This window comes from Ambystoma mexicanum, chromosome 7p, assembly GCF_040938575.1.
Source record: "Ambystoma mexicanum isolate Mex_15411 chromosome 7p, UKY_AmexF1_1, whole genome shotgun sequence".
Lineage (NCBI taxonomy): Eukaryota > Metazoa > Chordata > Amphibia > Caudata > Ambystomatidae > Ambystoma > Ambystoma mexicanum.
Window position 1 is genome coordinate 545,229,303 of NC_090939.1, and position 1,153,433 is coordinate 546,382,735.

Below are 1,153,433 nucleotides of genomic sequence, written 5' to 3' on the forward strand. Positions count from 1 at the left end.
CTTTTTGGAAAAAGGTCTTGCGTCTTCCGAACTGCACACCGCTCCCAATACTACGGTTTGAATTGGGTTTGAACTCTCTCTATAGTAAAGTTAAATGGAGAATGTGTGCCTTTTTCCGTAAAAGCCTTCTCGGCTTGACCAATAATAATATCCTGGGTACGGTTGCTCTTCACCTAATAGGGTCTACAGCTGTTTTTCCGCTAAAATGGAGAAATATTGTTTTGGACACTTTAGTTGGAGCAAATATCTCTTTACAAGTTCTGATTGATCACCCCGCACGAGCAAAAAGAAAGTTTTTCTATTGGGATTGGATCACAAACTATGATCTTTGTGTAAAATATAGAGATTTTGATGCTAGTCTCTTTGGTACTAAATGTCTAGGCCAAGCGGAAGGTTATCTCATGAAATGTCCATCTGCAAATATACGCAATAAATTCCTGCGGACAAGGTTACATTTATGGCCGACGAGAGAAATTTTGGCTAGACGTAAACTTATTCAAGCGGACCTCAGCTTCTGCCGATTTTGTGAGAAACAAAATGTAAGGGAAACCCTCCAACACATAATTGTGTCTTGTCCAAACCTAATAGCCATTCGTGATAAACATTGTAATAAGTTATTGAGTTTGTATATGGAGAAGAATGACAATGAGATATGGAGTATTCTATTTAAGAATGTTAGATTTTCAGCAATGAAGGCCATTGTCCACTTTTTAGAGGCAGTTTTACCTGACGAAATAGTGATTTAATTAGTCTACCTTAGAGTATCTTATTTATATACTCGTGAATTATCATTATAATTATCACTATTAATATGGCTCTCATTATATATAGATTTAATCGGACTATTTTATTGAACTTAAATCTTAATTTATAGCCCGACTTTCTAACTCTGTCTCTTTTGTTTACTCTTCTCCATTATGTTGGTTGTTGATATTGTATGTAATTCTATATGATTTCCATCAATTTTAAATTGTAATGATATTCTTTTATAATTGTTATTGATTTTGAAAAGTTGATGTCTTCAGCTATATCAAAATAATAAAAAAAAAAAAAAAAAAAAAATGGACCAATTTCATTGGCAGTTTTCAGATCACATCAGATATGATAATGGTCCTTGGTGAACTTCAATATTTTTAAATTTCTATTAAATGTCCTGATCCTCATACATGACCCTATGTGTAGTAAACATATTTCAAAGATTCAATCTTCTTTTAAAATCAATTTATAACATGAAGAACATCCTTTAAAAAAATATAACAGACAAATTCATATATGTGTATCCTTCAAAAGTGCTTTGCATACTTTCCTCCTTCTCTGAGTCCCTGGGCACTAAACATTACAAATTATACACTCCGGAGAAATCAAAGGGTCGATAAAGTGTGGAGGGAGGATGAAGTTGTGTAACATTGTTGCTTATGGGAAATTGATGGTTCTGAAAACACGAGTAAAGTCTCATTCCCCTCACAAAGCCACTAAATTCCGACCTAAAATTGAAGGAGGTGTGCCCTTTGGAAATAACAAATTCGAGGTCCTTATTGAAGACGATCTCCTCTTCTTTCTAAAACACATAATCTGATCAATTAACTACCATTTGTGCCTGCTCCTCCTTATATGTGGACGCCTGCTAATGTTGCTGTTGTTTTCCCCATTTGGTAACCATTCCTCTTCTCCTGCTAAAATACCTTGTCATCTTTCCGGTCATCTCCTAAAGTTGGCTCCTCTTCAACGCTGATGCTGATTTTTTATATTGCACCAGAGGAGTACTGGCTCTTGATTCTTCCCAGCTATCATCTTCCATGTTTTAACTTTTGCTGAAGGAATTACTTCTGCACTTGAAGAATGATGAAATGTTATGGCAGGCTTATTAATAAAATATTCAGTATCAAAATATATATCTGGCAGGCTGTGGCTACCTGGTATTCTGGGGAACAAATACGAATCCCAATCAATGAATATGTGAATGTGATGAGTATGACGGTATTGTCTTGGATCACATATGTGTACAATAGTTTGATTCACAGGAATAGTAATGGCTTAGATATCAATGACTTTCGGGTTTTCCATTGACAAGAGGTATTGCTCAGTGATGTATTTATCATAGATGGATACACCACTTTTCAAAAAAGGCTATATCTGGGTTGCTTACAGGTGCCTCAGATAAGGAATAGACAATAGCCCCTCAAGTTAACTCTGGGCTCGGGCTCCTCCACAGAGGGTTATTAAAGATATAGGCAGAGCATTTGCCAGTATCAACAAACGTACGGTTGGCTTTTTCTGGCTTTTCTGGCTTTTTCTGTCATACATGGCCCTTCTAGTGCATGGATGTCAGTTCAGTGCACCTGTTTAATTGTATTGGTCCTTAATAGTAATATGTATTCTATTCCTGCTGGACCCCAACACAGGAAGGCACAAGTAGCCACTAGTTGAAGTGAAAATACAAAATTGAAGTGCTTCTCAGACCAGTAATTATAGGGTGGTTATTAGACCTGACAATCCAAGCTATACAGCAGTGTGTAATAAATATATGATCATGTGTGTATGGAATTTGTATGGAATTTGAATTTCAGGTAAAGTTATTATGTTGTTGTTTGATTCAGATATTCCCTTGTATAATCTCCCTTAATATATAGGATGGAATGAGTCATGCAATCTGTGAAAGAACTAGCAACTTATTTCATATTGGGACAAGAGTGAACAAACTAGCAACTAACATCGTGATTTTGAAACATTAATACAGTATTTAGAGAGCATAATTTGTTTTGCTTCAATTTCTTTACCACATGTGAGGAGAGTTGTTAGGCCCACTAAGCGACATTAGATTGAGAGTCATACATGTGTGCGGTTCACATCTGTGAATTTGTAGTGTTACAGTTTTAGTAAAGGCTATTATTCATGTCAACAAATTATTTTAATGGAAGATTGCATCTTTGAAATATATGTGTTACACATGGGGTCATGTATGAACATCAGGGCACATAAAAGTAATTTGTGTTAATTCCAGAGTATGCTCTAAGTACTGATCAAGAAAATACTTTAGCAGTTTCTGGCTTCCACATTATATAGCAGGTACGACTACAATATCTGATTAGATTCACCCTCTAATAGGCACTCCAGTACTTTGTCCAATCGCTGCGATTCTTTGTAGCTAAACATTTACACATGTGACCACAACCATTTCGTGGGTTCACATCATACATGATAAACTGTCTTCCTTGCCTGTTCAACTGTCTAATTTGGAGACAACTCCTTTTCGTTGGTCCGATTATCATCTGTCGAAACCTGGCTTCCTAAAAGTCTGAAATCACAATCCATTCCACTAGCTGATTTGGGATCCATTTCAGTTAGACTTAGACCCATACTGCTTGTTCTCGGAAGTCTTTGATTGCTTTAATGTTTCCTCTGGTCATGCTGAATTCATCCGACCGGCCTGTCATAAGAACTCATTAGAAATCAACCTCTGGTTTTACTTCGAAGTAAAGTTAAAGGAAAGCAGCTGAACAGAGTCGGTGTAAGAATAAGGACTGAAATGACAAATAAACCTGGCTACTATTCCACATGGGAAATGCTCCGCAGCCATCTTGCATAAGAAGAAGTCTCTCCTTCACAACTGCATCACCTAGTCTCCTAATCCCTCTGCTGAACTTTTCAGAATCAATCAATCAATCAATTAATACATGTATTTGGCCACAAGGCCATGAAAGTACAACAGAAATGCACAACATATACACAATTACAAATCTCTAAATTGCTAACAAAGTTTCCTGGGAGTTTATTGGAACGTTGTCTGCGGCCCCAGGACCTTAATTACTATCAGCGCCCTCTGCATCAGTTAGTTCTGGTCAGATAGCCCGCAACCATAGACAGTACCCCAGACTCTTTTCCCTAATGGGATTGTATTAGATCCGGAAAGCATTGGATATTGTGGCATGGTTCCCGAGGTATGGGCATCGTTATAGTAAGGTGAGGCACTCATAACAATCTTGCTGCCGGTTGGTAGACACCTTTTCCCAATTGCCAAGATGCCATTAGCCACTCTACTTTCTCTTAAATTGATGTGTATGGTGCCAAATACAATCTATAATATATTCCCGTATTAGCAATACACAGCCATATACCATTCCAAACCAGTGTGTGCACTTGTTAATTAGTCATTCCCGTGATTCCGGGAGGGCGTTATCTGTTTTAGGTGCTCTGTGTAGAAAAACCAAGCCCCCATTGAGCAGGGGAGTTGCTAGGTCTGGAAAAGACCCGGGGCTAAGCTGATGCCGGAACGGTTGGGGTTGGGGGCAAGCTAGTCTTTTGGCTGTAGCTCCTGAGATTCTATCCGGGGCTACAACCAAAAGATCAGGGGCTATAGCCCCCTTAGCCCCCCCCAGCAACGCCCCTGCCATTGAGAGACCCTTTGATGTTGCAAAGGTGTTTCCTGCAGCCATGGTGCTGACTAGACCCCCAGTTGTTGGATTCACGAAGGGCAAGTTTAGGTTCGACATGGGCTACCCCTTTGCTTCGCTTGTCATCCGGTTGAAGAGTCTTGCCCCCCTGGTCTGCCTGCACACACACTGTCAGCGCTAGTGGCAGGATATTTTTGCTCCAGGGTCGTGAAGCTTGCGTGCACGTGCCTAAATTCGCTTGTAACAAGGCCCCCATCTCAGGCTGGGTGTTTCTAGAACCAGCGTTTGCACTTGTTTTGTTAGCCAGTTTGGGATGGTACGTCAAGCTACTATAGGCTTCCTCCACTAACTTGTTGGTTCCTTATGTGCCCCCCCATATTGAATGCACCCTCCCCCAGGGATTCATCATTTCTTTGACCTTCCAGAATGAGTAGGAACAGCTTCTTTAGAGCTGTCGATTCTACAAGGACTACATTACATTTGCATTCCGTCGTAGAATCCTAGCGTCTACCATCAGAGGTGGTATCAATAGGCATTTTAGTAGAGGAACTGGTACAGGGAAAGGTGGGACACAGTTGTAACTCAATTTCTGAATGCGTGTCCACCCCTCATCTCTGGTAGCTATTGGTAATAGAGGGATGTTAATCCTGGGTATCGGCAACCCCTTCCCTTGCCCCTCCTGCCCCCCTGTTGACGGGGGCGCAGTTGCTGCATTCTGGATCTCAGGTTCAGTGGCTTTGATCACGACGGCCCCACGGGCCGCGACAAAACTTAATATGGTCGGGTTTCCGCCTACATCTATGTCGCTGTCTGAGCCGTCAATACATGTTTTCAGGGTATCACTACCAATGGGATTCTCGGGGGTTACAGGGACTACATCAATGGGGGCACAAAGCATCGACTTGTCCACTTCTAGATTTTCCATGTTGTGAGTGGGCATGATCCGGGAGCTGCGGCCAGGACAGTTCTTTAGCCCTGTATTAACATGACTAGCTCTCTGGGCTATGGACAGACGCTCTGCTGCAGACTGCGGTTTCAATGCTGTCTTTATTGGGTGGGGCATCTCCTGCTTTATTTAAGGCTTTATCCGCCATTATAGACAAGCCACCCTCCAGGAACTGGTTTATCTCCTTAATTAGTTTGTAGGCTTCATCAATAAGTTTAATGGGGTTGTAGAACCGTATTTTAGCACTGCCAGAGTTGTTGGAAATATTACATATTTCTGGTACTGGTATTGGGTGCATTTTGCGTTTGACTGTCAATATTTTGCACTTAGGCTACCCGGATGCCAGGAAGTTGCGTAGTAAATCATGTTGAGAACTGGAAGGCAACCCAATCTCTGCCACAAAGGCCGGTGGTGCTGCCATGCCAAATCCCTGCCAATCAATATGAAGTAGGAGTGGGACGCACTGAAGGATCAGGGCGATCTCGAAAATACCGTGGATGGATGGCAATTTTGGTGACAATTCAATTAAATTCAGTGCAGTAGCTGTTCAGTTCAGTTCAGTGGCAGGTCAGTTCTATTCGGTCCTGTTCAATCCAATTCAGGTAGACAGTACAGGTCCCCCCTCCTCCTTTGTAGCTCTCTCTCCTCACCTTAGGCGGGCATTTCCCAGCCACTTCATGCTATGCCCACTGCAAAAACAACAGCGGCGTCAGAGTGAACGAAAACGGACGTACAGCAAACGGAGCCCCAGTCCCACTGGAAGGAAGGAAGGCCGTCCAATACAGTACACAAGCCCAGCAGGAAACAGGCAGCAGGTACGGGAAGCGGGCAGAAACCACTCCAGTACCCGCGCCAAGAGCAGGTTGCAGGTCGCACTGCATACGAGCGTGCCACCAGGCCTCAATGTGTGCGCACACACTGCAGCTGATTCGGCATCATCCCTACAGATGTACAGACTCTACAACAAACTCCTCTGGCCCACATAATGTTCATTCCCATGCCACATAGCCTCTCAGGCCCTTGTGGATTCTCAGTCCTACTTTTTCAGTGAAAAACCTTAACCCGTAACCTGGGCTCCATCATGATAAGATCAGTAGCTCAGTCAGTGCCTGACTTTAAAACGACTGCCTAAAGTGTCATTTATCAAGAACATGAAAGCTAATTCAGAGCAGGTTGACCCCTGATCTAGCAAAACCATTAAATACAATGGGCTCTATCATAACATTGGTGGTATCCCAGTGGTAATACCACCGGGATACTGCCAACGCAAATAGCATTACGGCTACTCAGTCTGGCACAATTTGCCCCAGACTACGAGTAGTGGTAAGGCTGTAATTCCCCATTTATTTAGAGTCCATAGGACTCTGTGGGGATTTTCAGCGCTATTACAGTACTAGTGCCAAAAATAGTTGAAAATGGGCAGAAAGCTAGATTTTTACCTCCAACAACTCAAGATTGGGCGGACCCCTAAATGCAGCGCTGATAGCAGTACAGCCACATCTAAGGCCCATAAATTATCAGCCGCCAGGCTTCTCCACTTTGACTAACAGCTCCCTTGGGTCTGGAACCTTTCCACTCTCCCAGAAGAAAGAATACATCTCTCCTCAAGAAGGCTACTGATGACCCCACTATCCTTGCAAACTATCACCCAATATCCAACACTCCTTTCATGGGGACGATCATTGAAAAAGTTGCCATCCAGCAACTCTCAGATCACAGTGAGTTGCACAACCTTTTGCAAGAACATCGGTTAGACTTCAGAAATGCCAGAGGTATAGAATACACTCTTTTTAAATCAGAGATGGAATCCTTGGGTCATTTGATGCCAACATTCCTTCCATCCCCATCATCCTGGATTTCTGGGGACCTCCAACACTGTTAATCAGGCAACTCTTCTTATCCAGTTTAAGACTTCAGTTGGATTATCTGGTTGTGCTCCTAAAGTCATTTCTTCCTTCTTCTCAAATAGGAAGACTCAGGTCTGGGCTGGTGCTTTTTTCGCTCCAAATCCAGCAATCTGCATTGTAGAGTTCCACAAGGCTCCTTTATTTCGTTGTGGATCCGTAATGCCTATTTAAGGTCTCTGGCTGACATCACCACCCACCACACTGTCATCTTCTAGGCTTATGCCAATGATACGCAGATTGACTTCAGAATCCGAAGGCCAGATGAACTTCAGCAGATTCATGGCTTTCTTCTCCAGATCAAAGGCTGGATGATGAATAATTGCTGCTGCCTCATTGCAATGGAAATGAGATGACCTTCTGTTTACCACTATTCCCCCTGCACTTCCTTTTACTGAACCTCCAGTCCAGGGAAACCCTCCAACCCCTACTATATTAGTTATACACTTCTGTCTTTCTTCTCTCACATCCAAGATCTCACAAACAAATCACACTTCCAACTACGGGACCTCGGATGCATCCTTTCCCTCCTAAGCATGTCTCAGAGATTCCAAGTTATGTGTGCAGGCTGTCTCGTCTCAACAACTACAAAAGACTAATGCTTGTCTCCCCAATTGTGACAAAATGACTTCTGCCTTGCATGAGTACAAAGAATACTAGTTGCAAAACTGCCTTCTCAGCCCTCACACTTCCACAAAACAATAGTGTGCCCAATCCTAAATGTGAAACAGGCACAGTCAAGGGATTTGCATGCTTTGCCTTTTGTGGTAATGTGGGCCGGGGGCCGGCTATACTCTTAAGAAGTGTGTGAATGTGAAACAGTAGCAATCAAACAGCAATGTACAACAGTCCAAAATAAAGGAATGTCTAATCAAGATTATATAAAAATATACTTTAAACACTGCATATACAATAATATATAAATAGAAAAACACTACAAAACACTCTCGTGGAAAGAACACAGAATACACAAAGATAGAAAGTTGGGTAGTGAAACAGGGTTGAAACGCAATCAAAAATCACAATGTACATAAAAGGATATGTGATCAAGCACTTGAACCATCTATTGTGCTAGATGGAACTACCAATAAAGATCTCTGACCAAATAAACGGGCAGACTCAAAGAATATGGCACAGCACTACCTTACTCTCAATTTAATAAAGCAGGATCAACTGAAAGACATCGGACTGATGCTTGCACACTCACACACAAACTTGATTAAACAGTGGTCTTATACCCCAATATGCATCATCTATGACATCATCCTACTTGGCAAACTGTAGAACGTATTAGCGGGACGGATTGGTTAGGGGAACATATCTACTTATAGAATACATAGTGGTTAATACACTATTGGCTGTCTCTTATTTGTGAGGGACGCCTCGAACTACCTCTAAATACGTGTAATACTGATTATAGCGAACAAAATGGTGCCGGATTGGTTGCCCCATAGACCCAGTGATTGGTTGGCATTCTCACCCAACATTGAATTTTTGGCTCAGCTAGCAGCACTTAAGCAAAACGAAATCCAGGTGCTTGAATCATGTCCGACTACTCCCCATTTTCCCAATTTGTCCATCATCTCTTATCAGTCCGGTCATGAGACAAAGTTTCCTGTGTGTAGTTGACCTTGTAGCCTGCTCTCTGTTCTGGGACATTCAAGGGAGTGTAGGCACATCACTATCTTCATCCAAGGTTTAACGAATAGTCCTTGTTTTCCACTTCTGAGTCACATGTCAGGAGACCTCAATTGTGTCCATTTCGACCTCTTACTGCTATTTGATTTAATTATACTGAGTGTCATTGCTCTTCTTGGCCTCTGGAGACTTGCTCACCCTACCTTGTTTAGACTTTATAAACCTTTAATTGTCCAATACTTGGCTCTTGCAGATGTTTTCTTCTTCTTTAACCTAAGAGAAGAATATCTCATCCATGGCTTATCCCCCTAGCTCCCTTCGTGCTTTGCAGCTATTCCTTAAAAATAGCATCCTTGATCCGTTCTTCCAGCGTCTCCTGACTCTTAAACCCTGATATGTATCTGAGGTAGCTGAATTTAATCTTGACACAAGCCGGCGACCATTTTCCAATTGTGGCTGTCGTAGCCACGTTATACATTCCTCTATAGTAAGCTTCTATATGTCTTTTCTACCTTGCGTTACTGCGTATTTACACTTATTGATCCGAAAGTTACTTTGTCTTCTTTTGCATTCATGATTACTTTACCATTTCATACATGTTTCTCTTGTCACTTCAGTTATATCTTCTCTCTTAAGGATTTTCATATTGTTTCAGTATGGCTTTGCATATTTGCTTTCTGACATCACTCAGCCCTCATCAAGTTTCACTCAGAGCTCCATGATGCCCAATGGTGCGTGCTGACAACCTTCGATATGGCAGCTTTTCACACTTTCAGTGCGAGGGTACATTTGGTATGGCTGTCTCTCATACACTCGATGCAGTATAGGAATAACACATGTGGTCCCATACGGAGCCCTTCTCCTGCTGTTCCAGTATTACAGCGGTTAGGGATAATGCGTCAAACCACACCTCTACAGATATGTCTTTTGTGATCAAAAGCAATCAAAAGTGACTTAACCAGTCTCCAGGGCCCAAATTCAGACCAGGGGTGGGCACTTAGGCATCAACAATAACTTCTTGCTATTCTTGCCAATTGTACAGCAGCAAACCAAGCATTTTGGCAATGTGCCAGCGGTGCAAAGGTCCGGAAAGTGCAAATAGCTTCACCAGAGGGTTCTGGTTTCTCGAATGGGTCAAATGGTTCTTGAAACTTGGCTCAAAGATGTTCTATCATGAAAATGCAGGAATCGTGACTGATATGACTCTCAGGTTGCGGTGAGTCCCAATCTGGGGGCTCAGGGACAAGATAGGTCCTTGTTCTCCCAGACATGGGGGAGGCTTGAACACAACTGCAGGAGTCCTTCCCCTCCAGTGAGATCCTGAGTACCAGTGCAGCTGGCAGAGAGGCAAGACTCGCACCAGCATCAGGTCATTCCCAACATGCCCCGGGGATGGTGAGGGAGCAGAGCTTGCCTCTGCCTTGGAAAATGAGGATACACCTTACAATTGGAGGACTTTGGAAAGGACTTCTCTCCCAACAAGGACAAAACAAATTCTTCCTAAAGTGATGAAGTCCGGAGATTAATCAGAGAAGGAGCGGGAGACCTCCTTGTTTATAAGCAAACGTCCTCAGGTGATTAGAAAAAAATCAAGCCTGCTTTAAGGAGTCCAGTCGCTGTCCTTGAGACAAGTTTTCTTTGCCTTCTGACATAATACCCAAAGTGCTTTAAGCTAAAGGAAGTGGAGGAAACAGGAAGGAAAGAGAGTTACAGAGAGAAGCAAGATGGTGGAACCCTTTCCCACTTGTGCTGAGCTCTCTTTGTCTGGACCAAACCTCCTTCTCCTGCCCACAGCATCAAATGCCCCTTGTTATGCAACATCCTGGTGTCAGGCTAGTCCTTTTGGGCAGGTTGTACCATTTGTTTCATGTTTCCCAGGCAGCTCCTGCTGAGGGGCTGTCTTGCTGAACAAAGGTATTATCCGACCTCAAAAAGGATCAAACAGAGGCAGCCTCTAAGGCTGCAGTCCTGATAGGTGAAGCAGAGACAGCCAGTCTTGGAGGAATACATGCAGCCTGCCATTTAAATGCAGCCCTTGCACTGCAGTGACTTGGCTGTCAGAGGAGCTATCAAAGAAGGCCCCTGTGGCTTCCGAACCTGTTTGGGCCGCTGGAGGGCAGGAGCTGCAGATCAGGATACTGATGCAGCAGCACAGGTGTATGCTATGATTTTGCCATAGGGCTTATGAAAGGGGGGGTCTGTTTGGCAGGCCACCCTTTCTGAGTTGGAATTACCACCATCATTTTATTAATTACTTAATATCAAAAGGCCGGGGCTTCCACAACCTTGCCAGATGGAAATTCCTTACACTAATGATGTCAGCCTGCAGCTTCAGGTCATACACTGAAACACTTGTGTATAGTCGCGTTATAAATGCCATATCATATCATCCATGAGAAGGCTGAAGACTAATGCTAGGTCATACACCTCGGACCATGTTACACCAGACCTTCTCTCCTTGCAATGGCTATGTATCAGCTTCAAGTTCCGTGGCTTCATTCAAAGCACATGCTGGGTTAATGGTCCTGTTAAGTTTAGGGACAAGGTCAGAAATACCTCCCATCTAGGCTCTTGAGATTTGCTGGTTCCTTGATGTCTGTGACAGCACCCTTTAGAACAAAGATGGCAGTGGCAGAATGCTGGACAGTTCTGGTGCCTCCCTCTGGTGCAATCTCTGTGTCACCATCAAATTGGGTCTTAACCCACTTCAGTTGCAGAAAAAACGTAAAATATCGTTCTTCAGGAAATCATTCGACCTTGATCTCTAATTCCTCATATGGATTCCTGTATTGCTCCCGCACGATTGAATTGTTAATGTTAAAGTTAAAGGTATTTATATAGCGCACCGTAACCAACAAAGTTCGTCTCCAGGCGCTCAATTGTTTACTCAAGAGTTGTTTTTGTTCTGCACCACACTTGCTTTTTCCACTATCACTTTGCAACCTGGGATATATCTTTCTTTCCATGCCCCTTGTGTTGAGTTATCTTTGCATGGCCCATCTGTGTGTTTGCGCTCGCTTGCTATAACTTACTGTGTTCTATGCAACTATTTAGTTTGCTCTTCTCCCATGCGGTTTGAGTCTTCCTCACTCCACCTTTCCTTAAGCTTTGGGGGTGCTACGAAATGACTCTGTTCATGGGTGGAAACTTATAGGACTCCGGTAAATAAACAAAATGAAATAGATTTTTCTGAACTGTAAAGGATATGCCTATTATGCTCCACTTGATACCATCACACAACAATATTGACCATTTGTACCGTGAATTGTTTCTTATCTCACTCGTAGCAGTGACAATTGTGAACCATGATTCTCTGCTCACAGATCAGAGAAAATACATGAAATTGAAACGTTTGCGGGACAGGGAGGGTTTGGAGGGTGGATATTTCTGGGTAGGAGGCCTGAAAGGGTGTGATCATGACTTCGAGAAACATCCTGCAACTGACAGGCGTTTCAGAGGCAGATTTGAAGGCGGAGCAATCATTGTAAGAGGCGATTGAGTGGATAACAAATTGCCAGTACCTCACTCGTTGAACTCTTCTTGTTATTTGAGTGCACATCTTGGGAAATCCCAGAATCCCTCCGCAATACTATGCCCCTGTCCACATATCTTCCATGTTTTCAGTATCATTTTCTTTCGGTCCTGTTTGTTCTAATACTGTGCTTGATAAATACGTTGTATTCCGATTCACATGGTTGCTGATTCTGATCTTGCTGGTTAAGAAACCTGTGTAATAGTGTCTCTGGTTTCCACCCCTTCCCTCTCCGTGACCCCACACACTTCAAGCCTTTTCTTCCTTGGGCTGATGTTATGCGTGCTTCCATCATGTTTCCCTCTGGCACCTGCATTTTCGTGTCTTTTTTGTTGCTTAAACGCTCAGAGGGACAGGCTCAACCACCGCCTTCCCCTATAATTGAAGCCTGCCAGCTTCTTGATAAGGGTTGTTAGCTCACAGATTAGGAAATACTTGGAAAAACACTCTTATTTTCCTGATACCTCCAGTGAGTTCTAGGCCTCTAATCTTTCTATCAATGTGTTGTATCGTCTTTTCTCTTTCATGTTATCCGGGCAGAATGCGTATGAAATACTGCTGAACAGCCATAACAGCCTGGCCCTGTCCGTGTGTTCCACAAGCTATCTGAGCCAAAACAAGTCTTCTGGGTGGGCGAGGAAGGGTATTCCCAACTTGGAGTAAGCTGTCAGTGGTCTGTTTGTGCACCTTTGATCTCACGCTCGCGATTTACGACTTCAAACAGGCCCCTTCTTTAAAATAGAGCTTCCCGTTCACTTGCTTTGATTCCTGTCAGCTGCCTCCCGAGTGGTTTTTCCATCACAGGCTAGCCTTTTCAACCCCTTGGCCAGTGAAACTTTCACTGGACAGACAGGAGCTGCAGAACCAAGGCAGTGGAAACCACAGATCGCTCCTGTCAATCACGGAAACAGTCCATATTACAGGCACTTCCGTTCAACTAAATGTTTTAGGCATTTAAGCCCAGCTTGGAGAAAGCGAAATCGATTACGATCGACTAAAAAAATAGCACTGAAATGCGGGCAAAAAAGTACCCTTTTGGCCATTTAATAATAGGGAGCAGCACAGTAGTTTGTAGAAAACCAGGGGTCGACTGGGAACCAAAAAAGGTCCTCGAATTTTTTTTCAAAGTGGCCCCATATTATAAATTTTCAGCAAAGCCCAACTCTGTTCCAATGAGAAAATGTGAAAATAAAATAGTTCACCACCCAAGGTGCACAGGCCTAACGGGAAATCTCCAGAGTTCCCTATAGGAGAGTTCACCCATGTATGTACATGACGCTGTACCCGAGATAGCTCAGCAGCAACGTGCTTGCCTTGGAAACAAGATGACACAGGTTTGATCACCGGGTCCGTTTTTATAAAACTCTGGGTATTAAGAGCATTATAAATACGCAATATTCCGCTAACAGAAACCTCGGGCTGTGAGAGTGCTTTAAAAATGCAAATGAAATAAAAGTGATGAAGGTGAGGTTTGCTTGAGACCAGAATCAGGCTTTGGAACGAACTTCCTCCCTCCCTAACAGCTGAAATGTCCCTCACTGCCTTCCACAAAACTCTGAAAATCACCCTCTTCAAGTAACCTCCGTTATGTACACATTGTAATGTATGTTATTGTCCTGTTACCAAGTATATGTACCCATGTCATTACCTGTAACCAAGTTTGTATCCAATTGTAACCAGTAAATACGCCTTCATGTAACAGCGCCACGATGCCCACAAGCTGTTGTGCGCTCTATAAATTTAAATAAATAAATAAAATGTGACGAGGCGGTGGCTGTAATTCCAGGGCTCTAGATACCACAGATAGCCCCTGTAAATTACAGAGCCCTTGATTGACAGGAAGTATTTTTGGGGTCTACTCAACAAAAAGTAACTTCTCCCGAGCACACAAAGAGTGCTCTGGAGTTGCAAATCTATGGCGCCCACTTGCTGCTCTCAGAGCAAAAGTGAAGACCAAAACCAACCTCACATTAGGGCATGTCGGGGCGCAATGCAATCTGTAACCCCACTGCACAGGGGATGCAGAGGGCTGATAGAGTATTCCTTGGACCTTTCTGTCCGGGTGCAACATGTATGCAGTGTCTGTGCTCCACCTCCCTGATAGAGATGCATACGGAGGGCTTGGTTTACAAAAGCATTTTAAACTGTCACAACCCCATTGAAAAATGCTTTGTAATTTAGGCCCATAGTCTGATATTCCGCGCGCATGGTTTGTTGCTACAAACCACATGCGCCCACAATGAGTTCCCTTCATTTTGATTGGGTCCCTGCGATTTGGCACCTCTCTATTCAAATAAGGGAAGCCTCCCCCTGGAATGTGCAGCTGATTAGGTAGCAGGCACATGCTCACAATTACAGGAGATGCTTTGTGGCCCCTACTTTAATACCAAAGAGCACCCCCCTGTCCCCCAACAGAGAAAATGTTATTTGGCTTTTATACTGCGCAATTCACCACTGTGGTGGTCAACCTTGTCTCTATTGACAAACTGTGACTCCACCCAGGGAGTAAACCAGACCGTGGTCCGTGATGTGAAAAGGAAAAGGGGAAAAGGTATGGGGAAAATGACAAAGAGGGAGAGAGTTGGAGGACAAAACAATCAGACATAAGTCTCAACAATAAGGGAACAATAACATAAGGTTGAGTGATAGTGATTGCTGGCTAGTATGGGCTTAGACCAAAAAAGGTCATGCTTAGAATCAACAACTGTCCAAATTGGGCAATTCAATTATTTTCTCAGCTAGCAGGGCAATTTGTTGTTGGTATTATTTAAAATCCAATTATGGCATTCCAAGATGGCCGTGACTCAGGAAAAGATGTGCTGATTGCAGCTCGTCGCCGGCCTGCGATTAACGGGGGTAACAGCAGCAGGAAAAATTAAATAGCTCTACCCCGGTTATGGATGTGCATATTAGGAGTGTGGGCATACAAGCCGAGGCGCACATAATGAAGGTGAGCAAGGACGAGTCCTCGGAGATGGCTCTGGGTGTGCCGGAGAGAAAGCCGATGAGTAGCAGGCATGAGGCGTACTGGTGTGCGGCCCGCCCCCAGAACATCTGGGCTGGGCCCCGCTGCCCGTGCTGTGACAAAAGGAGGTGCAGGCCATGGGTCAGCAGAGGCCCCGGCGAGCTCTCTGCGAGGTGGAGGACAGCTTTGAAGCGGAGGAACATCAGGGGAGCTGATTCCAATGGTGGCACCAGCAAGATCCGCAGGTTCAGTGTGCAGCGGGTAGGGATTTCCCTGCAAACTCGGTGCCCAGAGGGAGTAGAGGCCTCCGATGGGAGTTTGAGCCCAGTCCCGGCTCGGTAAGAGAGGGGAGGAGGAGGCAGGCCCCCCCACCAGCATCAAGAGGCAATGAGCAACCCGAGGGGTTTGCTGAAGACCCCAGTCCAATGGGGACACAGCCACTAGGTGAGAAGTGGATGTAGCCCTACAGCAGTTAAAACACTGACAGGCGACACAGAAGGGGTGGACCCCCCCTAGACATCAGCCCGAAGCCACTAAGTGGACTGTCTCCAACAGCAAGAGAGAAGACCCAAGCATTGAAAGGGTCCCGGAGGAGGGCAGGATGAGGGCCCTCAGAATAGGAGAGCCCCCCCGGGCCAAGTGCTTTTGGCCTACACTACAGGGACATTGAGAATTGTATCCCTGATTGGAAGAGAGTGGGGACCCAAATAGCAGGACATCAAGCCTGTCGAAGTCCAACGTCATTGACCAGGGCTCAGAGGATTTCCGTAACCGCTGGAGGCCAGTTGCATCGTGTTGCCCAGTAGCAGGGACAGCTTGACGCCATGTTGCTCGACGACCGGAGTTGCAACACTCCACCTTTGCCTACGAACATTGAAAGAAAGGCTCCCTTGCCATCAATGTCAACCACTTTGTCCCGCCGGAGAAAGTCAAGGTCGTCAATGGGTGAGGCAAATCCGTTGGTGGGTTTGCCACCCGAAGTCCACAAAGACGCTGACAAGTGAAGATCCGAAATCCAGCCATGGTCGATTCCCGATCATCAATGCCAATGCTGACAACCGTTGTCCGTTCTTCACTTAGTCTTCTTTGTGGCACTGAACATTTTACATTGAGGTCCCCGCACATCTTGTCTGCGCAGGACGTCCACGATCGATCATCGACGAGCACCGCAAAGGTCGAAGCTGCTGTCTAAATAACAGTGTTCACATTTCTTCGAGGAATCTTGATGCCCCGTCGCTCCTGCTTTAAAGGGAGTTGACTCACGAGGGATCCGTCGATGAACCGTCGAAGAAGCTCTTCTAACTCAGGTACATTGCGGTAGTTGAACATTTTGACCAGGAAACAAGATTATTTTTATTTTTATTTTTATTGATTTAGTTGTTGAAACAACTTTTCAATATAATTCATATTAAAACAATATACAAAATACAGAATACAGAATCTTATAATATAAAACAAATCATAAAACCTAATGTAATCTAAAATTAATCCATCATTAACACAGTATTAAATGAAATCATAAAACATTTACAAATTAGATCATTATACTTTCATATGACACACATAACTTATTCTACAATTCTTCCAATTTAAGGACTAAAAGATAGTTCACTATTGCTAATCTCACTGGTGTTCTCTGTGCATTATATAAGGCTTTCCATAAAATTTCTGGTGTTAGCAGTCGATAGCCACAGAAAATGTTTTCAAAGTATTTCTTCCTTAACACATTCAGTTGAGGGCAGCCAACGATCAAGTGAATAAGAGTTTCTGGTTCTATCGCGTTCTTACAGAAACCAAAACCTCTTTTGAGTGCCAGATCTTTAATCTGAATCTAATAAATAAATCACGATATTTCGCAGATGGAAATTTAGTGACGTATGAATCCGGCATTTGAGGCTTTTTGTCTAGTGATGTATAAACCTTAAGATGTTTTCACTCTAGAATTTCAGTTTGAGTGTTAATCCAATCCGATTCCAGATTTTTTTCTTCGCCTTATTTGGATTATGCAAATGTATGTCATCAGAAACATCAGCTGCAATCAGAAACTCTTGCACTTTAGACCACCATGCGCTCATATGTCTGTGGGCTGTTTTTTTCTTATATTTCGACAGTATATCAAGCAATGAATGATTTTTGCAGTTCATTATACATTTTCTATAAAGACAACACAGTTTCCTCATGTACATGGCATATAAAGATATTAGACCCAATTCAAACCTTAAAATACACATGGAAACACTTTTTGGTCATTTTAACAATTGTTTCCAAAAGGAGCCTTTCCATAATGGTCCAGTACACATGCCCATGCCAGTTGCGAGTTTCAGCACCATAGATTCTCGATGGTACTGCTTTTTGTCTGTAAAATGTCAGTACTGGCAGTAAAGAAAACCTACCATATCTCGGATTTATCATAGATACCTGAGCTGACGCAGTTTTCATTTTTTTTAGAGATCTCTGAGTAATAAGGAACCTCTGAAAGCTGGTCATTAACAATAAACCCCAGATATTTATACTGCCGGACCAATTCCAGGGCATTTTGTTGTAAAGTCCACATAAAGGTGTTTTGTTTGATTTTATTGTTAGTGCCGAAGAAGATAATCTTAGATTTTGTAAGATTAATAATTAATCAATTTCTTCGCACATAGTGGTCCAGTTCATTCAAAAGAGCGTGCAATCCCTGTGGTGTCTTCGCCAGCAAAACTAAATCGTCGGCATAGAAGAGCCAGGGGATTGCATGCTGAGTCAGACGAGGAGAATCTGAGGTGACACTAAGAAAACCTTTGCTAATATCCGAAGACTATTTTAACATTAATGGTCTGGGCTTGTTAATACTCTTTATTACAGGTTGCCCAAGTGGGGGGATTCTCACCCCGAAATGCCACTAAGTAGAGGGGGTCAGCATTCTGCCATTGTTTAACCCAGCCTGTCTTCCCTCCTATGATCTAGGCTCATACACATTGTTATATGATTTAATTGCCATTATAACTGTCAGTAGTGGATGCATTTTAAAGGAGTGAATAGCTAAGTGTGGTACCACATAGACATTGTATATGTTTGCCATATTAGAATTTCCAGAGTACAACATGTGTTATTAATTGATGTATATATCTTGAACCTTATTTATATATAAAGAACTGTGTTTGCACATAACATAGTGTCTGGACATTCCTTTGTGGGGGGCTTGGCCACTGCACTGTACTTAAGAACCAACCTGCATCACCTCCTGAGAGCTTAAGCCTTGGTTGCTCGTCCATAGCTACCATATAGAGAACCTTCGCTGGGGTGATCTGTGCTTCTACTCTACCATATAGAGGGCAGGAGTACAGATAACCCCCCTGCAGTCTTTACACCCCACTCTTCACAATTGGTTGCTTAAACTATGTCACATCTTAGCAATGGAGTGGGCCACATACAACATTCAGGGGGACTACACAAAATCCCGGGAGGATTTGGGGTTGGTGTTGACATACCTGTGGGAGGACTACCGGCTTCAAATGTGCCCGCAAAACATACACATATTGGACATTATATGATGTTGCCACCATGGACAGGATGCTGGGGATTAAGCTCAGCTATATGTGTGCTAGTGGGTAATAGCTCCGGGTGGGGGGGTGAGGGGAGGGGGCAAGACAGGTGAGGGGAGGGGAGAAGTATGTTTGTTATTTGGTTGTCATTTATTGAAAAAATGCTAATAAACAAACAGTTAAAACAATCGAGTTATGGATGTGTGATGCCTTGAGATGGGCTCAAGAGTGCCTCTGAGCTGTGGGGCTTAAAAAAGCCAAGTGTTCGTAATGAGTTCCCTTATCAGGACATTTCAAGTAACCTGGTAATGCTGAGCCTGCTGAGTTGTATAGTGACATCTTCACTAGGAGCGCTTGTTAGCTAATCTGGCTCCTGTATGCGATGACGTAAAAACATATCATATGGACGGTACATAGTACAGTTGGTTTTACAGCTTTATATTGTTTCCACCAGTAGACATCTCCTTCTCCATCTAAAGCTTCTCTTTAACAGGGCCTGCATACCTTCCATTTGCACCTATCATATTTAGATCATGTGATCTGCAAACAATGTTTTCAAAGACAAGCCATAGCAAGAATTTCATACAGCGCTGCCAACATTAAAGGCCTTACTGCAAGCATTGCAGAAGTCCTGCGAATAAACCACATTGTAACAAAGCATCTGGCAGAGCAGTGGTTAACAGTTTACGTTGCTGCACAATCAATAACTTCATGTACCAAATGGCTAAGAATGTTAGCATCAGCAATGCTCACAATTTCACCCTCTTTGAGGTGATGTTGAATCTTAATTAATCTTTTATTTATTCAATTTATTTATTTATTTTGATATTTGTAGAGCGCACTCAGCCCTCAGGCATCTGGGATTTATTACAAGCTAAATACCGGAACCAGTTTCTAAGTGCAGAACTGGGATTAGAACATGTGTTGCTCTGCGTTGTCTTGCTTCTGCTTTGTATCTGGACAAGTGCGTGGTAGCTGAACTATCCTCACACCCCTGGACTCTTTTTAGCTTGCTGATTCCTTTACCTATGAGACAATAGGTTTTGTAATGTAAGTAGGCCAAAAAAAAACTCAATCATGTTTTGGGTAGGGATACAATTAGGAGAATATGTCTTTGATTATTTGTAGGCATCATTATAGCCATTAAACGTGCAATGTTATGTTTTTTTTTTTAACTAAACTTCTAAAGCGCAGCGTACACCTGAAGGCATCTTGGCCCAATCCAGAACAGACAGACAGAAAGGGCTGATCCTAAAACAAATTGGTCTTTAGTAAGCAATGAAAGGATAGATGACTTGTCACAGCCCACAGTGCAAAGGGGAGGGAGTTCCAGGCTTTCACAGCAGGCTCAGGAAAGGCTTGTCCCCCAACATGAGAGCGCTTTACAGAAGGGATCTGGATTGTCAGAGAAGATTGGGAGCGCAATACTATAGTAGGAAGATAAGGCCAAAATTTGGCCTGAATATATTCAGCTGCAGCTTTGTAGAACGCTCTGTGCACAATACATAGAGACTTGATTAGAAATATTTTCTCTACCGGGAGCCAGTGTAACGGGTGTAAGAGTGGAGTTATGCGAGAGCCAAAAGGAGGATGCAGAATCACCCTGGCTGCCATGTTTTGTAACAACTGAAGACGGCAAAGCAGATGAGCTGTCTGTGCCAGGTAGAGGGAGTTGCAATAGTCAATGCTACTAAGAAGCAAACAAGAAGCCACTGGGCATGGAAGCGAGAGGGGACAAAAGAAAGAACCTTATGAAGAGTCTGCAGCTTTAAGTGACCAGATGGACAAACAGTGGTGACCTGGTCCTTTATCGACAAAAAGGCTGAGGTTTTTACACCAAAATCTTTCACCACTACAACTGGAGAAGGGCAAGGCCCAAGGGTGGAAGGCCACAAATCAGGGTTCCAGTAGAGAGAAGGATCAGAGCAACCTGCAACCAGCACCTCTGTTTTTTTCAGCATTAAGCTTCAGCCAATTGTCAGCCATCCATCCTCTCTTAGCATTACTAACTTTTCATATTCTGTATTTCAAAGCATGATGCATGAGGTTAATACCTAACTACTCATAATGAGTGTATGTGGTCAGAATCGATGGTGTTTCAATGACCCTCTGCTTTATCCAATACCTTGTTACTCATAGTGTGCCCCCAAGAGTCCACCTCATATTGCCCAACTACTGTAATCCATATGACTTTTCACTATCATTCTATATGTTGTGTCTGTGACAGGGACATTAGTCTCTAAACTTAATAATCAATTATTTATATTGCTTTTGAGTCTAAAGAAAATGAAAAATGTGCTAAATTGTTAAGGGCAGTGTTGTACATAGCGGTAGTATATTGTCCCCAGGTAACATTTTCTAATGGTCATGCATGTTTCTCTATGTTGTTTCTTTTTTAAAAGTCGTAGTTGGTTGTGCACATATTAACCACACATTTGTAAAATAAAAGTAAAAAGGAATAACATGTCTACTGGTAAAAACGACATTTCCCGTTGCGTCATGTGCAATTTAGTATACATGGATAACAATAACACATACATGCAACATTGTTCATTTACAGCACTCAATGGTGACACTGCAAACACGCAGAGAAGGAAACAAACTCAAAAATGTAAGAATGGCTTTACCAGTATTAACAAGAACATAAGTATAATTCTCTGTTTCATATGGGATTCCTCACGCTACTAACAGCTGCAATACATTTCATAATAATTCTTCAATTTAATGTTACTTAATGTATTGCCCTCAGAAGGTTGACGAGCTGAGTTGGCTTTGCCCAGATTTAATCCTGTGCCCTGCAGGAAGACCACAGATGTCTGTAGAAAGCATTTAACTTGCTGACCTATATTAATGGAATTTACAAAATACAAAGAGCAAAAAAATAGGAAAATATATGGAAATATTTTGATCCAATCTACTGGAAAATCTTAGCCAACTCTTCCAGGTTTCAAAATATCCCCTATTCTGCATATTTTACAATTCCTTTGATTGAAAGGTTCTATAAATCATTGATTGCCCAGGGTATTCCCAGACGTGGGTCCCGAGTCTGCCGGGCCTAGAGACCCAAGCTACTCCTCACTGATGACGCCCAACAAGGCTGAAACATGTCTGGGGATGCTTGTGGTCTCGTGCAGAAGGGATGTGACCTAGCAGTTCGGGCTGCACTGCCCCTTTTGGGGTAGGACCAAGCCTGATTTGCATATGGTTTTTCCCCTTCTGTAATGGCTTGGCAGGCTGAATAACGATGGTCTGGAGGGTTGCCCAGAGCTTTGCCCGTGGTTATGATTCATTCAAAACCTTCCAGCCATCGCCTTTCTGTTTTGCTCTATAAATCATTGACACATCTTTTTTCCTGAATGGCAACTTTGCTGAATTATTTTCCATTGATTTTGCTGAATTTGTTTGCCGCAAACAGGGAGGTGGGTACCTCCCCCATTTATACCTTACCCGAACTTACCATTTACCTGTTTGTGGTGAAATAAAACAGCAAATAAAATGAGGCATATCCGAATGTGTCAAAGTTGCCAATCGGGAAAAGTTAGCTAGACCAATTAAAACACCCAAATCTTAATTTCTGCCTCTCATTCGTTGCCTCCCTTCAGGCACTCCTATGTGATTGCCCATCGGCCATCTTTTAGGGGCAGACCAGATACTGCCTATGCTTTACCCACCTAAGAGTAAGATCACCTATTTCTTGGGGCTCAGTGCAACGGCAAAATGTGATTGTCCATCACTTCAATAGCAATATGCGACCAATACCCTAAGTTAACCTCTGCAGCACCTGCCCACACCTCACCGTTCACGTAGGCCACATTTTTGTGATGAGTAACACATCACGCATCAGTACTCCTGCCATAATGTCTTCTTGATTCTTGAGCCTTCCTACTGCTAATCGTCAAAAAGTCTCAGAGCCTGTATAATGTTCACAGAAGCACCTCCACCACATCAGTAGATAACAAGTAGGCTTGTTCACAGTGCAAGTAATCAGGCTGGCTCACTGTGCAAGTAATCATTTGAAAATCCATCAATGGCCTCACACCCTTGCTCCTGTTTTAAACATAACATTCCTTCTGTATCCCTACGATCTCTCCATGTTTGAAAACACAACTCTGACCTAAAACTCCTCCCCTGTCTGGTGGTAGGTCAATGGTTGTCCTGTTACTCCTCAATAAAAAGAAATCCCGCATCCTGTGCCAAAAATCTCCCACCATATAGACCCCCTTAAAAATTACCCTGAAAAAAATACCCTCTTTCAATTTAGGGGTTTCCCATTAACCTGTGCACCACCCATTCATAAAGAATGCCCTGAGGTATTGTCTTGTATTGTCTCAATGTTTACCACCACCTGGCATCCTGTTTTTTGTTACCAAGATACTGAAACAATCCCATCCGTTGCCGATAATGTACTTGAAGTAACTCCTTTACCAAATTACCATTTGAGAAGTTAAACAAATAACTAATACAAATGAAAATATCCAGAATTATGACTACAAGATGTAAATTAGGGTATTTGGGTGATATTCGCATTTTGTTTTTTGCCAGTCATCACACATATTTTGACATATTGAAATCAATGTCTGGCTAGATCATTGCAGTAGTGCATTACTGTGTGAGAGAGAAATGCACATTTGAAACCTTTCTGACTTAAACACTGTAAGAGGATTCAATTCAACACTACAGCTAAGTCAATGCCTAGTCTGGGATACTGAATGGAAACCCTTATTGAAATATCTTTATGTCCAGTTCATGCGTTCTGGATGACTACCCCTATATAACACCCCTCTCTTGGAATCCTCCTGACCCCACTGAGCCAAGAAGTAGTTCTGTTTTGCACGTTTAAAGGTTTATTTGATAATTTAAACAATATATATATATATATATCACGCTTTATAATAAATTAATAATTGAATATCACACTGAATCTGAGCAGTAATCAATAATGGATAGTCTGGCACTAGCACACTTGTGAATAGGAACAGAAGAATAAGGTGGTAGAGAATGCTTTATATAAGTTCAGATGGATGTAATGTTGAATGAAAATGCAATACAGAAAATACTCAATATGATTTCAACAAAACAATGTAATCACTTTTCTCTGGCAATCCCCTCCCCCCTTTATGCAATGCAAGGAAATGGAAGGAAAGCACACAGTTCTCAGAAATGCAATCAACTGTAATTCAGTTCACCCCAGCAAGCTTAGACTACAGAAGTTTACAACACAGGCCCAAAATGCTTTTATATGTGCTGGCAATGCAGTGAAAAATATGCTAAAATGCTTTTAATTCCCTCTAGAGGTTCAGGGTGAGTGAAATATACTTGGGATGAGTTCAGGCTCACTTTAGCAAGGATCTAGGAGTAACTAGCAGGTTAAACGAATTTTTGGCAACTGAAAGCAAGAAAACTACTGTTTCCACACATAGAGAAATTTGCAAATCGTGGCAAAATTCGCGAATGCGTTTTTCGCGATTACAGAGGAACTACAAGGACTAGCACTATCGTTTTGGGGTCCTAGGACAGCCTAGGATCTCAGCTCCCAGATGAAAGTTACTGCAAGTCTCTAGCACAAACGGGCACGGGGTTATGAACGATTTTGTGAAGGTCGTTTTTCAGATTTGAAATTTTAAAGTTCAAAAAGACAAGTGACAGCTAGCAGCTAGAAAATGACAGGTGATAGCTTTTAGGCAGTTCTACTTAGATTAAAATAGATTGAGTTATATTATTTTAACTAAGAGATTGGTTCTGCACAGTCTGCTAGGTACTCACAATATATTTTTGAAATAAATGGGCCTCGCCACGGATCTGGTCAGGTTTTAGACTGGACTCTGGTCTGGTCTCTGCACTTCACAGTGATCTGGGTCAGCTCTCTCTCTCTGGTCTAGCCTCTCTGGATTCTGGAGATTGATGGATTTGAAGTCTGGATCTCTGGATGTGGTATGGTCCAGCAGAGCGCGTTGCAGCAAATGGAATTGAAGGTCCCTATCTGTCCTGACTGTCTGCTTTTATGTGTTTTGAAACTGGGTGTGTGTGCAGCATCACTAAGCTCTACCCCTCTCCACTTGTCATTGGCCACTTCCTCCGCTTCCCCTTGATTGGGGGAATGAAATGAAGTGTCATCATGATGAGGTCTGTTTATGGTGCAGAGAACCCACCCCTGTCAAATTACACACAATCTATATTTTGACCCAAAAGACATATTTGCACAGGTACACATTTGTTTAAAATTACATGCACCCATCACATATCACAGGAGGTATACCCGGTCCAAATCGGCTCTTCCTGGGGGCTTGGGTTCAAAAATGGCACATATTTCACTTTTTAACTGGTTTCGCAATATCGGACATTACCCCAAATTTATACACATGTGCGCAAGGAGTATGGACATTACTTGATGAAGTGTCAGACTTTTAACATGCATACATTTTAAGTAATACCCTCTTAACTGCTAGCTTGCCCCCAGATCATGCCACCGGTTCTAAAAACCTCTTAAAATGTGGGCAGAAAAATCACAAGATTTATGGTATCATTTAAATAATTTTCACAAGTCCGCTCTATGAGTTATTCATCTTTTTCTAAAACCATATTCTGGCTACAGGGGTGTGGTTTCCCCCCAGCACAAGGTTGAATTTCTGGTTTTCCCAGTTCTGCCAAGCCAGCTTGCTCTCACAGGCAGTGCTCCTCCCCTTTGCTTCAGGAGGAATCCACTTTTTACGGCCCCATAATAAAACATTTGCCTGAGTCAGGACAGGGCTTTGTTCAGTTTCCTGCAGAGCCCAGGTAGTTCAATTAGGGAAGTGTCATATCCCTTTTGGTGGGAGCAGCAAAAGGACAGCTAGGCTTGGGAACACAGCTGTTGTGCAAGTCTCATCTCCTGTCGGGGGTAGCTGGTGGGCAGAATTCAGTTCCTTAAGCCAGGCTTCAGATAAAATGTCACTTTTTGTTACCCAGTTTTCTGCATTCAAATAAACTAACCATTTCTTACATATGCAGCTAAAATGCTGATTCTAAGTTTAAAACTATGACATTTAAACAATTGCAACCTATGTGACTCTCAAAAGTAGGTCACTCATTTCTTTTAAACATTTAGGTTTTTTGGTAGTTTTAAATCCAGTCCAAATTTACTTAAACTGCTGAAATCCACAGCTCAGCCAGTCTTGTTATAAACCTTCAAGTCACTTCAGAATATAACTTTAGATTGTATCCACCTCTCAGTAAGTCTTTCTTTGGCTTGCCTTGGGTTCATTTATTCAGTTTTAAACAAAATCTGGTGGTTTTAAAGCGCCGGCTTTCTGATAGTGGTGAGTACTGGTACTGCACCCCTTTTTGGGATTTAAGAAAATGAATTCCCCACAATTCAAGGTTGCTTTTGGCAATCAGCATTGCCATTCCCAAAGGTTTCAGACTACTGTGTGGGTAGTCCAATGGTGGTTTTAGGCAGTGCCCTTCTGTGCCCATAACATCGGCAAAATGGGTGGCAGCCTATTCTTCATGCACTTCCCTGTGCATTTTCTGGGAAGCTCTGGCCATCATGATGTTTTCAATGCCAGTACTGCACAGTTTTTGAGGTAGGGCTCGGATGCATGGGTAAAAACATCCCACAACACCATTGGGTACCCTTCAATCAGCATTTGAGGGGTTCATTTTTTTCTAATCTTCTTAATATCACATTCCTGTATGAGAAAATACAATGAACACAATTCAAGACCTTACATTTTATGAAATTAAGATTCGATTAGAATAAGCTAAAACCAGCTCCTGCGTGTCAGGCATTATTTTGAAGACAGGAGCTACCGCAGGGGAGCCAGGGGATGCTACTTTAACAGTTTGCCACTATGTATGATCTATTGTGTTTAAATGCATATTATAAGTGTTCAAATTCTTCTTTATTAACATTCTCAAATGCTCAAGGTTAATGTCAAATATACATGTTTTAAGGACCCAGTTGGCCTGAGGAGCTAAAGGGAGCTGCTGGCAGTTGTATGTTTGAAGTGGCCAGGCTCTCCTGGGCTAGGAGCAGGAGCTAAATAGCACCCAGCTCCCATCAATGTCGAACCTTGTGTTAGCAATGCTAATTTATTACTGAGTCTTTTACTTTCATTCATCCTTTCCCTCAATCCCCTCAATCCCCTCTCAGATACACCCCCCTCCTTAGTCAGCTTCCAGGTCTTCCTTCTTTCCATGTTATTTCCTCTCAAAAAAACCTTTCGTACTCTTTCCTTTCTGAACCCCAACCTGAAAAGACTCCTTATTGTAGTCAGAATCCTCCACAAGCTCTCCCTTTTTAGAACTTTCTATTGGATTCCATCTGTCAATGTCAATGTAAATATTTAAGGAGGGTCTACTGTCAGAGGAGCTGAAGTCACTCCCAGTTCATGAATGATTTATTAAAGGATTCTAGTTTGCTTCTTCTCCATGCTGTATCCTTTTTGTAAAATAGTACATGAGCGAGGATGTCTAAAGACCAGTTTCTTGGTGTCTCTAAAACTCTCTCCAATTAAGTAGTATTATTTACAAATACATGCATTTTATGCAGATATTGTATCCTTTGAGTAAGATCTGTTAGTATTATTTTATTACAAGCAGTTTGGCTCCAGGAGGATCCAATTTTAGATGGTTAATATGTTTACAGAAAGCAGAAAGCTCATAAAGGCTCTAGATGTAATCCCTTTGAAGGGCTACTTATGTCTATGGGCAATACATTGAATCTCTAATCGGACACATTGAAAAAGTCTGTATTTGCTCTAGCGTTTGTCCTCTTTTTAAAAAATAAAAATGGTTGCCATGAATGTGCAAAATAGACTATTTAGAAGTGTATTTCCCTTCTTTTTGTAATCATGCTTTTGATCCCATTGTTCCAGAAAAAATGCCACATCTGCGTCAGAACCCAAGAGTTTTACTGAGGAATAAGTCTTTATCTTCAGACAATTATTGGGAAACTGGATAATCTCTTGTAGACACATTATTGGCCATTTATGATAGCTAATGTAGACTGGATGTTTTAGCATGAAACGTTCATCTAGTGGTTGGAATCTTTTGAATCATGCTATGGATAGTGAACTACTTGTCCAGCTCAATCCGATTGTGGAGCATGCTTGGGTCCAGAATTTTTCTGAGCTTTATGCCCTTCCGAAAAAAGCATGAATACTGTGGGGTGGGAGGGTTTGGAAAATGTGTGGATTTCTTTTGACAGTAGCGATATTGTTAACTTAATCTAAAGTATAGAGAAATTGAGAGCAGATGGCCCTGTTGGAGTGTTTAATTTGAAACTAAAGGGCAAGCTAGAGGCTTGGGACCACATTTCTTACATTTTATGTTAACAGGTTATTTGGTCTTCACAGCTTCCGTTATCATGACAAACTTCCTACATCGTGCCGATTTCTACAAAATGATGACAGGTAAAACTCCTTAAATGATCATCCTATTGCCTTACGTGATGTAATTAGTGGAATATTTGCATCCCTATTTCTACAACACCTTCAGAAATTCGGGGCCTGGACAGTGCTCAGTAAAAGACAACACAAACAAACATAAAGAAACACACATACATAGAATAATGGGCGCTCGTTGGCTCCGAGTGATGAAAATAAAATGCAGTCAGGTAGACATAAAGCCCAAGAGGGCTTACCTGGTCAATGGGAGTGAGGTGGGTGCCTCTGTTGTTCCTGGCACCACTTGGTTCTTGTTGGGCACTGGCTGATTGCTGTTAAAATGTTGTAGCCAGCCCCACGGTGCGAGCACGGGTGTAGAAGGAAGAGTGAAGAATGTAGGAGATGTCCCCCTGGTTACAAATGACAAGTGCAATGTCAAAATAAATATTCCAGACCTGAAGAAAAGAACAGCAGCAGTGATGGATATGTACTGAGTTTGTGGCCAGCAGGCGTTCCTGCACCTCCCGCCATCACACAGGGGTATATGCTCACTGGCCATGCTGCACTCGGCTCTCCTCGTAGTCCCTGAAGCACACCTAACTATGAGACAGGGGAGCTTGGGTACCCCCATACCCCTTCCAGATCTTGCCAGGGAAAAGGAAAACATACCTGTAAAAGATGTCTATCTGTCGAAAAGAGAAGAGACATTTTTTGCTTCTTCGTTAGTGCCAGGGATACAAACAGCAGCCAACACTAAATGGCTACAAATAGTTAGAAGGGAACTGATACATCTGGCAAACGATACTGAAAAAGGATTCAACGCAATTAAGTTTGAACTGAGAGCCATCTTGTTAATGACGTTACAGAACCGGTATGTGTTCGATCTTCTCACGGCCATGGGATGGGACTTCTGTAAAGAAATAGGAGAACCGTGCTGCACTTACGTACCCCCAAATGATGCAGTGAATGGGTCTGTCACACAAATAATAGAGGCCATACATACCCTCAGAAAACATGTGCAGATAGAAGCCAGGATTCATAAGAGTGATTGGTTGAAGGATGTCTTCTCATGGGCACCGTCGTGGATGGAAGTAGTTGTGAAGATACTAGTGCCATTGGTGGTGTTCGTGCTGGTGATTTTCTGCACTTGTCAGTTGGGACTTTGATGCTGTGCTAAAGTGATCCGTAATAGTGCAATGATGATGGTCTCAATTGGGGTAAGCAGTGCAACTCATGCTACAAAAGATGGGCAGGTACAAACAGATGACCCATATATGCTCTGTATGGTGGGAATAGAGCAAAGATTTGACTTCACCTGCAACAGTTACAATGGCACCACCTGATCTGGAAAACTATGAGGAGCACTGGGTTAACTTTGAAGGAGATGGGAACTGTATGTATCTTACTCGCACCCTGGAGCACTATGCTCAGGTGGGAGAAAGTTTGCATTTATTATGTAGGGTGTGGGTGCCCAAGAAAGGAACATGCATGTATGAGGAGGCTGAGATGATGGCAAGGCAGAATGTTGATAAAGAATTAACGAAAGGGGAGGAAGTTGGGGTGGGGGCAGAGGTCCCAGGCCCCTCAGGGATTTATGACAAGGCGATTGTAGAAGAAGATGTTGTAGGGGAGCTGGGAGAATGGAGAGGGAAAGGGGGTCACCCATAGAAGATGATTAGTAGGGGAAATATACTGAATTCTGGTACTAATATTACATGTAGAATGAGACTCAATTTTAGAAGTCAGACATCATCTTGAAACTGAGGCCTACTGTTATAGCTGTGTCAGTATGTCTAATCCCATCCTGAGGGTCAGAGGGGTATGCACACATGTTTTGCTCGCAGCCCTAGCAGCCCTACAGAAGGTTAATTCACTAAAGACACACAGTTCTCCATAGTGTCTTATCATTAGTGCATGCAACCCATAAGAAATGCACCCTGCAATTCCAAGAGGGGGCCCAGAATTGATCTTTGGAGAGCTATCCCACGAGAATCGGGGTGGAAGCTTTAGGCCTTCGCCGAGGGAAGGCCCCAAGCATTTGAGTGCAATGACCAGACCAAGACCCAAGCGATAAAACTGTAAATTGCCCAATCGATAAGGAAGATCAGAGAGCAGTGACGGGCTACCCCCACCATCAGTTCATGTGATTTGTGCTGCGAAGTGCCAGGGGAGAAGGTAACAAATTTAGGCTGTGGGTGGGATAATTGTGGAGGCGCCGTTTTATCTGGGATGAAGTAGGGGTTCAGGTAGTTCTGAGAAGTTAACACAACCTCGAACGTATCCACCTCGCTCAAGTCCTTGGTACCAGGTGCACTGTAGAGCTATGAAATAATGCATTGTGTAACTAAATTGCCAATTAGAGCCTTTGTAACCGATGATGGAAGAAAAATGTCCCCATGTAGAAAGAGATGGACAAAAGATGCTGGGACCAATCGCCTAGCATCCCGTATGGAGCAGGCTATGTGTGTATAGGGTTGCACCAACCAGCTACACAGATTTGTAACCTATGTAAAGTATGTCACTTGTGATGCTGTGTATCGTTAAAACCCATTGCGTATGCTGTTTTTGTCAGAGCGGTCCATGGCAGCAGAGTTATTTTCCTGGCACCTAGTTGTATTTTTGTGAGATTAAACCTTGTTCTACGAGCAAGAGGTATGCTGGGCCTTTTTCCCTAGTGGGTTGTATTTTTTCTGGTGTGTCCGATGAAGGGTTACTCTACACAGTTTATTTGTTCCAAAGCTATAATATGAAGAACTGCTTTATCATTGCAATCTCATGTTCCATTTGCTGTTATTCATTAGGATTGTGGATTGTTGTCATTTAAAGCAATAGCTATTTGGTGGTCATTGATAATTTATTACAAAATTCTGGGTTCTCCACGGACATCTTCATGCTTGGATTTGCAATGTATTGTGACCTATTGAACCTCCAATGCAGCTGTGACTTTTGCTAAGTACCGAAAAAATATATTATTGTTTTCAATCAGGGGATTCCTTTTTCGCCAAGTCCTCAATTGGTTCAAAGTAAGCTATGGAATTACGACTGGTGCTTGACAAAAGAACAGCTTTCCAGATATACGTCTTACCAGGAGCTTGCTCAGTATGAAAAAAAGCTGGGGGTCTTGCCAAATTATTTACGCACCTTCCGGTGTGGAAGAACCCAACATGTATTCATGAGAATTTGTTTAAATTTGCTAGCAACCACTGAGGTCGTGGGCTCCAGGTGCAATATAGAGTCTAATAAGCATATGCCAATTATGGCAGACTGGTGGTAAATTACAAACACTTAAACATCTAGTCTTTCACTGTACACATTTGAAATTTTTAGGGAAGCATGTTTTCATTGATTTGTTCACAATTGTTTGACGTTACCTTTGGACAGCCACTGGTATGACTTGCAATCATGGGTTCTGGTCTACTTGCTTTTGGCTGACATTAAGTTTGTTCATTGTCTATTTCAGAAGCTTGGGGATCTATTATTGTGATCTTGTTAACCTCTAGATGAATTAGAGTCTCAATGAAATCTTGTGATGAAGTAATCAGACTGATTATCACATTTTGGAAGATAGCATAATTTTGAATGAGGATAGAATTTGGTGAATATGTTTAAATATTGTATTGTCTTTATGTAATATGATCATATGCATTTTATGTTTCTCTGTATTTTGTCAAAGGTTTGTTGAAAACCATAAACACAATGTATTTTATTGTGTAAGGTCTGCTTGAAACCATAAACACAATAAATAAACAATCTTTAACTACATTGAGCAGGATCTGGTAAGGCCTTTCATTATGTATGTCTTATTTATATGCCCATTCCGATTGTTCCATAAATAGAACTCTCTCCCAATCAGATGTGAGCCTAGACGTCAGGACTTCAGGCAGTGTTTAGGTAGAAAACACCAACAAAGTTATGGTGGGTTTAAAAAGGCTTTGCTGGTGTTTGATACACATAGCTCAATGCTTCATTAATCAGGTTGTGAAACTACACTACACAGATGATCCCTAATAAGAGTGAAATTGGTATGCAGTTGTCTGCAGGCTTTAGAAATGTCTGTATTAGTTTGAAGAAGCTAAGTATAAAATAGCACTGCCCTGTAAAGCAAAGAAATGGTTTACCTAGCTAATTTGCATATCCACTATGCATTGGCCATCTTGCTCTGAACTGGAGGTGAACTTCTAGTAATGGCTACTGGGCGCTGCTGTGGTATGTGTGGCTTGCCTCAAATGGTATTATCACATTTCAGGTGTAAGGGTTTTTTCAAGCCTTTTTAAACCCTCCATAACTTTGCTGGTGTTTGCTACACATCCTTCAATTCTCCAACCACATATCTCTATGAGAGATATTTTGATGGAGGTTGGAGGAGACAAATAAAATAAGAAGAACCAGCTAATACTGTGATATGTGCCAGAGACAGAAAAGTGGGGAAACCTGTAACTGGCTGACAGAGTTAACAATAGTGGGTGCTAAACCTACAGCTAATCCCCTTATTGTTTCTAACTTTCGTCCTATATCTCGCTTACCTTTTCTGTCAAAGCTTTTTGAGCGCCTTGTTAATTCACAAATTTCAACGTTTGTGTCTGGTCTAGCTCTCCTTCCGCCGACTCAATCTGGCTTTCATCCCCGCCATTCCACTGAAACAGCCCTGACTTGCGTGCTTAACTCTCTTCTAACAGCTTGTCATTCCAAACACTCTTCTGTTCTTATTCTTCTTGATCTGTCTGCTGCTTTTGACACTGTGGATCACTCTTTGCTTCTGGATTATCTCTCCTCCTTTGGTTTTTGTGGGTTTGTTCTATCGTGGTTTTCATCTTACAAATCTAACCATACTTATGCTGTCTCCTGGGGGTGGCAACACCTCTCCATCTTTTTGCCTCGATCATGGTGTTCCTCAAGGGTCAGTCCTTGGTCCTTTTCTATTCTCCTTATATACTTCTTTTCTTGCCCCGATTATTTCATCTTTTGGAGTATCACACCACTTCTATGCTGATGATACTCAGCTCTTTCTTTCCTTCTCATCCTTCACGCCTGATATTCATCACACTCTCTCATCCTGCCTCTCTGCTATCAAATCCTTGATGACCTCTCATTTCCTCACTTTAAATGCCAGAAAGATTGAAGTCTTATTCTTTCCTGCCAGCACACTCTTGTCACAGTCCCCTCCCACTTCTACTTCTTTTCCTCCCTCCAGTCTCTCTATTTCCCCCACTGTCCGCAATATTGGTCGCTATTTCGATTCTAATCTTTCCTTTGCCCATCATATCTCCCTTACATCGCGCGCCTGTCGATTTGATCTCTACAATATTCGCAAAGTCCGCCCTTTTCTTACTTTTCACGCCACAAACATCTTGTCTCTTCACTGGTCTTCTCCCGAGTATTCTATTGTTCTGTCCTTTTCTTTGGTCTTCCCTGCTCACGTCTTGCTCCTCTTAAATCAATCTATCATTCCTGTATTCACTCACTCTGCCTTGTCTCTTATTGGGACTCAATCTCTTCCTCTCTTTCCTCATTCAGATGGCTGTCTTTCTACTCTCAGCTTAAATATAACTTTCTTTGTCTAGTTTTTAAATCTCTTTACGGACTCGGCCCTGACTACCTTGCATCTCTCCTTTCATTTTATTCTCCTCCTCGCTCCCTACACTCTGCTGGTCTTTTTAGACTTAATGTTCCCCGTCCCCCCTGTGCTCAATCCCACTTTTGTTCTTTTCAGCTCCTAGCCCCTCTTCACTGGAACCTGCTCCCTCTGTCTCTTCGCTCCATTACTTCTTATCCTATGTTCCGTTCCTCTCTAAAAACTCACCTGCTTTAGTCCTCTGACACTAAATCAAGCACAATAAAAATACAAATACAAATACAAATACAAATTGTCAATTTAATGAAGACACTCACACAGAAATAAACCTATGAAGAAGAAGAATGGATGTCAGTCTATACCACATTGATAATCCCTTATAAGCAGAAAACCAGCAGTTGTCTGTAGCCTTGAGAATGGTCTGTCTTGGGTTGAAGATGCTGTTTATAAAATAGCACTGCTCTGTAAGACAAAGGCAATTTTCTGGAGCTACATTTGTGCTAATTTGCATATCCACAATGCTTTGCTCATGTTGCTCTGAAGTGGAGGCGAACTTCCAGTGATGCTTACTGGGTGGCATAGTGGCAGGTGTGACTTAGCTAAGGTGGCTTATTCTTCATATATAGGTTTATGGCTAGTTGCGATTTAGGTTTCCGGATGCCTTATTGCTTCAGAAGGAGTGTCTGGGGCGATCAGTGGTATGGAGTGTCTATTTGTCTAGGTAGTTAGCAGACTGATTTTGCCTCAATACAGATCTATTGGTGTGTGTGGCTATGATTTGTATAATGTGGTAATAGGGCCATTATGCATAGTGGCGAGGAGATATTGTGATGCAGTGGCCATTCATAAGTCATTAGTAGCATCCGGTGGTAACACCAGATCTCTCCAATGTAATAATTGGAACTAAAATGATGATGCAAGAAGCAGTCCATATAATGTTAGTAGGACGACTCTCTGTTTATGGGCAGTGCTTGAACGCAGACACTTATGAATTCCTCTATAGGAAGACTGGTGTAGGGTAAGGATCTGAGAAATACCTTGGATGCTGTCATCAGAAAGTTTTCAAGAAGTGTAGGGGCCTGCCATGAAATCGCTAGATCCACGTTTTATTTCATAGAGACAGTGGTGAAGTTCCCATTTGGTGAGAGACTGCTACAGCATTGGTGTTGAGTAACGGGACGCTTGTTTTTTGTTGTGGGAAACGGGTGAGATTCTGTGTAAGTGTTGGAATTCAGGTTGTTGGCACTATTCCTTTTAGTATGAGGGCTTTATTTTTCTTTGTTTCAATATTAGCTTGTACACACTTTTTGTAAGTGTACTATGTTGGTATATCCCAGTTTATTATAATGTTGGCATGTATATATGGCCATTTGGTATGAAGGATTCACTTAAAGATGTTCTGAGTTGTTTCTAGAATTAGATAGCTTTAATTGTTTTAGAAACTATAGTAATCCCAATATCATTATTCTTAAATTCTGTAACTGGGAAATTTCATGCATAGCTTATTATTGTAAGGATCATTATAGTATTTTCACACTCCCCTGTGGAAGATATTGCCTTCCAAGGGGAATACAGTAGATTAGCCATAGGTAGCTTCTGCAATCATGTTCCTTGGTCAGGTCAAGCATGCAGGCGAGGAGAAGGAGGCATTGTCCTCACTCTGGGCTTCACGCAAGCCAGGTTGGCTCCTTTACCTCATTGTGTTGAAATGACACAGAGCACCAACGCCACAAATGCTTTGCGTTCCCTCCTAGGGGTGGGAGGTACCCATTTGTTTCTTTCTTTAGACTTCATCCAGCGAGCAGTGCATGGATACATTTTCTCTATGGCAGTTGACATTACCCAAGAAACCTCTGAGGTAGTTATATATAATTGCACCAAATCCTTCAATCCCAAGTTTAGAAGGAGCATGGTGGAACCTCTCTCAGACCTTGGTAGGCTGGAGGATAGTACATGGTGCACCCTAACCTCAGCCAGCATCTGTTTTCATGTTGTCGCGTTTCCTGGAAATGTGGGCAATTGGACCAGCAAATTATGATCTTTCTACAATAACGTTAAGATGGACGGCCTGGGAGGTCTTGCAAAGGCGTAACGCCTTCAGTGCTCATGTAACCGTGGGTCAGGGTAGTACGCATCACTAGCGCCTGATGCACTCAAGCGTAGAGGAGGAAGATGGTTTCGATATTTTTGGCTTGATGATAATCTGTACGAGTGCATGCGGGTTCGCAGAAGTTTACAGTAGTGGAAATGTACAAAGAGGAAACAGATATAACTGCTTCGGGCCAACTCTTTGTTGCATGCAGTTTGCTGTTTTGTGAGCTCATTGTCAATAAGAGCTGATTTTTTTTCTCCATATGCAAACAACAGGCCCTGCCTGATTGACTGGGCCATGGCAACAGCATATTGTTTGGGTTTTTCCAGTCAATGGCCAGCAAGTGGATGCATACAACTTAAGTAAACATCGGCACATCTTAGTCATAACAGCTTGTCTCTTATCACCCTGCCTTTCACTCACACACCAGTGCCTGCAAACTAATACACATTCTATCATACACTGCATTCTTTGTGACAGTGTGTTATCTTGTACGGAAATCAGCCAGGCCAACAGAAAAGAGGCTGCTTCGCATACTTGCCAACAATGAAATTGCTGTTTACATTTCATATGCAGTTTAAACAAGGCTGGGTCGCAAGTAGGACAAGCGTGAAATAGAAAAATTATATAATCGTGAATTATCTTGAAGTGGATGTAATGACAGCGTGCGGCTGGTCACTTTTTAGGAGGAGTAACCATACGTCAGATGCCATGTTAAAATCCCTTAGTGACAGCAATGATGCAAATGCCAACATGCTGCCGAAGCCAGCCTTTCCTTTTTCATGCTAGGAGTCAGCTTGTATATCTCCTTGAAGAAATTTGAACGGGATAAATGCAAACGTCCTTAATGGCTTCTCAGGCCATTCTAAATGATTTCCAGGTGTGGTGGGGTCGGGCAGGTGATTGCGCTATAAGATTGTCAACAGAAAATGCTAAACGTTTCAAACGGCCAATTGTGAAAATGTTGTTATTAGAGTGCGAATCTTGTGTTGTGGTAAAGGTTTGTTGCATGTACCTTCTACGGCACACCAGCATCGACTGACCAATACTTGGCCATCAACAGTGTTGAAAAGGACCCTTTCACGTAGACGAGAGGTTCTCAACCGGTGTGGTCAGAATCACGGCGCGTCCTTTTACTGTTGTTCCAAGGAAAAAAAAAACAGCAATATGTACGCCAAGCGTCACATCACAGCTGGTAGATTAACAATAAAACAAGAGAAATGTCGCAAAAACAATAGGTACTACAAAATGTAACAAAGACATTTCCCCTTTTCTGAATTTGAAGAAAGTGTTCTTTTATATTTTTGAGCCATGCTTAAGCAAACTGGGAAGCATTGCCCTTGAGAGGTCAAGGTTATATTTGCTGTAAAGTGCCACATGCTGCCAGTTTGGGTTCAAAACTTTAAAGTAGGAAAAAAGGGGGCTCAAATATTCGAAGCTTACAAATGATCAGGGCATAGATGTAACTTTTGAACTTTTATAACTAAGGGACACTGTTCTTTGTGAAGAGTGGACATTGAGGATTTCCCCCCATTCATTTTTCCAAAAGTATGCACTTTGAATACAGTTGAATATGTTTACATTTGCATTTGTCACTTTTAGCACAATAAAAAGCACATTGCACTTCAAGACATGGATAACTTGTTTTTGGTCCATCTTGCGCTGAACAAATACAGAATCGATCTAAGTAGCTTGAATGGCAGCCTATGCAAGAGGGTGCCATACATTCTTTGTTTTCTTATTTTTCAACCCACCTGTTGACGCAGACGGTGACGTAGAAAAGTGTAAATGAAATACATACAAGTGCAGGAGGGATACCTCTGTCACCTGCCAAACGCAGTATTAACGCCTTGTAAACTGCAGTACTGATGAGAGATGTGAAATGCACTGTGATGACACACCCTGGGGTTGAGGTAACCGGTGGTTGTGCAATGTGCATATGCAATGGAAGCACACGTCTAAATTGTATCGTGTATTCCTAAAAATGTGTTTAAACTGAAGGAGGCTTTGGAAGTGATTGGCTTACACACATTGGCACATATTGTGGGCAGCATCCTGCATTGTAGCATTTGAAAGTAGGCACATTCAGAAAGTGCAAGACTAAGATGTGATAGCATTAAGAGAAGAGGCAGGAGAAGGAATCGGAGGGTGGATATATGACGCAGAGGCTTGGAATGCGTAATTATTGTGGTCAACCACAGGTAGGAATAGCATTGGATGCTAGTTGGACAGAGAGTCGTGCCCAATGAGGGGTCTTGACAACAGGAAGCAAATGGTCACAGAAAGAGAGGAAGATTCCAAAAAATTCTTTGAAACCTTTTGTAGGTTTGTTTATAGTGAAAAATGAGCCTAGAGAAAGAGTGGGGCTAAAAAAAAAACGCTTTCCTGATGTGATGATCATACGAACAGGAGCGATGATACCTGACTTCCTATCCTGCCCGAACACCACTCATTGAATGGATGGGTCAAGACATGAGCACCTCACTTCCTGTTATGAAGTGTGAGTCGGAGCAGAGTGGCGAGGGGACATGTGGCAACCTTGAAGAAAGCAAGTTGCTTAAAGTAAGTGCGACTGGTTTTCACTCCTCAGGTGGTGGCTGCTCTTCACCGCCCAGAGTTCCGGCATCACTTTTCCCTCCATAGCTCCCGCCTTCCCATGGCTTCCATAAAACAACAACACTGTCCCTCCCCCTCCCAGAGCGCGACCACTTGCTTTGCTCTCCCCAAAACCCCTCTCACCTCCAACAGTATGCAAAAAAATCACTGGCACTGGTATTTCGTTTTATGTGGCCATTGTCCTGCATTGACTAGCTCGGCCCTGAGTGTGTCATAAGTGTGATTACCTGGCTCCCTAGCTCTATAAGAGTCAGATTTGTCGAGAAGGTACAGAACAAGGATGAGAGCATGGTAATTTTGAATCCGTTTAGCAGATCACAAAATCTGTTAGGAATGCCTTTTGCATGATAGAGTCAGTTGCCCCCATTTTGGGAATTCATGAAAGGTCCAGGTCCAGGAGGGGAACTGTACACGTTAGTAGTATTTATTGCAAGGACAGCCCAGCCTGTTAGCATGGAGAATTCCTGGGAAAATTAGCTAATGGCAGGAGTTTTGACAGCCACTAAACATCTTCTACATGAATCGTTAGATACAACAAAGGGCCACTAGGCCACTTTGCTTGGTGCATGGATCCATATCTGGAGCTTGTTTATTTATTTATTGGATATTTGTACGGCGCATATACAACACATGGTATTTCAAGGCGCCACAAGACATAAAAGGTGGGGACAACGGAGAAAGATAACAATAACTCTCCTACTACGCCTTGTGACATTCGGATCGTGCAAGTGTAGTAAAAAGAAGTGCCAGTCTGCGCTAATGCAAAGTGCTAGGGTGGGAAGGGAAGTGCAGGGTAAAGAGGAGACAGTGCAAGTGAAAGGGGTTGAATGAGGGGGTCAGGGGGCTGGTGCCCTGCAGTACTCAGAGGGAACCTGCAGCAGACCGGGGTGTTAGCAAGGGAGGGGGCGAGGGAAGGAAGAAGTGAAAAGGAGGAGATCTACCCCCCACTCTCTGCTTACTGAAGGATCTGATCTGCAGAGAGTTGGTGCTAGAAGACCAAAGGTCTCTATCATGGAGGTATTTAGGGAAAGAGAGTTGGATGTAGCGGGGTCCCAGGCCCCAGAAGCCTTGTGATTGATGCAGAGGGGCACCGGGAGTTGGCAGAGGGATTTTAGGGCTGGCTAAATGTGGTCCCTGGGCTTGAGGCCAAGGATAAGTCGTGCAGTGCAATTCTGGATTAGTTGAAGGGGGCGAACGGAGGATAAAGGAAGATTGAGGAAGAGGTTGTTGCCGTAGTCCAGCCTGGAGAGGACCAGAACTCTGGAGACATGGAGTTTCTGGGAGAAAGTGGGGAAAGGGGGAATGCCTCTGAGGAGGTGCAGCTGATAGTGGGCCTTCTTGGCAAGGTCTGCAATGCGAGGAAAGGAGGAGAGGGGGAGAGGAGGAGAGAGAGGAGTCAAATATGACACCACATTTCTTTGCTTCACAAGCGGGTGAGGGGAGGGCACCCATAGAGGGTGGCCAGAGGGTAGGGAGGAAGGAGGGAGCAGGGATCCCAATGAGGAAGATCTCAGCCTTACTGGCATTAAGGCAGAGATCATTGGCAGCACACCATGCCTCCATTGCAGTCAGACAGTCAGGGATGAGAGGGGAAGAGTAGGCAGCAGAGGGAAGCTTGAAGGAGAGCTGTGTGTCGTCTGCATAATGCTGGAAGTGATGGGGGAAGGAGGAAATTAGATGGGCCAGAGGGGCGATGTAGATATTGAAGAGGCACAGCGAGAGGATAGAGCCTTGAGGGACGCTTCAGGTGGAGAGTGTCAAAGGGGAGAGAAAATGGCCCAGTTGAACATGGGAAGCACAGACAGAGATGAATGAAGTGAACGAGTCCTTGAATACCAAAAAATACTGAATTTCTTTTTTAATTTGGGAAACTCAACACTCCCCCCTATTTCTTTCGGTTTATAACCCCACCACAACCCCCTACTCACCCATGTTATTCCTTTACCCAACCCCCATGCATATTTTTTACTAAACATTTTGTATTTTTTGGTATTTATGGTCCGATTAAAATGTATTTTGTTATTTTCAATTTGTTATTATCGCTGGATACCAAGGGTAGCTAGGTGAAACTAGGTGAAGCTAGTTGCCACCTTTTACGGTCTTCCGAGGAGGGGTACAGGGATGTGGTACACCCGTCAGTGATGGGGAAGGGGCAAGGGGGTGGCAGACAGAGGAGAGGCAGGAGAAAGGAGGAAATTGATGAGGGATGGAAGACATCTATCAAGAAGGAGGAGTTTCGGCTGAGAGCCCTGGACCATGACAGTGCCATTCCGATAGACATTAGTGATGCACCTAGAGGATGAGAAGCATACCAAGAGTACTTACTGTTGGGATAAACTCTTGGAAGGCCCAGCACCATCCCTAAAGGAACGTAAGACTCAGTCAAGCAGCAAGTTCAAACTGAAATTTATTACATCTAAACCAACAGGGATCAGTACAAGGACAGAAGACATCTGTGGATGTCTCACAATCTCCGGGTTCGCAGGCCAGTTTTGACCTAAAACTGCATCACAGTGACGTCACAACCTGGGCCCCTCTCCAAAAAACCTATCAGACTACTGGATTGGTCGTCAAGTGCCTAATAACCTATATGATCCCCTAAACATGTTATTCTACTGGCTCGCCCATGTCAGGTGGCTGACCTGGTCCATCCCCAAGTCTCTATCTATAAGAAAGTTGCAGTGTGAGGGTCTTATCTTTGGTTCTTGCCCATTGCTACCCACTCCTAGGATACTGATCTGTGGTTGGCTAGAGCTGATGTCCCCAAGCCTGGGATCTGTAAAGGTTCTCAGCTCTTGGTGTACCTTCTCATAGTAAAAAGAATGACCCTGTGTCTGCATTGTAACTTGTGTGTACCACCTTAGACTAGGAGAGTGTTTGTTCATCTCGTGCAACACTTGTCTCACATCGTAACATCTTTGTTGCAAGCTTCTGTCTGGCGGCGTGAGATTGGCTCCCTTTCCCAGCGCTGGTTGCTCTCCATTGTCTGAGTCGGTCAGGTCACGTGTTCGGAGACCATGATTTGGAGCTGTGCAGCTCTGAATTATGAATAATTATTTACATTTACTGCAGCTGGTGTTATTGTCTTTCAGGGAATGGAATGGCATCAGTATCTGGTGGCCTGGGCAGCAGGTCCTGTCTCACAAGTTTGCTCTTGTCCAGCCTGAATTCAACTCAGCTCAGCTCTTGCTGAGAGGGTTGTTGCCTGCTGTAATTTTCCTAAACCATAACGCGGTTCCTAAAATGTTTGTGCTGTGTTATATTCCCCATAGGTTAGTCACACTAGGCTCTGTCAGGTCCCTTAGGTGCTCCTACAGTTCCATAAGGTTATTTGCATATAAACATTTGCAAGCTTTACTCAGGATCTCTTGCTTCTTGCAGTTTCTGCATTGCTGCGTTTAGCCAATGGCAAAATAATGAAAGCAATGACAGTATGTATATGTATCTGTCCTCTAACTATGTAACTGTACGCTTGTGTTCTTCATGTATTCAAGTGTGTGTTTGTGTCCCAAAAGTGCAGATGGCACATGTGCTTCATGTCTAACGCTGCTAAGTCGGGGTGTCTCTATTGATGTCAGCAACATGGCTTCTCTGCACTTTAATCAATACTGTCAATTGAGGTCTCTTAAGCTGCAGCCCGTGGCTCCTCGACCACTCTGTGGTAGACTTGTACCACACCTGGCCTGTAGGACTGGCTGAGTGTGTACCTCTCGACATACTTATCAATCATTGGAGCACTGGGAATTGGTCTGAAATAGTATGGGAGATCTTGGTATCTCCTGGCCTTCTACCGCGTGATGTATCTTATAGGAGGGGAGGAGGGGGCAAACTTCCCCATCCCTCTTCAGAGGATGCGAAGTATAGCAAGAGTACTTACCATCTTGTGCCACCATTAATGGGCGATGAACAGAAAGGAGAGAGGACAGAGAGCATGTGGGGAGACCTTAGGTCTGGAGAGGTGGTGGCAGAGAGAATTGTTAAGGATTTCAATCAGGCAACGCACACCTTAGTCTCAGCCCAGTATGCAGTGCGCAATTGAAATGTGTATGTGTGATAGATTAGATTCTATATTGAGATGGTACACCACTCATATCACACCCCCTTTTCAAATACCCTGGGTCACAATGGACCTCGAACCAGGTTGGTTGATAAAATATAATATTTATTTATTTTAAAATAAAAAAAATCATACCATTTTTAATATGGGGCAGCAATCACCAATGGGGTGATAATAACAATAGAAATGTAAACATTGCACTTGGTTTAACCTTCTATTGACACAACTACAAAACACCAGGGAATAGGAACACTTTTTGATTTTAGGTTAGATATCACTGGAGTTAGAATTTACCCCTGCAATAATCTCTCAACCCACAAATAATACATTTTAAGTGGATAAACAGAATCAGCAGGTAATCAGGAATGACAAATAAGAAACAGAATTGCAATCTGACTTTCCCTCCCCAAACAAGAGAGATAAACAGATTTAAACCCTGGCAATGCTAAAAATGACACTTGGAAATGGATGAATAAATGAATGAATGTGTATGACTATTGAAACTACAACAATTCTTTACTGGAGCAACACTGGAAAGATACTAGTAGTCACAAGCAATGGATTGAGCAAAAGCATACAATTTGAAATTGAATGGAAGAATGAAAACAGTTTATAATCAAAATGACACGTTATAAATGTAACACACTTTTGCAAATACCACCTGAATTTACCAAAACAGTTTTCAATAAAAACAGGTGAAATAATCTTGGGTTGGGGGTAGCTAAGGATCCTAGGCACAGGATGGAATTGAAATGAGGTCTGTAGCTGGTAAATTGACTGAGTTATGCAAGATATAGTGAGGTGCATTTTTGAGAAAATGAAGGTGCAAAAAGGAACAGAAATCAATTTTGACAAGGATAGGTTTACTCTACACTAGGGCATTCAGGCTAGGCTACCAGATTGATACACAGTAAGCTCCGGGGTTGATCTGCAGAATCCACCCTAGCACCTCCGCGCCTGCCCTGGCGGACCCAGTCCGATCACCCGAGGGAGGACGAAGGGCTTAGGATTTCACAAGACACAATTATTAAAGATGTTGGCTCTAGCACAAGGAATCAAAGCAGGGTAGTAAGAATGATTGTGACAATATTACAATATTACAATTATCAGGATAAGGTTAGGATGACTTAGAGATTGGGATAGAACAAAGCAAGGCAAGGTTTTCTATGTTTCTATGGTTCCTATTGATACTCACAATCCAATTTTAGTTTGTTTTTTGGACAGTCAGCAGTTCTGGTCGCCACACAGGTCTGGTCTAACACAGGGCAGCCGGAAAAGCTCAGCAGGACAGGGTCAGCTGGGCAGGGGCTGGATATCAAAGGATAGTTCTTCTGGACTGGCAATTCTGGTTACTGGATACTATAGGGCATCAGGAGAGCAGGATGGCAGCAGCATGCAGTGAGTGGCAGCAAGCCAGGTTAATTTTCAAAGGTCGTTTTTCAAAGAAATGAGCTGGGGTTAGATCTCTGTCTTCGGCTGGGGCCTCCCTCTGGAACAGCCTCCCTGCCACTCTTAAACTTGAGGAGAACCACCTCTGGTTCAGGAAGCACCGCAAGACCTTCCTCTTTTTTTCTGCCTTCACTCCCCCTCTCCCCTGCTGATCTGTTCTCTCTTGGCACCATGCACCTGGCCACCCTCTGTCCTTCGGGCCCAGGTACCTGCTCAAACTGCCACCCTCCCCCACTGCCTCCGGTCCACCCCTTGCACTGGGGTCTGTATCTGTGCCCATACAGCCCTCCCTTTTTCTTCCTGCACTTATCAGACCTACCTTGTCTGCTGCCTTAAACCTAGCACTTGCAAATTGCTGGCTGCACTACCACTGTTTGTTGCCTTTATTATTTATTTATTGCTATTTATTCTCCTCTGCTTCGCACTTTACACTTCTCCCCCCTTCCATGCACTTTTCCCCTCCCCCTCTCCCATGCACTTGCGCGTTCTCAATGTCACTGGGCCTGGTAAGATCACTGTTGTGTTCTCCCCTGTTCCCCTCCCTTGCCTTGTCGCGCTCTGAAACACTTGTGTACGAGCGCGATAGAAATAAAATATCAATCAATCAATCAATTCAGGATGCTTCCCAAAACAGCACAGCGATTCCCTTGGTTATGAGGATTATTTTAGAATTGAGGCCTAGCTGAAGCAGGATCAGCAATTGCTTGGCGTTGTGGTTGGGATCTGGAGTTTAGATGGATAAATGCAAGATGAAGACAGGTACAGACAGGAAGAGGACGTGTAGGAATCAGGAATCAGAGTGTCTAGTGTGTTGTGAGGGGCTCTTATTTATAATGCAAGATGACATCATGACAGTATATGACAGGGGCAGGCTTTACTACACATGCCCCTAACAGTAGGATTGGGCAAGGGTAGTAATCTCTGCCTTGCTCTCTGCTGTTTGGATTTCTAAGGGAATGATGTCAGGTTTATGAGGTGATGTTTACAATGTCCAGAAACTCCCACATTTACTTTACTGAAAATCAGATTTTGCCAAAAACATACAGTTATACACTTGCAATCTCTTGGCAAATTATACCCAAAGGTTACATATGAAGTGCAGCACAGATTAGTCCAAACCTCCCATCTGTGCGACCTTGTTTTGCCTTTCTGACACATTTTGGTAATTTTACACCTTAAAGATCTGGCCTAAAATTCCACAATTTTATACACAAATGCGAATTGTCCCCAGGGGTGTATGTACAAACTCTTATATTTGCCACATTAACACTTTACTTGGAATTGGTCATATTTCGTAACTTCTGTTCCCCTTGCGGCAATGAGTTCTACCAAGTTTTAAAAGATGTCCCACAAAATTAGGTTTAACATTGCCAACATTTAAATTTCTGCTACTTCCTGCTACAGAAATAAGAGTCTTTAAAGTTCCTTTGTAACATAGTCTCTGGCACCAAAAGGCAGTCCCTTTGTTACTTGATCCTGTTTATTTTTTCCTTCCTTCAACTGCAAGCAGTTTTCAATTTCTTCCAGGCAAGGGTGTTTCCAGTCTTAATTGAAGGTTTTATTGCAATTTCAAACTTGACAGGTGAGTGTCCCAGGACTGCTATTGTCCCAGCCTGGAGCACAGATGAATGTCTGATGAACATGTGGACTCTCATTGTCCTAACCCATTCAAAGTTTTTCAAGCTGGCACTTCACACCTATGTGTCCTGGATTTAGGGTGTATCTCCCTTCCTAGGAGGGGTTTCATAGCTGGCAAATGGAATAACAGGTTTATGAGAGCTTGCAACTCCAGCCTATGTGTTTTAAACGGTTTCATTTCTTACTTTGGGTCTTGAATTAAACTAACCTATGACAGAAGATATCCTATGTGTCTATTGTCACCACTAACATAACTCCTTTACATGGCTAAGTAAGCAGCCTTTCATTAACAATTGAGTTTTAAACAGGTCATGTTTTTCTCTTCAGTCAGCACAGCACATTTTTCCACATGTGTCAAAAACTTCTATCATTTCTTTCTTTAATTCGGTTTGCAGCTCCTTAGATTGCCACTGTCTTGGTAGCTGTAGTCATTTTCCTTGGAGCAGGACTCTTATCTAAAGTATAGATACAATTCTCCTTGACCTGGATCAGAGAGTAAAAAGTCTCTTTGAACTGCTGCGTCTGGATACATTTTGTCAAGAAATAAACGTGTGTTTCCCGTGCGAGTGAAAAATGAAGTTACTTTGGATTTCTCTCAGAGTTGGTTTAACTGGGCCTTTTTACTCACAGTGGTTTCAGAATGACAGATGAAATTGGCATCAAAGCAGCATTTTGAAAGGGTGAAAAAGGTTTCATTTGGAAGGGGATTTTGGCTTTTGCAGCAATGGAAGGCTTTCCTTTTCCCTTGATTCCAGATATGTTTCAGAACACACTGGCATATTTTTCAGTGTGTCCCCTTGTTCCATGTTGCCCAAAGTGTGTGAGGCAAGATGGTGCAGCCATTTTTCTGTTGTTGCTGCCAATAGCAGTTTTGAGGTCATGGTGCGCACAGGAGGCAGCGCAGCCATGTTACTGTTTCTTACGCAAAGGTAGCTCAGTGATGTAAGGCAATGCCGTTGAGTGGGTCAATATATCCCACCGGATGTCTGTGACAGTCTGCCTGGAAGAAGCGTTGACATAGGTGTCAGAGATTGGCCGGCCTGGGTTAGAGACCAGGAGATCTTCCTTGAACGTTTTCCTTCCAGACTTCGAAAGAGAGGTAGGATAGGTGATACAGTAAGAGTTAGAGTAAAAAGGGGAAATGGGGAGCACCATGAAGCACTATGGAGCGAGATACATGGAGATGGCAGGGGGAGAGAGAGAGAAGGATAATGCACAAAACATGATGAACTCACCAGGTGGCCTTGCAGCAAGACAGGCGCAGACGAACCAGGTGTGCAACATCATCCAAGTCGCCGAGCTGGGTATTGCACAGCTGCAGCAACAGAGGAGGAAGACGACAGCTGCAGGAACAGGCGGCTTATCAGCAAGGCAAGAGCAGACGTGTCAGGAGCACGAGAGGGAAGTCATCCCAGTGGAGAGAGTCCAGCGGCAGGTTTTGGAAGCAAGCTGACAGGCACTATAGGACCCAGAGAAGGAGTTGCAGGAGTCTGAGGTGAGTGTGTGAGTGTGTGAGTGACTGTGTGTGTGTATGCGTGTGTGCCTGTGCATGTAGAAAATATGTTTGTGAAGGGGGAGGTGCAGGGGGTAAATGTAACTAGGTGCGTGTTTGCGTGTGTGTGTGTGATTGTGGTCGGGGATTGAGTGAGTATGCTTGGGCAAGAGGAGGCAGTGGGTGGAGCAAGGAGGAAAGGGGGCTCAGGCGGTGAAAATCCCTGAATTCATGGTATTTCTGCTTTTTGAGGGTCACACAAAATCAACCGAAATAAATCAGTCTTTTTTTTATGTGCGGCCTTCAAAAAGCGGAAATTTCACATAGAACCCATCTGACAGCTGACCAATAATTATGTTAAATGGATTTACAAGTATTTAAAGAGCACAATCCATTTAAATGTACATATGCCGTCGTGCTTAGACTCATGTTGGCCTTTGTGATGTCATAAAGCTATTTAGATTTGCATGTATACGTCTCATAACACCATACGTTTCATTTGTTACTCATATCAAGGACGTTAGGTAATGTATATAGGCACATCACAGATTTGTCAGCGATATTCTTTTTCAATATATGGCCACTATATTGTTTATAGGACCAGTGTTCCAGTGTCGCTAAGATGGATGCACAGTATAGCCAATAATGCCATGCAACATGCGTAATCATATATTCTGAGGTCATTGCATATCATATTTTTTGTGAATCTCTTGGTAACATCAGAAATGCAGTCAATGACATTGGTGTCGTGCAGTGCTTCAAAGCTTGCAATGACCAACTCAGTGCTGTAAAAAAAATGAATGCAACAAATAAACAAGAGAAAGATCCTCTCAGAGTAACCAAAGGTTGACTGTGGATCCAGGTAAGAGGCTGCCTGAATACTGCGGTTTTGTACTTATTTGTTTTTGTTCTATTGGGAGAGATATCACTAACTAACTCCAGCAGGGAGTTCCTTGATTATATTCCTGGGGCCAGATTACAGAAACATTGCACCGGTGCAAGTGCAAAGTTGCACAGTATTAGCACTAGGGCAAGGTTTGCCGTATGTCTACAAAAAATTAGAACATAGAAGAAAACTGTTTCACTGTGACAAGTGCAAAGTTTGCCTTAGTGCTAATAAGGAACGGTATTTCCCACATCGAAAATGTATCTTTTTTGCAATATGCCAATGTTTGCCCTGGTGCTTATACCATGCTATACTGCACTTGTCACAGTGAAACAGTTTTCTTGTATGTCCCAGTGTTTTAAGAGGTAGGACAAACCTTGCCGTAGTGCTAATACTGTGCAACTTTGCACTTGCACAGGTGCAAAGTTTCTGTAATCTGGCCCCAGTTGCCTATATTCATCTACCGCCCATGATCCAATTCTAAGGAATATTTGGGAGATCTGACCCTGTGCAATTAAATATCTGCCTTGGCACTCTCCCAATTAAGTAACATCAGGCAAAGGCTTGTGCTAATCAAATCTCATGCAAAAAATCTCCCATCTAATTGGTTGGTGTTAGCTTATATTGTACCTGCAGCGAATGACCTGTAAATGTTTGCTTTTTCACTTTATTTTCCATATATCAATTATTCACCCCCTTTGTCGTATTTTGCCCTCTGTTGTCCATGATGAAAAAACACAGAATTGGTTAGATACCCAATTATTTAATACTGAAACTCCAGATATGACACATAATGATGCTTAAGTGCTGCTACAACAATGGAAAGCATGAATACTGTTTCAAGACTCATGTACTTAAAATGTGTGAATATTAAAAATACGTACTAACATCTCTTCATGACCGTCCACTTGCAAAGGTTACAAAGTTCAATTTTTATCATACACATGTTTTCCTGAGGTCATATACATTTCTGCATAACAAAGTTATTCATGAAGACAGGATTTAGTATTGCACATTGCTATTGCCACTGCCATGGACCTCTGTGGATACAGAACGCTTCGGGAAAACACATTATTTTATTGTATGCTTATGGCATAGCCTCCACTCCCACTAATAATAATACCACATCGTGCCATGCTCAGGACATGCACTGTCCAGCTTTGTAGGGAATCTGAATTGGCAAGCTGGTGTATGTATGAGGTCATCACGTGGTCACTGTGTACATGTTGGGAAGCTGGTTTGCTACTACCGACGGTTGAGGGAGAAACAGTAGCCAGCCTGGGTGGTGAACACTAGTGTCATAGCTCTTACTTATATCTGGGCACAACTGGCAACGTGGAGCAATCAAGAAGGCTGACCATCACATCAGTACGTGTCGCTTTGTCAGCGTGGTTCTCTATCGTGTCTGGACTGTAAGGATACGCTGTGAAGCCCCTTGGTAGACTACAACAGTTTGGCAACGAGGACCGGAAGGACCACTTTGCAGTGCCGGCTGTTGGGTGAGGGGGGGTGAGGAACCTGACTACTGCCCCCTGAGGAGACGGACTCCCCATCCAGGGCTTGGCAGTTGCTGCAGTCGTTGTGGCGCTGGTGTAAAGATCGGCTGGAAGTTGCCACTCTACTGGAGGACTGCAGTGGAGTTGGCTGTGTCTGACCTCTAGTGTAAAAGAAAATAAGAAGAAAGTGCTTAGAAATAATGTGTTACTTTCGGTGGAACGTGCTGGGCTGTGGAATGTTTGGGTGGAATATTGGGCCTTTTTGAGTGATGGTGTTTTGATGGACAGTTAGAGTGAGCTGGGCTGGTGTGTGGATGGGCCAGTGTTTTTCCTGTGCTACACTAGGACATGTAGCACAAATAAACATATCGACTTACCTGTTTTCCTGTTTGGTGTCCGGAAGAAGAACCCCCACCTTGGTTACTTCACTGGTGATGAGTTTGATTGCTGCTGCAGAGGAGCACAGGCACTGCCCCTGAAGAATTCACCATCCACGTAAACACCAAAGCCTCCGGTGCCTTGCATGCCGGGTGGTGCAAGGATAGCAGTTGCGGTTCAGCAGCTGTAGCCGGCGATGCCCCAGAAGTTGGTTTGGGGCCAGCAGAGATGCAGTCAGGAGAGCTGTACGGAGCAGTTGGAGTGAGATGGCCTGTTCCTGCAGTCCGGGCGGACTAGGGAGGGTTTTTGCTGTGAAAGATTTCCCATCCCTAGAGACGAGTTGTGAAGTCCTGTGGCTGAGCGGCTCAGAAAGTCTCCTCTCTGCGGACACAGGGCATGCTGGAGAAGTGGCGGGTGCTGCTGTAGGAGGTGCCAGTGAACTGTTCCCTGGGCAGGGGGCTGCAAAGAGCTGTGGGCCGGGTGGTGCAGTGGTGGTCCGCAGGAGTGGCATAAGTTGTACGATGGCTGCAGTTAGCATGCCTTTGGGTGGAGACCCTACGAAGGGTGCAGACCTTTTCCTGTCCGATGCTGCAGGAGAAATGATGACGTCACCAGCATTGGAAGCACATTGGAGTCATGTCGGGTGGAACACGGGGTCACTGTGGAACGCAGTGTGCGCTCCAAAGTAAAGTTGGCTCCTGCTACCAGTGAACTAATAAGCAGCAAGCAGTGCATAGCATGGCCTGCTGTCGCAATGGAGGATGATGAGAAGAGGAGGGACATGAAGAGGCAGCAATGCACTGTCATGGTAAAGTCATTTGTGGAGTGTGGCCCTAAAAGAGACCGAAAGAGGTCCTTGCCTCTGGTGTACGGTGGGTGAGCCGTGGTGTGAGGAGTTTTGTAAAACGTGTAGCAGCTTCATTAACAATTTAAAAGAACTGCATCCAGATCACTGGGGGTTTTATGTTGAGCTTAAAGCCCTCGCCTTATCCGAAGATTGAAGTAGTTTAGGTGTCTGCGGGTGGCCATTAACCTTTGTGTTGTGGTGTTTGGTGTTGTGGCCTCTGGGGTTGGCCATGAGTTAATGTTTGTCAGGGGCCTGAGAGGTCACATTTTGTGTGGATGTTTATGTTGTGGACCATGGTTTCACTGATAGGTTGGGCATTATTTTCCACATGTTTAACTGTGTTTTTCTTTTCATGTCTATGGTTTGGACATCTGGGTGCAGGGATATACCTGGTTTTGTGGGATAGGACTGTGTTTTCCTCTTTGGGGGCGATTTTGGACTTATGGGTGCTGGGTGTGCTCTCATTTTGGTATTGTAGACAAAACTATGCTGACATGAGGGTGGTGCAGGTGATTTTTACAGGACATGTGTTTATAATCTAATAATTGTTCTCACAATGTGCATTTAAAAATGTTCTTGCAGCTATGTGTAAGTTCATTTTCGTTTGTTTGAGTGTGTATTGGTGTTGTTTTGTTTGTGTAGTCGGTGATGAGTGGAAGAGTTTGGAATTGTGGTGTGACCGCTGTTTACAGTCTTGGCTGTGTCTGGTGCATGGCAGTGTTGGCGCGTAGAGGAGCAGAGCATTGGCTGGTGGTTACAGTCGTGGCCATGTGAGGTGGGGCCTGGCGATGTTGTGAATTTGGTGAGTAGTGGAGTCCTGACTGTTGGTTAGAGCCGTGGCCATGTGAGGTTCATGGCAGTGTTGTGAAGTTGGTGCGTAGACTGCTGGTTACGGCCATGGTCATATGAGGTGCATGGCGGTGTTGTGGAGTTGATGTGTAGAGGAGTAGAGCATTGACTTTTGGTTACAGTAGTGCCGTGTGAGGTGCATGGTGGTGTTGTGAAGTTTGGTTAGTAGGGGAGTACAGAGGAGTTTTAACTGTTGGTTACACTCGTGGCCGTGTGAGGTTCATGGCAGTGTTGTGGAGTTTGGTGAGTACAGGAGGCTAGAGGAGTTTCGACTGTTGGTTACAGTCATGGCCAAGTCAGGTGCATGGCGGTGTTGTGGTGGAGTTTTTGGCCGATGTTTGGTGTTTGGGTTTGACTTTTGTTTTAGTTATGTTGGCAGTGTCCAACAGGCTTGTGGTATGGTGTAGATCAACTGCAAACAGTATGGCATGGTACAGCTGTTGTGAGGCGTGGTTCAGCTGTTGTGTATTGGTCAGCTTTGTCCAGTATAGTGAGGTGTCGTGTTTTAAGGCGCATTCCCGTTGGGCAGGCATTTTGTTATCTTCCATGTCCGGTGGATGGTATGGGTTGTCTTGTGCATGCACCACATTCCAATTAGTTGTATTCCAACATCTTGGTTTGAAATAAAACCCATGGTAGGTGGTCTGTGCTGATTACGGTGGGTGTTGATCAAACGTCTGGTTTGGGCCAGGCATAGTTCTGGTTATGGCGTGACAGGATGTTATCATCTGTTTCTAATCTTGCCGTGCTTTTTGCTGGCAGGTTTGGTTGGTTTGTACGTGGCAATTGTGGTTTGATGAACAGAAGGGGTGGATAGGTGCTTATTGTGTGCTCATTGGGATTTTTGAAGTTGGGAGCTTATTGGCATTCTGAGCATCTGTGGTTTAGTGGTTTGGGCAGTTTGTCCTGCCTCTACATTATTCTTGGGTGCCTACATTATGCCATGCTTAATGTACCACTTTTTCGTGTGTTGTGGTGAACGAATGGGGGAGAAGTGTAGTAACGTGTGACTGTCGGTGGAACGTGCTGGGCTGTGGAATGTTTGGGTGGAATATTGGTGCTGTTTTAGTGGTGCTGTTCTGAGGGACAGTTAGAGTGAGCTGGCCTGGTGTGTGGATGGGCCACTGTTTTTCCTGTGCTACACTAGGACTTATGGTATACAGTTGAGCACAAATAAACTTATCGACTTACCTGTTTTCCTGTTTGGTGTCTGGAAGAAGAACTCCCACCTTTGTTACTTCAGGCTCCCACACTTAACTTGGTGAATGCAGGCAATGTGAGGCTTGTTATGTGTCTTGATGGACTTTGGGATTGTGCTCTGAGCCGAATTCCTGTCGTCTTGGTGATCTAGAAGCCAATGATGACATTGAGATATGTGCCACCAATGGGGAATGACGCTGATGGTCCTAAATTTCCATTGGAGGGAGAAGTACGTATTGTGTTGCATATGGCAATGGAAAGAGAGCTGTAAGTGGAGAAAGTCTGCTGATCAAAATGGCAAGGTGAAGTGGCCCAGTGAACAAACACTGTTGGAAGGATGCGGAAGACAGCATTAGAGTTATGGGATCTAGAAAATCTGGTCATGCCCCCTCATCACGATCACAACCCATAGCTTCATATGCGTCCTCACAGCGATGAAAATAAGCATGGGGAATTCACTTTCAGTCCCGTTTTCCTTTTTATTCTTGCTATAATCAGAATGATATACAAATAGCATTTAAAGGACAACATTAGCAGTCCAGGATGAGGGTGCTTGTGTTTTTACATAGGCATTGACAGCTTTTCATCAATAGCATCCACAAGAAATGTATACTGGCCATAGTATAATTGCAGAACACAGATTGCATGGAAAAGGTGCACATAATCCAGAATAGACAGAGGACTCAGATTTGCTCCCTCACAGAGGGCAACAGTGTTCAAGCATGGATACAGGAGACCAATTGGAAGAAAGGAGAAATCTACAATTAGCACAGCATAGATAGTGGATGAAGATTAGGAACTACCAGCAAGGTGTCTGTATCTGGATGGACTGAGATTAAAAGAAGGACATGGCTTATAAGTAGTCTAATCATTTGAGAGCAAAAGAACAAGTGGCTGTGGTGTGCAATATATCAATGCTAACTATGATTATAGGTAAAGCAACACTATAGCCAGTGGCACTATGAGTGAGGCATTTTGAAGATCATACCCTGACAACAAATTCACTCTCAAGGGATGACAATGTTGAAAGGTTTCAGAACTGTCAATTTGGAGAGGTTAGGCAATATGCCCAGAATTATATAGGTAGTTTACTGCACAGCCTTTTCTGCTGAATTTGATTTTGCTGCTTTTTTACATAGGATTTTACCGCATATGACACTGTTGGGGTGATTATCCCGAGGCCGGCAGAGCCGTCCATGGACCTCCGGGCTGGGAGGCCCAACTCCTCCCGTGTTTCCCAAAAGGAGTATGAGACACACACAAGGAGCAAGATGGTTCTGCTGTTTATTATAACAACGGCAGGGATGGGTCTCGGACCGTACGCGTCCATCCAGATTCTCACTCTTAGTGGGGCTCGCAGGCCCTTTTTACAACAGTATGATGTGCTATCTGCGTCACCTGGGAAAGTTAGCAAAAAACCTATTGCCACTCAGGATTGGTTCCCCGAGTGGTAGGGTTAGTATAGGATATATATGGAGACGGATGTTACTGCTTAAGGATGAGTCAGGTGGTATACTTGGGCCGTCCCTACTATTAGATACTTGAAAATTGCTACAAGAGGACCCCTGGTGATTGGCTAATACTACTGCCGTCAGTGATGAGCCCCCCTGTGTTCTGATTGGTTCTCCCGTGAGCCCCCAAGCCTGGGACCATCGTCGTTCCCAGCTCGCGGTGTACCTGTCATTAGCAACAATGTGCAACTATGTGTTTGTGCAGGCAACATACAGGTCTGCTCATAGGCCTGTGAGCGGGTCGTTCCCATTGCCGTAGGTGTCCATCTTGCCGCTTGACTTGATGCTGACTCTGATGGCACCAATACGCCATTATTTATCAGGGCTCTTATGGTTTCGTATATGTCCTCATCTGCCTCTTTTGATCGTGGGTATTGCTTCACTCTAGGTAATATTGCACCCTTTTTCAACTTTATTTTTACTCCCCCAATGCTCTTTATACAGCACACGTCATAGGGACTGGTGGTCCACAGTGATGCTGGAACTTTAGCCATGTCTTCCTCGTAAAATGGTACTGGGGTAGATGCAGGTGCCTCAAGTGCCATTGCCATTTTCAGTGCTACTTGCTTGTATGTCACTCTTAACCAGATGTCGAAACTCATCATAAATACCATCTCTCCTTTTCCTTTGTTCTCTGAAAAGAGCTCTTCGTCAGACACCTGCGTGAGCCTGCATCCCTCAGCCAGTGCTATTACTGCTCTCCATGCTCTCCCTTCCCTGTCTTGGGCATGTACTGCGATGTAATCTGCAGTTGCTATAATGCTCTCGATGCTCACCGAAAACACCTTTCCCTCTGGTTCACTAGCTGGTGTCTCAGGCCTGAACAAATAAATGCTGCTGGCCTCCTCCAAATCTTGCTTTCTATTCCTGGCATCCATGTAAATGCCATGCCTGTTCCATATTGGAACAGTTCGCCATCCACAGGCTCAGCTCGAGCTACTGTCTGGCCACAGTAAGCTTGCAGCATTTGTCGTGCAGTAAGCATGTTTATTCCTGGTGTGGAGCAAATTATGCCGTTCTCCATGAAGGAGATTGTCATATTTAATCTGCTCATTATGTCCCTTCCAAGTATGTTCACTGGCGACTCCTTTGAATGCAGGAGTGGGACAGACATGTCATAATCTCCTATAGATAAGGAGATGTTATCAGTAAAGGGAACCAACCCTCTAGCCCCAGAGAATCCTTGAGTGTGCATGGCCTCGCCTGACATTTTAAATTTACCCTCCCTTATGCAAGACCTAGTTGCCCCAGTGTCAACAAGGAAGGAACATTTTTTGTCACCTATCGCTACCTGAATGCGTGGTTCCTCCACGCTATTAGGTGTTATCGACAGGATGGGACACACCAAGGACGTCTGTGGGCTGTCCTATTGTGGGTACAGTGACTGACCGCTTCCTGTGTAAGGGTTGTGACCCAAGGCAGTCACCCTCCCCAACTGTGTTTGTTGTAGCAGTGTATCAGTGGGTGTCAATTTATGGTCCTGTATTTGAGTGAGCTGTTGTACTGGTTGCACTTGGTGTTGTTGTGTTATTGCCACCTGTTGCTGCGGTGGTGCGTATGTCTGTAACTGTTGTTGTGGTGCAGTGTAGTGGTGCATCTGTTGCTGTGTGTTGCTCTGTTGCATTGCCTGCTGTTGCTGGTAAACCTGCTGCTCCCTCATAGGCCCTTGTGGTCCCTGTTCCCCCAAGGCTGGTGGGGTGGGTCTCATTCTACATGTTCGTGACATGTGTCCCAACATTCCACAAACCCAACATACAGGTGGTTTCCTGGCCTGCCATGGGAAACTCCCTGCATTGTCTTGGTACCCTTGTTGCCCATTGGGGTAGTAACTTCGAAATCCTCCCCCTTGCTGTGGTGCATGTTGGCCATACCCTCTCCCTCTCATCATTCCGCCCCTTCCCCGGGGGTTGTTATAATATCCATTTCCCGGTGGCATGTACCCTCCTCTTGTAGGAGCCGCGTATGGCGGGGGTGGTGGCATCTGTTGTGTTATAAGTTGTGGTGGTTGTGGTAATGGTACTATTTGTTGTTGTATGGAATCTTGTGCAGCCACTACTTGCGTGGGGTTTGGTGCCATTATTGCCGGTGTAGATATTAGTGCTCCTTCCATGGTATACTGTATACTATAGTTTTTTCTGCACTAATTTTGCCTCTTCTGCTTTCCTATATTCTTCCTTTTGTTTAATCTTTTCTTGCCACATCCTACAGTGGTGTACTATTGTTAGTTGTATTTCCGGCTAGGCCTTAGCTTCCATTCCCACTATCTTCTTCAGTTGTCTTTGTACTGCCTCTGGGAGCCCTTGTACTAGTATGTGGTAAAAAATGGCTGGTGTCTTGTCCCATTGCTCCCTAGTTTCCAAGCGCCACTTCCCCTGAATCTCCTGGATATAATCATCAGGATCTTCATTCTCACGCATCTTGCATGACGTAATTGTTCCTATATCTGATGTGTCTGGGTACTGGACCCTCAGTGCCTGCCACAATGCATGCCTGCAGTTGGCAAATGGCGCCCCGTCATGTGATGTGTTTGTTATTGTAACTCCGGGGAAGCCTGCCCTCTTCCAAATGTCATCTGCCGCGTCCCCTAATATTGATATTAATAGCCCCTTCATGTCTCCCACTGCTAGTTTCTGACCCGCGGTGTGTTTTTCCATCTCGTATATCCATTTCCCCGCTCCTCCGCTTAGTGATGGGAGCCTGCACTTTATATTCTCCTTATCAGCATGCTTCCAAGGGACATATTGTGGTCTAGGCCCTCCCCTCTCCAATACTGGCATTACATTTTACCCCATCTGTCCCCCCCGTTGTCGCGGGGTGGAATCTGTGTACTCCTCCTCTTCCTCTGGGTCAAGTAAATCTGCTGCCATATCTATATTACCGCTGCTTGTCGTATCTTCTCCTTCATTTCTCCTCCCTCTACTATTACTCTCTTGGTTTACTGCAGGTGTGAGTGGCCGTTTTTCCTCCCTGCATCCTGGGAGGTCTCTGAGCCTGCCGATGTATGGTGTGTGTTCAGACGCGGGTGTGGGTGGGCGTGTTGGGTGTGATGATGTGGATGTAACTGCGCGTGTTGTTCCTCCTGCCACTTCTCCTACCTGCTCCTCACTTCTCTTCTCTTCTCTTCTTCCTTCTTCTTGCATGCCCATGGTGATTCCCCGTTAGCGCGTGTGATGTACAATTTATCTAAGCTCTCCCTACCGCCGCTTCTTCCTTCTCTTCCCACACCCTCGTCTTCTTCGCTGCAGAATTCATCCAGGAGCGACAACCCCCAATCTGTCCTTTTCCCCCTTTCTGTCACCATTTTTAAGTCTATTAAATCCGTTCCTTTCTGTTCTCCTCTACTAGTTACTCCCCCTTGTGCTGATGTTGTAGCCACTTCCGCATCCCGACGCGCATATGTTCTTACCTCATGCTCCGGTTTCCTCTCTCTTCTCTCCTCTTCCTTCTTTTCCACTATTTCACCACCTATTTCCTCTTTCTTCTTTTTCAATTCCTCCATCACCTCGCTACTTACCTTCGCTAATATCCTTTCTTCCTCTCTCCTCCTTTCCCATTTCTCTTTTTCCCTTTCTAATATGCTTTCTATTACTTTACCTTCTTTGTATTTCCTGGTGCTTTCAGAGAGTATTTTCTTCTTCCATAGTTTCATTTCCTTTTCCTTCTCTTCATGTCACGCTGTGCCGCTTGGGATACCCTTTCCGCTATTGCCTTCATCCTCTCCGCTTCCCTCTTCCTCTCTTCTGTACGCTCCTTCATCCTTTCTAGCTCAACCCTACTTTCCTTCCTCTCCTTCCTCCTTCCTCGTGCCTATTGCTCGAGCTGCTTAATCAGTGCACTCCGCTCATCCCTCAATTCAGCTAATCGTTCCTCCAACAACTCCTCCTCTTCCTGTGACAGCTCTCCTTCCCTTGTCTTACTCTCCTCAGCCCCTAGTCCAGTACTACCTGTGTCGTCCTTATTCATTCTCCTCACCACATCTTTTTCTTCTCCTGTTAATGTCCCTCGCAGCTTTAAGAGCACCTGCGCTGCCATCCATTCGTCTTGTCCTATGTTCGAACTGTGCTCCTCGCTGTTCTTCCCTCCCTTTGTGTGCGCCTGTGTGCAACTCGAACCCACCGTGCTCGTCACCTCCTCCCCCTTCTGGTAGCTACCTGTAGTGGTATATGGTGGAGGGCTGTATGCGGGGTTTGAGTACCCCTCAGCTGCTGTCAGTTGTTGCCTTGCTGCTTCTCGTAACTCTGTCACAGGACACAACCCACCTTTCTCTTTCTTCACTACCTTCTCTAGGGGCATGTCTTCTGTCCCTTCCCTCTTTACTTCTACTTCATGCCCATTATCAGACCTTTCATCCCCCTTCATCTCTCTTTCGTGCACTGTGCGTTACTGGTCGCCGTTTCCCCGTTCCCTTCTTCCTCCTTAATCTCCTTCCCCTCCTTTGTTTCTTCGCTCCCCTTCTCTTCTGCCGTCCCTTCCATGGTGAAGATTCCAGTTGGTATTGGACTGGATCCCTGGAACATCCTCCACAACTTAAACAGCTCCACGTGATGCGCCAACTTCTTCCCTTTGTACGTGTTGTGTATGTGTGTCAGCAGTGAGTGTTGGACGTACGGTTCAAAACTGCCATTAGGCGGCCACGATGTCGTCATTTTGTTGTCTGTTCCTTGTGTCCATTCTATGCTATATTTGATAAGTTTTTCCCTGGACCAATCAGTGTCTACGGGCAACCGCACGTGGTGCCTTCTGGCTCCACCCACCCTGCTTCGGTGACGTGGTAGAGGACGGCCCTCGTGCCTGTCCCGTTACCGCTCACTCGTCTGTCAACACTTATTAATCAAATCTTCGCAACACACTGTAATAACACCTCCCGCCGCCCTTATTACAACTCCTCCCCCCTCCCTCACAATGTCACATTGGTCGTTGGGTGTGCCATACTCACCAAGTTCTCTTGATGCGGGGCCACTCGACTGCGTGCACCCCTCCAAACGGCTCGCCACCTCCCCTCGTCTGGACCACGTCTGGACACTTGCCAACCGTGGGTGGGATACTTCTCAACCGGATCCCGAGGGCCAATATCCGAATTGCGCTGTCCGGTCTTCTCGCAGTTCCGCGATGGTCCTGTAGTCCTCTAGAGGCCTTGGAAAAAGAAAAAAAACTCAAAAGCGTAGACCTTAAAGAGATCTCAGCAGTGCCTCCAACTTGTCGGGGTGATTATTCCGGGGCTGGCAGAGCCATCCACGGACCTCCGGGCTGGGAGGCCCCAACTCCTCCCGTGTTTCCCAAAAGGAGTATGAGACACACACAAGGAGCAAGGTGGTTCTGCTGTTTATTATAACAATGGCAGGGATGGGTCTCGGATCGTACGCGTCCTTCCAGACTCTCACTCTTAGTGGGGCTCGCAGGCCCTTTTTACAGCAGTATGACCCGCTATCTGCGTCACCTGGGAAAGTTAGAAAAAAACCTATTGCCACTCCGGATTGGTTCCCTGACTGGTAGGGTTAGTATAGGATACATATGGAGAAGGATGTTAGTGCTTAAGGATGAGTCAGGTGGTATACTTGGGCCGTCCCTACTATTAGATACTTGAAAATTGCTACAAGGGGACCCCTGGTGATTGGCTAATACTACTGGCGTCAGTGATGAGCCCCCCTGTGTTCTGATTGGTTCTCCCGTGAGCCCCCAAGCCTGGGACCATTGTCGTTCCCAGCTCGCGGTGTACCTGTCATTAGCAACAATGTGCAACTATGTGTTTGTGCAGGCAACATACAGGTCTGCTCATAGGCTTGTGAGCGAGTCGTTCCCATTGCCGTAGGTGTCCATCTTGCCGCTTCGCTGTTGCAACCTGTGTCCCAGACGTGGGACCTAGACGACTTTCTGTCTTGTGGGCCTGGCACCTTGTCAGATCGGCTTGGTCACGTGTGGAAAGACCGTAGCTGGAGCAGAATTCTGCACATTAGATTTGTATTTCGTTTCTGTGGGCCTGGCTTTTTTACAGGTGTAACCTTGGCGCCAGGCTGGTAGCATGCGAGTTGCAACATCGTGGCCTTGGCTATGAGCTCTCGCTGGGGCTCGTTCTGCATGATCAGCACTTGTACTCTTGCTCTGAGAGGATTTTCCTGGTGAGGCTCTTGCTTGCGGCCTACTCGGGCCTAGTTCATGGGTGGCGATGCATAATCCATTGTATGGAGATCGCGGGTTGACACGGCGTCACAAGCAGTGTTAGGTATACATGATGATGTCGTCACAGGGCGAGTGGTGGGAGAAGCGTCAGCAAGCGTATACACAAGCTCTTCAGGCGTCTTGCGTTTCTGCATTACTATATAAAAAACCTATGTAAAAAATAACAATGATGCACGTCAGTGGGTGTGTCAGTCACCGACGTCATAGCACTGAATATGTTCTTCGTGTAGGTTGGTGTGTGAGTGACCAGTGTGCATGGTGGCACGTGTGTTCTTGGCAGTTGGCTAGGTCGTTATGGCATCTCTAACGATGTGGATACTTGTGTCTGTTGTTTGAGTCGAGTTCATCCATGCCGCAGGTGTCGGCTTGAGTCGGACAGGCTGGTGGGCATACCCTTATGTTCCTGAACCAGGGTATTTTGTCATCTGGTAGATAGACAAATTCGTCCTGTGGGGGGTGCCTGGGCCGTGATCCTCTAGGCCATGGTCTTGATGATATTGGGGGGAGCTTTTTCCCCATTCTCCCACTTCAACACGGCCACGGTAGTGGCTGTGTAGTTATGGTTAAGTTGCTAATATATATATATATATGTGGGCGGGCAGTTAGGGTAGTAATAAATGTGGGGGGATATTTGCTCGGCTGTGAGGGATTGATCAAATCGGGTTTGGCAAAATACATTTGATAAAATCACATAGATCCCCCAGAACCACACATTGTTTAAGAGGTGAAGCTGGGACTGATACCTACACTGAGGTTCCTGCACTTTACCATTTTATTTTACCAGTTCTTACTATGAACTAAAATAATCCCATTTTATAGAACTGATTTGGAAAGTACACAGATCATATGACCTAATATAACATTTCTTTTAAAAAAAAAAACATTTTAGAAGCATATTCTGCACAATGGGAATTATTCTAGCTACATTGTCTCCATCATCAAGAGACGTATATAAGTACCAGCATACGAATTGATGGACCTTAAAATATTTCATCTGGATTTCTATTTTGCATTTTAAACCTTTGAATTCACCTAAAACGCAGGCATGTGAAATTGTTATTTAAAAATGTGTGGAAAAATCTTTGACGTGTACAAAAAAAATGATACATTTTTTGTGTCAAATAATCAGACCTTAATATATGTTTGCCAGAGGCCTGCAATATCTGGTCCGCTCTCCTCTGTCCAGAGCACCTTCCACTCACATGGCCTACATAAAAAGAAAGATCAGGTAACAGGCTAAACAATGCTATCAGCATGTGAGAAGGCAAACCTTTTCACAGATGAGAGAGAGATAGTAATGTAAATGATATAATATGATTTTACCAGGATCACTGTATCGTCTGCTAGTAAAGCCTGGATACAATCACGAATGCTTTGGTACCACAGTCTTGAACTGGGATATCTAATCACCTCTTGGACTTACACTTTATGCTCATCATTGGAGGTGATTACCTAGGTAATACCAAGTATTAGACCTTCCCCATGTTGATGCTATGTTCGTTTTTATTGTAACCACTGTCTAGTGCAGGTAAATTGCTAATAATATTGCCTGTTGTGCTACAAAACAAAGTACATATACATGCAGGTTTAACCATTTCAGAGATAGGAAAGGCTGAGTCAGCCTTGCTGGAATTTGGAAATGTAATCTTGCTTATGAACACAGATCTCTGCAATGAGTACTTAATCCACTGAGCTAACTTCTGAACCATCATGGAAGGCACTTACACGTATCTATATGTGTTTCAACTTTGGCTGTTGCACATAGTTAATATAATCCCCACAGAAAGGTGAGAATGTAACAGGAGGTGTGCCATAGTGAACGCATAGACTATGTATACCACAGTGAACACAGAAAGCATTAGAGGATGAATTGATCAGAGCAACAACAGACAGGTAGCACCTCAGCCACACACCATAAAATATCCTGACGTGAGCTATTTAAGTTTGGTGACCAATGGGAACTGAGTTCTTTTGATCAGAAAGCCTTCTGGGGCTCCCTCCAAGGTGTGGGCCCTGGGCAAGTGATCCTTTTGCCCTCCTATAAATATGTCTCTGGGCCGTGAGAGAGATGGATCTCTTCCAACAAGGAAAGTGCTGACTGCTGGGAAGAGCAGTGAAAGTTTATGTGAAGGCTGCATTGCGGTTTTTCGATGTTCTGAAGAGCAGGGGAAACTTCCAGCTGCACTCGGATTTTGTTTGACTTGTGGCGAATGACTCAAAGTGAATGGAAATGACTATTTAGTGGCACCTAAAGAGTTTGATGCTGATTTGCTGAATTTGTTGACAGAAATGTAAATGGGGAATAGAAATGAGGACTGGGGAGTATGGTTAGGAATGTCTTTTAATTAAGAGTTAGATTTTAGATTACTACAGTAATTAAGATTTTTTTGTTAACATGTGAATATTAATATGTCTGAGGTACACGTTGTACTGTGGATACCGCGTGATAGCAATATGATAGAAATCCGGGGTGTTTCTAGATCTGGAAAAGATCTGGTGCTACGCTAATGTCGGGACTGTTGGGATTCGGGGCTAGCTAGCCTTTTGGTTGTAGCCCCTGAGCTTCTATCCGGGACTAAAACCCAAAGACCTTGGGTTATAGTCCACCCAGACACCCCTGGCGACGCCTCTGATAGAAATGCTGTTTTTATTAACAACACTTTGTTATTATATATTGTAGAAGAGTAATGGTCTCGTTGGTGAATATGAGGGAATGCATATCTTTTGTGTGGACTGGAAAAAGTGTGTAGCGTCAAGACATTGGAGATCTGACTTTCCCCATCCTATATGTATTAGTTATTTATAGAGATCCTAGCCAATGTTGTGTAACTAGGCTGTTTTGTGCATTATGTTGTCCATGAGTTTTCATATTAGGTGTGATCTTTGGGTTCTTTTTCCCTCATGTGACATGTGGTTTTAATTTCATCGAGTTCATAACATGCCACATGTGTGTTGTTATAGATGATTGATTAGTTCTGTGTATGTGCGCTTATGCCAGTTAGCCAAAGGTGTTTTGATGCATACGTGCATAGGTGTGTAGAATGACCAAGGGGGCTTTGTGATTTTAAAGTGTTTGAACCTTGTGGTTTACGTTTAATTGTGCTCAATTAGCCAAGGGGGTTTTAGTGCTCATACCTAGATTACCCAAGCAGTTTTTAGTGTACGTACATAAAATAACCAAGGGTCTTTGTGATTTTCAAGTGTTTATCGCAATGTTTAATTGCACTCAGCAAAGGGGTTTAAGTGCATATATGCTAGCCAAGGGGGCTTCATGATAATATAGTGTTGATGACTTGTGTGAGCACATTCAAATGCGCTTTTGAGGTGTGTGACTGGTAGCAGCATGCATGTAAAAATGACCATACGGGCTTAACGTGTTTTGAATAGCATAATGTCCTGACTAGACCATATCGCTGATGGGGCCATATGTTTATGTGTCTTTGTTTCAGATTATTGCTGTGGTATGGAACATGGTGCCCCGGGCCTCATTATGACTTTGTCGGTGCAGAATTAACGTGCCAGTATTTCCGTAAACGAGCACGTTTCCACACCGGCAAAGTACAAGTTTGCCAGTGGGGCACCTGATTTTCCACCAGCGAAGAGCTTGATATAATATAAATCACAATTACAATCTACAAAACTGATACAATCCGACATCCCATCAGCAAGACCCAGGGAACCATCACCCCAGTTCATACCCTGCAACATCTTCGGATGTTCTAAGTTTAAATATATTGCCGGCAGGGAACTAAATATGATTCTGGACACCCTCAAAACTACCTTTCTCAAATTAAGACACCCCCCTCATGAAAGCACTCAATGATAAAACTACCACAGCTCTCCTCAATATTATCAATGCTTCATTCACCCAGACAACCTAATGCACTCAAGAAACCCATATTGAACACTGATGACTTCACCAACTGAAGGCCCATCTGCTCTTCGTAGGAAAGATCAATGAGAAAACTGTTCCCATAGAACTAAATGGACGGTTCAATGAACATGACCTCCAACATGATGACCAATGTGGTTTTAGAGCATGATGCAGCACTGAGACAACCATTATCTAAGTTATCAATGACATCCTCTACATCATAGAGAAGGAACATTCATGCCTGCTAGTATTCCTCGATCTGTCAGCAGCATTGAACACCAAGATGCTGAAAAGTATTCTACATTCATGCATGGGTTTCAATCTTTCAATCATACCATCTTGAAAGAAGTTCAAGTTATACCTGACTCTTCTCCACAGGTCATCCAGATGGACACCAGCAAATCACAACTTCAACATTTGGCATGTGCAGCATAGGCAGCTCATCAGTAGTGGGCAAAATGGCACTATATCATGATATGATATGATCGTTTATTTACATAGCGCCTATACACAATGTGTTTCAAAGTGCTTCAAGGCAAGGGAGGGAACAAGGGAGAATACAACCACATTCTTACAGGCCATGAACAGTAAGGATGTGAAATTAACTATCGTACTCGGCCTGACGACATTTCAAATAGTGCAAGAGCTAAGACATAGATAAGGAAGGGAGAGGGAGAGTGGGAAGGAAATGGAAACAGACAAGCGACTACCGTACTAGGCCTGACGACATTTCTGGTAGAGCCGGAGAAAAACAAAAGGTGAGGGAGAGGGGTGCAGAAAGGGAGGGGATGAACAAAACAAGCGACTATCATACTAGGCCTGACGACATTTCAGATAGTGCTGGAGGGGTGGTGGGGAGGAAAAAAACAGCAATCGGAGGGTGGAGGAAACAGACGAGATTGCTATCATATTAGGTCCAGGGATAATTCTGATAGACTAAGTGCATAGAAGAAGGTAAGGGGAGGAGATAAGAAAAGGGAGAAGGGAAAGGAGGAGAGAAAAGAGAGTAAGCAGTCAAAAATAGAAGAAGCAAGAGTGGAGAGCGAATACAATTGCAGAAGTCAGTAGTAACACATAATGTTGCAAGCCAGGATACAAGATGAAGATGGGAACAGCATGATTCAGGGCCACCAGGAGTACAAGATGCAAAGGAAGTCCAGCATGAGAGTTGAGAAAGAGTGACGCACCGTGAATGAAGGAAGTCCATAAAGTCAAATACAACATTGGCCACAAGACATTGATGGTGAAGGAAGGCACCAGGCGGCTCCTTAAGTAGGGAAACAGAGCGGCAAGCAGGAAGGCACCAGGTGGGCTTGGCTTGCTAAGTGGTGAAAAAGAGCGGGAAGCAGGAAGGCAACAGGTGGGCGGGGCTTGCTAAGTAGTGAAAAAGAGCGGTAAGCAGGAAGGCACCAGTTGGGCGGGGCTTGCTAAGTGGTGGAAAAGAGCGGCAAGCAGGAAGGCACCAGGTGGGCGGGTCTTGCTAAGTGGTGAAAAAGAGCGGCAGGCAGGAAGGCACTAGGTGTGCGGGGCTTAGTCCAGGTGACCTAGATCCACTTGCACCTGCTCCCCATCTGCAAAGGAAAAGAGGCTGGAGGGCTCCTTAGGTAGGGAAACAGAGCGGCAAGCAGGAAGGCACCAGGTGGGCGGGCCTTGCTAAGTGGTGAAAAAGAGCAGCAAGCAGGAAGGCACCAGGTGGGTGGGGCTTGCTAAGTGGTGGAAAAGAGCGGCAAGCAGGAAGGCACCAGGTGGGCGGGTCTTGCTAAGTGGTGAAAAAGAGCGGCAGGCAGGAAGGCACCAGGTGTGCGGGGCTTAGTCCAGGTGACCTAGATCCACTTGCACCTGCTCCCCATCTGCAAATGAAAAGAAGCTGGAGGGCTCCTTAAGTAGGGAAACAGAGCGGCAAGCAGGAAGGCACCATGTGGGCGTGGCTTACTAAGTGGTTAAAAAGAGCAGGAAGGCACCAGGTGGGCGGGGCTTGCTAAGTGGTGAAAAAGAGCGGCAAGCAGGAAGGCACCAGTTGGGCGGGGTTAGCTAAGTGGTGAAAAAGAGCGACAGGCAGGAAGGCACCAGGTGGGCGGGGCTTAGGCCAGGTGACATAGATCCACTTGCACCTGCTCCCCATCCCCATCTTAACATTGGAAAATGCTCATTTTGATGACCTGGCATCTTTTGGATTATTTAATTATTGGCATCTTTTGGACCCTTTAAAACCAATCGTACATTGTTTTACCCTTTACCATTTTTACAATTATTTCCACATAAAGTGTGCTCTAAAATGCCCTATATTGAGATGATAATTAAAAAATCATTCTTATGGGGTGGGTGACCTTAACCTCCTTGATTTGGTTGGGACACCCTCGCTGCGCATGGTTGCTCAAGAAGATTTGTGGGAAATCGGCATTCCACTCCAGTGGAAAAAAAACCCAGCCACTACTGATGTGGTTTCCCTCAAGGTTCTACCCTCTTACCCATCACCTTTATTTTTTATTTTATTTGATCTAATTGAAAATTTGGAAGGTGCCTATACAATAAATGGTGTTTCAAGGCACCGTAAAACAGAAAAGGGGGGGACGGGACAAGGGAGAATGATAACAATAACAGTCCTAGTAGGCCTTGTGACATTTGGATCCTGCAAGTGCAGCAACAAGATGTGTGAGGGGGAGGAGGTAAGTGAAGGTCGATGCAAATGCGAAGTGCTCAGGTGGAAAGCAAAGAGCAGGGAAAGAAAATCGAGTACAAGTGAAGGGATGAAGGAGGGGGCAAGAGGGCAAAGGGGCTAGGTGAGTGCTAATGGGGGGGGGGGCATGAAAGCAAGTGCCAAGGAATTACAAGGGATGCAGGGGTGAGGGTCCCAGTGCTGAGTGCGAGGAGAGGGGTGGACTGGTGGGGGGGCTGGAGCTCTGTAGAACTCATAGGGAACCAGACAGTCAGTCAACTGCGGCAGACAGGGGTGCTAGCCGGGTGGAGGGGGATAAGGAAGGAAGAAGAGAAAATTAGGGACTTGAGGAGCTTCCAGAATTTAAGGAGATCCGGCTCAAGTCTGAGAGGGGCAGGGAGACCATTCCAGAGGCAGGCCCCAGCAGAGGAGAAACGTCTACCCCCATTCTCTGTTTAGAGAGGCATCTGATTCGCACAGAGTTGTAGCTAGATGACCAAAGGGCTCTAGCAGGGAGGTATTTAGGGAGAGAGAGTTGAATGTAGCGGGGTACCAGGCCCCAGAAAGCCTTGTGGATGATGCATAGGGCCTTAAACTTGATCCTAGCAGCAACCGGGAGCCAGTGGGGAGATTTTAGGCTTGCAGCCCTATCCTGGATTAGTTGGATTAGTTGAAGGGAGGATAAAGGAAGATTGAGGAAGAGGCTGTTGCAGCAGCCCAGCCTAGAGCGGACCAGACCTCTGGAGACATTGAGTTTCTGGAGGAAGGTGAGGAAAGAGAGAATGCCTCTGAGGAGATGCAGCTGGTAGTGGGCCTTCTTGGCAAGGTCCATAATGTGAGGAGAGAAGGAGAGGGAGGAATCAAAGATGACACCAAGCTTTTTTGCCTCACAAGAGGGTGGGGAGAGGGGACCCATGGAGGGCAGCCAGAGGGTAGGAGAAAAGGAGGGAGCTGGAGTTCCAATGAGAAGGATCTCAGTCTTACTGGCATTAAGGCAGATATTATTGGAAGTACTGCATGCCTGAATAGCAGTCAGACAGTCAAGGACGAGAGAGGAGGAAGAGGTGGAAGTACATGGAAGCTTGATAAGGCCCTCCATGTAGTCTGCATAGCACTGGATGTGAGGAGAGAAGGAGGAGGTCAGGTGGGCCAGAGGGGCAAGGTAGGTGTTGAAGAGCCATGGTGAGAGAATAGAGCCTTGAGGTATGCCAGAGGTGGAGAGTGAGATAGGGGAGAGAAAAGAGCCCAGTTGAACCTGGGAAGGTCAGTGAAAGAGGAATGAGGTCAGCCAGTCAAGTGCCAGGCCTTTATGCCAAGGGTGTCACTGAGACGATTTGTCAGGGTGACATGATTGACCAATGTCAAAGGTGGAGACAGATCCAGAGGTATAAGAACAGAAGGAGAGTTGGAATCGAGATTTGGGAGCAGGTCATCACGGGTGTTCAGTATAACAGTTTCCGTACCACTAGCTGCTCTGAATCCAGACCGGTGGTTGGGAAGACAACCAACAGATTCAGTGTGTCGGATCAGTTGGGGATGACCAGCTTCTCCAGGAGTTATTCTAGGAAGCGGGTCTTGGAGATAGGCCGTAGTTAGCCGGGCAGGAGTGGTCGGCAGAGGGCTTTTTGAGGAGAGAATGTACAAGGGAGTGTTTGAAAGGAAGCATGAGGGAGCCAGTGGCAAAGGAGTAATTACAAAAATTGGCCAAGGCTGGCACAAGAGAGGCAATGTTGTCCTTGATGGCTCTGGAGGAGCAGGGGAGCACCTGTTTGGAGGACACCTCCATCGAGAGGACTTGTCTAGAGACCTCATGCGGTGCTATGGGCAAGAAAGAGGAGAGTAGGAGGGAGGGTGAGAGGGGGCCAAGGGAAGCCTAAGAACTGGGGAGGGAGGAGGAAAGGGGGTAGAGGGGAGTGAGGACAGGATGTCCTGAGTTTTGGTTGAGAAGTGGGAGGACAGTGAGGTACAGAGTCTCAGGGATGGCAGGGGAGAAGTGGACACCGCAGTAGGATTGAAGAGTTCCTTGCAGATTTTAAACAGTGTGCTGTGTTGTTAGTGGTTCCAGAGATGCAGTCTTGGATATGGGCTCTCTTCCTCGAGTGGATATAGAGTCTGTATTGCCTTTGGAGCAAGCAGCAGGCCAGTCTGTCAGAGGATGTTCCTGATGTCCACCACTTCTGCTCAGCAACTCTGCACTTGTGTTTCAGAGAGGCTAGGTTGGAGTCATACCAGGTGTTGTGCTTGGAGGCAGGCAGATTACTCATGACAGGGGTGAGGATATCCAGGGTGTTGGTGATCGAGAGGTGAAGATTAGCAAGGGCCGAGTCAGTGTGGGAGACCGAGGCAGGAGTGGGAGTGGGAATGAAAGTGACACCAAAAGCAGCAACTGACACTCACCTTCATTGATCGAATAATGGAGAAGGAGGCTGGCAGGGCCGGCAGAATCTTAGCCGGGGGTCCTAAGAGGTCCAGGAGACAGGACAGGAGATCATGGCCAGACCAGGAGAGAGATGTAGTGAGAGGGTTGGAGATGGGGAGATCTGCTGAGATAAGAGCATCCAAGGTATGTCCAGTAGAGTGCGTCAGACCAGAGGGATGAATGTTAAAGGAAAGAGAGTTTCAGATGCTGCGGAAGAGTCCAGTGGGCAAATCAAGAGAGTCAAGGTGATTATTGAAGTCTCAGAGGAAGAGAAGCTTGGAGGTGGAGCAAGAAGAGAAGAGGTGAGGTCAAACTATTTAGAGAAGAAAAGGGAGACCACACCAGGAATCCTGTAGACGGTGGTGAGAGTCAAAGAGAGGGTTTAAGAGACACCAATCTGCAGACAACGCATTTGATGGAAGAGTAGGTCTGAGTGGGAATGATAGCAGCAGGGACACAATCAAGGAAGATCAAGGCCACTCCGCCTCCAGAACGGTTAGGTCTGGGCTTATAGAAGATCTTGTAGCCCTCATGGAGGAGTGTGTAAAAAGCAGTGACAGAGCTGGAAGTGAACCATGTCTCAGTGAGAGCGAGAACACCAACGTCACGGTCTTCAAGAAGAGGCTATCGGAGAAGTGTTTAACAGCAGAGCGAGAGTTGAGGGTAGCTAGGTGAAGCTGGTTGTCACCTTTGAAGGGCTTCTCAGGCAGGGAACAGGGAAGTCGTACATCCATCGTGGTGGAGAAGGGGCAAGAGGAGTGGCAGACAGAGGGGTGGCAGGAAAAGGGAGGAAGTTGATGAGAGACGGAAGACACTTGTCAAGAAGGAGGAGGTTGGGCTGAGAACCCTGGGCTATGACATTGCCAATCAGATAGACATAAATGATGCACATAGAAGATGAGAAGCATGCCAAGAGTAGTTCCCATCTGGTGCCACCATTAATGGTTGAGGAAGAGAAAGAGGAGAGGACATCGACCATGTGGGGGGTCCGTATGTCCAGATAGGGAGTGACAAAGAGGATGTCAGTGACAGTCTGCCTGGAAGAATCATTGGCATACGTGTCAGAGATGGGTAGGCCTGGATTGGAGACCAGAAGATCATTTTTGAACTTTTTCCTGCCAGGCCTTGAGAGAGATGTAGGGTGGGTGATAGAGTAGCAGTTAGAATATATAAGGGCGATGCAGAGAACCATGGAGGGAGAGGGCGGCAAGATAGTAGGAGAGAGGAGATGGAGAAACTGCGCACTGCACGATGAACTAACCAGGCGGCCGAGCAGCAGGACGGGCAAAGATGTATCAAGTGCACAACATCACACAGGTCTCCGAACAGGTGTTGCACTGCTCCAGCAGTAAAGGAGGAAAGGAAGGAAGGTGACTCGGGAGGGATGGACACTTCTCCAAAATACAATGAAAGAGCATTAAGCACACCAAGCACAAGGCACTACATGTGAGAATCCTGGTGGCCTGGCAGCAAGACATATGCAGACAAAACAGGTGAAGGGAGAGGAAGTCCAGAACAGAGAAGAGAGTACACAAGTTGGCAGAGTCATAGACCTGGTGGCAGGTAGGGATCTCCTGGGCCCGAAGAGTGTGGGCTACATGAACTGCAGTGGGACATCTGGACATAGCAGGCAAGCAGCATTGGGAGCCTGAAACAGATGATACGATAATGCTGGTTGGGGCTGATACACCCCATCCAGGAATCTGAGGTGTGTCATGCAGTCCTAAGAAGGCTTAGGAGTCACTGGGACCAGGAGATCAAATTAGGAGTTCATCAGAGAACTTTCTTATTCATACACAGCTCTCTCCAAATATATTGTTGACTCCTTTGCTTTCAGGGTGCTTAGTGAGATGCAGAGATTGCCTTAATCACTAAGAAATATTTGCATTGCACAACACCATTCGGCTCTTTTAACTTAAATGTAGAAAAGTCCCCTTTCACACAGGCTTAATGAAGGGCATGTTCAAAATGGCCACCAACAAAAAAACAGTGCCGCTAGGGCAACAGAGACATAATAGTCAGTATTAAATTATTGATGCTTTTGGTGGAACCTACTTTCCAATGTGTTCTGCAACATTGGTATGTGCTCCTCGTTGAGCGCCGGCTTGACTGCTGACCAATTTCAGGATGCTCTGCCCTAAATCTCACCCCGCCAGTGTCTTCAAGCTTCACTGCACTTCTGTAATGCATGCAATGTCTCTCGGGTGGTGCAGTACAATCAGGACTCCACCATTCAAAATGTACCTGAGGGAAAGCCATGCAAGGGCCGACCTTCAATGCTGCTCTGGGACTGCATTCAACCAACGCATGAGTGAAACCATGATCCAGATCCCACAGAGCTGCCTGTACTAGCTGCACCTCCCAACCTCTGCTCGCAAGCCAGCAGAAACAGCTATGAATGACATTGGTACCCGTGCGGCTTCTCCTCACCGTTCGCAACTCACATGGTGCACACAGTCCGCAGATCAACTCTGCAGTGATGTGACAAAGACCATGCTGCATGTCCTCCCCGGACAGCATGTACCTTTTCCCGACACCACTCCAGTAAGCAGTCCGCTACGTGCACTCTTCAGCATGAGAGAGCGGCTGCTACTCTGATGCCGACAAGGCTAGCCTGTCACAGACACCATTTTGGAAACGGCATTGGCTTCGGATCCTCATCCCGTCCCATCCTTCAGTAGTGCCAATCCTCCAAGTTACGTCCTGGGATGGCCCCGGGCAAGGTCTCATTGTCAGTGGTGACAAAAGGCAGCTTCCAGAAAAGCAGTTTCATTAGGGATGAGAACGGGCGTAAATCCCAAACGATTTCCATGGTGCTACGTCAAACACGTCCACTCAAATCACTCAAAATCAGTCAAAAATACTCTTCAATCTTTACATTGAGATACTTGTGTGAATTCCTTGCAATCCAAGATATCAAGATCCATACATGCGCTGATGACACCAAACTTTATTTAAAGATCACATTAGCCTCTGGCATACATTGACACAGACACGTCTTTGCCCTATCCAATATTGGATGTCTCAAGTATACCAGAAACTCAACCAAACAAAGACAGAATTGATCCTCCTAAGCAATAACATGAAACAATCAAAGAACTCAGAATCCTCTGCCCCAACTTCACAAACCAACCCAAATCAATAGGACCCCTACCTTAAAAGTGATACCTTCTTCAAGATTCACCTGAACATGAAGAGTAAAACTGCATGGCACCAAATCTCCTTCAAGAAATCAAGATCAACCTTCCTCAAGTGGAATTCAGTAGTACCGTTGAAGGCCGAGTCATCTCTCAGCTGGATGAGAGCAACACCATCCACACTGATGCCTCTGACACTAAACTGAACCCCCTGAACCTGCATACATCAAATGTCTCATTACGGGACTGAAGAAGTATGGCCCTATCACTCTATCCCTGTAGTAGCTACTCTGTCTGCCCCTCTAGACACTTATTATTTTGAAGACAGACTTCATCACCTACAATGCACTAACGACCAATGCCCCTGCATACTACTTTCCTACAAACTTAACATCTCCAGAGGAAATGGCAGAAGCCATACCACAGCTAGTTTTCAATACCAGGAAGCAAGTCTTCTCCAATTTAGCATCATGAATATGAAAGAACATAAGACTGGTCCCTTCTATCTTGCAAATCAGAAAAGGGCTGAGGCGCATCTGTTGAAAGAACATCTCCGAGAAAGATAACCTGCTGAACCCTCCCCATCCAGACTGAGTCCATCAACCTCCTATGTATCTGTCTTTTGTGGTTTGACTTCTCCTGGTTCCCCATCCTGTTATGTACTTGTAATGTGTGCCATTTTGTAAAATGTTGTGATTTTATATTCATTGATTCTGTATCTAACGTAATTAATGCAACTGGGTCTTATGCAGTTTGACTGTGAGTTTTACAGCCGCTTGGCTGTCACGCATGTGTGTCTGAGTGTGTGAACGTGTGTGTGATGTGTGTGCAATGTTTTGTGTATGAACCCGACTATGGTCTGCGTGTGTGGTTAGTAAGCACGCTCGTGTTCATGTCTTCGTGGGTTTTTAAGGCAAACCTTCAGTGGACTGCACCAAATGTCCACCTACACAGCACCATGCACAGCAGTGGGTGGGTTGACAGAATATTATGCATTTTCCGTACATTGCAGTCCTTGTACCAGTTCTCCATCTCATTGTAACACAATCCAATCTGCTGTATAACATACCTTCCAACGCCGAAATGTGTTATTTTGTTCTGAATTTCAAACATAGCTTAATAGAGGCACAGCATGCCCGAGAGGAATTCCACACATTCAAGCAGAAAATGAATTTCTTTAATTATTCTGTGGGAGCATATCTTATCTATAGTTACTTTGTTCTAAATGTGTATCATACAGTTATCTCAAAAGAGAAGTTAAAATGAAGATAAAAATAAAAAGTTCCAAAGTGGCTATCAGTGCCATTCATAAATATGAATCACTTACATTACTTGCACAGTCACAAAATATACTTTATATTGCATAATTGTGAACCCAGATTGCATTAGTTACAATATTCCAGCACATTGCTAGCAGCAGGGGCTTATCCACCATTTTGCAGCACACACGCAGTTGGCTCTCCACTGCCTCACTCAAGCCCCTAGCCGCTCACAGATCCATCCCTATCAATCTGGGGTCCATTAAAACATCGTTTTACCTGTTTAAGAGCAATGTTATACGATATTACCACTAGGTAGATTATTTCAGTGCATTTATGTACCCGGGCAATGCTTGTCTTTATGCTAACAGTATTATTTCTAGGGCAATTTCCTCTGTAGTGCTAACATGGTCCGGTGCAAAGTTTCTGTAATAAGGTTCCTGATGGGAAATTGCCCAGGAAGACGCTCCTTAGCCATGTCATTACCCCTGCGTCTTACCGTCCTTGTAGTCCGATATTCTCAAAGCCACCACACCTCTTCCTGTTCTTTTTTCAGTGTTGCAGGAAAAGGGTACTAGAGGGATGAGATACAACTAACAGGCCAAAGAGGGGCAAGGCAGGTCGGAGCACGGGGGTAGCTATTAGGTATGGCATGCCCCGGTCCGGCAGCGGAGTGGAATGAGTGGCGCCTTCACCTAGGGTCGGTTAATATTAGAGGGATCCAGCTAGGGGGCATGAATAGAGCTATTGGGGCAGTGGCACAGATGAAAGACAAAAGGCCAAACTCGTTTAAGTAAACACAAAGTTTACCAAGCTGTTTGCGTGTATTAAAAAGGTGACATTATAGAAGTTCAGGCTCCTCAATAAAACAACTAAAGGCATTTGGCCTTACAAATGATCTACTGTTTTTCATTGAACACAATTTATCATCATGTACTGTTGTAGCTTTACATCAGCTAATGAAAACATAGAGGCCAAAGGAAAATTTCGAGGCTGAGTAGCACAAAACGAAATACACCAAATGCAGGTTTACAAAGATACACAGATTTTTATTCTACAACTGAACAGTTTTCAAAGAAACAAAGCAACAGATAGCTATCAGGCCCTCAGTACATCACAGCGAATACCAGCCCTTTCAGTGTGAGGGGTGAGTGGGACTGTACATCAGAACATTCACTCTTTTATAATTTTGTAACATGATGTCCAGCCCACCCATAGGTTAACCATTTCTCGGGCTAGGGGTTCATGCCGAGTTCACTTCTAATTTATTCATCTATAGGCATATGGATTATTCCTAGTATATTCACAAATAGGTCACAATGGCAACAGTGCGTTCTCTGTATTAACATTAATCCTTAGTACATGTTTTATACAATATAGTAAAACAAGTGTTCACATTCAGTATTTAAACAACATTGTGCTTAACATATGCTCATGGATTAGTATCGTTGGCACAGGTAATCCACGATCTACAGGTCAATGAAGGACAAGGTCTCCTTACATGACCCTAACATTTGGCCTATGGGCAGTTTAAGCATTAACTTGCATGCAGAGGTCAAGACGGCCATGTTACAAACAGAAGAACACTGTCCACCATTTTAGAACACAGGGTGACTTTGGAGTGAGAATCAAAATGGCGGATGAACCTAAAATGGCGGTTTAATCGATCTAAGGTTAGAACCTTGCAACGCGGATTTCTTCGCAGAGCGACTGGGCTTAGGCCAATATATACAATAAAGGAGGCACGATATGATATCCCGTTTAACAAACCCTCCTTTCGGCCTAAGCCAAGCGCTAAACTACATCTAGTCACTTTACGAGTAACTCCACGTCTCAATGTGCATACATCCTGAATCACTATCAGAGATATAAATTGCCATAAGATCAGCTACTAGTATTTCTTTCAGCACATATTCGTTGGAGATCTTCTCAGAGGCGTATACTTTGTGTCCTAATGTACCCATCGCTTGTGCGCAACATCCCCCTAGCATTGAACACATACCAGGAAGACATTGTATACAACAGCAAAGAAACAACAGAATAACTAAAATAATCAACAAGACCGAAAGTAATTTTCATCCCCAAGATCGAAAGAAGTCCCAAAACCAAGCTCTAAGATCCCAGTTTCCCTCGGGAACATGCACTTCTGAGCTTAGGACATGCAGATTTTGTATTGCCTTGAAGATAGTTGGGGAGGAATCTGGCACGAAAACACAGCAAGCGGACCCCACTAATTTACATACCCCACCACGTTCAGCCAGGATGACATCTAATGCCATCCAGTTCTGAAGTGCTACTAACCTTATTGCTTTCTGTTCGAGAGTCATATTATAGAGTATGTAAGTGGTCCAGTTGATGGTCCTCCCCAGTACTCTTGCAAGTCTCCTGATATCTTCAGAGTTCATTACTTGTCCCCAAAATGGCACAAAGGATTTAGCTACATCACCCAGAACTTGTGCTGAAGTGTCACCATTCTCGTCCTGCCGTGGACGAGCCTTTGAAATCTCTACAGTACTAGAAATGAATACTGCGGGTAACAGAATCCCTAAATAACAAGTTCCCTGCCAATCCCTGGCAAACCATGGAAATGCTACATTACCGCAAACAAAGTAGACAGGTTCACCTACGTACAAAGGTCTGTCCTCGCTAGTCAAATTCGCAACGTTTGCGCAACCTTTAAAATCACCCATTAACTGAGTACCATTCCTTTGTATGCAGAAAGAAACTGAATTGGGGCTATGGTTAACAGTGTAGGAAGGAGGCGTGGCAACCTTATTACCTATAGGAGCCATCTTGAAAGAGATCAAAGTTTGAAAAGGACAAGACAGTCTATCAGAAGGCCTAATAGAAGCAACATTAAGCTTACTCCTAGTTGCAAAGAGCGAGCATTCCAAGGGCGTCAGAACACTTTTTTCAGATTTGTTCAAATTAGTCCCATCAAAGTTCCCCGAGATGCTATTGTTCCATCGGCCAAAGAATAGTGCTCTAAGAGAAGCATAGCATGCAGTTGTCAAAGGTAAAGGATGGATATACCAACCTAGCCCCTTATCCCCATGTTGCAGTAAATGTGAACAGACCCAACAATTGGATTTGTTAAAAATGGCATGTGTAGCATTCATGATGAGTAGTAGTGTGCTGTTGTGATAATTCTGTCTGTGCTGAGAGTCTCTAGGAGATAGAGTGTGCAGATCCACAAAAGGAGTAGAAACAGTAGGTACATTTTCAGTATGCAACAAATTCTCAAACGGATGTACTTCTTCTAGATACCAGAAACCTAAAACAATGATTATTATGAAACCAATTAACATTATTACAAGACAGCAATACGTTTTTGGGGCCCACATATTAGATTGTCAATTTTCGCAGCTGGTCACACGTTCTCTTATCAGTTCTGTGCGAGCGGAAGCGGTTGCATGCATTGTAGTCTTCAAATGAAAGCCCCAATGTTATTTGCTGGTGACCTGCTGGCCGAGCATTTTCTTAGTCCTTCCACAAACCCTAGCCAACAGAATCCTATTCTGTACAAATGATCGGGCCAAAAAGACAAGCCCTTTGATGATTTCCCTCAAAGGCACAGCTGAACCGTGCAGTAAGTCTATTTCCTCGGACACAGATCGTACCTTGTGATTCCTGGTACTGAGTGATCTGTGAACAACGTGTCGTCACTTCCCACTGGAAGTGGCGAATGAGCGGAAGCACGATCAAAGACAGGATTAGGAACGACTTCTGGTAACAAAACTGTTGGAGAGTGGAGATGAAATGGCTGTTTCCCCAGACCTCACAGGCTCAGGGAGAGTTTCCAATACACTCTCGATGCTGATTGCTGCTTCGTGATCGTTGGTTACAGCATTGCTGAGGGGTTCTGTATCTTCTGTATCATATGGCACTGGGTGTGGAATCCTCTTGGTGTGCGTCGCATGTATCCAATTCTTCCATCCTGCTTCCCACACCGCAGTCTGTGTGACCAGCAAAAATTGGAAGGGGCCCCACCAACGAGGTGTGAGGCAAGAAGATCGCTGAAACGATTTGGTGAGGATCCACTCCCCCAGTCGTATGCTGTGACTGGGACCCTCGTACCGTACAGGTAAAGCCTCTCGCACCTGGTGATAAATCAAATACAGGTTTTTAGTTAACTGGCTGCAGTAATCAGAGAGAAGTACATTTTCGACGTCTCGTAAAGAACGAGACTTCGGAACATTCCAAATATTAGCGGGTCTCCCCATAACCACCTCAAAGGGAGATCCAGCACTCTGAGCGTGTCTAGCCGAATGGAACCGTTTATCGATCTGTAATCCTGTGCATATCTGCAGTATTACAGCAGCGATAAAATGTGGACCATTATTCGACCAGATGACTCTCGGTAACCCAAAATCTCGGAAAATATTCCTTTAACATAGTCTTTGCCGTGGTCATAGCTGTGGCATCTTTGACGGGGAAAGCCTCAACCCACTTGCTAAAAGCACAGATGATGACTAATACATACTTGAAATTGTTGCAACACTCCATCTCAATAAAATAAAATAAAATAAAATAAAAATTAATAACCTCAAAGGGGACAGAAGGTGGACCAAAACTACCCCTAGGAGTTGATGTGCCCTTTCCCACATTCTGCTGCAAACAAATCATGCATCCCTAACCAAAGCGTACAGCTATTTTAGGGATTTTGTCATTTACCCATACTTTTGCAACATTTCAGTAATTTTACGAGCACATATGTGGGTGGGACCATAAGCCACAACAACCATAATCATAATGTATGCGTCAGGCAGTAGCCATTTCCCTTTCTCCACCCAACACCCATCATAATCCAATTTCCCCAAGCCCTCAGCCCATGTCTGAGACTCTTCTAACATGGCATCGGCTTGGATATCCCTTATGGAATCAATACCCTCATCCAAAGTACAGACATTTGTGGCTTCCCTTGAAGTATACATTTCTGAAGAGAGATCGGTGGCAGTCTGTTTGGCTATCTGGTCAGCGAAAGTGTTCCCTTTTCCTACATCGTCTACAATCTTCTGATGCGCTGCGCATTTTATGATAGCTAGCTGAGTAGGGAGTGCAAGTGCTAAAAGTAACCGTACTATCAAGGAGCCATGTTGGATTTTTGTACCATGTGAAGTCAAGAAACCTCTTTCGGCCCAAAGTCTGCCTAAGTTGTGAACCACCCCAAAGGCATACTGACTGTCAGTATATATGTTTACTGTAAGCCCTTTGCAAAGTTCACAAGCTCGGGTCAATGCTATAATCGCTGCGGCCTGCACGGAGTTATGCGTGATTCTCTTGATTTCCACGACCGTTCTCAGTGTGGTGATTGCATAAGCAGCTGTGGATGTACCATCTGGAAGTTTGAAGCAGGAGCCATCGCAAAACAGCTCCCCTTGTGGATTGTTCAAAGGAGTATATTTCAAATCGATTCTACCCTTTGTCTCTTGCTCGGTAGTGTAAAGGCAGTCATGTGACTCTTCGTCACTGCAAGCAGTACCTTGCGGGAAAGGTAAAAGTTCATCCGGATTAAGAACACAACACCTCTTAATTTGTATGTGCGATGCAAACAAGATCAATTCATATCTCGTTAATCGTGCGGAGGTGAGGTGTTGCGTTTGTGTTCTGTTTAATAGAACATCTACAGTGTGAGGTACCATCAGGGTTCAAGGATGGCCTAGGACCATTCCCTCGCTCTGTTTTACAGACGCAGCAGCAGCAGCGGCAGCTCGCAAACATCTTGGCAAAGCGCATGCTACAGGATCAAGGGCAGAAGAAAAGTAGCCGAACGGCCTATTCTTCCCTCCATGTTCCTGCGTTAATACAGCCAAAGCACATCCATCACATTCATGCACATACAACACAAAGGCCTTTTCATAGTTTGGTGTGCCCAAAACTGGTGCAAAACACAATGCAGTCTTGAGCAGATCAAATGCATGCTGGTGTACCAAGTTTCACGGCAATGGCGAACAAATGCCCTTCTTCGTCAAAGCCAACCTTGGTTTAATCACTAGTGAGAAATTGGGAATCCACTGCCTACTGTAAGAAGCCATTCCTATCAAGGCTCTAACTTCCTTCTGCGCATTTGGGACAGACCTGCTAGAAATGAGTTTTATCCGTTCAGGCATCAACCGTCTTCCCTCCTTTGACAGGAGATAGCCTAAATAGGTGACCTCCTAACAACAATATTGAAATTTTTTAAGCAAAGCTTTGTGTCCATGTTTAGCCAAGTGAATAAGCAACAACACAGTGCCCTCTTTACAAGAGCTATCTGAGTCAGCAGCTAAAAGCAAGTTGTCAACATATTGAAGTTGTGTACAAGTACCACTATAGATGCTAGGACTTGTGGTGCACGGGTGAAGGTAAACGAACGTCCCCCTAAGGTGAACGCGAACAGGTATCTACTGTCTTTGTGTATAGGAATACTAAAGAAAGCGTTCTTTAGATCCACAACACTAAAATGTGTAGCTGAAGCTGGGATCATAGTTAATATTTTCGTCACATCAGGCACAATTGGAAATCGTGGAGCAACGATTTTATTGATGCCACGTAGATCAATTATGAAACGAAAAGGAATTGCATTATCACCTTTTTTGTACACGGGCAAAATCGGACTATTGCACAAACTACCTGCAATTTCCTCAATCCCCCTCGATGCGCAAAATCGGAGACTATGCATTTCAAAGCTTGCTCACTATCAACCGAAATCTTCTACTGTGGATTACGTGGCAGCTTCACTCCATGTTTCAAGACAATTTTAACAGGTTCAATTTGTAAAACACCAACATCATTATCATCAATAGCCCACAAACACTCCGGAACATCACTGAATTCCGGCGGTAAAGGTCTAGTCAAGAATTGAGAGACAGAAAGTTGCTGTGGTGAAATCGTCAAACGCACTCCATCAGAAGAACAATGAATTACTGCATTTAATTCCTTCAACAGATTCAACCCCAACAAATTCTCTCTACAATTCGTAGTCAAAAGGAATGGACGATGGTCCATAAAGGGACCCAAAGAAATAGGTACCAGAGAAGAAACCGGACAGACAACTGGTGTGCCTGAAAACCCTACAGAAACATTGGTCTGCCCTGACAGTGGAATGTTTGGAACCCGTAAATGATCAATGGAACACTTCTCTGCCCCTGTATCTATCAAGAATAGATGTTTCCTATTTCCCACTAACATCTCAACGTAGGGCCCTTTCTGATTAACGGGAATAGGCGTTGGTTCCAAACCCTGCTTCAGGCAATCCTAACCAAACAGAATGTCATCAAAAGGAAGTTCTTCAGAGAGGTAAGCAGCAGAAGGATGATCAAACATTTTTCTATTATCAGCACTAGGGGTCTGATTGTCCTGAGAAAAAGGTTGCTGTGAATCCTGCGAAAACTGACCTCTACCAGGACCCCCTACACCTGGGCGACCTCTGGATCATCTACCCATATTTCCAAATGTGTTATTTGACCTCTGTTGGAGGATCGGGCTGTGTGCGCGCCAATGACCCTCTTGTCTGCAAGAAGCACACTGGTTAATGTTTACTGGACCCAAGGGCGCATTACCCTGTGGCACGTACTGACCTCTAAACTGTGTACTACCCCCTCTAGGGCCTTTAACAATTTGCTGCAATAGTACTTTTGTCTTTAAGTCACCTTTTCTCTTTTCAACTCTTTCCTTTTCATTATTGACACGATTCTCGTAATATTGAGCCATGTGCAATACTTTTGATTGAGATTTTGTTTGTCAAGCACTCTCGGAGGACATCATTTGTGACTGGATGTCAGGCAGCAATCCACGCACAAATTTGTCCACGAATAATCTTTTCCCAGACTCTGTGCCTAAATCTTATCCACTGAAATCTGAAAATACCTGTTCGAACCGATTAAAGAACTCGGTAGCACCCTCAGACTTCCTTTGGAACAGGCAGTAAGCTTGTCCCAAATAATTCTCTTCTCAGGAATTATAGTTTTCAATTTTGTAACTATTCTGTCAGGTAAAGTTAGTATTACCTGAGGCGGTCTATCACCAGCTGGCCTTTCTCCATCGAGTCTAGCCCTGTTAGTCCATGTATCTCCTAGCCCTGGTACAACATCTACAGTTCTACTCTGTTTCCACAAATCAACAGGTAGGAGTACAGGAAATAACAAATCAATATCACTTAGAGTGAATACCGAGGATTTCAAAGCAGACTCTATTTCTTTGTAGAACCCTGTCGGATTCTTCCTAATGTCGGGAATAGATTACTTGATGGAGTTCACTTCCTGTCTCGAGAACGGGACGTGAACGAACTGCGACACATAATGTGCAGGGATATCCTGGGCAGGTGTACCCGCTGCAGCATTAGCGGGAATCTCTACTTTTGGGACAAATGTCGGAGGAACCTCTCTCATAGGCAACTGAGAAGTAGGCAACTCCGAACGCTTACTAAGCAACAGAGCCAAATCGAGCACTAAAGCAGCAGAAGAAGTGTCAAACAAAAAAGCTCTCTTATAAATAGTCAATAACTCTGCGGGACAACACATCTTCTTTTTTACACACTCTTCCTGTAGGTACTCTACCATTACCTGTATCACTTTCGTCTGCATTTCTGGCGTATACTGACTATACGTGTCATATACTTCAACGGGAGTTATCGACGTGTCTGAGATCCATCTAATCGCATCTTTCGTGCAAATTCGTGTTTCCTCAGTTATCGGTTTACGACAAGGAAGAAACCATTTCTGTACAAACATAACGTCCAAACTATCACCATCTTCATCTTCATCCCGTAACCTTTCCAGCTCCCTTCTGTACTCAAGAACCCTCTCAACGTGCTCCTGCACTTTCTCCGCAGTGTCTCTAGAAAACGTTAAAGTGTTCAGATCCCTCAATCCTTGTGGGAGAACTGCATTATTTAGCCTGTTCCATATTACACATAAATGAATTCCTAATCCCTCAAATAACGTCTTTCTCAGGAAAATTCTCTATATTAGAAAGTGTGGCAAAAACATTAGTTTGTTCATCCTTCTCCATGCAATGCTTAGCCCACGCAGTTAACTCACGTTTTTTCTCTGGAGACACAGTATTACGAGTAACAACCCTCGATCCCACTCCCCGATCTACTACAAGCGGTGTAGAACCACTTGGAAGAGGGAGAGTAGGCAAGTTCTGAACATCAGGAAACAGAGGTGCTATTACTGGTAAAGCAGGCAAAAGTGGAGGAACAGGTGAAGGAGCAACGACAAAAGGAGGAACAACGACTGGAGGAAGAGGAACAGCAGGAGGAACAATAGGAGGAGGAATAACACAGGAAGAGGGAAAGCAGCAGGAAGAGGAGCATACGGAGGTGGCGCAGTGGCACCAGGCCTTCGTTCATTTAACAGTTTATCGATAAGTTCATCAGAAACGTGAACGTCTTTAGAAGGGTAGATCTTCTGAATACCAAGTGAGAAAGCCCTATCCATATTCCTTACTGACTCAGATTGTTTATTCTGGTCATACAACAACGCTTTTTCGGCGTTTGTCATGTAACGGCGCGCATGCTTTTCTCTACTCCTAAGCTGTTGCAAAGCTTCTTTCTTCCAATTTTGTAATACATCGAATGCTGCAGGTCTAGCCTTTTTCTTCAATAATATAGATTCTAAGTATTCAATACGAGGGATTTCAAAACTACCATTGATTGGCCACTGAAGTTCAGAAGCATGTCTGGTTTGTCTGTGCCAAATATCATTAAATACTATACTACCAATGCCGTGCTTACAGTACATAGTACACGCCGGTGACCCTCCATTGGTGCCGGTCGGCCAAATTCCAAAGATTGTCTGTCCTTGCGGAATAATGCCCTCAGACAGGCAGACAATTTCCCAGGCATATCAAATTCCAGGTGTTACCTGGTCAATAATTGTACTTGCAAGAACAATACGCCAAAACAAATTATCAGGATACTTAAGAATCGGGTCACGACTCACCTGATCAAATCCTAAGGAGGTCCGATCGGATACAAAGTTTTCTAACAAAGATTTCCTCGTGTTTGGTGATTCGGCAAATCTGCCTGCCTCAATATATGGACCCTCGTCAAGATGCCGGCTCGGACCGCGTGCTCACTGTCCAGGGATCGGGTCATGCAGCGCTGCTAAGGTGTCGCGTCTCATCCAAGAAAGGGGCCCCCTTTACACCATCCGATCCCAGTCCAATAGCCACGTCAACCTTCAACGAGCTGGCATCAATCTTGAGGGTCCCTATTCGGGCGCCATCTGTAAAAGCAAAAGGAAATATTGTGGCTGAGTACCACAAAAGGAAATACACCAAATGTGGGTTTACAAAGATACACAGATCTTTATTCTACAACTGAACACTTTTCAAAGAAACAAAACAACAGATAGCTATCAGGCCCTCAGTACATCACAGCGAATACCAGCCCTTTCGGTGTGAGGAGTGAGTGGGACTGTACATCAGAACAATCACTCTTTTATACAATTTTGTAACATGATGTCCAGCCCACCATTTCTCGGGCTAGGGGTTCATGCCGAGTTTGCTTCTAATTTATTCATCTATAGGCATATGGATTATGCCTAGTATATTCACAAATAGGTCACAATGGCAACAGTGTGTTCTCTGGATTAACATTAAGCCTCAGTACATGTTTTGTACAATATAGTCAAACAAGTGTTCACATTCAGTATTTAAACAACATTGTGCTTAACATATGCTTGCGGATTAGTATCGTTGGCACAGGTAATCCTCGATCTACAGGTCAACGAAGGACAAGGTCTCCTTACATGACTCTAACATTTGGCCTATGGGCAGTTTAAGCATTAACTTGCATGCAGAGGTCAAGACGGCCATGTTACAAACAGAAGAACACTGTCCACCATTTTAGAACACAGGGTAACTTTGGAGTGAGAATCAAAATGGTGGATGAACCTAAAATGGGCGCTTAATCGATCAAAGGTCAGAACCTTGCAACGCGGATTTCTTCGCAGAGCGACTGGGTTTAGGCCAATATATATAATAAAGGAGGCATGATATGATATCCAGTTTAACAATATAACAACATATAGTAACAGTCTGCAAGCACCCACTGTCCTCTCCTTCATCAGATAACTTAAAGGTCCAACTCACACAACCTGAATTGCGCCATAGCCACATTTTCATAATGCAACTCCAACTTGACAGTTCAACAGTGTTCCTTAAAGTGCCCACCGAGTGCTTTAAACAGATAGAGCATAACAAAGTTCCATCGAATCCTTCTCCATCATTTCAAGTTTAGCAATAATTATATCACGTTTTGATCTGGCACCTTATGGCTGGAACCTCCACCACCTAAGTGCTGTAATAAGTGATATTGCTATACAATGTTATTGTACTGTAGTGATCTTGTACAGTGAATCTCTGACATTTGCAGTGGCCTTGTAGTGTGTGGTTCTAGCAGCCAAAGAAAGGCAGGTGATTGTAAGGGAAAGGCAGATGAGTGTGACCGGAAGTACCAGAGTCCAAAGTGCCTATGTGGGTTCTATGTGGTGTGTGACATTTGCACTTAGGCATGTCTTCCATCCAGAGAGAAAATCTCAATATCCATCACCCATTCCACAGAAACCACTCTTCTCTAAGTGTGTAATTCTTTACTTTCTGCTCGCAACATTAGTCACTCATCTCAGTACTTCTTGATCTGTCAGTAGCGTTCAACACTGTTAACCACTTTTTTCTGCTTTCCTCTCTTGGCTTCTCTGGTTCTGTCCTTAAATGCTTTAAATCTTATCTATCCAATCGCACTTATTCTGTGTCCTGGGCTGGTAATACCTCTCCTACTCTGCCACTTCACTACGGTATGCCTCTGTGATCTGTCCTCAGACCCCTACTCTTTTCTCTCTACACCTGTCCCGTTGCTCCTGTTATCTCTTCTTTTCAGGATTTCACACCATTTCTATAAGGATGACAGCCAACCCTTTTCTGTTTTTTTCCTCTTTCTCGCCTGTGAGCCACGACAAAATATTATCTTGCCTATTGGCCATCCATGGATGGCTGATCACTTTCTAGTTGTAAACTCTTCTAAAACTGATTTTATTGCCTTTCCTGCTTCTTCGGTTCGTCCCCCGCTTCCACCCACTTCTATTTCTTTTCCTCCCTCTACTTTATCTATTTCTCTTACGTCTCAAGAATCTTGCAGTCTATCTGCATTCACTTACCTTTGCACGTCACATCTCTCCTATATCCTGTTCCTGTTTTGCACATCTTTATAACATTCATAAAGGTCAGCATTGTCTTTCTTTTCACATCTCTAAAATGCTTGTATCCTCACTAATGTTTTTTTCCGTGTTTTTTTACTGCTCTTTTCTCCTCTTTGTGATAATGAGTTTATTGTTTTAATAGCACTTTACATAGAATATTTGCATACAACTATCACCCAACCGAAGTTGGTACTCATTATTGGCCTTGAAAGGATGAAAGGCTGGGTTTGCTTTGCCAGGATTCGAAACAGCAACCTGTAGAAACTACCCAATATTTGTGTTGAAAAGAAGGTTTTGGCCTCATTACAAGTTTTGTGGTATTGCCATTTTAATACCACCAAACTGAGTGATTTTACTTCAGGGAGTCATGGTAATTCACTGCTGAATTCAGGGTTGTTGGTGTCCCATAGGACTCCATCGGGGATAGATAGAATTACCACATGCTTTTCATAGAGGTATTACATCCATGTCAAGAATGTGTTTTTATTTGTAGGAATAACTAACCTCACTGATGATGTAGAATAGTGAAACAGTCAGTATTCCAAAATATTACCTGTTTTACTGTTATCCATTCAAACTTCAAGACCAGCATATCAAGACCTTCTCAGTGAGTGACTACATCCAGTCTCATCTCCCTGTAGTCCTAGCCCACTTGCATCCATTTTGCTCTCTTTCCGCCCTTTCCAGCCCAGTCCCTCCCAGACCCTGCATCCACTATCCCTGCCCACCTCTGTCTTCCTGTGATTGATGCCTGACCTAAGTCACGTGACCCGAAATACCAGACAGCGTCTGGAGAGTCTTATCTCCTCCTGCAGCCTCTTTCCTGGCCCTTTCAAACTTCAAGGCCAGCAGAGCAAGTCCTTCTCATGAGTGCCTGCAGCCAGCCTCACCTCGCTGCAGTCCAAGCACACTTGCATCAATTCTGATCTCTTTCTCCTCTTTCTCCATTGCCACCCTTTTCCAGCCCAGTCCCTCCCAGACTCGACTCTCCACTCCCCCGGCCTGCATCGGTCTTTCCGCGATTGGTCTCTGACATGAGTCACCACCTCTTCACAGGCCCTCCCAGGGCAGTCTTGCGTGGGCATCCAGCTAAGGGTCAAAGTCAAAGGACAGCTCCCTAGGGCAGCTCCCTTACCTTTTTGCCCTGTTCTCCCTGGGTGTCCCAGCCAAGTCCTAAAACTGTGTGCAGCAACCTTCAGGTAAGAGACAGCAGCATTTGTTTAATATATTTAATGTTAATTACATAGCTGACGTTAGGTGTTTGAAGTTCAGTGTGTGTTAGCGTATACTCACTGTTTTGAAGTCAGGTGCAACTCTAGGGGATAGTCATTGTTCTGAACCTAGGCACACATCCACTCCATTGCCACTGTTGGAATTTAGGTGCATATTTATAGCATAGCCACTATTTTTGCTGCACTAAATAGCTAGCCAATGTATTGCATCTAGATGAACTTTGACGGTAGTCAATGTATTGTAATTAGATGAATTTTGTGGGTAGCCAATGTATTGCATTTATTTTGTGGTTTATTAGTTTACAAGGAAACCTTTGCACCGCCTAAACACGTATAAAATTCAACAGTAACAATAGCAAAATAACAGACATTACATTAATAAATTCATTAAAATCTGCCTTAAAAAAAAACGTATATCTCATTGCGATATTAAGAGGAAACTGACAGTTAACGCGCAAAATTGAGTTGTTAAGAGGTCCAAACTCAACCTAGAGGCCTAGCAGCACTCAATGTGTGTAAATAAGTTTAAAAGTGCATAGGTGCGTACATATGTACATAAAATAAATCAAATGCATATTTCCATGGGGAGAATCCTTCATTTCCTTTTCCATGATACATTTATCACAATGTTACCAGTTCAATTGCAGATAGGAGTTGGGGGACGGCAAGAGACAAGCGCAATGTGCAGCCTGCCAACACTGTTTTTGACAAAAATGCTCTGTATTTAGCCAACTGGTGTCTTCCACAAATTTGCCAAAATATTGTAGCAGAAGGGATTGCAATTGCAGACATATATTTGTAAGATGATGTTGATTTTCCACAATACCCATAACATTACAATGTGAACATTTCTGTACTTCACCGACCATCCTGTTTCCAACCCCTATATTCTCACCAGCCAGCAACAAATTCTGCCTAAACCTTAAAAACTGAAGGCGCCACTTATAATTTGGAATGGTAATTAGGTATCGTATGGACAAATGTCCAATTTTTGTTTGTTGAATAATTGATATGCCAGAGTGGTCACTGTTCCCAATCCAATCTATATTATAGAGTTTGTGTTTAGCAAGCGCTGGATTTTCAATCAACAAATTAGTGGATATGCTACAATCATCCCTTACCTTTTCCACTCTATCATTAAAATGACACATTGCACATGTCCCAAGTTCCCTATCAATTAGTATCTTTAAAACACAGTATAAAGAATCTTGAATCAGTACTAAAATCTTTCGATAAAATTGCAACATGCGCCACCAATTCCCTGCTTTTTGCAAGATTAACCCCAACTAATAGCGCAGAACTGTATTTGGGATACAACTAGGGAGGTTAATAATTCACTTCCGTACTCTTCCCTTCTAATTTACCCATCTCTTCTTTTTCATAGTATTTCGTTAATTTCTGCACCATATAAGATAGATGGGACAATTTTCCCCTCATTCTAATTAATGAGAGGACTTATTCTAAACCTACAATACTTATATTACATTATTTTCAACTGGGACGTGAATTTTTTTGATCTTCACACTAAAGTCCTCCACTACTCCGGCAATCATCAGGTGAGAAACCCAAATGGAAACCTAGATATGTTATACCAGTCATGTCTTCCAGCCTCTTGTCACCTGCACACCAATCAAATTCAAATCTCCTGCATTTGGTATTGCCAAATTGTACTATTTTTGAATTTGTGGCATTCAAAGTTGCTTTAAATTGCGTACACAGAAAAGACATTTAGAAGTCACTGTAACCCAATGAGGGTATGATCCAACAGCAATAAATCATCTGTGTAGGTGAGCCAGCTCATCTTCACTGTCCCAACATGAGGAGAGACTACAGCCACTCTAAGTACCACTCCCATATCACTAACATATGTATTAAACAGGCATGGGGACAGCACAAATCCCTGCCTTAAACCATTATCTGAATCAACCTCATCTCTGATGACCCCCTGCATATGAAGCCTAATATTCAATGTATTTCCAATATGCAAATAAATTAGGATATTTAGAAGACTAGATGGCAAACCCCAGGCTTTTTACTTCTTCCATCTTTCATAGAAGATGCTGTATCAAAGGCAATCGACATATTCATGGTCGCGATGTAGCGTGATCTACCATTAATAATTACAGAGGGAGCCAATGCATAGATCGAAAACCTATTAAAGCTAGTGCTGTTCATCCTTCTAAAACCATTTTGCAATTTTGGGAGGCTATTTGTTTTTTATACCCAATCTTCAAGTTCTGCGAACACCAATGATGTAAATAGTTTACTGTCCGCGCCCAGCAGGACTATCGGAAAGTGATTGGTTGGGCTTTCTTTGTCCCCCTTTTTGTGAATAGGGATTATATAAGAGAGTTTCCATGTATCTGAAGTTTGCTTTTTTATATAATGATATCGGAGAATTCAATGTGCAAAATGGTTGCCCACAACACTGTATCCGACTTGAAAACAATGTTACTAAGGCCATTCAGGCCTGGGGACCTGGACGATGACGCTTTGCTAATTAGATGCTGAATTGTATGCACAGGGAACTTTAAATTCCACATCTCTTCATCTACCTCCATGCTTTCTGTTATGTTTGTTGCTTTATAAATATTGGAGTAATAAGACTCCAAATTCCTGCTGGTATCTGGTTTTCCTGCATACGTTTTTGCACCTTCTCCATATTCCTTATGAAATCCCCAAAATTACAATTGTTTTTCTTAAGTATTGTTCCAAGCGTATCAGCACTGCCTTGTTGTATTTATGTTAATCTATATCCCTTCACCCAGTTATTATATTGCTGTTTTCATTTTTTCATTTTGATATTTTTTAGTTTTAAATATAGTTGTTATATAATTTCTCCTAGACTTTCAGTGCTTTTTCCTTTCAACCACCACCGCATCATTTAAATGGGAAGAATTTTGAGGGTAGTCAATGTATTGCATTTAGACACATTTTAAGGCTAGCTAATGTCTTTCACTTTGAATATTTGTTTGGGTAGCCAAAGCATTGCACTTGGAAGAATTTTGAGGATAGCCAATGTGTGGCACTTAGAACATTTTTTGAGAGTACCCAACGCTATCTGTGTTGCACTTAGCAGAATCCTTAGGGCAGCCTATGCATTGCACTTAGATGAATTTGATGGTAGCCAATGTATTTCGTTTAGCTGAATTCTGAAGTATAGACACTGTATTGATTAGGGTACTGCTACCCTCTCAATCCTGCCTCTGTGTTGAAAGTGTACTACACTCTGAAGCTTGCCACTCTGGCTCTTCTCCTGCATATCTCCCAAATACCACACACGCTCTAAAGGGCCAGCAACAGTACACACGAAACACAAACACCATACATCCACCAAAACAAACATCCGCAAACAACAAACAATCCCAGACACTGGACCTTACCCCTCTGGACACAACAAGCCAGTGCACACAATCAAAGCGCACTTAGCAAGCAGACACGCACAGACACCAGTTTCTCCTGGTTCTGCAATTATCAACAGATGATCAAACTCTATCCTATCCCTCGTCCCTCACTAACCCACTCCACCCTCCTTTTTACAGAGCAGCCTATTCAATGCTGTAACAATTGCAGGACTGCTCCTGTAGAGTGGATCAGGTAAATGGTGTGAGAGACAGACATGGGGCCTGATGAAAGTTTGTGGGGATAGGCATAGTTTTGACATATGTTTTAAAGTAAGTTGCATTTTTGGTTTCAATTTCCACAATGTTGTTCCCATGACTGAACCTTTCACTTGCACCAATAGCACGTGGAAAAGTTTCACTATAAAATTGACGGGGGTCATTGTGCAATAAATGCAAATTGCATGGAAGGGTGCACCAACATTTAAACGTATGTGCCGCTGGGACCCCTGCACGCAATTTTAAACATTTGCAACGTGGAGCGTAAAAGCAAAGCCGGGGGGAATGGGCATAACTCTTGCCTTTATGATCTGCCATGTAGAAAAGTAGATGTCTCCTACAAATTATGCTTCATAGGCAAGTTCCATAACGTTAGCACTTACGTGCTGTGCGGTCCCTGGCCTGCACGTTTAAACCTTTAAGGAACTTGATTTTACTCGTTCATGTTCCCCTCTGTCTGACGAAAAAGTAAACACTGCTGGCCAGGTGCAGAACCAAGGCAGATTCCGTAGCACTCCATTTGTTTTACGCTTGCATGAAATTCTCATCCAGACGTACAATAAAATGCACTGAGGAGACAGGAGGAATGTATGTCAGAGATCTAAGCTCCATTCTGTGTCCCTCTTCCGCCTCCTCACTGCTTGAAAATGGGCTGCAGCGTTAGATTCAACTATTAATTAAAATGGTTCTTGGAGATTCAAATGCCATTCTTACCAATTGACTATGTTTCTCTGACAGGGACTTTTTACACTGCGTATGTGAAAGCCTCTGTTAACGCCACATGATGTGCACATCATTAATGGTTACATGTGATTTTAACAAATAAAAAAAAACGAATGAACTAATACCCAAAAAATAAAATAAAGATTTTTTTTTAAAATGGGGCGTGGGAGGCTCCTCGAATCCTCCCACACCCCATTCTTTTAACACCACCCCAAACCACCCCCCGCACTTGTTAACCCCTTACCCACACCCCCTATATATTGAATTTTTGGTATTTTTTGGGTATCATTTCATTCAATATTTGTTTCTGGTATAATCCCTGCATACCATTAATAACACCCGATTTTGAAGTGTTTACACTTCATGCAGTGTGATATGGCAGAACATTAGTTCTGATTTGTCATATCGTGTAAGCATAGCGATGCGTCACACCCGATTCCAGGCCTGCCTCACAACAAGTGAAGCCCTGAGCGAGGACACCAATGCTGGACTGCCCGAAGCACCATTGCCACATGCAAGCCCCCAAGCTCCCTAATTTATCCCCACCCAATAGACATAAAAAAAGAAACATTATCCTACCTGGCGTCCCCCCAACCCAACTTTGCTGCTGCCTGCTCACTGCCTTGGCCTCTCTGACAGTCCTTAACTAACCCTTTGCAATCTGTGACTGTTTTTCCTGCCCCCTTGGTCCTGTGTCCCTACTTAACTGCTATCCCCCCCGTATCCCCAGTGATACCCCCTGTTCCTGGCACCTCCATCTACCTCCGATGCCTCCAAACTTCCAGCATTGCCCCTGAGTTGCCTCCACCTCACAACCCCAGTACAACTGTAGTTTCCTGTTGTCCTCTGTGACCCAATCCCCACCAGACCAGCTTGCCTCCCTCAGAGCCCTACTACACTAGACAGCCACCATGACCATGGCACAGCCTTAGCGCCCCAAGTTCATAGATCAGTAGGTGAAAGTCCTGGTGGATGGTGTCGTGAGGGATGTTGCATGCCTTACAAGTCCTGACCATGAGAAGAAGTCTGACCGCTGGCACAACAGGATCTGGGAACCCACCCTCAACTTGGCTGTCGCACCCACCCAATAAGCTTTGTCCCCAGTACAGAAGACTTGGCAGAATATACCAAGGTGTGTGTGTAAGCCGGTTGTAAACCACTGGAAGGAGTGCCTTACCACAGAGGCATTAAAGAATGAATGACCTGAGGTGGAGCAGGTGTTATGGACTTCTGTAGTCTAGAGGGAATCAGAGGAGTTGAGAGTGGGGTTGAACGTGAGTACATCAAATAAATGAAGTACAAAAGCTGTGAAGTGTCCTGCAAACTTTGTGACAGATACAGCAATGTTGGCAGTGGCACAACTTAAAATAAGATCTCCACACAGCCACATATCAAATGGCACAGCAATTACCTCTTCCACTAGTCACCCTGCCAACCTCCCACACCACCATTAATATTCCCATAAATTCCTATGAGCCAACCAGCAGGCATCCATAACTTCCAGATAGGCCAGCCCAGGGCCTTGCACCCAGTCAAGCTACAGTCCAATAACCCTACATCAATAAGACTTCCTGTGCTTCTGGCCGGCTATGCTATGTAACGTACATGCCAGTGTGTGGCCATTCATGACTACACGAGTGTGTGAGCTCCTATAAGTACCCGGCGAGGGCGCAATCAGAATGAAAGAGCCATTCTGATTGGCCCTCGCCGAGTCGTTACCAGGCCGGGAATCCCGCTGTCGGGATTCCACGGCCTTTGTCCCTGGCAGGGGGCGTGGCAGCCCCTCAGCCAATGAGGAGGCTTGAAGCGGGTCATCCCCGCTCCGAGCCTCCCCGGCTGAGAGGCTGCCTTCGCCCCCCGCCGGGGACTCAGATAAGTCTTTTTTTTTTCTTTTTTTTTTATTCCCTTCCCTCCCTCCCACCCGCCCCCCCAATTTACCTTCTTGTTCCTGCGACCCCGGCGGGGGACGAGGGAAGCCTCCAGCCGTGTGGAGACTTGGAGCGGGGCCATCCCCGCTCTGCGCCTCCACACGGCTGGAGGCTTCCCTCGTCCCTCGCCGGGGATGCAGGTACGTTTATTATTTTTTTTTCTTCCCCCATCCCACTCCCGCCTTCCCAACCCCACTTGCCTTCTTTTTGATCATTTTTCAGCAGCGGACGCGCTGGGACCACTTCCCTTTCCATGGCGGCGGCCATTTTCTTTTTCACGCCGCAGTGGCCTTGTCCTTGCCACGGGGGGCATGGCAGCCCCTGAGCCAATGAGGAGGCTCGAAGCGGGGCCATCCCCGCGCCGAGCCTCTCCACGGCTGAGAGGCTGCCTTCGCCCCCCGCTGTGGACTCAGGTAAGCTTTTTTTTCCCTCCCTTCTCCCTACCCCACCCCACTTACCTTCTTGCTCTTGCGTCCCTGGTGGGGCAGCCTCCAGTAGTGTGGAGACTCCACGCCTCCACACAGCTGGAGGTTTCCATCGTCGCCCTGCCGGGGACGCAGGTATGTTTTTTTTTTTCTCTACCCCTTTCCCCTCCTTCCCGCCCTCCCAACCCCACTTACCTTCTTCTTCTTTTTTATCGGGAGAGGACGCGCTGGGAACACTTGTGTTCCCAGCGCGTCCGCTCCCGAAGGCCGCGGCTTTTCAGGACAGAAAAAAATGCTTTTAGTGCCCCGGTCACGCATATATTGCGGGTCGGTGTACTAATAGCTATATGACCCTCGTGGTGGGGGCATTACCGGCTTCACTCGGGGCCTATACCTATGGGCCCTGGGGCATTACCTGAGTCGGTAATGCCCCCGCCGCTCGGATCATATTGCTTAATTATTTTGGTCATCACTAAATGCACCTGGGTAGTGCTTGTAGGTCCAATTCCTGTGCCAAAGGTGTCACACAGCCTCTGCATACATACCTCATGATGTACTGCAGCTCTGCTAGCCCTCCTAGAGTGTTGTTCCAATGTGAGGGTCTCCTGTGAACCAGGTACCCTACCAGACTTTATTTCACAACTGTACCTTTAATGTCATTCTCTTCTACTGCATTTCAGTGGTTCATAGAACAATTCACTGCATACAAGGGCAACACTTGTTCCCCACCCCCCCGCCACCACCAGTACCATTACCCGCCCCTGACACCTCTAGCACCAGCCTTGGATTTGTCAGAATACACTCCATCCACCAGCAGGAGGATATATCAGGTACTCATCCACTTAGTAGCCCCCACAACTCCTAGAAACTCTAGGGCCCTCCCTAAGGCCACCATGCACTAACAACATGGATTGATACCATGCCACCACCATACCACTAATGACCTGCATGACAATCATACAGGTCAATAGTGAAGTTGAATATAAGTGAATATGTTAAAAACACTGACAACTGTATATACACCCCAGTGGCAAACATCACTGTACATCATGTTGTGGGTGAAGTCATGTCATTGTTTTCTCCATGACCTTTACCCACTAGTACCCTTTCCTGCTCTCATTGGCAGCTTTTCATTTTGACCCCACAGACCACAGTCTCGGAGCCAGCTTGGGTGGGGTGACAATTCAACTCTTCATGGGCAAGTATTGGTGCTTGAAGACAAAATGCGGCAGGTATGTGCCCATTTTAAAAGGATTAAGAACATAATATAGCATTACCATAGAATATTGCTACATGGTGCCTTCGAATAAATGTACATGCCAATTGTCACACACCCTTAAACAATCCTCAGTTGTGCCTGAATGTAATGTGTGGTGAGAAGCCAGCCTTAGAATGGGCATAACATAGTGCCCATGAACATACGTTCAGTGACCGCTTGAAAACCACCCCCACCCCATGTTTGCTTTAATTACGACTTGTATTAACCGTCTATTGAGTCTCCATTGGCCAACCAGCAACACGTGTGCAGAGAAGACATCCAATACTTCTCAACACTATCGTCTCAACTTCCTGAACAAACAGGCCCATGCCACAGTGCTGATGGGTAAGGGGAGTGGGAAATTGAAAAGTGGCCTTTCCGCCTCCTAGAGCCATGCCTGCACAAGCAGGTAGGACAATAGTAAGATGACGCCAATTGCATCAACAACCATCGTGTTCTTGCCTCACATTTGCATGATGCAACATGTGCAGAAACCAACATTAAATATCAAGCAAAAGTCCACATCTCCCACGAAAAATGCTCGACCTCACCCCATGCATGAACACCCTGGTGACATGCACAGAAACAATACCAAACTAGGGATCAGTGGGGGTGGCCTGTATGTGATGTATTCCCCATCAAAATGTGTGTGTCTAACTGCTGGAGAAATATTATTCACAGGTGTTACTCACAAATCCCATGTCCAATGTATATTCTGTAATCGTAACATGGGCGTTCGTTCCTCTGTCGTCTCACGTATGCATTCCACCCTTTATCAGCATACCAACATCGTATGCATAGCATGATTTTACCGTGTATACTCGTAATCCATTAACTGGAAAGCAGGTCAATCCACTTAACAGATGATTACACATTCCAAACTGTGGATAAATGTCACACGAACAACGCTACATGAAGTAGGAGATAAACATAACAAGCTGATCCCAAAAGAGAGACTTGCTATATATATCTGCAATATGGAAAGTGTTGCAAGGAATCTGGTCACTGGTTTTCTATTTCCACCCCAGGGGTCCTGGAGGACATTTCTGAGAAGGGATGTAATGAGGATTGATAAAGCAACAATTGTGGTGAACACAAGGAGGGTGCAAGCAGTTCTGCACCTGACTTTGGTGAAGAGACATTGCCATTGAGGCATGAAGAACAGTATCTCTGCAGCCAAGATAATGAAGAGACCTCATCCAAATCAACAGGCCTTGTCACTGTGGCTGAATGCCAGACACAGCAGTGGAGGTCTAGGGACATCTTGGTGGTGGTGAAGGACACAATCCCTCAAATGCAGCACTCTCTTCCCCAGGCAGGAAGGGAGCTTGCAGCACCTGTTCCAGAGACATTGGTATTGGTTCTCCACCAGGTGTAGGCTTTGACTAACCCCCTCCGTTCTCATCCACCTGCTGCTTGAGTCACATCAGGCATCATTGAATGAGTATCAGCCATGGTGGCTGCCGCCCAAGCACGGGTTGAGGAGAATGCAAGGACCTGGTGGATAGATGTTGCTCTTGGGACCAATTATGTCAATGGGTGACCTGACCCTGGAGAAGGTGCTGCCAGAGTTAGAGGCTGCCAACAGGCTCTGGGTAGAATTGCTAGCGGAGGTGCAGGAAGGAAGGTAACAAGCTGGTGAGGGTGCCCATAATGCCTGTGAACACGCTGTATCTGCAGCAGCACGGGCCTGTGCTTAGGCAAAGGAGAAAGCCAGATTGGCTGGAGAACAGACCACTTCTGGTAAAAGAGCAGCCTATGCTCAAGCTATAGGGAGCATGCTCACTTGGCCCTACAACAGGCTTCCAGGCACAGCCAATCACTTGGCATTATGGCCATACCTCCTCTGCTGCAGTCCGTCAATTGGCCCGCAGCAATGCAACCAAATAATGCTGGATGGTGGAGACAGGGCATTGCAATGGCCGTCGCAGATAGCATTGACTGGGCTGCTTAAATACTAGGATAAGTCCCTTGCCCACATGAAGGTATTTGTGGGGAGGGACTGAACCTGCACCTCTACTTCAACCATTCCTTCCTTGGCTCCTACATTGGACAGCAGTCCCCTGTTCATCACAGGGAACACAGCTGCCTCCGCTGTGTACATCAACCAAATAGGGGATAGGAGCCTTTTTTGTTACTTGTTGTTGTCGTTTCCTTCATGGTACTGATGCAGAGGAAGGGGGGTTTGAGGAGTAGGGTCATGTTAATGTTCACATTAATGCACTCACCTCTAACCAAACATCCTTCACCTATTTTACTAACAAGGAGTTTGCAGCCTGCCCCCTTGTGCCAAAATGCACCAGCCACGGTGGCGCACTACCAGTTACATTATGATATGCATTACAGTGGCCAAGGTAACTTTTGGTGCCGAGAGGGAACTGTACATTCTTTAAGGCTAGTGGTAGCATGGGGATCATTTTAGTTTGGGAGTTATTAACATCACCCATGAATCAGTGTGAGTGACCAAGTGTAGTGTGGGTGTCCTCAGTAATGTAGGGAAGTTCGTGGGTTTAGCGTGTGGTTCTGTACCTGACAATTGTTTTAAATAATGTGTTGGAAGCGTGCCTTTGACAGGACACTTTTAGAAAATAATTGGGCATGAACCCATACAAATTACAACTTCCCTCTACTAGGCTCCTTGAAGCATATTGCACAATTCTGACCATGTGTGTTGAATTGCTACTGTCTGGTTTAATCTCCTATTTAATTAGGTGGAACTATTGAGGACACGTTTCATGTTTTGAAACTCTCCTAACTTTGGAAGATTTTCAGTGTCCTCTTTGAAAGTGTTCATTATAATAACTCCATGAACTGACATGAATTGATTAGCCTCCAAATGACAAATATCTTCTTTTGCAGATTGTTGGACAAATTATCGATATGTGAATTGAGCTCAGCTAATGAAACAGTATTAAAACAACCTACAAATATATTAATAACTTTCACACAACAGAATGTCTCATGATCTCTTCGTTGCAGGTCCACCTTGAACCCTGTATTTTACCAACACATCCAATTCCATCTGCTATACCTTGGATAAGATCCTATGCCAGACTGGTTTGGTGACTTTAAAGGAATTGAATTATTGATTATAATTGAAGTAGCCAAGGAAGGATGCAGTACCCACAAAAGGCAACATCTCCATGGTGCCTCTTGGAAATAAATGAAGGCTATTATGGCTGCCCAATGCACAAACAGGTACACTGCAAGTGCCACTCAGATAAATCAATGAAAAAGCAAATGAGGTGCGTGTGCTCCCACTAAAGCATTTCTCAGAATGTGCCATATGATCATATATAAATCTTGTTGTTGTCAAAAAAGGTCCTCTTCGGAAAATAATAGTTTTCTTCAATTTATTGTCATAGAACAGTTTAAGATGCTGACATGTGTTTCAACCGGAAGTCTTTTCCAAGCAATTAGTTCGGAATCGTTACGCTATTTCAGTGTCTTAAGAAAAAGTAAAAGTTGAACCATAATGTAAATACATCAACAAATATACCAGGCGGTACATAAACAAAAGGAAATACAATAAAAGGAAATACAATAAAAGGAAAGACAATTATAATATTCAACAATATTCATCCATGACAAAAAAATCAAATCAAATATTATTATGATTGATAATATGTCACAGCCATGAATGAAGTGTAGAGAGGAGAAAAAAAAAGAGAAAAGACAACATTTTTTAATGAGTGCTGATTTATAGTTGTCCTGTGTTAGCGTGGTTGTGAGTTCAAGAAAAAAAAACACGCGATAATCATATAAACATATGTTCTGAATCTTGCAAACATTCTACTATCAGCATTTCACAAAACTGACGTGCCTCTACTGTCCTCTAAGACCTATTTTGACAACAAATATTTACACAGAATCATATGGCAAATTCTGAGAAATGCTTTAATTGTATGGACCTCTCTTGGGAATATAGTTCCTTGTAAAGTCCTCTTCCATAGAGGTAAAGACGGACAGCATCTGAGGTAGGGGAACACTGTAGCCTCTAACCTACCCCATGAAACAATGGGGGCGGCTGCTGCTGGACTGAGGCCTCTCTCTGCTGGCGCACTGGAACTAGGCTCCTGTTTACTGGAGGTGAAAGGTCCCTTGCAGTTGATCGCTTAGCTCCCTGGTGGGAGTCCAGAACAGAATGTGCCATCTCATCCCGAAGACTCCAGATTGGGCCTCCCAACAATCCAAAAGTCAAGGAACAGCTCTGGGCTGTGATTTCCACATTGAACCGCTTGTGAGCTAGTCAGACCTGCACATGCCTGCCTGTCCGGAGCTTCTTCGTACAACATGTTGTTGCTGCTTTGACTGCAATGCGTGTTGGACCCCGTCGACCAACTCATTAACCTGACTCCATGTCAGCACCTCAGGAAGCTCCTTAAAGTCTGGCTTGATGCTGTCAAGCCCACAAATGTAAGAATAAGGTAATGTGAAGAGGCGCTGCGCTCCTGGTCCACATTTGGGACCATAGTGACGTTTAAGTCCCCCTTTTCCGTCTAAGAATTTTGAACAAGGACAATGTGCCAGTTAAGTGCCACAGCACACCTGTTCATCTGACCGGAGAGCGATTCTACAACAGCCTGCATTGTATGTCTTGTCTGTACTGTGGTGGAGTTTTGCAAGTGCTTTTAGTTGGTCGCATTCTATTGTTTGAATAAAAGTGCATGTTTTTTATAGAAACTTCTTTGGGCATTCTTTTATTTTGAAACCATTATGCGTATGTTGTTGGGTTGCTGCTGTCAACAGCTCACACCTCTCTTGGGGCAAATTCTGCCCTCGGCCTATGCTACTTCACAAGTCGAAGGAGGTATAGCTTTTGGGCTGTGCCTGTTTCACCTTTATCATTAGAATCACTACAGGTTTAGTAGTAGTGTGAGGCTGAGTATGTGGTTTAGCCACTACTGATCCATGTACTTCTGCAGTGCCGTAATCGTTTCATCACAGTAGGCTACTGATTGTTGTGTGTCTGTTTTCCAAGAATCATTCACGCAGGCCAAAGAGGCGATGAGTGTAAAAAAATAACAATTTGAAGTATCCATTAGGCACGGCGGTACCATAGTGTAAAATAAGTTGCATCTTCTTGTACTCGTAGCCATGCAGCATCTGATAGTATGGGCCACCCCCTCTGTTCTGTCCCACGATTGGCTACAAACAGATACCCTCTTTGACAAGCAGTAGAACAAGGCAAACAGTGGGAGAGTCTGGCTGCTCAGGAAGAATAACATTGGCTTGGTCCATGATGCTTCTCTCCTCACCTACTGCCAGCCTCCCAGTTCTTAAATCACGGGTGCAGTGATTAGTGATGGCCAGGTTTATGTACTGCTTGCAGGCAGTAACACCTCCCTGAGCTGACTGTGACTACTAGCTTTAAACACGCTTTGCTTTTGGCAGTAGGATGGCCGAGTCAGCTTTGTTTTACAGTGATGTAATGTTCTCATTATGAGTACGGTGATCAGTGGTAAAATTGGAGGTCACTGAGTTACCTCCAATTTTACCACTACGCCAAATAATGAGTTTTGGCTTTGAGTGGAAGATTGACCTCCAGCTAAACCCTGGAGGTAAAGCTTGCCATTCAATGCTCAAAAATCTGCAGAATTCACAGAATTACCAAAGTGGTATTTCCGCTGCGGTACTTCTGCAAAAAAAGCCCCATTGGGCCCAGTGGCCCCAAAATAAATGGGGACTTACACCGCTACCACCACTTGTAATCAGGCAGAAATTCTGCCTTACCAAGTGGCGGTAACGGTAAATCGGTTTTCTTGGTATTTCAGAGAATTTTCCTTTGAAATACCTCCAAACTCGTAATAAGAAGTAAGGTGAAAAAGATAAGCTCATTCCGGATATTAGCACTGCATTGGTCACAACCTGTATTAGTTTACAGGGTTTAGATTCAGCAGATCTCAGAGACCCCACGCCTGGACATTTATCCCATAGTGTACTGCAAAATAACACTCTGAGCAGTAAGCGGAAAGGAGCAGCGGTTGCAGGCACCAAACGCCAATCCCGAGGCTGCAAAGAGAAAGATCTGACAGATATTACAGGCAACATCCTACATTGCCAATATATTGTCATGTGGATTGACATGTACCTGGGTGTGCTGTGCGAGGGGAACGTCAAGTGAAGTCAATAAACAGAATGCTGAGGGAAATAGGCAGTCTTTTTGGAAGAGAAATACAAGCGTCTCCCAGCAATCAAATCCAAGCTAAGAAGTAGAAAAAACACAGAGCTTAACATCTGTGTTCAAATGGAAAACAGACAAAACTATTGAAAAAGCATATAGTATTCTGCACATCTAAAGGTTCAATCCAAGCAGTGCTAAACTATGCTAGAGGCCACCAAGGTTAGGGGGCCACAACACCACAGTGATAGCAAGGGCCGCCTTCCCTGGTCTTTCTGTTGGGCCGCGCAACCACTTCACCACACTGACCTGCATCGCTAGTTGCAGCCACAATTCCACTACCTTGCTGACAATGAAGGACTGAAAGCAGAATGTTGCCTTTTGATGTATTCTACTGTGCAACTGCCATTATGCCACATCACGCTGTAGACGTTCCAACAAGCCCCATGTTGTCAGGGGTACCTTTTTCTTGTCTCGTCTTTTCAATCGATGTCACATTGCATCCTGCACATTGTGGGGCCATACTCACACATGGAAAAACCATAACAACAGTCCCAGCATGCAAAGTGTCATCTGCTACAAACCCAGTTCCGGATAAATGTAATCTGATCACAGGAGTAAGTTGTCAAATCTGAATTAGGAAACCACATTGATAGAGGGCGCTAGAGGGCCAACCAAGATGGCCGCCATGGTCTGAGCTCCCGTTGTGCCCCGCATCAATCCTGCACAATCCTCCCACCTCCTGTACGTAAAAGCCTTAATTTCCCGACTCCTGGTCACCCGCCTGGCCCAGCAGCCTACCAGTGGAATCCCGGCGAAAATCGGCCATTCCTACCTGTTCGGGACCCAGCGTGACCCGGGCCCCGAGACCGGCGTGGCCGGCCCGACCCCCAGCGGTGGCTGGTCCTGAGCTGTACACCCCCTCCGCCTCGAGGACTGCGCACCGGACCCCCGAAGAAGCATCAGCGGCGTGCGTGGGGCGCGGCGGGTGCCCGAAGATCGAGAGGGGTCCGCCCGGGGTGCGTCTGTGGGGGGCCGCCCCAGAGATGTCCCGGACCTTGCCTGGTGGAGCGGCCGGATCGGGGGATTCGCCCGTCGGCGCTGTGGTGGGCCGCAGAGGCTCGGCAGTGGAGGAGGCCCAACATCCGCTCCCCCGGTGCGCGGCTTTCGCTGGAGCCCGCCCCCCTTCCTGCGAGACACCCGGGCCCGCGGTGAAGCTCCCCTGCAGCGGAGATCCTCAGCGAACGTCGACGTGCGGCGGAGACATTAGGTACGGAGGGGAGGGGGGGTCGCGCTTCGTGAAATAGTCGGGCCTTCCCGAGCCGGCCCGCCCCCACTTTTTGCCCCCCCTGCCACGCCAGGCCGGAGGGATTGTCATGCCTCCCGTGGCACTCCGGAAAAGTTGCTACATGTGGACTCGGGGCAGCGAACTGTGGGCCCATTGAAGGGCTCTGGAGTGATCGGATTTCGGGGTATAGAGCTCGCTCTCCCCACCCACCTAGCTCTAAATCAGGTGCCAACTCGAGGGCGGATTGCTCCACTCGGGCCTCTCCGCACTCACTCTGCTGCCGGGCCGCAGTAGCTCCATCACATCAGCGTTATCCATCCCCCCACAGCGACTTCAGCAACGCGCTTCTCATAAAGAAAACACACTGTGCATCGCATTCCTCCCCCCAGGTCAGCCTAAATCGGTCCCACAGAGCGTTTCGCAGAACGCACGAAACACAGCACAAGAGAGGGGAGCTAACACACCATACAACCGAAAGCCCCCCAAATTGGTCCAGCCGGGTGGGTCCAAAGATCACCCATAGCACAGTAAAGCACTGCTGGTCTCACTCTAAGATCCCCAGATTCACGTTGGAAATGGGGAAAAGCGACAAATCTCAGAGGAAGTTAACTTTCGAGGGGGGTGCGACTCCTAAAGCCCCCGTTAATCGTGAGGATCAGATTCCTGCCCCCAGTAATTCACCCCAGATGGAATCAGAGGGTAACCCATCTGAAATCAAAGAACTCCTATTGGAACTGAAAGCTGGCATTGGAAATTTAAACAACAAAATGGACGGCCTCGCCTCCAAAGTCGACCTCCTTCAACACCGCATGGACACACACTCAGAACGCTTAAATGAGGTTGAACAAAGAGTGTCAAATCTAGACGATGGTGCTTCGACCCTCTCAACCAAAGTCTCGCAGCTCGAAGCTCAAATGAAAACAACAATGGCCAAATGCGAAGATTTAGAAGGCCGATCCAGGAGAAATAACATAAGAATCATCGGGGTGAGGGAACAGCAGCCACAAGGTAGAATGGAGGAGTTCGTGGAGTCTCTCTGCACGTCACTCTTCAGTAGAGAGGCACTGTCTCAAGTTTTCATCGTAGAGAGAGCACACAGGATCTCTTCTGCCCGTCCTGCCCCCGGCGCGTCGCCTAGGCCAATCATCGCAAGGATGCTTAACTATAAGGACCGAGACATTATCTTACACCTAGCTAGAGAGAAAGGAGATCTGTTCCATGATGGTGACAAAATCCATATCTATCCAGACTTCTCTCCTGGAGTTCAAACACAGAGGAAATCCTTTACCGCCATCAAACAAAGACTCAGAGCCAATCAATTACCCTACTCGATGCTCTATCCTGCACGTCTTAGAGTACAGCAAGGAGAGAGGGTCCATTTTTTCCAATCGCCTGAAGATGCAGGCATGTTTCTCGACCAGATGGGCTGCCCTGATCCGAGCCCCGGCCGCCCCAGGCCCCAAAGAGACAGAAATCTCAGGAACCCACCATAAACCGGAGCGACCAGAGTCGGCTTGCAAACTCGCAATAAGTTGCAATAAGTACAGGTGCAACTCTTCTTGTTTACAACGCGGGGCAGGGATGCTTGGAACGCCCCAGGCGCCCCTAGCACAGCTCCAGTTCATTCTCCAAAGTTCACTCAGCGACCAGTTTAGTTTTTTCTTGTTTTAAGCTGAGTCCCTTGGGGGTAAAGTTCTCACAGCGACATGGTATCCACATGTTTCGCTTTCCGTTCTATTTGGTTATTGAGGGTTCTCCCTGTGGGCCAGTTGGGGGTTGCCCACCTCAAAGAGAGAAACACCACGGGCCATTGGGGGTCTACCCATGACCGGTGCCCTCTGAGTTTATCAGGGAAGTTCTGCGCCTCCAGTTCTCAATCACCCCTCTGTTCTCTGCCTCCCAATCAGATGCCGGGGTCGTCTTGTCAAGCTGTGTTCCAACTCCTCAGCACCAGTTCCAGCAAAACCCACCCCGACGCCACACCACGGCTATTCTCAGGTGAAGATCTCTGGTCATATAGTAAGATGTACCCCTCCCATTCAAAGTTCTAACATGGAACATAAGAGGCGGCAACATTCCAGCTAAATCCAGGAAAATATTGCAATACCTCAGACGGCACGAAATTGACGTGGCGATGATTCAGGAAACCCACCTCCTCCCAGGGAAGGACCACCAATGGGCCAAGAGTTGGGGATGTCACAGATACTACTCCTCCTACTCAACTTACTCCAGAGGAGTCGCTATTCTCATCCACAGGAGGTTGAGCTTCCGCATGATACGCACGGCGAAAGACGCAGAAGGGAGAGCGATCCTAGTGAGCGGCATAATAGCAGGCCAGAAAGTGACCCTTGTGAACTCCTACGCTCCAAACACGGATGGCCCAGACAATTTTGGATGGGTGCTCACCCAGCTCTCCATGCAGGACCCTGCTTCCGTAATCTGGGGTGGGGATATGAACACTGTTTTGGACCCAGTAAGAGACAGATCGAAAGCCTCTTCACAACCTCCTACCAAAGCGGGACTCCAAATAAAAGAAATTTGCAAGGCCTTCAACCTGCTAGACATTTGGAGGGTATCGAACGGCGGGTCGCGTGAATTCACATTTCACTCACCAGTACACAACACGAGCTCCTGCATCGACTATTTCTTTGTCTCAGCCAGCAGTCCATTTTCAGGTGATCGCTGCTGCATACATCCGAGAACACTCTCCGATCACTCCCCTCTTTTCCTCAGCTTCACACCTGCCACTCCCTCCCCGCCATTACAGCGATGGCGCTTCAAAACAGGCGCAATGGGAGATGAGGTGTTTGCCTCTGAACTAAGGGAAGAGATCAACATGTTTCTCGAGGTCAATGTAGGATCAGTCCCCTCAGCAAGTACAATCTGGGAGTCCCTAAAATGCTTCATCAGAGGAATCTGCCACGCCAAGGAAAACGGCATCCTAAAACTCATCAGGCGCCAGCTCACAACCAGCGAAGAGAGGCTAAAAGCTCTTGAACTCCAAGCCACAAACGGGGCAGATCCCAAAATAACAGCAGACCTGAAAGAAGAATTGCTAAAATGTAATCTCGCAGCAGACCGGGAGGTCAAATTCCTGAATCGCAACAACCAAGTCCGTCAACACGGTGAAGGTCAAAAACCTGGAGCCCTCCTAGCAAATTTAATCAGAGCTGATAGCAAGCACGCGCAAATCGATCTGATTTGGACCAAGACAGGTGAGTCGGTTCACACCGACGAAAAGATAGCAGAGGAGTTCCGTAACTACTACCAAGACCTCTATAGTGCGAAACTCAGCAAGTCTTCAACCGCCCCACTGGAATACCTGGACGACACAGAGCTCTACTGGGTCGAACAGGCTCTCCGTGAACCCTTAAATGAAATGATCACGCAGGAAGAGATTAGAGAAGCCATAAAGTCCCTACCCAGCTCCAAAGCGCCGGGCCCTGACGGACTGACAGGAGAATTTTACAAGTCATTTGCGAGCACCCTGGCCCCCCTCCTGGTGGAAGTCTATAGAGAGGCACTGGAAAGGGGACACCTCCCACCCTCCTCCCGTGAAGCCAATGTCATTCTGCTCCACAAACCTGGCAAGCCCCCCGAAGATTGTTCATCCTACCGACCAATTTCTCTCCTCAATCTTGACAATAAAATTCTCGCCAAGGTGCTGGCGGGGAGATTGATGCCATTGATGCCCGCCCTCGTATTGGCAGACCAAGCCGGCTTCATACCTGGCAGCAACACGACTTACGGAATCAGGAGAATGTTCGGGGTCATTGCCGCACTGGACCCCTCGCTACAGGCTGTGGCGGTTCTTCTCGACGCCGAAAAGGCCTTCGACTCAGTGGAGTGGCCGTTTCTGTTCATGGTTCTCACCAGGATGGGCCTGGGAGCCCGCTTTATCAACCTTGTTTCCCTTCTCTACACCAGGCCATGCGCCAGCATCATCGTGGGTACAGCCAAGTCAGCTCCAATAGAGTTGCAACGAGGCACGAGACAGGGCTGCTCACTATCGGCCTTAATTTTCGCTCTGGTGATGGAACCACTGGCCTCCAAACTCCGTGAACAACGGCAGCAGAGGGGACTCATTATTGGTCCTCACAAGCTCATCATCTCTCTCTATGCCGACGACGTTGCACTGTTCATCCGAGACCCTGAGGACAATCTGAATCCAGTCATGAGGGAAGTCAGCAAGTTTGGAGCAGCGTCAGGCTTAAAAATCAATCAGACTAAATCCATTGTATTCCCTCTGACCCCAGCCACCAAACAGATTCCAGACGACTTCCAATTCACATGGAAATTCTCCAAGGTTCGGTACCTCGGCATACAATTATCCCTAAAGTGTCAGGATGTGTTTCGTGATAATTACGAAGAGGCGGTCAAGTCTCTGCAAGACAGGATTTCTCGATGGAAGTCTCCTCCACTAACCCTCTGGGGTAGGGTCTCCCTGGTAAAGATGGTGATTCTACCAAAACTATTATATCTATTCAACAATATCCCTTTGTTGCTGCAACAATCCTTTTTTACAAAATTGAAAAGCCTGGTCCTTGAACTACTCTGGGCGGGCAAGCCTGCCAGAGTGGCGTACACCACGCTGACACTCCCGGTCACAAACGGGGGACTGGCGCTGCCTGACCTCGAGAGATACTACTGGGCAGCTCAAGCACAGTTCCTCAGCCACTGGTATGCCTCTCCAGCTTCCCGACCACACGTACAAGTCGAACGTGCCCTCGCCACACCGAACTTCCTAACCGCGGTCGTCCTTAGTCACACCGGTCCCCAGCTCCACGATGAACGTAATGCTCACGACGTACAAAGTCTGGAAGACTCTGGCCCAGAAACTTGGAGTGCATTCTCGGTACTCCCCACTCCTACCCGTCAAGTTTATTCCCGGAGTCCCACTGACCTCAGAGTCGGTGTTCCACCAGTGGGTTGAAAAACTGAACATACGAACCCTAGGGAATCTTTTCACGGAAGAGGGCTTTCTAACTCCAGAACAAGCCAAAAACAAAGGGGGCAACACTGCATTGGATGTATTCCTTTACTTCAGGACCCGCTACACTATTCAGGCGCTGCTGCCAGACTTCCCGCGTCAACCACCAACTTGGCAACTATTGCATAATGTTATCCAAGCACAGGGTGAAGGTAGACTGGTGTCTCAGATCTATAAATCTCTCATCCCCAATACAACCGTCGCCATCGCAGGTGCAAAAGCCAGATGGGAAAAGTCATTGCACGTTAACATTTCAGACGAAGACTGGTGTTATAGTCTGAAACAAACTCAAAAAGTGGCACTTAACTCACGCCTAAAACTTGTACACTTCAACTTCCTCCATCAAACTTATCACACACCAGCAAAAACCAACAAACATCACCCAGACGCAGAAGCGAAATGCAGCAGATGCGGGACAACTTCAGCAAACTTTGTGCACCTAGCTTGGGACAGGGACTGCCCCGAACTATTGTCCTTCTGGAAACAAGTCCTGGAGACGACGGCTGCTGTTGTGGGAGAACCAATACAACCGAGCCATACAGCAGCCCTGTTGGGCATGACTAGGCTGCTCGCACCTCCAACAAGAAAACTCGCCGGGGTTCTGTTGACTCTGGCTCGGAGGAGGGTTGCCATGGCCTGGGGTCGGGGCCCCCCCCCGACAGTCGCCGCCTGGCGCAGAGACCTGCTTTATTACCAAGATGTTGATACAGACTTCATCAAAATCCTCCCACTGTATGCCCGGCCACCTGACATCTGGGGACCATTGACACTATTCTTGAGAGGTGAAGCGGAGGACCAATTTTCTGATTCCTCGGACTCTGAAGTTATCCAGCGGTGAGGGCTGGCCTTTGGTAATTCCATGTCCTTGGAGCGTGAGTTGGGGGTGGCCCACACGCAGCAGGAGATGACATTGTATCTGGGGGGGCGGAGATGTTGGGGAGGGGCGGGGGTGGCCACCGGGTGGGTACTGGGTCATGGCGCAAAGTTTAAAGTCCACCCTAATGTGGGTGTGAAGTTGTATTGAGGATTAAATACCTAAAAATAAAGTTTTTTAAAAAAAAAGGAAACCACATTGATGAAAGACAGGAACACACATATTTGTTCCCATGGTTACGGTTGTGCAATGGGTATTAGGAATTCACACTCTAAGGGGTGCAGATCAAAAATGGCTAGGATCTAGCCGTCAAAACCTATTCCACTACATCCCCTGGCTTCATTGTCTCTGACAGGGATATGTAGGGATATGAGAATGTGCAAGGCGGGAGCAGAGTCCTCAAGTGGTCGCATGGCATGTGTGAGCAGCTCATTAAGTTCTGGGTGTATTCTTTGTTTTCTGATTCTTGTGTTATACCAACTGGCACAGGGCCACTTGTGTGGGATATGGCTCCTGACACAGCATATAGAAAAGGGGTAACTACATATCCTGGAAAAATATTTTAAACTGGTATAATTTCGATTTATTTATGATTGTCATGTTTTCCCAGTCTGGTAGTGACATCATGCACTTGGCACTGCGCCAGAGATGCGCACAAGGATATTTGTTTGTATGGTGAAATCCGTTTCTATCGGGAGCACACTTTTCTGATAAGCACACATATAGGGGGGGGGAGTATTGCAGAAATGCGCTTGTGTACTGTGGTATGTGAAGTATTGATGTCTCTAATTTTTGCTCCCCTTCAGAACTAACTGTAAGTCCTATAGGTTTGTATTCGATTTCTTCTGAAAATTGCGATGTAAAATGTCCCATTTCAAATCATTATTTGGAAGGTTTTCTTGGGGGAGAAACGCCCAGTCCCTCATGCGGTTGGTGGGTTTACTTAATTGTGAGGTGGGTATTTACACCACACTGATTTGAAAGTTGAGCAGGCGCAACATAGGATTGCCGCTTTTTCAAACTTCACCAAATATCAAGAAAGGACTCTAAAGCTTGGTTGCTTAGATCCAGCAGAGGATTTTAGCATGACACTGAATTAAAGGATATTTCAGGTATAAAACACGGATAATCCAAGAGACAAACTAAAAACTGTTACAAGGACCAGCCCGGCATGAGAGTGTGCGGGTATAAATGTAATCCAAAAGAAAGGTCAGCAAACAAAAAAAAAAGGAGACCCTGAATTCCAGAATATCAGCAGGAGCAGGAACCGCAGATCTTCGGATCACTCTGGAGCACATGGAAAATACTTTTATAGGTGATTCCATTTTGCCTTTTTCCACACACATTAGGACTACTGGGTGAGGCAGTTAATGCTGGGCCTATCAAATCCTTGATGTGTGCACATGGCATGCCAATGGGACGGTGTCCACAAGCACAGTACCAGAGGCAAAATATAGCCAGCACTACATGCTTTGGGGACAAAAGAGACTGCAGGATTCAACCACGGTCTACTTGCTGAAGAACCACATACATCGCCAAAGAGTAACGATTCTATGTAAACACAGAGAAAAGGCCAGTGGAGGCTTTGGAACGCATATACACCATAGAGGTGAGGGGTCCACTGCGCAACACAGGTCTGCGATGCTGCATGTGCATGGAGCCTGGGTAGGAAAATGTGCATGTAAGCCAACGGTTTATGTAAGAAGGCATCACAAAACCAAATATGCTGTTTGGGCTGTGCATCCCCTACTAACAGAGAAAAGGGCCTTATTCATGGAACGTTTTCATATGGGATTGCACCATTATAAAACACTTCCATGAATCAGGCCCAAAATGACACGAAGCATGAAAAAGTGATGTATGAGCAAAGAGACAAAGAGGATCTCTACCTGAATATGTGGGCATCGTTGAAAGAGTTTTAGGTCTGATCAATGTAACCTGGAAAATGCGTATGCCCGCTGGCAAAATCTGATTGGTCAGCCTTGCTTTACCCTGTGCATTTGTTGTGCTATATAGTTGCTGTGTGTTTGGTTGTTGGGCTTTACTGTTGTGTCACCATGCATGTGTTCTGGGTTACAACATAAAGGGGGAGATGAAGTCACACATACATTGATTGGAGAAGGAAGTAATGGTGTGACTTGGGTTCCATACGTTTAAGCTTCACCCTGCTTCCTGAGACCGGGCAATGTGTGTATAGAGTACTATTATACTGTGGCGTTAACAGCCGATCTGGTGTGCCGAATCAGGTGTTAAGGCCATTAGCACCCTGGGTTGCTAAAGCGGCAACCCTGGTTGCTAAAAAGGAAAAAAAATGTTCTTTCCTACAACGGGATGTGCGCGGCTTCCCGTTATACGAAGGAAAATCCTTTACCAACATGGCCACCAGGGAAAGGGAAGTCGGGGCTCCGTTGGGAGCACTTCTTCCCTTTCCATGGTAGCCGTTCTGAGCAGAGAGGAAGCCACAATAAGGTAAATTGGAGTTTGGGGGTTTACAAATAAAAAAAAGGGGACAGAGGTTTTGGGGGGAAGATGGCAGCAGTGGGACCCGGCCGTCAGGCGGCTTGGAACAGAGACGTACACCTGCAGTTCAAGCTTGCATTCATAACCACCTGTTTGGCTCCCCCCCCCCACTCGGGTGCTAATGTTAAGTAGACTGACTGTTTCCTTGATCTCTTCCTTCTCCCTTTTTCCAACTCTGATATACATACATTGAGCCTCATTACGGGTCTGGCGGTAACCGTGCCGGTAAAACCAGCAGGTAGCCATCGGATCCATAATGAATTACCAGTGCCTGATTTCCCGGTGCAACCGGAGTATTCCAAATCTGGTCGCCGGGAAGTCAGGCACCGGAAATTTTGTTAGTCCACATTCCCATGGGAATGGGTACACAGGAGCACTGGCACTGTTAACAATGATGCTGGTGCTCCCGTGAGAACTCTGCGAGTGGGTGCCGTCCCGCCCGGCAGCTCTGACCCTGGTGGGCGGGACGGCACATGCCCGCACAGTTGTGCTGTGCCAGTTCGGAAACAACGGTGCCGGTAGGCTTACCGGCACCATTGTTTCCGGAACGGCACAGTTGTAATGAGGCCCATTGTTTGTTTGTTTCTGTATTAACTTGAAAAGCTAAAGAAAGTTTTGAAAAGGAGACATGGCATGGATGAGTCAAGGATTGGTTCTTTCATCTTCCGGTGTGTGCAGCTGGACCTAAAGAATAGGTAGGTCTCTACAAGTGGGAAACATAAGAGGCCTTAAAATAGATATGTGAAAAACAGCTTCCCTACAGAATGTCTATAACGATTCCGCAAAATATTAAAATATTTAAGCCAACAAACATTTTATTAAATGTACAGATTTAAACAAAAGTTAATACGAAGCCCTACTTTAGCTAACTACCTTTGAGAACACATATATCATATACAAGAACACAAAAACAACAACATTTAAATTTCAAAGGACAATTAAAGGGATGGTCTAGTAAAAATTTGTATTTAAAAAATAGATAGGCCACATAAAAAAAAAATACTAGCATCCTCCGTTTTAAAACTTCCTATGTAAAATGTTGAGCTATTCAAGCTAAATTCGAAAAAGCAAGCACAGGGGCGCAGCCATTTTGTGAAATGGAGGCCCTCCTGTGCTGGCGTTTGCTTTTGCGGCACTAATGAAGGAAAAGCCAGCCAGCTGTAGTAAACAAAGTCTACCGCTGGGTGGCTTTCCCTTCATTAGTGCCGGGACTCGGAGGACGCGGACCGGAGACCAGAGCAGGAAAGCTGCAGCTGAATCTCGGTAAGTGCTATTTATTTTTTTTACAAAAAATAAGCACTAGCTGCGTTTTTTTTTTCTAAGTTTTCCGGTCTGGAGGAGCCCGGAAAACTTAGAAATAAAACCGCAGCTTTAAAAACGTATTTATGTTTGCGGTCGCTTTTGAAGCGACCGCAAACATAAATACAATGTTATTGTGTTGGAAAACGCTGCGTTTTTTTCTCGGTGGAGCCTGAGAAACACGGAAAGAAAAACTGCAGCGTTTTCCAACACAACCGCGTTGTGCCTGCCTGAATCTGCTTTACCATTTGGGGCTCTCAGGCTCCCCACGGGGAGCCCGAGAGCCCCAAATGGAAAAGCAGATTCAGGCAGACACAACGCGGCATTGCGGAAAAAAAACGTGTTGTGTCTGCCTGAATCTGCTTTTCCATTTGGGGCTCTCGGGCTCCCCACGGGGAGCCTGAGAGCCCCAAATGGAAAAGCAGATTCAGACAGACAACGTAGCATTTCCCATTTGGGGCTCTCTGGCTCCCCACGGGGAGCCCGAGAGCCCCAAATGGGAAATCAGCTGCAGGTAGAAACACTACACGGCATGTAAACATAACCGCGTGTGTTTCTGCCTGCTGTGGCTTTCACTTTGGGTCTCCGGTGCTCCCCTGGGAGCACCGGAGACCCAAAGTGATAGCCACAGCAGGCAGAAACACAAGCGGTTGTGTTGGAAAACGCTGCGGTTTTTCTTTCCACGTTTCTCAGGCTCTGCCATAGGACACTGAAGTGGAGTGATTCCCAACAACAGCAGAGCATTATATATCTCAATCACTTTCTGCGGCTCGTCTTATTTTTGCTTAGTAAATTATGCATGCATTGCTGAGAACTCAGAGCAATGGCAGGGCACAGGCTTGAATTTTACCAGTGATGCTTTAGACTTTCAACAGAAAGAGTGCAATACATGTATTACCATTACCATGGAAACCAGCAACACCTGTTGTTTGTGATCCTAGAAAATTCATAAAAATGTGGTAGCAAGCTCTCCATAACAAAACACTCCTTTATAAATCACCAAAAAATCAAGCAGATGTCTTGTTCAGAACTGTATGCCCATGATGGGTTCACACACGTTCTTTGCTCAACCATGGCGGAAATTGGAAATGCTCTCAATGCTTCCTTCCAGTGTGCTCTTGCTATTTATTTTGTGTGCTTTGTCTGATCTGCATAAATGCTTCAGCATGGATTACCTGTGATGTCAGGCTAGACTGTTTGCGTAGATCATTGGTTTGAGAGCTAAGTAAATGCTTCATGTTTGACAGCCAGTGAGAGAGCTGACAGGGTCTATATGGTCCGGTGTGCGTCCCTCTCCTCTCATCTAAAATTAATGTAAAGAGAAGTTACCTAATAAACCTACGTGTCAGTAACATGAAGGGTCTGGTGTCTTCCAACAGCACTTGGTGGCATGCCACTGTGGGTGGGTGAGGGCACTGCACCCTTGACAGAGTGGCAGGCCGCACTGTCCACCTATATGCTTTATTAGAGGGGAGTGTACTGTGATGCCTGCTTATGAGAAGGGGTGCGTCCCCGCTATATATTGTTTCCTTCATATGGATATTCACTTTCTTTGCCTTGTCTTTAAATCACTTCATGACCTTGCCCCCCTCTTATCTCTCCTCTCTTCTCTCATTCTATACCCCCTGTTGCTCCCTTCATTCTGCTGATCTCTTCTTACTTTCTGTTCACCCTCCCCCTTGTGTCTCTTCTCGTTTCTGCTCATTTCAACTTCTTGCCCCCCTACACTGGAACTCCCTACCGCTCGCTATCCACTCCATCCCCACATATTCCTCCTTCCGCACCGTCTTGAAATCACTCCTTCTTCATTCCCTTCCTTGATAACTTTTCCCCCTCTCACCTTTTCTCTCTCTCCCTCTAGTACCTCTGTCATAGTTCTCTTTACCTTCCCCTTTCTCTCCTGAGACCTTCTCTCATCCTACTGGCTCACTGTTCTCCTTACCCTCTCTCCCTCTTCCTTCCTTCCCCATTCCCTCCTCCCTTCTTCATCCTCATATATAAATTGCCCTACTTACTGTTTTACTGGTTTGATTCATACATATTGTTATATTCTACTGTTTCACGTTCGATGTATTCTTGTTGTTTAACTGTAAAGCACTTTGAATTAAAACGATATATAAATAAAATAAATACAAATACAAATACAGAGCCCTTTTCACTCCACAACAAACATAGCATGAACTAATGAAAGGCAGGCAGGTTGTCAGAAGTCTGTCCTCGCTGCCTCTCATTATTGTGCTAACAGCTTAGACACAGACACTGACAAGAACAGGGTCCTCTTCTGTCAGTCATGTGTTCACAGTGTGGAGAGAAGGGGAGGGCCACCCGGTCCTCCATGGCAGCGCAGTGTGTATTGACAGTGCAAGCAGGTAAGGTGTGTGGGTTTTCATGTCATGTGTATGTATGTATTTATGTATGTTGGTGTATTTGTTTTTATGTATGTGGGCATAAAGGTTGTTGCTTGAATGCTATATGAATGCACAGGTGAAAGTGTGGTATGTGCCAGCCCCATTCCTAAATGTAAAGGCACTACTGAATTTAGGTTTGGGGACTACTGGAGGCATTGCATTCTGTTTTGCTATACCCTTTATGTACAGTACAGATAGCTTATTGTACATCAAGGGTAAAGCAAACATGATACGTGTTATTATGTCACTAGATTGGCTTAGATTCAATGTATGCCAGTTTAGCCATGGAATAAAACTCATCATCTTGGTTTTACTCTTGTTGCCAACTAACAAATGCCATGCCACATTAAAAAATAATATGCAGACTGGCAATACTAGTGCATATATTCTTTGTGTGTCATGGCATTTTTGTACTGGGCATCGAGTAAAAGCAAACATAAGTGTGATTACGTGGTACACTGGCCTATGTTGCTATAGCCAGTCTGGATATACTTTCTTTCTGAGGCAAGGCATTTTTTACCCGCTGAGAGTCCTTATATGGTAATTGTGGCATATATTGGTGCACCCTGCATGGACATGTATGGATCCAACCAGCTTACAAATATATTGTATACTGGTGTATGTTGTGGGATAAGGCATCCACCTCCCACACCCCACGAATCCCCATCTTTTGATTTGGACTCCTTCACGGCACTCCGTCGATCCTGCATATTCAGACCAAACATTTACTCCCATCCAGTTCAAAACTTCACCAGCCGCCACTGCCCAACAGGCTGTAGCTTTAGTTACCACACCATGTTACTACTCTTCCGTTTCTATAGAAATACCTTTTACTTGCTCCAACACTTGTCAAAAAGGAATAATATAGCACTATATACCACAGGAACAAAGCATGCAGCACTGATGCATGATCACAAGGAAATAAGGAATCTTTTATGTTGCCAGCTATGACATCAGATTGCATGTCTGTGTGTGTACTCTCCTTGGTCACGTGCTACTGAGTTGCCTTAGCAACCACGTTGCTAAATTGCTAAGGATTACCCAGTAGGAGGTGTGCGGGTCAGCACAGATCAGTGTCCTGTCATTCTTCATTCAAATGCAATTGTCCCAGAAAAATGTGGCTTGCTTCAATATTGAAGGCCTTGGCACTATTATTAGGCTAGAATGATACTTCTCTTAAAAACGTATAATTAACCTTGTCGTCAGCTCTGGGCCACGAATTAATAGCAATTTCACAAAGTGGACATTCCTCTGCCGTTCCCTCTTGACGGTCTAGATAGGTTTGAAATAATACGTCTCATGGATAATCGTTGCAATTTATAGTGTTGCCATTATCTAAGCCCCTGAGACCTTGCAATTCCTGCGCAAGCCCCTGAGGTAATTGCGCGTGTCTTGTGAGTGAGTGAATAACGCACTCATTCACTGCGCCTTGCCATTTCAAAGGAGTTGGCCCGTGAAGAAAGTACAGCCCAGTTGGCCCTTTACAAAAATGTTCTTTTTTTTATAAAACGTATTATTATTTTTTTTAGCAGCGTCCGCTTAAAGCGCAGCGTCCATTCGTTAAATACGGTCCTTGGGTGGATAATCCGACGTGTCTAGCGGACAGCTGCTGCCGTAGCAGGCTAGGTATTCTGAACCCCGTATCTACGCAACAGGCAATGATGGGCAGGGCAGGCTAGCGCGGCCGAGGCCTGCCAAAAAAGTTGAAGCCCGTTCTGCGCGCATCGGCCTTACGCCCTCAAACCAACGGGGTCCTAGGCGTCCCTAGAGGGGTGCAAAGGACTCTAATTGGTGGCCTGCCCCCCCACCCCTCCATCACCCACCCACCCGTACCCTGTCAAAGAACTCTTTCCAGGAAATTGCATCCTTGACTGTCCATACATGGACAAACATGTGAAAATGGAAAGCGAACTACTTTGTGTGTGTGTGCTGGTGTGGCTTGTACCATTCTGTGCCACAGGGCCATCTTGCTCATGAGAAGGGGGCATTTTGCATTGCATCAGTGAGATGCCTCCTGCCTGGGATAACCCAGTGACCATACTGCTCAACTGTCTTCCATTTGGAGGCTGTCACCGGTGTTGCCATAGCTGCATTTGCCCAAAACAGAAATGGGTCTTATTTACAAAAGCGTTTTTCAATGGGATTGCGCCATTATAAAACACTTTTGTAAATTAGGCACAAATGACTCTAGCAATTAAAAAGCTATATGGGCCTCATTCCTAGTTTGGTGGCGCTAATTCTGTTACTGCCACTTTTTTGGTGTTAACAGAATTACTGCATTTTTTTCAGCTGCGCCAAATCCTGAGATTGGCCTTAAAGCAGAGGATTTAGCTCCAGCATCATGCTGGAGGTAAATTGTCCACTTAAAAGCCAAATATCGGCAGAATTAGCACGGCGGAATTACCACAATTAATTCCATTAAAAACCCAATGAAGTCTTATGGACTCCAAAAATGGGGACTAACACCGCCCTACCACCACTTATAATCCACGGGACCAAGTGGTGGTAACAGTAACTGATTTTGGTGGTAATTAAATGGAATTACCACCAAATTACTACCAAACCCTGAATGGGGCCCTATGACGTTTCATGCAGGGCTCTTCATGAGAGAATTATTTCTGTGTTTGCTCATTATTTTTTTCTTGTATTTAAAACATAAATAAATGCGTAATGGGACCCCACACACCTCTTTTGTCCACTACCACTGTTCTTATCAGGGGTGCAAGGAAACCTACATTTCTAGGGTGCATGGGGCTAACCCTTCAAATGTGGGGAGAGGCGCTAACTTCAGAGAGGGTGGGGGAGGTGGCAAACCTATTTGTGAGGTGGGCATCTAACTTCTTTATGCATTCTAATGAGACTATTCTAGTGCAGCTTCAATGTTAAAAGCAGTTAACTCTCTCCTGTAAGTCTGAATGCTCCACTTAAGGACTGCTGTGAGAATGAGCGATCTGGTAATGCCCCGGGCATCAGTTACAAGCCTGAGAAAAGCAAGCGGTTTAACGTAGGCCCCTGGGCTTTGCCAGACTGGTAATACCACCGCCTCCGAGAGTTATATTGCTATTAGTACCCTGTCACGTTGTACTGGGGGACTATTAGTATTTTTCTCGAGTTTTGAAACGGCATGTAATCCATTTCTGAACTCGAGAAAACAAAAGCAAATCAAATGTCCGCCATGGATCGGGAAAGGGACTACACATAGGGCCTCATTACACGGTAGGCGGTGAGCCATGGCGCTATTAGCGCCATGGCTCATGCCGGTAAAATACCGGTACGGCCTTGGCGGAAAGGGGATTTACCGCCCCATCCCAAGGTTGGAGGGGCGGTAAATCCCCCTTCCGCCATTGCCCTTCCCCATTCCCATTTCTGCCCCATAGGGCTCAATGGGAATGGGGAAGGTGCTAATTACGGCACTGCAATTTAGCGGTGCCGTAATTAGCTCCGAGGTCCCTTAGCGGGTTGGTATTTAACGCCTGCAAAAAGCAGGCGTTAAAACTCCAACCCGCTAAGGGACCTCGTAGTAAGGCGGCAGGGATTTACCGGTACCGGTATTTTACCGGTACCGGTAAATCCCTACCGCCTACCGTGTAATGAGGCCCATAGTCCCTTCTCCCGTTCCATGGCAGCCAATAAAACATGATTGGAAAAAAGTAAACAAAGAAAATGGCTGTTAGGCAACAGGGAGAAGGGACTACATGTAGACCCTTCTCCTTTTCCATGGTGGCCATGCACAGAAAGGGAAGGAACATCGAGGGACATGGCGAATGGAACAACAGCAGGTAAGGCTTTGTCGGGCTGGTAACGACCCGGTGAGCGCAAATCATAACGATTGTTACAAACAGATTGTCCCTCGCTGAGTACCAATGCGTCACATCCTCTTTTCCATCTTTTTTCTGTCTATTTGTATGCTTTCTAGTGACTCACGAATCACGATCAAAGAGCAGAACTGGTCGTTTGGGCCATAGCAACACAGCAACCCAGCACCACTAGCAACTCCTTTTCAACTCCCAACCACCACCAGTACAATATCAGCATCATCATGCTATTTTTACAATCAAGACCTGGTGGGCCTGATTCACAAAAGTGTTTTTCAATGTGAAAATCCCAGTGTACTACACTTTGTGAATCAGGCCGTATGTGTTCTACCATTCAGACTCCCTCTCCCCTCTCTCTTAAAACTGAGCAATACCCCCGTAGGCTAAAGACCACATGCCGCATTAACTTGTTTGGCGTATCTGAGGGTACATGCATGCACAAAATGCGTTCCTTGTTAGAAGGCTGCTGGCTATACTTGCTACTGCTTAGGGTACACAACAAGTACAGACTGTCTATACCACAGGGATGAAAGAAATGTTGTCCACAAAAGAAAGTTGCGTTCTACATTTGTGCATTAGTGGGAAAAATGTAATCATAATTTTTCAATGCAAGGCACACTTGGCACATAATCAGTAGTGATCGTCATGCCAGCATAGCTTAAATGCTTTTTACAGAGTTCCTGCTGGTCTTGGTGTAACATGAGCACAGCATTGTTTCCCTGAAGTAAAATATATATATTTTTTTCCAGAAACAGGGCATGCACCCATTCATGCAGAACTTGGCCTCACACTAAGTGTGTCTGAGAGCATCAAACTGATGGTCAAATCACAACAGAAAAAAACATTCCATACATTATATTACATATAGAAGCCATGTGACAAATTCAAATCCAACTATAAAACGACTGCACAAATATTTGCTAGTATTGTCCGGCCATTAGCGCGATATCGGAAGGATAAGTGATACCAAAACCCATAGAAATATCCTGCATTTGTGTGGAGGTAATACCCTCCACGCAAATCTGGTTATGGGGTGGTATTCCCCATGTGGTATGCAGCAATTCCACATGACCCAAATTATTCCAATATAATTCGAAAATGGGGAATAACTACTGGGTTTACATGACTCAAAGTCATGCAGATCATTACCTTACCACATCATTACTGCATGCGGTAAAGGAAGCCCAATGGGATTGGTAACAAAAACAAAAATGCACGTGTGCTATTGTGCCTCACACACACACACACACACGCGCGCGCCCCCCCCCCCACCTGGGACAGTATAACATACCCAATGTAGCACAGAAAAGTCCCCCAAGGCGTCCAACCTATAAACTATGTGCACTTCACCATTGAAGCACAGGTGTGACTGCTTTCAATCTGCGTTTTAAATAGTTCCGTGTATGTACTTACCGCTTTTAGGTTGGCAGCAATTAATCCTGATGGCTGTGTATTTTTCTTAAATCCCCTCGTTTGTGTTTGTATCAGGCCTGTGCATGATTTCTGCTAGACCTCTTTGCTGCACTCTGCACACTCGTAGACAACTGTGCTCCCCAGTTAAAACTTGATAATATACTTTCACCAACAGTGTTTCTCCCATGTGGGTCACCGCATGGTTCAGCACTGCCTCGTATCCTGTCCGACAGCTATATGTCCCGGATGGCACATTTCATCCAGTGCCATAATTGCATTTCATGTGTGCACTCAAACATACAAAAAGTCTATGAGACTTCTAGGGACAGAAATCAGATAGTCCAAAAACAGAATGAATAACAACCTGCTCCATCTCGATGCAATCAACGCAGAGATCATTCTACTGCTCCTTCTAACAGGCCAGACCGACCCCACTGCCTCCTTGCGAGCCTGCCCAGAAACAGTGAAAGCTTGGACTGAACGCAGTGTCCACAAATGCATTCCACCGCCACTGCCACTTGAATTGTGTCATTCCCCTGTTGTCCATCCAATACTTCCTGCAATGCACTTCAGACAGGCCTTCTCAGAGCATCCAGCAAGAAACTCAACAGGGTTGAAATGTTCTGCCCATCCTAAAAATGAAACATTATGGGCCTGATTCATGGAATTGTTTGCACGTAGCAAAGTGACTTTTCACTGGTGCAAAGTGACTTTGCACTGCCAACAAACACCCTGATTCATGGAACAGTGCAAAGTGTCTTTGCCGCGCAAAGTCACTTTGCACGCCAAAAAGACACTTTCTCTGCAAAAAGACACTTTGCTCTGCTCCATTTGTTGGCAGGGCAAAGTCACTTTGAACCCTGAAAAGAAATCCATGAATCAAGGCCTTAATGTACATCACCCCAGCGTTAAAGTCCTTACATTGACTTATGAACAGACTAAGAACTTGTATCCACACTTTCTAGTTCACAAAGCAGTCAGGGGAATACCGCTCTAAATAATCCACATTTATATGATGAACCAATACTTAAATTGGCATTACTGAAACTACTAACCATTTAACTAGTTACATACAAATGGTTCACTGAGCAAACCTTGCATACACAAGACTCATTCCTTTGGAACTCAATCGCTCCACACCAGTGGCTTGAAGGCGACTTGCTTTGATTCCAGGGAGGTGTCAACTCTGCCTGTTCCAGGGCGCTTTTTCCCTAAATACTCTAGCCCTGACCACAGGCATCAGCTACTGCAGGTGCCCAATGACTGGCTAGTCACTCTTGCAATACAGCCTCTGCATCAATCGCAGACTACTATGGCATGCAAGCAGGGGCATTGCAAGCATGTCCATCTGGGTATTTATCCTCTTAAACCCTACACCTGACCCATTAGTTATCTAACGCTACTGTAACGGAGTGAGATTATTATGTAAAAACACAGATAAAACAAACACCATGGGCTGTCTTGAGGGCACATGATTGCCTCTCTGCACTATTTAACTCCAAACTAGACTACTGTACCAGTCTCTTGTCTGGTATGTCTGCTGCTAACATCAACAAACTTCTGATTTCCCAGAACGGTGCTGTTTGTGCAGTTTGTGGGCTAAGCAAGTTTCATCACATCTCCAGGGCGAGCCGAGATCTTCACTGGCTCCCAGTAAAAAACAGAATACTCTACAAATCAATGACCATAACCCATAAATGCCTCAATGGAGCTGCAACTAAATACCTAGGAGCTTGCATTGTTAAAGCACCGGCAAAGAGAGCCCTGCATTCCAATAACACCCACCTCTTATCTCTTCCACATTATATACTCCAGAAAAAGGGGGGTTCCAGCTTTGGGTGCTGGGCCACTCGCTCGTGGAATGAACTCCCACCGACAATAAGATATATTCCCCCATCTTGCACCTTTTAAAAAAGCGTTAAAAACCCACCTCTTTGACAAAGGAGTAGACTAGCCCTTTCTATGTGTCTCCTTGTTTTCTGTCTTTACCTTTTTGCGCCCTCTGAGGCACGTGTTGGTGCTATAGAAGAAATAAAGTTAAGTATATGTCTTGGCCAGTCATGTAAAATGATCTACTGTATTTATTTCTGATTGGAATTGCATGTTTTTATAAATTAATAAAATGTTTCATACAAATGTAGTATTTTGTGTGGGGAGGATGCTACTGCACGTGAGAGCTTCTTATCAAGGCCCCTTTGTCTTGCATAGAGCTAGGGTTGGAATCCCAGAGAGATTAAGTGCCAGTGTGCCCCTTCTTTGCCAGTGAAGCAAGGCACCACCCCCATACTCCCCATGCCGTGTTTAATTACTCCAGGTCAGGCAGTTTTTTTTTAACTGGAGGAAATCCAACAGGATCTTGTGGCAGGCCCCAGACCTCAGGATCTTTCCTTTGTTCTAATGCTAGTGAAATTCATTACCAGTGAGGATAGTGAACTCTTCATTTTGGGAATAAGCCAATCCCCTATTCCCATGTGAAATCAGTATCTAGTGGACACCTTTCCATTGAGAAAATCAATCACTACACAAGAGCATACAAGTCTACACAAGGAAGAGAGATGATGTTTAGGCATGTCTGAACAAGATCTGCAGGACGGATGGATAAAGAATTCAAGTGGGTCTGAATGGATGGTCATTAAATCACTAAATGTGATGAGGCACATGAAGCTGCGGTAGAGCCAACACTGCGGGGCAGAGCAGCAGGTAAATAAATGTTGAACTCATTATTGACAAGTCTTGTCTTTAATTCACTAGTAATGTGGGGGAGAAAAAGAGCGACAGAAAGCGAGAGAGAGGTTGCTAGCTGGAGCTCTGCTGAGTGGAATTATTCGGCCACTGCGACCTGCAGTTATTCGCGTGGCATAGGCAATATGATTATGGAGGTGCTGCATTGGATGGCACAGGAGGAGCACGCGAGTTGTGCGTTAGAGTGTGCATTGTAAGCAGCGCATGTGCCATTGAAGTTTATCAACATCTTTAGGATGTACGCCGTTTGAGAAGTAGAGAAGAAAAACAGTGAATTCCCTCTGTATCAGGTGTCAACAGGCATCTTTAGGAAGGATGTATGTTTACTGCTTGAAATGTGTTTCGGTAGAAAGTGGTGAGGCCCCATGCAGTCTTCCCCCATTGCTCCTACCCACCTGCCACTCCATTCCCACCAATATTACCTAAACCCATACTAACATCTAGATTTTTTGGGGAAAATTCAAGCAAAAACATTTGAGCTAAAACAATTGAAGCAGTTGTTGGATGAGCAATAGATGGAGTTGTTGGATCAAGCAATAGACCCAATACCATTAGGAACATCATGTAAGTTATGTATATGCAAGTTGAGCTTAGGGCCCTTTAGGAACGTACGTATGTAATGGATGGGATCATACAGAATCATTTTGAGTCCAAATATCCGAACAAACTCAGGAAGATGGCAAAGTACTGTTTTATTAACAATTATCTAAAACGGGGAGTTTACAACGAACATCAATGGACATATGCTCAGTCTCTCTGCGATCTTCACACAAATCATAACTTTTATATCAAAAATACATCAGAAGTGATGTCATACTGCGCGCCAATAATGAAAAACCTATCAAGGGATTGGCTAGGGGGAACATATAAGTTACTTTTCTATAGGGACTAGGATTGTGATTGGCTGTCCACTATCAAGTGGACAACATATGCCTACCTCTAAATCATGTAATCTTCAGAAACATTAGATACAAAGTTTCTTATTGGTCTTCAAACTATAAGGTCCTTCATTATATGGACTAATACAATTGGTTGGCCCTCTTGTGCCAGGTCTGGAACATTCAGTTCACTTAGCAGCACGTATGCCCAGACCCAGGTGCAAGAGATGGGGCATGACACTACCTCACCACCCAATTAGCCCAGCATCTCTCATCACCCATGCCTTCTGCCATGCAGATTGCCTTTGAACTTGGCCTTGCAAGGTATCCTTGTCTTTTAGAATACATGGGAGTGAGAGCACTCACTATCATGTTCTGGTACTCCAAGTTCGAACTCTATTTTCATCCTTGGCTCATGTGACATAAGACCACAATTTGACCCATTTTGCAGCTTTTAAATGCTTTAAATGAATCAAACCTGGCACTCTTGGTGTTAATTTCTTTGCCCTTTGACAAGAGATGATTCATCCTCCACACGTTCACTAATTTCCAGAATAGATAGCTGACCCTGGCTGCTTCAGTCTTGACTCCAAGTCAGACAGCCTCGTCTTGCAGCTCCACAATTCTGCTTATTCTTGCTGTGACACAGTTTTCCCTTCCTGCTTCATGGGTCCTGGCTTACTAATTTCATGATACTGATGTCCAGCTTCTATATAATGGCGACTTCTCCTGCATTCTATTTACTACGTCTAGCCAGCTTCTATGATGACTTGGTCTACCTTGCATTTCAGCGTCTGTACATTTATTGAACGATTGATTTTCTGCAGCACTTTGTGCATCTGTAATCTTCTTTTTCGTATTTAAAAGTTCACTTGACTCTTTACTTCGCCATTAGTTTCTTTAGGATCTGAGCATCCTCTTCAGTCAGTATCCAAGGACGTTGTGCATACTTTTTGTGATATTACTAGCTTCTTTTCTTTGCTCCTTCTCATATTCCTTCTGGGAGTTCCTACCTTAGATTGTTATCACTGCGTGGATACATTCGGTAGGGTTGTCTCACCGGGTATCTTTTCTCGAACACACGTTGCACTATTGGCACAACGGCTGGTGTCAAACACAGCACGGTCTCATGTCTCCAACATATGAGAGGAAGGGGGGCAGGGTTTTCTGCAGAGGTATTCAGCTGCTCCTTTACAAAGTTCTTAAGTGTCCGAGCATGCGTTGTACATTTTAGCAAGGACTGCACCATATGTATGAGGCATTTAGGCCTATGCTTGCATGCTATACCCTGTCATGCCCCTATATGTGGGCCATATAGATAAGCATATCTGTAAGGCACAGAGATAGAAAAATGATTGTAGACCCTTGTGAGTGGACATGATCCCATAGAGCAGGTTATTTGGGCGTGTTTGTTAACAGCAGAATGACTTTTATACCTTTGCAAGTATAAAAACATTTTTGGCAAGTGGTAAAATTCTTCGGGTTGCACCCTAAGATAGTAAGGGTGATCCCTTGCTCTTGGTGCCTGGAGAGATGCTGCACCTCAGCCACAACTCATAGTTGATGATGAACAGGGCAGAGGCACATGATATGGTGTGGTAGCCTTGCATGAATGGAATCAGAATGAAATCAGCGCAGGTGGAATGAGAGGAGTGATGGTTGCGAGTGGAAGCTGTGGAGTGGCATGCAGGCTGGCCCTGTTACACTCTAAAGGGACTGGTAGACGGGAAGGATGAACGTCTTTGACAAGCCCTTAAAGAAAGAAAAGCCCGCTTGTATGCTTTGGAGGTACAGAGGGCGTGGGACCTTTGTGCACTTGGAGCTGCAGCAGGATTTCGATGATGTTAAGGGGAGGCTGGCCCCCATAAGGCCTAATGTGTGCGAGGATGTTCCGAAGAGCGCTACGATCAAACATGCCTTCTCAATTAAATCAAAAGCTGGGTGGTGGGCCGAGCCTTCCATGGCACTGTTAGTACCCAGACCTTTTGATATGTGTACAAGCTACAATCAGAAATGAAAGGTATTCTGCTTTGAGTGAACGACTGCTGCTACAATAGGAAAGGTACAGACACTAGACTTCACTTATTGGGCGGCTGGCCACTCAGCATAAGTTGCATGCTTGCAACTTCGATATACAGGAAATATCATGTCATATCATATCATTAATGGAATCAAAATGAGGGTGTGAGCTTGAGGAGTGTGTGGGTGGAAGGAGTGGAGTGACGGTTGAGGGGGAAAATATGGAGTGACATGGAGGTTGATAGGGACATAGAAAGAATATACTTCTCATAAACACAACTAGAAGAAACTTACCACATGTGGAGTATGCTTGCTTCATGGTGATGAGGGAATCCAGCCCCATTGGCAAGGAGTTTGGAGTGTGGCTTCCTGCTACCATGGTACAGAGCCAACCACGTTTCTCCAAGACTTCCATGCAGAGTTCTTGTAGCTCAGACAAAAGTTGTCCTGCCAGATATTGTGTATAAGTGAGATTGAGTATATAAGAGTAAGGCGTGTGGGTTGAAAAATATAATTCATATACATGTGATACTATGAGCGTGAGCTCACACTGATCCAGTTGGTAATATGAAAATAAATTGGTTAACTTATGCAGACAACATTGTGGTCTTAGACTATACCCAAAGCCACAACAATGTTAGAGAAAAGGACCACAGAACGTGACGTGACGTAACAGTGAAAGGACCTTAAGTCACAGTACATCTATATGCTTATAGAGTCTCCTGAAAATGACGACTGTGTCCAGGGAGGCCTGGAAAATATGAACTGAATGCCCAGAGCAAAAAAACAAATAGTAAAGACATAAAGCACTACAACAGTACAAAATGAATGGGGACGATACGTATGCGTCTTAAAAGAATAAAGATCAAAGCTATCCACCAAATACCTGCCTGAAATCACATATATTAATCATCAAAGGCATTGGGATAGGCTTGGGGGGGCGTACCCACAATGATAAGCCACACAAAGCAGATCATTGCTCCACCAATGACATGTCTTCCATCACCAGGGATTTACTGATTCCATGGAAGAAGTGGAAAAAAGTGTTCAGGTACTATGCTAATGCAATGTGCGGGATAAGCTATGGCATCGCAAACATTTTTACTTCTACCTTGCCTGGAATTTCCGGAAAAGAAATTGATTTACTGGATTTCTCTCAAGAAGAAGCTATTTGTTTAAATGAATGTGGAAAATACTTTGTCAAGCCGGATAAACATTACGAAACAAAAGTAAGCATAATTCTAGAAAGGTAACAATATGGCAAAAAGGCACGGGAAGAAGAAGAGACAGTGGGCCTCATTACGAGGTGGGCGGTAAGGGATTACCGGCACCGGTAAGGGCACCGGTGCCGATAATCCCTTACCACCCTACTACAAGTTCCCTTTGCGGGTCCTTCCTTAACGCCTGTTTTTTTCAGGCGTTAAGGACGGGACCCACAAAGGGACTCTAGAGCTAATAACGGTACCGCAATTTGCGGTACCGTTATTAGCGCATTCCCCATTCCCATTGAGCCCTATGGGGGCTCAAATGGGAATGGGGAATGGCACTGGTGAATCGGGAATTACCGGTCCCGCCAACCTTGGAATGGACCGGTAATTGCTCCATTCACCAGGGCAGAGTCGGAACGAGTTTGGACGTAGCCATGGCGCTGAGGCCCTGTAAAACAGTTTATTACAGGGGAATGGCTAGAAGATGTAACTTTGGTATGCAGACTAATGAGAGATAACAAGACCAGTTTATGTTGGGGTGTAGGGGTATGAAGGTAAGAGAACAATTATGGTCAAAAGGTAACTCTACACTAGAGGAGGTGCTTTGTTTAACCGAACAAGCAAAACACAACATGTCCACGAGAACCCTGGAGAAAAGGTACCAGGAATCATTAACTTTGTAAGGAAAAAAAAGATGAATTAACAACAAACACAAAAATGGTTCAAATGAAGCAGCCACCTAAGGCTTTGGGGAGAGCCCCTTGTTTGGGGGTAACATTGTGCCCGACTGTGACAAATTAACTTCCGGGGCACCAGTGGTCCAGTGATGAATATCGGTTTCTAAACCATCAATCAGCCCCACACCTCTAGTACTCCAGAAGGGATCCAAACAGATTGGAAACACAAGTAAAGTATAAACCTCCTTGTCCAATTTTGGTAACGTGGATGGAACAGAAGGCTTATCTGCGCATGGTCGCGGAGCATTGGTTAGTTGCAAAAAAGCAAAAATACAATTGTTACCCAATGATAAAAGGGACTGTCCAGTCAAGGTTGTATAAAAATATCAACTTTATTATTATTACAACAGACACTTCTAGCACACTACAAAATACAAGCCCACCCTGTAAAGGAACACAGAGAACAGACAGTTTCACAAAGGAAAGGGATGCACTCTGGCTACTGACTTGAGGGTAGTCGGCAAAGCAATCAATCTTAACTGTTCAAGGTTATTTGGTTTCAAGGGAGCAAGGGGTCGTAAATGTCACTAGGGGCCTTCGGAGAAGGACCAGGGGACACAACCACAATGTACCTGGTGCTTGAGATGATCTTGATGTTCGACAGCATCGAGTCGGTTCCAGGACCCTTTGCAGCTCCTGCAACAGAGTTCAAGATGGGAGAGAGCTGCGGGTATCCGACAGACAGTTCGGCAAGCGAGGCTGGACGGACGGCTGAAGGCTGGCCTACATGGCAACTTGAGTCAGGAATAATTGTCTCTGTGCTGGTTGGCGGATCTGGAATGCAGATCGAGGCATCTCGGATGACTTTTGTGTCTGCAGCATGACAACAGTCAGTGATGCAGCCGGTCGCAGTTTGAGGGCTCGACTGCCTTGGAAATATCCTTAAAAGATGGGCGCTGGTTGATGCTTGTTGTGACACTCCTCCTAGCTTCTTCGCAGAACCGTGTCATCCTTTAAGGTGAGTGTTTGCAGGCAATGGCCTTGTCCTTTGTTCAGAGACTCTCTGGCACTTCCCACCTAGGAAGCTTGCTGGCAAAACCTATCAGGGCACACTGTGTGCTGGTTGGGTACCAGTTCTTAAGCTGCTGGATGGGTCCCCTGAGTCTGGTATCTCCCTCTGTTCCCAGGGAGATGTTTAGGGGAGGGACCTTGCTTTCCTCTTGGAAATCCTGGCCTTACTTCACTGGCAGAAGCTATAAGGCAGACTGTACCTCCAACCAGGGTCCAAATTAGTCCTTTTTCTTACTCCTTTTAAAGTCGTCGGATGATCTAATAAGTGAGGGGATTAGCCCTCTTTTAAAGGCAAATGGGCCCCTGTAATTGGTGAAGGCTAAGCCTACCTTAATGAACCAATCCTGGGACCCCACCAACAATCTTCTGTTATGCGTGAGGTCATAACTAGAGTGCTTTGCAACCGTAAAGGTAAGGGGTGACAACATGTACTACTAAGTCCCACTCATCTTCCTGTCTGTTGTGGATCAAAGTGGCTCTCTGGTTAATTGAGCTCTCCGTGACTCCTGATCAAAGTGCAGGTCTCCCTTGAAGTTTGTGGTGAGAACAGACTTTCTGTCTCCGTCCCTTCACATACTTCTTCCCTCTGAAAAGGGGTCTCCCTGCAGAGGTTGCCTACTGTAAGCAGTTGTCCCAGCCATGCCATTCACTGCCCTTTCTACAGAGGGGTGGGAGCTAGCTTCAAGTTGAAACATTGCATATCAAAGAGGTGTCAGGGTTTCCTGTCCCCTTTTGTCAGTTCTGCGATCAGGCCTATCGCAGGCCTGTTTCAATTAACTCTCATCAGTATGCACTGCCACCAGCAGAACTTATACAATAGAGAGGGTGGATACATGGAGCCTTTGTTATTTTAATTAGGCTGGCCATGGCCAGAAGAAGGTGTTGCCTTCCCACTTCCTGAGTTGCTTTGATGTACCCATGGCTGTCACATTCCAGCTAAATGTGACAGGGGGGACTGCGCCTGTAGGCTCTGTCCCCCCAGACTATACATGACTATGTGTTTGTTGTGCAGTGAGCAGAGGCAAATGTGTGCGGATTAGCCCCACACATTTTCTGAGGTTGATCTCCCATCATTAAGTTTAATTGCAAAACTTCAAAAAAGCCCAGGTGAGCACACACTCCCAGAGCCCATGGTCGAATTCCTCACAGTACCAAACACCCATAATACTAAACCGGGGTTGGTGAGAAGTCATGACTTCAATGAATGGAGGTGTAACAGGTGCAAATCCGCAGGACACATAGCGAGTAGCCCAGTGTATACGGCTACGAATGTTACTTGCAACAAATGCAAGCAAAAGGGGCATCTAGCAAGGTGTTGCGGATCCAATGCAGAAATTAACTTAGTACAAGAACGGAGCGAGGATCCAGAAGAATCAGTTTTCACTGTAAGTGAAGAAGAAGGACTGGATGGACCGAAAGACAAAGTGTACATAAATAACATTCCGATAATGATGAGGATAGGCTAAGGTGCAAAACACACTTTACTGCCAAATAAGACATTCAATTCAGCCTTCAGGGGTGGGACACTCAATGAAGTTGATATTAAGCCAGAAGCATCCAGAGGGGTGAAGATAGAGAGTATGGGATGGTCCTCATTTTATCTGACATAGAAAGGAAGACACACCTTAGGACATATCTACAAATAAGGGGTGCGTTCACCTATTCAGCTGGCTGCACCAGAAGTAATTGGACATGAAACGAAATCCAAATGAAGAAGAGACAGTTCTAAGATGAGGGGAAACTAGTGACATGGAGATTTTCAAAGATTAATTTGGATGTGTTAAGGGCTTTGTGCATCGATTTAAAATATGCTCTGGATCAAGTCGAGAAGACCTTAAGATGATCAACATTCCATTTTCACTGAGGAATGAAGTAAAATGAGAACTTAGCAAGCTAGAATATTGAAAGAATAGAAGCATCGGAACGGGTGTCACCTAGGCTGTGGTAGTAAAACTCACAGGGAAATTGCATGTATGCATCAACCTGACAGTGCTGAATAGATGCATTACATTGGACCGGCAGCCGTTGCCTAATGCAGAAGTGCTTTCCAGCCTTCGCATTGCATAGGTACTCCCCACACTTGATCTGACATGATATATCCTCAAGTCAAACTGCACCCGGCGGAATGGAAGGTAACGGCCTTTGTCACACCAGAAGGTCTGTATCTGATCATACATATGCCATGTTGTCTGCTGTCAGCAGCCTGCGTTTTTCAGAGAACTATGGACAACATTTTCCAATAATAGTCAGGACTATTCTGCTTTCAAAACAAGGTTCTGGTTTACGGGAGGGATTCTGAAAAAACCCGACAAGTGATTATCAAGTGTGTTGACAAATTTAAGTGTACATGGATTATCTTTGTGCAAAGACAAATGTAAATTCAACAAAGACAGCATTGCATAGCTGGGGCATGTCATTTCAGCTAAGGGAGTAGAACCTCAAAAGGATCTCATAAATATGTTGAGGAAGACATTGCACTGAAAGACAAAGAAAAACTTTGTTCATTCTAGGGTCTGACTGAATACCATTCAAATTCGAAATTCAAATTGGGATGGTAGACAATTTTATAAACAGGTGCCAGTAATGTGCTTTTAGGGGCAGTACTGTTCCAACAAGAAGGTGGAGAGGAATCTATTAAAGCCTTTGCATCGACTGCTCAAAGGAGCAGAATCTACATACTCGACTATACTTTTGGTAGTCTAGTGGACCATAGACAAGTTCAGATCATTCCAATGGGAACTCAAGTTTGAGATACTTACGGGTCAAAAACATTTAAAAGAAACCTTCATGTCTAAAGCTCTGGATGAATTCTCACCCAGAATCAGAAGATGGGTAATGTTGTTGCAAGAATACACTTTTGATGTTTAAAATGTGCCACGGAAGAGGAACATACCAGCACATTGCTTGTCAAGCCTGACAGTATAAAAAGGGCACGGAAAGGAGGAGGGAAATGTATTGATGGGTGAGTAACTGTGATATCTAAGGAAGTGGAGGGTGCAATTATGTGTGAGGACATGGCGCCCCAAGGAGTTAGGGAGGAAATTGAGAACAAGGGGTCACTAAGCAAATAAACACTTACCAAGTGCGCTATGGAAGGGTTATGGGCCAGTTAGATATAAATTGCATGTGTAGAGGGCAAGGTTTTCAGAGGAGACTGCATCATACCACCTAAAGGGATGTGAGGACAGATTATAGAGTTGGGTCATGAGGGGCATCAAGAAATAACAAAAACAAATCAAATGTTTTGGGCTGACGTCTGGTGGCCAGCCTGTGACATACACATTGTAAGGAAAGTCAGAAACTGTATGCTGTGACAATAGTGAGAAGAGGTTCAGTGTCCTAGAGGTGCCGCTGACCAACATAACAATTCCATAGATACCATGGAAAGAGTGAGGATGGACATAGTGGGTCTGTTATACCGCCAGGGATGTCCGTGCCTTTGTATTGCCTTGATAGATCTATTGTCGAGATGGGTGCAGGTAAAGATTATGACAACTAGTTTTAAATACAATATTTAAAAGGGAAGGTTTGCTTAGTATACTACTAACTGCCAATGGAGTACAGTTTAGGCCAACATAAATTAGAAGCTATCTTGCAAGGAATGTCATTGAATATCATTTTTATTTCTGTGTATCATCCATATAGTAATGGGATGGTTATAGGGATTGACCATGTTCAGTAAGGATTGTGTATGGTGGGCAGGTAACGAGAACTGGCTGAAAGCCATCTTGAAGAGGGTAGTTTGGCACAGCTTCTCGCCACAACAACACATGGAGGTGTTTCCGTTTCAAATGAGCAGTGATAGCAAGCCTAATGCTAATCTATGCCGCCATGGATGCAGTGGGCTAGCAAAACTCAGAATGAGTTAGAGATTATAACAAATAGGATCAAGGCTCACCAGAATCATAATAAAGTCCAGCACCATTTGAGAAAACGGTGAAGGTAAGGTTTTCTACAGGTTGGTTATTCGGAAGGAAGAAAAATACCCTATGAGTTGGAGGAGGCACCCATGAGATGGTACAGGTCATTGAGGATTGTAGAACTGTACCACAATGCCATTAACACGCAGGATGATAGAGAGGTATCTCCCTTTACTTCAAAATGCCTTCTACTCTTACTTCTACATTCACTTTGTCAGACATTTACTTCTTCATACATTGACGTATTCTTACCCTTTGTACAGTAGCACCTGGAGGTTCCAAGTGCCAGATAGAATTACCAATAGAGAATCTCTGACCCAAATAACCGTACAGACTCAAAGCATATCGCAACATGCTACTTAATTGTCAGCTCAAATAAAGTAGGGAAACCTAGTGAACAAACAGATTGCAGCTCACTCACTCTCAAATACATTTCAATTGCACAAAAGTGGTATACCTCGATGTACATCAGCTATGACATCATCCTGGGTGGCAAATAGTAAAAACCTATCGAAAGGAGAGATTGGTAGGGGAAATCATATACCTATACTTCATTTAGGTGTCTTCGTAACATAATTGGCTCTCCCCTATCTGGTTGGCATACATTAAGCTACCTCTAACTACATACAATAACGATTAATAGTAGAATAACAGCAGCGTAATGGCTTCTGCAACAATGTATGGTTAATCTCTATATAGGCCCTTATGATTGGTTGGCATTCTCTCCCAACTTTGGACATTTGGCTCGTTAGCAGCAAGTAAGAAAAAAGAATTCCAGGTGCAGGGAACAACGTCAGACCACGGCCCACTTTGCCAATTAGCCTATAATCTCTCATAATTAGGCCCTATTGGCATCTTCTTGTAGTTGACCATGGTGACTGTTCTCTTCCTCTGAACGTTTAAGGGAGTCTAGAGCTTAATGAATAGGCCTTGTTTTCTGGTCTTGCACAACGTGTGAGGCGACCATGATTGTGTCCATTATGAACTTTTATTTAGTGCTATTTGATTCAATTATACTGGGTGCTATTACTCCTCTTGGCCTCTGAAGACTTGGTTGCTCCATCTTGCATATGGTTTCTACATCTTTGATTTTTCACTTGCAAATGTTCACCCCTTGACTTAATCTAAGATAAATACGTCATGCATATGTAGCTTATCCTCTTCGACTCCTTTTGTACCTCCAGTTACTTCTTGCTGTGGTATCCTTGATCCCAAGCCAAATAGATATTCTTTGTTCCTCGCACAAAGCTGTTTTCCAGCACCTGTCAGCTCTGCAGAAAGTCTATCTCCTTCAGGCTTCTCACTTTCTATTTATACAGAGTCAATGTCCATCTTTTCATCATGGCTGCTTTACCCGTGTTATATTGTCTACTGCAGCAAGCTTCTACATTGTCTTATCTACCTTGCGTTTTTGTGTGTCGACATCTACTTCATCTCTTCTCACTTATCTTCTCGGTGTATATGATTTCTTTGTTTTTGTACACATGTTCACTTTCTTAGTTCAGTTACAGCTTCATTCTTTAAGTATTTGCATATCATTTCAGTGGGCCTCATTACACGGTAGGCGGTAAGGGTTTACCGGTACTGGTAAGGGCACCGGTACCGGTAAGGGCACCGGTACCAGTAAACCCTTACCGCCTTACTACGAGGTCCCTTTGCGGGTCCTCTCTTAACACCTGGTTTTTCCAGGCGTTAAGGACGGGACCCGCAAAGGGACCTCGGAGCTAATTACAGTACCGCAATTTGCGGTACCGTAATTAGCACCTTCCCCAGTCCCATTATGCCCTATGGGGGCAAAAATGGGAATGGGGAAGGGCCTTGGTGAATGGGGAATTACCACCCCCGCTCACCTTGGAGTAGGGCGGTAATTCCGCCATCCACCAAGGTGGACTCGGTACGGTACCGGCGGCAACCATGGCGCTAATAGCGCCATGGTTACCGCCTACCGTGTGATGAGGCCCAGTGTGTCCTTGTATCTTCTCTTCATGACATAATTTTGCACTCGTCAGAGGTCACCTATAGCTGTATGTTTAATGGTGTATGCAGACATCCTTCTACCACGTCAGTTTAAGGGTACATTCGATACAATTGCCTGAGTACATAACATCGCTCATATCTTTGATTCGGCATTGGGATGATACCTGGTGTCATGAACAGTGCCTTCTTGTAGTTTGTCCAATGTGATGGAAGTGAGGGCACAGGCACTAGAGATGACGTGTACATCTTCCTCTCTACACCTTACTTCATCTTCATCTTCACATTGTAAAGGTGGCAATGGATAAGGTAAGGTTTGCTGTAAGGTTAGGTTTGGGGCCAAGGGGTTAGGGGGAAAGGATATGCGTGAGAAAAAAGGGAGCTATAGGGATACTCCCACTGTAATGACGAAGTGAATGATAGAAGAAGTGAAAGACAGAATAAGTAAAGGTATGAAGAGGTAAATGTGACAAAGAGATGGTATGCCAAGTCAATGCATAGAGCTCTGATAGAGCATGGAATAAGAACAGGGTGGCATCCTATCTTGATAATAGGGAAGCCAGTCCTCTCCTGTGGGAGCGTGAGGACAAAGGGTGATGGGCATAGTTAGATGAACAGTCACTCTGAGTGACACAGGCATAGATAGGGGGACAAGGAACTGGGATGCCTGGTGAATCGCACAACCTAAGGAGAGGTCAGGAAGACTTCACTGTGTTCCACATTGTTTGGACGATTATGTGACTCATATGATGAAGATGTCAAACCATAGGAGAGTATAGAAGAGTAAGGGCAACTGAGAAAGGGGGTGCCAGAGGTCTAGTTTGGAGGTTCACCAGAAATGTTAGACGTCCAGTACACTTCAGGGTTTTTTGATGCAAAGGAACACTCCGTTCCTAAGCACACAGCATAAAAGAAAATGCATGTTTGTAGAATTTCTACAAAACATTTTAATAGACTGAAGAATTTAGAACATCATTACATAAAACAAAGAGACACAAGTAAATACATTGCAGTAGAGACCAATATTACAATTGGTAATATACAGAAAATATTAAATAGAACATGAAAACCGCTCACCAATGTGAGAACAGGAAACAACTAGCAAGGGGAGAAATAAAAGGAGAAACATATTTAAGAGGGCCCCAAATAAGTTAAAATTTCAGAACATTCAAAATAGTAAATCAAAGTATAGAGCAACAATCGTGTCCTGTTTCAGGTCCTACTTGCATACATGGCAGGTTGTTGCAAGAATAATGTATTTGATGTGGCGACTTATAAGTACTGACCTTTTGGCTCTAGAGTCCACCTATTTGGAACCAAGCTGTCTTCAGGACGCTAAACTTTAGTGCATGAACTCTTAGGTTCTAACAGTTGCATTATTCTTATGATCAATATGGATGCACCAATCACGCTGTGAGGAATTAACAAATAAGGAGTCTTCAGCCATTCCATCCCGACAAACGCGATTGTATAGTTGCTTTGTAGTTCCCTGTTCTTGATGTTGTGCAAAAATGTAGTACTCGAGCAAAAATTGCTAATTGGTGACTAAATCTCAGGTGGGTACAGTGTGTGACTGCAGTACTGTGTGCACCCACGCCAGATATAAAGAATGCTGTTGGTATAACCAACAGTTGTATGCACGTCAGGAATTTTGTCATTGATGGATGATGGGGAGATGTGTGGCATGCTTGCATGGATGGAATCAGAATGAGGGTGTGAACTTGAGGCGTACGTGGTTGGAATGAGAGGAGTGATGGTTAAAGATGGAAGCTGTTGAGTGATAAGGGGGAATAGGGGCTAGTTGGGCTGTATAAATAATATCCTTCTAATAAATATAATTAGAAGAACCTTGCTGGCTGTTGGACTCAATGGGCCTCATTACAAGGACGGCGGTGGACCAAGGTGCTACTAGCACCTTGGTCCATGCCGGTAAAATACCGGCACCGCCTTGGTGGAAAGGGGAATTACCGCCCTATTCCAAGGTTGGTGGGGCGGTAATTCCCCCTTCCCCCATTGCCCTTCCCCATTCCCATTTTTGCCCCATAGGGCATAATGGGAATGGGGAAGGTGCTAATTACGGCACTGCAAATTGCAGTACCGTAATTAGCTCCCTGGTCCCTTTGCGGGTTGGTTTTTAATGCCTGCAAAAGGCAGGTGTTAAATTCTACAACCCGCAAAGGGACCTCGTAGTAAGGCGGTAAGGGTTTACCGGTACCGGTAAAATACCGGTACCGGTAAACCCTTACCGCCTACCGTGTAATGAGGCCCAATTACTTTACTTGGGTTGGTGATAGTGCCCTTTTTCAGAAGTGAATTACTTGTCTTTTGAGCGATTGACTGTTATTGTTGGCCACACCAGAAATGAATGCCAATGTCTGTTCCTCTGCTGGTATGGTGCAGCGAACTGAAATGTGATGGTAGCTGCTTTTGAATGGGAATGATTCCACGGAACAGGGTTTTTGGCACTGGTCTTTCCCAGCACAGAGGCACACAAACATGTGGGTAGTGTTGAAACACTTGTGGTTCCACCCTAAGTAAGTATGATCCAGTTGTGGACCCCTACCTAGAGAGATGCTGCCCCTCAGCTGCACTTAACTGAAGATGTCCAAAAAGATGGAGGAATGCGTCAAGGGTTGCTGCTGGTGCTTACGTTCACAGAAGAATTGCCTGCCATTTCCCTAACTGACTGCCCTTGTGCGTGGGATGATATGCAAATATGTCTCCTCTGGTTTGGTGCCGAGAGCTAAAACAGGACTGTAAACATTTGGGAGTGGGTGCCATCCCATAAAACATGCTGTTTGGCATTGCTTTTGCAGAGGTGCTCACACATCTTTTGCAAAAGATGGCCATCTCAAATCACTATGTATGTGGTTCACACGCATGCATGAGAAACCATGCAAGTGTATTGGCTAAGAGGCAATGGCAGCAATGGTTAATTATGAGGCACTGGCAACCTCATAGGTCACTTGTTGCTTCAGGCAGCACACTGCAAGAGAGACTGAGCCTTATAAATTGCTATGATGATGAACTGTGTACACAGACAGTAGGTGCTATATTGAAAGTATGTATACACTAAATAAATATAGAATTTAACTACAGATCATGAAATGCACAGAATGTAATACCACCATAGGTTATTTATGCTCTTGCCTCATTGCTTGACTCTCCTTCACCAATGAGCCGATATGGGGCTGTCTAGTTCACTCTGTCCCTTACAAAAGAGACCTATGTTCTCTCTCCTCTCATTACTATCACATAAGGCAGACTGGCACCTTAAGAAGTAGAGTGACTTCCCAAAAGGCGCATTACCATAAGAGTTTCATAAAGGTGTCACACAGTCAACCACATATTGCTCTGGCTGACATGCAACCTGCTCTTCCAACTTTTAAGAGGAGCCTGTCAGTTGGGAAGTCCTCCCATTCCCCAATTGCCCAGACCACTGGTTACACCTCCTCTCAGCTTCATCACAGAGCATGGTTCCCTTACTATGTAACACATAGAAAGGCTTTTCATGTTCCACCCATACTCACTGAGGCAGAATGAGCTGTACATTTAATTGGTGAGATTCCACCAAATGAAGTTCCTTTAAAAGGCCAGTTACAGGAGGAACCACTTGCCGCTCAGCCTCATAGGAAACTGCATTTAACAGAGCCCTGCTGGCCTCTCCCTACCTCTTGCTAAGTCTTCCATTTGCCGTGTACTTTGTCTCTCAGAAACATAGTGCCTCCACCACTCACTCCTGCACAACCCACCTCTTGTCCACCACAAATACACATTCATGGTATTCTGGTATACACCCGATATTGCTGCCAGATGATGTTTGCCTGCCCTCTATACGGCAGACTCAGCTCCATCTTTGACTCACGGGTGTGTTGTATTTGGATGGGAGGAAAATTAATTATTTGTCATAAGGTGAATAACTTTTTAGTTACCAGAAGAGGCTTATAGAGGGTAGAACTTGAGCGGGCAAGGCCCACTCAAAATCTGTAAATGCCCATGTAAATGCCCATGAAGCACTTAGCGCTGTGTGGGAATTTACAGATGTCACCCTGCAGACTGAGCAGCAGGGGTTGCTCACCAGCTCCCGTGCATTTCACTAAACCAGGAAACTCTCCATGCTTCCTGGTTCCTACCTGTGTGGAGCGTGGGAGCTGCAGTGTAAAGGAGCACCTGAGGAGGCAGTGTTATATTGAGGCTAGAGGGAAACAGCAGGAAAAAAGAATGTATGCTGTATGCATGTGTGTGTGCGAGGATTGTATGTATGCATGTATGTATTTATGAACATATGCGTGCATACATGCTATGGTCTGTGTAAGTTCATGTATCTATGCAAGGATTTGTCTGTAAGTGCATGCATATGAATGAATGCAGTGAGAATGGTCTACATGGGTTTGAGTGCATGCGTGAATGCCGTGTGAATGTTCTTGGTACGAGTGTGGATGATAGAGAAGCTGTACGGGTTCATGACTGGTAGATGAATGTGTAGGAATGTGTGCATGTGTGAAAATCTGTGTCTATCTGTGTGTAAGTGTGTGTATCTGTGTATGTGTGTGTGTCTGTGTGCATGTGCATTAGTGTATCTGTGTGTGTATCTTAGTTGTGCGTATATCTTGTGTGTGTTTGTCTTTCTTGAGTGTCTGTGTGTCAGTGTGTGTGGAGAGTTTGTTTATGAGTGTCTATGTGTGTGTGTGTCTGCGTGTGCAAGTGTCTGTGTGTGAGTTTCTGCATGTCTGTATTTGTGAGTGTGTGTGTGCCTGTGTATGGATCTGGCTCTGCTTCTGTATACAAGGCTGGGGCTTGGGGAGGACCAATGGGGCATGAACATTTTTTACAGTGGCATGACGTGTTTTTATGGTGTTATTGGGAAAATCAAAGCCAACTTGCTTGTTATTGTGTGAGGGAGGGGTTAGGGTGGTGAAGGTTACTACAATGGGGCTGGTAAGGTACTACTGTGGCATGGGATTGTGTACATCCATTAGGGGCTAAACCAAATTGATGTACATGGAGGGCATGCTTCCTTGCTGTGGCATGGCATTTATTTTCTTTTTTTACCGGTGTTACGGTCAAAGGCAACATGGTAAGCGTTGTTACATGAGGGGGCATTTGTGCAGCTCGCAAGGCAATGTTTCTGTGGCATGATTTTTTTTTTTACTGGCGTTAAGGGACATATACAGCATGATGAGTGTTCTTATATATGGGGGGCGAGAGGGATATGTCTAGCCAGCAAGGACACGTTTTCTTATTGAGGCATGTTTTTTTTTAACAGCATTAAGGCAAAGGCGGCAGATGTATGTTCTTACATGGGGATACTGGCATGTATTGGTGACCCAGATTGTACATGAATGGGCACAATCAGCAGGACAATGTTTTTTAACACTTGCAGTGTAGTTGGGGAAGGCATTATGAAAAAGTATTGGAAATGCGCCAGTGCATGGTGGTGGTTCAGCATCTAATGGGCTTTTCTCATGTCTTACCCCACGAAAAGGATTGCAAACTATGTAGTTGGTTACCTAATTTATCTCAGAAAATGTACTGTAAATTGCACCATTTTAACCATTTATTTAAAACATTTTCTCGGGGGAGAACCTCTCCAAATTCCTTTTGATTGGTTTAATTGAGCTACCGTTTTATGCACGTTTGCAGCTGTGCATTCGACCAGAGGCAGAAGAAGTCCCCCTCCCAGTGGGCCGGCCCTACTACATTAGCTCCAACTGCCACTTGCTACACAATCCTGGCTACGCCTCTGTTTAGCCCAAAAAGAAGCGAAACTCAGAAGATCTCCAGTCTACACACTTGAGGAAAATATGTTTAGATATGCCTAAACCTTACATGTTCGTGCGTGAGCATCTTTATGAACGCGCGGTCTATATTTTAGCAGAGCAATGAGAATAAGATTGACAGTCTGGATATTGAAGTCGGCGGAAGGTCTAGCTGAGCCGAGCCAGGCAGTGCGTTCGCGCGCACACTCTGTGACCGCGTGCCCGTGTTTCAGATATACAGAGCTGTGGTCTGTAAATTGCACTCCCTAAAAATGCAAGGAAAACTGCCACTTCAAGTGTTTTAACGCAGCCACGCGACCCGCACCTAATTTCGACCAGATTCTGGTTCACGAGACTCTGCCAAAAAGAGATACTTAAAAAACGTTACGGGCTCTGAGACTGGCAACGTATACGCCCTGATTGTCATTCTGTTTCCCAGAGCAGGCCATCAGCTCGGTTGCAGCCCAGTGTCTCAGAGCTTTGTTAAATCATTTCTCAAGCAGTCATCTACATGACAATTACCGTTTTGTTAATTGTGAGTTTAATTACAGAGGAAAAGTAAATTATCATACAGGCCTGCCAATTCTAAGGCGCTGAACGCTAACTCAAAATGTTGCATTGCGGCAGCGTTTCATAGAAAGCCCCAGTTATTTTGGGCCGCAGTATTTATCTCGGCAGAAGAGGCATTTCAATCACACACATCATGATTAAGGCTGATTTTAAAACAGATATTTGTAAGCTGGGACACTGAAAGAAAACGCCCATATAGACGGCCCCCCTGTCTCTTAATAGAAGGCAGTGGTGGTGTCGTTTACAGGCTGAATGTAGACTCCCGCCTTTTCAGGGTTCCAGTGCATGCGCCGTTGGGGATGGGTAGTATTGATGTAAAACTGGCAGTATTGATGTAAAACGTGCATCACAGTTAAGAAATGTCAGCTGGGTTAAGTTTTATAATGTAATGATGCTGTCTTTAAACTGGGTCGAAAAGAAACGGAAATTAAAGTGTCTGTCTTGTGAAGACGAATGACTGCGATTATTTCCTTAACCTTAACCCTTTCCTCTATCAAGAACAGTGAGAATTACCAAGTGAACTTGTGAGGTACTTTTTCAGAGGCTCGGAAAATTGTTCTTAAGAGAGTTATCTTTTTGGGAAAGGACAGTCCATATAATGTGTGAAAATGATTGTCAAATTCAGGGAAATACTGCTGAAGTATCAGGATCCGTCTTGGAGTAGGCCATGCGAGAACTAGGCAAACTTTACAGAAATAATGTATTCACAGAAGCAATTTTTAGGTTAAAGACAACAGTGCTTCAAGGGCAGGCTGGTCGCATTAGGGGCGGGTGTGAAAAAGAGGGTGGAGAGCATAAGTGCTGCTGGGAGTGCCTGCTCCTTTGCTGGGACCGGCTTGGTAATGCTGATTGTCTACAGGGAAAAGAAAATGTTCTTCAGAACACTCTGCATAACCCACAGAGCACAGTAAACTTCTCCATCTACAAACTAAATCAAACACTAAGCTCCAGGAACGACATTCGCCTCGAACTAAAACAATACTCAGAGTAGAAATTTGGTGGTTAGGCATTCTCCTGACTTTGGAACTCTCTCCCAAAGGAAATACGAACAACACAAGACCACCTGAAATTCGGAAAATTGCTAAAAGCATGGCTCTTTAACTCACCAAGCTGAACAGAAAACACTGTTGAAGGGAAACAGCCAACACAACTCAAGAGAAACACCCAAACAACCAAAGCCCTAACAAACTGCAACCTGGATGCCCCAACGAAATAAAACTTTTTAACACATACCACCATAGAAGAATATGAACCCTGCCAGACCAACATAAGCACTGTACAGAAGGGCAAAGACTACTAACATCACTCACTAACCATACTAAAATGTTCTAAATCCTGCATACTCACCGCCAAACAAAACACACACATACCTCTACTGCAACGGAAACCTACAACCACAATATGCATACACTCTGCATCACCCAACTAAACACAACGCACTACAGAAAACAAAACCAACTACACACAAATCATCCCACACACTCACACAACAAAACAGCACCCAACCCATATCAACTAGGAACAAACACAACACACACTGACCGTTTTATCCAAACTGAAGAAACCAACTTTACATCAAAGCTCTCTAACCCTTTCCCTCTCCATACCACTAACTAAGCCCTCCCAGTCCTCCTTCCTTTTCCGATCTGCCAAAGCTCCTGGAGACCATGAAAATGGCAGCGTTCCACAGTATAAATAACAATAACATAACATAACATACAGACCAAAGGGTGGTCTTATTAATCTTTATCTTTATTGAGTCACATTATGTTCCCCTGCCCTAGTATTTGCTGTAATGTGTGGGGCAGATTCACGCACATCCTCATTGACTTTACCCAACACAAAGACTGATATCTTCCACCCCCATTATCCACTCGCTTGCCTCCAGCGGTGGCAGGTTGTCACTCTTTGAAGTGTCCTGCTGGAAACCGCTATTGCATAATTGATTCCACATTGTCCGAGGATAAAATGAAAAGAGATATGAGAGGGAAAAACCATAAACAGTGAAACTTTAAAACTTGGCGTCTTTAATGAGTCGTTTGGGTTGTTGAGGGTTTTTATGAGGGCATATTCCATTAGAAACTGGATTCTGTGGAGCCATTAAATCTCTTTGAACTCACTTCTCCTGCAAGCTTCTGAAGGAATTGCTAGTGTGGCCGTCTTTCTTTGATGGTAACACCTTCCACTGACATCATGGCCCTCAAACTTTCTTCAAATGTGAACTGTTCCTATTGATCACTTTTAGAAAGAGTCCTCTTTTCCATGACAGCTAGTTTGGCGCTCAGGTGGCACACCTGAAAACCAAGGCCTCCCCTGTTTTCTTTGGCAATTCGGCACCTTCCAGAACAAGTTTCCAGTTGAGACTAGTGCTGTAATAGGAGTTCTAGAATTCCACGCCTCTGGGGTGGGGCGAGATCTGGAGGCATAACAGAATTTGCCCACAGTCGCGTGGTCTCTTTCTCGTGACACTGTTGCTGTCATGCCCTGGGACCCAGAAGAGAGTACGAGGAGGGAAGGTTTCCTGATCTGATTGATATGGTGACTGGGCACCACTATTTACTTTGTTGCTTCTTGAGTTAAACAAGGAGTATCGATTAATTTCAATAAAATTGTGACTGGGGTGCAGCCCACTGTGTCGTGCCTCTGTGCTGGGCACCGAAAATAACAATAACAAATAAGTGACCTAGCCTGACAGCCTTCAGTGTGGGATGCACACCCTTGTAACCACTCTTTTGGCTACATACATTTGAGTCGGTACTTTGTGTTTTGTGATAGGATTGTAACAATACTTTGTGAAAATAAGTAGATGCTTCAAAAGCCAAATTCTTAATAAACCCTGTATATTTAATCAAATATAGTGATTGCAGATGCAAGTGGTTGCCAATGCATTTCGGACTGTAATTAGTCCTTCATCAGGGCGTCTTTACATCTTCTGATCAGTATGATGTTATAATACACATATACAAAACAACAACATTCACAAATGTATATAGGTGAGACCCATGTTATCCAAAATTCCACTGCAATATTCTGCAGCATAGTTGCACCCGAAACACGGTCAAGTATAACACATACCGGTATAACGTATTAACCAGATGAACACAGTCAATATAAAGAAAAGAAAAAAAGAAAAAAGAAAATTCATATATTCGTTGTGTTTCAAACATGGTGCATGCACATTTCATCATAAACAGAAACCAACATTCAATTTAGAAACACAAGTGGGCCACAGGACATACATACAGAAAACAACAGTAAACAACATTTAGGGAAAACAACCTGAAAAAATTAATAAGCTACTGCACATAATGGGCATGTCATTTGCATGTCCTCGCCTTACTGTGGCAATAAGACCCTAGGCGGCGGGCCAATACCGCCCCAGGTAATGCCCGGAGTCGTAGTTATATGCCCGAGCGTAGCGAGGGCCTTAACGAAGCCCCCGGGCATTACCTGCGGAGGTATTGGCCTGCTGCTGAGGGTCTTATTGCCGTTAGTACCCTGGCCCGTTGGATCGGGGTGTTAATGGCATTTTCTTCTGTTGGAACAGAAAAAAAAAACGGCAAAAAAAATGCCCGCTGCCATGGAAAGGGAAAACATAGTCCGTTTTCCCTTTCCATGGCGGCCATCGGGAGCGGACACGCTGGGAACAGAAGTGTTCCCAGCGCGTTCGCTTCCAAGGCCAGAAGAAAAAAGAAGGTAAGTGGGTTCGGGAGGGTGGAAGGGAGGGGATGGGGAGGAAGAAAAAAAAAACGTACCGCGGTCTCCAGCGGGGGACGATGGAAGCCTCCAGCCGTGTGGAGGCTTGGAGTGGGGATGGCCCCACTCCAAGTCTCCACACGGCTGGAGGTTTCCATCGTCCCCCGCCGGAGACCGCGGGATAGAAGGTAAGTGGGGTGGGGAGGGAGGAGGGAAGAGGGAGGAAAGGCTTGGGGAAAAAAATGTTAGCTGAGTCCCCGGCGGGGGACAAGGAAGCCTCCAGCCATGGGGAGGTTCGGAGCGGGGATTGCCCCGTTTCGAGCCTCCTCATTGGCTGAGGGGCTGCCACGCCCCTCGCCAGGAACAGAGTAGCCGGCACGCACGGCGTGGACGGGAATACCGTGTGGTATGGCTCGCAAATGAGCCAATCACCACAAAGTATTCCTGTTCAGCTGCGCGTGCCGGGTACTAATTAGGTACAATGACACTGTGCCTATCGAGGAGCAATGGATCTACGTGATATCTACGTGATATCTCCATGGCAGATTTTCCCGCGACGGAAATGTTTGCATGGGAAATGTACGAATACACAATGTTCGTACATTTCCCATTCAAACATGCAGGGGTCCTGTGTAGTATAGTGAGCGGGATGTTAAGGGGGACACCCCCGCATCCCCTGTTTTTTCCCTGTAACCCCCTGCTCACTGTAGATCTTTGACATCACAATGTCCATGATCTCAAAGAATAACCACCTCAAAAGTGTGGGTGACATAAGAGTAACAGTAAAAGCAATAAAATTGAACTACCTGGAAAATGTGGGTGAAACCACCTTGACGGTGTGAGTAGCAAATAGGTCCCTGTGAAAGAGGTGCCAGTGAACCGCCTGTACAGTACTTACCTTAAATACAAATTAGCCGTCTTCAGCTCAGGAACCCCCAGTACATGGATACATTCATCATCTAGTGTAAAAAATGCATAGTTGTGTAACAATGTATCCATCTAACATATGATGGTATTCAATGCTCAATAACCAAAATTCAGTACCCAAATTCTGTCTCACCAGTAGTCACAAAAAAACACAGATGTGCTGTTCCATGCAAGGGACGCGACTGGAATCTGTGTGTGAGTCGAGTGGCAAAAGCTGCTTGTTCATATAAACATTTTGTTGCTGTAAGAACCATGCAGGAAATAGAAAATATCTGGCGCATCGTCTGTTGTACACAGGGATGGCCATTATGGAAAGGTAACGTAGCTATAATACAGATAACAAGATAGCATGTGGCAGTGGGTGGAAGGGTCACATATTTCCAGGACAAATCCCTGATTGTGAAAAACGAATGTATTAGGTCGAATAGCCTTGACCCTATCAGATACTGGAAATTATAAAAAGGATAAGCTGCTTTCACTGCCTGAGTGGACATGATGAGTTCATACATTCCAACTCCATTAGACAGAGACATAAGCCCTAAATGTAACACAAAAGCATTAATATGAATGAAGGTATTAGTGACTTCTTTGGATAACCAGATAACATAGAATAGATGTTAGCTGACTGTTATTAAAGGAAACAGTTGAGGTCCAAATCTTTGTTTATCCCGTTAGGACTTAATGCATGAATATAATCAATACAGTAGGCTTCTCTCTGTGCCCTGAGCCTTTTAAGGTGTTTTCTCCGATCTTTTGTGTCAATAACTTCTAGTACTTGAAATTTCAATTGGGTAATACTGTGCCCCTTATGGTGAAATGTCATGCGCCTGCGGATGTTACTGTTCCTTATGCATGATTTGTGTTCATTCATTCCACGCGGCGTATCTTTCTTCCTGTTTCTCCAGTGTAGTAGAAACCACAAGGGCATTTTATGCAACATATCACATTTTTTGTGAGGCAGTTAGCGTGGACTCTGATCTTCATTTTTTATTCAGTACTTTGGTTGAACACTCCTGCTCCTTTACTCTCATTATTACAGTTGCCACTGTTAAGGCATGAAATAGTGCCTTGCATTTTTCCTTTTGCTATGTGTTCTGTGCCGGTCCTCAGGTTCATGAGTAGGTTCCTGAGGTTATTGCTTCTTTGATAGGTGAAAGGAGGAGGATTACCAAATAGTTATTTGGTCCTTTCATCACTCATGAGTATTTTCCAATGCTTCGGGATGCATCTCTTGATTTGTTCGCTTTGTGTTGAAAACATGGGAACAAACACTATCCAGGGTGTTTCTTTTTGCGTCTTTTTTTTTTTTAAAGGTCTGCGCATGTATGAATCCTATCCCTCATGTGATCACTGTTGGTTTGCATTTTTTTTTTACTGCTTTGTCCTGTGCTTGAATATCTCTATGACAGGGCAGAATTTGGTCCCTGGCTCATGGCCCAAAATGAGGCCAGCTGCACAATGTCCTGCAGAGTAGTGTGGTGACTTTCAATAGTCTCTCAGAATGGCACATCATTGTTAAGAGGGCCAAGAAAGTACCCAACACTACACAGGGGTTCTGAAGCCAGATCAAACCAGACTCAAAGACAGAAATAGACAAAGTGCAGGGCAAATACATTGGAATTTCTCTTAATGACTATGACAATCAAGCTATGTACCATCTAGCTATGCAACCCTGTACCTCCCCTCCCCTCCTCACCCTACGTTCCCTATCACCTCCCCTACTAGTAATCAGGTAAACTGGAGGCCTTTCCCCTCCTCCAAACTCCTACTGCCCCCTGTAACTAGCGCCACAATGCCTGTGGGTTTTTGTGTGCTTTACAAATGCAAAACCAAATAAATAAATAAATAAATAATTAACTAAATAAATAAAACACAGCTTTATTAACATCGAAATAAACCAGGGGCAGCATACAAGCACACAATGTCATCACTTTCAGCGTGCTTATCAAAAACAGTTGCTACAAATGTGTCATCAATGACGTTATAGTATCAGTTTACAAAACCTACCATTTATAGGTATTGGTTTAGGGGATTGACTATATGTACGATATAAAGGGGTTACACTTTTGATTGGATAACAACAATATGATGGCTCCCACTGAGACCACCTCTAAATTGATAGTAGTATAAAGACATCGGGCCTCATCACAAGTATGGCGGTAAGGCAACAACGACGCTGGCATCGCTAGCGGCACCGTTGCTACCGTACGGCCATACTACGAGTTGTGCTCGCGGGTCTCACCCTGCCCACCAGGCAGTGCGGCACCTGCAAGCACAACTGGTGGATGCACCGGCACCATTACGGTGCCGGTGCATCCAAGCTCCCCATTCCCATTCAGCCCTATGGGAAAAAATGCAGATGGGGAGTCCCTTATTGCCAGCACCCACGAATGGGCAATGAATGTGTCCGCCGACCTCGGCATGACCTGGTAATTGCCCATTCACGGATGCCGGTAAAATCACGGGTCCGGCCACAGATGTGACTTTGTTACAGGCATGGCTACCGCCAGACCCGTAATGAGGCCCATCATCTCTAAAATAAACGATTGGTTGGCATAATACATACTGGGCCGCCTACCATTGGGGGTTTTTATTGGTTGGCTTTCTACTGAAGAGAGGTTCCCTGGAATGCCCATCCTCACCCCCATTACATAACGGCCAGAAGAGTCAAAAACCAACAGTCACTCACTATTCAGCCAGGCCCCAGGAGCGCCAGTGACTGACACATATGCAGAAAGATATTCTCTCAGACAGCCATTCAAACCTTATCAAGTGAATGTCTTTATGTATACAGGTGCTTCAACCTTGGTCATGAACCCAACTAACTCGTTGGATAATATTGACTAATGCCGAGAAACCACTGTGTTGATGTCATTAGTGACACAATGACATAGCCATGTTAGTCATGAAGTACACTCGAAACCATGCACAACGTAATGCAAACACCCAGTGGTATACACAAAGAACATGCTTACCTAGTTCTGTAGATAGAGGACACATACATAAACATAGCTCCGAAAGCTTTTATTATTTTTCTCATTAGCTGAGTGCAGAAACCCTCAAAGCAAGGCAACAAAGAGATGCAGAGGAAGCTTGCAGATGCTTTTGACAACTAACCCTATGGAACTACAAGATCTTAAGGAGCCTGGAAGGACCAAAGACGACTAACCTATAGGAAACATAGCATGATATAGATGTGTAGAAATCATAGTATGAGTACAACGAGGATCACATAAGGCCACAAGCCGAAGGACGAGAGATGAAGGAAATCAGAACCAGGCTGCACAGAACAGGAAGGCCAGGGCTCAGAGCCAAGGTCAGAGAAGAGCAGCACATTCCAAATCTAAAATGATAAGGGGCCATCTGGAGAAAACAGAATAAATCCTCATAAATCAGAAGAGATTGATTTTGTGGTCCTCAACCACGTGATGCGGCTGAGCTAGACAATGGCTGTATTGGCACAGGCTATGGATTGAGTGTTCCACACACACATATAGGCTTGGTGTAGATGAGTAGTACACAAAGTACACACATACAATGCACTGTGTGAACTACACACATGGACTAAAAAGGATTCAAAGCATTTAATGTACTAGCATTTATAAGAGTGCTACTAAGGCCAAAAGGCATCTAGGCGCGGAGAGGAAACAGCGGGGGAGGAGGGAGAAACCAGCAACCTCATCTCCCCCAGTCTTTACCTGTTATGAAACTAAAAAAGATAAGTCTTCAAGGCTTTTTGAAATAGTAAATGAACGTCTATATTTCGTAGACCCATAGGGAGGTTATTCCATATGGTAGGTGCGAGACAAGAAAAGGCACATCCTCCTGACCGACTTCTTTGAAAACGTGGAACTCTCAGAGTCCTCTGAGATTCCGTCCGCAGGCAGCTACCATGGGATTAAGGGATCAGTTTAGCCTACAGGTTTTCGGTTCCTCCCTGCTGCATAGCCCGGTGAGTAATGCACACAGCCTTAAACTTAATGCGGCTGTGCACCGGAAGCCAATGCAGTTGACGCAGAAGATCGACAGAACGGGCAATCCGATTTGCTCCTAGAGCCAGGTGGGCTGCGTCATTCTATAGTAGCTGCAGTCTTGACATTAGACATACTGGTTGTCCCAAATAAATGTCATTACAGTAATCAGTAGCTCCCAGCACTGTAGCAGCAGCAACTTTAGGGTGAGATTCCAAAAGAAGGTAAGGCAAGGTCTTCCTTAGAATTTTTAGTTTAGCAAACCCTGATTTACAAATGGATGCGATTTGCAGTTCCTGAGATCTGGAGGCTTGAACTTTGATTCCCAGGCTTTTTACTGAGTTCACAGGAAGAGGACGTGGACTCAGAGACACTGGGCAGAAATCATCGGTCCGGAGTGCATGAGGTTCCAAGTCTCCCATCACCATAATCTCTCTTTTTTTCCCATTCAATTCCATCCATTCCCCCACTTCTATCAGGCATTTTCTCAGTTGGGACAGAGGATCACTGCTGGCTGAATCCAGTCAAAAAAGATGCTGAGTATCATCAAAATAGGTATAGAGTTTTACCCCAAATTCCTGTATCAAGTCGGCCAAGGAGCGCAGGTAGAAGTTAAAAAGGAACAGCCACACGGCCCGCTGACTGTTCCTGAGAGTCACTGTCCCCTCCGATTGCCCCATTGACAGCAATAGAATCCCGAATTCATTGGATTTTGTCAGCAAAAAAGGTGCTAATGAAGTCACATTTTTCATGTGAGCACAAAGCGTCATTGAGGGAGTGGGGCTAACAGAGGATAATTCCTTTGCAATTTTAAAAACGTTATTTTGCAGCTCAGGGATCTGAGATAATATGATTTGCATAGAAAAGAGATTTAGTATCAGGAATAGTTTCCTGATAGCAGAACACAGATTGCTTATAGTTCCGCCAGGAGGGCAGATTATAATCAATTCTCCATGTACATTCCTGCTGTCGACAGCTACGCTTCATATGTCTACGTTTCTCGTTAAACCACCCTTCCAAAGACCTAAGACAAACTATTCTGTCCTTAAGGGGTGCAACCACATCCGCAACATATGACATGGCTTCTAGTAGGGCCAAGTAAGGATTGTGTAACTCATTGGTGATAAGGTCCCTAGTGGCCGAAGCACAAGATGTTTGGAGATGGTTACTGGGGACACCTTTCCCCTTTGTCGACGCTGTCCCACAAAATAAGGTCTGCGGCTAATGCAAGGGGCGAAGATGATAGCATAAGGAAGAATAAAGTGGTCAGACCAAAGCACTGGAAAAGGGGACACTACCGCAACAAGTTCCTTCTCAGATGTAAAAATCAGATCTAATACATTTCCTCTACAATGAGTGGATTGATCATTGCACAGATTGAGGCAAGCATCAACCATACCTAGTGTATCTAAGTGGTGCAATAAGTGCACAACCACAGCCTTTCCTTGGGTTTACAGCATATACATGGTCCGAAGCCTTTGACTGTGGGTTATGATTGAACTAGGTGAGTGTTAAACACACAGACACATGCACATAGAAACACACACACACACATACAAGCACACACACACACACACGCGCACAGACACATCAAAGACGCATGACAGCCATTAACATGGGCCACAGACAAAGGTTGTTGACTACGCTTTGTGTATCTCAATGCTATCAATAGTAAACTGCGTACAGTTATCCAGTGCGTCGCCCACACCGATAATAAAAACAATGAATTGCTAAAGGCTGTGGACCATATATCTCAGCAGTAAAGACATGCTTGAAACATATTCTGCTGTGTTTTTATACAGGCTATTTGGTGTATTGGAGTTTGTTCACATAGTGCACTGCTGCTGAACTTGCAGACTGTGAACCAGACACATACACTAAGCATGTTCACACAGTATCTGGTTGTAGTCGGTGCGTGGTTATCTTAGGAATAAACACAATGCATAACTGCCGAACATGCATTGTAACACACATACTGAGGGTGGCCATTCCCCAAACAGACGATTATTAACTCATAGTAAAAGGACACACCCCAATAGGGAATGAGACCAGGAGAAATTTGTGAGTAAAACAAAGGTTTATGGAAATAATGCATACAGAGGACTCTGCTGCCTTGAGAGTGCTCTGCCAAACATTACAAGGACAGTACATTATAAGCTTTGGAAACGTCACAATTGACGTTTCTCTGTAGGTATATCATGTTACATTGGGATTGGTGGAAAACATGGATACATTATAGTAGTGTAGGGACCAGCTCCACAGGATTGGCTGGCAGCTTGGAGGTCCGGTAGGCATCACGTGGGTTAGCTGGGCTCATCCTTGCGAAGTGAAGGTCAGGCTGAGTCCATGAGAGGAGAATGTTCTGTCTAAACTAAGCTAAACAATACTTCCTGACATGCACTGAATAATGCAAAACATAAACCATATTCTAGACTGTGGGGACACCTATAAATTGTAGACCCTCATTTACACATTCCTGCCTCAGGCCTTTGGAGAAGTAGACGGTATGAGGGTCTTGCCCTCCAGGTGCTTTATTAAGAGGCTTGATCTAGGATTTATTTGCCATGGTGCCCAAGAGCTTGAGGGAATAGATTGATATGTGTTGGTTTTAGGTGGAATATATGATGACATGAAACCAGTTATATTGGGGGCACTCTAGGGTGGTCAGTGGGGAAGGGTCACACTTCTGCTACATCAAAGGAAGAATGGAGGGGCAAAAGGTTGTTCAGGCAATAACTTCCAAAGGTGGGGGTAAGAGAAGCAGGAGCAGGTTTGTGGAGATGGATGGGCCACAAGTCGAGATTCACCCCGGTCACACACAGGGCAATGAGCACAGAGAAAGGAAAATAATAAACTTTTTACTTGTAACAATTTGCATCAGGGCATCCATGAGAAATCAGCTTGGGTGGCACAGACACGGGAGGAGGAGTTGAGGGCTGTCAGTGTTTGCTGTGCGCGGCGCTGAAAAGGGGGAGAGAAGGCTTCTCAGTTATCGGAATTGGTCTAGTCCAAAAACGGAATTGGAGCTACACAAAATGGAGTCCAAATGTGTCTTGCAATAGACCGTATTCTGCTGTTGTCAGGGAAGGGCAAGGAGGACGTCTACCCACTATTGCATGAGCATTAGGTTTATTTTGTGCCGAAGGCAAGGGGGGCAAAATGACCCATCCTCCGATACATTTCCCCCTTTCATTACATCTAAAGTAACAAATTACTTTTATTATTATTAACACTCATGCAGTGTTCTGCCTCCTTCACGTGTCATCCAAGGTAGGGGTCCCTTTTATGGGCATCCAAGCCCTTCATACACCTCTTAAACTCTGACCCTGTCTGGCGTACTCATCAGGAGTACACGTCATGTATATAACCCCATCCCCATCCAGGTCCACCCACACCACCCTGCACCATTGTAGTTCATGGGGTTCCTTGATAGTTGTGTGGTGCAAATTGTCCATCCTATCCCCTGTATTGCGATACACTGCTGTCATGCAAAATTTGGGTTCTGGATTAACTCCTGTCTGTATTTGTGCGTCTTTCATTGCCTACACCTTTACCGGACTGCCCATTGTCACCATCATCATTGCACTACTATGCATGGATTTTGCACAACATTGAACGCCTACCTTGCATACACAAAAAATCAGTAACAAAAATACTATAGTAGGGACAAGTATTTTCATAGTGGTTCCAAACCAGGAAGGGATCCAGTCAAAAATGGTGTTGAACCAGTTGCTTGGTTGGTTGTACCCCACCTTCTTTCTTTATTATTTCTCTGAGGTTGTGGTCTGCAGTGGTCTGTAGTTATCACGTTTGATCGGGTCCCATTGTCAGCATCAGCAGAAGGTACAAATGTGCAACATGCACTCCCGATTTTGCATGGTCATCAATCGCAGGGCTATAAGTTTCACTTTGATGACATTGAACCCCTTTTCAGTGTCGTTTGCTAACTGGATCAACTCCCACCTTACCATTTGGAGCCGTTTTGTGTTGGCTCATGCCTGGATGCTTGGTACGAGCGATGCAAAGAATGTCTCTGCTGTGTTGAAGAGTTTGAAGTAGTCCAGTATTTGTGCCAACGGTTCTGTGGATTCTCTGGAAATGTAGTTCGATGCTCTCCTTTTGTGAGACACTCTGTCCTGCAGCTTATGCGCCGACAGGATGTCATAAGTGGGGGGTTCTTTGGGTTCTTGACTGGGGTGTAGGAGATGTTCTGGCAGGCACCCTCTCCCCTTGGGCATGGCTCTCCAGAATCAGCATCAGGGCGGAATGCAGTGTGGCTATGGCACAGGTGCCTCTCCATGACGGTGGGAGGTGCAGTAATGCTCGTTTGCCGCATACCCTGTAATTGTCCATTAAGGCTGCTGTGCCTTTCTTCATGTCAGGGAATATAAGTGTTTTATTGCAGTGTGTGTTTGATCCCATGAGCACTTTTCCTGCACTGTGAAAGCAAAGTTCATATTGTACCTCACGTTGGATCTTGATGGGTTTTTTTCGAGAGCTGTTACCCATGTCAGTTTGGCGATGTGCTGAGACCAAGTTGAAGTGCATGTTTTTTCAACCCATTGAAATTTCTCCTTTGACAGTCCTCGCAGTGCTTCTGCTTTGCACATCACTGTTTCTTCTTGCCACCTATTTTCTGCAAACATTGTCCCTTTTATAACAAAAAATGTCTCCTTCACGCAGAGCACTCCTTGAGGCTTTCCATGACAGGTTTTCTCATTCTGCAGCAGCTGTAACTTTACCATGTGTGCCTGGAAGGTACTTCAAGTTCTACAAAGTGTCAGATGAACGAGACATTGGGCGTCCGCTAAAGGCATTTCCTGGGGTATGAGGACCTTGGGCATTCCAAATGCATGGGGTATTAAAGAACAGATGTAGCAACTTTCGTTCATTGCCTGTTTACCCATGGCACTCATATCAGAGTACCATTTGTTTGACTGATTAGGGTGGCAGGGGTTTTCTACTGCATCTAATCCCAGGCCATGATAAGCATTATATCTTTTACGTTCCGCCCCCCTTTTCCACTTTCTGTTCCCCCCTAGATCATTGGGCCTCATTCCGAGGTTGGTGCCCTCGTTCTGCCGTGTCCGCCCTCGTTCAGTGGGGACTTACCGGTCTAGTCCGACCTTTGCGGGACCGGTAAGACCCCATTGAAAATGTCAATCCCCATTCCCATTTCAGCCCCCATAGGGCTCAATGGGAATGGGGAGGGTGCTAATAACGATACCATAAATTACGGTACCGTTATTAGCTCTGAAGTCCCTTTGCGGATCCCGTCTATAACGCCTGGTAAAAGCAGGCGTTAAGGACGGGGCCGCAAAGGGACCTCGTAGTAGGGTGCAAAGGGTTTACCGGCACCGATGTCCTTAACGGTGCCCGGTATCCCTTTGCGCCATACTAGGAATGACCGCCATTGTGTAACTTCATTAACCTTTGATAACCTTTGATACCGTATGGGAAAAATGCATTACCATGTTTCATCATTATGTTCAATAGTGCTCTGCCAAGGCTGTGGGATAGAATACATTTGTGGGGTTGGGGTTTGGGACATGAAGTATGTGTACTTGCCATTTGAGGTAGGTTCGTCGGTTGCTTGAGTGTGTACATATGGCGGTACTGATACATCAGAAATTGAATTGTATTCATTCAAGACATTGTTATCATAATTCATTGCAGAATATGTAAATAGTGGGACTTTGACAGTACGATTTTTGTGTAGAGAGGTGAGATTAAGATCTGTGGGGGCATTATGGGCCCAGGTCACTTTTAACCCATTCCAGAGGAGGCTTGTTCCCTCCTGTACCAGGTTTACCCCATCCCCCTTCTTTTATGTCCTCCTAAATAGAAGATAAGCTCCAGTACAGCCCTAAACAGAATAACATTATAGAAAACACTATTGTGACAAAATAAAGGCTGCAGTCATATGAATACGCTCTAGTAGCGCTAACATTTCCCCTATTGCTCTCTACATCTGTGGCGTTGTCATTGAGGGCCCTTGTTTCCACCATATTTGCACCTGAAGAGGGCAATAAAATGGGTAAAGTACACATACAGGCATTAAACATTTTTTATACTTTTCTTTTTAAGCAATATAGTCAAGAGAAGGTGGGAGCGAGAGAGAAAGGGAGAGTTTTATGTATTTAATCACTGTTCAACTTTGTATATTTAAGAAGCTGTGCTGTGGTCATTTTTACATTCTTCCTCCATTACTGGTATTCACATCCATGCTTATTCTGTTAGTATTTTCTCATCATGGAACAGCCATTTCTTGCTCTTGTCCTTTTTGGGCACTGTGCTACCATGTGCTTTCCTGACATCAGAGAGGATTATCCAATATTTCAGGCCTTTAACCTTTACCACTGAAGGTGTGCAGTATAGAACTTCATAAGGGCCATGAAATCTTGGAGGGTTCCATCTCCACACAAAGCTGCGCATGCACAAATTCCCCGGGCATTAACAGAGAAGTGGGACTGTCTGTTGCTGGGGTGTTGGTGTCTGTTTCCCCTTCCTGCATTAATGGAGGGGCTATCTGTTTAGCTATACTTGTCACTGCTCTTGTGAGTTGTGTCAGATATTCCTTAAACTCGTCCCCCTGCACTGTGGCAGCTCTGTGAGCGTCAGAATCTCCTCTTACTGGAGACAGTGGTGTTTGAATACGTCTGCCTGTCTCTATTCCATGCAGGGACAAATGATGGTCCTTGCTTGGCTGAGTTCTCAGTTGGAACAGAGCTAAGGGCAGGCAATAGACCCGATTTATTTTTAGGGTGTGACACAGTTTGGACAGTCTGCTCTTGAGGAGGCCATTTATTTTCTCAACCATTCCATTTGCTTGCAGGTGGTAAATTGAACATAATTTGTGTTTTACTCCTAACAAGGGATGTTACTTCTTTGAAAAGGTCATTTACAAAATGGGTCCCGTTATCGGACTGTATGACATCACAAATGCCCCACCGTGGGAACACCTCTCTCACCAAAGATTTTGCAGCAAATTTTGCATCTGGGTGTGCACAAGGACCTGCTTCTACCCAGCGAGAAAAAGGACAAACTACTACTATGAGGTGCCTTGCCCCGTTGCACCTTTCTCCCATGTCTGCGTGATCTATGTGTTGCATCTGGAGAGGTCCGATGAGGCGAGGGAGTGTGCCCCGCAGAGTTCTGAGTGTCATCCCAGAGTTGTACGTTTGTTAAGTGATATACTCTATTGTCATTTTTGTCAGGTGCTCCTGGAGATTTGGGATAAACCATTCTTCTTGAATATCCGTAGCTATGTGTTGTTTTGAGGTGTGCGCCGGGAAGTGGAGCTGTTGGAATGCTATGTGTAATAATTCTACAGGCATTGCTACTTTCCCTGTTTTTGCCTGATGCCAGAGGAGATCCGTTGGTGATTGTTTGCAGCCCCTTCTTACCCATATTTCTTGCTCCTCATCTGGTGCATGTTTTTGTCATTCAATTATCTGTTTAATGGGCACTGAGTTGTATCCCTCCTCCCTTTCTTCCTGCGTTTTATTTTTAAGTACACATTCTACTGCTTGGTGTTTGTGAAAGTATGCTGCCTGCTTTCAGCAGCATCTGCTGCTGTATTTCCTAATGAGATGACGTCATTGTTATTGGTGTGGGCCTGGCATTTTACCAAAGCAATCACTGAGGCCTCAACTAATGCTTCTATCAGGTCATTTAATAACTGAGCGTGTTGTACTGGGGATCTGTCTGACCTCCTAAAGCCTCTGCTCTGCCATTGTGATAACCCAGCATGTACCGTGGTCATCATGTATGCAGAATCTGAGTAGATTGTTACTGTGCATCCTTTTGCTGTGTGAAATGCTTCAATTAGCGCTATCAATTCAGCTGCTTGTGCTGAATAATGTGAGCAGAGTCTTTTTTGCACTATGATCTCATATTCTTCCTCTTCTAACCTCACTACTGCTGCACCTATATGTTTCTCACCTGTCCTGGGTCAATGGATGCTGACACATCCACCAAAGTACACTTCATCTTCTCCTAGAGCATTCTCACTTGCCTTGGGAATGTCGTCACCCTCCCCCTCATAGGTGGCACAATCATGTGCTTGCATGTCTTCCACTGTGCATGGCTCGGTGGTAAAGGTGGTTGGATTTACAGTTTTACAACGTACTATGTGTATGTGTGAGCTTGAAATTATTATTTTGTATGCCGTAGCCCGCTGTATAGTGAGTGTGGATTTTGATCGCTCAAGTATTGTGAACAAAGAGTGTTCAACAAATAGTGTCAGGAGCACCTCATCACTATGGTGGTGTTTTTTTCAACTGCAAAGGTGGCGGCTGTGAGAGCCTGTTTGCACACAAAATGCCCTTGCATCACAGAATCGAGTGTGCCCCTGTAGTAGGCCTATGGCTTGTGGCCTAATGATGCTTTCTGTGTTAGTACTGCCATCATGAGTGTGCCATTACAGTGTGAGAATAGGTAAAACTCCCAATCATAATCTGGGGTCACCAGAATGGGTGCTGTTGAAATAAGGTCTTTCATTTTGTAAAAAGCTGTGTACATCTCTTGTGTCCATGATATTGCTGTATTCTCCTTTTGCGCCTCTTTGAGTGCCTGAAGTAGGGGGCGTGTGTAGGTTGCATAATCAAGTATCAATGCTCAGCAACAATTACATATGCCAAGGAATTTCTGCATATCCTTTACTGTTTTGGGCATTATTGTTGTAGGTATGGCTGCTGCTTGGGCTGGAATTATTCATTTACCATCCTTTGATATTAACTGCCCCGGATACAGGACTCCTGCTAAGCAGTACTGCAACTTTACTTTGTCCACTTTGTATTCCTTGTGTGCTAATAAGTTCAACAATGTTATGGAGTCAGCTCTATACTGTTCTTCATTTTCACTGCAAATCAGAAGGTCATCTACATATTGAATTAGTGTGCTTTTGACATCAATGTTGTCAAGATCTTTATGCAAAATTCTGTTGAAAATACTTGGGCTTTCACAATATCCTTGGGGCAATCTGCAATGTTCGTATCTTTTCCCCCTAGGGTGAATACTGTCAGATATTGGGAACTGGGGTCAAGTGGTATGGAGAAAAAAGCATTTTTTAAGTCCATCACTGTCAAACACGTGGCTGTGTTTGGAATACTGCACAAAATGGATGCGTGGTTTGGGACAAGGAGGAACTCCTTTTGTATGACATCATTAAGTGGGCGTAGGTTCTGTATCATCCTCCAAGCCCAGCCCCTTGCTTTTTAATAGGATAAATTGCTGTATTAAAAGGCGAATGCGATGGTACAATGATACCTTGCTGCAGTAAAGCATGTATGTTCTCTTTTATTCCTTACCCTGCTTCCCCGGACAAGGGGTATTGCTTGACCTGGGGCAGTACTGCACCTGGTTTGAGTTTTATCTTTACTGGTGTTACTTTCTGCAGAAGCCGTACGTCGTGGGGCCCTGTGGTCCATAAGCATATGGGTACCTGGTGCATATCTTCATCAAAAAATGATAGTGGTGCATTGACAATGGCCATGAGGGTGTCAGTCACTCGTCTGTTCTGAATCATTATGTCACATGGCATGCAAATTTCCATTATGATCTCCCTATCATTGACATCATCAGTGAACAGCTCCTCATCAGTTAAATCGTGCAGTGCTATGTGTAGGTCTATGCATAACACTGTCCTCCATTCATATCCATGTGTGTCCAGTCCTATTTCCACAATACGTTCAGCTGATACTTGCACCCCTTGTAGGTCTAAAGAGAGGATGGTACCTGTGTGAAAAGCAAAAGAAAATATCGAGGCTGAGTACCACAAAAGGAAATACACCAAATGTGGGTTTTATAAAGATACACAGACCTTTATTCAAAGTAACTGAACAGTTTTCAAAGGAACAAAGTAACAGATAGCTATCTGGCCCTCAGTACATCACAGCGAATACCAGCCCGTTCGGTGTGAGAAGTGAGTGGGGCTGTACATCAGAATGTTCGCTCTTTTATACAATTCTTAACATGATGTCCAGCCGCTCTGTATGTTAATAATTCCCAATCTAGGGTTTGTGCCGAGTTCACCTCTGACTCGCCCAGCTATATGCATACAGATCACCTTCAGTTTATATGTTCAACAAATCACAATGGCAACAGTATATTCTCGGATTTAACATAAGCCTTAGTACATATTTTAATACAATGCAATTCAACAAGTGTTCACGTTTAGTATTTACACAACATTGTGCTTAATATACGCTTGCGGATCAGTTAAATTGGCACAGGTAATCCTCGATCTACAGGTCAATGAAGGACAAGGTCTCATTACATGACCCTAACATTTGACCTACGGGCAGTTTAGGCATTAACTTGCACTTAGGGGTCAAGACGGCCATGTTACAAACAGAAGAACACTGTCCACCATTTTAGAACACAGGGTGACTTTGGAGCAAGAATCAAAATAGCGGATAAACCAAAAATGGCAGCTAAATCGATCTAAGGTCAGAACCTTGCAACGCTGATTTCTTCGCAGAGCGACTGGGTTTAGGCCAATATATTCAATAAAGGGGGGCACGTTATGATTTTCCCGTTCAACACCTGGTAGAATCACTGGGGCCGCAACAGGCGGAAAACAAAATCAGAGGGTACTCTCTATTCTTTCTGTGTTATTTCTGGCACCACTCTTGCCAGAACCTGTATTCCGTAGACAAACATGTCTGCCTTCGTGGGTAAGCCCTCACTGCTACTTCATTGGTTATGGTGTTAATCATTAGTATTGCTCTGATTGGGCATGCCCCCGGAGTTGAGCATACCACGCCCCTTTCAGTAAAAGAGATGGTCATATTGAGCGTACTAAGGAGGTCCCTCCATAGCAGATTTATCGGCGAGTCTTCGTGATGTAGTAGGGGTGCACGCACTGTTTTTCCTCCTACTGTTACATCCAAATCTTTAGTGTAGGGAACCTTTAAAATTTCCCCACAGAATACCTGTGTTTCCAAATTCTTGCCCGACAGCGGAAATCGTCCTTCCATGAGGCACATTTTTTCCGCCCCTGGTCCACCATAAAGATCAACTGCTTATTTCCTATCTCCGCCCCCACCAGTGCTTCCTCCTCTGGATGTAGGGTGGTTGATAGGACTGGACACGCAAATGCTCTCTGTGGGCTGTCCTAATCTGGGTGGGTATTTGTACCTGGAAAGTAGAAAACACTTTCCCCAATCATGGCTGTTCCGTGAAACGTCGCTGGTGCACCATTCACTGTAGTGACGAAAGGATTTGTGTGAGTGTTCCCCATTATATTTTGGCATGTTAACTGCTGTTGCATCCCCGGTTGTGGTGCTTGGGGTCCTTGCTGTGATGTTGGAGACCCTTGTTGGTAATTATTATCATATTGCTCCTGTGGTCTTTAACCTCCCATGGGCAATCCATACGGGCTGCCTGGGTGGGGGTGACCGAACTTCTGCTCACTGTTAAATAGTTGTGTATTTTGGTAGTACCCGATGGGTCGAGTGCGACATTCCCTTGAAAAATGACCCCACCTCCCATAGGTCCAACATGTGCCTTGTCCCCCTCCACGAGTCCCTTGCCTTCCATATCCTCCTCTTTATCCCCTGTATCCACCTCTTCCTCTTCCAGGCCTCCCCTGCCATTGGGGCCCCTCATACTGTTCCTCTCCAGCCCATTGCTCCTGTCCGTTTGCTGACCATGTTGCTGCCATCCTTGCCTGTAAAGCTACTGAGCCTTCCTCCCCATCCCCCTCCCTCTCAGAGGGTAGGGCGGCTGTTACCGCTGCGACCTTCACCAGCTTATTCTGCACAAGCTTTGCTTCATCCACCAACCTTCTCTGTGCGATTCTTTTTCCCTCTCTTTGATACTCCTACAGTGGTGTACTATTATGCTATTTCAGGCCAGCCCTTGACATCTATCCTGGCAATTTTAACTAGGGCCTTCAGTATCTCCTTTGGGAGTCCCCTTTTGATAATGAAGTAAAAAAGGGAGGTTGACTGGTCCCAAGCTGTGCCCGTCTCTGCCCTCTACATGTCTTGCACCTGAACAATGTTCTGCGCAGAATCTTCCCCATCCCACATTGTGCATTGCAAAACAGAGTGTACATCAGGGGTATCAGGGAAGGTTCTACACAGTGCATCCCATACTTAGACCCTCACGTTATTAAAGGATGACCGCCATGGCGGTCAAAATTGAGCATCACTCCCGGGAAACCCGCTTTCACCCACACCCCATCTGCTTGGTCACCCACGGCAGACACTAGCAATCTCTTAAAATCCCCTATGGCCAATGTAACACCTGCAGTGTTTTTCTCGAAGGCATATATCCACTTCCCTGCCCCCCACCCCCGAGAGCAGAGGCAATGCTTTTAACAAATTAGTTTTGTCCATCAGTGCCCAAGGTACATAGTGAGGCCTCCCTGCTCCTTTGTGAATGAGGGGCATCTGTAACTTTGTTTTTCCCTTTGTCTTACTTACCTTTACTCCTTTCTTTTTTGTCAGTGCCCTGTTCCCTAGTCTGCTCCTGAGTCTTCCCTGCCATTTTTCCCTCAGCTCTCCTTCTTCCTGCGGTGTTCGCTGTGGCAGCGCTAGACCCGCTGCGGCTGCTCCTTCCCATTATTCATCTAAATTGCTCCAACATTCATCTATTTCCCTGTCAGATGCTACACTGCTTTGTTCATCACTTGCTTGGTTGCTCCCTTGGTCTGCTCGTACTATTTTAATTGGGGTGTTATTAATGTGGAAGACAAATTCTCCAGACTTCCACTCATCCTGTGTTAAACTGGAGGGGTGCTTTGATGGAGAGGGCGATGATGTCTGCCCGCCCCCTGGCAACATTTGGCTCCCATCGTACAGTGTTCTCAGCGGGATAACTCTGCTTGTGTGGTGGTCAGTTGTACTTTTAAATCCCTAGTTAGGCGTGCAATGTTTACTGGTGGTGCGCATGTGGGACAATACAAACCTTTGGGATCGTAAGGGGGTGGGGGTACTGCCGTGGGTGTGGAGGGCGCACTTGGCTGGGCAAATATGATGGGTCGCTATATCCCTCAGCAGGTCTAGTCAGTAGTGGGTACAGTTTTTTGGGCTCCCCTTCGTCGGTTTCTCCCCCCCAATGCCGGGGCAAGCACCGCCTCAGGTGGCGTTTCCTTTTCTGTACTATTTACAGGAGGTGTTTCTTCAAACATCCTCCAAAGGTCCAGGACCTCCCGTCTATTTTGTAGTTGCTTCCCCCTGTACTTGGCCAATAAATATGTTGTCACAAGGTCTAATACCCTTTTATCAAATGATCCTCCTTCGGCCATACTTGGGATGACCCCTGCCCCTTAATCTCAATGAGCCACTGGTCATGATACTTTTTTATCTTTTCACTGTACAGAGGCAGGTGTTGACAAATATGCATCAACGGTGTATCTGCTCCCATGATTCTGCTTTGTTACTTGCTGGCGCACTGTGTACTTGTGCGGTGGTAACACCAAAAGTATGATAGCTGACCTTATATTGCTTAGCATAAAACTTGTAACATCACAGTTCAAAACATTTCACTTACACCTTGTCCTATCCTGAACACTTCATACGCATAATCAGAACCAATGAAACATAACCTGAACGAACTGACGTACTTCACTAACAACAATGAATATAAAACAGATATCTGTAACACTTTGTTGTTTAGCCCGTCCCCTTTGTGTAATTGTTGGATTCTTCCCCCACATTCACCCTTCACATTCACCTCTACCTGGGCCCCTTCTGGGGCGAGCTCTAAAAGAGTTGTTCACACAAGAAAACGAGTTTGCTAATATCTCCCAAGTACGCAGCGGCGCCTTCCACCCCCTTTTGGAGCTAGGTTCCCGTATCCTTCTCTTGTTCCATTACCTTTATAAAAAACCTAATTGCCATATGAAGAAAAGAAGAAGAGCACACTAGTCAGCACTCATACAATCCCATGCACGCTTGACCTGACTCCGAGGCCGTTCCGTCACCGTTACACTTTTGCTTCTTACACCCTTTAATTTCCCTTCCTTTAATTTTCTCGCAACCAATACTCACGTATCCGAGGTGATCTGAGAGTCTCCATTCATGGTCTATCCACAATCAGGGTGTCGCCCCTCAATCAAGCCGTGCTCGGTGAGCAGTTGCGTATTTGCTAAACCGGCACCTTTGGGACCTCTCTGGGGCATAATCTCTTAACTACTGGTCAGCTGTAGGTGGCGGTGGTCTTGATGGGGCTGTCCCGGATCTTGTTGCACAGCACAGGGGTATTTTCGGAGCACCACAATCATGTAGTCACCAAGTGAAGGTGGTCATTCCCCAAAAAGACAATTATAAACTTGTAGTAAAAGGACACGTCCCAGTAGGGAATGAAACCAGGAGAAAGGTTGTGAGTAAAACAAAGGTTTATAGAAATAATGCATACCGAGGACTCTGCTGCCTTGAGAGTGCTCTGCCAAACAATACAAGGACACTACATTATAAGCTTTGGAAACGGTACATCAAGTTACATTGGGATTGGTAGAAAACATGGATACATTATAGTAGTGTATGGAGAGGTTCTGCACGTGGGTCAGCTGGACTCATTCTTGCGAGGTGAAGGTCAGGCTGAGTCCATGAGAGGAGAATGTTCTGTCTAAACTAAGCTACACAATACTTCCTGACATGCAGTGAATAATGCAAAATATAAACCATATACTAGACTGTGGGGACACCTATAAATAGTAGACACTTATTTACACTTTCCTGCCTCAGGCCTTTGTAGAAGTAGACGGTACAAGGGTCTTGCCCTCCAGGTGCTTTATCAGGGGGCTTGATCTAGGATTTATTTGCCATGGTCGCAGAGTGCTTGAGGGAATGGATTGATAGGTGTTGGTTTTAGGTGGAATATATGATGACATGAAACCAATTATATTGGGGGCACTCTAGGGTGGTCAGTGGGGAAGGGTCACACTTCTGCTACATCAAAGGAAGAATGGAGGGGCAAAAGGTTGTGCAGGAAATAACTTCTAAAGGTGGGGGTGAGAGGAGCAGGAGCAGGTTTGTGGAGACGATGGGCCACAGGTCTAGGTTCGCCCCAGTCACACACAGGGCAGTGAGCTAGAGGAGGGAAAAAAATACACTTTTTACTTGTAACAATTTGCGCCAGGGCATCCATGCAAAATGAGCTGGGGCGGAACAGACATGGGAGGAGGAGGTGGGGTCTTTCAGTGTTTGCTCTGCACAGCGTTGAAAAAGGGGAGAGAAGGCTTCTCAGTTCCTGCTGGTCTTGGTGCAACATGAGCACAACATTGTTTCCCTGAAGTAAAATATATATATATTTTTTCCAGAAACATGGCATGCACCCATTCCTGCAGAACTTGGCCTAGGGCCTCTTCATGAGTTGGGCTGTACCCCGGCTGTAATACTGTAATAGCCCTAACATCGATCGGTCTGGCGGTATTACCGCCGGATCACGGGTTGGGTGTTAACGGTAAATCCCCATTCCACATTGGGTCCATTGGATTCAATGGGGCATTTTCAGCGCTAATTATGCGGGCGAATACAGCCGGCGGCAATACAGCTAAAAACAGGGGATTTTCACCTCCAGAGAAAGGCTGGAGGTAAAACAGCACATTTAGCGCCCAACTCGTGATAGGGTCAGCCCTTAAATGTGGCTGTAATACCGTTACCACTGCATTTAAGGACTACAGTCCAACTCGTGATGAGTCCCTTAAGTGTGCTTGAGAGCATCAATCTGATTGTCAAATCACAACAGAAAAAAACAATGCATACATTCTATTACATATAGAAGCCATGAGACAAATTCAACTCCACCTATAAAACGACTGCACAAATATTTGCTAGTATTGTTCGGCCATTTACGCCATATCGGAGGGATAAGTGATACCAAAACCCATAAACAATATCCTGCATTTGTGTGGAGGTAATACCCTCAGGACAAATCTGGTTGTGGGAGTGGTATTCCCCATGTTTAATGCAGCAATTCCACATGACCCAAATGATTCCAATAGAATTCGAAAATGGGGAATAACTACTAGGTTTACATGACTCTAAATCATGCAGATCATTACCTTACCACATCATTACTGCATGCGGTAAAGGACATTTTGTTTAATGAGGCCCAATGGGATTGGTAACAAAAACAAAAAGGCACGTGTTCTATTGTGCCTGTGGAATATCTATCCGTATGTGTTCTTCGAGCATATTCTAAACCCTAGCATACTTTAATGAATGTTTCCTCACGTCGCTGCTTATTTCTCGGCTATGCCTGTTCTTTCTCTGTGTTTTGAGGAAAATTGAATGCGCAGTGTTATAATGTGTTTTTTTCCACTGCACTGTAAAACAGGAATATTTGACTTTCTAACAAATTGAACCAACTGCAATTGATGATGCACGTGGTTCCCCCTTGCTTTATTCGAAATTGTTTATTTTTCAGTTTTCCAAAATCAATCTCAAAGTTATTACTGTCTGTCCAGATGCACTGATAATTAGCACTGATATATTGCACATTTATACCCTGCAGCCTCAACAAATGAATAGACAGCTCCTCAGATAGTTTCTTTAAAATAACAGGAATGCAAGAACATCATTTCATATGGGCAGAAACTTTATTTTCACTTTATCTTTTTTGTACTATCACCCCTCATCTCTTTTGACACTTCTTGTACCAAATCTTCCCTTCCTAGATCACACTAGTCTCATTTTGTCAACCTTTGTGATAGGGGAAAACCTTTTCCCCTCTGCATTTGCAAGGGCTTCCCCAATGACTATACAGGCAGTTTGCGGAGGGCGTGCTTCACCCTTGAAACTGTCAGGTGAAAGGAAGGATTCGAACAGGTTAGAATCCTGTCAAGAGTAATATAGTAGAGATTGGCATTGACCACATCGTTTTTGTACACAATTTAAGTGACCGATATTTTAACATTTTAATTTTTTGTATTTTCTTGCATTGTGCAGCAGAATTCATAGACGAGATGCTAGTGTTTTGTCCACCAACACAACATTGGGCCTCATTACGACCCAGGCGGTAAGTTACCGCTTGGGTCGTACCTTTACCACCATGGCGTAAACTACGTTTACGCCATGGTGGTTGGCGGACTTACCGCCCCATTCCGAGGTTGGCGGGGCGGTAAGTCCCCAATCCCCATTTACCCTTCCCCATTCCCATTTTTGCCCCATAGGGCATAATGGGAGTGGGGAAGGCGTTAATTACGCCACCGTAAATTACGGTGGCGTAATTAACATCAAGGTCCCTTAGCGCCATGGATTTTAACACCTGCTAAAAGCAGGTGTTAAAACCTCCATGGCGCTAAGGGACCTCGGAATCAGGCGGTAAGGGTCGGCGCTGTTTACGCCGCCGTAAACCCCTTACCGCCTGAGTCGTAATGAGGCCCATTGTCTGCCTTGAAGAAGGCTGGGTGTTAAAAAGATAACAACCCAGGGGTCGCTGTTGCGCGCACATGAAAATGGCTGCCTAACTGTCGAGCTCCTCTCTGGCTATCATCCTTAGCTATCAAACATCCTCTCAGGAAGCCACCCAGAGAGACAAAACAGCTCGATATCGGCTTGAAACCTATGGAAGACCTCCCATAGAAACTTTGATGCAAATCTGATGATGTTTGGCTGAGTTATTTGTGCTTTAAGATTTGGCATGAAGAAAGGGAGAGCAGAAACCGTAGGAGAGTACCACAGTAAAACAACTTTAGCCCGCAGGAGAGAAGACACCCCTAGACCACGCTGTGGGAGGAGTCCAGAAGACTGTCAGACTGCGGGCGAAGAAACCACCCTCCCCAGCATGTTACTGCCTGCATGACGCTCCTGCGGCCCCTTACATGTGGTTGACAGGCTGAGCGGCTGTGAAACTACCCAAAAAAGCTGTTCCAACATTACCCGGGTGAGACTAATGAACTGGTGCCCACGGCTGGTACGGCCGGGACTGTCCGGCTCATGGGATCCTGTGCAGCATGGACACATCCGGAGCGCGGCTGACCCTTGGGACGCATCTGAGGGAAATTATATCCGTGACACTGGCCCATACATAAATCCCTTGACTGTGTGAGGAGACCCAGAGCTGGGAAAGGAGGAAACGGGCTTGCCCGTTATCTCGGATCCTCATTGCCCCTACGCTGATCCTGGCCCTGTGTGATGGAGGAATCTTACCTGCAGATCCAGACTACAGTGTTCAACGGGAGCCACTGAACCAACCCTAAGGTTCCCCTGCTGTGACCCACTGCTGACCCGGGCGTGTGGGGTGTACAGGGCCTGGAGGTCGACCTGTATCATATTCAGGGCAAAGGATCGTAGCCCTGGCTGCAGGAGGAGAAGACCTTGCGACACACGCCCACATCCGAGCTTGGTGTGAGAAGGGAGCGATAAGGCACTGGAATCATCCAGTAAGCTAGCTGCAAAGATATTCTGTAGTAAAAGGGCGAGAAAGCTAGATTTTCACAATCACTAATTCTATATAACCGCCAACCCTAAAAACCAAGCGGCATAACATGTATACTGCGGGACACGTGCGGAGGCACTGTCCAAAAGTCCTCCTGACCCCAGGTTGGCCCCATTAGTTTGCCTCAATAGGGGAGGCCGCATACACATGGAACACTGAGTGAGACGCTGGAGTCAGATTCTGTGCCAAATTGGCTCCGCTCGATGAGGGAGAATGCAATCCATCCGCCTGAACAGTGCATAATAACAGAGGTGCTGCACTGCCAATACCGTACCCAGACATGAGTGGCGAATAAACTGCAAAACTGTCTTATGCGTGACTGGGTTTACGGACATTACATTTCAAGCAGGGGATGATCCCCCCCATTACCGCAATTTCTACTGCCTTAGAGGCGCACAGGACTGCATCCACCACCCCTCTAGGCAGTGGCAAAACAGGAATGTTATATATCCCTTGTCTGCTCCACTGCTACCACGTCAAATGACGGTTGGACATTATTGTCTTCTACATCTGTGAAGAAACCATCATCGGGGCTGCAGTCCTGTGCCCTGATAACCTCCTACATATTGTTTGATCACACAGGGGGCAGGCCTGCTGTAAGGGGGATTGATATTCGCTGTGCCACACTGGTGGTGCGAATGGATACTCCCGCAAGTTCAAAGGTATATCCTCCAATGGAATAAACAACACTGCTGTACATGAGAAAGTGCAGCCCACTATATTGAACTAATCATATGAATGGAGATATAATACCGTACAAAAGATTGTTGAGATGGTGCCTGTATCTACAATACAAAACGCAAAACTATACAGACGCACCAATGGAAATGTACCCCACTCGGAGAGAAGGCACTAGTTGAACACATTTGAGGGGGCAGTGGGCCGAGCTGAGAATATCTAGGTGGCTGCTAACACCGCCTGGGCAAACCACTGATCGGACCACGTGGCTGAGGTACAACCAGGCTCAGACCCTAGGGCTCCATATGGCAATCTGGGAACAATAAGCTCCTTGTTCTACAACATGGGAGACAGTCCATTCCATAGATAACAACATATGGGCCGAAAAGAGAACAAAGGTGCAGGAGCCAAAAAGACAGGCCATATGGACTCCTTCATGATTCCCGGCCCCAGGGGCCTAGAGCGACGACATCGGCAGCTGTCAACACCCAGACTGAGATGCCTCATGACTCCAGATAGGACCGCCTGACAGCTATCATGTAGAGTGGTTTCTACGCAGTAAACATGAAATTAGACGATATAGTGGCAACCATCGGCTCCCTCATGGCAAGGGTGGACAAGGAAAGTGCCCGTACTACCGGAGCAGAGGGAAGGATCAGCACGAATGAAGATGCAATCACCCAGCATAGCCGAGACATAGCACAACTTAAAGGGCACTTATCCAAGATGCAGAACAAATGCGAAGATTTCGAATCCAGACCCAGGAGAAACAACATCCGGATTGTCGGGGTCTCGGAAGCCTTCTGCAAAGGTCCGATGGAAGGACGCGCGGAAACCCTTCTGAAATCCCTTTTTGACATGGAATCTTTCTTTGAGAACTTTCTGGACGAGAGAGACCACCGCACCCTGGCCCCGGTGCCTAGGCCCGGAACGCCACCCCGCAAAATAATCGCCCCTCTCCTGAACTAAAGGGCACAGAGACACGATCCTCAGACTGGCTAGAGAAAAAGGTACGCTACACTATGAGAAAAATAGAATACACATTTACCCAGACTTTGCAGCAAGTGTACAAGCACAAGGGAGGTCGTATGAGCCAGTGAAGTGACAACTACTTCTGTGCCGTGTTCCTTATGCCCTGATTTTCCCAGCCAAAATGAAGATCCAACATGGGGGGAGGGCGCATTTCTTCAGAACTCCTTCTGAAGATATGGAGTATGTGGAGGCCTTCATTCTTCTACCCCCTCAGAACATGGGGCTGATCAGAACATGAGACCCTGGATGGGCGAGGAACGGTGAGATCCTGCTGACTGATTGATATGTATGTCGATATCCTTTTCATTGGTTGATTAGTTATGTTATTGGGTGTTTCTGACCACTACTTGTTAAACCTGGTTCGAGGGTGCACGATGGCGGCAGCCATGTAGTCGCTACATGCAAGCCCCAGGAGAGCTCCACAAGTTTGAAGTGATGCATCATCAGGTTGGGGATAATGATTGTTAAGGATTCCAATCGGGCGTCATACACTGGACCAGGCCACTTAGTCTGGGATGTGGTGCTCAATAGGAATGCTTTTTCTTTAATTTCAACAAATTCAAATTGAGCTGGTGCCCGACCTGTCTTAAACCCCCTTTTACAAATACCCTGAGTCACAATGGATCATGAACCAGGCCGGGTGGTGAAAATACAATATTTATTTATTATTCACAAAAATCACACAAATGTTAATATTGGGCAGCAATCACCAATGGGGTTATAATGGCAATGGAAATGGAAGCAATGCACTTGCTCAACCTTCTAGTAGAACATATCCAAATCAAAAGTGAATAGGAACACTTTTTGAAAATAGGATAGATAGCACCCAAGGTAAGGTTTCCCCTGCAATGTTCCCTCAACCCACAGATAATAAGAGGCAAAAAATGATTTTAAACCCTTTGCAAAGGCCTAAAATGACACTTGTATTTTGTAAAATAATTAATTACATGTGTGTTGAAAGAATGGTATACATATGTTTTATCACAGTATTAGGGATGTTATCTCACTATCAACCATCAGGTAATGTTTTTTTTTTTCAAACGGGTGAAAAACACTGAATTGGAATGCAGTTTTTGTGCAGGGGTAGAGATGCACAGCACAGGGACAATATGGAAGTGAAAGGAGGGTCTATAGCTGGTGAATTGAGAGAGATTTGGAAGGTAGAATGAGGCTCGTTTTTAGGAAAATAGAGCAGTGAAAAAGAGAAAATTGGTTAAACAAATGAAAAGCTAATTTTACTTAAACTACATTTTTTAGACTATATTGTTTTAGAAAGCCCTGGTCCGTTCAAAGATTGATTTGCGACGTCAACCTTTCCCTGCCGTGTTCAGATCTATGTGGAAATTAATTTAAATTACTCCAAATATTACTAATGAGTTATAAGATGAGATGAAGGAAAGAATTGCGCAAACACTAGTAAATAAGAACAGGGTGCACAGAAAATTAAAACAGTCTAGACAAGTTATCAGGGTATAGATAGGGCTGCTTAGAGAGTAGCACAATGACAAAAGTCAAGATGGGGTAGACTCTGGGCCTCATTACATGGTAGGAGATAACCATGGCGCTATTAGCAACATGGCTACCCCCTTACCGCATTCCGGGTCCGTGTTCCCGGAATAGGGACTTACCGGGTCATTCCGACCTTGGAGGTCCCGGTAAGTCCCCATCCGGGAACCTTTCCCCATTCCCATTCGAGCCCCCATAGGGCTCAATGGGAATGGGAATGGGGATGGAGCTAATAACGGGCCCGCTATTAGCGGGCCCGTTATTAGCTCTGAAGTCCCTTAACGGGTCCCTTCCATAACGCCTGGTAAAACCAGGCGTTGAGGAAGGGACCCGCTAAGGGACCTCGGAATAGGGTGGTAAGGGATTACCGGCACCGGTGCCCTTACCGGTGCCGGTAATCCATTAACGCCTACCGTGTAATGAGGCTCTATGTGTTATGGGATGGGGGATACTCACGGTCCGCTCTTAAATTTGGGATTAGGCACAGTCAACCGGGTTCTGGACTCCAGGGCTCTGGTCACCAGGTAGTGGCGGGCTCTCCTAGCAGAAAAACAGCTGGGCCTGTCTGGTCATTGGATAATCAGGACAGCTGGATGGCAGGGTTGCAGCGGGATTGCAGTTAGTGGGCAAAAAGCTAGTCTGGTTTCAGGATGTTTCCCAAAAGAACAGCAGAGCTTTTCCCTTTTGGTTATTGGGATTTTTTTAGTGGGATCTCTGGATTGAGGCCTTGAAGGGATGGTGAGCAATGCTTTGGCCTTGCAGTGGAGTCTGGAATCAGCTATGCTTTGGCTTTGCAGTGGGATCTAGAATCAGCCATGCTTTGGCTCTGCAGTGGTATCTGGAATCTGGCAAGATGAATATAGAAGGTCAGGAATTCAGGCGCAGGAAATTCAGGAAAGAGTCTGTCTGGAGTTTTGTCAGCCACCCTTTTTAAAGTGCATGGTGACATCATAGAATTATACGGCAGGGCAGGCTTAGTTAAGCATGCCTCTAAACAACTAGATTGGTCAGGGGTGATAGCTACCGCCTTACTCTGAGCTGGTTGGGTTTCAAGGACATGTCGGATTTATGATGTGAGTTTTACAATGTCCAGAACCTCCAACATTTACTTTAGCTACAATTCAGTTTTGCCGTAAATGGCACATTTGTACAATTGGGGCCTTCTAACAAATTACATAAGCAGGTTACATATTTTATGCAGAACATGCCAGTCCAACTCTAAATTTGTAAGACATTGTTTTGCCCTTCTAATCATTTTTAGTCATTTTTAGTTTGAAATATTCGGCCTAAAATATGGTAGTGAAGGCTACAAGATCTTAAATTAAAACCCACAAAATTATATTAGAACTGTGAACGTTTTAGATTCCTGCAAATTTCTGTTGTAAAAATAACTGTCATCAAAGTTTCTTAATAAAATAGTCTTTTGAAACAAATGAGCATCCTTTGTCCTTCATTGGGGCCATTTTTTTCTCTTCAGCTCCCTCCAACTGTCACTTCAGCCCAGTGTGGGGAGGGGTTTTCCCAGTTTGATTGAAGGTTTATGGCTGCTTCCACTTCACAGGTTGGTGTCCTGGAATTTCCATTGTAAGAGGCCTCAGCCCAGACGAAAGTCTGCCAAAGTGTGTGTTCTAGCATCTACTGTGAGGGGCCTTCTGTTGCTGGCAACCCCTAAGCAGAAACCTGTTTGGGATGATTTCCCCCACTGCAACCAATGCAATTTAATTACTTATTTTACTAGTTACTGAGGCAGTGGTGCTCCCTGGAGCCAGCGCAGCCATTTTGCTGCTTCTGCTGAAGTGCAGCTTGGTTATGGAAGGGAGTACAGCTGAGTGGGTAAATCTATCCCACATGATGAAGGATGGGGTTGGGGGCAAGGGTGTTGGGCATTCTAAAAGGCACCTGCGCGGGGTGGAGGAAGGTGGGGAGTTTGAGGGAGTTAATTATATTAAAATGTATGGTCATGCCGCTACTCACCTGCCAGGACTTTCTTAACTTGCTCACAGTTGCACAATTTCATCTCTTCTTCATTCAACCATTGGGTCCTTGACCATCGTTCTCTTGCTTCATTCAACAATTGCTTTGGTTTCTCAGCTCCCCTGCTCAGGTTCACCCAGTTCATGTATCTGTCCTTTAACGGTGTGCAGTGTATGCCACAAAGCACCCCGGTGTCCCAACTCCCCTCTCTGAGCTCACCAGTCTCACCTGGCTGCTTCGGCATTCTCTGCAATCTGTCAACCAGCCAGCAGTTTGCTTCCTCCTTTTATTGGCATCCCATCGGCTCTCCGGTACCTGCAATGAATCAGCCTTCGGTCCACAGCTTCATCTGCTTTCATCCTCTTTATGGCAAACATTAGACTCCCGAGCCTCTCGTGATGGTGCCTGTAGTAGCTCTCTTGCACTATGCTGCAGCCTGCTTCCTCTCGGTTTCCCGACCTCCACCAGGAGTAGTGGATCTCCATGTTTCTTGCTGCTGGATGTTTTTAAATGTCCCGACACCAATAGGATCCATCCAACAACTAGAGCGCATCTCTGGTTTTAGGGTTTCAGTACTCTGCATTACTCTCATGCTCTTCCTCCTCTCAGTCCTTTTACTACAAGGTTATAAAAGAACCTTGTTGTCAGTGCGTAATAGAGGTTCTAGTTCAATGTTACAATAGGCCATATGGGATTGGAAGTTCAAGGGGTTGGTGTTATACCCTGGGTGGAAAGGTGGATACCATGTTCCAGCTAGCGAGTGAAGCTCCCTCGCATGAGGGTTGCCTCCCCCTAAATGGTCTTCCCTCAGATAGCCACCCCAAAGGTCTGGATCAGGTAGTAGCTGCCTTTACCTGGCCATATAGGAAGAAACTTTCCCCGGCGATGCAGTGATGACATCAGAGTTGCCAATGACCTGAAAGATTTTCCATGTAGCTAGCCCTAGCTAGCTCATATCAGCTATTAAAGATCAAGTTTTGTATAGCATGTCGACAACATAGCTATCCGAAGGCTCAAACCAACAATCGCATATCAAACCAATACAAAAATATCAAGTTTGCTAATGATATTCGAAGGGATAAATATCTAATTGACATTAGTGTTCCTAATCGATGATAGGATTTTACTAAATCTGCCTTAATCAGGTATTTTCCAATAAAACCTAGATCAGATTGGTTATGGGTTATGGGCACAATGGACCTCTTATATTTCCCCCTTCTTTTGTCCGACTCAGTAAGGCTTATCTTTCACCAATTAAGTAAATGCCTCTGAAAAAGAAATGTATCTTCAATTTACGCCAGCTTCTGGAATCCCTCTAAATTTTCTTTTTTTATATACCCCACAGGGATAGCTCAAGCAAACGTGCTCACGCTCATCTTTGCAGAAAGTCAATGACATTTTCTGTACGTTCAATACCCAGGTTGGGAGATCTCAGCCCTTCCAACCCCCCCCCCTTCAGCATGAATGGGTAATAATAGTGACATTGAATATTGCATCACTTTGAAGCTGGAGGAATCTGTCATGAAGCAATATAAAATTCAAAAATAATGATAATTATTCAACTAATGTAATCCCATTGACATGTCTCCTGCCTTCCAAACACTTAATTGGCTACTTATCAATGTAAGCTGATACAGAACAGTGCCCTAGCCTGCCTGTCTACTATCACTAGCCACCCAAACCACCTAGATGCTTTAAATCAGACTCCAGAAATCTTTTTCCAATAGAGGTCTAAACAATACGTGAGCAGTTTACTCCATACTCACTGCTTTTTGCAATGGAATGACCTACCCCAACATTTTAAATTTGAACAAGATTTTATGAACTTGGCTCTGCTTCGCATGAGTAATAAAGACATGAATCATCCTTATTCCCCTGGATTCTAATTGCACAGCATTCTAGCTTTGGCTGCCAGTGAGCAGATGCCTAAAACTCTTGACTCCTAATTCCCTCCTCTGGTCAACCCTCCCGCACCCAAGGCTTTGCCATCTCTTCTTAATAAGATTACATAGAATAATTGGAAACTCCTCATCAAACCCATTCCTGGTTTCTTCTTGTTTGTGACCATATGTCCTTGCTCTGATTTCCTCTGTTTCCCTGTAAAGAACTTTGAGCCTGCTGTCAGCACTAGGCAGTTGTTAAAAACTGTTAAAAAAATACATTCTTATATATCTATATTCACTGAAAAAACTTTGTGAAACAGACGTTATGGTTAAGATGCACTAATAAAAACCTATGAAATTCAGTGAAAAAGTTTGTTAAAGGGACATTAGGGTTACAAGTAAAATCGAAAAAACCCCAAGAAATTAGCCAGTTATGGTAAGCTATGCAACCATAACTCGTGCCATCACCATGCACGGCTAACTCTAAAACCCAGCACATCTCAAACAACATCATCAATGATATCACTGATGACAACACCTATCTGGGGTGGTTGTTTTTGATCAGCGACAGTATTAATTTTAAGCTGAGGACTTCATGTGGTTATACTGCATTGGAACCATGATACCCATACTATATAGGTACTGTGCATGTAGAGCTTGACCTTGAGCTATATTCTGAAGTTCTTTTCCATAGGTTTACCCTGAGGTCATAATGCACATACATAGAACAAGAAGCAGGTCCCATGCAGATAATACATTTCTCAAGAATGTTATAGGCTTCAACTCATTATACTACCTAAACATACCAGCATACGAATACGTTAGCTCTCTGATCCATACTGCATTCATTGTTTCTCTTTATGTAATATTTGATTGCTGTATTAAGAAATCCTCTTTTAACATGTATGCAAGTATTATAAACCTCCTTCAACAAACATATTTTTTGCAAAGCATACTGACGTTTGTCGTCATCAGCAGTGCATGCTGGGGATGCAGGTCATGGTTGAATTGCCTAGAGCATGAGGCTCTACCATGACCCCAGCCAACCAAACCACCCACGTTATCCACTGCACCTACCCTGCATCCTAGTTCAGTGCCCACTATACCCTCATAATGTGACCAATGGCTAGTGCTCATGGCTTACAGCTGTGGCCAGTCTTCGCAATCCATGCTGTATTGGCCAAAAAGCAAATCAGAGTAGACATTTGTCCTTGCCGAGGGCCAGGCCCGCTGCCCTGCCAGCAAAGTTATATCACAATGTTTTGTACTTATGTTTTGACACTTTCAAAAAAGTGAAACACAGGACAGATTTGCAAAAGCATGCTTTTAGTTCTTTGCTGATGCTCCTCACGTACGTTTGCTGCATTCCCGTTCAGCACTTCAGGCTGCAATCACACGCATCATTTATTTTCCCCATTTAAACCTAGGGCTTCGGCCATGCAGCATTTCCCAATAAGTAAATCTCAGTAGGCATTTATACTTGCCGAGGGCCAGGCCCACTGTCCAGGCACCAAAGTTATATCACTAGTTTAAAAATGTTACCACGTGGCTGGTTCCTGGTGGCCATGTTCACTTTAACCCCATTGCCTGTCCCTCATGGTCATGGCCAGTACCCAGATAGTCCGGGTCATGACCCAGACAATCTGGCCGCTGCCCATGGCAAGAGGCTATACCTCAGTCACCAAAGGTATATTACTATTTTTTGCTCCTACATTATGACACTTTTCAAAAAATAAAACATGGACACATATGCAAAACCATGCTTTCGGGTCCTTGCCAATGCTCCTTGCATGAGTTTGCTGCAAATCAGCCCATGTTTTATTTTTTGAAAAGTGTCAAAATGTATGTACAAATAATAGTCATATAACTCAGCCCCCACTTGACAAAATCCATTGAAACTTTGCACACACATTCATGGTTGGATCTATAATCCATCTACACACCTCTGTGCATATTTGTCAAACGGCACTAACGTTATAAGCCATCTATAAATGTTGAGACCCTTCCTCTAATTTTGCCCCCTCTTAACAAAATCCCACCAAACATTCCACAAACATTCAGATTTGGGTCTGAAATCGTTTTGCAAACTTGTGCAGATTCGTCAATCGGCACCGAATGTATAAGCATTTCAATTATTATGGGACCCCCCTCTAATTTTGCCCTCTCTTGGTGAAACAGCACCAAACTTTGCAGAACCATTCCTGTTTGGGTCACAATGATATTGCAACATTTCATGCAGTTTTTCATTGAGTGATGCCAAAGTTATAAGCCATCCAAAAACTGCTTTTCTGTGACCCTATAATGCAGAAATATGCATCGATCTCCCCAAACAGCTGAGATGTTTGTGAACAACACAGGACTGTCCCTGGACTTCAGAGATGAACAATCACCCGATTTATGGCTTTTTATGGACATATCCCATCCCATCCTCATCACCCCTCACCTCCCAGACATGTTTTAATTAGTTTGGCAAATGTAATGTAGTGCTTTTTAATATGTTTTTAATGTGTTGTTTGACGACTAGTGGTGCAGTTTGTTAATCCAACATGGCGACCGTTTCAAACGTTTTGACACACCTCATATTTTTAATGGACCAATCAGTGAGCGTGTACGATGTCTGCGAGGCCCAGAGTTGTCTGTGGACACCGAATCATGAAATGAGTCCGCAGACCGGACCCAGATAGCACTAATTTCTTTCGACCTACTTTTTGGCCATTTAAATAAAAAAGCTGCTCAACGAATGTACACCAAATTCGCAAAAGCACACACACGCATTCTTCGCACAAGTTTGGTTCAAATCCGTCCAGCGGTTTGGGCTGTAGGTGTGAGGAGAATTATGTTGCCATTATGTCTATGAGGATTTCATACGTTTTGGGACCACCTCTTATAACTTTGCCCCTCTCCTGGCAAAACTGCACTAAACTTTGCATAATCATTCAGAGGTGGCCATATACTGTTTTTTGCAAAGTTTGGTGAGGATCTGTTAAACGGTACCAAAGTTATAAGCCGCCCCAAAAGTGCTCTTACTATGAGTTGAGCATCTTAACCATAACTGCACGACTGTGTAATATATATATAAGGTGATGGCTCCATTAGTAACAATGTCTGTAACTTCCAGGTCATAAGTGAGGCAACACATATTTGGGGGATATGTCCAGTATATTAGGGTCTGAGACTATTGTGATTTAGATTGAAGAGGCCCTTTTCCTGGGAAGAAATAGGATTTGTCTCAAAATTGAGATACAACTGATTTTTTCAAAAATATGGCAAACATGACTACATTCAGGGCCTCACAATAAGTGGGGCGGTGCAGTAAAAATGTGGCGGTAATAGCGTTACTGCCTCATTACCCAATCACGAGTTTGAGTGAAATTTGGATGATTCAATGTGCCGACTTTCCGCCCATTTTTGGTGCAATTACCATGGTGCAATTAACGACGCAGTAATTGTGCCGAAAATGCCCCATTGAGTTCTATGGACAAAAAAAAATGGGCTCTTACACCGCCACTGCCACTTGTAATCTGGTGGTAATAACGCTGGACCATGTGGCGGAAACAGTAATTACGCTGGGCAGTATTCCGGTGTATTTACCTGCGGGATACCGCTCAACTTGTGATGAGGCCCTTATTGTTTTTCCATATGCTTGTTTTCGAATTGTTGATGCATACAATGCTATATTTTTGGAGATTGCAATTTTAGTTTATATCAACATATGCGTTTTTGTAAATGCGTTTTGTAATGCTATACCCAATTAATTATTCAAATGACAAATCAGTGTGTAAAATTAAAGCATAAGAGGGTTATTTCTGAAGATAACAACCTAAGGAACCGGAAACCTAACCCCTCCAAAACTCAAAGTGGGTCACTGGACAGCTGCTATCGCCAAATAGATGACTATCATTCAGGACGAGTTCTACAACAATGCAACTGCATGTGGAATCCAGGAGTGCCACCAGCATGGTGGCACCAGAGGTCACCATATTGGCTCTACAAGCTACAAGTCCAGCCCCGCTGCAAGGAGAAGGGGTCAAAATGGAACATCAACTGATGCCACAAATCCTCCCACTGGCCCTGTTGTCACCTATTAAGCAATGCAGTATTCCTCTGTAGTTCCTCCATTTGGGTTCAATGCAGAGCAAGCTAAAGCCCTTCTCGTTTTGGGAATGCAGACTAAACATTTCTCAGATTTCTAAAATCTACTATAATAAACACCAGCGCCAAAAGCAGGTAAGGACTGAATTCTACTGAAGAAACTTCAGTAGATCTGAGGCCACATTAATTATTAATTTAAGGGTACTGCAGCTCTCCATGGAACTTCAAAGAAAATATAGTACCTCTCTCTGATCTTATGTTGTGCTTCTTTTGCTTCTTTAGGTCCTGCGGCCATGGCCTTCACATTTCTTTCAGACTCATTGGTAACCCTCTAGCGGTGCTTAGCCACATTGCATCCTGTCTCTCTAACATCCACGCCTGCACGTTCGAGAACAAGTTATGTTTCAATGCAGCAAAGACTGAAATCATCGATCCGGTCTCCCCCAGTTCCTCCCTCGACACATTTCCACGGCCATCCTCTGTGGGTTTCACATCCGCTATGGGTGTTATCTTTGACTCCTCTCTCTCATTTTCAACCCCAATCATTGAGCTCTCTAAATATTCATATTTCCAATTTCAACAATTGGAACGCTTTCTGCCCTTCAGAAATGTCCCTCATAGAATGGATATGATCAGACCCTTTATCCTCTGAAGGCTGGAATACTGCAACTCCGGGCCTCCCTAAGCACCCCCTTCACCATTATCAGATCGTCCAGAAAGATGCAGGCTTGGGAAGCCCTGGGCTTCAAGTCCCTACACCCCATCACTCTGGCCCCGAAAAGCCTCCACTGGCTCCCAGTTGAGGACCACTGTTATTCAAAACTCCTTCAAACATTCACCAGCCGTTTTCATTGTTTCTGTGCTTGGGTACCTCTAATTAATGGTGTGAAAATATTGCCTGTCCAGGATTTTAAGATTTTTCTATATGTTTTGTAGTTCTGTGCTATAGGACATGGAAGCATTTAGTCAGGAGCTCAAGTGCTGTTGGGGCCCAACTCTGGAATTCTCTCCCAGTCATCCTCCGAGAAGAATAAAACCACCTCTGCTACGGGAAAGGCATTAAAACTCTCTCTTTCAAAGATCTCTTTCACCCCCAACATGCCCCAACATCCGAATCTACTTCCTAGGGCCATCTTTACCCACCACTCTGGAGAGGGATGTCCTTTAGTCTGGGGCGACTTGTCCATAATGGGTGATGAGGCTGCGACCTATCCATTTTGGACGAGCAACCAAACCAATCCAGTGAAAACACTAAGCACGCCCTCAGCTGCAAGAAGCAGCTGAGGGAGCACTCCTGAGCTGGCTTGATCTGTCAAAGGGAAACATGTTTTCCCTTTGCCTATTCAGACACCAGCCGTGCATGTGCAATGGGCCATGCAAAGCCACAGCTGTATGCTTACTCAGCCTTTTATGGCCCAGGGGATTCAGGCTGGGACAATGCAGCTCTGAATGTGCAAAGTGGCCCTCCTGCACCTCCGGGCACATGCAGGGGTGCTGGGGAATACTGAAGGGTGAGCCCTTGCTCCTGTGTGCAGGTGCAGGAAGAAGTGTCCTACTTCCTGGTTCCTGTTCATCTTGTGCAGAACTGGAGAGTCATTGTGGGTCCCACCTGGAGGAGCGGATTCTGCACCAGGCATGCATTTAAGAAGAGAAAATGTGCATGTGTGTGTGGCTGCCTGTGTAATGAATGAGTGTATGGTGGGGTGCGCATGTGAATGAAAGACTGCATGTAGTTTGGGTGTGTGAGTGAATGTGTGAAAAATGCACCCCCACCACAGTAAGCAGGCTTCTGATTTGGGGATGCGGGGGCAGGGGATGCCCTGGAATCAGAAGCACACTCACCTGCATGGTTCGCGCTGCTCGCCATGCTGGTGAGAAGTCCTTTGATTTGGGATTTGGTAATAAATCAAGAGGCCTGGTGACTGCCACTGATTGGGGATGGGGGAGGGAGGTGAATTTTTTTTCTGGCATCAATGTAAAAGAAAACATGGAATCATGTTTGCTTTAACCGTGATGCCGTAAATAAATGCTCATCATGTTTGCATGATATGTGTTGGCATGTGGTTAAACTGGACTGCATTGCTGCCATCAGTCTGGTTAAGTTTTCTGGCTGTGGCATGGCATGTTTTACCAGGCATTTATGATAAAGCAAGGAAGATAAGTGTTATTATGTGGCTAGACTGACATTTTGGTGCAGCCATTCTAGCCATTTCTTACTGTGCCATGATATTTTATACAAGGCATCTGCGATAAAGCAAGTGTGATAAGTGTTATTACATTGTAAGGCTGGTATTTTGGTTCAGCCAGTCTAGCCATTTCTTACTGTTGCCTGGCATGTTTACTGGCATATATTGGCAGACCCAGTTTGGACATGTTTTCTTATAGTATAATTACTCACAAAGCAAACACTTGTATTTTCTTCTATGGCAGTGGTCTGCAACCTTTGTCTTTCCAGATGTTTTGGGCCACAACTCTCATCAGCACATGTCATCATAGCCAAGAGTGAGGTATCATCAGAGCCATAGTCTAAATATCAGGTTGCAGACCCTTGTGATATGGGAATACTGTCATGTGTAGGTGCAGCCAGCATGGACATGTATGGGCACAACCAGCTTGAAAACATTTTAATACTGTCATTTATGTGGGGAAAGGCATCATGAAAAAAGAAATGTCCCTGTGCATGGTTGGTGACTTGCATTCATTTGATTTGTTCATTCGTTACCATACAAAGCAGACTGCAAACTGTCTTTTCATCCACTTTTTCTGTATAATGGACCATTTTAACCCATTATTCAAAAAGATTTAACATGGGGAGAAACCTCCAAACTCCTCTTAGTTGGTTTGGGCTTCTTCACTACGCTCTACTGCTTGCACTTATTTGTGGCAAATATTTAGACCCCTCCAACAAAAATATTTAACAGTGACCACTGCCTTTGGTCCTCCCTCTCAGCACGTCCATCTCGGGCTACATGCCATGTGTCCTTAATTGTGTTCCTTGTTGTAGCCTTGCACTTATTCTTTGCTTGGCCAGCAGCTCTCTCTTCAGCCTCCCCAGGCCCTTGCCCGGGTCTGAATCACTGTTCAGTTGTTTTGTACATTGGGTATCTGCGTGCGCCTATGCACTCTTAACCTCCCACCCTCCTTTTTCATTTACCTTATCCGAATGTGACATGAAAGGGAACATCAGCTACTTTCCACTCCCTTTTTGCACTTCTGGCGATATGAAGTGAGTGCATTCACAGAAGGCACCATGTCAATGAACTATAATTAAATAATTAAATAAGTGTGTCCCTTTGAAAGGACAGGGCACAGTAAAAAAAATCCATAACGCATCAGACAGATTTCTGCAAGGTAATGACATTGCACTTTCTAGTCCTGCTTTACTTTGATTACCCGCTGAACAGTGAAGCATTCTCTGCATACTCTTTATACACTGGATAAAGTCTTCTTGGTTTCGTTAAAATTGACAATTTTCACAAGACGTAAGTGCAATCTCCCGATGTCCAATCTGTTTGCTGCTTGCCCATTGTATTACCATATAATATCTTAGTTGGTATGAACCGTCATTGTAAGTTGCGTAGCTAAGGTAATATGTCAAATACTGTCGTCAAAAAGTCTGAGGTACTTACCTCATGAAGAATTTCAGGGAAGACTGTGGTACAAATGCTTGCAGACAATTACTCCAATATTTATATTTACCATCACCTAGAATGTGGTGGCACCAATTGGGAAAGCGCCCCCGAAACCCTGCAATATATGATTAAAATAAAAACGTTGTTTTTCCTTATGTGGAGGGATGCACTCGGATTGGCAAAGGCAACCATGTTGCCTTTAGTGTAGGCATGGGGGACCCATTTTCCAGGGACTGCCATAATGGAACTACTTGACCACACGGTGGCAATAGCTGGAACATGGTGCTAGTTCCTTAGCATATTATGGCAGTGTCTGGCAAATGTCTTTCTAATGCCTGCAGAGGAACCAAGGCTGTTCGCTTGTTCAAAGCTCTCTTTTAACAGCTATTGCGTGTAAGGAACACATGCAAGGATACACATTCTGCTTATAAATCAAAAGACCGAAGGCACACTTGCTTAGACGAGTTTTATTACATCTTGAGTTGGTTTTGCTAGTTTATAGCTGCACTTAAGCCATTACCTTTCAGGTGGCTGCCCAGGAGACAAAGAGCTGTGTTCTTAGAAACCTTTGAGGATTTATTTTTGGGCGAGGAGAGGCAGGGGGTGAATTGGAATGGTTTTATGGACTAACACAGCCATGGACAGTTAGTGGATCACATTTGTCTTTTCTTCACTTGCCCAGACCATAGCTTTGGGTTATGGCAGTGCTTTGAGCGTCCCCCAATAACAAAACATAAACATAAAGAAGGCTTCCTGGGTCGCCATCATCTCATTTCCTTTTCAAATACAAAGCTCAGAAAGGTGATTTGTGACCCTACATTGCATGAATGCACATAGTGCAGTAGTGGTCTGATCCACTACTGTAACTAATCCATTTGTTCTCCTCCAAAAAGTTAGGGACAATAATTTTCTGGGCGTATCAATAGTGACATGCAGATTTCCTGAAGTACCCCATGCAGCATTACAGAAAGTCTAATTGCATATGAAGTGTGGTAAAGTTATAATATTGTGATGAAATCAGATTACCATATGCGTTAACAATAATTACAACATGTGTTAATCTAGGGCCAAGCTGCAAATATCCTATTGGGAACCATAGAGTGATGACTTCTGGTATGTAGTCACTGGGCTATTCTGCCACGACCTCATGCGTTAATCTAGGGCCAAGCTGCAAATATCCTATTGGGAACCATAGAGTGATGACTTCTGGTATGTAGTCACTGGGCTATTCTGCCACGACCTCATGCGTTAATCTAGGGCCAAAGGCTGCAAATATCCAATTGGGAACCATAGAGTGATGACTTCTGGTATGTAGTCACTGGGCTAGTCTGCCACGGCCTCATGCGTTAATCTAGGGCCAAAGGCTGCAAATATCCAATTGGGAACCATAGAGTGATGACTTCTGGTATGTAGTCACTGGGCTAGTCTGCCACAACCACTTTACATAACTTCACTAACTTTGGCTTTCCATGAGCAAGTGCCTCTGGAGGCGAAATTGTAGAGCCCATACAGATGCTGCTGTGGGAGGAGAAGTTGATCTCCATCTTGGATGAGGCTAGCAGCAGGAGATTAGAAACCAGGATGTCAGAGCAGGACGCATTGCAGAGCCTGGTGTGTACACAAATACTTGCACATCAGTGATGCAAAAACATGCATGCGTCTAGAGTCCCTAAAGTGCCTGCAGCAGTGATCCATTATTTTCTAGGAGCCCCCCCCCACACCCTCCGTCGATCATTGGACCTCAAGGGGTGTATGGAATGTTCATCTGAGGATCCCACTGACGTCAATGCATTTAGCAGTTTGTAAGGGTAATAATGAGTCAAAGTTGGGTGACACGGCCACTAGGAGGCATACAAAGTTGTCTCCATCCACAAACGTGAAATGTGCGTCTGACCTCATTTATTCATTTATTTATTTATTTATTTATTGTTTGCTTGTTAGGCACTTATACAATAAGAATGTACTGTTTGAAAGCATCCATAGGGCAGGGAGGGAAGCAGAGTGGGAAATACATTAAAACATTATAACTCAGTATTTAAGAATAGAGGTTGGCTGGGGGGGAGTGCACCTACTATGCCTACTATGCCTACTTCATTGCCAGCTTGATTCCATGGATGAACTAATCCTGACATGTGAATGACAGTTCAGACCCATAGTCGGATTTTCTAGCATGTTGCAAGGATCATATCACACAAATTACACTATTCACACTATGAGTGAACACTTACACATCAAGAAATGCATTTAGTCTCTAAAAGGTACATCTGTTCACCCATATCCGTACAGCAAGGGACTCCACGTCACATCTCTCTCAGCAGGGACCCCACTAGTGACCGAGATAGAGACATTGGTGGGGCCCTATTCAGGGAGACCAGCACCATCAGTGCAGGGAATAGCAGGACTACCTTCTGCACGTGTCTCAGCCTTTGTGCATGCCATAGTCGCTGCCTCTGCACCTGCCTGCACAGCTATTGCTGCTCCAGAGCAATGTGTTGTCTCATTCTATCTAGCTGCTGTAACCAATTATGCCTCTCTCCCTGCCAAAGGTCTAGGAAAAAACATTGTATGAACCAACAAATAAAGGTTCCTATCAGGGCATATAACACATCTCTCAACCTTCCTATCCCTCCTTCGCTTCCTATCCCACCTCCCACCTCCTCTTCTGGTCTGATAAAGGGTCCTACCTCAAAACCTGAGGAGGACCATAGAGGTGCCATGGTAAGAGGGGACACAGGAGATCTTTGGGAGGTGCACCCCAGGTTGAGAACAGTCATCGCCTTGAGGATTTGTACATCATTCCTGATGGTGAAGATGGCAGTGCCAATGTTGGGGATGCTGGGCCTATGGGAAGGGTGCCATTGGACACCCTTCTCCCTCCAGCAGAGCAGATCTCTCAACTATCCCAAGTCAACATCTGGCAGTTGCCGAATGTCATTGAGCAGTGGCAGTGAATGATGGGCGACCTTGAAGATTTACAATTCTCCCAACGTCAGACAATCCAAGGTGGGTTGTTGGAGCATCCAGGAGGTACAACAGCAACATGTCTTGATTATGCCGGTGCTTAGCCAGTGCAACAGATGTAAAGGCATTTAGAAACCACAGGCAACATAGACCCAGGGCCTGTGGAAGGTGTACACTGTCATTGAGAGGCTGGAGCGTTCCTTTATCTCAGTCCAGTGGTTAACGGTGGTGGAGGGATGTCCGATTCAGCCTCTGCCACACCCACAAAGGGATTAGCAACAAGTAGCCCACCCCTTGGTTCAAGCAGTGGGCCACCATCAGACTCCAAATACCACCATGTTGTGGTCTGTTGGCAGAGTGATTACGGGTGGTGGGAGTTTTTGGGGATCAAAGGCGAGTTGTGGTTGTTGTTTCCATAATGTAAAAAATAGTCATTAAAATAATAACTCAGGTGGTAATTTTGTTACACAAAAAAGGTTTCATGTAGTCCTCATACCCACAAATGAGACTCAATGCAAGGTGTGTCCATCTGAAAAAGTTGTTCAGCAGTTCTTGACGGATGATACATCCATCAATCCATTCGGCAGGTCCATTCTAATGTGCCAATTGCTCCCCAGATCCCTCCTCATCAGATTCATGTGGATGCATTTCATCCTGGGGAGGTATGGGTATGCAGCATGCATCATGCAAAAACATTTTCTCAACATCCTGTGGGCTATATACATCAGTATCTCTGCCCACCCCTTGTCTACAGTAGGCACAATAAACTGGACTTCAGCAGCCCAACTACTCTCTTACGACATCACATGGAAACCATTGTAAACCATCTCCTGCAGTACCGATGTGTTTCAGATCGGCATCATGAGCTCCGGCCACTATGCGTGGCAACCGAATGTAGTGAGTCAACATGTCATTTGTGAATTATACAATACACATACAATGATTGGGATGGGTAATTGCCGGTACGTCACATTTGTGCTTTAGACAATTCTGCTATAGAGGACCACAACATATGCCAACGGGGATATGCATTTCAACAAATAGGCAAATAATATTTCTGCTACTTTTCCACCCACTTCTGGTGTCTTAAAATGCATTCTGGTACTTGTAGCTCCATGCTCTCATTCATGAAAATTGGCCCACCAGTCCCAGCATGGCTGTAAGTGTGATATTTTAAATGGGAAAACAAGGGGCGTTCTGGGAGTTTCTCTACTACCAGCCTATATCCCCGGTTAGAGTCTCAACCAGAGTCTTTAGCTCACCATCCTTTCACAGAAGAGACATTTCCACTACATATCAGTCTTTGTCCTGCCCAAGGGCAGTCCAGCACCGACATGCCTGGCAATTCTCTTCTGAACAAGAGTACCAACATCACTCCAAGACATGTGTTTTCGGCATGGTTGGGCCTCGTCAGTGAGGTGGAGCTGTGCCTCTCTAAGAACAGTGAGCAAGGGTTCTACGTCGGGATTACCCTCGTAACTTATGGTGAAAACCTAAAGCTACTTAACATGCAAAAACAATGGGGGGTTCTACCAGTCACCATATCAAAACCCAGGTATGGCTTATTCTTAATGTGGGTTTGAGATAAATGCAACCTCTGCCTGCAGTGACTTTGGTGTCACATCAGATGTTAAACAGGGCACATGCAAACTTTGAACCTACTTTGTACCACTGAAGAGCAGGAGCTGCAGATCAGGAGACTGGTGCAGCTAGGCACATATGTTCAATATAAATTTGGCATGGAGCTTTCTGATTGGGGGTTCTGTTTAGTGGACCACACTTTCTCAGATGGATTACATACATCCTTTTATTATTAACATGCCTTCTAAGCCTTTACTGAGAATTTCACATACTCTGGTATGCGGTCCCCGAGGGCGTTTCCACCACAAGTATGTTGAGACCATAGTATAGGCGCTATATAAATGACTACTACAATACAATAAAATACAATAAATAATAATAAAAAAAGCTTGGCCTTCTACACCTTTCCAGATAGCAACTCTTCACATATCGCCTCACCCCTTACTTTCTTTTGCCCTTTTCATTGTTGAAATTCCCCATAACCCTTTCATGGGCATACCCAGTGTCCATGTGCGTTGTGACATGTGAGTGTATCCTGACGGGGTGCTGTTACGAAGCACCCAGGCATCATTTGTGGGACCATGATATTATGTTCATCACTGGTTGACAGTGAGGTCTGCATTGCAGATCATTTGAACCTTCATTTGCAGGGGCTTACAATTACTGAAAAACACCTTTCTGGTGTGTGTGGGCATTAATGCCAAATGTTATCTGTCCATGTAGTTAGGACATTGGGAAATTTGGGCAATGATATGAAATCTGCGGTTTGTCGGATTGACCCCCCCAGAAGGTGGGGAGGTAGATCTATTGTGGGGCATGTTGGAGTGGTGTCCATTTATATTGGAGAATGTGGGATCTGAGATGCTATGCAACATGCGCACACTGTGCTGGTCGGTGCCAGTGGTACATCAGTGTAGCACTGACACCAACTTCAGGCAGGGGGAGCTGTCCTGATGATAGTGCCACTCTGTTTGTTTGACTGGATCATCGTGAACATGTACCTTTCAGGGTGATAAAGGGTGATGATCTGTCTGTCAGAGGGCTCAATGGGTGGTCTGATTCTTGTCAACAGCAGCTACCACAACAGCCATTGCCTCTACCTTTGGCCTGTTGGGTGTTGGACCCTTAGCTGGTTTTGAAGCTGCCTGTGGTGTTAAATGAAGAGTAGAAGTCCTTGACTTTTAAGATGTGCTACTGCTATGTGTTGCATGGTGTTGGTAAGTGCTTTAGTTGAAGGTCTGTCCCTCATAAATCCTCTGACTATTCACTGTTTTGGTGATGACAATAGCACAATTTTTCTGGAGCTTTTTCTATCAGTTTTTTTGGTGTTTTACATACTCATAATGAGCTATCCACTGGTGGTATTAATATATGTTCACATACAGACTTCTGTTGGTAGCTCCATGAGTGGTATTACCGCCTGTTAATCTGTACTCATAATCAGGAGGACAGAATCATTAGAGGGTTTCATTTATTAGTGGTAAGGTTGTGTGTACATCTGTGAAACAAAAAGGAGTTGTGGACTTGAGGGTTGTAGATAACAAGTAGCTTTGTGGTTTGTGAGAAAAATTGCTGGATGGATAAGACTGATATGGTTGGATCAGATGTGAAATTTATCTTAGTTTACTTCTTTAGGTGAATGTTCTTCCTAGTTTTGTGTGAGTAGTTGGCTTGAACGACTGTGACAAATCAACTTCTGGGGCACCATTGGTCCAGGGATGAATATCGGGTTCTAAACCATCAATCAGCCCCACACCTCTAGTACACCAGGAGGGATCCAAACAGATTGGAAACACAAGTCAGTTATAAACCTCCTTGTCCAATTTTGGTAACGTGGATGGAACGGCAGGCTTATCTCTGCAAGGTCATGGATCATTGGTTAGTTGCAACACAGCGAAAATACAATTATTACCCATAATAAAATAAAAGGGACTGACCAGTCAAGGTTATATAAAAATATGTACTTTATTATTATTACAACAGACAGTTCTAGCACACTACAAAATACAAATCAACTCTGTAAACGAACACAGAGGACAGACACTTTCATGAAAGAAAGCGATGCACTCTGGATACTAACAAGAGGGTAGTCGGTAAAGCAATCAGTCTCAACTGTTCAAGGTTATTCAGTTTCAGCACCAAGGGAGCAAGGGGTCGTAAATGTCACTAGGGGCCTTCGGAGAAGGACCAAGGGGACAGAATCATAATGTACCTGGTGCTTGAGATGATCTTGATGCTCGACAGGGTGTAATCGGTTCCAGAATGCTTTGTCACTCCTGGACAGAGTTCAAGATGGGAGACAGCTGCGGTTATCAGGCGGCAGGTAATTTGACAAGCGAGGCTCGAAGGACAGCTGCAGGCTGGCCTAAACGGCGCCCTGGGGTCAAGAATCGTAGTCTCTGTGCTGGTTGGCGGATCTGGAATGCTGGTTGAGGAATCGTGGATGGCTTTAGTGACTGCAGCATGGCAACAGTCAGTGGTGCAGCCAGTTGCGGTTCGAGGGCTCGACTGCCTCGAAAATGTCCTTAATAGATGGACACTGGTTGATGCGTGTTGTGGCACTCCTCCTAGCTTCTTCGCTGGGCAAGTGTTGTCATTTAAGGCGGGCGACACAAAGCTTAGGAGAGTGTTTTGCAGGCAACAGCCTTGTCCTTTGGTCAGAGACTCTCTGACACTTCCCATGTAGAAAGCTTGCTGGCAGAACCTAACAGGGCACGTTGTGTGCTGGCTGGGTACTAGTTCTGGAGCTGCTGGATGGGTCCTTTGAGGTTAGTATCTCCCTCTGTTACCTGGGAGATGTTTAGTGTAGGGATCTTGCTTTCCTCTTGGAAATCCTGCCCTTCCTTCACTGGCAGAAGCTGTAAGGCAGACTGTACCTTCAGAGAGGGTCCAAATGAGTACTTCTTCTTACTCCTTTGAAAAATGTTGGATGATCCACCAAAATAGGGGCTCATCCGTCTTTTAAAGCCAAATGGGTCCCAGTGATTAGTGCAGGCAAAGCCTACCTTAATGAACCAATCCTGGGTCCCCACCAACAACCTTCTGTAATGTGTCAGGTCATAACCAGAGTGCTTTGCAACAGGAAAGGTAAGGGGTGACAACATGTACTACTAAGTCCCACCCATCTTTCTGTCTGTTGTGGATAAAAGTGTCTCTCTGATTAATTCAGCTCTCTGTGGATCCTGATCAAAGCGCAGGTCTCCCTTGAAATTTGTGGTGAGAACAGACTTTCTGTGTCCATCAAATCACATACCTCTTCCCTCTGAAAGGGGGTCCCCCTGCAGGAGTTGCCTACTGTAAATAGTTGTCCCAGACATGACATTCACTGCACTTCATACAGAGGGGTGGGAGCTAGCTTCAAGTTGACACGTTGCATATCAAAGAGGTGTTGGTTTCCTGTCCCCTTTTATCAGTTCTGCGATCAGGAGTCTTGCAGGCCTGTTTCAATTAACGCTCATCAGTATGCACTGCCACCAGCAGAACTTTGACAATTGAAAGGGCGGATCCATGGAGCATTTGATATTTAATTGAGGCTGGTCAAGACAGCAGGAAGGTGTTGCTATTCCCCTTCCTGAGATGCTTTGATGTACCCGCGGCTGTCACATTCCAGCTAAACATGACAGGAGGACTGTGCCTGTAGGCTGTGTCCCCCAGAGTACACTTGACTATGTGTTTGTTGTGTGGCAAGAATAGGAAAATGTGTATGGATTAGCCCCACACATTTCCCAGAGGTTGATCTCCCAACATTCCATTTCATTAAAAAATTTCAAAATAGCCCAGGCGAATGCACACTCACCGTGCAGATGGTCACATTCCTCACAATGACAGAGCGACTTTCAGGTATGAGAATAACAAATATAGTTTTGGAGGGGGGAATGAACTGGTTTCAGCGAGGAACGTGGATCTAGCTTCGGTATGGTTATGGTTTCACATTATTGAGAAAAATCGAAGCAGGAATTATCGAGTTGTGCAGTATGGTGGATGGAGTATTTCATTAGTTGGCATGACTGTATGTCGGGGTTATAAAGATGTTCTGACCACTGGTAGGAGTAAAAAGGGGGATTTTGGTTACTAGGTGCATTTGGTAGTTTTAAGAAAGCTTTGCCTGCGAGAGACTAGAAGTTGCATCACGTTTATGGGTACTTGCAGTCCACATGCCCTCTGCTTGTGTGGGCTTGTCCTTTTAGCCTGCTTCTTCCCATTCGCTTAGTACTCTGTGGCACTGCAGGGATAGTAACTATTTTATGGTTCACATGTGTTTCAGGAGTTTGTTAGTGCGAACCTGTAAGTCTGTTTCTAATGACAAGATGGATGTGAACAGTCTGCTGCACTCATACATACCAGGGACATGCAGTACAATCATGCCTGATATCTCACTGGGTAAATTGACCATGAATTATGTTTGGGGTTCGTGGCATCCATGTGAAATGCCATTATAGGGTGGTTCTGCTTTCCCTGAATTTATAAAGACTGAGGTGGTTTTTGTTGTGTGTTCTTCACCACATGCCACTATCACGCACTCATTGAGGAGTCACCTACACATGTGCTACTACTTCTTCAATTCAGTTTCTCTTGGGTGGTGGTATTAAAATCCGCCTTGCTAACCTTGTTATTGAAAAGGTATATATTTGACACAACTGATCCAGACAATTATCGGCCAATCAATCAACTTCCCTATATGTCATTGCTACTAGTGTGGGCTGTGTCTGACTTATGTAGTGTCCCATCATAAACTCAAAATCCTGCAGGCTGGGTCTGTATGTGATATATGATAAAATAATCTTGTATAGTGCCTGTCAGCCATTTTGGCACCCTCTTGGTGCATAGGTCTGAAACAGAGTGTGGCAGCAAAGGGGGGGTTTAGTGGGGGGAGAACGAGAGCCAGGTGTAAAGCCTGAGATGTTAATGTGTGCAGGCCGAATGTTATTGAGTCCTGTGTGCCTGCATGGTTGTAGGTAGTGCATAGCAGTGACCCACGGATGTATGTTTATCCAGAAGATCCAATATCCATTAGCTGACAGCACTAGAATACTTGGAGAGCCAGCAGTGTGGTTAGATGAGAGGTCAAGGTATGTGATTGGGCTCCAAGTATTCCAGGCTGTGCAGAAAGAGCTTCAATAGGCTCTGTGGAGGTTGCGGCTGAGGGGTACAAGCAGGTGCATGGCTGGGGTAGCCTTGGGATGTGTGCCTGCTGTCTAAATTTGATAAGAGATATAAAGGTGAGTAGGTCAATTGGTGATTGTGGGAGGTAGCTTAGAGGCCCTTGGTGGGTCCTCTGTACATGCCTGATGGAATAGATAACCTGTTATTGTTGTGGTCTAGTGACTGACAAAATGGTGGAGTTCATGAACTGCTAATATTAATTATGATTGCGAGATACTTGATGTCCTTTTATCCATTCTTGTGATGGCTATTTGGAGATGGTGGCTTGGGAAGGTCTTGAGGCATCCTGCCTCTTTGGTTGATGGGATCAACCAGTATGAAAAAGTTATTTGTGTGGAGGAAATAATTTCACTCCTTTGTCCGATACAGAAGGTGCACAGTAGAGACTGCGCTTGTTGGTACAGTCCTGAGCTATGGTCCTTCTGGTCCGGGTATGGTCTTTGCATCAGGGTGGTTGATGATGTTCTGTGCCTGTTTTGAGGGCAAGTTGGATAGACTGGCCCGATTGAGCCTAGTCTTGAAGTTATTTTTCCTATGTATGGGTGCCACATGGGCGTGCGGCTGAGACTGACCTGATTGAGTCCAGCCACAAATGTGTTTCTGTTTGTGAAATGAGCTTAAGTGTGTCTTCTAGTTCCACTTTCATGATGGATAGTGAATTAAGGCAACCTGTTTTGGCCTTTCTTTGGAATACCCTTGCTAATGTGTCTCTTGTGGGCTCGAGAACAGCCATTTTGTTAGTGATTTCTGATGGCAAGGTGGTCTCCCACCGTGCAGAGGCACTTGGGCATTAGGTTCTGGCATGAAGCTGAAAGATTAACAGATGACTCTAAGTCTGGTATAATGTTTCAAGAAGGGTCTTTATTAAAGTACACAGAACTAAGGGTTCATGGAAGGCTGAATACATGTGAAGGGTTCCACAAACAAAGAACAACTCTATCATTATTATTTGACCATTGTCCTTCAGGGCTTTCTTCTCTCACTCAGAGTTTGCCTTTTCTTGGTGTTGGTTGAGCAAGTCACTCACAGTCTTTGCTATTTTATATACCTGCATTTATACATTGAATGTGGTGTACTTATGGTCAAGATATTGTGTCCCAGGCTTACAAGACTTCTTACCCCCAGATATATTAGCTGAGATCTTTTCAGCCCTACCTTCCTCAGCAATGGCAATAATCTCTCTATGAGTTTTCTTCCGGACTGGCCATTACTTCTCTTCATTGCCTTGTCTGGGGTCCTTTCTCTTCTTCCCAGCTGTGGAGGCCTGTTGGCCCTTCTCTGAAGAGCTGGATTGTCAATGTAACCTCTAAATGACCTTTATCCCCCTTTGTATAGTAACTTTTCCTCTTTTCTTCCCCCAGACTCCTCTCCTCTGCTCCTCCGGTGCTTCTTTCTGCCTCTAGGCTTAGGTATGTGCCCACTTACCCTATTGGCTCTTTGTATCCTTTGTTAGTGTCACTGCTTCTTTTCCAGTTACGTACCCAAGTGGAACAGTACTGGACCCCACTCCTCTATAGTTTACCTTCCCCATTTCCGTTTCCGCTCCTGTGTACTATTGCCCTGTTTTGCCCCTTTCCCCATTATTCAAAGGTCCTTGAGCAGGAGGGTTTCTACTGGATCGCTTAGTATCCTGAGCATAATGGCATTGGTGATCTACTTCAATCTGCCTTCCAAAGTAAACACTCCACCTAAGCAGCACTCATGCATGCCTATAGCTGTCTCTCTTAAACTCACATCTCCACATTTACTTCTATACTCATCCTTTTGGCCCTCTCTGCCGCTTTCAATACTGTCAACCACTACTCTCTGCTCCTCAGTTTACAGGATGTTGTTTCACACATCTGCTCTCGCCTTTATTGCCTTCGACACAGAAGGTTGGTCTTTTAAAATCTCAAAACAAAACCATATCACGATTCTGTAGTTTGGTTGCCAGAAAATAGGAGGCCAATGCACTGTAAGGCATGATGGGTGATACAAATGGGTATCAAATTGATTCTTATTTTGTATGGGTGCCTGCCAAGTGTTCATAGAGCCTGGGCGATCTGTTCCCATCTTTCCAGTCTAGTAGTAGTCCAGCTTCTGTGTTTTGCACCCTATGCAGATGTTCTAGAAAATATTCTGCAAGGCCTAAATAGAAGTGGTTGGAATGCCAGGGAAATAAGTGCCATGGATCTCTAAAGTAATGTAAGGTATGGCATGATGTGCTGGATGAATCTCCCTTGCGGGAGAGGAGGTCAGGCTGAGCTGGACGCCACGTATTACACCTGTGCCAGGGATATCCTGGTAGGTGGCATTTGGGGGGTTTATTTAGCAGGGGTGTTGTAGACTTTCATAATGTGTGTTTCACAGGGAAGTGCATAGAATTTCCACATATGCCTGTGGCCTTGGGGGAAAATATCATCTGTCTCTGCATGTATAATTAACTCTAGTAACCGAACAAGACTTAGAATAGTAGCCCATCAGATTTGATCTGGTTCTGCAGGTTTCCTAGCATGCATTTTCTCCACAGCTGGTTTGGGGGGCAGGGAAGGGGGGTTTGTAGTGCTCCCTTCGTGGTGGCAAAGGTCAGCATACCAGGAAATAGAGCTGGGCTACCAATGGGTTTGGCTTCAGGCTTTGCTGAACCCAAAGAAATTCTATAGCACATGGGTGGTAATGGTAATAAAGCTTTTAATGGTAGAGAAATTAATATACACCTAGAACACGTGCACACACAGATAACAGTTGCTGCTGCTTCTACACACACCAACAGGCACAACTGTCTCGGGAGGATAGCTCAGGGGCAACGTGCTCGCCTTGGAAGCAAGACGAGACAGAGCAGCACAGTTTCGATCCTTGCTCCGCGCTTAGAAAGCACGGGTATTAAGTGCGTTATAAATAACTTATCATATCATAACTCTGTGCCTTTTCCCCTTTTCCCTCTCCTTCCCTATCCAATCCCCATCCTACTTTCCCTTTCAGACCCACTTGGCCTCTGGACACCATGCACATGGCAGCTGCTCATGGTATAATTCCCAATAACATACGTGACCCTGGGGCAAGGTCAACTGAAGATATAGAATTCCTTTTTACACAAAACCCGAACAGGAATACTGAGTAACTTGCAATTTTAGGAGGAGATCATTTCAGTACAGCGAATGTTTTTGCCATGTTCAGGCTCGGTGTGGATTGTACTGCACCAATCGATGCTTGAACACTTTTGGCCTGATTCACAGAACGTTTCCCAATGGGATTGCACCATTATAAAACGCTTCTGTGAATCAAGCTCTTTGCCATATTACCCGACACTTCTACAGGCTAAGGGCCCGATTCATGCAAATATCTGTGCAGAAAATAGGAACTTTGCGTGTCAAACCACGCGCAAAATCTCATTTGTCGATTCATGGAATCGACTGCACAGTACTTTTTCTTTGTGGGGACTTTGCCCAGGCTCAACACGTCACTAGGAGATGCTGCGTGCCTTGCACGAGACACCATGCAGAGCGTGGACGTGGCTTGCGCAGAGGGCAGGGTAGGGGGCGGAACTCGAAAAAAAATTAGGAAGAACAAGGGAAAATGTGGGTGTTACGAGGGACGACCCACAGGCAGTCCATTGCACGCCCACTATTGCGTGGAACGATATGTATTCATGGATCCGAGCCCCCAACCTCTGACTGGGGAAAAGGCCACACGAAGCCCTCATACTATCCACCACCCAAAGGCTTGCATACAGACACTTTCACATACATTCACTGTGCAGAGGTAAGATCGTGTGTCGGATTTAGTGGTGTGTGCACACTGCTGGGGTTCCAATCTGACTTAGGTGTGCGTGTACTAAGTGTAGCGGGGTGCAGAAACAGTTTACGGGGGGTTCTCAAGTAGATTTTCCATGTGTTACCCCAGCATGTTGTCAGAGTGCCGGTAACAGTTACGGGTAACCCCGCACAGGGGGCCTGAGACGCAGGCCTGCTTGTGTAGGACCCCACGCACTGTTTGAAGGGTGCATGTATTTGTGTCCGGGGAGCACACAAAAGTAGCTGTACTGGTTGTTTTGCTTTGTGTGTGGGCGTGTCGGGGCATTCTGGCCGACTCTTGCATATACAGTTTCTTTGTGCAAACAATTCCATGAATATGCGGAGCGCGCAGAATCACTTCTGCATGCAGGCTCTCGAAGAGTTGTTCTCGGCACGTGAGCTTTGCGGGATCGCTGCACACTTTTCCCTGAATCGGGCTCTTAGTATAGAATGTCATTGGTCAGAATGGTATGTTACACTTGGCACACTCGCCTAATCTAGGATCTTACCCAGAGTTACTTTTCTTATTTTAGCATAATTTATCTGCATGGTTATACTTCAAAATGTTTTGGTTTAATCGGTACTGGGTGCCCTGCTTGTGTCTGGACTAAGCTCCGCTCCTCTGATATGTTTTCGGGAGAGGGACAGACTTGTCGGAGTTGCCTTTGCTCTGTTCCAGTTGGGCTGAAAAGGTATTTTACTAATCCCGAATCTGTGATACTCACGTTTGAAAAGTGCGTGCTTATGTCATCTTCGGTATTTGCGCAGATGAAACTGCAACAATCGAGTGCTTGAAGACATTGTCAGAATACAGACATCTGAGCGAGCACACAACACAAAGTGACTGGGGTGAATGATGTGTTTCATTTGGAATGATTTTCACTTAAAATAGCAACACCGTTCCTGTCCTGCATGGTGCATGCCTCACTCTTCTCTTGCATGTGCTTTGGTCTAGTTACATGGTTGCAAATGAAAAGTAATGTTCAGTTAACTTCCGTTCCTAATGTCTCATAGGTATTATGTTCTTTTCAGGAGACTGGGTTTGGGAATAACCCGCCTTGGAAGGCAAGTGTTCGCGGAGCGTGCCTGAGACGGCAGCCTGTGCGTTGTAAACGCAGTTAATCTCGGTAAACATTCTAATCTCGCGCAGTAAATCCCCGCTCCGTGGCGAACTGGAGCTAATTCAAAACCAATACTTCCAGCTGTCCAAACGACCCCAAATGCGCCCAACCTGAGGAAACAGAAGGCTTAAGCTTTAAAGACGATGAAAACACGATTGACTTCATTTATTTGTTTACTATTCCCCAAATAATATATGGAGACTTCGCATTACGATTGCTTTTCTTGGGTATTGAAACGCAGGTGGATGTCCTGGTCAAAGGGAATGCTTGGACAATACTGAAAACAACCTGGAATGTGCTGCAGACACACACCCATGACAATCTATGCAGTTTGTGCTTGACTTTACATAACATAGTTCCCTTTCACTCATGTTATATTTCTTTTGTGTAGGGCAATGCACACTCTCATAATTCATGGTCCTTCCTCTGCCCTGCCCCCTCCTGTGTTCTCCTCTTCCTCTCTTTATTCACCAGTGTTTTTTTCTTCTTTTCTGTAGGGGCAACAGAGTGATACTTCCTGAATAACAATTCAATAGGGGCTTAAATGAGAGGCTCAACAAAAGGATCAAGGGGTACCCGGGGACAAGATAGAGACTTTTCACCCATCAATAGCTCGACTCATCCCTCCCCCCAGTAGACAAAAACATAGGCACACACACACACACACACAAAGGCAGGCACACACAAAGGCACGCACACACACTCGCTTCTTCACCTCTTCACTAACAGGCTTAAAGCCAGTTAGGAGCCCCGGGAGCAGGTACACAATTCAATGCTTCATGAAACACAGCTCGGCTCTTGTCCTCCGCAGCTTGACTGACAGCCGACTTAAGGGGACCCCCTGCTGCCGAGATGGGATCCCTGCTTTCAGACGGATTCCCCCCGAATCCATGGCAATCAGTCCAACCGCAGGAAAAAATGGACATTCTTTTAAAAGGAGTGCTCACTGATGCTGCGAGTGACTGTGAAAACCTTATTGTTATTCAGATGTGAGTGCGGGCGGCGGGGAGCTCGGGGGACGGGGGGCCTGCTGCTTGGTTCCGTTTCAGCTCTGCTTCTGCGAGCCTCGCAGAATTATTCTTCAAGCAGTAATGCCAGCGATGATTACACTTTTTCTTATTGAGAGTTTAATTACAGGGAGAAAGTCAATTATCGTGTAGTCATGTCACTCCCAAAGAGCAAAAAGCCAATTCATGATGTTCCAACATGGATTATTTTTGCAGAATGCCTCCACTATGCACGGCACACAATGGAGCTATTTATTTTCACCCTTCACTTGTACAATGTGAGGATGTTATTTCCCAAGCATTTTATCTTGATAATTAAAGATGACAACTTTTTTCAAAATGTATTTTGTGTTGTGCTTGTTGAATATTTTTTTTTTAAAGGCGAATTACTAAAAGGGCTCTCTAAGGGGACAGCAGAGTGAAAGGAATGGCTGTGGCAGAGTAGACCTGACAAAATGTCTGATCACTGGACATTGTGCAGCATGGGGCGGGCGGAGTAGATGCTTTCTTTCCACTAGACCCACTCCCTTTCTGCCATTTATTTACTCAGCTTTCTTTAGTTCCATTCCGTGTTTCTTTTAACCCGCCTCACTGCCCCCCTGCCCCCCCCGAGCTATCAGGAGGAGGGAGTCCAATACGATCATCTGGTTAGTAGCCCCCACAAGGCCTATGCATTCTTAGCACACCTAATACACACCATTACTTTACGTAATTCCAGCAGCCATACTAATAAAGGGCCTCAATGAAGGTTCCGCAGGCCAATAGGGGAATTGCATGCTACTTCTTTTGTTTCCATGTTAGCATGTGCCACACTTAGAATTGAGAACATTAGCCCGCGCCGCAGCTAGATAGGATTGTGAATGTTAGCATATGCCACACCTAAATGGAACTTGGATGTTAGCATGTGCCACACTTAGAATTGAGAACATTAGCCTGCGCCGTATCTAGATAGGATTGTGAATGTTAGCGTATGCCACACTTAGACGGAATTCCTAACTTTGACCTGCGTCGCATCTAGATAATATTGTGAAGGTTAGCGAGTTCCACACCTAGACGGAATTATGAAGATTACCAAGCACAACACTTAAAAGGAATTGAGAATGTTAGCATGTCCCACACTTAGATAGAATTGTGAACATTAGCCTGCACGGTATCTAGATATTATTGTGAAGATTAGCGAATGCCACACTTAGATGGAATTATGGAGGTCAGCAAGTGCTACACTTAAAACTGTGAATGCTTGCATGTTAAATATCATGTAACCCACTTACCAATATAAACTCAAACTCTCTGCATACTTATCTCAAAAAAACTCACACAGCCATCTCTCGCACAACAAGCTGCACGCACTTCACCACACTGCAACAGCACATAAGCTGCACCAACAGCACACGCGGACTGACACCGATCCAATACTCGCATCAAAGCTGAGCACCCGGTGTCTACCCAGTTGAAGCTGCCAACAGTACACCACTCCTCCCACTATCCTACACCATCTTCACCTTACTAACCCATCCCACCTTCTCGTTTACAGATCCACCAGAGTGCCTGTGGACCAATTCCGTTGGTGACGGTGCGCTATATAAGTACCTTTAACATAACATACCATAACATACAATATCTTCTGGTCAGAACTCTGAAAACTTTACCAAAGATAAGCAAACTAATTCATTCATAATTCATTTTGTCACCCTTTTTTGGGACTGCTATGAAATTCTCGGACTGCCCTGCTTTTCATGATAGAACTGCAAAACCGAATTTGGCTATTTTTACCTTATGTTGCAATTGCACATTTTATTATGATGCATGGTCTATTTTCCCCCCTCGTACACATATTAGTGATCGTTTTAGTGTACTTCTCATTCGTATCAAATACAGTCCCTTAATTAGTGGAAAATAGTTTTATATAATTGCCAATGATTATTCTTCTCATGCTGTGCCCTAGATTAGATTTGACACCCCAAAGTCTGCATCGCATACAAAATTACTTGCATCACTCACAATTCCACTGTAATATCTACTCTCCTAGATCCGTTTAATTTGAGCCCCCATAGGGCTCAATGGGAGTGGGGAGGATGCTAACAATGGACCCGTTAATGACGGGCCCGTTGTTAGCATCCTGGTCTGCTAGCGGGTCCTTCTAAGGATGCCTGGTTTTACCAGATGTCCTTAGCGGGACCCGCGAGCAGACCTCATAATGAGGCGGTAGAGGGATAACGTGCTGCCAGCTCTACCGGAGCCGTTAACCCTCTAGCGCCTGGGTCGTAATGAGGGCCAATGTGCGTGGAAAATCTGAAGGATTACTAACTCCTAAGGTGATGTAGATATATTTGTAGTGTAGTTGTTTACATCGAGAACCCTCTGATGTTCACACAGGCCACCACATGAACACACAGGACCAACCTAGCCATCATCAGCCTAATGTTATAGGAATGATATGGCGAAAATACGGGTGGAGATTCATGTTTCAGTTTAAGTCCATGTTTGGTAAGAGTAGCTGCAAGTATTAAGATTAATAGACAAGCTACAGCTACCCTGACAATTACCTTATGAGACCCACGGATGATCGGTGGTATGAGTTTTCTAGAGCAAATTGCCTAAATGAAAGACATAGTTATAGAAAGATGTTTGACCCCTACGAAACAGGGTCCCTCCAGGATAATTCATTCCCATAGCAACCCACACAGCATAAGGCTGAACCAACACCATCCATTGGAGACAGTGATTTTGGAGACGGAGATAGAAAGAGGACGTAGTAGTCTGAAGCCCCGTTCCATGTAGTGGTGTACATGAGGGTAATCCATTCCCATAGCAACACAGATGACAAAGGGTTGAACCAACAATGCCCATGATTGTAGTCATGGTGATAGAAAGAGGACGTAGTACATGGAACTCCATTATTTGGACTAATGGTCTTTTATAAACATGAAAATCGAAACAGGACTAACAGCTAGTGCCCGAAAGAGCTCAGGCTACTTATACCGGATGGAGATAACAAGGCTGGAGCCTGCGTTCTACCAAAATAAGCACGGACCAGAACACTGGACTGAGAGGAGAAGATATCCAACCAGTTTGGAAAATGATTTACGATTAGACCGCTGAGTGGACTTCAAGAGATTAGGAGGAGATTACGGTAGCTTAGTTAAAACACTGTTATTAAAATAGATTACTCCGTAATACTGCATCTTCATTTGTTAACCGACAGTAAGGGAAACAGTGATGCTGCGACACGCACTGAATGCAAACGCTGTGGTATCCAGACAACTAGTTAACCGCTAGAAGGAAGATGGCTAGTTTTGAAAGGCCAGCATTAGGTAAGATCTCCTAGTTTTCAGAGAGATGCCATACAGAGTTGCGGCACCAGTAATGATACCAGCATGAGTGGGGTAGATAATCAGAACCCTACCATTTTTGTTTTTTCCTGTTTAGATTGTGGAAATATATCTGTACCATCATGATCCTAATGTTGCTTTGAGGACCTTCCGCTCCCGATTACACCATGACCACAAATGATACAAAGGGAAAATTTGGTAAGTCATTTTGTCGACACATCTATTTTCTAATCGATTCCTCTCCACCAGGACTCTGTCATTAGGGTGCCCAGAGCCAATGGAGACACCTACTTCATTATTGAAATCTAGTTAAAACCACGCTGGTTATGATACCGATGCAAATATTTTCTTTTGGATGTTTGCCTATCAGGACTCTTAATTATAGCCCCTAGAGTTTTTAGAGTCCTGAGAAGTCAACAGGGACACCCTAATTTTTGAAAAATGTAAAGCTGATGGGGCAATCCGTAGGAGAGATGGAGACAAAGCCAAATTTAACATGTCACAGAGTAATTCTCTGATAAAGTTCATGCTTTTTCTTATACTCATTACAAATAGAATGTAACAATAGGAAACCGAGCTACATTATTGTGCTTGTGGTATTAATGACGTTTGAACATATGGCCAACTAAAAAAAGATTTCTTGTCGTTTAAGGACAGGACAGTGGGTCCAGTAGAAGCAACAAAGTCTTCATTCAACACGGTGAAGAAAAGTGGGCACTTCCAGGAACAAAGGAAGTGTTAATGAAGACATAGACAGTGCCGCTAATTGTTATAAAAAAGACAGTCACCCCCTGATGAAATTCCCAGAATGTCAATGCTTAACTAGACATGAAGGAATGAAACATGTTGGGTTTTGTTTGTGTAGTCTGATTAGTATGAATGGGAGAGATTGAGTCTGGCAAATCAATGATTGACGTGTGGAATTTTCCATAGTCTTTTGCACAGCACAACGCACTTTATCAATTCTAGACGTGTTTAAGTAGTATGATTGTCTTTTGATGTGGTTTTACTATTTTTATGAAATGATATACCGATAAAATATATTATTTTAACTGTTGGAGTTATTAGTTTAAATACTTTAGCTGGTCCATTATCTGTTTAGGATTTAGCTAATAAGCACTCACCTGAATTACTGACCTGTACCTTTCTGAAACGATACTGACCCATGAGCATTGTTTACTGTTAAGGTTAGTAACCTCTTGAGGGGCTGCTCAATGGGTCTGTATCCCTAATTGTTCTATTTTGCCACCCACTCAAGGCTCTCAAAATGATTTAGTGACGTGCTTCAGAGACTAGATAGCAAGATAGCCAGAAGGTGTCAACATTTGCAGACCTTGGCCCACTTGGAGTCAACCTAAAGCCCCTAAATTAGCTTGCAGTGTAGCTCAGAATCATATTCAACATTACAAAAGGTTGTTACCAAAGGGAGTTTCTTAAATACGTTTCATTACTGGAATACTTGGACAAACATCATAATGTTGAATGTATCGCCAGTCCTTATTAATGCTATGACAATTACTCTAAGACATCCCTAGGACTGCACACGTCAGTCCTTAACACTTTGTTGCAACATGATTAATATGTTTGTTGATAGAATATGATTTATTAGGCAGACAATCCAAACCGAATACAAAGCCAATTAAAAAAGACAGCCAAATAGAATAGTGAGCCACAAGAAGGAGGGCTAAGAACTGTAGAATCACCTGCGCTAGGTCCTCTATTAGTAGTCATTGTATACAAGTGCCTCCTGCAGGATGCGTCAGGGTAAAGGACCAAAGCCCTAAGGATCCATCAAGACAAAACAAAGATTACTGATTACCCAAGACAACTATGCACATAGAAATGAAGTTACCAAGGTATGTAATTTAATTTGAAATCACAATTAAACAGAAATCAAATGTAACATACATGAATGTGCTGCCTGCATAAAATACACGTGTGCCTAATTATGGAGAGCTGACATGTGTTTCAACCTTACTTCAGGTCTTTATCAAGGCTGTTACCATGTATGAACTGTTGAAGATAAGTGCAGATCTTAACCTTAGGAAATAGAATTCAAACAGGGATGTGGAAATATGTTTTTGCAATGGTTATCCAATGGCAAAAGTATATATGGAGGGCAAAAATGATTTGGGTTACTGAAAAACTGCACAGAAACCTTGCAGTGGTGAGTAAAATAATAGATCAATGTGTCGCGAAAGTTGAGGTTCAGAGATCTAATTGACAGTATATATTACCAACTAGCTGAATATAAACAACAATTGAAAGTATCTTATGCAACTATATTGTATTTTACCAACAGACACAAATATAACTTGGTATTCTAACAAGCACAATCATCCAGCAATCCAGCAATCCTGATGAGCCACTCAATGGCAGTGGTGAAACGCGTGTAGAGGACACCACTATACCAACAATCAATTAGATAGAGAAAAGAGGACACCACTATACCAACAATCTATTAAATATAGAAAAGGATAAATTGAACCAACTCTGAAAGAAGATAATTCAGACAACATTAGAGGACATCAATAACCAAACATTTGAGAAGGACTAGAACATCCTAATGTGCTAACATCTCAGAAGGACAATTGAATCACTTGTGAACGAAGGCAATTCTCTGAATGAAATTCAGATAGAATTCAGAATCAACATTGAGAATACTTCAATAAAACTGAGAATACCTAATATTTGAAAGCCCTTATGTTTTCTCTTGTTCACACCCACACAGAAATGTGGCCTAGCTGGTGCAGAGATTCAGCCCCATATGTTCAAGAACATCTCATTTAAGCCTCCCTTTTTCCACTTTGCGGCGCAAATTGAGTAGACGATGCCTGCTACGTACACATGACAGGCTGCATTTACAAAAGATTTTTATGGAATCTGTCTGCTTTGTGCTGGTGTAAAAAACAAACAGTTTCCATACGAATCCACAGAATTTACAGCAGCAATGAAAATATCATGGTGGCGTGAATGCTGCTGCATTGGAATGGCAGACACGTTGGGGCAAAACGGAATTTCCATTTTGTGCCCTCTCTCAGCCATACAGATGAACAAAAAATATGGCGTGGCATAACATGCATGCATAAAATGTTTACAAAAGCTTTTTATGCTATCTCAAGTTCAACATAAGCCCTGGTGTCTCGCCGGGAGTCCACTGCAGGTTGTGTGGGGAGAAACCAGACAACAGGAAACATGATGCTTATTTAACATACATCGCAAGTAGGCACTGATTGGCAATGGTGTAAATGTGGTAACAAAGCTGCAGGAGTCTGTTTTGCTTTCATTAACGCATGAGGAATTGGAGGTGTGGTTGCCGTTGGTGCAGGCTAAGTAACCCATTTTTAAGGAAGGTTGGGCTTGCCGGGTAACTAGATGAAGATTATTTACATGCTCCAAAGAGGGCACCCCCTCCTGTGTCCATTAGCGCAAGGGACCTGATGCTGATAGACTTTGTATTGTATTAGAATTTGGCAGATGGCCAACGGCTCAGCAACAACACCTCTGCCGACAACGTCTCCCTTCTCAGTGTTGACACCCGCCACAAGAAACGTGTGGCCCCCACATCCCATGACCACCTAACTGTCCCATTCTCCTGCACGAGCTATACACCACCTATTTTGGTTACTATTTGGGAAGTAATGGGCCTCATTTAGAGTGCGGCACAAGGGAAAATCCGCTGGTTTTTCACTCGCAGAAAGATCCCTATTTCACAGTTTCACTGAACCTGCTTTAGAACGGTTTATCGGAGAGAAAGCTGTCGGAAAATCCGAAAGTTTACATTGCCATGCGTTGGAACCGGCAAATTTTCCTCCAGCTTTCTGACGATGGAAAACCGTTATCGAGAAGGTGTAGTGCACATTTAAGATAGGGTTCTTTCCGCTGGTGATAAGCCGGTTGGTATTCCCTTATGTCAAACTCTAAATGAGACCTAATGTAGACTAGAAACCTAATGTACACAAGCCTGATGTTTCTCAGCTTGACAACAGTCCCACTTCAAAAGAGATTTCTTTTGAATCTTTCAGCATGAGATAGTTATGGTTTGTACTTTTCTTGTTTCGCTGTTACCCAGTGTATTATTTCCCACACGTTGATCTCTTCCCTTTACTGCTCCTTCTATCTGTCAGGGGTGGGGCGAGTCAATCACACACTTTCCTGTGAGGCATCTGCAGGAAAGGGTCACACCGATAGCCAAATGGGACACTGTCCTAAATGCATGCATCATTTCTCTGATTGCTTTCTTCGAAATCCAGACCACTGGCCCAAACCAGTTCAACTCTATTTGATCAACCAGTTAATGCACTTCAAAGGTTCAACAGTAAGGATAACTAATGTATGCTACCCATTCTCTTCAAATACTGTTCCATCATTTCTTGTTCCATCATATCTGAACAGAACTGCACGCTGTTGTCCTAAACAGGATATTGAATGTGCAGTCCACCAGCACTGCCACCTACACAGGGTTACTGTTCACGACTCCAGAGGGATCTCTGACATAATGACTATCTAAGTTCACTGGTTTTAAGGGACGCATGATGCAATGCTTACTCTGATCACTGATCATTCACTGCAGACAGCTCTTCACCACCTCATGTATCTCCTTGTCCATTTTTGCCCAAATGGATATTTCTCTCACATGCCTCTATGTGTGGCTGTTCCTGAAGTGGCCCTCATAGACCAGACTTTACGCATCAGCTTGTGGGACGGTACAACACTCTCCATCTTAGTATTCTTCATTTAATGTTAGTGAGCCCTCTCCATGCTTCACTGAAACTCACTAGTAAAACGTTGACTGTCATCCATCCTTCCCTAAGACCGCTCAGGGATATCATTTAACCCATCCCTCCATATATTGCTTTTGATCCATACTTACCATGGCACATCAGGATTTAGCATGGCAATTAGGTCCTACTCCCCTTACCCCATCATCATGCACCCAATCGCAGTCATCTTTGATAGACAATCAGCAAAATACATGTTCCTTATCAGGCAGGTACCTCACCTTCATAGAGGCCCAACCACTATCACCCTATGCAAACAGACTCATTCCTCAATCCCTTGAGGGACCATAAGTGGATGAACGGTTTGTGGTCCATCTTTCTGTCCACTGGGAGCTCCCATAGGAGCATCATAGAGGGTTTGAAGGTCCGCTGGAGAGCCAGCATCTCCCACTCGATGATCGCATAGCTCCTCCAAGTTTTTCTCAATGCTCTGCATACAAATGCAGGGGGCACCTTCAGTCTCTCGTTAATCAGTATCAACACTGTGCCCCCCTCAACCTCACAGTTTGCATTTTGCACAGGGTGGAAGCTTTACCCACTCTCCTCATTCAGCTTCTCCAACTCCTGTTTGCATTCTTCTGATGCCACAAAACACACCCTTTATTTAATTGGAGGACCTGTTTGTTCCACAAACATGGTGATGAAATTATAGTAATAATTTAATCATCATCATCAACTTTATTCGGCCAGAAAGGACATCGAAGTGTCAAAAGAGAAATTATATCGTGCCTCCTATTGCAATAAATATGTGTATATTGGCCCACGCCAAGCTGCTCGAAAGTCGCTTGCGAAGAAATCCATGTTGCAAGATCCTGACCTTAAAATCAATGTAAGCCGCCATTTAAGGTCAATCCGCGATTTTAGGATTCGCTTTGTAGAGTCACCCTGTGAGTTAAAATGGTGGACGATGTCATTCCAAAATTCAACATGGCTGTCTTGACCTCTGTACGTAGCTAATATGTAACTTGCCTGCAGGCCACTTGTTGAGGTCGTGAACTGAGACCTCGTCCTTCGTTGACTTGTGTGTAAGGGATTACTCGTGTAAAGAAACTAATCCACGAGTATACTATGAAAACAATGTATTCAAATACTGAACATAGAACCCTTGTTTAACCACACTGTATTAATGTTTAAGAAGACCAACATGGAAAATCCCAGCATACACAGTTGCTGTATAGACTTGTTGATACATGTATTGAAAGCGAACCAGTTATATGCGGTTGTTCGAGACTTGTCATGACCCTAGATCGGTGATGTATTAAGTGGAATATTAACCCGAAGTGGGGCTGGACATCGTGCCCACAAAGTGTATAAAAAGCCAATGCATTCTAATGTACAGCGTCTCTCACTGAACACACTGAACCACGCTGGAGTTTGTTGTTTGTACTGAGGGTCGATAGCTATCTGATTTTGCTCTGTTTTTGTAACTGGATTCAGTATAAAATAAAGTACTTTGTATGTTCCTTTGTAACCCGTGTTCGGTGTATTTCCTTTTGGGGTACTCAGCCTCGATATTTTGGTTTTGTTTTCACAGTTGGCACCCAAATAGGGACCCTCAAGATTGATGCCGGATTGTTGAAGGTTGACACACGCTATCGGACCGGGATCGGACGGTGTGACAAAAAGGGGCCCCACTGAATGAGACGCGACACCTCAGCAGCGCTGCACGACCCGATCCCTGGACGATTAGCTTGTGGTCTGAGACCGCATCTTGACGAGGGTCCACTTATCGATGCGGGCAGATTTGCCAAAATCACCATACACGAGGTAAGATTAGTTAGGTAAGATTCTTTGAAATCCGATCGGACCTCCTTAGGTTTGTTCAGGTGAGTCGTGACCCGACTCTTAATTCAACCCTGAAAATTTGAATTTGGCGCATTGTATCTGCAGACACAATTATTGACCAGGTAACACCAATAATTTGATATGCCTGGGAAATTGTCTACCTGCTTCAGGGCGTTGTTCTGCAGTGATAGACAATCTTTGGAATTTAGCCGTCCGGCACCAGAGGAGGGGTCGCCGGCATGTACTATGTACTGTAAGCATGGCATTGGAAGTATAGTATTTAATGACATTTGGCACAGACAAACCAGACATGCCTCTGAACTTCAGTGGCCAATCAATGGTAGTTTTGAAATCCTTCGTATTGAGTATTTAGAGTCAATTCTATTAAAGAAAAAGGCTATACCTGCAGCATTTGATGTTTTGCAGAACTGGAAAAAAGAAGTGTTGCAACAACTTAAAAGTAGAAAAAAGCCTGCGCGCCGTCATAAGACGAATGCTGAAAAAGCATTATTGTATGACCAAGATAAACATTCTGAATCGACTAGGAATATGGATAGGGCTTTCTCACTTGGAATTCAAAAAAGATATCCTTCCAAAGACCTCCATGCTTCTGATGAATTTATAGATAAATTGTTAGATGAACAAAGGCCTGGTGCCTTTGCGCCACCTCTGTATGTTCCTCTTCCTGCTGCTGTGCCTCTTCTTCCTGTTATTCCTGCTCTACCTGCTGTTGTTCCCGTTGTTCCTGCTCCTCCTAATGTTCCCCTTCCTCCAGCTCCTCCGTCTCTTCTTATCGCACCAGTTACAATACCTCCATTGAATTTGCCTGCTCCCTCTCTTCCAAGTGGTCCTGAGCCGCTTGTAATCGATCGAGGTGCAGTGTCAAAGGTTGTCACTCGCAATACTGTACCACCGGAGAAGAAACGTGAGTTAATTGCATGGGCTAAGTATTATATGGAGAAGGATGATCAAGCTAATGTTTTTGTCACACTTTGTAATATGGATAATTTTCCTGAGAAAAATGTTTTTATTGAAGGTTTAGGGATTCAGTTATGTGTAATGTGGGGAAAGTTAAATAACACAGATCTCCCGCAAGGGTTAAGGAATCTAAATACTTTAGCGTTTTCATGTCGAGAGGTTATTTGAGTATAGAAAGGAGTTAGAAAAGTTGCAGAATGAGGATGACGAGGAGGAAAGTATGTATGTACAGAAACGGTTCCTTCCTTGTCGTAAATCGATATCTGAGGAAGCACGAATTTGTACGAAGGTCGCGCTTAGATGGATTACGGATCTGTCGATAACTCCAGTTGAAGTATATGACACATATATATGACACATATAGTCAGTGTACGCCAGAAATGCAGAGGAAAGTGATACAGGTAATGATAGAGTACCTACAGGATGATTGTGTAAAATGAAAGATTAGTTGTCCCACAGAGTTATTGAGTATTTACAAGAGAGCATTTTCATTTGACACTTCTTCGACTGCTTCTGTTGCTTAGTAAGCGTTCGGAGTCACCTACTTCTCAGTTGCCTATGAGAGAGGTTCCTCTGACATTTGTCCCGAAGGTTGAGGTTGCGCCCGATGCTGCACAGGGTATAGTTGCTGTGAACATTCCTGCACATTATGTATCGCAGTTCGTTCACGTCCCGTTCTCAAGACAGGAAGTGAATACTATTAGGCAATCTATTCCTGATATTAGGAAAAATCCGCCAGGATTCTATAAAGAAATAGAATCCGTCTTGCAATCCTCAGTATTCACTTTAGGCAATATCGATTTGTTATTCCCTGTACTCCTGCCTGTAGATTTGTGAAAGCAAGTTAGAACTATAGACGACGTGCCAGTGTTGGGAGATGCATGGGTAAATATAACTAGACTTGATGGGGAAAGGCCAGCTGGTGAAAGACCGCCTCAGGTGATACTAACTTTGCTTGATAGAATTATTGCAAAATTAAAAACTATAATTCCAGAGAAGAGAATTATTTGGGACAAACTTACGGCCTGTGTCCAAGGAAAGTCTGAGGGTGCTACAGAGTTCTTTAATCGGTTCGAACAGGTATTCTCGGATTTCAGTGGACAAGACCTAGGCACATAGTCTGGGAAAAGGTTATTTGTGGACCAATTTGTGCATGGATTGCTGCCTGACATCCAGTCACAAATTATGTCTTCTGAGAGCACTTGGCAGGCGAGATCGCAATCAGAAGTACTGCACATGGCTCAGTACTACGAGAACCGTGTCAATAATGAAAAAGATAGATTTGAAAAACGAAAAGGTGATTTGAAAACTAAAGTGCTATTGCAGCAAATTGTTAGAGGCCCCAGAGGGGGTAGTTCTCAAATTAAAGGTCAGTATGTCCCGCAAGGGAATGTGCCCTTGGGTCCTGTGAACATTAACCAGTGTGCCTATTGACATCAAGAGGGTAATTGGCGAACACAATGCCCCGTCCTTCAACAAAGGTCAAATAACACATTCGGATATGAGTAGACGATCCAGAGGTCGCCCAGGTGTAGGGGGCCCTGGTAGAGGTCAGTTTACACAGGATCCTCAGCAACCTTTCTCACAGGATAATCAGATTTCGAGCGTGGACACCAGGAACATATTTGATCATCCTTCCGCTGCATATTTTTCTGAAGAGCTTCCTTTTGATAACATTCTGTTTCATTAGGATTGCCCGAAGCAGGGTTTGGAACCTACACCTATTCCCGTCAATCAGAAAGGTCCCTACGTTGAAATGATGGTGGGAAATAGGAAACATCCATTTTTGATAGACACTGGAGCACAGAAGTGTTCCATTGATCATTCACGGGTTCCAATCATTCCACTGTCAGATCAGGGCAAACCAATGTTTCTGTAGGGTTTTCTGGCACACCAGTTGTTTGTCCAGTTTCTTCGCCGGTACCTATTTCTTTGAGTCCCTTTACGGACCACTGTCCATTTCTGTTGACTTCGAATTGTGGAGAGAACTTGCTGGGGTTGAATCTGTTAAAAGAATTAAATGCAGTGATGTATTGTTCTTCTGATGGAGTGCGCTTGACGATTTCACCGCAGCAATTTCTTTTCTCGCAATTCTTGACTAGACCTTTGCCGCCAGAATTCATTAATGTACCAGAGAGCTTGTGGGCTGTCGACGACAATGATCTCAGTGTTTTACAGATTGAACCTGTTAAGGTAGTTTTGAAACACGGAATTGAGCTGCCACGCATTCCCCAGTATAAGATATCAGTTGAGGGCGAGCAAGCTTTGAAATGCATTGTTTCCGATTTTGTGCATCGCGGGGTGATTGAAGAAATTTCAGGAAATTTGTGTAATAGTCTGATTTTACCCATGTGCAAGAAAGGCGATAATGCAATTCCATTCCGTTTCATAATTGATTTACGTGCCATTAATAAAGTCGTTGCTCCACAATTTCCAATTGTGCCTGATATAACGACAATCCTAACCATGATTCCAGCTACAGCTACTTACTTTAGTGTGGTGGATCTAAAGAATGCTTTCTTTAGTATTCCTATACACAAGGATAGTAGATACTTGTTCGCGTTCACCTTAGGGGGACGCTCGTTCACATTTACTTGTGCACCTCAAGGGTACAACGGGAGTCCTAGCATTTATAGTAGGGCTTTGAAAGAACAACTTCATACCCTTGAATTGCCCTCTACCTGTACATTGCTTCAGTACGTTGATGACTTGCTTTTAGCTGCTGACTCCGAGAGCGCCTATAAGGAGGGCACTGTGTTATTGCTTATCCATCTAGCTAAGCATGGTCACAAAGCTTCGCTTAAAAAATGTCAATATTGTTGCCATGAGGTCGCCTATTTAGGCTATCTCCTGTCAAAGGAGGGAAGAAGATTGACACCTGAAAGAATAAAACACATTTCTGGCATGTCTGTCCCAAATACACAGAAGGAAGTTAGAGCCTTGATAGGTATGGCTTCTTACTGTAGGTTGTGGATCCCACATTTTTCACTAGTGATCAAACCAATGTTGTCTTTGACAAAGAAGGGCATTTCTTCGCCATTGCCATGGAACGCAGAACACCAGCAATCGTTTGACTTGCTTAAGACTGCATTATGCTCTGCACCAGTTTTGGGTACACCAAACTATGAAAAGGCCTTTGTGTTGTTTGTGCATGAGTGTGATGGATGTGCTTTGGCTGTATTAACACAGGAACATGGAGGAAAGAATAGGCCGTTCGGTTAATTTTCTTCTGCCCTTGATCCTGTAGCATGCGCTTTGCCAAGATGTTTGCGAGCTGTCGCTGCTGGTGCTGCGTCTGTAAAACAGAGTGAGGGAATGGTCCTAGGCCATGATCTAACCCTGATGGTGCCTCACTCTGTAGATGTTCTACTGAACCGAACTCTAACGCAACACCTCACTTCTGCACGGTTGACAAGATATGAATTGATCTTGTTTGCTCCTCACATTCAAATTAAGAGGTGTTGTGTTCTTAATCCGGCAGAACTCCTACCTTTCCCGCAAGATACTACTTGCGGCGATGAAGAGTCACATGATTGTCTGTATACTACCGAACAAGAGACAAAGGGTCGAATTTATTTAAAAGACACTCCTTTGGATAATCCGCAAGGAGAACTGTTTTGTGATGGCTCCTGCTTCAAACTTCTGGATGGTAAATCCACAGCTGCTTATGCAATCACCACATTAAGCACGGTTGTAGAAACTAAGAGAATCACGCATAATTCTGTGCAGGCCGCAGCGATTATAACATTGACCCAAGCTTGTGAACTTTCTGAAGGGCTTGCAGTAAATATATATACTGATAGTCAGTATGCCTTTGGGGTGGTTCACAACTTTGGGAGACTTTGGTCGGAAAGAGGGTTCCTAACTTCACATGGCACTAAAATCCAACACAGCTCCCTAATAGTACAACTACTCTCAGCGCTTGCGCTCCCTACTCGTTTAGCAGTTATGAAATGTGCAGCACATCGAAAGGTTACATATGATATAGAGAATGGCAATGCTTTCGCTTATCAAATAGCTAGACAAACTGCTATTGATCCCCTTACGGAGATGTATGTTTCAAGGGAGACTGTAAATGCTTATTCAATGGATGAGGGTGTTGGGTCTGTACGGGATATCCAAGCTGATGCCACGTTGGAAGAATCCAAGAGGTGGACTTAAGGCTTGGGGAAACTTGATGACGACGGGTGTTGGGTGGATATGGTGGAAGGGAAATGGCTACTCCCTGACGCATATATAATGATGATGGTCATCATGGCCCATGGTCCTACGCATGTATGTGCCCAGAAGATGACAAAAATGTTAGAGAAAGTTTGGGTAAATGACAAGATTTTGAAAATTGCCAAGCGCTAGGTCCAGGATTACATGATTTGCCTACAACACAATGCAGGAAAGGGGACAGTAACTCCGAGGGGAAGTTGTGGGCCACCCTCTGTCCCCTTCGAAGTGGTCCACTTTGACTTTATTGAAATGGAATGATGTGATAATAAAAAATGTGTGCTGGTGGTTATCTGTGCTTTTAGTAAATGGGTTGAGGCTTTCCCTGTTAAAGATGCTACAGCCATGACTACTGCAAAAACCATGTTAAGGGAATACTTCCTGCGATTCGGGCTACCAAGAGTTATCTGGTCGGACAATGGTCCACATTTTGTCGATGCTGTAATTCTGCAGATATGCGCGGCATTACAAATTGACAAACGGTTCCATTCGGCCAGACATGCTCAGAGCGCTGGACTAGTAGAAAGACACAAAGGTATCATCAAGAACAAGCTCGCTAAGACGTGTGCCGGCACTAAACTGAAATGGCCGGACGCCTTACCGATCATGTTGCTATCCATGCGTACAACCCCTCATACTAAGACTGAGCTCTCTCCATTTCAGGTGGTAATGGAGAGACCTGCCAATATTTGGAACCTTCCTAAATGCAATTCATTGAGAAATGTTGAAAATGTATTACTTTCAGACTATTGCAGCCAGGTGACTAAAAACCTGTATTTCATTTATCACTAGGTATGAGAAGCTTTACCTGTGCGATACGAGGGCCCGGGCCACAGCATACAGCCTGGAAGCTGGGTGCTCGTCAAAGCATTTGAGCGCCCTTCCTGCCTCGCGCCTCGCTAGCGTGGGCCGTTCCAAGTCCTGTTGGTCACCCAGACAGCGGTGCGGGTCTCTGGGAGAAAGAACTGGATCCACGCGTCTCACGTCAAGAAACTGCCTCACCCTGTGCCACACGTTACAGAAGAAACAGAACCCTTCGCTAATGCTGCAACCAGCAATCCCAAAGCATTAAGTAGCACTGAGAGTGTGTCGGAGAATCTCTCTGAGTCTGTGAGGCTTGGGGAAGCTGCCATTTTGTCTCCACACTCTCCAAAAGTTTTGCATCCGGAAACTGCTATTTCAAATTCGGCATCTTCACTTGTTTCCGACACGTTGCTTCCAGCAGGAAGTGATGACATATTGTTTCCGGATCAATCAGTACCGGGAAAAGTAAGGTACAATCTGCATCCAAGAAAATAGACTTACGGCACGTTTTTTTTGTGCATCTGATAGACCTACGGCACGGTTCGGCTGTGCATTTGAAGAAGAAAAGGATCATCAAGGGCTTGTTTTTGACCAAATTTGAGAAAGGAGATTCTGTTGGCTAGGGTTGTGGAAGGACTAAGAAGTCGCTCGACCGGGAGGTCGCCAGCAACGAACATTGGGGTATCCGTTTGAAGACTACAATGCCTGCTACCGCTCGTATGGGACTTGTAAATAAGGGGGTGACCAACCGGGACAATGGACAAAATGCCTGGGCCCCGAAAATGTATTGCTGTATTTTTATAATGATATTTGGGTTTTTAATAGTCACTGCCTTAGGATTGTGGTACCTTGAGGAAACTCATTCTTCAGACCTTTTTTTACCTACTGAAAGTACACCTACTGTTCCTACTCCCTTTGTACATTTGCATACTCTATCCCCTAGGGACTCTCAGCACAGACAAAGGTACCACAATAACACTCTACTACTTATCGTGAATGCTACGCATGCCATTTTTAATAAGTCTAACTGTTGGTTCTGCTCACATTTACCGCAACACGGGGATAAGGGGCTAGGTTGGTATATTCATCCTTTACCTTTGACAACTGCTTGCTATGCTTCTCTTAGAGCACTGTTCTTTGGCCGTTGGAATGATAGCATCTCAGGGAACTTTGATGGCACCAATTTGAATAGTTTTGAGAAACGTGTTTTGACTCCCCTGGGAAGCTCGCTTTTCGCAAACAGGAGTAAACCTAACGTTGCTTCTATTAGGCCTTCTAATAAACTGTCTCGTCCTTTCCAATCTTTGATTTCCTTTAAGATGGCTCCAATAGGCAATAAGGATGCCATGCCTCCTTCTTACACTGTTAATCATAGCCCCGATTCAGTTTCTTTTTGCATACAGAGGAATGGAACTCAGTCAATGGGAAATTTTCTAGGTTGTGCCAACGTTGCAAATTTGACTGGGGAAAACAGACCTTTGTATGTAGGCGAACCTGTCTACTTTGTCTGCGGTAATGTAGCATTCCCATGGTTGCCCAGGGATTGGCAGGGAACCTGTTATTTAGGTATCCTGTTACATGGGGTGTTTATAGCTAGTACAAGAGAAGTTTCAAAGGCTCGTCCACGGCGGGACGAGAATGGTGACACCCCAGCACAAATCTTGGGAGATATAGCTAAATCAGTTGTGCCATTTTGGGGGCAGATAACAAATTCAGAAGATATTAGAAAACTAGCGAGAGCACTGGAGAGAACCATCAATCGGACTATGGACATACTCTATAATATGACGTTAGAACAGAAGGCGAGAAGACTAGTAGCACTTCAAAACCGGATGGCATTAGATGTCATTCTGGCTGAACGTAGTGGAGTGTGTAAATTAGGGGGGTCCGCTTGCTGTGTTTTCGTACCAGATTCCTCACCAACCATCTTCAAGGCAATACAGAATCTGCACGTCCTTAGTTCCGAAGTGCATGTTCCTGAGGGAAACTGGGATCTTAGCGCTTGGTTCTGGGACTTCTTGCGATCTTGGGTTTGGAAGGTACTTTCTGTCTTGCTGATTATTTTGGGAATCCTGTTGTTTCTTTGTTGCTGTATTCAGTGTCTACCTGGTATGTGTTCGATGCTAGGGGGATGTTGCGCACAGGCGATAGGTTCGATAGGACATAAAGTGTATGCCCCAGATAAAACTTCCAAAGAATATGTGTTGAAAGAAATTTTAGCAAATGACCTAATGGCAACAGATATTTCCAACAGTGATTCAGGGTGCATGGACGATGATGCATAGAGTTATTTGCAAGGAGATCCAAAGTAGTTTTAGCACTTGGCATAGGCCAAAAGGAGGGTTTGTCAAAAGAGAAATTATATCGTGCCTCCTATTGCAATAAATATATGTATATTGGCCTACGCCAAGCTGCTAGAAAGTCACTTGCGAAGGAATCCGTGTTGCAAGGTCCTGACCTTAACATCAATGTAAGCTGCCATTTTAGGCCAATCCGCCAATTTAGGATTCGCTTTGTAAAGTCACCCTGTGAGTTAAAATGGTGGACGATGTCATTCCAAAATACAACATGGCCGTCTTGACCTCTGTGCGTAGCTAATATGTAACTTGCCTGCAGGCCACTTGTTGAGGTCGTGAACTGAGACCTGTCCTTCGTTGACTTGTATGTAAGGGATTACTCGTGTAAAGAAACTAATCCACAAGTATACTATAAAAACAATGTATTCAAATACTGAACATAGAACACTTGTTTAACCACATTGTATTCATGTTTAAGAAGACCAACATGGAAAATCCCAGAATACACAGTTGCTGTATAGTCTTGTTGATACATGTATTAAAAGCGAACCAGTTATATGCGGTTGTTCGAAACTTGGCATGAACTCTAGATCGGTGATGTATTAAGGGGAATATTAACCCGAAGTGGGACTGGACATCGTTCCAACAAAGTGTATAAAAAGCCAATGGGCCTCATTACGACCCCGGCGCTAAACCGGGGTCCGCCATGGTGAATGGCGGAATTACCGCCCCATTCCAAGGTTGGCGGGGCGGTAATTCTCCATTCACCATGGGCCCTTCCCCATTCCCAATGGGCCCTTCCCCATTCCCATTTTTGCCCCATAGGGCTCAATGGGAATGGGGAAGGCGCTAAGTACTGTGCCGCAAATTGCGGCACCGTACTTAGCACCAAGGTCCCTTTGCGGCACCCTACTTTAACGGCTGGTAAAACCAGCCATTAAGGTCGGGTCCCGCAAAGGGACCTCGTAATTAGGTGCTAATAGGTTAACAGTGCCGCAGCCTTTTACGGCGCCGTTAACCCATTAGCGCCTGGGTCGTAATGCGGCCCAATGCATTCTAATGTACAGCGTCTCTCACTGAACACACTGAACCAGGCTGGAGTTCGTTGTATTGTACTGAGGGCCGATAGCTATCTAATTTTGCTCTGTTTTTGTAACTGCATTCAGTATAAAATAAAGTACTTTGTATGTTCCTTTGTAACCCGTGTTCAGTGTATTTCCTTTTGGGGTACTCAGCCTCGATATTTTGGCTTTGTTTTCACAAAAGTGCATCCTGAAAAAAATAATTCTAACACAATTACAAATGAACACAACAGAAAAGAAAGTGCAAAACCATGCAAGGGGTCACACCCTCCAAGAGTGCCCCCAAACAGTTATTTTGGCCATGCATCAAGCACCACCATCCCATTGCCTCTGAGGGCTCCCATGGTGCCTCAGACTTAAAGCAGTCAAATTAACCCCTGAGAGGGGACTGTTGCTCGACCCCCTAGGACCTCTGTGAGGGAGCGACTGGGGGAAGAACCACAACTGGTCATCTCCTAGTGGACGAGAGAGTCCTGACCTCAGGAACAGGGGACAGACAGGGGTACAAAGAATGAGTCCCTTTTGAAGTCTCTGAGTCAGGTCCCTCTGACCCACCTGGGCCCGCCCCTACTAAACCCTCAACACCTCTCCCCGCACCACCTTCCCCCCAACCTCCGACAGCCCCTTGATCAAGACTAGCAGAAGGTTTTTGATCTCGGCATCTCAATGAGCAGGAGGTGACTGGGATAGCTTGACAAATTTGCAGTTTTGAAGAAAGGTGGGGCTGGTGGAGAATGTTCGCCTTTGGCGGGGGTGTTGGGAGCCCAAAGAGGGCTAAGACGGAGGAAGGAACTGGCTCCTGAGGTGATGACAGGTGTGTACTCGTTCACAATGCCAGGTGGGATGCTGAGCATCCCCCCCCCCGCCCAGACCTGCTGAATCTTCGCCCTTGGAATCCAGAGACATGGGGACAGAGGAAACAGAGGAGTGTACATGGGAGTGTGCTTCCAGTTCAGAAGGAACCATCACAACTGTGGGACTGTCTTGACAGGGTTTGGGCCAGGAAGGGTCAGACCCAGAGGAAGAGCCAAAGGTGGGGCACGAGAATCATTTTGAGATATCCATGCCTAGACCATCTATTTGAGAAAAGAGCTAGACTTGCTGGAGTAGCTTAATGGTGGCCATGTTGGGTGGACATTGTATAGTTAACGTCCATTAATCACACCCAACGTCTATGATTTTGTGTGGGTGCTAGTACTAGACACAAGATGAACGACTGGATCATCACATTTTCAATTTCTAAGGCAGTATTTGCATGTATTTGTACAGCAAACTATTTGATTGAATGTGGTATGGGTATAAAATGTTGACCTAAACATGTGCAAGATGGTATCCTGTAAAAAGATGTTTTATTTCTTGGAACATTATGTTAGTCCATGTGGGTGTTGTTAAATCTAGAGCATACATTGTGGCAACATTGTTTAGTGTTCATTTATTCAGAGCAATGTCTTACAAGCCACCTTTTATGCACATATTAAAATGTGGTATGTGTGTGTCCGTGTATGAAGCACAAGTAGGCAGCAGAACATATCTCATTGTTTTATCTGACATAGGTTAACAATATTGCCCAGCTTTTAGATTCATTAAGGTCATCTAGGTGGGTCCCTTGGCAGTGGTTCTATTGTTGTTACGCACAGATGAAGCCTACACATGATCCATCCTCTAATATACACTGTTACAACATGTACACCATCCATTCAAGGTTGTTTTCTTGGTAGGTCTTTGCTATGAAGTGGCTAACTAGAGATCTTGCATATTGGTTTCCTCTATGGGGATCTGTGCTCTACTATTCGGCTGCTGACTGCTCCAGTGGTCATTGGAGTACATGCTTTGCCATAGGGAGAGGCAGAGCAGCAGATTACATTCTTGATGTGGTACTTGGTGTGTTGTTATAATTCCCATTTGAGATTGGGCTATTCAAAATGGACGCTGCCACCAAACTGGAGAAGTTGAAACACACCAACCCAAGAAGAGACCAGTAAGAAAGAAATGGAAGAGAAGAACACAATGCACGAGAAGGGGCGAGATGAGAGTGCATACACAGAATAGTTAGAGCAAGGGCTTGCATAAAAGTCCGAATTATTCATGGGAATTTCGTATCCAGAGCAAAGCATTAAAAACCGACAAAGGATACACATGACTATTTCTGAAGAGTTCCCCGCTCCAGTTGTAAACTCCATGGAAATATTAAAGCTAAACTTTGGGGTATGCAAGGCATGACCCATAAACCTAGACAATGAAAGGGTGAGGTACCTAGATACTGACATTTCATTAATATTCTATTTCCACGATGGGGCTTTCCAAGTAAGGCACAGCGAATGAATGGGGAATTTGAGGTTGTAGCAAGTGTAAGACTACTGTCTCACTTTTCAGCACAAGAAGCAGAATTGGTGGCGCTTATTGTCAAGCTCGAGAAACATTCAGGGCAGGAAGTGACGTGGACAGTGACTCTGCCTATGTGACATCAACAGTGCATGCAGGGCTAGCACACTCGGAAAGGAGGGGCTATCTCTGAGCGAACGACACTCCAGTGCAACACGCAGCATTATTGGACAGGCTTATCAAGACACTACAACCAACTCCCAGTAGCCATTGCAATAGTTAAATGCGCAGCACATACTAAGCAAACTGATTTGAGCTCTCGCGGGAACTAAACCGCAGACAAAGAGGCTAAAAGGGTTGCATATTCACCAGATATTTCAAGTTTTGATACTCCAGATGTAAAGGAAAAAGTAGTCACAATTATGATTGTAAATGAAGGGTTTCTTCATTTATCTAGAACACAGTTGATGGAGAGCCAAGGTAGTGCACAACAGGAAGAGCAAGAATGGTGGAAACAAAGGGAGTGTTCTTTATCCCCCTCTGAAGCATTGTGGCAACAGGACAGCACTGGAAAGATGTTGATGCCTGTAGCCTTGTTAAGGGTAGCGCTTGAACAGATGCACTACCCCTGCGCATGCAACTAGGGAAAGCCGTTCAGCAGCTATTGCGGAGGACTGGTTCATACCGAACCTGTTAGAACACATTTCATTTTATGTAGTAAATTGCATAGTATGTCAAAAGTTTACCGCTGGGCATACATTGCGAACAATCAGAGGAGTGATTCCTCAACCGAATGGTCCCTTTCAGCATTTATATATTGACTATGTTGATATGCTGCAAGTATGTAGTGGATACAGGTATATGATAGTGGTGGTGTGTCCCTTTTCTAGGTGGATTGAAGCATGGCCATGTACACACACACACCCTGATGCCACTTGCACAGCAAAGGTTTTAGACTGGGAAGTCTTTCCCATATGGGGAGTATGTGAGGTGCTGAGATCCAACTATGGGCCCCATTTTGTTAATGAAGTATTTAAAAAGATCATCTTATTGCTTATTATAAGACATACCTTTTCTTCTGCTTTTCACCTGCAAGTGAACAGAATATGTGAGAGACTCAACGGTCTTCTCAGAGAGATAATTGCTAAACTCAAATTGACACTGAAGAAGGGATGGCTCTATTGCCTTCCCCTAGCATTAAGGAATCAGCGCAGGTCGGACCATCACCTCACACCCCACAAGCTAGTGTCAGGGAGACGAAGGAGAACACCTTTTTCACCTCCATCGAGGAGCAGAAGTGATGACCAGAAGACTGCAGAAATGTTAGGAAATTAGTTACATGCTTATTTGACATGTATGACCGCTTGCATCTCTGTCATTTCAGATTAACTCAAGCACAAGGGGTGTCAGTCTCAGGAGACAGATGAAGACCATTCAGCAACCCGACTTCAAGAATTATTTCCTGAACCTAAATTATTTTTGGGATATTCAGTACTAGTGTGCAACTTCACAAGGAAGTGGCACAAACAAGCCCCGTTTTAGTGGACCCTTTATTGTGGAGAGAACGTTACTCCGTCAGCAGTAAAAGTCCAAGTGAGATGCGCATGGATACATTAAGGTGACGTGAAACCATTTGCTGGTGAGACTGATGCACCCCAACCATTGATTCGAAGAAAGACAAGAAGAAGAAGTTCCGCACATTCAGACTCGATCGACGACGAGGAAAAAGGATGCTAAGATTGCTGATTAAATAAATGCAAGTTTGTATTTGGACTGTGACTCACCCCAGACACTCTTTATAGATATTATAGCAGGAGTGCTAAGCAAAGCTCTCAAGTCACAGGAATCTTTGAATTGGACTATAGAAAGTTTTGATGTGATAAATATGCCAAATCTGGAATTTGAGTTCGATGACTGGAAACGTGAACAGTTTCCAGATTCCTTTCTCACTGAGTTTCTCTTTGGTGAAGCCCATGGTCCTATCAGATGCAGATGCCCATAGACTAACTATTGCTATCTTTGTATACATACTCTGAGCCTATCCTGCTCTTGTTGGGCGTAGTACTAATATACACATTTTTCTGCAAGATCCTAAAAATGGCCCTGCAATTAGGAGGATACGTGTGGCGATAGTGGAACAGATCCTGCAACTACAGGATCATTTGCCTGATTAAAAATGTTTTTTCCCTCCTTAAAGTAGTGCACATGCACAATGTGGACTGTCGAGAATAATGCAGTTACAGAAAATTAGCAAACTCAACGACGGGTGGAGAATCGAAAGTGGTGGGGACTGATGTATTGTTGCATAATATGTGCGTGCTCATAATTTATCATTGTTTTTCTGATTTTGCTAATCCATACTGTCTACTTCATTGATCCAAGTAAGGTAGAAGTCCCTTTGATTTTTCCCACTCCAGTGACTTATGCAGAAATGTCTATTACTGAAAGACCAAGGCCAAATGTGATTATCCCTACACCAGTGACACGGGTAAGGTCACCCATTTCTCTGACAAGTGTCCCTATGATTCTCCCTGTAGGAAGGACCCTTATTGATGTACTACATGAGTATTATGCATGCACACTCCTTGCAAGAGGGAGACACAAGAGAACCTCAAGGGAAGATGATTACGAGTTAAATAATTATCTAGACAGTACAGCACATTTTGGGTATAACGTGTGGTATCAGCACAAGAAAAAGGTAGGAGAGATAACCTTGAAGGAGAGTTGCTATGTTTGTGCTATCCTACCTTATGTTATGGGAAATGAAAAGATATTCATGGCTGTGGAAGTAGCAGTCAGAATGCTCATTGCCTTATGCACCTTACACTATGCCATGCAAGTGGTCAGTTCCAGGGTCGAACAACATCCTTGGTATGGGTGAACGAGAAGACAGCTCCAGAAGAAAATGATTATGTGCAATATTTAAAGACAAGAGAGAGACCATACACCAGAGACCATGTGATAAGATATGAACATCCTGGAATGAATGGAGCAGGAATCTGTTCGGAAATAAACAATAAGTTTGATTGTCAAGGAAAGAATTATGAAGAAATACGAAGATGCAAGAAGTGAGGCCAGATGCAAATCAGGGTAACAGTACTTTCTCCAGATGGTTGGGAGGAAGGCATAGTTGTGTGCAGACCGGTGGCAGTTACAGGACATTACGAGCTAGTTATAGATCTTGTGGAGAAGGAATGTAAACCTATTTGGCCAAAGCTTGCAAAGTTTCTGACATGGGTTGTTGACAAAGGAGGCCAGTTGCAGATAGTGCCGCTGGCTAGTGCAGAGCTATGTTTCAGAAACAATGGCACAAGAAAAGTTGGAATTAATAAGCAGTGTGGCCGAATTTTCAATGTAATAGGAATAAAGGATGGAACAGTAGTGATAATGGACCACTGCTGGGCCTGTGGATCCAGAGCATACATGAAGTTGCCCAAGGACTGGGGAGGGCTATTTTCTATAGTATTCATCCATGTTCGTTCCAGCATTGGTGATTCCGAAGAGTGACCTGTACATTGGAGAGTTTCCAAAAGCAGATGCTCACCTGAGAAAGAGGAGATCAGTTACATTTCTCAATCAAACAAAGAGGGAGAACTACTTTTCAACTAAATTGATAGACGCCTTTGATTGTATTCCGAATGAACACAGGTTGTTCAGTCAGACTTCAGCAGTATTTGTGCCAATCTTCATGCCGGGGATCCAGAAAATGGCAAATGCAAAATGGTTAAAACGTACCAGATGGGGACTCCTCCAAACGATGAACACTACCATAAAGGGATTCAGTGCTATCAAGGAAGAACTGAGAGCCATAAGATTGATGACTCTTCAGAATAGACACATCTTGTAAATGGTTACAGCTATGGATGGAGCTGTTTTGCCAAAATCCGAGAATCATGTTTCACATTCATACCTTCGCAAGATGACGAGAATGGGATCTTGACAGAGGCCATATTCATGCTGACAAACCTGCACATCAAAATGGAAGATGAAGTAGAAGATATGTCAGATGACAGCTGGTTTGCATCAATCTTCTCATGGGTTCCACAATGGATGGTGAATATCTTCAAGTTCCTTGGAGCATTGTTGGTGGTGATCATTTTTGGATTGTGTGTGATCAGAATAATAATCACACAGTGCAAGAAGACAGCAAAGAAAGCGGTAGGAATGAAGATCATGATTGATATTGAGTCATTGTTTGGACCCAAAGAGCTGACAGATGAAGAAATCAAAAAGTATATAGAAGCACATATTCAAGCACCTGAGGGAACAAAGTTCCTGTATCTAAGAAACCACAAGAAGTATGCGGAAAGATGGATCTAATGCAGCCTGAATCGACAATGTAGTCTCATGACCTGGAGCATTGATAACCATGTAAATTCAGCAGGATCTCTGAAAGGAGTAAGGAAGACCGACTCCGAAGAAGCACTTTTTCAGACCAGGATGTCTAGATGTGAAGACTGATGGGAGAGTGGTTGATAAATCAACCAGAGGGGGGAGTGTAGAGGAGGAGCCAAGTGCCTCTACCGGAAGTCCCACCCCCATATTGGCTATATGTTGGAAACCAGAAAATGCTACATGCATGATGCCAATAATGGTCCCTATATTGCAAAGAGTCCTCGAAACAAGGTATCCATATATGATGTGCCCGCTGAGAAATGGTAGTCTTTTAAAGGAGGTTCTGGAAGAAGTATGAAGATGAATGAAAGAGAAGACTGGTGATGTCACATGAAGCAGAAATTACGGACCCAGAAGAGATGCCAATGGAGAGAGTATATAGACCAATGAAGATTGCACGTGCGTTGAGCACTGAAGAAAATGCAAGCCGTTTTATAATTGTACAGATGCTGAAACGCAGGTAGAGTAAGTAATCATAAGGCTGGCTATACGTAGTGAATAGACTGCAGGTGATGCCACCAATATATATATATATATTTGTGTGTATAGAATCTGGATGTTCACAATGCATTCTAGCAAACTAGGACCCCATGAACAGAAGGGCTGAAAGTGCGGCGCAGTAGAACAAAACAGCTGACAGCAAAGGAAAATTCTAGAAAGGTTGTCTGGCCCAGTGTCAAGGATTGGGGCAGCCAATAAACTGGTTATCTATTTGAGACGATACAATGAACGTGAGATTCGAAATGAGCTCCTGTTGAGGTGTAATGGAAAAACACTAGAAGTGCCAGGATTTATTCATTTAATAGTGTTAAATGTGAAGAAGGAGCTCCAAACATAGTCTCCTGTCACATGGTCAAGATGAAAATAGACTTTGGGCGAGCTAAACCGAGACCAGAAGATAAAACAATGATTACACTCTCTTCTATTATCAGACGCAATGATACATGCAAGGCCGAGTTCAAAGATTAATTTGAATGGCAGACAGTAGGAGTGGTGATGGATGTTGGGCTAATTCGGTGGGGAGGCATGGTCAAGTCCAACCCTCCAGCACCTGGGGTACCAGCTTGCGTGCGACTAGCGAATGGAATATTCCAGAAGGGTACAAGCGTGCCAACCAATCATAGAGGGCCACATAGTGAAGAGCCCTATAGTGTGAAAGCCAATGAAATGTGTATTTTATGACACCGAAGATGACTTGCAAAAGAGCACCAGGGCACGACTCCGATGGTGATAGTTCGCAGCCCAAATATCCTTTAACATTAACTAGAGGGACTTAGCTGTCCACCTGACCTTAGAGATCCAACCACAATGATACCCCCCATAGAAAGTATATCTAGACGTTCTCCTTAAGCCTATCAGAATCTCATGTAGGTTTTCTTATTTTGCCATGTAGTATGACGTCACGCATGATGAATTTCTTTTATAAATATGTGTTTTCTCATTTGAAACATTGAGAATGCTTCGGAAGCCGTTGATGCCCGTGGTACTCCCTCTTTTAGATACTTGTTAATAAAACAGCTAAAGATTTGCCAACTTCCTGGGTTGGTCTGATTATCGGTGTCAGAGTAAAATCTTCATCCCCATCCATCCCAGGTAGCGCTACCTCGCTTAAAGACCTACGGGTACAAATATGTGTGGCTTGTTCTGGGTATTTGATCTGGACCGCGCACGCGAGCGCTGAATGGTTGTTATTTGCTGCACATGGCCACGCAGCCTGCTCAGACGTGTAATATAACAAAAGCAACATAAGCATGAAGACTTTCGGATCCCGTTTCATTTTGCTATTTTGCTGCAATAATCTGGAGAATGTAGTCTTCAATAAAATTTAAAGCAATCACAGGATTCGAACAACGTTCGCGTTCATGATTTGTTTTTGCTATTTTTTTTTACAAGTGCAGACAGATTGCGATTTCGATAGAGGGGGCACGTTTTCACATTAGCATGGTGTGTATTGTTATGGTAAATATGTATGACGTCAGACGCTGTGCGTCTGATGCCATTGACATCATCACGACAGATAAATGCATCAGAATCTTAAAATGGCGGTGCTTATTATGCAGAGCGCCGCGAGAGGGTCCATATGGATGTTGAGTTAAGACAGCTTTATGTAAGTAGCATCGGGAGTGATAAAATTGTGTAAGTAATGACCAAGTTGTGTATTGATAGATTACTTTGGATTATGCACGTGCATACCTGGTTTGCTGCTGTTGTTTTATAGATGCTTGATTGGCACTTAATCGTATGGAGTGCTATTGAAAGCGGACTAGAGATTATTTATATGAAAGTGTGAATTGAACGTGAGGAGCGCCATTAACCAACATGGGTTTGTAATTGGTGAAGAGTAACTTCACGAGTAGGCTCTTAGGGTGCTGATGCAATCTTTGATTTTTGGTCTTTTCAGGGAATGTTTGGAGTAGGAGTAGGGTGACCAGATTAAAAAAGTTAAAAACAGGACAGGGCAAGTGACATAAAAGTAGGACTAACTTCTTAAAAGTGGCTGTCCAGACACTACACTTCAGTAGCGTTTGGAGGAGAAGTGGCTTTGAGTGTTACCAATCGAATAAACACATGTTATAATCAATTTATCACAAACGAACACTATCTTAAGCTGTAAAAAGCAGCATTTCTTCTGTGCGCGCTGTGCCTGCCAGCTGTGAAAAACTACTACCAAAAACCGGGACCACTGCAGTTTCCAATGGGAGCATAATCTTGAGAAAGGGGGACAGAGCAGCAAAAACCGGGACAGTCCCGGCAAAACCGGGACATCTGGTCACCTAAAGTAGGAGTGATACCGCACAAACAGCAATACTAGAAGACGTATCTACTGACACATAGGGAGAGAGTTGAACGTTGTGTATTTCATAAAGGTAACTCAACAGCAATATTTAAGATATGAACTGAGCACTGTGATTGTGTTCCTATATACCGGTAAATCCTCAATGTGTATATGCATGTTTGTAGGGCTGTAATCCTGTCGGAATGCGTTTATGAGTCACGCACTTTGGTGGAAACGTGCAACTCGTGCTGAGTGAGGAAGAGACCTACACTCAGTTCACATTGATATACTGTAATGATGAGATAAGGTCTGTTTTATGGGATTTGTGGTGGGGCTCAGCGAGTCTGTGGTAGAATTGGAACACATTCTGGTACACTAGGGGATTATACCGGGCATAATCACACATAGGTACATCTTTTTCAATTTGGTGGTGGCAATATGACTGCAGTGGTGAAGGCATGACTTAATGCTCATTAGTTATGCAGGTCGAGGTGCAGAATAACCCGTCAACCAATGTACTGTTTTAGTAGTCATTATTCTGTCTATAATCTTCTGTTTCCTCTCACCTCAACCCATTTGCAGTCCGGCATTTGGTTCATATTGTTTTATTACTTGCTGTAATATGTGTGGTGGAAATGTGTTTCTTTTATTTTTTTTATATTTGACTATCAATTGCAGGCCATGTAAAATACGTAATGATTTATTGTCACATGATGGGGATGCAATTATATATATTTGTATTTATATATTTATTTACTATATTATGGATATGTCTGTTGGCACTGTAGCCCTGGTGCAACACTTTACTGAAGAGGGCGAAACACGCATTGGCAAACCAGTAAAGAACATATGTAAAATAAAAAAAACGGAATTTGTCAGCATTTGAAACAATCACTTGGAATTTAAATTTTATTCTAATAGGATGTGGCACAAATGGTCTAGTGTTTGTGAATATGCATGTACAGTGACAATGAGTTAGTGTTTCTTCCTTGGACCAATGCTAGCCTGCACCTTCAAATCACAATTATAATATTACAAAGATTAATTAGTAAAAGTGGTTTGGGGGGGCAGTTCTTTGGAATGTTTGCCAATTTTTTCCTAAATTACTACTATCACCCTGCCACCAATCCAAACTGCAACTGTGATTCACAATTTGTTTACCAATCATTGGATTCCTCCCCTCAATTAAGCAAGAAAGCCAGATGGGCCGGGCATTACTGCGTCAGGTAATGCCGCCGAGTCGAGTTAAAGGCCCAAGCAAAGTGAGGGCCTTAACGTTAGCCTCAGGGCATTACCAGACCCAGGTAAACATATGAGCGAAAACGCTATACATCTATCGCTGCAGCATGCTTCTGTCTTGGACATTAAAAGACGTAAAACCATCATTCATGTTTTCACCAGTCATGGCCTCCAACCTCTCAGAAATGCAATCAGAGAAATGTTATTGTATCTGCAGTATTTTTGTAAAATGTTATCGGTTTCGTTCATAATTTTGAAGGCTTTACAATCACTGCTTCGGGCTTCTTTTTTTCAGAGCTGTTACATTTCTCCTGGCAACAGATCCCAAAAACAGTACAATATGTTGCCATTCAGTGACACGCAAGCAAATGCAGAAAGCAGAAGATCCACACACCTGGCCAAAACGATGACTCACAAATCTCCATCAGAAGGACTTTCAGGGGTATCTAATTATAAGGAAATGGAAATAGTCAAATATGTCTGCAACATTCCAGCTGTCATGATTTGGCCTCTAATATTTAGAAAATCCACCCAAGCATAAAAAGGGAAAAATACACTTTCTGAAAACAAATTGGAACCATGACAACTAAAATGTTGAATTGGCGACATATAATTATGTTATGACATAGTCATCAAAGGCTTTATTGAATGCACATTCTAGATAACAACTAAAAGAGAAATGCAGGGGTGGGGACCAGCAAGAAATGTCAATCGGAGCACATGCACAACAAGCACGGTTTTGAGAAATTTGAGAAATAGATATTTTGATTCATCGCTTTCCCATTGAAAATTTCATTTCTGGTTAATTAATCCCTGCGTCTTGGTCATATGCATCTGGTGGATCAATCATGGTTTAAACTTTCCATTTGTATATCAAAGAGGGATCTAGTCTCCCATCATGCTGGCAACTCACACTTTGGCTGCAAGCAGCTCAGAACACTTACTATGGCGTTTAGTCAAGGAAGGGCGTAGACAAACACAATCCTGGACTGTCTGCCACGCAAGAAGTCCTTTATCAGATTCCTTTCCAGGAAGCTCGGAGTCTGGGACAATCCATCACATGCCAAACGTGTTTCTTTCCATGTCATGCCCCCTATAACAGCCATCACTACAACCTTTGCTTGAGTGTCTGTAATGTGAGCTATGGATTAGATTATTCTCAACAAAATCAACAATATTCTGCAATTTTTAACAACTGAATTTAAAGATTGAGTGGCAACCAATCCACAGAAATGGCCTTAGTGCATTGTTCCTAGCACTTGGACGGGTAATACCAACCACTGATGACCTTTGTCATGGGCGACTGTGAGTGAGAATGGCAAAGATGCTGATCCGTACAGACAGGTTTTTATTTCTCCCATCTAGAATATTGCTATTTCTTTACTGCAGACATGAGTAAAAAAAAATAAGGTTTTTTTTTCAAATGTATCACAGGGGCTCTCATCAGTCCCTCATCCAACATCCACTAGGACATCCTGATCTTTCTCTCCTGGGTGCAGTTTTCAGGGATTTCTGAACCCGCTTCAGTGGGTCTGTTGATTTGGGGTTTACTCGGGTTGATGGTCAACAATCTGTCAAAGTCTTAAGGTCTCCTCCAGAAGCCTAAGGCAGCTGCAGAGTCTTTCACATATCAGACGCTGCTCCCAGGGATTGTGGGGTATAGTTGGTCGTACGTCCACCTACTGGTCACCTCACTGCTCTTGATACCCCCTTCATAGATAGCTCATCATACACAGCCTGTCCCTTAATGTATTTGTACTCACTTGTTCGTTCATCCTCACCTTTCCAAAAAGTGTCTTCGAATGGTCTGGCCAACCAGAGCCTCCGTAATCACTAGGAGTATGTGGGTAGCCTGACATCTACACTCCTTTTAGAGCAGGAGGAAATTATCTCCCCAACTAACCAGTTAGTCTCTCTCCCAGCCTCCCCCTGGTGGTTGGCTCCTGTTGATTTCCTTGTCAGATAGTAAGCGCTCTCCAACCAGTCATTTGTCAATGTACTCCTCTTCCCAGATGGGTAAACATTATCCTACAAAGTAATCTCCTCTTCTCAAACTCCTTCTCCCAAACTTCTCCCTTCTCTATGTTCATTTAGCTCCGATTCTCATCCAAACACATTCCTTTAACTTATACTCAAACACCTTAAAATTTGAGACTGGCTAAGCCTGCTTTTATTTTCTGGTACCTCCAACATTGATGTGGAGTACATGGTAGAGTGCTTGGGATTTGCCCATGTGCCTGACGTATATGGTCTGAAAAGGTCCTTGTCTGAGGTTATATAAAGGGATGCAGCCAACTTGGACTCCAAACGGGCTCTGGCCATATGAGGACGGGTCCACTTTCCTTGCTGACCATTCATTTACCTCACTTTGCAATCTTACCACTCACTCACATGGTAACTCTCTTCAAACTTTCTTCCTCTCCTCTTCACTCCCCACATCTAATTTCACTATTGATCACTTCCCATTGGGGCATGTATTTTAGCATCACCATGTCCCCCACCTCTCTCTCCCCCTCCCAACCCTGCCATCTCCAAAGGTAAAGCCAATCTAGACTCCTTTACCCCAGCTCAGACCAATACCAGTTCTCACTTCTCTCGCTTGCTCCTCCACCAGTCTCTTCTATTGAACAGACCTGTTTTTGCTTTAACCTAGCTCTCTGCAGCCTTTGATCACCACTATCCATCTAATACCTTCACCTTTGTACCTCTTGCTGACAGTCCTGAATCACCCTTCAAATCTGGCTCCTTAAAATATAAACACAATGCCACCTCCCTAGAATGCATACATCCTGTTCTCATCCTTTTCTCTTTGCTTATCAGAATGCCTTTGTCTCTTTCACTACAGCTTTTGACTCTGCCAAAGCATTATACTTCATGAATCTAATTACTACCCTGCTATCTCACCCAAACTATCCTCCACTTTACCAGCCATGCAGGCTTCTCCCCTTCATGCATTATCATGTATCCACTCTGCTGAGTTTGCCCCCTACTTCTAGTCCAACATTCTAAAAAGTGACGCCTCCACCCAGTTAACATCCCAAAAGGCTGTATCCTTGGATCTCTACTATTCATCCTCTACACTCCCTTCCTCAGTCAACTGATCACGGTTTTTGGGTTCTCCTACCACCTCCTTGCAGACAACACACAAATCGCTTCCTTCCCTACTTTAACGCCTAACCTCTTTGTTGTATATCTGCTTGGCTCGCTGCGATCCATCAATGGATGGCACTTTGTTGTCTTTTGTTTAACTCCTCCAAGACTGGAGTCATGTACGTTATTGCATTCAAGGCCTCCTCCCCTGCCTTCACACATCTCTTTTTCACCCAACATATTCTCCCCTCACCAAAGGTATGCATCTTTGGGGACCTGTTTGACAGCGGTCACAACCTTCACCACTTTATTACTTCTACCTCTACTGTGGCTAGGATAAACCTGCTTAATAGCAGGACAATCCTCCTCCTCCTCACTCACAATGCTACAAAAGCACCATACTGATCTCGGTACTTAGCCACCATGACTTCTGTGCAAGCCTCCTAATGCTCATCCACTCTACTTTTTCTCTCGACCTGAAATAGTTCTCATCATCATACCCTCTACACTCGTCGCTGCTCTTCTCCCACCCCAAAACATTGCCTCTATGTGCATCTACGTGATCACTTTCTATGAAAAAAACACCTCCTCTTTAAATGACTACTGCTTGTGTTCAAATCCATGCAGTAGCTTTCACCTCCTACCTAGCTAACACCATCACTACTCTTCTCCTTGCAACCTCTACTCTAGCACAATCCCTACTCTCTCAGTCCTCCATCCACTCTGTTTCTCCTCTCGCTTCAGCTTCACTCCACCCTACAGTCCACTCACTCAAACCTGCACTAAAGCTACACCTCCTGAACCAAGTAGGAGCATCCTCTACTTACATGTCTCCAATCCTCTGGCCATTCCACTCCTAATCCCACTGTATATTCCACCCTGCATAAAGTCAGTCCCCTCGGACCACTGTCTTTTATCTGTCTGTCTTCTCTCTGGTTTCAGTACAATGTATTCCTCAACACTGACCTGTCGGTTGCTCACTAACTCTTCCTCTACTGTATGGCCCCTGACTCAAGATTTCCCCGATTTGCTTTTGTAAGTGTTTCTGGGTGAAATAATACAAAAAACACAATAGACAACTGTACTAGCCGTGGAAGGTCCCTTGATACACATTCTGTTTACTCAATAAGAAACCTTATGTGAAAGCCTTCTGTGAGATAACTTTATCCCTGCTTTTGATTATCATTAAACCCCTCTTTGAGAGCCAGGAATGCTCATCATCATCATCATATTGTATTGTACATTATTGTATTTATTGATAAAGGAAGGGGTGTTTCGATCAATAGGTAAACAATAAGGTCAGAGCAGTAAAGTGAGTGTGTGTTTTTGTAGTAGATTGTGTTTGCCTAATGACAGAGCTCACAAAAGAAAATATAATGGGGCAACAAAGACAATGTACAGAATTATTTACAATTTGCACATGCTAGAACTACCCGTAAACATTATTAGTAGAGCTGGGGCAGTGGTGTTGATTGGGATGATAAGACAGGGATGCCCCAAGAGAGTGGAGGTGTGGTTTGAAGGCAAATTTGAAAGCTGGGATCATGGTGATGTTCTTTATATCTGGGGGCAGGAAGTTCAAATGGTAGGAACTAAGGAGACTGACGGAGCGGTGGCAAGAGGCAGCGCTTGGTAGGTGGGGGGAAATAAAGTAGTGTTAAACAGAAGAAAAAATGAGCTGGGATTCCAGGACGAGAGGATATCAAGTTGCAGAGACACAAATGGGAGCCCCTGTGCCCGGAGGGCCCAAACAACCCCTTGTAAAAAAAATGGGCCTGGCTCATACAAGGTCACGTGACATTGAGGGTTCAGTATGGAAAGGAGTACCAATGCCAGTGATGTTGTGGGTGAGGCACTAATTCTATAGCATGTTTTTTTCAAATACTTCAAAAGCACAATTTGTTTATCAAAGATTGTGTTGGCACAATATGAGATTGCAGTAACTCAGGTTAAAAAAAATCGCCTAACAGTTTATGCGTGCTGAAACTTTGTTTGAAATTATTTTTTGCTGCCTTAGCCATTGAGTCTGATGCTTCAAGCGCTATTAAAGAAGCATATTTATCCAGGATATGTCAGTATTACATCAATGGATTTTGCAGGATATTGGTGTTCCTGGAAAGGAAAAACATGACAGTAGCTGATTATATTGGACACCTTATAGTTTTTATTTTGTTCATTATACTTAGACAATGTGAATTTATCTAGGGATTTGGTTAACCATTTCTTGAAGTTCTCCAATCCTGTCTCTACCTTGAAACTGACTGATTATCAAAGCAGGAATCTGTCAAGTGGGGAGACAATTCATCCAGTTCTATTTCAATCATGCTGTGGAAGGCCAGTTTTATTTATTTATTTATTGTATTTATTAAATGTATGCAGCACCCAGACCCGTGGGTATCATGGTGCTTGAACTGGAATAGGTAAGAAACAAGACATAATGAAAATGCCAGTGAAGACAGTCATAGGCAGGTTAATTTTGTTTGCCAAACAACCAGGGTTTCACTTTTTTATTCTGAACATGCAATAGGATGGCTCATTTTTGAAGGTAGGAGGAAGGGACTTTCAGAGGGTGGGGGCTGTGACACAAAAGCCAGATACCTCTGCTCATTTGTTTTTGAATCTGGGGGTTATCAGAGTGAGGCTGGATGAGGAACATAGAGCGTGCACAAACGGTTTTGTGGATCCGTGGGGATTGAGGTAGGAGGGAGCATTGTTGTGGAGACAATGGTGCATAGTGGTCAAAATGTTAAACTCAATACAGGCTTTAATGGGGAGCCAGTGGACATTGCGTCTGGTTGACGAAATATGGACCAATCGCCCCAAGCCTGTGGCTGCTCTAAGAGCCTTGTTTTGCAATCATTGCAGTTTGGAGCCTGAGAGTAAGACAATGCAATGGCAGAAGTGCCTGAGAGTAAGACAATGCAATGATCCAGTTTACTGCCTATGATGGCTCTAGCAAGAGTTAAGCAATTGTCCAGACAAAGCAATTGTCTGATATGAGTGATGAGTTTGGAGGTGTATTGTGTGAGGATGTCAAAACATTAACATGTTTGGTCATGTTGAGCTCTGCATCCAGGTAGACAAAGAGTTTTTACTTACTTCGAGACTGGGATTGTGGTGCTGTCAATGATGAGGGAGGAGAATGCAGGGTCCAGGCATTTGAGATGGTGAGCGTAGTCCACAAGGAGCATCTCAGTTTTGTCATCATTTAGACAGCGGTTGTGGGTGGCGATCCAGTTCTGAATGATGCTGTAGATCTTGTTGACGGTGAAGGTATCATGTGCATAGTTTCCTGAAATGGGAAAGAGGATTTGGGTGTCGTCAGCCAAGTTGGTGTATGGGATGACAAGGGTGTCTAGGTGGTCAAAGAGGGGCTTAATGTAAGGACTGTAGAGGGTTGGACAGATACAGGAGCCGTGTGGGATGCCAAAAGGGACTTTGATAGGATCTTCTACTGCATCGCCAATGAAAACCTGTGAGGTACGTTTGCTCAAAAGGGACTTGATTCACATGGAGGCCTCCTTGGAAAAGAAAAACTTTGTGGACAAATGCTGACACAGAATATCATGGTCGACGAGGTGAAAAGCAGCAGAAACGTCAAGAAGGAGCAGGATAGCGAGGCTACCTGAGTCACGGATATTGTCTAGCTGGATTTTGAGATCGAGCAGGGCTGTTTCAGTGCTATGCTTGGGTCAAAAACCAGATTTCCATACACCGAGCAGGTGATGAGATTGAAGGAAGGATTGGATCTGGGTGTATGCTGTGTGATCTAGTATTTGAGGAGGACAGCTACCATCATGATAGGATAGCAAGTGGTTGGGAGGGAGGGGTCTAAGGATGGTTTCTTGAGGGTGGAGTGATCCAAGCTTCATATCAAGAAATTGTGTTTCGAAGTGCCCACAGGGCAAAGGGGAGGGAACAAGGGAACAAAACAAGACAGTGGTAAAAAAATAACAATGATGAGGAAAAGGCAGAGGCAGTCCTACTAGGCCTTGTGAACATTCAGAACATGCACGTGCAGAGAGAGAGAGAGGACAGGGAGGGTAAATTGTAGAGGTTGAACAGAGGGGGAAGTGCCAGCGAGCCAGTTGCAGGGCAACTGGTAAGTGCCAGGCAGTGACCAGTAGGTAGGAGAGTGGTCCCCTGCAAGTATAATAAGTGCGGGCCTGTGAGACAACACAGGCCAGGGGGAGGGCAGAGGCTGCAGGCGAGTGGACAGAAGATTAGGGCTCAGACAGATAGATAAGGCCCCAGGCCACCAATCTGAACAACTGGGGGTTAGCACGGGAGGGTGGGGGAAGGAGGAGGAGAAGATAAAAGACTTTAGGCACTTGTAGAATTTGAGGAGTTCCGACTCAAGACAGAGAGGAAGGGCAAGGCTGTTCCAGAGGAGGGAGCCAGCCGAGGAAAGAGATTGCCCACCCACTCACTGCTTAGACAAGCACAGAGTTGGAGCCAGAAGATCGGAGAGATCTGGAGGGAGAGTATTTGGTGATAGCAAGTTGTAGATAGTGTGGTGCCAGGCCCAAGACAGCATTTTGGATTATGCAGAGGGATTTGAATTTGATCCTTGCAGCAACCAACAGCCAGTGATTTTAGGGCTGAAGAGATGCAGTCCCTGGGCTTGAGGCCAAGGATAAGTCTTGCAGCACTATTCTGTATTAGCTGGTGGGGGAGGAGAGAGGAAGATTGTAGATTAAGTAAGAGGCTGTTGCAGTAGTCCAACCTAGAGAGTACCAGAGCTCTAGTCATTGGGCCTCATTACGAGGCTGGCGGTAAAGGGTTAATGGCACCAGTAATGCCAGTGTCGTTAACACCTTTCTGCTGCATTACGAGGTCCCTTAGCGGGTCCCAATAAGGCCGGATGGTAAAACCAGCCGTCCTTAGCGGGAGCCGCTAAAGGACCAGGGAGCCAATAACGGGCCCTTTATTAGCTCCCTCCCCATTCCCATTGAGCCCTATGGGGGCTCAAATGGGAATGGAGATGAGTATTTTGAATGGGGATTTACCGGGTCCTCCAAGGTTGGAATGACCCGGTAAATCCCCATTCAAGGAACCCAGACCCGGACACAAGTTTGGAGGCAGCCATAGCGCTAATAGCACCATGGCTACCTCCAAACTCGTAATGACCCCCATTGAATTTCTGGGGAAAAGCGAGGAAAGGGAGGGTGCCTCTGAGGAGTTGGAAATGGGGCTTCTTGGCAAGGTTCAGGATGTGAGGAAGGAAGGAGAGTGAGGAGTCAAAGATAACTGCAGAGTTTCCGGCTTCAGAGGAAGGAGAGGGGTGGGGCCATAGAGTGTCACCAGAGTGAAGGGAGGAAAGAAAGAGGAAACTGGAGTCCCAATAGGAAGGGTCCCAGTCTTGCTGGCATTGAGACAGAGATCCCAAAACTCATCGTATATCTCTCAAAGCACTAGTTCTAACTCACAAGGCCCAGAACAATGCAGCCCCTGCCTACTTATCCACACGCTTTACACAACATACAGCAACCAGACCTCTGAGATCTGCTCAGGCTCACACACTGGCTATCCTTAGTTTCAAGCTACAGACAGCCGGAGGCTCGAGCTTCCCAGTCCTTTCGGCTAAGCTCTGGAACGCCCTACCCAATGCTCTCAGAAATGTTCCACACGTCCACTCCTTCAAACATAAAACCAAACAGTGGCTATAAGAACGGGATACCCTAGCCACACTTTAATTTATACAGCTGTTAATCCTCTCACCTGCGAACTGTCTGTACACTGTTATAGAATGTTTATACTGTATACTCTTCTCTATGCAATGTTCTTAACTACTTGTAAATATGTGTAAAATGTAAAATGTATATATTGCTGTAACTTGTAACTGCCCGAAAAAAATGCACCCAGATGCCCCGGGGCAAGGTGCTCACTACAAATAAAATAAATACCAATACAAATACAAATACACCAAGACTGGATAGCAGATAAGCAGTCAGGAATGGTAGAAGTAGTGGGATTATGTTCAGAGGGAAGTTTGAAAAAGAGTTGGGTGTCATCTGCATGACACTGGAAGTGCAGGTAGAAATTGGAGATAAGGTGGGCAATCGGGGCAAGGTAGATGTTAAAGAACCACAGTGAGAGGTTCGAGCCCTGGGAAATTCCACAAGTGGAGATAAAGGTGGGGGAGGAGAAAGAACCCAGGATATGCTGGGAGGGACAGTCAGTGAGGAAGGAGGTCAGTCAGTCTAGTGCCCGCTCCGAGATAACCAGGGTACCATGGACCTGCTTTATGAGGATAGAGTGGTTGACCAGATTTAAAGCAGAGGAGAGACTGAGTAGAATGCGAACAGCAGGTGAGTTAGAGTCAAGAGATGCAAGTAGTTCTTCACGAGTGTAGAGGAGAGCAGTTTCTGTGCCTCTGGATGCTCTGAATCCAGATTGATGTTCGTGTAGGCAACCAATGAGCTCAGTGAGCTGGTTTAGGTGGGGGAACACCAACCTCTGAGCAGGGCAGATGTTACCTTTGTAATTAGAGGGTTTGAGGAGCTATATGGGTTTGAGAACTTCTGCTGGGGTGACTGGGGAAAAATTGAATAGAGGAGGGGTGGGTTGTTCAGTGTCAGAGGAATATGTGGGTGCACTCGAAGAGGTAGGTTTAGAGGTGAGTAGGATTTTCTTTGTGGCAATTTTGTCATCTACTGAGTCCATTTTATTCACAAGGGTAGTTTTGGAGGGTCGTGCACCAGGTTTTGTCAGAGCGGACCTGGGAACTGTTGGGGACAGGGTTCTCTAGCTCTTTAAGAATGGTGAAGAGCTATTTGCTGTTAGAGCTAGGTTCTGATATTCTTGTGTTGCAGATGTTAGTTTTGGCCGCTATTAGTGTTTGTTTGTAGAATTTGGCAAAGGTGGTTAAGGCTTCATGGTTGGCTGGAGTAGGGTGTTTTCTCCAAGCATGCTCTAAAGATCATTTCTGTCTACAGAGCCCAATCAGTTTGTCAGAGAATCATGAGTTAGCATGCCGGTCTGGTTTGCAGGTTTTGAATCTAAGAAGAGTGTGGTGATCCATGGTGAGCAAGAAGGCTTGGTTGTAAAGAGTGGATAATACCCGAGGATCATGGCTAGTGGGATTAAGGGAGGTGAATAATATCTGTAGTGTGGGAGCGATTGGAGGTGTTGTGAGCCTTTGGGTGTTATAGTCTAATATGGGGGATGGGCGAGGGGTGATGATAGAGAGGTGGGAGTGGGACACTTGGAAATAAATCAAAGAGTGCTCAGACCAGGGCACAGCACTAATCAAGGAAATAGACATGGTGGTGTTGAATGTGAGGATCCAATACAGGATGCAACCTTTAATGTGAGCTGGGATGGTGACATGTTGGGTGAAGTTAATCTCTGCAAGTGAGCTTGTAAGGGCTGAAGCTCTGGAATTTCAGTGGTTGCAGACCGTAAAGTCACCCAGTAAAATGAACTTTGTGGCAGTCTTGATTAGGGGAGTGAAAAGAAGAGAATTGTCATAGTCGGAGGTGCTCTGCGAGTTAGGTTGCTTGTAGACGAGCAGGATGTTGATGAAGGTTTGGGGATTGAGAGTCAATTTGGTGAATAATATTTGATAGGCTGGCAGTGAGGGAGTGGGGTTCTCTCGAGGGGCAGGGACGATTTGGTGACGCAATCTTTTTTGAGGATGGTATAACCTGGGAGATGGCCAGTGAGAGCGAGGCACCCGCTGTGCTGTGGAGCCACAATTCAGTGATGGCAAGGAAGTCAAGGTACTGTTTGGGTAAAGGAGATTGGGTACTGTAAGGGTGGGAAAAATAAAAAGGTTGAGCAGTAAGTGTAATCGCTGATACAAGATGAAAGAGGAAGTGGGAGAGAGGAGTTTAGCTGCTGAGTTAGTAAGAGAGGAGGTAGAAAGTATTTGGGGTGGGCTGTGTGCAGCTAGGGTAGGACAGATAGAACAAGGGTTGCAGCTATATGTGGTCGAGGTCTTACCTTGAGTGCTACTGATTAGCTTGTGTGGCATGGGCTGCATGTGACTGGAAACTGAGAAAGGAACAGCAAGCTGATGCTGTTTTCTGCCCGTGGTTGGGGATGAAGGTTGTATCCGGAATAGTGGGCGCATTGGGATGAGAGCTAGGATGGATGTGATTAAGGGGGTGGGGCTTGTCGCATGTCTGCATGCGCTGCACACATCCGGACAGGTCCAGACAGATGAGGGACTTACAAGTGGGCCTTGTGAGTGGGCCGGCTTTGCCTGCCAGGGGTGGGCCGCATCTTGATGATGTGTTGCCGTTGTCATATCAGCTGGTGCAGGGGGGAGCCACTTTCAGGCTCCGGAGTGCAGGGGTACAATGAAAATTAGTTGGCCATGTGTGGATGGGTGGAGATGGCATAGGGGCTATCCTGGAAGGGACCTGTGCTCCTGCTCACTGGTGAGGAGCCCAAGTGGGCTGTCCAAGGCAGTTGGGCTGGAGGTTGACACTGCTTCAGAGGAGGCAGCTGGATGAATGGTGACCAGCAGACAGGTGTGGGCCTAACAAGTGGGCCTTGGGAGTGGGCAGGCAGCACTTGCCAGCAGTGGGCCAAATCTTAATGATGTGTTGCGGTGGTCCAATCAGCTGTAGCGGGGGGGAAGACACTTTCATGCTCTGGAGTGTGGTGGTACGACGTAAACAAGTCAGCTGTGTGTGGGTGGATGGAAATGGGTTGGGGGCCATCTTGGAAGGGAGCTTGTGCTTCTGCTCGCTGGTGAGGAGCCCAAGAGGGCTGTCCAAGTCAGTTGGGCAAGAGGTCGACATTGCTTCTATCTTGAACTGAAAGCAAACATTGATGCTAACATTTCAGGTGACTGTGAATACTAGATTGTTAGCGCTGCTCCCTTGTTGGGTATGGTCAAATACCAGGCAGGAAAGGCTAGCAGATTCTTACTTTAGCATTGGCTTTATTGAACTATGAACCGGCGTTGGAGGACTCAGAAGTGGTCCCTCTTTGGTGCAGTTTGAGTCCTGTTACTATTTTTACTGTCTGTGGGCTGCATGTTGCTTTGCTTCATTTTTTAGCTTTTATAGCTTCCTGGGCCCTGCTCTTCACTGAGTTGCCCTTTAAACAGTTATCTCTGGTCATCAACGTGTTGTACCTCAACCCAGAGGTCAATTTGGAGAAGCATCTGAAGCATCAATGGCATGGAAGTGCAGAGTGTAGTGACCTTGCTTTGCTCCAGAGTTTCCAGTACCACCACTAAAGAAGCTACTCTTGGTTTCACATAGGTGTCTCATTCTGGAGGAGCAGTTCAAGTGCATACTGTTGCGGCAATGCTGTTGTGATGCTGGAGTGCAGTGCAGTCAGCTTCCCTTTTCTATGCACTCGTGACCTTTGTCTGGGTTATTCTCTTGGCCTGACCACAAGCCCAACCTGTCTTACTTACAAGCCCTGGCAGTCTAGAGTGGGTGGGTGCAGTTGTTGCTCTGTGGAAGCCAGCAAATCTCTGCTCTCGACCCTGCAAAGTGCCTGATAGAAGCTGGGGAAAGAGACTGAGAAGAGGCAGGGAAGAAGTTGATGAACCACAGTGGAGGCTTTGGAGGAGAGGCCTTGGTTCAGTTGTTGTTGGGCTGCTACTGAGGGATCTCTTCTGATAAAATACATCACACATATTTTGTGGAGTCTGGATTACCTCTGAATCCACTTTAAATGCATGTATAGGCACCTAGAGTGGGTTGTAGGACCTTGAAACTGGAAGTCATGGCTAAGAGAAAGGCTAACTGGGCCTCCTCTCTGGCACCTTAGATAAAACGAAGAGGAAGGAGGGGTAGGTAGTGTAATACACAAATGGGTGGTTAGATCACATTGTCTTTTTAGAACAGCAATAGGGGGTCGATGCATTGCACTTTGAAGAATACGCCACAGGCAGATATTGAGGTCGATGAACCTTTGATTTCTGCAGCGGCTCAACTGCGTCTGACCCCAATTAGCCATACTATGTGGAGGTCTTCTGCTTGCCCCCGACACCTGTCTTTTCTTATGACTCAGGCTTCATTGCTCCTGCTCTAGTTTTGAATTGTTGCCCCCTTCCTCCAGCAGCATAGTCAACCCCACTGAAAAGGAGCTAGATGTTTGGAATCAGGAGCATGCCCAGAAGTTACAGTTCTCTTCACTCAGCTGCTGGGAGAGTTTAAAGTTATGAGTACGTCAATTAACTTTGATGAGGTCTGTGGGAGTCTTCAGATGTAGTAAATAAACAGATCAAGACACTACAATGAGTAGTGAATGACTAAAGGAAGAAGAAATAAAATAAGGGTGAGGCCCTGGAAATTACTATATCTACTCATGCCTCTAAAGTGAGTGTGGTACCTAATCCCCCTCATTGCACAAAAAAAGTATTTTACAGTGAAGCATTATGCCTCATGGTCCACACTGAGTCTGATTGCCTGGTTTATTGGCAGTCAAATAGCACAGTGAAGTTTTAGTCCTCAAGGTGGGGTAGCCAGGCAGAAGAGAGGTTTAGAGAAATATATATGTCTAATTGACCACGGCCCCCACCAACCTATCCCGCCTCAGTCTCCCAGACTTTGGGAAGGGGCAGTGGTGCTCTCTTGTGCCTCCAGAAAATTCCAGAATGTTCTCCCTAGGCCAGCTCCCCTTTTTCTTTCTCAATAATGTGCTGCTGCCTCCCGCTTCCCCATGCAGCCAGGGCCAATAAGGTAACATGCTCGTTAAGAGAGAGGAGGAAGTGTTCATCAGTAATTCAGACTGACATTGTAGAAGGCTGCAAGATTTAAGGAATATATTCACTCTTATGGCACTGATTGTATAGGTGTTAGGTTGCAGGATGCAGTGTTAGTGAGGGGTGTAATATTTAATGCATCTGAGAAGCTTGCTCTTGGCCCATTTGCATTTTTCAGTCAAATGTACTCCCCTAACTCACCACATACATAACAATCAGCTTGGACAAACCTTAGTAGATAGTTGGAGGCATTTGGGGTTGGTTCGGCCAGAAGAGGAAATACTTATAAGAGCCCCCAGCCTCTCTGACCAGGTTCCTCTTGGATCCTCAGATAATGGGCCTCATTACGAGTGTGGTGGTTCAGAAACAAGGGTGCCAGTTAGCTTAACGGCACTCTTGTTTCTGAACCACCCCACTACGAGTCTGCCTGTAGGGGTCATTGCACCCAGCAGGTCTGACACTGCCAGGCGCAATGGCCCCTGCAGGCAGACTTCTCACCATCTCTGATGGTGCCAGTGCTTCCGAGTCCCCATTTCTGCACAAAATCTACCACCTGACTTCCCCCTCCACTGAGACTTGCAATGTCCGGTGGCACCAGGAATTCAGGCAGCAGATTGGTGTTACGGGGTTGCCGGCAACTCGCCAGTAGCAGCGGCGGGTTAACGTCATCCTTGCAATGAAGCCCAATGACCTGGTGAAGAGGTCTCCTACCAGCAGTATTGACTGACTCTGCAATGCAGAGGTTGATGTGGAGGCACACAGAGGAAGAGATTGTAGGGTGAGGGGTTGGAGAGGGATGAGAAAGTGCTGGCCCTGTGACAGACCCAATGACATTCTTAAACTGAAATATTGTGGGGTTTAGAATAAGTTCACTGATGAAGATTGTCTGGTATTCTTAGGTATGAATGTCAACATGCTTCAGGAAACCTCGTTCCTTACCCCATGCATAATTTGGGTTATATGATATTCTAGCTACCTGGCATTCGCTCTCGCAGACTGAGACCTAGGCATGGCTTGATAGCCTGGGTGATTACTAGTGTAATGTTTAAGTTTATACATTTTGAGTCATACTCAGCTGTCACCCAGGTCTTAAAATCAGGGATAGGGTGATTCTGGAGTGGTCCCCTGAGATCTTTTTAAAATGTACAATACTAAGGTGGGCAGAGATGGATCTTTCCAAGTCCTATATACGTAAGGTGAACTCTTGTGGGGACTGGAGATTAGGAGAGAATGTGTCTAGCTGTCTCTTATTTCTGTGTAATTCTAATGGCAGGTTGGACTAAGAAAGCAATAAACCGCTAGTCCAAAGGGAGGGTGAAGATAGGGTCATTCCATAAGTAACAAAGTGCGCTGGGCAGCCCCCATAAAGTACACCAAAGAATGCAGGATACATAAGTAACAAAGTGCGCTGGGCAGCCCCCATAAAGTACACCAAAGAATGCAGGATATGCCCCTGCAATAAGACTTGAGTATGGTGAATGGGTAGATCAGCAATAACTGACTGCCCAAATTAACATTTCAGGTTGCTTCAGGTAGCACCCGGACTGAGTATTTTTGATCTCAGCAGGCTACTGGCACCTAGTATCCGATATGGAGGAGGTTCTACTCTTGGAGACTGATTACGTCCCTCTGAATTAAATAAATAAGTATCCCTTTGGGGATGTGATAGGTTTGGGTGTTAGATGTGAGACTATAGGGAACACATTCCAAGTGGGGGGTTATGGTCGAGGCTTAAAGTGGTGAAGGGTTGAAAAAGAAATATTCTTCCTCAGCCTATATTACAAGAAGGTGAATATTGTTTGTGGGGTGGAGGAGTTGGATGATTTGGCCAAATTATGTTTAAAAGTTGGGTACGTGAACTTGGCACTGATTGGCCAGTTAATGTCAACTGGCAAAACATATATACTGCAAAAAAAATCCATTTACAGGTGTTTATGATCAAACAAGTTAGAGAGCCACAAGAGTTAATGTGGGCCCCCTGGAGAACTAAAGTTGGTTTTATCAAGAATTTCTGGTAGCTAAGTGCTCGTTGGTCTGCAATGTTAGGATATCATCAAAAGATGGACATGGATGGCTCTTGGAAAGAAGCAATCCAACGATAAGCAACAGATTGAATTAAAAAAGCAAGAAGCACAGGAGCATGCCCAGGGCGTGCCTGGGAGTCCCTTCATCAGGTAATCAGTAAAAAGGATAGAGAGTCTTTTGGGGCTCTTGTCTGGTAAGGGGGTAAACAAGATTGTAATGAGGTGGATAGCAATATTAGTAGTACAGTGTGGGGGAACATTTTACCATGCTCCGTAGATGATCAGTGGTTGTGATCGAGGTTGTTCCAATTACCTACATCAACGTATACTGATTCTTAGTCCCTGCATTCGACATAGCAGAGGTTCAAAGGGCACAGGCCAACTTGAAAAGAGGAGAGGTGAGGCTCAAGGCACAGATATAATTTCAGTTAATTCAGTTCTGAGGTTAGGTATGACTCCTTACCAGTGGCCCCTCTTCAAACCCGTCCCAATTTTTAAGAAGGGAAATAGGGAGACCCCACTCATTGCCCATGTCCATTTCGCATAAAGATAGTATGTAAGCGTTTCTATAAATTAATACAAGAAAGGTAGGTTTATTTTTTGCATGGAGCTACTGTTATTTGTGTGGTGGTGGAAGGGTCATTTAAGAAAGGATCTAATGCCATTGATCAGTGTTTGAGGTTGTCATTCTTTGGTATGAAATATGATCAGCCCAAGATTGTTGAACTCTTGCACATTCTCCTCCTGACTCTGGAGGAAGGGCGAGAGTTTGATGGGGTGGGTAACTTCCGGATTGAAAAAGCGTCAGGCAGGGATAACCCCAACTCCCTTCAACATTTCTATTAATGATGTTAGGGAGTGGTGCTAGAACTGATATTTTGAAGCTGGGCCTCTGAGAGGTCACACCTCTGTTTTATGCTGTTGATGCCATTTTCTTGGCAAGGTCGGAGAATGATATCATGAAACTCTGGACCGCTTTTGAAGCTGATTGTATGGCCAAAAGGCTTACTATTAATACTTCTAAAACAAAGGTGATGGCTTGGAGTTCACAGAGGCAACCATTTGGTGATCTTGCTGAGGATAAGATTGTGTGGTCTCTGAATTTGACTACCTTGGGGTGATGTTCTCTTCCACAGGCTCCTAGCACCCCCAGACAGAGAAAAGCACCTCCTGTTGACACAAAACTCTGGTGGAATCTGGAGATGCTTTGGGAAGATTAATGTCAGATTCTTCTCCACCCCTTTTATCTGTGTACCAGGCCATGGCAGTGATGGGTGTGCTATACGATAGTGAGCTTTGGAGGTGTTATAATTTGGGTGCAGTGGCTGAAAATGCCTTCCATACACCCATTCTTTCTCTTCCCCGTGGAACACCTAGTGTGTTGATGAGAGAAGAGCAGGGGGTCAATCATGATAGTATCCAGGCAAGGTTGAAACCGCATAGTGTATGGCTGAGAATAGGGGACAAGAGGGAACTTACAGTGTATAAGGAACATTTGGCAGGGGTTGGGGCTGGCAGGGGCAGATTACCCTGGTTAAACTACATTTGGGATCCATTCTTTTCTTCACCCCAGACTATATCTGCCTGGAAATTCTGAGATCTATTTTGAGAGACTTTATGGAATTATTGCCGAATTAGATGCAGGCCCCAGCACTCTGCTCTCTGCAACTCAAGATCTACTTGAGTTCTACTGAAAGGTATTTAGATTTGATGATATGACCCAAGATGACAGTGGTATGCCACTAAATGAGGTTGGGGACTTTTGCCCTCAAACTCAATTATTTATGTATTCATTTCATTATTGTGGTTTGGTTACATAAAGAAACCTTACAGAATACAATATAACATTGTTATACAAATCAATCAATTAATACAATACAAATTCATGGAATACCAACATTTCATTCAAAGCAAAATGCGTACCAAGTGCAATCACATCGCATAAATCATGTCTTAAAAATCCACAGCCAATTATCCAAGCCATTCTTAAATGCAAAATGAATCACATAAAACATCCCCTAAAACATTTCATAAGTGATCCTTGAGACATTTATTTGGGTCATTCCCTATTTAAACTCAGCATATTCTTATTCATGAGCGAAATATCACCCAGACTTTCTAAAAATGTCTTTCAAAAAGGCTAGAAGAGCTGCCGATCGTGAAAATGAGGTTCCACTCATCAAACTGGTCCACAGAATTTCTGGGCAAATTGCTGATGTGGAATCCACAAAACAAGAAAAGTAAAACAGTCCCCTTGCACTTCAACAGCAAATGATATAGCGCTTCATTTCTTTCGAGTTACATAACCTACACAAATGATCTGATAGCCCAATGAGAGAACCCATAACCGCAAGGGTTGGGTAGCAGTAAAATCAGAATCTAATCAAACTACTCCTAAAGTATCATGAGGGTGACTTACGAATATAAAGTCAAAGTTGGATCATTGGATGGGAAAGCTCCGTCCAAGATACTGAATTTTGAAACAGCGATAAATTACGTAAATGCTGTAATGATTCATTCCCATCCAAAGCCCAAAGTCTTTTCCTAATAGTAGGTAAGCTCATGTCACCCAACCATTCTATTTCCTACAAATATTGTTCGCATTCATCTAAGAATCAAACTTAAAGCAGGACAGGCCTTACCAAAGTGGCCTCTCGTAATATCATAGGGCATTGGGCTGTTCACTATTATAACATTTACAGAATAAACTTAACTTTTGCCATTTGTAAGAAAACCACCAAAGCAAAAAAGGTGATGGCTGGAAGGTTTGGAATTAATCCTAACCTCTGGCATTGCTCTGGGCAACCCTGCAGAAAATCGTTCTTCACCTGCCAAGCTATTACAAAAGGGAAAAGTCCATATGCAAATCATTCTTGGTCCCACCCCAAAAGGGGCAGTCCAGCCCAAACAGATCACTTCTTTTATTTTGCGTAAATCACCCTGAGTGGGACGGGTATGCCCAGGCATGGGTCCCGTGCCTGCTGGGCCTAGAGACTCCAGCTACTCCTCACTGATGAGGTCCATCTAGACCAAAACATATTTGGGGATGCTTGTGGTCTCATGCAGAAGGGATGTGAACATGTAGTTCGGGCTGCTCTGCCCCTTTTGGGGTTGTACTAAGCCTGATTTGCATATGGTCTTTCCCATTTTGTAATGGCTTGCCAGGCGTTAGGGTGAATTGCAAACCTTCCAGCCATCGCCTGTTTTGTTTTGCATAAAACCACCAAGACAGCAGTCCTAATTCCAAACTAATGGCCTCAATTGGAATATTCAGAGGAAGATTGACAACCTTTTGACTTCCAAGCTCAATTATTGCTCTCTAGAGAGTCACTGAGTTTAAGGAGTGGCCCTGTAGTTGGGATGGAATTTCCCAGGAAACTATGATCCACTTTCTCTTCCTGGGTCCCAGTAGATGGATCAGGTCGCTCTAATGATTCTAAGGGTTGCCCTATATTGCGCCCCCAATACATTAGTAAATGTGGTCACCTTCGCAGTAGCAAACTATGTTTGGAGGGTCTGGCAGGGGAGAGGAGAAAATATATCAACTCTCATTAAGATTGTGATTCCTTGTTACAGTATTAGCATTGGGTACTCATTTTTATAAAGTTTATTCAGTTTTGTTCCTTAGAAAAAATGTATATTTGTTTTTAGGAGATGAATGCAATTTTATATTGTATTCATTTATGTTTGTGCATTTTAATTACTGTTTTACTACTGTGGAACATCAAATGTTCAACATTACTAATGCGAAAGAGGAAGTGTATCTCAATCTCAAAGCAACCAGACAGGCAAACAACTCGGGTGTATGTGGACGGACTAAAAGCTGAAACAAGTTGGCCAACCTCAAATATCGGAAGGCTAGCCCAACTCCCTTGTTGGGTATGGTCAAATATCCATCAAGAAAGTAGAGTGGATTCTCTATTTAGCGTGATATCCCCCAAGGATGGCATTTCAGGAGTGTTGATCCGTACAGAGAAATCTTGTAGCCGGATAATTGGGCTAGAATTAATTAGAGCTTGGGGCACTATGTCGGCGTGCTGCTGCCATTAGCTTTTGCAGGTCTGCATATGCTCACACGTTTACAATAATCATTCCAGAGGAAAGACGCCGCATTGTTAATCCCTCAAATGCTAATAGTGCATTAAAAGCCATCGGAGGAAATAGAAAACCCTTGTAGAATTAGTGCTGCCTTGCACAACATTTGTGTTTAATTTCTTTGATTTATATAACTGGAGGTTTCCAATCTGTGAGAGGTGGTACATCATCCTCATTGAGCCCAAATACTATAAAAAAAAGTGAATATTTAGATCATGAATTACCAGGATAGTGTTACTCTTAAAAACAAACGAACCTGCTATTCTCGAGTAGCATTTTAACATAGACATTTGTTTTATTAATAACATGGTTCCTGTATTGGGGTTGACAGCACAACATATCCAGTAGATTTTAATGATTCAATTGTGTACGCTGTTCTTATCAAGTGAGTGGGTTATACGGTAGAATGTCATTAAAATGTCTGAAGACAAAACCATACCTGCTCACATAGAATGACATTATCTTCAGACCACCCTGAATTCTGATACTGATTGTAGCATATCTGTGCCAAGTCCCTTGGTTTCGCATCGACAAACATATCTCCTTCAAGACACACATAGCTAAAACAACTCAGACAACTTGGTATCAGCTCTGCCTCCTGTGGAAAGTCAAGCCCTTTCACCCTCTGGACAGCTTTAGTTCCACCATTCAAGCACTAGTCCTATCACACCTCGATGGGGGCAGTGCCCTCCTTGAAGGCTTCCCGTCGTCCTCCCTTGTGCCCCTGAGAAGTGTCCTACATGCCAGTGCATGCCTCATCAAAGGTCTACGCAGATATAACCACGCCACCGCGGCTCTCATCGACCTTCACTAGCTCCCACTGCACGCACAAATAACCTTCAAGTCTTGCTGCATCATCACCTGACTTGCTAGACACCATACACCCTCTCCTCCCCGCCACCCTGTACAGCTATACCCCTCCTATGTGCCCTTCTGTATTCTATCCACGCTGTATATCTGTTCTGTTTTTACCTCTGTAAAGCACTCTGTTGCTTCTTGAGGCTAGGACTGTGTTCAATAAATACCATTAGCACCTGGGCGGGGGAACCAGCCAATCAGATGGCTAGAAATGCAGGCTAGAAATGCCGGTACAAGCCCGCGTTCCAAGCCACAAAACGGCCAGCTCCCCCACCTCCATCGTCCCTTTTTTTTTTCTACCACCCCATCCCCTTACTTACCTTTTGTCAGCGGTAGTGGCGGGTGTCGCTGCTGCATTCGCTCCTCCCCTCGTCTCCCGCTGGCCGCCAAGGAAAGGGAAGAGGGGCTCCGAATGGAGCCCCGCCTTTCCTTTCCATGGTGGCCACGTTAGAAAAGGATTTTCCTTCCTACAACGCTACGCTGTGAGTGTCCCGTTGTAGGAAGGAAAATGCATTTTTTGTAGCACCTCCGGTTACCACTTTGGCAACCCGGGGTGCTAAAAGCCTTCATTCCCCTCTCCAGCCCCGGCTTCGCTCGGCCCAATAACTTGGGTGGTGGGCCGTTATCCCCCATTACAGCTCTTGGAATGGGGGATGAACTCCATATAATAATGCAATAAAATAAAAATAATAATCTGCGATTGTGTGCCATCTTTGAAAGAGTCTCTGAGCAACAAAGTCACAAGTAAAGAGGCAGAGTCTTTGATTGTGCCAATATCCTTTGCTTGCAATGAATGACAGACCCCAAAATATAGGTGCTCCTCACTGAAAATGTGCATATGATTCTGTGTGTGCATTGATCATACATTAGCTTTGGAGACAAGCCCTAGATTCAGGATCTCAGATTTTGCGATATATCTATTTTCTTCTTCACATCAAAGCAAAATAAACACTTTTGTAACAAAAACAGAACGTGTGATGTCGTCATTTGGTGTAGGGTGGCTGCTAAAATCTGAAGGGGAGAAATAAAATATTTTTTGGTTCAAATAAATCACAGTAGATCAAAGATGCTCTGCCTTCTACTTGTGCGTCAGTATCTTATGAGTATTGGGAGGACAGCTCAGGGGCAACGTGCTCGCATTGGTTTGATCCCCAGGTCTGTGCTTAGAAACCTCTCGGTATTAAGCACGTTATAAATAACCTATGATACCATATCTTAGGTTCCGCCTGCATTGGGCCTTCTACTCATTAGCAAACAGTTCAGTTGAAATGCACGGCTGAGGCTGTCAAACTGATGAGTTTACAGCAATGTGTAGAAAAGCCACTGGGCAGGTGTGTAGGAGCCCCCTTGATTTCTACAGACTAATGTGGAAATCGTTCATGTTATTTTGCCTCCCACAGAGATGATACAACACATGCAAGGCGCAGTTTCACCCCACAGCTACCTCCATGTTCACCCAATGCACGGGAAGGCAATAGCTAAGGCCAATAATAACAGACACGTTATTAGCAATGGCGGTGTAAACTGTCCTGCTAGGGTGCATTGCAGCAGGGGCGGACTGGGGCATAGAATTGCACAGGGAACCAGTGAAAAAGTGGCCCACGTTTGTAAATGGTAATTCATTCCTTTTGTCATAGACGGTTTGAATAGTACCCAATGGGGACTTTAATGGTAAAATGTGATGCAAATTGTGCATTTTAAAGAATACACATTCAGCAACACTGGTCAAAACTACTAGCCTCACAGTGAAGTAACTCATCAAACTGGTCCATATGTCCACAAAAGTGCCCACTTCGACCAAAGAAACTGGCCCACACCAGCATTTTGTGTTTTTGGTTCGGGCATTGCCCTGTTGCCCTGCATTCCATATCTTTGCTGTATTCCTATGTGATTACATAGGAGCACCTGAAGCCTATGTACTTGACTAAGGGCAGTAACAATATCTTATGCGGTGTCAGCAGAAATGGTGCACGGTCAGGCAGTGTGGAGAAAGGGAGCTATCTATCGTGCTCTGAAGCTTATCAATTGTACCAGCTGCCATCGAGGTCATTTTCGTAATGGAGTAGGGTAAAAAGCATGTGCAAATGGCATGCGTAAAACCTGTATGCATGCTTTTTACCGTTCCACATAATTTCATTGATTTGCATGGTAGAGGTGAGGCACAGACCAGAATTGGCGTTTCCGCCACCCCCCATCCGCTCAGCCATGCAAAACCACATGCACGCATGATACATTCGTGCTGGTTCAAATGTAATGCATTCCTGTGACATTCCCCCTGCGTTTTAACTAGCTAAAAGCAGGCGAATTCCATAGGAACTCATTGTAAATACTGCCTTCCACGCTTAAAGGTCAGGTGGCACTTCCACAATTGCATTAGAAAGTGCAATAAAAAGGCATACAGGGAATTACACCTGATTATAGCTCTTTTTGGACTTCATAGTGCAAATGACAGAAATTGCATAGAGGGCACCTGCTTACACGTAACAGGTCCCATCCATGCAACTTACGAGGTTCTGAAATATTATCTCTGCTGCCAACGCATTATTTAGCATCAATTTACTCCAAGGAGGGCTGATCACTTAAACCAGTAAGCGAAAAGGCAGAAATTATTATTGTTGAAAAGTGTGAATGGAAGAGTGTGTGCAGGTCATTGGGAGTTTAGTATGTTGGGGAAATGAAGCAGGAGTCGAATAATTTGGAATGAACTGAAATTGCCCATTGCAGTCATGGTAGTGAGACAGAGATGTCCCATACACCATTTGGGGAAATCGAGTTGCATGAGGCTATGGAAAAGTGTCTGAAGATTGCAATCAACTAGGAGTGTCCCATTTCACAAGCACGCTGAGCTTATGCTACAAAGGTACATGTAAATTGGAATCTGCAGGTCCGGAAAGTGTGGAAATGTGGAGGCTGTTTTTCATTCAAATGGTAAGCACATCACCAGACCTATGTGTGCTAGATTGTAATCTAATGTAATGTATCGAGATTTGTAGAGTGCGAACCGAGGTCAAAAGGCATCTATGCGCTAGTAAGAGACATGTGAGAACTGGTGCGAAGCAGGATCAGACCAGATATGCCTTCAGGTTCTTCCGAAACTGAAGGTATTCAGGGGTGTTTCGGAGGTGCATTGGCAGGGTGTTCCAAAGCATGGGGGCCAGCACCAACAAAGATCTTCCACTGCACGAGCCTTACGGAATCTTGGAATACATAACAAGGAATGAGAGGAAGAGGGAAGAGCTCTAACAGGGCTGTAAAGAGTCAGCTTAGACCTTAAATACTCTACACAAGATTTGTGAATTGCGCGGTGCATGAGGCACAAAGTCTTAAACTTGATCTGGCTCCTGTTAGGGTGCCAGTGCAGCTGACAGAGCAAGTCCTTAGAGTACGAAAGTCTAGGGGCTCTGAGAGCCAGCCGGGCGGCTGAGTTATGGAGAATCTGTAGGCGTTGTAACAGAACCTCAGGTTGTCCAAGGTAGATGCCATTGCAGTAATCAACGGAACCCATAATGACGAAGTAACCACCTTAGCCTTGGACCCAGGAGGGAGAATTGGTAAGACTTTCAACTTAACAAAGCCTGAGTGACATACTGAAGAAATGTGGGCTTCTCTAGAGTCTTGACTGAAGTACAAAGACATTGGCACCAATTTCAAAATCTAAACTACATGATCTGGAGAACATTTGAAGTTCTATCTATTGTGAACAGTCTAAATAACAACCATATTCTCCATAGAGTACATCAAAATGAACCTACACAAATTCCTAACAGGAGTTTACAGAAGCTACCACATTCTCCAACCACTGCAAAGGTGATCAGAAGGAAGGATGGAACAACTATGGTATTTGAGGATGCCCACCTCAGTTAATCTCATTTGAGAGAGGGGGGTCATAAAATGCTATCTGTCAAGTCTGAGCTCAGTAGCTTCAGACAATGGATATAAAAGTTCCTTAAGAAATCTGAGCAAGACACACGCGCACAGGATACATTATAAAGAACGCCCGGTGCTACCCATGGCGCAGGGATTAGGATGGGTGTAAAAGTGCTAAACATTGCAAAGTATCACTGCTGTTGTGTTACTCCACTGTAAATATTGCTGATGGCCATTTCGTTGTAAATATCATATTTGACCATTGTTGATTAGCCCGAAAAATATTCAACGTGTTGTAGAAAATATGTATTTGAACAGTAATCCGGCAGCGCAAAGCATCACAGTAATAGGCACCGAAACAAAATTGCCCTTTCGCTCCTGTTGTAGCATGTGTGACATCACATATCACAGTTTGGAGACACAAAGCAAATGATATCTGGGAGAAGTAAAACAATTTCCCAGTGACTTAGGATTCCACATTGGACAAATGAGAGAACCACCTGAGAAAAAAGATGCCTTGACGTTTAGTGCTGACTTATTTAAAGAGGAGCTATAGTGAACGAGAACTCACTGGTGAGGAAACCTCTCTACTGACGCAAGGTCTGTCCTTTGTTCCAATTCGGACAATACAATATCAGTGGCAAAGATTGAATTTCAGAAATGTGTCTGAACTGTTCATTTCAAAGGGTTTTTCAACAAAAAAGAGAATACAAATTTACAGAATACATCAGGACTAGTACACGAATCAGAGTTTATGCTATCTGATCACACGATGCCTTCTGAAGTAATAGAATTTGAGAAAAAGCTTATTCCAAGCCTGCAACAGATCTACTCGAAATTCAAATCATTCACCACACAAATTGTCTGTTGGGGAGAGGTCAAAACTTCAAAACTTAACAAGCATTGGCAATGCCAACAGTTTGGACTTTCGTATAGGCATGGGAAAGGCCCTTGTCAGGCACAGCCATAGTGGCATTACCTGACCACAGATTGTAGCCAATGCAAAATGGTGTGAGTACATTGGCATCTAATAGCAGTGCCTGGCAAATGGCTGATACTTATACACAAGCCAAAACATTTGCCTTTGCCAATACTTGTTTTAACAAGACTTCAGTGAAGGACATGCAGAGTGTTTATAAATCGAGTGGCTGAAGGCAGACCTGGTAAGACATTTTATTACCCCAGTAGCAGATTTACGATTCCAACTAAGTCTTAAAAAGACTGCTTTGAAAAAAACAATGCCAGGCGCTTTGGAGAAAACAGTTTGATGGCAAGGCTTAATTGAAACAAGATCAAAGAGTTCACATGAGGAGGTGTTTTGGGCAGGGAGGGGCAGGAACTCGGTGAGAATGGCCATAAGTATTAGAATGGACATGGGCAGTCAATGGGTGGGCTACTAACCAAACAACACCTACAAGCTGTGTGTGTCTCCTCATATGCCATTTCTCCCTATCTGTACACTAATGCAATAGTTTGGGCTTATAGGTGTTAGTTAAGGAAAAAAGAAAGGCAATACCAAGCACACACATCAACAAACACAACATACGTTTAATGACCAAATGCCAACTCACTTACTGTTGCAGTTCAAGTCCAGGGGAGTTGCTAGGTCTGGAAAAGATCCGGGGCTAAACTGATGTTGGGACTGGGGGCTAGCTAGTCTTTTGGCTGTAGCTCCTGAGATTCTATACGGGGCTACAACCAAAAGATCAGGGGCTATAGCCCCCTTAGCCCCCCCCTAGCAACGCCCCTGACTTCAACCATTCCTAAAACCCCATCCTGACTTTCGTGGACAGCTCGCTCATTAGATCCTGCCCATAACTATCAATCTCATTTTCTTGCTAGTAATTTTGAACCTGTAGACATGTGTCCATTTTATTGTGAGCGCTTACTCGGCAATGGTGCCAGCATTTTACATCTTGTAACTTTATTTTGGGAGCGGAATGTGACTGCAGATTGGAATACATGTGCCCTAGGTAACACCATTCACTCTGATTGTCCGACTCTAGCTTTTGTAAGCTATGGGAACCCGTGTGGGAGATCCATTGGTGTGAACATCAGCACCTCAGTGCATGAGACTGCATTTCATGGAGTCAAGCCAATTAAGGTGAGTTGTCCTCCCAGAAAGGCCTAGGCTTATGGTTCCACCTGCACAACATGTTCATTAATGAATGTTCACATTGTTAGGATAGAGACATAGGGGCCAATTCATGGAATGTTTTGCTTTGTTTTTTGCGAGATGTTGTTTTTTCTTAGTACTTCTTAAATAGATTTTATTATTGGAATATCAATGATGTGATTTGCATATCGTTGGATATTTGTAAAACCTAAGAAGACTTAATGTAGCATATATAATAGATACATGTATTATTGGGCATTTTGGACTGGGTCAGCTGGAATGTCGTATGGTCGCATGATGACTACTGGCTGTGAAAATTACAACTACATGATATGATATGAGATGTCATTTATAACGCGCCTGTACACAAGTGTTTCTTGGCACAGATAGCTATATTCATCAGAGCTGCACCCTCCTTGTCACTAGCCTCCCAGTTTTCAGTCAGAAAAAAAAGAAAACTGCCAAGTGACAGAAATATTTTCCTGCCAGGATGATAAATGATATGAGTAATTTCCGCATTGATTTTTTTAAAGTCACAGTTTCTGCAAAGGACGATGTGCATGCACAACCGCGGGCAGGCGTTCTTGACAATAGGCCCTGGAAATAAGGGTGCCGGTAGCAATGCACCGGCACCCTTTCCGCACCGCTATACTACGAGGATGATGGTAGGGGCCACGGATCCCCCGGCATGCCTGACCTGCGAGGTTGTCAGGACGTAAACGGCATGTCTTCCACTGAATCATCGGCACCGTTAGCAACTGTACTGGTGCTTCAGTGACCCCATTTCCATGGAGTCCTGTAGGACTTCATGGAAATTCGGATTAACCCTTACGGCCGCTGCTTGTGATATGCCAGTGGAACCGGGATATCAGGCGGCAGTAAGGGTGTTACAGGGTTGCCACTAACCCGCTGTCTACCGGTGGGTTTTAACGTCAACCACGTAATGACCCCCATAGTGTGGCTGCCATCCACTGCTACGGAAGTCTTCAATTGGACCTAACGCGGCAGAAGCAAACCCTTTTTTGGAAATTAAACCAACTTTTTGATAGACCTTCATATTTATCTGACAAGTGCAATAAGTGGTTGGGTAAATATTACCGAATTTGAAATTTTTCAGTGTAATTGTTAGTCATAATCAAGGTTCCCTCTCTGACACTCTGTGGTAGCTGATTTTAAGGTTCAGCAAATATTTCTTTGAGTGTCTCTCCTTTCCATTTGATCAAAGTTGACTCTACAGTATTGGTCCTGTGTGTTGTACACATTCATGGGCAGCTTACATGCTGACCATACAAGTTATCTCCCCACGTAGTCTCTTAACAATCGCTTACACTCCCGAAATGAAAAGGGAACCACATACACAAACACACATGGGCTAATTTTGAGCCAAGCATACCGTTAACTGAAACCATAAAAGCCCTGCTTAGGACTTCTATGCTTTCAATTAACGGTGCGTCCCATTTTCCTCAATTTGTATGGTGGAGGGGTGGAACACAACTTGCATTTCCGTTACGCATTTCCACTCTGCCAATACAAATACTCCAGCATTTGCTCTGGCATGCATTTCCATGCCGGCACAAATGCTGGGGATCCCTTTGGAGTGTGCAGCAGCACCTGGAGCGTATCAAGTGCTGGACAGGATTACCACAATAACTGTTTTGAGGCCCAAATAAGCAGACAGACTCAAAGAATATGGCAAAGGACTACTTTATTATCAGTGCAATAAAGTAGGGAAATCTGGCAAACACAGCAAATTGCAGTACACACACTCTCAAATACATTTCAGTTACACAAAGGCTTTTTACTTCAATATACGACAGCTATGATGTCATCCTACATGGCAAATAGTAAAAACCTATCGGGCGGAGGGATAGGTTTCGCGCCTTGAGACACTTGTGTATAGGCGCGTTATAAATGCCATATCATATAATATCATATCATAACATATGTACCTATAACTTAGTTAGGTGTCGGTAACATCATTGGATACCCCTTAAGATGTAGGCACGCCTGGAACAACCTCTAACTACATATAATACAGATAATCGTACAATAAGAGCAGTGGGTTGAGTTCTGGAACAATGTATAGTCCATCATCACATAGGCCATCCAGATTGGTTGGTACCCTCTTCCAACCTTGGACATTTGGCTTGTTAGCAGCACGTAAGCAAAACAAACCCCAGGTGCGTAGAACAATGTCAGCCAACTGCCCACTTGGTCAATTAGCCTACCATCTCTCATTATTTAGGCCCTAAGCCATGGCCTCTTCTTTTTTGTTCGCCTTGTTGACTTATCTCTTCTCCAGAACTTTAAAGGGAGTGAAGGTACATTGCTATCTTCAACTGGAACCTTATGAATAGGCCTTGTTTTATGGCCTTGCACCATGTGCGAGGAGGTCATGATTTGTCCATCGTATCCTCCCATTTAGTGCTATTAGATTCAATTATACTGGGTACTATTACTTTTTTCGGTTTCTGCAGACTTGGTTGCTCGGTTCCATATGCTTTCTGCATTTTTTAATTGTCCAATACTTGGCACTCACAAATGTTTACTCCTTTGCTTAATCTAAGAGAAATATGTGTTACGTACATGGATTATCCTCTTCAACTCCTTTCGTGCCTTATCGTTGCTTCTTGCTGCGGCATCCTTGATCTTTAGCCAAACAATGATTCTTACATGTTCTTACATGAATCTGTATTTCAGTGCCTGTCAGCTCTGCAGTTGTGGTCTCTCTCCTTGGGGTTTTTAGCTTACCATTATACGAAACCGACATCCATCTTCTCAACACGGCTGCTTTTACCTGTGTTATATTTTCTACTGCAGCAAGCTTCTATTTTTCTTTTTTTATTATTTATTGATATGGTTGAAAAGTACAACCTTTCAATACATATAAAGGAGAGAACATTCAATTACAATATACAAATCAATGAACAGATAGATCAGTGGTAAGAATTAAAGAGAAAATGTGAGAAAACAGCATTACATAATTGACTAAAATTCACTTGGGAGTGAACACATTATGTTTCAAAATCAAAATCAAGCAAAAGTATGTAGAGTATTTTTGTTTGCAATTTAACTTTGTTGATTTCAGTGTTGCACGTTTGCAGTAGCGTGTTTGTTCAGCAAGAATGTGGTAGCCTGATCAAACAAGTTACAGTTAAGAGACATGTAAAACTCAGAGGGATAGGGATATGGAGTTTAAAAATAATTCATTGATTATTTACGTCACATTGGAATTTAAAGAAAGTTAAAACATCTGTTTGACATGTGATTTATTAAAACAGATTGACTATCCCAAATTCAGTGATAAAAGAAATGTCATAGTTGCAATGCTAACGCATACTCGCTCACCAATAAAAACCCTGTACCATAGTTCTTCACAGGTCAAATTTAAATATTCTCGGGAAAAGGATTGTAGAAAGAAGGTTCGTCTGCAAGATAAAGGACAGAATACCAAAAAGTGCTTGAGTGTTTCAGGTTCATCTTGATTCTGACAGAATCTACACAATTGGTCCACTATGGCAGTTGCTTTCAGACAACACAAAACTTCTCTTGTGAGCCATAAATTCAGTCGAAACCGAAGGAATACATTTCTGTAAAATCGACAGGGAAATTTAACAAGATAAGGTTGTGGCTTGAATAGTCTTTTGATCTTGTTGTTGCCACATTCAAAGTGTTGATGGGACATACATTGTTGCTGAGTTTGAATCCAGTCATATCACCATAGCTTCAGTTTGGCGTGATTCAGATTTGTTGTAAAGAGCAGGATTGAAATGACAGCCGCCTTCAGGATTTCAACAAGGGGTTGTTTCCAAAGCCTCATGGAATGATCCTTAGTAGTTTTTACATAGCAGGCCAGCTTGCACAGCAGTGAATCCGGCCCATGAGCCAATACAAACTTTCTTAGCAGGCTGCATAATTTCCAAACATATGAAATTCCAAGTGAGAGCAACCCCTGCTCATGTTTGACTATACAAATAGGTTGTCTGACCGGCATGCAAAGCACCGGTTTCCAAAAGAGGCCCTCTAGTCATTGCCAGAAGACCATCTTTTTCCACACTCTAGTCTCAGCACCATAAACAATAATTGGTAGGACTTTCTGTCTATAGTATGTGATTAAAGGTAAAGAATAAAATTTGCCATACTTCCTATGGATTATGCGAGCCTGCGCAACAGATGTCTGTACTTTCTTCCTTAACTCCAAATGGTAGGGTAAATCAGACGGATGGTTGTTAGTGTTAAGACACAGGTATCGATATATTCACTAACCACTTCTAGACAAGTGCCATGCAGAAGCCATTTATAGGAGCAGTGTCTAGTCTGATAGGTGGTCGCACAAATCATGACCTTTGTTTTGACTAAGTTTATTGTTAACTGATTTTACATCAGTATATTCTTGTAAGGCTCTTAGTAGTTTTTATAGACCTTTCAGAGTCTTGGATAGAAGCACTAGATCATCTGCATATAGCAGCCAGTGCACAACACAATGACCAATTTTAGGGGGATCAGAGACAATCTTTGTAAAGTGGCGGTGCTTGTCAGATATGAAGAAATTGAATAAAGCAGAGGCCACAATACAATCTTGCTTAAGGCCCCTGAAGGTCGGAATTGGCACTGATAATTTACCATCTAAGGATAGGCGAATATGGACAGATGTATTAGAATACAACTGTGAGACTAGAGTCTGGATATGAGCACGGAAAGCTGCTCCAGCCAGTTTACTCAATAACAGTTCACAGGAGACAGAGTCAAACGCTGTTGTGATGTCCTTAAAGGCCATATATATTGGTTATTTCACTTGGTTCTCATGCATTTCTATTGCGGTCATAATCAATAGATTAATAGCAGTACCTAAGCTTGGTATGAAACCCGTTTGAAATGTATCGTGTGAGCGTAGATCTGTCATCCAACAACTGAAGTCCTGCAAAATCAGGCAAACAAAGCATTTCCTACGGGCACCCAAAAGGGCAATTGGTCAATAATTCTAAGGGAGCTCGCTATTGTCTTTTTTTAAAAATAGGAACTATGATGTATTTTTGCCATGATGGCGGAATCTGTTTGCATTTCACCACATTAGATGAAATGCTCTGTAGAATTGAGGCTCAGGCTTAAGGATGGGACTTCAACATGACATTGTCGAGCCCGTCAGGTCCAGGGGCCCTAGATTTGCTTAATATGTCACTTTTGTCAAACTGAATATTGGTATCTTCGAACGTACAGTTCGGAAATGCCACGCATTGAGAGTTAGGTGCCTGGGCATACAATGTCTGAAAATATTAAACCCATGCTTGCTCTTATGCTGCATTAATTTGTATGGGAGCTTGGGAATCATGACTCATACGATTCAACAGATCCCAGATGGCCTCAGTGTTTTTGGAGGCTAGGGCATTCAATATGTGCTCTGAATCCTGTTGAATGGTCCTAGCTTTACATGATTTAAGCGAGTTTTTATACTATGTTTTGAGATATTTCGCTCTCCAAACTCTAAGCTCAAGGGGCAACCTAGTCAGGTTTCTAAGACTAGTGCGTAGTTCAGACTTACTGTTGATCATATGTGTTTATGCTTATGAATTGGTTTGGCTGAGATGGACGGCTGCAGTTTGAATATTTGCAGAGCTGCTACATACATTCCATCAGACTTGACGAAGTCATGGGTGAGCGAGTTTTGATGATTGTGCAGGAGGGTGTTGAAATGAGTTTGTGAAGTTTGGAGTCCATCTAAATCTATTCCTGCCGCCAGTGATTGTAAGAATTGGCTTGTAATGTTGTGGGAGAAGTTGGGACAAGGTAAAGGACCAAGTTAGAGACACGAGTTTGTGATCACTATGTTTGTGAGGAACGATTAGGAAGCGCTCAACAATGGTGAACAAATTCCTACTGGTAAAAATATAGTCGATGATGGCTGATTGTTGACCTCCCTTCAAGGTACTCTTGGGCAGCATATCCCCTTCAACCGCTCCATTGATCATTATGAAATGTCTCTCATTCACTAGAGATAGCCATTGCTGCATGAGTTGGTCAGTGTTGCGTGAAATTTCAGATAGGCAATGAAGATTAAAGTAGCCCACTATAATCACATGATTAATGCAACGCTAATTCACAATTAGATACAAGATAAAAATCATGTCCTTGGAAAAACACTCTGTTTCAGTGCCAGAGTGATTCCAGTGGAGATATTCACAAGAGCTAGAACTTTGCAAGGAGTTTTAGTTTTTACAAGTTGGCTGTACATGTACGGGGTGGCCCAAGGGTCTAACTGAATGCCTCGCAAAGATTTAACAGCAACTAGCAGACCAGCCATGGGTCTACCCTTGCGCCTGAGTCTTGGCAGGCAGTAAGGAAATAGCATGATCGCCCCACACAGGAGGTACGGCTAACCGAGTTTCCTGTAGGGCAATTATGTCGAAGCCACCTAACGAATTAGTGACAGAACTCAAAAGATGATTGAAACCACTAGTATTCCAACTAGTGATTTTTCAGACATTCTGCTGTGTGGGTAATAGTCGTCAATTTGTATTAGGGCCTTGTAGTTGAAAAGTTTGTCTGGGTTTATGTAAAGTCTCTACATGCGAAAAAGGTCTTAGACAAACATTTCAACTACAAAGCCCTAATAAAAATTGATTTATTACTAATTGATTTATTACTTGCACCCAAGGGTCTAGACCCTTGGGTGCAAGTCATTTGCAAAGGCAGATTTTCTGCTAGGTTATTATGCATAGGTGCCGGGGGCATGATCTCTCAAACATGCTGGCAATGCTGGATGATCTTTCATGCATGAGAATGAAGCCTAGTTGAAACAATTGTACTCTGGCTTGCCATAAGATATTAAGAACTACACCAGATTGAATACACAAGTGGACAGCTGTTACGTCATTTTCATGTAAGAATTCCAAGGACTCAACATCACTAAAGATGTTTAGAATACTTGTCCTGTTTAAGTCATAGACTGTGTACAAGCCACCACAACACTGGAGAATCAACCTATGATGATGCAACAGAAGTGAAAAGTCAACTTTATTGTTACTGGCCACATTTGACTGCAAGCGACTGCTATGACTAGTGATAGCAGTGTCCAGAGAGGAAGGCTGTTCTTTTGCTCCGGTGCTAAAAAGTTAATGGCAGAGTTGCTAAGTTTATTGCAAGATTGTGATGTAGAACTGGCCATTTCGATTTGTGTGTTTCTTTTATCAAGGTTAGTATGCAGTGAAGAAAAGAGACCATGCCGGGCAACGAATTGGCAATCTCATTTCGCCTTTGCTCAAGAGTGAGGAATTCGTAGGCACCAGGATCCAGAGGCTCAATATTGCGATCACCTCGCTCATCAGTCGAAGATATAGTAGATTGAGGTTGGGAGACGTCAGATTTCTTATTTTGGGTTTCCACTTCGTGCATCGAGAGGTTCGTATCGAAGGTCAGCTGTAATTAGCCAGGTGGAGACTGAAGTGTCAAGATTCTGCTGCGGAACTCTTTTTGCTCGAGCTAACACAGCATATTTTTTTAGTTATGACATTTGTAGCCATGCGAGTCTGTATTCTAGACATTGTTAACATCATGATGAATTTGCGAGAGCATGTTTGCAAGGAGATCAGCAAAGCTTTCGTATTTTTCATTTTTTTCAATGATATACTGGGTTTTGTAGGCGCGTTTGGCCGTGAAAAGATGGTAAAGGCCAGTTTGGGAGGTGGAGAGAGAGCCATGGGATCCTCGGGTACACGAGCTTCACAGACTAGGACAGTTGGTTCCGGTGACGGATTCGAGGATGGGTCAATGACAATTTCTACGGGGGTAGCACCATTAATGGGCGACACAAGTGGGTTGTGAATAGATTGCAGATTTTCCTCAGTTTGTGTTAAGTGAAGCAGAGTTTGGGCACCACCCGGACGCTGGTCTAGTAATGTCATCAATAATGCAGTTTGCTTGTCGACTTTTGTATCAAGTCTTTCAAACAGCTTGGTTAGAGACCTTTTGAGGTGTGTTCATCGCAGTAAGTGAGATTTTGATTAGGTGTATTGAGGGAGCTTCAGAAGAAACCAATTTGAACGGTGTGAGATTGGCAAAGGAAAAGAAGAGGTCAGAGGAAGAACTTGAAGTGGAGTTTCCGAACATGATTGGGGACTGGGATAGGTTGTTCGGGTGAGGGCAAGGCTCTCAAACTGGGCACATATGAGGAGCCATGGACATTAAGTTGGGAGTTGTGTCAGCCACATCACCTTATACAATTGTGGCAGGGCAGACAATAAAGGTTGGTGGAGGGGCGTTAATAAAGTCACAAAAGAAGTACCTTGCTGGTTCGTCTGGGGTATTTCCATAGGTTGAGTTGTGTTTGAAACAGAAATGGGGCGCAAGCTAACAGGTGAAGTGAAACCAGCAGCCAAAATTGAGTCCGGAGGAGTCGACAGGTCAATAAGCGATCTGTCGACAGCAGAGTTCGACTTGGTGGAATTCAGAGCTACAGTGAGGGGAAGAGCTTCCCCTCAATTTTGACTGGAGCCTTCAGAGGGCGCTGTGTATTACAGAAAACTCGAATGTCGGCAGTGAGACACTGTGAATGAAGCTGCGAAGGAGCAGCAATATGGCAAGGAGAGCTTGTAGGATTGATAGCTCTTGCTGGGGTGCATTTAGTTTGATGAAGCAGTTTGTTAAGCTCATTTTATGAAGGCATGGCTGACTTTAGGGTGTAGTTTCCAGCCATGGAATGACTTAACCAGAGTGGCTGCCAGACAGCAGCACATTAAGTAAAGGCTTTATGAGTTGAATTGGAAGCAGGACAAGTGCAATAAAATCATGTTGCACTCACCATTCATGAGCTCAACTGGTTAACTGCACTCTCCAAGGCACTCTGCAATGCGCGCAGGCCCTTGTTTTTGTAGGAAGTGTGGGTTGGAAGTGGAGGAGCCAAATGACTGTGAGTAGCAGTAGCAGAAAAATAGCATTTTTTTTATGCAAAAAGAAAGGAATAATATGCCTTTAGGAGCAGGAGGTCTGTGTGCTTAACTTCACTCTCCAAAGCACTCTGTAATGCACAAGATTCTATATCTCTCAAATACCTTGCATTTCTGCATATATGCATCTATAACATCTCTTCTTACTTATCTTCTCAGCATATATGATTTCTTCATATCCACATGTTCTTTTACTTTGATACTTCAGTCACATCTTCATTCTTTAAGTATTCATCTAACGTTTCAGTGTGCCCTCGTCTCTTCCCTTCATGACATCACTTTACACCTGTCAGACTATACTTATAGTTCTTCTATGCCCAGTGGTGTCTGCAGACTTCCTTCTACCACTTCAGTTTGAGAGTACATTCCGTACGGTTATCTGAGTGCATAACGTCTTTCATATCTTCAATGTGGTATTGGGATGATACCAGGTGCCATGCACAGTGCTTTCTTGCGGCTCTTCCAAAACAACGAAGGTGAGGGGGTGGGCTCCATGAGTGACGTGTACATCTGCTTTTCTACAGTAGTCCACCAGCTTTTTGCACCAGCAAAATGCAGGGGTCTCCATATGGATCCATTTTAAAAGTCACCTGCCATCTGTACATGACGGGTGGTATTTACTTTGTTTGCAAAGCGGAGTGAAAAAGTACAGGGCAAAAGGTGGTATACATGTGTATACACCTCCTTTTACCCTGCGCTTTTGCAATCCAGTGGGCAAATTACCAAAATTTGGTGGTGGGGGCCTGTGCATGCCAAAATGCAAACATATAGGTCTCTGCTGCTGAATTACGCAGGAACTCCACACAGAAACATACACACACATAAGCAAATACCCACGTGCACACAAACACACACATGTACATGTGCACACTTTCACACACAGAGAAAGAGAGAGAGAGGGCAGGGTCGGACTGGGACAAGAAATAGGCCCGGACACCCAAAAAAAAGGGGCCCACCCCTCGCCTCAAAAAAGTGGCCCACCCCTCGCCTCAAAAAAGTGGCCCACCTCTCGCCCCAAAAAAAGTGACCATCAAACCATCATCCGTGAATGGCATCAATTCACAACTTTACAGAAAATGCTACTTATGGAGGGTTCATGTGTCTGTTACATTACAACACAACTCATAAAATAACTTAACTTTGCATACAGTTATGTGACAGGGCCACAGCTCCCTGAGCCTCCATCCAGGGACATAACAAAAGAAGACCCGGGGCTACAGCCTCCCCAGATCCCCCACCCACCAGCAACGCCCCCGCTCATGGGAACTCCCCGAGCTCACCCAATCAGGCCCCATCAACAAACCTTGCATGCAAAGTGCCCCTGCCAGCCAGTTCCTCAAAGCCGTCCTCTGAAACCCAATAGCTCAATTGGAGTCGCAAACCGCTACTGGTACAATAAAAATGTCTTAACCAGGTCATCCCAGAGCCACTCGACCCATAGGTATTCTGTGTGACCTGCTCTGAAGTCCTGTCAAAAACAAACACTGGCAAAGCCAACAGCACCGACCTGTGCACAAGTGGCATTTATCAGGCACTGCTATTATATGCCCAAGTACTCGCTCGCACCATTTTGCACCTGCTACCATCAATGGGCAGGTAATACCACTACAACTGCGCCTGGCAAGTGCCTTGGCCATGCCTACACAAAAGCCCAAACTGTTGGCATTGCCAATGTCTTACACTTGTATACAGAATGCGGCCCAGGACTACTCCCATCCTTCAAAAGGCCTTTGAACATTTTACTCAAATCCAAGACTTGTTACTTTACTGGCTGAAACCCTTATGAATGCGATTGGCAACCGCATAAAACAACTTTACAAATTCAAAGAAGCAACACCCCGTGGGCCACAAGAAAGGGAGCACCCTCCTGCCCCCTAGGTCACAACATCCGACCACATCTCCTTCAGAATATCACAAGGACAAAAGCTTTGCCTTTAAAATGACTGTATTTGTCAATGGGGCCTGAGTAAGTCTTTTTGTCCAATGCAACCACTTTATTCTCATGTTATCTTTTCACTGCCAGCACGTCCCAAGGCACCAATGGTAGCAACCATTGGCACCCAATGACCAACTTGGTGTCCCGTCATTTCCCCCCCTATCACCTCCACTGTACAACGATCCATGCCACCTGCCTTTTGCCACAACTGCTGCACCCACCCTACCTCTGCATGTTCTCCACACAAGCGCATCACCCCACACAACGCTCGTATAAATCTACAATAAACAAATACAGCGAGGGATTTTCAGCAAGCACAGCTGCACTTACTCCGGTGATACCAGGGTGACTACAAGCTGCATTCTCGTTATTGATAGTGAGTGGCTCACAACTGCACTCACTACAGTAGCACCCGAGTGACACACAGCTGCACTCACTCCAATGATACCAGAGTGACTCACAGCTGCATTCAGTCCATTAATGCCCAAGTAACAAACAGCTGCACTCACTCGATTGACTCACAGCTGTACTCACTTCAGTGATACCTGAATCGGTATTCACCACAATGGTACCCGAGTAACACACAGGTACACTCACTACAATGATACCAAAGTGACTAATAGCTGCACCCACACCGTGATACAGGGGTGATTCACAGGCGCATTTACTCAGAGCGCTCAGGTTTTCCATGGTCATGCGTGAGAAGGCAGTCCAGACCTGTATTTACTTGGAATTCTGGGGATTGTAGTTTTCCATCTTTCAAATCAGAAACAAAAAACGAAAAGTTCCAGAACTCAATGGGGAAAAAATGGGACTGGATGGATAACTGCAAACTCACTGGCTGACTGAAGTCACAGCTGATCAAACCACTGAAACAGAAGTAACCCACAAATACTCACACTAGTGCCCCCTCCCACACCTTCCACAGTAGTGCCAGAGTGCCTCATAGCTGTGCTCACTCGTCCCAGTGATTCTGAGGGGACTCGAAGCTTCCCACACTCTGCAGTGATTTACAGGAGCTAAGAATATACCAGCGGACCCAACACCCCCGCCTTGAAGGCAGGCATCAGCTGAAGGCTGACTACTAGTGCTGCTCCAAGTTGGTTTGACAAAAGTATGCAAAGAAGCTGCCTGTAAATTCAGCTCAAGCCACACTAGCACTCACCCAAGCGTCAGTTCCTTACAAAAATAAAAAGCACCTCTAAAAAATAATAAACAAACACACAATTTCCTGCTCCGGTCAATGTTATTTGAGGGCCTTACCTTCTCCTGGCCGGTAGCCTACATTTCCAGGAAAGAAGCAGGCCCAGGAACAGCAGCTGAGGCCCCCAGCCCAGCCCAGGCAGGCATCAGCTGAAGGCTGACTCTCTGCACATGGGAAGGAGCGAGGCCAGACCCTGGGCTCCTGGGTCCAGGATCCCTGGGTTGAAGGCTCGACCAGCGCTCCATCAAGCGAGATGTAGGGGGCCCAGCTGGGAAGCCTTGGATCCTGATCCACCACGCAGCTCACTCCTGCAACTTGTGGCGTGCACTGGAGGCGGTCGAGGAGAGCAGAGTCTGTGTAATACAAAACACTGGGAGGGAGCAGGCCAGGCTGAGGCAGCCCCGCCCAGCCCTGCCGCTCCCTCCCAGTGTTTTGTAACAATGACTGCTGCTGGCGCCAGGGTGTCGCAGGCCGCGGGGCTGCAATTGCAAAGGATCTGTAAGTTACTTACTTACAGATCCTTTGCAACTTGCATCTGTCCGGCAAGGCCGAGGCCATGGGGGCTGGTTCCTGAAGTATGAAGCCCACGCCTGAGCCGAAACCGGCCCACGTGGGCTTCAGGAACCGGCCCCCAGGTCTCGCCATGATTTTGCATCAGCCACGGGCCGATTGGCCGACAACCCAATCCAACCCTGAGTGAGGGAGAGAGGGAGAGGGAGAATTGTTCACTGAGAGAGAAAGAGCATGGATATAGATTCTGAGAGAGAGACGAGAAAGAGAGACTACATACAGAAATTCTGCCCGCAGAGAAGGGGAACAAACAGATAGCAAAAAGAGGTGTGCAACGGGAAAGAGATATGGGAAAGAGTGAGACTGTCTGCAAAAAAAAGAAGACACGCAAATGGTAACATGAGAACAGGGCGAGAGTGAAAAGATGCATAGAAGGAAAAGATATGACGCCCAGTCATTAAGTGAATTAGTGTATTCAGAGTTTTGAGTTGGACAAACAAACTAGCACAAGAGCCAACATCTGTGTTTCAGTTGGATGATTAGAATTCATGACTGTGCAATGGTTGTGTGCGGGTATTGACTGTGGTTTGGGGCACAGGATGTCGGGCTATACTATAAAGAGAGGTCTCACAATGTAGGTTACATAGAGCACTCCTCGAGCTCAGCATCTAAGGGATTACACTTTAAGATGGATTTCATCTGCTTATTTACATCTGGCATGAACAACCAACATGATTTACCCAAAGGAACCCCAATTCTCCCACCATAAAGAGAATTACCTTAGAGTCTTCAGCATGCATAAAGAACCGGATTGCACACCCTTGATTAAATGTACAAGAAAGATTTGATTTAATTTAAAAAAGAATTGCATTAGAGCTGTTCCATAAGGATCTCACGCAGAAATGTTCTGGCCTATGAGTGAAAAGGAGGTAGAGATATGGCCTTTGAACGTGTGTACAGGAAGGAGTTGACCCAGATAAGGGCATTGTTATGGATAACAGCGATGATTTTGGAGCATGGCATGTTCAATTGTGTTGAAGCCTTTCGACAGATCTAATTACATCACTTCATTGACACCTACAATATCCACCATCCTTCTGATGTTGTTCACAATAGCAACAGGCACTGTTTCTGTGCCAATCCTGGATGGAATCCCACCTGAAATTGACTCAGTTGTTAAGCCATTAGCAAGAGCTAGGTTGCATATACGCACTTTTCATTAACTTATTTTCAAGACTGGATAGCTAGGTTTAGGCTGTAGAAAAAATGCCTTTTTTTGTTTCTACAAGATGGATTGTGGTGCGATTGAACATGTATATGTTAGCAACTGATTCCCAAGTCTTGGTTAAAGGGCTGAAAACCATCTATCACATCTAGAACAGTAATTGGTCTTCGGGATCATAAGTCATACGATGGCCTGTGATTGTAGGGCCCGCCCAGGAGAATGGGGAGTGAAACTGCACCCCTGCATAGGAACCTAGACTGCTGATCTTTACCCTTCCGTACACCTCATAACCATTATTACCGAATTTGTTTTTATTTTTCTTTCACCATCACCTTCAATTTCAGAGTCCTACCTGGAGGAAAACTTCAGATATATGTAAATGGTTGTCTCAAGAATGTTGATGTGTAATGTGATTGTAACAGAATTCCAATGAAAATGAGAAGACTCTACTTGTGCTAGGGAACTATGACTTCATATTCTACACCCAGGCCTACTTTAGCTTAGAGAAACCCCATTTTGAATGAAATGCTTGCAGACAGAATGGAGAAAAAAAACTTGGCAGACGGAAGCACTATTTACTAGCACACTAGCTTCCTGCTGCCTTTAGCATGTTTACATTGCCAAAAGCATATTCATGTATTACTAACTGAATCAGCTTCAAACACATGATAATGATAATGATAATTATTAAAATGTGAGTCTTAATAGTATTATGAATATACATCTTTTTTAGTATCTCTTGCAGACATTAGGAGTGACATTGAGACACCTAGCATGTATGTCTCCACATAGAAGTCCCTCCTCCTTCGTGAAGTTATAGAATCCTCCACTCCTTGCATTGGAGTCAATGTTGAGAAAATCTTCAGAAATGTTTGATACAAGGTGGGGTAACACAGTGTCGGGAGTGTGTGATGTCTATTCGTATGTTCACCCAGCAGTGTTTCTATTAAAGATTTACAAAGCTAGCCTCACCCAAAAAGTGACATCATCATCTGATGTCCACTACATATCCATAAGATATATATGTGTAGCAATTATTTGAATTGTTAGTGATTTGTCTGTCTGTATAATTACATTTATACATGTAAACATTTTATATACTGACACAGTGAGATACCATGCCAACATGAACAATCACAAATAGGTGCCACAGAAGACGATACAATTGATTACTTGAAGAGAGAAGCCCACACTGTCAAATAAAACTAGGTCATTGGGAAACGTGACCACTGATCACCTTGAGGGACCTGCCCCTCACCTACCAATCTGATTATAAATATCCTTGGGCAACACAAAAGAGGTGATAGCTGGAAGGTGTAGAATGAATCTCAGACTCTGACAACTGTTCTCTGGTCAGCCATCCCGACCATCATTCTTCAGCCTGCCACACCATTACAGAAAGGGAATCATCATATGAAAATCATGCTTGGTCCCACCCCAAATGAGGCTGTCCAGCCCGAAACACTTGATCATGTTCTGCACGAGAGCACAAGCAACCCCAGACATGTTTCAGCCTCATTGGGTGTCATCAGTGAGATGTAGTTTTGGTCTCTATGCCCAGCAAGTCTCGGGATCCAAACCTGGGTATGCAAATCCATCTTGCGGTGAATTAGACAACACAAAAGAAGTGATGGCTGGAAGGTTTAGAATTAATCTCAACCTCTGGCAAATGCTTTCTGGGTAATCATCCAGCCCATCTGTTCTTCAGCCTGCCAAACCATTACAGAAGGGGAAAGACCATATGAAAATCAGGCTTGGTCCCACCCCAAAAGGGGCAGTGCAGCCCAAACTGCTTGGTCACATCCCTTCTGTACAAGACCACAAGCAAACCCAGACTTGTTTTGGCATCTTCACGGCTGTGTTTCTTGGGACTCTATGCCCAGCAGGCTTGTGACCCAGGTCTGGGCATACCCATCCCACTCGGAGTGACTTAGACAACACCAAAGAGGTGATTGCTGGAAGATTTCAATTTAATTTCAACCTCTGGAGATTGCTCTGGGCAACCCTCCAGACCATCATTCCTCAGCCTGCCAAGCCATTGGGCAGTAGCACCTGGAGTGTTCCATGTGCCGAATGTGATTACCAAAATAAAGGATCTCAGGACCAAATAATCGGAGAGACTCAAAGAATATGACACAATAATACTTTATCATCAGTTGAATAAAGTAGGGAAACCTGGCAAACAATCAGATTGTAGCTTACACACTCTCAACCCATTTCAATTAGACAAAAGGTTTTATACCTCAATGTACATTTGTTATGACTTTATCCTATGTGGCAAACAGTAAAACACCGACCGGGTCAAGGGATTGTTTAAGGGACCATGGCCCTCATTAGGACCCTGGCGGAGTGGGTTTCCGCCAGCGCTAATCGCGGCGGACCCGTCCGCCGTACTACGAGTTCCCTTAGCGCCATGGAGGTTTTCTCCGCCTGGTTTTGCCGGGCGGAGAAAACCATGGCGCTAAGGGACCTCGTTGTTAATTACGCCGCCGTACTTTACGGCGGCGTAATTAACTCCTTCCCCACTCCCATTATACCCTATGGGGCAAGAATGGGAATGGGGAAGGGTAAAATGGGGATTGGGGATTTACCGCTCCGCCAAGGTCGGCATGGGGTGGTAAATCCGCCAACCCCCATGGCGCTATCGACGGCTTTCCGCCGTGCTTCGCGGTGCATTTAGCACCGCGAAATCCGCCAGGGTCGTAATGAGGGCCCATGTATATACCTATAGTTCATATAAGTGTTAATATCATCATTAGCTGCCCGTTATCTGGTAGGCACGCCTTGAACAACCTCTAACTACATAAAATACTGATAACTGCATAACAACCGCAGCATATAGCCTTCTGCAACAATGTATAGTCCACCATTACATAGGCCCTCATGATGGGTTCTCACTCTCTTCCAACCTTGGACATTTGGCTCATTAGCAGCACATAAGCAATCAAGCCCAGCTGCAAGGGAACAATGTCAGGCAACTCCCCTCCTTAGATAATTAGCCTGCCATCTCTCATCAGTTAGACCCTAAGCTAAGGCTTCTTCTCTGTAGTTGACCTTGTTGACAGTTCTTTTTATTTTTTTATTAATACCGTGTGTTTCAGTTTACAAAAAAACTTTTCACACTTACTAACTTGTTGACTGTTCTCTTCCTTCGAACTTTAAAGGGAGTGAAGGTACATTGTTATCTTCGTCTGGAGCTTTATGAATAGGCCTTGTCATCTTGTCTTGTACTACATGTGAGGAGACCATGATTTTGTCCATTCGGTCCTTTTATTTAGTGCTATTTGATTCAATTGTATTGGGTGCTATTACTCTCATTGGCCTCTGTAGACGTGGTTGCTCTGTTTTGCATTTGTTTTATGCATCTTCGATTGTTCAATATTTGGCACTCACAATTATTCACTCCTTTACTTAATCTAAAATATGTTATGCAAATGGCTTATCCTCTTCAACTCCTTTTGTGCCTTGCAGTTGCTTCTTGCTGCGACAGCCTTGATTCTGATCCAAGAAAATATCATTTGTTCTTGCGCAAGTCTGTATTACAGTGCCTGTCAGCTCTGCAGCCTTGGTCTTTCTTCTTGAGGCTTCTCGCTTACTAATATACGATGCTGACGTCCATTTTCTCAACATGGCTGCTTTACTCGCACTATATTTTCTATTTCAGCAAGCTTCTTTATTGTTTTATCTATCTTGCGTTTCTGCGTATATACTTCTACTGCATCTGTTGTTACTTATCTTATAAGTGTATATGGTTTTATTCATATTCGCATATATATTTACTTGGTCACTTTGGTCACATCTTTATTCTCTAGATAACCATACATCAGGTTTAGTGCATCCACATCTCTTCTCTTCTTTATGACGTTACTTCACACCTGTCAGACTTTACTTATAGTTCTTCTATATCCAGTGGTATCTACGGGCTCCTGTCTACTGCATCAGTTTGTGGATACATTTGATACAGTAGTCTGAGTGCATAATGTATCTCATTCCTTCAATGTGGTATTGGGATGATACCAGGTGTCATGCACAGTGTTCTCCTGCTGTTCTCACAATATGACAGAGGTGAGGGGGGGTTTGATAAATGACGTGTACATCTGCCTCTCTACACCATTACATAAAAGGAAAAACCATATGCAAATCAGGCTTGGTCCCACCTAGAAATGTTTTGTCTCAGGGTTGCTTGTGGTCTTGTGCAGAAAAGATGTAACCAAGCAGTTTGGGCTTAACTGCCTCTTTTGGGGTGTGACCAAGCCTGATTTGCATATGATCTTTCCCCTTTCTATAATGGCATGGCAGGTGAATAACAATGGTCTGGAGAGATGCCCAGAGCAATGCCAGAGGTTCAGATTAATTCAAAAGCTTCCAGCCATCACCTCTTTTGTTTTGCTATAAATATCTTTGTCAGCATATGTCCTGCCCATTGCAAATTGTCTAGTATCCTGATGTTTCAGTGCCCAGCTCATTTCAGTAATCAACAAGTGACCTCATGAAACATTTGCTGCAGTGAATCTGCTACAACCTGATGACAGGACATCTTGGCTTGGACTTCTTCAAAGCTTAAATTCAGAAATATCTCTTTGCTAACAAACTGTATAAAGAAATTTAATAGAGATGGAGACTGCCTCAATTTAAAGTTATGAGGCGCTGAAATAATGCATCACTACACATGATTTGTGATCTCACCAGATACAACAAAAAGGGTGAACCTGCTGGTGCAGATTTTGCCACACATAGGAAAGAAGTGAACTTAGTTTACATTTTTGAAACGGACTACAAATGTACCTGCACTAATAAAAGCAAACCCTCTTGTTATTTTATAAGCCTAAAAGGTTTGCATGTGCTTTCAAATGAAGTATCACAATGCACAATTGTTTAATATCAAAACATGACACCCTTATAAATGTATGTAGAAGCCCATTGTGACTTTACACTGATTTGTACATGTGACATTTTAGATTATTCTTTTAATGTTTGAGAAATCAATGTTTTCCAATGTGTGCTTTGGGCAATGCTGGATAGCTCACCAGTGAAATCCCTGCTGAATTAATGAATTTTATTTTAGCCCTGCTTACGTGCTCCAAAGGAATGCTTTAAGTATCCCAGGAGATTTGGCTGGGCCATCTGGAGTGAATATGGCAACCCCCAACCCTGTGTCGGGGGCAGACATTGACCGTAACGCCATGCCAGCCCATACTAGGCAGGTCCAAGCTAAGCGAAGGCCCAAGTGAGGGGTCTGGGCTGTTACCTGCCATGTCCGCCCGATGCAGCGGTGATTATAATTCATGCCCTTGCGTCATTCGGGGTATGAATAGGTTATATCTTTTTTTTACAAGTTATGGGCTGCACGCATATTGCGCAAGCACAATCTTCCGTAAAAAAATAAAAACAAGATAGCCACTTCCATAGGAAAAGGGACTTTGTCCCTTTTGCATTTCTATCATTCCCACCAGGGGCAGTAGGAATGCCGAGACCAGAGCACAAAGGTCCAGTCCAGCAGATAAGTGGGGATAGAGGGACAGAGGTGGGGAAAGGGTTTGGCATGTTTTTGGTAGTGGGTGATAATGTGGGGAGGCAACATGAGAGGCTTCCTGTTGCCTCCTCACAATCAAGATGGTGCCACCCAGGGGAGGGCCTCAGGTGGCTGGAAACAGTGGATGGCGCATCGTTCTTGCCCTCTTTTCCAGCCACCTGATTGGCTGAGAGCCCTTTCCCGGGTGAGAATAAGATTTGTTTGCTTTTAAATGTTCAAGTACCTTGGTTTCACTGAACAAAAGGCCATCCACCGTCAATCTCTCAGCTAATAAGGTGTCCCTAACCTTGTGAGCCAATTTCAAGTGATTATTCTAATAAATATAGCTTACAATTCCAACAAGGCTGAATCCACAGTGCAATGATCTAGTCAAAGACAGGACTGTTCATATGGCAACCTAGATTGTTTTCTAAATGCTGAGCTTTAAACAAATATTATAGCACATTAAATGTCACCTTTGACATCAGGTAAGGCAATAAAGTGAACAGATGTCCAGTACACAATATGTTCTAATTTTAAACGCTTACCTCAGTGGGTCGCAGCTGTGATCTTCTCTGGAAGGCCTGGGCTTTCTCCCTCTTCCTCCAACATCATTACATTATTGGAAGAGGGTCAGAAGACACCCTTCAGCCCTCCTTCTGCCTATTCCTCTATCAGGCAAAGGGCAGGGCCAGCATTCTGACTCCGCCCCCAGCCTGAGACAGACAGGCAGAGGGAGGGGTGAAGAGCCATCCAGGATGCTTTGAGGGCTGTTTTTAACAGCGCCCGAGGAATCTTGAATGGCTAACGTCACCCGTTGTCTCTCAATGCCTTTCAAAGTGCTCTACATGAGTGAAAGCATGGGTGCTTTATTCACCATCCTTCACCCATGTAAAGTGCAGTGTAGTGCATAAGGGACACCAACAGTCTTTGCAATTGCAAAGAATTTAAATGTTTTAAATTATTTGCAAATGCAAATACTAAATGTGTATTATTATGGAGCTAGTTAAAATCACTTGCTAAATAATGCAAATTAATTTTAATTTTTACATTTCTTTTTGTTGCTTTTTTTTATTTGCAGTACCTACAGGGTCTGTGGGGGTGGGGGCCAGCTGGGTGTGTTGCCCTTGTGCAGTGAAGGAAAAGACTTAAGTATGGCCAACTTAGTCACACAGCCGCTCTCCGTTATACCCAAAACCATGGGTTATGAAGTTAAAAAGACTTTCTTCAAAATATTCCTGTATATAGGTAAACGTGCTTGTATCCAATTTCAAAAATGATAGTCAAAAAGAATCCAAGTCAGAAATAAATTCAATAATAATTTATCAAAAGATCATTGATAAGAGCACAACACTAATGGAATCTTAGTGAGGCTGCAGCTACACATCACATGTTAGGTATGGACTTAATATGCCAATGCGTTTCGGAGTATACAAACTCCTTCATCAGGGCAAGTCTGTATTGAAATAATGTGAACACACAACATAAAAACACATGCATAAATCAATAAAGAAAATTTAAACACATACCAGAATGTAGAATGTTCATATGAGCGTTGGAATATATGTTTGGAAATAAACAACAAAATAAATGCAGTAAGGAACAAGTAAATCAACAACATAATAAGGCTAAAGGAGTGAAAAACAAATAACAAATGGTACCTCTATACCGGTGTGTAGCCAGTGTAGCTTTTTTTAGGAGTGTCAGGCTGTCAGTAACACCTGTGGTCCAATAAAGGACAGCGGTCACAACGGCTTTCTAAAAGCATGAAAGTTAGAGTAATCAGAGGGCTACATGTGTTTAAGTGAAGCAGTTTATCTATTACAATCTAAAGTGCAAAGATACCTGTAAACGCAGCACGGCCGTGAGACAAGCCGTCTGAACGCTGCAGTGCATCGCCGTATTGTGGTGTTGCTAGGAAACGGGTTATTTACATAACCACATGACCGCATCGCGTCTATAAGATGCGCAATGCGTGTGACTTTCAAATAGCTATGCTATCTCGATTTGTAAGTCCCCAAGGTGTAAACTAAGTAATTATATAGTCTAATGGTGGTCAAGTACTAATTCTAGGGTGCATAATGTCTAAAATAAAATTATAGAATCAGCATAGAAATGAAAAAAATACTCAGTGAAAACAGCTATGTTGTTTACATACAAAATGGCAAATATAAACAGAATCAACAAAAATAAATAAAATCTGCCGCTAATGGTGGCATTGAAAACAATGCCACCTTGGGTCCCAGACTGGACATCCGGGAGGCACGGCAGCAAAGTGTATACATCTATGTAAATATAAATCAACCAATTTAGCAGATTTAGAGCGACATGAAAATTTCTCAATCAGGGAAACAAACATAAATATTATATGTCACCTGGAAGCCCAGGCATCAAATACAGAAAAAAACAACTTCTAAAGCAGATGAAATAGCACAAGACAGTGGAATACTGTCATACGTAAAGCATGATGTCCATGTACAACAAATCTGAGGTTCAAGGGAAAGTCTATAGAGTATACTGAACCTTCAATATTGGTTGCCACTGAACCACTATGTCATAGTTAAATGTAGCAATGATAGTTAATCTCTTCATTGAGTCCATGAGGAGATAAACTACCAAGTGTATCTATCCAAAAGGTTTCTCTCCTATTAAGCCGCAGTCCAAGGTCCTCATGTGGATTTTTCTTGCTCAATACCTCTAAGATCAAAAACTTAATTTGGGTTAGGTTATGTCCATTTTCGATCCAGTGGCGGGCCACCGCTGAATTCGAATTGCAGTTCCGGATACAACGATGTTCATTCCAACGTACTTTCGCTGCTCTTGTGGACTGACCTACATAGTACTTCCCGCAGGGACACTTGATACCATATATAATGTTCGTGCTATCGAAAGTTCCAAATGTTCTCAACAGGATTTTTTGACCTGTACGGGGATGGTGTATTGTGTTCCCTTTCAATATTAAATTACAGTTGGCACAATGAAGACAAGGATATGTCGTTGTGCGTTGGGTAACAGGTTCTTTCAATCTCGGGCGTGTATGTACCAGTTCATCTCGCAAATTTCTGCTCCTTTGATATGCAAAAACCGGAAGTTGGTCAAACAGATTCTGTACTCTTGTGTCATTTCTGAGGATGTTCCAATGTTTCTTAATTGCATTTTTAATTTTATTGCTCTGTACAGAAAATTTTGAGACGTATACTGGTGATTTCAATTCCCTTGGCAATTCAACAGTGTCCCATAACAAAGTGCTGCGATCACATGCTTTCACTCTCTGGGATGCAGCATCTAGTTCTGATGATTTGTAGCCACGACATAAAACATTTTCTTTCATCAATAATTGTTGGGCTAGACAGTCTTCGGGATCACTCACTATTCTTTTCACACGCAGTAATTGACTGTATGGCAGATTTCTCAGGAGACTAGGTTGATGGAAACTCAATCTGTGCAATAGATTATTGCGATCAGTAGGCTTGCGGAAAAGTGTATTCTTGTAACCAGTATCACTCTTGAGTATTTGAACATCCAGAAATGTAATCCTGTCTTTGGATATTGTGCTGGTAAACTGGATCCGCTGGTCAATACTATTCAAATAATTTAAAAAAGCATCAAAAGTAGCTTCTGTGTTCGTCCAAATTCCAAAAACATCATCTATATAACGTACCCATAGATGTATGTGCTTGTTCCAATCTGGCTTATGAAGTACGTTGTCCATTTCAAATTTGTGCATAAAACAATTTGCACAGGACGGTGCCATAGTCGCACCCATGGATGTTACGGAAACCTGTAGGAAGAATTTATTGTGAAATTGAAAGTATGAGTTTTTTGCTACAAACTGGAGAAGAGCCATTATGAATTCTTTTTGTGCACAGACCTCAGGTGACTCCAACAAAAGCTATTCTACTGATTCCACTCCCAAATCATGAGGTATCGATGTGTACAAACTTTTGACATCAATTGTGAATAGTAAGTGTTCTGGTTGAAAAGTGGCAGTATTCAGCTTTTGTAGAAAGTGTGTAGTGTCCTTGATATAAGTGAAAGTCTTTTGAATCAAAGGTTGGAGAAAAAAGTCAATGGCCCTCATTACAACCTTGGCGGAGGACCATGGTGCTATTAGCACCATGGTCCATGCCGCTAAGGTTGCAATTCTGCCATGGTGGATGGCGGAATTACCGCCCCATTCCAAGGTGAGTGGGGCGGTAATTCCCCATTCACCAATGGCCCCTTCCCCATTCCCATTTTTGCCCCATAGGGCATAATGGGAATGGGGAAAGGCGATAATTACGGAACCGTAAATTACGGGGCCGTAATTATCGCCAAGGTCCCTTTGCGGCATGGCTTTTAACGGCTGCAAAAAGCAGCCGTTAAAAGCCATCCCGCAAAGGGAACCTTGTAATCAGGCATTAAGGGTCGGCGCCATTTATGGCGCCGTAAACCCCTTAACGCCTGAGTCAGAATGAGGCCCAATGTACACACCTAGTGGTTGATTTATGCTGTTCATACCAGCAACAATGGGTCTTCCTGGTGGTCTGACTGTGTCTTTATGTATCTTAGGTAGTGTATAAAAATTCGGGATTCTTGGGTGGTTATTGTATAGAAATTTACGAGTGTGTTCATTGATCCATTCAAGTTCCATAGCCTTGTCAAGTAGGACTTCAAGATTTTGTTTAATGGACACTGTGGGATCTTGATCCAAAGGTGCATAAATGGTGTGATCCTGTAATTGCCTGTTACATTCAGCTTCATAATCAATGGTGTTCATGATCACCAGCGCACATCCTTTGTCCGCAGGTCGTATTGTGATGTTCTTGTCACAGTAAAGATTCCTAATAGTTTTCATTTCATGGGGTTTGAGGTTCTTATGTGGTGAAGTCTTGTAGCTGATGCGTTCAAGATCCCTGGTCACTAATCTCTGAAAAAAATGTCAATAGATGGTACAGAAATAGAAGGTATAAAGCCACTCTTGGCTCTAAATTCTTGAAAATCTGGTGCATCCGATGTTTTTTCATGGATTTCTAACTCATCAAAGAAAACTTTTAATTTCAATTTCCTCACAAATTTGTATAATTCAATTTTGGTGTCAAACAATGTAGTACTGTACGTCGGTACAAAACCAAGCCTTTCTGTAGTATGTCTTCTTCCATCTTATTTAAGGTCCTGTGGGAAATATTAATAACTAAGTTTTCTTGAGTTGTAATCGTGTTTGTGGTTTGTTTCTGGGGTTTCCTCCTCCCCCGGCAGGTTCTTTTGGTCTTGCGCATAAAAAAGCTGAAGTTGTAGGTGTTTGTGTGGATGGAGCCCTCATGTGGCTAGAATCGCTGTCCTGTGGCTGCTCTTCTTGGGTATCGGAATCTTTTTGTGCTTCTGAATCTGAGCTCGATGTGTTGTCCGAAGGGTGTTTATATGGCCTTTTAGGAGCTAGAGATCCGTATTTCTCCATCCAAGTATATACCTCCTCATTGATGTAATCGTAGGTATCTCTTTTGAACTTTTTTACTTTCTTCTGCTCAAGTTCAGTTTTATACTCTTCTAGTTTAATGTTAATGTCTGCTAGAATAATATCATAATCTTCTTTGCCAAAGAGTCTACAAGTTCTTTTTCAATTTCTTTGATCTCAATGTTGAGGGAGACCAAATTCTTGGATAATTCTTGTATCGTTAACAAAATTAGGTCAAGACTGCACTTGTTCAAAATGGCTTCCCATCTGCGCACAAATTCTTTACTTTCTTTACACAGCCTGGGGCGCAATTGGATTCGCAAGCCTCTGGGAATTTGTTGGTTCTTAAAATAACGTCCCAATGTAATAGCATGAAGCTTTCGATTAATTTCTTTACGTATTAAGTATTCAAGTTGTTTAATCCGTTTGGCCGGATCTTTGGTCTTAGTCGCATGTGTGCCAATGGTGGTTTCACTAATAAGTTCAAGTATGGCAGCTGTGTTGCCCTTGTGCCCCATTTGGATGATCCTCCACTGCTACTCAGTGATCAGATAGATTAATACTCTGCAAATTGATACAATTTCAGTTCATTTTTTCAATGTGTTTTTTTAGGTAAAACAAAGCATACTATAAAAACATAACAGCAAAGGTAACAATCAACAATGTTACAAAAAAACATTTAAATAACCTTTATTAGGCCCAACAAACATAAAAAGACTTCAATGCTCAAGATCTAACTTAGTAAAGATTCTCTCCAAAACAGAGCACATTTTACAAAAGTCAACACATCCGAACCCACGTGTACAGAATCTGGTGGCAGCAAATAATCCAATGCAGGCCCGTAACAATGAAAGCCCAAACCCAACAGTACAGGTTTCAAAGTATGTTCTCTAACAATTGTAAAAGCTGGACAAAACATACAAAAGTGTGACAAGTCGTCCCAGGGTACCCCACAAAGCAAACACGACTGGTTCACAGCCCCTTTGAGCCTTGCTGCCAACACAGCTCTTAAATGAATACAGTTAAAACATGCCCTAGAAATAAGGATATGTTGAAATGGATGCTGAGCCCAGCTAAAACACTTCTGCAGGCCAGGAGACAAAAAGATCAAATGTTTTCTATTGGTGGGCTTCATGATCTCCAAAGACTCTCTCTTGGTCTGAAGAGAATGGAGCCCACTGTTTTTTGCAGAGATTACATCCTTCTTAGAAAGAAGGACTGCTGTAGAAAAGCAGTGACCCACACCTGCCTCCAACTACATGGTTTTCACATACCTCAGCCATGGAGTCCTCAAAAGGGGATCCCTACACACAAGGTGACTAATCAATTCCAGAGTCAAGGTAGCTTTGGTGTTACCCCATATTCCTAGCCAATGATCGGCAGGCATACCTGCAATCAGACCAATAAGAAAGCAGCAGCCCAGTTCTTGATGAACTGCAGAATTGGGCTCAGACCCAGGTAACCCCAAAGTGCTCTTAAAAAAGTGTTCTCAGTCAACTGGATAGGATCCGTTTTGCCAAACCTCCAGACTTCCATGCCATATCTTGCCACAGAAGAGGCTTTGCCTTGAAAGACTTTGAGTTCTAGATCAATTGGTTGAATTTTAAATGACCCCAAACCTCTGGCTACCCCTACAATTGCCTGCTTAAATCTCAGGGTCTGCTTCTTCACATGTGCCTTTGCCTTTGCCCCAAAATACGATGAGAACCTCAACAAAATTACTCACACTTGCTTAAAACCTCAGAGGGCGCTTCCTCCTGTGACAGACCATCAAAGCTGACTTCTGGGCAATTACCTTTAAACCCTGGGCATCCATAAATTGTACACAGTTATCAACGAGGTACTGAAGAGATCTAGGGGTACGAGCTAGTAAAACCGCATAGGCAAGTAAAGGCAAATGCTGGTTGCCCAGCCAGGGAAAGTCAGAGTTAGTTTTAAGTAAATGGTCATAAAGACCCTGTATACAAAGACAAAAAAGCAAAGGGGCCAGAAGACAGCCCTGACGTACCCCATATTCAATTTGAAAAAAGGGTACAATGTCCAGCAGGTCCACTCCTCACACAGGCCTTCATAGACTGATCTAAGCCTTCTAAAAGATCCACCAAGGCCCCAGGGCAAATCATGGATCTGAGTATGCTCCATAGCTTGCTACAATTGTCCTTGTCAAACACAGTTGCAGTGCAAAGATACAGGAAAGCCAGATTGATAGGTTCATCCTTGATAAACAAAGAGTTCGCCACCACCAGATAAAGGTTCAAAGTCTGTTCTGCAGCCCCGAGACCTAGTCTAAAACCTAGCTTAATAGGAGAGATGTTTGTACTCTCCACCCAGGACTCCAGCCTCTGAGAATGGCCATCCCCAGATCTTAAACACCAATCTAAGATAGGTCTATAGGATGCTGGTCTAAAGTCCCTTGGGACTTTTTTTTTTGTAGAGCAAATAATAGCACGAGACCAAGAAACAGGGTAGGTGCCTCTAGCACATGCAGCATTAAACCCCAACGTCTGAATGGGGGCCCACAGCTTTGGTTCCACTAGGAACAAGTCTGCAAAGACATTATCCAAACCAGGTGCCTTATTTCTGCCTTGGTTATTAATGGCTGTCAAGATTTCCCCGACAGTAAATGTGATGATATCCTCTATGATGCCAAACAATAAGTTAGGCTCTTGACAAGGGGCCCAGTAATAGCCAGATCACCAGAGGCATTACTATATAAAGAAAAACAAAGAGTTACCCAATCCTCATCAGAGACCCCAGAGAATGGACCACCAAGCTTGTATTTATAAAAGGGACCATTATTAATAATGTCCCAAAAATGTTTAGCGTCATTATTAATCGAGGAATTGACCCAAGCCTCCCAAGAAGCTTGGGAACACTTGAAACACTTGAAACACGCGCCTTGAAACACTTGTGTATAGGCGCGTTACAAATGCCTTATCATATCATATCAAGAATCTGTTTCGATTTCACCCTTTCTACAGCAATTGCCTTCTTGTAAGATGTTCAGGCCTTGATAATATCAAGCCTTAAAGATAATGGGTCTTTCAGAGTTTTCAACAGACAAAACTTTTACTTTAATTTGGCACACTCAGTATTAAACCAGGTCAGGTGAGCGCTGCTCTCACTTCTGTCCACACTCTGGGCCTGATCACGACTTTGGCGGTAACGCCGGCGGTATTACCGCTGATGGTATTAGCCCTACCGCCGAACTCCCCGGCGCTAATAGCACCGGATCACGAGTTCGGTGGTAATGTTAATCCCCATTCCCCATTGAGCCCATTCGGGAATGCCCCATTCCCCATTGGGCTCAATGGGGAATTTTCGCGCTCTTACCGCTAGCGGATTTCCAGCCGGTGGTAATAGCGCAAGTTTTCAGCGGATTACCCCCCAGCTCAGAGCTGGGGTGAAATCCGCTGAAGTCCTGATTTGGCGGACCCTTAAATCTGGCCGTAATAGTGCTACCACCGGATTTAAGGGTTACCGCCAAAGTCGTGATCAGGCCCTCTGTGTGAAGAATGCCAAAAGATTAACCAGTAATAATGAAAATTCAAACCATGTGTCACTCTTGTCCAAATTGCCAGCTAACAAGCGTTCAAGTTCCTGCCAATTGCTTCTGACATTCTTCTGCAGGCTCTCACAATCTGCTGATTGCCATTTTAGCCATGGTTTCAAGGCACTGTAGCACTCATCAGTCAGACCCAAAGATAAAGATCTACCCTCGGGTCTGCACGTGAGTTGGATAGGAAAATGATCACTGCACAAAACACCCAACACCCTAAACTCAATAATACAGTCCCAGAATTTCACTAGGACACAACAATAATCAATGGTGGAGTGACCCAGCATAGAAGTAAAAGTAAAGTTTCCCGGAGCATCCTTGGGGAAACGACCATTGACCGTACGCAGCCCCCAAGCAAAATGTTGTTGCTATCACCCGAAACACCTGGGGCCCTAAAGCTACTTCATAAAAAGTGCCTGGTTAGAAGAAGCATGCACCTTGTCCCGAAGCTGATATGAAATCTGAAAGGGCAGTAGGGATGACTGCCTCCGCCTCTGTTACAGCTTGGGTCTAGTGAGATCAATAATGCAATGATTAGGATTACTTAAAGGCTCTGAGTTACAGCTAAGGCCGGATATCTGAGAGCCCTTCCCATGAACCTCAGAGGCCGGGGAGGATATCCCTGCTCCCACTCCCACTCCATCTTGCCACGGATACCATGAACCATGAACATGACAAAGCAGAGTCTTTGTATCTTCATATCCCTCAATCCCCTTAGAAGCCAAGACCTCACGACAATTCCAGCTGCATGTGATATGATATGATATAATAGGTTATTTATAATGCTCTTAATATCCAGAGGTTTCTAAGCGTGGACCCGGGGATCGAACCTGTGTTGCTCCGTATCGTCCTGCTTCCAAGGCAAGCACATTGCTGCTGAGCTATCCTCCCAAGACTACATCTCGTGTGTGTGAAAATTAACATTAACAAAAGAGAAATGAACATTGCACCCTTTACAAAACATGCAATCAGACATAATATGAACAACAGGTAACAATTTAAAAGAAATATTATTTACACCCAGAACGTCCGACAAACCCTACGCTTAAAAATCTTCTTTAGGCATTCTTGTTGCCATGCGTGATGCCCTTGAAACAGCAAATCAAACTTAAATCACGCCAGTGAAGAGAGGGAAAGTTTTATAGCTAGAGGTCAGATACATACACATACTGTCAAAGCTTTTATTGTTTTTCTCCTTAGCCAAATGTAGTAATGTAGAACTGCAAGGCACAAGAGATCCTGAGCATGCTTGCTGATACTTAAGCCAATAAGCATATGGAACTACAGGAGTATTATGGAACTTGGTAGGACCATGTGTGATTAACATATAGGTTACTTAGGATAACATGAACATATAGAAACCATATTATTAAGTTTAAAGAAAATAACAGAAGGTCTCAAGCCACACCGTGGATGTTGAAATGTCAGCTCCACCAGGTCCTGTCACACATTAATTACACCTAACCAAAGCCACAGTATTCGATTTAGCCACCACATGGCCAGGAGCCTCACTTACAGTTGAATATGAGAGTACAGCAGGCAAATTGGACCCAAAAAAACAGATCAGCTGAGAAACCTTTCTTACATTACATAAAATACATTATTATCACCTTTTTCTGATTTTCCATTCATGGAAATGTAGCGTACACACAGCATCAAAGGGACATATATTTTTGGGGAAGTAGATCCCTTCTGTGACAGCAGGATGCTCAGTGGACCTTCTACAATCTATGCATGCAGATAGAATTTAGGTAGTTCCATGTCATGTAAACAAATAAATAGATCAGGTTTGTCTTTAAGGCTCACAAATAGTATTTTGGGAAATTAAATTCCACATTTATAAAGTGCTCTGCAATGCAGAATATCATGCCCTCCTAAGGCAAGAACATGACTTGGGAGCTCTATTTCAGCATATTTGAGTATTTTCTGTTGAAACATGAGTGTGTTGAAGTTGTGATCCCCTTCGTAGCCCCTACACTACCCCACTCAACAATCTTATCTTCACAACAACATACTGAATAGCACTATCTTTTTAAACTACTTATTTTATTTGCCTAATCACTGCACGTTAGGCATTCTAAAAATGCATGTTTTATTGTAGCAATTCTAGTTTTGTCACATTGCATAACAATTAACATACCCGTAAGAGATATTGACTACACATATGTGACTACTTAACATATTGGGCCTCATTACGAGTTTGGCGGTAGCCATGGAGCTATTAGCTCCATGGCTGCCGCCAAACCGGGCTCCTTTACCGGGTTCCCTGAATGGGGAATTACCGGGCCATTCCGAGTTCGGAGGGCCTGGTAATTCCTCCCTCAGGGAACCCAGGCCCGGATCTTCCCCATTCCCATTTGAGCCCCCATAGGGCTCAATGGGAATGGGAGAGGGAGCTAACAACGGGCCGATTACGACCGGCCCGTTGTTAGCTCCCTGGTCCCCTCGCGGGACCCGGTAACAATGCCTGGTGTTGCCAGGCGTCCTTACCGGGTCCCGCAAGGGGACCTCGTAATCGTGCGGAATGGTGTTAACGATTCTGCATCCATTAGCGGAACCCGTTAACCCATTCCGCATGGGTCGTAATGAGGCCCATTTTCTTTTGTTGTGTGTGTTGAAAACTTAGAGTAAAATACTTTCTGTTGCTTTGTATTTTGGTACAAAATCAGGGACATTTTGAATATTGTTTATTTTAAAACTTTAATTAAAATAAAAAAAGATTATAAAAGCTCAAACTGAAGCCTCATCCAAGTTAGCCTGATAACAATAATGCTTCAATATAATTAAATGATCTCCTTTAGTTTTCAGGGACTATTCCTTGTTCTGCATCTATCTGGTGGTGGCCCACCCTGTTGGGAAACCCTGGCTACACCAATAGACATTCAAAAAATATATAGGGGTTACCTGAGATAAATCCCTGGTCCTTCAGGTAAGAATACAGAAAATATAACATTTGCTATTCCAAAGTACAAAAATACAAAAATACAATACATTTAATCTGAATCTATACTTTGGAATAAAACAATGTTCTTGGAACAAACAAGAGAATAAGAGAATATTGCCATCCTCAATCCACTGGTCCATGTTGTTATATTTTCTGTACACCACTAGACAGCCACATGTACGCAGACCACCACCAAAAGGGCTTGACCCGCAACGTTATCCTCTTAAACATTGTGGTACTCACTTATCAATAACATGCATTTCAACTTTGGTTATTGCACATGATGAATATATTCTCCAGTGAATGAAAACTATATGCAATTTGGATGTAGAGAATGCGCACACTGTATTTGTATCGGTGGGCACAGAACACCTTAAATGATTAGTTGAACAGATAGGTCTTTAATTGGGATCATTTACAACAGCATAATCTATATTACAACACACAGGATGTTTACTTACATCAGCTACTAAATTGGGTAACAATGGCAGACTTAGATGCATGTTCTTTTTGTGCACGCTTCTATGGCAAATCTTCAGCTCGTGGACTCCATGCTTGTTTCAATGCTTTTGCTCTGCTTTGCCATGAAATATAATGCAATGTCATAAATAAATGGAAAGTTCAACTTTTCATATATTGGATTGACAACCTACTATCTCTTGTTTTGCGGACGGCTAATCTATGCCACAATCTATGCCACAATTCCATCCCATCGATATACAAATGCAATCTTTTTGGATGGTATTACGACACATGCTATGGAATACCCCTAAATCCCTTGTGTGGAAAGATACACTAAATCCTGTCAATTATTTTGTCAATCACTTGCTACAGACAATCTTCAGTAGCGGCTTATGAGGGTGGTGACCCCGGCTCCAGGCATTTCTTCCACATGTGCTGTTCCTCGCTAAGTGGCAGATTGACACAAGCATAGTAGTGTTTTTGTTTCCTCCAAATGTTTTATGGCTGTATGGTGTAGGTGTGATTGCCACACACATTTATTCTTCTGATTTTTCACAATTTCATGAAATCCACCACAAGATGTTTTTTTATTGATTGTGACCACTTCAGTAGTGGATCACAACCATTTTATTTTTCCATTAGAAAGAATTATCTTGGTCACGGATTTGGATATATGCTAAAGATCACATTGATGCCTGATCTTTGGGAAACTTCTTTCTCATGCTTTGGCTATGCTCACATTTCTGTCGGTTGCTCCCAGTACAACTTCTAGTCTATGACATTGAAGCTGTTCAATCGATTTTGGAAAACCATGTTTGTCCTTCACAAAAGAGGAGGAACATTCTGTATCCTGGACAATCACAAATCTTATACATTTCTACTGTTCAAATCCTGAAAATTATAGGTACAATTTTGTGCTCTAACCTATGGGTTGTTCTACTGGCCATCACCAATCAACCATAACCTTTTCCAAGCAAGTGCATTGTCCAGGGTTGCCTGTTCTTGTCATCATGCTTCACATTTTTCACAGAAAAGGTATTTCCTCTTGTATTTGTAATATGTGTTTTTTGACATGAACTGTCGTCTAAGGAATTCACAACAGGTTACTAGTTTGGTGAATTTTGAAACACAAAATAAAAGAGCACTTGAGCCAAGCACATTACCTTTTGCAACAATACCAGCAACTGGTTGAGTGGACACAAACGGCAGTAGTTGTCATTTTAACAGGTCCCTTGCCTTTTTAAGTTGGATCCAGTTACATTTTGTTTTGAATAAACCAATGGTTACTCACAAGCAGTGCCATTAATTCACTTAATGCATTTCAACATCTTTAAAATATCAACTCGGCAGCACTCGAAAACTGAATATTTCGGTTCCCAAAAAAGGCCAGCATTTGTCCTTTCACTGTCGTCCACTTCAAATGTTGTAATAATTTCCTCAACACTAGAAACACAGTAGTCCGACTCAAGTTATTGATCATCATCATCAATAATTTCCTGCACTCCTGAAGCTTCTAGAAGAGATATTTGGGTGCATGTGATATTGATAACATTTTCATGTCACTGTGCGACACAAGTGTGGATGACGTAGATTACAAAACAGATAGATCTGATCTGCCTCAAATTCCCCAACTATTTCTGGATTATTGTCTGCTTACATTGTTACTTCCTATGCAATGGAATGTTTATTTTTGTGCATCATCTCTGAAGATAGAGTAGTTTGAGAGGTCAGGGATGGGGTTTCCTGATTTGGGGGTAGACCAATCAATAAACTGAACTAAAGACATGCTAGACAGATCGAGTGCTACATAAAAAGTTTATTCCGCAGCAAAACGTTACCAGACACTCTACCTTGTCTATGAGGTGTCAGAAAGCATTGGCGGGAACTGGCTTCCCCCATCTCCTCTTGTGGAAAAGGTCTAGAGGCAAAGGCCCCGTTCTCCCATCTTGGTGATACACAGGAACCTGGGAATATGGCAAGACATACATTGACCAGATATAAGCCACTGGCCCTGACGTTAAAAAGGAGGATCTTGGTAATTCCTCAACGCAATCATGCCAGGCATACCTGCATCAGCTGTGAGGCGTCAGAAGACACTAACAGAACATTGGCTTCACTTGTTTTCTCCTGTGGAAAATAACTGAATGGGTCAAAAGGAAAAGGCACAGTTCCCACATCTCTATACTTCACAGGCATGAGGGCACAGGGCAAGACATGAGCTGACTATGTATTATTAGACAACTGCCCCCCCCCCTGTAAAATGTATGCATCAGTTGATCCATATTCTGTCCAGGAAAACGTTTGATGTTCATTGACATGTTGTTCCCGCACTTGTAGGACCCAAGAAACCCTCTAAAATGAATTCTCAATCCTGACAACCAACTGAAAATGACGTCTTGGTATATCACTGGTGTAGGCAGTACATTGGGTGGGCAAGCATAGAATTCCTTTATAGAAGGCCTTGGGATGATATGCTTCATGGGCAATGGCTGAATCATACAAAGTTGGGCATATACATTTGTATACATGTCCCTGCATTTCACAGCCCTACGAGTCACTTGAATGGGGGAGGTCTATTGATTTAGTTAAGCATTACACTTATTGCACCTGTTAGAATGATTATGATATGATAGGTTATTTATAACACACTAAATACCCAGAGGTTTCTAAGCACGGACCTGGGTATCGAACCTTTGTTGCTCCATCCCGCCTTGTTTCCAAGGTGAGTATGTTGCCCCTGAGCTATCCTCCCGAGACACATTTGTGTGACTAACCACAATGATCTAATGTGTTTGCTCGTTAAGCTACCCACTGGTGTACATATTTTATTCTTTAATATGTATTTAAGAATATCTCTAGACAATGACAAGTCCTCAGTTTTAATTGTTCTCAAAGAGATGGTTGACTCATTAACTGACAAACTTAGCAGTTTGAAGCAACCTCTTTTGTTGGTGGCAGAGGATTCTTATAGTGCTCAAATCATCCTCTGCAAACGGTCAATTAACTGAGTTGTGTTGAAGGTATAAAGGTCTGATTAAATAGAAAACAATTGATAAAAAAAGAATAAATGGGAGGCCATTAGCAATGCATCACACACCAATGGCAATTGCACATGTTGGCATTTAATATTGAAATATTCAAGTACAGGGACTCTTCCTGGACAGGAACTGGAATCCTTATTGGCCAAATATCAGTGGTTTAAATACTTACAAGAGCTGTATTCATCTGTCAATAGAGTCACTAAGTCGTGTGCAGATGTCCGTAGTTACTCTGAGACCATCCTTAGGATTACCTAGACAGGGGTTCTCCTAGCTAAGAATACTCAAAAAGCAGGCAAAGCTCCAAGAGGTGTCACAATTTGCCTCCTTTGCTCTCCTTTCCATCAATTGGGGGAATTGATTTGTGAACTTTTTCATATTAGACTTACCTTCTCACCCCTACAACATAGCACTGTGCTGATTTGGAAGCTCAAAACCCCTATTTTCCATTTCACATCCCTTACAGATACATTTCAAGTTTTTGGCAGCCAGTATGCTCTTTTAGTCAAAGGATTACGTTTCCCAGTATTCCATGATCACTGCTTCATCTCCACCCTTGCAGGGCAACAATGTTCGGTGAAGGATAAGGAACACCTGTGGCTGCAGGTGCTAGCAAGCATCACTCCTGAGGCATGTGATTGTTACCCAGATATAAAATCGTCAGTTTGCCTCAGTCCAGTGCTAGTTTTTGCAGTGTTCCTGTTTGACCAGTACATTGTTTCTGGTTCTTATACATAGTGTCTAGTTCCTAGTTTCTTATTTCTTATTCCTGGATTTCGAATTCAGTGTGCTTATCAGTATTTTCTGCTTCCTGTATTCCCTTTCTGCCTTCCTCTTTTTTTGCAGTCAGCACTTTCCAGTGCTTTCCTTTTGCTATGCAGCCCAGTGTTTGTTTGTTTATTTATTTGGTAATGCACACCAAACCCTTAGGAAGCCGGGCGCAGCAGTACAAGAAGTCTTATAGCTTAGTTACAGTGCATAACACAGGTGAGTACAACAGGTGCATAAATACATATAATACAGAGCATAATTTTAGTAAGTCAAGAAAACATTGAAACATATCTATGTATACACATATATAATATCATATATAATAATACATATATAATATTGTATATAACCACATATACACAAATTGCCTAAAGTACAGTAGGACTCAGCGGATGCAAGGTCAGGTGAGAGCCGGGAGTCGTAGGAGTGGTGTAAACCAGGTTAGGTGTCGTTAGTATGCAACCATTTGAGTGCCTTATGTCTACATTTAGGGTAAGGTTGTTCTAGTCTGAGGTCAAGTGGTAGCTTATTCCAACATTGCGTAGCTTTAACAGGGAAGCTAGTTCCTCCCGCTTTCGATCGTTTGAACCAGGGAATCTCCAACATGAATGTGTTAGCAGATCTCGTAGGGCGAGTAGCTGTTCTCCTAGTGATTTTTTTCTGCTAAGTAGGGTGCTAGGTTGTTCAGGCATTTGGAAGTGAGAGAAGCTGTTTTGAGGAGGATTCTATCCGTTATTTTCAGCCAGTTAACCTCTTTTCTGAATTTGGTAATGTGCTCTCTGTAGGGGATATCCAATGCTGCTCTCAGGGCATTATTCTGCAATCTTTGAATTTTATCTGTGATATATTTGTTAGCTCCTGAGTAGAGGGCATTGCAATAATCTAATCTCGATATGATAGGAGCATTGGCTAGGGTGATACAGCTAGCACTAGAGAGGTACGGTCCAGATGCTCGGATTAGATTGCAGGTGTAAGTTGTAGAGGAGGCAAGGGAGTTGACTTGCTTTTAAATGTGAGAGAGGAGTCCAAGTAGAATCCTAAAGTTTTAACCACAGACATCACCTTGATAGGGTTGTTATCAATGTTGAAGGATGCGTAGTTTGGGCTGAGTTTTTTTATGTTAGCTTCAGAGCCTAGGATTAGTATCTCCTTTTTATCGTCATTCAGGCAGAGGCCTTGTGATGCCATCCATGCCTGAATGAGGGTGTAGATCTTGTTCACCAAGGCTGAGTCTGCCTCAAAGTGGCCCGAAAGAGGTATGAGGATCTGGGTGTTATCTGCATAGTTAGTGTAGGTGAGACCCAGTCTGTCCAACTTGTCAAACAGAGGCTTGGTGAAGATGTTGTACATGATAGGGGAGACACAAGATCCCTGTGGGACGCCTCAGGTTATTTTGATAGGGTCAGCGGAGGCTGAGGTGGAGAAGACTCTCATAGTGCGGTTAGCTAAAAAGGATTGGACTCAAGCTATAGCCTCTCTGGTGAAGTTGGCGGCAGATCTAAGGTGGTTGCATAAAACTGCATGGTCCACCAAGTCAAAGGCTGCCAACAAATCCAATAGGAGTAGCAGAGCTGTTTTTCCGTTATCCTTTGGTTCTTCAATTTGTGTCTTAAGGTCGAGCAGAGCTGTTTCTGTGCCATGGAGGGGGCGGAAGCCAGATTGCCATGAGCCTAGTAGGTGGTTGACTTCCACATAGTCCTGGATTTGTATGTAGGAAGCTCTGTCTAGGATTTTAAGTAAGAATGGCACAGTGGTGATCGGGCTGTAGTTGGTGGGGATGGTAGGGTCCAAGGTTTGTTTTCTGAGAAGGGGGAGGACCCAAGATTCTTTGAGATTGGCAGGTACCTTGTTTGATTTAAAGGAGGGGTTTATGAGCTTGGAGATAAAGGGGGCTAGGTCCCTAGCTGCATCCTTTATTATTTGCGCTGGGCAAGTATCTCCCTTAAAGTTTGAGGGTTTAAAGGATAGCATTATTTTTTCTGTGTCAATTATGGAGATAGTCTTGAAACTAAAGGATGTAGTTATCCTAGTCTCCAGGAGTTGAGTTGATTGTTGATCAGAAGGTGGCAGTGTGGCCTTTTTATTCACACTTTTGCATTGGAGAGAAAAGGTTTTATTCGATAGAGCATTTTGTATGTTGGTACACCATACCTTGTCCTTTGGGGCATTGTCTACCGGTTGGATTGGGGATTCAAATTCACAGAGGATAGAGAAGAGTTCTTTGGTATTGGAATTGGCTTTCTCAATCCTGTCATTGAAAGTGTTCTTTTTTGTTTTTGTTATTTCTTTTTTGTACAGTTTGGCAAGTTCGGTTAGATTGTTTTTATCGTTTTCAGAAGGGCAGTGACGCCAGATAGATTAGAGCTTTCTTTTTTGTAATCTTAAAGCTTTAAGTTGGGGAGTAAACCAGGCATTCAAATGCGCTCCCTGCCTAGCTTTGCGCATTTTGACTGGGGCGATCATGTCCAGTGCCTTGGTCATTGCATTATTGAAGGTATTCACTAGAGTGTCAGGGTTGGTGTTGCTTTCCAGTCCAGAAATAGCAGGAAGGAGGACCGTGATACATTTTTCAGCAGTAATATCCTTCTTACTTCTGGTAGGGAGAGGGGGTACCATATTGTTAGTCTTAGGGCTGAGAAGATCGAATGTGGCAGAGAAGGTTATTAAATAATGATCTGTCCATAGTTATGGAACAATATCGGTGATATCAATATTGCAGTTTAGTTCAGATACCCAGTCAAGGGTCCTTCCTTTAATGTGAGTTGGAGAGAGGACTTCTTGAATAAGACCATGATAATTTAGCGGGGCTGCTATTGATTCAGCATGTTTGTTGCCTGTATCATTAAGGCCAAGATCTCCCATCAGTAGTGTTTTAGAGTGGTCTTTTGTATTGTTAGCTATAAGACTGGTTAAGTCATCTTCAAAGGTGCCTAGTGGCCCAGCGGGTCTATATATCAAGTGGATTGTTAGTGTACAGTGTGTCTGCGTTCTTTATTCCTTTGACTTTGAACTACTCTGCATTGTAATCTTGATCCTTTAGACACCGATCATTTACAGATGTACTATTTTGCACTATTTTCCTTCCTCCTGGATGGGGAGGAAGGAGGATTTGCACCTGTAATTTTGTTTTTCCCTGCTCCTGTTCCATTACGTTGTCTTGGAGTCTGTTCCTGGGATTCCCTTGCACTTCTCTATTTGTTCCCTATTGATTGTTAGGCTTAGTGTGATGTTGCATTCAGCTCCTATGTGAATGCCTTTTTCCTCACTATTCTGTAAGCACTTTTCCCTCTTGTCCCTTGTCAGGAGTCTTATGTATTCAGTTATTCTCCCTTTGCTGTTATAGCCTTTCTCGGTCCCTGTTTGATCAGCAGAGTTTGTGAGCTTTGCTGACATTCCAGGTGGTGTGTCTCGTCCTTGTGAGTTTTGTCTTTAAGTTACCTTATACAATGCAAGCAAGGGTGTTAGCTCACAGATAATGTTATTGCTTCTTCTGTATGTGGGTTTAGCTGTGGCAGTGCCTGTAACAGCAATTGTGGGCGACAAGCTTGCTGACTTTCTTTGTACTCCTAAGGAGCTTCTAAGTGCTTAACCCACGTCCCTTTTCATATATTTGTATTCTTATCACGCTCTACTTGCACATCCTGGGTTTTAGTGTACATGTATCTTGGTTCCAGAGTGCCTGTTGTTTGACACAAGGCTAGTCATTGTGTGTTCTTGTGCACATTTCCCTTGCCATCTGCTGCCTCTGATGACAGGAAGTGATAATCCACCCATAGATTTGTTCAAGGCAGAACCCACAATTTGGGTTCCATTTTTAACTAACCTTTTTAACAAAACTTATAAAATAAGCAAAGCACACTTTGTGGAGAAATGCCAAAATAGGACATATTTTTAAGAACAGTGATCAGTTGTTACTTATTAACTATAAACCAATTTCATTAATTGATGGCACATGCAAATATCCTTTTGAAAAGATTAGAAGATTGGGTTGAGGGTGAAAGGATTTTAACCACCGACCTGCAAGCAGTATTTAGAAAAATGCAAGAAGACAATCTAAAACATCTTCCTCCTACATGGCTTTTTAGACAAGTTTGTTAATTTAAAAAAGTGACTCTCTATCTTGCTTTTATAGATTTTAAAATGGCCTTTGACAGAATGAGCCACGATATCCCCTGGAAAGTTTTGATATAGATGAAAGTCCAGATGCACATCTAATATTCCATCATGAGACGTTACAAAAATAATTCTGCTGCTGTCCGATCTGGCCAGGGTGGTAAGGTTACTGACACGTCCTACTTTTAGCGGGGTCAGCAAGGTTTTTGGCCTTCTGACTATTTCTAATATATATAAATGACATGGCATTTAGAAACTCTAACTTGGCTGCTGATGTGTCGCAGAGACCAGGCAGGAACATAGGCATCCATTGTAATGCTGATGATACCAGTATCATCTCTAAAACAACTGCTTCATTCTGTGCTGAAGGCAAGCTCCTAATCAAAGTAAATCTGTGCTTATGGCTTGTCATAAATCCCACCAATGGAAAAAAAATTAGAATTTATCTAGAAGGCTATTTGTTGACACACGTTGATAGTTTTGATTATTTGGTAGTGCGCTTACAAAATGATATTACATTGTCACAGCAGCTGGCTCAAAGTATTTGTGTTCAAGAAGCATTGAAAAGTGCTTTAAGATTTCTGAGCTGCAAATTAGGAAATAACCTAGCAATGTCAGTACTGAAGGCATACAAAGCACAGGCCTTACCTGCTGCCATATATGGCACTGAGATCGGAGATTATAAGTTTCCTGACTCCTTAAGAAAAGTCACAAAAAGGTTTATGAAATCAATCCTCTGCCTCCCGCTGAGGGCTTGGTCAGTCCAAATGTATTTGGAAACCGGTCAGTACCCTTTTGAGTTTGAAATAGCAACCAAAGTCATCTTATATTGGCTAAGAATCTGCACCAAAAAGGAGCTGCAAAGAGGCAGCCAGGGAAGTAATATGTTCAAACGGGGGCCATTCATGGTGCTGGATCAAACATTTAAAATATATTTCAGAAGCAATTGGACTTGACATGCTCTGCTATAAAGAGGTGCCTTTGCTGGTTCTTGTAAAATCAATCTGTAAAAAACAGATTAAAATTGTTGAGTACCGAGAAGTTATTAAATAAGGAAGAGTAATTATCAAGACTACTGTGATATCTAATCCACAAAGCAGATCTAGGGGCAGCTGCCTACCTAGATGTTATAACTCCAATCAGGAAAAAGGTACTCTACCTTAAGTACAGATTCAATATCCTTCCTGTAGAAGGTTTTATTGCTAATTAGAAGGCACAAAGAAACTCATCACGTTTTTATCTTTTCTGTCCCTTGGAGATGGAAATGGAAGCTCATTTCCATTTGAACTGTCCAGGCTATAGACCAGCGCGGAACAAGTGGCTGTTTACAATACTTTTAAAATATGGTGTAACATCCGCATTAAATGCCTTGGTACTCTGTAAAATGACTGAGCATATTGAAGTTGTTTATATTTTAAATTTAGGGAACTGCTAATATAATACTCATTGTACTGTATACCTATGATTTTCTGTTTTGGTGTTAATTTTATTGTATGTGATATTCTATGTGTTGCTGATATTGTTTTTTGTTTCTGCTTTCAGTGCAAGGGTTCCAAAATAAAGTGATCTCTGATTTTGATTCTGAAATCCTCAGTTGCTCTGCAACACAACCCGTCCAGGCACATCTGCATTGGCTGCAAGGCGGCGGAAGGCACTGGCAGGACACTAAAGATATGAATGGGTCAATAGGAAAATTGACAATTCAGACATACAAACTACACGTCCAGTGGTGATATAGATTCACTTCATGACAACAAACCATATTCTATTTACTGATTGATTTTATGTGGCAGGAGCGTCGAAAAAGTATAAGCTAGTAATATTTTAGTCATTCAGGTATAGCCTATCCATTTCATCTGGTTGAACCCCACAGTTGATTAGTTATTGACAGATTATTGTAATATCTTTGAGAACATTGTGGAGTGTTTGGACTGGATTCTTGATATGTGTGGTGTAAGGACAACTGATGATAACGCAAGACAGCAATTTACTAGCAAATGAAACATCGGCCATAACACATGATAACATTTTTATAGTGACTATTACATAGAGTGAGTACAATTAAAAATGTAAACAAGTTTAAAACCATGGTTTGAGAGTCCCAATGATCTATATCACAATTCACACTTTATAACCTGGTCAGTCTGTAGAGAAAGTAATCTGTAAAAGTTGCTTACCTTTCATGCTTGGTGTTGAAGAAAAGTGCTTTCACGGCTTGTATATTTTACCCAACTGAGTCTGCAGTAAAAAATGCAGATTGAAAACAACTGTTTCTTTTATAGACTAGAGTTTAGATATGGTTAGAAAGCTTGCAGGAGGCTTGTTCATGGGCGTTTTGTAGCTGTTTGTGGATTGATGATCTGCCTTTTCCCTGTTAGACACACAATGTCATGCTTGATAGATTATTGAGTAGCCTCAAAGCTATTGAGGTTTTGGCAGGAAAATTGACCCACATGCTCAGGGGAATTCAAAAGTACATACGTAGATCAAGATACGCCATGGGAAGTGGTGTGCTCTCTTGAAGGAGTTGGACCACACCATGTTCTGGCTCTTGGTCTACTCTCATTTGCAAATGCAATACTTCAACTCTTCTTCTTATTATTATTTTTATTAGATTTATTGTGAGCAGAGCGAGCTTTGGCAAGCAGTAGAGCACTTTACTAGTCATAAAGGGAAGTACATGGCGGGGGAAGCAGATCGTAAAGAATCAATAGAAGGGAGTGTGGAGATAACAACAGGGAGGAGGAGTGTGGGCAATTTGTCACTAATAGACCTATAAGCAACCAGGAGAGGAAGGAGGGAGAAGCAGATTGCAGAGTCTCTTGTTAGGTAGAGAGTGGAGGGGGTGTGGACCTGGGTGTTAAATCGGAAGTTCACTCAGAAATGTTTTTGTCCCAATCTATTGGGCATGTATGTTTAAGCATGCTGTAATTGATCTTAAAAACATTTCCTATGCATTTTACCTAAGCTTTCCTCACTTTTGCCTATCTTATCTGTTGATACATCACCCTAAGTTCAAGTGCCTCCGCAGCAAGAATATAGATCTCCCGCATCTCAAACTGACATCACTAGAGGCATACGCCCCTTTTCACAATGCCAATGCACATCTCATGTCAAAGTCCTCTGTGTGCAATCCACTGATTTGTCTCCATAAAAATACCAAGACGCCTCGTTCCTTGAACAGTCTAAACAAACCCTTTGTGATCACACAATATTAGAGTTTCTATTTCCTTCATGCCAGTGTATTTTGTTTTGAGCCTCTGTGACTTGTTTCTGCTCTGTTCAGCTATCTTCCTAGTTTGACACCCTGCAAACAGGTAACTACACTATCTGACCTCGTTGAACTCAGTACTTTCTTTTATATAAACATTTCTTATATTATGTGCAAGTGTATTTGCCAAACCATATTTAAATTGTACTTTTACAAGGCTTATTTTTTATGTGTGTGAATGCAAAATTTCATAGTTTGTGCCTTTTTTCATGTCTTTGCACTATGGGTTTTTGTAACATGGCAGTGTGTTCTCTTCTCCTTCTTTAACAGTACTTTGTCTATACCAACAAACACATTCTTATTTTTCTGACTTTTGATTTTGTACTTAATCAATAATCAGGAACTATGGCAACAATACAGCCATACCAGTAAGAATATTTTATGAAGGCATTAATTGAAAGAGAAAGAAGCGGAAATGCTGGGGAAGCAGATTAGAGACGTAATGATCAATCACTGGAGCCTGAACCCAGTCGCATGGCAGACGTTTCCAACTGGTGTATCTGCGATGGTTGTGAGGTTATGCCAACCGAGGTGGAGAACTGCTGTTGCCGAGAAAACTCTGGATGCTTGGCCTGAATAGCCGAAGAAGACACACCACCGCTATGCATTACCAAGCTGCATGACTTCAGGGCAGCCTGCCTCACAAGATCTGTGTTAGGGATGATGATGGTCCTTATGAACAAATTCCGAACAACAGTTCACCCTCATAATCCAACTAATGAGTACGTTTACTCTAGATCTGATGCATGTTTGACAACTGAGACGGCTAACATTTGATGTTGTTCTCCTACATCATTATAACTTCCATCAATCACAGACATATGCTTTTTTTCTGTACTTTGAAGACATTTCTCATTCTAATGTAAAACCAGAGTATTCATCACTAGATGTAATGTTCAAACAATTATGTTTATTTCACTTTGAACTTCAAAATAATATTTACTTAGGTCCAAACTGTTCTTGCTTTAATGGGCCTTCACATTTTTAATTTTTCAGTACTTCAAATGGCGTTTCAAACTAAATAAGTACAGTTACCTGGTTCATTCTAGTAACATATTTCTGTTTCTCTTTCACAGATGGTACTGGCTTGTGGCCTATCATGCGTTTACATGGTGGATTCCTGGAAGGCTGGATTCCATGAACGGCAAGTAATACCTGCCTCTGTCGTTCGAGCCATTCGCGCATAATTCCCCAGTGACAGCATACAGTATAAGGGATTTTTACACACAGTACCGCAACCACATCAATACAATTTGTAGTTTGTTTGTGCCATCTAAATTACCAAAGTAAATAAAAAAAAGAGTTAATATGAACAGTTTTTTGAATTTTTCAGTAAGTCAACAACACGTCCAATCATCTAGGAGCTCCATGAAAGAAGTTTGGTGGCATTTTGCGCTCGACTGATGCTCAGCCATCCCCCTCCAGTATCAACGGCAGTTCGCACCTATGACAAAATTAAAAAGGGATGGGTCCACTTTTGTTGCGCCAATTGTCTTTATCATGTTACAGATTCTTTTGTCAAAGATCTGGATGAATAACTTTTGTCTGTATACAATCACTTACGACTTGTGTGTTGAGATACACTTAAGTATTTCTTCATGAGTTATACATTCACTCTATTGTGTCTTTTGTGTGCTGATTTGATTTCAGAATTTAACTTCAATATTTGACCTTTTCCTATTATCAGACAGTTCATCAGGAGGGGTTAAACTTAATTTTGATGGAACATGAACCTATAATTTAATGGAAATATGTATATCAATGCATGTGAAGATTTTGAGTAGCCATAGTTATAGATCTCTTTTTTTGTGACGTTTATGTTATAACTCTTTAGTTTCATAATCTAGTTAAGGGTTTGGGGGAACCTTGTGGGGTGTAATGCAATCTGACCTTGAGAAATGTATTTATCTAATATTGAGATTGTCATCTTTTGCAATAGTTTCTTCGCATTAATTAATGGTTTATAGTTCCTCTCTAGTAGACATATAGTTCTGTCACCATTGTCAAGTTGATTTGTTGCTTCAATTATACTTTCATTGCAGTCTTCTTCCTAAAATAGAGGGAGGGCATAAATGAGAAGCCATGCCTATTACTCCCTCAATGGCCTGTTGTTACTTGCTATTTTGTATGAAATACTATGTTGGCTCCTTAAAGTAGCTCATGGGATTAGATACTGATTTATCTCTATCTCACCAAAAGCTTAACTTTGGAGTTCAATTTTCAGTATTTCTATGCACTCTGATTTCCTTGTGGCATTTCAGTCTCGCTATTGCCAAAATGGTCGCTTATTATATGTGCGTGATGACGCAGTGACATAAATTGAGTGTCACTGCATAATCTCGGTCTCCATTTTATGTTGGGAAGCCTTTTTCATGCCGTTTTGAGCTTTCTAATGAGTGTACGCCATATAATAAACATTACGCTGTAATAGGATGCGTTCACACTCCTAATGCATCCACAATGCCATTGAATTCCCGGCGAGCCAATAGTTCTTATTCTTGTTATTGGTCTTTGTGTACCTCAGTAAATATACTCTCCTCAACTTAGAATGACTATTGAAATTATAAATATTATCTAACATTATTGGAGATCTAGATAGCTACTTTTATGACCAATTGAGATCAATTTTGGTCCTTACAGACATCTTCTAAATACTGTCATTATTACTAGTTCATGAATGTGATGGGAGGTTGAAAATCACACTATGCACAAAATAATACATAAACATAAACACAAACACAAAAACAGAAACAGAAAGCAGAAGACAATACATTGGTCATTGTACTTAAGAAATAAAACATTCATAGACAGTGATGCATCTCCACGTCTGTGTTTAAACCCATGAAACAAGTGTCCATAGAACAGATCCAAGCTGCTTCTTTGTATCTGAGTAGTTTCTCATGATTTCCTCCCCTTGGGGGCTTATCTATTTTTCTAGTCCAAAAAATTGGATTTTGTCCATGGTTGCATCTTGCTGAAAATGAAGTGATAGGGGAAAACATATATCTTTATTTTTGATGCTTAGTAAGTGTTCTCCAATCCTCATTTTAAGATGTCGAATTGTGCTCCCAATTATATTTTTAGACATATACATTGGATCCCATATATTACATATTTGGTGTTGCAATTGATGAAATGTTGGATTTTGTGTATGGTTCCATTAGGCATGTTGATAGTTGTCGTGCCATTCTCTGAAAAGGGGCATACTTGGCAATTGCCACATTTGTAGTTGCCCTGTAATGGCTTATGTGATCATATTTGTGAAAGGCCCTTTTGTTTGGGATCTGATATAAAGTGAGACGGACATAGTATCTTTTTAAGATTTGGTGCATTCCAGAAAATAATGCCGGGTGATTCTTTCAAAAATGGTTGTCGATCCATGTCTAATTCTAGAATATTCCAGTGCTTATTGGGAATTTTGCGAATATGCTGTGTATTGCAGCTGTAGGTAGTTAGAAATCTCACTTTGTTTGGTTCCAATAAACTGGGTTTCTGTTTATTGAATAGCAAATCCATTCTGTTTATCATTAGGGTTTAATGAAATGTTTGTGTTAAATAAAATGACTTTTATTATATCCTCTATTTTGGAATTTTTGAATGGATGTCAAAGCATGTTTCTCAAATTCCCTGTTGTCTGTACAGTTTCTTTTAATCCTCAACAATTCGCCACATGGGATATTTGCAATTACGTGTTGCAGATGATTACTTGTGGCATGAGGAATGCTGTTCACTGCTGTAGGTTTGACGAATAGTGTGGTTTGAATTATGTTGTTGTCAATGTAGAGATGCAAGTCCAATAAGTCTATTTGTGAGGTACTTTGCTGCTGAGTGAATTTGAGGTTGTAGTCAATGGTATTGAGGTATTGATGGTAACCTTCAAGTTCTTGTTTCGATCCGTTTCAGATAATGAGTATATCATCAATATACCTGCCCCAGTATATGATGTTGTTGACTCTTGTAAAAGCTGAATGTTGCCATGCATGTTCTGATCCAGAATGTCCCATATGTAAATTTGCATACGATGGAGCAAATTTAGCACCCATGTCCTTCCTTGTTGTTATCTGTAGTATTGGTTTTGAAAAATGAAAATATTGTTGTGCAGTGTGAAATTTAACATTTCTAGGAGTATGAGGTTGTGCTGGTAGAATGAAACTGATCTTGGTTTTAAGAAAGTAGTACGCAGAGTCTATTCCATTCTTGTGTAGGATACTTGTATACAATGCACACACGTGTAGAGTTACCAGTCTATAATTAGGCTCCCATCTATGACCATGCATTCCCGAGTGGCCTGGTTGCATGGGGCTGCTCAAGGTGCCAAACACCCTGTGCACCTCAAAGGGGTGTACCACACTGCAACCATTGACCACATGGCCCCCCAAGACCCAGTGTTTCCAGACTCCACTTTGAAGACCCTGTCCCTGCAATCAACATATGTATTTATCCCTTAAATATTGTGCTCTAATTGTGCCCAGCCACCCCCTTCCAGTATCAATGGCAGTTCGCACTTATGACCGTGCGCTCCTGAGGGGGCTGGATGCATGGGTGTGAGGATGTCGAACATTGGCCTCGAGGCTTGGTGGGTTTCACCAAACACGTCACACATTCACATACACACCCGCTTTTCAAAGCCTTTATAAACACCTTGATAGTTCACTAGGGGACATCTCTGCAATCCACAAGATATATCGTCACCAATCTACTTTTTACCAGGCTTGCTCAATTGGCTCAGCTGTGCATCCAATTTAGGGTTAGTCAACTATTTTGTTCTGTAGTTTCATCATCGCTGCTCAGAAAGTTTGTATTGTTTTATATCCAATGTACACTGTATTTCCATTTTCATTTATCTCAAAGAGTTCACCACTATCAAATGTGTTATGTTTTTTTATCTCTGGAATTAGCACATTTCATTGCAGAGCATTGTATCAGAATGTAATATTTTGTAGTTCATGTTTTCAATACATGTTTTCGTTTGGTGGCTTAAAGTTTATTGAATGGACTAGTAATACAATATAATTTGTGGCATACTAATAAGTTCTGACTAATTTGATCGCTGTGATAGTTAGACAAGGTTAAAGAGTTTAAAATAACATTTTTAAAAAGTTTTCAAACAAAGGTATCTGATCATTGCTTTGCTCACAGTGATACTTTATTCATTTGAATAACTATTTATATTTCTTTAATAGACTTTACACCCATTTCAAGAATGACTTCATGTATTTTGATTGCCCTACTGTGATCCATGTCAAAACTCCTGGCACAGTCCTGCATGTAATTCCCACAGGATTTATATTTAATAAGAAGACGGCTTTCAAATAGCAGATTCCCATTGTCTGAGATTGAAAGCAGAGCCAAGGATGTCTTGGAAGACGTGAGGGGCAATCAATTCCATGCCTGCAGCATGCACCTCTCAGATGATATGTATGAAGAATCCCACTAAACTAAAACGCGTTGCCCCAGACACCTTTGCAAATTACTTCCCAATGCAGTTCCAACTAAATTTCAGCACATGCTGGCTCCGGTGAGTAGTGGGTGAAGAAAGTGTTATGTATGTTAGTATATAAAAAGAGTGCTCTCTTCTGAATGATCTCGCAATCTAATGAATTAGTGTGGGGAAAAAGTAACATGATGACCGTTTTTGAATTTTTTGGGAAAATGTACACCAATGTTGCATTACACAAGTTGCACTGGTGATTCAAAGCACTGTACTTTTAAAAATGTTCACTTTAGACTACTTTATATATCCACACTTTCGCTCATTTTTTAAAATGTGTTGGTTAACATGTCTTTCTTTGCGTAGAGCTCAGTGATGGAAATACAGACCTTCACCAATGAGGAAACCAGACACATCAATTATCCCAATGGTGAGGCCAAGCCACATGCACATAGTAATGTTTTTGAGCGTTGGATGTGGTCAAATTTATTATAATAATGTACCTTTTCAATTGGATGATTTTCTGATTATACATATAAAATAAAGGAGCAAGATTCATCATTGATCACTATTCAGGAGTCAACAGCAACATCACTCACCTATCAAGTAATTATTTTTATACTAATCCTTTATATGCGACTGAACAATACATGCATCTGGCCTACCTCGAATTGAAACGTATTGAAGATTATTATGCATAATATTAGTTATTGACACAAAGGGGCTGATTCATGGAATTATTTGCGCCGAAAAACGGGGATTTGTGCGCCCATCTGTTTAACAAATGGGGATTTGCGGGCAGAATGGCGCACAAATCCTCGTTTCTCTGTGCAAATAATTCCATGGATCAGCCCCACAGTGTTGTGTAGGAGTGTCTCTCAATATGGACCGTGGTCTGCATCTAATGTTCTCTTTTTAATTTTGCTTTTACATCTGTATTAAAACAATTACTATGTTATAGGGGGGTGCCGGTACTTCGATGACAATCCCTTCCTCATTTGAAACTGATCCGGAGTATGAGGCATGCGTAGTTACAATTTGTGTTACATTGGCAGTTGTGGATCTACCTTATTTGGTTTGAAACTAACATAAGTGTTTTATTTTTCAGAAAATTGACAATACTGTTAGAAAAGTGCAAAAAAATTCAAGCAACAACCTTGCTGTATCTATCACCCATAGGCATACAACAATGAAAGTAAAACCTCTCCAAAATTATACTATGAAACTGACATGCATGTAACCTTTAACTATATGAAAGTTTTCTGTTTTTGTTAATAACATTTAACTTCCTAACCAAATCTGAATAGAGCAAAAAGAAAACATTACAGCGCAAACTAATTTAGGAGGCAACATTTTGATCACTATGTTTTGCAGGATGAAATCACATCAACTCCATGTGACATCTTGGAAGGGTTATCAGGTGAAATGTACCGAGTGTTTGACGTTATATTGCTAAGAATTTTCAAATTGTTTTACAACGACTGACCTTATCATTTCTGGTCGACAATTATTTAAAACAACTTTGTTGAAAAATACTTTGTGAGATTAAAGATTGTACAATTAAATGTGCTTGACAATTCATTTTAGTTTTGTGCAAGGAATGTACCACTGAAGCAGTCGGCCATAGCTATTCATAACATAACCTGAAATATCATTTATCCACACATCGGATTGGTATTGTAATTTTTTATATGTTGCAATGTTTAACATACGTAAAGTAGGTTCTATTTGTAGATATGTACACATGTTTCTTTGAGTGGTAAAGAAATTTGTTGGGTTGATACATAATAATGCATTTTTTAGCTTGGTCTTGCGGTCGGCACATCAAAGTCCACTGTTTCAAAGCAAATAAAGAAAACAAGGGTAAACAACAGGCCAGTTTGTTTAGGAGACATTATTAAGCTGATATGTTGCTGATATTATGTTTTTAGTTGGTGGATCGTATCTTCTCTATGGGTGCTATAAATTGAACATGTTTTTCTTTCAATATGTTAGAGGCCTAGAAGGAAGAGGAGCATAAAATCTCAGACAAAAACAGAAACTAATGATGTCGCTTGCCAAACGGATGTCAATATGGAGCAACTATTTTTTAGGCACAGCATGGGCCAGTCAAGATTCAAAGTCATGATACAGATGTCCAGTGGCCGGAATATGAATGTAATGTCACCAGCGAGCCATGAAAAGTAACCACAGATCATTGCTACCTTGTAAAACAATACCTAGATGAAACTGAAAACACAAAAGATATATCGGTATTGTTTGCAGAAGAGTTCACACAAAGTACACCCGCAAAAAAATATCCACAGATGAAACAGTCAACTATACCTGTTTCTCCAACTCACGCGGAAAAATCACAGCCCGAAATAACTGAAGCATCTGTGCAATTAATTGACTAATCTGCTCATGATGTTGACTGCAGTATTCCTACTTTGGGGGAGTTGTCCACCACCATCAAATCGCAAACCACAGTACTGCAGGATGATTGGCTTTTAAATGAGCACAAATACATTGTATTCGACTGCTGCCTGCTAGAGATTATACAAATGATTAAAAGTGATCATACATTAGATAGGAATGTATGTGGGTAGCCATTGGTGAATTTTACTCCGGTAGTCAAAGGGACCAACCTGAAAATCCAGGCCAGGTGTGTCCACCACCATAAAACATTTTCATCATCAGCACAACCTATGCTTGGAAAAGTGCCTGCCGGAAAAGTACTTTGTTCATCTGCTTTGCTGTTCAGTGGATCAACTTCAGTAACATTTCAAGTTTCTGTCAATTCGTGGGACTTGAGTTCCTTGCTAAAACACAGTACTACAAATATCAGAAGGATTTCTTGTTCCCCGCTATTATCCAGGCCTGGAATAATGAACAGATATCAATTGACATTCCACTTGCTGGCTCCCTCTCAGGACACATGTACTACCCACATGGTCTCTGTCCTCTCCCATTTCTCTTTGTCACCCATTAATAGTAGCACCAGATGGGAAGTACTCTTCACTATCAGAATGGGCTCCTCTGGCTGACCCTCGCCTCCTGTAACCCATGGAATCCCTGGCACTTGTGATCATGGCCTCCCCGTAGCAGTCGCCTATCCCCTGTTGCTGTCTCCCCCATGTTCCACTCTCCCACCTGTTTCACCTGCACGCTCTCTTCTTTACCCTGCACTTACCTTCCCAAACTAGCACTCAACATTTAGCCAACCGGCACTCACACCCACACCTCTTCCTCACACTTCTTATTAATGCACTTGCACTATCCAATTTTCAAATGAACTAGTGGGTATGAACACTATTGTTCTCTTTCTCCCTTGTCCCAAACCGCCCCACCCCCTTGTCGGTATTGTGGCGCCTTGAAAGTTATAGTTGTATAGGCACATTACAAACATCCCAAAAAATAAATTCAAATAAATAAAATCCAAACAAGGATCAAGAGAACAATAACCATTAGGTGTGTGGTTATTAATCAAGCAATCTTGCAAGGCAGAAGTAGTGTGGGCACTAAAGTTTGTACGTTTTAGCCCAACTGCATTAGCCCACATAGCTCGTTGACCATTTGTTTGCAACTCACCACCGGCCATTGCCCTGGTTTGGTTCACATGTACATGGTAGATCACCTTTATTTACCATTCATGTTACGCGATACACAAGAAGTTGTTGCGCATGTGATGGTAATTGTATCTATGGGGACCACCCATGAACAACTCAGCTAAAGACACTCAGTGCACTTGACAATTATTGTACAGACATATGGCCCATTGTTCTAAACTTTGATGCATATTTCCAATCATGGAATCATAGGTAACCATGTGGAATGTCATCCGTGGATATGGCTCTGCAGAGGGAATAAATCTGACCAATAAGCACTTTTTTTTATCTGTATGAGTGGAGGTGCGTTCCTCCTAGAGTAAACATTTTCTGAAAGGGCCATGGAAAGTGGTGAAAAGGATGGTATCCCATATGGGCACATCCAGATTGTAATCAAACAAAGGCCTTTGTTCCTAATTGCCTCATCGGGACACCTGCCTCCTCTTTTCCTCCTACCCTCTGTCCACCCACTTTGGGCCCTCTACCCCAACTGTCTTGTGGTGTACAAAAACCTGGGGTCATCTTCGCCTCTGCTCTCTCCCTTACCACACAGATCATGGACCATACCAAGAATTCCCACTTCCAGCTCCACCTCCTCATAGGTATTCTTCCTTTTCTCACCTTCCCCCAGACACTTAATGTCACCAGAGCTCTGGTCCTCTCCAGGCTGGACTACAGCAACAGCCTCTTTCTCAATCTCCCTCTTTCCTCCCTTTGCCCCCTCAAGCTAATCCAGAATAGGGCTGCAAGACTTATCCTTGTCCTCAAGCTCAGGTACTGCATCTGCCCAGTCCTAAAATCTCTGCACTGCCTCCCAGTGGCTGCAAGGATCGAATTCCAGACCCTTCCATCTACGGGGCCCTCTTTCGCTTTCACATTGTCTCTCTTTCGCTTCACCCCACTGCCGCTGTGACCGGTGGCCTGACCCTCATGAATCTCACAGGATCCCAGGACCATCCTCCCAGTCAAGCACCCCTGCACCCCACTTCACTGCCCTGCGATCCCCTGCTTGATGGCTCACATCCCACCCTTCAGAGCCGCCTGTACTAGCACTGAGCCTGCGGTTCTCCTCCTTGGCTCCCCTTACCACATTCCTCCTGGACCCTCCTCCAGCACTTGTCCACCACTTCTCTCCTCCTTCCATCCCCTTCTCCAGCACTTCTCCACAATGTATTTGCATATATTACTGTTTTGCCACTGTTATTATTTCCCATGTTCTGTTCCCTTCGAGCATTGTGGTGCTTTGAAACACAATTCTGGTGTGTAAAACACCTTACCAATGCTCAATAAAATAAAAATAAAACTGGCTAAATACATCACATTGAATTCCCAGCTAGCAGAAATCGTCACTTCAAGTGTGACAAAAGGCTAGAGACAAAACAGGTATGAGTACACAGTGTTTTAAAGCCTCACCTCATGGTGCGTGTAGCTACTTGACATGAGAATAATCACACAGGAGACATATGTAGTGTGAGCACACAATCTCACCGAGTATCACCTGATGGTACACAGGGCTACTTCAGGTGTGCAAGTGAGTATGAACGGACATGCGGGAATTATACTAAGAGGTGTACAATATATGCCAGAAATGTAGGTAGCGAACAAACGAATCAAGGGTGGAACAGGAATTTAGTAATGAAGGTTGGTATGTTTTTAGAACAGTAGGCACAGGGTTATGCTTTGGGCCATGAAAGAGTGCGGGACGAACGAGAAGGGGGTATAGATCTCATATTCTTACAGCCAGAGTGCTGTATCTTTTTTTGTGGCATTCATTCTCCAAAATGAAACCTAACCCTCTCTGGCTTGGATCACTGAATACAGGCTGGCATTATTTGTCCTTGAATGAAATGCACTAACAGTTCAAAGGACACAATGTGTCAAATAACCACAAAGAATTGATAACATTGATTATATTGAAAGTGGACATACAAAACTTCAGTTTCTATTTCTGGGATCTGTTGTTCAGAGCGGTTGTTCTGCTTGACATCGAGAGAATGGAAAACCCTGAAATTGTGTAAACGTAACTTTACATAACATTTGGGCTATTGACAATGGCATGTGTGCTGTGCGCTTGATGACTAACTATGTGACAGACACATGTATTTTTTGACAAAAAGAATGCACATCCAACGTTATGTTATGTTGAAGAATATTTATGCTGCACGTTATAACCACTGGAGTGTTGCACTTGCAGTTTGTTGTGCCTTTTGCAATCATTTATTCTGTGCAGCGGCCTGAGTTGTTAGGTGGCCTATATTGTGGTGATCACTCCTCCAACACCTGCACCCACAACCTGTGTTCAGGCTAATGATGTCTACCCCACTTTTTCCCATGGCATATCCCGGTGTGCAGCCACCATTGCATCCCTTGGCACAGTTAAGGCGTGGGCAGAACCTTTTCCCTGTGCCTGGGCTCCCTGGGCCCTTGGAGTTATCGTTTCAGTCGCTGCTATTTCCACTTCAATTATAATGCCCTCTGTCTGTGCTTCAACCTAAGACGTTCCTATCTCTGCCCTTAGTTTTGGGTAGGGGACACTATGGGAAATGGGTGTAGCTGGGTATCCTTTCCATTTAGTTATCTGACTACTTCCATTCACTTAACTGCACGTCGTGGTGTGACCTACTCTCCCGTCTTGCCATCTGTGTTCATTCTATGTGGTGTGGGTGTTGCTCATTCGTTTTGATCTGGGACTGAATTATAACATGTTTGCTAACATATTTTAATGTGTATATTCGATTATAAAAAGGCTACTGAAATATATTCTTTTATTCTGTCATTTACATGGCTATATTGTACCGTTCTGCACATGCCATAGTTTCCATCTCCTGTCTGATGAATTCTTCAATCAACATTGGACGATAATCATCAGCTGGGCTTCTTTGATAACCATTATGTGGAATGATCGCCAGGGACCAATCTGTCCTTTAACAGTAGCAGCAATAGGAGCAACCTGTCAGTGTTTATGATGTGAACACAAGCTGATGTGAAGGCGTTGCGTTTGAAAGTGAAACAACTCCTTATCTTCTGACTAATGGAACATCATGGGGGTTCATGAAAGATCAGTGATGTAACGTAAGGACACGATGAACATAGAAGAAATTAAACACAGGGATTCATTGATTGCTGAACAGAATTGGTGTTTCATGACAAACTTATATAAAACATTCAAAGCATGACATGTTAGCTATCTATAACTTCTGTTGGCTAAAGATATCATTTGTTCAAGGACACAATCTTCTATTTTGACGTTATGTGAAAAATAAAAGTACTTGTTACATTTCAGACTATTGTTTTCTTCAAAATAAATGTTTTCTTCTCCTATTTGCCAAAAGAAAGAAACGTTTCACGCTGTGAGAGGATATGTGTGTGTATCTTCCTGGTTCTGCGTTAGATAACGTTATGCTGTGGGTGATGATAGGGTATGTTTGGCTACGCTGGCCACAAACATCATGAAAATAGGTGGAGAATATAGTTTGGACAAGTGATGTCAGTTTGAGGGGTGAGTAATCTATATTCTTGCCATGAGGGCACTTAAACTTAGGGTGATGTATCAGTGGATAAGATTAGCACAAGATGGCGGCATGCAATCTGTTGTTTTCGCATGTGTAAATGTGAGGACAACTGAGATAAGATCCATACGAAAACATGTTAATATCGATTACAGTATGCTTACAAATACATGCCCGATCGATAAGGACAATAACATTTCTGAGCGAACTTCCCCTTTAAGGAGGATACATTCCTTGAAGAGTCTGTGGGCATAGACAGCGAAGGTCTGTCATCTGATTCTTCCTGCACTGGCAGAGTCTGCATATGTTTTGGATTCTGTTGGATCTTATGATTCTGGGGATTCTGAGTTTCTCTGTGAGATAGATCAGGGACTTGAGGGTGATGCCTTGTAGATCATGCAGCAGCATCGGAAGATGATACATGCTTGCAGTAGGATCTAGCTCACTTCAATAAGGGTTGTGGTGAAGTGGTTTGATTTGTGACATCCTTTGATGAGTCGTGCTGCAGAATGTTTGACACACCTCATGGGTGACAGTGTGGTGGCTGGATGGCCTAATGTAGGGCCTGCCCATCATCCAGGTGGGAGAAGTCCAAACTTGGACAGCAGATTTGAAGTTGTTTGCTTGATGAAGGGCTTGATTTTCCACAGGAAGGAAAGTTGGCACCAAGCTGTTTGTGTTTTCCTTAGTATGTGCACCTTGAGGAAGAGGCATCTGTTAATGTTGCAAATGCGGGACCTGATGCAGCTGGTCAGGTTGTATGTGACACCCTTGAAGCTCTTAGCTGAGACCCAAGTCTGGATATCTGGGTGTTAATTTTTCTTGGTCAGGAGTAGGAATTCGGTCTTGGAAGGGCTGGGCCTTAGGTAATATCCAGGACAGAATGTGAGGCAGGCCTTAACTCAGGGGATGTCTTAGATAAAGGCGATCTTGAGGTAGAGCTGCACGTCATCTGCATATTGGTGAATGGGATTGTTGTGTGGAGCCAGTAAAAAAACACACATATCCACGAGCAGTAGTTGATAGCCATTGTTTTGTGGTTATATTCAGAGAGTGGTTAGGCCATTATCTAATGGGAAACAGTCCTGTCAGTTGATTGGAATTAGCATGTGAGCAGTTGCTCTAAGAATTGCCACAACTACATCAAGAGGCAGTGCTCCCTACAGGCTATTGCTGAATATCTGTCTACAGACACACTGGGACGAATACATCACAGTCGAGGGGAGAGAACTCACCAGAACATTAGCTATTTCCTCATATATTTACCATCCACTGACCACTCACAGATATCAGGAGAGAGAAAGGCAAATGGAAGTATTAGTATATCTAACATTGTACACCTTTTATGAAATGCGGTAGGCCTTGTTTTTGTACATCAGGTACTCTCTGTTTTATACTTTTAATTCTGGATCTGTACTTTCAGTGTTTTCGGTTTCATATCAGCCGACACCTATTTGACCAGTCCACATGGGCCAGCATTGTAGGGTGTGTGGAGAGCTGCATGAGGTATCGATAATGAACATAAACATATCTGCAACACTCCCTCCTCCACACCATAAAAGGTTATACTCTAAAGAATGGAATCCTACAATCGTTCGCCGTCTGCTTGTGTATTCCCCCACCCTCCCTAGAACGCATAAGAAAACATTATCTGGTATAATGCCATCTGCCCTCTGCAAAGCAAAAGTCCTCCTCCCAAGTCTGAGGAATAAAATGGTCTGGTGTGCTGTCATACACCCCAGCTGCCTCGTCTCTTTCGCTCAGCTTGCTTAGAGCCAGAATGTGAGCATTGTTTGAACTCTGCAGTAGTGCAGTTTCTCATCCCCACAGACTTGCTGGCGGGTACAGAACAGCTTTGGTGGGACTACAGCAGCATGACTAGGCACAGTAGAGATCTGTGAGAGTAAGGAACTGCTACAGAGTGCACACACTGCATGCAAAGTGTGCCCTTGCCTCATAGAAATTGGTATACAATGTATCGGCCAAGTCAGGAACAGAACTCTCCACGCAAAAGGTTTGGAGAATAGTCATCAGATCCCCTAATTTGAAGACACGAAATCCATTGCTAAGGATGCATACAATGACCAAAAGACAACATGGAGCCACCCTCCTCCAGCACTTCCTCTGCTACATCTCATGAGCTTTATTTTGCTGACCTGGCTATCAACGGTTTGCACTCTTATCCTCACCCACATTCCTACAGATGTACCTCCACCCGTGCACACATGTTCTTGCATTCACTGCCTCCATTTACTTCACTACATGTCCTTCAATGTTTGGTCTATCTCATAGCCTTCTCTGTATGCCCTTCGTGCCCTCCAGCAGACCTAGATGGCAATAATGTAGGTTGGCTTGCTGTCTTCATCCTCTCATAATGTCCTTGTGATCGCCTTCACATTTTTATTCTTTCTTTACCAAAATATCTCTACATCATCCCAAAATATTTCTACTTAGTCCTCGGGATGCGGGCCTCTTTCCTTGCACTCTTTCCATCATTTTCTTCTCTTCTGTTATTTCACAGTTGAAGACTACACTTTATGCAGGTTTGTCCATCCATTAACTGCCTCCTCTGGAGATGATGCAGAACTATACGTCTCTACCATACACACCTTCTGTGCCCTGTTCATGCCTACAGTTCTTGCATACTAGTTTAGGGAGCCATAGACTAACCGAAACAGCAGGGTGCTTGAAATATGCAATGCTAAATAATGTGTCCTTTTTTCACCACCACCATGTCTCTATTCTAATATTGTGTATGTACTTCATGCTTAGACCTTACCACATCTGTTTGCACATTTGTTCCAGTATTCTTGAGTACTACTTTTAAATCATTTAGATGCCTTTGGGCCTGATCCTTTCCTTTGATCGTTTGCTTACATGCAGTGCTTTGAGTGGGACGAGGCCATCAGGGGCTGGGACCAGGCATTCTCCAAAAAGTGGTACTGAGCCATGGCCGTGCTGGGGCCCACCCGGTCCCACCACAATAATGGTGGGACACATTATCCCACCGCAACATGAGATACGCCTGCCATTTTCGAGTCAGGCAAACTGACAGAAGTGCCAGCCAGCCACAGTTGCAGCTGGCTGGCACTTCTGTCAGTCACTGTAACTTCCTCTTGTGACCCCTCGCATGAAGGGTTACAAGACAAAGTTACTGTCCTTTTGCTACCACCCCTCTCCCGAGGACACCAAGGTGTCTTTGTCCCTCAGCGAACTGGGGATCCCGTGCTAATTTCTATGTTTATAAAAGATGGCTTGAAATTTACGCAATTCAAGTAATCTTTGCCGATGGACAAAGGCGCCTCAGACTTTGTCCGTTGTCAAGGCGTTATAAAAGATGGATCTTTTATAAACATAGAAATGTTTAATAAAGGTAGCGTGAAAAGTACGCAAACCATAAGGGATGCACACACATATATAAATGTTATATATTTTTGTGCATACCTTAGTATGGTTTGTGTACTTTTGAAGTCATCCTGAAGTACACAAACCATGGTAAAGCAGGCAAGCAAATATATAAATGTTAGCATTTGCATATTTATGTGCGTAACTTACTATTTTTTTGTGTACTTTTCAAGCCATCTTTTATAAACATACAAATATGTAACATATTTCTATGTTTATAAAAGATGGCTTGCATAGTACACAAACCATAGTAATGTACGCATACAAATATATTAATGCTTACATGCATTTATATATTTGTTTGCATACCTTACTATGGTTTGGGTACTTTTTAGGCCATGCCCATCCCGCAAGCAAGGCCCTAAATGAGGCCTCCCCTGGATTTCTTACCCCATTTGAAGTCCTGCTTACATGCTTACTTTTCTGTTTTGATACCCACATCTTTATACGTTTACCCTCCGTTTTGCTAATTAGAGCTTTGATTTCCATCGAAAGCAGGTGAGCTGCAGTGCCTTAGGGACCCTCCTGGGTCAAGTTAAACTTATTTTCTAGGGCTGCCAACTGCCCCAGCACCCATGTGCAGCCTCACTCCCAGCCCCCTCCCCTGCCTCCATTTCCCCATTCGTGTGCTTCTTCCAGCCTCCCTAGCTCTCTCACCTCTCCTGATTGGACCATCTGACTGTCATAAGCGACCCTTCCAGGGCAGCCCTCTGCCCGGCAGCCCCCTTCGGCTAAGTGCCCCAAGGCAAAGGGCGGCTCCTACAGAGGCGGCTCCAGATCATGTCTGCAGGTGTCCGCAGGAGACGCCAGTGGCCAGTCGTCAACCAGCAACGAGCAAGGACCAGTAAGATAAGAGTGGCCTAGGTGGGCAATAGAGTAATACCTGTACCCTGGAAGCCTAGCCCACTTATCAAATCTATCATAAAAACCTTAGTAATAAACAACACCTCTCCAGCCTTCCTTAACTTTTGTTAAGCATAGCAATGTCTAGTATAGCACCCAGTTGAACGGTCAGGCACCTGTGTTTAGAATTGCACCCTTTCACCTGTTAGGCATATGCCGCTCTCCCACTGTACAGGACTCTCAAATCTAGCTGTGTTTAGAATTGTAATCTTTCACCTGTGTTTAGAATTCCACTCCTTCACCGGTTAGGCATAGGCCTCTCTCCCACTGTACAGGACTCTCAAATCTAGCTGTGTTTAGAATTGTAATCTTTCACCTGTGTTTAGAATTGTAATCTTTCACCTGTAACCCTTTCTCCCAGCTGCGTTTAGGACTGTAATCTTTCAACCTATTAGGCGTAGGCCTACTCCCACTATACAGGAATCTCAAATCTAGATGTGTTTAGGATTGTAATCCTTTCACTTGTGTTCAGGACTGTAATCTTTCACCAGTTAGGCATTGGCCTCTCTCCCACAATACAGGAATCTCAAAGCTAGCTGTGTTTAGAATTGTACCCTTTCACCTGTTAGGCATAGGCCTTTCTCCCACTATACAGGATTCTCAAATCCAGCTGTGTTTAGATTTGTACTCTTTCAACTGTGTTTAGAATTGTAACTCGTCACCTGTGTTCAGGATTGTAATCTTTCCACCGGTTGGGCGTAACCCTTTCTCCCAGCTGTGTTTAGGACTGTAATCTTTCCACCTGTTGGCGTAGGTCTCTCTCACTATACAGGAATCTCAAATCTAGATGTGTTTAGGACTAATATTTCAGTAGTTAGGCAAATCTAGAGGTGTCTAGGATTGTAATCCTTTCACTTGTGTTTAGGACTGTAATCATTCACCAGTTAGGCGTAGGCCTCTCTCCCACTATACAGGAATCTCAAATCTAGCTGTGTTTAGAATTGTAATCGTTCACCTGTGTTTAGAATTGTACACTTTCACCTGTTAGGCATAGGCCTCTCTCCCACTATACAGGACACTCTAATTTAGCTGTGTTTAGAATTGTAATCTTTTACCTGTGTTTAGAATTGCACTCCTTCACCGGTTAGGCATAGGCCTGTCTCCCACTATCCAGGACTCTAAAATCCAGCTGTGTTTAGATTTGTACTCTTTCAACTGTGTTTAGAATTGTAGTTCGTCATCTGTTTTCAGGATTGTAATCTTTCCACCGATTGGGCGTAACCCTTTCTCCCAGCTGTGTTTAGGACTGTAATCTTTCCACCTGTTAGGCGTAGGCCCCTCTCCCACTATACATGAATCTCTAATATAGATGTGTTTAGGATTGAAATATTTTCACCTGTGTTTAGGATTGTAATCTTTCACCGGTTGGACGCAGGCCTCTCACCCACTATACAGGACTCTCAAATCTAGATATGTTTAGGATTGAAATCCTTTCACCAGTTAGGCAAATCTCAAATCTAGATGTGTTTAGGATTGTAATCTTTTCACTTGTGTTTAGGACTGTAATCTTTCACCAGTTAGGCGTAGGCCTCTCTCCCACTATACAGGAATCTCTAATCTAGATGTGTCTAGGATTGTAATCTTTCCACCTGTTAGGCGTAGGCCTCTCGCCCACTATACAGGACTCTCGGATCCAGGTAACAACTATCCTTCCTAACACCACTTAGTTAGCTCACTGCAGTGACCCTCGCCCAGGGAGACTCATACTAAGGACAGCCAACGTTAACCCCACCTTAAGCAAAACAGCGACTTAAGAAGTCGGCACTACCAGCTGACCTCCTACAGACACTACTGAATCTTTAGCCGACAATTCCCCACACCTAGCACTATACCACAAGACAGCCGGACCAAAGCAAAACAAACAAAGCCCAACACAACTCTCAACCTCAAAATGCCACGCAAACCACCTGTACCGAGGGAAAGAAAAAGAGCAGAAAGAACAAACACATCAGAACAACAACAAAGACACGCAATCGCAGAACACACTCCCACAGACAGGAACAATAACCGAACCAACGCTGAGAGAAGAGAAAAATCCCTCTACTTAACTCCATACCTCGCAAACAACCAGTCACCAGAACGAACCAACCCAACGTGAGAATCAGCAACTGCAGACAAACAAACAAAACCACGCAGAAGAAGAACGGGCAACGCTAGTAATAAAAAAAACATAATAATTGACGCAATAATACCTTACATCATCAGATCAACACTATCTTTCATTCGACACCCACAACCCTTGGAAGAAGAACCGGATGAAAACAAAAACCCAAGACTCAACTTAGAAGAACTTTTCAAAGACACAGACGCACCTTTACCAACACGGTAGGCGGTGAGGGTTTACCGGTACCAGTATTTTACCGGTACCGGTAAATCCTTACCGCCTTACTGCGAGGTCCCTTTGCGGGTTGGGGAATTTAATGCCTGCTTTTTGCAGGCGTTAAAAACCAACCCGCAAAGGGACCAGTGGAGCTAATTACGGTACCGCAATTTGCGGTACCGTAATTAGCGCCTTCCCCATTCCCATAGAGCCCTATGGGGCAAAAATGGGAATGGGGAAGGGCAATGGTGGAAGGGGGAATTACCGCCCCGCCAACCTTGGAATGGGGCGGTAATTCCCCTTTCCACCAAGGCGGTGCCGGTATTTTACCGGCATGAACCATGGCGCTAATAGCGCCATGGTTCACCGCCTACCGTGTAATGAGGCCCCTTGTCTAGAGATCGACCTGAAAGGAAAACCCAACACCGATCAGAAGACGACCCCAACAAAAAAGCCCAAACATTACCACACCTCTAAACTCCACTACAATCTAATAAACGCAAGATCCATGTCAAAACGCTCAACTGAGATCTTTGACCTTCTCTGCGACAATGGAATTGACATCCCATTCATCACAGAAACAGGGCTGGATGACAACTACAAAATCACACTCCAAAGGTGCCTGTCAACCAACTTCAAATGCCTTCAAATAAACAGGAAAAATAAAAAAGGAGGAGGGCTCGCAATAGCATTCAAAGGACACCTGAACATAAAAATAGACAAACCTCTCAACATCTACAATTGCGAAACCATGGTCATACACCTATCAGTGAACCCAAAAACCAACATCACATTGATCCTGGTGTACAGACCACCGTCATACGATGCAACCTTCGTCGATAACTTTATAGAAGCCATCACCAACATAGCCATCAACCAAGAACATCTAATTATCCTGGGGGACTTCAACATCTGGTTTGTAGAAAGTCACGCCAACTCCCAAACTCACTGATTGGACAATTTACAACGATGAAACTACGATAACTGGTCAAAGGGGCAACACACTCGGCAGGACCCACCCTCGACACAATCTTTGCCAAGGAAAAACTTATCACCACCGATACAAAGACTGTGGAGCGACCATCTCATCATCCCATTTATCCTCAGACTACCAACTCTACTCTGCACCAAGGCCCCCAAACTCAGAACCACCACTAAAAGAAAATGGAAAACCGTCAAAGCAAGCAACCTGTTTGAACAACTGGAGATGACCAAACCCTCAACTACAGAACTAGAGCTGTCTGACCTAGACGGGAAAGTGGAGATATTACACAAATGGATCGCTGATGCAATTGAAAAGATCGCTCTGTAAAAACCATTCACCCCATAAAAAAAGGGCAATGGCAAAATGGTTCACCCCACTACTAAGCGCCATGAAAAAGGACAACAAATTGAGCTGGAATGGAGGAAAGTATACAACCCAGAAAAAAGAATACTGCTCCAGAAACAAATCTGAGCATACAAGAAGGAAATACAAAAGGTGAAGAGAAGGCATTATGATGACAGAATCACCAATGGGACAAACACACAAAAAGAAATGTTCAACATCATTAAAGAAATGAGAAATCCACCAGGCTGCGACAACACCCCAACACCATCGGAGAAACTTTACAAAGACCTGGCAGACCACTTCAAGAACGAAATCAACGACATCCGACAAATCATACAAAACAGACCAACTAACCATAGCATTCAACCAACCGGACCTAATACAGAACCACAACACAAACTCCAAAACGATCCTGAAATATCAGCAGAGACTTTCGTCTTGCTGGTCGAACACAGCAAGAAAGCGGGGTCACCCATGGATCCCTGCCCACCAGCCATCTACAAATCAATCCTCGCACAAGTAACCCCATCAGAATACTACAGAAACCTCGTAAATCTCTCACTAGCAAAAGGGACTGTACCAAGAGCCTTCAAAAGAGCATATATCAAACCACTCCTAAAAAAACACAAGTGGCGATGTAGAAGACCTCACCAACTACAGACCGATCTCAAACATTCCGTACCCAGCAAAACTCCAGGAGACCTACATATACAAATAAACCCAAGAACACATAGAAAAACACCATCTGCTAGACCAAGCACAAGACGGTTTCGGACCCGCAAGAGGAACAGAAACAGCACTGCTATCCATCTGGGATGACCTAAAAGAAACGGAAGACTCTGACACAACCTCAGCCCTGATCCTGCTCGACCTCTCCGCAGCCTTCGACACAGTTAGCCATGACACCCTAACCAAAAGACTAGAAGACATAGGCATAATGGTCATGGCACCACTCTGGATTAAATCGTTCCTAACAGACAGAACAGAAACCGTATGGATAAAGCCCTTCAAATCCACCCCACGAGTTAACGACTGTGGAGTACGACAAGGGTCCTCACTATCACCACTGTACTTGAACATCTACCAAACTCCAGTAATCAGAATCTTCAAAAAATACAAAATGGCATGCTACAACTACTCAGATGACACCCAAATTATTTTCAAAATCGAAGACACTCAAGCCGATCACTCAACCCTAATCGAATGTCTAAAAGAAGTCTTTAACTGGATGAACACCAACAGCTTGTTGAAAATCAACCCAGGAAAAAGAGAAATCATGATTATATCGAAAAACCAAGAAAACAACACATATATTCCATTGCCAACGGAAATGGGAACCACAACAACGCCATCTAAGGTAGTGAAAAATCTGGGAGTCCTGATGGACAACACCCTAACCTTTGAACCACAAATAAATGCAATAATCAATAAATGCTTCTTTCTCCTTCACATGGCAAGAAGAATCTTACCTTACCTCTCCTTCGCCCACAAAACACTCAAAATTGTCGCCCTCATCATGTCAAGAATCGACTATGCAAACAGCCTCTATCTCGGGATTCCAGAATAACTCCTGAAGAAACTACAGTGGATCCAAAACACAGCAGCAAGTCTGCTGCTCAAACTATCCAGAAGAGACCACAACACTCCAGCCCTATAAACACTGCATTGGCTCCCAGTCAAACATTGCATAACCTTCAAAACAATGTGCATAACACACAGGGCAATCAGCGGACAAGGAGCAGAATTCCTGCAAAAGAAATTAACAACCTACAAGCCAACGAGACTCCTCAGATCAAGGAACGAACTCTGTCTGGAACAAAAACCATATCGTGAGAAAAAACCTGGGGGTGCCTCCTTCTCCCACTTAGCTGCAAAAACCTGTAACAACATCCAGAAAGAAATAAGAAACACCAAAGACCACCTACAATTCAGAAAATCACTAAAAACCTGGCTCTTCAACATCACAGACTCAAACTGAAAAAATGAAACTACCAAACGAGAAATGCAAAGAAAATGATGACAAATCTAGGACGACAACGACATCTTGACCCAAATAAAAAAAAACTACTACAACAGAGACAGCTAACAACCTCACCCGCTTCATAACTGCTACTAGAGATCATACTTGTATAAAATTGTGTGAACATTAGCACTTGCCACACTCCAACTAAGTTGTGGACATTGGCAGGACCACTGACCGAAGGGAGTCGAGAATCACGGCAGATGCAGCCCTGGACACAATTGCAAGCGTTGGCATTTGCCACGTTCCAAAGTGGCTGGGAACGGTAGCGGTAGCTTGCATGAGCTACTGATTAAAATGATGAATGCTGAGCAGCCTCAACATATAGAGGGAATAACCATGGCTGACTGATGCCACGCGCCGACTAGAGTGGGAACACTCTCTGGGCCATATGTGAAGGGACGCACAAACACCTGCCTGCCCCACATACAAACAGGTGCCACGCAGGCGGCCGGTGCCCAACTTGGACAAGGTCATGAATGTGAGTGGATGCCAGGCGGGAAAAGGGACTGTGAGTGTCGAATAATAACACCAGATCTGGACGGAGAGGCAGAGATGCTCACACAACCCCACCTGAGGAGAATATGGAAGTTTGGAGCCTCGCTTCCAGACAGTGAGGCCAATTAACCAATCAACCAACCCACTAACAAATTCCTCCCTCTGCATACACCTCTCACACTCTAAACAAACACAACAACAAGCCTACAACACAACAATCTGCACAAACTTCACTACACTACAACAACAAAACAAACCACACATAGACCCACACAACAGCGCACAATGGCTACTGACTGTAAAACACCCCAAGCCCAGCCAACGGACTTCCGGGCTGAGGCCGCCAACAGCACATCACTGCTCTCTTGCACTTTTCCAGCCTGTTCCCACTAACTCACCTCCCACCCCTCCCTTTTTTAGAGCCGCCAGAGCTCCAAGGGACCACTCCGGTGGTGATAGTGCGCGGTATAAATATCCTTCAACGTTAACATTAACATTTAGGAGTTCAGGGAGGATGGTTCTTTCTCTTCCACCAACCTAGCCAGAAAAACCCAAGTATTTTCTGAATTGAAGCCAGAGGTTTTGGAAGCTTCCCTTCTGCACCCCTCCCCCTCTCCTTCACTAAATCCAGTGACAGAAACCATAGCAGCGCCTTTGGCAGGTGGGTTACTGCCTATGTTCCACTGTTGGGGGCCTGAGGCCAAAATTGGGCACTGACTCCAGCTGTGAGTACTGGTGAAAGCACTTCCTCTGTTTAGCTCTCAACATCTAGACTTTATTGTACAATTATCTGAGACCTGCTGGGCCATGTCCGTGGAAACCTCATTAAATAATCATTCAAAAAAATTATACCCCAATAGGCGCCTCTAATTAGTTAGACAAGACAGGGGCAGCGCTAAGCAGAGCTTTCTTTTCTTTCCCAATTCAGTTGTCATGGGTGCACCGAAGGCCTTCGGTAAATGACACTTCAATTAGAACGTGTCTTATTCTTTTCTTAGCAGCATGGGCAGTGCCAGCCCCCAACTAGGGAAGACTAAAGACCTCCCACTTTGAGGCAGAAGGCATCTTTCTGATGTGTTACCAGCCCAAAGCTCCGATAGCAACAGCAGCACCTTTTGAAAGAGTGTTGTCTTTTCTCACGTGTAAACACTCTTGTTTCGGCAGCAGCATCCTACATGGAGATGCCAAAAGCCTGCCCATGCGATATCAACATATTCACTTTGATGAAGCCAAATATTAACTTCTGGTCTCACCTTTTAGATGGCTGATGCCTCCAATGATTAACAGAGTATTATGAAAGTAAAAGCCTCTGAATTGTTGTGAAAGGTACGACCAATGGCCAAAAGGAAGGTGAAATATGTATTCAGACTTCTAACTGGGCTCAGAGAATTGGAAAAGATGTGGGAGCAGGGCTGGCTGAAGATGTGTCATGGCTGGACTGGCCTCTAGGGAATTCTAGAGATTTTCCAGTAGGCCTCTGCACCCTAGGCCTCTTTTGTGTGGAAACCTGTTTTATTTTGAGATCTTCTCGTAGGAAAAGGGCTGGGCTTGCTAAACATGTGTAACATAAGGGGCACTTTGAACATTATTTCCAGGGCCTCTTTTGGTTCGAAGTCCACCCCTGGTGGGGGCTAATTTCTTTTTGATGATCGAGGGCGTGCGCCTCTTGCCTTACAGTTCGGAAAAATAGGCCCAGGCACTGTGGAGTGCTTAAATCAATAATGAAGTCAAAAGAATGCAACAAGGTGGTTATAGGCTGCAAAATATCAGTATTTATCTGTGTCATAAGACTGCCAACGTGGGGGCAGCTGCTTGGGGCCCCATATCAATTGTAAAAGTTGAAAGGCCAAGACGCCTTTCCAACAGCATAGTGGGTTTATTACTATCAGCTTTCAAAGCTCATCCAACCACAACACAATGTTCAGGCAGGCTGCGCCCCTCCTGAACAGTCCTTGCCCTTTGAGGACACTCTTGCAAATGCCTTTGCAACTTCTGTAGTAGAGAAAAAAAGCTGATCACGTAACGACATTTACCATCTATGGCACTCCCCTTGTCTTGGAAAAGACACTATTTTCTGTTGACGCATGCACTAGTCGTGCAAAAGGGCGAACGTCGAAGCACTGCAGAGTTGCAGGTATTCAAAGCATTTGGCGCTGTAGACTAGCCAGTTTCCCGGTATAGATTTTAAGAATCTATTCAAATCTACCAGACTACATCCATAGTCCATCGCGGCGTCCTGGAACAGCGGCCATTTCTCAGGTAAAATTCAAAATTAAAAGAGGCGCGTTCTCTCCGCAAATCACATTAAACGCAGGTTCTGCTTGATTTAAATGTGCCCTAAGATTCCAGATAAACACATTTGCAAACATGTCACCAACGAGCGCCTTCTATTTTAAGGTGCCCGGTCGACTCCTGCAATGAAGCAGTTCTCACAGTCTTCGAGTGCCACATTTACTGGCGTAATTTAATTTTTGTCTGCCTTTCATTTCTCTGACACATATCATATTTTGTAATCCTCTGAAGAATTTCTTTTTTTTTATTGCTTTTAATAACTCAAAACAGTCAACATGTTGCGCCACGTCCCCACTACACGAACAGGGACCTTTCAAGACCTTTGCTGATTCAAGGCATTACTGTGATTGACTGGAACAGCAGCGCGGTAATAGGCCAAAGCACAGGGGGGTATGCTGCAAGCAGACAGCTGCTAAATCAGTTTGTGCAAGCAATTTCCCAATAAATACATACTCTATTAAAAATTTATTTTTTGTAGTTAGGCAAGCTGCAGTACGAATTAATAATTTATTGCCGGAGCAATTGTTTTAAAAATGAGCTGCATTCGCGGTGATCGTGTTTCGTAAACGTAATATTCATACCAAGCGGGCAGCTTTTAGGAAAATCCTTCCAGTCCCTTGAAATGTTCTGACAAGCGCCTTGTTCTGATAACAGGAATTACCTCGGCAGAGAGAGCGCGAGGTAATAGGCTTGGAAAGTGAAGCCAGCCGCATCGCATCTGCTGGGTCATTTTTGACCTTGCAGGTCAGAAGATTTAGCTGATATTTGAACAGTAAAAGGGTTCAAATTGCCACATAAAGTGCACTTCTTTCATGCCTTTTGAGGGCCTTCTGGTGCTGGAGTATTTTTAGGCAGACTTGGCCTGGAAGGTGGGTGAGAGACATGGCCAGGAGGTCATTCTGACCAGTGAGCGGTCAAACCTGAGCACTTTCTGGTGCAAGATTTACAGGCAGATATTAGAATGCGAAGGCCCTCATTCCGAGTTGTTTATATTCTGTAAGTAATTGAGTCATGCAGTAATCAGTGGCATAACACAAAGTAAATGCCCGGCCCGTACAGTGGGTTGAAACACCTCTGATGTTCCTGCCTTCTATAGACAGAAACAAGCCTTATTCATATTTCCAGGGAACTAAATAGTGGGGGCAACATGCACTGCAGTGGCTGCAATGGCTTCCATCACGCCCCTGGTAGTACCCGTGGTTACCATATGTGATTATCTGAGTTGTGGCATCTGATCACTAGGTTATCGCTGACAAAGTAAAATGGAAGAGTGTAGATGCTGAAAAATTGCATGCGATAAAGGGGTCCGGAGGATAGCTCAGGGGCAACACGCTTGTCTTGGAAGCAGGACAGCGCCAAGCAGCACAGGTTTGAAGCGCCTTCCACGTTTAGTGGCTGGAGTCAAGCAGAAAGCATGATATAAGAACCCAATTTTAAGAACCCAATTTAAAATGACTGCACATTATTAATAGTACCAAAACCGGAAATGTGTTGGTGGCCATTTCAAAACCAAGCAATACAGTTCCTCTTAAATCTCCAGAGCTCCACATCTGGCAATCTTCTAGCAGCCTTGGCAGGGCTAGTTGATAGTAGGCAGAGGAAATTCAATTTTTGTTGAGTATGAACTGCCCTTTCTACTGGCAGAGTTGTTTTGCAAAGAGGCCACAGGTTCGGCAGCCATCTTATGACCAGAGAAGACCCCAGAGAGCAAGCTGCCTGTAGACCTGAATCCGTGTTAGGTTCAGCAAGGTTGTAATGAACCACAACATGGTTGAAGTAGGGCAAGGAGGCGGCATGTCCTCAAGGATCAGGTCCAGCAGATCGTTAGGTAGCACCAGAAGGAGATGATGGCACTGGGTGGTGGAATTGGAAGGAGATAACAGCATTCATGCTGAAACCTCTTGGCCTGGAGACATCCGTCAGTCAGGATCCTTGAGCTGATAGTGGCAAGATTGAATCACTGAATAGAACGTAGCGGCATCCAACAAGTGCAATCATAATGTATGTGTGTTTAAACTATGTCCCTTATTGTAAACGTATAATGTATGTGTACTGCACTATGCCCATGTGTGAGGAATTCGAGCATCTGCATAGTAGGCGTGCGCTCGCCTGGGCTTTTTGAAATGTTTAATTAAATGGAATGATGGTAGACCAACCTCTGGTAAATGTGTGGGGCTAATCCACACACATATTCCTATGCTCAAACCACGACAAACGCATAGATCTGTGTACTCTGGGTGGACACAGCCTACAGGTGCAGTGTGTCCCTGTCATATTTAGTTGGAATGTGACAGCCAGGAATGCACAATATCATCTCCAGGAAGAGGGAAGACCAACCTTCCTCCTGCCATGGCCAGCCTGATTAACTAACTAAGGCTGCATGGATCCACGTTGCTCTATTGTAAGGCCCTGTAGCTAGTGGCAGAGATTAACATACTAATAGAGGGTACTTCAAACAGGCCCACATTATGCCTGGCTGCAGGAGTTAACAAAGGAGACAGGAAACCCAACAACCTTTCATATGTAACTGTGTCAACCTGAAGCCAGCTCATGCCCTCAGTATCAATAACATTGAACTGTCATGCCTGGTACTGTTGTTTACAGTAGGCCAACCCACTACGTGAACCCCATTCATAAGGTATGAGAATATTGTTGGCAGAAGCCAGAGAATCTGGTTTCGCTGCAGCTTTAAGAGAGGCCTGCCACTTTAACAGGGACCGCAATGGTAGGACTATTAACCAGAGAGACTCATAGAACGCAACACACAGGAAGATGGGTGGGACTTAGTAACACAAGAGAGTGAGCCCAGAGCTCTTTATGTTGACAGAAAGGATCCACAATTTTTGTTCTGGGGAACACCTTGTTCCTGTTTTCACCGCTTTACCTGTCCTGTTGCAAAGCACTCTGGTTATGACCTCACACATTCAGGAGATTGTTGTTAGGCTCATTAAGGTAGGCTTAGTCTACACCAATTGCTGAGGCCCACTTGGCTTTAAAAGAGGGCAGAACCCCTCTTTTGGCAGCTCATCTGAAGACTTCACAAGAAGTAAGACAGGAGAACTCAACCTTGGACCGTGGCTGTAGGTACAGTCTACCTTACATGTTCAGCCGATGAAGGAAGGCCATGATATCCAGAGAGGGAAGCATGATCCCTCCCATAAACATCTCCCAGGGAATAGAGAGTAGATACAGAACTCAGAAGACCCTACAGCTACTCCAGAACCGGTACCCAGCCAGCACGCAGCTCAATCTCTTGGAGGAAATCCCTGAAAGAATATGAAGATGAGGGAAACAGAAGTTGGTGATGTCACAAGAAGCAAGCATGACACACTGAGAAGAGTGGCAAAAGAAGAGGATGTATAGACGTTATGGAATCTGATGATGAAATAAAGAATAAAGTAAACTTTCAGATGCAGAATGAAGATTGCACGTGTGAAGAGCACTGCAGAAAAGGCAAGCCGTTTAATAACTGTACAGATGCAGCAACACAAGTGGACTAAGTAATCTTAAAGGCTAGCTATAAATAGTGAATAGACTGCAGGCGGTGCCTCCATTATATAGAAGATGGTAATCAGTGTCACATATTTAGTAAGCTCAGGCCCACAGAGAAAGAGGGATCGGAAAACTGTGTCACAGCAACATGAAGCTAAGAGCATGGAAAGCCTGGAAGAGCTGTCTGACCTGGTGTCAAAGGATGGAGTGGCCAAGAACTGGTTGTTTATCCTTGAAGAACAGTAACCATGAGACGCTGAATTATCTCATGTTAAGGTACAAAGAAAGAACACTTTGAGTGCCAAGTTTGTTAATTAAAGACAATTAATTGCTGCAAAACAGGCCGTAATATGGTCTCCTGTCACTTGGGATATGTATAGAAATAGAAGGTGGGCATGCTGCTCCAGACTTGAGATAGCGTGTGCTCAAACTCCATTTTATTCCCAGGAGCAAGGATACTTTGTACGGCCAAGTTCAAAGACAATCTGAATGGCAGAAGGCATGAGCAATGAGAGATGTTGGGCTAATTGGGTGGGGAGTCATGATCAAAGTTCACCCACTGTCACCTGGGGTACTAGGTTATGTGCTGCCAGTGAGCCAAATGTTCCAGAAGGGTACAAGGGTGTCAACCAATTATAGATGACCATATAACATAGGGCCTTATATTTTGAGAGCCAATGATATACCGTGTATCTAATAACTGATGAAGATGACTTGCACTAGGGGTGGGCATACGTTGTCCACCTAACCACAGAGCCCCAATCACAACCTGCCCCCTATATAGAAAGTATACTTAGATGTGAGCGTATAACAACACCCCATAGGTTTTTATTATTTGCCACGTAGTATGACCTCATGTATGACAGGATTTTATTATAAAAGTGTTGTTTTTTATGAAATGCTTTGAGAGAACATGAGCGAACGTCCGTTGATGTGCGTTGTAACTCCCTCTTTTAGACAATTGATAATAAAACAGTCGGATGAGACTTTTTGCCAAGTTCCTGAGTCGGTCTTTTTTGGTGTAAGAGTTATTCTGCATCCCATCCATGCATGACATGTTACTTATTTAAGGACCCCTGGGTTCAGCATCCTTTTTCGTTCTTTGAAACTGTCCTGTGCATTCCTTTACAGTGTGGGTTGCATTTCATAGCGTTGTTAGTCTGTCTGTTGTGATTAATAAAGTAGATATCTTTAACACACCCTTGAATGGGCACTCCTTTTATAATTGGGTAATAATTGTATTATCGCTGTGTTTGCAACTAACCAACAATCCATGACCTTTCAGAGCTAAGCCTGCCGGTCTGTCCATCTGACCAAAATTGCACAAGGAGGTTTATGATTTACTTGTTATTCCAATCTGGTTGGATCACTTCTGGTATATTAGAGGTGTGGGGCTTATTGATGGTTTAGAAACTGTTATTCACCCCTGTACTACTGGTTACCCAGAAGTTGATTAATCACACCATGAAAACATGCAATGTAGAGAGCAATGTACCTACCCCTCTCAGCATGGCCCATCAAGGCAAACCATAAACTATCTGATATATGAGACATGTTTGTTAAGGGCAAATAAGGTCAATATTATCTCCCTCTCATCGCATGCAAAACACGTATGGCAAATGTACTTCACCAAAATGAGCCTACTACTGTCATGCCTGATTTAATAAGCTATGCATATGGCGTGTACAGATAGCTCTCTAAACAACATGCAGTATAATTTGCAGCCTCAGCGTCTCTGTGCAGCTACTGACTGTTTAATCCCTGTTTCCTCAGCAGGTGTAGAAACATTGTATGTGGGCGCTTGTTGCCACACCAATTACCTACTGCAAGGTGCTGGTACAGTAACCACCACCACCACCGCTACTGTTGCCACCATTATCAGTCCAATGTGAACTTATTTTGGAAAACTCAACCACATCAGTTTCCTCAGATTCAATTATATTTTACTTTACTGAACTTCCTTCGGGGATAGGGCAGTTGGTTCAGGTGATACTGTCCTCACAGGTTACGCAAGCCACGTTCAATTGGAGTTCATGACTATTCTTGTAGCCAGAGGTAGGTGGTTGCTGATCACTTGTCTAGTGTACGTAGGTAGCTGTTGTAAGTAAAAGCCTCTGGTAAGTCTCCATGGTATGTTGCTTTATTCAAATACATCATTACATTAAACACATAAAGAGAAGGACCCCTGGAGCTCACCAGCCAGGCTGCACCTTCCCAAATGACACAGGCGGAACAGCAGGGGTTATGTTATTCCTACATGCTCGCACATTCCACTCATGACATCAAGCACTCTGCCATTCACAACAGATGCAGGGAGAAGGGCACGGATACAAAAATAGGGAGGGGCTTTTGTATTTTAGTTGCAACTGGGAAAGTCTGGGAGAGATAGAATTTTGAAATAGGATATTTTGGATGATTTTTGAAAATCCAATATTTTGCTGGAGGCAAACAGGAGATTTCCATTCAGGGGCTGTAACTGAGTATGCCGCTAGAGAGGAGGACATGCCAGGAAGGTGGAAATCTCAGACTTGGCTGGAGGCAGGAGATTACATTAATTTACTGCAACTGATTGTCGTTTCATCTAAAATGTTAGTAGTATGAACAAAATAATTGTGTTTGTGTGTGTATGTGTGGAGGAAGAGTATGGAGAGGTTACAAACAAGTGTCCGAGCCCCTCTACTGAGAACAAACATGTGTCAACTATCCCTTTCTATGGAATGTCTTCCACTCAGGAGGGTCTACAACCACTTTTTAGCTCACTGCACCCTTAACAGAGAAGAGATAACCATTTGCATATCAGCCTGGTCCCACCCACAAGGGCTGTCCAGCACCAACATGCTAGGCAATTCTCCTCTGAACAAGAGTACCATCAGTAATCCCAGACACCTGTTTTGGCCTTGTTGGGCCTCCTCAGTGAGGTACAACTGAGCCTCTCAAAGGCACTGCGAACAAAGGGTCCACGTCGGGATTACACTGGGTTACTAAGGGTGAAACCCCGAATTTTACAAAATTACAAAGGAGTGTGGGAGACACACTACTGAGAACGAGCATGGGTCAACTACCTTGTTCTATGGAATTTCATCCACTCAGGAGGGTCTACAACCACATTTTAGCTCACTGCACCCTTCACCGAGATGAAACATACATTTGCATATTAGTCTGTTCCCACCCACAAGGGCAGTCCAGCACCGAAATGCTAGGTAATTATCCTCTGAGCAAGGGTGCTATCAGCATCTCCAGACACGTGTTTTGCCCTTGTTGGGCCTCCTGAGTGAGGTGAAGCGGAGCCTAGCTAAGGCACAGTGATAAAGGGGTCCACGTCTTGATTACCCTGGTTTACAAGTTGAACTACCACAAATAGGTTGAACTAAATGACCACAAAGACATTATGCAGGTGAAACTGCATAGAAAGCAACACATATGTAATTTTCTTGTGACTACAAGGGAGGAGAGAGCACTTAAGAGGAAAATATGGCAGAGTTGGTTTGAAGCAGGAGATTACATTCAGCGGCTGTAAATGAGCATGTACAGCACTTGCTATCTTTTTTTGACTACCATGGAGAAGAAAATCTAAGTGATTCACCACCTTGCATGACATACACATTTGACACTGATTGTCAGTCACTACTAGGGAGTAGAAAATCCTAGAGTTTTTTGAAGGTAGGAGATTACATTCAGTGACTGTAATTGAGTGTGAAACTCATGTGGCATCATTTTTCAGGTAAGGAGAGGTGACTATCTTGAGTGTCAACAAACCTGGGGCACCCAGAAGTGCCCAGGTGAGGGGAGGCATGCAGCCAGTGGACATTTTACAACAGCAGTAGAAGCTGCTGTGTGCACTGACTGATGTGTGGTATATTGAAGGCAACAGTTGTTCTTCTGGCATCTGCAGCCACGCATTTCTCCTCCATCAAGTAGCCCATACACAGGTATTGCGTTAAGTGGATGAGGAAGTTAGGTTCATTGTCTGTGCAGCAGAAGGGCAAACATTGCAGAATGCATGTACTGATGAACCTGGAGAAACAACACAAAAAGCAGAGGTTCGGGATATTGTAAGTAGCTGTTCTCCAGTGCTACCCACGTCCACTAATGAGTCTGACAAAAATGATGATAATGATGAGCAACACATACATTATGACCCATCCTTATATGAGGGGCAACTAATGGTTCAGCAAGCCACTGATAATGAGGAGGATGACCTCACCACATATGCAGAGACAGGAGGAACCAACAAAGTTAGCCATTCACCTGTGTATAGATTCTTTCAAACTCAGTCTGGCAGATATGAAAGTGCAAACAGTCAGTTAGCCTTCACAGCCAAATAAGTGCAGGAAATGTTTCAGTTCGCTGCAAACATCCACAGGTTGACATTACTGCACACAAGACAATGAACAACACTTTATCAACACTTGCGTTCTGTGCATTAAAACTGTATTTCAGAGGAAAACTGGGAATAGCTTCCATACAACAACTCTGCCATCTCATAGGAGATGGCAACATGCATTGTACTACAGGCTCAGCCAGTACCAGTGGCCATTTCGGTTACCATGACCAGCCTGTATCATAGCCACTCACTAATAGGTAATTCCCAGTCATCATGAGTTTTCATTAAAAGATGCACCAGAGTTGTACATCAGGATACTCTTTGTGATAGGATAATCACTAAATGAGTCAGTGGGACAAAAGGTTCACTTTGTGGATCAGCGGACAGAACCTGACTACATGGCTGTGACTGCACACTGGGAGACCCTCCCTTTCCATACTGGGCAAGAAGGATCCTGAAATAATCCATTTGGAAACCATGCGCATCCAGTTCGGCACTTGATCATTTTGTACATAAAGGTATTTGGTGGCAGAAGCCACACATCAATTGACATCTGGCAAGAGCTGAGGTGAGGGAGATGGTGGAACATTGGCTTAGTCCCACACAGGTGGACTTTGTTGTTGCTGACAATGGCACAAATATCCCTGCTACCACACACATTGGCAGGACCCTACATATCCATTGCTTTGCACGTGTCCATAGGGTGACACATTTTATCAGCAATTGCTAGCCTCTGAAGGAAGGGATTTCCAGGGCCCAGAATATCACAAACATTTAAGCTAGCACCCCTCATCACTCATTGAGGCGGATATGCCACTGGTGTGCCTTCTAGAATTTAACCAGTCTAACATGATAAAGGTCCACGATTTGGCAGGTGTGGTGGATGCATCACAGGTGGTGAGGGAAAGCCTCTCAACCATGTGCAGTGATCCATGCATATCCACAAGGACAATGTACGTGTTGAACTAAAGAATGTTAATGTTAAATACAAAAATTAAAGAATAAAAATAGCCACAAGGAAAGGTAACATTAAATACCTTCTGGATTCTGTTCTCAGCAAATGTTTCAAAGTTAGGGTGGTGGCTTTTCGGTAACGGATGAAACGATTGAATCTAAAATGCTGAATACCCGTTTAGTGTGCATTTGTCGTAGTAGATTAGATCTTTCCCCATAATACCGAACAGTGGAGTAGGGGTATTGTGGGTGACCCTGCCCCCCCAGTTTGGTATTATGGGCTGTATTATTGGCTGCGGGGTTTGCAGGGATGTCCACTGCATACATTAAAGGCAATGTGGGGACAAATGGGCGAAATCCCAAAAGATCAAATTACAAATTACGGGCAAGTGGGCTCCATGACTTTGTAATTCGATCTTTTGGGATATGTTTTTTTAACGTACATCCGGCTGTTCAGCCACATGTGGTGGTTGGTAACTCATGGGAACCAAGAATCAATAGCATGAGACACAAAATATGACCTGATGCAGTGCTTGGAAAAACATAGCATGGAGGAAGGAGGCAAGAAGAACATTCAAGGAACCCTGTGATAAACTCAACACTCCACCACAGATGTCAAGAACAGGAAAATTGTATTTTTCCTTATTAGAAAGTACCATCCTCTTGTTGCTTACACCACCTGAACCATTTTCTCTGAGCACTGCTCACAGGCTAGACAGCCTGTGAGACAAATTCCTAACTGAGCCATTCATTCTCGGTGGAAATGGGTCTACAAGTAAATTCAAGGTCTCTTCAGAAATCCTGCGCTTCCAGTGTGAAGTCTGAGAAAGTCGTTAGTGTAGCTTGGGCTTATCTGTCTGACCCCAGGAGAAACCTCTCAGTGCCTCATGTCAAACATTTGACATTACGTAAATGAGCACTATATTGTGCAAGACTAAGGCAGGACACCTAGCCATACTCAACACACCAACTATGACAATTACGATTTTTTCTTGTCATGATTCTAATCGTACCCTCCATGGCAGGGCATACACTCTGCCCCAAATGTGGTTGAATTGGCCACCTGGGGCGGTGGCAGGTTTTAAAGCTGAGCATAGTGCTGTACCCTATACAAGGTTCTAGAGCGAGTTGGTGCGCTGCACTTAGTGGAAGATAAACCGCTAACCCTGAGCACCCAACAGTTTTTTCTACTGGATAGCAATATTGTTGTGGACTCACAATAAGTAGATCTATGGAATCCCAGCATCCAACTCTTCTATTTCTTTCTAAAATATAAAAGCTGTCAGCCATGAGTGTAGCCATTGTGACACAGGACAACTTAAAATCATACTCACAGTAGAGCTGTCAGGATGGATGAGCCTGGGAACAGATGAGTTTATACAAAGCACCCCCCTGTAGAACTCATTAAAAATGAATAATGAAACAACATCTGTCAAAAGGTTAATGGCTTCTCAAGGCAGTTAACTAAGAACAACCTAAAACAATTACAACCTCTGGATTAAAAATTAAATTACAGGCAAAGCATTCTAAATCCCCCGGCAAGGATTCCTTTATTCTGCCCTTCATGCTTTGATGTATCCACCTTTGGTCAGCATAAAAATATGAGGGACAGCAGGGGCTGATGTTTTACACTGTGCTGAAACTCAGTGTTATGATAAATTCAGTGTTCCACCAGCACAGTGATAGTGGAAAGGCTTAACTAACAAATAAACATCATGATGTCTCTTTATGGTGTAACTATGGAAAAGAAAAATTTTATTTTGCCCCCCCCCCAAAATAAATATTGAAACAAAGAATTAGCATTTGAAAAAAATAGACAAAGTGGCGTGTTTTAGGCCCATGAACAGATTAACTGTCTCACATTGAAGGCATCTGAAAGATGTTTGCTTCTTCTTACCAAAGAAGTTCAGCTGTGCAATTTAGTTTTGCCTCCAAATTATTGCAAAACACATGACACATTAGAATTGGAAAAATTGGCAAAGTGCCAACTCTAGTCCTATAGCCAGACCTATTTTCATGACCCAGGTTCTGAATCAGCTGCTTATTACAGGCAGTCCAGCTTGTAATTCAGCTGAGTCCACAACACTTTGCCCCCATCCGGCTTCTTCAGGAACCTGCCCTCTTGCAGCCTATGTAGCCTGTGTGGGATCCCAGCTCTGTGGTTCAGCTTCCATGTATAGTCTGAAGCCAACTTCATCTAAATCACTCTCCTTTTCTAGCCAGCAAATCATGACTTGTGGGCATCTGTGTTTGGATCCATAGTTTTCATCTTTGAAAGTGTTCAGCAGGCCATTTCTCATCGATTTGCAATTGATTTCAAGAATTAACAGTGCAAAAGTCAGTCATGTCTATAATCTGTATCTCCTCACCAAAACTATAATGTTTAATCCTACCAAAATTGAGCTAGCACCTCATCAAAAACTGAATAGTGGTCTGTTCTCCATAGTCTTTGCTCTGGTTTGCAAAAGTGACTCTTTAGATGCCAATCAAAGGCTAATCTAAACAGCCCTAGCACACTAAATCGTAGCCAGCTCACAATGAACAATACATACATTTAAATATTACACTGCTCTATGGACATTTAACATGAAGCCTACATTTTTAATTTGCCATGGCATTCGGCTGGATATTTTCCCATAGGATAATGTTGTCTTTTGAAAATGAAAAAGTGCCAACTACGTAACATTGCAAATAAAATAGCGTCCTCATGCATAATCCAAATGTTAATTTACAAAATTACTGAAATGCTCAATAACATTTTCAGGGTAATTCATAGAATCCAGCGCACAAGTAGCGCACGCGGCTGGCGCACAGCGTGCGCCTGCGATAGTCTGCGCCAGGCACGTGCGCTAAAACAGATTTCCGCGCACAGCGTATTCATGGATTTCAAGCTCCCAAAACAGCCGTGGCGCAGAGAATCGCAGCGAGCCTGCAGCAGCGCCAGTAACGCCCCCAAGAACGCCCTCGCGCACGGAAAAGCCATCAAAAGCGCTAAATCATCGCTAAGGGCTGCGCTAACCCCGGACCACTTCACAGGGCAGGCAAACAAGGAAAGCAAAGCGGGCAATCTCCAAATCAGGAGTACGCGGGAAGTACTACACGCGACTAGGCAGGGAACGTGAATCACAGGGGTACGCGGGAATCATCACACGCGAACAGCCAGGGTGCGTGTATTACAGGGGTAGCGGGAAGTTCAACACGCGATTGGCCAGGGAACGTGAATTACAGGGGGACGCGTGAAGTAGAACACGCGATAGGCCAGGGAACGTGTATTACAGGGGTACGCGGGAATCATCACACGCGAACAGCCAGGGTGCGTGTATTACAGGGGTAGCGGGAAGTTCAACACGCGATGGGCCAGGGAACGTGTATTACAGGGGGACGCGTGAAGTAGAACACGCGATAGGCCAGGGAACGTGCATCACAGGGGTACGCGGGAATTATCACACGCGAACAGCCAGGGTGCGTGTATTACAGGGGTAGCGGGAAGTTCAACACGCGATGGGCCAGGGAACGTGTATTACAGGGGGACGCGTGAAGTAGAACACGCGATAGGCCAGGGAACGTGTATTACAGGGGTACGCGGGAATCATCACACGCGAACAGGCAGGGTGCGTGTATTACAGGGGTAGCGGGAAGTTCAACACGCGATTGGCCAGGGTACGTGTATCACAGGGGTGCGTGGGAATTATCACATGCGAATAGGCTGGGTGGGCCCCCACAGGTGTACCCTGTACACCCTCCCCGGCCCCTGCAGGCAGCGCACAAAACAGTGGACTACCCTGCACACCTGATCATGTCCCCCTGCACCCCCATCCACCAGGGGCACCCTCCACCAGGCCCCCACCCATGTCTCCCACCACCCCCACCCCCCAGCAGTGCAGGGGCACCTGCCATCAGGCCCCCATCCATGTCTCCCACCACCCCCAACCCCCATCCACCAGGGGCACCCTCCACCAGGCCCCCACCCATGTCTCCCACCACCCCCACCCACCAGCACTGTGGGGCACGTGGCCAGCAGGCAGTCAGGCAGCAGCCGATGGCAGGTGGGAGCGTGCTCAGGCTTCTTGGGGACTTAAATTTGGCCTCCTGGCCAGGAGCGTGGTCTTTCGTGTTAGAACGCGTGGACAGCCTGATAGGGAGTGATTTTGCACCTGAAAACCCCACACTCATCGCGCGAAAACCCGTCACCAGCATATGTGCGTCAATAGTTACCTGCACGTGCAGTGTCAAAGCGTGTGATTGGTGAAAAGTGAGCGACACGTAGGAGTGTCGAAGCGCGTGATTGGTGAAAAAGGATCCACATGCAGGAGTGACAAAGCGTGTGATTGGTGAAAAGTGAGCGACACGCAGGAGTGTCAAAGCGCGTGATTGGTGAAAAAGGATCCACATGCAGGAGTGACAAAGCGTGTGATTGGTGAAAAGTGAGCTACACGCAGGAGTGTCGAAGCGCGTGATTGGTGAAAAAGGATCCACATGCAGGAGTGACAAAGCGTGTGATTGGTGAAAAGAGAGCTACACGCAGGAGTGCCAAAGCGTGTGATTGGTGAAAATGGGCCAAGCACGTACACGCCGTAAGTGACGATGTACGTGTGGGCCTGTATAAAAGGTAGTGTTGAACACAATTTCCTTGTACGTGCTTTTCGTGGAGAGCGAGTGGGTGAATTCGGTACTTCTTGTCGTTTCACACGCGATTTACTTCACGGCGTTTCCAGTTCGTACTCCCTGTTACCTCTGACAGCTCTTTTCTCTTTTTCCTCTTGTACTGGTTTTCCTGGGCCTGTTCCCTCAAACAGTGTCCCCTTCTACAGTTGTCCTGTCTCCTCAGACAGCGTACACCTCTTCTTTTGGCGGGGGTGTTGCCAACCAAAAGTGCTATTTTTTCACGCTCTTTTACCTGGCAGACGGTGAGTCACGCACGTATCTAACATCTGTGCTTGCCCCGTGTGTAGCCTACCCCTTCAGAGGTCAATCTAGGCCGCGTGTGACACGCATACGTTCATTGTGTTACTGGATGCCACAGCGTAGTGCAGGGTTTTCCATCAGCACACGTGGTCTAGGAGGGGTATTGTGCACGTTCCTTAACTTTTTTGGGGTGCCTGTGCGTTGCGTGACCCGTCATCTTTCCCCAGGGGTGTCATATAGCCTTGCCACTGCACTAGGGTACGAATACCATCTGGTACCCAACCCCTTTGACACCCAATTGCCCAGGACAATTGTGCACACCCACTCCCATACGCACAATACCATCAGTGCCATGGTTGGGAGGCGTGCAAGCCGTAAGGGTGGCAAAGGTGGCCGAGCCACACGTGGTGGCCGTGGAGGATCCAACAGGGGACGTGGTTGTGACTTGCAGGGCGCCCCTCTTCCCCCCAGTCTGGAGGAACAGTCAGGGACACCCATGCCCCCCCCCCCCCCCCCCAGTTGAGAGTCATGTGGCTGATACCAACCCTGATCAGCCCATGTCGGACCAGGCCATTGTGGCACCAGACCTGTCCGAGGGTGATTCCATCGCTGACATCCAGGTCAGCAGGTCCACTGCACGTGCACCGGTGCACATTGGTGTCATCAGGGCACGCGCATCTATGCCAGATAGGTCATCTGCTGGCCCCCGTAGCCAGGGTGTGGCTCAATCCACCCCACCTCTCATACACCCTGCCAAGACTGTGTCGGTCCTAGTTCATGCACCTCAGATCAGGCCTGACCCCATCCCACTACCCCCAATGCCTGCACCTACTCCCATGCTGAGTGGGCAATCACACACACCCAGTACAGAGTCCACCACGGCTCCTGCCCCTAGTGTCCACAGCGGCGTAGGACACTCTGGATCCCCACCCCCTTCCAAGCGCAAGAGGAAGAGTGCACGTCCGGCACAGGCTGATGCCCCAGACACGGCTGCACAGTCCGGCCCATCAAGGAAGCCAAGCTTCACAGACGCCGAACTTAATGCACTTGTTCAGTATGTGTCAGATCATGATAGGGAAATGGTCATCGTTGCAGGGTCCAAGACCACACATGCCAGACGCCAGGCACACTGGCAGACCATTGCTGACAGAATAAGTGCCCTTGGAGTAGTGAGGCGCACAGCTAGTGATTGCCAGAAGCGCTGGAATGACCTTAAGCGCAGGGCAAAGGATAAGCTGGCCTCAAGTCATGCCGCAACCTTGGTGACTGGAGGTGGGTCCCCAGCACAGGAAATAGAACTCACACCACACGAGTCCGTAGCTGGATCCTACGTCACCGAGGGACAACTCCAAGGTGTGGGAGACCTCCCTGATTACGAGGCATCATCCGGTGAGTGCACATGCATGTGTGTATTATCCATGTGCATGGTGTGTGTGTGAAGCATTCATGTTGGGTGCCTGTCAAGGGGGTGTGTGGCAGAGTTGATAGTGGCACCCATGTGCCTCATCCAGTATGTTCAGTGCAACACCATCTGGCCACAGCACTATCCCTACTGGCAACAGTGCACATATGGGCCAACACCATGGAAGTTGCCCTTGATTAGTAATTTTGTCACTACATTGTTGCTCATACTCCCCTGTCTATTCATCTGATGTCTTACATACCATTCCTCTCCTTTCCCCCAGCCATTCAAGTTTCATCTTCACATGCCTGACATGCAATGATACCACATGCTAATGCGTCCTCTGTATATAAATGCCTACCAACATGCAGTCATACTGTGGATGTAGCCTTGACATCCACCTCCTTCCTGGGTCCTTTGGTACCGTCTGGTTTCGAGCCCCATTCCCTCACACTCCATGCTGCTCTTCATGGTCTATCTTCCATGACTTCTACAGTTCAGACCATCGTGCCCTACGCACGACACCTGCTTGCCAAAAGTCAAATGAGGGCAGCCTGCCCTCCAATGCGACCCACCCTATTGCTGACCAGTGCATCTGAGCCTACTCTAAGCTAACTCTCACTGACATCTGCTCATACATGCCTTTGCCTGTCCCATAGACCCTTCACATGGTCCCTGTCCTCTCTCCTTGCTCCTCTTCCACCATCATAGGTGGGACCCGTTGGGGTGTACTCCTGGCCTCCTTCCAATCCTCAGATACCACTATTGATGTGCATGGTAATGGGAGCGTCTCAGTCCAAGGCCCTTAGGCCAACCTCAATCTCCTTGAGAAATGCTACCCACATCTCATCAACTTCCTTACCTCTCCTGCTGTCCCCCCTCCTCTCTCCTCATCAATCCTGCACTGCCTCCCTGCACCCTCCCATGAACCTTCTCCGCCTCCCACTCCAACTCCTACACATGCGGCACCTCTGATCTCTAGCACTCCCCGTAAGTCCTACAAGGCTGTCAACCTCCTCCACAATTACACTCCTTTCACTGCGGCTGCATCAGGCATTCCTCCGATAACTGTCACTTACATGAGGTTATGCACCTTGACATCCTTGGTCTCATGGAAACATGTCTGACGGCCAGCTCTGTCTGCATCCTTGACCCTCTCCTTGGCCCGCCACTACTGTGCAGGGGGGGTGTGCCCTTGGCTTCCCTGAGGGTATTCCTGCCACTGTCACACCTACTTAGACCTACTCCACTCTGGAATGGCTTGTGTGAGGTTTCTGTCCACCACACCTTGACATTCTCAAACAGTGCGTACTGTGTCTGGGAAAACTGGTCAAATGTACTACTTCCTTTCTGAGTGTCCTCACCTCTCCTCCTCACTCATGTCCCCAGACACAGAATTCCTCATCCTTGGTGCGGTACGCATCCACCTGCATGCCTGTTGACGCCCCCACGTGACCTTTCTGTGACCTCAGCAACTCCCTCTCACCCTCTAGACTCCCGTCTGTCCCTACTCATTCTGCAGGGCACACTCTTGATGCTCTGATCTCATCTGACTTTCCCCTCTCCGTCCATCTCTGCACTCCTCTCTCCTGGAGTGATCACATTCTCCTCTCCTCCCAGCTCACCCTCAACACCCCACAGGCAAAGCCACCCTCACCACTGTCACACACCTTCTTGGTATTCCGACCCATGAAGTGTGTGTCAGTCGAGGCTCATGCTGCCAAAATCTCCCCCCCATCCAGCTCCCCCTTAGGCTCACTCCCATCCTGACAGGGCCCACTCCATGCTCCACTCCATGTCAGGTACACTGGATGTCTTTGCCACGGTCATGACCACCTGTCTGAAGCCCCATGCCAATGCAGAGTCCTGGCATGACTCGGATCTTGGGAACCCAAACCACAGGTGCCGGGTGGCAGAGAGGGAATGTCCTGCATCATGGCCATCCTCTGGCAAACTGGCCTGCCACATGCTCCAAAGGCAATAGCGCCTCACCCTTCTCACCAAGATGAGATCCCCAATCCAAGGGCACATATCTGCGGCATGTGACAACTCTGCAGGACACATAGAAATCTGAAAGGACCTTGCCGAGCCAGAAGCAGTGTGTACCTCCCCTGTCCCCTCCGAGCCCACAGCACAGCATGATTGTCTCTGTACCCCTATAGGCCACCCCCCCAGCACTTGTCTGCGCCTAACACCATCTGCCCTTGACGTCAAGTCCTACTTACCTTGTACAGCACTTCCAGCCGCCACTCCCCCTTGCACTTCATTGTGCCACCCACCCCTGCACTTGCGTGACATGAATGACACCAGCACCAGTAGTATTGTTGACTGGCATCCCCTTCTGCCCCACCACCCCTCAGTGCTCCGCTGCACCTACAAACATTACTTGACCGGTGCTTCACGAATGCAAAATTATTCCGTTACAGGTGTTGGGGAGGTGGAATCACAATGTTTACTGCATTATGTTGATGTAGACAAGGCACTGTGCATCGTTGCCAATTTGGACTAGCAGATCCATGTACAACATGTATACTAATTGATGTGACGATGCAATGTCAGGACCAGAGTGGTTGAAATCCAAAAAAGTAGCCCTCCTCTCCCTCTTCACTTGGTGGCTATGTCACATGCCATGTGTGTGATGGCATGTGCCTTTGACATGGCAATCACCGCCCAATGTGTGATGGCAGTGCTAGGCATCAAGGTGAGCAGGCGTTGCTCTCCAATCAGTACATAGTATGCCCTGAGCCTCCCCTACAGACCCAGTGATGGTGAATGCATAGGAGGACTCCCAGTCATGTAGGACATGTGTCGTAGGACTACTGCCTATGTTGTTCATCAGCCCTTGTTGCATGCCATGGTGCTAATGCCTGTTTCCATTTTTCTCTTTCATGTCTTTGCAGGGGACGAAGCACTTGTTGATGCTGGGGATGTGGTGGTGGAGCCGTCCCAGGAGGGCAACCCGGGCCGACCTACCACAAGTGAGGGACGTGGTGTGTTTGTGGGTGAAAACCCACAAGTGCTGCAGGCCGTGCTGTCGAGGGGTGTCTCTGGGGGTTCCTCCCCCGAGCAGTATTCAGGTGTAGACTCGGAGGATGACACCTATGTGCAGTCGCAGGTGAGTGTTCTTGGGAGAGAATCTCCTCTGTCCGACCCACCTGCAGCCAGGCCATTGGCCTCAATGGGGATGTCAGTGTCGGCAGATCAGCCTCCGGTGGTTACGGATGCAGGGCCACACCACCCAATCTCTGATCCTGTTCCTGGGGCTGCAGATCAGAGAGGGAATGCAGTCCTGCAGCCTGAGGCCTTGCCGGCACAGCAAGGCGCAGTCCGCCTTGCCCCAGGCAGGTGTGGTGCCCGTCAACGTGGTGGCCGTATGCCACCTGGCAATACCGTATGGGAGCAATCCATCTACGGTATGGCCACCCAACAGGCAGCATCATCCGAGATGATTGCACAGGCCATGGATAGGGTGGCCACTTCCATTGTCCCCCCAGAAAGGCTGATGGAGCGACTGGAGCAGGCTACAGAGTCCATCTGCCAGGCACACAGGGAGGATATGTTGGCGTCCAACATGGACAGGCGGGCGGCACTGGCGACTCTGCGGGAATCACTTTCCATGGAGTCCCAGCGCCACAGGGAAGCCCTGAGGGAAGAACTCCGTCACCTCAGGTCGACCCTGTTAGAGCTTGAGGCTTCATCCCATAGAAGGACAGAGGAGCAGCTGGAGCGTCTGACACGGACGCTCTCGGCCGAGATGCAGGCAACTCGTGCGGAGGTCAGGTCATCCCGGGAGTTACTGCATGGGGACCTCCGCATGATTATAACCCAGAACCAGAACTACCAGACCCGCCTGCTTGCAGCCATGGAGGAGCAAACTCGTGCTTTGCGTGGGCTGCCTCCCATTGTCACACCATCTTCTGAGGCAGCTCCCCCACCTCCAGAGTCAGCTGCAGGGTCTGGGCAGAGCCATAGCGACTCATCTCCCACAACAGAGTAGCCGTGTGGGCCACGAGCCTATGGGGTGTTTTCCTTTCCCATGATCCACACAGGTGGATTGTGGCGTGCATCCTGTCCTCGGACCTCATAGGTGGCCCCCCCCCCCGCCGGCCCTTTCATGGCCATTTTTTCTCTTTTTCATTTTTATTTTGCAAGAGTGTTGCCTTGTGTGGGTACCTGGGCATACACTGTATTGTGGCTGGGCACATGCAGGCTTGTCCTGAGTTTGGTTTCGATGCTTGGGTAGCAGACATCCACACCCCTCCTGCTTCCGTTTCCATGGGCCTGCAAAGGGTGTGCCCAAGTGACAGCAAATTACACGGTGACATTGGACTCCCATGAGCTGTTGGCCAGTCCATAGTCAATACTGTGTAGACATTCATAGTGTTCATTGTTGTTGCACCTAACTATGCATGATGGTATGATATGTGCCTCTACTTACATATGTTGCTCATGTTTTGCAGGTATTTCACACAGATCTTCACAAGGGCATACTCTCTGGAGTCACACTACATGTCGGTAGATGTGCACTGACACTTTTGCATGGCGCCATCACTGTACATCTGGACGGTGAGGACATACCAGCTGAATCAGGTAATGAGACTACCATTGATTACATGCAATGTGTCTTGTTTGGGTGGGCTTCAGGGTGGGTTGGTGTGTAATTTGATAGAAATTACTCTTACACAGGTGTGTAGTAGTGGCTCCAGGGCGGTTAGCTGCTCAAGTGCGGCTATGTTCCATTTGGGGCACTGCTATTTGTGACACTGGTGTCATGTTGTGATGGCCAGTTTGTTTGCTGTCACATACCATGACATGGTGTCCTCAGTGGCGGGACTGTGAAGGGAGTGGGTGACATGGCAATGTTGTCATGTAGTGAATCGCCTGTGGCAATGCATTTTAGATTGATGGAGTTGTGTCTTTGCGTTGTGATGCATAGCTGGTGTATGTGTAGCTAGGGGTGCACACATATTGACACTTCCATGTTAACAATCTCAGGCTGATGTGTATCTGACAGTTCATTGTCAAGTAATTTTCAGACATTGTCAGGTAGAGTCATCATTGATTGTCAGATGGTATGTGCCAGAGCAGTGTGCACTAGCCAGCACTGTGATTCCTAGTTGAAGAAGTTGGCCACCAGTTGCGTACGGGCTGCCTCCCCCCGTGCCCTTTCCCCTCCCATGCGCAGCGGGCGTGCATGTGGTTGTGGATGTGGGGGCACCACCATGTCCACGGGCAGGCCCCGGCGTGTTGCAACGTTGTGCAGGACACATGCTGCCACTATGATCCTGCACACTATTCGGGGAGCATATAACAGCTGCCCGCCAGAACGGTCAAGGGAGCGAAAGCGTGACTTGAGCACTCCGAATGTGCGCTCCACTATGCCCCGTGTAGCAATGTGGGCTGTGTTGTACCTTACCTGGGGTGGCGTGGTGGGGTTCCGGATTGGGGTCATCATGTGGGGGCTGATAGGGTAGGCACTGTCCCCTGCGGAGGTGGTGATGGGTATCATTAGTGGTGTTGTGTCATGACCCAGTATCTGACATGCATGCATGTGGAGTGGCATTCATGCTCACCAAGCAGCCATGTATCTCCATGCTGGCCAGCCTCTAGGTCCCGGCATAGGGTAGACATTCTGTAGATGAAGCTGTCGTGGGTGGACCCTGGATAGTTGGCATATACTGATGTGATGATTCCCTTGGCATTGCATACAACTTGGACGTTGATGGAATGCCAGTGCTTGCGGTTTCTATAGATGTGCTCTGTTGCCCTGGGTGGACGTAGAGCCACATGTGTGCAGTCAATTGCACCAAGCACTTTGGGGAATTGAGCCACACCATAGAATTCCTGGATGCACGTCCGCCTTTCTGCATGAGTCCTGGGGAGATATATGTGCCTGCGGACTGAAGGCCGTGCAGTGATGATGTTCAAGACCTGGTGTAGGCAGCGTGACTGCGTGGCCTGTGACACACCACCCACTATGGCACTTGTCCGCTGAAAGGATCCAGTGGCCAAGAAGTGCAGTACATTCAGGACCTTCTGCAGGGGGCTGAGTGCTTGGGAGCACAGGGTGGGTGATGTGAGGTCATCCTCCCACTCACTGACCAGGTCCAGTATGATGTGTGCTGGAAACCTGTACCTCCCATACACCTGGTCATCAGGCATCCCGAATAGGCTGGTTCTGGGTGTGAATATTCTGGCCCTGACTCTCCTCCTCATCCTCCTTTGGTAGCCCACTGCCACTGCTGCTAGGAACGGTATGTTCATCCTGGCATCTGGCTTGTTTATTGAAAAGTGCGCAAATTAATGCCTTGCGCGTGTAGTAGGCAGCGTGTGAGCCTCGCACCCCTGGAATCGAGTTCCCACTCCAATCGCGTGTGGAAATTCCCACGCTGCAGGCATACAGGTGCGCTGACGTACTTGCCTGTGTAAGTGGCCGCGCGCCCCTGAAATACACGTACATAGGCCAATGGCGTGTAAGCGCACTTTTGGGCAATTACACGCGATGAAATACACGTACATAGGCCAATGGCGTGTACGCGCACTTTTGGCCAATTACACGTGATGAAATACACGTACATAGGCCAATGGCGTGTACGCGCACTTTTGGCCAATTACACGCGATGACACTCTGACGTGCAGGATTTCCACGTGTGCTCCGTCTTCACGTGCTGAGTGGGGAACGCCCGTGCGGATCACGTCAGACGCGCTTACGCGATGAGGGACTCTGGTCCAATAGAATCGCGTATGCGTGCTGACGCACTTACGCGCTAAGGGCCTTTCCTCGGATTTCACGCTGACGTGCAGGAATTTCACGTGCCAAATCACTCCGTATCAAGCTGGCCACCCGAAAACACACGGAACACCACGCTCCTGCCCCGAAGGCCGAGTTACTGCCCCCCAAGTGCCCTGAGCAGCCTCCCACGTGCTATCTGCTGCTGCCTGCCTGCCTGCCTGCCTGCTGCCACCGTGCCCTGCCATTTGGTGCCTGCACATCAGCCATCTGCAGGGGTCCAGTTGCTGTGTCCACCCCTGCTGGAACTGAAGACTCCCAACTGGGATTACATCGCTCCACAGCCCAGCCCCAGGACCCAGTTGCCCACCCACACCTGCCTCTGGGGTTGCCATGTCGGGCACTTCTACATCTGGCACCAGTGGCAACCCCAGGCCAGAGGGGCAGAGGGGCACCAGCTTCACTGCCACCGAAGTTGGTGTCCTGGTGGAGCATGTCCTGGGGCAGTATGATGCCCTCTTTGGATCGTCCCGCGCCAGCAAGGAAGGACGGGAGAGGATCTGGGCCGACTGTGTGGTTGCCATCAACGCGGAGGGGGTGGCAACCCGCAACGTCTTGAAGATCAAGAAGCGCTGGGAGGACTTGAGGTCCAGGACCCTTGTGAAGGCCCGGCGCCTCGTGGAGGGGGGCCGGGGCCACATGAGTTCCATCCAGAAGAGGGTCCTGGAACGCGTACGCCCAGCGCTCCACGCCCAGATCCTTGAGAGGGAGACCCGTCTGGAGTTGAGCGGTAAGTGTCCAAGCATCACTGTGTGAGACAGGGCATGTTGCGGTGTGCTGGTTCTATGATACTTGCCTGTATGTGTGCCATGTGCCATGTATGCATGTATGTGTGCTGGGACATCATGGTAATGCATGTGCGACCAGTGATGTGTGACCCACATGGTTGTTGCATGTGTAGAAATGCGGCATGGGGAGCACTATGCAGATTTGGGACATGAGAGCATGCCAGTCTCTGTACCTGGACATGGATGGGGGTGAGGATGGGTGCTGATGCCAGGTACATATATGGTAGCCATGTCTGTGTGCCTGACCTGCATGTCTGTGACTTGTGCATGCCATGGATGCATGACTCATGTGTGTGACAATGCACAGATTCAGTGACGCACCCACCTTACCCTTGTTTTGCCTGTGTTTGGTGTGATTGTGGCCAGATGGATGTGACTGAGGTGTAGTGTGTGCATGTGATATGCATGAGCCATGATGCATGTGAGTTACATTTCATTGAATGTTTCAAGAGTCAATTGGACATGCATGGAAATGTGCATGGCATGCACCATGCCTGTTACTGTGTGTGTTTTGCCTGGACTGACCCATGTGTTGTGGAGGGACATGATGGAAGTGTACTTTGACAGGGGTGCTCATCTGCTATTGCTTCCTGTCTAGGGGACCATTGTACAGTAGCCTGATGCTTGTGTTCTTTGTCTCCCTCTACGCAGCGGCTAGTGAAGAAGAGGGCGGAGACGGCGCTGTGGAGCAAGGCGGCGGGGATGCCCCCACGGCTGCAGCGGAAGGGGTGGGTGAGCCCCCACAGGGGCCTGCTACGGCGGGAGACGGTGAGGAGCCATCCAGGTTGGTGGTTTGCACAGAGGAGGAGGAGGCCGACACTGGTGCACACATGGGCCCTGGTGGGAGCATCCCTGCTGGTGCAAGTGGTGCAGTCCAGGGCCAGGGGCAGGAGGCAGCACAGGTCACCGTGGAGGGGCCTGTGCATGTCGCTGTCCCTGACCCTGTGAGTGCACCACCATGCACCAGCAGGGATGCCCCGTCCCAGGCCCGTCCGCAGGTAGAGGGGATGTCCATGTCAACTGACTCCCCTCCACCTGCGGCCGTGGGAACCCCTGGCCGCGTGGAGCAGGTCCTGATTGGGGTCGCGATGCGCACGGCTGTGATTCGTGATGCCGTGCGTGCTTCCCGGGAGGAGCACGCACGTCATCACGAAGTGCACCGTGCCGACGTGGCCCAATTGGGATCGGCCATGTTCGGGGGGTTCCTGCATGTGTTGGCCAATCTGACGGCCCTCTCCTCCTCTGTGCAGGCTATCCACCAGTCGTTCTCCTTGCCGTCTTCCGGCCCAGATGCCACCATGGCCCCCTGTGGACCTGCCCCGACCAATGCAGCCAGCTCGGTGGGGATCCCATCCCTGCCGCAGTTGGGAGTCGGAGGTCCAGCAGGGGTGGACGACACAGCAAGTGGACCCCAGCAGATGGAAGATGTGCCGGCATCATCGGGCAGGGCACGTGCACGACGGCGTCGGTGGTTACCATCAGCCTGGATGCCGTCGTGCTGGCAGAGGCAGTGGCGTCGCAGGCAGCAGCGGGCTCGACGTGGGAGGCATCATGGCTCAGGGCCATCAAGATCGGAGGGGCAGGCATCGGCCGGAGGGCAGGGCAACCCTGGCATGGCGGTGTGTTCCGTGTGGGAGGAGTTTGGCCAGCGGATAGGTGCGGAGCGGCAGCGGGCGGAAGAGGAGCGGCTCGCCATGGCCAGGGCGGAGATCTCCATGCATCAGGCATTGAGGCGGGCTGAGTGCCTCGAGGAGGCTCGCAGGGAATTTGGAGAGCACATGGGGTTGTCCCTGCGAGACCTCGGGGCCAGGACTGAGTCCCGCCTCCAGGACATTGACATGGAGTTCGAGGATGCCCTGGCCAGCATCACCAAGTGAGCCGCAGGACTAGCCCGATGCCTTTGTATATAGTTTTTTAGTTAGTTAGTGCTAGGTTTCCTTTATTTAATTTTTTTTTTTTGGACCGCTTGGACAATGGCCACTTCTTTGTACATATTTTTTTAAATAGTTAGTATTAGGTTTAATTTGTGGTGTTGGGCTCATGGACCCTTGAACAATCCTGTAAATATAGTTATTTTTTGTGAGATAAATTTTTTTACTTTCATATTGGTCACACCATGTCGTAATGGTTTATCTTTCATTTCATTCTACATGTGTTTACTTTGGACAAAATCTATTCATTTTTCTATCCTTTGTTTTTTGGTTTCTCATTTTTGTTCCCGGACATGGACCTTTTATTTGCTTTACCAGATAGTTGTCAGAGTTTACTTTATTTTTATTTTTTAATACATTTTAATATTATCTTACACTTGTGTCATTTTTTCTTTGGTTTCTTACATGCCATGATATGGGTTTTGACATTGACTTGCACCCATTGTGTATGTGTGTGTGGCGGACATGTGTTCTTTTGCTTACTTGCCTTTGGGGTTGTGTCATGTGATTGCATTCACTATGTGGGTGCATGCAATCCTTGCCTGGGTGTTTGTGCTGGGTATGCTGGTCATTACTGCCATTATTGTGTATCGTCAGGACCAGGGGCCAGGGGGACATGGGTGGGGGCCTGGTGGAGGGTGCCCCAGGTGGATGGGGGGTTGGGGGTGGTGGGAGACATGGGTTGGCCATGGGTGGGGGCCTGCTGGCAGGTTGCCCACAGTGCTGGGGGTGGGGGTGGTGGGAGACATGGGTTGGCCATGGGTGGGGGCCTGCTGGCAGGTTGCCCACAGTGCTGGGGGTGGGGGTGGTGGGAGACATGAGCAGGTGTGCAGGGTAGTTCCCTGTGGTGTGTGCTGCCTGCAGGGGCCGTGGAGGGTGTACAGGTAATGCCTGGGAGCACACAGCCAAATCGCGTGTGCAACTTCCCGCTCACCCCTCAAATCCACGTTCCCTGCCATATCGCGTGTGGAACTTCCCGCGCGCCCCAGAAATCCACGTACCCGGCCATATCGCGTGTGCAACTTCCCGCGCACTCCTGCAATCCACGTACCCGGCCATTTCGCGTGTGCAACTTCCCGCGCACCCCTCGAATCCACGTTCCCTGCCATATCGCGTGTGGGACTTCCCGCGCGCCCCAGAAATCCACGTACCCGGCCATATCGCGTGTGCAACTTCCCGCGCACCCCTCGAATCCACGTTCCCTGCCATATCGCGTGTGGGACTTCCCGCGCGCCCCTGAAATCCACGTACCCGGCGATTTCGCGTGTGCAACTTCCCGCGCACCCCTCGAATCCACGTTCCCTGCCATATCGCGTGTGGAACTTCCCGCGCGCCCCAGAAATCCACGTACCCGGCCATATCGCGTGTGGAACTTCCCGCGCGCCCCTGAAAACCACGTACCCGGCCATTTCGCGTGTGCAACTTCCCGCGCACTCCTGCAATCCACGTACCCGGCCATTTCGCGTGTGCAACTTCCAGCGCACTCCTGCAATCCACGTACCCGGCCATTTCGCGTGTGCAACTTCCAGCGCACTCCTGCAATCCACGTACCCGGCCATTTCGCGTGTGCAACTTCCAGCGCACTCCTGCAATCCACGTACCCGGCCATTTCGCGTGTGCAACTTCCCGCGCACTCCTGCAATCCACGTACCCGGCCATTTCGCGTGTGCAACTTCCCGCGCACTGCTGCAATCCACGTACCCGGCCATTTCGCGTGTGCAACTTCCAGCGCACTCCTGCAATCCACGTACCCGGCCATTTCGCGTGTGCAACTTCCCGCGCACTCCTGCAATCCACGTACCCGGCCATTTCGCGTGTGCAACTTCCCGCGCACTCCTGCAATCCACGTACCCGGCCATTTCGCGTGTGCAACTTCCCGCGCACTCCTGCAATCCACGTACCCGGCCATTTCGCGTGTGCAACTTCCCGCGCACCCCTCGAATCCACGTTCCCTGCCATATCGCGTGTGGGACTTCCTGCGCGCCCCTGAAATCCACGTACCCGGCCATTTCGCGTGTGCAACTTCCCGCGCACCCCTCGAATCCACGTTCCCTGCCATATCGCGTGTGGGACTTCCCGCGCGCCCCTGAAATCCACGTACCCGGCGATTTCGCGTGTGCAACTTCCCGCGCACCCCTCGAATCCACGTTCCCTGCCATATCGCGTGTGGGACTTCCCGCGCGCCCCTGAAATCCACGTACCCGGCCATTTCGCGTGTGCAACTTCCCGCGCACCCCTCGAATCCACGTTCCCTGCCATATCGCGTGTGGAACTTCCCGCGCACCCCTGCAATCCACGTACCCGCCCATATCGCGTGTGGAACTTACCGCGCACCCCGGTATGCACGCACACGTTTATTTTTTCTCTCTGCGCGTGTCTGTGTTTGTGGGTACCCCTTTGTACGTCATTTGTCCAGGAGGGCAACAGTATTGTACATTGGTCATGTCTGTATATAGGTGCTATTTGTTGGCGCGCCTTTTAGCGCACATTTCTTGCAGGCGCAGACACGCTACCGCCTGCTTTCTTGTGGCGGTCGTGTTTGTGCCTGTTTGTGCCTGTGCGCTGCTTTGAGCGTGCGCTTTTTTGCCCTATTCTATTCCATGAATACGTGTTGTATGCGAGCGTGTGGGCGTTCCGCGCACTTGCCTCCTGAACTTTCCCCGTGCCGCCCACATTCTTCCCCATTCCGAGTGTTGTGCCCCATTTTATTCCCCATTCCGAGTGTCCCGCCCTGTGTTCCGCCTACTTTAGAGCTGTGCGCTGCGCTCGGAGTGATGGCGCAGTGGCCGTGGCGCACGACGTTGGTTGACCTGTGCGCCGGCCTGCGCCGCGCGTTTTTTCCGCGCACGTCCTCTGCTTTTCTTGCGCAGGGACTTCCATGAATCGACGTGCGCTGGTTTCCCTGCGCTTTGCGCTGATTTTCGGCGCAGCGCACGCATTGGCCCCTCTGCGCCGGGATTTTCGGCGCACATTTATTCCATGAATCGGCTTGTTTGTGTTTATTCTAATAATGGAGAATTTCAGCTAACTGAAAAACTGTTGTTACTCTTTTCCAATTACATGTATTCTAAACAAAGGGTTTTAATTTAATAAAACAATGCAACAGAACTCTATTAGGCGCAACTGAATTTGTTATTTTTCTAACACCACATTGGGGGTAACTTTGAAATGAGTGGTGCAGAAAATGAAAGTGCAAGCATCGCTTTACACTTTCATTTTCCACTTCATCCCATTTGTGTGACCTTATGTGGTGTAGTAGGGCAGCAAAGTGGAGTTAGCATCTCTGTTTTGCTTTCCTTTCCTCCTCCATCTCTGAAGAGTACATGGTTTTACACTTGCATGGGATTTTCATGTAGGTGTAAAACCAAAGAATTCCAATAGAATACGCCTCACATTTACACCTGGCAAATAGCCGGCATATTCCTTTGGATTCCATTATAAAAAAAAAACAGCTGCAAAGCATAGTTTGCAGACAGCATTTTATTTCTCGCAAAGTGGAGAGTAAACATGAAGAGTACAAGCAATGTTGTCTTGATTTACTCTTTACAAAGGAAATGAGAAACACATAGGTGAAGGCATTGATGGTCCCCGGAATCCCTGCATTCTCTCTGTCCACAACAAAATGAAAGAAACAGATAACAGTCATTCAATGCTTTAGAGTGAAATGTGTATGTGAATTCAACAATCAACATAACTTCTTCAGGGTCTTAATGCACTGGGCTGTCTGCATAGAAAATATGCATTTTAAATGTAACAAAGCTTTTCTGTTTATTTGAACACTTTCCTTGTGTCATTTGCAATGGATCCAAGTGTACTTCAAACAATAACTGTCAGGGACAGGTTAACTATTCAAAAATACCGTAACATTTTAACTTTTTAACACACAAGAAACAGATTTTGAGGACTAAGTTAAAGTATGGCAAATTTGGCAACAGCGAATCTTGAAAGACTACTTCCAAAGCTATCACTAACAAGAAGCACAGCCTGTCCCTGCCACTGATATCTAACCAGGATTAAGTTTAAAAAGACAATTCTTGATGACGTTCATAAAAGAGGTTGACAGTTCATACATCACCAATGCACGTGGTAGGTTTCAGATTGGGTACGATTTTACAAATGTCCTGCCCGGAACAAGGTCAGAATACAAACTCAATTAGATTGGTCTCAACAGCCAACCCATGTCGAATCAATGGGGGTCCTCTGCCACAATAGAGCAGACTTTCAGATGATGCTGATGTGAGGTAATATCTCATTGATGGACAGCAATTTTTCTTGAAAACTCATCCTGTATCCCCTGGCACCAAGCAGAGTTCTTTTCCACCATGGGCAATACTGAGGATATACCCTCGATTTCCTTGAGAATTCTCTGGAGCTGGACTTGGCATTAGTGATTCTGGTATTAAGATTATTGTATTTGGCTTCAATGATAGCTCATTTGAACCCATGTACAGACTCCTCATATGCCGCCAGTGTAAGGGTGAAACAAAGGAATTAGAGCTGAAAAGTCCTCTTTTTTAGGGGGCTGTGTGGCAGAGGACTGCTGTGAACATAAATAGAAAAAAGTGCCACAGGAACAGCTACCCGCCTACACACGTATTAGGTGTGTTTAGTTGCATAAAGTGTTACCATTCATGTCGGTTAATAAGTAGCGACAGAAACAATAGAGATATACATTTTTAATTTGTAGATACAAAACACTCAATAGAATTTATGTTAAAAAAGACAAAAAATGCATTATACAGAACATCACATCAGCTCAGCCTCCTTGACTACCCCTGTGGCACCTTGCCTTCTCTGTGCTTTATTTTGCTTCCACTTGCATGTACCTATCTTCCCCGCACATCTGAGAAATATTCCACACCGGTTTGTTCAAACACATATTGTCTCTGAGTTATCCTCTTAATGTACCTCTCAGTTGCCTTCAATCAAACATTTTTCCCTTGCCTCTAACCTGCCTCTTTCCCTTTCTCTACCTCCACTCTAACATTTCACCCATCATGGTCCCTAACATAGCTGGTCGTACCGCCTACCTGCACTTAAACATGTCTAATGTTGATTGTCCTTAATCTATGTGAGTCCATCCATGTACTGTCTCCAGTGACTGTTCTATTTACTCCTCACCACAACCTGGTCAGAATGTCACTCAAACTCACCCCATTGTAAGAAGCGCTGTAGATCCTGTTAAATCTGATATCTTATAAATTGTATGCTTTTTTGCGACCAAAACAACATTGTTCTTCCCTGTGTATAAACAATTAAATAATAAAGATCACTCATTAGGGGACTCACATAAATATTTTCAATTGCAGCTATCACCTAAGGAGAATTGGAAGCATTCTCATATTTTCAGTTCTTGAGAAGCAGGGATAGCATGTTGTTTCTCTTCACTCATGCCTATGTCTCTCATATATCAGGGAGAACATGAACAATTTTACGTGTGTGTAACTTTCACAAAACAGGGGAACCTGCACAATTCTCATGTTTGCAGCTCCCAAGAAGCAAGGAGAACATGAACGTTGTAAATTGTTTTGGTTCTTATCTAACATGTTAATACTTTGCTGCTCTCCTACAGCAGGGGTACAAGCCAAATGATCATGTTTGTGTGTCTCTCGTACAGCAGATAGAATTCCAAACATGATATCAGTGTAGACGACGGGCTTCCCTCCCTTGACTGCCTGTGTGTTTGTTCATGTTGTTTCATGTGCGCCCTGACACCCATGTGCATGTGGCGCGGTAGAAGTCATACAAAAATGTAAAAACTGTTTACTTAAAAAAATAAAATAAAAAAAAAAACTTTAACCATATCTCTGTATACCTGGAGGCTAGGGCTGAACACACAATGAATATAGGACTGGTGAGGCATGATATTGAACACAGGTTTTGTGTACATGCTATACCGAAGAGATTTTGAACTCGAGCAGTTGAAAAGGGTATAGGCTGGTTGAACAGAGCCTTCAACAGAGACGTGCACTTGATGCCCCACTACAGCATTCCTTCACCCACCCATGCACAAACAATTGGAATGGATCAATAACACAACGGTTCACCCAGGATATGTAGGTGAACAAGTGTCTCACCCTAGTAGCACATCCTCAGTGTAAAGAAGACTGGACTGCATAGACTGTGAGTTGCGTAATAAGCCGGCACCCTTTATGTATAGCGAAGTATGTTGGACAAACCTATATGCAAAACAGCAGAGGGTCGCCCGTTGTCCACTCTGTGTTTCGGTCCTTCAGATAGTGCCGTACAGTTAGTGTATGCGTGTGTTTGTAGGTAGAGAAATTGGCATGGCTCTCTAAGTAAGTAAGATTCTTCAACACTAGGGAAAGAGCCTGGGGTAGCCCTGTAATGTTATTGTAAACACGTGACCAGACAAAGGTGCTGTGTGACTGTGCATGGCCAAATTGCCCATCTATCAGTACTTGGAAAATAAATGACTGCAGAAAAAAGTTTTGTGATGTTGTGAAGTTATTCTCTCGGTTTCATTTTTTGTTGAAATGCAGCACATATTCTACACATGGCATGGTGCTTGGTTATGCAGCACTCGGAGCAGTGCCATTTGGCTATGTTTTCATTCTTGTGGCTCAGTGAGGTTTCTTTTTGGCAGCACTGTCCTCGTTTACAGTGCCTTTACATTCCCTTGCTGTGAAACCATGATCTATACACGAGGACGGATTGAACCAATTGGGCCAATGGACCTGATTTATCAGAGGTGAGAGTATACAGCTTGGCTGTCATGCCAGCATGTGTTGAACTATTGGTCATCTGGCCTTTCTTTGTGTCCACCATTTCAATCCATGAACTTGCTTGCAATCTTTTTGAATCTGACAACACTGGACAAAGCATTGGGCTGAAGAAGTTCATGGAGTATGCACTATATCCTGGTGGGCGACTGGAAATATGGATGGACGACCAAACTAAACCAGATTCCAAAGAACAAAGGGCCACTGTGTAGATGTGGTCATTACACCTGGCAACTGCATAACTATGAAGGATGTCATGCAAGTTCACTGGTCGTATCATTTTGTAAAATGTGTTGAACTGAGTATGCGTAACCAAGCCAAATCTAATATTAACATTAGACAGGCTTCTTACTCTCGGAAAGCCAGAGACCTAGATACAAATGTTGGTAGTGAGATCTCTGAGTCCCTTGCCTCTATTGATCCCACACTTTCTTGTGAGGAATTTTCTACTAGGGGATCTTTGGTTTTAAGCACTATCTGCAATAAAATAGCTCCCCCAAAATCAAAAGCCAAAAAGGTTTCTCAAACTTGGTTCTCAATAGGTTTACAAGAACTACGCAGGCAAGTTGGTAAAACCAGCCAAAATTGTTTTAAAAAGCCCACTCCAGAAAATAAACTCAAAGCTAAAAAAGCACTGCTGGGATACAAACTGGCCATTTTTTCAGCTAAGAAAGATTTTTTGGGAACTAAATCACAGTCTGCTAGCAATCAATCAAGATAAGTATATTCGATTATATCTAGGTTCTGCAACCCAGACTGTAAAAATGCAATGCCTGATTTTACAGAATCAAGAGCAAATCTGTTCAATTATTTCTTTGTAGATAAGGATTGAATGAATAAGAGCAGATATAGAACAGACTGCCCTTATAAATCCACGCAACATGTAGTACAAATTCTGCGGCACCTAAGGTTGACTGTCTTCATAATCAGACTTTATCTGCTTTCGACTTTCATCCAGTTTTCCGAAAAAGATATTTTTCAACTTATTAGGACTCTCAAACCCACAATAGACTCTCTTTCTCCCTTACCAGCTTATGTAGCCAATAAATTACCAACTTTGTTAAGAAATCTCTGCTGTTTGGGATTGTTCTGGAAAGCCTTAAGCTTTCCATAGTCTCACCCCTGTTGAAAAAACCTTCATTGGACACAGAGGTGCTACAAAACTATTGCGGGACTCCCTTGGCCAGCAGAGATTCTTGAGAAGGTGGTCACTAATCAACTCAGGAGTTTGTCAAACAGGAATTACTATTAGATAAATTCCAGTGAGGATTCCAGCCAAAATATGGAACCGAGACCAGACCAAGGGGAGCTCACACTCCTGGTAATGCTGGATTTGTCCGCAGCCTTTGATACTGTAAATCATGATATTCTCTTGGAACGACTACAGGAGGTAGCAAGAGTCTCTGCTGCAGCATTCATCCATCTGAGCTGTGTGGTTCCTCAGGGATCTTCCCTGTCTCCATTGCTATTCAATTTGTATATCTGACCTCTTCTGCAAATCTTAAAATGCTATGAATTGGATTTCCATTCTTATGCTGATGACACAGAGCTATTTGTACGAATTACTAATTTTCAGGAAGCATTCAGCAAATTGGAGCAATGTCTGGTAGAAGTGAGCAACTGGATGTCAAATAACTACTTACAGCTTAATGCTGCTAAGACGGAACTTATATTGTTTGGTCCTAAGCATTTGCTGACGACTGCTAAGAAACTGCCTGTTCCAACATTACTGGGAAAAAGCTTGAAATTCGTATAAAAGATAAAAAATTTGGGCTGCATGTGGCAAGAAGATCTTGGCAGTGAAACACAGGTGGGAGCTAAGACCAAAGCAGTCCATTTTGTTTTGAGATTACTACGTCAGGCACTTCCTTACATCCCTAAAGAGGATCATGCTTCGGTAGTCAGGGCACTAACTAGTGCCCATCTTAACTACTGTAACAGTCAACTGCTAGGCATCCCTTCTAAACAGCTTCAGCGGCTCCAGAGAGCTCAGACTGCAGCTGTTAGATTGATTTTTAAACTACATAAATCTATTCATGTGTCTCCTTATCACAGGGAGCTACATTGGCTCTCAATTGCTGACCGCATCAAATTTAAGACAGCCTGTATTGTCTTTAAATGCGTAAATGGCATTGCCCCTCTGTATTTAAGGGAGCTAATTCAACCGTACCATCCTGTGAGACAATTACGCTCTAGTAATAGCCATCTCCTGATCATTCCTCACTCTACCTATACATCTCGAGGTGACAGAAGATTTGATGTCTTTGGCCCCAGGCTGTGGAATTCACTACCGCTACAGCTTAGGACCGAGAGTTCTCTCCTACAATTTCGCCGAGCACTGAAAACGTTTCTCTTTAGATAGATGACCCCCTTTTTTTGGGAGCCTAAATTTCATTACACTATCTAGCTAGCTTATACCATCTGCGCCAATATACGATTGAGTTCGTTATGTGCGCTCTATAAATGTAAAAAAATCAAAAAATCCAAAACTATTAACAGTTGTGGGCGTGCGATGGCTTTGCGCAGGCTGTCCCTTGTAAAGTTCTCATTTTTCCTTGTTGTTCCCCATTTTGCGAGTTCCACCCCCTACTCTGGTCTGTGAGCAGGCCACGCCCATGCTCTGCGAGGTGTCTCGCGCAAGGCACACAGCCTCTCGCAGAAACGTGCCAAACCTGCGCAAAGTCCCTACAGAGTATGAAAAAGTTCAGAACAGTCGATTCCATGAATCGACAAAAGGGGTTTCGCGCGCGATTTGGGGTGCAAAGACCCTATTTACCTCACAACGTATTCCATGAATCGGGCCCAGTGTCTCTACTATGTGGTTGAATTTTTATTTGACGTCCTCCAAAGGACCCATTTTTCCTAACGTAGCAAGTGGTGGGGCCGGTCGTAGGCATTTGACTGTCATAGAAAAACATTGGGATTCAAAGACATCCATTTTCTGTTTGAAACGTGAAGAATAACACTTCAAGGCGCACAATCTTGGCTTTTATCCGAACTACGGGTGCACCGTCCTAATTTTTTTGGACCACCCCCCAATTCACAATGCTCCCCCAACACTCTTGCTTGGACCACATACATGAACAGCGTAAATTTGTATAGTGAGAAGTCAGTGCTGGCGGCCAGTTAAAGCCCTCCATAACGAAACGTAATTAACACTCACTCTGCTTTCCTGGGGCCACTTAATGTCGGTTCAGCTGGATATCAGGCAGCTCCAGGTACATAATTCTGTGGAAAAATAAAAAAAGCCTTTCAATAGACAATGTATGACAATCTTTTCTGTGAAAAATGCGGCACATGCTTGCAGACTCATTTTAAGCAGGAGGTTTGATAACATCCAGCAAAACAATGATTGAGTCAGAAGAAGCCATGAGAGCTACAGTAAAAACAACTCTGAATCAATGGAACAATCTTCACTTTCAGAAGAACACTGCCTTAGTGTTACCCACAGACTGAACACGATTCAGCAGAAGGATGCTGACAGGTATTCACTTACATGGCACAACTGACTCACTCTTGTGACAGACACTTTTTAAATACAGCATATTAGTGATTGATGTGTAAACCCAAAACAATCCTTGCTCTTGACAGCAAAGAAAAGGCTTCCATGAAAGTTTTTCTGGCTTCTAATCTATCCTGGCACACATGAGTCATCTAGTGGGCGGGTACTGGAGATGATGGCAAACACACATATCATCTTTGTAAGTTAATGTTCACTTCTTTCTAATCTTTTGCCACATGAGCTTTCTAAACCACCTTTGCATTTACCGCGTACTGTTGATGAGCGTCTCAGATAGTCGCAGAACACACAGCTGTGGAGGAAGTAGTGTCAGTGTGCAGGTGTGATGGAGTGTTAAGCCTTTCCCATATCCTTTCCTGATGTAAGGGAAGTGGCTCTGAGTAGTTCATGCGGTCATGGCAGCCAGGCCTGCAGGTATTTACAAACCCTCCCTCTCTCCTGTAATGGTATAGGCCTTTGTGTTGCTAAGGGTAGTTGCCTTAGAGGGGTGTGCAACCTGTGGCTCTCCAGATGTCTAGGACTACTAATCCCATGATCCCTAACTATTGACTATGCCGGCTTCCTCTGATGGGAGTTGTAGTCCAAAACATCTGGAGAGCCAAAGGTTGCAGACCCCTCCCTTAGAAGAACAGTGGGAGCCTACAAACACACTCCATAGACAACATGTCTGATTTCTTTTAGGGTGTGTGTAAGCGTCTTTGAGAGTACAATTTAATGATGTAATGTGGGGGAAAGTCCGACCTGTAGGAGTGCAATAGTGTTAGACAGTGGGTTACTTGGCATGTAGTCCTGGAAGTTCATCAGGAGCCACTAGGACCTTCCTGTCCCCTGCCTGTTAGGCAGGGAATGGTAGTCAGGTGTCCATCAGTGCACCATCTCACAGAAGTTGAATGGTGTTGGGGGGGTGGGTGCAGTACTTTTGGGCTTTCCCCAACATCTACATGTTAGGGATCCTTTGTTTAGTCAAGTCAGCACTGTACCACAAGATTTGTATTAACTAATGTATCTGTATATTACACATACACAGACTGGTTGGTTATGAGTTGCAGAATTACTGACAACCCGTACCCAAACGCTGAGAGAGGTGTAAACAGAGTGAGGTGATCAAGCCACCTAGCCTGAAATTTAACGCATAGGCAAATCCTCCTTTTCCTTCCCAGATTATGTGTTTGCAGGCGATACCGGGAGTAAGCTTTTAGGTGAATGCAGTATTTTATATTGTTTTATGTAGAGATAAATATGTAGAGATGTCATATGAGTAGGGACAAAATGCTTGTAGGTGTTGTTTGATAATGTATCCCTACCTTTGACTGCCCATGACCATTCCAAAACACACCCTCCTGGGATCGCTTTGAGCTAACTTGATCAAGGCTGAAAATCAAACGTTGCACTCTAAGTGCCTGCTAGAGTTTTTTCAAAGCAGTCTTCTGATAGCTAATGGTTTAATTGGTTCTGTAAACGAGCTACTCGTGTAATCAAAATGTCTTAACCAGGTATGCCTCTAGCCACTTGATTTATAAGCAGTATGCATGTCTTTCACTGATTTCCTGTTAAAAGACATGCATTAACAAAGCCAACAGTTTTGTCTTGTGCATAGGTATTTGATAGGCATTTGACAGACACTGCTATCATATGCCAAGTTACGTGAACAGTTTTCAAGCGTCTACCATTAAAAATCTGTTAGCACCTTTACAGCAATGCCTGGCAAATACCTTCCCGACATCTACACAAAAGCCAAAACTGTTGCCATTGCCAATGCTTGTTGTGTATGGTCCCCGCCTATTCCCTTTCCGGAGTCTGATGTCCATTGTACACTCACAACCCTCTTCCTCTCTGAAGCTTCAGTAACGCCCTTTACGGATGCTTGTAAGAAGAGACAAATCCCCAAATCACGCAAAAAGCTTTTACGGCAAGGAACGTTGTCAACATATTCAAAATAAGGAGCCAATGAGTCAAGCACTTTCATAGGTCACATGGACTGCAAATACTTTCATTACTGTTTAAAAATTCACTTCCAAAAGGGCAGTATTCTCAAATTGCTTTTGGCAAAGACTTTCAGTTTGTCTCTTCATTCCTTATGCCCATGCTGACACCATCAAGAATCTAACAGGCTCCTCATGTAAGTACCAGCTTCCATTTTTTAGTTTTGACTATTATGTGTCACATCGGCACCACCTGTAATCATACATTATTGGATTGGATAACAGCTAGCAAGGTCTTAGAATGTTAGAAGTGACAGACATCCTGTGAGTGTTGTTTAGGTTTTGCCCACCCATTGACCAAACTTTGCCCTGTTAATCCCTATGGCCTTTCCCACCCACTACCTGCCACTCTCCACCCACTGAAAAACAGCCTCTTGGGATCTCTTTCAGATAGTTTTGTCATGCAACAATATCAAACAGTGTGCTATATAGGGCCGACCAGTGTTATTTCTTAGCAGTTTTCTGAGTTAATGGCTCAATTACGGCTGTCAAGGATCTCGCCTGGTGTAATAAAAATGTCCTAACCAAATGCCATTTTATGGCTAGGTAATTGTAATATGGCAATGCTCGGCAAATGCCTACACACTAGTCAAAACTGTTGGCTTTACCAGTGTTTGTCTGCAAGGAAGCCAACTGTAGGCAAGGCGGTATTTAGTCTTCCATTCGGAGTCAAAGGCTGTCTAAACTTGACTTGATGATTTGCATGAGTTGATCAAGAACTGCTGTCATTTTTTCTTTAATATCTTGCAGTTTAACAAGGCCATTCATATGCTCGTTCTTTCTCAATTACCTGGTTCATTACACATTAATCTTATGTTTTAGTCTCTAAATTCAATTGTATAAACTCATTTTCCATTTAGTCCTTGCTATTCACCCGTGAGGAGTTATAAAAATAAAGAGGCAGGGACATGAAATAGTGCTCAAATCATTATTATTGACAGCATTGGCAGGTGAGCCGGAACTCCAGTTTCAATCTCTTGGCTAGCCACAGTTTTGATTTTATCCCCCAAGATTTGTCAAAACCAAGTTTCAGGATAGTGTTTTCTTGATTGAAATATAGTGGGAAACTTAGACTTCAAGTTCCAGGATTCACAGCTTCTCTTCTGCTTTTCGTCTCATGTTCAAGTGTAGTTAGGAACTTTGATGTCAAGTTCCACAAGCCAATGTTTTATTCGTTCAGTATCTTTATGGATTTATTTGAGAAGTTTAATGTCAAGTTCCTGGATTCACTGTTTTTCCCTCTAGCATCTCAATCAATGCGAGTTTACCTTGTGTTGCAGGAATCAATGCTTTTCCTGATAGTTTCAGTCTCTTCAGTAAGTTAATTTTGGAACTTTGAATTCAATTGGCATGGTTATATGTTGATCTGTCATGATGCTTTTACAGAATCTCTCTGATGAGGGATTCTTAAGATGACGCCCAACAAGGCTGAAACATGTCTGGGGATGCTTGTGGTCTCGTGCAGAAGGGATGTGACCTAGCAGTTCGGCTGGACTGTCCCGTTTTGGGTAGGACCACGCCTGATTTGCATATGGTTTTTCCCCTTCTGTAATGGCTTGGCAGTCTGAAAAACAATGGTTTGGAGGATTGCCCAGAGCTTTGCCCGTGGTTATGATGAATTTAAAACCTTCCAGCCATCACTTTTCTGTTTTGCTAAAGTCACCCCGAGTGGGACGAGTATGCCCAGACGTGGGTCCCGAGTCTGTCGGGCCTAGAGACTCAGGCTACTCCTCACTGATGACGGCCAACAAGGCTGAAACATGTCTGGGGATGCTTGTGGTCTCGTGCAGAAGGGATGTGACCTAGCAGTTCGGGCTGGACTGCCCCTTTTGGGGTAGGATCAAGCCTGATTTGCATATGGTTTTTCCCCTTCTTTAATGGCTTGGCAGGCTGAAAAACCATGGTCTGGAGGTTTGCCCAGAGCTTTGCCCGTGGTTATGATTAATTCAAAACCTTCGAGCCATCACCTATCTGTTTTGATGAGGAATTCTTAAGAACCACCCGCTAGTGTGTACACAGTGTGTCCACCAAGTTAGTCAAGGACTGTCTGAATTGTTTAAAAGCAAAGCAATCTGTCTACATTCCTAATAGTGGAGTGCATGGGTATTAAGCACACAAGAAATAGACTACACATAAAGTGCTGATATTATTTTGTGCTATTTATTATAAGTATTGCATTAAGTAAAACGCTGTTCAAATAAGTGCTATAGGCAAGTAAACAGATAATTGAGTGCATGTCAAAAACTGTGAAAGAGTTTGAGTAAACCAAACTCACTCCTAAGGCTACTGGAAATACAGTCCAAGAGAGGTAAAACGCTATACACTTCGTACGTTTCACTATGAGAGTGTAGTGTGGTTATAACACACAGGAATACATACACAAGTTCATAAAATAATATGAATGCAGCGGTCCATCTGTAAAGAGCCCAGTCTACTTCCTGAACCAGTAGAAATCAACCAACACATTCAGGCACAACTTTACCACTATGCAATAGGGTTCACTGGGGGGAGGGGTGCAGTGATATTTCACATTAAAATCACAGAACACTTCAGAAATATAAGCATTGTTCTGAAGACTCTATGATACTAAGGTGTGCAAAGGAAACATGCCAGTGCATGGGTATGGCATTTTTAGTGTTAGCTTTTAGGCGCAGATGTTCTGTAAAGTTTATCAATGGAGTTTAATGCACCTTATCCATCACCCAGTTCTTGCCTTGTGGTTATTGGTACAATTTGAGTAAGTCATACACATAGCCCATAGGTGCGAGACAGGGGACAACCCCCCAGCTCAGGAGTCCAAGGGACCCCAGCAGAAGAGTTACAGAGATTGGATCCAGCACCTGAGGCCCGGCGAAGAATGAATGCAGTGTGAGGTCCCGGGTCACACACATAATACAGCACAGTTGGGTGGGTGGTATATGAATACTGTTCTTTTGGAACCTGGAAGAGAGGACTAACGATTGGGATCTGGGTCAGTGGACTCGGGGACAACTACTTGCCGGTGCTGGCTGGGGCAGAAATGGCCCAGAGAGTGCATGTGCATAGATAGGATTAGGTCAGTAGGAGCAGAGTATCAAGGATTTCCAGAGCCAGGACTACAAAATCTGAGTGAAGCGTTAACCCGTTGGCAGCCACCTATGACTAGGAGGGCAACAGAGCTGTCATAACTGCCCAGGATAAGTAAAGAGGACCCAGAAATGAGTTGTTTTAACTGTTTACATGATAGACTGTCCATGGCCTGTAGTGGCGAAGAGATAAATTCAGAATTCTATTTACTACACACAAAGCTAACATGGACAACCGCTGACTCTACAAAATGGATTCTCATCTACTTCCACATTGGAAATCTCAGGGACATCGGTTCAATATTTGAAGCTAAGTGGTTGTAGGCTAACGCAAAGAGTAAGCCTTTATGGATCAGGCACCTTGCCCCCATTGCTCCTTCGACCCTCAAGTGAGAGCCACGCTAAGCATTTCTGGCTTTACGAAAGCACAGATGTTGGCCTTACTGAGAAAATTCTTCCAAATGTTAGTGAACCACTACTGGACCACCAACATCCCCACTCCATTGAGTGATTGTGTTCTACCAGTTTCATTGACGGTGGCTCCATGCACAAGGAACCGCATGGACACTTCACCTTGACCATTTGATACAACAGATGACTCCACTATCAAAGCCTGTTACACCATGGGTACATTTGTTGGCCTACAATAAAGTGCTGACTTTAATACATGATTATAACCGGAGCCGGAATCAGGCCAAGAATGGTGTAAAGTGGTCAAGCATTGTCCTGAAACGATAATGACTATGGCTCATAAGGATTGGATGCTGCATGACAAAATGAAAATGACAACTCCTAAGAGGCCAACTCATTATGGCCGTTTGCCTGCATTTTAAGTGCCAGTTTTAGGAAGGCATGCACCCCATACTCTCCTTGGACACCTCTACCCATTCCACAACCCCCACCTACCCTTACAAATTAAAATAATATACCCTAACCTGCACTACTTCTAAAAATACCACAGAACAATGTGGCAAAACAGCCATGATGAGTTGGTCCTATGAGTTGGGCCAATACTCACAAAATCATTGATCATTATAAGAGAACCATGGGTTCCCATGATAGGGTGTACTTCTAGTTGATATTCAGACATTCTTGCAATTTTAAGGAAGGGTGATAACACGATTACCTTCCCAGCAGTGTCTCCTGCACCTTTCAAACGAATCATATGGGCCTTTTGGGCTCTCCTATGCAGGAGAAATCACTCTCATATATTTTGTAAGAATTTAAGTATAAAAGAAACTATGCATCCTAACTACTGCCATCACAGACCTTCGCCAGTACCTCTTTTATCAGAATGGCCTAAAAATTGACCTTGTTAAACCACATGAATTAGACTCGACAGACATCATTTTGAAGACTGATGATTGCTTCTTTCCTCACTCTCTTGTGGTACTCTTGCCCAACCCCTTCCTGCTATGGGGCGAACGTCATTCCAAAGTAATACAATTGATTGAAAAATAGATACATTTAATGACAAAACGGTGGTTAGAAAACGTTATATCACGTAAGCTTCTCTATAACACTTCCTTCAGTGGCTAATCTGGAAATGTTTGCTAGAGGTGATAGACGTCAGAGCGGGCAGCAGTAGAGTGTAAACCTCTTGTTTTAAGAAGGGACAGCTCTCTAGCTTTCACTAGACACCCCACAAAGGATGCACTTTCACATTCCCTCTTTTGCTGTTGGGTGTCCTATTCATGAGGTCCAGTCTTGCATTAGGAGCAGTTCCATTCAGAATTCAATTTACAGGCTGTAGAAGATTCACTTTACAGGTTGTGGAAGGCCTAGTCCAGTAGCTCCCAGCTACCGAGTGTGTTTGTGAAAAATTGACTGAGGGGCAAGCTCTCCTTGTATGCTAAATGCTGCATTAGCTGGCTCTGCTCCTAGGCAATATCTGATTACTTTTTGTCCAACATGGGACTTACAAGTGATGACATGGCTCTATCAGCAAATATCCATTAGATATGTTAGGCAGCTTCATCTCAACAAGACTTCACTGACCAAATAAATCTGGTGTAGCATCACTTGTGTTGGTGGAGCAGTGACGTTTCGAACCACAGATCTATACAATGGGTTGAATGGCAGCACTTCAAAGGCGCTGGGTCATTACTAGTAAAATTTGAGAATGGCCTGAGCTCACCAGGAGAGGTTGGAAGACATCCATGGTTGAATACGTTAATCAGCTTGCCGTCACCATTAGTGACAACAGCAGACAGGGTCACAACATTATTTACATATTCTTAGTATCTTGTGTCTGGACGTTTGACTCAAGGGCTCCAGGGGTCAGCGACAAGAACAGCAGTATCATCTTTGTGGCACAAGCAACTGCATTTACCTAGACGGTGACAAGACCAGGAGAGGTACAACTGAGCAATCTGCCTTAGAAATCGAGTCTACGAGGCCTGGCTGCTAACCCTTGATACACCATGAGATAGGAACATCCACTCCAGGTACTTTCCTGAAAAGGTAACCAAATCCACCATTTTGTGGCTTGTTTCTTTTCTTGCCAAAAAGGATCGACCACTTTACGGGATACGGGAGCCTATATATTTCCCTGCAATGGAAATCTATTTTCTGCTGAAACTCACAAAATGGTACTTTATTTTCCGAGGCTGCAGCATTTACTGCAGGTCTCCTGATCAAGTATTTGCCCCGCATGTACTGACAAACTACATTTGGTTGAATACCTCCCCCGAGAATTAATCTAGTCCTCCTCTGCTCTCGATTTACAAGAACTGTATTCTGCTTGATTTTGCCATTTTCCCTTCTATACATCCCCCCATCATTCCCATATTTGTGCATGCGAGCCTTGAGCTTCGCAGTATCTTTCAGCTTTTTCCCTATAGTTTTTAAAGCATTCTTCTAATTTTTGTTTTATCTGCAGTGAGTTTTTGCATGCATTGCATCTGAGTGTACATAAGTTTTTCCTGAATTCCCTAAAGGAGGAAGCAGCAATGATGTATTTCTTGTGGGATCTCAGACACCAACCTGCCAGGCTGCATTCAATCAAATCTTCTGCCCTGTTGCTGGCTCAGTGCACTGGACCTGACCATAGCTAAGGCAAGTTTGGGAGTTATCTGGGCAGATGTACTCATCATGGTGCACTAGTCAACACCCTCTCACTACTTTGAGGAGGGCACACTTAGGATCTGAAAGGAGCCCTAGGAAGACAACCACCCCAAGGCGTTCCACAAGCTCCAGCATGGGAATTGAACAACCTCTACCTTGCTGTTGATGCCTTTAGTCGAGGTTGGAAAAGAAAGATCACAAATGCATATTTTGTTCTCCTCACTAATTTGCTTGTGATATCTTGTAAGATCTGGAGAACCACGTGGATCTAGGTTTCTTATACATAAGAAAGATATCCAAAAGCCTCTGTTACCAGATCTGCCGGAAAATGTACAATCTATTAAGTAGCATCACAGAAGCATTATTTTGATCAGAAATCACAACAAAAAGATACTTTTTTGTGATGTACTGACAAGTTCCACTTGGGATATAGAGAAGGAAGCCTTATTGTTTCAAATTGTCTCTCTTTGTGAATAGTAGAGAACACTTGTGAACAGAGGCGGGTATTTCAAAATCTCTGAATGGGGAGCTGTAAACAAATTGCCCTCTGCAACTCTATCCAACACATTGCTTTTCCGGATGGCGTTACGTAACATTTGCTGCTCCCACACCATCTCTACAGCCTGCACACGTCCACCATATGTGTGGGGTCCACGGCGGTGTGCTGCAAGGGACCAGGCCCATTGCTGTGGTGCCTCAGTCGTTGGCTGCAGGTCTGCAACCTTCCATTGGACATCAGCCCCAGAACCTGATACTAACTCATGGGTGGGTGGACCTGCAGCTGTTGCCACTGCAGGTGTGGTGTGTGCCACTGACTGGCCTTGTGAAGCCAACTGCACTGCTGCAGAACCAATGCCCCTATCTCACCTGCCCATTGGGGCATTCACCTTCTCCATCAGCGAGTCCTCTACATCTGGTTCTGCATCCCAATCAGCAAAGACCCAAGAATCTGAAGAGGCCGGGGCATAGCTGATAATGGCCTGTAGCACCTGTGGATTTTCACGTTGCACTACACCACGGCCCGACTGGTGGCCTGACATACCAGCAGCTCTTCTTCCTCCTCCTCCTCAGCTGAATCCGCTGCATCATCCCCTGCACATGGACAGAGATTGACATTTTGAGTCATGTGTGTCCTGACAAACATGCACATATGCATCAAAGGGAACACAGACACAAAACGTCAGGACAACCATGCATCTGACATCGTGACTTGGAACACTGTGAGCTGCAAGCCACATATCGATGGCATTTGCTGACATGCAGCACCACCCCACCCCTGGTCCAGCCCATGCCGTTAGTGGACACACTCACATACTAAAGTGGAGGACACAATGATGCAAGGGATAAGGCATGTGTCTGTCATGCATCAACTGATGGACGCATACAGGGCTATCATTTGAGAAAGGTGATACTATTTTGAACCATATGGACAAAATTGTAATTTGACAATGCGCGTACATGACATGCAATGCAGACAGGCATACTCATTGGCATAATTCATGCCCCTAACCTTTTGCATGCAATATCTACAGTCATTACTACCTAGGGTTTCTGGTTTGCTGTGAATATCAAACAAATCTGGTAAATGAACCTGAGATTGTTGTTTCCTTCCTCGGGGGGCTCCGATAAACACTGTATTTTAATTAATGTATTTATCGCTCTCGTGCCAGGAGTGGGATTTAAAATCATGTTGCTCTGTGTTATCTTGTTTCAAAGACAGAAGCATTGCTGATGAGTCATATATAAACCCCTGGCAGTGTGAGTAGTGTTAGAAGAGAAGTGTTAGAGGTTTTTCAACTAAAAGCCCCTTTATTTCAGAGGCTTTTGCTCACATATGGGCTCGCCCACCCTGGCGTGCCATGAAATGGAGATGCCAGGTTAGGAGATTAACAGGAAAAGGAATGCTGCCTCCCCTACCCTGTAATAAGAAGCAGGTGACAGAAGCTGTTGTAATGAGTGATTTACAAAAAAAGACATTGGTAAATGATTGAGACACGCTTCTTTCTGTGTTTTTCTCTATTTTCTTTTTTTACTTAAAACAGCCATGTCTTGCCATTCGAAAAATACTAAGACTCTACGACTAGAAACATATTTAATACGTGTTTCATAAGCGTCACTTAGCTGTGGTGGAAGGCCTTGTCATTGTTATTTTTTTTTACGAAAGGCAGCATAACTTCTGTTTTTTTTTTCATAACTTCTGTTTTTTAACAATGCTAAACCACTAATCAGTGGTGATGGGCTATCAAAAATCATCCCAGCGTGTGTAAATAGGACAAACACATTATCTCCAAAGGGATAGAGGGTTGAATGCTTGGAAGCAGGATAACAAAATTAAACAGACTTTTACATCATGCATTGTAACTATTTTCTATTATATGAAAATATACGTTCGCCTTGCAGGCATATTAAACATTTCTTTTTGATCAACCCTTATTTTGCTGCTAATATTTGTAAAAGGTATTGTTTCAAAAATTAACCTCATGATTGTAAACTATATTTTGGTAAATCTAGCAGAAAAGTCACCCTTCATGTTCATTAAATATGACATTAATATGTGAGAACAACATTTCCTGGTAACCCTGGTGTGTATTTTTCCTTTATATGGCTGGTTTACTTTTTCCCCTGAGTGTCCAAATCCAAGAGACTCAGATACTGTTTCTGCCCTAAAACAGCAATAAATACAAAGAGCAATAAAGTGAGAAGCAAGCACCTTACCAATTCGGTTCTCCAGGCTATAGGTTTGGTGTGCAGCCTCTTGATCACAAGCGCAGCAGAGTTAAAGAGTCACTCCACTCATTGCAATTGATGGCCATCTGCAGCTTTCCTTGTAGCTCCATTGAAGGTATTTTGCTTTGGGCAAAAAGGTGAGATTGTGATTTCCCCTGCAGCAGATGAAGAGAAACGACTTTATGAGCTACATGTTCCTGGACAGCCAAGCAAGTATGAGCAGAATTCTGTGCTTTAGTTCTGAAGCTGTGCATTAAGGGTCATTGCAGGGAAAGGGAGTTAGCTCATATAGTATAGTGCTCGCTTAGCATGCAAAAAGTAGCGGGGATCAATGCCCTCATTCTCCAGCAAGAGACTTTTCTTCCATTTGACAAAACTCATAAAGTCCTGCAAATTAGGCATGTGCTTACTTTGGGGTTTTTACTATCATCCCAAAAGTCTTCTGTTCGTTTTCTACAATCTCAAAGAGTCACACATTTCCGCACGAGGAACTGGCATGATGCTATGCAACAGACACAGTATGGCATTATTGACATATTCATGAAATTCCACTTTGATGACACTCAGCGCTGTAAACCTTTTATTTCATTTCAATAAGATGCTTCAAATAATTGGTTCAACGTGCACTGCCTACTTTAGTATGCTCTTTTATTTTGTTTTCATTGGAGAAGGTCGGAGCTAGCAGAAGAATGAGTCTTGTCTGTAGGAGCTTAAACTCCATAAAGCATATTTTACCTGTGTTTCTTATCAGTCATCTGTGTCTCTTCACTGACATGAGTACACGTTCTGGTCTACACAGCGGCCAGCAAAATACTAGTAGTACTAGTGCAGGGAGCACTCCGTTTCATGGCTCCTTGTGTGGAAGGGGTGCCGAGGGCAACACTCAGTTTCATGTCCCCAGCCTCACACTGCTCTGCTCAAAGGTCAGACACAATGCTTCCATTTTGCCCAACCCTAATCAGTGCCTCTCCGACTCCATCCACGTGTAGTTTTGTGATTTATTCAGTGCTTAACCCATGTCTCAATTAGTTTACAGTGCTGTATCTGCACCTAATTCAAAGGATGTCCTTGTTCTGCCCCTTGGGAAGATGCTTGTCAAGCAGGGGAATTCCTTGATTTCTGGTACCTTCTTTTATTTTTACTTCTGAGGTTGTTTAACTGTTTATCCAATGTAAACACATATATGTTCTTTTATAGTTTCATTGCATGCTTATGTAGGGTAATATCTCTCAGCGCAAGATGTTATAAACCCTTTCATGTTAATCCAGTAACCTATAGCATTTATACAAGTCAAAATGATTGTAATAAATCATGCAATACTTTTTCAGGGACTCTTTGCCCATTCTTGCTCTTTCCTTCCTTCCCATAAAACCTTTAATTTGTGAAAACAACCTTTCCATATTGGCACTGGACATGGGCAAGGCCAAAGTATCCAACACACAAACTGATAAATCTGCCCACTGTCGGTGCTTTCCCACCCAATACTCATGTACCTGGAGATGCAGATTCTCAGGCACAGGCTCTGCCAAACAGGCATTGAATTGGGTGCACACAGTCTAAAAGTTATTAAAATGGTGGAAATGAAATGCGTACCTTTCAACATCTGGACTAACTTCTTTTATGCGGAAGGGATCACGTTCTTGCACGGCATACCACAAACAGGCTTCACTCACTTCAAATGACTGATGGGATGTTTCCACACTGCATTGCTTGCAATTTTACATTCATTGTTCAGTAGAATATCCAAAACTTCTCCTCAACAGTCCTCTGTTTGCCAAGCGGCAGACATTCCAGTAGTGCATATGTTACAGGGTAAAAGTCACTGAAAGTGTCACCCACAGGAGTTTAACCTCCAAACCAATGACATTGTACACTTGCTAAATATATGTGTTTTCAGATTCCATCCTCTTCATTATATCAACTACAACTGCCATGTTCCCTTGCAAAAACCTAAGAACACAGCAGACTGTACTTTTCTTCACCTCACTATCAATGTGTGCCCTCAGATCCTCACATTATTTGCTTGAGGCATCATCTTTAAGGAGGAAATTAATAAAAAGTATCCACACCAATAGTATGGTGTACACTACCTCTAATACAGAAAACCACTGACTAAAGGAGACAGTTGGAATAATCTTTTCTTTCATGCCATACAAAGTGCAAAATGTTAGGTATTTGTGTTTCAGTTAACATGCATATCTAAATAGTGCACCAGAAGGGACCACAATGTCAACTGCATCACTAATCAAATCTGGGGACTTTAAATATGCCTTTAAAACCCCATACAATGAGTGGCAAGGGTCACCCTTGGGGAAGGCCTAGATATTGGCATTGTTCTTAGATAGATCACTACATAGCTTTTTCGTATAACTTACCGAATCACTACAAACGCACACTACATCACTCCAATGCTTCCCACATTTGCTCAGGACTTTCTTTAGTAATGCTGCAACTGAAACTGCATTGCAAGTGTCAACCACTCTAAATCTGCCATGATAGTACAGTGCACCCATCCAATTTTTGGGTCACAAAAGTTAATAGGACTGCCACTGCTGGATCACCATACATCTGGGGCATTTCATCAACATTGATTGAAATGTTTACATCACCTTGGACTAAGTCTCTGATGTGGTCAATGTCTGTCATAACAAGCTCTGGTAGGTATTTCTTGTATATTTGAGTGGATTTTGGAAATGTTGTGGCTGCTGGGGAAAAGATTATCAATTGGGCTGTCTGCCTGGTGCAAGGAGGTTCCAGCCTGCAATAAGCCACGTGCAAATTCATGTGTCACATCTTTTTCCTCATTGCGTTTCCTTTTAAAATGCGTTAGTGTCTCCGTAAGGGACATTTGGCACAGACTACATTCAAATTTTGGCAGATCTTTCACCCTTATGTGGGTCATTGATGAAACATGCTCAGTGATTCGGCTTGAAGTCTTTCCATTTACTAATGAAATTGTTACTCTGTAAGTCTTGCAAATTAACAATTTATTTCCATTTTGTTCTTTGATTGTAAAATCTTTGTGTTCCTGTGCATAATGCTCATTGGTCCTGGTTTTGCGGGGCATTGCTCAATGTCAGAGAAGCCTATCGGAACAATTACAAAAGAAGACTACTTAAACTCAGAAAAAGCATGACACTAACGTTGTCCTTCTAATTCACTCCCAGTACCTTCCCCTGCAACATCTGGTCTTAAAGAAACATTCTCTCACTACATTGTCAAAGACCTATGTCCTCCGATCTGTTACATTTTTAAGTGTTTTTGTACCAAAAGTGCATTGCTTTCCTTGTGATTGCTATAAATAATTACATAAATAAAACATCTTTTTTTTAATCATTTGACCTCAGCTAACTACATAATGTTACCTGGTGATGGCACATGAATTCACTAAAGTATGCTATTTTGCTCCTGTATTTTATGGTTAGAGAACAGCTATCATGCAGTAACGTAGATAACAACAAAAGATATCACAACAAGCAAGGCACGTGCTGGGCCAAGTAAAAAAAGTTGGACATACTAATGTGTAAACTTACCCTGGTTGAATTCAGGTGTCTACTGTTTGGCTTCTTCAATCCAGTGACTACTATTCTGATTGCTTGATGGCAACCGCCTCAAATGCAGTTGGAAATCTGATTTGTTTGCTGCAAAGGAAAAAAAAGATATTAACATAACATCACTGGCTGGTAGTAAACAGTCCAAGTCTACCAGGCTTGCTACAACATTTCCCGTGGTGCCAGAGCATTAAATCCCAGCTATCAATTTTACTTTACTCAATGGGTGAGGAAGGGCAGCCATTAAGGGAATTCAAGCACACACTCAAAGTAATGTCACGTGGTAATGTCAGTGTCTATTTAAATGTGCCTTTGCCAAAGGAAAGACATCGCTCAAGGATGACTACAGAAGCATGCTCCCTCACCCTTGGCATAACCATTACTCACTTTGACCAAGTAGGGACTCCCAACGCCACATCCTTACATTGTAATCTGTTCCTCGAAATTTTGATCTTACACCTCAGCATCCCAAGAGATCTTAACCACCCCACCACAACCACAGCACAAGGTATGATCATTTCAATCAGTCGACCCCAGCCAACTACACAATTTTCCCTGATGATGACACATGAATCTACTAAAGTAATCTATTTTGATACTGTCTTGTGTGGCTAGAGAAGAGTTGGCATGCAGTAAAGGTAGGTGGGAAAATATATCACAGCAAGCGGGGCATGGACTCAGCCAAGTGACCATGGCTGGACATACTAATCTATATAAACCTACCTTGGGTGAATTTGGATGTCTGGTGTACAGCCACTTAGTCCAGTATCTACTACTCTGATTGCTTGATGATGGCAACTTTCTCAAATTCAGTTTTGTCTGCTGCAATCGAAAAAAGACATCAACATAACAACATCAGTGACACGGCTCTACTCAACACAGCTGCTCTCACTGGCTCTTGTGACTAACTGGGGTTACCCACAGCTTCCTTCCCAGGGGTGGTGTGCGTTGTTAAACCCCAGGCGCCTATTGAGGGACTGGAACTGTGCCCCATTAGAAAGAGTGGGGAAGCACATCTACCCTGGCATATTCCTGCATGTCAATTCCACCACAACATTATAAAAAACAATAACCAAAATGGTGACTATCTCAACCACATCAATCACCAACAGGGCACAAGCACAAGTCCCAATATGTCTCTCGCTGACTCCCTGTCACGTTCTCTCTCACTACCACTGAACGGTCATTGCTTCTCTCTCCATTCCTCTCTTTTTCTTGCCCTCTGGCAAGGCAACTCCTGACCCAAATTACTGTCTGTTTTTTATACCCCGTGGCAGGTGCTGCCAGCAGCACAGTCATGTCCCGAGGGGGAAGAGGCTTAGCGTGCCATGCGGTTGAGTGGAAGGGGTGGTATGATTTACAGGAACCTGGGTGGGATTGTAGGCCATGCTCACCTACATGCCACCCCTTTCTCCCAGCTGCATGCCCTCCACTCCGCCTGCATCCCACTGTTTCCTTCTACCAGCATGTCAATTCTGCTCTCACCTGTATTTCCACTCCATTTTCAATCCTGCATACCCAGCTGTTTATTCTACATGCATTTTCCTGGTTTTTGCACCTCCTACGGCACCTACCCGTAGTCCCACCTGCAAGGCACCACCCCACCCACTCATCCTCTGGCAGACTCGAGCTGCATAGAGGCCTGACTACGAAGGTATCCCCGGGCCTAACAATAATATTCCTGTGGGGCTTGCGGAATATCATTGCTCAGGGCTCCCCTCCTCCTCAGGTCTCTGTGCAGCTGGAGTTTTCCAGAGACAGAGTGTGACTTGCAGAGCACCCTACAACACCAGACCGACAGGGCCTGAATTTACCTGATAAGAATGCTGGTCAGAGTTGGCAGGGCTGGGCAAAAGCAGAAATGGCACAATCCAGGAGGTGTAAGTTAGCAAAGGGACCATCCAGAAGGTGCCACAGCGCTTTGTAGAGGAGGAGCCAAAAGCCTCTACCGGAAATCCCACCCCTAAATTGCCTATATGTTGGGAACCGGAAATAGTGACAAGCAAGACACCTGTAATGATGCGCATAAAACGAGCAGCCTTTGAAGCAAAGTATCCATTGAGAAGACTATTCTTTATGTACCCACGAAGAACTGACAGCCTTTTGGGAAAGATCCCTGAAGAGCACGCAAAGACGGATGAAAGAAGAGACTGGTGATGTCACGTGAAGAAAGTGACAAACCTCAGAAGAGATGACAAAAGAAAAGATGAATAGACCATATAGAATCTGACAACAAAGTAAGAACCGAGTAAACGTTCACGTGCGAAATGAAGATCACACATGTGAAAAGCATGGAAGAAAATGACAATCATTTTATAATTGTACAGATGCAGTAACGCAAGTAGATGAAGTAATCAGAAGGCTGGCTATACGTAGTGAATAGATTGCGGTGATGCACCAATGTATATATGTACATAGGAATCTGGAAGTTCTACATTGTATTTGAGTAAACTGGATCCCGTGAATAAAAGGGCTGGAAAAGTGTGGTGCAGCAAGAACAACTCAGCTGAGAATATAAGGAGCATCAAGAGGCCTAATTGGCCAAGTGTCAAGGGGTGAAGCAGCCAAGAAACTAGTTAATTATAATGGAATGATAAAATGCACGAGAAGGTGAGAAGCCGAGCACCTGTTTAGGTGTGGCGGAAGGACATTGGGTGCCAAGTTCTATTCGTTTAATACCATTAGATACAGTGAGGAAGCTCAAACGTGGTCTCCAGGCACATGGCCAGATGAAAATAGACTCTTGGACAGGCTACACCCAGACCAGAAAATAAAGTCATATCCACACTCCCTTCTGTTCCCAGGAGCAGTGCTATTTTACAAGGCTGATTACAAAGACTATTCTCAGTGAAGATGGATGATGGGCTAATTGGATAGGGAGGCATGGTCAGCCCGACCCACTAGCACCTGGTGTACCAGCATGCATGCTTCTACCGAGTGGAATATTCCAGAAGGGCACATGCGTGCCAACCAATTATAGGGGGCCACGTACCAAAGAGCCCTATAGTTTAGAGACCCAATAAGACGTTGTGTATTTTATGATGCTCACAATGACTTGCACTAGGGGTTGGTAGAGTTCTCCACCTGACAGCAGAGATCCAATCACAACTCCAACCCTCATAGAAAATATACCTAGATGTTTCCCATTACCCAACCACAACCCTCCATACGTTTCTTAATTTGCCACGTAGGATGATGTCACCGATGACGAACATTTACTATAAAATCATGGTTTTTATGAAATGCAAACAAGACCTTACTGCTGGACGTTGGATGATGTCCATTGTACTCCCTGTTTTAGGTAATTGATAATAAAACAGACAAAAGTCTTTGCTAACTTCCAGAGTCGGTTGAATTATTGATGTTTTAGTAATTTCTCCATCCCCATCCACCGTGTAGAGTGTTACCTCATCTTAAAGAGCCTGAGACGGTTCAGTTTATGTGGGGTACAGGTTTTGTGGGCAAAGTGGGACTTTGCAGGTCCTTATTGGCTGTCTGTGTGTGTCCAGAGATACGCGTAGATAGCCAATGGCACCATGCCCCATGCTGATGTACTAATTTGCACACAGCCACTGTTGCTGTCTTTATTCAACCAAGGAAATGGAGAGCAATGAAACAATTGAACTGCAATACAGAGCTGCACAAACCACTGTTTCCCAGATTCCTCGAGGAAGAAATAAACAGCTTCGGGTGTCTTTTACCTGTTTGATCTGGATGTTACTGAAAATCAGAAACCCTACCTATGGTTCATGCTTCACAGCCAGGTCTAGGGTCTCCCATGATCTCTGGTCATATGATCTAGTGTCCTAACTCCAAGGCCCTGTCCTGTCTACTCTACCTGTCCATTCTCCTTATGCTTGATGCCAATTCTCCACTCAACACACATATTTAAATTGTTAGATTTAAAAGGGGGGCACTTTTTATACTTTTCCAGCATAGCTACAGAAAATTCTCCTCCCTCTGATGATTTTTCCAGGTTGATTATTTTTTGAAAGGTAAATGCTGATTTGTCCTCTACACATTCTTCTAAGACAAGGGTCTGTAGCCTTTGGCTCTCATAATGTTGTGTACGGCAAATCCAAACAGATCTAGGCAGCATAGTCAGTGGTGAGGGATCATGGGAGTCACAGTCCAAAGCATTTAGAGAGCTGCAGGTTGCAGATTCATGTTCTAAGGGAAAGTTGATTTTCGCTACAGGGGCAGAAATTACCACACTGAGTGACGCGAGGGAGCTGTACCCATTCCAGGTCACACACACACCCATCATCACTGCTATAACGTGGTTGCCAAACCAGTTGCCCAACACAAATATAACCAGGTGGGCCATGTGGCTCATATGCAGGAATAACCATTTTAACATGAAAGTGTTCATAAGATCTTACGCTGACATATTATACCCTACAAATTCACAGAAAAGAATTTCTGCATTTACACTGGAAAAACAGTTATCCATGGTTTTTTGAAAGGGGAAAACACGGATAAACACAGATTCTGAATATTTTTGAAACACTCAAAAAACACTCTGGAAGTAAAAAAAACACAAAACCCCTAAAACAGGAAACCATATGTATACCCGACTGGCCACCTTGCCATGAAGACCCACCCTCAGCTATTATTCACCATGTTATGTCTAGTGTTGTCCCTTGCATTACACAAGTGAAGTTGCATATTCAAAAGGCCTGCTACACAGGACAGTGGTCTGTGGACACTGATTCCCCAGCAAGCTGGTCACACCACATAATGTAATGACAGGAAGCTCAGATATGCATCCTGACAAGGCATCCACTAGGAGCAGGTGACAATACATACTTTAAACTCTGCAGCAATTTATGTGTGTGGTCGACATATATCACATGTACTTGATGTACAACACAATGAGATAGGCACCAAAATGGTGGCAATGAACAATGTCGATGTGGCATTGTTTGGCATGATACAGAGGTGTTCCCTATGGGTGATGTGTGCCTGTCAGGCCTGCATGTAATGGGGTATTGCAATATGCACCTGTGTCGGACATTCAAATCCTGCATGCAAGTACTGGAATGGCTATGTGGCCCAGCAGACAGTGATGTGAAAAGTTATGCTGACATGTGCCACACATGTGGACCACAGAGAAAAATCACTGAATGCAGGCCATGTGACAGAAGCATACACATTAGCAAACACGCATTTCCAAGGATGACTGAGGACTGCAGCCAGCTGTACAGCTACACAAATATGGGTAGGTCAACCATGATTGACCACACATACGATGCACACAAATGCCACTCACCAGATGTGTCCTCATGCGTCTCCACGCCTACCAGACCTTGCACCTGCTCAATGCTGATGAGTTGACTCATGGCCTCTTCGATTGGAGTCAGCTCCTCCTCCTCTGCTGCCCCCCTCCAGTGGCGAGTGCAGGGGCCGGATTGGCAGTGAGCTTGTGTTTGGTCCCCCACGTGAGATCAATCCATCACTTCTGGACCTGTTCAGCAGTGCACCTCTACACATCTAAGGTGTTGATGCGGTCAGTGACACACTGCCAATGAACCCATCGTTGTGTGGTTGAAAACATGCGCCCCGCATAAGAGAACACCTCACAATGGTGATCGGTCACATAGTCAATGAGAATCTGGAGCTCCTAATCAGTGAAGTGCCTCTTCCTCTGCGGACCTGACTCCTGTGCCATGTTTTGGGTTGGAGCCTCTTCCTGCTGTGCAGGGCGTCCCTTCTTGAGCCTAGTGGCCCTAGGTGGTGCTGCTTTATCTGTGTGGCTGCAAAAAGGTTTGACGTCCAGGTGCCAGGTCACCTCTGGGCTGAGACCCACCACGTCCTCCTGGGGCTGGGGCAGATGTGTCCTCACCATGTCCCCGACCCTGAGACCGTCTACTCCCTTTCCCTCTTGGGACCTTTCCACTCATGTTTCAGATATTAAGGGGAAATGCAAGGCACACCAAGCTATTCTGGGCCATATGAGCAAGGGAACAGATTACGTGATGTGCAACATAGGTGTGTGGTCCAGCAAGGCTCAAATGTGCCCCAAAATCAAAAATATGCATGCATGATATTCAGAGGTACCCCAAACTAAAGGTTTGCATACGTGGTCCAGAAAGCTTACAAAAGGTGAAAAAATCAGTATGCGATACACAGTGGAACCCCAAAACCAGAAATTGTATACGTGACACACCGCAGGCCTCAAAATGGACTAAAATGCATGGGGGTATGTGCAGAGGCAACCCCCAAAAAGAAAAATATATTTGTGTTACCTGAAGGAAACAGCTTGCATACCACCCCCAAATACATGTATACGTTACACGTCCATCTTGGTACCTTCACGTGAACAAGCAGTGATGCATGTTGTGTTGCACGCCTTATTTTGCACCATGAATACTGTGAGCCGTGTAGGACTTAACTTATGCATTAAGGGCCTTTACACACCAGAGTTCCACCTACACACAAACTGCTAATTTTGCCTCCCCTGGCCCTGCTTTGCCTCACTCTTTCCTTACATGCTGCTGCCTGCTTGGGTGTGAGTGCCTGCTTGCAACCAGCACTGTCTTGGAGTGCCAGGCATCCTACATTTGCTTGTTCTCTTGTGTTGGGCCTGTGACCACCTCTTCTGTAATTGGAACTTCCATCTCTCCCTGTGAACACCACCACATCTCCACAGCACCTGCCGAGGACATAGCTAAGACATACCTGCTTCAGGGTGCCATGTCTGGAATATCGGCATCCTTTGAAGAGTGCAGCACCCCCACGTCGAGGCACGTCGAGGCAGAAGGGTACCAACTTTACCTTGCTGAAGTTGGCATCCTAGTGGATCGGGTCCTGGAAGCCTATAATGCCCTCTGTAACCCAGCAACTCCGCTAGGCAACAACATAAGGCAATCGATCTTGGACAACATCATCACGGCTGCAATCAACGTGGAGGGGGTGGCAGACCACACAAAGAACATTGTCAGGAAATGTTGGGTACAATCTCCAGGCCCGTAGCCATTCCAAGGTGGCAGCTTCCCTCGTCAAAGAGCCCACTGTGGAGGTGTACCGTGCGGGCAGCCACTGGTACTCCCAGGTAGATCTGCGGGTTCTATCCGGACCTTCATGCTCAGATCTGTGCCTGGAGAAGTTGTCTGGAAGCTGCTGGTGACTACCTAGTTGGATCAATGCTCTACAGTGTATGTGTGGCATGCATGTTTGCAGATGACACATTCTTTTTGCAGCTTTTGTGTGGTGTGAGATGCATCAGCTTGCTGCCTTATGCCAATGCTGGCAGAATTCCTCTCAGTGAGCCCCATTCTGAGATTGGTGGCAGTCATGGCAATATTTGGGCCATGACTGCCACCAATAACGGGTCCGGCACCGGTCTAGTTCAATGGGGATTTACCGACCTTTGCGGGACCTGTAAGTCCCAATTGAAAATGCCATTCCCCATTCCTATTTGAGCCCCCATAGGGCTCAATGGGAATGGAGAGGGCGCAAATAACGGGCTCACAAATGGCAAGCCCGTTACTTACGCCCTGGTCCCCTAACGGGACCCGTAAGGTACGTTTGATCCGACCAAACGTACCTTACGGGTCCCGTTAGGGGACCTCGGAATCGGGCGGTAGGGGATTACCGGCACCAGTCTCCTTACCGGTGCCTGGTATCCCCTACCGCCCGACTCGGAATGAGGCCCAGTGACCTGTTGGACTCTGGCACATGTTGTGTGAGATCATGCACCAAGTGCCAGTAGAGTACCGATGAGTGCATGCTATGTTGTGTGCATGTAAGGAATGTGCATGATACAGACCTCCATGTGTGGCACACCTGCAAGTGCATTCATGCCGACACATATGCTTAGAGTGATACATGTGCATGGATGTCCAGGGATGTGACGTCTCATCCAAATGCATTTGGAGCACAAGTGTACATGTGTACATGCAATATGTGTATGCTGGGCCACACGACATGAGCAATTGATTCCCACATATGTGTGGCGGTACATGTTGCTTGCTTGCAAGTCATGCTGTCACATATGCATGTTGGTGACTGTGTTTGTGAGAGCAGGGGCTCTGGTGTAGTTCCCATGTCCCTGGCTGCATGTCATACTTCTGTCAGTTGTTTGTTGGTATGGTGGAGTTGCACATTTCTGGTGATGTGTTGGTGGCCACACAACAATGTGCTGTGTTGACATGTGCATGTGTCATGGCTGTGATGCATCCTTCACACTACACCCATGAAGCAGTTAACATGCAGTTTGCATGGGCACACGTACATGTGTGTGTGTGCATGTGTGAGTTCCTGGTTGCAATATGCTGCATGATTTGTGATGTTAATGTTGTTAATGCCACTCATGCATTGACAACGATAACTGATGTCAATTTCTTTTGTCCCATTTCCCACAGTTGCTGCAGCTCATGAAGAGGGTGGAGGAATTGCTGTGGAGCAGATGGGCAGGGACCAGGCCACCAGACCAAAGAGCACACACCATCCAGCCACCATTGAGACCACCTCATCTGAAGGAGAGTTGGATTGGGGAGTGCAATTAACATCGTGCAGAACTGCTGGGGCTACGTCCCCAGAGGTTGTTGTGGTGGGGGACTCAGTGGATGCGGGCCAGGGTGTGTAAACAGAGGGGCCGTTCAGGGAGGAAGGCTCTAGGGAGTCACCCAGGACAATCGAGGGGTTGGAGGAGGAGGCAAGTGATGACCAGCACACAGGGTCTGTGGGATCATCCAGGAGTGTGTTCAGGCTGCACCCCTGGGCCAGAGACGAGAGGATGTGCAGTGCACTGTGTAGGTACCTGCACACCCTCCAGTCCCTGGTCCATCTGCTGCAGCCCTGCCCACCGTTGTGGATGCCTCCAGCCAGTCCGAGCCTCCCCTTTGTGCCTGAGGAGACTCGACCTGAATTGGTGTGCACCCTGCTGGCTGGTCTGGCGAGACGGATGGGCACGATTCATGATGCTGGCGGAAAGCACGTCCATGCCTCCGGTGGAAGTCCCACATACTACAGAAGGGTTGGTCACTGTGCCTGCCCAGACACTAACACAGGGACAGGCAGCAGTGGACAGCTGACACTGCAGGACAGTGCTGGCACTGTACCCCCACAACATGTAACATCAAGGAAGAGGGGGTAACTGTGCAGCCTACGATCAGCCAGGTAGCAGCAGATAAAAAGTACCAGAGGCAATCCTTGCAGGGCCATTCAACCTCGAGTGGGCAAGTCAGGTGGGACATTCTTGCACCTGGCAGGAGGAATGGAGGTAACTACATACAAAACAACCCTCCTGATTTAGACGGGAGACTCACGATTTTCCTGTAAAAAGAAGGAGCTAATTTTGACTGTGTCCTGCCTAAAATATCCCTAACCCCAATACAATTGAATGGGGAAATGTTATGCTCCCGATAGAATATTATTTTCAAATCAACATTTATACTCTTACTCATTATATTGCACCATTCACTCCATTTCTATTCCCCACTAAACACTACCATTATACCATCCACTATTTTCCTCAAAACATCATAATGTCCCTACTTATTCAATCTCACCACCACTTCCTTCCTCACTAACCCAAGCCCATCACACCTCTACAGTCTCTTTCTCTTGCAACCTTCCCAACCACACATATTATGCCACTTTGCAATCAAACAACACTCTATTCATATCTGCAACTCACCCATGCACAATACATACATATACATTCCACAACTGTCAAACCCAAACGTTCTTTTTTCCAAACACACACAACAAAATGCCCACTAAAAAGTAACTCCATATAAAAAGAAATAAAACAGAGCAGATTTGAATAAAATAAGCCATATAGTTATCCACCTCTAAACCATTTTATAGAAAACTTTAAAACAAATGAGTTAGTAACCTCACTCAACAAAACTAAACCAGCCACCACTGAAAAAAGGAAAGGCCCTGCTTGCAAAAACTAAAAGTAAAACAAATGTACAAAAAAGATCAGACCTACTAATTAGCCTAGCACTATATCTACCATAGTTAACATAGCAACTGTAAAGCAATACAAAATATTAATTTTACAAAATATTTTCCACAGTAGAGTTCTTCTGAATCTTATAAAAACAGCTTAAAAGTCACGATCTATGCTTAAAAACTACCACAGCAGACTAATCCTCAAAGCTCTAATTGACTGTGCATTTCTACTAAAGAGAAAATTGTTGATATTGATTTTAAACAGAATGAAACCACTAACTAAATTAATCAATACATTTTAAAAAGTCTCTAAGCATGTACAATGTCGATATAGATACCTTTTTAAACTTCTGTGAAGGTGAATGGATTCAGCCAAGCAGCACAGAAACATATTTCAATGAAGAGGCTTATAAACAAGAACAAAACAAAAACAATTTCCATAGACCGTAATGGCTGAGGGTATGAAATGGTAGGGGACACCATTATGGCAAAAGAAACCCTTATAGAAAAAACATCCCCAACAAACTTCGAACCAAATGTTCCTTTCACCCACACAAACCGCCTAGTGTACAAATGGACATGCAGCTCAATGTGTAACATACTCCAACAATCCTTTAAACCTTTATGACAATTCTTCAATCACTATGTGTCATGATCACAGGCCATGCTACGGGCTATGCTGGAACCAGAACCCAGTTCCAGGCACAATCTCTACTGGGAAGGGAAGGCTGGACCACACTGATGCACTGCTACGGCTCTCATTGGCGCTCTTATCGAGCAGTCACCTAACAATACAGGCATTCTTTATACCCTAGCAGCCTTTTCCAAGATGGCCACCCCCTTTGTAATCACTAGTTGTCCCAAAATGGCCACTGAGAGGTCCATGGCCTTCTAACTAGCAGCCTGCGCTAGTTGTTTGCTGGAAGCCTGGCCTATTTAAGCCACACCCCGGAGCTCTTCCTTGCTTTGCATTGTCACTGACTACTCAGCAGGATGCTTATCGCGGGCTCCTCTCACCTACTAGACTTCCCGCAGTCTACACCCATGGTAAACACTCTTACGTATCTTATCTCCTAATCCGGACTGCTCCGGCTCCTGTTTTCTTTTGTTTATGCCGGCACCTGAGAAAAGAACAACAGCATTACGGAACCACACAGCAAAGTTGCAGGACTGAGTACAGCAGTGCGCCAGGGGAAAAGACAGCGGAGCAAGTCTGGTCAAATACAAGCAAGAGACAGCCAAAGCTGGTAAAGCGCAGAAAAGAAAGTAGCACAGAGCTGGAAATGGACAGGAAAGCCAGCAGCTCAAAGTGAGAGGACAGAAAGGAACGCAAGCAAGATTGCAAGTATACATTGCTAGCATACAAAGGAAGTACAATCAAGTGCCTAAAGCATGCCAACCGCATCAAGCAGTCACAGCAGGTCTGGACTAGCAACCACCAGTGAAGCAACTGGCAACTGGTGCAACTGATTTCCTGCATCGCCCTCACACCCTCAGGTGAGTGCAGTCTTCCTCTGGAGGGGGGAACAGGGTACCTGGAAGAACTGCTAGAGAAATCCCTGACACTTGAATCTTTTGTAGGTGCAGAGCCAACACACGTGCAGACCCCGACATAGCGCACCCCCAGCAGTCAGCACCACGCACTCAACCAGAGGGTACCGTTAACCACATCTCTTGCTCCCTAAACTCAGTGAGTTCCTTAACACTATTCACACAAGCTTGGGGTGTTGAGGGCTTATCATCGGATGGTCCAGGATCTCCTGCAGAGACCAGGTAAGCATTACACTACGTGAAACTAAAAGACAAAAGTAAAATGAAAACTTTACAAACCATACACTCTTATCCTCTGCGCAGCCACACTGGACTTAGAGGACATTCATTAGCTTGCATTTTCGTAACTGCTTGCAAAAGCACCTTCCATCACATCAAGCAAACACCCCATTCTGTTATACGGAATCTTGTGCATAGACTATACAATGCAAAAATCCCTGCTCTAGAACGCCAAAATTTAAATAACATTCTCCAACATGGAACAGCCAAAGAACTACTTCGAGAAATAGAGCACATCCAAAGTAAATATATAAGTCTTAGAAAATTCAGTAACTTCAGAAAGCATTAGCTAAAACCTCACAAACACCAACCTCCTAACAAACATATACACAAAAGAAATAGCTACTTTTCACAACACATCTGTTGAAATACCGGACCAAGTATGTGCCTGTTGTCGCAGAACCTTTTATAAAAAGAACACAGAAATAGTATATATGGCCTACAAAAAAGAGGACAATGAGGAATATAAATGTTTCCAATTAGCTTTATATTTAACAGCAGAAAATAAACACAAAAACACTGACCCCTCAACAGTGTGCATGTACTGCAACACAAAGCTTGACAATAACCAAATGCCATCACGTGCTATCACTAATTAGAAATATTCCCACTTCCAAAGGCTCTTCAGAATCTTAACTTGTATGAGAGCATTATAATCCAAACAGTACACCCATTTCAAGCTATAATACACTTTCACTCGACAACAGCCAAATTGCCTCCATCTAAGTTGCAAAAGGGCATCTCTGGCAAAGTAGTATATTTGCCATTAGATCTTAAAGAAAATATAGAAACTCTAGGAGTACAACAGCCAATAGATCAATCTTTGATTGCACTAGTAAATAGTGTGTCAACAAAAGACAACAATATTTGGCAATGACTAGTTGATTTAAACAAAGTTAGACAAGCCCTACATTATCTGAAAGAAAGCAATGAATAATATAATGATATAAACATAGTGGAAAACATAAAAAAAAATCAAGAATCACCCGCAACTGGCCAATTTCAACATGTAGATCCTATTACTGCAGCCAACATTTTAGACCTGTATACAATTCACCCACTACACTCCAAAGACACCATTAAAGATGCATTCGAAACATATCAAATGTGTCAAGCCAACGGATCCCCAATGAGCATATGGAAGAAGATATGATTAAAGGTCCACAAAAATGAGTGCATCAGAATATCGCTCTTTACAAATGTATTCTGAAGACCCCAGATTCAGGCAAAATCTGGAATACATGTTCCATCTTCTTGTTTGAAAGTGAACTAGCAACTCTATGTTATGAAGGTGCACATACATTAAAAACAGGCTCCAACTGCGTAAAAAAAGACAAGGATGAAGTTTTGCAGTCAAGTATCACAAATCTCTTGGCAAACACACATGGTACAAAAGAATACTGGTTCCGACGTCAGACTGATATACGTTGTATGCTAGGGAACCTATGCCCGCCCACATGGTTTGTTACTTTAAGCTGTACAGGGTACGCATGGGATGACTTGCATGACTTCTTGCGCACAGTAAACCAAAACAAAGACGGAATAGATATAAAAACACCAGGAGAAATCTGTTCTTGTGACCATGTCAATGTATCAAGGTACTTTCACTGTCACCTTATTGCCATGAAGCACTTCATCTGCAATAAAACTACCCCTCCACTCGGAGAAGTGCAACACATCTTTTGGAGCAAAGAATATCAATCCAGAGGAGCACCACTCATCCACATGCTTTTGTGGATAATAAATGCTCCCACATTTCACCATGATAGTGACAGTTATTGAAAAATACATTTCCTGCAACATCCCTTCAGAAACCCCAGATAGTGACCTACGTACACAAATCGTATGCTTCCAAAAACATGAGTGGGAAATACTGCTGATGCAGATATAAAAAAAAAGTAAAAACTATACCAGATGCTTCCTAGACCAGTTTCAGAAAGGACAAGTAAATATCTTGATGTCTTCTGTTAAACACAGTGTAAAAGGCAAATCCCCTAAAGTCACATACAAAATTAAAAGGGGATGAGCATCCAAGTACATCAATGATTACAATCAAATAATTTCCCTCTTGAGGAATGCAAACATAGGCATACAATACATTGCAGACAATTCCACTGAAGTTGCAAGATATGTGACAGACTATCTTACCAAAGCTGAGAAAACAGAGCTAAACAACCTCTGGCATGAGATAGCATCTGACAAATCACTGTCTCACGAATTGTACATCTTTGCTATAAAAATGCTCTCCCATAGAGAATGTGGGTGCTACAAAGCTGCAGACTGTTTAACAGGTACAACCTCATATGTCAAATCTGAAAACATTGTCTGACTAAACCTTGGTCCAGCGCCATCCCGAAAAAGAGTACTAAAATTCAACCAACAGATAGAAACAATAGTCACAAGTGATCGCAACAGCTAGGATATTTAAACAAAAACCTATGTAATTGACACATACTGCCCAAACAGAAGAACTGCTTTGGAAAACATGTGCCTGTACGACATAGCCCAAAACTACTCCTACAAAAACACAGTCACACCAGACGAGGCAACTGGAAAATATTCAGTTTCAATGCATGAAGGAAGCCTAGTGAGACTTACTAAACCCAACGTAAATGAATCATATAAAGTTATCATTTAAATCTCTGCAACATAGAGAACTTTATTACATGCCCCCTAATACAACTTTTTCAACCTTGGAGAAAAAAAGAAGAATTATTAGGTGACTATGACTCATTTGAAGCTGCATTCAAAGCAAATGAAAGCAGTGTAACAAATGTCAATTTCAAACAATACAAAGAAATGTTGGACAATGAATGCCAACAAGAGGAAGAATTGAAGCTCAACTAGATAAAGACGCTCCTGAGGGCAGTCACCTTCCCTTAGAGGAAGCCAAGAACCTATTGGTGAACCACTCATTCTAAATGAAGCCAAAATAGATATGACTGAGGTAGAGAATACCATATATCATTCGTAAAAATCTGAAGAAGACTTGTCAATGCCAAAATCACAGCTAAATGATGAACAACTCACCATTCATCTAGAAGTTACTGAAGAAACAGAACGCGGTTTTAAACATGAAACTAAAACTTGCAGCTGTAAAAATTATAAAGCTTTGCTCCTGTATGTAAGTGGTGAAGCTGGTTCTGTTAAAACATCATTAATTAAAATAATCAGCACATTTCTACAAAATGTAACAACAACCTTTCGGCTGTTTTAACAGCCCCCACAGGCTTAGCTGCCTACAACATAGGAGGTGTACCTTTACACAGACTACTGTTCCTTCCAGAAGAACGACAAAACAAATTAGAATACTACAAAATATCAGCAGAAGCTGCTACTGAAGTACGCAGAATTCAGAAATAAATTAAAGTGCTCCTTATAGATGAAGTAAGCATAGTTTCTGTTATGTAGTAATATGAACTTTGGTAGGTAGTGATATGTACTTAGGAACTGTTATGTGTTATGATCAGCCTTGTTGACATGCCTGTACATAGTTCCGTTCTGTACATAGTTATGTGTCCCCACTGGATCATCAACATTCCATTTTAGAGTTATCCTACATGGTTACCAAGCTTCCAAGTTACTTAAGGAATGTTTAATTTTGGATGAGAGCTAGTTGATGACTTTTGATGGGTGTGAGGCTACTGTACACAGCTACTAATTAAAGAGACTATTAATCACATTTAGTGTGTCAACCTCATGTTGGCTTTTTTTAATGTATTTTGTATTGATATAGCGGATCTTAATCAACTTTACAATATCATGTATAAAAGTTAATACATTTAAACCATAAAATAAAGTTACAATGGCATACATTTAAAAAGGCAAGAACATTTAAAGAAAAATGATTAAATCACATCAGTCATATTAATCATATTATGCCTCTATAGCAATGAAAAAACAATAAGAGAAAAAGAGAAGAAAAAAAACACAAAAAAGCCAAAAGGAAAAGGATGGGAAGAAAAGACAAACAACATTAAAACCAGAAATTATTACTAGCATCACTACTATTAGATGCTGACAAGTAACAAGCTGGAGACTGTTTCAAAACAATAGACAATCATCATTTAGCTCTTTAAGATCAACACTTCTGATTTTCAATTTCAATTAATAATTCTACAATTGGCAGAAGACACAGGAAGGAATACATTCAGTTCTTGATGGCAATATGCCTTAGCCTAATACCCAAGGCCATTCTAGGTTAATTTCTTTGCATATAGGAAGCCGGTAACAGCAATTCTCAATGAGGTCATTCTGCCAGAGAAAATGAGATGCCATAATGGATCAGGTGTAATTTCCTTGAAATCTTGCAGACGGATTTTAAGATATAAGATACAGAGTGGTTTTAACGTATTTTAACATACGGCACTTGACTAATAGACAGTGTGATTTCTATTTAAAAAATCTGTGTGTTGTGACATTCTGGCAACCGATACGTAATGTGAGAAGGGGATTGAATCTTCCTAGGAGTGGAACATGTAAAGGACAATGAGAGTGTTGTCGACTCGTTGTGCAGAATTTTCTCAAAGATTGGGCGATTGTGACAAGCTATTTGAATGAATAGGGGCACCTTGTCTTGTCGGAGGAACAGTACAAAGCGAAGCATTTAAAGAAACATTAGCCACCACATCTTCAGCACTTGACAAGGGAAGTCTCTCTACGAGCGGCTGTTCATAACTGCCCAGAGGGCTCAAAGACGTCACTTTAGGCATGTTATCTGTCCATGACTTCACCTGAGGCACATCGCCCTGACTGGTTAAATCAACTATGGATTGTATTGTATCATTCAATTCACAATGATCAACATTTGAAACAGGAGCAGAAACAACAGTTGCAGATAATTGTGAACCTGTGTCGCTAGCCAATAGCAATGAGTCAGATACAGCCTGCCCCTCCATACTCTCGTGACTCTCAGACACTACAAGAGAGGTTGTTTGCGCTGCAACAGAAGATTCAATTGGACGTTTGCGTGCCATATTGACGAGGCCAGTTTCTGGCCGAGGCACACAAAAGTCTTGAATGTCCCCAGCAACATTGTTTCTGGTCGGAGTGTTCGTTATCCCTGCAAGCATTTTTTTCTTTGTCGCTTTTAAAGGTGACGTCCTCAGCTGAGTTAGTTGAAAAAGTACCAAGGCCTGTGTAACAACAACACAGGCAGGAATACCAGCATTCAAAGAGTTGATACCTTTTTGCTTATCAACCACCTCACAGAAAGGGCTTGAGGGAACAGTAAAGAAAACTTAGAACGTACTTACACTCTGATAAGTTAACTGATGGCTCGACCCGACCCGAAAGCGCTGTATGCAGCACGCTATGCAGCGAAGCAGCAAAGCGGCACTTCTGAGGCACTTCTCGTAGGAGGGCATGCGGTGATACACGCATGACCAATTTTGTAGGAGAAGGGAGAAGAGTGGTGGGGCTTAGCCGTCAGTTAGATGTATAAGCACAGTAGAAGGCTTGCAATATCTAAATAACAAACAAAAAAGTGAAGTTAAAGTCAAGAAGAGTGTAAAGAGTTCACTTCAATGTGATGTATTCCCCGCAGCAATTATTTTTGTACCACAGATTAGTCCAAGCAAACGTGTTATGGAGTCCAGGCAAGGTCCCAAGCAGCAAAGCAGCACTTCTGAGGCACTTTTCTGAGGTGTGCGCGTGTCCGATTTTGTAGGAGAAGTGAGATTTATCTTTTTCCTTGCAGCTTCATCCTGCTCTCCCTCAAATCCCAATGTTAGCTTTAATTCACCTCAGAAAGCAAGAAGTGCTAAAAACCGACTACATAGAACTGTTTGGAGGAAAACATATTATTGTTTTTGGAGACCTCCTACAGTTAACACCAGTAAAAGGTCAACCTATTTTCAAAACATTAGGACACAAGCAATGCCGCAACACACTCGGTAGCATCAGAAATGTAAATCTCTTTCAACATTTTCACTACTGAGAACTAACTCAAAATATGTGTAAGTCTGCAGACCTCACATATGCGAACATTTTATTTATTAGAACTGGTCTGTTTACTAAAGATGCAAAATCCATCTTAAATAGTAAACTAATCCATGAGCTATATGAGTAAAACACATCTTCTCCCTGGCTGTTCAACCAACACCTGGCACTCCTGGCCCACCGCATCGCCAATCTCTGCCTCAACTTTCAGTGTTATGGAGATGACACCCAGCTCATCTTTAGGCTACCCTCGGCCTCCTCCTCTACTTCCCTCATCTCCGACTGTCTGTCTGCTATCCAGGAGTGGTGAGCCGCCAATGACCTCTGCCTTAATGCCAGTAAGACTGAGATTCACCTCATTGGCACACCCGCTCCTCCTTTCCTGTAGCTCTCTGGCTGGCATCTATTGGCCCTCTTCCTGATCCCACCTGTGAGTCTAAAAACCGCAGGGTAATCTTTGACTCTACACTCTCCTTCTCTTCTCACATCTCTGACGTCTCTAAGAAGTAACACTACCAACTGCACCTCCTCAAAGGTATTCTTCCTTTCCTCTCCTTCCCCGAGAAGCTCACTGTCTCCAGAGCTCTGGTTCCCTCTAGGCTGGACTATTGCAACAGTCTCTTTCTAAACCTGCCTGCTTCTACTCTCCGCCCTCTGCAACTTTTCCAGAACAGGACTGCGAGACTTGTCCTTGGCCTCAAGCACAGGGATTGTATCTCTCCAGGACTGACATCTCTGCATTGGCTCCCGGTGGCTGTGAGGATTAAGTTTAAAAACCTCTGCATCATCCACAAGACCTTTTGGGACCTGGGGCCACAATACCTTCAACTCTCCCATCCTAAATACCATCCTCTTCGCTCATCTGCCTCAAACTCCCTCAGGGTCAGTCGCTTCTCCAAGCAACGAGTTGGTGGTAGATCTCTTTCTATGGCTGAGCCTCCCTCTGGAACAGCCTCCCTGAAACTTGAGGAGAATCATCTTCGGTTCCGGAAGCACCTCAAATCCTTTCTCTTTGCTTCTGCTTTTTCTCCTCTCCCTTGCTGACTTCCTGGTTGACACTGATATTGCACTCGTTGCCGGGCCGCCCTCTGTCTCGGGCCCATGTCCCCTCCCCCGCCAGTCGCACTCCTGCACTGCCCTCCTGGCAACCCTGTTCTTGGAGACGGTTTTCTATATCCCTACAGTCCCACCACCAGCACTTGACACCTGATGTCTGCACTTACCCTTGCACTTGCCACCTGCTGGCTGTACTTACATATTGTATTTATTTATTTTCTTATCCTATGTACTGCACTGCCCTCTCCCCTTTCCCCCCGCACTTCTCCTCCCTCCCCATCCCATGCACTTGCACATTCAGTTTGTCAACACCCACTTTGATAAACTTGCAGAAGTTAAAGAAATTGTCCGCAAAATAGCACGCTTCCTTCTTTTCAAAGACATGTGCGTACGCAGAGAACAATTATCTCTATCTCTTGCACATGCTGTCACTATTCACAAATCGCAAGGTCTAGACCTAAATCATGCCTTGATTGACATTGGCAGCACAGTCTTTAAAGAAGGTATGAGTTGCATAGCACTTTCATGTTTCCTACACTCAGTGGTCTATTCCTAGTTAACTTTGATGCAAACAAGGTCAACGCTGACATTCCTTACATCCTCGAATATAACAGGCTATGTGCACTGTACACCCCCCATGTAGATATGTACCCTGTGCCTCAATAAATAAAACCTTTAAAAAGAAAACTCATACAAACAGAACCTATACGAGATCTGCCAACAATACCGCTAAAGAAACAACAACCAACTATTTCTCCATCTTCTCTTCCAATTGCCACCAATTGTTCCCAACATTTACTTAAACGGCTCAGACCAGTTGTGTTTGCAAATGCTCATCATTCAAATAAATGCCAAAAATAATCATGACAGCACTTGTAGTGTCTCAGTTATAAGGCAACAATTGGACTACTGTGCAAGAATGGTAAAATTTACCATAAACACACGGAAGATCCACGAGAATTCCTAATGTACTTACTACAAGTACTGGAAAACAAAAACATCCCTATAATTAAAATCTTATAGATTTCATACACGTGAAAACATACATGAACTCTCTGCAACCATGTTTCACAAGAGCACATCTCTAATGAACAATTTGTGTATGTATCCATACCAAATTGTGAATCCATTCCATTTCACCAGCTTCTGCAGAATGCAAATTATGGCATATTATGCCCTGTTTGCAATTCAGACAATCGTTCCAGCATACAAATAAACTCACATAGCCAATATGTCATACTAATGCTTCTAAGGTGCAATGCAGATGGTACCATAAATAACTGTAAACTCGCTACCTTTATACACGACCAAGTATCTCGTGGCATGAAAACCTTCACAACAGTAGGCATAATATACCACAGGGGTGCTACAACCACTTCACTGCACTGTACTGCATATGTCAAAAAAGAAGTGGTTGGTTTGAATGCAATGACACCTCTGTTACTCCAAAACATAGGTTACCAGCAAATCTAACAAATGCCTACTTCATATTCTTTCAACCAAAATGTACTCACTAAACTGCAGCACCATAAACAGAATACATCCGCAGGTATCTAACTACATCCATAATACTACAATAGTACTTTTAAAAGTCAAGATAGTTAGAATAGGCCAACAGGTATCTAGCTTCTTTAAAAACACCTTTCATTGCAATACACTTAATAATTCTGTATACTCCCCCTACAGTACCTATAATTACTATACACATATTACTATAGTCTGTGTCATGCCCCAAGAATCTGCCCACTGGCCACAACCACCTTAATATAATTAAACCATATAACAAGTACGTACAATACACCTTCAAATAACTAAATGTGCCCCTACCCCCTGCAATTGAAATTATGTCCAGACACGAATAGTGACTGCGGACTTTGCATCATCTGCACACTCTTTTGTCACCTATGAAAACAACTCCATATCATCTTTATTGCATTCCCGTACCCTTTCCATACCCTCTTGCAGCCATCAAATGACTCCAAATGTTTTTTCCAAACTGTTTCTTTACAGTGCTGTCCGCGGACTACTGCGTTATCCGCAGACTGGGCGGTACCCGCACCCACTTTTTTCACCAAGACACAGAGTTCCATACCATCTTCATTCCACCTCCACCCTTTTCAGCCCTGCTTTTGACCACCAAATAACCCCATAGTGTTTCCCAGACGTTTTCGCCACCGCGCTATTCCGCGGACAACGGCGGATGTCTGTGGATCGAAAACATGGCGACCGTTCCAAATGATATGAAGCACCTCATGCTTTTCACCATCCAATCAGCAGGTGCATCTGATGTCTGCGGACATCATGCCGCCCCCTGATTGGTGGAACGGGGTGTCCCCGGACTGAATAGGAAAGTGAGTATGCAGACCAGACCCAGATATCACTAATATTTGTACCTACTTTTTGGCCATTTTTTTTTAAACTACTGGAAGGATTTACACCAAATTTACAAAAGCATGCTTTCGGGACCACGCTGCCACTCCTGACGCAAAACTTGATGAAAATCCATCCAGCGGTTTGGGCTGTCGGCGGGAGCAACATTTTGTTTCTATTGCATCTATGAGAAGTTCTATGAGGAGTTCCACACATTTTGGGACCTGCCCTATAACTTTGCCCCTCCCTCGACAAAACTGCACCAAATGTTGCAGAATCCTTCCAAGGGGGGCCCTTTACTTTTTCTGCAAAGTTTTGTGAGGATTCGTCTATTGGGGTGAAGTTATAAGCCGCCCCAAAAAGTGCTCTTTCTATGAGTTGAGCAACTTAGCCATAACCATAGGGCTGCTGCCGCAGGCCCTGTAATGCCTATTTTTAGGAATACATTTTAAACGTGGTACTCCATCACCATTGTTCAGTGATGCTAGTGATCAGTGCTTTTCCGCCAGAGTTTATATCCTCATTTGTTATTTGTATTTGTATTTTCTTTATTTATAAAGCGCACCTGGCCCAAGGGCATCTGTGCGCATAATTTGGGGCATAATACTGTGGCATTTCAAGATGACCAAGACATTAGATACTTGTGGGTGGGGGTGGTCGCTCAGATCCACTGTCTGTCAGTGGATTATGCTATAGTTCTTCTTTTGAGTCAATGGGTGCTGTCATGACCGGGGTTGCCACCAAACCGCAGTCCTACCTCTATGTTGGCGACAGGACGAATCCTTGGTTCTGAAAATCTGGTCGCCATAATCAGACGGGATAATCTAGAGGTACACCATTTTTCGAGACAAAATGGGCTGAGTAATGGAAAAGTCACCCCCCCCTTTCTTCTGTGCTTTAATCATGCTCAATTGTAGTCTATCCCATTCCGGTCAAATAGTCAATTTCCTGTCTGTTCCGTTGTCAGTGAAGCATGGAACTGCAGTGTAATGGGGTGAACAAATTCCCAATTCCTCAAATGGGGATAATAGAAGAACCTCCATGATAGTGTATGTAAGGCAGGGAAGGTGCAGCTGTCCTATCAAGGCAAGCAGGGCAAGTCTATGACGCTATCTTTCCACATACCGGATAGTGGAAAGTAGATGTTTAAGTAACAGCAAATCTGGCTATATCGCAATTCAAACCAAAGTTGCACGGTCTCCTCGCACACATAAACAGACACTTGTTCCATGTCTCCATTACGCTAAGGGACATTGGATCCAGCTGCTCGTTTCCCAACGTGTATTTGGAAACAGCACAGTAAATTGAAGCTACTTTCTCAAAGCAGCGACCGTCTCCTGCACATTGACCTAATTGCTCATTTTTTTTAGGCCGATAAAAGCTGCATGTGGTTGCAGTTAACAGTTGATTTTGCATCCCCAGAAACACATGTGTGCATTTTTGTATAATCCTGCAATAAGTACCCAGGAAGTCGAATAGTCGAAAAGCAAATTAGGCCTTTAATGATAGTTTTTAGCATTGTGAATGACGATGAATGAAGGAGGAACGCAGAACAATTGAGCAGAACCACTTTACCGAGTGGATTCCGCTGAGACCAGGAGAGAGTTCCGCATTTTTTTCACCTCACACTGTGAGGCCTGCACTGCGCAGTCACCGAGATTTCGGAATCCATTAAAACTTTACTGATTGTAAATCCACCGTCCCATTTTGCAAATGACTCCGCTGCAATGTCTCTATAAACAAGGTAGCAATGTTTTTTTTATGTGAAAATTGTTTTAGAACGAGATCGAAAGAGAAAACTGCCAAAAGTGAATGGCAATCTATTTTCTCATTTGAATACAGAAACAGCTTTTGTGAGGAAAAGGCAATGCTAACAGCGCAGAAGAGGCACTAAAACTCTTTGCAGAATGTAGAGAAAAAACAACAAAGTGATGGTATGATATGTTCGATCCAGGGACAGAGGGTACTTTATCTACTGCGTGACACGAACGACAGATGTTTTCAAGCCATAGAGCTGTAGAGCAAATCACCAGACTCCAGATGTTGTGTGAGACTGGCATCTCATTGCTAACATGTCCTCTAGCACAGCCTGCGACTCAGGTACGGTGTGACAAAATGACTACTGCACTGCAGGAGCACAGGGATGAGTAGTGGCTGTACTGTCTAATTAGTCTCCATCATTACTAAACCGGTAGTGATCCCAATCATAAATTAAATGAAATAAATGAAATAAAATGAAATGATATTTTTGTTATATCGCGCTCGTACACAAGTGATTCAGAGCGCGACCAGGCAAAGGGAGGGGAACAAGGGACAACAAAACAACAACAAAAAACCTGCGATCTTACTAGGCCAGTGACATTAAGAGCGGCCGAGTGCATGGAACGGGAAAAGGGGAGAAAGTGCATGGGACGGGGAGAAATGGAAAGTGCAGAACAGAGGAGAGAACAGAATAAATACTAAGTAAAATAAATACATAAATAAAGGTGACAAACAGTGGAAGTGCAACCAGCAAGTGGCAGGTGATAGATTAGTCAGATAGGGTATATCTGATTAGTACAAAATAAAGTGGGAGAGGGACTGTATGGGTTCACATACAAACCCCAGTGCAGGGGATGGCCCAGAGGCAGTGCATGAGGGTGGCAGGATGAGCAGGTACCTGGGCCCGAATTACATAGGGTGGCCAGCTGCACAGTACCAGGAGAGAAAAACTGTTCAGCAGGGGAGAAGAGAGGCAAAGGCAGAAGTGAAGAGGAAGGTCTTGAGGTGCTTCCGGAACCGGAAATGGTTCTCCTCAAGTTTCAAGGTGGCCAGGAGGCTGTTCCAAAGGGAGGCCCCAGCCAAAGACAGAGATCCACCCCCAGCTTGTTTCTTTTCAAAACAACTAACCCTGAGGGAGTTAGAAGTAGAGGAGTGAAGGGCTTGAGAGGGGAGGTATTTACGGAGGGATAGTTGAAGGTATTTAGGACCCAGAAAGCCCTGTGGACAATGCAGAGGGTTTTAAATAAAGGTGAAATATGTACAGTCCAAAAGGTATACCTCCTTCACCTGTTTTGGTAGCGCAGGCCGAGGGCAGGCTATATCTTCAGGAGGGGTGTGAGATGGTAGCAGTGTCAACCCAAGCAACTTAAAAACTATAGTCCAAAATAAAAGGATCTCCAATCAAGGTTCAATGCAAATATACCTTTTAATTAAGCAATACAAAATGCAATCAATTAAGTATAAAACACTAGAACAACCCAGTCCTGTAAATGAAAACATAGAGAATACAGACTTTTGTGAAAGGACACTCTGGGTAGATGAGCAGGTGCAACACTTGTGTATAGGCGTGTTATAAATGCCATATCATATCATATCATATCATATCAATATAGGCACAATCTCATTGCTCAAAGCAAATGCCTCTAAGAACTAGATAGAGAGGCATGGCTTAATGTCATTATGGTCCAAAAGTGTACCACAGGGAGAGGCCTATTTACATACCGTAATTCTTTGTCTTGGGCACTCAATAGCACTGAGCTGGGCTTCTTGGTGCTTTAGCTGTATTCGAGAAGTTGTCGAGATAATGTGATCCTACTGGCGGTTGGAGTCAATTTAGTCTGATGGTGCAGGATCCTGATCGGCCAATTCAGTTTTCAAGGTAACTAGATAATGGATTCCAAATGGCTTCTGCTGGGTTGAGTCAGCATTCATGATAGTGAGTTGATGTTTTCAAGCAGCACTCAAATCAGTTGCAGTCAAGTTCTTATTCTTTTATAACGCGCTTAATACAGGAAACCAGTTTCTAAGCACAAGCTCGGGATTCAAACCTGTGTTGCTATGTATTGCCTTGCTTCCAAGACAAACACATTGCCTCTGAGCTATCCTCCCGGCCCAAGTTGATCAAGATGATCCACTGCAAGGGCTTGAGTCGTTGTCTTCATGGCTCGTGATGCAGCAATCATTTCGAAGCTTGCATATAATGCCAAAAACAGCACTGCAAGTTCTTTTGTGATTTGAAGGAGGAATTAAGGGCAACCAATCTGGCTTGTAGTCTTGAGGCTGATATTCCAGCTACTTTTGCCATTCTGGGTTGGTGAGAGTCCAACTCTGTGGGATCCTGGAGAAGGTGAATCCTACTGTTCTGCACTCCCATTGGATCCTTCACATACAGCGAACAGGAGACTGGTTCAAATGCAGCCAGTAGAGCATTCTTGGTCCAGGAGCAATTCACACCCAATGTTCCCTGAGGTTGGTAAGTGGACCGAGCTCTCCTCTACCTTGGATACCTTTTGTTTTCACCTCCTTGGCAGCAGACTCTGGTATAGACTGCATACCCAACAGAGGTCCACATACATTTTTCTTGTCCTTGTGGAAGTCCAAAGATGAGTCAAAGAAAGAGATGGTGCCTCTTCCTTTCAAAGGCAAAATATAACAGGGGATTGGTCCTATGCAAGCTTGCTGTAATGGGTCAAATACATGCATTCTAAAAAGTGACCTTTGTCTTATGACATCAAAGCCATGTACCGTGACTGCGGTGGTGGGCAGGAAAGGGAATACAGTCCTAACAGAAATCAAGATTGTGGGACATTTCTCTGAGCCACCTCTCTTCTCTGGCTACTATAAATGCCACACGTTTCCATACCTGCTTTCTTCAAAGAGACTCCTTTGGCCTGCACCCTAGTCTAAGGGTGGCTTTGTTAGGCCAGTGCTGCCTTTGAAGCACCAGTTTACTGGTTACCTCGTGCAGGAAGTTACAGTGCCCTGACGGAAGGCGTTGCCCTTCCTGCACAGGAATCAAAGAGGCAGCATACCACTCATTATTTCACATAGAAGTTGCTGAGACAGTCCGGCTACACACCAATATATATCAATCCTGTCATAGCTGGGCTCTGCTTACAGAGCTGACACCAGTGTGATATCAGATTGCTGTGGATCTATAATTGTGTGCTCTTAGAAGTCACCTTGCCTCATCCAGGTATGGTTTATATGTACTGCTTTATATACCACAAGACTGACTAGGGAATACAATTATGAAAATTAGATAAGAGGTGCAGGAGATTACAGCAAGACCTCTGCTTGTTGGATCTGTTTGTTCCAGCAGCTGTGTGGGATTTACATGTGACGTTTGAACCTGCTTTATTTCATTTCTGAGGTGGAGCTGTAGGTTTCAGGAGACTTGTTGCAGTAAGGTACATTTATACTATCATTTTGGCATGAAGCATTTATGAAAGGGGCAGATCTGATTAGCATACCTCACTTTCAGAAACAGAATTTCCAACATCATTTTATGTTAGTAACAATCAAAAAAGCTTGGGCTATCCCATCCTCACCAGATGGGAATTCTGTCACACATGGTGGAATGAAAATGTGATATAAACAACTGTATTGGCTGATGTTATCTTTTTGAGAAGGGACTCAGTGCTGACTCTGAGAAAAGTCACACATTGACAGATTGAAAGACTGAATGGTTGCTTTTATGGGATGTGTCCCTAAGTGTTGATCATATCTGATCAGATGTGAAATTGAAGGCTCTTTTAAAAGACTCTTTGGATTGCTTTGGCTGAGAGAGACTGCAGGGGAAGTGTATGCCATTGGTGATCTATATGAAATTAGACGGGCCTACAACCCATAGATAGGAATTTAAATCTGGTAAGTTTAAGGATGACGCAGGCTTATTTGTCATTTGCTCCTTCATCAAGTCTGCTATGCTATACTTATGAAGTAACTTGAGACAAGACAATAAAAAGAAAATGTCCTTGGCTAGGGAGTGTGGGTAGGATTTCTCCCCCAGAACTGCTGTACTTCAGGATTATGTGCTATGTTGACTTTAGTAGTCAGTTCCATTGCCAGCACAGTATCGAGAGTTACAGCAATTCCTTCTTGAATTTACAGCGGTTCCAATTAACAGAGCTCCGTACTGGGCAGCGATTAAAGGCCACATTTGTATTGTAGTGTGCAATTTTTAATTTCCAAGATTTGAGCCTCTAGCGGCGTTACTGATCCAAGACATGGATTTATTATTTTTTTCTATATGTATGCATCTCCGAATAGACCTGGTAGTTCCACATTTAACACGGAAATTCCCCCCTTTATTCTCAAACAGAATAACGTTCCATTTGGCCCTTGTTAGTGGGAAAGAGCAAGAAGCCAATCATGCTCGGGTGATCTCCAGACATTGTGACAGGACCTGAAGGAGAAAAAGTCTGATGTCAATTTCAGGAAAGGTTGTGTGTTAACTGCATATTTTAACAAGACCATCTTTTGTTGCAAGAGGGGTAAGTGAATGGTAATATTCGCAGGTGATGGGTGGCAGCAGTTTTCCCTGTCCTTGTACAGGAGTGTGAACCCTTCTTCCTATGTGCAAATTGTCAGTAAGGACTATTTCAGGATTATACCAGCTGCCTCCCTGTGAGTGCCATTCTTTGCAATAGAACAAGATGGCCAAGAATCATCATGAACGCAGCACGTCCCTCAGCTTTAATCCGTAACAATTCCTCATGGAAGTCTTTCATTGCTGCTTTTTACTCACATCATGAACAAAAGTGCCAGTCATCTATGCATCTCTTCAATGAATTGCAGTTGTATAATGACATAATGACAATCTAGTGTGAAATTTGACCCAATATTATACTTCAGGATCTGGGGTTGGCTAGCTCTGTGTGATGTTGACCACACATCTTCAATAGAGATTTTATAAGGCATTGTTTAAGCAGAAGAAGCACAACTCCTTCATTGTGCATTTTTTTTATTAACAGCTAAAACAACCACTCTTAAGATCAGAATGGGCGTTAGGAATCTATTCTGGTGAATGAAACCTGCAAGAGTGGTTGCTTTAACATGACCCAGAACATTGTTGATGAGTTAATCTCTAGAAATTAAAGGGAGACGTTTGGAATTGATTGTTCATGATAGAATTAACTACCATTATGAAAGGATATATATGTATACCAGAGGATATATACAATACAATCCTAATAGAGAGCTGTACAAGAGAAGGAAAGGAGAAGAGGACAAGTTTGTAGGGTTGGGTGTTAAGAGTTCAGTGAAGTGTTACTTCAAGCGCAATGCCTTCAAATCTTTCCTGCAGGACAGAAGAAAGGAAGCACACGTGATGGTAGTTGGTCGGTGGCTTTGTGCTCCAGGCACACAACAGGAGAAGGCCTATTCCTTTTTTTGGATTTTTTGCAGTGCATGTTTTCTAACCTGACAATTTCAAGACTTCAGGTGGTGCCTTGGTCCTCTGAGATCTTGGGTTTCTCTGCAAGGTAGGACATTGCAACGGTGTATGGAGAGGCCACCCTCAACAAAGGGAGTTCTTTACCTCCCCAAGCTACACAATAAACATTTAATGTTGGTTCTTTTAGTCAGCCCTATCTCCAATTCATCTAATACCCCTTCGATCCCTCACCCTGAGCTACCAATGATCCAAGAACCAGGCCGGTGTACAGGAAATATTTTTATGTTTATTTGAATTAGATGTTAAGAAAATCACACTAAAATATCAAATACCACTTAATCTGTGGCACAACACAATACACTTCTCTCAACAAAAATAAAACACACATGTGGGTTGAGAAGCGGAGAAATCACAATTCTTTACTTTCTACACATTTCACTTCAAGAAACAATTAAACTGATCAATAAACAAAAACAATGACAAACACAGTGCTGTGGAATTTCGATTTTCCTGCATGCTTAAAAGGTTAGTAGTAGGGTTTATAGATTGGTACAAATTCATATTGCAATATGCAATAATGATTTCACCCACACTTTTGGTTTAAAATAAACACAGGTTGATTTAGCGGTTTGTTTTTCATACCCCCCTAATTTGGTCTGTTTTGGGGGGGAAGTGGGACAGAAAAATTGGAATAATTTGGTAAGTTTGGATTTCAGACTCCCTGCACTTAAAGGTCTGTGTTGGGGAAGCTGGATGGTAAAAATTGGGACAATCTGAGAATTGTGGATTTTAGACCTCACTCCAATTACAGGCCTGTTTTGGGGAAGCTTGCAGTTTAGAGATTGTTTTTGTGTAGGGACAAAGGCACCCCTCTTCCTAAAGAAGTTGGGGTCAACAGTCTATAGTTTTCAGCACACAACAGGAATGAGCTTTGCACATTTTTAAATTTTAACAAAAATCACCCTGTGGTGTCCCGCCAAGGTGTATAAATTAAATTAATATTTTAAAAAAGGGGCCCCAAGGGGTCCCTTATGTCTATGGAAACAAGGCGAGTCACCACACACTATAGATACGCCAGACACAAGGTTGTATTCCCAAAGCTAGGGTTTATTGCAAAGCAAATAGTCTCAGTTGGCCAACTCGGTCTCACGCCCTGCAACGTGCATCTCTAGACGTCGAGGGACGCAAGAGAGTGAATTACGTACATCAGTTACATATATACAAAATGCATATCATGCAATCAGCTATGACATGTTTAACACCCCCCTTTATTGGGTTTCTTTGAACTCGGTGTGATGATGGACAATTCCAACAATTATGGCACCTTCAAATATCTATTCTAGTAACAATATGCAATTTGCAAGTGCGGAGGCATCTTTCAGTTGTTCAACAGAACACAGTGCTTCTGTTCTTGGAAGCGAGCTACATACGGGGGAAGAGTCGCATTCCAGACCTTGCTATCTATGAGGTGCTATTCGTGTCCTGGGAGCCAACACGCTCTAACAGGGCTCAGTAAAGGGGGGCCATAAAAAGAGCATAATTCAAGCCTTTAGCTGCTTTATTCTAAACATATTCTACCACATAGCGAGACTGGCTGGCAGCTGCGAAATGATTAAATGCCCTGCAGCTCTGCTTCAAAGCTACATTCGGGAGGGAGCCGGGCATTCTTTCCTGGCGCTGCCTACGTTGTGTTTCAATGAACTCTTGTTATCCTCGCGGCCCTGCGGCCTTGTCCTTTCACGTGCAGGCAACAATGTTTTACAGTCGAGCAGTGAAAGCAGAAAATGTACTGCGAAGCAATAAGAACAGAAAGCAATGAGCAATGGTTAGAAAACAAAATGGCGATCCTTGTTACATTAAAATGGTCGTTCATTGGCAAACTCAGAAACCTATATGTCTGTCATATTGTGCATGAGACGGTTGGCCCATGGCCACCAAAATACGTTTGCCGTCACATATGAGAGGTACCCATTTTTCTAGACTGACAGTTACTAGGCTAAGGATATACACAGATTTGCCCCCACACCCTCCCCTTGCCCACTATAAAGAGAAAGGATTTAAGGCCAGTAGATTCCCCCACCATTTAGTTAAAAAGGGCTCAAGTCTAGTTACATTGAAAAACTCTGTTTAAAGTTCAGGACATCCAGCTGCATGTCAGGACACTCTGGAAAGATAGGGCAGGCGTCTGGTCACTCCTCTCTTAAGGATAGCCTCCCGCTCTCCCCATAGGACCCAGTCAGCTTTTAGGCCTTCTTAGAAATAGACAGCTCCACCCAGAGGCACTCTCTGCAAAATCTCCTTTTGGTCTTTCCTGGCAGCAGTCAGATGGTCATTTTCAGTAGCTCTGTAAAATGTTAAATTTCAGCACCTCTGTCCCTTCCTCATAGTGCATTCCGCTTTATATAGCAGCGATGACACCATCAAGTTTACAATCTTGGGATAGTACCCTGCAAGGGTTTTCACAAAAAGGATTGGACAGTTATGCTTCTTTCTCCTCCTAACTGCCGCCCATCTCCAAGGATTGTTTTAAGAGTTTGGAGCAGACATATGGCAATTCCCATTCGTAATTGCCATTTGTTTGCATGTCAAATTTTTGTCAAAAGCTAGTTATGTATCAAAAACATTATGATTTACTGGTAACTGCCTTAATATATATATTTTCCGATTCAGCTTACAAGAGGGAATTTAGTAAAACATCAACCGGGTATGCACCATGTTGCACAAATGTTTGGCAATTTTCTGCCATTTTTACAAACAGCATAACAGTTATGTCATTTATTATCCATATTCCTTATTTTACCCTTCGCCCGTTCACCAACTCTCACATTTGGAAAATTTCCAGATCAGCCAAAAACCCATTATAGATGGCCATTACAGTTCACTCAGTCGTCGGTAGATGAATTTTATATCACCAAAATCACCTGGAAATTACCTAAAAAAGAAACATACATGTGATCAGTGCAAGGTCTAAATTACAATAGTCCTTTTACATTAATAGTACATCTTCAGGTTGGACAAATGGTAGCTCTCCTTCCTGCAGGCGATTTGTTCTCAGTGGGCCAATCCTTTTTTATTAGTCTCTTTGAAGTTGGTTGTTTGAAGTTGATTTCAGCTCATAAATACCTGGGATACACCAGCTAGAGCATTTGGCCTGCTCAAAACTGCCCTTTCAAAGACACCAAGTCTAGAGAAAGTCTGTTTTCAACACTTCGTAGCAGCCACACTTTATCACAGTTGTAAACAGCTGGGGGATGTACAAGCCAGGCTTGCAGCGGGGGAGTTCTTTGTGAAGTTTTTGCCTTTTTTACTGACAGTCATTAATAAAATACACTTTTTATTATATTTGTTTTTCTACTAAAAATTGGGTATGAATTGTCACAGTATTTCCCGTTTTGATGGGTGTGAATTTCAATGAAAAAATATGCATTTATTTCTCAGCATGCAATGTGATGTGCTTTTCCAATCTGCAATCGGATTACATTTTTGTTTTTGCTTTCACTGGATTTCCCTTGCAGAAAGATACCCACATAGTCTGCCTAAATAGGCCCACAGGAACTTTTCATGCCAACCAAGCAGGCTGTTATTTTCAAATGTTTTGTCAGTATTTTGCATGTGAGGTATAATCTACCTTACTTTTGGTCAACTCACACACCATTTCTCTTCCCTGGCATCTTTATGTTGGCATGGGAAAATTGTTCTCATGTCTTGCTTAAACTTGCAAAGCCATTTTTGTGGCAGTATTTAAAAAGTATGTTTTTCATGTGAAAGGGACCTTTGAACTTCTTCTGTCACTGTGCATTATAATGCTGCTTTTCCTTTTGCAATGACAATTAGGCCTTCTTCACACGGCCCTTCCTTGTGCTACTGGCAGACACCCCAAGTCTGTCTTAATAGGCCCTTTTTTCAGTTGAAGACTCTGTTCTTTTTTTTAATGAAGGTAAGCAGGTCATTTCAGTAGGTATTTTAGTTCTATTGGCTTGGGGCCTTTGATTTACACCCCACAACATGGTGTCAGAGAATACAGCTTTGCGGGTGATCAGGATCATTTGATGTAGTTGGAACCTGTTAGCAGTAGCCAGTGCAATTCTCTGGATTCCTTCACGTGGAGGTGGTCTAAACATTGCACACTGCTTTTATCTTACTGCCTGAGTTAAAAAGAATGAACAAATGTTCGCTGCTAGATCATTTGATGTTTAATAGAAATGTTGCTGGATAAACAGGGCAGGAAATTAAGCCCCACCATGGGTTCAGCTGGAAGCTGATCTAGCTGCCAGCCTTATGTGCTCTCAGGAACTGTTCACAGTACAAAGGCAAAGATGAATAGTTGGTGTGGGACTTGTAACCTGTAATGGCAGCTTTAAGAATGATTGGTGAAGACACATTTGTACATTGAGAAGCCCATGCCAAGGAAACCCTAATATAAAGTTGAGTCACATTGCCTAAGAGGAATTGAACATTCAAGAGGATGGCCCACAAAAAACTGAAAACTTATAGAAGGTCTAAACCTAGTATCAACGAATGTGGTATGGGTATGCACAACCTCTTGCAGCATCAAACACAATGGTACTTCGAAATAGAAGGTGATACTCACAATCGGATATGGGTAAACTAACAAGGATCAGATTTTGCAGGCAAATGCTTTAGATGGTTTTTTGGGAACGTAAACATTTATCATGAACATACAGACAACTTCTGAAGGAAGAAGACCTGGAAAAACTGTCGTCAAAATGCAAGGAGTTACTAATTGAACCTATTTCCAAGAAAGAATGGGATGTAATCCTCAGAAACATGAAGATAGTATAAAGAGATCCCAAATTGAAACTCATGCAACAGATTACACTTTTCATGATAGACCGGGCCCCAAGTAAGAAGTATATACTTGGCATATCTCCACAAATAACTGTTGGTACTTAGTGAGCCCACTGCACACACTCCAATCTACAACATTTGCTGAGGGACTGCTTTAAGGTCAGAGACTATTGGCAAGAGGTTTCACAGAGAATTCACCTAGTTTGTGAGATCCTCCTGAGGAGGATTGGAGCCAAATTGTCCATTCTGGGATGGAAAGATTGTTCAAATACAGACACGCAGATTCAACTTCAATAGAAATTATCGGTGTGTACCTGGACCTGTGTGAAATTGTTCATTTTAAGACAATGCTCTACCCTACCACTCAGTTTTGAGAAAGCGCCAATGGAACAGATGTGATGAAACCAGGGAGTGCTTCCTGATGCTTTATGTAAATTGGCATTTTCATATATAAAGACCACAAACATGTGTTTAGTGGAGGTCCCCCTGGTATGTCCTCAGTTCTTCCCTTTTTCTCACCCCTCTCCAGTTCTTTCCTTTGTCTTGTGGTTTGTAAATTGATGCCGTGCATAAATCCTGCATGTATGTTTCAAGTATTTCAGTAATGCATTTATTTTAAGCTATGAACATTAATCTGATATTTGTAGGGTTTTTGGAAAAGTGTACAACTCTATCATGTTCACTTCATTACAATATCTTGCGCAAAGCAGGATTGTTAAATGACTGCACATGAAAATGTAATAAAATATATATATATATATATATTGTTTTTTTTTAAAGCAGATATTTTTCCCTTGAAGGTTGGTGCAGGGCCTATGGGGGTTGGTGTTCTTCTTTTTTTCTGGAAATGTCAGTAAGTTGTTGAGGTTTGTTGAAGGTTAAAGGTTTGGGACACTTTCACCTAAGGTCAGCCTGAACTAGGATTATAGAACTAGGTAACTGACCCTATCCTGTTTAGGACACTTATTTGATGAGAGCCCTTCGATCCTGGCCTAAAGATGTATTGGTGACTTTGATCTGTGTTCAGTGTTTGCATCCGATGAAGGAGCCTGATCTCTGCCTGGTGGCACAAATAGGCGCCCAACCTGTTTTTGGCAGGCGAATGTCACAAATGTCATTTGTGAGCAACAATGTGCCTATGAGGAATGGAAGGGGACAGTTCTAAGTGGGACAGTACTTGAATGTGGGTGGTAAGTGCACACACAAAATCAGAAATATTTATCATGCACATTATGAAGATTTGTGCTAAGTTATGTTGGTGGTTGTAATGCTTACTCCATTAAAATATTGATACATGTGCTGTTCTCAGCACCACGGGCCACCCTGTGGCTATTTCGGAGAACGTGCCCGCGTAGTGAGTCTATTGAGGAGGTAAGTGTAAGTGCCTTACAGTAATTTGCCATCTACATTTGTACCCGGCTTGTAGCCAGTCCTCCTGCACTACTCTTCATCACGTCTGTCCTGTTGCTAGTTTCTGTCCTATGTATTCCCTATCATCATGCATTGCATTGTTGTCACACCTAGGCATTCCTAAAATGACACATTGGCTTATTTATTTCCCTACACTATTGTCTTTTAGATATATGGATGCCCCCGTGAAGGTACATTGACACATTCTACACTAACAATATCCCGAAATAAAGCCTTACACTGTCTTACATACTGTCTTCTGTCTAACCATCCCTTAGAAAGTGAACTGTACTGTTTCTAAATTATACTCTGTTGCACTCACAAATAATGATCACTAAATAAACAGATTGCATTTCTGCAAAAGTTGCTGTTCTGTCTTCCATATCTGGGCTTATCTGCGAAGGTGCGTCTAATAGTTCTATGTACTGTTGTAACATATCTGGGCGTTCTGTTTATATACTGTGGTGTTTTAATTCAGGGTTTTGATATGATAACGCATTGCATTGCACACACTTCTAGGTATCCTTTAGAGGGTACATTAAGTTGTTCCATTTTGTATACCATTGTATACAAGCTCATGGTCTGCCTCTCACTGATCCAGTCATGGATGTCCAGTGCTTACATGAAGCTCAACTCTTCAAGACTGAATTCCAACTCTTGACCCACAACAAGAACCCCCTGACATCTAGACAATGCTCATTGCTATGCACCTCGAGGGCTTCACACCTCAGCTAGCCACATTTGCCAAGTCCCTTGGGTTCGATATTGACAGACACCTCTCCTTCAAACAGCACATGGTGAGGAAGACACAAGCAGCTTGGTATCAACTTTCACTCCTGCAGAAAAACAAGCCCTTCATCCCAGAAAACAACTTAAGATATGTTGTCCAAGCCTTGGTCCTCTCCCATATGGATCATGGCAATACCCTTTTCGGAGTCCTTCTGGTGACTACCCTGGCACCCTTGGGATGTGGCCTGCATGCTGCAGCACAACTCATCAAATGATTCCACAAATTCAACCACATCACCCTGACCCTCATCAAACTGCACTTGCTCCCTCTGCAAGGCTATATCATCTTCAAATCCGGCTGCAACATCTACAAGGCTGTCATCCTGAATTCTACAAGCTGCCTCACTGAGAAACTTAGCATCTCTGGAAACCTATGATCCAACAGAAGTAAGAACATGTGCAGACATGAACTCTGCAGGTGCAGGGAGGGAAGAACCAGAAGACAGGCCTTCTCTGTCTACACCCCAAGACCCTGGAACCTCCTCCCTGTCAATATTAGACTTGCCCCCTTGCTTCTGCAGATCAGAAAGGAGCTTAAGACCCTCCTCTTTAAGAAATGGCTCTTCTTTGACATCTAGGTCTACACACCCTCCACTCTCCACCGTACCTGTGACTGAGTGATCTGATCCCACTGTTTCCTCCCCTGTTTGCTTGCAGATTATTGCCAACCATCTCCCACCCCTGTTGTTAGCTCCCCACTCCCTTGTTTCTCTGTTCCCCTACCCATGTTCTTCACCCTATGAATGTAAAGATCTCTGTTGCTTCTAGAAGCTAGGTCCATGTTAACTAAATAGTATTGTTATTAATATTGTCTCATAACTGAAAGTACATTACCACATACTGTGCTTCATCTTGCACACACCCAATAACACACCCAAAAACCGCTAACGTAAGGCCTTGCATTTCTTTACTCCCTGTCACACATCAAACTATCTCTGGGAAGACACGCAGCATTTTTTTCTAGGTCATACTTTGTGTTCACCTATAGGGATTGCTGAAAAGCAAATGTTCTTGCTGAATATTTTTTTACCTAGACATCATTAGAGTAAAAGTGTGTGGCAATCTAATTATCTCACTCCATGATCCCAGGTACCATCAAATACCAGATAGCCAAAGACATTAAAATATTGTCAGTATCACCATCTTTAAGTTTCCCAAAATTAAGTGTACGTCACTGCGCAGTGACAATGGGATAACCACGGAGGGATAACTCAGGAGGATAGCTCAGCGGCAACGCGCTCGCCTTGGAGGCAAGACGACACAGAACAACACAGGTTCGATCCCCGGGTCCACGCTTAGAAACCTCTCGGTATTAAGCACATTATAAATAACCTATCATATCATATCATAGCCAAGTCTGAAGGTAACTAACCTGCAGATTCACCACCAATACTACAAACACTGCCCAACCTTCCAACGACTTGCTCTGATACACAACACTGAGTCACAACGATCCATGTGCTACAGCCACAATCTATCTAGGTCACTTTAAAACACATTCATTAAGTTTCAGCCACAATAAAACTATGCAGCACTGGTCATTGTAAATAACTTTCATAAAACTGGAGCCAAAACCCATGTCATTAATGGTTACTGTAATTAGCTTTCAAGCTAAACAAATAAAGAAGGGGCACTCATTCAATACACAATGGGAAGTGATGTCCTAGGAACTGGTCCTATCTCTAAATGAAATATGCAAATTTGATCCAATTGGCCTTTCATAATTGAAGAAAGTGGACAAGACAAATGGTGATTTTACCATTCAGGAAATGAATCATTAGAACATGAAAAAAATCATCAACTCATGAAGAAAAGAAACACGTTAGGCGGTTTTACAATGAAGTTTCTCACAAAGAATAAAAGGCACACATGTTTTAAACCTAAGAATCTGTATTTCCCTACATAGCACAATCTCAATATGAGACCTTCACTGTAATTTCCATTGGGCCTCGGGGAGACTGTGTCCGTTTCAGGCTGGTGAACATGCGGTCCTAGATTCAAATTGTGGCTTTGGCTGCCATTGGTCATCAGACCATTAATTTAAATTGAAGTCCCCTTGTTGATTTTTGTAACTACCAGACTCAAAAACAAGGTGAAAGGGGTCTGCCCTCGTAAAAAAAGGTGGGCAGCCACTGTACAACTGTTTATACCCACATGTGTGCCCTACACAATCTATGCCATTAAGAATAAAAGTGACTGTAACTCACTTTCATGAAGATGTGAACACAATCTATGCCGGTGTGGTGATTTTAAATCACTTTCATGAAGATGTGGACACAATCTATGCCGATATGGTGACTGTGAATCCATCATAAAGCGGTGGACACAATCTCTGTCAGTAACAGTCACGGAAATGCACTTATTTTCATCCTCCCTGTCAAAACACAGCATACATTTATCTCTCTTGCATGCACGGGCGCAACACTCTCAGTTTATCTCGTTCTCTCACACACAGGCACATACGCCTACACACTGGGCCTCATTCCGAGTACGGCGCTAACCAATGGCGCTATTAACGCCTTGGTTGACGCCGTACCCGGACCGGCAGCGCCTTGGTGGATGGCGGAATTACCGCCCCATTCCAAGGTTGGCGGGGCGGTAATTCCCCATTCACCAAGGCTCTTCCCCATTCCCAAATGAGCCCCCATAGGGCTCAATGGGAATGGGGAAGATGCAAATAACGGTGACCGTTCATTACGGTCACCGTTATTGGCTTGGAGGCCCCTTTGCGCCCTCAACTTTAACACCTGCTCAAAGCAGGCGTTAAGGGCGAGGGCGCAAAGGGAACTCGGAGTATGGCGGTAAGGGATCACCGCCACCGGTCTCGTTACCGGTGGCCGCTATCCCTTACCGCCATACTCGGAATGAGGCCCACTGTCTGCAGCACATTCAAACACTCAAGCATACAAACACTTATTTTTTAACTTATCCTGGTGGTGGTTCAACTTTAAACGTTGCTTCTTCATAGTCTCCAGTCTGGGGCCTGGGTAGGTGAATGGGGTGTCCCCCGCTCCGTATGTTTGGTAGTGATGGCCTTTGGGGCTAGCGTGGGTGTCCCCCGCTTCCAGAGGTTTGGAGGCAGGTGACGGGAAAAAAAAAGAAAAGCCCCTGCAGCATCAGATCCGACCCGCATAGGAGGGACGGATTGACGCAGCAGGGTCAGAAGATTAGCAGACGGCACAAAGTAAAGTATGGGATGGGTGGGGGAATGCATTGGGCCATGGGGGTCTAAGATTGTCTGGATTTTGCAACGGTCAATTCAGCACGAAAAATTGTGCCACTGCTAAATCGTATGCATCCTCGATAGAAGGTGTGTGGAAATTGATACTAGAGATATGGGAAGATGAGGACAAGAAACAGAGGAAAGAAATATGAGGATGAGAGTAGAAGAGAAGGACAGAGAGAGGCAGAATTTGAAAGCCGAATGATGGGGAACGCCAAAGGTTTAAGGAGGGGAGAGAAATGAGTGGGGATAGAGAGCGAGAGAAGTGAAAAACCAAGTGAGTGAGACGAAAGAGAGAAGAGGGACCAAGAGCAGCGAGACTGGGGATGGTGAGAAGAGAGGAGTAAGAAACATTCAGTGAGAGAGTGAATTGGTTAAAAGGGAACCTTGGGCATATTTAACATTATCTCTGGGAAAATGCCTTTGAATGGGTTGTATGACCGCGTGTCTTCATCTTATTTAAAACTTTATTGTTGGCATTCGCTGGTCCTCCTTGAGGAATGCAGATACACTGCAATTTCTTTGACGTGTTTGGCCCATTGTAAGCCCGTTCAAAACGTTAGAGACACCCATTTCCACAGGTGCCTCCCTTCGTGTGGTAGCGTCTGTTCAGCTGTGATCGGGTGCTCTTCTAGATCGCCAGGTTTTTCACAAGCAGGCGCAATGGTGACGTCATTATTTTTATTCAGCCTTTTTTGTCACTGGTGGGGGAGAGGGTGCTACTTTGGGAAGTAGGTAAACATAATTTCCTTATGATCAAGAGGATTGGGTAACCCACCTTAGCGGTAGCAGAGGTACGGATTTGAAATATGGGTGCCAGATGGCATCATGAGGGTGCTGCTCGCTGAAATCAGAGTGCACTGAGACACCAGGTGTACACCTGCATAAAATGGGCACAACACATTGTTATTCTATCTATCTATCTATCTATCTATCTATCTATCTATCTATCTATCTATCTATCTATCTATCTGTCTATCTATCATTTATATGTCTACCCGTCTGTCTGTCTATCTATCTTTATGTCTGTCTGTATTTGCCTTCCAGTCTAATCAATCTATCTATCTATCTATCTATCTATCTATCTATCTATCTATCTATCTATCTATCTATCTATCTATCTATCTATCTATATCTATTCTATCTTTCTATCTAAATACCTCTATCCATCTGTCTGTCTGACTTTCTATCCGGTTGTCCTCTAGTCCATCCTATCTATGACAACATTAATTCTCCATTTGAGACATCATATGGTTTTGAAGAGGGGACATGTCAATCTCTTAAGCCTCTTTAAAACATTAAACAGGTGGTTTATATTTTAAAGGAACAACGTGGTAACCAGCCGAGCCGCTTTCAGAATTGTAAGACGTGTTTTTTTGGTTCTACCAAATAATATGGCATAATATGCTTTGCATTACACGAGTTGCAACACCTTTGAACATTATTGTTACAGAGTACATTCCGGTTTCATGCATACGTGCGATGGAGCGTATCCTTCACACTACAATGGGGCTGGGCAATTTTTCAACCGATAATGGGAATTTGACAAGGATGTTTCCACCAACCAAAAGGTGCTAAATGTTTTTGCAGGGGGCAGTCGGCGCAAATGCCATTTTTACACTTGTCAAAAGATTCAGATGTCATTTTTGCAATTTCAGGTTGGTGCACATTTTGGTGCACATTTGCTTCTCGGAAGGGCAAAATTGCCCCTCGGTGTTGCACTGCTAGTGAACCAACCCCATACGATGTATTTTCAGTCACCCCAAAAACATAGGCCTATTTACTGCTAATATGCTCATGTCTCATACTGGGGAAACGGCTCTCGGCGCTTTATTCAGAGTAACATGCCCATGTCAGGGGTCGTGCTTGCAGCCCATCCTTCTGAGAAACTTTATTAAGTTATATCGGTAAAAGAAGGGAGTGTAAACGCTTAGTCTAAAGTGTTCTTTTCCCTTTTGCTAGTTACATGAATATTTAAAGGGAGGATGTTGACAGATGTCCAAAGAAACCTGGGGGGGTTAAACACAGCAGCTGTGCATCAGCCTGGAACACGAGTGCTGAGTGCTTTTTTGCGAGCTGTCCACACAGTGCTGAGCTAAGATACCAGCGTGAAAGAGCCCTGTTGTCTACCGAGTCAGCAATTGACTTTTTGCAGATTGCATCCGCAAAGATATATAATAATTGCTCTATAAAGTAACTGTATGCCATAGAAACGATTAAGTGGCATTAATAATGTAGGCCGCAAGTGTGGAGCAGCTTGGATGCCGCTTCCGTTTAGTCTGGAGGATGAGCGCGGAGGAGTCTTCGCTGAAGGTTATCCTCCATGGCCCTGGAGGAATCAATGAGAATCAAAACAGTCAGGAATGGTTCACGTAAATGCAAGAGGCCTCCGTGTGAGGGAAATGGATGCCTTCCTGGAGGATGGGACTCGGGTCACCTTCTGGGCCGCAAGCGATGAGCTGAAAGGCGAAGACGCTAAGAATAATCCATTTCTGGTGATTGCAATTTATTTTATTACTGCATTGAGGAATGGCAAAGCGGTGAAGCTGCTTCAATAGATTGTAAGTTCCTGAATAAGGCCGGGCAGCATGCCTGCAAAGCCTGACGCGTGTCCATGTAAAAACACTTGAAGGCGTGACACACACACAGGAGCCAGTCCATGCCTAATCAGGCCACATGTCTGTGGTTGACAGTGGTGGCGTGCACAGGTGGCATGATCATGTCAGACTGCCACAGGAGGTGAACTCATTCCGCAATGAATGGTACAGGTGGAGTAAAAAAGATGGAAATATTGCCACCAATTTGCCCCAGTGGTTTATGTTGTTGCTATAGACCCAGGCCGCTCATCCACAGACACTCACGTACATGCGGTAAGGAACACGCGGATACGTCTGTATGCTTCAGGGTCCCGGCGACTAATGAAGCCCGCGGGTTCCGCTTTATTAAACCTGCATGCGTGAGCCGGAACGTGGCTCGCGCATGGGTACAAACATGTGTTTCAATACGCAACAGTTTAGAGGTAAGAGCTTATTTACTCGCCATTGACCTCTTACTCCCTCAACTGGAGACCAAAGGTGCACTGCACTGACTAGTCCCAGTAAGGGTAACACACACAGGTGGCGTTACTTGCTTCGTTCGCAGTAGAGGAGTCCTAGCATTTCTGGCCAGACTGCTTCTGGGCGGCTGCGTTTCGACTCATTTGCATGAATCCTTTCTGCAAGGGCTCAGCCAGGCTAAACAAGGAATGGGAATGCTGCCTAGGTTATCCCGAATGCCATAGAAGCATCATTTGGTCGCCCAGTGCTGAGTGGGAATTTCCTGCCTGTACCTAGCGATTCAAACTACACCTCGCTCATAAGCCCCAATGAGGTTGCAATGCACCTGGGGTGCACGTGCCGACTTTTGCAGATGGGCCATGGTCTAGCAGTTAGGCCAGATTCATCCCATTTGGGCGTGGCCGTACTAGTTCACATAAAGTTGGCCCCAGAAGAGCCACATGTGGTTTGCATTTCTGCTGGAAGCGTCAGTGATTTGCGCTTGCATCACATGCTTTCTTGTTCTCTGCAAATGGGTGTAGATTCAGCTAGCCAGCACTAGTACCTACTGAACGCAGACGCTTCTTTGAGCGCTTGTAGTGGGACCAATCCTCCAATGACCTGCAACGTGCACGTGGTCTCGCCAACCAATGAGTAAACAGATAACAATCATACTCAGATAACAAATCTGGACCCCAAACGAGGGCACTGCTGTTTGGTGATGCTGAGCAGGGTCCCAGGGCACCATTAGCCCCCCGCAACGCCAGCTCGGGGAGTCTTTCAAGGTCTCCTCCGAGCTGGCGTGGTGGGAGAATGCGCGGCAGGTGCCCTACTGAAATGATATGTGTGCGATTTCAAGAGCGGGGCACATTTATTAACAATAGGGCGCTGATGTTTTTGCATTGGCACCTATTGAAAAATGTGGTGCGCCTCCTCTCCCACATGACCTGGGGCACGTGGAGGGAGGTGGGAGGGCACAATATTTTTGTTTTGCTGCCTGAGGCGCTGCCGCCACTGAGGCCGGTCCTGATGCTGAGCGCTATATACAGTCGTCACACTGTATGCACAGGGACCTGCGACCTTTTGCACTTCAGTTATGTTAAAAGTACACTTTTAAAGATGTAATCAACTATGAGCTGTCTTTTTAGGTCAAATAACTTGATAAATACATGTAATATCACATGAAATAGAAAAGGGACACTCTGAGTGCGCTGTGGCTGGTTGTGGTGCCCTGTAACCTGGACTTTACGGGAAGTCACCATTCAAATAATGAGTTGGGGGGTACAGAAGGAGAAATAAAATCTCTGGATGGTCGAAACTAAATGGGTGTTAAGTTTAGGTGTACACATCTTTGCGATTGGAATAAGACATATGGACGTGTCCCCTCTTGCAATGTAACAGTGTAAAAAGAATATGAATGTGAATGTGCCTCCCTTCTTTTTATTTTACATGCTGAGGCTTAGAATCCTGCAGACATGCCCGTCTTTACATGGTTATCAGGTTTAATTACGGTCTGCGTGATCCTTATAGTTAGAAATGGCCTCCTAGTGAACTGGCTGGCAGCTCATGCAAGCATGGTTCTTTATTCACTTAGATATTAATAATAAAGGGATTGAGACAGATATAGAATTTTTAGAATTTGAATACTTGAATGCTATAGGGCAGGGATCATGAAGTCCCTTCCTCTATGGACAAATCTACACCAGACACTCCACACAAAAATACAATTTAACATGTGGCACATCGGGGCAAGACCACCTGGGACATTCTTCCAAACTCTGTGGGTCTTGTTGCCACCTGCTATTGCCCTATGCCAAAATTATCTAGATGGATTCCAGCAAAGTGGCAATTTCAATGTAGAGGTTTTTACCCAGGCTGTGCTTATTATGCAATGATGATTTCAATATATGGAGCTGATGGACGAGCAAGGCATTGCCCACCATCGCCATAGTATCAAGGTGAAAGATAGGCCCTTTTGTTGATTAGCTGCTGTTGATGTCTGAGAGGCTATTTGGTAGTTGTGTTTGATTGTTAAAGGGCAACGGCCAGCAGAGTGTTCTAACATTAGTGGGAACCAGGTTATTCAGCCGCGGGTAATGTTGTCCCATTTTAGGTAGCCATGGTTCGAAATCTATGATTTAGTTCGTAGGCATAAGAAAAACCTGGACATATCAGGCAATGACTCAATTTCGCCGAAAGGCAAAACTCCTTTGCATCACAATTGCAAGGAAATATAGAGATATTCATTAGTACATCATCACCTTGACCTACAACATTGGAAGGAATCAAAGAGCGCAGAAGCCTCAGAACAAGAGCATTGGCTCAAAGCACCTGTCAGGCTGACTTCGAACCCAATAAATCATATGCAACTTCGTACTTAAAATTCTGACATATGCACAGTGTGAATGTATCTGTGTATGTACATGTCTATGAGTTTTACACCAGCCTATGTGGGAGGAATGGTCCAGTGCTTGCTCTGGTAATGAATAGAGGGTGACACTTGACCATAGTATTGGCAAAGTTTCATAGACAGGCAAGCTGAATGGAACAAAGAAACTCTTAAAGGTTCTTCTGAAGGCAATGTCCTGGGCTGTGGGGTAAAATATAGCTCCTGAATGCCAGATATAAAGAGGCCAGGTTGATTTGTAAAGTCCCATTGAAGTCTAAAACCAGCACAAAAATGGTGATGTCAAACATGAGCCCTATTTAACTAAACATAGGTCTAAATCTCAAAGGAAAGAAAGTGAGCGTACATTTCAAAAGTGCAAAGATATGCACAATGTATTTCAGCAAGGAAAATAAATACATGTGGCTGACAATGCTGTTTTACTAAATCCATGGAAAGCTACACTTTCTCCTTAAAGAGAAAAATAGCAGTGTGTATATTATCTTTAATGTAATACCAGATTGTGCTCCAGTAATCTCAAGTGAAACTAGGTTTATTGCAATTATAGGAAATAAAAGAACTTCCTTTTTCCTCATCTAAATGACAGTATGCAGAGAGAAGTACCTACTAGACTTTCAATGTTCGAACATGGTTTTCTCATATAACTGCCCTATCCATATGGACAATCCAGAAGTGATACTCATGTATTTTGCATCTGTGAGATTAAGTACATTAAACATGGATATAAGGCCCAGGTGCCCTATAAAATGTCATGTAAAATGCATTGTGTGTGAGTTTAAAAGCCATTTCTTGCAGAACTTTACCAGCACCCAGTAAGTTCTCCTGAAAATGAAACTTAACCTCCAAGATCTTTACTCTGCTGGTCCTGGAGAGGGAGGTCTGGTTGTCAACCATCAATCAGGTCCATTGGTTAAAGAAATATAAAGAAATACACTGCCTAGATTTCAACCTAGGTGAATGTTCATTCAGCAGAAGTGAACTTGAGGTCACAACTCCCATAAAATTTACATTAGCATTGCAGACAGGGCCATTACAGGCCAAGAAGAGATAGGCGAAGATAAACATGATCCAGCCTCTGGCTGATCGCATGCTTAAGGAGAAATTAAACTTAAGGGAACAAAGGAAAGGCTGGAGTTTAGTTAATGGAAAAATAAATATTATTGTATAAAAATGGTAGTGTATATGCCACAACGGTCATTGCAGACTTTTATTAAGCGTGACAGTAACCCCATTTCAACCATGCTAAAATGTGTTTTGTGTGATAAACATAACAGAAGTTATTGATGAAAATGTGATTTGGGCCTTCCCTTGATTCCGAGAGATTTGAAAGTTGGTGTAAGGGTTGAGGACAAAATTAACATGGGAACTATGACGTGGCATATTTTTCACTGATACGGCTCCTGAGTAAACAAAGAAAAATTGTATCTCTGCATAAGTGGGGCGTGCCGACTTCAGATTAGCATCATCTGATTTGCCTTAAAATCTAGTTCTTAAACATATATTCATACACATAAAGATTTGAAAAATTAGGCTACTTGCCATGTTGATAGATTTTGAGAGTTTAAACAGGCAAAGCCCACATGTCAGTTTGAGATGACAAAGCATTCTCCTCCCACAGCTTTCCTCACTCACACCGTTCATCTCCTTATCCTATTAGCATACAGGTGGGGGGTGGGTATAGAAAACCAACCAATCCCTTTTGCGGGAATCATGACAAGTTTGTGCTGTCATTTCCCGTACAAGTAAACCAGTTTGCATCAAAACTGTTTTTTTTTTCACTTAATCCAGCAGGTAACCTGCTGCTGAACTCTTGCGAGAAACACCCAAGCAGAGAGGCCCCAAATCTTGCATTGGAGATAGGGACCAGGAGACAGAAGCTGACTGGGACCCTGTGGAGGAGCGAGAGGGGACAATCCTTGACTGACACCCTTGCTGCCCCAGAGATGGCCTGCTGTTTCCTGATGCCAATTTCAAGGCCTCTCCTGTAAGTAAACTATCCCCAAAGCCGTAGATTGTGTAGGCTCTGCATATTCAAGCATTGTTTTAGTTATTTCCCCATAGCAAAATATCCTGTTTGTCTGTGTAGATCCTTAGCATATTTAATTAAAGTAAATCAATTAAATCCCCTATAGAAATCACTGGATGTGTTTTGTTAGCATTCATAATTAACAAGCTCTTCCCAGTGTGTTTTGAGCCGGTATAGACATACAGATTTGCCAAAAGAATGAATTCCAAAACCCTGTTTCCAAGTGAGGGTGCAGGGTGCAAAACGAAATTCCCCATTGATCCCCTTCATTTTAAATCAGAAATGTGAAGCCTTGTATTTCCTTTGCGTGTGTGGTGGGAAAAACGAAAATGCTCCCTTGTTCCCATTGTGCTCTGACCCAAACCACAAAGCCATGCCTGTTAGTTTTTTAGGGGTGGCAAAACACATTTTCCCATTGGTTTTCTTTCCCTCGTATTGCAGCTGTGGTAATAAGTGAAAACATGATTTTTCCCTTTGTAACTCTTTTTTCCAAAGAGTGCATTTTATTAGAATCCCAAAACGTTTTTCCCATTGTGTTACCACTCTCTGCCACTGACTTTCAATTCTGAAAGGCCAAGTTTAATTGATGTTTGGACGATGGGGGGTTGCTGGGAGAAATGTATTATAACCTAATCAGCAATCTCTGTGTTTTTTTAATAGTTATTTTTCTGCAATGGTGAGGGTGATTGGAAAAGGAAGCTGTGGGAAATTGTGGCTGCATATCTCAGTATTATCTCTGTGTGAGTGCTGTTACGGAATACATTTTTGTTCTTGTGTTGCCATAGCATTGGTGGCTAATGTTAGTCTGTCAAATTTGGTTTAAATAAATGAATACATCTATTTTCTTACTACACACTGGCCTGGTTCCTAGTCCATTGTGGCACCGGGTAGTTGTTGGGGTTGCGTGCGAGACGAGTTGGAGGCCTTACCAAAGTGAACATTAACAAACTGATAGTGCTTTGTTGTGCGTCACCTTGATTGGGGGAAAGGAACTCCCTGAGTTTAGTGTGACCGCATAATAAAACGCGACAAGACCCTCCTCAAAGGAAGCTGTTATGCTGGCCAGGATCCTTATGAGGATGGTTATAGAAGACTGCACCAATGAAGGGAACTCGCTCTTCTGGGAGTTACTTGACACCCCATACTTGTGCAACCATATCTTCCTGAGCTTTGGACATCTACGCCTGTTAAACAAAGTCATTAGTGTGATCCTGGTTTCCACAGGGGTGTTAAGTCAGCTTATCAGAGCCCTACACTTCTGGGGCGGTCCGCTCCTATAGTTGGATGAACTGCTGGAAAGAAAGGGGTTGACCATTTCCAAGAGCATAGGTTTTGGGGTGAATAGGGCATTGGGTTGGGTGGCGAAGCAACTGCAAACGTGTACGAGGTAGAATGCAATCCCAAAGACATTCGGGTGATGGAACAGTGGGGAAGGAGGGCTTGGCAAAGAGCAGCCTGACAATCATAGCCAAGTGGCTGAGAGAAAAAGCCCAAGATCCTTCTTTTGTCCACACACAGACACGACTCATCAAACCGGCGACCAGCAAACCTGATTTTCTCCAGGAGTGCCTGTCTGAGATTTTCACAGATGTGAGCCTCTGCTCAACAGCGTCGCCTCCTGTAATGGAAATGGAGGGGCTCAAGAAATGCACCAAGTACTTGCTTCGCAAGAGGCTTTACTAAAGGCCTGTGTGGTAGTTACACATCGTTTTTGCTCTGCTGCTCATCCCCTGCCTATGCTCACCAACAGGCATCTTGCTCTCTTAATACTTTGCCGCAATCTATAGCTAAGTTTACAACTTTTAAGGCATTTTTTAATTCCACTTGCTATTACAGGTGACAGCACCATCTATAAACAGGCCCCACTCACTTGCCTTCACAGTTTAACACCACTTATGAATACATTGGAAATAGAACAGGGGCTTGTGATCCCACCTCATAGTGCTTCTTTTTACTTTCATATTAAACTGTCTTCAAAAGATAAAATGAAAAGACAAAGTTGTCAGAATCTCGTGTTATCAAATACTGCCTGTTTTATCGCTCCACCGAGATTAGCGGTTTTGCAAATCGGCACCTTGTTAATGGAGTTATCACCTCCACCAACAAGCAGGTACTGGTCAGTAGCTTTGGAAGTAAGGGGCTTTGGAAGTAAGGGGTGGGATGGCAGCCTCCCAGCCATTGCTGAGTTTCAGAATGGGGTCTTTACCACACCGGAAAAGACGCTGCTCTGAGCGTCCTCAGAGAGGGAGGCCACCATCTAGACAGCTGGGTAGCAGGTGAGTGTGCCCCCCATTCCCCCTGACTCTTCCTCCCCACTGCCAGCCCCCTTTTCCACACCTTAAACATCCCCCACAACCCTGCCCCACTTACCTTTTCCTGCCTCGTCCATCTTCGTTAACTAGTGCTCCCACCGCATCCGCAGCGTGTGAATGGCCACCATGGAAAGGGAGAAAGGACTACCTGCACTTCTCTTCTCCTCGATCCATGGGTGACACCTTTTTTGTATTTTTACCTCTAGTTGAGAAACGGTCAACATGCCGTTTCTCAACTTGAGAAAAATAAACTATAGATTGGTTAGGTCAGCACAAGTGGTGTATGGGGGATTGTTACCCCCTGTTTAAGAAGTTGGCCTAAATAAAGTTCAGATAGGGTAGAAGTAAGTAGGGTACTGGTTATGGAAACCAGTATCTGCATAAAAGACAGGTTCTTTTTGATTGTTTTAAAAAATTCCTTTAAAAATGTTTGCTATTCTTGTACTTATAAGGTCTTTTGTTGACCTTTTGTTTTCAACATTTATGCATTATTGCTATTTTATTTTAGGATTTTTACATAGGACCAATCTAGTCAGGTTTTCAGGCTACAAACAATGAAAATGTATGAGTCAAATATACATATACTGAATTTAAGTGAAGATAATTTGAATATGTTTTGGCCATTGTTTAGGCCTGGCTGGGGTTTTTAGTACGGGTGATTGGACTGATGTGCTCTTCCTGGGGGTATCCCACTTGCAAACTCTTTTTCTTGAGAACAAACTTGCACTTGCCACCAGCTGGCCACACTTTTTACTTATTGCTTATTTATTCAATTTATTTTACTGTCGATCCCATGTACTGCACTGCCCTCTCACCCCCCACAATTGCGCAATCTCAATTTCACCTGGCCTAGTAAGATCGTTGTCTCTGTCTTCCCTCTGTTCACCCTCCCTTGCCTCGTTGCGCCTTGAAACACTTGTGTATAGGCGCATTATAAATTCCATATCATATCATATCCAGCTGCACGCTTTGCCATCCATAGCAACGCGCAGACCGTTTACTACAAAAGCTCATTCAACTTACTTTTAAGGCTTCTGTACCGAACCAGCACCACCGAAATACTGGTGGACACCGTCCACTGCACTGCCTTGTTTTACTTCACAAGCCTATAATGAAAATGACATTCCGGCTTACACTGGACTTACTTTTTTCTTGCGAAATATTACTCCCAGGGGCTAAAACTCACTGGGCTAAAATGATTTGATTTTTCTTTTGCAGATGTTGCCATGGGTTTCTCAAACCCTGCGCTCAGGCTGACTAGCCAATAGCAGCAGTGTTCACCCTGATTCCCGCTTCTGTGGCGCGGGGACATATCTACCTTTTCCCCTGTCCTCTAGGGCTTCTCCCACTCAGCTGAGCAAGGAATTAACTCCACTTACTGAGCCAGGCTTCATACATTTTCTGGCAGCACGGTCATCAATCTCCCTTGACATAGGAAAACAATACACAAATAATCGTTCTGTTGCCAACACATTTATGAAACGTCGACATAATTGTAAGTTCAGGCAATTCACATAACGGCCATATAATCATTGGCAGAGGAAGAGGAGATATGAGTGGATGGTCTTAAAGAACCGGATGCACACCCTCCTCCACCCACCACAGAAGCAATGAATGTATTTTGACTGTGACCAATGAGGAGCTCTGGCACCAAACCTGCCTCAACATATATTATAAGGGACGTTTTTAGTAAAAATAAGCTTATTTTACTCAAGATCATATGGTGAAATATATGGAAAAGCAAAGTCAAGGAGTATTGCTCTACTTTTGTTCCCATACTGCTCCAAACGGGTGCTTTCCATCTGGGCACCTAAAGTGCTCTGGAAAAGGATTCATCCTTCGATAAATCTCCTGACCTGGGATACAAATCGCAGCATCAATGAGTGGTTCAGATCTGGGGTGGGGTGGGGGTACAATTGCTTGCACTGCTCCCTAGGCACTGCAGTATTTTTAAAACACTGGGCCAGAAGTGGGAAAAAAAAGCATGCAGCACTATTCTACAGAGCACTCTCGTGTGTTCCTCATGTCAAGTTACTGACGCTGCTGAATAACGTTGTGTTACTCATAGCTTTGCGGTGGCCACGTCCGGGTGACTGATATTTGGGTATGCAGTGATATTATCGAATAGAAAACAACAAATGAATGTTTAAACAAACCCAAAACATCTATTAAAAAAGGACACACATTTTTAAAATATACATATGTGGTTGGGAATGGGAATAGTAGTTTTTGTTTTTAGATGTTTTGTTTTCGTTCAAAATTCATTCTTTGTTTTATAATTCACTATAATCACATGCCACCTGAAATTTGCTGTCTTTTGCAATGCTAGAATTTGGTTGGATCTGAGGAAATGAAAAGCCCATGCCTGAGCCTCTGTAAAATACGGCACCCAAAGTGATCAGCTGGTACAGTTGCTTGAAACCTTATTTCATAAACTGCGCCGAGCTCTGAGCCAGTTTGTCTGTTTTCTTTATAGATATAAACACACTTAACATTAGATGGCTGAAGCGACAGCCGTGTGTGGACAACGGGAATACTACGACCTGTGGAATGTCCTTCAAAAGGTGTCAATAGTGGGCGTTTAGAAAGGAGATGGGTGTAGATGGCTCAATGCTGTGGGGACCAATGGCTCTAGCAGATGATCGTTTGATGCATTTTCATACACTGTTTCTGGTTTTGATAGTGTAGTTGTAAAATAGGGATTTTTAAGCCCATATTACTCTGTACACTGGTAAATGCAGAGTCTCATTTAGGAGGGGGGAATACACCTAATATTATACTTGTTTTGCTCAACATGTTACTCTACGGATGTATATGTTGTCTAGTTTGTTTATTATCTGATTTTTGGGTATTGCAAGAAATCAGTATAAAAAAGAGTGTTATTTTAGACATGTGTTTTTCCACTTTGGCAAGACTATCACTTGCTTTCCATGGTTCCAACCCAAACCCACCCACATCACTCCTGTGATTCCTCCACCCACGAGGTAGAATCCCTCAGTATTTGTTTTCCTCCCTTTCTAGCACTTGTAATTGGTATTTTCAGAAATTCGCTATACAAAACACAACTGACACAGAAGCTGGACAGATGTATCCCAGGCCCATGACACGTGTGTCCCTCACCAAAGTCTCTGCATCGGCCTCCGTTACTGCTAAGATTTTAATGGTATAAGGCACAGGACCGTTTGATAAATCTTGTAATGTGCAAACAAAGGACAGAGGATATGGCAAGGGAAATGTGCACAGGATCACACAAATAGTAACTATGTATTAAACAACATACACATAGGAAGGTGATATGAATACAGATATATGAACAGGGATGTGGGGTAAGCACATAGATGCTCTCAACGATTACAAGAAAAGTCAGCAAGCTCCTCGTCACATTTGCATTTGCAGGTTTCTGTCAGTACTAAGCCTACATATAAGACAAGCCATCACAGGGTCGATGATCGATCCCCTTGATGGCATTATATAAGGCAATTTAAAGACCAAAACCAGGGGGACCGGAATCCCCCCTAGAAGGCCAGAAAAGCCTACAAAACTGCCGATCAAACAGAGCCCCAGAACAGTTATAACAGCAAAGGAAGGATACATTAATGCATAAACCCCTTGACAAGGGACAAGTAGCAATAGTGTTTACCAGAATAGAGAGGAAAAACAGCCCACCAAATCCAGCAATCAATAGGGAACTAAGGGTGAAGTGCAGGGGAAACCAGTAACAGGGTTCAAGAAGGAGTCAGGGAACAGAGTGGGAAAAACACACTCAAAAATCCAGTAGGTCCCCGTTACCAACCAGGAAGGGAAAGGGAAATAAAATAGAAATTATTTCAGGGAAGGGTTAAAACTATAGAACACAAAAAAACTGGGCTGCACAAGAAAAGAAAAGCAATGGATAGTGCTGACTGCAAAACAGAGGAAGGCCGTAAAAAAATCCAGGAATCAGAAAATACTAATAAGCACACTGGAGCTAGGAACAAGAAACAAAGAATAACGAGGCAGGAACAAGGATCAGGCTACAAACAAGAAGACTAAAATAATTACCAGTGTTGGACTGAAGCAAACTGAGGCGTTTAAAGCTGACTGATCATCACATGCCCCAGGTGTGATGTTTACTATTACCTGTTAGCCACATGTGCTCATTATCCTCCACTCTACCATGTCCTGCTAGGGTGGAGATGAAGCCGTGGGCATGGCATTCTGGGATTCAGAGTCTTTTCAAGAAAGATATAGTACTAGCTGTCAGAAATGCTTGGGGTCTGATCCCTACGTACAGATGTCCTGCCTTCCAAGTTTGCAGACCTAGAGGGCAAACCCAGTGACAAATGAGGCCTTGAAAAACACTCTGCTTTTGTCTTGCATGGAATTCAAGTGTTTCAATGAGTGGTCAAATCTCGAACTGAAGCATGGCCTGCAATGCTGTGACATCAAGGCAGTGCACAAGCATTCCCTCAAGCTGTTGGAGCCAAAGCACAGAGAGCAAAGGACACTATTGTGGGCCTAAGTCAGCCTAAGTCAGCCTAAGAGCAGTAGGGGGCTTCTTCTGCCAAGTTATTGCACAAAAAAGGGGACTCAATGTGACATTTTGTGGACCTTCCATTGGGCTCGCAGTATACTTGCGTCGCTGCATGGTAGTAGGCCACACTGTTCAAAAACTAGCATTTCTTAGCGAAGACTATTTTAGCGTAGCGTGGTATAAATAACATAAACCCAAATTGGAATTTGGATTTGTTTATATTGTAAAAAACACATTTTTTTAAAAATAAATTTGGAATTGTGTAAGGTTTCATTTTTTTATTTGGCACAACTAGAATCAAATATATAAAAATACATAAAGACATAAATAATAGCATAACAAAGCATAGCAGAGAACGTAACAAAAGTAGTAATTTCTCAGCTCAATGATTGACTCTGTTGCCATTAGAGATCTTTGCATTGGCTTATGGAATTCCAGGGGTCTGCAACATGCAACTATCCAGATGTTTTGGACTATAACTCTGAGGATAGCTCAGGGGCAACGTGCTTGCCTTGGAAGGAAGATGACACGGAGCAACTCAGGTTCGATCCCCAGGTCTGTGAATAGAAACCTCTGGGTATTAAGTGCGTTATATGTAACATATTATATCATGTCATATGACTTTCATGATTGGCTAGGACTGACAGGAGTTATAGTCCAAAAATCTGGCGTGAAGGCATTCAGACCCCCTTTATATTGAAGAAGTTCAGACTCTGACCCTGACCTGAAGGTGGGGCGGGTTAAAACCCCTAATTAAATGAACTAATTGGAATAATTTTGTATACCCGCTCCTGGGATTTCCTGGTTTTCACCAGTGGGATTCTTAAACTCTTATAGAGTCAACTCCAAGCTATTCCATAAGAATGCAATAACTGGGTCCTCTATAACTTGAAGGATGGTGTCTAATCATTACAGTCAGCAATTGGAATATTCCTGCCTTCAATATGACCCCATGCACAGCACTTCATATCTAAGAACTACTTTCCATGAACAATAAAACACAAATAAAATCCACATAACATACAAGTATTTATGTAGGTTGCAAACACATTTTGCTTGTGCTACTGAATATCTCTGTGACGTCTTCCCTTTCTGAGGGGGGGGGCGTCCAGCATACATGATATGATATGATTATTCTGCCATTCAGATGGGACACTGGCACGATACACAGATAACCAAGAAGAGTTTGCCTTACATTTCTTGCAATCTGACCATGCTCCCAGGGACGTATGTGCACTGCCATCATAAGTGGAGTGACACGCATACATAAGATATGTAAGGCTCTCTCGGGGAGAACTGGAAAGTATGGGTTAAGTGCTTACCATGTAATTATATAAGTGTGCAGGGTCACTCGTTCATTCACTAAGTGCAGCCCATCGGGCCATTAAGATAGATCAGGGGTTTAATGCATCCCCTGCATAAATCTCCGTGTAACCAGAAGGTCAAAAGTTCAAATCCTGGCGGGGCAGATTTATCCTTTCATCATTATGAGGCCAAACAATGGAGCACTGCTGGGTGATGGCTGCAACTGCTCCTATTTGGCGCTCTGAATTTCACCAGAAGGCACCAGTATTATTGTGACACATATTGGCTATTTACATTAAATGACCTCAATGTACTATAGAATGTTAGGATTCGAGGATTAGATTAAGACACTATGCAGCGTCCTCAGATTTTCATAGAATCATGAAAATGACATCCTGTTGCTTCCGCTCTGTGCCCTCGCCAGATCTGCACGACCTCAGGTGGTCATGTCTTCTCAATGCAAGCAACAATTCTTTGGAATGTCCTACATTGGTGGCTAATCAGAGACATCTTGAAATTAAGATGTAATTTGGAACTTTGCTTTCCATCAGAAGGGTTTGAGCCCTAAATACAGGTGTCCTTCCTTCCGATTTTGCAGACCTATGGGGCAAACTCAGTGACAAATCTGGCCTTAAAAAACACACAGCTGTTGTCTTGCATGGAATTCACGTGTTTCAATGAGTGATCACATCTCGAACTGAGGCATGGCGTGCATTGCTGCGACATCAAAGCAGTGAACAAGCAAAGGGAATGCAACACACATCACTTTCATTCGTCCTCTTACTGCACACTCAGGGCCTCCCAACTCCCCCGTCCATGCCCCCAAGGGAAGAAGTGGAAGGATGGGTGCTGGTGTCAAGGCTGCTTCCATCTTCTCTTGCTTCCTGCACGTATCCACAGACCTGAGGAGAGTGGTGGCTGTGAATGTGCTGCACTGGTGCCTCCAGAGTTTCTTGGCCTCCCCCTGTTTTGCATTCACCTGGGACACGGGTGTAAATGTGAAGGCTGTGGCAGCACCCCCACAGCAGTATCCTGCCAGTGGCGTAACACAAAATGTGGGGGCCCCCCTGCGAGCCATTCTGAGGCCCCCCCACAACTCAGCAACAAATCACGGTTCGTGCTACACACTGGGCAGGCCTAGATTATCACGCTTGCACAATACGCATGAACGTGCTGCTGAAGGGGTATGCTGCACACTGTACTAGGAGAAAGATATAAATATGTGTTTTAATGCAATATACAGCACACTTTGAGAATAATCGGCTAAAAAGCCAGAGTGTTTGCAATTGTTTTGTAGGGTAACACCAATCCAATACACGCTAGTCACCAACAGTGCACAGGAACATGAATGCTTTGCTATTAAAAATGTCATGGCACATTGAAAACAGGTCCCACTGGCTGCACAATGTAGACCAGTGTAGACACGTCCTAACACTACAGTAAAGCATGCCAGGCCACATTTAGACATACCTAGACTCATCAAGAAGAGAGCACACACTGAAGCCCGGTTCTCTGCTGCCTCCAACAACAAGGCCAAACTCTTTATAATCTGCATGGAACTGGTCAATCCTGTTGCGGGGTCCATCTCTCCTGTTCCCTCCCAGGCCCTCTGTATGGCTCTGGCCTTGCACTTCTGTGCTAAAACTCAGGACATCCTGTCAACTATCTCCTCTTCCTCTCCCTTTTCCTCTCTCGGCCTCCCTTTGGCCATCTCTACCTCTCCTCCTCCTTTTTCCTCTTTCTCTCTGACAACACCTGACAAGGTTTCTAGACAAGTCTGATCCATGAAAGTGTCATCCAAACAGCTGCTCCCCTGCTCCTCCAGAACCATCAAGGACCATATTGACACCCTTGCTGCACCTTGGCCGATTTCTGTAATCAGTCTTTCATCACTGGAACGTTCCCCTCTCCCAATAAGCACTCCCTTGTGCACCCACTCCTCAAGAAGCTGTCTGCCGATCCTACCTGTCCAGCAAACTATCGCCCAATCTCCATCACCCCTTTCCTGGGCAAACTCTTGGAAAAAAGCTGGCCATCTCCCAGCTTACTCTCCACATTGAATCTGTTGGTTGTCTCCATGACCATCAGTCTGGCTTCAGAGCTGCCAGAGGCACAGAAACTTCTCTACTGAACACCCGTGAAGATCTGCTCTCTAACCTTGATTCCAGTCTTCCTTCTGCCCTAGTCCTCATTGATCTTCCCTCTACTTTCGACACAGTCAACCACGCCATCCTGATCAATCCACTATGTGAGAACCTGGACATCAAGGATCAGGCCCTGTAGTAGCTGACCTCCTTCCTCTTGGACTGCCCCTACCAGGTCCAACTTGGTCCCTTGCTCTCCGCCACCTCTCTACCTGTGGCATTCCCCAGGGCTCTATCCTCTCACCCTGGTTTTTCAACCTCTACTTGGCCCCTTTGGCCCACCTGATCTCTACCTTCTCCTCTAACTTTCAGTGTTAAGCGGATGACACTCAGCTTTCCTTCAGGCTCCTTTCATCTCTTGCTCATTCCTGACTGTCTATCCGTGATTCAGGATTGGTGCACCTCCAACAATATCTACCTTAGTGCCATTAAGATGGTGATCCTTCTCATTGGGACCCCTTCCCCTGCGTTCCCTCTCTCACTCTGGCTGCCCACCTTGGGCCCTCTTCCTTCGCCATCCTGCAAGGCAAAAAACCCTTTGTCATCATCGACTCCATTCTCTTTTTCTCTCCTCGCATCTTGGATGTTGCCAAGAAGTCTCACTACCTACCAGCTGCTCCTCCTCAAAGGGAGTCTTCCCTTTCTCACTTTCCCCCAGAAGCTCACTGTCTCCAGAGCCCTGTTTCTCTCTAGGCTGGACTACTGCAACAGCCTCTTTCTCAAGCTGCCTTCCTCTACTCTCCGCCCTCTGCAACTAATCCAGAACAGGACAGCAAGACTTATCCTTGGCCACAAGCCCAGGGATCATATCTCTACAGCCCTGAAATCTCTCCACTGGCTCCCGGTGGTTGCAAGAATCAAGTTCAAGACCCTTTGCATTGTCCACAAGGCTTTCTCGGGTCGAGCCCACACTACATCCAACGTTCTCTTCCAAAATACCATTTTTTTCTAGCCCTTCCCCCGGCTACCTCCAACTCTCTAAGGGCTAGATGCTTCTTTAGGCAGAGAGTGGGGCTAGATCTCTCTCCTCTGCAAATGCCTCCCTCTGGAATGGCCTCCCTGCCGCTCTCAAACATGAGCGGACCACCTGATGTTCCGAAAGCAGCTCAAAACTTTCCTCTTCTCCTCTGCTTTCGCTCTCTCCCTCCCCTGCTGACCTACCTGTCTGCTGTACTGACTGGTTGCTTAGCGAGTCTCACTGAGCCCAGGCTCTTTCTTGATCAGTCACCCTTGCACTGCCTCCAGCCTACCACGTACTTAGGGACTGTCAATGTAACCCTACAGTCCCTTGTTATCCTTGCACTATCCAGAGCCGCATTGTCCTGGCTGCACTTGCAGCCCTGTTTTCCCCTCCCTTCTTCCTTGCACTTCCCCCCTCCCTTTCCCCTTGCATTTCTCATTCTCACACTTGCACGATTTGAATGACACATGAACTAGTAAGATCATTTGTCTTTTCCACCCTCTATCTTCACTCCATTGCTTGTTGTGCCAAGAAACACTTGTGTACAGGCGTGTTATAATACACTTATATCATATCATTTTATCACAGATACTCCAAAAAATATACAATGCTGCAGTAAGAAATGGCTAGACTGGCAGCATCCAAATGCCATTCTAGCCAGGTAATTACACTTAGCAGGTCTGCGCAGTAAAAAGAAAAGTCATACCAAACTGAGGAATAACTAGACTGGCTGCACCAAAATGCCTCTCTTGCCACTAATACCACATATCATGCCTGTTTAGCTTGGACATGGACAACCATTATGATTTATCGCACAATCCCACCGCCCACAGATCCCCTCTCCCTCTTATGCCCTACCCCAACCTCCAAAATCAGCTGCTTGTCCCTCTTCCTTGTCCCAGAACTTACGTTTGAGGCTCCTTGCCGCATAGGTAAGTACTGGGATGAGGAAGCGTGGCATTAGGAGTAATGAAGATACAGGTAGCTAAGTCAGGGATTACCTCCATGTACCTCTAGCTCATCCCATACTGCCTCATACACAAGTAATGCCTCATACACAAGTACAGGGACAAGGAAGAATAGGGCTAGAAGTAATGATGATTACCAATAAGTAATTAAGGCATTAAACACAAGTAGCGGCTTAACAATATTCAGTTGACTGGGCTGCAGCACTCACCCCCAGAAATGTTAGGCTATGTTGACTCAACCTGGCTGACTTTCAGAGAAGTTGCCGGACAGAACAGGAGACAGATGTTAAACGGCACCTGGGTTTCGCTGTTAACAAGGGCCCATCAGTTACTAACGTAAAGCATTTCACTGTTAGTACCTGCATTCAAATGCCAAATGTTTTAGACAATTGAAATTGTGATGTGGGCTTAGTACTTTCATGCAAGGGAAGTGTAGAAAGGGAACAGGGGATCGTTCATTCTCTCAACAGTTCATAAGTGGGTGCTTTCACACTTAAAGTAGAGAGTTAACTGCTTGTAACATTGAAGCTGTACTAGAATAGTCTCATTGAAATGCGTAAAGAAGTTAGATGCCCCCACACAAATAAGTTTGCCTCCCTCCCCAACATTTGAAGGATCAGCCCCCTGAAATGTAGGTTTTGTTGCGCCCCTGAACACAAGCACAAACACCATTCACCATATACACGCATGCACACCCAGCCATCCTTACATTTAAGTGTGCACTCTTTCACCATACAGGCACATCCAGGCAGCCATTCATACATATAAGTGTGCACCCTTTCACCCTGCAGGCACACCCAGGCAGCCACCCATACATTTAAATGTGCACCCTTTCACTATACACGCACACACACACACCCAGTTACCCATACATTTGTGTGCACCCTTTCACCATACACTCACACAGGCAGCCACCTCCACATTTAAGTGTACACCCTTTCCCAATACACTCCCACACGCACACGTCATGGGGTTTAGGGGAGACCTATTACTTCAAAAAGAAATTGGGCCTCAGTATAAGTTTGTCGGTCGGTAACAACAGTACCGGTAAGCTTGCTGGTACCGTTGTTACCAGACCGGCAAACTACGAGTTCTGCTCGCGTGTGCCTTCCCACCAGCAAGGTCTGACTTGGCGGGCACACCGGCACCCGCGAGCCGAGCATGTTGGATGCACCAGCAGCATTCTGAATGGTGCCGGTTCATCCAAGCTCCCCATTCCCATTGAAATATGGAGATCAAATGGGAATGGGGAGCATTTTTTCCTGGCGCCTGTGAATGGGCAATTACTGGGTCTGGTGGAGCCGTAATGACCCGGTAATTGCCCATTCGCGGGTGCTGGAAAAAAGCGCAAGTTGGGCGGCAGTCAACTGGTTTTACCGCCAAGGCTACGGCCAAACTTGTAATGAGGCGGATTGTTTCTTTTGAAATCACTCTGACTTCATAAAGAAATTATTTCTATTAAGGACCGAACCATAACTGAAATCATTTCTTTATGAAGGCAGAGTGACTTCAAAAAGAAACTATTTCTTTTTGTAGTCATAGGGCTCCCCCACCCCATGACATGGAGGCCTCCAGCCTGGGGTCTTCCATGTCATGGGGAAGAGGGAGCCCTCGGACTTCAAAAAGAATGTTTCTTTTTGTAGTCACTCCGTCTTCATAAAGACATTATTTCTGTTACAGAAATAATTTCTTTATGTAGGCAAAGTGATTTGAAAAAGAAATTTAAAAAAAAAAGATTTTGAAAAAAAAAAAGAATTTCCATTTTTTTTCCAAGTGGGGCCCCATCCTAGGACATGTGCTAGCGGGCACCCCTGCACCGCGGGGGCTGCGGGGGCCCCTGTTACGCCAGTGTATCCTGCAACCATTGGTGCTGTAAAGATCAACAGGAAACTGATCATCAACAGGACACCCACTAAACAGAACATCTCTCCCAGTCAGACAGAGACATTACAGAGCCCATGGGTTGCTCCTGTTCTCTGAGAGATCGGAACCAGAGTGCTGTGGGAGGAAGAAGTCAGAGGGAGTTGAGAAGGTGGTAAGAGGCCAAGGGCCCGATTCATGGAATTATATGCACGTAAAATACCAGATTTGTGTGATACAATTCATGCAGAGTCCCGTCTGTCGATTCATGGCGTCAACTGCGCAGGATATTTTGCCAACTTGTGTGGATTACCAGCATGCTCCATGCGTCTCTGTGGTTAGGCGACCGCTGAGGCACAACTGCGGGTTCCTCCAACTTGTTGCTCGGAACCTTTGAGCGATACCTGAATTCACTTCGATTGAGTGCCGAGGAAACGGAACAGCGCCATACTGTGGTTGGCAGTGATTGCTGACACCTTGAGTGTGAGACACTGTGCACATCCAGTGTTCTCTTTTGGGAAAGAATACAGGGATTCCGTGCCATTGGTTTAGTGCACTCGAACTAATTGGCCTGCAATACATTCAGCGGGGAGGAAACAACACCTCTGCGAATTAAGAAGTGGCTTTCTGAAAAAAACGTAATCGGATCATCACTATTGAACACCTTGTGAAGCAAAAGAAACTGGCTCTTTGAAATTGAATGAAATTTGTCAATTCACATCAATTTGAATTCTGTTTTTAGCAATTGTTCTTTGTTTGTAAATGTATACGTCCTGATGAGGTGCATCAGATGAAAGCTATATAGACCGTTCTGGCAGCCCGAAACTCGAGTCGACAACACCACAGAGCCTACTCCTCCCAGAGTTGGCTTTAACTTGGGTTTTCATAGACAAAATATGGGGATATGATATGATATGGCATTTGTAACGCGCCTATACACAAGTGTTTCAAGGCGCAGCGAGGGGGAAACAAGGGGAAGACAGACAACGATCCTACTAGGCAAGGTGTCATTTGGATCGCGCAAGTGCAGGGGTATTCATGGATCAATATGGATCCATGAATAATCATTTTGGAATACCTACCCAGTGTTCTTACATCTTTTGATGGAAAAATAATATTGTCAAATAGGCACTTTTGGAATCATTAAAATATGAAACCCATATGGATGGGATGTTCTGAGTCATAGAACAAAATTACCAGGATTGCGTTTTTTGCACAAGTATGAGTGGTTCTTTGTATGTATGGGGATTAAAGAGTATGGAAGGCAACGATATGTGAGATGTGAGCTATTTTTGTTGATGTGACAAAATGTGTCTTCTTGACAATTGATTTGTCATAGATGTGTTATTAATATATGCTCTTTTGTAAACGTTTTCTACAATTAAAAAATTATGAAATAAATCCAAAACAAATGAGTTCTGGCATGCTTATGTCTAAAACACACACCCTTCAATAGGGTTGTTGTCTTGGAGGGGATTATGCATCGTCTTTACGCATAAATTTACATTGAATCAATTATAGGAGGTTGTGCAGTTTATCCGCGGATAACTGCAGCTTTTGTTTGGCCATGCGTCTCTGCAAGCAGCCGATGCCATACACGAGAGACCATGCAGGGCGTGGGTGAGGCCTACACAGAGGGCCGTTTTGAGGGTGGAACACTTAAAATGGGGTACAAAATGCCAAAAAGTGGGCCCTACGAGGACGGCATTCAGGCATTCCATGGCACACTCACAAGTGTGCACGACAAAGCGTATTCATGGATGTGACCGTGCAACCTCTCGCCTGCGAAATGCCCATGCAAAGCCCTCGAACCTTCTGCCACCGGAAAGCAGGCGTACGGACTTGCGCTGAAGATTGGCAACTTTGGAGGTGAGTTTGCATGTCGAATTTAGGGGTGCGTGCACAAAGACGGGGCCCCAATTGTAGTCAGGTGTGCGTGTTCACAGCATAGAGGAGTGCAGCAACGGTTTACAGGGTTCTGCACGCATATTTTTCCGAGTGATAACCTAGTAACGATAAGTCTTACGCATTTTGTCAGTGACAGTTGCGGGGGACCATGCGCAGGGTCCCCGAGGTGCTGACCTGCTTACGGGGGACCTGAGGCACTGTTCACAGGGTGCATCTATGTGCTCTGAGGAGCACGTAAATCTAGCTGTCTCTCTCTGTTTTGGCTTTGCGTGGGGGGGTGTCGGGGGCATTCCGGCAGCCACTTGCGAATACGGTTCATTTGAATGAGGCATTCCATGAACACACAGAGCGTGCAGTGTAACTTCTGTGCACTGGCTCACGCAGAGTAGTTCTCACCGTGCAGGCATTGAGGGATGAATGTGTACTTTTCCATGAATTGGGCCCTAAGAATTTAACTCATATATTTAAAAATGTATGTGAAGGAAAATTGAAAGGGGAAGAGACCTATGGTAGGCGGAAGAGGGTAGGTATTTTTAGGGTTTGTCTAATAAGCGACGCCTGTGCCCTCATTTTGATGGAGAAGGGTATATATGCATGAAAACCTGAGGAAACAATCTTTCTGGGGTTTGATCTGTACCCTTTAGGAACTGAAATACTGAGAAATTGAGATATAGTATCTGGAAAGAAGGCTCAGATCACTACCACGTCTGCAGAGCAAACTGTCCCCGAGCGATTTTGATAATTTACTGCATAATGCTGTTAGGCACGGGGACCCAGGCATACCCCGAGTTCACGGACCTTGGCAGTGCATCATCTGGTGAATCCTCTTCCATTTCCACTGTGCACACAAACGCCCAGTGGACCTTAGGAAAGCCGGCCACCTGTAACAACAGCTATACCTGCCATTTCCACGGATCCCTACGGATTCTGACAGCATTTGGGAGATGCTACAGCACTTGCAGAATCCATAGTGAGCCCTGCCTCTCTGCCGGCATGAACATGTTAACGTAGGTAGCGAGAGGGTTCACAGTCCCTGCAGAGAGCAGTAAAAGCTATGGACCTGGTTCTCAGCTGTACCTCCCACTCAGTCTGTGGCATCAGATCCTAGTGCCCATGCCTAATATTGGGAAAGACCGTTATTCATCAGTTTTTCATCAAGAGCCTGTCCGGTGGAAGTGCAGCAGTTCCGATTACCCGAGCAAGCGGTACCTGAGCCACAGAAGGGGTCTGAATCCTTCAGTCCTTTGCAGAATTCATGCATCCCTCTGAGCAGTGGGAAGGCCACAAAAGCTTGGGGTAAATGATGTCTCTCCGGGTGAGGCCTATTGGGAAGGAGAGTAGAGGTTTCTTTGTCTCGTGCGTCATGCCACCCTTTGGAGGCTGATTGAAATGTGAGACACACGGGCACAGGTGTGTGGGTTTGGACGAGCAATCTCTCACTGTTCCCCTTCCCAAAGACTTAGGCTTGCACAAGGTGATCTTAATGTTGGATTGATTTTTATCCTGCATTCGTGGAGGGGGAGTGGGGGGGGGAGGCGGGGAGGTAAGTTGCACTCTTCCAATACTGTTTGATACACAGGTGGTTTCTTCCCGTAGAGGATGTCTTGGGTTGCAGAGGTCAGGAATGACCGGATGTTGGTAGATGGGAAATATGTATGAATGCCCACCCGCCTAAGCGGTGTGATTTTATTCCCCCTTACATTTGTTTCTGGCATTGTGATTTGCTGCAACATGAACACTGTGTGCGTGGCCTAGTTGCAATTGGTTGCCTGTACTGCAAATTTAATAGTGACCGTTGTCTCAGCTTTGACAGAACTATGTTAGTTTTGCAGTTCCATTTTGTGTGAGGTGGGTGCCTGTTTATTTTGGGCGCAGCGAGGCCGACAAACATGGCTGAAAGGCGCGAGGCCACTTTTCATTACAGAAAGCACTTTCACGACTGTTATCGCGTGTCATCGTGTGTAGGTGAATGCTGCTATTTAGTCAGAACGGCAAGTTTTTTGGGGTGCCCTTGAAATATTACAGTCAACATCTGTTGGCTAGGAATATTGTTTGTATGCACCAGGTCAGGTGGGAGGAGAATGACTGGGAAATACACGCGCCTAATGACTCCATTCATCTCCTCAGCCAGGGTGCCCATGGGGACATACCAGCTGGGAGAAAGGTGCACCGTGACTCTTGCCTGCTAGGTATGTAACGGGGTGCTTTTTAAATATCACTCATCTTCAACATATGGGGAGGTTTGACTAGGGAACATGTTCTCCTTTTGGGTTACAACTGGCATTATACTACACAACTTGCATTTCTGTGTCCTTCTTCGTGAAGTCACTTCCTAGCAATCAATGGAAACTACTGTGATTGTTTGCACACTCCTGCACACAATTCTAGACGCTCTTACCTTGCATTATGAGCCATCATTTCAGGCATCTGTCCTGATCAAAGTCTATGCCAGTGTCACATTACCTTTGACCAAGACACTAATTAGTACTACTTAAGACATTGATTTCCACCCCTCTTGATCCACAGCCAGCGCCTGACATTAGCAGCGGAACATACGATATTGATGAAATGTTAACGGATACCTCCCAAGCAGTTGACCCTTGACACAGAGCCTTCGCTGTCCCCCCTCTGCACAGACGGATGTATTCAAGCTGCTAAATGGATATTCCCGGAAATGTTCGAACCCTTACTGGATACGATTTTCAATGCTGACGAGAACCATCTCTCTTACATGTGTGTCTCCTGAGATCAAAGCCTACAAAAGGTTCATCCCTGCATGTGAACAACAGCTATCAAGCAGCTGTGCCTACATGTTACTGAGTTACATGGGGGTGGCTCCTTTTACAATGCGCAAAGTGCAGAAATGCAGAATGAAAGCGTAAAAGCAGAGCACATTTTACACTTTTACACCTTCATGCAGGCAAAAAAATAAATGGAATCCTATGGAATCAGCCTCCGATTAGTACCTGCTAATTAGCGGTAGGATTCCATAAGAATCCATTAGTAAACACTATCTCCAAAGCGTAAACTGCAGGTGATTTCAGTTTGGCAATATGCTTTATTTATATATTTATTTTTATATATGATGAAAATTGCATGGAGGAGACCCAACAACATCTATGACGAGTTAAAATTGGTGGTTCCCTCAATGCAGTTCGTTTTCTATTTAAAATGACCCTGGTGTAGTTGTTCCTACCTGCAGTGAGTAAGCATAGCTGTTTCTATGTGCCCAACATGTGGCACAGATCGATACAGTCATTTTTATCTGAAATAAGCAAGAACTGTCTTGCCTAGGATTCTGCTTTAGTACTTGTCATTTCTGGATTCCTATCATTAGAAATAAATATTGATAACTGTGCCCATGGACCCAACAGGCTTTGGAGTTTGCTGTAGACATACTGGCAATAAATAAGGGTAACGCTGTCTATTAGACCAACATAATATGATTACGCCATACTTATCTGCTCTGAGTAAAGACAGCTGTGCCTGATTTCCCTGCATGCCTCTGATTAAGTTCATCCTATTCATCTGTTATAGGTAAGGAAGGGCATCTGTGCCTAAATGCCCAACACACATTGGGTCTCATTTTCCAACTCTCTGGAGCGTAAAATTGCAGCAGAAATCCAAGGAGTAGACAGTTTAGGCCTTGAATTTACACACCACCACCCAATGTTCCCTCTTGCGTGTGCCCTTTGACTTTACGCCATCAAACACAGGCGTAAGACTCGTACACATAAGGCGTAGAAATCATGTGTATTTCATGCAAACAGATTTTACTCCAGTGTTTTACGAATTAAACGTTTGCTTTGAAAGTAGGCCTCTGGGAATGCTACTGAAACGCTGAGAAAAAAATGACAGCAACTTTTACTCCAGAAAAAGTGTAGAACTGGTGCAATTTGGTAGAGTAAAATTGGTCATGCACACAACAGCCACCAATCATTCTTATAAGCCATGCAGCCCTCACAATAAGCAACACATACAAGGAGCTGCTAATTTGGTGGTTGGGACTTTATAAAAAGCACAGAAAACAGCAGGCTCACTTTTGAAAGCACCATGGAAGGAGAACTAAAATGTCGCTGCAACTCAGGCAGCTAAGGATAATAATTTCCCAGGTGCATTTGGTCCAGCAGCATCAGACTGGGCCGCAGCACCCAAACCAGGCAGCCCATCAGCTTGCACCACAGCTCCCACTCAGAGCATGCCATCAGACTGGACCCCGAGACCACACATCAGGCAGCCCATCAGTCTGCACCCAGCCCCCACCCTAGGCAGCCCATTAGAATGCACCCGAGCCCCACGCTCAGGTAACCCAGCAGCAGTGCCAGGAAATGAGGGGGGTTAGGAGAGCCAGAAGGCCCTACCAACATAGGATATACAAGCGCAGGATGTCCCACCAGGATCTCACTGACAAGAAGGTCCTCGCTGCCTACCACCTCAACATGCCCATCACCTTCAAGCCTCCTAGAAGAAATCCAGCACAATACCCAGCCTAACACAGTCACCTCCGTCGCCCACCAGTTGAAGCTCCTCACAGTGCTCCATTGCTGTGCTACAGGCAGCTTCCAGCACCCAGCCATGCTTCTCTTGCATCCTCTCACAGGTAACATCCCCCACGATGAGAGGTATACAGCACCACATTGCCTTCCCAACTGACCCTGCAGTCCTAAAACAGACTGAGGTCCAGTTCTATGATAATTGAGGGTTTCCCCAACATGGTTGGAGTTGTGAACTGTGCACACATGGCCCTTGTACCACCGTTGGAACAAGAGAGTATCTACATTAACAGACATATGCAGCACACAATCAAGGTGCATGTGGGCGGTGATGCAGACATGTGCTTTTAACATGTGTATGCATAGTCCTTGGCTCCACCCATGACTCTGTGATCCTGGCCCAGAGCAACCCGCCATGCAACATGCATCAGGCGGGCCTACAACAATGCTGGCCATGGCTACTGGGTGAGTGCATGATAATATATCACCACACCAGTGTATAGCAACACTCACTCACCACTACATGTGATAGAATCAGAATCCATTGTGCATGCCCATAGGTAATACCATCCAGACAAGACGGGCCACACTGGGGATTCATGAGGGGTGAGCGCTGATTGTAGACATCTTCACAGAAGCTGTTGCACAGCACTGTGAACTCGAAAAGCATCAGAACAAAAGGAAAGTCAACAGTAATCCACTACTGACACCTGAGCCCCTGTAATGTCCATTATCCTCCATTTAGTGGATTACTACCACTAGCTGCCAAACCAGTGTCTGTACTTTGCTGTCACGCATGCACTCCCAACTCAGGGGATGGAGGCGAATCTCCCTGTGCCATGGAATAACTGCCCTTTTCCAGCACCACCATGGCCAATCGAACAACTGAATCTAAGTAGGAACATGTTTCATGTATGCACACCATGTCATACACTCAAATGGAAGCTAACCCCAGCCTTGCATGCCAGTCACACCACCTATCGGGTAACCCATCATGCCGCTCATGACCATGTCCCTCTTGATTACAATGGCATGTGTGACCAGACAACAGTGCAGCTAACGTGTTGTTGGAAAGAAGACAATCCTAGCCCACCCCCATCAGAGCAATATCAGAAAATAAACCACGTTTGAGTCAAGGGGGGAGACACCCCCACCACCACGGTACTCATCTGAATGAAATAACATAAACACTCACACAAAATAACAGGCGTATGTTCAGGCAATGTGACACCATTTTGTATTAGGCCAGATGCCATCTTTTTACTAGGCCCAAACCTCATCCCTCTGTAAACTCACAACTCTCCCATCCCCAGCATCTCTCACACAGAGGGCCCAAGTCATCACCACCCCAGACCTGCTCCACGCGGGCCTTGTTCACATGGAAGTCCAACCATTCACTGTTGCAAATGTTTAGTATCCTTTCCAAAGACTGTACACTCCACAGAGCATGAGACCAAAATGTGCCCCAACACAAGTGCCCATCCATCTCTACTAAACTGCCCGTGCCCTCTCAACACCCACCCCACCAGGCCAGGGTCTACCAGCACCGAGCCCCCAATCCTGTCCATGTTGATACACATCTGACCCTGTCGCCTTGACCATCCCAGAACACCCACCACGGATCTAATCCCGTGCAGCAGTATATTCTCCGAAAAGCAACACACGTCTGTTCGTGAATGTAGAGGTCGGCATGCCACTATATTATCCCATCTTTTCTTAGTACCCCTATTCATGCAATGATTTGGTGTCTGCCATTATTCTGGAAACGTCTCTTCCTGTTGTTTAGCTTAGATTAGTTCGGTGTGTATCAGGTTTGCCCTGACCTTCACTGCGAAGATGAGCCCAGATGACCCACGTGCACCAGGATCGACTGGGAGGGGATGGCCAATAGGCGCTTGGCATCCCTTAAGGAGCAGGCGCCTCCATAGGTGCACCACCAACCACCAACCAGCAACCTCACTTCTACTATAGTCGACTGTCGTCATCGATGATGCAAATATCTTTTATAATGTGCTGCCCATGTAATTTTTGGTAGAGCGCTCTCGGGCAGCAGAGGTCTTTGCTCACATTTTTATATTAATTAAAACTTGTCATCCTTGCAACTCATCTCTTGGTCTCATTCCCTGACGGGGTGTGTTAGCTTTACTTTTGCATTTTATGAGGACACTTGTATGAGTAGGTGCCTTCAGTGCCCAGCATCACATTCCTACGGGAAATTCTTATCAGCACTTCCAGGTTGCACTCCAGAGGTCCTGAACACCGTTCCATGCATGTCACAGGGAGAATGCAGAGTCATGCCAAGGAAAACAGTGAACCTCTGCCAATCCAACATAACTTGAAGCTACTTGTGCCATATGGGATACCTCAAGATTCAAAACAACACCATGCATGCACCAAGAGCCTACACATGGACGACATCCACTGCTTCCTGAAAGTTGAGCGGGTGCCACCTGTCTGTTACTAAGGAGAATGGGCACTAACCCTGTTGCACCAAGCAATGCATGACCCCACACAAATAACCATGTCAGCTCTGTACCACCCAGCATGCTGTTGGAGATGCAAGTGTTATAACCCATCCACTGCACTCCTCAGTTGATGATGTATACCCTACCCACCCCTGGTTGATGACACCACTGTGGAATGCGGGAAATCGGCAACAGCGGCACTACAACAATTGCCAAATCCACACATGCACCATAATTGAAACAGTGTTTGGTACACTCAAGAATCACTTCTGCTGTCTCTGCCGATCAGGCAGTGCCTTCATGTTCCAGCCAGAGAAGGTATGCCACATCATTGCCATGTGGTGCATTTTGCAAAATGTGGTCAACGGACACAATATCCCCACCAGGACATGGCCAGTAGTGGAACATCATTGATGGCCTTGTGCTGCATGATGAACTTGTGTAAATACATTTCCAATAGAGGTGAGTGTATCTATGTAAATGAGAGCATACACCACTCTCAAAATCCCCCACACCTCTGATCATATCACTCCTTAAAGGCGTACCACACAATACATGTTTGGAAATGTATTCATTGTAGAGGGAATAAAGGGTGGGAACCAGTTGCATCCTGTGATTTCCAGACAAAGTCCAAGGGTGAGGAGCCTGTGTAGTGGTGCAAAAAGTACAGGTATCAACAGGGAGCAAAACGAAATCCTGCTATCTGTACAGCAAACACAAAAAGAAGTCTAATTTAGAATGGGGGATGACAATCATGGTAGGGGATATGGGCATGTGAATCACCTACCCTGCTGTGGCTGCTTCTCTGACAGGGCATGTCTAGTAGGGTTGGTGGGTGCAGGATCGGTGCAGGAGCTGAGCTGCAGTAGGCCTCACTGCTGTGCCGGGGGAGGAGATAGAGGTGGTGACAGATGAAGATGAAGTGGAATCCCTACCCACAAATTAATGCATTAGGGTAAGGGACTGCTACTTGTGGGCCATCATCTCTGCAATGGAAACCTCTGAGTGGCTATGTATAGGGTTTCCTGTTTTAGGGAGTTTTTTTCACTTCTGTGGTTGTTTTTCTAGTGTTTTAACAAAAATAAGAATCTGTGTTTATCAGTGTTTTCCAATTTGCCCCTTCAACAAATCGTGGCTAACAGTTTTCTTCCAGTGTAAATGCACAAATATTATTTTATTCTTTCATTGCATGCATAAGTAGTGTAATATCTCTCAGAGCTGATGCAATGAACAATTTCTGGAGAATAAAGATCAATGTGTTAATCGAGTAATCTCTAACATTCATTAAAAGTCAAAAGGGGCGCGTTTGGCTGGCTAAGATCCCCAGAGCTGACGTTGGGGGGGGTGGTGAAAGTTGGTGTGCTGCTGCATACTGGGACATTCTGTGCTCTCTCTCCCCACCAGCCACCTGACCCTGGTGTGGTACAGTTCATTGTGGTGTATTGCAGTGCAAATATCTCTGAAACCATGAATCCTAGGGGCTTAAAACATTGTTCCTCATGCCAGGACTGGTCGTTCTACGACAACATTGACGTTTCGCTAATTTCAGGCAACCGTCTCATGTGTGAAGGTGCTGAAATCTGGGGAAAGGGGTGGGGTGTCCGAATGTCATGTAGCCTTTAATGCACGTAGGGTCCTAACAGTTAACTATGCAAAATATGGTGCAGATTGGTGAAACAGTGTGAAATTATATAAAGAATAACGCTTTGCCACGAACCCAGCCACTCACACATTTCCACTTTTATAAATATAGATAGTATAAGAGAAGATATATATTTTATTTACATTCTTTTATGACATTTAAAGCATGCAAGCATGCACCCACATTGTGAAGGGGGCCTGACCTGTATGCGGGGAAAAGCCAAGCAGGGTCGGCCCCCGTTAATTCCTGGAATGGGGACTATATGAGAATGCCTGGCATAAATCATTCAAGCAGAAAATGTTGTTTTTGGTTTTCGGTTATTAAAATATGGCTAGGTGAGAGCCAACTTTAGTTCACGTTTATTAAAAATGTTCACATTCATATTTCTGTTTAGGCGGGGCAGTGACTGTTTGGCCATGCAGCGTGAAGTAGCGCAATGCATCCACTTATTAGAGCTAAGCAGGGTTGGCTCCTGTTAGCAGGATAGGGAATTTTGTTTTTTAGATATTGAAATAGGTGTTATGAACAAATTGCACTGATCACCTGAATGGGCCTGATCCCGTCCGGTCTTGGGGCCTGCTAAGGTCTGGCATGACTAATATTTACATTGTGAAAAGGGGACATTTCTAGCATATTGAAAAGGAAGGCAATGTTTAAGAGGTGAGCAAACTTACTGGGTGCTATGTATTATCTATAAAGTTCTTCTTTCCAGTGAGCTTTGGGGAATAGGTATTTTAAATATTATAAATCATACATGCATCTATAATGGCAAAGTAGGGTGCTCTGGTTTGCAGACACACAGCAGATGTTAGAATTGTTGATTTTATAATCTCAGATATTCTTTTGCTTTAAAGGTATGATTTTGGGAAAAACCACAGGTATGTGGCTACCTCAAAAAGAATAAGTATGTGAGACGAGTGTGAAAGATTTAATTGGCATACGGCCACATGGCCAGGAAGGGCTCGATTTCATCCATTGTGAGAAGCTAAGATGGGTCTGTTCGGGTTATTTTGTCGGTGGGAGACTGGATTAGTGTTCTTGGGTATGTCTACGCTAAGTGTGCTAAGCCGAGCAGCATCGGCCGCCGATGGTGCAGTGAACAGCATGGCAACACTGGCTAGGAGGCAACAGAACTTGTATGTTCATTAAAACTGTGTTTTCCAGATTCCCTCAAGGAAGAAAAGAACCACCTCTGGGAACTTTTTCTGGCTTTTTTAGATTTTACCAAAAACCGGAAACCCTAGTCATGTTACAGGCTGGCCTCCACTATCCAGTGGCAGAGGAGACCTTTGCTTTGGGCCAAATAGCACACCACTGCTGAGGTAGCACTGGCAGCATTACAAGTGGCCTGGCTGTGTCTAGAGGCCTGCTCTTGGGCACGTCAGGCATTCGCCATGGCCCCAGAACAGGCCTCACGAGAATCAGCAGAGACCTGCTCCCAGGCCAATGAGGCATCCTTTTGGCCTGAGCACAGGCCTCCAAAACTGCTGGATCCACTGCAGAGGTCTGCTCTTGGGCATCCTTCCTGCCCCTATCATAGGCCTCTGCAGCAACCACTGTGGCAGCAGAAGTCTTCACGCAAGCCAACTGGCCCCCTTCCCAGGAGCAGCATAGGCCTCTGCGGCCAACTCAGGTGCCTGCTTACTGGAAAGCAGAGAATCCTCCCTTGCTTGAATACAGGACTTTACAGCAGCAGCAACTGCAGAGGCCTGCTCTAGACGAAGCTGAGCAACCTCTTGCCTTGCTTCCTCTGCCCAGCATATCTGCCCTCAGCTGGTTGGCTGCCACCGATTTGTGGTGTACATACTATAGTGACTATCGGGCATCCATCAACATTTGCCCAAGTGCCAAACAGATTGCCAGCATTTCCTTCTATCTGGCCTCTGACCATGCTTGATCCACCTACATGGCTGACAGTCCTTCAATGATGACTGCCACGAGGCCACCCGCCACGGGGGTAGGTGTAATGGGTACAGGAAGTAGATGGAAATGCTGCATGCAGGACTATATCCAATGATCCCTGGAGGAGGTGCAGCATATTCCCTACTTGGTCTTGGAAGAGATGGCTCCACAGGGGTGGTGATGATCTCCTCTAGCACCACCGGGGTATCCCCATCCCTCAGCTGTGGGATATCACATGGGGCCACAGTGACAGAGGTGGTGTCCCACTGTGCCGGCTTGAATGGTTTTATCCATACGGTTTCTGTTCTTTCAGATAGGAAGGATTTAATCTAGAGCAGGGCTGTGTCGATGATCCCTATTTCTTCCAGTCTCTTGATGAGGATGTTGTGGCTGAATGTGACAAATGATGCAGTGAGGTCAAGTAGTATCATTGGCGAGTTTCTCTTGGAATCTGCATTGGTCTTTAAGTCATCCCAAATAGAGACAAGTACCATCTCTGTCCCTCCCATGCATCTGAGGCCAACTGTGCGTGGTCCAATAGTTGGTGGTTTTCTATGTGTTCTAGTGTTTGTTCGTAGATGTAGGTCTCTAGTAGTTTTGCTTGATAGGGAATGTTTGATATCGGTCTGTAGTTAGAGAGGTCTTCCACATCAATCGTTGTATCATTGACCAATGGTTTGATGTATGCAGATTTGAAAGCCTGCGGTACTGCGGTACTCTCCCTGTTGAGAGTGCTTGGTTGATGAGGTTTCTATGGTATTCCAATGGTGCGCCCTGAGTAAGGATTGATTTATGATGTCAGGTGGGCAGGGGTCCATTTGGGAGTCTACTTTGTTGCTTTGTTTACAACAGCTTGTAGAATTTCTCTCCTGGTATTTGGGCGAAGCTTTGCAGCTTGTTCTGTTGTTCCAGGGTAGGTTTGGCATGGTGCATGGTCTGGTTGATTGGTCTGCTTTGTATGATCCGATGTATGTCAGTGATATCATATTTAAAATGGTCTGCAAGATCGTTGCATAGTTTTTGAGAAGGTACTGGTGTGTCTTTGCATCCAGGTGGATTTCTCATCTCATTTACGATGTTGAATAGTTCTTTCTGGGTGTTTGTGGCTTTTGTGATTCGGTTGCCGTAGCATTTCTTTTTGGCTTTGAGAGTTTCCTTTTTTCATGCTCGGATTTGTTTTTGATAGTTTATTCTTTTTGTGCTGTCCTAGTTTTTCCTTCATTCTAGTTCAAGTTTCCTTTTTTTCTTTCCTTTTCTTTTTTCATTGTATTGAGGTGAGCTGTAAACCATCTTGCCACTGCTTTCTTTTGTGATGGGATGAAGGGTTTTTCTGGGAGGATGGTGTCCATTGTTTCAGCGATCCATTTCAGGATTAGCTCTACTTTTTTGTCTAAATCAGTTCCCTCCAGGGCTGCGGTTGATGGTTTCGAGGATTCCAGTTGTTCTTTTAAATTACTGCTTTTGATGGTATTCCAGTTTCTTTTCCAGATCGGGGGGCTCTTTTGGTGCTGTTCTGGGTGATTTTGCTGGTAGTTGGATCATGAACGGTATGATGAGGTGGTTGCTCCGTAGTGTTTGTATTGGTGGTGTAGTTGAGATCAGTTTTTTGTTGGCGAAGATTGCGCCCAGAGTGTGCCCTGCTGTGTGTGTCACTCCTTTAACCATCTAGCATAGTTTCATTGTCTTGAGCTGTTTGATTTCTTCTTCGAACCGCATGTTGAAGTTCCAGGGGATTATCAGGTGATCGTATTTGATGGGCAGGTTCATGATGGCTTTAATGAAAGTGTATACGAAGGTTGCATGATATATCGGTGGTCTAGAGAAGAGTATGAATGTGAGGTCTGTTTTTTAGTTTACTGTCAGTTGAAGGATGAGGGATTTGCAGTTTCTGATGTGCAGTGGGTCAGCTGTTTTTATTTAGGTGTTCTTTGTAGGCTATTGCAAGTCCTTTTCCTTTTCTGTTTACCTGCATGCATTTGAAGTTGTTGGGAAGACAGCTTTGTAGTGTGGCTTTGTAGTCGTCATCTAACCAGGTTTCTGTGATGAATAGGAATGTCTATTGCACCGTTGTAGAGTAAATAGTAGATCTCTGTAGCATGTTTGGACATTGATCTTGAGTTGATTAGATTACAGTGTATTTTTTTAACTGTCCTTTTTTTTGTTCCTTGTTTCGTCTTATGGTGGCCTTGCTGGCGAGTTTCCTCGTTACTCTTAGGATGTGAGGCGTGTTCAGTAGGGTCTGTTTCATCATTGAGTAGATCGGCTAGGTTTCCTATTGGGATTCTGACTTCTTCTGGCTCCTCTTCCATATCGTGTTGCCATTGCTGTTGGTGCCCCGGAGTTTTGGTGATATATGGAGTGAGGGTGTTGTTTTTCCTATTGTTCCTTATGGATATTTCTGCTCTTTTCCTGTGTGGTCCTGTTAACTTGCTGGAGTGTCTAGCATCGCTGGTGGTTGTAAATTGTTCTGGTGGATGGTCCGTTGCGTGGTATGGTGTTAAGCGTAAAGATGTTTGCCTTCTTTTAGAGTTTGTTCTATTTTCTGTCAGGCTTAAGGGTGTGTGTTCGTTGCTGTGTCTGTGTTTGTTGGAATGGTGCAATGGTGTGGTTCCATTTGGTTTATTCTTTCTCCTAGTTTTCTCTCGCATCGTCTTGTTCTGTGTCGTGGCATATTGTGAGTTTTTAAAGTCTTCTAGTTTAAGAAGTTTGTGTTATTGTTGTGTTTGTGTTGCAAAGGATCTTGCCCACCAACACTTTCTTGAGTTTTGTTGGGGTTGTATTTGTCTTCTGCTTCTTTGTGGTTTTAGCGGTCTGTAGTTATGGACATTGGGGCACGGCCAATGGGGGGTCCTATGGTCTGATAGCTAGCGGATAGGGCTGGGAGGAGGTTATAAATGCAGAGGTGGGTGGTGCTTCCTGGGTGCGCTTTAGATGGCCTTATCGTTTGGGCTGTCTATGTCAAGTCTCCATTCCTTGTTTTATTAGACCACTGGCGATTTGTGGCCGCCTTTCTTCTTCCTGCTAGCTATCTCTAGCTTCCCCTAGATATTATGTATTTTGGGGTGGGGTGGAGTACCTACGGTTGCTGTCCCTTGCTAAGCAGAGACTTGGTTCTGCAGTTGTTTCACTCGGAGCAGAGTTGTAGTACTAGAGAGAGGTTCAAGCTGGACCCAGCAGAGGCGGTAGAGCACCCAGAGCTGGGGGCACGGTGCTGGATGGAGAGGACGATGTTTAGATTCCTGGATAAAGGGGGAAATGCCTACATTTTAAACACAACAGCAAATGTGAAAAACCTAAATTCGAGGTTCCTGGATAGCGGGAAAAAAACCTACATTTCAAGTACAACAGCAAATGCAATATACCTAGATTCGAGGTTCCTGATAGTGGGAAATACACCTACATTTCAGACAGAACAGCAAATACAAAACACCTAGATTCGAGATTCCTGGATAGAGGGAAAAAACACACTTTCAAATGTGGGCAACTGGGAGAAAAGTCAGACTCAGTACACAACAGCAAACAGTGACACCTAGATTTGGGACATCTGGCAAGTGGGAAAGAGGCATATATTGAAGACACGACAGTAAAATGATAACACCTAGAGTTGGGATACCTGGCAAGTGGGAGAAAATCTTAGACTGAGGACACAACAGCAGGAGCGGCAATACCCAGATTTGAGATGCCTGGCACTTGGGAGAGAGGCCTATAGAAGTATCAAACACTTCTGCCTTGCAGCATAGGCAAAGGGCAAGCATCATGTCAGTAAGTCATGACATGAAATTGCTGCATGGTCATCCACCCATTTCACATATACATTAACATCCTGCAGGGCATGTACATCTTATTCCACTGGTAGTGGATTGTGGAACTGAGACACTGTGTATGTCATCAGTGTGTAAGGCACATGGGCACTCATTTGCACAAAGCGCTGTAGCATGCATACTCACATGGATTGTGTGCAGTCAAGGGTTTCCAGAATGTGTTGTGCATCTTAAGATCATTCTTTTTTGTACTGCGGTCACTACCTGTGGGTCATGCAACCGGATGGACATGCCTTCAACCACACCTAATGCAATAGGCCAGTGTTTTGATGGCATGCGTGCATGTCAGTGCTATGGAGTATCTATATCCCCTATGTGTGCATGATGTGTCAATCAGCATGGTGAGGCTGGGGGGGGGGGTCTACGTTATTCCATTGAGAGTGAACCATGCCTAAGTCTGCTGATCTGTGACTGAAGCAGGTGGACATGCACTGAAGAAAAAGCCGCGCTGTCAATGGTAGTGCACTGCATGCTATGTTCATGTGAGCCTTGATGTCACCCCCTTTGTTAGTACATGTGTGTTCACTCTCCATGCATATTGGAATCAGTCTGAGTGCATGTACAAGTTGGTGTCCACACATTCATATGTCCACAGGGGGTCCGGTTCAGTGCTGACTCCATGGGCCTCATTACGGGTACAGCGGTAACCATGCCGGTGATACCAGCCGGTTGCCGCCGGACCTGTAAACATTTAGCAGTGCCTGACTTGCCGGTAATACCATGGGATTACAACCCCGGCGGCTGGGAAGTCAGCCACCAGTAAAATGGTGTTCCCCATTCCCATAGAATCCAATGGGACTCTATGGGAGTGGGGACCACGGAAACACTGGCACTGGTAATAACAGTGCCGCTGGTTCGTGAAACACTGCAGTCGGGTGCCCGTCTGCCCAGCAGTTTAGACCTGCTGGACGGGAGGGCACCCGCCCGGCAGAGTTGTAGTGTGCCTGTCCAGAAACAATGGCGCCGGTAAGCTTACCGGCACTCTTGTTTCCAGACCGCCATGCTTGTAATGAGGCTGCATGTCTCTGGTGGGTTATTGAAGGAATACAGGTGACTGTTGTTTGTGCTCTGCTGCTCACTAATTTTCTGGAATCTTACCTGGTAACAACTAATGTTAAATGTGCCTTCCAGACATGAGTGGGTTGATGACTGTGGTCAGGTATGCACATGCACATTTCATTTCATGTGGCCGTTATTTTACCATGCGTAAATGGGAAATAGTGGTATGTGAACACAGGCATATGTACATTGGCATCAGAGACATGTATTGGGGGAGCATATGTGGCTTATGTCAGTTGACCCTTTGGATATTCACAGAGGGGGTGTCATGGGGTCATGTGACCATATTTCGGTGTATGTGTTGGTGTTAGACAATCACACACTTTCCCTAAAAAGGTGCTGAATGACTTAGTCCCATGCATGCATTGACAAATTCTCTCAACCCCATTCTCGACTCCTTCAATTACCCCCAGGATGCTGACATCATTGATGGGTAGTGACTGCTCCTCCCATGGCCATAGGTCCAGCTGTGGTGGTGGTGAACCACTTCCTGTGGCGAGTGTGTAGTGTTTTGTGAGCAGCCGCAGGACACAGCCTCTTCATGTCCTGCCAGTGTTTCTGGACCTGGGCGACCCTGTGAGGTGTTGTTATTACGACAATTACATTTTGCAGAAGAGCAGACAACAAGTATATGGCAACTCTGGGCCAAGCAAGGGAGGTTGGTGTCAGTAGGTGGATGATGGTGCTAGCAGGACGGTGGGTGAATGTGCTGGGATTTGGGGGTACGGCATTCAGGGTTTCACAGAGATGTTGGGTCAATGAGTGGATGTCGTTTGTCCAAGGGGGGAGCAGAGGTCAGGGGGCTTCCTGGGAAGCAGAAGTCAGGGGTGCCTGGGGCAGCGGAAATCAGGGTACACTGGAGGCAGCAGAAGTCAGAGCGCTTTGAGAGCAGCAGATGTGTGGGGCCCTGGAGTCAGCAGATGTCAAGGGGCCCTGGAGGCAGCAGAAGTCAAGGGGCCCCAGGGTCAGGGGATTGTGGGCAGCAGATGTCAGTAGGTAGCTGGGTATTTTCTTTTTTTGCCCCACAGTTCTTTGTGCTTGCCTGGACTTACTGCTGTGGAGCCTCTGGTGGTGCAGGCGGGCTTTGCTCTGTTCAGCACCCCTTCCAGCTGTGTCCTTCTGTTCTAGATCTATGTTGCAATTGGTTGAATCCAGAAACAGACATGAAATGCCTCTGCGTAATCGTGTGGCTTAAATACAAGGCACATGTTCCTCGCTCTTTTGTCCAACATGGCCTTGCAAGCCTCCTTGGAAACCCACTTATGGTATAAAAGAACAAAGATGAGCCATGCACACTGCACTTTAACGTTGGCTTAAGTGTAAAGCACATCAGGAGCATCAAATGTTTTTTGTTATGGGTTGAGGATGGGCCTGTGGTCAGTGCAGGAAGGATCTGCATGTATACTCATATGTGCCCCTGTGTTAGACGCTCCTCTGCACATCAGAACACTGCTAGTACCCCCACAACACCTTCCTCGGTTTCCCACACTACTCCCCCCAGGTTTCGAGACTCACGTGATTTGGTTGCCCCACAGGACCGAAAGCTCTGTACCAGGTACAATGTACGTGCCCGGTTGCATCCCTTCCTGGATTGGCAGTTGCCATGGAGAGCACACAGCAGAAGGGGCAGCAGAACGCTTCCGCATTGAACAGTCGTCCGCTCACGTGACTCAGAGCGGCGTTTCCCACATGACGATGGAGGGCGTCACGTGACTCGGAAGTGCACAGTACATAACGCTTGATGCACGGAGCACTCACCGCTTCTCAGCTGTCTTTCGACTCTGTTTGGTACTACGTCTGGACTTTTGCTCTTCTGGTTTACCTTGACTTCAGATCACTCACTTGGACTCCCTCGGATTATCCTTTGTACCTTTGTTTGGAACTGTTGACTCATCGCTAAACCTCGGCCCGTCCCTCACTTGCCTTCGGATCATCCCTTTGAACTTTGTTTGTCTGCACTACGCCATTGCCCTTTGAGGGCTCACGCTACGTCTCCAAGCCCTTGGTTAAGGTGGGCTGTCCTGTACCCACGTGTGACTCCGGTCCCTGTTGTTCTGGGGACTACCTCTCATCTGAGTCTCGAACCTCCTTCACTAGGTCTCCTAGGTTTTCCAAACACCGGATAGGTAAGATCATTCAGACCGTGTGATTCTTGTATTCTATTGTATTTGCCTGGTACTTAACCCCGTTCTTTCTGCAGCAGCATCGGTGTTCCTGAGGTTCCATGGATCCGGGAAGCAACATCTCCCACCTGTGGCTCCAAAGGTCGCACAGCGGGGTTCTTTTAGGTTCCCCTGTGCGTCACTTGGGGACGGAGGTATCAACGGTCTACATGAAACTCAAGTCAGAACAGACTGAGAAGCCGTATAGTCGTGTTGAACAATGCAGGGGTCAACGGAAGAACCCATAGCTGCTTTAGTACCAGCAATTACAATATTAAGGGCGGATATGGCCGCCGCAAACACCCTGATTCACCAAAGGTTAGATTCCATACAGAGTGTCCAGCACTCCCTCCCTGCAAACTCTGAATTCGGGGATGCTGCCGCTCCAGCCACGCCTCCTCCAGTGGCAAGCACCCCAGCCCCAAACCCGGTGGTCCTTCCAGTCCCTTCTCCCCTGGCTGCTCCTGAACGTTACCAAGGCAACCCCAAGAAGTTCAGGACCTTCATCAATCAGTGCAAGTTGCACTTCCTGTGCAGACTTCTGGCCTTCCCCAACTCCACTGCTAAAGCGGCCTTTACCCTGTCTCACCTGGCCGGAACAGCTGCCGCTTGGGCTAACCCTTTTCTGGAGAACAATAGTCCGGTCCTCTATGATTTTGACCTGCTAGTTACTGAGATGTCCCGAGTCTTTGACACCCGTCACAAGGCACAATCCAGGGATATGGAGCTGTTGGAACTAACCCAGGGTAGAGGGGCCTTGATAGACTACATCACCCGCTTCAACCAATTGGTAGCCGAGACATCATAGCCAGAAAGCAAGCGGGTGGTAGTCTTCTATAGAGGGTTGAGTAATCCAATGAAGGATGCCTTATCAGTGGTCCCCTCCGTGCCTACTCAGTATCAAGAACTAGTGGATCTTGCCCTGCAGGTAGATGCACGTTGCACAGAGCGCAAGGCTGAGTTGGGCTTCTCCCACCCTACAACGGTCAATACTCCCGCCTCTAGCACTGAGGAACCCATGCAAGTGGGAGGGTTACATAGTCCCATCACGACATCCGAGAGAGAACGCAGGAGGGTGGATAATGCATGATTTTATTGTGGCATCACGGGACACTATGTTAAGGAATGCCCCCGACTTCCCAAGAAGTCCCAGGTTTTTCGGACAGCTCGACCCTAGACCCGGAGACCAGGTCGAGCTTCCAGTCCTCATCTCTGGGTGCCTATCCTGCTTTTGATCGTGTCCAGCCCATCTTTGTACAGGCCACTCTTTGTCCCTCTGCGGGTATCTCCCACGCAGTCACGATCATCATCGACTCTGGTGCCACGGGGAACTACATAGACATTGCTTTAGCCCATTCTGTCAATTTACCTTTAGTGGTGAAAACCCGACCCGAACTGGTCTCGTTAGTCACCAAACTGCCCCCCTCTTATTGACTATACAAGACATTCACACAGAGACGCTAAGTTTTGACCTGATTACCACACCCCAGTTCGGTATCATATTAGGAATACCCTGGTTGCGTGAGCACAATCCTCTCATTAATTGGCACACAGGCACGGTCCTCTTTGAGTCAGATATCTGCCAGAACTATTGCCTCCCAGCCCATCAGGAAGCAGATACTCCACACGGGCCCTGGGAGCTCTCGCTCATCTCACATTGAATGACGGTGGATCAGTGGTTGTGGATTCCCATACTGTTGGAGGGGTGGTTAGCGGAATTCCCCCTGAGTACAAGGCATTTGAATCAGTGTTCGATCGCGGTTCTTCCGAGGTGCTTCCCCCACACCGACCATATGACTGCCCGATTGAACTAATCCCGGGTTCTGCCGTTCCTTCGGGTAGGATCTATTCTCTGTCCCCCTCGGAAGAACAGGCTCTGAAGCAGTATGTCCAGAACGCCTTACGACTAGGCCACATCCATCCCTCTACTTCACCAGCTGCAAGCCCTATTTTCTTTGTTCCCAAGAAAGAGGGGGATCTATGCCCTTGCGTGGATTACCGGCGCCTTAATGCCATCACTAAAAAGGACAGGTATCCAATCCCTTTGATCACCCCCCTCCTGGACCTCTTATCCCATGCCTCTGTTTTTACCAAGCTAGATCTTCGGGGCGCATACAATCTAGTGCGCGTCCGCGAGGGCGATGAGTGGAAAACTGCTTTTTGCACCCGTTACGGCTTGTACGAATACCTAGTCATGCCCTTTGGCTTATGCAACGCCCCGGCCACATTCCAGCGTTTTATGAATGACATATTCAGGGACATTCTGGACGTGTACATGGTTGTTTATCTGGACGATATCCTGATCTTTTCGCGAGATCTAGATGACCACGTGCAGCATGTCCGGGAGGTCTTATCCCGTCTAAGGAAACATTCGCTGTTTGCCAAACCCGAGAAATGTCAGTTCCATAAGCCGTCTGTTGAGTTTCTGGGTTTCCACATCACCCCTGGAGCCCTGTCCATGAACGAATCCAAGGTGAGGGCGGTCCTAGAATGGCCGATACCTCAGACGCTCAAGGCCTTGTAGGCCTTTTTGGGTTTCGCCAACTTCTACAGGCGCTTTATTTCGTCCTTTTCCACCATTGTGGCCCCACTCATGGCTCTGACTAGCCCTCAGGTACCCTATCAGTGGCGGAAGGAACATCAGGAAGCCTTCGAGGCTCTGAAGACCGCTTTCACCACTGCACCAATCCTTCAGCACCCCAATCCCGAACTCCCATTCATAGTTGAGGCGGAAGCCTCTTCCTTCGCCCTCGGTGCGGTGTGTTGTCCCAGACCTGTCCGACCACGGGCAAGTTGCACCCGGTGGCATACCACTCCCGCAAGTTTTCCAGTACTGAGGCCCATTATACTGTGACAGAGAAGGAACTTTTGGCTGTCATGGACGCCTTTCGTGTCTGGTGCCATCATCTCCTGGGGGCCAGGCATCCAATCACTGTCTATTCCGATCATCAGAACTTGCAAAACTTAAAACTTGGCCTCCCTGAAGTGCATCAACAGCAGACAGGTCCGGTGGCACCTCTTCTTATCCGCCTTTGACTTTCACATCACTCATCGTCCTGGGGTTACTCATGGGAAAGCGGATGCTTTGTCACGCTCTCCGGGTGGGGTCTCATTGCCATCCTTCCCTGATACTCTTCTAGGCAAGAGTCACGTGATCTGTCTCTGTACTCCCTCTCTCTCATTGTTGGATTCTGTGCGAGCATGGACGAGCAGTCACTCTGACCAACTGCGAGATTGGGATCCGGTGTATTGTGACGGCTTGCCTTTCGTGCATGATCGTCTGTTTCTTCCCACGCCCGACACCCGTTACCTGGCCCTTGAATGGTCTCATGATGCCCCCTTTAACGCCCATCCCGGTCAGGAGTGTACCATGGATCTACTAAAGCGTTGGGGCTGGTGGCCTTCTGTGAAGCGCGACGTGGAATGTTATGTCAACTCCTGCTCTGTTTGCGCTCAAGCCAAACACCGCAGGGGCCGCCCAATTGGCCTGCTGCTTCCGCTACCGGTTCCCCCGAGACCTTGGCACACTTTGACAATGGATTTCGTGACCGACCTCCACATGGTGCGGGGTTTTGATACCATCTGGGTGGTGGTGGATACATTCACCAAAATGGCTCGCTTTGTCCCTTGTAAGGGGATCCCTTCGGCCCCGGTCCTGGCTAACTTGTTTTTCGAATCGATTTTCTCTTTGTTTGGGCTCCCTTCTGTCCTTATCTCTGATCGAGGGTCGCAATTCACGTCTTGTTTTTGGCAAGCTTTGACTAAGCTGCTTGGCATCGATACCAGGTACTCCTCAGCCTATCACCCCGAGACTGATGGGCAGACTGAAAGGACGAATCAATCTATGGAGCAGTATCTCCGGTGCCTTATCTTACAGCAGCAGTCCTCCTGGTTGAGTGTTTTGCGGCTTGACGATTTCGCCTACAACAACGCGGCTCATTCTGCTACCGGTCTCTCTCCTTTCTACGCCCTCTATGGCCAGCATCCCAAGGTCTTGCCCGTCCCTGACGCTTCTGTCTCATTGAATCCTTCTGCCACAGCTTGTCTTAGGGATCTGTCTGCTGTTCATGCTCGTACTTTGGTCCACCTTACTGAAGCGAAGGCCTCCATGAATTCCCGTGCTGATGGCAAGCGCTTGGCTGCTCCTCCCCTTGCGGTGGGTTTCCGGGTGTGGTTGTCTTCCCATCACCTTCGCCTGGTTGGTTGTCGGAAACTTCTGCCTCGCTTTGTTGGGCCGTATGTGATATCCCAGGTTGTGAATCCTGTGGCTTTTCACCTGGTTCTCCCGAGCTCTTGGTGCATCCATCCCGTTTTTCATGTCTCCCTTCTCAAGCCTTGCCCTGCTTCCTCCCGTCTCCGTGCCCCGGTGGCCTCGGTGTCCCTGGCCTCTCCTGATGTCTTTGAAGTCTCGGCTATTCTGGGTTCCCGTTGGTTTAGGGGTAGGCTCCAGTATTTTGTGGACTGGGCAGGTTATGGCCCGGAGGAGCGTTCTTGGGTTTCTGCCCTTGACGTTAACGCTCCTCGGTTGGTGTCCCGATTCCATCGGGATCACCCGTCCTGCCCACGGGGTCGTGGGCCGTTGGGGGGGTATGTTAGATGCTCCTCTGCCCATCAGAACACTGCTAGTACCCCCACAACACCTTCCCCGGTTTCCCACACTACTCCCCCCAGGTTTCGAGACTCACGTGATTTGGTTGCCCCAAAGGACTGAAAGCTCCGTACCAGGTACAATGTACGTGCCCGGTTGCAGCCCTTCCTGCATTGGCAGTTGCCATGGAGAGCACACAGCAGAAGGGGCAGCAGAACGCTTCCGCATCGAACAGTCGCCCGCTCGCGTGACTCAGAGCGGCGTTTCCCACGTGACGATGGAGGGTGTCACGTGACTCGGAAGCGCACAGTACATAACGCTTGATGCACGGAGCACTCACAGCTTCTCAGCTGTCTTTCGACTCTGTTTGGCGCTACGTCTGGACTTTTGCTCTTCTGGTTTACCTTGACTTCGGATCACTCACTTGTACTCCCTCGGATTATCCTTTGTACCTTTGCTTGGAACTGTTGACTCATTGCTGAACCTCGGCCCGTCCCTCACTTGCCTTCCGATCATCCCTTTGAACTTTGTTTGTCTGTACTACGCCATTGCCCTTTGAGAGCTCACACTATGTCTCCAAACCCTTGGTTAAGGTGGGCTGTCCTGTACCCACGTGTGACTTCGGTCACCGTTGTTCTGGGGACTACCTCTCATCTGAGTCTCGAACCTCCTTCACTAGGTCTCCTGGGTTTTCCAAACACCGGATAGGTAAGATCATTCAGACCCTGTGATTTTTGTATTCTATTGTATTTGCCTGGTACTTAACCCCGCTCTTTCTGCAGCAGCATCGGTGTTCCTGAGGTTCCGTGGATCCGGGAAGCAACATCTCCCACCTATGGCTCCAAAGGTCGCACAGCGGGGTTCTTTTAGGTTCCCCTGTGCGTCACTTGGGAACGGAGGTATCAACGATCTACACAACACTCAAGTCAGAACACCCTGGTCATTTGGCAAGGGCTTATCACATTAAACAGTAACAAGCCCATGACTCTTTAAGAGGAACTCCAATCAGGGCCAATAGATATAAAACCCTCACCCCTATGGCACAACCATGACCAAAGGTTGTTCCCAACATTGGACACAGAGATCCCATATCCCACAAGTTGTTTTCACATGCCACTCTTAAGCCTTGCGAAGGTAGCGGCTTCAAAACATGGCATTAATAAGGCCAGCACCTTAAGAAAGGGAGGGGAGAAGCTATCAAGACTTAAATGACAGAGAATCTCAGGATGCCAACTAATTGGTGGAAGCCCTGGGGTTGTCCCTCTTTTATCCAGCCCCAGCTTATGTCACTTCTGCAACACTTGTGTATAGGTGCATTATAAATGCCATATCATATCATATCATTGCCCATCAGGATTAACAAGTAAGCACATTTGGGGCATTGTGACTCGGCCAGTGATCATCCAAGAGCTGAGGAAAAGAAGCAGAGGACTCACATCTACAGAGCAAAGAAAGAAGTTTGTGGACACTCAAACCGCATAGTGTGTGAGAAGTGACACATGTCCCGGGAAGGGAATCAGTGATCGAGGATTACGAAATCCAGACATGTATTGATTGAACCAAAGGAGTCACCATCCTTTTTTTGCTGATATGGAGCTTTGCCCAAGAAAGACCAGCCTGTTGAGGGAACCTCTCTGTGGCAGCGCAAGTGGTTTAATGCATTTATTTATGTTCGCCCAACCTTGTAAACAACCTTAATAAACATGTATTCAAACTATTCCTTTTTTGTCTGTCTCGTGTTGACTGTCCTTGACTTTGTGACAGTTCCCAACATGCCTCGGAGTTTGCTGCGGTCACATGTATCTGCAATAATCTGCTATTATTAAAGGCACTCTTCCCAGGGATGTCTTCTTTTTGACACAGTTTTCATCGTTCTCACTCTTACACAGGTAGCATCTTCAGGACTCCTTACTGGCTGATTGTTTTTTTTATTTTTCAAAAATAAGGAAATTGCCCCTTTCATCCCACTAAAAACGCACCCACCCACCTTCTGCCTAATGAAGCAATGCCTAAACTCCCGTATCCACTGGTCAACTGAATACTTTTGCTCAGTATCCATTCATATCATTAAACATATAGATCTCTACTTTACAGGCAGTTCCAATTCTGGTAACACTGTTTTCTAAACACCGATTACCATCAGCCAAAGTGCTTTAGACACAATATTTCTTCTAATCAATAGCCACGAAAAAAAAACATGCAGCAAACTCCTTGAGTTTTATAATTCCATTTGTTAAAAGGCCTAATGCCAACTCGGCATATTTCATTAAAAGTCCAGCCGGTGAAATGGTAATGCGTCTGTGTACGGTAAGTACATTGTAGGCGGCCCTATTTAAGCTGAGGCAGCCAAAGTTTGAACAGTTGTGCAGCGGAGGCAAGTTGGGAACAACTTGGGAGCGCTGTAATAATAGGTAATCAGTGCCAACCTCCCGATCCATAATTGCAGGGGTAATTAGGAGTGATTTTACAGGTACAGCACATTGTCCCTGTGCAAATGGCTGCACTTTAATCCCCCTCCTCCTCCTCGCCGCCTAATGACTTTCAAGGTGATGCATTCAGGTGCAAGCAGCGAGTGCGCGCGGCAATCGCAGTTGAGACAGTTGCCTTATTTCTTGAGCTGTTAGCTTGATTGGGAATCAATCATAATCCAAGGTAATGATTTTTCACATCTTGTTCTGCCAGGAAGGGGAGCTGCTCTTTAGACTGATTGCCCCCATGAGGATTAAAATACAGAGGAGCGCGCGCAACGAGCGGTGTGCACGCGGCGGCTTTGCCTGCTGCCCCCGGAGCGTGCCATCGGACTAGGCCTCGGTGGCGGGCCGCGCGGGGGCACAGCGTGTCGTTAGCGAAAGTGATGAATGAAATTGGGTATTTTATCCACGGGATAATGTCATGCCGCGGCTTCAAGTGAGGCCTCTGGCTTCAAGTGAGGCCTCTGACTGCTGCCAGGAACAGAAAGAGCGAACTTATTCTAATCAAAGAGTCGGAACAAAACCATAAACTATCGTTGCGAGAAACACACTCGCAAGGTGAACAGAGGGGAAGGACAGCAGAGCAGCCGGCAGTCCCATTCGTGTCAGTTATGGCCGCCACATTATGTCCTGTGCCGCCATGTTAACGCCCTTTACCTCGTCCACGCGCCCGGCCAGGGATGACAGAGTGACGGACGGAATCGATCGAGTAATGCGCGAGAAAAAAACAAATACGCCATCCGTCCATTCCCTGAGAGGACGACGGAAAGCGCGTGCAACCGGCCTGCTCTGGGATTTATGACCCTTGGGTAAATGGTCGGAGTTTAAGATCGAGCTAATGAAAATGGGGTCGGGCTGAAAGGTGTTTCTTATTTCACATTCCCATCAGCAGTCACAAAATAGTCCTGTGGTAGAACAGGCAGCGTGGCACTGTGCACATTTTGCACAGATTTGGGAGGTAATAGTATTTGGAAATATAAGAAATGGGAAGCACACGTAATCTTTGAAGAACCTGTAGAGGGTTAATCTTATCATCCCACATAACACACTTTCTAGAGTTCAGGAGTACATTACCCAATTCTCTCATTCTATCCCAAAGCTGATGTTCAACTTCTGTTTCGCTTTTCAATGTGAACTAGGGAAATTCCCTCGATGTGAAGGGCATCTGTTAATGGTGGATACGAGAGAGGAACACATACATGGATTGGACATGTTGCTAACCGAGCGGTGGCATACCTAACTGCCCCTGTTTGGGCGTCCAGGGATGGGGTTCTTTTAAGCTGGTTTGTTTGGGTCCTGAACTGCTAGCCTCGCGCATACTTCTTGCTCCTCTGAACTTTAGATATGCATCTAAAAATGAGCCCCCCCCACCATTCTAATTCTGATAAAATGGAGGCCTGTGCGACTCTGCGTGTGCAAACTTCATTCACTAAGATGACAACCAGGCAGGAATTAAAGAGGTATTGCAATCTTCACAAGCAACGCAACTAAAAAAGGTTCTGCCCACAAGATCTACAGCTGTGACATGCCTCACAGTTAAGTTATAGACATTCAGATGCACTGCCAATTTCGTTGATTCAGTCATTTGATTTTGTGAAATAGCTTTTTAGCACTCACAGAGGTGTTTTATTTTTCATACTGCACCACCCTCACACTTCCTTTTCTGAGCAAGCATGACCCCATGGAGGTGGAATACTGTGCCCTTCTGCAGGGCATTGATGAACCATGACGTACAGGTTCTTGTATGAGTGTGTGTGTGTGTGTGTGTGTGTGGGAAGTGGAGGAAGGCCATCACATTGTATTGCTCAGTCCAAGGAGGTGAGCAATAAACTCTCTCGGACTTGCTGCCTCGAAAACCTATTAGATGCCTTTTACAGAGAGTAGCCTGGGTAAGCTTCTTGGCTTCATCATCAAAATCTCTTAAAGAATGTATTTGAACAACATCCGCGTGAGCGCTTGGAGACTGCCCCTTGGTGGTAGCAGTGTGCAGTATAAACCAACATAACATTACAAGAAGAAAGCCAAACAGAACAAGTGGCCCCCATAACAGACCGGGCATAGGGACAAGGTCAGGGCATTTCAAATTCAAGGACGTGGTGTTCCAAAACTCTGAAATCATTCTGAAAAAGGTGGCACCCTTAAGAATTAGGTGGAACTTCCTTGGCACAATGCGACACAGACACTCTGGACATGTACCCAGCCACTCTCTAGCTCACCACGAATGTCTGCTGCGAAAGTGGCCCTCCTCCCAACAAAGCCTTTATGGACACTCGCTCACTTACTTATCCACTCACTCATCTGAGTGGCAGTGGTCTGCACCAGCAATAGTTTCCAAACTAGTTACTTAAGCAGTTTTGCAGCCAGCATGCTCTCGTACTATGGATGCCTCAACACACAGGCATGGACGAATGTCATGCGGGCTCCTAGACCTATGAATGTCCTGAAATAGAAATATCAACCCTTAACCACTGCAGCAGTATCTGGACACGTCAAGTCTACCACCACACTGATTGCCGTCATTAATTGATGGCAGCTTGAACTCTCCTTGGCCTCACATCATCTTTTCACAGGCCACAATCAGGATTTCCGCATTGTTTGCTTCCAAGTTTAGCCAATCACCTCTTCAGTAATGACGGCTTTGGTCAAGGCAGATTGTTAGGGGTTCTGGGCCACCCCACGGCTCCTTTGAAAGAGACACTGGCTTGACCATCATTAATACATTGCTTGTTCTGGAGTCTGTGCGTCCAGATGATTTCCCCCAGTGGTCTGACCTTCCACATTGAATCACAGAGGAGAGAGAAACAAACCCGGAATGCCCCATATTTGAGAGGACTCCTAAGGGTCCCGTGCTCACTTGCTCGGTTTCCTGCCCTGCAAAACAAGGCGATCTATTATGCAATGGGTTCCTCAAACCCTGCCAGATCCCAGAGATGCTCAAAAACATACTAAGGTCAACGGTGTCAAAACTGCTAACAGGTCCAGCATGACTGGAACTACACTACAGTCCCTGCAATTGGCCTTTGCTAAATTGGCCACAATGCAGACAATAACATGATAAGAAACAAGAATGCAAAACATCGAAGAATCCAGCCTCCTCGACGTACACAACCAGCTGGGTATATTCTACCTCCTCCAGGAGATTACTGGAGATAGTTGGAAGCCCATGCACATGGTTTTAAGGAGGTGGTAAAATCCAGGCCTTTTTTCATTGACTTTTGGACTAGCCCATCAAAAGTGGACTGTTAATGATCTCTGACAGACTGGCTATCGCTGTTTCAAAGGAAACTTAATGAGCAGCGCAGAAAGTTCTGGTAGTCCAATTCAGAGCAGCAGTTTGCGTGAGAAGCTCAACGGTGGACAAAAGGCTACACCTGTCAATGACAAGCACTGCTTAAGGCATGACGGCCAAACATCGAGATAACGATAGGTTAATGCTAGTCTGCAACACCCCCGATCCAGGTGCTGGAAAAATAAGACAATGTCAAGTGGTGTACTCTGCAGTCATCCAATAGAAAGTTGGGGCACTTTCCACAGGCTCTCAACTGGAATGAGAAATAACTGCAAGTCAAAGGTGCAGATGGTGTAATAATGCAGATGATCCTTAAGGAATGGGGAATGACATATACGAATCCACATAACACTCTGTCACAAAGTCTTTCTTTTGAAACCAAGAGAAAAACACCTACATTCTCCATTTGCTCTTAACCAGAGCCGTTTCAAGCCTGGGCAGAAATTTAGCTGCTATTTCCTGAAGCTGGGACAACAGGATGCACTGTTGTCATTCAAGATCACTTAGTACACGCTGCCAAAAGTAGCAAGCATTTTTGACAGTCAGAAGTCAACATTTAAATTCTCCTTTTTTTTCTAAGAGTCAATGGGACCGCATCTCTCCTGCCCTACAAAGCCTTCACTGGCTCCCGGTCTCAGCACAGATTAAATTCAAATCCCTTTGTATCATACACAAGGCTATCTGGGGTGGGGACCACTCTATCTTCAACCCTTCCTGACCAAATACTCTCCTTTTAGGCTCCTCCATTCCCCCGGCACCAACTCCCTGCGTGTTAAGCGCTTTGCTAAACAGAGAGCTGGTGGGCAATCACTTTCTTCGACTGGCTCCCTCCTGTGGAACAGCCTCCCTCTCCCTCTGTGTCTTGAGGAAGACCTCCTTAAGTTCTGAAAAAGCCTCAAGACCTTTCTTTTTACCTCCACCTTCTCCTCCTCTCTTCCCTGCGAATCCCACACCAGCGTAACTCATGTACAGGGCCTTTATGTGTCCTTGGGGCCTTGGCCCTCCACATCTCTCATCTAAGCCGCTGTCTTTCCTTCCTTCTTCTGCACTTACTTGGCTCACCAACTCATTGATGGTTGCACTTACATTCTTCTCTTCTCAGCACTTACCCCAAGCACTTCTCCATGAGCATCAAAGCACCTTAGCCATCGCCCCTCCTCTCCCCCTCTGCACTTGCACAATCTGAACACTCACAAGGCATAGTAAGTTTGTCTCCCCTTCCCTCGATTCTAAATATTTGTTTGTACTATTAATGCAATTATTTAGCTTGACTGTAATTCATTGTCTACCTCCCCTGTCCCCACCCTGTTTGCCCTGTGAGCGCTCTGGAACAGTGTTTCTAATTGTACAATTGCCTAATAAGTGACCAAATAAATAAATTAAATAAATAAATGTTTTGAAGTTTAACACGTGTGGGTCCTGCAATAGATTGAATGGTCTTTATTAAATATGCATTGGCAATGCCTATAGTTTTAGCTTTGTGTAGGCATGGTATGGGCATTTGCCAGGGACTGTGGTAAAGGTGCTAACTAGCCATATATGATAGCAGCTGCCAAATGGGGCGAGCACCTGGGCCTATAATAGCAGGGGCTGGTAAATGTTTCTCCAAGACTTATACACAAGCCAAAACTGTTGGCTTTGTCAATGCTTGCTTTTAAGAAGAATTCAGCGAAGGATTGCACATACTGCTTATAAATCAAGAGGCTGAACAAACACTTGGGTAAGACACTTTTATTACACGATTAGCACATTTACTGGTTCAATTAAGCCATTCATCAGAACGCTGCTATTGAAAAAACACTGTCAGGCAATATGGGAACATAATTTTATGTGACTGCTTGTAAAGCCAGCTCAAAGAGATCCTAGGATGATGTGCTTTTAGCAGGACAGACAGGAAGTGGGTGAGAATGGCCTTAAGGGTTAACATGGCAGTCAATTGGTGGGTAAATAACCAAACAACACCTACCACTTTTGTATCCCTCCTAATAGCCCATCGCCCACCGAGCTGCACTCCAACACACTAGCTTGCATTTATAGGTGGCGCTTTAGAGCCTTCTGATAGCCCAAACTAAGAACTGAGCTTGTCTTCATTTAATGAGAGACTTTCATTGTGGGAGGAATTGATGTCATGTCATAACTGAAAGGCAACAGAATCCCCAAAACAGGAATCAGGCTGATTGGTCAAGAGTAGAGAATGCCAGCCCCATCTGGTTTGTTTACTATAGGGAATGTGAGACCAGAGAATCCTCCACGGAACAGTTTTCCTGGAACCCACAAAGAGATAACCAAAGGACGTAGCTGGTTTGAAAGCACTATCAGATCTTAGGGAAAGCTCCCCAATAGGTTTTCACAGAGGAGAAGAATTAAGTGAACTCCCAGTGGATGGACATCTGCCATCATTTAGGACTGTATGGTAAAGCGTGATGCTTAAGGATTATTGACTAAAGAATCATCGCTGCACTGGAGACATGAATCAGTGATGATTTGCGTAGGGCATGTCCGACTTTCTTAATTGTTTCTTTAATTGTTTCATAAAGCAACATGCAACTGTATACACCCTTCTGAGCACTTTGATACACTTTAAGCATGTAGCAAACCCAAAACAATAACAGTGTTCAGGAAGCAGCGAAACAGCAGTGAGTATCAGTGCATTGAAGAGTCTGTGATGCAACCCAAACAACCTCATTACCACTAAACCCACAAGTCCTCATTAGCCGTTTGACATTGACTCTACTCTCACTTGAGGGCATTTTTCAGCATTAAGTTCCATACTATGACAGTGCCATGAGTCAAATTGCTTCGAAGTGAAGGTGTCACGCCAAAGAGTTGGTTAATATAAGCACCAGCGTACCACTGTTCTGGTCTGACTATGTTACGACGTTTAGCCTGCAACTGTTCCCACACCACAGTTCATCTGAATTGGGTTCCCTAGTATTAAGTGTATTGAGTGTTGAGAGGAATGGAATTTGATCACAACTAACAGAAGAATCCAAGAGATTTCATCCCAGAATTTTTAATTGGACAAATGTGCTGACAAAACCTATTAATCGCGATGAAGGCCACGAGAATGTTGGTGCTCGTGGATTGTGGTTATCTCTCATTAGGCCTAAGGAAGGCTCTGCATATTGGGCAATACATATAGTGGTAGACTTTAGGACCATATTGTGATGCATTATAGCTAGTGAGAGTGATCCTAAGGATATCATTTCTAATTCCCCCCAATTTTTGATACGATAAAGTAAGTCATCCTATGAGACACCAACAGAGACCACCAGAAGAGAGCATTGTCAAAAAATGGAGTAGAGAAAACTTTATTGAAACAAACGTCAGAGTAATACGACTTCCATTCTCATTTTCGGTGATGGTGAACCAAAAGGTGATGTCATTGTTTGCATATAAGTCAAACAGACAGCACCCTGTCCATGACCTAATTCCCCCCTAACTGACCCGACCTGGACTTCAGACCCGTCCTCCTAAAAGGGCATCAACAACATAACCATTGAACCCTAAACAATATCTAGGCTAGGGTTTTCCGGCAAGCTGTTCTCACCTCCCGTCTCAAACAAAGAACGTGTTCACGAAGATACCTCATTCCATCTTCTCTATGTTAGGAATGACATTTTTGCAATGGACTTCTGATTCACCGTAACCTTATAGATGTACTTCGGACTTGCCCCCTCAGGTGAGGTGTGTAGGGCCTCTACCCCTTAGAGGATATCCGGCTTCTGTGAATAGCTCATTGTCCGATCCGGCCAGCGCCTTAGTCCAACAACCTTGTCCCAGTTACCTTGGGTAATTAAAGGGTTCATAGCAGCAGTGCCTGGGACAATCAGTTCATAACAAACAATCATTGTCCTCAGCCATCAGGGAAATAGGGGTGGCCTAGGAAAGTCTGCTAAAAGAAAGAAAATAATAAAACACTACGGACAGGAACATGGACCAATATCATAGGAAAGTTGCTAAACACACCTTCCAAAGGATGATCCAGGAAAGTAATGGTCCCCCCATCCCCACTCCTGGTTCACATTGTATTTAAGATTATTTATCTACTTACTACTCCGGAGGCTCCGTGCTACCTCACAACTGATTGTATTAAAGGGTACTCAATACATTGGATTCAATTCCACAGAAGGCATATCATTTCCTCTTCAGTACACAACATGTAGGCACAGGAAGTCATAGACCCACCATAGGGCACGAAATCCCAGATGGAAACGTTGTTGCACGATATAGACTTCCACCCTTCAACTGGCTGGGCCACACACAAGCAACCCCCAAGCTCCCGGTGCACCCTGCTCAGTACCTCCTAAGTGTCCCTGTACTCCATGTCCCCTGAAACTCCACCCCCGGCTCCCACTCCTAGCCTCTTGCAGTTCCGCTGGTTGCCTACAATCTCTTCCCGCATATCACAGTGTATGCGGCCAAAGTGCAGGCAGGAATCCTGACTTGCCACAGGTCGATCAATGAAGCTTCCAGGGCAAAAGGATTGCAGGTAAAATTGACATTTCAGAAAATTCCACCTGCTCTAATCTGAGGTTCGAGCACATGGTGAGAGTGGCCCATAGAACCGCTGGGAGAAACTAGGTAATCCCAAAAGAACCGCAGCAGTATAGAGAGCCTGGTGGACTGCAATGCACTCTTATAAAGTAAGGAAAGGAGGCATGTCAGACTGCTTAAAATAGCACAGTTCAAGCTCACATTTCTTTATAACTTTCTGCAGTGCCTTGACGACCACTGGTGGCAAAAATCAACTTGTAGTGAGAACAAAATGTAGATAGCCAGGCATCCCTAACTCCCCTGCATAAATATATTTTTTTGTACAGTTACTTGAGTGTTTTTTGAAAATGAACAACCCTCATGACCATGGCATCAGTTCTTTAATTACAGGGGATCTTACTTTTTGAGGCAATTACCTTCATTTTAAGATATCTTATTTAAATGTGATGGAATTTTTCAAGAGGTAAAGCATTTACCACTGTCAACTGCAATGAATTTAACAGCAGCAGTACATGGATAACCTGTTGTGACCAGCAGAGCAGATTTTGCAGTTAGGAAGTTGGTGATTGTCCCTTGTGTTACTGGAGGTAATTTAGGGATTGGTGTTAGAAGCCTGTGACGGAAATGTTCAAGGAAGAAAAGTCTGAATGTTATTTTTCCAAAAACAACTTTTGATCTTTTCTCCCCTTAGCATTTCTGACTTGGCCCACACCCCCACCCACACCCACACCCACACCCACACTCAAACCCACATGCCCCTACTTACCTTGCAGCAGCACACTTCTCTGTGTGCCTCCGACTCGCTGTGTCCCTGCACTGCCTGTTCCCTTTAACTTCCGTGATCGGAACCGGTGCTGCAGGGTCATTTCCTCTTTTTTTTTACATTTTACAGGATCTGCTGCGGGGGACACTACCACAGCCCCCGTTCAAAATATAGTGAACATGGGTGCAGGGGACACACCCGCAGCCCTTTCCACTAAATGGCAGATTTGGTCGAACTTTTCGGGGATTCGGAATTATGGAACTGCTGAATTCGGACAAATCTCCCATTCAGGCTTTTTTCTGGCTTTTTGTATGTTTCCGTAATTTCACCCAGTGGTATTTTGCATTTACCACCGTCAGCAGCAATGTCACCCTTTGTAAAATGAAGGTTCTTGAAATTTGATGTTACACTTCTTTGCTAAGTTGATGTCCCTTTTTAAAAAGTGTCTCGCAGAAAAATATAAAGTTTTACTTTGAGAAGAGACTTGAGGATGAAATGTCACTTACCAGAAGGACAAGCACAAGGGCTTATTATGGTCTCAGTAGAAGCTTTTAAAGATCTTCTATCCAGCTGATGGATTCTATCTTGAAAGCAGGTTGCATCACATATTCTTGTCATTAATCTATTCCACCTCTTGGCTAAATTTGAAAATTGTACCACTGTACTGAAAGGTTTCATTAGAGAAGTGAAGACATACAGGGCAATCTGTCTTTTGGATATAGACTGCAAAATCAATTCCAGGAAAATTCTAAACACGATCCCAGACTCGATTGAGGCTGTGGACATCTGAAGTCCTATACAATGCAGCTTCCGCTTGTTCTGGCCACAAAAGATCTATTTTTTGTGTTTCTCCACATAGCCTGATACAGTTGCCCGTCTATGTTGCAAACCCAAAGTTTTCTTAAATCTTCAATGTTGTGTTTTTCTGAGGAATAGTTTTGAATGAAGCCATGATGCGTGCTAGCAAATGTCTCTTCACCATGTATTTAAATAACAATAACAATGCAGAGCGGAAAGTGACCTGGCACAATTGCTAGCTTTGTGATTGCACTTGGGCTTTACACAGCAGACCCCATTTTGCTTCACAAAACCAAAAATACCACACAGCAGTAGTCGAAGATTACTGTTAGTAAAACAGCATCCTTAAGACTTTGAGCCTACACCAGCCTTTTGTGTGGTAAGTGGCCACAATCTTAATTAGTGGTCCAAAGCTGAGGGCGAGGTCACCTAACAACGGTGAAAAGTCACCTAGCACGGACTAGAGCCAGATGATAAAGGCTCTAACTCTATTATGGCTTCTAGCAGGGGAACACGGGGAGGCCACACATGGCACTTCCTATGAGAGAGCTTATTCCTGCTCCTCGACTTGTGTGTACACATCACAAAGGCAAGTTTGATAACCAGTTAGTAAAGGTGATTATAATCTGCATTACAAGGCTGCTGATTGGCTAGAGAGTTGGAAGAAGTGAGAAGAACAAATGAGAATCGTTCATGCTTTGACTGGCAGTTAGAGCTTGTATTTCAGCTTTTCTGATTGTCTAAAGAAAAGAAAACATACTTCAATGAACATTAGCACCCAGGCTTAAATGCAAAGGCTTAAAATGCAGATATTAACAATCTGGGCTGGTCTGCATTCTAAGCCTTCGGAATGGCTCAGTGCACAGCCTGTTACTGATGTTTCCATAGCTCTTTAGTACCCACTATGCCACAGGTCTGCAACCTGTGGCAATTCCGGATGTTTCGGACTTCTACTCCTATGACCCCTCTTTATTCAATTTTCTGCTTAGGGATGATTGGAGTTGGAGCCCAAAACATCTGGAGAGTCCAAGACTGCAGACCGCCGCCACAGGCCCTATGCCTATTCTATCCCAGGGGGCACATGCAACTTGCCTGTTGCTGTCTCCCTCCTTCACCCCAGCACCCCAGCTCGGAAACTGAAACAGAGATCTGCCTTTTCAGACAGAGCTCCAGCTTCCCATCTCTGTGTAGGCCTGTGAGGCTGGATTTTCATTTCTCTGCTCTGTTTTATTTATAGCTCTGAATACGTTACATTAGAATTCTATGCACCTGTAACTTTCCCCAAACAGCACCTGGCCCGTTTTAGCACACGCCTGTGGGCTCTATCAGTACGTTAATGGCCCTCAGCCCTTGTAAATGTCTATGATTTGGTTCATACTCAGTCCATTAGAAGCCATTCAAGCCTGCAAGGCACCATTATAGAGAAATAAAGAACTATTGTCATTTGTTGGCGCTGATGAAAGGGCAAAATTAAATGTTCAAGATAGTTGCACAACAAATGCAGGAGGCAGTGAACATGTTCCCAAACAACACTGATTTATTAACTTGTATCCCCTGTAGCCCTCACAGAAAAAGTGCTGAAGCCTCGGCAAATTGTTTGCTTTGTAAGAAAGGAACACAGCAGTAACAGTTCTCCAGTCACGCAAACAGCATTGTCATAAGTCTCTGAAATCTGGCAGAACTGTGAGCTTGATCCCAGTTAAAACAACTAGAACGCTGCTGGGCAGGGCTTTGGAAGAAGCTGTCACTCCTACAATTTTCTTTTCCTGCTGCAGCTTTAGAAACTGACCTCACTATTGACTGCAACGTGCCTTGGCTGAGAAAGGCTTGTTATGATCAGATGCCAAAGGCAAACCACTAATAAGATAAGACACGGGAAAAAGCTGGGCATCCTGCGTTTTCCTAAGCTCCTCTTTAGGAACGGAGAACGCGAGTCCTTTTTGGCCTTCTCAGGGATGTGCTTCCATCATCTTCTCAATCGTTAAGGGAAGAATGAATGAAGCCTCCCATGAGCTATTTGGAGCTCTTGGGTGTGGATTCGCTGACAGAGAACCTCAAAAAGTGACCTGAAACAATGTGCCTGGGCTGGAATCTATGAGATCATGCCTGGCATTTAGCCTTAACTCTATACTTAATTGACAGCTAAAAAGGCTGGAGGGACCCAAACGTACCACATTTATCCTCTTGTAATGGTTCAGTAGAAGAAAACCAGCAACGCACAACACGTCAGTGTTCAAGAAAGACATACGTATTCATACCTCTCAGACTGACACATCTCAGGGACATCAAAACAGCCCATAACTACCTTTTGGAAAGTCTTTCAATTCATATTTCAAGTGACGTTGCTAGATTTCAGGCAATTGACTGGATCACAAGCCAGAGAATCATTGGTGCTATTTATATTAGATCACTAGTTGAATGATGGTTCATGCTCAGTGTGTCCCAATGCGATCTCTAGTCTGGGGCTAATAGTTAAAGTTCTTCACAATACAACCACTTAGATTATATTTATGAATGTTTGCTATCAGAGTAGTAGTCTCAAAGCGCCTACTCGTGACTTAAAAGTGGCGTATCACCATAGTCTATGGGGAGGAGCAAAGTGAAAATATTTAGAGGAAAGGAAAGAGGGTATAAAGATGCACAAAGAAAGAAGACATAGGTGAGTCAGGTAAAAGGGAATGGGTAGATCTGTGTGGTAGATTGGTTGCACAATTCTCTGGTTAAGCATTGGCAGTGAATCAAGTGTACAGAAAGTTACCAGGGCAAACGCCAAAGGTGTCTGCAGATCCTGGATAATTTACTTGATGGTCGAGTAAGGTAAATATACAGGTATTATACATTTTAGTGTACGGTTGTTTGATGGATTCGATATGCACTCACATGACCACTTGAAGATTGGAGGCTGTTTGTTGTCAGGCGATGCATTTATTATCTCCAACTAAAAGAAATGAACATAGTATTACTAGGACTTCAAGCAAAGAAACAGGACAGGAGTGTGAGTGCAGGATAGACCGTGATAGGTGAATATGAACCAAAACATGGGGGAAGAAGGGGTAGGGAGGGAGCCTGTCCCTCCGTATGCAATGCAATGCTTGGCACCCTAATTGTATGACGTATTTTTGACTATTATATACATCTTATAGTGGACACACATTTAGTAGAGTAATTTAACTTAAGCACAGAATTATATATATCAAACGTGTTACAAAAAATGTTAGGCTATGAAGCTTTTATCCTGCACCCATCACCATCAAAACTGATACATTGTTCAAGCTGAACGAAATTGAATTGTCTGAAAAAATGATGTCAGTCCATATGCAATCTGACATTTCTCCAGGTAACTGCTATAAAAAGGTAGTAGTCTATAGTTCAATATCCACTGGCCCACATCTGTAAACTCTGTTGTCAACCAAACAAGGGATAGAAGGAGCATCAGGAGCACCTTACTGATTGAGGACTTGGGCATTTTCCCTAATCACCAGCCCCTGCAACACTCATCATTTATTCTTGACTATATCCAAACAAACACCTGTTTGTGATATCATTGAAGATAAGCAGTGGCTAAAAGCTTCATGATTTCCTAACCCAGAAAACATTAGATGAAATCCATAAACCTTGGGCTCCACTCTAGCCCTCAGTAACCTTTTCCATGCTTTTTTTCCACAGACTATTTTGTTTTACATTGCAATGTAAATTAAGTGCTCTTGTATAGCACTCTCTTGCCACTATTAGGGGCCTTACTGCACTTGGCTCTTTGGCTGAGAACTTGGAAATATGTAATCCATAGGGAAGAGCCCAAGATTTGATAGAATACAGAACTTTCGGTCTGGTTAGCCACTGATGTGAGAGAGTGCGAGAGAGCTAAACGGGGGTGCTTAGTCATGATTCAGTTTGTGCTAATGGCTAAGCTTGTGAGAGATCTTAGAGGGGAGACACTCCGCCAGTGGAACGAGGGAGTAGGCCTTACAAGCAAAACAACCCACAGCCCTGCATTCTGCTCACTGATGTCTTGCATACAGGTCCCATTTTGTTAGCTCACATTGCCACTTTCAATCCCTCTCTCACGTTCTCTCTCTCATATTGATAAATTGTATCCCATATGAAAAAAAACAAGCATTTTTGAGTTGGGAGATGCAGGGGAAGGGGGCAATCAGGAAACACAACACAATTACCATGATCTACAGCTAAAGCTTATGGGTGGCAAGAGCGTTTGGTTCAGAGAAAGGAAGACTTTTAATTTGTGGATGCAGGCACCCATTTTGCTTAGTTTGCTGGTTAATAGGCTGAGAGAGGCCTCAACGCTCACCTTTGCATGCTCAGTAGATGTGCTCCATGGAATGCTGGGAATAATGCCTGTCATGGGCAGGGTCACTCTTGGGCAGGGCCAGAGGCGTTTGTCAGGGGTTTGTCAAGTGGTCTGTGCAGGGCCTAGAATCCCTGCTCGTTCTTCCCAGGGATTTACCCTGATGTCTCCCATGAACCTCAACATTCTTCTCACACAGGACAACATTACATGATCCCCACAGCAGCAAAACCTCTCCTGCTGCCTGTCAGGACAGTAGGGTAAATTTAAACAAGCATTTGTGGTGTAAGGTACCACCTGAAGCAAATATTATGTGCACTTTCCATATAGAAAGTGTTGTAAGATGAACTGGAGGCTTGCTGCAAAACATTTATCCACAATGACTCTTTAACGTCTTTTCCTCAGCCGTGCTACTGGAGAGCAGCTGCCATTGGTGCTACCTGAATACCCTCTCAGAGGGAGAAATCCATATCAGTTCCTTTATTATAACCTTGAACTCCTTTTTTTCCAAATCTACTGGGGGACTCAGTAACTCCTTTCAAGGACCAGTCAAGTACTGCCCTCATTAAGCCACTGCCCGTCTCAGGAACTAGCAGTCCCATTAGATGTTTTGTGATAGGTTGTGTAGTGGCAAACAAAAGGGCTTTACCAATTTAGTTACATTTTATTTTCCACAATTGGTTATCCTGGATGTTCCAGGTCTCTATTCCAGGGAGATCAATTCACTTAACAGGTAGCCGTGGTAAAACCACATGATCACTTGCGTAAAGGTGCGTTATAAATGCCATATCATATCATTATCAGTTATGTCGCAGAAAATGACACCACTTAACCCTTTAATCTCTATAATATCACAAAATGTGATGTCACACTGACCTTGCCCACTGAAGACATAGGGGTATATGAAATCCCTGCTATAAAAAGTGTACAACGGTAAGAGTAGTGAAGCCACGTTGTTAAAGCCGACAAAGGCATATTTTAGGTACCGCATATTAACGGTTCCTGCCAGAGGAGCAAACATGATATGTCAGTGCACACCTACAAAATCCTTTTTTGTTGTTGTATTTGTTCAGTTACTTATACCACACCAATTGTAAACAAGACAATACAGAGTCCAGAAAGGGCCAGGTGCACTTCGTTCTTATGCCTGGACTGCCCCCTGGCCAGTTAGTGGCAATGTATGTCCGCTGCAGCCTCACATGTCAGCTTTAGTCAGAATACGCAGAGTTCAGACACACATGTACATGTGTTGCCATTATTTGGCAAGTGCAGCATCAAATGCTCAAAAACTCTCATAGTATTCAAGATAAATCATCATATGAAATGGTATAGTCATCTTATGCAAGACACAGCCACACACGCTCAGTTGCGACTATCATAAGGCAAGTGCAGACTCAATTGGCTCTGCACTGCCATGTTAAGCCAGGTTAAACCTCCTGTTCCATCTGTAGTCATCATATTCAAGGTACAATCTGGCATGCTCGAGTGCTTTCATGTTCGGCCTAGTGATAATTCTGTCACTGGGACTTCCCTAGTACCACAGGCAAGCCCTTTTTTTTAATTATTTGCTTTTAAAAATCTTTGTGGTGCAACATAAGGATATTGGGGAGAGTGTCATATATCCATCTCTAACCCATACAGGAAGAACTATTGGTGCTTTATTTTTGAGGAATTCATTAACCAATAACCTTGTGCCCAGGGAACAATTAATTTAAAAACAGCAAGCCTTTACATTAATAATAATTTGGAACTTATATAACGCTACGAACCCTCAGATATCTGAGCGCTGCGTATTATTACCCACAGTGTGTGGTGCTCATTTATCGACCTCGGAAGGATGAAAGGCTGCGTTTGGCTGCGCCGAGATTCGAACCTGTGTTAGCAGGCTCTGCACGGATGTCAAAGTGAGCGCCCTTTGCTACTTGACCAGCTTTAAATTAAAAGACATTAAAAGACAAACGAGTGTTTATGGTTGTTTGTGTTCAGAAAAGATATTCACTAAAAGGCATTGTGCTTCTAGTTGCTGCTTGCAGAAATTAACTGCACACAGACCGCAGTGGCGTTTCCAGGGAGTGGCGTGGGGTGGCACGTGCTACCCCTGGAATCTGATTGGCCATCCTAACCCTAGGTGCCACCCCATTATCCTAAACTATCATCAGGATAAGTCAGTGCCCCAATAGGGCCACCCCAGGCAAAAGATTCTGGACACGCCACTGACCGAACACATTTTTCAAGTCGTCAAAAGGCCCAGGTCGGGTTGGTCGCTGGAAATGCCTCGTGCTTTCAGCTGAGCTGTCTCAAAATAAAACTTATTATACACTCCTTTTTTGATCTCCGCCCCTCTTCCTCACCCACCGCCAACACAAAATCCCATGTCATAACTTATTAAAATACAAACAGCTTTCCTCAAGGTTATTGAATGTGTCTGGCCTATCTGGCATCGTTTTTCACATCCAATGTAGCAGATGCCAGTCAGGCAGAACCTGATAAGGGCAGAGCCATGATCTCAATGATCCAAGGCTTCCAGAAAAACAGCAATCCAGGGCAACGTGTGATGTGCTGCTGCACACGTGTTTGCTCTCTGGTCCAGAGGAGATATGACCTCTGATCCGGGGGTTTTATGGACCGTGCCATGGGTAGCACAGGTATATCTAGGGGTAGCAGCTACACAACATATGGTGAATATATTTATTTGAGTGTTATAAATCCCTGCATCCGATCAGATCTTTGTATTGTGATTCAGTATAACAGTGACATTACTGCATGGGCAGGGAGTAGTAAGAGAGAGTAATACATGGCCTCCCATAACGCTTAGCACGTTGCTTATAGTGCAGTTATTCTCCCCTGATTATGGCTGCTTTTCAGGGCACAAGTAAAGGAAATAGTGAAAATCAAAAGCTGGCACCTATGAATGTAAGCACAGTAAGTGAACATATATCTTAAAGTGAAATATACAAATGTAGTTCATTTTACCTTTTCCATAGAAAGTGCGCAAAACAAAATAGCATTGGACTTTAAAAAAAGTAATGAACACCAGAAAATAACCTGAGAGAGCAAATTTAGCAATAAATATGCTGGCAACGCATAAAAGGTGCTCACCTTTTAAACCCAGAAATCTGTCGTGACACATTCCCTGGTAAACAAAAGCTTGTAGTCTTGTGGGTAAGCGTCTGAACTGGGAACATGACAACCTGAGTAAAATCCTGGTAGCCAAATAATTGAGAATGCTTGCCAACCTAAAAAAAAACAAGAGGGTGTATCCGCCGTCTGAAAAGTTACACTCTTCACCCACACATGTCCTTTACTTGTACCCTGATAAGCAGCCACAATCAGGGGAGAATAACTGCATCAATGTCCAGGATTTCAAACTGTCTTGCCACATCGTGAGCAAATACTCATGACTTACTTGCCCTCTCATCAGTTCCCCTCCTCAAACCCATGTATTGCTTTCACCAATACTCTGCTTTATAAAGATAACTTAAAAAGTACACATTGCATAGTGACACTCAAATAAATACATCCTTATTGAACTATGTTAGCCAAAAAGTGTACAATTGTGGCATTATTCCCCACATCTTGAATGGGCGACCACAGATACCAGCATGCAATACAGTGAAAGTCAAAAGAATGGTCTCTAAGTGCAATACTTTCAAGGACTGACATTAACATGTTTTTTTTAATAATGTGTATGCTGTGTGTTTTCTTAGTGTTTTATGAGATATTTAAAACTAAGAAAACACAGCATCTGGAACTGTGGACTGTCTCCGATCTATGCAGTAAATGCAACCGACCCTGCTTAATTTCAAGGTGAGGAAGGTGCCTGTTCACTCAGGCCACATTGTTTTAAATTATGCTAATTTGTTAAGCCGCAGGGCCTGGACAGTGCTTGCCACTACCTTGCTCTGAAGCTAAGCAGGGTCAGTCCCAGTTACTACTTGGATGGGAGCCCCAGATGCCTAATGTGCCATGGCCAGTGTTTTTCACCCTGACGTCAACATATATTTAAAAAAAAAATGTTTTAACCTTTTATTCATAGCCACGGGTATGTACTACAGATAACCTCTGCTATCTGTAGTCATTTTATATATGAACTACATATAGACACGGTTATCTGTAGTTTATTATAGCCACGGATGTCAGCAAATAGCTGGAAAGAAATGCTTTCTCCCCCCCAGACCCTCACCAATTGCCCCCATCATCTGTGCCAGCTCCCCCACTCCGCAGATGGCCTCCTCACCTCCCCTGCCCTCTCCCCTTCTCCCCACAATACACAATGTTTCTGTGACACAGTTTTCTTTGAGATGTCAGCTATTCGAGGACACCATCAGTGACTCAGAAGGTATTTTAGAGTCTTATCTATTTGGGTTGTGTGTGTTTAGATTTTTGTACATGTGAGACTGTGGAGAAAAACAGAAGAACATTGTTCAAAAACACAATATTAAAAATATGTTTTCTACTGTAGTTTTAGACACCACATATACTGTAGTTAACTCCGTGTATTGTTTCTTATGCTATCAGATTTTGTGTGTATTAGTTGTTTGTGCCTAGTTTATTGTCATATATTATTTTTAGCTTTCGTTAGCATTTTTTAACTTTAGGTATCATGCTTTACTGATTGAGCTGGGTTGTGGTGTATTGATGTTTTAAGTTTTGTTGTAGTGTTAAATCTGAAGTGAGTCCCTCTCTTCTCAAGCAAAGTTTTGTAATTGCGGCTATGATAAAAGTCAATGAACTGCAGCCTTATGCATGAGAAAAAATATATTTAGCATATTTTCTTGTATTTGTGTATTCATATGTCATAAGTAGTCCTTAAAAGGATTGTTTTGGGATACACAGAGAGTAGTATTTTAGCACATCTAGAGTATTGTTTTGATGTTATCAAGGAACACCACATTTCCTTCATTAGTTAGGTGTACTCCGTCATGTCTAAAGAAATCAGCCATGCAGAACTGCATTTTGTTGTTTGATATCCATTTTTGGTTGTGGTCTCTCATGAATGCTGAAACTGATTTGTTAACATTTCTTTAGGATTTCTCAATTGTACCATTACATTTGGCGGTCCATCTATATTTTTGGGTCTGAGTCAAATTGGAAAAGATAAAGACGGTGTGAGGAAATAGTTCCATTATTTTTTCCATGTCTTGTTTCATCGTTAAAGTAAGAGACACACCCTGGACATTCGCCTAAATCATTGTCTACACAATGAATTAGTATGAAGTTTGGTTGTCCTGTACTTCATAGTCTTAACAATTTTGGAAAATCTCTCAAACCCAGGTCCATGTTAATATTTAGTTTCTCACAAAAAGCCAGCAACCAAAACAGCCATCTGTCTTTTATGAACCACACAGTTTTGAAACCAGCCATGATATCTGCAGTCTTCCCTGTTTTCACGAAAATTATTCCTAGCTTGAATTTTCTAGTAGTTTGTATGAGGAGGGTGTATTTGATGTGTGTGTTTTGAAGTTTTTGATTGGTTGACGGTACTGTTGTGTTTATCTGCGGCGACGCAGCAGCCACTTGATATTCACCTTTGTTAACCGCCGGTAGACGTGCCTCTGTGTTGTAGCCACAGCTATTTGAGGACAAATGCATGTTGTGTGTTTGTGGACGTGTTGTGACCGCAGCTATTTAAAGGCAAATGGCACATCGTATGTTTGTGCTAGCCGCGGTTATTGGAGGAGAAATGGCACTTTGTGTGTTTGTGGTCCTTTGGTAGAGAAGCTAAATGATATTTTGATTGTGTTATGATCATACATGCATAGAGTTTTTTAGGGGATTTTGAATGACATGGGGTGATGGACGAGGACTGTAAGGAGTAGAGGGGGTTGGTAGGCATGTTAGGGACTCTTGTTTATAGTTTGGGAGGATGGAAATACAAGTTAAAGTTTGTAGTTTTAGCGATTAACCGTGGCTATCGACAAACATCCCTGAAGGGCTGTCGCATAACCGCTTCTAGAGATAGCATGTGCATAGGCACGTTAACACTTTTCATCATTTAATTGGTTGTGAACATAAGCATGGTCATTTTTGTAGCCGCATCTATACATTTTCTGTGCAATCATCATATTGCTATGTGGATGATAGAACACATAATTTTATTTGTGTGTGTTATTTCATGTGCTTAGGTGTTCTCTTTTTTTTATTTGAAGTTTTGTGGGCCGGTTTAGTTTGATTTTTAGGTTGCATAAAAATCTATGTCAATCTAATACAAACTAGGTTTGGAACCGTGTCGAATAGCCACGGCTATGAAAAATGCTAGGTGGGAAAAACATTGATTTCTGTCAGTTTCATTGGTTTTTATTGGTTATTGTTACTTTTCTTTTTGTGTAGCTGACTGCGATAGGTTGTGGGGAAAATGTGTCGTCCATTTTAGTAGTTCTATTGGTATATAGTCCTCTTTTTTTGGTATTCATTTTGGAAAGTATAAAAGCCACCATTTTCTGCAGTTTCATCCTTTTGATTGCAGAACTCTGCCTGTGTACATGGCAGGAGTGTGGGTGATGTGAAAATAAGCATTATTATATGTTTACATGTTTTAAGGTTTATTTGCAGTGTTGTGTGTGTTAGTTATAATTGTTACTGCTCGCAGATGGTGTTTATTATCATTCGTTTCATCTGCTCTGATTGATGGCGAGTATTTAAGTATGTATTTTTTAACTTTCACTAACATGGACCTACACAATTAGATTTGTCAATCAGTGGCCTTTATATGCAGGCATTTCGTTTTTATATTCATGTTAGTGAGGTTGAAGGTGTATTTGATTGTATTTGTTGTAATTTTAATGCAGTTTCAGCTATGCAGTACTGTGAGGTAGTACAATTGATGGTGTTTTGTAAATTCATTTTAGTCATTTTTTATTTTTTTATTTTGTTGTAGCTGTATTGTTCTCATCAACCCAGTGGATTTGCACCAGATGATAGACAGTTAACTTCTGTGAAAGGTCAACCTATATTCAATCCATAGTGGTACTGTTGGAGATGGGAGCTGCACATTTGTAGACAGTTTTTGAAAAGCCTTCTTTTTGAACCTCGGGGGCATGTCTGATGATTGTTGAAATTGAGTGCTGCAGGTGTTTCAAGTCTCTGGGTTGATTCCAGAATATTCTCACTGTGGAGATGGCAGGAGTGGACTGGTGTGCTGATTTCTCTGCACATAATGCTTGAGCCCCATGCATTTTTATTTTGCGGTGGTTGTATGCTTTTTGATAGGCATCATGCACATCTTTGTAGTGGATTTGCAGCAGATGGTTTGACATTTCTCAATGTAGCTCCTTTCTTGACTAACCATTTGTGGCATTATCTACACATGACCTGCATCATGGAAAGATCAGGAGTCGGTAAAAGAAGAGTGTGTGTAGTTGACATTGTTGCTGAAGTCGAGGCTTCATATGCAGTTGGTGATGTTGTTGCACTGGTGGATTGAGGTTGTGCAGGTGGCACTGATATCTGTCTATGCAAGCAATGGGCACCATGCATTTTTCTATTATGATGTTTATGTGCTTTTCGATAGCTATCATCCATCTCATCCCAATGGACTTGCATTGGCCGGTTTATTATTATTGATGTTGCTAGGCTCTGAGATGGAACATCAGAAGGACCATGATGTAGAGTTGTGCAAAGTATGTCCTGTGCATCTTTTGTGGAACAGTGCTCTTTGACTTTAAAGAAGTGCCAACTGTGAGCAGTGGGTTTAATTCTGGATGTCAATGGATTCGGAATCCAAATGATGACATCACTACTGCTACTCTTGTGGTTGGATATGTTGGTATGTCCAACTGGGGAAGAATACGACAATGACAACTCTAAAGAGATAATGGCTCAATATTGTAAAGTATCTGTGTGGTGTTCATTTTCTTTTTTTTTAAAAAAGTGTGTTTCTATCCCTTGTTCTGCAAGTTTACTTATCCTACCCTATTCTGTCTTGTTTTCCAAGTTTACTTAACCTTCCCCATCCTTTTTCCTGCAAGCACCCAGTATAATGTTCTTTGTTTATTTTCACCCAGTTTATATATCCTTGTTCTCCAGGTTTACTCAACCTTCCCCAACTTGTAAGGGCAGCATCTTGGAATACGAGAGGTAATGCACATTTGTCCTCCTCTTCTTGGGTACAATTGGAACAATATGATTTATTAATGCTCCAAGAAGTATTGTTGGAATCTGTGCCAGTCTGGGAAAATCATCAATTGGAATTGATACCAGCGTCTAGTAAAAATAGCGGTAGACCTAAGGGGGTATTTTGGTGTTACTTAAGCCTGGAAATGGATGGAAGTTGATGCCGTGGCACTCCCCAAACAAGCATATTCAATTTGTAAAAATTACTTATGGCAAGAAAACATAGTCTGTGTGAATATCTACTGGAATCATTTGGATATTAAAGATAGTACCTTTTTAAAAGATATGGGGGACTGTTTAGACTTAATAGCAAGAGATGCCACGATAAACCACACTATTGTGGCGGGTGATTTGAATATGAACTGTTTGAAGAGTGACAGAGGCAAACTATCGGCAACTGCTAGGCAATGGAACTTGCTAATGAGTGAAAGAGGTATAAATATGGTAAATGGTGTAATATCTGAAGACATTCCCCCTAAACATACTTGGCGAAGAGGCAAGTCAACGTCTCTAATTGATTACATCTTTGTCGATAACAATATGTTCAATATGCTGACTGAGCTCAAAGTGTCAGAGCTTAAACAGAGTGATCACAGCATTTTGGCAATGAACTGGCAATGGAATGTTGACATGGCGGGGAAAGTCAGGGAATCATATCCCAACTCCGTAGCAGTTTCGCGAAGGGCAATCATTTCAGATGGACTCCGCCTATGTTATCAGCTTACTGAAAATCATCTCATACCCAAAAGATATGTTGGAGCCAAACCTACTATATCAAGAGGGGAACTATCTTCCCGCATTGCATTTATTCAAAAACAAACGTGTTAATGGGGGGCAAAATGATCATAAAACTCGTAGACATGTGAGTGATAATGAGGTGTCTCTAAGAAAAACGCAACTCAGGAAGGAGATACATAGAATTACGACATGGGACCCTGTACTATGTAAAGCAGCAACTATTAAATTGAAGACCTCATACAAAAATTGGCTAAAACAACATCGAGCCCATATGATTTCTCAAGATGCAAAAATCATGCTATATTCACTGACAACTAAAAGCTCTGCTTTGATTTGGGGTTTGATAAAAAGTGTATATGTTCCTGTTCAATCGATTAGCCAAGTCAATGCTGTGCCGGAGGAAGTTTGGACAGAGTATTATTCATCTCTATATGCGAGTAGTGTTTGGGCAAAACATTTACCAGGCCAGGTTCCTAAGGGATTAGTAGCACTAAAAATCATGGAGGAAGATAGATTATACTATATAAAGATATTGAGCTCTTCAAGAGCAATTGGCCCTGATGGGCTTCCAAATTCCATGCTAAAAGACCATCCGGAAGCATGGGCTTCCATTCTGCATGTCATATTTGATCAAGTAATATATACAAACAAACTACCAGCCTCATGGCAGAAATCAATACTAATCCCTATGTATAAAAAAGGGGATAGAACGAAACCCAGAAATTATAGGCCGGTGGCATTATTGGATGCACCTGGGAAAGTGTTTGCCCGTTTTGTGTTGAAAGAATTTAACCAGTGGACCATCAAATCTGGAATTAATGATCCATTTCAGACGGGCTTTCGCCCCGGGCTAGGAACAGCAGTTAATCTACAGGTCCTTCATGCCATCAAAAAACATGAAATCCAGATGAATCAAAATTTATACATGGCGTTCATCGATTTTGCAACCGCCTTTGACTCTGTGTCTAGGCCCCGGTTATTTAGGAAGTTAGAACTCAGGAGGTGTCCAGAACATGTGAAACATTGGATTCAGGAGTTTCACACGAATACCTTGATTCAAGTGAGAATTTCACTTGATGGGACCCTAACTCGCAGCATTCTTACCTTTAGAGGTTTGAAGCAGGGGTGCCGAATGGCTTCATCCTTGTTCAATTTCTATATTGCAAACATAGCTGAGGATTTTAAGACTGTGTTGGCGGACTCTCCACGGCTGGATGCAAGTGTGATCCCCTGGTTGTTTTATGCAGATGATTTGGTTCTGCTATCAAAAACAGCCAGGGGGTTACAGAGGTTGTTGGAAGTAGTAGGAACGTTTGTCAAACAAAATGAATTAAGTATAAACTTGGCAAAGTCAAAGACTATGATGATTGAAAAGAAGCACAAGAGAAAGACCGCTCATCTCTCCTGGTTTTTGCATGACCAGCGTTTAGAAGATGTCAAGGAATATAAATACCTAGGCCTCAATATAAATACTACTGAGGCGGACACACCTTATTACAAGGAAATCAGACAAAAAATGAAAACAGCCAATGCCCAGGCTACTTTGTTGAATCATAAATATGGAATGTTTTCATGGAAACATATTATCATTTTTTACTGCCAGAAAGCAGTACCTACAGTAATCTATGGTGTTTAAACGAGATCCTGGAGAGATGATAGGTTTTGGTCTGTGTTAGAGGGTACTTAATGGAAAGCGCTATTAAAGCTTCCTATATCGGTGTCAATATATCTAATTCGATATGATCTCGGGTTGACATCTCTCCACACAATGTATATGTGGAAACTCTCCTGCATATATCGCAAATGTCTTATCTCAATAGCAGAAAACTCAATCATGTACATATTGTCAACATATATTCTAACGACTGAGCACCATGCGATGGCATTGTGGAGGCAAATGGTTCGAGAATTTTTGATAAAAACTGATGTGTCTGATAATATGTTGATCACTAATTCAGTGAAGGCAAAGACAAAAATCCTATTATGGGATTGGTGTAACACCTATGACCAATGCATAAATAGTAAACATGGAAATGTGAATAAGGTGGAGATAAAAAAAGTTAAGAACAGTTGAATCATATGTAATGAAATTCCCAGGTGCAAGACATAGAGACATGTTCTTGAGATTTAGGTTTAACATCTGGCACACGAGGGATGTATTAGCAAAATGGAAACTAATCCCTGAAAAGATGAGCTATTGTAGATTTTGTAAAATTACTGGAGTGAGGGAAAGATTATATCACCTAATAGTCATCTGTCCCTCTCTAATCGAGAAAAGAACTGTGTGCTTTAGACCTCATTTCGAAGATTACACACTATTGTCGAAGGAATCACTGTTTTGGTTTTTTTATAATACCGGACTGACCAAAGTCAGAATTGCTATAGTCAACTATCTATTGGCCTTGAACTTAACTAATGACAACAACTGATTCAATGTTTTATATGTTTTGAGCATGGTCGATAAGCAATATTGTGTTAAACCAATGCCTTGGTCATGTTAAATGTATTTAACTTTGCTTTCGGTAAAGGGAGTCGGCTGCTGAAACAATGAGAATAAATTGTATTATAATATTATAAGGGCAAAGAAGGGGGAAGGAATTTCTAATTTAGTTTTCCTTCTCATTTCTCTCTCTTTCCGTTATCTTTCTGGAGGTTGTATTGTAAATAGAGAGTTGAATTTTTGTTAGTTAGGGTCATTAAGGATTGTTCTTGATTGTTCATGAGTTAAGGGTCAATTTTTAATCGCTGGCCAAGTCTTGGATTATGGTTATGGTTTTCTTTTTCTTTTTTAAGTTTTAATCTATGTTGCCATTTTGTCAAGGTGGAATTGAATTGATCTGTAATGTTTTAATTTAGTATATTTATTCTGTATTTTATATTGAAAAGTTGATTTATCAACTGTAACAATAAAACAAATACAAAAAACTAAAAAAAACAAAAAGGTTTTCACTCTGAATTTCTCACATTGTTTTGCAGCCCTATTCAGTTTCACTTCTACAACAATCTGTTCAAGACACAGGTCCATTGAAATTAACATAGGCCCAGAGCGCCAAGGTTTCCTTTGCAGAATTGATTTTTGACATTTTGTAACTCAAAAGTCAAGCAATTTCCTCTGCAACTGAAAGTAAAGCTCCTTCTGATTTCTCAGATTTGGCTGACACAGCCTGTCATACAGAGATCATGTTCTATTTTGCTGGAGCGCAATCCAGATATGGATGGACATCGCAGGGCCTCATTGATGAAAGCAGTGTGATGTTTGAACAGATGGAAATAGCGTCGGGCACCCTTATTATAAAGGCCAAATATTTCCTTTTTCAAGGAGAATGTGGATCGAGCAGCAAAGCAGTGCTGCTTCTCAATTCTCTTCTTGTTGCATGTAAAAAACGCACTGGCAGGCTTTCCCAGTGTGTCCCCTTGTCCCATCCTGCTCAATGGTGCTTGGCAAAACAGTTCAGCCATCCTTCTGTATCTGCAAAACCCAGTTTTGAGGTAAGGCCCTGGTGATCAAAGGAGCAAGCGCAGCCATTTTGCTGGTTCTGCTGAAGTGCAGCTAGATGATGTGAGGAAGTACTGCTGAGTGGGTAAATATATCCCACAAATCCCCTGACTCTTCTGAGATTCCGTGTCGAGGAATGTAAGTGATTTCAATCCGGCACTCACCCAAGTCAATGCCTGGCATGTAATGCACAACTGAAATCCTTATTTATTTGTGTTTAAAAGTTCTTTTATTCTGAACGATGTACCATTCATATCACGCCCCTCTCCTGGAACACCCCCGGTCATACTGATTCAGGAATCAGGCTGGTTTGCAAAGTTAACATATTTATTTATGTATTCACAATTCAATCACACTATGTTTTAATGGGTACACAATAATCACCAATAGGGTGCTGTAACACTAAATAATCTCTTTAATATACAAGGAGTAATAGTGAGCAAAACAATTCAGCACAGAAATAACACTTTTGTGTGTGTGTTCAGATCAAATAACAGTGTGGTTACTGGTTCCCCTGCACACCCCTCAACATCCCAATAGGCAATGTAAAGAGATAGGGGGAGAGAGAGCAGGTATTCAGAAATGGCAGAATTCAAACAAAATATAAATCCCAATTCCCCCCCCCCCCCCAGCAACACAAGAGAAAAACAGAATTGATTGGCAAGCGGTCAGAATGGTTTTAAAGTTATCTTGAGAATGGATTGGGTAAAAACACTAAATATGGTTTAAATTGTTGAAATCGTTTAAATTCTTATGGGAGCCACTTTGGATAGTTGCACACAAACACTAACAATGATTTGATACTAAGAAACAATGTGAAATCTTAAATTTAAGGTTGGAAGCAATCAAAAGCTGTTTTACACGTGTCAGAATTTCCCGAAAATGAAATTCGTGGCAAACTTTTCAGTGTGCAGTAATTGCGATAACGGGAGAACTGTATGGATTTGGGATGCAAATTTAGATGTGAATTAAAGCTGTCGATGTTAGCTACAAGCAGACATTGAAATTTTGTTTCTAGCATAGGTGCAAGAATGGGAAAACGGGAATGCGCTTTTAAAGGACAAAAAGGATTTGTTACACTAGAGGATGACTATGAATAAACGGATACAACACAAGAATACAGCCACTTGATCAGGGCAACTGCCTGCAGTGGTCCCGCCTTCTTCAGATGAAAAATATCAGCACAAAGATAGTTCTAGCAATACTAGCACAGGAGGAAGATAGGAGGGATAGGATAGAGAGTTCAGGCAATTCAAAAGTACTCCTAACAATGCAGGTTCGGAATACAAGAAAGGATGGATATAAGATAGGGATTGGACTAAACAAGGTACTTATGCTAGTGACACAGTTCTATCTATAGATACTCACTAGATATGTTTCAAATGGAACCGTCAGGATTCTGGTCAGGGATTCTGGTCAGGGATTCTGGTCAAGGATTCTGGTCAGGACAGACTGCTGGGCACATCGGATGTTGGCAGTATCAAGGCGCTCTGGGCACTGCACGGCACAGGACTGAAGCAGTACAGCGCAGCCCGGCTGTATTTCAGTCCCCTTAGGTTTGTGGGGTTGGTCCTGGTTCTGGAAATTTAAGGTCTAGCTGAAAATGGTTCAGCTATCTAATGGGCCTTTCTGTATGGCAAGTTTCTGGAGTCTGGAGCAAGGAAGATGGATAGTTCTGAAGCAGGGTGCTCTGCCAGAATTCAGATAGTGCGTGAATCTGTCTGTCCCTATCTGCCCTTTGCTGTCTCTATTTATCCATGCTAAAGGGGTTGTGTGTGCTGGCTTAGCCTAAGCTCGCCCCTTTGACAAGGATTGGTCAGAATCTCCTCTCTACCTTGATAGGTGGAGAAAAACAGGGTGTCACTTTTATGGTGTGGGTTTATCAGGCTTAGAGCCCACCCCTGGCCTCTTGAACATAAAACCTACTTTTGACATAATACATATTTCCACATGTGCAACCTCTACAACAGCCAGATATACAGATTACATATTTTGTACAGCAGCAACTCCTCCAAACCCTGTAGATGTAGGATCTTGTGTCTGCTTTTCCCAGAATTTCGCCCTTTTCATCAGGAACACAATGCCCCATTTATCAGCAAATTTCTACAAGTGTGCGCGTATAACGTGGGCATAAGTGTATATAGTTTCATACTTCTAGCCGTTTCCTTCCACAATATGACACACGATCCTGCCGCCTCTTGAAATGTGCAGCCAAAAATTAGATTTACAATTCTGTGATTTTTGTGTTTTTGACAATTTTCAGTGGCAAGTTATATATCTTTAAACAAAATGTTCTTTGTGAATGTTTAGCCACAGATGGTTGTTTATCTCCGCCTCTTTTTGTCTCCCTTCAGTTCAGGAGCAATCTCCTCCCAGTTCTCTTGGCAGAGGCCATTTTATGACGGTCCTCATACCTAGCATTTCCTTTAGCTGGAGGATGTCTGTTGTTTAGTCCTGGGCTCAACAGCAATTCGCACCACCCCGTGAGTTTCAGCTGGGGGGATGTGTCCTCCTTTTGTGAGGAAAGCTGTTATTCCAGTTTGGGTGGTTTTAGCCAGGTTCAAATTTAAATGTTATTTCTGTTGCATTTTTCCTGAGTTTAAAACAAACTTGTGATTTCAAAATATCAGCTAGAATACTTATTCAAGATTTTAAACCATGGGATAAAAACGTTACAACATAGGTTACTCTCAGCAACAGGCCACTTAGATTTCAACATATAATTTCAGTTTATACAGGTTTTAAAGTTTCATCCTGCAGGCTTCTGACAGCTGTTATTCAGGCGGCCGAGGGTACAGCGCCCAGATTTTGACATCCACAGCAAGGCAACTTTTGGTGTGGAAATCCCTTGATGCTTTCAGCTTTTCAGGACATTGTATGTTCACAATGATTTCTTATACTAAGTGAATTGTAGCACCCAGTAAGAATTTTGGATGTTTGAGGGTGTTTTGTACCGGCATTCTGCAGTTTCAGCAACAAAGAAAAAGTGATTTGAAGCAAGATTTTGGGGTTTCCTTCAGCAAAGCACAGCTTTTCCTTCTGTACTCCATCTTCACATGTTGTGGGGCCGAGTAACATGTTTCAGGAGTGAGATCTCTGTTCCACCACTGACAACATGCATGACAGATTGAGCAGCCATCTTTTTGTGTTTTGCAGAGCGCAAATTTCAGAGGTTTTGGCACGCACAAGAGTTTTGCGGCCATTTTGATGTTTCTGGCACCATCAGAACACAGTGATGCCGCATCGCAGAGCAACAAGTGGGTTTAATCATCCCACAGGAAGAGTAGGGCAAAGTGGGATTCATTGATAGGGCAAAGTGGGGTTCATCAGCAGGGCAAAGTGGGGTTCATCAGGTGGAGTCCTTCTGCCATCATGGAGCGGTATGCCAGGATCCTTCCATTGTCTCTCGTTGGAGTGGGGAGCGACACCCACAGCTTCCCCTTAGTTCTTTCTTTGTGGTGTGGAGCGACATCACCAGATTTTTCTATGATCTTTTCTTTCCAGGTCCCCGGGGAGGTCCTCCTTGGTCTATGAAGGGTGCAACCAGTACAAATCTATTGAATAAATAAGCACTGGTTACTACATTTTCCCACTGACTGCCTTCCAAGAAGGTTAACAGCAGTGGGACACACATGCATTGCAATAATGACAGTACTTTGATGATAAAGACAAATGATCTCGCATAAGGCATACATAACTACTGATTTGACTAGAATTTTTGAGAATCCCTTTTGTCCTGACAATCAAGAAAAATACTCCCTGTTAAATAATTATACCTATAAACCTACATGTTCCCTTATGTTCCCTTCTGGTACTTCTTTTTCTTGTTCTTATGCTCCAGATATCTCATCTATTTGATTTTCTCTTCGCTCCTCATTTGGCTGCAAAGTGTGCCTAGGGTGACAACTCTTTAGCTGATTAATATAGACCCATTTCTCTTCTGTCAGTTCTCCTTTGGGGATGCAGATTCTATAGGTGACAGGTGAAATTGTGTCTACAATTTAAAAGGGCCACGCCAGCTCTGTAAGAATTTTCACTCCTTGGGCGATTCCTTTGGAAAATGTACAAGTAGACCCTGTCTCCTACTTGGTATTCTTTTTTGGTTGTTTTTAAGTCATATTGAGTCTTCATCCCGTCTACAGATTTTTCCAGATTCCGCTGAGCGTACGCAAAAGCATGTTGAAGCTGTTTTCTTAGATTCTCAACATACTCATGTGTTGTGGAGGTGTTTATCAGTGTCTGCTCTTGTGCTCTGTAGAGCAGATGCTGAGGTAGCACCAGCCTTCGCCCAGACATTAGCTCAAATATAGACATATTGGTCGCAGAAGAAGGTGTAGATCTGATGGCCATCAGGACAAGTGGTAATCGGATGTCCCAACTTGGCTCAGAGTCTGCCACAAACATTTTTATAATGCTCACAATTGTTTTGTTTTACCACTCAACTCCCCTACTAGAGAACTGGCGGTATGCAATGTGAAGTTTCCTTTTTACCCCAAGTTTCTCCCACATCTTCGTCATCATTTCGCTGGTGAAGGGACTACCTCGGTCTGACTCAATCCTTTGGGGTAGGCCAAAACTCGAGAAGATGTGGCTGATTGTTTCTGCCTTGCAATTTGGGGCCAGGAGACATTCCACCCATTTGGTAAACAAGCATGTTATGGTTAACATGTACTTGTTCCACCTAGAGGAGCGAATCACGGGCCCGATGAAATCTACTTGTAAATCTGACCAAGTCAGTGTCATTCCCCTCTTCTGGAGGGGAGCTCGGTGTGTGAGTGAATTTGGTTGAAATTGTGCACACACACAAGACACCCCTTCAAATATTGGTCAAGGTCCTGCCCCGTGTGTGGCCTGTATGCAACCTCCCACAAGATTTCTAAAGTAATGTGAAACCCCCGATGACCGGTTGTAGCTGCGTCATGAGTGTGACTAAGCATAAGGCTTCGGAATGAGGTAGATACCACCCACTGGTCACAGCCAGAGATGGATCACCTGATCAACAAACCGTCTTGGATTTGGAACATTTTTTGGACACTTCATAAACACTCTGAGGTCCTCTTTCCAAATGTAATCGGTATCCATCAGGGGAAAGTTCTCAGGGTCCTCAATGTGTTGATAACATTTCCCAATAATTGGATCCTCTTTTTGTGCCGTAATTTATTCAGCATCTAGGGTCTCCCTACTCCACTGGGCAGTTGAGAACATTTGTCTGGGACCTAGTGACAGCAGTGACCTCTATTTCCCACAACAGGGACTCAATCTCGAGGAGATCCCCCTGAATGGCTCCAGTTTTGGCCAGCTGATCAGCTAGGTAATTTCCAGTTTTGTCTGGCCCCTCTATTCTGGAATGACCCTTGATCTTCTTCCAATAGATGGTCATCCCACTAGAGGTGACCAGATCATCAATATTTTGGATTAGCTTGCCATGTTTGAGAGGTTTGTTATTAGCACACAGCATGCCTCTGGTTTTCCAATCAACCAGGTGCTCCACGAACCCGTTTCGGACATTATCTGAATAAGTGATTATGACCAGTTTATGGAGTTAGTGTTGGACGGCAGTGAGGATGGCCTGATGAACTGCCATCAACTCTGCCCCAGACTACTGCGGGGACCGATTTTGTACCCAGAGGAGGGTTCCGGGGCATCATTCACCCAGGCATTCCCAACGCCGGCCACCAGTTGCTTTTCCCTGTTTTTGGCAACATGGTTGAAGCACCCGTCTATGTTAGACAAAATCACCTTCAGTACCCTAACAGGCAATTAGGACTACAAGTGTAAACACAATTTCACCTTTGGTACAAGCCTGTACTACACAGTAAAGTGGTAGTGATGGCTGAGCAGCCAGACTTATCTCAAGAGTTTAAGTGTGCAGTAGAGCAAGTTACACAAAGGACCAACTAATAAGTGATTCAAGTAAACACTTACTCAAGGTTTCTTGATAAAAGAATATACATTTATGTATTCAGTCAGTTCCAAAACATTACAATAGCACAAGCAGCTAAATATCACACACAAATACACCACAAAAATCCAACCGGTAAGTAAATGAACAAGTTTAACTAAAAAATCAAGTGTGGGCAAAATGGCACTTCAGATACTTAATAAAGGAGGGAAAAGACTAGGTTATGAGAATAGACAGCCCAAATACATTCATAGGCAGGGAAAAGGGTTTTAGTTAAATACAACCAGCAATTCTTCTCAATAGGCCTGGGCCAAAGTCAATGGTTCAGAGTCTTTTGTATAGGATAGCAGTTCTGGTAAGTAACAGTTAAGTCTTTGCCACAGATTTTTAAAGGATTTGGCTAGGCAAAAAGTTTGACTAATGTTAAGGGAAGGAGAAGCCTTCATAGTTGAGGAAAGCTTCATGCACTTTCTCGATGGCCAAAAAGATTTCTGGATCGATTTTGCACAGTACCTTGTCAATGAAGAAAGCTGTAGCTGAGGCAGTTGTTCCTGGCAGTTCAAGCAGATCTCACTGTTCCTGAGCTTCAGTCATGGGGACACTAAGGGGGACATCAGGAGGTTCCTGCACTGCCCAGGGTAGAGGCCAAAAGCTGTAGCTAGACATTGGTTTAAGGTGTGAGTGACTTAAAGTCCACAAGCTGGTTTCCTTCCCTCTGGCTATCCGGTTTTCAACAGCACTCTGGTGAAAATTCGACCAGAATAGAACAGTGTCCAGGTGGTTTGCGAGTTGGTTGTTCCCACCAAACTCGAGGGAAGAACTTAACCTTGAAGGGCTTATCTGTCATCGGAGTTTCAGGCAATTCGGATCTGCAACAGGGCTTCACTGGTCGTCCAGGAGTTGCAGCAGTCCTCTTCCCTCCTCTCCTCGTTGGCTCTTTCGTTCCAGTGGTTGACTCTGCTTTCCAAGTCCCAAAGACCTACTTTTAAACACTTTTCCCCCATTAATTCCAGCCTGGCTGTCACTCACACAGCAGGGTGGCTGTCCTTGCCAGACAGCCAGCCGGCCAATCATGTCAGAGTGCTTTCAGGTCTCCTAGGAGACTAAGCACAGGGAGATTCAGGCACATCCCTCACATCCTGTCCACCCCAGACACTCAGGCGCCATAGGAGGGCTTCAGCACTAAGGCCCCCCAAAGGCCAATGAACAAAGGCACCAAACCTGGTTTGGCACACAGAGAAAATCACAAGAAGGACCTTTCCTAAAAGAAATGGGGAAAAAAGATGACCGGAGTCTGTTTTTACAGATAGGTCTTGGGCGTCATATTGAAAACATGGCTGACAGGATTTTTAGCTACTGTTGTTAGTGGACAGGAAAAATCATGGTAGTTTGATCTAAACCACTGCCACCAGCCATTTAAAGTAGGAAAGGGTAACATTTTACTGTTAAATGAGTGTTTTGACTCAGGGGATGCTAGGCAACCCCTCCAGCACTTTATAGTAAGATAGTGTGCGCTGGGCCAATACATTTAAAGAGACTATTTAGTCAGTCCCAGAGAAGGTATTTAAACCTTGGGGAGTCTGAAAAACATCCCTGTGCCACTGCACTGAAGGCGCTGTGTGACACACAGAAAAAGATGATGCCACTGGAGTTGTTTTAAAACTCCATAACCAAAGAACACAAAAGTAAAACACACATCAAAATACATGAAAGAGTAGGAAAAAAAGGCTTACACTTTCTCCAGGTAAGAAAATCAAATCCTAGAAATCCAGCAAAGTTGCTGGGGGTCTCATAAGGTAAGGGAAATTAGCACATTTGGAGAATTCTCCCTAACACTCGTCCTCCTGAATAGAGGAGGTCCCGGATATGGCCTGCACCCCATACCCTCAGCTCGAGGTACCAGGAGCATACTCGCCATGGTATGTGTTGTCTGAGGAGCTAATGAATCAACAAAGAGCTGCACTGGGACTCTGCCCAATATACATCAGAAGATCCATACCTGTTGAAGCGCCCATAACCAGACAACCCTGGGCAGCACGGTACCCCATCAGACAGCCGTACCAGCCATAGATAGGAAATGAAGAATACCTACAAACGTTCCATGAAGAGACCCAAACAGCCCTAATGGAAGGCCAGTGGAAATGACACAAGGGCCTGAACAGACTTGTATATGAACAAAAGCGGCTATCAAAGACTAGCACGCCAGTGCAAGTAACAACGAAAATAAATGTAATGGACACAGAGTAGAGACGGTGTTAAAACGCGAGGAGACGTTGCTACGAGACGAGATGGAAGCAACCGACCTGTTAAATGTGTGTAAATAGGCTTGAAATGCAAGAGGCTAAAGAAACGATACTGCTTGCAATGCTTAGTAGAAGAGTAGAGCGGCAAGCGCCAACTATATATCTACCTCAATAAGGCACATTCTACAAATGCGACTCCATTTTGTAAAAGCAGAAATGTACCCAGGTTGCCAGACGCCTGACAGACCAAGGTTCGTAACCCAGCCAGAGGCAAGAAAAGGAGCGGAATCGAAACTCAACAAAGAGTGGATCATGCCTAAGAAATCAAGGTCATACAGAGGGAGGGAGGAGAGCGTCAGTTAACAAGACTCAAACTTCAGAGCATACCAGCCTGCCCCATGAAGGTCAAGATAAGGGGGGCCCATGCAGGTGGTGAGGCTGAAACAGAATTAAATGCACTAAAAGCTGGAAACTGAATCAGATTCATGGTGAACTAACACGTGACCAGCCAGGCGCGAAGAAGTACCACCGCCTGATGTCATCCAGGACCCGAGGATGTCATAACTTTTCCCGATAAGAGGCTACAGTTTCGAGCCAATACCCAGTCAACTAATTGATACATAGCTCTAAGATACTCATTGATGGAAGGGAGGCAGGGTGAAACTTGGGACACCAGGCACATGGGTGTCCATTCTGCATGCTGCTAATTAAAATGGGGATTTATGTCTAGGGGTGTAACCTGCCCAATCACAATGGACCAAGTTATCTGGAGTCCTATAGATAGTAGAACCAATAGGACGTCGTACTTGTATTGACGTCAATCATGTGTGATGTAGTGGGATGGGCGTAGACGCCCACCCGATAAGAATTATCCAATCAGCATGCTCTATTATCATACACAGATATAGCACCTATACTTAAGTTACCTTTCCTAACCAATTGTATTGCATGTCGAGTTTTGTAGAATTAGACGTCACTGATGACGAGTTTTGCCTATAACTATTGCTGTTCGACTGAAGTTCGAGGAAGTAGGAGCGAGACAGGTGATCGCAATGCTGCTGATTTCCTTTTATTTCTCTGTTTGATGTACTTGTCATTACATGGACTTCCCTTTGCAGTCCTCATTATTGAGTCATGATGGATTAAGTGAATCCTGCACCCCCAGTCCTCACATGGTGCAGCTATCTTGTCTTACAAGTACTAGAGTGTGCGCACTGATCTATGGGCCTGTCAGTGGAAACTCGCTCCTCTGTACACTTGGTAGCATGAGGATGGTTTCAGCCATTAATTATTGAATATATAATACTAAGACACCCTAGACCGACGGCACAAAGTAACTCCGGGCCTTCGGCAATATCACAAGACCTTTTGCCATTCTGGCTGAGTAGACTGAGAAGCTTCCCGTGGACAATGATAGAGTAAAACTTCAAAAACTGCAGTGGGTCTGAAGGAGCCTGCCTACTAAGCATAACCCTTCTCATTCCCATGCGCAGCCAATCGGACAAAAACCCTTAAAAGGCTGGAAGAGAAGGGGCGGTGATACCGAAGCTCCAGAGAGGAAAAGATGCGATCGGTGAGTGAAACAACAAACTCGCTACTTTGGCAAATGTCTTGTAGGAATTAGAGCAAGTAAGGGAAAGGTAACGGTGGGTGGCGGAGAAAAATTAAAATAGTTAGAGGTAGAGAAGACTGTATATATATAGGGGTAATGACTTGAGCATAAGAAAAACAAGGCGTACCAGGGGGACACCTGAGATAAAAACAAATGATTACCGGGGGACACCCGAAAGAAAAACAAGGGGTACCAGGGAGACACCTGAGATAAAAACAAAGGATTACCAGGGGGCACCTGAGATAAAAACGTAAGGATTCGCCTTGTTCCTGCGCTTTAATACAGCGGTCAGAAGAAACGTGAACTCATAGCCCATATAATAAGGGACAAATAGACTACGGTGACATTTAAAGACGCATCAAAGGAGTTTGTTTAAACTCCATGATGGGGAATTGATTAGAAGGCAGGTATATGTACGACCAGCAGGTATCCGTATAGTCTGTCAAGTGTCTGTCATATGTGTTTTGGTGTACGTCGAATGTAAAACAATTGTATTATTGATTGTGTGAAATGTAATTTGGCTTTACACGATTCTGTAACTAAGAGGGAATCGCCAACGAATTGATAGTTTTCTGAGCAAATTGATATTATACATTTTGGCAGGAAAATATTGGATCGGAGCTTGCATGTTTGGTGCTTGCTCATACTATTGGAAGGATAAAATACTGTATAAATATTGTTGGTGACAAAATCAAAATGGAGGAAGTTACTCCACTTGCACATTTGTGCAAGCAGCTACCCAAGCATGCACCAAAACTCAAGAAGTATAGCACAGAGTGGGTTAAGGGTACCACCCACAAAATGTTCATGCATTGGCCACAGAATGGGTCCCTTTCTAAGGCTGTTTTACAGCATATGATGACCATCCTACACGCCACATATACAGGCAAGAAGCTAGAGAAACGTCTTGCTGTTCTAGAATTGTGGAAGATGTTTGAAGAAACGAAGGTGGAAGAACCACCCACAGAATGGATACTAAATGGATGTACAGAGGGGCTGAGACGCCTACCGCGCCACCAGCCCCACCTGAGTCAGTCATTGAAGGGAATAAAACAGAGGGGCTTTACCCACTAAGAGAACTTAAGGCAGCCACGGGGTATAGCAACCCTACATATGAGTTGCCTACATACAGTAGTGACGACAATAAGGGAAGGGAACAGGAAAACAGGATTGCCTCTGTGGTCCCGAGGTACAAGGAGAGACGCGAAGATGAAGGAAAAGATTGGCCACAGAGTTGTGCATCTCCAGATAAGGAGAAAGAGGGAAATAAACGTAAGGGAAAATGGATGGGAGGTCAGATATTATTGAAGTTGGATGGAAAGGAAAGTGATGATATGAGGCCGAGGGAGAGGTCTAATGAGACGCAAAGGAGAGAGAGAGAGAAAGAGATGGAAGTAAGGGATGATAGGAGAAGAAAGAAAGATAGGCTAAGGCGAGAACAACTATATCGCGAAGAGCAAGAGAAACAGCTCGATCGCAGACAAGCGTTAGCCTGCGACCGATACAAACAGACTAAGCAAAGGATGGAAGAAGGGCAAAGGGTACGTGAGAAGAGAGTGAAGAGACGAGAAGAGGAGGAAATTAGCAGGGCAAAGGAACATAGAAACAAAAGGATGAGGGAGGTAGACAAATCTAGAGAAAAAGCAAGGAAGCGCAAGGAGGTAGATGAGGAAACAGAACGGAAAGGCAGACAGAGGGCACGGATCTTGAATATCTGGAGCAGGAAGTTAAAAAACCCAATCCTGTTGTAGAATGGGAATACGTAGAAGAATTCTTTCCTGCAAGCGACTCGGTGCAAGGTATAAGTGGGACAAATATTGAAGATTACTTCGACACCAGAAGCATCAGGGAAACGATTGATAAAATATACGATGAGATGGGGCTGGAACAGATATCCGATGGGGGAAGGGAAGATGAGTGCTTGGAGAGCACTCAGCTATATGACACTGAGGATGTCACTCGAAGTAGTGGGGGCAGGGGACTGTCCCTAGACAGGCTGGAGATTGGGCAGAACGAAGAAGATACAAGGAGCTGTGTAAACTGGGAGTATTCAGGATCTGACTCCGGTGGGGAAATGGAGGATGTGGCACACGAGCAAGGGAGACAGTGCGTAACACGGCACCCAGGAGACCAAGGGGTACAATGGTCAGATGCTAGCGAGTCCACAAGTAGGACACCGAAGTCTGCTGCACAGTCTGGCCGACATGAAGGAACACCCCACGGTCAGAGGGGGGTGTCAGCACCTACTTATGCAGACAGATTAAGGGCATTGCCAGGGAGATGGCAAGGCGGGAATGCCACCCCTGTGGTAGACAGAGGAGCTATGGGGAAGGAAAAGGAAGACTACGCATTCCAATTCCCGTTGCTAGAAAAGGGGGGAGCATGACCACAATATATTCCATGGCCACACATGGACCGAGAGAGCCTAAAAAATAAGCTTCCAATGCTGACATCGGGAGCTGGGAAGTGGATACATGAGTTAGAGAAAATGACGGTGGGTGTCACCTTAGCTATAGGGGACATTAAGGGCCTCCTAATCGCCATACTTGGTGAAAGACCAGACAATGTATGGAAACGGGCAGGCTACCCTAGGGTAACCATAATCGACACTGCCCATGACGGAGCACCATTTAATAATTGTAGAGCAGCGGTGTGGAAAGCGCTGCGAACGCTATATCCAGACACTTCAGATATGGGAGCTATAATGACTCGGAAAATGAAAGAGTCAGAGGATCCGTTGATTTATATCCAGAATTTCCAAGATGCGTGGGTGCTCGAAACGCATGCGTCTTGGACGAAATCTATTCCTGTATTCTACTATATATTATGCCAAGGGTTGCCTGAACCGGCGCAGAAGCAGCTCACAAAATTGGTAGGAGTAGAAGCAAAACCATGGGCCGAAATACAGTTGACAATTGCACACTACTGCTGATTGCTGCAAGAAAAGAACCGGAAGAAGGAGGCAATTCGTAAGGGTGAGGAAGCAAAACTGGTGCAAAAGAAACTCTCAAAGTATGCTCTCGAGGGAGCCATGCTGACAAGCCCAGCTGAACCAAGCTTGCAATCAGTAGCTAACCCATCCCAAAATAACCAAGGTAGCGCAGGATTTTACCTGAGGGGAAGGGATTTTGGGGGAAGAGGATGGCAGAGTAATCAGGGTGGGTTTTGAGGTAACCAGGGAGGTTTTCAGAATACTCAAAGTGGCTTTCAGAACGCGCAGATGGGCAGTCCAGCTACGCCAGATGGACAGATGGCCCGACCACCGCCAGTGTGTTGGCTGTGTGGAATGACAGGACATGTGGCGCGCGTGTGCAGAAGCCAAGGCATGTGGCAAAATAGCCAAGGGATGGGGGCAGGCATTGTGAATCAGCCTGCCATCCCACAGCAGGGCAGTGCACACAATCACACAGTGCAGCAGCAGGCGCCAGACCTGCAGCAAGGTGCACAGCAAGTGGTTCAACCCCCGCACATGGGGAACGTACCGCAGGGACAAACCCAGCAGACACCACGGCAAATGTCACAGGGCACTAGCTCTGGAGGGGGAGTCAACCCTGGGGTTGGGGGAAATCAACAAGTATACAGTGGGCCGAACTTATATATGAAATAGGACAGCTCACGGGGGACTCTGATGTGTTCTATCCTATCAGTGACGCCAGACCCTAATAGGGAACCTAGGGTGAATGTCGTCATAGGGGGTAAAGATTATTCCTTCTTAGTTGACACCGGTGCGACGCGCTCGTGCATACGAGAAGGCACATTTTCCTTGTCCGGCGAGGCCATAGCTACTCAGAGTTTCACAGGAGCTCACAGTAGAGTTCCCTTTATAGACGCACTCCCTGTCTCTGTGGGAGTGTGTGAAATGAATGTACTCTTATTATATTCATGTCAGACCCCAGTAAATATCCTGGGTCGGGACTTAATGACTAAGTTGAATATGACAATCTCGTTTACCGTGAACGGTATAGTGTGCTCCACTCCAGGAATGCATTATTCTAACATGTGCAAAATGATCAGAGCATACTCAGGGCGCATAGCCATGAGAGCTATCCCGTTAGAGCCAGAAGTCTTCGCATATGGGATGCGGGTGCTCATGGCAGGATTGCCAGGCCTCGCAGATAGAACTATGAGGACACCTGATGAGTTTCTATTCAGACCCAGAATACCTATGCACGAAGAGGAGGGACAAGTATTTCCCTTAACGATACAATCTGCCGCAGTGCGAAGGAAAGTGGTATTAGTCGAAGGATATGATGATGAAGGCAGACAATGATGTGCGATTATCGCCATTGAAGAAGGGTATCGAGTGACTGATGTCACAGATGACGATATGTTCGAAGAACACCCTGACCTGGAAGAGACGAGGGTGGAAGTAAGTCTCACATTTTGGGTCAATATGATCAAACGAGAGGTGCCAGAGAGAATGATGTTGGCGCTGATACGTCCAGAATACTTTGATGACGACATGGCCCAAGTGCCTGCCACGGTATGGACTACAGGGCCATATGACGTAGGCCCCCTGAGGGGGGCAGGTGACGTGAAAATTAAACTGAAACCAGGAGCAATTTTACCAAAAGCACGACACTATCCTATGCCCAGAGAGGCAGATGAAGGAATCGCGAAGAAAATTTCCGCCATGATGGAGCAGGGCATTCAAGTGACGTCAGAATCACCTTGCAACTCAGTGATTTACCCTGTCAAGAAATCAAAGGGAGGGTCTTGGCATTTAATCCAAGATTTACCAGCATTAAACGATATAGTTGAATCCAAATTCCCTCTAGTCCCTAATCCATCCACAATTTTGTGCAACATACCAAATGAGGCAAAATATTTCACGGTGATTGACCTGAAAAATGCATTTTTCTCAATCCTGTTGCACTATGACTGTCAAGCTCTGACGTCATTTACTTTCAGACAAATGCCCCTGAAAAGCACCAGGTTGCCACAGGGGTACTGTGAGTCTCCATCCATTTTCAACAGAGTCCTGCAGATGGACCTAAACAATATTTCAGTAGACAGTTTTGTTTTGCAGTATGTGGATGACATTCTGATCTGCAGCATCACTGAGGAACAATGCAGGCACGACTCTGTCCACCTATTGACTATCCTGGCTGAGAAAGGATATAAATTTGATAAGTAAAAGTTACAATACTGTCAGTGAGAGGTGCTGTACATAGGCCAGCTAATCTCTCACAAAGGGAAAAAGGTAACCCCAGAAAGGGCTGAAGCTATCATGAACACGGCTAAACCGCTCACGATAAAACAAATGCAAAGCTTCTTAGGCATGTGCAACTATGTGAGAGCATGGGTCTTCGACTACAGCTCGTATACCAAGCCCTTGCTTCAGGCACTAAGGAAGGCCCAGGCGACAGGGGAAAAAATCGAATGGACTGAGGCAATGGAAAAGGGGTTTGCAGAACTCAAGGGGGCGATTTGTAAGTCCCCAGTTCTCAGGATTCCTAATTATGCAGAGGAATTCTACCTGTTCTCACACACCAATGGTAATTTTATGACTGCAGTGCTCGCGCAGCGAACCTTGCTGGGGTACAAGCGCCTAGCATATTACAGCGGGAGTCTGGACCCGGTCATGAAGTGCCACTTCCCATGCGAACAAAATCTAGCTGCTGTCGCGTTTGCCATTGAAAAGGCATCATCTATTGTTATGGGGTGCTCCATGACATTGTACGTCGAGCACTCGTTATTCCCCATACTAGAGAAGCCAAAGGGCACGCTGACATCACAGAGAGCATCTGCCTATGAGGTGATTATCTCCAACCCATTGACCAAAATAGTTCGACGTAAAACTGTAAACCCTGCTACGTTCCTAGCTGAGTCAGTCAGAGGAGGAGAACCTATACACGAATGTGTGAATTATGAGGAATTCTATGATGAAATCCCCAGGGTAAAGGAAAATGCCCTGGCGAGTGGTGAAATCGTGTTCATTGACAGTTCATCAAGAATCGACTGAGAAGACGGACAAAGATATACGGGTGTGACCGTAGTGAAACACCTGGCGAATGGGGAGTTTCAGGTACTCATCAGTGCGCGAATACCATCTCACTATTCAGCTCAAGCTGCAGAACTAGTGGCGCTGATACTCTCCATTGAGAATCATGCAGACCAGGAAGTAACGGTGTACAGCAACTCTGCCTATGTAATATCTACCGTACACGCAGGCTTAGCACGCTGGAAAAGGAGGGGCTAGCTCCGAGCGGACGACATGCCAGTGCAACATGCAGCCTTATTGGACAGGCTGATAAAAGCACTACAGCTCCCAGCGGGCATAGCAGTCGTGAAATGCGCCGCCCACACCAAGGGGACAGATTTCGTGTCATGTGGAAACCATGAAGCGGACACAGAAGCCAAGCGCATGGCATCAAAAAATGAAACAATCATGAACGTGGAGGTGGCACGCACCCATGAGAGGAAGATGGTAGCGCGAGCCACACCTGAGGCCTATAGTAACATGGGGCAGACTCAGCTAATGGAACTCCAAGGGGAGACACCTCAGGAGGAGAAAAATGTGTGGATGCGTTGAGGGTGTTCTTTAAACCCCTCTGATGGGTTGTGGAGCAAGACAGCACTGGTAAACCAGTAATGCCTGTCTCCCGGATAAAAGTAGCATTAGAACAACTACACTACTCTATGCACATGTGTAAAGAAAATATCGCTGCAACGCTCGCAGAAGACTGGTTTACACCGAATTTAGCAGAGCACGTTGCGTTCTTCATGGTGAACTGCATAATCTGCCAGCAATTCACCACTGGGCACACATTAAAAGTAATAAGTGGAGTTATCCCCCGGCCAAATGGCCCATTCCAGCACTTGCATATCGACTATGTCGACATGATTCAAGTATGCAACGGGTACAGGTATTTAATTGTGGTGGTGTGTCCATACACTAGATGGCTAGAATCAGGTCCCTGTACACACCCAAACGCTACCTGTGCTGCCAAATGTCTAGTGAGGGAAGTGTTCCCTAAATGGGGGGTGTGCGAGGTAATGAGATCAGACAACAGGGCTCACTTTGTTAACGCAGTTTTCGAACAGATCAGCTTATTACTTGGTATAAAGCACATGTTCTTATCAGCGCATCACCCGGAGGGAAATGGGATATATGAGCGCTCAACGGCCTGTTAAAGGAGAGAATAGCCAAGTTGAAGCTCACATTAAGGAAGGGATGGCTGCACTGTCTACCACTGGCATTGTATGCACTTCGGAACCAACCTGGCTCCGACCATCATCTTACGCCGCACGAGATAGTTACAGGCAGAAGGGTGAGGATCCCTCTCACCCCCCGAGATAGAGCTATATGTGATGCCCAGCCAACTAGAGAGGTTCTGGGAACATAGATGCAGAAGTACCTTCATCCAGCGCCTCTGTCATTTCAGGCCAGCTGCAGCAACGGCGAAAAGGGGACAGTGCAGCACAAAACACATCATGAAGTGCTGAAGCTGACCCCGCACAAGGTCTGCATGCACCCCTCATCTTCCCTGGAGACATCGTGCTTGTGAGGAACTTTACCAGGAAGAGGTGGGATGAGCCACGATTCAATGGCCACCCCTTCCACCGTCAAGCTCCAGGGCAGAAGGGCATGGATCTTCATAAATGACATTAAACCTTATATAGGGGAGAGCCCTCCCGCTGCATCCAACTGCGAAGAAACCACAGACAACAGGGAAGAACCTCAGCACGTGCAGACAAGATCCATGGCGAGGAAGAAGGATGCATGAGCAGCACAATAAAGGCAAAAAGAACACTGATTTAAATTGTGGCTTTTAAACAAGACATTTTCTCAAACCCGTGAAAGATAATAAAGGTCATAAAACGAACACTCTGTGCATCCCAGTTGCAGGGTAAAGAGAAGACCATCCAAAGCCACAACAACATTGATAAAACAAACTTTTGAAAGCACATCATGCCCAAGTAATACAAAGAATCAACACTCTGATAGACTACAAACAAAATATTTTTGAGAGTGTAACACAGTATCCTGAAGCAACCAGTATCAAGGCTTTGTTCACAGAATTTATGGTACATTCCAGCAGAAGTCTCAACTGGGATGTACTCACCTATTTTCAACTCGTGGTGTTATCTTATCTGTCACTCATAGGGAGAGAATCCAGTGTCACAGACTTTATTCAAGATCCAGCAAACAAAAAAATATCAGGCGACTGTCATCACGGAAGCCTTTGCCGAGCTACCCGAGCACAGCGAGGAGGACACAAATGCTTCCACCGCCAGTAGACATTGATGAACTCACATTTAATTTGTTCTTTCAAGTAATCTAGAAATGCCCAGGACTTGTCGGGAGAACAACTGACACACACACTTTCATCAGAGACCCAAGAAATCTAGCTAAATTGAATCAGCTGTGGACTAAACTAAATCATCTCGTGGTAGTCCACGCAACAGGAAGGTGCAGAGACTGCGAATCAAAAGAAAAGCCCATGACCAGGACCCAGCCAAACAGGACAAATGTCCCTATCCCCCGAGGACCCCCGGCTGGCGCACAATGTCCTGCTTAGACTAGTCACAGACTATCCGGAAATGGTGGGGAGGCTTGCAGATGTTGACGCCATCACCTTTCTTAGAGATCTGGCCAACACCCCACACATGGGCACACTCCTCCAAGTCATATTGCTCCAGGTGGAGCTATCCACCTTCCAGCAAGAGTACCTTAGGAGATTCCAGTAAGACTTTCCACCGTGGAACAAACCAAGGACAGAGACACAGCTCTTCAGTTTTCAGCCGCAGGACAGATCGGGGAGAGCAAAAGACAAGAACTACCTCGTCCTATTTTTCATTGTACTTATCCACTACTTTTCCTTATTTTAATTTTAATTTTATTTTTATTTTGTTTTTATTTTTTCATGTTCGCTTTTGTTTTTATTTTTATTTTTTATTTTTAAAACATTTTATTTTTGTGTTATTTGTAGCAGTTCCATCTTTTAATTCCTTTGCATTTAACAGGTTCCAGCATGTCCTCAGGACCAAAACAAATTTGAGGAGTGCACTGGGACCTTACCTACTATAGATATGCATAATGAATGTGATGTACCAAAGTGCTAGCCTAACCCTTTGCTATAGTCTAGCACAGGAACTGTACTGCATACCCAGAGACTACCGTCATCACCCACAAGAGGGGGGACATTTGGAAAGCACTCATCACTTTAAAAGTAATGAACTCTCGAACTACAAGACCAGAGCAAGAGAAGGAATAAATAACTGACTATGAACTCATTCGAAATGGGGGCCCAGAACAGTGACTTGGTTTTACCCCCAACAGAAGGGTTAACCCACTTCCCTGGAAGAAAATGTTGCAAATTGCCGCTCCGAACGACTATTTGTATATGTATAATTATTATTATTGTTTTTCTGTCATTAACAATCATTAACAATCAGAACTGCTTTCTTTATTGATGAACAAAGTGTCCCAACTTTAGTGCATCCATCAGATAATGAACGTCTGGGGCCTACGAAAGCACCCAGACCCAATATAGTCATTCCAGTCCAAAGAAAACCTGATGGTAAAATTAATGAACTAAAATTAAATGTAATTAGCAGTAATTTAGACACATTTGAGGTAACAAATGAAGAGAAAAGCAAGAGACAGGGTCAGCACGGAATGAATGAAACCGCAGCACTGACCACTGCACACACCCACACACAGGATGCACACAGACAAGGGCAAGTGTCAATGGCTACAGGGCCTCCAACGAAGGCTGCAGAGAAGGGGAGACAGCCTGCCGAGCAATCGGTTCCAGAAAATAGTGGAAGTGACCAAGAGAAGTCAAGTGAGAAACCCAAGAGAGGGCATAGCAAAATCCCTGGAAAGAACAGAAGTAGCCACAAAGGTACTCACAGAGAAAACACAAACACTGATAGATTATTTGTTCCCACTCATAGTCAGAGCAAAGAAACTGCATGAGGAGCTGAAACATAGAACTGCAGAGACTATAACGACAAGCACGTCAGCTCAAACACTGCTAACAAGCACCATATCTACGACTCAGCCACACGTCGAGGAGAAGGTGAGCCAATGGGGGCCAGAGAACCTCGATGAAAAACTACAAGAGGAGAGGAAGAGAAAGGAAAAACCTTTTCCTACCACAGCAATGCAGCAAAAGGACCCTGCTCCACCAATACGCACAGAGCGGAAAAGCAGCACAGATGCATTTAGAGACATAGTCATAGCAAACTATAGAAAAACGCTGAGAATCCCGTAAGAAGATGATAATGAGCTCAACAATTACATGGACAGCACAGCCCATCTCAGAAATAACATATGGTACCAGCACATGAAGGAAATAGGATGAAGACAATCAGAAGGAGATTGCTTCGTCTGTGCACTCCTACCATACAGTATGGGAAAATTAAAGATCTTTATGGCTGTAGAAATTGATGTCCAGACAGCACACTGTATGTCACATGTAGCAATGTGCAACACCAGAGGACAATTTATGGGGAGAGACGCCGCATTGATATGGGCCAACGAAAAGAACTACCCGGACGAAGACGGCTATGTCCAGGACATTAAGACAAGAAACACGGCTCACACAAGGAATCACGTGATAAGATACGAGAATCCTGGCATCAAAGGATCAGGGATAAAATTGGAAATAAACCCAAGACTGAACGTTCAAGGAAAAACTGCAGATGAAGCTCAAATCTGGAAGAACAGAGGCCAAATGCAGATTTGGGGAACAGTGGTTTCCCCAAATGGATGGGAAGAAGGAGTAATAATCTGCCGAGCTTGGATGGTCTTTGGAGCCTGCCGAGAAGCAATAGAGAATTCACAGAAATTGTGCAAACCCCTATTGCCAAAGCTAGTAAAGTTACTAACCTGGGTCGGAGATAGAGGGGGACCCCTGCAGATAGTGCCACTGGAGAGCCTGAAACTATGCTTCAGAAACAATGGCACAAGGAAGATGTGAGAGAATCTAAACTGCGAACGAATCTTTGAAGCCCCAGGAATGACACAAGGAACCACAGTTATTATGGACCGTTACTGGGCGTGTGGATCCAAGGCATACATAAGGCTGCCGAAAAACTGGGGAGGCATATGTACACTTGTGAACATCCATGTTCCCGCGCTAGTGATCCCTAAGAATGACCTGAAGTTGGACAGTTTCCCGAAAGCAGATGCTCATCTAAGAAGAAGGAGGTCTGTGGAACTGGTATCCAGAATGAAGAGAGAAAATTACTTTTCTACCAAATCAGAAGAGGCATTCAATGCAATCCCATACAAACACAGGCTGTTCAGCCTCACCTCAACAGTATTCACCACAATGCTCTTGCCACACATCCAGATTGGAGTGAATGCTAAATGGTTGCAGATAACCAGATGGGAGTTATTGCAGACCATCAATACCACTATAAAAGGATTTAACGCGATCAAGGAAGAGCTGAGAGCAATCAGACTAATGACCCTCCAGAACAGATATGTGCTTGACATGATCACAGCAATGGATGGGGGTGTTTGTGCAAAAATTGGAGAATCATGTTGCACATTTGTACAATCACACGATGAAGAAAATGGAACCTTAACAGAAGCCATAAGTATGTTGACAAACTTGAAAAACCAGATGAGCAATGAAAGTGATGAAGTGGACGATGACAGCTGGTTTGGAGACCTATTCTCATGGGTCCCACAATGGATGGCAGACATATTCAAGTTTCTGGGAGTCCTACTAGCAATGGTGTTGCCAGGATCCTGTGTTATCAAGATAATCGTCACACAATGCCAGAAATCAACAAAGAAAGTCATAGGGATGAAAATAATGGTTGATGTCGAACCAGGGTGGAAGCCCAGAGACCTGACTGATGAAGAAATAAGAGACTTTGTGAAGGCCAGCAAATTTGCGCCAGAAGGAACAAAGTTCACATATCCTAAGAAACGAAAACGATATGAAGGAAAATGCAGTCCAAATGGACAATGTCAGCTAATGACATGGAGCAAAGACGAACATGTGAAAACAGCAGGGCGTTTGAAAGGGGTGATAAAAATATGGACTCCAAAGACTCACACATTCACAACATCGTGTACAAACCCTGATGATGATGAACATGACACTGAAGAGCCAAAGGAAATAAGTGCAAAAGAGATTGCAGAAGTGGTCGATGAACCGACCAGAGGGGGTAGTGTAGAGGAGGTCCCGGATATGGCCTGCACCCCATCCCCTCAGCTGGAGGTACCAGGACCATACTCGCCAAGGTATGTGATGTATGAGGAGCAAATGAATCAACAAAGAGCTGCACTGGGACTCTGCCCAGTATACATCAGAAGATCCATACCTGTTGAAGCACCCATAACCAGACAACCCTGGGCAGCACGGTACCCCATCAGACAGCTGTACCAGCTGCTGATACGAAACAAAGAGTACCTACAGACGGTCCATGAAGAGACCCAAAGAGCCCTAATGGAAGGCCAGTGGAAATGACACAAGGGCCTGAACAGACTCGTGAATGAACAAAAGCGGCTATCAAAGACAAGCACGCCAGTGCGAGTAACCACGAAAATAAATGTAATGGACACAGAGAAGAGACGATGTAAAAACGTGAGGAGACGTTGCTACGAGACAAGATGAAAGCAACCGACCTGTTAAACGTGTGTAAATAGGCTTGAAATGCAAGAGGCTAAAGAAACAATACTGCTTGCAATGCTTAGTAGAAGATTAGAGCGGCAAGCGCCAACTATATATCTACCTCAATAAGGCACATTCTACAAGTGCGACTCCATTTTGTAAAAGCAGAAATGTACCGAGGTTGCCAGAGGCCTGACAGACCAAGTTTCGTAACCCAGCCAAAGGCAAGAGAAGGAGCAGAATCGAAACTCAACAAAGAGCGGCTCATGCTTAGGAAATCGAGGTCATCCAGAGTAAGGGAGGAGAGCGCCAGCTAACAAGACTCAAACTTTCAGAGCATACCAGACTGCCCCATGAAGGTCAAGAGGAGGGGGGCCCATGCAGGTGGCGCGGCTGAAACAGAATTAAATGCACTAAAAGCTGGAAACTGAAGCAGATTCATGGTGAACTAACACGCTACCAGCCAGGCGTGAAGAAGTACCACCGCCTGATGTCATCCAGGACCTGAGGATGTCATAACTTTTCCCGATAAGTGGCTACAGTTCCGAGGCCATACCCAGCCAACTAATTGACATAGCCCTAAAATACTGATTGATGGAAGGGAGGCCGGGTGAAATTTGGGACACCAGGCACATGGGTGTCCATTCTGCATGCTGCTAATTAAAATGGGGATTTATGTTTAGGGGTGTAACCTGTCCAATCACAATGGACCAAGTTATCTGGAGTCCTATAGATAGTAGAACCAAAAGGACGTCGTACTTGTAGTGACGTCAATCACGTGTGATGTAGTGGGATGGGCATAGACGTCCACCCGATAAGAATTATCCAACCTGCATGCTCTATTATCATATACAGATATAGCACCTATACTTAAGTTACCTTTCCTAACCAATTGTATTGCATGTCGAGTTTTGTAGAATTAGACGTCAATGATGCCGAGTTTTGCCTATAACTATTGCTGTTCGACTGAAGTTCGAGGAAGTCGGAGCGAGACAGGTGATCGCAATGCTGCTGATTTCCTTTTATTTCTCTGTTTGATGTACTTGTCATTACATGTACTTCCCTTTGCATTCCTCATTATTGAGTCATGTTGGAGTAAGTGAATCCTGCACCCCCAGTCCTCACATGGTGCCGCTATCTTGTCTTACAAGTAATAAAGGGTGCGCACTGATCTGTGGGCCCGTCAGTGGAACCCTGCTCCTCTGTACACCCCCCAGGCTAAAGGTCAGGAGGATTTAATCCACTCCTGGATGAAACTCCTTACTCCAGTCGGTCAAACATCCTGGAGAGACCATCAGCATTTTGGTGGTGACACCCTGACCTGTGTTCAATGGTAAAATCAAACCCTTGTAGGCTGATTGACCATCTCAGTAGTTTTGGGTTTTCCCCTTTCATTTGCATCAGCCATCTCAAGTGTTGGTGGTCAGTCTGAATCACAAAAGTAGATCCATACAATTATGGTCTAAACCTCTTCAATGACCACACAATAGCAAAGCATTTATGCTCAATGGTTGGCCACCTTGTTTCTGGTTCCTTCAGCTTCCTATTGATGAAGCAAATGGGGTGCTCCCTACCTTTCTCATCCAGTTGACTAAGGAGTGCACCTATACCTGTATTTGAAGCATCTGTCTGCGCAATGAAGGTTTGGTTATAGTCAGGAGCTCTTAGGACTGGAGCTTGACAAAGGGCTTTCTTTTGGCCTTCAAATGCTTGAGTGCACTCCTCATTCCACCAGACTTTTTATGGAACTTGAGAGAGGAGACTACATTCAAGGGAGAAGCTATGGTCCCATAGTTCACTAGGAAGTTCGTATAGTATCCAGTGAGGCCTAGGAAGGCTCTCATTTGGGTTTGAGTAGTAGGGTTGGCGCAGTTTTGTACAGCTTGTACTTTGCTAGGCAATGGCTTGATTTCACCTCCTCCTACCTCATGTCCAAGAAAGACCACTTTACACTGGCCAATTTGACATTTATTAGCCCTTTTGGTCAGATGGGCCTGCTCAAGAGCCTGCAAAATATATCCTAAGTGGTCAACATGTTCTTTCCAAGTAGGGCTGAACACTACAATGACATCCAAGTATGCCATGCAGAAGTCCTCCATCCCATTCAGAACCTGTTTAAGCATCCTTTGGAATGTAGCAGGTCCATTCTTTAACCGCAAAGGCATTACCTTAAAGTAGTAGAGGCTTGCTGGGGTTGAGAATGCAGTTTTCTCCTTGGCATGGTCTGTCAGTGCTATTTGCCCATAGCCTGAGCTCAGGTCAAATTTACTGAGGTACTTGGCTGAACCAGGTTTGTCCACAGCTCGTCTGTCCTGGGTAAAGGGTGGGCATCAGTCTTGGTGACTGCGTTAAGAGCTCTATAGTCTACACATAATCTCAACTCCTTGGATCCTGCCTTTGGTAGTAGAACAACTGGACTAGACCATGGACTGGTAGAGGGCTCTATTATCCCGAGATCAAGCATCTTGTTGACCTTCTCCTTTAAGTGGGATCTCACATGTTATGACATCCTGTAACCTCTGTTTTTGACAGGTAAACAGTCACCAGTTAGAATATCATACTGGCCCCAAGGGGTCAAGCCTGGTGATAGTGAAAACAGAGAGGCAAACTGATTTAACAGAAATGTTCACTCCTCCTGTGTTCAGGTGTCAAACTAGAAGAGAGATTAACTCCTTCTATTTTCTCATCTAAAGGCTGGCCTCTGAGTAGGTCAGGCAGAGGTTCAGTTTCCTCCTCTTGGGCTGAAGCTAGAAGCAAAGCTCCCACTTCTGGTCTTGAGACATACGCCTTTAAACGGTTGGTGTGAAAGACTCTGGGAGCCTCCTTAGGATTGCCTAAGTCCACCAGATAGTTGATCTCTCCAAGCTTACCCACAACCTTGAGGGGTCCTATCCACTTGTCCCGTAAGTCCCTCTGCCTTGTAGGTACCATAACTAAAACCTGCTGGTCTTGTGTAAACTCAACCATGTTGGCCTTCAGGTCATGCCAATGTTTGACCAGAGCCTGATCTGCTTTTAAGTTATCTGATGCTTCTGCCATCATGTGTGACATTCTCCTCTGGAGACCTATCACATAGTCAGTGACTCTCACTAGCTTGGGGAAAGGAGCACTCTCCAACCTCTCCTTAATTAGGGCCAAGGGGCCTCTAACTGGATGGCCATAAAGAAGTTCAAAGGGACTAAATCATTCGCCCTCCTGAGGGACTTCTCTATATGCAAAGAGAAGGCATGACAGTAGAAGGGCCCACTTTCTTCTAAGGGGATCCTCTAAAGCACCAATCATGCTCTTCATTGTACGGTTAAACATCTCTACCAATCCATTTGACTGAAGATGGTAGGCAGTTGAGAACTTGTAAGTTACTCCACAGTTCTTCCTCATGGCCTGCATGTAGTGGGACATAACATTGGATCCCCTGTCAGAGATAACTTCCTTAGGAAAACCAACTTTGGTAAAAATACCAAGTAGGACTTTAGCCACAGCCTGAGCTGTAACAGTTCTCATAGGTATTGCTTCAGCAAACCTAGTAGCATGGTCTACTACAACCAGGATAAACCTGTTTCCTGAAGATGTTGGAGGGTCTGAGGGACCAACAATGTTGATTCCTACCTTCTCAAAGGGACTCCCACCACTTGGAGAGGCACCCAGGCTGTCACATTCGTGCCTCCACTCTTGCCAGAGGTTTGGCAAGTGTGAGAGCTCCTACAGAACATATCTACATCAGACCCCAACTTAGGCCAGTAGAAATATAGAGAGTGCCTTTCCTTGGTCTTCTTAAAACCTAAGTGACGAGCCAAAGGTATCTCATGGGCTAACTGTAGGAACTGGAGTCTGCTTTCAATAGGCACTACAAGTCATCTGTAGACCCCTGAGACTCAGTTGGTTCACTGTAGAAGATGCCATCTTCCCAGTACAGCCTATGCTTTCCTGGCTCTTGCCTGTCCAGCTGGGAAACCGCGTGTTGGCGGAGACCTTCAAGAGTAGGACACTCTCTTTGACCTCTGCTGAAGTCTGCCCTACAGGGTCCACCTTTTTCAAGTAAAGACTGCAGTTCAGGATGGTCTGCGGGATCCAGATCTCCAACAGGAGCAAGGTCCTCTTCCAGTTCTGATTCCGCAGCAGCTGATTCAACCACATAAGGTTGTTCCACACACTCAGCCTCAGCTGGTGGAGGGATCACAGGTGTGATCTTGGACAGTCCTCTTGGGGATGTCCTTGTTGGTAACACAGGAGTGTTGGCTGGGTTCTTCCTGGAGGTTTGAGGTTGCCCCTTTTCCTCCTTTTTCTTAGAAATTGCAGTCAGTAAGTCCTGTGGACTAGGCGTTATATTTTCATCTATAATCTCCTCTGGAGAGCCCCTTAAGGTGCTCTCTCTGGCCATCCTAGTCTGCTCCTGTTTTCTTTTGCTAGTAGGCCTGGGGGTGTGTGACAACTCCAAGAGTTTTTTAAGTCATTCCCCACCAGGACTCTCCAAGGTACTTCACTCAGCACACTTACAGGTATTATGACAGTCATATCATTACACTGGATGAGAGCTTGTAATTGTGGAAGCATGTGGACAGGGCCTCCAGCAAGCTTAGTTAGGAATTTGGGTGCCTTAGCAGCATCCACAACCTTGCAAAATGAAAAATGATTCATCAACTACAGTTATGCTGGCCCCAGTGTCTCTGATGGCAGGGGTTTCTTGGCCATTCACAAGAACACTTGTTTTTGTAATACTCCTTAGTATTACCTAGAATAGAGTTATACACATCTAAGTTCTGTTGTTCAGAAACACTGGCTGAGACTTTCATGGGTTCCACAGCCAGTGAGTGAAAGTTTCCATTTGCCATTGGTACTTCATCCAATAGGGAGAAGGCTAAGGACAGAGTGGACCACTAAAGGTTTATTACCCTTACATCTGGGACCCCCTTTCACATGATCAGTTGACCCACAAGCATAACATTTACCAAATGAATGGGGGTATGTTCTGAACTCCTTCTGGTTTGTCCTCAGAAGGTACACTAGCCTGATTTGGTTTCCCTTGGGGCTTACCCTTGTTAAGTTTGTGGCCCTCTTTTGGATTAGAGGTATTTGAACTCTCTTTGGTATCTTTCTTGTGCTGCTTCCCCTCATCCTTTTTCTGAGTTGCCCCAGAATCCTTGTGAGTAGCCCTGTTGGCAACCCACAAGTCAGCAGCCCTTCCCAACTTCCTTGGATCAATTTAGAGTCAGCCAAGTGCTGTCTCAGCTCAGGAGAGCAGGCATCATAAATAGATTCCAACATAAACAGATTTCTCATACCTTCATAAGTGTTCACTTTGTAACCCTTAACCCATCCATCTAAGTTTTTCAAACATTCAGTCGCCCAGGTAGCCCAAGGGTTTTTTTGAGGGTTCTAAACCTCTTGAGATACTGAGAAGGGGTCTTTCCAAATCTAGCTATAAAGCTAGCTTCACAGTGTCATACTCCTTTTTGTCTATAACCCGCAACTCCAGTACCACATCAGTTGCAATAGGGGGTAGCCTAGAAAAAAGCCAAGGAATCAGTTGATTCCCTGTAATGTCTTGAATCCCATGGTTATATTCAAAAGCAGCCAACCAATCCAAAATATTAAGCTTAACCTCTTACATACTTACTGCATCTTTGGCCATGCTAAGCCTCTTAGGACTGGAAGACCTAGAGGACCTTGGGAGAGAACCAGTTTCAAGAGACAACTTTTTCATTTCAAGTGCATGATTAAATTCTATTTCTCTGAGTTTAAGCTCTTGATGCTTTGTTTCAGTTTGCGCTTGGATTCTATTAAATTCTAACTCCAGCCTCATCTGTTCAAGTGAGACAAATACAGGACATAGGTTTGGACCTGATGGGGTCCCTATGGTCATAGGTTGAGGCCTATGAGCAGGTAGAGGTAAGACAGGGCCTACATTCTGAGACTCTTCTGCCTCATCTAACTCATCCACAATATTAGAGCTGGGCTCTGACATATTATCATCCTCAACAACATTTTCCACATTTGCTGCAGTTGTGGGGCTTTCAGACCCACTCCTCAGACTTTGGTATTCTAACAACTTTTCTATCAATTCAACCTTTTTGCCTTTTACAGTGATATTCCTAGCTTTACACAAATCTCTCAGTTGATCAACAGTTAAAGTCACTAGGGTCACCTGTCTGTAGCTTTCCACATCAGTCATGATAAAACAATTGCTTTACTGGTGCTGCTTAGCCTTGTGAGGATTATTTGAACAAAAGTAAAAGTAGCACTACAAATGTAACAAGTATACTTTATCCTCACCGCTGTACACCAGTGTTAGGCAGATTCACCTGCAGTACCCTTTGGGAACACTACAGGCAATTAGCACTACAAGTGTAAGTACAATTTCGCCTTTGGTAAGTGGTAGCGATGGCTCAGCAGCCAGACGTATCTCACGAGTTTAAGTGAGCAGTAGAACAGGTTACACAAAGGACCAACCAATACAGTGATTCAAGTAAACACTTACTCAAGGTTTCTTGGTAAAAGAATATATATTTATTTACTCAGTCAGTTCCAAAACATTACACTAGCACAAGCAGCTCAATATCACACACTAATACGCCACAAAAATCCAACCGGTAAATAAGTGAACAAGTTTAGCTCAAAAATGAAGTGTGAGCAAAATGGCACTTCAGATACTTAATAAAGGAGGGAAAAGACAAGGTTATAAGAATAGACAGGCCAAATACATTCATAGGAAGGGCAAAGGGTTTCAGTTAAATACAACCAGCAATTCTTTTCAATAGGCCTGGGCCAAAGTCAATGGTCCAGAGTCTTTTGTGCAGGATGGAACAGTTCTGGTAAGTAACGGTTAAGACTTTGCCACAGATATTTAAAGGATTTGCCTAGCAAAAAGTTTGAAGAATGTTAAGGGAAGGACAAGCCTTCATAGTTGAGGAAGGTTTCAAGCATTTTCTCGATGGACGAAAAGATTTCCGGACCGCGTTTGCACAATACCTTGTCAATGAAGAAAGCTGTAGCTGAGGCAGTTGTTCCTGGCAGTTCGAGCAGATCTTGCTGTTCCTGAGCTTCAGTCATGGGGACACGAAGGAGGACATCGGGAGGTTCCTGCACTGCCCAGGGAAGAGGCCAAAAGCTATAGCTAGACGTCGGTTAAAGGTGTGAGTGCCTTAAAGTCCACAAGCTGCTTTCCTTCCCTCTGGCTATCCGGTTTTCAACATAACTCTGATGAAAATTCAACCAGAATATGACGGTGTCCAGGTGGCTTGCAAGTTGGGTTTTCCCACCAAACTCAAAGGAGGAAGTTAACCTTGAAGGGCTTCTCTGTCGTCAGAGTTTCAGCCAATTCGGACCTGCAGCAGGGCTTCACTGGTCATCCAGGAGTTGCAGCAGTCCTCTTCCTTACTCTCCTCATCGGTTCTATTGTTCCAGTGGTTGACAGTGCTTTCCAAGTCCAATAGACCTGCTTTTAAACAGTTTTCCCCCATTCATTCCAGCCTGGCTGTCACTCACACATCAGGGTGGCTGTCCTTGCTGGACAGCCAGCCGGCCAATCACGCCAGATTGCATTAATGTCTCCTAGATGACTAAACACAGAGAGGTTTGGACACCTCCCTCACATCCTGTCCACCCCAGACACTCAGGTGCCAGAGGAGGGCTTCAGCACTGAAGCCCGCCAAAGGCCAATGAACAAAGGGACCAGCCCTGGTTTGGTGCACAGAGAAAAACACAAGAAGGACCTTTCCTAAAAGAAATTGCAAAAAAAGATGACCGGAGTCTGTTTTTACAGATAGGTCTTGGGCGCCATATTGAAAAACATGGCTGACCCGATTTTTAGCTACCGTTGTTAGCGGTCAGGAAAAATCATGGTAGTTTGATCTAAACCACCGCCACCAGCCATTTAAAGTAGGAAAGGGTAACATTTTACTGTTACATGAGTGTTTTGACTCTGGGGATGCTAGGCAACCCCTACAGCACTTTATAGTAATATAGTGTGTGCTGGGTCAGTAAATTTAATGAGACTAGTAAAGTCAATTTAACTTTACATATTCTGGGAGACAGTAGTCAGTCCCAGAGAAGGTATTTAAACCTTGGGGAGTCTGAAAGACACCCCTGTGCCACTACACTGAAGGTGCTGTGTGACACACAGAAAAAGATGATGCAACTGGAGTTGTTTTAAAACTCCATAACCAAAGAACACAAGAGTAAAACACACATCAAACATGAAAGAGTGGGAAAAAGGCTCACACTCTTTCCAGGTAAAAAAAATAAGATCCTAGAAATCCAGCAAAGTTACTGGGGATCTCAAAAGGTAAGGGAAATTAGCACATTTGGAGAACTCTCCCTAACGCTCCACATAAACTGTGGGCATACCCTTGCACTTGTCTTCTTCATAGACTTTGTGCGGGAATTCAGGTGCGCCTCCATGTTGTCCTGGATTTTAAGACATTCGTCCTCAAGACAGTTTTCTCTGGCAAAATCATGCAAGTCAGCCAGACCTTGCGCGAGGGGACTCTTCTTGTTTTGGCCATATCTGACCTCCACAGTAAAGCCTTGCATTGACAGAATCCAGGAAGTAATTCTGGAATTACTTACATTTCCTGGCCGGATTCTGTCACTTTCGAGGTATTGCAAAGGCTGGTGTGGAGTCTCCACTATGATGTGTTCCCCCTGGATGAACGAGCGGTAATTCTTCAATGCCCACACCGTTGCCAGGAGTGCCTTCTCACAATCGTTGAATTTTTCCTCGACAAAGGATAAAGTCTTGCTTGCATAGGAGATGACTTTATTGACATTGTCATGCTTTTGATATAATACTGCTGTCAAGCATGTATTCGAGAACCCTGTCACCAAGAAGACCTCCTTGTGTTTCACAGGGTAAGCTAGACAAGGCGCTTGTGAGAGATTTCTTTTGAGTTGCTTTACTGCCTCGGCTTGTTCTGGACCCCACTCCCGCTTGAACCCCCCTTCAACAGATGGATCAGGCAGGGGTCTTGTTATCTCTGCATAATCCTCAATGAACTTCCTACTGTAATTAGTCAGTCCAAGGAGGCTTCTTAGCTCATGCAGAGTTTCTTCTCCTGGGGACAGAGACCTTCAGGAGTTATTTCATGCCCCAAGAAGTTGACACGGGTCCTGCACCACTGTGTCTTTTGAAAGGACAGTTTTGCTCCAGCAACCCTCAACTGGGTCAGAACATAACAGATTTCCGCTGTGTGTTCCTCCACAGTTGAGCTTTTCATCAAGACAATATGCACATAGGCCAGGTTACCCCTTTCACCCAAGTCGGGCATGGTCTTATGTAGGAAGATGTTGAATTCATTGCCGGAGTTGATGTATCTGAAGGGAGTCCAGGTCCACGTATACTGCTGCCCTATGAATGTAAAGGCCAGCTTGTATTGGTCATCCCTACTGACTGGCACGGTCCAGTACCTATTGGTCAGGTCAATGGCAGTTTATACCTTTGACCCCTGGATCTGGGCCAGTCCTTGGTCAATGTATGGGAGAGGCCATCGGGACATGTGGACCCGTTTATTTAGCTCCTTAAGGTCTGCACAGAGTCTCCATTTGCCATTTGGTTTTAAAATCACCACCACCAGGTGCTGTGGACTGGATGAATTATCCCAAAGGACTCAAGGTTTTTGATGATTTCCGTCAGGGACTCCATGGATGCGAGTGGCAAGCGATGTTGCTTCACAAACGCAGGAGTCAATCCAGGGGCTGTGGGAATTGTTGTAGTATGGATCTCGGTGCGACCACAGTCGTACAAGTCCAGAGCAAAGGGATCTTGAAAATCTAAGAACACTTGTTTCAACTTTTGCTTTTGCTCCGGAGTCTCACAGGCATCAGCGAGGTTGACCCACTCTTCAACCATTTGCCTGAAGCCTGGAAAGACTTCTGGTTTTGCTATTTCAGTGGCCTTCTCCACCTGGGTGGAGAGGTCTCTGATTAGAGTATTGACATGGGCAGAGGGTTTCAGGTAGGAGAGGCAGTCATTGTGGACCTGGAAGATCATCTCATCCTGCCTGATGTCACAGGTCACCTCATCCTCCCTGTAAGGGCAGGAAGAGTACACCAGGAAATTCCCCCCTTGCCGGGTGAAGATCCTGTCTGGTGGTAAGTCATTGTCACTGTCATTATCAAAACAGTCATTGGGGATAGGCCCTATCAGTTAATTCCCTAGATCCATGGAAAAATGTCAGTCATCAGCCACCATTCCAATAATGGTGCCTGAGCCCAGAGTGATACTCCTGAGGTCGCTGTTATCCACCAATATTGGAATGGTGTTGCATTCTACATTGACTAATGGGGTTGGGTTTAACCCCAACCCTGCTGTTGGAGATGGGCATGTGTACATATGTGTCAGGATTTTGCACTTTCTGTCCTCTTTTAATATTTAATTCAAGTGGGAATTGTCGTGTCTGTCCTGGGATGGCAACTTCCTCTCCAATTTGAACTTCAACTGCATACAGCAGCAATTGGGCTGACCAAAATGCTTTTTCAGAATCATCAAAGCCCATGGCCCTGCCCCCTAGTCGAGACCAGGCCTTGTTATTTATCAGATCCAAATGAATGGCAAACCGATTGAGAATGTCACTGCCTAAATAGAATGTAGCAGGGACATCTCGCACAACCCAACAATCATGCTCTATGCTTTTGTTACCTATAGAAATTTCGAGCATACACCTGCTAGGCAGGAGATGTTTGGAATTGGGAGTTTTCAGGCCCATTTCCCACTTATCGATCAATTTAAATGTGGGAATGGCTGGATCTTTTGGGAGCATTCTGAACATGGCTTCACTGATGAAGCTCTTTCCGTTGTTCACGCACACTTGGGCAAGAACAAACTCCTTCCCCTCATTTATATGAATAGGGATGAACAGCTGTTCTCTAATTTTCTGAATATCAGCTAAACATTGAGCTGGTTTTTCATCACTTTTGACTATAGAATTGGGATTTTCAGATTGTGAATCAGTATAAAAGTATTTCCTTCCAATGTGGAATGTAACTTAAAACTGGAAGGAAGGTTGATTTTCAGGAATGGAGAGGAGTTCCCATAACCAGGTTGTTGTCCTACAGCAATTACTGTCACGCCAGGTATTTGATTGTTCTGGAAATGAAACTCTGTATGATCAGATTTTTGTTCAACCATGTGGCATGTGCCATTTAAACTAACATGGGTAACACTCTGTTTTAATTTTATTGGCCTGTTAGTCTGAGTACAGAGGACCTTGTTAACTCAGTCTATTGAGGGGACAACCTGCGCAGTATGTCATTCCCAAGTAGACAGGGTGTTCCCTCTGGAGTCATGACTATCACCGGGTATTTCACTTTGTGTCGCCCAATTTTTACTTCCAAATCCGCAGTCCCCTTGACAGGAATTTCATTCCCGTCGAACCTCTGGAGTTGTCCAGGAAGAGGGGTGAGAGGGATCTGGTGTCTCTCCCGCCTTCCTGTATTTAGCTGCTCAAAGGCCCTTTTTGACAGAAGAGTGGCTTGGGATCCAGTGTCCACCAGTGCTGAAATTGGACATTGCCCTTGCACTTGAACAGGGGCATACAATCTCACCTCTTTCTCCACCAGTGGGCAAAGCTAATGTGCATTTTGGGCAAGCTGAGTGGTCAATTTCTTTATTTTGGACTCCTACACGGTGGAGATTTGGACAATTTTCTGTGCCAGAGTCTGGGAATCTGTAATAAAAATTTGACAGTGTGAAATAATGGAGATTTTGGAATTCCCTATTTCCCTTAGCTCTGTTCTGCCCCTGCTTACCGGGTGGCATTCACTACAACCAAGTAGTGGGGAGGATCCCTCCATAAGTATTTTTTTCTCAGGATGACAATTCTGGGGTTCAGGGATGTGTGACTCTGAATCAGTCCCCACACCCACCCAGTCTTCATTTAGATCTCTTGGGACCCATTTTTCTTTGGGAGGAATTCCCCCGTCCCTGAAGGAGAAGATTGTTTTCCCAGAATCCTCTGAGGATTCTTCCCCTTCAGATTGGAGGACACTCACTTCCTCTACAGAATGAGCCTTTTTACTGTCTTTATTTCACCTACCCACCCTCTATTCCTTGGGTTGCAGATTTTTGGGGGCAAGAGATATTTGTTAAGGTTCCTGGTTGTCCAGGGGCTTTTCACGGGGGAGGAAGGAAGCCTCCTCTGGTGAATTGTCAGGGTTCTCTCCCTGTCATTGTTCTGGGTGCGAGACCCTTGGTTTGTGGGGTTGTGAGTCGCCATGTTCATCTGAGGGTTCTGCTGAGGCCTCAACATGCGACCCAGCTCCTGTGTGAGGTTCTGGACCTGGCGCTCCAGTTGGGACACCCATTCAGGCTGGTACGGGGGTCTCTGTTCATATCTAGGTGGTTCACGGGAAGGGTAACTATCCCTTCTTCCGGAGTACCCTAGCAATTGTGGATTCTGGTAACCCTACGCCCTTGGCCTCCCCTCTCCCAGATTGGGTAGCCTGGGCTACTGAAACCGGGGAAAGAAAGGAGGGTTGTCCTGCAGGTTGGGGTTTTGTGGATATCAGGGAAAGAAACTTAACCCAGGATTTGGTGGATTACTGCCCTCCTGAGGGAAGTAAGGGGGAAGTTTCCTGGGGGAGTACTTACCTGGCCGGAACCCCGCCCTTGGGCTGGGGGAGTCCATACATACCCCATTATAGGTTGGTTGCCCTTGTATTGGGGACTTGCATAATCAGGAGAATTAGGGGTCCCATTGGTGCGATTACCTGCCTGATTGCCTCCTGTTTGTGATTGGACTGAAGACCTTCTTGACCTCTGGTTTTGCTGGTTTGGGATTGGTGCATTTTTAGGCTCCCCAATTTATAGGTCCGAAATGGGGGCAACCTTCACCTCTGCCACCTTAGCAGCAGCAGCAGGGGTATTGGTTGGCTTGGAGATTTTACCCTGATTTTTGTTTTCTGCAGGTTTTTGGACTTCATATATCAGTGTGGCCTGCTCTATTACCCAGTCCAGAGATCTTTTATCATGGAAATCTCTCACCAGCTGGGTCATAATGTATTTGGGGAGTGCATGAAAGTAGGTAGTGATAAACTCTCTGCTATCCTTGTGCACCCTACTGGTGGTTTGGGCAAAGGCACATTTTAATTCCTGCACAAATTCTCGTGGGGCCTGGTCTTCCCCACATTGTAGATTGTAGGCTGCTTTGCGAGACTCTATGGGTGGAAAAGTGTTTCAAGATGGCTGCCTTGTAGGTGGACCATCTTGAATGTTTTTGGTCTTCCAGTCCAGCAAAGAAGCTGGAGTACTCTGGAGAGAATGTCCATTTGGCATAATCTATACAGTTCTGACTATCTTTTACGTGAAATGTGTCCATCATTTGCTCATAGAGTTCCAAATGCTCCCAGACAGAATAGTTTGCATTTTTATTGTACAGTGTCATGAAATTCCTGATGGCCTTGATCTGCCTAATGGGGTCTTTCACCAAAACCCTTTTTGGTTTATCTGCCTTCTTTCACCGCGTCACCTGAGTCCATTCGCCCTCAGACTCAGAGGCGCTGCTATTTGAGGTCCCCTCATGATCATCTAGGCACTCCCTGATTCTGTGAGCTTGGGAGGGGCACGCAGAATGGTGGGGCCTGGTTTCTTCTCCCCTGTGGTGCACAGGAGAGTAGTCTTCTGACTCCTCCATGCTTCCAGGGTTAGCAGAGTATCCACCCCACTGCACTGATTGGGTCTATGTCTTCAGGATGCTCTTTTGGGGCCTCTTTTCCTGTTGTTCTTGTGCAGATAAAACCAACTGGTCCCTTTGGAGGTAGTGATTCTGCAGATCGTATTCCCTGACTTTCTCTTCATAGGAGGTTTCTGGGTCAGAGACACCAGCCATTATGTTTTTGTATCTATCCAGGGATGCCCTTCTATCAATTTTTGGGGGGCGCTGACCTGTCAGCTCCATCATGCTAGGCCTATTGAATTTTGATGGCCTCATGGTTTCTGGCTAATGTGAACCGGTAGCCATGAAGTCAGCAGTGTGCAAAGTATTAAATAAATTGGAGTCCCTCAGTACCGAGGTCATCATACTATGATCAGGGGTTGCCCTGTCCCTCTCTACCTGTTCGGGGTCCCTCCAATTTGGATTAAATCTAGGATACCCCTTCTCCAACCTTGCTAGGTTTTCCTTCGCAGCCCCTACCTCTTGATAATAGGCAAAGATCTGAGCCTTTTGCTCGGCTAACAGGGCTTTACAGGCCTCTATGATCCATGCTTTGCTTGAGCCACCACCTGCTCGTGGAGTCCATCTTTCTCCTCACAGAGGGACTCATTATCTCTTTGTGCTGCCTGTATAGTCTGGGAACACTGAGCCAATTTTTGTTGCAGGAGATTCACCTCCTGAGTCTGTGAATTTTTAGTTTGGGTGTCCTCTTCCAGAGCACCTTCTACCCGTCTGGTCTGCTCCAATAACTTTCCATATTCTGTTTTGAGTTAATTTAGTTTCTGGAGGCCCAACTCACTTTCCTGTAATTCTGTTTTTAAATTGCTTACTTTCTGACATAGGACATCTTTCTCCTGATTTAGGTTGCCCCTCTGTTCGGCCAGGTCACCACTTTGTTGCTTGATGGTATTTAATTTCTGGCGCTCTTGATCACATTCTGCTTGGGAGTGGAGTTCTTTAATAATTAGTTTATTATTCTACTCTTCCAACCTTTTGACCTTATCTTGCAACATGATTATTTGTCCTGATCAGGCCCTGTTATATGCTAATTGTTGAGTCATCTTTTGTTGACTCTCTTTCAGAGAGTCAACTTGTTCCTGACACTCTATTTTAATGCTTCTAATTGGGCCTCTTGGTCTACATTATGCTGGTGTTGGAGAGCTAAATCCTCTTTTATTTTTTTAATGTAATTTCCAGATTCTGACTCAGACTCTTGGCTCTTTTGCAATTTTAGTTCTGCTAATTTTAGTTCAGTCTGGATTTTAGTTAAGAGTTCAGATTGATTTTGCGCAAGAGTTGTATTTTCCTCATGCTTTTCCCGCATCACTCCCATATGGAGATACATTTAGGCCGCAATTCTGACAATTTTAATCTACTCCTCTTTAATTTTCGGAGACATGTATAACTCACTCAAAGCTTGCTGTAATAGACCACCGTCCTGCCACGTGTCCATATTCATGGCGGTGACCTGCTGCACCATTTTCTCTAGCCAGACTTTTTCATCTTGCTCTGGTCATTCCCTCCTGACAAATACTTTGTGCAGAAGGTGCTCCCTACCTATATTGATCCCTACTGTGGCCATTTTGGAAAGTGTTCTTTCTTTATTAATTTATTTATGCAAGAGTAATCTGTTTTTCTTTTGCTTTTTGTCTATTTTTAGGGTTGATTTAGCTTTACTTTTATACACAGGCTTGGTACTTAGGATTTTTGTTTTGGGGAGGTGCTTCTACAGCATAACACAGTGTTCCAGCCACACAAAGTATTACTACCTTGAAGGCCAGCCTGCTGTATTAAGCTGTCACGGGTGAATAAACAAACCCAATCCTCGGCGACGAGCTCCGAATTTGTGAAGGATTCCAATCGGGCGTCACACACCGGACCAGGACCTTCGTCCTCAGCCTTAGATGTAGCACGCAATTAGAATGCTTTTTCTTTAATTCCAACAAATTCAAATTGAGCCAATACCTGTCCCGTCTCACACCCCCTTTTACAAATACCCGGGGCCACAATGGACCATGAACCATGCCGGTGGGTGGTAACACAATATTTATTTATTTTAATTTCAAAGAAAATCACACAATATTTATATTGGGCAGCAATCACCAATGGGGTGATAATTACAATGAAAATCACTGAAATACACTGGGGTAACCTTCTACAAGAACATATCCAAAGCACAATTGAATAGGAGAACTTTTTCAATTAGGATAGATATCACCAGAGTTAAACTGTCCCCCTGCAATGTTCCCTCAACCCATAATTAATCTAATTCTGAGTGGATAGAAAGAAGCAGCAGGTAGTCAGGGATATGAGGCAGAATCAAAATTCGACCTTCGCTTACAAAATAAGAGGCCTTTGCAATGGCTTAAAATGACACTTGGATTTTAACAAATAATTAATTACATGTGTAATTAAATAATGTTGTATATATGTTTTATCACAGTCTCAGGGCTATAATATCACTAGTAACTATAAGGTAAGGTATCACAAAAGGCCCACAGTTCACAAAGCAGGTTGAATATAAAACACTGTGCAGTCAAGTCACACATGGAAAAGTTGCATTTTTTAAGTTTGCAGTTTTAAACGTCAAAAACGTTTTTTTCTGAAAAACGGGTGAAATACTTTGAATTGGAATGCGGGTTTTGGGCTGGGGGATAGATGCACATCACAGGGACAATATAGAAGTGAAAAGAGCGCTATAGCTGAAGAACTGGATGAGATTTGCAAGATAAAAGGAGGGTCAGTTTTGGTAAAATAAAGCCGTCTTGGAGAGGAAATCGTTTTGGAAAGAAAAAAGGATAAGTTTGACTTAAACTAGATTATTCAGACTAAATTTTTTAAGAAAGACATGGTACGATCCCAGGTTGATTTGCAACTTAACCCTTTCACCCTGCGTTCAGATCTATGTGGGAATTAATTGAAATAATGCCAAATATTGCTAAGTCGTTATGAGGTGAGGTGAATGAAAGAATTGTGCTAACACTACAAAAACAAGGACCGGGTGCACAGAGAATTAGAACTGTTTAGACAAGTTATAAGAGTATGGATAGGATTACTTAGAAAATAGTGCAAAGACAAAGGGGTCAAGATGGGGTATGCTCTGTGTTGTTATGGGATGAGGAAATACAGTCAGCACTTGAGTTTGGAATTTAGGACAGCCAACCGGGTTCTGGCCTCAAATGGTTCTGGTCACCGGATAGCCGGCTCTCCTGGCAAGAGACAGCTGGGCAAAGGTCTGGTCACAGCACAGCAATGCCTCAGTAGGATGGAGCGGGTAAGCAGGGCAAGCAGGCGGCACTGGAGAATCCCAAAGCAGGCTCAGCCACCTTTCCCCTTTCTCCCTGAAGTTAGTGGATTTTGTTATGGGGTTTTAGTGCTGAAGGGTGGTTCTGTCTGGATAGGAAGGCCTGGGTCAACTATCCCTTTTCTGGCAGTGGGGCCTGGAATCTTGCAGAGTGACGGGTGAATATCTGGATACACAGGCGCTGGAAAATTCAGAAGAAAGTGTGTGTAGATTTCTGTCAGGCTTCCTTATTTATAAAGCATGGTGACATCATAGAAGTATATGGTGGGGCTGGCTTAGGCTGGCCATGCCTCTAACAACTGGATTGGCCAGGGGTGATTGTTTCCACCTTGCTGTCAGCTGGTTGGACTTTTAGAGACCTGAAATCAGATTTATGATGTGGCTTTGCAATGCCTAGGATCATCCCACAATTACTTTAGCTAAAATCCAGTTTTGACATAAATGGCACATTTTTACAGTTGTGGCATCTTAATAAATCACATAGGCAGATCCCATATTTTATGCAGAGCTGACAGTCCAATTCTCACGTCTGTAGGACTTTGTTTCGCCTGTATAATAGTTTCTTGCGATTTTCAGTGATAAATATTCAACCTAAACTTCTATAACGTTATACATGGGTAGAGAGTGTCATAAGGCATGTAAGTATTGAATTTCACAGTGGCATCATGTACACTTTCCTCAAACTGTCCAATTCTCTGCCATTTCTGTTCCCAATATGGCAGTGACGGCTACCACGTCTTAAATTAAAAACCACAAAATTAAATTTAAACTGTTAACTTTTTACATTCCTGCGAAATCTTGTTGCAAAGATAAAAGTCTTAAAAGTGTATTAATAAAATAGTCTTTAGAGCCAAAATGGTCAGCATTGTTCAGCATATAAGGGCATAGTTCCAAGGCTGATTTTGAGTTGGCTTTGAAGCTCCCAATAGAAGTTGCGGGGATGTGTGATTTCCTTTTTCACATGTCAGTGTCCCAGAATCCCTATTGTAAAATGCCTCAGCCCAGACAAAAGTCTGATGAGCCTGTGATATGCGGCCTTCTGGCCCATTCAAAGTTTTCCAAGGTATCAATTATCACCCATGTGTCCTAGAATCTATGGTGGCTCCTTCTTTCGGGGGTTAGGCCACTCCTTTTGTCAGCCAAATGTCCCTTAAGCCATGGCAGAAACCTGTTTGGCTAGTCTTCAGAAGGCAGCCCATATCTTTCTTTCTTATTTTATTTTATTTTGTTTTAAATCAAAATCAAGCCTGTTGAATAACAAATCTCATATGTTTCCAGCGAAAAACCCCTTTATATTGCTAGGCCAAAACAGGGCCTTCTTTCAACATTACACTTTTAAAACAGGCATTTTTCCTTACTTACAAAAGCGCATTTTAACACATGGTGATGTCTGCTGGGCTGACCATTTCAAAAGGTCTTCTCTCTGAATTTCTCACATTGTTTTGCAGCCCTAGTCATTTTCACTTATACAACAATCTGTTTAAGACACAGGTCCATTGAAATTGACATAGGCCCAGAGAGCCAGGGTCTCTTTTGCAGCATGGATTTTTGACATTTTGTAACTCAAAGTCAAGCATTTTCCCATGAGACTGAAAGTAAAGCTCCTTTTGATTTCTCAGATTTGGCTGACACAGCCTGTCATACAGGGATCATGTTCTATTTTGCTGGAGCACAATCTGGATATGGGTTGGCATGGCAGGGCCTCATTGATGAAAGCAGTGTGATGTTTGAACAGATGGAAAGAGCATCATGGTGCCCTCATTATAAAGGCCAAATGTTTCCTTTTTCAAGGGGAATGTGGATCAAGCAGCAAAGTAGTGCTGTTTGTCAATTTTCTTCTTGGTGCATGTAAGAAACACACTGGCAGGCTTTCTCAGTGTGCCCCCTTGTTCCATCCCTCCCAATGGTGATTGGCAAACAGTGCAGCCATCCTTTTGTATCTGCAAAACACAGTTTTGAGGCAAGGCCCTGGTGCTCAAAGGAGCCAGCGCAGCCATTTTGCTGATTCTGCTGAAGTGCAGCTGGATGATGTGAGGAAGTACTGCTGAATGGGTAAATATATCCCAAATACCTGTCAATGTGGAAGAAAATGTGAATACTCTAGGAGTGAAGCGTGATATTGCAGATTCTTTGTTTGTTTTAGTAAATGGTGTTGCTAGTAAAATTTGGAAAAGTGAAAAACACATTGGTGTTTCTATTGGAGCAAAATGATTTCTACAAAGGCAGTCTGCTTGTACCAGACATGTCTATGCTTGATGTTGAGTCAACAAACAAAAGCAGGGAATGTCAAGTCCAACACCTATCAGTTGCAGAAGGGAATAGTTTGTATGAACATTACACTGTGTATCCTCTGCACTCACATGAAGTGATGGGCGACCATTTAGAATTGTATCAAATGAAAGCAATGGAAGGCACACCAATCAGAATTTGGAAAAAGACATTGGAAGCTCGTTGTTTCCCTATGTTTTTTCCTACTGGTACACAAGGCATATTGGATGATTGGAAGGTGCAAATCTCTGCTTTAGAATATCGTTGTACAAGAATGTATTCTGAAGATTCCTGACGCACCAATGTTGAATATATTTTTAATTTAATGCATGAAAGTGAATTTTCCACATTATATTATGCTGCTTGCTCATACACTTCAGACAGGAACTACATTTTAAAATCTTTCTGCATGTGAGATGCTGCAACAGGTTCAAGAAAAATAATGAATTTTTAGAAGGTAAAATTACCAATGTTCTTGCTACAATCAGAGTAACCAAGGAATATTGGTAAAAGAGACACTCTGAGGTTAGATGCATGATTAGAAACTTGGGCCCTCCAACTTGGTTTGTAAGTTTAGGTTTTGCTGAATATAGTTGGGATGATCTTCCAGAGTGGTTTAGGAAAAGTAATGCACAGAAAGAAGATATAGAACATATGACACCAAGAGAATTGTGTAATAAGGACCCTGTAAGTTTATCGCAGTTCTTTCATCACAGATTTCTAGCCATGTTCCACCTTATATTTAATAAAGAAATGGGCCATAGCGCACTTTGGAGCATTTCATTTGGAGGAAAGAGTACCAGGCACGCGGTGCTCCACATATTCGTATGCTTTTGTGGATTAAAGGTGCTCCTCAGTTTGGTAAAGAAAGTGATGGCTGTGTGATGGAGTTTATTGAAAAATATGTTACTTGTTCAATTCCTGCCCAGCATTTGAATGCTGATCTATGGAACAAGTGGAAAGGTTTCAAAGGCACTCATGTTGAAAGAACTGTCAAAGAAAATACAAAGGTAAAGACGTTTCTGTAGAAGCATCTAAAAAAAAAGAAAAATGCTCTTTTAAGAGTCGCCCCTTACCACAAACTCCCCCCTACCCTGGTTCCATGTTATTCCCCCATGCCCGCACGCAGCACGAAAGCCACATCCGGGGATTTTGTGGGTGGCAGCCACGGAAATGGGACTGTGGAGATTGTCCAATCAAATGCTTAGGGTGTGCGGCAATAGGAAGTGGGACTCCTGCTTCACTCGTGCCCAGCCCTCTGCGTACTCGGGGTGCCACATTCGGCTCTTCTCACCATGCTGGCCTATGGAAATGGGACTGTAGCGATTGTCATATCAGGTGGTGCTCAGGGTGTGCATCACAGGAAAGCGCGCCAATAGGAAGAATGACTCCTCCTGCTTTACTGGGGTGCAGCCCTCACAGTACTTTGAGAAAGGCACGTGCCACATTCTGTGCTTCTCACCGTGGTGGCCAATGGAAATGGGAATATGGCCTTTGGCCAATCAGGTGCTCAGGGTGTACATCACAGGAAATGGCGGCAATCGTTTCTTCCATTACTTTGTGTAGTGCGGCAGGCAAACATGGCAGGACGCACAGTTTTCCTCGTGGGTGATGCCTTTGTGGAAGATCTGGTCGTGTATGCCATCCAAGAAGGCTTTTTTGGCAATTTCGGTTTGGAGGGAGTGGAGGCTTTGTGGCGCAGTGTAGAAGTGTGCTGTTTTGGAAGAGTGCTTGTAGAATGTCAATGCCTAGCCACTTCTGGGCCTGTACATATTGTGGTTGTGCACTTTGGAGCCTTCTTTTTTGGGTTCCATGCCTTGTTCCTGTGTGTACCACCAACTAAAGATGATGAAAGCAGTGCAACACACTTTTCCCACTGTCAAGGTGCTTTTCTCATGTATACCTCCGAGAATAGTGTGGAACTATTCCAATGATTCCTGTCGCCAGCGAGAGGTCAGAAGAGGTCTCATCAACAGAAGCATGTGTGACTTCTTGAGTGCTGCTGGGATGTTCTCCTGTGAGAATGACAACATTTGTTCTTGCTATATACACCTTTTCAAAGGAAATTGCATGTCTTCGTTGACCAGTGGCAATGAAATTTTCTTTCGCAATCTACAGGCTGCAGTGAAGACCCTATTGTAAGAATGTGAGCTGCCGTAGAAAACACAGAAATACTTATACAAACCGCACAAAAAGGTGTTTCTACGAAAAAGTTTTTTTAAGAGCCGCCACAACTAAAAACGTCCCCTACCCTGGCTGAAATGTATTCCCCCACTCCCGCGCGAGCACAGTACAAAAGATCTGCGAATATCGCGATAGTTGCAGGGTGGAACGTGTTAGATACGCCCCTTTTTCAGATGACAGCCATACAAAAGGGCCTGTAGAGCCTACGGGATTGGTCAGTAAGGTTTATGGGTGTGGTGTGTATGCATAAACTGTAGAAAACAGTGTATTTGTCGACAGACATGCAGAGGGTGCCGTTATGGCTGTGTGTTTCACGAGCCACAGCGTGCGGGTTTTAGGGGAGTTCGAAATGCATTGACTGAAAGTGAATGGAAAGTGGCTGCTCATTTTGGAATCTATCATGTGGATGTGTAGTGCTATGGAGTACCTACAATGAAGTGACTGATTTTGGTTTGTCTGTGTGACACTTTGGTGACACGCAATCATGCTGATATTATTGTTGTTCATTGTGGAGGGAAAATTGCACAGCATGTTACACCAGTTTCAGTGCCATTTGCGATGAAGGAGGCACTTGCCCAGGTCATGCGTTTGTTTCTCTTGCATAACTTATTATGCAGGCACTGATGTGGCTGCGTCATTTTCTATTTGGTCCGCAAATGGAGAAAGCACAGTAAATTGCAAAGAAGTGTATTTGCACCTTTGTATGACATGTGCCAATGGCATACTTCAGACATGGGAATATGACGTTTCACAGCACGCACATTTTTCCCCAACTATAACGTTCATCTTACTATGGCTGCCATCCTGATTTCCGCACACTCCTGCCAAATTGCCTTGGTGCCCTTCTTGAAAGTAGTGAAAAATGTTTGTAGTCAGTGTTGCGCACTAACACTCTTCAAAACGCCCTGCAACAATTATAGAAACCTCTTTCTACAGCAGCCCCCTTTCTAACGGATTGACCTACAGTGATTTGCACAGTGCCACGCCTCACGCCCTGCATCCGTTCATTGGCAATTCCATTGTTCATCTGTAAAAGGTGCTTTCTTTATTTCTCTATTTTCCTTTCCCTGTTCATTTCCATTTATTATGGTCTTCTAACACATGCCACAGAAGGAACGGCAGGAAATGCCCTGTATAGAAGGCCAGCACCTGCATGGGTACCATAGGGGACATGCTGAAAGACGGAATTATTGGATGGCCCTTACCTACATAGGCGCCAGTCATTGTCATGCTCCCGGAAGGACCCTTCCCATGCACTTCCAAGTACCTTCCCTCTGTAGAGTAGCGCATTGCAGTACATGCACAATACAATGCCCTTTGCCGGGTAAGGGTCTGTAGCGCGAGATATGGTCTGCAAGGATGTTTTAGAGCTCTGCTGCCCTACAGGAGTGCCCCTCTTGTTGCCTGTAGCATAACTGGCAAATGCTGTACATGAAATGACCCTACGTAATTGTTAGAAGGGTGGTAGACTACCCACTGGTCCCTTGTGCTTTAATTTCAGTTGTTGTCACATGTAGTACAAACACTTCATGCTACGCCATTATTCTTATGGGTAGCATTCCTGGAGATGCATACATTGTGGAATACAAGAATGTTTTCCCATGTTACATAGTGAAACATGTAAGAGGTAGCTACCATTGCCTTTATAACTACATAATTGCACTACTGCACAGAAAACATAAAGACACCACAATGCATAGAAATATGAACATATACATGGAAATTACTGTAGGCAAACAAGGCGCAGTATTACCAGAAAGTGTTCATAACATAACTGATTACCTTCATGCACAGAAATGATTGCTGTGTTTCACGCCTTCTTCTTCCCCTATATGTATCATATGATGTGAGTGAACCCCGAGGAAAGTAGTGCAAGAACATATGAGAAGGGTGCCGTACACAAAGATAGAACCTTTTGAATTGTTACTTCCTGACTAGTAGTGAAGAAAATAACCTGATAGGTTAGGAAGAGAGTGACAGAAAAAAGGCCCCACAGGGTATAGCGCATAGACGGCAAATTTGGTGGTTGTGGATGGGCTGCGGTGAGAGCTGGAGTGGGAACCTGCCAGATTACCCACTAGGGAATAGAACTAAGAGAAGAATGGGTTTGCTCTCACACTGCGCACACAATTGAAATAGCAAGCACAATTGCTGGTTATATTGGTCGGTTTTAATCAACACCGTTGCAGCCTGCTTATGGTGTAATTAATTTGTTGTGGCCGTTTCCATGCACTCCCATTTGTTGCACGTGAACACATAAATTGATCTAATCTGTAGCAGACGTTAAGAATCAGTTATCCTGGGAGCACACTCAGCAACCAAACCTTTAGACCACACTTTCACAGTCCACCACCACAGTAGGACTCGTTATACTTGACTCACAACGTGACATTTCTATATAACATTTGTTGCTCAGCTCTTTCACTGAGCTGGGCGATAGCGCTCTAAAATGGCTGTGAACCAGGGCCAACATTAAAAAGAAAGCAACAACACACAACCACTGCTGACTGGGTTAAGGTTAATTTTATCAGGAATTTTAAAACCTATTAGCATATGGATAACATTTTTCAACTCTTCTTCTCCAATCAGATGCTGAGAATGTAGTCGTTTATGTAAGCATTATTGCCCAGGGCCCTGGCTAAAACTGTGCGTTAAAATCCCAGAAGATCAACTTTTCAAGTGCGCAAAAGGAGGTCTGAAGGCTCCTAGCAGCCAATAATGCCCAGTGAGTCTGGGTAATAATCCTATTAACATAAAGCTGGTCAACCGTGTGCTAAGCATGCCCGTCCTTTCTGCAGCTGGGAAAACGTTTTGGCACGAATATACACTTTGACATGGCCACAGAGTGCCCGTGGTATGGAGGCCTGAGGTGTATAGTCCATCATTTCTTAGGTGTGAGACCGGCGGGGAGATGCACACAACGAGGGGTGTGGGTCACTCAAGAGTGGTCCAGCTGCACAGTGGGGCAGTGGGAAAGGTGTGAGCATTGAAACCAAGGGGGAAAGCAGGGAGAGGGCAGCAACAAAGGTGGGTGAGAATGGGAAGCGAACAGACATGGCTACACAGGCGATTATTGCTCAAAAGCCTCAGATCGTTTTTGGATCCCAGGATTCTAGGATTCCTTTCCAGTTAGTAATCTCTCGTACAACCGTCAATCCACACATTTGGCCTTGAGAAGATCCTGAAGTCACTAGTTTCAGAGCTCCATGTGATACTTCAGGTGTGGGTTTGGAAATTAAAAGTGACCGGGAAATGGTTTTCAAAATGGCTCTATATTACATTGTGCAGTCCCCTCTAAGCAGGACTTGGGGGTGCTCCCCACCCTAATAACCCCCCCACCCTAGTACATTTGGGGAAATAGTTCTAAATAGCATATTCTCAAGCACATGTGTCCATACATATGGATTATAAAGTAGTTAAGCATAACAAGAAAACTCACATAAAACATTTGTTAAGGTTACAGAAAAAGATACTCGGAGCTTTATAACATTTTGTTTTTCTTCAAAGGGATGTGGGCAATGAGACGAATAAGAAGGACGTAGGGTGACTGGGAGAGCGGGTAAGAGCACAGAAAAACATGGTACCCACACAAAAGAGGCCTATGGTGGAGAAGCCCACTGGGAAATGTAGGCCAGTCCACCACTGTGCTAATTATCTTAAAAACCTTGAGAGGGGCCGTGATCTCTTAGGATAAGGACTATTCCCAAATCATAGATTTTGGGCCATAATTTGGTAAAGGGGCATTATCCTGTGATCAGGACCTAATCCTCAATCTGTAATGCTTAATTAAAGACACATTTTACAATAGTTTAGCCTTTCCTCATAGCTATAGTCAGTTCATCCACTGCCTGACGATAAAGGGCTGAGATGATGTCTCTGAACTCAAACCCACAGATGTATTGATATGTTGAGATATTAAAGATTCATGGCACCAAAGAAAGTGACTCACAATCAATATAGATGTGTATAGAAATGTCACATCCGATATTTCTGCATGCATGCCAGAAAAGGAGGTGGAGATTGTGAACTTTTTTTTTTAAATAGCCTTAACCGCTAACCTCCATCATTGTATATTTTTGCTAGGGGAGTTGCACACAAAAGTGTGGATGAAAACTAGGGGAAGCGGGCACTGATGAAGACATGTAAAATGCTGATGCCAAACCGCAGAGAGCATCATTCTATTTATAAGAATATATATTTTAAAATATGAACACAGACTTATGATGTATTTTACTTTTTCAGTGAGGAAACACCCACTGCTTATAAGTACCATTGCCTTAAATGATGCAATAGTCAAATGAGTTTCCCAGGTGCAAAAATATTTGTAATCAATACTATTTTTCATGGTGAAACATTAAAGTATATTAACACCATATATTTTTAAGGGTGTATATTTTCATCTTTGCATAAATCATTGTAAGACCCACCCACACTTAATAAACTCGATATAAGTGTTTTAATTTATATTTCAATATTGCAACATACTAAATGCGAAGAGGGACATCAGAGCGTGCAAGCAATATGCCTGGTAGGAGTGGGATGGGCTTGAGGATTGATGGGCTATTGTCTCTGGAAGAAACTTCTAGAAAATTCGACAAGCTTTTCCTGAACATGAGAAGAATGTGTTATAGGCCCCCATACCACACTGGGTGCCCAGAGCATGGCACCAAGAAAAACACAGACTATGCCCCCTTTTGTAGCCGTCTTCATTTTTGGATTGTGTATTGGTGGCTAAAGAGTTCTCGGTGTGGTAGGGGGCTCGATGGAGGGAATTGTAGGTGAAAGTGTGTTCTCTTGACAATACATTTAAATCCAGGTGATGAGGCATAAGGCAATGGGGCTCAGTAACACATTGGTTCATGTGCAACTGGAGCAGTGTTGTCCCTGTACATAGTGTAGCTGGACACAAAGGGGAGGAGGATGTCAGCCAATGAACAGATTTAGTGATTGAAGAGTAGTGGGAACAGTGATGTGGCTGTGGGATGATACAAGTGCTGAGGAAGGAGGTGGGAAGAAAGGGAATAGCATGACTATTTCTGATCGATTTGTTAGGAAATAAGCTATCCAATTCAATGTAGTTCACCTCTGCTTGTTACAGAACGACGCCGTTACTTGTGAGACCGAACAGGCTACCTATGTTAGCTGTGCATGGTGGTTGGTACAGCATTGATCTTTCTAAATGTTATTGTCATCTCTGTAAGGATACGAATGAGCGAGAGATGAACAGACACGTGCTAACATCATGTACATCCCTAACTTATTTGTACGAGCACCATTTGGGGAAATGGGTACATTCTAAGGATTTCCCATGCGCTGATCAATTCTAGTTACGTTGTCTAGGTTGTTCTAAATTATCTTTTTCAATTTCTTTAGTAAGAATGTGGCTACTTATTGGTGAGGCGCTGGAAAAAATGAGCTTTCACTCTTACAGATAGTGATTTTCAAACTCTTGAATAATGTGTATATGATCTGGCTGTTTACACTTTTGATGTGACATTTTAATAAATAACTGACAGATTACCCAGTGACATTTTACAGACAAAAATGTGTTATTTTTCAAACTTTTGGTTGAGACAGGATTAACTATGTGTGTTCAAAGATATTTCTTTTAAGTATTTGAAGTGAACATGAATTATTAAAGTTGTCATTATTTGTAAAATAAAATGAATGTATTGTGTAAAGAATTAATGTTAGTATCTGTATACATGTTTTATGAAAGTGTGAAAAGATTATTTTACAAACTGTAACACATTCAAACAAATAGAAAAATCAATGTCGTGAACTGAACTATTTGAGGATGATCCCAATTGTAGTTAACGAGGGAAAGGGCAGTGAGTGATGAGAAGCCATCACCCAATTTGGCCAAGTATCTATATCTGAATTAAAAAGGCAGCATTGTTATTCACCCCATAGATGAATTGTACAACTATATTTGAATTGATGTATAGGTCCTGCTACTGTGGCATCACTATTCCCATGTTCCCTACTTGCTGTCCAATACCACAATTCAGGGCAAGAAAACAGACAGTGTTCTCAAAACTCTAATTTATTTAAAAGAAGTAAGTAAAGTGAACTGAAGAAAAGGTGATTTCCAGCGTTATGCCAGGGAGGTCACCACATAATGATAGGGACAAAACAACTGGTCAGTGAAACAAAGGTGTGCCTGCCTGCATGAATCTTTCCAGTTCACTCAAAGACATTAATTTCCATGATCAATTTTATGTATATCTTATACTCTAAGAGATACTATGCATTCTAAATACACTTCTATTTATTTCCATTAAATGTCTCACAAAATATTTAACTTCACCAAAACATTTCAACTTGTTGCACTAGTGGTAAATCACACATTAAAATACTGTCTTTATTTTCTCCTTGATACACCAGAGTATGTTTCTACATTAAATTTGTTCCAGGGAATTCTTACATGCATGTTTAATCTACTTTGAATATGCGTGTGCAATCGTAAATGTGTGTATACAGCTTTCCATCTATGTGTCTGTGTGTGTGTATGTGTATAGCTTTCAATCTATATGTGTATGTGCAGCTTTCAATCGACTCCTATTAATTTTCCTTCAGATGTACTGGCTTTGGGTTGGAGATGTAATATTCTCCAATCAAAGGTACAATTTTAAAGCACCCTTCCCATTTCACATGGATATACTAGTGCCTTTGTGGATAAGGGCTTGCATGGGTTTTACACTTTCCATGATTTTCTGTGAATTGAATTAATTCTCTGAGTTATTTCCTGTTGCACAATACTTGTGATACTTTGCCAGACAATAGTGTTTCATGACGACACTATGGTCTGCATAATTCTATGCCTTCAAGATCCACAGATTCTAATTTAAATGGTGCTTAATATTACAAGTTAAAGTTGCACAAAATGCTGTCAGTTGAAAACTGTGCCTCTTAATACAAACATGTATTTGGCTTTTTGGAAATGAAATCACACCTTCGGATTCAAATAGATATCACAGTGCCATTTTTGTATTACACTGACCCTGTGGCTCTGTCAGTTAGTGTCCCACTGTTTTGCTCCCAGCCCTCTTATTTCCTGGATTTTGCTGAGGACAGCACTCTAAGGAAAATCTGTGGTTGTATTGGGCCTTCCACATACATTGTAAAGGTGGCTTCTCATTTTTGGGAAAGGAGATGGTACCCTCTGTCTGGAGATTTCCGCATCAGCAAGGTACCCTTTCAGCAGCATTTCTGGAAATGAGTCTCCAATATGGGCTGTTCATTACTCTCTGAAAGGGCTTCTTTCTGCAGCCTGCATAAAACATAGTCCCCAGTTGGTCTCATTCCTCCCTAGCCATCTCATTCCAGTTGTATACAGAAGATACTCTTCAATATATATGTCTAATCTTTCTATATGTGTGCAAGCTATTTTCTTTTAATAAAACTCCTCCCATAACCTTGTGACTTAGAAGGGGGTCCTCACTCCAAGACCCATGACTGAAAAGGTTGTAGGGAATGTCACTCTTAATCATATGGAGGGGTCTTTCTTTTATATGATAGAGCTTTGAAAATGAGTGTGCAAGTTTACTAGAATAAAGATCATTATAATCTATATGTCAGAAGTAACAATTCAAGATGCTAGCTGTTCCTGCATGATGTGGATTCACAGAGATTCACATGTTTGCTATTTATTATATTTCCTTACATTTTACACTAGGTGGATGTTATATTTGGGTGTAAGATATATTTGTTTACCTACTAACTGAAATTTGCCTCACGTTTCTATGACATTCTATCATAAAGATAGTGTTCATCTGATTATATTTTAGGGTTCAGATACTACACAAGTAACATTTCTTTTCAGTGTGACTAGAATTATAAGTTAAATAAATGCTGATTTTGGCCAGCAGTGGTCACTGGTGGTGCATCACACATGAATTATCTTTCATGCTATTAATACATGCCTAGGCTAGTTCATTTTCAGTTGCTGCAGTCCCTTAACTTTAGTGACATGTTTTCTTATGAGGGACCCAAAACTGATGTGTGTGACAGCCCCCCTTGTACTTATAGATTAGCTAGCATCTGGCAATGTTTTTGGGGCTTGGCCTTTAAAACCAGCTTGGACACGATTAACCAGGTGTTTATTACTGTGGCCTCACAACCCATGATATGTCTTGTGATGAACGTTCCTGAGATTGGGGCTGGTTGCTCTAAGCTGAATCCAGGGCCATACACAGGTATGTGTTATTTCAGGTTCAAAAGTAATGCAGTGTAATTTAAAGTAAAATTTAATTGTTCACAAAATACAATGATTGTACATTTTGAAAAGGTTATTTTCTATTAGAATTCACAAGTGCGCCATCTAGAAACATGGCACTATAATGAAATCCTGGGAATTTTCATTTATGTTTTAACGCTTCAATAAATGTCCTGGGACCTGCTGATTTCTTTTACTGCTAAACACACTCTAAATGTCTGGCCCTTATCCTTTTGGAGGTGGCAAGAAACCCAACTTCTTGTGCATTTGTCTACATGTCCTTAGCATCAACCCAGTCTGTCTAACTATACTTAAAGACCCTACAAATGGCCAAAGTTTGAGGAATTCTCTTTTACTTTATTGAAAAATGTCTCTTAGATGCACAGACAAATCGTCACATTTTTCTGGGGCACATACATCATGGTAGCGAGTAAGAGCTTGAAATCTCTTACACAAAACAAAGCCTTTTGAACAATGCCTCTCTCGGTCTATACAGAAGCAGTCAACAGTTTACTTTTGGGAAATGATCTTTCGATGAATTTTCCTTTACAGAATGTCAAATTTGAAGAAGGTGAAATGCAAATAATATGTTTAAATCATTGGGAAACACAGACTGACTTCATGATAATTTAACAAAATTGTTTATAAGGGAACATGTCACACCCCAACCGAGGCAACTATCTTGTTGAGCAAAACAATGAATCACAGAGATCCCACTAATCAACATATCTTATTTATATAGGTGATTGGGGCCAATCATTTGATAGCATCAAGTAAACCCCAATAACACTTGCCATCTTTTGACTACCCCTCAATTTCTCTCCACTTTACTTACCACACACAAATCCAAAACAGCCACTTGCACACAACTTTAAAAAAAGACCCTCTTCACAGACGTCAAACATCATAAACGTATACCTCTAACAACAACTGATATACTCAGCCCCTCATCAGTGTTCTCCCACACTACATGCATGAGGCTGTACATATGGTCACAACACCCTTGTTTCCTCCTACACTTAACACCTAGAAAGATCACAAGCACATATAGTTCAGGGTACTTCTGATCTGCAACCTCAACACAAAGTACTGCAATCATGCCTTTCCCTCTTCTGCCATCTAAGCAAGTCCACCCAGTCTCTTCAAAATCTTTCAAAGCACCTGGAACCCATGCAAAGGTAGCAAAGCCCAGCAGAACTCCTAATAACATAATTTAACATTATATAACAGTGTCAGCGGTGAAATAGTGTGACTTCCTGGCACCTGTGTGATGTATTGACCAACTCCAATATGCTATGCGGCATCACCCTGCTAGTTATGGTGAAAGAAACTGCAACAATGGTGGCAAAACCCTTGTGTGTGCCAAAAGCCTACAAAACCGCGTGTTGAACACACAAAAGGATGGATGCACAAACTGCCACCCATGGTGCATATGTGGTGGGGTAGAGCACACATGGCAGAAAATGTGCCAGTGGGCTCGATGACCAGCAAACAGAGTACAGAGGGAGAAGCAGCGCTTTGCAAATACAACTCCAAAATGTGCCTACAAATAACAGTTGGTTTGGTGCTAACAACTCTAAAATGCCTATAACACAACACTTCTCAACATCCAAAATCTTGCTCAGCGCTAACATTCATGTAATCTTATGAAGCATTGTGAACATGCAAAGTCCTAAATGTGAAGAGCAAAAACAAATGTCTGAAAAAACGGATTGTCTGTAAACTGACAGCCCCTGACAAAATCTGTGTGCAGAACCTTGGGCTACCTGTGGATGACAGCTGTCAGAGGAGCCCCTGATGAAACTTCAAAGTATTAAACTAAAAGGCTGCTGGATTAGCAAACATAAAAAGGATTTTGCTAAAAGGAATACAGTTCTTAGTTGTGTTTTTGATCACACAGATTGAAAGCTAAGAAATAAATGTGTTTATGTGATTTGATGCAATAAGTTTGGTTTTTGCTGGATTTCAATTAAGAATAAATTAGCCTGGCTGAGCTGCAATAACTGAAAAAACAGGTTTCTCCCAGGGGGAGGGAAAATCCTCTCAGCAGAAACTCACAGGGAGACGCTAATTTTGGGTTAGCCCAGACTTTTGTCTACAGAAAGAGAAGGAACAATGGCTGAGCTTCAGCCCAGGAAACAGAGGTGTGAAGGGGGTCATAAACCGCTCCTGGAAGGGTCTTCCAAAGGAGGGGCCTGTTCCTGGACTGCAGGGAGAGGCAAAGGGGCTGGACCATTTGCTTTTAAGCATGAACAAAGAACAATTTTTAAAGACTCATAACTTGGGATTCAAAGTGGTGAAAAATATACCAAGGGCATATCTTTTAGTCTAATTTTTGGCTGCACGTTTCAAGAGGCGGCAAAACCGTGTAACATGTTCTAGACAGAAATGGAAATATATGCGGTTTTCTGTGAAATGTATTAATATTAGAATTGTGGAAAGTTACACACACATCCCCATGTTGAACGCGTACAATTGTGGTAATTTGCAAAAAATTTGGAAAATGTGTTCATGGCGAAAAGGACACAATTTTGTAGAAAGGTGAAGCAACATCCCACAGCTGCGGGGTTTTGAGGACCAGTTACTACATACAATATGGCACCTTTGTGTGTGATTTGTGTAAAGGTGACCAACGTAGACATATGTATTTAGGATGAAATATGATTTTGGTACTAGTAGCTTAAAGGGCGGTTCCTTAGAACTGTAAAGCAAACCATAAAATGTGACATCATCCAGCCTTGATCCAATTACACAGTGGCAAGGCGGGGTTTGAGGTTTTGATCCAATTCCAGCTCACAAGGGCAGGCTTAGTTAAGCCGGCCCATACACCCATTTTGTGATGTCATTTTAAAGGATAAATAGAGACAGCTGACACACATAGGGATCACTGATTCACTTACTTTCCTGATTCCGGCGAAGCACTCTGATCCAGCATTCTGCTTCCAGCTCTAACATCCTTCCAGATCCAGATGTCAAGACTCTTGCAAAGCAGTAGAGAACTATTGATTTCAGCAAGGCCTAAATCCTCAAACCTATTCTTGCAACCCAGTGAAGCGCTGTGTTGTGAGAAGGCCTTTTGAGCTAGTATCCTGAAATTCTCTGGCTTGCCACCACAAGACTTGCTTGAGGAACTCGCTATCCAGCTGACTGAAATATCCACAAACAAGGAGGGCAGATTTTGTGCAAATCCAGTGACCGGCATAGCTGATCCAGTACCATGTCTGATGTGCTGTTAACTGACGGTCCAAATTAATAACTTATTTTGTAAGTATTACTAGGAAGAAAAGTGACCCTAATATCTCTGTATTGTATGATCCCAATCTCAGACCCATCCCATTTTTAATTCAGAACCATTATATTGCTAGAACTATTTTTGTGCGGACTCTTTTCTAATCTGTGTTCCTAAACCCTATCTTCTTATTGATTGATTATGAAAAGTAATTCCCAAACCAAACAGAAACTAGAGTATCACACATTAACTGTTTTGAGCAGCCGTAAATGACCTTCCTGTGTGACATTCTCCTTTCTGGTAGTTTTTAATATAGCATAAGAAAACCTATCTGTTATTTCTACACCCAAATTTCTGTTTTCCATTGTCGTGCCTATTTTACAAAAACAACCTTTACTCAAACCTCTATAACTCCCTCAGATTTTATAATAGAAGTGAATTTTCAACTCCTACTTGTACCCAACACCCTTAGCTATCCATAGAACCCAAACCCACAGTGCAAAACGTTATAGTGAATATCGTGCAAGGAAAAGTTTGCCGCAAATTGAAATTCTGAAAGGTCTTTACACGTGTGAAATAGCTTTAAATTGTTTCCTACTTGGACTCTGGCATTTCAAATGTTTCTTTTGACTAAATCATTGTTTGTGATTGTGTGCAACTGTTCAAAGCGGCTCCCATAGGAATTTATAATAATTTAAGTATTTTTGACCAAATGTGGTGTTTTGCCCAGTCAATTCCAAAGACAATTTCAAAGCCATTCTGACAGCTGAAAAGTCAATTCCGTTTTTCTCTTGTGTTTGAAGGGGGAAGGTGGGAGTGATATTCTGTTTGATATGTTCTATTCCTGAATACCTGCCCTCTGCTCACATCTATTAAATTGCCTATTGGGGGTTGAGTGGTGTTGCAGGGGGAGCCCCTAACCATTGTGCCATCTATACCAAACCAACACAAAAGGATTATTTTCTATGCTGCATTTGTTGTATGCTCATTCCTTGATTCCTAGTGTGTTAAAGATACTATTCAGTTTTCTGTCACCCCATTGGTGATTGTTGTTTACCTATTAAAATATATTGTGATTTGAATTCTAAATACATAAATAAATATATACCTTTGCAAACTAGCCTGATTCCTGGTTCTGTGTGACCGGGGGGGGAGGGGATGGTGGGGGGTTCCAGGAGAAGGGTGTAATATGAGTGATATATCGTTCAGAATATTGAATTTATAGATACAAATAAATAAGGGTTTCAATTGTGCACTACACGCTGGGCGTGACTTGGGTGTGTGCCGGATTGAAATCACTTACACACCACGGTTGTAACCTGCTCTTGGGCTAAAAGCTAGTAAAGGCAGAGATATGGAAAAGGGGAACTGTTTTCAATTTACTGTATTTAGCTGCCAGCACCATTTAGACATGAAAGGCCCAATTCATGGAATTGTTTGCACGGTTCAAAGTAACTTTGCACTGCTGATACAAACCCTGATTTATGGAACTGTGCAAAATGTACTTTTGCAATGCAAAGTCAGTGCAAAATCGTTTTGTACTGCAAAAATGATTTTTCACTGACTATGCACTGCAAAAATACACTTTGCACGGTTCCATGAATCAGGGTTTGTGTCGGCTGCAGTGCAACATAATTTTGATGCATGCAGAAAATTCCATTAATTGGGCCCGAAGACTACTAGGAATCATGGGTGGTAGGTGGCTGTTGGAGAGTTCGGGGATGACAGAATAAATAGTGAGGGATCAGACCTCCCATGGGCCCGGGGATGACAGAATAAATAGTGAGGTATCAGACCTCCCATGGGTCCAACATTAGCGATGCCTGCCACTCTGGCAATGTTTTCTTTTTATTAGGCATCTGAACAACTGGATTTCATGTTGGCGGGCTTTGCTGTTTCTGATTATTTATGCATCACTGTGCAATAGCAGAGAGCATAGCATAAAATGAATGCCTACTGGACCTATTTTTTAGATAAAAGTTGAAGCTGTGAGACTTCCAATGCAGGCAATGAGTTGCCTCAAATGTAATTCCGCCTCCACATGAGAAGACAATATGGCTTTAGGAACTGTTCAGTTTCCCCTCTCACATGAGGCGAACGCGCCCCTCCCTCTGAAATCAATCGTAGGGGAAGCCAACTACATCCTGGAGGGTGCGCAAGGAAGGGACATGCAAAAAGAAGGCTTTTCAACTAAGCCCGGCAACTTTGCTTGCTAAGAAGCTGTGCAAACTATTGCAGAATAGATTTAGGATTAATCTCCGTGAAACATGTTCAAATCAAAGTCACCTTAGCACTTAAAATCATGTTGGTACAGGATGAAATGTGTGTCTTGGCTAGCGGCTATTAAGCGTCGGTGGCGACGGGGAGGAAGTATACATTTTTCAGCGGCCAGAGATAATTTTCAAGTGCTTATTGTTCACCTGAGCATGCAATTTTTAAATACCTTGTCCTACTAAAGCCATCCTATTACACCCATTCTCTCAGCAATCTCCTTGTAAAATTAGATTTGTGTGAGCTTTTGCTGCCTTGAAGCACTGAACCGGGCAGCTGTGATAATCCCTATCGCCTTCCAAGTCAGTGGCACTGGTAACCTCAGATTCATGCATTACAAATGCATTAGCCTCCCGTCTCTGGTAAGATGTGTTTAGTTCCACGCGCGCACCTCTCTTTTAAACACATATATTTCATTTTGTGGTTCTGCAGAAGTTAGCTCCCAAGCAACAGTGCTGATCAATAGCTACAATTATAAAACCAATCTCACAATGAGTGAAAAAAACAACCATTATACCTTCACACACACATACTTCCAAAAGTCACAAAGGCCCAAATTAACAAATATGGGATATTTTCGAATATTGAAGGCTGCACACCAAAAGACCGATTGTTTTTTGCCAATTTGGTGCGGCCTTCAATATTCGGAGATATCCCTTGAACGTGATGTCCTGCCCGCCCTCACCCTTTAAATCGAGGGGGTCCCTGTCACCACCATAAACATTCTACACAAACCCTGCCCTCACAGACACAAGCACACACACACACAAACTGAAACAGACACGCTTGCTCGCCCATCTGCCCTCTCCCTTTCACACAACAAACACTCCTCGTCCACCCACAAAAACACACGTACACTAACCTTCTTCCCCTCCTTCTACCCTCCCCTCCACACTAAAAACAGTAGACCATAATATACGCACAGATATGCAAACACTTAAACCACGTCCACGACGTCCGTCTTCCCCTGCCCAGCCGCGCCTTTCAGGCCCTGCATGCACTCAGGGCATGACAGTTTGGTTTAGAACAGGCTTGTCCAACCTTTTTGAATGTGGGGCCGAAGCATTAGCTTTTTGTCACCCAGTAGGCTGGTGAGCCAAAAGTCAACAACCTCACCCAAAGCAGTATATTAAAAAGCAATATTGTGAGGCCTTTGACACAATAACAACACAAGCAATGATGTGCCATGCAGTCCCAAAGATAGCTTTTGTTGTCAGGGGCAGTCAATGTCTAAGAGGGCCTCTCCATCAAATTAACCGAGGTCAGTTGCTTGTGATTTCTTTCAGTGTATATGTGTTAATTATTTCCTTAAATAGTGGCGGCGTAGCGAGGGAGCTATAAAGATCTAGGGAGGGTTTGGGGGGGGCTCCCCCTCCAAGAATATTTTTTTCAAATATGGGGTCGAAAAGGTGCATTTAACAGCAGAAAAGGTGACCAAAAAACCATTAATTTACAATCAGTTCTAAAGGGGAACATGAACATTCCATGTCACTAACAGCAGACAATAACATTTTACAACACATTTTAATGATCTATGTGTCCACAGTGTAAGACAGCACTGTCACTGATGTAACAGATGGTCATGCTGGTTGTGCTAAAATTATGCCTCTGTAGCAACATGTCTATCCTGGCTGTTCCCAATTTAGGCCAGCATTGTCTTGTACAAAGCATGACTCATGTGTGCCCAATTCATATGCCCACTTATCTCTGTAATACGCATTCAATACTTCTGTGCTAATGATTGATGCTGCATGTGTAGTGTGTCCAATACATATGCCAGTTTATCTCTGTAATACACATTCATTACTTCTGTGTTAATGATTGATGCTGCCTGTGCAGTGTGCCCAATGCATATGGCAGCTTATCTCTGTAATAAACATTCATTACTTCTGTGGTAATGATTGATGCTACCTGTGCAGTGTGCCCAATACATATGGCAACTTATCTCTGTTATACACATTCATTACTCCTGTGTTAATAATAGATGCTGCCTGTGCAGTGTGCCCAATACATATGGCAGCATATCCCTGTAATACACATTAATTACTTCTGTGTTAATGATTGATGCTGCCTGTGTAGTGTGCCCAATACATATGGCAGCGTATCCCTGTAATATACATTCATTACTTCTGTGATAATGATTAATGCTGCCTGTGCAGTGTGCCCAAAACATATGGCAGATTATCTCTGTAATACACATTCATTACTTCTGTGTTAATGGTTGATGCTGCCTGTGCAGTGTGCCCAATACACATGGCAGTTTATCTACTGTAATACATTCATTACTTCTGTGTTAATGAAAGAAGCATAATCCAATTCAACAGATAAAATGTGGAAAAGCGATCACTCAAAGGTGAACCTAATTGAAGAAATGCAATGTGAGCACAATCTTAAAGTATGAAGAACTAGACATGGCCGGGTGCCCTCCTCTCCCAGCGCCCAGGGGCGGCCGGTGCGCCTGTACTTGGATCACTCCAGCCGAGCTGAGGGCCATGTTGTAGGAACCGGGGAGGGAATTGACCTCATGGTGTCTGCTGTAATGCCCACAGTGTCCTGGATCTGGTGGGCTACAGTGTTATGCGCTCTGAAAACTCACTCCCTAGCTGGCCTTCCTCCAACAGGGGCACGGACACTTCCCAAAGGCTGTTTTGCCTCGTCCAGTTTGGCACTCGTCAGTTGCAAAAACAAAAACTAGATAGAGCCCCAGGCATTTTACCTGCTGTGCTGCTTTTCCCAGTATGGATGGTGTGATTGTGCTGCCTAGCCATTTTGGCAAAGAATTAATTCCCACATGCAGTAAAATCATCTGGAAAATCATTCCTTTTGTGATGCAATTTGAACAGTACCCAAGGGGAGGTTTTTGTCAAAACGTGATACAAATTGTACCCTCCCTTCGCAGGGTGAATGTTCAAACATTAAGGCGGCCCGCGCTGCTTTTGAGCCTCCGAGATACTGCTAGCTATATACTTGTGTTTCGGTGTATCTGGCCAGCAGCATCTCGGAACCTCAAAAGCACTGCATGCCGCAAACATATGTCAGAAAATATAGCAAGCAGTACTTCCCACTGCTGGAAGCAAGGAGAACTAGGCCTCGGTGTGCACCGCACGTGGCACTGTGACGCTGGGCTGGGCTGAGCTGAGCTCCTGGCTCACGCAGGCTCTGCCCTCGGCTCAGCAATGCAGATGTGTGAAGGTGGCGTTGTGTGCCCATCACTCCACCCACACACATTACGTGATTATGATTTCCATTGGCTGAGAAACAGCCAATGGAAATAGTTTTACGGTGCAAGGCATGTATTTATTGTATTTATTTCCACTACTACGACCTGCCTTGCATAGTAACAGTATTTCCATTGGCTGTTTCTCAGTCAATGGAAATAGTAATGTGTGTGGACTGCGATTCCTACCCTGAAACTGCATCCACAACACTCACTGCGTATAGAATAAATGCAAAACGTACAAAAGTAACCCTAATGCTTGGTCTCTGCTCTTGGGCTTCGCAGGCCACATAAAATGGGTTGGAGGGCCGCATTGCGGCCCTCGGGCCGCATGTTGGACAACCCTGGTTTAGAAAGACTGCTCTGAGCGCTCTCGGGGCGGCCTTTCTAAATCGGTCATTATTTATTTATTTATTGAAATCGAAATATCCACTCCCCACTAACTATGCAAATACATACTCGTGTCACTCCCAAAAATAACATCACAAAAATTCAACATTAACGTGCTTAACAAACAGGAGTGCACTTCTCAGGAATGCAAAGGAAAAAAGAGGCGGTTGGAACTCTTCACAAGGGTAGTGGATCTTTTATACTTAGGATTTTAGTGCGGTCGAATTTCAGTATAATTTCGCTGCAGGTTTTCGGGTCTCTTGCATTACTTGTGCTCAGGACACAGGTTGAGGGGCAATGCAGGTAGAAGGAATTCGCCCCGTTTTTTCAGAAGGTGGACGCCATCCCCCCATTGTGTTTAATAGGAATACAAAAAGAAATATGACTAGCTGCACCTTCATGAAGTGCTCAGGGCTGCGAAGGGGATGGCTGCGAGGCCAGATACTTAGCCACAAAACCATACGAATGACTTACCATGAGGCAAAAAAAGATCGGAGTAACATTCTCCTATACAGGACAGCGTTTGGTCACAGATTTGTACACATACAAGGTGTGCCACTTTTATACTTAGCCATCAATGTTATAGGAACATCTGCTCTCCTGGTAAATGCTTATTAGACATGTGCACTTTTTTCAATTGGTAAAGACACATTTGATGGACATTTTCATATTTCACTTAAGGATATGTTCACTTGCTGTGATGCCACTTCCCATTGTGCACCTCAGAGCCCCACCACCTTTTTAGGACTTGAGCCCTGCTTGTTCTCCAACCAGGTGCCCAGATCTGAGGCCCAAACTTAGGCTTCTTCGCCAGGTTCTTTCATCCAATCAAAGTCCTCTAGGGCTGAGTCGTCAGGCCCGTTCAGCCAACCAGAGCCCTTGAATAACTTGAGGGAAATTCATGTTTTTTCCTTTGTTTTCTATTTATTTTGTGTGCCACCTTCTCTGCTTGATGTTTGTTCAGTGTTTTGCTACTTTGTGCCTGTAAAAAAATCAAAAAACTCCCCTTTTGTTATGCTGCTTTCTGTTTTTTATCCCCATGTTAAAACTTCCTAAAAAACAAATGTTCCTGTCATTGTTCCTTTCCCCCCAAAAAACACAGCCCCCTAAAAAAGTTGTTTATCATTTCTCAATTTCCCCCTCAGTGTTTGTTGTTGTCATCATCTCTGTAGAGTACAATTGTGCTGTTGAAGCGGCATGGGGAAGCCCCCCGCCTCCCCCTACTAAATTCATTCAGTAATAAAGCCAGGAAGCACCGCAATCACCCATTCTATTTCGGACAAATTACTAACGGACCCATGATTAATAAGTATGTCAAGAGGTATCCCCTCAGCCAGCCATATCGACCAAGGAACATACAGACCCATCCATGTGTGGATGAAGAGCCACAGGCCATGATTAAGGACACCTGTATGGACAGTTTGGACAAAACACCAAGAAGCCATGTTGCTGATGTCGTTAATGATACCACAAAATAGCACCATCGGTACAGGAACTGTCCCTGACAACCTCAAGGACGCATGGGTGAACCCCCTGCTCAAAAAACCCACCCTGGACCCGAGCATACCCACCAACTACCGTCCTATTACTACTGTCCCGTTCCTGCTAAAAATCCTAGACCGCGCAGCATACCTGCAAATCCAAGAGTACTTGGAAGCCAATAAACTTCTAGGTCTTAGACAATCCGGATTCCGCCCTAAACACGGAACGGAGACAGCTCTACTAGACTTAAAATCTCAAATTGAAGTTCTAAAGGACAACGGCAAACTGGCCCTGTTACTTCTACTTGACCTCTCCGTGGCATTCGATTTGGCCAATCACCAAATCTTATGCAAGCATCTGCACTCCGCAGCCCACTTCTCTCCGTCAGCCACAGCCTGGAACAAATCATTCTTGAGTAATAGATCTATGCGGGTCTTCTCTCAATCTGCAACTGCAGATCCATCCCCTATTCACTGCGGCGTCCCCCAAGGATCTTGCGTGTCGCCAACTATCTATAATGTTTTCACAAAACCGCTCTTTGATGTACTTGACTATCTGGGTGTCTCCTACACGAATTACGCTGACGACACCCAGATACTCATTCCCATCACTGGAGACTATGTGGCTGACACCAAGGCCCTGAATGATGTCTACCTGGTCATCCAGGCCTGGATGGAACAACACCAACTATGCCTTAACAATGACAAGACGGAGCTCCTCATCTTGGGCACTACGCAACGCCTCAGTAAACTTTCAAAAGACACAAAAACCTTAGGCGTCTACCTTGACGCCACCTTATGCCTATCCCGACAAACAAATGCAGCCAGATCTGCTTCAGCATACACCAGCTAACTCATTGCAGCCTGCAGGCCATTTCTGACCACTCCTAACACGGTCACACTGGCCAGAACCCTCATCATGGCCAAAATCAACTATGGTTGCGACCTCTACCTTGGACCAGCCAAGAGAATCTGAACAAATTACAAATCGTCCAGAACAACGCCATCAGAGCGGCTCTAAACATCCGGCGAAACCACCACATCTCGGAATCCAGATCCAATCTACACTGGCTACCTGTCAAACAAAGAATATCACTGAAAGCCTTAGGCCTTACCCACAAATGCCTAGCCAACCAAGCCCCCCTGTATCTCTGCAGCCGGCTATTCCGCCACGCGCCTACCCGCTCTCAAAGAACTGCCCAGACCCACTGCTTAGCTATCCCTAGGTTCACATTACAAAAAGCGGGTGGATCAAGCTTCCCTGTCCTAGCCTCCAAGCTTTGTAATGCACTCCCCTCACCATTAGATCAGAAGAATGTTTTAGTGCCTTCAAGGCCAAAACGAAAGCCTGGCTCTTCAATCAGCCTTGAAACTCGGATCGCTTATGTACCTTGTAGCCCTGCCCTAGTAAAGCATCAGATCTAATATGCTCTGAATATTTTGGACTGGTATCTATAGTTTGAATTTATGGATGCATTTATGTAACCATGTATAAGTTGCGCCCTGATGCCTCCGGGCCAGACGGTGCGCATTACAAATAAAAACAAAATACAAATGAAGCACATGTGTCGTCTGCACTTGGACATGAAGCACACGTGCCGTCCGCACTTTGGGACACAAACAAGCACTTGAATACATGAAGAACACAAGTATACAGTTCTATAGATAGAGGAAAGATAAATATAGATACCGCCATTGCTTTTATTATTTTTGCCATTAGCCAAACGCAGCAACACTGAAACCACAAGAGACAAGAGATCCTGAGCAGAGCTTGGAGATGGTTAGACATGATTAACCCTTTGGAACTGCAGGAGCAGTTATGGGACCTGACAAAGCCAAGTGTGACTAACCTATGGAAATGTATTATAGCTTGGACACTGTAGGAACCGCATAATAAGGTTCAGGAAAATTACAGCAGGCCTCTGGCCTCTGAGCAAGAGACGACCCGAGCTGATTCAGGCTGGATAGAGAGCAAGACGTGTGAAACAGGACCCGCAGCCAAGGTCAAGAGACACAGATAACATTCCAACTCCCAGAAGACAAAGGGACCAGCTGCAAAAAATACTATTTAAATCCTCATAATTCAGAGCGGCAGAGCTCAAATTTGTGGTCTTTCAACATATGACATGGCCGATGCAGACAATGGACAGCGATCAGTGGTGGAAGAGAAGAGCTGGCCCCAGGCCACTACAGAAAGAAAGCGACAATTATGCAACAATATGTAACAAGTGTTGCGCCGATCAGGAGAGCACTCTCATGAGCTAAGGTGGGATGCACTAGTTACAATGCAGACACATAGTCACTCTTATTACCATGAAGAGGTACACAGTGAGCTGAGAACCCTTGCAGATCCCAGGCCTTGGGACGTCAGATCTAGCCAATCACAGTTTATTACTCTAGGGGTGGTAGCAATGGGGAAGAACCAATGGTAAATCCACTATACTGCAATGATATAGTTAGTAACTTAGGGATGGAAGAGGCCAGACACCTGACATGCGAGGGCCAGTCAAAAACATCTATAATGTCCACTATAGGTGGTGGAATACTAATACCCAATCTCTCGGTCCGGTAGGTCTTCTGGAGAAGGGCCCAGGTTGTGACGTCATGCTGACGCCATTTGGAAGTAAAACCGGCATGCGATCCGGGAAGAGCGAGATGTGCATGAATATTATGTTCCTGTGCTGATCCCTGTTGGTTTTGCCTGTGATAAACTGCAGTTTTAACTTGCCGTTGACTGAGTCCTCTGTGTATCCTGGGGGAGGGAGTTTTGACCTCCAAGTCCGCTGACTTCCAGTGTCCCTCTGGCATACCTGGGGCTCCTCCCCAACACTGTTTTGTGCAGTGGCATCACTCACCTCACCAGTGACCCAGCTATTAACACACACCTTCCAGCTATGGTAAGGATGTGAGTCATATGCCATGAAAGGTCAGGTTGCAGCATAATGTCGTCACCAAGCATGTCATGCCAAGCAGCAGGTGCCCTCTGCATCATCTTACCCTGATTCTTCAGTACATGTGGCACCAATGACTGTGGACAGGAGCAGGCCCCTGTTGCCTGTTCATATTCAAAAAGTGGTTAAAGGCAGCAAGCTATTGGCACTGACTGTTTTTGGGCAGAACCAGCAGGTCTGGATTGATTGTAAACCATGTAAGAACCTACTGCTCGCAGTGACTGATGCCTTTCAGCTGGGGGGAACGACATCCCACAGTAATTGTGGTTACCCTCGCGAGGCATGTGCAGCAGAACCATCCTTCCCTCCTTTAGGTGGAATTTAGGGGGGTATCAATGATGCCGTCTTGGGGGCAGGGTGGGTGACTGTTTTCCTTCGGGGAAACTGGCCACATGTGAGATTGGGAGTGTTTTGAGTGAGTACTTGTGAACATTAGCCGGGTAATAAATCTCATCTTCCAGGAAGATGTGCTGGCTATAGGTAGATGCCATTCTGTGATTTTCAGCAATTAATATTGTTCAATATGTGGCACTGTGAGGCTTATCCTGTGGTTAGAGACAACAACAAAGGCTGCATTAAAACACGATACACTTGCAGGGTGGGGTACGTTAGCGATTCATTAGCAACTTGAACAAGTGATGCTGGACAGACAGACCGCTTGCTGTACCAATACTGGGTCACCATTCCTTCCACGGGTGTAGTGTTCATTGGATAGGCAACACACATTTGTGTAACTGATGGTCCACTGTCTGTTCCTTTTGTTGACCTGTTTCCATTCAAGATCTCTGAGTCCCTGAGAAGTGTGCTGAACAGCATCTCCTCCCTGTAGGATATGTCTGCACTGCCAACAAAGCGTTTAACAAATGTCATTAATGTACTGCACATTGATGCAATCTTCGTTTTGAATGTTAATTTTAAACCCACATACCTATGGATTACCATGCACGTTTGAAAGCAGAACCCTCAGCAGCAGTGCCACATTTCCATCACCTGGAAAACACAGGCCATGCCATGGTGGACAGGGCTGGCTCAAGCTGGTGCACCAGAGGGAAAAGCTCACTGAGGGACACACTATGATGGCTAAACCCGTAGAATGCCCAGTTCAAAGATAATAGCAACTGCCACCAACACAGTGTCAACTATGCCCTACCTAGAGCTTTGCTTTGAGTGTCACAGTAATATTTGATGGCATTGTACTGCTCATGCACCCTGTCCAACATGTGGACAGAGGAATTCCAACCAGTGGCCACTGACGTCTTTGAGTTGTGCAGTCTCAACTTGTGGTGCACTTTCAATTGGTGCAATGCTTTTTCGTCATGGTAACCGGGTTGAAATGCGAGTTCATGTTCTGGCCCACAGTGACCATTTTCTCACATTCCGACAATTACTGATAAAGTATGTGATAGCCAGGTGAAGAGCATGTACAAAGCAAAGGGCATTCATTCTCTTGCCGATTAGTAAGCCAGCAAGGACATTTGATCTATCATCTTGCGCAATAAATCCCAAATGCAAAGTAGGAGGCCTTAACCATTGTACCTGCACCACTTCCTTCTTCTCCCAGATTTCAACTCCCCTGTGGCTTCTACCCTGAAATTACTGCATGCACAATGTTGCATGGTGCCACACTGCATATAGCTGCTGCCTCATTTCATGATTCTAGGACACCATGGCTATACGTCCCGGGAGGGTAGCTCAGGGGCAACGTGGTCGCCTTGGAAGCAAGACCACACGGAGCACCACAGGTTCTATCCCCGGGTCCACGCTTAGAAACCTCTGGGTACTAAGCCTGTTATAAATAACCTATCATATCATATCACATACACTCAATGCTCTGACTGCTTGTCCACATGTCCATGATGAAGTGTAGTCATGTTGTACAATCCGGTACTGCCTTGTGGAAGAAAAAAATATGTTGGGAAATTCCCAATGGTGATTGTCTTTTCCCATAAACTGCCGGAATCCAAGGTTAACTGAAAAAGAGTAAGACAAGATGTTTGTTGCCTATATTATAGACAGGTTACATTTGTGCAAGCATTGTCCCTCATGTCACTTGTGAAAAAATTGTCCCCTCTCAACTGGTTCCCCAAGACTGTCTAAGCAATGGGGGATCACTGCTACACATTGTTTGTGCACTGTCGGTGGGCTTTGTGTCCCAGGCAATGGCACAGCTGCAGCATATTCAGGGGAATGGTGGATACTTTTGGTTGTATGCTACTTGTCTGATGGAATCGGGATGGTTACACCTCCAATATTTTCCCTTCTTCTGATGTTTGTGCCTGATAGCATTACATACGGGACAAAAATGATTTGGTACTGAAGTTGGTCCCTGCCTTCCCTCAACCAGCTCACAGTACAGAAACCTCAATGCTGGACATTCCGTTCTGCATACTCGATATTCTGGATGAGGGCAAAGATGGTTTATTGATGTTTTTGTACTCTTGGCAGCATTTGACGTGCTTGATCATGACATCCTCTTGTCACGCCTTACACAGGATCTCGACCTCGACCACCTTGCTGCTAGCAGGATTAGCTCTTTCTTTACAAGAAAGTTCTGCCTATGTGGTGATGGGCCAGCATTCATGCCATCCCTAACCGATCACACAGAGAGTTCCTAAGGGAACATGCATGTCCCCTCTTCTTTTCAATTTGTACATAAAACCCCTTCACAATCTTTTTATTAGCAATGAGGTCCAGTTTCAAAACGATACTGATGATACAGAGCTGCTGTTCATGCTATCCGGTGATACTGTTAGAGAAACTAATCATATTAATAACATGTTCAATGTTATTAGTTCATGGATGAGAGCCAATTGGCTTTGTCTAAAGGACAAAAAGACTGAGCTACTTTTATTGGCTGCCCATAATACCATCAATACATTCAGAAATGTTTATGACTCTATGTCTATAAACATGCATTCAATTCCTATAGTGAGGAAAGCTAAATCTTTGGGTATTTATCTCAATACTGTGATGAACATGAATGGCCAAGTTTCAGCCCACAGTTAGCTCTAGCCACTATTACCTGCATTTACGCCACCAAATAACGTCATTCATCTCTGATTCCAATGCTGCTGTAATGGCTAGGGCCCCTATAGGGGCCAAACTCAATTATGGCAATGCACTGCTCACCAGAGCACTCTCATATGAGATTGTAAGGTTCCAGGTGACACAAAAATGCTGATGTTCGGATTGTGACTAATATTCATAGAAAGTCACACATTACCCAACGTTGAGAAGTTTGCCCTGGTTGCCAGTTGCTCAGAGAATAAAGTGTGAAACCATGACTATCAATCACAAATGCATATATAGTGAAGCTTCATTATACCTAGAGGCCCAACTGCGACTCCACAATCCATCTGGCTCTCTACGTTCTAGTACACAACAACTTTTAACTTGTGAGTGTTACAAGCTTAGCCGTGCTGGTGGCAAATCACTTCAAACAATAGACTCAAATTGGTTGAAAATGCTACCACCTTTCTTACACTTTGACTCTAACTTTGCTTCCTTTAAAATACATTTGAAAACACATGTCTTCAGAGATCTTTTTATATTTCAACTTTCTGTTGCCTGGCCTCTACTGCCTCCCTGTCTCCATATGAGGTTTTTCTTTGTGTTTTGTTTGTCTTGTCTTTGTTTAATGTTTGAATGCACTTTGACACCTACATGCTTTACAGCTTTATAAATAAATAAATAATGGTGGGATGCAAGCTTCCATTACTACTATAGTCTCAATATTTGAGGTATCATTCTCTTCCTTCACACAACACTGTTTACCAGCAGCAGTAACCTTTGCTGCCTGGAATCTGATGGATCATAATCGGTATCTTGATCATCATCATCATCATTATCATCATTACCATTATTGGCTGATTTACCAGTCAATGCTAGCTGTATAGAAAGAGACCTGCCATTTTCAAACTCTACTAGCTGTTTAACTACCCTGTGTGTTGTTCTTTCCTGATCTTTCATAGCTAAGATCTGCACCACGCCCCCTTCTGCCCATGAAATTATGAATTGATCTGAAAGTACAGCCTTTGCTGTCCAGCGCATGGATGTTTGGATATTCATCGTTGTGTTGCAATACCTGTGCATGTGCCTTTATTACTGCATGTACTACAGAGGGACATTAACATTGGCGTAGAACGTGAGTTGGACAATACCTTCAATTGAAAATGTGAAATTCTGGCATTTCCAGTGCTCCCAGCAAGTCTTGCTTCAGATGTTCAAATACCACTACTAGTACATCAGCCACTGCCTCCAACTCATTTGGGCATTACTGATATTTCAGCCAAAAGTAACGTTCACTTATTGACTGGATTCTTCCACCATCTGGAATCTCTGATACTTTTGGCCTAATAAATCACGCTTCTCGCTTCTCACTTGGATTATCTGCTCTTCCTGGTCCTCTTCCCATGTGTCACCCTATGGCACATTTCTCATTTGCTTAATTCAAGAGACATACACTGAGTGGGGCATCTCCTACCTCCCATAATCTCTGCTACTTTCTTCCTCAAGAATCATGCATGTGTGAGTCTCACACAAGCTGCCCTTAGGGTTTATTTACTTCATCCGCTCCAACTTCCAAGTCTCACCCAATAACACGTGTCTTGTTCACTCACTTTAAGATACAGAACCTGAATTGTCTATCTCCCGCCTTCATGATTCGCTGCTGCTTTCTCCCTCCAAACACATACAAATGTATGTCACAACAAAGCTGCCCTTCAGGATTCTCTGCTCCTCCTTGTCACACCCCCTAGTGTTGTCCTATGGCATGAGACTTTTTCACTCACTGCAACAAATGGACACTGATTGGTGTACCTTCCACTTCCCTGAATCCTCCCTCTTTCTACCTAAACAAATTGACAACCGTGAGTCTTGCACAACATGACCTCAGTGATTCGCTGCTCCTCTTAGCCCAAGTGTGAAGCAAAAACTGGACATCAAGTTTTTTCTTGTGGCATGCATGCCACTTACAGTTACAAAGCTACAGAATGCCCAGCATCCCTTCCTGTCTCTAAAAATCACCAATAGTTTCTCTGCCTTCTTTAGGCATCACTAAGAACATGCTTGTGTCTCTCACAGTCACCAAAGCTGCTCTCGCTTTTAAGGATTCCCTCTCTCTAGACTCAGCAGACGGTGCTTGTTTTGTTACTTCAAATCACTGACTTCGTCACGCAGCATACATACAACCTACCCTACATTTTACTTTCTGGGTCCCCAGCCACTCACTACCTCTCCATAATCCGCTTGAAACTCAAATATTCTATTCCAGTTTATTACCCCATCCCAAAATGTTCTAAACCTGCCTCTTGCAACAGCTTCCTGTCTCTCAGAAAGCTGCCTAAGACTGAAAATTAGCTCGACCCACATGTTCCCCTTTACAGTCCATGATGTGAAACTCACTCAAACCTCTAAAAATATCATCTGAAGGTCGCCTCTCTTGTATCTCTCATAATTCAGGCAATTTTCGGTTCTAGCGAATACCTATCTCCATGCCAAGCCCTTGGATAGCTTCCAACAGGGCTCGTGCACGGATTGATGCTGCTTGGGCCATGCGCTATTTTGGTGCCCAACTGCCATCGGATGGGCCTGTATTTGGTCTTTTTATGGTCAAGATAGTAGCCCCTGCTGTTATTCTGCTGACACCATGGGCAGCAGCCTAACATTGATGTAGAGCTAGCCTTAACTTAAAGGTGAATTATGTCAGAGTATAATGCAGAAATGCGAAGTCATGTCCTTGGAATGGGGGAACTTTTGAAATTATTTGTAACAGTTCTATTTCATGATGATGGGCCTCATTACGGGTCCGGCGGTAACCGTGCTGGTGATACCGGCGGGTTGCCGCTGGACCCGTAATGATTTACCGGTCCCTGACTTCCCAGTAACACTGGGGGATTACAACCCCGGCCGTCATGAAAGTCAGGTGCTGGTAAATTGTAAGTCCCCATTCCCATAGAGTCACATAGGACTCTATGGGAGTGGGTATCATGGAGGGACCAGCACTGTTAATATCGGTGCCGTTGCTTCCATGAAAACTCAGCGGGTGGGACAGCACCACCACGCAGAGTTGTAGTGTGCCGGTCCAGAACCAATGGTGTCGGTAAGCTTACCTGCACCATTTCCGGACCGGCACACTTGGAATGAGGCCCAGTGTCTAGAATGCAGGATTGCGTTCTCTTTAATAGGAAATAGATAAAACGACAGTCATATTGCACCATGCACTATCAACGTCACATAACACTAGAAATTACATAGCCAGCCACACAATACATTGTAACAATTCACATGGTAACTCTATCTACTGAGGTCTACTGATGGGTTATGCTATTCTACATGCAATGGTATGTTGATGCCCATCTTCAAAGCATTGATGTGGCAAATGTTTACTAGTCTTCAATGTTTTACTCGGTGTCAGGCTACGGTTTTGTGAAAACCAAGAACCGTGAATTTTGACACACCTAGACTTCCTAAAGCCATGTGTATCTATACCAATACAAGATGAATGCTCTACAAATGAAACCCAATGTTACAATGTGTGGAGACTAAAAGTCTGTCCAAGGATTTTGGTGGATGGTCAGGACACTGCCAGAATATAAAAGAGCAGCTCATACCTACAGATAAGTCAAGCCTTCTTGTCATTGTTAATTGGAAATCACTGCTTTCTTCTGCCCTCCATCATAATTCAATAAACTGTTATGTAACATAAAGTAATAGATAGTGAAATAAAGTGATAGGGTCTTGCATAGCGATAGCGCACTTCTGATTAGGTGGCCTCACTACACATGTAAACATAGTTATGTAAATGTAAAGAGGAAGGCGGCTAACCCCTTTTACAGCTACACAGCAACGCCTTAGGTGTAGCTACAAGATACACCGCAACACTATTGGAGCACAGCTCATGCCCTCACACACTGCATCTGGAGGCTACTGCAACCACGTTGCACCTGTGCTACTGCGTAGTGGCTTAGGTCAAGCTCACAGTGCTATGAAGCCAAACTAGTGGCAGATGCATGCAATGCAAATGAAAATTAGCAGAACATAAAAGAAATCTTCATTGTTATAAACAGGCAATTGACAGTAGCTTGCTTCATGTGCTCTAGTCAAATGATCAAAAGTATCTTGGCAGTCCAACTCAAGCAACATAAAATAAAGGAAGGACCTGTCTAACATTACTTTTGATATGCACACCTTGCAATATTTAAAATATGTAACAAAGGAGATTTGAACCGAGACAAAGGGACATTGTTTTCTGTAACACTGCCATATAATGTGAGCAACTAGACATATCATACTGCAGCAATATCTCGCAAATTATGACACTAGGTAGTAGCCATATGATGGCAACAGCTGTCACATGGTGCGGCAAAAGATTTCAGTGCCCTGGAAATGCGCATACAGAAGCCAGCAATGTTACTTTTTCCTGCAGGCATGTACCTGATTCCCTTTGTATGTTTATCAGCTTCTAATGCAATCACTTTTCTGTTACACAATCACTTTTCTGTTACAGAGGTGGTGTTGATTCTCCATAACCAAGCTAGACAATTCCACTGTCAAAGCTGTTCTGATCGCTATCGTCTGTGCAGTCATCGAGTGTCCTTCCTTGCACGCTTGGAGGCACACTTTTCAAACCTTGAAATCATGGGTGGCCTTACTGAGCTTCATCTCATTTCCAGGTCAGATTTCCCGTGGCCTCTGGTGGATATGAGGCTGACATGTTAAATTCTCTGTGGGCAGTCAGAGGGATACATATAAGAAGAGGCCTCCATTATGCCACTAAAGTCATGGTACTTGTCTGAGGCATACCGGGATGATCACGGCCAATCCTGAAACACCCCTTTCATTCCCCTCATGTCTTTACATTAGCAAAGCAGCAGGAAAAAGAGCAGCACAGCCACGAGGGTCTTGCACAGTGTCAGCCATCTTGGAGCCTGTTCATTTATACTAAGCTACATTCTGTTTTTGATTTTCAGTTGGTAATGGCGGAAGGTTTCATCTGTAGATGAATGTTAGTATGCACATTTGTTGTGTCTTTGTTTTGGTTTTCTCTATTTGGATTTGTTGATTGTTTTACTTTTTCAATAACATGCTTCTAAATCATCATTAGTAGATGCTGTGCTACCAGTCCAGTTGGGGAAGGGAAGCTACAAGGGCACAATCACGGTGAGAGGAACAGGGAGCCAATAGGGCAGAAAGGTAAATCAACTTAAAATGGAGGAGTGGTCTGCCGAATATCTCTCTTTGATTTTTATTTCAGAATGCATCCATAAAACACAAATATACAATACACTATTCAGATAAAGAACATTCTAAGAACAAATTGAATTATAAAAAATTCAAAAAACAAAACAATTCATTATATACATTAGAATAACCTGTATAACGTGTCAGGGCATTCATTGGACATTTAAAACATCTGATTGGCAGTGGAAATAAGATAAACAGTGGGCCTGGCTCAGTCTTAGGTAAAGTTTCCTGAGTCTCAGATATAGAGGACAGATTATTGTGAAATTAATAAAACCTGTCTGAGACCTTTGGATCCCACCAGTTCAGGAGCTCAGAAAGAGGAAGTGTTCCGAATCTAAACCTGATCTTCGGAATTTGGGTTTTAATATGTCCATGCATAGTCCAACAACGGCTTGCTGCTCCAGCCTATACACACGGTAACTGAATCAGAGATCTTACACAGCTGTCTTCATACAACTGAAACTTAATGACTATCCTAGACAGTGGGTTATTTGTGTCAGGATTCTCCCAGGCTCCACTCAGTCCAATCATACTCAGGCTTTCCCTAATGTGTGAACACCAGGGGATTCTAGAATCCCCCCCTCCTAGTCCAGCAGATGATTGACAGCCGCCTTAATTCTTCCCAGGTGCAGCGAGCTCCAGACTCTAGCCCAATACATTAGGGGTTTCACTTTGGCTTAAGAATCTATGCTCTGTATACCTACCTTGCGATGTAAGGGAATTGTTAGAGTAATACAGGGCAGGGCAAGGATCCTCTTTAAATAGCCATTTTCTATTGTTGACAGGGCATTACAGTTTAATTGGCCCCACAGCTCTGCTCCATACAGTGTAGCCTGTTGGGCTTGCAATTTATAAGCGTCTATGGCCACACTCAGCACCCCATTTCCAAAAGATTCAGAAATGTGAGCCACTGTTCCACTAAATCTGCCAAAAGTCAGGCCAGCTTTGACGGCAGTTACCCTTTTCTATGACCCTCATATAAAGATAATTATACATTTCAGTTTATTCTATTTTATGTCCATACAGCATTGTAGACAGCTTGTGAGTCTTTCTTATTTTATCTGAGAAAACCGGTGGCTTTGTTATTTACAATTAACATTTAGACCGCTACTTTACAGAATGTGTTAAACATGTTGAACTGCCTTTCAACGGCAACTGGTATGAGGGAAATGAGTACAGCGTTATTGGCGAACATCTGTAGGAGTAGATAGAATTCGTACTCTCACTGAGTTAATAAACTGGCAATAAAATGGAGGCACAAGGACGCATCCTTGGCAAATGGCTTTTTGATTTTCGAATGATCTGGACACTTCACTGCCAGAATACCATCACACTCGGGCTAAATTATTCGAATGGAGCATCAGAAGGGCTGATAGCAAAACAGTAGGGATGCTCAGCTCAATGAGAGCATTCCAGAGCCTGTGTGCCTAATATGAAGGAGCCCTATTGGTTAGGGCGGGAAGTAGCGTCTAAGAGGACCTGGTACGCTGGGGCCGGCCGGAGTGAGACAGCACAAGCACTAAGTGATACCAAACTGGAGGAGGTAAGTCGGTCATCTCCCAGGTCCACTCCCGTATTCCGTTCCCTCGTGATCAAGGTCATTAACAACTCACCTAACTTTGGAAAGAGATACATTTCAATAGCAGGAGCCTCAAGGGGAGACGAGAGATGCCCATGCTAGCGAGGCACTATGGAGGAGTACAGTGACGTCAATGACCTGGCTGTCTGACTCAGAATGTTAGACTCCTTTTTAAGTCCGCAGCCCATGGAGCAGGAGGCTGTTAATCAATAATACAGACCACAGCGTTTACACCAGGGGAGAGAGTGGGAGAAGCAGCACTCGAACAATCACATGGCTGTGTTAGAAATAATACACAGGGATCTCCACAACAGTCCAAAATACTGGCAGGTCAGAGGTTTAATAGGGGGCCAGAGGTAGATCAACGATAACATTCGAATGGGTACAACATGGTCCAGGGCTGTGGTGGATTACAGTCCTTGTCCCTTGTGCACAAGCTCAACCAAACCAGGGATAGAGGATAATAACGATGTGGTCCGTTTCTCAACTTGAAAAGAAAACTATTAGCATCTCGATATGACATGCCGGGATGCTAATAGCAATAGAACCCTCCTTGGGGGGCATTACCCGGTCAGGTAATGCCCCAGGGCTATCATTTAGGCCCTCATTTTGCTAGGGCCTGTAACCTACACCCTGGGGCATTTCCTGACTGGTAATGGCCCCCCAGCTCTGGATTTATTGCTTAAGTGCAATGTGATAATGTCTGAGGACACAATATAGAACAGTGCAATGCACTTATGCCTGTGAACGCAACATAGAACGTTGCAATGTGCCTTTGTCTGACAACACCTAGAAGCAGAACACAATGTAGAACAGTGCTATGCATTTGTGTCTGAGAACGCAATATAGAACAGTGCAATATGCTTTTGTGTAGCTGTCCTAATGTGACAGTCACTAGCAAGTGATGATATGCTATGTCATATGGTATTTTATGGTGTGTTCAGATGCAAAGGAACCTGAAGCCAGGTGGGCTCATTGGCCCCAAGTGCCAGACCTCCCTTGTCTGGGAGGCTCGTAATGACTGCAGCATGAAAATTAGCCTAGGACAGTTCGAGAAGAAACAGATTATCCGCAAGCCAACTGACCACTGCCGTACAGGGTCACTGTACAGTGCCCTCTGCCAGGAGGAAGTCCTGTAACTCTGCATCCTTGATAACTGGCAGTGACATTGGCACATATCATCCGGGGGGGGGGGGGCTGGATCTGGGTATGAACTTTCACATAGAAGAACTTTGGACTCAGCACTATGGTCCTTGCCTCAAAATGACATTGAACATGTTTCTGTTTCCCTTGGAAGTTCTACACTGTTCAGCTGCTGTGTATAATAAACCCTCTTTTTGTGTGGCAGTTCCAACATAAACATCATTTGTTTCTCCCCCAGTCTGTGACACTAAGCACAGTGGAAATGCTTGTAATGGTGCATGCAAAAAAGTACATCTAACAACATAAACAAGATTTGCCCAAGCCAGACGTGCTGGCTTGTGTGTATGCATGTGATAGTAATTTTCCAGGGACTTCCTCAACGGTAAAGCTGGCCATGGGATGGCAACAACTGGCAAATGCCTATAAAACAACCAACACTGCTGGCTTTGTTAATATTTTTAATGTATAATTTGATGCAAGGAACAAATACGAGGACACACTTTTTTTTTTACAAATCATTTGACTTATGGCGCCCTTAATTATTATGCCAGGAGCTGATTTACAGCTTCAATGAAGCCATCACTGTTCAGAAGTCTGTTTAGTAATAACAAATTGTAGCCCCATAAAAGACCATTGGTTGATGTTACTTAACGGCTAGCTCAAAGCTATCCCAGGAGGGTGTTTTTTTTAAAATAATTTTTATTTATGGTATTTGGTTTATTTCAAACATTTGCCACATATCAGAATTCAATGACAGTACAGTTTTAAAGTAGTGCAAATACATCATAGAACGCAGGACCTTTAGAAATGAACAATAAATAGTACTAATTCCCAAACAATATTGCGACCTCAAGATAAGTACACAACTTAAAAAATTAAGATTTCACAAAAAGTTAAATCTCAATGAGGTAGTACCATCATGGACACTGTACAGAGTCTATCAGCTAAAGAATAACTCTCTTTTGGTAATCTATGTTGCCTTACATCCATCGTGGCAAGTCAAAAATCTCCTCCAGAATTTTTGTTAGGTTGAATACCAATCTAAAGTCTTCTCCTCTGCATAATTCTGACCACCATTCATCAACATTCCTCGTTCAGAAAGTACCCACAAAACTGTCCAAATAGGTTGTTCTCAAATCTTTCAAAAACGGACACAGGAGGGTCAGATGTTTCAGTGTATCCTTTGGCTCGTTGCGTAATCTACATGCTACCTTGTCATTCTCCACCTGCTTACTAGAGTTAAGAACCTCTCTTGTATGAAACAGGTTCAGCCTGGCTCTCGCAAAAAGGTTTCGGTGGGCTGGGCTAGGGAATTATATCGGATATTTAGGCATACTATTTAGTGCTTTAGTTTCACCTTTATGTAAGAGAATAGACCAAACTGTACTTTTTCTGTTTCGATCACAACCAATCCCCAAGCCAGATCTTTTTTTAAATGCATCTGGATTGGATCTTAACAAATCCTCTAATACATCTTCATTTTGCAGTACATCAATACAACGTTTAACCCACATTTTCAAAGCCCAATCCAGCCTCACTCCTTCCTTTTTTTTAAGAATAGCAAACTGAGGTGGGGAGTTTTCATTATTATTTTTCTGGACATTAATAAGGATTTCCAAACCACTGCAGTATATAAAGACAGAGGTCCCAGTTCATGCCTTATAATTGCCATTAGTACACACCGTGGGAGACAGAGGATTTTCCTCCAAAACAGCCATTCCAATTGCGGGCAAATTTTCTATGGCACGCACAGCGAGACTTCTGCGCCATAAGTCAGAATTGGGGATACCTTCTGCTTATAAAAATTGAGGACCGTTATCAGGGAGAACTTTCCAAATTTCTTATGGATCACCCTGCCCTGTGTTGCCAGGATTCTGACCTTTGATTTTTAATTTAAACATTCGCTGAAGTCACATATGCTTGAGTTAATCTCAGTTCCCAAGTACCGAGCGTGATCCAGCCTGCTAATCGCTTTGTTTGCCAAACGCCAAATACATTTCCTTTTATTTCCATCTTAAACTCTGCAAAACTAAAATAGATTTAGATACATTGATCTTTAAAAGATTGGTCTATATGTATTTTTGTAGGGCATTCAGTTTACGTTGCAGGCCGATCTGGGTCTGATAGAGAATGATCAGATCGTCAGCATAAAGTAGCCATGTTGTCGGCTCACCATTTACCTTTGGCGGAAAAGAGCCATCCTCCATCATTGCATCCTTTCTATTAACATTCTCTCTGCATCAGTTTGTAAGGTTGTTTCTTTATGCGAAATAAGCCAGTTTTTATATTTATGCCTTTGTGTTTTTATTGAATCCCCATTTCCTGAATTTTTGTTGCTGATTAGATGTCCAATATCTTTCCTTAGTTCACGTTTTTTAACAGCTATCTCTTCATCATATTGATTTTTCAGTTAGAACTGGGGTTTACCCTTGTCCCTTTAAATGCCCAATGGTCGCTCAAAAGTGGTATATAATCGCAAATGGCGTTTTTGCAAGTTAAAGCAGCAGTATATCTGTTGCTCAACAAGATCACCTCTTTGCGATTTAAGCAAAAGCGATTTCTACCCGGGGCTAATTCCACACTCATTTTCCACTGTTCCACCACCCGACAGGTCGGCAGGACTAGTGACATTTTTACCAAGTCATGGTCGCTATGCAACATATGGACAACCTCCAGTTTTTTAACCAGGGGGATAATATGATCCGAAACAAAGAAATAATCTAGAGTTGAGTTTTGGTTACCTCTGGCCCATGTTGGGGCTCCGGGCTATCACCCCGGGTATGCCCATTGCATATATGGAAGTTCTGTTCCTCAAATTCATTAGGGCAAATCTCAGCCCGAGATTCTTTCTTCTGTTTCAGAATTGGTTTGAGGTTTAAATTCTCTCTTTTCTTCACTGTCTTCACACAATTAATGTTAAAGTCCCTACAAATTATGATCATTGGATCCACAAAACTTGATATAAAGTCATCTATCACTTTCATTACAATGTCCACAAAACAGGTGTCTTTCCATACCAACAAGTTCCAGTAGATATTTACAAGTGCAGTCTATTTTGTGAGGTATCTTGAGGGAGCATTCTACTGCTTATGTCAAAACCCAGGTGCCATAGATATTCTGCTGACCTGAGTTACAGGACACAAATTAGTTTTGAGCTTATATGTAGGCAAACAAAGTCACATTTCTGTGTAATAGGACATTTTACTGCCATAATGTCTCCTGATTCTATTGCCGTAAGAGTCGGTATGTGGTTAAGAAGGTTTTGGATGTTTGTATGATTCATCCGTAGCCCATCATTCACTGACTCCTTTCTGTCCAGATATATCTTTTGTGGATCATTACCGTTGCCAAGGGTAGATAGCCATTTGATTGATTTAAGGCCATCTTGGTTTTTTATACAACTGGGTATGGAGCTCCTTTTTAGCCATCAATACATTATTTTGAGATCTATCAGGGGCTCTTTGATCCAGGAGCTCAACATAACTTTTTTGAAAGTGGTTTCCACTCCCTACTTCCCGAACATTATGGAAGTCCCTCGGATCATAGGTATCAGAAGGTATATCCCTTATGGCCATTGGGATTTTCTGAGGTAATATGGCCGATAAATTCCTATAATCCTCTTTTGCTATTATCAATTTATGTTTCTCTTCCAAAGTCAGAAAACGCACAGTTGTCTGCTGCATGTTGGCAAATTTACTTGTAAGTTCATATAAAGATCAATCAGGAGTGCCAGGGGCTCTGAAATCTCCCCCCTCTCCTCCAAGGGTGGGGGTGGGGAGGTTGAGCGGCTCCTGTTCAATATCTTCAACTTTATAGACCGACAGCTCCAATAGCTCCTGGTCTATCTGAGCTGCCACCCCAGTTTGGTGGATTTCCTTTGGGTTTTCTCCCGGCTCACTATTTTGGTCTAGTGGGTATATTACAGGTTCTTTCCCCTTTCTGGGTTGACCATTTTTTTGTTGGTATCACAGTCTCAGCTTCTGCTTCCAGCAAAGGTTTACAGCAAAAGGTTACGGCGCCATTAGATTTGGGCAGTTTTTTTGTTGGCATATTGTTAGATTTTTTCTGTTGTTGAATATGCACAGAGGGTACATTATTTCTGACCATCTGCTTCTACTTCTTGAATGGAAGATTTTATAAGCATTGCCTTCAACTTGCTCCTCTTCAACCAGCCCAGTGTCAAAGAGCTGGGTCTCGCCAACCACAGACACAATAGCAGCTACGATATTCCCTACTCCAGACGAGGGATTTTAGGGGATAACGATCAAGGGATTTCGGTGGGAGCACAATTGCCCTGTTCACCTCCCCATGCATCGACAGTATTAGTAGATAGATGGTGGTGGGGTTCTGGGTTAATCCTTACTGTCCTCAAGTTCTCAGTACATTCCGTGGGGGGACTCACAGTGCTTTGGTTGTGATCAAGGTTGCACGTTTGAGTTTCTTTAGGAGTGGCTTTAGGTTTTTTTTAGATGGGTCTTTCCCCCATTTCAAGATCTCTCTTGCTGCTTCTAATTGCAATTTTCTATTCGCCCCAACTTCCACCATATGATCACACAGTAATTTCTGTAGTAGGCTTTCAGACTCATATTCTCTATCCAGTCGACTTTGCAAAAAGTTAACAAAAGTTTTGATATGGATCAGTTTAGAATGCGTCATAGCCAACAAGGTGGCTTGATCTTTATAGATATCATTAATGGCTTCATAAAGTTTCATAAATGGCGCAAGTGTGATTGTCAATGCTGACATTGGGTTTGTAGGCATGGCTGGTTGTCTCTGTTGTTAGTTTCAAATCTGTTTTTTCTGCAGATCTACCAGCAATTACAAAAGGGCCAGGGTGCCGCCTTTGTTCTGACGAAGAAGAGGAGTCAGAATCAGAATCCAGTGTGTCTTTAAGTACACTGCATGGCTGGGTATTTCCTCTGCTGGCCCTGTTTCTGTTCCAACCTGGTAGCTCCTTCATTAGTTCCGACTTTTGAGTCGTAGTATGAGGAGAATCAGCACTGCCTCATGATCTTGAGATGACATGTTTTTTTTCTTCTATTAACATCGTTAAAGAGGCAATATCCTTTATCAAGCAAGCAATCACCGAGGTTGTTTCCGATTCCAGTGAGGCCGGAGCTTTAGGCAGATGTTGGTCTACAACACTTCATGGTCTGCCCGTTTCTCAAATATCTGCCATGCACCTTCTTTTTTGCGCCAAGTTGATATTTAGTATTGCTTCCGGGCTGCTCATAGTAGCATTGTCCACCCCGATAGAGTTGGGTATTTTTTCCTGTACAAGGGGCATAGATGATATAAATAACCCCCCCCCCCTGAGAAGCACAGTCCGTAGAATCAGTGTAAGCTTCGAGCAGATTTTCAATTTCCAATACAATCCGTGTGAAAGTTCCTCAAACGAGGAAACCCCTGCTGCTTCCTCCCCCTCCACACCAGGGGATCTGATGATCGATGCAGGTATTGTCTAGGGCAGATACAGTGTTGTTTTGTAGTGTGACTACCAATCGTAGCCCTTTAATTTCTTCTGTCTATAAACAATGCGCTTGGCTGCCTACATTCAAGGGGGTCTCCCATGGGTTCTCAACAGTCGGGACAGAGGGGGGGGGCATTCACATCAAGAAGAGGCCAATTGGATTGCAAAGGGTCGGCCTCTGAACAAGCCCAATGCACAATAGCTTTAGTCAGAAACTGCGTGCCAGAATGCATCTGCCCTTCCAAGCTTAACTCAGTGGATGGCTTAATTATATCGCTCGTGGCTAAGGGGGAACCCGAGTCTTGTAGTCAAATTGATTCTGTGGATTTCCCATTTCCCTTTCCTCCGGGTAAAGTGGAGAACAAGGGAAGCAATAGGGAGGAGGCTCTGCATTCCAAGCCCTCCCCATTATTTAAGCATCGACTCTTTATCAAGTTCTCATTGGCATTCCCCTCCACCACAGCCCCAGGTTCTGACAGCATTAGCAGCCGTTGCCCCCCCCCCATGCTTGCTCTGCTCACCTTGTCTTCTACCTACAGCATCAGCTTTTCCCCTGCAAAGAGGCGGAACTGCCTGCTCGTCCTTTGGCCGTCGTGCACTGCACCGCTCAACAAGCCAATAGGTTACATCCAAGCAGTCGGGCAGGTGGGGCTAGGTCACCCGTTCTCCCTCAGACAGCCTCAGACAGCCACTCTCTCTCCACTCCGCACCACTCTGCAGCAGGCTGGGGTTTTTATGCTTTAGCTCTGCCTCATGCAGTAGGAGTAGCAAATAGACTGGCATACAGCTATCTGTCCTCAATAGCAGTCTCAGACAGCCACTCTCTCTCCACTCTGTGCCAGTGCGTGGCAGGCTGGGGTTTTTATGTTTGAGCTCTGCCTCATGCAAGAGGAGTAGCATACAGACTGGGATACAGTGCTCTGTCCTCAGACAGCCACTCTCTCTCTCCACTTCGAGGGTGTGTTTTGCGTGGTGGGGTGAGGGTAGTGGGTGGGAACGCTGTAGGGATTAGCATGGTTATGGGCAGTTAATCGTTTTATAAATTGCCAAAGTACGCCTCCAGACAGAGTGCCCTTCTCACATCCCATCTCTCTCCTGTCTGTACCCTTACTCAAATAGTATTGGCTTTTTAGGTGGTGCTTTAGTACCACATAATTGTCAATACATAAATACAGGGGTGTTATATTAACCGCCTCTCCATGAAAAAAACAAAATGGATAACCTGAAGTGAATACATATTTGAAGAAGTGTAACACGTGACAGCAATGCTGGGATCACAGGGATGAAGGAGCGAGAGGAGGCAGAGGGGTCAGGGCGGGTATCTAGGGAGAGAGATTTACAAGTGTGGAGGAGACCAGGTAACTGTCCAGTGAGTTGGGGTAGGATGCAGGGTTGATGTAATTAAATTCAAACTTATAGTCAGGGCTGGATTTTTCTTGCAACTGATGAACATGTGTTAGTAGTCTGTAATATGTACATTGAAACTATTAAACCAAAATGTTTCACAAAAAACGTTTTTTATTAAAAGAACACGTAGACAGATCCTGTGAACATATCTGATTGACGTTTCAGCCTCCCATTCCGCAATTGGTAGTACCATTGGACATTATGTGAGCAGCAAAGGACCTCATTAGGAGGCGGGCGGATGTTCTTAGAAATCTGTCCCATTACGACATAACCATTGGACATTGACACTGAAATACCACCAGTAGCATTCCAGAAATAGCACTTGGTCATTTTTTTTATTTTTATTCATTCATTTCCACCCTAAACTTGATGGTGAAAATAGATTAGCTATGGTAGTGGCTCAGACCCCTGCGGTACAATTTATTAAATGCAATAAAAGTGTCATTTTTTTATCTTTTTTTTAAGTAACGTAAGGCTGTGAGAGGGCGGCAATCAAAGATGCCCACATTCTCACACATTGCTGTGTCTCCAATAAATGTAAAGTTAAAACAAATGTTGCTCATTCTCACTGTACTGGAAACAATCCTTTAAAAACCTATGGGGATACATCACAATTGTTCATGCACACCTTTGAAAAAAATGTTGCATTTTCAAAATGAAAATTCATCTCATAGGAATACTGCCTGAGGTATTTTCCACTATACATGGAATTGGGATGGGGGACAAACCAACAGTATTCAGCGAATTACTGTTCCTCCAAACTCATAATTCAGCTCATTGTCTAGTGAATAAGAAGCTTTGTACACAGATGAGAGGAAAACTGATTTTTAAAACCAGCTTCCTCGCTTCCCCAATTTGGGGTTCATTTTCATCAGAGCTGTAACATCAATGGAAGTATAAAATGCCTTGAGTAAGGCTTTTATGCCTTCCATTGATGCCATGTGCCACTTTCATTCATTTGTATGTCAGAGAGCGATACAAATACCACAACATTTGCGCCGGCATGCAGCGCAAAGGCTGCAGATCCCTGTGGAGCCCGCCAACATTATGCACCAGCATAAAGTAGGCAGACTCCATAGGGACCCATTGTACACACTGCCTGCCATTAATGCATGGCAGGCAGCATTTACAATTACAATTAAATGTTGCCTGCCATGCGTGCCATGTGTGCATGGCAGGCAGAATGTAATTGCAATTACAAACACTGGAGTCCTAAGGTACTAGAGGCTAGTCCTAAATCGTACTAGGCCTTATTAGAAACCTGCCTTAAGCCAACATTGACCTAATGTTGGCACGTGCAAATGTTTCTCCCTTTAGCAGGCTTTATCAAGGCGTGACAGAATCAAATCAGAGTTAAAAACAGGGTAGCCTGTTCTATATGTCACATTTGATTCATCAACAGTTTGTTTCTAACAAACTGTTAATTCACAATTTACAATAATGGGAACCTTTGTGTGGTCTGGTTTTGTCCCAATTACTGTGTTACTGCATCCATTATTTAATACATTGTCAAATTTGTTACAAATTAGTACATTTATACATTTGTTTGTGCAATCACAAAGTCACTTTACAGTTTAGCAGTTACCCGCAATAGAAGTACATCTCGATAGTCCATGCAATTAGGTTCTTAACATGATAATTGTTCAGTAGCAGAATCTTTCTTTCGGGTAGTTTCCAAGGTATCTTTAATACACACGTGGAGCACCGCCATCTTCTGAGAAGAATGCTACTTCCTACAAAGGATTCTATTTATGATTAGAAAACGGCAGCACTCGTAATGAGACACCTGGAACCAAGGAAAGATACGTTTGTTAATTATAGATTGTTATTGTAAAGATTAGGTTAATGTTGGCTTAAGATAGGTTTCAAATAAGGCCTAATACAATGTAGGACTGGGCTCCAGTACCTAAGCACTCCAGATTGGTGATTAATAAATCTATTTTTTATATAACTATCTTGTTTTTGAGTTTCTGTTACCATTGGCGCAACACACCACCTAACTACTCTGTACTATTTGCATAGTCTGACTGACTAAAGTGAATATCAGTCCAAGTTAGGTCACTGAAGTGGACTTAACAGATCCAATTGATTTTAGAGTGGCGCACAGGCTCATTATTCACTTTACCCTCAGACCTTAATTGCAAACACTCCTTGCCATGCTCACAGCATTTACTCATTTGCACGCCTTTTGCCCTGCACATTTGCACTCTGCCATGCAAGTTAGCAACATTTGACGGTGGGGAGGCGCCTACATGTATGTTGTCTACACGTAACGGTTCCCCGCCACCAAATTACAGCATGCAGCAAAATTAGCTCCTTAAACCCTGATTCATGGAATTATTTGCATGTAAAACAGGGATTTGCGTGCCATTCTGCTCGCAAATCCGTGTTTGAAGAATGGGGATTTGCGGGCAGAATGGCACGCAAACAATTTGTTCTCCAGGGCATATCACACTTGGCCAAACATATTTGCAAAAAATTAAGATCGCTTTTCATCCCCATTTCTGTGGTAAACTGAACAGTCTTTGGTTTTCAAGGGAGAAATGTGTTACCCATGCCCTTCTCCGATTCTCGTGCACCTGCGATAACAAGATCCTAGCTATCATTTGTAAAGTATCATACCTTTAATCTCATGGAAATAGTGGACTATTACGATTTCGTGTCATTTTTAATTCATGCTAAAGAAAAACAAGCAGGGCCTCGCTGCATATGTTCATGTTGTTTCTTTGAACCTGCTCTGAGCATCACTTCTGATTTCTGCCAGTGGCAGGTACCTAGCATTAAAGAGAACCGTGCAGAACAACTGGGTGTATACATTCTAGTAAACGAGCTAATTGTCACGTTAGTCCCCTAATGCCAAAGCCTTCTTACACAGAGGGCCTGATTCACAGAGCATTTTCAAATGGGATCGCACCATGGTAAAACGTGTCTGCGAATCAGGCCCGGAGACGTGAACCTTTATCACACAACTCGAACACGTACTCCAAGCACTTCTTGAACAGTCAGCGCCAGAAGGTGGGATCGCACATACCGAAAGGATCTCCAAAGCTTGGCTCCCAGATAGCCATCATTAGATGTGAGGCACAGCCCTAAGAGAGAGTGAGGGGCTGTGCCGAGGACAGCAGAGTGAGAGAGGTAAGTGATAACATGAAGGCAGGAGCACATCCACCAGTGATAAATAACATTAGCCATTGGGCAGGCATACAATCAAGCCACACGACAGCGAGAGAGGGAAGTGTGAAAAGGCATGACTAATGGATGCCTGAGCCAAGCTGTGTCCATGGCTACGCCACGTGAAGGGTCATTCAAGAAATAAAATTGGACTGAGCACCGCAGGTGCATAACACCTATGGAAACAGTGTGGACAGGCTTTAATCCACCAGGGACTATTCGTGTCTGCACCGCTCTGTGTCTCACAGGACGCATGCTTCGCAGTTAGTAACCTAACAGGAGTTTTGGAACGTGCATGATGGGAAGTGACTGCTGCCTGTAGCATGGCAACGAATATAGCATCTATTGCTTGTGAGGTTTGTGTTCATCGTGCCATGGTGAGGTTTAAAGGCATCTACATGTGCAGCTAGAATTGCACAATTTCAACTGACACTCTTAATAATTTGTGTCAGACTGTGAATGACTGCTCATAACCAGCACTGTCGGGTTTGCACTGCTGACCTGTCATAACACATCTCTAAATGGAATTCTAAAGCTGCCAAACCTCCCAATGTCATGTTATGTTATGTTAATAGGCTTAATGAGCTAAATTACACTCGTAGTAGGTTCAGAGAGCCTAGGGTTGTCCCGGAACGGTGGACTGTGCCCCAGATGTGAGAATCCAGACCTTAGTCGGCTGGAAGCAAATGGGTGATGGGGAAATAAGAGGATGGGAAAGTGGGAAAGAGATGCTACAGACAGAGGGAGGAAGGGATACAGTGGAGCACAGATATTTTGTAATAGCACTGGTGCGTGTTATTCGTGTTAGGAGGATCATGTTTCTGCAGAAGGGAGGAGGCAGGTACGTGCTTAAGTGATGTGATCATTAGGTTGTGTTTTCAAGGCATATTTGGAGAATTGTAAGTTAGAATACAATGTACTGTTGGATGCTTGAGAGGCTCAAGTATGTGCTTGGGCAATCCTGGAAGTTTGGTTGCTAACTTGCCTGGGGGGTCTCCATACTTTGCACCCCAGGTTAAACTCCAGAAGGCTAATTCTGTGACTGCCAAGCCTGAGCGACAAGGATAGATTGTGTATGAATGTGAATTTGATGGTCACAGAAGGAAAAGGGATGGAGTGGGGAAACTGCTACAGTAAAAAAGGGATGTCAAAAAGGTCATTATGAAGAGCTTGTTCCAAGCCTTTTCATGCTAGACTTTATTTTAGTTCAGAGAGAGGAGGGGTGGTGCAAGCTGGAGGATTGTTAGGGAACCAGCTGACTTAATAGATGGTAATAGGGAGGTGAGGCCCACCCTCCTCAAAAACAACCTAAACAATGTGGGTGATAATAGCTTTGGATGGAGGATGTATTTTGGCATAAAGTTGGTACAATTGATGAGGGAGAGGAAATTGATGCGGGAGAGGTTGTGTTGAGATGTGAAAGAATGCCTATGGATAGTGTGAGAATGTGGAACCCAAACGTTAGGCAGGAAACACAAAGAATAAGTGGGGGTGGGTATCAGCTTAGATGAGTCATGACTGGTGTAAAAGTCTTCAACTGCACGTAGATAAAGTAAACCATGGCAGACAATCCTCACTTTATAGACATCAATACTTTGCATTCTGGTACCGATAGCTTCCAGTTTCCCATCATATGTTAGATTCTACAAGTGCTTGCATGCACATGCTACAAACAGGCCTTTCGGAATGAATGGCGTGAAACAGACCCAGGAATTTTTTCTTTGATTCAGAAAAAGGTAATATTTTAGTGAAGATAGACCTATATTCCGACAGCCCCACAACCTTAGCCCCCTTGCCTTAAACACTAGAATGCCCCTAAACAGCTTGTAAATAGTTATCTATGATACCGAATATAAAACATAACAACCCACTCTCATTAGCCACTAAGCCTCCTCTCCCTGGCGCTCCAATATTCTGCTGATCATTCTGGTAATCCACTCCAATTTAATCCGTTGTCCCTCCAGCGAGTCCCAGGGCAGTTATCGTTCATCTCCGTCCGCACAGGCATGAACCAACTCTCAGAACCTTTGACTACCTTAACCATTCCGGCCTGCATTTCCGTATTGGGCTTACCGGTACCCCATACCACCTGGACTATCACCTCCTCTGGTCGTTTCCAATCCAAAAGCAAACATTCACACTCACGCAAGTCCCCATCTAGTGCCATTACCGGCAGTCAGAACAGCCCTCTCCAGGTGACATGTTTGCTGTCCTCCCTGACCCATGATGCTTCTTAAAGTATTCCCATAGAACATCTAAGAGGATATGATTCTGCATTTTAGTTCCATTCTGGACAGATGCATTCCACCCTAAAGTAAATAATCCAACACTCGTGCCTTAATATCGTTATGATTCAGGCAACTCATCCCTAATGGCGTACATACTTTTTCTGCATCTCCTATTCACCTTCTGCCTCGATCTTTTAGTGGCCACTGCTTTGATGGTCCCTCACTAGATGGTCAGTGGAAGCAGTAGTGGGCACACTACCCTCCTCACAGCAACCTTCTTTTGATGTCCCACTTCATTGCTGTCATGAACTCCAGCCCAATCCCATTTAACAGATAATTTCCCCAGATGCATTGGCACAATGCAAGGCTTATCTGCTGCAAATCGAACTCAATCAGAGTCAACAAAATTTCAGGCAACACTATCCCCCCTTTCCAGAGCATGTTCATTTGACCCTCTTATCATTGAAACACAGCTGATGTCCGTATGATAGTTTCTCTGCGTGAACTCCAGACCATTTCATAATGCAGTGCCTATACACCCAAAGTCTATGTGGAATGATGCCATCACTCATCAAAACTGGAAAAGAAACAGCTAGTTTTGCAAACCAACCCTTGTGAACCCTAAAAAGTAAACTTGAAGCCACGTTACCCAATACAGTCCATACTCTCCATAAAAGGGCACACATAATCTCTGTATTGCCTGAAACACCACAGCCACAAGCTCTTGACTTGTCTTTCGCTCATTCCAATCATCTCTTATCACTGGCCACTCCTGAAAAAGTGCATTCCACATCCCTCGAAATGAACCCACTCTTTCATCAACTACTTTATCATCATTCCTATGACACCCCTCAAGTTACATTCTGGTGGACAAATAACCCTTCCTGGGGTAAGACATCCATCAGTGTCAAGTACTCCTGCAAGTACCTATTTGGGTATACTTTTTCAATACCTATTCTAGTTGGCTTCAGCTCCTGGCGTCTGCCTTTCTGATCAGTTTTTCATCTCAAGATCATTGCACTTGAAATGGCTTACCTTAGATCCAGGTCTGCCCTTCTCATGCCAGATTGTCCCCTTTTCACCCATTATCTCTGGCACACTTAACACTCCAAAACAATAATAATAATAAAAAAACTGAAACTGAATAAAACATCCATTGAATCCCACTTGTTGTACCACAACCCGGCCCAACCTTCCAACATTCGGTGTCATATCTCTAGACCCTCAGTTTGTATACCAAGAATAACCTTCTTTAAAAGCAATCCCTGACATATTGGTGCTGGTCTCGACTGACACGAGCTTTCTGTCTATCAGATTAACAAAAACCTAATTCCATCGTCCATCCACTACCACGATGTATCCTTTATGCGTCAGCTTACTTGTGCGGTGGCTGCGGCTGCAAAGTTAACAAAGGCCCGTCAATTGCTAATGTAAAGCATTTCATTGATAACAAATGCGTTCGCATGCATACATTTTTAGGCAATTGACATTGTGATGGGGTGTTAGTACTTGCATGTCAGTGGATTGATTGGAAGGGTGGGGGGGCAGGAGACTGTTCATTCTCCTTAAGTGTGTGGTTTCAGACGGGAAGGACAGAGTTAACTGCTTGTAAATTGAAGCTGAACCACAATAGTCCCATTATAATCTGCAAAAACGTTAGATGCCGTTGAAGAACTAAGAGAGTGACCCTTGGCAAAAACTAAGGAGCCCCAACCCCGAAAACCCAGGTTCGCCAAAATACAATGCCCATAGAAAAAAAAGGAGGGCTCCCGAAAGGATACAGGTGAAATTTGCTTAATACATCACAACTCAATTGAAGTACACGATTAATTATTCCCAAACAAAGTGTATTAAATGGTTCTTTTTTAACATCAAGCTTTTCATTTAAACCGCTCCCTGCTTCGAGCACAAAAGAAGCTCCAAAATACAGCAATGGATAACGCAAGGTACGCACATACTGCGATGCGAGCGAGAATCTATGAAACGGGAGACAAAGCTGGGAAGATGCTGGCATGGCTGGAAAGGAAAGAGCAAGGGCGCAGCCATGTCTTGCGGCTGGAGACAGGAGAGCAAAACACTTGTGTAACGGACCAGGACATAACACAAGGCTTTGCAGACTACTACGCAGAACTCTATGAGGCACCAAGGACTCGAATGGATGCCTCGATCATGGAGGGAATAGTCATCCCTACTTTAAATGCGGCGCAGCAGGAACTACTGGAGAGAGACGTCACAGAGGACGAGATCCGAAGCGCCATATCCAGCCTCCAAACCGGCAAATGCCCAGGTCCCAACGGCTTCCCGATCGAGCTATGGCGGAAGGTGGGGACCAATGTGATCGCTCCGCACCTGCTACGGATGTACCAGTATGCACGTGAAAAGGGCATTCTCTCACCTGACCTACGTGAAGCAACGATAATAGCGATACCCAAATCGGACAAGCCCCCCGAAACCTGCAGCTCATACAGGCCTATCTCACTTATCAACAGCGAAACAAAGATACTCTCCAAAATACTTGCAGACCACCTCCAACAGGCCATTCCCTCCCTAATACACCCGGACCAGTGTGGCTTCATGCCACAGAGATCAACACGCATGAATCTTTATAGAATATATTCAGCCCTGGAAAGAGCCCACAGCATACAAGGCCCCTTGGCCTTACTTGCAATTGACTTTGAGAAGGCCTTTGACTCAGTGAGATGGGAGGCCATTTGGGACATAATGCACCGTATGGGCTTTGGCGAGAACTTCATAAGCTGGGTACGCCTACTATACAACCGCCCAACCGCCAGAACCAGGATCAATGGATGGCAATCAGATCCCTTTGGGCTGGGGAGAGGAAGGAGGCAGGGCTGCCCACTGTCAGCCATGATCTTTGCGATCGCAATAGAACCCCTGGCGATTCTCCTGAGAAACACACCTGCCTGGGAAGGCTTCCGTTGGTCAGCAACCTGGGAGGACAGAGTATCACTCTATGCCGACGACCTGCTCATCTATCTGAAGGACCCAGCCAACTCCTGTCCCAGAGTCACAAGCATACTGGAGCAATATGGGGCATTCAGTAGCCTACGAGTGAACTGGGCCAAATCCATCCTATTCCCTATAGGGGCCACGCCTGCAACCAGTGCAATGAACGGCCCCTACCAGATCGAAATGGAGCAGTTCAAATACCTTGGGATACGTATCACGCAACAACTTGCAGACTATACATCCCTGAACCTTGCCCCACTCGTAACAAGATTTGCAGAAGACACCCGCAACTGGATCTCATTGCCATTGACATTGTTGGGTAGAGCTGCACTATTCAAAATGATTGCCCTCCCCAAATTCTTGTACATCCTGCAAAATGCCCCTCTATATATCCCGCAGCAAGAATTCCATAAGCTCGAAGGCATCCTCAGAAAACTGCTATGGGGGGGGCGCATCTGCGGATCGCTCTTTCCACGCTCCAAAGGTCCGTATGGGAAGGAGGGATTGGACTACCTAGACTGCAATCATACTACTGCGCCGGCCAGCTGACGGTGGTCAATGACATGCTGCATGGAGATGGGACACTTCCGCACATCAAGGCAATTAACCCCCACAACACAACAGCACCATTAGAACATCTCTACGGAAGCCTGGGTCGCCCACCGAAACCAGATATGGCGACACACATTGTGAGAATATGGAAAGAGGTACACCGACACCTAGGATGGGATGGGAAACTGACACTGGCCCAACCCCTATTATGGAACAATTGCCATCTTCCTGAAATACAAAAGCTACCTAGATGGCCCGAATGGGTCCAACGTGGAATCACCACTGTCGGGGCTGTGCTGTGGAAGGACAAACTTGCACCATTTGAAACATTGCAAGAGGAATTTTCCCTCCCAGCCACAGAAAAATACCACCACACGCAATTGCAACATGCGTGGAGCATCCACCAACAAAATACACGGGACATACCAGAAAGCTCCCCCCTTGAATGCAATATGGTGTCGGACCAGGTGAAACGGAAAGTCACCTCCACCTTGTACAATGTGATTACATCCTTTGCGACACCAGAATTGACCAGCCTGAAGACCAAATGGGAATGGGACGTGGGACCGCTCCAGCCGGAAGACTGGGTGAAGGCCCTAATGTACCCGCGCGAGGTAACCATCTCTTCAAGACTCAGGCTGGTCCAACTAACGATCCTGCACCGCGTCTACTACCCAAGAGTCGCCCTTTTCCGCTGGGGGAAGACGACAGACGCACACTGCCTGCGATGCAAGCGTGAGGGGGGCACATTCTTCCATATCCTATGGGAATGCAATAATATCCAACAACTCTGGCAGAAATGCTGCGACAAATTATCCAGCGTTATAGGCAAGACAATACTCAGATGCCCAAAACATCTCCTTCTGGGGATCTCTAATGAAACCGACCTGTCCCGGTATGAAAAGATACTCTGCTCCACTGCAACGGCCGTGCTTAGGCGGAATATAGCGCAACTTTGGGGCGCAGAACGCACTCCGGACTACGACCAATGGGTCGTGTATGTGGACATCTGCGCTGACATGGAACATCGTGTATATGCTGCAAGTGGCTGCCCGCAAAAAGCGAGCAAAATATGGAGTCACTGGGAAGATGCCAGCTAGAAGGCAGGTGTGCCACGGCAGACGATAGGAACGGACACGGCCGCATGATGCTGAATGAAGCGAGCCAGGCACATACTGATTGTGCCACGAGTAACTCCTGCTTTGGCAAAGTCTGACGGACCACTAGACAGCAGTCCGAGTTATCAAGAGTTTTCTTTTCTTCTCTCTTCTTTCCTCTCTTCTGTTGTTTTTAGTTTGTTTTTTACCTGCTTCTCTCTCCTCTCCTGACCCTCCTCCTGGAAATGTTGATTGTATGACTGCTCCCTTGCTCCCATCCCTGATACACAGAGAGATGCACGTACTGTTAAGTTGTTTTCCTATGTCTTAAATCAATAACGTCTTTGATAAAAAAAAAAAAAGCCAGAGATTGAATCATTAAATTACTGCTGAAGCGGTGTAACCACCTCTATAAATCATGCCAACTTTATGAATATTCAAAAACAAACCCACACCATACCCAGTGACATAGTGTGATAAACGGCTGGATCATAAAATCACACTGAACATGGAAAATAAATCAGCAATTATTAACAGTAAAAGAAATATATATATTAAAAGAAAAAAAACAATCAACCGTGTAATGTCGCCTATAAACAGTGATGTGCCCAGACATGTTTCAGTTGAATCTGGTACAGAACATTCTTCACGGGATTAATTACATCGTGATGAGTGGTAGTTCCAAATGAAATTTCAGATCTCCATATGGCTCAGGGGCCAAGTGGTTTACTGTCGGATGAGATCTATGGACAATGGGCCTCATTATAAGTTTGGAGGTAGCCATGCCTGTAATACAGACAGGCTACCTCCAAACTTGGGAAAAAATCCGGCATTTGCAAATGGGAAATTACTGGGGTATTCCTGCCCCACCGAACCTGGTAATTGCCCTTTCGCGGGTCCAGGAATCCGAGGATCCCCATTCCCATTGAGCCGCATAGGGCTCAATGGGAATGGGGATGCCTGTAGCACCAGCACCAATCATTACGGTGCCTGTGCTACAGGCATGCTGTGCCCGCGGGTGCCTTTCATTCCGCCAGGGCAGACCTGGTGGAATGAAAGGCACCCGCGAGCACAACTCAGTTTGCTGGTCCGGATACAACGGTACCCAATGTATAAAATGCCTGAATTGTAGTGTGTGCCAAAAACATTGAACGACCTGTATCATTATAAATGATATGATATGATATGATATGATATGATTGTTTATTTATATAGCGCCTATACACAGAAGTGTTTCAAAGCGCTTCAAGGAGGGAGGGAACATAGGAGATACAGTACATTCAGTAAAGTCCTTGAGCAATATGGAATGTGGAAAAAAACTACCATAATAGGCCTGACGACATTTCTGATAGTGCAAGTGCCAAAAAACAAGTAGGGTAAAGATTATGGTGTCATGATAGACAAGGGATGTTATAAATATGAGTCCCTTACTTGATAGGCTCTCAACAATAGACCGTTGGTAAAAAAGATGCGTCCCATGGGAGCCAGAAACAAGCTGCACTCACATTGGGCCCCATTCCCCCTTCGCACTAATGGCTTTATGCGGCGGAGGACACTAATCCAACAAACGTAAACACTATCAGGTGGGAAAAAGCCAAAGAAAGGCCAAACCTTCCATGCTGTGATCTCGCATCTACATTACATCTTTTAAATATTAATACAGTTAAGTGACGTGTATGCAACACGCACCCTGGGATGGAAATGCACTAACCTAGTGCCATGACTCCATGGGGAAATAGGCTGTGGGGGCTGTTGTGCTCCTGACACTGGGCGGCCACACACACCTCTAGAGTAATGATGAAATCGAATAGGGGAGGAGCCCCTTATCACATGTATGTGGATGCTCTGAGGACCAAAAATCGGAAAGTAAACGTAAAAATGTAATATGTGGGCCAATGTCTGCATCAAAGATGTAATGCACACTGACACGAAGGTCTTGTGTCTGCGTGCAGAACCACACAGTGCGAAGTCGCTCAAAAAGAGAGAGTAAATAGAGGTAAATGCGGTGAGCATTACCTTGATGCCCTTAATTTTTTATGCAGGGTGCAAAGTTGCTCACTGACTTCCTCGCCAGGCCACTGCTGACACACGGCAAGAGAAAGCTAACCCATTGCCAGCAGATAGGAAAGTATGAAGTACCCAGCTGATCACATGATCGATCAGAGACTGGACATGGAAGTCTGTAAATGACACTACAAAATGCGGCAGCCATCTTGGACCAGAGGGGAAGTTACTGATAACAGGGAAAGTCATTGATAGAAAACAGAGGGAATGAGCCTGCCAGAAGGCTAGTTGCTTGAAAATACAATACAATTATACTGGTCATTCAAGTTCTTCATTGAGCCCAGTAATGTGGCTCTTGGTACGAAAACCCTGCAATTGTAACAACACAGTCCAATGTAAATCTTGATCTTTGTGTAGAGATACGACATAGTGGGATACCAAAGGTGCGCTCATGTTTTTGGTGGCAATGCAGCTCCTATGTTCCGTTATGCAGACTTCAATTTTGCGTGTGGGCATCCCTATATACTTTTTATGACATGGACATTTGATGCAATAAATGACCATATTAGAGTCAGATGGCTCCCACAAGTACGTACGCCCCACCACAGTCTATGAAGTTATCCCTGCTCCCAAAAATTGAAAAGTTAACCCCCTTCAACCTGGCATTTTAGTCTAGTTGTATTCCTTTCTCTGGGACGAACCCACTTGTCATTAGTCAATTGCAATGCGGACAATAGCTATCACTGCCTCATTGTCCACAATTAATGTCAAGTGTCTACTTTATAACACTTTTCCCCACAGCACTATTGCAACCATCACTTGAAAACTCTTTTCTGCTTGCCATTAGCATGCTGTACATTCCCCGCGACAAGCCACTGACACCACATCAGAATAGCTCTGCACTTCCCACAACGGATGTTCCCCTGGCAGCCACATGGAATACCTCTTTGCTCCCACCTTTTTCAACATGTGGGAGTCTCCTTGTCAGTTACCCTAGTTTTTTAACTTTCCTTCCCCCTTTCCTCTTCCCTTGCTACACCTCTTATCTCAATAGCACACTAACAAATGTGCTCTTCTCATAGCCCAGATCAAGGCCCCATGCACCTTAGTTTGTAAAAAGGAAATTGCATGCAGATGAATATGTCTCTTTGGAGTGACTGTGATCACTAAACCATGAGTGCATACCAGGCATCAGACACTCTCAGAGCACATTGACGTATATACATTACTCCCCATTGTGACAAAATGACTGCTGCTGTGCAGGAGGACAGGGGGGAGTAGAAGCTAAACTGACCACTCAGCCATGCACAATTAGAAAACGACCAGTGATTGCAGTCATAAAGGCAAAACAGGCACGGCCTGATAGGTATACCTCCTTCCCCTCTTTTCATATTGCAAGCCTAGGGCAGATAATATCTGCAGGGGGGTTGTGAGCTGACAACTGTTGCAACCCAAACAGTTTTAGTACAATGGTTGAAGAGTAAAATAATGTCCAATCAAGATTTTTTACAAATATAGGAAATTTAATCAATCAATGAGTACAAAGAAATTAAAAACACTAAAACCCGATGTTGTAAAAGAAACACAGACAAAGCAGAACTTGATGAGAAAGGGGACTCTGGGTTGATAGACATGGGTGCTCAGGAAAGACAACAATATCAATAGTTCAGGGATGTGTTCTTGTTCAAAGGTAGAGAAGGTAGGTATAAAAGTCACCATGTTTCCAAAGGTGGACCAGGATATAGGGAGTCTTCCCCAAACATATTATTCTTGTCTTTAGTGCTTGACAGCATGGAGCCGGGCCTCTGGGCTCGTTCACTGCTGTCGAGACGATGTTGAGATGTTCAACTCGATGCGATCCAACTGGCAGTCAGCATCAAATTGGTTTGAAGGTGCGGGCATCTGCAGGGTCGAATCAGCATTTGAGACAGCGGGATGATGCCTTCCAGTAGTTCAGGGAGGCAGCCGAGTCAGCAGCAAGGTCATGGTTCTGCTCAGTCGAGTCAGCATTTGTGATGAGCAAATCGATGGCTTTCAGCAGTCGTCAGCGCTCGAGCCATTTGCTCCAATGATGTTGAGCCCACGATGTGAAGAAGATGAGTCAGTTTCAATGGGACGAGCTGCTGTCTGTATAGTGTGAAGTTTATGAAGCCGTGCAAGTAGCCTAGAGTGTCAAAAGCAGTACCTTAGGTCCTGCAGTGGTCTGAAGCACATTCAGCACTGTTGATCTGGCCCGAAGATGTTTTAAAGGGACAGAACAGGATTCCATATGCTTCTCGGTTTCTGGGAGGCCCAACCTGGGGCCTTCCCGAAAAGGGGAGTTGTTCAGTTCTGCACTTTCACTCCAGGAGGTTGGCTTGCACCTACATCCTTCGACTCCAGTGAACAGGAACCTCGTCCCAGTACAGTCTGCAGAGATGCCTTTGTCAACAGCAGTTCATCCCAACTGTTAAATGGTTTGGATACCGTGCTTCACCTACTGAAGAGGGACCACCAATAATCAACCCTTCATAATTGAAAACTAAAAATACATTTAAATAACACACTCAAAATGTGTAAAGAAAACTATTGTGAAATGTAATCAACAATAGGTAACCAATAAATTACTATAATATACAGGTTTGAGCATTAGTCATCCCTCTTCAGTATGTTTGGGCCTTTCTTGTGAGTCTCTATTGTACACTATGTCAGGGTGTAGTACACCAATAGCTCCACATAATACATTTTAAATTACAGTGAAATAACTTGTTTGCTGTGACATTTGAAATTTAGGAGTGCAGTCCACTCACTGTTTTCTCTAGGGGACAGAGTTGGCCTGTGCATTGGATGACTTCTGTCTTCACCTCTCTGGCAGAGGACTTTGGTATTGGTTTTATTTCCAACAGAGGTCGTATTGAATCCTTCTTCAGGACTTGAAAGTCCAAAGAAGAATCACAGGAGGGTGAAATGCGCCAGGGGATTGGTCCAAAGCAAGCCTTCTGCAAAGACTGCAATTCAGGCTGTTTTAGCAAGTGCACTTTCCCTTCTGACATCATACCCAGAGTGCCTTGCCCTGCAGGAATTGGGGGCAATAGGAAGTTGTACAGAGCCCTAGCAGAAACTGAGATGATGGAACGGCTCTCTCAACCGCCTTCTTTTCCCTGGCTACTCTAACTCCACCGCCTTCCCATGTCTGCTGATTTAAAAGGGACTCCAATAGTCAGTACCCTATTAGGAGTGTGGCTGTGTTATGTTAGTGCTGCCTTTGAAGAAGCAGTTCACAGGAAGTCTCCTGGGGAGGGCTACTATGCCCTTACAGGAAGGTGTTGACCTTCTTTTAGGGGATCAAAGATGGCAGCTTCCTGGCCATTGTTCCTTCTGGCAGTTGTGTATACAGTCAGGCCATACAGACAATCCACATTTCCCTGTCATAGCTAGAGGGTGATCACAGAGCTGCCCTTGTATTATATCAGATTGTTGTGGCCTCATAATCATGTGACCCTAAAAGCCACTCTAAGGTACACAGGTTGACTAAGGTACACAATTATTATGTTTTGAATCAGAAGTGCAGAAGATAAAAAAATCACCTCTTCCTGCCATCACTTTGTGTTCCAGCAGCAGCTGTCAGGATTTCACATGTGATGTTTGAACCTGCCCTGAGCCAATACAGGGATGGTGCTGATGGTGTTAGTAGGCACATGCTTATACTATAATTTTGGCATGGGGCATTTATGAATGGGGGTTTGATTAGCAGACCGTCCTTTCATAAACAGAAACACCTGTATCATTTTCAATGATTAAAATATAAAAAGGTAGTGGTTACACAGCCTTGCAGATGGCAATCTGTTACATGCTCCCTAGACACAAAAGTTGACAACCACTCTTCTAAAGGTTAGGCCCATCCTCGAGGTGAGAACATATACTGAGTTCATCTGTCTTAAAGAGATCCTGGTTAAGTCAGTATGTCCCTCTGGAAACGCCAAAGAGACAAGGCCCAAAGCAAAAGCTTTGGATTCCTCTCAAAAGTGGCACAGTTTTTCCATCTCTTCCCATCAGCCACCTGCTAGGGTAGGCAATGGGCTTATCATCCTCTTCTGAGCCTAGCTTCCCGATTGCGCTGAATCTGTGTCAATTCCAGATTTACAGGTGCCTATCTGGCATACGATTCCCTACCCATAGTCTGGGAATTCTAGAACTGGGGCCCTGCAAAAACCATCTTTCCAGTGCTGAAATGCTGTTGGCAGGCAAAGATCCAATGACGTTTCTGTGGTATTTGCATAACCACAAGCCTAAAGAGGGGGGTCTTGTGTCAGATATTACCTCATGTTGGAATCCTGCTGAGATACCTTTCCTCTCACACAACCATCCAACCACAGTTAATGGATTCTGAAGGATTTAAAGGGATCTTGGTCACCCTCCTGATTTACCAGAGCTGATACCCTCACGTGTACACCCCTGAGCCTGGAATAATGATCTGACAAGCTGCCAGATGTCCTAGTCACCTCTAAGTTATAACCCAACATTTCACAAGCCAACTCCAGTAGGAACCCCTGGGGTCTGAGGTGAAAACCAATATCTGTGTGTACTCTGCATCAGAATACTTGGACTCACTGTTTTTGAACAGGCCACTGCTCTTGCCTTGTGCTTGATACCTGTCATGGTACAGACCAGGGCTCTCAGCCTACGCCTGCTACCCTACACACCTGCCAGAGTGGAATATCCCCTCTGTTCCTGGCAAACGTCATCCCGACTTGGGTCTCCAACTGACTCAAGTTGATCAGGTATGATAGTCCCTTCAGGCCTGAAGCTACTTGGTCCTTCATCTCAGGTTTCTTTTCTATGCCAACAGGCAAGGTATCCAGCCATTGCATCGAATACAAATCATTGAATGCCAAAAGCATCGAAAATAATGCATCGAAAAAAGTATTGAATGTGTTTTTTTCAAAGGTAAAGGTTTTATTTTAATTATAATGGGTTTTAAGGGGTAAAAAACAGGGGTTGGGTGGAACCCCCCATTATAAAATAAAATGTGTTCAATGCCTTTTTTTTCCATTCCTTTCTTTTAGATGCTAAGGCATTCGATGCTTTGGCATTCAATGCAATCACTATAAACCAGCAGGCAACCATGAGATTGCTGAATCCTGTGCTTTATCCGTAGGCACCAAAGTGGCCACTGTGCCCTCTGCCCCAGGATCAGACACCTTAGGGTCCTTGGCAACTGGACTGGGAGCAGCCTCTAGCGCTCTCTGGCTGGAATAACCTAAAGGTCTAAATCCTCAAGGGCCTCTTCCTTTGCAGCTTGTAGAATTTTCACTCTACTGACTGCTGCAACTATTCCAGGTTTAGGGATTTCATTACTTAACAGACTCCCTACTGGAATGGAGTCTTTGACTGTTACACAGTGCATGGTGATTTTCCCCCTTCAGCTAAGCACTACCATTGCCAAGGGGCAGTAGGTAAGTCCATCTCTCCCGTTTCTGGTTGTTCTGAGCCTGGGAGATAGTGGCCTTCCTCCACCCACTGTCACCTGACAGCTCTGACACCTGCAGCCAGGTCATGCAAGGAGGGAGATGTCTCCCCATTTATGAAGACATGCTCCAAAGATATCAGACTATTGGTGGAAACTGGGGCTTCCCCTGGAGAACCGGTACTCTCCTATCTCAGAGTGTCTAGGGAACAAATGGCCACTGATTACCTTAGTGGGACTTCAACTGTTAAGTTGCCCATACTGACTGTGTCCTCCTCCATGAGACCAGCAGTCATGATGGCATGTTTGGGTTAACCCTGGCAGGCTTTGTCTCCCTTCCTAGGCATCATTTCCCAAAGAGGTGTGGTGCCTCATTGTCAACAGTACCCACAATGTTCTTTTCTGTCTTGGATTTCCCTTTATGCTTTTGGGGAATTTATAGGAAGAAAGGTCAGAACCTCTGTCCTTATCCTCCTTATGTTTCCTTTTATCTGATGCCTTTGCTTTTGCTTTGGATGTTCTCCCCTGATACTACTACTGGACACGAGTATTCACACAGCTATCCCATGCAAGCTCCATATGGTCTGTGACAGTTTTGCCCACTAGATGCTGGTTTAAATATGTCTCAAAATTTTTAATTATATGGCTGTATATGCAAATAAATTAAACATTCATTCAAATGTGTCAATTATGTTGCCAGTGATGCACCCATTCAGATACTTCAGGGATACAAGTTTGATTCCCCCTTTTTATCAGCTCTCTAAATGTCCTGAGGTATTGATCTGGAGTTAAGTGGGGCATCCTGAGAACAGCATCCTACATATTGGCATAAAAGGACCTTTCCTCAATGGCCATCTGAATAATGACATCAGCCCAAGTCGTCGTTGGGCAGCTCATTAGGGTTGCACACCAAAATTGGTCTTCCACCTCCTGGAGCTGAAAGACTAACTCCAGTGCTACTAACCAGTCAAAGATGTGGGAGACACCAGGTGCCAACATCCAGCACGCAGGACCAAGCGACGCGGGGAGAAAAGTCGAGGCCGTCCCGGACCCACAATGGTCCCCCTGGCCAGAGAAGATGGGCCCGCCCCGCGCCGTTCCAGGTGCTCCTCGTCCGTCCCCCGCATGAGTGCCCAGTTCCGCTCCAGCTGACCCCGGCCTCATGGAGGGGCCTGACCCAACGCCAATATAAGTTGAGGAGCCGGAGGGGGGAAAGCGAGTTGGTGTCGTCGTGGTGGCTTGAGCCCCCCCCTCCTGCCCTCAACCCAACCGCTCAGCTTCACACGGCGCACGGGCGGTGGGGCCCAGTGGGGAGACGGTGAGGCGAGGGAGCGCATAAGTGGAGGAGGCAGGGGAGAAGTATGATACCGGACGCCCAGGCTTTGGCACCACACCAGGGCCCCTAAAAAGAAAGCCCCGGCCCTGACCACAGAATTCCCTTGGTATCCCAGAGATAATACCACCTAAAGCACGAACCTGAGCTTTTAGATCTATACTGGGGGAACCGGCACAGAGACACCGCCTCCCGGGTGCCCAGCCTGGCCTTGATCCTGGAGATTACCCCACTCCCCGGAGCGATCAGCTCCCTGCAGCAGTTTTGCCATCGGCCCCCACCCCAGTCCGAGGCCCCCGGAGCCATTATGCCGGCCGTAGGGGATCCATCCCCAACCCCACTCACTAAGGACGACCTCAAAGATATCCTCCAAGAGATTAAGGCGATCCGCACAGATATACAAGCCTCCATTGTAGACCTCAAGGGGAGAGTGGAAACCCTGGAAGACAAAATGGAGGGGATGGAAAACAATCATCTCCAGGCGGACCTCCTAGATATGAAGTATGAGGCCAGGTTAACAGACCTGGAAATGAGAGAGGAGGACATGATTCTCAAGATGGACGATTTAGAGAACAGGGAACGTCGAAACAACCTGCGCATTATGGGGGTGTCCCAGGAGTGAGGGGAGACACCGGCAGATGTGGGGAGAAAGGTTCAGGGCCTGATTAATCAACTCTTCGCACTGGAGGGGGGCAAAGAGGTCCAACTAGAAAGGGCACGCCGAGGTGGAATAGGCGCCGGGGGGGGCCCAAGGTCCATCGTTGTGAGGTTTCTCTGCTACACGGAGAAAATGGAAGCATTGGAGAAGGCAAAAAGGCTGGGGAGCTTTGTCTTTGAAGGTGACACCATTAAGATATACCAAGATCTATCTGCTCTTACGCTCACCCGCAGGAGAGAATGCCGCCCACTCACACAGTGGCTAACAAGCCAGGACATGAGATACAGATGGTCCTTCCCGTTCGCCCTATCCTTCGAACGAGCGGGGGTGGACTACAGAGTGATTAGCAGTAAGGAGGCTACACAAGTCCTACAGGTGCTCCAGGGAGACCCTCCGGAGGAGTGAGAAGGAGCAGGAACACAGCCTAGAACAGAAGCTGATAGGGGACCGGTGGGCCCCTGGTCGACAAAGAAGAAAACAAAGGGTAGGAGAAAATTAAAAAAACCTAACACTCCTCGGCCGGAAGCAGGAGGTGACTGACGGAACGAGAACGAGTGGCTAAGACGCATCAGGACTCTAGCGACACAACCCCGGCCGGGGACATGATTTTCGACTAGGAGAACTGCGGTGCACAATCATGCTTTTACCCTGGCGGCTTGCCTGTTGGCAGGCGTCACAAACAGGGGTGGGAGGGGGAATGGGTGAGGACGGGTTGGGGGAAGAAGGAATTCTCGGACTATCCTCGGATCCAGCTTTACTCGGGGACAGGGCAGCCCCCGCCGAATCAGGAAACTAATGAACACCATGCATAGGGGTAATGGCAGACAGTGAAAGAAAGGGCTGGGTCGAGACGATCAGACTTGGTTCACTCAAGGTCAAAGGACTTAACTCCCCAACCAAGAGCTCCCTTCTGGGGCGAGAAATGAAGAACGCAGGGGCAGATGTCCTCTTCGTGCAGGAGACCAGATGGGTGAGGGGTGAGGAGAGGGCCATCCCCGGGTCGCACGTGGGCCAGGTGTTCTGGGCGTCCAGCACCACCAAGAAAGCTGGGGTCGGGATCCTGCTCCACAGGCACCAAAAACTAACTGAGGTTTCTCAATGGGAGAGGGAGGATGGGAGGGTTCTGGTAGTGTCCGGTAATCTCCACAACTCCAGGGTCTCCCTAGTATCCATATACTGCCCCAACGTAGGTCAGAAGGAATTCATGCAAGAGGTTATGGGAGAGGTGATGTCCAGGGCGGAAGGTCTCCTGATATTGGGTGAAGACCTCAACACGTGGGCGGACTGGGATTTAGACCATAGCGGGAGGGTCACTCGACCAGGCAGTGCGGGGGGAGGTCAGGGATGGGGCCTCAGGGACCTGATGTGGGAAAAGGGTCTGGTGGACATTTGGAGGGAACGCCACCCAAGGGCAAAGGGGTACACATTTTATTCAGCAGCCCATGGAACTTGGACAAGAATAGATTATTTCTTCACAGGTCACCAATTCATGAGTAGAATAGACGCGTGTGATATTCGTCCCATCAGTTGGTCAGACCACGATATGGTCTGGTCAGACCTAAGCATCTCCGGTTTAAGGGCCAGGGAATCTTTGTGGAAGTGCAACGATTTCCTATTGAGGGACACCGTCTTTAGAGAAGAAATGTCATCAGCAATTAGAGAATTTTTCGAGCTAAATGACACAGGCGAAGTGGCTCAGGAAACTGTATGTGAGGCGGCGAAGGCAACCTGGAGGGGTAGGCTGATAAGTGAAGGCGCCTCCAAAAAAAGGGTAAGGACCCTCCTAGCTCACAGGTTAAGGTCAGATATACTCTCCCTAGAAAGATCTGAGGGGAAGGGGGAAGGAGAGAAAGAGAGAGACCTAGACTTGGTGAGAGAGAAGAGACAGGAACTAAAGGGACCTAGAATTGGGCAAAATAGCAGCTGGACTCCAACACCTGCGACAGAGGACCTACGAAAAAGGGGATAAGGCCGACGCCATGCTGGCGGCCAAACTCCGAGGCAACAGAGTGGACAGCTGGGTCCAACAAATTGGGAACGATGCAGAGGAGGAGAGTACAGACCCAGAAGGCATAGCAGAGAAATTTGCTAGTTTCTATGAGACCCTATATGGGAGGGAGGGAGGCGCGGGAGGTATACCTTGAGGGGGTCTCTCTCCGGACCCTGGGAATGCTGGAGTCTGCAGCCCTCGATGCCCCCATAACAGAGGAGGAGGTGCTGAAAGCCATTTCGGGCCTGAAGGTGGGAAGGGCCCCGGGGGAGGATGGCTTTACCGCAGGCTTCTACAAGACCTTCTCGGGCCTACTGGCGGGCTTCCTAGCGGGCCTATTCTCGAACATAATGAAGACAGGGAAGGCACGCCCGTCATTTGGTAAAGCACTGATCACAGTGATTCCGAAGGAAGGGAAGGACCCAGCGGACTGCCACTCTTTTAGACCTATCTCCCTCCTCAACGTGGATGCAAAGCTATTCACGAGGATTATAGCAACGAGGCTGGACGGCCATATGCCGAACCTAATCCACCCGGATCAGGTGGGGTTTATACAGGGGAGACAGGGGGCCGACACCCTGCGTAAAACTCTACACCTCATGCGGATCGCAGCTCCGATGGGTGAGAACCCAGTCTTAGTGTCCATCGACGCCGAGAAGGCGTTTGATCGGGTCGACTGGGAGTTCCTACATGGGGTCCTAGAAAAGTTGAGGTTTGGAATAGGGATCAGACAGGCCATCAAAGCCCTATATGTGTCACCATCTGCCAGAGTCACAGTCAATGGTCGCTTGTCAAGTACTTTTGGCCTCCAGAGAGGGACGAGGCAGGGTTGCCCCCTCTCCCCCCTTCTCTTCGCCATGACCATGGAGATCCTTGCAGAGTACCTCAGGGGTTCCCCATGGTGCGGGGCATAGTGGTGGGAGACTGCACCTTTAAATTCGGCCTGTACGCAGACGACATCCTGCTACACCTGAGGGAACCCACTCGCTCAGTCCCGGCGGCCCTTCAGATAATCGACCAGTTTGGTTGTTTCTCAGGCTTCAAGGTTAATGTAGGTAAGTCGATGATATTCTCATTTGCTTCAGACGCTGATAGGTGCATAGCTGAATTGCCCCCTCTGGGCCTCCAGGTCTGCGTGGGTGGGATGAAATACCTGGGGATCAACATTGTAAGATCTAATGAAGACCTGAGCCAGGCAAACTATCCCCCCCTGTTTGTGAAATTGTTCAGGAAAATGGAGGGTTGGGGGAAGGGGCAAATTTCATGGATGGGTAGAATAAATGCTATAAAAATGAACCTGCTCCCTAGAGTGCTCTACCTCTTCCAGATGCTTCCACTGGAGGCCCCTGAGGCATACCTCGGAGAAGCCAGGAGTGGCATAGTGAAGTTTATATGGCAAGGCCAGAAACCCAGAATAGGTTATGAGACCCTCGCCCTTCCCAAAAAAGATGAGGTGTTGCCCTCCCAGATCTCGATACATATCATAGGGCCGCCCAACTCAGAGTTCTTGCCCCCCACCTTAGAGAAGACCCTAACAAACAGTGGGTCTACATTGAGAACTCCCTCGTAAGCCCAGTTACCGAAGGTGAATGGTTGTGGGTCCCACTAAAAATGCTCCCTAGAAGAATTAGGGACCACCCGATTATGGGAACTATGCGGAAGGCACTAGCAGGGAAGGGACACAAGGAAAGAGTCAAAACATGGCCCTCCCCACTCAGTCACATATGGTCCACACCAGTTCTGGAAGAGATCCCAGGACACAAGCATTACCAGTCCTGGTTCGAAGCGGGGCTCTGTAGGGTTGGCCAACTGGTGAGGGTGGACTCCTTCATACCTATCCAGGAACTAGAGGAGGCTTTAGGTATCGGCAGACTTTCGCCACTCCTTTACCTCAGACTTAAGGGAATCCTAATGAACCCAAAACTGAAGGAATGCATACAGAGGAAACTCACCCCGGTGGAAAAAATATTGGACTCCCTCACGGAAATGAAGGGCCTCATCTCCCTCCTGTACACTGCTCTTCTGACCCCTCGTGAGGGAACCACCAGGAACCTCAGGAGAAAATGGGAAAGGGACCTAGGCTGCACCATCGGGGATGGTCTCTGGGGGAAACTCTGTACTAGGGCCTTCAAGACGTCGATTTCATGTCAATACAAGTCCCACGCTGTCAAGCTCCTCCACAGGTGGCAGTACGACCCGATCTCTCTTTCTAGGATGTTCCCAGACATAGTTCCAATGTGTTGGCATGGATGCGGGGAGAAAGCCGACTACTGGCACATGTGGTGGACGTGCCACAAGGTCCAGACCTACTGATCAGAGGTGCTTAGTTGGATTAGGGAGGCGGGGGAGGGGGACTACTGTTTGGACCCCATACTGGTGATTTTCGGCCTGCAACACAGAGATGAGCACTGGGAAAAGTTACCAGACGTGACACACTCGCTATTGCTAGCAGCTAGAGCGGCTGGAGCCAGGACCTGGAAAAGACCAGCCCTTCCAACAAAGAGGGAATGGGTGGCAGTGCCAAGGGCATCTACTTTATATATAAACTAACGGCCGCAATACAAGGCTCAAGTGCGCAGATCGAAACCGACTGGCTGCAATTCATGGAGGCGTTTGCCAACACAGAGGACAAGCCCTGAGGGTAGCCAAGCTTCTCCACCCGGCTCAAAACTATTTTTTGTGTGGACCCCTTTGCATTGGAATCATGGGAGGCGATTGTATATAGTTGGCCACAGGCCCGGCTGGTGCTGCCCGAAGAGAAGACTCTTAAAATGTGGTCACTGAGTCCCGAGAATGGAGGGTCTGGGGGGTTGAAAACATTAAAGCCTTATGACTCTGTTATATTTTGAAGTTTTTATGGGCGTGCGCCCAATTTATACTATATGCATAAGCTTGCTTTTCTTTTTTTTCCTTGGGGATTTGGCGGCAAGGATTTCCTTGGGTGTCACGACTGAAAACACTCCCAACCATATTAGAGGTCTGTTTGCAGGCCTCCTTCTGTTCCACAATGTCCAGCTTGCACAACATCACACGATTCCTCTTCTTCTGCTCAGCTAGGGGCACCCTCCTTTTCACTAGAAGGAGTTTTGTCATAGCCAGTTCTGCCCCAGTAAGACCACCCTGTGATGTGGCTGCATCTTGGGACCCAACTGAAGAATCCAAATTAACTGAAATACTTGACCTTTGCAAAACCACACTGCCCACCCTCTGGCAACAGTGGTGGGAGCAACTTTCACTATTGCTTTCCTCATCCATTACTATCCTTTCTCCCCTTGTGGAATGGGTACCTTGGTTGGGGTCTCCAGATCATCGCTGGCCCCTGGGCCTCCTATGCCACCCTAGCTTCCTCAGATGCTTGGAGCCTCTTAAGCAACTCAGGTTTATTAAACATACTGCCTTGGAGGTGTTCCCTTCCCTGGCATAGCTGATGAAAAGCATCAACCTTCAGACTCCTCACTGAGCTCAGGTCCAGTTCCATTGAGCAAAATCAAAAAATATGCGTGTCAGTGTTTTTTCTTTTTCTTTTAATGACTAGGCTGTAGGCACAGTCTGTATCAAATTCCGGCACTGCCATCCATCTGATGAAATGACTACTGCTCTGCAGCAGTACAGGGATGAATAGAGGGTAAACTGCATAAACTACCACCAAACTTGTAGTGATCCCAATCAAGGGTGAAACAGGCACAGCCTGACACGTATACCTCCTTCACCTCTTTTGTTACCTCAGTCCACGGGCAGGCTAAGCCTTAAGAGTGCTGTGAGCTGATAGTAGTGGTAAACCAACCAGAGCAATATATTTAATATAACTCACAAAGGGATGAACAATAGATAGTATAGGTATTCATGAATTATAAAACAATCTATTAAATGATTAAAAGTGCAGGGAAGAAAGAAGCAACCCTGTCACAGAAGTTGCACAAATAATATATACAACAAAAAATGTCCTAAGGTGAAGGACACTCCCATCCCCTACACACTATCCTATAGTGGACAACCAATCACAAGTTAAAGAACCTTGTGAGTATAGTAAGTAAGTTGCAAGACAGTAAGTAAACATTCAAATACATAATTCTTAAAGATATATTGTAAAAATGAAAGTTGTTTAATTCAACAACATGTTAAAAAGAACATCTTAAAATTGAAAGTAAGGATGAATCATCAACATGTAAAGAATTGGGGTGATTTGATAAGTGAATGTACTTCAAAGGTTTGTATACAAACGGTTTTGTGAGGGTGAATAACAAAAGCAATAAGACATGTTCGAACATTAAACAATGTGAGGAGACAAATAATAACATATCAGTTCATAGGTAACAATAATTGCATTCCTTAGTGTTAATTAAATGGCCCGACTTCAACATTGACAATAGAACAAACACATCACAATGACTATGATAATTAAGTGTCATTCAAGTATACACATGTACATTGTTGGAATAAATTGACATATTGGAAACAATATATTGATGACATATTTGGTATTTGGCCAGGGAGAACTAATGGAATTTGTTGAATTTCTGAACTCCTGCCACCCTAGGATGAAATACACTCTCGAGATTTGCACACATTACCTCAATAGTTTGGATGTAGAAATCATATTGAAGGATCAACAACTGATAACCAATATTTTCAGAAAACCTACTGATGTCAACACTATTCTACATTATTTACGTTTTCACACTGAACACTTCAAAACCAGTTTGCCTTTTAGTCCATGTTTACGTCTCAAATTTATTATCTTCAATGAATACACCTGCAGGATAGAATCTACTAAACATATGGATAGGTTTACCCAGAAAAGGTCCTTACAAAAGCAGTAGAGAGAACAAACAATCGGCCTCAAGACCAACAGCTGATCCCATAATCCAAGAGTGATGACTTTCCATGTATCCATCTGTTAAACGGGATATTAAATCGTGCCTCCTTTTATTATATAAATTGGCTTAAACCCAGTCGCTCTGCGAAGAAAACCGCGTTGCAAAGTTTTGAACTTAGATTGACTTAGCCACCATTTTAAGTCCGTCTGCCATTTTGATTTCCACTTCAAAGTAGTTCTGTGTTCTAAAATGGTGGACAGTGTTTCCCGCTTGTAACTGAGCCGTCCTTACCTTTGTACATAAGTTAATGTCTAAACTGTCCGTTGGCCGAATGTTTGGGTCAAGTAAAGAGACCTTGTCCCATGCCTGACTTGTAGACAGAGGATTACCTGGGCCAACATGTCCGATCCGCGGACAAACATCAACTACAATGCTGTCTAAATACTGAATGTGGACACTTGTTGAACTACATTGTATAGGATGTGTGTTAAGACTTACTGTTAAATCTGTGAATACACTGTTGCCATTGTGACTTGTTGTTGTACAAACAGAAGATGATCCACATGCATATAGTTGGACAAACTAGAAGTGACCTCGACACGAACCCTAGACCGAGTATCATTAACCTGTAGGGGGGCTGGACATTATGATTGGAAATGTATAAAATGTGTAAATGTTTAGATGTCCAGTACCTCTCACTTCTCACACCGAAAGGGCTGGTATTCGCTGTGATGTACTGAGCGCCAGATAGCTATCTGATACTGTGTTTCTTTGTAAACTGTACAGTTATAGAATAAAGATCTGTGAATCTTTATAAGCCCGTGTTTGGTGTGTTTCCTTTTGGGGTACTCAGCCTCAATATTTCCTTTTGCTTTTACAGATGGCGCCCGAATAGGGACCCTCAAGATTGATGCCATCTTGTTGAAGGTTGACACAGCTATCGGAACGGGATCGGATGGTGTAAAAGGGGGCCCCTTTCTTGGATGAGAAGCGACACCTCAGCAGCGCTGCACCACCCGATCCCTGGACGGTGAGCCTGCGGTCCGAGTCGGCATCTTGACGAGGGTCCATATATCGAGGCGGGCAGATTTGCCGAAATCACCAACCACGTGGGACCTTAGTTAGCTCTTTGTAATCCAATCGGACCTCCTTAGGATTTGATCAGGTGAGTCGTGACCTGAATCTTAAATATCCTGATAATGTGTTTTGGCGCATTGCACTCACGAGTACATTATTGTCTGCCTGCTTCTGGGCGTTATTCCGCAGTGACAGACAATCTTTGGAATTTGGCCGACCGGCACCAATGGAGGGGTCGCCGGCGTGAACTATGTACTGTAAGCACGGCATTGGTGGTATAGTGTTTAATGATATTTGGCACAGACAAACTAGACATGCTTCCGAACTTCAGTGGCCAATCAATGGTAGTTTTGAAATTCCTCATATTGGATATTTAGAATCCATTTTATTAAAGAAAAGGGCTAGACCTGCAGCATTCGATGTATTACAGAATTGGAAGAAAGAAGCTATGCAGCAGCTTAAGAGTAGAGAAAAGCATGCGTGCCGTCATGTGACAAATGCCAAAAAAGCGTTGTTGTACGACCAGAATAAACAGTCGGAGTCAGTTAGGAATATGGATAGGGCTTTTTCACTTGGTGTCCAGAGAATGTATCCTTCTAAAGACTTTCATGTATCTGATGAGCTGATCGATAAACTTTTAAATGAACGAAGGCGTGGTGCCACTGCGCGACTTCTGTATGTTCCTCTTCCTGCTGTTATTCCTCCTCTCGTAGCTCCACCTGATCCTCCTATTGCTCCTCTTAATGTTCCTCTTCCTCTGGCTGTTGTTCCTCCTCTTGTTGTCGCTCCTCCATCTGCTCCTCCACCTTTCCCTGCTGTTACGGGTCCGGTGGGTTTGCCTGCTGCACCAGTGATAGCACCTTTGTTTCCGAATGTACAAAATTTGCCTACTCTCCCTCTTCCAAGTGGTTCTACACCGCTTGTAGTAGATCGGGGAGCGGGATCAAGAATTATAACTCGTAATAATGTGTCTTCAGAGAGAAAGCATGAATTGACTGCATGGGCCAGACATTGTATGAAGAGGGGTGAACAAGCTGATGTTTTTGCCACATTCTCGAACTTAGACAATTTTGCTGAGAAAAACGTTTTTATTGAAGGAATAGGAATTCATTTATGTATAATGTGGAACAGGCTAAATGATATAGATCTCCCACAAGGGTTAAGATTTCTGAATACTTTAGCATTTTCTGGGGAAACTGTGGAGAGAGTACATGAGCATGTCTAGAGGGTCTTTGAGTATAGAAGGGAGTTGGAAAGGTTACAGAATGAAGATGTAGATGGTAATAGTTTGGACGCTATGTCAGTACAGACATGGCTTTTCCCTTGTCGCAAATCGATAAATGAGGAAACACAAATTTGTACGAAAGATGTGATTAGGTGGATTTCAGACACGTCGATAACTCCCTTTGAAGTATATGACACGTATAGTCAGTATACGCCAGAAATGCAGAGGAAAGTGATACAGGTAATGGTAGAGTATCTGCAGGATGAATGTATAAAAAGAAAGATTTGTTGTCCCGCAGAGTTATTGAATATTTATAAGAGGGCTTTTTCGTTTGACATTTCTTCGGCTGCTTTAGCGCTCGATCTAGCTCTGTTGCTTAGTAAGCGTTCGGAGTTGCCTAGGTCTCAGTTGCCTATGAGAGAGGTTCCTCCGACATTTGTCCCAAAAGTTGAGATTCCAGCTGATCCTGCAACAGGTGCAGCTGCTCAAGATATTCCTGCACATTATGTGCCACAGTTCGTTCACGTCCCGTTTTCGAGACAGGAAGTGAACACCATAAAACTATCTATTCCCGATATTAGGAAGAATCCGACAGGATTCTATAAAGAAATAGAGTCTGTTTTGCAATCATCAGTATTCACCTTAAGTGAAATTGACCTGCCTGTGTCCAGGGAAAGTCTGAGGGTGTTTCCGAGTTCTTTAATTGGTTCGAACAAGTATTTTCAGATTTCAGTGGGCAAGACTTAAGCACAGAGTCTGGGAAACGACTATTTGTGGAGAAATTTGTGCGTGGATTGCTGCCTGACATCCAGTCGCAAATTATGTCTTCAGAGAGCGCTTGGCAAGCGAAGTCTCAGTCAGAAGTATTGCATATGGCTCAGTACTATGAGAATTGTGTCAATAACGAAAAAGAAAGAGTTCAAAAGAGAAAAGGAGACTTAAAAACAAAAGTTCTATTGCATCAAATTTTTAGAGGCCCTACAGGGGGTAATTCGCAATTCAGGGGTCAGTATGTTCAACAGGGAAATGCACCATTGGGTCCTGTAAACATAACCAGTGTGCTTATTGCAGACAGGAGGGTCATTGGCGTGCACAATGCCCGATCCTCCAGCAGAGGTCGAATAACGCATTTGGGAATATGGGTAGACGATCCAGAGGCCGCCCTGGGGCAGGGGGTCCTGGAAGAAGTCAGTTTTCGCAGGATTCACAGCAACCTTTTTCACAGGACAATCAGGCACCAAGTGTGGATAATAGAAACATTTTTGATCATCCTTCTGCTGCTTACCTCTCTGAAGAACTTCCTTTTATCGACATTCTGTTTCGCTAGGATTGCCCGATGCAGGATTTGGAACCAACGCCTATTCCTGTTAATCAGAAAGGTCCCTACGTTGAGATGATAATGGGAAATAGGAAGCATCTATTCTTGATAGATATAGGAGCAGAGAAGTGTTCCATTGACCATTCACGGGTTCCAAACATTCCACTGTCAGGGCAAACCAATGTTTCTGTAGGGTTTTCTGGCACACCAGTTGTCTGTCCGGTTTCTTCGCCGGTACCTATTACTTTGGGTCCATTTACGGACCACTGTCCATTCCTTTTGACTACGAATTGTGGAGAGAATTTGTTAGGGTTGAATCTGTTGAAGGAATTAAATGCGGTAATTCATTGTTCTTCTGATGGAGTGCGTTTGACGATTTCACCACAGCAACTTTCTGTCTCTCAGTTCTTGACCAGACCTTTGCCGCCAGAATTCAGTGATGTTACGGAGTGTTTATGGGCAATTGACAATAATGATGTCAGTGTTTTGCAAATTGAGCCTGTTAAGATTATTTTGAAACATGGAGTGAAGTTGCCACGTATTCCCCAGTATAAGATCTCAGTCGATGGTCAGCAAGCTTTGAAATGCATAGTCTCCGATTTGTGCATCATGGGGTGATTGAGGAAATTGCAGGTAGTTTGTGCAATAGTCCGATTTTGCCTGTGTACAAAAAAGGTGATAATGCAATTCCCTTCCGTTTCATTATTTATTTACGTGCCATTAATAAGATTGTTGCTGCACAATTTCCCATTGTGCGTGATGTGACTACAATATTAACCATGATTCCGGCTTCCGCTACTGTCACTAGGGTCGGTAATACCCTCTTCTTCACAAGAAGACTCCGTTTCACCACCCTCCCCAAGCTCCTCACCTTCGTCCTTCTTCTTGGTTTTCCTTTTCTCGTTGCTTCTGGGTCCCTCCTTTTTTTTGTGAAGATAGGGACGTCCACAGAAGGATGCCACCATGCCACCGTAACAGGTGTGACGGGGGTTAACCCTCTGTGAACGTCAAGATAGGGGAAAAAGCCAACGGCACAAAAAACCCCTTGAGAGACTTCCACACAGTGATCATGGAGTAGGCTTGAGTGGACCGGTAGAAGTGGAGAACGTGGAGCAGACGGTAGTATGAAGGCGGCAAGATAATCCAAAAGGTAGGCTGAGGACTGGTTCACTGGTGGGCTGTTGAGTACAAGGTGCGTGGCAGAGGCAATCCGAAAAGGCAGGCAGAGCTCTGGTACACGGGCTGGCTGATGAGTACAAGGTGCGTGGCAGAGGCAATCCGAAAAGGCAGGCAGAGGTCTGATACACTGGTGGGCTGTAGAATACAAGGTGAAAGACAGGGGCAACTAAAAAGGAAGGACGAGATAAAAAAACAGGATAGTAAGAAAAAGAATCCGAAGAGAAGGTAGAAGCAAGCTGAAAATAGGAAGAGAAAAGGAGAAGGGACAAAAGGACAAAGGAGGCTAACAGGGGAGAGAAGGAAGAATCGGAACGAAGGAGAGAGAGAGAGAGAAGGCGCGAAAGTAGGAGGAGCAAGCGGGCAGAACAGAAGCTAGGAAGGGCTCCCGGAGGAATACGGGAGACAAAAGGGGATGGACGGACGCGAGGTCCGAAAACGGGAACACACACAGCGAGAGCGAAGGCAACACGGAATGGTAACCAGGCAATGTTGCAACACGTTCGTAACCCGGAAGTGGCTGAATAAATACCTCTGGTTAAGTGCGCATGCAAAAACTAGACTGGTAACACCCGCAAGAGGGAGAACGTGATGGAATAAGCTATGGCGGACCATAGCGCCAGCGGTTCCAAATCCGCCACCCTTGCCGAGACATGACAGCTACTCACTTTTGTGTGGTGGATCTAAAGAACGCCTTCTTTAGTATCCCTATACATAAAGACAGTAGATACTTGTTCGCGTTCACCTTAGGGGGACACTCGTTTACCTTCACCCGTGCACCGCAAGGCTACACAGAGAGTCCTAGCATTTACAGTAGGGCTTTGAAAGAGCAGCTCAACACACTCAAGTTGCCTACCACTTGTACATTGCTTCAGTATGTAGACAACCTAGTCTTAGCTGCTGACTCAGAGAGCGCCTGTAAAGAGGGCACCGTGTTGTTGCTTATCCACTTAGCACGACATGGACAAAAAGCTTCACTTATAAAGTTTCAATATTGTTGACAGGAGGTCGCCTATTTAAGCTATCTCCTGTCAAAGGAGGGAAGAAGGTTGACATCTGAACGGATAAAAATAATTTCTGGCATGTCTGTCCCAAATACACAGAAGGAAGTTAGAGCCTTGATATGAATGGCTTCTTACTGTAGACAGTGGATCCCGAACTTCTCCTTAGTGATTAAACCAATGTTGGCTCTGACGAAGAAGGGCATTTCTTCGCCATTGCCATGGAACTTGGAACACCAGCAAGCATTTGATCTGCTCAAGACTGCATTGTGCTCGGCACCAATTTTGGGCACACCAAACTATGAAAAGGCCTTCCTGTTGTATGTGCATGAATGTGATGAACGTGCTTTGGCTGTATTAACGCAGGAACATGGAGGGAAGAATAGGCCGTGCGGCTACTTTTCTTCCACCCTTGATCCTGTTGTATGCATTTTGCCAAGATGTTTGAGAGCTGTCGCCACTGCTGCTGCGTCCGTAAAACAGAGTGAGGGAATGGTCCTAGGCCATGCTTTAACCTTGATGGTACCTCACTCTGTAGATGTTCTATTAAACAGAACACAAACACAACATCTAATCTCTGCAGGATTAACGAGTTACGAATTGATCTTCTTTGCACCGCACAGCCAAATAAAGAGGTGTTGTGTCTTTAATCCGGCTGAACTTTTACCTTTCCTGGAAGGTACTGCATGCAGTGATGAAGAGTCACAAGACTGCCTTTACACTACAGAGCAGGAGAAAAAAGGCAGAATCGATCTAAAAGACACTCCTTTGAACAATCCACAAGGGGAGCTGTTTTGTGATGGCTCCTGCTTCAAACTCCCGGATGGTACATCCACAGCTGCTTATGCAATCACCACATTGAGCACAGTCGTGGAGACCAAACAAATCACGCATAACTCCGCGCAGGCCGCAGAGATTATAGCATTGACTCGAGCTTGTGAACTTTCTGAAGGGCTTAACCTGAACATATATACTGACAGTCAGTAAGCCTTTCGGGTGGTTCACAACTTCGGCAGACATTGGGCTCCCCAGAAAAGATCATATGTTAGGGGTTACTAATGTTACGAGGGACCCCAGACAATTTTTAACGATCATTATGTAAATGCCCAACCCATCTGAGAGATTCCATATAATTAATGTACAGCGGTTATGCAGATGTTCAGCCCATTCATTGGGGCAGATCTATCTGGGTCTCAGATTTGCCAAACATCAAGAAAAGTTCTTGATACAGGTCCGAATGGTGTCTATGTTCATCTAAGTTAGATGCCGAAAGAGGCCCAACCAGCAGCCACAGTATTTAGCCTATGTGCTACATCACTGTCAGTTTACCAGTGCAGCCATTTTCACACTCATTCTTAATGGGGCAGACGTGGAGATAAAAACATGGAAAAAGTAATTCCACACCTTTCTCCACATCCACTCTATTCTCATATGGAGCTGCAACTCTGTGTGTAAACTCTGAACCAGAGGACCTCTGCAGTGTTTCCTGCTCTATTGGGCTCATTATGAGTTCCCCGGTACCCCGCTGTTAATTCCGGCAGGATACAGAGAAACTACTGCACCGGCTCCGCTGCCTGATATCCCAGTATTACCAAGGATATTACAGGCTGCAGAGATGCCAGTAACTCCCCATTCCCTGGAGCCCGACAGGACTCCATGGGGTGGCATTGGCCGAATCACTGGCACCGGTGCCAGTGATTCAGGCATTTATCTGCTGGTAGACGCCTGATCTACTGTCAGGTTAGGCCTGCCAGTAGTTCAGAGTCCCTGCCGGCAGACTTGGAGATGGCTTCTCCGGAAGGAATGATGGTATACCTTGGTACCAGCACTTTATTTCCAGACCGACCAACTCATAACGAGGGTACATGTGTTGAATCTGAAACCTAGAGACCGGGCCCGGTATTCTGATATCTGCGTGAAGGCTGAATCCCGGCAGACTATGCTCTCACTTTCTATGCATGAAAAAAGCAGGCGCTGTTCAAAGGGATTCATTTCATTTACAGCTGCAGGCCACCATTGCACACACTGAGCTCAAGATGAATTGATGACATCAGACATGAATAGGAGCCTGGGATGCACCTGGGTTCTCATGCAAGCATGCATGCAGCAGCAGTGACTCTGGTGAATCAGGTGGGGGAGGCCCAAGCAGCGGAAGCAGTCAGGCTCTTTCTGTCGGATTTTCAGGCACAACGAATGAGCCTTTGTGGGGGGGTCAAAGAACATTCCATATCTGCGAAAATAGAGCCACTTTTAATGTAAGAAATATTGGAACATCTGCCCATCATTACCTCGAGTCGCTAGTGTGTGTGACCAATGATGACCTTGCAAGTCTCAAAACAAAAAAAGTGTCATTGTGTTAGTGATGTACTGCATAAAGCTCACTGACACTTAGTGGATGTCTGCTGCCCTGATCATAAATACAAAACCCAACACTTGTCTTATTCTAAAATAACCATATTTATGGCCGAGTCCGGGAGAGGCAGTTTACACTAAGCAACAGACACTGTCGACTTTACACATATACACAACTCAATCGAAATAAATAGCCTGCGTTAGATTTTCAAAATACAATACGTTTTTTTTCTTCTGAATCTGCCGTCATACGTTCATCACTAATTAATTTTTCGTACAAATGCAAACTAGCAAATTGGACCGAGAATTATAATCTTTATTTACATAGCAGATGCCACAGAGTGAATTTCCTCTAGGCGCACAAATAGCACATGCTCTTATTGCTTAGCATAATTATAGCCGAAGTGTGAAAGGATGAGTTGGTCTTGACAGATTCACACGGATCGCCTGCAGGTTCCTGGCCGAGTGTTCTGTTCACTGGGATAAATTATTCAACTGAATTACTGGTGAAATGTGAAAGCATGGGGGACAACGGCAGTAAGTGATTTACTGGGCAAAGTATCATATGGCAATATCTGCTCCATTGTTGCAATGCGCAGACACCTTTTTGGCACTAATTTCAGCCAGAACATGTTTGCCCCGATTCTTCACTTCTGCCCTCCACATACTCCCTGTATAATTAATTGTCCTGGAATGTTATACTGTTTTTGACCAATGTTCTTTGTCAAATGTGTTGTAAAAAAAAAAAAAAAAAAAAAAAAACACTTGATAGGTTTTGGGTGCAGCCTGCAGGGGTAGGTTTGAATACTGGCAGAGACATGCAGCCATCGTGATTTTGAGGTAAAAAAATGCCTAACGTTGGATAGAACATTTGATATCACAGTGCTTAAAACGGGTAGCAACGCAGCACCATAATTTTGTCCACATTTTCTTTGGTGAGTGCCTCCCGCTTCCCAAAGCCCTGCACAAAGAGTCTATAATGCTATCACGTTTCGGTCATTGTTACCAGTTTTATGAACTTTACATTTAATTGTTTTGTCATAATTTTGCAAACCCGTCCTTAGAAACCCAATCCACTATGTACATTGGACTTAAAATCTTTTTGCTATAATTTCACTCCAAAATATTCTTTGCACAAAGAACACTAACATTTAAGAAGGATGTCTCTTATTGGTATATTAATAGAATCCTAGGCAACAGGCAGACGACCCATAGGATGGGAGTACAAGGCAGATAGGTTGCCAAGTTGTCTTGGTCGGTGAATGCTGGACACATAATCTGAAAAGGGTTGGCTAGTTCACTACATTTTCTCATTATGTGCCCTGCTTCTGAGCTAAATTACTCCCCACTTCTCGGGTCCCACTTAAAGCTCTGCCGATAGCCAGACACTCACCAATACCTTACATCACCACATGGGGATCAGCAAGATCGTCCTTGGCAGTTTCAAATACTACCTGGCTAACGCCAACAATCTGTCCAAATGGATTCCTCCAGCTCATCAACTCTACTTATCACCTGTGGAGTCCCCCGCTAACACAGGCGCATTATAGATTACACATCATATCATAGCAAGGATCCATTCTTTCCACCTGTGATTAGAACCACCCAGAACCCTTCTGGCTCCAGACAACATTGACATCCATCTGTACACAGATGACACACAGCTCTACCTCCACATATATTCCAACAAAGAAATCTACAGGCTTAAGGCCTGACTCACATTGATCCAGTGCTGGATGTCCAGTGCTCACCTGAAGCTCAACCCTTCCAAGACAAAATTCCTACTGCTGACCAAAAACACTGAACACCCTGACATCCAAATGCGGCTCTGCACTATCAACCTCAAGAGCATCACACCACAGCTGACCACCTGCACCTCGTCCCTTGGGTTTGACATCAACAAAACACCTCTCCTTCAAGCAGCACATAGCAGGGAAGTCATATACAACGTGTTACCAACTTTCTCTCCTGCAGGAAATCCCGTCATCCCAGAAAACAACTTCAGATGTGCTGTCAAAGCCTTGGTCCTTTCCCACCTGGATGGTGGCAGTACCCTTCTGGAAGGCCTTCTAGCATCTACCCTAGCACCCTGAGGTGTGAGTCTGAGGATAGCCTCTTTACTGTTTTCCTCTGATGAAGCACTTATTGCATTGAGGGGGACATTAGAAATAGTGCAGTGATGGAATAGGCTACATCTTTACTGGGGGAGGATGTGTCTGATTTCATCCCTGGTGAATCCTGGTTGGTGTATTGGGGTAGCAGTTCCTGCAAACCATTTAGAAAGTAAAAGCTCAACATCATTAATCCCTTTTTAAGTGTAGTGACCCGCAACAGTGAGAAGTTCTACAAGACAGAAATGAAGCAGGCATCTTGGTAGAGAGTCTTCGGTGCTGGAATATGTCTACAAAGAGGCTTCCGCGCATAGTAGAGCATCTTCTGATAATTGCTACATACATGAATTGATAGGATGAATCTTGTCAAATATCCCTCATACCCCTGTGGAAGAGGGTGAACCAGCGAAGGCAACAAAATCCATAGGCAAGTCAATGGATGTAATTATGATAGAATTTCAAAAACACATTTGTGTAACTGTGTGGCTGGATATGTTGACAACTCAGATTAATGCTACCCATGTGTGAATGTAAAAGCTTGGTGACAGCCTATCAGGTGAAGTCATGCTTCAGTGACCTGTTAGATGTGCATTACAAGATGTGCATGGATATTTCAGAACTCAAAGGTTTTGGCAAAGGATGAATAAACTTGAGGTATGACTTCAGGGCAATAACGTGTATTTTTGGCTTCCATGAAAGTACTATGTAAGCTCTGAACTTTGAAACCTTTATTGAAGGGGTCTGCAACCTTTGGCTCTCTTGGTGATTTGTACTACAACTATCATCATACCTAGCAAAGATAGTCAATGGTTAGGGATAATTTACGTCATAGTACACAGCACTAGGAGAGCCACAAGTTGCAGACCAACACTTTGTTGAGAAGCTTCTGATACAAGTGTTGTTGGACCCACATTTTTCAAATCAGATTTTTATAGAGAGAGCAAATCCCACTGCAGGCAGTGCTGGAAATGGATACAATTTACTGGGGGATCTGTTACTTCTTTGGAGGGGCGGGGCTGTGGGAAGGAGGTGTCATGCAACATAGTATCTCTTCATAAAACCCAAACCTGGCAATTTGCATATAAGCCAAAAGAATTATGGGAATATCATAATGTCCTCAATTTTAGATTCAGTAAGAAACCCTTTGAAGCGAATAATGGAATCTTCTGTTTTGATTGTTCACCATATTCACCCCAATAAATGGATATTTGTAAATTGCAGGACATATATACCAGTTCGGACAGCTGCAGTACTGTATGTGAGGCTATGTCAGTTTCTGCATGCAGTCTCCAGTGCTGAGTCTACTGAAAGCTCATTGAAGAACGGGTTACTTGTGCAGTGCTCTGTGGATGTGTAACATGTGCGAACAATCTGTACTTCAAGGAGCAGGCTGCTTTCAAAATACTAAGCAGTGCTCCATGTGGAGTCTTTCAAAAGCGATCTGCTCGTTGTGGTGATCTGGCACGACTTTCCTTGCCAGAGTGCTGTTCCGGCCCATTCCTTGCGCTGACCGTGGGTCTGCCACTGCTTCCTGGGGTTAACACTGTCATAGTACTTGTGAAGTTCCTAAACTGCCAAGACCATGTTGAGGCACTATGAGCAGCAACAGAGAAGGGGGGTTCTGGTATAAGGAGTCAAAGATGTGCTTACATCCAGCAGTTCTGACAGCCAGGAGTTTGTACACAGCAAAGATGACTGAACTTTGTCAGAAGCGGTACCATTATGAATTTATCTTTCCACCAAAGCTAAAGGTTATTCACAATAATCACATTTTCTTTTCACAGAGGCGGCCACCACTGTTTGACAAAATACTGTCCAGAAAGAACTAAGGCTGAAAGGGTGGGAAGAGTCTGACTAAACCTTTGAATAAAAGAAGGAGGAGAAATAGAGGAGTAGAGAGAGGGAGAGTGTTCTTGACAATAGTGACTGAAGGGTTGGAAAGAACATTTTTGTGGAATGGTTGGGTTACAAGTGTTATTGGGCTTGCCCAACAACATAGGTGTGTTGACAGCAGATATGGGGTATGTTTTATGGGATGACTAATGCTTCTGGTTCTGTGGAAGTATAGGGTAGCTCCTTGGCAACCAGACATAGAAAAACAACCCACTAGGGAAAAAGGCTAGTGCACCCTTTATCAAAAAGCACAAAAGCTTTATTTTGTTTACAAAAGGGAAAATGGTGACTGTGGCATTATCGATCCACTACCACAGAGCTCGCTAACTCGTCAAAATTGCGTCTTCATAATAAACGCCAACATCGTCATTCATGATGCACTCGGTATACAGTGTTAATCCCCCACCCACACAGGCTGCCGCCTATATACATGCTAATCATTATATACGATCCCTGTGCCGATTGGAGGTATTGGGCCTCATTACGACCCAGGCGGTAAGGGGTTTACGGCAGCGTAAACAGCGCCGACCCTTACCGCCTGAGTACGAGGTCCCTTAGCGCCATGGCGGATTTAACACCTGCTTTTAGCAGGTGTTAAAATCCATGGCGCTAAGGGACCATGGAGTTGATTACGCCACCGTAATTTACGGTGGCGTAATTAACGCCTTCCCCACTCCCATTATGCCCTATGGGGCAAAAATGGGAATGGGGAAGGGTAAATGGGGATTGGGGACTTACCGCCCCGCCAAGGTCGGAATGGGGCGGTAAGTCCGCCAACCACCATGGCGTAAACGTAGTTTACGCCATGGTGGTAAAGTCACGGCCCAGGCGGTAACTTACCGCCTGGGTCGTAATGAGGCCCATTGTCTTCTTTGTCATCTTCTTCCCAAGTGGGTGATGGGCTGTTCATTTTGAGTATACTGCAAGGTAATTGGTTAAACTTGTAAAGGTACCATCCTATCTTCAACCCTCTCCACTTGATGTGCAACTGGTCGTCAACATGAACTCAGCAGATAAATTTGAGGTCAGTTTGATCGCTGCAAACAAGGCAACTCTTTTCTCATCCCAGACATGTAGGTGCACCTATCGTGCCTTCCCTTCATAATTTTATATTTTAGCATCACCCTTTGCTCTCCCAGGCACAAATCACAGACCCTGTTGTGCTTAGCTCCCCCCTGTATCATCTAGCCCTCTGGGGGTATGAACCTGAGGTCCTACTAATCCATCCAATTCATGAAGGATTTAAGAGCATTATTACTATGCATCTGGTAGTTCAAATAGAACGACCATTCTTCTGGGGGGGCGCTAGTGTCCTAAATATCAGTTACTGTTTTGGCAGTTCAAGACCTCTGCCTGGCTCCCATGAGTGTGGCCTTCATACTGAGCAGAACCCCGTCTCCCTTCGAACTTCTGGAATTCCTACCTAATTTTTCAAAGGGCTAACTTAATACAGTTATATGTGGATGTGCGTACGTGTTTCTTGCTGCGCCTGGGATTTGGAATGTGATAATGAAGCAAGAGATGAGGCCTCATTGTTCTGTGTCTCTGACATGGCCTGCAAGGATTCAGGCCTATTCTCAAATGCATACCTGGTTCATGTTGTGAATGTCGCACACATGCAATGTATTCTATGTGACACTATCGCAAAGTAGCTAAACTACATGTATTCCCCATTAACTACTTCCACCCATACGTTCCCCCCTAGACCACCCTCTAGGCATTCTCCACAGTCTAGTATATTTTCCGCAATCTAAATCATTTGGGAGGGCCGGTAATCTGAACGTGCATCCCTGCAGAGGTTTGGGGTGGAACTTGATGTTAAGGATAATTTACAGCAGCAACATGTAACTCTTTTATTTGCACTGAAGTTTGCTATGACACAGAACAGCGATAATGAGATAACAATGGCAATTAGTTAATTTTGTCCTGCTTGAGATGAACTGTTAACGGTTGGAGACTAAAAGATAGAAAGGCATTGTTTGAGTATTTTTATTCAGATTTAAAAATTAGATTGTCTTCACACAAGATACTCACTTGATGGGTGTTTAATAAGAATTTCTGTATCAGTCCCTGCATAAACAGGTTTACCATCTTGTTTCAAAAGATGCTCTCAGTGGTTCTGGATAAAGTTCCGCTTTTAGGACTTCTCAGTCCACCTGGAAAGGGTGGGGAGATTGCTTAGGGTCCCAGGCAATTGGATGAGAAAGCAATCTTATTTGTTACAATTTATGCTCCCCCACGTTTTAGTATGCTTGCAGAAATGTAAGCTTCGCTGATGGACCCCACAATAGAAACACATCAGTTGAGACAAGTTTTCAATGATACTATAGACCACGACCATGATAGCTCCTGTGATGACGTCCCCTAACTGATTCCAGGGACCTACAAGGTGCTGACTCAGGGGAATGTGTACCATCCCACACCCCAACTTAGTCTGAGTCACTTTGCAAGGGAAAGTGCCATGACCAAGGCCTTGGACACCATTGCACCCGACAAAAACCATAAAGGTTGACAGAAGTCTCACCTTAATGCCTGATTCACGCCCCAACTTAAAGAATTTAGACTCCAAAAAAGAAAGCTTCAATCAACCTGGCGCCACTCTCCCACTGAAGAGAATAAAGCCAAGATGACAAATCTAGCCAAATGGTACAAGAATGAAATAATTAGCACAAAAAAGAATATATTTAACAACAGAATATCTAAGGCATAGTCGGACACCAAGGAACTATTCTCTATCCTTCGGGAAATGGAATCACCGATACCACAGGCTGACAACACTCCTAAAGATAAGTCTTGGTGTACGGACATACAAAATGCTCTAGCAAATAAAATCACCTCCCTCAAATTTAAAATAGCTAAGAAAGCTTCACTGCTCCTACCTGATCAACAACCCCCACTAGTCACACTGGACAGTACTACCCTACCTTTCAGCTTCAAGAAAATGTCCATCGCTGAGACAGAAAAAATCATACTTTCGCTAAAACCTTCAAACTGCAAAGGAGATAACTGCCCAGCTCAAATTATAAAGGATGCAGCTAGAGACTTAGCCCCTTTGATCTCGAAGCTCATCAATGCCTCATTCAAGATGAACTCAGTGCCTAATAATCTCAAAGAATCCTGGGTGCTCCCACTGCTCAAAAAACAAACACTAGATCCTTCCATCCCAACCAACTATAGGCCCATTACCACAGTCACCTTCTTACTTAAAATTATCGATAGCGTAGCTTACTTGCAAATACAGGACTACCTGGAAGTCAACCACCTACTAGGATCACGCCAGTCTGTCTTCCGCCCCCTCCATGGCATGGAAACTGCCCTAATAGACCTCAAGACCCAAATTGATGAGTTGAAGGACAATGGGAAATCAGCTATGCTACTCCTCCTTGACCTATCTGCAGCCTTTGACTTGGTGGATCAAGCAGTCTTATGCAATCACCTCAAGTCGGCTGCCCATTTTTCAAGTGATGCCATAACATGGGTTCAGTCCTTCCTAGCTAAGCGTACAATGAGAGTCTTCTCTCCATCAGCAGCTGCTGATCCCATACAAGTCTCCTGCAGCATACCCCAGGGATCATGTGTTTCTCCTACAATGTATAACATCTTTACTAAGCCCCTGTTTGACAAGTTGGATAGACTGGGCGTCACCTACACTAATTACGCAGATTACACCCAGATCCTCATTCACCTTTCGGGCAACTTTCTGGAGGACACGGCCTTAGTAAATAAGATATACCTCCTCATTCAGGCATGGATGGCATCCAATGGCCTATGCCTGAATGACAACAAAACAGAGTTACTGATCATTGGCTCAGAGATGGCCATTAAAAAATGTAACCCCAGCTATGCATCCTTCAATATTGTCAATAACATCATCAAAGTGATGCCTGTAGTTAAAACACTAGGCTTCTACCTGAACTCTGCACTCACCCTTAAGAAGCATGTCAACTCACTAGCATCATCAACAGCATATACATGCAAACTGATCAGTGCCTGCAGACCATTCCTCTCTGAAACCAGCTGCATTACCCTGGCCAATGCCCTCATAATATCCAGATTGGATTATTGTAATGCATTGTACGCGGGAGCCAACAAGTATATTATTGACAAACTGCAAAGACTTCAAAACAATGCCCTTAGGGCAGCTCTAAATATCCCTAACAGAGACCACATCTCCACATCTAGAAGAGATGTCCACTGGCTCAAGATTAATGACAGGGTCCACCTTAAAACACTCTCTCTCACGTCCAGATGTCTGAACAATATAGCTCTACCTTATCTTGTAGAAAGAATAAACAAGAGACTTACTGCCCGCCCCATGAGATCTGCCAATGCCTACACCCTAGAGATCCCTAAATTTAAATGCACCACAGCTGGAGGCTCCAGCTTCCCAGTCATAGCCACACAATTCTGGCATGCTTTCCCCTTAGATCTCAGAACTGATCAACCTTACTCCAGATTTAGACGGAAAGTCCTCACCTGGATGTGAACGAATGACTCCTAAACCTGTTGCGACCGACTCCTTAACTCATCTCTTCCTATACTCATACCATAACTGCACTTACTACCTAATGCCTGTCAGGCCCTACTGCTCTCAATGTATCTGCTACTATTGCACCAGTCGACTGGAATCATATAATATATAATATCTAGTCTCTGTGTAAACTATGTGGCAGTAATTCTGTGTATTTCCTGTATGTATGTACCCTATTTACAATGTAACTAAGCTTCAAGTATACTTGCACCTTGCGCCCAGCTACCTGAGGGTGTGTTGCGCTATATCAAATAAATAAATAAACAAACAAACAAAGTCACAGTGACATACAACAGCCCAGTCTTGGGAGTTCAGATATTACATACCCTACTGGCCTAGCAGGACAGGTCACCCTGAGAGCTTTGGTCCTATGATAATCCCTTGTGGGCTCCAGATAAATTCTATTGGTGCTTTCTCTTCAAGACTGAGAGAGCCTGAAGCTCTTGTTTAGCAAATTCAAAACAACAATATGAAATGAAAACGTTCTCTTCAAGAGAACTAGTCTCCCGGCCTCTGTTGGTGGTAGTGAGTGTGTGTATACTATTACAGTATCGCCTGGAACATCAAAGGTTTCTTTCCAGAGAATTTGTGGTGCCTGTGGTGAACTCTGTGGTCCTGCAGATACACTGTTGTCAGCCTGTGACTTTCTAAAAGAGTTCAGCATGGGATGAATACTTTCAGTTGCACTGTTTCTCAGCAAGAACATTTTACATCAGGGATAACATGTTACATGTTGTCTTGCATGCTCAGTGAAACAAGGTGCTTCAAAAGCACACCTACTGTGTTCCGAGTCTTTAAACCACTTGTTGGAAACAGTGATGAACTCAGCACATCACAGGTGGGCCAGGGGGGGCAGAGGAGTGACAAATCAAGATGGCAGAAAGGACAGTGTTGGCCGAGGCCCTTCAGTTCAAATATATACTCAGGGGTAACAGCCATTCAAAATACTCACCAAATTACAAACCTGAAGTGCAGACCCTCATCTGAAGATCTACCCAGGCGGAAGAAGGAAAACACAATAAAACGTACCACCCAGTCAGGAGTTGAAGGTGCAGAAGGCACATGTTGGGAGAAGGTTGGGTGGGAGACTGTTTGGAGAAGGCTAGAAATAGGAGATTGGTTTGCAGAAGCAAAGGTTGGGTAGATGGATGTGTGCGGACAAGTGGCATCAGTAGAGAGCAGGAGGGGGTGTTAAGAAGGTAAAAGAGGACAGGACATCATTAGAGGTTAAGAGTGGACAGGAGGAGGTGGAAACCGAAAACAAGGGGATGACTCCAGAAAATGAGAGTCGACAGGAGGAGGCGGTCAGAGTTAAAGGAATAATAGAAGACATGATAACATGAAGGGACAGTGATTTGCAGGAGGAGAGGTTAACATCAGGACCAGTGAGTGTAAGTCAAGAGGAAGTCGTTGGCACCATAGAAAAGTAGGAGGTGGTAATGCCAGTGAGCGAAAATGACACAGAGAAGGTATCACTAGGGAGGAGACCAATATGGAAGAGGTAGAAGTCACATCACCACAAGGGGGTGGTGGCAGGGAAGGTGGTAGTCAAGGTTGCAAAGAGGGTATTTGAGAGATAACATCAGGAGGTGGGGGGAAAGCCGCAAAAGGCAGGTCAGGTTATGGGCCAAGGGCCAAGAAGAGGAAAGAGGAGCACCACCTAGTCAAAAGGAGCATAGAAGTTGCAGCTGACCCCTTCAGTATCTAGGCATGACTGGGCACTGGGAGAGGGATGAGATGGGGCCAAGGATAGTATGGTGAGATTAGAGAGGTGGGGAAAGAGAAACCAGGAGAAATTCCAGACAGAACATAGGGAACCCACTCTAAATATCCCTGCTGGCTATGTAGAGTCACTTGCCTGTTCACAATACTTTATCAGAGAGTGAGGGATAGGGTACCACCCCCAAAAGCCTGCTTCTAGTTCAGATCTAAAAGAATAATGATTTTCCAGAAGGGGGTAACATAACTGTGTGAAGTGGGCCAGTCGTTTTAGGCGAGAAGAACCAGTTTAACTACAACCCATAGAAAATGCATTAGACAATAGGCTGTTTGTGAGGAAGAAAATACACAGAGGAAATCTTGTTTAATTTTGGCAGACCCTCCTTTATTCTGAGTTATCCCACCTTATAAACAATCCCCTTATAAAATAATTAGTTAACTCTGACATACAGTGTGTGTCCACCTTGATCCCACATGAAATACTGTGACAGTCCTCAGAAATGATACACGCTAACAATGACATTTCTAGCCTAGAGGAGTTAATGTACACCCTAGGATTGATAGCTTTGTGGCAAGAATGGCATTCTAGGTTTACGGCACACATTTATTTCTCTGAGATTCATGATACTTTCTCGAGTGGGTACTTTTTCTCCTATTGCTTCGTGGTTTTAGGTTGAAAGGAATCATATTTTCTTCCAGAGGAATATCAGACTACTTTCAACAGCTCCTCAAGATTAATGGAGAGCATCTCAGCCCTCTTGGATTTGGAGACTGAGCACATAGCACCTTGGGGAATATATATTAGTGGAGTAACTAGGGTGTGGATTGAAAAAGATTTCTTTTTCCAGAAGTACAAAAAGACTGATTTAGAAAGGCCACTTTAAGTCGCTCGGTAATGGATCTGCCACATTCGAGTGCACACAGGGGCTGACAGGCGTGGCTGGGTGGAAGAAGGAAGTCGTGGTGTCTGAAGTGAGTGTTTTTGGAGGGAAGGGTGTATTTGTATGTGTGTGTGCGTGTGTGTTTATCTGTCGATATGTCTGTGTGGAGGATGAGGGGGAATGCTTGAGGCGGGAAAAGGAGGAGGCAGGTGAGCAGGTAAATATGAGTGTGTTTATGTGTGCATAAGCGTATCTGTGGTTGGGGGGTTGCAGGGAATACTTTGGGGAGGAATGGAGGTGGTGGGAAGGAAAGGGCCCTTTGGGGAATAAAACCCTGTGATTTCTAGAAGCTCCCACAAGTGCAGGAGAGGTTGGGGTGGGGTGGACAGGGGATTGGATTCCTGTGTGGGAATGGGGTGGAGCTCAGGAAGCTCAAAAATGTGATATTTCTGCTTTTGAAGGATGAAACAAAACAGTCTTTTTTGTATGCAGCCTTCAAAATGTGAAAATATGGCATAGAGCCATAACTAATATATGCAGTGTAAGAGTACGTCAAACTGATCACACTCTTGGTCCAGAGAAAAGGGTCCTTGTGGAAGACATAGGCTGTTATGGTTATAGCCCTGAATGCCTAAATGCTCACAAAACAGTAAAGGCTACAAGAGATAATCACACTTTAAGAACTAGTTACAACTGTAGAAGTCGTCCACAAAGTGAATAGTTCTGGTAAGTACAGACGTATGTTACCTGAAGTAAGTGAATACTTTGGTGAACCAAATAGATAATGCTAATCATCTATATTGGATGTAACATAGGAAGGGTGTACACAATGGGGGTAAGGCAATTAGCCTGCTGGTCTGGCACAGCTGTACAGAAGATGCCTCGCAACTTGTAGACAAGGTTAAGAACATAGCATGCAATTGGCATGAGAGGGCAATGGAGGTGACAGCATCCTTTGCTCAATATCATGAATTGTTCTACTCAGCACGCATAAATAGGAGAATTTTAAAGCTTTATGTGGCGTATAAAGGTGTAAGTGCAAGCAGGTGCTCTGCTGGGTATCATCACAATTAAGGAAGCAGAGGTGGCTATGGATCACTTTAAATTAGGGAAAACCCCAGGACACAATTGCTTCCCTGCAAAATGTTAAAGGAATGAAGCACAAGACAACCAAGCAAATGCTTGAATTGTTTAATGAGATTACAAATGTAATGGTCCACCCACCAGATTTAAGGCCAACCTAAATAATTGCATTGTCTAAACAAGACAATCCGCATGTAGGTTGTTCCTTATTCTGGCACATCACACTCATTTAAATTGAATCTAGAATTCTAGCAAAGTTCATGGACAACTGGTTGATAGGGATGGCTGAGTCTCTGGCTCATCTGGATCAAATTGTTTCATACCAGGGAGATCAATTACTTGCAACCTGTGTGGGTTGCATGTGGCAATGTCACTGCCAAAAAAAATCCCTGGCTCACTGGCACTGGTCTATGTAAATGTGCACAAGGGATTTACCACACTCTATTTGCGATACATGTGTGAGGCACATCGAAAGCTGTTTTGTTGATTATTTCTGGAGTATCTTCAATTGCAATATGAAAAAATATGGGTAGAGTACCAGTCAATGGAGATGTATCACGATGCTTCCAGTTGGGCAGAGGTATGCAGCAGAAATGCCCATTGATGCCACTACTCTTCACCTTGATGGTTTAACCTTTGGTGGATTGCTCCTGGTAGGATTTTGTTGGCTCTTCGGAAGAAGAGGTAAGTGTCTCCCTATTTGATGATGGTTTTAGGATATAGCTGAGTAACCCTCATTTTTCTAGTCCCAGGTTGTTGGTTATTGCAAGGGGGTTGAGAGGCACACAAAATGACAAATAATTTGGAAAATATCCCTCTACTTCACACTACAGGCAGTACATCGACAGGACTTATTTTTTTTAATTGCTGACTTATAAAGCACCTAGCGCAATGTAATAAATAAATAATTGAGGCGTCCCTTTCAGGTGAAAAGAGAACACTTTAAATGCTTGGGGATCCAAATTACTAGTAATAGAGAGAAGGTCTGCGTGGAATGTACAGCCCGTTCCCTGAGGATTAGTGATGGCTGTTAGGCACTGAACCGCTATTTTGTTTGTTTAATTCTAACACTCTTTGTCCAGGAAAACAAATATTTCACTGACAACTGCAGAGCTCTCTTCACCTGAGGTCATTTTAGGATGGGCCACTTGACCTTTGGTAAAAGCCCTTAAACAGCTTCCTGAGAAATTATTAATAATTGCAACAAAAATATGTCATCTTTGGAATGGTCAGGGTGTTTTCGATTTCCCTGTCTCAGGTGGATAGCTCGGGGGCAATGCGCTTGCCTTGCAAGCAAGACGACGTGGATCAACACAGGTTTCATTCCCGGGTCTGTGCTTAGAAATCTCTGGGTATTAATTGCGTTATAAATAGCCAATTACAATATGTTAAAAATCTAACCAAAAAGTTGAGTTACTTTAAATGTACGTTTAAAGAGCAGCCTATGCCCGAAAGGGCACATGACACTGTAAGTCACAGCTAGAAACAAACTACTACTGTAAGTCAATGGAGTGTAGAAAACATATTTTATTGTGGAAAGATATACGTTTATAAATGCTTGCTCCATGATTGGTGATTAGTTTCCTGTCTCAGAGCTAGTGGAGAGGCAAGATTTGGGACCCACAAAAAGAGTGATGTTAGTTGAGCGAAGAGTTTGAGACATAGCATACTGGGTACATTTTGATTCATCAAAGGATGAACCTTGTTCATACTGTGCACTATGTGACAGGCAAAGTGATTTACGTGTTGTGTCCTGGTGAGCCAGTACGGTTAAATCAGAGATATGGGCAAAATATAGACATTTCAAATGTAATCTTTGTATTTTTTTTAATTTAATTTTATGGAGACCAAAGTAAATAGAGTTGCAAAAGTCCAATCTGAAAGAGACAAAAGCATTTACTAGTTGGACTACATGGATGAAGGAGAAAGAGTGAAGTAACTTTCCTGTGTTGGTGAAAATAGGTGCACACCCCTGTGTTCATTTATGTTGATAGGGATAGTTGAGTAGCATCTGTGACCTCCAGATTCTGTACTTTGTTTGATGGAACAGGAGAGGGGTCCAACATATTGTGCCAAAAGGAAGGTTTCCTGGTACAACCTGAAAATCCAGACACGAGAATATAATCTTTTTAGCATCACCTTTGAGTATGATCCTATCGATCCAAGAACTAACAGCAGATATACCTGTGGCAAAATCCACGTTGGTGGTGTTTGTCTTTCTTTCTGGATGTAATACAATTTGGGTATTGTCTGCATAGGTGTAAAATTGCAACAGAGTGTAGTAATTTAGCGAGCCGCTGATAACATAAGTTAAATAGCAGTGGAGACATTGAAGCACCGTAAGGGACACCAGAATGACCCACAGATTGTGTTCTCTTTGCGAGCAAATCCCCGGGCCATATCAGCACAGGCCCCATAAAGCCAAAACACCTCAGGCGTGTGATGATGATTGAGTGGTTGACAGTTCCGATGGTAGCTGAAGAATCGAAATGCAGCAATTTACCAACACTGCCACCATGCATCAGCCTTCTCATGTCGTCCATCTTTGAGATAACCTTGGTTTCCCTGCTGAACACAGGACTAAAACATGCCTGTTTGGTATAAAACATTTTAGCTACTTCTCCCTGAGCCATGAGCTGGGAGAAGTCAGAAACATTTTTTCATCTCCCCAAAAATGTGAGCCTAGACTTATTATGAATGCTGGCTGCATTCAACAGATCCAAACCTTTTCTTTAAGAGTGGTAGCACAATTGCTCACTTTAAATCATGTGGCATACTCTTCAAGCATTTTTGATGTCCATTTGTCTTTAGTAAAACGTGAAGGTGTGGCTTCTGCTAATAGGGAATCACATTTTCTGTGAGTTAAATGCTCAAAGGCCATTCTTTTAGTGGGAAAGGATGAACTAGCCCAACTGCCCAATTATGCGTCATCATCAAAAGATGAGGATTTCAGGTTAAGTTGAAAGATGATTTTTTAAACCTTTCTGATGAAGTATTATGCTCTGTCATTACATGGATGGCACAACCTTCAATTTCAAGTATTTTGTGGTTTGGAGTACCTCCGGAGCAGTGCACATATCTTTAGAAATGTTATTAGAAGGAAAGATTCTGTTTGTATAAAAGGCTTTCTTGGATTTAAGAATGTTTTTCTTGTGGAATTTTCTTGTATGCAAATTTTAAGCCTAAAAATAATCAAATCATATGGTAGAGCTTTGCAGATTGTGATTTCCAGTGCAATTGATGTAGAGAGAACTTCATTGTTACACCAACAATTGTTATTTTTAATTTCTTTCTTAGCAGCAATCATTTTGGTAGGAACTTAAACGTGGGAGCTGGAATAAGAGTTTGGTTAATATTGTCAAGGATGTATGTGAGTTTCTGAGTAGCTGCATCTAAAGTATCAATAGGGTTTATGGAAGTAAAGGTTTAATTGGCCACTTGCTAAGTGTGAGTTCATTGGTAGATGGGGAAGTGGAGATCTGAACTGGTGTGGTTAGAAAGGAAGGGATTCCCTTTTGATTGGACCAAGTTACATTCTGCTTCATGAATGGAATGAATTGCGTTAGAAGCAAACACCTCATCTAAAGTGTGTCCCTGCTGATGAGTGGGATAATATACAAACTATTTGAATCCTAATGTCAAGAGCTTTATGCTGTTTATTGGTTCTTTAAAGTAAATGATCTTCCAGCCAACAATTGAAGTCGCACAGAAGAAACATGTAAGCAATTAGAGAGATACTCTGATTAGTAAGAATCAGAAGTCGGTTATCTCAACCCAAGATTATGTTGCATATGATCATATGGGGAAAGATGACGTTTTTGGGGAACAAGTTCCAAAGATCATCAAGAAATAATATAACTCACCTTAAGTCACAATAAAACGGGACTTGACAGAGCTATGGACAGGTAGAGATGCGGTCAACTCTGGCATAAATGCAACACAATGTTGGAAAGTGTGTTGTTTGTAACTGCTGCATGCTTGATTATGACCCAGACACATAATGTAGCAATAACACCTGAGCCCAGTGGGCCGAATCAGGAGGTAATGGCCCAGGGCCTTAGTTAACAATGGGCCCCAGTGCCATTACCACCCAATCTGGAACACCAACAAGGGTGTTACTGCTATTAAAACCCCGGGTTTTTGATCTGGTATGCTGATAGAAAACTATTTGTTTGAATGAACAGGACGTGTCATTCTCACCTAAGATGTCCACCATGGAAATGGAAGGCAAGAGCCTTTTCCATTAATGTGATGGCCCGGGAGGTGGTAGTTGCTGTGGTAGTGGCGCCACCACCAGAGGAATTAGGTAAGTGGGGTGGGGAGGAGTGGGGTTGAGGAAGCAGAGACTGGTGGCAGAGGGCGGCAGTATGAGAGAGGAGGAGGTGGGGGAAAATGGTGGGGCGGGCGCTGGAACCTCCGACCTTGCTCAAAATGCAGGTTTTGATCATAGGATTCAGCCCACGATCTGAGCAAGCGGATTAGCTGTGACGTCCACCCCAGCCAATGGGGGCAATGTGATGAAGTCACTGCAAAGGGAGGTGCAAAGAGAAGACACAATGCCATCTCACCATGCATTAGCAGTAGCCACATATGAGTGGAGGCTGAGTAGAGAGTGCTCTGCACGATTAGTAGGGAATTAACGGTCAGGGAGTCCAGGCTACCTCCAGGGACAATCAAGTTCTCCAAGGAACAGACAAAATAAAAACATCCAGGCCCCCCTTGTGCCTTTCAGTTTTTATATGGATAATCTAATAGGGAGGACATTTTGAGAGACACAATGAAGTGTATACTCTGCAAAACAAGCCTTTAAAAACATGTAATTGTAATGATATTGCTATCTCACGCTCTTTAAAATGTTACAATGTTAATTTCATAGATCAGTTTCAGTATAAATTGTAGTCTTAAGAAAATCACACTTGCTCTACTGTGCAAAACATGTTATTAAAACCGATAATAACAATATACATTATTTCTGATAGAAGGTTGTAATTCCAAGGAGGATAGTCTGGGGCACTCCATACTCGTTTATAACACCCCATGACAAAGAGGAATAAGTCAAATCCCACCAATCATGGTTCCTGGCTGCTTTATGTAAAATCAAATAGCATTTTGGGAACATAAGAATGACAGAACAAAGAGGGATAGAGGGTGCACGCTCACGGATTTAGGAATAAGAGGTAACAAACTTTAAGGAAAAAATAACAATGACTTTTCGGTGCGGGGGAGGAAAAGTGGCCCTGGCACAGGGCTACCTAGACATACAAAGAAAGAGGAAAGAGGATCCAAACTGGAACCCTCCCGTCCCCTGCACACCGTAATGATGTGTCAATACGAGGCCTTAAGGTCAATTCAAGAAAATTGTAATGGATATCAACATTGCATACATTTTTATGGAAAAGAGCACATTTAATTAAAACTAATAATGCAGTCCCTTCTTTAAATATAGAAAACAAATGTGTTTTATTCCAAACGCAAAAGACAGAGAAACTACAGTTCATTTCATTGAGGGCGGCTGACGCGTTTCGAGAAGTATATGCTCTTCTTCATGAGCCAGAGTTCATGAATAAGAACTAAATGCAGAAAATGTAAAGAAAATCAAGAAAAGAACAATCAGGATAGTGTTGCTACACAGTTGCTTCCACAACCTATATAGTCTTTATCATCATATAGTCGAATCCTGCCAGATAAATGACACACACAGTGTCTCCACAATCATATTGTCAGCAACAGAAAAATATTTGAATTAAAATAACACAATTTTGGATTGAGATATATCCAAAGCCACAGGCAACCAGAATCAAAAATGGCCAAATGGTCAATTCAAAGAGGGAAGTTTGAATCCATCAGTCTATCCATCCATGTTCTCCTTGAAGCTCCACTTCATAATCTTCAAGGAGATATCTCTTAGAGAGCTACACACTCTTGTTTTGGGGTGCAGCATTTGGAGGAGGAAGAATCCATAATGTTGAGGAATACAATAATGTTGCAATAAGACCCGAGGCGGCGGGGCAATACCGTCCCAGGTAATGCCCCTGGGGCCGTAGTTATAGGTCTGAGCGTAGCGAGGGCCTTAACGAAGCCCCGGGGGCATTACAGTGGGTGGTATTGGCCCGCCACCAAGGGTCTTATTGCCATTAGTAGCCCGGCCCGTTACACTGGGGTACTAATGGAATTTTCTTCTGTTTAGAAATGCTGCTGCATTTCAAAACAGAAAAAAAAGAAAGTGACAAAAATGGGCTGTTTTCCCTTTCCATGGCGGCCATCGGGAACAGAAGTGTTTCCAGCGCGTTTGCTCTCAAGAAAAGAAGAAAAAAGAAGGTAAGTGGGGTTGGGAGGGGGAAAAAAATAAGCACTGCAGCTCCGGCGGGGGACGAAGGCAGCCTCCAGCCATGGGGAGGCTCGGAGCGGGAATTGGCCTGTTTCGAGCCTCCTCATTGGCTGAGGGGCTGCCACGCCCCTCACTGGGAACAGAGTACCCGGCACGCACGGCGTACACGGGAATACCGTGAGGTATGGCTCGGAAAAGAGCCAATCAACACGTTGGATTCCCGGAGTGCCGCGCATGCCGGGTAATAATGTTGAATAAGATATCAAGCTGGGAGTGAGATGAACTAGGATCTGATGTAATGTCCTTGTACACATATGCTTCTGTGGTAACACTCTGAACAATGGAGTGATATAAATGTAATAAGACCCTTGCCACCCACTGAGCTCTTTCTTATAATTGACTCTGGCTATTACATTGAATTTGCAAAGGACCAGAACGCAATACATGTTTTTTTTTTTTTTTTGCAACACACATTTTAAGGATTAGGTAATTGATCGAGGAAGCATAGTCTTAAACTGCTTAAACTGAAGGCATTGGTTGGATAACCACGACATCGCCTTTCTAATGCTTCATTCGGCACAGTTCATATGGTTTTCTTTAGCTGGGAATTCCAAAATAAATAGCGATTTCATGACATTAGGTCACAATTCTTAACCAAGCTTTGCAATGTTATAATCATTGCATTTCAAGTCCTCCATTTATTCATTCCCATCAGGGATGGAATGGGAACCAAAAGAAACCCTGGAAATAATTTTCAAAGTGGCCCCTTATATTACACATTTTCAGAAAGCCCACCCATTTTCCTATGGGAAAAATGGAAATGCCACACAAAAGAAGCCTATTGAGCAGAGATCTACCGGGAAATCTCCAGAGTTCCCTATAGGCCAGTCTAGCCCTGATTCCCATTAATATTCTTTGGGAACATTACTCATAAGTTAATAAATGCCAATCCAATGCATACTTTAAATTCATAAAAGTGACACTAAGAATGTTTCATATAACGATACAGCAATACTTCATCCTATCCTTATAACACGCATGTCAGAATGCAGCGCAGTGTGCATAAAGCACTCGAACATACCCAAATCACAACAGAATAGGCAATTAACAATATTGATAACGCCTGCAGAACATTATTTTGCTGCTTAGTTAATTTAGGTCGGGGCGAAACGATACTGTATGCGAGCCGGATGAAGACAGATTTTACTGCACGGTCACATGACCCTCGTCGATCAATCGCATTACTCAGCTGTCAGTCATCGTTTTATAAAACACACAACACTCAAATGCAAGTCACAACACTGAACCCCAAAATGCTGCCCACCAACACAAGGCACACGCTAATTCGCAATGCTTCAAGACAAGGTTTAATGTCAAACACACGTATTTCCTTTCAGAGATCAAGGTGAAATTTCCCGGCCGAACTGTCACAGTAAATCCGCGGTAATCTGTGGATTTACGCTCTAAACCGGAAAATGTGTGTACGGAAAATAAGTTACAGATTTCCATTCGAAAAAGAACATATTTGCTCTGTTATATTTGTCATGCTTACCCATGAGTTTTTAATGTTTGCGGAACCCCCGGTTCTGTTTTCATGTTTCTGTCCGCCTGCAGGAAGTGCCTAGATGCAATTGGATTTGTAGTGTGTGCCATCTAAGCTTTATAGATGATGAGCAAAAAGTACCCGTACTTTGCACGGATTCTGTAGAGAGACATGATAACACTCTCATCAATTGTTGAAAATCAATGATCCTGTAGGTCGCTGTTACAAGTCGCTTATCGCTTGATATGATTTGCACTTTGAATTAAACTGCACTGAGAATGGACGCGTGTGGCTGGCTGGCATAGCCTGTAGCAGACGTGGAGGGGAGGTGAGAGTTGGCGTGCAGTGGTATACTGCGATCTTCTGTGCGCTCTCGCCACCTGTTGCCTCACCCTGGCACGGTGCGGTACATTGCGGTGCAAATATCTCGAAAAATGGTGCATCCTAGGGCATTGAAGCATTGGTTGAACGGTGTGGAATTGTATAAGGAACAAACTAACAGAGTTTCTGCTTTATTATATGGCGGCGATGGCCGCCCTAAAGTTAAGGTGAGTCGAAGACAGATAGGAAACCCTCACAATTCTATTGTTAATAACCTTTAATTCGAGTAACAGATTTGGCTGAAATTTCAATAGTGATTAAAAGTCTGCACCCCCCAGACTGCAAAGCTTTGTAAAGATTAATTAAAAAATAAAAAAAGTTATTAAGCATCAAAAGAAATGTATTTTCCAAAAAGAGCGGCCTACTTCCCATTCATTTTCCCATAGACAAAAAAATGTCAATTTTTGCCAAAACGCACAGCTTAAACCGCTGGACAGATTTGGGCCAGGTCCGAAACAACTTGGGCATGAAATATTGACTTGCGATCCATGCATGGTTTGTGGTTATCCCGTGCCGTAGTTATTTTAAAATTTGATGGAGAAGGGGGTACCCCCCTTCCCCAAAAATGATAGTTATATCTTCCATGGTGCAATGTAGGATCAGGGTTTTCAGAAATTAAACAGCCGCCATCATGTTTTTCTCTCGATGTGAGAGATATTTGCGCATGTAGCTGAGGTTATGGGAAAATGAAACGCAGTAAAAAGCTTTTTGCAGGTCAAAAAATATACAAATGGCATCAGGGTAGAGATGGGGGGATGGCTAGAAAGCACTCAGTGAAATTTGAGAGTTGGAGGGGGCCCAGAGTTTGCAACACAAAGCTTTCTGTAACCTCGGCTATAGCCGCAAATAGCCAACATCTGGAAGCAAACTATGTTACAGAAGCAGTGTGTGCTCTGGGGTGAAAGGGAGTGTGCAGGGAAGGTGAGGAGGCTGTCTGGGGCGTGAGGGGGGCACTTGGTGATGGCCTGGGGGAGCAGGGAAGCACTTCTTTCATGCTGTTTTGCCGATATTTGTGGCTATATCCAAGGTTACAAAGGACTACAGATAACCACAGGCATGTGTAGTTCAGTACCTGTGGTTAAATTAAAAATAAATATTTGGAACAAGACTCGGGTGAAAAACCACTGTCCATGGAAATGCCATCCAGGTATCCCATCCATGCAGTAACCAGGACAGACTCTGCTTAGCATCAAAGTGAGAAAGGGGCCATCCTCTTCAGGCCATTTGCCTAATAAATTACCCAAACTCACAAGACCACTAAGAGGAATGGGCTGGCCCTTTTCTTGCTTTGAAGCTAAGCAGGGACAGCCCTGCTTTGAAGCTAAGCAGGCTCAGTCCTGGTTACTGCATGGATGGGTGAACGAATGAGTATCTGAATTATTTACTTTTTTTAAACTATGCTACTGTCAGTCCTTGTTTTGCACTCAGAGACATGTTTTTCCCTTTTGCTGAATTCTTTTCTGGTATTTGTAGTCTCCCAATAAACAAAATATTAAAAAAGATATTTTTACAGCAACAGTGGGTTTCCCATCCCTATAATAACTGGGACATACCCTGGTTAACCTCAAAGTGCGAAAGGGGTTACTCCACTAAGGCCATGTTACCTAATATGTGCCCCCCCCTTAGAAGAACACTTAGATAAATATGGCCTAAAGGGGCTGGATCCTTCCTCATGTTGAAACTAAGAAGGGTCGGTCCCAGTTACTGCATGGATGGCAGACATTCCACTGTCTTGAATGCTTTGTGTGTTCTTAGTTTTAAATATCTCATAAAACACGGGATCCATATTTTTATAAAACAGAAAAAATGAAATTTAAAAAATCACATTTCTACTGAACACTGCTATCAGAGAACCCTGGCCTTAAGGAGTTGGAGGTTCAGCACTTAGCCATTCTGCTACAATGATTTTATTGTTTGGATTTTCACACATTTCATACCCAGCCTTTAATTATTGAACATATTAAAATATAGGCTAGGTAGGAAATATATGCCCCATTAAGCAACAAGCCTGTGTGGCCCTGTGGTTAAATGCTGGGCGTCGAACTCTGGCAGACCAAGGCTGTATGTTTTATTTTTATTTACCTAATTTCATTTAATGAAAAGAAAAGCAACGCAAGTGTGAGGTGGCAAGGTTTGTTACAGTGCAGTCCTTTGATCTTATTTAGCATGAGGGCATTTAGACGTGGCTGTAATGTCAGCTACGTCCAAGCATCCCTCGTGCCAAAATAATGGCACCGGAATGGCTTTCACACCAAAAAGAGAGCACCGAAATGGGCACTGCGGTGGAACACCCATGCCAAATCGGCCCACGCCAAAATGGTGTTGCCGAAAAGGGGTGTACTGCTTGGAGAACGCTGGTTAACCAAAGTGTGTGCTTGATGGCAAATAATGTAATCTCACTGTGCATTGCCTAACAACCTTGTGAGTTCTCTAAGTTTTAAATATCTCATAGCACACGCCATCCGCATTTTTTTAAAACCATGATACTGTCAGTCCTTGAAGATTTTGCACTCAGATCATTTTTATGCCTTTTGCTGAATTACATTCTGGCATTTTTAGTCTCACAGTCAAGATGTGGGGAATAATGCCACAATTGTACACTTTTACCTCACATAGTTCTATAAGGATGTATGTATCAGATGTGACACTATGGTATGCATACTTTTGAAGTTAGCTTTATGAAGCAGAGTGTTGTTGAAAGACAGATATGGTTGTGAGGAGGGCAAATGAGGAGCAAGTAAGTCATGAGTATTTGCCCACAATGTGGCAAGAGAGTTTGGTTACCAATCCTGGTTACTGGTGCAGTTACCTTCCCCTGATTGTGGCTGCTTTTCAGGGCACCAGTAAAGGACATATATGGGTGCACAGTGTAACTTTTTTTCAGAGGGCAGCTGCAACTCCATGTTTTTTTTTAGGTTGCTCAAGTATTTGAATACCATGATTTTACTCAGGTTGTCATGTTCCAAGTGCAGACACTTACCCACAAGACCACAAGCACTTGTTTCATATTAGGACTTTGTTTTCCATGGAATATTTCACTACAGATCGCTGGGTTTAAAAGGTGAGCACATTTTCTACTTTGCCAGCATATCTATTGATAGATTTCCTCTATCAAGTTATTTTTCTGGAATGCATTACATTTTCTAAACATCCAATGCTATTTTGTCTTGCACACTTTCCTCTAAGGAGAAGGTCAATTGAACTACATTTGTATATTTCACTTTAAAATAAGTGGCCACTTTATGTGCGTATATTCATAGGGGCCAGCTTTTGATTTTCGCCATGGGGGCAAAAGTACCTCGGCTTATGTTATACTTGCAGCCTATCATTTTTTACTCTTTTCTGTGCTGCTTAAATGCAGGTAGTTGGGTCTGTGCAATGTATCACAACAGTCACCAAGAGACAGGCCATAAAACAAGGGGCTTTTAGCACGTTGCTTAACCTAAGTATGTGATCCTCTGCAAATAACTTAATCCCAGTGGACATTAACTGAAAACATTGGGAGTTCCCAAAGCCTGCAAAATTGTATACATAATAAAAAATGATAATTTTACAGCTACAGTGGCATCGAGGGTGAAAAATCACTGGTGACCCAGGTCTCCCATCCATACAGTAACCAGGACTGGCCCTGCTTAGCTTCAAAACTGAGGAAAAGGCGAGCCCCCCCTAGGGACATGAAAAGTTACAAGACCATTAAGAGCATCATGGCCAGAAGGGGCTGACCCCTTCCACACTATATTCATGGGTGCCAGCTTTTGATTTTCGCTATAGGTGCAGAAAGTACCTGAGCATATGTTATTCTTGGAGCCGGTCATTTTTTCCCCATTTCCGTGATGCTTACATGTGGTTAGTTGGGCTTGTCTGATACATCACACAAGTCACCAAGAGACCAGCCATAAAACAAGGGGCTTGGAGCAGGGGACAGGATATTTTGGAATGGCCAGTTAGTTGCAAGCTGTTATGGCGTGACCTTTTCACAGCAGATTCGCTTTGAGCGCGCCTAGTTAGATGCAGCCATTTGGGGCACAGACCTCTTGGCGCAAGGATGTTTTGGCATGAGTGGTCGCAATTGGCGCGGCATGAAACTTCAGGCACTTTACATTGTGTACCTCTCGGCACAAGGATGTTTTGGCACGAGAGGTCGCAATTGGAACAAATCTGCAGGCACTTTGCATTTTGTAATATGGATTAAACGTGAAAAAGATTTATTTACTGCAACATTATAAAACAGGATGGGGCATGTATTATACCATTGTTGCAGAACTGAACACATATTAAACATGAAACATATGTGTTTACTGCAACATTATAAACTGTATGCAACTATCCCTCATAAACAGCTTTACACATACACACACCACAAACACTCACATCAAACACACGCACATTGCATGCACACCCTCTCAGATGACATGCACACCCTCACACCACACATTCCCCCTTACACTGCACATATATTCAAAAAGAGGACTACAACTCTGGGCAACATTATGTAACAGAAAAAATGAAATTAAAAACATCACATTTATGCTGGACACTATCGGAGAACCCTGGCCTTAAGGAGTTCAAGACGCAGCACTTAACCGTTATGCTACAATGATGTTATTGTTTGATTTTTCACAGGTTTCATACCTAGCTATTTATCATTGAACATATTAAATTATAAGCTAAGTATGAAATGTATGCCCCATGAAGCACCATGCCATTGTGGCCTAATGGTTAATTGATGGACCTCGAACTCTGGCAGACCAGGGTTACCGGCTGTATGTTTAAAAAAAAAATGTAATTAAAAGAAAAGCAACGCAAGTGGGAGGTGGTGAGGTTTGTTGCAGTGCAGTCCTGTGATCGTATATAGCATGAGGGCATTTAGACGTGGCTACAATATCAGCCACCTCCAAACATCCCTCGTGCCAAAATAAAGGCGCCTGAATGGCTTTCGCGCCAAAAAAGGGCATGCCGAAATGGGTGCTACAGCGGACTGGGTGTGCCAAATCAGTCCGCGCCCAAATGTTGCCGCTGAAAAGGGGTGTACCACTTGGAAAACGCTGCTTAACTAAAGTGTTTGCTGCATGGCAAATAATTTAATCTCACTGCAGATTGCCTAAAACATTGTGAATTCTCAAAGCCTGCAATCTGAAGGCCATGGCTAGTGGTCTGGTAGCATTTTAAAATGGACAGTGGGCACGGACGTCCAAAGGCCATGCCCATTGACCATGGCCGAATGCCATGCTAGTGGTCTGGAAGCGTTCTAAAATCTATGGAATAACAAAACCCTTGAAATTCAAGGAAAAAACTTCAGTTTGCAGGGATGTTAAGGTGAGCAATACTTTGTACCAAAACCTTTGAAATTCAAGGAAAGACCTTTAGTTGCAGGGACGTTAATGTGACCAATACATTGTAATAAAACCGGTCAAATTCAAGGAAAAACCTTATTTATAGGGACGTTGAGGTGAGAACTTAATGCTAGAAAACCCTAGAAATTCAGGTAAAGCCACCTTAACTTCCCGCCCCCTGTTACACAGACTATGGCCACAATTATGACATCACAGATCACATCACTGATGACATAACTAATTATATTACAACATTAACTGGCATTAAGCATGGCCTTCAGCCATGGTCAGTGTGCATGGCCAAATATATTTTAACACATGAATGGATACTGGGGTCATGGCCTTCAGTAATGGACAGTGGTCACAACTTTCACCCATGTGCAATGAATATTTTAAAACACTAACAAACTAACAATCATAGATTTTGGCCTTTACCAGTGGATGCAGCTTTCAAAAGTGTCCACTGTATATCATATGGTATTACCCAAATTGTTCGTTTACAATTGTTTCGAATGAACAATTGACCGAATTTAAAGGGTCACAATTGACCTTTTCACAATTGACCGCAAATATATATATATATATATATATATATATATATATATATATATATATATATATATGTATGTATATGATTCAGTGAAAAAAACTTTGTTAAAGGGACGTTATGGTTAAGTTGCGCTACTAAAAACCTATGAAATTCAGTGAAAAAACTTTGTTAAAGGGACGTTATGGTTCCAAGTAAAACCGAAAAACCCTTGAAATCACTGATGACATCACATGTCTGGCTCACTATTTTTTCTTTTGCTGACATATCTAGGCCACATGGTTTTCTTCAGTAACAGTCAGAAACTAAGAATTTTATTTTATTTGTAGACATATCCTTCTAGTAGGTTCTTACAGTAATTCCCTTAGAGTACAGTCACATCATATGAAACATATACATATGGGAAAACACAAGCTTGAAAGACAGCAATCCTTTTTGTGCATAAAGATAATCACTAGACTTATGAGCACTTTCTGATAGTTCTGTTGTTTTTTTTATGGCTGTACTTTCCCTGTATATGGTCATATTTGTATACATTGTACTCACACTACTTTCCTTAGGGTCCAATCACATCAAGTGATACATATACATAGGGTAAATAGCAGCTTTGAAACAGAGCAATCATTTATTTGCATGAAACTAATCATTTAAGTTATGATTTGTTTCTGCTACTACTTGTGCTTTTTTGTTAACTTCACTTTCCCTGTATATACCCATATTGGTATGTGTTCTTGTGTCTTTGTGTTTTGTCCATAGTAATGCAATTATGTAATACATGGGTTTTATTAGCTACTTATTACATATTTCACAGTACACAAAAATCTATTAAGAAAACAATTATCATTTCATTATTCAACATATTAACATTACGAATATCATACCTTCATCTTGTACGCTACACACAATGTTATGTTTCTGTATGAGTAGCTTAGTATACTAGATAGAACCCCATAATAGGATGCTATTTATATCAATGCATCGTTCAATGCACTTATTAGGGTATATTTCTTGCAATGATTCTTGACACTTTTTTCGCAACATAATAAGAATCCCTTCTACACATATTTCATGAGAAGTACATACACATGTGATGTCATCAGTGATGTCATCAATGACATTTGCGATGTCATCTTTGATGTCCTGGGTGTTAGTCTTAGCAGTGCACGGTGGTGGCGCGAGTTATGGTTGCTTAGCTTACCATAACTGGTGAATTTCAAGGGTTTTTCGGTTTTACTTGGAACCATAACGTCCCTTTAACAAAGTTTTTTCACTGAATTTCATAGGTTTTTAGTAGCGCAACTTAACCATAACGTCCCTTTAACAAAGTTTTTTCACTGAATGTCATAGTTTTTTAGTAGCACAACTTAACAATAATGACTTTGACTTTATATACATGTCATATGGAACTGGCTAGATCTCTTCTTATGAACGTGATGTCCGCAAACTTATTTAATGTTCGCGGACATGTTTGGAGAACAGTACCACTACCTAAAAACTGTGGTGGGGGGTGGTGGGGTATGTTTGATTGTTATATCATAATATAGGAACATTTAACAAATTCAAAAAGCAGCACACAAACACATTATATATAGTAATACATAAGAAATGTAACCCATATATGTAACACACTAACCATTAATTTAAATACAATATGTTCTGAAATGGAATATACCACAAGAAGATAAATTGGCTTCCAACATAATTACCTCACAGACACAACAGAACTGAGAACAAGACCAGACCCACTGAATACATAGGACTTATCTTACCAGAAATAGTAAGTGTACTTCATTTTACTCATATATTTATAAACTTTCTGTATTAGATTAAAAAATATATTATCTTTTTTTTTTCTCACAGAAATGTCTAGTACTCTGGAATGGCTAGAGGACAATTTCCCACATGAAGAAATGTCACAAGATAGTGAAACCAATGGTAAACACTTTATAATATAAACCATTTATTTATTATTTTGTTTATATACATTTAACATATATATTATTTTTTTGTACAGAGCATACCAGAATAGAAAAAACTTCAGAAAACCCTGTTATGGATAACAGTCTTCACAATATAGAAGAAAAAATGGATGTATTGTTTGCTAATTTTAATAATTTAAAAACTTTTGTAGAAAATCATTTCAAACCAAAAACCTCGTACCATTGCCCCCACATGTACTTGTCCCTCCTCACCATATCCCAGTCAATTATCCCCAAACCCTCTCCATAATCCAAAACGTTTTGATGAGATTTCCATCCCTTCTTCACCTAATACCAATCATGTTGAAACCCCAAATTCTCCTGTTTTTGTTTCTGTTTCTGCCTCACCTTCTCTGTCATAAATTATTAATATATGTTAAATAAAGTTTAATTTTTATATTCTATTGTGAATAGTTTCCGTTTTTTTTAAAAAAAAAACAATAAAAGTGTCCGCGGACAGTGCGAGTGTTCTGAAATGTTTGTACATAAACGAAAATGGAGGTGTCCTGAAGAACACCACACCTGTCCGTACTGTTCGCTAGCAAGTTGAAACTGTTCTAAGAACACACGTGGTGTCCTGAAATGTTCGTAAAGAAACAAAAATGATGTGTCCTGAACAACAGTACAACTGTTCGTAGTGTTCGCTAGCAACATGAAACTGTACTAAGAACACACGCGGTGTCCTGAATTGTTCGTAAACAAACAAAAATGAAAGTGTCCTAAAGAACACTATACCTGTCCGGTACTGTTCGCTAGCAAGTTCAAACTGTTCTAAGAACGCTATTGGTGTCCTGAAATGTTCGTACGTAAACGAAAATGGAGGTGTCCTGAAGAACACTATACCTGTTCGTAGTGTTCGCTACCAAGTTTAAACTGTTCTAAGAACACAATTGGTGTCCTGAAATGTTCGTACATAAACTAAATTACACGTGTCCTGAAGAACACGTTATCTGTCCTTACTGTTCGCTACCAAGTTTAAACTGTTCTAAGAACACAAGCGGTGTCCTGAAATGTTCGTTTCACGTGTGATGCACTTTTAATTACTTCAGAACCCGAGCAGTGTCCGTAGGACATCAATGCGCATGCGCTAACCAATCTCCATGTACTTGGTGTCCTGCGGACAGGCGCTTCCTTCGTGGACTAGTTCGCAAACGGATTATATGACCCCGCCCACGCTCATCGTGTGTCCTGAAATGCAGACACTGTTCGTGTCCCCGAACAATTTAAAAGTACATTTTCAGTTAATCCATAATATTTTTCAATAAAATCTCACCATGGCACAAGTCCCACATAGCAATCTTGAGTTTCTATATACCTTTTGAAACTTTCCGATCCGTTTTTTGTGTTCGATCTTCTCGCGGACAGTGCGCATGTCCGCGGACCGCGCACAAGCACCCCTATAAAAGACCACGCCCAAGAGCTTATTCCCATTGTGTTTCTGGCTATTCTTCAGAACACAGTGATTTTTGCTGCCACCTGCAGACTACACCATCATCGAGATGGCATCCTTGGCTGCTGAACTGCCACTTGGTGCTGCACCTGCTTCAGCACCACCCCCACCCCCTCAACTGCCCACCAACTCCCGGAGGGCCTGGAGAGGGGAACAGGAGTGAGGATGCGGAGGAGGAAGAAGAGGATGATGAGAATGAGGTAGAGGAAATCCCTACTACCCGCACTAGGCGTGAGTCTTGGGTGTGGCGGTTATTTACCATTCATGGAGATGGTCCTAAGGCTCGTGCGAACCGTGTTACCTGCAATGAGTGCAAAATGATACTCAGTCGTGGGAAGCACGGTAAGTACAGCTTTGGGACCACTACTATGAAGCGACACTTGAGGTTATTTCACTCTGGGGCTATTCACAGGGTTGTACCTTGCGAAGAAAGTAGCAGGTTGCTTTCCTCTACTTCATCCTCTGTTTCTGATCCTGTCACCACAAGGACCACCTCTGTGGGACAGCGTCTTTCTCAAGCTGCCTCACAGGCCATACAGAATGCTGATGACCCTTACCTTTCGAGGGTCACAGTTGTATGTATGTACTGTGACACAGTACTCTGCAGGGGGGAGCGACTTCGGAGTGCTTTTGAGACTATCGTCTCAGAGCACGAGAAGACCTGCTCACTACCCAAATAAAACCCACTCTGCATCTTCCTCTCTCAGCTCGCCCTTTCTTATCCCTGTGGTTGGTGTCCCCCCCTTTACCCTCCTTTACCCTCCTCTCCTAGAGTGTCGTGTCTGAAAAACCAAAAAAAATACAAAATTACAAAAATAAAAAAAAAATAAGGCTCTTTTCAGAGCCGCCTTTCCCAGTTAAAAAATAGAAGTGAAAATAAATGAAGCAGGGCTCTTTGTATTTTTTAGAAGTCCGCGGACAGTTCGCGAACATTAAAAAAATTGGGTTGCTACTCCATCACAAGCATTGTAATTTTCTCTGGAAAGAAGTGGTGGCTCTGAAAAGAGCCTTTGGGTGGTGTTTGTAAGTCAAAAATTGTAAATGCTTAACATCTACTTCAAAATCGTTGTTGTAATTCCAAAAAAGGTTGCAATGCATTTTGTACATTTCTCAGAAAAATCTGATTGCCAGCATAAGTAAGATGGACTCCATCTCTGCGAAAAATGTATGTACTACAAAACATATTTTCATTGTGAAAAGAAGACATGCCAAAATCTCTTAGAAAGCCACAAACAGCCTTATTAACATTGCGCCTTGCTTTTTCCATTTGTGGACCAAATGAAGAAGAACGAAGCCACATTTGTCTCTGCGCTATCCGTGAAAATATCACTTGAGAATTGGGAAACATGTTCATAACCTTCCTAAATCCTTCTTTCATAGCAAATTGCAAAAAAACTCCAGTCACATGTCCTAAACTGTTCCCTCCACAATGAATTACAATTATGTCTGGATGTTGCTCTGTCTCCAAAGTAGCACAGAGAGGTAGCAAGTCCAACCACTTAATTCCACGTACTCCATGCCAGTGTACTTCCACATGTGGGAATCCAAGATCTACAGCTACTCCACAGCTTTCTGCATGCACCTTCAACCAATGTATCCACCAATCTCCTAAAATCCAAACAATCTGTTTTCTGAAACACACAGCCATAGCTATCTTTTGTTCTCTCAGCAAAAAGAGTATCTGAGAAAATCTCTCTTGGCACAACACACCCACCAAACTTTCCTGACCAATCCCTTTCAGTGCTTATTCTCACTTGCATGACTTCTGAACCCAAAAATCCCCGGATGTAACTCCCGATGTCTGCGAACTACCGCCATGTCCGCGGACATATCGTAACATGAACAGCCCTTCTACCATTTCCACTACACTCTCTCTGCCATTCTCTCATTGGATGTACCTCAAAAATCACATGACCATGCACCAATCACATTCAAGACCTCTACATCTAACTGCATCATCATAGATCAGCACTGCAAATGTACTCACTCTGAATCTCTCTGAGTACAAGTGTCATATCATTGGCAAGCAGCATCTACCAGAAATACTGTACAAGTCTTCAAGATTTCTACTTGCAGCTCCATGCATATCCATATGCATGAACACAAACTTCAGGTATGCATATTTTCTGTATAGTAGATGAACACATTTTCAAACAGACTTTTACCTTGTAAAATCTGTAAAATGAATTTACTGTACTTTTTTCAATTTCCTAAAATCAGCTATCACTTATAAACCTTTATACTTTTTACTTTCTTTATACACACACACTCAAATCATGTTAAACTAACATTTTTTAAATGAAATATATAGACTACATATATTCAAACAAAATTGCATGCAAACACAATCTATGTTTAAACCTTTATAAAAATACTTATACAATTTCATATTTTTTGTTTTTATTTATTTATTTACTTAATTACTTTAAATTAGACATGACATTGAGGCGCTATTACCTAGAACAGTTTACTTACAGAAATAGTGGTATTCACTAATATATTATAAATTTCACAAGACATAGTAAAGATATTTTTTTTTTGCTACAGTTAGTCATTCAATACAATTTGTTCATTAAGAACATATCATATGTACTGAACTGATGCAATGTATCTTATGTAAATAAATTAGTTTAATGGTTTTACAGAAGGCACTGAGGATTTCAATTAAAAAAATCAATATCTAAATTAAAAACAGTGCTATATACAAACAAAGTTACTAATTTGAAGCTTTTACAATTGCAGTGAAGACCAGTTTCCTGAAAAGAAGCAGCCGAATTCGAAGAAGAAAGAAAAACTAAGAAGTTACCTGTTAATTTAAAAAAAAAGTAAGTAAAATATCACCATAATATTTGCATTATTAATCAAATATACTATAACATTAATATGAGCTATTTCGGTTTCTAAAAATAGAGATTTTGTACCATTTTGTCCAAAAATTTCCATATCTTAAACAGTGATTTACAGCCAGAATGGCCCACAAATTTCTATTTTTGGACACACAAATTACCCAACTGAACCACTACAATTTTCATATTATAGAACAAACAACTGTTTTAATTGTATACATTAGATTTACTATTTGTACTTTTCCACACCACTAGCTTACTTTTTTTTTGTCATCTGAACCCCAGTTTAGTAACACATAAATTCAAGAATACCTATCCCTACTAGTTTTAGTTCCCAATGCACAATCACGCACCATTACATACATCTTTATCATCTTACTCAAACACTCATGCACACAGCACATATACATTCCAGAACACCCCAACCCATATCTTCTTTATTTTTTTCAACAGACCCTAAAGAATGCCTACCAAAAGTCAAGTCCGTAGAAAGCAACGCAAAAGTAGAGCAAATGAAAATAAAGGTGTCCAACATAAGCATCCATCTCTAGCAGAATTTGTAAAAAAGTTGAAACAAAACAGCTAATACAATCATTTAGTGAAACACAAGAAGTTTCAAGTACGACAACTTCACTTCCTCTATCAAAATGTAAAACAAACCAAAAAACAATTAACAGAAAATCAGCTATCAGTACAGATAAAACTACTTCTTCAAATTTTAATATAGTGCAAAGTAAGCATACCAAGAAAAGTATTTTAGCCAAAATATACCGTCACAAAGTCCTTCAAAATCTTATAAAAACAGGAGAGAAATCAGGTTCAAAGCTTAAAACCTATCGTAGGAAATTCATCTTAGAAGCATTGATGGACAGTGCAATTCATCTCAAAAGAAATTTATTTATTTTACTGTTAAACAAAATGAAACCACTAACAAAACTAATAACTAAATTACAAAAAAGACTTCTCAATAAGCGAAATATCAACAGAAAGAACTTCTTAAGTATCAGCCGAGTTGAATGGAATCACACTACAAGCACAGAACCATATTTTAATGAAGAAGCGTACAAACAAAAGCAAACTAATACAATTGCCATACATAGCAGTGGTCGAGGTTATGAAAAAGTGAATAATACCATAATGGAACAAGAAGTACTTCTTACAAAAATATGCCCTGAAAACTTAGAATTACCCCTCCATTCAACTGAATCAGAATGTCTAGTGTACAAAAGGCCATGCACGTCAATGTGTAACATTCCCAAACAATGTTTCAAATCTTTACGCCAATTCCTCAATAAATATGTAAAAAGCAAAGACAAAATCAAAATTAAATTACTGCAAAATATAGATACCTGTCCAGCGCGCAAGTACACAGGACTACATGGACATTCATTGGCCTGCATTACAGGACCTACTTGTAAAACCACTTTCCATGATATCAAAAGGATATCAACACATCATTCAACTATAAGAAATCTAGTCTATAAACTGTACTATGCTAAAAGTCCTGCTTTAGCACTAGCAAAGTTAAATAACATCCTTCTACATGGTACAGCAAAAGACCTACTTGAAGAAATTCACTATATCCAGAAAAAATATTTTGGAAGTGAAATCATTTACAGAATGAAATAGCTTTAAACCAATTAAGCAACAATTCTACACATGGCAACCTTTTGCTAAACACATACAAAAAAGAAATACTAAAATTTAAAAATACATCAGCTGAAGTACCAAACCATGTATGTGTATGTTGCCGTAGAATTTTTTATAAAAGTAACACAAAAACTGTGGACCTATCATACAAAATAGAAGACAATGAAGATTCTAAATGGTTTGAATTAGCTCTCTACCTTCTAGCAGAAAACAAATATGAAATAACTGAGCCCTTAATACTTTGCAGTTATTTCACTACAAAACTTGACAACAACCAAACTCCTTCACGTTCTATCACAAATAATTTGGAATGATACCCAGTACCAAAACCTCTACAACAACTTAATTTATATGAGAGCATCATAATTCAAACAGTACACCCATTTCAAGCAATAATACACCTTCAACCAAAAACAGCAAAATTACCTCCCTCTGAATTGGTAAAAGGCATTCGTGGAAAAGTAGTTTATTTACCATTAAATCTAAAAGAAAATGTGCATACTCTAGGAGTGCAACGTCCAATGCAGCAATCTTTAATTATATTAGTAAATGGAGTACCTACAAAAGACAAAAAAATATGGCAACAGCTGGTAGATTTATATAAAGTTAGACAAGCCTTCCAATATCTTAAAGAGAATAATGAATATTACACAGAAATTAATATTGAAGAAAACTTGAAAGATACAACTGAAATAATTCAAGAAACACAAGAAGCTGGTCAATTTGAGCTACTAGATCCTGCTACAATATCAAATACTTTAGACCATTATACAATTCATCCTTTGCACTGTAATGACACCGTACAAGATGTACTGGAAACTTAACAAATGCGTCAAACAAAAGGATCGCCAATCAGTATATGGGAAAAAAGTATAGAAGCACGTGCTTTTCCTCTACTCTTTCCTACTGGCAAAGGAGGAAGGTATGATGATAGACCTATTCAAATATCAGCTTCAGAATACCGCTCATTACGGATGTATTCTGAAGATCCCAGATTTAGACAAAATGTGGAATACATATTCCACCTACTCTTTGAAAGTGAACTAGCAACTTTATGTTACGGAGTTGCACACATATTAAAATCAGGATCACACTTTCAAAATATGACAGCTACACAATTATTAGAGAAAGTGCAACAAAAGGATGAGGTTTTACAATCAAATATAACAAATCTATTAGCAAATATGCGTGGTACTAAAGAGTACTGGTTTCGACGTCATGGAGATGTACGTTGTACGATCAGAAACCTTGGCCCAGCCACTTGGTTTGTTACATTAAGTTGTGCAGAATATGCATGGGAAGATTTACATGATTTCCTACGCATATCAAATAAAAACAAAACAAACATAGATATTCTTACACCTGGAGAACTTTGTTCTTTGGATCCTGTTAATGTTTCAAGATATTTTCACCATCGCTTCATTTCTATGCTACATTTTATTTGTAATAAAACTGTTCCTCCCCTTGGAGAAGTGCAACACTTCTTTTGGAGAAAAGAATACCAAGCCAGAGGAGCACCACATATCCACATGCTTTTATGGATTAAAGATGCTCCTAAATTTGGTCAAGACAGTGATGCCACTGTTTTACAGTTTATTGAAATATATGTCACTTGTGAAATTCCATCAGAAGCCACAAATAGTGATCTTCGTGCACAAATTTTACAATTTCTAAGACACAAATGTGGAAAATATTGTCGTCGCAAATACAAAAACAAAGGCAAATACTACACCAAATGCCGATTTGGTTTCCCTAGACCAGTTACAAATACAGGTCAAGTAATCAACCTCATGTCTTCAGTTAGACATAGTGTTAAAGGTAAGTCACCTAAAAATACATATTACATAAAAAGAAAAGAAGAAGAAAAATATATCAATGATTATAATGCAATCATTGCCCACTTATGGAATGCAAACATAGATGTGCAGTACATTGCAGACAATTCTACTGAAGTTGCACGATATGTCACAGCATACTTTACTAAAGCAGAAAAGACAGAGCTCCAAGACCTCTGGAATGACCTTGCATCAGATAAAACAGTATCTCAGAAATTATACAGCTTGGGCATAAAAATGCTCACCCATAGAGAATATGGATCTTATGAAGCAGCTGATCATTTAACTGGTACTTCATTGTATGGTAAATCTGAATAAATAGTATGGCTAAGTCTTGGTCCAGCTAAATCTAGAAAAAGAGTTCTAAAATCATATGAAGATATAGAAACAATAGCCAAACATGATCCCAACAGCCAAGACATTTTAAAAAACAATTTATTGGACACATACTACCCAAACAGAAGTAATACTTTGGAAAACATGTGTCTATACCAAATAGCCCAAAACTACACATACAAAAATAATATGAAACCTGATGAAAAAAAGGTAAATATAGAGTGACAGACTGTGAAGGCAGCTTAGTTAAACTCACTAAACCAAATGTAATTAATCATATCAAATTGTCATTGAAGACTCCTCAACATAAAGAAGTATATTACCTGTCCCTGCTACAACTCTTCAAACCATGGAGAAAAGAAGAACAATTACTAGATAACTATGACTCATATGAGGATGCTTTCAAAGCAAATGAAAGCACTATAACTGATGTAAACTTTACACAGTACAAAACAATGTTGCACAATGAACAGCAACATGAAGAAGAACTCCAAGCCCAACTAGATAAGGATACTCCTGACAGTAGTCAACCTTCTGTAACAGGAAGCCAAGAACCACTGGGAGAACCACTAATAACAAATGAGGCAGAATTAGCTATGATAGAAGTAGAAAACACCATGTGTCAGTATGAAGATAAGGAAGACTTAACTATACTACAATCAAAACTAAACAATGAGCAAAGTAGCATTTTTCAAGAAGTAACAAAACAAATTGCACATGGTGTAAAACATGAAAATAAAGAATGTTCCTGCCATAATTATAAACCTATACTACTGTACGTCAGTGGTAAAGCTGGTTCTGGCAAAACATTCCTAATTAAAATCATTAGTAAGTTCCTTCAACAATTGACAAACAACAAACTGTCAGCTGTTGTCACTGCCCCCACAGGTTTAGCTGCCTACAACATAGGTGGTGTTACATTACACCGATTACTACTATTACCAGTAGAACACCAGAACAAATTAGACTATTACAAACTTTCTGCAGAAGCTGCAATGGAATTACGCAGAGCATTGAAACAAATGAAAATGCTACTAATAGATGAAGTGAGCATGGTCTCCAACCTGATGTTAGCTTTGATTCACCTCAGATTACAAGAAGTACTCAAAACAGACTATGAAGAGCTCTTTGCAGGAAAACACATTATTGTTTTTGGAGATCTGCTTCAATTAACACCAGTAAAAGGTGGACCTATTTTTAAAACATTAGGGCACAAACTCTGCCGTAAAACTGTTGGCAGCATTGGAAATGTCAACCTTTGGCAACATTTCCAATACAGAGAATTAACAGAAAACATGCGCCAATCTGCAGATCTAACTTATGCCAACATTTTAAAAAGTTTAAGAGTTGGTATACTTTCTAAAGAAGCAGAAGCAACATTGAAAACCCGGCACATTAATGCACTTTATGGCAATAATGCATGTGCTACAGATGTTATGGAACAATTAGCCCACAAAAATGTCAATTGTATGGCCTTAATGCCAACACTTGCAAGCTGTCTCAAATTCAATGAAATAATGTTAAGTAAAGAAATGCAACCAATTATGGAAATTAGCGCCACAGACAAACTAGATGTACATGGTATGACACTACCCATGTGTGACCAAGCCACAACAAGACTAAATAATTTAGAAAAATCAATCTCAAACACAATAGGCTTAGAAAAGATGTTAAAATTATCCTTAAATTGCAGAGTAATGCTTAAACGTAACCTTGACGTGGACCAAGGACTAGTTAATGGAGCACTGGGTACAGTTGTTGGCTTTCAAACATACCCACGTGACAACAAAATTCAGTTTGTCAATATACTCTTTGACAAACTTTCAGAAGTAAAACGGATAGGACGCTCAACAGCTAGATTCCTTCTCTTCAAAGATATGTATGTACGCAGAGAACAATTGTCTCTAACTCTTGCATACGCAGTCACAATTCATAAATCACAAGGTCTTACCCTAGACAAAGCAATGATAGATATTGGTAACACAGTCTTTAAAGAAGGCATGAGCTACGTAGCACTATCACGCTTACGTACACTTGACGGTCTATTTCTAATCAACTTTGATTCAAGTAAAGTAAACTCTGATATTCCTTGCATTTTAGAATACAATAGACTTCGCTCACTATACACTCCCCATCTAAACACATATTCTGTTCCACAAAAACTAAAACGTTGTAAAAGAAAACTAAATCAAACAGAAATGCAACAGGACATCACTGCAAATCCTCCAAAGAGAGTAAAAGAAACGAATACTTCATCAAGTACCACAAACAAAAAAGAATCAATTAGAGAAAGTAAACCAGGTACTTCTTTAAAGAAGGAAGACAAACTCCAAAAAAAGCAGTTAGATACAGAACTACCTGGACCATTTAAATTCTCAAATATAGTTGGTGTAAATTGCTTTGCAAATGTAGCAATGAATATTCTATTTCAATTACCACCAATTGTTGACAACATTTACTTACACAGTACAGACCCATTGTGTTTGCAAATGTTAGTACTTCACATAAATGCAGCAAACAATCCTGACAACACATATAGTGTTTTTGGAATAAGACGACAATTGGACTACTGTGCTGGAATGGTGAAATTCACTATAAACTCACAGGAAGATCCACAAGAATTTCTAATGTACTTACTACAAGTACTGGAAAACAAAAACATACCTATAAATGAAATCTTTCAGATTTCATACATGTGGAAACAGACATGCACTCTCTGCAACAATGTGACAGAAGAAGAAATCCCCAATGAACGCTTCATATATATATCAATACCAAATTATGAATCCATTCCATTTCAGCAACTTGTACAAAATGCAAACCATGGTAGATTATGCTCTACCTGCAATTCAGATAATCGCTCCACGTTAGTAATACAAACACATAGTAAATACTTAATACTAATGCTTCTACGTTACAATGCAGATGGTACCAAAAACAACTGCAAGCTGACTGGATTCACACATGGTCAAATATCACTTGGTAAGAAAACCTTCACAACAATAGGTATACTCTACCACGCAGGAGCCACAACCAATTCAGGGCACCACACTGCATATATAAAAAAGAAATGTGGATGGTTTGAATGTAATGATAGTACCATTACTCTAAAGCAGAGATTACCAGCAAATCTTACAAACGCTTATTTGATGTTCTTAAAACCAAAATTTGATAAATAAACTGTATTTAAACCTTTAAGTAAATTTGTGTTAAAATAATATAAACTGTTAGAATACTCCAAAAGCTATCTAACAGCTCAAAGATTCTACAACAACTAATCAGATAAATGAATAGCACTAAATTAGGCCAAAAAATACACAGTTAGAATACGCCAATTGGTATCTAACTGTCCCAAAATGTAACAATATCCAAATAGATAAATCAAAACCACTAAAATATATTTAAAAAATAGACAGTTAGAATACGCCAATTGGTATCTAACTGCTCCAAAATTTTATGATATCAAAACAAATGAAGAATCTGTTACTGCTCCAAAAAAATACAACAAAGCAAAGTATAAAGCATTAGCCAGAAACAACAAGTGAACACTGAAAACAAACAAACAAATAAACTGTAGCATAACAGAAAAACGTTTTTTTTTAATCCAACATGGATTTTTTTTTCTCCCACAGACCCAATGATTTTAGCAACAAATACAGAAACTGAGCAAATTGCACAGTACTCTGATTTGTACTCTACTAAATATGAGGGTCGAAAAAAAATAAAAGTATATTGCTTATACAATGTAATAAGTCATTACAAAATACTAATACTAACATGCTATTTTCTTTTATCACAGAAATGAAGAAGAAAAACATGGACTCCCATTACTAGACCAAACAGTAAGTATACAATAATAAGGACAACCATAGCAGCATATCACATCCATAGTATCTAATACCTTTGTTCCTTATACATTTGTTTTTCACCCAAAGTTATCAGCAAATATGAATGTGATATGCTGCGGTGGTTGTTGCCAGGGCATAGAGTCTTGGGTGCATGGCCAAATGGCCATGCACCCAAGACTCTATGCCCTGCCAACAACCACCGCAGCATATCACATCCATAGAGTCAAACATTTCAACTATGATCTATGGGAAACTTTTAATGTCCGCGAACAATGTGAGTGTTCTTAGAACACTTTGAACTTGCCAGCGAACAATACGGACACCGTTTTCAGGACACCCCCTACGAACATTTCAGAACAACGCGATAGTTCTTAGAACACTTTCAACTTAACAATGAACAATACGGACAGCGTCCTAAGGACACCCCCTACGAACATTCCAGGATACCGGGAGTGTTCTCAAAAACGTCTTCAGAACACCCCCATTTTGTTTATTTGCGAACATTTCAGGACACCGCGGGTGTTCTTAGAACACATTCAACTTGACAGAGAACAATACGGACAGCGTCCTCAGGACTCCCCCTACGAACACTCCCCTGACACCGCAAGTGTTCTTAGAAGCGTCTTCAGAACACCACCATCTTGTTTATTTGCGAACATTTCAGGACACCGCGAGTGTTCTTAGGACACATTCAACTTGACAGAGAACAATACGGACAGCGTCCCCAGGACACCCCCTACGAACATTCCAGGACATCGGGAGTGTTCTTAGAAGCTTCTTCAGAACACCACCATCTTGTTTATTTGCGAACATTTCAGGACACTGCGAGTGTTCTTAGGACACATTCAACTTGACAGAGAACAATACGGACAGCGTCCTCAGGACACGCCCTACGAACACTCCCCGGACACCGCAAGTGTTCTTAGAAGCGTCTTCAGAACACCACCATCTTGTTTATTTGCGAACATTTCAGGACACCGCGAGTGTTCTTAGGACACATTCAACTTGACAGAGAACAATACGGACAGCGTCCTCAGGACACCCCCTACGAACACTCCCCGGACACCGCAAGTGTTCTTAGAAGCATCTTCAGAACACCCCCATTTTGTTTATTTGCGAACATTTCAGGACACTGCGAGTGTTCTTAGGACACATTCAACTTGACAGAGAACAATACGGACAGCGTCCTCAGGACACCCCCTACGAACACTCCCCGGACACCGCGAGTGTTCTTAGAAGCGTCTTCAGAACACCCTCATTTTGTTTATTTGCGAACATTTCAGGACACCGCGAGTGTTCTTAGAACACATTCAACTTGACAGAGAACAATACGGACAGCGTCCTCAGGACACCCCCTACGAACACTCCCCGGACACCGCGAGTGTTCTTAGAAGCGTCTTCAGAACACCCCCATTATGTTTATTTGCGAACATTTCAGGACACCGCAGGTGTTAATTGGAACACATTCAACTTGACAGAGAACAATACGGACAGCGTCCTCAGGACACCCCCTACAAACATTTCAGGACACCGGGAGTGTTCTCAAAAACGTCTTCAGAACACCCCCATTTTGTTTATTTGCGAACATTTCAGGACACCGCGGGTGTTCTTAGAACACATTCAACTTGACAGAGAACAATACGGACAGCGTCCTCAGGACACCCCCTACGAACACTCCCCGGACACCACGAGTGTTCTTAGAACAGTTTCACTTTGCTTGCGAACAAAACGGACACATATTGAGTCCTTAGAACACCCCCTAGTCAGTTTATTTAGAACATTTCAGAACACCCTTGATGTCCGCAAACAAATCGAACACAAAAAGAACGTCTAACACATAAAAAACACAACTTTCATCCTATCTCATACACTCCCACCCTCCCCAAACACTCCTACACACCAACACACTCTACAAAATACACATTTTGAACAAAGTTTTACCGCGCTGTCCGCGGACGTCCGCAAATCCAAGATGGTGGGCGCTACCGAAAAATCTGATGCGCTTCACGCTCCAAGCCGTCCAATCAGCGAACACGTTGCATGTCCGCGAACATCACGCAAGACGATTGGCCAATCAGGACACTGTCCGCGGAGCGAACAGGGAAGCGTGTCTGCGAACCGAACACAGATATCACTAATTTTTTTTTACCTACTTTTTGGTCATTTGTAAAAAAACTACTGGACGGATTTACACCAAATTTGCAAAAGCACACTTTCGGGACCAAGCCGCTGCTCCTGGTCCAAATTTGGTGGAAATCCATCCAGCGGTTTGGGCTGTAGGCGCGAGCAAAAAATTATTCCCATTCAGTCTATGGGAAAAAAAAAGTTTTGGGACCCCCCCTATAACTTTGCCCCCCCTGGACGAATCCTCACCAGACTTTGCAAGAATGTTCAGAGTCACCCAAATACTTTTTTTGCAATGTTTGGTGAGGATCCGTCCAGGGAGAGCAAAGTTATAAGCCACCCAAAAAGTGCTCTTCCTATGGAAACAGCAACTTAACCATAACTACATGGCCACTACCGTGGCCATGTAATATATATATATATATATATATATATATATATATATATATATATATATATATATATATATATATATATATATATATATATGGGGTTTTGGGCAGGTTTGGGTTGGGTGGGGGGTTGCGGGGGGTTCCCCCCCCGCATATATGTTACAATTGACCTTCACATTTCGGTCAATTGTGAAAAGGTCAATTGTCATTCGAACAGTTGTTATGCGAATAATTCGTATACAACCTATCATATACACTGAACAGGCACTAGCCACGGACTTTACTACAATACTGGCCAGTGGCCACAATCTTTGACTGTGCCCACTGTATATTCTTACATATAAATGGGCCACTAGCCATGGCCTTTGAACTTGATCAGTTTGTACATCTTTTGGCCATGTCCAGTGTACATTTTTAAATAATAAAATGCAATAAGCGATGGCCTTTGGCCATGCCCACTGTGTATTACTCAACACTAACCAGCCACTAGCTATGGCCTTCGCCGTGGCCACTGTATATTATATACACTAACCAGCCGCTAGCCATGGTTTTCAACACAATACTAGCCAGTGGCCACACCATTTGGCTGTGACAACTGTATATTCTGACATATTAATGGGCACTAGCTATGGCCTTTACCCATGGCCACTGACTACAGCTTTCAACGTTGCCCACTGTATATTTTAGAACAATGACGGGCTACTAGGCATGGCTTTTAACCATGCACATTGGTATTTTTGAACACTAACTGACCACAAGCTGTGGCCTTGGGTGCTGGCCAGTGAGCCCAGTCTTTGTCATGGCCAAGTCCACGGCCTAAATTGTTATTAAAGTAATCAAAGTTTTCATGAGCTAACTTATAAGTTATGTTATGTCTAATTCCATTATTGATGTAACCCGTTATATACAATGTAAATAGTGTTGTCACCAGTGATGACATCAGTGATGTGATATGTGATGTCATCATTGTGATCATAGTCTGCGCAACAGGGGGCGTGAAGTTAAGGTAGCTTTAGTTGAATTTCCAGGGTTTTGTTGCATTAAGTTCTCACCTTAACGTTCCTGCAACTAAAGTTTTTCCTTGGATATATATATAGAGATAGGGATGTGCCATGCAGTGAAACAGCAGCATAGAGCAGCCATGCATTCAAACCTATTTTTCCTAGATCATAGAGCATTCAACTAAACTATTAATGGAATCATTGAATTCCCCATGCAAAAATCTTTTGCACCTTTGTAATAACTCTTTAGTGGTTACTATGTTCCAAAAAGGTTAATAATGTTAGCAACACCGACACACAAACATCCATATCAACAAATATTGAAGAAAAGTGGAGAACGCATATGTGTGTATGTTGTAGAAGTATACTGGCAATTGAGTTAAAATATGTTGCATTGCAACATCATGCATAAAAACTCTGTAAACGAGAGAACAACGTTGTTTTCCATCATAAGTGTAGATGCAAAGAGCCTTTCATGCATTCAAAAGTTAACAACTAGAAATAGCTAAATTGTCTCTGCGTTTGTATCTAAAAAACAGATCTATGTCATTATTTTGAAAATAAAATACAGCAGGCGTAAATACTGTTGTATTTTTTGTTTCTGCACATTTCAATGCACATATTTGCACGAGGAGACCCCCTCCATCCACTGTACTCCCCTTAAAATATGTGTTACCCTATCCCACCCCCATATAAATGGGTTGAAATGCACAGTTGGAAATTTGGCATTTTCGGCTGTAAAATAATGGGATGATACCTAAAAAAACTGTAAACCAGTACCTAAAGAAATATGTTAAGTATGACGCAGAAAGGTATAGATGGTATAATGAAAATGAAAGGATAAAACACCTATTAAAGTTAAACAAAACCTAGATTGCCTAAAGACTAATGTTGTTAGGTGAAACAAATATCATTGCAATAGAAATGGGACTAGCAATTGGAATTCATACCGAGGAGGGCATTACCAAAAGAGCTATCTTCATTTGATTGAAGGAGAACACTTTTATTTATTTATTTATTTATTTATTTATTTATTTATTTATTTATTTATTCATTCATTCATTTGTAAAGCTTTCAAAGCCTGAAGGCAACTAGGGGATGAAAATGCTTAAGGAGATGGTTACAAAAGTTGCGGAGCATACAAGTCATCCATATCTTTACATAGTATACATTGCAGAGTATATTAGAATTCATTTCAAAGCAAAATCATACAATATTTCATATTTGTATATATATTGTTACAAGTCCTCATCATGTCTTATGCTAGATAGAGGGGTTAGGAAACTTTTGCAGGAGGTCGGAACTGAAGAGCAAAGTTTTTAAGTTTTTTCTGAATGACCAGAAGGAAGTGTCATTCTTAATTGGTAGGGAAGTGCGTTCCACAATTTAGGAGCTATTGCTGGGAAGCTTGAACCTCCCGCTTTCTGTCTTCTGTATCTAGGGATGGTGAGCAAATTAGTGTACGCAGAACACAATTTTCTATTAGAGTTGACTTTACAGATGTGATTGGTTAGGTATTTTGGAGCCTTATTCGTGACACGCTTGTGCATCATTGTCAGTAGTTTTAATTTGATTATGTTTTGGATGGGGAGCCAGTGAATGTTCCTTCTAGTGGTTGAGATGGGGTCATGGCTAGGGATATTTAATGCAGCCCATATGGCATTATTTTGTACTATTTGTAGTTTTTTGATGTTTCTAGTGCTGGTTCTTGCATAGAGAGAGTTGCAGTTATCAATTCTTGAGAGTATCAATGACCTTGCCAAGGTGATAGCATTATCCGAGGAGAGAAATGGGCGGCTGGCTCTTATCATATTAGATGTGTAAGTGGCTGAAAAAACAACAGCATTGACCTGTCTGTTTAGTATGAGAGAGGAGGCAATATAAACCACTAAGGTTTTTATTTCGTTGGCCACAGGGATGGTGTTGCCATCAATGATAAAGGAGTTATAAAGCTGAGGGATGTTACTGAGTTGTTTTTTGTTTCCTATAAGGATAAGCTCAGTCTTATCATCATTGAGGCATAATTCGTTGAGTGCCATCCAGGCTTGGATTGTAAGATACATTTTGTTTAGGATTTTAGAATCTGTGTCGTTGCATCCAGTGATTGGTATGAGAATTTGGGTATCATCCGCATCATTTTTATACAAGATGCCCATTTTGTCTAATTTGTCAAACAAGAGCGTAGTGAATGCGTTATAAACAGTGGGTGAAACACACGAACCTTGCGGTATGCCGCAGGTTACCGGGACAGGGTGAGCTGCTGATGTGTCAGAGAAGATCCTCGTAGTCCGGTTAGATAGAAATGATTTAATCCATTTGATGGAGTCTGTAGAGGATTGGGCTGCAGTTTCAAGGTGTTGGCATAGGACAACATGATTGACCAGATCAAAGGCTGCAGAGAGAACAAGTAACAGAAGGATGCAGAGTTCGCTGTGATCTTTATATTGGTCCATTTAAGTCAAGTAGAGCTGTTTCAGTGCCATGGCCTGGCCTGAAACCTGATTGTCTTAATCCCAGTAGATGATGGTCTTCTAAGTATTTTTGGATCTGCAAGTAGGCAGCGCAATCTAGTATTTTAAGTAAGAAGGGAACTGTGGTTATGGGGCGGAAGTTGGTTGGAATATTGGGATCTAGAGTGGTTTTTTTGAGCAAAGGTAGAACCCATACTGTTTTTAGGTCATTTGGGACTATGTTGAAGGCAAATGAGTTATTGATGAGGCTGGTGATAAAAGGAGCAAGTTCAACTACACAATATTTTGCTTAGGTTGAAGGACAGATATCACCTTTGCACCTAGAGCGTTTTAAACTTTTAATGATGTTGATCGTATCCAGAGTTGTGAGTGGAGAGAATAAAATATGGTTACCTTGAGGGTATCTGGTGGAGCTAGTGCAATATGTGCGGTTAGGTTGAGGTTAAGTTTAGATTTTTTTGTTCTATTTTACATCGTAGTGATGAGATTTTATCTGCCAGGGCGTTCTGAATATTAGAGCACCATAATTAATCTCTGACTGTATGATCTGTGGTAGGTGCTGTTGATTCCAACTCGCGGAGGATTGCGACAAGCTCTCTAGTATTAGATTGGGCGTTAGATATTCTCTGATTATAAACTTCACTTTTGGATTTGATTATTTCATTCTTGTAATTATTGTAAATTTAATTATTGTAAAATTAATTATTGTTTTGGAAACATTTTGTGGTTTTGAGTCTCCTTTGAGAATAACTTAATACACATGTTTGAAACATTGCAAATGATTGAAACATTATGAATTTGTCATTTAAAATGTCTTTATTTATATTGTTTGCATTGTTTTCGATGTAAAATAAGATATTTGTATTTTTCTTCTTCATTTTGACTGCTTCATTTTCAGCCCAAGTTACTATTCCTAGAAAATGATTACCAAGGACCTCATTAAAGGTTTGGTGGTGCAGTAAAAAAATGGCAGTGATGGCGTCACTGCACCTTTTTTTGGCAGTAACTGAAATACTGCTGTTTTTGTCACACTTCCAAATTCTGAGTTTGAACTTGAAGTGGAGGCTTGACCTCCAGCATCAGGTTGGAGGTCAATAGTCCACTTTAACATACAAATAGGTGGAATAATTCCCCAAAATCCCCATGTAGTTCTAGGGACTCGGAAATTGGGGATTAATACCCTCCTTCCGCCACTTGTACTACCTTGGTAAACCCACGGGACCAGGTAATGGTAACAGGGAAAAGGTTTGGAGGTAATTTGGTAGATTTAACCACCAAATTATTACCAAAATAGTAATGCTGCCCAAAGTCCTCTAACAAGGATAGAGGGAGTTGAGTTACCAAAGAGCTCTGTAGGACACCCATATCCAATTCCTTTTACCACTAGGAGGGACCCTGCACATTGTGCCCAGAGCTGTCATGGGCTCAAACAGTAGAGTGAGAACAGAGATAAGCCTGAGGGAAACTGCAATTGTAAGGTTTCTTTATAGGCAGCTGCACAGGTCCATGAACAGATGTTCCATGGATTAGAAGTCAACCAGTACTTAAGTGAAATAAGCAAATATAGGAAGTTGGTGATGATACAGGCAAGCAGAGGATGCTACAAGAGATCAAAATAACAACCAGAAAGAAGATCTTCAGAAAGAGTATTCTTTATGCAGATAATTCTGCTTTGGGGCTTGCCAGTAAAGGTTATATCCATTTGTAGCCCCGGAAACAGCACTTATAGGAAAAACACATTACTGAGTCTAAATTAGTGCTGAAGCAAATAAGTCACTGGGGCAGGGCATACTAACATTATAATGCTAAGACCTTCCTTTTAAACAAAGTGTGACTCTCACATAAAATAGGGCATGGCTACTCGAAACATTCAAGACTTTTCCAACATAGGGAAAGATGAGATAGGGAAGAGGAGTGTAGTGTGGTGATGAGGATGGACGAGGGCAGAGATATCCATGTAATTTAAAATGACGTTTATTTTCATTTTAGCAGCATAAATCAGCCATGTAATAACATTGCATTTTATTCATAACGACCAAGATACAATTACTTCACTTACAAATATCAGCAATAATAAGACAGGTAAATGCATCACTCCATATTCATCAACAGTGCCTCAGCTTCATACCACAAACAAATCGCCAAATAATTATATAAAATTCATCCCCCCATGATAAGCTGTTTCCAAATAGATTCTTTGGGCCCAATTGATAGAACAGTTTTCAATGGGGTTTTGCTATTATAAAAACGTGTCTGTGAATTGAGCACTTTGTGTTCATAATTCATCAAAATTACCTTTATTGATTTATGATATTGCTATAGCCTGCTCATTCATGGGCGGATTCAAACCAAATCTGATTGTATTCTCCCCTGGGCATCCTCTTCTTTCTCAGGTTCAGGAAAGTTGGTTACAATTTCCCAGATGGGTTCTTATGGCCCTTCTCTCATGGCTAGCTTGGCTTTATCCACAGCAACAAGTGTGACAATAGAGAGGATGCTGCCTCCCTTTTATTCCCCTTATGGGAGGTAACACCTTCCCTCAGGGCATAGGACCTCTCACCAGGAGATCTGCTGGGAACCCTGCTTCAAAGGAGCACTCACATAACAAAGGCCAGCCTCACATCAGGATATTGCACAACAGAGGGCATTTGAAGTTAGCAGTCATGGGAAAGGAGCAGATTTACAGTACCCAAAGAGGGACATGTGGACACTAGAAGGGGTTACACCATCTAGCTTTTCTGTTGGTGCTCTTTCTATTCCCGTCCATTCAATTTCCTGCAGAGCAAGGCAGTGGGTATGATGTAATAAGGCAAGGGTCACTTGTTACTAGAGGTGGGCGAGCCTAGCAAGGCGCAGACTGGCCTGGGCTCAAATGGGGCTCCAGTCCGACCCTCCTTTCAGGCCAGTACCCTCAGATGCCACAGGTCTGCCATGGGCCCCACCATGGCTTCCCAGTATCCAGTGATCCAGTGTGTGCGACTGTGCACACGAACAGCAATAAAAAAGAAAGAAATAAAAATAGGGTAGCCTACGCTGCATGCTGCAGACCCACCCATACACCACACTCCAATCCATTACTTCCTGTCCTGCCCCCAGACAACACGATTGGCTGGCGGGCAGAACAGGGAGTCATTTCATGCTAGAGACAGGCATGCAGCAGGCCAGCATCTGTGTATTGAGGTAGGCCCCACGCCCTATCTTCCTTTTTTGGCATTTGTTTCCATTTTGCTGGCGCTGCATGGGGAAAATGGAAAGAAACGCCTAAATATGGAAAAAAAGATCTGGCCCTGATGCTGGCTCAGGTGCCGAGAGGGCAACAGAGCCGCATTTCTTTTTCTTTCATACTTGGGAATTTTTCCATTTTGCCTGCAAAATGGAATGGACTGGACAAATATGAAAATAAATCTGGCCCTGATGCTAGTTTGGGTGCCGAGATGGCATCAGGGCCGCATTTTCTTCCCTCATATTTGGGCATTTCTTTATTTGGGCAAAATGGAAATAAATGCCCAAATATGAAAAAAACTAAATCTGGCCCTGATGGTGGCACGGGTGCCGACAGAGCACCAGGGCTGCGTTCATTTTTTTTCCTTTTTCCTTTTTCTTTCCATTTTGCCCGCGGCACGGCCAATATGGAAAGAAATGCACAAAGCGGAAAAAAATAAATCCGACCCTGATGGTGGTTTGCCTGGGCTGCGTTTATTTTATTTAACATTTATCTGGGGGAGTTAGGGATTTCATGGGCTCGGCCCTTGGTGGGCTCCTGGAGCCAGGCCTAAACCCCATGCTCGCCCTGGCTCAGCCCTACCCCTGAATTCCCTGTCTCCCCCATCTCTACTTGTCACAGCAACAGGGATAGGACCCCTTACATCAGGCTTGCCTTTGTCCAATCCCCAGTGACAATTTGCTTTTGTTTGCCTTTTTTGATCTTTGGACTTTCAAGAAGGCAAAAAGAATTAACTAGACCTCTATTTGGAGTGCAGTCCATTCCAAAGTCCTCTAAAAATGAGGTGAAGTTAGAAGTTATCCAGAAGGTTGGTGTGGCAAACATTGGAGGAAGGGAACAAAGGTTTGTGTACTGCATTGAAACACCACCTAGAAAATCCATAATGGTTCATCTTTATCAGTTGCCAAAAAGGAAGAAGTTAGGTGGTCCAAACGGAAGTGGAATGAATATTGGAGCTAGGGGTCATTGATTATTCTAGAGCCACTGTTCTTCCCTGATTGTTTTAGTGACAAAATCAGATGGGTCTGGAGATTCTGCATACATTTCCATAAAGTGAATGAGATCTCAAGTGTATAAGCTTACCCAGTGCCATAAGCAAACAAAATGGTCAAGAGGAAAGGACCAGCCTCAGATAGCACCTTGCTTGACTTAACAAAACATCACCAGTAGTGGACTTCTGTAGATGGACCCTAGTGGATGAACAAGGAAACAATAATCACTAGACCATAGCCTGTATGGTTCCAGCATTACCAAAGCAGTGACTGCGTCTTGAAGCAGGGACCAGCACTGCTAGCCCATGTGACACAATTGAAAGAGAAGTAGCAAAGGAAAGGGACAGATTGACTGCTGGGAAATAACGGTTCAAAGCAATCAGGTCTGCAAACACACTGCAAGAATTCTTCTTGGCCTCAAGCCCAGGGACCGTATCTCTACAGCCCTAAAATCTCCTGCAAGTATCAAATTCAAGACCCTGTGCATCATCCACAAGTCCTTCAGGGCCCTGGGGCCATGCTATCTCCAACGTTCCCTCCCTAAATACTCCCCTGTTAGAGCCCTATGCTCCTCTCACTCCAACTCTTTCACTGTCAAATGCTTCTCTAAGCAGAGAGTGGGGGGCACGGCTCTATCCTCGGCTGACACCTCCCTCTGGAACGGCCTCCCTGCCCCTCTCAGACTTGAGACGGACCTCCTCAAGTTCCGGAAACTGCTCAAAACTCTGCCATTCTCTAAGTATTTCAATCTTTCCCCCTATCCCTTACCTGCTAATCACCCCACTGCTGCTGTGACTGGTGGCCTAATGTTCATGAATGTCCCAGGATTTCATGGCCCTTCTTCCCAGTCGATAGCAACACCCCCACTGCACTTCCCAGTGGGACCTGCTTGGCTGCTCTGAATACCAAATGTTGGAGCCGGCTGCACTTGCACTTAGCCTGAGACTCTCCTCATTGGCTCCCCTTAGCACTTCCCTCCTGGGCCCCTCACCAGCACTTGCCCACTCCTCTGGTCCCCCCACTCCTTCCCTATCTCTTGCACTTCTCAATGAACTTGCATTGCCATAAACTATAAACTTGAATAAAACCAGCACCAAACCTTTACTAATAGGTCAGACACCGGATAGTTCTATTAACAAAATGATCCACCTAGGTAAAAAAAAAACAAGCTACCAACATGGCTATGGAGTACAAAACCCCACCCATCAAAGGGGGACTCATCAACGCCAGATCAAGAACAGCCCATGCGCTTGACATCAATGACCTCATAACCACTAACGACCTCGATTTCTTAGCAATAACTGAGACCTGACTCCATACCACCTCTGGACCACTGATCTCACTAGCTATTCCCGACAAGTATACGATCATCAGGCAGGATAGAACATCTGCAAAAGGCGGTGGCATAGCCATCATCACTAAAACGTCCCTAGTCATCAGACCTGCCACCACCATAACCTTCCCCTCCGGAGAACTCCTCTCAATCAAACTAACCATGTCACCCACGCGACCCATAACTGTACACCTTTTGTACAGACAACCTGGCCCTCTATCCTTCTTTGAGGAAGACACAACCCTACTCCTAACAGCTAACTCCAAGTCAGGCTCACAAATTATACTCTTAGGAGACTTTAATTCAGGACTCCGTGACCCAAAAGATCCTAATGCATTAGCCATCGCTAACAACATTGCAGATCTAGGCTTCACACAGCGGGTCTCACAACCTACCCATAATAAAGGTAGATTATTAGACTGGATTACAGATATCAATTGCGAGATACACATTCTCTGTAACCAGCCTTGCGCCTGTACTAACCATCATGATATTCTCTTCACCATAAAAAATGGCATTCAACCCAACTCCGACAAACTGATGGCACCTCCCAGACTAGCCAGAAACATGCGGAACCTAACAGCTCATAATCTACTTCCACTTCATCAACCTCTCACCAACCCTTCCATGCTTAATGATGACCCTACTGCCCTGGTGGACCTCTATAATGCCACCAATAAGATTGCTCCACAAGAAATGTGAAAAACTAAACCTCGTTCACACTTGAGCAATTGGTTCACACCGCGCCTAAGAATTCTGCGCAAAAACAAAAGAGCCGCCAAACCCAAAGGGAAAAACTTCCCTTCTACAGGGGCTAGAATGGCGGGATAATGATTCCGGAGACTTCGCTATCCACCCTCTCTTCGTTTGGGCTGATAACTTGGGCTACTGGGCCGGTATCCACCGTTCCAGTCCCTGGAACGTGGGATGAACGCCACAATATTCCAATTAGCATAACACAAAATGCAAATGGAAATGTTGGAAAATCTTATTGAGGATATGTACTTTACTGAGAAATGTAACGTAAATGGAGTCAATACGTTTATTTTAGTTCTATTTTTTAACTGTGAACAGTGGTTCCTAAAGGAACATTTCTTTTGTTGTTTTTGGATGTATTACGAAAGGTGGGGAGGGAAATGAGGGAAGAGGCACCAAACACTAACATGGAGGGGCAGGTCGACAGGGGAAAATGTTGCATGTGTATTTCTAAGGTAGGGGCAGTGTTACTTATGCTCCTTGATTACAGCAATGGTGGTGGCTCTTGGGGAGGAGGGATGGCAATAACTGATGCCATTTTAAGATATATAGCAGTTTTGCTAAAAGTATGTACTGTGTACTAGAATTATAATGGATAATAAGTAGGACTAGATGTTGGAGCTGTGCATGGGAAATTTTGAAGTTGAAAGTTCCTAGATCAGTAGAAAATGCAGTTTCAACCTGTCCGTGAAGCACGTATCTTATCGTGAAGTGCAGACGGGTTCTCGGAAACGTCATCATGTGTACTAGTCATGTGTATCTCGGATACGTGGCAAACTACACAAACCTAACAGAGGGTGTGATTGGGTCTAAGTGAAGTCCTAAGTATAAGCTCTATATCTGTATGGAGTAACAAAAGAAGGTGGTAGGATAATTAACATCAGGTGGGGCCACTAAGCCCTCCCCTTAAAATGGCCACTATGAACGTCACTAAATGTACAACGTCCCATTGGATACACAAGCTATAGGACCCCCTACTACGTGGTCCCCTACAATTGTTTAGCTCCCAACCCCTGTCAGTACTTTACCACCTATGTCTAGCAGCACTCAGACTGAACAACCAGGTGTGGGTGAGCTTGTCTTAGCACCAGCTTCCCACCAATTAGATATCATCCTTTATCACCTCAATGGTCCAGTGTCAATTAGTGCTTTGAAGTTGGCCTTGAGTTTGTACTGTTCTCTCAGAATTTTGAAGGAATATGGGCACCAACCGGCCTTTGTGCGTAGGTGTGATCATCTCGTTCGTCCAACTTCCTTTTATCACGTGACTGGACACCATGAATTTGAGCCTTTTCGTGTATTTGATTTTATTCCCCAATAGTCCTCTGACATCTTTTGTTTTGCTTGACCTTTCTGCACAGGAGCGTCTGTTATTTCATGTTAATTGTATCCAATTCCAGTTTGATAAGACCTTGGCTTTCTTGGCTGAGTTAATTCCTTAGCTGAACTTTTATTCTGTTTAATCAAATTGCTTTTCTTAACTGCAACACTGAAATGAGGCCTTCTTGCTTTGTTCAATACTGCTTATATACGTAGTGGAACCATCCATCCTTTACTTGTCCATATGTTTCTATATATGTATATGTTGGCGCTGCCGCATTCTATCTAGTCAAAAGCATGTGGCTAACTTCATAATTTCTTTGCTGCTTGTGTTTTCTTGCATCTGTACACGTTTAAACTAACTATCTTCATCAGGTCTGTGGTCTAAGTCTCTTCATCTTGATCCGAAGATGTCACTTATCCTTGGTACTTCTTTGTGTTTTATAAATCGTCTGCCTCTCTGGTCTGGGTATATTTCTATATGGGTGTCGATTCAACTTTGTATGATGTCACCATTCATCTTTGCCATTTAGTTTCTCTGCTTCTTCAGGAATCTCGTTCAAATGGCTACCTCCTAACTTGTAATGACCCCAAAGGTGATATTAGGCTTCATTACAAGTTTGCCGGTCTGGAAACAACGGTGCCAGTAAGCTTACCAGCACCGCTGTTTCCAGACCGGCAAACTACCAATCTGCCTGCCAGAGGCGCTGTGCCTGACAGGTCAGACCCTGATGAACACAGTGACCACGGTGAGCAGACTATCATGGAAGTACTGCCACCGTTATTAACGGTGCCAGTGCGTCTGTGTTCCCCATTCCCATAGAGTCCTATAGGACTCTATGGGAATGGGCAATTACAATTTACCGGCACCTGACTTTCCGGACCGCCGGGGTTGTAATCCTCCAGTGTTTATTAACAGTGTTTATTAACGGTTATTAGCGGTGCCGGTGCTTCCTTGTTCCCCATTCCCGTAGAGTCTTATCAGACTCTACGGGAATGGGGAATTACAATTTACTGGCGCCTGACATTCTGGACCACCGGGGTTGTAATCCCAGGTGCCGGTAAAATTTACAAATCTGGCAGCAACCCGCCGGTAGTACTGGCAGGGTTACAACCGGACTTGTAATGAGGCCCATTTTCTCCAAAATGCACTGGTACTATAACATAGCCGCATATTTTGTCGTGTGTTCATTCGTTCTAATCAAAATGTATGGTTTATATGGATCCTTGTCATGGGCACATGTGCTCAGATTGTCCAAAAACTGGTCCTAAAAACTTTGCCTCATACAACCGTTCATTCCAACACTGGAAAACTCCCAGTCTGGACACCTCATTAAATATGGGCAGTTTCCTACTTGACCTTACTTTTGGGAAGATGGGCCCCGTGTGCCAATGTAACCTCTTCCAAACTTTAGTCCCAAATGAGGTTTGCCAGTAATATCAATTTGCTTAAAAATGAGAATGGAATTTGTGAGAATGGAAGCATGATAAATTACTCTCAGGATCAAAACCAATAATTAAAATAAAAAGAGAACCATGAAAAACAAGTTATGGATGTTATTCAGTAACACTTTCCAGATTGGTCCTGTAAGCCAGAAGAGGCTGTCGCTGGGGGTTGTTATATGTAACTGTGTTATTCAGCCTTTTTTTTTTTCAAGTTCAACGATGCCAGTGATCTACTTTAAGTATTTCTATCCTACACAGACAGACATTTGGAGCTGTAGATTCCAAAATTGTCATCATGCAGACAGCCATCTTAAATGTTCTTCTTTCTTCCATTGACAGCCAGCATATATGTAAAAATAACACGTGAAATGTGTGGCATTTGTGATATTCCTCTGACTAATTTGGGTACGGAATTGTTCATCTTTATCAACCAAACTTCTGTTTCTCAGGTGTCAGCATAATCAACTCACTTCAATAACTATTAAGGGCCAAATTGTAGCTCAGTAGTCATGCTCGCGTGTTCTACAGGGAAGAGTCACAATGTTGCCAATAGATTGATAAATAACTGACTGTTTAAAGTTTATTTTTCATATACATTTCCTTAGTTGAAGTTAGGCCAAACACCACTTGAATTATGTTGACTTTGTGGTAGCTGGAGCATGATTTACAGTTGCTGCATTATTGTATTTAGCTTATTTATGTTCATTGTGGCTCACCAAGGGTAAGTCCAGCTTTATCTGTTGTCATGGCCAAAGTATCAACATGCAAATTAACGATAAGATATTAGGTTCACATCTTTTATTTGTATCAATGGAAAATAAGGGAGCTCTCAAAACAAAAGACTGGTGTGGCTTCTCTCTCAGGACATTGTTTCTCAGTACACCGCTCTCTCCCATAGACTCCACCTTCCTGGCAGGAAAAGATTCACTCTCAGTCTCTGAGGGGGTTTAAGTGGCCATATGCATCCTCTTTGGTCTTGGTTGATGTTTTTTCCTGTCTTGCATTTGTAAGTATATGTTACTTTTCCTTGGATGCTTGAATACGGGGCAGGTGAATGTGGGTCAGGTATCACATTATTTAGGAATGCGCTGGACCATGAGGTTGCCATCTTTAATCCCAACTGCTGGATGTCTGCACAGCTCCTGTGCTCTGCTTCTTCTCTAATAAGGAAACTTTCTAGGCTATTACGTCTTTGCAGCCTCCTCGCTTACTGCCCTCTTCTAGGGTGCCTCTTCCTTATCAAGTCTCCCTTCTCATTTCTGATAGTCATGTCCTCTTTCTTCTCATTTGTCATTCTCTCTCGACCCTCCATGAGGTTCTGTATCACTCTATATGGCTCCTCCTTTACCCTCTCGACTTCTTTCTCTTAGTTTTGTTTCACCTTATTTCTGCTCCGGTTCCTTTTTTGTTCCTTGCATCCCTCCTCTTAACTCTTGCTCTTCCTCGACATTCAAGTAAAGGGACTGCAGTGTACAGAGCTGGCATCTGTACATGCTGGGATACGATTTTCATTTTCTGGGGATCTGGCAATGGCAAATATGCAGCTTCTTTCACCGCCATGTCTGCAGCGTAATTTTCAAGTGCTATTGAGTTGGTACTATTAATATGTGGAGCACACTTAACTTTATTCCTTCCTCTGTGGACAGGGTTAGTGCTTCGATTAGTCTGGATAGCAGTGTAGAGTGCTGGACAGGGGTCCCATCAGATCTCCTAAACCCTCTTCTCTGCAACTTTGACAAGCCTAAATGCACAGTGGAGGTTATATAGACAGAGTCAGAATAAATAGTGACCACCTTCCCTCACTCATTTCAGGTGCCTCTATACGTGCCACTAGTTCCGCCACTTGCATGGAGTAATGTGAAGGCAACCATTTCTTCAGTCTGACCACGCATTCCCATCCACATGGCCCACAGCAGTTGTACCCATATGCCTCTCACCCGTGGCCTGTTTGATTGTTTAGGACCCATCAACAAAACGTACCTCACCTTCCTCCAAAGCATCCTCCGTAACACACATCCTCTCTTAATCTTCGACCTCATATGTTGCACAATCATGGACAATGTTATCAGGTTTCACTAGCTCAGCTACACATGTTGCAGGATAGCCTTAGGTGACACTGTATGAGATGTATGGATTCATTTGAAAGAATAACCTCATACCCCAACATTAATTTGGTCATCAAAGTCGACATGGATTTTTCCAAGATCGCAAAGACAGAATGCTCCACGTACAATGCCACCGGGCAACCCATAGTAATGGTGGAAGACTTTTGAATTGACCTGACTGTAACCTACCTGATTTGACCTGTCAGCCTCATGCTGCATCACCTGCCTAATCTATGCAGCATAACCTACCTGACTTGACCTGGCAGCCTTGCGCTGCACCACCTGCCTACCCTATGCAATGTAACCTACTTGATTTGACATGGCAGCCTTGAGCTGCATCATCTGCCTACTCTATGCAATGTAACCTATCTGAGTTGGCCTGGCAGCCTCACGCTGCATCACCTACCTACACCATGCAATGTAACCTACCTGATTTGACCTGGCAGTCTTGCGCTGCATCACTTGCTTATTCTATGCAATATTTTTATTTTTTATTTTTATTTATTTATTTTTTTATTTATTGTGATTTTTTAGTTTGATTCACAAACTTTTCACAACAATAAGTTTCCTCTTCACAGTGCATAACTTTCAACACTCAAGATCGCATCTAAATAGTAAATTGTTCGACAAGTCAGCATTACATTTTTCCCACCAAGGATATGGAGCCACCACTCGTCCAGGTTCAAATTTTTAGGGGCGTATTTCTCTAAGTGGGTTGATATTTGAATCTTTAGTTTCTCACATTCAATTTACCAGATGTTTACTGGATTCTACTTCGGCCTTGCAGAAGCTACACAGATTGTCAGCTGTATGCTTGGCATGAATCATATATAACAGCTGTTTTGTTCTTAATGCGTTTAAACGCAATTTCATGAATCTGTCACGGTGGTATCTCGAAGGAAATTGTTTCAAGTACCGAGGGAGCAGATCACGGCCGTTTGCAACTGGACCCAAGTCTAGCACAGATTCTAAGGTGTTATTTCGTTCTAAATTCAGGATCCAATGCCATTGTTTTATTTATTTTTTTGCCGTTTGTGGACGATTTAAAAGCGTCTCCATTGTGATGTCTGCTTGGGTCAGTGTGTCGCTTAGTTTTGTTTCCCAGGCTTTTATCAGGGAACTTGTCTCATTTTTATCGCTGATCCCAAGAATTTCATATGCTGGTTCCGGTGTACTTACATTCATTTTTCTTAAAAGTGACATTGATTTCCATAGAACTGTACTTTGTATGTACTGTGCAATATAACCTGCCGAATATTAAGCATCATGCACTTTTTATAACTAGTGCCTAGATGCCTAAGGGCTTTGTGCACTGAAATAAATGCAAAAATAAATATCAACTTTCATATAATCGACGTGGTATGGACATGTCGCAAAAACATCTTCATGTGTTCCCAATTGTAGTTCTTTGACTGTTACTCCCATAAGACGGTGGTGAGTGGCCGGTGACTAGAGAAGAGGCATCCACCTGCTCCTCTGCAAAACCATCAGATCTGATGTATCCCTTGTTTTTTCCTCCTGGTGTTTGCTAATTAAAAAAGATAAGCAGGCTCATAAAAATTGGGTGCAAAATAACCATGCTCTAGTGTGGCAACATGCCGAACAAATGTTATCAATCTTGAAGAATAATGATCTGGGCTAGTTTTGGAATCTGATTAACAATCTCACCTGATCACAGCCTGAACATAGAGTCTCTTTCATGTCATTAATCCAATGGGTTACCATTTTGGTGAGTTATTTGATACTCAGATTAAAAATGTTGTAAATACACATTGTGTAATCTACACCCTTTATTGCGTTTGGTCAAAGGATATTGATAAAGATCAAATTCACAAAACAATACAGAAACTCAGTCCCTTGCAGGCTCTGGCCTCAACAAACTTTCTAATGTATAGTTTAAAGTTAAAGATGATCCTGACTCTTGGTCTAACATCTTGTATGTTCTTTTCAATAATATTGCATCAATCCGGGTCAAAAGCCTATTTTTTGATATTGTACGTTCTGATCCTTTAAACTTTCGTCCTATGGCCATTATGGACGCCAATAGTAAGATTATTGCCACCTTACTTCTGCAACTTCTGCAACATCTCGCAACTTGGCAAAACCAACAAATAGAGTCCCCCAATGGCAGATCAGCTTTCGGAAATACCATGGGACGACACTGAATGGGTTTATTTTGAAATCCATTATTGGCCAAGTGCAGCAGCACAAATACGAATAGGTCTACATGGCCACAATCGCTCTCTCTGCAGCATTTGATGCAGTCGATAGTGCTCTCCTGTGGGCTAAATTGCAGAAATGGGGAAATCCCGCAGGGACTTTTAAGACGCATAATCGGAGTACATGCTAACTCAAATGTGCAGGTGCTATTAAACAAAGATGGCGCACTGTCACGTAGTATCGTAACCTCATGTGGGGTTAGGCAGGGCTGTGTACTCACGCCCTGCCTATTCAATCTATATGTAAGTGACATAAGCGAGTACCTAAATTCTACAGCCCTCGTTTCTCCAAAAATGGACCACTTCAAAGCAATTTGGCTCAGATACGCAGACGACTTTTTAATTTTTTTTATTTAACCTGTATTGGGCTACAACACCTCCAGCCTGCATTCACCAAATTTACGTTGCTTCATAAATTGAAGATTAATAAGAAACATAAAATAATGCAATGTACAAGTAAATTAATAACTAAATTGTTTACTTGGCAAATTAATAGTGTCGCTGGAAAAAGTGAAGGGCTTTATTTACTTGGGCTTCCCCATTTTCGCCAAACAAAATAAAGGTCTTGTAAGAGAATGGATGTGTTCTAGGGGCTTGTACACAAGGAGTCAATTGGCTCGGGTTGACATTAGATGTGGCAAGTATTCAATCATCCCCTCTTTGAAGTTCTATGAGGGGAAAATAGTCCCCAAGATACTTTATGGTATCAAGCTGTTGTCTCCCTGGGTCCTTGATTTACTCCCTGATATTGAGGCCAAAATGTGGCAGAGGGTTCTTCAACTCTCGCATGGTACTCCTCTTTCTGCAATTCGATAAACACTTTGTCACTGAAATGTAAAGCACAATGGAAGTTTGTATCATTTTATTACAAACTACGATGTCCACCCAGCTTCCAATCCTTATACTTGGAATTTAATAGGGTCATAATCAAAATAAAAGTTGCCTCTGTATGTGAAATTGAAGATTTTTGTAATTATTTTCTTGCAAACTTGAGCCTACTTCCAGCTGATCTTATAGAGAATCCTTTGAGGGTAAAAGAAAAATGCATAGGTAAGATTGGGCCCTCATGATGGATAAGCTTCACTCGTATGACTCACTTAAAAATTTGAGATTTGATTTTAAATCTGTCAGTGTTGTTGTCCCATATCTGGCAGTGTACCCTCACAGATCGGTAAGGCGTCTTTTTGTTAGGTTAAAGTGGAACTAGATTTTAACTAAGGAGAGACTGGGCCTCATTACAAGAGTGGCGGTCTGGAAACAAGGGTGCCGGGAAACTTACCGGCACCCTTGTTTCCAGACTGCCACACTATTAGTCTGCCTGCCAGGGGCCCTGCACCCGACAGGTCTGACCATGCTGGGCGCATCAGCCCTAGAAGGCTGAATTGTCATGGAAGCACCAGCACCGTTAGCAACGGTGCCGGTGCTTCTGTCTCCCCATTCCCATAGAGCCCCATAGGACCTTAGAAATCCAGCGCCTGACTTCCCACACCACCGGGACTTGTAATGTCCCAGTGGCACCGGGAAGTCAGGCGTCGGATTCAGTGTTACAGGATTGGCAGCAAACCGTTGGTCGCACCGGCGTGTTACCACCAACCTCTTAATGAGGCCCACTGATTCGTTTTAATAAGATGTCTGTCAAACAGACTTTGTGTAGATTTTGTCGAGACGGTAAATACATTTTAGGACATTTATGCCAATGATAACTATGATGTCATGTGACACTTTTATGCAATTTTGCCAGGCAGGTCGAACTACCTTGTTGGTTATAGCAGTTACAGGTTTTTGTTAAATCAATGGACTAATTATTTTTTGATGATGAATTGTTTAAGTTTTGTCTTAAATACCACAAATTGTATTTTTTCAGTTTTAGTGAATCAGTGTTTCTAGCTCTATTGAATGTGTTATCTGTATTAGCCTGATTGAATTTGTTATTTGTATGTGAATAATTTCTTTTTATTTTTCTATTTGAAACTGTTTAATCTGTTCAAGGTTTTTTAAACCATTTAACAATAATACAAACATATCACTCAGTCCAATACCCCAGGTAGCAAACAAATATTGTCTGGTACCTTCCTAGTTTCTGTTCAGGCCTGCTCAGCCCCAGGAGATTGTTGCATAGCAACTATCATTGAGCTTGATATCGAAGGAGTGCTAGTGGCAGAAAACAGGATTGTGCTGATAGCAGTTGATTCAAATAAAGGATAGTGGTGTACAGTCTTGTGTTTTGACCTGACGATGCTAATGAAAACATTTTCAGATGAGGACTTCTTTGAAAATAGAGCAAAAAAAGGGGAATCATTTTGGAAGTGTGAGATGCATGTGAAATTAGGATACAATACAGACACGTCCCATGCCCCAAGTTACTGGTATGGAATTGTAAATGATTTCTATCTGGCGACACACACCTTGGTCTCGGCCTAGTATATAGCGCACAACAGAGATGCCTTTCTCCTTATTTTATGCAGATTCAATTTGAGATGGTATACAACTCGTATCACAACCCCTTTTTCAAATATCCCGGGTCACAATAGACCATGAACCAGGCTGGTTGGTGAAATGCAATATTTATTTATTTATTTATTTTTAAATTCAAAGGAAATCATACAATTTTTTATATGGGGCAGCAATCACCAATGGGGTGATAATTACAATGAAAATGAAAGCAATGCACTTGGTTAACCTTCCCCTAGAACATATATGTAGCATGGTTGAATAGGGGCACTTTTTGATTTAGAAAAGATAGCACCCAACTTACGATTTTCCCCTGAAATGTTCCCTTAACCCACAGTTAATCATATTCTGAGTGGATAGAAAGAAAAGTAGGTAATCAGGGATAAAAGGCAGAAGATAGAACAAAAATCCGACCTTCCCTCACAGAATAAGAGGCAAAAACTCTTAACCCACTTTAAACCCTTAGCAAAGGCCTATAATTACACTCAAACTTTACAAATAATGAATTAATGTGTGGTTAAATTATAATATACATATGTTTTATCACATAGCATGTATGTTATATCACTGGCAATCAAAAGGCAATGGATCAGCAAAAGGCAGACAATTAGAAAATGAGTGGAAAGTTTAGAGCATGCTGCAGCTAAATTACACTTGGAAAAACTTGGGGTAATTCATAGAATTCAGCGTACAAGTGGCGCACATGGCTGGCGCACAGTGTGCGCATGCAACTTTCTGCGCCAGCCGCGTGCGCTAAAATCCATTTCCACGTACAGCATATTCATGGATTTTAACATCCAAAACCAGCCGTGGCGCAGAGTAGCGCATCGACCCTGCAGCAGCGCCAGTTACGCCCCCAACCCCTCTCCGTGCGCCATGTACAGCGCACAAATCCCATACATGGCGAACAGGCTCACAACCTCTAAAACGCCTGTAAAACTCCCCGCGCACCCCTCCGAATACACGTACGTGTGTATAACTGGGGTTCGCGGGAAGTTTCACACGCGATTGGCCCTGCGTGGTACGTGTATTACTGGGGTTCGAGGGAAGTTTCACACGCGATTGGACCTGTGCGAGCGGGGTACGTGTATAACTGTGGTTCGTGGGAAGTTTCACACGCGATTGGCCCTGTGCGAACGGGGTACGTGTATTACTGGGGTTCGCGGGAAGTTTCACACGCGATTGGCCCTGTGCGAGCGGTGTACGTGTATTACTGGGGTCCACGGGAAGTTTCACATGCGATTGGCCCTGTGCGAGTGGGGTACGTGTATTACTGGGGTTTGCAGGAAGTTTCACACGCGATTTGCCGTGTGCGAGCGGGGTACGTGTATTACTGGGGTTTGCGGGAAGTGTCCCACGCAATTGGCCCTGTGCGAATGGGGGACGTGTATTTCTGGGGTGCGCGTGAAGTTTCACACGCGATTTTGCCGTCAGAGCAGGGTAGGTGTATTTCGGGGGTGCGCGTGAAGTTTCACACACGATTTCGCTGTCAGAGCGGGGTACGTGTATCCAGTGTGGTGCACGGGGAGTCCTACACGTAAATTGGCAGTGTAGGTCCTCCAAGGGGGCCACTCTACCCCCTCCACAGCCCCTGCAGGCAGCCCACACCACAGGGGACTATCCTGCACCCCATGTCATGTCCCGCAAGCAGCCCATCCACCATGGGCATGCCCCCCAGCCAAGCCACATGTCACCTTGCAATATGATCACCAACTCTTGTCCCCCAGCACCCCCACCCCCCAGCAGTGAGGGGCACCTGCAAGCAGGCCCCCACTCATGTCCCCCTGCACCCCAAGCCCCAGCAGTGAGGGGCACCTGCCAGCAGGCCCCCACTCATGTCCCCCAGCACCCCACCCCGCAGCAGTGAGGGGCACCTGCCAGCAGGCCCCCACTCATGTCCCCCAGCACCCGCACCCCCAGCAGTGAAGTGCACCTGCCAGCAGGCCCCCACTCATGTCCCCAGCACCCCCACCCCCCAGCAGTGAGGGGCACCTGCCAGCAGGCCCCCACTCATGTTCACCTGCACCCCCACTCCCCAGCAGTGAGGGGCACCTGCCAGCAGGCCCCCACTCATGATGGGCATAGGATATCTGTCCTTGATAGTAACTTGATTTAGACCCCTGTAATCGATACAAGGTCTCAACTCCTTGGAGTCTCTCTTGGGTATGAAAAATAAGGAAGCACCTGCCGGGGATCTTGATGGTCCGAACCAGTCCGTTGGCTAGGTTGTCATCCAAGTAACCCCGGAGAACTTCCTTTCGGACATAGAAAGGGGGTACATTCTCCCAAAGGGGACAAAGGCCTGAGGTATGAGGTCATTGTTACAGTCTTCCGGCCGATGAGGAGGGAGCACCAAAGGTTGTTGTTCTTTGAAGATGGCTGCAAATTCCTCAAAGTGCCTGGGTATACAATGAATGGAGCTATTTTCAGTGGCACATAGTGTCTTGACTTTCTCAAACACTGGTCCTGGCAAACATTTCTCTTGACAAAAAGTAGAATGAAACCTCAGTAGATTGTCTGTCCAGTTTATTGTTGGATTGTGCTTATGGAGCCAACCAATACCCAATATAACAGGAAAATGGGCTGCCCTGATGATATCGAACTTTAATACCTCAGAATGTTGTTGGATGGATACTCGCACTTCCTCCGTAGGGTGGGTGATGAGCCCGGAGCATAAAGGAGTGGCATCCACCCCTTCAACCTTCTGGTCTTCCTTTTTGGGAACTCAGACAAGACCCACCTTGTCTGCCCACAAGGTGTCTAGGAAGTTCCTGGCAGCTCCACAGTCGAGCAAGGCTTGTGTCTCCATCTCCTTTACTCTGAACTGGAGTTGGACGGTGATTACCATCAAACGATGGTCTTCGGAGGATTTTGCCGAGGTCACCGAGAGAGTTGTGTAGGAACTAACTGACCCCCCTCGATAGTCTGTCCTACCGACTACCGAGGGCGTTCGTTTCCCAGCCTCCTCAGGGGTACGTCGGGACAGTCTCTCAAGAGGTGTGTGGCCGAACCACAATAGAGGCACAGATTGCCCTCTCGTCTCCTCTTCTTCTCTTCTGCCGTCAAAGGAGCTCGGGTTGTACCAATCTGCATCGGTTCGTCTCTGGGTGGCGGGCGAGTAGCAGGTGAGGAGGTCGAAGGGTGAGGCTCAAGAAAGGATCCGGAAGGACGAGCCTTCTTCTTCTCATTCTTTCTTTCGGTCATGCGGAAATCGAGCCTGATTACCACCTCAATGAGATCGGAGAATGGATCAGGGCGGGGAATCTTGGCTAGTTCGTCCTTTAAGTCCTCCCGCAACCCTCTCCGAAATATGGTATACTGTGCTTCTTCCTGCCAACCTGCCTCAGCTGCTATTCTTTTGAAAGAGGACAGGTAAGAAAGCAGGTCTGAATTGCCTTGACGCACGTCAAGGAGGTCCTCACTTGCTACGAAGGCAGTTTCTGTATGGAGGAAAGTCTGTTTGAGGAGATCCTTGAAGGCTGTATAATCCTGTAACACCGGGTCGGATTGAGATACTAAGGGAGTTGCCCATGCTAGGGCATTACCCGTCATGTGGGTAATCATGAACCCTACCTTAGTATGGTCGGTAGAAACGGTGCCTCTTCGGAAAGCAAAATGAATATTGCAGGCATCCAGGAATTCCTTTACTTTCCTTTCGGTGCCATCGAATTTGCCTGATACCAAAGATAGTGGGGGAGATCAGCTGTGAGCTGTTCTCAAGCGGCAACCCTTTGTTGAAGGGCGGCATTATCTGTCTTCAGAGTCTGTACCTCCAGACTCAGATTCTGTACCGCTGTGACGAGTTCCTGGAGTTGTTGTGGGGTTGCCATATCGGTATCCTGGCGTTGCAAGCTATCAGCGTTGACTGGCTGACTCACTACCTTATCAGGCTGATCAGTAATGTCCTCCTCTTCTGTAGAACTCAGCTCGTCTCCCGGTTCCCTTTCCTCCTCACCTGAAGTCGAAGAGTAGCTCAGTTTCTTTCTCCTGGCATGCAGAGCGGGAGATCTTTTCTTCTTCAAGAGGTAAGGTCGGCCTCGAAAAGGAAGCCACCGCGGCTCCTCACTGGAGGCACGGTGACCCCCCTCCGCGACGGACTAACAACGGAGTGAGGGGAAAAGCCAACGGTGTAAAAACCCCTCCGGAGTACTGAAGCATGCTGAACCGGGACCAGAAAACGCACACTGCGGATCCAATTTGATCCAATTTGAGGTGAGTACGAAGAAGAGCAAGATCCGTAGACAGAGATGTGAGCAATGGCAAAAATCAGCAAGGGAGGGGGAATATGACCACACAAGAAAATGGAAGGAATACCGGAGCAGTCCAGGAACCACGGAGGGTAAACGGAGAACAGGGAAGAGAGAGGCTGAATCCAGGGAGAGAGAGAGAGAGAGAGAGAGAGAGAGACACCGGACACAGGGGAAAAGTAAGAAATCGGGCGAGCACCGCCAAGGAGAAAACATACAGGGAGCGAGAGCAATAGAGGGAAATCCGATGTTGCAACGCGCCGAGCCGCCTAGTGTGGAAAGGTAAATACACTTAGGCGGCGGCCATGTTGGGAAAGACTAGAACGGTAGCGTCGTCAAGGAGGAAACGTGACGGCACAGATTAATGGCTGCCAAGTTTCCACCTCTTCCACAGCCGCCAGCGACCCGCGGTCGTGACACCAACACACTTACATACATGTGTGCATGTCCACCAACTGTCAGAGTGATGAGATCGCCATCCATGTCACATCTGGCATTCAGCCTTCTACATGTCAGTGCCAAATGCATCCATGTTGCATCACAGTTGCACACTTGTCAAATACACACACATGCACATGTACACAGTGCAGATACATGCAGCTGGAACCAACATCCATGTGTGACACCACAACCATGCCAACGTACATACACAGTAATTCAAACATGTGTGCTCCCACATCTGCATTTGGCCGGCATGCTTACCCACACATACACCATCCATGTGTCTCACACATGAGAGGACTTGCATGTGTCAGCCTCACGCCCCTGTACATACACATCCATAAATGGCCCTACAAAAACACATGTGCAACCTGCACACTACTGGCACACCACGACACGCACAGCGTCCAATCATTATGCATGTACACTTACCGCTCGACTCCAGACGGGTCTGCCTCTCAAGGACCTGGACGTGGAGCGCTGGGCATATGCGTTCCAGGACCCTCATTTGGTAGTCGGACAGGTAGCCCTGGCGCCCCTTGGCATCCGCTGCCTTCAAGAGGTGCCGGGCCTTGTCGAGGGTCCTGGACCTGAAGTCCTCCCAGCGCTTCTTGACATGTTTGATGTCGCAAACTGCCACCCCCTCCTCGTTGATGGCAGTCACGATGTCCATCCAGATCCTGGTCTGTCCTTCATAGTCGGCGTGAGAACTTCCAAAGAGGGCATCATACTGCCCCAGGACTTGCTCCACCAGGACACCAACTTCCCTGGCACTGAAGCTGGTGGCCCTCTGCCTCACTGGCTGGGGGTTGCCAGTGGTGCCAGAGGGTGGTGTGCCTGACATGGCAACCCCAGAGGCAGGTGTGGGTGGGCAACTGGGTCCTGGGGCTGGGCTGTGGAGCAATGGTATCCCAGTCGGGAGTCTTCAGTTCCAGCAGCTGTGGTCACAACAACTGCACCCCTGCAGATGGATGATGTGCAGGCAGCAAATAGCAGGGCATGTGGGCAGCAGGCAGGCAGGCAGCAGCAGGTGGCAGGTGGGAGCGTGCTCGGGGCTTTGGGGGGCAGTAATTCGGCCTTCTGGGCAGGAGCGTGGTCTTCTGTGTGTTTTTTTGCTTGGCCAGCTCGATACGGAGTGATATGGCACGTGAAAATCTTGCACGTCAGCGTGTAATTCGAGGAAAGGCCCTTAGCGCGTAAGCGCGTCAGCACACATATGCGGTTTCATTGGACCAAAGGCCCTTAGCGCGTAAGCGCGTATGTGACGTGATGCACATGGGTGTTTCCCTCGTGATGTGGGCATAGTGGCTCATGGCGCGTGAAAAAACTGCACGTCCGCGTGTGAATGCGTGTAATCTGAGGAAAGGGCCTACGAGTCTGTGACGTGACGCGCGCGGGTGTTTCCATCAACACGGGTGCATGTTCATCGTACACGTCCAAAAACTGCACGTCCGAGTGTCAGCTCGTGTAATTGGAGGAAAGGGCCTTAGCACGTACACGCGTAAGTGACGTACGTGTGGGCCACTTTAAAAGGTACATGTAGGACCCCGTTTCCTTGTACGTGCTTTTCGTGGAGAGCAAGTGGGTGAATTCTGTACTTCTTGTCGGTTCACACGCGATTACTTCACAGCGTTTCAAGTTCGTACTCCCTGTTACCTCTGACAGAGTTAATTTTTTTGTTGGGCCTGTTTCCTCAAACAGCATTCACTTCTTCTTTTGTCCTGTCTCCTCAGACAGCGTACAATTCTTCATTTGGCGGGGGTGAAGCCAACGCGCACACGTGTGTTTTTTTAACTTTCTTTTTCCAGGCAGACGGTGAGTCGCGAACGCATTTACCAACTGTGCTCGCCCTGTGTGTCGCTTACCCCTTCAGAGGTCATTGTAGGCTGCGTGTAACATGCATACGCTTATTTTTGTGTTCCTGGGTGCCCCCGCATAGTGCGGGTTCATTTTTCCACGCACGTGGTCTACGAGGGGTTGCATGCACGTTATTCTTTTGTTTTCGGGGTGCCTGTGCATTGCGTGACCCCTCATCTTCCCCCAGGGGTCACACACAGCCTTGCTAGAGTACTAGGGTATGAATTCCATCTAGTATCCTACCCCTTTCACCCCCAATTGCCCAGGACAATCATTTACTGCTACTCTCATATGCACAACAACATCAGTGCTATGGTTGGGAGGCGACCAAGCGGTAAGGGAGGCAAAGGTGGCCACCTCCAAAAGGTGGGCGTGGTGGGCGCGGCAGGGGACGTGGCCAGGATTTGCAGGGTGCCCCTAGAACCCCATGTGTGGAGGACCAATCAGGGACACCCATGTCCCCCCCATGGTTGTCGGACATCTAGCTGACACCATCCCAGCTCAGCCCTTGTTGGACCAGGCCATTGTGGCACCTGACCCGGCACAGGATGACTCTCACGCTGACTTCCAGGTCAGCAAGTCTAAGCCACGTGTGGTGGTGCAAATTGGTGTCACCAGGCCACGTGGATCTGGGGCAGCAAAGTCATCTGCTGCCCCAAGTAGGCAGGGTGGGGAGGCTGCAGGGCCAGCTGCAGCTCTATCCACCCCAGCTCTGCGTCTCCCAGCCGGGACAGTGTCGGTCCAGGTCCATCAAACCGACATTGCCCCTGCCAACATCACACTTCACCCAATGCCTGCACCAAGACCTATGGTCATTGTGCCTTTGCACACTCCTAATACCCATTCCACCGGCGCTTCTGCCCCTACTGACCAGAGTAGCATAAGCCACTCAGGCTCCGCTCCACCTTTGAAAAAGAGGAAGAAGGGTGCTCTGGCACTACAGGCTGAAACCCCAGACACAGCTACACACTCCAGCACGTCAAGGAAGCCTAGCTTTAATGATGCCGAACTTGATGCACTTGTGACCTATGTGTTGGCACATAGCCGCGAAATGGTGGGTGGTGACTGCAGGGTGCAAGACCACACCAGGTCAACGTTGGGCACACTGGCAGACCATCACGGACCGCATAAGTTCCCTTGGATTTGTGAGGCGCACAGCTGATGATTGCTACCAGCGGTGGAATGACCTGAAACGCAGAGCAAAGAATAAACTGGCCTCAAATCATGCCGCTACTCTAGTGACTGGCAGTGGGCCTCCACCAGAGGACGTCAAACTCACTGAACATGAGTCTGTTGCTGGGACCTTCGTCACAGAGGAACAGATCCAAAGCGTGGGAGACCTTCCTGATTACAACGCATTGTCCGGTGAGTGCCCATGCATGTGTGTGTAATCCATGTGTATGTTGTTTGGGTGACGGGTTCTGATTCAGTGCCAGGTGAGGGTGTGTACTCCTGAGTGCTATGGGTCACCCATGTGCTTCCTCAATATATTCACGTGCCTTTGATTTGGGTATGACAGTATCCCTGCTGCCCACAGTAGCCAATTAGCCCCACATTACTGCTGTTGCCCTTGTACTATCATCTTGCAACAACATTGTTCTGATTTTTTCTGTGTTCATTCAGGCTGATTGTTTAGATCATCCCATTTTTCATATGCTTTTTTCATCCCTAATGCCACATATGTGACATGCTTCTGTCATTGTTTACACCCTACATCGTGCCACTTTAATTACCTGGTTATGTGAATGATTAGACCATTCAGGGCGAGGGAGTATTGGCCTGCTGAAACTTATTTTTAGGGCCTGTTTGCATGTGGAACATGATAGTTGTTTTCTGTCATGTTGAAGTGACCAACCATTGATGCCTACACCATCTGCCTACAATCACTGTCTTATTGTACACTGGATGTGTTGCAGTGTGTGGCACATGCATATTTTGCAAGGCTATTCTGCATTAATCTTCTCATCATGTCCATGTGACATGGATGTGTGATAGTACTCATTCACTGACATATCACTGTAGTTGTCTAATTTACCATGGCTATGCTACATGACATCTGTGTGCTGGCATGTGTCATGTATGTGTATTGGACATGCCACTCACAGGCTGATGTGTGATGCCAGTGCTACACAACATGCTGCAAATGTGTTGCTTTTCCATCTTGGTGTCCTCATTGTCTGCCTTTTTGACTCCTCTTCAAACTCATTGACAGTGCATGCATGCCAGGGTTATAGTCATGTGGGTCATGTGTAAACCATGTACAGGATCTCTGTCTTGTCAGGCCTATGTGCGTGCTATGGTGCTCATGCCTGTTTCCATTTCTTGTATTTCACGTTTTTGCAGGTGACGATGCACTTGTTGCTGGTGAGGTTCAGGAGATGGTGCAGACCCAGGAGGATTTTCAGCCATGACCAAGCACCAGTGAGGACATGGTGTGGTGGTGGGTCAAAACACTTTGATACTGCAGACCATACTGTCGAGGGGTGTCTCTGGGTGCAGCTCCCCAGACCTCTATTCAGGTGCTGAGTCGGATGATGAGACCTATGTGCTGTCGCAGGTCAGTGCTTCGGGCAGGGATTCTGATCTGTCCAACCCACCTGCACAAGGGGTAGAACCCTCTAAGGGGAGGTCAGTGTTGGTAGGTACGCCTTTGGCAGTTACGGATGCAGGGTCACACTCCACAGCATCTGATCCTGTTCCTGGGCCAGCAGATCAGAGGGGGAATGCAGTCCTGCAGCCTCAGGCAGTGCCAGCACAGCAAGGTGCAGATCGCCTTGCCCCGAACAGGTGTGGTGCTCGCCGACGTGGTGGCCGTGCACCACCAGGCAATACTGTATGGAAAAACTCCATGTACGGTATGGCAACCCAACAGGCAGCATCAGTAGAAATGATGGCTCAGGCAATGGAGAGGGTGGCCACTTCCATTATCCCCCCTGAAAGGCAGATGGAGCAACAACAGCAGGCAACAGACTCAATTTGTCAATCACACAGGGAAGACATGTTGGCGTTCAACAGGGACAGACGGGCGGCACTGGAGACTCTGCGCAAATCCATATCAATAGAGTCACAGGGCCACAGGGAAGCCATGAGGGTAGAAGACCCTCATGGCTTCTACCCTCATGGCTTCCCTCAGCTGCAGCTCACATGTTCGCTCGCAGCTGAGCTGCAGGCAACACATGAGGAGATCTGGGCATCACGCGAGTTCATGCGTGCAGAAGTGCAGGCAACCCGTGAGGTGCTGCATGGGGATCTCAGCACTTTAATCCTCCAGAATCAGACCTTCCAGACCTGCATGCTTGCTGCCATGGAGGACCATACCAGGGCTTTGCGTGGGCTGCCTCCCATAGTGCCACCACCTCCTGATGCAGCAGCAGAGGGTGAAGAGAGCGACAGCAGTTCTCCCACAATGGCATAGCCGTACAGGCCATGAGCACATGGAGGTATTTTTTTTTTCGCAACATCCACGCAGGTGGGTGTTGGTGTGCACCCTGTCCTCGAACCTCCTGGGTGGCCTACCGCCTGGCCCCCACATCGCCATTTTTGATTTTTATTATTATTATTTTTTTACAGTGTATTGCCTTGTGTGGCTCCCGTGGACATCCACTGTATTCTGGCTGGGCACATGCAGGCTTGTCCTGAGTTTGCGTTAGATGCTTGGGTCCGTAACACACACACCCCTCCTGCTTCCCGTTTCCATGGGCTTGCAAAGGGTGTGACCAAGTGACAGTGACTTACACAGTGACATTGGGATCACATGAGCTGTGTGGGCAGTCTGTAGTCAATACTGTGTGTACATCCCTAGTGGGTATTGATATGTGCTTGTGCATCCATGTCTTCATCCTAATTTGCAGGTTCCTTCCTCATGTCTTCACAAGGCTGTCTCCTTTGCAGATGGAGTTCATGTTGTATGCAGTACACTGACACATTTGCGTGGCAGCAACACTCTACAGTTGGAAGGGGTCGATGTGCTGGCTTATTCAGGTTGTAAGACTACCACTACTTTGACTTAGTACTGTCATGTTTTTGCAATGTTTCATGGTGTGTTGCTGTATTGTGTTGGTGGTAAGTATTTGTTCATGTGTGCTGTTTGTTATTGATTACTGGGAGCATATTGTCTGTGGGCAGTTTCCATTTGGGACAGTGCACTTTGTGACACTTGTGGCAGGTCTTGTGAATTGCTTTGTTTGCTTTCACATTGCATGACATACCATGGTGTGTTGGGTGGCGGAGCTGGGGAGGGGTTGGGTGACATGGCGCTGTTTTCATGTTGTATTTTGCAAGGTGGTAATCAATTTAGCAGCATAGATGTATGTCTTATAATGACACAGCATTGGTGGTGTTTCGGTAGGTAGGGATGCACACAATGTAACACTTCCAGGTGACCAATCCCAGGCTGGTATGGTTGTGACAGTTGACTGTCCCTTATGTCATCATCATTGATTGTCAGCTGGTATGTGTCAGGGCTGTGTGCACTCCACAGGGGTGTGATTTTAGGTGAAGTAATTAGCTACCAGCTGCGTACGGGCTGCCTCACCACGTGCCCTTTCCCCTCCCATGCCGAGCGGCCGTGCATGTGGTTGGGGATGTGGGGGCACCACCATGTCCACCGGCAGGCCCCGGCGTGTTGCAACGTTGTGCAGGACACATGCTGCCACTATGATCCTGCACACTACTGGGGGAGCGTATAGCAGCTGCCCACCAGAGTGGTCATGGGAGTGAAAGTGTGACTTGAGCACTCCGAATGTGCGCTCCACTATGCCCCGGGTTGCAATATGGGCTGTGTTGTATCTTACCTCGGGTGGTGTGGTGGGGTTCCGAATTGGCGTCATCATGTGGGTGCTCAGATGGTAGGCACTGTCCCCTGGGGAGGTGGTGATGGGTATCATTAGTGGGTTTGTGACATCACTCAGTATCTGACATGCATGCATGTGCAGTGGCATTTATACTCACCAAGCAGCCGTGTATCGCCATGCCACCCAGCTTCTAGGTCCCGGTTCAGGGTTGACATTCTGTAAATGAAACTGTCATGGTTGGACCCTGGATAGTTGGCATATACTGAGGTGATGATTCCCTTGGAATCACATACTACCTGCACGTTGATGGAATGCCAGTGCTTCCGGTTTCTATAGATGTGCTCCATTGCCCTGGGGGGACGTAGAGCCACATGGGTGCAATCAATGGCACCTAGCACTTTGGGGAATTGTGCCACCCTGTAGAAATCCTGGACGACAGCCTGCCTTTCTGCAGGTGTTCTGGGCAGGTATATGTGCCTGCGGACTGATGGGCGTGCAGTCATGATGGCCAACACCTGGTGTAGGCAGCATGACTGCGTGGCCTGTGACACCCCCGCCCCCCACTATAGCATTTGTCCTTTGAAATGATCCAGTGGCCAAGAAGTGCCGTACATTAAGCACCTTTTCAAGGGGGCTCTGTGCTTGTGAGCACAGGGTTGGTGATGTGAGGTCATCCTCCCACTCACTCACCAGGTCGAGTATTATGTGAGGTGGAAGTCTGTACCTCCCATACACCTGGTCATCAGGCATCCCAAAAGGCTAGTTCTGGGTGTAAAAATTCTGGGCCTGACTATCCTCCTCCTCCTCCTGCGGTATCCCACGTCCACTGCTGCAAGGAACGGTATATTCATCTTAGTGTCTGAGCTTGTTTGTTGTTTGCGTGGTCTTTTATGCTGCGCAGGTCCACGTACGCCTGCTTCGTGCTGACGTACGTGTTTCCGGATTAGCGCGTGTTTTTTTGCGCACGCATTAGCCCCGTTCGATTCCATGAATACGTGTTGCAGGCGCGCGTGTGGGCGTTCCGCGCATTTGCCTCCTGTACTTCCCCCGTGACGCCCACATTTTCACGCGTTGTTCCCCATTCCGCGTGTTATGCCCCGTTTTACGCCTACTTTTGTTGTGTGCGCTACGCTATGTGCGCTTTCGCTGTGCGCATAGCACACGCTGTTTGTAGACGTGTGCGCCACGCAGGATTTTGGCGCACATCCATGGATTTACACGCACATGGACTTCCATGAATCGCTGTGTGTGGGTTTCGCTGCGATTTTCGCTTTTGCGCTGCAATTCGCACGCTTTCGCATGCTTGCGCGGAAATTTGCAGCGCACATTAATTCCATGAATCGGCCTGAGAATACCCAAATTAAAAAACCCAAACAGTTTTTAATTAAAACTTGTGAAATACTCTGATTTGGAGTGTGCTTTGTGGTCTGGGGATAGGTATATATCACAGTGACAATATAGAGGTGAAAATAGGTCTCTAGCTGTGAAACTGGATGAGATATGCAAGATTTAAAAATGGTTGATTTGAGTAAAATGAAGCTGTGAAATAGGAAAGGAAATCAGTTGTGACAAGAACGGTTTTACTTTAAACTAGAGTATTTAGACTAGACCATCAAAGATGGACACAGTAAGATACAAGGTTGATTCGCAAGTTCAACCCTGTCACCCCAGCGCCTAACCCTGGCGGAAACCAGTCCGATCACTTGAAATATGACTAATGGTTTAGGATTACACAAGACAAAATTGAAAAGAGATGGCGCTAGCACTTAAAAGTTAAGGACAGGATACAAGGATAATTGTAACAGTTTCAACATGTTACCAGAGTAAAATAGGATTGCTTAGGTAGTGGGATAGAGACAAAGGCTAGACAATGTAGGCTATGTATTACTATGGGGTAGGGATTATACTCACAGTCCACTTTTGAGTTTTTGGATTTTTGCACAGCCAACAGGGACTGGTCACCACACGGCTTGCGTGCATGGCAAAAGACAGCTGGGCAAAAGACAGCTGTCCAAGGTCTGGTCACCGGGTAGCGAACAGCTGGGGAATTTGGGTCACTGGATGGCACAGGTACCGCTGGATGCAGTTAGTGGGCAAGCAGTTAGTGGGCAAACGGTTAGTGGGCAGCCAGCCAGGCTGGTTCAGGATGCTTCCCAAAAGAATACCACAGCTTTCCCCTTTGGTTATTTGGGATTTTAGTGGGATTTCAGAATTGAGGCCCTACTGGAAGGATCAGCAATGCTTAGGCCTTGTAGTTGGGATCAACAAGATGGATGGAGCAGACCAGGAACGCAGTAGAGGAACTTCAGGAAGAGTGTGGTCTGGAGTCTTGTCAGTGACTCTTATTTATAATGCATAGACAGATCATCAAGGTATTTGGCTGGGTAGGCTCAACTATGCCCACCTCTAATTGACTGGATTTGTCTGGGGTGCTAGTCCCTGCCTCACACTCAACTGGTTGGATTTCAAGGCAGAATGTCAGATTTATAATGTGAGTTTTACAATGTTCAAAAACCTCCCACAGCTACTTTAGTTAAAATCTGATTTTCCCCACAAATGGTACATTTATACAGTTGAAGTCTCTTAGCAACTTACCTACACAGGTTACATATTTTATGCAGACCATTCCACTCCAACTCTGAACTCTGTGAGACATTGTTTCGCCCATCTAATACTTTTTGGTAATTTTGAGTTTGAACGATTCGTCCTAAAATTCTGTAACTTTATACACGTGTGTCGATTAACATAAGGGATGTAAGTATTAAAATGTGCAATGGCATCATAGATACTTTCCTTATAATCCCCAATTATTTGCCATTTCCGTCCCCAAGGTGTCAGTGAATTGTATAAAGTCTCAGATTATAAACCACAAAAATCACCTTTAAACTGCAAGATTTTCACATTTTTACAAAGTCCTGCTGCTGAGATAAAAGCTTTTACATTTTTATTAGTAAATAGTCTTTGGAGGCAAATGTTCAATCTCTTCCCCATGTGTGGGCACGCCTTTTCAAGGCTATGCCCCTTCAGGGGCAGGGTCCTCATGGAGATTCCCTTGAAGCTTCCTGTAGAAATCACAAGGAAGTGTGACTTTCTTTTCACATGTCCTTGTCCTCGAAGTTCCATTGTCGGAATGGTTTAGGCCAGACCAGATTTTGTCCAACCTAGTAATTATCATGGAGGTGTTAGTATCTACTGAGAGACCCTTTTGTTTCAGTCATCCTCTCAGCAGAAACCTGAAAGTTTATGGTGGTTCCCTTTCTTTGGGGGAAGCCTTAGCTCTGCCAACTGGAATAACCTGTTTTTGGGAGCTTACAAAATCCGGCCAGGGCAGTTTAAAACCTTTATTTTCTTTTATTTGGTTCTGAATAAAAACAAAAAAAACCTGTTGAATAAACAGCTCATATGTGTTTCTCAGCAGCCAACCCCTTCACATTGCTAGGCACAGACAAGCTTTCCTTCAACATTTTACTTTTTTAAAACAGGCATTTTCTTTCTTTAGTTTGCACAAGCCCATGAGGTGAAAGCTGGCATTTCTTTTTAAATTTGGTTTTGCAAACACCTTTCCAATATGGTTCTGTAGCCATAGCTAGCTTGTTTTACACAACAGTCTGAACAAGGCAAAGGTCTCCATGAAATTGACATGTGCACAGAAATCTATGATTTTTTATTCAAGGAGTGAGTTTGACGCTTGGTAGCAAAAGTTAAGTGCTTTTCTGTGCTACTGAAATAAAGCTTTTGTAGATTTTCTCCGATTTGGTTTGACAGGGCCTGTCATTCAGAAGTCATGCTTGTCTGCTGGAGTGCAATGTGAATGTGGATAAGCATAGCAGGGTCTTATTAATAACATGTTGTGATACGGAATCAGAGAAAAAGAGCATCAGAACGGCATCATTTTTAAATGTGAATAATTCCCTTTTTCAATGGACTGCCAGCAAAGCAGTGCTGCTGTTTCACTCTATTTCGTTTGTACATGTAAGAACACACTGGTCGGCTTCCTCAGTGTGCCCCCTTCTTCCATCCTGCCCAATGTGTGCTTGGCAAGATGGTGCAGCCACCTTTTTGTCACTGCAAAATGCAGTTTTGATTCCATGCTACACACAGGAGCCAGCACAGCCATTTTGCTGTTTCTGCTAAAATGCAGCTTTGTTATGGATGAGAGGAATTCTGTTCAGTGCGTCAATGTAGCCCACAGATTGTTCCTTCTTTCACTTCTGCAGATTTGTCTGAAGTACCTGATAGGTCGTGGACGAGAAATCTGCATGATGTGGGCCTTTTAAGAAGTGTTGCGCCGATACGTATCACTCTGAAACCTGGTGCTGTGCTGCCTTGAGTGTAACAATATCCTTTATGGAAAGCAGCAGAGGAGGGAATCTATCACACTTTAATGGCTGCATCATGATATAATAGTACTGACTAATTTTCCCTGTAATACAGCAATTTATCTGGTGAAGAAAGCGAAGGGGGAGAGTAGGAGAATGGTTCAGGATTTCTGCCCCTCAATGACATTGTACAGGCAGAATTTCTAGTGGTCCCAAACCCTGAAACCACACTATAAAAATATACCTGTTCGTGCTATTCACTTTACTGTAGCGGAGTTGAAGAATACCTTCTTCTCAGTGCCCCTGCATCCTGATTCACAGTATCTTACTACATTTACATTTGCCGGGGACTGATTTTAACACACTAGACTTCCTTGTGATTACTGTGAGTCCCTGAGTATTTTCAATAAAGTGCTACATGGAGATTTCTGCAATATTGTTGTTCCCAGTACTTTAATTCAATAGGTGGATGATTTTTTGGTATGCAGCACTAAATAACAGCAATGTAGGGGGGATTCTTTTACCCTGTTGTGATTGTTTGCTGACAAGGGGTATAAGGTGGATAGAGCAAAATTGCAACATTCAGCAATAAGTGTTGTATTTGTGATAATTGATTTCAGTGAACAGTGAGAAAGTAACCCCAGAGCGCGCAGCAGCCGTACACGCCACCCCTCAACCAGTGACGGTTAACGATATGCAAACATTTCTGGACTTATGTAAATACATCTGATTATGGATATTTGAATATACATTATAGATTAAACCACTGCTCCAGGCACTTAAGGAAGCACAATGAACCAGGAATACTATTATTTGGACTGTTGAGTTGGTAACGAAAATGAAATTTCAGGAATTAAAAGATGTCCTTTCTACTGACCCTGTATTGGCCACACCTGATTACACTAAATAATTTTACTGATGTTTGCATTCTGATGGACCGATGATGACTGGCGTATTGATACAGAACAGCACAAACCTTTGGCCTGTAATAGTGGCATGTTAGATTCTGTAATACAGGGACAATTTATGTGCGAACATTCATTGGCTGCTGCTGCCTTCGTCATTGAGAAGTCTCTGACCATTGTCATGGGCTGTTCATTAACATTCTATGTGTAACATGCTGTTTTTGCAATATTAGAGAGGTCCAAATCTACCTTGACTACACACAGGGCTTATGAATATGTCTGCTGTAAGACAGTGAATCCAGTGACCTTTTTGACTGAGCCCATTACTGACGATGATGAGGTGCATGACTGTACTACCTATGAGGGCCCTGAGGATGGTATCCCTAAGGTATGTGATTATGCCCTGGATGACAGAGAAGAACATGTTGTTGATGGTTCATCCACTAATGATCAAGAGACTGGGATGTATTGACCCACTTTTGCTCTACCATGCGGCATCCCTGTGTTCTGATGGTGCCAGAAATATCAAAATGGCCGCAAAACCCTCATGCGTGCCAAAACCTATGGAAATCGCGCTGTGCGTCACAAAAAGACGGCTGCTCAAGCTGCCATGCATGTGTCATTGGTGGAACAGAGAGCACACTCCTGAAACATGTCACTGGGCCGCCCAACAAGTAAAAATGGAGCACAGAGGGAAAAGTAGTGCTTTGCTGAAAGCAATCCAAAATCTTGCTTTGAAATCCTTTTTATTGGTTGCTGAAACTGCAGAATGCAGGTATAAAACACCCTCAAACATCCAATATTCTTGCTGGGTGTCACAATTCACTGAGTTCAAGAAATCATTGTGAAATTGCAATATCCTGAAAAGCTGAATTTGTCATCAAAACATCCACAGCAAATGTTGCCTGCCTGTGGGATCTGTCAAAATCTGGGCGCAGTACCCTCGGCCGCCTGAATGACTGCTGTCAGAAGCCTGCATTAAACCTGTAAACTTATACAACTGAAATCTAATGTCTGAAATCTAAGAGACCTGTTATTGAGAGTAACCTAGGTTGTGCCAGTTTAATCCCATTGTTTAGAATCTGGAATAAGTGTTCTAGCTGCTTGTTTTGAAATTAAAAGTTTGTTTAAAACAAGAAAAAAATGCAACAGAAATAACTTTTGGATTTAAGCTGACTCAAAGCCACCAAACCAGTATAATAGCTTCCCCCACAGATGCCAGGCCTCTCTCTCCTCCAGGAAATCACACCTATGTGATGATTATGGGGTGGGGGAAGAATTTGGTCTGCCAGTGGAAGAAGACAATGGACTTCCTCCAGTCAAAGGAAGGCTAAGTGTGAAGGGTCATAAAATGGCCTGGGCCCAGGAGGAAATGGGAGGAGACTGCTTCTGAGCTGCAGGGAGAAGAAGGAGGTGGAGAAAAACAGCCATTTGTTGCTGGACATTCATAAAGAACATCTTGTTTAAATACATATAACTTACTATGTAAGATTGTGAAAATTGTAGAAATAACAGCATTGTGAATGTGATCTGACTGCACATTCTAAAAGGCGCCAGAACTCTGTGACATGTTCTAGGGAGAAATAGTGGAAAAAGTGATAATACGCCAAATGTATTTTTAATAGAAGCATGAAACTTCACACCCTTATGCCCATATTCAATGCGCACATTTGTGGAAATTTGCTCTGAAACTGGACATTGTGTTCCGAACAAAAAGGGTAAAATTCTGTCAAAAGCAGACACAAGATCTTACAGCGACGGAGTTTGGAGGAGTATCTGCTACACAAAATCTGTAATCTATATATGTTATTGTTATAGAGGTTGCACACTTGTAAATATGTATTGTACCAAAAGTAGATATTGTGATCAAGAGGCGAGGGGTGGACTCTAGGCCTCGTAAAACCACATCATCATGATGACACACTGTTTTTCTCCTCCTATCAAGGGAGAGAGGAGACCTGACCAATCCCTAGCAAGAGGGGAGCGCTTAGGATAATCCAGCACACACACCCCTTTATCATAAGCATAAATAGAGACAGCTCAGACTGAAAAAAGACACACAGATTCACCCTCTAACTGATTGCTGGCGGAGCACTCTGGTGCAGAACCTTCCATCTTCCTTGCTCCAGACACCAGAAACTTGGAAAGCAGAAAGACCCATCATATAGCTGAACCATTTTCAGATGGGCCTTATAAGAACCAGAACCCACCCCAGAAACCTAAGGGGAACCAAAGAAATAGCCGCGCTGTGCTGTACTGCTTCCTGCTAAAAGAATTATTACCAGAACCAAAAGATCCAATCCAGTTGTGTTGTGCATTGACCAGAGCATTGCAGATTAGATCCTGTCCAGTTGTGCCGTGGGGTGTCCAGAGAGCCTTGACGCTGCCAGTCTGTCCCAGAACCAGAATCCCTGACACAAATCCCTGATGGTTCCGTTTGAAACCCATATAGTGAGTATCTATAGTTAGAACTGTGTGACTAGCCTATGTTACCTTGCTTAGTCAATCCCAATCTTAAATCCATACTCTCTTGTATTCAGAACCGGTAGTGTTAGGAGTATTTTGAATTGTCAGAACTTGTCTTGCACTAAGTTTCTATCATTTGTTTTCTAAAATCGTAAATCATTAGTATTGTGAGCAAATAAATTGAATTCCAGAAAGAAAGTGAGTATCCACCACGTGAAGGGTCCCTGGCCAGGACTGTGGAGATTCATGTGTGGCATCTTTTTTTCTATAGTCATAATCTAGTATAAGAAATCCTTTTTGTCTTTTAAAAGTGCATTCCTCTTTTCCCATTCTTGCGCCTATCTGAAAAAAATCACCTCCACTAAAAACGTCCATAACTTCTTAATTTCAACTTCTGCTTGTAACATCCTCAGCTTTCCACAGAACCTAAAACTGCACCCCAAATCCATACGGTTCTTCCGTAATCGCGATTACCGCACACAGAAAGGTTTGCCGCAAATTTAGTTTTAGGGAAATTCTGACACGTGTAAAACAGCTTTTGATTATTGCTTCCGATCTCAATTTTAAGACCTCACATTGTTTCTTAGTATCAAATCATTGCTAGTGCTTGTCTGTAACTATCTAAAATGGCTCCCATTAGAATTTAAACAATTTCAGCAATTTAGCCCATATTTAGTGTTTTTGCACATGCCATTCTCAGATAACTTTAAAAACCATTTTGACAGCTTGCCAATCAATTCCGTTTTTCGCTTGTGTTGCTGGGGGGAAATTGGGATTGATATATTGTTTGAATGTTGCCATTCCTGAAACCTGTTCTCTCCCCCTATCTCTTTTCATTGTTTATTGGGGGTTGAGGGGTGTGCAGGGAGAAATAGTAACCACACTGCTATCTGTTCTGAAAACACACACAAAAGTATTATTTCTGTGCTGAATTGTTTTGCTCACTATTGCTCCTTGTGATTAAAGAGCTTGCTTAGTGTTACATCAACCCATTGGTGATTATTGTATACCCATTAAACATATTGTGATTATATTGTGAATACATAAATAAATATTCTAACTTTGCAAACCAGCCTGTTTCCTGGTTCAGTGTGACTGGGGCTGTGGGGGGGGGGTTCCAAGAGAGGGGCGTAATATGAGTGGTACATCGTTCAGAATAAAATAACTTTTAGGCACAAATATATAAGGATTTCAGTTGTGCATTACACGCTAGGCGTTGACTTAGGTGAAGTGTCGGATTGAAATCATTTACAAGACAGGCCAGAGACATCATACTAGGGCAGCAGTGGTGCGGCTAGTAGATAGGTAATATGAGGTATTTTTGACTCAGAGGCTTCCGGGTCCTTACTCTGCACAAGCACCAGAATGAATTACTCTGATTGAAGCACTTGAGGCAGCGCAAGGGTACAGAGTGACAATGTATTCTTACTCAGCATATATAACAACTTTTCATTCAGTATTGTCAAGATGGATGAGGAAAAGATTCTGTAGGGCTGATGGGTCTCCGGTGCACCATGCGGCTTTGCTGGATCCCCTGATTGCAGCTTTTTGAGCCTTCACTTGCTGCAGTGTTCAAATGCACCACCCCCAGACTAGTGGTGTAGATTTAGTTTATCTCTTCAACCAAGTGGAAGATACAGCAGCAAAACAAGCTTCATATATACCACTTCAGGACATCCCTGAACATCCTGTTTTTGTGAAAATGCAGTTGCAAGTACCATATACACCCCTTCCTGTGGCCTAGATTATTGAGATTCAGGGCCATGTGCCACACAATGAGAAGTTGGTGTGGCAAAGAAGAGAGTGTTCACAGTCTCCAACTTATTTAGTATGGAAGCAAACAAGTATAGGAAAGGTAGTAATGCCTCAAGCTTTGGCATTGGTGGCAGTTGACCAACTTCACTACCCTGCCCATGTATCTAAACAACATATTGTGGCATGCCTAAAAGGTATGTACCTAAAATTCAGGAAATACTATCTGCGTTTACATCTAACTGCATAGTATATCAGACATACAATACGGGGCAGACACTGAAGATGTTGAGGGGTACCTTGCCTTGTCCAATTGGGCCATTTTGTTATTTACATATTGATTTTGCTGAAATGGGACAAATATGTCACTCTAATTGCTATTTAAAAGTGGTAGTTTGTCCTTTCTCTCGTTGGATTGAGGCTGTTCCGTGCGCACATCCTGATGCTAAATCAGCCGCCAAGTTTTTAATGAGAGAAGTGTTTCCCAATGGGGAGTGTGGAATACTATTAGAAGATATATATAGAACCTAAACCTAATAATAATAAACATACGTGACAATGGCACCCACTTATTCAGTGAAATGTTTAAGGAGATTACATCTCTTTTGGCAATAAAGCATGAATTGTGTTCTATTTATCATCCCCAGGCCAACAGTGTTGTAATAAGGATGAACGGATTGTTTTAAACAAAATTGTCAAAGCTCTGTGTCACACTGAAGAAGAACTGGGTACATTTCCTTCCTTTGGTCTTGTTCAGTTTGAAGACTCATCCCTGCAAGGACGATCACCTCTCCCCTCATGAAATAATGATGGGGAGACATATGCACATGCCACTTTGCCCTGTGCGCAGTGCTTCAGATGCTCACAGGGCTGCGTCAATTCTGGGGGATGAGTTCCATTCGTATTTAACTCAGTTAACAAAGTGTATTACATACCTTTCCCAACAGATGGCTCCATGACGGTCAGAAGAAAAGTGACAGCAGGGCTGCACCAGAATCTGCGAGCTCACCACAATTGCAATTATTTCCTAGTGATAAAATGTATGTCAAGAATTTTGTGTGGAGTTGGAGTGAACCTCATTACAACGGTCCTTACACCCTTGTGTATGCGTCTCCACATGCTGTCAAAGTAAAAGGATTGTGTTATTGGGTGCATTTGTCTCATGTTAGAAAAGCACCACTAACACTGCCACCAACTATCAGTATTTTATCTGCGTGTTTTTAATTTCAGGACATCATTTTGAAATGTTGTTTTAGGCTACTAAGAACTGTTTTTTAGTGTTCATTAAGTGGTGTTTTGTTTTTCTTTTCTTCTTCCAGTGTATATTTCTAAGTGTGTGGTTTTTGTGGTTTATCATGCGTTTATATAAAATGTTGCTTTACACTAGTATTAAAAATGCATATTTGAAATATGGATGTATTAAAATGTTGCTTCCGCTTATGTGCGGTTTTATTTCTGGGCTATTTTTATGTGTCTAGTGAAGTTATATGGGTAAGCCATAAAAAGGGGTGGTGGGAGTGTAGTTTTTCTTTAAAGGAATATATGCAAGCACAGTTGTTTAACAAATTATTTGAAGCCACAACACCCAGTGAATCACATTTAACTACAGTGGTTAATTTTAAGCAGCCGCATATACATGATGCTCTCATATGGAAGTTACAAATGCGAGTGAGGAGGGTTTTGGAGCAGAAGTAATCCGACCAGTGCAAAGGTGTAGTGTTTGATACAATGGGCCTCATTATGAGTCCAGCGGTAGCCGTGCTGGTAAAAAGGGCATGGTTGCCGCCAGTAAATGCCCATTGCTGGGCGCCAGAAAAACGTACTTCCCATTCCCATTTGAGGCCCATTGACTCAATGGGAATGGGGAGGATGGATGCACCAGCACCATTCTTGAATGGTGCCGGTCATCCGTCAAGGTCTGCGAGCAGCTCTGCTCCACCCGCCAGGTCAGACCTGGCGAGCATAAAGGCACCCGCTTGCAGAACTCATAGTTTGCCGGTCCGGAAATAACGGTATCAGCAAGCTTACCGGTACCGTTGTTTCCAGATCGGCAACCTTATAATGAGGCACAATGTCTAATGTGCGCCACCCAGAATTTAACAATATGTGGAATAGCAACTTGAGCTCAGTAGGGAAGCAGAGGTACAATGGGAGTTGTTATGTCTGCTCCCTTATCCCCCATGCATCTGGGGTACCCAAAATGTTAATACCTCAAGAGATATTGCCTTTAGAAGCTCAGTCTGTGTTGCATTTAGTGCTGTGTCTGATCCCCAGGCTATTCCAAGGGCACAAGGTGCAAGTGGTACTAATGGACAAAGATTAAGAGAAATGTGCCAAGGATGGCAATGCCCCCCAATGCAAGCCGCGGCCCATGTTAAAACGTGTTCATGTCAAACAGATGGGAGAAAGCAGTGGTGAGCTGTGCAGCAGGCGGGTTGGTAGTCTTCGGAGAAGACGCTGCATGGAAAGTTAATAAGAACTGTTTTGTTATATGGATTGCATACACACCTAAACTACCATGGATTGAAGCATGTGAAACCCCGGTAAATGTGCAACAAGTAGATGAATAGCAGTTTTGAGGGCATGGAATTGTTCCAGTAGGCACTAACAATAAATGCAACAAAACAATGTTCATTCCAGAAATCGCAAACAAGACTGCAGCATTAATGGGCATGTACTGGTTATGTGGTCAACAAGCATACCTGCATCTTCCACCTTCCTAATGAGGTATATGTGCACTCACAACTTTGCACTCGGGTAACGTGGTGGTCCCAGAAGTACATTTGACAATAGCATCAAAACATAGGGCATCACAATCTCTCTCACCCTCTATCCAACCCCCCCAAGTGAAGAAGAAGAAGCGGTCGGTGAAGATAAGAAGGAAGAGATCGAATTATCTGTTGGAAGAATCATCCAAATTGCTCAAGGTGATTCCAGACAAGTACTGGTTGTATACTAAAATGGAAGTGTTCTTCGCATGACTCTTCACTCCAGGAATCCAGGACCCGCAAGTGCAAAGTGGCTTCAGATCGTGCCATGGAAAGTGATCCAGTTGGCAAATGATACTGAACAAGAACTCAATGCTATCAAGAGTGAGCTGAGCGCGATTCGGTTGATGATGCTTCCAAACGAGTATGTTTTAGATCTCCTGAGGGCGATGGAAGGGAGTGTGTGAAAGAAGATAGGGCTGTCCTGTAGCAAATACATGCCCCCAAATGATGCGGAGAATGGATTGTTGATGCACATCATAGGGGCCTTGCACAAGCTAAACACTGGCATGGAGAATAAAGCAGGTGTGTAGGCTGAAGATTGGTTCCAGATGCTATTTTCTTGTGCGCCATCTTGGCTTTGTGGCACTGGTGAAGATATTGGTTACAATCATGGTGTTCCTGTTGGTGCTTGTTCTGCATGTGCCAGATGACGTTTCTATGTTGTGCCAAGAGTATACCGAACAGTTGGAGAAATATACTTAATATTGGGGCAGGAATGGCTCTCTGAGGCTGAAAGGATGGGCAGGCTCAAACGGAGGATTTGAATAAGCCACATAGGGTTAGAATAGAGTGACCTATTTACCCCCCAGGGACACTAACATCTCCCCCACCAGATCTTGAGAATTGCACAGAGCAATGGGTGGATCTAGCGGGTGATGGGAATTGTAAATGTACCCCAGAGAAATATGCATGGGATGGGGGTAGTTTGCATCACGTGTATAGGGCATGGGTTCCTAAGGCTGAAGCAGACAGAGAAAGAGAAAGGGAGAAGTTAGTTAATGAAGGATTAACTAAAGGGGGAATGTTGGAATGCATGTACAGATTGCTGCACCTGCCAGACAATTTAGATTGCGGAAAATATATTAAAACATGGAGAATGGGTACAGGACGGTGCAGGGGGGTATTTCACAAAGGGGACTAACTGGCAGGAGTGGGGAATTACATAGGGGGGAACTAACCAGTAGCATTGCAATAGAAGCACGTAAGATACATCATAAATATATATGCATGATAGTTCTAATATAAAATATGGTTGCATTTAAGAGTAGGCCTGAACCCTCACAGGCTGTGCCAAATACATAGAACAATGAGGCTTAATCCCTTGTTTACCCAGTATATTTCAATTCCCAGATGTGGTAAGCAACACACACATACACCCACATTAATTGTGCTTTTCAACTCTGAGGCAGGAATATGTGCAGCTGAACAGGCAAAGGGCTGCGGCCTAGCACAAAGATCATACTCTTGAGAAACACAACAGAGGTCCCAGGTTGCCAAAACATGAACTAAGATTTTAGACACTAGCGCCCCCTAGAATGATGGTCATTCTATTTAAACTACCCGATGTGCAGGAAAATGGGTCCTAAATCTTTCACAAACTGGATGGATTAGTCTTACACTAGGTTTACTCTTGGGAGGGAGAACTGATAAAGGGGAAAGCAGGGAACAACATGATCTATCATTTGTGCAAGGGGGAGCCAAGAGTGATGCTCATACAGCAGGGATGGCATGATGGGGGTGCCAACGTGTCTGGGATGAGAAAATGGATGCTTTGTTAGCAAGGACCAAACTGACCTCGAAGTCAGCCACTGAGCTCAAGTAGATAACCAGGTGTACATCATGTGATTAGGATTGAAGATAGAGTGGTACCAGTCGAATGTAACTAATCATTTTGATGAGTTTCAAGATGGACAAGAACATCACCCATGTGAGACAAAGAAGGATGATAAAACAGCTGAACTAATTGGAGAATGGGCTTATGTGATTATTACCATGTGTATAGGAGTTAGGCAATGCAGAGGGGGGCCTAGTACCGTATATTGAGTGTGCCACTGGTGAAATTTCTTTTGTTTATAATCTGAGTTTTGTATGAAGGACGAGACAGAACTCAACAGCAGTGCACTCAAAATACCCTGTCACCTTCTTTTTTTAATACAAAATACAAGCGCTTGACTTTCTCAAAAAAGGGTGCATCTAACCTTTTTCCCTAGCGGGTTGTATTTTCTTGGTCTGATCACTGGGGAGCTGACCTGCAACTCCACCCCTACTACTTACTTCCTTAAGAAGTACTTTCTTTAGCATATGGCAAAAACTTTGCCAAATTGTTTTGCCACGCTTATCCCATCTCTGTCCTCAACATCTCCCGAATTAACTGGATGTGTGCGGCAGGATCATCGTCTAACTTCATTGTTTTTGCTAAAATATACTTTATATTGGGCGTTTCGGGATACATAATCCACAGGGCCCTCCATACCTGTGTTCTGTAATTATTAAATGCTGCTCCATCGTGAATAATTATTTTCAACTGAACTCCTGGATACTCCACTCACCTCCAAAGCTTGTCTGACTGTTCCCCCATGAGTGCCATGAGTACGCTTTTCATATACCCTATGTCCAACATGACAACAGCAGTGTGTTTCTCTAATGCATAACTCCACCTCCCCGCCACTCTAGTGAGCAAAGGGAGTGCATTCATCAAATTATTCTGGTGCATGTGTGACCACGAGACATAATACACCTTTCCCTGACCCTTCTGGAGCAACAGAAATTGAGCTACAACTGCAGTTACTGGGCTTCCTCCATCTACCTCCTACTACTTATTATGGTCATGCGAGTACAATGCCGTGTCCTATGATGGTGTACTCTCATTTGCTGTTACTAGAGTGGGAGGTGGGACTGCTACACCCTGCTCTCCCTAATCAACATCAGACTCCCATTCACCTTTGTCCCCTACTCCTATTATCACCTCCCCTGATATCCTACAGGCAAGGAAGCATACTAAGCACTACCATAGGGTGCCGGTTCCTGTACTACCTACTAAAATCATAAAATATTCATTTTACAGCCAGCATTTACTTGACACAAATGATTCAGTGGAGTCTCCATACTCAACTCCAATTTACCCAAACAGTTTTACAAAAAATAACAGTGAAGCCAAACCGGCGGCACAATATTTCACCCAAGGAACCACACTTTTTCCCCTTGCTGGTTTCTTAATCTTCCCCCACAGTCCCTCACTTACTTGCTTTCACTGCTATCACCCTGCTTATCTATTTACTTTAATTACACTTCTGACTCTTACACAAAAGACAGCATCTTTATCCAAAAAACTCACAGCGGCCAATATTGCGATTTCTCCTTCACTTGCACATAGAAGGAGCGCAATGGTTTCCACTACAACACGACCACTCTTGCTTTCGACATTACTAGTACAGTATTCTCGAATACATTACTGTCTTTCCATGACTACAGGAAGAGACTCTTCACTACTTTGACTAACCAAGAAATGCGAGACCAGGGCTCCGTCTGCAGTCAATACAAAACCAAGGTGCCAAAGGTACACTTCAGGAAGGTATCTACGGGTGGATTTACCATAAGTTACCACCTCATCCCTAGGTGAGGGCTTCAGCCAACCAAGCAAGCAAACTGAAAGGTATTAGGACAAACCTCACAATGGACGTGCTGGTGGGAATACCACCTCACACCTATATATAATAACAAACTAGGTAAAAATATATACAGAAGACTTGCAACATAAAACAGTTCATTCACTCCTGAAAGCATTCACTCTTTGAAACCCTATAACCTGGGATAGACCCCCACACATGCACTCCAATTCTACCCTTACCAAAATTCTTAAATCAAAGAAACAACCCCTTTTTCCCTTATTTCCCCTTGCTTTACCCCCAAAAGTGCACTCACGTGGCCTCGAAGCACTCCGAAGTGGTGGTCCTTCAATTCTCCCTGCACAGCTGGACCACGGTACAATGCCTCCAAGGAACAGACAGGCCTTTAACAAATATGGTGCCTGTAAACCTCTCTTTTTTCACTGTGCATGGAAGATGGGTCCCTGCAGAGAAGTGTTGCATCCAAGTTTTGCAGACAGGAGACCCTTCATAGTCGCCAAACATGCGGATGGGCCTATAGTGTCCATGCATTAAAGGGAACGGCCGACAGGCGAAGCCGCACGGAGAAGGCCGTCAGACAAGGCCTGCACTCCTCTTAGCAGCTCTTTGCCTACCGCCGACAACAACTTGCTGCAAATGCCCAAAGGTAAGCAGATCCTAGCATCCCCTCCTATGCAGCTCCATCTATTTGAAGCCAGGCGCGAACGTCTACTCGCACGTACTTTCATTGCCCCACACAAAACTCTACCACAGGCCACAAGCACACATAATTTGTGCCTACCATCTAGGCCATGTGCTGCCTCCCACTCCCTCCAAGGACCCCACCCCTCATCCAGCCCAGCCACTAGCTCTGTCACCATGGCACCAAACATGAAGCTCACAACTAAGTCCTTGGAACTCCCTAAGGATGATTCTACGGTCTACAAAACCTCAACCTTCATGCCTGTGACCCCTGAAAATGGGACCCCCACTATTGTCAATTCTTCTACCTCAACCATTCAATGTATTGATGTACCTACCACTGTTACTATGCTTGTGACCCCTGGAAATGGGACCCCCACTATTGCCAATTCTTCTACCTCAACCATTCAATGTATTGATGTACCTACCACTGTTACTATGCCTGTGACCCCTGAAAATGGGACCCCCACTATTGCCAATTCTTCTACCTCAACCCTTCAATGGCCCTTATCAGAAGGTTGGCGGAATGGGTTTACTGGCACCGGTAAAGGTGCCGGTGCCGGTAAACCCATTCCGCCCTACCACGAGGTCTCTGTAATGCTCACCTGATTCCCACAGAGGCGCAGGTCTGGCTTCGAGTGCTGATGCTTCTTCAATGGTGAAGCGCAGGACTCTGAAGATGGACAGGAAGGGCCCCTTTACTCTGGCTTCTCCGGCTCGCTGGAATATTCCCCTGTGCGTGAAAAGGGAGTATTACCTACTGACTGAGTTATGCTCAAGCCTCCCACTCTCTTCCAACCCTCCACGATACCCTTCCACGATTCCCCGTGAAGTCTCACCTTAGGGTCAGGAAGGATGAGCTCTCCATCCTGCTTCTGATGCAGGGGCGCGTTGAAACCCAGTTACTTCACTGGATTGAGGATTATGGGAGTTCAGGTAAGCTTGACTATTCAGGTAAGGCTCTGTAAAAGTTCTGTTGCAAGTTCAAAAGTCCAAGCTTAATAATAATGTTCATTATCTTTTTCCCCTTAGGGGCCGGGGTTCGGAATGCCAGAGATATGGCGCCGACCCAAAGTGATACGTGCAGTTCCAGTAAATGACAGGTAAGTTCTGGATGAGCGCTCGGGTAATGTCTTTGCATTCGCTCATTCAATGTCTTTGTCTTTTTTCCCCATAGGGGCCGGGGTCCGGATGCCTGCAAGCGGCAAGACCCGAAATGAAATGGGAATGACCCAACAGGTAAGACTTAGAAGGAAACTGAGCTTTTCCTATTCCCTTCCTTCTCTCACCTTGTTCTTGTCTTTCTCTCTAGGTTCTGGGAAGTGGCTGTGGATCCGGATGATCGCTGCTGAAGATGGTGGCGTCCAGGAAAGGTGAGTGAAATGCAGCGCTGCAGCGATCGTAGTGAAATGCTTTTAAAATGATGTCTTCCTTTTCAGGATCGTCGGTGTGATGCCTCTGTGGTGCTGATTTAGCAGGTAAGGTCTTTTGTCTCCCTTTGCAGGTGACCCAGGATACTGACAGGCGTGGCTGAGGTCCAGATGCAGGAGCTGACACGGTGAGTGTCCAGCTGCGAGGAGCAGAACAACGCAAAGTGTGAGTTGCTGATCGGGTGTGGTTTAAATAGCTTTGGAAGAAGTTCCAAGTGTGTATCCTTCCTCCGATCAGGTATGTATCCTTCCCCGACCACACCCGGGTGGAAAGTAATCCCACAGGTAAAGTAGTTCCATTCAGGCCTCAAGAGGGCCTGGATGTGGCAGCATGGTCTGCATCAGGTAAGAGCACATTAAAACACTTGAACACATGTCTAGCTTTATGAGCCTGGCGCCTAAGGCGCCAGGACAGGGGTCCAACATAAGCCTGGCGCCTAAGGCGCCAGGACTGCGTCCAAAGGGCCCCAGCTTGGGCCCGCTGGCACTCCCCTGGGGGAAATGATGCCTGCCTCTGGGATTGCTGGGTCGGACCTGGCTCCTTGGAGGTAGGCATCATGACAGTCTCCTTGCGGGACCCGCAATGGGTGCCTGGAAAAACCAGGCGTCCATACCGGGTCCCGCGAGGACACCAGGGAGCCAACAACGAGCCCATCATTAACGGGCCCGTTGTTAGCTCCATCCCCATTCCCATTGAGCCCTATGGGGGCTCGAATGGGAATGGGGATGGACCGGGACCGGGTTCCTCAGACGGGGAATTACCGGTCCACCAAGGTTGCGATGGCCCAGTAATTCCTCATTCGAGGAACCCGGGCCCGGATTGCAGTAAGGAGGCAACCATGCCGTTAAAAGTGGCATGGTTACCTCCAACCTCCTGATGAGGGCCAATGTATTGATGTACCTACCACTGTTACTATGCCTGTGACCACTGAAAATGGGACCCCCACTATTGCCAATTCTTCTACCTCAACCATTCAATGTATTGATGTACCTACCACTGTTACTATGCCTGTGACCCCTGAAACTGCTGTACCCTTACCACAATCCACCTCCCCCACACCCTCTCACCTCAAATGTGCCTTGATTAACGCCCGGTCTGTCAACGCCCATGCATTGGACATCCATGACCAACGACCTAGACCTTCTCCTGGTCACCAAAACATGGCTTCATGAAGCCTCAGGCCCAGCACTCTCCCTTGCTCTCCCACCTGGCTATGCTGTCATTAGGCAAGACTGCCCTACCAAAGGTGGAGGAGAAGCAATCATAGTGAAAGACTACATCACCATCAGGAAAAATGATAAAACTACCAATGACACCAGCGACTACCTCCAACTCAAACTCTCCATCTCTCACCACTGCACCATTACACTCCATCTTATCTACCGGCCCCCCGGCCCCATAGGGGACTTACAATCCACCATCACCCACCTTTTGGCTGACAATCTAAAGAAATCTACCAAAGCAATCCTCCTCGGTGATCTCAACATTGGTCTGAATGACCCCAAAGTCCCTGCTTCTAAATCACTCAACTCAGCCCTTGAAACTCTTGGCTTCACTAACGCTGTCACAGACCCGACCCACTCCCTGGGTAGGACACTTGACTGGATTGCACAGCACAACTCCCCTCTCACAATCACAGGCAACTCCCCCGCCCCGTGGTCTGACCACCACATCATAACCTTCAACATCCCCACCACCACTCCCCCGCCCCACCCTCCCCAACCCCTGCCACCTGCCCTCACTAGAAGCGCTCGTCTCCTCATCAAAGAAAGACTCCTACCATTCCTTCAGAGACCTGCCTTCAGACCTCCCTTTTCCAATGACCCAGAAACCCTGGCGCAAAATTACAAATATGCTATATCGGCAGCAATCAACTCAATTTCTCCCCTCAAAACTCGGAAGTCCAAACCCATGAGCCACACCAACACCTGGTTCACCCCAGACCTCCTCAAACTCTGGACGGACAAACGCTCTGCCCTTGCATGCTGGCAAACCTCCCAAGATGACAAAGACAAACTTGACTTCAAAACCCGCTCAAAGGAATATAAAAAAGCCATCATCCAAGCCAAAGCCAAATCGTTCGAAACCAGAATCTTCGGAGCTAAATCCAACACAAAGGAAATGTTCACCATATTCAGGGAACTTGAAACCCCTACCCCCGCACCCCAAAACTTCACCAAAGACAAAGCCTGGTGTGATGGCATTCAAACAGCCATGTGTAACAAATTGGACCTGCTCCAAGCCAAAATTATGAACTCCAGACTCACTCTCCCTACCCCCCCACTCCCACCCCCCTCACACCTCAGATGCCTCCCCCATCTTCTCCTTCAAAACCATCCAGGAGAAAGACATCATTAACCTAATGAAAGGCATCAAACCCTCCAACTGCAAAGGAGACCCCTGCCCCGCTACCATTATCAAGGACTATGCCGACTCCCTCGCCCCATTTCTCACAGCCTTTGTCAACGCCTCCTTCACCACAGGAAAAGTACCTTCATCCCTCAAGGAAGCCTGGGTCAGGCCTCTCCTAAAGAAACCCTCACCTGACCCCACCTCACCCAACAACTATAGACCCATCACCACCGTCCCATTCCTTCTTAAAATTCTGGACAAAGCAGCCTACCTGCAAGTCCAACACTTCCTCGAAGAGAATCAACTCCTAGGTTTGAGACAATCCAGCTTCCGCCGGAAACACGGGACTGAGACCGCCCTACTTGACCTTAAAAACCAGATGGATGATGCAAGAGACCTAGGCAAACCTGTCCTGCTCCTTCTCCTCGATCTCTCTGCCGCGTTCGACCTTGTTGATCACAACGTCTTACCTCCACTGCAAATTTCTCAGCTCATGCTAGTGCTTCGATCACCTCATTCCTATAAGGAAGAAACATGCAGGTTTTCTCTGATCTAGCTACTACCTCACCCACCATTATGCTATGTGGTGTACCACAAGGCTCATGCCTCTCACCCACCCTCTACAATATATTCACTCGGCTCCTCTTCCTCATCCTTAACGCCATGGGGATCTCCTACACTAATTACGCGGACGACACGCAGATTCTCATTACCCTGACAGGCGACTATGACACTGACTCCAAGACCCTCAACACCATCCTCAACACAATCCAAACCTGGATGGTGGCCAACAGCCTCTGTCTCAACTTAGACAAAACCGAACTCCTGCTTGTAGGCTCCCCCGACACTCTCAAAAAACTTGACGACCAGTTCAGCCACTTCATCATTGACTCCATCAAAATTCCAGTGTCTGAGTCAGTAAAAACCTTAGGCGTCTACCTGGACTCAAGTCTCTCCATGACCAGACAGGTGAACCCCATTGCCTCTTCGGCTGCCTACCAGGCCAAACTCCTCAATGCAGTCAGACCATACCTCTCCAATGACACCTGCACAAACATAGCAAGGGCTATCACTGGATCACGGTTGGACTACAGCAATGTTCTCTTCCTAGGGACCTCCACAAAAAACCTTGAGAAATTGCAAGTTATCCAAAACAACGCCTTACGCGCAGCACAAGGCATCTCCAAAAGAGAGCACATATTCGCTGCTAGAAGAGCCTCCCACTGGCTCCCCATAAAAGAGAGGATCATTTTCAAAGCCCTGACCATCACCCACAAATGCATTCACCTCGCAGCACCAGCATACCTATCGCAAAGGATCCACCCTGTCCTCAAGACCAATTAGGACCCCCTATGCTAACCTACTCACCGTACCCATTGTAAAAAGAGCAAGGGCAGGTGGTGCCAGCTTCCCCTACCTAGCTGCCCTGCACTGGAATGCCCTCCAAACTGCCCTGCGAGCAGAATCCTCACTCACCGCCTTCTGGAAAACCACGAAAACCACCCTATTCGCCTGATCTCCTCTACCCCGTAGATTACGTTCATCACCTATATGAATATCTGAACTGTGTACGCTTTTTATGCATGACCTGTATTACATCTCTGCGCCCAATGTTGTAAGCTATGCATAATGTAACTAAGACTGCTGAAAGTAACAACACCACAATGCCCCTGGGCTGTCTGTGTGCTATATAAATGTAAAAAATAAAAATAAAATAAATAAATAGTGTCCTTATCCCAAAGCAGGCCCACCTCTTAAGAAGTAAGTGCACGTTTGTAGGTGAAGCAAATGTATTCTACAATCATCCGGCAGGAGCTAGATGGTGCTGTAGAGTCAAGCTAACCTGAGTCTCTCCAAACCACACAAGTTGACATATTATATAACTGTTTTCAACAGTTAAAACACTCCCATATGTTTTATTCCAGGCCACCCCCACATGTGATTAGTCAGAACCTATACAAATTAAAACCAATCGTTCTCCAATTCCCCCGTTCTGATTGGTCATGTTTATCTTATCTACCATCTTCAATATACATTCTTTTAGATATTGTCTGTGGTAGGTCGTGACATCATCAGATTCACATTCACATGCAAATATAATATATTACATGTCCCAACTGGCCTGGGGTCGCCTAACCCTGAGTATAATTTCACCAGGTTTGCAAGAGTACTTCAAACAATACGAGGAGGGGAAGAATAAACAGGTTCCCTTTGAACTGGCAATAACCATCTCACCCACCCTGACTTGCTGGCATCTTCGGAACACCCTAATCTAAATGACTACCAATTCAACACACATGGCCTCTGGTCACATCCTGATAAAACCATCGAAACCCATGAAGTATCGGTCACTCTTGCCTCAGGCATCCTTCACTCCAGGGTTTATTTCTGGTCTAAAAGCAAACAGCACCTCTGAACAATAAGTAACAAACTCCCATGCCCTTGCACGGTTACATCTTCCTTCCACATTACTACCAATCCCTAAAAACCCAATGTCGGCTTGCTGGCTGACCATTTGTTAAATGTTGCAGCTAATCATTTACTTTCCTTTGGCCTGAAAATCCCTGCAAACCCCATTTTTCACAGGCATTCCGAATTTACCTCGCAAACCCTGGCTGCAGATTTTAACCAATTTATGAAAAGAGGACATTGCATATAGATGTGTAAATTCCCCATTCATGTATTTCAATGTTCATTCATATTAAAAATGATTGTGTCCTCTTTAAAGTGGTTTCTTCATAACAAATTCCCTTCCTCGCATGCGCATTATGAAGCTCCCCATTGCCCAGCTTCTAGGTGCTTCGTGGCACCCACTAACCAGATTATGTTAATATTTCATTGGCGATTTTGACATTCCTCTTGCTGCAAGCGTGCAAATCTTAAATGTATCAACTTAAACACAAAATAATACTGAAAGTATCACATATCCCATTCACATTGACTATGCTAGATACATATAAAATTGCACCATCAAACCAACTTCGCTTCTCCCCTAGCCCCCAAAATGGTGCATGCAACGTGAACCCCTCTTTCTCATTTGGACTTTTCCTGACCACCACAACACTATCCCACCCTCTTCGTCTGAGACAGGTAAGCCTAATGTTTCACTTCAATCTAAAAGAATGCAGTGTAAATTGTGCTTATTTTAAATCAACATCCACTCTGAAAACCAAAGGTGAAGCAGTTCTTAGAAAAAGAATGAAAACAAAACAATTTACAGAAGATGAAGCTCATACAAAATATGGTTTGTCAATTCTCTGGGTGACTTAAATCTAAAATGGTGTTCACTATCTTTGATAAACTATTGATTCCTAGTTTGTTTCTAGACACTACTTGAATTATATGATGTCAGATTTGTTGCAAACAATTGCAAAGGCTTGGGTTTCTCAGCATTTGTATTGCTTTTGAAATACCGAGAGAGTGGGGCCTAACTCACACACTATTTTCAAGGAATCTGATCCACACTCACAGCGCCCCAAATTCAATGTTTTAACTAACAAATAGATTTAAATCACTTTATTGAATAGAGCAGACAACAATATTAGGACTTGCTGTTCCATGTTCAATTTGAGATGTGTACAACTTCCAGAGACTGCAAATGTCAGGAGAAAGTCCCAATGTGATGATGCCACCAAGGGTTTCAGTTTTAATTATAAATAATAAAGCATGTACGCTTCACAGGGCTCCCCAAATACTTTAAAATGTCTAAATAGCTTTAAAGCATAGGTCCTCACTTTCTGTCTGTTGTTAAAAGGCCCAGGAAAGATGGAGACATTGGTTGGCATCAGGCAGCTCTGTCAGGTAAGCTCTCCCTTCTGCCTTTGCATCTGTTCAAAAATCCCTCTTAGGTAATCTGATCTTGCTTTGGGAAAAGTCTCTTTGTTCAATCAATCTGTATAAGGCCCCTTACAGATATTATCCCATCAGCTGCATCCATTTTGAATCCAAACTCATTTCACTCCTTGCTGAACCCTCATGGATGGGTTCCCTTGTTTTGTTGTTGTCTCAAAAGTATCCCATCCTCCTACATGTTGGTGCTTAAATACCCATCAAACACCACCGACAAGGGAACAGTGAGTATAGCTGATTCAAATTGGTCAGTGTATTTGATTAGTTTCTATAGTCAAGGGAAATCAAAGTCTGACACACACTTCTTTCCTTTTGGCTCTTTCATGTCAGAAGCATGTATACAGGACTTTCTGCCTTAATTTCTTGTTCCATTTCCCAATATGCCCTTCTTGTAAATCACTGACTTCAGGCAGCATACTTCCATGATTTTATAAATATAGGCACTTATTATCTCACTGTGTGTCAATGTGTCCGTTCATTTTACTTTCAAATCTGTGCTTAATCCCATTAATCTTCATATATATGATTGCAGCATATCTCTATTTTTGTTGTAGGATATTGGGAGGCTGGGATAGGATGTCTTAGCTGGTTTTAAATTTTAAGCATATTTAGATCCTACTTTGAACCTTATTGACAACGCAATAGGTTATCATTCACTTCCATTTTGTCAACCCAATCCCGTTTTCATGCCTCTGACGTGATTTATGATGGCAACACATCCTCTTCCATTATGGCTTGCTTTGAATAGTCATTAACACTGTGGAATGCTATTAGCTTTGGGCTTTCTACATTCTACCTGGAGGTTAACTGATGGCAATAGATTATGTTTGGCAGGTTTTGGAATTCATACTGCGTCATTAAATTTAAATTCAAGCATTTAGAAGATGTCCTTGGAACATTCAATGGATTCAAATTAATTTGTGAATGTTTAAGAATGTGAACTTGGCTCAAGTTATTTATGAGGACATCTGATATTGACAATGAGCTTTCCAATGCCATGTTTAACTGTATGTCATTCAGACTGCTCTACATCAAAAGTACTTTAACAGATCTGTTTGTTTTGAAAGTAAACTTATTTATAACAGTTTCTGAACACTTAGAGGTCTTTCTTTGACAAAAAATCTATTTACAGTACACTGCTTTTCAAATTAAATACACACTTGATTTTTGGCTGTGCACACTGTAATAGGTGTACTTGAATGTATATGATATACATTTATCAGCCTTCATACGCCTGCATACATTTAATAAGTAAAAATTTGTGAGACGCTGTATGTACATTTTTTTCATTTCATATGTTTTAATGCATTTCCAAATTTGTGGGGGAAAACACCCCAAAACCTTTCAAGGGTGAAACATACTTGTTTGAAGTAACTTGTTTTTGTAAATGTTTCTTATTGTCTTTTCCTTTTTGATTCATCATGTAGTTTGCTGCTTTTAAAGTTAGCCTAAATAAACATAGAGCAGTCATTTAAAGCTTTACAGACAAGCATTGTCTATGGGTTTAAAATTAAAGAGGAGGAGATGATTTCAACTGGCTAAATTAGAGACTTTGGAACAGATAATGTGGGATTCTTCACTTGACCAAATTGTGTGGCCTTAGGGCATAGGAACCCCTCTGTGCCTGAGGTGGGAGGGTTATTAGGGTGAATGCTAGAGTCAGTCCTACTTCAGAGGGGGGCAGTGGAAGTTATGAGGGCCCCAATTCCTGTCTCCTTCTCAAGTTCTGTTTTTGTATGTGCAACACCAACTTGCATGACCACATTCATCACCCTTGCTTAAGCGCTCACTGGCTCCATGCCACTCCTTGTGGGTAAGCGAGTAACGCTGACTTGTGTTTTCTCTTCAAGTGCACATTGGTGACTGACTTTCTGGCGTTGAGAAAAGCCCAGTGGTCTATCACTTTTTTTCAACCATGCCAGTGAGGAGGATGCAGTCCGTTACAGGTATCATCAAGGATACCTACCTGACCTCCACCATGAGCAGAGAGGAACCCCATCTACCTCTCTCACTACTGACACCAAGTAAGGATAGCAATAGGAGCAGTAACTATCTAGCTGAGGTACTAGCGTTTAGTGCCAAATGTAGATTAAAGCTACAGCAAGAGCAGCTTGCCTGCTCTAATCTCTTGCTTATTAGTAAGGAGTCCCAGAATTATCTCCTTGAGGAGGATAACGTTATCGACTCCCCAACCCCATCTGGTACACCCCCGCAGATAATATCAGCCAACTCCCAAGCCAATTTAGGAGGATTAAATGGGGTGGAGCACAAGAATAAAGAAGTAGACTATTCGGAGGGACACACATTGATGGGAGCTCTTCTCGTGCTAGCTCAGCTAATGACAAAGGGGGATCTGCTAGGACACAATGCAGTAGCTAATATGGACAAGTGGTTGCTGGACTTCAAGACCTGAGAGCCATGACGACTTCTCCAAGAGCTGTTTGGCGGGACCTTGAGGCTTGTTCTAATTTTAGGGACTTTGAGAAATGGGTGGCTTCTGTCGGTTCTAAGTCGCTCACTACATCTTCGCCTCCTGCAAAGACCTGTAATTATTCTGATATTAAAAGAACGGATAACTGCTCACAAACGTCCCCTTCCAAGAACTAATTAGGGAAAGGTAGCAGTCTAGAATAACAGCTTTGTTCTTACTTTAGCTTTGGTGCATACTTGCTCTGTTTTCAGTACTCTGGCCATGTTCTATTACCCATCGCCTGCTGGTTAAGTTTTTGCTTTAGTATAGGTAATAAAAGGTGTTTTTACACCAAGAACGGAGGTTTGGGGGACCCCCCAAATTAATAATAAATAAATAAATATTCAACCTTTTTTTCGGTTGTTTTGACTCGACCCTTTTGTCATTCGACCTTTTTGATTCGAACATTTGACCTATAACCGTTTCATGTGTTATCTGTATGATTTATGTTAAGCGCCCTGATGCCCACGGGCTTTCGGTGCTCTATAAGCATACAAATGAATAAATAAATAAATACATATAATGCCTCCTGAGAAAAATGCTGGCCACATGTTCCCTTTCTTTTCTAGAACCAAAACAAAGCAGCAGAATGGAGACACCACCCAAGAGATCTCAACCCATCACCACCCCATGCTAGTTGTCGGCCATTGTATGAGGTCCAAACCCAGCAAGGAGAGAGAGAAAGCCAGAGGACAGAGAAAAGGAGAGCATACGCCACCACCTGACATGCCACGTAATACTTCCCAGCAAATGTGTGCTCTAAAGCCGCCCAGTGGTGTCAAAAGTATTACATCAAGGACTTTACCGAGAGCATCGTTTGCACTGCAAGATTTCACTTACCTTGGAGATTGCCAGTCTGCGATCCTTAACACGAACCAGGAAACTATACACTATGGGCCACCATTGTTGCAACACAGTGGTGAAAAGAGGCAAGGCTTAGCCTGCTATTTTTAACTGAGAGCATTTGTAAGAAATCCTGGGTGGGGAAAACAGGATCAGATTGGTCAGGGCCAGTAGTCCAATGGGAAAAGGAGAGGAAGGTTAAGAGGGGCAACAGGAAATAGGAAGTTGTGGGTTGCTCAGATGGGGTCTGAGGAGGAGAACATTGCAGACCAAGATACTAGCAGGGGAAAGGACAATGGACTGGAGTGTGCAGGCGAATTAAAGAAAAGGCAAGGTATTGTTTGATGAGAGCAACTGCTACACAGTCGTTAGTATGCATTCCATCTGGGTGAGTGAGAGTGGTAGAGGGAGTGTAGAGAGTGAGTGGAAAGTGCTCGTGAGAGTGAAAGGAGGGTGATTGAGTAGATGGAGGAGCAGCATGCAGGAGGGTGTAGTTGTGTATAGTAGGGAGCAGTAGTGTGGAAGAGGGAGTTATAAAACCAAAGGGTGGAGGTAGGCATAGATGGAGTGAGAGACCTGGGAGGGACAGGGGACGAAGACCTTAGAGAGAAGAGGGAGAGAGGGTAGTGGGTCTATTGCGTAGCCAAAATTGCTTGAATTATTTATTTTGCTCAATTATTTTTTGCATTAATTTTACCACCAATATGTATATGGTGGGGTTTGGTCAGGCAATATTGGTGGAGGTGTGCTGTGGGATGGGGAGCTAAAGTGGGGTGTGGTGAATCAGAATCAGGAGATGGGCAACTCATTGTAGTTTAATTATATTATTACCAAAACCCTGCACTAACCCTATGATGCTGGTCCCTTTGCTAAGAAAAAAGGAAGGGTAATGGTGCACATCAGGATGTCGTTCAAAACCAAATCTTTCCACTGTGTAGAAAACCTAAACCAGCCTAATCCTAACCCCAGCACTAAAAAATAAAAGAACCTAATCCAAACACATAATCCCTTATGGCTTTTTGCCCAACGAATACATCTCTGGTTGTTCTCTGACCCACCCAAGACTGTCCCAGGATTACAGAAGGGCTGCTTGCCCTAAGCAGGATTTCATGTCACCAGCCAATGTCTCTGGACATTTCGCCAGATTCAGAGTTCCAGCAAAAAGAATCAATACGTTTTTTTGGGGCCTCAAGCCCAGTATGCAATGGATGCATCCTGGCCTGCTAGTCAGTTTTAGTTTTCTATAAGGCAAAGTCCTCGCAAATGTCCTTGGGTAACCGGGTCTTATCTGGCTTTGTTCAGAACCACATTGGCTCCTACCCCTCTTTAGAGTCTTCGGATGCCCACACCCTCTTGGAGTTGATCTGCACTCAGCACCTCTTGGGACGTTTCATCTTTCAGCACATCTCAGGCTCTTCTACATCTCACCGCAGTGGGGTCTCACCCCGTTTTGGGTTATCTGATGCTTTAATCCCTCTTGGGCTGTTTGTCTTTTCATCCCATTTTAGGGAATATTGATTCTCGCCCTGCTTCAGCCCCTCTTGGGATGTTCGCCTTCTCACCCTGGCTTGGGGTATGCGTAGGCGTGTCCGCCCTCCTCCCAGTTCCCTGAAGGCACCAGGTACCTGGATTGCAATGATAGCGTTCCTCAGGAAAGGAGACAGTGCCATTCCAGTTCCTCTTCTATCTTCTGTGTTGCTGTGTGGGCTTCTGGTTCGAACATGACTTCAGCATTGGTTCCAAACTGTTTTGTGCAGTTGCGTCTCTTCTCTTGTCAGTGGGGCAGACTTCTCCATCTCCAGATCCGATTCCAGGTAGCAGCGCTCAGTTGGCTGTTTTGCTCCACTGCACTCCACATCGTCTGCTAGGGACTGCTTTCTGACACCGCCTGAAAAGGAGATGGGCCATCCTCTGCACCTAAGCTCCGCAGGTTTGCATGCCTCTCTCCTGCTCTTCCTCCCCTGGTCGGTCTCATGGGTACTTTATGATTATCCCTGGGAGGAGACGAACAGTGCATTGGTTCTGTATTTCACCAGCTACCACATTATGAACACTCCCATAGTCGTTAGGTGCAATTCTCATATATCAACACCAAACATTACCTGGATGGGACAAGGGAGGACAACACATATCCCTGTTAAGGGATTGCCTGCCTTCTATGATCCTGCTTTCACTGTCCCATAAGGGGTGTTCAGTTTAGTGGGCTCACCTCCTTAGCTGCAAAGGTGGTGGGTCAGCCTTGGGGAGAGGGCACAAGTTCCCTGGATTGCTCACATACTCCTGTTAGTTTGGAGCCCCCCACTTGTAGGTTTGAGACTCAGGTAAAAATACCTTCCTGTCTGTCCTATGGTGTTTCTGGTCTTTTCTCTGGAAATTCCCCCCAGGATGACAGAGGAAAGTATTTTGCATGGATATCTTTCTTGGTACCTTGTTGGAGTAAGTCTGAAAAGGTGAGAAAGTCTGTCCCAATGATTATCTCCTCTGGGAATTCCAGGACAATGGCTTCTTTAAATAGTGTGAGGTCTCCTCTGGCCTCTAAAATAAGGGTAATTTGTGTTAGACCTCGGCATCCCCATGGTTTCAGTTTCTCTTCATGCATTCCTTCAAATCCAGACTGTTTGGCTAGACTAGGCCACAGTGAATTGCTGTCTGTTTGCTACCTGAGTCAGTCAGAGAATTGCCCAGACTTGATTCACTCAGACTGGTTCCAGAACATGCAAGGGTCTTACATAACACAAGAAGATATCAGTTTCTTCAGGGGTTTCACATCGGTCCTCCTCCCAGATTCTCAATTTTTCAGACTCCAACCAAAATGGCCATCCTCCATAGATTCCTAGGGTTGATTTTTTGGGCAGGTGCAGGCAAAGAGCCATTCTTCTCCATAGAAGAAACATGTGGGGATGGTAGGAGGAATGGGTTTTATCCTAGCAGCAGCCTCTTCTGCTATCCCATGGGCATTGGGCGAGGAAAGGCTACCAGCATTTTTATGAATTTGTCCTTCTTTTTCAGGACAAAAGAAGTTGGAATTTCCTGACCTTTGACCAGAGAAGGGTGAATGTCCTTGATGGAAGATTTAAGGTGCCTGCAGGTTTTATGTGGCTTCCCATAGTGGTGTTTAAAAAACATGAACGCCTCAGAGAAGGCCTGAGCAATTTGTATAGCCGTCTCCAGTGAGGGTTGAGGTTCTTGTAAGGTGGCTCTCTGGAGAGGGGTTGGCAAAGAATAAATAAATTGCTCCAGACTTAATATTTCCAGAACCTTGAGTACATTTTTCTTTCCTGGCCATTGGCTAATTAAGTTATGGGTTCTTCCAGCCGCTACAGGGGTGTTTTTTTTCTGGGGTAGGCAGATGTGACAACATTTTCCCTGGAATAAAAACTCTTGTTTGTCCTACTTTTCCCAGGAGGTCTTTCTTTATTTCAGAAAATTGAGTATTCCCCTTTGCCATGATTACCTAGTGTGATAGTTATAACTCTCCTTTAAGTAATGGTACCAAGTAACACGTTTTAAGGACATCATCCCAGTGGGACAAAGGGCACTAAAGTCTTCTGCTTCCTTATACAACTGCAGTACCCTGGGTAGAATGGCCTGGTTACCTGGGACACTATCTAGTTGGTCAACAGTTTCCTGATGGTGCTTGTCTGCTTGTATGTGACTATTGATAATTGTCTCTAGAAAAGACTCTAAAGATCAGGTAGGCACCATATCAAACCTTGAGAGTTCTTGAGGTAGATCCCCAAATACACAATCACTAGTGTTTGAAAAAACAAAACAGGGCCTGGGGACGCAAGTTCGTCCTCGTCTTTGGAACCCACGGAAGTTCACTAGTAAGGGGAGTGGCTGGTTGGTTTGGCGATGGGCTTCTCATAACTACTGAAGGCTACTTCCTGATTGTCCCCATGGACGGTTTGGTGCTCCAACGTTCTATGGGATATAGTCTATCTGTAGGTTTGGACATATAGAGGTCTGTCAGAGTCTGACTCTGTATCCCGTCACGCAGATCCCACTTCTGATAACACTTGCGTCAGAATTAGGATACGGACAACTCATTGCCATTTAACTCAATCGCTTTATTATATTCCCAAAACCCTGCACTAGCCCTATGCTCAGAAAAAGGAAGGTAAAATGGTGCATTTCAGGATGTCATGCAAAATAAAATCTGACTGACGTCTAGAAAACCAAATCTATCCTGATCTTAACCCTACCACTACAAAACAAAATAATCTTATCAAAACACAAAATCACTTAAGGGCTTTTGCCAAAAGAGTATACCACTGTCTGGTTTGTGACCCACCCTAGACAGTCCCAGGATGTGGGAAGAGCTGTTTGGCCTAAGCAGGAGTCCATATTTGTCACCAGCCAATACCTGCGTCACGCGTGCCTTTTGTCCGGTTCACAAATCCAACAAAAAGAATCAATATGTTTCCTTAGGGCCTCCTGCCCGGTATGCACTGGAGTTATCAGAGTCTCTAGTCATCCTGGCCTGCTATTCAGTTTGAATTTTCTGTAAAGCAAAGTCCTTGCAAATGTGCTTGAGTAACCGTGACTTTCTGGCTTGATACAGAACCATTAGCGGCCCACTCTGGGCCAATGGATTCTCTTCCCCCTACCACCCTGGGGTCTTGGGTTTCATAACTACTCTTGGGACATCTTTTCTCTCAGCCTTGTACTTGGGACGTTTAATCTTTCAGCCCTTTTCGGCCCTTCACCTTCTCACCCAGGCTTAAGGTATGCAGGGTCTCGACCAGATTTGGGTTATGCGATGCTTGATCCCCTCTTGGGCTGTTCGTCTTCTCACCCCAGTTTTGGGTATGTGGGGTATTGCCCTGGTTTTGGCAATCCGGTGCCTCAGCCCCTCCCGGGCTATTTGGCTTTTCACCGCAGTTTAGTGTAGGCAGATTCTCACCAAACTTTGGACTATCTGATGGTTCAGCCCCTCTTGGACTGCTCACCTTCCTACCCCAGCTTGGTGTATCTGTGGGCCTGTCCACCCTCCTCCTGTTTCCCTGAAGGCACTGTGTACCTGAATTGTGACAGTAGTGATCCTCCTGAAAGGCGGCAAAGATGTTCCAGTTCCTCTTCTGTCTTCCACAATGTTGAGCGCGGTTCATCCAGTATGTCATGGCATCAGAGTGTCTAGGCCTTCTGGCCTTCTGTTCAGTTACAGTTTTCTATAAAACAAACGTCCTCACTAATCTCCTTGGGTGTCCAGGCCTTGCCTGGCTCTGTAGGATACCCCTTTGGCTCTTACCATCCATGGGGTCTCAGTTTGCTTCCTGTCGGTTCATGATGGAACTTAGGCGTTTCATGAGGTTGCGCCTCCTCTATACTCAGCGGGCTGAGCTTCTCCAGCTCCAGGCCAGATTCCAGGTAGCAGCGCTCCACAGGCTTTCTCATTCCTCCGTGCTCCATGCCGTCTGGGTGGGACTGCTTTCTGACTCTGCCTCGAAGGGGGACGGGCCCTCTTCTGCATCTCGCACCGCAGGCTTCCTCCACTGGTCGGTCTCACAGGCCGTTCCCACATTTCGCACAATGAGGGCAACATTAAAGGATCAGAAACTATACCAGCACTTATTTATGAACACTCAATAGTCATCTGGTGCAATACCCAACTATCCACACAAAACATGATCTGCCTGGGGCAAGGGAGGATAACACAAATCCCTGTTAATGGATGGCATATCCTATAAAGGGGAGTCACACACAGTGGGGTCCCGCTTTCCCTGTCCCGCTTTTCCTGTCCCTTAGGGGATGTTAGGCTTGAAGGGTTCACCTTTCTAGTCCCAAAGTGGTTGCCTCTTCCTTGGGGAGAGGGGACCAATTCCCTGGATTTCACAAAGGGGGTGGTGGAGTTTTCTCCCAGATTCTGTGCTAAAATGTTAGGTAGAGAAGGTGGGCAGAGTTGAATGCGGGGGAGTAGTGAAGGGAGAGTAGCAGGCTGAGACAGCAAGAGGAATATCAGGGTGAGGGAGGAAGGAGACCACACTGGTTACAATGGGCATCATTATAAACTTGCTGGTCCAGTAACAACGGTACAGGTAAGCTTGTTGGGACCGTTGTTACCGGACCAGCAAACTATGGGTTCTGCTCGCGGGTGCCTTTCCGCCCACCAAGACTGGCCTGGCGGGTGTACCAGCATCCGTGAGCAGAGCATGTCGGATGCACCGGCACCATTCTGAAATGGGAATGGGGAGCATTTTTTTCAGGCGCCCGCGAACGGGCAATTACCAAGTCCAGCAGGGCTGTAATGACCCGGCAATTGCCCATTTGCGGGTGCCATTAAAAATCACAAGTTTTGCAGCAGCCTGCCGGTTTACCGCCAAACTTGTAATGAGGCCCAATGTCTCAAAGGCACATTCTCTCATTTTTTTAGTTAATAACAACTTTAAAAGCATTGTGCTAGGTAAGAAAATCCCAGACGGTGTGTAGATAATGAAGACAATTGCCTTTCGGTTCTCACTACTAGCAATATTGAGAATAGAAAGTAGGGGTAAATATTCACTACATACTAAGCCTGGGTCTAGGCATGCCTGGGTTAGGGTGGAAAATGCTATCCCTTGACTAGGGAGTGAGGGATGACCCTAGTGCCCTACCAAAGATTTCTTTTAAAAAACCTTGTACGGTCTTTGAGGGTTGGAGTGTTGTTTGAGCCATCTGTGATGGCTTTAAAACATTGTGTGTGGTTGTTTTAAATCTTTGAGTTTTACTTTCCCATTTTGTTCCTCAAATCTTACTTTCATCTGCTTTTTCAGATATTCAGTCAGCATGATATGCCCACTAAATGAAAAGGAGTTTGACTGTGCTTTTTAAGTCTTACTCTTGGAGAACCATATGTTTGTTTATTTGTAACTTATTTACTCATTAAACTGAAAAGACAGGTTTTCCTGTAGAGTCTGGGCCTCATTATAAGTTTGCCGGGCCGGTAACAATGGTACTGGTAAGCTTGCCGGTACTGTTGTTCCCGGACCGGCAACCTATTAGTTCTGCTCGCGGGTGCCTTCCTGCCTGCCAGTTCTGACCTGGCGGGCGTACCGGCACCGCGAGCAGAGCATGTTGGGTGCACCAGCATCATTCTGAATGGTGCCGTTGCATCCGATCTCCCGATTCCCATTGGGCCCTGTGGGGCTCACATGGGAATGGGCAGCGTTTTTTTACCGGCGCCCGTGATTGGGCAATTACCGGGTCCTGCAGGGCCATAATTACCTGGTAATTGACCATTTGTGGGCGCCGGAAAAAACATGATACCAGCGGCAGCCGCGCCTGTTATACCGGCACGTCTACCGCCGGTATTGTAATGAGCCCTCTAATTTAATCCACCTGTTTTCTTATGCATGATGTATATCACTCACTGTCTAAGCATTCTTAATGTACTTTTCACCACCACATCCACCACCGCAACCCTCTCTAAATATGTGAACATCCAGAAATTCAAGACTGATTGTTTTTGTTTGAATTGTCAATTGAGTTTATATTGTATCTCACTGTTGTCAACATCCAGAGGTGGTTAGTCACATCTCACATTGCAGAGTTTGACTTTCGTAGTCAGGCCATTATCTTTAAAAGAAAAGAAATTAAGATGTACTCACATAATGTCATGTTCAGTAAACCACAATAAATGTACAAGGAGAATATAGTTTGATATGCCTGCAGACATTATGTTGCCATTTGGTGTATGTGTGTGAGTTTGATATTTTATCATTTTGACCTCCTTAAATGTCATCCAAAAAAGATTTTTTGCACTGTATTGCAAAGTCAATTACAAAAATGCATATTTCACTTCCCATTCGTAACTTTTTAAGGTCTTCCAATAAAAAATGATATTATCAGAGATATTCATACAAAACCGAATTGGCCAACTATTTAAAATAAAATTGTACCACTTTAAAAAAATATATAAAATCGTTTCCATACATATTGAACATATTATTCAATATATTGAAAAATACAAAGATATCCCAAAACTGACATCACCAAGCAAAGCAGTAATCTGGTACCTATACAGAACTGGTTTACCATTGCATCAGTATCTGCCATTCTGTCCCTCAGGAGGCGAACCCCATTGACCACCCATATGGGTTCCTGCTTTGCTCACTGTAACTATATTACAATGGGCCTCATGACGAGTTGGTGGGTTAAATGCATCGGTATTACCGTATATCACTGCATTACACCACTGCCTAACTATGAATTGGGCGGAACGTTGGAGGAGTCACCTCTAGACTTTACTGAACCTTCTTTGGGATTGAGGTGTGTTCGACCTGAAAGGTTAGAAAACAGCATGAATAGTTGGAGTTTTTGATCAGTCTTGTAAGCAGAAGATGAGGCAGAGATTGCTGAGGCACTTGACTGACAGTGGGGAAATTAGAACTGGATTTGGTTGAGGTAGAGGTAGAAGTATGATATAGTTGAGGAAGAGGTAGACAATAAAAATAGGATTTAGTTTAAGGGAGGTCGGATATTGAAGTAGGGGAGGGCATCTTTCTGTGACTACTAGGTGAGCAGAGAATTCCAGAGACTTCCTTGAATTGCATGCACTAATGTGACATTTCTTGCCAGTGGCTTTAAATATGGAGTGAGGAAATAATTCCAGAATTATTTGGGGGCAGGCATGCAGTAATATTCAGTAGCTATAACTCAGTATCCCATCTTTGTGACAATGAGACAAAATACCTGCAGCAAAAAGAAAATGTTAAAAATGCGTGAAACCAGGTGATTACTATGAGTGAGCCCACTCTTTGTGACTATTCCAGACAGAGCACTAGTAGTGCACACAACCAATCATCACATTTTTGGAAACCAAAGATAACATTAATTGACTGTAACTGAGTGTGCCACTTGTATCAGATGATTCAAGACAGAATTGTAGTATCCCAGGGAAAGAATCATACAATTGTTTTGATGCAGGAGATCACATTCAGTGGCTGTGAGTATGTCATCTGTTTGAGGCGAGAATTCTGAATAATAGCAGCGAAGCAGTGGGGCCATAGAACTGTTTGTCATTCAGTTTTGGTAAGTATAGCATAATTTTGTGATTATTTGAGACAGAATTCTATGAGTAAAGAGAAACTCATAGGGCCTCATTCCGAATCCGGCAGTAGCCGTGCCGGTAAAACCGGCAGGCTGCCGCCGGACCCATAGGGATTTACCGGCTCCGGACTTGCCGGATTTACTGGGGCATTAGAGCCCGGTAATTCTGGAGCCGGCATTCCGTTACTCCCCATTGACATGGAGTCCCATAGGACGCCATGGGAATGGGGGCCATGGAAACACCGACACCATGCAGTAATGGTTCCGGTGTTTCCACGTCCGTCTGCGGCCGGTGGCCTTACACCTGCCAGGTGAGACCAGGCGGGTGTAACACCACACAGCCACAGAAGTCGTAGTTAGCTGGTCTGGAAATCGGTGCTGGTACGGTTTTACCAGCACCGTTATATCCGGACCGGCTAACTTGTAATGAGGGCCTGGAGGGAGGCATTTGAGTGTGTACAAAAATATCACAGGTCCCATTACAGAGACAAAATGCTCAACGCTAACCTGGAGTTTTTGTTGTCTATGGACCTCTTGTTGTATACTTTTACAAACTTATATTTCACACAAGGCTGTACCTGAGATGCACAACAAGATCGTTTTTACAGTGGGGCAGGCACTAGATAGGTCGGAAGGCCAGACTGTCTTATTCACCATGGACATGCATGTATACCAATGCACAGAGCATGGGCTGCATTTCTGTGACTGAACAATCAATGACCCCCCCTTCTGTTTGAAACATGAGGAGTTCTATTTCGGAAATAAATCCATGGGGGCGGTAGGTGCTTGCAGTTCAGCACCAGACCACGTTATGCATGCAAGGATTTGAGGGCCACTGGGGACTAAACATCTAGACGGTGGAGGAGTGGTGGTGCAGTGGATAATCCATCACCACCTGCACCAGGGCTTTGTTGCTGCTGATTTCGGGTCTAAGATTTTTACTACCATACAAATTTGCAAGACTGTGCCTGTTCCTCGATTTGCCTTTGCCAAACACCTTCTAGGGCCATATTTCATCAGCAAATACCAGGCAGTGAAGGAAATGATTGCCATGGGCCAGAAGATCAGCTCACACTAGAGCCAGGACGAGGAGCATCCTTGGACATTTTTCAAGTTAACCCTTCTATAAGAAGGCCGAAAAACCGAGAATTTGGAAGATTCTTCCAAGAACATGAGAGCAGCAAACATGTGAATATTTTGGGCTCCCTCTGCTACACAAGTCATGACAATTTTTCATGTTCTACCAACTACGTGAGAGCAGCAAACTTAAGAATGTGTCTGAATATTCCTGATATACAAGCACCACAAACAGTTCTCCCTTCTACCAAAAAAGCCACAAACATGGGAGTTTGCAGGATCTCCTTGCACACGAGAGCAACAAACACGAGATTTTTGGGGGTTATCCTGCTACATAAGGTACACACATATATTACGTGTCAGGCTCTTGCGCCACGAACATCCCCATGAAAACAGAATGGTTTTGCATTGTTGCTGCTATACAAGTGAGATGCAGATAGAATTGTTTTCCCTCAAAGTTCCTCTATGTAATAGCTGAAATGGCTGGTATTCTCCAGGCTATCCCGGCTACTATTTTACTGGGTCACCATGCTATCTGATGGCTTAAACTGCAAACATTTCTCAGGGTCTACCTGATACTCAATAGCAGCAACTGTATTCCTCGGGATTTCTCTGCCACTGTTTATGAGGATCTCCTTCTGAGGCAATAGCTTCAGCAGCAAATAATTCAGGGTGTATCCCTAATACATGAGATGTTCATCCTGCCCTTTTTTAATAGATTAATTGTCCAAATTTCTTGCCTTTGTCAATTTAACGTGCTTTTGCGGGGGTGATGAGCCTCCACAGCATCTTGGACTGCACTGTCCTCCTGTTCCACCGCTTCCATGTAATAATGTCCCCACAAAAATGTTGCCTGGCAAAAAAGTCGCCAGAGAAATTGGCATTTTTTGCGGGGACATTATTACATTTAACATGCGGTGGATACCCGCGAAGCCCCCAAACCCATTTTTTTTCTTCAAGGGAAGCAGGGGACACATCAGCAACCCCCGCCCCCATGACTCCCTACATATGCTCACTATATATAATGCTGCCAGGACCTTGTCCTGGCAACATTATGTATGGGGACTTTATTACCTGATACCGCTCCACCCTGGATAACCACTCTTCTGCAATGTGTGCTTGCATGCCAGGATGGGCAATCAATGCAGCTACTGTGGTAGGATGGCACGGCTGCCCTTTTCACCACAGCAACGTTAGGGGCCAACGCATGTCTGATAGCAACAGTTGGTGCCAAAGGCTGGGGATGGGCCAATTCTCATGCCATGACCACACTCTATATTGATAGGGAAGCACCTGCATCTCGAGGCGTGCTGTCAGATTTTTCTTCTGTACCACTGGAGGGTTGTACTGGGAAGGCAGGATTGGGGGATTCCATTGAGTTTGTTAAAGTTTGTTTCATGCTACTCCAGGAATAACCCTCACTGTTGCTCCACCATGCACTTTTTCTGCAGAGCTTCCACGCAATTATTTACTCCTCATCGTGCCTCTTTTCCTGAGGCAGCACATAGTACTACTGGTTCAGGAAGTGGTCTTCTCTGAAGGCAACTGCTCCCCATCCTTCTCCTATCCCTCTCCTCCTCCTGCTTGTCATCCTCCATTGCTGCTGCCCCACATCCACCATCTCTTCTATGAGAAACCCAGGCTCTGTCATCACACTCTCCCACATCCGTTGATGGACCTCATGCAATTATTCCATGCTTATGTTTTTTACCCCCTCATGCCCCTCACTGGCACAGTGCGTGGTGGCTCCCCACCTTGAGTGATTCATTGGGAACAATGTTATAGGGTAAGAAACCTAAGGAGCAGATGTTCAGGTGCTGGCCATCATAATCCCATACATTCCACTCTCATTAAGGATAATTAGTACAGTATAATCCGCCTAAAGTTTATAGTGGAAGGAACGAGGTTAAAGGGAAAAGATTACCAGGTGACTTCAAACAAAGGTGTTCATAATGGTTTCTACAAAGGGTTTCCCTAAGAGTTTATTTTTTTCTTTTTCCGAATGACAAAGGTTAAATGGAAATATGTTTTTTTTATCATAAAGGGGTCTTGCACAAATGTTGACGAATAGTTCTGATAAATGGTTTATTTTGTTTTAGCTGAACGAAGAAGGTTACAGAAACTGACTAAAAATAAATCACAAAATGCTGTCACGTGTTTCTCAAATTTTCTTTCTTTTTTTGGCGAGAGCAGAAAACGATAATGCATTTTTAAAAAAACAGACAATAACAACAGGTTTCACAAAGGGGCAGTCAGAATATAAGGAACTTTACAAAACAAACACAATCAAACATAAAATGTCAAAAAGAGGGACTCTCGTGAGAAAATGACACACCCAAAAATGCTCGCAGTTGCTTTGGTACAATTTCTCCTGCTCTCTTCTATTTTAGATTGGCCTCATCCTCCATCAAACAGCCAGTCAGAACCCAGAGAGAACCAGGAAATGTAAGGCTCCGGTTTTCCTGCTGAATCCCACCAAGTGGTTCTAAATGGCCCTACAAGATTTCACACGCCTTAAGGTAAGATTTCAGCTCTTGCAAGAACTTGCATGTCTGTTGAAGACCGGTCTGGAGGTTCGGCAACCATGGAGATTTAATAACACATTTCATCACTTCAAACTTTAAAAGGACACAGACTTAAACCATGCAAATTGTTGGTAATTGTCATGCAGAGGCACCAAAAACGTATTTTAGGGAGCCTGAAAAAACCTGCCCGTGCAGGAACTGGGACCGATTTCACAAGAGCCACGAGCCAGCAAAAACGGTTTCCTAAGATTCCAGAGCTGGGGAAACTGAAAACCCATACCTGAGCTACCATACAACACTTCACCCGCAGTGATTAGCTGTTTCCAGGGTTTCCCGTTTTTGGAGGTGAACTTCTGGTTTGTCTTTTTTGGTTTTGAATGTAAGCATGATCAAATAAATCATGTTAGATGGCTTCAGAAACAGCAGTGAGTGGGTAATGGGGAGTGGCTGTGATCTGTAGCATATTCCTTAAGAGGTGTGAATGTTGGGTGATCAGAATAGGAGGGATGATTAACATTGTATGCTGTATGGAACAATGAGTAGAAGCAGATGATTACACATGCTTTTCATATTACTGTGTTTCTTTAAGTCTTCATAGTAAAACTGTAAAAACCAGAGGAGGTGTTTCATTGTGAAATTGTAGCCTTCCATTCAGTGAGGGGAAACTAAAGCTATAGTTTTGATCAATAATGCTCACACGCACCGTTTGACTCTCTCTATTCTCTCCAATGACTTGAACTTCGGTTCCCGAGGGCGTTCAACCTACCAGCGCCTTGGAACCATACCAATGGTACATAAGGCGCTATATAAATGCAAAATAACATAACATAACATATTTGCTAAACATATTACTATGACAGTGATATTTTAACCTGCGTTTTTTTAGGAATTTTACAAGCCATGTGCATGCTTTCCCAGACCCCATCCCTAGCTGCCAGGATGGGTAGGCATGCAGAGAAGAGTAAACATGTGGAGCCCAGCTCCTCCAGTACCACTTCTCCAGAAAGACCCAGTAAGATTTCTGCAGATCTTCAAGAAGGCAATTCAGTAGAAGTGTAGATCTAAAAAGAAGCTTGGAGCCCCTCCTCCCGCTCCAGACTCCCCTTCTTCTTCCTCCCTTTCCAGCTCCTCTTCTTTGGAATCCCTTGGGTTTAGAGAGGATCAAAATGGGAAATATCTGGATAGAACTCTGTGACCTTTGTGTTGATTCAGGTCGCTCACTATATGGGTTTTGCTAAACGAGAGCATTAACCTGCAGACAGCAAGGGCAGAATTCCTCTGCTTCAGTTTAAAATACACTGGAGACTGGCCTCCCTCTACAGACAGATGAGATATATGAGAGAACCGGACAGAGTCACGGTCCACAGATTTTAGCCAAATGGTATCCTCACCTGAGGGAGGAGAAGCTTCTGCTGCAGAAATGCAGGTGGATACCATCCTCTTTAGTTTGGTGGGCCATTCTTGCATGGCTCCAGGTGAAGCTATCAAAGACACCACTGATAGGAAAGGGGATGGGGTACTGAGAAAAGTTACAGAGGGGTCTATCTTTCTTTGAGGGTGGCAATGTATTTGTCATATACTGCATGGAAAGCCCTGGGAGGATTACGTTCTGTTTCCAGGGCATTTCAAGATTGGACGGACCCCACACCGTTTCTGCAATCAGTCAGATCAGGTCAAATTAATTTCCGATTTGGAGTATGATGGGGTGAATGTTTCCGCCATGGCCATGGGCTCCTTTGTTGCTGGCCGTTGACATCTCCATATTAAAGATTGGCATACGGACTCACACCAAAAGACTGTCCATGAAGATATCATTTGAAGGACACACTTTGTTTGGCGACTCCCTGGAAGAAAAGGTACGCAAGATCTTCCGGGTCAAAAAGCATTCTGGCAAGCTTAAGAGAAAGTCGGAAACAAAATCAAAGCTGCAGTCTACTTTAGGTCTAGGCCTCATACTTCTGGTTTTTCCACCCAGAGACGTGGCAAGGATTGGCCTAGAAGGGTGCCGAGGAACAAGTGTCTGTCCTCCCTTCAGAAACAACAGATGTCCTGATGTCAGGCCTGTGGGGGGCGCCTGCAGTGATTTTGGTGGACTCGGCCAACCGGACATTACTATGGGGCTACCGAATCGAATGTGTGAAGACCCCAATCACCTTCAGGATTTTCAGGACTCATCTACCAGAAAAAGGATCAAGAGATCTGCAATGCATCTGGCCATCAAGGACCTTCTCCTGAAGAGGGCAATCAGGCCTGTGCCCTGGAACGAGAGGGATTAGGGGGTATTTTTAGTTGTCTTTTTAGTCCCTAAATCGGAAGGGAATTAAGGCTCATCATCAACCTGAAGATCTTGAAATGCTATATAGTGACACGCCGTTTAATGATGTAATGATTTCTATGAGGTGATTCCTCTAATCTGGGAGAATGATTTTCTGGCCCCCATGGATCTACAGGATGCTTCGTTCCACATGCAGATATGGACAAGCCATCAACAATTCCTAAGGTTCTCAGTGGGCAGGAAGCATTACCAATTCCAAGTTCTGCCATTCAGACTGAAATCAGCTCCCAGTGTTTTTACAAAATTCTAAAGTCTGTTAGTGGACATTCTTCACCCCCAAGGTGTCCAGGTCTTCCACAACCTGGATGATTGGTTGATCAGGGCTGCGTTGGTCATGTGTTATCATATCCAACTGACATGTGGGATCGGGAGGACATTTGGTTTCTAATCAATTGGTGGAAATCCTATCTAGCTTCTTCCAAGGATCATCAATTCATAGGAGCCGAATCTGGACCTTACAGTGGAGGGTCGTTCTCCCACAAGTAAATGCTTGTAATCTGCAGAGTTCACTATGTTCCCTGTTGTCCTCCTCTAGGGTGTCAGTGAGCGAGTACATCAGATCCCTGGGTCACATAGCTTCTTGCGTCTTTTTGGTACCGTGGGCTCACCTCCATCTGAGACGGTTGCTGTTCTATCTCTATCGCTTCTGGCAGGAAGAAGAACTGGACATGGACCAAAGGTTCTTGATAACTTTGTCCTTAGATTGAAACTACAGAGGTAGTTTCGGATGCACAAACTATTAATGGGCTTTTCATTGTCCCAGTCCTAGCCAATCACTGTTACCACTAATTCAAGCATCAAGGGATGGGGCACAATTCTGGGGAACCAGTCCCTTTAAGAAGAGTTATCAGTCCGCAAGGCTTCCCAGTCCCCCAACTGGGAGGAGCTAGCAACTGCTTATCAGGCAAAAGGGCCTTAGCCCCGGTCTTGAGGGGGCATACTTTTCTGTTGCAGTCGGCTAAATCCACGACAAACTCCTACATCAACAGGTAAGGGGGATCCTGGTCTCGAACCTTAGGCCTGTTCTCGGATGAACTGGGGACTTGGGCAGAATGGAATCTTCTGTCCCTCAGAGCAATCCTCATCAGAGGTGTGGACCATACAATAGCACATGGACGCAGCAGGGTCTTCCCAGCCTGGGAATGGGAAATTCAGGAGGATGTTTTTTAATGAATTTGCCACAAGTTTAGGACCTCGTGGTGGGATATATTTGCCTCGCCCAAAACAAGAATTCCCTTTGGTTCTGCTCCTGATTTCCGTGCCCATAAGCATGGGGGACGGATGCAAAGAATATGTCTTAGCAGAAGTTCTCCTGTCTGCATTCCTGCCTCTCCCAATGATCCTTAGGGTTCTCCTAAAAATCAAGGGGGCTGAGTTGTTGGTGAATCTGTTGGCTCCGTTTTGGCCATGCAGGAGCTGGTTTCCCTTTCTCTTGGAGAGAGCGGTCTCCCCAGTTTTCCTCCTACCGAATCATCTGACCCTGGGGGCCACTAGCTCAGGAGTTTGGAAGTTGAAAGAATGGGCTTCAGAGGAGAGGCCTGTCCCGACATTTGGTAGATTCTACCCCAAGGAACAAACGGCCTCCAACCCTGAAGTTGTATTCCAGGCACTGGGTAGTGTTCCAGGCCTTGTGTTTAAAAAAATATTTCACAGTCATCACTTGTTCAGCACCAGAGGTTCATCAGTTCCTGCAGTAGAGTTTTGATGTGGGGCTAGCATTGTCACCTTGAGGGCCTAATGGGTGGCCATCAAAGCCTTTCGGGGCTCTTCAGACTTTGTCTTTTTTTAGATTTGGGCTCCAGATTGCTGAAAAGTTTCACTCTAAAGAGGCCCATATCGGTGGTTCTCCCTGCTTTCATCCGTGATCCTGCAACCTAGGAAGAGGTGGGCTGGCCCTTCCTGGATGTCACCAGAGCGGTCTTGATTTTTGGGGCATGTTCTGTTTCCTTCAGGAAGGTGTATAGTCTCTTTGTCTCCTTTGGGAGTAATAGGCCAGGGTCTAGAGCTGCGGTTCATACCATTAGCAGATGGGTGAGGGATGCTATTTCCTTGGTCTATCAGTCCTCTAGTGTCCCTTCCCCCTTTGGAGTCCAAAGCAGGTCCATGCCAGAAATGGCAGCATCCTGGGTCGATGCACAAGGGGTGTCCTTTGGTGACATGTGTAGGGTGGCCATGTGGACTGACACAAATACCTCTGTACAGCATTACCAATTGAAACTTCACAGAGTGAAGGCAGGTGTCTTTGGTTCTCCGTGTTGGAACCCGATGACTCACAGAATTTTTTCTGTATTGGATAATTAACATGAGCTGGGTGGTGTGAACCTTTTGGTGTCTTGTGTGTTCATTGTTCCCATTCAGCACATCATTTGGTCTAACTCCTGTTATGCTCTGAGATGAGGAAGAGTGGCATGGAGATAATGTGGGGAATACTCACCGGTAATCCTCATCACTCCGACCCACCTCCTCCTCGTCCCAGTACTTCTTTCCACCTCTCTCGCCCGACTGGCTGGCTGAATGGGGCTGTAACTTGGCTGATGTAACTGAGGCCAGTCGGGATGGTAGGGTCTTACATACTCAAAGGGGGGGGCGAAATAGAAGAAAGATTCATAGGGAGGTGGGACACGTCATGTTATGTTCTGTGACAAGGAAGTGTTGCACTAGGGGAAATGAAAAACCACATTTCTCCAAACATCCCTGCCTCCCCAGCCATCCCACAGGAGATGGGTTCCCTGGCTACATGTTTTCAATTTTCAGCACTTGAAATACCATTCATGTTGTTTTAGACAGCGTTTAAAGCGGTTTGCTGTGAACTAAATCGTTTCAAAACACATTGGCCATTCCTTACGTCATATATGCTCCTTAAACCTTGCCTGTTTGTTATATGATCAAACAGGCATGATATCCCTCTTGAGATATCTTGTCTTCTGCTTGTGCAGCGTGTGAATGAATCCCTCTGTGTGTTTTTTTTTGCTGACAGGCGGAGCCTCATTATTCTACTTTCTGAACGACATTCTCTGTGTACAAATGTAGGTTTATGGAATATCAGTGCCGTTCAGCTGAAAACGAAGCCCTAAAAACAGCCAACATTCGTACCAAAAAATGCATAACCATGACTCGCACTTCAATCATCCCTGCCCTAACCCCACCTCAGTCTTTCCAACAACCATAGAGTCAGTAAACCTTGGAGTGGCCAGGTCATCAAAGACTGTCTGCAGTCTGAAGATGAATGGACAGTGAAAAAAGAGATGAGGGGTTAAGTGGCAGGCGGCAGCTTATCTAAGGGGTGGGGCGGACACCTTTGATGTCTCCCTTGCTTGACCAACGGCCATATACAGCACGTTAGGACCCATGCTGAACCAAGTGAATAACCCCAATAAGGGCGACTCTACAGATGGCTGCAGGCCTAGGGCTGAGGCGACGTGTCACAGGACTCGAGTCTGCTTTTTAAGCGTCGATGGGAGCTCGGGGCTCAAATTAAAACGCACGCAGAAAGGCTGGAGAGGCGCCGTCGATAATAAAATGATAGACAGGACGCTGGAAATCCCAAACACGCAATGTTTCAATGGGTTAGGCAAATGCCGTTACCTAGTTTTTCTTGAGAAGGATTTTGCTAGACTGATAGCTTCGGCCTCGGAATTTAAGTTACGGGAGGCGAATCTACAAAAAAAATATCACAGCGTGTGGAAACATCTGCGCTGGTGCTGTGTCACAGGCTGGTCTTTCACCAGCCACATTAGTGGTATTGTTAGTTTGGAAATGCCTGAAAATAGAGGCACATAATGCACCGGTATGAAAATGCAAATGATTAATTTCCCTGTCAAGACAGCGCGGATATTTCTACGGGTTTCCGCGGCGGAGAGGCATGTAGAGAAAAGAAGGCATGCTGGGAGCCGGTGTGCTGGCAAGACAAAGCAAGGAAGCCGCGAGGCACTGCACGGAAAGGTGGGGCAGTGTTATGAGCAGATAAGAGCCCGACTATCCCAAGCCGCCCTTTCCCACCCACTCTTTTCTGCTGGAGCAAAGGAACGAGACTACAAAACAAATAACCCGACTCCCTAGCAATGATTGCAGGCACCGTAAGACAATTAGGGAGTCCTATAGTTATACAAATGGGTGGCTAACCTTGGGGAACACAGTCTGTATACCTAAACGCTTCCCTCAACTTCTATCCTGTGTAAATAGGATGACAAAATGGAACGTTAACAAGCTCTGTGATGATTATTTGCACACATTTTCAGTCATTCCGAAAATCCAAGCGGATTTTGCTATTTGCTCAGCCGAATAACCCAGCTGCGCTTTGAAACAAAAGTTAATGTTTTAGCAGAAAAAAAAAGAAATCATGATTTACCGAGTGGACCACTATTGAAGTCAACTGACCGTTTCATACTGTCTCTTATGGGGCTCTGGAGCACCTCAGGAGCACTTTGTGTCCGTGTTACCATGTGCTGATAGGCAGCATATCTGCCAGCTCCCCAAATAACATACACAGAGGCCTAGCACTTCTCTACTGATCACTGCTCATGCCGCATCTGCGTACCTCCGAACGTGACTTCTTTCTTACACCTCAGTCTATGATGACATGGCTAACTCAGTGTGGCATTAAAGGGACACACACCACTCCCCTCCTTTATCGCAAACCAAAAAAACAGACTCAAACAGTTAACAAATATCAACACGCATCGAGCTCCATAGATGTAGTCCCGTAGCCACCTGCTACAGTGGATACCGACATATCTCATCAACATCACTTGGGAGACCATTCCGATGTGCCATGCTGTTCGGCGATTGCTCTTCGTGAGGACCATAGTCCTTCGATTTGTTTTGTTGACTTGAACCATCTCTGTCACCATCTGACCCTTCCTCACTGTCAAGCGAGGACTCATCGGGGCTCATTTCCAGAGCAGGCCAATCATACAGTTTCTTAAAGAAACATAAGTACCTTGTTAATTGTCTGGTAATCCTCAGGCCCTTTTTGTCCACCACTCTGAAAGGGTGAGGTTCATAGGGAATATATAATTTACCACACAAATTCCTTGTACTAACCAGTACTGTATCATCAAATACTAAACCCAGATGATTGATCAGTCAGCGCTGGTTTGATTCTCTTTTGTTCACTTTCACTCTTTGCATCTGGATACGCCTGTCATCAATGGTGACCGGCAGGACTCGTGCTGAGGTATAAGCCACCTTGGGCATCTGCCAAAAAAAGCTTTGGAGGTTGCTACTTCCGTGGAGGAATGAGGAGTTGTCCGGTATTCCAACAAAAATTATAGCAAGGCTCTCTACTGGCTTGTTTCTTGACTGTTGGCTATTCTGAATTCGCCATTGGCCACATCACTGTTATTTTCCTGTGGATGATGCCTCGGTCATTTATACATTTTCGGACTACTTCTCCCTGAAACAACAGACCATTATCGGAGCAAACTACATTGGGATGGCCATGAGTTGTAAACATGTTCTCCAATGTTGGTATAACATCAGTTGCTGTGTTGAGGCCACAAACACCACTTTCGGATACCATGACCGCTAATCATTGGCCACCAAGAAGTGTGCCTGAGCATTGGTTAAGCCAAAATCAATCCTTACAACCTCCTACAGCTTAAACAAAAATACAGATGAATGGGTCGGTGCGCCAAGCATACCCCCTTACTGTTCGATCACCATTAGCACATGACAATCGAGTACCACACCTGAATGTTTTGTATACTGGTTTTTATATTTTGCAGTATCTACTTCAAAATTATTTTAGGTATAGTGCTGAACATCATGGATTACACGGTGAGGCAATATTGGTTTGCACAATACAACAAAAAGCAAGTGAGATTACTTGCACATATGTCAATACAGTCAACAAAAATGCAGAGTTCTACTGTCGATACATAACGACAGGGGTCGAATTACGTAAACAAATGAAACAAATATACAGAATGTATTTCGGTACAAAACAGTGAAAGAACATAGTTGACACTGTGGTTGGTAAAGAGATTCGTCTACACCAGGGTTTTTAAGGTGTCTATGTGGGCTAGGTGTGCCACACATTTCTCACGGCCTTCGTCAGGACGGAAAGACAGTGTTGTCTGGATGTTCAAAGCGTGCTGAAAAAGTGAATGAGATTCAGTAAGGGGAGTGTGGTAACCGTGACAGTTAACAAATAACTCTGTGTCTCCAGTGTGGTTAGCGGACACAGCTTTTCTGTGGGCTATTGATTAGGCCACAGATGCAAGCATGGGAATGGCAATGTCCCATTGGTGAGGGTCGCAATGGACTACTATTAAAAATAACAGTGGGAGAGCCTAGTGTTGTCTCCTATTTCATTTAGAAACAATGAATGAGGGGGTTCCTGTTAAAGTGGCAGGTCTCTCTTCAAGCTGATGAGAGACCGGACTCTCTGGCTCCTGCAAACCACATTCTTGTACCTTATGAATGGGGTCTCTAGAGCGGGGTGGCCTACTGTAAACAACAGACCCAGACATGATAGTTCACTGCCACCGATACAGGGAGACAGGAGCTGGCTTCAGATTGACAAAGTTACATTTGAAAGGTTGTTGGGTTTTAAGCCTCCTTTGTTATCCTCTGCAGCCTGTTTGAAGTACCTCCTGTCGGTATGATAATCGCTGCCACCAGATGCAGGGCCTAACAAAATAGCAGGGCGCAGCCATGGAGCCTTTGTCAGTTAATCAGGCTGGCCATGGCAGGGGGAAGGTTTGGTTTTACCCTTTCTCGGATGACATTGTGCCCTCTTCGGCTGTCACATTCCAACTAAATATGACAGGTGCCGGAGGTGTCTGTAAGCGGTGTCCAGCCCAGAGTACATGGGCCTATGCTTTTGTCATGGTGTGAGCATAGGAAAATGTGTGTGGATTAGCCCACACAATTTCCTAAGGTCGGTCTGTAAGCAATATTCAATCCACACTACAGCTAAGTCAATGCCTAGTCTGGGATGCTGAGGAAAACCCTTATTGATGTATTTTTATATCCAGTTCAGTACTCTGGATGACAACCCTTGTATAACACCCCCCTCTTAGAATCCCCCTGACCCCACTGAGCCAAGAAGTAGGTTTGTTTTGCAAATTAAAAGGTTTATTTGAAAATTTAAACAATATATATATATATATATCACACTTCTATAAATAAATTGATAATGGATATTACACTTGTGAATATGAGCAGTAGTCAGCAAGAGGTAACTTATGAATAGGAACAGAAGAATAAGGTGGGAAAGAATGCTTTATATGGTTCAAGGAAACGCAAGGTGGAATAAAATGCAGTACAGAAATAACTTGTTATGATTTTAGCAAAAGGTAATATGATCACTTTTTCTTTTGACAATTCACTCCCCCCCTATGCAATACAAGAAATGGAAGGAGAGCACACAGTCTTCAAGAATCCCCACAAATCACACTTTATAATGCAATACACAGTTCCAGTTCTCCCAGCAAGCTTAGGGAAAGCAGGGATGAGTTTTAAACACAGGCTAATTACTTTAATGTGGTTTGCAAGGAAGTGAAAAGGTGCTAAAATTGCTTTTAATTCCCTCTAGAGGTTCATGGTAGGTGATGGCTACTTTATATTAGTTCAGACTCACTTTAACAATACTCTATGAATGATTAGCAGATTGCAAACGAATTTTAGCAAAGAGAAGCAAAAAGCTGCTGATTTCTACAGATGAAGAAATCTGGCCAAATCGCAAATCGCTGTAAATTTCGCGAGTGCGTGTCTCGCGATTACGGAACAAGTATAGGGAGTATGAAGTCTAAATGTTTAAAAGGAATGAGTGACCTACTTTTGAGTGTCACATAGGTTGCAATTGTTTAAATGTCATAGTTTTAAACTTAGAATCAGCACCCTAGCTGCATATGTAAAAAAATTGTCTTGACTTAAACTGGGGAACAAAAGTGACATTAGCTGGGGCCTGGCTTAAGGAACTGAATTCTGCCCACCAGCTACCCCCGACAGGAGATGAGACTTGCACAACAGCTGTGTTCCCAGGCCTATCTGCCTTTTGCTGCTCCCACCAAAAGGGATATGACACTTCCCTGATTGAATTACCTGGGCTCTGCTGTGGAAATCGATATAATATTGTGACCCTAATCGCATTGTTTAAATGTATGTTGGCCTACGCCAAGCTGTCTAAAGAATACCATGTACATAGGTTCCGCGGCAAGGTCTTGACCTTAATGTATTGTGTAAGCCGCCATCTTGGATTTAGCCACCATTTTAGGTACTCTTGCAGTGTGGAAGTCACCCTGAATCACAAAATGGAGGCCGAACGACATTTTGTGTAAGACTTCGGCCATGGTGACCTCCGCACACGTGAATAAGTAATATGTCCGCAGGCCATTTGTTAGGGTCACGAACTAAGACCTTGTCCTCTCTTTAACCTGTGTGTAAATATGTAACTGTATCAGCGGAATCGATCAAACTATGTAAATTGTGTGTTCGACCTGGCTACGAACCCTAGCCACGGTTCCAAGAATGGTTAACTTACGAGAGGGCTGGCCGATGCAGGACAAAACATATAAAAACCCAAGCATCCTGATGATCGGTCTCTCCCACTTTCAGTGCGAACCTTACGTTGAAGGTTCGCGTGTTAGTCAGAGGGCCGTATAGCTATCCGTATGTCAATTGACTTTGGTAACTTTGTAACTTTGAAATAAAGCGCTTTGTATGTCCTTTGTAACCTGTGTTGGTGTGTTTCCTTCTGGGCTTCCCGGCCTCATATCAATTTCTCTGTTTCCACAGTTGGCGCCCGAATAGGGACCCTCAAGATTGATGCCGGATCATTGAAGGTTGACGCAGACTATCGAATCGGGATCGGACGGTGTGATTCTGCGGGCCCGACCGATCGAGACGCGATACCTCGGCAGCGCTGCACGATCCGATCCTTGGGCGATAGTCGTGTGGTCTGACACGGCATCTTGACGAGGGTCCAATTCCGAGGCGGGCAGATTTGCCGAAACCACCGAACGCAGGTAAAAATTCATTAGTTGAAGTCCTTTGTAAACCGTACGGTCCTCCTTAGGTTTGGTCAGGTGCAGTCGTGACCCGGCTCTTAATTTAACCCTGACAATTTGAATTTGGCGTATTGTATCTGCAGACACAATTATTGGACCAGGTAACACCAATTCTTTGAGAAATGCCTGGGAAATTGTCTAGCTGCTTTAGGGCTCTGTTCCGCAGCGATCGACAATCTTTGGAATTTAGCCGTCCGGCACCACAGGAGGGGTCGCCGGCGTGTACTATGTACTGTAAGTATGGCATTGGTAGTATTGTATTTAATGACATTTGGCACAGACAGACCAGAAATGCCTCCGAATTTCAGTGGCCAATCAATGGTAGTTTTGAGATCCCCCGTATTGAATACTTAGAATCGATCTTGCTTAAGAAAAAGGCTAGGCCAGCAGCCTTTGATATGTTACAAAATTGGAAAAAGGAAGCACTGCAGCAGCTTAAAAGTAGGGATAAACATGCACGACGTCATAAAACGAATGCCGAAAAGGCATTGTTGTATGACAAGGAAAAACGATTAGAAGAAACCCAGAAAATGGATAGAGCTTTTTCGCTCGGGGTCCAGAAAATTTACCCCTCTAAAGATTTTCATGTTTCCGAGGAGTTTATTGAGAAAATATTGAACGAACGGAGGCCTGATTCTTCAGCGCCACCTCCGTATGCTCCTGTTAAGGGCACCTTGCCCGTTCCTGCTATTGTTCCCGTTGCTATTCCTACTCCTCCTGCGCAGCCTACTGCTCCTAGTTCTTTGGTCATCGCTCCTCTGTCTATTACACTGCCTCTCTCCCCTGCACCCTTGCCAAGCCCACCTACGCTTTCGATTCCGGGGAGTCCCGTGTTCGTTAAAACAGATCCCGGTGCAGGGTCAACAATTATAACTCGTAGTACTGTTCCTGCGGGCAGGAAACAGGAACTATTTGCCTGGGCTAAGCAATGCATGGAAAAAGGTGATCAAACTGATGTATTTTCAACATTATCTAATTTGCACGATTTTCCCGAGAAAAATGTTTTTATTGAAGGACTGGGGATTCACTTAGGGGTAATGTGGGGTAGATTGCAGACTTCGGATCTCCCACAAGGGGTGAGAGATCTGAATGCCTTGGCACTTTCGAGGGATACAGAGCAGAAAGTATATGGACATGTTGACAGATTGTTTGAGTTTAGGAGGGATTTTGAAAGGTTACAAAACGAGGATGATGAGGACGACAGGATGTATGCACAGAAACGGTTCCTTTCGTGCCGAAGTTCAGCACCTGAGGAAGTACGAATTTGTACCAAAGACGCGATTCGATGGATCTCGGATTCATCGATACCGCCAGATGAGGTGTATGACACATATAGTCAATACACGGTAGAGATGCAAAGGAAGGTAATCCAAGTGATGGTACAGCACTTACAGGAGGAATGTATAAGGAAGAAGGTTGGTTGCCCCATAGAGTTATTGGGTATTTGTAAAAGAGCTTTTTCGCCCGACACTTCTACAGCTGCTTTAGCGCTCGATTTGGCCCTATTGCTCAGTAAGCGGTCGGAGGTCCCTATATCTCAGTTGCCTATGAGAGAGGTCCCTCCGACCTTTGTCCCAAAAGTAGAAATCCCCGCCGACGCGGTAGCTGGTACTCCCGCGACGGATATCCCTGCACATTACGTATCGCAGTTTGTCCACGTCCCGTTCTCCCGACAGGAAGTGAACACGATTAGACAATCAGTCCCTGATATTAGGAAAAACCCGACAGGGTTTTATAAAGAAATAGAATCCGTCTTGCAGTCTTCTGTGTTCACCTTAAGTGACATGGACTTATTGTTTCCGGTGCTTTTGCCAGTTGATGTATGGAAACAGGTACGGACAATAGATGATGTGCCGGGGCTAGGGGCTACATGGGTAAATCTGATTAGAATAGACAGAGAACGACTAGCTGGTGAGAAACCACCCCAGGTAATACTTACCTTACCCGATAGAATAGTTGCTAAACTAAAAACTATAATCCCAGAAAAAAGGATTATTTGGGACAAGCTTACGGCCTGCGTCCAAGGGAAAACTGAAGGTACTACTGAATTCTTTAATAGATTTGAACAGGTGTTCTCTGACTTTAGTGGACAGGATTTGGGCACAGAGTCGGGGAAGAGGTTGTTTGTGGAAAAATTTGTACGTGGATTGTTGTCCGACATCCAGTCACATATTATGTCCTCAGAGAGCGCTTGGCAGGCAAAATCTCAGTCAGAGGTTTTGCATATGGCTCAGTATTATGAGAATCGGGTTAATAATGAAAAAGAGAAAATCGAAAAAAGGAGGGGTGACTTAAAGACTAAGGTATTGCTACAGCAAATTATCAGAAACCCCAGAGGAGGTACGACACAGACTAGAGGTCAGTACATTCCAAGAGGAAATACTCCTCCAAATTCTATAAATATTAATCAGTGTGCTTATTGCCGCCAGGAAGGTCACTGGCGAGCACAGTGCCCTGCCCTTCGTCAGAGGTCAGGAGGCACATTTGGAGGTATGGGTAGGCGACCAAGGGGCCGCCCCGGAGCAGGGGGCCCTGATAGGGGTCAGCTTCTACAAGATCCCCAGCAACCTTTTTCACGGGAAAATCAGACTCCGAGTATGGACTCGAGAAATATATTTGATCACCCTTCTGCTGCCTATCTTTCTGAAGAACTTCCCTTTGACGAAGTTCTGCCTTACTAGGATTGCCCGAAGCAGCGTTTGGAACCTTTACCTATTCCCGTTATTCAGAAGGGCCCCTATGTTGAATTATTGGTGGGGAAACATCAGTTCTTGATCGACACTGGAGCACAAAAGTGCTCCATTGACCATTCTAGGGTTCCAAACATCCCACTGTCAGGGCAAACAAACGTTTCTATAGGGTTCTCTGGTATACCAACTGTTTGTCCGGTTTCTGCGCCGGTATCTGTTTCTATGGGTCCTTTCACAGACCAGTGCCCTTTTCTTCTTACTTCAAACTGCGGAGAAAATTTGCTAGGGTTGAATTTGTTAAAGAAACTGAATGCAGTGATTCATTGTTCCCCTGACGGAATAAGATTAACAGTTTCACCACAGCAACCCTTTTACTCCCAGTATCTGACCCAACCTCTACCTCCCGAGTTTGACATTGTCCCGGAATGTTTGTGGGCAATAGACGACAATGATGTCGGGATATTGCACATCGAGCCTGTTAAGATAGTCTTGAAATATGGGGTTAAGCTACCGCGCATTCCGCAATATAAAATTTCAATTGAAGGTGAGCGTGCTCTGAAATGCATTGTCTCCGATTTTGTACATCGTGGAGTGATCGAAGAAATAACAGGTAGCTTATGTAATAGCCCGATCTTGCCAGTATATAAGAAAGGCGACAATGCAATTCCGTACCGGTTTATAATAGATCTTCGTGCTATTAACCGGGTGGTAGCCCCACAATTTCCAATCGTGCCTGATGTAACAACGATCTTAACAATGATCCCTGCTACGGCTACACACTTTAGTGTCGTAGATTTGAAAAACGCCTTCTTTAGTATTCCGATACATGAGGAGAGCAGGTATTTGTTTGCGTTCACCTTGGGGGGACGCTCGTTTACATTCACAAGGGCACCTCAAGGGTATACTGAAAGTCCTAGTATCTATAGTAGAGCCTTAAAGGAGCAGCTCGACACCCTTGAATTGCCACCTACTTGCACACTGCTGCAATATGTAGACGATTTACTGTTGGCTGCAGACTCTGAGAAAGCTTGTAAGGAAGGCACTATATTGTTGCTTGTTCATCTAGCTGAAAATGGTCACAAGGCTTCGCTTAAAAAATTTCAATATTGTTGCCAGGAGGTTGCCTATATAGGCTACCTCCTGTCAAAGGAGGGGAGAAGATTGACACCTGAACGAATAAAACACATTTCTGGCATGTCTGTCCCAAAAACACAGAAGGAAGTCAGAGCCCTGATAGGGATGGCGTCCTACTGTAGACTGTGGATCCCGAATTTTGCCCTAGTGGTAAAACCGATGTTGGCTTTGACGAAGAAGGGCATTTCTCTGCCACTGCCATGGGAATCGGAACATCAACGATCATTTGAGCTTCTCAAAACCGCGCTATGTTCAGCACCGGTTCTGGGTACACCAAATTACGATAAGGCCTTTGTGTTGTTTGTGCATGAATGTGATGGATGTGCTTTGTCTGTGTTAACACAGGAACATGGAGGGAAGAATAGGCCGTGCGGCTATTATTCCTCCGCCCTCGATCCTGTTGCATGCGCTTTGCCGCGATGTCTGCGCGCTGTTGCAGCTGCCGCTGCGTCTGTAAAGCAGAGTGAGGGGATGGTCCTAGGCCACGATTTAATTCTGATGGTACCTCACTCTGTTGATATTCTATTGAATAAGACTCAAACGCAACACCTTACCTCTGCCCGGTTGACAAGGTACGAATTAGTCCTATTTGCTCCTCATATCCAAATTAAAAGGTGTTGTGTTCTCAATCCGGCTGAACTCTTACCTCTCCCGCAAAATATTGTTTGCGGTGATGAAGGATCACATGACTGCCTGTATGCCACCGAACAAGAAACAAAGGGTAGGATAGACCTCTCAGATACTCCTTTGGAGAATGCGGAAGGGGAGCTGTTTTGTGATGGCTCCTGCTTCAAACTTCCGAATGGCACATCTACAGCTGCTTATGCAGTTACCACTTTAGACAAAATTGTTGAAACTAAAAGGATTCCGCATAACTCAGCACAGGCTGCGGAGATTATAGCGTTGACCCGCGCTTGTGAACTCTCCCAAGGGCATAGAGTCAATATTTATACGGATAGCCAGTACGCCTTTGGGGTGGCTCACAACCTCGGAAAACTATGGTCGGAAAGAGGGTTTCTGACCTCACATGGGACCAAGATTCAGCATGGTCCCTTAATAGTACAACTACTTTCAGCGCTCTCACTCCCTGAACAATTAGCAATCATGAAATGTGCAGCACATCGCAAGGTCATAGACAATGTGGGAAGAGGAAATGCTTTTGCAGATTTGATAGCTAGACAAACAGCTACAGACCTTAGCACAGACATGTACACCTCGAGGGAAGTGAGAGATGTTTGTATACTAGATGAAGGCATTGGGTCTGTGCGAGATATGCAGACTGATGCCTCAGTTGAAGAGTCTAGGAAGTGGGCTGAAGGCATGGGAAAATTGGATGATGAAGGGTGTTGGGTGGACGCATCCGACGGGAAATGGTTGTTTCCTGATTCTTATGTGTTAGCAATGGTTACAATGGCACACGGTCCAACACATGTGTGTGCCCAGCAAATTACGAAGATATTACAGCAGGTCTGGGTGAATGATAAAATTTTGGAAACTGCAAAGAGATATGTTCAGAGTTGCATGATTTGCCTGCAGCACAATGTGGGTAAAGGGACAGTGACTCCAAGGGGAAGTTTCGGGCCCCCCTCTGTCCCCTTTGAAACCATTCACCTTGATTTTATTGAAATGGAGCGATGTAATAACTTGAAATATGTTCTTGTCATCATTTGTGCTTTTAGCAAATGGGTCGAGGCTTTCCCTGTCAAAGATGCTACCGCCATGACTACCGCAAAGATCCTGGTGAAAGAGTACTTCCCTCGATTTGGGCTCCCGAGGATAATTTGGTCGGACAACGGCCCCCATTTCATCGCAGCCGTAATGTTACAAATATGTGTTGCCTTAGGGATTGAGAAACGTTTTCATTCAGCTAGGCACCCTCAAAGTGCGGGGTTGGTAGAGAGACACAACGGTATTTTGAAAAACAAACTTGCAAAAACATGTGCCGACACTAAACTAAAGTGGCCCGACGCTTTACCTATTGTGTTGTTGGCTATGCGCACCACACCCCAGACTAGAACTGGGCTCTCTCCGTTCGAGGTGGTAATGGGAAGACCTGCTAGTATCTGGGGTCTCCCTAAACCTAAAGCCCTGAGGGATGTGGATAATGTATTGCTCATAGATTACTGTAATCAATTGACAAAAAATCTGTATTTCATTTACCACCAGGTGAATGCTGCCTTACCTGTACGGTTTACGGGCCCAGGACACGATATATTTCCCGGTAGCTGGATCCTGGTGAAGGCCTACGAGAGGTCTTCCTGTCTTGCGCCCCGCTGGCGCGGACCCTACCAGGTATTGTTGGTCACCAGGACGGCAGTGCGGGTGGCAGGAAAGAAGAACTGGATACAGGCAACGCATGTCAAGAAGATCCCTCACCCGACGCCACACGTTACAGAAGAAACAGAACCCCTCGCTGGTGCTACACTCTCTGATCTCGGAGTAGCAGGCAGCGTTGTGAGTGCGTCGGAGAAGTTCTCTGAGCCTGAGGAGCTCGGGGAGCCGTCCATTTTGTCTCCGCACTCCCTTGATCAATCACTTCCGGAAAACCTTGTTTCGAGCTCTGCGACTTCCGTCGCCACTGATACGACGCTCCCCTCAGGGAGCGACGATACTTTGCTTTTGGATTCAACAAACTTGGGTACCATCAGGTACAACCTTCGACAGCGAAACAAAAATTACCGCACGAGTGTCGTGCATCTGGAAGGAAAAAGTGATTGGAGTACTGTTGTCTTTCTTTTTTCGAACAAAGAAAAGGAGGGTTCTGTTGGCTAGGGTTGGGAAGGACTAAGAAATTGCTCGGCCGAAGTGCCGCCAGCAACGAACATTGGGGCCGTCGATCGGGATGACCATGATGCCTGCCGCCTTCACCGCTGCTCCCCGTATTGAACTATTAGATAAGGAGGTGACCAAATCGAACAATGAACAATGTGCCTGGGCCCCGAAAACGTACTGTTGTGTTCTCGTTCTGATTATTGTTATTTTTGCAACTGCTGCTGTGGGACTTTGGTATTTTGAAGAAATTTATCCTTTGAAGCCTCTGTTACCGACCAAAATCGTACCAACTGTTTTGACTCCCTCTGTACACCTTCACACTCTGTCCCCTAGGGACTCTCGGCATAGACAGAAATATTATAATAACACTTTGATGATAGTGATGAATGCTACGCATGCTATTTTTAATAAGAGTAATTGTTGGATCTGCACTCACTTACCACAACATGGGAACAAGGGACTGGGATGGTATATACATCCCTTACCTTTAACAACCTCTTGCTATGCCTCTCTTAGAGCACTCTTCTTTGGCCGATGGAATGAAAGCATCTCAGGGAACTTTGATGGGACTAATTTGAATGAATTTGAAAAACGTGAATTGACTCCCATGGGATGCTCGCTTTTCGCAAATAGAAGTAAATCTAACGTCGCTTCTATTAGGCCGTCTGATAAACTTTCTTTTCCTTTTCAAAATCTAGTTTCTTTTAAGATGGCTCCGATAGGCAATAAGGATGCCATGCCTCCTTCTTATTCTGTGAATCATAGTCCTGATTCAGTTCCTTTCTGTGTACAAAGAAATGGTACTAGGCCAATGGGAGACTTTGAGCCTTGTGTAAACACTGTAAACTTGACAGGGGAAAATAGGCCTTTGTATGTAGGGGGACCCGTTTATTTTGTTTGTGGTAGTTTAGCTTTTCCCTGGTTGCCGAAGGATTGGCAGGGGACTTGTTATTTAGGGATATTGTTACCAGGTGTATTTATAGCCAGTACCTTAGAGGTATCTAAGGCTCGCCCGCGACGGGATAGTGATGGAGACACCCCCGGACAAGTGTTTGGGGATATAGCCAAATCAGTAGTGCCCTTTTGGGGACAAATAGCAAATTCAGAAAACATCAGGGGATTAGCGAGGGTGTTGGAGAAAACGATCAACCGGACCACGGACATACTTTACAATATGACCTTAGAGCAAAAGGCGATAAGATTGGTAGCACTTCAAAATCGAATGGCATTAGATGTCATTTTAGCCGAACGAGGTGGAGTATGTAAATTAGTGGGGTCCGCTTGTTGTGTTTTCGTACCAGATTCTTCGCCAACAATTTTTAAAGCAATTCAGAATTTACACACTCTCAGTTCTGAAGTCCATATCCCTGTAGGAGACTGGAACCTTAGTACTTGGTTTTGGGATTCTTTACGATCTTGGGGGTGGAAGGTGTTTTCTGTCATTTTAGGTATTTTAGGGATTTTGTTAGTTCTTTGCTGTTGTTTTCAATGCCTCCCGAGTATATGTGGAATGATGGGGGGATGTTGTGCTCAGGTAATGAGCGCGATAGGGCATAGGATATACACCCGAAGACAGCATCTAAAGAGTTCATGTTGCAAGACGTTCTTATGAACAACTTTATGGCTATTGACATTTCGGACAATGATGCGGAACCTATGGATGATAATGCCATCAGTTATTTTCGAAAGTATTAGGAAATGATGTATTAGCACTTGGCATAGGCCAAAAGGAGGGTCTGTGGAAATCGATATAATAATGTGACCCTAATCGCATTGTTTAAATGTATGTTGGCCTACGCCAAGCTGTCTAAAGAATACCATGTACATAGGTTCCGCGGCAAGGTCTTGACCTTAATGTATTGTGTAAGCCGCCATCTTGGATTTAGCCGCCATTTTAGGTACTCTTGCAGTGTGGAAGTCACCCTGAATCACAAAATGGAGGCCGAACGACATTTTGTGTAAGACTTCGGCCATGGTGACCTCCGCACACGTGAATAAGTAATATGTCCGCAGGCCATTTGTTAGGGTCACGAACTAAGACCTTGTCCTCTCTTTAACCTGTGTGTAAATATGTAACTGTATCAGCGGAATCGATCAAACTATGTAAATTGTGTGTTCGACCTGGCTACGAACCCTAGCCACGGTTCCAAGAATGGTTAACTTACGAGAGGGCTGGCCGATGCAGGACAAAACATATAAAAACCCAAGCATCCTGATGATCGGTCTCTCCCACTTTCAGTGCGAACCTTACGTTGAAGGTTCGCGTGTTAGTCAGAGGGCCGTATAGCTATCCGTATGTCAATTGACTTTGGTAACTTTGTAACTTTGAAATAAAGCGCTTTGTATGTCCTTTGTAACCTGTGTTGGTGTGTTTCCTTCTGGGCTTCCCGGCCTCATATCAATTTCTCTGTTTCCACACTGCAGGAAATTGAACAAAGCCCTGTCCTGACTCAGGCAAATGTTTTATTATGGGGGCCGTAAAAAGTGGCTTCCTCCTGGAAGTAAAGGGGAGGAGCACTGCCTGTGAGAGCAAGCTGGCTTGGCAGAACTGGAAAAACCAGAAATTCAACCTTGTGCTGGGGGGAAACCACACCCCTGTAGCCAGAATATGGTTTTAGAAAAAGATGAATAACTCATAGTACGGACTTGTGAAAATTATTTAAATGATACCATAATTCTTTTGATTTTTCTGCCCTCATTTTAAGAGGTGTTTAGAACCGGTGGCATGATCTGGGGGCAAACTAGCAGTTAAGAGGGTATTACTTAAAATGTATGCATGTTAAAAGTCTGATACTTCATCAAGTAATGTCCATACTCCTTGCGCACATGTGTATAAATTTGGGGTAATGTCCGATATTACGAAATCAGTTAAAAAGTGCAAATGTTGCCATTTCTGAATGCAAGCTCCCAGGAAGAGCAGATTTGGACAGGGTATACCTCCTGTGATATGTGAAGGGTGCATGTAATTTTAAACAAATGTGTACCTGTGCAAATATGTCTTTTGGGTCAAAATATAGATTGTGTGTAATTTGACAGGGGTGGGTTCTCTGTACCATAAACAGACCTCATCATGATGACACTTCATTTCATTCCCCCAATCAAGGGGAAGCGGATGAAGTGGCCAATGACAAGTGGAGAGGGGTAGAGCTTAGTGATGCTGCACACACACCCATTTTCAAAACACATAAAAGCAGACAGACAGGACAGATAGGGACATTCAATTCCATTTGCTGCAACGCGCTCTGCCGGACCATACAACATCCAGAGATCCAGACTTCAAATCCATCAATCTCCAGAATCCAGAGAGGCTAGAGAGAGAGAGAGCTGACCCAGATCACTGTGAAGTGCAGAGACCAGACCAGAGTCCAGTCTAAAACCTGACCAGATCCGTGGCGAGGCCCATTTAATTCAAGAATATAGTGTGAGTACCTAGTAGAACTGTGCAGAACCAATCTCTTAGTTAAAATAATATAATTCAATCTATTTTAATCTAAGTAGAACTGCCTCCTACTGTCACCTGTCATTTCTAGTTGCTAGCTGTCACTTGTCTTTTTGAACTTTAAAATTTCAAATCTGAAAAACGACCTTTACCATCTCGCTCATATCTCCGTGAACGTTTGTGCTAGGAACTTGGTTTAACTTTCCTCTGAAAGCTTAGAATCGTGGCTTTTCTACGAACCTAGAACCGCATTCCTACCCCCTATAGTTTCGCCGCAATCGCGAAAAACGCACTCGCGAATTTGCCGCGATTTGCAAATTTCTCAACGTGTGAAAACAGCAGTTTTCTTGCTTTCATTTGCCAAAAATTCGTTTAACCTGCTAGTTACTCCTAGATCCTTGCTAAAGTGAGCCTGGACTAATATTAACTTGATACCACTCACCCTGAACCTCTAGAGGGAATTAAAAGCATTTTAGCATATTTTTCACTTCATTGCCAGCACATATAAAAGCATTTTGGGCCTGTGTTTCCAACTTCTGTAGTCTAAGCTTGCTGGGGTGAACTGAATTACATTTGATTGCATTTCTGAGAACTGTGTGCTTTCCTTCCATTTCCTTGCATTGCATAAAGGGGGAGGGGATTGCCAGAGAAAAGTGATTACATTGTTTTGTTGAATGCATATTGAGTATTTTCTGTACTGCATTTTCATTCCACCTTGCATCCATTTGAAACCATAAAGTATTGTTGCTATCTTATCCATCCTATAACCACTCATCATTGATTATAAAGAAGTGTGCTAGTGCCAGACTATCCATTATTGATTACTGCTCAGATTCAGTGTGATATTCAATTATTAAATTTTTATAAAGTGTGATATATATATCTATTGTTTAAATTATCAAATAAACCTTTTAACTTGCAAAACAGAACTACTTCTTGGCTCAGTGGGGTCAGGGGGATTCAAAGAGAGGGGTGTTATATAGGGGTAGTCATCCAGAACGCATGAACTGGACATAAAGATATATTAATAAGGGTTTCCATTCAGTATCCCAGACTAGGCATTGACTTAGCTGTAGTGTTGAATTGAATCCTCTTACACCTCCAGTGAATAGGGTCTTAATTCCAGTTCAGAAAGCAGTGAGGTATCCTGGGTCAAACAGCAGTTTCTTCGGGATTGTTAAGGCATAGAGCTTTCCTCTGCCCTGGATGCCTTCTGGTGTCACCTCTATGGCAGAGAACATTGCAATGGACAGGACTCCCAACAGAGGTCCAAAAGTGTATACTTCTCTTGATCTGTGATGTCATCATTGTGGTTATATGCTGCGCAACAGGGGGCGCATAGTTTTGGTGGACTTGCTTGAAATGCAATTGCTGAATTTCAGGGGTTTTCTTGAATTAAATCTGAACACCTTAACTCTCTCTTAACCAATGTCTTTTTAACTGAATTTCAAAGGTTTTGTTGCTATGTAACTTTTATGTTATGTGTGATCACCTTAACTCTCCAGGGGCCACTGTACATGTTTCGCCAATATGTTTAATTGAGATGCAGTAGCCATGGCCTATAGCCATGGCCACTGTCCACAGCCTTCATCCATGGCCACAGTACATGTTGACCAATAGGTTTCTTTGGGGCCCACTAGCCCTGGCCTATAGCCATGGCCATTGTCCATGGCCTTCGTCCGTGGCGACTGTACATGTTGCACCAATAGGTTTCTTTGGGCCCACAAGCCAGGGCCTTTGGACGTAGACACTGTACATGCTGCACCAATTGGTTTCTTCTGAGCCCACTAGCCATAGCGTTTGGCCCTGGACACTGTACATGCTGCACCAATATGTTTCTTCTGAGCCCTCTAGCCATGGCCCTTTGCTATTTTTACTGTATATGTTGCACCAATAGGTTTCATTGGGGACCACTAACCATGGCCTTTGGCCATGTCCAGTGGCCACAGTCTTTGATCGTGGCCCCTGTACATGTTGTACCAATAGTTTTCTTTGGGTCCCACTAGCCATGACCTTCTTCGGCACAGAGACCCATTACCCACAGCCTAGGAGATGTGATCACTGCAGGTGTAAAATTACTTATTTTTCACTCTCTCCCTATTCCTGCAGGATTCCTCCAATATTCCCTCAACAATGGCAATGAACTACACATGCTTGTGGGATTCACCCGGTATTCCCTCGATAACTCTTGAAAATCCAAAGCTGTTCCCTATCTCACAAGCACTCACCAAGTGCCCCCTCCTCTTTCAATGGTCCCCCCACTTCCCTCAATTGATTTTTTCCACCCTGGCCCTCTCCTAGCCATTACCGCCTATCACTGTTTGGTTCATGTGATGAATTTTCTTCTTCGAGGTGGACTTGATTGAAATGCAAGTTCTGAATTTGAGGGGTTTTGTTACGCTATATCTGATCTCCTTAACTCTCTCTTAATGAATGGTTTTCCACTGAATTTGAAGGGTTTTCATATACCTTAGTTTCTTCAAGGCCTCTAGCCATGGCCTTCTGCTGTGGCCACTGTACATGAAGTTTTCTTTTGGGCCCACTAGTCATGGCCTTCAGCCATGTCCAGTGGCCACCACCGAACATGTTGCATAATTTCTTGAGGTCTCGCTAGCTATTGCCTTTGGTCATGTCCTCTGTACGTGCTGCACCAATATCTTTCTTTTTGGCCCACTAGCAATGGCCACTGCCCATGTCACACAATTAGGTTGTTACCAAACACTCATTGCACCCTGCCCAGTAGATGTAGGCACCGCAGATGTTAAACCATTTTTTTCTAACTCCTTATTCCCATGATAATTACACAGTACTCATTAGCACTAACAGAAACTCCTGTAGTAGAGTGTTGGTTTGCCGATTCCCATGATAACAGGAAAAATTGCTTTGAGTTGAAAGTCTTCCATGTCCTCTCAGGCTCTCAACATGTAGCCCCCTTCTTTTTCCCAGGTGCCCTCACTCCACTCAATTGCTCCCTTGTTAAGTCTCTCCCATTACCCCCTATCACTCATTGTTTAGTGTGCTGAAAATTCTTTTCTGAGCACGTCTTGCAGTGTTGCTGCTGTAATCCCTGAGATTCACACAATCCTGTGCTGATAAACTGAATATTTTCTACCCATAACTGGCACCTCAACCCACCCCTAAACCCCCAACTTCAAATGGTGTCTTCTTTCCCACTCCCCACCACTAGTCTGATGTGATTGCTATTGCTATTTGTATTGGTATTCATGTAGCGCCTCCTTCCATGCCATCAAAGTGCTGTCATTCAAAACAATCAGTGTTTGCCTAGGAGTGACTACACAAACAGAAGAGTGTTTAGTCTATTTCTGATGTAGAGAATGTTATTAGACTCTGTAAGGTCATTGGGGGAGTTAATTCCAAAGTTTGATGGCATCGTTTTCTTCCTCAAATAGCGTTTTGAGTTTTTTCATTTGCAGATTTTCCCAGTAATATTGTGGGAATCACTTGCATTGAGCAAAGCTAAATGGTGGTTTTTCATTTCAGAACATCCTCTCAGTCTCTTTGCTGCAAAGCACCAAGGCCGATATGTGTAAAGGATTTAAGGAACAGGGGGCAACCCCACGTCTCTGTCGAATATTTTAAACATTACTGGATGGATTTACCCCAGCTCAGTCAAGAAAATGAAGTCAATGCTTTGTGCCCAATTGTTTCTTCTTTGGTCCAAATCTGCCTAGCGGTTTTCGTTCTATGGCTGTTCAAAAACTGCACTTTTTCTCTATGGGAAAATGAAAACTGTGTTTTTGTGTTTTTTTAATAACTTTTTCATGTTTTAATTATTTGTTCACAAAATATACAGTTACGGGGCGGGGCTTCTTCACATCCTTTTTGTTTGGAAGACTACATCCAAATCCATCCAGCAAGTCAAAAGGTATTAGCTTCGCTCAGCCTCTGTGTTACAAAGCAGCAAGGCCAATATAAAGGTTTTAAGGAGTAAGGGACACCCCCTTCTCTGTCAAATATTTTAAAAACTACTAGATGGATTTACCCCAAACCAGTCAAGGGAATCATGTAAGCATGCTAAGGCTGTTGCAAAACTGCACTTTTTCTTTATTGGAAAACGAATGGCAGAAAACGGTGGTGTTTTGTTTTCTTTATAACGTTTTCTTTTGCAGTTTGCAGTGTGGGGGGGGGGGTCGGTGGGGTTTGACAAATGTTTTGTTTGGAAATTTCATCCAAATCTATCCAGCAATTCAAAAGTTTTTAGCAATAACATTTGGGGAAAAATTGCTGCTTTTTCATTTCTGAAAAGCCACTCAGCCTCTCTGCTGAAAAGCACCATGGCAGATGAAGCTATTTATTGGGAACAGGGGGCACCTCCTTTCCCGTTTAATATTTTTTAAATTCCTGGATGTATTTACCCCAAATCTGTCCTGTAAATCTAGTTAACGCTTCACGCCCATGTTGTTTCTCATTTTGCCCAATTTTGTCGAGCAGTTTTTGTCAGTCGGCACACAACAATGTGGACTTTTTCTCCATGGGTAAATGATTGGGAGTTTTTTTGCTTTCTTAATTACTTTATTCATTTTTTAACAAATCTTTTCCCAAAATGCTCAGCCTGGGGGAGGGGCCCGGGACAAAAAGTGTTGGGGACCATATCAGCCAAATCCCTCATGCAAGTGAAAGGTTATTAGCAATAGAATGTTTGGATTTCCTATGGATCTAGGCAATTAACTATTGCGTGTTGACCACCGTACTATAATATATAATTTAATGTAAAGTACTGTGTTATTGTGCACCTTTTCAATTATGATATTAGAATGCTACAGGGATACTCAGTGCCAATATGGTTTTTAATAGTTCTTGGCAAAGACGCTTGGGGAGGCATTTTATCAAGAGTAGGGAGCCAAGATCTACTAAATGACAGCACTGTGATCCTGAATTGGCTCCTGGCTTAGGAGACAAAGGGGAGTGCAATTGTGCTAAATGTGAGCGTTGAAGAGGACAGTTCTCAGTCATAACTCAATATAAGGAATTCCCAGAGATAAGTGTGCAGAAAACACAAAGCCTTTATTTTTCAGCAAGCTGGGAGAATTCTACATGTACATGGTCCACCAACTGGTTTCTTTAGAGGCCACTAGCCATGGCGTTCGGCTGTGGCTGAAAGATTAAAGAAATATCGAGGCTAAATACCACTCAATAGAAATACACCAGTCACGAGTGTAATGGTACAATTACAGTTTTATTCTGCAGAACAGCTGTCCGGTCTCTCAACACCTCCCAATGTGTGGTAGCAGACACCGTGAGATGAGAGAGTGCTGGACATTACAAGGCCTGCATATTTAATACATTTCTCTCACAATCCCAGACACATCGTCCAGCCCGTCTTCGAGTTACATATTCATTAGGGTTCACAGCCCATCCACATAGTAATACAGATACAAATAACTATACGTTATTCAATGTTTTCCACAAACACTAGACATGTTTTCCCTGCACATATGATACAATGGTAACATTTGTTTTTCAGTTTTAAGTTAATCCAGTTTCAAGGAACATACACACAGATTTCTGAAAAGGCACAAAGTTTCAGCTATTTAACATTCTTTTCCACTGTCTGAACAAGGATGACACTATTGGTACAGACAACATGCCTACGCTACTGTATATTACAAATGTTCTGTACTAGCCTGCTATAACTTCCATCTTGGCTTCTATGCATTCTCTGAGACACACCGCAGTGTACCTGCTGTCTATTAATGTATTTTGAAATGCATACACCACTGTATATCACGAATGCCCTGTGCTAGCCTACCACAATTGCCATGCACTCTACTGCACTACTGCGCCTATTGTTCCTAATTCGCATGTCACTTCAGGCCACGATCTGTTTTGCACCCCTTTTTGGAGCGGCAAGCACCCCTCACTGTACCTCTCCACCCAGGTAGATGCCCCTGCTATTTACTGTGTATTTTGTTTTCACCACCATACTGTCTGCTGCATTGATTGTTGCTCATTTGTGCACTGCTCTCCAGAGATTGTGTCTGTAACGCACCTCATAGCTAATATTATTGCATGCATCCTGAATTACACCCGCCATGCTGTCTTAAATCACAAACAAGCCCCACAGCTCTTTCCCAAACACCTCAAACTCGCATCTCACCATTACCACAGTGATCGCTCTCATCCTCACACTCTCCACCTTTTATCCTACCGCAACATATCTGAGATCCTCCTGCTCACGACCACTACCTCACAACCTCACCCCAGGACTTCAGCCTTTCTTTACCATGCCCACTTACATTGCCACACAACGGCCTTCCCATGCCCATACAGCATCTGCGTGTATAATGTTGCGACCACTCAAAACAACTAGCTGACTCACCAGACTCAGAACCCGCACTCAACCACTGGAACTAACTTGCCTTCCTATACTCACGGCATCCAGGAACCTCAGACTAGGCTCCCGTTCCCTCCCTAGATACACCCCACACCTTGCTCGCCCGCCGCATTGGAACCTATACCCACCCATCTTCTGTGGACTTCCGCCAAACATACATCCATCACCTCTACTCCACCCCTCAATCTAGCTTCAGATTTGACACCCACCACCCTAGAGATGAAAATCGTACCAACACTTCATCTCAAATGTGCCATTCTGAACGTTTATACTCTCCCTGCCCATGCCTTAGAAATAAATTATTTCCTACCCAGTCAGGACGTCGACCTATTGGCCATCACCGAAACCTGGTTACATGAGGCATCCTGTCCTACCGTTGCTCTAGCACTGCCTCCAGGTTATACCATCCTCAGACAAGATAGACCAGCCTGCCTAGGAGGTGGAGTAGCCATCGTCTTCAAAGAAGCCCTTTCCCCCAGACTTAACTGTCACTCATGGGTGGGCAACTCCGACATCCTGTCTGCTAAACTCTCACTGTCCCCCAATAGCACCATCAACATCCATGTATTATATCACCCCCTAGGCTTCCCATCAGATTTTCAAGGACACCTCATTCACCTACTCAGTGACAACATTAAAAGCTCCACCAAGACTCTACTACTTGGAGACCTAAATCTAGGGTTCAATGACCCAAAAGACAAAGCTGCTGCTACTCTCGCCAAAGAACCTAATGACCTAGGATTCACACAAAAAGTCACAAGCCCTACACACTCTAAAGGCCGCACCCTGGACTAGGTTGCAGACCACAATTGTTTCACCACCATCACCTCCAATAGTGCTTACCTGTGGACTGACCGCAATTGTGTTCAATTCATTTTACCCATTTCCTCAAGCGCCAAAACTCTCACCCCTGCCCCCCCAGCACAAGTGTGAAGCTCAGAAAAACTCAATGTGGACAACCTGTGCCCTTACCTGAATGTCCCAGAAGTAACTCCCCCTTTCTCCAATGACCCTAACACTCTAGCAGACATATACAGGGACACCCTCACTAAAGCCATCAACTCCATAGCCCTACTTGAATGCAAAAAAGAAAAAAGTCACTGCACTCCAACTCCTGGTTCACCGAAGAATTGCAGTCCCTATGCTCTTGCAAACAGAAGGCCCTTAAAAATTGGCAGGCCAACCCCAGCGACATTGCCAAGAATTGCTTTAACCTGATCTTACGCCAATATAAAGATGCCATCACCAAAGCCAAATCCAACTCCTTCAATGTCCACATTACAAATGCCAACTCGCAATCCAAGGAAATCTTCGCCATCTTTAACAAACTCATCTCTCCTCCTACTAGCCCAGACAAGATTATCAAAGATGAAGCCTGGTGTGCCACTATTCAATCTGCCATGCTAAACAAAATTGATCTCCTTCAAAAGAAAACCCACGAGCATTACAAAGCCCTACCTCACCAACATGGGTCCGATCTAACAGCCCCTACTCCAACAAACTCCTCCAACCCCTTTTTCTCTTTTAGAGACATCACCGAACTAGAAGTCATCAACCTCCTCAAACACTTCAAACCATCTATGTGCAAAGGGGACATCTGTCCGCCCAAGTTTATTAAGGACTGTGCTGACTACCTCGCCCCGCTACTGACAGCCTTCATTAATGCCTCCTTCAGAACTGGCATTATCCCTGCAAGCTTCAAAGAAGCCTGGGTACGCCCCCTCCTAAAAAAGCCCACCTTAGACCGTGCACAGCCCAATAACTACCACCCCATAACCACTGTGCCTTTCCTCCTTAAAATCTTGGATAAAGTTGCCCACAGTCAGATCCAACACTTCCTCGAAGCCAACGCTATTCTCGGGAAAAGACAATCTGGCTTCCGCAAAGGGCACAGAACCGAAACAGCCCTGGTAGACCTATAAAACCAAATCACACAAATCATGGATAAAGGCAAGCCAGCCCTTCGGTTACTCTTAGATCTCTCGGCTGCCTTTGAAACTCACCTCACCCACTCAGCCAACTTCTCCAAAGAAGCAGCCTTCTGGGTCACCTCCTTTCTGGAAGGCAGGGCAATGAAGGTATTCTACAACACAGCTAGTGCAGCCCCCACCACCATCCACTGCGGAGACCCACAGGGTTCATGGTATCTCACATGGTATTGCGTATACTAACTACGCTGACGATACCCAAGTACTCTTACCACTCTCTGGCACCTAAAACCAAGACGCTGAAGCACTCCATCTAATCTACACCATGATTCAGGTCTGGATGGCAGGCAATTGCCTCTGCCTCAGTGGGGACAAGACCGAAATCATCATCCTTGGGGAAAAAAACATGCTAGCCAAACTCGACAAGCTTTACTCCAACTTCACCATAGACAAAACTATCATCCCGCTCTCTGCATCAGTGAAGACCCTAGGGGTATACATAGACTCTACTCTATCCATGACAAGGCAAGTCAGCGCCATCACCTCTGCCTCGGCCACACCACCAAGCTCATCAAAGCTATTAAACCTTACCTATTCAAGCCTAACTGTCTATAAATAGCCAGAGAAACTATTGGTGCTAAATTTGACTATTGCAATGCCCTCCAAGCAGGAACATATGCTAAAAATCTAAATAGACTCCAAATCACTCAGAACAACATCCTACGTGCACCATTAAGCATTCCTAAAAGGGATCATATTTTTCACGCCAGGCAGACAGCAAACTTGCTCCCTGTTAAAGAGCGCATCACTTTCAAAATCCTCACCATCACACACAAATGCCTTACCCTCACAGCGCCATCTTACCTATCAGAGACTATAGCAAAATCCACATCCACACGACACACCAGAACCCACTACTTCAACCAACTATACATTCCATATATCAACAGGGCCAAAGCAGGTGGTCCACACTTTCACTAAATAGCTGCCAAGCTATGGAATGCGCTCCGCACAGATATTAGAGCAGAAAAATTCCTCCTTGCCTCCTGAAAAAAACTTAAAATGAGGTCAAGAAACCTCTCTCAGCCCATAGTCGACCAAAGTTGTGGACTACCCTGAACACATATTGGCTATATGTGTATATATTCACACTAAGCCCTTCAGAAAGTTCACATGCACTGGTTAGCGAAATAATCTTTGTGGCCTGCGTAGAATTATGCAGAATTCGTTTGGTTTCCACAATAGTGCTTAATGTGGTGATTGGTAAGCAGCAGTGGATATACCATCCGGACATTTAAAGAAGGAGCCATCGCAAAACAGCTCCCCATGTGGATTCTTTAAAGGTGTACCGATTAAATCAATTCTGCCTTTTGTTTCTTGCTCCGTAGTATTGTAACGCTCATCTGATTCCCGCAGAGGCGCCGGTCTTGACTGGGTGAATGCCGTACCTTCAAAGGTGATGTGTAACACACGGTTGGCTCTTTGGGCTGGACCTCTGTGCACTGTATGTCTGACTCGAAGAGTAAGATGTCTTAGGTAAGTGAACGCCGAGCTCTCCATCTGCCTCGGGGCAGGGTGCCGTAACCAGTTTCTTCACTGGATAAGGGTGCAGGCCTCTTGACCTCAGAGGACTGCTGTCCGTCGTTAACTGCACGAACGGTAAGTTCTGGGCACTTCAAATGTCTTAAAAGTCTTTTGTAATGATATCTCTTGTTTTGCAGGGTTCCGGCGATGGCGGATGGCGGGCTGATGAGAGTTGAGGATCGAACCCGCGTGAGGAATAGAAGCGCCTGGAAGCACGTAAGTTAACGCTTGTAGCCTGCTTCACGATGCGCACTAACTGTCCCTTTTATCTTGCAGGTACAAGTTCGGAGCTTTAGAGAAGCTGAAGGGTGCTGGAATACCCACTGGATTCGGCATGGGAAGGAGTAATGGCACGTGAGTAATAAAGTTGCCCAATGTCTTTAAACGCACCTTCTTTTGTCTTTCAGATGCGGGATGCAGCGCCGAAGGCCTCCGGAGCGTGCGAAGAGCTGGTAAGCTTTTGTCTTTCAGATGCCGGAATGCAGTGCGAAGACCTCCGGAGCATGCAAAGAGTAGGTAAGCCTTTGTCTTTCAGATGCCGGAATGCAGCGCGAGGCATTGGTGACAGCCGATGGACCAGGTAAGAGATGCGCTGCCACTGAAGACCGTAGTGCTAACCTGTTCTTTCTTTGTCTTTACAGGTGCTGCGGAAGACTGGATTCCAGGATGGTAAGCCTTTGTTCCCTTAGGCCCAGGATCAGAAGCAGAAGACACGATGAGCGTTCTACTGCAGAGAATGCAGAATAACACAAAGCAAGATTCATCCATCAGGTGTGGTTTAAATAGCCTCCTGTAGTGCTTAGGTGTCTCCTTCCACAGCCACGCCTAGGTAAGAAAAGAGTTCCGGCTTTCCAGAAGAGTTCCAGTATTCTGAACCTAGGGAGTGGCTCCTGCCCCACCCAACAGGAAAAGTAGTCCCAAACAGAAGAGGATCAGGGGTTCAACTGGCAGGTAAGTAAGCAGCATGGTCTGCTGCAGGTAAGTCCACCCAAGCATTATGAGCCCGGCGCTTCCAGCTCTGGGACTGGGCATCTTTATGAGCCTGGTGCCACTGGCGCCAGGACAGGGTCCAAAAGGTCCCAATTGGGACTGGTTGGCACTCGGAACCGGGGTTATGGGTCTGCTTCCAAGGGAGTCGGGCAAGTCCTGATCTTTTGGAAGCAGAGATCATGACAGCACCCCCCCTCAAGGCCCCTCCCAAACCGGGCTTCTCCGGGGGTTTGGGCTTGTTAGGAAATGTTCGATGAAATCTTTTGATTAGACGAGGCGCGTGGACATATTCTGCAGGTTCCCAGGATCTTTCTTGGGGACCGTAGCCTTTCCAGTCAATCAGGTAAAATAGTTTAGATTTGGAGATCTTGGAATCCAGGATGCTTTTGACTTCAAACTCGAGTTCTCCATCAACTAGAATAGGTTTTGGAGATGTAGTTAGTCGGGTTTGAGGTTGCACGGGTTTTAATAGAGAGACGTGGAAGACCGGATGTATCTTCATGTGAGGGGGCAAGTCCAACTTGACCGCTAATGGATTTACTATGGTAGTGATGGAATAGGGACCAAGGTATCTTGGGTTGAATGTGCATGGTCCTTTTAGAGGTAGATATTTGGTGGATAACCAGACTTGATCTCCTACTTGATATTGGGGGGCTTCCTTCCGATGTTGGTCTGCTCCTTTCTTGTATTGTTCTTTAGCCCTTTGAAGGTGAGAAACGGCTTCCTTAAAGGCTTGGGTGATTGTAGAATGCAGGTGGTCTACTGCTGGTGTTCCAAGATCTTGGAGTGGATCCAACTCCGAGGTTCGAGGGTGACTACCGTATAAAAGAAAAAACGTGGTCTTCCCAGTTCCCGAGTGGACAGAGTTATTGTAGGCATATTCGGCTATCCAAAGGATATCTTTCCAAGTTTTTTCAGTTTGTTGTAGCATGCAGCGCAAATACTGTTCCAGAGTTTGATTGGTCCTCTCGGTTTGTCCGTCGGTTTGAGGGTGGTGGCTGGTTGAAAGTCTCACATCAATTTGAGCCGACCGACAGCAACTTCGCCAAAAATGAGAAATAAATTGACTACCTCGATCCGAAATTAGAACTGAAGGAAAACCCTGCAGTCGGACGATGTTTTCGAGAAATTCTCGGGCCAGAGTTGCTGCTGTTGGTAAGCCTTTGAGTGGAATGAAATGCGCCATCTTGGAGAATAGGTCCACGATTACTAGGATCGTATTGTATCTGGAGCATGGAGGTAGATCGGTGATGAAGTCCATAGAAAGCGTATGCCAAGGGCGAGGCGGGATGTCAATAGGGCGTAAGAGGCCGGCTGGTTTTTCCTTTTGACTCTTGTTTTGGGCGCATACTCCACAGGACATTATAAAGTCTCTGATATCTTTTTTCCAAGACGGCCACCAGAAATAGCGCTTGATCTTTTCCGAGGTCTTGGTCATACCGGGATGTCCTTCCATTAAAGAATCGTGATAACAAGAGATTACCTTTTTCTGTAAATCTGTGCTGGGCAGGTATAACCGTTCTTGGAAATATAATAGGTTGTCCTTCACCGTAAAGTCCTTTCCCTGCAGATGCCAATTCTGTATGTCTGCTGGAGTTACCAGTAGCCTGGCTTTATCCTTAACTTCCTCTATGGATTGTGTGGCGATTACACCTAGAATTCTTTGTTCGGGAATGATAGGTACAGGTTTAGGATTGACCAAATGTTCTTCCACTCCCATCCGAGAAAGGGCATCAGCTTTACCGTTTTTTGTGCCAGGTCGATAGGTAATTATGAAGTCAAACTCGGCAAAGAATAGTGCCCAACGGAGTTGCCTAGAGGATTGAGCTTTTGCGGTTTTCAAATATTGCAGGTTTCGGTGATCTGTAATCACAGTAACGGTGTGTCGGGCCCCCAGAAGATAATGCCGCCAAGCCTTAAAGGCGGACTTGATAGCTAGAAGTTCCTTATCAGTAATAGTGTAATTGATTTCAGGAGGCGAGAATTTGCGGGACCAAAATGCCCCGGGATGCAACTGATTGGTTACTGGGTCCTTTTGTGATAGAACTGCCCCCATGGCAAGGCTCGAAGCATCAGTTTCAACGATGTAGGGGAGTTCTGGGCAAGGATGTTTTAAGATCGGTGCAGAGATAAATCTAGTCTTCAAATTCTGGAAAGCTTGTTCCGCCTCGGTAGACCATTCAAAACGTTTGTTTTTCTTTAACAAGGCGGTGATGGGCTGGACTATTCGAGAGAATTCGGGGATAAACCTGCGGTAAAAGTTAGCGAAGCCTAACATGCTTTGAACACCTTTTACGGAGGATGGCGATGGCCATTTGAGAATTGCATCGACCTTCTTTGAATCCATACGCACTCCGCTAGGTGATAATATGAATCCCAAGAATTCAACTTCAGTCACGTTGAAAACACATTTTTCCAACTTAGCGAAAAGTTTGTGTTGACGCAATCTCTCGAGGACCATTTTCACGTGTTTCCGATGTTCAGTTTCCGATGAAGAATAAACGAGGATGTCGTCAATGTAAACAACAACACACACATCTATGAGCTCTCTGAGGACATCGTTCATAAAATATTGAAAGGCGGCCGGCGCATTGCAAAGTCCGAAGGGCATGACCTGATATTCAAATAGCCCATACTTGGTGCGGAAGGTCCATTCATCGCCCTCTTTTACTCGTACCAAGTGGTAGGCTCCTCTAAGATCCAGCTTTGTATATATGCATGCTTTTCTGACTTGGTCCAGGAGTTCAGGGATCAAAGGTAACGGATATCTATTCTTAACGGTGATCTGGTTCAGGGCGCGATAATCTATACAAGTTCTAAGGTCCCCTTCTTTTTTTGGAACGAAGAACAAAGCTGAGGAAGCAGGGGACTTGGAAGGACGAATAAACCCATTTGCTAGGTATTGATCCAGGTATTGTCGGAGGTGAAGATTCTCAGGCTCGGTGAGGGCATAAATTCTACTACAAGGAGGAGTAGATCCAGGTATCAGGTCTATCTGGCAGTCATAAGACCTATGAGGAGGTAGAGAGTTAGCCTGATCCTTCCGGAAAACATCTTGGAATTCTAGGTATTCAGGAGGTAACTGGGGAGCCTCCGAGGAAATTGCTGCCAGTGCAACACCAGGTCGAGGGTGACAAGTAGAGACACATTCTGGAAACTGAACCGTTCTTGCTCGCCAATCGATCTGAGGATTGTGCTTCTCTAACCAAGGAATTCCTAGAATAATCTGGAACTGAGGGGCCTTGATCACATCGAACACGATCTTCTCATGGTGTCCATCTTGACTTACTAGCGTCACTTCTTGGGTGGTATGTGTTACTGGTCCGGAGGCTATCTCCGTACCATCCACCGTAGTAATGACGTCCTTTACAGCCTTTGGACAAAGAGTCAGATTCATCCTCAAAACCATTTCATGATCCACATAATTGCCGATGGCACCGCTGTCGACGTAAGCTTCAATCGCATGTAATCGATCCGGATGTTCAGGGCTAATGAGGACCATAGGTATCACGAAATGCGAGGTCACTGAACTGGTTTTAACGCTCGGCAAGAGGACCTCTATTCTTGTCGGGCGAGGACGTTTCCCTGCTCAGAGTTTGTGACCCTGGTAACTGCAGCTCCTACTGCCTTCTTGGCTGGTTTCACCGGACAGTCTCGAAGAAAGTGCCCCGAGTTTCCGCAATAGAGGCATAATTGCAGCTGTTTTCTCCTTTCCCGCTCCTTTTGTGTTAGTGGTCCTTTCAGGCCCCCTATTTGCATGGGTTCCCCGGAGTCTACTCCTTTGGTAGGAGTTGGTGGTTTGGAAAATACTCGAGCATCAAACTTGGAACGATCGGCCTTCCTGTTCTGCAGTCTGTGGTCAATTTGAACGACTAAGTCAATATAGTCCGAACAGTCTTGCGGGGGACTCACTACTTGGGCTAACACATCTTTGAGCTCTCCACGTAGACCTCTATAAAACAGCGTAATCCTTTTGTCCTCAGGCCATCGAGTTTCCACTATCAGTCTGTTGAAAGACGCAATATAAGCCAAAAGGTCTTGATTACCCTGTCGCAATGAAAGGAGCTCATTGTCCAAGGCCTGCCCCTGTGAATGTCTTGCAAACAGTTTTTCCATACTGAGCTGACAAGCTTGAAAATCATGGAGAACCGGATCATCTTGATTAACTAGAGGGATCGACCAGTCTGCCGCATTGCCACTAAGGTACGAAAGCACGAAAGCTACCTTAGCTTGATCAGTTGGAAAGGCTGCTGGCCGGCATAAGAAGTGCAACCGGCACTGATTAATAAATACTGCAAACCTCTTTGGGTCACCAGAAAATCGTTCGGGCGGAGCCAGAGGTACATTCGCAGGTAGGTTGATCTGCACTGGGTTCGTAGAGGATGTTGAAGGAAGATTTGCCCCTGATGCGGGTAACAGAGTTTGTCCGGCTTGTGACTGTAGCAATTGTCTAGCGAGATCGTCTGTTCGCTCCTTGGAAATAATCAGTTCCCTTCTTAGAGCATTCGTCTCCTGACGGGCTGCATGCACTTCTGCTCTTAGTTCCCCAAGTAACTGGGCTAGCTGGTCGGTATCCGAGGTTTCCATAGCGCCTGGGTGGGAGTTTTGCGGTAGGCTTTGTGTTCTGTAACGCTCACCTGATTCCCGCATAGGCGCCGGTCTTGACTGGGTGAATGCCGTATCTTCAAAGGTGATGTGTAACACACGGTTGGCTCTTTGGGCTGGACCTCTGTGCACTGTATGTCTGACTCGAAGAGTAAGATGTCTTAGGTAAGTGAACGCCGAGCTCTCCATCTGCCTCGGGGCAGGGTGCCGTAACCAGTTTCTTCACTGGATAAGGGTGCAGGCCTCTTGACCTCAGAGGACTGCTGTCCGTCGTTAACTGCACGAACAGTAAGTTCTGGGCACTTCAAATGTCTTAAAAGTCTTTTGTAATGATATCTCTTGTTTTGCAGGGTTCCGGCGATGGCGGATGGCGGGCTGATGAGAGTTGAGGATCGAACCCACGTGAGGAATAGAAGCGCCTGGAAGCACGTAAGTAAGCGCTTGTAGCCTGCTTCACGATGCGCACTAACTGTCCCTTTTATCTTGCAGGTACAAGTTCGGAGATTTAGAGAAGCTGAAGGGTGCTGGAATACCCACTGGATTCGGCGTGGGAAGGAGTAATTGCACGTGAGTAATAAAGTTGCCCAACGTCTTTAAACGCACCTTCTTTTGTCTTTCAGATGCGGGATGCAGCGCCGAAGGCCTCCGGAGCGTGCGAAGAGCTGGTAAGCTTTTGTCTTTCAGATGCCGGAATGCAGTGCGAAGACCTCCGGAGCATGCGAAGAGTAGCTAAGCCTTTGTCTTTCAGATGCCGGAATGCAGCGCGAGGCATTGGTGACAGCCGATGGACCAGGTAAGAGATGCGCTGCCACTGAAGACCGTAGTGCTAACCTGTTCTTTCTTTGTCTTTACAGGTGCTGCTGAAGACTGGATTCCAGGATGGTAAGCCTTTGTTCCCTTAGGCCCAGGATCAGAAGCAGAAGACACGATGAGCGTTCTGCTGCAGAGAATGCAGAATAACACAAAGCAAGATTCATCCATCGGGTGTGGTTTAAATAGCCTCCTGTAGTGCTTAGGTGTCTCCTTCCACAGCCACGCCTAGGTAAGAAAAGAGTTCCGGCTTTCCAGAAGAGTTCAGGTATTCTGAACCTAGGGAGTGGCTCCTGCCCCACCCAACAGGAAAAGTAGTCCCAAACAGAAGAGGATCAGGGGTTCAACTGGCAGGTACGTAAGCAGCATGGTCTGCTGCAGGTAAGTCCACCCAAGCATTATGAGCCCGGCGCTTCCAGCGCTGGGACTGGGCATCTTTATGAGCCTGGTGCCACTGGCGCCAGGACAGGGTCCAAAAGGTCCCAATTGGGACTGGCTGGCACTCGGAACCGGGGTTATGGGTCTGCTTCCAAGGGAGTCGGGCAAGTCCTGATCTTTTGGAAGCAGAGATCATGACAGCACAGAGGCAGTCATGTGACATCTTGTCACCACAATCTGTTTCTTTTGGGAAAGGCAATAGTTCAGCTGGATTTAATGAGCAACATCTCTTAATTTGGATATGCGGAGCAAGTAGAATCAGCTTGTAGCTTGTTAGCAGAGCCGATGTGAGATGTTGAATTTGCGTTCTGTTTAACAGAACATCTACCGAGTGGGGTACCATCACAGTTAAAGAATGACCTAAAATCATACTCTCACTTTGTTTCACGGATGCAGCGGCAGCAGCTACAGCTCTCAAACATCCCAGCAAAACCAAAATCTTCAACTAACCCCTTGTATGCACTGCTCAATATTCTTGTCTGTACTTAAAAATGCAAATGTTCTTTACCCCTGTAACTTAGAATTTTCTTTTTCTGTAACAAGCGCCACGATGCCCCTGGGCTGTTTGTGCGCTTTACAAATGCGAATAAATAAATAAATAACATCTAAATTACTCTTCAGTTCAATTCTAGTTTAGCTCCAAGGTTTCTTAGTGCAGGTCAAACAATCCACTCTCAGCAGCCACAACATGTTTATCTGCATTGACACAGTGCAAAGTTCATTTTTCCCTGCTGTAGCCAAAAACACAAGTTTAACATTGAACAGAAACAGGATTTAATCAAAATGGTGGATGATTCTAAAATGGCAGCGTAGTCAGCCTTATTCAGGTTCATTAAAATGCGATTTTCAGTGTGATGCGATTTGCGCTTAGGCCAATGTTCATTATCAAGCGGTATTATGAAAAATATACTTTAACAAACCCTCCTTTTGGCCTAAGCCAAGAGCATTACTCAAACATTTGCATCATTCGAAGACCATGAATAATTTAAGAGAGTGAAGACATCAAGCGGATGTGCATTTTCCAAATACCAAAATCCAAATGTCATTATAATTATAAAACAAGCCATTATTGTGACCAGTGTCCATTTGGTCCAAAAAGACCATGACCCTTGACGAGCAGTTTTATCATCAGAAAAGTGACCAACATCCTTTTTTGTACGAGTGACCTGCAAAATAGGCATAGTTTCTCAGTGTCCGTTAAGAAGCCTCACTGTTAGGCTTTTTCAGTTCATCTGTCGGTGGCACCTGACCACGTGGCCTATGTTGATTTAAGATAACTTTGCCGGTCCCTGCCTCTTAGTTACTTTTGCCGGTCCCTGCCTCTTAGTTATGCAGCAGAGGAATAACAAGGGACTGGCTCAACAGTGGTTTCTTGTGGGCACAGCCTAGCTGCACTTTCCTATCCTATTTACATTAATGTAATGTCAGCAACTCTAATTCTAAATCCGATTCAATGGTTGCAGATCGTACCTTGAAACTCCAGGTACAGAATGGTCGGAGAACAAAGTGTCGCCGTTTCCTGACGAAGTTGAAGAAGCAGAAGCAAGGTCTATCGACGGTGAAGAAGAATTTGAAGAAGAAGCAACAATCTCCCCAGGCCCCAGAGGCTCAGGAAGGACTTTCGTGACACCCATGGTGTCGATCAGAGCAGGCTCGTTGTGAGCGTCAAGATCACCAATTCCCTTCTCCTCCCCTTTGTCGTAAGGCAGAGGCAAAGGAATTCTCTTCATGTGTGTCTCGTGGATCCAGTGCTTCTTGCCAGCCACTCGTACAGTGGGCTGCGTATCTAAAAGGATTTGATGTGGTCCTTTCCACTGAGGTACAAGACAGGAGCCCATCTCAAAGTTCTTCAGAAGGACCCACCGAACATGTCTGAGTCGATGTTTTGGACCCTAATATTTCACAGGAAGGGCTGCTTGCACCTGTTGATGAATCAAATACAAGTTTTGAGTCAACTGGTCACAAAAAATGGAAAAAAGCGGATACTGGATTTCTTTCAACTGCTTGGGTTTTGGAACATTACATATATTTGCTGGTCTTCCCATTATTATTTCATAGGGGGAGAGCCCTGTTTTAGACTGTGTGGTCGTCTGCATTGATAATAAGGCTATTGACAACTTTGGACAAAACGTTAAGCAGTTTTCTGAATATTAGTATTATACCAGACAGGATCTAACTGTTTGCAAATCTTTTTAGCAAATATGTGTTGGACCATGAGCTATTGTAACCATAGCAGTAACATAGGCATTGGGTAGCATACATCTTTGATTTTCATTATCCACCCAACAACCCTCATCATCTAGACCACCTGGACCCTCTGCCCACTGTTTGATTTCTTCTGAAGTAGCTTCAGCCTGAATGTTTTTTATACAGATAACCCCTCCATCTATCATACAAGTGCCAGTGACCCCTTTTGTTGGATCTAACACATACATCTGTGAATAAAAATCAGTGGCAGTCTGTTTAGCTATTCTGTCAGCAAAAGCGTTTCATTTTCCCACATCATCCGTCACTTTCTGGTGTGCGGCACACTTCATTATTGCTAACTGTGTAGGAAGCACAAGTGCTGAGAGTAACCAAACTATTAAAGTACCATGTTGAATCTTTGTTCCATGCGAGGTCAAGAAACCTCTCTCAGCCCATAGTCGACCAAGTTGTGGACTACCCCGAACGCATATTGGCTATCTGTGTATATATTCACACTAAGCCCTTCAGAAAGTTCACATGCTCTTGTTAGCGCAATAATCTCTGCGACCTGCACAGAATTATGCGGAATTCGTTTGGTTTCCACAAAAGTGCTTAATCTGGTTATTGCGTAAGCAGCAGTGGATGTGCCATCCGGACGTTTAAAGCGGGAGCCATCGCAAAACAGCTCTCCTTGTGGACTCTTTAACGGTGTACTGATTAAATCAATTCTGCCTTTTGTTTCTTGCTCCGTAGAGTAGAGGCAGTTATGTCACATCTTGTCACTACAATCTGTTTCTTTTGGGAGAGGCAATAGTTCAGCTGGATTTAATGAGCAACATCTCTTAATTTGGATATGCGGAGCAAATAGAATCAGCTCGTACGTTGTTAGCCGAGCCGATGTGAGATTTTGCGTTCTGTTTAATAGAACGTCTACGAGTGGGGTACCATCATGGTTAGATAATGACCTAAAACCATACCCTCACTTTGTTTCACGGATGCTGCAACAGCAGCTACAGCTCTCAAACATCTCGGCAAAGCGCATGCAACAGGGTCTAACGTGGAGGAAAAATAGCCGCACAGTCTATTCTTGCCCCCATGTTCCTGTGTCAAAACAGCAAAAGCACATCTATCACATTCATGCACATATAACACAAAGATCTTTTTGTAATTTGGTGCACCCAAAACTGAGGCTGAACACAACCAGCCTTGAGCAGATGAAAAGCATTCTGACAATCCATGTCCCATGGTAGAGGCAAAGAAATACCCTTCTTTGTCAATGCCAACATAGGTTTTGTTATCAAAGAAAAATTTGGGATCCACTGTCTACAGTATGAGGCCATGCCTATTAAAGCCTGACCTCTTTCTGTGTATTTGGAACAGACATACCAGAGATGCTTTGCATCCATTCAGGTGTCAGTCTTCTTCCCTCCTTCGACAGGAGATAGCCTAAATAGGCGACCTCCTGTTGACAATACTGAAACTCCTTCAACAAAGCCTTATGTCCATGTTCTGTTAAATGAATAAGCAGCAACACGGTGCCCTCTTTGCAAGCAATTTCAGAATCAGCAGCTAGAAGTAGATCATGGACATACTGTAATAACGTGCAGGTGGAAGGCAACTCAAGCATATCAAGCTGTTCAATGCTCTACTATAAATGCTTGGACTCTTAGTGTACCCTTGTGGCACACAAGTGAATGTAAACGAACATCCCCCTAGGGTGAACACAAACAAATATCTACTTTCAACATGTACAGGAATACTGAAAAAGTGTTTTTCAAATCCACAACACTAAAATGTGTAGCCGTAGCTGGAACCATAGTCAATATTGTAGTAACATCAGGTACAATCGGAAACTGTGGAGCAACAACTATTTTAATGGCGCTCAAGTCAATAGTGAAACGAAAAGGAATCACATTATCCCCTTTCTTATAAACTGGTTGAATCAGACTATTACACACGCTGCCTGCAATTTCCTTAATCATACCTATGTGTACAAAATCAGAAATAATACTCTTCAAAGCCTGTTCACCTTCAACCAAAATTTTATATTGCGGAATACGTGGCAATGTAACACCTGGTTTCCACACAATTTTAGCTGGTACAATTTGTAAAATGCCAACATCATTAAGGACCGAGTAATGAAGGTCTTCTCTGACTCCCCCAGCGCCAACCCCAGCACCATCAAATGTGGGGTCCCACAAGGCTCCTGCACAGCTCCCACCCTCTACAACCTCTTCACGAGACCTCTGTTCATAATCCTGGATTCCCTGGGCATCTCATACACGAACTATGCTGATGACACCCAGGTACTCATCCCCGTCTCAGGGGATTACCAGGCTGACCAGAATACCCTCAACTCCATCTACACAACAATCCAATCTTGGATGGCAGAAAACTGGCTATGTCCCAATAGTGAGAAAACCGAACTACTGCTAGTTGGTTCCCACTCCACCCTGAGCAAATTGGATAACAAATACTCCACCTTCTCCATTGACAACATCCCCATCACTGTATCACCTTCCATCAAAACACTAGGCATTTACCTCGAACCAGACCTAAACATGGAGAGGTAGGTCAATGCCATAGCCACCTCATCTGCCTATCACTCTAAGCTCATTAACGCAGTCAGACCAATCCTGTCTCAACAGAATTGTCTCTCCATCGCCCGGGCCATAATTGGCTCCAGGCTTGACTACTGCAATGCACTACTCATCGGCACCTCTGCCAAGAATGTCGCCAAACTCCAAATCATTCAAAACAACGCGCTTAGAGCCGCCACCGGCCTCACGCGTAAAGAGCACATTTCGGTACTTAGAAGACAGGTCCACTGGCTCCCAGTCAAGGAGAGGATCACATTCAAAGCCCTGTCTCTGACTCACAAGTGCCTTCACGACCTTGCCCCCCCTACTTGTCAAGCAGAATCACCAAACCCGCCTCTCTCAGACCTTCCAGATCCCTTTACTCCAACCTCCTAGCTTTCCCTAGAACCCACAAGGCCCGAGCAGGCGGCTCCAGCTTCCCTGCAGTCGCCCCCCGACTCTGGAACTCCTTACCGCCCCACATCAGATCCATTGAATCCCACTCTGCCTTTCGCAAAGCCATCAAAACTAACCTCTTTGTCTGACTTCAACCTGGACTTTAGGACTATCTGCACCTGCATGTACTCTGTGTTATGTTGTAAACACTATCTCTGAACTTTTCTGTAACAAGTAAAACTGGGCAGCTTCTTTGTAACCCTTAATCAAGCCTTCTTAAACTCTGACATAGCGCCTCGATGCCTGCGGGCTGCCGTGCGCTCTACAAATTCAAATAAATAAATTAATTAAATAATTAATTGCCCATAGACATGTCGGAACCTTACTCAATTCAGTTGGTAAAGGCCTAGACAAAAATTGTGTAGCAGAAGTTTATTGAGGCAAAATCGTTAAATGCGCTCCATCTGGAGAACAGTAGATCACAGTATTCAATTTCTTCAATAAATGTAACCCCAACACATGTTTGCAACAATTTGTCATCAACAGAAATGGACACGAATCAGTGAATGGTCCCAGTGAAATCGGTACTCCTGAGAGACCAGACTAACCACTGGCGTACCAGAAAACCCTACAGAAATGTTGTTTTTCCCTGACAGTGGAATATCTGGAACCCGTGAATGATCAATAGAACACTTCTGTGCTCCTGTATCTATCAAGAATAGTTGCTCCCTATTCCCCACCTTCATTTCAACGTAGGGCCCTTTCTGATTGACGGGAATAGGTACTGTTTCCAGACTCTGTTTCGGATGTCCTAACGGAACAATATATCGTCAAATGCAAGATCCTCAGAAAAATAGACAGTCGAAGGATTATCGAAAATGTTCCCACTAGTAACACTCTTTTGCTGACTATCTTGTAACGGTGCCTGTTGATTCTGCGCAAACTGACTTCTACCAGGACCCCCTATCCCAGGATGGCCTCTGGATCGTCTACCCATAGCACCATATGTGCAATTTGTTCTCTGCTGAAGGATAGGGCATTGTGCTCTCTAATTACCCTCCTGTCTACAATATGCACATTGGTTCATATGCACAGGACACAGTTGTGCAATACTCTGTGGTGTAAATTGGCCTCTAAACTGCATATCCCCACCTCTAGCTCCTCTAGCTATTTGCTGCAATAATACTCTAGTCTTCGAGTCTCCCTTCTTCTTTTCCACCTTCTCCTTCTCTGTATTAACCCTATTCTCATAGTACCGAGCCATATGTAATACTTCAAACTGTGATGTTGCTTGCCAAGTACTCTTAGAAGTCATAATTTGTGATTGGATTTCAGGCAATAATCCATGCACAAACTTGTCTACAAATAACCTCTTTCCTGACTCTGTACTTAAGTCTTGACCACTAAAATCTGAGAATACTTGTTCAAACCTATTAAAATACTCAGTTTCACCCTCTGACTTCAATTGCATGCACACCGTAAGTTTATCCCATATGATTCTTTTCTCAGGAACCAGAGTTTTCAATTTAGCTACTATTCTGTCTGCCAACACTAGTATCACTTGTGGCGGTTTCTCGCCAGCATTCCTTTCCCCATCTATTCGTACTAAAGCATCCCATGTATCACCCACTCCTGCCTGATCATCTGCAGTTCTAATCTGCTTCCACAAATCAGCAGGAAGGATCACGGTAAACAACAAATCTATACCACCCAGCGTGAAAACGGACAAATGCAAGACAGACTCAATTTCTTTATAAAATTCTGTTGGATTCTTCCTAATATCTGGAATTGTTTGTCAACTGTGAGATATAATGTGCTTCGATAGTAGTAGCAGGTATTCCTGCTGCGGCATCAGCTGGAATTTCTACTTTCGGAACAAATGTCGGAGGAACCTCTCTCATCGGCAGTTGGAAAGTAGGCAAATCTAAACACCTATTAAGCAACAAAGCTAAGTCAAGCAACAAAGTAGCCAAAGCAGCATCAGGCAAAAATGCTCTCTTATAAATGACCATCAAATCTGTGGGACAACACACCTTTCTTCTCATAAATTCATCTTGTGGATACTCTACCATCACCTGTAACACTTTCCTTTGCATTGCCGGAGCATACTGACTAAATGTGTCATGCACTTCAATTGGAGAAATTGAAACATCCGAAATCCATCTAAGCGCCTCCCTTGTCCAAATGCACATTTCTTCACTCATTGGTTTCAATGGAGGAAGAAATTGTTTCTGCACATATGAAACTTCCCGTCCATTACCATCCATTTCATCTTTCTGTAATTGATCTAGCTCCCTTTTAAACTCAAATACCTTCTCTACGTGCACAAATAATTTCTCCGCAGTGTCCCTTGTGCGGGCAAGGACATTCAAATCCCTCAGCCCCTGTGGGACATTCATGTCCGTCAAATCACTCCATATCTTGACTAAATATGTTCCAATCCGTTCTATCAAAATATTCTGTTCAGGAATACTCCCATGAACAGAAATCGCAACTAGAACAGCTGATTCATCACCCTTTTTGATATACTTTTTAGCACATGCATATAATTCTCTTTTTCTGTCCTTAGATACTGTACCACAAGTCACTATTCTAGGATCATCTCCCGCCCCTTCAATCACTACAGGCGAAGCAGAACCCCTCGGTAAAGAGTCAATAGGTAGCGGAGGCAATACCACTAGTGGTATAAAGGGAATTTTGGGGACAGCAACTGTCGGTAAGGGTGGAGCTGCAGGAGGAGGAACAACAATGGGAAGAGGAGAAACTACAATGGGAGGAAGCACATAAGGAGGTTGTGCAGTGGAAACTGTTCTACGGTCATTTAGCAATGTATTAATTAATTCATCTGATGTATGAAAATCCTGAGACGGATATATCTTTTGCACATCAAGTTGGAAATCCCTATCCATACCTCTAATAGATTCTGACTGTTTCTGCTAAGCATGCAATAGTGCTTTCTCAGCATTCGTCATATGTCTACGTGCATGCTTTTCTTTACTTCTGAGTTGCTGCATAGCTTCCTTTCTCCAATCTTTAACTGCATCAAATACTGCAGGCCTAGCCTTTTCCCTCAACAATACGGATTCTAAATGCTCTAGGCGGGCAATTTCAAAACTGCCATAAACTGGCCACTGAAGTTCCTGAATCATGCCTGGTCTGTCTGTGCCAAATTTCATTAAATATAATAACTCCTAGGCCGTACTTACAATTACATTAAATAAGCTGGTGACCCATTGGGTGGCGCCGGTTGGCCTTGTTCCAAAGATTGTCTATCTCTGCAGAATAATACCCTGAAACAGGATGACAATTTCACAGGCATATCAGATCACTGGTGTTACCTGGCGTCGTTTGTTTCTGCAAAACAAAATCTGCAACCAATATCAGGATTCTTAGGAATCGGGGTACGACTCACCTGATTTCAAAATACAAAGGGTCTGTTTGGATTACAAATCATCATGGCTGGCATTTTTGCAAAACAGGCCTCGATACGGGGACCCTCGTTGTGATGTCTCACTTTGCAGGGCTCCCCTTCACTCTCCGATCCCGGTCTGGCAGCCTCGTCTTCATCTTGGCGGTGTGCCATCGATCCTGAGGGTCCCTATTCAGGCACCATCTGAAAGATTAAAGAAATATCGAGGCTAAATACCACTCAATAGAAATACGCCAGTCACAAGTACAATGGTACAAGTAGACTTTTATTTTGCCGAACAGCTGTCTGATCACTCAACATCTCCCAATGTGTGGTAGCAGACACCGTGAGATGAAAGTGTGCTGGACATTTCAAAGCCTGCATATTTTATACATTTCTCTCACAATCCCGGATACATCATCCAGCCCATCTTCGGGTTACATATTCATTAGGGTTCACATCACGTTCACATACTAATACAAATACAAATAACTATACATTGTTCAATGTTTTCCACAAACAATAGACATGTTTTCCCTGCACATATGATACAATGGTAACATTTGTTTTCCAGATTAAAATGTATCCAGTTTCAAGGAACGTACACACAGATATCTGTGTGTACACAGATACATGCACATGGTTTCAGCTATTCAACATTCTTTTCCACTGTTTAAATGAGGATGACGATATTGGTTCAGACAACATCTAAATTACTGTTTTCAACTGTTAATCAACTCTAGTTTAGCTCCAAGGTTTCTTAGTGCAGGACAAACAACCCACTCTCAGCAGCCACAGCATGTTTATCTGCGTTGACACAGTGCAAAGTTCATTTTTCCCTGCTGGAGCTGAGACACAAGTTTAACATGCAACAGAAACAGGAGTTAATCAAAATGGCGGATGATTCTAAAATGGCGGCGTAGTCAGCCTTATTCAGGTTCATTCAAATGCGATTTTCAGTGCGATGCGATTTGCGCTTAGACCAATGTTCATTATCAAGAGGTATTTTGCGAAATATACTTTAATATGGCCGCTGTCCATTTTGCACCTACATGTTCCTACAAGCCAGTGCCTTTGGTCATGGACGTGCCCACTGTATATTTTCATAAACTAGGTTTCTTTCAAGCCCACTCGACCTAGCCTTCAGCCATGGTCGCTGCACATGTTGCACAATGGGTTATTTTGGGGCCTACTGGCTATGACCACTGGAACAAAGACCCATTTCCCCCTGCCTAGTAGATGTGATCACAACAGATGTTCAAAGAGACCTACAAAATGTGATGGGTCCAGACCTCTTCATAGGAACCAGCCACAAGAAATGAGAACTCAACGAGACATGGGAATGGAGGCTGGGGACCAGCTGCTTAAGCACAGTTTCTGGTTGCATATTCCAGAGCATAGATAGAAGTTAACAGAAGATAGGCAGATGCCTGGATGTAATTGGTGGTCCAAGAGGAGATAAAAGGGAAACTTAGAGATGGGGAGAGGGCCATAGGGGGTAGAATGCCAAAAGTAATCCAGAAAGGAGGGCTTGTGCATATTTAATGAGAAGTAAAGTAAGTGGACTTTAATGTGAAATGTTGCCTGGAAAAGAATGTCCAAGGGCCTCTTGTTTAAGAACATGGCCTGCATAACCAAGCAGATGTAATTGGATATGTGTTTTCAACAAATGCGTCATCCATCTTGGAATGTCTGATTTTATTTGTCAAATGATTAGACATTCCATCCCTTTGTCCATTGGCAGCTTTTCCCTTGATCTTACCATAGTTGTTTGATTTCTGATTAGTTCCAGGAATAGTTGAGATCAGGTGAGGCACCAATAGTCATACATGCCTTCCACACACTGGATTTTGTCTGAGCACAGTCAGAGCAAAGCGGCACATAATTAATGAACTGTTGTCATAAATGTGGCCACCAAACCATGTTGAGTATTAAAATGAGCCTCAGTTTCCGTTCCCCTGATAACTACTGCAGTAATTATTGCACTAATTGTGCTGTAATTACTGCAATAACATCCGTTTCCATCTATGATGTACCCCCCCCATTATTACTGCAGTAATTATCGGGGTATTACCATGGTAATGTGAAAACGCTTGAGACGTGACTGGCTCCCCAGACCACCCTCAACTTCCCATCTTCACATGATGTCCTCTTTTTGCCTCCCCACCTTTAGCCTAATGCGATTTCAACCTTTTTCCACCCCTTAATAGCTTTGTTCCCACTTTTCGTTTTCACATTATTGCAGTGATTTTAGTGATAATCCCTTGCATTAGGCAAAAAAGAAAATGGTGCCTTTTTTCATTTCTGAAAAGCATCTCCTGCAAAGCACCATGGGAAAACTGAGCTATAATTTTGGGAGAAGGGGACAGACACCCACTTCCCCATTAAATATTTTTAAAACTACTGAGCATATATCGAGTCAATGCTGTGTGCCCAAGTTGTTCCCTATTTGTTCCATTTCTGTCCAGTGGTTTTTGCCCAGTGCTGCGCAGACATTTCAACTTTTTCTCCATGGGAACATGAATGGTAATAGGCCGAAAACAGCATTTTTTTTGCTTTCTTAATAACTTTTTCATTTTTTCACATCTCTTTCCCAAAATGTTCAGTCCTGGGGGAGGGTGGCGGCGGGAAATATCAGCCAAGTCCATCCTAAAAGTCAAAAGTTATAAGCAAATCAATTTTCAGGTTCATATGGATCATGCTACTCACCTTAGCCATAGTGTGCCAAACACCACATTATAATAGGTTCATGGCAACATATAGGCACTCCTATAAAGGTCTGTGGACCTGATCACGAGTTGGGAGGTAGTCCTTAAATGCGGCAGTAACAAATGTTACCTGACCCATTTTTATGGGTCCGCCCAATCTCGAGTCTGGCGTGTTTACCCCCAGCTCAGAGCTGGGATAAACACACAGAAAAAATTCCCATTTTGGGCGCAATTACCACCAGCGGAATTACCACCTAGTAATTGCTTTGAAAATTCCCCATTGGGTCCAATGGACCTAATGGGGAATGTGGACTAACAGCGACCAACCAGTGATCCGGCTTTAATACCGCTGGACGGGTGGGCACTAACGCTAATAAAGTTGGGAGGTATCCCAGTAGCGATACCACCCAACTCGTTATCAGGCCCTGTGTGTCTCCCTAAGGCTTCACTCTACTGCCACCACTTTAAGTATGGAATCTAATGGAAAGGTCCCTCACTTGGGAGCTAGTAATACAACGCGTTGCGGAACAAATGACAGTCTGAAAATATGGCAGGGTCATAATTTCCATGCTGCATCTGTTTATCCAGTCGCTATCTAAGGAATCCACAACCTCAATACTATGATGTATGACGGTTTGTAGCGTTTTTGTACAATCAGCAAAAGTTGCACAAACCCTTCAGTTCATCATTTTTTCTCTCCATCAGAACAAAGAATGAGGGGAAAATTGTGGTACGGAACTTGTATGGTGCCATCTTTGATGTCCTGGGTGTTAGTCTTAGCAGTGCACGGTGGTGGCGCGAGTTATGGTTTCTTAGCTTGCCATAACTGGCGAATTTCTGAGGTTTTTCGGTTTTACTTGTAACCATAACGTCCCTTTAACATCGTTTTTTCATTTTTCATTGAATATAAAGAGAGAGAGCGAGAGAGAAAGAGACAATTACATATTTTGTATATATATATATATATATATATATATATAATATTAAAGAGACACACAATTAAATATTTTGTAAAGCACAGAACTATTTATTATTTTGTTATTCTGTTTTTGAAATGTTTTGTACTGCACAAATACGCCTAATACCCACTGTTGCATACTTTCTCCACATGAGTAAAAGACTTACAGAAAATGTCCTTAAGCTAACTACCATTGCTGCACATCAAAGGACTGTCTCACAATCTGCTTAGCATGTGCGGCTCTGTCTGAACACTTCTCTGGCCTGAATTAAAAGGTCCCCACAAGAGACAGTCCCGTTATTGATCTGCTTTAGAAAACACAAACATCATCAATCCCAACACACGTCGTGCTGGGGTTAATGGATGGAGGAGTGCGCTGCCAGCGTCACTGCTCCTGCATGGGCTTCACTCACCCCTACCCTCATGCCGTCTACAGTCTAACAATTGCTGGCAGGATTTTGTTGATTTGCAGGAGCTGCCTGTAACTTTATGAAGCAAAATATATATGTCAGTGTTGAGTGATGAGAGAGAGAGAGAGAGAGAGAAAGAGAGAGAGAGAGAGAGAGAGAGAAAGAGAGAGAGAGAGAGAGAGAGAGCGAGAGAGAGATTAAAGAAATAGAAACATTTCAAATTGTTGGTGTCCCCACCCAATTAAGGGCCTGATTTACAAACTTGTTTTCAGTGGGACTTTCCCATGGTAGCGCATTTTTGTAAATTAGACCCTAAGAGTTTCACCACAATACTGATGTTGACATAATTATAATTTCTACTTCATAAATTAGTTTCACCACCATCATCCACCTTCTACTCCAGTCTCGCAACCATTCTACCATCACCCAGAAGCTACACAGCACCCAAGTCCCATGATACCATCCAACGCTCTACTTCCTAGTGCGCATGTGGTTCATTCGCTATAATGCATTCCAGGTTCTTCCCATGTGGGGACCATCTGTATTTGAAAGCGGCGGCTTGGGGTGAAAGTCCCACAGCAAGCTTTCCATGTTAGAGTGAATATGGCAGTGGCAGCGATACCATTCTTTTCATATAGCGTGCCCTTTTATCACACGAGTGGCTTACTGGTGCTGACTGCTGTACAGTCAAGCTTGACAGGTACCCATTCCAGTGCAAAGAGCCATGCTTGGGGTCTATTTCTGAACAATCAGGGGTTATCAGTAAGTCACAAGTTCACCGGAAGAGAATCCAAAACATATTTTATTTTCCTCAAAGTACAAAATAAATATTTATCGTATTCTTTTTATAACATGCTTAATTCATGAGGTAGGTTTCTAAGCGTGGATCGGGGATTCAAACCTCTGTTGCTCTGTGTGGTCTTGCTTCCTCCATTCACTGAAGCATTTTCTTCTCATAAAGTCTCATAATCTCTTTCTCGGTTATTTGTTTCTCTTGCCTAGCAATTTCACCTCTGCTTCACCTCTGATCTCAATTCAGCCTTGCTGTCAGTGGACTCTTCCTACAGCTAACTCCTATGCTGTTTCACAGTTCATTGTTGGTTGGCAGTGCTGGACTCCGATATTGGAATGGCTAACCTAGTCTCTCCTTCTCTATTGGACATTGTCTCTACTCTCTTAGTGTACCATGCACCGTGTTGCGGAGTGACAGGATTTCAGTTCCCATAACATAGTGCACTGCAGTTCTATGAAGCCTCCCATTGACACACACACTTTGTCATGTGAAGTGTTAGAACCGCACCATCAGATAAACAAGTCTTCACTGGTTCTCTCTGAACTCCTTTACTAAACAGCTCTCTTCAGGCCTCTCAGTGACACACTTCATTGTGAATTAGGAACACAACTTCCCTTAAACACTTCTTCACTGGTTCTCTCTTTCTCAGCAACTCCTTTGCTATGCATCTCACCGTGGTTCTCTTGAGGCCTCTCAGTGGCACGCGCTATGACTGGTGCATTGTTATAACACCAGCTTTCCATGAATACTTCTTCTCTTGCTTTTAGCCTTTTAGCACAGGTGGCCATTTCCCTCCTGCTGCAGCTCGTCCACTCAGTGCACCCAGCTCACACATCTCTGGCCAGTCTTTTCACGCTGCTGGTTCTTTCCTTTGCGTGCACCTCTTACGCAGCGGTGGGTCGTGCCTGGACTACAATTCTCAGAAAACATTTTGCTTGTCAATCTATTAGCTCTGCTGCCACTTTCCTCTCTCTCTGTGCCTCGTGTGTTGCATTGGGGAGTGACTAGGCTACAAATCCCAAAATACACTTTCCTTGTATTCCAAGGTGTCTACACTGCTCTGTTCTCCTTCTCTCTCCAGCCTTCGGTATCACTGCTCTAGGTTTCTCTTTCTCTCTGCACGTCAGACTACTCTTACCAGGTCCCTCTTTCAAACAGTGCTCCAGCATCTGCTCACTGGATCACGCTCCCTCTCTCAGCACTATGGAGTGTTCTCACCAAGTGTCTCTCTCAGTGCTTTGGCATTCTCTCGGTAGGTCTCTCTTATTCTCAGTGCTTTGGCATTTGCTTAAATCCTCTGCTCCTTCATATGCAGACTCTGTGTGTATGAGTTAGTGGTGCTACCCTGCTCGTTCCTCTCACTCAATGTCTTACATGTCTCATACACTTTGGGTGGCGCCTGCCAAATAAAATCCCTGTTAACAGGAGATGGGCTACACCCTGCATTCTTAGATTACAGATGGACACGAACACCAGAGTGAATTGTGTATGGATTCCAAAGGGAACCCCTCTTTATAAAAAAGACTTATTCTTCTATTGTATTGTATTGAATTTGTTATTCATATAGTGCCCTTTCCCCATTTTTATGACCTCAATGGGCTTTGTGTTGGAACACCCTCAGTGACGGCAGTCCATGTGTAGGAGGAAGAGTTTAAATTAAAAGATGCTTGTGTGCATTTTTGCCAGGTTTGGATTTAGGTGGGCTAGCTATGCTCCAGTAAACATCCTGGAGGTCAGGCACGTGGGTGGGCGCTGTTGGTGGTTTAGGATAGAGCGCTAGTGCTGAAGATTTGATGTGTGCCCAGCTAGACCAATTTTGTTTTCATTGTTTCATTGGTTGTCGCTCTATACTATTGGCAGAGGTGTTGAGGTACGTCAGGGCTTCAGTGTGGATGGCAATGTGTGCTGCTAGACTAGAATAGCATAACCATAGTTGCGTTCGTGGGTGCAGGGATGTAGGGTCAAACATGTGGCCTGTGTCCACAGATGTGGTGTAAGGTATGCATACTGCATGCTTGGATGGAGTTCAACTGCAGTGTTCTATTTTCTTGCTCCAGGGCGATTGGCTGGTCTCGCTATTCATGGTCTCGCTGGAACGGAAATCTGAGCAGTGGGAGAGGGGCCCGGAGGGAAGAGGGTGTGGGGAAGGAAAGGGGACTACCTTTCCCTGTACTATGCCCTAGGATTCCCCTGCCGTGAGCACCAACAAATGATGACTCCATCTCCCCTTCCTTGGAGGGGCCCCGAGAACCCTAATGGTGAGCCTGATGCACCAGGCCCCTTATGTAACTCCAGGTATCACCCACATGGAGTGTGAGGTCAGAGGAAGGCCTCTGTGGGTGGTCCCAGATTGCTAGGCAGCCTGAGGCAGATGGCCACACTATTCCACTATCTCATTCCAGGGTACCACCCCTTACCCCGTTTTTTTCAATTACAAACAGCCACACTTACTTAACTTCATACATAACATTCCCATTCAAACCGCGATTCCCTACATAGCACCCTACTTAACATTTATTAAGTAAAAATGCACATAGTATTACATAAACATATGCACATTGACATACAACATATATACTACATATAAACACTATGTCACAATGGGGTGACTGCTGCAGTCAGTTGCCCCCTTCACAGTACCTTCATGGGTTTGTCTTTGGTGGCTCAGCAAGGGCTGGGTGCGAAGCTGGTGGAAGGGCTGGCTGTTGCAGGTCTGCAATGCATTGCTGGTTGCCGTCCTGCTGGAGGCCTGTCCCATGGGGTGCCTGCCCACACTATGCATTCTTCTGGGTTACCCTGCACACCACATGGGGCCACAAACGATCACTGCTCTGCCCATGCTGCTGCACTGCTTTTGGGTGGCCCCCTGTGCGAGTGGGGGTCTGCCTGCGATCAGTGCCATGCCCATTGCCTTTTGCAGATCTTCTGGGTGTGCTCTGCAGGCTGGGGGCCCACCCACACTCACCGCTACGCCTGCAGCATTTTCAAAATTTTGGGGCTAACCCCACTAGCGTGGGGCTGCCCCACAGCACCGCAGTGGCCCGCGCTCCCATCTTTATTTCAGATTGCATCCCCTGTGCCGTGGGGATGCCGGCGCTTTCACCTCTGTGCCCTGGGTCATATTAACTTCAAGCAGTGTCCACCTAGCAAAAGGGGAAACCGCCACTGATCACCACTGCATACCAAGGCCTGTTCTCGGCCCGCCCCCTTTGCAATGTATCATGAGACGCACGAGGCGGGACTCTGGTCTTCACCCAGACTGATCTGAAAGCCAGGGGCTTTCCTTCACCTGGCCTGCCCAACAGAGCAGCCTGGGACTTCCTCCCTCCTCCTCTTGACCTGGTCTAGCCGTCGAGGCCAGCCCGGGACTTTACTTCACTGCACCACGTTCTTGGGTGCAGCGTGCCTTCCTGCACAACCTTCCGGGTCACACTTGACTTACTAGCTCCGGGAGGACTTAATGAAGGGCCTTTCTAGCTGGCCATGAGGCAGTCCAACAGGGGGAAAATCAGGACAACCTGGTCTGGGCTGCCACCCCATATTGCCCGAGCTAGGCTGTTCTTTTCAGCCTGGGCAGCACCCTGCACCCTGCGCGGGCCCTTGATAATGCTGGACCCGTCCGGATGGGCCCGGGGTGGCAGAGCTGCCCTGGCATAAGCAGCTTGGCCCCCTCATTTAGTCTCTGAGGGTGTTCCCCCACAAACCTCCTGGCACCATAGAGAGATGATCCTGGGCGCACTCTAAGCATGCCCCCACACCCTCCCGGTAAGTCTCTCCCCTTTTTCTCTCTTTTTCTTACCGTCTTTTTTAACTGTTTCATTTTTTTTTTTATAAATCCTCTCTGGATTTTTTTTTCCCCGTTATATTTCATCGTTCTCTTTACATTCCATCCAGCCCCATGGTGTGCTGGATGGACTCTTCCAAACTAAAACACATACACACAGCACACACATAAATAAAGAATAAACTTTACACATTAAACAACAAAAAATCTTATCTTGGTGTCTGTGTCTTTATTGCTAGGTGTTCCCTTAGGGGACAACCATGTAGCCCCTACTAGCCGCCCTCTTCGGCCCATGGCCTACACTAGATTCACAAGTTCCTACCATAATGCTGGTTTCTTTCATAAACGTCAGCTTTGCTGGAAGACTCCAGAGTAGCAACTGTTCTGCAAAATACTAGAGACTGAGACTCAGCAGGATAGCAACATTCCCAGCTGCCCTCAGTTCACAGCATCTCAATGTTCGTCTTCAATGTCTGCTCTGCCTGTTTTTCTGTCCAGCATGGCAGTCATCTGATCACTGATGGTGATAAGAGACGGACAGCTCGGCCATTTCTCTTGCTCCAGCAGTGGCACATCACCACACTGTGCAGAGCACTCTGTTTAGTGTTAGCTCACTTTGAAGTCTTCATACTCAATCATCACTTGCTGTATCCTCTCTTGACTTGTCTGCCCTTTCTCTGGCTCCTGTAAGTGTTCTGTGTTTTTGACTATTGGTGCTCTGAAAAGTACTCTGATGCTCAGCCGGTCCTGATTCATGCTGGATCTATAAACAAATATAATAACAAATAAAGGTCAGGGAAGCAATGGATGATGGCACCTCTGTCATTGGGAAAACTCCCACTGCCCTTAGCAGCGGTAGGTAGCCTGAGGCAGGACAGATATGTTGACCTACTACACCCATGATTCCTTGCCATTGACCGTACCAGCTAGTGCTGATGGGAATTGTAGGCCTAAACATTCAAAGATGTAGGCTGCCAGTGCCTGGTGAACTTTTTTAGCTTTGCCTTCAACACTTCTTTTACTCTTCCTTCGATTACGAGTACTGGCCAGGAGATCCTCCCGTCTATCATCTAGCAATGCACCGGCAAGGACCAATGGCTTAACCGGGCGGTGTCCCTGCTTCAGCTACTAGGACAAAGTGGAGGTCATGGTAAGAGTAGGTTTTGGCTGGAGCGCGCACACTCGCAGAAGGCGCCTCACCGCCTGTTGCATCATCTCTGCAAGCCCCAGTACACAGAACAGGATCGGGGTTATGCCAGGGGAGCAAGAAGAATGTGAATGAGTATATACCTTGAGAGGAGAAGGGAGTGATGTAAAAAAAAGATTGTATAAAAGCGCACCTACATCAGCTAGGACATCGTGGTGCTACAAGATCAAAGAGAAAGGAAGGAGAAGGAGAAGGAGAAAGCTGGGAAGTAAAGCACCAGGTTAGACTGTAAAAAAGATGGGTCTCCATTCTGGTAAAAGTATGGCTTGTTTCTTGAAAGGCATGTTCATTCCAGGGCAGTATCATATTGAACAGAAGCTGGCTGCTCGTCAATATGGAGGCGGGAAATTATACGTGGGGTGCTGTAATGTGACGCAGCTGAAACAAATGAAGGCTATTGATTGGAAATCGTCATGATGTGTGTGACATCTTACAGACGCACCGCACGAGCAGTGAAACCGACACCACCTTCCTTCCAGCCGCCTGGGTGTAAATGGGGAATTTCACAGCAGCGATTCACATGGCAAAGTACAATGCCAGCCCTGCGACAGCTTAATTTTATGCTGTAAACATGTTATGCCTACTCAAACATTGCAGAAGTATAAACGAAAGGACTGAGGGCGAAAACGATCTGGAAATGGCGCGTTTCTCTTCTCATTTCCATTCATCATGCCTTCCACCGAGCTGTCAAAAATGATGGGAACAATATTGGGCTGTGAAGACATTTCTTATCACGCGCTCCCTTCAGATGCTATGGATATTTTGCTGGAAACAAGGTTAATTCATCACCAGACTTCAAATAATCCAATATAGATTGAACAGGGTGCTGGCGCATTGGATCTTGACGAGCATAAGGCGTCACGCCTGTCAATCAGTGCAGCTGTGACCACTATGCTCTACACTCGAGAGGGCCCTGGATCTGCTGCATGCAGTTCTTAAGGGCAAGTCATGCTTCTGCGCAGGCGCTTCCCTTTCTGCCATTTCTAAAACGTTTGGGATTAAAAGGCGAACACACGCCATTCATCCAAGCCGCTTAAAAAAAGAAGAAGAAACACAAACGAGAACCCCCCAGTCTGTCTGTGATCATGTTCACATGGGTTTTATATATCAGGATGTTGCCAGAACTACGTGCTGACTGGACCCCACAGAACGGGATTATGTTGGCCATTTTAGTGTGTTCGTCTGGAACATGTAATAGCTCTGCACACGCCTTACAACAAACTAAAACAGTTATTGGTTTGATTGTACGCACCAATGGAACACATTTAAAGCCGGGACCTTGGCTTCTATCTAGAGCTGGCTCAAGCGCAATCAAGTGGTGCGGTCACGCAAGGGCACCACAAACAAAGGGCGCCGCCAGCTCATCATCGCATTTTACATTGTGTGAGCTGGCAGACCCTTTTCATGACACTGTCATGCAAAGTATCAGTCAATGACTTCTATAGTCAGTGCCAGCGCCTATCAAATAATCATGCCGCGCAGGGGCACGCGCAGTGCAAATTGTGTTGCTGAGATGCTTGAGCTCCCAACAGCATTTTCTAAAAATGTCCATTCATGGCACAGGATGATTAGATTCTACTTGATATTGAGCTCGTTCTTAGCAAACTTGCCTGGATCCCAGGCCCTCCAACTTTTTTTCCTGATGTAGCCCCCAATAACCCTGCTGGAAGGCCATTACACTTACCTGCCATGCTGTCTGAAGCACAGCTTCCTTATGTTACAGACCAGAGTCTGTGTGGCTGCCACTTCTCAGTTGGTGGGTGGGGGAGCGGTGGGTGGCACCGAAAAATCTCACACAGGGTGCTGGTAGACCTGGGGTTGGCATTTCTATCCTAGAGGACTTGGACTTTGTACTACAGTGCATAGAAGGGCAAGATTTGGGCTATTGGAGCGCAATGCTAACCCTTCAAATATGGGCCATGGGGTAACTGTGGCCTCTTGGTTCCCTTTGCCCCCTTCATGTCTGAACGAGCAAGAAGAGAAAGGTGAGTGCTTCTATCACAAACGCCATCTGTAAGCAATCCCAACTGAGAGCAGGGCAATAACAAGACTTAACAAGGCTCTTTACAATAATAGCTAGTGATCCGTGTTAGGGATACAATTGAGGGAGTGAAGGTGGGAGGTACACATGGGGAAATGGACCGCAGACATCACAATTTGACAATACACTATGCATGTTGTACTATTGTATGTTAAGGTGCCATGGAGGATGAGGTTGTGCATTAGGGAGGAGGGCTGATACCATTGCCAGTCTCAGGTGCCTCTAACATGCATAAGGGTGCTTCTAGAGAGCAGTTTTGACGGGCTTTAGAGACACTAATTTGGTAATATCAAGGGTTAAGGAGCTCTATAATGGTAGGGAAACGAAGAGTAGAAGGAGGGGAAGAAAGAGGCAACATAGGTGGGAATGGATTTAATAGATTGAGCAGGGGTTGGCATTAAAAGGTTCATTTTTGGGAGTGATGCAGTACAAAGGAACAATTAGAATTATGGGACAATAGTGTACAGGGGGACTACTTCACATAAATAATCTGGCGAAATACTCCATAAAAGAGGCGAGCCAGTGCAGGAATAAACACATATGTATTAAACTCTCACAGCTGGGAGAAATCAATTCAGACAGCCCTGCAAGCTGAACAGGTTGAAAGGTTCTCAACCATGCCTCCAATTGGAGCAACCTTTATAAACATGAACCACAGCATTTAAATAAAACACATTAGTTAGATTTTGGGGCAGGTCAAATATGGGATTGGTGGAACATCATCTGGCCCCTTTTGCTCAAATACATTGGTCCCCTCTGGTTGGGCAAACACATTTCCAGAAACCAAAACCCATAACCTTCCAAATGATGTCACAATCCTACACCCCAACAGCTCTCAGTTACATCATTTAAGCTGATCAGCAGGAAAAAAAAAACTCGTTGCTCTAGTTGGCTGGCACAGTGAACATACAAATAGATACACAGCTAAGCATTAATTGGACCCTGTGTTTTGGTTGAAGATAACGTGAGGTGAGCAAGGACATGAGTATTGCAGTCCTATCCTCCTGCTGGGCTCCGTGTCCTCGTCCCATAGCCCTGCCCTGCCAGTAGTCCCCATCTTTTCCCTTGCATTGTGTCAACTTTGCTCTAAAAAAGAAAACCACAGCACCTTGCTGGTAAGTGAGTGACCTATATTTTATTCATTTTGGCCTCCTAATCTAGCACAGTGGCCTTTGATATATTCTTCCTAAGAAAATCTTCCCCTTACAAAAGTAATTTATCATCACATGTTATCCTGACCCTCACGGCTCAGTTTGCAAAAAACAATACACCAGAGAAATGAAACCTGCAGCACCATGATGTGTTTTAAAAGACAATGGCCCTCATTACGACCCTTGCGGAAAGTGACTGACCGGACCGCCACAGCGTAAATAGCGTTTCCGCCATCGTTTTTCGATTTCCGCCAGGGTCGTAATGAGGGCCAATATCAACTATCAACGCAGCAACCAACTCCCGCCACTGCTGAGGGAAAGCAGATAGAAAAGGCCCATTTTGCACTTATACCATGAGTGTGCATTGATGCTAAAAAAAGTAGAAACAAAGAATAAGAAAGAATATAGATATAGCTTTAGCTACCCATGTGCTATTACCCACTGCAGCAAAGCTCTTTAGCCTAGCCCAATAAACCTACTTCATATCATGTCTATGTCTCTGCATGGATATTTCTCTGAACAGCGTGATGCTCCCTAACATGTCACACTCGAAGCATATTGTACATGCATCATGCCAGAATCCTACAAGTCACTCTTATGTCACTTTGCGTCATTTTCATAGCGGATACGTGCGTCCCCCTCCTGTGCAGACTACATTTACATCTCTACACTTGATCAGTGTCGAGGATGAGAAGGGAAAGAATATTTAGGTATTGTTGGCAAATAGGTGGTTACAGAAGCCGCATTAAGAGAATAATTTAGTGAGTGATGAGGTATAGAGTGTGAAGAGAAGTGTGCCATGAACAGATCCACACGGGACCCCATCTAGGAGTGGGTGGGAGTGAAGGTCTCTATCTGATAGGTTGGAAGCCATCCATAGAAAGGAGGAGCTGTGGATGCCAGTATTAGAGAGGGAACACAGGAAAGAGGGTTGCTTGACAGTGCCAAAGGCAACAGAGAGATCAAGGGGAATGAGAATTGAAACTAGTTTAGAGGGGTGAACAGTGGTGAAAATGTTGGAGATGTAAGTGAGAGCCATTTCGTACAGTGCCTGCTTCACAACACAGCTTAGAAAGATGTTGTAGACTCAATTGGCCTCCAGTTAAGTTATAATGCGAAAGGCTGGTGCCAAGGCTGAAAGGGGAAGGAGCAACAGGAGGGTGGTTAGAATATTATTTTTGTACATGCATGGTGCAAAGTAAAAAGCAAAGACATTTCTGTGAGACAGGAAATTGAGGGCAAGAGTAGTTGAACATGGTCCGAGGGTAAGGAATAGTTTGCAGGGATGCATCGAGAAAAAAAACAGAATTTGTGTGCATTGTAATAACTAGGGCCTTAGGCGGGCCAGTGCTATGCAGTCTCCCAAAACCTCAATTGAGCTGGGGGGTCCCGACAGCCACTTTTTTTTTTCTTTCCATACAGGTGTGCATGGAAAGAAACCTGCACACTGCTGGTAAGTAGCCAATGTCCTAATGCACAGTGCCTATATAAACTAAGGGCACCCGGTACAGTCTTGATTACCCAGGTAATGAGTATACTATGACAGAAACATAGATCAAGACTTAAAGTAGTAAACAGAACTGATCACATTGACTTATAATTACACCATTATACAAAACATGGTTTTATTTCTTCTACAAATACATGAACAAACTTTAACAGTGTATAACATAAAAAATTCCAAATCACTAGTGCTTACCGCATTTATTCCACAAATACGTACATCTCAGTTCATTCGCACTCACAATAATAATGAATACAGCAATAATAAACTAGCCCTTTCAATACATAAGAACTTTGTACTGACAAATCAACGGACACATTTCCTTACACGTCATTATTACAACAGTGTGCCTATTTCTAAACAACCAAATTGTCATTGACACGTGTTTCAGCTGAAATATGGAAGCCCTTGATTCTGGCTCTTCGATGTTCCAGCCTTCTTCAGGACAAAAGTGGGTGCCGTATTGTGCCCCACTATTTCCAACCTTCTGTATTCGTGGCTATCTATAAAGAACCCAGACAACTACCATTAACATACACATTCTGTCTCCACTTTGTCAATTCTTATATGGAATAAATCACCTCACATTATTCCAATGCCTAGAACGGCATGATCTCCAGGCATACCTCCATGGTTGAGCTGTAGACCCAGAGTCCCGTGCTTAATGATGCTCATGACACTGTATCACCCGAACATGGTCCCATCTGGAAGGTGAAAAAATGCAGGAATAGAAAGGACACATCTGAGTTCCCTATCACTCCCTAGTTCTGCTATATACAAGAAGATACCTGTGCTGACTCGTGGTATATTTGCTATGTTTATTTACATGAAGCGAGTGTGTCACAATGTCCCACGTCAATAGGCAATAGGAATTCTTGCTATCTTCCCGGGGATCGACTGTTTTTTTTACCATATCTGATATGACAAGCACACTGCACACGCCATCGAAAATATGCTTGCAATATATATGCTCCTCCTAATTCTCTCAAAAGTTAACTGGGATATCTCTATAGTTCAAAAAATAATTGCCAATTGCGCCGTGTAATATGCCCTTCATTGGGCACATGGAGGCCTGCTAGCCGCGTGTCATGAAAGCTACGCTCGACCCCTAGTTGCCTCTGTTACTACAAAAGGTCTATGTGGGAAGGTGGGGCCCCCCTGGACGTTGCCTGGCTCTAGTGCACCGTCACTTCATGTTGAGTGTACATGCCCCCTCTCCAGGATACTGATCCCATGTAGGGACTTAGCAATTCTAGGTAAAATAGTGCAAAATCTCACTAGAGAGACCTAATGGTTTCTGTGGCCATGCAGCATTGGCCGCAGTGACTTAGCTGGCAGTGGATGCACCTGCCTCCTGCAGTCTCTCACCTCAGTGTTACCTCTGGGTGGCGGAAGCAAACACCCGATACACTATTCATAAGTATCTGCGACTTAGAGAAAGTACTATACCTTGCCAAATCATGGACAAAGAAATAGTCCTCACATACGTGAGTAGCCGCTGGGTGCTCTGTGTTGAGTATACTACAGATAATCAAGTTAATCAAGATGCAACTGTCCTAATGGCCCTGGCTCCCAATACCAATTTCTAAGATGGAAAGGGCAACATACCTGTAAACTAGGGTTTTTCTCCCCTCGCAGGATTCTCAAACTTAGGTGGGCTCTCCTCTGTGTACCTAATACGCATTATTGTTGTTGCTCTGAATTGTGGTAAAACTGTGCTTGCCGCTCTATTCCTGTCTGCGGGCTCTCACATTGTCTGTCTCCCCCCCCACTCCCTCCTTCTCCATGGTGCTCTCTATCTCGCCTATCTTCTCTAACTGCTTCTCTATTGACTCTCCTGCTCTCCTCACTAAATCTGGTAGGAAAAAGTTTAAAAAGGACATCCTGGTCTCCAACCCAGGCCTCCCTATCGCTGACACCTACACTAGTGCCTGCTCTAAGGAAACTCTCACTGACATCCTCTTTTTCGTGCCTTCACCTGACCTATGGACCCTTCATATGGTCTCTGTGCTCTCTCCTTTTTCCTCTGCTCCCATTAATGGTGGCACCCGCTGGGATGTCCTCTTGGCCCCCTTCCGCTCCTCTAAGGCCATCATTAATGTCTACGCTAAAGGGACCGTCTTGGTCCAAGGTCCTCAGGCCAACCTTCACCTCTTTGATAGACGCTTTCCTCGCCTCATCAACTTTCTTTCCTCTCCCGCTCTCCCCCCTCCGCTGTCCTCGGCTACCTTGCCTCTACCCTCCCTCCCTGCCCCCTCTCGTGCTCCTTCTTCACCTCCTTCTTCTACACCTCCGCAGGGCGTACCTCTGATCTGTACCCCTCCCCGGAAGTCCTTCAAGGCTGGCAATCTTCTCCACATTGCCACTCTTAACTCTCGCTCTGCCATCAAGCATTCCTCTGATATCTGTCGCCTTCTTGAGGAACTGGACCTTGACGTCCTCGGTCTCACTGAGACATGGTTCACAGCCAGCTCTGTCACCAGCTTAAACACACTCCTACCTGACGGTTACAAGATCTTCTCCGTGCCCAGGCCCAACCGTGCAGGTGGGGGTGTTGCCCTTATCTTCCCTGAGTGGATTCCTGCCACTGTCACTCCTACACAGACCTACTCCTCTTTTGAATGTCTTGTCTGCCGACTCTCTCTCTCTCCTAGCCATTCCCTTACCGTGGCTACTATCTATCGGCCACCTGGTCAAATTTCCTCCTTCCTCTCTGAGTGGGCTGACCTCTCCTCCTCACTCCTGTCCTCAACCACTCAACTCCTCTTTCTTGGTGACTTCAAAATCCACCTTGATGCCTCCTGTCCCCTCACTGGACTCTTTCGTGACCTCTGCGACTATCTCTCACTCTCTATTCTCCCGTCTGGGCCTACTCATTCTGCAGGGCACACTCTTGATGCTCTGATCTCTTCTGACCTTCCCCTCTCTGTCCCTCTCTCCACTCCTCTCTCCTGGAGTGATCACTTTCTCCTAACCTCCCACCTCACCCTCCCTACCCCACAGGCAAAGCCACCCTCATCATTGCCACCCACCTTCTCGGTCATCCGACCCATGAAGCGCGTGTCAGTTGAGGCTTTCGCTGCCACCTTATCGCCCCCCCTCCCCCTTCGGCTGACTCCCACCCTGACACAGCCCTCTCCATGCTCCACTCTGCTATATCTGATACTCTTGATATCCTTGCCCCTGTCATGAGAATCCGCCTGAAGCCCAAAGCCAAATGTAACTCCTGGTATGACTCGGATCTCGTCACCCTAAAACGCAAGTGCAGGGTGGCTGAGAGGAAATGGCGTGCTTCATGTTCATCCTCTGATAAACTGGCCTGCCGCCTGCTCCAAAGGCAATACCGTCTCTCCGTTCTCACCAAAAAGAGAGCCCTTATCCAAGCCCGCATCTCTGCGGCATCCAACAACTCGGCTGAACTCTTTAAAATCTGCAAGGAGCTTGCCAACCCTGCTGTAGTCTCTACCTCTCCTGTCCCCTCCCAGGCCCTCTGCACTGCACTGGCCTCTCACTTCATCTCAAAAACTCAGGACATCCTGTCCTCACTCTCCTCCTATCACCTCCCTCCCTCTCTTCCCGGCTCTTCCTCTGGCCCTTCTGCAGGCACCCCTCCTCCCTCCTTCTCTGCTTTTCCACTTTTTTCTGCTGACGAGGTTTCCAGACAAGTCCGATCTATGAAAGTCTCGTCTAAACAGGTTCACCCCTGTTCCTCCAAAACTATCAAGGACCACATCGACTCCCTGGCTCCTACCCTGGCTGACTTTTGCAACCACTCCTTCGCCTCTGGAGTCTTCCCATCCCCCTCAAGCACTCCCTTGTGCACCCTCTTCTCAAGAAACCCTCTTCCGACCCCTCCTGCTCGGCTAACTATCGCCCAATCTCCATCACTCCCTTCCTGGGCAAGCTCCTGGAGAAACTGGCCATCTCCCAGCTTAACCTCCATGCTGAAACTGTTGGTAGTCTCCATGACCATCAATCTGGCTTCAGAGCGGCCAGAAGCACGGAAACTGCTCTTCTGAACATCCGTGAGGACCTGCTCTTGAACCTCGACTCCAACACTCCGTGTGTTCTCATTCTGCTCGATCTCTCTTCTGCCTTTGACACTGTCAAACATGCCATCCTGCTCAACCATCTCCGTGATAACCTGGGTATCACTGGTCAGGCTCTGGCGTGGCTGACCTCTTTCCTTTCCAATCAACCCTCCCAGGTCCAACTTGGGTCCTTCCTCTCTGACATCTTTTTCTCCACCTGTGGTGTTCCCCAGTATCTAATCTCTCTCCCTGGCTGTTCAACCAGTATCTGGCACTCCTTGCCCACCGCATCGCCACTCTCTGCCCCTACTTTCAGTGCTATGCGGACGACACCCAACTCATTTTCAGGCTACCCTCGGCCTCCTCCTCTCCTTCCCTCATCTCTGACTGTCTGTCTGCCATCCAGGAATGGTGTGCCGCCAATGACCTCTGCCTTAATGCTAGTAAGACTGAGATTCTACTCATCGGCACACCCACTCCCTCCTTCCCTGTAGCTCTCTGGCCAGCCTCGCTTGGCCCTCCTCCTGCTCCTACCTGCAAGGCAAAAAACCTCGGGGTCATCTTCGACTCCACACTCTCCTTCTCTCCTCATATATCTGATGTCTCTAAGAAGTCACACTACCAGCTGCACCTCCTCAGAGGTATTCTTCCCTTCCTCTCCTTCCCCCAGAAGCTCACTGTCTCCCGAGCCCTGGTTCTCTCGAAGCTGGACTACTGTAACAGCCTCTATCTTAATCTGCCTGCCTCCACTCTCCGCCCCCTGCAACTCATCCAGAACAGAACTGCGAGACTTGTCCTTGGCCTCAAGCACAGGGACTGTATCTCTCCAGGACTGAAATCTCTACACTGGCTCCCAGTGGCTGCGAGGATTAAGTTCAAAACCCTCTGCATTGTCCAAAAGGCCTTCTGGGGCCTGGGGCCTAAATACCTTCAACTCTCTCTTCCTAAATATCTTCCTTCCCGAGCCCTTCGCTCATCCATCTCCAACTCCCTCAGGGTCAGCCGCTTCTCGAAGCAATGAGCTGGGGGTAGATCTCTCGCCGTGGCAGGGGCCTCCCTCTGGAACAGCCTTCCTGCCTCCCTGAAACTTGAGGAGAACCATCTCCGGTTCAGGAAGCACTTCAAAACCTTCCTCTTTGTTTCTGCTTTCTCTCTCCCTCTCCCCTGGTAAATTCTCGACTGAATCTGCACCTAATCTGCAACTGGGCCACTCTCACCGACCTCGGTCCTGAGCCCAGCCACTTTCCTCTTGCACTGCCTCCCTGGCAACCCCTGCACTGAGGGACTGTTTCTGTATCCCTACAGCCCCCCCCCCTTTCCCAGCACTTGTCTGCACTTACCTTGCACTTGCCACCAGCTGGCCCTATTTATTTACTTTATTCTACTTACTTGTACTGCACTCCCCCCCTCCCCTTCCCCTTGCACTTTTCCCTTCCCCCTCCCCCTGCACTTGCGCGGTCTGAATGACACCTGGCCTAGTAGGATCGTTGTCTGTCTTCCCCTTGTTCCCCCCTCCCTGCCTCGTCGCGCCTTGAAACACTTGTGTATAGGCGCGTTACAAATGCCATATCATATCATATCATACTGTGCAAATCTGTCTGAATGTCCAAGATTATAAGTGCCTCCCACCACTGGCCTGTGGAACATTCCTCAGTAGAGATGCGGTTGTTCACCGGCACCTATGTGCAGGACGTGGGTCGATACTGACACCCATAATTGTCTGCCCCTATGGTACCCCAGTGGTCTCTGATGAGTGAAACCCCCTGGTTAGTCCTGGTAATCCAGGAATGTGGAATCCCTGTCCCATCTTGTTACATGGGTCAATACTCCTCTGCTATCTCTAGCCACATCTCATGCTTATGTAAATATTAAGCTGTTTGTTTCAACCGAAATGTTGGGTCCTTGATTAACTGTGTTGAGGTGATAAATCCATCTCTGCTCAGTTTTGTAAAGTTCACCGGCCATGTCACCATCCCGTAGATGCATTTTCAGGGCTTGTAAGATGAACCAGCGCAGGTCTTTATCTGTGTAGCCCATTTGGGAGTAGTGCTCCACCAAAGGTTTATCAGAGACCTTATTTCTGGTTCAAAGTCTGCGCTCAGATATGCGTTGTTTTATGAGGCGGATCGTCTTGCCCACATACATTAAGGTGCAGGGATGTATAATGATATCCACTGCATTCTTCGTTTGGCAATTGGTATGATTTTTAAATTCCCATTTGATGTGTTCAACCATATGTTTAGTTTCGGTGAAGTGCCATGCAACGCATTTGCCACAATTGTAATGGCCCGTGACCACGAGAAGGCCCCACATGTTCAGCACGGACTGACCTTCTTTGGTGTCCACATAAGTATGCACCAATTTTGTGCCTCAGACTTTAGTTTTTTTCTTAAAGGCAAACATTGGTTTCTGTGCTAGAGTGCCTTGTTGTTTCACCAGTTGCCCGTTTTATTACCAATCTTCCTAATGGCATTACTAACAGGGCTGAACGTGGTGACACAGATCAGCCTTTCTGTCTTGGATTTGGCTTGTGATGCGATGTAAGACACACCTCTCTGTTCGTATTCATGGCCCTTTTGTAGTTGTTCTTGACCATTTTACATGGATATCGTCTATCCAGCAGCACGGTCTTAAGTGTATCTGCATGGATATCGTCTATCCAGCAGCACGGTCTTAAGTGTATCTGCATGTATTTAGAATTCATTGTTGTCTGAGCAATTCCTTCTGATGCAGAGAAACTGTCCATAAGGAAGATTTATTTTTAAACCAGCCGGATGAAAACTGATGAAGTGGAGAAGACTATTACAGTCTGTGGGCTTTCTAAATAAGGTAGTGTGCAATCCTTCCTCTTTTTCGAAAATCTTGAGATCCAAGAACTTAATGAACTCATAGCTGCATTTGATTATAAACGTGATGTTGAGGTCACACGTATTCAACCTTCTATGGAATTCGATGAGTGATTCTATGGTTCCCCTCCATAGCATGAATTCATCATTTATGTATATTTTCCATGTAATGATGTGGTTACCAAAAGGATTGCTTGCCCTTGACAAATGTGCTACATCAGGGGCAAAGGTGACCCCCATGCTAACCCCTCTTTGTTTTTTGTACAACTGCTTAAACAGGAAAAATTATTCTGTCATGGCCAGACGCGCACATTCTAAAATGAACCCTGTCTGCGGTGTGTCCTTAGCTTCACATTTGTCTGGTATCCCTTATAATACTACCAAACTCTCCATTTGGGGAATGGAAGTATATAAATCTTCCACGTCCATGGTGACCAGGATGTCTTATGGTTCCATGATAATTCCTTTCATGATATCAATCATGTCAGTTGATCTTTGACCTATGACAGGGTCTTGACTACAAACGGTTTCAGGAAATACACTGACAGAGGTTCAAGGAGCGAATCAATGGCTGAAACAATTGGCCTCCCCGGTGGTTTGCTGCTGTTCTTGTGGGCTTTGCGGATTATGTAAAACGCTGCTGTTTGGGGATGTGCTTTGCGTATGTTACAGATATGTTACATTTTCAAATACTTTGGGATCATCAAGTGACTCAAACAAAACCCCAGGAGTTGCAGGGTCAGGCCCGGGGGGCTTGAGGGGTATGAACCAACAACAGGTTTATGATTATGATGATTATATTGAATGTGAACGACTATCAAGTGATCAAACATTGTACAAAAGATTAGACAGAGATTCCACTAAACACCTGCAAGAAGAGATCAAAAGCCTCATTAATCACGCTGAAAATGAGGGGTGGAATAATAGGGAAGAACTTCAATGTTTAAGCAAAGCACACCCCAAATCAGCAGAGTTTTACACCATTCATTTCAGACAGCTGTGTGCAATTCACAGTCAAACGTTAGAATCGTTGCCGGGCTAGATCAGCCATTTAATGTGTTGAGACAGATCAACTGAGTACTATTAAACTGAGCAATAGTACCAGTTATTATTGTAGCTCTTAAAAGTGAGAAGAATCTAACATAGAAGTCTATCTACAACATGCCAATAATAGTAATTGTAATAACCCTGAAGCTGGCCACATTTGCAGTGTCACGGGGATAAGGGAATTCAGGACAGTGGCCCCTCTGCAGCACTTGTGATGAGACAGTAGCCCATTTTATGTGTAGCAACTCGGGGATTGAGACTTTCTTAAATCTTTATTAAGAACAGCAGGTATGCGCACCATATCGGAAGCGTTAGGCTTGTGCAAAACCTCTGACGACATGGACACGGATTTCAGGGTGTCCAAATGGATCCACCAAGCTTGGATAGCAATGCAAAAACAAAAAAAATATTGCACAAGTTACATAGCCAATTATGTAAATTCCTGGTGATGGGTTACATGCACTTAATAAGCAGTTGGTGTTCTACATCGTTGCCACAGCAAAGTGATTTACAACATACATGTCTACGTTGGGTTCATTGCAGTTATTGATATGCTGCCGGTGTAATAAACCCCTCTTTACCAGGGCCTTCAGCCACCTTTTCTATGAAATACAGCATCACAGCAGACACACACTTAGTTTGACTATTTTCTTTTGTAAACACAGGTAGAGACTATTAGAAAAATATCATTCCTTTACTGGGATGATTTCTAGAACATTGTAATATATAAAAGTTGTAATGTTAAAAATATTGAAATGAGAGGATCATGTCTGCCTATAAAAAGCCAAACGTGTTGTCTTTGTCAATGTTGATTTTTCTCTTGCCTTGCTAGTTAGTTTCTTTAGCGCATCACCGAGAAAGACATAGAGCGAAAACAGAGTGTGAGATGGCCAATGGATTAACTGTCACAGATCCCTGCCCCCACCAATCATCTTTCTTTCTTTGACAATTTACGTTTCCAATGGTCCTTTGGGCTAACCCTTTCCATGGACCAAAAGAAACTGTGCTGTTATGATTGCTGCAAAACACATATCTAAGTCAGATGTGTGGAGGTCGCGGGGAATAACGAACAATGTCATCTCACTTTCCTGCATCCTTCCAGAGTGAATTCTGCATGCAGCATTTGGCCTAGATAAGTACGCGACCTAGTCTCTCTCTGCATCTATGCTAGTAACCTTTCCCACAACCAAAGCCAAAATATCCTAAACATATCTTGAATTCAGAAGCTAGTGCTTCATACACAATCCTCCATGGGAACACCTTAGTTCCCACCTAAACCTCCTTTTTTCTTTTCACTCATTGGCGTTAAACCTTGGCGGCGAGTGCATTAACTGTAAAATGCAGAGGTTTCAAACGTGCATCGTTCACAACACCTACGGCAGTGCTTACAATGTTAAGAGCTTCATCTTTTTAGTATACATTGCGGCATCCTAAAAACTGTTATTCTTGTAGTTAAACTGGATAACCGGTGCATTCGTCACAGGACTGCCATTTTGCAGCAGGGCGAGTCATGCGTTGTGGGAAAAGTCATGGCGCACCCCATGCTTCTCCATTGCACTGGCTAGAGGTATCCTTGGTGATAGAGCTTGGATTGACTGAAAGGGCTCGCAGCCTTTGGCTCCATGAAATAAATTCACTACTAATGAATGTGGGTAATCTCAGTAAATCACACGCAAAGCAGGACGTATACATGTCAAAATTCTACAAAAGTCAAGGGGATACATATATATATATATATTCGTTTGCCTCCACAACCAAGAACTGACACTATTACTGTTAAGATGGCATTTACTTCTTTGCTTGATCTGATATCAATTGCGTTATGTTCTATATGCATTTAATAATGTTAATCTCCCTTAAATAAGTGTGCCTTTAGTCTCACCTCGTACACAAACGTACAGATGATAAAATATGTTTTAATAAAGAAATTATGTTTATCTGAACATGCAATATAATTTGTGTGCAGGTTGGCATGACATCTAGGAGTACCTGCATCCCATTCTCTTGTTTATGCTCAAATATAGCAATTTCAGATCAATATGATATGTTGTAACGGATGTTGTACATAATGCCAGCATAGTGATTATAAAGAAAACTGTCGACGAAAACTCCAATGAATAAAAGAGCTAGAATTTGCTCACCAATGTGAATAAATACAGTGACAAACGCACTATAGAATATCAAACATCTTAATGAATAAATTTCATTCCCTCTAAATAGGGGCATAACAAGTACATCATTGCCGGTTTACATTAAGCCTTGTCTGACATAATTTCCAGATGCTAATAAATCGACATAGCACATCATTATCGGTTTACATTATGCCCAGTAATCACATTTTCTTAAGCCCGTCTGCATAGTAGAATTTTTCCACTTTCCATTTGTTTAATTGGCACATGGTGGGCAAAAATACAGTGTAAGCATAGCTTTGCTACCTTACTTTATGCCCACTTTTCACATCATTTCCAATTCCGGTAAGGCACAACATCCTGGCCAGTATCCAGTATTTTCCCTTCACACATCATTATTTCAACCACATTGTTGTACCTCCTGCCATCTATTCCAGAAATAAAGGGGACCAATGCTCCCCTTAGTGAGCTAGGGATTCCATGGACAGCGACGCTGCAGTCAGCTGCATAAACTACAGTAACATTTCTGCCGCCCAGACTGTGCCACATATTGGCTTGTAGTCTTGTTGGGGTGAGCGTAACTTGCATGTGCATCCGAGCCCTACCCAGCCTGCTGTAGCCAGGTTGCAAATAACAAGGTCTAGGTCAGGCACATCTATATAGGGACTCCTTTGTGTCACACATGCATTACTTGTGTCACCAGAGCAATAACCCCATGTCATTGGTGTTGAGTTGAGGACCAGATTTCCTTGGGTTGCAGTGCCATCAAAGTGACTAAATTTGGCTGTATTTCTCACTGATGTAATGTCTTGATTGTCACAAGTGACCTAACAAGTACAATGACCGCAACTGCTCTGGTGCTAGCCATAGAGCAAAACATGACATATCTGGCAATTCTGATGCCCCCATCATTCACAGAAAGGGTTAAGATGGCACATGTTGGGTCACTCCCCCATTTTTTCTAATAATTTCTCCAGCACAATGAAAAAATTGGTGGTCTTAGCCCTTCTGCAATGACAACATTTTGTGCATTTTGAGCGCTGGAACTAACAGCAGTGCAATTGGGGACATGTGCTAGGTCTCACACGGGTGTACATACTTTCATTGTGTCAAAGGGAACAACAAAATACATCTTATTGTTCTGCAGTTTCCACAACTAGCAATTCACAACTGCCACAACGCAGACTACCCGAGTATTCCCCTAATTGGTGCCACACTAGCATACTCTCAGTTTGGACAGAACATCTCATGACATATCATGATATGTCATCAAATGATATATCATGTTATGGAATGATGTCATGCATAATATGTAATGTCCTGATATGACATACCATGAAATGCCATGAGATGTCCTGTAATGAGCTGTAATATCATCATATACATGTTTGTGTCCTGATCTGTCATGCCATATGATATGTTATGTCATTTAACATTATATGTTGTGATATTTCAGGCCATATGTCATGTCATCTTTACTTGTTACTCCACTAACTCTACCTCCTCATGTGGTGTTCCCCAGGGCTCCAACCTCTCACCCTGGTGTTTCAACGTCTACTTGGCCCCTTTGTCCCACCTCATCTCTACCTTCTCTAACATTCAGTGTTATGCGGATGACACTCGGCACTCCTTCAGGCTCCCCTCAGCCTCTTCTCCTCTCTCGCTCATTCCTGACTGTCTATCAGCGATTCAGGAGTGGTGTGCTTCCACCAATCTCTGCCTCAATGCCAGTAAGACCAAGGTCCTTCTCATTGGGACCCCTGCTCCCGCCTTCCCTCTTTCACTCTGGCCACCCTCCTTGGGCCCTCTCCCTGCACCTTCCTGTGAGGCAATAAAACCTTGGTGTCATCCTTTACTCCACCCTCTCATCCTCTCCTCACATCACAGACCTTGCTAAGAAGTCCCACTACCAGATACACCTCGTGAGAGGTATTCTTCCCTTTCTCACCTTCCCCCAGAAGCTCACTGTCTCCAGAGCCCTGGTTCTCTCTAGGCTGGACTACCTCTTTCTTAATCTGCCTTCCTCTACTCTCTGCCCTCTGCAACTAACCCAGAGCAGGATTGTGAGACTTGTCCTTGTCCTCAAGCCCAGGGATCACATCTCTCCAGCCCTGAAATCTCTTCACCGGCTCCCAGTGGCTGCAAGGATCAGGTTCAAGACCCTCTGCATTGTGCATAAGACTTTCTGGGGAGGGGGTCCAACTACATCCAACTCTCTCTTCCTAAACACTTTCCTTCTAGAGCCATTCTCTCAGCTACCTCCAACTCTCTGATTGTCAGAAGCTTCATCAATCAGAGAGTGGGGGAGGGGGGTAGATCTCTCTCATCTGCAGGTGCTTCCCTCTGGAATGGCCTCCCTGCACTTTCAAACTCAAGCAGGACTACCTCAGGTTCTGGAAGCAGCTCAAGACCTTCCTTTTCACGTCTGCTTTCTAGCTCTCTCTCCCTTGCTGACCTACCTGTCTCATTCATTAACTGGCTGCCTGGGTACCCTTCAAACCTAAATGGGCACCCGGCTCCTCCAAGTTGCACCTTCACTGCCTCCGGGCATACTGCACACTTAGGGGTTGTATCTGCAACTCTACAGTCCCCTGCCTCCTTGCACTTACCCTGAGCTTGCTTTCCGGGCTGCACTTACTCAGAGCCATGCTGCCCTGACTGCACTTCCCCCTTAATCCCCCACCCCGCCCTGGCACTTTGTCTCTCCCTCTACCCCCTGCACTTGTACAATCTGAATGACACCTAGTAATATCATTCTGTTCCCCCCTCCTTGTCTTGTTGCGCCTAAAAACACTTGTGTACAGGCACATTATACATGACTTATCATTTCATATTATACCTCATGTCATGTGAAGACATGGAAACTTCTGTCACTACCTTAATGCTCCCAGTTTGCACAGTTCCAGTATACTCTCACTTTGGAGCTGACATGCTTTATTCACGCCATGACATATGTCAATGTGTCATGTCATGAAATGAATGGAGAGTGCACCACCACTAGTATAGATAAGAAATGTGACAATGTATTAAAAGTTATAATGGGATCACAACTGTCCCCCAAGTGGCAGTGCTGGTTACAAGTAACATGAAAAAAAGACCAAAGCCAGAGTAGTTTAGGTGCCGTTTGCTGACATATAAGGTCTAAAAGACCATGCAAAATAAACATTGTTATATAGCAAATGAAAAATAAATCTGAAGAGGCAACATTTAGTAGTAACGTTTTAGTGAATATTATTGTACAGATAATGCAGCACAGAGGTGAACCGATACAAAGAGCCAATGTATTTCTGATCAGGAATCCATCGTCAGGGCAAATCTATAATAAATATAGAACGGGAAGTACTATGTTGATCCTTCAAGTACAACAATACTGTTCAAGCCATAGAAATTGAATCATACCGGTTTGTCTGCATCTTAGATTTAAAAATGTAAAACGATATTATATAAACCTCACATGTCAAGGAAAGTAGAAAGGGCAAAATAAAGGAAAAAAATGTACCTATGCAACTAAAAGAAATGGTGTGTCATTCAGATGATAACGATTTAAAATGAATAAACAGTACAAAGTAAAAATGCATCACACAAAAATGGGGAACCAAATATCTACACAAATATATATATATATATATTTTTTATTGAAAATACTTTGTTAAAGGGACGTTGTGTCTAGGTTGCACTAATAAAAACCTATGAAATTCAATGGACAAACATTGCCAGTTATGGTAAGCTAAGCAACCATAACTCATGCAACCACCATGCACTGCGAAGACTAACACCCAGGACATAAAAGATGACATCACAAATATATGTATGAAGGAAAATTCTTTTCCAAGATGGCCACCATGGAAAGAGAAGGCGTGGCTCAGTACAGAGCATGACCATATTACCACAAGCAAATTTATTTTCCCTTTCAAACATATCCTACTTTCGAATAACTTTACCACACAGCCGGTCCCAGGTGGACATGGCCGCTGTAAAACCATTTTTCGTCCCTCGCGGTCATGGCCAGTAGCCAGATTGTCCGGATCATGACCTTATACCATGACCCAGAAATCTGGCCAGTGCCCATGGCCACTGGCTATACCTCAGTCACCAAAGGTATATAACTATTTTCGTACCTACATTATGACACTTGTCAAAAAATAAAACACAGCACATTTGCAAAACCATGCTTTAAGGTCCTTACAAATGCTCCTTCCACGAGTTTGCTTGAAATTCGCCCATGTTTTATTTTTTCAAAAGTGTCAAAATGTATGTCCATACAACAGTCATATAACCTATCCATTCAGTCTTTACACAAACATTGAAGGTTGGGTCTATAATCTTTCTGAAAACGTTTGTCCACATTCATCAAATGGCAACAAAGTTATAAGCAATCTAAAAATGTTAAGACACCCCCACTAATTTAGCCCCCCCTTGAGAAAATCCCACCAAACTTTACAAAAACCTTTATATCTAGATTTAAAAAAACGTTTTGCAAACTTTTGTGCAGATTCGTCACATGGCACATCATTTATAAGCCTTTATAATATTTTGGGACCCCCCTTTCCAATTTTGCCCCCTCTTGACAGCATCCCACCAAACATTGAATAACCATTCAGAATCAGGTCTAGAATAGAATTCCAAAATGTTATGCATTTTCATTGAGTGTCGCCAAAGTTATAAGCCATCCAAGAACTGCTGTTCACTAACCCTGCAATGCAGAAATAGGCACAGATGTCCTTGAACATCTGTAGTGTTCACGAACATCACAAGAGTGACCCCTATTCGCAGACTTTGGGGGTGAAAAACACCTGTTTTTTACTTCTTTTGACCATATCCCATCCCATCCTCATCACCCTCACCTCCCCAGAGATTGTTTGATAGGTTTGACAAGTGCAATGTTGTGTTTTTTAATATGTTTCTACTGGGGTGTTCGCAGACACCGCCGGAATTTCTGCAAATCCAAAATGTCGGGCGTTTCCAAAAATCTTCATGCTTTTCACCATCCAATCAGTGGGCGCGTCTGATGTCCGTAGACATCACGGCACCCTCTAGGCCAATCGGATGCCTGTCTGCAGACTGAACAGGTAAATGGGTCTGCGAAGCGGAGCCAGTTATCACTAATTTTTGGTCATTTAAAAAAAAGACTACTTGCCAGATTTACACCAAATTTACAAAAGCATGCGTTTGGGACCAAGACGGCACTCCTGGTGCAAATTTGGTGAAAATCCGTCAATCGGTTTGGGCTGTAGGCGGGAGCACATTTTTTTTTTCCATTGTGTCTATGGAAAAGAAATATTTGGGATCCCCCTGCCCCTTCACAAAACCTCATCAAACTTGCCCAAATAATTTGTATACTTTCTTTGCAAAGTTTTGTGAAGATTTGTCCAGGGGTAGCGAAGTTATAAGCCGCCCAAAAAGTGTTCTTCCTATGGGTTTAGCAACATATATATATATATATATATATATAGTGACTCACTACCATAAAGATAATCTGCTTCCACCTATCTACATGAGCTAGTCCAGTGGGGATAAGCAGCAGAAATAAACAGCTTCCCCAGATAAAACGCTATTGTTGGTGTGCACATATCGCATGTGACGTCACATGGTGCGTGGTCAATATCATTGCACAACAACGTGATGCCATCATAGGTCCATGCGTAGGGACATATATCTTGGAAAAGCAACAGAAAATTGAAAGAAGAAGAGATGACCAATTTCAAAAGGTAAAATAGCTGAGGTTGTAATGTTCCAGAAAATAATTGAAAAAATAAGTAACAAATGAATAGTGAAAAATGTAAAGATAGAAAAGGATAGGTGTCATCAAAAGGTAAAGACAAATGAAAAAAAAGAAATGAACATCACAAATAAATATAAAAGTAAAACATGAAAGTAAAAATCAAAATCCAAAATGTAAAAATAATGGGAAAGTAGAAGCATAACATAACGATGTGTAACAACAAGTGGAGGAAAGAATTCATATAAATATCAAAAACAGCTAAAGAAAATGGCATGAACATAAGAAATAATTATGATGCACAAATCAAACAGTCAGAATGTTGAAGAGAAGGAATCAAATTACAACAAGATCAAACATGAAATTATGAAGAAAAGAAACTGAACAAGATGATTCCTCGGCACAAGGCCGAGATACGCAAAGTGGGCTGCGGAGTTGAATGGTAAAGCCCTTTTTACAAAAAACATGTTAGGTTACATTCCTCATTCATGCCCCCGGGTTCACATAGTCCAAGTGGTCAATCCAATATGATTCGCTGAAGTTGCGTAGTCTGTGGATGTTCTCAAGGGATTGAGATGCTATAACCTTGAGTATTTAAAGCCGTATTTGTGATAACTGATTAAGGTGTTCCAGGAATTTGCTTAGCACAGTGGAATTCAAATGGCCGATTATGATGTTAGGGTATCATGTAATATTATCCCCACCAAAAATATTGCTGTATGTATAGTCGTTTGGAACGGCCATAGGCAATATTTTTGGGGGGGATAATTTTGGGGGTTTTTGGGAGCCAGGGTCGCGGGGATGTCCCCCGCAGGTTCCATGCCTTAATATCGCCACAAAGATATGCCGATATTTTTGTATGGCAATATTTTTGCGGGGATATTAACACATGGAACCGATGTTAGATCTCTTTTCGTTCCAGGATAATTTAGCTGAACGTTTAGACTGTCCACCATAATATATACCACAGAGACATCTGATACAGTATATAATGCAAACAGTATCACAAGTGGCAATGTTTCACACATATTTTTTCACGAGACCTGGGATGATATACTGTGTAGCCTTTTGTGACACTATTGCAATTGACACAGTGTAAACATGGGAAAGTACCAAACCTCTTGCTTTGACAGGTGTTCGATCCCCTTGTTCCGTGTGTGCCTACCAACAAGTTCCTTAGGTTATTGCTATGCTTGTGTATAGGGGTACCAACCCCTCCCCCATCAACTGAGTATAGATAATATGATAGGCAAATTAAATGATTTTATTATTGCAGAAATCAGGATTATAGTGCCTTTATTTAAGGCAGTGGCTCATACCTTGTATGCCTGGGCCCCCGAGCAAAATGTGGGCATACCGGGTGCCCCAACAAATGTCAAATGGACAGTAAGTCACTGCACCCCGCTGCCAGTATAGTCCCTGGGCTCTCCCACCTGCTCCCATCACAGTCTCTGGACTCTCTCATCCCACTCCTAGCCCAGTCCCTGTGCTCTCCCCACCCCACCACAGACCCAGGGCTCTCGCACCCGGCTCCCACCACTATCCCATGGCTCCCGACCACCCTGCTGCCACCACAGTTGGCTGGGCTCCCCCACCCTGCTCCCTGCACAGTCCCAGGGCCAGTGGTGGCTGGTGAATTTTTTAAGTGGAGGGGCTTACATGTTTCCACCATATATGCCATAGCGACCGAGCTCAGCGAGGGAGCCTGAACCAATCAAGGGAGTTTCAGGGAGGGGGGGTGTTCCCGCGAATCTTTTTTTAATAATGTTTTAAAATGTTGCATTTTAGAGCATACTTAAAAAAAGGGGCAAAAAGTCAAACAGTTTGCAATTAGCGCTGAAGGCCCAGGCGGCAGGCATGATATTCTTTACTGGACTTCTATGAGAGATGTCCAGTAAAAAGATACCGTCCCTGTCCCCTGGGCCCCACAGTGCCTAAAACAATCAACTTGATTGTGTGTTTATGCAAGGCTCTGGGTGGCCAAAGAGGAAAGCATGGTATTTTTAACTTGACATCTATGATAGTTATCCAGTAAACGAAATAAAATCCCTGTCCCCTGGGCTCCACAGCCCCTCAGAAGGAGAGCTGAATTTGGCAGGTGGGTAGGGGGATTATGCAACAACCCTCCTGCCCCTCGAACCCCTGCTCGGCAAAATCAGCTCAATGGACCAAAATAAACACACACACATTCCCACAGCAATCTGTAACGCTCACCTGGTTCCCACGGGGGCACTGGTCTAGTCTGGATTGCTGTGGCCTCTTCTAGCGTGATGCGCAGGACCCGGAACACCGATTGGACAGGACCTCCAAATCGTGCTTGCCTGGCCCGTAGGAATAACCTTCTGCAGATGAGAAAGGAGATTAACAGTCTGCACAATAGTGTGCTAGCTCCCCCCTTCCCCCCTTCGTTCCTCTCTAACTTCCTCCAAACCCCGGTTTAAACTCACCTTATGGTTTGGAAGGATGAACTCTCCATCCTGCTTCTGGTGCAGGGGCGCGCGTTCGTCCAGTTACTTCACTGGTTTTCAGAATGGCGCTGGCAAAATCCACTTGACTTTCCTGAGCGATGCGCCGTAAGTATGAAAGTTCAAAGTTCAAGTGAGGCCCCCTTTATGTTGTCTTTCTAACCTGTGATCTGTCCTTTATTTCAGGTGCAGAATGAAGGCGATGCGTCAAGGGGTTAAACTGCCGAGGTGAGTAGTGATGAGGGCGATCCCTCTAAATGTCCTTATCATTCCCCAGAAATGTCTCTTGTCCTTTCCCCATAGGGGCCGGGGTACGGTACCTGCCAACGGGGCGGCGCCGACCCGAAATGTGGAAGAAAAGCCGGTAAGTATTATGGCTGTTAATCAGGCTTTCCTTCTGTGTTCCTTCTGCTCACCTTTTGTTTCTTCCTCTCTCCCCTAGGTGCAGAGATGTGGCGTCCGATGCTGACAGCCGCGATGGAGCCGGGAGATGTCTCGAGGACAGGTGAGTGAAGCGTGGCGCTGCAGTGAGCAACGCAATGCTTTTAAATGGAAGTCTTTCTTCAGGGATGCTGGCGAGAAGATTCCGGATGCAGGTAAGAAGTTTGAAATAGTCCTTGGTTTTCACCTTTCTCTTCTCTTCCTTCCTTGCAGGTCTTCCAGGTTCGAGGCGGGCGTGGCTGGAGTCCAGGAGCAGGAGCAGACACGGTGAGCGTTAAGCTGCAGGAAGCAGAACAACGCGAAGCATGAGCTGCTGTCTGGGCGTGGCTTAAATAGCCCCCAAAGAAGTCCCAGGTATGTGTCCTTCCCCAACTAGGTATGTATCCTTCCCTGGCCACGCCCGAGTGAAAAAATAGTCCCTATGAAAAAATAGTCCCTTTCAGGTCTCAGGGAGGTGCAGCATGGTCTGCATCAGGTAAGTGCACAAAACGCCTCCCTTTATGAGCCTGGCGCCTATGGCGCCAGGACTGATTTCCAACATGAGCCTGGCGCCAAAGGCGCCAGGACTGAGTCCAAAGAGCCCCTATAAGGGGCCGCTGGGCTTTTACCCGAGGGCATGATGCCTGCTTCCGGGGGTGCTGGGCCTGGCCTGGTGCTCCGGGGGTAGGCATCATGACACAATCACTCTTTCATCCACACGAGCACCCATCACCATACACTCAATCATAACACAAGCATACACGCATCCATACACATTTAAATAAAATATAAATTAACAAAAACATACCTTCTGCAGGGGTCTGCGTGTGGTTGCTGAAATGCCCCACTCTAGGCTGCTCTGTCCGTATGTGCAAGGAGGCACATGAGCTCCCCCTCACACATACAGACATGCAATGCCCCTGCTGAATTTCCAGTGAGCTATGTAAGGCTGGCGAAGCAAAACACTGCCAGCCTTGCATGGCTCAGTGAGCATGTGAAGCTGGGGAACAGAACAGAACTGTCAAAGAGAAACAGTGTTTTCCTTTGACAGTTCAGCCAGACCATGAGCACTCCCTCACCTGGAAAAAGCAGCTGAGGGAGTGCTCAGTGTTTCACTGGGCTGGCTCCTCAGCTCCTTCATAATGGATGAGGGGGCCACTGGGTGCTTGCCCCCTCGCCGATTATGGATGAACCGTCAGGCTCAGACTGGCCTATAGGGCAATAGGGCAATGGCCATACCAAAAATGCAAAATGCTAGTGTGGGCCAGTCAAAATGGCCATGCTTTGGGTCAATGTGGGCCAGATTGATGAGTTACTTCACTATGCAGCTGGTAGTTTTTAACCATTGTTACTGAATCAATATTCTTTACATATCACAATGTGCTTACATTTGACCAAATAACACCCCCTTGGGTATTAGTCAAACAGTCTGTGTCTAAAGGAATGAATATCCATTTGCAACTGTGGGCCACTTTTTCATTGGTGCCTGAGATAGTTGTATGCCACAGTCCGAACATGTGAGCCGTCCCAGTCCATTTCCTCCATTCTAAAAAAAAAGAAAACAAACTATGTTTTAACATTTCATGCCGGACTCTCGTGCCCCCCAGGTATGCGGCTGCACCCTCCTTTGGGTGCATGCCCTACAGTTTGAAGGACTCTGATTTAAGGTAAAAAGGGCAAACACGCTGCACACATTTGGGTTACAATGACCCAGGAATTGAAGGGTGCTTTAAATATCACAAACATATTATAAGTGTATAAGGACATATCATGAATAAGGGATACAAAGTGAGAAATGCTTAAATTAATAAACAATGGCTCCCTGAAGGATTAATACATTAGGCAGACAGAGATATATTTCAAAATGGATGATTCCAGTACAAAATGGTGTCAAGGTCTAAGGCAGGTGTGAAAAACACTGACTCATTCTGACAAGCAACCAAAATTGTTAATGCCAATTATGACTAATGCGGTCTTGGGGTGCACCAGATGTGTGACTTTTAAACAGTGACCTAATGTGACAACCTTAGTTCACACCTGTGCAATAACTGGGGTCAGCTTCTAGTGTAAAACACATTGGAGTTATTGTTAGATACTTTCTCTGGCAAGCACACATTAGAGTACCCCTGATTTGTTAATTTCATTTTAACACAATATAGGCATTTTTACTGGTGACAAATGGGACATTTTGAAAGAGCATAAATCATAAGGCATGCATGGGCCAATCACAAAGATGAGTAAAAGAGGAAAAATGTTTCACTAATAGGTTTCAGTGCACTACCAAAAGAAAGAACACGTGCACATAGTTTATTTTCATAGAAATTGAAACAGAGGGCAAGGAAGCATGTCAGCAGAAGGAAAATGGGAAAGGGATACACAATTATTAGAAGAGAAAAATAAAGACAGATTGCAAATGAAAGCACATGAGAGTGCTATAAGTAACTAGCACAGTGAGAGTATTGGTAATTAAGGAAGAGAAAGGAGGCTTGGTATATGCACCATAATACAATGTGGAGTCATGGGGATGGTATACATGCTGACTCAAGCAGATGCACCAAAGCCACAGAAAATTAGACACGCTTCAAGAGGGGGCAGCATCTTCCCCATTGCACAGCATAGAACCTACATTGAAAAAAAGAAAATTAATGTGTCTAAGATCACACCATTTGTGAAAACATGTTGCAGATAATTAAAATGTAGTTATGAGTGCAAACTACATTAAAAAGGAGATCAATGCAATAGTGAATGATATTACATTAAGCACAGTGACTATTTATGAGGAAAAACAAGAATTAATAAGATAAAACACCTTTTTCAGCAGCAAAGTTAAAAGTGCATGTAGTGATGCAAAAATGTGTATTTAGAATGGGGAAGCAGTAAGTAATGAGAGGAAGTACTCTCAAACTCACCAAGGTTAAGGTTACACAGCATATAGAGAAAAAGGCATGATATATTTAACAGTTATATTGAGAAGAGATCTCAGTAAATTGTAAAGGAGATAACATGCACTAGTTTAGGGATTAGTTATGAAGACACACAAGGAATCACACTAGTATTTTTTAAGGCTTGAACATGTAAAGGAGTGTGCCCTTAGGTCAAAGGAGTATTATTTTCTATAGAGCACACACCCTGATTATTATGATTTTCAAGCATAAGGAGTGCATTATTTAATTTTTTTGCAGGGTTGTTTAAATGAAATATATTTATGAATAAGTACAAGCAGGTTGGGCACTGACAAGGAAAAACAAGAAGGGTTGGCACAATTATTTAGCACAATATGTATTACTATTATGTATGATTCATTGATTTATTGGGAGAAGCAGAATTTGGAGATTTGAAAAGAAAACATTTTTCATGAGATTGGGAAAAATAGAGATAATTAGGTCAAAGTCTCTGTCATGATATGCTTATAAGGAGAGGGGGAGTGACACATGCATGCACGAACACATGCATGCACAAACACATGCAGACACACATATACACACACATGCACGCACACACACACATGCACACACACATGCACAAACATGCACACACACATGCACATGCACACATGGATCACAGGCTCAATTCACATAAAAACACATATAGGTAGTCACATAAGGAATTCAATACTGCAGTAATAAAAACACACACATACACACATACATAGGATGCTTTTGCTTTATATCAGGAATACCAGTTAGGGACATTATGTCTTGCTAAAATATGATATAGGAGTAGCTAGATTTTTGGGGACTATAAAATGAAAAGAGATAGGGATATTCTGAATTTACCGGCTCAAGAAGAGAGAAGAGAAGGGTTTGCCCAAGATCAGAACGTGTGTCTGATGCATGCGTCGAGAGTGTAACAGGTACAACAGCCAGAACAAGTGCAAATTCATCTACCACAAGGGCAATCACAACAAGCCCCCGTGCAGACACAGCAATACACAAACACAGGACAGGAGGTGCCACTGTGGTAGGAGGAAATCCTTTCACAGGTATGGGTGTATGAATGCACCCAGAAAAGGACAGCTCACAGGGCAACTTGATGTGTTCAGTATTATCAGTGACACCAGACCCCCAAGAGGACTGAGGGTTGACTGACATTACTGAAAACGACATGTTTAGAGATGACCCAACAGATGATGAAGTAGTATTCTTATGAGCATCACATATTGGATTAGAATAGAGAAAAGGGAAATCCCATAGCGAATGGCAATAATGTGGCAGTGTACAGCATTTTTTAAGGAACATTTGGAAACGGTGCCAAGTGTCTTGTGGACCACATGCCCTTATGACGTGGGTCTATTGAAAGGAATAGGCGAACAAAATAAAAGTACACACATGTTTGGGATTTAATATGTAAAATATGAGAGTTTACATTGTGATTAGACTAATGAATGTAAGACTTCATGCAATCATTTTTTGTATTTTTGTTAACATTACAGGGCCAACTTATACAAGTTAGCTTGTCTGAGCACACACGAGATTTATAGTCAATGTGCGCTGAGGACACTTTATCTTTCGTACATTCGGACCGCTCTTACATATGGCGGCCGTCATCTCCAATATGGAGTAAACCTTTTCACGGCGGACGTATTCGAACGCTTGATGACACGCAGTATCCCGTGGCAACGCTGGACGTGTTGCCATGGACAGCGTCTTAGATATAGTTGTTAAAATGGCGTACATGGGCCATTTTCCTTTCCTTGCCAACGCGTGTTGGCAAGGAAAGGAACACTTCTGAAACCTCTGAGATTTAACTGAGACAGTGCATTATGATATTTGCAAGGTACTCTCACGTAATCAAGGATTAGTAGATACAACATCCTTTTGCAAAATAATGAGTGCTTTCTTTTACTATAGTGATACCTGAATTCAAGTTTATTTATTTGCAGATTTAGTTGTGGGGATCTGACCCCGTTACTACCACATTGACATTTAGTCTTTCGGATTGTCTAATCGAAATTCGGGTAAGCGCAATTAATGACATTTTCATTGGAGTTGTTATTTGGAATAATTGGTCTCATTTATGTAAATTGCACTTACTCAATAATCACTAAACTTCCTTTTGTTTTCTCCTCCTTTTCTCAACTTTTTCGCACTGTCCCCATATTGTTTTGTGCTATGTTCTTGGTTGTTTTTTGATACAATGTACTCATTATTATTATATATTGTGAAATATTTCTCTATACCTTTGCATCCGCCCCCTCACCAAGCCTTGTTTCTCTGTCTATCTATCAATCTCATTATCTGTCAATGCCAACCATGGCTTAATGTTTCAATATCTGCATTTTCTTTGTCATGTTGTGTTTTCATTGATACTGTTGTCACACAATCTCTGATATGTTTAATTATTTATTGTGTTTGATGTCAAATCAGCCCATATTTGAAAAAGGCTCTGAGCGAGCCGAAACATGTTATCATTCATGGGCTTTACCTTATCATTTAATGTGTGACATTATAACGCAATTAAATGACTGTTAAACTGGTGGTGCTGAGTCCCAGATTTTTTCTCTTTCTACATTACAATATATATGAAGCATAAGTGACACCAATATATGAAAAAAATGGAGAAAGAAGCAGTCATTTTATTAGATTAGAAAAAGAGAAAATTCAGAAGTAATTGTTTTTAGGAGGTAGGAATGCTTATAGGAAAATAAAATGGTTATTATGAGATTTAGGTTTGAGGAGGCAGTACTGACAATAAAAATGCAGTTATTTTTCAAGAAACTCATTCCGTTTTTATATTACAGATGGACGGGCGATACCTGCACACCAGGTGATTGACGGCAACCCATCCTGCGAGCAGGGAAAAAAACCATGTGATCACAAAAAGTGTTTTGAGGGACCCAGCCAGATGCCCAGTTGCGATGAACCTTGAAAACCTTTTCCCATGAGTTCCCTGATCCTTGCGTTCCCCAATCATATGTCCCCTCTGACTATTCTATGTGAATAAAGAAGATTGAGAGTGTGAGTCCTCTGTGGTCACAAAAAACAGTGAATTAAAAAAAACTGGCCTATGAATTAAGGGGCCCTTGGACTTGCTGCAAAGCAGCCCAAAGGACAAATAAAACAAACATAAATTGACTAAATTGAGAAAGTCCTTGGACTTTGAATAAGGCAAAATCGGGAGAGGTGGGATGGGAGGAAGAAAAAAGTGTATATGAACAGTGAAATGTTGCACGTGGACAGAAGAGTAGAAAATGGGGTGGTGGGTTCCTTCAAGGAATGATCTCTCCCGATTCACGTGGTTGCTGAAATCACTTGTGCATGTTATTTTCATATTTAATTGGGTAACAGGGGTGGGAAATAGACAGGAGCAAAACAAAGTTCTTGTTTAGAGATACATACATACAAAGATTAAAGAGAGTGAAACATATGCCATTGTCTTTTGACAGAAAAGAGATTTAGATTATGAGAATGCAATATGGTTGCAGACACTGTTGATTCTTTAGGAATATCTTTTATGTTACCTCCCATGTTGAGATAAAGCACCACATTGAGGGGGGTGACTGAGATAGGGATGTATAGGTACACTCTATATGGGGGAGGGTGGACACTGGGTGTAGTGGTTGCATATTAAACAGTGGTTGAATATTGACCAGAGGGGAGTCTGTATAGGGGTACTAACCCCTCCTCCTCAACGGAGTACAGATAATATGATAGGCAGCTAAAATGGTTTTATTGTTGCAGAAATCAGGATTATAGTGCCTTTATTTAATGTAAAAAGTGCACATGGTGCTGTGCATATTTGGGTTAGAATGACACAGGAAGTAAAGTGTGCTTTAAATATCACACATATTATGAGTGTATAAGGATATATCATGAATAAGGGAAGCAAAGTGAGACATGCTTAAATTAATAAATAATGGCTCCCTGAAGGATTAATACAGTAGGCAGAAAGAGATATATTTCAAAGTGGATGATTCCAGTACAAAATGGTGTGTAAGGCAGGTGTGAAAAACCTTGATTCATGCTGACAAGCAACCAGGGATGATAAATGAGATGGTCTTTGGCAGCATCTCGCATTGAGCCTGGGAGGTTAAACTTGGAACTTGGCAGGAAAAGCAGACAAGATAATGTGGACATTTGGATAAATGTATCTATGTTGTTAATAAGGAGAACACACTGTACTTTATTCAGACCAGTTTGACAAGACCAGCTGCATTATTTGGCATCTTATAATAGAGGATATTCATTTGTAAATGGTATAAGGCATTAATTAACTTTGCAGAACCTTGAAAAGTAGATAAAGGATTGACAGTGATGTGATAAAGTTGTTTTTGGCAAGAGTTGAGAAATGTTCTAAATGTTTCTGGACAGGTTTAAAATAGGTGTATTAGTTTCATGTGTCAGAAGAAATTGTTAATGCCAATTTTGCCTAATGTGTTCTTGGGGTGCACCAGATAAGACACCCAATCATGGTAAAGTGAGTTTTTTCTTTGAATAAGAGGACCTATCAAAAGCATACTCTGACCACAGTATTTAATTGCATGAGGATGTTGCATCATCCAAATAGCCTATATAAGCAGGTTGAAGGCAAAATGTGCTGAGTGCTTTTCAAGAGTGTCTTGTAAACTCATCTAATAAAGATTGCTGAGAAAACCTCCTGGGTGCCTGAATTTCTTCTGCCTTTGTCTCTGAGAAGTGGTCATAAATGGCAGGCGTTTGATGGGATGGAAAGAAGAACCCCAGTTCACCTGTAAGAAAAAACTGAAGGAAACTGAAAAGGGATATGTAGCCTCCTGTCAGTAGGACTGATGTTCTGATGATAGTGCATGATCTTGACTTTGCAAAGACATGACCTGAAGGAACATCGCACTGCCTGCACAAGGCAGCAGGGGAAAGAAATCACCATCTCCAGCACAAGGCAAGCCTTGAAGAGCTTCAGGTATACTTTGTTCAAATTTGGATCCAGTGTGGGGGCAAGTGCTGCATTTTGTGTTAATTACCCTGATGGGCTTTGTTACTCGTGAAGCTACACTCTCCACTTCTTTCTAAGTTTGATTTCCAGCAGCTGCCCTCCTTTTCCCTGTTAGGCCATTGCTTTATTTTGGCCATCCTCACCTCCCATGATGGCCTCTGCCTCCCTTGACCAATGGAGTGCTAGGATGCTGGCCCTGCATCAAGCCTGATTGTCCACCCTCTCCAACATTAGGGCCAATCACGTGCAGGCAGGCGAGAGCCGGCCCACATGAAGGCCCTCATTAAGGCCCCCTGTATGGCTACCTATGGCCTCACTTTGCAAAGGCACAACCTGAAGGAACATCGTGCTGACTGCACGGGGCAGCAGGGGAGGGTAATCACCATCACTGGCACAAGGTAAGCCCTGAATGGATTCAGGCATACTTTGTTCAAATTTAGATCCAGTGTGGCAGCAAGCGCTGCATTTTGTTTGACTTGCCCTGCTGGGATTTGTTTCTTGTGAAGTTGCGCTCCCCACTTCTTTCTATGTTTGATTTCCAGCAGCTACCCTGCTTTACCCTTTTGAAGCCGCTGCATTGTTTTGGCCATCCTCACCTCCCATCATGACCGCTGCCTCCCCTGTGCACAGTAGTGCTCGAATACGGGCCCTGCTTCCAGCCTGATTGGCCACCCACTCCAACATCACAGTCAATAATGAGAAGACAAGTGAGAACCAGCCCACATCAATAAGGCCCTCAGTTAGGCCCCCTTTCTGGCCCTGTTGCTGTGTGGTGCTGGAGGGAGCTCTACTCAATGCACTACTTCATCATCCTGCCTCCGGGCTAAGTTCTGAAAAACAAACTGGCAGTGACCCCTAAACGCTCGTATCAGGAAGCACCTGCGTTCACAGTGTACCGGTAAGCAACCCAGTTCACTTGTGACCTACACACACCCTTTTTGATCCTCTACCATTGAATGCTTGGCTGTCTCATGCCTCTTTCTCCCCACCAGCTCAACTGTTCATTTGAATTTCTGCACCAACTGCAATATGTCTCTTACTGTACTGCTCAAACACTGATTGCTCTGCTGTTTCTAAATGCCTTGCTAAAATGCATATTTAGGTCTCTTTACGTCTGCGCATCCTCCATTTATGTGCTATATTGTTGTGCTTTTGGGGAAAACATTCATTTGGGTGTGCTTTACCTCTGTGCATCATCCATATTTGTGCTACAATGTTGTGCTTTTGGAAAATATATTGTATCTAGGTGTGCTTTACATCTGTGCATTCTCCATTTTTGTGCTACATTGTTGTGCTTTTGGAAATGAAAATGTATTTAGGTGCGCTTTGCATCTGTGCATCCATTATTTCTGTGCTACAAAGTTGTGCTTTTGGCAAAGAGATCATATTTAGATGTGATTTACATCTGTGCATCCTCCTGCCTTCCTTGGCTACTAGGCTGCCTGGTGAGTTTGCTCGTGCATTGTTCATCCTCTCCATCTGTCCCCCCCTTTCCTCCACCTCAATTTCACTCTCTAAAGCCCCCATCTATTCTAACTGCTACTCCACCACCTATCCCTCCTCTCTCACGATGCATGGAAGAAAAAAGTTAAAAAAAGATCTCCTGGCCTATTATCCTGGCCTACCTATCGCTGACACCTACGCCAGTGCCACTTCCAGATGGACTATCACAGATATCCTCTTCTCTATTCCTTCTCCAGACCTTTGGACCTCTCATCTGATCTCTACCCTCTCCACTTTTTCTTCTTTACCCATTAATGGTGGCAGTAGATGGGAATTACTCTTGGCATACTTCTCATCCTATAGGTGCATCACTAACATTTACCATAATGGCACTGTTATGGCCCAGGGTCCTCAACACAATCTTTTTCGGTTTTACCAGCACCTGCCGGCCCTCATCAACCTCCTACCTTTGCCTGCTACTCCTCCTTCTTCTCTCTCTGCATCTTCTTCACAACCTCCAACAGTGTGCCAGCCCCCTGGATCCCTCCTCAGAAAATCTTCAAAGGTGCTGACTGGCTTCACCTAGCCACACTGGATGCTCAATCTGCTGTCAAACATTCCTCTGACATCTGCCTCCTCTTGAAGACTTTCACCTTGATGGCCTCGCTCTCACTGAGACGTGGTTCAATGCCAGCTCAGTCACTGTTTTTGACTCCCTTCTCCCTGACAGCTACAAGATCCTCTCCAAGCCTTGGCACAACAGTCTTGGTGGTGGAGTAGCCCTGATCTTCCCTTAGTGGGTCCCTACCTCTCTCATACCCACCCAACCCTACTCCTCCTTTGAAAGTCTTGTCTGCAAACTTGGCGTCTCTCCAACTCTCTCTCTCGCCATTGCCATTTTCTACAGCCCACCTGGCCCTTTGTCTGTCTTCCTTTCAGAATGGGCAGACTTCACCACTTCTCTTCTGACCTCTACCTCTAAACTCCTCCTCCTTGGAGATTTCAACATCCACCTTGATTTCACTGCTCCTGCCTCTTCACTATTCCATGATCTCTGTACCTCAGTCTCCCTCGCTATTCTCATCTTCAGTCCTACCGACTCTGCTGGCCACACCCTTGATGCCTTCATCCTGGCTGATCTCCTGTTCTCCAACACTCTCACTACCCCTCTCTTCTGGCCTGACCACTCTCTCTTCTCCTCTCATCTGGGACCTCTCGGCCACTTGACCGAGCCAACCACCAGAACTCTCTGAAACGGGTTTCATCTGCTGCGTTTGCCTCCATCTTCAACCCTCCTCTTTCACCTCCTCTTGACTCTCCCACTGACTCTTTCCTTGCCAATCTTCATCTTGCTATCACTAACACTCTTGACATTCTTGCCCATGTCATGAGGATTTGCCTGAAACCTGACTCCAAGCGTAACAGCTTGTACAACTCAAATCTAGCCGCTCTGAAATGCAAGTGTAGAGTTTCTGAACGGATGTGGCAGACCTCTGGCTCATCCTTTGGCAAACTGGCCCTTTGCCTACTGCAAAGGCAATACTGTCGCTCTAACTACTCCAATGAAGAGGGCTTACATCCATGCCCGTATCTCTGGATCTTCTAACAACACGGCTGAACTCTTCAAAACCTGCAAGTTACTAGCCCATCCAGCTGCAGTCTCCAGCTCATCTCTTCCTTCTCAGGCCCTCTGTACTGCACTGGCCACCCATTTCTCCTCTAAAACCAAGGACATTCTGACCACTTTCTCTTGCTCCTTTCCCTCAATTCTTCCCCCTGTCTTCTTTCCTCCCTTGGCCTCTCTTTCACCCCACCACTCTCTCCTCCTTCTCACCTATCACAACGGATGTGATCTCTAGAGTAGTCCGCTCTATGAAAGTCTCATCCATACAGGTGTCCACTTGTTCTCCCAGAACCATTAAGGATAACATCTCCTCCCTTGCTCCGGCCCTTACTGACTTCTGCAACCACTCCTTAGCATCTTGCTATTTCCGTTCTTCTCTCAAGCACTCCCTTGTGCACCCGCTCCTAAAGAGACCTTCTGCCGATGCATCATGTCCGGCCAACTACCACCCTAACTCTACTACACTTTTCCTCAGGAAACGCCTGGATAAGTTGGTTATCCCCCAACTGACCAAACACACTGAGCTTGTTGGTTGCTAACACAACCATCAATCTGGATTCCGAGCATCCAGAGGCACTGAAAATGCTCTCCTGAACACCCGTGAAGAACTGCTTGCAAATCTTGACTCTAACTCCCCTGCTATTCTCATTCTCATTGACCTCTCTTCCGCCTTTGATATGGTCAACCATTCTATCCTCATAGAGCTGCTCCAAGATACACTTGGTATGTCAGTCTGGGCACTGGATTGGTTGACCTCCTTCCTCACGGACCGCTCTTCCCAGGTGCTCCTGAGCTCCCTTTTCTCCTCTATCACACTATCTATATATTGTGTTTCCTACAGCTCTATCCTCTTGCCTAGGCTTTTCAACATCTACCTAGCACCTCTTGCTCACTTGATCTCTGCCTTCTCTCCTCATTTCCAGGGTTACACTGATGACACACAACTCTTCTTCACGCTCCTTTATTCCTCACATCTTGGACCTTGCCATGAAGGGCCACTTTAAACTTCACCTCCTTAGAGGCATTCTCCCCTTCCTCACCTTTCTCCAGAAGCTCAATGTCTCGAGAGCTCTTGTCCTCTCCAGGCTAGATTACTATAACAGCAACATGCTTTTTTCTTTGCTCCATCCTCTAATCCAGAATAGGGCTGCAAGACTTACCCTTGGCCTCAAGCCCCGGGACCATATCTCTCCAGCTCTAAAATTTCTCCATTGGCACCTGGGTGCTGCAAGGATCAAATTCAAGACCCTTTGCATCATCCACAAGGCTGTCTGGGGCCTGGTGCCACACGACCTGCAACTCACTCTTACTAAATACTTTGCTCCAGATCCCTTCAATCTTCTTTCGACAACTCTCTGCTCATTAAGTTCTTCTCCAAGCAGAGAGCTTGGGGCAAATCTTTCTCCTCAGCTGGCTCCCTCCTACGGAACAATCTCCCCATCTCTCTCTGTCTTGAACTGGACCACCTCAAGTGCCACAAACAACTCAAGACCTTTCTGTTCTCCTCCTCTTTCCCCTTCCCTTCCCATGCTAACTATCCCCTCTGTCACTGAGATTGGTGGACTGGTCCCTCAAGAGTCCAATAGGGTCCTAGCCTTCTGCCTATTCGCCCGCAGCACCCCTCCATGCACTGCACTATGTGCCCACACCCACCTGTCATGTTGTTTGCTCCACCCTGCACTTACCTGTTGGGCAGTAGACCTCCCTTTTTTCCTGGGGAATCCCCACCCATGCACTTACCTGTTGCCTCCCGAAAGGGCATCTCTGGCACTTCCTCCCCTAGTGGATCCTAGTAGCAGTACCCTCACCCCCTTTTCCCCCCTTTTATTCACTGCACTGGCACGCTCCAAATGTCACAAGGCCTAGTAGGACCATTGTTTATTTCTATTCATTCATTGTTATTTACATTGTTTATTTGCTCCCGCTCCCTTCGCATGCACCTTGTGACGCTTTGAAACACTGGTCCTCATTACCACCCGTGCGGAATGGGTTAACGGGTTCCGCTAATGGATGCGTACCCATTAACACCATTCTGCACGATTACTAGGTCCCCTCACGGGACCCGGTAAGGACGCCTGGCAAAACCAGGCGTCATTACCGGGTCCCTCGAGGGACCAGGGAGCTAACAACGGGCCGGTCATAATCGGCCCGTTGTTAGCTCCCTCTCCCATTCCCATTGAGCCCTATGGGGGCTCAAATGGGAATGGGGAAGGTCCGGCCCCGGGTTCTCTGAGGGAGGAATTACCGGGCCATCCGAACTCAGAATGGCCCGGTAATTCCCCATTCAGGGAACGCGGTAAAGGAGCCCAGTTTGGTGGCAGCTATGGAGCTAATAGCTCCATGGCTGCCGCCAAACTCGTAATGAGGCCAACTGTCTTTTTGTATAAGCACCATATAAAAAATCAATAATATATATAATACAATATATTAATAAAATAATAATTTTTATTGTATTTTCTTGGATCGAATATTTGTAGATATAACAGGTCAGGTGTACTACATGTGGTAGTGGAAGTTATGATGTAATTACTTCAATGGCATAACCTCTGTGTTCAAATTTAAAGTACAATGGTTTTTGTTTTTGTGGGGAAGTCAGACATTGAATAAAGTTCAGTGAATTTTCTGGTAAAAAGCACTTCAAGCACATTCAAAGCATGGCACCAGTGGGGTTAAATGACAGCCTCCAATGACATGAACTAAAAGGCCAAGTAAGCCTCTGCTGTGAGAGACATTGGCCTCATTCCAAGTCTGGCGGTAACCGAGCAGGAGAAAATGGCTGGTTGCTGCCGGACTTGGAATGAATTACCGGCTCAGGGATTGCTGGAATTACCGGGGCATTACAGCCCCGGTGGTCTGGTAATTCCGGAGCTGGCCTTCTGTTACTCCCCATTCCTGTGGAGTCCCATAGGAGTCCCATAGGACTCCATGGGAATGGGGGCCGTGGAAACACTGGCACCATGCGGTAATGGTGCCGGTGTTCCCATGTCCGTCTGCGGCCGGTCGCGTTACACCCACCAGGCCCCTCTTTTGGCAGATCATCTGAAGGCTTCACCAGAAGCAAAAGGAAGAACTTATCATTGGACCCTGGCTGAAGGTACAGTCTACCTTACATTTTCTGCCAGGGAATGAAGGTCTGGATTTCCACAAGGGAAGCAAGAGCCCCCCCCCGCCTAAACATCTCGCAGGGAGCAGAGAGAGATGCCCAAACCAGAGGACCCTTCAGCAGCTCCAGAACCGGTACCCAGCCAGCACACAGCATGCCCTGCTAGGCTCTTCAGCAAGCTTCCTGGGCGGGAAGTGCAGAGAGTTTCTGAACCTGAAACCAAGGACAGGGCAGCTGCGTGCAACACACTCCTCAGCTTTGGGTTGTCTGCCTTAAAGGAAAAAATAAGCCCATTGAAGAATCTAGGAGAAGTGCCTTGATGGGCATCTACTGATGTCCGCCTTTAAGGACATTTTGAGCCAGTCAAGTTCCTCGAGCTGCAACGACTGCAACTCTGATCGTTGTTACACCGCAGTCGCTTAAGCACATCTGAGACATCTCGACGAGTGCTTCAGAACTGCCAACCAGCACTGAGACAACAATTCCTGCCGCCGAACCACTGTGTAGGCCAGCCTGCAGATGTTCGGCCAGCTTCGCTTGCCAAACTGTCTTGCCGCCTGATACCGCAGCTGACTCCCATCTTGACCCTGTCGAGCACCAAGAACACCTACATCACATGCTACATTGTGGTTCCGTCCCCCTGGTTCTTCCTGAAAGGCCCCTCAAGACATTTTAAGACCCATTGCTCCCTTTGTGTTGAAGCTAAGTCACCTTGAATTATTGTGATTATTTACCATATCAACTATCCACCTGTCAGTATCCAGAGTGCATCACTTTTCCTTCTTTGACACTGTCTGTCCTCTGCATTCCTTTACAGTGTGGGTTGGATTCTGTAGTGTTGCCAGAACTGTCTGTTGTGATAATATTCAAGTCGATATTTTTATACAACCTTGGCTCGACAGTCCCTTTTATCATTGGGTAATAATTGTATTTTCTTTGTTTTGTAACTAACCAACGATCCAAGACCTTTTCGGAGATAAACCTACTTTTTCATCCACGTTACCAAAATTGGACAAGGAGATTTATAATTTGCTTATGTTTCCAATCTGCTTGCATCCCTTCTGGGGTACTAGAGGTTTGGGGCTGATTGATGGTTTAGAAACCGATATTCATCGCTGGACCACTTTTGCCCCAGAGGTTGATTTGTTACACACTGGCTCCTAGGAATGTTGAAAAGACTTAATGTTTTCTTTAGTAACACTAAAGACACTTCCCCACGTGCTATTTGGATTCACGTGGGGAGCACTTATGAATTCATCTTGTATAATTAATTAATATTGTGCAGTAGCACCTGGAGTGTTGTTATGCGCAGAATGGAATTACCATAACAAATAATCTTGGACCCAAATAATCTAACAGACTCAAAGAACATGGCAAAATACTCATTTTATTATCAGTCCAAATAAAGTAGGAAGACCTGGTGAGCAAACAGATTGCAGCTCACACACTCTCGTTTAGATAAAAGGTACACAAAGGCTTTATTCCTAGATGTGCGTCAGCTATGACGTCATCCTATGTGGCAAATAATAAAACCTATCGGGTTTAGGGATTGGTTAGGGGAACATATCTACTTATAGAGCATTCTCTCCCAACCTTGGACACTCGGCTCGTTAGTCGCACGTAAGCAAAACAAAACCCAGTTGCGGAGAACAACTTCAGACTCGCGCAGTTAGTCAACCATCCCTCATCAGCAAAGCCTTCAGCCAAGGTCTCTCCATTGTAATTGACCTTGCTGGATGTTCTCTTCTCTGCTACTTTAATGGGGAGTTAAGGTACATCATTATCTTCGGCCACGGCTTATGAATAGGCCTTGTTTTCTTGTTTTACACCATGTGTGAGGAGACCATGATTTTGTCCATTTCATCTTCTCTTTAGAGCTATTTGATTACATTATTTCAGGTGCAATTACCCTCTTTGGCCTCTGGAGACATGATTGCTCCATCTCACATATGCTTTTCTGCATCTTTAATTGTCAATACTTGGTATTCGTGAAAGTTCACTCATTTACTTAATCTAAGAGAAATATGTCCTGCGTACGTTGCTTATCCTCCGTAACTCCCTTTGTACCCTTCCGTAGCTTTTCGCTGTGGTATCCTTGATCCCTGGCCAGCAGCTATTCTTTGTTCATGCACAAATTTGTATTTCCAGCCTCTGTCAGCTCTGCAGCTCTGGACTCTCTCCTTCGAGCTCTTCGATTACTATCATTGAGAACTGGCGTTCATCTTTTCAACATGGCCGCTTCATCTGCGTTATGTTTTTTACTGTGCAAGCTTCTATGTGACTCATCTACCTTGCATTTCTGCGTATTGAAAACTCATCTGGTTACTTATCTTCTTCGTGTATATAGTTTCTTCTCACTCATATATATGTTTACTTTGTTTCTTCAGTTACATCTTCATTCATTAAGTATTTTCATACCTTTTCAATGCATCATCATCTCTTCTTCTTATGACATCACTTTACGTTTGTCAGGTTTTCTTTACAATTTTTCTTTGATACTCAATGGTATCTGTAGATCTCCTGCTATCACTTCAGTTCAAGGATATATTTGGTAGGGTTGTCTGAGTGCATAAAGGCTCTCATATGCTCCATGCGTTATTGGGCGTCTATCCAGTGTTGTTCATAATGCCTTCGGGTTCTTCATCTAATATGACAGAGGTGAGGGGGTAGGTTCTGTAAATGACGTGTATGTCTGCTTCTCTACAATTGTTTATAACATGATGAATACCAGATACCAGTCTCTAATGCAGCACTGGCATTCAAACCTGTGTTGCTCTCCTTTGCCTTGCAGCAAGACAACACATTGCTCCCAAGCTATCCTCCCGACCACATCCCCTACATGCATCCGAGGTAAGGAAGAAACATATACGATTCTCTTTTAAACAGAGTAATACAAATATCTCAGCTCCTCAGTCTGATTTTTGCTGAGGAGAGTGTGCAATGATCTATTAACATTTTCTGGCCAGGCAACCAAATATCTCAACTTTGTTTAGATATGGTCCAAACTATATCAGCGACCACGGGTCCCACTGTTTGGCATGATCCATTGGGATATATTCATCAAGCACCTTCTGCTGAACACACAACTCCTAAACTCCAATACCCTTAACTAAATGGTTTTTGCTATCAACATGGTGCTACAATGTCAAAGACTTCCTCATGACGGAAGCTCTCTCTGCCCGAAGACCTTCACCCGCTAGCAAGAACGTGATGTGATGGCACGTCAACAAATGTCATACTGTATTCATGAGTCAAGGAGATTGACATCTATACGACAACTGCCAATCAGGAACTCTCCTGCCCAATGAGGTTAGGATTATTCAGATGTTTCTTTCTTTTACCATGAACAGTGATCTATTATATGACTCACTATGATAGCATTATTGGGAGAACAGCTCATAGACTATGGCACCAGCCTGCACAGCCCAACTTTAAATCCTGGCAGGGCTGACTCAACCTTTCATTCTCTTGTCTCGGGAGGATAGCTCAGGGCAACGTGCTTGCCTTGGAAGCAAGGCGACATGGAGCACCACAGGTTCGATCCCTGGGTCCGCGCTTAGAAACCTCTGGGTATTAAGTGCATTATAAATAACCTATCATATCATAAGGAAGATACACTGAACACAATTAAATGGAGTGATAATAGCAGATATTGTCATAGCGCTTACAAGCGAGAGGAATACTGCTTGAGGTGCTACATTTTTTTTAAAAAAGTCAATCTCCAGATTCTTCCATCATATACTATATATGAATTACAGGGGAGGCAGACTTTATTGGTTTCTGATTCCAGAAGATGATGTCTACAGAGAAAGGGAAGCATAGCCAATCACAATCTCCCGGTTTAAATAACATTTTAACTTTGAAGCAATGGCAGCTGGAAGGACCCAACACAAGTGGCACTATGCTATATCTTTTCTCGCCATTTGCACAATTATTTTTGGCATTTACACTGAAGATGTGTACCTATGATTGTTTATGAGTACCTTGGTATTTAATTTAAACTTCAATATATGTCGCCGGAATAAAAGAAAGGAGGTGAAGTGTTTGAAATGTGGCTTTTTAGCGTGCAGGTTTAATTCTGCTGCAATACAGGGAGGCGGCTACAGAAACTTAAGTGTTATTCGGTTATTCATTTAGTGGCTGCATAGTGATTGGAGGAGAGCAGCAAAAAAAGACACCTGCCACAACTATAGAACTGCAGAAGAGCGCGAGAGGTCGTCGGGGGGAGGGGCGGCTGTTGTAGTTATTTAAAAATAATGCATTTAATCAGCAACATCAAAATAATGCATTTAATCAGTAATCAGAGTGCACTCGAAACAATGTTATTCTGCATTTTCGGAACACAATTCGTCTTTAGAATGACAGCCATGTTGAATAAGCAAATCAAGAATGGCAGCTAAACTCCGGCATCATTGAGCATGTTACCATTAGACACCAGGCCGGCTACCAGTCTCATACATGTCAATCTATACGGAGCCAAAAATAAACTCGCAGGTAGCTTGAACCGCATGTCTGGTACACATTCTATATTAAACTCAACCTGTTCGCTGTGCAAAATATAATTGTAGATTCCCAGCTACACGGGCATCCCTCGGCCACTGAGCCTAGGAGAAAGCTTGGCTCTAAGCAGGACACTGCTTTTCCATAGTACATATTTTCTTTATATTTTTAAACAGCAGACGATGCTCTGTTTGCTTTTTTTGTTGGGAGTTGGCTTAACCCGTGTCATACAGTTAGTAGGCCTCATAGCTGAACCCTAATGTGTGACTTGAAAGGTTGGAATTAATGGGATTCAAATGCAAATGCAATAATATACTATAAAATGTGATTACACCGATGCAACCCGTAAAAACACCTCGGACCATTGTGAATACTCCAATAAACCCCAAAGGCACGACACAACCATGACATGCAAACATAATTATGGCAGTGGTCGTAATAGCTTGGATAATGATGCTGTCTGTCCGGGGCAGTGACGGTTTAAGCACTGGATTAGTATTCTGATCTTTCCTTTGCTGTTAGGCAAATTGCCTTTCATTCACGGTGATGCTAAAAGAATAGAAAAGCATGGCGTATAGTGACAAGGCCATTTTATTGCTTAATTCCTTCACCCGAAGCAAAGAAGCGCCAGCCAGAAGGAATGGACATAAGGCTGCCCCTATTCCCCATCTCACGCCCCCTACTTCCAGTGCGGCTTGCCTGGCAGAGAGGACCAGTCCGCATGGGGTAAGGGGGTGGCGGGTGGATGTGTGTATAGCAACTCCTCCTTCTCAGCAGTCAGGTCGGGTAGGAGTGATAAGACCAAATCAGAAGCCGAAGCTGCACCACCCGCACTAACAACTATAGTTTAGCCTAATGCCTAGGCCAATGGTCTGCAACCCTTGGCTTTCTACAGCATAGAAGATTTGGATTACTCCCTCCCCCACCCCCAGCCCTAACCAGCCAAGTACATCGGGTTGGGGTAATGGGAGTCTCAATCCAAAAGATCTGCAGAGTCTCAATTTACAGACCCTTGGCCTAGGGATTCCATTTTGAAAATAGCTGCCTTTCCAAATGCGCTAGAGGAAAGGGTGCATGTTTAGCAGGACAGAGGACTGCAGACGTACCCCCACTATATCGGGGCAGAGCGACCTCACAAGCAGCCATTACGGTCCTTATTTGTCCAATGGTGATGTCATTTCACTTTCCAGGTTTCGGGATAACTGGCCACTTCTACTTAAGAACTGGCCACTTCTACTGGCCACTTCTGCTTAACTCCCACTGTCCTAGGCAGTGGGAGTTAAGCAGATTTAAATAATTAAATGACTTTTACCTCTGTTGCTTTCCTGCTCTTGAGTGAAGAGAAATCAACTGTACTTAGCTTGCTTTGCTCCGTGGCATCAACAGAAAGGGTGCTGGTACAGACTCTGGCTTGAGGATGAGACTGGCACACAAAAGCCTCATGCAGCTTCCCTTTTGTGCCTTCATTGGTGTGAGGGGAAAGCATGGGCGTAATTTTAGGGGGGTACAGGGGTGTTTGTCCCCCCCAACTTTCATGGCACACCATTTTGTCCCCATTCATTTGGCTGGGGCACCTTTTCTTTGGATGTCATGCCCCCCCAACATTTTCAGCAAAGTTACTCTACTGGGGGAAAGCCACTTTTATGTCTGTCCCGATGAGGAAATGTTCCTGGGTATCCTCATGTTGGAGTGGTAAGTTGTCTTCAGACCTCGTTTCCTGGGCCTCCTCGTGTGTATAAGGGTGTGAAGGTGACAGGGATAGGGATCCAAGGGGTCATGTTTTCTGTGGTCTGGGCAGGAGGGGAGAGGTGACACAATGGCTGGCATTTGGCGGGGTAGCCGGAAGTGCAGGGGGTGACAAATAGGAGGATTGGGGTGAAACCCCCTGATGGAAGGCTGGAGGTGGAGGGGGCAAGAGTTAGACGTGGCAGGGGACTGGACGTGGCTGGAGAGATCTGGGGGGTGGGGGCAGGGGAGGAGAGACATATGCCATAGGGGTGCTTGGGGGTTTCTAACCTCCCTACCCCATAGCAGCAGATTCCCACCTGCCGTTAGAGTCCAATCCAAGGTTTCCCAAAAAAGACAGTCTTTTTTTAAGCTGCTTCCAACAGGTGGGAAAACCACATAGAACCGTAGACGCGCGCTTACCAACATGCGGATTGGCTAATAGGTAACGCAAACATTGCAGGGCCATGCAGGGGCATGCACAAGTAGCATACTAATAACCAAGACTCAGTCCAGCATGTGGCAGTGGATTGCTTTGTTGCATGGGTTCGGAGAACAGCCCCAAATCAAATCAGTAGAGTGGGCGATGGGGCGGCCTTTGCTGTCATGACTACAGAGCACGCCATGTAATTAATATTTACTTTCCTGGAAGTGTTTCCCCTTTCTCGTCTTGATTGGCGAGCCACTCATTTATGCAGTAGTTATGGTCTACAAAAGCACCCCAATGCCAACTTCTGTCTTTATATTCGGTGGCAACAGTACAATACTCAAAACAAAGGAACAGATGTAAATATCTTTTTGTATACACTGGACTTCTCCCTGCAATAGTTCAGCACAATTAATTTTCGCCAATGACATCGCTTTGTCTACTCTTCTTAGTAGTTCAACAGTGATATTAAAAATGTGTCTCTGTAAAGTACACCATTTTTTATGAATTCCTACTACATTAAAAAAAATGGTTATATAATCAGATCATATGAATAATAATGACATGGGTTTATGGAGAATGATATTGGGCTGAAGGTCTATTATTAATTATTATTATTGTATTTATTGAGCGTGGTCCTAGCTTTGAGAAGCAACGGAGTGCTTTACAGAGGTATACAACAGTACAGATGCATAACAGAGTGCTTTTCAGAGGTAACAACAGAACAGATATACAGAGGGGGTAGGATATAGAAGGGCACAGAGGAGGGTGTACAGCTGTACATGGTGGCTGGGAGTAGAGGGGTGGACGGCGTCTAGTGAGTCAGATGGTGCACGGCATTGTGATGGGCTAGGTGTTGAGGAGAGACTCCTTGAATAGGTGAGTCTTGAGTTTGTTTCTCAATTGTAGGGCATGGGGGCAAGTCTGATGCTGACAGGGAGGAGGCTCCATAGTCTTGGGGCACAGGCAGAGAATACGTGTTTTCTGGTCCTTTCCTTTTCGCAGTGGCAAATTTCAAGTCTGCACGTGTACTGGCTTCTGGTGGTGTGCTTTCCACCAGAGATGCTGAGTTGCCCTGTGAGGTAGCTGGGTGACTTAAGGGGGAATGCCTTGTAGAAGATGCAGCAAGACTTGCAGGTGATTTGTGCATGCAGTGGGAGCCAGTGAAGGTAGATAAGGGCCGAGGTGATGTTGTCATATCTTCATAGTCCCTTGATGAGGCATGGGACCACATGTGGGACACTCAGGAGCACAAGGGAAGACGAAGGAAGGCCTTCGAGGAGAGAATTGTAACCATCCAGGTGGATAGGAGCAGTGCTTGAACGGTGGATTTAAAACTGCCCGGAGGGTGGAGGGTATGACTTTGCACAGGAGGGAGAGAGGTTACTAAGCTAAGTTTTCTTTTCTATGTGTGACTTGAAGGAGAGATGTCTGTCGATGTGGAACCTGAGGGACTTGGCACAAGAGGTGAGCTTGCGTGTGAAGTCCTCAGGGGTCATGGGTTCAGTGCTAATGGGTGATAGGGTGATAGTTAACTAGGTTGTCTGGATCCAGAGTGGGTTTCTTAAGTAGAGGGAGGATTTGTCCTGTCTTTAGGGTTGATGACAAGGTGCCTTAAGTTAGGGAGATGTTGATGATCTCAGGTAGGGAAGGGGAGCTTCTGCTGGGAGGGTCTTGAGGGTGGATGCTGGTAGGATGATGTCTGTAGAGATTGTCCTCTATTTTGTCCAGGATGTGGTGATTTACAAGGAGGGCTGTGAGCTGGGTCTGTGGATGCAGAGCTGGTGTCTATGTACTGGCTAAACTTGCTGATTTTGTCAATGAAGTAGGTGTTGATGGTAGTGGATTTTTCAATGGAGTGTGGTATGGCAATGTCAGCTAGCTAATTGACGCAGTGCTTGACCATTTTGATAAGGGCTCAGCTTTTCTTATCGGCTTCTGCTATTGTTTTCTGATAGTAGAAAGCCTTGGCTGCGTTGATTAGTTTTCATTGGGTAGCTCGGTGTTCCTTGAGGAGCGCCAGGTCGAATGTGGTCCTGGAGTGATGTCAGGTTTTCACTTGTTTTTCCTGATTACTCTTTTGCTGAGGTTGAGTTCTTGTGAGTACCAGGGTGCTGATAGTTTCAGTTTGTCGGTGCGCTGTTTCAGAGGTGAGTGCCAGTTGATGGGGGCTGAGAGGGTAGCTTTGCGTGCTTCCAGAAGAGAGTCGATGGTCGGTTGGGGGTGTTTAGTCCATGTGAGGTGGAGGTTGGCGAAGTCTTTGTGAGGGCTTCCACTGGGAAGTTATTGAAGGGCCTGAAGATTTATCTCACGGCTTAGGGTGTTCAGAAGGGCGAGGAGATCTTCCTTCATCGGTTTGGTGGCCTTGTTGCCTGGGAGGTTGTAGTCATCTAGGAAGATATTGTTGACATGCGTGAGGGACATGGTTGTGACCAGGTCGGTAAAGTCTCTGATGAAGGCGGTGTTGGGTTTGGGTGGTCTGTAGATGAGATAGAAGGTGACTGTCCATCAGGGAGAGTGGGATGGAGGGGAATTTGAAGAAGTCAATGTTGTTGATGAGAAGTCTGGTGCAGGTCCACAATGTCTTGTGGATGACTGTGAGGCCTCTGCCTGTCTTCTTCGGCCGGTCTCTGTGATGGAGGCTTTAGCTGTTGGGGACACAGACGACTATGTTGTGTGTAGAGGTGGGTGTCAGCCTTGTCTCAGAGATGAAGATGACATCAAGGTCATGTGTAGTGATGCGTTCTGCAATGTGGGTGATAGCTGAGCAGATGCTGGTGAGCATCAACTTCTGCGTTGTGCGCAGTGAGGGAGTGCCGATGGGCTTGAGGCTGATGTGGGTGAGGTTGTTGCATTGCAAAGTCCATACCTTAGAGGAGGGGCGATGTCATTGACATTGTCTGATGATATTGAGGGAGGAATGTGGGGATGGAGGGAGAAAGTGCATGTCTGCGTGTGCTTACCTGTTATCTGAGCAGGGGTTCAGGCCCTGGATCCTCCCAGTCCAATCAGGTCCAAACAGGAATTGTCCTTTTCTTCCTCTGCCCTTCACTCCTGATGCTCGGGTGAGAGACACTCTTGATCTGAGAGTTAAGAGCAGAAATGAAGAGGCAGGGCTAAGAAGGTGGGTGAGGCTTAGTCAATGAACATTAATGGGTTATGTTGCCTTATGTGATATTTAAATACTATCAAAGGGCCATTTTCATGGCCTCAAAGTGCTTTAGGTTATTGAGGAGTTCCGAAGAGCTTAGTCTGAACATACACCATGAATAGAGCATTGCAATACAGTCAGAAGGCATTACCCGATAAAACACATTTGCTACTGCAGTCAAATTACAACTTTTGGCAGAGATGACTATTACCGTAATGTTATATTTAGCAGTGTTATGTACTGAGCGTGGCGATTTGCTGAGACACTAAATATGTAGTTGCTGGCATGGACTGAAATTGATTTGGGATTCAATCAATCAATATTGGTACACTGCGCTGAAGGTGAAGCAAGACAATTGTACAAATGAAACGACCTAATCCCAGATCAACAAACTGCAGTTGAGTGCTCTGCAATAGATGACATAGAGGGTTATTATGAGTTTGCTGGTATTCTGCCGGTAATTCTGGCAGGATACTGGAAAACTGACCCTACTGTTTCCACCGTCTGATATCCTGTGATATACTGTGATATTCCATGTGGGGGAAACAACAGTAAATCCCCATTCCATGGAGTCCGACTCCATGGAGAGGATTGATGCAATTATTGGCACCAGTGATAAAGGTGCCGGTAATTTTGGCCTTTTTTTGCCGTTGGGGGCCTGATATAGCAGAAACTCAGGCCGGGATGTAGATCTGTGGCCCCCAACAGCAAACTTGTGTTTTCCCATTATGGAAAAAATGCCTGTGCTGGAATTACCGGCAATTATACTGGCATTTTTCCTGTACAAGGAAGTTCATAAAGAGGCCCTTACATGCCAACTACATTGACATTCTGTGAACATTACATACTCGTTACATCAGCATTACATTTTCAAATTGTATGTCACTTTGGCCTGAACCTGCACATACATGATTTATGGTACATGCGGTGCAGGAGGGGTCAACACATGATACAATGTGTGCATTATTCCACGCAAGGAACCACTTTTGGCAGAGATGACCGGTATTTCCATGGCAGAAAATTATATGGTGGTTTTTAACGACAAAATTGGATGTGGGACGCAAGCAACTGATATGGGGTGCTGCACTAAAGGTGAAATGAGCAACGTGTAGAAACATGGCAACCTAACTCTGGATGATTTTACCACAGTTGAGGACTCTGAAATAATGTTCACGAACATTGCATACATACTGCATGCACATTTGGTGAGCATTATATATGTAGGTGTTGTGTTATTTGTATGAATATTTTATTTACTCAAGCCCGTTAAAACAATTGCAGGATACATATTTTTGAAAGTACATGAAATGCCAGAGTGTGCTGCTGCCTTGTATGCACACCCGGCTTACTGGGGTCTGATCATTGAAGAGTTAGAAGCACAGGGCTGAAGCACACACAACAAATGTTGCATTGCATCACAGGAGAAGCACACTTCTGGCACAGAAGGCCCACTACCTGCACCCCTAACCAACAATGAGCGCAACAAATGGATGTTCTTCACAGTAGTACCACTGCTGCTGGCCAGTTCCCTTTCACTTCAGTGCAAGCAATTGTTTTTTTTTTTTGTGAACATTTTATTTTAGTTAACAAGATATACAAAATAAACTTTGATATAACAAATTAAACTGAAACAAAGAACTATATACACCATCATCTGAACATTCATTAAAGTCCCTCCTACCCCCCACCCAAAGGTTCACAAAGGTCATCATAGAACTAGAACAATGAGAGAAATGTCCCCCATATCTTCTCAAACAATGCAAGTTGCCCTTCTCTCCGATATAACAATCTCTCCATCTGCGCCAAATTATGCATTTCTGTGATCCATGTCTCGATCTATACGGATTCAGTAGTCTTCCAACCAGCAATTGTTAAGAGGCCAGGTGGTGAGATAGCTTTGAAGGTCAGCACGCAATCTGCCCACACATGTGTACAACACACACGACTACTAATGAAAAGTCAACTTAGAACAAATGTAACGATAAGATACACATGAGGATCAAAGCAATATCTGCTGCACCTAAAAAGCAGTTACCAACATAACACAACATTTGTAGCACATTAAAAGCATTACCCAGATAATATACATTGTACCAGGTTAGGGAGGTAGCCATGACTAACCAAGGAAAGCCTCACTGGCTAGGCTTGCTAGCCCAATATCCAAGCGTTGCTGTGTTTTGAGCTAGTTGCATTTTTCCCAAATGTGATAACAGAGCCCTTCCACCCACGGTATTGCGCATTAGGACAGAATGGGTATTTTTGGAAAGTATGTACACAACACAAAGGTTGTTATGTCGGATCACCTTTGGATGAGGTTTATGACTGGTCAACAAGTGAGCCTAGCTTTAGCTATGGGAAGGTACATTAGGGACGACTGATATTGATACGTATGGTATCACATCTTAGGGTGACCTAGGGCTGAGCAGCAGATGAATGAAATGAGCGTGGCCATTCTGTGTGCAAACGTTAGGAAAGGGAAGATCTGGTGGAGGATTCAAAGATGATACAAGGAGCTTTCAACCACAGGGTTGATATGAGGGGAAAAGCGACAGATACGAGCTCTCGAGGCAGTAGAGATTTTTGAGGAATGTTTGTGTTCCTTTTGCAATACCCAACAATTCCAATGGGCCAACTTCATTGGGGGGAAAACAATCTACAACCCTCTTCATCATCAGCACAACCTGTTATCTACTCTTCCTTGTGAGTTATTTGCAATTGAGTGTTGGGGCAAAGGTCCTGGGTAGGTGCATGTATCCGAGTTATGATGCCCATACTAGAGCATCCCCCATCTGACCTACACGGTACAATGCCCCAGCGGTAGAGCAATTGGATAGCCAAAAGAACCGGATGTGAAACCCAATTGGGTTATGCTCGAAGAGGATGCAATTGCATACTTCACTCACAGAAACAGTATCCATTATGGCAAATAAAGTTGGAAAGAGGGACAGTTTAGGCATGTGGCGCACGTTAAACGTGCAAATAGGTACAGAGTAAAAACTTGCAGCAATATACCATGACAGAATATGTCCCTTACTGCTCTTCCTTGGGATTTATGCTGGAGTTTTCTTAACAAATATACTCTGGAAAATGAGGCCAAATGATGCATTATTCAACATAGCTTTTTCAGGAAATTTGACAATCTGTTGACACGAGATATTGGCCTCGTCCTCTTTCTTCTGTACGCACAGCACAGCGGCGTGTCCTGCTTAAGCTTAGCTCCCAGAATGCCTTTCAAGAAACAAGGGCGATACCTTTTGACCGAAGACCCATCTCCATTCCTATTGAACGGCACTCGCAGCTGAGCAGCTAATTAACCTCAGCCGAAAATATTCAGATCCATCACAACAGTAGCAGGCGCAAGTTCACGTGCAATTACTCTTCGGCGTAAGTATGACTTTAATAGATTAAAGCATTTGTTTAAATGCACTGAATAAACAAAATGATTGGCCTTGTAGGGAAACGAGAATGTATCCATCTGTAATGTGGATACATTTTTGGTTTGGGTGCTGTCAAGTTACTCTGGGCCTGATTTACACAGCGTCTCTCGATGGGATTTTCCCATTGAAAAAAAAAGCTTATGTAAGTCAGGCCCTCTACGCATCGACCCGCGGGTCCCTGATCCTATCACCTCCGAATCCAGGTGTCTGGTTAACGGACTAAAGAGGTGCATATTTTACTTTTGAGGGGTGGGTGGGGCGCCGGTTGGGATGAGGTAATCTTTCAGGTGAGTTCTGAAGCTGACTCTGGGGTCTTCGTTTTCTGCTGCTTTGATGTGGCTGATGTCCGCCCTCTGCCAGGGAGGAGTGGGGGCGGGTAACAAGTTTCCCTGCTGGTCCATTCCTTTCCTGTAATCACCTCTTCAAAGGGACATTGGCTGCAGTACATGTTAAGCGAGCACTGGTGGCAGGCTCTTTCACTGCTGGTTTGTTTTCATTGGTTGACATTCCTGCCTGCTCGCTGCTTGTCAAAATGCCTAGTCCTTTCATAGCTACACGGTGACTCCTGATTGATCCGCATAAACCCGCCCACTTCAGCCCAGAGTAGTGCACGAACGCATCCATAGGCATCAACACGAGGCCCTGGTTTGAAATATATTTAAATGACACATGGCTAGAATTCAGAAACATTGCTAAACACGAGAATGGAAGGTGCAAGGCAGGCACTTGACTGTATTGCATACAAATGTAAGATACGTCCGTTTATTTGCTCTATGACTAATTAATGACGCGTTCACATTGCCAAGCCCAACATACATTTAAGGGACAAGCGCTCAAGACATATATTGTTTTGGGCCGCAACCAAAATGCAATCCAGCTATCAGTGCCGGTCTTAGCAGTGGCAGCGACCGGGCAGCAAAAGAATGTGGTGCCCACAGTCCGCCCGCACACCCGGTCATGCGGGGGTGGGGCACATTTTTCAATATCAGCACACAATTGTTATTAAATGCACCGCGCTCTCGAGAGCGGAGCGTATTACATTTCAATAGGGTTTGTTTGTTTGTTTATTTTATTTATATAGCGCGCCAGATCCTGCAGTAAAAGGGCGCTTAAAGTTACAATATATGTAGAATTTACAGTTATACATTATGTGGAGGTGATATACAATATATACAATCAGCGGTGATTAGGGTAAACAATTGAAACATTTGAATAGTATGTACAGTATATACAATAATCATAGTCTTAGTAGGACTATGGATTCGTTTTTTGTTTGTCCAATAGCCAACCAATGACTAGTTTCCTGAACAGATGGAAAGAGGTGGCCGATTTGATATTCAGCGGCAGGGAATTTCAGAGTTGAGGGGCGAGGACCATGAAGCTTGAGCCACCAGCTCTTTTGGAAGTAAATCTGGGCAGCATGAGGCAGAGAGTGTTAGCGGATCTGGTGATTCTGGTGTTAGGTTTCAAGGAGAGTTTGTTGGTGAGATAAGGGGGGGCTAGGTGGTTAAGGGCTTTGTAGGTGAGGCAAAGAGTTTTTAGGTCAATTTTTGGTTGAATGGAGAGCCATTTGCAAGAAATTCTGATAGGGGAGATGTGCTCTCTCCTATGGATGTTTAGTGCTGCACGCAGCACGTTGTTTTGGAGAACTTGAAGTTTATTAATGATGGCTTGGTTCGCCCCTAGGTAAAGGCTGTTACAGTAGTCAAGCTTAGATTGTATGAGCGCCCGAGCCAATGTGAGGCAACTATTTGTAGATAAAAAAGGTCTGCAAGCTCTGATTAGTTTCCCAGTGTAGGCAGTAGTAGAGGCAGTCATGTTGACTTGTTTTGAGAGGTTAGTATTGGCATCAAGATAGAAGCCTAGGGTTTTCACATATTGAGTGACGGTGATGGTGTTACCATCAATGGTGATGTTGGTGTAGTCAGAGCTGAGTTTCTGTAAGTTATTGGGAGAGCCAATGAAGAGGAGTTCCGTCTTCTCGTCATTCAGGCAGAGGCCATGTGTGGCCATCCATGCCTGAATGATGGAGAAGATTTTGTTGATCCTGGTGACGTCGGCCTGGTAGTTGCCAGAGATGGTGAGGAGTATCTGGGTTCTCATCTGCATAATTAGTGTAGGTGACACCCAGATGGTCCAATTTGTCAAAGAGGGGTTTTGTAAAGACGTTTTAGAGAGTGGGGGAGACACAAGATCCTTGAGGGACACCACAGGTGATAGGGATAGGGTCTGCTGCAGCTGCAGGTGAAAAGACTCTCATTGTTCTGTTGGCTAACCATGACTTCTGCCACCACGCCAGCTCGGGAAGACCTTGAAAGACTCTACTGATCTGCTGTGACAGGGGCTAATGGCGCTACGAGACGTCGCCCACACGGCCCTGCCCTAAGGCCGGCCCTGCCAATCCCTGCTGATTGCTTTGTGGCCCAAAGTCGGCATGAATAAAACTTCAACAAGATTATTTGTGGAGCCCTGGCAGGACTGAATGGGATGCCAAAAGAGGTTCCAGATGCCATCATCTCAGTTTTCCAACAAATGCCACATTTCCTTTCACCCTTGTCAGTGTAAACAACTTTGTGCATATGTGCTCACAAGGAATAGCCCAGATAAAACGCTCACCGATTGGCCATTTCTGTTATGGATTCACTTTCTCTCTGGAACTCTGCTCTGAACGGTGTAGCTCACTTTGTCCGAGGAACGAATAACCACAGGCCGCCTTTCCCCAAATGGTGGCCTTTCGGGAGCGGTGCATGTCTGAAATCTTGCATGCCTACTCAGACCCGGAAGGAGTGGTGGCAGCAGGCCAAACAGGTAAGGAGCCGGCCGGGGTCGAGGTGGGGTTTAGGTCAGGTTGTGAAGTAAGCATGGCTGATGGCCCGTAGGGGCATGTGGCAAGCGGGCTGCTAAGGAATTGGGCAGGAAAACCGGCCTGGGATCATATCACATGTATTCCTCGCAATAACTGTACAGAGGCTATTCTCAGCATGGGCCATTCTAAAAATTTACTAAACCGGTAATGAATTCTGTGGGCAATGGAATCTGGGTTTATTTCTACCGGTTTTACTGGTGGGTAGCACTGGTGTTAATGTTAGCCAATAAAGGAGTATTCCGTTTATCATCCATGAAAAACTTAGTTGGTCCTTTTGGAATTTCAACCAGTGACCTGCAGGGTGTGCACAGGTCTCGGCAGTACATGCGTAACTCGGTGAGCTATTTGAAATGCAGTTGAACATGGGCTGTGTAGACTGAAAGACTAGTATTGTATTTGCTTGTTTATGTGCACCTAGCTCTCGAGCAGTGCAGTGCTGCACAGTGTGTGGGTAGCCAATGTTTGGGCTGGCATCTTTAACCAGTAACGCAGTGCTGTGAGAGACCATGTGCTTACAGGGATGGTCATTGGAGGGGGTTAGTGCTGGAATGAAGTGTAACATTTGGTATCTCGACTGTGCTAGTATAGCCGAAATTTATGATTGTGTCTTTGCAGAGGCAGGCCACGGATTGATGGGAAAGGGTGACTTTATATTTATTTATTGAGAGTAGACGGGGTTTCAACCTGAAACACTTACAAAAAGGAAACAACAGTCATTGGGAGAGGTAGTGATAGATTGACTGGTGGATAGTGGATAATACATGAAGCAGGCCCAGGAATAGGCTGCAACCATCTCTAACCTGACTCTCCTCCCTGTTGGAACCCGCCCCCAAGCTCCATGCTTGGCCCTATCCATGTCATCCTGTACACCTCTTCCCTCGGACAACTGATCTCCTTTTCTGTATTCTCCTTCCATCGCTTCACAGATGACACTCAAATCCTCTTCTCCTTCCCTGGGTACACTCCTCATCTAGGGGCACGCATGTGTGCCTGCCACTCTGTGATTCATCATGGCATAGTGCTTTGTTGTCTAATTCTTGACTCCTCCAAGACCTATGTGATTTACTTTCCTTCACACAATGCCCGCCTCTCTTCCCCTCTTCCATTTCTTTTCCACCTGACTTACTATCTTCCTGCCTGAAGCACGTGCCACCTCAGGGTCCTTTGTGACAGAGGCTTCAACCTCCAACGCTTTACCCCTACCACTTCTGCAACAGTCAGGATTGACCTTAGTAATATCAGAAAAACCTGTGCCCATCTCATTTACAACTCTGCCTAACCCTTTACACTGACCCAAGTGGTGAGACGCCTTGAGTTCTGTGCCATTCTCCACCTGGGCCTCCCCCTCTACGTATTCTCACTCCTCTCGCTCATAATCTCCCCTGATCTTCTCCAACCTCCAAACAATGTCTTGATGCCGCCAGTAGAAACTGGTACCTCTTCAAAAGTCCTACTGCTCCTCTTCAAATCTATGATCGGCCCGTCTCCCCCCTACATAGATGACACTGTCACAGGACACTCTCCTCTGTGCACCCTCTACTGTGTCCCAGCCACCCTATGCTTCCTCTCGCTATGCCCTTTCTCCAGCCTTGCTGCACTCACTTGGAACTCCCTACAGCCACATGCTAAAAGGTCCCCTTTGATACACTTGTTTAAATCTGAGCTCAAACTCCACCTCATGGAACTCGATGATCAACCCTCTTCCTACTGCCACATTATCCCCATCCCTGGTTATTTGGCACCTAACTCTATTGTGCATACCTCACTATACAAATCTAATCCCCTCGTGCTGCTGCATATCATCCTATGCCAGGTTCCTATTGCATGTATTTCTCATCATCCACTGGTCAAATGATTGTTACCTGTACCTTTTTTGTGTGCCATTGATACAGGACTTCCCTGATGACTGTTATGGCCTATTTCTAAGTGTTTTTGGGTGAAACACCTTGTTACCTAAATAAATACAAATACATACAATACCTTAATAGATATTACACTAGTCCGAAGGGATTGAATATATAGAGAGTAATATATACAGTGGAGTTAGCTGCAGGGTAGTCAGAGAGGGGGAGAAATGTGTAAGTACAGGGTCATACCTTTTCATTAAGGAAGTGCTACTGTAGTGCCAATTTGAAGGGTTGAATAGCAGTAGTGTGGGTGTTTGGGTCCATTTGACCTAATAACATTTGATCGAATTTATTTGACCTTTTTTTAGTCTAAAATATGGGGGTGACCCCCGACAACCCCCATCTTCCCCTCAACCTAATCTATACCCTTACCCACCACCGTATATATATATATTTAATTAAATTTGACTGAAAAAAGGGTCAAAGAAATGTGATCAAATATTTTGGGTGAAATGTTTTTAAGTCAATTATGCTAATGCCTAGTGTCGTTGATGGTGATGATTGAACGCATTGATGCAGCCCTGAACCACCACAGGAACGGACCGTGAGCCACCATGGCACAGGCTGAGCGAGTGTGCCCCCATGCGCAATGAGGCAGTCACATCACACAGAACAAGATTGGTGGACCTCAACCGCTCACAGGAGGGGGTGCACTTGCACTCCTATGAAACATGCACTGTGCTCAGGGTTTCCTGCCTCGTTGTGGCTTGTGTGCGAGTGTGAAATGTAAGGCATGGATTAACAGTAATCTGAAACGAAATCGTCATGCCCATGGACACTTAGGGCGAGTGGCACAAACTACAAATACTGGTTTACTGGTGATGTTGCAATGCAAACACAGCCCTGTCAAATGAGAAAGAAAAAACAATTCACGCATAACTAGTCTGGTTATATTAAGTGGGCGTGACCAAGAAGCAAACGCAGGGTTTTTAGGGCACTGGCTCACAAACATAGTGCCAGATCGGCAAAGCGAGCACATTTGCTTATTTCAAGAACTCCAAGAAACACATTTAAAGAAGACCAATCCACCTTGAGCAGCTTAGAATGAAGTGTTCAAACATAAACAAGCAAAAAGAGCACGAAGTACACTGAAAAAGCAGTGGTAAAAAATGCTGTTGCTTCTACGAAGTATATACATTCAGTGAAAAAGCCTTGTCCAAAGGACATTTTGATTAAGATCCCCTTAGAAAAGCCTTAAAAAGCAGTGGAAAAACGCTGCCCTCTTAACTGTGGGAATGGGTGGAGCCTACAATGATTCCTTATGGGAATTCAGGGCAGACATTAAAACTTAAGGGGATTTGCACGGTTGAAATATGTCAGTCATGCTTACTAAATCCATGAATTGGGCACGGCTATTGTAATGCAATGATCACTCGGCCACTGCTTTGCACTGCTCATGTGCTGATTGACAATTGATGAGACTGCGGGCCTGATTAACAGAAGCATTTCATAATGGCGCAATCCCATAGGAAAACTCTCTGTGAATTAGGCTGTGGCTTTGAAATAATCTCCACAGTCCATTTGGATTTTCTTTTGTGTTGGCCATCAAGTCAATTTTAAATTGACCGTAATCAAATAGGGATACTGCTATTTTTCTTTGGGTGCTGTTCAAACGGTGGGGTTTTGCTATTTTGCATTGCGAAAATAATGCTCATTTAACAAAGATTTTTCAGTCAGTGTCAAAGATTTTTTAAGATTTGGTACGGCCCAATTAACTCAAGAAGTTTTTTCACTGGATGATTATCGTTGATACAAATATACAATATTATATCAAACGGGCTGAATGAAGGGCAGTTTGTCCTGGGTTTGACCCAGGCACACTCAAGCCACTGGATATGGACATTGGACCCCCATTAGCCATGGTAGGTCCACAGGATACCACTAGATCCTTCCCACTCGGATACCCACACGAAGTGACAATGAGCATGGACTGTCTGAACCGTGTATGTTGGTCCAAGCTGGATTCAGATTGGATATGAGAGCTAGCTCTGGTCTTCGGACCCATCTCTCGTTCATGGACCTATCCAGACACTCACAGGTCAGCCTCAGCCTCCTTCTAGCCCACTGACCAGGTTAACAAGCTCTGTGAAAAAAGTGTTGTTTTTTTCCCATTTTGAGGGCATATTGCAATTCTACTGTGAACTCTCATGTCTGGCCTAGGGTCAGAGGGTGGCCCAGTGGACTGAAATAGGCCAATTCCAAAACATTTTGCAGCCAGGCCCAGAGGATTCAGAAAAACATCTGCAAATTACAATGGGCATTTTTGGACAATAATTTTGACCTCAAATCAATCAGATTGGCTGTTTTTTAATAGAAACTAAGTCACTAATCTTCACGGACCAGCGCTGCGTCTTCCAAAGTGAAGTGTCCAATAGGGATCCTAAAGCCAGCTCAGTGGGTGCATTAATAAGGTTAGCAGGGCACGCTGTATCCAACAGGAAATTGCCCACTTTTGGTTGAATATAAATAATCCTGCAAGCATTTTCTTTTTGTTAACCAGACCAACAAAGGATTCTGAGTCAGACTAGACACTAACTCCCCACCCAAGTTTGAACGGAATCCATCAAGGCCCTCAGCCCCCAACTACTATTATGTTTCCTCAAAAGGGAAGAAGTGCTCAACACTTTACAAAGAAATTCAAAGTTGTAGATAGGTTTTATTTCTGCGGTGTGTTGCAGTTTTGTCAAAGTGCAGCAATGTTATAAGTCTCTCAAAACGTGCTCTTTTTATTTACGTTGTATTTGTTTCATATGGTCTAAACAAATTAACCTTAACACAAAAGAATACACAAAAATAACAAATTACTTATCCCAAATTACAAAATAATACCAAAGGAAAAAGAATTACACCGAATTTACACAAGACCAATTTGAACCAAATACTGATAAAGGCCAATTAAAAGAGTTATTGGGCAATGATCCAAATACAATCTCTCACCATAAAAATTGCTCTTTTTATGGAATTCAACTTAACCATAGCTACAGAGTCGCTCTACCAACCATGTTATGTATATTGTACATCTAAATTCATTGTCAACTCTTTGGTGAATGCAGTGTTATGGTAACAGTTTTATTAAAAACATTGATATTTTTTATATGTTAATGGGGCATTTTAGCTGAGCACAACCAACAAAACCTCAAAAAATGTGTAACTCCACCACCACCATCCTTAAAGGTAAGACATTTGTCAATCGCTGTGCACTGCCCATAACGTTTCTTGTGGTTGTTTTCGTTGGAATATCGTGTCTTAAATACTTTTTTTTACAGTTCAGTGTTTTTCTGCTGTCTGCACATGACATTTAAAATGACCCTTGCATGAGGTATCTTCTTTTTCCTTCACACTGTTTTATTTCTCAAGTCCTGTACAAAGTGTAGGTACGTGTCTACTTTGTGTAGGCATATGTGATGTTATGAGAAGTGCATGGTTGTGGTTGTGCCATAGTTATATGTAGTGACGGTGGTCGACTTACTAAGGGACTGGCCTTAGAGTCATGCCCCAGGTGCCCCCCAAGCCAACTGTACTTGCCTCTGATCATGGTTTTTGGGCATGCCTCTTGACATCCAAAATGGCCACAGGCCACGGCCTGTGGACATGTATGTGGTCGCCTTTTCCCCGAAAATACCACTTGGAATGCCTAGCGGCACCTAACCAAAGAGCCCATAGAAAGCCACGACCAGTATCCACTTTCCCCTTGAAGTGGCCTCCAGTTATGTCCAGTGGCCCTGGTGCCAGCTTCCTGACGTGGCCACTGGGCCTAGCCTACTGGTAGGCCTAATGGCCACTTTACCAACATTGTGGATCCATGGCCCACAAATTAAACAACACTGCCACCACCCACCCACAAACTTGGCCATGGCTTCTTTTGGGCCAGTCTGTGTTGGCCTGAACCAGAACGGTCATTTATTTTCCTTTTGGGGGTATATACTACCTCTCTGAGACAATCCTCACCCAGAGGGCAAACATACAACCATTTATGTTCACATGTCTGCCATATTCTATTTCTCTCTGGGCACCTGTCATAGGGCCTGATTATTGGAATTATTTGCACTGTGCAAAGTGACATTTCACTGCTGCAAAGCGACTTTGCACTGCCAACGAACACCCTGATTCATGGAGCAGTGCCGAGTGTATTTTTGTAGTGCAAAGTGTATTTTTGCAGTACAAAGTCACTTTGCACCAGTGAAAAGTGACTTTGCACACTGCAAAAAATTCCATGAATCAGGCCCATACTCTCTTGTATCAGGGGCCTCCGGTGTGATCCAATATGGCGTTCGTTACATTTTTACCATGCAGGATCTGCAAGACCCCAACAAATCTCTGCTATGAACAATGGCAGCCATATCGGATCTGATTTAACTTACTAAAATTCCCTGACTTTTTGATGGCCCACTAACACCAACTTGCCAGTGGGTGCCGGAAAAACAGCGCTGCAGGTCTGCAAACAGTGTTGATCAATCCAGATTCCAACAGTCGCATTTTGGCCACTTTTGACCAGATTTAAAAACAAACACTGGACAGATTTATGCCAAATCACAAAAAAAGATCACTTGTCAGATCATATGGAAGTTCCTTGCAAATGATTGTCCTTACCACTTTGGGCCAGGGCGTGAGGAGGTGATTGGTATAGGCACAAACTGATTCGGCAGTCAGGTTAATGCTGGTACACTGGGAAGATTTTCACTTCTTAGGTTTTCTTTTGAAAGGAAGTATAATTATGATTTGTATGCCATGGGGTGTTCTATATCGTGTCTCTATGTGAGTGATTTAGTGCTTTCTTAGAGTGGGTCATCAAGAACGTTTTAGGGTCAAGTCAATTGGTAAATTGTCTAGATAACTTCCTGTGCTTGGCATTACAAGAAACAGATGAGTGTTTACAGGTCTTGCAACATTTTTTCAAGATGATGGGTTCATTAGGGGGTGAAGGGGTCCTCAGGGCACATGGAAAACAGGGATGGACCGGGAACCAAATGAGGCCCTGGAAAACAATTTTCTAAGTGCCCCATATTACACATTTTCAGCAATCCCAACCCTTTTCCTATGAGAACATTTGGAAATGAAATAGATTACCACACAAAAGAGTCCCAGGGTGCAGAGGCCTACTGGGAAATCTGCAGAGTTCCATTTAGGCCAGTCCAATACTGATGATAAATCCTCAGTGCCAACCAATAGACTGAATTTCATGGGCATCGAGTTGTATTGAGCACTGGGCATTAGCAGAATATAAAAAAAAAAGTGTTTAAGACCTCCACAGGTGACTGACTTACAGCTAGGAAGGTGACCCCACAGCGGATACAGGCGTCAGTAGGAAAACCCAGTGCCACAAGGTGGATAATCCCAATGGGGCACCACTTTCAAGATCTAGACCACAGAGCACGCCAGAGAGCACTGCCTGCTGCTTTGGCTTACAAAACTATTTCTCCAATTGGCAGTGGGTGGGGGCAAGAAAGTGCGCCCATGTGTGAACATGCTCTGATCTTTAACCACTGGTAAAAGCGCATCTTCACATATGGGCACACTTTCTCACCCCCGCCCATTGCATAAGCGCATCTTCACATATGGGCACACTTTCTCACCCCCGCCCATTGCATAAGCGCATCTTCACATATGGGCACACTTTCTCACCCCCGCCCATTGCATAAGCGCATCTTCACATATGGGCACACTTTCTCACCCCCGCCCATTGCATATTGGACAAAAGTAAGTTTGTATGTCAAAGCGGCAGGCAGTGTAGTTTTTGGGTTGTACTTGTGAATAAATGGTGTAGGCATTTGGTTGCTTAGCAACGAGTACACGTCGAGTCAGGCGAGGAGCAAGCCATGTGTGGATCTACTGGGAGTTGCAATTGCACTAACGGTGTGGGGCAAGGGATTCAGTAACTCAAGTGCGATCCTTTGCTCAGAAAGCTTGTCAGATGTATAGTCGATCCACTATCAGAACCTGTCATGCAGGTTCCCGCCAAGGGTCTTGAAGATTTTAGGGCTGATGTATTTCAAGGGGAGCATTGGGTTCAGAGTAAAGCATGTGTCAAGGGTTTTGGATAACATTACGGATACCTTTTCTCATTCTGAGATGCAGGAATTCAGAGGCTTCCGCAGCTCGGCGGACGAGCGGATGATTGTTTTCACGGCAGATCCGTAGAAAGTTGTTGCCCAACCATCCAGCACTTGCCAGCATCCTCACTGGCGAAAAATACTAAGGTGGCCAATGAAACCACAATCAGAGTGTTTTCAGAGTTCAATCTAAAAAGATATAGTCATGCCTCCGTTTCTTTTCTGGCCGTGCCCAAGTACATTGGGAGCAAACACAGTGCAGGGAGGTCCATGGCTTGCACCCATAGGCATTTGTCAGCTGTGTTATTCTTCATGGGATTAGCAGAGGCCTGGATTTGGTCGTCCAATTTTCTAGTCAAAATTCGCTCTTAGGTCAGAGAAGCAAAAGAGGGATGAGCCACATAACAGAAGACTGACAAATGTTTGAAAAAGTCCTGTGTGGTGTTCTTCATGCTCTTTCCAACATGTTTAGAAATACTTATGAGTTATGCTTGCCTAGTGCAGTATACACACTGTCATGTCACTGTACATATTAGAAAGAGTAGATTGCTACTAGTTCCAATGGTGATTGTAAGGGTACTTTGCTGGTACAAAATAGTCACGTGAAGGAAGGGCGGGTGTTTATATTATTGCCTAAATCTAAAACAGATGTGAAAGTAAAAGGGGGCTCAGGGTAACTTACAGTGGGCCCTGGGTCAGGTGTCCTTCCTATCCTTAGCTGTAGAGGAATTCTTAGAGGTCCAGCCGCGGGACATTTTGGGCCCCTTAGTGAGACATCATGAGTGGTCATCACTGTCTTGCTTTGAAGGTTGGACGCTGAGCGGATTTCACATAGAGACCACTCACGTATTCATGTTATGTTATGTTATGTTATGTTATGTTATGTTATGTTATGTTATGTTATGTTATGTTATGTTATGTTATGTTAAGCATTGGTGTGGGTCTGGGGGTGAGAAGGTAGAGGTGTAGGGAACTGAATATCCGGTTGATATAGACTCTACATGAGGCCTGAGCTAATTTGAGACTAGGGGTTGGCAGCAGTTTGAGTGAATATGGACAATGACAGGGTGTTCTGTGTTGCTGTTTTTAGAAGATGGCTCCTTGATAAGGATCGTGGGATCAGTAATGACTTGACCTCCTTGGGCAAGCAATGGTTGTGGGAAGGTTGGAACGCTGAGTGGTCTTGTGTAGAATGGTAGTTCCCAGAAATGATGGTGGCATGGTATTGCATGATCACAAGGAGATTTTCTGCGGGAAGGATTTGGAGACCAGGTTATTCAATATGCCCTTCATTGTCAATCCAGTGGTGGGCATCTCAGAGGTGTTGCGCGTGGACTCGTCAAAGGGCAGCTAATTTGTCACAAGTACATGTTACATTTGTCGAGCAATGTCCTGGGCATGTTCATTGAGGAACACAACTGACTTTCCAGTGAACATAATGTCACATCAGGCAGGTTGGTGAGCACGGATTTTCGAGAGGTGTCAAAGAACTGAATGCTAGACCCCAGAAATGTTCCTGATGGGAACGATGTATTTTGTGGTCCAAGAGGCAGTGCAACCCAGAACATTTGCTATGGAGGCCCTCAGGTCAGCGCTAATCTAGAAGGTATGCGGGGCAAGCAGTAATGGGCTTGGGGGATGCAAATGGACCATTGCTCTCCCGAAGTATCTCCAAGACCTCTACTGGGGCAGAGGCAGGTGCACTTCCCCAAGTCCATGACTTGGTGCTTTTATCCTGGGGTGCCTGTTCAGTTTATGTAAAAAGTTGTTGGGCATTGAGTTTTAGATGATTACTAATTTTGATCCATTTCTCTAAAATAACAATTTGAATTTTGCTGCATTGCAATTAAATGCTGGCAAATGCCTTCTAAGAAAATTCCTGTCCCCGTGTTCTCCTTCCGTCCACCATTGCGCCTGCAGACCCCATGATCAGGCGACTCCAGGTCACTGGGACACCCCTGCTTCAGTCCTGGGATTGGACTTTACAAACCGATGCATTCTGACAAGTGCTACCTTGCTTCACTTTAGTTGACACAACTGGATACCAGTAAATTGTAAAAGAATAAAGCCCAGTTTCCTGGTGAAAGACGAGTTATCTGGCCACCCTATCTGAGTGCTGCTGGGAAACACATGTGTCACTGGGTCCATATGTTCGTTTCCTGTGGTTTTGTGTACAAAGAATTGCACTTTGAACAGGGTGCAGTTCTTTACAGGTGCGCGGGTCACGTGGTGAATGAAGCAGCTCATGGAATGTGAATCACAAAGCGGCTTTCAAACATGACATAATCTACCTGGCCCACGCCGATACACGTCATAAATGACTCAATGCAACTGAAATGCAAGGCCAGGGGTGAAGTGCGCTGCCTTGTGGTTCTTTAAGACCCCGGGGGTGAAGCAGTTCTGACCCATTTCCACTATATAGGTCAGAATTGGAGAGGTCTGGCTCTGGAAAGATCCAACTAGGTTCAGGCACCCTAGGAATTGGGGGGAGTTTTGATGACATCCCAAATGGATTAATGAATCCCAAATTGTTATTTCATGGTCCCATTTTGTTTATTTAAACGTTAAAGCGGTATTCCTAGTGATGCAAAAATAGCTGTCCCTTTTCCATATTCTCCCTCGACATCCCAGGGATCATTTTCTAAAAATATTACAGCTCCTGTGGGGAGTATTAACTGGGGAACTGGAACACCCCTGTATCAGGCAAGGAAAGGTGTCTGCAATTCGGCTGTCCCTCCCTTGCTTCCTGGGTTTGCTTTGCCATTTGAGGGATTAAGGGATTAGGGTGCAGAGTGTAGGATTTGGGGAATATATTATATTACACAACACCTGCCGCCAGGTACTAATGTGTTGCTACTATTGTCTTTCTTTGGAAGCATTTACTATGGGTAATGCTTGTGGGAGTGGGTGAGGTGGGGGCCGGGGAGAGAATAAACCAAGATCCAAACCTTACACCCAGGCATCAAGAAGTCCCGCACTGTGAATTACAATACACTGAAGGAGACAGGACCCCCAGGAAGGCTGACATATCTAATTCCGACTCCTCGCGTTCTCCAGCTGTGACAGCTCCACCACTCTCACAAAAGCAGAAACATAAGGAGCAGGAAGAGGAACGGGGATATAGCGCCACCATCTGGACGCAGTATTGCAGACAAGAAAGAATGACAGGGTGGTGGTCGTGCACCCTATACATCTACATCTGGGGCCGGGGTCTCTGGGTGCGGTGGCCTGCCAGTTCGACAGAGTGGCCCCTGCGGGGAAAGGCGGTGTATCTTGCCGCTCAGGCCGCACCCTGTCTATGACGCTACCCCGCTGGATCTCTAAACAAGTGAAACCAGCACTTGACACACGCCCACACTAACAGCTGCAGGAATAGCTCGGAATCATTTTAAGGTGAAAACCAGCGAGATTATGCAGCTTGTGGGGGAAACACCACATCATTGAAATTAAATAGACGCGTCCTTACACTAAAACATTATTTCTTTTTTTAAAAACCTATAAAGCATGTTGCAGTTAAATATGTGTCCCTTCTGTGCCCTACTTCAATAATGAGATAACATTTTATATAATGTCTCATGTCAGATTCCGCCAGGTTTTAAGCACTGCATGTTATTTAATTGTTTTTTTTTTTAAATATTTATTTACAATTAAACCAATACAGGAATACAACAATCACCAAGCAAATACAATGAATGAAAATGAGAAGAGAGAGAAAAAAAAAAAAAAAAAAAAAAAAAAAAAAAAAACCACCCACCTCTTGTAATAAAGTCAACTCTTAGGACCAACATAAGTACACATACAGGCCATTTGCTAATACAGGTCTAAGAACGAATCCCACACCTTAGCATGTATATGCAATTTCCTCAATCGCCTAAATATCACCCTCTCAACATTCGCCAATGAAATCATCTCATCAATCCAACTTTCCGCAGTTGGAGGAATCCGGGACTTCCAACCCCTCAAGATCAGTCTTTTAGACACTGAAGCACCCCTAAACAAAAATTTCCTTTCTGACACCGAAAGATCCTCAAGTAAATCACCACATCCCAAAACCATCGTCTTAAAGTCCAGATCAATCGTGCAATTCAGGACTCGCAAGCACATATTGCAAACCTCATGCCAGAAGTTCCGTACCCTGACACAATCCCAGAGCATGTGTTCAAGAGTCCCAATATCCAAACCACAGCACCAGCACGCGTCGGAATCAATCATGCCCCTCTTCCTGAGCTTCTCCGGGCACCAAAACACCCTGTTAAGAATTTTAATTTGCCTTGAACGTTCACACAGATTGATTGAGCAAAGCTGTACATTCGCACACATCCCATTCCACATATCAACAGTAATCTCGCAACCTAAACGCCTGCTCCATTCCTCCACCAGTCCAGTATTATCTTTATAGCTCGCAACCATTCTGCGATATAATCTACTCGCCACCGACCGAGAGTCCACCGCCAAATTCTCCAAAGTTTCAAGTTCACACACATCAATCTCACCAACGCACCTTTTCAATTTCCTGTAGTCTGCCATGGATATATGCTCAATATCAAAATCAGCACATAAGAGGTCAAAATTAATGAATTTTCCGTCACGGTAAATGTCTCTAATCCATTGAACACCACCCAGAAACCACTCCGTCCAAAAAATAGGCTTACCAGCCTCAGTGATGGATTTATTAAACCAGATCGATGCCGAAGGAGATCTCTGAGCCGATGAGCCACACATTTCATGAACATCTCTCCACACATCTCGCAAAAATCCAGTCAATGGAAGCGTCTTACCCCTATTGCTAGCCGTCGTAAGAATCGCTCTTGGTGCAAGAGGACCCAAAGCACCCGCCTCCGCCACCGCCCATGCACCCGGAGACACATCCAGGAAAGGAATCAAAAATTGACAAGAGAAGGCAAGATGATATGCCCTAAAATTGGGGACCCCAAGACCCCCTCTGTCAGCAGGGAGCTGCAGCTTCCATAACTTAAGCATCGGCGGTTTCCCATCCCAAAGGAAGGTTTGCATAGAAACATCAATCATTCTCCAATAACTTGCGCCAATCTTCATTGGAAGCATACCCAGGATGTAGTTTATCCTGGGGGCCGCCACCATTTTCAAAGCGTTTACCTTGCCCCATAATGACAGACGCAAAGTCGACCATCGGAGCAAGGATGACCCTAGCTCACGACAAGCCTCCCCCAAATTTGCCTCCACCATATCATGCACAATCGGAGTAAGCCAAATCCCTAAATATTTCATTTTTTGAGTGCACCACTGGAATCCAAACCCCGTCACCACAGATTTAATGCAACTTCTTGTAATAGGTAAAGCCTCTGATTTCAACCAATTAATCAAATATCCAGATGCAGTATGGAACCGATCCAAAATCGCCATCAATGAAGGTAAAGAGACTTCCAAATTTCTCAAAACCAATAGAAGGTCATCCGCGTAAAACCAAATTTTTTGCATAACTCCATGGAAGGGTACACCCTCCAAGGTCAAGTCACTCCGCAGAGCAATTGCAAGAGGCTCAATAGCCAACACAAACAATAAAGGTGAAAACGGACAACCCTGTCTTGTGCCACGCCCTAGAGTAAAAGTATCGGATAGTAAACCGTTCGTCTTAACATTGGCCGTGGGGCGAGCATACAAAAGCGAGACCCACGAGATAAACCCATCACCCAGATTCATTAACCTCATCACAGCAAACATGTATTGCCAGTCAATACGATCAAAAGCCTTCTCAGCATCCAGGGAAAACACAGCTACATCATCGTCCAGATCTCGGGCCGCAGTTATGGTCAGCAAAAGATTCCGAATATTGCTGGAGGACCTACGATTTTTTAAAAAACCCGACTGATCTGAGTGAACAAGTTTCTGAATCAAGTCCTCAACACGTAACGCAAGAACCTTGGCCAAGATTTTGTTATCGGTATTTATTAAACTTATCGGCCTGTAGCTTGAAGGTAGAGCACAATCCTTGCCCTTCTTAAGGAACACGGAGATGGTGGCATGATTAGTAGACTCTGGAAGAACCCCCACCTCTCTGGATTCAACATACATGTCCCTTAGAAGTCCCAACACCGCCTCCGGAAGAACCTTATAGAATTCAGCCGGCAGACCATCAGGACCAGGTGTTTTTCCTGAATTCAGACTCGCAATAGCAATCCTAATTTCATCAATACCGACTGGCTGACTCAAACTATTCATGTCATCATCCGAAACTTTAGGAATATTCAAACTTTCCAAGAAGCATACACTATTACTAGTAACACTAGCCTCATTTTCATATAACTTCATGTAGAAGTCTTTAAAAATTTCATTAATCTCGCAAGGATCAAAAGTAACCACCCCATCTGTCCCTTTTATAGAATTAATGGCACCTTCTGAAATCTGTTGCCTTAATCTATAGGCCAGCCACCTGTCACATTTCTCTCCTTTCTCAAAGTAAGTGCTTTTGATCCTATATAAATCCTTCTCAGCTCTTGCGCCCAAGGCGTCATTCAGATCCCTCTTCAACTGCTTCATCTCCCTTCGCTTTGCAATATCATTCGGATCACGAATCAATTCATCCATCACCTCTGCAATACGAGCCTCAGTGTCTCTCTGCATTTTAGACATTCTATTCCTCCTACTACAGGACAAACCCAGAGCAATGCCCCTCATCGTACACTTAAATGCCTCCCAAATGACTCTTTTACTAATAACATCAGAAGAATTCTCAGTCACAAAATATTCAGCTTCCAGTCGAATCTTTTCTAAAACAGACTCATCATGCAATATAGAAGTGTTCATCTTCCATTGAAAAGTCCTGCATCGCACAAAATGCAAGGACAGGCCCAAAAAGATAGGCGCGTGGTCGGTGACAGCTATACAGCCAAGTCGGCTATCCAAAAGTTTGGCAGTCGCATCCCCAGCAGTAAAAAACATATCAATCCTTGAATAGGTGTCATGTGCACCCGAATAGAATGTGTATTCCCTGGAGTCCGGGTGGTGTAGCCTCCAACAATCCTGAAGATCAAAATCCTCAAGTAGTGTCCGAAAAGAACAAAAATGCCCATCCTTTCTCTGTACAGCAGAGCGTCCAGTACTATCCATGGAAGAATCAATCACTAAATTGAAATCCCCACCCAGAATGATATTAGCTGAACCTAGATCAAGCAGCAACTGTGACACTTCCCCAAAGAAAGTGCCACGGTCCACCGAGGGAGCATAAACATTACATAGCACATGCTGGACTCCCTGTATTTCCACCAATACAGCCACTGCCCGCCCCTCCCGATCACTAGTGGTCTTCATAATCCTGACAGGAGAACCCTTCCGCAAAAGAATAGCTACCCCCCTGGACTTAGAGGAATAGCATGAGACAGCAACCTCACCCAACCACCCTTTACTCAGGACCCCAATATCCTCCAGCAAAAGATGAGTTTCCTGCAAAAAGTAAATATCACATTGCATATCTTTTAAACTATTCATAACCTTTTGCCTTTTGAGAGGATTATTCATTCCGTTAACATTCCAGGAGGAGAACTTAAGTTGAGAGTCCCCGGCAGTAGACATTACATAAAATTCAGGCGATGTCAAAGAAATAAAGAAAATGAAAACAATAACACAAAACAAAAAAAGAAGAACAACCCCAAACCCTCTGCAACAGAAAAAGGACGCCAATGCAGAAGAAGCACCGGAGACCAAACCAACGCCCCAGCACCCCTCCCAAATCCAAGGTAGTCGTCAAATCCACTAACATTAATAATCAAAGTCATGCATAAACAATATGCATAAACATCAACCCATCAATCCCCATAAAACCCAGTAAAAGCAGTATTCTAAGTAGGTCACCAAAGAGTAGATATCAACCAAGTAAATCCCGCAACAAAAAGGGGGGGAGAAAACAAGGGGGACCTATTTAAGGAACCCATGCACCAAACAATGGACATAAAAACTGACCATGGCATTAGAAGAGAGCTCCACAACGACAGAGTCAGCAACCTGTATCAGGCCTTGACCCATCGTCAAACCCCCCAGAGCAACAACAGAGCCCAGGAGTGAGATGAGATGCGAGTTAGCTGCGGTAAAACTGCCCCCCCCCATACTATGCCACTATCCGAGCACAGCACCTTCGCGTGCAGGAAGATATTAGTAAAGGTCCAGATGAAGGCCTGATGAGTCACACCCTCGCAGATGTTACAAGTGGGTGCCTCTACGGCGTCCGTGCAAAAGAGATTCCCTTTTGTCAATGAGGCAAAGCTGATGATGCCAATGCGGCAAATGTGGGCAAAAGCAGAGGCGATGTTGGTCCAAATAAGCCCCTTGGGGAACCTTGAAATGTGTGCCGCCAACAGACACAGGCGGAAACAGGTAGGGCAAAGTGAGGGTCCGGAAGCACAGACAGGCCCCTGTAGTAGAGAGGCTGCAGCAGTACACACTATCCGCACCCCAGATGCGGAACACAGGCAAGGATAAAATGGAGCACCTTAAGCAAGCGAACGAGTGACCTGCGCCATAAGAGTATCATATCCTTGTAGAGGGAGTTAAAAGAATCCAAATGCAGTCCCATTAACACCCACGCTCACCGCCGCTCACTCCACTGAGCACCGAGGTCCGGAGTAACCAGTCAGTCCCTCCACCGTGATCCAGCTGTATTAGATCCCGTGGAGCCGACAGGAAGCCGCCTGCAATCCCGACGAGCGTCGGAGAAAGGAAAACACTGCAGCATCCGGAACCAGGAAGTAGATCCTCAGCGACGTCGGGAAAGAGACGGCACCACGGCAATCAGCTGATCGGAGCCTCGGAAGGTGCTTTACTCATAGCACGGGGAGTTCACGGCACGCGTATCCGCATCATACGAAGTGATGAAAGTTCTTTTCCAACGGAAAAAGAGCAACTGTGGCGATAGAAGCGCCATTTTAACCCATAGTAAGTGACCAAAAATAAATCAAAATAAAGATAAAACAAAGAGTTCACTTAGCCATGTTATTATCATGAAGTTTGTCCAGCCATGAAAGGGCTTCCTGGGGGTCCGAAGTGGTCTTGCTTCCTCCAGGCAAGATCAATGTTAAATTATTGAATCTGTTCAAAAAAGCCTTCACTTGAAGTGATTTTGCACGTTCTTTCACCCCTTTAAACAGTTTCCTCGCCTCCATCACCATCCTGGGATAATCAGGAAACAGATAGATTGGTTTCCCATTAAAATTGACAGACATCTTGCCCCTTGATGCCTCCAGCAAGGACTCCTTAATTCTTGCCAGAGTAAATGACACCAAAATGTGTCTAGGCTTCAGGCCAGGAAGTTTACCAACACGATAAACATTGTCAATTTCATTTTCCAAAGTGTCCACACCATAGCATTCCTTGAATATCTGTAGTATCATTGGCAACAACTTTTCACCTGTAGGATCCGAGTGCTCTGCTACACCAACTAGCCGCAAATTCCTCTCACGCAGTCTCAAATCCATCTCCAGGCGATGGTTTTTCCCCTCTTGTACATCAGCCTTCAAATTCTTGTAAGCTCTATAGCTCCCAGTAATTTCTGTTCCCATCTCAGAGGTTTTCTTTTCCAGACCAGTAACCCTTGTATCCAAATGGGAAACTTTTCCATTCAGTTCTGCCATGGTTGTCTTAACTTCAGCCACGTCTATGGCCACTTGGCGCATCAATTTGTATAGATCCTGGACACTCGGGTCATCCTCATCCATCACTGTGATTTGTTTTTGTTTTTTTGCTGTAGGATTATCAGGTTCCAAGATCTTTTTCTTGGAATTCATATCAACAATAAAGCAGCTTCAGGGAGGAGGCCAGGAGCTGAGGGCTCAAGCTGCTCTCACCTTGACCACCATTCCAGAATCTCTGTTATTTAATTGTTATTCATTGGGTTTTTATAATGCGCCTTTACAAAATGTGCTTCAAGGCGTAACAAGACTAGGGGCGGGAGGGATGGGTCGAAAGGGGGAGCAAAAACAAAAACGGTCCTACTAGGCCTTGTTCAAGTGCAATAACAGAAGTGCAGTAGGAAGGGGAGGAATGCAGGAGGGTTAAGCGTGTGCCAGGGGAGGTCAGATGGACAGAGCCCAGGGAGAAGAGAGTGCAGGAAAAAAAGCTAAGTGTCCTGTCCCACCCATCGCACATGCTCAGTGCGAGGGGTGGGACAGGAAGTCCGGCGGCAGAAACCGGAAGTAAGGCCGGAGCACAATTTTTTTTTTGGACACCATTTTTTCCCAGGCAGGGGCAGCCCCTGCTGTGGGCAGGCACTGGCCCGAGAGGAGGGTCAGGCCAGGGCTGTCACCCAGACCGCCCCAACCCCGTCTGGCTCGCCCAGCTCTAATCCTGAAAATGACACCCGCGGGAGCATGAGGTTGATCTTCTCTCCATGGCTCCAACCAGGCCTTTCCTCACCCATATCCAACATCCAGATATACATTCACCGACTGAGCACATATCCTAAGGGAGAACAGATATGGATATCCGAAAGACCACCAGGAACACGGCACACCCAAAACCTTTCCTAGTTTCTTGAGGCTGTTAAGAACACAGAGGCATCCGGATTACAGAATGAACCTGGCAACCCGTGCCAAAGGGCCAGCCTCTGCCACTCACCTAGTCCAGAGCACCCTGGTCAAAGTCTTCCTAAACTGGACTTGACATTAGGTTGTCTAGGTGGCTGCTCTTGTGTGGCCACAGATCTCACGGTCCAATGATGGTTACGGAGGCATTTGGGAGCGTTCAGGAGGCAGGGTGCAGAACTCTGCCCGTGTTCATGTGGGATTTAGTATAGAGCAGAGAGAGTAAACTTGGACCTCAGAACTCAAGCCTGACATGATGCCAAAAGGGTATGAGACTCAGCTTTAGCAGCCATATGTCCCTGATGAACAGACACCCCAAAACACACTTCCACACATTGCCAGAGCCCATGCCCTGCCCGCCTCTTTCCCACAGACCACAACTCTTGTTCTGCAAATACATAAAATGCAGCTCCCCGCCTGGCCACCTTCTGCAGTGAGTTGCTTTTCTGATCTGGTGTATCCAGAGGGACACAATTGTACACGTTAGGTGGTAGACAGAGCTACAGAATGTAGAAAGCTGAGAGGCTGCAATTCGGGTACAGTTTGAAGGAACTTGTGCATGTTGGCACCTGGTTGTATAGGACAGAATCACAAATGGGTCGATATGTTTCTTGATGCAATCAAGTGTTAAAAAGCAAAACGGGTTCTACATGTGCTACTCCAGAGAGCAGATCTCGCTTTTTATATACTCAAGCCCCTCCGTGCCTTTCTGTACTTATGAAGCCCACTGCCTGCTTTTGTGACCTGCCGACAGGTCACAGGCTGCAATCCCCGAAGACTGGATCAGTATTTCATCCTCTGATGTTGCTAACACGATGTGCTCAATCGAGTTAGAGCACACATGTTTGGTCATCGTCGTTCTGTTGTATTGATTTATTTATTTTTGCATTTATTGTGCGCTCGTAACCGACAGGAACAGTGCTGGAAATGGAAAGAATGTACTGGGGGAACTGTCACCTTTTTGGAGGGGTGCGGCTTTGGGAAGGAGGGAGCGGGGCCAAGGGGCGTTCCCCCCAGACAGATTGCAAAACACAGTATATCTTCATAGAACCCAATCCTGGCGATTTGCATAAAAGCAATGAGCATTGTGGGAACATCATAATGTCCACAATTTTAAATGTTAAACACGACTTATAGTGATTCAGTAAGAAACCTTTTTATGCAAATAATGCACTCTTCTGTTTTGAATGGTCACAATAATGCCGCTAATAAAGAGATATTTGTAAATTGCAGGACATAAATATCAGTTTGGACAGATGCAACACCGGATGTGGTGCTTTAGCAGTTTCTTTATGCAGTCCCAAGTCTTCCGAAAGTTTGTTGAACACCAGGTTACTCGTTAGTTGTAGCTTCTGAGCAGGTTGGTAGATTTTTGTGCCAGCCCTTGCGCTGTGGCACGCGTGAGCAACCTGCGCTTAGACAAGCAGACTGCTTTGGCACGCGTGAGCAACCTGCACTTCGACGAGCAGACTGTTTTCAGAAAGCGGTCTGCTCGTCAAGGCACAGGATCTGGGACAGTCATGTGCTAGCCCCAGAGTCTGAGGGATGTAGCGACGCTGCGGCAAGATGTTTTTTGCTGGAGCGCTGCTCTGTCTTGTTCCAACCCATTCTCTGCGCTGCACAGGCATCAAGGCCCTGTTTACAGAATGGGGTAAAGAGATGAGGGGAACGGAGGGGAGCAGGAGAGCAGTGCATACAAAGAATACAGGTATGGTTTCAGTTGAACAGTCTGGTTTTGAGTTGTGTGCTGAAAGGCCAGTACGATGTTTCGGACCGCAGGTGGAGCAGCAAGGCTTTCCAGATAAGGGCTGCCGTGGTTGTGTTAGAAAATGTCTTTATATGGGGTCTGGCCTGTTATGCACCCTTATCCTAGATGGCACCAAAATAGATATTTTCGAAAATATTAATTTTAAAAGGCAGCTAGTCCAGTGGCAGTGTGTCCTGCTCTCAGTAGGAGCGACCTAAGTACCAAACTTAAGCCAACCCTTACTTTTCTATTACTGTCTACCATTGGGTGGTGTGAGAAAACAGCACACTGGTAACACCAGTGTGTTAGCTCAGTTTGTTGAGCATCCATCACAGGCATATATAAGTAACCTGTTTGTCACAGGCTTGAATTCTGGAAGGGCCTACTCAGCCTTTCATGCTCAATTTATTTATTTCAATTCTTAAAACACGCCACATCGCCCGAAGGCCTCAAGGCGCACAAGAAACATAAAAGAACACACAATGAACAAACAAGCAGCCGGGGATCGGAAGGCAAAGGAACCAGCTAAAGTCAATAAGCAGGCTATTGCTTATGGGTACAAAAGAGAGAGCCTATGCATGGGGTGATGGCATATTTTATTCCGCCAATCAAGAGACAACTCTGTTCCAGGCGCTTCCCATATACATGAGCATAATCATTATTATTACTACCACACAATTGTCATGAAATTCCTTCCATTTGTTGCCAACTACCACTCAATTAAAAGTTCTTTATATCAAGTCTAAGTAACTATTTGCCTGAGACATGAGTTACATGCTGGCAAGGAGGCTCTGTGGGTAAAATGCTCACCCCAAACATCTGTGCCCAGCTTGTAGGATGCAGCTTTGTATCCCTTTAAAGTCAACTAAGTCATCCATTATTGCACAGTTTATAGAATGACTACCTCTGAATTGGTTAATAATAAATCTATTATAAAGAGCATAGAAGTGGAGCATTGCATCCGCAAGCACATTACATGACAGTGTCCTATTACTGAGAGCAGTTTTAGGCTAGTGGGAGACAATGGTATAGACTTTTAGGAGAAACAACCAGGGATTCTGGCCTTCGCCCGCTGCACCAATTGCCTGACAAACACTGTCAGATGCCCCGACAGGCAAAACTCTCACTTGGCAACTGAACACAGAACCTGTGCAAGTCAGAGTGAGGTTCGTGATGTGACTCAGAGTCTTCATATCTCAAGAAGCTGTTTCTCTAAACCAAAAGTTCTTGACTCGCACAACCCTTAGTTTATGGTGAGGAGTTGAGTCCCCAGACTGCACCCTTCACTCGTCTGCCAATTCCCTTATCCTTGTAGCTCATAGTGTTAATGTATCTATCTGTGAGTGAGTGAGTGAGTGAGTGAGTGAGTGAGTGAGTGAGTGTGTGAGTGTGTGAGTGAGTGAGTTGAATGGGACCTGTCTGCAAGAGTCCAGTGATAAGAGCACAGAGGGGACACCAGGTTGTAAGGACTTTTTTCACATGTTTCGATATCTTCTAATGACTTCCATGCCTTGTTTTTCCATATGTTATCTGCTATACGTGATTTCAGCCTTGTTTTCCAGTCGAGATCTTTGGCTGATCCCTGCACTAACAGGCTCATAGTCTATGTTCCAACACACAATATGCATACCAACTAAGATACCCACACATGGCAATTGAGCATGGTACCAAATACAAATCAAACACTACAATTCTGCATCCAACGTACATGCTACACTTCAGGCCAATGCATCCTAGCACCAGGAAACATACATGAGCTCCCGGACACAAATGCCTCTATGCTCTCAACACAGAACACCTAGAAAATGACCCACACACAGAGGGCAAGGTAATTCTGGCCTGTGCGCATTAAAACAACATATTTCCCCTCTCTCCCCACTAACCTCAAACACCCCCCTCTCTTTCAGATCTGCCAGAGTGCCTGGAAACCATTCAAATGACAGTGAAGCGCAGTATAAATTCCAATAACATAATAAAACCTTTCAACTAAATACATGCGATTGGGTGCCCACCCCGGCATTTACAAGGATTAAAATAGATAACCAGACTTCCAAAGGAAGCGGCTGCTTCTCTTTCGGCACTACGAAACAATCTGACATGACCTGCAACACATACATTAATTGGCTGAAAAGTGATTCAAAATTTAAGGGGCCGATTCATAAAGTTTTTTCCAGGCTTAAGTATAACTTACACTTGAAAAGAAATGTCTAACTTATGCCGAGGTGGTTACATTGACTCATTAAGCGTTGTATAGCTGATTCTTCATAAACTGCTGGGTGTTTAGGTAGCACACATTTCTGTGAAAATTGCTCCAAGTGACGGTAAATAGTGGAACTTCCTCCAACGTAAATATGATGTCACTCCTCTGGGGTAGGTCTATCAAGAAGTATGGCCTTGATTGTGTGGGTGTGTCTATGGAATAAAAAGTACATTTCACTCATACGTCTTTCCCTAATCAATACGCCGTCTGCTAAACCCTATCGCCTGCTGCTTAACTTACAAATAACACTGCATGTTGTAAATGGGGTTTGAGTAGTGTGAAATAATTGAAAATGCGTGCATGGAAATGAGCGGGTTTGATGCAGTAGGTTGATTTGTTCATGAGTTGGGTTTTTTTTTTCGTGTGAGGAAAAGCTTTTTGCTAAATTTTAATTGTAATTCCAATGTTACATTTTCTGACAGATTTTAGGGAAAAGTATCTGTTTTTTGTGAATTGGCCAGAACTTTCACCCTTTTTAGCAATACCAACACGTTCAGTGTATATTAACTCTGGGGATTCGTAAATGCAATTTGTAGTTGTAACTCTAACACCTGCAGGACTCCATTGCAGGTATGAACTGTTCATCCAGCTCTGGCTTTTGTGTGGAACCACAGTGCATTCTGGTTCTTCGCTACCTGCCTTTACAATGGAAACAATACAACTAAAAGTAAAGTAAAGTGGTGTCAAGAAGTGCCTCTTCTGACAATGTTGGCCTTGCTGCACATGGATTAGTCGGAAAGGAGGGCAGGGTGTGTTAGTCAGATAGGAACAGATGCAGAAACCGTTGGTGTTGATGGATGCAGGTCGAAAGTATATGTTACCTGTATGCCGATGTGAAAATCTCTATATTGTTTGTGGTTGGTACCCACTGGGCCGGGTTAGTCAAATGGGCAGCCCGGGATTGTGCAGTGTAACATTTGACAGCATGGTTGTTGATAGAAGTAAATAGGGTCTGAATCTATTAAGTAAACTAGACCTGGAGGTCGTCTAAAGGAGTGTGGGTGGTATGGGAATGCAAGATTTTAGTAGTGAGGAGTTAGTTGAGGGATGAGTGGGGGTGTAGAGGGGCAGGGAAGTGAGGATGTTGTCACTTCCTGGCTCTTGGTTGTAGATTTCACTGAGATTAAGCTGCAGACTAGTATCACACAGCAGAAGATCCATTAAACAAATTGGTTTCCCATAGATGGTAGTGCCAACAGTGTTGACAATTGCTTGTCATAAATTCGCCCATGTTTTTGGTGCAGTTTTTAGTCGGTTCCTATTATTTTTCATTTCTTGCAAAAAAGGATATTTGGAAAGCCACGTCTGAGCTGTTTCCTGAAAGTCAGGTGGTTCACTTCCAGGCAAAGAGGTTTGGGTAGGGTGTTCTACAGTTTTGTGGCCAGAACTGAAAAAGACGATCCTCCTTGCTGTTGCTTGTTGAAGTGGGGGACTAGTACTAGTGCAGCATTGTTGGACCTAAGTGTTCTGGAGGGAAATCAGTGGTGAAATGTAATTCTGAAGGGCGAAGCGCCCCCTCCATGGTCTGAACGATCGCGATACACAACGCTTTGAAATGAACCCTTTTTTGGTGGGTAGGCAGTGGTGAATATGTAATGCTGCCATGATATGTTCAAATCGCTTCATTCTGAGAAATAGTCTTGCCGCTGCATTTGGAACTCCTTGAAGTTTCCTCATTAAGTAGTCTAATAAGGTGACATGCAGTGTAGCATGTGCAGCTGGGAGAAACAGCTTCTGGCGTACCACTGCAAAGTGATGTGAGCTAATAACGTAGGACTAACTCGGCTTCTCTTATCTCCTAAGGGATGACCTGTGATGTCTGAAACGCACCTGGTGGGCTTCTTTAGTACTTGTATTTATGGATTTACAATGTGAAAATAAAAACTGCAAGCACCAGAATGCAAAGTAAAATAAGCATTGGCATAGCCAACAGTGTTGCTTTTGTGTAGGCACGAGATAGGGATTTGTTATAATGGTACTAGCTGGACATAAAATAGCAACAGCTGACAAATGGTGTAAGTATCTAGGGGTTGGCAGGAGTGCCAGGCAAATGCCTAACTAATGCCTATAACAGAGCTAAATGTGACGTCTTTGCCAATGCTTGTTTTTAAAAGGAATTGAATACATGGTTGTTCGAAATCACATTCACAGCCCCATAAAGCACATAATTCACTGTTATTGCAATGTAGACTAGCTCAAAGAGAGACTAGTAGGGTGTGTTTTGGAGGGGAAGAGAGTTGGTGGGTGGTAATGACAGGGCTCAAGTTTTTTTTTTTTAAGTTGGGGGCTGCGATATACTTAATGGGAAGTGACATCACAGGAACTGAACATATGTTATGTTATCTTGCATTTGTATAGCTTCACCTGTCATAGTGTATGGTGCCAAGGCACTTGGCCTGTCAGTGAGGCAAAGGAGGAATATGACAGAATATTTAGTAGGTGTAGGGAGACGTAAGGTCATGTAGATAGTCAGGACGAAGGAGAGGGATGGATAAGATGCTCAGGAAGGCATGAGAATGAAAACGTGGAGGAGCTATGCGTACAATTGGACCAAATGTATCATGGGACTCAACTGGGGCACAGGGCAGAAAGGAGAGATAGCTGGAAAAGCAGTGTTCACAGTGCCAGGGGGTATGCCTGGCATGTACGCACTGCATGGTGAACCTGGGCATGTTAAAGTCATGGCCAAGAAAATACAGATGACAAAGCCCTTTCTACTTTCTTGCCTAGGCCCCCAACAACATTTGGGAGGCGATGTATGTCAGAAATCCAATTTACCAATTTTGCAACCGCCCCCTGGAAAGTGAGCAAAACAAACTCACTTTTTTTGCTTTCCTCAATTATGTCATGGTTACCAAAACCCTAGGCTTGTACTTGTGTGTACAAAGTGCTTAAAGACACAAAGCCTGTCATTGGGTCAGAGGCGTGAGCCTTACACATGTTATGGTGAGCCAATGCATGTAGAAGAAATGCTGAATAAAGAACCCCTCTACTTACTGCACTAAGCCCTGAGTGGCCAGGTTCTAACGGTGGGAAAGCTGGAGAGGAATATGGCCACATTTTACTGAGGGTGGGATTTTTACCACGGTTTCCTTTGGAGCAGAAGCCCCAGTCCGGCCTTCCTGGAGGTTCCTGAGTCCTGCCAGGACTTTCCTGAAGTGAAATATGCACATTTCTTTCAGTTTGTCTCTACCAACTGAAGAAAGTACACAGGACAAATAAGCATTTGCCAAGAGAGCAGATTTCCCTTAAACATTGCTGGTAAAGAATAGAAGGTACAAACCTTTTATGTCTAAGAATCTAATCTCTAACAAAACATGTCCTGTATAGCAGAATATCATTACAATACATTGTACAGCTTTATGATTAGCAATTCGAGTGGTCTTGCAGGATGGGTGCATCTAGGATAACATTTCGGGGAGGGGCTACCCCTTCAAATGTTGGGAGAAGTGCTAACTTCAGAGACTTTGGGGGGTGGGCAAGCTTACTTGTGTAGGGGCCTCTAACTTCTCCACACATTCTAATGAGACTATTCCTGTGCACCTTCAATGTTACAAGTGGTTAACTCTCCCCTTCATGGCGGAAACCACACAGTTAAGAACTTGTGTAAGAATGAGCTAGGTCCTGTTCCCCTACCCTTCCATTAACTCCCCTGACATGCAAGTACTAATCCCCATCATGATTTCAATTGCCTAAAAATGTATGCATAAGAATTCAGGTGATAACAATGAAACGTTTGACATTATTAACACCCTGCGGGTGGGAGCTGGACAATCAGGAGACTGGAAATGGGTGCTGATACTCCCAAACTAGCCCGCGTTCCTAGCCACCTGATGGCTGGCTCTGGTGGCACGCCATCTTCCACGCCCCTCTGTTCCCCCTTTTTTTTAAAATCCCAACCCCCCTCCCCAACTCCACTTACCTGACTGTGACGGCTTTGGTGGAACCCGCCACAGCAGATCCTATGCCTCTTCCTTTTTAGGGCAGCCTTGGCAATGGAAGAGGGGCTCCGTACAGTGCTCCACCTCCTACTACCATGGCGCCCATTTTGGCAAAGCATTTGCATTCATTGAACGGTATTCACATGGCATACCATTCAATGAATGAAAATGCTTCTTTCTTTTTAACCCCACGGGTTACCGCTTTGATAACCTGGGGTGCGAATGGCGTTCTTTACTAGTTCCACAGACCATACTGGCGGTAATCTCCCGGTGTCCTCGTTAACCACCCTCTCTGCATTTGGGCCGTTAACTGAGGCTGCTCGGCTGTTACTCCCGGTATGGCCCGTGGAATGGGTTAAGAACGCCATATTAATTGCTGGGCATTTGTTAACTGTGCAGCCACAGGCTCCGTTTATTGTGTGTGTCCTGTTTTATCCGGCTATGGCTCTGTAGGTCTGCAAGGTCAAGTCACCCTAGCCCAAAATGTCAGGGGGCCTGAAGCCCAATCTGCCCAATGGACCTTGCGCCACTGTCTTGCAGCTAAATGAATGGCCTCCCAGCCCCGTAACCTGGGTTTGAATCCCAGCCATGGCATTGTTCAAGCTGAATGGGGCATACATTTTTTTTTAATGAAATACTTGAAAACACATGGGGGGGTGGATAGCGTCTGCCCACCGAAAAAAATTGGGCGTCTGCATGCACCCTTGAATTGTGCCTTGGATTATGGCCATAGGGATTAGCATAACCACGGTCAGTCAATGAGTGATTGAAAACACAAATAAAGCCCACAGACTGTGTCTCCCACCCCACGCCCCTTCTCCCTCCCATCTGTATTTCTATACAATAGTTTTGGCTCTAAGGATAGCGCTAGCCAAACCTAAAAACGTGGCGGGCCCTACATACAGCTGAGAATCCACGTGGTCTAGTGACGTATAATTGTGCTTCCCTACATACATGTTCGAGAAAGGATGTAGGAGGAGTGTTAGTGACGTGGCGTCTCCTGGAGTAGATGTCAGGGTGTCCTCACGTACATGCCCGGTGATGCTAGACCTGGGGATTACTATGGCAACTAGTAACACGGACAAACGATGTCCGTCCTGGGGGACGCCACAGATAAACGCGGGCTTGCCTGTAATTATAAAGGGAGAAGACTGTGCTGGGTGGCGTTGGGTGTTGTCTGTGTGCATTCATTCATTAAGTGAAACTGAGTAATCGTGTGATCCCATCCCTCACGGGTTGGAAGGCCAGGCGGACGGTTTCTCCAGTTTCCATCAAGCCCTTTCGTACCTGGCATCCTTGGAATGTACAGCAGATTAACACAGCACAATGAGCGCTTGCTTATCGCCTAGACCTTTGCTTGCAAAGGATCGGGGAGTCTTAGCCTAGATAAACCTCCTGATTGCACACAGATGAGTAACCAGCTAAAGACAAAGGTGGGTCGATCAGCCCTGCCTGTGGTATTGCGTGCTTGGAGAGACGTGCGTCTGCTTTGCAAACTGTAGCCGGCCTGTTCGGCTGTACACAATGACTTCATGGTAGGGTAGTGGTTCTTTGGAAGCCATGACATACATACATGCCTAAACGCTCCATTCCATTCGTGATAAAATGGTGCAGTCTTGGTTTTAATTTTGCATTCTGGGTAGGGTGACCGGACGTCCATACCTGCCTACATTTGAAAATCAAAATTCCTGAGATTTAGGCCCCGCCCACAGCCACACAAGACTCCGCCCATTTGCACACAGCTCCACCCACACACCCCGCCCACCCGTAAAAAAGGCAAACTCGGTTGTTGTAGACAAAGTGCCCAAGGGGGTCTGCCTGCATTGTATTCTACACATGAGCATTTCTCTTTACAACCTTGGAGTTTAGTGAAGTTTGTTTACATTTTCAATTAACATGAGGTGTTTAAAGGGCTGCAAGTCTGCAACCTCGCACACCGCTACCTCTGGCAATACAATAAAATCTCCTTTTAAAAAAACATGCACGTTAAAAACACACACACAAGAAATACTGTATTTTCACAGTTTTAAACAGTAAGCAAAATGAAGGCGGCGCCGCCGAAATAATGCTGCTTTCAATCCACGTCATTCCATGGAAAGCACTATTATTACGGCGGTTGCTTGAGGGAAAGGAAGGAAAAAGTAAAAAAGTAGCGGAATTGATCCTCGCTACACAGGCAGCGAGTTGTCACGGGGGTTACCGGTCACGGCACGGCACATGGAAGGCAGGCAGTTTCTGGGTCCCGCCCACTTCTCCACCCGATTGGCTACCGGCGGCAGCCAATCAGGTGGAGAATATGACGGGACCCGGAAGGAATGTGAACATTCCTGAGATTCGAGGGACTTTTCCAGAGACCCAGAGAAATGCTCAAAATTCCGGAGTCTCCGGAAAAATTCCGAGGTTAGGCAGGTATGCGGACATCTCGGTTTTCCCAGGACAGTCCCGGGAAATCGCCTTCCGTCCCAGGGTCCCGGGACTTTTTTAATCTTATAAACCCTGTCCTGGGATTGGAAGGGTGGATGGCTACGGTCCCGATTTTTTATGGGAACCGATTCTCAAATCCCGAAATCGGGGCCGGAGCGACTATACTTGCACGTGAATGGGGGCATGAATGCTTTTCACGCTCACATTTCCTCCTCCTTCCACTCCAGGCTGCTCTCCTCCAATGACAGGAGTGTGCCTGTGAGCCCCCCCAAAACCCACTAACCCTCTCTGCAACAGGCCAGCGACATCGAAGTAGGACGACAGTTTTATTAGTGTTTAATTACTCCTACTTCTATGTCTACTGCCAGTCCTATTTTTTTTTTTTTTATCTGGTCACCCTAATTCTGGCACTTGTGGTCCTGGGTTTAGAATGAGGAAATCCACATCTAGAAGCCTCAGAATTAACATTTCCAAATAGGATGGGGCATGCTGGCACGTATGAAGGTGTTCAGTTCCCAACAAGGCAGTGCCTCAAAAGGGTCAGTAGGTTTTGTAAAGTGTCAGCCACAAGCAATTGAACATGTGCCCCTGTCCCAGTGTTAGGAACTTAGGTTGTGGCCCTAGTCACGATTGTTTAGTCTACCGAGCTTTGCATGCTGGGAGTTGTAGTTTCATTTTGTTTTTATTTCATACGGATAGGCTTAGTCTAGAGGTCGAAGCATGCAAAGCATTGTTGCCTAGCTAAGGGTTATCATGACGGCATGGGTCATCTACGAACTCTGGCTGAGACGAGGCATGCGGCTGCAGGCTGGCAGAGCTCCCTGGCACCTGTGGGGACGCAGTTCCCGCACAGGCTTCTCAGATTCCCTTCATCTGTCACAACAGCACCGCCCCACCCTGAGTTCAAAAGCATACCTCATTAGCGGCCGGGCAGTGCAGAAAAAAGATGCGCCTCCCGCGGAGAGCATGCCAGTAAAAAGACCTGCCTCGTCAGTTAATGTTTTTGCAGACTGTTCCCCCCTCTCCTGCCCCCTTCCTCCCGCAAAACGGGGCATCACAGGTGAACGGGATCGCGAGGCTGGTATCTCGGCCAGCCACATGCTCTCAGGCCCGGCGGGGAGCGCGTCCCAAAAGCACTGATCTTCACGGCAAAGCTGTGAAAACAAAGGCCGGGCGATTAGTTCTGCTGCTTACCAGGTCATCTGCTGCGGCGAAATGCCCTAACGCGGCCCTTCCTTCTGAAGGAAGCTGCTCTCTTTTTCCACCGGTTTCACTGTTTCTCTTAGCGAGGAGAAAAGCCACGGCAGCGGAAAGTGCAGTGTTTGCACATCAAACGTCCCTATCCTATGTCGAAGACTGGCCTCACGATGTAACTAGAGCCTTCGTTTTTCTATAGCGCCCACTGTTGTAGAGTTTAGGGATTTGTGGTGCTTAAAAAAGGATGTTAATTTTACCCTTCTCAATGCTGCTCTTTACAGTGCCGTAACACTGTATCCATGCTGGACTTTTTTTTTTGTTGCTTGTCAAACATTAGTATTTTGTGCTTGAGTCCACTTTGTTCAATGGAAGTGACGTAAGCCTACAGCTCCCAAACTTACTTTGTTTTTAAATTCAAACGAATGCAAATGATTAGAAACTGGTGCAGTGTGTTGGCGTTGTGATGGCAGGTGGGTGGCGTTTTCTGTCTCTTTCGCGTGTAGCAACCTTTCCATGAAACTGTATATGTACTTAAATGCGCCCAGTTCACTTTAAAATGTGAAAAGTAAGAGAAATTCATACCAAAATGTGAAGTGTCAGCGTGAATTTGGTATAACGCTTGAACCCCTGCATAATGTTGAAGGCTCCCAGCCAGGGTTTTAAGTGGACCGTGGCTAGCCGGGGCCGAGCCCCGGCAGGCTCAGAAATCTCGTTCTGAGGCATGGCTCTGCCGAGGATCGCTAATCTCATCTGGCAGACCAAGCCGCTAGAGGACAAGGTTTTTTTTTAAAACCTAAAGCTCTCACTCGTGTGCGAAAGCTTAACTCTTCAGAAAAAATGTCTTTAATTCATAATGGTGGCACCGCACCTGAGAGGCATCCCTTCAAGCAAGAGATGCCCGTTGGCCGGTACCAACATTATGGAACAAAGGTGAGGCCGCTGAAAGCAGAGGCCTTTTATTCCTAAAGCCTGCAGCCCCCGCTCATTCACTGGAGTATCAGGCTTTAGGATCAAAAGGCCTCGGCTTCCAGCAGCGTCATCTTTTCAGCCTTAATGGTGCTACTGCCCTTCCCCAGGCATGATGCCTGGCCAGGGGCAGCACCATCATTAAGACTGAAAAGGTGAGGCGCTGTCCCCAACCAGGCAAGCATTTAGCAAGTAAAAGCAGAGATCAGCACCCTCTGCCCCAGTGGGTGCTGATCCCTGCAAAAGGCTGCCTGGCTGGGGTGCGTGTAGCCCATTCAGCCAGGGCTCGTGTAGTGGGTGTGGCCTAAAGTGCCAGCAGGTGACCCCCTGCAGACTGGCCCCACACTCTTGATGAGCCCCACCTCATGTTCCAGTGCCCCTTGAGGCACTGCTCCCAGCGAGAACTTAAGAGCACAGCTGAGTGTGGAAGAGAAGTCGGGGCTGACATGGAGTGGACTGCAGGCTTGAGAGGCAAGTACACAGACTGTGGATTGGAGGGGAAGGACTGTCCTCAACAAAATGGAAGATCTTTTAGTGGTAGTGTAGTATTCAATACTCAAGGAAGACTAAAAAAACTAGAAAAAATGTATTTGTTTAGTATTCTGTTAGTAATCGACCAGTATCCAGCTTGCTGAAAAGTATTCATGTAGTAGTAGTCTGCTTAACAAGAATAGGATAAAACAAACAACAATACAATAGGAAGGAAGGTACACTACTGCCAAACATTAATGTATTTATTCTGTTTTTGGCTTCTTTTCATATCGCCACATTCGGCTGGCTTTGGCATAAATGAATAAAACTGGTGGTCAACATACATCATTTCCTGAATATACAATACAGAGGAAGTGCAATGTGCAAAGAATGTATCCCCCAGATAGGAGGAAAGAGGAAGACAAAACGATGAGTATTCAAGTGCATAAATCACCATGTTCTCCTAATCAATGAGGAAGAAAGACATTTTCCTAATTGATTTACAATCTAAAAACAATTGAATCAATAAAATGTCCACAGACCATCATTTTGGAATGCAGAGCAGTCATAAAGCATTTTAATGAATTGTGCTGAATTCTGTCTACTAGGTGAGACAATCTGGAGATGCTCGCAGTTGTCTTAAAACCCTTAAAACTCATGCACCTCCAGAAGTAATCCCACATGCTAAGTAGAAAGCTGATGTTTGCAAAACTCTCTTCAACATGCATTTGGGGACATTTTACAGTGTGCACCGAGGGCACTTACATTGCGAAGAACTCTGCTCTTTTCTTTAAAGAAGACAAGCTCTGTTTTTTTGCCAATGGCTTCGGCTCTCCATCTTCTGAGCACCATGCTTCTTTCTCCCTATTCTTAGGGGTTCTGATCCCCCAGTAAAATTGAACAATCTGGCAGCTGTTTACTATGACAGCAAACAAAGGAGTACTAAGTCCCATTCATTGGGAGAATTGACTTAGCTATTGTTTGAGTTGGCAGAGTAGAATCAACATTCGCTCAACGCTTTCTATACACCGTGTGCGGATAGTGTCCTTTCACAAAGACTGTACCTGCTCTTCATTTCTTATTTGGACTACTCCCTGCGCTTCTGCTTCTTGAACTATATTGGTGCCTGCTATGCTCCCAATTCACTACCACCTGCTATTTACCCCCCTTTTTGGATTTTCATTGTGCTCTCTAGTTTGACATGGTATCGCCAATACACTGCACCTGGAGGTTTTGCTAGGGTAGCTGCGCTGTTGCACTTGGGGGAACTGTGAGGGTGGATACTGGTTGTTCTTAGCGTTAGTGTTACACTGAATCTAGGCGTCATTCACATACTGAGTGCATTGAATCTAGAAGTGGCTAACACTCTCCAATCTTTGAATCTAGGTGCATTCATCACACAGCGAATGTTCTTGAATCATGTGGCCTTTAGCACACAGCAAAATATTTTGAATCATCCACACAGCAATTTTTGATTCCAGGGGTCCCAGCACGCAGCAAATGTTTAGAATCTAGGGGCATTTGCACACTGCGACCGTTTTGAATCTAGGGCTCTGGCACATAGAGATTCGGTTTAATCTGGGGTATTGTCACGTAGCTATTGTTCGAATCAAATGGCTTTATCACCAGCAAATGTTTTGATTCGAGGGGATTTAGCACACAGCAAATGTTTAATTCAGGTGGACCTTGGACTCAGTAATTGTCCTCTTTGAGTTTAAAAGTATGTAACCCGCTAGGGAATCTAGAATTATTTGTTTATTGTAACCCATCTTGAATCCAAGCACCTGTAGAATGTGTGCACAGAATAAACCTAGTCAATGTGTCTCATCTCTGTAACGTTCTGTGCTAGAATTAGCCAATGCTTTGAACCATGTTGCACTCTGTGCATATGGAACTCTAGCCCGAAGGCACAGCCACCAAGCCGCACCCATCTGCCATCATACAGCACTCAAAGACTCTTCACACAACACCTCTGCCATAAGAATGCAGTTCACAATAAACATTAGCTGCACACATAATGACTTTCACGCTCTCACATACCCTGTCTAGACTACTTCTCACCACCCATCCACATGCCAGCTTGTCATGGGTGGCTAGCAGGGAGTTGACCACTCCCTGATAGCTTCATATTGGTGAATATGCACATATGCATACTAGCACCTCCTAAAACCTCCCATACCTAGACTGCGATCCCCAAAGGCGTTCAACCTACAGCACGTTGTGACCATACAAATGGTGAAAGGCACTATACAAATAACCTACTACTACTACTGATACTACTACTACTACTACTACTACTACTACTACTACCTTTATTACTACTACTACTACTACTACTACTACTTTTATTACTACTACTACTACGGCTACTACTTTACCAGAGTCATCACTTTGCATCCAATCAGGAAATGTTATTGCCCAGCTTTTGCTTGCGGGGTGGGGGGCAGGAACAGCAGGCTGGGGGGTGGGGTGGGGTAGGGAGGTACAGATGTTCTTTCTCTATCAGATGTTATTCCCACCTTCTAGTCACCTTCCCTCCTTTTCCATTTCTAGTCAGCATTATTCCCAGGAACAGGAGAGAGCAGTAGATCATCATCTTGATTGGGCCACGGTGGAGGAGGAGGAAGCTTGTGTTTCACCTATTTCTTTGGATGGCCTTCTGCCGAGAGATAGCGCTTTGACTACACCCCTCTGGTGGCGTACCCTGTCTTCTCAGGTTCTCCAGAGACTGCTTCCCACTGCCTGGTGTGAGATAGGTGGGGTCTTCAATAGACGGGGCCTCTCTAGCCAGGTAACCCTGTCATTTCCGAATTCCAGGTGCCCTTATACCCTAAAGGCTTATTCCTCCTCCGGGCTTCCTTCAAGGGTCGGTGTTCAGGTAGGGATCCTTTCTCCCGTGACAGTGCAAAGATTGTGTTTTTCCCACAGGATTGGCCTTCCCTTGATCTCCCAGAAGCCTCTCTTAGTTCTTGGCAAACTTTTAAAATTGTGTAGAGAATCTTAGTCTAGCCTTCCCCCTGTGGAATTGTAAGATTCAAGATTACTTATAAACTTCAACATTTCCACAACCATGGCCAGGCATCACTGTCTTGCCTAGGACCTGTCATGAGGCCAACCTGTCTCTACAACAGACTCAAAGTAAACCTGTTGTAAATTCAACAAAATGTTTATTCAGGAATTTAACAGAAAGTAGGACCAGAAAAAAAAAAAACAACTAAAAAGCACAATGGGTAAAAACGTTGGTTTCTTCAGATGAGTTTTCAAATTAACAAGAAAGGAATGTCTGTTAAAAGTACCTCCCATCACTACTCACTGTCACTTACAATCCTGATTCTCATTGTATAGTTGCTTGGCCTGCTCAGAATTCATTTTTTGGTTAGGCTCCACCCAGAGGCAAGTCCAGTTTAGAGGATTTACAGGCTAATCATTGTTCTTCTGGTCACCTCTCCATTTATGGGTCCTGGCTCTACAGCACAAACCCCCCCTCTTGCTCTCCTCCTTAAAGCCCCAAGGGAAGCTCGCAATTATGGGGCCTCTCTCTATCTCTTCTTGGACACAGACTCTCCGGTGGTTCCTCATGCATCTCCTTAAAGTCTCATCATGTTCTTCTACTTCCTCCCACCAATCGTGCACACTTGTAAGCATAGGGTGTTAGTCTCCCTCCCTCCTATCTCTGTTCAGGACCCTGCCCCAACTCCCTGCTCCTCATTTCCTTACTTCTCCTTCTCCCCCTTCTCAAGTCTTACTTCGTACACCATCTCCTCCTATCCAGGTTTTACTGCTGCTATCACCTCCTCGTCTTTCAATGCACATACTCTCTCCTTCCATCTCTCTGCTACTCCTTTCATCATCTCCTTCAACTTTATTGCTCCTCTCATCACTTCTTCCCACTGGTCTTACTCTTGCCTCCTCTTTCAATCCTGTCTGTTACTCCCAACTCCTGTGCTCCGCCAATGCTCCTCTAGCCTCTCTTTGCTCCAGCCCCCATCAACGTGCACTACCCTCTTCTCCAAACCCCTACAATTGTCCTGTTGTCCCTCCCTATGGGTTAGCCTCTCTATGTGGGCCTGTAGGTGATTTATTTCACACCTAAGGGATTGGCTTGATGTGAAAATGAGTTGTAATACAGATGCCAGTACTGATGAAGTGCGAGATTCACATGTCCTCCTAATGGTGGCTTTAAGAAGACAGTCTACCGTTTTGGTTTACATGTACCTCTCAGCGAGGCGTGGGTGCAGCAAAGATCTGCAATTGGCTTGTGCACATAAGTCTCCCTTGTTAGTGACTTCGCTTGTGAGCAGGATTGTATACTGAAATTGGTTTGTTGCACCGCTGCTTGGGAAAACACAGCTTTGTTGGGTTGAGATACAGAATGTTTACACACTGCAAGGCCTGGAACGCAGCACACTTGCAAAACATTTCAGCACTAGTCTTTGTTAATCTCATAAAGGATCAGATTGTGTGATGATGACCTCACCCAGGTATTGGGGGATGTCTAGAGCATCCTCCACAAGACCACCTCCAGGCCCTGCATCACAGAGCGGATGGCGACACCTGCCCACCCATGGGATTTAATCAAAGGCATCCACGTGATTCTCAGTTTTCTCAATTTTTACTGTGTTAGAAATGTTGGATTTGATTCCCCTGAACAGTCTTTCTGCCCCTGTTCATTTGGTACTGGCAATCACAATGGTCAGAATGTTTGGTGAGCCAGGGACCCTCGTACGTAAGGATCCTTCACTGATAATTCTCTTGCATATTCCCTCATCCCCTTTTGCCCCAGTGGCCTGTTAGAATTTCACCTAATCCAGAAGGTTGTCCTTCCATATTTCTACGCCACTGAGCATTCTGACTCCCCCTTCTCTCTTTATATGTAAGGTGTGCTATCAGAGAGTATTTGGAGTGTGTCTGCCTTCCTGCCTGACAGATACTCTCTTTGTTTCCTTTGGTCAAGGCTCTCAGGGTCAGCACATTTCTGCCACCATCTACAGTCAGTCAATGGGTTAGGATGGGCATTTCTATGGCTTCTAAAACTTGTTTCCCTTCTGCTTCTGGATCAAGGTGTCCTAGAACGAGGTTATGTATCTTTGTAGTTTGTGTGGTTGCACGTTTAATCATTTGCCCATAGAGGAGATACAGCAGATTTGCCCTGTGTACTTTTCATGTTGTATCAAATATCCTTTTGTGCGCTTGGTGCAGTCTTACAAATAAGGACTGTAAGAAGGAAGAGGAAAAAAGTGGTAATTCCATGACTACTTACCGTAATTGACTTACTTACAATGGGTTCTCTTCTTCCTTGTGGTGGCCCTGGCTTTGTGATCAGATTCCCTGGAGGGTTGGATGATGTTTGATCATGCTCTTTGGTATTCATCAAGAACATTGGCAGGGTGGAGGGAAGTGCTACTGATACCCGCCTTCCTGAAAAGGGACACGAGGGCCTGGATCAAATGGGGTCCTTCATGAACAAAGGCTGTGAGAAGAAGAGCAGGACACAGTCTAGTGAGGATCACTGGTAAGTATTTGGGGGCATTCTACAGCATCTCACAGTACTCTAAAGTGTCTAAAAGTTAACAGGTTGGCACTACATAAAACATCAACTTTTAATATTTACTTTTGCTTCTTAGCTAGTGCCCTCTTCCGCCTTCCACCTCTCCCTGTGCCTATGCCCCACCGCTCATTTCCTCTTCTTCCATTGTACCCTTCAGTGTTTTGAACCCCCCCTTTTCCACCTCCTGTACTGGTCCCCATTTCGCTTGAGTTAAGCGATTCCCTTTGACATAGGGTTAGCCTGGATTTTGCAACTTCAGATCTCAGTAAGGACATTTCTGCCTTTAATGATTCTGAGTTTGATAAAGTGAGTACCATTACATTTAGTAATAATAACTTCTCTTATTAGAGTGCTTAGAGGCAGGAGTAATCAAGTATGACATGCTATATAAAAACCTGATATTGTTATTACTGTTATTATCATTATTGTTCCTTCTCCTGTTCTCTAATTCTTTTTACCAGCGTTTCACAATTTTTCTTTCAACCCTTCTCAACTCCCTCTTTTGGTCGGATCTCAAAGTGCACTGAAGTGGTTAAAAATGAGCACTTCGAAAACACCAATAATAAATATTTACTTCTGCTTGTGATGAAATTAACCCGTTCGTCCTGTCCAGGGCAAGAGGCAATGAGTCTTCCCCTGATGCTGAAAGCGGTTCTTTTTTCCGTGAAATAGAAGAGGCAGCAGAGAAGCAAGGAGAGTATGCCTGAGAGAAGGAAGAATAAAAAGCAACCACACATAGAGACAGCATGTTTGAGGGGACATCCCCAGTCCCAGAAAGTGCAAAGCCGAGAACCGTGCAAGCAGATGTTGCTGGTGGAGACACAGTGAGAGAGCAGGGATGCTGAGAGCCCCCAGAGAACAGGAGGCTGCTGAGACACTGAAGGACACCCAGCACTCAAGTGCAAGCTTGCGGTGGTGACAAATGCAGAGCATGGGGAGGCCATGAGACAAGATAGCCCCTGAATAGTTCTAGTACCAACGAAGTGAGTTGCAGAGAAGACTCTAAACATTGTGTCTGCGTGAGATGGTGGAAAATGACCAGGGAACGAAGACCAGGAGTTGAGAAGGTGGGTCTTTACCCAAAGTGGGTCAAGACAAGGCCCAAAGTGAATATACAGAGTCCACTGTGGTAGAGTCTGATGATGAAGATATGTTTACTGGAATTGTGGTTGCAAGACTCCATGGAGCCTAGTACATTTGACAAACCAGGGGAACCAGTGAAGACTTGTATTCAGGTATCATCACTGAAAGTGAAATAAAACTAAAGTAAGAAATGCATTATCAGACTTTTGGTTTGAACACTCAGAGGAGTGCAGTAGTGCTGACGAATCAAGGGACCCAAAGATAAAGTGATGTATGCATCAACGCGCTATCATAGCGTAGTAAAGTAGTGAAGAAGTGCCCTATGTAAGTTGTGGTTCAGACTTCAATGTTCCAGGAAGAGGTGATGTATGTGCAAAGGCACAAATTAAGAGACACAAACCAGTGGAAAAATTGCCTTACAGGATTTGTGAGTCCAACACCCCATGGAGCAAGCAGGCACTAACAAGCAAGTGAAACAGGAAAAAACTGATGTATGCACCAAGGTACTAATAAAGGGAAGCAAACCTGTGAAGAATTATTTTGTGGGAGCTATATTCCCTTCACTATCACACAGAGTAATGGCAATCATTGCCCTACTACTTTGCAGGCTTCTCTGCGGAAATAGCCTAAATTCTGGCTGCCTGTAACATTCACAAAACTCCCTAAAAAGTGCAAAAGTGCCTAGCTGATGCAGCTATACCTGTTCTACGATTCCAATGATAGAACCACATTGCCACAGCTCTCTGAAAATTACCCATCAAATGCAGCATGAAATGTACAACGCTTAGAACCACCAACCACTACTTCCACTGCATGGACCTAGAATTCACCAAGGAGAAATCCATCTACTGCAAGCCAGTACGAATTTCTCAATTCCTCTATGTGTCCTAAGCGGTGCCATGCTTCATCTGGAAACATTAAGGAGGATCCTCCTCATCATTTCTGTCACCTAAGTCATGGCGCTCAAAGTCCAGAGGTATTTTCACGGTTTATTGGGCGGTCACTCTCAACTCAGGGAGTTCCTTTCCCCCTGAATAAGGTGACGCACAGAAAAGCACTTGGCAGATTCAAATTTGGTTAGGCTTCCAGCTGCATAACACCATTCAGCAGACACCCTCTGTTTCACCAATAAGCTAGAAACCAGGCCGGTGTATAGAAATAACAGTGTATATTTATTTAAATTTCTTCACTGCATACCACACAACACAAGAGCACCAGCCACCAACTCTCTGGCACAACACAATAATCACAAATGCTTATTACCGGCATTAATATACTGAAATGTATTTCTTAGTAGACTTTCAGTTACTACAACAAACACAGGTTGAATTTGAAGACTCGAAATCAAAACACACTGGATTTATTTGCACATCAATAAGCAGGACCTTTTAAACAACCCTCAGTGATTGCTTGGGTTATCACAATTCTCTTCCCTCCCAGCTATCCCCAGCCACAGGCATCCATTTTATATAACCCCTTAGTTGGAAGGCAAGGTACAGAGAGTGGGAACACTGTAGGAAAATCGATTTGGCTTTTTATTAGAAAGGCAGCATTTGGGAAATAAATACAATGGGAAAATCATTTTGGGATTTTTATCATAAAGTCAAGGTTTGGGAAAGGAATTCAATGGGATATCGTTTTGGGCATTTTATTTGAATAGTATGCACAGCCTTGGGATTCTAATTTGGGATGCAAATGAATAAATGGGAAATTTTGTTTTGCAAACTCTACACTCACTTGAAAGGCAGCATTTTAGGGTTACTTATTTTTGGATTATGGACACCCCATTTAGGTAAGGAAGTCTGGGGTTTCAGAAAGGTAGAGTCACCAAAGTACTTTATTGACTATGATGGCTACAACACACCGGGTATGAAATGTAGTAGTTTGAAATTCTAACAAAACTCATCCTGTGATCTTTTCAATATGAGAATTAATTGAATTAACTTTAATTAAATGTGTTAAGGGTCCACACATTTTTGCTCCGCTCACCCACAATTAAATATACAGGATTAAGGCAGGTAGTTCCCAACGCAATTCAATTTAAATGGATGGGGGCTTTTTCTATGAGGAATTCATTAAGTTATCTTTTTAATCAAATATGGTCAGGGTCTACCCCACAAAATTGATAGCTTTGGGATATATCTATTTACATGGGAGATATCTGTTCTTAGCTCAAGAGGCCAGTTGGATTTGAGACCCTCTTTCAGGAATAGGTAGGCAGCTTACACATCTGGTCTCTATTCACAGCAAGGTCCCTCCAGCCAGACTTTAGGCCTCTCTCTCAGAGAGGGCTCCCAGCTTCCAGGCAAAAATCCCCAGGAAGTGCCAAGTGTCCTAGGGTCTCCTGGGTGTCAGCCTTCCTTCTCTTTCCTCTCTGCTGTTGTCAGTCGTCTCTCCTCTCTGTAATCCCTTCAGTCTCTCTCTGTCCCTTTTACATTGAAAAACTGATATTATATAGCGATGATGCCAATTACATATTATGAATATTCCCACGCAACTGATTGGACATCTCTCTTTCTCCCCCTGCTACTAATCCGACTACTTCCAGCTGATAGGGCAAGATGTTTAGAGGGTTGTATTATGGATAATGGGGGAGGGAGAAGATGCATTATTTCAAAATGACAGGTTTGTACATTGTTTTTTTCTAAAAATCTCACAACATGGCAACTAGCTTCTCTTTTCAGATAACTGCATAAACATATATTTTTTTATTCTATATTTTGTGGCGAATCGGGAAATACTTATTTCAATTCAGCACACACTTCCTGGGAGGAGCTATGGTTTTTCGTGATTTAATTCTGAGCCAAAATAGTGAAAAATATTCCACTTCACTATTCAACAGTTAATTTTGCATTCTATCCTTTCACAAACTTTCAAATTCCTCTGAATTATAACAGGTTTCTGCCTTACTCAAATTCTATACAATAGCAATGCATACATAAGGGAGGTCGTAGTTTCATATCCCAAGCGACCACTCCTGAGTTTTATTTCTCCCCAGTCACATGTGACCTGATTATCTGATTGGCTCATGTTATTCAACCCTGCCATAAGTGTCTTCAAAGGTATCTGTTTGCAGCTACTGCACAGTTAATGGGGAGGCCTGACCTTAAAGGTCATTTCTGTTGGCCGTTTTATCTACACCCTGCACAATTCTGTTCTAATTCTTTATATTTCTTTGTATTTTAAACTGAAAACCAGGCCTGCTTTTCCTGGTAGGCCCAGCCCAAAGGTCTTGAGGTCAAAGTTTCAGAGGCACACACCTTTCAGTTCAGTTGGGAAACAAGCTACATACATAATTCTAACAGAGTAGCATTTTAAAAGATGTGTTCAACGTGACATTTTGTATCGCATCTGGTCCTGCTGTTTATTACTACAATACAATATTTAAACAGATATAAGTTCACTTTTGGCATTATTCACCCATAGGTCCCAGTTAACATAGGAAACTACTGTTCACTTCCACAGAGAGTAGGCCTTTCCATTTAAATGTCAGTTTATTTGTGGAGTAAGTGTCTTTCTCCGAAATATGTCACTTGGCTTTACTTTTTAAATGTAAGGCACAATTCCTCTTTGTATTTTTCAAATGCACAATATTTCAATTAATCTTTTCCCATGAGTACTGCTGCAGTTTTGAATCTGTCAAAAGTTGCCTTTTCCTAATTTTCACAAAGTCAGCATCTGCAGCACCATGTTTCTTTTGGAATCCATTGGACACAGTTAGAAATATCACATTTCTGAGGCACACTCTCCTTCAGCTGAGGGCCTTTCCATTTTGACAAAGTTGAGGGAGTTTTGAACTGGCCTGCATCTTTCAATATATATCAACATCACCCAGCTTCTTTCTTCTCATAGGGCCTTGCATGGCCTCTCAAACTCTGTAACACTGGGACTGTATTTTCAACCCACAAGCCCCCCACCTGGGTCTTTGACTTGGGTGACCCGTAGAAAAGAGCAAGCGAGAGTGGGGATTTTGTTTTCTTTTTGCAAGTTGGAGCACGCCCGCTCTTTTCCCCATCCTGAGGGAGTGGTGTTCTGGTCTGCACTCCTCTCTTTTTGGATCTTGGGGTTTAGTCCTGGCACCTCTCCCTTTTTGGAATCACCCACCCCAGGTTGTGAAGGTAAGGAGTTGTAGAGGAGGTCCCAAACGCGATTCGCACCCCTACGACCCATTTTGAAGTACCAGGAACGTTCACGCTGAAATATGTAATGTATGATGAGCAAATGAACCAGCTTAGAGCCGCAGTGGGGCTCTGTCCAGTACCTATCAGACGGACAGCACCTATTGAAGTACCAACACCTAAGAAAACTTGGACAGTGAGGTACCTATTGAGAAAACCATATTGACAAATCAGACAGAATGACGATTGTCAAAATGCAATACCTGAAGAAGCCAAATGGATACTATAAGAAGACGAATGGTGATGTCACAAGAACCCGGACTGACTCACAGATAGAAGATATAATGACCTATGAATGATGAAAAGAGACGAAACACCATGGATAAGTGACATCCTGACTTTAAAGTGAAACAATTGATGTCAAATGTAAGAAATGTATGCCATGAGCGTGATGAGGATATTCAGCCAGTTTACACGTGTACATATGCAAGGAACCGCAAGAAGCAAGAATTCATGAGGGTTGCTAAGCTTAGTAGTAAGATAGATTGCGGCAAGCACCACCTATACATATCTACCTCAAGAAAGCACTTTATATAAGTACACTTCCCCTATGCACAAGAGCAGAACCGACCAAAGGAATACTTAGGGTCTCAAGCAGAGATCTTTGCAGCGAACAAATCGAGAATTAAGGACAGAGAGAAACTCAGACGAAGGCAAGTCATGCCAAGAAGCTAAGGTCGTAATGGCTGAAATAGCCCACCAGTGGATACAATTAATGAAGAGAAGAACAGAGTATCCTATTCTGAAAGGTCAAGATAAGCCACAGAAGGCAGATGGCTGACAAAATTAAATCAAATACACAAATTACATGGAGAATAAGACGATTTCACGGTGTCAGAATCACGTGACCGAGCAAGCAGAAGGGATGAAAGTTTCACACCTATGCATGGACTAGTTCCATGCCCAGACGCCTTAACGTTTCCAGACCAAGAAGCAGTCTCGAGGCCAAAAGACAAAGAAATAATTGACACATGACCTCTGAAGTGATGATTGATTGTTGCAATAATTGGAGGGATGCTGGGGGTGCAGACAAACTCCCAGCACCTGGCTGGCTATTCTGCACGCTGCTAGGCTAGTGGAAAAGTATGAGTGGGGTTGATGCCAACCCAATCATAGTGGACCAAGTAATCTAGGGTCCTATAGTTAGTAGAACCAATGAGACGTCATACTTTTAGTGACATCTACAATACCAATTTTGAAGGAAGGGCTTAGATGCCCCACCTGACACTGTCTATACAATCCCCTCACTTTGTTACCATATACAAATAGAACACCTACATTAAAGTTACCTTCCTAGAACCAATAGAATTGCGTGCCAGATTTTAAGTGTTACATGTCAGTGATGATGAATTTTTAGCATAAATTATGTGTTTTTTATGAAATTAAGTGGAGTTGAAGCGAGAAGGAAGATCGAGCGATTGCTGATATTCATTAACTCACAGATTTTTGTACTTTTCATTAAACTGGCTCCCTTTGGCAAATCATTGAGTTGTCATTATTGATTTGATTCAAGAGTAAAAGTGCTATTGGGTAACCCCCAGCTCTATGGGCCATTTGGGATCATAGTGTACACTTGGTAGCAGAGATAGGATGGTTTATCGACTATCGATTAGATAAGACACCCACTGACCATCGACATAAGTAACTCTAGGTCCTCGGCAATATCACAAGTCCTTTGCCATCCGACTAAGTAGATCGAGAAGCTCCACGTAGATAGTGGTTAGAATAAAGAATAAAACCTGCAGGTTGAAGTCTGAAGGAACCTGTGTTTTCTCCCACAAACCCATTCCCACTTCTACGACCAGCCGACCGGACGAAAAGCAAGGAGAGGCGGTAACAAAGGCTGTGACCTCGAGCATCCAGGGAGGAAAAAATGCGAACGGTGAGTGAAAAAAACTGAATATTTTGGCAAACAATTGTATGCCTTAGAACAAGTAAGGGAAGGTAACGGAGGGAGGTGGGACAAAAGTGATGTTAGAGTAAGAGTAGAATGTATATATATAAGGGGAAAGAAATATTGACTCGAGGGTGACCGAGCAATAGATAAAGGTACCAGGACGATACCTGAGCATATAGGATACCGGGAGGTTACCCGAGCTACAGAGAGGATACCAGGAGGATACCTGAGCAGAGAGAGGATACGCCCAAATACCTACGCTTTAATATAGCAGTTAGAAGAAGCCTGCATTCAAAGTGCTGAAAATATAGGGTGCAGTAGAAAACCAGAATCGATGAAAGAGGTGATCTTAAAGGGATGGCCTTAAATTCCATGTTGGAATAATAATAGGGGCATGAGATTTGTGTAGCCGGAAGGATTCTGTCTAGTCTTTTACATCTGTCTTATGTTTTTTTTTCTCTGACATCCTAAAGTAAGACATTTTATGGAGGGAAACAGCATGAAAATTACGCAATTGTATAGCTAGGATGTTGTATGACATAAATTGATGGTTGTTGTTTGAAAAAGTAAAAACGGTATTGGGGCTTGCGACAATTGGTGCTGCCTTATATTGTTTATTACGTTTTTTGCTTCTTAAACACAATCAAGTGTTGTATGACGAGAAGATAAATAATTTTAAGCATGGAAGACATTACACCATTAGTACTCTTGTGCAAACAGTTGCCAAAACATGCACCTAAACTGAAGAAGTACAGTGCAGAATGGGTTAAAGGAACTGCCCAAAAAAATGTTTATGCCATGGCTCCAGGGTTGATCAGTATTCAAAACAGTTCTGCAACACATGATGACACATTTGCACGCCACAAATACTGACAAAAAGTTAGACAAACACCTAGCTAGTTTAGAGCTTTAGAAGATGTACCAAGAGGATAAGGAGGAGGAGCCAACGTTAGATTGGATACATAACATATGCACAGAGGGGGGTGAAACGACGTCCGCGCCACCCGCCCCGTCTGAAACGAAAAGCAAAGCCAGTAAAGATGAAGGATTATACCCGCTGAGGGAGCTTAAAGCAGTCACGGGATATAGCAACCCGGCATATGAGTCACCTACACAAAGTAGTGATGAAAACCCAGACAAAGATAGAGATATCACCTCCAGAGTCCCGAGGGACAAGGAGAGGTGCAAGAAGGAAAAAGGAGATCAATTGCAAGCAAGTACATCTCCAGATATGAAAAGAGAGGGGAAGATATGGAAAGGAGATGAGGATAGAACTGATGAGATGGCATTCACACAGAACGAATGGATGGGAGGTCAGGGATGAGGAAATGCGAAGGGCAAATGAATGTAGAGATGCAAAGAAGCAGGAAGAAGATAGGGTCAGAGAGGAAGCAAGGAAGCGCAGAGAGTTTGATGACAACATAGAACGCAAGTGAAGACAGAGGGCACAGGATCTTGAATATCTGGAAAGAGAGGTTAAAAACCCGATCCAGTGGTAGACTGGAGGACATAGCATAATTCTTTCCTGAGTACGATTCAGTACCAGGCACCTCTAGGGCGAATATTGAAGATGACTTTGACACCAGAAGCACCGGGGAAACGATCGATAGAATATATGATGAGATGGGGCTAGAACAGGTAACCCAAGGGAGAGGAGAGGACGAGCGTTTTGAGAGCACTCAGTTGTATGACACTGAGGACGCCTCTAGATGTAGCAGAATTAAAGAGCTGTCCCTAGATAGGTTGACACTAAATAGGAACGAGGAAGATTAGAGGAGTTACACAAGTTGGGCACAGACAATATCAGACACAGAAAGAGAGGAATATGAAGAAAAGGAAGACAAAAGGAGACGCGAAAAACACTTCTCTGGAGGTAAAGGAATAAGATGGTCAGATTCTAGTGAGTTTGCACCTAAGGCATCAGAGTCAGCCACACAATCAGATCGACACAAAGGAGTATTTTACAGTCAGAGGGGGGTGTCTCCACCGCCCTATGTGAGCCAACTAAGGACATTGCCAGGTAGACGGCGTTGCAGGACTATTACCCCTGCAGTGGATAGAAAAATAATGAGGGAGGAAAAGGAGTGTCATGTGTTAAAATTCCCGTTGCTCGAAAAAAGGAGGAACGAGGCCACAGTATATACCCTGGCTACACATGGATCCAGAAAATCTGAAAAATAAGCTTCCAATGTTAACATCAGAAAGCCGGAAAATGGATACATGATCTAGAAAAATGTCAGGAGGGACAAGTTAGTTATAGGGGATATTAAGGGTCTTTTAATCGCCATACTTGGTGATAGAGCTGACAATGTATGGACACGGGCAGGTTATCCTGGCATGACCACAGTTAATACTGCACACGATGGAGCTCCATTTAACAATTGCAGAGCCGCGGTTTGGAAAGCCTTACAATTGCTATACCTGGATACTTCTGACATGGGAGCTATAATGACATGCAAAATGTAGGAATCAGAAGATCCTTTGCTTCACATTCAGAATTTCCAAGACGCATGGGTGCTGGAAACACAGGAATCTTGGGGGAAATCTATACCCGTGTTTTACCATATATTATGCCAAGGGCTGCCAGATCAGGTACAGAAGCAGCTCAAGAAAATGGTAGCAATCCAGGCCAAACCGTGGTCTGAAATACAGTTCACCATAGCTCACTATTGCAGGCTAATGCAAGAAAAGATCGTAAAAAGAGGCTGTACGAAAAGCTGAAGAAGCAAAATGAGTGCAGAAGAAATTGTCAAAATATGCCATTGAAGGGGCAATGATAATTAGCACAGATGGATCGAATATGCAGCAGGTCAATAATCAACAGTAAGTTAATTAGGGCAGTAATGGGTTTTACCCCAGAGGGAGAGGCTTTCGAGGAAGAGGAGGGCAGAGTAATCAGGGAGGTTTCCAAGGTTATCAGTGAGGTTTTCAAAACATGCAAAATGGCAATCAGGATATATCAAATGGGCAAATAATCAGACCACCGCCTATATGTTGGACATGTGGGGTGACAGGGCATCTAGCACGCACATGCAGAAGTTAAGGCATGGTGCAAACTGACCAAGGAACAAGAGTAGGAATGATGAATCCACCTATGTTTTTACAGCAGAGTGGAAATGGAGTTGCACAGAATCACATAGCACAACAGCAAATGTCAGGACCACAGCAAAACTTGCAACCTCAGAACTTCCACAAGGACAGTCTCAACAGTCGCCGATGCAACTGTCACAGACAACAAGTGCAGGACAGGCATTGAACTCTGGAATGAGAACCAACACTGGTAATGGCGGAAGTCCATTCACGCATCATGGGACAAAATTATATATGGATTAGGGACTCTCACTGGGAAACCTGATGTGTTCTATCCTACCAGTGACACCAGACCCTCATGAGGAACCAAAGGTAGATGTCTGTATAGGGGATAAAGAATATTCCTTCTTAGTTGACACCGGTGCAACGTGCTCATGTATACGTGAAGGCACGTTTTCCTCATCCAGCGATGCCATAAATACTCAGGGCTTCACAGGAGCAACAAGTCGTGTTCCTTTTACAAAAGAACTTCCAGTCTCTATAGGAGAATGTGACATGAATGTGCCACTGCTGTACTCAAGGCAAACCTCAGTAAATATATTGGGATGAGAACTAATGACAAAATTAAACACAACAATCTCGTTCACGGAGAAGGGCATAGTATGTTCAACTCCAGGAATGCATTATTTGAACGTATGCGAAATGATTAGAGCATACGCAGGACAATCAGCTATGAGAGCTATTCCATTGGAACAAGAAATATTTGCATATGGAATATGCTTACTAATGGCAGGGCTACCAAGCCTTGCAGACAAAACCATGAGAACCCCAGATGAGGTTTTATTTAGGCCAAGAATACCTATGCACGAGGAAAAGGGACAAGTATTTCCCTGGGCAATACACACAGCCATAGTGCAATGAAAAATGGCATTGATCGATGGTTGTGACGACGAAGGCAGACAATGGTGCACAGTACTCACCATTAAGGAAGGGTACAGATTGACTGACGTCACTGATGATGATCTGTTTGACGAACAAACAAGTGCAGATGAAACATCAGTTGAGGTGAATCTAGTTTTCTGGGTTTGAATGATCACAAAAGAGGTGCCCCAGAGAAGGATGCTGGCGAAAAAACATCTGGAATATTTTGATGATGACATGGCCCATGTGCCTGTCTCAGTGTGGACCACAGGCCCCTATGACATAGATATGTAAGAGGAGTAGGAGAAGTAAAGATTAAATTGAAACCAGGAGCAATTTTGCCAAGAGCACAAAAATATCCCATGTCTAGGGAAGCAGATGAAGGGATTTTCAAGACAATTTCTGCCTTGATGGAGCAGGGCATCTTAGTGACGTCAGAGTCATTGTGCAATACCACAGTTTACCCTATCAAATAATCAAAAGGATGGTCTCGGCATTTAATCTAGGATTTAAGTCCAATAAATGATATTGTAGGGGCTGAGTTTGCTCTAGTCCCTAACCCGTCCACAATCATATGTAATATACCTGTTGAGGCAGAATATTTCACAGTGATTGACTTGAAAAATGCATTTTCCTCAATCCCATTGCACAAAGACTCACAAGATTTGACATCATTCACGTTCAAACAGATGCATCTGAAGAGCACAAGGTTACCCCAGGGGTACTGTGAATCTCCTTCAATTTTCAACAGAGTCCTGCAAATGGACTTAAGCAATATTGCATTAGAGAGTGTTGTCCTGCAATATGTGGACAACATCTTAATTTGCAGCACAACAGAAGAGACGTGCAGACACGATTCCATTTAGCTATTGACTGTATTGGCTGAAAAGGATATAAAGTTGACAAGGAGAAGTTACAGTACTGTCAGCAAGAAGTGCTGTACATAGGCAAGCTAATCTCACATGAGGGGAAAAGGGTTACCCCTGAAAGGGCTGAAGCCATATTTAACACAGCCAAGCCACACACGGTAAAATAGATGCAGAGTTTCCTAAGATTGTGGCATGATGTCAGAGCATGGGTCTTTGACTACAGCTCATATACAAAGCCCTTGTTACAAGCCCTAAAGAAGGCACAGTGGATGAAAGAAAAAATTGAATGGACTGACACCATGCAAGAAGGATTTGTCGAACTAAAAAGAGCCATTTGCATGGCACCAGTTTTAGGAATTCCCAATTATGCAGAGGAATTCTACCTGCTTTCAAACACAGATGGCAGGGTTATGACGGCAGTATTCACACAGAGAACCACATTGGGGTACAAGCCCCCGGCGTACTACAGTGGTAATCTAGACCCAGTGATGAGAGGCAATTTCCCTTGTGAACAAAGTTTAGCTGTCGCAGCGTTCGCCATAGAGAAGGCTACAACCATTGTGATGGGATGCTCAATGACGTTGTTCGTCGAGCACGCATTATTTGCCATTCTAGAGAAACAAAAGGCACATTAACATCTCAGAGAGCTTCTGCATATGAACTGATCATATCGAATCCATCGATTCAGAAAATTCAATTTAAAATCATGAACCCAGCTATGTTTAAAGTGGAACCAGTCACCGATGGAGAGCTGATCCATGACTGTGCGAATTATGAAGAATTCTATGATGAGATTCCCATAGTGAAAGAAAATGCATTGGCAGAAGGAGAAATTGTCTTTGTTGACGGTTCTTTGAGAATCGATCAAAATGATGGGCAAAGATATACAGGCACCGCTGTGATGAAACACACGGCAAATGGAGAGTTTTGAGTACTTAGTAGTGCACGATTACCATCTTATTACTCAGCACAGGCTGCAGAATTATTGGCATTGATACTCGCACTCGAGAATCACACAGACCAGGAAGTGACGGTGTACAGTGACTCCGCCTATGTGACATCAACAGTGCACGCAGGCTTAGCGCGCTGGAAAAGGATGGGCTACCTCTGAGTGGACGGCACGCCAATGCAGCGCGCAGCCCTATTGGACAGACTAATTAAGGCACTACAGCTCCCAGTGAGCATAGCGGTCGTGAAATACACCGCCCACACGAAAGGGACAGATTTGATCTCACGAGGAAATCAAACAGCAGACACAGAAGCCAAGCGTGTGTCGACCAATGACGAAGTCATAATGGATGTGGAAATAAATGAAGTGCATGAGAGAATGATTGTTGCACGAAGTGAACCAGACAGTTATAGCAACGTGGAGAAAATCCAATTAATGGAACTCTAAGGGGAGGCATCACAGGAGGAAAGGAATCTTTGAAAAGCAAGGGTATTCGTTAAACCCCTCCGAGAGCTTGTGGCAACAAGACAGCACTGGTAAACCGTTGATGCCTATAGCCCTAATGAAGATAGCAATGGAACAGTTGCATTATCCAGCACACATGTCAAAAGAAAATGTAGCAGCAACGATAGCTGAAGACTGGTTTATACTTAGGAGAGCACATTGCATTTTTTATGGTGAACTGTATAATCTGCCAACAGTTCATGGCTGGGCATACAGTAAGAAAAATTAGAGGAGTCATCCCAAGGCCTAATGGACCTTTTCAGCACTTGTATGTCGATTATGTCGATATGATTCAGTATGTAACGGGCACAGGTACCTAATTATTGTGGTGTGTCCATTCTCTAGATGGATAGAAACAGGTCCATGTACACACCCAGACTCTACCTGTGCAGCCAAATTTTTGGTACGAGAGGTTTTTCCCAGATGGGGAGTGTGTGAGGTCATGAGATCAGATAATGGGCCTCACTTTGTTAATGCAGTCTTTGAACAGACTAGCTTGTTGCTTGGTATAAAGCCCAAGTTCTCTTCGGCATATCATCCTCAAGGTAATATGATATATGAGAAGCTCAATGGCTTGTTAAAGGAAAGGATAGCCAAGTTGAAGCTTACTCTAAAGAAGGGATGGCTACACTGCCTTCCACTGGCACTGCATGCACTCAGAAACCAGCCTGGTTTTGACCATCACCTTAAGCCGCACAAGATCATAACAGGCAGAAGAATGCGCATGCCACAGACACCCTGTGATAGAGATAGATGTGATGCTCAGCCAACAGGAGACGTTTTAGGGTCTGTAATGCAAAATTACTTGAATTGCATGACATCTTGTCTTACTGTAATTTCAGGACAGCTGCAGCGACGATAAAAAGGGCGCAAGGCAGCACAGAACACATATGGAGATACTACAACAGACCCGATTCAAGGTTTACGTCTACCACCATTTTTCCCTGGTGACACGGTCCTGGTGAGAAACCACACGAGAAAAAAGTGGGATGAGCCAAGTTTCACCAGTCCATTCAGAGTGGAGAACGTTACTCCCTCTGCAGTCAAGTTAGAAGGAAGAGAGCTTGGCTATTTCTGGGTGATATAAATCCATACATCAGAGAAGGCCCCGTGCCCGCACCCCAGTGTGTAGAGACAACAGACAACGGAGAAGAACCACAGCACGTGCAGACGAGATCCATGATGAGGAAGAAGGACGCATGACCAGCAAAACAAAGACAAAGAACCTTTGTGCAAATTGTGGCTTAAAGTTGGACATTTCCTCTAAGCAAAAAAGGGGATAAGGACATAAAACACTGACACTCTGTGCATCCTAGTTGCAGAGTGAAGAAGAAAAATTGCACATATAAGACACACGTATTCTGTTGACTTTAAACGTTTGGACTGAGGCATGCTGAAGCCTTGATAAGAAAAGGATATGCCAAATTGTGATCGAGGACACACAAACTGGAAGAAAGTACAGTATCCAGACTCGTTCCAAACAGGAGCATTATTTGGACTCACATATGGTGTCCCACAGCAGCGAGATCACTAAAGACATTCTAATTTACTTCAAACTAGTATTGAGATCGTATCCGTCGTTAGTGGAAAGGCTCACTAACATCACTGAATATCTTCAAGACCCTGAAAACGAAAAGACAAAAAGGACTCTGCTCATTGTGATCGTTGAGCAGTTCATCCAGCTTCCGGAATACAGGGAGGACAAGACAAATGTCCCACGCAGAGAAAGCAGCAAATAGGCTTGTCGGCATGCTATTTTTCGCTTAATTGGAGACTGTTCAGATCATATTCGGAGACGCACTGACGTCTTGACATTTCTTCGAGTTCCAGCAAACACAGAACTTTTGAGCATAATCCAGAATGGAATCATAATTCAGGTTGCTCTTCAAGTTCATCAAAACCACAGAAGCTGCTCACAGTGAGTACAGAGCAGTTCCAGAATTCAACAAGGACTAGAAAAATGTCCCTGTCACCAGACAATAGCAGATTGGCAAGCAACATCTTCGTTCACCTAATTGGGGACTTTCCAGAACTTGTGGGGAAGCCTGCCAGTGTTGACGTCCTCACTTTCATCAGAGACCCAGCAAACTCTACACTGATGAGCATGCTCCTGCATGGTATTGTGATGCAGATTAATCTTTCTAATCATCATCAGAATTTCCAGAGGAGACTGTAAACTTTCCGCTGAGGGACAGATCGAAGAAGTGCTGACAAGAATAAGGGGCGTTGATTGGGAGCTTGTTTATTCTGAACACGCACAATAAGAGACTTGCTGAACTTATTATCTTATTTTGACATTTTCATATCTAGAAAAGAGAACTGTGTACACTGATGAGAAACAATCTAGTCGACAGGCAAAGAAGGAAAATCGTTCCAGTACCTGAAACCTACGAGCAGAAACAGCAGAATCCAGAGATAATCTTGCCCAGAATGTATTAAAAGTTTGTTTTCTTTCCTTAAAATGATAGGGATGGGCAAACTAAGGAGTAATGTTGTCATCCCTCAAGAGGAGAGGCGCTCATAGTATTCCAGAACTAAGTGCTGTTGACTGACCTACAGAGGAATCATGTACCTATGCATTATATTCATCATTGTTTTACTGTCACTGAAGTTTGGAACTGCTTTTTTAATTGGTGCACAAAGTGTTCCGATTCCAGTGCACCCACCTAATGATGTACTAATGACACCAACAAAGGCACCCAGACCTTTAATAGTCATTCCAGTCCCTAGACAGTCTGACAAAGGAGTTAGTGAACTTGAAATGAATATGATTAGCAATGACACACACCCACATGTAGTAACAAGCAAGTTGAAAAGCCGGAGACAAGGTCGGCAGAGTAAGAATGAGAAAAGGTTACTGAAAGACAAACACAGGCAAATGATAAGTGCACATACACCAGGTCTAGTGTCAATAACTGCAGAACCACAGGCCAAAGAAGAAGAAGAGTTTGGGCTGCCTACTATGAGAAGTTCTACTACAAGTGACGTGAAAAGACAAATGGAGAAATCTGAACTTTTAAATAGACAAAATGAGTGAGTTGGAGAATAAACCAACAGAGACAGCATTGCCAAGCACATATGATCCAGTGAAGGGGACAAGTACACGTTCTACAATACAGCCATATATTGGACCAATGGCAGAGTAGATATGGACCTTTATATCCAGAAGAAAAAAAGATGCAAGAGGACAAAGAAAGAATTGCCAGACTTCCTTTTACTCGACTGGCACAGATGAAGATGCCTGGAGAATGGATTGAGATACCTGAGAATCCTCCAGTGAGAATAATCTACAATAATGCTATTAAGGATGTGATGATAGCAAACTACATGAAAACCCTGAGAATAAGAAGAAGCATACAAGGAGATGCCAATGAACTAAATGACTACCTGGACAGCACAGCACACTTGAGAAATAATATATGGTACCAACACATGAAAGAAGTTGGACGACAAAATTCAGAGGGGGGATGATATGTTTGTGCGCTCCTACCTTAAAGCATGGGGAAGTCAAAGATCTTTGTAGCTGTGGAAATTGATGTCCAGACAGCGCACTGTCTATTACACGTACCAATGTGCACGACCAGAGGCCAGTTCGTGGGAAGTGATACTTCACCCAAATGGGCAACTGAAGCAACGGATAGCAACAGATCCAAATGAAGACGATTATGTCCAAGACATAAAGACAAGAAACAATGGAAAAACAGCACACATTGTGATCAGATATGAGAAACCTGGAGTTAAAGGAGCAGGGATCAGAAGAGAAGCAAATCACAAACTAAACGTTCAAGGGAAGATGCCAGAAGAAACTTGAAAGTGGAAGAACAGAGGCCAAATGCAAATTTGGGGAACAGTGCTTTCACCAGACGGATGGGAAAAAGGAGTAGTGATCTGCGCAGCATGGATGGTCTTCAGTCACTATGAGCCTACCATCAACGTAGTGCGAAATGGATGCAAGCCATTCAGATATGTCCTTGACATGATCACAGCTATGGATGGAGGTGTTTGTGCAAAAATAGGAGAATCATGTTGCGCATTTACACCATCTCACGATGAAGAAAATTGAACTTTAACAGAGGCCATAGGTATGCTGACGAAGTTACAGAATCAGATGATTGATGAAGCTGATGAAGTTGATGATTACAGCTGGTTTGAATCAATATTTTCATGGGTTCCACAATGGATGGCAGATGCATTCAAATTCCTAGGAGCCCTGCTAATGATACTGTGATATCAAGATAATACATTTCTCAGTGCCAGAAAGCTGCAAAAAAGGCCATAGGAATGAAGATCATGATTGATGTTGAACCAGGATGGAAGCCCAAGGACCTGAATGATGAAGAAATAAGAGACTTTGTGAAAGCTAGCATTCATGCACCAGAAGTAACAAAGTTTCGGTATCCAAGGAATCACAGAAACTATGTGGGAAGATGGATCTATTACAGTCCAAGTGGACAATGCCAACTAATGACATGGAACAAGGGGGAGCATGTGAGAACAGCAAGAACCTTCAAGGGAGTCATAAATATATGAACCCCAAAGAGACACTTCTTCAGACCTCAATGTATGGACCCAGAGGATGAAAGAACAATGAACCCAGGAGATGAAGAAAACATTGATCCAAAGGATAAAGAAAAGGTGGATACAAAAGAAAAAGTGAAAGTGGTCGATGAATCGCCCAGTGGTGGAGTGTAGAGGAGGTCCCAAACACGATTTGCATCCCTACCACCCATTTTGAAGTACCAGGAACGTTCACACTGAAATATGTAACGTATGATGAGCAATAAACCAGCAGAGAGCCGCAGTGGGGCTCTGTCCAGTACCTATCAGACTGACAGCACCTATTGAAGTACCGACACCTAAGAAAACCTAGACTGTGAGGTACCCATTGAGAAAACCACATCAACAAATGAGACAGAATGACAATTGTCAAAAGGCAATACCTGAAGAAGCCAAAAAGATACTAAAAGAAGACGAACGGTGACATCACAAGAACCCAGACAGACTCACATATCGAAGATATAACGACCTATGAATGATGAAAAGAGACAAACCACCATGGATAAGTGACATCCTGACTTTAGAGTGAAACAATTGATGTCAAATGTAAGAAACTTATGCCATGGGCCTGATGAGGATATTGAGCCAGTTTACACGTGTACATATGCAAGGAACCACAAGAAGCAAGAATTCATGAGGCTTGTTAAGCTTAGTAGTAAGATAGATTTTGGCAAGCGCCACCTGTACATATCTACCTCAAGAAAGCAGTTTATATAAGTATACTTCCACTATGCACAAAAGCAGAACCGACCAAAGGTTATTTAAGGTCACAAGAGGAGAGCTTTGCAGCAAACAAATCGAGAATTAAGGACAGAGAGAAACTCAGACGAAGGCAAGTCATGCCAAGAAGCCAAGGTTGAAATGGCTGAAATAGCCCATGAGTGGATACAATTAAGCAAGAGAAGAACAGAATATCCTATTCTGAAAGGTCAAGATAAGCCACAGAAGGCAGATGGCTGACAAAATTAAATCAAATACATATATTACATGGAGAATAAGATGATTTCACAGTGTCGGAATCATGTGACCGAGCAAGCAGAAGGGATGAAACTTTCACACCTACGCATGGACTGACTTGTGCCATGCCCAGACGCCTTAACTTTTCCAGACCAAGAAGCAGACTCGAGGCCAAAGACAAATAAATAATTGACACATGACCTCTGAAGTGATGATTGATTGTTGCAATAATTGGAGGGAGGCTGGGGGAGCAGATGAACTCCCTGCACCTGACCGGCTATCCTGCACGCTGCTAAGTGAGTGGAAAAGTATGAGTGGGGTTGATGCCAACCCAATCATAGTGGACCAAGTAATCTAGGGTCCTATAGTTAGTAGAACCAATGAGACGTCGTACTTTAAGTGATGTCTACAGTAGCCATTTTGAAGGAAGGGCTTAGATGCCCCACCTGACAATGTCTATCCAATCCCCTCACTTTGTTATCATATACAGATATAGCACCTATATTAAAGTTACCTTCCTAGAACCAATTAAATTGCATGCCAGATTTTAAGCATTACACGTCAGTGATGACGAATTTTTTGTATAAATGATGTGCGTTTTTATGTAATTAAGTGGAGTTGAAGCGAGAGGAAGATCAAACAATTGCTGATATTCATTAACTCCCTGTTTTTTGTACTTGTCATTAAATTGACTCCCTTTGCCAAACCATTGAGTTGTCATTATTGATTTGACGCAAGAGTATTAATCTGCATCCCCATCCATTTCACGGGTGCTGCTGCCTCATCTTAAAGTGCTAATGGGTAACCCCCAGCTCTATGGGCCGGTTGGGGTCCTAGTGCACAGAGCGATTGAGTCTGCAGAGAGTAAAATAAAGGTTAAGTATATTATGCAGTACTTATTCTCCCAGGAATTAGTCATACCATTAGAAAAACAAAACAACATCACATAACACATTAACATTTATTTCCCTTACATAAACATTTGTACAAACATTATTTCCTCATCCTGATTTTTATACAGGATTACTTTACTCCTTGTAAATATATAATATTTTCCATCCAGGTTTCAATTATTTCCTTTCATTCTTCAGATGGTTCCTGGACTCTGCCCTCACTGGGCTCTTCAATTGGTCTGAAATCCTGTCTCTGGTGCCACTCTTCAACTGATTTATAGGAACCCATATCTCTTCTGTATGTTCTTCTTTAGGAATGCGGATCTTACAGGCAACCAGGGAAATTGTATCGATGATTTCAAAGGCACTGTCCCAAGAGGGGAGGAACTTCCGCTCCTTGGTCTGGTGCCTTTGGAAATAGTACATGTAGACCCTGTCTCCTACTTTGTACTCCTTCCTGGAAGTTTCTAAGTCATTGTAGGTTTTCATTCCTTCTGCTGACTTTTCTAAATTGCGCTGAGCATAAGCAAAAGCATGCTGAAGGTGTTTCCTTAAATTTTCAATGTGCTCATGGGTAGTGGATGTGTTTATCAGGGTCTGCTCTTGTGTGCTGTAGAGCAGATGCTGAGGTGGCACCATCTTTCATCCAGTAATGAGCTCAAATGGAAACATTTTTGTTGCATAAAGAGTTGTGGACCTAATGGCCATCAGGACAAGCGGTAATCGGATGTCCCAACTAGGTCTACAGTCCACCGCAAACTTCTTCGAGATACCCACAATTGTCTTATTGTACCTATCAACTCCCCCACTCGAGCCTGGGTGGTAAGCAATGTGGAGCTTTCTTTCAACCCCTAGAATCTCCCACATCTTCGTCATCACCTCGCTTGTAAAATGACTTCCTCGATCCAACACAATCCTTTGATCGAAACGAGAGAAGATATGGTTGATCATTAGTGCGGCAGCTCTCTCCGCCTTACAATTTGTGGCCGTAAGACATTCTACCCACTTGGTAAAAAACATGCTAACCTCAACATTGTGAGAAACCAGAAGGTGTCTCACACACTAGTCCCTGGGGATCTGTCATCCAGGTGGGCAGGACACGGCCATCGCTTTTGGATCCAGTTCCTATGGGTGGACCAGTGTGGGAGGATCACCTATGTGAGGGGTCTACGGGGAGTGGGAGAGGAACACCGGATGGTGACACACAATAGCCCCTTCCCTATAACACCTTTACCAGCATCCTACCCTCTATGATATTTAGGAACTCTACCCCCCACCTTTTACAACACAAACGCTTTCCCACAGAGAGCCCTCTATAAAAGAAAAAAGACTAACACCCGAGCAGTATACCTGACATGTCTCAATACAATGGTCAGGTGAGGTCAGGCAATTACGTACCATCACACAAACCTGACTTCCATTAACCTTCCCCATATGGATAAAAGGCAGAGCACGAGAGCACACTCTGAGTGAGGCAAAGCACACGAGGAAACAGCAGTTTCGAGACAGAAATTTAACGAGAGAAGAAAGACAGCAAAATAGATGGGGATTGAAAGAAGGGGAGCTCCATTGACCTTTTCGACAAGGAACCGTTACTTTCCAGAAACCTCAAGAATAGAAAGCGTAAGACCAGGAAACCAGGCTCAAGAATCCTGCATTGTGTGTCAGAGATACCTAGGGCCCTCCCACATCAATAATCGAGGTGGGGAGAAGCACCAGCCCCTGTGGTACCATCCTTGGCTCCAAGAACAAAGCAGAGTCAGTGAAATCATCACAGGCGGTGAGTTGGGGAGACCGATACAAGACCAGTCTGTGTTGAAGCCAAGGTTGCAAGCAGCAACATTGTATGGTGAGCGCTGGAACAAACCTTGTTAAAACGCATGTGATAAGATTGAAGGTTTTGTGTTAAAGTGGGTCCGAGCCCAGGGGAGGGGGACCCGGGGTGAACAGTAAATCACCTGAGATAGTTTTGTGTTAAAGTGGGCCCGAGTGCAGGGGAGGGGGATCTGGGGTGAACGGTAAATCACCTGACAAGTTGTACATGTGAAATCCTAAGAAAAACTGAACTTTAACGTTTGTTGTATTGCATCAGGCCTTCTGAAATAAGAGACTTTGAATGATAAAGAGACAAAGAGACTTTGGCGCAGAAGGCCCTGATGTTGAGGTTTTGAACTGCATCCTCGTGCTATAGAAGCTAGAGAGCCTGCTAAGCTTGGGTGTGCCGTCTTGTCCCTGGTTGAAAATGTGGAGAAGAGAAGACAATGGCTTGAATATCTGGACATATAATTTTTTGAACACTTCTTTTGCATAACATTGTTTCCCACACTATTTTGTATCTAGAAGTAAGGATTGGCAATAGGTTTATTAGTATAGGCCCTTTTATTTTGACAGACTCAAATTGGACTGCATTATTATTATTTGATGGTGGTAGCTTGCTCCCATGTTTAGATTTATGATTAAATAGGTGTTTTTCCAACTCAATTAACATTCAATAAACACCCTTGAAATCAGATCACTTGTGTCTGTCTTACTGTTTGATACCATGCATTCCTTACAACATGTATTTGTTTCCTCTAGAGGAGCGAATCACTGACCCGAAGAAATAGACTTTCAAATCCGACCAAGGTAGTGTCATTCCCCTTATCTGTAGTGGGGCTCTTTGTGTGAGAGAACTTGGCTGAAACTCTGCACACAAAAGACACCCCTTTAAGGAGATGTCGAGGTCCTGGCCCATGTGTGGCCATTATGCGACCTCATACAAGATTTGTAATGTCATTTGAAAATCCCTACTACTGGCAGTGGCTGTGTCATGGGTGACTCAACATCAGGCTTCTTAAGGAGGTAGGTACCACCCACTGGTCACATCTGGATAGGGATATCCATACCAACAAATAGTCTTGGATTCGAAACATTTTGGAAAACTTCAACACCTGGAGATCCTCCTTCCCTATAAAATCAGATTCTGTCAGAGGCAAATTCACGGCATCTTCAATATGTTGATAACATTTCCCAATAATTGGGTCCTCTTATTGTGAAGTCATCAAATCTGCATCTAGAGTTTCTTTACTCCACTGGGCAGTTGAGAGTTCATTATTGGCATGGGCTTGGGACATGGCAACATCAGTGACCTGGAATTCCCCCAACAGGGATCAGTTTCTATGAGATCCCTGTGAATGGCTCTGGTTTTTGCCAACTGGTCAGCAAAGTCATTTCCAGTCTTGTCCGGTCGCACTATTTTGGAGTGACCTCTGATTGCTTCCCGATAAATGGTCATCTTATTAGAGGTTACCAGATCTTCAATTGATTGAATTAGTTTCCCATGTTTTAGCAGTTTATTGTTTGCACACAGCATGCCTCGATGTTTTCAGTTAATCAGGTTTTCATCTAACCCATTCTTGACATAATCAGAGTCAGTGATCATGACCAGTTGTTTGAGTTGGTGGTGTGCTGCAGTGATGATGGCTTGATGTACCGCCATCAACTGCCACCTGACTACTTTGGGGACCTATTTTATACCCAGCAGAGTGTTCCACGGCATCATTCAACCAGGCATTCCCAATGCCAGCCACTAGTTCTTTTTCCCCGTGATTGTCAACATGGTAGGAGCACCCGTCCACATAAACTGTGGGTATCCCCTGGCATGTGTCTTCTTCATTGACTTCGTGCGGGAAAGTAAGGTACGCCTCCATACTGGCATTGGTCCATAGGCTTTCATCCTCGAGAAATCTTTCTTGAGCATAGTCATGCAAGTCAGACAATCCTTACGCTAGAAGACTCTTCTTGTTTTGGCTATATCTGAATTCCACATGAAAGCTTGCTTGGACAGAATCCAGGAAGTAATTCTGGAATTACTTACATTGCTTGTTCAGATTCGGTCACTTTGTAAGTATTGCAAGGGTTGGCGAGGAGTCTCCACAATGATGTGCTCCCCCTGGATAAACAGGAGGTAATTTTTCAATGCCCGGACCATTGCCAGGAGTGTCATTTCGTAATCGTTGAATTTTTCCTCCCCAGAGGACAAGGTCTTGCTCATGTATGAGATGACTTTGTTGACCTTCTTGTGCCTTTGGGACAATACCACTGTTAAACAGGTATCTGAGAACCCCGTCTCCAAAAGAACACCTTGTTCTTGATGATGCAAGCCAGACAAGTGGCTTTGGAAAGTCTTCTCTTTAGTTGTTTTACTGCCTCGGATTGTTCCAGACCCCACTCCCACTAGACACTGGCCTTTAATAAATGGAGCAAGGGTTTAGTGACCTCCGAGTAGTCTTCAATAAACTTTTCTACTATAATTAGTGAGTCCAAGAAGGCTTCTTAATTCTCACAGAGGGTCTTTTCATTTCAATAATGCTTCTATCTTTTTTTGCCTGGGGATTGAGACGCTCACAGTTGATTTTGTGCTCTAAGAAGTTCACATGGGTCTTACACCACTGTGCCTTCTGGAAGGACAGTTCTTCTCTGGCTTTCTGCAACTGGTTCAGAACATAGCATATTTCTGCTATATGTTCCTCCACATTTGAGCTCTTGATTAAGACATCATCTACATAGGCCAGGTTTCCCCTTTCTCCCAAAGCAGGCATGGACAGACGTAGGAAGATGTTAAATTCATTGCCAGAGTTTATGTATCTAAAGGGGGTTCGAGGCGACGTGTATTGCTACTGCACGAAGGTAACAGCAAGCTTGTGCTGGTCTTCCCTACTCATGGGTACTGTCCAGTAACCGTTGGTCAGGTCAATGGCGGTGGACACCTTTGACCCTTGGATCTGGGCCATTCCCTGATTGATGTGGGGAAGGAGCCATCTTGACATGTGGACCCGTTAGTTCAACTCCCTTAGGTCAGCACAAAGACTCCATTGGCCGTTGGATTTGAGTATCCCCAGTACCGGGTAGTTAAAGGTACTATGTATTGGATTAATTATCCCACGAGATTCTAGGTTTTCAATAATCTCTGTGAGTAACTCTACATTGACGCTGGAGGTAACCAGTATTGTTTCATAAATACTGGAGCCATCTCAGGGTCGTGGGCTTGGTGGTCATATGTATATCTGTGCGTACATGTTCATACGCGTCCAATGAAAAGATATAATGAAAATCGAGAAACACCTGCGTCAGCTTCTGTTTTTGCTCCTCGGTCTCACAGGCATCAGCGAGATTGATTAGTTCTTCGACCATCTGCTTAAAGCCTGGAAAGACGTCTTTGCAATTTCAGCGGTATCCTCCAGTTGGGTGGAGAGATCTCTTGTTATGGTGTTGGCCGTGACGCAAGTTTCCAAGGATTGGAGGTAGTCACTGTTTACTCAGAATATCACCTCATCCTTGATATGTCACAGGTCACCTCCTCCACTCTGTAAGGCAGGAAGAGTACACCAAGAAATGATCCCCTTGTCTGGTGCAAATCTTTTCAGGAGGGATACCATTGTTGATATTGAAGCAGTCATTTGTGATTGGTCCAATGATCTCATTGCCTAAATCAATAGAATAATGTTGGGCATCAACCGCCATTCCAATAAAGGTGTCTGCGCCCAAAGTGATACTTCAAGAAACGGTGTTATCCACCAACATTCAAATGGCGTCAAGTTAAAGCCAACTAGGAGTGTCGGATATAAATACAAACCTTGTTGTTGGAGATGAAAATTCAAATTTATATAGTTGTTCTGATTTTTGAGGTTCTGTCCTCACTTCCTCACTTAATTTTTAGGGAAATGGTCAATTGTTGCACCTGTCCTGGGATGGTATCCTCTTCTCCCACTTGAACGTCTACCACATAAGGCAGCAATTGGGATGACCGGAATGCTTTTTCAGTGTTGTCAAAGCGAATGGGGATACCGGCCCCCCCTCTCAAAACCAGGCTTTATTATTAATTTGGTCTAAATAATTTGCGAATCAATTTAGAATGTCACTGCCTAAGTAAAAGGCGGAAGGGACATCTCTCATGACCCAACAAATATGTTCTAACCTTTTGTTGCCAATGGATATTTTTAGCATACACCTGCTAGGCAGTAGATGTTTGGAATGTGGGGTTTCCAGGCCTACTTCCCATTTTTCAATCAATTTAAATGTGGGAATGATCTGATCTTTTGGGAGTTTCCTGAATAATGATTAGCTAATAAAGCTTCTTCCGTTATTCAGGCATACTCTGGTGAGAACAGGCTCCTCCCCCTCATTTATTTGAATGGGGAAAAACAGATGTTCACCCTTTTTCTGGATGTCGGTCAGACATTGAGCTGGTGTTTCATAATATTTTGTCATGGGATTTGGGTTTGGTATGCAATTTCAGAGTATTTCCCTCCAGTGTGGAATGCCACATAAAACTGGGAATGAGGTTGATTTTCTAGAATAGAGAAGGGCTCCATCACCAGTTTGTTCTTCTATCAAGATGACAGTGATATCTGGGACTTGAGTGATCCTGAAATGGAATTCTATTTTGTCGGACCGTTGTTCAATCATGTGGCATGTGCCATTCAAACTCACATCATCTGTGCTTTGTTTTAATTTGATCAGCCGGTTAGTCTGGGTCCAAATAACCTTGTTCACACAGTCAATCATGGAGGATATCCTCCAAAGGAGGTCATTCCCAACTGACAATTTGTGCCCTCTGGAGTTTAGACTATCTTCAGGTGTTTCACCCTATGTCACCCAATTTTTATTTCAAGATCCACAGTCCCTTCAATGGAAATATAATTTCCATCAATGTTTTGAAGTTGTCCGGAAGAGGTCTGAGGGAAATTTGATGACTCTCCCCCTTCTTCAGTTCATTTGCCCAAAGGCCTTTTTATGACAGTAGAGTGGCTTGTGGTCCTGTATCCACCACCACTGATAATGCATACTGAACCTGTACCTTGATAGAAGCATGACATCTTTCTTCACTCTCCTCAAGGAGACAAAGAAAATGTGCATTATGTGCCAGCTTGGCGGTTAACTGTTTCATAATACTATGTTATCTTGGACAGTTTTCTGTGTTGAAGTCCAGGAATCTGTCGAAAAGATTTGCCATCCAGACAAACATGGAGTTGGGGGATCCTCTGTCTCCCCTGATTCTTTGCTGCCCCACTTTTCCTGGACACAGTTCACAGAACCTGTTTGGGGGGAGGATACCTCTGTGATTTCAGAATCATCTGGGTGACATTGTTGGGGTCTAAAACGGCTTGCTCTGGGTCGGTCTACATACTTACCCTGTCAAAATCAGGGTCCTGTAGGACCCATTTGTCCTTGAGGGGGGATCCCTCCATCCCTGAAAGAGAAGATTTGTTTTCCTGAATCCTCCAGGGATTCCTCTCCTTCAAAAGGGATGATGTGGACTTCCTCCACAAAGTGAGTTTTCCTTTGCTTTCTCCTACTTACCCTCTGTTCTATAAGGTCAGCTTTTCAGGGGTAGAAGATTCATATTCAAGCTTAGAGGTGTCCACATTTTTTTTTCTGGCGGGAAAGATCGCTTCCTCTAGGGCTTTGCACCTCCCTTCCCCTGATCCCCCTCCTCGGGAAGCTGTTGGTTGTTGGAATTTTCTTCCTGTCATTTACCCCCCGGACCCCAGACCCGGATATTGGGTTATCCTGGGTGGCAGGTTCCAGTTGAGGGTTCGACTGAGCCCTCAGCATCTGACCCATGTCTTGGGTTAGTTGTTGGGTCTTTCGCTCCAGTTGTGACACTTTCTCTGATAGGGAGGTCTTTGTTTATACCTTTGCTGCTCCCAGAAAGGGTAACTGCCCTTTCTCCTGGAGTAGCTTGGGTATTGGAAATTTCCCTGACAACTTTCCATGGTCTCTCTTCTCCCAGGTTCAGGAATATTTTCTCTTGAAAGCGGGGAGAGAGAAGAGGATTGTTCTGAAAATTAGGGTTTGAGGGGTACCTGGGAAAGAAGTTCAAGTTGGGAAGTGCAGCATTACTTCCCTCTGGAGGGAAGTTTGGATGGAGGATTCCGGGGGTGGTACTTACCTGATTGGACCCCACTCCTTGTGCCGGGGGAGTCCATATATATTCAGGTATAGGTTTTGTACCTTTGTATTTTGGACTTACATAGGTGGCAGAGTCAGAAGGGTTGTGTGACTGGTATCCTGCCTGACACCTCTCAAGTTGGCTGAATCCGAGGGTCTCCTCTGCCTGTCTTTCTGCGTGTTTGCAGAAGGAGTATTTGTAGGCCTCCCATCTCCAAATCCAATGTAGGGGTATTCTTCAACTCTTCTACCTTTGTAGCGGTTGGTGTGTTGGATTTGTTTGAGGTTTTAGGGTTGTTTTTATTTTCAGAGGTCTTTTGGACCTTATAGATCCTGGTGGCCTTTTCAATCACCCAATCCAGGGCCCTAAGCTCATGAAAATCCCTTACTAATTGGGTCATAGTGTATTTCGGGAGTACATGAAAGTGTGTATTGATGAACACCCTACTATTGGTGTTCACCTGCCTAGAAGTCTGGGAAAATGCTTGTTTCAGCTCCTGCACAAACTCTATAGTGGCCTGGTCTTCCCCACACAGCAGGTTGTATGCCACCTTGCGGGCCTCCTGTGGGTTTCTATGAATGGAGAAGTGTTTTAAAATGGCTGCCATGTAGGTTGACCATTTATGGCGATCTTGGTCCTCTAGCCCTGAAAAGAAGCTAGAGTACTCAGAGGAGAATATCCACTTGACAAACTCCATGCAATTTCTATCATTTTAATTCCAAATTATGTCATAATTTCTCATACAACTCTAGATGCTCCCATACCGAATATATTTGGCATTTTTATGGTAGAAAGTCATGAAGCTCTTTGTGGCCTTTATCTGCCAAATTGGGTCTTTCACAAGAACTTTCTTCAGTTTGGCAGACTTCCTTTTCTTCTGCACCTGAGTCCATTCACCCTCTGACTCAGAGCTGCTACTGTTGGTGATCCATTCCCTGCCCGCTAGGTGCTCCTTACCTATATGAGACTGAGAAAAACTCCCAGAACTATGGGGTTTGAACTCTTCTCTCATGTGGTGCTCTGAACTCTCAGGGTAATTTCCCATGTAATCCCCTTTTCACACAGGGGTGTACTCATCCTCCTCGTCCCTCCTTCCAGGTCTGCTGGAGAATTCCCCTCACCTCCCTGAATGTGTGGAGGCTTTTAAAATACTCTTTTGAGACCTGAACTCAGGCTCTTCTCTCTCTGCTAAGTGGGTCAGGTGGTCCCTTTGTAACTTCATTTTCTGTCAATCCATCTCCCTGATCTTTTCATCATATGAGTCCTCCTGGTCAGAAGTACTCGCTTGGGTATTTTTGATTTCCCTGAGCCCACTGGTCTGGCCACCTTCCCTTCTGCTTGGTGACCCTGAATGTCCTTTGATGTCAGATAAGGACTGGCCTTCTGGATCAGTTGGACTAGGCCTGGGTGACTGCAGCTGCCTGGTGTTTCCCTGTTCTTGATAACTGGTATGCATGAGCTTAGCCACACTCTGGACATCTGAAGTGGTTAATTGCTTGAGGTCCGTACTATATATGTCACAACTCTGTGATCAGAGGGCGCTTTTCCATACCCTGACTGATCAGGTGGCCTCAAGACCTCTTTGTATTTGGCTATTTCATTTGCCAACCTCTCATGCCTATTGTCCTCGGTGTCTATCTCTTGGAGGGATGCAGAGACCTGAGTTTTTAATTCTGACACACGTGCTTGAGTGACATCTAGCACTTTACCTTGGGCCATTAATTGGTCTTTTAGTCCCTTGTTTTTTTCACAATGGGATTAATTTTCCTTTTGTGAGGCTTGCATCGGGCACACATATTCAGAGCACTTCTTTTTCAGGAGACTAATCTATTCTTCTTGCGCAGTTCTGCACTGTGGCGCCTGCACTAGGTCAATCTCTGCTTGCCTCACACATTCCATTAATTGTACATTTTCAAGCTTAATATCATTAATTTCCCGAGAACATGACTCACTTTTCTCTGCATCTACCCTTAACTGGCGCACTTCCTGAAAGAGGGCACTATTCTCTTAGTTCATTAGTCATTTTCTTCCCTCTTCTGCTTTCTCTGTTGTTTCAAGGTGTTCAGATCTTGGTGCATCTGATCAAACTCACCTTGAGAGTCAATCTCTTTGAGAACTAATTGGCTGTTTTCAGATTTCAATTGTTTTATTTGGGATTGGGAAGAAAATGTCCTCTAAACAGACTGTATTATGAACAACATGATCATTTAATTTGTATTGCTTTGTGCCCAGATTTTTCCCACGCTCTTTATGCTTTTCTTGCAGTGCAAAAAACTGCATTTCTCACTCTGCATTTTCGTGTTGCTGCCTTTCTAACTCATCTTTTAGCTGGTCAATGAGACTTCTGTGCTTTAGCTCCATAATGTGGCTCTGTGGCACATTAGCCTCTAATTGTTTCAGCTCTTGCCAGGCTTGATTCAAAATCTCAACCTGGTTTTGCACAGAGGTCACACTATTCTTGTGTTGTTCTTCATCTATCAGCAAATGGAAGTACATATATGCTGTGAGCTGAGACATTTTAATCTGCTAAAGTTTAGTAGTTTGTGTTGTATTAAAAGTCGGTTAGAGCTCGATGCAACAGACCATTATCCTGCCATATGTCAACATTTGCAGAGGTAACCTCCTGTGTCATTATGGTTTGCCACCTTTCATGTTTTTTCTCCACCCATTCCACTTTGATAAATATTTTGGCTAGGAGGTGCTTCCTGGCCATATCGATTTCTATGGTGGTCATTCTGAAATGTGTTATGCAACCTTATATACTCTCTATGCAGGGGCAAAATCTCAACCCTGTTCCTGCTTAGTCTCAACTCAAGGTAGTTCTATTCAAACCTGTTTTGCTCTATATACCTCCCTGGATCCCAGGGTACAAGTCTGAGTGGCACCTTAACAATGCAAACACAACTTTCTATCCACTGCAATGCAATTACATGCAAATGAATAGTCTGCTGCTACTGCAACTTCCACAAGTGAAAACTCTCAAACAATTCCTGGCCACGAGCCCCCAGTTTTGTCACGGTTTATTGGTTGGTCACTCTCAACTCAGGGAGTTCCTTTCCCCCCAACCAAGCTGTCGTACAACAACGTGCTTAGCAGATTCAATTTTGGTTAGGCCTCCAACCTCTATAATACCATTCAGCAAATACCCTCTGTTTCAACAATAAGCTAGAAACCATGCTGGTGTATAGAAATAATAGTACATATTTATTTACATTTCTTCACTGAATAACACACAAAAAAGAGCACCAGCCACCAACTCCATGGCACAATACAATAATCAGAAATGCAAATTACTTGCATCAATTTACTGACATGTATTTCTTAATAGACTTTCAGTTACTACAATACAGGTTGAATTTGAAGGCTCAAAATCAAAATGCACATAGGATTAAATAGGACATGTTAAACAACCCGCGGTGATTGCTTGGGTTATCACAATGCTCTTCTCTCCCGGAAACCCCTAGACCCAGGCATCAATTATATATGATCCCCTGAGATGGAAGGAAAGGTACAGGGAAATTAGAAAGGCAGGGTTTGTGAAATAAACACAATGGGAACCTTGTTTTGGGCTTTTCATTTGAAAGGCGAGGTCTGGGAATGGAACTCAATGGGAAATCATTTTGGGCTTTTTATTTGAATAGCATGCAAGGCCTTGAGATCCTGATTTGGGATGCAAGTAAATAAATGGGAAATGTCATTCTGCACACTCTACATTCACTTGAATTACAGCATTTTAGGGTTACTCATTTTGGGATAATGGACACCCCACTTCTGTAAGGAGTTGGTCTGGGGGTTCAGAAAGGTAGAGTCACCCAAGTACTTTATTGGCTATGATGGCTATAACACACTGGGTATGAAATGTGTTAGTTTTGAATTCTAACAAAACTCATCCCGTGATCTTTTCCAAGTGGGAATTATTTGAATTAACTTTAAATGTGCTAAGGGTCTACATTGTTTTGACCCCGCCCCCTACCCTCCTCGCCCACAATTAAATGGACAGGGTTAAGGCAGGTAGTTCCCAACACAATTCAATTTAAATGGAAAGGGTGTTTTTCTATGAGGAATTAATTGAGTTATCTTTTTAGTAAAATATGGTCAGGGTCTGTCCAGTGTTGCCCCCCACCCACTAATGGAAAGGGATTAAGGGAGTATCTCCCCACACAATTGATAGCTTTGGGATATATGTACTTACATGGGAGATCTCTGTTCTTACCTCATGTGGCCAGCCGGATTTCAGACCATCTTTCAGGAATAGGTAGGCAGCTCACACCTCTGGTCTCTATTAACAGCAAGGTCCTACCAGCCAGATTGTAGGCCTCTCTCTCAGTTAGGGCTTCCAGCTTCCAGGCAAAAGTCCCCAGCAGGTGTCAGCCTTCCTTCTCTCCCTTGTCTGTTGTTGTCAGTCAACTCTCCTCTCTGTTTTCCCTTCTGTCTCTCTCTGTCCTTTTTACTTTGAAAAACAGATATTATATAGCGCTGATGACATTTAAATATTATGGATATTCCCAGGCTATGGATTGGACATCTCTCTTTCTCCCCCTCCCACTAATCCGCCTACTGCTAGCTGATAGGGCAAGGAGTTTTGAGTTCTGTATTATGGATAATGGGGGAGGAAGAAGATGCATTATTTCAAAATGACAGGTTTTTACATTCTGTTTTTTCCTAAAAATCTCACAACATGGTAACTAGATTCTCTTTTCATGTAACTGCATAAAAATATATATTTTTTAATTGTACATTTAATGTCGAATCGGGAAATACTAATTTCACTTTGGCGTGACCTTCCTAGGAAGACCTATGGTTTTTCATGATTTACACCTGAGCCAAAATAGTGAAAAATATGCCACTTTGCTATTCAACCATGCATTTTACATTCTATTTGTTCACAAACTTTTAAATTTCTCTGAATTATGAGAAGGTCGGGATCACGGTTTTCTTCCTATTTCAAATTCTACACACACACAAAATTAAGAGATACATTGAACTGATGGGAATTATGTGGTCTTTAATATGAGTCCTGGATGAGCTCACTGCGACACAGGGTTCTCCTGTTATTACGGGAAAAGTAGTCCAATGTTAATCAATAGCAATGCATGCATATGGGAGGTCATAGTTTCATATTAACAACAACCCCTCCTGAGTTTCATTTCTCCTCGGTCATATGAGACCTGAACATCTGCTTGGCTCATGTTATTCTACCATGTCATTAGGTGTCTTCAAAGGTCTATGTTCGAAGCTAATGCCCAGTTAATGGGGAGGCCTGACCTTAAAGGTAATTTCTGCTAGCCGTCTTATCTATACCCTCCACAATCCTGATCTAATTATTTGTATTTCTTTGTATTTTAAACTGAAAACCAGGCCTGCTTCTCCTGGTGGGCCCAGCCCAAAGGGTTTGAGATCAAGGTTTCAGAGGCACAGACCTTTCAGTTCAGTGGGGAAAACAAGCTACATACATCATTCTAACAAAATAGCATTTTAAATTGAAATTATGTGTTCAACATGACATTTTGTATCACATCTGGTCCGGCTGTTGATAACTACAATACCATATTTCAAAAGGTAGAAGTTCACTTTTGGTATTTTTCACCCATAGGCCACAGTTAACATAGGAAACTATTGTTCACTTCCACAACAAGAAGGCTTTTCCATTTAAATATCAGTTTATTTGTGGAAAGTGTCTTTCTCCAAAAAATGTCACTTGGCTTCACTTTTTAAATCTAAGGTACAATTCCTCCTTTGTATTTTTCAAATGCACAGCATTTCAATGTATCATTTCCCATGTGTACTGCTGCAGTTTTGAATCTGTCAAAATGTGCCGTTTCCCAGTTTACACAAAGTCAGCATCTGCAGCACCACATGTCTTTTTGGAATCAATTGGACACAGAAATATTACAGTTCTCAGGCACACTCTCCTTCAGCTGAGTGCCTTTCCATTTTGACAAAGTTGAGGGAGGACCATTTTTGTTCCTTCTCTAGGCGTAATGTCGGATGTCAACGTTTTGAACCGGCCTGTAACTTCCAATAGGTGTCATCATCACCCAGCTTCATTCTAATTATAGGGCCTTGCATGGCCTCTCAATCTCTTTCACTATCAGGCTGTATTTCTGCCCCACAGTCTCCAGACATGAGAAGATCACCTAACCTTCAGGAAATACCTCAAAAACCAGCTGTTCAATGGACTGCAACAAACTAACATGCCACCCCCTAATGAATTGACATGTTGGCACTTGCCTCACACTGCAACACCAAGCTGAGAACTAAAGAACTATTGGCAATACCGAGGTTTCATTGCAGACCAGGAATCCTTAATGTGTTTATGGCATAGCAAAATGACTGCTTGAGCTGCAGCTGCAGGCATTTGTCCACAGCAAGGAATGTGCATACTGAAAGCCACTCTTACCTGCAAGTGTTTTCAGGGTCACCCACTTATTTCTACTATAGAAATGGCTGTTCATGGCCTTTTGAGACTCATGTGCCTTTCATTGCTGCTCTTTGAGGACACTGGTGCTTACATCACTGTCTTCCTTTCCTGCTCCTTAGTGTTGTGTGGTGGCCGTATTGTGGCATGAAGCCCTATAAAGAACACAAACGCGGTTTAATTTACATCTATGGGCAGATATAACACATTTACTTTATTAATTGTGTTGAGGCCACTCCTTGCCTTTTGCCCCTAACATCCTTCACTTTTATGCATGTCCTACTCGTGAATTAGACCACCTTCTGAGTTTGCTAGGCTGTCCCAGGATTTTTATTTAGGAATTAACCTGCATTTCCATAGGTAGGCACAGGAGGTATTTTAAGCCTACATATCTCCCAGGATTGCTTTAGCACGCTCTGGGGCCATTATCGCGCACAACAGTACAAAATCTCTACCTTACAATACTCCAAATTGCACTGGAATCCTAGTCCGTATATTGGCTCAAAACACACTCTTTTCTGTCACCACTCTCTGGGAGGTAGCACATATACAATGGATGAACATGCCTCCATACTATCACATGCATTTAACATTGCCTAACTCGCTCTCTCCCTGTGCCTGTAAAACCCTTTTCATCGTACGTACGTACGTACGTACGTACGTACGTACGTACGTTCGTTCGTTCGTTCGTTCGTTCGTTCGTTTGTTCGTTTGTTCCCTCCCTCTTCCTTCACCCTTGCTCATACTATTCTTCCTAGCTGACTAACATCTGGATACCCCGGATGGGGGCATAATATGCCTCAGACAAGGATTCAATGCTTTAAAACTACTATGGGGGTGATTCAGCTCACTATAAAATCGTAGTAACATAACTTAACATAACATAACATGCATTGCATGGAGTGGACATAGTGGGCTTTAACAACATTCCAACCAACACAAACCTGGAACTAATGACCTATCAGTCTACAAAGCTGGTAAAAAAGAAACTGGAGCCATTTGGTTCAATCTTGTCAACCCATGCAACCCTCCACAATGCCTAAATATAAAATACCGGGGAGAAAAGACTCAGCCGGAATACTCTCCCCACCACTTTCCACAAATGCCTTCAAAGTCTAGAATGCTGGCACAAATGCCACCAGCTATTCCTAAAACTATAATGGGAAAGGCGAAACTACATGCCCCAGAACGCATAGGAAAATGTAGGCCTGGATGACTTTCTTCCGAAAGATTTGGGACATGTTGGCATGTTTTAATTGGCATTACGAAAACACCAAAAATAAATATTTTTTACCCCCATTAGCACACCTGTCCTGTTGGGATGATCAGCCAATCAGGGTGCTCAGGATACATGCTGTATTGACAGGAACAAGCCCAATTTTGGTGGCAGCTGGGAGCTAAATTAAGCTTGCCTGGCCCTCCATTGCCAGTTTGCAACTCGTTTAGCACCTGCCTCGTGAAAAAGCAGGTCAGGTGCTACAGGCTTTTGTGAAACCCCCGCAAAAAAAAAAAGTACCTTCTTCCTCGGCAACACTGCTCCTCTCCTCCTTAAATGCATCAATGTTCTGAGTTGTTTACAAAACGGACTTCATCAAGAGGGCAGGGTATCTCAGAGATGAACATACTTTTCTTATCTGGAACAGTGGGCCAACCCTGCTGGTAATGTCACTGGCACCCACATTAGGAGACCCTCCCTTCGCACAGGGCCTTAAATTGGGCAGCTCGGGACCTCTTATGCCCCGACAAGGACGCGGGCCACACACATGAAAGGAGGCGCGGGACACACAGAGAGATTGCAAAGATGTGGTGGGTTAGCCTGGATGTCGCCTGCACTCCATGACAGTTATTATTGTCTCCAGTGGAGTAACTTTGCGGAAAATGTTGTGGGAGTGGGGACATGACAACTAAAGGAAAAGGGGCTGTGCCAAATGAGGGGAACAAAATGGTGTTCCACGAACGTTGGGGGAGGGACAAACACCCTTGTCTCCCCTAAAATGACATCCGTGATTGCCTCTTTCTTTAGTTAATGTCTCCTGGCACCGTCTTTACACCAACCCCTTCCGCTTTCCTCTTCCTCCAAACTTCCCATCTGTGCTTTAAAACCGTCTGTTGTCCCACTTGCCTGATCTCTATGTTTTTACTTTCACCTGTTCCCCTCTTCCTTCAGGGCTACAAATCACTCTACATTGGCTGAACGTTGACCAAATTATGCTATAAAAACGCGGAAACCATCATCTGAGGCAGTCATGATTGGCAACCCTTTATCTTTACACATCCGGCAATCAGAAAAAGCCCTCTATCTGGGTGGGTTACTTATATAGCAGGTGTCTAAAGGACACCCGCAGACAATTGCTTTTCACACTACAAACCAGATACATTGGGGAAAGTAAAGAACATGAAATGATTGAAAAATATGCATTAAGAAGCTTTTCTTGCTGTTGCATGTAGTGCTTGCCAAGTAGATTTGCGTGTGTCCTCTTTTGTCCACCTGTTTAATTCTTGGGGCCTCACTGGCAGTTTTGCTTGGTTCCACCTCTTATTACCCAATGCAGTAATTACCGTTACCATAACCACATGCAATAATACGAGAGTCCGTGCAGTATTTCAGAATATACATGTAATGTTCATCTATCTAAATGTCAACAAAAAATACGTATTCCTTTTTCTAGGGATGAAAATGGATATGTCACAGCAGTGGATCACATTATTTCAGTACCAGGTCAAATAATGCACAGAAGAGTCTGGTACCCCTTCTGTGTAATTTACCTTAAAGGGAGTGAGACTAGGAACACATGGAAGGCACGCATGTTCCCACTATTTGAGGATCCCCTCACTCTGTCTTATCCCTTAAGTGAGGGGATGCTCTAGGATACCCCTCTTGCTAAAATTACAAGAATTGTTTACTTTGCTCATGGTGCGGCAAACATCGGGGGAGTCCCTACGTGGAATTTCAATGCATGCTGTATGCACCGTGGTTAATATTCACAGGATGCAAGGTGACTGGAGATGACCAAACTCCCCCAAAAGTGATCTGTGAAATGTTGGGGGACAATGATCCAAAAGTTAAGTCTCATTCACAATTGTGTGGGTCACTCTTGGGGATCAGAATACATTCCATACTCATCCCCATGGCCTCCCATCTCCACCCCCCCCCAACACCCAATAATGGTTTATACCTTTTATTTATAGTATCAGCGCAAGAGCGCTGGAAATAGAAAAAAGGCTTAGCATGTGACAATGCCATGCGGGTGCCTGACAGGACCCAGCAGGGCAGTAGGAACTGTTATGTGCTCCTGTGGGGAAAGGCAGAAGCTTGTGTTCCCTCGCCGGGCCCCGATTTTCTGTTGCTGGGTGACCTCAAACCTTTCAGGATGAAAGTCTGAAAAAGCTTGAAAGATGCACACTTCTCGATTCACCCTAAATTGAGGCGGGTTGGGGTTTGCCTTAAAAACATATAGTCAGGTGGCCTATAAAAACAGAGTGCTAGAAATACAGACTGTTTTTTTTATACATTAGTGCCAAATCAAATCCATAACGATGGTTTCAATAATAAAATAATGCCACTGAATATAAAGTAAATGGACAGAAAAATACACTTTTCACTGTCTGACCCGGTCTTTGCATAGGATTAAAGCCCTATGACGGACAAACTGTCCTACTCGGGCAGCTCCAGACTTCCCAGACAGGGCCTGATCCAATTCTGTTTTTTCAGCATGATTTTTTTCCTTTTTGAAGGTTTTGGAGTTTGGGGCGATCAGGGAGGTAAATGTCTACCCTTGTGAGGTCTGCTTGCACCAGGGCTGAGTTCTGCAAACGTACATTCTGTCACTGACTCACAAGGACCTTCCCCTGCGTGGGAGGAGCAGCAGGAAATGAAACAGATTTCCTTCATGCGCAATTCACAAACACGCCATTCGTCATTTCTAATCAAAGTCATCTCAATGCGCCCTAAACATGTGATACAGTTTGTCGCTTGCAGTTGTGCCTTTTCGTGCCAAAGTTCAGCCCTTGTCACACGTTACATTTTGACACTGTTTCGGCCTGTAAGGACATAATCCTTTGCATGCCAAAACTTGCGGATCTTACTTATAGTGGGAAATGTGAAGTGTAAGCCCCAGGATGCAATGGGGGTCATTACGACCTGGGCGCAAAGGGATACCGGGCACCGGTAATGACACCGGTGCCCGTAATCCCTTTGCACCCTATTCCGAGGTCCCTTTGCGCCTTTACCAGGCATTATGGACGGGACCCGCAAAGGGATACCGGGGACAATAACGGTACCGCAATTTGCGGTACCGTTATTGACACCCCCCCCTCTTCCCATTGAGCCCTATGGGGGCTCAAATGGGAATGTGGAATGGCTTTTCAAATGGGGACTTACAGGTCCCGCTAACGTCGGGATAGACCGGTAAGTCCCCATACCACCAAGTCGGAGGCGGTACCGGCATTGGTGCTAATAGCGCCATGACTAGCACCAACCTCGGAATGAGGGCCAATGTGATTTTTCATCTGATTGGCCACCATTGGCTGTCGTTTTCACATATGACATTGAGCGACTTGGCAGCTATTGTTGTAGCACTGTCAATACACAACCTTACCATTAACTGAACCTATTCTTTTCAGTTTATTGATCGTCGAAAAACTTGCACGATTTCTCTGGATTTCATCTGAGTTACATCACCATCACATCTTCAAATCCATACAAACAAATCGGACACGTTTTCGTGAATTAAACAGGACGTAGTGTTTCATTTCAGATAAACAAAATCTGTATGCAAACAGAGACACTGACCTCCGAATTCATAACATTTGACGTGGTTAGAGATAGAAACAATTGGCCAGATTTACAAAAGCGTTTTATAATGACAGAACCCCATTGAAAGGCGATTTGTAAATCGGGCCCAAATTATGTAGATTATATTTTAACTTTACTTTTCCATTTTCTCTATTACATCTATTTTCCAAACGTGGCAATATGTAAAAAAAACAGACATTTCTCGGACTTGCTGCTTCAGAGAAATTGAAGTGGACGTGCTTTGCCGCTTGCTCCTGCGCACGCTCCAGGGTCGAGCCCGCAACGCGCCCTGTCCTCTTCCAGCAATGCCCTTTAAGGGCAGGTGTCTGGAAGTGCACTCAGGCTTTTTTAAATGCAGGGGGTGAGGAGGCCAGGGCCCCCTGCGGGCTTTTAGGACATCTACTGCTCCACCTGCTGCTTGTAACAGCGGAGGGGATCTCGGGCCTACTTCAAATGCTTGGTTCTCGGTGAGTAAATCAGGGAGGGGGCTGTCTTTTGCCTGCAACCGGGTGTCCCCCGAGCGCGCGAGGCCAGGCGCGCATATCTGCTCTCGGCATAGCTTGTGGATATTTCGGTAATTCTAGCCCTTCGGTGGCAGAAGTAAAGCGTATGGCCAGATGGACACTTTCAGGTGTCCATAAGATTAGAAATGGCCGGCGGGGGGTAAACGCAGGGGTGCCGCAGCCCTTCAAAAGGTCACTCGCAGCTAAAGACAAAAAAAGATCAATGCATGAGCAAAATGAGCAAATAAGCAGGCGGGAAGCTGCCGAGTCCCCAGTAATGGCTTGGCGCTCTTGCCAGCCAGTCCTGGGCAGCCTTTCGTGGTAATGGGTAGGGTAACAGATTTTAGAACTCAAGTAAGATTGCTTCCTCATTTTCCTCGCTGGCTCTTTCTAAGAGACGTCGAGTGTTGCGTCCCTAAAGCCACCTATTATCTCCGTCTCTACGCCTCCGAGCAGCTCACGCTGAGAGAAACCTTCTAAAAGCTGCCATTATTTCCCGCCGCCTCCCTCCGCAGTAGCCCAGCGTCTCGAGCGCGCATGGGCTGTGTTGTCGCCCGGCGTGAGAAGACGAGTGACTAAAACGTCTGCAATCCCGCCGAGGCACTGGTCCCGCCATCGTTGCCTGAAACTTAGTCCTCTACCTCAAAGCCGTCACTGGCAGCATCTGTGAAGTGCTGCCTTTATGCCGTCAACTGATAGTGGTAGCCGAGCTTTCTTGTCGGATCCTTTCCACGACGGCGTGACAACCCCTTGATCACGCCAATGTCAAACGAAACCCTATACTGCCCTTTATATGAACGAGCGAGTAGTATTTGCATGTGACCAAGGCCAAGCTAACCGCATTCATGTGCATTTTGCTGTGACGCCCACATACGCACAGCTCAACTGTTAGGTATTTATGGAGGGAAGCAGTCCTTGGGCTTCCCGATAAGACAGTCTGAGGGAAAAGCCGTGGAATAGACAAGGAAGGTCCCAGGGTTCGAAGTGCACACTGGGAGAAACACGGTGGGAATACAGCCATGCACCCCCACAGTCAGACAGAAGAGTTACCGGAAGTTGGGCCCGATTTACAATCACGTTTTAACATTGGAAAGTCCCAATGAAAACATGTTGGTAAATCAGGCCCTTTGTTTCTTGCTGTAGGCAGGAGATCCAGAGACCATGGCATGAGGAGGAAGATGCGCGTTTGTGAAGTGCTGAGGGCACTCGCCAACAAATGGACGAAGAAAGCTTTATAAAAAGCAAGACCCAGCACAAACACAAAGTACAGACACACAATGCCATCATTAGCAATCCTTATCCTGGAACTCAAGCCTGCGCGCACACACACACTGCCAAACAGACAGCATTCCCCACATGTGCCCTCTCTTTTACGAGGACACACACCTATAACACTCACGTGCTCCACATGACCAGCTAATGAATGTGTATATGTATTTAATTTATGGTATTTGGTAAAGCACACGCCCTGAAGCAGGCAGTCGACCCAAGTTGTAAAACAAACACGAGCATATACTATAATTAAGCAAAATATAAATCATCACTCACTTAATCATAAAATAAAGTCAATAAAACAGCATGCAGACACGTTAAAACATAGACAATTCCGATTATCAAGAAAAGACAATAAACAAAGATACCAATTGCATTGGGGAAATAGACGTATCGCAGAAATTCCTGAAACCATCCATAAAGACATCAGAAGAGGCACAATTCAGATGCAGCCAGCGCGAAGGCTTGATTAGAAGTGGGGGTTATCTTAGCACGTGGAACCTTGAAGAAGGAAGGGACTTACTTTCCCTAGTGCTAGAGCTACGCAGGAAGTCCACTTTTGCAGGGAAGCCTTCGATAGTCTAGACCACCAGAAATGTGTATAATATGTATTGCCTCTGATAGGATAATTATAACCCATTGGGCTTGAGCTTAGTTTCAGCAAATGAACCATGAGCCGACACGTGTTTCGAGAAGTGATTCTCTTCTTCAGGTCGCTATATATGTACAAACGGTCAACAATTAAAAAAAAAATAATAATCAAACGCCAGTTACATAGTGTTGTTAGCAATGCTTGTGACCAATGTTCATGTTTGAAAAAACAAGATGCCCGTAATCGTGTTACTGCTTTCCTGACCACAAAGAAAGTTACATTTTTCGATTAGTGTTTAAGAACATTATACTCTCCTCCAAATGGATAACAATTTCCAAAGTAATTAAATGGAACTGCAAAGAAGTGCGGTTGTGTCAATTTTAAAGTCAGTCACAAATGAAGACCCATTTTGCATGTTAAACCGCGCTATGATAGGAGGGACTTGCCGCTGTTTTACTGCGCTGCGGGTATCCCGGCTGTTGTGCCCTGGGGGAAGCCCTGTGGTGGTGTGCGGGCCTCCCTGGATCGGGACACCAGCGCGCGTAGGCGGCGCGCAAGAACACACGCCGGAGACGTCTGCTTGTTCCGGCGCTCCGGCGCGAACTGCCCGGGCACCGCCTTTATTAACTAGCGCGCGCATGCGCCGGCCCGCTGGGCCGCGCATGCGCGCTTCGTGTACCACGTACACAACATCCCTCCTTTTCCCCCTCAAACAACAAACACATTAAACATGGGGAGCCAACATGGCTCAAAACAAACGGTACTTAACAGACTTCGTTACTCAGGCTGCCGAGTCCATGATGAAATCTTGGAACCTTTGCGGAGGGCGGCGCCCTTCCCTGCGCGGGTACCTGGGCGAGCCTCCCCCAGGGTCTTCGGGCGGTTCACCGCCTTCCTGCGGCGCCTCTGCTGCTTGTCCTTGGTCAGGATCGGTTTCTTCCTCCGCTGCCACGGGTCCTATGCGCTTGAAGAAGGACACGTTTCTGGTCACCGTTCCTCGCGCGTTCGCAGCTGTGACCATTGAACCTTTGACATGAGTTACTCCCATTGGTTGGGTTTCGTAAGTCATCGAGAGTTTTCCTTCCGGTTTCCTGTTCCGGACTAGGACGGTGTCTCCTACAGCGATCTCTTTTCCCGGCAGCCTCCGCCTTGTTGTTTCGCTCTCGTTTCTCGCGGCTCTGTCTGCTGTCACCTGTGCGCTATCGATCACTCCTGGGCGTCGGTCTCCCGCTTCGGGTATCAGCCCTCTGGGTATTCGCCTGAACAGCGCCTCGGCGGGTGCGATTCCAGTGGACCGATGTGGGGTGGACCGGTACTCACGGAGAAAGTCGATTAGGTTGTGTCGCAGGTCCTCCCCTCCATTGACAGAAATACGAAAAATTTTGTTAAGCGTCCGCATGAAACGCCCAACCTCTCCATTGGCCCTTGGCCACAGCGGGGTCACCTTCCGGTGCTTGATGCCTCGTTCCGCGCAGTATCTGGCAAACCGCTGCCCTTGGAACGGTGCTCCATTATCTGAGCAGATCTCCAGTGGGAACCCATGGGTGGCGAAGATTTTGTCCATGGCCAGGATGGTGTGATCGCTGGCGGTGGATTCCACGAGTTCCACTTCCGGGTACCTCGACCACTGGTCTGTGACCACCAAGAAATATAGACCTCTTCCGGTCGAGCCGAAGTCTGCGTGCACTGTTCCCCATTGCACGTCGCTCCGTTCCATGGCCTGAATGGGTGGACCCCTCTCCGCAGGATTCGTGGCCTGGCAGGGGATGCAGGTCCTCACAAATTCGGCTACCCTGTGTTCCAGATCGGGGAACCAGACCTTCAGCCTGAGGCGCGCCTTCATCCTCGCCATGCCTTGGTGCCCTGTGTGGGCCAACTGGAGGACTCTCATGACCAACGACCTGGGGATCACGATCTGGTTCCCTCGCAGCAACAGGCCGTCCGTGGACACCGAGAGCTCGTGTCGAACTTTCCACAGCAGTTGTAGGTCCCTTTGTACCTCTGGGTTCCTCCTGGCATTGTTTAGGAGGATGTCCCGCCACTCTCCTGTGGCCACCGCCCTTTTCACTCTTAGGAACGCCTCGTCAGAGTTCGAGTCGTCCGCGATGTCCTCCCTCGACAAGGCCACTGGCAGGGCTGATTCAATGACGAGATGCACGGCGTCCCCAGCGTCTGTCATCTCTACGGGACTCTGGGCGTTCCCCGTGCCTGGGTGGCGAGAAAGGTAGTCGGCGGGGTTATGAGTGCCTGGGCGGTATACTAGCTTGACGCCGTATTCAATGAGGGACAGCATCCATCTTTCGATGCGGGGAGGCGGCTTGGAAGACGTTCCGGACAGGATAGGAATCAGGGGTTTATGGTCCGTAACCACGACGACGGGTTTGCCGAGGATGTAAATTCTAAAGTGTTTGCACCCCCACAGGATGGCAAGGGCTTCCCTTTCTATCTGGGAGTAACGCCTTTCCGTGTCGGTGAGGGCTTTGCTGGCATATGCTATGGGCCTCATGACCCCTAGTTCGTCTGCCTGCATGAGGACTGCCCCCAGTCCCACCGGGCTGGCATCGACCACAATCTCCGATTCCCGGCCGGGGTTGAAGTAGGCCATTGTCTCCTGCTCTGACAGGGCTTCCTTGATGGCATTGAAGGATCGTTGTTCAATCTCAGTCCACTGCCAAGCCACGTCATTTCTCGTAAGTGCCCTCAGTGGTTCCGACAGAGAGGCCAGGTCTTTGATGAAGCGGCCGCAGTAGTTGACCATCCCCAAGAAGCTCCGAACCTCTGCCAGTGATGTGGGTGGAGGCGCATCCCTTATGTCCTTCACTTTTCCAGGGTCCGGGGATATGCCCCCCGCATGGAAGGTGAACCCAAAGAATTCCAGCCGGTCTTTGAGGAATTCGCACTTTTCTTGGTGCAGGGTTAGGCCTACCGCCTGTAGTCTCTCAAACGTGTTCTCTAGCCGTTTAAGGTGTTCACTTTCCGACCTGGCGAAGACTAAGATGTCGTCGGACATGTTAATGACACCCTTCAGTCCGGACAGGGCTCCCCTGATGGCATTCTGGAAGACCTCTGCCGCGGACGAGATTCCAAAGTTAAGTCTCTTGTACTGGTACAACCCCTCGTGAGTAGTGAATGTCGTAATGTACCTCGACTCGGGGTGCAGTTCCAACTGGTGGTACCCAGACCTGAGGTCCAGTTTGGAGAAGACTTTGGCGCCTTGAAGTTCTCCGACAATGTCGTCTAGAGTGGGTGTGAGGTGACGCTCCCTTTTGATGGCGGCATTTGGGAGCCTCATGTCCACGCAGATGCGTACTGCCCCCGGCTGTTTCGGCTTTGGGGCTACTACGATGGGCGAAACCCAAGGGGTGGGGCCTTCCACTCTTTCAATGATGTCCCGGTCGACTAGCTGTTGCAGCTCCTCCTCCACTTGGGCTCTTAAGTGAAAAGGAATCCGGCGGTGTTTGAGGGCTGTCGGCCTCACGGACTTGTCGATGTGTAGGCGAATGGGCTCTGCGTTCAGTTTACCAATGCCCTTGAAGAGAGTTTCAAACCTGTGTAGCATGCTTTTCAGATCGGCGTGGTATACCCCAAACGTGAAATGGACAATGTCGAGTGCTTCTGACGCCGCACAGCTCAACAGGGAATGTGGGCTGACGCTGGTGACAAAGAACCTTGCTTTGATGGTGTTTTGTCCATGAGAAACCGGGGCAACGAACACACCTTGGATGGGTAGGGGTGTTTCCCCCCCGAATGCATATATTCGTGCCATGGACGCTGACAGTTCCGGTGGGCCTGGCAGGGCCTCATAATGCTTGGTGGCTAGCACGCAGACCGAAGCCCCAGTGTCGATGAGAATGGGGGTGGGAACGTCATCGATGTTGACAGTGCATGTGGGTTGGCGCCTCGTGCCAGGACCTTTTGCGATGCCGGAGATGAAGAAAACCTCTTCCTCCTCCTCTTCTTCTTCCGCGATGTCCAGGTCCTGCAGGCCCTGATCGATCGAAGAGATGCCTCTCACTCTGCGAGCGCCTCCTCGTCCAACTCTCTCCGGTCCCCTTCCTGCTGCAACGGGGGAGGCAGCTCGGCACATCCTGGCATAGTGCCCCGGTGTGCCACACCGGGCGCATGTTCTCGACTTTGCCGGGCAGTCACCACTGTGGGGGAGGTCATACCCACAGTATGAGCACGATGGGGCGTTGCCTGGCGTGGGCGTGGTATCGGGCCTTCTCGGCGCCCATCTTGACCTTCCCGCTGCTGACCGTCCCACTGCAAATGCATCCTCATCATTCTTTGGTCGCGTGGCAGCGTCCATTTTCGCACCTCTGGCTTCCGCCAGCTCATGTGCTCTGCCCAGGTCCAAAATTTGCTGGAGGGTCAGGCCAGGTTCTCTCAATACCTGCCTTCGAAGTTTTCCGGAGCTGCACCCCTGCAGTAATTGGTTGTGGACCATTTCTTCCTCATTGACCCATCTGCAGGAGGTCGCCAGGTGTCTCAGGCGGGCGCAAAATTTGTCTAGGGGCTCGTCGTCCAGTTGTCTTTCAGCGCCCATGACAAACCTATCAAAATCCACGTTAGCCATGGGGAGAAAATGGTCTTTGAGTGCCTGCTTGACTGCGTCATACGTGACCACGGGGATGACGAGGGAGTCGTAGATCTTGTGGACTTCTGCGCCTGCCGAGTAGATCATGGTCGCAATTTTGGTGTCATCATCGTCCACCCCAGATGCCCTGAAGAACATATCTAGTCTTTTGACCCACAATAGCCACTTCGGGCCCAGCTTGGAAGGGGGGCCAGTAGTATCGAATTCCGGCATGGGGGCTAGGGAGTTGCGAGCTCTGCGGGGGATTGGGGCGGCGGCACCCTCATCGTCAGCCTCTTCACCCATTTCTGCGCCACGTACTCACAGTTGTCTGTCTTGAGAGAAGGGCGGCTTGTCCTGGGCTCGTGGTAGTGTTGGGGTGTAAAAACCCACTTCTTTCTTCTTAGTTGCCACAGCCCTGCGCCTGCAGGACTGTGGGCTTTCCAAAAATTGTCTGTGTCCTTCAACACAGCTGGCGAGTGGCGCACGAGCACCCTTTCGGGCCGCAACCACTGCCGCCACGTGTGAAGGGGGGAGCGAGTGAAAAGAAGATGGCCGCCGGCGCTCCGCGGGTCTGTAATACGGAAGACTTTCCGTCTCTCCGAGGTTGTCGGGGCACGGAAGCAGACCGTACCTCCTCGTCGCCAGTGTTGTGCCCTGGGGGAAGCCCTGTGGTGGTGTGCGGGCCTCCCTGGATCGGGACACCAGCGCGGGTAGGCGGCGCGCAAGAACACACGCCGGAGACGTCTGCTTGTTCCGGCGCTCCGCAGCGAACTGCCCGGCCACCGCCTTTATTAACTAGCGCGCATGCGCCGGCCCGCTGGGCCGCGCATGCGCGCTTCGTGTACCACGTACACAACACCGGCTTGCAAGTGTGATAATGTTGAGTCTAATCTCGAACGCATCTGGTTTCCCAGTGTGGATTATAAACCAGGAAAAGGATGTATTTTAGTCCAAAATATATGTACAACATTCCATAGAGAGATGACACAATGATGCATGTGTTGTGATAATATGCAGATTGTGTTTCAAATTCAACTTTGGAGTAGTGTTATATACAAATCGTGTAGGGTGTTGAATAAAGGATGATGAATATACTCAACACCACCTTCGTTAATGGCATTTTGTGAATAAATAGCTTTTGAATTGAACATTGAATATACAGTAATTCAATTAAATAGGCATTTACCAAATGTTTGCATTTTAAATTGAAGAACAGCACAGTTGATCTGGGCAGCGATGTATGCTTGAGTGCAGTCAACAGAAGAGCTTAAAAGTTAAACAGCCATACTTAAATTGCCAGTTTTTAAATTGCAACCACCGCAATTTACAAAGAACGTGAGTAATGTGTGCTGATTTGCTTCTTCCAAGGCCAGACGTGCAGTGGAACGAAGCATTCTCGTGAGAGACGATAAGGCACATTTTGAAAATCTGATCAAAAAGGGATGGCAGCAATCAATGTGCTCGAGCGCTGCTAATTGGCGGGTCGACCCTAAATAGTGCGAGGGACGAAACGACTTGATGTAGCCAGAAGAGAGGATCGCGATTGATCTAACTGTAACACAGGGATATCATGGAATCAAGAAGGATGGGATCCTTAATACTGCAGAACCAAACATAGCAGGAGACCAGCAAATGGTATCATCTATAGTGTCTTGTGATCCCTTAATACTGGCTACTATTAGTGGACGCAATTTTAGAACATTGTTGTTCTGTTTGAATTGTTTCTGTTTATATTATTCCTCTTGTTGGTTTGTATTGTATTTTTTAGTAGATGTTTATTGATGTGTTTATTCAGAATTGTCTTGCATCATGCTGATATTGCATTACTCTGAATTTAAATCTTTGAATTTGAATAAAGAGTCATTAATGAAGAGTGAACACACTCCAAAACAATAGCCTCACAAAAAAGTTCCTCACACCCACCACTACCCCATCCCATCTACATGACGCCTTCATTAAATCTGATATACCTGAATTCCACTTTAAACAAGTTACCAATGACCAAGACCTTAAATTTATAGCCTCCATTAAGCCATCAAATTGCAAAGGCGACAACTTCCATGCTAAAGTAGTGAAAGACTGTGCTGCGACGTTAGCACCCACTATCACCAACTTTGTTAATGAATCCTTCAAATCCATCACCATTCCAGAAATCATTAAACCAGCATGCGTCACACCTCTACTCAAAAAACCCACACTAGACACCATCAACCCAACAATCTATAGGCCCATAACAACAGTACCCTTCCTCCTTAAAATTATCGATAAAATAGCATACTCCCAAGTACAAACCCACATAGAACAGCACCACCTATTAGGGGACAGACAATCAGGATTCCAGCCCAGCCACAGCACGGAGACTGCCCTCCTTGATTTAAAAAACAGATGGATTCTATTAGTACTCTGGCAAACTGGGAATTCTATTATCACTAGATCTCTCGACTGCGTTCGATTTAGTCGAGCATGACAAATTATGCTGCACCCTCTCCACCAACTTCCACTTTTCAAAGAAAGCCACAACCTGGATAAAATCCTTCCTTTCAGACTGTACATCGAGAGTTGCCCTAGGAGAAGAAGCAGCCAATCCCATCCCGGTACCTCTGGGAGTACCACAAGGGTCCTGCCTCTCCCCAACGCTATACAATGCATATACAAAGCTACTCTTTGCGGCACTAGATTCCATGGGAGTAATTTACACAAACTTTGCCGACAATACGTAAATTCTTATCCCCATCTCAGGTAACCTAGAACAGGATACTGCCTGTGACAACAAAATCTACTCCCTCATCCAAAATTGGATGGCGAACAATAGTCTCTGCCTAAACGGTGAAAAAATAGAGATCCTCATAGTCGGTTCCCCAGCCAAATTTAGTAAACTCCTGTCTGACTACACCTCCATCCTGATAGATGGCACCTGCATCACCATATCACACAAAGTCAAAACTCTAGGAGTTCACCTCGACTCTAACCTCTCTATGAAAAATCATATTAGCGCTCTTGCCTCCTCCACTGCATACACAGCCAAACTCATTACTTTAAGCAAACCCTTCCTCTCCACCGAAAACTGCCTGACACTCGCCAGAGCCCTAATCTTCACAAAGCTAGACTATTGCAATATTTTACTGCTAGGCGCCTAAAAAAAAACCTAACCAAACTACAACCTCTGCAAAATAAAGCCCTCGGAGCTGCCTTAGGTATTAACAGAAGAGAACACATCTTCCAACACAGAAGAGATGCACACTGGCTACCAGTACAAGCGAGAATCCTCCACAAAACACTTACCATTACCCATAAATGCATCTCTGACACAGCACCCACCTACCTTAGCCAAAACATATCACGCAAAACCACAACGAGATCCCTCAGATCCAGCAACAATACACACCTCCACATCCCACGCTTCACCACCACCAGAGCAGGCAACTCCAGTTTCCCCATTGCAGCCCCACGCACCTTGAACTCACTTCCCACCCACCTCACCAATAAGACCTCCTTACAAAAGTTCAAAAAGCAATTAAAAACATGGCTGTTTAATAAATACTAGCCACCCAAGCAATCATGAAACCACACTGTATCACGACTATGCAATCCAAAATTTATGAATATGATGTAAAACAACCATGTTGATGCAACCAAAGTTCCAATGATTATGATACCCAAGATGTACAATTATGATGTATGTACGCCGTGATACCTAAGGGTTTGGGCGTGACAAATATGTATCAAATGCAATAAATAAATAAAATTGTGAGCGACTAGCTGCTACCATCATATTACATTCAGATGTAGTGACCTCCATTCTAACATTTTCAGGTTTTAAATGTGAGGATAAATTGGCTGCAACATCTGCAACTCCATTGGGGGCCAAGAGCCATCCTCCTTACCCTTTCAAGATTCCTCTCCCCAAGCAGAATTTTAGAAGAAGGCCTTGAGCAGGCACTGACATCCCTGGAGAATTATATGTATATTGTATGTTAACAGTTTTTCATACTGAGTGATTCGCTACCATCATGGTCTAATAGCACAAAGGCTTGTCAGGACCCAGGTGTATTGTGCGCCCACCAGGGTTGGGGCTGTGGTGTATTGTGACCCCACCAGGGTTAGCTAGACCTTAGACTGTAGGGGAATGGCAAAGGACAACTCAGCAGAAGAAATATGAAGGTGCAACAGGGTTAAACAAACATGAAATGTTTGTACAGACAAGAGATAGGGAGGAAGGTGAGAATGGAGATTGTGATAGGTGATAATGCACATTCCTGTAGCTTAGGCCGGTAAGATAGATCAGTGGGTTCAGTGTTTGCTGCTGCGATCTAGTGGGATCTGCAGGTCGCAGGTTTGAATCCCATCAATGGCAACACAGCCTGTCATCCTTCCAAGGTCGATAAATGAGTATCAACTTCGGTTGGGCTGACGATGATGTATGTAAATATGTTCTATGTACAGCGCTTAGGCATAAGAACTATATAAATAAAAGATGACCGAAGTGAAATGAAAGCCTACCGCTGATCAGGAAAAGTACCAATACATAATGCTCCTAAGAACGAACAAATAACCTGTGAGGCCAGTTTCTAGTACTTTAAAAGGATACTACAGTTATTAGTAAGTGGTTGCATGAGGGACTTGAATTGTCATCCAGCGGCCTTTTAAAGTATAGAGTCTTGTATGTCGATTAGGTGTTACTGTAACCTGTTGAACCTCATGAAACTCTGGGATTGCCCAGTCAGCGGCCAGAAGTGACAGAGCCTGCAGTGGAATGTGGTCAAATGTGAATGCAGTGGTCAAAAAGGGAAAAGCCCATCCCTCATATACAGGGACATTACAAAAGGACCATCCCTACATTACATTACATTACATTTACATTACATATACATATACATTACAAAAGGACCATCCCTCATATGGATACTTAGACCCAAGAGGCCAACAATGCTCTAAGTTGTCAAAATTACATTTGCTTAGTTATAAAGCTTGCTCCAAAAGTCATGACATGATATAGATTTTGTCCAGGTCTGCTCCCCTTGACTGCATATGGGTTCTTTATTCAGTAAGTCAGTAAGATTAAAACAACCACAACGACTCTCACTCCAACATGTGCAGGCTCTCACCACAACTATCACTTTCAAACCTTTTTGGAATGTTTTCCACCAAGACATTCCAAGATAGAACAGACACACATGACATACCCATGACCCAGAGGGAAAGGAGGTAGGTAAATAGAGAGGCAGAATATTTAGCTCCAACAAAGTCACTTTCTTAGATTTCAAGCTGGTGTGGCTTCAGAGGCGAAGCTAAGTTATTCAGTTGTTGCCATTATATCTTCTCGCCGCTCCAACAATCCTCAGCATACCCCCAGCTGGTGATTGGCTGCTGGAGGTCCTTAACCAAATTGCCTGATAGCACATGGTAGCCTTGCCTAGGCAAGCTGGGCAGGACAATGGCAAAGGATGGCTGCTGTTTATCTGTCGTCTGGCTCATCCTGCACCATCATTTATGTCCCTGGACAAAAACTGATCATCAACAAGATAAGCAACTTTTGCATTGCCCTAATGATCGCCTCATTCTATCATAAACCAACACATATGAAAAAATAAAAGCAATAGGTTGTGGTCTTTGTTCATAGTATATGAAATACAATATTTGTGCCCTGCTGTTGATACTGTGAAATGTATTCGCTGGTATGTAAGCATCCTGCACCCAACTAACCTTTTGATCTCTCATCATAACTGACATCATGTCACCACTGTAGCCCAAATACAACGTACCACAAAGCACATATATGAAATATAAGAACTTGTGTTGGTCACCAAGTGCTTTAAGTGGGATGCAAAATTGAGAGGGGCTCTAACAAGGGTTCATGGTCTGAATGTTGGGCATGGCATGGCCTAGAGGGGAGCCCCCTGATCCAAACAGCGTACCATGACACCTTGGAAAAGTGTGCATTGGGTCACTCAGCGTGGTGTCAGGTGGTATTTGCAGCCAATCTGCATGTTGTATATTTATTTCTCGGACGTTTGTAAATAAATTACTCTCTCTTTCAGTATGTAGACAATTCAATCAGTGAGTAAATCATCCTGATTCAGCAAAACTAATAATGTCTGAGAAAGGGGAAGGGTACAAATAGCACCAGTGTGGCTTACTGGTGATTCGCATAAAATCAAAGAGCGCTTTGGTTACATAAGAATGTCCAGATAATGTTACATTTGATCTAAGTCTGTCAGAGTGATTGAAGCATAAAACCTTCTACGGGCTCTCTTCTCATGATATTTGTCGCAGCTCCCACAGGCCTGCACTTACTATTGACAGTTGACCATTCTCACCAATTGATCTCTGCCAGGCACTTAACAACTGCTTGCAACTTACTTCCTAACACTTCATCAGTGGAACACCTAGCACTTGCCCCCTTCCTTCGTCCCTTTTTCTCTCTGCATTTGCACGTTCAGAATGCTCACAAGGCCTAGTAGGACCACCTCTTTCTTTCTCTTCATTGTTAGTATATTTGCCTTTTCGTTCCCATGTTGCCTCCTTGCACCGCTGTGGGAGATTTGAAACACAATTTACTTGATGTATAAGACCCTTACAACTGCACAGTGAATAATAAATAAATAAAATAAATAAAATAAATAAATACGCCTGCAAAGCACAAGCCATGGATACTCATTTTGATAGTGTCTGTTTACAGGCGTGAGGCTTCGGGTGTCCCGCTTGAATGGAGCACAGCATCTTTGTTCCCTAAATCCTTCACAGAGCTTGTTAACCAATTTCTCAGTGCCCCGGGCTTGCTGTCATTGCACACACAGGAGAAATTGGATGGGCTGCTAATGGGTGACAGAGGGATGCAGTTTTTGGGCTCTGTCCTAGCTATCTCCAGCCAAATTAAAGCCCTGGGGTCACCACTGTAATCCACCCTCCAGGATTTATACTAATCTATAGACCACCCCAGGTTTATAGTGATAATATCGAATACAAAAATGTCGAAAGTCATAATTTAGAAAAAATAATGTAGAAAAAAAAAATTGAATTTCTTTTTCACTATGTTTTTTATTCGAAATATGGGAACCCCCCGAACCCTCTATTTTTTTTTTGTTTTTAGCTTTTTTTTTACTCGCGAAACCCCAAAAAAAGATATAAATAAAAAAATAAAGAATTCAATTTTTTTTTTCGACATTCTTTTTTGGAAATTATTGTCTTTCGACATTTTTTTTTCAATATTATGACTGACCACCACCACCCCTCACATCCACAAAACTCAGATGTACCATGATAGACCCTGACAAGATGCATAACATATGTATACACCTGAGGGTTCACCCAGGCCATCAGACTACATGCCAAAAGCACATACAGGTCTACCTCGTTCATAGGGCCTGGCTTCTTTCCATGTGTGTTTAGCAAGACAATTGTACAGACATCTTTCAATGCTTCCTCGACTCATATTAATCAAACCCACCCCATTTTTCTGCTGATCCCAAGTGCCAAAAGACAAGGAAAAGGAAAGAAGTGGAATACAGAAAACTCAATAACATAAGTTCATACCATAACATGCAAACAGACTGTTTGAGTACACATATTCTGTTTAATTTAGGCATAGTAGAATGAAACAAGGAGTACCCCTTGCCACAAGAATAAGTGGTGACAACTTAACCGATTGTTCTTCTCCCAGACCCCCACCAACATTACCGTGTTAACATGGATATGTGAAAGTAGTCTTAGTTCATCCTGTTTTATGAATTAACCAGTGTTTATCATTGCAGGGTTTCTCGAATTATGACTCACATTGGTTTCATTCACCCTACACTTGTATATCATAAGCAATCCTAACTGAGTTGCTTGTCGTATAATTTGCACTCCTCGCACACCCCTTGATATTGCACTCACTCATGTGGTGCAGTGCAGGGAGATTCCTGCGTCTTGTCGCTGAGTGGGGAGAAATCTGCGCCTCCTTCGACAGTGTCAGCTCTTAGAGCCGCCTCCTTCTTTGGAATGTAGAATGCCCCTGCCAACCAGTGCCAATTTGCAAATGGGGTGCCCCACACACTGTTGCGTCCAGGGGTCTCATAATGCATTTTTACATCTCTGCTATTGCACAAATCAACTTGAATGTCCACATATCTACCACGCTTTTGTTATCATCAACAGCCCAATTTCTTGTTGTATTTCTTGCCACTACTCCACCTTCACGTGTCACACAAATGTGGCACATGGGCACACCACAACTAACATTATGGCACCGGTTACCAGCAAATTCCCTGTCTATTTATTTTATTTATTTAGGATTTATAAAACGCGAACTATGGCCCGAGGGCATCAAGGCACTGAAGGGCTGAAGGGCTACTGATGGGTTCTAGTAAACCTTCTTGCTCTGCAATGCTGGGATAAGCTCAGTGTGGGATTTGAGGCCACAGCTACCTTTTTCCTTTCTCATGAAACAATGCTTCTCAGTAAGTGCAAGTGCATGCTTGCTGCATGGTCATGTTATTATTTATTTATTTGTTTACAAACAGGAAGGAGCAATGTTCTTTGATCACAAAAGAATGTAAAATAAATAAGAAATCAGGTTGACTGTAAATAGTGAGCTTCTTACAATGGGATGAGTTTGAGTGACATTCTGACCTGGTTGTGGAGGGGAGTAAATGGAATTGTCCCCGGGGATAATACATGGGTGGACTTACAAAGATTAAGGACAGAAAACATTAGACATTTTTTAAGTGCAGGTCGGCGGTATGGCCAGCTGTGTTAGGGATGTGACCATGATGGATGAAGTGCTAGAGTGGAGACAGAGGAAGTGAGGAATAGAGGCAGGTTAGAGGCGATGGAAAAATGTTAGCTAGAAGGCAGATGAGAGTTAGGTAAAGAGGGTAACTCAGAGGAAGGCTTTTGGTTTGGTTTTGAACACATCGATGTATACTATTTCTCAGATTACCTTTAATTGCCACTTGAAAGCAGGAGGGCACACAAAGTAGGCTTTATTAAAGGCCTGCCCATCCATAATATACTATGTGTGGATAAAGAATGATTGCTGTTGCCACCAAATGATTTCCAGAATATCCACTACACATTCCAAACTGATCCACACAATTCCAACCTTCCCTACACACTCAAGCACACATCCATGACACACATGCATTCCACACGACCAACTTAGAATATTTAGGCTCTTCTTCTTTCTGTTGAGGCACAACTTTCTTGCAAGCAACTCACTGGGCATGTGACACCAAAAGACCCTCCGGGATCTAGAGATTTTCTGTTGAAACTCAAGAAGGTACGGAGGGGGGGCAGGACGCGAGAAAGCCCAACAGGCTTTAAGGAGAAAGAGACTCTTGGGGGCAGAAGCAAATCACAAACATGCCTGGAAAGAGACTCGTGCCCAGAGGCCAAAATAGAATATCCACTCGATTCTTTGAGGAATGGCGATTTGCTCCACCATAGATAGAAAGGCACAAATCAGTAATGGGCTAATATTTAGCCTAGTGGCTCACAAGCTCACTTTGCTGCTGCTCACGTGAATGTATCTTTCTATTGGTGGAACAGAGGCACCATGTACAATTTTTCTCAACCAAGGACAAACAATAGTTTGTACTACGCAGTCAATTTGTAGGGTAAAAAGGCTGGGTGGGGGATTACTAAAACAATTGGAGGCAACATGTTTCCACCTACCGTTAGGGATGTGATGGCGGGTGGAGGGGTAATGAAGGAAGGGAGCACTGTATCACATGCGCCCATGAGAGAATGAGAACAGAGGCTAATGGTGGTCGAGTGGAGATCAAGAATTAAAGGCCAACAGGCAAAGGATCAGTCCTGTGCTAAACAGGGGTGGATCTTAAGTGACAAGTGATAAGTGTGCATCTGCAGGTGTGTCTGCCTAACTGAAGAGTTATACATGATGTCAGTGGCAAGGGTCATGCAGAGATTTCTTTTACCCACCTTCTATATTCAAAAGTAACTTAGATCTAGAAAGCCAGTTTTATGCTGTTACCTGCGAACATTAATTCCTTTTATGGCTACCAGTTCTAACTTGGCACTGGTAGATTAGCCCCTAACACGTGTCGTCTGCATAAAAAAGAGCATATGCTCACAAACTACCAGAGACGGCACTAGGGCAGGGCGGGCCGGTCGTCCACCCAGAGCGCTATTAGCCCCCAGGGCGCCAGCTCGGGCAAGTCTTTCAAGGGCTACCCCGAACTGGCGTGGTTGGAGAAATATCATTTTGAAATTAAATGCGCTCATGGGCGCATTTAACAACAATGGGGTGCTGGCACCCTATGGAGATAATTACCACCCTGCTCCACTTAGGCCAGCACTGCAAACCACTAATAGCTGAGGCCCACAAGTGACTGGCACACAATCAATCTCAGTTCATGAGACCGGGCTGTCTAGGGATCATACACATGTCACATCATAAGCTCAGGGATAGAAGCTGAAAGACACGCACACACACACCATACAGTGGCATACACACACACGTTACCCAGCAGGAAATGACAGTGCTAATGGTTGCAATACACTGAAAGAAACAGATCAAAACTTAGAGATGAATCAGTTAAATTGCAAAATATGATCTTGGGCAGAGGAGCACAGTTTTCAACAAAAGACATTATGATAACATAATTTTTCTTTTCCTTTTGAGCAACACAAAGGTATCAAATACAGTCTCAGCTTTGCAAAGCAATGTTCAGAGAAGCTTGATTATAATGCTATTCAAAGCTGGAAGACACGATTCTGTGCATACTATATTCTCTCATTCAGTTCCCAGATGCCTGAGTAAATGCAGCTTGGAGAGAAAGCAACGTTACATTTGTTCATCATGACACCTTGCGGAAAGAGCATCCTTTGCACAATTCTCACTCATCTTCTGTTGTTATAAGCAGAGCCTTCGAAATGCACAATGCTGAATTAAGGAGATACTGTAAAGTAATCTTCATCTCACGGTGCACAGGTGGTGTCCTTACCTGTTCTTATTGCCAAATCAGCTAAAACACAATGTTTAGATTTCTGAAATACCCTGTGCATTAAGTGGGCCGGGGCCAGCCGCAGCCAGGCCCCGGCAATCTCCAGAAAGTGGGGCTGAGCCAGGGTCCTGCCGGTCCCCCGGTCCCACCACAACATTGGCGGGACACATGATCCTGCCGCAGCTGCAACGGCAGATGCGCCCGCCATTAAGTCAGGCAAGCTGATAGAAGTGCCAGCCAGCCGCAGTGATGCTGTGGCTGGCTGGCACCTCGGTCAGTCACTGTAAATTCCTCTGGTGACCGCTCACGCGGGGGGTCATCAGAGGACGTTACTGTCCCTTTTTCCCCCAGCCCCTGCCCAGGTCGCAGAGGCGTCTTCAACCCTCTGCGAACTTGGGCACTCCTGCTTTATAAAAGATGGATTGAATTGTGCACTTTTCAAGCCATCTTTTATAAACATAGAAATGTTTAAAAAAGATGGCTTGAAAAGTCCGCAAACCTTTGTATGCACACATGTGATGCTGGAAATGCATCGGAGGGACAGAGCCTCCGTATCCTTGTCCTTTACTGCTTTTTATCGTGTGTTCTGTCGTGTTTTCCGCGCAGGAGTTCATGTGGGACTCCTGGCGGTGCAGCTCTCTTTCTTTTGGTTTGGTGAACGGACCCGTGGGATACCCTTATGGCACCCATGGGTGGGGGTACAACCCTGTGCCCCTAGTGTATGTATTTGGGCACCTGCGGGTGGCCCACAGAGCAGGATATGGGCTGGTGGCAGCTCCATGCTGAATTTGACAGGTGCGCGGAGTATCCTCCATTTTGGGATACCCCGGCCCTGCCATTGGGATCAGTTGATTCCTCATGGAAAACAAGATGGCCCCTGTGGCCTCTTGCTTTCTATTACCCATTACCTTGTTTTCCCAAAGTCCTGGGAAGCCCTGACTCTGTCCCTTCCCCCTGACTGACTGTTGGGTGGAAATGCCATATATGGTGTTGTTGTGAAGGCTCGGCCAGACTAGCTGGAGCCTTCCCGGTGATGTATGTTGTGGGTACCTCCTGTGGGTGGGACCTGGGTGAATAGAGTGTGTGACGAATATGCATTCTGTGTTGTGGATGTCTAGTATCTGGTGGTTGACACAATGACTGAGACAGCCCTACCCGAAACCGGTATGAATGCAGCTTGGAGTGTTGAATGGCTCGGTACTTGTTCCAATACACATAACTTGTTGTGAGTGTCTGGAGAGAAGTGAATGGCCTGAATACCTAGTGTGCCTGATTGGCTGCCTGCCTGCATGAATGCCCGTAGTCGTGATTGGATGCTTGAGTGTGACCCAGCGGAATGAATGGGAGATCAACAGTATATCTGGGGACCTCTCACTGCTAGGAATCGTGTTCAGAAGCTGAAGTCTACTACGACGAGTAACTGGAATAACTGACACTTGACCTTGAAGCCCTGCAAGACGAGAAGGAGTGCAGTCGCTCTCCCTCGCAATCTGAAAGCTGATGTGTTTCCAAGGACTGACCCAGAGAGGACCTGGTAAGGGGCCCTCTTCCCGAGCTATGAGGGACCGTTGTGCACAGCTGATCTTTGCCAATGCTCCCTGGTAGACAGACCTTAGACAGGCTGTCGGCCCGATACGGGGGACTGCTGCGGAACTCCAAGGAGAAGCACTTGGAATGTTATCCGCCACTGTCGACGACCGCCGTTGCCGACCGGAGCCGCCGTGCTCCCGTTTGCCTAAGAACTTCCACTGATCATCGGACGCTCTCGTCTGCATCGTCACCCGCTTGTCTCCCGCTGGAGAAGGCCCGACCGTCGACGCGCCGAGGAGTATCCACCGATGGGATTCCCGCCACCTAAAGACCACAGAGAAGCCGACGACTCGATGCCCTTGCTGGGCCACAGTTCTTCATCATCTCTTTGCGGTCCAGAACTATCGTTACTGCACGCCTCTTCCTTGCAGGACGCCAACGCTCTGTCGTCGACGAGCACCGCTAGGAACGAAGCTGTCACTTCCCTGCCGTAGTTCAACCTGTTCACCGTCGGACGTTCGACGACCCATGACTCCCGCCTTAAAGGGAGGGCACCCAAGCTGGGCCGTCGATTCCCCGACACCGAACGCCAAGTTCCCCGACACCTCTCGACGATCCGTGGCTTTCGTCTGAAAGGGAGTCACTCAAGAAGGATCGGTCGACGCATCGTCGGAGAACTCTATTCCACCAGGTACATTGGGGGGTAAAACCTTAATAGGAAGAAGTGAGACTATTGATCATATGGACTGGGCTTGTGTGATATATTTTCATTTACAGGTTTCCCAGGTGGGGGGATCAACACACAGAACTGTGCCAGAACTGTGCCTCGTGGTAGGGGTCAGTATTCTGCCTATTGTTTCAACCATTTTACGTTCCTGCCTATCTCTATTGCTGGTTTCCTCGTTATTAATCTGTGTGGCATTTTAACCGTACAGTTGATGCACTTTAATGAGATTGGATAACATTAGTGGTATCACTTTAGAACTGTATATATTTATCATTATTGACTTCCAAGTACAAAGTGCGTTATTGTGATCGTGTACATACTTTTGAATATTAATTATATAAAGACTGTGTTTTCAGTAATACAGTGTGTGGACATTCCTTTGTGGGGGTTCGGGGACTACACTGTACTTAAGAACCAGCCCGCATCACCTCCTGAGAAGCTAGGCCTTGATTGCTCGTCCATTGCTACCTTATAGAGAATCTTGGCTGGGGTCCGCTGTGCCTCTCCTCTACCATATAGAGAGCGGAAGTACAGACACACCCTACCAGTCTTTTCACTGGTGGCAGCGGTGGGATGCTTATGGTTTTAAGAATCAGTGTATAACCGTGCCACTTACAAAATATCTGCACTTTATTAGATTAAGGTTTGGGTGTGTACAAAATAACTGCATTACAAGCAATGGAGTCTATTGCGAATGGTAAATTGACTCCGATGAGCTTAGAGGCTCTCCAGAGTGCTTGTGAAGCCAGGGCTGAGCTGATAGCTGCTCTGGTGGACTACCAGACCGATGGTGAAATTCTTGATGAGGGGGGGAATGCAACCAATGAGGACTCCGCCCCTGGGGTTTCTACTGAATCTGTTTCTGGGAATGCCGCCATTACTGCTGCCTCTGTTCCGAACCCCAGCAATTCCTTGGAACTTGAGTTATTAAGGATGAAATTGGCCTTTGAATATCGCAAGTTGGAAATAGATGCTGAGCTTAAGAAAGAGGAGCTGGCGCAACAAGTTGAACTCAAGAATAGGGATCTTGAAATCAAAGACAAGGACACTGAATGTCAGAGAATCCAGCTAGAGAAAGCTCGAGTGGAGACTTCAGCGAAACCCAGTGAGATATCCTACAATGGATTGAAGCATTTGAAATGGCTTGTGCAATTCATGATGTTGACAAAAGAGATTGGGCTAAGTGTTTGCTGAGCAGAGTGCCTCAAACTGGATATGACTGTATTCTGAAGCTGAGTCTGGAAAAAAGGGGTCAGTATGAGTGTATGAAACCTGCTTTGCTTGCCAAGTTTGGCAAGACGCCTACCCAATACCTTAAAAGACTCAGGGATTTTAAGAAAAGAGAGAATGTGTCTTGGGTTGACTGGGTGAGTGCTGCGCACATGAATATGATGGGGTGGATTGATGGTTACAAGGTGAAAACGTTTGTTGAATTGTCCCACCAGTTGTTTTTTGAGCATTTTTTGGAAGCCTGTTCACCAGAGCTGCGTCAGTATGTTGCTGACCAGAACATTTTGGATCCCTTTAAGCTGGCTAGGCTGGCTGACAAGTGGGTCTCCCACCGGGTGTCCCCTAAAGACTCCAGTGGGAAGGACAAGGACAAAGAAAAGGGGGCCTCTCAGAAAGCTGAGGAGTCCCAAAAGCAGTCACAGTCAAATACAATGAAACCCTCATCTCCTAAGAGCCAACAATCTAGTGGGGATAAGTCATCTGTGGGTGGGAATAAGAGTAGTGGTCCACCTGCTGCAAAGCAGGCTCCCGGTGGTTCCAGTACCGTACCCCGCACTCCCGGCACTTGTTGGGACTGTGGGGCTCTGGACCACAAAAGGGGTGACTCCAAGTGTAAAGGTAAGGCACTCGGAGTACAGGCTGTCAACCTGACCTACCCTTACCCCGTGTCCGAGGTGGAGGCCACTGTCCTCCCCTCCTCTACAGGGATCGCTTTTGGTGCTCCCGTAGAGATTTCCTTAATGTCCCTTGGGGCCTGGGACCAGTACGCAGAAGTACTGGCGACTATCCCACAGAACACCCGTAGATTTTTGAGAAGTGTCCTCCTGAATGGCCAGCCTTCTACTGGTTTGAGAGACACTGGGGCAAGCATGACAGTGGTGGACAGGACCCTGCTCAAGCCAGAGGACTATGTAGATGCTCCTCTGAGAGCCACCAGGTTAGCTGGTGGGCCTCCCAAATTATCGCCTGTAGCCCTAGTCACACTCGTGATTGGAGACAAGACAGCAAAGCTTCCTGTCCTGGTTCAGGACAATGTCCCTGCTAACATACTGTTAGGAAATGATCTAGTCGAGTTGGGATTGATCACGGATGGTCTTCCCATGACTGCTGTTGCGGTCACTAGGTCACAGGTGACACCGTGTCTGGCTGTGAGTCAGGTTCCGAGCCGAAGGTGCGGCCTAAGGCAAGACGAAGGAGGAGCAAGAAGGCCACCTCTGTGGAGGGAGCTCCTTCTCTTCCTGCTGTTCCTACAGCACCCATTGGGATCCATGCTCCGGACGGGCTGGGTCCAGTGGCAAACCCCGTCTCAACTCCTGTGGGAGAAGAGCCAGAAGACTCTCCTGTGGCAGAGGTTCTCAACCCAGAGGATCATCCCGATCTTCAATGCTTGTTAGCTGAAGGGGACCCTTCCGGGCAGACTTCTGTAAAGGACAGAGAGAGTGTCCCTCTCTCGAAGGTCTGAGGAAACAGGCCCTGTCCCAGGCACGAGGAGAAGTGCCTAGGACTTTCCGGATTTATTGGGAGGTTGAGCTCCTTGTTAGTGAGCCCACTAAGCCTGAACCTGGTGCCCTCAAGAGGTTGGTGGTACCCCAGGTTTACAGACCCTTCCTACTGCAGTTGGCGCATGAGGTGCCCTTGGCTGGTCATCTTGGTACCAAGAACACTAAGCAGAGGCTCTCTGCCCATTTCCACTGGCCTTGGATGGGAGTAGAGGTGGAGTCCCACTGCAGGACCTGACAAACTTGTCAGTTGTCTGGCAAAACTGGAGGCAGTGTCATCGCCCCACTGCAGCCATTGCAGTGGTTGGCACACCGTTTGAGAGGGTGGGCATCAACATCGTCGGTCCCCTTGACCCTCCCACGTCAGGTGGACATCGGTTCATCCTGGTTTTGGTAGATCATGCCACCAGGCACCCTGAGGCTATACCCCTTCGGACTGTTATGGCCAAGGTGGTTGCCTGGGCTCTCCTGGGCATTTTCACCCATGTTGGATTCCCTAAGGGGGTTGTCTCTGACTGAGGATCCAACTTCATGTCTAGTTACATGAAAACCATGTGGAAAGATTGCAGGGTAACCTACAAGTTCTCCACTTCTTACCACCCCCAGACCAATGGTGTGGTTGAGAGATTTAATAAAACTCTCAAGGGCATGCTAGGTGCTTTGGAGGAGCCCCTAAGGAGGAAATGGGATCTCCTCCTGCCATGCCTGCTGTTTGCTTACAGAGAGGTACCTCAAGAAGGCGTTAGTTTCAGCCCCCTTGAGTTACTCTTTGGACATCCTGTGAGGGGGCCCCACGCCTTGATCAGAGAAGGTTTGGAAGCCACCCCTCCCGGTCCCACCAAGCAAGTGGGGGACTATGTGTTAGGCCTCAGACGGAGGATGACACAGATGATGGGTCAAGCAACAGCAAATCTCAAGGCCAGCCAGGAATTGAACAAATACTGGCATGACCTTAAAGCATCTCAAGTGGATTGGACTCCGGGACAGGAGGTCCTCGTGATGGAGCCTACCAAGCCTCGGGCATTGGCAGATAAGTGGACTGGACCCTTCAGGACAATCTCCAAGATGGGCGAGGTCAATTATCTGGTTGACATGGGAATCCCAGGGGTAGCCCCTCAGGTATTCCATGTTAATAGGCTCAAGCCTTTCCACAGGCGAGCAGAAGTCTCAAGGTTCTTGCTAGCTTCAGGGCAAGAAGAGGATGAGAGTGAGCCCCTTCCTGATTTGCTGCATAGCAACCCTCTGGATGGCTCAGTGGAGGGAGTGCAGCTCTCTCCAGATTTGACAACCGAGCAGCAGAGGGCCTACAGGACTTTGCTCCAGCAGTATGCCTCTCTGTTTTCGCTGACGCCAGGCCTTACACCGTGGTGTAAGCACGAAATTGACACTGGTGACAGCGTGCCTGTCAAGAGCAGGAGCTACGGAATGTCAGATACGGTTAAGAACCACATCCAGGCTGAGGTCGCCAAGATGTTGGATCTGGGTGTTATTGAACCCTCAACCAGTCCCTGGTCCAGTCCCGTGGTCCTTGTCCCCAAGGCAAGTTCCCAGGCAGGTACCAAGGATTGGAGGTTCTGTGTCGACTACCGAGGAATCAATGCCGTCACCAAAACTGACGCGCACCCATTGCCCAGGGCTGATGAGCTTGTGGACACCATAGGTGCTGCCAAATTTGTGAGCACCTTTGACCTCAAATAGCTCTGACGGACCATGCCAAGGAAAAGACGGCATTCTCAACACCAGAGGCGCTCTACCAGTTTAGGGTCATGCCTTTTGGGTTGAAGAATGCCCCTGCCACCTTCCAGAGATTGGTCAATCATGCTCTCAGTGGGCTATAAGCCTTTTGTGTGGCTTATTTAGACAACATTGCTGTCTACAGTTCCACTTGGGAAGAGCACTTGACACATCTGGGTAGAGTGTTGCAGGCCTTAAAAAGGGCTAACCTCACTATCGAGGCCACCAAGTGCCAGATAGCTCAGGGGAAAGTCATGTATCTTGGTCATGAGGTAGGAGGGGGTCAAATCCAACCTCTCCCCAGTAAGGTACAGGATGTACAGGACTGGGAGACTCCCACTACTCAAACCCAGGTGAGAGCCTTTTTGCGCCTCACTGGGTATTATCGCAATTTCATGGGGGACTATGGAACCATAGCTGCACCACTGACAGCTCTGTCTTCACCCAAACAGCCTAGGAAGGTCAATTGGACTGAAGATTGTCAGAGGGCCTTTGATGGCTTGAAAGAAAGTCTGTGTCGAGCAACCGTGTTGTGTGCGCCTGACTACAGCCGACCCTTTATCGTCCAGATGGATGCCTGCGACACCAAAATTGGAGCTGTCTTGTCCCAGTTAGATGACAAAGGGAGAGAACATCCTATCATATTCATCAGTAGACAACTAAAGGTTAGAGAACTTAGGTGGGCTACTGTTGAAAAGGAATGTTTTAGTATAGGTTGGAGCCTTAGGCGTTTTAGGCCCTACCTTACGGGGTCTACCTTCAAGGTCCAAACAGATCATAAGCCCCTGAAGTTGCTTATGCAGATGAAGGGTGAAAACCCAAAACTGCTCAGGTGGTCCATTAGCCTGCAAGGGCTAGACTTCACCATAGAGCACAGACCAGGGAAGAGTCACGATAATGCAGATGGCCTTTCCAGAAGGTATGTTGACCATCTGAATGAGGGTGTCTTTCCCGTGGGAGATTAGGCACCCTCCACCTCAGTCTGGGGGGGGGCGACTGTGATGCTGGAAATGCATCGGAGGGACAGGGCCTCCGTATCCTTGTCCTTTACTGCTTTTTATCGTGTGTTCTGTTGTGTTTTCCGCGCAGGAGTTCATGTGGGACTCCTGGCAGTGCAGCTCTCTTTCTTTTGGTTTGGTGAACGGACCCGTGGGATACCCTTATGGCACCCATGGGTGGGGGTACAACCCTGTGCCCCTAGTGTATGTTTTTGGGCACTTGTGGTTGGCCCACAGAGCAGGGTATGGGCTGGTGGCAGCTCCATGCTGAATTTGACAGGTGCGCAGAGTATCCTCCATTTTGGGATACCATGGCCCTGTCATTGGGATCAGTTGATTCCTGCTGGAAAACAAGATGGCCCCTGTGGCCTCTTGCTTTCTATTACCCATTACCTTGTTTTCCCAAAGTCCTGGGAAGCCCTGACTCTGTCCCTTCCCCCTGACTGACTGTTGGGTGGAAATGCCATATATGGTGTTGTTGTGAAGACCCGGCCAGACTAGCTGGAGCCTTCCCGGTGATGTATGTTGTGGGTACCTCCTGTGGGTGGGACCTGGGTGAATAGAGTGTGTGACGAATATGCATTCTGTGTTGTGGATGTCTAGTATCTGGTGGTTGACACAATGACTGAGACAGCCCTGCCCGAAACCGGTATGAATGCAGCTTGGAGTGTTGAATGGCTCGGTACGTGTTCCAATACACATAACTTGTTGCGAGTGTCTGGAGAGAAGTGAAAGGCCTGAATACCTCGTATGCCTGATTGGCTGTCTGCCTGCATGAATGCCCGTAGTCGTGATTGGATGCTTGAGTGTGACCCAGCGGAATGAATGGGAGATCAACAGTATATCTGGGGACCTCTCACTGCTAGGAATCGTGTTCAGAAGCTGAAGTCCACTACGACGAGTAACTGGAATAACTGACGCTTGACCTTGAAGCCCTTCTGGATGAGAAGGAGTGCTGTCGCTCTCCCTCGCAATCTGAAATCTGCTGTGTTTCCAAGGACTGACCCAGAGAGGACCTGGTAAGGCGCCCTCTTCCTGAGCTACGAGGGCCCATCCTGCACAGCTGATCTTTGCCAACGCTCCCTGGTAGACAGACCTTCGACAGGCTGCCGACCCGATACGGGGACTGCTGCGGAACTCCAAGGAGAAGCACTCGGACTGTTGTCCGCCACTGTTGACGACCGCCGTTGCCGACCGGAGCAGCCGTGCTCCCGTTTGCCTAAGAACTTCCATTGATCATCGGACGCTCTCGTCTGCATCATCACCCGCTTGTCTCCCACTGGAGAAGGCCCGACCGTCGATGCGCCGAGGAGTATCCACCGGTGGGTTTCCCGCCACCTAAAGACCACAGAGACGCCGATGACTCGACGCCCTTGCTCGGAAACAGTTCTTCATCATCTCTTTGCGGTCCAGAACTATCGTCACCGAGGTGCCCCGCACGCCTCTTCCTTGCAGGACGCCAACGCTCTGTCGTCGACGAGCACCGCTAGGAACGAAGCTGTCACTTCCCTGCCGTAGTTCAACCTGTTCACCGTCGGACGTTCAACGAGTCGTGACTCCCGCCTTAAAGGGAGGGCACTCAAGCAGGGCTGTCGATTCCCCAAAACCGAACGCCAAGTTCCCTGACACCTCTTGACGATCCGTGGCTCCCGCCTGAAAGGGAGTCACTCAAGAAGGATCGATCGACGCATCGTCGGAGAACTCTACTCCACCAGGTACATTGGGGGGGTAAAACCTTAATAGGAAGAAGTGAGACTATTGATCATATGCACTGGGCTTGTGCGATATATTTTTATTTACAGGTTGCCCAGGTGCGGGGATCTCCACACAGAACTGTGCCTCGTGGTAGGGGTCAGTATTCTTCCTATTGTTTCAACCATCTTACGTTCCTGCCTATCTCTATTGCTGGTTTCCTCGTTATTAATCTGTGTGACATTTTAACCGTACAGTTGATGCACTTTAATGAGATTGGATAACATTAGTGGTACCACTTTAGAACTGTATATATTTATCATTATTAACTTCCAAGTACAAAGTGCGTTATTGTGATCGTGTACATACTTTTGAATATTAATTATATAAAGACTATGTTTTCAGTAATACAGTGTGTGGACATTCTTTTGTGGGGGTTCAGGGACTGCACTGTACTTAAGAACCATCCCGCATCACCTCCTGAGAAGCTAGGCCTTGATTGCTCGTCCATTGCTACCTTATAGAGAATCTTGGCTGGGGTCCGCTGTGCCTCTCCTCTACCATATAGAGAGCGGAAGTACAGACACCCCCTACCAGTCTTTACAACACACATATATAAATATTATATATTTGTACGCGTACCTTACTATGGTTTGTGTACTTTTCAAACCATCTTTTATAAACATAGAAATATGTCGCATATTTCTATGTTTATAAAAGATGGCTTGCATACTACGCAAACCATAGTAAGGTACGCATACAAATATATAAATGGTTACATGCATTTATATATTTGTTTGCGTACCTTACCATTTATATATTTGTTTGCGTGCTTACATGCATTTATATATTTGTTTGTGTACCTTACCATGGTTTGTGTGCTTGTTTAGATCACGCCCATCCCATAAGCCACGCCTCAAATGAGGGCCCCCCCCTTGATTTCTTACCCCACTTAAAGCCCTGGAAATACCTTTCTACACCTGAGGCATATGCATCTGATGCTCATTTCTCTGAATTTGGATGCTGTGGAACCAGTACCACACAGATAAGCATTCTGGGCTCAGAGGGAATCAGTATAAATAATCGGAAAAAAACCTGAATGGTAGGTCTGTTCGAATTTCGGCTATACGAAAATTTCGTACTGCTGAAAATGTCAAAGAAATCAACCATGCTGTACCATTGTAGCGAACGAGGGGAACAGGAGTTGCCGGGGTATCCCATGTGCCCTTGATTGTTACAAAGGCATCAGGGGTTTCGAGGAGGGTTGCCCCCCGCTTCCCGGATAATAAAGGAAAAAAAAGGAAAAAAAAAGTCACAGGGAGACAAAGGAGTCAGTGACCCACACCGAAGCTTGACGCCAACAGGTAAGTAGGGGGTGGGAGGAACATGATTTAACTGAGGCACATATTTAGAATTCGGCATTGTCTCATTCAGCAATTTCGTATTCGAAATTTTGTAATTTGGTCAAATCATGGACAAACGGGCTCAGATCACATAAAAGAGCAGTCCCTCTTCTGGACACCTCGCTCTTTGTCCCATACCCCCTCCAAAAGGTTGCTCACCCAGTCAGTGAGGGACACTGAATTCTCTCTTCTCATGTATGCAGCATGTCTATATTTCTTGCTAATCCTTCTTCAGAAGATTCCATGGAGATGCGGGAGCTGTATTGGGCCTGGCTATTCAGCTTTTTTTCATGTGCTGAAACATACCTACTCCTTGAATTCCAAGCCCCATTTAAACTATTGTGCATGTCTAAATAGCGATCAATGTACAGCCATCTGCGTTCTGGGCTCCATCCTATCGAGTTTCGCAGCACTGCACAGATGATCTTGGATCTGGGGCAGACTTATTTGTATTTTGGAGAGACCTGAAAAGCCACCTTTTCCCCTCTGCTTTAAAGACCTCGAAATCCTTGAGGCCACCATCACTCAGACCTAGCAACCCCAATGCCATTGGCTCTAAGAGACTATCGCTAACCCGAGCTAATCAGATGCCTTAGACTATCCAAACCTTTCTCTACTTAGGCACATGTAAGGTTCCGGTGTCTTATTTCATTCTATCATATCACTCGTGCCATGTTTGGAGGGAAGATCATGCCAGCAAAACTCTACTTCCTGCCTATGCAGTTTAAATACCACCCGATCCAAAATTATCCCTTTCCATCCTTGTCTTTCAGTTCTGGGTCTTCTCTCAAAGCAGCTGTAAGACTGCATGCAATGCACTACCCCTATATGAATAAAAAAGAGGCCAAATAAGAGGCCTGCCAAACTCCTGCAAAAACAGGAAACACTATCAGGCCTTTTGGAGTCAGGAGTGATTGTGATAGCTAGGTGCTTTTCATAAATGTAATAAGGACTTGGGACTATTGTTAGTGCCCTTACAAATCATCTATGATGGTGAAATAGGCCTGCAAACCTTTTATGTAGTCGAGGTTTGGCTGCATTAATTGGGACCAGCTTTGGTGAAGTGGAAGGGTTCCTATAGGAGAGTTTAGTGGGGATAGCAATCTCCAAAGGGATCAAATATAATGCAGGCTACTTGATTGAAAGTGAGTCAAACATCTGAAAGCATCTGAAAGCAATAGTTAGGTTACGATGTGTGCATCCAGTCATCTTAAAGAAGTATTCCCTCAAAATGAAGCCTGGACCCAGAATCGAAGGACGTATGGACATTGCTGATCAATACATGTTTGCTCTCAGGTGCTGGGAGTTACATGGCTGTGGGCTAAAGGGGAAGACATATTGGGCCTGATTTACAAAAGCATTTTTCAATGGGAAGCACACTTTGTATATCAGGCCCATTCTGTGCTACACTCAAAGAGGTTTAAATAGCAAACGTGTCTGAGATGTATTAGAAACGTGGCAACATGAAACCTCAAATTAGAGACCTACGTTGAACAATGAAATTCAAATTCGGACACCATTATAAATTAAGAAACAACCATTTTTTCAGATGGATTTTGGTTCCATAATAAAACCTCCCACAATATTATTTCTTAGACATACTTTTACCACAAAACCAATGCTAATTAACACAGAACCTGCACCCTTAAACAAACTGTGACCAACGCCAGCTTCGTGCTGAGGTCATTTGGTAGCAGCTTAAAATCCGTTTTTTCAAGGCTGGCGTGCAGATAGCATGGGAAAACCTTCTGGAGTTATTATGCGCGTCATTAATACAGAAATAATGGAATAAGAAGCACAAGCAGCATATTCATGCATTTGTGTTTGAAAATTAGACCATATATTTCGAGCCCAATGCAGCCGAGTAGATTTGGAGAATAGATTCCATTTTTACTAGGGATATATACGGCTATAGTAAAACGCACAGCACTGCATTTAGCTGAGCGATGATTGTAAAATGAGGCTGTAGGTCCATACATTGGGGAGGCATGCTCTTGATAGAGAAGCATGCAGTAGATACCTCAACTGTTTTGGAGATAATTCAACAGCAACTGGACATCTGGGGAATAGGTAACTGCAACAGCACAGGCACATTTAGAACACTTGTACTATTATTAATTTTTATTTTTTTAACCAACTTTATTTATTCAAACTCAGTCATGTTCAGATACTGCATTGGCCAAAGATTTAAATAATTTTAACACATGTCATTTGTTAAGGCCACATATAACATTCGATTTTACAATTATTGGGTCCAAGCTTTGAGCATTAACTTAGCTTTAACTGCAACCGTTCAACCACCCTTCCCCATTCCCCATCCCCCTCCAGGTTCCACAGTGGCATGGACCAGTTCTTCTGCTTTCCGGTGAGATTGATGTGTTCTGATTAGTTAACTACTGCCTTGGATCAAGCCTCCTGTACTTATTGTTAAACAAATTGACTCTAAACTATGATGCTAGATAAAGAATTATCAACAAAAATCCTTGGTAAAATAAAAGTTTGTGAATGGAGTTTGCCAAATGGTTACGGAGCATGAAAAGGACTTAAAGTCTGATGTCCATTGCATTAATCCAGTAAGGGGTACAGGTTCTTAAAGATATTTACCTGAATTGCTCTTGCAAAAGGTTAGAGGACTTACTTTCAAATTCCGATTAGGACAATAACCACTTGAAGGAATAAGTGGGAAATGTACTCAAAGAATGAGAAAGATTGCAAACACTGTGGTCAAGGCCCAAGGATCGTACTCAGTACATTGCCTGTAACAAGATGCAGGTTTGGAGAATACGATATGAAGAACCTTTCCTTGTAACCCTCTCTTTATAGAATGTGTCTGTCACTCTACAAACAAATAATTTGAAATGAATTCAATAGCCAAGACAAATTTTATTTGATTGATCCTTTTTAGGTATGTTAATTTAGTTTAACACATTTAAAAGAAAATACAAAAATATGTGAAAAATTAAACCACATCTACTGTGTATTCCAGTGTGACCTTTGGACGATGTAGCAACATGGCATTGTCTGGAAGACGTTCTGCTTATCAATATTTCATAACTGCTTTCTAAAGTGGCACAGACTTTACTATTATGCAGCAGCTAAGAACATAAAATATGTCTTGCTGGGAATAGTCAAGGAGTGTGATGTTCCTGCCTGTATCTGAACAGGTTACCTCCAGGTCCATAGCACCTTTTCTGCTTTGGTCGAAAGGTGGTCCTGAGGAAGGGCTGGTAACACTGTCTCACAATGCAAACATGTACTACCAATTGCAATCCGAAATACCAATACCAAGGTAAGTAGACTTCTGAACATTGTGTGGGGGTTTATGACCGCAATATTTCATAAATTGTGACAACAGTAGCCCATTTATAAATGTATGATAAGCTTTGAGTGGAATTGTCCACATTGTAATGACCATTCGTGTATGTATTACTTCAATTTGGACACACCTGACTTCCACCTGATACATTTCTCCCACTCTCCCAATATGATCTAAGCGAAACCGGCTTACTGCTCCTGTTTCCCTTACATGGTACTCAAACAGAAGGGTAACACCCACCGGAAGTCATATATAGATTCAAGGCACACCAGGCAATAACGCATGCTGTAGAGGACATTTGTGTCATTTGTTTACCTTTATAACTAGGCCATAAGAGAACAATACAACGTTCACTTATTTTGGAGACACTTTTTATTGCTGAGGTAAGATCTACATTACAAATGGTCATAGATAACAAAGTGTCTCCTGCGACAAACTTTCACTTCTTGGGTTGCATGCAAACCTCTAATACCATTGGCTTTGTGCAATCATTCTACTTTTCGACAACTGATGTAAAACCTAGGCAACAGCAACCCAATCAGGCTTACTTTGGGTACACATATTGGGGTACCCTATGGGAAATGTTCATACACTTTGAACTAGAAGAAACAGACTAGTACTGAGGTTACATGCCATTTAAACTGGACTAGTATAGGGATTATGGCAATCCCTTTCCTTTCTCATGCTTTTTTGCATTTGCAGTAAAACATAACTACATACACAAGTGAAAGGACACAGCAGATGCCTGTCGAGTACACAAACCATACACCTTTACCACAATGCATGTTTTCCTAGTGTATATTTCGTGCAAATGAAAGCTCTGTCTTGCAGCTCGTTATCTTTAATATTTGTGCATGTTTGAGGGTCAAGGTGTCGATTGCTTTTTTAAGAGCTCTTTGATGAAGGCTGTTCCGTTTCCACAGATGCACACACTCCATTGTGGCTTAGGTGTATTAGACACCTAACCGAGCATCATGCTAAAAGCTGCATCATTCTAATACAAAATCAATACTCCATACATTAATTAAAAATGTCTTTAAAAAATGTATCTGCATCAAATATGAAAAGCACATATTTTTGTTGTTCTTGTTTTAAAAATCATACATTCAGACGTTGAATAATTATGTGTGTTTGTGTATCAACGCCTAGAATCATTGAGCATGGCAGCATGTTTAATGTTTAACGTACTATTAAACACTACAGATGACTGAAACCAACATTGCAGAAACCTTAAATGCACCTTTTGTTTCATGATGTTGTTCATGTGGTTATGCTGTTTTTTATGTTTTCTTTATTGATCTTAAGTGTGTGCTTGTGTGTACTTACCACGTGAATGCTAGTTAGTGTTTGATGTGAGAGTAAGGTTTTGTGACATAGTTCTTTGAGTAAATAGGAGTATCTGCTTTGGGGTTATTTAATTTAATGTGTATATTAGGACTCTTGATTACATTGTAATGGGTGTGCGCCAGGCTTGCTTGCTATGCATATCGGCACAGTGTTTCTGCATGTTGTTTAGATATACATATATACTTACCTTACTTTTTAGCTTGTTCGTTTTTGTAAGGATGGTTTAGGGTTCCAACAGTGTTGTTTTATGATATTTTAACTGTTTAATAACAGGTAAACTTTAACACTGCTAATTAGAATGTTTCTAGACATTCACTTTTTATAGGAATTAACCTGCATTAAAAAAAAAACGAATGCTTTCTTTGTTTTTAAGATAATGTATGATTTGTATTTCAGTTATCTTGGCACATTGGTGTCGGATGCAGTTGATTATCTTGGGTGTTTATCAGTATATGTGTCATGTTGCATGATGTTTTGTCCCTGCCTTCTTGCAGCCCATTTCTGGTGGCATTAGTATGCGTTGGGTGTGGCCAATCATCTTGTTCATTTTGCAGAATATTTTTCGTTTTGCAGTATGTTTTTGATGTCATTTTATCCCTCCAATGCTTCTGTGCATGCACGGCGGCCCTACTTAAATGTTGGTGTGCCGGACCATCTTCTTTGTTTCACAGAATATTTTTTATTTCCCAAAATATTTTTCATTTTGCTGTAAAATGCTTTTTTTTCCCCGTCCGACCATATTGCACGTGTATGGCGATTTTATTCTGTGTTGGGTGTGGTCGAACATCTTGTACATTTTATGGAATATTTGGCAGAATTATTTTTCTTTTTATTTCACCCTCCGACCCTCCTGCGAATCAATGGTGCCCCTTTTGCATGTTGGATGTGGAGGCAGGGACATCATTTAGGGGTCGTCAGGGGTCACAATTGTGCCCTTGAGGTCTCCCTTGCTACCCCTGAGGTCTCCCTTGCTACCCCTGTGGTCTCCCTTGCTATCCCTACAAAAACCTTTAAAGAAAGTGTTTTTTTTTAAAACATTTTTTTTATGCAAGCTTCTGTGCTGTGGCCAGCACCATGTGGCTCTTTGCTTCTGGAGTGGCTGGTTTTCTTGTTCAGGCCTCTTAAAAAAAGAACAGCGGTTCCACAAATCTAACACTTTCAGCAGTGACCCTAAAAAGGAAGAACAGGAATACAAAATAATGTGTCTTTCTGGAATTCTATACAATAATTGCTAGACTCCTTAAAGGTTTATTTCAGGCACACTTCAGTGTGTGAGTCACTGATTAAGTCTGTTCTTAAACACCTCAACTCAGCCTTTCATCCTTCTGAGGTCGATAAATGAGTACCAACCCAGGTTGGACGATATTGTATGTATATTTTTTCTATATAAAGCGCGTAAGCGTAAATACTTTAAATGATCACATAATTATCATTTGGCCATGGACGTTTGCTTGCATTCACAGTAATATGGGCCTATACACACTGATCCTAACGATACATATGGTGATCCATTCTTGTATGAAATGTATATCACATTATAGTGATATCGTAACCATATTTTTCGTAGTGTACTTAGGCACAATTCTATGTGATGCCACTTCCTGTTTTGTCAAGGGATGAAATGTCGTGTTCCATCGCTTCCCGCGATATCACTTCGAGGTGGGTTCAAATGACATCACTTCCGGTGATGTCATCAGAAGTCAAGGGTCGTGTGATGTCACTTCTGCTACCCCAGGCTTTTTGGGGTAAATGACGTCCCTGTGTGGAGGATCATTTTGTGCACAACGAGATGTGCCAAATATCTTGAAAATTGTAGCAATTTTGAAATATGGTTTCCTAAAATGTGATTTTTCAGCATCTGTGGGGTTGTCACTGAATAAAAAAATGTTTTCATCACAATCATTCTGGGCACATAAACCATGATGAAACTTTGCCATATTTGCCACGCTTGTTCAGACTTGGCTATATCACTTGCATGTCAAACGCAATAATATTTTATGGATGAGAACCTAAGTTACAGGGGAAATCGTTTTTTTTTATGTTCATATGTATGCCAGAATGTCACCTCAAATACCCTACCTCTAATGAGGCAGCATAGTATGCGTGTTTCTTGTGTTGATACTATGGAGACCCAAACTAGGAACAGGGGTGTTGCTAGGTCTGGAAAAGATCTGGGGCTACGCTAATGTCAGGAATATCGGGACTTGGGGCTAGCTACCCTTTTGGTTGTAGTCCCTGAGCTTTTATCCTGGGCTACAACCAAAAGACCTGGGGCTATAGCCCCCTCACCCCCCCACCCCCCAGCAACGCCTCCGGGTGGGAACAATGTGTTTGACAAAGTTACCAAGAGAGACCTCTGTCAGCATTGGAACATTTAAACAAGAACAAATAGGGCTTCTCTGGAAAGCTAGAAAACCGAGAGAACTCTTCATCGACAAACAAAGGGAATTTAGCAGGAGGCCCGCAAAACATCGGTCCCTATTTATTTTGCAGCAAGTATTCTTACATGGAATTTTAAAAAGATGTCTGTCTGTTGCTTTGTGCTAGAGTGGCGCCATCAGCGAGAAGTGACAGTTGATTTGTGATGCGGTGATGTGTTCCAAAAAGAGTGTGATGGGCTGCGGGTGCTTTTAGAACAGGCCACCCCAGCTTGATTTAGCGCATGGCTTTTCGGGATTGGGGATACTGGGGGATAACAGTTGTATATTGCCCTGTCAAAGCAAACTCATGTCTGACTGCTGTACATGCATCTTTGCCAAATGGCCCCTGGTCGAGCGAGGCACCTGCTTTTAGTCCTGGTCAATCTACTACTCTTTGCATGCTGGGTCTTGTAGTTTCACTTTTCCACTTATGTTGAAAAACACGTCGTGAATCAGACCCTTTGACGCCACAGAGCACGCCAACCAAATCCCATTGGGTTTTCAGAATGAAAACACGTATAAAATGATGCCACTAAAATTCATTGTACATTTTTTTCAATCATACATTTCCTAATAGATATCCCGGAAACTTGACTGGCTATAACCCCTGTGTTCGCTCAACGCATTAGTTATAACTATTGGTGGAACACATGCTCCCCATTAACTGAGATGTGCAACCAGGGAGTATACCCTGATATTGGGGTTCACAGCCTTCTGTTTAGCAAAAGAAAATGTAAACATTAAACAGGCAGATACGTCAAACCCCCGAATTCAATTACTTTGCCACGGGCAAATCTGGTGACACAAAGATCTTTGTTTTATTATAAATGTTCCCTTTTGTTGAACCTCTCGTGTTGTTAAACAGGCGTAACGTGAGACGTCGTGAATTCACACCATGCGCTTTTATTTTAGCGCGGCCATTTCGGCGATCTCATTTATGTATTCCCAGAGTCCCCAATGTTTTGACTTCTAAAACCCCCGCACATAAATACAAAGCTTAGCACCACACAAGGGAGGAAGTAATATGACAACTGAGGCAACTGCTGGTGGTTATTTTCATTTTTTGGCATCTAGGCCGTGGCGCAGGTGCCTGTTCTGGGCAAGCGGGATCAATTGCCTTTGGAATCTCGCGGGATTTGGGCTGGCCCTGAGGTACAAATTACCGGCAAGGAGATAGATAGCCGCGCTAGCGCGGCATACGCGGGAGCACCTGCTCCTAAGTAGGCACCGCCAACTCAGAACTGCTTGATGGAGGTGGGCAGGAAGGCCGGAGTAGAAGAATACGCTGGGAAATGCAGCAGGGAAAGAGCATTCCCTGCCACAAACACGTCCCTTGCCAGAGAGTGTGATGAATTAACTGGCAACACTGCAAGCTATGTTTCCCTCTTGGCACTGCCAAGTTAAATACAATGGCGTAGAAGCATTTTATTTTTGTAGCCCTTAGTTCTGATAGTCTACGTGCTTTTACGTTTTCCCGGTTTTTGTCTTTTACCCTTTTTCCCGGTTTTTGTCTTTTAGCCGTAGAGTGGTCAGTTGTTTTTCCCATAATTACACTTAAGTGGGAACTCAGTTTTAGTGGTAAATTCAGTTCTTTCAGGCAGGGCTGGCCTTAGGGCAGGGTGGGCTGGGCAACTTCCCAGGGCGCTATAGCTCCCCAGGGCGCCATCAGCACCCCAGGGAGCCAGCTCGGGAGAGCCTTTCAAGGGCCACGCTGAGCTGGGGTGGTGGGAGAGGTGTCCTTTTGAAATTAAATGCACTCGGGTGCTGGCACCCTATTGAGATAATCACCTCTCCGCTCTGGCGCAGGAGTGGGGAGATAATCATCTTAATAGGGTGTCACAGCACCCTATTGTTGCTAAATGCGCCCGCTGCCGTAAGCGCATTTAATTTCAAAAGGACGCCGTCTCCTACCACCAAAAATAAACATTTGGCGCCTCCAACCTGCCACCCCAATTGACCAGGGGAGCTGCGGGTTGGGGGGCGCCAAATAGTTTTTTTTTCTGCCCAGGGCAATGCCGCCATTAACGCCGGCACTGCTTTCAGGTTCTGAATTCAGTAACTGAATCCGTGGAGCTTTTAACTAAAGACATATTTTGACTGAGCTTTTATTTTAGGAGTCAATTTATTAACAATGTTAATTCTTACCTAAGATAGAATTGAAATAAATGTAATTGAATCGATTGCCGGAGGTTTCCATATCTTTGGAACGTCAGGCCATTTCCAGTTCGTGGCTTCCATTTAAGTTGTACTAGATGTTCCTGTCCTACTGGTTCATTTTAAGCCATTCTAACCAAGCCTATAACTTCCCAAATGCATTAGTTTGTAGGTGAAAGGGAAGGACTGGAAAATGGATTCACCAATGACTGAGTCAGCTGATCATTCTAATAGCAAAATGTGTATGGAAGAACTCGTTTGCGCCATTTTTGATCGTGATGCTACCAGCCGTATATTTACTCCAGGTCTGTATGGCTGCGAAAACAAGTTTGGGGGGGGGGGTGGTTCATTTCGGACCATTTTATACATGGGAAAGGTGGTATCAGTAATGGCCTATTTATCACCCCCTTCCAATGTCCCAATGTAAATCATGTCTTACTTTCTCTATTGAAAGGAAACACACATTTCTCTTCTGTACTTTTACAAAAATGTAAACAACTTCTGGGGGCTTTGTACCATTTTTGCTGCCAGCTATAGGGTGAAGGTCAAATTTGACAGATTTTCATGCTGGTAATCCGCCTTGTAATAGGGAGGTATTTACTGTCAGCAGCATTTCCTTGGAATACCACTGAAGTTATATACCTCGAATTCTGTAATCCAGTTGGAGATAAACCAGACAGCCGTATTTTTCAAATTCTGACAGTTTTACTGATACCGCAGAACAACCTCATACTAGCCCTTTCCAACAATTCTATAGTGTCCCACAAAATCCGTTCTCCAAATAATCGTTCACAGTGACCTTACACACATTGCCAATGCCTGCTTCAAGCACCACCTCTGAAGAGAGACTATTTCAAAGCTTAAGAGTTAGTGGAAAGTATTAGTTTCTGTGCGAGCTAATAAACACACTCAGACTCTGCATAGCCTCAAACAGGGAGGTGGGTAGAAATATTGTAAAACATGGTGGACAGCAAGATATTTCTCTACAGTGGATCTTCACATCTGGGAAAAATTCCACAGCATTATGCTAGAGGCTCAAGAATTTCCCTCCGCAGTGGCATGCACCATAATCACATGTCGTTTAAGTATGTCAAAATGCTACCCATCAACGCTATTTCAACAAGCACGATACCCGACAGCAAAGATTACAGCTGGGGTAGTACATTAATGTTTAAGAACTTTAACATTGTCTTGGGTCTTTTTGGAAAAACACCTTGTCCGGGCTTGATATGCTATGATATAAGCCATTTCTAACGCGCCTGTACACAAGTGTTTCTAGGTGCAACAAGACAAGGAAGGGGAGACAAAGGGAGGACACACCAAGCGATCTTACTAGGTCTTGTGTCATTCAGATCGTCCAAGTGCAGGGGGAAGGGAGAGGAGAAGTGCTTAGGAAGAGAGAGTTGGATGTAGTCAGGGCCCCAGCCCCAGAAAGCCTTGTTGACAATGCAGAGGGCCTCAAACTTTATTCTTGCTGCCACCGGGAGCCAGTGGAGTGGTAGCAATACTGGTGAGATACGATCCCTGGGCTTGAGGCCAAGAACAAGTCTTGCAGTCTTGTTCTGGATTAGTCGCAGAGGGCGAAGGGTAGAGGCAGGGAAGAGTAGGGGCAGGCATATTTAGAAAGAGGCTATTGCAGTAGTCCAGCCTAGAGAGAACCAGCGCACTGGAGACAGTGAGCTTCTGGGGGAAAGTGAGAGAAGGAAGAATACCTCTGAGGAGGTGCATCCGGTAGTGGGACTTCTTAGTGATGTCTGTGATGTAAGGAGAGGATGGAGTTGAAGATGACACCAATGTTTTTTGCCATGCACAAACACGCAGGTAGATGGCCCAACGAGGGCAGCCAGAGTGAAAGAGGCAAAACGGGAGCAGGGGTCCCAATGAGAAGGATCTCAGTCTTACTGATGTTCAGTCAGAGATCGCTAGAGACACAGAGGCGTTGCTGGGGGGGGAGTTTAGGAAGCTATAGCCCCAGGTCTTTTGGTTGTAGCCCCAGATAGAATCTCAGGAGCTACAATCAAAAGGCTAGCTAGCCCCCAGTCCCAACAGTTCCGACATTAGCATATCCCCAGGTATTTTCCAGACCTAGCAACACCCCTCAGGCACACCATTCCTGACTCACGGATAGACAATCAGGAATGAGCAAGAGAGGAGAGGATGATGAAGGGAAGAGAAGTTGTTAATGATGGTAGTATGCCCTATTCTTGACACATATGGGGTTTCTTCATGCAGGGTGTCTGTCCCCTCATAAAAAGTTACAAAATAAGCAATCCATTCATGATATGGAACAAATACTTCTAGGCAAGAATCACATGATTATATTGTGGGCCATTGGTCATGATGTCCAAAACAGTCTTCAAATGTGCCTCCATCAAGGCTTCTTCCAAATCTCGGCATGCCCTATTATCTAGCTCTAGTTACCTTTTTTTCGCTAGAACCCTTTTGTAATTGGCTCTGGTGTTCCTTTTTTCTAGCATTGTGCTGCTGATTTCTTAAGGCAAAATAATAGTTTGGTTTTAGTTTGAGTGCAATGCTTTTCAAACCACCTCTTGGCAGCGGGTATCTTATTGGGAGGCTCTAGTCAAGAATACTTCTGTCCATCTTGGAAAAAGAATGGAAAGTGTAGCTAAAATTAGGTCTGGCTCGGCTTTTTCTTTTAGTAAGATATCAAAAATATTGCTGTTCTCAGTATCTTTTTGATGGACAGAAGGCGTGTTTAGAGAAATCCACTATAGCCTTTTTATCCGATTAGATGCCAAATACAAATTCATCAAATGAGGTAGATTATAAACACTCTTCAAGTTTGCACCAAATTTAATTGAAAGCTTTATTGGGTGATGATCACTACATAGACCCTTTATTACCCTAAAATTATTAATGAAAGGCGAGTGCACGGCTGATATACAAAAATATTCAATTGATAAACTCCCCCAATGTCCTTTAAAAGTGAGACCACCCAGGTGGTCATCTGGAGTCTGACCATTAATTGAGCAAACTCTTCATTACAATTATGCAGGTCCAGAATTTCTGATGGGGTCACTTCCCAATTTTAGGTGAAAGCCTCCTTACAGAATTACCATACTTTCCAGTATCTCAAGATCGTCTTCACTAGCTCTTTTGATTCTTTACAAACTATTCGGACCAGGACTCTTTTGAGGATTATTATTGATTCAATAATATGACATAGATATTAAGATGAAAAACGAATTTCAGTGTTTGACAATTTCCCAGCTGCCCACGCAATGTTCCATGAAAGAAAGGAAAGAACAAAAGAGGTGGTAAGAGGGGAAATGCCAGCAGGGTCTCGAACAATTGCAAAGGCACTTTCAATAGGCTCTTCTAAAACAGACTTAGAGGATGACATTACATGTGGCTGAAAAATATCAAGAGATGGGTGGGTATAATTCAGTCAATCTATTTCTTCCTGAGAGGTCAGGGCGTTTTATATCTATTTTATGTTATAAAAAAATGTTATAAACCGCTGCATGTGTTCTCCCCAAATGCCCCCCTACCCTGATCCATGTTCCTTCTCTCAGATATAGAGGGGGCACCAGCATGTGACCGGATGGTGTCTGGGTACCTGACCCTGATCTTGAATTGCCTGCCAGGCCACCAAACCTGTTCCTCTCCCATCTGCAGGGTCAGAAGGTTGTTTGGGAGGATAGAAAAAAGACAGGGGAGGCATACTCATTCTAGTAATATGTGGCATCCTTCCCAAGTTGGAATGGAGCACATAACTTGCAACTATCACCGCTGAGAAGGAAACCACAATGCAGTCCATCAGCGGTCTTAGTTATAGTACCCACGAAATGTACCCTCCTGGCATTCAAAATGTCTTGCACATTAAAACTATAATCTAATATCCTTGTATTATTCCAACGGGCTGTCTTATTCAATTGGGAAGAAGTCAGCTACCAACCTCCTTTTTCTACAGGATCCATCCCTATAATCACTCCCACTAAAGGTGATGCCGCATGGGCTGATTAAAAGATCCTTAATTATTCTGAAACGTTATTGTTTCATTGCTTAGTGCTAAGAATTGAATCTGGCCTCAACATGCGACTCTGAGATGAGACCCCTACCTCTCCCCCTGTTCAATTAAAGGTAACCCCTCTCATTACTTGTCTTGCTAGTACTCCTCAAAAAAGGACCAGTATATGGGATTAAGGGTTGTATTGTCTGATTTCCAGAATCTGCATTTTGGGGTAGCGGGATGTTAGTAGATGTAAGTTTCGATGGTGGTTCCATAGTACATTCTCCACCAGACTCCCTTGTTTTTCATCAGAGAGCATGTGCCCTTCTTTGCCAGTCTTAAAATATCATCTATGATAGTTAACAAGTTAAAAGGAGTGCTTTTAAAATTCTTTAAAATGTCCATAACAGGTTCGATCACTGCATTGATACCGGAGTCTGAGGAGAAGAGTTTGTTTACTGTGAGGTACATTTACCAGCCCAACAGAAATCCCTTTTTCACAAAACTCCATTTTAGCAGTTACAAAAATAATGGCTGCGCTGTGTCGGCTGAGCACATATTGTAAGTGATTTCAATCCGGCACACACCCAAGTCAAGCCCAGCGTGTAGTGCGCAATTGAAACCCTTATTTATTTTTGTCTATAAGTTCAATATTCTGAAAGATATACCACTCGTATCACACGCTTCTCATGGAACCACCCCCGGTCACACTGAACCAGGAATCAAGCTAGTTTGCAAAGGTAATTATTTATTTATGTATGTAGAATTCAAATCACAATATATTTTAATAGGTAAACAACAATCACCAATGGGGTGACAGTACACTGAATGAGATCTTTAATTCACTAGGAATCAAGCGATGAGCACAAAACAAATGCAGCACAGAAAAGAATACTGTTGAGTTGGTTTAGAAGAGATGGCACTATGGTTAGGAGTTCCCCCTGCAACCCCTTCAACCCACCAATAGGCAATGTAAAGAGATGGGAGGAGAGAGCAGGTATTCAGGAATAGCACAAATCAAACAGAATATCAGTCCCACCTTCCCCCTTCAAGCACAAGAGAAAAACAGAATTGACGTTTCAGCTGTCAGTATGGCTTTGAAATTGTCTTTGGAACTGGCTGAGCAAAAACACCAAATGTGGTCAAAAATACTTAAATTATTATAAATTCCTATGGGAGCCACCTTGAATAGTTGCAAACCATCACAAGCAATGGTTTAGTCAATAGAAAATAGTAGAAATCTCGAAGTCCAAGTCATAATTCAATTAAAGCTATTTCACACGTGTAAAATTTCTCAGAATTTCAATTTGTGGCAAACCTTTTCTTGCGCGATATTCGCGATAACGGGAGAATCGGTTCTGTGGATAGCTAAGGTTGTTGGGTACAAGTAGGAGTTCAAATTTCATTTTTATCATAAAAACTGAGGGAGTTATAAAGGTCTTTTTTGTAAAATAGGCGCGAAAATGGAAAAGAGAAATGCACTTTGAAAATGAGAGATGGGTTTGATTACACCATATTATGACTAGGAAAAGATGATGCCACACATGAATCTCCACAGTTACGTGGCCGGTGTAACACTTCACGTGGGGGATGCTCAATTTCATTTTGGAATTTACTTGAGTTACTCAAAATCACTAATGAGGTATGATTTTATAAAAACAATTGAGAGAAAATCAGTGCAAGAAAGGTTCTGAAAATACTAGGATTCTGTATTACAGATAGGATGGGTTGAGGTTGGGATGAGACAATGCAAATATACTATGGGTCACTTTTCTTCCAATTAATACTCACAGAATAAGTTATTAAATTGGACTGTCAGTTCTGGTCATTGATTCGATCTGGTCTAGGAAGAACAGCACACCAGGCACGGTACTGGATCAGCTATGCCGGTCACCGGATTTGCACAGGATCTGTCCTTCTTATTTGTGGATATTTCAATCATCTGGATAGTGAGTTCCTAAGGCAAGCCTAGTGGTAGCAAGCCAGAAAATATCAGGATACCGGTTCAAAAGGCCTTCTCACACCACAGCGCTTCACTGGGTTGCAAGAATAAGTTTGAGGATTTAGGCCTTGCAGAAATCAATAGTTCTCTAATGCTTTGCAAGAGTCTTGGCATCTGGATCTGGAAGGATGTTGAAGGCTGGATATAGAATGCTGGATCAGAGTGCTTCGCCAGAATCAGGAAAGTGAGTTGATCAGTGAGTCCCTATGTGTTGTCAGCTGTCTCTATCCTTTCAAAAGACATCACAAAGTGGGTGTATGGGACGGCTTAGCTAAGCTTGCCCCTGTGAGCTGGGATTGGATCAAAACTTCATCTCCTTCTTGCATTTGAGTGATTGGATCAAGGCCGGATGATGTCACATTTTATAGTTTGCTTTACAGTTCTTAGAAATCTCCCTCTAGCCACTGGTCTCAAAATCGAATTTTATACAAAATACATATTTCTACATTGGTCACCTTTACACAAATCACACACAAAGATTCCATATTTTCTGTAGCATCTGTTCCTCAAAATCCCGCAGCTGTGGGATCTTGTTTCAACTTTCTACAGAATTCTGTCCTTTTCGCTATGAACACAATTTTCAAACTTCATGCAAATTTCCACAAATGTGTGTATTTAACATCGGAATGTGTGTGTAACTTTTCACAATTCTAGTATGAATACATTTCACATAAAACCACATATATTGCCATTCCTGTCCAGAACATGTCACACAGTTCTGCCGCCTCTTAAAACGTGCAGCCAGAAATTAGATTAACAACTCTGTCCTTTTTTATATTTTCACCACTTTGAATCACAAGTTATGAGTCTTTAAAAATTGTTCATGTTTAACAGCAAATGGTACGCCCCTTTTTCTCTCCCTGGAGTCCAGGAGCATCCCCCTCCTTGGGGAAGTTACTTCCAGGAGCCATTTACAACCCTCTCACACCTCTATTTCCTTGGCTGAAGGGCCTGCTATTGTTTGTTCTCTTTCTGTAGACAAAAGTCTGGGTTAACCCACAATTATCATCTCCCCGTGAGTTTCAGCTGAGAGAATTTCCCTCCCCCTGGGAGAAAACTGTTTGTCCACTTCCAAAGGGTTGCAGCTCAGCCAAGCTAATTTATTCTTAATTCAAGATCCAGGAAAAACCAAACTTGTTGCATCAAACATAAATACATTACTGTTTTAGCTTTAACTCTGTGGGATAAAAAGAAACTGAGATCTGTATTCTTTTTAGCCACAATTCGTTTTATGTTTGTTAATCCGGCAGCCTTTTTAGTTTAGATCACTTTGAAGTTTCATCAGTAACTCATGTGAGACAGCTGTCATTCAGGTGGCCCAAGGTACTGCACCCAGATTCTGACAGGGGCTGTCCGTTTACAGACAATCCAGTTTGTCTGATAAATGTTTTTCTCTTCACATTAGGACTTTGTATGTTCGCAATGCTTCATTGGATTACATGGATTTTAGCACCAAGCAAGAATTTGAATGTTGAGAAGTGTTGTGTTACAGGCATTTTGAAGTTTTTAGCAACAAAGCAAATGTCACTTATAGGCACATTTTGGAGTTTCATTTGCAAAGTGCTGCTTCTCCCTCTGCACTCGGTTTGCTGGTCATGGAGCCCACTGTCCCATTTTCTGCAGTATGTGCTCTATTCCACCACACATGGGTGGCTGGTTGTGCATCGATCTTTTTGTGTGCTTGAGAACGCAGTTTTTGTAGGGTTTTGACGTGCACAAAAGTGTTGCCGCCATTGTTGCAGTTCCTTGACCCATACTATCAGGGTGATGCCGCATGGCACAGCGGAGTGGGTCAATACATCCCACAATATTCCCTTGCATCACAAAACTGCATTTTAGCAGTTACAGAGATAATGGTTGTGGTGTGTCTGCTGAGCACATATGGGGTGAGATGGAACACAGCCCCCCCAAGAATGGCTGCATTTATCTTCTTCATGTGAATCCCAAGAGAAGAATTCCAAGGCAGAGTGGCTCAGTACTGCTGTGATTTGCAAAACTTAAAACTGCACAAAAAAATGTTCTGTGTTTAAAACGACCTTGCACTGGTGCTATTTTCATCTTTAAACCTCACCCAGCTTGGTTTTTAGTAAAGCACAGCCATGTCCATCTATATTCAGGCTGAGCACCATTAAATGTGGGCCATCGCTCCCTGAACGGCATTATTGTGTCAAATAAAGTCTGTGAAAAGCAGGCAGTTCATTTCAGTCCACACGGCTAACATTCACTTTGGAAACAAATGAACACACGCAAAGCACTTCAAAGAAGCTCTTTCTCTCCTTTGCCTGGTGTCAGTTTCAAAGAACCCATTTCTCAAGCATACCCCAGTGTATAGAAATTGACCATAGCTATGAAAGCCTTCAGAATGAAAATGCAAGGAAAAACGCATTTGTTAAATGAACATGAAAAATAAAATGAGCCTGTGTTATTCTGCTTTGCAAAGCAGTGAAAATGACAGTGTGAAAGCTGAACGGGAATCATACTGTAAAATGTACAGAAACTCATCTATATATTGTGGGAAGATAATCAGCCAAAATATAGGTATATTTTGCTCTGTAGATTGTATATTTCCTCACAGAAAGATGTCGTGATTTGATACTGCCAGGGCAGGGACCCTGTTCTGTGGATTGACAAGTGTGATAATTACAGGATGCCTCAGACTGCAGGGCAGAGATGCTCCCAAGAACAAAGGGGGATTACAACCCATGTGTTTTCTTCATAAGTGTTAAATCCCCTGCATTCAAAATGAAGGTGTTTAAAGGAGGAGTCATGACAACACCTGGGCAAGCTGATCAGGGAAAGACATTTGGCTGGGGGGGTTGGAAATACCGCCCACATTTGGGAACAAAGCCAGCCCATTTGATTGTAAAGACTTTTTACATTAGGATATTTATTTCAGTAATCTGAATAAGCAGTAATGTGAAATTATGATGGTTTTTAATGTAATTGTTGTATCAGCAGATGAGACGATGCAGGTATTCCTAGCATGTGGGGGACGTGAATGACATTAAAGAGGCATTTCTGAGGAAAGCGTACATGATGCAGATGTAAAGTTTTATGGAAATCTGCCCGACACTGTTAGGCTTATGTGTAGCCATTTGTAGAATTTTAGGTGAAATGTTTTCCATAGAAATTGCGAAAGAGTGCCAGAAGGGCCAAGCATCATCGCACAGACTTGGGGTTTGAAATGGCATGCTCCTTGTAAAATATGGGATCTGCCTATCTGATTTTCATAGCATAACAATTGTACATATAAGCGTTTTGTTTCATTACTGATTTTGGCAAAAGTAACTGTGCTGAATCAAAGCACATCATAAATCACCCACACTAGAACTGATGTCACTTTCCTGTATCCAATCCACTTGCAGGGAGGTGGCGACATCCACAGCCTGACCTAACCCATCTTAGAGGTATGTCCAGGTTGCTGCCGCCCACATAGTAAAAAATCCACTGATTCCATCCTGCTTATAAAAGGAGGGAGCACAGAGAGAGTCAGGACATTCAAAATTCAGGACATTCAAAATCCAGAGATCCAGACATTTAACATTCAAAATTCCCCTTCAAGACTCCAGGCTCCATAGCCAGGCCAGTGGTAGCTGATCCAGATCCAGTCAGAACTGCCTATCCAGGCAGAACCACTATCCAGAACTAAACCCTAGAAAAATCCCAATAATTAAGGGAGAACGGAGGAAAGGCTGCAGACCCCTTTCGGAGAATCCAGTGACCAGACCTGTCTTTGCCCAGCTGCCTCCCGCTGTTCACTCTGACCAGACCCCGGTTGCCCCGCGGTTCCCTTAATGGAGAGCCCAGCCGCTGCACAGTGACCAGATCCTTGTGCCGCTGTCCAGAGACCCGGTTAGCTGTCCAAACTACCCAATTCAAGTGCATTTTATAAGTATCACCCTCCCCAGTATGACAAAGCTGCATACACCTCTTTGTTCCCTTGCACTTCTGTGAAAACCCTATAAAAATCCTATAAGTGCCCTAGTAAATTGTCAACTTATCAGAATCCTCTGTGTATCCTGTCCTTTGAAAAATGTGTGCTAGTCTCCATGTGTAGCATAATTATTTCCAAATCATTTCAGTCCTTTGTGTAAGTCTTTAGTACTACTTGGAATAAATTAAATAATTTCCCATAGGGATGAATGTGGCATGTATTGGTTAACCTTGCAAATTGACCTCCTTGCGTACCGTGTCTTTCTTTAATAATATAGCCACTAATATATAGTTGCAGTAAAACAAATGATTTTGCTAACAGAACTGAGTTTGACTGTGAAAGTGTTTCCCTCTTAAAATCAGATTTACCTTTCCTATAAAGAATCCCATACTGTCACCCATCAAGAGTCACCCTTTCACTTCAGTCTCACACCTGTTATGTGCCTTTATACCTCATCAGTAAAACCGATTTCCGAATTTGACTGTTTAGCTCATTTCTTAAGTTGTTTGATTGCTTTAAACCTGTGAAAACTAAAAAAATTAAATTCTGCCACGTGTGATTTTTGCAGCAGCGTTTTCCTTCCCTAAGTCGATTTTCTCACCTGTATGCATGTTGTTTAGTACCTTGCCTTGTAGCTTGTATGTTTTCTTGCTTCCTTAGTACAGCCACACAAATTCCTGTCTTATCCATTCAATCGCACATGTAAAATAACTATTGAGTGGATTCCGCGTGCCATTTTGCACATTTTTAAGGGTTTTTAATCCGATTTTGACCTCCCATTCAGGGGTGGTAGGTCGGATTTCCAATCTGATTTTTGCCTATGATATCTGACTCCTTGCTACTCCTCGCCACCCACACACAACTTGGTTAACAGGGTTTTGGGGGAGTGTTGCAGGGGAATGCATAACAGTTGTGCCATTTAAAAGTACTACCAAAAAGTTATCTTGCTTTCATTCATTTTTGCATTGATGTGTCTGATGTTAGAAATGTTAATTTAAGTGTACTCTATCATTTTACTGTGTAATTATCACCACACTGGTGATTGCTGCTCCATCCTGAATCTGTTTGATTTCATTTGTATTAAAAAAAAAAATCATTATTACACACCAGCCTGGTTTATGGTCCATTGCGACACGGGGTGTATGTCAAGGGGGTGTGAGGCGGGTTGGCTGCCTTCTCAAAGCAGAATCTGAAATTAATAAACTTGAAAGCATTTTTATTGTGCACCACATCCCTGGCCAGTGGAAAGAGTCCTGGTCTGGAGTGTGCCATGTCTTTAAATCCGTGACATTACCAAATCTTTCAATAGGGTTCTAGTATGCAAAAATCTCCATCATGAGGATTCCAATTTTCTGAATTAGTTTGGCAGCCTATCTCATCCTTGGAGGGATATTTAGAGTGTTAAGTCCTAAATAACACTACATTGTTACTCGTGACACCTGAAACTACAGTACAGGTGGTACAGATGTCCAAACCGGTGCACTAGTTTAGACCTCCTGGTCAAGTGGAAGAGCCAATACAGGTATAGGTCTACCAACGGGAGATCCGTTGGCAAGGGAGAGATTTTACATAGCAGATCTTGTATTAGTTGTCCCAACCCTGACCAAGACTTGCGTGGCCAGGTCTGGCCTTATCGCCCGCAGTTCTTGCTCAAACACTTCTATCTTTGCGTCCACTTTACCAAAGAATTCTCTTAAATATGTATCAAGCATAGATTGCTTATGCCTAGCATCGAAGGACATCCATTTCTTGTTTTTTCCCATGCATGACTTCTTGGCCATTGTTACTGGCCTTGCATTTCCCCATGTTGACACAGTCACGATCCCTAGTTCATCAAAAAGAGGATCAGTTTCATAGAAGTTGCCCTCCCCTGGGTCTTGGCGTGGCACTTTAGAGGCCTCATAGGTTACGGGGGCAGTTATTCAACTTGGTTTGGCAGGGTTAGTCTACCAAAAAAACAAAAAATGCTACTAAAGATGAGTTAGTTGGTTAAGAGAATGTGTCCCCAGCCATGAGCATTTGACTGTTAAAAAACGGTTATATCAGCTTTCCTCAGTCATCTTCCCCCAAATTGTACTCACGTTGTTGTTGTTATTGCTGTTGCCATTTACTCTTCACATCGTTGTCCCCTTATTCTCTATTCAAGGCGGGTGAACTCCTGTGGGCTCCAATGGCTCTTGAGGGAACAAAAACCAAAATGAATGCACGTGGCAATGGCAATGGCAGGCGCCCAGGGGAAGGGCTCCAGAACACGGTGCACCCAAGGAGTTACAGCTCAGCAATGGTGTTCCTGCTCCAGCCACTCTACTCCCCACTCCACACTGGCTCTGAGCAGGTACAAGAAACCACACCATCCTCGGCACCGTCCTGTGGGGCACTGCAGGAAACAGCTGCTCCAGCAGCCGCTGCACTCTGCTGGGGCTGTTATAAGTTAACTGGTGGGGCAACAGGCCAACGTGCTCCTCCTCCCACACAATGCACAGTGGGAGACAGCTGCTCCAGCAGCTGCTCTGCTCCGCTCAAGCTGTTTTAAGTCAGTTGGTTCAGCGCCGGCCCAAAAGGCTCCTCCTCCACACAATGTACATTGGGAAACAGCCACTCTAGCAGCCGCCATTTCTATAACTATATAAAGTTCTATAACAGTAGATTAAAACATCCCTCCAACATCCAGGAACTGCAAAAACAACCGCACTTGAGAGGAGGAATCTAGCCAAAAAGTGGCAAAGAGGACCACCTGATGTTAAAAAGGGCTGTGAGTCATGCACACAAATAGAGCAACTGCCATACTATTAAAACATTTCTCAGAACACCTGAAAGTCCCCAACTCACCAATAGAGAGAGAGTGGAGGGGAGCCATTGCAAAAACGGGGATCTGCAAAGAAAGAAATTCCAGAAGAATCTCAGGAAAAATATCTAATGGAGGGCTTTAGGGCCTATAATGACAAAAAGGCAGGCACCCAGGCTCTTCTTGAGTGGGAGACAACATGAAACTCTTTAGAGAATGAGAAACACACTTTTGATTTTCCCTAATTCTTCAACAGGTTTCCCAAAATGCTTGAAAATCTGCCAATTTAGGGCCCAATTCATGGAATTCTTTTGCACGGATCAAAGTGACTTTGCATGAATCAGGGTTTGTGCCGCCAGTGCAAAGTCACTTTTCAGCAGTGCAAAGTAACTTTGAACCGTGCAAAACATTCCATGAATAGGGCCCTTAGTCTTGAACATAGCAAGTGTGTGAACCCCAACTACAAAGGAGGCTGAGTGCCCTTTAAAGAATTTCAAAGTGGAATGCCGTCTTCACTTCCCCACTGCCAAGCCGGCACCTTCTCACAAAGCCAACAACAAAAGCACACCTCTGAATACAAATGCAATCACAGGTGACACAGAGTGTAACGAGGGAAAGTAGAACTTAGTGTGATGAACATTAGAGGAAAGTAATTAAGGCATTTACACTTTTTGGTGTGCTTAAAATATGTGTACCCCATTTAGTGAGCTGAGATCCAATACGGAACAAGCATAACACGGGCTTTGTCTTCCCTTTAAATTAATGTGGTTGTTTCCTTTCATAAAATGGCATTCAGGTCATAAAATGTACTTTGTGCTTTTTCCATGTGTTTTTTCTCACCATTGTAGGGAATTTCAAAAAGTGGTTTCCCCTTTTGCTTATTAAAGAAAATAAATTTGTACTAATGCCATGAACTTGCTTGATGAATCAGTGTCCTGGTGACCCCTTTGCTCAATGGACAAGGTTTACATTCCAGGGGCAGTGTATTCTTTTGACGGGCTTGTATCTTTTGTGCTTAGATCATTTGGTATTTAGCTATGCTTGCATTTACAACTGTATGTGTGAATCGCATGTCAGTGTCACAGAACACATCCCTCCTACATTTCCGTCTTCCCTTTTCTGCCCACACAGAGGAAGCATAGCCCGTCCTGGTCATGGCACTATTCCACAGAGTGGAGCAGGCAGCACTTTTGCTAGCTGGCACTTTGCTTGCAATTGAATGCGCCTCTACTTTAAGTGCCGGCACAATATGCGCACTTCCTTCAGAAAATGGGTTCCAAACTCCATCGTGGCAACCAAAACCTCGGCCACGTTCGAAATCAAACTTCCTTTTGGCCAATGGTATTTCCATACATAGCGCCTTAAAACGTGCATGTGGAGGATTATATAAAATATGCAACCTGAGGTTGCAACCTGCCGCCAGTTCCAATTAAACACAACAGCTTTTGGTGCGGTTGTCAGGGCCTCAAAATCTGACGCGCGGGATCGGTCTCGTAACTCCATACGCACAGGATGGGGCGCATATAATTCGCTTTGATGGAGTTCATCGACTCCCCCGCAAACATCTGCCGGTCGAGACAATTCATTGCACATTCACAAAGAAGCCTCTGTATGGAATGTGATTCTAAGTCGAGTCAGGCCTGTTTCCACACACAGGTGGCATTGTCGACTGCAGTCGCTGCACCCTTGCCAAGATAAATGTGTATGTATGCGTGTCCTATCCAGCCATGCATCTTATCTCCAGCACTCAAGAGCATCTGACTGTGCTCAAACGCTACCTCACACCCAGATCCTTCCCTGATCAGAGCTCAGAGTCCAGGTATGTCGCCCGGGAGGCGGTCCAACACAAATATTTCATTGTCTAGGAAATGTAATCTTCGCTCCCATATTTGTGCGCGTCACACATGCGACTGGAATGTTTGCAGTTGCCAGTTTCGCTAAGAGTCATGCAGTAACCTTTCCCCTTCTGCCTGCTCGGGCGTTATCAGGTGCCTGTGGTGCAGATGGAAAGTGAAAGGCAGAGCTTGTTGGCCTGGGAATCGTCGCTTGTTGGCGCGAGGAGTCTCGTTCTGTTAGACATACTGCCAGTGGTAAATTACCACACTGTCCAAATGATCACACCGCCAGGTGGTAATGTCAGCAGCATTGCTGGTCTGAATTGCCCTTCTTTTTATGACATAACTGGTAGAGGTTACTATTGCTAGAAGCAAAAATACCACATGCAGCGCAGATATGTGTAAGCATAAGCCCCCGAGGGCTGATGCGTGCTCTACAAATCCGAATACATAAATAAATAAATAAATAAACATTGTTTGTAGGACTGTTAATACCACGCATAGTTCAAAGTGCTAAGGGCAAGTATGTTCGTCCTGAATTCCCATAAGAAATCTGGTATAAAAAAGCAGCAGCCAAAACATAATGCTGCTGCCTCGACTGGTCGTGTCCCTGTCTGGGCCAACAGACCTATGGTAAATGTATGCATTGTATTTGTAATATTTATTTGTATTATTGTAATGTATGTATGTATTGTATGCATGTATTGTGATGAATGTATTGTAATGTATGAATGCATGTATTGTAATGAATGTATGAATGTTTGTATTGTTATGACTGTGTATATATTACTATGTGTATGTGTGTGTGTTTGTTATGCATTGTGTGTGTGTGTGCAGGACTAGTTGAGTGAGTAGATGTGCGTGTATGTAATTATGCATGTTTATATTGGTATATTGTCTCGGGGGATAGCTCAGGGGCAATGTGCTCACCTTGGAAGCAAGACGACACGGAGCAATACATTTCGATCCCTGTGTCCACGCTCAGAAACCTCTGGGTCCTAAGCGCGTCATAAATAACCAATTATAATAATAAGAATGTGTGTGATCATGTGTTTGCATGTACTGTAAAGCGCTCTATGAATAAATCAATCAATCAATCAATCAATCAATCAATCAATCAATCTCTGCAAGGGATGGGCACTGTAAATCCCTTGCAGAGACTGCTGATGTGACTTTCACTGGCATAGATTTCCTCTCTATGCTAGTGATGGTCACTTTATATCACAAACATGAAGCTTCTACCGCAACCTGTCTACGTCAGTAATGGTCACTGTAAATATGAAGCACTTCAGCCATCATGCATGTGACTTTAAGTGACCATTACTGGCATAGGTTGTGCCTATGGGGAATTTATTAATGAACATTGCATTAGCACAAGCACCATATAAATGAACATGAGGACGTCTTATGCATTTGACTGACAGTGGTTTTATTGTCTATGTATTACGTATTTTACATCTTTTAATGTTCAAAAATGTCACATGAAAAGTTCTGTTGTAAACTGTGTTACAATAATAACAACATAATGATCCCTGGTAATCATATGTGTACGATTTAAACAGGGGCGTCTCGTCCATAATGGCTGAGGGACATCAACCCCTCTCAGCCCTTGCCCATCATGGAGGAGCTGCGTCAGGCCAGGAGCCCTCCCTCAGCTGTACCACTGCCACATATATTCAATGGGCGATGCAAAGCCAGGGGCATTTTGCTTCCCGAGCCCATTGGAGATGCAGACTGGGGTACTTCACATTTGTATGTGCAAGGGCACGCTAATGCTAACGCTAATGCTTACTCCGGTCAGTCCTCCTACTGAGAGGGAGCTTGGAGCATAGGCATGGGCTCATTTCATTGGGGCAGCCTTGGCAATGCCTCTTTTCCTTCCACAATGTTTTCTGGTGTATGGCTGGTGTATGGCTGATTATGTTGCAGACTGACTTCTCCAGAACGAACATTTTATAAGAGGAATCTAATGGGATGTTGGTGTGATGGATTATGGGATTTGTATTTTTCTTTAAAGTGGCTTACTGCGGTGGAGTTTATAGTGCATTATACTCGCCTCTGTACCAGTAATACAATCCTGACTCTCTATCACACACTTGGAAGCCATCGACATTAAAACTCACTAAAATGCCACAATTGTTCAACCAAAAACACGGTAGAAGGCCACAACATATACTCACTCATTCTACAGCACAACAGCCTGTGGGGCCGGTATTACCCAAATTGTTTGTTTACAATTGTTCGAATGAACAATTGACCGAATTTAAAGGGTCACAATTGACCTTTTCACAATTGACCGTATATATATATATATGTTGAAACCCCCCGCAACCCCCCACCCAACCCAAACCTGCCCAAAATGCGGGTTTGGGTTGGGTGGGGGGTTGCGGGGGGTTTCTCCCCGCATTTATGTTACAATTGACCATCACAATTCGGTCAATTGTGAAAAGGTAAATTGTCATTCGAACAGTTGTAATACGAACAATTCGTATACAACCGTGGGGCCATGACGAAAAGGGCTCATATAAGGCAAACATGTTAATACTCTACATAACCTGCTAAGCGTTAGACCAAGACAGGCGCATTAACTTCTGAGCACTAGAGAATTCATGCAAAACATGCTCTAAATCCTCAACATGACACAACAAATTCATAAACCTCAAATATATTATATAGCATAAGGCACATCTATGCCTCCCTCCTGTCCTGCAAGTTGTAAAGCTTAAGGGAGAAATCATGATGGGCCATTTAAAGCCTGCAACAGGTTGGACCCTTGGCTTATCTGCATTCAGGACAACACCGAAATGACAGGAATGTTTTGCTCTGTACCTGTATGAGACACCAAACTTTTCTCCCTGTCACTAAGCGGCTTACCAGCGAGTATCACATCCTGGTGCTGCCAGACTCCCTCCTCCTGGGTCAATGCTCGTGACTTCTAACCTCATAGACCCTCCTCGTATATCCTTTCCTCTGAAGTATGCATTGGGACCCTGTTGCCTGCTGCACATGGCTTGGTGAAGGAAGTTCCAAGCAGAGATGCTAGCACGCTGCTATTTCTCTGCGTGCGGGTCGGGGGGGGGGGCATTTTTGGTGCCTGGCCAGAGGGTGATTTACAAGTTCCTGAACTCTGTGGAAGCTGGCTCTGCAATGCATCATCAGACTGGTCTCAAACGATGACCTGTTCGGAGCTATCCTACAGCTCACATTGTGACTCCCATCAGCACACTACTGCACCCCCTGTGCATGGAATGGGCGAATTACCAGGAGCACATAACACCCATCCTAGTGTGCAATGAGGTAAGGCTGCCAGCATTACAGCCCCAATGGATGCATGCTTGGGCCCACAATGCAAACACTGCACATGCACACCTGCCACAGATGTAGGGCAGTCCAGCACCTGTAGAGGAGATCCCATATATGGCCTGCACTCGAGCCCCCCATTTTGAGGTGCCAGGAACATACTCGCCAAGATATGTGACGTATGAGGAACAAATAAACCAACAGAGAGCGGCACTAGGACTCTGCCCAGTGACCATCAGAAGAGCAATACCTGTTGAAGTTCCTATAACCAGACAACCATGGGCAGCTCGGTACCCGCTGAGACAACCGTACCAGCAGTTGATACAAAATAAAGACTACTTGCAAACTGTCTCCGAAGAGACCCAAAGGGCCTTAATCGAAGGCAAATGGTGATGACATAAGAGCCCGGACAGACGTACAGATGAACATAAACGACAATCGAAAGATGACACACGAGGACAAAATGTAAAGAATAATGATGTAATGAACTTGTAAGAAGAAACAATGTTGATATATAAAGAAGTGTAACCATGAAGTGAAAGGAAAATATGCAATTAACAAATGCCTGTAAATAGGCTTGGAACGCAAGAAGCTAAGTAAACGATACTGCTTGCAATGCTTAGTAGAAGGATAGAGCAGCAAGCGCCAATTATAAATCTACCTCAATGAAGCACATTAAACAAGTGCGACTCCATTTTACAAAAGTAGAATTAAGCCCAGGCTGCAAGGGGCCAGCAAGGGCGAGATTTATATTCTAGCTAAAGCCAGAAGGAAAGAGCGGAATCGAAACTGAGCACAACACAGCTGATGCCTGGGAATTCGAGGTCAACTCCAAGAAGGAAGGAGAGCGGCAACTTCGAAGAAACAAAACTTTAGAGCATAGCAGCCTGCCCCATGAAGGTCGAGATAAGGAGGCCCCAGGCAGGTGGCAAGGCTAAAGGAAGAATCAAATACACGAAAAGAAGGAAAATGAAGCAGATTCACGGTGAACTGACACATGATCAGCCAGGCGCGAAGAGGTACCAATGTCTGATGTCACCCAGAACCCGAGGATGCCATAACTTTTCCTGATAAGAAGCTACAGTTTTGAGGCCATCCTCAGCCAACTAATTGACACATAGCCCTAAAATACTGATTGATGTAAGGGAGGCAGGGTGAATCATGGGGCACACCACATCTGGGTGTCCATTCTGTGTGCTGCTAATTAAAGTGGAGATTTATGCCCAGGGGTGTAATCCACCCAATCACAATGGACCAAATAATCTAGGGTCCTATAGCTAGTAGAACCAATGAGACGTTGTACTGGTAGTGACGTCTATCACGAGTGATGTAGAGGGATGGGCGTAGATGCCCACCCGATAAGAGTTATCCAATCCCCACACACTGTTACCATATACCGATATAGCACCTATACTTAAGTTACCTTTCCCCACCAATAGAATTGCATGACAATTTTGGAGTGTAACACGTCAGAGATGACGAGAATGTACTATAACTATTGCTGTCTGTATGAAGAAGTTGGAAGTTGAAGCGAGACAGGTGATCGCATCACTGTTCATTTCCATTTGTTTCCACATTTTTTGTACTTGTCATTAAACGGACATCCCTTTGCCAAATCATTGACTTGTCCTTATTGATTGGTGTTGAAGTAAGAGAATCCTGCACCCCATACTCCTCAAGGTGCAGCTATCTTGTCTTAAAGGTACTCGAGGGTGAGCTCTGATCCCATGGGCCCGTCAGAGGTTGCTCCGCCGTCTTGTACACACCCACTAGTGCCCACTCTTACCGAAGCCAGGGCGACATTGGACTACTCTTTGTGTCCCAGAGAGCTGTGGTTATCACTGATAGGCTTACAGCGCAGTGGCCATCACTATTGATACCCCTTGGATACTCACATTGGTCCAGAGATGGAAGTGTAATATAAACCATTGGTACGCGGTACCACTAGTTTGTTTGCTTTTTACAGAGCGTAGGTACCTTTAGTTCAAAGGCTCACGAAACCAGCCTGCCAAGCTTTTCCTTTCTCCTAAGCCAAATAGAGAATCTGTTCAGGCCAGAACATTCAAGCATTGCCAGTGTCCCAAGTCAAAACGAGGCAGACACACACAGCGTCAATTGCTTTGTAGGTCCTTAAGGTGCTCAGCTTGCAAACACAATTGAAAACACTGTGACATCATCACGCAGATGCGTGATGAAGTCACTCTACTAATGACGGCCATATTGAGATGCCGCATCTTTCACGGCTGGATATAGGTGACGCTCTAAAAAGACTACCACTGTTGAGGTAAGAAATGAAGACTTTCCTTAAATCAGACACGTGCACTAGACAAGCTGGAGCCTAGTTTTAGGCAGACCATACAGATTAAAAAAACATATATTTGTGTGGTTATGTTTCCAAAGGCACTTCACCATGAGAGATTGACAGCAACTTGGAGGGCAAACCTCATACCAAACACCATTATCTTGAGCCCCAACTAGTGGATTGGGGGTAAGAACCTTTAATTGGCTATCCTCTTAGGATCATTATAAACACCTTGAACTTGATATATTGCTTGGCACCAGATGATATAATACTAAGCTACCTTGTTTTATTTTTTCCAAAGATGGAACATAAAAACTAGCATATTCCCATGCTTGTTGATGAGCTGATTGACCAGCACAGGATTTCAAGAATTAGTGACCATCATTAATGGATTAGGACCTAGAGATTTTTGGGAAACTATATACAGAGGTAAATATACTTGAATAGTGGATGATTGTAATTTACCTTTCCCAACCAATAGAATCGCATGACAATTTTGGAGTGTAACACGTCAGTGATGACGAGAATGTACTATAACTATTGCTGTCTGTATGAAGAAGTTGGAAGTTGAAGCGAGACAGGCGATCGCATCACTGTTCATTTCCATTTGTTTCCCTGTTTTTTGTACTTGTCATTAAACAGACTTCCCTTTGCCAAACCATTGACTTGTCCTTATTGATTGGTGTTGGGGTAAGAGAATCCTGCACTTCATCCTCCTCAAGGTGCAGCTATCTCGTCTTAAAGGTACTCGAGGGTGAGCTCTGATCCCACGGAAAGGTAATGGAGGGAGGTGGAGAAAAAACAAAATAGTCAGAAGTAGAGAAGTCTGTATATATATATAAGGGGTAATGACTCTAGAATAACTGAATATAAAGGGAGATTATACTGGGGTAAACACCTGAGATAAAGGGAGAGTATACCAGGGTAAACACCTGAGATAAAGGGAGAGGATACCGGGGTGGACACCCGAGAAGAGAGAGGATACGCCTTGTTCCTGCGCTTTAATATAGCGGTCAGAAGAAACGTGAACTCATAGTCCCATATAATAGGGAAAAATTAGGCTACTACGACGATTAAAGACGTTGTAAAAGGAGTTTGTTTAAACTCCATGTCGGGGTATTGATTAGAAGGCAGAGATATCTGTGTCCAGCTGGTGTCTGTCTAGTCTGTTTAACATTTGTCATACATGTCCTGTTGATGTGTCATATGTACGGAAATGTGTCTCCTTGAGGTTTGAAATTGATTAGGGGCTTTACGCAATTCTATAGTTGAGAGGGAATCGCACCTGAATTGATGTTCTTGAGTAAATTGGTTATATAAAAAAAATTTGCCGGGAAAAGATTGGATTGGAGCTTGCAGTATTTAGTGCTCGCTCATATTGTTGGGAGTGTTGAAATTGCATGAAAGTATTGTTAGAAACAAAATTCAAGCATGGAAGATATTACTCCACTTGCTTACTTATGTAAACAATTGCCTAAACATGCACCCAAGCTTAAGATATACAGTACAGAGTGGGTTAAGGGTATCGCCCACAAGATTTTTATGCCATGGCCACAGAACGGGTTCTTATCTAAAGCCTCCTTACAACATATGATGACTTATTTGCATGCCACATATACAGGGAAAAAACTAGAAAATCGTCACGCTGTTCTAGAACTCTGGAAAATGTTCGAACAGGCGAAAGAGGAAGAGCCACCTGGAGACTGGATATTAAATGTATGCACAGAGGGGGGTGAGCCACCTACCGCGCCACCAGCCCGCCTGAAATAAAAACCGAGGGAAGTAAGTCAAAGGGACTCTACCCACTAACAGAGCTCAAAGCAGCTACAGGGTACAGTAACCCCGTATATGAGTCACCTACTTACAGTAGTGACGAAATTATGGGGAAGGATCAGGATAACAATCTTACCTCCTCAATCCCAAGGGACAAGGAGAGACGTGAGAATGAGAGGAAGGATCAGACACAGACAAGTGCACCTCTCGATAAGGAGAGAGAGGGGACAAAATGGAAATGAAGTGAAGAAAGAACCGATGAGATAGCATTCACGAAAGACGAATGGATGGGAGGACAGATATTGTTGAAACTCGATGGAAATAGAAGTGATGATGTGAGACCGAGAGAGAAGTATGATGAGACAGAGAGAAGGGAGAAGGACAAGGAAATAAGGGACGAGAGAATAAAAAGGAAGGATAGGCTGAGGCGAGAACAGCTATATCGCGAAGAGCAAAGAAAGCCGCTCAGTCGCAAACAGAGCGCAGCCTTTGATCAGTACAGGCAGAACCTGCAAAGGTTGGAAGAAGAGCAAAGAGCACGTTAAACAATCATAAAGAGGCAGAAGGATGAGGAAGTTAGAAGGGCAAATGAATGTAGAAATGAAAGGAAAAGAGAAGAATATAAGGTCAGAGAGGAAGCCAGGAAGCATAAATAATTCGATGATGACATCGAACATAAGCGTAGACCGAGGGCACGCAATCTCGAATATCTGGAGCGGGAAGTTAAAAAACCCATTCCTGCTGTAGAATGGGAAGACCTTGAAGAATCTTTCCCTGCGTACGATTCAGTACCAGGCACGAGTGGGGCAAATATTGAAGATGACTTCGACACCAGAAGCATCAGGGAAACGATTGATAAAATATATGATGAAATGGGGTTGGAACCAATATCCCAAAGGGAAAGGGAAGACGAGAGCTTGGAAAGCACTCAGCTATGTGACACTGAGGATGTCACCAGAAGTAGTGGGAGCAGGAGATTGTCCCTGGAAAGGCTAGAATTCAGTAAGGACGACGATGACGCAAGGAGTTCCATGAATTGGGAACAATCAGTGTCCGACTCCGGAGAGGAGACGGAGGGTGAGACAAATGAAGAAGGGAGATGGCGCGAAAAGCAGCTCCCAAGGGACAAAGGGGTATGATGGTCAGAGCCTAACGAATCCGCAACTAGGACATCAGAGTCTGCCACGCAGCCTGACCAGCGAGAAGGAACACCCCATGGTCAGAGGGGGGTGTCAGCATCCACCTATGCAGACAGGCTGAGGACATTGCCAGGCAGACGGCGATGCAGGAATATTACCCCAGTGATAGATAAGAGAGCTAAGGGGAAAGAGAAGGAAGACTGCGTGTTCCAATTTCCGCTGTTAGAAAAGGGGGGAGCAAGACCACAATATATTCCATGGCCACACATGGATCGAGAGAACTTGAAGAACAAACTTCCAATGCTGACATCGGGAGCCGGGAAGTGGATACACGAGTTAGAAAAGATGACACGGGGTGTCACATTAGCTATGGGGACATTAAGGGCCTCCTGATTGCCATACTTGTTGAGAGAGCAGACGATGTGTGGAAACGGGCAGGGTACCCTGGTGTAACCATAATGAACACTACCCATGATGGAGCGCCATTTAATAATTGTAGAGCAGCAGTGTGGAAAGCACTATGAGTGCCTTTACCCAGACACTTCCGATATGGGAGCTATAATGACTCAAAAAATGAAGGAGTCAGAAGATCTGTTGATCTATAGCCAGAATTTGCAAAATGCGTGGGTGCTCAATACGCATGAATCTTGAACAAAATCTATACCTGTATTCTACCACATGTTGTGTCAAGGGTTGCCAGAACCAGTGCAGAAACAGCTTAAGAAATTGGTAGGGGTAGAGGCTAAACCTTGGGCTGAAATAGAGTTGACTATTGCACATTACTGTAGATTGTTGCAAGAAAAGAATCGAAAAAAGGAGGCAACTCGTAAGGATGAGGAAGCGAAGCTGGTGCAAAAGAAATGATCAAAGTATGCTCTTGAAGGAGCCATGCTGACAAGTCCAGCCGAACCGAACATATAACAGGTGACCAACCCGCAGCAGAACAACCAGGGTAACGCTGGATTGTACCTGAGGGGAAGAGGATTTAGAGGAAGAGGATGGCAGAGTAATCAGGTAGGTTTCCAGAGTAATCAAGGAGGCTTTCAAAACGTGCAGATGGGCAATCCAGATATGTCAAATGGACAAATAGCCCGACCACCCCCAGTGTGTTGGCTGTGTGGAATGACAGGGCATTTGGCGCGCTCGTGCAGAAGCCAAGGCGCGTGGCAAAATAATCAAGGAATGGGAGCAGGCACAGTGAATCCGCCTGCAATCCCCCAACAGGGCGGTGCACAGAATCACACAGTGCACAAGCAAGCACCAGGCATGCAACAGGATGCGCAACAGGGAGTTCAACCCCCGAGCATGGGGAACGTGCCACAAGGGCAATTCCAACAGGCACCACTGCAAATGTCTCAGGGCACAAACTCCAGAAGGGGAGGCAACCCTGGGAATGTAGAAAATCCACAAGTATACAGTGGTCCAAATGTATATATGAACTAGGACAGCTCACTGGGAACCCTGATGTGCTCTATCCTATCAGTGACACCAGACCCTAACAGGGAACCAAGGGTGAATGTCATCATAGGTGGTAAAGAATATTCCTTCCTAGTTGACACGGGTGCAATGCGCTGGTGCATACGGGAGGGCAAGTTTTCCTTGTCCGGCGAGGCCATAGATACTCAGAGTTTCACAGGAGTTCATAGTTGAGTTCCCTTTACAGACGCACTCCCAGTCTCCATAGGATAGTGCGAAATGAATGTACCATTATTGTATTCGTGTCAGACCCCAGTAAACATTTTGGGTCGAGATTTAATGACAAAATTGAACATGACTATCTCGTTCACGGAGGAGGGCATAGTATGCTCCACTCCAGGAATGCACTATTCAACAGTATGCGAAATGATCAGAGCATACTCAGGAAGCATAGCCATGAGAGCTATACCATTAGAACCAGAAGTCTTCCCATACGGCATGCATGTGCTTATGGCAGGATTGCCAGGCCTTGCAGATAGGACCATGAGAACCCCTGATGAGTTTCTGTTCAGACAAAGAATACCTATGCATGAAGAAGAGGCACAACTATTTCCCTTGACGATGCATATTGCAGCAGTACGAGGGAAAGTAGCATTGGTCGAAGGATACGATGATGAAGGCAGACAATGGTGCGTGATTATTGCCATTGAAGAAGGGCATCGAGTGACTGATGTCACTGATGATGATCTGCTTGAAGAACAACCTGACTCAGAAGAGACGAGAGTGGAAGTGAGTCTCATATTTTGGGTGAAAGTGATCAAAAGGGAAGTGCCTCAGAGAATGATTTTGGCATTGATACGTCCAGAATACTTTGATGACGACATGGCCCTGGTGCCTGTCTCAGTATGGACTACAGGACCTTAAGAGGTGGGCCTCCTGAAGGGGGTAGGAGAAGTGAAAATTAAACTGAAACCAGGAGCAAATTTACCAAGAGCACGAAAATATCCCATGTCCAGAGAAGCGGATGAAGGGATTGTGAAGACAATTTCCATCATGATGGACCAGGGCATCCTAGTGACATCAGAATCACCCTGTAATACAGTGGTTAACCCTGTCAAGAAATCAAAGGGAGGGTCTTGGCATTTAATGCAAGATTTAAGAGCATTAAATGATATTGTTGACGCCGAGTTCCCTCTAGTCCCTAACCAATCTACAATTTTGTGTTATATACCTGTTGAGGCAAGATATTTCACGGTGATTGACTTGAAAAATGCCTTTTTCTCAATCACGTGGCACCGTGATTCACAAGATCTGACGTCATTCACATTCAGACAAATGCGTCTGAAAAGCACAAGGTTGCCACACGGGTACTGTGAGTCCCCGTCCATCTTTAATAGAGTCCTTCAGATGGACCTGAGCAATATTGCTGTAGAAAGTGTTGTCTTGCAGTATGTGGATGACATTCTGATCTGTAGCACCACAGGAGAGCAATGCAGGCGAGATTCTGTGCAGCTACTGACTTTACTGGCTGAGAAAGGCTATAAGGTTGACAAGGAAAAACTGCAATACTGTCAACAGGAGGTGCTGTACATAGGCCAGTTAATTTTGCAAGAGGGGAAAAAGGTAACCCCAGAAAGGACTTAAGCTATCGTTAACACGGCAAAGCCCCTCACGGTAAAGCAAATGCAGAGCTTCTTAGCCCTGTGCAACTATGTTAGAGCATGGTTTTTTGATTACAGCACTTATACCAAGCCCTTGCTCCAGGCTCTGAAGAAGGCCCAGATGACAAAGGGAAACATTGAATGGACAGAGGCAATGGAAAAAGGGTTCACAGAACTCAAGAAAGCAATTTGTACGGCTCCAGTTCTCGGGATTCCTAATTATGCAGAGGAATTTTACCTATTCTCACACACAGCTGGCAGCGTTATGACGGCAGTACTCACTCAGGAAACCTCATTGAGTTACAAGCCACTGGCTTACTAGAGTGGGAGCCTGAACCCAGTCATGAGAGGCCACTTCCCATGTGAACAAAGCTTAGCTGCTGCAGTGTTCACCATAGAGAAGGCGGCTACCATTGTAATGAGATGTTTCATGATGCTATACGTTGAGCACGCATTATTTGCCATCTTAGAGAAACCCAAGGGTACGTTGACATCTCAAAGAGCGTCTGCCTATGAAGTGATCATATCTAACCCATTGATCAAAATAGTTCAATGTAAAACTGTAAACCCAGCTACATTCATAGCGGAGCCAGTCACCGAAGGAGAGCCTATAAATGACTGTGCAAACTATGAAGAATTCTATGATGAAATCCCCAGGGTGAAGGAAAATGCCCTGGCGGGAGGAGGTGAGATCGTTTTTATTGATGGTTCTTCAAGAATCGACCAAGAAGACGGACAAAGATACACAGGCGTGGCCATAATAAAACACATAGCGAATGGAGAATTTCGAGTACTCATCAGTGCACAAATACCATCTCATTATTCATTACAGGCTGCAGAATTACTGGCACTGATACTCGCCATTGAGAATCACGCAGACCAAGAAGTAATGGTGTACAGTGACTCTGCATATGTGACATCCACAGTGCACGCAGACCTAGCGCGCTGGAAAAGCAGGGGCTACCTCGAGCGGACGGCACACCAGTGCAACATGCAGCCTTATTGGACAAGCTGTTTAAGGCACTACAGCTCCCAGTTGGCATAGCGGTTGTGAAATGGGCCGCCCACACCAAAGGGACAGATTTTGTGTCACGCGGAAACCATGCTGCAGACACGGAAGCCAAGCGTATGGCATCCAAGAGTGAAACGATAATGGAAGTAGAAGTGGCGTGCACCCATGGACGAATGATGATAGCACGAGCCACACCAGAAGCCTATAGTAATATGGGCCAGACCCAACTAATGGAGATCCAAGGGGAGGCCCCTCAGGATGAAAAGAACCTATGGAAACGTCGAGGGTGTTCTTTAAACCCCTCTGATGGATTGTGGCAGCAAGACAGCACTGGTAAACCAGTAATGCTTGTAGCATTACTAAAAATAGCATTGGAACAGTTGCATTACCCATTTCACATGTCAAAAGAGAATCTAGCAGCAACGCTAGCAGAAGACTGGTTTATACCGAATTTAGCTGAGCATGTTGCATTCTTTATGGTGAACTGCATAATCTGCCAGCAATCCACCGCTGGGCACACACTAAAAGTAGTGAGAGGAGTCATCCCCCGGCCAAATGGGCCTTTTCAGCATTTACACATCGACTATGTCGACATGATTCAAGTGTGTAACGGGTACAGGTACTTAATTGTAGTGGTGTGTCCATTCTCTAGATGGATAGAAGCAGGTCCCTGTACACACCCAGACTCAACCTGCGCAGCCAAATTCCTGGTGTTACCTAGATGGGGGGTGTGTGAGGTGATGAGATCAGACAACGGGGCTCATTTTGTTAATGCAGTCTTTGAACAGATCAGCTTGCTGCTTGGTATAAAGCACAATTTCTTGTTGGCGTACCACCCAGAAGGTAATGGTATCTATAAGAGGCTCAACGGTTTGTTAAAGGAAAGGATGGCCAAGTTGAAGCTTAGGCTAAAGAGGGGATGGTTGCATTGCCTTCCACTGGCATTTTATGTTCTTCGGAACCAACCAGGCTCCGACCATCATCTTACGCCGCACGAGATAGTCACGGGAAGGAGAATGAGGACCCCCCTTACCCCTCGAGATAGAGCTAGATGTGATGCCCAGTCAACCCAAGAAGTCCTAGGATCCGAAATGAAAGAATACTTGAACTGCATGACATCCAGCCGTACTGTAATTTCAGACCAACTGCAGCGACGATGAAAAGGGTGCAGCGCAGCACAAAACACAGCAGGAGATGCTGAAACAGACACAGTTCAAGGTCTACGTACACCACTCATCTTCCCTGGAGATGCTGTGTTGGTAAAAAACCACAAGAGGAAAAGATGGGATGAGCCAAGATTCAATGGTCCTTTCATCGTAGAAGATTGCACTCCATCAGCTGTCAAACTGCAGGGCAGGAGAGCATGGATTTTTCTAAATGACATTAAGCCCTATATCGGAGAAAGCCCTCAAGGTGCACCCCACCGCGAAGAAATTACAGACAACAGGGAAGAACCTCAGCACATGCAGATAAGATCCATGACGAGGAAGAAGGATGCATGAGCAGCAAAGCCAAGACAAAATAACTCTTTTTGAAAGTTGTGGCTTAAACTGGACATTTCCTCTAAGCAAAAAGGGGGATAAGGACAATAACAGACACTCTGTGCATCCCAGTTGCAGGGTGAAAAAGAGAATTGTACATCCAACAACGTTGGTGATACGAAACTTTGAACCAAGCCGCACTTAAGCATTGGTGAACAACAAGACCCAAATAGACTGTGAATCAAGGACTTCTGCCCAAACGAGCTAACAAAGTATCCTGAAGCAATCAACACTAAGGGCCTCATTACACGAACGACGGTAAGGGTTAACGGTCACCGTTAATGCTACCGGTGGTGACCGTTAACCCTTACCGCCTTACTACGAGGTCCCTTTGCGGGTTGGAGAATTTAACGCCTGCTTTTTGCAGGCGTTAAAAACCAACCTGCAAAGGGACCAGGGAGCTAATTACGGTACCGCAATTTGCAGTGCCGTAATTAGCACCTTCCCCATTCCCATTATGCCCTATGGGGCAAAAATGGGAATGGGGAAGGGCAATGGGGGAAAGGGGAATTACCGCCCCACCAATCTTGGAATAGGGTGGTAATTCCCCTTTCCACCAAGGCGGTGCCGGTATTTTACCGGCATGGACCAAGGTGCTAGTAGCACCTTGGTCCACCGCTGTCTGTTTAATGGGGCCCTAAGACCTTGTGTCGCAGAATTTATGGTATCCCCCAGCAAAAATATCACAAGGGATGTACTGTCCTGTTTCCAATTAGTACTAGAGACATATCCATCACTTGTAGGGAGAGTCACCAGTGTCACAGACTTTATTCAAGATCCTGCCAATAAGAAAATAATCCGGCAACTGCTGACTGTCCTTGCAGAAGCCTTCGCTGTGTTACCCGAATACAGTGCTAAGGACACAGATGCTTCCACCAGAGGCGATAGTAGATGAACTCACAAACACGCTTTTCTTTCGCATCATAGAGGAGTGCCCAGCACTCGTCGGGAGAACCACTGATACTCTCACGTACATTAAAGACCCAAGAAACACTGAACAATTGCACCAGCTGTGGGCTAAGCTCAGCTACCTGGTCGCAATCCACACAGCAGGAAAGTGCAGAGACTGTTTCATGTCAAACGAAAGGCCTGTTGTCCAGAACCCAGCAAAGCAGGACAAATGTCCCTGTCTCCCGAGGACAGCTGACTGGCACACAACGTCCTGTTTCGTCTAGTCACTGACTTTCCAGAAATGGTGGGGAGACTTGCCGAGGTTGACGTCATTACCTTCATCAGAGATCCAGCTAATGTTGCGCACATGGGAACGCTCCTACATGGCATTATGCTCCAAGTGGAACTGTCAAATTTCCAAAGAGAGTAGCTGAGGAGATTCCAGTGAAACCTTCCGCGGAGGGACAGATCCGCGGAGGGACAGATCCAGGAGGCAGAGTCAAAGCACTTCATCTTTCCACCGAGGGACAGATCGAGGGAACGGAGATGAGAACTTCACCGTTTATTCTTATTTTATTTTTATTTTTGATTTTGATTTTGACTTATTGCTATTGTTCCATTCCTGCGCATTGAACAGTGTCCAGGATGTCCTCAGGACTGAAGCAGATAAGGGGGGTGGACTGGGAATTGACCTATTTTGAATATGCATAATGAATGTGAGGTACCAAAGGTGTTAGTCTAACCTTTTTCCATAGTCTAGCAAGGGAACTGTATCCCGTAACCAGAGACAATCGTCGCCCGCAAGAGGGGGACACTTGCGAAGCACAAGACACTTTATGATACAAACTTCCTGAGAGATAATAATGGAGTAAGTGAAAAGAATAGAACTTTAACAGTTGCTATGATTGAAATGGGGGCCCAAAACAGTAACCTGGTCCTCCCACAAACAGAAGGGCCCCCCCGCTTCCCTGGAAGGAAATGCTGCAATTGTCATACTGCACGATTATCTGTATATGTATAGTGATTATCATTGTCTTTCTGTCATTAACAACAGAACCGCATTCTTTATTGGTGCACAAAGCGTTCCAATGTCAGTTCACCCACCGGATAATGTACACATAGGTCCCACAAAAGCACCCGACCCTATATAGTTTTTCCAGTCCCGAGAAAATCTGATGGTAAGGTAAACAAACTCAAATTGAATGTAATTAGCAGTGATTCATACACACTTGAGGTAACAAATGAAGAGAAAAGCGGGAGACAGGGTCAGCGTGAAATGAATGAAAATGTAGCACTGACCACTACACGCACACACACACTGAATGCACACAAACCAGGGCAAGTGTCAATGGCTAGAGAACCTCGAACGAAGACAACAGAAGGTACGAGACTGCCTGCCGAACAACCAGTCCCAGAAAATAGCAAAGGTGGCCGACACAAATCAAGTGAAAGGCCAATTAAAGAAGACATAGCAAAAGCCCTCAAGAAGACAGAAGCGGCTACGGGAGAATTCACTGCAAGGACACAAATGTTGATAGATCATTTTTTCCCGTTTATAGCCAGAGCGAAGAAACTACATGAGGGACTGAAAAATAAAACCGCAGAGATTGTCGTAACAAGCACACCAGTTCCAATACAAAGAACAAGCACCAGGTCCACAATACAGCCATACGTAGGGCTGATGGCAGACAGGTGGTGGGCTAAAGGCACCTATAGAGGGCAGGACAAGAGCGCAAAAGGAGGGGAAGAGATTTGCAAAACCTCCACCCATCACATCGATGCAGATGAAGAAACCTGCTCCACCGACCAGCATGCCGAGAGACCCCCAGTGAGGAAAAGTCACACAGACGCATTTAGAGATGTAGTTATAGCTAACTACAGAAAGACACTAAGAATCAAGAGAAGCCCACATGAAGATAACAATGAACTAAACGATTACCTGGACAGCACAGCACATCTAGGAAACAACATTTGGTACCAACACATGAAAGAGGTCAGAAGAATAAATCAGAAGGAGAATGCTTCGTCTGTGCACTTCTACCGTACAGCATGGGAAAATCCAAGATCTTTGTGGCTGTAGAAATTGATGTCCCTACAGCACACTGTATGCCACACGTAGCAATGTGCAACACCAGAGGACAGTTTATGGGGAGAGATGCCTCATTGATATGGGCAACCGAAACAGAGTATCCCAATGAAGACGGTTAAGTCCAGGATATTAAAACAAGAAACAGAGCGCATACTAAGAATTACGTGATCAGGTATGAGAAGCCTGAAGTTAAAGGATCAGGAACAAGATGGGAAATAAACCTGAGGCTGAATGTCCAAGGAAAGACTCCAGAAGAGGCTCAAATTTGGAAGAACAGAGGCCAAATGCAGATTTGGGAGACAGTGGTTTCCCCAAATGGATGGGAAGAGTGGTGATCTGCCAAGCTTGGATGGTCCTTGGAGCCTGCAAAGAAGCGATAGAAAACTCACAAAGACTGTGCAAACCTCTATGGCCGAAGTTGGTAAAGTTACTAACCTGGGTCGAAGACAGAGGAGGACCTTTGCAGATAGTGCCACTGGAAAGCCCAAAATTGTGCTTCAGGAACAATGGCACAAGGAAGATGGGAGAGAATCAAAACTGTGGATGAATCTTTGAAGCTCCCGGAATGACTCACAGAACCGCAGTAATTATGGATCTTTACTGGGCATGTGGATCCAAAGCATACATAAGACTGCTGAAAAACTGGGGAGGCATATGCACAATAGTGAACGTCCACGTTCCTGCACTAGTGATCCCGAAAAGTGACCTGAATATTGACAGTTTCCCGAAAGCAGATGCTCACCTGAGGAAAAGGAGATCAGTGGAACTGGTATACCGAATGAAGAGAGAGAATTACTTTTCTGCCAAAACGGAAGAAGCAGTTCATGTAATCTTGTATGAACACAGGCTTTTCAGCCTCACTTCAACAGTGTTCACAACAATGTTCATGCCAAGAATCCAAGTTGGAGTAAATACCAAATGGTTACAGATAACCAGATGGGAGTTATTGCAGACCATCAACACTACCATAAAAGGATTCAATACGATTAAAGAAGAACTAAGAGCAATCCGATTGATGACCCTCCAGAACAGATATGTACTAGACATGATCACCACAATGGATGGTGGTGTTTGCGCAAAAATCAGAGAATCTTGTTGCACATTATACCTTCACATGATGAAGAAAATGGAACCTTAACAGAAACCATAAGTGTGCTGACAAACCTACAGGACCAGATGATCGAAGAGACTGACGAAGTGGATGATGACAGCTGGTTTGGAACACTATTCTCATGGGTCCCACAATGAATGGCAGACATATTCAAGTTTCTGGGAGCCCTGCTATTGATGATACTAATAGGATTTTGTGTTATCAAGATAATCATCACACAATGCCAGAAAACTGCGAAGAAAGCCATTGGGATGCAGATCGATGTCAAACCAGGATGGAAGCCGAGAGACCTGACCGATGAAGAAATAAGAGAATTTGTGAAGGCCAGCAAATTTACACCAGAAGGAACAAAGTTTGTGTATCCAAGAAAACAAAGAAAGTATGAAGGAAAATGGATCTATTACAGTCCAAATGGACAATGCCAGCTTATGACCTGGAACAAATCTGAAAGGAGTGATAAAAATATGGACTCCAAGGAAACACACGTTCACACCATCATGTACAAACCCAGAAGACGATGAACACGATACTGAAGAACCAAGCAAGACGAATTCGAAGGAGGAAGCAGAAATGGTCAATGAACCGACCAGAGGGGGGAATGTAGAGGAGGGCACAGATACGGCCTGCACTCCAGCCCCCCACTTTGAGGTGCCAGGAACATACTCGCCAAGATATGTGACGTATGAGGAACAAATAAACCAACAGAGAGCGGCACTAGGACTCTGCCCACTGCCCATCAGAACAGAAATACCTGTTGAAGTGCCTATAACCAGACAACCATGGGCAGCTCGGTACCCGCTGAGACAACCATACCAGCAATTGACACGAAATGAAGACTACTTGCAAACTGTCCCCGAAGAGACCCAAAGGGCCTTAATCGAAGGCAAATGGCGACGACATAAGAGCCTGGACAGACGTACAGATGAACATGAACGACAATCGAAAGATGACACACAAGGACGAAATGTAAAGAATAATGATGTAATGAACTTGTAAGAAGAAACGATGTTGATATATAAAGAAGCGTAACCATGAAGTGAGATGAAAATATGCAAATAACAAATGCCTGTAAATCGGCTTGGAACGCAAGAAGCTAAGGAAACGATACTGCTTGCAATGCCTAGTAGAAGGATAGAGCTGCAAGGGCCAATTATATATCTACCTCAATGAAGCACATTAAACAAGTGCGACTCCATTTTACAAAAGCAGAATTAAACCCAGGCTGCAAGGGGCCAGCAAGGCTGAGATTCATATTCTAGCTAAAGCTAGAAGGAAAGAGCGGAATCGAAACTGAGCACAACGCAGCTCATGCCTGGGAATTCGAAGTCAACTCCAAGAAGGGAGGAGAACGGCAACTTCAAAGAAACTAAACTTTAGAGCATAGCAGCCAGCCAGTGAAGATCGAGATAAGGAGGCCCCAGGCAGGTGGCAAGGCTAAGGAAGAATCAAATACATGAAAAGAAGGAAAATGAAGCAGATTCACAGTGAACAGACACGTGACCAGCCAAGCGTGAAGAGGTACCAACGTCTGATGTCACCCAGAACCCGAGGATGCCATAACTTTTCCTGATAAGAAGCTACAGTTTCGAGGCCATCCTCAGCCAACTAATTGACACATAACCCTAAAATACTGATTGATGGAAGGGAGGCAGGGTGAATCATGGGGCACACCACATCAGGGTGTCCATTCTGTCTGCTGCTAATTAAAGTAGAGATTTATGCCTAGGGGTGTAACCCACCCAATCACAATGGACCAAATAATCTGGAGTCCTATAGCTAGTAGAACCAATGAGACGTCGTACTCGTAGTGCCGTCTATCAGGAGTGATGTAGAGGGATGGGCGTAGATGCCCACCCGATAAGAGTTATTCAATACCCACACACTGTTACCATATACAGATATGGCACCTATACTTAAGTTACCTTTCCCAACCAATAGAATTGCATGACAATTTTGGAATGTAATACGTCATTGATGATGAGAATGTACTAACTATTGCTGTCTGTATGAAGAAGTTGGAAGTTGAAGCGAGACAGGTGATTGCATCACTGTTGATTTCCATTTGTTTCCCCAATTTTTGTACTTGTCATTAAACGGAATTCCTTTTGCAAAACCATTGACTTGTCCTTATTGATTGGTGTTGGAGTAAGAGAATCTTGCAACCCATACTCCTCAAGGTGCAGCTATCTCATCTTAAAGGTACTCGAGGGTGAGGTCTGATCCCATGGGCCCGTCAGAGGTTGCTCCGCCCTCTTGTACACACCCACTAGTGCCCACTCTTACCGAAGGCAGGGCGACATTGGACTACTCTTTGTGTCCCAGGGAGCTGTGGTTATCACTGATAGGCTTACAGCGCAGTGGCCATCACTGCTGATACCCCTCAGATACTCACATTGGTCCAGAGATGGAAGTGTAATATAAATCATTGGTACGCGGTACCACTAGTTTGTTTGCTTTTTACAGAGCGTAGGTACCTTTAGTTCAAAGCCTCAAGAAACCGGCCTGCCAAGCTTTTCCTTTCTCCTGAGCCAAATAGAGAATCTGTTCAGGCCAGAACATTCAAGCATTGCCAGTGCCCCAAGTCAAAGCGAGGCAGACCCACTCAGCGTCAATTGCTTTGCAGGTCGTTAAGGTGCTCAGGTTGCAAACACAATTGAAAACAGTATGACATCATCACGCAGATGCTTGATGATGTGACTCTACTAATGACAGCCATTTTGAGACGCTGCATCTTTCACGCCTGGATATAGGTGACGCTCTAAAAAGACTACCCCTGTTGAGGTAAGAAGTTGAGACTTTTCTTAAATCAGACACGTGCACCAGACGAGCTGGAGCCTAGTTTTAGGTAGACTGTACAGATTAAAAAAAAACATATATTTGTGTGATTATGTTCCCCCAGGCACTTCACCATGAGCGATTGACAGCAACAAGCTGGGCAAACCTCAAACCAAACACCATTATCTTGAGCCCCAACTAGTGGATTGGGGGTAAGAACCTTTAATTGGCTATCCTCTTAGGATCATTATAAACACCTTGAACTTGATTTATTGCTTAGCACCAGATGATATACTACTAAGCTACCTTGTTTTATTGTTTCCAAAGATGGGACATAGAACTCGCATAATCCCATGCTTGTTGATGAGCTGATTGACCAGCACAGGATTTCAAGGACTAGTGACCATCATTAATGGACTAGGACCTAGAGATTTTTGGGAAACTATATACAGAGGTAAATACTTGAATAGTGGATGATTGTAATTTACCATAGATTCTCAAGTTACAGTGATTAGAACCTGATACATTGTGATTTCACATTTCTCAGATATGATTGGTTTTTAACCAAGGCTTGTGCACAGTTTTGCACGCATATTTTTACATATGGCTCAATTTGATTGATTTTAGGCTACTTTTCAGCCCAGGAAACTGGACCCAGTTGATGCAAGATTAATAGACACTGATTCAAAGTGAAGAAAATACATATTGGAAGACTTGGACATCCAGGTGATTATTGCTAGATGATTTATAAATCATGACTGGTTAATACTTCAAATGAATTGCGAAATTAAAACCTTATTATTAATTGTAGATTGTAGATCTATCAAAGGAACAGAGAAGAGGGTGAACAACTCCTGAAGAAGGGGATTACCAAACCAGAAACACGTAGAGTGTTACACTTTAGGATCATTCAAACTACATATGTTTTGTGAACTTTTGAACCTATGATGAAAAACTGATGAGTATAATTGTCTACCCAAAAGGGACCATTGAAATACTAGGAATTTGAAAAATCTGATTCGATGTGCATTTTTGTGAATCCATGATATTTGAATTAGGACAATATTTGTACCCTATGGAGAATGAACTAAAGCTTCATGCGTGAAAAAATATATACAACTGAAGTAAAACCTTAATGAATTTTTTACATAAATTGTTTTAAAAGTGATTTTTTGAAAATGATTACAGTAATCCATCCATTGTTTGTTTATACAATAACTTTTGGGTGTGCAGGGGACGGGAGAGTTCCACAACTGAGTGGACATCTGTTGGTCGTACATGCAATTCTCTAAACACAGAAAAGGTTGTAGAAACTGCATCCATCACTAGTCCTGGGTCAGCACCCATGGCAGTTTTGTGTGACAAGGCATATAAACATGAATGATTACACAACTTGGAGTATGAAATAGTTAGTATTAATAGGTACATTGTGATGAGGTGTGTCACATTAATCCTTGCAGAGCTTGATACAGCACTGATGCTCAACAAGCCATCCTCCAGTCCCTCATTTGGTAGGACGATGTGTCTTTGGCAGGGAGGGGCAGGAAGTGGGTTGGAATGGCCATACGGTTTTGCATTGCAACGGGCAGTCAACGGGTGGGTAAATAACGAGACAACAACTACAAGCGTTGTGGTTCTCCTCATTTGCCATTTCTCCAAAACTGTACTCTATTGCATATCCAGAATTAACAAGGATGAAAAGAAGTGGAAGTCCAAACAGAAGTGTGTCGGTGGTGGGGAAACCCTATCAAGGCAGAAAGAAGGTGTACATTAAAAAAGCAACACTATCATGTGTATTAAAAAGGGGATGGTCTTGTGAGAGAGTGCTAGTTTAGGTGCATTAGTTATGGAGGCAGCCTCAACTAAGGTTTTCTTTTTCAAATGGTCCAACTCATGAGTGTGTGCCAAGTGTGTTTCATGCTCGTGGCAAAGTCTACACCATCCAGATCTAGTGAGAATATAAGAAAGGGATCTACTAGAATGCTTTTTGTGGTAGATAGGCATCATTGAATACTCTGGCGAGATAGTAAGTATATGGAGAAGTCAATCCAACTTCGCCTTGGTTTGAGGAGATAAAGATGACTTGTTACCCGGGGTGTGCAGGGCTCGACCTTGTGTAGTGGTAGAACTTCAACAGGTACTGCCGCTCACTGTACTAACCTCAGCATCACCTCAGAATATTTGTGTTGCAAGATGCACGCAAACGCGCTGTACAATCCATGAATGTACCAAGTATCTAAATGTCCAACCTCCTGGACAGCGCCCCCCAAATGACACTTCTGCAACACTCACACACTCGAACACTCAATTTCCACCTCACCATGCAGTGTTCTAGTCTTAGGCACTCAGCGCAGGTACCTCAATATTGTTTCGCTGCCTCACATATTTCAATAGAAATACTTTTTGTTTTGTTTTAATGAGGGGTATTATTGAAGTATCTGCATATGTCAGAGACACCTAATATAAATACATCTGGAGTCGTTTCTTCTAATGGAGTAAAATATTTGCAATTTCTAGGCAAAATAACCCCAGGTGTGATTGTTACCAAATGTACTGAAAGGCTAATCTTGTTATCCTGTTTCAGATAGTTCAATGTGCCTTAAAATAATACATTTGATCTAAAGATATTCTGAATAACAACACATTTTCTGAAGTAGTGGTGACTGGCCATGAGTCAACTGGCCCTTGTAAAATTGTAAACAGAAAACTCGTAGATGAAATGTTATCTTGCTGGGTGCGGCAGACACTCTTGCCCTCAAGCAGCAGTGCAATATGCATGACTCAATTAAAAACAGATGTGTTGCCAATTTGGAACAAATTAAAACACAATTAGAGAAAAGTGACGCTGCTGACGGCAAACCACGGTGCCGAACCGCCAGGAAAAGAAAATGGTGAATCAGTGTCTTTAAACTTGCTAGTACCCAATTTTAAAAACAAGAAAAATGTTGCAAGAAAATTGGGGTGGTTCTTTGACGTTGTGTAGAGCTTGTCAGATCAGGGCCAATCTGAAAGTAAATCAGATGAAAAGAGTGATGTTGAATAAGGGACAGAAAAAAGTGCACTATTATTCACAGAACAATAAGCGATGCTTCTAGCAGTATAGGTTTTCTTAAAGGCGTCTGGGGCACCCTGGGATTCTTGGTGATCTTGTCCATGCTTTGCCATTGTTTCTCAATAAGATGCTGGCGCCACTTTTAACAAAGAACAGTCTTTTTATATTCACAATACTTGCCACTTATGACTCATGATTGCAGTTTCAGTGGCGTGATGAGACATTTTTCCTATGCACACCCATGAAAGAAGATAAACGTCTGTAAACAATACACAGTTTCTAAGCAGAAATGAGCATTGCACATGCCCATGTTTTCTTTGCCCCACCTCTAATATTACATGTATGGTAAAATGTGTTGAGTGGCTGGATGGGAAACATCTGAAGCATTAAAATTGTGGTTCACTCATTACAGTTACCCGTTGTTTTCTGTTGAGACTGGTTTCAGGTTTCATGACGTAGAAACATCTTGTCAAGCACGAGCAGGGACTGCAATCTTTCTCCTGCCCACCATTTGCAGTGATGCTCGGTTGGTTGTTTGGATGGCAGTGGGGGATTTCTTTTGTTGTTAGTATTTTTTTTTTTCCTCAAGACTTGGTATACATCAGCGTTGTATGTGCTGATCAATTACCTATCATGTTTCCCAAAAGGCTGTGGCTGCAGGTGATCCTCAACATTGACTTGTCTTTCAAGAAAAGAATATCCTCTTTTCAGGAAGTTAAGGATAATTAGTACCTGGCGGGGGGGAGCCAGCCAATCAGCTGGCTCGGAACGCATGCTTGAACTGGCAGTGAAAGCCCACGTTTCATGGCGCCTGATGGCTGGTTCCCCCCACTGGCATCTTCCCCCCACCCCATCCCCTTATTATTATTTTTTTTACACCCCCGCTTACCTTATTTTGGCACCTTCCACTCTGCGACGGCCTTTATGAAAAGGGAAGAGGGGCCTGTATGGAGCCCCACCTTCCCATTCCATGGTGGCCATCTTTGAACAATCTTTTCATTGAGTCAACAAGCCTCTGTGAGGTGCCCCATTCACAGAGCAAACATACTGGAAATTAGCCCTGTTCCAGCCCATTGGATGAGTGGTAATGGTCTTATGTTGCCATTCTATGGGTTTTACAGGGGGGTGGGAGGTGGGGGGGTAACGGCTTGGGGCCCACATTAACGTGCCTCGCTTCGCTTGGTCCGTAAACTCGGGCCCCGGGCCGTTACCCCCCAATGATGCCCGTTCAACGGGTACATAACGACCCAAAGTTTATAATACTGGAGAATGTTTGGAAAAGACCATAGTTCCAATTGCTGAAGATGTATCTCTTGAAGACACTAGAGAAATAAAATAGTGTTGCATAATCTTGACCTTCCCTCTACTCACACTCACATCTTAGTTCCTCCTTTCTCTTTTCTTTCCCTTTCTGTACTCTTCCTTTAGCCAGTCTCCGAAGTCTTAAATCCTGTCCTTTCTTCACTAATTCATGACACATGCAAAATACACGTTCTGATTCACTTGGACTGCCATCATGTGCTAAGCACTGCTCAATGCAGCAGTATTGGCAGCTTATGCTAGTAAATGCCTAATAAGTGTGCTAGGGTCACCATATGTAAGGTACAGACATATCACAGAATTATGATTTTATGATTCTCTTACAAAGTACATAAAACTGAATAGGAAGACATTTTAGAGGTCCAAAATTTAGCAATGGACTATCAGTGAATCTTGTCGGAACTGAATGGCTATACCTGCTGGCAAAGATGGGTAAATATATTTCTTATGGCAACAAGGGCTGTTCAGTCAAAGTCCCCGGCAGTACTTAGTTACGATGCGTACCCCTGTGTTGATTCGTTTTATTCTTTATCTCCGTTTTGATATTCTATCTCTGTATGCAAATATCGGTGGTTGGTAAGGGTGTTACTTATGATGAGCATATTTGTCACTTACGTAAGTACAAAGTGGAGACAGTGCGTCATATATTGCTCCATTGCACAGCCTTAAGTGTGTTCTATGTTAAAGGTTACGCTAAATTTACGTCATATGAGACAGGCCAATTGTGGAGCATTTTATACGTGGCTGAGTCACTTGTTGTGGCATCTGCGACGCATCACATATGGCTCAGAGCCAAAAGAAAGTTGGAACTCATAGACTGTACAACATAGGCTTTACTTAGATAGTGTTCCTGTTCTAATCAAGTAATGTGCAATATTGTATTCTTGTTTTTATATTAAGCACATAAGTGTGTATTAGATCGACATGTATTATAAACGTCAAATAGTTTTAGGTTTGTAACATATATCGCTAATGTTATTCTTAAGTTGTCCTAATAGGTGAATTATGAAATATTTCTTCACATTGCAATGTTTTATAAGTGTTTTGACATGTATTAAATGTTTTTTTTAGATTAAGTGTAAAAGGTTGTTTATACAATCAAATTCGCTAAAAAAAAAAAAAGAAAATTAATGATACATTCCTGCAAGGAATTTGACACTGCTTTAAAAGCCCTAATCATCTCTCGTATCAGGGGGTGGGGTACATCATTATAATTACATTCTTCTGAAATGCAGGGACAGATACAAAATGTCATCAAAAGTTCCAAATGGAACACATTTTTACAAGTGCCATATTAAGCCTAGTGCAATGAGACATGGTTCAGGTTTCTAATTTCCGTCATGGTTTGAAATAATGTTTTGGATTATTTGAAAAATAACCAGGGAAACAATGGGCCTACAACGCCAACACCTATATCATTTCGTAGCTCAGAACCACATAAACACCGTTTTTGATAATCATCTCTGAAAAGATAGAAAATCATGACTCGTCCAATTTTTCCCAAGGTACCAACTGTCCCAAACTAAACTTGCCTTTACAGCTCCTTTACGGCTATGCTCTCGGTGGGATCTTGTTGCTTCGTGTGCCAAATCAACACAAATTGCATTTAACTATAGTTAATTCTGTGTCAAGGTGCCCCAGACAAAGGTGTACTACATTGTACTATATTGTTCTTTACATCTAGGTGTCCCAGACCACAGTGTATTGCATTTCACTACATTGTGATCTACATCTCGATGTTCTCAGGATAAAGCACATTGCACTGTACTACTGTGTTCTGCATCTAGGTGTCCCATACAAAAACATGTTGTATTGTACTATATTGTACTTTGCATCTTGGATGAAGCACGCTACACTGTACTACTTTGTTCTGCATCCCGTTGTACCAAACAAAAGTGTTTTGAATTTGGATATATTTTGTTCTGCATATATGCATAACCCTGAGTAAAACCTGCTGCACTATATTATAATTTCTCCTGCATCAAGTTGTTCCCAGTATAAAGCCTGCTGCACTGTACTATTGGACCCAGGTGGGCCTAGGTTATGTTATGTTATGTTATTTTGCATTTATATAGCACCTTATGTACCATTGGTATGATCTGAAGGCGCTGGTAGGTTGAATGCCCTTGGGAACCGAAGTTCAGGTCAGTAGAGAGAGACAGAGAGAGTCATAAGGTGCATGTGAGCACCGGATATGTGTGCAGCAGGTGTGGCATTCGTGTGATAGCTGCTTCGTAGCGGTAGGTGTGGTGATTGGGAGATCAAGAGTATGTGTTCAGTCTGGCAGGTAGTTATCCAGACCGATTCTGGCTGCGTTAGGCCTAAGGAGAATGCCTAGGCTGGAGGGTGTGTAACCACCTGTATTTATTTAGGAAGATGGGGAGTATGAGGCAAGTGATGGTATGAGAACAGCTATACTGAATGGTGTCATAGTATCGCTGTGTTCTAGTTGAGTGATGGTGTGAAGAAGAGAGTAAGCATGAAGATGTGATATGGTGGTTTACCTTAGGTGCTTGAGATCGAGCACATGCTCCAATAGTTCCATGCACTCCAACCGTTTCATGTACTCCGACCGTTCCATGCACTCCAAGCCGTTCCATGCACTCCAAGCCGTTCCATGCACTCCAAGCCGTTCCATGCACCCCAAGCCGTTCTATGCACTCCAAGCCGTTCCATGCACTCCAAGCCGTTCCATGCACTCCAAGCCATTCCATGCACTCCAAGCCGTTCCATGCACCCCAAACCACATACTTGACCCATTCCATACATCCTGTTTCACTTGTTCCATCCACATACGTCATCAGCTCATCTTCATACGTCATCCGTTCAACCACCTACTTCATCCGTTCAACCACCTCCTTCATCTGTTCCACCTAACTAGGTAAAGTGTACCACATGGTATAAGACTGTGTTCTGCATCGAGGTGTTCCCAGGCCAAAGCATATCACACTGCATCCTACTTTGTAACACACCCTGATGCCGCAGAGTGAGGCTTGCCGTGCCTTATATTGCGCTCTTCATCTAGGTGTCTTAAGGTAAAGAAAACTACACAGTCTCCTACTATCTTTTGTGCGGATGTCCCCAGGATACATCATATTGCATTGTATCCTATCTTCCTGTGCCCAGGTAAAGCGTGTTATATCACACTTTATTGCTTTGCTCATAGGTGCTCTCGGAGTAAAAACATTTGATACAATATCAAGCTATTTCATTCTCCTTGTTATCCCTGTGTAAAATGTACGGTACTTATTTCTAGATGCCCCAGAGTAAATGGATAGCGCACTGTACCCTATTGTGAACTGAACAGTTGTGGGTCCAAAGAACAAGCACCCTGCAATGCATTTTCTTTTGCATCTGAATATGTATTTATCTGAAGAATATGACACCAATTTCGATCAGAAATGACTTACCATAAAACATTCATAGATGGCAGAGGAATCCCACGAAGGGTGCTGTGTAATAGCACAATCATGAGAACAAGTAGTGAGTCTGTCTATGAGGGTGTAAGAGATTTTAAAGGATCAATCTTCCAGGCATGAGTGAGTCCAGGCAAAATCAAAGAAATTGCGACACCAAATGTTATGGAGTGAGGGGAGGCGAAAGGAGTGGTCAACTGTGTGAAAAGTGGTAGAGCGATCCAAATGGATAAGTACAGAAGAGAGTTTGGAGTAATGAGCACCAGAGACATGCATGAGTACAGTATCTGTGGAGTGATTACTACGAATGTCCAATTGAAGTGGATCTCCAGGCCATTATCCTCAAAATACTTAGTGATCCAGCTGAAGACAACCTGTTCAAGGACCCTTGAATAATGGGGAAGAAGTGAAACTGTGGTTTAGTTTGCTGGGACGTTTGTGACAGTGGAGGGTTTCCTCAATAGGGGTAACACAGTTGCAGATTTTAAGAAGGCAGGGAAGAGTCTAGCAGAAATCAAGAAGTTAAAGAGCTCCGAGAGCTAAGGGCAGGTGATTGAGACTGTATTTGGCCATTTGGGGACAAAAGGGCCAATAGCAGCACAAGGTGGGTTGGCGCTACAAAGAACAGATGCTAATTTAAAGGAGAGGTAGGGGAGATATAGTCAAGAATAGAAGTGGTAAGCGATAGAATTGATGGATACAAGGAAGGTTGGTGGGGAGAGAGCAAGGCTGTGAGTGTCACACATTTAGCTGAACGTTTGTGAGGGTAATTGCAAAGGGGGAGATTCACTTTGTGAAGTGGTAGAACTTTGCAGAGCCCAATGCAGATGTGAAGACAGCAAGGACATTTTCATAGGCTAGGAGTAGGGTAGAGGTTTGTAATTTTCTCCAGAGTCACAGGTCACTGCACATATTTGTTTTGAGCGTCAGAATTCAGAGATGATCCAGGGCTGAGGACTGGAGAGGAGGTTGTGAATGTGTGAGCAGGTTAGTCCTGGTCAAATGGAGTCATAAGTGCATAGTGAGAGTGAGAAAAGGCATGGTCAGTAGAAGAGGCAGGAGTAGGGGATAAAGACAGGAGTTAGGTCCCCACATCATGAAGGTAAGGGGCAAGAGAGTTCTGCCTGAATTCCTTGTTAGTCAATGAAGAGGGGACAGGAGAAGTAGAGGTGACAGAGGGACAGAGATGTTAAAGTGAACAATGGAGTTGTCAGAGAGAGAAGGGTATATGGAGATGACAGAGAAGGTGTTCAATGTACCCTAATGACCTGATTGATCCTGTCATTGCAAAACCCGGTGGTCCATCTGAGGACAGAGAATCCGTTTTCCCCTTCATACTTAGAAATTCCTCCTCCTACGCACGTAGTATCCATTAACCACCCCCATTCAACTCATTGCACAACTGTGTAAACTGTTGTGCACATGAATATGGCCTCTTTGGTATGGTCTGCAAATTGATACCAAATTCAAGACAAAGGGATTAAATCCCCACAACCATAGAAACTACCACTAGCTCACTTGTGTATGTTGATCAGTAAAACCATACTCTCGAAAATGAGACACAGAAGGAAAGACAGCAGAGCTAGGAGGGAAGTACCCAACAGGTAAAACGCTCAACCTATCGACAACATCCAGTTATCCACCTCATGGCATGCTGGCACAACACCAGCGCATATGCATCTTGGGGTGAAGTCTATTTCCCAGACTTTAAAATGGTTTGCCTCCTGTTATCTCTCAACCTACAGATATGCCCCACACATTACATGAACCTTGCCTAGAGTGGCTGGACTGGAAGGTGATAACATTAGCACAAGAATGTGATTGATTCACAAAAAAAGCCTTGAAACTCCAATTTCAAAAGCATTTCCATTATAGCACATAGGTTCACAATTGCATAGTCCAAAGATGAAGCATCAAACTAAACATCATTTCATCGCTGAAGACCAACTGGCCACTATTATGTATAAGGAAACCAACTAAATGACCCTCATCATAACTTTGTTAACAGGTCTATCAACGATGCAACAGGCTTGGTGAAGCTTCTCACCCCTCTACCAACCACATGACAAACAAGAACCTCATGGACATCCTAAAGACATGACCAATACAGAACAGCCACTGGCTCCAACATAGGACCAAGAAGCAGAAGACAAACTACAATGAAGTATGATCAGTGTCCACTTGATCTCTAAACACAGAACAAAGAATCACAACATTCTTAGCAAAGACGAAACCAGCATACTCTTCATAACGGAAACATGATTATCAGACGATTACAAGGTAAATAGCACATGAATGATTCCCAATAGTTTTAAACTCATCAACGTCAACTGGACTGGCAAAAGAGGAGGAGGCATCGCAGTGGCTCACAAGGAATACCTCAAATACCACAGACCTCTCGGACGGTGGAGAAATCCTGATCCATCTCACACTCAATCGTCAAATCAACCTCTCTTCTCCACTTATTTAAAGACCACCCAGATAAAAACCTGACTTCTAAGCAAATGTCTCGCAGGTAATTGCTAATCTTGTGATAGAGCACAACCATGTAATCATCCTCAGTGATGTCAACATTTGGTTTGAGGAACAGACAGAATCACTGCCCAAAGGTCAGAGCTCCAAGATAGCCAGCTTTCACCTCATACAAATGGTGAAAGAAGCTATGCATACTCCAGGCTAAGCTCTTATTGTAAACCTCTGCCAAGAAGACCTGACAACCACCAGTGGCATTACTCAGGTGCTATGGATTCACCATCTGATGTTACATTTTAATATCAACACGCCAATAGGTAAACTACCAACAAACAAAGACCAAACAACCACCACCAGGTGAAGCTGGGAGACAATAAACCTTGGAGAAACACATATGTAATAGAACAGATTAAATCGAATGCCCATGAATCTGATCTATTACCACTGGAAGAAATGTTTGTGATGCAGAATTGGATTACTGAGGGACTTCACATCCTCACCCACTTAAAACTCATTTCCCGCTCTGAAAAGCAACAGCAGTGAAATGGTTCACATCACATCTGAGAACCTTGAAAAACAAATACTAGCAAAAACATGGAGGAAATACTATAATCAACAAGAGAAGGCAGACTACCAAAGAAAGAGCCGCCACTATAAAACGGAAAGCTTTACTAATCCAAATGTGTTAGAAAGACCCCTCACCCAGAGAAAAAGCTTTACTGCATCATTAATGAGGCAAGAAACCCTCCATCCTAAAGCACAATGCTCATCCCAATCAACAAAACCACCAACCCCTTCACAAATAAACTATCAAACATACAGCAGGCAATCAACACAGCAATAAAGAACAAAATCAACCATCAAATCCTTGGCAATAGCAACCACTGCCTAACCACTCAGATGAACAGATCCAAACGAGACATAAGCATATAGTGAACGCAAGCAACAAAGCAAGCTTTCTAATAGATGCCTGCCCCTTGGAAGTGTACAAAGAGATCCTCACCAAGGAGAAACATGCATGATATTTTCACAAAACTGATGAAATGCTGAGTTCAATCCGGAATCATACCAAAAGCATATAAGACTTCGTACATCAAACTGGTTCTAGAAAACACAGCTGTAGAGTTAGAAGACCTCTCCAATCACTGAACTATCTCAAACATACTGTATCTAGCTATACTTCTTTGAATTTCTGTATGCAGCCACAGTTTGGAGCATGTAGCATCAAAATACATATTAAGTCACACACAAGTCAGTTTTTGATCTATGGGAGTCACTGCATCGGGACTAGTACCCATATGGGATGGCAATATCTGCAAACGAAAACATCACCTCAGCACTCATACTGCTTAACATCTCAGTGACCGCTGACACCGTCAAAAACAGTGCATTTATCAGAAGACTCAAAGAAAGCAGACTCCATAACACCCTATTACAATGGATTAGATCCTTCTTAATGGACAGGACAGAAATCACCAGACTGCCCACCTTTTGGTTCAAAACCATGGACCATCATTTGTGGAGTCCTTCAAGCATCAAATCTCTCACTGCTACTCTTCAACATCCATATTGCCCCACTGATGAATATCAATACAACACAAAGGTTACAACAATGCTGATGATATGCAAGCCATATACAAAATGACAAGCAAGAAGAACACCAGCACCAGGCTAGGCAACTGCCTCACCCCTTTATTTGAAGGGATCACCACTAACAACCTAAACTTCACCCCAAATAAAACAGAAATAAAGATAGTCTTGAACTGGGGGAGCCCAGCCCTTTAAGATGAGGTAGCAGTACCCTTGGGATGGATGGGGATGCAGAAGTTACTCAAACATCAATAATTGAAATGACTCAGGTAGTTGGCAAAAGGATGACTGTTTTAATATGAATTATCTAAAACAGAAAGTACAATAGACATCAATGGACATCTCAGCGCATGGTCTCTCAATGTATCTTTAAAAAAAGCATTCTTTTATAGCAAAAAATCATCATTAATCACGTCAACCTATGTATTACTAACGTCATCCAACGTGGCAAACTTCAAGAACGTATTGAAGAAAGTGATTGGGTCTAAGGGAACATATAAACATACGATCCATACTAGTCTAAGACAGTGAGAGAAAGTGATAGGTTTCTTAACATCAGGTGGGGCAACTAAGCCCTCCCCTTAAACAGGTCACTATAAATGTCACTAAATACAAAACGTCCCATTGGTTAAACAAACAATAGGACCCTTAATACCGCGGCCCCCTACCATTGGTTGGCACTCTAACCTCTGTCAGCACTTTTCCACCTATGTTAGCAGCACGCATGCTAGACTTCCAGGTGCTGGTGAGCTAGTCGCCAACCGTAGCTTCCCACCAATTAGCATATCATCAATCATCACCTCAGTGGTCTTCTGTCAATTAGGACTTTGAACTTGTCCTTGGGAGTGGTCTTTGCTCTGGAAAATTCAGGGGAGTGAAGGCACGCTCTGCCTCCATGCGTAGATGTGGTTTTCATGTTCGTCCAACTTCATCCTTCCACGTGACTGAAGACCACAAAATCTAGCTCTAGTGTACTTAAAATACTATTTTCTAATAGACCTCTGATGTCTTCCTTGATTTTGTCCATGCCTCCTGAACAGGAATTTCGTTCTTTCAAACGATTTGTATCCAATGCCTTGGCTACTTGGCTCATCCAGTCTCGCCTTTCTGAGTTTCACTTTTGTTAATTCAATTGCTTTTTAACTGGGACACACTGGAAAAGAGGCCTACTTTTCTTAGTCCATCTCTGCTATAATACGTAGTGGAAACATCCATTCTTTACTCACTCCTATATATATATATATATATATATATATATATATATATATATATATATATATATATATATATATATATGTGCATGCCGCAATCTATTCACTATAAAGCTAGCCTCAAGAATACTTCACCTGCTTGCGTTTCTTTGAATATGTAAACATGTAAAATGACTTAATCCCTTCATTGTTTCTGTAGCATAGGTTTCTTCATCTTGATCCCAACATGCCACTTATCCTTGATACTTTCTTGATGCCTTATAGAATATCTACATTCTCTTGTCCCTGCATCTCTTCTATGTGCGTCAGTCTTGCTTCATGTGTGACATTGATGGTGATACCACCTTTCTTCTCTTCCATTCAGCTGTTCTGTTTCTTTTGGGATTTCATTCAAATGGCTATTATGCTGTCTCGTATCTAGGTATGGTTTTCTCAATGGGAACATTGCTTCCAGGATTCTCCTTGGTATCTGTATCTGCAATGGTTTTGCTTGTGTCCCACACTCAGGTTCCCAACATATAGGCAATATGGGTGAAGTGTAAATCACACATAAGTAAGACCATTTCCAACAATAGCTTCTTGCACATCGTGGACGTCTCTTGTGATCTGCCATGATTATGTTGATATTAATGCTGCCCATTTTTACTCTTTTTTAAGGGAGAAAAAATAAACTTTAATCGGGCAACATTATGCAATACACTAGAAGCTGCTGAGTCTGCTCCATAAGTTCCCCTCGATCAGCATCTGCTGGCTGATTATACGATGATGAACCAAAGTTCCCATTGAAGACCATGAAATGGCCTTTTACCAGACAACATGAAGAGTCTCCTTCAGCATGAGACAAAGTACTTTAACCAGTAGACTCTGGATCTCTTCCTCCAAAAGTCTCATTCAGTTCTCAATGTTCTCTCAGAGTAATGGTTCACCTGTGTTATGATGTCTCTCAATATTTCATGAAGTGCTGCATTATTCCTCGCATCTCTCAGGAACGTGCAGACATAAGTTTGTCTCCCAATGAGATCCGGACATTCCTCAATCAGATAGTAGAACACCAAACTGACCAGTCTTTGCACATTATCCGCTGATAGAGGCATTTGTGTTTTCCCCCACTGAACTCAGGAAGCTGAAGGATTTCTCAATGATAGTTCTCCCCAAAAGCGCAGGGTATGCACGTGAAATGAACAGCAAAACTGCAAGAACGATCTGCGAAACGTTGTCATTGGGCACCACCATAGGCACCTCCAAAAGGAAATTCAGTGAGAAAGGAATAGGGGAACTGCTCCCTCTTCCAGTTGTCAAAAAGGAACTCCAAATCTGGCATGCTCGCCTTTATGATCAAGACTTAAACATGCCTCAGTCCAATTTCAACAAACTCCTGTGGCACAAGAACCAATAACTTCCCATAATTCCTATTTTTAGTGACTGAAAAGAGTGTCGCGAAATAAGCCACAGTCCAATATACACCTTATCTGTTTATTCGACAGTTTCTGCGTCCTTCTTCCTCGTCATAGACCTAGTCTGCACGTGCTGTGGTTCTTTCCGATGCTTGCTTCCGATGGGGCGGGGGCGAAGGGAGTTCTCCATAATAGATTTTCACATCTGTGAGAAATGTACAAGTGCGTCTGCCTTAAACCTTGACTGCAGATGGTGTCACGTCTTCCACTATGAAGGGGCCTTTAAAACGCAGCTCATGCCACCAACGTGTAAAGTTATGAATTAGGATTGAATCAATGGGGAAAAGTTTGGGAAGACATTGTTTTTCAACTCCGGTTGTTGTAACATCTCCTTCTGTGTTCTGAGCTGCCCCACACTCCTTTCGCTTGAGCTGATCTGAAATGACAGAGATACTTTGAACTCACCTTGAATTCATTCATGTTAAGTAATCATGTTACTCCTTTCCTAACAATTCTGCGGTTGTCTGGGCATCACTTCTAGTTCTAGACAGAGGTGTGAGAGGTGTCCTCATTTGCCTCCCTGTCACTATTTCATGGGTGGGTAAGAAGGTGGTATGAACCTGGTTGATTTCTCAACGCATACCATTCCAATGGTAGACAATGCAACCATCCTTTCTTCAAGGTAAGCTTCAATTTGGCCATTCTCTCTTTAAGCAAGCAGTTGAGTCTCTCACAGATCCCACTCACTTGGGGTGATACGCTGATGAAAACGTGTTATTTATGCTAAGCATCAGGCTTATGTGTTCAAAGACTTGATTAACAAAATGAGGGCCATTATCTGTTCTTAATTCTTCACATATTCCCCATCTAGGAAACACTTCTCCTACTAAATATTTTGCTGCACAGGTGTGTACACGGTCCAGCCTCAATCCACCTCGAGAAAGGACATACCACTACAATCATATATATGTATCCATTGCATACTTGCAGCATGTCGACATAGTCGATATGCAAATGCTGAAAGGGACCATTAGGTCTCGGAATAACTCCTCTAATTGTGCGCAGTGTGTGCCCATCAGTAAACATTTGACATATGATACAATTTACTACATAAAATGCAACATGTTCTACAATATTTGGAACAAACCAGTCCTCCGCAACAGTTGCGGTGATGCTCTCTCTAGTAATGTACGCAGGTTAGTGTAGCTGTTGCAATGCACCCCTTAATAAGGCTACAGGCATCACTGGTTTACCAGTGCTGTTTTGTTGCCACAATTCTTCAGAGGGGTTTAAAGAACACCCTCTGCGTGTCCACAAGTCTTTCTCATCTTGAGGCGCTTCCCCTTGACTCTCTGCCAACTGAGTTTTAGACAGATCATTATAACAATTAGGGACACTCATCATCACCACCGTGCTTTTATTCACATCAGGTGTGTCAAATTACATAATCGTTTCTGAACATGCAACTTGTTTTGCTTCTTCGTATGCCTTTTGATTTCTGTGCAAAATAAACTCTGCCCTTTTAGTGTGTGCTGTGCATTTAACTACTTCGATGGCTACTGGGAGTTGTAGTGCTTTAGTGAGTCTGTCCAATAAGGCTGCGTGCTGCACTGGAGTGCCATCTGCTCAGAGGTAGCCCCTCTTTTTCCAACATGCTAGCCCTACGTGTACTGTCAATGTCACATAGGCGAAGTCACTGTACACCGTTACTTCCTGGTCTGCATGTCTCTCGGGCACGATAATCAGCGCCAATAATTCTGGAGCCTGTGTCGAAAAGTAAGATGGTAGTGGTGCACTTATCAATACTTCAAGCTCCCCATCGGCCGTGTGCTTCACCACAGCGGCACGTATATATCTTTGTCCATCGTTCTGATAGACTCTAGAAGAACCGTCAATAAAAAGAATCTCCCCAGCTGCCAATGCATTTTCCTTCACCCTCGGGAGTTCATCATAGAATTCCTCATAATTCAAGCAATCATGTGCATGCTCATCCTCTGCCAGTGGTTCTGCTACAAACATGGCAGTGTTCACTATTCTGCATCTGACTATTTTAATCGCTGGATTCGATATGACCACCTCATAGGCAGAAGCCCTTTGAAATGTCAGCGTACCCTTAGGTTTTTCCAAAATGGCAAACAAAGCATGTTCAACAAATAACTTCATTGGACATCCCATTACTATGCTGGCAGTCTTCTCAATGGCGAATGTGGTGGCAGCCAAACACTGTTCGCAAGGAAAGTGACCCCTCTTTACTAGTAGAATCCCACTGTAATATGCAAGGGCTTGTACCCCAACATTGTTATCTGAGTACTGCTGTCATAACAATGTCATTCATGTGTGAAAACAAAAATAACTCCTCAGCATAATTGGGAATTCCTAAAACTGGAGCTGTGTAAATTGCTTTTTTCAACTCATCAAACCCTTCTTCCATTTCCTCTGTCCAGACAATGTTTTCCTGATTTGCCTGTGCCTTCTACAGAGCTTGCAACAAAGGCTTTATTTATGAACTGTAATCAAAGACCCATGCTCTTACAGAATTACACAATCCCAAATATGTCTGCATGTGCCTTATCGTGATTGGCTTTGGTGTTTTCAAAACAGCCTCAGCCCTCTCAGGAATAACTTTCTTTCCCACATGCGAAATTAACTTGCCTATGTACAGTACTTATTCTTGACAGTACTGTAGTTTCTCCTTGTCTACTTTATTTCCTTTGTCTGCAACGATAATCATCAGTTGAACTGAATCGTGTCAGCACTCTTACTTGCTACAGACCAATATGTCATCCACGTACTGCAACACAACACTTTTTAAGTCAATATTGCTTAAGTCTATCTGCAGGACTCTATTGCAAATAGATGGAGACTCACAGTATCCCTGGGGCAGGGGAGTGCTTTTCAGACGAGTTTGTCTGAATGTAAATAACATCAGATCTTGCAAGTCTTTATGCAATGGGATTGACAAAAACTAATTTTTCAAGTCAATCACAGTGAAATATCGTGCTTTTACTGGGATATTACATAAGATTGTCACAGGATTAGGAACTAGAGGGAACTCAGCCTCTACAATCTTGTTAATCGGTCTTAAATCTTGAATTAAATGCCACAACCCCCCTTTTGATTGTTTAATCTGATAAACCGCAGTATTACACAGTGACTCTGACATCACTAAGATACCCTGTACCATCATGGTGGACATCGTCTTAAAAATACCTTCATCTGCCTCTCGAGACATGGGATACTGTCGTGCTCGAGGTAAAATTGCTCCTGGTTGCAATTTAATTTTCACTTCTCCAACCCCCTTCAATAGGCCTATGTCATAGGGGACGGTGGTCCATAATGAACCTAGCACTTTTGCCATGTCTTTATCAAAATACTTGCAGCATTTCTGTGCGAGCAGCATTTTCTGAGGAACCTCACGCTTAATTGCTCTCACCCAATAAGTAGTACTCATCTCAAATATTACTTCATCATCTGATGGATGATCTCTAAACATATCCTCATCAGTGATGTCAGTCAATCTGTAACCTTCCCCAATGGCAATCACTGTGCTCCATCGTCTGCCGTCATGATCATTTCCATCAAGCAAAGCCATTTTTCCTTGCACTATGGCTTGCAATTCTAAAGGAAAGATTCACCCTTCCTCTTCATCCATAGGTATCTTTGGCCTGAATAAAAATTCATCAGGTATTCTCATAGTTCTGCCCACTAAACCTGGCAGCCATGTTAACAGAATGCGTACCCCATAGTGAAAAACCTCTGGTTCTAACGGTACTCCTCGTATGACCACTTGTCCCGCAAACGCCATAATAAAGTCACTCATGTTTAAATGATGCATTCCTGGTGTTGAACATACAATGCCTTCATTAGTGAACAAAATCGTCATGTTCAATTTTGTCATTAAATCTCGACCTAATATATTAACAGGTGTCTACCTTGACTATCAAAACAGCACAGACATGTCACACTCTCCTATAGAGACTGGCAATTCATCAGTAAAAGGAACTCTACTTCCAGACATCAAAAGTTTCACCCCTCTCGTATACATGAGCGTGTTGCACCGATGTCTACTAAAAAAGAAAAAGATTTGCCTCCTATATTGATGTCAACCCTCGGTCTCGGTTCCTCTTGAGGATTTGGCGTCACAGATAGTTTCAAACACATCAAGTCTCCCAGTGAGCTGTCCTATTGTGGATACATTCTCATCCCCATACCTGTGAAAGGATTCCCTTCATCAACAGTAACACCCCCTATTCTAGGAGTCATTAACTGACCCGTGCTTGTGCACTGCTGTATCTGCATGGGTGACTGCTGTGACTGCCCGTTTGGCAGATTCACTATTGCCTGTTGTGTTTGAAAGTCTTGTTGCATTCTCAGCACTTGGGCTTACTGCACTGTCTGATTCTGAGCAAACCCATCTCCATTCCGCCACAAATATACAGGCGGGTTTGTAGTTGCCCCTCTTGAGAACTTTCCATTCTGCACAAATCCTTGACTTCTACTTGTGCGAGCAAAGTGCTGTGACATACCACATGTCCAACATATAGGAGGAGGTCTCCTAATTTGCCCCTCCTGCATGCATTGACTGTTGTTCTGTGTGTTTTAAAACCCACCTTGATTGTTCTGGAAGTTTCCCTGGTTATTCTCGAAGCCTCTACCTCGAAAGCCTCCCCTTGCCCGTGGTGCAAATCCATTATTACCTTGATCGAACTGCCTGGCTATTCACTTGCGGCATGTTTGCTATTTCACTGCATGAAAATGATAGTTTACTAATGTTCTCAGATTTGTAAACTATTGCGTAACCTCAAATTTGCAACAGTTTACACAGCTATTGTAAACATTTTGCAAACATAATGTCTACCTGCAGTTTACACAACATTTGAAGGAGTGTACACTATGTTTGCAAACATTTTACAACAATGTAAACTATGTGCAAAACCTTGTGTTTACAATGTTATGCTTCTTTGTATACCATACCCAACCTATGGTTTGAAAGGTTTACAAATGTTCTGTACACCGTTAACAAACGATTTACATAGTTTACAACAATGTTGCATACCATTTGTTTTAATGGCTCACGAAAATGTGTAAACCTTTCAAACCATAATTTTGGTTAGGTCTACAAAAGAGCAAACATTGTAAATGTAAGGTATTGCATGCAGTTTACATTTTTGTAAAACAATGGTAAAGAAGGTGCACACTCATTTAAATATTGTGCAAACTTAAGTAAACACTAAGTTTGTGAAATGTTTAAAGGAGCTTTGTAAACAGTTGCAAAACTGAGGTTATTCAATGGTTTACAAATCTGACAACATTGGCAAACTATAATTTTTATTGGAACACAATGTCTGTTTTTTTTGTTTTAACTTAAATCAACTGTCAAAGAGTGACATCATGCACATGTTAACAATATTCTGAACTGTCTGGGGGCAGACCTCTCATTCCTGTACTTCACAGTACTCATAAGACTTAAAAAACAGAAGGAATTCTATTGATATGGGAAAAAAGTACTGAATACAAAGGTTATGTGTTTATTGGGCTGCAGCATTCTCAGGTGTTACCAGATGTGATGATTCCCATGATCTCCTCACTTCTCCCCAGAGGGGAGACCTTCTCTGTGAGGCTAGGTAGTGAGAGCTCGCTATACAATATTCCGCTAGCAGTGGTGGTAAGTGGGACCTCACAGGGAGAGACTCCCCTCTTGTAGATAAGGACTCTGGTTCCCCCTCTCTTGAAATGATTGCCCTCATTGAAACCTGTATGTCTCCCTCTGATTCTGATACACTTGCGTCCATCAATTACCCCCTATATAACTTCTGCCACGCTCCCCACCTCATGGGTAGGGGTGGTGGGGTGGCTCTATTTTCATATTACAAACACCCTATCTCTGCTTCACCCGAACCCCTTACCAATTCTCCTTCATACACTACCTCTACTATTGCTGTACTTTACCTCCGGTAGGCCAATTCTTTGACCACCTCTCCCACTAATCGACTCACTCTCTCCAGATCAGCATCTCATTGTCTTAGATGACTTTAACATTTACTCTCGCTCCACAGCCACATACACTGACGTTACCTCCCTTCTCCATCATCACTCTTTCTCTTCCATCCACTCCGTGCCCACCCACACTAACGTGAACTCCCTCAATCTTATTCTGATCTCTAGTCTCAGCCAGCCGAATCTCTACTGCCCCCTTTCCATCTGGCCACTCATTAGTCTTTGCTTCTATCCTGACACTCTCCTCTGCCTCCTCCTCCCTCCTGCCCCCTTCTAAACCTGTTACTAAGTACAAGATTCCTGCTTCTGAACACTCCATCTACCTCTCTGACCTACAACACTTGCTTTTCTCATTTGCTGAGCTCACCTTCCCAACCCCAGATGAAGCCTTCTCCAACTTAGTCTTTAGGCTCCTCGCTGTGCTAATTTCCCTCTATCCCCTTTCAGCCCTAAACCTTCCCTGCCATGACCATGGATCACACCTCTAACACGCAGCTTGAAAACAGCAATGTGAAAACACTTTGACCAGGCAAAAATCTAGACTCACCGGTGATCTCCAAATCTACCTCTGCGCTCTTTCAATCTACTCTTTGGCTCTTGACACTGCCAAACGTGAATTCTGCTGCTCTCTTATTTCCTCTCAATCTTAACAACTTGGACGCCTCCAACAATCTCTATACTCTATTCTCTCTCCCCATAAATCCTCCACCATCTCTTCCATTCTCTCTGTTAATGATCTCGCTGCCTACTTTGCTTCTAAAAAATCTACCATACGATATACCCTCGAAAATGACCTCACCCATATCCTCCACTCTCGCCACCATGTTCACCTTCAACCCCACTGACACTGAAGAAATGTATGCTCTTCTCCATGCAGCAAACCCTTCTTGTTCCCCAATTGACCCTCTGCCCCCTTAACTAGTGAAACTTCTAACACTCACTGTTTTCCTGTAGCATACGTCCCTCTTCGATGCTTCCCTTGACATGGCCACTTTCTCTTCATCTAACAAATCGGCCAGTGTCATCCCCTTTCTAAAACCCAGCCTTGACCCTAACAATCTTGTCCATTTTCATCCTGTCTCAGCTTCTACCTCATTACTCCCTAATCCTGGAAAGAATTATATTTAACTGATTCTCCAAATTTCTGGATACACACAACCTTCTGGACCCACTGTAATCTGGCTTCAGACCCCTCCACTCTACTGAAACATCCATTCTCAATATAAACAACATCATTTCCTCCACTTGCCATGCCAACCTGTCGTCTATCATTCTTCTTGACCTCTCTGCTGCCTTTGCTACTGTCGAACATCCTGTCCTCCTAGCCACATTGTCTATCCTTGGCACAAAAGATAAAGCCCTTGATTGGATATCCTCCTACCTTGCTCCCAGACACTTTCAAGTGTCCTGGAACAACCTCTCCTCCACACGCACCCCTATCGCTGTTGAGGTTTCCCATGGGTCAGTCCTGGGTCCTCTTCTCTTCACCATCTACCTCTGCTCTCACTGCCCTCATCTCCTTCTACGGCTTCTCATATCAGCATTTCTCTGATGACACCCAGATATTCTTTGATTTTCCCTCCCTATCTGACAAACTGAGAGACAACATCTCTCACTGTCTCACCACCATACAATATTGGATGGCATCTCACTGACTCATGCTCAGCTGCACGCAAACCAAAGTTCTCTACTTCCCTACCAAATACACAATCCCCCACTCTCCCCCTCCTTTATTATTCTCCCCTAACAACCGTCCTTACTCTCCTTCTGCTTCCAACCTTGCTGTTGTATTTGTCCCAACTCACAATTTTTTGTTCTTTATCTTGAAATCTTCTATGGCCGACCAGACTAAACCTCTTGAATATCTGCAAAATACACCATCGCCTTCCTTTCAACACTTCCAAACACCAAATCACTGCCGTAGTCCTCTCTAAAACTGATTACTATGATAGTCTTTTTTACATCCTTCCCAACCATGCTTTCTCTCCACTGGACAAAGCCCAAAACTTTGTTGTCCACACACGTTTGAACCTTCCTTGATTTACCTCTACCTCCTTGGCCCGCCACTAAATTGGTTGGTGAAACTTAGAGCTAAATATAAACTTCTTCTCAATATCTTCAAAATGATCTATGTCCGTGCCCCTCCTTACCTAACTGCCCACCTCACCCTCTACTCTCCCCCTCGCACTTTAAGATCATCCTCAGCCCACCTTCTGGACACCTCTCGAGCCCCATGTGCTACTCCTCATTTCTGATCCCTCTCTCTTCTTGCTCCCCTGCTCAGGAATGGTCTTCCTCTGCCTCTCTGCTCAATTCCTTCTCTACCACTATTTGAATCTGACCTTAAAGTCCTTCTACTGTCAGAAGTCACAGTTCTAACACCTCTTCACCTATCCTGCCTCTCTCCTGACGTGCCTACACAATGCCCACTGTACTTTCCCCTGTACCCTAAACCCCATAGGTTGCACTTTGTCCGCTCTCCCTTTTCTGAATTTGTTGTATTGTGAGACAGGCATGGGGGCTGATGTGGGTGTATTCCGAGGGGTGCGCGGGGAGTTTTACGCATGTTTTTGCTGGCGCGAGCAGGGTATGCGTATTCCAGGGGTGCTCTGGGAGTTTTACACGTGCGCGAGCGAGGTATGCGTATTCTGGAGGTGCGCTGGGAGTTTTACATGTCATTTCGCTGGCGCGAGTGGCATACTCATATTCCGAGGGGTGCATTGGCAGTTTTAAACGCGCACGAGCGGGGTACACGTATTCCGAAGGTGCGCTGGGAGTTTTACATGCAATTTTGCTGGTGCGAGCGTGGTACGCGTTTTCCGAGGGGTGCGCAGGGAGGTTTACACGTGCGCAAGCTGGGTATGCATATTCCGGAGGTGCGCGGGGAGTTTTGCACGCGAATTCGCTGGCGCAAGCGGGGTACGTGTATTTTGAGGGGTGCGCAGGGAGTTTTACATGCGATTTCGCTGGCCCGTGAGGGCTGAGTGGCGTTTTTAGTGCGTTTTCATGGTTGGGGGGCTGCATGCTGGACCACTGGCTTTTGCACCATGTAGGGGATTTGTGCAATGTTTTTGGCGCACAGGGTGGGTTGTGGGCATAACTGGCGCTACTGCAGGGTCGCTGCACCACTCTGCGCCACGGCTGGTTATGGATGTGAGTATCCATGAATACGCTGTGCGTGAAAATCGGTTTTGGCGCATGCGACTGGCGCACGCTCCACTTCTGCGGTTGATTCCATGAATTACCCCCATGGTATCAAGAGAGACACAGACTCAAGGTTGTTCATTTTAAAACCTTTATTTACTAAGGTTCCTGTTTTGGTGTAATGTCCGTCTGACCCTAACTCTAAAAGAATGGTTTCCCTTAACTGATGTTTCCAATGGCTGTCACTGTCTAATAGTTAAAAAAAAGTCTGTGTCTAAACCTATGCTTGCCCTCACTCTTTACAAAAATGTGATAGGACGTCTTCTTGAAAAAGTAAAATAGTGATTAAACAAAAAGTGGGAAAGCAAGGTTGGTTTCAGGTGGTCTTCTCACTAGGTGCAGTTTGGTCAATGTCACAAAAATGAGTTCAATCAACAGGGCTGTTCGTAAGACCTCCACAGGGCTTTTGTTGTGATTTCAAATACCTTCAGTGTGTCTAAGTTCTTTGGGGTTCCCTTCCCCAAGCTTCATCTTATTCAATTTCCAAACATCACAAAAGAAATGTACCACAGTTCCTTTTGAAGCTTCTCGGGGATCCCTTCCCCACACTTCACTCCTTTCAACCTTGAAAAGACAACCAATAAGTCTCTACCTTGGTTGGTCCTCTCAGGGTACCCTTCCCCAAGCTCAGGCCCTTCCAGCTTTCAAACACAAAATCCGTTTTTATCAGGATGCACTTAGATTTTTTTGATAGGCCTCTCAGGATTCCCTTCACCCAAGCGCAGGTCTCGTCCAGCTTTCAACGCAAAACAAAATATATCACAGTTCAACTTTTTATCAAAATGCACTTTGCTTTCTATGATAGGCTTCTCAGGGTTCCCTTGCCCAAGCTCAGGCCCCTTCCAACTTACAACACAAAGCCAGTTTTATCGGGATGTACTTTGCTTTCTCCAATAGGCTTCCCAAAGCTAAGCCCCCTGTCCAGATTCAAACACAAGTTCAATATGTCAGTTCAAGTTGTCAGGATGAAACTTGCCTTTTCCATATAGTCCTTTACACATATCATTCACTTATGTGGTGAAGCCAGATACTTTTGAAAACGCAAGGGTATAGGTTCCTACTCAGCACGACCACTCCGACCTATGACTACTCTGTACAATTCTTTCTTCTATTTCTGCCTTTTTCAGGCGCCTCCCGTCACCCCTTTACTTTTTCTTTCCTTTCCATGCACACTTGCACTGTTGCCTTCCTTTTTATTGTGCCCCTGGCACTTTTCCTTTACTCTTCTCGTGCTACCTTGCACCTCTTTTTCTGTTAAGGGTCACTAGCACCCTTGTGCACACTTGCACTGTTGCCTGCCTTTTTATTGTGCCATCCTGATCAATTGACTACGTGAGAACCTGGGTATCACGGATCAGGCCCTGGAGTGGCTGACCTCCTTCCTCTTGGACTGCCCCTCCCAGGTCCAACTTGGACCCTTTCTCTCTGCCACCTCTCTCTCTACCTGTGACGATCCCCAGGGATCTATCCTCTCACCTGTTTTTTCAACCTCTACTTGTCCCCTTTGGCTTACCTCATCTCTACCTTCTCCTCTAACTTTCACTCTCATGCCTATGACACTCAGCTTTCCTTCAGGCCTCTCTCCTCTCAAGCTTATTCCTGACTGTCTATCCGCGATTCAGGATTGGTGTGCCTCCAAAAATCTCTGCCTTAATGCCATTAAGATGGAGATCCTTCTCATTGGGACCCCGGCCTCAGCTTTCCCTCTCTCACTCTGGCTGCCCACCTTGGGCCCTCTTCCGTCACCTTCCTGTGAGGCAAAAAACATTGGTGTCATCTTCACCCCCATGCTCTCTTTCTCTCCTCACATCTCAGGCGTCGCAAAGAAGTCCCACCACCAGCTGCTGCTCCTCAAAGGTACTCTTCCCTTTCTCACTTCCCCCAAAGCTCACTGTGTCCAGAGCCCTGTTTCTCTCTAAGCTGGACTACTGCAACAGCCTCTTTCTCAATCTGCCTTCCTCTACGCTCTGCCCTCTGCAACTAATCCATAACAGGACTGCGATACTTATCCTTGGCCTCAAGCCCAGGGATCGTATCTCTCCAGCCCTGAAATCTCTCCATTGGCTCCCAGTGGCTGCAAGGATCAAGTTTCCAAACCCTTTGCATTGTCCACAAGGCTTTCTGGGGTCAGGGCCCACACTACATCTGACGGTCTCTTCCAAAATACCTTCCTTCTCGAGCCCTTCCCCCAGCTACCTCCAACTATCTAAGGGTTAGATGCTTCTCCAGGCTAAGAGTGGGGGGTAGATCTCTCCCTCCTCTGCAGGTGCCTCCCTCTGGAAAGGCCTCCCTGCCCCTCTCAAACTTGAGCGGACCAGCTGAAGTTCCGGAAGTAGCTCAAAACGTTCCTCTTCTCTGCTTTCTCTCTCTCCCTCCTCTGCTGACCTACCTGACCTACCTGTCTACTGTACCAACTGGTTGCTTGGCTACCCTCAGCAGACATGCTAACATTGTGGAGCCCATTAGAGGGAGATTTCACAACAGAAATCGGGAGAATGCAGTTTTCCCATAAGGATGCATTAGGGTTATAATGATTTTAGGCGGGAGACAGTTAAAAATAGAATTATTTTTATCTGAAAAATCGTGAGTCTCCCGCCTAAATTGGGAGGGTTGGCATGTATGCCTCAGAGTCTCACTGAGTCCAGGCTTTCCTTGATCAGTCACCCTTGCACTGCCTCCGGGCCTACCACGCACTTAGGGGCTGTAACTGTAACTCTACAGTCCCTTGTTCTCCTTGCACTACCCAGAGCCACGCTGCCCTGGCTGCACTTACTCAGAGCATTACTGGCCTGTATTCCCCTACTCTCTTCCTTGCACTTCCCCCCCTCCCTTTCCCCTTGTATTTCTCGTTCTCACACTTGCACGATCTGAATGACACAAGGCCTAGTAAGATTGTTTGTCTTGTCCTCCCACTATCTTCCCTCCCTTGTCTTGTCGCGCCTAGAAACACTTGTTTATAGGTGTGTTATAAATGACTTATATCATATTATCACAGATGCCCAATTAAATATACAATGCAACAGTAAGAAACGGCTAGACTGGCAGCACCCAAATGCCAATCTAGCGAGGCAATTACACTTAGCAGGATTGCTTTATCAGAAAAGTGCAGTTAAAAAAAGTCAAACCAAACTGAGAAATGACTAACCTGTCTGCACCAAAATGCCTCTCTAGCCACTAATACCACATATCATGCCTGCTTAGCCTGGACATGGACAACCATTATGCTTTATCGCACAATCATGGACAACTATTATGATTTATCACACAATTCTACCCCCCACACATCCCCTCTCCTTCCCTCCCCCTACTCCACCCTACAAAATCAGCCCTTTGGCCCAGAATTACTTTCACATCCCTCTTCCTTGTCCGAGAACGTACGTATGAGGCTCCTTGCCTGATAGGTAAGCACTGAGATGAGGAAGAGGGGGTTTTGGAGTAAGCAAGATTACAGGTAGCCAAGTCAGGCATTACCTCCATGTACCTCTAACTCATCCCAGTACTTGTGTACGAGGCAGAATGCCTCTTACACAAGTACTGCCTCATACACAAGTACAGGGACGAGGGCTAGGAGTAATGACGATTGCCAATAAGTAATCACGGCATTAAACACAAGTAGTGGCGTAACACCATTGAGTTGACTGGACTTCAGCACTCCCCCCCTGAAATTTTGGGCTATGTTGACTCAACCTGGCTGACCTGAGCAGTTGCCGGACAGAACAGGACACAGATGCTAAACAGCACCTGGGTTTCGCTGTTAAGAAGGGCCCAACAATTACTAACGTAAAGCATTTCACTGTTAGTACCTGCATTCAAATGCCACATTTTTTAGGCAATTTAAATCGTGATGTGGGTTTAGTACTGGCATGCCAGGGGAGTGATTGGAAGTGTACAGAGGGAACAGGAGACCCTTCATTCTCACAGCAGTTCATAAGTGGGTGCTTTCAGACTACAAGGAGAGAGTTAACTGCTTGGAACATTGAAGCTGCACTAGAATAGTTTCATTGAAATGTGTAAAGAAGTTAGATGCCCCATACAAATAAGTGTGCCCCTCCACCACCTCCCGTGAAGTTAGTTTGAAGGATTAGCCCTCCCAAATTGTAGGTTTTGTTGTGCCCCTGAACTCAAGCATACACACCATTCACCATATACACACACACACCCAGCCATCCATACATTTAAGTTTGCACTCTTTCAACATACAAGCAAATCCAGGCAGCCACCCATACATTTAAGTGTGCACCCTTTCACCATACACTCACACATGCACATGTCATGGGGTTGAGGGAAGTCCTATAACTTCAAAAAGAAAAAAAAATGTATTTTTGAAGTCACTCTGACTTCATAAAGAAATAATTTTGTTAAGGACCGAACCATAACGGAAATAATTTCTTTATGAAGTCAGAGTGAATTCAAAAAGAAACATTTTTAAAAAAAATGTGAAAGAATATATTTTTTAATTTGTTTTTCTCCAAGTGGGTGCCCCCTCCCAGGACATGTGCTAGCAGGGCCCCCGTTATGCCAGTGGTTGAAGGTGTGCTTGCTTTTTTATGCTTATTTGGGTGGGAGTCAGCTTGTTTTGGGCGTGTTTCTGAAGGACACGCATCTTGTTTTGTTTCTTTCCGACCTAGGCAGCAATGGCGGTCGAGATTCCAGTGCGGTGTTTGAGAGTGAGAGAGCCAGCCGAGCTAGACACTCCTCGAATGAGAACTAGACACTGTGGAGGGACGCTAGTAGAGGCCCGTTCCTCTAACAGGAACTAGGGACGGTGGCTCTGTTGCAGGGGAGAGGAGACTCTCAGAGAAGGCGGACCCAGGCAGGGCGGAGCAGTGACTGGGTGGAGGGTGCTGGGTTCGAGGAGGAGGAGCGGTCTCTGGAGTCGGATGCAAGGAGTGAGAGTGCTCAGAGGAGGCAGTAAGAATGGGTAAGGGGAAAGGGAAGGTTGGAAAGAAAGGGGGGGTGGAGGAGGAGGAGGCAAAGAGGGGGAAGGCATCTTCTGTGAAATTTACACCTGTGGAGGGGGGCAAGGGGGGAAATGAGGGACGGCATCGCAGCAGATCCCCTCAGAGGGATGATGAAGGGGGGCTGGTCCGGGACATCTCAGGGTCGGGGGCTCCAGAAAAATGCATTTTGGAGGGGCTGGAAGCCTCAGTGAGCAGTATGTCTGAAGAGAAGATGCAGTCTGATAGTGTGTGGAAGGTAGTGTTGAAACCTGAAAATCGTGACAAGACGTTTCTGGGGGTGAATCTGACGGAGATTGCTAGATGGTTGAAGGCAGCAGTGGGAGATGTTTCCCGGGTACAAGTGGTGGCTGGGGGTCGGTTGTTGGTGGAGGGGTCGGATGCTGATAGCAAAGCAAAGATTCTGGAGATGCATTGTCTGGGTAGGCATGCGGTAAGAGTGTTTGATCAAAGTGGATTGTTTTGTAAGGGGGTGCTGTATGGAGTGCCAGTGGTTATGAGTATGTCTGAGGTGGAGGAGCAACTAGCGGGAGTGGGGGTGGTGGAGGCGTAGGAGGTTGGGGAGGAGGGATGCACATGGGGATGTGGTGTCTACAACTGTGGCAGTGAGATTTGAGAGAACGGAGTGTCCGGAGGTGGTGGAGATGGCTTATCAGAGGTATCGTGTGAAAGCATATGTGGCAATGCCATTAAGGTGTTATAAATGTCAACGATTTGGACATGTGGCGAGAGCATGCAGGAATGAGAGACATTGTGGGAGGTGTGGTGGAGAGCATGATATAAAGGAATGTAAGGTGGGGACTCCGGAGAAATGTGTGAATAGTGGGGGGGAGCATTCTTCCGCGTTTAGGGGATGTGAGAGTTACAGGGTGGCGAGAGAAGTGGTACAGGTGAGGGCGGCGGAAGGTCTGTCTTATGCACAGGCTGTTGCAAAGGTGAAACCAGTACGGGTAGTGAGTGAGGTGAGTGAGAAAAAGTTGGTGGTGGATGAGGTTGTGGGAAGAAAGAAAGTGCTGGGTGAAGTGAAAGGTGTAGAAATGGTGGTTGTTCCGAAAACTGAGTTTTTGTGTTTTATAGTGAATGTGCTGGATCTGGTTCAGGGGAATACGTCTATCAGTTCATCAGATCTTACGAAAGGAGTAGTGTAAGCTGGGAGGAGGTTTTTGAATGTTGTAGATGTATCAGAAGAAGATGTGTTTAAGAAGGTTGCTAAAGTGCGGAAGCTGAGTGGGGTGCCGGCATTAGGATTTTGCAGTGGAATGCAAGGAGTTTGTTGAGGAATGGACAGGAGTTGAAAGCCGTGTTGTGTGAGGAGTTGAATGTTGACGTGGTTTGTATTCAGGAGACGTGGTTGAGGGGTGATTTGAGATATGTGATACCAGGTTTTGAGTTGTTTCGTAAGGATAGGTTGGAGGGGAGAGGGGGAGGTGTGGCTTTAGCAGTTCGAAAGGGGTTGATTGCAAGGGAGATTGTGGTGGATGGAGCAGTAGAGGCGATTGGGGCAGGGATTCGGGTAGGAGGATCGGAAGTATTGGTGCTGAATTATTATAATCCGTGTGAGGTAGTGGAAGTGGGTGTGTTGACTGGAGTGATAAGAGGACATGTGGGACCGTGTGTATTGTGTGGCGATTTTAACAGTGCCAACACGTTGTGGGGTAGTGATAGGACAGATATGAATGGAGACGTGTTGGAAGACATGGCGGATGAATTGAGTCTGGTATTGCTGAATGATGGGACGGGTACGAGGTTGGATGTGAGGACTGGGAAGCTGTCGTGCTTGGATTTGACCTGGGTGACTGCTGCAATTGCAGGTGAATGTGATTGGAAGGTGCGTGAGGATGGAGACATGGGGGGTGATCATTCTGCTATTTTGGTAACTGTGAGGGGTGAGGTAGGGATCAGGTCATGTATGACTGGGAGTCGGTTGAATTTTAGGAAGGCTGATTGGGAGGTGTACAAAGGAGTGTGTCGGGATTTAATTGTTCCAAGGGGAAGAGAGGGGGGGTTGGATGAATGGAATGAGCATCTGGTGCAGGGAATGAAAGCAGCGTCTGTGGCAGCAATTCCGGAGGTTGAGAAGGGGAAGGGTGGGAAGATCGACGTTCCTTGGTGGTCGGTGGAATGTTCAAGAGCAGTGGCGGCTCGAAAGAAGGCTAGAGCAAGAGCAGTGAGAACGGGAATGTTGGTGGATTTGGTGGCATATAAGAAGGCTAAGGCGGTGGTGCAGAGGGTGATTAGGGAAAGAAAGAGAGGATATTGGAGGGGCTATTGTGGGTCCCTGGGGAGTGATTCTGGTGTGAGTGAGGTTTGGAAACAGTTCAAGCGGATGTCCGGATTAATGAGGTCGCAGGGTGGTATGTCTGTGTTGTTGAAAGGAGAAGAGGTGATAAGTGAGGATGGGGATAAGGCGAATTTGTTGGGGGAATATTTTGCGGGGGTTCACAGTTCAAGGAACTTCCCAGAAGAGGTGAGGATACGAATGGGTGTGGTAGAGGAGGAAACGCGAGAGGTGGTGGCGAATGTTGGGCCTTGGGAGGAGCAATATGAGGTTTCATTTTCGATGGTAGAGTTGAATGGAGCGATTCGGAAGGGGAAGTGGTCTAGCCCTGGGGTGGATGGAATTATGTATGTATTTTTGGAGAAGTTGCCTGAGGAATGTAAGTTGGAGGTATTAGCGTTGTTCAATGAGATCTGGAACAATGGAGTTTTGCCGAAGATGTGGAAAAGAGCGATTGTAGTGGCGATTTTGAAGGGTGGCAAGGTTCCTACAGAGTGTAAGTCATATAGACCGATTGCGTTGACTGTTGTGTTGTGTAAGGTTATGGAACGGATGGTGGTTGAGCGATTGGGGTTTTATTTGGAGTCGAATGGATGTTTGAGTGACTTTCAGAGTGGGTTCAGGAGGAATCGGTCGGTGGCTGATCCATTAGTGAGATTAGTGACTGGGGTGGAGGAGGCATTATGTGATGGAGAGTTGGTGGGAGCGTTCTTTTTGGATTTGGAGAAGGCGTATGATATGGTGTGGAAGGGAGGGTTGTTAGTGAGACTGTTGGAGATGGGTGTGAAGGGAAGAATGTTTCGGTGGATCAAGGCATTCTTGGCAGATAGGACATTTCAGGTGAGAGTGAGGGGGGTGCTGTCTGAAGTTTGGAAGATGGAGAATGGGACACCGCAGGGGAGTGTGATTAGTGCGATGCTGTTTAATGCGATGGTGGATGGGTTGATTCGAGCTTTGGCGGGAATTGGGTGTCAGGTGGATTTCTTCGCGGATGATGGTGTGGTCTGGGTAAGAGGGCGGTGTTTGTTGTTGGTACAGAGACGGTTGCAAGTTGCGATTGTACGCATGGAGGAGTGGTGTGGGAAATGGGGTTTCTCGGTGTCTGTGGATAAGAGTGTGAGTATGGTGTTCTCAAGGAAAAGAGTGCAGCAGGAGTTGAATTTGGTTTTGAAAGGTGTGAGGGTGAAGAGCGTGGAAGAGTTTCGGTACTTGGGGATGATTCTGGATAGAAAGTTGAATTGGAATATGCAAGTGGATGGTGTGGTGGATAAGTGTAAACGCAGGCTGAATTTGTTGAGGGCGGTGACTGGGAAAGAATGGGGTGCGCAACAGAAGTGTTTACGAATGTTGTATAAGGGGTTGATTTTGAGTGTGATGGATTTTGGGTGTCAGGTGTCAGTGGGTTATACGTCGAGTCAGAAGTTGCGGTTAGATAGAGTACAGGCGAGGGCATTGAGAGTGTGTTCGGGTGTGATGAGGTCCTCCCCAGTGAATGCGGTTCAGGTGCTTGTGGGAGAGATGCCATTGGGGTTGAGGAGGGATGCGTTAAATATGAGATGGTGGGTGAAGTGTAGTGCGAAGAGTGTGGCTCATCCGGTGCGCGAATGTTTGAAGTATAATTGGAGGTTTGACTATAACAGGGATCGGTGGAGGAGGAAGGGGGCACTTTTGGGTTTCACATGTGGGAGAAGGGAGTGCAGTGGGGTGTGGGTGATTTGATGATTGTGACAGATACGGATTTGGAGAGAACGCCGAGGTGGATGATGAGATCTCCAAAGGTGTGTTTGGAGTTGGCGAATGTGGTATCGAAGAAGAGAGGTATGCGGGGTGAGATCAAAGCTTTGGGTCAGGAGTATGTGGCAGGAAAGGAAGGATACAAGGTGTTTACGGATGGTTCAAAGGATCCTATGTCTGGGAGAGTGGGAATGGCGTATTATCTAGAAAGCATTGGGGAGTATAAAATAGGACGACTGACGAATGATGTGTCTATTTGTACGGCTGAGTTGGTGGCGATTGCATTGGTGATTGACAGGGTGTATGAGTTGGGGTATGAGAAAGTGGTGGTGTTCTCAGATTCATTGAGTGGGTTACAGGCGATTGTGGCAAGGGATGGTGATAGGAAGGATGTGATTTTGGACATTAGGATGAAGATTGATCGGTGTGTGCGCGGGGGTATGGATTTGGAGTTGGCGTGGGTTCCCAGTCACAGTGGCATTTTGGGAAATGAGTTGGTGGATCTGGCGGCGGGTGAGGGTATGAGGAGGGGAGCGATTGATGTGAGGTTGCCTTTGAGTGTGGATGAGGTGAAGGCTGTGATGATGAGACGGGTCCTGGATGAGTGGCAGGAGAGGTGGGTGAATGGGGTGAAGGGCAGGTGGATGTTCGGTGTTCGTGGGAAAGTGTCGGTGAAGGTGGATGCAGGGAGTTCAGAATGGAGGAGGGGGGAGGAGGTGATGCTGAATCGGTTGAGGATAGGTCATGTGGGGCTGAATGACTGTCTATTTCGAATAGGGAAGCGTGAATCAAGGGACTGTGCGGTGTGTGGGATGCCTGAAACGGTGGGACATTTTTTGATTAGGTGTGAAAGACATGTTACAGAGAGAGAATTGATGAGGGTTCGGTTGACTGCGTTGGGTGTGGCTGAGCTGAGTGAGAGGATTATACTGGGAGGTGATGGGGAGAGAGGCAGGAGGAGGAATAGTGTGATGTTGGATTTTGTGAGGCAGATGGGGAGGTGGGAGGAGTTGTGAGCTTAAATGGAGCCAAATAATAATTAGTGGGTGCGGTGCACATCATCCTATAGGATGGGGAAGCGCCTGCGTGGGTCCGCCCACGCTTCCGATAATTAAGAAGAAGAAGAGATTCCAGCGCGGGGTCTGGGGATCCGAAAGGCAGTTGTACGTTAGGTTTATTCATGTTATAGTGAGGCGCATGTTGGTGATCTTTTCTCTCCAGACCCGTCGCTTTAATTCCCTCGCTTGCTTGCGCTACGCCTTCATGGTCAGTGTGCTTTACAGGCCCTTCTCGTCCTGTTTCCCCCTTCCTTCTTGTCGCATTGCGTGCGTGGGCAGGGAGTTCGGGCAGCAGTTGGAGGAAGAGAAGCAGTTTGGAGTTCAGAGGCACAGAAAGCCTGTGGCGGCTGATAAGTAATGGCAAGTTGAGAGCATCAAAATGTGGGGACCGCATAGAGAATCGGAAGCGTCTCTGCTGCGTGCCTACGGTTGAACATTGCAACCGCCAGACACAGCGCCATGAGATCAGGAGAAATGCACGTTTTAAAACATGTGAGATCGTCTTTGCTGTTCACGCGGATTCCACATAAATCCATTATTTTAAAATCTTATATGGGCGTTAACCCATGTAGTATTTCAAGGCAAAGGAAGGGTGTAGGGACTGAAATATTAATGTTTCCGCCCCTTCTCTGTCTTCAAATAAAGGGAAAATGTTGCAAAGTGTAAATATGAGGTGCTGACGGCTTATTCCTTGCATTTACGACTCTGCAAGGACTTTCAGAATGAGCTTGGAAGTAAGTCGGTATTGCTGATTCTGGGGCCAACGGTTTTCGGTTATATTTTTCACTAATCTGTTATTCTCCTGCTAATTAGAACTTGGGCAGCAGTTCATTTTGTCACAGTCTTGCGTTGTGCATCGTTTGGTAGATTCCAGTGTCAATGAAGTTTGTTGGGGCCTGTCTCCTCTATAGTGCAAATACCTCAATTTCAGAGCTGTATTGACAAATAGCACTCACAATGTACACAGGTGCTGGATGCTTACTGTGGATGGCTGAACCTTGCAGCCACTTGAAGGCAGTCGAAAAGCACCATGGTAGTGCTATTATAACAAACAAAAAAATACTTACTATACTCAGATATGGGTCGGAAGAAAGATTTTGTAATTTACATTGCCTTAACTCATCGATACCCAGAGGTATGTTATTAGGTACTATTTAGAGCGTAGTCTGCCATTTTGATGGCATAGGCACATCTAAGAAATGAGAATGAGTGGAGCTTGTGGTAGGGATGTTTTTTTGTTCTGGGACATTAATGTTATATGATATGGCATTTGTAACGCGCCTATACACAAGTATTTCAAGGCACAACAAGGCAAGGAAGTGGGAACAGAGGGAGGACTAGGCCAAGTGACGTTGAGATTGCGCTGGGGAAGAGGGAGGAGAAAAGTGCCAGGGAAAGGGAAGGGGAAAGCGCTGTACATGGGATCAAAACAATAACAAAAAGTGTGGTCAAGCTGCAACACTAACACAGCTCATGACCAGTTTGAACGGGCCAAAGAGCAAGTGGGGACAGGGCAGTGGCAAGTACAAACACAGACAGGTACAGAGAAAATAATGGCAAATAAAGTTCACTATGGCCATGTACTTTTCCTGTTCCCAGTCTGCTGTAACCAAGTATATCCTAGCCAGGGCCTTATTAAGAGTTTAGCAGTAATGGAAAACGTGCAGTAGTTCCTGCACTGTGCCAAATTACGAGTTACACTTTTGAAACTCATTAGTTCCTTCACAAAAAAGGATTGCACCATGTGTAATAGTGTTACCCCATGGGACTCTGAAATGGAGAATAACCAAAGGGTCTCTATGACTCTGAATCCCTAGGAAATACCTCCAAACGCTACGCCAGGTCCGTAGTCTCCAGCTTAGACTTTTCTCCTATACTTCCTTTAATTCAATGCATGTTTAAAGCAGGTTGGTCACTGCTATGTCAAATTGAGCTCTACATGGAGGGATGGACTGCATTCTTCTTACGGTAAGAGAGGGGATACACTTATAAAAACAGCTTATTCCGTTTCAAATGAATGCTCTTGATTCAACTTGAGTGTACCTCTGCCAGGGTACCATCACAGAGTGACAAACACAGAAATGTCAGTGCATGTGTTCACCCGGAATGCACCCACTCCTGGGCACAGAGTCGAGACACTAGTCTGAGTCAGCATAAGTAAGCTATTGAAACAACATTATAAAGAAAAACCCTTATCTAGCATAACAAAAATGTATTTGTCTGTTTGCGCTTAATATTGGGTGTTGTTATTATCCAGTGTAATGGTATTTATGTTATTGGCCACCCCTACAAAATGTGTGTTATCCACCGGAGAAGCACAGTCCACTTGACCTGGTCCTTCCCTTTGCATTACAGATTACACACAGATCTCTGCAGAAGATGCTCAACTCACCAAGATGGGAAGGCCCTCACGTTTGCTAGACGTTTGGTCTTTCCCAACCAAAGAAACTGCACATGACAAGTATGAATTTGCCTCTCTCAAGATTAATATGAACACCCAAAAAATAAACCTGAGGGGTTCATTCCTATATTGTTGCTGCTAAAGTATAAAAGGTGCCCACCTTTTATTCCAGAAAAGCTGTCAAAATCCTAATGAGTGTTTTCACAGGTTTTTCCCATTTTTCATGAACTACCTTTCAAGTGGTCTTGTGGGTAAGTATCTTGCTACCTAAATCTGTGTAGAAAATAAGTGGGTGGTCGTTGTCCACTCACATGTTCGCATGACTTGTGCCCTGACTGGTACATCACAATCTCCTTGAGTTTCACACACTGCAGCCATTTTACCCACAAATAAGAAATTCCAGCACAATAATAATCTACCACGGCGAACACAAAGTCAAAAAATGAGCCACTTCAAAAATAGTCATTTTTTGGCCCGACTGGAAGGCGGGGGCTGTCGTTGCAAACCAGCCTGGGGAATAACATTATTTATAGTCTAATTATTACTCGTTGGTTTTTCTGTGCTCCACGGTCCCCTCACTAGATTCACACACTATCAAGTGTTTGATATAAATAATGAAATGCAAGATGGGGGCAAATAAAAGGGTATTATGAACTAGGTTTAAAGATGACTGTTGAAGCCCGTTAATAGGGGATTTGGTAGTACATGGTCAAAAATGGTGAATGGATTTCATTGAAGTCAAAAAACGAAGTGCCATTTGTTGCTATTAGAATTTGTCATATTAATGTTTGTGCTTCTATTTCAGTGTACTGGGATAGAATGGATTTGCATCAGAAGCTGGTCATCGAACACTGCCTGGAACTGGCTCTTCAGAGGAAAAAGAGGGGGACCGGAACTAGCGAGTGCCTGATCCAGGTACTGGTCTGGCAACAGCATCAGAAGTAAGGACCCCTTGAGTAAAAAAGAAAGACGGTTGACACCCCTATTAAAAGTAATGCTTTATTTTCTCAATCAATATGTAAGTGAAATCTTAGTCTTCCTCCTGCTCCATCTCTATCCTCTTCCCCGGCATTCCTGTGAAGACATCTTGTGGTCGATACCCTAGTAAAATTTGCAATAGACTATATGCGTAAGCCTACAGCGCTATAATTTTACGTATTGTCCTTACAAAACTGTTTTGTTTCACCAAAGCACAATACAATTTTAATAAATGACCAATTAGGCAGAAACATAGAAAAGCAGTAAGTAACAAGATAAACAGACCACCAAAAAGAGAGAATATTCTTGTGGATGTGACTTTATTAAATATTTGAACAATTTCCATATCTTGATATAGATTTTCAGTTTCATTTCTTATATGCACAGAGGACATTTCTTCTTGTTACAGACTTCTTGGTGAACCCTGTGAAACCAAGGGAGACAGTGATGATGGCAAAACAAAGACAGATGAGCAGCTCAGCGCGCTACCTGCTGGACCTTGGATGTAGCAAATAGGCAGAAAAGAAGCTATAAAAGGTACATAAATACCATTCAGAACATGGATGTTCATTATATTTATTTGGAAATTGTACATTGCACATTGTCTACTGTGCTTCCTTTCCATGAATCCCTTCTCTACTTTGTTCTCCTATATCTACTTGCCCTTTACTATCCTTATGTAACCTCTCCCCCTCTCATTCTCTTTCTTGCTCTCTCATTCAAGCACATACAAACAACCAAACAGGTACCATCTACTCAGTCCCAAAGCCTTACTTTCCCTCCATCCAAACAAACCAAAACCCTCCTACAAATCCTCCACCTACTGCACATGCTTCTGTGGTCTTTTGCTCCTACTTCAACTCCTCCCAACCTCGCCTAAGCATCTTTCACTGCCAGCTGACACTCCTTGATTTGTATAGCCCTCCCTTTCCTGTCTAGATACTTCCTTGTGCTTCCATTGGACACTTGGCTCATTTGTTTTCCCTTGTCATTCACTAGCTGATCTACTGTAATTTCCTCCCATACATTTCCCTTCTGTTTTGGGACTTCCTCTGGAAGTCTTTATTAGGGCCTTTATCTGCATCCCTTTTCAATCTCCATTGTTCTACTGCCAGCCATGAGGTCACTGAGCTTGTTTTCTGTTCCTCTTCTATCCTTGGTGCCTCACTTTACAGACAAGATTTGTGGAGTGTTCCATGGTCTACCCTATTCCTGTGCAGTCTCTTGCTAGTTCCATTTCATCAGCAGCTCTGTGCTTCGTGCAGGGAGTGTTGGGTCTCCCATTCTGCTCCTGAATGGGGAAGGATAGTTAATGTTCATTAGGGTAACCGGTTTGCTCCTCCTGTTCTGTAACAGGTTTTATCTGTAGTGCCAGAAACAGGAGAAAACCAGACACTTTGCAGTACATGCCCAGGGGGGTCGGGGAATAAGCCCCCCAACTTCCTCACCTCTCCTCTGTGATAGGATTGGCTCTGGCATACGCCTTGGTAAGCCTATGAGAGGTTGGGAGGGGTCAAGACCCTGACCCGGACACATAGTGAAAAGATCCTCTAAATAATGAAAGATGAATTAGAAGCCTGGGTGCCCAAACACCTAACCTGGTGGGGAAGGGTACTAGCAATAGTGAAGATAAATCAAAAGTGGATGAAGCAGTTTTTCTCCTCTAGAACAAATCCAGAGCAAAAGGAGGGTCGCCGCCAACATGATACTGAACATTTTGTAGGCATGAGGGAGTTGGAGGTGTTTTTTCTGTGATGGATGGCTAAGTAAACCCGGGGACCGTGATTACCATGGGATTAAATGCAGTGGGGTGCTTCATCGCAGATGTCTAAATTCAGTATGAGATCTGTATTTCTAAGGACTGTGTGGCACCACCAACTAGTCTTGTTCGAAGATGGAGGTATGTTAAGTATATCATGGAATCAAAACCCAATATATTCATTTTTACCTCCACAGGTTCCAAATCCCATACATGTATTGACCATCAAAGAGATGGCGGTGTTGCAAATCCAAGCTCCCATCAGATGAGTACAATTTCCTGTTAACTCCTTTCCTCACTTAAATTACTACTTTTGAATGTCCAATACAGCTGCACAGTGAAAAGATTTTCTTTATTTGTTTTTCCTATAGGTAAAATAGGAGACCAGCCAACAAAGGACCCTCTTGTTGACCCTGACATCTTTGGTAGGTTTAAAATAATGTATCTTTCCCCTTTGAAAATACTTTGGGTGTTAAAACTTAACTTGGAATTAGATACTAACTTAGTATCCCTTGTCTTCCAACCATACAACCCCATGTAAGCTATCGCTGTTCTGTGCACTGATAAAGAGTCACTCATCCACACATTCACCCATGCTGTGGCAGGAGAAGTAGATTGGTGCCATGGGGCTATTTTTGTATCTTCATGTGCAATGTGTGGTGTGTGTACATTATCTTTTCATTTCGTGCCATTATTTGGTCATGTATGTATTACATGTATTACCTGTATTTTTAGATATCAGGCAGTCTGCGTGTGTACATCTCTAGTTATACATTCAAGTGATTTGCTGCCATCTTGCTCCTCTTTGATAGACGTTTCCCGCGCCTCATCAATTTCCTTTCTTCTCCTGTTGTTGCTTCCCTCCCTTCTTTTGGCTTTCTTGCCTCCCCTCTCTGCCTCCTCCTTGGCTACCTTGCCATCTCCTCCTTACTCTTCTGCCCTCCCTCAGGCTCCTTCACCTCCGCAGGGCGTACCTCTGATTTGTACCCCCCCGGAAGTCTCTCAAGGTTGGCAAGGTTGACCTTCTCCATATTGCCATTCTGAACTCTTCGCTCAGCCATAAAACACTCCTCTGACATCTGCCGCCTCCTGGAAGAACTCGACCTTGATCTCCTGGTCTCCAATACCGGCCTACCCATCACTGATATCTACGTCAGCGCTTCTTCCAGGCAGACTGTCACTGACAACCTCTTTGTTGCTCCATCTACAGACTCTTGGCACACTTCCCATCCTCTAGGTGCATCATGAATGTTTACCAGAATGGCATTTTCATGGCCCACTACTCTCAGCCCAACCTCTTCCTTCTTGATAGGTGTCTTCCATCTCTCATGAACTTCCTCCTTTCTCCTGCCACTCCTTCTTCTGCCACCCCCCTTGAGTCCTTTGCCACTACCGACAGGTGTACCACATCCCTTTACCCCTTCTCGGAAGACCTCTTCAAAAGGTGGCAACCAGCTTCACTTAGCTACCCTCAACTCTCGTTCTGCTGTTGAACATTCCTATATCTGTCACCTCCTTGAAGACTTTGACCTTGACGTGCTCACTCTCACTGAGACGTGGTTCACTGCCAGCTCTGTCACTGCTTTTGACACACCCCTCCCTAAGGGCTATAAGATCCTCTCTAAGTCCAGGCCTAACCGGGCTGGAGGCAGAGTGGCCCTGATCTTCCTTGAATGAGTCCATGCTACTATCGTACCCACTCACTCCTACTCTTGCTTTGAATGCTTCCTCTGCAGACTTTGTCTCGTCTGTCTTCTCACTGACTCTCTCCACATTCTACAGGACCCCTTGTCCGGTCTACTACTTCCTTTCAGAGTGGTCTGACCTCCCCTCTTCTCTTCTGGCCTCTACCTACAAGCTTCTCCTCAGAGACTTCAATATTCACCTTGACTCTCCTGATGCGGCCACTGGACTCTTCCACAACCTCTGACTCTTTCCCTCAGCATTCTACCCTCCGGTCTGACCCACTCAGCTGGACACACCTCAGATGAAGGATGAGGATCCACACCTGGTATGATTCTGACCTAGCCTCTCTCAAACGCAAGAGTAGAGTTGCTGGCTTCAAGCACATCCACTGATAGACTGGCCTGTCGCCTGCTCCAACCGCAATACAGACTCCCCATCCATTCAAACAAGAGGGCTCATATCCAAACCTGCATCTCTGGGGCCACCAACAACACGGCAAGGAACTCACCAATCCTACTGCAGTCTCCACCTGATCTCCAACTTCTCTCCTCACTTCCAAGTGTTATGCGGATGATATGCAGCTCTCCTTCAAGCTTCCCTCACTTCCTCTTCTGCCTCTCTTATTCCTGACTGTCTGATTGCTATTCAGGCATGGTGCACTGCTAATGATATCTTCCTTAATGCCAGTAAGACTAAGAATTCTTCTCATTGGGACCCCTGCTTCCTCCTTCCCTCCTACTCTCTGTCCACCCTCCATAGGTCCCCTCCCCTTCTTGTGAGGCTAAAAACCTTGACGTCATCTTCCACTCCTCTCTCGCTTTCTCTCGTCACATCGCAGACCTTGCCAAGAAGGCCCACTTTCAGCTGCACCTTCTCAGAGGCATTCTCCATTTCCTCACCTTTTCCCAGAAATTCATTGTCTCCAGAGCTCTGGTCCTCTCTAAACTGGCCTGCTGCAACAGCCTCTTTCTTAATCTACCTTTATCATCCCTTACCTCCTTCAACTAATCCAGAATGGGACTGTGAGACCTATCCTTGGCCTCAAGCCCATGGACCACATTTCCCCAGCCCTAAAATATCTCCACTGGCTCCCTGTGGCGGTGAGGATCAAGTTCAAGACCCTCTGCGTCATCCACAAGGCTTTCTGGGGCATGCCACGCTACATCCAAATCTCTCTCCCTAAATACCTCCCTGCTAGAGCCCTTCGGTTTTCTAGCTCCAATCCTCTTCATATCAGATGCTTTTCTATGCAGAGAGTGGGCAGGGTACATCTCTTTCTTTGGCAGGAACCTCCCTGTTGAATGGCCCCCCTGTCCCTTTCAGGCTTGAGCCAGAAGCTTCTCAAGACCCTCCTTTACTCTTCTTCCTTTCCTCTCCCTCTCCCCTGATAATTCCCCACTCTGCCTCATGGACTGGCTGCCTGGTCCCTTCTGAGTCTTACAGGGCACCAGGTCCTCCTCACCCAGTCTTCCCCAGCACTCCGGTCTCCCTAACCGGCACTTGCCCTTCCAGGCCCCCTTCCCCTCTCTAGCCCGAAGGGGTGTGCATCCCTACCTAGCCTGGTCCACCACGTCCTTGCACTTAGCATGTGGTCCTCACTCCCTGCACTTGCCTAGCCCAATCCCCCCACCCTGTACTTGTATGCTGCCGCTCTACCCCATGCTTCCCTTCCACCCGAGAATGATCCCTTCCCCCTAACTGCACCCCTCCCCACTCTCCTCTCCCCTGCACTCCTTGTTACTGCACTTGCACAATCCGAATGACACAAGGCCTAGTAGGACCATTATTGTTGTTTTCTTCCCTGTCTTCCCTCCCCCACACACTTTTTTGTCTTGTGGAGCCTTGAAACACCATTTGATGTATAAGGGCTATATAAATGAGCAATACATACATAGCGTATTTTGCATGAAAATGTGTAAGAATTACCATTTCGTTCTCTTTTGTCCTCCTCAAATGGAATGCCGCAAGTGAAATTGCTGGGAGCTATTTATCTCATGCTTGTAGATTCAAAGAGCCCAGTTAGCTTGACACCAAGCAATACCAGGAGCTACAGTTGACTCCCTAGTCGAACCGTTGCCATTTAAATATACCTATGTGAAAATAACTAGTTTTGGGAATGTGTATAAAGGGGCATTATGACACATATAAGACATTTTAAAGTAAAATGCAGCATATTAATAAAACCTAGTGTATAGCTTAAAATAAACTTTCCACAAAACAATCGCACCATAACAAAAAGAAAAACATTATCAAACACAATTCCAATCACATTACAATCGGGCATATATAATAGACAAGAGATTGGATCTCAAATGGTACATTAGTGGCATGCCATTTGCTAGTTCTCCAGATATGTTTCTTGTATACTAGGTAATGCCAGATACCTTGGAGCTGCTCCTTCAAATCTTTATTTTGATTAGTAGGAATATGTCCCCAGTCACAATCTCCTAACTTCATTGCTGGTAATAACAGGTAATAGATAGTCAGATGACTTGAGTTGCAAGCCAGATTGCCTTTACCCAGTCTGTGTACCAAGAGTTACTTCTATGCCATTCCAGCTTCCCGGTAAGAGAGCTACACAACTGCTAGTGTAAGGATGGGTACTTGGAAATAGATTAAATCTAGTTGCACGCCAGGGTTTTTGCCTTCTGTGTTTTACAACAATGAGTCGGGTTTCTGGAATTCTGATCATGTCCGAGGGAACAGCAGCACCACACAGACTTATGTTGGTGATGAATGTCTGACAATGCATAGGCATTTAGGCTTAGTGATGTAAACTGCACCACTGTTCCAAACTGTGAACATTTTTAGATCAGCATTTAAAGCTCGGTCTTGTTTGTGCCGTCCTTATGCAATTCTCTTGCACCTCCAACTTGGGAATCTCTGTCCTCCCTCCGCTCCCTTGGATCCCAAATAAATATCTGTCTTAAAGCAGTCTCGCACTATTCTAATGGTCATCTTCTTCCTTTCTTTGAATCAGAGGCACTGTGGAGGCGCTCGCTCCAAGCGGTCTGCCACTCATTGCTAATGGTTAGCCTACTTTCTTACAATCGGCCATGGAGGAGGCGCTCGCTATAAGTGGTCAGCCACTCTGTGCTAATGGTTGTATTTCTCTTTCTCACTTTTTCTCTTTCTCCCTTTCTTTTTCTCTTTCTTCCTTCCTTTTCATTATTAGCAGTAAATCACAATTAGCTAATGGTCCTCATTTTGCTTTTTTAGAATTTGAGTTATGCATGTGTATGTGGTCATTCACACATGCTAATTTCATACCCACTTACACAAGGGGGATACAGGGCTTCACAAAGTGGCTAAGGGAACCATAGTTCCATGTTGAGGGCATAGAGAAGTAACGCCTTCACAATGGGGAGTCCAAACTTGGAACACATTGTTGTGGACACCTGGTTGCGGAGGAATAGTGGCATGCCTCAATAAACTGGAGAATTAGCAGACTTTATTTTTAAGTCCCTACTTGACAAAACTCTCATCTTGGCCAAATTGCCATGTCTAATGCCTTTTATGCCACAAATAATGTTGGTTTCCAACAGGAAATATTCTTCTGAAAAACTATCTAATACTATCTACACTTTAAAACTCAAGAGGGAATGTTTAGCTATTTTTGCTTTGAAAGTGGTTCATATTACAATTCTATGAACCTTTGTAATCAGTGGCTAATGTAGAAGCTAAGATGATTATATTGTTGCTGCATCAGGGAATTGGCAGAGCAGATGCATCTAACTGCCCATAGGTTTCTTTCTATACTTCTAATGACCACATTCAACATGCCCCAATACCTGGAAGGCTTAATTTGTACTACTTGAAGACAGTCATGCACATTGTAATTGCCATTATTCTGTTTTGAACACATGTGCCTTGTAAGTTGCTTGCGTTTTAGTCAGATTTCCCTACTCCAATCAAAAGATGTGAAATCATGTTGGATACTGTCTAGGATTAGAATTGTGATTTTGATGAAACCTCTGGGAGGTGAGAGTTCATGCTCTGCATCGAAGCAGGGTTGAGGTGCATAACAGTAATTTACAGGCTAGGAGAAGCATATGATGGACTTGTCTAAATATAGGACCTTGTTTTTCAAAATGCTTTTATTGCGGGTTTCCAATATAGCATATCTTACCTTCACCCTTTAGTTCTCTTCTATGTGGTGTAGGACCTCATCTGGCTTCATCAGTGTTTTTTCTATTAAATTTGCCAGTGGCCACTATATTCCTAATGGTCCGCATACAACAGTTTCTTTACTTTTAAACCTATGATTTGTAGCTGTTGCTTACATTAATCTGCCCTGTTAAAGTTATTTTTGGTACTCTGGCACACTGTGGCCATTTATGAGATTTGAGCGACTTGTGAATTTAGATAAAAGACGAGTAAAGAGCCATAAATGGAGGATTAACCAACAATTCATAAGACATGTAGGTGATGTAGGTGTGGTGTAGCAAGAGGCTAGCATCCTGGAGAAAATTGGTGGTTATAATTGCAGGGGACAAAATTAGGATTTCTTGACCAGGAGCAAAATTCAACCCCTTTTTATTTGACATCACCAATTAGGAACGAGCTATGCCGGGGGAACAAGGAGCTAGTGCATAGAGCACAGCAAATGTAACCTTTGCGTAAAACACAACTCTTGCATATTATCCAATATACTTTAAATGTCTCTTAGGTGTGTCCATGATTCTCATTTATAAACATACCCAAACCTACACAGTTAATATTACATTACCGTATTTGTATAGCACCACTTGCCTGGGGTGTCGGAAGAAGCTCCTAGTAGCTCTTGGTTTCGAGGTAACCAGACTCTCCTTGTCTATAACCAGGAGCTAACTAACTCTTAGCTCCTGGCATTTTCGATCCCTGCTATTGTTTTGCATGTTTTTGTATGACTCTACATCTTATGTGATGTCTGCAGTGTAATGTTGACATGCAATCACATGGTTGAGAGGCTTTAAATATATATTTGTATAACATTTTTTAGGTGTGCTGCCAGTGAGGCACAATCTTCATCAAATCATATGTGCCTTATTTAAGTCACTGGCGAGAGGGGAGAACAGCTATTGCAGTACATTCCAGGTCTGTATTTACAAGGTTTCGTTAGTAAACTCCTAAAACACAACCTTTAAAACATTGGCCCTCATTACAACCCAGGCGTTAAGGGGTTAACGGCGCCATAAAAGGTGTCGGCGCCGTTAAACCCTTAACGCCTGATTACGAGGTCCCTTTGCGGGTGGCACTTTAACGCCTGCTTTTAGCAGGCGTTAAAAAACCAACCCGCAAAGGGATCTAGGAGCTAATTACGGCAACGTAATTTACGGTGCCGTAATTAGCGCCTTCCCCAGTCCCATTGAGCCCTATGGGGCAAAAATGGGGAAGGGCCATGGAGGCATGGGGAATTACCACCCCGCCAACCTTGGAATGGGGCGGTATTGCCCCATTCCACCATGGCGGACTTGTTACAACACCGGCACCAACCATGGTGCTAATAGCGCCATGGTTTAGCGCCGGGGTTGTAATGAGGGCCATTGTGTTTTAAGGGGTATACAACATTACTATGTAATGAAGTAAAAGTGCACTCAAAAGACTGAACTGAACAGCATTTGCAAAGGTTTACAAACAGTGTACATTCTGTAACACAAATGTTTACTAATAAAGGCAGTTTTGAGGTGTACACTAGGTTTACACACAATAGTAAATGGTGTAAACCAAATGTTTACAAATCTTGACAAATTTGAGGTGCACGCTAGATTTGCAAAGGTTTGCAAATAAGTCTTCTTTGTAAATGAAATGTCCAGTTGTGCATGAAACATTGCGTGTACATTAGGTTTACAAAGTATTCATGATTTGTAAACCATGGCAAACTTAGGGTTTACAAATCTCTGGAACATTAAGTCCAAATGGACTTGCATAACTACAAGGTTTACTTATGTGTAAACACAATGTAAACCAAAGGTTTGAAACACTTGTAAACCTTTGTAAACATATAGTTTGCATTGGTTTGCATGCAGTTTACCAAATTTGTAAAACATGGCAAACTTAGGGTTTACACATTTCTGGAACATTAGGTCCAAATGGACTTGCATAACTACAAGGTTTACTTATGTGTAAACACAATGTAAACCAAAGGTTTACAAAAAGGTTTGGAACACTCGTAAACCGTTGTAAACGTATAGTTTGCATTGGTTTGTATGCAGTTTACCAAATTTGTAAACCATGATTTCCATGCAGTGTTTGCTGTGAACCTGACCCGTCTCCACTAGTCAACATTGCCCCTTCAATGGAGCACTTTGATAGTTTTTTCTGCACTAAATTTTCCTCTTCACCTTTCCTAGCATTGTCTTTTTTTCGATTCTTCTCTTGCAACAGCCTGCAGTAATGAGCAAGGGCCAGCTGTATTTCTGACCAGGGCTTTGCTTCCATGCTCAATAATTTCTTGAGCTGCTTTTGTACTGCCTCTGTCAGCCCTTGGCACAATATATGATAAAATACAGGTATAGATTTTCCCCAGGCCTCCTGTGTTTCCAAAGCCCACTGCTCTTGGAAAGTCTGAATGTAAACAAGAGGATCATCTCCTTCCTGCATCTTTTTTGCCATTATAGCTCCCATGTCTGACGTGTCTGGATACAGTACTCTAAGCGCTTTCCAGACCACCGCCCTACAGTTATTGAATGGTGCTCCATCATAAAGCAGTGTTTACCATGGTAACACTAAAATTCCCTGCTCTTGACCAAACGTCATCAGCCCTTTCCGCAAGGATGGCAATCAGGAGACCTTTAATGTCCCCTATAGCTAACATGTCTTCTCCTGTCATTTTCTCCGACTCATGTATCCATTTCCCAGCAATGGAAGTTAAACTCGGGAGTTTGCACCTTAAATTGTCCTTATCCATCTGTGGCCAAGGTATGTACTGTGGCCCAGCTCCTCCCTTTTCTAACAAAGAAACTGTGAAATCCCAAACTCGCATTTGTCTCCCATCATTTGTCTATCCATAGCAGGGACAATGGTTCTGTGCGCCCGAGATTTGCGTAGGTCTAGATCCGACCCTCTTACTTCCTTATCTATGGAAAAAGACCCTTCAGTGCCACATACGTCACCTCTCTCTTCCCCACTGAAGGTTTCTCTATCATTATCTGACAAATCCTGTCCCCAGCTCATGTGACTTCTCTCTTCTTCATCTCTATTCAGAGTCAGTCTATCTAATGACTGCTCCTTTGGTGGCTCAAAACTACATCAGACTCCTTCTTTGTCGTACAAATGCGTACTCTCAAGTCGATCCTTTTATCTTTCCCCTGTAGCACTTCCTTAGTCCTCATATCATGATACACTTTATCGATAACGTCCCCATGCTTCTAGAGTCAAACTCATCCTCTAGATTTGCTCTAGACAGACATGTTATTGGCTCATGTGCTGGGAAGAACTCTTCCATGTCTTTCCATGCCACTACAGGATTAGGATCCATTACTTCCTTTTCCATATGATCAATATTGTGTGTTCTCTTTCTCCTCTTTCGTTCTAGTTCATTATCAAACTATCTTTGCTTCCTTGCTTCCTCTCTTACCCTTTCTTCTTCCTTTCTTTTCATATCTCTCCTCTCATTTGCGCTTCGTATCTCTTTGTCTTTTCATCTTTGTATTATTTTATCCCTTAATTTCTGTTCCTTCTCTTCCTCTCTCTTTCTTTCTTGCTTTTCTTGTCTTTCTCAATCTTTGATTGCCCTCTGTCTATTATCATACTTTCTCTGATCCTCTACTCTTTCCTTCTTTTTCAATTGCTCATTTTGATACACCTTTTCCCGTCTTTGTCTACCCTTCCTTCTCGTCCCGTCATCTTTCAATCTTTCCTATCTTTCTTTATCCTTTTTGTCTTCCTCGTTTCGATCTTCCCTTTGCCTTAAGTCCTTGATGCTCTTACCATCGAGTTTGAGCAAAATCTGACCACCCATCTATTCGTTCTGTATACGTGCTAACTCATCAGTCTTATCTTTCTCTCCTTTCCATCTCCTTTATTTCCAGTCCTATATCTAAGGATGAACTTGGTTGATCACTTCTCTCTTTGTCGCGTCTCTCCTTGTCCCTCGGGACCTTAGAGATTACATCTCTCTCAGGAACTTTCTCTGGGCCCTCGTCACTGCTTTGCGCAGACTCATATGCCGGGTTACTATATACTATATCCTGCCGCTGCCTTGAGCTCCCTTAATGGGTACAACATTTCATCTTTCTTACTATCGCTGTCTGCTTCAGGTGCAGCGGGGGAGCAGAAAGCACTCAACGCCCCTCTTTGCATATATTCAATATCCTGTCTTCAGGAGGTGGCTCCTCTCTTTCCTCCTGGTACATTTTCCAGGGCCCTAAACTCACTAATGGCTTGTATAACTTTTTCCCCGTATATGCTGCATGCAAATATGTCGTCATATGCTGCAAAACTGCCTTCAATAGTGATCCCCCTTGTGGCCATGGCATGAACATCTTATCTGCCATGCCCTTAACCTATTCTGCACTGTACTTCTTAAGTTTGGGTGCATGTTTCAGCAGCTGTTTGCAGAGGTGTACAAGTGGAGAAATATCCTCCATTTTGACTCATCACACTTGACTGTCAATACTAACCTTTACTCTTTGCAGATTTCAAAAATATATTTCAGAAAAACAAAACAATATGAGCATGCACCAATCGCTGCAGGCTCCAAACCCTCTATATCATGTTTTTTTTACTTTAATCTACATTAGCACTAAACACCATCAATTCAATACCAAAACAAAAAAATGAATTCTCAAATCTTGTGTTTTCTTTTCACATCTATCAATTCCTCTATTGGATTTCACCATATTCAGTCACATAAAACAAACAGACATACTCGGCCAGCCCCATATATCTCAGTCTTCTCTTTAAAACTTATCCTACCCCTAAAAAATACCCCATTTGGGAAGTGAATTGTTTTCTTTAAACTTGTCTTTAACCAAGTTTGTGGCCTGTGTCACCCGTAAATAGGGCTCTAGAAATGATTCCTTTTGTTAAGTCTTTACGACGCAGGAGACTGGGCATACTGTTTGTTGTTTCACCTTCCCTTATGATACCTCTTAATTGCTTGGCCTCTCCTCAAGTCAATTACTTAATATTCAACGCTCATCGTTCTCAAGTTATTTTACCCCAACCTCCCTCCGTTACTCATTTTCTCCTTATCACTTTCTTCGCTCACTGCCCATTCACAATTTTGCCACCTCACTCAATTTTTACTCACCATTTGCTTTTTTGACTTCCGACTCTTGGGATCGTCCGCCTCTTTACCAGCCTCTTCAACTTTCCGTTCGATCGGCTTCCTGTAGATGCCGGGAGGGAATTCCGTGGAAACCGGCGGACCTTCTCACCTCTTGCAAGCCTAAAGTTTAAAAATCTTTCTGTTATCTACAGGGAGCTTCATGTTCTTTCACCCGAATGGCAGAGGTTGTGCAATATTTCCGGACCCTAAAGCCTACTCTTTCGATGGATTTTGAACCATCCTCTGCTACCATGTGAACTGGGGGAGCCCAGCTGTAACGCTCACCTGGCTCCCACGGAGGAGCTGGTATAGTCTGGGTTGCTGTGGCCTCTTCAAGCGTGAAGCGCAGAACTCGGACCACCGATTGAACAGGACCCCCAAATCTTGCTTGTCTGGCCTGTAGGAATATCCTTCTTATGGTTTGGAAGGATGAACTCTCCATCCTGCTTCTGGTGCACGGGCGCGCGTCCGTCCAGTTACTTCACTGGTTTTCAGAATGGCGCTGGCAAAATCCACTTGACTTTTCGGAGCGATACGCCGTAAGTATGAAGATTCAAAAGTTCAAGTGTGAGCCTCTTTTAATGTTGTGTTCCTAACCTGTGATCTGTCCTTTATTTCAGGTGCAGAACGAAGGCGATGCGTTGAGGAGTTAAATTGCAGACGGTAAAATCAGGTGAGTTAGTGATGAGGGCGACCCCTCTAAATGTCTTTATAATTCCCCAGTAATGTATTTTGTCCTTTCCCCATAGGGGCCGGGGTGCGGTACCTGCCAAAGAAGCGGCTCCGACCCGAAATGTGGAATGGTTCACCACGAAAAGCCGGTAAGTATTATGGCTGAAAATTCGGCTTTCCTCCTGTGTTCCCTCTGCTCACCTTTTGTCTCTTCTTCTCTCCCCTAGGTGCAGAGATGTGGCGACCGGTGCTGACAGCCGCGATGGAGCCGAGAGATGTCTCGAGGACTGGTGAGTGAAGCGCGGCACTGCAGCGAGCAACGCAATGCTTTTAAATGGAAGTCTCTCTTCAAGAATGCTGGCGTGAAGATTCCGGATGCAGGTAAGAAGTTTGAATAAGTTCTTGGTTTTCACCTTTCTCTTCTCTTCTTTCCTTACAGGTGTTCGAGGTTCGAGGCGGGCGTGGCTGGAGTCCAGGTGCAGGAGCAGACACGGTGAGCGTTCAGCTGCTGGGATGCAGAACAACGCGAAGCACGTGTGGCTGTCCGGGCGTGGCTTAAATAGCCTTGGAAGAAGTCCCAGGTAAGTATTCTTCCACAGCCCCACCCTAGTAACAAAATAGTCCCTTCAGAAAAATAGCCCCTCCTAAGCCTCATTTGGCTTGGGTCTTCATGCAGCATGGTCTGCATCAGGTGAGTATGCAGCATGGTCTGCATCAGGTAAGTGAACCAAACACTTTCCTTTATGAAAGGCGCCAGGACAGAGTCCAAAGAGCCCCTGTAAGGGGCCTCTGGGCTTTTACCCGGGGGCATGATGCCTGCTCTCGGGGGTGCTGGGCCTGGCCTGGTGCTCCGGGGGTAGGCATCATGACACCAGCCCTTTAGGATGAGGTAGCAATACCCTTGAGATGGATGGAGATGCAGAAGTTACTCAAACATCAATAATCAAAATGACTCAGGTAGTTGGCAAAAGGATAACTATTTCAATGTCAATTATCTAAAACAGGGAGTACAATGGACATCAACAGACTCTCAGCACATGGTCTCTCAATGAATTTAAAAAAAAACATTTGTTTATAGCAAATAATCATCATTGATGACGTCAACCTACGTATTACAAACGTCATCCTATGTGGCAAACTTCAAGAACTTATTGAAGAAAGTGATAGGGTCTAAGGGAACATCTAAGTATACGATCCATACTAGTCTGAGACAGTGAGAAAAAGTGATAGGTTTCTTAACTTCAGGTGGGGCAACTAAGCCCTCCCCTTAAACAGGTCACTATAAATATCACTAAATACACACTAAATACACAACGTCCCATTGGTTACACAAACTTCGGGACCCTTAGTCACGCTGTCCCCTACCAATGGTTCACACTCTAACCTCTGTCAGTACTTTTCCACCTACGTTAGCAGCACGCAGGCTAGACTTCCACGTGCTGGTGAGCTAGTCTTCAACCATTGCTTCCCACAAATTAGCATATCATCTATCATCACCTCAGTGGTCTGCTGTCAATTAGGACTTTGAACTTGTCCTTTGAAGTGTTCTTTGCTCTGGAGAATTCAGGGGAGTGAAGGCACGCTCTGCCTTCATGCGTAGGTGTGGTCGTCATGTTCGTTCAACTTCATCCTTCCACGTGACTGAAGACCACAAAATTGAGCTCTAGTGTATTTAAAATACTATTTTCTAATAGACCTCTGATGTCTTTCCTGATTTTGTCCATGCCTCCTGAACAGGAGATTCCTTCTTTCACACGATTTGCAACCAATGTCTGCTCACCCCAGCCTGATATGACGTTGGCTTTTTGGCTCATCCAGTCTCGCCTTTCTGAGTTTCACTTTTGTTAATTCATTTGCTTTTTGACTGCGACACACTGTAAAAGAGGCCTTCTTTCATTAGTCCAGCTCTGCTATAATACGTAGTGGAAACATCCATGTTTTACTCACTCCTATATATGTGTGTATATGTTGGCGCATGCCGAAATATATTCACTATGAAGCTAGCCTCAAGAATACTTTGTCTGCTTGCGTTTCTTTGCATATATGCACGTGTAAAATGACTTGATGTCTTCATCATTTCTGTAGCATAAGTATCTTCATCTTGATCCCAAGATGCCACTAATCCTTGATCCTTTCTTGATGCCTTATAGAACATCTACATTCTCTTGTCTCTGCACCTCTTCTATGTGCATCAGTCTTGCTTAATGTGTGACATTGATGGTGATGGTCACCATTCTTCTCTTCCATTCAGCTGTCCTGTTTCTTCTGGGATTTCGTTCAAATGGCCATCATACCATCTCGTATGTAGGTACGGTTTTCTCAATGGAAATCTTGCTTCCAACATATGGGCTATATGGGCAAAGTGATTGAGGTAGGGGCACTTAGCTCCTTCTCACATCTCACACCACCACTGAAGTATCTCTACAATGGCCTCCGAGTAATAGGTAACTGCCCTACAACATCTAACGGAACCAAGACTCTCAGCATACTAATGACAATGACTTCACGCTGGAACCTTAAGTCAATGCAATAGGTAGAACGTGCTTTTGCCATCCATGCTGGATCATGCAAATTATTCCCTATCTCAGTTTGTCGCACACATTGTGGGCCATCATCTATACTTCTAGTTTTCTCAAGAACACATTATACCAAAAGCATGTATGTGGATGTGCCGTACTACCTCACAAAAAACGACAACAGATCCAAACAAGGCGACTATACTATTACTCAGACTCAACAGGAGAGAACACATAAATAACACCAGCACTTAGATCAGGCTACCAGTTAAAAAAATGATCTACTTTAAGACCCTCTGAGGTTCCCACAGAGCACTCCAGGGACAAGGAACAGAATTTATCTTAAGCAAAATTTCACATTAACAACCAAATAGAGAGCTAACATATGCTAATAGAAACCAGGGATTCTGCAGTGAAAGATGTGTAGCATGACGTTTTACACTATGGTGGGCCAAATCCACACATTACAGGTCCACTTGAAATGTTGGAAACATCTAAAAACCTGGCTTTTCAATGCATAATCAACAGAAAATAGCCAATACTCAGCAAACAGTGGAAACAGCACCTCTGAAACGACAAATTAAAACACACATCCTAATTGAACGCCATACTGTGTCTTGACTGTCTGGTTCCAAGCTAACCCAAGACACCCGAAGAATGATACCAATGACTAGAACACAATCACATCTTTGGGCAACACTAACACTCTTAGAGAATGCCTCCTCCTTTTTTTCATATAAAAAATTCAACACAGGAAGCCCAACATCTTTCTGTATTTGTACTCAATGTGGAAACCTGCAGAAGCAATTGTCACTCCTATTGACTAATCCTCAATTCCTCCAGTTTACTCACCACCCACAAACTCAAACAAGCTACTGACACATAGCTTTTAAAAGTTGGTCTCCCCTGGGGGTCCCGGAGACAGCCCTCAAAGGCAAAATGGAACTTGCTGTTGAAAACCTCCTGAGAGACTTCTTGGGCAATCCTCAACTTTCCCCATTCTTCACGATTGAACGCACCCATCGGGCGTTGGCCCCCCGCCCTAGGCCAGGTGACTTCCTCAGGCCGATTATTGCCAAGGTCCTCAGCTTCAGGGATAGGGATCACATATTGCGCTTGGCCTGGGAGAGGGGTGAACTGAAAATGGAGTCTCAGACTATCCAAATCTTTTCCGACTTCTCTGTTAATGTTCAAATGGAGTGCAGGCAGTTCAACGATGTGAAAAAGCTGCTTAGAGGAAGGAAAGTGGAATACGTCATGTTGTTCCCTGCAAGGCTGAAGCTCACCCATCGCAATAAGCTATATTTCTTCACAGTCCCGGAGGAGGTGGTAAAATTCATTGAATCCCATATTCTCCTCCCTCCCCCGGTGCACGAGCCATTGGACGATGGTTGAGGAGGCCTGTCTTGACTCCTGTATGTGGGCCTCCTTCTGTACCACCGGCACACTTGACATCTGCATTTTCCTTGCTGAACTCATGGATCCTTTATCTTGTATATCCATTGCTAGTCGTAACTTGTTGTAATTTCTCCCGGAAACTTAACCTGTGATACCGCTGTACGATCTACGGTGTATTGCACCGATCACTCATTTAAGTCGGGTTCACAGCAGCAGCGACCCCCGCTGCAGTTGCAATGCCGAGGTTGGCTTCTTATGATCACTGGTTGCGCCCCAGTTGGGCGTACAGGCGAGCGTTGCCCTGTTGGGTTAGGCACGCTCGCATTAGGTCCTCGGGTGGGTTTTTGAGCACTGCTGTTTTGGGGGGGCAGCGAGGGAGGGGGGTACATTTGTGGGATGTTATAACAAAAATGGTAAGGTAGTAGTGGCTCTGGGCTCGAGGCAACGTGCCATTGCATTGATAGCCAACGCATGTTCAACAAACAATGCCACACGCTGTTGGGATGCCCCCTGAAAACTGCAAAATGGCTGTTAGGCTAATGTCTTGGAACGTCAGAGGGCTTAGCAACTTCACGAAGGCCCGCAGGATAACTGCGTACGCCCAGAGGCATGGGGTCAAAATACTCCTCTTGCAAGAAACCCACGCCCTAGCACACCTTTCGTCCTCTCTCACTCCGGCATGGGGCCCCAACAAATATTACACGGTTTACTCCTCCCAGTCCAGGGGTGTCCTCACCTTAATTCATAAGTCTGTGGAATTCTCTCTCCGCACTAGTCACATAGATCGAGAGTGTAGGTATGTGATCCTACACTGTCTGCTCGCTAATACAGAGTGCCTTCTGGTTAACACATATGCCCCGAGCATTGATGCACCTGAGTTTTTTGGTGACATCAATGCCCTGCTCCAAAGATATGTTGGGGTCCTGATCATCTGGGGTGGGACATGAATCTCATATTAGACTCCAAGTTGGACAGATCGGGCGCTGCACCCAGAATAATGTCCAGAGCCGCTTGCCGGCTCCACACCCACATGGTCCATGCTGGTCAAGTCGACGCCTGGAGAGCGCTTCACCCACTGACTAGAGAGTTTACATTCTACTCTTCTGTGCACGACAGTCATTCCATAATTGATCTCTTTCTTCTGTCAGCTGAGCTCATTGGGAAAACTCTCGACACGCAGATACTGCCGCGCACGCTTTCTGACCACTCCCCGGTCAAACTGGACATAACTCTGCAGCCTGCCCTCCCCTGTCACTCCAATTGGCGCTTTAAGTCAGAGGCACTACATGATATAGGGCCTCATTACGACCCAGGCGGTAAGTTACCGCCTGGGCCGTGACTTTACCACCATGGCGTAAACTATGTTTACGCCATGGTGGTTGGCGGACTTACCGCCCCATTCCGACCTTGGCGGGGCGGTAAATCCCCAATCCCCATTTACCCTTCCCCATTCCCATTTTTGCCCCATAGGGCATAATGGGAGTGGGGAAGGCGTTAATTACGCCACCCTAAATTACGGTGGCGTAATTAACTCCATGGTCCCTTAGCGCCATGGATTTTAACACCTGCTAAAAGCAGGTGTTAAAAGCGCCATGGCGCTAAGGGACCTCGTACTCAGGCGGTAAGGGTCGGCGCTGTTAACGCTGCCGTAAACCCCTTACCGCCTGGGTCGTAATGAGGCCCATAGTCTTCAAGGCCGAAATCCTTGCAGATATCACCTCATTTTTTGATAACAACAAACGCCACGACACAACAGATGGGGTTCGCTGGGAGGCATTCAAGGTTTTCATCAGAGGTATGTGCATCTCCAGGGAAGCTGGTGTCCTGAAAGATATTAGGAACTCCTTACGACGCTCCGAGACCAGACTCAGGGAATTGGAGCGCGAGTACGCTTCCGCCCCTTTCCCACCCAAGTTAGCACAGATACGAACGGAACTGGACACATTTGAGACCCTCACCCTCAGTGAGATAAGATACTGCGCCCGACCCATTGCGGCTGGGAAGTATGGCGAAGGGGAAAGGCCTGGTCGAACTCTAGCCCGACTGGTCCGGATCGAGGGGGGCAGAGCACGGATTGATAGTATTATTGACAAGAACAGAGTGCGGCATTGGTCCGACCAACCCATTCTCGAGACCTTTGCAGATTTCTATGCAGCCCTCTACGCTTGGCAGCGCGAGCACAGCCCACTGGATCTGGATCTCCTCTTTGACCGCATCCCCATGTCCCTTATATCTCATGCCACTAAAGAGAAATTCGACACACCCTTCACCCTTGACGTAATCGCTGCGGTCATATCGGCCCTCCCTAAGGGAAAAGCTCCCGGTCCAGACGGCCTAACTGCCGAATTCTATCAGGAACATGTCGCCCTACTGGCCCCGCGCCTGCACGAGGTGTGGGATGAGTCGCTATGCCTCGCTAGCCTCCCGCAGTGCCTGCGTGAGGCTGGCATCACCGTGCTCCCCAAACCGGGTAAGCCTCTTGATGAATGCGGCTCCTACATACCTCTGTCCCTCATGAACACCAACACCAAAATTTTCACCAAGATCATAGCAAATAGGTTCCTCCCCCATCATGAAATATTTGATCCACCCGGATCAAAGTGGTTTTGTCCCCGCCCGCTCCACTGCCTTAAACATTCGGCAACTGTTCAATGTCATCTCTAGGATTGACCCTAATGCCAACGCCGTTGCTGTGACACTAGATGCCCAAAAGGCGTTTGACATGGTTTCATGGCAATACCTGTGGGCGATGCTTGAGAAGATGGGAATCGGCCCGTGCATGCTGTCCTACATCCCAACCCCGTGGCCAAAGTCCTGGTTAACTCTCATCTGTCGGCTTCCTTCACCCTCCACAGAGGGACACGTCAGGGATGCCCATTCTCTCCCCTGCTGTTTGCGATGGCTATCGAGCCCATGGCGGATAGTGTACGGGACAATCATACTTGCAAGGGGATATGCCTACGGGATACCCCCGAAATGATATCACTCTATGCGGACGATGTACTTCTGTACATCAGGGACCCTTCGGTCCATCTTGACCCAATCATCCGCGAAATAATCAAAATTGGTACATTCTCGGGCTTCACCATAAACTACACCAAATCAGAAATCTTCCCCCTCACGCCCGCAACTCCCCAACCGGCATGCGAATTCCCGCTCAAGTTGGCCCCCGGGGGCATCAAGTACCTGGGGGTCCAGGTATCCCTCTCAAAATACTCTTTACTGGCTGATAACTATGGGGCTGCCGCGCAATATGCTGAGGCCAGGATGAAGAGATGGTGTAACCTCCCCCTCTCACTATCAGGGAGACTATCGCTAATGAAAATGGTCATAGTTCCAAAGCTCCTATACATATTTGCTAACGTCCCACTCTGGCCCGTGAAAAAATACTTTGCGGACCTGAATGCGGGGTGCGCCTGCTTTCTGTGGCATTCTGGTGCCGTGCGCAGGAAGTGGCAACATATGACACTACCCTATGAGAAAGGGGGCTTCAATGCACCGGATCTAACCCAGTACTGGATAGCCGCAGAAGCTCAGCACGCTACACACTGGTACCGACACCAGGACCCTCCCCGGCACGTTAAGCTGGAGATCCTCGCGACTGGGGAGGTAATTGTTATGTCCCTGATCCTCTTCCACTCGTATCACTCGGATGCCCCAGCCGACCCAGTGGCCGCCACTATCAGGGCATGGAAACAGGGTCTGCTAGCCCGCTCTGAAACCCCTCCGTACTACAAATGGCTACCCTTGTGGTCATTCCCGGGCCTTGGACCCACACAGGATAAGCTCCTTATGCATCACTGGCTGGACCTGGGATATCATTCACTCTCTGACTTGTTCCCTGAAGGGAAATTCATCACCCCGCAGACATGGAGGCCAGGGCACTCCAAGTCCTCACTGGAGTTGCTGCAATACTTTAGACTCAGAGCGGCAGTCCAAGACATGTGGCCTTCGTATCCAGACGAACCCCCTGATTCCCCCGAGATCTGCTACATTGCTAATTCCACAGGGGTAGGGGCATAGTGTCCGCCCTGTATAAAATGCTGATGGCACAAGCTGTAGAACCCCCCCATACGATCCGGGGCGCTTGGAGCCGGGAGCTGGGGTTGGACATCACTGATGGTATGTGGGCAAAAATGTGCATACACACACGCAAGGTCTCCCTCAATTCTAGATTTAGATGTATGCAATACAAGTTACTTAATCGCCTGTACTATACTCCTCACGCGGTTGGGAAATTTGCATGTGATCACCCCCACCCCTGCCGGAGATGCAGATCCAGCGATGCAGACCACGCCCACATGTTCTGGTCCTGTGGGGCACTGGCCCCATTTTGGGAGGCTGTGCTTGGGGCCCTCTCAGAGATGGTGGGGTTCTGGATCGACCCTGACCCCCTGGCTCTATTGTTCGCGCTGTGGTAGGGGACTGAGGCAAAGCGTGTCGCTAAATTCTTGAATGTGGGGGAGATAGTGGCTAAGAAATACATTCTGCTGTGCTGGAAGCGGCGGCCCCCCCCTTCACTAGAGATGTGCTTAAAGGTTCTTACCTGGATGCAAATGTGTGAAGAGGACTATATTAACACGCTGCCTGTGAATGCTCGCCCCAAAAACGTATGGACAGAGTTTTGTAGCTATCTGAACAGCAGGGCGGACTTAGAGCTTCTATCCTCTCCTCCATCACCTGAGCAGGCGACTGGGCGGGCTGAACTGTGAATGGCCTTGTCGTGTTTAATCTGCTCCTATGAATGTACGCGGTCTGCTATAGAGACTTTGCGTTGCTATCCACGCTTCAAACATGTAACATGAGCTGTTGATGTAATGTGTAATGCGCGAGTTACTGCTTCTTGCCAATAAAGAAAAGTTTTTTTTTAAAAAGTTCATCTCCCCAGATTCCAAACCATACAACTCAACACCTCTCACGCCAACTGTCACACTCAGCCCCCAGTCAATGTACACCCACACTGCAGGCACTCTCTGTACACAAAGCCCTTGATACACCTAACTCGGTACTTCTGATTTGCACCATCCACAGAAAGCATCACAAATTTGTATTTTACCTATTCTCCTAAATATTCATACGCACCCCCTCTCTCTCAGATCCGCCCGGACACTTGGAGACCATGCAGATTGTAGCACTGCACAGTACAAATGCTTATACCATAACATAACACCAATATTATTACCAGCTGCGGAGAAGTGTAGAATCTCCTCTATTCACAGCTGCTATTATTACTGGTCTCTCTCTTGAGGGTATAGATCAGGTGGGAACCTCTTCACAAGTCAAAACTGGCTGTGGGATGTGGCACTGCCAGGTGGGTACTGACTAGGTGGTGGGCTAGGGACCTCTGCTTCGCCTCCGAGTCCTCTAACCTCATTGCCTGGAAAATGACTACTTGGGAACGCCTTCTACATCATCCAGGGTTGCTTAACTATTCCACAGTATTAAAATCACCCCTTTTAAGAGTGTGTCATCCCATCAAGCCACATGGCTCTGTAAACTTCAATGAGGTCACCTTCAAAGCAAACATTCATCCCCATCCAAAAGACCTAAACATGCATGCCACCTTGCCCTATTGCATTTAGGAGGTCCTAGTCCTGTCCCAGGTTAAACTTTGCACTTGTAGTCCTGGATTTCCCCATTATAAACCAAGGACTAGAAAGGCCAGAATGCAAAGTTAAAACCAGGAATTGACTTGCACATCCCAAATGCAATGGGGCATGTTGGCATGTATGTCTAAATGGTTTCACTCTTCCCCACTGATGAATTCCCCCCTCCTTAGAAAGTCAACATATTGAGGTGTTTCTTATTGACCTCTATAGCTTTCTTCATTTTAGATTGTATGGGAAGAATTTGTGGTTTGTGGGAGACAGCAGCATAGACCACTAGGCGAAACAAGCAGGGTATCTGGCCCTTTCCCTGACCAATGCCTGGTGACCGCCGGTAAGATCCCTAGCACTGCCTTATTGGGCCCCGACCTCGATGTGCAAAGGTCCCAGCAGGCCACTGAACATAGAATATGAGCATGTTAGAGTGACGTTTCAGGCATCTCTCAGCCTGCCAACCACATACCAAGGGAAGGGAAATGACCAGGAGAGTTACACCAGGTCTGTTAAATTGGACATTGGGTGAAACTGCAGCAGAGGTCTCAAGGAAATGGGATACCAGGGTCTGGGACCCACATAAAGATGGCGAAGTCCCGCTAGCACAACACACCAGGGTCTGGGAGCCATATGAAAATGGTTGAAGCCCACAAGTGAGGTACACAGCGGTTGAATGCCGTTTTAATGATACAGCAATGTTGATATCTTGCGTGTGTGAGTCTATACATGAAAACTATCATTATCATTGCTTATGAGGTTTTTATCAATATCAGCATGATCTTTTGCATGTGTCTGCACTCAACATATTGTCAGTGCCGTTCCCTTTTGCTGTCTCAACGCCTCCCTTGTCATCACCGAGTTATTGTATTTGCATCTTGTATTCTACGGCAAGGCACCGCTTATGCCTGGCCCTTTAAGGCTGTGTAGCAGCACTGCGAAGACCCAATAAAAGACCCAATGAAAGGGCTTGCATGACGTACGCCTGGCAGTGCACAAGCAGAGACCCAAGTAACAGCAGCCTCATCTCTGTGTCATTCTTTGGGGGCTCGGGGGCACAGAGCAACACCGCCAACAATGGAGATGAGGTGGTGAAGTGCCCCCGGCAGCATAGTCGCCTGATTGATCTGACTAAGCAGGTTCCATTATGGAGCCCAATCGAGCGTTTGGCCTCCTGCAGAGCAGTGAGAATGCAGTTCGAGGTTGGCAAGCCAGTGGTCACACTGCTGGCTCAGGGGTGAGTCTCCTGATGCCCCATTTCACTTGATTCATAGCGCTCAGGGACCTGCGACCTGGATAGCTAGGTATACGAGCCCAACTTTTTTGATAATTCCAGACCAAGTTGGTCTAGCCAAATAAATAAATGAAAAAGAAGGAAAGCCCCTGCCCAGTCCTAAGGGCCCTTCACAGGTTCCAGCTCCTGTAGGAGTGTTTGTGTGCCTGGTCAGTGTTCTGTGTCACCTGTACCTGGTCAGTGGTGTCCTCATTGTACTTTCGGCTAGTGTGGGGCCCAGGCGACCCCCGGCAGCAGTGCCAGTATCATGGATCAGGACCAAGGAGATAGAGGGGCCCTGGCTGTTGGTCACCTTCCCTGTCAACAGGGCTCCCTTGCCCCCCCCCCACGGAATTCGACATCAGTGGGTCCTGCGTGAGTCTAGAGCCATGCTGCAACCTGTTGTTAGAATAACTCAACATGTATTGCAATACCACAGGGGAACGAAGCAACCATCCTAAGAAGAGCACCCTCCTTTACTCAGCGGGCCCAGCGGTCCATAGAGTGTTTAAGACCTTCAGATCAGTGGATGACTCTTATGCAGCTGCCAGAGGGGTGTTGGGCGAGTATTTCACCCTGATGGTTAACATTGACTACAAGAGGTTTGTTATGAGGTCAGCAAAGCAGAAGACGGGTGAGAGTTTGGACAGTTTTCATGGGAAACTGTGACAGTTTGCGTTCACGTGTACCCTAACCAAGAACGAGGAGGAGGTCCACCAGCAACTCATCCAGGGCTGTGTTTCGGTGAAGATGAGGCGGCAGATCCTGTGAGAGCCTGGCATCACTGTAGTTCATTTTCTCGAACTTGGAAGATCACAAGAACTGGCCGACGTTAGAGCATCAAAAATGGATGCTGCAATAAAAGCAATCAAACTGGAAGAGGGGAGAGCCATTGGTAAACAGGCACCCAACAAGTCCGGCAAGAAGCCACTGTGTACCAGAAGAGACTCAAAAGGGGAACAACACTCGATATGCGCCCAGTGTGGGTATGACTTGCCTCACTTAGGTGATTGTCCAGCAAAAGGCCACACCTGTGGCAGGTGTGGGGTCGTAAAACATTTTGCTAGGATTTGTCATGCCCCAGCTCTGGCCACCCACTCCAAAGGAAAAGAAAGGCTGTGGCACCATTTCTGAAGCAGATGCAAAAGGTTGCACAAGTGGAGCCTGAAGCACAAGAGGCAGAACAACTGCCCAGAAACGGGGACGAGAAAGATCTGTTCTTCTTCTCCAGCAGAAGTAGGCAGGAAGAAGAAACAGCAACACAGGTGAGTTGTGCGTGTCCGTGGCATGGACACCCCAGTACTGATCAACACAGGGGCGTCCGTAAATGTGATGGCTGCCTCCTACTATGACACAATACGGGATCCTCCCCAACTGAGCCACACACGTGTACTCATATATACATTTGGAGGTACGTTCCCGTTGCTGCTAGAAGGTGTTTTCATAGCATCACTCGAGCTTGAAGGTATCAGGATCAAATGCTCTTCTTTACAAAAGTGAGTGCAGGCACGCTACTTGGCTGTGCTGCTGCAGAAGCACCACAAATTGTAAACTTTGCCTGCGGGGTGTATGTCGAGGACATGCATTTGCAACTGGGGAGGTTTAAAGACGTGTTTTCAGGAATAGGCAAGAGGAGAGGCAAGCCAGTTTGCCTGCATTTAGATGACACTGTTCAACTGGTGGCCCTCAAGCACCAACATGTCCCCTTCCATCTAAGGGAGAAAGTAGAGCAAGAGCTAGACAAACTGGCCCAGCTGGACATAAATCAGACAGAGTCGGTTTGTATTTATCTCAACATGTGCCTTCTTAATAAGACAATCAAGAGAGAGAGAGACATCACCCCCACGATAGAGAATATTGTGGCTGACCTACAGGGGGCTGTGTTTTTTTCAATGCTAGACCTACGTGCGGGTGACTACCAGCTGGTCCCTCATCAGGACTCTCGCTATATTGCAACATTTACTGCCCATAAGGGATTTTACATGTACAAACACCTGAACTTTGGTAGCATCTCCTCTGCCATGAAGGTATTTTAGAACACTGTCAGAGGGGCATTAGCGGGTATTCAGGTAGCAAATAACATCAGTGATGATATCCTTATGTTTGTCCTCTCAGACGCTTAACATCTGGAGCGATTGGAGAGAGTCCTGGAAAGAACAAGGCCTCTGGGTCTAGCAATACATGAGGAGAAATGTGAGTTCCTGCAAAGAAAGATAGAGTTTTTCGAATTCATCTTCCAGAAGGGGGGATGTCAGCAGACCCTGTGCAGGTTGTCGACATCAAAGACCCATAAGCACCTGAAACTGCCTCTGAGGTTTGTAGTTGTCTAGGTATGGTCACCTAGGCTATTGTGGCTGTTTCATTAAGGACCTTGCATCGCTGTCGGAGCCTTTAAGAAGTCTCACCAGGAAAGACTGCCCCTGGCAGTGGATATTGACAGAACAGGATGCATTCAACAACATTAAATCGATGCTCACAGCTTATTGTGAGATGGCATTTTACGACCCGAGCCTGAGTACGAAACTGGTCGTGGAGGCGGGCCCTTTTGGCTTAGGAGCAGTGTAATGTGGAAGACGAGGTACGACCAGTGGCATATGCGAGCAGAGCGCTGTCGAGTACAGATCAGCAATACCTGCAAATTGAACAAGAGGCCCTGGTGGTAGGTACTGTGGGGATGTTGACATTTTCATTTGTACATCTATGGCAAACCTGTCTCTTTATAACAGATCACAAACCCGCATTGAGAAGTGGATGCTTGCCTTACAGGAGTCCAACATCGCCCTGGTGTGTGGCCCAGGTAGCGATAATACGGCATATTGCCTGTCCAATCAGCCACCTACTGGCATCCCCGCACCGGCAGATGAAGAGGTTGATGCCAAACATTTTGTGTGCCTGCTTTCGGAGAACTCCAGCCCCAAATCCATGTACCTGGAGGAGATAAGGACAACATCTCAAGGGGATGAATGTTTTCAGGTCATGAGAGAGGCAATGTCAAGAAGAGAATGGAAGAGGGTACTAGCAGACCTGTGCAACAGAACAAGCAGTGCAAGGCTGGTGCTGGTACGGCTATACCGTATAAAAGGGGAGTTTACTCTGATGCTGTCATTTTCTCCCTTGTCACGTGGGATAGGACACGGGGCAATGGGAAGGGGAGGGACGTGAAGTACATCACTCAGGCAGTTCCTGAGTAGCTGTTGTTGAATAAAGACGTGTTGATCGAACCGCAGAAGTGTCTGTCCATTTCTTTGGAGAAGCACATCAATACGAGTGCATGATCCTGTGTGAGACCGATCCACCTCTTGACATTGGCGACGAAGCGGAAGAACCACCGCCAACACAGCCACGCATCCCGGCGTCTTCGCGCTCGGAGACATCGAGTGCCGGAAGAGCAGCAGGCTGCGGCCCTGCCAAGTTGCAACAGTGAAGGTAAGGTGGGTGGGGGTGAGAAGACTCCCTGCCAGCCACAATCCTCATTAGGATTCCGGGCGGGGTACCGCACGTACCCGCCAACGGCAACGAAACACCCGGCAGGTGGAGCGCGTCAGCTCCCTGCAACGGCAACGAAACACCCGGCAGGTGGAGCGCGTCGGCTCCCTGCAGTGGGGGCGGGTCATCCCATCAACGGTGCTTGGGCCCGGGGATAGGAGGCAGCCCACGTGTGGGAAACAAGACAGCGGTGGGTGGAGCACATCGGCTCCCCACGTGAAGGTAGGCTGTCATTCCCCATACTCTCGTCAGAGTCGGACACACGTGAGTGGAGCACATTGGCTCCTCACAGCGTTTCCCGCCAAGAAAGCTGTGGTTTAAGTGGGTGGAGCGCATCGGCTCCCCACACGCAAACGGAATCCCGCTACTGGTGGCAACGCACGTGGGTGGAGCAAATCAGCTCCCCACGGGAATGAAAAAAAAAAATAATATATATATATTTTTTTTTTCTCTCCTCTTCTTTCTCTCTCCTCTCCTCATTTCGTCTCGCATTACAACGAAAATTCACGTGGGTGGAGCACAGTGGCTCCCCACGTCTCCTTTAACAAATACAAACCAACTGCACAAGCAGCGAATCTGCATATTCATAGTGAACCAAGAAAGATTTGGTGTACTTTTGGCAAACACCACACACAAGAACAACAAGAGCCAGATACTGAGGAGGGACCTGATTGCTGCCACCTACTGCGACAAACAGTAAGTGAACGAGCATAAAACTTTGTCATGCCGGATGATTCATCAGAGGATTCACTTACTGTACAACCAACACCTGTCCGGGTAACTCGCACAAGTATGACGGACAGCCTAATCTCACAACTGCCCCCCAATTTTGACCTCAGTGACACCAGCACATTGGGGCCCAGGTGGAAGAAATAGTTGAGGGACTTTGAAGTATGCCTCAAAGCAGTGGGCCCTCTGGAGGATGAAAGGAAACACAGTTTGCTCACTAATGCCATAGGGTCTAACGTAAGAGACATTCTAGATGAAATTCCTGAAGATACCATAGACACCTACACCAGCTTAAAAATGACTCTCACCGACTACTTCACACCACACACCAATGTGGACTATGAACGGCACATCTTTCATACCACGAAACAAGTGAAAGGCGAGACAATGGACGCATTCGTGATGAGACTAAGAGTCAAAATGAAACACTGTGACTTCAACAAGTACTCAAATGAGGAAGCACTTTGCTCGCAAATCATAGTAGGATGTGAAAGTGGTGACTTCAGGAAAAGACTATTGCAAAAACCATGAAACCTTGAAGAGATTCTACGCCTAGCCCGATCAGAGGCAGCCCTAACAGCACAGGTGGAAGGTCTTGATGGCATCACCATCACCCACGGGAAACATGAGAGTCTACATAAACTGGAGAACACCCCAAAAGGGAACACAGATCCATTTTGCTATTGTTGCGGGCATGAATACCCACATGAAGGCACATGCCCCGCCATGGGTCAAATCTGCTCTGCATGTGGGGGAGAAAATCATTATATGGCTGTATGTTTCATATATCGCAGTAAAATGCGAGGAAGTGGAAGAAATAGAAGATCCACACCAGAAAGAGAGCCGAGACGTCCAAGTCCCAGTCGCGACTCACACAACAAAAATGAATCGACACACCGTAGGTTTCGTGAAGAACCAACAGACCAATGGCAAGCAAGGTCATCACAGGAATGGAGAGACAACAAATCTGCATCCTCAGGGCGAAGAAGGCGCCCTAGGAGATATGTCAGGTGTTTGGTGGAACAATCACAATCGGACAGTGTCTCCAGCGCCTCTTCAGAGAACAATCCCAGGAATGAACTGAAACCACAAAAAGGAGAACCAAGGGTGAAAGGCTACTTATATGCACTCGGGAACCCCACTGCGAAAGAAAACAGCCCCACTCTCATAATACAAGTCAACAAAGTGGCTGCTGAATTTCTGGTGGAAACAGGAGCCACGGTCAACGTAGTCAGTGAAGAGGTATATAACAACATGCCAAAAGCACCACGCCTGCAGCCAGCCCGAGAGCTCATATTTCCATATGGCTCCAAGACACCCCTAGCGTGTAAAGGTTTCTTCACGGCCTCATGTAAATACAAAGATCACGTAAAAGAAATACCCATGCATGTTCTAGAAGCCGCCACACACAGTGGATGCATTCTCAGCTATAAATCGGCCGTCGACATGGGGCTAATACACATTCTATACAGACTCATGATGCACAAGCATCTGGATCCCACTGCACGCATTGACCAAGTCTTCCCTGCACTATTTAAAGGACTAGGAAAATTGAAGGACAGACAAATTGAACTACACATAGACAACAACATCACGCCTGTAGCCCAACACTATAGAGGAATTCCTATTAACATAAAAAAACAGGTAGAAAACAAACTGATCAAACTCCTAGAAGCGGACATAATTGAACCTGCAGAAGGTCCGACCCCTTGGGTGTCCCCCATAGTACCCGTACCAAAAAAAGACTCCCCAGACATTCGCATTTGTGTGGACATGCGAAGACCAAATGAAGCAATTTTAAGAGAACGTCATCAATCTCCCAGGATCACAGATATCGTACATCTGCTCAATGGCGCCACCGTCTTCTCAAAACTGGACCTCAACAAAGGGTACCATCAACTAGACCTCCACAAAAGATCCAGGTACATCACCACTTTTGCTACTCACCTGGGTCTCTATAGATACAAGAGACTCAGTTTTGGAGTCTCTTCAGCAGCAGAAATGTTTCAGTCAGAAATTCATAACATAATTAAACATGTGCCAAATTGCCTGAATTATAGCGTCGACATCTTAGTTTTCTGACAGACTCAAGAACAGCACGATGATACACTCATGCGGGTGTGCATGGCGCTGGAGGAAGCACATCTCACTATGAACAAGGATAAGTGTGAGTTCAGGAAAACAACACTACGATTTTTCGGACACATCTTCTCTGAAAGTGAAATGACACTGGATCCTGAGAAGGTCAGTGCCCTCACAAACACCACACCACCAACCTCCGTCACCGATGTGCGATCATTTCTGGGTTTGGCAAGCTATTGCACAAGCTACATAAAAGATTTTGCATCGGTCGGCACACCCGTAAGAGCCCTCACCAAACTCAATGCAGAATTCAGATGGTCAGACGAGTGCCAACAAGCTTTCCAAATCATCAAAAATCGCATTGCGGATGCCAAAAACATGGCCTATTTCGACCCACAGAGACACACAGAACTAATTGTGGATGCAAGCACAGTTGGCCTAGGGGCCATTTTGACTCAACTTGATTGCAAAGATGGTCAAGCCGTACATGTAGTATCCTATGCAAGTCGCAGCCTCTCAAAAACCGAGCAAGCCTATTCACAGGCTGAAAAGGAAGGTTTGGCTGTAGTCTGGGCATGTGAGCACTTCCACTTATTTCTCTATGGAAAACCTTTCACAATAGTCACCGACCATCAGGCATTACTGTTCATCTATGGCAGTGCTCAGGCCAAAATGCCTCCTAGGATAGCTCGATTGGCCTTAAGGCTGCAAGACTACCATTTTGACATGATCCACCGGCCGGGGAAGGAACAAAATCCAGCGGACTTTCTCTCGCGTCACCCCAGCCAAGATTGCAGCCCAGACCCATCCATAGCGGATCAATACATCAGGTATGTGGTTCAAGAAAATGCCCCACAAGGTTTGGACATGGAACAAATAGCCAGAGAAAACAACACAGACCAAGCAATACAAATCATCATGAGATGCCTCGAGAAGGGTCGCTGGAAACATGCAAAACAACTCAAAGAGAATGTAGGAGATGAGATTAAACAAGATATCACATGTCTACTAGCCGTAAAGGAGGAGCTCGCCAAAACAGAGGAAGGACTGTTACTTAAGGGGACCAAGTTAGTAATTCCACAGACTCTGAGGAAAAAGGTCCTTGAGCTGGCGCATGAAGGACACCGAGGAATAATGTCCACCAAAAGGATGTTGCGACAAAGGGTATGGTTCCCTCAATTGGATACCCAAGTAGAAGAACTGCTTAAGAACTGCCCCACTTGTGTGGTCCTCAATCCACAAACCAGACCAGAACCACTCAGAATGACTGAATTGCCTGAAGGGACCTGGGAAGAAATTGCAGTAGACCACTATGGCCCATTAGAAGGAGGTGAATATATCCTTGTAGCCATTGATGAATATTCAAGATTTCCAGACGTACAAATCATACCATCTACAGCAGCATATCATAACATTCCCGCGTTGGATCAGATGTTTGCCACTTATGGCATTCCAAAAATACTGAAATCAGATAACGGGCCCCCATTTACTGGACAGGATTTTAGAAACTTCGCAGAATACATGGGTTTCCATCACAGGAGAGTAACACCGTTGTGGCCCCAGGCAAATGGTACAGTTGAACGATTCATGAAAAATATAAAGCGTACCACGCAGATAGCTCGACTGACAGGAGAATCGGTGGAAAAATTACTGTGTCAATTAATGAGGGACTATCGCAACACCCCAAACAGTACCACAGGTAAATCGCCGTCCGAAGTCATGTTTGGAAGAAATGTAAGAACCAGACTACCCCACATAGGTCTGGAAGAGGAACGATACAAAGGTGATGCTGAAATGAGACAGCAGGATGCATCACAGAAAATGGACATGAACGAAACAGCTGACAAGAAAAGAAGGGCTGAAGAGAATCATCTAACACCAGGAGACATCGTCATTGTAAGGCAGCCGCAAAACCGCAAGAACATGGCAGCTTTCGGAGAAGAACCCCTCACCATAACTCATAGGAAAGGGTCTCTCATCACGGCTGAAGGCAGTACCCATGTCTTGACAAGAACCAGCTCTCACTTCAAAAAGATGCCAGGAATCGTACCGATAGTTGAACCTCGTACACCACGAGGTACATGGGAAAAGGATGCACCCTACGAAGGAGACAGGGAGGATTCCGGCGCAGAGGAGCCATGTTGGCTATCCCAAGAATCGAGTGAGAGAAATGACTGGAGGCTCCAAAGGACTCGCAGAAAACCACATCGCCTCATCGAAGAAATGTCATGATCCCGAACTTTATGTTTAGTATCGTGGGGGGGGGTGATGTTGTCATTTGCTCCCGTGTCACGTGGGAAAGGACACGGGGCAACGGGAAGGGGAGGGATGGGAAGTACGTCACTCAGGCAGTTCCTGAGTAGCTGTTGTTGAATAAAGACGTGTTGATCGAACCGCAGAAGTGTCTGTCCATTTCTTTGGAGAAGCACATCGATACGAGTGCATGATCCTGCGTGAGACCGATCCACCTCTTGACACTTACCTTTACAGAGAACGGCCTACTGATGCGAGGACTGAGAATGGTGGTCCCCACGGCTCTGATTCCGAGAGTATTGGAGCTGACGCACCACAGGCCAAAGGGAACTGAGAAGACGAAGCCCTGTTTGCAGCTTCAGGTGTGGTTTTCTGTTCTTGAGGAGCATGTGGACGCTTTTGTGAAGGTGTGCATTTGGTGCCAAGCAATGGCCCTGAAGTAGAGAGAACCACTGATTGAGTCCATGGTGAGGAGCAGAGAACAGTAGGAGAGCATCCACATGGATTTTGGCTCAACATGCAGAGACAATAATTTCCTAGTGATAGTAGACCAATGGTCCCATTACTTGGAGGTTGAATTCATCAAGTCCACAGCACTTACGGATGTTATTTCAGTGATGGAAAAAGTGTTTGCCACCATTGGTTTTCCATGGGAAGTGTGCTCTGACAATGGTCGCCGGTCCAGAGAGAACGGTTCTCAGAATTTTTGTAATCCTGTGGTGCCTATCACTGGAAGATCACCCCTGTGCAGTCAAGAACGAATGGAGAGGCCGAGAGATTAATGCAAACTCTTAATAAAGTGTTCCGGATTGCGCAATGGACAAGGCACATGTTTGAAGATGGTGCTATGGCAGTTCCTGTTAGAATATCGCACCACGCCCCATTCATCTACTGGTGTAGCCCGGCAGAGGCTTTATTTCAGAGGTGTCCCCGAAGATTCCTCCCAAACCATGAGAATCGTAGTCCAGCTATCTACGACGACGAGGTGATTTTGGAGGAGAGGAAAAGAGTGAACTAAGAGGAAAATGTGAGAAGAGGTTTACGGAACTATCCATTGTCCATGAGGTATGCAGAACTAGTGCGCCCAGGACACCCTGCTGGGAAGTTGGCACTCACCTACGAGCCTAGCTCTTGAACGGGCAAATGGTGACAGCGTGAGATGGTCATGATCCTGTGATACGAAATTCTTGTTTCTTTAAAAGGTTGTCGGGATCGCCTGCAAGAGAATATGATGATAACCCTGAATGGAACGCCTCCCCTACCATCGCAAGAAGCAATGCAGATAGCGAGTGCGAAGATGATGAGCACTTGACCGATGAAGAGGAGAATACCGCAGGTACTCAAGGTGAAAGATGCCATCAGGAACCCACCGCGGCCGGTGGAGACAGCGAGAAGAGATATCCCATGAGAAAGCATCGCCTTCTCCCTGAGCATGGTGGATGGGTGAGGAGAGGAGCGCCTGTTCCACGTTGCAAGTTTTACGAGTGACATTTAAGGTTTACAAATATTTCGTTATCTTTACAGAGAAAAATGTTTGGTTATGAAAAACGAGGAGTGTTATGCCTGGCCCTTTAAGGCTGTGGCGCAGCAGTGCGGCAGCGCGCACACCCAATGAAAGGGCTTGCGCGATGCACGCCATGCAGTGCACGAGTAGACCCAAGTAACAGCAGCCACGTCTCTGTGTTGTTATTTAGGGGCTAGGTGGCACAGAGCAACACCACCAACAGCACCCAGGCATGGAACTGCTCACACCGAACTAATGGCCATCTCTGAAGATAATTCAGCAATTTAAGTACTGGCTTTGGTGATCTGAGTGCAACGTGCCTTTACAGGCGCTGTTTTAACACCACCCTTGTCATCACCTAGGCTAGGTATCCTTAAAAAAATGCAGCAAAAAAGGCAGTGAAACAGCTGTTCACCAAAGGCAGTGAGACGAATGCAGCAAGGTGGGCGAGTACCGACGAACCAGGCTGCTATGTAGAAGTTGGATGAGAAGACAACTATCATCACAAAACCCAATTGTAAGTGGAGTAGAACGTTGGAGTTTTTTTTTTCTCCGAGCGCCCCTTTGCCTCCAGACCTCGTAAAAAAAATGCTGTTGTCGGCGGAGATAAGGGAGCAGAACAAGAACACGATGTTTAAAAAAACATCCCCCGGAGCAGATCATTTTCTTCCCACATCTCTCAAAATATCCCATTCAGTTTTATCTGCGCCGTCCTGAGCTATATTTAAAAGGCTTTGCGCGGTTCAGCGGTCAGTCAGCTTGGCACGTACTGATGGAATGGTGATTTATGATGGCAGCCCCTCCCAGCGCTGATGGCGCCCTTATCTCGATAACTTATCAAACGCCAACTGGGCCCCCACTCCCTCCCAACACAAGAGAGCACAGGCTGTCTACCAGGGTCGTGAGCTGTAATTGTCTTGCTATCTTCCCTGTCTATGACCTGGGCTGGAGCTGCCTCCAGGTTTGGGAAGGGGCTGTGCTCCCAGCTGATAACAGGCCTTATCACTGCTTGCATATAGTTTGTAAGGGAGTTCCCTGCTTTGCCTACCTGTCTCAAGCTCTGGGCGATTTCATCGGATGGACAAGAGACATTGTGTAATATGACGAATAACACAGCCTCATAAATTCAATATGCAAAGTGGAGCAGTGGCAAGGGTGGCGCGCAGCGGTATCTCCCATCGCTTTCGAGTATGCTCGAAGGCTATGCAAACCGCATGCCTTCAGCTTGTACCTTGTCAGTAATGATGTTCTGCATAATGCAACAAAGGGAATTCGTGTGTTTCTAGGCAGGAGGCAGAAACTCTCTTTACGACGCATCTCTAATGGATCAAGGAACGACAGAGGCCTGCCTTATCTTGTAAGCATGGATTAGGCCCTGAGCAGTCTGGGGCCTTGGCTTCGTGATTATACAGACTTCACACTATCTTTTTTAAACACATATTTGGAAGTTGCCTGTCTCTTGAGCTCCTTGTGCATTTCTGAATGTGCTCTTGTCTCTCTACCTGCACGTCGCCTCTTGACATTTATATGGCAAGCTTAGCATGTAGCCATGTCTAGGCATGTTAGACCTGCACTGATACGAGCCCCTGTTAGTTCAGATGATGAATTAAAAATCACGTTTTCATATTCTGCGGTTCTGAAATTAATGGGGTGGCAGCAGGGGAGTGCCCAGCATTGCAAGAGTGGGGGGGATGTGGGAGGGCAAGCCAAGAAAAAAGCCCTGCTTCTTGCCCCCCAAATGCAGGGAGCGCAATTCCATATGGTCTCATTTGCGCCCACAAACAGGCCATCCCTGTCTACTTTTTTGGTAACATTAGTGGTGGAAGCCATTTTCACACATAACAAAAATAAATAAAACAGCAGAATCATTACAGATGCGGGAAACTCATCTATTAGAGCCAGTGGTGTAACACAAACTTTGGTGGCCCCCTTGCGAGCCATGCTGAGTGAACCCCACGCCCCCACCCCGCAACCCGGCCTGCAACTCGGCAATAAATCATGGGTCATGGCCACGCTCTGGGCGGCCTACATTACCACTCTTGTGCAATATTTAGGAACGTGCTGCTGCAGGGGTACGCCACACACTGCACTAGGAGAACAATATAAATATGTGTTTTAATGCATTATACTGCACACTTTCGGAGAAAAATTGGCTAAAAGGAAAGACCGTTTGCAATTGTTTCGTACGGTAACACCAATCCAAAAATACAATACATGCAAGTCACCAACAGTGCACAGGAACATTGATGCTTTAATTAATATAATGCTTTGCAATTAAAAATACCATTCCAAAATGAAAACATGTCCAACTGGATGCACAATGTAGACCAGTGTAGACACGCGATAACATATTACAGTAATGCATGCTAGGCAACATTTTGACATACCTAGACTGATTACACCAAAATGCCAGTCGAAGCACTCACACTTATCAAGGTTATTTTATCACAGGTGTCCAGAAAAATATACAAAGCCACTGTAATAAACGGCTAGACTGGAAGCACCGAAATGCGAGTCTAGCCAGGTAATTACTCTTAAGCAGGACTGCTTTATCAGAGATGCCCAGTTAAAAAATAAGTTAAGCCAAACTAAGAAATGACTGTTCTGGCTGCACCAAAATGCCTCTCTAGCCACCAATACTACATATCATGCTTAGCCTGGATATAGATGGCCATTATTATTTATCACACAATACCCGGTCCACCCCACCCTTCACACATCCCGTATCCCACCCCGTACCCCAACCCCAAAAATCACCATCTCAGCCCAGATTTACCTCCTCATCCCTTTTGCTTGTTCCAGTGCTTACATATGAGGCTCCTTGCCTCATAGGTAAGTACTAGGATGAGGAAGAGTGGGACTAGGAGTAATGAGGAGTACAAGTAACTAAGCCAGGCATTACCTCCATCTCTCTCTACCTCATCGCAGCACTTGTGTATGAGGCAAAGTGTCTCATACACAAGTACTGGGATGAGGAAGAATAGGGCTATGAGTAATGCAGATTATCAATACGTAATCAAGGTATTAAACACAAGTAGTGGTGCAACACCATTGAGCACCCACCACTCCCGCCTGACATTTTGGGCTCTGTTGACTCGACCTGGCTGACCTACAGAGACGTTGCCGGACAGAACAGGACACATATTAAACCGCACCTGGGTTTCAATGTTAACAAAGGCCCGGCAATTACTAATGTAAAGCCTTTCACGGTTAGTACCTGCATTCAAATGCATAATTCTTATGGCAATTGAAATCTTGATGCTGGTTTAGTCCTTGCATGCCAGCGAAGCGATTGGAAGGGTAGAAAGGGGACAGGAGTCCTCTTATTCTCACACTAGTCCATAAGTGGGTGCTTTCAGACTGAAAGGAGAGAGTTAACTGCTTTAACATGGAAGCTGCACTAGACTAGTCTCATTAGAATGCATCCCCACAAAAAATATTTTGCTCCTCCCACCACCATTGAAGTTAGTTCCTCTCCCAACCTTTGAAGGGTTAGCCCCCACCACCCCTGAAATGTAGGTTTTGTTGCTCCCTGAACACAAGCACACACACCATTCACCATACAAACACATGCACACCCAGTTACCCATACATTGAAGTGTGTACCATTTCACCATACAGGCACACCCAGGCAGCCACCAGTACCTTTAAGTGTGCACTCTTTCACCATACAGGCATGCCAAGGCAGCCACCCATACATTTAAGTGTGCACCCTTTCACCATACACTCGCACAGGCAGCCACCCATACCTTTAAGTGTGCACCCTTTCACCATACATTCACACAGGAAGCCACCTATACATTTAAGTGTTCACCCTTTCACCATACACTTACACAGGCAGCTACCTATACATTTAAGTGTGCACTATTTCACCATACACTTACATAGCCAGACACCTACACATTTAAGTGTGCACCCTCTCACCATACAGGCACACCCAGGCAGCTCCCCATACATGTAAGTGTGCCCCCTTTCAACATACACTCGCCATGCACACCCAGCCACCCATACATTTAATTGTGCACCCTTTCATCATACACTCACATGGGCAGCCACCTATACATTAAGTGTGCACCCTTTCACCGTACACTCACATGGGCAGCCCCCTATACATTAAGTGTGCACCCTTTCACCATACACTCACACACGTCATGAGGTTGAAGGGAGCCCTATTACTTCAAAATGAACTGGTTTCTTTTTGAAGTCACTCCGACTTCATAAAGAAATTATTTCCGTTAAGGACCGAACCATAATGGAAATAATGTCTTTATGAAGGCAGAGTGACTTCAAAAAGAAACTATTTATTTTTAAGTCATAGAGGTCCCCCACCATATGACATGGAGGCCCCCGGCCTAGAGGCTTCCAAGTCATTGGGTGGAAGGAGCCCTCAGACTTCACTAATAAATAGTTTCTTTTTGTAGTCACTCTGCCTTCATAAAGAAATTATTTCTGTTACAGCATATTTCTTTATGAAGTCAGAGTGACTACAAAAAAATAAAAAATAAACTTTTTAAAGTCCAAGGGGGTCCCCATTCCCAGGACATGTGGTGGCAGGGGTTGCAGGGGCCCCCATTAGGCCAGTGATTAGAGCTCTGCCCAGGCGCTCTTGGGCAAAATATATACAAACCTCCTAATTTCCATATGGATTGCCCCAAGAGAAATGACTTCATAGAAAAGGACATTGCAAGGAGCATCATCAGTCTTTCATACTTGGAGGCACCATGGAAGTGATTTTAGAATAAGTTGCCATAAGTAAGGCAAGTGGCAAATAACTTTGTGGTGCAAAATACCTAAACTGCACTATTGTTATTTATGGAGCAACTCTATAGTCAGGTTTTTTTAAAAAAAATAACAGCATGATATATTAACATAAGCTCTGAAGTGACTCACAGAGTTGCAGATAAGACACAGTGTGATTAAATGATCTGCCCAGGATCACACATTTTAGTTAAATGGTGAAAGCGGGATGTGGACAATTTATCAACCGAGCACATCTTCATATGTTTAGTTGATAGTGTTCTCCTAGAGACGGCCAAGCCACAATGCTGCCTCTAGGAGAATGACGGACCTACCAGTACAGGAAGCTCTCAGTGTGAACCTTCCATATTACCAGTGACATTCACCTCAAACAAAACTGTAGCTACAAGAATGACTTGGGCAGTTTGAATGTCTCTACAAACTAAATAAGGTGAGACCGTTCCAATATAACTTCAGTGTCTTGAAAACAGAATTAGGGTGATTGATTATAAGAGAGTCACACTAGACACAGACAATTCTTAATAATATATCACAAAGACAGTCTTGAAGAAGGTAGCTAGAATAAGAGAGTCCACTGAAACCGGTCGACATATACAGGGAGACAGCAAAAAAAGGTTCTGTTGCAGTCCCTGACACAACATAAGGGGTCCACCTAGATACTAGAGCGTACAGACACCTCACATTAGTCTTCACAGAAAATTAGTTTTAGCTCTTCACTTAGGGTGTCTTTTTAATAGGGATTTGCTGATCCTACAGTACTGGCCAACAAAGTAATCATCACCACAATACTGTTCGACAACCATCCTATCCAACACTTTTAACTTTCTACATGAGTAAGGTATTAAACTGGTACTTGCAGTCTTGGATACAATCACGTATGATACCAACTGGTACTGAAGTTGAAAGAAATAAGAAAAAAGGGAATATATTTCCTTTCCCTTTATCTATACACTATTAGATAAAAGGCACACCAGCTCTGATTAGGGATAGCCTTATAGGTAGGTAGGGCTAGATAGCATTTCCCTATCTCATTTGCCTTCCTGTCCTTTATATAACTGACAATAATACATCACTCTGTACCCATTCTCATACCATAACATCAATGTGGCTTTCGAGAGCCTAGACAGGGCACAATCCGTTTTGTCTTCCATCCTCTTTTGGCTTCCATAGAGACAACTCATAACCTTCAGCGCATTATAGATTCTCAGCTGAATTACAAAACAATAGGGTATGTAGCCCCTTCCCCTTTCATTTTACTTCATAGGCTTTGCAACAGGGGGCGCAAAGTTAAGGTGCCCTTAGCTGACTTTCAGGGGCTTTGTTGTGTTAAGTTCTCACCTTAACGTCTCTGCAACTAAAGTTTTTTCCTTGAATTTCAAAGGTTTTGTTACAATGTATTGCTCAACTTAGTGTCCCTGCAATTAAAGATTTTTCTTGAATTTCAAGGGTTTTGTTATTCCATAGCTTTTTAGAATGCTTCCAGGCCACTAGCATGGTCTTTGGCCATGGATGTTGGGCATGGCCTGTAAAGACACCAGAGGAGGTTGTCTGTACTTCTGCTCTCTATATGGTAGAGGAGAGGCACAGAGGACCCCAGCCAAGATTCTCTATTATTGGTACGTGGTCGAGCAATCAAGGCCTAGCTTCTCAGGAGGTGATGCAGGCTGGTTCTTAAGTACAGTGTATTCCCTGAGCACCCACAAAGGAATGTCCTCACACTGTATCGGTTAAAACACAGTCTTTATATAATTAATATTCAAGGTTATGTACACTATCACAATAACTCACTTTGTGTTCGGAAGATCAACAATGGTAAATATATACAGTTCTAAAGTGGTACCACAACGATTATTAGATCTCATTAAAGTGCATCAACTATACGGTCGAAATGGCACACAGATCAATAAAGAGGAAATCAGCAGTAGAGAGAGGAAGGAAAGCAAGATGGTTGAACAATTGGCAGAATACCGGTCCCGCTACCTAGACTCAGTTCTGTGTGGAGATCCCCCCACCTGGGAAACCTGTAGAATAAAGATACAAGGCCATTCCATATATTGTTCACACTAGACTTCCCAATAGTTCTGCAACCCCAAAGTACCTGGCATTCTAGAGTTCCTCGTCTGGGAATTGATGGCCCTTCTTGAGTGCCCTCCCTTTAAGGCAGGAGTCACGGGTCATCGGGCGTCCGACGGAGAACAGGTCGAGCTACGACGGTGAAGTGGTCGTGTCGTTCCTAGCGGAGCTCGTTGATGGGGAAGCATAAACGTCTTGCAAGGAAGAGGCGTGCGGGGCACCTCGGTGTCGATAGTGTTGGACCGCAAAGAGCTTGAAGAACTGTGGCCAAGCAAGGGCGTCGAGTCGTCGGCGTCTCTGTGGTCCTTGGGTGGCGGGAAACCCACCGATGGATGCTCCTCGGCGTGTTGACGGTCAGGCCTTCTCCAGCAGGATACAGCGGCGACGATGCGGACGAGAGCGTCCTTGGATCAATGAAGTTCTTAGGCAAACAGGAGCACGGTGGCTCCAGTCGGCGACAGCAGTCGTCGACAGTGATGGACAACAATCTGGGCACTTCTCTTTGTGATTCCGCGGTGGTCCCTGTCTCGGGTCGGCAGCCTGTCGAAGGTCTGTCTACCAGGGAGCTTTGGCAAGGATCAGCTGGTGCACGATGGTCCCTCGTAGCTCAGGAAGAGGGCACCTTACCAGGTACTCTCAGTGTCAGTCCTTGGAGACACAGCATCTTTCAGATTGTGAAGGAGAGCGACAGCAATTCTTCTCGTCCAGCAGGGCTTCAAGGTCAAGCTTCAGTTAGTCCAGTTACTCGTCGTAGTGGACTTCAGCTTCTGAACACAATTCCTAGCGGTGAGAGGTCCCCAGATAGACTGTTGATCTCCCATTCATTCCGCTGGGTCACACTCAAGCATCCAATCACGACTAAGGGCATGCAGGCAGGCAGGCAGGCAGCCAATCAGGCACACAGTGCATCCAGGCCATTTACTTCTCTCCAGACACTCACAACAAGTTATGTGTATTGGGACAAGTATCCAGCCAGTCAACACTCCACACTGCATTCATACCGGTTTCGGGCAGGGCTGTCTCAGTCATTGTGCCAACCACCAGATACTAGACACCCACAACATAGAATGCATATTCTTCACACACTCCATTCACCTATGTCCCACCCACAGGCGTACCCACAACATACGGTTGTTGGGAAGGCTCCAGCCAGTCTGGTCAGCACTTCCCCCCACTACCATATATGGAACTTCCACCCAACAGCCAGTCAGGGGGAAGGGACAGAGTCAGGGCTTCCCGGGACTTCGGGAAGATCAAGGTAACAGGCGATGGAAGGCAAGAGGCCATGGGGGCCATTATGTCTCCATCAGGAATCTACCGATTCCAATGACAGGGCCTGGGCATCCCAAAATGGAGGACGCTCAGGGCACCAGTCAATTGAGCAGCTGCCACCAGCCCGTACCCTGCTCTGTGGGTCACACACAGGTGCCCAAAAACATACACTAGGGGCACAGGGTTGTACCATCACCCATGGGTGCCATAAGGGTATCCCAGGGGTCTGTTCACCAAAAACCAAGAGGGAGAGCTGCACCACCAGGAGTCCCACATGAACTCCTGTGCGGAAAACACAACAGAACACACGATAAAAAGTAGTAAAGGACAAGGATACGGAGCCCCTGTCCCTCCGATGCATTTCCAGCATCACACGGCCGAACACTACCAAACCACTTGTCGTGGCCTGTGGCAATTGCAAAGATGTTTATCAATCACAGACTGATTTTGTCCTGTTTTGACAGTGGTATTGTTATGTATAAAAGATTGTCCGCTTTGAGTACTCACAATGTTTAGGCAATGCACTGTGAGATTACATTATTTGCCATGGACCACACACTTTCGTTAGGCAACACACTCCAGGTCCCTTGTTTTATGGCCGGTCTCTTGGTGACTGTTGTGATACATCACACAACCCCAATTTACCAAATTTAAGCAGCACCAAAATGGGGAAAAAAATTACTGGCTGCAAGAATAACATATGCCCAGGTACTTTCTGTACCCATGGAAAAAATCAAAAGCTGGCACCCATGAATATATGCACAGTAAGTTAACAAATATCTTAAAGTGAAATATACAAATGTAGTTAATTTGACCTTCTGCTTAGAAGAACGTGTGCAGGACAAAATAGCATTGGTCTTTTAAAAAAAGGAACGAACACCAGAAAAATAACCGGAGAGAGGAAATGTTCCAATAAATTTGCTGATAAAGTATAAAAGGTGCTCACATTTAAAACCCAGCAATCTGTCATAAAATATGCACTGGAAAACTAAATCCCAGTACAAACCAAGTGTTTTTGGTCTTGTAAGCATCTGCACTGGGAACATGACAACCTGAGTAAAATCCTGGTGGCCAAATACTTAAGCAAGCTTGCCCACCACAAAAAATCCCAAGGGATTGCATCCGCTCTCTGAAGAAACTTCATGCTGCCCACCCACATGTGTCATTTACTTGTGCACTGAAAAGCAGCCACAATTAGGGGATAATAGCTGCACCGGTTACTAGGATTGCAAACTCTCTTGCTACATCATGTGCAAATACCCATTACTTCCTTGCCCTCTCATCCTTTCCACTTCTCACCCCCCATGCCTGACTTTCAACAATACTCTGCTTTATAAAGATAACTTGAAAAGTACACATTCCATAGTGTCATCAAATATATAAATCTTTATAGAACTATGTTAGACAAAAGGCCTGATTCACAGAAACGTTTTATAATGGTACAATCCCATAGGAAAATGCTCTGTGAATCAGGCCCAAAATGTGTACCATTGTGACATTATTCCCCCTTCTTGACTGAGGGATACAAGACCAGAATACAATTCAGCAAAATGCGCAAAAATGGTCTCTGAGTGAAAACCTTCCAGGACTGACAGTAGCACAGTTTAAAAAAAATAATGCGTATGCAGTGTGTTATGAGATATTTAAAACTAGCAAAACACACATCATTCGGGCCTGTGGACTGTCTCCCATCATGCAATAACTGGGACCTACCCAGCTTTGCTACAAAGTGATGAAGGATCCAGTCCCTTCATGCTATGCTGCTCTAAGTGGTCTAGTAAGGTGAGCTCATTTGTTAGGCATCCTGCACTGAGGGGGCTGGCCCTTTACTGGTCTGTCCCAGTTACTGCATGGATAGGAAACCCACTGTAGCTGTAAACATATCTATTTTATTTAATTTTGAATCAAAGATTCCATGCTTTGAGAACTCACAATCTTTTTAGTCAATGCACAGTGGGATTGAATTGTTTACCGAGGATCGCACACTTTGGTTAAGCAGCGTGCTACAAGTCCCTTGTTTTATGGCTGGCATCTTGGTGACTGTTGCGATACATAACACAACCAACACTAACTGCATATAAGCAGCGTGGAAAAGGGTAAGAAATTATCAGTTGCAAGAATAACATATGACCAAATCATTTTGCCCCCATTGTGAAAATCATATGCTGGCACCCATGAATATGCACATATTAAGTGACCATATATTTTAAAGTGAAATATACAAATGTAGTTCAATTGAACTTCTCCTTAGAAGAAAGGGCGCGAGACAAAATAGCATTGGACTTAAAAAAAAAGTAATGAACACCAGAAAAATAACCTGAGAGAGGAAATCTTCCAATATATATGCTGGCAAAATTTGAAAGGTGCTTACCTTTTAAACCCAGCAATCTGCAGTGAAATATTCCATGGAAAACAAAATCCCAATACAAAACAAGTGCTTGTGGTCTTGTGGGTAAGCGTCTGCACTGGGAAGATGACAACCTGAGTAAAATACTGGCATCCAAATACTTGAGCAAACTTGCTAACCTAAAAAAACCATGGGGGTGCGTCCACCCTCTGAAAAAAAAGGTATGCTGTCCACCCATATGTGTCCTTTACTCGTGCCTTGAAAAGCAGTCACAATCAGGGGAACATAACTGCACCAGTGTCCAGGAATTCAAACTCTCTTGCCACATCATGGGCAAACACTCATGACTTACTTGCCCTCTCATCATTTCCCCTCCTCACCCCCATGTCTGGCTTTCAACCATACCCTACTTTATAAAGCTAACCTGAAATTATACATACCATAGTTTCACTCAAATATATAAATCCTTATATAACTATGTTAGGCAAAAAGTATACAATAGTGGCATTATTCCCCCCATCTTGACTGTGATACTACAAATATATAAAAGCAAAAAATGGCCTCTAAGTGCAAAACATTCAAGGACTGACAGTAGCACTGTTTTAAAAAAAATATGTGGATGCCCTGTGTTATGAGATATTTAAAACTAAGAAAACACACAGCATTCGGGACTGTGGACTGTCTCCCATCCATTCAGTAACTGGGACTGACCCTTCTTAGTTTCAAAGCAATGAAGTATCAAGCTCTGTTAGGCCATGTTTCTCGAAGTGGTCTTGTAAGGTAGGCTCATTTATTAGGCAAAATGGCCTTATGGGGCTGACCCCTTTGTCGCTTTGAAACTAAGCTTCAGGTTATTCCGTGTTCGTCAAAAACCATCAAGGACCACATTGACACCCTTGCTCCTGCTCTGGCTGACTTCTGCAACCTCTCCTTAGCCTTTGGAGTCTTGCCCTCGCCTCTGAAGCACTCTCTTGTGCAACCTCTTCTCAAGAAACCCACAGCCAACCTCTCATGCCTGGCTAACCATCGCCCAATCTCCATCACCGCTTTCCTGGGCAAACTCCTGGAAAAGCTTGCCATCTCGCAGCTTAATCTTCATACTGATTCTGTTCGTTGGCTCCATGACCATCAGTTTTGCTTTAGAGCTGCTAGAAGCATGGAAACTGCTCTCCCGAACATCTGTGAAGACCTTCTCTCCAACCTTAACATCCCTTCTGTCCTCATCCTACTCGATCGCTGTTGTGCCTTTGATAAAGTCAACCATACCATCCTGCTCAATCGTCTCCGTGATAACCTGGGTATCACCAATCATGCCCTGCCCAGGCTGACATCTTTCCTCTCTGATCGACACTCCCAGGTCCAACTTGGGTCCTTCCTTTCCTCTATCTCACTGTCTACCTGTAATGTTGCTCAGGGGTCTAACCTCTCTCCATAGCTGTTCAACCAATAGCTGGCACCCATTGCCCACTGAATTGCTGCTCTCTGCTCCAACTTTCAGTGCTATGCGGAAGACACTCCGCTCGTTTACAGGCTTCCCTCTTCCACTTCTTCTGCATCTCCCATCTCTGACTGTCTGTTTGCTATCCAGGAGTGGTGCCACCAATCATCTCTGTCTTATTGCCAGTAAAAGAGAGATTCTCCTCATTGGCACACCTGCACCCTTCTTTCCTGTTACTCTCTGGCCAGCCTCCTGTGGCCCTCTTCCTGCTCCCACCTGCGTGGCTATGAACCTCGGGGTCATCTTCGACTCCACACTTTCCTTCTCCCCCCACATCTCTGATGTCTCTAAGAAGTCAAACTACCAACTGCATGTCCTCAGAGGTATTCTTCCTTTCCTCTCCTTCCAATAGAAGCTTTCTGTCTCTGGAGCTCTGGTTCTCTCTAGGCTGGACTACTGCAACAGCCTCTTTCTTAATCTGCCTGCCTCCACTCTCCGCCCTCTGCAACTCATCCAGAACAGGACTGCGAGACTTGTCCTTGGCCCCAAGGCCTGGGATCGTATCTCTTCAGTCCTGAAATCTATTCATTGGCTCCCAGTTGCTGCAAGGATTACATTCAAAACCCTTTGCATTGTCCACAAGGCTTTCTGGGGACTGGGTCCAAAATACCTTCAAATCTCTCCCTCTGTAAATACCTTCCCACTTGAGCTCTTTGCTCCTCCACCTCCAACTCCCTCAGGGTCAGTTGCTTCTCCAAGCAGAGAGTTGAGGGGAGATCGTTTTCCTCGGCTGGGCCCTCCCTCAGGAACAGCCTCCCTGCCACTCTGAAACTTGAGAAGAACCATCTGCGGTTCCGGAACCACCTCAAGACTTTCCTCTTTGCTTCTGCCTTCGCTCTTCCTCTACCCTCCTGATCTGTCTGCTTTGGCACTGTGAACCTGGTACCCTTTGATTTCAGGGCAAGGTCCCTGGCACACACGGACACTGCCTCCTGGTAACCCTTGCACTTGGGCCTGTATCCGTAACCCTACAGTCCCCTTACCTGCACTTATCAGACACCCACTGTCTGTGCTTTAAATCTTTGCACTTGCCACAATGGTGGCTGCACTACCAGTTGTTTTGTTTGTTTCCCTTGCTCAGCAACTTCCACTTCTCCGTTCTCCCTTGCACTTTCCCCCTTCTCTCTCCTCTGCACATGTGCATTCTCAATGTCTCTGGGCCTCTTAAGATCGCTGCTTTGTCCTCCCATGTTCCCCTCCATTGCCTCGTCATGCTCTGAAACACTTGTGTATGAGCGCAATACAAATAAAATATCATATAATATCAGAAGCAGGTTTTGTCCCAGTTACCGCTTGGATGGGAAACCAGTGTTGCTGTAAAAATATCTTTTTTATTTTGTATTATTGACTGGGAGACTACAAATGCCAGAATGCAATTCAGCAAAAGGAAAACAATTGTCTCTGAGTGCAAAACATTCAAGGACTGACAGCAGCACAGTTTAAAATAAATACATAAATAATTCATATCCCCATTTGGTCGCCCATCCATGCAATAATCAGGATTGACCCTGTTTAGCTTCAAAGCAGGACTGAGCCTGCTTAGTTTCAAAACAAGGAAAGGGCTGGCCCGTTTCTCTAAGTGGTCTTGTAAATGCAGCTCATTAATGGGGCAGCATGGCCTGAGGAGTTGGTCCCTGCCTCACTTTGATGCTAAGCAGGGTCTGTTATGGTTACTGCATGGATGGGAGACTAGGATGGCAATCGTGTCATTGGCCATGGTCGGTGATTTTTCACCCCTGACATCACTACAGCTGTAAGAATATCTTTAAACAAAAATGCTTTCCTGCCCCCATTCCTCCTCATCTGTGCCAGCTTCCCCCACCCCCAGATGGCCTCCTCACCTCCCCTGCCCTCTCCCTTCCCCCCACAACACACACTGTTTCTATGACGCAGTTTGCTTTGCAATGTCAGCTATTGGAGACTATAGCCAAGGCTATAGAAAGATTTGTGTTTTAAACTCAATTCCTAGACGCCCCCTCCAACTCCCAAATTTCACTTTGCGCCCTCTAGTAGTCACATCCCCACCTCTAGCCTGATGGCATTAGCCAAATTTTTGACCTGCAAATTGCTTTTTGCCTGCTTTTCATTTTCACATATGCTCGGCTATAGCCATGGTTTAGCATCGAGAGAAAAAAAAATGGCGGATGTTTCATTTCTAAAAACACCTGGTTTTCTGTAACTCCTCGAGATATAGCTATCTATTTTTTGAGAATGAGGCAACCCCTTCTCCGCCAAATATTTAAAAAACTACTGCACTGAATAACCCCAAACCAAGCATGGATCGTTATTCAATGCTTCATGGCCAAGTTGTTTCGGACCTTGTCTTAATTGGTCCAGCAGTTTGGGGCAGGCGGTTTGGCAAAAATGTACCCTGTTTGTCTATGGGAAAATGAATAGGAAGTAGGCCGCACTTTTGAAAAATGTTTTGGATTCTTAATAAAATTCTTATTTTTTAACACATCTTTACAACATTTTTGCAATCTGGGGGGGACCGCGAGTCCATAATCACTTTCGAAATTCTGTTAAATCTGTTACCCGAATCAAAAGTTTTTAACGATAGAATTGTGAAGGATTCCTATGGGAATCACTTTAACTATAAAGCGGCGACCGCTGTCCTATAATAAATGCATATATAAGTTATATAATGCCATTGCAGCAGCAGCTGACATGGTTCATCGCGCTTTGAAAAGCTTTTAAAGTGAGGTTTTCCAAAAATAAATAGTCCGAAATATCTTAAAAATGGCCAAGTCAATTTTGCCAGTTTTTGACATGCATCTAGATTTCACCAGGGAGTGTAGAGGAGGGGCCAGGTACCCCTATCTCACCCATACTGCCCCTTTTACCTATATGCTGGAAACCAGAGTATGTGACATAGACAGAACAGTTGAACCAACAAATAGCAGAGTATGGATTTTGTGCGGTACCAGTGAAAATACCGACAGCAAAGAGACTCCTGGAGGCAATGTTCCCATTGAGAAAACCATACCTGCATACAAGAAAATATGATGGTCATTTGAAAGAAATCCCGGAAGAAGCAGAGCCGATAAACGGCAAAGAAGAATGGTAAAGTCACCAACCATCGTCAGTATACATCAGACAGAGCTGAGATGACGTACATAGAAGAGATGCAGAGACCATAGAATGCAGATATTCTAAAAGGCATCAAGAAAGTATCTAGGATAAGTGACATCTTGGGATCAAGGTGAAGAAGCTTATGCCACAGAAACAGATGAAGTAATTGAGCCATTTTACATGTCTACAGATGCAAAAGAAACGCAAGCAGACAAAGTAATCTTAAGGCTGGCTTTATAGTGAAAAGATTGCGGCAAGCGCCAATATATACATGTACATATGGACAAGTGAAGGATGGATGTTTCCACTACGCACTATAGCAGTACTGGACAGTAGCAAGAAGGCCTCATTTCTCATGTGTCGCAGTTAAAAAGCAAATTGAATTACAAAATGATTCTCAGTAGATAAGGCTGGACGAGCCAAGAAGCCAAGTTCTTATCAAACTGGAGTAAACTGACATTGGATACAAATCGCGTGAAAGAACAAAACTCCTGTTCAGAAGGCATGAACATAACAAGGAAGATGTCAGAGGTTTATTAAAAAATAGTATTAAATACACCAAAAGGCTCGATTCCATGGTCTCTAGTCAGATAGAAGCATGAAGTTGGACAAACAAAATGGTTACACCTACGCACAAAGGCAGACCGTGCTTCTCATTCCCTAAATTTCTCAGAGCTAAGAACACTCTCAAGGACGATCTTCAAAGGCCTAATTGACAGTAGACCACTGAGGTGATGATTGATTGATATGCTACTTGGTGGGGAGAAATGGTTAAAGCGAGCTCACCAGCTGCATGCTGCTAGACGTAGATTGAAAAGTAATGATGGAGGTTAGAGTGCCAACCAATCGTAGAGGACCGTGTATTTAGGGGTCCTGTATTTGTGTAAACCAATGGGATGTCATGCATTTAGTGATGTTTATAGTGGTCATTTTTAGGGGAGGGCTTAGTTGCCCCACCTGATGTTAAGTAACCTATCACATATTCACACTTATTAGACTAGTATGGATCGTATACTTAGATGTTCACTCAGAGCCAATCACTTATTCTCGTAGATTTTTGTAGTAGGATGACGTTAGTACATACATAGGTTAACGTCATTGATGACGAGTTTTCCTTATAAGATCTCAGTTTTTACTAAGAATGTTTGAGTAAGAGGATGGAGCGAGTTCGTTGATGTTCGTTATGCTCCCTGTTTTAGATAATTGATATTAAAACAGTCTTCCTTTTGCCAACTACCTGAATCGTTTCAATTGTTGATGTATGAATAAATATCTACATCCCCATCCATCTCCAGGGTAATTGCTACTCATCAAAGGGGCTGGGACTATCCAGTTCACTTGGTAGCGGAGAGGATGGTTCAGAGCCACCGACATGAGTAAACTTTAGTGTCCCAGAAATATCGGACAACCTTTGGCATTCGGCTGAAAGGACATGAAGCACCCCGTAGATAGTGGTTAGTGTAATTTGAAAAAGCCGTGCAAGCGGGGTGTGACGGGGCCCCTAGTTTCCATAGAATCCCCTCCCACATCTACGAGAAGCGGATCGATCAGAAGGTTGAAGAGGTGGTAAAAAAGGCGTACGACCCTGAGAGTCAGAAGACGAAATTGATAGCGATGAGTAAAAACGGAGTGAGTTGGCAAAAAGTATGGGTGATGAGTGAAGAAACAAAGTGAGTAATGGAGGGTGGTGGGATAAAACATAATGTGAGAGTAAGAGTGTTTTATATATATATATATATATATATATATATATATATATATATATATATATATATATATATATATATATATATATTACATGGCCACGGTAGTGGCCATGTAGTTATGGTTAAGTTGCTGTTTCCATAGGAAGAACACTTTTTGGGTGGCTTATAACTCTGCTCCACCTGGACAAATTCTCACCAAACTTTGCAAAAAAAGTATATGGGCCACTCTGAATTTTTTTGTATAGTTTGGTGATAATTCGTCCAGGGGGAGCGGAGGTATAGGGGGGTCCCAAAACGTCTTTTTTTCCCATAGACTGAATGGGGGAAAAACTTTGCGCACGGCTACAGGTGAAACCGCTGGATGGATTTTGACCAAATCTGCGGCAGATACAGGGGATTGGTCCAGAAAGCGTGCTTTTGTAAATGTGGTCACCATATGTGCAGTATGTTTATTTATAATTATGAAAAAGTAGGTCTGAAATAATTAGTGATATCTATGTTCGCTCCGCGGTCAGACTTCCTTGTTCGGTCGACGAACAAGAAACCGATTGGCTAAGAGGCGGCCGTCATGACCGCATACACGCAACGTCTCTGCCCATTGGCTGCTGCGAGACATGTTCTGCGTCAGATGGTTTGGATGCGCCCGACATCTTGGATCCGCGGAAAGCGGCGCAACAACCAGCGTACATATGCTTTTTTCATTAACCTATTTTGCTGTTTCACAAAGCATTGGGAAAGGTTCAGACAGTAAGAAATGGGTGATCTATGCATTTGTTCTTCAGGCATCATGATGTAATTTCTATAGACACCTTGTACGTACAGTAAATGTGGGGGGTAATAACGATAGCACTTCAGTCCATGTAGTGGGCAGGAAATTTGTAACACTTCAGTCTATGTAGTGGACAGGAAACTTGTAACTGTTGAAAGCACACGGGTATAGGTAGGCAACATTGAAATTGACAACATGCCGTGAACGCATTATTTTTTTCCAATGGCTATTAATATATTCGTTAGTACGCCGCCATGGGTGGCACATGCTACGGTGGTTGTGGCCAGGGGCTACAGTCTTAAGATATGGGTGATTAATGCACTTGTTCTGGGGGTCGCTCGTCATGATGTAATGTGTATGGACATCTTGTACGTACAGTACACTTATACATACTTAATGACGTATGTTCTATGGCCTCCTTGTACGCACAGAAAATGAGGGGTCCAATAAGGCCAGTATTTGAGCCTGTGCATTGCACGGGGGAGTTGTTACATTTGTAAGGACATGTGTGGTGTTAGGGAACATTGAAATTGCCAACATACCATGAATACATTATTGTTTCCAATGGCTATTATTATATTCAATAGTATGCCGCCATGGGTGGCATATGCTACGGTGGTTGTGGCCAGGGCCTAGAGTCTTGAATGCATGGCCGTCAGCCGAAGGCCGAAGGCCTTACTTCCAAGACTGTAGGCCCTAGCCACAACCACCACCACATGTGCCACCCATGCATACACCCGTAGTGTTGCATTTTGATTGGCAAGTTGTGGGGAGTGCATGCAGTGTTGGGTGCATGGCCAGAGGCCATGCACCCAAGAACAAAGTGGTAAGTAATAGATGTGGAAGACACTGCACACCCATCCCATGTAAGAAACACAGACATACAGCTAGGAGTGAAGCCTCTGGGGAGACGCACTGAAGGATAGCACACCTACAGAATAACCCCCATTACCACACATCACTGAGGTGGTTGTGGGGAGACCCTGCACTCTTGGGTGCAGGGCCAAAGGCCCTGCACCCAATAATACACTTATACCTACTTAATGACGTATATCCTATGGCCTCCTTGTACGCACAGAAAATGAGGGGTCCAATAAGGCCAGTATTTCAGCCCGTGCAGTGCACGGGGGAGTTGTTAGATTTGTAAGGACACGTGTGGTGTTAGGGAAGATTGAAATCGACAACATGCCGTGAATGCATTATTTTTTCAAATGACTATTATTATATTCATTATTATGCCGCCATGGGTGGTACATGCTAAAGTGGTTGTGGCCAGGGCCTAGAGTCTTGGATGCATGGCCATCGGCCGAAGGCCGAAGGCCTTACTTACAAGACTGTAGGCCCTGGCCACAACCACCGCCATACGTGCCACTCATGCACACACCCGTAGTGTTGCATTTTGATTGACAAGTTGTGGGGAATGCATGCAGTCTTGGTGCATGCCCGAAGGCTTTGCAACCAAGAACAAAGTGGTAAGTACTAGACAGGGAACATTGAAATTGACAACATGCCGTAAATACATTATTTGTTCCAATGACTATTATTATATTCATTAGTACGCTGCCATGGTTGGCAAATGCTACGGTGGTTGTGGCCAAGGCCTAGAGTCTTGGATGCATGGCTGTTGGCCGAAAGCCGAAGGCCTTACTTCCAAGACTGTAGGCCCTGGCCACAACCACCGCTGCATGTGGCACCCATGCATACACCCATTGTGTTGAATTTTCATTGGCAAGTTGTGGGGAGTGCGTGCAGTATTGGGTGCAGGGCCGAAGGCCATGCACCCAATAATACACTTATACCTACTTAATGACGTATGCCATGTGGCCTCCTTGTACGCACAGAAAATGAGGGGTCCAATAAGGCCAGTATTTCACCCCATGCAGTGCACAGGGGAGTTGTTAGATTTGTAAGGACAATTGTGGTGTTAGGGAACATTGAAATTGACAACATGCCATGAATGCATTATTTTTCCAAATGGCTATCATTATATTCATTAGTACGCTGCCATGGATGGTACATGCTACGGTGGTCGTGGCCAGGGCCTAGATTCTTGGATGCATGGCCGTCGGCCGAAGGCCTTACTTACAAGACTGTAGGCCCTGGCCACAACCACCGCCACATGTGCCACCCATGCACACACCCGTAGTGTTGTGTTTTGATTGGCAAGTTGTGGGAAGTGCGTGCAGTCTTGGGTGCATGGTCGAAATCCATGCAACCAAGAACAAAGTGGTAAGTACTAGACTTGGAAGACACTGCACACCCATCCCATGTAATATCGACAGACAAACACCTAGGAGGGAAGCCTCTGGGCAGAGGTACTGAAGGATAACACACCTTTAGAATAACCCCCAATACCACACATCACTGAGGTGGTTGTGGGGAGACCCTGCACTCTTGGGTGCATGGCTAATGCCCATGCATGCAAGATTGAAGTCATAAGCAGTGGAGTTACAAGTCAATATGGGTGTGGTGGATTGTGGTCGTTGTGTTGATGCTGGTCGTTGTGTTGATGCCCTAGTGTCTTCACTTCATGGCTGCAGACGATGGTCCGAAAAGTAAATTTTATGCAGCTAATTTACAATTACCATGTTTCACATATGCAGCGATGGTTGTGGATAGGAACTGTACTCCTTGAAACTTGGTTGTAAGGCGTAGGTGGTAGGTTACTCACCAAAGATGAAAGGGCAGCCTACAGGCACTGCAGCATATTAGTACCATAGATTAGACGAGTAGATTCCCATGCGTAGAAAATGCCTGCCAATATACTTACTCCTTACTTTGTTCAGAATCCATAAACTTTTTTTAAATTGGTTATCATACTTGGCGGAAGTATCACTTTTTCCATTTCTGTGATGAAAGAAAAAGGTGTGTTAGTGTTTGCAGTTTTTCCATATTTACCACATTGCAGAATAGGCAGTTAACATTTTTTTTGGACCCTCATATTTAGTTTACAAACCAGTGTACTGTGCATTGCACCCAGTTTCTGTGTTTGCTTTTCTAAATCTTGGGTCTGGGAAAAAAAATCCTTGCCGGATTAAAAAAAACACTTAATTTCTTATGGTACTAAGTACTTAATTTTTTCCTTTCAGTGTTTTCTTCATTTTTCTGATCAATGTTATGTTTGTTGCCTTCCTGCCCATTTTTAACAACAGATACCTGTAGGCGTATTCTAACTGTGCATTTGTTCCTACAGATTTGTGATACTCGTTCATTTGTGTTGTTGTTACATCCTGTTTCCTTCATCTTTCCTATTAATGTTTTTTTTGTTGCCTTCCTGCCGATTTTTAACAACAGTTAGATTCCTATAGTCGTATTCTACCTGTGCATTTGTTTCCAACGATCTGTGATAATCATTTATTTGTGTAATTCTTCCATCCTGTTGGGTAGTTAGATACCTGTGGGCGTATTCTAACTGTCTGTAGTCTTTGACATACGTTGTTGACAATCTTGAAGTATACATTATTTCGTAAATTTTGGCATCAAGAACATTAAATACGCATATGTTAGGTTAGCTGGCAACCTCTGCTTTAGAGTAATAGTGCTATCATTACATTCAACCCATCCAGAATTCTTTTTAATGTATGCAGTGTAGTGACCTGCATTGGTTGTAGCTCCTGCATGGTAGATTATTCCTACTGTTGTAAAGGTTTTCTTTCCAAGTGACACTTGACTGTGTGTGAATCCAGTCAGTTTGCAGGTGTTTTGGTGCCATCTGCATTATAAAGTAGAAGCATAAGTATTATGTCGGCACTATGTGATTGTATCAGTAAGGTGGAGCGATTGTCTGAATTGTAAATACTACATAATCTGCCATGGTTTGCATTTTGTACCAGTTGCTGAAATGGAATGCTCTCAGTATTTGGTATGGAAACATACACAAATCACTCATTTGGGATTTCTTCCTGCATCACCTTGCTACAGAGAGTGCATGTATGTTTCCACACGTACGATATTTGGAAGATTTCATTTATAGGTATGCTTTTGTTTTCCAATACTAATAGTATGTACATTAGAAATTCTTGCTGATCTTCTTGTGAGTTCATATTGAATCTCACCATTTCAGCACAGTCGTCCAATTGTTGCCTTACTCCATGAACACTGTATGTGTTGTCAGGATTGCTTGTTGGATTTCTATGCAGCACTAACATTTGCAAACACAATTGGTCTGTACTGTGCAGGTAAATATTGTTAATAAATGGTGGCAATTGAAATAGAATATTGATTGCTACATTTGTATAGCAATTTACCCCACTTTCATTTGTAAATTTACAGCAAGTTCTGTATCTGAGTGCATTTTTTGGTTTTTCTGTTGCTTCTTTGCCGACGTGCCTGGTTTACATTCCCTAATAGGTTCTTCTATGTTTGCGGCAATTGAGGAAACTTTAGCTTCTTTTCTTTTCTTTGTGGAATTTGCTGTTGCATTCTGTTGCATTTCTGTTTCATTTAATTTTCTTTTACCACGTTTCACTTTATCTGGAACAAGGTATTGTTTCAGATGAGGGGTGTACTGTGAACGCAATCTATTGTACTCTAGAATGCTAGGAATATCAGCTTTGACTTTACTTGAATCAGAGTTTATTGGCAATAGTCGGTCAAGTGTACGTAAGCGTGATAATGCTATGTATCTCATGCCTTCCTTAAACACTGTGTTTCCTATATCTATCAATGCTTTCTCTAGGGTAAGACCTTGGGATTTATGAATGGTAACTGCATATGCAAGAGTTAGAGAAAATTTCTCTCTACGTGCATACATGTCTTTGAAGAGAAGGAATCGAGCAATTGAGCACCCTATCCTTTTCACTTCTGAAACAAAGAGAATATTTACAAACTGAATGTTGCTAGCACGTGGGTATGATTGAAAGCCAACAACTATGCCCAGTGCTCCATTAACTAGCCCATGCTCTACGTTTAAGCATTACTCTACAATTTAATGATAATTTCACTATTTTCTCCAACCCAGCTGTGTTGGAGATTGAATTTTCTAAACAATTTAGTCTTGTAGCTTGCTCACACATGGGTACTGTCATACCATGTACATCTAGTTTGTCTGTGGCGCTAATTTCTATTATTGCTTGCATTTCTTTCTTAAACATTGTTTCATTGAATTTGAAACAGCTTGCAAGAGTTGGCATTAAGGCCATAGAATTGACATGTTTGTGCGCTATTTGTTCCATAACATCAGTTGCACATGCATTATCGCCATAAAGTGCATGTATATGCCGGTTTTTCAATACCACTTGTGCTTCTTGCAATAATACACCAACTCTAATACTTTTTAAGATGTTGGCATAAGTGAGATCTGCAGATTGGCGCATGTTCTCAGTTAATTCTCTGTATTGGCAAAGTTGCCAAAGGTTAACATTACCTATGCTATCAACAGTTTTCCGTCAGAAATTGTGACCTAAGGTTTTAAAAATCTGTTCACCTTTCACTGGTGTCAAGTGTAGAAGAACTCCAAAAACGATAATGTGTTTCCCTGCAAAGAGTTCCTCGTTATTATTTTTAAGTACTTCTTGCAATCTGAGATGAATCAAGCCAACATTAGGTTGGAGACCATGCTCACTTCATCTATTAGTAGCATTTTCATTTGTTTCAATAATCTACGTAATTCCATTGCAGCTTCTGCAGAAAGTTTGTAGTAGTCTAATTATTTCAATGCTCTGCTGGAAGCAGTAGTAATCGGTGTAAAGTCACACCGCCTATGTTGTAGACAGCTAAACCTGTGAGGGCTGTTACAACAGCTGACAGTTTGTTGTTTGTGAATTGTTGAAGGAACTTGCTGATGATTTTGATTAAGAATGTTTTCCCTCATCCGGCTTCACCACTGACGTACAGCAGTATAGGTTTGTAATTTTGGCAGGTACGTTCTTTATTTTCGTGTTGTACACCATGCACAATTTGTTTTGTTACGTCTTCAGAAATGGTGCGCTGATCGTTGTTAAGTTTTGCTTGTTGTACAGTTAAGTCTTCTGTATCTTCTTGATACTGATACATGGTGTTCTCTACTTCTGCCATAGCTACTTCAGCCTCATTTGCTATTACTGGTTGTCCTAATGGTTCTTGACTTCCTGTTACAGAAGGTTGACTACTGTCAGAAGAGTCTTTATCTAGTTGGGCCTGAAGTTCTTCTTCCTGTTATTGCTCATTGTGTAACATTGCTTTGTACTCACATTGGTGATAGTGCTTTCATTTGCTTTTTTTACATTATTTTTGAATGCAAAGTTTTGAGCTATGTGGTATAGACACATGCTTTCCAGAGTGGTACTCCTGTTCGGATAGTATGTGTCCAGTAAATTGTTTTTAAGAATGTCTTGGTTGCTGGGATCATTTTTGGCAATTGTTTCTATGTCCTCATATGATTTTAGTACTCTTTTTCTAGATTTTGCAGGACCAAGACTGAGCCATTCTATGTTGTCTGATTTTCCATACAAAGCAGTGCCGGTTAAACGATCTGCTGCTTCATAGGCCCCACATCCTCTATGAGAGAGCATTTTTATGCCTAGGCTGTATAATTTCTGTGATAATGTTTTGGCTGATGCTAGGTCATCCTAGAGGTCTTGAAGCTCTGTTTTTTCTGCTTTTGTTAAGTAGGCTGTAACATATCGTGCAACAGCAGTTGAATTGTCTGCAATGTACTGCACATCTATATTTGAATTCCATAATAGGGCAATCATTGCATTGTAATCACTGATATATTTTGATTCTTCCCTTATTTTTATGTAATACGTGTTTTTAGGTGATTTACCTATAACACTATGTCGAACTGAAGACATGAAGTTGTTTACTTCACCTGTTTCTGTAACTGGTCTAGGGAAACCAAAGCGGCATTTGGTGTAGTATTTATCTTTCTTTTTGTATTTGCGGCGACAATATTTGTCACATTTGTGTCTTTGAAATTGTAAAATCTGCCCATGCAGCTCACTATGTGTCTGTTGTGAAGGGGTTTCACATGTGATATATTTTTGGATAAACTGCAAAACAGTGCTATCACTGTCGTGCCCAAATTGCGGTGCACCTTTGATCCATAACAGCATGTGAATATGTGGTGCTCCTGTCGCTTGATGTTCTTTTCTCCAAAAGAAGTGTTGCACTTCTCCAAGGGGAGGAACTGTTTTATTGCAAATAAAGTGTAGCATTGCAATGAAATGATGATGGAAATATCTTGAGACATTAACTGGATCTAGAGAGCAAACTTCTCCAGGTGTTAATATATCTATGTTGTTTTTGTTGCCGTTTGCTATGCGTAGGAACTCATGTAAATCTTCCCATGCATATTCTGCACAACTTAGCGTAACAAACCAAGTTGGTGGTCCAAGGTTTCTGATCATGCAACGCACGTCTCCTTGCCGTCTGAAACAGTATTCCTTTGTACCACGCATGTTTGCAAACAAATTTGTTATACTTGATTGTAACACCTCATCTTTTTCTTGTACTTTTTGTATTAACTGCATAGCTGACATATTTTGAAAGTGTGTTCCAGATTTAAGAATGTGTGCAACTCCATAACATAGTGTTGCTAATTCACTTTCATAGAGTAGGTGGAATATGTATTCAACATTTTGTTAAATCTGGGATATTGCAAATACATTCGTAATGAGCGGTATTCTGATGCCCCAATCTGAGTGGGTCTATCATCATATCTTCCATCTTTGCCAGTAGGAAATAGCAGTGGAAAGGCACGTGCTTCTATACTTTTTTCCCAAATACTCATTGGCGACCCTTTGGTTTGTCGCATTTGGTAAGTTTCTAGTGCAACATCTATGCTTTCATTGGAATGCAGTGGATGAATTGTGTAATGGTCTAAAAGAGTGGATACTGTAGCTGGATCCAGAAGTTTGAATTGTCCAGTTTCTGATGGCTCTTGAATTATTTCAGTTGTTTACCTCAAGCTTTCATCAATATTTATTTCCTTATAGTCCTCATTATTGTCTTTAAGATATTGTAATGCTTGTCTAACTTTGTGTAAGTCCACTAATTGTTGCCAATTTTGTTTGTCCTTTGTTGGTACTCCATTTACCAAGACTATTAAAGAATGCTCTATTGAACGTTCCACTCCTAGAGTGTGTACATTTTCCATTAGATCTAATGGCAAGTAAACTACTTTGCCACAAATGCCTTCCACCAATTCAGAGGTAGGTAATTTTGCTGTTTTTGGATGAAGGCATATAATTGCTTGAAATGGGTGAATTATTATGCTCTCATACAAATCGAGCTGTTGCAGGATTTTTGGCAATGGAAACAATTCCAAATTATTTGCAATTGCACGTGAAGGAGTGTGTTTGTTGCCTCATTTTGCAGTACAGTAACTGCAACATATTAGGCGTTCAGTTATTTCATATTTGCTTTCAGCTAAAAGGTACAAAGCTAATTCAAACCATTTGGAGTCTTCATTGTTTTCTATGTTGTATGCTATATCCACATTTTTTGTGTTCCTTTTGTAAAACGTTTTGCGGCAACATACACACACATGGTTTGGTACTTCAGCCAATGACCTTTTAAATATTAGTATTTCTTTTCTGTATGTGTGTAATAGAAGGTTGCTATGTGCAGAAGTGTTGCTACTATGCTCTAAAACTGTTGCATTTTCTACCTGGCCCTCACTTACAAAATACTTTTTCTGAATACGGTCCATTTCTTCTTGTAAGTATTTGGGTGTACCATGCAGAAGAGTGGTATTTAAATTGCCTAATTCGGAAGCTGGACTTTTTGCATAGTATATTTTATACACTAAATTTCTTACTTTGGAATGATGTACTGATATTCTTTTGATATCATGGAAGGTACTTTTGCAAATAGGCAAAGAAATGCAGGCTAATGAATGTCCTTTTAGTCCTGTGTCTTTCCGCACTGCACAAATGTCCATGTTTTGCAGCACTTTCATTTTACTTTTGTCTTTACCTTTTTTCAGCTTTGTTTGGAATGGCATACATTGATGTGCACGGCCATTTGTATACTGGACGGTGTGGTTCTGCTGAATCGAGAGGTAATTCTGAGTTTTCAGGAGACAGTTTTGTAAGCAGTGTTTCTTGTTCCATGATGGTAGTATTGATTTTCTCATACCTTCATCCACTGCTATGGATGGCAATTGTGTTTGTTTTCTTTTGTTTGCATGCTTCTTCATTAAAATATGGCTCTGTGGTTGGTGTGTGACTCCATTCACCACCACAACATGCAAACATTTTATTTTGTTTACATTCCGTTTATTGCTGAGTTTCTTTTGTAGTTTGGTACTTAGTTTTGTTAGTGCTTTCATCCTATTTAACACTAAAATGAACAACTTCCTTTTGAGAAGGATTGCACTGTCCACGAGTGCTTGTAGAATTAACTTTGTACGGTACATTTTAAGGGGTGAGGATGATTTTGGTCCTCTTCTTAGTAGATTCTGAAGGACTCTGTGACGAAACATTTTTGCTAAAATACTTTTTTTACTATGGGTTCTTCTTACACTATCAGGTGATTAGGAACATTGTTAGCTGTACTGGCAGCCGTTTCTTTGACAACATTTCTGTGTTTTGTGACACTTTTTGATGGAGGAGGTGCAGTTTTGGTAAGTGGAGACTTCTTTTATTATATTATCCAACTGCATTAGCTGGTTTGTACCAAGATTCTCTATTAACTCTACAACAGGTGGATGCTTACATTGGGCACCTTTATTTTTATTTGCTCTAATTCTGCGTTCCTTTCTACAGAGTTGCTTTTTGGTAGGCATTCGTTGGTGTCTGTTGAGAAAAAAAGTATACTTTGGTCTGTTGTCCAATGTATGTGTGTAGTGTACATGTGTGCATATGTTTGATGGGGAAGCTCTGGTGTGTCAACATACAGTGACCTCTAACTATCATTTGGTAAGGCTACTTTACTGTTTGGATACTACTACAATTTGCTTCAGATGACAGTACAAAGTGGCCTACCTGTGACGAGAACCATTATTAATAACCAAAATGGCAAAAACTTGCTACAACAACTTCTTTTCACAATCTAACCTTCTAAGGATTTCCTATGTTATTTCAGTACCAAACACACAGGGATATGTCAGCCATTTTGCCTGTTATTCTTTGTTCAATAAATGGATATTTGTAGCTAGAATGGTTTACAAATGAATGCTTGCTTTGGTGCCCAAAATAAACAAATAACCCACGCAGCCTCTTTAAGGAGTAGTTACAATATGAAGGTTGTACTGTACTTACTTTTTTGTGCAAGATGACCAGGTTTCTTCGGATATGTCATCTGCAGTGTAGATGCTGTTGATTCTCATTAGAGTAGTCTTCACTGTGAATAAAAAAATGATATCAATTACTTTGTGTGTTTGCAGCAGTCATGATACTGCAGACATTACTTGTATTTCTTTCGTCAGAGGATTGAACTTTCATATTTCAACCCAGTCCACGTGACATTTCACTTCACTCTGTGCAGTCTTTGCATACTACTTTCAATATGGTACTTGAAAGTCCTTCAAAATAACCACATTTTTTAAGGGTTTGCAAATGCCTTGTTCTTTACAAAGTGTAGTATACATAGGAGAGAGCTTTGTAAGTGATAGGGCAAAGTACTAGATGGGGAAACATTTTGTACTTGTTAATGAAAAGCACGATGTTGAAAAATCGGGAGACCCTCTGAAGGACATGTCAGCACTACAATCGGGAGCGCTTACTATTCTCATGCAATCACATTGCAAGTAGCATTACTGTAGGCAGTACAGAGTACAATACTCTGACATTTTCACATACAAAATTGAGGTCTGCCCTAAATCATAGTTCTCAACTCACACGCTTTTGGCAGGTGTCACCCGCCATGTAAAGCGCAGACTCACCCGCCAAGCCTCCTGCACGCCCATTCATTCCAAAGAGTGTCTCACCCGCACCCGCCAAAAACAAAATTGGGTGATTTCACCCGCCTTTAAGACAAAAATGGTTGAGAGCTATGCTTAAATAGGCATGCTTGCAACGTACGTACAGGTTAGGCGGAAGACAGTAAGCTGTCGTGTGATTTGTTATTGACAAATTGGCAATCTTGCACTTTAAAACGGGGAGCATTGGTATGTGTTCCCTATGGACATTTAGCGGCATTATTTTGTCTATTTTAAATCATAAGGCTTCCATATGTAATCTGATTAAAATATATATACCTGTACTCTATACTGATGCATGTGGACATGTATGGAGCTGTATGTAGAAATTTGCAATCCTTCCACAGTAGTTTGTGAAGTAGGTGCTTTGCAATGGTGTGCGATTTCCATTAAGAATCATCGACAGTAATTTTGAAGTGTGCAATGTTGATGACGGAGTTAAAATTAGCGATGTTCTATGTGATTGGTGGATGATTGTGCGCCCGCTTACTTGTGTCCAATGAGGGACTCACTTTGGTACCGCTGTAGAAAGGGTGGAAGGACTGGGTAAGAGTTACGTGCCCCACGTAGGCAACGCTTGTCCGCTGGTAGGGCGTGTCACATATGGGTTTTTACAGCAAATGCTGCATGGAAAGACGACTGTAGGCATCACCCAATCAGATGTTCACATTACTCTTTTGTGACGAAATATGGTGCGCACACTGAAAATGGCAGAGGTGGAGAGGGTCAGGGGTTTGCTGCTTGGAGACATTTTTGTGCAAGGCTTACAACACTATGCCGAGAGTAGGCATGTGGCACACCATTTCGCAATTTAACAATAATAACTTTGACTTTATGTACATGTAATATGGAAAATACTGAACCCCTTCTACTGAACCTGATGTCGGCAAACTCTTTTAATGTCCGCGGACATGTTCGGAGAACAGTACCACTACCTAAAAACTCTGGGGGGGGGTATGTTTGATTGTTATATCATAACACAGGAACATTTAACAGATTCAAAAAGCAGCACACATACACAAAATATATAGTAATACATAAGAAATGTAACCCATATATGTAATACACTAACCATTCATTTAAATACAATATGTTCTAAAATGGAATATACCAAAAGAAGATACATTGGCTTCCAACATAATTACCTCACAGACACTACAGAACTAAGAGCAAGACCAGACCTACAGAGTACTTAGAACATATCCTACCTGAAATAGTAAGTGTACTTCATTTTACTCATATATTTATAAACTTTCTGTATTAGATAAAAAAAAAAAAAATATATCTTTTTTTTCTCGCAGAAATGTCTAGTACTCTGGAATGGCTGGAGGAGCATTTCCCACATGAGGAAATGTCAGAAGATAGTGAAACTAATGGTAAACACTTTACAATATAAACCATTTAATTATTATTATTTTAAATACATTTAACATATATATATTTATTTGTACAGAGCATACAAAAATAGAAAATACCTCTGAAGAAACTGTTATGGATAACACTCTTGACAGCATAAAAGAAAAAATGTATTTATTGTTGACCAATTTTAATAATTTGAAAACTTTTGTTGAAGATCATTTTAAAACAAAAACCTCATACCATAGTCCCACATGTACTTGTCCCCTGTCACCATATCCCAGTCAATTATCCCCAAACCCTCTCCATAACCCAAAATGTTTTGATGAGACTTCCATCCCTCCTTCACCTGATACCAATCATGTTGAAACCCCTAATTGTTTTTGTTTCCGTTTCTGCCTCACCTTCTCTATCATAAATTATTAATATATGTTAAATAAAGTTACATTTTTATATTGTGTTGTAATTAGTTTCAGTTTTTAAAAAGAAAATACAATGTAGGTGTCCGCAGACAGTGCAGGTGTTCTGAAATGTTCATAAATAAACGAAAATGGAGGTGTCCTGAAGAACACTATACCTGTCCGTACTGTTCGCTAGCAACTTGAAACTGTTCTAAGAACACACGCGGTGTCCTGAAATGTTCGTAAAGAAACAAAAATTAAAGTGTCCTGAAGAACACTATACCTGTCCAAAGTGTTCGCTAGCAAGTTGAAACTGTTCTAAGAATACAATTGGTGTCCTGAAATGTTCGTAATTAAACGAAAATGGAGGTGTCCTGAAGAACACTATACCTGTCCGTAATGTTCGCTAGCAAGTTGAAACTGTTCTAAGAACACACGCAGTGTCCTGAAATGTTCGTAAAGAAACGAAAATTAAAGTGTCCTGAAGAACACTATACCTGTCCGTAGTGTTCGCTAGCAAGTTGAAACTGTTCTAAGAACACACGCGGTGTCCTGAAATGTTCGTAAAGAAACGAAAATTAAAGTGTCCTGAAGAACACTATACCTGTCCGTAGTGTTCGCTAGCAAGTTGAAACTGATCTAAGAACACAATTGATGTCCTGAAATGTTGATAAATAAACGAAAATGGAGGTGTCCTGAAGAACACTATACCTGTCCGTACTATTCGCTAGCAATTTGAAACTGTTCTAAGAACACAACCGGTGTCCTCAAATGTTCGTAAATGAACGAAAATTGATGTGTCCTGAAGAACACTATACCTGTCCGTAGTGTTCACTAGCAAGTTGAAACTGTTCTAAGAACACAATTGGTATCTTGAAATGTTTGTAAATAAACAAAAATGGAGGTGTCCTGAAGAACACTATACCTGTCCGGACTGTTCGCTAGCAAGTTGAAACTGTTCTAAGAACACAAGTAGTGTCCTGAAATGTTCGTAAATAAATGAAAATGGAGGTGTTCTGAAGAACGCTCTACCTGTCCGTACTGTTCGCTACCAACTTCAAACTGTTCTAGAACACATGCGGTGTCCAGAAATGTTTGTTTGACGTGTGACGCACTTTTAATTACTTCAGGACCCGAACAGTGTCCGTAGAACTTCAACGCGTATGCGCAAACCAATGTCCGTGCATTTAGTGTTCTGCGGACAGCCGCTTCCTTCGCGAACATGTTCGCGAAGCGATCATGTGACCGCGCCCATGCTGATCGCGTGTTCTGAATGCGGACACTGTTCGTGTCCCCGAACAATTTAAAAGTACATTTTCAAGTAATTCACAATATTTCTCAATAAGAACTCACCATAGCACAAGTCCCACATACTAATCCTGAGTTTCTACATACTTTTTGAAAGTGTTTGAACCTTTTTTTGTGTTCGATCTGTCCGCGGACAGTGCGCATGTCCGCGAACCGCGTACAAGCACCCCTATAAAAGACCAAGCCCTAGAGCTTATTCTCATTGTGTTTCTGGCTATTCTTCAGAGCACAGCTATTTTTCCTGCAACTTGCAGATTACACCATCATCGAGATGGCATCCATGGCTGCACTACTGTCACCTAGTGCTGTACCTGCTTCAGCACCACCCCCTGCCCCTCCACCACAACCACCTTCCCACGGACCTGAAGAGGGGAACAGGAGTGAGAATGCAGAGGAGGAAGAAGAGGATGACGAGAATGAGGTAGAGGAAATCCCTACTACCCGCACTAGTCATTAGTCTAGGGTGTGGCAGTTGTTTACCATTCATGGGAATGGTCCTAAGGCTTGTGCGAGCCGTGTCACCTGCAATGAGTGCAAAATGATACTCAGTTGCGGGAGGCATGGTTCGTACAGCTTTGGGACCACTACCACGAAGCGACACCTAAGGTCATTTCACTCTGGGGCCATTCGCAAGGTTGTACCTTGCGAGGAGCGTAGTAGGTTGATTTCCTCTACTTCATCATCCGTTTCTGATCCTGTCACCACAAGGACCACCTCTGTGGGACAGCGTATTCCTTAAGCTGCCTCACAGGCCATACAGAATTCTGATGACCCTTACCTTTCGAGGGTCACAGTTGTATGTATGTACTGCGACACAGTACTCTGCAGGGGGGAGCGACTTCGCAGTGCTTTTGAGACTACCGTCTCAGAGCATGAGAAGACCTGCTCACTACCCAAATAAAACCCACTCTACATCTTCCTCTCTCAGCTTGCCCTTTCTTATTCCTGTGGGTGGTGTCCCCTACCCTTTTACCCTCCTTTGCCCTCCTCTCCTATTGTGTCTTGTATGAAAAACCCAAAAAAATACAAAATAAAAAAATACCAAAACAAATAGGCTCTTTTCAGAGCCACCTTTCACAGTTAAAAAATAGAAGTGAAAATAAATGAAGCAGGGCCCTTTGTATTTTTTAGAAGTCCGTGGACAGTCCGCGGACATCTAAAAATTTGGGGTGCTACCCTATCATAACCATTGTAACTTTCTCTCGGAGGAAGTGGTGGCTCTGAAAAGAGCCTTTGGGAGGTGTTTGTATGTCAAAAATTATAAATACTCAACACCTACTTCAAAATGGATGCTGTAATTCTAAAAAAGGCTGCAATGCATTTTGCACATTTCTCAGAAAAATCTGATTGCCAGCATAAGTAAGATGGACTCCATCTCTGCGAAAACTGTATGCACTACGAAACATAATATTTTCATTGTGAAAAGAGGACATGCCAAAATCTCTTAGAAAGGCACAAACAGCCTTATTAACATTGCGCTTTGCTTTTTCCATTTGTGGACCAAATGAAAAAGAACGAAGCCACATTTGTCTCTGCGCAATATGTGAAAATATTACTTGAGAATTAGGAAACATGTCAATGACCTTCCCAAGTCCTTCTTTCATAGCAAATTGCAAAGAAATTCCAGACACATGTCCTAAACTGTTCCCTCCATAATGAATTACAATTATGTCTGGATGTTGCTCTGTCTCCAAAGTAGCACAGAGAGGTAGCAAGTCCAACCACTTCATTCCACGTACTCCATGCCAGTGTACTTCCACATGTGGAAATCCAAGATCTACAGCTACTCCACAGCTTTATGCATGCACCTTCAACCAATGTATCCACACATCTCCCAAAATCCAAACAATCTGTTTTCTGAAACACACAGCCATAGCTATCTGTTGTTCTCTCAGCAAAAAGAGTATCTGAGAAACTCTCTCCTGGCACAACACACCCACTAAACCTTCCTGACCAATCCCTTTCAGTGCTCATTCTCATTTGCATGACTTCTGAACCCAAAAATCTCCGGATATAACACCCGATGTGCACGAACTACCGCCATGTCCGCGGACATATCGTAACATGAACAGCGCTTCTACCATTTCCACTTCACTCTCTGTGCCATTCCCTCATTGGATGTAGCTAAGAAGTCACATGACCATCCACCAATCCATTCAAGACCTCTACATCTAACTGCATCATCATAGATCAGCACTGCAAATGTACTGTGACTCTCTCTGAGTACAAGTGTCATATCATTGGCAAGCACCATCTACAAGAAATACTGTACAAGTCTCCAAGATTTCTACTTGCAGCTCCATGCATATCCATATGCATGAACACAAACTACAGGTATGCATATTTTCTGTACAGTACATGAACACATTTTCAAAATGACTTTTAGCTTGAGTAATCTGTAAAATGAATCTACTGTCTTTTTTTCAATCTCCTAAAATCAACTGTCACTTATAAACCTTTATACTATCTACTTTCTTTATACACACACACACTCAAATCATGTTAAACTAACATTTTTGAAATGAAATATATAGACTACATATATTCAAACAAAATTGCATGCATGCATACTCTATGTTCATATCTCAAAAAATAATACTTATACAATTACATATTTTTTTATTTCTTTATTTATTTAATTACTTTAATTTAAGCATGACATTGAGGCACTATTACCTGGAAGAGCTGAGTTACAGAATAGTGGTATTCAGTGGTACATTATGAATTTCACAAGACATAGTAAAGATATTTTGTTTGCTACAGTTAGTCATTGCAATATAATTTGTTCATTAAGAAAATATCATATGTATTGAGCTGGTGCGACGTATCCTATTTAAATAAGATATTTTTTATGGTTTTGAGGAAGGCGCTGAGGATTTCAATTAAAAAACTCAATGTCTAAATTAAAAACAGTGCTATATACAAACAAAATTACTAATGTGCTTCTTTAACAATTGCAGTGAAGACCATTCTCCTGAAAAGAAGCAGCCGAATTTGAAGAACAAAGAAGAACTAAGAAGTAACCTGTTCATTTTAGAAAACAATTAAGTAGATTATCACCATAATATTTGTATTATTACTCAAACACACTGTAAAGTTAATCCATACTATTTCTGTGCCTAAAAATGAGATTGTGCACCATTCGGTGCAAAAATCCCCTTGTCTTAAACAGTGATTTACAGCCAGAATGGCCCACAAATTCTTATTTTTCAACACACAAATTACCCAACTCAACCGCTAGAATTTTGATATTATAGAACAAACAAATGTTTTAATTGTATACATCAGATCTACTATTTGTACTTCTCCACACCACTAGCTTACTTTTTTCTGTCATCTGAACCCCAGTTTAGTAGCACATAAATTCAAAAATACCCATCCCTACTAGTTGTAGTTCCTAATGCACAATCACACACCATTAAATACATCTTTATCATCTTACTCGAACACTCATGCACACAGCACACATACATTGCAGAACACGCCAACCCATACCTTCTTTAGTTTTTTCAACAGACCCTAAAGAATGCCTACCAAAAGTCAAATCCGTAGAAAGCAACGCAGAAGTAGAGCAAATGAAAATAAAAGTGTCCAACATAGGCATGCATCTCTAGCCGAATTTGTAAAGAAAGTTGAAACAAAACAGCTAATACAGTCATTTAGTGAAACACAAGAAGTTTCAAGTACAAAAACGTTGCCTCCCATATCAAAATGTAAAACAAACCAAAAAACAATTAACAGAAAAACAGCTATCACTACAGATAAAACTGCTTCTTTAAATTTTGATATAGTGCAAAGTAAGCATACCAAGAAAAGTATTTTAGCCAAAATGTACCGTCACAAAGTCCTTCAAAATCTTATAAAAACAGGAGAGAAATCAGGTTCAATGCTTAAAACCTATCGTAGGAAATTAATCTTAGAAGCGCTGATAAACAGTGCAATTCTTCTCAAAGGAAAGTTATTTATTTTAGTGTTAAACAAAATGAAACCACTAACAAAACTAATAACTAAATTACAAAAAAGACTTCTCACTAAACGAAATGTCAACAGAAAGAACTTCTTAAGTATCTGCGGAGGTGAATGGAATCACACTACGAGCACAGAACCATACTTTAATGAAGAAGCGTACAAACAAACGCAAACAAATACAATTGCCATACATAGCAGTGGTCGAGGTTATGAAAAAGTGAATAATACCATAATGGAACAAGAAGTACTCCTTAAAAAAATATGCCCTGAAAACTTAGAATTACCCCTCCATTCAACTGAATCCGAACATCTAGTGTACAAATGGCCATGCACGTCAATGTGTAACATTCCAAACAATTTTTCAAGTCTGTACGCCAATTCCTCAATCAATAAGTAAAAAGCAAAGACAAAATCAAAATTAAACTACTGCAAAATATTGATACCTGTCCAGTGCGCAAGTACACAGGACTACAAGGACATTCATTGGCCTGCATTACAGGACCTACTTGTAAAACCACCTTCCATGATATCAAAAGGATATCAACACATCATTCAACTATAAGAATTCTAGTCTATAAACTGTGCTATGCTAAAAGTCCTGCTTTAGCACTGGCAAATTTAAATAACATTCTTCTACATGGTACATCAAAAGACCTACTTGAAGAAATTGACTATATCCAGAAAAAATATTTTGGAAGTAAAAGCCACTTACAGAATGAAATCGCTTTAAACCAAATTAGCAACAATTCTACACATTCCAACCTTTTACTAAACACATACAAAAAAGAAATAATAACATTTAAAATTACATCAGCTGAAGTACCAAACCATGTGTGTGTATGTTGCCGCAGAACTTTTTATAAAAGTAACACAAAAACTGTAGACTTATCATACAAAGTAGAAGAAAATGACGATTCTAAATGGCTTGAATTAGCTCTCTACTTTTGTAGCAGAAAACAAATACGAAATAACTGACTCCTTAATATTTTGCAGTTACTGCACTACAAAACGTGACAACAACCAAATTCCTTCATGTGCTATCACAAATAATTTGGAATTACACCCACTAACAAAACCCCTACAAAAACTAAATTTATATGAGAGCATCATAATTCAAACAGTGCACCCATTTCAAGCAATAATACGCCTTCAACCAAAAACAGCAAAATTACCTCCCTCTGAATTGGTAAAAGGCATTTGTGGAAAAGTAGTTTATTCACCATTAGATCTAAAAGAAAATGTGCATACTCTAGGAGTGCAACGTCCAATGCAGCAACCTTTAATTATCTTAGTAAATGGAGTACCTACAAAAGACAAAACAATATGGTAACAGCTGGAAGATTTACATAAAGTTAGACAAGCCTTGCAATATCTTAAAGAGAATTATGAATATTACAAAGAAATTAATATTGAAGAAAACTTGAAGGATACAACTGAAATAATTCAAGAAACACAAGAAACTGGTCAATTTGAGCTCCTAGATCCTGCTACAATATAAAATACTTTAGACTAGTATACAATTTATCCTTTGCACTCTAATGACACCATAGAAGATGCACTGGAAACATACCAAATGCGTCAAACAAAAGGATCACCAATCATCATATGGGAAAAAGTATAGAAGCACGTGCTTTTCCTCTACTCTTTCCTACTGGCAAAGGAGGAAGGTATGATGATAGACCTATTCAAATATCAGCATCAGAATACCGCTCATTACGGATGTACTCTGAAGATCCCAGATTTAGGCAAAATGTGGAATATATATTCCACCTACTCTTTGAAAGTGAACTAGCAACTTTATGTTACGGAGTTGCACACATATTAAAATCAGGATCACACTTTCAAAATATGACAGCTACACAATTATTACAAAAGTGCAACAAAAGCATGAGGTTTTACAATCAAATATTACAAATCTATTAGCAAATATGCCTGGTACTACAGAGTACTGGTTTCGACATCATGGAGATGTACGTTGTATGATCAGAAACTTTGGCCCACCCACTTGGTTTGTTACATTAAGTTGTGCAGAATATGCATGGGAAGATTTACATGATTTCCTACGCATATCAAACAAAAACAAGACAAACATAGATATACTAACACCTGGAGAACTTTGTTCTTTGGATCCTGTTAATGTTTTAAGATATTTTCACCATCACTTCATTGCTATGCTACATTTTATTTGTAATAAAATTGTTCCTCCCCTTGGAGAAGTGCAACACTTCTTTTGGAGAAAAGAATACCAAGCCAGAGGAGCACCACATATCCACATGCTTTTATGGATTAAAGATGCTCCTAAATTTGGTCAAGACAGTGATGCCACTGTTTTAACAGTTTATTGAAAAATATGTCACTTGTGAAATTCAGTTGGAAGCAACAAATAGTGATCTTCATGCACAAATTTTACAATTTCAAAGACACAAATGTGGAAAATATTGTCGTCGCAAATACAAAAACAAAGGGAAATACTACACCAAATGCTGATTTGGTTTTCCTAGACCGGTTACAAATACAGGTCAAGTGAACAACCTCATGTCTTCAGTTAGACATAGTGTTAAAGGTAAGTCACCTAAAAATACATATTATATAAAAAGAAAAGAAGAATAAAAATATATCAATAATTATAATGCAATCATGGCCCACTTATGGAATGCAAACATAGATGTGCAGTACATTGCAGACAATTCTACTGCAGTTGCACGATATGTCACAGCATACTTAACCAAAGCAGAAAAGACAGAGATCCAAGACCTCTGGAATGACCTGTCATCAGATAAAACAGTGTCCAGTGTCTCAGGAATTATACAGCTTGGGCATAAAAATGCTCTCCCATAGAGAATGTGGATCATATGAAGCAGCTGATTGTTTAACTGGTACTGCATTGTATGGTAAATCTGAAAATATAGTATGGCTAAGTCTTGGTCCAGCTAAATCTAGAAAAAGAGTTCTAAAATCATACTAAGATATAGAAACAATAGCCAAACGTGATCCCAACAGCCAAGACATTTTAAAAAACAATTTATTGGACACATACTACCCAAACAGAAGTAGTGCTTTGGAATCCATGTGTCTATACCACATAGTCCAAAACTACACATACAAAAATAATATAAAACCTGATGAAAAAAAAGGTAAATACAGAGTGACAAACTGTGAAGGAAGCTTAGTTAAACTCATAAAACCAAATTTAATTAATCATATCAAATAGTCATTAAAGACTCCTCAACATAAAGAAGTGTATTACATGTCCCTGCTACAACTCTTCAAACCATGGAGAAAAGAAGAAGAAATACTAGATAACTATGACTCATATGAAGATGCTTTCAAAGCAAATGAAAGCACTATAACTGATGTAAACTTTACACAGTACAAAACAATGTTGCACAATGAACAGAAACACGAAGAAGAAATCCAGGCCCAACTAGAAAAAGAAACTCCTGACAGTAGTCAACCTTCTGTAACAGGAAGCCAAGAACCACTGGGAGAACCATTAATAATAAATGAGGCAGAATTAGCTATGATAGAAGTAGAAAACACCACGTGTCAGTATGAAGATAAAGAAAATTTAACTATACTACAATCAAAACTAAACAATGAGCAACGTAGCATTTTTCAAGAAGTAACAAAACAAATTGCACATGGTGTACAACATGAAAATAAAGAATGTTCCTGCCATAATTATAAACCCATACTACTGTATGTCAGTGGTGAAGCTGGTTCTGGCAAAACATTCCTAATCAAAATCATCAATAAGTTCCTTCAACAATTGACAAACAACAAACTGTCATCTGTTGTCACTGCCCCCACTGGTTTAGCTGCCTACAACATAGGTGGTGTCACATTACACCGATTACTACTATTGCCAGTAGAACACCAAAACAAATTAGACTATTACAAACTTTCTGCAGAAGCTGCAATGGAACTACGCAGAGTATTGAAACAAATGAAAATGCTACTAATAGATGAAGTGAGCATGGTCTCCAACCTAATGTTGGCTTTGATTCACCACAGATTACAAGAAGTACTCAAAACAAACTATGAAGAGCTCTTTGCAGGAAAACACATTATTGTTTTCGGAGAGCTTCTTCAATTGACACCAGTAAAAGGTGAGCCTATTTTTAAAACATTAGGACACAAACTCTGCCGTAAAACTGTTGGCAGCATTGGAAATGTCAACCTTTGGCAACATTTCCAATACAGAGAATTAACAGAAAAAATGGGGCAATCTGCAGATCTCAATTATGCCAACATCTTAAAAAGTATCAGAGTTGGTATACTTTCTAAAGAAGCAGAAGCAATATTGAAAACCCGGCACATTCATGCACGTTATGGCGATAATGCATGTGCTACAGATGTTATGGAACAATTAGCTCCAGAAAATGTCAATTGTATGGCCTTAATGCCAACTCTTGCAAGCTGTTACAAATTCAATGAAATAATGTTAAGTAAAGAAATGCAACCAATAATGGAAATTAGCGCCACAGACAAACTAGATGTACATGGTATGACACTACCCATGTGTGACCAAGCCACAACAAGACTAAATAGTTTAGAAAAATCAATCTCAAACACAGCAGGCTTAGAAAAGATATTAAAAATGATGCTTAAATTGCAGAGTAATGCTTAAATGTAACCTTGACGTGGACCAAGGACTAGTTAATGGAGCACTGGGTACAGTTGTTGGCTTTCAAACATACCCACGTGACAACAAAATTCAGTTTGTCAATATTCTCTTTGACAAACTTTCAGAAGTAAAAAGGATAGGACGCTCAACAGCACGATTCCTTCTCTTCAAAGACATGTATGTACGCAGAGAACAATTTTCTCTAACTCTTGCATACGCAGTCACGATTCATAAATCACAAGGTCTTACCCTAGACAAAGCAAAGATAGATATTGGCAACACAGTCTTTAAAAATAGCATGAGCTACGTAGCACTATCACGCTTACGTACACTTGACGGTCTATTTCTAATCAACTTTGATGCAAGTAAAGTAAACGCTGATATTCCTTGCATTTTAGAATACAATAGACTTCGCTCACTATACACCCCCCATCTAAACACATATTCTGTTCCACAAAAAGTAAAACACAAGCAAAAAAGAATCAATTAGGGAAAGTAAACCAGGTACTTTTTCAAAGAAGGAAGACAAACTCAGACCCATTGTGTTTGCAAATGTTAGTACTTCATAGAAATGCAACAAACAATCCTGACAACACGTATAGTGTTTATGGAATAAGACAACAATTGGACTACTGTGCTGGAATGGGGAAATTCACTATAAACTCACAGGAAGATCCACAAGAATTTTTAATGTACTTACTACAAGTACTGGAAAACAAAAACATACCTATAAATGAAATCTTCCAGATTTCATACATGTGGAAACATACATGCACTCTCTGCAACAATGTGACACAAGAACAAATCCCCAATGAACGCTTCGTATATATATCAATACCTAATTGTGAATCCATTCCATTTCAGCAACTTGTACAAAATGCAAACCATGGTAGATTATGTTCTACCTGCAATTCAGATAATCGCTCCACATTAGTAATACAAACACATAGTAAATACATAATACTAATGCTTCTACGTCACAATGCAGATGGTACCAAAAAGCAACTGCAAGATGACTGGATTCACACATTGTCAAATATCACTTGGTAAGAAAACCTTCAGAACAATAGGTATAATCTACCACGCAGGAGCCACAACCAATTCAGGGCACTACACTGCATATATATATAAAAAAATGTGAATGGTTTGAATGTAATGATAGTACCATTACTCTAAAGCAGAGATTACCACCAAATCTTACAAATGCGTATTTAATGTTCTTAAAACCAAAATTTGATAACTAAACTGTACTTAAACCTTGAGTAAACATGTAGTAAAAAAGGAGCAATGGAGGAAGGTATGATGATAGACCTATTCAAATATCAGCATCAGAATACCGCTCATTACGGATGTACTCTGAAGATCCCAGATTTAAGCAAAATGTGGAATACATATTCCACCTACTCTTTGAAAGTGAACTAGCAACTTTATGTTACGGAGTTGCACACATATTAAAATCAGGATCACACTTTCAAAATATGACAGCTACACAATTATTACAAAAGTGCAACAAAAGCTTGAGGTTTTACAATCAAATATTACAAATCTATTATCAAATATGCCTGGTACTACAGAGTACTGGTTTCGACATCATGGAGATGTACGTTGTATGATCAGAAACCTTGGCCCACCCACTTGGTTTGTTACATTAAGTTGTGCAGAATATGCATGGGAAGATTTACATGATTTCCTACGCATATCAAACAAAAACAAGACAAACATAGATATACTAACACCTGGAAAACTTTGTTCTTTGGATCCTGTTAATGTTTTAAGATATTTTCACCATTGCTTCATTGCTATGCTACATTTTATTTGTAATAAAATTGTTCCTCCCCTTGGAGAAGTGCAACACTTCTTTTGGAGAAAAGAATACCAAGCCAGAGGAGCACCACATATCCACATGCTTTTATGGATTAAAGATGCTCCTAAATTTGGGCAAGACAGTGATGCCACTGTTTTACAGTTTATTGAAAAATATGTCACTTGTGAAATTCAGTTGGAAGCAACAAATAGTGATCTTCATGCACAAATTTTACAATTTCAAAGACACAAATGTGGAAAATATTGTCGTCGTAAATACAAAAACAAAGGGAAATACTACACCAAATGCTGATTTGGTTTTCCTAGACCGGTTACAAATACAGGTCAAGTGAACAACCTCATGTCTTCAGTTAGACATAGTGTTAAAGGTAAGTCACCTAAAAATACATATTACATAAAAAGAAAAGAAGAATAAAAATATATCAATAATTATAATGCAATCATGGCCCACTTATGGAATGCAAACATAGATGTGCAGTACATTGCAGACAATTCTACTGCAGTTGCACGATATGTCACAGCATACTTAACCAAAGCAGAAAAGACAGAGATCCAAGACCTCTGGAATGACCTGTCATCAGATAAAATAGTGTCCAGTGTCTCAGGAATTATACAGCTTGGGCATAAAAATGCTCTCCCATAGAGAATGTGGATCATATGAAGCAGCTGATCGTTTAACTGGTACTGCATTGTATGGTAAATCTGAAAATATAGTATGGCTAAGTCTTGGTACAGCTAAATCTAGAAAAAGAGTTCTAAAATCATACTAAGATATAGAAACAATAGCCAAACGTGATCCCAAAAGCCAAGACATTTTAAAAAACAATTTATTGGACACATACTACCCAAACAGAAGTAGTACTTCGGAAGCCATGTGTCTATACCACATAGTCCAAAACTACACATACAAAAATAATATAAAACCTGATGAAAAAAAAGGTAAATACAGAGTGACAAACTGTGAAGGAAGCTTAGTTAAACTCACAAAACCAAATTTAATTAATCATATCAAATAGTCATTAAAGACTCCTCAACATAAAGAAGTATATTACATGTCCCTGCTACAACTCTTCAAACCATGGAGAAAAGAAGAAGAAATACTAGACAACTATGACTCATATGAAGATGCTTTCAAAGCAAATGAAAGCACTATAACTGATGTAAACTTTACACAGTACAAAACAATGTTGCACAATGAACAGCAACACAAAGAAGAAATCGAGGTCCAACTAGAAAAAGAAACTCCTGACAGTAGTCAACCTTCTGTAACAGGAAGCCAAGAACCACTGGGAGAACCACTAATAATAAATGAGGCAGAATTAGCTATGATAGAAGTAGAAAACACCATGTGACAGTATGAAGATAAAGAAAATTTAACTATACTACAATCAAAACTAAACAATGAGCAACGTAGCATTTTTCAAGAAGTAACAAAACAAATTGCACATGGTGTACAACATGAAAATAAAGAATGTTCCTGCTATAATTATAAACCCATACTACTGTATGTCAGTGGTGAAGCTGGTTCTGGCAAAACATTCCTAATCAAAATCATCAGTAAGTTCCTTCAACAATTGACAAACAACAAACTGTCATCTGTTGTCACTGCCCCCACTGGTTTAGCTGCCTACAACATAGCTGGTGTCACATTACACCGATTACTCCTATTGCCAGTAGAACACCAAAACAAATTAGACTATTACAAACTTTCTGCAGAAGCTGCAATGGAACTACGCAGAGTGTTGAAACAAATGAAAATGCTACTAATAGATGAAGTGAGCATGGTCTCCAACCTAATGTTGGCTTTGATTCACCACAGATTACAAGAAGTACTCAAAACAAACTATGAAGAGCTCTTTGCAGGAAAACACATTATTGTTTTCGGAGAGCTTCTTCAATTGAAACCAGTAAAAGGTGAGCCTATTTTTAAAACATTAGGACACAAACTCTGCCGTAAAACTGTTGGCAGCATTGGAAATGTCAACCTTTGGCAACATTTCCAATACAGAGAATTAACAGAAAAAATGGGGCAATCTGCAGATCTCAATTATGCCAACATCTTGAAAAGTATCAGAGTTGGTATACTTTCTAAAGAAGCAGAAGCAATATTGAAAACCCGGCACATTCATGCACGTTATGGCTATAATGCATGTGCTACAGATGTTATGGAACAATTAGCTCCAAAAAATGTCAATTGTATGGCCTTAATGCCAACTCTTGCAAGCTGTTTCAAATTCAATGAAATAATGTTAAGTAAAGAAATGCAACCAATAATGGAAATTAGCGCCACAGACAAACGAGATGTACATGGTATGACACTACCCATGTGTGACCAAGCCACAACAAGACTAAGAGGCCGATTCATGGAATAATTAGCGCGGCGCAAGTGGGCATAAACGTGCGAATCGCAGTGGAATAGCGAAAATCGCAGTGAACGTGCGAAAATCGCACGAAAAGCAGCGCACGTCGATTCATGGAAGGCCGTGCGCGAGAAAACCAGCGGATGTGCGATAAAAAGTGCGCGGCGCACGTTAGCGCACAGGCCATCTAACAGCGTGCGCCAGGTCACAGCGAAAATCGCACAGGCCACAGCGAAAATCGCACATAGCGCGGCGCACGCAATAAAAGTAGGCGGAACACGGGCGTAACACTCGGAATGGGGAACAACTTGCCAAAACGTGGGCGTCACGGGGGAAGTACAGGGCACAAGTGTGCGGAACGCCCACACGCTCGCCTACAACACGTATTCATGGAATAGAATAGGGGAAAAAAGCGCACGCTCAAACCAGCGCACAGGCACAAACACGACCGCCACAAGAAAGGAGGCGGTAGCGTCTCTGCGGCTGTAAGAAATGTGCGCCAAAAGGTGCGCCAACAAATAGCACCTATATACTGCCATGATGAATGTCCCATACTGTGGCCCTCCAGGAAAAATGACGTGCAAAGGGGTACCCACAAACACGGACACCCGCTGACAAAAAATACGTGTGCATGTATACCGGGGTGCGCGGGAAGTGTCACACGCGATTTGCAGGGTACGTGCATCACAGGGGTTCGCGTGAAGTTATTCACGCGATCGGGCCTGGGGGAGCGGGCTACGTGTATTACAGGGGTTCGCGTGAAGTTCCACACGCGATCGGGCCTGGGGGAGCGGGCTTCGTGTATTACAGGGGTTCGCGTGAAGTTCCTCACGCGATCGGGCCTGGGGGAGCGGGCTACGTGTATAACAGGGGTTCGCGTGAAGTTCCTCACGCGATCGGGCCTGGGGGAGCGGGCTACGTGTATTACAGGGGTTCGCGTGAAGTTCCTCACGCGATCGGGCCTGGGGGAGCGGGCTTCGTGTATTACAGGGGTTCGCGTGAAGTTCCACACGCGATCGGGCCTGGGGGAGCGTGCTACGTATATTTCAGGGGTTCGTGTGAAGTTTCACACGCGAATAGCCTGGGCGCGTGAATTTGAGGGGTGCGCGGGAAGTTCCTCACGCGATCGGGACTGGGGGAGCGGGCTACGTGTATTACAGGGGTTCGCGGGAAGTTCCACACGCGAATAGCCTGGGCGCGTGTATTTCAGGGGTGCGCGGGAAGTTCCACACGCGAACAGCCTGGGCGCGTGAATTTGAGGGGTGCGCGGGAAGTTCCACACGCGAATAGCCTGGGCACGTGTATTTCAGGGGTTCGCGGGAAGTTCCACACGCGAATAGCCTGGCCGCGTGTATTTCAGGGGTGCGCGGGAAGTTCCACATGTGATTTGACAGTGTGGCTCCTCCCAGGTGTACCCTGTACACCCTCCACGGCCCCTGCAGGCAGCCCACACCACAGGGGACTACCCTGCATCCCTGGTCATGTCCCGCAGGCAGCCCACCCAACATGGGCATGCCCCCCAGCAAAGGCACATGTCTCCTTGAACTAATGAACACCAACACATGTCCCCTTGCACCCCCACCCCCCAGCACTGTGGGGCACCTGCCAGCAGGCCCCCACCCATGTCCAACTCATGTCTCCCACCACCCCCAAACCCCAGCCACCAGGGTCACCCTCCACCAGGGCCCCACTCATGTCTCCCACCACCCCCACCCCCCAGCACTGTGGGGCACCTGCCAGCAGGCCCCCACCCATGTCCAACTCATGTCTCCCACCACCCCCAAACCCCAGCCACCAGGGTCACCCTCCACCAGGGCCCCACTCATGTCTCCCACCACCCCCACCCCCCAGCACTGTGGGGCACCTGCCAGCAGGCCCCCACCCATGTCCAACTCATGTCTCCCACCACCCCCAAACCCCAGCCACCAGGGTCACCCTCCACCAGGGCCCCACTCATGTCTCCCACCACCCCCACCCCCCAGCACTGTGGGGCACCTGCCAGCAGGCCCCCACCCATGTCCAACTCATGTCTCCCACCACCCCCAAACCCCAGCCACCAGGGTCACCCTCCACCAGGGCCCCACTCATGTCTCCCACCACCCCCACCCCCCAGCACTGTGGGGCACCTGCCAGCAGGCCCCCACCCATGTCCAACTCATGTCTCTCACCACCCCCACCCCCCAGCACTGTGGGGCACCTGCCAGCAGGCCCCCACCCATGTCCAATCCATGCCCCCCTGCACCTGGGTCCCAACATTCCCCAATCATGTCCGTAATGCCCATCCTCCCCTGCCAAAAGGCCCAACCAACTATCACACCCACCCACATATCAAAGCCAATTACATGTTACACCCCCAATGTAAATAATGCAATTTAACACATGTCTGTCACACACAATGGCTGCAAGTGAATGACAAAACACCCAACATGACATGCCTGAAAGCAATGAGATGATACGACACATTGAAGATTAAAAAAATAATATGTATTGAACAGCAAATAAGAAAAAACACAAAGCAAATCAAACAAAACAAGATGAATGTCCAAGAAAAAATTATGAAAAATTAAAATAAGCCAATCAAGAAGATAATCCTGGGTCCATGAGCCCTACCAAATTAAACCTAACTGACTACTAACTAAAAAGGGAACTATATACAAAAAAGTGGTGCATTGTCCAATCGCAACCCAAAAAAAATTCAAAAAAACAAAGGAAACCTAACCCTAACTATACAACTATATACAAAGGCAGCGGGCTATTCGGACGGCTCACTGGTTGTCGTCATGGGCCAGGGCATCCTCGAACTCCTGGTCAATGGCTTGGAGGCGGGCATGTTCCCTGGCCCCGAGGTCCCGCAGGGATAACGCAGTGTCAAGCTCAAACTCCCTGCGAAGACCCTCGAGGCACTCAGCCCGCCTCAGCGCCCTCCGCATGGAGTCCTCCGCCCTGACCATCGTGAGCCGTTCCTCCTCTGCCCGCTGCCGCTCCGCACCTATCCGCTGGCACAACCTCTCCCACACGGAAGCCACTCCCATTCCAGGGTTCTCCTGCCCTCCGGCCGATGCCTGCACCCCTGATGTTGATGGCCCCGAGCCATGATGCCTCCCACGTTGAGCCTGCTGCTGCCTCCGACGCAACTGCCTGTGCCAGCACGACGGCATCCAGGCTGATGGAAACCACCGACGCCGTCGTGCACGTGCCCTGTCCGATGATGCCGTCACATCCTCCATCTGCTGGGGTCCAGTTGCTCTGGTGTCCACCCCTGCTGGATCTCTGACTCCCGACTGTGGCAGGGATGGGATCCCCACCGAGCTGGCTGCATTGGTCGGGGCAGGTCCACAGGGGGCCCTGGTGGCATCTGGGCTGGAAGACGGCAAGGAGAACGACTGGTGGATAGCCTGCACAGAGGAGGAGAGGGCCGCCACATTGGCCAACACATGCAGGAAACCCCCGAACATGGCCGATCCCAATTGGGCCACGTCGGCACGGTGCACTTCGTGATGACGTGCGTGCTCCTCCCGGGAAGCACGCACGGCATCACGAATCGCAGCCGTGCGCAACGCGACCCCAATCAGGACCTTCTCCGCACGGCCAGGGGTTCCCACGTCCGCAGGTGGAGGGGAGTCAGGTGACATGGACATCCCCTCTACCTGCGGACAGGCCTGGGACGGGGCATCCCTGCTGGTGCATGGTGGTGCACTCACAGGGTCAGGGACAGCGACATGCACAGGCCCCTCCACGGTGACCTGTGCTGCCTCCTGCCCCTGGCCCTGGACTGCACCACTTGCACCAGCAGGGATGCCCCCACCAGGCCCCATGTGTGCCCCAGTGGCGGCCTCCTTCTCCTCTGTGCAAACCACCAACCTGGATGGCTCCTCACCGTCTCCCACCGTAGCAGGCCCCTGTGGGGGCTCACCCACCCCTTCCGCTGCAGCCGTGGGGGCATCCCCGCCGCCTTGCTCCACAGCGCCGTCTCCGCCCTCTTCTTCACTAGCCGCTGCGTAGAGGGAGACAAAGAACACAAGCATCAGGGCACTGTACAATGGTCCCCTAGACAGGAAGCAATAGCAGATGAGCACCACTGTCAAAGTACACTTCCATCATGTCCCTCCACAACACATGGGCCAGTCCAGGCAAAACACACACAGTAACAGGCATGGTGCATGCCATGGACATTTCCATGCATGTCCAATGGACTCTTGAAACATTCAATGATATGTAACTCACATGCATCATGCCTCATGCCCATCACATGCACACACATCACCTCAGTCACATCCATCTGGCCCCAAACACACCAAACACAGCGGATACAAGGGTAATTTTGCTGCTTTACTGAATCTCTGCATTGTCACACACATGTGTCATGCATCCATGGCATGCACAAGTCACAGACACGCAGGTCAGGCACACAGACATGGCTACCATATATGTACCTGGCATCAGCACCCATCCCTCACCCCCACCCATGTTCAGGTACAGAGACTGGCATGCTCTCATGTTCATAATCTGATTAGGGCTCCCCATGCGGCATATCAACACATGCAACAACCATGTGCATCACACATCACTGGTCGCACATGCATTACCATGATGTCCCTGCACACATACATGCATACATGGGCTATGGCACACATACAGGCAAGTATCATAGAACCAGCACACCGCAACATGCCCTGTCTCACACAGTAATGCATGGACACTTACCGCTCAACTCCAGACGGGCCTCCCTCTCAAGGATCTGGGCGTGGAGCGCTGGGCGTACGCGTTCCAGGACCCTCATCTGGATGGTACTCATGCGGCCCCGGCCCCCCTCCACGAGGCGCCGGGCCTTCACAAGGGTCCTGGACCTCAAGTCCTCCCAGCGCTTCTTGCTCTTCAGGACGTCGCGGGTTGCCACCCCCTCCGCGTTGATGGCAACCACACAGTCGGCCCAGATCCTCTGCCGTCCTTCCTTGCTGGCGCGGGACGATCCAAAGAGGGCATCATACTGCCCCAGGACATGCTCCACCAGGACACCAACTTCGGTGACAGTGAAGCTGGTGCCCCTCTGCCCCTCTGGCCTGGGGTTGCCACTGGTGCCAGATGTGGAAGTGCCCGACATGGCAACCCCAGAGGCAGGTGTGGGTGGGCAACTGGGTCCTGGGGCTGGGCTGTGGAGCGATGTAATACCAGTCGGGAGTCTTCAGTTCCAGCAGGGGTGGACACAGCAACTGGACCCCTGCAGATGGCTGATGTGCAGGCACCAAATGGCAGGGCACGGTGGCAGCAGGCAGGCAGGCAGGCAGCAGCAGATGGCACGTGGGAGGCTGCTCGGGGCACTGGGGGGCAGTAACTCGGCCTTCTGGGCAGGAGCGTGGGCTTCCGTGTGTTTTCGCGTGGCCAGCTTGATACGGAGTGATTTGGCACGTGAAAATCCTGCACGTCAGCGTGAAATCCGAGGAAAGGCCCTTAGCGCGTAAGCGCGTCAGCACGCATACGCGATTCTATTGGACCAGAGTCCCTCAGCGCGTAAGCGCGTCTGTGACGTGACCCGCACGGGTGTTCCCCACTCAGGACGTGATGACGGGGCACACGTGGAGATACTGCACGTCAGAGTGTCATCGCGTGTAATTGGACAAAAGTGCGCGTACACGCGATTGGCCTATGTACGTGTATTTAATGGGTGCGCGGCCACTTACACACGCAAGTACGTCAGCGAACCTGTATCCCGTGGTGCGTGTGAATTTCCACACGCTATTGGACTGGGAACAGGATTCCAGGGCTGCGCGGGTCACACGCTGTATCCCGTGGTGCGTGTGAATTTCCACACGCTATTGGACTGGGAACAGGATTCCAGGGCTGCGCGGGTCACACGCTGTATCCCGTGGTGCGTGTGAATTTCCACACGCTATTGGACTGGGAACAGGATTCCAGGGCTGCGCGGGTCACACGCTGTATCCCGTGGTGCGTGTGAATTTCCACACGCTATTGGACTGGGAACAGGATTCCAGGGCTGCGCGGGTCACACGCTGTATCCCGTGGTGCGTGTGAATTTCCACACGCTATTGGACTGGGAACAGGATTCCAGGGCTGCGCGGGTCACACGCTGTATCCCGTGGTGCGTGTGAATTTCCACACGCTATTGGACTGGGAACAGGATTCCAGGGCTGCGCGGGTCACACGCTGTATCCCGTGGTGCGTGTGAATTTCCACACGCTATTGGACTGGGAACAGGATTCCAGGGCTGCGCGGAGCACACGCTGTATCCCGTGGTGCGTGTGAATTTCCACACGCTATTGGACTGGGAACAGGATTCCAGGGCTGCGCGGGTCACACGCTCGCCTAGAACACGCGCTAAGCATAAATTGCGGACTTTAACAATAACAAGCTCAGACGCCAGGATGAACATACCGTTCCTAGCAGCAGTGGCAGTGGGCTACCAAAGGAGGAGGAGGAGGATAGTCAGGGCCAGAATATTCACACCCAGAACCAGCCTTTTCGGGATGCCTGATGACCAGGTGTATGGGAGGTACAGGTTTCCACCACACATCATACTGGACCTGGTGACTGAGTGGGAGGATGACCTCACATCACCCACCCTGTGCTCCCAAGCACTCAGCCCCCTGGAGAAGGTCCTCAATGTACTGCACTTCTTAGCCACTGGATCATTTCAGCGGACAAGTGCCATAGTGGGTGGGGTGTCACAGGCCACCCAGTCACGCTGCCTACACCAGGTCTTGAACATCATGACTGCACGCCCATCAGTCCGCAGGCACATATACCTGCCCAGAACACCTGCAGAAAGGCATGCTGCCGCCCTGGATTTTTACGCAGTGGCACGATTCCCCAAAGTGCTAGGTGCCATCGACTGCACCCATGTGGCTCTACGTCCCCCCAGGGCATCTGAGCACATCTATAGGAACCGCAAGCACTGGCATTCCATCAACGTGCAGGTAGCATGTAATGCCAAGGGAATCATCACCTCAGTATATGCTAACTATCCCGGCTCCACCCACGACAGCTTCATTTACCGAATGTCCACCCTAAGCCGGGACCTAGAAGCTGGGCGGCATGGCGATACATGGCTGCTTGGTGAGTATGTATGCCACTGCACATGCATGCATGTTGGATACTGAGCAAGGTCACAACCTCACCAATGATACCAATCCCCACCTCCACAGGGGACAGTGCCTACCCTCTCAGCCCCCACATGATGACGCCAATTCGGAACCCCACCACGCCACCCCAGGTAAGATTTAACACAGCCCACATTACAACCAGGGGCATAGTGGAGCGCACATTCGGAGTGCTGAAGTCACGCTTTCGCTCCCTTGACCGTTCTGGCGGGCAGCTGTTATACGCTCCCCCAGTAGTGTGCAGGATCATAGTGGCAGCATGTGTCCTGCACAACGTTGCAACACGCCGGGGCCTGGCCGTGGACATGGTGGTGGCCCCACATCCCCAACCACATGCACAGCCGCTGCGCATGGGAGTGGAAAGGGCACGGGGGGAGGCAGCCCGTACACAGCTAGTGGCTAATTACTTCACATAGAAATCACACCCCTGTGGAGTGCACACTGCCCTGGCACATTCCATCTGACAATCAATGATGACTCAACCTGACACTGATCCTGAATGTGTGGAGAATGAACCGGGAATTCCATGTCAGCCTGAGATTGTTCACCTGGAAGTGTCACAATGTGTGCATCCCTACCCACACAGACACCACCAATGCAGTTTTGTGAAGTTACACATTGAAGCAGCTAAAATGAATACCCACTTGCAAAATGCAACAAGAGGACAGTGCCATGTCAGCCAACCCAACCCCAGCACTGCCACACGACACACCGTGCCATGTCATGCTAATTGCAGGTAAACAAAGTAATCCCCACAACATGACATCACTCTCACTATGTACAGTGGCACTATTAGAAACCTGCAACACCTGAAATGCTCACAGCAATGCCGGACCAACAACATACTTGAGCACGTAGTACCATTAACATGACATCAAAAATGTAACATATTAGTAGTCTCACCACCTGGAAATGCCTGCACTCCCACCACTACCAACTGTGCAGTGTTGGCGCCATGTAGAGTTGTAGGTGCACTGCTGCCAACATGGTCCCCATCGCCAGACTAGAGGTCCTTGTGTGGACTTGAGGAAGGGACCTGCAAATTGGGAGGTAGACACAGAAGAAGAGTTACACATCAATGCAACATGCAGTGTACAACACAACAGCAATATGCACTAGGAATGTATACACAGTATTGACTACAGACTGGCCACACAGCTCATGGGAGTCCAACGTCACTGTGTAATTCACTGTCACTTGGGCACACCCTTTGCAAGCCCATGGAAACGGGAAGCAGGAGGGGTGTGTGTGACTCAAACCCAAGCATCTGAACCAAATACATTACAAGCCTGCATGTGCCCAGCCACAATGCAGCGTATGCCCACAGGAACCACGGAAGCCAACAGATCGGAGCCAACAGATCGGAGCCAACAGATCGGAGCCAACAGATCGGAGCCAACAGATCGGAGCCAACAGATCGGAGCCAACAGATCGGAGCCAACAGATCGGAGCCAACAGATCGGAGCCAACAGATCCTCCCAAAAAAATTGGGAATAAAAGAAATCAAAATAAAAATAAAAATAAGAAACAATCAAAAATGGCCATTGATGGGCCCGGGGGGGTTGGGGAGGCCACCCAGGAGGTCCGAGGACAAGATGCACACCAGAACCCACCTGCGTGGATCCTGGGAAAATAAAACACCTCCATGGGCTCATGGCCCACACGGCTACCCTATTGTGGGAGTGTCACTGCTGTCGCTATTATCACCCTGTGCAGCTGCATCCGGAGGTGGTTGCACTATGGGAGGCAGCCCACGCAAGGCCCTAGTCTGCTCCTCCATGGCTGCAAGCATGCGGGTGTGGTAGGTCTGGTTCTGGAGGATGAGTGTGCGGAGGTCCCCATGCAACAACTCACGGGATGCCCGGACCTCCGCCCTCGTTGCCTGCATCTCAGCTGAGAGCGTACGGGTGAGACGCTCCAGCTGCTGTTCTGTCCTTTGGTGTGTTGAAGCCTCAAGCTCAACAAGAGTCGTCCTGAGGTGTAGGAGCTCCTGCCTCAGGGCTTCCCTGTGGCCCTGGGACTCAATGGAGATGGCCTCCTGCAGAGTCGCCAGTGCCGCCCGCCTGTCCCTGTTGGACCCCAACATGTCCTCCCTGTGTGACTGGCAGATGGAGTCAGTTGCCTGCTCTAGTCGCTCCATCAGCCTTTCTGGGGGGACGATGGAAGTGGCCACCCTATCCATGGCCTGAGCCATCATCTCGGATGATGCAGCCTGTTGGGTAGCCATACCGTAAATGGATTGCTCCCATGCGGTATTGCCAGGTGGCGTACGGCCACCACGTCGGCGGGCACCACACCTGTCTGGGGCAAGGCGAACTGCGCCTTGCTGTGCCGGCACTGCCTGAGGCTGCAGGACTGCATTCCCCCTCTGATCTGCTGGCCCAGGAACAGGATCAGATGTCGCGGAGTGTGACCCTGCATCCGTAACCACCGAAGGCGTAGCTGCCAACACTGACATCCCCATGGAGGGTACTGACCCTGGTGCAGGTGGGTGAGACAGAACAGAATCCCTCCCTGGAACACTCACCAGCGACGGCACGTAGGTCTCATCCGAATCAACACCTGAGTACAGCTCGGGGTAGGTGCAGCCAGAGACACCCCTTGAGAGCACGACCTGCAGCACTTGTGGGTTCTCCCCCACCACCACACCACGTCCCTCACTGGTGGTTGGTCGGCCCTGGGACACCTCCTGGGTCTGCACCATCTCCACAACCCCAGCAGTATCAGGTGCGTCTTCCCCTGCAAAGACATGAAAACAAAGTAATGGAAACAGGCATTAGCACCATGGCACACATTGAGGGCTGAGAAGCAAGAGAACCAGTACTTGATTGACATGTCCCACATGACTAAAACCCTCCCATGCATGCACCCACACTGCGTATGAAGTGCAGGCAAACGGCACACACTGATGACACCAAGATGGAAGATGAACAAATTTTCTGCATGCTGCCTGGCAGTGGCATCACACATTGGCCTGTGATTGGCAGGTGAAACACACATGCCATCACACAGATGGCATGTACCATTGCTATTGAGTGAAGATGGAGAGGAGGGCAGCACCTATTCATTCAGTCCAGTTCCCGCATGTAATAGCTTTTCTGATTCTAACAGGTCAGATTTTTCACCTGGAGCTGCCAGTCTGTAATGGTCAAATTGCACAGGGACATGTGTGTACAAATGATATCCAGGTAACAAAGTCACTCCCCTTTACCATACCCATGTCAGACATGTGACTAGTGGACAGCGACATGCCTAGTGAAAGTGGTGGAATGCAAACAAACTGACTGAATGAACAGTGAAAAATAAGCAAATCTGTTGTGTCAAGGTGACACTTCAAGGGCAACTGGCGTGCAGTTGTGCTAGATGTCTACTGTTGGCAGAAGGGATACTGCTATGGCCAAATGCAGCTGCGCAGGAAGTATTGCATGAAGCACATGGCTGACCCATACGACTGAGGCGCACACACTCTCTCCTGCCACCCAAACAGAAGCCCTCACACACACACCATGCACATGTATGACACACACATGCATGTGCACTCACCGGACAATGCCTCGTAATCAGCCAGATCTCCCACGCCTTGGATCTGTTCCTCCGTGACGTAGGTCCCAGCGACTGACTCATGTGGAGTGAGTTCCATGTCTACTACTGGAGACCCACCTCCAGTGACTAGAGTTGCGGCATGACTTGAGGCCAGCTTACTCTTTGCCCTGCGCTTTAGGTCATTCCAGCGCTTATAGCAATCATTGGCTGTGCGCCTCACGATTCCAAGGGCACTTACGATGTCCGCAACGGTCTGCCAGTGTGCCTGGCATTGTGCAGGTGTGGTCTTGGATCCTGCAACAATGACCATCTCGTTGTCATGTCCGGACACATACTCGACAAGTGCATTCAGTTCGTCATCCGTGAAGCTGGGCTTCCTGGACGGGCCGGACTGTGTAGCCGTGTCTGGGGCATCAGCCTGTGCCGGACGAGCACTCTTCCTCTTCCGCTTGGAAGGTGGTGGTGATCCTGAGTGTCCTGCGCCGCTCTGGACACTAGGGGCAGGAGCCCTGGTGGACTCTGTATCAGGAGTGTGGGATTGCACACTCAGCATGGGAGTTGGTGCAGGCATTGGCTCGAGTGTGATGGTGTCAGGGGGAATGTCAGCAGCATGGACTAGGACCGACACTGTCCTGGCTGGGTGTGTGAGGGCTGGGGTGGATGGAGCCGCAGCTGCCCCTGCAGCCACTCCGCCCTGCCTCCTTGGTGCAGCAGATGACCTTGCTGCCCCAGATCCACGTGGCATGATGGCATCAACGTGCACCAGCGCACGTGTCGTAGCCCTGCTGACCTGGAAGTCAGCCATGGAGTCAGCCAGGTCTGGTGCCACAATGGGCTGGTCCAACAAGGGCTGAGCATGGATGGTGTCAGCCACTTCAGCCTCAACGGGAGGGGGGGAGGGGGGGAGGGGGGGGGGATGATGGGTGCCCTTGACTGGTCCTCCACACATGGGGGGACAGGCTCACCCTGCAAGTTACGACCACGTCCCCTACCGGATCCACCACGGCCACCACTTGTGGCTCTTCCACCTTTGCCACCCTTACGGAATCCTCGCCTCCCAGCCATGGCACTGATATTAATGTGCGTATGGGAGTGGCTGTAGACAATTGTCCTGGGCAATTGGGGGTCAAAGGGGTTGGGTACCAGATGGTAATTGTACCCTAGTGCTCTAGCACGGCTGATTGTAACCCCTGGGGAAAGATGACGGGTCACGCAACGCACAGGAGGCCCAAAAAAGGGAGATGACGTGCACGCAACCCCTCCTAGACCACGTGTGCAGAAAGAAAAACCTGCACTACGCTGTGGCACCCAGTAACACAAGAATGAACGTATGCGTGTCACACGCAGCCTAGAATGACCTCTGAAGGGGTAGGCAACACACGGGGCAAGCACAGAAGTTGGATACGTGCGTGACTCACCGTCTGCCAGGTAAAAGAGCGTGAAGAATGAGCGCGTTTGGCTGGCTAAACCCCCGCCAAAAGAAGATGTGTACGCTGTCTGAGAAGACAGGACAACAGTAGAAGGGGACACTGTTTGAGGGAACAGGCCCAGGTAAACCAGTAAAAGAGAAAAAAGAGAAAAAGCTGTCAGAGGTAACAGGGAATACGAACTGGAAACGCCGTGAAGTAAATCGCGTGTGAAACGACAAGAAGTACAGATTTCACCCACTCGCTCTCCACGAAAAGCACGTACAAGGAAATGGTGTTCTACATGTACCTTATATACAGGCCCACACGTACAGCGTCACTTACGCGGCGTGTACGTTCACCAATCACACACTTTGTCACTCCTGCGTGTAGATCCATTTTCACCAATCACACGCTTTGTCACTTCTACGTGTACATCCATTTTCACCAATCACACGCTTTGACACTGGGACGTGTCACGCAACAATTTCCTGCACGTGCAGGTGACTATAGGCGCGCATATGCTGTTGACGGGTTTACGCGCTAAGGGCCTTTGCTGACGTGTGGGATTTCACTACCTATCAGGCTGTCCACGCGTTCACACACGAGAGACCACGCTCCTGGCCAGGAGGCGAAATTACTGCCCCCCCAGAGCCCTGAGCACGCTCCCACCTGCCATCTGCTGCTGCCTGACTGCCTGCTGGCCACGTGCCCCACAGTGCTGGTGGGTGGGGGTGTTGGGAGACATGGGTGGGGGCCTGGTGGAGGGTGCCCCTGCACTGGTGGGGGTGGTGGGAGACATGGGTGGGGGCTTGGTGGAGAGTGCCCCTGGTGGCGGGGGGTGGTGGGAGACATGGGTGGGGGCCTGGTGGAGGCTGCCCCTGGTGGCGGGAGGGTGGGGGTGGTGGGAGACATGAGTGGGGGCCTGGTGGAGGCTGCCCCTGCACTGCTGGGGGGGTGGGGGTGCAGGGGGACATGAGCAGGTGTGCAGGGTAGTCCCCTGTTTTGTAGGCTGCCTGCAGGGGCCGTGGAGGGTGTACAGGGAACACCTGTGAGGACCCACCCAGCCTAATCGCGTGTTAAACTTCCGGCGTACCCCTGTAATACACGTACCCTGGCTAATCGCGTGTATAACTTCCCGCGTACCCCTGTAATACACGTACCCTGGCCAATCGCGTGTTAAACTTCCCGCGTACCCCTGTAATACACGTACCCTGGCTAATCGCGTGTATAACTTCCCGCGTACCCCTGTAATACACGTACCCTGGCCAATCGCGTGTTAAACTTCCCGCGTACCCCTGTAATACACGTACCCTGGCCAATCGCGTGTTAAACTTCCCGCGTACCCCTGTAATACACGTACCCTGGCTAATTGCGTGTTGAACTTCCCGCGTACCCCTGTAATACACTTACCCTGGCTAATCGCGTGTTAAACTTCCCGCGTACCCCTGTAATACACGTACCCTGGCTAATTGCGTGTTGAACTTCCCGCGTACCCCTGTAATACACTTACCCTGGCTAATCGCGTGTTAAACTTCCCGCGTACCCCTGTAATACACGTACCCTGGCCAATCGCGTGTTAAACTTCCCGCGTACCCATGTAATACACGTACCCTGGCTAATCGCGTGTATGACTTCACGTGTACCCCTGTAATACACTTACCCTGGCTAATCGCGTGTTAAACTTCCCGCGTACCCCTGTAATACACGTACCCTGGCCAATCGCGTGTTAAACTTCCCGCGTACCCCTGTAATACACGTACCCTGGCTAATCGCGTGTATGACTTCACGTGTACCCCTGATATGCACGTTACCCGCTTTGCGTTCCTTGTTTGGCTGCCCTGTAAACTGGTCCAGAGTTAGCGCAGCCCTTTGCGATGATTTAGCGATTTTGCTGGCTTTTCCTTGCGCGAGGGCGTTCTTGGGGGCGTTACTGGCGCTGCTGCAGGGTCGCTGCGATACTCTGCGCCACGGCTGGTTTGGGAGCATGAAATCCATGAATACGCTGTGCGCGGAAATCGGTTTTATCGCACGTGCCTGGCGCAGTCAATCGCACGCGGACACTCTGCGCCAGCCGCTTGCGACACTTTTCTGCGTAATTCTATGAATTACCCTCTAAATAGTTTAGAAAAATCAATCTCAAACACAGCAGGCTTAGAAAAGATATTAAAAATGATGCTTAAATTGCAGAGTAATGCTTAAATGTAACCTTGACGTGGACCAAGGACTAGTTAATGGAGCACTGGGTACAGTTGTTGGCTTTCAAACATACCCACGTGACAACAAAATTCAGTTTGTAAATATTCGCTTTGACAAACTTTCAGAAGTAAAAAGGATAGGACGCTCAACAGCTCGATTCCTTCTCTTCAAAGACATGTATGTACGCAGAGAACAATTTTCTCTAACTCTTGCATACGCAGTCACGATTCATAAATCACAAGGTCTTACCCTAGACAAAGCAAAGATAAATATTGGCAACACAGTCTTTAAAAATAGCATGAGCTACGTGGCACTCTCACGCTTACGTACACTTGACGGTCTATTTCTAATCAACTTTGATGCAAGTAAAGTAAACGCTGATATTCCTTGCATTTTAGAATACAATAGACTTCGCTCACTATACACCCCCCATCTAAACACATATTCTGTTCCACAAAAAGTAAAACACAAGCAAAAAAGAATCAATTAGGGAAAGTAAACCAGGTACTTTTTCAAAGAAGGAAGACAAACTCAGACCCATTGTGTTTGCAAATGTTAGTACTTCATAGAAATGCAACAAACAATCCTGACAACATGTATAGTGTTTATGGAATAAGACAACAATTGGACTACTGTGCTGGAATGGGAAAATTCACTATAAACTCACAGGAAGATCCACAAGAATTTTTAATGTACTTACTACAAGTACTGGAAAACAAAAACATACCTATCTTCCAGATTTCATACATGTGGAAACATACATGCACTCTCTGCAACAATGTGACACAAGAACAAATCCCCAATGAACGCTACCTAATTGTGAATCCATTCCATTTCAGCAACTTGTACAAAATGCAAACCATGGTAGATTATGTTCTACCTGCAATTCAGATAATCGCTCCACATTAGTAATAGAAACACATAGGGCCTCATTACGACCCAGGCGGTAAGGGGTTTACGGCGGCGTAAACAGCGCCGACCCTTACCGCCTGATTCCGAGGTCCCTTAGCGCCATGGAGGATTTAACACCTGCTTTTAGCAGCTGTTAAAATCCATGGCGCTAAGGGACCTTGTTGTTAATTACGCCACCATAATTTACGGTGGCGTAATTAACGCCTTCCCCACTCCCATTAGGCCCTATGGGGCAAAAATGGGAATGGGGAAGGGTAAATGGGGATTGGGGACTTACCGCCCCGCCAACCTTGGAATGGGGCGGTAAGTCCGCCAACCACCATGGCGTAAACGTAGTTTACGCCATGATGGTAAAGGTACGACCCAGGCGGTAACTTACCGCCTGGGTCGTAATGAGGCCCATAGTAAATACGTAATACTAATGCTTCTACGTCACAATGCAGATGGTACCAAAAACAACTGCAAGATGACTGGATTCACACATTGTCAAATATCACTTGGTAAGAAAACCTTCAGAACAATAGGTATAATCTACCACGCAGGAGCCACAACCAATTTAGGGCACTACACTGCATATATATATATATAAAAATGTGAATGGTTTGAATGTAATGATAGTACCATTACTCTAAAGCAGAGATTACCACCAAATCTTACAAATGCGTATTTAATGTTCTTAAAACCAAAATTTGATAACTAAACTGTACTTAAACCTTGAGTAAACATGTAGTAAAAAAATAATATAATAATAAATCTTTATTTGTATTTGGTTTTCAAACAAAACCTTTACAAAACACTATTTAAAATGAATAGAACAATTAAAAGGATAAAACAACAAATGCAAATTATTTTTTTTAAAAGAAAAAAGACATATTTAACTTCATTATGAAACAGAATACAATTCCATTACACAACCCTCCAATAAAATAAAATTTCCCTGGAGTATTTTACATTTTTCATGATAAACCACATTCAGTTTTCAAAAACCTTACAATTGCTAACTGCAGGGATATTTTCTTATCAAATAACATATGTTTCCATACTTGATTTGGAATTACTTTTGTTACATCTGATACTAAGTTAGAAAAATAGAGTAGTCTTTTTTCTACTAACTTAGGACATTCCAATAAGAGATGTCTTAAGGTTTCTTTTACATCACGAGAATTACAGAACCTGCACAAAGTTGGTACATCTAGCCCTTTAGTTCTTGCGGAAATGATTTCCCCCATAAGTAAAACATTAAATCTGAATCTCATATAGATGTTCTGATAACCTCTATAGGAAAGATGTATAGGTAAGGTTCCATGTTTCCTAGATATTTATAATATGAGATCATATGTGAATACAACCTATATGAGAAAAGTTCTCTAATAGGTTCCGCCCAATCTACATTTTGTAACAGTTGTTTTACTTTTCTTGGATTTGTTACTAGCGTTGATATAGGGACTCCAACACTGCTTAATAAAGTTAGCGATAAATTCATAAGTTTTGTCAAAAAAACGGATTTTGGATTCCCTTGTTTCAATTTACCAGACAACTCATAATACAAATTATTTTGCGTTTGTATTAGTAGATGGCGAAACAGAGATAGACATTTCCATTCCACTATACTCTTAAATGACTGGAGTCCTAATTCATAACGAATTGCATGTATCGGGACACACTTGGGCAAGCAGATCATCATTTTCCTTAGAGTAACCGTCTCAAGTCTGTGTAAATCAAGTCTGCCCATTATGAATGGGATTTCACTGCCATACATAATCTTCGGGATTACTTTGCACTTGTGGAATCTAAGACTTGGGTTAAGAGAGAAGTTTCCGAATTTTAAATCAACTACCCGCAGTTGAATCGCGCATGCTTTGGCCTTGGTTAAGAAATGTGTGAGAATAGATAGATTGTTACTTTTTGCATTAACCAAAAAACCCAAATAAATCATTGAGCTTCTGATAGGTAACCTATGCAGCCCCATACACCAGTTTTTCAAAAGTGGTCTCCTCTTTCCTGTCAAACACAGGATTAACAATTTTAATGGATTCACTACCAAAGTATTCACTTCCATATATTTCCCAAATGCTGTCAATAGGCGCTGAAGTCCTATTGGGGACCTATCGAATAAGAGGAAGTCGTCTGCATATGAACACCAGCACATCTTCTTGCCTTCTAGTATTGGTTGAATGAAGGCAGCAGGGCATAATGCCTTTCCTATGTCAGAAGTATAGAGATTGTATAAGGTTGGGGCAAAAATGCACCCTTGACGGAGGCCATTTGAGGTCTTAATAGGTGTTGAAAGAAGGCCTTCGTTATTTAACCTAATCTGAATAGTAGATCCTTCATGGAGGTGAATCAAGATGGCTAACAATTCACGAGATAACTGCATATCTAACAACTTCTTCCATAAGATTGATCTGTTAACCAGGTCAAACGCAAGAGATAGATCCATGCTTGCGAGATAGACCGGACTCGCCCCTTTTTGCCATCCCAGTTCTTGCAGGAGTGAGATTATCAACCCGCCTGCCAATGTCCCAATCCCCTTTCTAAAGCCAAATTGTGCAAAAGAATAGATCTTTTCGGTTGTGGCCCAGATTTCTATTCTTTGTAGAAGAAGGCTTGCATAGATTTTGGAGTCTGAATCCAGGAGAGCTATTGGATGGTAATTGGATGGCATGGATCGATCTCCCTTTTTATAGACCGGTATTATATAGCTCAGATTCCAAGATAATGGAATACGTCTAGTTCGGCTTATATCTTCAAAAAGTAGGAAAAGTGATTTGGACCAGATGTCTGGGTTTCTTTCCCTTAAGCAAAATGTTTGATAACCCGTTAGGTCCCACAGCTCGGGAGGAACTAGATCTTATTATCCTCTCTCTTATCATGTTAATCGAGAAGTTGCCAGGCCAAGATGTGATCTTAAAGTTGTCTCTCAAAGAGCCTACATCCTGTAAGTCACCATATAGGTTCTCAAAATGATTTTTCCATGTGAGCTCATTGATTGGATTCAGATTGGAAGTTCGAAAATATCTTGAGGATTTGTTTATAAGCTGCCAAAAATGCCTGGATGAGTTATTTTTCAATGCGGTCAACATTTCCTCGTTATCTTCTTGAAATAATTTATGTTTATGTGATTTAGACCAATTCTTATAGACTTGCTTGATGCCTTTAATCCCCCTTCGTTTGATATCATGATCTATGTTAAGACGATGTACTTGTCTTAGAGCACGGCGTAGCTCAATTTTTGCTAAATAGACAGTAGAGTCATATTTATGCAAGTGTTGTTTGGAGGGATGGTTTCCCATTTTTTTGATGGACTTCTCAATTAATGTTTTAATGTAAGGGCCAAAATGTTCAGGTGTAATCCTCACCTTTTTTTCCGCATAAGTGGAATCTGTACGATCTTTACAGAAGAGGTTGTTACATTTTAAGACATTTCCCGGGTGCCAACAAATCCTATTACTCCCATTATTTATAAGCAAATCCTGAAGCCTCTTCAGAGGTTCAGGATTTCTTATGTTGATGGAAAGATTCAATTCCAGCATTTTATGATCACTTTTAGGGGAGGGAGTTAATCCAAAGCTTTCAATCAAGCAGAAAACCTCAGTGGAAACATATATATAGTCAATCGGGGAAGACTTGGCCCCTGATGTCCAGGTTATATATGGGACATCGGAGTTCAGGATTAAGTGAGCGGATTTTAAGCCCCAATTTTTAAATAGTGTAGACCAACCCATACGATTTACTTTTTTGTATGTCAAATTTTCCAAATAAAGATCCTGAGTTTCCCCTTGGTCCACCATTGTAAGGAGGAGTGAAGGGTTCAAGGAGGGGAAGATTTCATTTGTCTCCGATAATAAATTAGTGTTCAGGTCCCCCATTATTACAAATTGAATACCTGGATAAATGTAGAGGTATTTCTCCATTATTTCTTCCATTTTTGAAGTAATTTCAAAATTGTTTATTCCAGATGACCAATATATGTTCCAAATTGGTATATGATTAAAGTTTTCAAGCTTTAGGCTAGCACCCAATCCCACCGGGGGAATGGTGAAAGTTTCAACAATATTAATGCCCAGGTCTAACTTTATTGCTAATAGGAGTCCCCCCCCTTAGGCCGGCCTAAGCTCCCTTGGTAGGCAAGAAGGTGATGGCATTCAAAACCATCTATCTGAGTGGGCGAAGTCATCCAGGTTTCCTGTATGCAAATAATATTCTTTGTTCTCAAATAATTGCATAATTCCATACAGGACGACAGATGAGAACTCCCTCTTGAATTCCAGGAGAGAATAGAAACATGGGTGCTTACTGGTAATGTTACTGTTTCAGATTTTGTAATCGGGCAATAGAGTCTCTCAGGCTCGAGGCTAGCCATCTCCAGCTTGAGTCGTGCTCCTGGAGGATCTCTGACTCTTTTTTATTTTGCTCTAGATCACCCCCGCCTCCAGGTCTTTGAACTTGGGTAAAATTAGGAAATTCCGATTGCATATTTCCATCTCCAAAATTTAGTATATCGAATCCCCTCTTGTTAAATTCATCTAATTCCAAGAGAATGTTCCGATATACCAATTTAGAGTAGAATATAATTCTAACAGGATGTATAAAATCTATCCTTTTGATATCTGCGGAGGTCAAGTTTGTTAAATTCGGGATATCATTGAGCAGCTGCAGAGTTCTGTTTCTATTCATAGAAGGCTGAAAGCCACACTCAAAGAGAGGAAAGATGAGAATACTGGGAAAATCTAAAAAGCATGGAGTTCTCAAGGTATATGTTTGAATTCTGTATCCGTGTAGTGTTTGGGCACCCTTCCTTCCCCGGCCTCCCTTTGTGATTGTGGTGGTCTGACAGGGATATGGGGCGGCGGCTCTGATGATATAGGAAATGGTTCTATAGGCATGGGTGTAATTGATTCCGTAACCTTCGAGGAGGGGGACCCTTCCCTAATCACTTGCTGCTTTTTAGGCTGTGGGGATTTATTACTACCAGCCAAGGCAATTCGAGCCTGTGCTTCCTGCAGTGTTTTATCCTTTAATGCATCAGCGATTGAAGTGCTTATAAGCAGTCTAACCTCCATTTCGGTTAAAGAATGCTCAGTAGATGAGTTATCAATTGGATCCTTCGGCACACTTGGGATCACAGAATATTTCTCTTTGTTTTGATACATTACTCCAGTTTCTTTAGTCTTCTTTTGAATCTGAGGGGCCCCAGGGCCCAGAGTAGTTTTAGACCCCATTGTCAATGGTTTAGACAAATCAATGGAATGATTTATAGCCAAAGACTCATAAGGATATCTCGCCTTTAAAGCCGTTTCTACAGCAGCCGTAATAAGTGTTTTTATCTGGATTCCGCTCAAGGCAGGAGGCTCAAGAAAGCTAGTTCCAGGGGCGTTCTGCGAGGGCAAATCCTCTGCAGAGTTTTCTTGGGTAGGAGGCACCAGAGTTGCTGGATCGCTTGATTCTAAAGTTTGAGCCAGCTGCAGAGTGATATTTGTCAAAAACTCATTTGCCAGCGGATTCAAGGAGGTGGTAATATGATCTAACTTTTTATTTTTCGGCTTTATAAAGAGATCATAAGTCTCTTTTTGAGGTTTTATGCCTTTAATTTTAATACTTTCATCCTCATTCACCTTACTGAGTCCCATGACTGATGTTGGAGTCAGACTCTTGTGGGACATTGCATCCGTCAGGGGGTTCTTCGTATGCCTATACTTTCCCACCTGACCATTGTAAGGGGGTTCTTCTTTATCAGACTCTTGGTCTGAAGTCCCAACCGGGTCTTCTTTTTCCAGGAATTTTTCGCGAAATTACTTCTTTTATTGAAGAAAGATGCCTGTCCCTTCTTCCGATTGTTTTTGTTGTTCTGGTAATTTTTATTTTAGTTTTTATTATCTTGTTTTATTTGCCCGCTCCTCTCTTCTATCTCTATAGGATTTTTATTCTTGGGTTTAGAAAGTACCTCAGAGACTTTCAGAGGTTCAGAATTCGGTTGCACGGCAGTCATATTTTTTGTGGCGAGATTATCTGGCTCCATCCTAGTGGGAAGTACGCCTGTAGCCATCAGTTTCATGATAATTTTTGTGGGCAGAAGTTCTAATGCTTCGGTAAATCTGTTAGCTTGATCAATTTGCCTCCCCATTAAAATACGGTTTTCCATAAATCCAGTAGAGTGGACTTTACGTTCTTGCAATATATCCCTTAGGAGTGTGCCAGTCTCTGATGTATTACCCAAATTCAATTCGTTAAAGGGATTAGAGGATTCCAAAGGGTGCTGAGTAAGGTCTCTCAGATCTGCGTCGGCTGAGAAGAAATCAGGGGGGGTATCCAAAAAAGAGTATTCCGGCACTGTTACAATCTCCTCCCTTTTCCCCCCATCTATCGGAAGAGGATCAATTATTTCATCTTCAAGGGCCTGCATAGGGCCTTCAGTGGAGTCAATAGACGGATGTACAATTGCTTCTGACTCCAGTAGCATTGAATCACTTGGCTTAGTAGGGGACGGCGATAATGGCATATTCATAGCCATTCTTAGTGTATTTTTTACAGGTGTAAATATTAAAGGAGCTGACAATATATCATCATATAGTCTGGGTCCCTGTATGGTAGAGCGCCTAGTAGAAGGGCCAGCTGCAGCCCCTCTAGAGTAAACATATTCGACGCTATTTCGGCGTCTTGACATCCCAAATAAATAGGCAGAACCAAGATATAACTGTTTTTTCTTTTTTATAATTTATATATCTGGTTGAGAGTGTTGTATTCAAGGTTTACCAGATTATATTCAAATTTCAGACCAATGCAAGTAGGGTGTCACTGCCCTTTTAGATGCTATTAGTACTACAAAGTGTATAAAGATCCAGGGCCTCATTAGGACCCAGGCGGTAAGGGGTTTACGGCGGCGTAAACAGCGCCGACCCTTACCGCCTGATTCCGAGGTCCCTTAGCGCCATGGAGGATTTAACACCTGCTTTTAGCAGGTGTTAAAATCCATGGCGCTAAGGGACCTTGTTGTTAATTACGCCACTGTAATTTACGGTGGCGTAATTAACGTCTTCCCCACTCCCATTATGCCCTATGGGGCAAAAATGGGAATGGGGAAGGGTAAATGGAGATTGGGGACTTACCGCCCCGCCAACCTCGGAAAGGGGCGGTAAGTCCGCCAACCACCATGGCGTAAATATAGTTTACGCCATGGTGGTAAAGGTACGACCCAGGCGGTAATTTACCGCCTGGGTCGTAATGAGGCCCCCAGACCTGTCCGAGAAACTTACAGTCTGAGAGTCTAAGCATGCAGCCTATTTACTGCGTTTTAAAACATACACAGTTCTTTGTCCTCTGCCTTCCCCTGCAGTCAGGCTACTACCCTTAGCAACCTCCACTGAACCCGTTGTCCCTCCACCCCACAGGCAGAGAGAATCCAAAACTTTGGTCTGCGAAAGAAAAACTCACCGACACCAACGCTCCCCGCAGCGCGCACCGCAAGCAGCAAACAGTGCTTTCCGTGCTTGTTCGGTGCGCGCGCGGCTGCGCTGGAGCCAGTGTATTTATGCTCCACCCCGTGAGCACGCCAAAAAAAGGGGGCGGAGTATTCGCGCCAGGAGAGCCCCTTGTCAGCTTCTAGTCCAGGCAAATGTGGTGCAACCAGAGCAGACGTCCGCTGCTCTTTAGATCACAGCACAGAGTACTCAGCAGACAGTCCAGGCGAAGGGGAGAGAAAATCCTTTAACAGCGCGGCGGCCACACGAAGAGCTTTGTGACAGCAAACAGTGCTTTCCGTGCTTGTTCTGTGTGCGTATTCTAAATATAAACTGTTAGAATATTCCAAAAGCTATCTAACTGCCCAAAGATTTGACAACAACTAATCAGATAAATGAATACCACTAAATTAGAACAAAAAATAGACAGTTAGAATACGCCAATTAGTATCTAACTGTCCCAAAATTTTACAATATCCAAACAGATAAATCAATACCACTAAAATATATAAAAGAATAGACAGTTGGAATACGCCAATTGGTATCTAACTGTACCAAAAAATAACAATATCCAAACAGATAAATCAATAGCACTAAAATATATAAAAAAAAAGACAGAATACGCCTACTGGTATCTAACTGCTCCAAAATGTTACAATATCCAAACAAATAAATATGTTACTGCTCCAAAAAAATGCAACAAACCAATGTATAAAGCATTAGCCAGAAACAACAAGTTAACACTGAAAACAAACAAACAAACTGTAGCATAACAGAAAAACGTTATGGTTTTTTTTTTCTCCCACAGACCCAATGATTTTAGCAACGAACACAGAAACTTAGCGAATTTCACAGTACTCTGGTTTGTTATCTACTAGTTGAAAGTGTTCTAAGAACTCTCGCGTTGTCCTGAAATGTTCGTAGGGGGTGTCCTGAAGACGTTGTCCGTATTGTTCTCTGGCAAGTTGAATGTGTTCTAAGAACACTCGCGGTGTCCTGAAATGTTCGCAAATAAACAAAATGGGGGTGCTCTGAGGACGCTGTCTGTATTGTTCGATGGCAAGTTGAAAGTGTTCTAAGAACTCTCGCGTTGTCCTGAAATGTTCGCAAATAAACAAAATGGGGGTGTTCTGAGGACGCTGTCCGTATTGTTCGTTGTCAAGTTGAAAGTGTTCTAAGAACTCTCGTAGTGTCCTGAAATGTTCGTAAATAAAGAAAATGGGTGTGTTCTGAGGACGCTGTCCGTATTGTTCGTTGTCAAGTTGAAAGTGTTCTGAGAACTCTGACGTTGTCCTGAAATGTTCGTAAATAAAGAAAATGGGGGTGTTCTGTGTTCTAATTACACTCGCAATGTCCTGAAATGTTCGCAAATAAACAAAATGGGGGTGTTCTGAGGACGCTGTCCGTATTGTTCCTTGTCAAGTTGAAAGTTTTCTAAGAACTCTCGTGGTGTCCTGAAATGTTCGTAAATAAACAAAATGGGGGTGTTCTGAGGACGGTGTCCGTATTGTTCACTGTCAAGTTGAATCTGTTCTAAGAACAATCGCGGTGTCCGGAAATGTTCATAAATAAACAAAATGGGGGTGTTCTGAGGACCCTGCCCGTATTGTTCGTTGTCAAGTTGAAAGTGTTCTAAGAACTCTCACGGTGTCCTGAAATGTTAGTAAATAAAGAAAATGGGGGTATTCTGAGGACGCTGTCCATATTGTTCGTTGTCAAGTTGAAAGTGTTCTAAGAACTCTCGCATTGTCCTGAAATGTTCGTAGGGGGCGTCCTGAAGATGCTCTCTGTATTGTTCGCTGGCAAGTTGAAAGTGTTCTAAGAACACTCATAATGTCCGCGGACATTAAAAGTTTCCATAGGCCATAGTTGATATATTTGACTCTATGGGTGTGATATGCTGTGGTGGTTTTGGCCAGGGCATAGAGTGTTAGGTGCATGGCCATTTGGCCATTTGGCCATGCACCCAACACTCTATGCCCTGGCCACAACCACCGCAGCATATCACACTTATAGTTGCTTATACCTTTGGGTCAAAAACAAATTTTTTAAGGAACAAAGTTATAAGATACTATGGGTGTGATGTGCTGCGATGGTTGTGACCAGGGCATAGAGTGTATAATATACTTACTGTTTGGTTTAGTAACTGGAGTACATGTATTTCTTGTTCATTTCTGTGATAAAAGAAAATAGCACGTTAGTATTAGTAATTTGTAATTACTTATTACATTGTATGATCAACATTTTTTTTTACCCTCATATTTAGTAGATAACATGTCTGGCTCACTTATTTTGGGTCAGTGAAAAATGTAGGCCAGGTGGTTTTATTCAGTGACAATCAGACTATAAAAACTCAAAAGGTGCTGTATATCAAAACGTTAACCTCGTAGTATGTTCTTAAAGTACTTTCCTTAGGGTTTGGTTGCAGCTCATGTACACATGCATGGGGCAATAGCAGCCCTCAAACACACAATTAATTTGTATGCAGGAAGATAAACTTTATTGCTATTAACATTTTCTGATGATGCTGTTTTTTTCTTCCTTACTTTAGTTTCCCTGTATGTGCCTCTCATTTGTATGCATTGTGGGTCTTCATATGTATTGTTTGTACGAGCACATGTGTATTATGTCTTGCATTGTTAGGTAATTATTAGATGTTTAACGTTACACAATCACCCCTCACATCTTGCTACCTACATAATAAAAACAACCCCTTGTAGGTAGGCACTTTTCATTAACATTACTGTCACATGTGATGTCATCAGTGATGTCATCAATGGCATTTGTGATGTCATCTTTGGTATCCTGGGTGTTAGTCTTAGCAGTGCACGGTGGTGGTGCGAATTATGGTTGCTTAGCTGACCATAACTGGCGAATTTCAGAGGTTTTGCGGTTTTACTTGGAACCATAATGTTCCTTTAACAACTTTTTTTTTTGTGAATTGCATAGGTTTTTAGTAGTGCAACTTAACCATAACGCCCCTTTAACAAAGTTTTTTTTTCATTGAATTTCACAGGTTTTTATTAGGGCAACTTAACCATGACGTCCCTTTAACAAAGTTTTTTTTACTGAATTTAACAGGTTTTTGTTAGGGCAACTTAACCATAACGTCCCTTTCACAAAGTTTTTTTTTACTGAAGTTCACAGGTTTTTAGTAGTGCAAATTAACCATAATGTCCTTTTACACGGATGAATACCATTATCACTCTAGGTTCCCAAAGCGGGAACCCTGGGTGCTAAATAAAAGATTTTTCTTCCCAAACCGGTATGCCTGCAGCGTCCCGGTGTAGGAAGGAAAATCTTTTACCAAGATGGGCACGATGGAAAGGGAAGACAGGGTTCCATACAGGGCCCCTCTTCATTTCACACCACGTGTGCGTGGTCTTCGCAGCTACGTGTTTTCTACAGTGTGTGTGCGTGTTCGGATGAGGCGCGTGTGAGCTCGGATTCATCTCATTTCTGCGTTTTTTTCTTCAAAGCGTGTGCTTGTTTACATAAGGCGCGTGTGAGCTCAGAAATGCGTGTGCGTGGTCTTTGCAGCTATGTGTTTTCTACAACAGGTGTGCATGCTCTTTGCAGCTAAGTGTTATCCACAGCGCGTGTGAGTGATCTTCGCAGCTACGTGTTTTCTACAGCACATGTGCGTGTTCAGATGAGGCGTGTATGAGGTCGGAAACGCGTGTGCGTGATCTTTGCAGCTACATGTTATCTACAGCGCGTGTGCGTGGTCTTCACAGCTACGTGTTATGTGTTAATTCGTGTGCGTGGTTTTCTTCAATGCGTGTGCGTGTTCGGATAAGGTGCGTGTGTGCTCGGAAACGTGTGTGCTTGGTATTTGCAGCTATGTGTTTTCTACAACACGTGTGCGCGGTCTTCTCAGCTACGTGTTATCTACAGTGCGTGTGCATGGTCTTTGCAGCTACGTGATATCTGCAGCGCGTGTGCGTGGCCTTCGCAACTTTGTGTTATCTACATCACGTGTGTGCAGTCTTTGAAGCTACGTGTTTTCTACAGTGTGTCTGCGCGGTTTTCACTGCTACATGTTTTCTAAAGTGCATGTGTGCGCTCTTCGCAGCTACATGTTTTCTACAGCACATGTGCGTGTTCAGATGAGGCGTGTGTGAGCTCAGATTCATCTCATTTCTGCGTGTTTTTCTTCAAAGCGTGTGCTTGTTTGCATAAGGCAAGTGTGAGCTCGGAAACGTATGTGCGTGGTCTTTGCAGCTACGTGTTTTCTACAACAGGTGTGCGTGCTCTTCGCAGCTAAGTGTTACCCACAGCGCGTGTGAGTGATCTTCGCTGCTATGTGTTTTCTACAGCGCATGTGCGTGTTCAGATGAGGCATGTATGAGGTTGTAAACGTGTGTGCATGGTCTTTGCAGCTACGTGTTATCTTCAGCGCGCGTGCATGGTCTTCGCAGCTACGTGTTAGGTGTTAATTCCAGTGCATGGTTTTCTTCAACGCGTGTGTGTGTTCGGATAAGGTGCGTGTGAGCTTGGAAACGTGTGTGCTTGGTCATTGCAGCTATGTGTTTTCTACAACACGTGTGCATGGTCTTCTCAGCTACGTGTTATCTACATTGCGTGTGCGTGGTCTTTGCAGCTACGTGATATCTGTAGCGCGTGTGCATGGCCTTCGCAACTTTGTGTTATCTACAACGCATGTGTACAGTCTTTGCAACTACGTGTTTTCTACAGTGCGCGTGCGCAGTTTTCACTGCTACATGTTTTATAAAGCGCATGTGTGCGCTCTTCGCAGCTACATGTTTTCTACAGCACATGTGCGTGTTCAGATGAGGCGTGTGCGAGCTCAGATTCATCTCATTTCTGCATGGTTTTCTTCAAAGCGTGTGCTTGTTTGCATAAGGCACGCGTGAGCTCGGAAACGCATGTGCGTGGACTTTGCAGCTATGTGTTTTCTACAACAGGTCTGCGTGCTCTTTGCAGCTAAGTTTTATCCACAGCACGTGTGAGTGATCTTCGCAGCTATGTGTTTTCTACAGCGCATGTGCATGTTCAGATGAGGCGTGTATGAGGTCGGAAACACGTGTGCATGGTCTTTGCAGCCACGTGTTATCTACAGCACGTGTGCGTGGTCTTCACAGCTACGTTTTATGTGTTAATTCCTGTGCGTGGTTTCCTTCAATTCGTGTGCGTGTTCGGATAAGGTGCGTGTGTGCTCGGAAATGTGTGTGCTTGGTATTTGCAGCTATGTGGTTTCTACAACACGTATGCATGGTCTTCTCAGCTACATGTTATCTACAGTGCGTGTGCGTGGTCTTTGCAGCTACGTGATATCTGCAGCGCGTGTGCGTGGCCTTCGCAACTTTGTGTTATCTACATCGCGTGTGTGCAGTCTTTGCAGCTACGTATTTTCTACAGTGCGTGTGCGTGGTTTTCACTGCTACATGTTTTCTAAAGCGCAGGTGTGCGCTCTTCGCAGCTACATGTTTTCTACAGCACATGTTTGTGTTCAGATGAGGCGTGTGTGAGCTCAGATTCATCTCATTTCTGCGTGTTTTTCTTCAAAGCGTGTGCTTGTTTGCATAAGGCACGTGTGAGCTCGGAAACGTTTGTGCGTGGTCTTTGCAGCTACGTGTTTTCTACAACAGGTGTGCGTGCTCTTCGCAGCTAAGTGTTATCCACAGCGCGTGTGAGTGATCTTCGCAGCTACGTGTTTTCTACAGCGCATGTGCATGTTCAGATGAGGCATGTATGAGGTTGGAAACGTGTGTGCATGGTCTTTGCAGCTACGTGTTATCTTCAGTGCGCATGCGTGGTCTTCACACCTATGTGTTATGTGTTAATTCCTGTGCATGGTTTTCTTCAACGCGTGTGTGTGTTCGGATAAGGTGCGTGTGAGCTTGGAAACGTGTGTGCTTGGTCTTTGCAGCTATGTGTTTTCTACAACACGTGTGCGTGGTCTTCTCAACTACGTGTTATCTACAGTGCGTGTGCGTGGTCTTTGCAGCTACGTGATATCTGCAGCGCGTGTGCGTGGCCTTCGCAACTTTGTGTTACCTACATCGCATGTGTGCAGTCTTTGAAGCTACGTGTTTTCTACAGCGCGTGTGTGCGTTTTTCACTGCTACATGTTTTCTAAAGCGCATGTGTGTGCTCTTCGCAACTACATGTTTTCTACAGCACATGTGTGTGTTCAGATGAGGCGTGTGTGAGCTCAGATTCATCTAATTTCTGCGTGTTCTTCTTCGATGTGTGTGCGTGGTCTTCTCAGCTACGTGTTATCTACAGCGCGTGTGCATGGTCTTCACAGCTATGTGTTATCTGCAGCGCGTGTGCGTGGTGTTCGCAGCTATGTGTTTTGTACAGCACATGTGCATGGTCTTCACAGATACGTGTTTTCTGCAACACGTGTGCGTGGTCTTTGCAGCTACATGTTATCTACAGTGCGTGTGTGCAGTCTTCGCAGATACGTGTTTTCTACAGCACGTGTGCGTGGTTTTCCCTGCTACGTGTTTTCCGTTAAGTCCTGTGCTTGGTCATCATTTCTGTGTGTTTTCTTCGACGCGTTCCAGCACCTGTTTTGTATAGCACATGTCTGTGGTCGGATGAGGTGTACGTGCGAGTTTGAGAAATAAAGTGTGTGCGTGTTTAGAGTGGTGCGGTATATGTCAAGAGCGGGTGAAGTAGTTGTGCGCATGCGCTTTACTGCGTGAGCGTGGTGTACACCACTACGTGCTTCCTTCGTGTTCAGATGTTTTTTAGGTCACCCTTTTTTTTGCTTCTGGCAGCCATATTCCATCCCATCCTCATCACCCCTCACCTCCCCAAACATTATTTGATAAGTGTGCCGAGTGTAATGTTATGTTTTTTGTTATGTTTGCCACGATGTCCGCAGACACTTGCCGAGAATCCAAAATGGCGGGCATCTCTCAAAATCTGATGCACTTCATGCTGCACCCCAGCCAATCGGAGAGCATGTCACATGTTCGCGGATATCACGCAAACCGCTTGGCCAATCCGTGTCCTGTCCACCGAGCAAACAGGGAAGTGTGTTCGCGGAGCGGACAGAGATAGCACTAATTTTTGTGCCTTACATTTGGTCATTTTTCTAAAAAGTACTGGATGGATTTTCACCAAATTTACAAAAGCACGCTTTTGGGACCAAGCTGCTGCTCCTGTGGCAAATTTGGTGAAAATCCATCCAGCGGTTTAGGCTGTAGGCGTGAGAATTTTTTTTACCCATTATGTCTGTGGGAAAAACAGAAGTTTTGGGACCCCCCCTATAACTTTGCCCCCCTGGACCAAACCTCACACAAACCGTGGCTGTGTAATAGTGGCCGTGTAGTTATGTTTAAGTTGCTGTTTCCATAGGAAGAGCACTTTTTGGGTGGCTAATAACTTCGCTCTCCCTTGATGAATCCTCACCAACCTTTGCAAAAAAGAGTATATGGTGCACTCTGAATTGTTTTGCAAAGTTTGATGAGGTTTGGTTTAGGGGGGCAAAGTTATAGGGGGGTCCCAGAATGTCTTTTTTTCCCATAGATTGAATGGGGAAAAAACTTTGCTCACGCCTACAGCTCAGCTACAACAAGACTGTGTTGCCAATATCTATCATTGCTTTGTCTAGGGTAAGACCTTGTGATTTATGAATGGTGACTGCATATGCTAGAGTTAGAGAAAATTGTTCTCTGCGTACATACATGTCTTTGAAGAGAAGGAATCGAGCTGTTGAGCAGCCTATCCTTTTTATTTCTGAAAGTTTGTCAAAGAGAATATTGACAAACTGAATGTTATTGTCACATGGGTATGTTTGAAAGCCAAAAACTGTACCCAGTGCTCCATTAACTAGTTATTGCTCCACGTCAAGGTTACGTTCAAGCATTACTCTACAGTTTAAGGATAATTTTAATATTTTTTCCATACCAGCTGTGTTGGAAATAGAATTTTCGAAGGTATTTAGTCTTGTTGTGGCTTGTTCACACATGGGTAGTGTCATACCATGTGCATCCAGTTTGTCTGTTGGGGAAATTTCAATTATTGGTTGCATTTCTTTTTTCAACAATGTTTCGTTGAATTTGGAACAGCTTACAAGAGTTGGCATTAAGGCCATACAATTGATATTATTGTGTGCTAATTGTTCCATAAAGTGCATGGATGTGCCAGGTTTTTAATGTTGCTTGTGCTTCTTGAGATAGTAAACCAACTCTAATACTTTTTAAAATGTTGGCGTAGGTGAGGTCTGTAGACTGTCGCATGTTTTCTGTTAATTCTCTGTATTGGAAATGTTGCCAAAGGTTGACATTTCCTATGCTACCAATCGTTTTCCGGCAGAGTTTGTGTCCTAAGGTTTTAAAAATTGGTTCACCTTTCACTGGTGTCAATTGAAGAAGATCTCCGAAAACAATAATGTGTTTTCCTGCAAAGAGCTCTTCATAGTTTGTTTGAAGTACTTCTTGTAATCTGAGGTGAATCAAAGCCAGCATTAGGTTGGAGACCATGCTCACTTCATCTATTAGTAGCATTTTGATTTGTTTTAAGACTCTGCATTGTTCCATTGAAGCTTCTGTAGAAAGTTTGTAATATTCTAATTTGTTTTGGTGTTCTACTGGTAGGAGTAGTAATCGATGAAAAGCGACACCGCCTATGTTGTAGGCAGCTAATCCTGTGGGGGCAGTTACAACAGCTGACAGTTTGTCAATTGTTGAAGGAACTTGCTGATGATTTTGATTAAGAATGTTTTGCCTGAAACAGCTTCACCACTAACGTATACTAGTATAGGTTTGTAATTTTGACAGGTACATTCTTTATTTTCATGTTGTACACCATGTGAAATTTCTTTTGTTACTTCTTGGAAAATGCTACGCTGCTCATTGTTTAGTTTTGATTGTAGTGTACTTAAGTCTTCTGTATCTTCATACTGACACATGGCGTTTTTTACTTCTGTCATAGCTAATTCTGCTTCATTTGCTATTAGTGGCTGTCCCAGTGGTTCTTGGCTTCCTGTTACAGAAGGTTGACTACTGTCAGGAGTGTCCTTATCTAGTTGAGCCTGGAGTTCTTCTTTGTGTTGTTGTTCATTGTGCAACATTGTTTTGTACTGTTTAAAGTTTACATTGGTGATAGTGCTTTCATTTGCTTTGAAAGCGTCTTCATAGGAGTCATAGTTATCTAGAAACTCTTCTTCTTTTCTCCATGGTTTAAAGAGTTGTAGTAGGGACCTGTAATATAGTTCTTTATGTTGAAGAATTTTTAATGACAATTTGATATGATTAATTAAACTTGGTTTGGTAAGTTTTACTAAGCTGCCTTCACAATGTGTCACTCTGTATCTACCTTCTTTTCATCTGGTTTTATATTATTTTTGCATGTGAAGTTTTGAGCTTTGTGGTATAGACACATGGTTTCCAAAGTGGTACTTCTGTTTGGGTAGTATGTGTCTATTAAATTGTTTTTTAAAATATCTTGGCTGTTTGGATCATTTTTGGCTATTGTTTCTATGTCGTTGTATGATTTGAGAACTCTTTTTCTAGATATAGCAGGACCAAGACTTAGTCATACTATATTTTCAGATTTTCCATACAAAGCAGTACCGGTTAAACGATCTGCAGCTTCATAGAGCCACATTCTCTAAGCTGCACAATTTCTGAGACAGTGTTTGGTCTGATGACAGCTCATTCCAGAGGTCTTGAAGCTCTGTTTTTTCTGCTTTTGTTAATTAGTCTGTAACATATTGTGCAACTGCAGTGGAATTGTCTGCAATGTACTGCACATTTATGTTTGCATTCCACAATAGGGCAATGATTGCATTGTAATCATTGATATATTTTGCTTGTTTTTATGTAATATGTATTGTTAGGTGATTTACCTTTAACACTATGTCTAACCGAAGACATGAAGTTGTTCACTTCACCTGTTTCTGTAACCGGTCTAGGTAAACCAAAACGGCATTTGGTGTAGTATTTCCCTTTGTTTTTGTATTTGCGACGACAATATTTGCCACATTTGTGTCTTTGAAATTGTACAATTTGTGCAGGAGGATCACTATTTTTTGCTTCTTATGGAATTTCACAAGTGACATATTTTTTGATAAACTGTAACACAGTGGCATCACTGTCTTGACCAAATGTAGGAGCATCTTTAATCCATAAAAGCATGTGGATATATGGTGCTCTTCTGGCTTGGTGTTCTTTTCTCCAAAAGAAGTGTTGCACTTCTCCGAGGGGAGGAACAGGTTCATTACAAGTGAAGTGTAGCATAGCAATGAAGCAGTGATGGAAATATCTTGAAACATTAACGGGATCTAGAGAACAAAGTTCTCCAGATGTTAGTATATCTATGTTTGTTTTGTTTTTGTTTGATATGCGTAGGAAATCATGTAGATCTTCCCATGTATATTCTGCACAACGTAATATAACAAACCAAGTTGGTGGGCCAAGGTTTCTTATCATGCAACGTACATCTCTGTGACGTCGGAACCAGTACTCTTTCGTACCACGCATGTTTGCTAACAGATTTGTATTGCTTGATTGTAAAACTTCATCTTTTTCTTGCACTTTTTGTAGTAATTGAGTAGCTGACATATTTTGAAAGTGGGTTCCTGATTTTAATGTGTGTGCAACTCCGTAACATAGAGTTGCTAGTTCACTTTCAAAGAGTAGGTGGAATATGTATTCCACATTTTGTCTAAATCTAGGATCTTCAGAATACATTCGTAATGAGCGGTATTCTGATGCTGTTATCTGAGTGGGTCTATCATCGTACCTTCCTCCTTTGCCAGTAGGAAAGAGTAAAGGAAAAGCATGTGCTTCTATACTTTTTTCCCATATGCTGATTGGTGATCCTTTTGTTTGTCGCATTTGGTACATCACATCTATGGTGTCTTTAGAGTGTAATGGATGAATTGCATAATGGTCTAAAATATTGGATATTGTAGCAGGATCTAGGAGTTCAAATTGATCAGTTTCTGGTGACTCTTGTATTATTTCAGTTGTTTCTCTTAGGTTTTCTTCAATATTTATTTCTTTGTAGTATTCATTACTGTCTTTTAGATATTGCAAGGCTTGTCAAACTTTATGTATGTCTACCAGTTGTTGCCAAATTTATTTGTCTTTTGTAGGTACACCATTTACTATGACAATTAAAGATTGTTCTATTGGACGTTGCACTCCCTTAGTGTGCATATTTTCTTTTAGATCTAATGGTAAATATACTAGTTTGCCGCAAATGCCTTTCACCAATTCAGAGATAGGTAATTTTGCTGTTTTTGGTTGAAGGCGTATTATTTCTTGGAATGGGTGTGCTTGAACTATGATGCTCTCATATAAATTGAGTTGTTGCATGGGTTTTGGTAGAGGAAATAATTCCAAATTATTTGTGATCGCACGTGAAGGAGTTAGATTGTTGTCAAGTTTTGTAGTGCAGTAACTGCAAACTGTTAAGGGGTCAGTTATTTTGTATTTGTTTTCTGCTATAAGGTAGAGAGCTAATTAAAACCATTTGGAATCTTCATTGTCTTCTATTTTGTATGTTATGTCTATAGTCTTTGTGTTATTTTTATAAAAATTTCTGCGGCAACACACAGACATATGGTTTGGTATTTCAGCGGATGTACTCTTGAATTTTAGTATTTCTTTTTTGTATGTGTGTAGTAGAAGGTTGCCATGTGCAGAATTGTTGCTAGTCTGTTGCAAAGCTATTGCATTTTGTAAGTTGTTTTCACTTCCAAAATATTTACTCTGGATATGTTTGATTTCTTCGAGTAGGTCTTTGGGTGTACCATGTAGAAGATTGTAATTTAAATTGGCTAGTTCTAAAGCAGGACTTTTAGCATAGTACAGTTTATAGACTAGATTTCTTATAGTTCAATGATGTGTTGATATCATTTTGATATCATGGAAGGTGCTTTTGCAAATAGGTTCTGAAATGCAGGCCAATGAATGTCCTTGCAGTCCTGTGTATTTGCGCACTGGACAAGTATCCATATTGTTCAGCAGTTTTATTTTGATTTTGTCATTGCCTTTCACATATTGATTGAGGAACTGGCGTAAAGATTTGAAAGATTTTTTGGCAATGTTACACATTGACGTGCATGGCCATTTGTATACTGGATGTTCTGATTCAGTCAAATGGAGAATTTATTCTGAATTCTTCGGAGATATTTTTGTAAGCAGTAATTCTTGTTCCATCATGGTATTATTAGGTTTTTCATAACCTCGTCCACTGCTATGGATGGCAATTGTGTTTGTTTAATTTTGTTTATATGCTTCTTCATTGAAATATGGTTCTGTGCTTCTGGTGTGACTCCATTCACCTCCACAGATATTTAAGAAGTTATTTTTGTTGACATTCCGTTTATTGAGAAGCTTTTTTTGTAATGTAGTAGTTAGTTTTGTTAGTGGTTTCATTCTGTTTAACACTAAAATACACAACTTTGTTTTGAGAAGGATTGCACTGTCTATCAAAGCTTCTAAGATTCATTTTCTACAGTAGTTTTTAAGGGTTGTGCTTGATTTGTCTCCTGATTTTATTAGATTCTGAAGGACTCTGTGGCGGAACATTTTTGTTTATATACTTTTGTTGGTATGGTTACTTCCTGCTATATCAAGATTTATAGGAGCAGTTTTAGCAGTAGTTGTACCTGTATTTCTGTTAATAATTTTCTGTTTTCTTTTACATTTTGATAGAGGAGGCAATGTTTCTGTACTGGAAGATTGTTTAGTTTTGTTAAATGACTGTATTAGCTGTTTTGTTTGAACATTTTGTACAAACTCTGCTAGAGATGGATGCTTATTTTGGACAATTTTATTTTCATTTGCTCTATTTCTGCGTTGCTTTCTACGAACTTGCTTTCTGGTAGGCATTATGTGGGGTCTGTTGAAACAAAAAATATTAGGCATGGGTTGGGCTGTTGTGCAATGTATGTGTGCTGTATGCATGAGTGTTTGAGTATGATTTGATTTTAAAGATGTATCTGGTGGTGTGTGATTGTGCATTGGGCAGCTACAATTACTTGGGAACGCTACTTTTCTATTTGTGTGTTACTATACTGCGGTTCAGATGATAGTAAAAAGTGAACTAGTGGTGAGGATAAGCACTAATAGTAAATCAAATGGTATAAAATTAAAACTATTCTTTGTTATGTAATACTAATATTCTAGGGGCTGAGTTATGTTATTTGTGCTCTGAAAAACTGAGATTTGTGTGCCATTCTGCATGGTAATCCCTGTTTATTAAATGGTGATTTGAATGGTACACAAATGTTCATTTTTTTGGTGCAAAAAATTACATGAATCACTCGCAAAGTGTGTTTGAGTAATATATTTTAATAACAAGATGATAAATATAACAAGTTAAATTATAACTGTAGCAGTGGAAACAATTTAAAATTGAGAAGTAGACCAATTAAAGTGAAGAGATGAAGGTGAGTAGTGAAGCAGAAGTGAGAGGGAAGGGTGGGTAAGGGGAGGAGGAGGAAAATGGATGGGTTTAAAGGTGAGAATGGGGGAGAGGGAAGGGGAGGGAGATGATTAAGGAGATAAGGCAAGGAGGGAGGGTGAAGAAGGTGGGAGGGGTTTCTTTTTGGGGAATGGAGAGGAGAGATTTGGGTAAAGTTTAGAATGAGGAAAAGGTAGAAATAGAGCGGAGTGAGAGAGGTAAGGAGTTCCAGTGCAGAGGGGCTAGGAGATGACAGGAGCGGAAATTGGGTGTGGTATAAGGGGAAGGAGGAACAGTGAGAAGAAAGTGGCCAGCAGAGTGAAGGGAGTGGGAGAGAGTGTACAAAGAGAGGAGAGAGGAGAGATAAGGTAGAGCACGATGGTGGAGGGATTTAAAGACTAGGCAGAGAAAGTATGGTAGTATTGTACTTACTCTTCTTTTGTGGAATGGGAAAGTTTCTTTGTAGTTGGTGTTTGTAGTTCCGATGTTTTTGTTTTCCAGGAGAGTGGTCTTCACTGCAATTGTAAAAGAAAGAAGTTAGTCATTTTGTGTGTTTATAGCAGTGATGTTAATTGAGAGATTCATATTTATGTTTTTGTAGTAGTATTCTTGTTTGATATCTGAACATAGTGTGTGCATGCAGTTTCATTATGTTCAGCCTTCATATTTTATTTATATTATGTTAGTTCAACATGCTTTGCAAATGAGTAGAATATTAAGTGTATGAAACTCACTTGTTTTTTTTAAAGCTGTGTTATAGGATGTTAGGAGAAAGAAGAAATAATGACATATTTATTTTGCAATTTTTATAAGTTAAATGGCAGAAACTGTATAGAAAACCATGGAATGTATACATTTGTGAAGGTGTGTGTAATAACGCAGAAGGATGTGAGTTACAGGTATTGGAGTTACTGCAGCTGGGAGCTTTTCAATTATAGTGTGTATGTGTGTGAGTGTATGAAGATGCATGACCTTTTACTGGATGTGTATTATTTCTTAATACACTACTAAAATGTTCCACTGTTATATTGTTATTTCTCCCATCTTCTAATATTATAATTTTTTAGATAGGTGTGTGTATGGAAAAAAAATGGACAGTAGACAGATTTGGAAGTTACAGTTGATTATATCAGATGGTAAAAATGACAGTAAGTTCATTTTATAGGTTATACAGTTTAAGTGGTAGTTACTCTGTTTACATGCATTTATAAGAGTTGTACATGTGCTGTGCAGAAAATATGTATACCTGTAGTTTGTATTCATACATATGGATATGCATGCAGCTGCAAGTAGAAATCTTGGAGACTTGTAGAGCAGTTTTTGTTGTAGGTGCTTTCCAATGATATGAGACTTGTACTCAGAGTGATTAACAGTACATTTGAAGTGCTGAACTCTGATGATGGAGTTAGATGTAGAGTTCGTGGATGTGATTGGTGGATGATTGTGTGACTGGTTAGCTGTATCCAATGAGGAAATGCACAGAGAGTGAAGTGGAAATGGTAGAAGGACTGTCCAAGTTACGATATGTCCGCGGACATCGCGTATTACATACAGGGATTTTGGGATGGAGAGGCATGTAAATGAGAGTGAGCAGAATAATTGATTGGTTAGTAAAGTTTAATGGGTGTGTCCTTTAAGGAGAGAGTTTGTCAGAAAGTATTTTTCCTGAGAGAAGAACAGTTAGCTGTGGCTGTGTGTTTCAGAAAACAGATGGTGTAGATTTTGGGAGACTCATGGATACATTGGTTGGAGGTGCATGCACAACACTGTGGAGTAGCTGCAGATCTTGGATTCCTTCATGTGGAAGTGCACTGGCATGGAGTGCGCGGAATGAAGGGCCTAGACTTGCTACCTCTCTGTGCTAGTTTGCAGACGGATCATCATCCAGACATAATTGTAATTATTTGTGGAGGGAACAGTTTAGGACATGTGTCAGGAATTTCTTTGAAAGAAGGACTTTGGAAGGTCATGGACATGTTTCCAAATTCCCAAGTAATTTTTTCTCGTATTGTGCAAACACAAACGTGGCTGCACTCTTCTTCATGTGGTCCACAAATGGAGAAAGCGAGGCGCAATGTCAATAAGGCTGTTTGTGCCTTTCTAAGAGATGTTGGCATGTCCTCTTTTCACAATGAAAATATTATGTTTCGTAGCACATACATTTTTCATAGAGATGGAGTCCATCTTACTTATGCTGGTAATCAGATTTTTCTGAGAAATGTACAAAATGCATTTTGTCTTTTTGTGGAATTACAGCCATATTTTTTGCAGTAGGTGTTGATTATTCAAGTTTTTCAAATACAATAAAAACACCACCAAAAGGCTCTTTTCAGAGCCACCACTTCCTACCAGAGAAAAGTGAAATAATTCTGATAGGGCAGCACCCCTAAATTTTTGATGTTCGCGAACTGTACGCAGACTTCTAAAAAAAAAATGCACAGGAGCCTGCTCAATTTATTTGCCACTTCTATTTTTTGACTGTGTAAGGCGGCTCTGAAAAGAGCCTTTTTTAAATTTTTGTTGTTTTTAATTTTGTTTGGTTTTTTATACACGACACACTAAGAGAGGAGGGGAAAGGAGTGAAAGGGGGGACACCAACCACAGGGATAAGAAAGGACGGGTGGAGAGAGGAAGATGTAGGGTGGGACTTACTTAGGTAGTGGGCAGGTCTTCTCGTGCTCCGAGACCGTAGTCTCGAAAGCACTTCGAAGTCTCTCCCCTCTGCAGAGTACTGCATCGCAGTACATACACAAAACTGTGACCCTAGAAAGGTAAGGGTCATCAGCATTGTGAATGGCCTGTGAGGCAGTTGGAGGGATGGGCTTTCCCACAGGAGTTTCTCTTGTGGTGAGAGGAGCAGAAATGGAGGATAAAGTAGAGGAACTCAACCTACTACGCTCCTCGCAAGGTACAACCTTGCGAATGGACCCACCGTGGAATGACCTTAGGTGCCGCTTCATAGTAGTTGTACCAAAGCTGTACGAACCAAGCCTCCCGTGACTCAGCACCATTTTGCACTGTTTGCAGGTGACTTTGTGCGCACGTGACTGCTTGTAGTAGGGACTTCCACTACCTCATCCTCGTCATCCACTTCATCCTCCTCTGAATCCTCACGCCTGTTCCCCTCTTCAGGCCCTTGGGAGGTGGTGGTAGTGGAGGGGGTGGGGGTGGTGCTGAGGCAGATGTAGTACCAGGTGGCAGTAGAGGAGCCATGGATGCTATCAGGTTTCAGAAAAATCTGAAGATTGGCAGCAAAACACCAGCCAAAGTAGACAATGCTTTGTCAAATATCCAAAATCACAAGGAGGATGAGCTCTGGGGTGTGGCCTTTTATATGGGTGCGTGTGCATGCTCCATGGACACCCGTGCCGTCCGCAGACAGAACGAACATCCGAAAAAAGGCTTAAAAAGTACCAAAAAGTATGTAGAGAATCAGGGTGATTGTCTGGGACATGTGCTATGGTGAATGTTTACTATAAAATACTGTGGATAGCCTTAAAATGCACTTTAAATATGTTCGGGGACATGGACAGTGTCTGACAGTGTCCGCAATTCAGAACACACGATCAGCGTGGGTGCGGTCACATGATGGCGTCGCGAACATGTCCGCGAAGGGAGTTGGTGTCTGCAGGACATCAAATGCACGGGAATGGTTGTGCGAATGTGCGCAGGTGTTCTATGGACAGTGTTCGGGTCCTGAAATTAATTTAAAGTGTGACACAAGTGACGCGAACAGTTACGGACAGGCACAATGTTCGGAAAAGCAATGTGATGTCATCTTTGATGTCCTGGTTACTTGGAACCATAACGTTCCTTTAACAAAGTTTTTTTTACTGAATTTCATAGGTTTTTGGTAGCACAACTTAACCATAACGTTCATTTAACATAGTTTTTTTTACTGAATATATATATATTCAGTAAAAAAACTTTGTTAAAGCGACGTTATGGTTCCAAGTAAAACCGAAAAACCCTTGAAATTCGCCAGTTATGGTAAGCTAAGCAACCATAACTCGCGCAACCACCGTGCACTGCTAAGCCTAACACCCAGGACATCAAAGATGACATCACGTCTTCCTCAAGCTGCCTCACAGGCCATACAGAATGCTGATGACCCTTACCTTTCGAGGGTCACAGTTGTATGTATGTACTGTGACACAGTACTCTATAGGGGGGAGCGACTCAGTAGTGCTTTTGAGACTATCGTCTCAGAGCACGAGAAGATCTGTTCACTACCCAAATAAAACCCACTCTACATCTTCCTCTCTCAGCTCGCCCTTTCTTATCCCTGTGGTTGGTGTCCCCCCTTTACCTTCCTTTCCTCTCCTCTCCTAGTGTGTCGTGTATAAAAAAACCAAAAAAAAATACAAAATATCAAAAATCAACAAAAAATAAGGCTCTTTTCAGAGCCGCCTTCCACAGTTAAAAATAGAAGTGAAAATAAATGAAGCAGGGCCCTTTGTATTTTATAGAAGTCTGCGGACAGTTCGCGAACATTTAAAAAATTGGGTTGCTACCCTATCACAAACATTGCAATTTTCTCTGGGAGGAAGTGGTGGCTCTGAAAAGAGCCTTTGGGAGGTGTGTGTAAGTCAAAAATTATAAATGCTTAACACCTACTTCAAAATGGATGTTGTAATTCCAAAAAAGGTCGCAATGCATTTTGTACATTTCTCAGAAAAATCTGATTGCCACCATAAGTAAGATGGACTCCATCTCTGCGAAAAATGTTTGTACTACGAAACAGAATATTTTCATTGTGAAAAGAAGACATGCCAAAATCTTTTAGAAAGGCACAAACAGCTTTATTAACATTGCGCCTTGCTTTTTCCATTTGTGGACCAAATGAAGAAGAACGAAGCCACATTTGTCTCTGCGCAATCCGTGAAAATATCACTTGAGAATTAGGAAACATGTCCATAACCTTCCCAAGTCCTTCTTTCATAGCAAATTGCAAAAAAATTCCAGTCACATGTCCTAAACTGTTTCCTCCATAATGAATTACAATTATGTCTGGATGTTGCTCTGTCTCCAAAGTAGCACAGAGAGGTAGCAAGTCCAACCACTTCATTCCACGTACTCCATGCCAGTGTACTTCCGGATGTGGGAATCCAAGATCTACAGCTACTCCACAGCTTTCTGCATGCACCTTTAACCAATATATCGATGAATCTCCCAAAATCCATACAATATTTTTCCTAAAACACACAGCCATAGCTATCTGTTGTTCTCTCAGCAAAAACAGTATATGAGAAACTCTTTTCTGGCACAACACACCCACTAAACTTTCCTGACCAATCCCTTTCAGTACTCATTCTCATTTGCTTCACATCTGAACCCAAAAATCCCCGGATGTAACTGCTGATGTCCGCGAACTACCGCCATGTCCGCGGACATATCGTAACATGAACAGCCCTTCTACCATTTCCACTACACTCTCTCTGCCATTCCCTCATTGAATGTAGCTAAGAAGTCACATGACCATGCACCAATCACATTCTAACTGCATCATCATAGATCAGCACTGCAAATGTACTGTGAATCTCTCTGAGTACAAGTGTCATATCATTGGCAAGCACCATCTACCAGAAATACTGTACAAGTCTCCAAGATTTCTACTTGCAGCTCCATGCATATCCATATGCATGAAAACAAACTTCAGGTATGCATATTTTCTGCACAGTAGATGAACACATTTTCAAACAGACTTTTAGCTTGTGTAATCTGTAAAATGAATTTACTGTATTTTTTCAATTTCCTAAAATCAACTATCACTTATAAACCTTTATACTATTTACTTTCTTTATACACACACACTCAAATCATGTTAAACTAACATTTTTTAAATTAATTATATAGACTACATATATTCAATCAAAATTGCATGCAAGCACAATCTATGTTTAAATCTTTAAAAAATACTTATACAATTTCATATTTTTTTGTTTTTTTATTTATTTATTTACTTAATTACTTTAATTTAGACATGACATTGAGGCTCTATTACCTAGAACAGCTTAGTTACAGAAATAGTGGCATTCACTGGTATATTATAAATTTCACAAGACATAGTAAATATATTTTTTTTGCTACAGTTAGTCATTCAATACAATTTGTTCATTAAGAACATATCATATTTACTGAACTGATGCAATGTATCTTATGTAAATAAATTAGTTTAATGGTTTTGAAGAAGGCGCTGAGGATTTCAATTAAAAAAATCAATATCTAAATTAAAAACAACGCTATATACAAACAAAGTTACTAATTTGAATCTTTTACAATTGCAGTGAAGACCAGTCTCCTGAAAAGAAGCAGCCGAATTCGAAGAACAAAGAAGAACTAAGAAGTTACCTGTTAATTTAAGAAAAAATTAAGTAGAATATCACCATAATATTTGTATTATTACTCAAACATACTGTAAAGTTAATACAAGCTATTTCTGTGCCTAAAAATAGAGATTGTGTACCATGTCTTAACAGTGATTTACAGCCAGAATGGCCCACAAATTCCTATTTTTGGACACACAAATTACCCAACTAAATTGCTACAATTTTCATATTATAGAACAAACAACTGTTTTAATTGTATACATTAGATTTACTATTTGTACTTTTCCACACCACTATCTTACTTTTTTTTGTCAAATAAACCCCAGTTTAGTAACACATAAATTCAAGAATACCTATCCCTACTAGTTGTAGTTCCCAATGCACAATCACACACCATTACATACATCTTTATCATCTTACTCAAACACTCATTCACACAGCACACATACATTGCAGAACACCCCAACCCATACCTTCTTTATTTTTTTCAACAGACCCTAAATAATGCCTACCAAAAGTCAAGTCCATAGAAAGCTACGCAGAAGTAGAGCAAATGAAAATAAAAGTGTCCAACATAAGCATCCATCTCTAGCAGAATTTGTAAAAAAAGTTGAAACAAAACAGCTAAAACAGTCATTTAGTGAAACACAAGAAGTTTCAAGCACAAAAACGTTGCCTCCTCTATCAAAATGTAAAACAAACCAAAAAACAATTAACAGAAAATCAGCTATCACTACAGATAAAACTACTTCTTTAAATTTTAATATAGTGCAAAGTAAGCATACCAAGAAAAGTATTTTAGCCAAAATGTACCGTCACAAAGTCCTTCAAAATCTTATAAAAACAGGAGAGAAATCAGGTTCAATGCTTAAAACCTATTGTAGGAAATTAATCTTAGAAGCGTTGATGGAGAGTGCAATTCTTCTCAAAAGAAAGTTATTTATTTTACTGTTAAACAAAATGAAACCACTAACAAAACTAATAACTAAATTACAAAAAAGACTTCTCAATAAGCGAAATGTCAACAGAAAGAACTTCTTAAGTATCTGTGGAGGTGAATGGAATCACACTACAAGCACAGAACCATATTTTAATGAAGAAGCGTACAAACAAAAGCAAACAAATACAATTGCCATACATATCAGTGGTCCAGGTTATGAAAAAGTGAATAATACCATAATGGAACAAGAAGTACTCCTTACAAAAATATGCCCTTAAAACTTATAATTACCCCTCCGTTCAACTGAATCAGAACGTCTAGTGTACAAATGGCCATGCACGTCAATGTGTAAAATTCCCAAACAATGTTTCAAATCTTTACGCCAATTCCTCAATAAATATGTAAAAAGCAAAGACAAAATCAAAATTAAATTACTGCAAAATATGGATACCTGTCCAGTGTGCAAGTACACAGGACTACAAGGACATTCATTGGCCTGCATTACAGGACCTACTTGTAAAACCACTTTCCATGATATCAAAAGAATATCAACACATCATTCAACTATACGAAATCTAGTCTATAAACTGTACTATGCTAGAAGTCCTGCTTTAGCACTAGCAAATTTAAATAACATCATTCTACATGTTACAGCAAAAGACCTACTTGAAGAAATTGACTATATCCAGAAAACATATTTTGGAAGTGAAAGCCATTTACAGAATGAAATAGCTTTAAACCAATTAAGCAACAATTCTACACATGGCAACCTTTTGCAAACACATACAAAAAAGAAATACTAAAATTTAAAAGTACATCGGCTGAAGTACCAAACCATGTAGGTGTATGTTGCCGTAGAACTTTTTATAAAAGGAACACAAAAACTGTAGAGCTATCATACAAAATAGAAGACAATGAAGATTCTAAATGGTTTGAATTAGCTCTCTACCTTGTAGCAGGAAACAAATATGAAATAACTGAACCCTTAATACATTGCAGTTACTGCACTACAAAACTTGACAACAACCAAACTCTTTCACGTGCTATCACACATAATTTGGAATTATACCCAGCACCAAAACCCCTACAACAACTTAATTTATATGAGAGCATCATAATTCAAACAGTACACCCATTTCAAGCAATAATATGCCTTCAACCAAAAACAGCAAAATTACCTCCCTCTGAATTGGTGAAAGGCATTCATGGAAAAGTAGTTTATTTACCATTAGATCTAAAAGAAAATGTGCATACTCTAGGAGTGCAACGTCCAATGCAGCAATCTTTAATTATCTTAGTAAATGGAGTACCTACAAAAGACAAAAAAATATGGCAACAGCTGGTAGATTTACATAAAGTTAGACAAGCCTTCCAATATCTTAAAGAGAATAATGAATATTACAAAGAAATTAATATTGAAGAAAACTTGAAAGATACAACTGAAATAATTCAAGAAACACAAGAAGCTGGTCAATTTGAGCTACTAGATCCTGCTACAATATCAAATACTTTAGAGCATTATACAATTCATCCTTTGCACTGTAATGACACCATAGGAGATGTACTGGAAACGTACCAAATGCGTCAAACAAAAGGATCGCCAATCAGCATATGGGAAAAAAGTGTAGAAGCACGTGCTTTTCCTTTACTCTTTCCTACTGGCAAAGGAGGAAGGTATGATGATAGACCTATTCAAATATCAGCTTCAGAATACCGCTCATTACGGATGTATTCTGAAGATCCCAGATTTAGACAAAATGTGGAATACAAATTCCACCTACTCTTTGAAAGTGAACTAGCAACTTTATGTTACGGAGTTGCACACATATTAAAATCAGGATCACACTTTCAAAATATGACAGCTACACAATTATTAGAAAAAGTGCAACAAAAGGATGAGGTCTTACAATCAAATATTACAAATCTATTAGCAAATATGCGTGGTACTAAAGAGTACTGTTTCAACGTCATGGAGATGTACGTTGTATGATCAGAAAGCTTGGCCCACCCACTTGGTTTGTTACATTAAGTTGTGCAGAATATGCATGGGAAGATTTACATGATTTCCTACTCATATCAAATAAAAACAAAACAAACATAGATATACTAACACCTGGAGAACTTTGTTCTTTGGATCTTGTTAATGTTTCAAGATATTTTCACCATCGCTTCATTGCTATGCCGCATTCTATTTGTAATAAACCTCTTCCTCCCCTTGGAGAAGTGCAACACTTCTTTTGGAGAAAAGAATACCAAGCCAGAGGAGCACCACATATCCACATGCTTGTATGGATTAAAGATGCTCCTAAATTTGGTCAAGATAGTGATGCCACTGTTTTACAGTTTATTGAAAAATATGTCACTTGTGAAATTCAGTTGGAAGCAACAAATAGTGATCTTCATGCACAAATTTTACAATTTCAAAGACACAAATGTGGAAAATATTGTCGTCGCAAATACAAAAACAAAGGGAAATACTACACCAAATGCCGATTTGGTTTCCCTAGACCAGTTACAAATACAGGTCAAGTGAACAACCTCATGTCTTCAGTTAAACATAGAGTTAAAGGTAAGTCACCTAAAAATACATATTACATAAAAAGAAAAGAAGAAGAAAAATATATCAATGATTACAATGCAATCATTGCCCACTTACGGAATGCAAACATAGATGTGCAGTACATTGCAGACAATTCTACTGCAGTTTCACGATATGTCACAGCATACTTAACTAAAGCAGAAAAGACAGAGCTCCAAGACCTCTGGAATGACCTGTCATCAGATAAAACAGTGTCTCGGAAATTATACAGCTTGGGCATAAAAATGCTCACCCATAGAGAATGTGGATCATATGAAGCAGCTGGTTGTTTAACTGGTACTGCATTGTATGGTAAATCTGAAAATATAGTATGGCTAAGTCTTGGTCCAGCTAAATCTAGAAAAAGAGTTCTAAAATCATATGAAGATATAGAAACAATAGCCAAATGTGATCCCAACAGCCAAGACATTTAAAAAAAAAACAATTTATTGTACACATACTACCCAAACAGAAGTAATACTTTGGAAACCATGTGTCTATACCACATAGCCCAAAACTACACATACAAAAATAATATGAAACCTGATGAAGAAGAAGGTAAATATAGAGTAACAAACTGTGAAGGCAGCTTAGTTAAACTCACTAAACCAAATTTAATTAATCATATCAAATTGTCATTAAAGACTCCTCAACATAAAGAAGTATCTTACATGTCCCTGCTACAACTCTTAAAACCATGGAGGAAAGAAGAACAAATACTAGATAACTATGACTCATATGAGGATGCTTTTAAAGCAAATGAAAGCACTATAACTGATGTAAACTTTACACAGTACAAAACAATTTTGCACAATGAACAGCATCACAAAGAAGAACTCCAAGCCCAACTATATAAGGACACTCCTGACAGTAGTCAACCTTCTGTAACAGGAAGCCAAGAACCACTGGGAGAACCACTAATAATAAATGAGACAGAATTAGCTATGATGGAAGTAGAAAACACCATGTGTCACTATGAAGATAAAGAAGACTTAACTATACTACAATCAAAACTAAACAATGAGCAACGTAGCATTTTTCAAGAAGTAACAAAACCAATTGCACATGGTTTAAAACATGAAAATAAAGAATGTTCCTGCCATAATTATAAACCTATACTACTGCACGTCAGTGGTGAAGCTGGTTCTGGCAAAACATTCCTAATCAAAATCATTAGTAAATTCCTTCAACAATTGACAAACAACAAACTGTCAGCTGTTGTCACTGCCCCCACAGGTTTAGCTGCCTACAACATAGGTGGTGTTACATTACACTGATTACTACTATTACCAGTGGAACACCAGAACAAATTAGACTATTACAAACTTTCTGCAGAAGCTGCAATGGAACTACGCAGAGTATTGAAACAAATGAAAATGCTACTAATAGATGAAGTGAGCATGGTCTCCAACCTGATGTTAGTTTTGATTCGCCTCAGATTACAAGAAGTACTCAAAACAGACTATGAAGAGCTCTTTGCAGGAAAACACATTATTGTTTTTGGAGATCTGCGTCAATTAACACCAGTAAAAGGTGAGCCTCTTTTTAAAACATTAGGACACAAACTCTGCCGTAAAACTGTTGGCAGCATTGGAAATGTCAACCTTTGGCAACATTTCCAATACAGGGAATTAACAGAAAACATGCGGCAATCTGCAGATCTCACTTATGCCAACATTTTAAAAAGTATCAGAGTTGGTATACTTTCTAATGAAGCAGAAGCAATATTGAAAACCTTGCACATTAATGCACTTTATGGCTATAATGCATGTGCTACAGATGTTATGGAACAATTAGCCCACACAAATGTCAATTGTATGGCCTTAATGCCAACTCTTGCAAGCTGTTTCAAATTCAATGAAATCATGCTAAGTAAAGACATGCAACCAATCATGGAAATTAGCGCCACAGACAAACAAGATGTACATAGTATGACACTACCCATGTGTGACCAAGCCACAACTAGACTAAATAGTTTAGAAAAATCAATCTCAAACACAGCAGGCTTAGAAAAGATATTAAAATTATCCTTAAATTGCAGAGTAATGCTTAAACGTAACCTTGACGTGGACCAAGGACTAGTTAATGGAGCACTGGGTACAGTTGTTGGCTTTCAAACATACCCACGCAAAATTCAGTTTGTCAATATACTCTTTGACAAACTTTCAGAAGTAAAAAGGATAGGACGCTCAACAGCTAGATTCTTTCTCTTCAAAGATATGTATGTACGCAGAGAACAATTTTCTCTAACTCTTGCATACGCAGTCACGATTCATAAATCACAAGGTCTTACCCTAGACAAAGCAATGATAGATATTGGTAACACAGTCTTTAAAGAAGGCATGAGCTACATAGCACTATCACGCTTACTTACACTTGACGGTCTATTTCTAATCAACTTTGATGCAAGTAAAATAAACGCTGATATTCCTTGCATTTTAGAATACAATAGACTTTGCTCACTAAACACCCCCCACCTAAACACATATTCTGTTCCACAAAAACTAAAACGTTATCAAAGAAAAATAAATCAAACAGAAATGCAACAGGATGTCACTGCAAATCCTCCAAAGAGAGTAAAAGAAACTAATACTTCATCAAGTACCACAAGCAAAAAAGAATGAATTAGGGAAAGTAAACCAGGTACTTCTTTAAAGAAGGAAGACAAACTCCAAAAATAGCACTTAGATACAGAACTACCTGGACCATTTAAATTCTCAAATATAGTTGGTGTAAATTGCTACGCAAATGTAGCAATGAATATTCTATCTCAATTACCACCAATTGTTGACAACATTTACTTACACAGTACAGACCCATTGTGTTTGCAAATGTTAGTAATTCACAAAAATGCAGCAAACAATCCTGACAACACTTACAGTGTTTATGGAATAAGACAACAATTGGACTACTGTGCTGGAATGGTGAAATTCACTATAAACTCACAGGAAGATCCACAAGAATTTCTAATGTACTTACTACAAGTACTGGAAAACAAAAACATACCTATAAATGAAATCTTTCACATTTCATACATGTGGAAACATATATGCACTCTCTGCAACAATGTGACACAAGAAGAAATCCCCAATGAACGCTTCCTATATATATCAATACCAAATTGTGAATCCATTCCATTTCAGCGACTTGTACAAAATGCAAACCATGGTAGATTATGCTCTACCTGCAATTCAGATAATCGCTCCACGTTAGTAATACAAACACATAGTAAATACATAATACTAATGCTTCTACGTTACAATGCAGATGGTACCAAAAACAACTGCAAGCTGACTGGATTCACACATTGTCAAATATCACTTGGTAAGAAAACCTTCACAACAATAGGTATAATCTACCACGCAGGAGCCACAACCAATTCAGGGTACTACACTGCATATATAAAAAAGAAATGTGGATGGTTTGAATGTAATGATAGTACGATTACTCTAAAGCAGAGATTACCAGCAAATCTTACAAACGCTTATTTGATGTTCTTAAAAACAAAATTTGATAACTAAACTGTATTTAAACCCTAAGTAAACTTGTGTTTAAAAAAATATAAACTGTTAGAATACTCCAAAACTATCTAACTGCTCAAAGATTCTACAACAACTAATCAGATAAATGAATACCACTAAATTAGACCAAAAAATACACAGTTAGAATACGCCAATTGGTATCTAACTGTCCCAAAATTTAACACTATCCAAATAGATAAATCAATACCACTAAAATATATCAATAGAATAGACAGTTAGAATACGCCAATTGGTATCTAACTGCTCCAAAATGTTATAATATCCAAACAAATAAATAATATGTTACTGCTCCAAAAAAATGCGACAAGCCAACGTATAAAGCACTAGCCAGAAACAACAAGTGAACACTGAAAACAAACAAACAAATAAACTGTAGCATAACAGAAAAAGGTTTTTCTTTTATTCCAACATGGATTTTCTTTTCTCCCACAGACCCAATGATTTTAGCAACAAATACAGAAACTGAGCAAATTGCACAGTACTCTGATTTGTAATCTACTAAATATGGGGGTCCAAAAAAAAAAGTGTGTTGATTATACAATGTAATAAGTCATTACAAAATACTAATACTAAAATGCTATTTTCTTTTATCACAGAAATTAACAAGAAATGCATGTACTCCAGTTACTAGACCAAACAGTAAGTATACAATATTAAGGAGAACCATTGCAGCATATCACATCCATAGTATCTAAAACCTTTGTTCCTTATACATTTGTTTTTCACCCAAAGCTATGAGCAAATATGAATGTAACATGCTGCAGTGGTTGTGGCCAGGGCATAGAGTCTGCACCCAACATTCTATGCCCTGGCCACAACCACTGCAGCATATCATATCCATAGAGTCAAACATTTCAACTATGGTCCATGGAAACATTTAGGGGGTAATTCATAGAATGCAGCGCACAAGTGGCGCACGCGGCTGGCGCACAGTGTGTGCGTGCGATTCCCTGCGCCAGCCGCGTGCGCTAAAATCCATTTCTGCGCACAGCGTATTCATGGATTCCAGCCACCAAAACCATCCGTGGCGCCCAGTGGCGCAGCGACCCTGCAGCAGCGCCAGTTACGCCCCCAAGAATGCCTCTCGCGCAGGGAAAAGCCATCAAAATCACCAATCCAGAGCAAAGGGCTGTGCTAACCCTGTACCAGCACGGCAAGCGGGCTACGTGTATCACTGGGATGCGCGGGAAGTACCTCACGTGATTGGCCCCATGCGAGCAGGGTATGCGTATTTCAGGGGTGCGCGGGAAGTTCCACACGCGATTGCCGCAGGGTACGTGTATTTCAGGGGTGTGCGGGAAGTTCCACACGCGATTTCAGCAGGGTACGTGTATTTCAGGGGTGTGCGGGAAGTTCCACACGCGATTGGGCCCGTGCGAGCAGGGTACGTGCATTTCAGGGGTGCGCGGGAAGTTCCACATGCGATTTCAGCAGGGTACATGTATTTCAGGGGTGCAGGGGAAGTTCCACACGCGATTGGCCCCGTGCGAGCAGGGTACGCGTATTTCAGGGGTGCGCGGGAAGTTCCACACGCAATTCCAGCAGAGTACGTGTATTTCAGGAGTGCGCGGGAAGTTCCACACGCGATTTCAGCAGGGTACGCGTATTTCAGGGGTGCGCGTTAAGTTCCACACGCGATTTCAGCAGGGTACGTGTATTTCAGGGTGCGGGGGAAGTTCCACACGCGATTGGGCCAGTGGGAGCAGGGTACGTGTATTTTAGGGGTGCGCGGGAAGTTCCACACACGATTCCAGCAGGGTACGTGTATTTCAGGGGTGCGCGGGAAGTTCCACACGCGATTTCAGCAGGGTACGTGTATTTCAGGGGTGCGCGGGAAGTTCCACACGCGATTTCAGCAGGGTACGTGTATTTCAGGTTTTCGGGGGAAGTTCCACATGTGATTTCAGCAGGGTACGTGTATTTCAGGGGTGCGCAGGAAGTTCCACACGCGATTGACCCCGTACGAGCAGGGTACGCGTATTTCAGGGGTGCGCGGGAAGTTCCACATGTGATTTCAGCAGGGTATGCGTATTTCAGGGGTGCGCGGGAAGTTCCACACGCAAATTCAGCAGGGTACGTGTATTTCAGGGGTGCGTGGGAAGTTCCACACGCGATTGGCCCCGTGCGAGCAGGGTACGCATATTTCAGGGGTGCGCGGGAAGTTCCACATGCAATTTCAGCAGGGTACGCGTATTTCAGGGGTGCGCGGGAAGTTCCACACGCAAATTCAGCAGGGTACGTGTATTTCAGGGTGCGGGGGAAGTTCCACATGCGATTGGGCCCGTGCGAGCAGGGTACGCGTATTTCAGGGGTGCGCAGGAAGTTCCACACGCAACATCATCAGGGTACGTGTATTCCAGGGGTGCGTGGGAAGTTCCACACACAATTCCATCAGGGTACGTGTATTACAGGGGTGCGCGGGGAGCACCACACGTGAATTGCACGTGTGGGTCCTCCCAGGTGTTCCCTCTACACCCTCCACGGCCCCTGCAGGTGGCTCACACCACAGGGGCCTACCCTGCACATGTCCTCCAGGTACCCTATCCACCATGGCCATGCCCCCCAGCCAACCCACATGTCAACTTGCACTACTGCCCACCAACGCATGTCCCCCTGCACCCCCAGCCACCAGGGGCACCCTCCACCAGGGCCCCACCCATGTCTCCCCCCCCCCACCCCCCAGCACTGTGGGGCACCTGCCAGCAGGCCCCCACCCATGTCTCCTGGCCCCCCCACCCCCCCAGCACTGTGGGGCACCTGCCAGCAGGCCCCCACCCATCTCCAACTCATGTTCCCCACCCCCCCACCCCCCAGCACTGTGGGGCACCTGCCAGCAGGCCCCCACCCATGTCCAACTCATGTTCCCCACCCCCTCACCCCCCAGCAGTGCAGGGGCACCCTCCACCAGGCCCCCACCCATGTCTCCCACCCCCCACCCCCCAGCACTGTGGGGCACCTGCCAGCAGGCCCCCACCCATGTCCAACTCATGTCTCCCACTCCCCAGCACTGTGGGGCACCTGCCAGCAGGCCCCCACCCATGTCCAACTCATGTTCCCCACCCCCCCACCCCCCAGCACTGTGGGGCACCTGCCAGCAGGCCCCCACCCATGTCCAACTCATGTTCCCCACCACCCCCACCCCCAGCACTGTGGGGCACCTGCCAGCAGGCCCCGACCCATGTCCAACTCATGTCTCCCACCCCCCCACCCCCAGCACTGTGGGGCACCTGCCAGCAGGCCCCCACCCATGTCCAACTCATGTTCCCCACCCCCCCCCACCCCCCAGCACTGTGGGGCACCTGCCAGCAGGCCCCCACCCATGTCCAACTCATGTCTCCTACCCCCACACCCCCCAGCACTGTGGGGCACCTGCCAGAAGGCCCCCACCTCTGTCCAACTCATGTTCCCCACCCCCCACCTCCCAGCACTGTGGGGCACCTGCCAGTAGGCCCCCACCCATGTCCAACTCATGTTCCCCACCACCCCCACCACCCAGCACTGTGGGGCACCTGCCAGCAGGCCCCCACCCATGTCCAACTCATGTTCCCCACCCCCCCACCCCCAGCAGTGCAGGGGCACGCTCCACCAGGCCCCCACCCATGTCTCCCACCCCTCCACCCCCCAGCACTGTGGGACACCTGCCAGCAGGCCCCCACCCATGTCTCCCACCCCCCTCACCCCCCAGCAGTGCAGGGGCACCCTCCACCAGGCCCCGAACCCATGTCTCCCACCCCCCACCCCCCAGCAGTCATGGGACACCTGCCATCAGGCCCCCACACATGTCTCCCAGCACCCCCGCCCCCCAGCACTGTGGGGCACCTGCCAGCAGGCCCCCACCCATGTCCAACTCATGTCTCCCACCCCCCCACCCCCCAGCACTGTGGGGCACCTGCCAGCAGGCCCCCACCCATGTCCAACTCATGTTACCCACCCCCCCACCCCCCAGCACTGTGGGGCACCTGCCAGCAGGCCGCCACCCATGTCCAACTCATGTTCCCCACCCCCCCTACCCCCCAGCAGTCATGGGGCACCTGCCAGCAGGCCCCCACACATGTCTCCCAGCACCCCCACCCCCAGCAGTCATGGGGCACCTGCCAGCAGGCCCCCACACATGTCTCCCACCACCCCCACCCCACAGCAGTCATGGGGCACCCTCCACCAGGCCCTCGCCCATGTCCCATCCATGCCCCCCTGCACCTGGGTCCCACCAATCCCCAATCATGTCCGTAATGGCCATTCTCCCCTGCCAAAAGGCCCAACCAACTATCACATCCACCCACATATCAAAGGCAATTACATGTTACACACCCAATGTAAATAATGCAAATGAACACATGTCTGTCACACACAATGGCTGCAAGTGAATGTTAAAACACCCAACATGACATGCATGAAAGCAGTGAGAGGATACGACACATTGAAGGATTAAAATAAAAATGTATTTAAAATCAACTTGAATGGAAATGAAATGAGAAAAAGCACAAAGCAAAACAACCAAAAGAAGATGAATGTTCATGAAAAAAATAAAAAACACACAGCACAATCAAAATAAATGGTGTCCAAAGTCACAGCCAGAAAAGTAATCCAAGTGTAAATGATAAACAAAAACCATTGCTCCATGGCGATGAAAAAAATCCAAAAAATAAAAATATCCATTGAAGAACTATTTACAAGATAATCCCAGGTCCATGAGCCCAACCAAATGAAACCTAACTATGACAACTAACTAAAAACTGAACTATATACAAAAATGTGGCGCATTGTCCAATCGCAACCAAATAAAGGAAACCTAACACTAACTATATAACTATATACAAAGGCGGCGGGCAAGTTCAGCGGCTCACTCCGTGGTGTTCCGGGCCAGGGCATCATCGAACTCCTGTTCGATGTCCCGGAGGCGGTCCTGTTCCATGGCCCCGAGGGTCCGCAGGGACGACGCCATCTCCTCCTCCAACCCCCTGCGGATTGCCTCGAGGCACTCGGCCCGCCTCAGTTCTCCGCCCTGACCATTGTGAGCCGTGCCTCTTCCGCCTGCCACCGCTCCGCACCTATCTGCTGGCCCAACCGCTGCCACACGGAAGACACTTCCCGTCCTGGGTCCTCCTGCCCTCCGGCCGATGCCTGCCCCTCCGATGTTGATGGCCCCGAGCCATGATGCTTCCCACGTTGACTCCGCTGCTGCCTCCAACGCCACTGCCTCTGCCAGCACGACGGCATCCAGGCTGATGGAATCCACCGACGCCGTCGTGCACGTGCCCTGCCTGATGATGCCGGCACATCCTCCATCTGCTGGGGTACAGTTGCTGTGGTGTCCACCCCTGCTGGACCTCTGACTCCCGACTGTGGCAGGGATGGGATCCCCACCGAGCTGGCTGCATTGGTCAGGGCAGGTCCACAGTGGGCCCTGGTGGCATCTGGGCCGGGAGACGGCAAGGAGAACGACCGGCGTATAGTCTCCACAGAGGAGGAGAGGGCTGCCAGATTGGCCGACACATGCAGGAAACCCCCGAACATGGACAATCCCAATTGGGCCACGTCGGCACGGTGCTCTTCGTGATGACGTGCGTGCTCCTCCTGGGAAGCACGCACGGCATCACGAATCACAGCCGTGCGCATCGCGACCCCAATCAGGACCTTCTCCATACGGCCAGGGGTCCCCTCGTCCGCAGGTGGAGGGGAGTCAGATGACATGGACTTCCCCTCTACCTGCGGACGGGCCTGGGACGGGGCATCCCCTGCTGGTGCATGGTGGTGCACCCACAGGGTCAGGACAGCGACATGCACAGGCCCCTCCACGGTGACCTGTGCTGCCTCCTGCCCCTGCCCCTGGACTGCACCACTTGCACCAGCAGGGATGCCCCCACCAGGCCCCATGTGCGCCTCAGTGGCAGCCTCCTCCTCCTCTGTGGAAACCACCAACCTGGATGGCTCCTCACCGTCTTCCGCCGTAGCAGGCCCCTGTGGGGGCTCACCCACCCCTTCCGCTGCAGCCGTGGGGGCATCCCCGCCGCCTTGCTCCTCAGCACCGTCTCCGCCCTCTTCTTCACTAACCGCTGCGTAGAGGGAGACATAGAACACAAGCATCAGGGTACTGTACAGTGGTCCCCTAGACAGGGAAGCAATAGCAGATGAGTGCCACTGTGAAAGTACACTTCCATCATGTCCCTCCACAACACATGTGTCAGTCCAGGCAAAACACACACAGTGACAGTCATGGTGCATGCCATGGACATTTCCATACATGTCCAATGGACTCTCGAAACATACAATGTAATGGAACTCACATGCATCATGGGTCATGCCTATCACATGCACACACTTCACCTCAGTCACATCCATCTGGGCCCCGTACACCCCAATTACAGTGGATACAAGGATGACTAGGCTGCATCAGTGAATCTGTACATTGTCACAGACATGTGTCATGCATCCATGGCATTCACAAGTCACAGACACGCAGGTCAGGCACACAGACATGGATACCATATATGTACCTGGCATCAGCACCCATCCCTCACCCTCACCCATGTCCGGGAACAGAGACTGCCATGCTCTCATGTGTACAATCTGCATAGGGCTCCCCATGTCGCATTTAAACACATGCAACAACCGTGCGGTTCACACATTACTGGTCGCACATGCATTACCATGATGTCCCTGCACACATACATGCATACATGGCCTATGTCACAGGCAAGTATCAGACAACCAGCACACTGCAACATGCCCTGTCTCACACAGCAATGCTTGGCCACTTACCGCTCAACTCCAGACTGGTCTCCCTCTCAAGGACCTGGGCGTGGAGCGCTGGGTGTACGCGTTCCAGGACCCTCATCTGGATGGAACTCATGCGGCCCCGGCCCCCCTCCACGAGGTGCAGGGCCTTTATGAGGGTCCTGGACCTCAAGTCCTCCCAGCGCTTCTTGACCTTCTGGATGGTGCGGGTTGCCACCCCCTCCGCGTTGATGGCAACCACACAGTCGGCCCAGATCCTCTCCCGTCCTTCCTTGTTGGCGCGGGACGATCCGAAGAGGGCATCATACTGCCCCAGGGACTTGCTCCACCAGGACACCAAATTCAGTGGCAGTGAAGCTGGTGCCCCTCTGCCCCTCTGGCCGGGGGTTGCCACTGGTGCCAGATGTTGATGTGCCCGACATGGCAACCCCAGGGGCAGGAGTGGGTGGGCAACTGGGTCCTGGGGCTGGGCTTTGGAGCGATGTTATCCGAGTCGGGAGTCTTCTGTTCCAGCAGGGGTGGACACAGCAACTGGACCCCTGCAGATGGCTGATGTGCAGGCACCAAATGGCAGGCCACGGTGGCAGCAGGCAGGCAGGCAGCAGCAGATGGCACGTGGGAGGCTGCTCGGGGCACTGGGGGGCAGTAATTCGGCCTTCTGGGCAGGAGCGTGGTCTTCCGTGTGTTTTCGCGTGGCCAGCTTGATACGGAGTGATTTGGCACGTGAAAATCCTGCACGTCAGCGTGAAATTCGAGGAAAGGCCCTTAGCGTGTAAGCGCGTCAGCACGCGTACGCGATTTCATTGGACCAAAGGCCCTTACAGCGTAAGCGCGTCTGTGACGTTTCGCGCACTGGCATTGCCCTGGCAGGGCTTGGAGATCCCGCGTGCCTTTACACTGCTCTGTACGTGCTTTTCATGCGGTGCGTGTGTTTTCCATCCGTTAGGGTTCACATGCTATTACTTCACAGCGGGTGTTGGCTACGCGTTCTTCTACACACAAGGCAGACGGTGAGTGGTAATCCGCTCCCCGATCGCGTGGTAGCACGCTCCCCAGGCCCGATCGCGTGAAAAAGTTCACGCGAACCCCTGAAATACACGTAGCCCACTCCCCCAGGCCCGATCGTGTGAAAAAGTTCACGCGAACCCCTGAAATACACGTAGCCCTCTCCCCCAGGCCCGATCCCGTGAAAAACTTCCCACGCACCCCCGAAATACACGTACCCCGCTCAATCGCGTGTGTAACTTCCCGCGCACCCCTGAAATACACGTACCCCGCTCAATCGCGTGTGTAACTTCCCGCGCAACCCCGAAATATACGTACCCCACTCAATCGCGTGTGTAACTTCCCGCGCAACCCCGAAATACACGTGCCCCGCTCGCACAGGCCCAATTGCTGTATGTTGCCACTTTTGTAATGCGCAGGGACGCTACCACCTGCCTTCGTGTGGCGGACGTGTTTCGGCTTGTGCGTGTCTTTGGCTGTGCGTGGCTTTGCCCTATTCGATTCCATGAATAGGTGTGGTTCGGGTGCGTGTGGGCGTTCCGTCTGCTTCCCTGCAGTACATCCCCAGTTACGCCCTTATTTTCGCGCGTTGTTCCCCATTCCGCGCGTTACACCCCGTGTTCCGCCCACTTTCTAGTGTATGCGCCGAGGTTGTGCGCTTTCACTGTGCGCGTCGCGCACGCCTTTCGGGATGTTGCAGTGACGTGTGCACCATGCACGGGTTTGGCGCACATCCCGAGGAAAACACGCGCAGGGACTTCCATGAAACGCACGTGTGCGCGTGCACCTGTTTTTTTGCGCTTGCGCCTGCTTGCGCCTGCTTGCGCAAAGATTTTCGGTGCACGTTTGTTCCATGAATCAGCCCCTTAATGTCCACGGACATTATGAGTGTTCTTAGAACACTTTCAACTTGCCAGCGAACAAAACGGACAGCGTTTTCAGGACACCCCCTACGAACATTTCAGAACAACGCGATAGTTCTTAGAACACTTTCAACTTGACAACGAACAATACGGACAGTGTCCTCAGAACACCCCCATTTCGTTTATTTGTGAACATTTCAGGACACCACGAGTGTTCTAAGAACACATTCAACTTGCCATCGAACAATACGAACAGCATCTTCAGGACACCCCCTACGAACATTTCAGAACAACGCGAGAGTTCTTAGAACACATTCAACTTGACAAAGAACAATACGGACAGCGTCCTCAGGACACCCCCATTTTGTTTATTTGCGAACATTTCAGGACACCGCGAGTGTTCTTAGAACACATTCAACTTGCCAGTGAACAATACGGACTATGCCTTCAGGACACCCCCTACGAACATTTCAGAACACCGCAAGTGTTCTTAGAAACGTCTTCAAAACACCTGCATTTTGTTTATTTGCGAACATTTCAGGACACCGCGAGTGTTCTTAGAAGACATTCAACTAGACAGAGGTGAGGATTCGCCCGGAAGGGGTCAAAGTTATAGGGGGGGTCCCAGAACTTTTTTTTTTTCCCATAGACTGAATGGGAAAAAAGTTTAGCTCGGCCCGAACCGCTGGATGGATTTTCACCAAATTTGGACCAGGAGCAGCGGCTTGGTCCCGAAAGCGTGCTTTGCAAATTTGATGAAAATCCATCCAGTATTTTTTTTTAAAATGACCAAAAAGTAGGACAAAAAAAATTAGTGATATCTGTGTTCGGTCCGCGGATGGACTTCCCTGTTCGCTCTGTGGACAGGACGGTGATTGGGCCAGCAGCTTGCGTGATGTCCGCGGACATCTGACGTGCTCTCTCATTGGATGCGGTGAAAGCGTGCAGTGCGTCTGGCTTCAGAGACGCCCGCCATCTTTCTTTCCAGCATGAGAGGCTTTGTCAGGTCAGCAGGAGCGTGTCTGCCCCACTCCCCGCTCATGCCCCATGTGTCCTTTCTGTACCCCCACCCCCGCTCATGCCCCGTGTGTCCTTCCTGTCCCCCCACCCCCGCTCCTGCTCCGTGTGTCCAGGAGCGGGATCTGCCGGACAAAATCATGTCCGTGCGGCATGTCCGTGTTTTTGTTTGTGTCCCCCACCCCCCGCTCATGCCTTGTGTGTCTCTCTCCCTCCCACCCACCCCCCGCTCATGCCTCGTGTGCCTCTCTCCCTCCCCGCTCATGCCCCGTGTGTCTCTCTCCCTCCCCCCCCGCTCATGCCCCGTGTGTCTCTCTCTCCCCCCCACCCTCACTCATGCCCCGTGTGTCTCTCTCCCCCCCCACCCCCGCTCATGCCCTGTGGGTCTCTCCCCCTCCCGCCCACCCCCCGTTCATGCCCCGTGTCTCTCTCCCCTTCCCCCTACCCCCTGCTCATGCCGCGTGTGTCTCTCTCCCCTTCCCCCCACCCCCCGCTCATGCCCCGTGTGTCCGTCTCCCTCCTCCCACCCCCGCTCATGCCCGGTGTCTCTCTCCCTCCCCCCACCCCGCTCATGCCCCGTGTGTCTCTCTGCCTCCCCCCCACCCCCACTCATGACCCGTGTGTCTCTCTCCCTCCCCCCCACCCCCGCTCATGCCCCGTGTGTCTCTCTCCCTCCCCCCACCCCCCGCTGATGGCCAGTGTGTCTCTCGCCCTCCCCACCCCCGCTCATGCCCCGTGTGTCTCTCTCCATCCCCTCCACCCCGTTCATGTCCTGTGTGTCTCTCTCCCTCCCCCCACCCCCGCTCATGCCCCGTGTGTCTCTCTCCCTCCCCCCAACCCTGCTCATGCCCCGTGTGTCTCTCTCTCTCCCCACCACCCCCCGCCATGCCCCGTGTGTCTCTCTCCCTCCCCCATCTCCGCTCATGCCCCGTGTGTCTTCTCTCTCTCCCCACGCCACCGATCATGCCCTGTGTTTCTCTCCCCCTCCCACCCACACCCCGCTCATGCCCCGTGTGTCTCTCTCCCCTCCCCTCCACCCCCGCTCATGCCCCATGTGTCTCTCTCCCTCCCACCCACCCCCCGCTCATGCGCCGTGTGTCTCTCTCCCTCCACCCCACCCCCGCTCATGCCCCGTGTGTCGCTCTCCCTCTCCCCCACTCCTGCTCATGCCCCGTGTGTCTCTCTCCCTCCCCCCACCCTGCTCATGCCCCATGTGTCTCTCTCCCTCCCCCCCACCCCCGCTCATGCCCCGTGTGTCTCTCTCCCTCCCCCCACCCCTGCTCATGGTCCATGTGTGTCTCTCCCTCACCCCCACCCCAGCTCATGCCACGTGTGTGTCTCTCCCCCCACCCCCGCTCATGCCCCGTGTGTCTCTCGACCTCCCGCCCACCCCCACTCATGCCTCGTGTGTCTCTATCCCTCCCCCTACATCCCACTCATGCCTCGTGTGTCTCTCTCCCTCCCCCACCCCCTGCTCATGCCCCGTGTGTCTCTAGCCCTCCCACCCACCCCATGCTCATGCCCCGTGTGTCTCTAGCCCTCCCACCCACACCTTGCTCATGCCCCGTGTGTTTCTCTCCCTCCTCCCCGCCCCCGCACATGCCCCGTGTGTGTCTCTCCCTCCCCCCACCCCTGCTCATGCCCCGTGTGTCTTTCTCCCTCCCCCCACCCCAGCTCATGCCCCGTGTGTCTTTCTCCCTCCCCCCCACCCCCGCTCATGCCCCGTCTGTCTCTCTTCCTCCCCCACCCCTGCTCATGCCCCGTGTGTCTCTAGCGCTCCCACCCACCCCCTGCTCATGCCCCGTGTGTTTCTCTCCCTCCCCCACCCCCGCTCATGCCCCGTGTGTGTCTCTCCCTCCCCCCCGCTCATGCCCCGTGTGTCTCTCTACCTCCCCCCCACCCCCGCTCATGCCCTGTGTCTCTCTCTCCCTCCCCCCCACCCCCGCTCATGCCCAGTGTGTCTCTCTCCCTCCCCCCATCCACACTCATGCCCCATGTGTCTCTCTCCCCCTGACCCCCACTCATGCCCCGTGTGTCTCTCCCCCTCCCGCCCACTCCCCGCTCATGCCCCGTGTGTCTCTCTCCCCTTCCCCCCACACCCCGCTCATGCCCCGTGTGTCACTCTCCCCTTCCCCCCACCCCCCACTCATTCCCCGTGTGTCTCTCTCCCTCCCCCCAACCCCCGCTCATGCCCTGTGTGTCTCTCTCCCTCCCTCCCACCCCCCGCTCAAGCCCCGTGTGTCTCTCTCCCTCCCCCCACCCCCGCTCATGCCCCGTGTGTCTCTCTCCCTCCCCCCACCCCCCGCTCATGCCCCGTGTGTCTCTCTCCCTCCCCCCACCCCCGCTCAAGCCTCATGTGTCTTTCTCCCTCCCCCCACCCCCGCTCATGCCCCGTGTGTTTCTCTCCCTCCCCCCGACCCCCGCTCATGCCCTTGTGTGTCTCTCCCTCCCCCTCCCCCGCTCATGCCCCATGTGTCTCTCTCCCTCATCCCCACCCCCGCTCATGCCCCGTGTGTTTCTCACCCTCCCCCCACCCCCGCTCATGCCCCTTGTGTATCTCTCCCTCCCCCCACTCCCGACTCCCGCTCATGCCTTGTGTGTCTCTCTCCCTCCCCCACCCCCGCTCATGCCTTGTGTGTCTTTCTCCCTCCCCCCACCCCCCGCTCATATCCCGTGTGTCTTTAGCCCTCCCACCCACCCCCGCTCATGCCCCGTGTGTCTCTAGCCCTCCCACCGACCCCCTGCTCATGCCCCGTGTGTTTCTCTCCCTCCCCTCCACCCCCGCTCATGCCCCATGTGTGTCTCTCCCTCCCCCACCCCCTGCTCATGCCCCGTGTGTCTCTCCCCCACCCCCCTTTCATGCCCCGTGTGTCTCTAGCCCTCCCACCCACCCCCCGCTCATGCCTCGTGTGTCTCTAGCCCTCCCACCCACCCCCGCTCATGACCGTGTGTCTCTAGCCCGCCCACCTACCCCCCGCTCATGCCCCGTGTGTCTCTAGACCTTACACCCACTCCCCGCTCATGCCCAGTGTGTGTCTCTCCCCCCACCCCCTGCTCATGCCGAGTGTGTCTCTAGCCCTGCCCCCCACCCACGCTCATGCCCTCTGTGTCTCTCCCTTCCCCACCCCCGCTCATGCC